The 1,153,433-nt window shown below is 44.2% G+C and overlaps 6 protein-coding genes and 1 non-coding gene across 13 annotated transcripts; 4 read left to right on the plus strand and 3 right to left on the minus strand.

Moving 5' to 3' along the window:
• Positions 1–740,979: 740,979 nt before the first annotated feature.
• Positions 740,980–745,131, minus strand: LOC123425144 (pectin acetylesterase 2-like). The gene is made up of 12 exons (XM_045108818.1): positions 744,500–745,131; positions 743,600–743,682; positions 743,356–743,485; positions 743,129–743,202; positions 742,815–742,901; positions 742,603–742,727; positions 742,396–742,456; positions 742,215–742,268; positions 742,043–742,120; positions 741,839–741,944; positions 741,610–741,755; positions 740,980–741,427 (listed from the first exon to the last, which is right to left on the minus strand). Exons 1-12 carry the CDS (start codon positions 744,681–744,683, stop codon positions 741,308–741,310), a joined length of 1,248 nt encoding a protein of 415 aa, XP_044964753.1. The 5' UTR covers positions 744,684–745,131; the 3' UTR covers positions 740,980–741,307.
• A 52,229-nt stretch (positions 745,132–797,360) lies between these two features.
• Positions 797,361–797,432, minus strand: TRNAH-GUG. Its single transcript has one exon. It is a non-coding gene; the product is annotated as a tRNA-His (tRNA).
• Positions 797,433–864,345: 66,913 nt separating this feature from the next.
• LOC123425147 (B3 domain-containing protein Os06g0194400-like) lies at positions 864,346–873,502 on the plus strand. Of its 2 annotated transcripts, none has more exons than XM_045108820.1 (6): positions 864,346–864,630; positions 864,714–864,818; positions 865,262–865,411; positions 865,500–865,706; positions 872,108–872,167; positions 873,307–873,502. In XM_045108820.1, the coding sequence occupies exons 1-5, from the start codon at positions 864,502–864,504 to the stop codon at positions 872,150–872,152; spliced, it is 636 nt and encodes a 211-aa protein (XP_044964755.1). In that variant the 5' UTR covers positions 864,346–864,501; the 3' UTR covers positions 872,153–872,167; positions 873,307–873,502. The 2 variants fall into 2 exon arrangements, with proteins under 2 accessions (XP_044964755.1, XP_044964756.1); XM_045108821.1 differs by having other exon boundaries at positions 864,717–864,818.
• A 1,800-nt stretch (positions 873,503–875,302) lies between these two features.
• On the plus strand, positions 875,303–877,284 carry LOC123425148. 3 transcript variants are annotated; one of them, XM_045108823.1, is made up of 8 exons: positions 875,303–875,397; positions 875,595–875,666; positions 875,785–875,850; positions 875,939–876,036; positions 876,148–876,273; positions 876,403–876,624; positions 876,736–876,801; positions 876,896–877,284. In XM_045108823.1, exons 2-8 carry the CDS (start codon positions 875,621–875,623, stop codon positions 877,055–877,057), a joined length of 786 nt encoding a protein of 261 aa, XP_044964758.1. In that variant the 5' UTR covers positions 875,303–875,397; positions 875,595–875,620; the 3' UTR covers positions 877,058–877,284. The 3 variants fall into 3 exon arrangements, with proteins under 3 accessions (XP_044964758.1, XP_044964757.1, XP_044964760.1); XM_045108822.1 differs by having other exon boundaries at positions 875,310–875,419; XM_045108825.1 differs by having other exon boundaries at positions 875,336–875,397; positions 875,572–875,666.
• An 18,173-nt stretch (positions 877,285–895,457) lies between these two features.
• On the plus strand, positions 895,458–897,722 carry LOC123425149 (acidic leucine-rich nuclear phosphoprotein 32-related protein 1-like). Of its 2 annotated transcripts, none has more exons than XM_045108827.1 (3): positions 895,458–895,943; positions 896,032–896,567; positions 897,369–897,722. In XM_045108827.1, the coding sequence occupies exons 1-2, from the start codon at positions 895,527–895,529 to the stop codon at positions 896,518–896,520; spliced, it is 906 nt and encodes a 301-aa protein (XP_044964762.1). In that variant the 5' UTR covers positions 895,458–895,526; the 3' UTR covers positions 896,521–896,567; positions 897,369–897,722. The 2 variants fall into 2 exon arrangements, with proteins under 2 accessions (XP_044964762.1, XP_044964761.1); XM_045108826.1 differs by having other exon boundaries at positions 896,032–896,516.
• A 1,282-nt stretch (positions 897,723–899,004) lies between these two features.
• Positions 899,005–902,375, minus strand: LOC123425150 (ras-related protein RABA5a). Of its 2 annotated transcripts, none has more exons than XM_045108828.1 (4): positions 902,115–902,375; positions 900,262–900,660; positions 899,358–899,694; positions 899,005–899,240 (listed from the first exon to the last, which is right to left on the minus strand). In XM_045108828.1, the coding sequence occupies exons 2-3, from the start codon at positions 900,599–900,601 to the stop codon at positions 899,363–899,365; spliced, it is 672 nt and encodes a 223-aa protein (XP_044964763.1). In that variant the 5' UTR covers positions 900,602–900,660; positions 902,115–902,375; the 3' UTR covers positions 899,005–899,240; positions 899,358–899,362. The 2 variants fall into 2 exon arrangements, with proteins under 2 accessions (XP_044964763.1, XP_044964764.1); XM_045108829.1 differs by having other exon boundaries at positions 899,321–899,694.
• Positions 902,376–1,039,861: 137,486 nt separating this feature from the next.
• LOC123429639 (putative F-box/LRR-repeat protein 23) lies at positions 1,039,862–1,042,955 on the plus strand. Of its 2 annotated transcripts, XM_045113656.1 has the most exons (5): positions 1,039,862–1,040,271; positions 1,040,553–1,040,703; positions 1,040,786–1,041,124; positions 1,041,963–1,042,503; positions 1,042,594–1,042,955. In XM_045113656.1, the coding sequence occupies exons 2-4, from the start codon at positions 1,040,663–1,040,665 to the stop codon at positions 1,042,456–1,042,458; spliced, it is 876 nt and encodes a 291-aa protein (XP_044969591.1). In that variant the 5' UTR covers positions 1,039,862–1,040,271; positions 1,040,553–1,040,662; the 3' UTR covers positions 1,042,459–1,042,503; positions 1,042,594–1,042,955. The 2 variants fall into 2 exon arrangements, with proteins under 2 accessions (XP_044969591.1, XP_044969592.1); XM_045113657.1 differs by lacking the exon at positions 1,041,963–1,042,503.
• Positions 1,042,956–1,153,433: the final 110,478 nt, after the last annotated feature.

Genomic DNA, 1,153,433 nt, shown 5'->3' on the forward strand with positions numbered 1-1,153,433 from the left:
GGCCTAAATTTTGGATGAGGATGATCATCTACTAAGGACACTCTCTTGGCAAATTTTTAGCTCAAATGGATGAACCTAGGTGACACTTGCTTTGCAAAGTACCACACTGTGCAAAAATATGGATGTTGAAGGTGGGATCAAATGAATGAATGTATTGAGCTGAAATTTGGTGTATGATGCTCATTTAGGCATATGAAGGTACTGTAAAAAATTATACCATTTGGACATGCCAAAGTGATACTTCCTTCACATTGTGTTAATCCAAAAAGAAAATGGTAATTGAAACTAGGCTCACATACATGATTGGATTGAGATGAAATTTGGAGGAGGATGATAGCTTGGGCACATTAAGGTACTGTAATAATTTCATAAAATTTGGATAAACAAAAATTATACTTCCTTCACAATGCTCTCTACTGAACAAAATATTAGGAAAAATATTGACGGAAACTAGCCGAATTAAATGAGCTAAAATTTGGTGGAGTTATGTTATATGGTAATTTTTATTCCGTGGTAAATTTTCATCAACTATAAAGCAATATAAAATATAGTTGCTTCAGAAACTGAAAATATTAGTAGAAACAAAGATTGGATGCTGAGCTCACATGGATTCTTACATGTGGCTGGAATTTTGTGGAGAGCTATGGTTTTGACATATAGAAGATTTGGAAAAAATTCAAATCATCATGATATTCCTAGCTAGTACTTCCTTCACAAAGCTATCAGCTGAACACAAACTTTGGAAATTTGCTGAGAAAGATTTACTAGGCAAATGATTACAAAAGTTTTCATGATGCAATGATTTGGATAGGAAAGAGTGCCTAACAATTTTGAGGGCAATCAAAAAAAATCGAAATAGCACTTCCTTCACAAAGTGCTATTCTGAACAAAATAGGAAAATGAATATTGCTGAATTATTTTTGGACTATGGAAGGAAGGGTTTTCACATATTTGAGGAATATATGATCCAAAGTATTTATGAGAATTTTTCGAGAATTTTTGGAATGACAGAATAGTAGGTTGCTTCACAAACTAGGCGGGTTTGGCGCTTGACATAGAATGGACCCACGAGTGACATGTCAACATAGTTAGAACATGTTACGACATTTTTATAATCGTCGTAAAAGTTATGACGATCTCATCTTATGCGGTTACGACGTTTTTGACTCACGTCGTCGTAATTTATATGTAGATTTGATCCCTCAAACGGTTTACGACAATCTTGGATGAAATCGTCATAGATTTATGATGAATTCATCAACGACGTCTTAAAAAACGTCATGTATGAGCATATTTCTTGTAGTGATCATTTATGGGTTATGCATTAGAGACAACCGCATTCACTTTAAATAGGGCACCGCGTAATTCCGTTGAGATGACACAGTATAGATTGAGATTTAGAGAAATCTAAACTGTCGTTTCTTGAAAGTTTGGGGTTGCAACGCTTATGTGAAAAAGTTTCAGTCTGATAAGCTCGAACCCAAAGCGGATGAATGCATCTTCATAGGATATCCAAAACAGTTGGGAGCATCTCCTATCTCAGATCCGGAAGCAAAGTGTTTGTTTCTAGAAAACGGGTCCTTTCTCGAGGAAAGGTTTCTCTCGAAAGAATTGAGTGTGAGGGTGGTAGAACTTGATGAGCTTATTGAACCATCACTTCAACCAGTGTGTAGCAGGGCGCAGGAAGTTGTTCCTGTGGCGCCTACACCAATTGAAGTGGAAGCTGATGATGGTGATCATTAAGCATCGGATCAAGTTACTACAAACCTCGTAGGTCGACAAGGTCGCGTACTACTACAGAGTGGTACGGTAACCCTGTCTTGGAGGTTATGTTGTTGAAACAACGATGAACCTACGAGTTATGGAGAAGCAATGGTGGGTCCGGATTCCGACATATGGCTGGAGGCCATGAAATCCGAGAGAGAATCCATGTGTGAGAATGAAGTATAGACTTTGGAAGAACTACTTGATGGTCGTAGGACTATTAAGTAAAGATGGATCTTTATAAGGAAGAACAACCGATGATGGTGAAACGTCACCATTAAGAAAAGCTCGACTTGTCGCAAGGATGTTTTCTGACAAGTTCAAAGAGTTGAGTATGATGAGACTTTCTCACTCATAGCGATGCTAAAGGTCTGTTGGAATTATGTTAGCAGTTGCTGCATTATTTATGAAATATTGCACCTAGGATGTCAAAAGATTGTTTTCCTCGACGGAAAGGTTGTATATGATACAACCGGAAAGTTTTGTCGATCCTAAGGATGCTAACAAGTATGCAAGCTCCAGCGATCCTTCTATGAACTGGTGCAAGCATCTCGGTGTTGGAATATATGCTTTGATTAGTTGATCGAGGCTTTTGGGTTTATACAAGGTTTGTGAGAAACTTGTATTTCCAAAGAATTGAGTGGGAGCACTATAGAATTTCTGATAAGTATATGTGGTTGACATATTGTGGATCAGAAGTAATGTAGAATTTCTGTAAAGCATACAAGGTTATTTGAAAGGAGTTTTTCAAAGGAATACCTGGATTGCGCTACTTGAACGTTGAGCATCAAGATCTGTGGAGATAGATCGAAACGCTTAATAGAAGTTTCAGCAAGATGCATGCCTTGACAAGTTTTTGAAGGAGTTCAAAATAGATCAGCAAAGAAGGAGTTCTTGGTTGTGTTGTAAGGTGTGAATTTGAGTAAGACTCAAAACCCGACCCCGGCGTAATAAAGAGAATAGGCGAAGGTCGTCTTCTTTACCTTAGCCGTAGACTCTAAAGTATGCCATGCTGAGTACCGCACCTCATGTGTGCCTTGCTACAAGTCTGCTAAGAGGTACACAGAGTGATCCAGGATTGAATCACTGATCAGCGGTCAATGTTATCCTTAGTAACTAATGGACTAAGGAATTTTTCTCGATTATGGAGGTGGTTAAAGAATTCGTCGTAAAGGGTTAAGTCAATGCAAGCTTTGACACTAATCCGAATAACTATGAGTAGTGAAACGGATTCGTATGGTAGAGTAGATATTTAGAATATTTCCGAATAGCACATAGTAGCAACATCTATAAGATGACATAAAGATTTGTAAAGCTCACTCAGATCTGAAAGGGTTCAGAACCGTCGACTAAAACCTCTCTCACAAGCAAGACGTGATCAAACCCCAGAACTGTAAGGGTGTTGGATTCGTTAGAATCACATAGTGATGTGGACTAGATTATTGACTCTAGTGCAAGTGGGAGACTGTTGGAGATATGCCCTAGATGCAATAATAAATTAGTTATTATTATATTTCTTTATTCATGATAATTGTTTATTATCCATGCTATAATTGTATTGATTGGAAACACGATACATGTGTCGAAACATAGACAAAACACTGTCCCTAGTAAGCCTCTTGTTGACTAGCTCATTGATCAAAGATGGTCAAGGTTTCCTGACCATAGGCAAGTGTTGTTACTTGATAACGGGATCACATCATTAGGAGAATCACGTGATGGACTAGACCCAAACTAATGAACGCAGCATGTTGATCGTGTCATTTTGTTGCTACTATTTTTCTGCGTGTCAAGTATTTATTCCTATGACCATGAGATCATATAACTCACTAGCACCGGAGGAATACCTTGTGTGTATCAAATGTCACAACATAACTGGGTGACTATAAAGATGCTCTACAAGTATCTCCGAAGGTGTCCGTTGAGTTAGTATGGATCAATACAGGGATTTGTCACTCCGTGTGACGGAGAGGTATCTTGGGGCCCACTCGGTAATACAACAGCACACACAAGCCTTGCAAGTAATGTGAGTTAGTGTAACTCACGGGATCTTGTATTACGGAACGAGTAAAGAGACTTGCCGGTAAACGAGATTGAAGTAGGTATGCGGATACCGACGATTGAATCGCGAGCAAGTAACATGCCGAAGGACAAAAGAATGACATACGGGATTATATGAATCCTTGGCACTGAAGTTCAATCGATAAGATCTTCGTAGAATATGTAGGATCCAATATGGGCATCCAGGTACCGCTGTTGGATATTGACCGAGGAGTCCCTCGGGTCATGTATACATAGTTCTCGAACCCATAGGGTCTGCACACTTAAGGTTCAGCGATGTTTTATGCGTGGGAGTTTTAAGTAATAATATTTGAGTGGGAGTTTTAAGTGGGAGTTTTAAGTAATAAGATTTGAATTTGGATCATGTAGCACTCGGATGACCGGAGGGATGTCAATTTGAGTGGGAATTTTAAGTAATAAGATTAACTAAATTTATTATCTTGAAAAATAGTCTAAGTAATCTTTGCAAAACTATGTTGTAGATCAATGGCTCGCGTAGTAGCACCCGTGAATTTCAATGCGTTCCTAGAGAAAGCCAAGCTGAAAGATGATGGAAGTAACTTTGTGGACTCAGCTCGTAATCTAAGGATTGTCCTCATGGTTTCCCAAAAGGCTTATGTCCTTGATGCACCGCTCGGTGTGGCACCCCCTCCAAATTCGCCTTAAGACGTTGTGAACGTCTGGCAAGCTCGTTATGATGACTACTCAATAGTTGAATGTGGTATCTTGTATGGCTTAGAATCGGGACTTCAGAGACGTTTTGAACGTCATGGAGCATATGAGATGTTCCAGGAGTTGAAGTTTATTTACGAAAATAACGCCCGGATCGAGTGGTATGAGACCTCCGATAAATTCTATGCTCGCAAGAAGGAGGAGAACGGGTCTGCCAGTCAGCACATGCTAAAAATGCTTGGTATTCCAACTATCTCGCTGAGTTGGGAATTTCTCTCCCGCCAGAGGCGATCATTGACAGAGTTCTTAATCACTTTACCTAGCCACAAAAGCTTTGTAATGAACTATAGCATGCAAGGCATGAACAAATCAGTCACCGAGCTGCTTGCAATGCTGAAAGTCGCTGAGTTAGAAATTCAGAAGGAGCATCAAGTGTTGATGCTCAATAAAACCACTAGTTTAACGAAGAATGGCAAGGTCAAGGAGGGTAACTCTAAGAAGAGTGGCCAAGAAGTCGCCCCTCCCGTGAATAAACCCAAGGTTGGACCCAAACTAGAAAGTTAGTGCTTTCATTGAAAGGGGACTGGCTATTCGAAGCGGAACTACCCCAAGTATCTGGCCGACAAGAAGGCGGCCAACACCAAACAAGGTATATATGATATACATGTTATTGATGTGTACCTTACCAACTCTTGTTGCAGTGCCTGGGTATTTGATACCAGTTCGGTTGCTCACATTTGCAACTCGAAGTAGAAACTATGGAATATACGGAGGTTGGCAAAGGAAGAAGTGACGATGCGCGTGGGAAATGGTTCCAAGGCCGATATGATCGTTGTTGGCACACTCGTACTTTGATTACAATTGGGATTACTGATGAACTTGAATACTTGTTATTTAGTGCCTGCATTGAGCGTGAACATTATATCTGGATCTTGTTTAATCCGAGATGGTTACTCATTTAAATTGTAGAATAATGGTTTTTCTATTTATATGAGTGATATCTTTTATGGTCATGCACCCAATGTGAGGGGATTATTCTTATTGAATCTCGATAGTGATGACATGCATGTTCATAACATTGATGACAAAAGATGTAGAGTTGATAATGATAGTGCCACTTTCTTGTGGCACCGTCGCTTAGGTCATATTGGTGTAAAACGAATGAAGAAACTCCATGCTGATGGGCTTTTGGAGTCACTTGATTTCAAATCACTTGACACATCTGAACCATGCCTCATGGGCAAGATGACTAAGACTTTGTTCTCCAAAACAATGGAGGGGGCAAGTGGCTTATTGGAAATCATACATACTGATGTGTGTGATCCAATGGGCATTGAGGCACGCGGTGGATATCGTTAATTTCTCACCTTCACCGATGACTTAAGTATATATGGTTATATTTACCTAATGAAACACAAGTCTGAAACGTTTGAAAAGTTCAAGCAATTTTAGAGTGAAGTTGAGAATCATCTTAACAAGAAGATTAAATTCCTACGATCTGATCAAGCAGGATATTATCTCAGTTATGAGTTCGGCAATCACCAAAGACAATGTGAAATTGTTACACAATTGACGCCACCCGGAATACCGCAACATAATGGTGTGTCTGAACTTTGTAATCGAACCTTATTGGATATGGTGCATTCTATGATGTCTCTTGCCGGTTTGCCATTATCATTTTGGGGTTATGCATTAGAGAAAACTGCATTCACTTTAAATAGGGCACCATCTAATTCCGTTGAGACGACGTCGTATGAACTGTGGTTTGGCAAGAAACCAAAGTTGTCTTTTCTTAAAGTTTGGGGATGTCAAAAAGCTTCATCCAGAAAAGCTCGAACCCAAAGCGGAGAAATGCGTCTTCATAGGATACCCAAAAGAGACGGTTGGGTACACCTTCTATTTCAGATCCGAAAGCAAAGTGTTTGTCGCTAAAAACAAAACATTTCTAGAGAAATAGTTTCTCTCGGAGCATTGAGTGGGACGAAGATAGAACTTGATGAGGTTGTTGAACCTTTACTTCAACCAGACAGTAACACAATGCAGAAAGAAGTTTCTGTGGAGGCTACATCAGTTGAAGAGGAAGCTAATGATGATGATCATGAAGCTTTGGATGAAGTTACTATCAAACCTCGTAGGTCGATAGGGGCACGCACTACTCGTGAGTGGTACAATAACCATGTCTTAACAGTCATGTTGTTGGACAACAATGAACCTGCGAGTTATGGAGAAGCGATGGTGGGCCCGGATTCCAACAAATGGTTAGATGCATAAAATCGGAGATATGATCCATGTATGTAAACAAAGTATGGACTCTGGAAGTATTACCTGAGGGGCTAAAGGCCATTCGGAATAAATGGATCTTTAAGAAGAAGAAAACGCGGACGGTAATGTCACCATCTATAAATCTCGACTTGTGGAAAAAGTTTTTTCACAAGTTCAAGGAGTTGACTACAATGAGACTTTCTCACCCGCAGCTATGCTTAAGTCCGTTAGGATCATGTTAGCAATAGTTGCAGTTTTCAATTATGAAATTTGGCAGATGGTTGTCAAAACAACGTTCCTTAATGGTTTCCTTAAGGAAGAGTTGTATATGATGCAACCAGAAGGTTTTGTTGATTGATTGAATGATGAAAAAGTATGCAAGCTCCAATGATCCATTTATGGACTGGTGCAAGCATCTGAGAGTTGGAATCAACACTTTGTTGAGGTGACCAAAGCGTTTGGGTTTATACAAGTTTATGGAGAAGCTTGTATTTACAAGAAAGTGAGTGGGAGCTCTATAGCGTTTCTAATATTATATGTGGATGCCATATTGCTGATTGGAAATACTATAGAATTTTTGGGAAGCGTAAAGGAATATTTGAACAAGAGTTTTTCAATGGAGGACCTAGGAGAAACTGCTTTCGTATTAGGCATCAAGATGTATAGAGATATATCAAGACGCTTAATAGGACTTTCACAAAGTACATACCTTGACAAAGTTTTGAAGAAGTTCAAAATGGATCAGTCCAATAAAGGGTTATTGCCTGCATTGCAAGGTGTGAAGTTGAGTAAGACCCAATGCCAAGTGACTGCAGAAGATAGAGAAAAGATGAGTGTTGTCCCCTATGCTTCTGCCATAGGCTCTATCATGTATGCAATGTTGTGCACAAGACCAGATGTCAGCCTTGCCATAAGTATGGCCAGAAGGTTTCAAAGTGATCCAGGAATGGAACACTAGACAACGACCAAGAATATGGTTAACTACTTGAAAAGGACTAAGGAAATGTTTCTCGTTTATGGCGGTGATCAAGATCTCGTCATAAAGGGTTACGTCGATGCAAGCTTTGACACTGATCCAGATGACTCTAAGTCTCAAACCAAATATGTATATATATTCTCAATGGGGGAGCGGTAAGCTGGTGTAGTTCCAAGCAAAGTGTGGTAGCTGATTCTACATGCGAAGAGGAGTACATAGCTGCCTCGGAAGCGGCTAAAGAAGGTGTCTAGATGAAGGAGTTCATGACAGATCTTGGATTTGTACCCAATGCACTGGATCCAATGACTCTGTTTTGTGACAACACTGGTGCCATTGCTGTGGCCAAGGAACCAAGGTTTCACAAGAGGACTAGACACATAAAGCCACACTTCAATTCCAACCGTGATTACATCAAGGAGGAGGACATAAATATTTGCAAAGTGCACACGGATCTGAATGTCGCAGGCCTGTTGACTAAGCATCTTCCACGAGCGAAACATGATCAACACCAGAAATGTATGGGTGTTAGATACATTACAATGTAAATAACATAGTGATGTGAGCTAGATTATTGACTCTAGTGCATGTGGGAAACTGTTGGAAATATGCCCTAGACGCAATAATAAAGTGGTTATTATTATATCTCCTTATTTATGATAATAATTTATTATCCATGCTACAATTGTATTGATTGAAAAATCAAATACATGTGTGGATACATAGACAACACTGTGTCCCTAGTAAGCCTCAAATGGGCTAGCTCGTTGATCAAAGATAGTCAAGGTTTCCTGACCATAGACATGGGTTGTCATTTGATAACGGGAACACATCATTAGGAGAATGATGTGATGGACAAGAACCAAAACTATGAATGTAGTATGTGATCGTGTCAGTTTATTGCTATTGTTTTCTGCATGTCAAGTATCTGTTCCAATGACCATGAGATCATGCAACTCACTGACACCGAATGAGTACCTTGTGTGTATCTAATGTCGCAACGTAACTGGTTGATTATAAAGATGCTCTACATGTATCTCCGAGGGTGTTTGTTGGGTTGGCATGGATCAAGATTGGGATTTGTTACTTTGTGTGACGGAGAGGTATCTCAGGGCCCACTCGATAATACAACATCACAATGAGCTTGCAAGAAATATGACTAAAGAGTTAGCTACGAGATCTTGTATTACGGAATGAGTAAATAGACTTGCTGGTAATGAGATTGAGCTAGGTATGGAGATACAAACGATCAAATCTCGGGCAAGTAACATACCGATGAGCAAAGGGAACTACCTACGGCATTAACAGAATCCTTAAAATCGAGGTTCGACCAGTAAAGATATTCGTAGAATATGTGGGAAACAATATGGGCATCCAGGTCCCGCAATTGGTTATTAACCATAGAGGTGTCTCGGTCATGCCTGCATAGTTCTTGAGCCCATAGGGTTTGCACACTTAACGTTCGGTGATTATAAAAATATAGTTCAGTTACTGGGTTGCTGACCGAAGGTTGTTCGGGGTCCCAGATGAGATCCCAGACATCACGAGGATCTCCGAAATGGTCCCGAGGTAAAGATTTATATATAGGCAAGTGGTATTCGGGTTCTGGAATAGTTTTGGGGTTTTCCGATATTGTACGAGGAGAGACGAAAGTGTTCCGGGGATCCACGGAGATAAGCCCACCCACCACGGGAGGCCACATGGGCCTAAGAGGTGGCGCACCAACCCCTGGTGGGATGGGAAGTGATACATCCATTTTGCATCATGCTTTCATGTTGATATTTATCGCTTTATGGACTGTTATTATACTTTGTGGTACCATACTTATGCCTTTTCTCTCTTATTTGGCAAGGTTTATTTGAAGAGGGAGAATACCGGCAACTGGAATTCTAGACTGGAAAAGGAACAAGTCTGAGTCCTCTATTCTACGCAACTCCAAATGCCCTGAAAATCAACATGGAATTCTTTAGGAATATATAAAAAATACGGGGCGAAAGAAGTGCCAGAGGGAGCTGCCAGGGGCCCACAAACCTGGTGGCCGCGGCCTCCCCCCTGGCCGCGACGTCAGGGCTTGTGGGCACCCTGTTGGCCCACTGGCCCCCCTCTTCTGCTATATGAAGGGTTTTGTTCGGAAAAATATCAGGGTGGAGCTTTTTCGTGGATTCTCCGCCGCCACAAGGCGGAACTTGAGCAGAACCGATCTAGAGCTCCGGCAGGACGATCCTGACGGGGAAACTTCCCTCCCGGAGGGGGAAATCGTCCCCATCGTCATCACCAACACTCCTCTCGTCGGACGGGAGTCATCTCCATCAACATCTTCATCAGCACCATCTCCTCTCCAAACCCTAGTTCATCTCTTGTAACCAATCTCCGTCTCGCGACTTCGATTGGTACTTGTAAGGTTGCTAGTAGTGTTGATTACTCTTTGTAGTTGATGCTAGTTGGATTACTTGGTGGAAGATTTTATGTTCAGATCCTTGATGCTACTCATTACACCTCTGATCATGATTACGACTATGCTTTCTGAGTAGTTACTTTTGTTCCTGAGGACATGGGATAAGTCATGCTAATAATAGTCATGTGAATTTGGTATTCGTTCGATATTTTGATATGCTGTATGTTGTCTTTTCCTCTAGTGGTGTTATATTAACGTCGACTACATAACACTTCACCATTATTTGGGCCTAGAGGAAGGCATTGGGGAGTAGTAAGTAGATGATGGGTTGCTAGAGTGACAGAAGCTTAAACCCCAGTCTATGTGTTGCTTCGTAAGGAGCTGGTTTGTATCCACTAGTTTAATGCTATGGTTAGACGTTGTCTTAATTCTTCTTTCATAGTTGCGGATGCTTGCGAGAGGGGTTAATCATAAGTGGGATGCTTGTCCAAGTAAGGGCAGTACCCAAGTGCCGGTCCACCCACATATCAAACTATCAAAGTAACGAACGCGAATCATATGAATATGATGAAACTAGCATGACTGAAATTCCCGTGTGTCCTAGGAGCGTTTTACTTCCTATAAGACTTTGTTTAGGCTTGTCCCTTGCTACAAAAGGGATTGGGCCACTTTGCTGCACCGTTGCTACTCTTGTTACTTGTTACTTTTCACCTGCTACGTTTCACCTCACTACACCATCACTTGTTACCGCTACTTTCAGTGCTTGCAGTTATTACCTTGCTGAAAACCGTTTATCAAAGCCTTCTCCTCCTCGTTGGGTTCGACACTCTTACTTATCGAAAGGACTACGATTGAACCCCTATACTTGTGGGTCATCAAGACTCTTTTCTGGCGCCGTTGCCGGGGAGGGAAGCGCCTTTGGTAAGTGGAATTTGGTAAGGAAACATTTATATATTGTGCTGAAATTTATTGTCACTTGTCACTATGGAAACTGTTCCGTTGAGGAATTTGTTTGGGGTATCTTCACCACGAACAGAGGCACGAGGAGTTTCTCCTCAACCTAAGGTACCTACTGAAAATATCTTTTATGAAATTCCGTCGGGTATGCTTGAGAAACTGCTGGCTAATCCTTTTACAGCAGATGGATCATCACATCCAGACTTGCATCTAATCTATGTAGATGAAGTTTGTGGTTTATTTAAGCTTGCAGGTTTGCCCGAGGATGAGGTAAAGAAGAAAGCCTTTCCTTTATCTTTGAAGGAGAATGCGTTGACATGGTATAGGCTATTTGATGATACTGGATCATGGGACTACAATCGGTTGAAATTGGAATTTCATCAAAAGTTTTATCCTATGCATTTAGTACATCGTGATCGGAATTATATTTATAACTTTTGGCCTCGTGACAGGGAAAGCATAGCTCAAGCTTGGGGGAGGCTTAAATCAATGCTATATTCATGCCCCAATCATGAGCTCTCGAGACAAATTATCACTCAAAACGTTTATGCTCGGCTTTCTCATGAAGATCGTACCATGCTTGACACTTCTTGTACCGGTTCTTTTATGAAGAAGGATATTGAAAACAAGTGGAATTCATTGGAAAGAATCAAACGTAACTCTGAAGATTAGGAGCTTGAAGAAGGTAAGGAGTCAGGTATGAATTTTCAGTTTGATTGCGTTAAATCTTTTGTTGAAACGAACACTTCTAGAGATTTTAGCACTAAGTATGGACTTGACTCTAAGATAGTAGCTTCTCTATGTGAATCTTTTTCTGCTGATGTTGATCTTCCCAAAGAGAAGTGGTTTAAGTATCATCCTCCTATAGAAGTCAACATAGTTAAACCCAATCTAGTTGAAGAGAAAGTCATTGCCTATAATGATCCTATTGTTCCTTGTGCCTACACTGAGAAACCACCTTACCCTACTAGGAAAAAGGATTATTCTAAAGCTCCAACTGTGATACGTAGGGGTTACGTTAGACCACTTGCACCCCCTCAGGAAATTAGAGTTGAACCTAGTGTTGCTATTATCAAAGATCTCTTAGCCAAAGAGATAGACGGGCATGTTATCAAATTCTGTGAGGACTCCGCTAGAATTGCTAAACCTCACGCGAAAGACAAATACGGACCTGTAGTTGGCCTGCCCGTTGTTTCTGTCAAGATAGGAGATCACTGTTGTCGGGGATATACCCCGCAGTGTAACCCGACTTGGAGTATGACCCGCCAAAGGACTTGGCGACTCACCGGCGACTCAGTAGTGACCTGGCGGGCGACTCATACTTGTCCCCACAGGCGACTTAGATAAATGACGAAGGCCCAAGGCCCAGCGTGCACCCTGGCATAAGGTGACTCATAGAGAGGACAGGAGGGCCGACTCACAAGAGAAGGCCCAAGAAGAGGAAAGACTCCCACAAGAAGGAAACAAGATCCGGATTAGGATTCAAGAGAGACTAGTCCTATTCCTACTCCTAGAAGGACTCTACATGTAAACCTACCCCTTCCACCTATATAAGGAGGGGTAAGGCGCCCCAAGAGGGACAAGATTCACAACTTAGGTCTAGACAAGACAAATCATGAGATAGACAGATTAGACACCCATGAGATTAGAGGTGCCGAGTCTGCACCCTTGTAATCGAGATCATCATCTTCGTCAATGAAACACAAGCAGGACGTAGGCTTTTACCTCCATTGGAGGGGCCGAACTTGGGTAAACTCGCGTCTCTCGAATCCGACCAACCCCTTCAAGCCGCCACATGGTTGCGATGGCCTCACACCTAAGTTCTCTCACGAGGACATCTGCCATGACAAAACCACGACAACTGTTATCATGGTTTATGTGATATGGGTGCTAGTGTTAGTGCAATACCCCGGTCTCTATATGATGAAATCAAAGATGAGATTGCACCTGCTGAGTTAGAACCCATTGATGTCACTATTACGCTAGCTAATAGAGACACTATCTGCCGTGTGGGAATTATGAGAGACGTAGAAGTCCTGTGTGGTAAGACGAAGTATCCTACTAATTTCCTCGTCCTTGCTACTGCACAAGATAGGTTTTGTCCCATCATATTTGGTAGGCCCTTTCTCAACACTATCAATGCTCATATTGATTGCATTAAACAGACTGTCACTGTTAGTTTCGAGGGTGTTTCTCATGAATTTAACTTCTCGAAGATTGGAAGACAACCCCATGAAAAGAGTTGCCTAGTAGGGATGAAACTATTGCCTTAGCCTCTATTGCCGTGCCCCCTACTGATCCATCAGAGCAATACTTGCTTGAGCATGAAAATGACATGCATATGGATGGAAGGGATGAAATAGATAGAGTTGTCTTAGAACAATATCCTATTCTTAAGAATAATCTTCCTGTTGAACTGCTTGGGGATCCTCCCCCACCAAAGGGTGATCCTGTGTTCGAGCTAAAACAGTTACCAAATACACTTAAGTATGCCTATCTTGATGAGAAGGAAATATATCCTGTTATTATTAGTGCTCACCTCTCGAATCACGAAGAGAAGAAGTTATTAAAAACTCTGAGGAAGCACCGTGCTGCTATTGGATATACTCTTGATGATCTTAAGGGCATTAGCCCCACTCTATGCCAGCACAAGATCAAAACTGATCCTGAATTCAAACCAGTTGCTGATCATCAAAGGAGATTAAATCCTAAGATGAAAGAAGTAGTGAGAAACGAAATATAAAAGCTTCTGGAAGCAGGAATCATTTATCCTGTTGCTCATAGTGATTGGGTAAGTCCAGTACATTGCATACCTAAGAAGGGAGGTATCACTGTTGTTCCTAATGATTAGAATGAACTAATCCCACAGAGGATTATTACTGGCTATAGGATGGTGATAGACTTCCGGAAACTGAACAAGGCAACCAGGAAAGACCATTATCCTTTTCCGTTTATCGACCAAATGCTAGAAAGGCTATCTAAACAAACACTTCTGCTTTCTAGACGGTTATTCAGGTTTCTCGCAAATACCTGTTGCACAATCTGATAAGGAGAAAACCACTTTCACCTGCCCTTTCGATACCTTTGCTTATAGACGTATGCCTTTTGGCTTATGCAATGCACCTGCCACCTTTCAAAGGTGTATGATGGCAATATTCTCTGACTTCTATGAAAAAATTGTTGAGGTTTTCATGGATGATTTCTCCGTTTACGGTTCTTCCTTTCACGATTGCCTCAGCAACCTTGATCGAGTCTTACAGAGATGCAAAGATACCAACCTCGTCTGGAACTGGGAGAAGTGCCACTTCAAGGTTAATGAAGGCATCGTCTTAGGACACAGAATCTCTCAGAAAGGCATTGAAATTGATAAGGCTAAGGTTGATGCAATTGAGAAAATGCCTTGCCCCACAGATATCAGAGGTATACGAAGTTTCCTAGGTCATGCTGGTTTCTATAGAAGGTTCATTAAAGACTTCTCTAAGATTTCTCGGCCTCTTACCAACCTCTTGCAGACTGATGTTCCTTTAGTTTTTGATGAGGATTGTGAGGAAGCTTTCGAAATACTTAAGAAGGCCTTGATAACCGCACCTATTGTCCAACCACCTGATTGGAACTTGCCCTTTGAAATCATGTGCGATGCTAGTGATTACGCTGTTGGTGCTGTTCTAGGACAAAGAGTTGACAAGAAGTTGAATGTTATTCACTACGCTAGTAAAACTCTAGACAGTGCCCAAAGAAATAATGCTACTACGGAGAAGGAGTTTTTAGCAGTCGTGTTTGCATGTGAAAAATTCATATCTTATATAGTTGACTCCAAAGTCACTATTCACCCTGATCATGCTGCTATTAAGTACCTTATGGAGAAGAAGGACGCTAAGCCTAGGCTAATCAAATGGGTTCTCCTGCTATAGGAATTTGATTTGCACGTTGTGGACCGAAAGGGTGCTGATAACCCTGTAGCAGATAACTTGTGCAGGCTAGAGAATGTCCTTGATGACCCACGACCTATTGATGACAGCTTTCCTGATGAACAATTGAATGTCATCCGCACTTCACATAGTGCACCGTGGTATGCTGATTACGCAAACTATATCGTAGCCAAATACATACCACCCAGTTTCACCTACCAACAAAAGAATAAATTCTTCTTTGATTTGAGACACTACTTTTGGGATGATCCTCACCTTTATAAGGAAGGAGTAGATGCTGTTATTAGACGTTGTGTGCCTGAACATGAACAGGGACCGATCCTGCAGAAGTGTCATTCCGAAGCCTATGGAGGACACCATGCTCGAGATAGAACTGCTCATAAGGTATTGCAATCAGGTTTCTACTGGTCCACTCTCTTCAAGGATGCCCGTAAGTTTCTCTTATCTTGTAATGAATGCCAAAGAATAGGGAACATCAGTAAGCGTCAGGAAATGCCTATGAACTATTCACTTGTCATTGAACCATTTGATGTCTGGGGCTTTGACTATATGGGACCATTCCCGAGTTCCAATGGGTACGCTCACATCTTAGTTGCTGTGGATTACATCACTAAGTGGGTAGAAGCTATTCCCACTAGAAATTCTGATCACCACACCTCTATTAAGATGCTTAAAGAAGTCATTTTCCCAAGATTTGGAGTCCCTAGATATCTGATGACTGATGGCGGTTCACACTTCATTCATGGTGTTTTCCGCAAGATGCTCGCTAAGTATGATGTCAACCATAGAGTTGCATGTCCTTATCATCCTCAGTCTAGTGGTCAAGTGGAGTTGAGTAATAGGGATATCAAATTGATCTTACAAAAGACTGTCAATAGATCTCAAAAGAATTGGTCTAGCAAACTTGACGATGCACTATGGGCTTATAGGACTGCTTATAAGAATCCCATGGGTATGTCGCCGTATAAAATGGTTTATGGTAAGGACTGTCATTTACCTCTTGAGCTAGAACACAAAGCTTATTGGGCAATCAAAGAGCTTAACTTCGATTTCAAACTTGCCGGTGAGAAGCGGTTGTTTGATATCAGCTAATTAGATGAATGGAGGGCCCAGACATATGAAAATGCCAAGTTGTTCAAGGAGAAGGTTAAGAGATGGCACGATAAAAGAATACAAAAACGTGAGTTCAATGTAGGTGATTATGTCCTGCTATACAATTCTCGCTTAAGATCCCTAAATGTCACAGGCAAGCTTCTCTCTAAATGGGAAGGTCCCTACGTTGTCGAGGAAGTATATCGTTTTGGTGCCATCAAAATCAATAACACGGAAGGTAATTTTCCGAGAGTGGTAAATGGGAAAAGAATCAAGCATTATATCTCTGGTACTCCCATAAATGTTGAGACCAATATCATCAACATCATAAATCCAGAGGAGTACATAAGGGATGTTTATCAGCCTGTTTCAGACTCTGAAAACGAAGGAGTATGTGTTTCGGTAAGTAATTGGTCTCCAAAACTTTTCCAGTAGGAAATTTTCTCTGTTTTGGAATTTATGGAAAATTAGAAAAATAAAAAGCAGTCTGGAGAGCGCACGAGGCGGCCACAAGCTTGGATGCCGCGCCCCCTGGCCGCGACAACAGGGCTTGTGGGCACCTCGTGTGCCTCCCGGACTCCATTTTCTTGCAGAGCACTCCTTGTGGTCCAGAAAAAATCATTATATATACGCCCGAGGGTTTCGATCTCCGTATCACGCAGTTTTCCTCTGTTTTCGTTTCGAGCCTGTTTTCTGCCGCAGATCTAGGTCGAGATGTCTTGTCATGATTCAGAGGGGGAGAGCTATGTGGCGGATTACCTTGCTAACCCCAGGTCTATGGGGACTTGGAACCATATGGATGGACTACCGATGAGGAAGAGGACCATGAACCAAAGGGGAATGAGCAAACAAGCTCTGATGAGGAGGAGGCTCCTCTACCTCAACCTGCAAACACCCATGTGGAGTTCAAGAAGTCAAGCCTCCCCAACTCCAGGAAGAAGCATAAGACTTTGTTTATCCCTTCTCGTTTCCTGCAGGAGAGTAAGCAGGAATTATGCCATAGGGTGTTGAAGCTTGAAGAAGAAAACGCCGATCTCAGGGAGCAGAATTTCATGCTCCATTGGAAATTAAACAAGCTCAAGACCTCTACAAAGACTCCACCACCATCACCACCAAAGGAAAACAACTAAGCATTGGTATGGGCAACTCCATTGGCTTGTGCCAAGCTTGGGGGACTTGCCTTGGTATCGTATCACCTTTATATCTTTTGCTTTTACCTTTGTTTTAGTTCTTTCTTTTTCAGTTTTTATTTGTTCTCTTAGTGGAATAAGTCTTTAGTGTTTAGTTTGAGTCTTTTGCCTTGTGTCTCCCCTGATGTATTCGAGCTTGCGAGCTATATAATAAAGAGTATCTTAGTCAAGGGCATTGTTTTGTGCCGTGATCAAAAGTATGAAAGGAACGATAGCATGAAAGATCATGAGATGATCTTATGGAAAGTGATAGCTTCACATATAACAAGTATGATGATTGAAACTGGTTGAGAATAGACCAACATAGACCCCAGTCATTGTTGCAATTAATAAGAAGTAATAAGTTAAGACAGGTTCACATATAAATATATCTTCTTAGACACTTTCTATAATTGTGAGAACTCACCAAACTATTAGATGCTTAGAAGTAGATGTTGGACAAGGAAGACAACATAATGAATTGTGTTTGCTTGGTTCCAAACAATGTTATATGTCTAGATATCCCTTAGCATGTGACGATTGCTTCCACCTCATATTAGCCAAAACTTCCGTACTAAGTAGAAATACTACTTGTTAATCCATAAACCTTCAAACCAGTTTTGCCATGAGTGTCCACCATACCTACCTATGGATTGAATAAGATCCCTCAAGTAAGTTGTCATTAGTGCAAGCAATAAAAATTTCTCTCTAATATGTATGATCTATTAGTGTGTGGAAAATAAGCTTTATACGAACCTGTGATGAGGAAGACATAAAAGCGACAGACTGCATAATAAAGTTCTTTATCACAGGAGGCAATATAAAGTGACGTTCATCCGCACTAAGAGGACACGCATCCAAACCTCAAAAGCACATGACGACCTCTACTTCCCTCTGCGAAGGGACTATCTTGTACCTTTACTTTATTCCCTTGAAAGGGTCATGGTGATCTTCACCAATTCCCTTTTTTTGCCTTCGTCTTGGCTACAGTCATATGCTTGGGAAAGATCTATATTCATATATCAACTTGGAGATGAGTACTTATGCTTTATTATTGTTGACTTTACCCTTGAGGTAAATGGTTGGGAGGCAAAATTATAAGCCCTTATCTTTCTGTGTGTCCAACTGAAACTTTGACACCCTGAGTACCACATGAGTTGTTACAATTGTGGAAAACAAAAGAGATGATTGACTATGTGGATTTGCTTTACAAGCTCTTACTTGGCTCTTTCTGATGATATGATAAATTGCAATTGCTTCAATGACTATGTACTGTTGTTGGCTACTTCTCGGTAAGGTTTTTGTTTCATGCTTTTCTTTGTGAAGGAATTGTTACTTTCCCATAAGAAGCTTTATGATGTATTGCTGCTCTATGTGTGATCATGATGCCCTCAAGTCCGTATTATGTTTTATCGACACCTTCATCCCTAAACATGTGGACATGTTTATGGATCTTGGTTTTCGCTTGAGGACAAGCGAGGTCTAAGCTTGGGGGAGTTGATACGTCCATTTTGCATCATGCTTTCATGATGATATTTATCGTTTTATGGACTATTATTATACTTTGTGGTACCATACTTATGCCTTTTCTCTCTTATTTTGCAAGGTTTATTTGAAGAGGGAGAATACCGACAGCTGGAATTCTGGACTAGAAAAGGAGCAAGTCTGAGTCCTTTATTCTGCGCAACTCCAAATGCCCTTAAAATCAACGTGGAATTTTTTGGGAATATATAAAAAATACTGGGCGAAAGAAGTGCCAGAGGGGAGCTGCCAGGGGCCCACAAGCCTGGTGGCCGCGGCCTCCCCCCCGGCCGCGGCGTCAGGGCTTGTGGGCACCCTGGTGGCCCACTGGCCCCCCTCTTCTCCTATATGAAGGGTTTCGTTCGGAAAAAAATCAGGGTGGAGCTTTTTCATGGATTCTCCGCCGCCACAAGGCGGAACTTGAGCACAACCAATCTATAGCTCCGGCAGGACGATCCTGCCAGGGAAACTTCCCTCCCGGAGGGGGAAATCGTCGCCATCGTCATCACCAACACTCCTCTCGTCGGAGGGGAGTCATCTCCATCAGCATCTTCATCAGCACCATCTCCTCTCCAATCCCTAGTTCATCTCTTGCAACCAATCTCCGTCTCGCGACTTCGATTGATACTTGTACGGTTGCTAGTAGTGTTGATTACTCTTTGTAGTTGATGCTAGTTGGATTACTTGGTGGAAGAGTTTATGTTTAGATCCTTGATGCTACTCATTACCCCTCTGATCATGATTATGATTATGCTTTGTGAGTAGTTACTTTTGTTCCCGAGGACATGGGATAAGTCATGCTAATAATAGTCATGTGAATTTGGTATTCGTTGGGTATTTTGATATGTTGTATGTTGTCTTTTCCTCTAGTGGTGTTATGTGAACGTCGACTACATAACACTTCACCATATTTGGGCCTAGAGTAAGGCATTGGGGAGTAGTAAGTAGATGATGGGTTGCTAGAGAGACAGAAGCTTAAACCCCAGTCTATGCGTTGCTTCGTAAGGCGCTGATTTGGATCCACTAGTTTAATGCTATGGTTAGACGTTGTCTTAATTCTTCTTTCGTAGTTGCGGATGCTTGCGAGAGGGGTTAATCATAAGTGGGATGCTTGTCCAAGTAAGGGCAGTACCCAAGCGCCGGTCCACCCACATATCAAACTATCAAAGTAACGAACGCGAATCATATGAACATGATGAAACTAGCATGACAGAATTTCCCGTGTGTCCTCGGGAGCGTTTTACTTCCTATAAGACTTTGTTCAGGCTTGTACCTTGCTACAAAAGGGATTGGGCCACTTTGCTACACCGTTGCTACTCTTGTCACTTGTTACTTTTCACCTGCTACGTTTCACCTCACTACACCATCACTTGTTACCGCTACTTTCAGTGCTTGCAGTTAATACCTGGCTGAAAGCCGTTTATCAGAGCCTTTTGCTCCTCATTGGGTTCGACACTCTTACTTATCGAAAGGACTTCGATTGATCCCCTATACTTGTGGGTCATCAGGAAGCCGACCCAAATAGGGTACATGCACTGAACGGTAGGTCGGAGGAGGTGCCTTGGTGGAGGAGGACTCCTCCCTCGGGTGTCCACCTCCGTTGTGGGAGGTGGACTCCTCCCTAAGTTCGACCGACCCACCATCCTTGGAGGAGGGGCCGAGGCTGAGCCCTACATACCACTTCCTCCTATAAATAGAGAGGGAGAGGGAGTCGGTCAACACACAGTTGCTTGGTTGCGCCCTACCTCTCTCTCTCGTAGTAATTCTCCACCATAGCGATCGCAACAGCGCTTGGCGAAGCCGTGCTGAAATTGCGCCACCACCACGCCATCGTGCTGCCGGAGTACTCAACCTCCTCTTCACCATCGCTCATTGGATAGAGGAGGTGAAGGCATCATTGAGCTGTACTGTGCTGAACACGGAGGTGCCATCCGTTTGGCGCTTGATCGGGAGTTCGCTGGACGGATCGTGATTGGATCGTGAAGACATTCCACTACATCAACCGTAACGTTTCTGCTTAGCGATTTACAAGGGTTTGTAGATGAAATCTATGCTCTCGTAGATGTTCATCTCCTAGATTGATCTTGGTGAAGCGTAGGAAATTTTTTCTTTCCCATGCAACGTTCCCCAACAAGCCCGTCATCCAGCTCCTCCTGGTCCTTCGCATCGGGACGTCAATCTCGGTTGGCTCGGTCGTGTCCACTCTGTTCTGGTTTGATCGCTGGGCCGACGACGATCCCTTTGTTGTGTTTTTCCCGGAGTTGTTCGCCATTATGGTTGAACATAGGATCTTGATTGACACGACCCTTATACACATAGGGTGTCTCACCATCAGGCGGCCATCTGCTTGATTGTGTCGCCCTGGGCAGCCAGCAGTGGACTAATCGATTGACCAATGCTCATGGCGTCTAGAGCCACCTGGTCACTTCTCCACGAAGTCTCTCTACCAGGACATCGCCCCGAACCCGGGTCCTGCGCCCCTGGTGACGATTTGGTCGATTAGGCTGCCTTTGAAGATTTAGATCTTCCTGTGGCAATGGTGTTGGAAATAGGCCCTAGAGGCAATAACAAAATGGTTATTATCATATTTCCTTGTTCATGATAATCGTCTATTGTTCATGATATAATTGTATTAAGAGGAAACAGTAATACATGTGTCAACAAATAGATCACAATGTGTCCCTAGAAAGCCTCTTGTTGTCTAGCTCGTTGATCAATTAATGATCATGGTTTCCTGATCATGGACATTAGATATCATTGATAACGGGATCACATCATTGGGAGAATGATCTGATGGACACGACCCATTCCTAAGCATTGCACTGGATCGTGTTGTTCGTATGTTAAAGCTTTTCTAATGTCAATTGTCTTTTCCTTCGACCGTGAGATTGTGCAACTCCAGGATACCGTAGGAGTGCTTTGGGTGTATCAAACGTCACAACGTAACTGGGTGACTATAAAGGTGCACTATGGGTATCTCTGAAAGTGTCTGTTGGGTTGGTACGAATCGAGATCGGGATTTGTCACTCCGTGTGACGGAGAGGTATCTCTGGGCCCACTCGGTAGAACATCATCATGAGCTCAATGTGACTAAGGAGTTGGTCACTGGATGACGTGCTATGGAACGAGTAAAGAGACTTACCAGTAACGAGATTGAACAAGGTATAGGTATACCGAAGATCGAATCTCGGGCAAGTTCTATACCGACAGACAAAGGGAATTGTATACGGGATTGATTGAATCCTTGACATCCTGGTTCATATGAGATATCATCGTGGAACGTGTGGGAGCCACCATGGGTATCCAGACCCCGCTGATGGTTATTGGCCGGAGAGATGTCTCGGTCATGTCTGCATGCCTCCCGAACCCGTAGGGTCTACACACTTAAGGTTCGATGACCCTAGGGTTATAGGGAATTGTTATACAAGGTTACCGAAGGCTGTTCGGAGTCCCGGATGAGATCTCGAATGTCACGAGGAGTTCCGGAATGGTCTGGAGGTAAAGATTGATATATAGGATGGATGGGTTTGGACGCCGGAAATGTTTCACGCACCACTCGCAAAGTACCGGGACCACCGGAAGGGTTCCGGGGGCCCACGGGGAGAGGCCACCAGCCCCAGGAGGCTACCTGGGCCAAGTGTGAGAGGGAACCAGCCCCTGGGTGGGCTGGTGCGCCCCCCACACCCAGCCCATGGCGCCTAAGAGTGGAAGGGTGAGGAACCCTAGCGCAGGTGGGCCTAAGGCCCACCAGGGGGTGCGCCACCCCCCTCCTCCCCTCCTAGCCGCCACCCCCTCCCCCCATCTAGGGCTGCCGCCCCACTTAGTGGTGGAAACCCTAAAGGGGGTGCCACCCTCCCTTTCTCCTATATATAGCGGGGTTTTTGGCCATTGGAGACACGGAATTCCATCTCTCTCTCGGTGCAGCCCTGCTCTTCTTCTTTCTCCTCTCCCACCGCGGTTGGCGAAGCCCTGCCGGGAGACCTCGTCTCTCCATCGCCACCACGCCGTCATGCTACCGGAGATCTTTCCCAACCTCTCCCTCCTCTTTGCTGGATCAAGGTGCGGGAGACGTCACCGGGCTGCATGTGTGTTGAACGCGGAGGTGCCGTGGTTCGGCACTAAATCAGAATCACACCACGATCTGAATCACCGCAAGTACGACTCCATCAACCGCGTTCTAGCAACGCTTCCGCTTAGCGATATTCAAAGGTATGAAGATCCACTCACCCCTCTCTCGTTGCTGGTCTCTCCATAGGAAGATTATAATATGGTGTAGGAATTTTTTTTGATTTTTGCTACGTTACCCCAATAGTGGCATCCGAGCCAGGTTTTCTATGCGTAGATTCTATGCACGAGGAGAACACAAAAAGGTTGTGGGCGATGATTTTGTCAATTGCTTGCCGCTACTAGTCTTATTCTTTTCTGGCGGTATTGTGTGATGAAGCGGCCCAGACCGACCTTACACGTACGCTTACGTTTGACAAGTTCCACCGACCAACATGCACTAGGTGCATAAGGTGGCTAGCGGGTGTCTGTCTCTCCCACTCTAGTCGGATTGGATTTGATGAAAAGGGTCCTTATGAAGGATAAATAGCTTTGGCATATCATCATTGTGGTTGTTACGTAGGTAAGAAGGCGTTCTTGCTAGAAACCCAAATCAGCCACGTAAAACTTGCAACAACAATTAGAGGACATCTAACTTGTTTTTGCAGCGTTTGACATGTGATGTGATATGGCCAAAGGTTGTGATGTTACATGTGTGATGTATGAGATGATCATGTTCTTGTAATAGGATTCACGACTTGCATGTCGATGAGTATGACAACCGGCAGGAGCCATAGGAGTTGTCTTAATTTATTGTATGAGATGCAACGCCATGTGTTTACTACTTTTACTTCATTGCTAACGGTTAGCTATAGTAGTAGTAGTAGTGGTTGGCGTGACAATTTCACGGAGACACGATGATGGAGATCATGATGATGGAGATCCTGGTGTCACGCCGGTGACAATGATGATCATCCGATGTCCGAAGATGGAGATCGAAGGAGCAAAGAAGATAATGGCCATATCATGTCACTATATGATTGCATGTGATGTTTATCATGTTTTGCATCTTATTGCTTAGATCATGTATCACTTAGATGACTAGAAGGATGTCGATTTAAGTGGGAGTTCATACTTAATTTGATTAAATGAACTGAATTATCATGAACTTAGTCTAAAAGTTGTCTTTACAAATATTGTAGATCCAATGGCCAACGCACGTGTCAACCTCAACTTCAACGCGTTCCTAGAGAAAAACAAGCTGAAATATGATGGTAGCAACTATGCGGGTTGGGTCCGCAACTTGAAGCTCATCCTCATTGCATCCAAGAAGGCTTATGTCCTTGATGTGCCGCTAGGTGACCCCCCTGTTCCCGCGGCAGCCCAAGATGTTCAGAATGTCTGGCAAGCGCGGAGTGATGACTACTCTCTGGTTAGGTGTGGCATGTTATACAGTTTAGAACCGGGGCTCCAAAGGCGTTTTGAGCAACATGGAGCATATGAGATGTTCCAGGAGCTGAAGCTAGTTTTTCAAGCTCATGCCTGGGTCGAGAGATATGAAGTCTCCGACAAGTTCTTTAGCTGCAAGATGGAGGAGAACAGTTCTGTCAGTGAGCATATTCTCAGAATGTCTGGGTTGCACGGACGTCTGACTCAGCTTGGAGTCGAACTTCCGGATGACGCTGTAATTGACAGAGTCCTCCAGTCTCTCCCACCAAGCTACAAGGGTTTTGTGCTGAACTACAACATGCAAGGGATGGAGAAGACCATTCCCGAGTTGTACTCGATGCTCAAATATGCAGAAGTAGAAATCAAGAAAGAGCATCAAGTGTTGATGGTCAACAAGACCATCAGTTTCAAGAAGGGCAAGGGTAAGAAGAACTTCAAGAAAGACGGCAAAGTCGTTGCCGCGCTTGGTAAGCCAGATGTCGGGAAGAAGAAAAATAATGGACCCAAGACTGAGACTGAGTGCTTCTATTGCAAGGGAAAAGGTCAATGCAAGTGGAACTGCCCCAAGTACTTAGCGAGCAAGAAGGCCGGCAACGTTAAAGGCATATATGATATACATGTTATTGATGTGTACCTTATCAGCGCTCGTAGTAACTCTTGGGTATTTGATACCGGTGTTGTTGCTCACATTTGCAACTCAAAGCAGGAACTATGGAATAAGCGGAGACTGGCCAAGGACGAGGTGACGATGCACGTCGGGAATGGCTCCAAGGTTGATGTGATCGCCATCGGCACGCTGCCTCTACATCTACCGTTGGGATTAGTTTTAAACCTTAATAATTGTTATTTAGTTCCAGCTTTGAGCATGAACATTATATCAGGGTCTTTCTTAATGCGAGACGGCTATTCATTTAAGTCAGAGAATAATGGTTGTTCTATTTATATAAGTGATATGTTTTATGGTCATGCTCCGCTGGTGCATGGTTTATTATTGATGAATCTCGATCGTGATGTTACACATATTCATAGTGTGAATACCAAAAGATGCAAAGTTGATAATGATCGTCCCACATACTTGTGGCACTGCCGCCTTGGTCATATCGGTGTTAAGCGCGTGAGGAAACTCCATACTGATGGACTGTTAGAGTCTCTTGACTTTGAATCATTTGACACATGCGAGCCGTGCCTCGTGGGCAAGATGACTAAGACTCCATTCTCAGGAATAATGGAGAGAGCAACCGACTTATTGGAAATAATACATACTGATGTGTGTGGTCCAATGAACGTTGAAGCTCGCGCTGGCTATTGTTATATTCTCACTCTCACCGATGATTTGAGTAGGTATGGGTATATCTACTTGATGAAGCACAAATCTGAAACATTTGAAAAGTTCAAGGAATTTCAGAGTGAGGTTGAGAATCAACGTGACACAAAAATAAAGTGTCTACGATCTGATCGTGGAGGAGAATATTTGAGTCACGAGTTTGGCACACACCTAAGGAAGTGTGGAATTGTTTCACAACTAATGCTGTCTGGCACACCGCAACGTAACGGAGTGTTTGAACATCGTAATCGCACTTTATTAGATATGGTACGATCTATGATGTCTCTTACCAACTTACCGCTATCATTTTGGGGATACGCATTGGAAACTGCAGCATTCACTTTAAATAGGGCACCGTCTAAATCCGTTGAGACGACACCGTAAGAACTATGGTTTGGCAAGAAACCTAAGCTGTCGTTTGTTAAAGTTTGGGGCTGCGATGCTTATGTGAAGAAACTTCAACCAGAGAAGCTCGAACCCAAAGCGGAGAAATGTGTATTCATAGGATACCCTAAGGAAACTATTGAGTATACCTTCTATCTTAGATCCGAAGGTAAAACCTTTGTTGCCAAGAACGGATCCTTTCAAGAGAAAGAGTTTCTCTCAAAAGAAGTAAGTGGGAGGAAAGTAGAACTTGATGAGGTAATTACACCCCCTCTCGAACCGGAGTGTAGCTCAGCGCGGGAAATTGTTCCTGTGGCGCCTACGCCAACTGAAGAGGAAGTTAATTATGATGATCATGAAGCTTCGGATCAAGTTGCTACTGAACCACGAAGGTCCACAAGGGTACGTTTCGCACCAGAGTGGTACGGCAACCCTGTGATGGAAATCATGTTGTTAGACAACGGCGAACCTTCGAACTATGAAGAAGCAATGGCGGGCTCGGATTCCAACAAATGGCTTGAGGCTATGAAATCCTAGATAGGATCCATGTATGAGAACAAAGTAAGGACTTTGGTGGACTTGCCCGATGATCGGCGAGCCATAGAAAATAAATGGATCTTCAAGAAGAAGACTGACGCAAACGGTAATGTGACCGTTTACAAAGCTCGACTTGTCGCAAAGGGTTTTCGACAAATTCAAGGAGTTGACTACGATGAGACTTTCTCTCCCGTGGCGAAGCTAAAGTCAGTCCGAATCATGTTAGCAATTGCCCTTTTCATGATTATGAAATTTGGCAAATGGACGTCAAAACAGCGTTCCTTATCGGGTATCTTAAGGAAGAGTTGTATATGATGCAACCAGAAGGTTTTGTTGATCCTAAGAGTGCTAACAAGGTATGCAAGCTCCAAGGCTCCATCTATGGGCTGGTGCAAGCATCTCGGAGTTGGAACATTCGCTTTAATGAGGTGATTAAAGCGTTTGGGTTCATACAGGTCTATGGAGAAGTCTGTCTGTACAAGAAAGTGAATGGGAGCTCTGTAGCTTTCCTCATACTATATGTGGATGACATATTATTGATGGGGAATAATATAGAGTTATTGGAGAGCATAAAGGCCTACTTGAACAAGAGTTTTTCAATGAAGGACCTTGGAGAAGCTGCATACATATGAGGCATCAAGATCTATAGAGATAGATCGATATGCCTCATAGGTCTTTCACAAAGTACATACCTTGAAAAGATATTGAAGAAGTTCAATATGGAAAACTCAATGAAGGGGTTCTTGCCAGTTTGACAAGGTATGAGATTGAGTAAGACTCAGTCACCGACCACGACAGCAGATAGAGACAAGATGAGTACTGTCCCCTACGCTTCTGCCGTGGGTTCTCTAATGTATGCCATGCTGTGTACCAGAACTAATATAAACCTTGCCATAAGTTTGGTAGGGAGGTACCAAAGTGATCCCGGTATGGAACGCTGGACAATGGTCAAGAATATCCTTAAGTACCTGAAAAGGACTAAGGAGATGTTTCTCGTTTATGGAGGTGACGAAGAGCTCGTCGTAAAGGGTTACGCCGATGCTAGCTTCAACACAGATCCGGATGACTCTAAGTCACAAACCGGATACGGGTATGTTTTGAATGGTGGGGCAGAGAGCTGGCGCAGTAGCAAGCAAGACGCCGTGGCAACATCTACATGTGAAGCGGAGTACATAGATTCTTCGGAAGCGGCTCATGAAGGGATCTGGATGAAGTAGTTCATCACCGACCTTGGAGTGGTTCCAAGCGCGTCAGGTCCGATGACACTCTTCTGTGATAACACTGGAGCCATTGCCATAGCCAAGGAGACCAGATTCCACCAGAAGATCAAGCACATCCAACACCGCTACACCTCCATCCAGGACCAGGTCCAGAGAGGAGTAATAGATATTTGTAAAGTACACACGGATCTAAATATTGCAGACCTGTTAACTAAACCTCTTCCTCGAGCGAAACATGATCAACACCACAATGCTATGGGTGTTCAATACATCACAATGTAACTAGATTATTGACTCTAGTGCAAGTGGGAGACTATTGGAAATATGCCCTAGAGGCAATAATAAAATGGTTATTATCATATTTCCTTGTTCATGATAATCGTCTATTGTTCATGCTATAATTGTATTAACAGGAAACAGTAATACACGTGTGAATAAATAGATCACAATGTGTCCCTAGCAAGCCACTAGTTGGCTAGCTCGTTGATCAATAGATGATCATGGTTTCCTGATCATGGACATTAGATGTCATTGATAATGGGATCACATCATTGGGAGAATGATCTGATGGACACGACCCAATCCTAAGCATAGCACTATATCGTGTTGTTCGTATGCTAAAGCTTTTCTAATGTCAAGTGTCTTTTCCTTCGACCATGAGATTGTGCAACTCCCGGATACCGTAGGAGTGCTTTGGGTGTATCAAACGTCACAACGTAACTGGGTGACTATAAAGGTGCACTACGGGTATCTCTGAAAGTGTCTGTTGGGTTGGTACGAATCGAGATCGTGATTTGTCACTCCGTGTGACGGAGAGGTATTTCTGGGCCCACTCGGTAGAACATCATCATGAGCTCAATGTGACTAAGGAGTTAGTCACAGGATGACGTGCTACAGAACGAGTAAAGAGACTTACCAGTAACGAGATTGAACAAGGTAAAGGTATACCGACGATCGAATCTCGGGCAAGTTCTATACCAACAAACAAAGGGAATTGTATACGGGATTGATTGAATCGTTGACATCGTGGTTCATCCGATGAGATCATCATGGAACATGTGGGAGCCACCATGGGTATCCAGACCCCGTTGATGGTTATTGGTCGGAGAGATGTCTCGGTCATGTCTGCATGCCTCCCGCACCCGTAGGGTCCACACATTTAAGGTTCGATGACGTTAGGGTTATAGGGAATTGTTATACGAGGTTACCGAAGGTTGTTCGGAGTCCCGGATGAGATCCCGGATGCCACGAGGAGTGCCAGAATGGTCTGGAGGTAAAGATTGACATATAGGATGGATGGGTTTGGACGCCGGAAATGTTTCGGGCACCACCGGCAAAGTACCGGGACCACCGGAAGGGTTCCGGAGGCCCACCGGGAGAGACCACCAGCCCCAGGAGGCTACATGGCCCCCCACACCCAGCCCATGGCGCCTAAGAGGGGAAGGTGGGGGGGGACCCTAGCGCAGGTGGGCCTAAGGCCCATGAGGGGGTGCGCCACCCCCTCCTCCCCTCCTGGCCGCCATCCCCTCCCCCCATCTAGGGCTGCCCGCCCCCCCTTAGGGGTGGAAACCCTAAAGGGGGTGCCACCCTCCCTTTCCCCTATATATAGTGGGGGTTTTGGCCATTGGAGACACGGAATTCCGTCTCTCTCTCGGCGCATACCTTCTCTTCTTCTTCCTCCTCTCCCACGATGGTTGGCGAATCCCTGCCGGGAGACCTCGTCTCTCCATCGCCACCACGCCGTTTTGCTGCCGGAGATCTTCCCCAACCTCTCCCTCCTGCTTGCTGGATCAAGGTGCGGGAGACGTCACCGGGCTACACGTGTGTTGAACGCGGAGGTGCCGTGGTTCGGCACTAGATCGGAATCACACCGCAATCTGAATGCGGCGAGTACGACTCCATCAACTGCGTTCTAGCAACGCTTCCTCTTAGCGATCTTCAAAGGTATGAAGATCCATTCACCCTCTCTCGTTGCTGGTCTGTCCATAGGAAGATTTGTATATGGCGTAGGAATTTTTTTGATTTTTGCTACGTTACCCAACAAATGGATCCGTGGTCGCGCCCCCTCCGGTGTTGAGGTGATCAAGCGGAATGGCCCTGGGGATGGCCTCTGTCCGCTATGTGGGATGGCCTCTGTCCGCTATGTGGGATGGAGGAAGACTCAAATCACATCTTCTTCTCCTGCGTATCCGTGCAATTCCTGTGAAGTTGTTTATGCGAAGTGGTCGGCGGATCTTCGTCTCAGAACAATTTTCATGACCTCTTTGCCGAACTCCAGGCTTTGCCTCCGAACATCCGCCACACTAGGTGGCTGACTGTCGGGGTGCTTGTCTAGACATTGTGGACGGTTAGGAATAAGCTTGTGATTCAATGTGTACATCTGCGGCGTGCTACTGACGCGGTCTTCGAAATGTGTGGTTTTATGCAGCTCTGATGGCCGTTTAGACGTCCGTAAGACCGAGACACCATCAACAACATCATGTTCCATCTTCAGGCGTTGGCTCTCCGCTTGGTGCTGCCGCTCCCTCCTCCACCACCAGAGTTGGATTAGAGTTCGTGCTGCATGTTCGGCGCCGCTTGTAATTTTCTGCTTCTTTGGGCTTGTTAAGTTGTGCCTCAGCATAACCTGGGTACCTTGTGTTTGTGGTACTTGTGTGCGGCGTGTGTGCGTGCGTTTGTGTTGTGGCTGTTGTTAGACATTGTGCTTCGATGATTTGCTTTATTTAGAAAGCGGGACGAAAGCCTTTTTCGATATACCATGTCTAGTGTGTATGGGTGATTAATGTGTACTCTCCGTACTGGAAAAGAATATGCAGCTATCATGTATATGTATATAGATCAAGCGAATATAATTGAAAACCATGAACCGCCGAAATACTTGATCCGGGAGCAACCCGACCAAGCAGTGGGTAGTATATTATGCTCAAGAACGATTCTTGCATGTGCTGTTTCCCGACATCAATTAGCACAATTTTGATTGTTTGCCTCTCGCTAGCTAGCTCATGTTCTGCTGACGATCGAGCTAATTAATGTGATTACGCCCCACTTATGGAGTGCTAGTTGGGGGTTATCTTGATCAAAACCGGAGCTGGCGCTCCGGATGAGGACATATTGTACGCTAGGTGCCGCAATTATGCATGCATTATTGGGTTTGCATTTTGCAAATGGTGCCTAGGCTAGCGCAGCTTGGTAGCGGCTAATCATGGAGACAGAGTTTAAGTCGACGCGTATGCATGTTTAAATCGGTTCAGGCTTAACCCGTAATATATTTTAGGGGGTCTTAACGCATAATCTGCAAAGTTGGTTTTTGGCTGTAGGATCATATGATGATCGTGGCATAGTAACTTAGTGAAAAATCATGGTTAAATTTTTGAAAATTTGTAAAAAGGACCATGCATGCATGAAAAAGATATGTAGACACATGTGCATGTAAACTGTAGTAAAGCTAGGCAGAAAAATAATAATCCTTCTTTGCATATTAGCTTTATGTCAAGTCAATCTTTGTAAAATTTAACCAAGTTTATGAAATACAATCATTAACAATATCAATCCAATATGTTAGATTCATCAGTGAATATATGTTCACATTAAACCCATTAAGTGTCGTGTGAACTACGGTCAACCAGCTATGCCACGTGACGCAAGTTGTTTAGCCGTGATGAAAAATATTTTAGATTTTTTTAAATCAAGGTGAGGATTATTTTTAAATGTATTTTTTTAAAATGGAGGTGAGGACCTCTGGTATTTTTTAAATGGAGGGTTATGCAAAGTGACGCTTGCTGGTAGGCTGTGATGTTATTATTTTTTTCTTTTTTACTTCTTCTTTTAGATAAAGGTGAGTATTCTTTTCCAAGATGTTTTTTTAGACAGAAATGAGGACTCTATGTATTTTTTTAAATGGACATATGCGTACAACTTCCTCCCAAGCGGCGCCACCGGATGGCGACCCCACCACTAGTCATATATATTTGTTATTGTGACAGTTCATATTGATAAACATGGTTAAAATTTATAAATTTTGATTTAGGTCAAAGCTAATATGCAGTGTAAATAAAAACTAGATGGACTACTAATTAAGTAAATGCATACTGAGCTATAGTAACTTGCAGTAATGTGGTGTAAAAACGGACTATTCTTTAAGTTACTTCAAGTACCCATTGGAAATGATTTTCCCATTTTACCAAAAATTACAAGTATGTGTTCCTGTCCACCCTCTTCATATACTTATTTGTTTTCCAATTTTTTTGCCGTCTTGTCAAATATTTTCTCTTTTCATGTGTTGGCCGAATTTAGTTTTGCAGTATTATGACACGATATTGGGTTTTTATAGTTTTGTGTTTTCAAAGTTTGTACATCATGACTGCACTAAGGGTAACTCTAGCAGGCCCCGTATATAATGGACACGTATCATGCGTTTATGATTCTCGAAAATCATTTTTTATGGGCTGCCGAGGGACGCCGCAGAATAGTAAAACAGTATATTTGTGGGTGATGTTCTGCTGCGGCCCACGCGAGCCCGTAAAAAGCATGGTATTTGCTGAAATTGATTAAAAAACATCAGATCAAATATCCAAATCATAATACAATAATTATTCAAATTACAATAATTATGCAAATCTTCGAAATAAAGTAATAATTCTGAATACAACAATGATGAAAATCACATGGAATCAAATGGAATGAATGAAAAAATGACAGAAATTACTGTCCATGTCTCTGCCAATGGTGCTCAATGAGATTCTCCTAAAGGTGATAGTGGATGTTTGCGTCCTCAATCTGTCATATGTCTGAAGAAATGCTTGTATGCGGTCAGGGTCCCTAGCCGGCTTCACACGGCTACTGACATTGTTGTAAAAGAATTCCAGGTTCATGTCCCTCTCATCTTCGAGTATCATATTGTGAAGAGTCACACAACAATTCATGATGTTCGTGAGGGTTCGTTTGTCCCAAAAACAAGCAGGAACGCAAACAATGAAAAACCTTGATTGCAAAACTCCCAAGGCTCTTTCAATATCTTTTCGGGCAGCCTTTCATACCTTTGCAAATTCAACATGCTTCCTAGTGTTGGGTTGTTGATGCTCTTGTCTAATGTACACCAAGTAGAATAAATACCATCTGCAAGATAGTATCCATTGATGTACTCATGCCCATTGACTATGTAGTTACAAGGAGGAGCGTCACCACTACTAAGTGTAGAAAACAAATAAGACCGTTGTAACACATTTATTTAATTGAGAGTACCCAACATGCCAAAAAGCAATGCCAAATCCATAAATCCTCGGATGCTACGACTTTTAGCACAATTGTTGTATCACGAGACTTGCCAAAATACTGGTCGTGTCATGTCTTCGGATAGTTTTTCCAAGTCCAATTCATGCAATCAACGCTTTCTATCATACCAGGCCAACCTCTCCCCTCACTAGCTGGCATCAACCTTTTTGTGTCTTCCTCGTTAGGTGCACGAAGATAGATAGGGCCAAAGACGTGGACGATCACTTTTGCAAACCTACACACTGATTTAATTGTAGTATCTTCACCAATGCGAACATATTCCTCGGCATAGTTAGCCGAAACGCCATATGCAATCACTTGCATAGCTGCCGAGATTTTTTGATATGTGTTAAAACCCTTCAAGCCGGCGGTGTTTCTCCTTTGAGTAAAAAAAATGAGAATTTGCCTCGCAAGCTTGCACTAATTTTCTGAAGAGGGAACGGCACATTCGATACCTTCGTCGGAAGAGGTGCAACGGATGCGTTGGATTGTCCACGAAGTAGTCTTCCATGAGCATCTCATTCCTAAGTTGGCGGTTGCGGGGGATGCACAAGTGGTTGACAGTAGATCCTCGCCATCTCTTCCGGTTCCTATCCTCACACTCCTTCACGGCGAGCACGACCACCACCATTTGCTGCCGATGTCTCTCGAACAACGACACTATGCCTGAGTCGTTCGATGAGGACGAATCCTTGAGAAAAACTCCTATACAAAAATGGTGCACCCGAGCTCGCATGAAAGGATGTTCTTCGCCAAATCCACCGCTACTTCGAACTAGACAAGGGCTAGAAAGGATTCACCAGCGGCGGGCTAGGAACGGTAGAAAACTTACGAATCGAAGGGGAAGGCGGGCCGGAGCCCGTGGCGGCTCAGTGGGGGTTGATCCGGTCGGGGGGCACCCGGGGGAGGTGCGGCTCGGTGAGTCGGTGGGCCCGAGAGGCGGCATGGTGGAGCGGGCTTAGGAGCGGTGCGACGGCAGGTATAGCCGAAATCGCGGGCAGCGGGCGGGCGGCGGCGCCGCGGGATGGGGAAATGAACAAGCACCAGCCGAAATATCGCTCCCGCCAATCGCTTTCGCGAGATACAGGACACCGACGGGCGGTGGTGAAAACTGTGTATTCGCGAGTGGGTGGGGCACTTTTACCGCACTCCTTAAAATATTTTAAGGGTCTATAGTCTTTACGAGTTTGTTTGGGACACTTTTTTGACGTGGAACCATAAAATGACAATTATTTTGCGGGTTTGCGAGTTATATGGGGTATGTAGTGTTGCTCTAAGAAAATATATCCTCTCAGTGCTAAAAAATGGTCTAGAATAAATAAAACAGTAATACAGCTTCATAAAGCTTAATAAAGGCAACATTACATTTTTCTGGAAACCTATACAGAACTGTCAGTACAAAGTTAACTACGTGAGCATGCACACCAACTGGTATTAATTTGTGAAAGCACTGGTTTTGCTTTGCAAGGACTTCAGTAAGAATGGCTCAAGCCATGCTAATGTAGCATGTACTATATTAGTATATGGCATAGTTATTAGAGAAAGCAACATATCACCAACTATATGGTGGGGTACCTCATTGATCAACGGAATCAATAGACGCAAGGCAGTGTTAATAGGGTTAAAGGGACATGTGAGGGGATATCCGCCACAATCACTGGTTTAGCTATAGCAATCTCGTGACAAATGTGATCAACTTAGGTTGCACTTGCACACAACCAAGTTTTCAATCGAATTGCCATGAGTGTGACTTTGAAGTCATTGACAATTAACTAGGAATAAGGTCTTACCAGCTGCTAGTACTGTTTTATCAGCTTTCCGATTTCTAAAAATAGTACTAAAAGCCTAAGCTTTCCGTCTTTTGTACCCACCTTTGCATATCTAGCCCAGATTTTCCTGCAAACGTCCTTTAAAAGTTAGCCCAGGTTCATATTTAGATATAGTGAAGCATGTCCTTTGTCGCTCAGTCGCATAATTCAACGACCAGTTCTCAATCAAATTGCCTTTGAAAGTAACCTGATGACAATTTCTCTTTATTGGACCACCCCTCTCTGTGTGACATGGAAAAATGTTCTCCCGTCATGTGAACCGCATGGCAGATCGATCACGATCGACCTCGAACATAGCTCCTTCTTGGCCGCTAAATACGCGTCACTTTTGACCGGGAATCCTGATCCACATACGTATTTGGCATTTCAGCCCGCACCGAAGACATCCGTTATACTACCCAAACCCAACACGCCCCAGGTATTGCTTAGACCATCTACAATCGCTCCTTTCATGTTGGTCTCAAACGTTTCGGGCAGCCCGATCACCGTTTGATCAGAAAAAATCGATTCAGACGGACGTATTAAACGGGCTTTAAATGTTTGGGTTGTCGATATTGTGTATATTCAATTCAAATATGAGGCGGATATGAGTCTCCTCGGACGTGTCCGGACATGCCCGTCACGTGAGCCCGGCTCACCATCGACCCCCTAAATATCCTCGTTCGAAAGGGAGAAAGTTCGTTTTAAACCATGAATTGATAGAGGTCCGATGGATTAATCCCAAATCAAAATCCCGATCGATTGTACCCTGAACTATGCAATCTCGGTCTAAATTAAATCCTAGCAAATTTTAGTCGGGATTCATCTGATGGCCGGCTCGCTTTAGTTTTTTCTTTACAAATAAAAATTTCAGAGGACGAAGCATGTGCTATGCTAGCGGGTTCAAGCTCCTGTCTTTGGCCATCACCGTCACAGCTCAGCTCATGCACGTACGCGTGTACCGTCTTTGCTTCTTTTCTCCCAGCATGCAGCATCGATCCGATCCGATCCATCTTGAGCAACACGGCGAGCAGCGTCGTCGACCGACACATACGGGGGCGTTCGCCGACATCTACGTCGGCAGACATAGCCGCCGGAGACGCCATATGCGTAGCACGGGAACGGAAGGTACCAACTCCAGCTGGGACGCCCCAGCCTTGGGCCAGGTCACAGAGCTGCCATGCATGCGTGGACAGCGACGTCGTGCAACTCGCCGCCATCTTGCTCAGCCTCGGGGACGCCGTGATGATGCCCGAGCCGGCCATCGAGCTCGTCTACATTATTTATTGTTGGTTTTTACCAGCGTCGAAGTGGGCGACGTATGCAGTGCCAGAGAGTATGCTCGTCTACATTATTTACTGTTGGTTTGTGTGAAAGCAAGCGTGGGTTTTTGGATTAATTGTCAGCGTCAAAAGTTTAAGAACCAAACCGCTGGGCAGCTCTAAATCATTTTCGGAATTTTGGATGCATTTAAAAGAAACTGAATGTTTTGTGAAACGCGAACACTTTTTAAATTTGAGAAGGGTTTCTAAAAAAATGAAATATTTTAGAAAAGCATGCCATTTTTCAAAATCACGAACAATTTTTCTAAAACGAAACATTTTATGAAATTCCGAAACAAAACTGGGCAAACTTGAATATTTTTAAATTACCTAGTAAAATTTGATAAAATATATTTACAAACCTGGCCGCTCTACTGCAGCGAATATGAATCACTTAATGTAGCGAAGTAGAATAAGTTACTGTAGTGATATTTTTTGTTTGAAAAAGTGTGCTTTTTAAAAGTGTACATGTGTTGAACGATTTTTGAATATGCATTGAACATTTTTTTAAACTACTCGTGATTTTTTCTCACAATTTCATCACGTTTTTTTTCTAAATTCGTTAATTTGTTCAAATGCATTTTTTTGCCAAATTTGTGAACATTTTCTTATTTCGGTGAAATATTTCAAATTTCTAAAAAAACAATCCCGATCATCCTTTGTAATCCCGGTTTGACAAACAGTCACATGGTTCGTTTTAGACCGGGATTGCATAGTTTAGGGTGCAAGCGAGAGGGATTTTGAATTTGAGGTTCATTTCGCCGAACGTCTATGAATTCAGGATTTAAAATCGACTTTTTCCGTTCGAAAAACCCTAAACATGAGTCACTTCACTCAGTCCGTCCAGTCCACTTCAGATCCCACCCCTCCGATCCGATGGCCACCGACAGAAGCAGCTCCGGTGCAGAATCTCACGGATCCAACATCGATGTGGAGGAGGTGGCCCTCCGCATCGACTTGAGGAGGTTGCTGCAGGAGCAACGCGGCCCATGCAGTGGTGAATCTTCTTCCACAGCGCCCGTGGCCCGTCGATGCAATGTCGGCGATGTTGTCGGCCCTTCCAGCCCGGTGCCTAGTGTTGGGGAACGTCGCATGAGAAACAAAAAAATTCTACGCACACGCAATACCTATCCATGGTGATGATCATCTACGAGAGGGGAGAGTGAATCTACATACCCTTGTAGATCTCTAAGCGGAAGCTTATATAACGCGGTTGATGTAGTGGAATATCTTTGCGGTCCAAATCGCAGCCCGTCCCGCAATCTCATCACGATCCGTCCCGCGATCCCATCACGATCCATCCCGATCTAGTGCCAAACGGACGGCACCTCCGCGTTCAGCAAACGTACAACTCGATGACGATCCCCGCCTTCTTGATCCATCAAGAGGGGCAAAGAGGTAGATGAGTTCTCCAACACGGCGACATGGTGGTGGTGGAGCTATTCCAGCAGGGCTTCGCCTAAGCACCGCTGAAACTAGACTAGAGGAGAAACAGATCTAGAGAGAGAGGGCATCACGTGGCTGTTTGTCTGTGTCTTAAAAACCCTCAATACCACTAGTATATATAGGAGAGAGGGAGGGGAGGAGGCAGCCTCAAACCCTAAAGGTTTGGCCGAAATTGGAGGTGGAGGAGTCCTACTCCAATCCTACTAGGAGTAGGATTCCTCCTTTCCACTTGGAAACCCTTTCCACCTTTTCCACCTTTGGGTTTTTTGCCTCTCAAACCGCATGGGCCTTAGTGGGAGCTTATGTCAGCCCATTAGGGGCTGGTTTCTATCCTCCCACAGCCCATAAGGCCTCTCGGGGCGTGACACCCCTCCCGATGGTCCCTTGTACCCTCCCAGCACTCTCGGTACACTACCGATGAGCCCGAAACTTTTCCAGTAACCAAAAAAGGACTTCCTATATATCAATCTTTACCTTCGAACCATTCCGGAGCTCCTCGTGACCTCCGGGATCTCATCCGGGACTCCAAACAACTTTCGGTTACCAACACCTATAACTCAGCTATACCGAAACGTCATCGAACCTTAAGTGTGCAGACCCTGCGGGTTCGAGAACTATGCAGACATGACCGAGACACCTCTACGTTCAATAACCAATAGCGGGACCTGTATGCCCATATTGGCTCCTACATATTCTACGAAGATCTTTATCGGTTGAACCTCTATGCCAAGGATTCAGTTAATCCCGTATGTTGTTCCCTTTGTCCTTCAGTATGTTACTTGCCCGAGATTCGATCGTCGGTATCTCTATACCTAGTTCAATATCGTTATGGATAAGTCTCATTACTCGTTCCGTAATACAAGTTATCGTGGCTAACTCCTTAGTCACACTACTTGCAAGGCTTATTGTGATGTTGTATTACCGAGTGGGCCTCGAGATACCTCTCCGTCATACGGAGTGACAAATCCCAGTCTTGATTCATGCCAACCCAACAGACACCTTCGGAGATACCTGTAGAGCACCTTTATAGTCACCCAGTTACGTTGCGATGTTTGATACACATAAGGTATTCCTCCGGTGTCCGGGAGTTGCATGATCTCATGGTCATAGGAACAGATACATTGACATGAAGAAAACAGTAGCAATAAACTAACATGATCTATGCTACGTTTATAGTTTGCGTCTTGTCCATCACATCATTCTCCTAATGATGTGATCCCGTTATCAAGTGACAACACTTGTCTATGGCTAGGAAACCTTAACCATCTTTGATAAACGAGCTAGTCAACTAGAGGCTTACTAGGGACACTGTTTTGTCTATGTATCCACACATGTATTTGAGTTTTCAATCAATAAAATTATAGCATGGATAATAAACAATTATCATGAACAAGGGAATATAATAATAACCAATTTATTATTGCCTCTAGGGCATATTTCCAACAATCTCCCACTCCCACTTGCACTAGAGTCAATAATCTAGTTCACATCACTATGTGATTTTGATGAATCTAACACCCATACAGTTATGGGGTTTGATCATGTCTTGCTTGTGAGAGAGGTTTTAGTCAACGGGTCTGAACCTTTCATATCTGAGTGTGCTTTAGAAATCTCTATGTCATCCTGTAGGTGCTTCTACCAACGTGCCATTTTGGAACAATTCCAAATGACTGCTCCGCTATACGAATTCGGTTTACTACTCAGAGTTTTCCGGATTAGTGTCGAAGCTTGCATCGGCGTAACCCTTTACAACGAACTCTTTTAGCACCTCCATAATCGAGAAAAATTCCTTAGTCCACTAGTTACTAAGGATAATTTTGACCGATGTCCGGTAATCCATTTGTGGATCACTTTCGTACCCCTTGACAAATTCATGGCAGGACACCCATCAGTTGCGGTACACAACATAGCATACTATAGAGCCTATGGCTAATGCATAGGGGACGACCTTCGTCCTTTCTCTTTCTTCTACCATGGTCGGGCTTTGATTCTTACTCAAACTCACACCTTACAAATAGCCAAGAACTCCTTCTTTGCCGATCTATTTTGTACTCCTTCAAAACCTTGTCAAGGCATGCATTTCATTGAAATTTTTTATCAAGCGTCTTGATCTATCTCTCACCAGTAGAAAATGGCCCAGTTGTCCCAGTTCCAGAGGCCCATTTGTCCCGGTTATTGAACCGGGACTAAATGGTCGGGACTAAAGCCCAAAACCTTTAGTACCGATTCGTAAGCGAACCGGGACCGAATGGTCTCCACGTGGCCGCTGCAGCGAGCCCGGGCAGGAGGTTCTTTAGTCCCGGCTGGTCACACCAACCGGGACCAGGAGGTGGTTTTTTTTAATGGGGGGGGGTGTTGGGGGTTTTGGAGGGTTAATTTATGGGTTTCATATTGTGTTAGCTAGCTAATAGACAGAAGTGTCCTCTCTTTCTCCGTGATGTAGAAGTAACGACTTTAGCAAGTTATCCTCGGTCTCTTAAGTATTGTGGCGTAGAAGTATCTGGGTTAATGAACCCAACGTTGTAGATTCATCAATGATACATCATATATATAACAAAAGTTTGTCACTAGTCATAAACACAACTCCTCCTCATCATCATCCTCAACTATAACACATTGTAGCACATAATAACACATTGTACCTAGGACCTACTCCTCTCTCATAGGACCTACTCTATCCTCTCTTAGGTAGAATATCATAAAACAAGATAGGCCCTGACTCTCCATTATGGAGAATGGAGATAATCTTGTCTCCCATTCTTGGCCTACGCACAATGTTGCTTCCAAGTAGCTCTCTACGATTGACCATACATTTTTTCCAATCTTTGATTGTCATTTCACCGGTTTCAGAAATCCGGTATGGACAGGAGTGATGCAGATACCTAGGCTGACCTAGCCGTGCTGGTCGTATGCTCATAACATCAACACGACCTCTTGAGAACATCAGATGAGGCACACAATCTTGCGGGATTTTCTGTTGAAAAAACATGGTATGAACTTTGTGGCTAGCAATGTAGTTTAGTTTTACAATAATGTATGCAAAAGATGGACGGATGTCGTAATAGTAGAAAATCTTACCATGCAATCTCCATGCATGTTACTGTAGTTCAGCACGTGCACTAGTGGCACGTATTGACCATAATGTGGGGGAGTTTGCTGATAGGTATTGTACTTCTCAAGATCATTGATAAATGCTACAAGATGATGTTTCTCCTTACAAGTTAATTCCGCTTCATCATTGTAGTAATAGGTTCTGTCTACCATCTTCCGTACATTTTCTGAAGAACGAAAATAAGCTGTAAATGGAAATAAGTTGTCAAATATTTTTAAATAAACAATATAAATTACTTAATAAGTATGGTTGAGAAACTCACATAATGGTAGAACTAGATGCGTCTGCACATCGAGCCAAATGTCGATATTACCTTCAATTTCATCTTCCGGACGAATATCAAAGGTGATAAGCATATTAGGCTCAAATGCAAAAGACTTGCATAGTGCTACCCAATTTTTGCATTCAAAAAAGGAGTACGTTTCTGCATTGTACAGCTTTACGACAAAAGTATAACCATGCTCGGTCCTCAAGTGAACTATCTTTACCTCCATAGTTTTTTCAGTACTGAAACCAATCTTATCGAAGACATAAATTCTTGCATGGCACGGGATACGCTAGTAGAATAGTAAAAAAATAAAAATTATAAGTCGAAGCAAAAAGAACTCATGCTTAATTACGAAAAAAGACTTATTGTTGTGACTTACTGTATCCACTTCGAAGTCCTCATCCAACATGATGTTGAAGCGCCTATCATCAACTAGGTGAGGCGTGTCGCATAGGACGCGCTCGTCTTGGCAGTATTCCCACATAGCGAATTTCCTTTCGTCGTCAGACATTCCTTCCTAAAACTGATCAAAACACATATCACTATTACTCAATATGCAACGGGTTGACTTTAGGTCTGTCGAGTCTTTCCTTCCTGAACTCTCATCTCACGTATATGGTGGACACTCCCTCTGATATTTCGACCGTCGGTGATGATCGCTACTCTTTCTTTCCCTAGTGCATTACCAATATCTAGCACAAGGAAAAGAAGGAGAAACGACCCCCATGACAACAGTCGGGATTCTTCCTCTATCTAGCACACAAGGAAAAGAAGGAGAAGCGACCCCCACGACACCTAAAGTCCACCCGTTCCATACATCAAATAAATGACATATAACTCATCATCATCTTACTCATTTAAGAACTCATGAAAGTCATACAAGGAGCAACGACAAACCGAAACATAACCGATATTATCACTAATACATCTCGAACATTATCATACAATATTACTGATAAAAACCCAGTTGACGTCTCACGGTGCAGGCGGTGGCCACCCAAAGATAAGGAACCATTATCGGATCGTAGCTCGGGTGATGTCCCTGGAGAACCTGCTAGGTATTGGAGAACCTGGTACCCAACGCAGCCATGTAGCGAAATACGTGCTCGTCCTCCTCCCTAATACGGCGACGTACCACCTCTGTGGTGGCCAACTCCCTCGGCACCGATAATGGCCCACGTGACCGCCACCAAAGAAGCTCCTGGTCAATGATGACACCCCGATTCCTCACCAGGGTGTGCCCCACCGGAAGGTAACACCTCCCAGTGCCAGCCCGGCGGAGCCCAGTCCCGGACATGCTGGCGCCTATCAATCAGGCTCTCGCTGACCACTCGACGACGAGGATGCCGGCCGGGCATCGTTGACTGATACGTCCATTTTGCATCATGCTTTCATGTTGATATTTATAGCTTTTGGGGCTGTTATTTCACTTCACGGTACAATGGTTATGCCTTTTATCTCTTATTTTGCAAGGTTTACATGAAGAGAGAGAATGCCGGCAGCTGGAATTTTGGCCTGAAAAAGGAGCAAGTTTGAGATACCTATTCTGCGCAACTCCAAAAGCCGTGAAAATCAACGAGGATTTTTTTTGGGATTTACAAAAAATACTGGGCCGAAGAAGTGCCAGAGGGGCGCCAGCACGAGGCCACAAGCCTGCTAGGAGCGGGCACCCCTGGCCGCGCCTAGGGGGCTTGTGAGCTCCCTGCTGGCCCACTGGCCCCCTCTTTTGCTACAAGAAGGGTTTCGGTCTGAAAAAAATCAGGAGGAGGCTTTTCGGAGGATTCACCGCCGCCACGAGGCGGAACTTGAGCAGAACCAATCTAGAGCTTCGGCAGGACGATCCTGCCGGGGAAACTTCCCTCCCGGAGGGGGAAATCGTCGCCATCGTCATCACCAACACTCCTCTCATCAGAGGGGACTCGTCACCATCAACATCTTCATCAGCACCATCTCATCTCCAAACCCTAGTTCATCTCTTGTAACCAATCTCCGTCTCGCGACTCCGATTGGTACTTGTAAGGTTGCTAGTAGTGTTAATTACTCTTTGTAGTTGATGCTAGTTGGATTACTTGGTGGAAAAGTTTATGTTCAGATCTTTGATGCTACTCATTACCTCTCTGGTCATGAATATTATTATGCTTTGTGAGTAGTTACTTTTATTCCTCGGGACATGGGATAAGTCATGCTATAACTAGTCATGTGAATTTGGTATTCGTTCGATATTTTGATGTGTTGTATGTTGTTTTTCCTCTAGTGGTGTTATGTGAACGTCGACTACATAACACTTCACCATTATTTGGGCCTAGAGGAAGGCATTGGGAAGTAGTAAGTAGATGATGGGTTGCTTCGTAAAGGGCTGATTTGGATCCACTAGTTTAATGCTATGGTTAGACTTTGTCTTAATTCTTCTTTCGTAGTTGAGGATGCTTGCGAGAGGGGTTAATCATAAGTGGGTTGCTTGTCCAAGTAAGGGCAGTACCCAAGCACCGGTCTAACCACATATCAAACTATTAAAGTAACGAACGCAAATCATATGAACATGATGAAAACTAGCTTGACAGAAATTCCCATGTGTCCTCGGGAGCGTTTTACCTCCTATAAGACTTTGTCCAGGCTTGTCCCTTTCTACAAAAGGGATTGGGCCACTTTGTTGTACCATTGTTACTTTTGTTACTTGCTTCTTGCTGCGAATCATCTCACCACACAACTACTTGTTACCGATAATTTCAGTGATTGCAGATATTACCTTGCTGAAAACCACTTGTTAGATCCTTTTGCTCCTCATTGGGTTCGACACTCTTACTTATCGAAAGGACTACGATAGATCCCCTATACTTGTGGGTCATCAAGACTCTTTTCTGGCGCTGTTGCCGGGGAGTGAAACACCTTTGGTTAGTGGAAATTGGTAAGGAAACATTCATATAGTGTGCTGAAAATTATTGTCACTTGTCACTATGGAAACTAATCCTTTGAGGGGCTTGTTCGGGGTATCTTCACCTCGAACGGAAGCACAAAGAGTTTCTCCTCAACCTGCTGCACCTACTAAAACTATTTTCTATGAATTTCCTTCGGGTATGCTTGAGAAATTGCTGGCTAATCCTTTTACACGAGATGGAACATCACATTCAGACTTGCATCTAATCTATGTAGAAGAAGTTTGTGGTTTATTTAAGCTTGCAGGTTTGCCCGAGGATGAGGTCAAGAAGAAGGTCTTTCACTTATCTTTGAGGGATAAGGCGTTGCCATGGTATAGGCTATGTGATGATACTGGATGATGGAACTACAATCAGTTGAAATTGGAAATTCATCAAAAGTTTTATCCTATGCATTTAGTACATCGTGATCGGAATTATATTTATAATTTTTGGCCTCGTGACAAAGAATGCATCGCTCAAGCTTGGGGGAGGCTTAAGTCAATGTTATATTCATTCCCCAACCATGAGCTCTCGAGAGATATTATCATTCAGAACTTCTATGCCCGACTTTCTCATGATGATAGCACCATGCTTGACGCTTCTTGTACCAGTTCTTTTATGAAGAGAGATATTGACTTCAGATGGAATTTATTGGAAAGAGTTAAACGCAACTCTGAAGATTGGGCGCTTGATGAATGTAAGGAGTCAGGTATGAATTTCAAGTTTGTTTGTATTAAATCCTTTGTTGAAACAAATACTTTTTGTGATTTTAGCGCTAAGTATGGACTTGACTCTCAGATAGTAGCTTCATTGCGTGAATCATTTGCTGCTCATATTGATCTCCCCAAAGAGAAGTGGTTTAAATATCATCCTCCCTTAGAAGTCAATGTAGTTAAACCCAATCCAGTTGAAGAGAAAGTCATTGCCTATAATGATCCTATTGTTCCCAGTGCTTACATTGAGAAACCCCATTTTCCAGTTAGGATAAAGGATCATTCTAAAGCTTCAACTGTGATACGTAGGGGCTACATTAGAACACATACACCCCTTGAGAAAATTAGAGGTTAACCTAGCATTTCTATTATCAAAGATCTCCTGTCCGACAATGTTGATGGCCATGATATTCACTTCTGTGAAGATGCTGCTAGAATTGCTAAACCACACGCTAGAGACAAACATAGGCCTATTGTTGGCACACGTGTTGTTTCTGTTAAGATAGAATATCATTGTTATCATGGTTTATGTGACGTGGGTGTGCTAGTGTTAGTGCAATACCTCAATCCTTATATGATGAAATTAAAGACGAGATTGCACCTGTTGAGATAGAGCCTATTGATGTCACTATTCAGCTTGCCAATAGAGATACTATCTGCCCTATGGGAATTATTAGGGATGTTGAAGTCTTGTGTGGTAAAATGAAGTATCCTGCTGATTTCCTCGTTCTTGCTACCACACAAGATAGCTTTTGTCCCATCATATTTGGAAGACCCTTCCTCAATACTGTCAATGCTCATATTGACTGTGAGAAGCAAACTGTCACTGTTGGCTTTGAAGGTGTGTCACACGAGTTAAATTTCTCCAAGTTTGGTAGACAACCTCATGAAAAAGATTTGCCCAGTAAGGATGAAACTATTGCCCTAGCTTCTATTGTCGTGCCTCCTACTGATCCTTTAGAGCAATACTTGCTTGAGCATGAAAATGATATGCATATGGATGAGAGAGATGAGATAGATAGAGTTGTCTTAGAACAATCTCCTATCCTTAAGAATAATTTGCCTGTTGAACTACTAGGGGCTCCACCCCCACCAAAGGGTGATCCTGTGTTCGAGCTTAAACAGTTGCCGAATACTCTTAAGTATGCGTATCTTGATGAAAAAGAGATATATCCTGTTATAATTAGTGCTAGACTCTGAGAGCATGAAGAAAAGAAGTTACTAAAAACTCTGAGGAAGCACCGTGCTGCTATTGGATATACTCTTGATGATCTTAAGGGCATTAGTCCCACTTTATGCCAACACAAGATTAAAACTAATCCTGATTCCAAGCCAGTTGCTGATCATCAACGGATATTAAATCCTAAGATGAAAGAGGTAGTAAGAAAAGAAATACTAAAGCTCCTGGAAGCAGGTATTATCTATCATGTTGCTCATAGTGATTGGGTGAGTCTGGAGCATTGCGTCCCTAAGAAGGGAGGTATTACCGTTGTCCCTAATGATAAGGATGAATTGATCCCATAGAGGATTATTACTGGCTATAGGATGGTGATCGATTTTAGGAAATTGAATAAAGCCACTAGGAAAGATCATTACCCTTTGCCTTTTATTGACCAAATGATAGAAAGACTGTCTAAACACACACACTTCTGCTTTCTAGATGGTTATTCTGGTTTCTCCCAAATACCAGTTGCATAGGCTGATCAGGAGAAAACCACTTTCACCTGCCCCTTCAGTACCTTTGCTTATAGACGTATGCCTTTTGGCTTATGTAACACACCTGCCACCTTTCAAAGATGCATGATGGCTATATTCTCTGACTTTTGTGAAAAGATTTTTGAGGTTTTCATGGATGACTTCTCCGTTTACGAGTCTTCTTTTGATGATTGCCTCAGCAACCTTGATCGAGTCTTGCAGAGATGTAAAGACACCAATCTTATCTTAAATTGGGAGAAGTGCCACTTTATGGTTAATGAAGGCATCGTCTTAGGACATAAAATTTCTGAAAGAGGTATAAAGTCGATAAGGCTAAGGTTGATGCAATCGAGAAAATGCCATACCCCACATATATCAAAGGTATAAGAAGTTTCCTTGGTCACGGTGGTTTCTCTAGAAGGTTCATTAAAGACTTCTCTAAGATTTCTAGGCCTCTTACCAATCGCTTGCAATAGGATATCCCTTTTGTTTTTGACGATGATTGTGAGGAAGCCTTCGAAATACTTAAAAAGGCTTTGATAACTGCACCTATTGTTCAACCACCTAATTGGAACTTACCTTTTGAAATCATGTGTGATGCTAGTGATTATGTTGTTGGTGCTGCCCTAAGACAAAGAGTTGATAAGAAGTTGAATGTTATTCACCATGCTAGTAAAACTCAAGACAGTGCCCAAAGAAACTATGCTACTACGGAAAAGGAATTTTTAGCAGTCGTGTTCGCATGTGAAAAGTTCAGGTCTTACATAGTTGATTCCAAATTCACTATTCACACTGATCATGCTGCTATTAAGTACCTAATGGAGAAGAAAGGCGCTAAACCTAGACTTATTAGATGGGTTCTCTTGCTACAAGAATTTGATTTGCACGTTGTCGACAGTAAGGGTGCTGATAACCCCGTAGCAGATAACTTGTTTAGGTTGGAGAACGTTCTGGATGATCCACAACCAATTGATGATAGCTTTCCTGATGAGAAATTGAATGTCATCAATACTTCACGTACTGCACCATGGTATGCTGATTATGCAAACTATATCGTTGCCAAATATATACCACCTAGTTTCACATACCAGCAAAAGAAGAAATTCTTCTTTGACTTGAGACATTACTTTTGGGATGATCCTCACCTTTATAAGGAAGTAGTAGATGGTGTTATTAGACGTTGTGTACCTGAAAATGAACAGGGACAGATCCTACAGAAGTGTCACTCCGAGGCCTACGGAGGAGACCATGCGGGAGATAGAACTGCACACAAGGTATTGCAATTAGGTTTCTATTGGCCCACTCTCTTCAAGGATGCCCGTAAGTTTGTCTTGTCTTGTGACGAATGTCAAAGAATAGGTAAAATCGGTAAACGTCAGGAAATGCCTATGAACTATTCACTTGTCATTGAACTATTTGATGTCTGGGGCTTTGATTATATGGGACCTTTTCCAAAATCCAACGGGTATACTCATATGCTAGTTGATGTTGATTACGTCACTAAGTGGGTAGAAGCTATCCCCACTAGTAGTGGTGATCACAACACTTTTATCAGGATGCTTAAAGAAGTTATTTTCCCTAGATTTGGAGTCCCTAGATATCTAATGACCGACGGTGGTTCACATTTCATTCATGGTGCTTTCCGTAAAACTCTTGCTAAGTACGATGTCAACCATAGAATTGCGTCTCCCTACCACCCTCAGTCCAGTGGTCAAGTAGAGCTAAGCAATACAGAGATCAAACTAATTCCGCAAAAGACTATCAACAGGTCTAGAAAGAATTGGTCTAAGAAGCTCGATGATGCACTGTGGTCTTTTAGAACTGCCTATAAGAATCCCATGGGCATGTCCCCGTACAAAATGGTTTACGGTAAAGCATGTCATTTACCTCTTGAGCTAGAGCATAAAGCTTATTGGGCAATCAAAGAGCTCAACTTTGATTTCAAACTTGCTAGTGAGAAGAGGTTATTTGATATTAGCTCACTTGATGAATGGAGAACTCAGGCATATGAGAATGCCAAGTTGTTCAAAGAAAAGGTTAAGAAGTGGCATGATAAAAGGATACAAAAGAGTGAGTTCAATGTAGGTGATTATGTCTTGCTATATAATTCTCGTTTAAGATTTTTTGCAGGCAAGCTTCTCTCTAAATGGGAAGGTCCCTATATTGTTGAGGAAGTATATCGTTCCGGTGCTATCAAGATCAACAACACGGAAGGTAATTGTTCGAGAGTGGTAAATAGGCAGAGAATCAAGCATTATATCTGAGGTACTCCCAAAAATGTTGAAAGCAGTATTATCAATACCATAACTCCGGAGGAATACCTAAGGGATATTTATCAGCCTGTTACAAACTCCGAAAATGAAGAGGTATGTGTTTCGGTAAATAAACGGACTCCAAAACTTTTCTAGTAGGAATTTTTCTCCGTTTTGGAATATTTGGAAAAATAGAAAAATTTGAAGTAGTCCAGAAAGCGCACGAGGAGGCGACAAGCCCGCCAAGCGCGGGCCACCCCCCCGTCGCCACGCCTGGGGGGCTTGTGGCCACCTCGTGTGCCTCCCGGACTCCGTTTTTGTGCGGAGTACTCCTTCTGGTCGGAAAAAATCATTATATATTCTTTCGTAAGGTCTGACCCTCGTATCACGCGAATTTCCTCTGTTTTTGTTTCGAGCCTGTTTTCTGCTGCAGATTTAGGGCAAGATGTCTTCCCAAGATTCAGAGGGGGAGAGCTATGTGGCCGATTACCTTGCTAACCCCAAGGTCTATGGGGATTTGGATCGTTATGGTTGGCCCACTGATGAGGAAGAAGATTATGACCCCAAGGGGAAGGAAGGAACAAGTTCCGATGAGGAGGAGGCTCCTCTACCCCCGCCCGGAGACACCCATGTGGAGTTCAAGAAGTCGAGCCTCCTTGACTCAAGGAAGAAGCCTAAGACTTTGTTTATCCCTTCTCGTTTCTTGCAGGAGAGTAAGCAGGTATTATGCCAAAGGGTGTTGAGGCTTGAAGAGGAAAATGATGATCTGAGGGAGCAGAACTTTATGGTCAAGTGGAAATTAAACAAGTTCAACACCTCCGCAACAACTCCACCACCATCACCTCCAAAGGAAGACAACTGAGCATGGGTATGGGAAATCCCCTTGGCTTGTGCCAAGCTTGGGGGAGTTGCCCCGGTATCATATCACTATCATATCTTTTGCCTTTACCTTTGTTCTAGTTTGTTCCTTTTCAGTTTTCTCTTTCTCTAGTAGATTAAAGGTCTTAGTGTTTTAGGCTTGAGTTTTGCTTTGTGTCACCCCTGATGTATTCGAGCTTGTGAGCCATATAATAAAGAGTGTCTTAGTTAAGGGCCTTGCCTCATGCCATGATCAAGAGAATGAGAAAAGAACAAAAGCATGAAAGATCATGCAATGATCTTATGGGAAGTGATGGCTTCACATATAAAAATAATGATGATTGAAACTTGTTGAGGGTAGACAAACGTAGACCTTGGTCATTGTTGCAATTAATAGGAAGTGATAAAGAAGGATAGGTTCACATATAAATATATCATCTTTGACACCATCTATGATTGTGAACACTCACTAAACTATTACATGCTTAGAAGTAGATTTTGGACAAGTAAGACAACATAATGAATTGTGTTTGCTTGGTTCCGAACAATGTTATATGACTAGAGATCCCTTAGCATGTGACGATTGCTTCCACCTCATATTACCCAAAACTCCCGCACCAAGTAGAGATACTACTTGTGCATCCATAAACCTTCAACCCAGTTTTTCCATTTGAGTCCACCATACCTACCTATGGATTGAATAAGATCCCTCAAGTAAGTTGTCATCGGTGCCAGAAATAAAAATTGCTCCCCTAATATGTATGATCTATTAGTGTGTGGAAGATAAGCTTTGTACGAACTTGTGATGAGGAAGACATAAAAGCAACAGAGTGCATAATAAAGTTCTTTATCACAGGAGGCAATATAAAGTGACATTCCTCCACACTAAGAGGACACACAACCAAACCTCAAAAGCGCATGACAACCTCTACTTCCCTCTGCGAAGGCCCTATCTTGTACCTTTACTTTTGTCCCTGAAAGAGTCATGGTGATCTACACCAATTCCTTATTTCGCCTTTATGTTGGCTAGCGTCATATGCTTGGGAAAGATCTATATTCATATGTCATCTTGGAAGTAAGTATTCATGAATTGTTATTGTTGACATTACCCTTGAGGTAAATGGTTGGGAGGCGAAACTATAAGCCCCTATCTTTCTCTGTGTCCAGCTGAAACTTTCATCTCATGAGTACCACGTGAGTTGTAGAAATTGTAGAGAACGAAAGGATGATTGACTATGTGGATTTTCTTTACAAGCTCTTATTTGACTCTTTCTGATGTTGTGATAAATTGCAATTGCTTCAATGACTAAAGGCTATCGGTTGTAAATTCTCGGTAAGGTTCTTGATCCATACTTTACTTTGTGAAGGAATTGTCACTTTAGCATAAGAGTTGATATGATGGTATTGCTGTTCTGATCATGATCATGATGCCTGCATGTTCGTACCTTGTTTTGTCGAGACCTCTCTCTCCAAACATGTGGGCATATTTATTGATCTCGGCTTTCGCTTGAGGACAAGCGAGGTCTAAGCTTGGGGGAGTTGGTACGTCCATTTTCATCAGGCTTTCATGTTGATATTTATCGCTTTTTGGGTTGTTATTTCACTTCACGATACAATACTTATGCCTTTTCTCTCTTATTTTGCAAGGTTTACATGAAGCGGGAGAAAGCCGGCAACAGGAATTCTGGCCTGAAAAAGCAGCAAGTTTGAGATACCTATTCTGCGCAACTCCAAAAGCCATGAAAATCAATGAGGATTTTTTTTGGGATTTATAAAAAATAATGGGCCGAAGAAGTACCAGAGGGGCGCCAGCAGGAGGCCACAAGCCTGCTAGGCGCGACCCCTTGGCCGCGCCTAGGGGGCTTGTGAGCTCCCTACTGGCCCACTGGCCCCCTCTTTCGCTACAAGAAGGGTTTCGGTCTACAAAAATCAGGAGGAGGCTTTTCGGAGGATTCGCCGCCGCCACGAGGTGGAACTTGAGAAGAACCAATCTAGAGCTCCGGCAAGACGATCCTACTGGGGAAACTTCCCTCCCAAAGGGGGAAATCGTCGCCATCGTCATAACCAACACTCATCTCATCGTAGGGGACTCGTCACCATCAACATCTTCATGAGAACCATCTCATCTCCAAACCCTAGTTCATCTCTTGTAACCAATCTCCGTCTCGCGACTCCGATTGGTACTTGTAAGGTCGCTTGTAGTGTAAATTACTCTTTGTAGTTGATGCTAGTTGGATTACTTGGTGGAAGAGTTTATGCTCAGATCTTTGATGCTACTCATTACCTCTCTGGTCATGAATAATATTATGCTTTGTGAGTAGTTACTTTTGTTCCTGAGGACATGGGATAAGTCATGCTATAACTAGTCATGTGAATTTGGTATTAGTTTGATATTTTGATGTGTTGTATGTTGTTTTTCCTCTAGTGGTGTTATGTGAACGTCTCTAGCGACCCGACTCAAGACGAGTCAAGCCTCTGGTGTTTCCGTACCATCCCAAGATCATGTTGGTACACACTCAGTACATCAATGTATATATCAAGAGTTCAATCACACAGCTTTATTAATCGAAATCTCATATCGAGTACTTTATTACAATAATGGATTACAATAAAGTGGCTGAAGGCCATCTCATGAGATATCTAACGAAGACTAGCGGAAGCATCAGGTAGACGAGTCCATCCGACTCCAGGGCATGTCGCTGAGCGTAGACCGTAGCCTCACTCCTGGTCGGAAAAGTACTCTGCAACATGATACGTGGCAGCCGTGTAGGTTAGCATATGGAATATGCCGGGAAGTCATGAAAGAGAGGGGTAAAACATAATAATCAACTATCTCTACATGCATATTTGGCAGGTGGGGCTATAAGTTTTGCATAAAGCCAATTTTCTCCTACAACAAGAGGGGCTGGAAGCAAAATATTACTACATTGTTTCTTGTTAACGAGATGGTTCCGCCAACCAATTCTCGTACCTGAGTTGTTGTTAACACCCACATCATTATTAAGTTGTGTCGAGAGTTCAGGGGAATTTCAATGCCTTCGGCTCAAGTTGTCCATGACCGTGGACACGGCTAATCGATTAGGTTGGGCACTCTGCAGAGTTTTGCACACGTTCCCCACAAGATTTGATCGCCTCCGTGTATGTCCTCGCACTTCAGGGTGTTTGAAGACCGGATGATCAAAACACGGTCTTTCAACGGGTCCCTCTGAATCCCTGTCGGTGTCCATCCAATCCTACCGTTCTTCTACATCTGCTAGCACCGCCTGTCCAGAGTCGCCGCGTTGTCCAACCAAGCCAGAGCCCATAATGACTTGTGGCTGTGCAGGTAAGCCTTGGGTCTTGAAGCCTCCGTCCGTCTCTTCGAGCCTGGGTGAAGCTTTCCGCAAGATGTCATGGCCGTCTCCAGCATCCCGGGTCATCCACTGGTTTCTCCAGGGAGTCGACCAACCGTCCTTCACCCAGAGTTGCATTGCATCACGAGGTCTTGAAAATCTTGTCTTAACCGGTCTTGGTTATTTAATCAACCTCGCATCACTCGTGTTATGCACTCAACCAAAATCCCGTCTACTCAAGCATAGCAATATGAAATTTGTCGTCCCGGGGCCAAGTATCGGGGTTGTTGTGTGCCTACCACATGATACTACAACCTATACTAAAAATTTCCATGTACCTAAGGAGCATGCAATTGGGCAAAGAAAGGTGAAACTATTATGCATCGAAAAACATAGGAGATAGTATGATCAAAATGACTTGCCTTGAAACTTGTCAGATCCTTCTGCTCCTCGTTGGCTTTGACACTTTTACTTACCGAAAGGACTACGATAGATCTCCTATACTTGTGGGTCATCATCGACGTCGAGACAAATTCCTCTCAATTTTTTTATTATTGTTTAATGTTTTACTTCCTAGTTACCATTTATACAATAATCATCTGATTTGAATTTAGCTAACGCCAACTACCTATTTTTCTCAACATGCAAGTATGACACCAAATATACAATAATAAAACACAATATATATATTTCACAAATATTTCTGCAACAACATTTGGGGCTTGAGAAAATATTTTGCAAATATACAAGAATCATATCCTAGCAAGAACCCTAGGCATGGGGATATGGGGATGTCTCACCAAAGGTTTGGGTCGCTGTCGGGGTCGAGGTCCGCGACGGGCTCGGGGCGGGGCGGCGACGACGACGGGCTTGGCGCGGTGACGGCGACGGGCTCGGGGGCAGCGACGACGACGGACTCGGGGCGGGGGCGGGGGCGGGGACGGCGACGGGCTCGGGGGCGATGACGACGACAGGCTCGGGGGCGGAGATGGCGACGGGCTCGGCGGCGACGACGACAACGGGCTCGAGGCGGGGGCAGCGATGACGACGGGCTCGGGGCGGGGGCGGCGACGGCGTCGGGGCGGGGTGATACGTCTCAAACGTATCTATAATTTTTGATGGTTTCATGCTGTTATCTTGTCATCTTTGGATGTTTTATGTACCTTGTATATCTTTTTTGGGACTAACTTATTAATTCAGTGCCAAGTGCCAGTTCCTATTTTTTCTGTGTTTTTGGCTCTTTTCAGATTTGATTTTGGAACAGAGTCCAAATGGAATAAAATCCCCGAAATAATTTTTTCCCGAACAGAAGAAGATCAGGGGGCTTGTGGGCCAATCCAGGAGAGCTACAGGGAGCCCACAAGCCGTGTAGCCGCCACCAGGGGGCGGCGGCTAGCAGGCTTGTGGCTTCCCTGGCGCCCCCGTGACCTAGCTCCTTCGCCTATATATTCCCTAAAATACAGAAACAAATCAGGGAATCCACGAAAACACTTTTTCGCCGCCGCAAGCTTCCGTTTCCGCGAGATCTCATCTGGAGACCCTTCCCGGTGCCCTGCCGGAGGGGACTTTGGAGTTGGAGGGCTTCTACATCAACATCATCGCCCCTCCAATGACTTGTGAGTAGTTCACTTCAGACCTACGGGTCCGTAGTTAGTAGCTAGATGGCTTCTTCTCTCTCTTGGATCTTCAATACAAAGTTCTCCATGATCTTCATGGAGATCTATCCGATGTAATCCTCTTTGGCGGTGTGTTTGTCGAGATCCGATGAATTGTGGATTTGTGATCAGATTATCTATGATATATATTTGAGTCTTTGCTGATTTCTTATATGCATGATTTGATATCCTTGTAAGTCTATCCGAGTCTTGGGTTTTGATTGGCCAACTAGATCTATGATTCTTGCAATGGGAGAAGTGCTTGGTTTTGGGTTCTTACCGTGTGGTGACCTTTCCCAGTGACAGTAGGGGCAGCAAGGCACACATCGTGTAGTTGCCATCAAGGGTAACAAGGTGGGCTTTGTCGTAGATATGAGATTGTCCATCTACATCATGTCATCTCGCTTAAGGCGTTACTCTGTTCTTTTGGACTTAATACACTAGATGCATGGTGGATAGCGGTCGACGTGTGGAGTAATAGTAGTAGATGCAGAAATTTTTGGTCTACTTGTTTTGGACGTGATGCCTATAGATAGAATCATTGCCATAGATGACGTCACGACTTTGCGCGGTTCTATCAATTGCTCGACAGTAATTTGTTCACACACCGTCTACTTGCTTTCATGAGAGAAGCCACTAGTAAACACTACGGCCCCCGGGTCTATTCACACCTATCGTTTCCACTTCACTTTTATTGCGCTTTGTTACTTTGTTGCTTTCAGTTCTCACTTAGCAAACAATCTATAAGGGATTGACAACCCTTTCATAGCGTTGGGAGCAAGCTTTTGTGTTTGTGCAGGCACTTGCGATACTCCTTCACTGATCGATACCTTGGTTCTCAAAACTGAGGGAAATACTTACCGCCACTGCGCTACATCAGCCTTTCCGCTTCGAGGGAACACCAACGCAAGGCTCCAAGGACACGGGGGAAATCCTTTGCATATTTGCCTAGGAAGTCCCTGAAGGCATAGCCGTAGCAGAAGGATTTCTGGTGCCGTTGCTGAGGAGAATCAAGACAAGAATAGTCTCCCGTCAGCACGTGTTTCTGGCGCCATTGGAAGGTCTTCTGTTGCAGTAGTAGAAGTATTTCTGGCACCGTTGTCGGGGAAGGAGAGATCTATCCAAGTAGGTGTCACAAACTCATCTCTTGCATTTACCTTTTTTGCCAGTTGCCTCTCGTTTTCCTCTCCCCCACTTCACATTTGCCGTTTTCATTTGCCTTTCTCCTTTGCCTTTTTCGTTCGCCCTTTTCTCTCGCTTGATTTTTGTTCCCTTGTGTGCTATGTGCCTTCAATGTGCTTGCATCTTCGCTTGCTAAAAATCTAGTGATATAGATCCTCATCCACTTGCTAATCTCTTTAAGAGATCCACTTATGTGGAACCAATTGCTAGTGAGTTGAGTGCACTTGACTATTGTTATGGAGTTTTGCTTGAGATGCGTGAATCTGAAAATCGTGATGAAGAAACTTATGAAGTGATTCACGAGGGCTCCTTGGATGAAAAGCATGATTGCAATGGTTTCACTATAAATTCTATTAGTGACAGTCATGCTAAAAATATGCAAAACCCTAAGCTTGGGGATGCTAGTTTTGCTATGTCCCCTACTTGTTGCAATAATCATGATTGGGGAGATGATCTTTCTTATAATCTTGAAAATTTGTTCAAGCCTCGTGATGATTATGATATTTGCAACAATATTGAAAGTGGGATTGGAGAACTCATGACTTTAGTTGATGATAATCCCACTATTTTTGAAGAGCGTCAACTTTGCATGCATGCGGATCATGAAAAGAATATCCTATGGGATAGCTATATTGTTGATTTTGAATATGATCCCACATGTAATTGCTATGAGAGAGGAAAATATTGTGGTAGAAACTTCCATGTTACCAAATTACCTGTCATTATGTTGAGATTGCTATTGTCTCTTTCTTCTTCCTTGCATTTGGTAACTATTGGTTGTCTTGCCAATTTGTTTTCCTATGAAATGCCTATGCATAGGAAGTATGTTAGACTTAGATGTGATTTTCACATGCTTTTTGGTGCTCTCATTGTGCTTCAATTCTTGTCTTTTGTGTGGGCAGCGTTGAATTATCAATGCCTAGCTAAGGGCGTTAAACAATAGCACTTGTTGGGAGGCAACCCAACAAATCTATCCTTTTTCTTTTTGTTTTCTATTTTCCACACTTTCATAATTCTGTTATGATTGTGTTTTTTGTGTTTCTTTTTGCGTTTGTGCCAACCAAAACCGTTATGATTAGTCTTGGGATGATCGTTTGGTCATGCTGGAAAAGACAGAAACTTTCTGCTCACGCAAAGAATTTTCATTTTTTATGTAAGGTCTTTTGAGTTGATTCTTTTTGATTCTGATTGCTACACAAATTTTTCAGACTGTCCCAATTTTTCAGAAGTTTTGAAGTACGAGAAGTATACGAAGTATACAGATTGCCACAGACTGGTCTGCTGTTAACAGATTATGTTTTTGATGTGTTGGTTGCTTATTTTGATGAAACTATGGATAGTATCGGGGGTATTATCCATGGAAGATTGAAAAATACAGTAACCGAACATCAGCACAAGTAGAATCTAAGTTTGCTTCAGTACCTAAGGAAGTGGTGGTTTGCTTTCTTATACTAATGTTATCACGAGTTTCTGTTGAAGTTTCGTGTTGTGAAGTTTTCAAGTTTTGGGCGAAGTTCTTATGGACAAAAAGATAAAGAGTGGCAAGACCTCAAGCTTGGGGATGCCCAAGGCACCCCAAGAGATTCAAGGATGCCGTAAAAGCCTAAGCTTGGGGATGCCCCGGGAAGGCATCCCCTCTCTCGTCTTCAATCCATCGGTAATGTTACTTGGGGCTATATTTTTATTCACCACATGTTATGTGTTTTGCTTGGAACGTCTTGTATCGTAGGAGTCTTTTAATTTTGTTGTGTCACCATCATCTTTGCTGCACACCTAGAGAGAGATACATGCACTCACCGTGATTTTGTCGAGCTTCACTTATATCCTTTGGTAGACAATCCAACTCACATGTGCTTCACTTATATCTTTTGAGCTAGATACTTTTGCTCTATGTTCTTCACTTATATCTTTTAGAGCACAACAGTGCGTGGCTTGGTAGTTGATCTATGCTTTGAAAGTAGTCTCAAAAGGGGTAGTTATCCAAAGGGGTACAAAAACTTCCACCTTCATGTGCATTGAATAGTTAGAGAAGTTTGATTCATCTCAATTAGTTTTGAGTTGTGGTTTTGGTAATATTGAAGTTATGCTAGTAAGGTGTTGTGGATCTAAAAATACTTGTGTTGAAGTTAGTGATTACCATAGCATGCATGTATGGTGAACCGCTATGTGATGAAGTCTGAGCATGATTAGTCTTTTGATTGTCATCCTTTGTGTGGCGGTCGGGATCGCGCGATGGTTTATACCTACCAACCCTTCCCCTAGGAGTATGTGTTGAATGCTTTGTTTCCATTACTAATAAATATTTTGCAACAATTATATGAGTTCTTCATGACTAATGTTGATTCCATGGTTTAGATGCACTTTCACCTTCCACCATCACTATCTTCTTAGTGCCGTGCAACTTTCGCCGGTGCACAAAACCCACCATTAGCCTCCCTCAAAACAACCACCATACCTACCTACTATGGATTTTTCAAAGTCATTCCGAGATATATTGCGATGCAACTACCACCATGACATGTGCAACCACTTCTACATTGCCATTGCATGATCGTAAGATAGCTAGCATGATGTTTCCATTAATGTCTATGACATGCTAGATCATTGTCACGGTACACTACCGGAGGCATTCCATACAGAGTCATCGTTGCTCTAAGTTTTGAGTTGAAAGTGTGATGATCATTATTGATGGAGCATTGTCCCATGTGAGGAAATAAAAGAGGCTAAAGATGCCCACCAAAAATAAAATAAAATAAGAGGCCAAAGAGCCCACAAAAAAAAATGATGAGAGAAAAAGAGAGAAGGGACAATGCTACCACCTTTCCACACTTGTGCATATTAAGCACCATGATCTTCATGATTGAGAGTATCTCGTTTTGTCACCACCATATAGCTAGTGGGAAATTTTCATTATATAACTTGGCTTGTATATTCCAATGACAGGCTTCCTCGAAATTGCCTTAGGTCTTCGTGATCAAGCAAGTTGGATGCACACCCACTAGTTTTCTTTAAGAGCTTTCACATACTCTTAGCTCTAGTGCATCATTTGTATGGCAATCTCATTGATATCTATTGATGAGCATCTCCACAACTCACTGATATGCCTAGTTAATGTGACCATCTTCTCACGCTCCACCACACTCCACACCACTTATAGTGCTAAAACCATGGCTCACGCTCATGTATTGCGTGAGAGTTGAAAAGGTTTGAGAAAGTAAAGGTGTGAAAACAATTACTTGGCCAATACCGGGGTTGTGCATGTTTTGAATTCGTTGTGCAATGATGATAGAGCATAGCCAGACTATATGCTTTTGTAGGGATAACTTTCTTTTGGCATTGTTATTTTGAAAGTTCATGATTACATGAGCAAACCTTGCTAGTTTGCTTGAAGTATTATTATTTCCACGTCAATAGCAAACTATTGTTTTGAATCTAATGGATCTGAACATTCACGTCACATAAGAGGAGTTACAAAGAATATCTATGCTAGGTAGCATGAAAGCATCAAAAATTCATTCTTTATCACTTCCCTACTCGAGGACGAGCAGGAGTTAAGCTTGGGGATGCTTGATATGTCTCAAACGTATCTATAATTTTTGATGGTTTCATGCTGTTATCTTGTCATCTTTGGATGTTTTATGTACCTTTTATATATTTTTTGGGACTAACTTATTAATTCAGTGTCAAGTGCGAGTTCCTGTTTTTTCTGTGTTTTTGGCTCTTTTCAGATCTGATTTTGGAACGGAGTCCGAATTGAATAAAATCCCCGAAATAAACTTTTCCCGAAAAGAAGAAGATCAGGGGGCTTGTGGGCCAATCCAGGAGAGCTACAGGGAGCCTAGAAGCCCTGTAGCCGCCACCAGGGGGCGGCAGCTAGCAGGCTTGTGGCCTCCCTGCCCCCCCCTGACCTAGCTCCTTCGCCTATATATTCCCTAAAATACAGAGAAAAAATCAGGGAATCCACGAAAACACTTTTCCGCCGCCGCAAGCTTCCGTTTCCGTGAGATCTCATCTGGAGACCCTTCCCGGTGCCCTGCCGGAGGGGACTTTGGAGTTGGAGGGCTTCTACATCAACATCATCGCCCCTCCAATGACTCATGACTAGTTCACTTCAGACCTACGGGTCCGTAGTTAGTATCTAGATGGTTTCTTCTCTCTCTTGGATCTTCAATACAAAGTTCTCCATGATCTTCATGGAGATCTATCCGATGTAATCCTCTTTGGCGGTGTGTTTGTCGAGATCCGATGAATTGTGGATTTCTGATCAGATTATCTATGATATGTATTTGAGTCTTTGCTGATTTCTTATATGAATGATTTGATATCCTTGTAAGTCTCTCTAAGTCTTGGGTTTTGTTTGGCCAACTAGATCTATGATTCTTGCAATGGGAGAAGTGCTTGGTTTTGGGTTCTTACCGTGTGGTGACCTTTCCCAGTGACAGTAGGGGCAGCAAGGCACACATCGTGTAGTTGCCATCAAGGGTAACAAGGTGGGCTTTGTCGTAGATATGAGATTGTCCATCTACATCATGTCATCTTGCTTAAGGCGTTACTCTGTTCTTTTGGACTTAATACACTAGATGTATGCTGGATAGCGGTCGACGTGTGGAGTAATAGTAGTAGATGCAGAAAGTATCGGTCTACTTGTTTTGGACGTGATGCCTATAGATATAATCGTTGCCATAGATGATGTCACGACTTTGCGCGGTTCTATCAATTGCTCGACAGTAATTTGTTCACCCACCGTCTACTTGCTTTCATGAGAGAAGCCACTAGTAAACACTATGGTCCCCGGGTCTATTCACACCTATCGTTTCCACTTCGCTTTTACTTCGCTTTGTTACTTTGTTGCTTTCAGTTCTCACATGGCAAACAATCTATAAGGGATTGACAACCCCTTCATAGCGTTGGGAGCAAGCTTTTGTGTTTGTGCACGCACTTGCGATACTCCTTCACTGGATCGATACCTTGGTTCTCAAAACTGAGCGAAATACTTACCACCGCTGCGCTACATCACCCTTTCCGCTTCGAGGGAACACCAACGCAAGGCTCCAAGGCCACGGGGGAAATCCTTTGCATATTTTCTTAGGAAGTCCCTTAAGGTGTAGCCGTAGCAGAAGGATTCCTAGTGCCGTTGCTGAGGAGAATCAAGACAAGAATAGTCTCCCGTCAGCACGTGTTTCTGGCGCCATTGGAAGGTCTTTTGTTGCAGTAGCACGGGGGCGGCGACGACGACGGGCTCGGGGGCGGCGACGATGACGGGCTCGGGAACGGCGGCGACGACGAGGAGGAATGAGTCAGGAGCAGCGGCACGGGGCAACTGGAGAGGTTGGGGAAAATTCGATAAGTCGTGCCTTATATGCGAAAACCACTTGTCGCGGTTCGAGGAACAACCGAGACTAAAGGTCAATTTTCAGCCGCCTAACGGACGGGAAGAAGAGACCTTTATTCCCGGTTTGTGCCACAAACCAACACTAAAGGTGGTCTTTGGTCCCGGTTTGTTCCAACAGCCGACACGAAAGGATGTCTTTGGTCCCGGTTGGTGCCACAAACCGACACGAGGGGCGGTGATCGTGCGCGTGTTCGAGGAGGGCACCCGCGACCGCTCCTACGGGCACTGCCTGGTCGCCGGCCTGGCCAAATACCCGAAGAAGGTGATCCGAAGGACTCGCCCAAGAAGACGGCCAAAAAGTCCCGCGTCGACAAGGTCTTCCTCAACCTCAAGGATAGGTTCAAGACCGGCAAGAACAGGTGGTTCTTCACCAATCTCCGCGTGATTCGACATGATTTGACATGCAAGATTAGACATGCATGATTCAACATGATTCGAAATGCATGATTCGACATGATTCCACATGATTCGACATGATTCAAGAAATTCCAGCAAGATCTATTCTTCACATGATTCCACATGATCCTGCTGTAGGGCAGGTACGCCGGGAAGAAGGCAGTGATCGTGCGTGTGTTCGAGGAGGGCACCCGCGACCGCCCCTACGGGCACTGCCTGGTCGCCGGCCTAGCCAAATACTTGAAGAATGTGATCCACAAGGACTCGGCCAAGAAGACGGCCATGAAGTCCCGCGTCAAGGTCTTCCTCAAGCTCGAGGATAGGTTCAAGACTGGCAAGAATAGGTGGTTTGATGTCCCACAAGCGTATGGGGTCGCAACAGTTTTCGAGGGTAGAGTATTCAACCGAAATTTATTGATTCGCTCACAAGGGGAAGCTAAAGGATATTCTCAAGTATTAGCAGCTGAGTCGTCAATTCAACCATACCTGAAAGATTAGTGTCTACAAGCAAAGTATCAGTGGCAAGGTAATATGATAACAAGGGAGCCAGAAACGATCTGGTGACAAAGCAGACTATTCCTAACTGTTGTATCAATGGCGCGAGTAAAAGCTTTGACAATTCCCAGCAACTGCATCACAAAAGGCCCTGTTGACGAGATGATAGTGCCAACAAGTAACAGCGGAGTAGCAAGGAACAGTAGTAGCAGTAGCAGCAAAGTAACAAGTAACAGCAGTAGCAACAGTAGCAGCAAAGTGATAGCAGCAAAGTGGCCCAATCCCTCTTGTAGCAAGGGACAAGCCTAGGCAAAGTAACTTAGCTAGAACCAGTAGTAAAAGACTCGTAGGCAGTGGATCGGTGATGGATGAGTGTGACGGATGTGATTCATCATTTAACAGCTATAACACGGAGAGATATGTGGATAGCTCCCGTTCGTCAATCTAATGTAGGCATGTATTTTGTATGTAGTCATACGTGCTTAGGTAAAAGAACTTGCATGACATCTATTGTCCATCCCTCTGGTGGCAGCGGAGTCCTAATGGAAACTACGGGATATTAAGGTTCTCCTTTTAATAAAGAACCGGACCAATGCATTAACACGCGGTGAATACATGAACTCCTCATACTATGGTCATCTCCGGAAGTGGTTCCGGCTATTGTCACTCCGGGTTTGCCGGGTCATAACACATAGTAGGTGACTACAACTTGTAAGATAGGAACTAAAACACACATATATTGGCGACAACATAATAGGTTCGGATCTGAAATCATGGCACTCGGGCCCTAGTAACAACCATTAACCATAGCCAAGTAGTAGCAACATCAATCTAGAACATAGTGGATACTAGGGATCAATCCCCGTCAACAACTAACTCGATTACATGATAGATCTCATCCAAATCATCACCGTCCAGCAAGCCTACGATGAGATTATTCACGAATGATGAAGAGCATCATGGAATTGTCGATGGAGAAAGGTTGATGATGACGATGGCGATGATTTCCCCTTTCCGGAGCCCGAAACGGACTAGAGATCTGCTCTCCAGATGAAGAACACGATGTGGCGGCGCGTCCGTAATGCAAAACGCGATGAAACCTTCTCTCTGAATTTTTTTCCTGGCGAAACGGAAGATATAGAGATGAGATTGGGGGCGGTGGTGCCACGTGGGCCCCACAAGCATGCATGGCGCGACCTAGGGGGGTGGCCGCGCCGTGTGGGCTTGTGGCCCACTGGCACACTGATACGTCTCCAACGTATCTACTTTTCCAAACTCTTTTGCGCTTGTTTTGGACTATAATTTGCATGATTTGAATGGAACTAACCTCGACTGACGCTATTTTCAGCAGAATTGCCTTGGTGTTATTTTTGTGCAGAAATCAAAGTTCTCCAAACGTCCTGAAAATTTACGAGGAGCAGTTTTGGAAAATATCAAAAATACCTGCACGAGGATCCACCTCAGGGGGTGGGCCAGTGGGCCACAAGCCCCTGCTCCGCCACCACCCCCTGGTGGCGGTGGGCAAGCTTGTGGGGCCCACAGGCACCTGCCGCCCCCAACTCCAGCTCTATAAGTTGTCTTTCGTCCCAGAAAAAATAAAAAGAGAAGTTTTCGTCGCGTTTTCGATACGGAGGCGCCGCCACCACCTGTTCTTCATATGTAGGGAATATTTGGAGTCCGTCTTGGGATCCGGAGAGGGGAAATCGTCGCCATCATCATCATCAACCTTCTTCCCTCTCCAATTCCATGAAGCTCTTCGTCGTTCGTGAGTAATCTATTCGTAGGCTCGTTGAGCGATGATGAGTAGGATGAGATCTATCATGTAATCGAGTTAGTTTTGATGGGGATTGATCCCTAGTATCCACTATGTTCTGAGATTTGATGCTGCTACTACTGTTGCTACTGCTGTTACTTGTCTTGCTCTGCTGCTACTACTGTTGCTACTGCTGTTACTTGTCTTGCTCTGCTACTACTGTTGCTACTACTGTCGCTTGCTACTGTTGCTACTTGCTACTGCTGTCACTACTGTTGTTCCTTGCCACTACTATTGCTCGTTACACTGCTACTACCTGCTACACTGTTGATTCGCCTGACCATTGACGGGAATTGACAACTTCCGTCAACGCGACAACGGAAGCGCCATTGATACAATCGGTAGGAATAGTCTGTCGTCAACAGATCATTTCTGACACCGTTGTTATCATATTACTTTGCTGTTACTACTGTGCTTGCAGATACTAATCTTTCAGGTGTGGTTGAATCTGACAAAGTCAGCTGCTAATACTTGAGAGTATACTCTCACCTACTGACGGGCTTACCTACAAATTTGGGTCGAATACTCTACCCTCGAAAACTGCTGCGAACCCACGTGCTGGTGGGCCATCAACAACTTTCTTCCAGTTTCATTGCCGGGGAGTGCTATCAGCATTCTGCTTGTGCCGTTACAGGAGAAGGTTAGTTGTTATAAGCATTCGTCTAGCTAACACCAAAGATTGCAGGATCAGCCCTTTTCTGGAGCCAGTTCCAGGGAAGCACAGCTGACGTCACACACCCCCTCACATGGATCTTTGCACATGTATTTTTCTTTTATTCCAGAAAAATCTCCGTAAATTTTCAGGATGTTCCGAGAACTTTCATTTCTGCACAAAAACAACACCATGGCAATTCTGCTAAAAATAGCGTCAGTCCGGGTTAGTTCCATTCAAATCATGCAAATTAGAGTCCAAACCAAGGGCAAAAGAGTTCGAAAAAGTAGATACGATGGAGACGTATCAACTGCCCCAAGCTTAAACCTTGCTTGTCCTCAAGCAACTCAGTTGACAAACTGAGAGAGACAAAAGAAAAACTTTGTCGAACTCTGTTTGATCTTGTTGTTGCAACTATGTCTAACTCACAACCAGAATTTCAGCAACATCACAAGCAAACCACAAAAGCAAATGACATCTAGGTCGCATGGTAAACTCATATCAATGGCATAATCAACTAGCGAGCAAATAATAATAAGCCTCAAGTGTCAACACTTCAATCAAAACAACATGAAGCAGTACAAATAGATGGTATCTCGCCAGCTCTTTCTAAGACCGCAAAACATAAATGCAGAGCACCTTCAAGGACCAAGGGCTGACTAAACATTGTAATTCAAGGCAATGAAGATCCAGTCATAGTCACACTCAACACAGTTAAAAGCAAAGCATAAATATGACAGAGGTGCTCTATAATTGGTGCGTTTGTAAGAGGAGGATGACTCAACAGGAACATAAATAGACAGGCCCTTCGCAGAGGGAAGCATTGATTTGCAGAGGTGCCAGAGCTCAAGCTTTGAAAACAGAGATAATAATTTTGGGTGGCATGCTTTCATTGTGAACGCAATGACTAAGAGTTCTCAACATCTTCCACGCTACACATGCTATAGGCGGTTCCCAAACAGAAAAGTAATGTTTTGACTCCCCACCACCAATCAATCACACTCCACGGCTAGCCGAATCCTCGGGTACCGTCCAAACCAACATCAAACCTGGGGGAGTTTTGTTTGCAATTATCTTTTCGATTTGAGTATGGAACTGGGAATTCCAATTACCGGCCCCTTTCTCGTGAATGATAGTGAATAAACACATATCGAGGATAACATGCCTAGCATGGAAGATACCAATAGCCCCCACATGAGCGGCTGGGGCATGCAAAACAGATTATTTCTTGAAGATTTAGAGAGTGGCACATGCAAATTTACTTGGAACGGCAGGTAGATACCGCCCGTAGGTAGGTATGGTGGACTCATATGGCACAACTTTGGGTTTATGAAGGTGGATGCACAAGCAGTATTCCCGCTTAGTACAAGTGAAGGCTAGCAAAAGACTGGGAAGCGACCAACTAGAGAGCAACAACTGTCATCAAAATGCATCGAGAGTAACTAACATCGAGTGCAAACATGAGTAGGACATAAATCACCATGAGCATGAACATCATAGAGGCTATGTTGATTTTGTTTCAACTACATGCGTGAACATGCGCCAAGTCAAGCCACTTGAAACATTCAAAGGAGGATACCATCCTATCATACTACATCATAGTCATCTCAACATTCATGTGGGCAACCAAGACAAACCATTATAAGCTCCTAGCTAAGTAAGCGTGGCATAAGCAACTCTGATCTCTAAGTTGTCATTGCAAACATGTTTCTCTCACAACAAAGCTGAATCAGGCATGATGAGCTAGTCATATTTACAAAAACAAAATAGATCAAGTTCATACCAGCTTTTCTAGGCTCAATCACTTCATCATATATCGTCATTATTGCCTTTCACTTGCACAACCGAACGATGTGAACAATAATAAGCGTGCTCGTGCATTGGACTAAAGCTGGAATCTGCAGGAAAACACAAAGGAGAAGACAAAGTAATATGGCTCTTGAAAACTAAACAGGTATGCATGCAAGAGCCAATAAAAATTGTAACCATTATCTCCTACCTTGACACAAACAAAAAGAAAACTATCTACACGGGAAAGCTCCCAACAAGCAAAAGAAGAAAAGAAAATCTTTTTGGTTTTTCTCAAACTAGACAGACACACGAAAAGAAAACGAGAAAAAGAAAATAAACTAGCATGGATAATATAGTGGCAAAGTGTGAACACCAGCTAACAAAGTGAAAGCGTAAGCAAGAATGTAAAGTCGGTGAGAACACGTACTCCCCCAAGCTTAGGCTTTTGGCCTAGCTTGGTCTACTTCCGAGGACGGTCCTGGCGAAACCCAAAATCATAGTCAGGGTTATACGGGAGCGCTACAGCCACTGCCTGAATAGCTCCCTCACGGAGACGAGCAGCCGTCGCATCCCTCTCATACTCCTCTGCCTCTCCTCTCGTTATGTAATATCTCTGTTTTACCTGAAAGTCAAAGAAAGCAATTGCAGGAAGGGTAATATGGAAAACACGCTGCCGGTTAAATATCAATCGGTATAGGAGGGATTCATCATCCCTCTCAAGGAACTGGTAGTGTGTCATAGCGACGCGATCAAGGAAAGTTGTATGGAGCGAGGGATCTCCTGCGCGGATGGGTACTCCAAGAAAATTTGCTATGCAGGTAGCATAGACCCCGCCAAAGAAATCCCCATCAATAGCATTCTTATTAAGCCTCCTTGTTATAATAGCTCCCATGTTGAAGCTTTTGTCACCTATCACTACGCTCTTAAGGATACTAAGGTCGGGTGCGCAGAGGTGACAATGCTCAATCTTGCCATTAATGCGTCTGCCTATGAAGAGGGCAAAGTAATGCAAGGCAGGAAAATGAATACTCCCCATGGTAGCTTGCGTAATGTCTCTAGTTTCTCGAACCGTAATACCAGCGCAAAAATTTCTAACCGAAGATTTAGGAGAATCATTGAGGTTACCCCAAACAGGTATTTTGCAAATTCTACTGAAATCCTCTAAATCCATGGTATATGATTTATCATAGAGATCAAACAGTACCGACGGCTCACGGCCAACTGAGAATTTGAATCTATGAACAAAAGAGGCAGTGAGAGCAACATACTGTTCACATTTATCGGAGATGAATTCTTCGAGTACGACGTTGTGAACAAGTGCATCAAACTCATCTTTAAAGCCTGCCTCAATCATAAATTCATCAGAAGGCCATTCACATGGTTGTACCTGCGCGTCCTTAGGTTGGTAAGGATCAGGCTCCCGAATCACAAGACGAGGCCCTCTCTTGCTTGAAGAACCACCATGATAGTTTCTCCTGAACATCTTCCTTTTTCTGAAATTTTCAGTGACCCAAAGGAAATGTGAACAAGGTTCAACTAAACTTGTAGAAACTACTACCACTAGTGCCTAGAGACCATATCACGCATCAAAACTACTTGGGACCAGCTAGAATCAGCATACAAAGCTCAAGAACATGGTCACCAAGGCAACAAAAATACGCGGAGTATAAGGCAATAGAGCAAAAACTAATTGGACCAATGAAGGAGTCACTTACCAAGGTGTAATTTCCGCAAAACAGTTCGGAGAACGGTGATTTGAGCAAAGAGATCGAAAATCCCAGCAAGAGGAGCAAGAACACGGGTTTGAGCTGCGAAATGATTTTTTCTAGAGGAAGGAGAACAGGATGGGAGCAAGAATGAGTGGAGGGGGTGCCTGTGGGCCCCACAAGCCTGGGTGGCGCGGCCAGGGGGGTGCCCGCGCCCCTAGGGCTTGTGGCCCACTGGTGTGGCCCCAGACAGACTCTTTGTCCTGGTATTTTCCAATATTCCAGAAAAAATCATACTTGATTTTCACAGCGTTCGGAGAACTTTGATTTTTGGGGTATTTTTCCACTGGACGCTAAAACAGAAAATAGGGAAAACTAAACTAAATCTATCATTTTTCTTCTAATTAACCTAAAGTGAAAGCTTGGAACAGAGGTTTGTGACTCCTCGATTCATCCATCTCATGGTCATCGAAAGCAATCCGTCAATGGGGTTGATCAAATCCCCTCGACAAACTTTCTTGAATCGCAAAAGAGAATGGAGAATTTTCGAATAGTCACTAAGTCACCTCAATGGGGATGTGTATATCCCCAGCAAGCAAATCATACTTCATCTTGACACGAGGAATAGGGCATTCAGAGCTCCCAATAAGAATCGATGAAGTCTTTTCGATAGCATTGATGCAATGTACTCGATATTGTTTCTTCGGAAAGTGCACCGTATGCTCATTACCGTTGACATGGAAAGTGACATTGCCTTTGTTGCAATCTATAATAGCCCCTGCAGTGCTTAAAAAGGGTCTTCCGAGGATGACAGCCATGGCATCGTCCTCGGGAATATCCAAGATAACAAAGTCTGTTAAGATAGTGGTGTTAGCAACAACAACACGCACATCCTCGCAAATGACGATACGGAAAGCACTTGATTTGTTGGCCATTTGCAGAGAGATTTCAGTGGGTGTCAACTTATCCAGTTCAAGTCTACGATAAAGTGAGAGAGGCATAACACTAACACCGGCTCCAAGGTTGTATAACGCAGTTGTAATGTAGTTGCCTTTAATGGAGCAAGGTATAGTGGGAACACCAGGATCACCTAGTTTCTTCGGAGTTCCACCCTTGAAAGTGTAATTGGCAAGCATGGCGGAGATCTCAAGATCAGGTATCCTTCTCTTATTAGTCACAATATAATTCATGTACTTAGCATATGGAGACATCTTGAGCATATCCGTCAGACGCATCTGCAGAAAGACAGGTCTGATCATTTCAACAACTCGCTCAAAATCCTCATCATCCTTTTTCTTTGATGGTTTGGGAGGAAAGGGAATAGGTTTCTGAACCCATGGCTCCCTTTATTTACCATCCTTCCTAGAAGTGAAGTCATTCTTGTTGTATCTCTTAGTCTTAGGCTGTGGGTTATCAAGATCAACACTAGGTTCAATCTCCACATCCTTTTCATTGCTAGGTTGAGCAGCTTCATGAACATCACTATTCATATTATCATTAGGCTCATGTTCATCACCAGATCGTGTTTCAGCATCGGAGATAGAGGCATCATTTGGACTCTCAGGGGTAGCAGCAACAGGGTTGCTAGTGTGCAAGTTTCTATCATCTTTCTTCTTCTTTCTAGGATGACTAGGTGCATCAGTGCTAACTCCTTGAGAATCTTGTTCAATTCTCTTCGGATGACCCTCAGGATACAAGGGTTCCTGGGTCATTCTACCGCCTCTAGTGACAACACTGACAGAATTGTCATTCAACTCATTGAGCAAGTCATTCTGAGCTTTAAGTACTTGTTCTACCTGAGTAGTAACCCTAGAGGCATGTTTACTCAGAAGCTTAAGATCATTGACATTTCTATCCACACAAGCACTTAAATTACTAAGCATACGAGCATTCTTTTCCAATTGTCTGCTAACATAATCATTCAAACTCTGTTGTTTGGCAACGAAGTTATCAAATTCATCCATGCATAAGCTAGCAGGTTTATCAAAAGGAATATCACTCTCATCAAACCTACGCAGAGAATTTACTTCTACTACCTGTATCGGGTTATCGAGACCATGGATCTCTTCGATAGGTGGTAGATTTTTGACATCTTCAGATTTAATGCCTTTCTCTCGCATAGATTTCTTGGCTTCTTGCATATCTTCACGACTGAGGAATAGAATACCTCTTTTCTTCGGATTTGGCTTAGGAGGTGGTTCGGGAATAGTCCAAGCATTCTCATTGCACAAGATGTTGTTCAATAGAATCTCAGCTTGTTCTATAGTTCGTTCCCTAAACACACTACCGGCACAACTATCTAAGTGGTCTTTGGAAGCATCAGTAAGTCCATTATAGAAGATATCAAGTATTTCATTCTTCTCAAGAGGGTGATCAGGCAAAGCATTCATTAGCTGGATGAGCCTCCCCCAAGCTTGTGGGAGACTCTCTTCTTCAGCTTCAGCAAAGTTGTATATTTCCTGTAAGGCAGCTTGCTTCTTATGGGCAGGGAAATATTTTTCAGAGAAGTAGTGGACCATATCCTGGGGGCTATGCACACAACCAGGAGCAAGAGAAGTGAACCAAGAATTAGCATCATCCTTTAGTGAGAAAGGAAATAGCGTGAGCATATAGTAGTAGCGGATCTTTTCCTCACTAGTGAATAGGGTGGCTATATCGTGCAGTTTGGTAAGATGGGCTACAACCATTTCAGACTCGTAACCGTGAAAAGGATCAGATTTGACCAGAGTGATTAACTCAGGGTCGACAGAGAATTCATAATCCTTATCAGTCACAAAGATAGGCGAAGTGGCAAACTTCGGGTCGTATTTCATCCTAACGTTCAGAGATTTTTCTTTCCACTTGCGCAGAAGTTTCTCAACATCATAGCTATCCTTACACGCAAGAAAATCCTCAATTATCTCTCCCTCCATAACATAGCGCGTATCAGGCATATCAGGCAAAGTAGCAGGTTCTACTTCAATAGTATGAGCAGTTTCAGAAGCATCATCACATCTAGCAGCAACTCTAGCAATATGTGCATCAAGGAATGCACCAAGTGGCAAAGCAGTATCAGGCATAGCAGGCATAGTATCAAGCATAGCATCATCAGGCATAGTATCTAGCATAGCATCATAAGCATCATGGACAGCAGAAGTAGCATCATCAAGCACAGGCGACATATCAAAATTTCTAGCAGGAGGTGATGTCGCAAACTTACTCATAACTGAAGGTGAATCAAGTGCAGAGCTAGATGGCAGTTCCTTACCTCTCATCATAGTGGAAGGTAGGATTTTAGTTCTTGAATCTTTCGGATTCCTCATAGTGATCAGCAGACGTCAATCCCAAGTGACTCAGAGAATAGAGCTGTGCGTCCCCGGCAACGGCGCCAGAAAAAGCCTTGATGTCCCACAAGCGTATGGGATCGCAGCAGTTTTCGAGGGTAGAGTATTCAACCCAAATTTATTGATTCGCTCACAAGGGGAAGCTACAGGATATTCTCAAGTATTAGCATCTGAGTCATCAATTCAACCACACCTCAAAGATTAGTATCTGCAAGCAAAGTATCAGTAGCAAGGTAATATGATAACAACGGACCACAAACGATGTGGTGACAAAGCAGACTATTCCTAACTATTGTATCAATGGCGCTAGTTAAATCTTTGACAATTCCCAGCAACTGCGCCAGAAAAGGCCTTGTTGACGGGAAGATAGTGCCAACAAGTAACAGCGGAGTAGCAAGGAACAGTAGTAGCAGCAACAGAAAGTAACAAGTAACAGCAGTAGCAACAGTAGCAGCAAAGTGACAGCAGCAAAGTGGCCCAATCCCTCTTGTAGCAAGAGACAAGCCTAGGCAAAGTAACATAGCGAGAACCAGTAGTAAAAGACTCGTAGGCAGTGGATCGGTGATGAATGATTGTGACGGATGTGATTCATCATGTAACAGCTATAACACTGAGTGATATGTGGCTAGCTCCCGTTCGTCAATTTAATGTAGGCATGTATTCCGTACGTAGTCATACGTGCTTAGGGAAAAGAACTTGCATGAGATCTATTGTCCATCCCTCCCGTGGCAGCGGAGTCCTAATGGAAACTACGGGATATTAAGGTTCTCATTTTAATAAAGAACCGGACCAACGCATTAACACACGGTGAATACATGGACTCCTCGTACTATGGTCATCTCCGGGAGTGGTTCCGGCTATTGTCACTTCGGGGTTGCCGGGTCATAACACATAGTAGGTGACTACAACTTGCAAGATAGGATCTAAAACACACATATATTAGCGACAACATAATAGGCTTAGATCTGAAATCATGGCACTCGGGCCCTAGTTACAAGCATTAAGCATAGCCAAGTAGTAGCAACATCAATCTAGAACATAGTGGATACTAGGGATCAATCCCCGTCAAGAACTAACTCGATTACATGATAGATCTCATCCAACTCATCACCGTCCAGCAATCCTACGATGAGATTACTCACGAACGATGAAGAGCATCATGGAATTGTCGATGGAGAAAGATTGATGATTACGATGGCGACGATTTCCCCTTTCCGGAGCCCGAAACAGACTCCAGATCTTCCCTCCACATGAAGAAGAGGATGTGGTGGCGCCTCCATATCTCAAAACGCGATGAAACCTTCTCTCTGATTTGATTCCATGCGAAACGGAAGATACAGAGCTGAGATTGGGGGCGGTGGTGCCACGTGGGCCCCACAAGCCTGCATGGCGCGGCCAAGGGGGGTGGCCGCACCGTGTGGGCTTGTGGCCCACTGGCACACTCCCTCACGTGGATCTTTGCGCAGGTATTTTTCTTTTATTCCAGAAAAAACCTCCGCAAATTTTCAGGACGTTCCGAGAACTTTCGTTTCTACACAAAAACAACACCATGGCAATTCTGCTGAAAACAGCGTCAGTCCAGGTTAGTTCCATTCAAATCATGCAAGTTAGAGTCCAAAACAAGGGCAAAAGAGTTCGGAAAAGTAGATACGACGGAGACGTATCGTGGTTCTTCACAAAGCTCCGCATGATTCAACATGGTTTGACATGCATGATTCGACATGATTCGACATGATTCGACATGATTCAAGAAATTCCAACAAGATCTATTCTTCACATGATTCCACACTATCCTCCTGCAGGGCAGGTACGCCGGGAAGAAGGCGGTGATCGTGCGTGTGTTCAAGGAGGGCACCCTCGACCGCTCCTACGGGCACTGCCTGGTCGCCGGCCTGGCCAAATACCCAAAGAAGGTGATCCGCAAGGACTTAGCCAAGAAGACGGCCAACAAGTCCCGCGTCAAGGTCTTCCTCAAGCTCGACGATAGGTTCAAGACCGGCAAGAAAAGGTGGTTCTTCACCAAGCTCCGCATGATTCGACATGCATGATTCGACATGATTCCACATGATTCGACATGATTCAAGAAATTCCAACAAGATCTATTCTTCACATGATTCGACATGATTCAAGAAATGCATGCTTTCATTTTTTTTGAACTTATTTAATTTTTCCACATGGGTGCATGTATTAAAAACCATTACAACATATCATGAATATATAAGTGACCAAATTAATAGAAATTCATCATCACATTAAAGCCAAAGTACAGTAGTGACCAAAATAAATACATAACATTCTTACATAGTTCTCATTATTGAACAACATATAGCTCTCTAGAGCATCTAATTAGAACATATATTGAAACTACTAAATTTAAATGCAACAACAAATGCGATCATAACCGCAACTAAGGTACAAATTGATCCAACGACATAATGATACCAAGCCTCAATATGAATGGCATATTTTCTAATGTTTCTAATCTTCAAGCGCATTGCATTCATCTTGATCTTTTGATCGTCACGCACCTCGGCAACATCCAACTCCAACATCATCTTCTCCTCTTCAACTCTTTGTAATTTTTCTTTCAAGTAATTGTTTCTTTTTCAACCAAATTTAACTCCTCGACAAGAATTTTTATGTGGGTTGGAATTTCTGGTTCACATACCTCCTAGATTAAAAAATATATGTCACGTTGGTCATCATAATTGTCATAAACACTAAATAAACTAAATAGTTATAAAAGATAATATATACCACATCCAAACCATAGTCAGGACGAGGGCCGACGGAGGCGAATACCAAAACCATCGCACTATATAATAACAAACAATAATAGAAGTAAGAAAATTACACAAGTATCTATCTAAATCATACAAGTAAGAACTTTTTTCTTTTAGAAAGAAGATAAGAAGAAGAGACTAACCATAGTGGTGCCGACGCCGAGATGGGTGCGGGCAATCGACGGTGCTGAGGACGGGGACGGGACATGGACGGACCGCCAAAGCTACACAAAACTTGAGGAAAATGGAGCTTGGACAAGGAGCTTCGAGAGGAGAAAGCTTAAGTGTGGCTCGGGCATTTCATCGAACACCTCGTGTGCATATGAGGTGATCTAGAGCACCACAAAGCTCTCCCATGGCCGGCCAAAAAAACAAAGCAGTGCACTGCTCTCCTCGCGGTCGGGTGGTATATATAAGCCAAGCATTGGTCCCGGTTTATGGACTGAACCGGGACTAAAGGACACCATTTGGTCCCGGTTCCAGCCACAAATCGGGACAAATCGTTGTGGGCCAGGAGCGAGGCACATTGGTCCCGGTTTGTGTCTGGAACCGGGACCGAAGGTGACAAACGAACCGGGACAAATGGCCCACGAGGCCTGGCTGGCGCCCTGGCCTCACGAACCGGGACCTATGCCCACATGGGTCCTGGTTCGTGAGTGAACTGGGACTAATGGGATTTCATCAAGTGGACCAAAGCCCTCTTTTCTACTAGTGTCTATAGATCTTGATGCTCAATGTTCAAGTATCTCAATCCAGGTTTTCCTCTGAAAACACCTTTTCAAACAACCCTATATGATTTCCAGAAATTCTACATCATTTCCGATCAACAATATGTCAACCACATATACTCATCATAAATTCTATAGTGCTCTGACTCACTTCCTTGGAAATACAAGTTTCTCACAAACTTTGTATAAACCCAAAAGCTTTGATCATCACATCAAAGCGCATATCCAGCTCCGAGATGCTTACTCCAATCCTTAGAAGGATCGCTAGAGCTTGCATTATTGTTAGCATCCTTAGGATCGACAAAACCTTCTGGTTGTATCACATACAACCTTTCCTCAAGGAAACCGTCAAGGAAACAATGTTTTGACATATATCTGCAAGATGGAGGAACTGCTAACATAATTCCAATAGACTTTTAGCATCGCTACGAGTGAGAAAGTCTCATCGCAGAAACTCCTTGAACTTGTCGGAAACTGATACGTCTCCAACGTATGTATAATTTTTCATGGTTTCATGCTATTATCTTGTCAAACTTTGGATGTTTTGTATGCCTTTTATATCTTTTTTGGGACTAACTTATTAAATCAGTCCCAAGTGCCAGTTCCTGTTTTCCCGTGTTTTTGACCCTTTTCAGAGGAGGATTTTAAACGGACTCCAAACGTTATGAAACTTCCAAAAAGATTTTTTCCGAAACAGAAGAAGATCGGGGAGCGTGAGAACCAGGGCAGGGGGCCACCAGGGACCCCACAAGCCCCCTAGCCGCGGCGAGGGGGGCCCGCGCCTCCTAGGCTTGTGGGCTCCCTGGGCCACCTCAGCCCTAGGTCTTTCGCCTATATATTCCCAAAAATTCCAGAAAAATCAGGAGATCATCGAAAGTACTTTTAAGCCACCGCAAGCTTCTGTCTCCTCAAGATCCCATCTAGGGCACGTTCTGGTGTCCTGCCGGAGGGGGGTTTGGATACGGAGGGCTTCTTCATCAACACCATGACCTCTCCGATGATGCGTGAGTAGTTCACCATAGACCTACGGGTCCATAGCTAGTAGCTAGATGGCTTCTTCTCTCTCTTGGATCTTCAATACAAAGTTCTCCATGATCTTCATGGAGATCTATCTGATGTAATCTTCTTGCGGTGTGTTTGTCGAGATCCGATGAACTGTGGATTTATGATCAGATTATCTATGAATCTTATTTGAGTCTCTTTTGATCTCTTATATGCATGATTTCATATCCTTGTAATTCTCTTCGAATTGTGGGTTTTGTTTGGCCAGCTTGATCTATAATTCTTGCAATGGGAGAAGTGCTTGCTTTTGGGTTCATACCGTGTGGTGACCTCACCCAGTGACAGAAGGGGTAGCGAGGCACACATCGTGTTGTAGCCATCAAGGATAAAAAGATGGGGTTTTCATCATTGGTTTGAGATTTTCCCTCTACATCATGTCATCTTGCTTAAGGCGTTACTCTGTTCGTCATGAACTCAATACACTAGATGCATGCTGGATAGCGGTCGATGTGTGGAGTAATAGTAGTAGATGCAGAAAGTATCAGTCTACTTGTCTCGGACGTGATGCCTATATGTATGATCATTGCCTTAGATATCGTCATGGCTTTGCGCGGTTCTATCAATTGCTCGACAATAATTTGTTCACCCACCGTAATATTTGCTATTTTGAGAGAAGCCTCTAGTGAACACTATGGCCCCCGGGTCTAATCCACACCATATTTTCAGCCTTGCTCTTTTACTTTGTTGCACTTTCTACCTTCAATTCTCACTTTGCAATCAATCTTGAAGGGATTGACAACCCCTTTATAGCGTTGGGTGCAAGCTCGTTTTTGTTTGCGCAGGTACTCTAGACTTGACGAGATTCTCCTACTAGATTGATACCTTGGTTCTCAAACTGAGGGAAATACTTAGTGCTCCTGTGCTGCATCACCCTTTCCACTTCAAGGGAAAAACCAACGCAAGCAAGTTTCCATCAACGTGTCAATTTTTGGTGTTGTTGTTTGGGAAGTAGCAAGAAGAATTTCTTGCGCCGTTGCCGGGGAGGATCAAGTCAAGAACTCATCCAAGTAAGTGTCGCAAACTCATCTCTTGCATTTACTTTTTTGCCTCTCGTTTTCCTCTCCCCCACTTCTGAAAAACAAAAATTTACAATTTTTTTTGCCCTTTTCTTCGTTTGCCTTTTCGTTCGCCCTTTTCTCCCGCTTGTTTTCTGTTCGTTTGTTTAGGATAGACTACCTGTCCTCATGGCTAGATCCACCACTTCGAACGATACTCCCGAGAACAAAGTCCTCAATTTCAAACAAATTGAGGAAGAAAACTGAAAGGACGCTTGGTATAGGATTTGCAATGCTCAGAGTAGATCTACTCATAAGCAGTGTACTACTGTCCTGCTTCGCAGTTTTTATGTGGGTGTTTATCCTTGGAATAGGTATATTCTTGACACCATCGTAGGTGGAAATTTCTTGGGTAGCCATACCGTTGATTCTTACGGAGCTGTAATAAATTTGGTAGGCTCACCCCCAGTCATGGTTAATGGAACTACCTTAACTCTAGAACATGTGATGCGTAGGCTGGACGTCATTGAAAATAAAGTTGCTACGATCGAACTCATTGAGAATTTGGATAAAAAGATCCACAACCAAATCACTCAGTACGGATCCAAGGTGGGAATGGTTTTGAAAAATCTAAAGGAGAAGGAACCCACAGTTAACGAAAAACAAGGTCTTGATTCCGATAGGATTGGCAAATTAGAGGATGTTATAACCAACTTGGGTTCCGCTTTTGCCGTTGTGCAGAATACTCCAAATTTTGACCACAATAAGGTCACCAAGTCTGTTTTTGTTCCTAAAAATAGTGGTGAATCATATACTAAGAAAGATGAAGACCTTAAGATGATGAGTGATCATGCTACTTATGGTTTGAGCACCAAACACGACGATACGTGATTCTATCGCCTTCTGCCTAGCTAAGGGCGTTAAACAATAGCGCTTGTTGGGAGGCAACCCAATGAATTTATCTTTTTCTTTCTTTTTTGGTGCTTCCACACCATCATAATTCTGTTATTATTGTGTCATTTGTATTTATTTTTGTGTTTGAGCCAAGCAAAACCTCTATGACTAGTCTTGGTGATGGTTGTTTGATCCTGCTGGAAAAAGACAGAAACTTTTCGCTCACGAGATAATTTTTCATTTTTATTCAGAAAGAGCTTTTGAGTTGATTCTTTTTCTGCTGGTTGATATACCTTTTTCCCAGGCACTCTTAATGTTTCAGAATTTTTGAGGTACCAGAAGTATACGAAGTATACAGATTGCTACAGACTGGTCTGTTTTTGACAGCTTCTGTTTTTTGTTGAGTTGGTTGCTTGTTTTGATGAAACTATGGATAGTATCAGGGGGCACTAGCCATGGAAAAGTGAGAATATAGTAGACTAACACAAATATAAATAGAAATCAAGATTGCTATAGTACCTAAAGAGGTGGTAATTTGTTTTCTTGTGCTAATGATATCACGAGTTTTTGTTTAAGTTTTGTGTTGTGAAGTTTTCAAGTTTTGGGTGATGTTCTCATGGACAAAGAGATAAGGAGTGGAAAGAGCTCAAGCTTGGGAATGCCCAAGGCATCCCAAGCCAAATTCAAGGACACCAAAAATCCTTAGCTTGGGGATGCCCCGGGAAGGTATCCGCTCTTTCGTCTTCAATCCATCGGTAACATTACTTGGAGCTATATTTTTATTCACCACATGATATGTGTTTTGCTTGGAGCGTCTTGTATCGTTGGAGTCTTTTCTTTTTGTTGTGTCACAATCATTCTTTCTGCACACCTTTTTGAGAGAGGGAGACGTGCACTCATCGTGATTTTGCTAGAATGCTCATCGTGCTTCACTTATATCCTTTGAGCTGGATAATTTTGCTCTATGTTCTTCACTTAGATCTTTTTAGAGCACGGTGGTGCGTGACTTGGTAGTTGGTTTGTGCTATGAAAGTAGTCCCAAAGGTGATAGGTACCCAAAGAGGATACAAAAACTTCCATATTCATGTGCATTGAGTAGAAAGAGAAGTCTTGTTTCCTCTCAATTAGTTTTGAGACATGGATTTGTTAATATTAAGATTATGATAGTAGGATGTTGTGAATCTAGAAATACTTGTGTTGAAGTTAGTGATTCCCGTAGGATGCACATATGGTGAACCGCTATGTTAGGAAGTCGGAACATAATTGATCTATTGATTGTCATCCTTTCTGTTGAGGTCGGGATCGCACGATGGTTAACACCTACCAACCCTTCCCCTAGGAGTATGCGTTTAGCACTTTGTTTCGATTACTAATAAAAACTTTCGCAACAAGTATTTGAGTTCTTCATGACTAATGTGAGCCCATGGTATAGATGTACTTTCACCTTCCACCATTGCTAGCCTCTCTAGTGCCGCGCAACTTTCGCCGGTACACAAACCCACCATATGCCTTCCTCAAAACAGCCACCATACCTAACTACTATGGCATTTTCATAGCCATTCCGAGATATATTGCCATGCAACTCCCACCGTTCTGTATCATGACTTGTGTCGTCACTCTCATATTGCCATTGCATCATCATAAGATAGCTAGCGAGATGTTTCAACGTCATACGCCAAGCTAGATCGTTGCACATCCCGGTACATTGCCACAGGCATTTCCTATAGAGTCATCATCGTTCTAAGCTTTAAGCTGTGAGTGAATAAAAGTGTAATGATCATCATTATTAGAGCATTGTCCCATGTGAGGAAATAAAAAAAATAGGCCAAAGAACCCAAATAAAAAAAAGGCCCAAGAGCCCAAATAAAAAAATAAAAAAATAGGGAAAAAGAGAGAAGGGACAATGCTACTATCTTTTTCCACACTTGTGCTTCATAATAGCTCCATGTTCTTCGTGATTGAGAGCCTCTCATTTTGTCACCACCATATGCTAGTGGGAATCTTTATTATCCAGCTTGGCTTGTATATTCCAATGATGGCCTTCCTCAAAATTGCCCTAGGTCTTCATGAGCAAGCAAGTTGGATGCACATCCACTAATTCTCCTTTTCAGCTTACACATACTTATAGCTCTAGTGCATCCTTTGTGTGGCAATCCATACTCATTCACATTGATATCTATTAATGGGCATCTCCATAGCCCTTTGATACACCGAGTCAATGTGACCATCTCCTCCTTTTTGTCTCACAACCACAACCACACTCTGTTCCACATATAGTGTTATATCCATGGCTCTCGATCATGTATTGCATGATAGTTATAAATTTTTTGAGACAGTAAGAGTGCGAAGACAATTACTTGGACAATACCGGGGTTGTGCATGATTTACATTAGTTGTGTGAGGATGATGGAGCATAGCCAGACTATATGATTTTGTAGGGATAACTTTCCTTCGCCTTGTTATTTTGAAAGTTCATGATTACCTTTCTAGTTTGCTTGAAGAATTATTGTTTTCATGTCAATAGCAAACTATTGTTTTGAATCTTATGGATCTGAACATTCATGTCACATGAAAGAAGTTACAAAAGACAATTATACTAGGTAGCATTCCACATCAAAAATTCAGTCTTTATCACTTCCCTACTCGAGGACGAGCAGGAGTTAAGCTTGGGGATGCTTCATACGTCTCCAATGTATCTATAATTTTTGATGGTTTCATGCTATTATCTTGTCAAACTTTGGATGTTTTGTATGCCTTTTATATATTTTTTGGGACTAACTTATTAACTCAGTACCAAGTGCCAGTTCCTGTTTTTTGCATGTTTTTGACCCTTTTCAGAGGAGGATTTTAAACGGAGTCCAAACGGAACGAAACTTCCAAAAAGATTTTTTCCGAAACAGAAGAAGATCGGGGACCTGAAAACTAGGGCAGGGGGCCACCAGGGACCCCACAAGCCCCCTAGCCGCGGCTAGGGGGCCCGCGCCTCCCAGGCTTGTGGGCTCCCTGGGCCACCTCTACCCTAGGTTTTTGGCCTATATATTTCCCAAAAATTCCAGAAAAAATCAGGAGATCATCGAAAGTACTTTTCCGCCGCTGCAAGCTTCTGTCTCCGCAAGATCCCATCTAGGGCACGTTCTGGTGTCCTCCCGGAGGGGGAATTTGGATACGGAGGGCTTCTTCATCAACACCATGACCTCTCTGATTATGCGTGAGTAGTTCACCATAGACCTACGGGTCCATAACTAGTAGCTAGATGGCTTTTTCTCTCTCTTGGATCTTCAATACAAAGTTCTCCATGATCTTCATGGAGATCTATCCGATGTAATCTTCTTTGCGGTGTGTTTGTCGAGACCCAATGAATTGTGGATTTATGTCAGATTATCTATGAATCTTATTTGAGTTTCTTCTCATCTCTTATATGCATGATTTCATATCCTTGTAATTATCTTCGAATTGTGGGTTTTGTTTGGCCAGCTTGATCTATGATTCTTGCAATGGGAGAAGTGCTTGGTTTTGGGTTCATACCGTGCGGTGACCTTACCCAGTGACAGAAGGGGTAGCGAGGCACGCATTGTGTTGTTGCCATCAAGGGTAAAAATATGGGGTTTTCATCATTGGTTTGAGATTATCCCTCTACATCATGTCATCTTGCTTAAGGCGTTACTATGTTCGTCATGAACTCAATACACTAGATGGATGTTCGATAGAGGTCGATGTGTGGAGTAATATTAGTAGATGCAGAAAGTATCGGTCTACTTGTCTCGGACGTGATGCCTTATGTATGATCATTGCCTTTGATATCGTCATGACTTTGTGCGGTTCTATCAATTGCTCGATAGTAATTTGTTCACCCACCGTAATATTTGCTATTTTGTGAGAAGCCTCTAGTGAACAGTATGGCCCTCGGGTCTACTCCACACCATATTTTCAGCCTTACTCTTTTACTTCGTTGCAATTTCTGCCTTCAGTTCTCACTTTGCAATCAATCACGAAGGGATTGACAACCCCTTTATAGCGTTGGGTGCAAGCTCGTTTGTGTTTGCGCAGGTACTCTGGACTTGACGAGTTTCTCCTACTGGATTGATACCTTGGTTCTCAAACTGAGGGAAATACTTACTGCTCCTGTGCTGCATCACCCTTTCCTCATAAAGGGAAAAACCGACGCAAGCAAGTCTCCATCAACGTGTCAATTTTTGGCGCTGTGGTTTGAGAAGTAGCAGAAACCTATTTACAACCAGTCGAGCTTCCTTAAATGGTGACTTTCACCATCATTGTCTGTCTACTTTTAAAGGTCCATCTGTACTTAATAGTCTTACGACCATCAAGTAGTTCTTCCAAAGTCCACACTTTGTTGTCATACATGGATCCTCTCTCGGATTTCATAGCCTCCAACCATTTGCCGGAATACGGGCCCACCATCACTTCTCCATAGCTCGTAGGTTCATTATTGTCCAACAACATGACCTCCAAGCCAGGGTTGCTATACCACTCTGTAGCAGTACGTGACCTTGTCAACCTACGAGGTTTGTAGTAACTTGATCCGAAGTTTCATGATCACTATCATTAGCTTCCACTTCAATTGGTGTAGGCGCCACACAAATAACTTCCTGCACCCTGCTACACACTGGGTGAAGTGATGGTTCAATAAGTTCATTAAGTTTCCACCATCCTCCTAGTAAATTCCTTCGAGAGAAACTTTTCCTCGAGAAAGGACCCGTTTCTAGAAACAAACACTTTGCTTCCGGATCTGAGATAGGAGATGTACCCAACTGTTTTGGGTATCCTATGAAGATGCATTTGTCTGCTTTGAATTCGATCTTCTCACACTAAAACTTTTTCACATAAGAGTCGTAGCCCCAAACTTTTAAGAAATGACAGCTTAGGTTTCTCCAAACCATAGTTCATACGTTTTCATCTCAAGGAATTACGTGGTGCCCTATTTAAAGTGAATCTGGTTGTCTCTAATGCCTAACCCAAAAAAATATTGGTATTTCGATAAGAGACATCATAGTATGCGCTATATCCAATAGGGCGCGGCTATGACGTTCGGAAACACAATCACACTATGGTGCTCCAGTTGGCATTAGTTGTGAAACAATTTTCACATTGTCTTAACTGTGTACCAAACTCGCAACTCAGATATTCATCTCTATGATCATATCATAGACATTTTATCCTCTTGTCATGACGATCTTCACCCTGAAATAGCTTGAACTTTTCAATATTTCAGACTTGTGATTCATCAAGCAAATACTCATGTATCTACTCAAATCGCTAGTGAAGTAAGAACATAACGATATCCACTGCGTGCCTCAGCACTCATTGGACTGCATACATCAAAATGTTTTATTTCCAACAAGTTACTTTCTTGTTCCATCTTGGAAAAACGAGGCCTTCAGTCATCTTGCCCATGTGGTATGATTTGCATGCCTCAAGTGATTCAAAATCAAGTGAGCCCAAACGATCCATCTACATGGAGTTTCTTCATGCGTTTATACCAATAGGCATGGTTTGCATGTCTCAAACTTTTCAAAAATGAGTGAGTACAAAGATCCTCATCATGGAGCTCCTTCATGCATTTTATACCAATATAACTCAAGCGGCAGTGCCACAAGTAAGTGGTACCATCATTACTACTTTGTATCTTTTGGCATCAATATTATGAACATGTGTACCACTACGATCGAGATTCAATAAACCATCGAAGGTATTTATTCAAGCAAATAGAATAACCATTATTCTCTTTAAATGAATAATCGTATTGCAATAAACATGATATAATCATGTTCATGCTCAACGCAAACACCAAATAACAATTATTTAGGTTTAACACTAATCCCAATGGTAGAGGGAGTGTGCGATGTTTGATCACATCAACCTTGGAAACACTTCCAACACATATCGTCACCTCGCCTTTAGCCAGTCTCCGTTTATTCCATAGCTTTTATTTCGAGTTACTAACACTTAGCAATTGAACCGGTATCTAATACCCTCGTGCTACTAGGAGTACTAGTAAAGTACACATCAATATCATGTATATCCAATATACGTTTGTCGATTTTGCCAGCCTTCTCATCTACCAAGTATCTAGTGTAGTTCCTCTTCAGTGACTGTTCCCCTCATTACAGAAGCACTTAGTCTCAGGTTTGGGTTCAACCTTGGGTCTCCTCACTAGAGCAGCAACTGGTTTGTCATTTCATGAAGTATCCCTTCTTGCCCTTGCCCTTCTTGAAATTAGTGGTTTTACCAACCATCAACAATTGATGCTCCTTTTTGATTTCTACTTTCGCAGTGTCAAACATCACGAATAGCTCAAGGATCATCATATCTATCCCTGATCTGTTATAGTTCACCACGAAGCTCTAGTAGCTTGGTGGTAGTGACTTTGGAGAACCATCACTATCTCATCTGGAAGATTAACTCCCACTCGATTCAAGCGATTGTGGCACTCAGACAATTTGAGCACATGCTCAGTGATTGAGTTTTTCTCCCTTAATTTGTCGACAAAGAATATTGTCGGAGGTCTCATACCTCTCAACAAGGGCATGAGAATGAAATCCCAATTTCATCTCTTAGAACATCTCATATGTTCCATGACATTCAAAACGTCTTTGGCGCTTCAATTCCAAGTCGTTAAGCATTACATACTGAACTATCACGTAGTCATCAAAAACATGTATGTCAGATGTTCGCAACATCCACAAACGACGCTCAAGGTTCAGAAAACCAAGCAGTGCATTAAGGACATAAGCCTTCTGCGCAGCAATGAGGACAATCCTCAGTTTACGGACCCAGTCCGCATAATTGCTACTATCATCTTTCAACTAAATTTTCTCTAGGAACATATCAAAACCAGTAGAGATACAGCGCAAGCTACAACGTAATTTGCAAAGACCTTTTGACTATGTTCATGATAATTGTAGGTAATCATATTACTAATAACTCACATTCAAATAGACATCCCTCTAGTCATTCGAGTGGCGCATGATCCACATCCACTAACTCAAGTCAGATCATCATGTGACTTGAGTATAGTTTTAGTGGTGAACATCTCCATGTTGATCATATCAACTATATGATTCATGCTCAGCCTTTCGGTCTCTTGTGTTCTGAGGCCATGTCTGTACATGGTAGGCTCGTCAAGTTTAACACGAGTGTTCTGCGTGTGCAACTGTTTTTCACCCATTATATGTGAACGTTGAGTCTATTACACCCGATCATCACGTGGTGTCTCGAAACAAAGAACTGTCGCAACAGTGCACAGTCGGGGAGAACACAATTTAATCTTGAATTTTTATTAAGGGATCACCTTATAATGCTACCGTCGTCCTAAGAAAAATAAGGTGCATAAAAGGATTAACATGACGTGCAAATCGTAAGTGACATGATATGGCCATGAACTTGTGCTTCTTGATCTCCATCACCAAGGCACCAGCATGATCTCCATTGTCACTGGCGCCTCACCATGATCTCCATCATCGTGCTGCCTTCAAGGTTGTCGTGCTATCTATGCTATTACTACTAAAGCTAGTACCTAGCGATATAGTAAAAACATCTGCAAGCACAAACATTAGTTTAAAGACAACCCTATGGCTCCTACCGGTTGCCGTAGCATCGACGTCCTAGTCGATATTTAACTATTACAACATGATCATCTCATACATCCAATATATCATATCATGTCTTTGGACATATCACATCACATGCATACCTTGCAAAAATAAGTTAGACGCCCTCTAATTTGTTGTTGCATGTTTTTCGTGGCTGCTATGGGTATCTAGTATAATTGCATCTTACTTATGCAAAGCCACAACGGTGATATGCAATTTTCTATTTAACCTTCTCCAAGGACCGCCTCGGTCAAATCCGATTCAACTAAAGTTTAAGAAACAGACACCCGCCAGTCATCTTTATGCAACAAGTTGCATGTTAGTCGACGAAACCGGTCTCTCGTAAGCATACGAGTAAGGTTGGTCCAGGCTGCTTCAATCCAACAATACCGTTGAATCGAGAAAAGGCTAAGGAGGGCATAAAATCGAACATCAACACCCACAAACTCTTTTGTGTTCTACTTGAGATATCATCTATGCATGACCCTAGCTCATGATGCCACTGTTGGGGAACGTCGCATGGGAAACAAAAAATTTCCTATGCACACGCAATACCTATCCATGGTGATGATCATCTACGAGAGGGGAGAATGAATCTACATACCCGTGCAGATCGCTAAGCGGAAGCGTATATAACGCGGTTGATGTAGTGGAACATCTTCGCGGTCCAAATCGCAGCCTGTCCCGCAATCTCATCATGATCCGTCCTGCGATCCCATCACGATCCATCCCGATCTAGTGCCGAACGGACGACACCTCCGCGTTCAGCACACGTACAGCCCGATGACGATCCCCACCTTATTGATCCAGCAGGAGGGGTGAAGAGGTAGATGATTTCTCCAACACGGCGGCATGGTGGTGGTGGTGGTGGAAGTATTCCAGCAGGACTTCGCCTAAGCACCCGTGAAACTAGACTAGAAGAGAAACAGATCTAGAGAGAGAGGGCAGTACTTGGATGTTTTTCTGTGTCTTAAAAACCCTCAATGCCACTAGTATATATAGGAGGGAGGGAGGGGAGGAGGCAGCCTCAAACCTCAAGGTTTGGCCGAAATTGGAGGTGGAGGAGTCCTACTCCAATCCTACTAGGAGTAGGATTCCTCCTTTCCACTTGGAAACCCTTTCCACCTTTTCCACCTTTGGGTTTTTACCTCTCAAACCTCATGGGCCTTAGTGGGAGCTTATGCCAGCCCAATAGGGGCTGGTTTGTATCCTCCCACAGCCCATAAGGCCCCTCGGGGCGTGACACCCCTCCCAATGGTCCCTCGTACCCTCCCAGCACTCCCGGTACACTGCCGATGAGCCCGAAACTTTTCCGGTGACCAAAACAAGACTTCCTATATATCAATCTTTACCTTTGGACCATTCTGGAGCTCCTCTTGACGTCCGGGATCTCATCCGGGACTCTGAACAAGTTTTGGTTACCAACACCTATAAATCAACTATACCGAAACGTCACCAAACCTTAAGTGTGCAGACCCCGCGGGTTCAAGAACTATGTGGACATGACCGAGACACGTCGACGGTCAATAACAAGTAGCGGGACCTCGATGCCCATATTGGATCCTACATATTATACAAAGATATTTATCGGTTGAACCTCTATGTCAAGGATTCAGTTAATCCCGTATGATGTTCCCTTTGTCCTTCAGTATGTTACTTGCCCGAGATTCAATCGTCGGTATCTCTCTACCTAGTTCAATATCGTTATCGGCAAGTCTCATTACTCATTCCGTAATACAAGATCTCGTGGCTAACTCCTTAGTCACATTGCTTGTTAGGCTTATTGTGATGTTGTATTAGCGAGTGGGCCCCGAGATACCTCTTCGTCATACGGAGTGACAAATCCCAGTCTCGATTCATGCCAACCCAACAGACACCTTCGGAGATACCTGTAGAGCAACTTTATAGTCACTCAGTTACGTTGCGATGTTTGATACACACAAGCTATTCCTCCAGTGTCCGGGAGTTGCATGATCTCATGGTCATAGGAACAAATACATTGACATGTAGAAAACAGTAGGAATAAACTGACACAATCATATGCTACGTTTATAGTTTGGGTCTAGTCCATCACATCACTCTCGTAATGATGTGATCCCGTTATCAAGTGACAACACTTGTCTATGGATAGGAAACCTTAACCATCTTTGATAAACGTGCTAGTCAACTAGAGGCTTACTAGGGACAGTGTTTTGTCTATGTATCCACACATGTATTTGAGTTTCCAATCAATACAATTATAGCATGGATAATAAATGATTATCATGAACAAGGAAATATAATAATAACCAATTTATTATTGCCACTAGTGGGGACGGGGCCTTTAGCCCCGGCCCGTAAGGGGCTTTAGTCCCGGTTCACCAACCGGGACTAAAGGGGCGGGACTAAAGGCCTAACCTTTAGTCCCGGCCCTGTTCCAAGCCGGGACTAAAGGTGCTCCACTTGGGCGCCTCGTAGCGCCCCAGGGGCTGGCCCTTTAGTCCCGGTTCGTTACACAGACCGGGACTAAAGAGTTCCAGATTTTGTTTATTTTTGGGTTTTTTTGAATGAAATTATTTTTGGGTTTTAGGGTTTTAGGGTTTAGGTGTTCGGGAGATTAACGTGATGCCTCATTTGGTGTTCGGGAATTAGTTTTCATATAATTTAAATAGAAATAATTATGCATATATATATAAGATTAACTTATCTTACAAGCGAGCATATATATACAATTATATGGAGATCTGAATGATCGGACTAGAGCCCGTCTATTCGATTACATGGACGAACATCAGTAATGGCCCCTAGCTACACTAAATGGTCCTTTGTCATCTATAGCTTCCGTCCTCAGAAAGGTCGCAAGCTCCTCTGCAACAGCAATCGCGCGTTGCTCTGGTAGGACCTTCGTCCTCATGGCCGTGTACTATATAAGAAGAGGAGATGAATATGAATATCAATCATGATAACAAAGAATGACGGGTAAAAATAGAGGTCTGAATGTTCATTGCTTACGTCGAATCTGTGATCCTTGTGCTCAGAGATAAACGTGCGAATTGTCTCGCAAACATAGTATCCGCATAGATGCATCCCCCGTGGCTGCTGGTCGCACTTTACGAGAATTGAATATATATAATCAAAATAATAATCTAGCATCATAAATGTATTGAAAATAGAAGTATATCATACTACTACTTACCTGAGCCGCTCTAAAGGTCAGCTTCTCAGGCTCGATACCGGGAGTCACGCACTTGAACCGCTTCCAAACCCTGCCCGACAAGGATAATGATTTGCTAAGTTTTTCATTAATTTATATATCAGAAAATCATCAAAAGAGACCGATAGAGCGCAAGAATGATTGAAATTACCCTTGGAGCATGTCCTGCAGGCTTTGGAACTGTTCCAAGGGTCTCGATAATGGGTCGAAGGCATCAACTCTTCCCTTATCAATTTGAATGTCCAACAGAATCCAATGGAAGCTGCACATGTATATATATATATATATATATATATATATATATATATATATATATATATATATGTCAGTAACTTATCAATTACACTTATAAGTGAATGGACACAACAGAGTAAAGACCCTCACCTGAAGTTGTATGGAAACAGTATGTGGTCACAGAAATTTTGATTTGTTAGAAACCTTAGAAGGTTTTCCTCCGTCTCCTTGGGTTTACCAGTTAGCGTCGCTATATGTATTTTATTTGGGTCAATAAACCCAATATTTAGGATGTTCCTACTTTTACAATCCAGAATCTTCATTCTGCATAATAGAGTACAAGTTATATATAGACAATGAATTGAAATAACTAAACAAGTTATATGTAGACAACGAATTGAAAAACTTACAGACAATAGCAACTCATAAGAGATTTGTCAAGGGCGTCGCCATTGTACATCTGGAAGAGTTCATCAAAGTCGATATGGATTTCTTCGGGGCGGCCGTAGTACTCCCGTGGGACACTCACCACGATCATCGTTCTCCCATTCTTTGATTCACTTAAGTACCATGTATGCAAGTAACGCATATTTGTTGGGAGATCATATTTGCTGACCAAAGGCGCTCCCATGACAAACTGTGGCTTAGGGGCTACCACAGCCTTGGTAACCTGTCGTCTTGGGAAGCCAGAATGTCTTCAACCGCCATTCAGCCGCCCACTTCTTTGCTAATTCCAAATCTTGCCCTACACCGGAGGGGGACATTCTCGGTTAACACCGTGAGGGGTGGGATCGACTGTTTGGCCTGTTGTCCAAGCTGAGGAACGTCTGATTTTTCTTGCTTGTAGTTGAACTTGATTTGCTCCCACTTGCACTTGCACGTGATCTGCTCTTTTTCACTTCCTTCTGCAATGTGCGTGTATAGTAATCAGGCTTATGGTGTAAGTCATACTGTGATGGAAGGGCCGTGAAGTATTTTGCAAATGCTATTTGCTTCTCGGTGTATTCCGGGCGGGGCTCGGGTTCCTTCTTTTTCATCTGCGCATCATGATGTTCCTTTGCTATCCTGGCGTTTTCCTCGGGGGTACGATCATAAGGTCTGATAGGAAGATTAGCATGAGGTACCTTTGGGAGGGGCGACCGTTTGCGCTTTGGGGGGCTCTGTCGCTTAGAAATCGTCGACGGAGCGTTCTTGCTGGCACGGTTCCGCTTAGTATCCGGAGCGGGCGGCGGCGGAGACAGACGACCCAAGTCCGGCGGCGGTGATCGAGATGGACTCGTGTTGTGCTGGCCGACGTCATGTGGAGGGCTTGGAGGTAATTGAGGTGTAGGTGACCTGCGACGACTCGGAGGCGGTGTTGTCCTTGGGGCCGAGCCTGGAAGCTTGATGTAGTTCTTGTCCCATAGGATGACTCCACCCAGTACTTCTCCGAGTGTCCTCTCATCTTCGGATCCGGCTATGTCGAGCTCCATATCATGAAACCCCGCCATGATTTCGTCCACCCCGACTTTAGCAAACCCAGTTGGAATCTCACGGCCATGCCAGCGTGCATCAGGGCCAGAAGGTAAAGCTTGTCCGACGGCCACCTTCATGGATATGTTCTTGAATTTCTGATGGAGTTCACATGATGTTGACTCCTTGATTCCATCCACGGGGTAGCCGGGACCGCCCTCTATCATTCTTTGTGCATCGTAGGGCGGGGCCTCAGATTCAGCCACGCTGCTTTTCCGCTTAGATGGGGTGCCGGTAATATCAAATGCAGGATCTTCCTGGCACGCTACTCCTCTAAGCTCATCAATCTGCTTCTGTTGCTCGTTAAGCCTGGCAAGCAACTGGTTGAACTTGTCATTCTCCTCATCCTGCTGCCGCTTTTTTGCTCTCTCTCGGCTTCTGTAAGTGTCTTGGTCTCTGACAAACCCAAGCCACCATGGGTAAGAAGGACCGAAGCCTCGCGTTCGTCCTCCATGTTCGTCATTGCCGAGGACCAGTATGAGCAAATCTTTCTCTCTATCTGCAGTGAACTTTCTTTTTCCCTCCTTAATTTCTTTCACTATCCTTTTCCAATTCTCCTTGGGTATCCTAAGACCGTCACTGCAGATGAGGTCCCCTGTTTCTTCGTCGTACGAACCACCATGTGCAAGGAACCAATTTCTTGCTCTCAATTCCCACTCATCACGGAGTGGTTCAGGTACGATGCCTTTAGCTAGCAGATCTTGCTCTTTCTTATCCCACTTTGGGATGGCAGTCTCATAGCCCCCTGGCCTGAGCTTGTGGTGATATTTCTTCTTGTCGGCATTTATCTTGTTCTTTTCTGATAATGCCTGGGCATCTTCTGACTCCTTGTACTCTTGAAATGCCTTCCAGTGATTCGCCTGCTTGGCTAGATACCCCTCGAATACTGGCACTTTCTTTGTCTTCAGATAGTTTTTCCATAGCTTCTTCTTCCAGCTACGGAACAGTTCGGCCATCTTCTTTAGAGTCCACTGCTTGACTTTGGCCCTCAGTTTGTCTGCGGCGTCTTCATTCTCACATTCTGGCAGGTTGAAATGTGACATGAGATCATTCCAAAGATTATCTTTGTACCTTTCGGCGACATAGTCACTATCGGCTGCCCCTTTGCGCTTGTTCCACTCCCGAACGCTGATCGGGACGTGATGCCTAACGAGAACTCCGCATTGCTTCTTGAATGTGTCAGCAGCATTCTTAGGAAGCTTGGGTTCGCTCGTAGGCAATATCACCTCAAAGGTGTAATGCGTCCGTGCATCCAACTTTCTAGTCGGGCCTCGTTTCGTAGCTTTGCTCGATGTGGAGGCCTAAGAGGGAGAAACATTCGTCAAATTAATGTATATGTATACAATATAGAGCTATCTCCAATATTTTTCACATATTACAAGTGATTGTCGAACTTCATATGTATACCTCGCCGGACTTTATTATTTCTTCACCGGCTTCTCCACGGGCTTCTCCATCAGTGGAGCTATCACCTTCTCCGTCATTGGACCTATCTCCTGCCCCATCGGCTTCATCTTCGTGTCGGTCGACCTCCATTCCATATCCGGAGGGGTTTAGATATGACGACGGAGATTCATCTGGTTCAACGTCGGGGCCGTCTTTGATTATATCTTCGAGAAGTTCTTCCTCTTCGATGTTCCTTATATGTGGATCCATAGTTCTGCAAAAAACGGACATTTGATTAACTAATAAACTAACAAACTATATAAGAGGGGTTGGAAACTTCCAAGTGTCGTTTTATATAGGAGGACCTTTAGTCCTGGGTCTTGGCTAGAACCTAAACTCTAAAATATGTCTAACGGATTCTCTTAACCTTTGTACCAAAAAAGAATTATTCTATCAGGAACTCCGTTCCAAAACTACTTTAGTCCCGGGTCGTGGCTCCACCCGGGACTCCTAGATTTCTGCATAGTATTCAAAGTAGGAGTACTTTTCCAATTAGAGCATTCAATAAGCAAAACCAAATCATAAAATAAAGTAGTATTCAAATTAGCATGCATTCAATTATAAGAAAATAAATCATCTCTTTTGTCCGTACATCGTCGAATATTATCACTAATACTCCTCAAATACTATCATACATATAGCATCACTGATACATCTAGAATCATAGCGCCCGACGGGTATCGGCACGGGCGGTGGACACCCAAAGAGAAGGAACCATCACGGGATCATAGCTCCAGTGAGATCCCCGAAGAACCTGCCAGGTATGCTCGAACCTGCCCTCCAATGCAACCATGTAGCGACGGACGTGCTCATCCTCCTCGCTGACACGGTGGCGTACCACCTCTGCGGTGTCCGGAAGCCTCGGCACCCTCACTGGCCCATGCGACCGCCACCAAACAAGGATCGGGTCAACGACGAGCTAGCTCCTCACCAACCTACGCCCCCCGGAAGCTAGCACCTCCCAATACCAGCCGGGCGGAGCCCAGTCCCAGACAAGGCCCCTCTGATCAAGCAGGTGTCCTCCGCCGAGTCGACGACGAGGATGCGGGATAGGCATCGTAAAATGAACTAAAAAATAAACTAGTTTTATTAATTTTCTTGCTAAAAATAAACTATTAACACTTACGCATATACAATAGCAAAATTAAACTATTAACACTTAAGCATATACAATAGAAAAATTAAGCAATAATCTAAGAAACACTATTAACACTTAAGCATATACACTATACAATAGCAAAATTAAATGACAAAAAACAATATTTCTTCTTCTTGTAACCCTAAACTAATTTTTCCTCTTCTTCTATTTCTCCTCTTCTTCTACTTCTTCTTCTACTTCTACTTCTCCTCTTCTTCTACTACTTCTCCTCTTCTCTTCTTCTACTTCTCCTCTCCTCCTCTTCTAATTCTTTCTCTTCTTCTACTTCTCCTCTTCTTCTATTTTTCCTCTTCTTCTCCTCTCCTCCTCTTCTTATTCTCCTTTTTCTTCTTTTCTTCTCCTCCTCTTCTTATTTTCCTTTTTCCTAATTCTAAATATTACTAACCCTAATAATCTAGCACAAACCTAATAACAATAGGAATTAAATGACAAAAAAAAAATCTTTTTCTTCTTTTCTTCCCTTTTTCTTCTTTTCTTCTCCTTTTTCTTCCTTTCTTCTCCTTTTTCTTCCTTTCTTCTCCTTTTTCTTCCTTTCTTCTCCTTTTTCTTCTTTTCTTCTCATATTTCTTCTTTTCTTCTCCTTTTTCTTCTTTTCTTCTCCTTCCCTTTTTCTTCTTTTCTTCTCCTTTTTCTTCCTTTCTTCTCCTTTTTCTTCCTTTCTTCTCCTTTTTCTTCCTTTCTTCTCCTTTTTCTTCCTTTCTTCTCCTTTTTCTTCTTTTCTTCTCCTTTTCTTCTTTTCTTCTACTGGCCGGAGTGTTTGGGAGGAGGGGGCGGGGGGCTTATCGGCCGGAGGTGTCGACGGCGAGTGGCGAGGAGGGCGGCGCGCGGCGAGGAGGACGGCGGCGGCGAGGAGGACGACGGCGACGGCGAGGAGGACGGCAGGCGGCGGCGAGGAGGACGGCGGGCAGCCTGACGGCGTTGTCGAGGTCGTCGGTGTGCCGCGCCGGGCAGGAGAACGAGAGGAAGAAGAAGAGAAACGAACGATTTGGGTTGGAATTTTTTAACTCCCGCTTATAGAGGTGGATCTTTAGTCCCGGTTCGTGGCTCGAACCGGGACTAAAGACCCCCTTTAGTCCCGGGTGGAGCCACGACCCGGGACTAAAGGCCTCTTTTCGGGCAGACCAGAAGGCGGGAAGCAGGGGCCTTTAGTCCCGGTGCGGAGCTCCAACCGGGACTAAAGGGGGTCTTTAGTCCCGGTTGGAGCCACGCACCGGGACTAAAGCCCCTCCTCGGCAGGCGGCAGGCGAGGGGCTTTAGACCCGGGTCGTGGCTCCACCCAGGACTAAAGCCCCTCCTTGCCTGCACGATAAGTTTAGTCCCACCTCGCCCAGCGAGGGGGACTAACACTTGTTTATAAGCCCCGTCGCAGTTACTCCATCGAGCTCCTCTCTAAAGCAGGCTTACGGGCCTAAACTGAATGTAAATTAAAAAATTGAAACTATATTTGAAATTGGGGAGAAACTTAAACCTGAATTCAAAGTGAGCTCACTTTGAATTTAGGTTGAAGTTTCTTTACAAATTCTCATATAGTTTCAATTTTTTTCTATTTTCAATTAAAAACTATGTTTTATTAAAATTCTTTTTGCATATTTGAGAATTTGACAAAACTATGATAATGAAAAGTGTTTGAAATTGAATAAATAATTCAAAGCTATTTTCTATTTTCAAAAGTAATTATTTTGACTATCCAAACTATTAACTATTTTGTTATTTTCAATTAAAAACTATGTTTATTAAAATTCTTTTTGCATATTTGAGAATTTGACAAAACTATGATAATGAACAGTGTTTGAAATTGAATAAATAATTCCAAACTATTTTCTATTTTCAAAAGTAATTATTTTGACTATCCAAACTAATAACTATTTTGTTATTTTAAATAAAAAACTATGTTTATTAAAATTCTTTGTGCATATTTGAGAATTTGACAAAACTATGATAACGAAAAGTGTTTGAAATTGAATAAATAATGCAAAACTATTTTCTATTTTCAAAAGTAATTATTTTGACTATCCAAACTATTAACTATTTTGTTATTTTCAATTAAAAACTATGTTTATTAAAATTCTTTTTGCATATTTGAGAATTTGACAAAACTATGATAATGAAAAGTGTTTGAAATTGAATAAATAATGCAAAACTATTTTCTATTTTCAAAAGTAATTATTTTGACTGTCCAAACTATTAACTTATTTTTTTTGAGCTACTTGACCCTAAAATTGCTTGACCCTAAAATTGAAAAGCACTACAAATGAACTCTGAAAATGTTGAAAGTTGGCATGCTATCATCATTTCACCCACATAGCATGTGTTAAAAAGTTGAGAGGGCTACGACAAAAACTGGATGCACTTCGTGTACAAAACGGACAATCTCTCACGAAGTATCACCGTTTCGAACGAGAACTCATCTCTTACAAAGGGATTTCATTTTTTTGAACTTATTTGAACTCCATACTTTTTGTGTGTTCAAAATGCACAATTCAAAGGCACATCACAAAATTTCAACAATTTCTGACTTCATTTGGTATTCGTCGTGCATTTACTTATTCTTTTTGAGCTAGTTGACCCTGAAATTTATAAGCACTACCAATGAACTCTGAAAATGTTGAAAGTTGGCATGCTATCATCATTTCACCCACATAGCATGTGTTAAAAAGTTGAGAGGGCTACGACAAAAACTGGATGCACTTCGTCTACAAAACGGACAATCTCTCTCTCGAAGTATCAGGGTTTCGAACGAGAACTCATCTCTTACAAAGGGATTTCATTTTTTGAACTTATTTGAACTCCATACTTTTTGTGTGTTCAAAATGCACCAATCAAAAGCACATCCCAAAATTTCAACAATTTCTGACTTCATTTGGTATTCTTCGTGCATTTACTTTTTTTTTTGAGCTAGTTGACCCTGAAATTGAAAAGCACTACAAATGAACTCTGAAAATGTTGAAAGTTGGCATGCTATCATAATTTCACCCACATAGCATGTGTTAAAAAGTTGAGAGGGCTACGACAAAAACTGGATGCACTTCGTGTACAAAACGGACAATCTCTCTTGAAGTATCATAGGTTCGAACGAGAACTCATCTCTTACAAAGGGATTTCATTTTTTTGAACTTATTTGAACTCCATACTTTTTGTGTGTTCAAAATGCACCATTCAAAGGCACATCACAAAATTTCAACAATTTCTCACTTCATTTGGTATTCTTCGTGCATTTACTTTTTTTTTGAGCTAGTTGACCCTGAAAATGAAAAGCACTACAAATGAACTCTAAAAATGTTGAAAGTTGGCATGCTATCATCATTTCACCCACATAGCATGTGTTAAAAAGTTGAGAGGGCTACGACAAAAACTGGATGCACTTCGTGTACAAAACGGACAATCTCTCACGAAGTATCACCGTTTCGAACGAGAACTCATCTCTTACAAAGGGATTTCATTTTTTTGAACTTATTTGAACTCCATACTTTTTGTGTGTTCAGAATGCACAATTCAAAGGCACATCACAAAATTTCAACAATTTCTGACTTCATTTGGTATTCGTCGTGCATTTACTTATTCTTTTTGAGCTAATTGACCCTGAAATTTATAAGCACTACCAATGAACTCTGAAAATGTTGAAAGTTGGCATGCTATCATCATTTCACCCACATAGCATGTGTTAAAAAGTTGAGAGGGCTACGACAAAAACTGGATGCACTTCGTGTACAAAACGGACAATCTCTCTCGAAGTATCAGGGTTTCGAACGAGAACTCATCTCTTACAAAGGGATTTCATTTTTTGAACTTATTTGAACTCCATACTTTTTATGTGTTCAAAATGCACCATTCAAAGGCACATCACAAAATTTCAACAATTTCTGACTTCATTTGGTATTCTTCGTGCATTTGCTTTTTTTTTGAGCTAGTTGACCCTGAAATTGAAAAGCACTACAAATGAACTCTGAAAATGTTGAAAGTTGGCATGCTATCATCATTTCACCCACATAGCATGTGTTAAAAAGTTGAGAGGGTTACGACAAAAACTGGATGCACTTCGTGTACAAAACGGACAATCTCTCTCGAAGTATCAGCGTTTCGAACGGGAACTCATCTCTTACAAAGGGATTTCATTTTTTTGAACTTATTTGAACTCCATACTTTTTGTGTGTTCGAAATGCACCATTCAAAGGCACATCACAAAACTTTTTGTATTACATTATTGCACCAATATTCCTATCTGTTATTTCTGTTTTCTTTTGGGTCGTAGCCATGAAGAATCTTCACCATTCAGTAGGATGCTTGGGTCAGTTTTCACTTTGAAGGGCGGAATTTCATGAAACTTATTATAATCTTCTCACATGTCTTTCTTGTCATCTACTCCCACGATGTTTCTTTTCCCTGAAAGAACTATGTGGCGTTTTGGCTCATCGGACGATATCTTCTTTTGCTGATTTCTTTTTCTCGTTTTTGTAGACATGTCCTTCACATAGAAAACCTGAGCGACATCATTGGCTAGGACAAATGGTTCGTCCATGTACGCAAGATTGTTGAGATCCACTGTTGTCATGTTGTACTTTTGGTCTACAACTACCCCGCCTCCTGTCAGCTTCACCCATTTGCACCGAAACAAAGGGATCTTAAAAGTGGGTCCATAGTCAAGTTCCCATATCTCCTCTATGTACCCGTAATATGTTTCCAAACAGTGCCCATTCTCGTCTGTTGCATCAAAGCGGACACCACTATTTTGGTTGGTGCTCTTTTTATCTTGGGCAACCGTGTAAAATGTATTCCCATTTATCTCATACCCTTGGAAAGTACATATAGTCGAAGATGGTGGCCTGGCCAAACAATACAGCTGATCTCCAACGGTGTCGTCATTCATGAGATGTGTCTGCAACCAACTGCCGAAAGTCTTCTCGTGTTCCCCTTTAATCCAGGAGTCAGCCTTCCCCGGGTTTTCGGAGCGTAGAATATTCTTGTGTCTCACGATATATGGAGCCACCACGGTGGAATTGTGTAGAACTGTGTAGTGTGCTTGAGAGAAAGAATGCCCGTCCATACATACTTTTGCTTTCCTTCCTAGTGTGCCTTTTCCTGTCAGCCTACCCTCATACCGAGATTCAGGAACACCAATCGGCTTAAGGTCAGGAAGAAAGTCCACAGAAAACTCAATGACCTCCTCTGTTCCATAGCCCTTGGAGATGCTTCCTTCTGGCCTAGCATGGTTACGAACAGATTTCTTTAAGACTCCCATGAACCTCTCGAAGGGGAACATATTGTGTAGAAACACAGGACCGAGAATTCTAATCTCTTCGACTAGGTGAACTAGGACGTGTGTCATTATATTGAAGAAGGATGGCGGGAACAACAACTCAAAGCTGACCAGACATTGGACCACATCAATCTGTAACCCTAATAGACTTTCTCGATCGATTACATTCTGAGAAATTGCATTGAGGAATGCACATACCTTCACAATTGCCAGGCGAACATTTTCCGGTAAAATTCCCATCAATGCAACCAGAAGCAATTGCGTCATAAGCACGTGGCAGTCATGAGACTTTAGGTTTTGGAGTTTTTTGTCTTTATATTTACGATTCCCTTTATATTCGACGAGAAGCCAGTCGGGACCTTGATACTGAAAAGGACTGCAAAGAAGATTTCCTTCTCTTCCTTAGTAAGAGCGTAGCTCGCACGCCCTTGAAACTGCCCTGGATGCATGCCGTCTCTTCCTTTATGACGTTCCTGGTCCTCCTGTGCTTCCGGTGTATCTTTTGACTTCCCATACAAGCCCAGGAAGCCTAGAATATTCACGCAGAGATTCTTTGTCAGGTGCATCACGTCGATTGCCGAGCGGACCTCATGGACTTCCCAGTAGGGTAGCTCCCAAAATATAGATTTCTTTTTCCACATGGGTACGCGCTTATCAGGGCCGTTAGGAACAGGTTGGCTGCCAGGACCCTTTCCAAAGATTACTTTTAAATCTTTGACCATATCAAATACTTCAGCACCAGTACGGATGAAGGGCTTTCCCCGGGGTTCTGCCTTGCCATTGAAATGCTTGCCTTTTTTCTTTAAGGGATGCTTGGGTGGAAGAAAACGACGATTGTACGGGTACACATTCTTCCTACATTTGTCCAGATATATACTTTCTGTCTGATCCAAACAGTGCGTGCATGCATTGTATCCCTTGTTTGACTCTCCTGAAATGTTACTAAGAGCAGGCCAATCATTGATGGTTACGAAAAGCAACGCTCAAAGGTCAAATTCCTCTTGTTTGTGCTCGTCCCACACACGTACACCTGGTTCGGCCCACAGCTGTAAAAGATCATCAACTAATGGCCTTAGGTACACATCAATATCGTTGCCGGGTTGCATTGGACCTTGGATAAGCACTGGCATCATAATGAACTTCCGCTTCATGAACAACCAAGGAGGAAGGTTGTAGATACATAGAGTAACGGGCCAGGTGCTGTGACTACAACTCTGCTCCCCAAAAGGATTCATGCCATCTGTACTCAGACCTAACCATAAGTTCCTTGCGTCAGCTGCAAATCTCGGGAACTCTCTCTCGATTTTTCTCCACTGTCGACCATCAGCGGTGTGCCTCAACTTATCGTCTTCCATACGATCTTCCATGTGCCATCGCAACAACTTCGCATGATCTTTATTTCTAAACAGACGTTTCAACCGTGGTATTATAGGAGCATACCACATCACCTTGGCAGGAACCCTCTTCCTGGGTGGCTCGCCCTCAATATCACCAGGGTCATCTTTTCTGATCTTATACCTCAATGCAGTGCATACCGAGCATTTATCCATATTCTCGTACTTCTCACCGCGGTAGAGGATGCAGTCATTATGGCATGCATGTATCTTCTGCACGTCTAATCCTAGAGGGCAGACAAGCTTCTTTGCTTCGTACGTGCTAGCAGGCAATTCGTTCTTTCTTGGAAGCATCTTCTTCATTAGTACCAGCAACTTTTCGAATGACGAGTCAGTCACACCGGTCTCTGCCTTCCACTTCAGCAATTCCAGTGTGCTACCCAGCTTCTTCTAGCCATCTTCACAAGTTGGGTACAACAATTTGTTGTGGTCCTGTAACATCTGCTCGAACTGCAACCTCTCCTTTTCTGTGTCGCAACCTCGCCGTGCATCAGAAATGACCCGGCCAAGATCATCAGCGGGCTCATCTGGTTCCCGTTCTTCATCCTGATCTTCTTCTTCATTGTCTTCCATTGCGGTATCAGCATACTCAGGGAACATAGATTGTATTTGTCATCATCGTTCTCTTCTTCTTCATCGTCGTCTTCCATCATAACCCCTCTTTCTCCGTGCTTGGTCCAAACATTATAGCCCGACATAAAACCGGGCCGAAGCAGGTGGCTCTGAATGACTCTTGAGGAAGTGTAATCCTTCTCATTCCGACATTCAACACATGGACAAAACATATAGCCACCACCATGCTTGTTCGCATAGGCTGCATCTCGAAAAGAATGCACGCCTTCTCTGTAAGCGGCTGTGCGTAGATCACCGTACATCCATGGATGGCTCATCTGTGTTATACGACAATATATCAAATACAATCACGATCCTAAAAATTAGTACCGCACGGTCTAAACGAGGAAATATAGTTGCTAACCTTTTAGAATAAGTAGAAATAAAGAGGAAGAGGTTTAAGCGTGGCTCGGGCATCTCATATCGTAGTTGTGTTCGGTGAACTGAAGCGGCATCGCTCTAACACACATTTCAACAAATACCTCTAGTGCATGAAAATAAAATGGAGAGCTAGCACACACCCACACTCTTCCATCCATGAAAAATGCAAGGAAGAGGGGAGAGGGGGGCTGTGCTATATATAGACAGAGGACTTTAGTCCCGGTTTGAGACACAAACCGGGACTAAAGGTGGCGCACATGCGGGCTGCCCACCGCGTAGCCCTTTAGTCCCGGTTTGGGACACGAACCGGGACTAAAGGCTCCTTACGTGCCGGGACTAAAGCCTCGAGGGAGGCATTGAGAATTGGGGCGACGTGGCCGGGCCTTTAGTCCCGGCCCAGAGGCAGGCCGGGACTAAAGGGTCCCGGCCAAAGGCCCGTTTTCCACTAGTGTGCCTCTAGGGCATATTTCCAACACCTAGCTCCATCCGCTCCTTCAGGTACGCCGTCCACCTTCACCACCCTCTGCTTCGGAAGTGGTGTCCGGCACCGCTGGCTCCTCGTGCCCGTGTCGGGGCACACGAGGATGCCTGAGTCCTAGGCGTGTGTGGCCTGCGCGAGCGGCAGTGGGCGAGGGAGAGGGGGGAGGCGCTCACCGCGTGCCATTTGCGCACGAGCATACCGGTCGACCCGGAGAATGCGCATCTCGCATCGGTCCTCCCTCGCTCTCTTATGACGATGGAGGCGGATGCGAGTCGCCTCCGTCGCAAGAATGTCGAGGCGCTCTGACTCGCTGTCGAGTTGTCAGAGCGCAAGGCAAACAAGGAGTCGAAGGCAAAGGTGAACGCGGCCTGCCATGCCAAGGAGCAAGCCTGCTTGCTGTGCAGGCGGTCCGACATGAGGTGCAGCTCCAACATGACGGACGGCTCCACCTCCAGCTCCAACGACGATGCAGATTCGCACATCGACACGTACATAGAGGAGGGGCGCTGCCGCGTCATTGACCGGAAGGGCAAGGGCCCGACGAGGAAATGGTGATTTCCTCCGCCCTTCCCCTATTATGTTTATATTTTTAGTCCATTTTATATAGGTCATTCTAGGAATTTGCCGATGAACTATGCCCCCTTTTGCCCGACCATGCAATGCGATCCGATAAACTGCATGTTGATCTAGTTTTACGTAGCGTTGCATGTGTTTATATGGTTTTAAGGTATCAGATATGAGGGACGCGGTTATGTAAGGCAACAAATGAGGCGCGCCGGTTAGTGTAAGCGGACACGCTCAGCACGTCCACGGGTATTTGAGGGCACAAATTTGCAAGTTTTGGCTATAGATGCTCTCATGCCCTTGGCACATCGTTCGTCTTCGTAACGTGTGTGTGTACCCCCCCCCCCCCTCATGTTAAGGTCTTGAAACGTTGAGGTCACCTTACGACATTTCTACCGACGGCCGTTAAACCGTCAGAATCAATTCAAATTGCGTTGTCTAGACGTGTTTTGCCATCCAATGCCGATTGTATCGATCCGCGGTGCGGTTCTGACACATGTATTCTCGCAAACTAGAACCAAACATGTAGTGTTTTGCGGGAGTCAGGACAGCAGGCACGTAGGAGTGTGACACGTGTGGCCCACCTAAAATGCAGGTGGGGCCCACGCTTTTGCAGCTGGCCGTCCTATTATCGCGGCAAAATTCTCAAACTCTTCTTTCATCCCACCGCTCTTCCTCTAGCTCACGCCCTTTTCTCCCACCCCTTTCTTTCCTCCCTCTACCGCCATCACCGCATGAAGCCGAAGGATGGTATGTCGGAGATGAAGGACGTAGTGAAGGTGCTGGAGGATCTGACCATCACGCTCGCCCACAAGATCAACTCGGCGACGTAACAAAAGCATCACGTCAAAGCAAAAGCCATAAAGGAGAAGACCGTCAAGACACGGGCCGCCGACGAAGGGCGTGCCAACGGGTGTGGTGGTTGCGGATGAGGCGGCGGTCGTGGCCACGGTCCGCAGATGATGTCGCCCACCCTACACCTGTTGTCATGATCGGAGCATCACAACTCACAAAGACTGCGTACTTCTATGCCACGAAGCAGCTAGTTAGGCAGTCCCCGGCACCGACACATGTCGTTAATCGTCAACGCCAACGCAGGGCCTATTCTCGGAGTGTTGTCGTCGTTGCTTGTCCGTGATGAGTAGAGCGTAGCTTTGGAAGAGGGCCGGATTATCGGTTTGATAGTGCAAAGAATCTCAATATTTTGCACGGGCTAGCTGGTGATATTGTTTTGTAACCGGAAATGTAAAAAACTTAAGCATGCTGCTTCTTTTTTCTTGTGATCGGGTATGTAATCCCACACTGGTGTGATCGAGCCCACGTTATGGATCACACTTTTATTTGAATTTCAAGTTACCCTTTACCGACGAACACATACAGGACAACATCGGATGGTCGACTCCGCTTCATGTCCGGGGACACATATAGTGAGACTTAGCAAATATGATCCCTATAAATCCTTGGGCGCGTCCGGTCACTGACCATGCATGTCCGTTTTAAGCTCCTACTCTTTTCTTCGTATGGACGCATTTTCATATATTTTTTTTCACATGTCCGGTCAATTACATGTAATTCATGAAGAAGAAAAAAGAGAAACAAAAGAATGAATAAAGAAAGAGAAAATATGATCCGGTATGAGGCCGCGTCCTACGTGACGGACCGATCGGGCATGTGTGAGAACGTCCGCAAGCCCTCATATCATCCTTTTATTTGAGATTGATATGAGGGGTGCCGGTTAATTCGAACGTTTGAGACGAATACGAGGGTCCGATTGCGTCACGTTTTTATGATTGGTCGTTGGTCGAATGACCTGTCCAGATGTTTGAGACGGATATGAGGGATCGAGTTATAGATGTTTTTACCTGATATGTATTCGGCTATGCATTAAAGCAACTCCAACGGAGAGATCCATTTCGTCCGCTCGCGTCCGTTTGGGTCGGCGCGGACAAAAAATCGGTCCAACGCACCGATCCAAACGGACGCTTGTCCGCTTGGTGTCTTCCTGCCGGCCCATTCCCGGTCCAATTTTGAACCGGATTTGCGTCAGTGTGGACACGAGACGGACGCACGCGCGCTCGCCTTCTCCTCCCCTCGGGCCCGCTGGTAGGTGGCAGCCTCGACCATTTCCCTCCATTTCCCCCAAAAACCCCCCGCCCCCGCGCGCTCCCGCCCCGCCCCCGCCATGGACGAAGACGAACTCCAAGAAGGAGGACAAGCAGGATGCGGCGTCGAACGCCTTGATCGCAAGCATGGAGGGCGTGATGAGCAAGAAGGAGTCAAGGGAGGAGGAGCGCCGGCGCTACAAACAAGAGCAAATGAACGCCTTCATGGAGATCCAAAGGAGGAGGCATGAGATGGAGGCGAAGAAGCAAGCCAATATGCTTGCGATGGAGGCGGAGAAACAAGCCAAGATGCTAGAGATCGAGGCCGCCAATGCTAAGACCAAGGCGAAAGAAGTGACGCTCGCGAGCATGATGACCGGGGTGGAGATCATGAAGGTGGATCTCAACACCGTATCGCCAAGGAAGAGGTCGTGGTTCGAGAAGATGCATGCCATGCTCAAGTTCGACCAGGAGTGATCTATGGCCGCGTGCCTTTTTTTGTATGCCGACACGTGTGCTGGCATGACTACGGGGCCGGAATGGCGTGATCAAACTCAAGTCCCACCTTTTTTTGTGTGCTGGCATGCGTGTCGGCCACTGACGAATGCGCTAGCATGAATTGTGTGGTGATTGTATGCCGGCGCTAGTATGATGTCGGCATGAGACATGCCCGCTGGTATAATGACTTATGACCCCAGGCCTTTAAAAAAAGTTGTATGTGAACATGAAATAAATCGATGCGTTGGACGTACCGCCGATTCAAATCTAAAACAGGACGAACGTCGAGTGAATGGCCGATCAAAAAACAAACAAAAACACCGTTCGTTTGGATTGACCATTGAAGTTGCTATTAAATCGTGGCCACCTTAATCATTAGCCCGGACGTATGTGCGTAGGATAAGTCCGGTGCAATCAACGCGCAGTTCCTTCTCCACAGTGCGCACGTACACGGTACGCGCGTGGGCGCATGGTGCGGCCTTGCCCATGCCGCGGATGCATGCAATGCATAGATGCTCGAAATATACACGACTGTTTTTGAGTTACTGGGTGCGTGTGGAGATGGGTCTTGATGCTTCGACTTGTACGTTTTAGGTTCCTGCATTTCGTCGAACAGTCTGATAGACAGCGATCGGTTAGTGACAAGTGTCCCTACCCACTAGCAGTGAATGGCACAGTCAGTCACCACCACGCCGTACGCGTGCGTAATGTACGTGACCTACACGTGTTGGTGAGCGCGTCGATCGGGCTGTAGCTCACACTATGGCACGAGGTGGCTAGCCTGAAAAACTTATCTCTCCACGTTTATATGTAGGTAAAGGGACGTGTGCGATACACGGACTATGTGTACTTTGAAACTAAATTACACAACTATAGTGGCAGTATTGCACTATACTACCACTAACAAGTCATCAGTAGTCAACAGCACGCCGTACCCGTGTGTAATGCTCGTGACTTATACGCGTTGGTATGCCCCTTGATCGGGCTGTAGCTCACTGTCGCACCAGGCGACTAGCCCAAAAACCTCTCCATGTTCGCGTAGTTAAATTATAAAGTGACTAGCCCGAAAAGTGTCTCCACGCTTGCGTAGGTAAGAGCATCTACCGACTCTTACAAATCCAATCCCTCAAATGGTTCACGCGGACAACATTGACCGATCACATATGAAATAATGCATTCTACAATCAAATGTACTAAATTAAAAACATTAAATTCATATTATTGTATGAAACGTAAGACGATCTTTAATTAAAGCTAGATCGGCTCCGCTGTGTCCATGTCTGGCAGCTGGCTGCACCCCTTGTAGTGTCGGTCCGATCGTCGACGAAGTAGCATAGGACATGAGACACTAACCGGTCACAGGAGTCGAGCTTCCATCATCTCCCATGCTCTACTCTTCCTCGTCGTAGCCCGTAAACCGGCCGGTGCCGTTGAAAGTGAGGTCGATGACGGATCCTTCCTGGGAGGAGCCGATGTTCACCACGACGCGATTACGGCGCCTGCACCCGTGCATCATATGAGGCGTCGGAAAGTGTGACTCCGTCTCTCCAAAATACACCACCGCCTCCCATGCCCGTTGCCTCGCACGCCGTTCCATGTTAGTGTCCGCGGACACGCATGGTGCCTCCTCGGTGCACCAACATAGGGGTTACGCGTTCGCCATGGTGTTCGAATGCTAGACGGACCGCACCGCCTCCGGTGAGGCAGCGACACTGGATCCAAGGACCGTTTGTGCTGACGGAATGGATTCCTCATGTTGCAAGTCCGAGCGCTGCGCCGGGAAGCCACCTCCCGGGAACGGCAGAGCGCAAGCTGGACGACCATCTCCTCCTCAGGGCAGCGTGGGATGAGCTCATGGTCGATGGATTTCGAGGTGAAGGACTCGAATTCGTTGCCCGCCATTCCGGAGACGGCCGAAGATTGTTGGATGTGAGCTTGGGTGGCGGATGGGAGTGGAGCGAAATGGCTAGTGTTTGGTCCAGCGAACCGATGGGGACGGATATATTTAAGGTTGATGCGAGCAGCACGGGCCAGGCCGACATGGCATGCGCGTCCGGACGTACCCATATCTGCTTCATATTTGAGCTAGAGATAAGGGGTGTCAGTTAATCAAGTCGTTTAAGGCTCATTTGAGACGTTCGGCACGATCAAAATTTCGTGACTAATCAATGACCGAGCGGCCTGTTCACGTGTTTCGTGTTTCAAACCGATATGAGTTATCTGGGACCGTGTGTAGAGACGTGTGCGATACATGAATTGTGTGTACTTTGAAATATGACATAAAGCACTATACCTTGATCACATATTACACTACTATAGAAACAGTGTTACGCTATACCATTACCACTAGGCCATCGCAAGTCAACAATATGTCTAAGAGCATGTTCAGCTTATACAGGACAAAATCTACCCCCTATTCGTGCACGGGTGTGCCCGAACACGTCTACGGACGCATACGGATGACAACTTATATTTTGTTTTCTGCATCCACATATCTCAAATTCTGATTGTTCAATTCATGCAAAACCATACACGTCGATCACACAAATTACATGTCACACGTAAATAACAAATGTTGATACCGAACATAAGTAGTGGTATACCAAATATTTAAAGTGCACAATCCATCATCTGCTTTTTAATATCCATAGTTGGTCCACATATACTCCACCAGATCATTGAATACTTACGTGTGCACTTGACGATCTCAAAGATTCTGATGCATCTACAGAAAGTGCATAAGCTGAACTGCATCTTGATCTTCCGGGGTTTTAACTTGTTCTCTAGGTGTTTCACAATCATTGGTTTGAGCTACACTATCACCCTCATCCTCGACGATCATATTGTGTAAAATAACACAACATGTCATCGGCTGTCATAAATATTCTGATTCCCACATCATTGCAGCCCACAACAATTTCCCAACGCGCATGCAACACTCCGAATGCCCTCTCCATATTGTTCTTAGCTGCTTCATGCATTGTTGCGAAGTGATTTTGTTTGTTACCACGTGGTTCGGATATGGTCTTCACAAATGCAGCCCACTAAGGATATATGACGTCACCAAGATAGTATCCCATGTTGAAGTCTCAGTCATTGATGGTGTAGTTGCACAGAGGTAATTCCCCGTTGCATAGCCTCTTGAACACCGGAGATCATTGAAGCATGTTGATGTCGTTGTGAGATCCCGACATTTTGAACAAAGCATGTCGAATCCTGAAGTCATGTGATGCCATCGCTTTTAGTATGATGGTGACCTCTTTGGTGCGACCTTGATACATTTCTCAGAAACCTTTGGGGCAGTTCTTCCACTGCCAATGCATGCAATCAATGGATCCGAGCAATCTAGGCACTAGTCGAGAAATGTCTACCCACAACTCTTATTCGTGGCGTGCCGTTTCCAACCGACGCCAGCACCATATTTTTGAAATAGCGTGGGTGTCAGCCATTTTTGTATGACATAGCTTGTAACTTAGTGTTGGATTTGAACGTACGTGGAACACCACTAGTATGTGGCCTCCAATGTTGTGTGCAGGCGTAAACTACTGTTGGTGTAGCAGAGTTATACCATGTCGGCAGTATTTCCTATATCTATGGCGTCACTTTTGTTCACACGCCACTAGTATATTTTGTGGTCCATTTTTGTCGATCAACTTTGGGGCCCACGTAACACCGGCATAGGGTACAAATGCATGCCATGAATATACATGTTAGTGTTGGCGTTGCATTGTGTAGCAACGCTAGTAATAAAATCATAGCAATGTTCCCTCCCACATGATAACCCGTGTGTATCCACCTAGTATATGCCCTTCTTCTTCTTCTTGCTCTTCTTCTTCCTCCTCTCTCTCCCCTCTTAATCTTGAGAAACCCAATTATTTTATCATGATTCTGAATTAGGTAGTTATATCTAGCTAGGTGATGCATTAATTAAGTTTGTTAGCCTCCACAAATCCACTCTCTAAGCTAGCTAGCTAGCTCTCTCCTCCACCCACTTGCATTGAATTCCCCCTCACCCTCCATTGATGGCGCCCCCAACCTACGTACGGTCGACCGGCTTCTTGCGCGATCGATCGGAGACTAGCTCAACTTGTGTCTCTTCTCTTTGAGGTAACTAACATAACATTTCCTAATTATTTTATTATGTGTGTGTGATAACCCACAAGTATAGGGGATTGCAATAGTCATCGCGGGTAGTATTTCATCCTGATTTATTGATTTGACGCAAGAGGGAGCAAAAGAATATTTATTGGCCTTCGTAGTTTAGTTGTAAATTCAGCTAGACCTGGGATATCTCTCTGTAGTAAATATTTAGTAGCATGACAAGCGATAATAGAAACAGTAAGAGTGATAACAACAATTTATAGCAGTTGTGATAGTAGCATCATCAATAGTAACTTTAGGAAGATTAAATATATGCAAAGCATAGGCAGATGGTACAATACACACTAGAGCGACACATAATTAGGTACAATTCATCAATATAATGTATGCGTGCATTTCGTATATAGTCATAAGTGCTTGCCATAAGAACTTGTATGATATGTTTTGTCCTACCGTCCCGTGGCAACGGGGTCCATAAGGAAACTAAGGGTATTAATGCCTTAACACATGGTGAATACATGAACTCCTCAAACCACGACAATCACAAATTAGAATCCCAATTATTGTCACCTTGTGTTATCCAGATCATAACACATAATAGGTGCATACAACTTACAAGATAGGATCTAAACACTTCCATATTAAAAAAACATAACAGGTTCAGGTATGAAATCATGGCACTCTGGCCCTAGTGAGAATCATTAAGCATAGCAAAGTCATAGCAACATCAATCTCGAAACATAATGGATACCAGGGATCAAGCCCTATCAAATTAACTCGATTACGTGATCAATCTCATCCAAAACCCATCATCGTCCAACAAGCCTACAAAGAATTGTTGATGGACAAGGGTTGGTGATGACGACGGCGATGAATCCCACTTTCCGGAGCCCCAAACAGACTCCAGATCAGCCCTTCCGAGGAAGAACATGAGGTGGAAGAGGCTTCGCCTCGTAAAACGCAATGAAATATTCTCTCTTGTTTTTCTACAAATATGTGAATTTATAGGACTAGAATCAGGGTCGTGGGAGCCAGATGTACCCCACAAGCTAACAGGGTGCACCCTAATGGCTTGTGGCCCACTCACATGTCCCTCCTATGGTTCTTCGCTCCATAATTCTTCATATATTCCAAAAATAATTCACAAAATGTTTCATCTGATTTCGAGAACTTTTATTTCTCCATAAAAATAACACCAAGGTAGTTCTGGTGCAATAGCGTCAGTCCTGGGTTAGTGCTACTTCTCAAACAACAGCGCCAGAAATTGGCACGTTGATGGAGACTTGGCTTGCGTTGGATTTTCCCTTGAAGAGGAAAGGGTGATGCAACACAGGAGCAGTAAGTATTTCCCTCGGTTTGAGAACCAAGGTATCAATCCAGTAGGAGAATCGCGTCAAGTCCAGAGTACCTGCGCAAACACAAAAGAGCTTGCACCCAACGCTATAAAGGGGTTGTCAATCCCTTCAAGATTGATTGCAAGGTGAGATATGAAGGCGGAAAGTGCAACGAAGTAAAAGTGTAAGGCTGAAAATATGGTGTGAAGTAGACCCGGGGGCCATAGTGTTCACTAGAGGCTTCTCTCAAAATAGCAAATATTACGGTGGGTGAACAAATTACTGTCGAGCAATTGATAGAACCGCGCAAAGTCATGACGATATCTAAGGCAATGATTATACATATAGGCATCACGTCCGAGACAAGTAGACCGATACTTTCTGCATCTACTACTATTACTCCACACATCGACCGCTATCCAGCATGCATCTAGAGTATTGATTTCATGACAAACAGAGTAACGCCTTAAGCAAGATGACATGATGTAGAGGGATAAACTCAAACCAATGATGAAAACCCCATCTTTTTACCCTTGATGGCAACAACATGATGCGTGCCTCGCTACCCCTTCTGTCACTGGGTGAGGTCACCGCACGGTATGAACCCAAAACCAAGCACTTCTCCCATTGCAAGAATCATAGATCAAGTTGGCCAAACAAAACCCACAACTCGAAGAGAATTACAAGGATATGAAATCATGCATATAAGAGATCAGAAGAAACTCAAATAAGATTCACAGATAATCTGATCATAAATCCATAATTCATCGGATCTCGACAAACACACCGCAAAAGAAGATTACATCGGATAGATATCCATGAAGATCATGGAGAACTTTGTATTGAAGATCCAAGAGACATTAGAAGCCATCTAGTTACTAGCAATGGACCCGTAGGTCTATGGTGAACTACTCACGCATCATCGGAGAGGTCACGGTGTTGATGAAGAAGCCCTCCGTATCGAAATCCCCCCTCCGGCAGGGCACTAGAACGTGTCCCAGATGGGATCTTGCGGAGACAGAAGCTTGCGGCGGCGAAAAAGTATTTTCGTGGATCTCCCGATTGTTTTAGGGATTTTAGGGAAATTATAGGCAAAGGAGCTAGGGAAGGGGAGGCCCAGGGAGCCCACAAGCCTGGGAGGCGCGGGCCCCTTCGCCGCGCCATGAGGTCTTGTGGCCTCCCCCGGGACTCCCTGCCTTGGTTCCCAAGGTTTCTGCGTACCTTGTGTTCCGAAAAAAATCTTTTCGGAAGTTTTATTCCGTTTGGACTCCATTTAAAATCCTCTTTTGAAAAGGGTCAAAAACACGGAAAAACAGGTACTGGCACTTGACACTGAGTTAATAAGTTAGTCCCATAAAATATATAAAAGGCATACAAAACATCCAAAGTTTGACAAGATAATAGCATGGAACCATAAAAAATTATAGATACGTTGGAGACGTATCAAGCATCCCCAAGCTTAACTCCTGGTCGTCCTCGAGTAGGGAAGTGATAAAGTCTAAATTTTTGATGTGGAATGCTACCTAGCATAGTTGTCCTTTGTAACTTCTTTCATGTGACATGAATGTTCAGATCCGTAAGATTCAAAACAATAGTTTGCTATTGACATGAAAACAATAATAGTTCAAGCAAACTAGCAAGGTAATCATGAACTTTTGGAATAACAAGGCCAAAGAAAGTTATCCCTTCCAAATCATATAGTGTGGCTATGCTCCATCATCCCCACACAACTAACTTAAATCATGCACAACCCTGGTATTGGGCAAGTAATTATTTTTGCACTCTTACTTTCTCAAACCTTTTACAATTATCACGCAATACATGAGCGTGAGCCATGGATATAGCACTATAGGTGGAATAGAGTGTGGTGGTAGTTGTGAGACAAAAAAAAGGAGGAGATGGTCACATTGACTCGGCGTATCAAAGGGTTATGTAGATGCCCATTAATAGATATCAATGTGAATGAGTAGGGATTGCCATACAAAGGATGCACTACAGCTATAAGTATGTGAAAGCTCAAAAGGAGAACTAGTCTGTGTCCATCCAACTTGCTTGCTGACGAAGACCTAGGGCAATTTGAGGACGCCCATCCTTGGAATATACAAGCCAAGTTATATAATAAAGATTCCCATTAGCATATGGTGGTGACGAAATGAGAGGCTCTCAATCATGAAGAACATGGTGCTATTATGAAGCACAAGCGTGAAAAAAGATAGTACCATTGTCCCTTCTCTCTTTTTCTCGCTTTTTTTTATTTGGGCTCTTTGGCCTCTCTTTTTTATGTGGGCAACTTTGGCCTTCTTTTATTTCCTCACATGGGACAATGCTCTAATAATGATGATCATCACCGTTTTACTTACTCACAGCTCAAAGCTTAAAACGATGACGACTCTATAGGAAATGTCTCTGGCAGTGTACCGGGATGTGCAACGATCTAGCTTGGCGTATGACGTTGAAACATCTCGCTAGCTATCTTACGATCATGCAATGGCAATATGAGAGTGACGGCACAAGTCATTAGACGGAACGGTGGGAGTTGCATGGCAATATATCTCGGAATGGTTATGAAAATGCGATAGTAGGTAGGTATGGTGGCTGTTTTTAGGAAGGCATATGGTGGGTTTGTACACCGGCGAAAATTGCGCGGTACTAGAGAAGCTAGCAATGGCGGAAGGTGAAAGTGCATCTTTACCATGGAATCACATTAGTCATGAAGAACTCACATACTTGTTGCGAAAGTTTTTATTAGTAATCGAAAGAAAGTGCTAAACGCATACTCCTAGGGGAAGGGTTGGTAGGTGTTAACCATCGCGCGATCCCGACCGCAACACAAGGGATGAGAATCCATAGATCAATTATGCTCCGACTTCCTAACATAGCGGTTCACCATACGTGCATGTTACGAGAATCACTAACTTCAATGCAAGTATTTCTAGATTCACAACACCCTACTAACATAACTCTTAATATTACCAAATCCACGTCTCAAAACTAATTGAGAGGAATCAAACTTCTCTTCTACTCAATGCACATGAAGATGGAAGTTTTTGTATCCTCTTTGGGTACCTATCACCTTTGGGACTACTTTCATAGCACAAACCAACTACCAAGTCACACACCGCCTTGCTCTAAAAGATCTAAGTGAAGCACATAGAGCAAAATTACCTAGATCAAAAGATATAAGTGAAGCACGATGAGCATTCTAGGAAATTCACGATGAGTGCATGTCTCTCTAAAAAGGTATGCAACAAGGATGATTGTGACACAATAAAAAGAAAATACTCCTACGATACAAGACACTCCAAGCAAGACACATATCATGTGGTGAATAAAAATATACCTCCAAGTAATGTTACCGATGGATTGAAGACGAAAGAGGGGATGCCTTCCCGGGGCATCCCCAAGCTTAGGCTTTTTGGTGTCCTTGAATTTGGCTTGGGATGACTTGGGCATCCCCAAGCTTAAGCTCTTTCCACTCTTTATCCCTTTGTCCATGAGAACATCTCCCAAAACTTCAAAACTTCATAACACAAAACTTAAACAGAAACTCATGATATCATTAGCACAAGAAAACAAACTACCACCTCTTTAGGTACTGTAGCAACCTTGAATTCAATTCATAATGGTGTTATATTACTGTATTCTCACTTTTCCATAGCTAGTACCCCCCGATACTATCCATAGATTCATCAAAACAAGCAACCAACTCAACAAAAACAGAATCTTTCAAAAACAGGCCAGTCTATAGAAATCTGTATACTTAGTATACTTCTGGTACCTCACAAATTCTGAAAAATTACGACTGCCTGGGAAAAAGGCATATCAACCAGCAGAAAAACGAATCAACTCAAAAGATCTTTCTGAATAAAAATGAAAAATAATCTCGTGAGCGAAAAGTTTCTGTCTTTTTCCAACAGGATCAAACAACCATCACCAAGACTAGTCATAAACGTTTTGCTTGGCTCAAACACAAAAGACACAATCATAACAGAATTATGATGGTGTGGACGCAACAAAATAGAAGGAAAAAGATAAGTTCATTGGGTTGCCTCCCAACAAGCACTATTCTTTAACGCCCTTAGCTAGGCATTGGTAACTCAATGATGCTCACACAAAAGACAAGAATTGAAGCACAACGAGAGCATCATAAAGCATGTGAAAATCACATCTAAGTCTAACATACTTCCTATGCATAGGCATTTTATAGGAAAACAAATTGTCAAGACAACCAAAAGCTACCATATGCAAGGAAGAAGAAAGAGACAATAGCAATCTCAACACAACGAGAGGTGGTTTAGTAACATGAAAGTTTCTACCACAATATTTTCCTCTCTCATAATAATTACATGTGGGATCATATTCAAATTCAACAATATAGCTATCCCATAGAATATTCTTTTCATGATCCACATGCATGCAAAGTTGACGCTCTTAAACTAAAGTCATGACTTCTCCAAACCCACTTTTAATAATATTGCAAATATCATATTCATCATGACATTTAAACAAATTTTCAAGATCATAAGAAAAACCGTCACCCCATTCATGATAATTGCAACTAGTAGAGGTCATAGCAAAACTAGCATCCCCAAGCTTAGGGTTTTGCATATTTTAAGCATGATTGACACTAATAGGATTTATAGTGAAACCATTGCAATCATGCTTTTCATTCAAGGAGCCCTCATGAATCACTTCATAAATTTCTTTATCATGATTTTCAGATTCATGCATCTCAAGCAAAACTCTATAAAGATGGTCAAGTTCACTCAACTCACTAGCAATTGGATCAACATAATTGGATCTCTTAAAGAGATTAGCAAGTGGATGAGGATCCATATCAATAGATTTTCAGCAAGCGAAGATGCAAGCATATTGAAGGCACATAGCACACAAGCAAAGGAAAGGCAAACAAAAAGGCAAATATTTTTGTAAATTTTTGTTTTTCAGAAGTGGAAGAGAGGAAAACGAGAGGCAAAAAAGTAAATACAAGAGATGAGTTTGCGACACTTACTTGGATGAGTTCTTGACTTGATCCTCCCCGACAACGGTGCCAGAAATCCTTCTCCTACTTCTCAAACAACAGCGCCAGAAATTGGCACGTTACGGAGATTTGGCTTGCGTTGGTTTTTTTCTTGAAGAGGAAAGGGTGATGCAGCGCAGGAGCAGTAAGTATTTCCCTTAGTTTGAGAACCAAGGTATCAATCCAGTAGGAGAATCGCGTCAAGTCAAGAGTACCTGCGCAAACACAAAAGAGCTTGCACCCAACGCTATAAAGGGGTTGTCAATCCCTTCAAGTTTGATTGCAAAGTGAGATTTGAAGGCGGAAAGTGCAACGAAGTAAAAGTGTAAGGCTGAAAATATGGTGTGAAGTAGACCTGGGGGCCATAGTGTACACTAGAGGCTTCTCTCAAAATAGCAAATATTATGGTGGGTGAACAAATTACTGTCGAGCAATTGATAGAACCGTGCAAAGTCATGACGATATCTAAGGCAATGATCATACATATAGGCATCACGTCAGAGAAAAGTAGACCGATAATTTCTGCATCTACTACTATTACTCCACACATCGACCGCTATCCAGCATGCATCTAGTTTATTGAGTTCATGACAAACAGAGTAACGCCTTAAGCAAGATGACATGATGTAGAGGGATAAACTCAAACCAATGATGAAAACCCCATCTTTTTACCCTTGTTGGCGACAACACGATGCGTGCCTCGCTACCCCTTCTGTCACTTGGTGAGGTCACCGCACGGTATGAATCCAAAACCAAGCACTTCTCCCATTGCAAGAATCATAGATCAAGTTGGTCAAACAAAACCCACAACTCCTAGAGAATTACAAGGATATGATATCATGCATATAAGAGATCAGAAGAAACTCAAATAAGATTCATATATAATCTGATCATAAATCCACAATTAATCGGATCTCGACAAACACACCGCAAAAGAAGAACACATTGGATAGATCTCCACGAAGAACATGGAGAACTTTGTATTGAAGATCAAATAGAGAGAAGAAGCCATCTAGCTACTAGCTATGGATCCGTAGGTCTATGGTGAACTACTGACACATCATCGGAGAGGTCATGGTGTTGATGAAGAAGCCCTCCGTATCCGAATCCCCCCTCCGGCAGGGCACTAGAACGTGTCCCAGATGGGATCTTGCGGAGACAGAAGCTTGCGGCGGCGAAAAAGTATTTTCGTGGATCTCCCGATTGTTTTAGGGATTTTAGGGAAATTATAGGCAAAGGAGCTAGGGAAGGGGAGGCCCAGGGAGCCCACAAGCCTGGGAGGCGCGGCCCCCCTGGCCGCGCCATGAGGGCTTGTGGCCTCCCCCGGGACTCCCTGCCTTGGTTCCCAAGCTTTCCGCGTATCTTCTGTTCCGAAAAAAATCTTTTCGGAAGTTTTATTCCATTTGGACTCCGTTTAAAATCCTCCTCTGAAAAGGGTCAAAAACACAGAAAAACAAGAACTAGCACTTGGGACTGAGTTAATAAGTTAACCCCAAAAAAGATATAAAAGGCATACAAAACATCCAAAGTTTGACAAGATAATAGCATGGAACCATAAAAAATTATAGATACGTTGGAGACGTATCAGTTAGTTTCATTCAAATCAGGCAAATTAGAGTCCAAAACCAGAGCAAAAGTGTTTGGAAAAGTAGATACGTTTGTGACGTATCAACTTCCCCAAGCTTAACTCATTGTTTGTCCTGAAGCAATTCAGTTGATAAACTGAAAGTGATAAAGAAAACTTTTATAAATTCTTTTGTTCTCGTTGTTATACTTATGCTTAGCTAGTGTTTAGGATTTCAACATAGATAATAAATAAACATATCCGTGATAAAAATTAAACATCATATTAACTCATGGCAATACACAACCAACTAACGGACAATAATAAGATATCTCACATGACAACAATTTTTCAAAACAATCATGGTATAGTATGAAGGCACGATATTTTCCTAGCCATTTCTCAGACCGCAAAAGATAAAGGAGAGCACCTCTGAGATTCGAGCAGCAACTAAACATTAGAATTTAGGGTAGAAAAGAACCAGACATGCTCACATCCAACATTAACTAGACGCAATGCATAAAAATGAAAATTGTGCTCTGAGGTCTAGTACTTTTTAATAAGAATAAGATGACTCAAGAATAAAAATAAAATATCATGGAAGTAAATAGACATGCCCTTTGCATAGGGAAGCATTGATTTGCAGATGTGCTAGACATCAAGGTTTCAAAGAGAGATGAATTGTAACTTTTGGGTGGTGTGCTTTTCATGTCAATGTTACGATAGAGTTTTCGATATCTTTCATGCTAAATACATTATTGGCGGTTCCCAAACGGAATTGTAAAGTTTACTCCTCTCCACCTTTCATACACTAACCATGGCTGATCGAATCCATGGGTGCCTTCCAACATATCATCTGTCCGAGGAGTTTTTTTAACTATTTTTTTATTTTGAAGGATTGGGCATCCTTTTTCCAGCCGCTCTCGTGTAATGACACGCGAGTGAATATTCGTCTTGAGAATAACTTGCTTAGTATGGAAGATACCGACCGCACCATTGCTCCATGAGCCGTACGAGCACACAAAACTGATGTTTCTTTGAATATTTAGAGATGGCACATGCAAATTTACTTGAAACTCCAGGATAATACCTCATATAGGTAGATATGGTGGACTCATGTGTAACAACTTGGGTTTGGAAGTCTGGATTTACAAGAAGCATTCCCGTTTAGCACAGGTGGAGGCTAGCAATACATGGGAAGCGGCCAACTAGAGAGCGAAAAGGGTAATAATCGTGCATGAATAGTTAATATTGCTCATTAGCATGAGTAGGATATAAAACACTTTGAATTTAAACATCATGAGGGCTGCATTGCTTTTGAATCAAGTACATGTTTGCACATGGACCAAGTTAAGCTGCTCGAATTACTTTTGAAATACCATATTACCATAACGCATCATAACCATTTTAGTGCATGTTGACACATAAGATAAATCATTATCCACTCCTAGCCATTTAAGCATGGCATGAGAAATTATAATCTCTAATTGTCATCATAAAAATGTTCACTCATGATATGCTAAATCGAGATGGAACGAGCTAAACATATTTACAAAAACGAGAAACAAGAAAAGTTGATACCAGTTTCCTTTACCAGGATCACTTCATCAAATATCGTCATTATTGCCTTTCACTTGCACAATTGAATGACATGCTAATAAACATAGTGCATGTGTGCCTTGGACTAAACTGGAATCCGCTAAACAATTTAGGCAAAGGAGAAGACGAGGTAATATGAGCTATTTTGTTAGATCAACATTCATGCATATGGGAGCCACTCAACACTTTCATCTTGGTCTTCTCCTTTCAACGGCTTAGAGGAAAGAAAAAATTAAGAGAAACACACTATTTTTTGGAGTTTTTAGTTTTTAAGAAGGAAGCAAATAAACAAGGGAAAGCAAAAACAAAAAAAATATTTACACAGGAAAGCTCACAATATGAAAAGGAAATATTTTTGGGTTTTTCTTTAATACTAGAACTAATTAAAAAATAAAGAAAAGCAAAAAACAAACGAGAAATATTTTTAGGTTTTCAAAGTTTTTCTCAAACACACAAGAAGAAAATGAAAATAAAACTAACATGGATATATAATGAAAGAGGATGAACACTGACAATTTATATGAAGTGTGTGAACATGAATGTAATGTCGGTGAGAAATACGTACTCCCCCAATCTTAGGTGTTTGCGTAGCTTGGTGATCACCACTCGTAGTATCCATCGGGTCCAGGAAAGAAGTTAGGCTGAGGCACTTGAGCGTCCCATGCCTGGGCTGCAGCATCCGCCTCAGCTAACTCATTCTGGTAAACAATTATATATGGTGGCATGATGGTATATCCATTCGTGGCATGAAAGTTAAACAAAAAAGGTGCAGGCAACACAATAACATCACGAGTGTCCATGTTGTATACTAAGTAATAACAAATGTGCTGTGGGGTTGGGTTCATCAATGAACTAGTGTTGTATCATAGACCAACAAGTAATCAGTGGGGCGTACATCGACATTAAAATGTTTCGCTAAACGGGTGGCATAAATACCACTGTGAACCTTGCCCTTGGTTCGATTTATATGCAAGCGGCGTGCGACAATAACTCCTAAGTTGTAATTGTTATCACCATATAGCGTGTAGCGTGGGTGGGGGCACTCAGACCAGCACCCTTACTCATAGGAGATAAACATTTCCCTATGAATAAAGAGAAGTAATGCATAGAAGGGTGCAAACCAGTGGCCCTAGCATTTGATACGCCCCTAGTTTCTCCCACAATTAAGGTAAGGAGGAGTTCCTCGAACTCCTCTGGTTTAGGATCACGCATTCCCCCATCACAAGGACGCAAAGCATATTTCACAAAATTCAGAGAGTGATATTTCATAATGTATTGCATATAAATTGAAGCGTACCACGGGTGCACCAGGCCTATTTCTAAGATCGAAATTTTGCACAAAAGAATTTGTAAGGAGATAGTATTGATCACACTCATCTACGAGGAAATTGGTCAGCCCGACATTTGCAATGAATTGCATGACCTCTTGATGGAAGCCCGCTTCACTCATGAAAGGGACGTGTGGCCATTCACACGGCCTAACTACCGTGTTGCGACAGATGTTGATGTCCTGGTCCTCGTCCCTCCCAACAAATCCTTTGGAACTTCAGCTTGAAGAACCTCTCCTAAGGAAATTCGTTTTCCTAAGCACATATTTCTGAAATTTTTGGGCCACAAAATTATATGAGTAAAACTTTGCAAGATCGGTACCAACTGTTCATATTGATACGTAGAGGCCATATCAAGCATTCAGACTACTTGGAACTCAAAGAATTCAACATGAAAGCTCATTTTCAGTAGCACCAAGCATAACACAATACGCAAAATATAACTCACTAAAGTAAAAACTAATTGGAGGAATGAGATAGTCACATACCAAGGTGGAATTCCCCAAAACAATTTTGGAAATGGAGTTCCGAACAAAGAGATCAAAAATCTCAGGTTGAGGAGTAAGAACACGAGAGAGAGAGAAAGAGAAAGAGAGAGAGAGAGAGAGAGAGAGAGGGAGAGCGAGGGAGAGAGAGAGAGCATGAATATTTACTGGATGTTAGGGATGGCATGAGTTGAAGGGATGACATGCTCCTCCGTGATGTGTTTTCAGCACAGAAAATTCTTAAATATTCCAGAACAATTCATGTTAAAAATTTGTGGCAATCTGAGGCATTTTATTTTTGGGCCATTTTTAGTGCACGGGAAACTCCAAAATAGGATAATCACGTTATTTTATTTTCTTTAACTAAGAAGAATAGAGGGTAAGCTAATGGTACATAAAGTTTTGCTTACTAAATTCATCAACTATATGTATTTCAAAAAGGATCCATCAATAAGGTTGATCAAGTCTTGTTAATAACCGTTTCTGATTGACAAGTTCGAATTTTTTTCGTATGACACTAAGTTACCTCAATGGGGATTTGGATATCCCCAATAACAGGAATATCATATTTCTTCTTGGCAGTATGAAGAGGAATTTTACAACATCCAATGATGACTATGGCACTAGGATCAATGACATTAATATTATTAACCACAATTTTCTTCTTCGGAAAATGCATGGTATGTTGTTTGCCATTGACATGAAAAGTGACCTTACTTTTGTTGCAATCGATAACAACCCCTCATGTGTTTAAAAAGGGTCTACCAAGGATGATCTACATGTTATCGTCCTCGGGCATATCAAGAACAAAATAGTCTGTTAAGATACTGACATTTGCAACCACAACTCGAACATCCTTCAAAATTCCAATAGGTAAAGAACTAGATTTATCAGCCATTTACAAAGATATCTCATTGTGTGTAAGCTTATTAAAATCAAGTCTTTATATAGAGAGAAATACATAACACTAACACCAGCTCCTAGATCATATAAACTAGTTTTAACATAATTTTGTTTAATGGAACAAGGTATTGTGGGTATACCAGATCTCCTAACTTCTTAGTCACACCACCATCAAAAAATAATTCGCTAGCATAGTAGCAATTTCAGTTTCACTTATTTTTCTTTTGTTGGTAATAGTATTCTTCATATACTTAGAATAGAGAGGCATTTTAAAAATACCAGTCAACCGAGTGCGTAAAAAGACACGTATAATCATTTCGACAAAATGTTCAAAATCCTCCTCGTCATTACTCTTAGAAGTCTTACAAGGGAATGGCAAGGGTTTTGAACCCATGGTTCTCTTTCCTTACCATGTTTTCTAGCATCAAAGTCTTTCTTCTCATACTGTTTATTTTTGGGATGTGGGTTATCAAGATCCTCAGCAGATTCTATTTCCACATCGTTATCATGCTCTTCTATCTGAATCTCATCATTATTATTATTATCGTTCTCATTATGGCTAGGTGAATGTTCACTACCAGATTGTATCTGATCGTCAGAAACAGAAACATCAATATACCTTCATTCACCATATAGTGACACTTTTCCTAATTCAACACAAGATTAATTTCTACACATCTTTGCAAAACTTGATCAAGATTGCTTAAGCAATCATCAAAAGAAGTCTCGTAAATGAAAATCATCCTTGAATAAATGAAAAATATTTTGACTGAAATCTGAGAATATAGCAGCCATACATCTTTCAAAGGTAGCAAGTACATTACAAAAACTAAAAGGCATACATCTATAAGCATAAGTTCCAAACGGGCAAGGAAAAGTAGGTTTGTGTTGATCTTCTTTTGAGACATGTATTTGAGAGAAACCAAAATATTCGTCAAGGAAACAAAATTGTGTATGCTTTGATAACATTTGCAACGTTTGAGCAATAAAGGCGACGAGTAATGATCTTTTCTAGTACTTTATTTAATTTTCTGGAATCAATTATCTTCCTATAAACAATTACAATTCTTTGTGGGATAAGTTTATTTTTATCAATAGTAACAACGGTTATACCTCCTTTCTTAGGAACACAAGGAATAGGACTTACGCATCTACTATCAGCTATAGGATAAATTATACCTGCCTCCAAAATATTTAATATTTCAGTTCTTACCACTTCCCTCATTTTAGTATTCACACGGCATTGATGATCAACGATGGGTGTAGCATCTAGTTCCATATTAATCTTGTGCTAACATAGAGTGGGACTGATTCCCTTAAGATCATAAAGAGTATATCCAATAGTAGCTCGGTGCGTCCTCTTAGTTTTAACTAAGCTCTTTTCTTCATTCTCTGAAAGGTTAGCACTAATAATAACATGATATATCATCTTTTCATCCACATAAGCATATTTCAAAGTATCACGTAGTTTCTTTAATTCAAAAACGGGATCTCCCTTAAATGGGGGGGGGGGATCTCTTGAGATGTTAAGGGGAAATTGTGTTTAAGGATGGGTGCTTGCATAAAGAATATCTCATCTATTGGTTTGAGGATAGGTCTTTAAGCATAGGTGGTTTCCTAAAGAATATATCATCTAATAATAACAGGATATATCTTCTTTTCATCCACATAAGCATATTTTCAAGTATCACGTAGTTTCTTTAATTCAAACACGAGATCTCCCTTAGGCAAGGGAGGATCTCCTAAGATGTCATCAGGGAAATTGTATTTAAGGATAGGTGCTTGCCTAAAGAATATATCATCTATTCATTCCTCTCATTCATATGCATATCATTTTCATAGTCTAGCAAGTATTGTTCTAATGGATCACTACGAGGAACGATAATAAAAGCAAGAACAAAAATTTCATCTTCACTATGTAGTTCTTTCTCATGTGGTTGTCTACCAAACTTAGAGAAATTCAATTCATGAGACACATCACCAAAACTTACTCTAACCTTTCCTTTAACACAATCAATTTCAGCATTAACATTATTCAAGAAAGGCCTACCAAATATAACCGGACAAAAATTATCGTGTAGTGAACCAACTACTAAGAAATCAGCAGGTGATACGTCTCCAACGTATCTATAATTTTTGATGGTTCCATGCTATTATCTTGTCAAACTTTGGATGTTTTGTATGCCTTTTATATATTTTTTGAGACTAACTTATTAACTCAGTGCCAAGTGCGAGTTCCTGTTTTTTCCGTGTTTCTGACCCTTTTCAGAGGAGGATTTTAAACGGTGTCCAAACGGAATAAAACTTTCGAAAAGATTTTTTCTGGAACAGAAGATACGCGCGAGACTTGAGAACCAAGGCAGGGGCTAGCAGGGGACCCCACAAGCCCCCTAGGCGCGGCTAGGGGGCGCCTAGCAGGCTTGTGGGCCCCCTGCGGCACGTCTTCCCTACCTCTTCCGGATATATATTCAGAAAAATTCCAAAACTGCCGAAGAGATCCACGAAAATACTTTTCCGCCGCTGCAAGCTTCTGTCTCCGCAAGATCCCATTTGGGGCACGTTCTGGTGCCCTGCCGAAGGGGGATTCAAATACGGCTGGCTTCTTCATCAACAGCATGACCTCTCCGATGATGCGTGAGTAGTTCACCATAGACCTTCGGGTCCATAACTAGTAGCTAGATGACTTCTTCTCTCTCTTGGATCTTCAATACAAAGTTCTCGATGATCTTCATGGAGATCTATGCGATGTAATCTTCTTTTGTGGTGTGTTTGTCGAGATCCGATGAATTGTGGATTTATGATCAGATTATCTATGGATCTTATTTGAGTTTCTTCTGATCTCTCTTATGCATGATTTCATATCCTTGTAATTCTCTTCGAGTTGTGGGTTTTGTTTGGCCAACTTGATCTATGATTCTTGCAATGGGAGAAGTGGTAGGTTTTGGGTTCATACCGTGCGGTGACCTCACCCAGTGACAGAAGGGGTAGCGAGGCACGCATCGTGTTGTTGCCATCAAGGGTAAAAAGATGGGGTTTTCATCATTGGTTTGAGTTTATCCCTCTACATCATGTCATCTTGCTTAAGGCGTTACTCTGTTCGTCATGAACTCAATACACTAGATGCATGCTGGATAGCGGTCGATGTGTGGAGTAATAGTAGTAGATGCAGAAAGTATCGATCTACTTGTCTCAGACGTGATGCCTATATGAATGATCATTGCCTTAGATATCGTCAAGACATTGCGCAGTTCTATCAATTGCTCGACAGTAAATTTGTTCACCCACCGTATTATTTTGTTTTTTGGGAGAAGCCTCTAGTGAACACTATGGCCCCCGGGTCTACTTCACACCATATTTTCAGCCTTACACTTTTATTTTGTTGCACTTTCCGCCTTCAGATCTCACTTCATAATTTATTGATATAAATTAAAGGGAATAGCACTCACACTAGCACCCATATCACATAAGCCATGATAGGAATGATCTCCAATTTTAACAGAAACAATAGGCATTGCAACAAATAGTTTATTCTTATACAACACATCATGTTTGTTTCTATCAAGTTTTACGATTCTAGCAGTCTAATCGCAAAAATGATAATCTGCCCATCAATGATGTCAACCAAGAGATCTTTAACCATAGCAATATTAGGTTCTACATTTATTTGTTCACAGGGTTTGGGTGTCCTAGTATAGCTTTTATTAACCTCAATTCTAGCTTTAGCATGTTCCTTAATCCTAACAGGAAAAGGTTGTTTATCAATGTAAGCAGTGGGCACAACTGGATCAACATAGTTAATAATTGTTTCATATTTAACTTTAATAAATCCTGAAACATTTATTCAATAGGTGTATGGAATTTAAACCACTTCTCCTTAGGGAGATCAACATGAGTAGCAAATGATTCATAGAAAGACGCTACTATCTCAGAGTCAAGTCCATATTTATTGCAAAACTTATGAGAAGTATTAGTTTCCATAAAATATTTAACACAACAAAACTCAAGCTTTATACATGACTCTTTACCTCTCTCGTGTTACCTATCTTCAGCGTTGCGTTTAATTCTTTCCAGAAGATTCCGCTTGAATTGATCATGAGGGAACTACTAGAAGAAGAATCAAGCATCAATTGATCAGCATAAGATATATGAGCATAAAAGATTTGAAGTATTATTATTCTTGTGAGCTTGGGATTGGTACATGTGTGCATCATAGACTTAAGCCTACCCCAAGTTTGAGTGATACTTTCTTCTTTGCAAGGCCAAAAATTATATTAATTCTGATCACACTCAACTAGATGCATAGGATAAAACTTATGATGGAATTCCAACTTCGATTGGTTCTATTCCCATGTTCCACCGTCATCCAATAGTGTGTACCAAATAAATTATTTGCCCTTCAAAGATAAAGGGTATGCATTCTTCTTAACTTCATCTTCGTATATACCTGCAAGCTTAAATAATCCAAAAATCTCATCTATATATATCAAGTGCAAATCAGGATGAGTTGTTCTGTCTACTAGATAAGGATTAGCTAGCAGTTTATCTAACATACCCAAAGGAATTTCATAGTAAATATTTTAAATAGGTTGAGGATCTTCCTTTCCACTTCTGTTTGGGGTAAAGATACCCGAAATAGGCCCATCAAAGGAGTATCTTCCACAGTAACAAGCAACAATAAATTTCAGCACATACCGAAAATGATTCCATACCAAATTACACTTACCAAAGGAACTTCACTCCCCTGGCAACAACACGAGAAAAGAGTCTTGATGACCCACAAGTATAGGGGATCAATCATAGTCCCTTCGATAAGTTAGAGTGTTGAACCCAACGAGGAGCAGAAGGAAATGACAAGCGGTTTTCACCAAGGTATTATGTGCAAGTGATGTTAGTAACACAGATAAGTAATTTTGTAGCAAGATATCTCGTAACAAGTAGCAAGTAACAATAGTAGAAAGTGAGAAGCAAGGTGGCCCAATCCTTTTTTATAGAATTGACAAGCCAAAAATTTCTGTTATATAAATTTAAGTGCTCTCGAAGACACACAGGAACTGTCATCTAGTCATGTTCATCATGTTGAGTTGATTCGCGTTCCTTACTTTGATAATTTGATATGTGGGAGGTCTCATTCTTGGGTATTGTTATTACTTGAACAAGCAACCCACTTATGATTACCCCCTCTCGCAAGCTTCTGCAACTATGAAAGAAGAATTAAGATAAATCTAACCATAGCATGAAACATATGGATCCAAATCAACCCCTTACAGAATAACACATAAACTAGGATTTAAGCTAATGTCACTCTAGCAACCCATCATCTACTTATTACTCCACAATGCCTTCCCTTAGGCTCAATTATGGTGAAATGTCATGTAGTCGATGTTCACATGACACCAGTAAAGGAAAAAAACAACATGCATATCATCAAAATATCAAACAAATACCAACTTCACATGATTACTTATAACAAGACTTCTCCCATGTCCTCAAGAATAAAAGCAACTACTCACAAATCATCATCATGTTCAAGATAAGAGGTGTAATGAATATGATCAAGGATCTGAACATATTAACTTCCACCAAGTGACACGTCTCCAATGTATCAATAATTTATGAAGTATTCATGCCATATTCACCGATGTTTACAGTAATTTTATATGGATTTGACGCACTTTTATGATTTAATTAGAACTAACTCGGACTGACGTTGTTTCATCAGAATTACCATGGTGTCGTTTTTGTGTGCAGAAAATGAAGGTACTCCGAATCACATGAAACTTTTTGGTGATTTTTTCTAGAACATCCGAGCAACATTGGAGTGAAGAACCACCGAAGGGGTGCCACCATGCACTCAAAATCTATCTGGGCACGCCTAGGGGGGGGGGTAATGGGCTGTGATAGCTTGTGGGTCCCTCATAACTCCATTTTACGTGATTCCAGTCCCAAAACTTCCTACAAATAGAAAAACCATAAAAAATCAACCTAGACTCTCCACTCCACCAGCGCAATTCTCTACATTGAAGAAAACCCAATCTAGAGAGAAAGCAGAGAGAGAGAGATACAATCTCGGAGGGGCTGCCTTGCCCCTCGAGGAGCCATGGAGGCCAAGGACTAGAGGGGAGAACCTATCGCCATATAGAAGAGTCCATGGAGGAGGAAGCCTAAGGGTGGAGACACTCCCCCCTCTCTCCTGGTGGCGCCGGAATGTCGCCGGGGGAACCATCACCGCGGTGATCGTCTTCATCACCTCTTTTCAGCGGGCCACTGTCCCGCACCCTATTGTAATCCCCTTCTTGAACATGGTGTTTTGTGCCACATATTATTGTCCAATGATGTATTTCCATCTTATGATGATTGAGTAGATTTATTTTGTCCTTTGGGTCGATTGATGATCTTGATTGGTTTGAGTTGTATGTTTAGTTTTGTGTTGTCCTATGGTGCCCTCTGTGCCGCACACACGTGAGGTATTCCCACTGTACGGGTTGCAATACGTTCTCTTATAATGGGTTGGTGAGTGACTCAAACACAAACCCGAGTAAGGGGGTTGTTGCATATGGTAGTAAAAGGGACTTGAAGTATTAATACTATGGTTGGGTTTACCTTAATGATTTATAGTAGTTGTGCATGCTTTCTAGAGGTCCAATATTAAGTTCATATGATCCAAGCACAGAAATCATGTTAGCTCATGTCTCCCCCTCATATAAAATTACAATGATGATTACCGATTTATTATCAATTGCGTGGGAAAATTCCACGCACCATACCATCGTTATCCCACACTCGATATTTGTAATATATTGTAACTTTATTAGGCAGAAAATATTTTTCATATTTTGGTCTCCAATATCATGCAAAGTTATCCATGTTATACCCATAATGCATTTTTATTTCTCGTTTCTAGATACGCAAACACTTGGTGTATGTAGAGTCATATCTGTGGCACATGGGACTCGAGAGAATATCGATCTGACCTTTAGCTCCTTGTGGGCTCGACACTCCATACATACCACTTGCATCTTTCGGAAATGCTACGGTGATTCCAAGGTATCAATAATTTTTTATTGTTTCATGCTCTTATATTATCATTCTTGGATGTTTTATGATCGTTTTATAGCAACTTTATATCATTTTTTGGGACTAACCTATTGACCTAGTGCCAAGTGCTAGCTGTTTTTTGTTGTTGTTTTTTCCTTCATAGAAAATCCATATCAAATGATGTCCAATTACCATGAAACTTTATGGAGATTGTTTTTGGATTAGAAGGAAACGTGGGAGCCAAGAATGAGCAGCAGACGAGGCCCAGAGGGCCCACTAGACATTAGGGTGCACGAGAGGTCCCTAGCGCGGCCTCGTGTCTAGTGTGGCCCTCAGGTACCTCCTCCACCACCTTTGAGCTCTATAAATACCCCAATATTCAGAAAACCCTATAGGAGTTGAGGAAAAATCGTTTCAGGTGCGGCCGCAAGTTCCAGAGCCACAAAATCCAATCTAGAGCCCATTAGGGAGAGGAACACGATCACGGAGGGGTTCACCATCCTTTTTGGCGCTCCTCCGATGATGCGTGGGTAGTTCATATCAGACCTACGGGTCCGTAGGCAGTAGCTAGATGGTTTTCTTTCTCGCTTTGTTTCTCAATACAATGGTATCTTAGATATCCATATGATGTAACTCTTTGTTTTGCGGTGTGTTGGTTGGGATTCGATGAATTGATAGTTTATAATCAGATCTATGAAAATATATCCATGCTTGATTATTATAGCCTCGTATTTCTTCTCCAATATTTGGTTTTTGTTTGTCCAACTTGAATTTATCTTGCAATGGGAAGATGTGCTTTCTGATGGGTTCGATCTTGCGATGCTCAATCTCAGTGACAGAAAGAGACATGACATGCATGTATCATTCCTATCAAGGATAAAACGATGGGGTATATTCCTACATGAATAGATCTTGTCTACATCATGTCATCATTCTTAGGGCATTACTCTGTTTCTCCATGAACTCAATACACTAGATGCATGTTGGATAATGGTCGATGTGTGGAGTAACACAAGTAGATGCAGGTAGAAGTCGGTCTACTTGTCTTGGACGTGATACCTATAAACATGATAAATGTCTTGAATATCATCATAATTATTTTCTCTTCTGTCAATTGCCCAATAGTAATTTTTCTACCCATCGTTTTCTATTTCTTGAGAGAAGCCACTAGTGAAACCTACAGCCTCCGGATCTACTTCACATGATCTATTTGCAATCTCTACTTTGTTATTTGCGTTTCTACTTTATTTGCCCTTGTGTTTTCAGATCTATATTATCAAAAAACCAAAAAACATATTCTTGTGTTCTTTTTGTGTCACAGACCTAGATTTAGGATTTTTTGTCATAATGTTCATGCATGCATTTTTATTTTTCTTTTGATTTTGAAATGGGGAATTGATCAAGCCTGAGGAACCAAATTTTGGAAAATAGGCAACATAGGAATTGCTTCAAAATGATTCAAGAAAATATTCCAAATATTCTGTGAAAATATCGGGATGAGGTAAATTTCCCAACCAATATTTTGAAAACACAGAAACATTTTATATTGGATTTTGAATTAATCAAACAACTATTATAAACGGAATTATATTTACTATAAAAATATGGTTCCATAAATTCTGAATCTATTATGTGGCATTGGACAAATATGTTTATGTCACATAAGAATATCATCAGGATTTTATAAATGTTTTGATTCTATTTTTTAAATCAAAACAGATGTCAGAAAACAAATAAAAACAGAAAACCAAAGAAATAAGAGAGGAAGAACCTACCTAGCAGCCCAAACCGGCCCAATCCACTAGGGGCAGAGTTGTCTTCCTCCTCTCGCGAGAGCACGCACGCAGCTCGCTGTCGAGCATGCGTGCAGCCGACGGCCACCTCCTGCCGCGCCTCCGAGCCTATCTCCTCGCGAGGAGAGGCCCTAGAGATCCCCCCTTCCATTTCCCCCTTGTATGGCCCCTCTCACCCCCTCCTCAGCTCGATTTCGAGCATGCCCGAGCGCTACCGCCACCGTCGTCGCTCGCCACCGCGGCCACTAGCTTCACGAGCCCCCCCCCCCCCCGCCGTGTCCCCTAGATCCGTCAAGATCCTCCCAATCCCCTAGAAGAAGTAATCGAGGAAGGAGGCTCCCCTAGCGTCGCCATTGACCATATCTTCAAGCTCCGGCGTCGGCGCCCCTCACCGATGATTCACGGCCATCTGCACCTCCCCGAGCCTACCGTTGCCCCCATTGGGTCAGCCGTGAGCCCCTTCGTCGTTTCCCCTTCTCCCCATCTCGTTCCGTGACCTGCAGTCCTGCACCCACATGCGGCCGAACGCCGGTCGTTGCCAAGCTTGTCGCCGATGCGTCTCCGGCGACACCGTGCCCTCTTGGCCCCTCTGCTCCATGCGGTCGAGCACGGGCTCCCTCCCAGTGACCTCAGCGCACCGAATGGACACCGGAATGCAAGTCCGGCGAGCCACCGCCGTGTACTGTGGTCGCCGCCGCCTAATCCCCGGTGTGCTGGCATGGCCACCCTAATTAACCACTAATTAGCCCCTTACACACTGACAGTGGGCCCCAACGCCTCTAAATTAGGAATTAATGTTAAATTAAACTCTGTTAAGTAGATGTGACACTGCCATGTGGACCCCACATGTCAGGTTTGACTTTGACCAGGTCAGTTGACCTGCTAAGGTCATGCTGACGTAGTGCTGATGCAATAAAACTTTTCTCGATTAAATCAATTCATAAATTTCACAAAATACTAAAAACTTAGAACAAACACAGAAATTCAACCGTAACTCCAATGAAAATAATTTATATATGAAAAATGATCAGAAAAATGCAAGGAATCTGATTATGCCATGTTCATGCATGTTAGAGCAAGTTAACATCACCAAGTAGGGAGAATGATGATTAGGGTAAATTTAATAAATAGTTTGGAGTTGGAATTTGATGCCTATTTGAATTCCACTTCAATTAATATGACCAAACATTGAGCTAGGTAACTCAGTACCTTAACATGCCATATCATACATCATGTTTGGTGTATTGCATTGAATGTGTTCTTTTCTATTTGCCGGTGTTGTTCCCTCTTAGTAGACGATGGTTCTGACGATGTGATCGTTGACATTGATGAAGACTCATTGCTATATTGAGACGTGTCGCGCATGCAAACCCCCTTGAACATCCTGATACAATCCCACTCTCACGCTCCTGCTCTCTTTTACTGCATTAGAACCACTTCAATTCAACTATTATTTGTTCTCGGTAGTTCAACCTATTCCTTTGCATGACCTGATTTTGCCACAGTAAATAGTTGAAACCACTTAGCATGAGTAGCAACTGCTTGAGCCTTGTTGAGCTTACTCATCCATGCTTTCTTACAATGCCTGCTATTCTTAGAGTTCTGTCGGGTCTGATCCATCTGGATGATGAATCGGAATGGTTGTGTTCATGTCCTAAAGTGTGAGAGTAAAAGGTGTGAATCCGATTTGGTAAAGGTAGCGATGAGAGTCCATGTAGGAGTACATGGTGGGTTGTCTCATTGAGACCCTCCTTAAGAACTGAGTTCTGTGTATGTTATCCAAGACAAGATACTACCACATGCTGGGCCCTGAAATATGACCCCGCTCGGCTTATTAATCGCCTAGATCTCTGTCCAGGAGTTGCAACTAGTTTCTGGTGTTTGTAGGAAAAGTGTTGGCAGCCGTGTTTAGCTCTGCCCGATGGGGTAGGCTTTAGTACGGTAGATACACAATGGCACGGTGTACCAAGTGGGACCCGGATGGTGGGCTTGGGAACCCTGTGCACATCGTTTGGGGCCGTTAAGGAAACTTGTCGGACTTCCTTGCGGGTTCAGTCTCAAATAGGCGATAAACCTGGACTAGGGTCTTGTGTGCTTAACGGTCGTGGCCGACACCCATGCCAGTGCTTCCGCTTGAAGGTTGCCGAGATGCATGACGTGCATATGGTGATAAGTTGTGAGAGCATGTGTGGACTACTTGGAAACATTACGTGGTACATAGACAATTTAAATGGATAGTCTAAAAAACGAAAGATAAGTGTGAGTGCTATGGATGGCTTTCTCGTAGGGAGACAAGAGTGGATCTGTAGTGGTGTATTGATTGGTGAATATGTGGACTCGCGTGCGCTATCCCACCTCAGAGAAAGTAATTGTAGTCATAGTACTAGTTATCCAAGAGTCAAAGATGGCTTGCTGCAATTAAACTCCACAACCCCTTCATTGATACTGATGCATATGTAGATAGTTCTGATGTAAGTCTTGCTGAGTACCTTTGTACTAACGTTTGCTTAATTTATGTTTTGCAGAGGAAACATTCACTACTAGGAAAAGGGCTATAGATGATATAGATACTAATGGCGCACCACACAAGCAGTGCGCCACTACTATATAGTAGTGGCGCACCATGTGAGGTGTGCCATTAGTGTGATGGACACTAATGGCGCACCACACACTCGGTGCGCCACTACTATATTTTTTTTATTTTTATTTTTTTTGCAAAACTACTAATGGTGCACCAGCAGGTGGTGCGCCATTAGTAACCAGGGTTACTAATGGCGCGTTTGTTAGTAGTGCGCCACTACTATAATTTTTTTTGGCTTTTTTTGCAAACTACTAATGGCGCACCACAACTAGTGCGCCATTAGTAACCAGTGTTACTAATGGCGCATCTGTTGGTGGTGCGCCACTACTATTTTTTTTTTGTAGAACAACTAATGCCGCACCAGAGGAGGTGCGCCATTAGTAACCATGGTTACTAATAGCGCATATGTAGGTGGTGCACCACTACTATTTTTTTTTGCAAAACTACTAATGGCGCACCACCAGCTGGTGCGCCATTAGTAACCAGGGTTACTAATGGCGCATCTGTAGGTGGTGCGCCACTACTATAATTTTTTTGCCCCACCCGCAGCCCAAACCCTAGCCCTCTTCCTCCCTCCCTCCCTCCCTCCCCCTCTGTTGCGCCCGCCGCCGGCCATCTCCCTCGCTTAAGTTTCGGTCCACCTCCCCGCCCGTCAACGAGGTGACCTCGTCTCCCCCGCTCCCCGCCCCTGATTTGCAAGGCCAAAGCTAGAGGGGCAGGAGCGCCACCGCGAATCCCATCCCCATCCCCGCACCGCTGCCGATCTCGCCCGCCCGTAGGACCCCAACCACAGCTCGTTCCCTCCCTCGCACGCATGCACGCCCGTCCATCCGGCCGGCCGAGAGGAGCGGAGTGCGCGCGCTCTCCAAGAGGGACCTTGCAGGGGGCCCGATTCCGGCGGCTTTGGTGTGACGCGGGAGCTGGGAGGAGAGGCGAAGGGAATGGCGGGCGCACCAAGGAAGAAGATGGTGGGGCGGGTACGAGGTGGGGTGGACCATCGGGCACGGGTCGTTCGGCAAGGTGAAGTTTGTCATCGACGCCGACACGGGCGTCCCCGTCGCCATGAAGGTGCTCGACAAGGCCACCATCCTCAACCACCGCATGCTGCAACATGTAGCAGCCCCTCCCTCTCCCTCCCTTGACCCATCCACCCTCAGTTCTTCCCACTAGCACGAACCCAAATAAAACTCCTCAGGTAGTCTATACTTTGTGTTGGGGTTCTTCAAAATTTTGTTCTACTGCTAATATTCCATCAAGAGGAATACCAATTCATTGTTTGATTTATTCTGAATGTGTTTTATCATACATGAGTAACTATGTTCACACACCTGCAGCTAGCTCATTGTTCCTAAAGTTAGAAATGGTGGCACTCTGTCGTTAAATTGGATACTTGCATTCAGAATTGTCATTGGCGGTACAGTATGTTGTTCTCTGCATCTATGATTACACAAAATAAGATTACAGTGTGAATTGCTCTCTGAGAAATGTTTTTTGTCTGGCATCAAACATGCTGCCGTTTCAGGCATAAGCTAGATTTGGTCAGGCTGGAGGCAAGATTCACCAGTTGCTTGTGGCTTAAAGGGGTGGTATGTGGCAAGATTTGATCAGAGTTGCAGCGCATAAATTACATCAAATCTTAGCTGAGTACTGTCAAGCATACCTGGGTGGAATATGCCTCTGGAATAATGCGCATCATATAGTAATGCTAATAGGAGCCTTCATCTGATTGATAAACTGTTAATAGGAGCACCTCAAACTTTTCTTTGGAGAAAATATGTCTCTTTTTGTTCGATTTGAGTTCGTAGTCCCCTGGCTCGGAACATTTATGACACAGTTTTGGACAACTTTTAGAATAGGAACAGGTCACCGTCGTATTCAACCAGAGTTCGAGATAATCACTTATTATGTACTAAAATGGATGCTATGTCAAATGACTTTTTCAGAAAGGTGGGGATTCATATGGTATCTCTCTCTTGCCTGCAGGTGCTCCCAGCGGCGTGGCGCGGGCCGTCTGATCGAGAAGGCTTGATCTTTTTGTTGTTGTTGGCGCTGTTGCCTGGAGGGTGGTGGCAGCGGATATGGGAGTCGGAGGGGAGAAGTTCTAGCTGGGGACGGTGGGGGCGCTCGGCCTCTCTGTGGTGTCCTCCATATCCACTGTCATATGCAACAAGGCCCTCATGAGCTCCCTCGGCTTCACCTTTGGTGTGAGATCTAACTGTTTCTTGCTTCCCAGCTTCTTGATTCGTTATGTATGTGCTCGTGCTTGGTTCTCTGTGACTTTGCTGGATCTATCTACCCATGTCCATTCGTGCTATGGTCTTCGGTTGTGCACGTGAACGGTTCAGATTATTAACACCAGATGATGCTCAGCTTATGTGGTAGCTTTGCCCAAGGAGTGCCAATTGAATTTGGTGTGTTTGATAGCTATTTATTGTGATTCGTCGCAGCATATTGTAGAAATCAGGAGACCATGAGTGTAAAATGATAAGAGTGACTAGTTTCCTGGAGCTAGCGTACTTACTGCGAAAGCTTCGATTATTTTTCGTAATGAACGAGGTTGTGTATCTACGCTTCAGAAAAAGAAGAAGGTTGTGTACATGTCCTGGTTGACGGATCTGTGTGATTATTTTTCCTGTTCTCCCTTTCCCAATTTCTTCTCATGTTCCTCTATTCCGTTCATCCGTGCTCCACGTCGGCGGCGTGGATCTGGGCATAGGAGAAATGGTGGCTGACGGATCTGTGCGGGTGTAGGTTTCCAGGTGTTCCAATCGCTGGGTGGCGGCACGGGGTCCAGCATGGGCGCGCTGCTCATCTCCAACATCCGGGAGGAGTACCCGGACTGCATGATGCTCACCTTCTCTGGCTTCCCCTACTGCCGCCTGCAGGCTCAGATCAGACAAGATAGTTTGTTGTTTGTTATTTTTTGTTTTACAAATATTAATCATCTGCGTAGATCGGGACTAACAAGATGATGATACATCTGAAAGGATCGATATGGTTGGCTAGAGGGGGGGGTGAATAGACAACGACCACTTTTTAATTAAACCTAACAAGTTAAGGTAAACACTATACGGGTTCACAAATAATATGACAAAGAGGTGACCCCTATAGAAGCTACCAACAAGACCTATTAAGACAAGTGAGATATAGTCACAAGTAAAAGCAAATACAAAGTAAAGGTTAGAGATAACCACAAGTGGAACCGATGGAGACGAGGATGTGTTACCGAAGTTCCTTCCCTTTGACAGGAAGTACGTCTCCGTTGGAGCGGTGTGGAGGCACAATGCTCCCCAAAAGGCCACTAAGGCCACCGTATTCTCCTCACGCCCTCGCACGATGCAAGGTACCGTGATTCCACTATAGGTGCCTTTGAAGGCGGCAACCGAACCTTTACAAACAAGGTTGGGGCAACTCCACACAAAGCTTGGAGGCTCCCAACAAGACCACGAAGCTTCACCACAATGGAATATGGCTTCGAGGTGACCTCAACCGTCTAGGATGCTCAAACACCCAAGAGTAACAAGATCCGCAAGGGATAGGTGGGGGAATCAACTTTTCTCTTGGTGAAAGTGTAGATCTAGGCCTTCTCAACCAATCCCTAAAGAATCAACAAGTTTGATTGGCTAGGGAGAGAGATCGGGCACTTTTAAGCTTGTGGAGCAACAATGGAGCTTAGAGAGGTAAGAGATAGGGTTCCTCAGCTAGAAGAACCCTTTATATAGTGGGGGGAAAAATCAGACCGTTTTCCCACTCTCTGCCCGAGATCCAGCGGTACTACCGCTGGGAAGGAGCGGTACTACCGCTGCCTGGCGGTACTACCGCTGGGGCTTCCAGCGGTACTACCGCTGGCACCAGCGGTACTACCGCTGGCCCCTTGGTGGTGCATAACCACTATTACCGCCGGGAAAGTCTTCGCAAAAGGGTTCGTCCACGAACTACCGCTAGGTAGGTGGAACAAGGCACCTGGAGCGGTACTACCGCTGACCAGCGGGCGGTACTACCGCTGGCTAGCGGTACTACCGCTGTCAAGTGGCGGTTCTACCGCCAGACAGCGGTACTACCGCTGGCTGCAGCGGTACTACCGCTGGCAGTCCAGCGGTACTACCGCCGGAACCAGCGGTACTACCGCTGGGGACCATTTTGCAGAGATACTCAAAATGAATAGGCGAGGGCCGCTCCAAAAGGTAAGGAAAGGGAGAATGTGAAGTGTGCGTGTGTAAAGATAGATTCCACCCAAACCTTTCCACTACGGATCCCCTCTTAATAGTACGGCTTTCCTATGACTCAAATAAAGAGAATTGTAGAGAGCACCGTGTTTCCGTTCCAGAAGTGAGGAGACGAGTTGTCTTGTGCCGTTGACGAGTGTTACCTGAAACCTTGACACACACTATTAGTCCTGTACGGTACTGTCATCAATCACCAAAATTACTTAGGCATAAACTATGCCTCAACAATCTCCCCCTTTTTGGTGGATTGATGACAATACCGGATTTGCACAGATAATAATATGGGAATAAAAGGATAGAGATATATGACATATGACTCACAACATATGATGGAAATAAATCTAATCTCACATAAGAAAGATCATGTCTCAGACAAGATAGCAAACGAATCAAACCAAGTTCAAAGCAAACCATACGAGATAAAGCAAAGCAAGGCAAAGATCGAAGTGAAAGCAAATCCTAGACTCTCTCCCCCTTTGGCACAAGACACCAAAAAGGGGCACACCTAATGCCATAGGTAACTACTCCTCGTCTTCAGGATCACCAGACTCGTCTGTCCCCTCCTGGTCGGTCTGCTTCTCCTCTTCTGCCTCATCGCCAGACCACTGGTACCCCTGAGCCTGCATCCAAGCGGCCTCCGGAGTGATGTCGTCCTCGGAGCCGCTGGAGATGTCCACATCCAAGGTCCTGAGAACACGCTTATGCCTCTGGCGGCTCTGCTTCTGAGCCACATGTGTCTGGTACTGTCCCTTGGCCTGCATACAGAAAAGTGTCTTCATCTTGTCCTGCAGTTTGATAGCCCAAGATGGCATGGCAGACGAGCGGGGTTGAGAGGCAGGTCCTCTGCCAGCAGCGGTCTCTGTATCAGTGTCCATGTGCTGAGAAGATGAAGATGGGTTGGCCCACTTGTCCTTGACGCGCAGCTTGATTGGGTCATGCACAATGTAATCAGACTGTGCGTAGAGCACCTCATCCGGAAACGCCTGTTGCCACTTATGGCTGATGTATGCGAACAGGTAAGGCCCGTAGATAGGAACCTTACGGTTGATGATGCAGTTCCAGAGCTCTGTGAACATCACGTCTGCAATATCCAGGGGAGTAGACACCTGAGACATAGCTTCCTCACACAGTAACAGCATCTCAGCCAAGTGGCCATGGACCTCATCGAAGTTACCACTCCGAGGGAAGAGGGTGTTGCGAAAGATGCGATGCATGATGTCCAGGTGCTTGGGAAGCACCCCCTTCCTCAGATACAGTGACTGCAATCTGTCCTTTGCGAGGGCCTTATCAGTGGGGGCTGGAGCGTGAGGACGCAGCCCAAGAGGAGTGTCAGCACCCTGAAAGTCAATGTGAAGGAACTGCATGAACTCTGCCCAAGAACCGGTCATCTTCTTTGACCCAGTCATCCATATCATGGAGCGCTGTTCATCATGGGAGAAATGGACTGTGACATAAAACTGAGCAACTGCCGTGGGATCAAAATCCGTCTTGAAGGAGATGATGTTTTTGATGCCCAGCTTGTCAATCAAAGTGAGGGCATCACCAAAGTACTCCATGTTCCGCTGAAGATGTGCCAGATCAATCCACTGGACAGAGACAAAGTTCTTCTTGAAGTTGGCAATAACATCTCGATAGATCCTGCAATGGTCCTTTACCCAGACATGGTCAACACCATCAATCTCATCCCTCTCCTGGAGATAGTGGTTCTTGGTGCGAAATTGCAGAAAGTCTTTAGGTGACATTGTACGGACATTCACCCTCTTATGAGCAACCTTCTTGAAGGACTTCTTCTTGGGAGGCAGGCCAGACGTGCCAGACCCCTCGGGCGCCTCTGGGTTGTGAAACTGTTTGGATTGCGTTTCCCGTGGGGGGTTCGAACGGCGAGCAGAGCCACCTGTGACACAGACCACAAAGCAAGAAAGAGGCGACAAGAAGAGTCAAGGCAATGAATCTTGAAAACGCGAAACACGTAAACACGGATTACTAAGCAAAAACAAGCAGAAAATACACCGTGACTGCTCGGGCGGTAGTACCGCCACCCCTGACGGTAGTACCGCTGGGGCCTGGCGGTAGTACCGCCAGTCCTGGCGGTAGTACTGCTGGGGGTCATAGCGGTAGTACCGCTGGGGTCCTAGCGGTAGTACCGCTACACCCCGGCGGTAGTACCGCTGGGGGTTTGACTTTCAGATCTACACATATAGAACTCGTTTTCGATGGCATGGACTGAATATGAACACTAATGCGTACACCCCAGCCCTACTGTCATGAGAAACACATAGTAACACGAGGTATAAACATGCCTAGGCAAGAGAGAGCACGTTTTAGATCTAATCCAAAAGTTCAAGTATTCGATCTAAGACGATGAAATCCTAAACCATGGCAGCAATCATAACAACAAACCATTGGACCTATACTCCCCTCAAATATTTCCTTCATGCTATCCAATAACTAGCCATAGGATCAACAAGATGAGTCCAATCCCCAATGCTCCTAACCCTAGAACACGAAGAACAACCAAATAGAAGAAGGGAGGAGCTTTTGTTACCGGGATTCATGGCTTTGGAGGAGAAGGAAGAAGTGAAGCAGCCCTTCCACACCAACGGGGAGAAGGAGCTCTACAAAGTGAGATCCAATCGGGGGGTTTTCGGTCTAGGGGAGGGAGGAGCCGCGAGGAAGAAGAAACAGATGGGAAAATCGGGCTCCCCCTCCCTTTATATAGCCCAAGGGGTACGGACAGCGGTAGTACCGCTGGGTTGGCGGTAGTACCGCTGGGGTGCAGCGGTAGTATCGCTGGGGTCCTGGCGGTAGTACCGCTCCCCCGGGCGGTAGTACCGCTCCCCCTTGAAACCCTAGAAATTTTCTAGCCAGCCGTGGTAGATTTTGAATCCTGGCGGTAGTACCGTTACCCCTGGCGGTAGTACCGCTGGGGTCCTGGCGGTAGTACCGCTCCCCTGGCGGTAGTACCGCTGGGGTCCTGGCGGTAGTACCGCTCCCCCTGGCGGTAGTACCGCTGGGGTCCTAGCGGTAGTACCGCTGTACATGTTTCAACACGGCTAGGAAAACGGGAAACTTGGGCATATGACAAGTGAGTAAAAAAAATGATTTCCAAGAAAATGTACTGACTTGTCATTGTATATCCTCTCCTTCATACGCAAGAGAGGATGGAGGGGCGGTGGCCGTGGCCACCTATGTTTGAGACAATGGTATGACACCGCGAAGAATTATCCTTGGGTTCATGACCAATGCTCGTCTTTGAAGCACAAGTACCATTTGACAATGGCTAAAGTGAAAGACTAGATTGATTTACGCATAATGGGGGGAGGGAGAGTTCATTGAGAGAACAACACTCCCCCTATGTCCATGCCTACATCTAGACCAAGATGAAATGTGAAGTGAGGTGCAATATGCCTAGTTTCAATTCACATTACTTGAATCAATTATATTTAGCTCATGCCTTAACTCCCGGAACCTTGCTTCATCTAGTGGCTTGGTGAAAATATCTGCAAGTTGCTCTTCAGTGTGGATGAAGTGAACCTCAATATTACCTAGCTTGATATGTTCACGGATGAAGTGATGACGAATATCAATATGTTTGGTTTTGCTATGTTGCACTGGGTTGAGGGAAATCTTGATGGCGCTTTGATTGTCACAGAGAAGAGGCACTTTGTTACAAGTGACACCATAATCCTTTAAAGTTTGCCTCATCCATAGCAATTGAGCACAACAACTTGCAGCCGCCACATACTCAGCCTCGGTGGATGATAAGGAGACGCAGTTCTGCTTCTTTGAAGACCAACTTACTAAAGAGTGACCAAGGAATGGGCATCCTCCAGACGTTGACTTCCTCTCCACACAATCTCCAGCCCAATCTGAGTCAGAATAGCCAACTAGATTGAAGTTTGCTCCTTTGGGATACCAGAGGCCAAAGTTTGGGGTATGAGCCAAATATCGAAAGATTCGTTTGACAGCCATGTAATGACTTTCTTTTGGTGCGGATTGAAACCGTGCACATATCCCTACACTCAACATAATATCTGGTCTAGATGCATAGAGGTAAAGGAGGGATCCAATCATGGAGCGGTATACCTTTTGATCCACAGCTTTACCATTGGGATCACTGTCTAGCTTGCATCTGGTTGGCATGGGAAACTTGACCGGTTTGACATCTTCGAGCTCGAACCGCTTGAGCATGTCTTGAGTGTATTTGGCTTGTTTGATGAATGTCCCTTCTAGACCTTGGTTAATCTCGAACCTGAGGAAAAACTTCAACTCTCCCATCATGGACATCTCAAACTTCTCTGTCATTAGTGCAGCAAATTCTTCATTGAAAGAAATGTTAGGAGAGCGAAAGATAATATCATCAACATATAGTTGGCATATGAACAAATCCCCTTTAACCCTCTTAGTAAAAAGAGTGGGATCAATCTTCCCAATTTCAAACCCACGATCTTGTAACAACTCAGTAAGGTACTCATACCACGCGCGTGGGGCTTGTTTAAGGCCATAGAGTGCCTTATTGAGTTTGTACACATGATTGGGGAGCTTGGGATGTTCGAATCCCGGGGGTTGTTTGACATATACTAACTCATTCAAAGGACCATTAAGAAATGCACTTTTCACATCCATTTGCTGTAATTTGAAGTTATGATGAGAAGCAAATGCAAGTAACATGCGGATAGATTCTAGACGAGCAACAGGAGCAAAGGTTTCACCGTAGTCGATACCCTCGACTTGGGAGTAGCCTTGAGCCACCAATCTTGCCTTGTTTCGAATCACAATTCCATTCGCATCTTGCTTGTTCTTAAATATCCATTTGGTCCCAATGACATTATGTTCCTTCGTTGGTCGAGGCACTAAATCCCATACTTGGTTGCGCTCGAAGTTGTTAAGTTCTTCGTGCATGGCCATAAGCCAATCCTCATCATCGAGCGCTTCCTGTACCTGTTGAGGTTCACAATACGAGACAAACGCGTGATGCTCACAATAATTCCAAAGCTGTTGACGAGTAGATACTCCCCTTTTTAAACTGCCAAGAACATTCTTCATAAGGTGTGATTTGACTCTCAGCTTGTTCGCATTCTTGGCTGCTCGACGCTCCAAGAGTTCTTCATTAGATAACGGAGGTGCGTCGCCTTGTTTCGCTTGTTTGCCCTTGCGTCTTGAGCCGGTTGTTGGAGCTCTAGACGGGAATTGTGAGACAGTCTCCTGATCATCTTGTCCTTCGACTTGAGCAAGTTCACTGGTTTGGTCTTGTATTAGTGGTTGCTCTTGATCTTGATCTCGTGCTGGTTCAAGGTCTTGGGGTAGTGTTTGAGTGGGCATATCACCATTGTTAGGCAATTGATCTTGACCGAGAGCTTGATCAACTTGTTGAGAGTCTTCTCTTTGTTCATCGGAAGCGTGTGGGGCTTGTGGGGGTGATGGCTCCACTTGAGTAGAGCATTGTCCTTCTCCTTCGGCCACAAGGGGTTCCTCAATGGGGAGTATTTGACCAATCCCCATTCTTGTTATGGCTTCGGGAGGAATTTCATCACCTATATCACAAAGACCACTTTGCTCCACTTGGGAGCCATTATTTTCGTCAAACTCCATGTTACACGTCTCCTCAATTAGTCCGGTGGACTTGTTGAGGACACGGTAAGCATGAGAGTTTGTAGTATAACCAACAAAGATACCCTCATGTGCTCTAGAATCAAATTTAGCTAACCGAGCTCCCTTTTTAAGAATGAAACACTTACAACCGAATACCCGGAAGTACTTGAGATTGGGTTTGTTTCCAGTTAGAATCTCATATGGAGTGTTGTTTAAGCCTTTGCGAATGTAGAGCCGATTGGACGCATGACATGCTGTGTTGATGGCCTCTGCCCAGAAGTTGTATGGAGATTTGAATTCTGCCATCATTGTTCTTGCAGCGTCTATCAAGGTCCGGTTCTTCCTTTCTGCCACGCCGTTTTTCTGAGGGGTATATGGTGCAGAATATTGGTGCTTTATTCCCTCATCACCTAGAAACTCATCTAGGGTGTAGTTCTTGAACTCGGTGCCGTTGTCACTCCTAATCATCAAGATCTTTGCTTCATGTTGACGTTGCGCTTCATTAGCAAAGTTGATGACCGTTTGTTGAGTTTCACTTTTCCTTTTGAAGAAATATACCCAGGTATATCTTGAGTAATCGTCAACAATGACTAAGCAATACTTTCTGCCTCCAAGACTATCAAATGTTGGAGGACCAAACAGATCCATGTGAAGAAGTTCCAATGGCCTCTTAGTGTAGATAAGAGTTATTGGACGATGAGCAGTTTCATGAATCTTTCCTTCAATGCAAGCACTGCAAACACGATCTTTAGCAAAGCTCACATTTGTTAGTCCACGAACATGGTCTCCTGTCAGAAGACTTTGCAAAGATCTCATATTGACATGAGCTAAACGGCGATGCCAAATGCCAGCCCGCGTCAACTTTAGCCATTAAACATGTCGCAGTCTTAGTGGGTCGCTTTGAAAAGTTTACCACATAGAGACCATTTTCGACATGTCCAACATAGGCTACTTTAAGAGTCTTGCTCCTTAGGGGGACCACAGTGTCAATATTAAAGAATGTGGAAAAACCCATGATTGCAAGTTGACGAACGGAAAGTAAATTGTAGGCAAGAGACTCAACAAGCATGACCTTCTCAATAGACAAATCTTGAGAGACGACCACCTTACCAAATCCCAATACCTTTGACGAGGATGCATCGGCGAATTTGACATGGGTGGGCATAGATGGAGAAGGATGCACATCCACCACTAAGTCCTTGCTTCCGGTCATATGATTTCTTGCTCCACTATCGAGCAACCATTACACCCCACCGGAAGCAAACACCTGCAATAGATCAAGGCTTGGTTTTAGGTACCCATTTTTTAATGGGTCCTTTCATTTTAGAGGCAAGGGTCTTAGGAACCCAGATAGCCCATTCAATATCTTCATCATAGGAACCAATAAATCTGGCATAAACATGCCGATCACTAGCACAACATAACACATAAGAGGAATTGAGTTTGCCGGCTGTGTTAGTAGGAGCGGTTTTGCCCTTCTTGGGGTTCCCATAGTCCACCTTGTTCCTGTTCACCTTCTGAGTCCCCTCACCCTCCTTGACAAAGATGTCCATGAGGGTGAGAGATCATTTGTTCTTGTTCTTCCTTTTACCTTTTGACTTGGAGGTAAGTCCAAGTCCTTCCTTTCCTACAACACCCTTTTGAGTGCTCAAGAGATCGTTCAGACTCTTCTCACCTTGTCTGCATGACACAAGGCCCTTCTCAAGTTTCTCCTTTAACTTGGCATTTTCCTCCACAAGAAGAACATGCTCACAACAGGGGTTAGTTGCACAAGTATTATCAATTAACACAAAGGGAGGACAAGTAGAGATCTCCTTGGTAAGCTTTGCTTGGAGTTGATCATGAGACTCTTTCAGAGCGAAATGAGCACCTTTCAAGGCTTTGTGGGCCTTGTCAAGTATGTCAAACTCTTCTTTGAGTTTGTCACGGCCAACCTCAAGAGCATACTTTTCAGATTTAAGCATGCGAGTGAGAACAACATCATGATCTAGTTTCTTTTGAATTTTAGTGCAGTCATCGTTATATGACTCCTCAAGAGCCAAACGAAGAGTGCGCTCTTCTTCTAGAGTACTAGATAATTCGGCAATTTCATCGGCATAGTCACGGCTATTTCCATGAAGCTCGGAGATGGTCTCCTCATGAGACTCCATGAGGTCAGTGGCCTCACCCAGTTGTTCCAAGAGGGCAACAAAATGCTTCTTGGTTTCTCCCTTAATAGTGCATAGAAACTTATCAAGATCATGCTCATTAAGTTCTCCAACATCACTATCTTCTACACAATTTAACAATGAAGGAGCAGAAGCAATGTTGGTCTTAATGATAGGAGTTACCTGATTGGTACCTTTTGCCATGAGGCACTTGGTGATGTGGTTCTCGTTGGGGGCATTGAAGAGAGACACCTTCTGGGAAGGGGTAGTGGCTATAGCAACAGTTGCCGTTGCCACTGTATCATCATCATCATCATCATCAGAAGGATACTCCTCCAGGGCCACCATTCCTTTTGGGTGAGGTTTCTTCACAAAGTTGTTCTTGATTGGAAATGATTTGGTTTTGTCTTTGCGAATGAGCTTGCCTCCGTTGTCTTCTCTCTTCTCATAGGGACATTCTGCCACGAAGTGACTCACGTTGCCACAGTTATAACATGTCCTTACTCGTTGTTTGGGTTTGAATCCACTTGAGTTGTTCTTGTTGAAGGTTGGTCTTGAGTTCCTTTTATTTCCCCAGAATTGCCTTGATGCAAGAGCCACGTGCTCATGATAGGCATACTTTGTGTCTTCCGGGCAGCTCTCCTCCTCCTCATCTTCTTCTTCTTCTTCAAGCATTGCTCTTGCTTTCAACACAAGTTTGGGTGAAGTGGTTTTTGATCGGACACGAGCAAGTGCATTGTCGGCTGTTTTGTTCATGATTGACATTGCAATGAACTCATCCAACACTTCACTGGAAGACAAAGAGTGGAAGTCTGGCCGCTGACGAATGACAGATGACATGGCTTTATTGAAAGGCATGATGGCTTTGAGAAACTTGCGCTTGACCCAAGTGTCATCCACATCCTTACTCCCATGGTCCTTTAGTGCCACAGCAATAGCCGTCACCCTCCGATAGAGATCACGAGGGTCCTCTTCTTCCTTCATCACAAACTCATCGGCCTGATCAAGTATCACTTCATAGTTGGATCGTTGAATACTTGAGCTTCCCTTGTACAACACCATAATATGCTCCCAACAATCCTTGGCCAATGTGAAGGGACGTAAGTGGGGAAGATCTTCAGGTGGCAGAGCAGACTGGAGAATAAACAGCGCAGAATGATTATATTGATTGTCTGCATCTCCTCTTGGAGTGAGGTTGCTTGGGTCATGGGGGTAATATCCTTGCTCGATAATTCTCCACAAGTTTGTTGAGCTGTGATTCAAATGAGAATTAATAGAAAATACCCAGTTAGTAAAGTCACCTTTTACAAGTTTAGGAGGAGGACTAACAGGATTAAGACGAGGTGCGAGAACGGGTCCTCCATATGTCATGGGAGGTGGAACCGAAGCATGTGTTCCCGTTCCATCCTTTTCGTGAGGTGAAGCAGGTTGCATACCTTTAGCCGGTTCCTTAGAGGAGTTGGCCTCCGAATCGGAAATGGTGGGTTTAACCACTAAAGCCAGTTCGGGTGAACTTTTAAGACCATCAATTAATTCTTTAAGCATGGTTCTGACTTCGCTCGTCAAGGACGTCTTGAGGGCGGCCATAGCCGTATTCAAGTCGTCCCTTGTGACCGAAGTCAAGTCCATGTCCTCGGGTTGCCCACGGTTAACTTCCTCTCCGCGTTCCATACTCTTCGGGTGGTTAAACCCTTAATAAAGAGACATGGCTCTGATACCAATTGAAAGGATCGATATGGTTGGCTAGAGGGGGGGGGGTGAATAGACAACGACCACTTTTTAATTAAACCTAACAAGTTAAGGTAAACACTATACGGGTTCACAAATAATATGACAAAGAGGTGAACCCTATAGAAGCTACCAACAAGACCTATTAAGACAAGTGAGATATAGTCACAAGTAAAAGCAAATACAAAGTAAAGGTTAGAGATAACCACAAGTGGAACCGATGGAGACGAGGATGTGTTACCGAAGTTCCTTCCCTTTGACAGGAAGTACGTCTCCGTTGGAGCGGTGTGGAGGCACAATGCTCCCCAAAAAGCCACTAAGGCCACCGTATTCTCCTCACGCTCTCGCACGATGCAAGGTACCGTGATTCCACTATAGGTGCCCTTGAAGGCGGCAACCGAACCTTTACAAACAAGGTTGGGGCAACTCCACACAAAGGTTGGAGGCTCCCAACAAGACCACGAAGCTTCACCACAATGGAATATGGCTTCGAGGTGACCTCAACCGTCTAGGATGCTCAAACACCCAAGAGTAACAAGATCCGCAAGGGATAGGTGGGGGAATCAACTTTTCTCTTGGTGAAAGTGTGGATCTAGGCCTTCTCAACCAATCCCTAAAGAATCAACAAGTTTGATTGGCTAGGGAGAGAGATCGGGCACTTTTAAGCTTGTGGAGCAACAATGGAGCTTAGAGAGGTAAGAGATAGGGTTCCTCAGCTAGAAGAACCCTTTATATAGTGGGGGGGGGGGAAATCAGACCGTTTTCCCACTCTCTGCCCGAGATCCAACGGTACTACCGCTGGGAAGGAGCGGTACTACCGCTGCCTGGCGGTACTACCGCTGGGGCTTCCAGCGGTACTACCGCTGGGGCTTCCAGCGGTACTACCGCTGGCACCAGCGGTACTACCGCTGGCCCCTTGGTGGTGCATAAGCACTACTACCGCCGGGAAAGTCTTCGCAAAAGGGTCCGTCCATGAACTACCGCTAGGTAGGTGGAACAAGGCACCTGGAGCGGTACTACCGCTGACCAGGGGGCGGTACTACCGCTGGCTAGCGGTACTACCGCTGTCAAGTGGCGGTACTACCGCTAGACAGCGGTACTACCGCGGGCTAGAGCGGTACTACCGCTGGCAGTCCAGCGGTACTACCGCCGGAACCAGCGGTAGTACCGCTGGGGACCATTTCGCAGAGATACTCAAAATGAATAAGCGAGGGCCGCTCCAAAAGGTAAGGAAAGGGAGAATGTGAAGTGTGCGTGTGTAAAGATAGATTCCACCCAAACCTTTCCACTACGGATCCCCTCTTAATAGTACGACTTTCCTATGACTCAAATAAAGAGAATCGTAGAGACCGCCGTGTTTTCGTTCCAGAAGAGAGGAGACGAGTTGTCTTGTGCCGTTGACGAGTGTTACCTGAAACCTTGACACACACTATTAGTCCTGTACGGTACTTTCATCAATCACCAAAATTACTTAGGCATAAACTATGCCTCAACAACATCCGAGTGCATTTCCCTGTTTTGTTTCAGGATATGTTTTAGTAGAATTTTCCTTGTGTAACTAAGAGAAGCTCTTCTCTGCCTCATGCAGTAGCTCGGAGAGGAAGAAGAAAGAAGAGGAGCTGCATGCTGGATGAATCTGGACCAACTCCAACCCAACCCCAGTACTTGTAGATGTTATACATACAATAGATGTTATATATTTAGTCATCCACTTCTGACTGTCCGCTCGAGCGGCTCGATGAGCTTAATTTGAGGGCAAAGAACACAGGTTAAGATCTATCTATAGCATCTCTCGCCACATCTTAGTTTCGATTTAGTGATGCAAAAATAAGTTTAATACTGTATTTAGCAATGCTGAAACTAGAATTGGTAAGTACGCCCTATCGTGGCACCTACATGCTCCTGGTCACCTGTATGCTCATCTAAACACAATTGCCACAATGGGATAAGAACTGCTCTGAGTTTTCTAGGTGTTCATTAGTGAATAAATTGGTAAAGCGCTGCTGATGTATGATTGGCCGGTTCTATTCACCTTGCTAGAGTTCCTTGGTAAAATTAACAATCTCAAACAAAATGCAAACTTTGACATTTAGATATGAGTTGTAATTTTTCTTCAGTCCACGAGAGTATTTATCTGCTCCCTTCAGCATGGGATAATTCTGGTGCAAAATTGTGTTGTGAGCAGTGATATTGCCTGATTGCTCATCTTCGAGATGGGTGACATGGATGATATGGAAGATTTTGAAGGCTTTGGTGATGAAGATGGTAAACATTTCGCTTGTTTCTACTGATTTTAATTTTGCATGTTATAGAGTGCTCTGATTTTCGAAGATACTTCTCATTTTTCTGTGTTCACTAGATAATGTAAAGAAACTTTACATTTTCTGAATTATGGGCCTTGAAATTCCATTATGACTTGTTTAATTAAGTATGCGGTGTAGAAATATTTATTTGGACAAAATGGTTATTTGGCATAGTAGTGCCAACTGCAAATCTGACCTCCATACAAAATACAAAATGATTGGAGATGATGGAGATGAAGATGATATGGAAGAGCCAGTAACAAAGAAACCCAAGCGATCAGACTCTGATTCAAGTTCAAAGATTGGGTGGAAATCTAGGAAGGTTATCACAGAGGTAAATCGATTGTTCTCAGTATGATTTTTTTGACATGAGTATGAATATTCTTGATGCCATCATACACCATGTCGCCTATAAACATTGATAAATCGAACACATCTTACTGTCTTGTCAGTTGACACGTACGATTTGTTGTCCAACACATAAAGTAGTAGTGGCCTAGGGGGAATCAGTAATTATCCTTTTCTCTTTATGAAAGCTCTTTGGATGATTTCTTTATTGTAGAGGTTCTCCCAAAATATGCATTTGTTTCACAATGTTAGTTTTTCTTTCAAAGTGATTTCATCGTGCCGTACGCTAATTTGAACTAAGCACAAATTCCTGCCGGAGCATAATTTTTTCCTCACCTTTCCGCAACAGGTGGAAGAAGACGAGGACAGGGGTAGCAGGCAAAGGACGCGAATGTTATTCTCCAGGCACGGCTTAAGTAACATGCTTGGTGTCGATGTTGTTGTACTTTAGATAATTTTGCGTGTCTTTCTTGTGATGACCACAACTCTCTTCTATGTGATGGTAGTTTAGATGATTGATATCGACTTGTAACATGAAGACAAACTCGTTACTCGCGGTCTCGAGACTTGTAATGTTCTAACTTTGTTCGGTATTTTAAATTCGGAGACTAATATGATGAATTGTATTCGGAGACTAATCTTCTATTGTATTCGATAAATCTGCTGTTTATATGTTGTGCTCTCTATATTCTGTGTAGTAATACGTTTTGTAATCTCTGCAAATATCAGAAAAAATAAAATAAATACCTAATATTCATACTAGTGGCGCATCACTCAGCACACTAGTGGCGCACTTCAAAAGCACACTAGTGCGCCATTAGTAAGCCAGAGCATATGGGTAAATATGGCCCTGGGAGGCATACTAATGGCACACCACAAGCTATACTAATGGCGCACCAGGATCTATACTAATGGCGCACCAGGATCTATACTAATGGTGCACCGGGATCTATACTAATGGCGCACCGGGATCTATACTAATAGCGCACTACTTGGTGCGCCATTAGTATACCAGATACTAATGGCGCACCGTGAGCAATACTAATGGCGCACTGCCTGGTGCGCCATTAGTATACCAGATACTAATGGCGCACTTGTGGTGCACCATTAGTAAAAAAATCTAATGGCGTGATGCTAGTGGCGCACCTATAGTGCGCCATTAGTAGCGAAAATAGGTGCGCCATTAGCAAGCCTTTTCCTAGTAGTGATTAGTTTCACTATTGGTTCTACACGATGTGATCAACATTGTCCCGAATAGCTTGGGAATCCCACACAGAGGTCTGGATCCTTTGGTAGGGTTGTTGTATCTTTTCAGGCTCCTCCAGCCATTTATAGTAGATGTCTGTGCCCAGACATGTTTTGCTTTCGCTTGATGCTTGTATGAATTGAGTGTTGGGTCATGTGGCCCCTTGTAATATCATACTATGTTGACTCTTTTGAGTTTTTAATAAAAGCTTGAGTCATAGAGTTATGTTGTGATGCCATGTTGTATCTACACATATCGTGCATATTGTGTGTATGTTATGAAATGCATTATATGTGTGGGATTCGACACCTAGTTGTGTGCCTTTAGTAGTACTATTTACGAGGAAATCCCTCTTTGTGCTTCCACAGAGCCTTGGTAGCTTGCTACTGCTCTAGACACATTGATTGACTGACATGATCCTTCTTTGCTGTTGTGTCTATCCCTTCGGGGAAATGTCACACGGTGTAATGGAGTCCATGTAGCTTGCCACGACTCGTCTACACACGCTGATGACCGACACATGCTTTGCTGGGTTAGGTATGCATGTCCCTATACAGATGTACCACTTGGGTTTATAACTAGTCATGTCGACCCGGGTTCTTTCTCATTTGAATGCTAGGGACACATTCATATACGTGAGCGAAAAGACGCAAACGGTCCCAGACAAGGTAAGGTGGAAGCCGTGGATTTTACCGTGCGTGAGGCTGCAAAGTGATGTGATGTGTTACACGCTAGGTTCTTATGATTTAGGATCGGGGTACCGACATTTTGCTATCACTCCTATTTGCATCTATCAATCTATCCTTACTTTACCCACGAGGGATTTACAACCCCTCCACGTGTTGGGTTGCGAGGATTTGCTATTTCTGTGCACATGTTGCTTACATAGTCTTGTGGATCTTCCTATTGGATTGATACCTTGGTTTCTTAACTAAGGGAAATACTTGCCATTGTTGTGCTACATCACCCTTTAAGATTGGAGGGAAACCAACGCATCAGCGAGACTAAGCAAGATTTCTGGCGCCATTGCCTGGGAAGATCAAGTCAATATCTATCAAGTTCCTACACACAACTCTCATCTCCTGGCAATTATAGTATTTGCCATTTGCCTCTTGTTTTCCTCTCCCCCACTTCACAAAAATATTTGCCTTCCTTACATTTGCATTTTTCTTGGTTCCTTGCTTCTATTGCCTTCATGTCAACACACAAAAATAAAAATAAAGACATATGGGTCCTCATCCACTTGCTAATATTTTCAAAAGATCTAATTATCTTGAAGCAATTGTTATTGAGTAGAGTGGTCATGATTATTTTTGTGAACCTTTGCTTGAAAATCGTGATACTGAATATTGTGATGAAGTGTTAAATAAGAAATTTATAAAGTGATTCATGATATCTCCTTGAATGAAAATAATTATTGCAATGATGTTATTATAAATTCTATTAATGTCAATTGTGGTAATAATATGCAAAACTACAAGATTGGGGATGACAATCTTGTCATGTCCACTGCTCATTGTAATGATCATGATTGGGGTGATGCTTCTTGTTATCTTGAAAATTTATTTATTCCTCATGATGAATATGATATTGATAATAACATTTGCAATAATATTCAAAGTCGGGTTGGAATAGTCTCAACTTTAGGTAAGAATGATCTCAATATTTTGTAGAATTATCTATTTCTTGATTTTTTGATAAAAGTGGGTTTGGAGAGGTCATGACTTTAGTTAATGTTAATCCCACTACCTTGGAAGATTATAAGACTTTTATGCGTGTGGATCATGAAGAGAATATTTTATGTGATAACTATATTGTTGAATTTGAATATGATCCTACATGTAATTTTTAGGGGTGAGGGAAATATGGTTATATAAATATTCATGTTACTAAATTATCTCTCTTCATGTTGAGATTGCTATTGTTTCTTTCTTCTGCCATGCATATGTTAGATATTTCTTATCTTGATATTTTTTTGCTTATGAGATGCCTATGCATAGGAAGTACATTAGACTTAAATGTGTTTGTAGTATGCTACATGATGCTCTCTTTGTGTTTCAACTACTATGTTTCATGTGAGCATCAACAAAATCTCAAGCCTATTTTAATGGCTATAAAGAAAGGGCTTGTTTGGAGGCAACCGGATGAATAAAATTTATTTTCACTTTTGCTTTCTGTTTTTGAGTGTTTGCACAATTATGCTACTTTTATAATTATGTTTTTGTGTTTTGTTTAGTGTTTGTGGCAAGTAAAACAGAAACTTTTGCGTCCAGTAAAAAATCCTAAAAATCTTAGAAACCCCAAAAGTGTGTGAATTTCTTACACATGATTGATGTGAAAATTCCCTAATCTTTCATAAATTTTCAGAATTTTGGAAGTTACATAAGTGTAAGTAAATTGTGAATCTTTACAGATTGTTCTGTTTTTAACCGATTCAGTTTTCTTTGTGTTATGTGCTTGTTTTAATGATTCTATGGTTTATATAGGGGGGTATAAGCCATGGTAAAGTTAGAATATTGTAGTTATAATGCAAAAAAAAATTGGAATATGTTTTCACCATTATATATAGTAAAGTTTGGTGTTCTTATACTAATGAATCTCACGAAAATTTTCTTGAGTTCTGTGAGATTGAAGTTTTCAAGTTTTAAGTGAGATCGCGATGGATGAAGGAGTAAGGAGCGCTAAAAGCCTAAGCTTGGGGATGCCCCATGGCTCCCAAGGCAATATCTAAGGAGTACCAAGCATCTAAGCCTAGGGATGCCCCGGAAGGGCTTCCCCTCTTTCTTCTAAAAACCATAGGTAATTTTACTTGGAGCTATATTTGTATTCATCACTTATCAAGAATTTTGCATCGAGTGTCTTGTATCATTTGTGTCTTTGCTTTATTTGTTGGTTAGTTTGTCATAATAAAGCTTGCTAGACACACCCATTTGAGAGAGCCAAATTGTATTATGATTTGTTAGAATCGCTCTTTATGCTTCACTTAAATTTTTTGAGCCACGGAATTGCTCAAGTACTTCACTTATATCTTTTGAGCACAGTGTTGCTGTTATTTTGAAGAAATTTGCTCTCATGCTTCACTTAGATTATTTTGAGAGTTTCTGAAATTTTGAAGAAATCCTCTCTTGCTTCACTTATATAATTTTGAGAGTTGAAAATTTCAAAGAAACTTGTGCTCTCGTTCTTCACTTATATTTGTTTGAGAGATTGTTATTTGCATTGGCAATTTGCTTTAAGTGAAAATTAGTCCCAAGGTGATGAATGTCCATGTAAGATATAATAAAAACTTTCATGAAGATCATTGGATATTAAGCTTGATTCTTTGCAATAGTTTTGCGATATGAAGATAGTAATATGTGAGTTATGTTGATGAGTAATTATGCTCTACTAAGAATATTGGTGTTAAGGTTTGTGATTACCTACTACTGCAACAAAAGACCTTCCAATCGACGGGAGAATACCTGGCTTGATCTTTCTACTGCGGCTACGCCTGGAGGGACTTCCTAGGCAAGTATACAAAGGATTTCCCCCGTGGCATTGGAGCCTTGTGTTGGTGTTCCCTCGAAGCAGAAAGGGTGATGTCGCGTAGCGGTGGTAAGTATTTCCCTCAGTTTGAGAACCAAGGTATCAATCCAGTGGAGGAGTATCTCAAGATCCTGCACAAACACAAAAACTTGCTCCCAACGCTGTGAAGGGGTTGTCAATCCCTTATAGAACTAAAAGCAACAAAGTAACAAAGCAAAGTAAAAGCGGAGGTGTAAACGATGGATGTGAATAGACCCGGGTGCCGTAGTGTTTACTAGCGGCTTCTCTCATGAAAGCAAGTAGACGGAGGGTGAACAAATTACTGTCGAGCAATTGATAGAACCGCGCAAAGTCGTGACGAGATCTATGCAATGATTATTTCTATAGGCATCACATCCAAAACAAGTAGACCGATACTGTCTGCATCTACTACTATTACTCCACACGTCGACCGCTATCCAGCATGCATCTAGTGTATTAAGTCCATAAGAACAGAGTAACACCTTAAGCAAAATGACATGATGTAGAGGGATAATCTCAAACCAATGATGAAAACCCCATCTTTTTACCCTTGATGGCACCTACTTGATGTGTGCCTTGCTGCCCCTACTGTCACTGGGAAAGGTCACCACATGGCAGAACCCAAAACCAAGCGCTTGTCCCATTGAAAGAATCAAAGATCTAGTTGGCCAAACAAAACCCAAGACTCGGAGAGACTTACAAGGATATCAAATCATGCATATAAGAAATCAGCAAAGACTCAAATATATATCATAGATAATCTGATGACAAATCCACAATTCATCGGATCTCGACAAACACACCGCCAAAGAAGATTACATCGGATAGATCTCCGTGAAGATCATGGAGAACTTTGTATTGAAGATCCAAGAGAGAGAAGAAGCCATCTAGCTACTAACTACGGACCCGTAGGTCTGAAGTGAACTACTCACGAGTCATTGGAGGGGCGATGATGATGATGAAGAAGCGCTCCAACTCCAAAGTCCCCTCCGGCAGGGCGCCGGGAAGGGTCTCCAGATGAGATCTCACGGAAACGGAAGCTTGTGGCGGCGGAAAAGTATTTTCGAGGCTCCCCTGATTTTTTGCGGAATATTTGGGAATTTATAGGCCAAAGACCTAGGTCAGGGGGCGGCCAGGTAAGCCATAAGCCTGCCCACCGCCGCCTCCCCCCTGTTGGCGGAGTGGGGGCTTGTGGGCTCCCTGGAACCCACCTGGCCTGGCCCAAAGGCCACCTGTGTAGGGTAACGTAGCATAAATTCAAAATTTTCCTACGCATATTCAGATCTTCCTATGGAGAGACCAGCAACGAGAGAGGGGTAAGAGCATCTACATACCTTTGAAGATCGCTAAGCGGAAGCGTTGCTAGAACGCGGTTGATGGAGTCGTACTCGCAGCGATTCCGATCTAGTGCCAAACTACGGCACCTCCGCGTTCAACACACGTGCAGCCCGGTGACGTCTCCCGCACCTTGATCCAGCAAGGAGGAGGGAGAAGTTGGGGAAGAACTCCAGCAGCATGAGCGTGGTGTCGATGGAGAGACGAGGTCTCCCGGCATGGCTTCGCCAAGCACCGACAGAGAGGAGGAGGGAGAGGAGCGGGGCTGCGCCGAGAGAGAGGAAAAACCGTGTGTCTCAATGGTCAAAAGTGCCCGATATATATAGGGGGAGGGGAGAGGGGGTGCCACCCCTAGGGTTCCCAACCTAGGGGGTGCGGCAGCACCCCCAGATGGGAGGTGCAGCGGCCAGAAGGGGGAGGAGGGGGTGGCACACCATCTGGTGCGCCTTAGGCCCACCTGGCCTAGGGTTTGCCCCCCCTTTTCTCTCCCTTGCGCTATGGGCTGAGTGGGGAGGCGCACCAGCCCACCTAGGGGCTGGTTCCCAACCCCACTTGGCCCACCTTATCTTCCGGGGTCGTTGCCCCCCTTCGGTGGTCCCTCGGGGCCACCTCCGGTGGTCCCGGTGGTCCCGGTACGTTACCGATGATGCCCGAAACACTTCCGGTATCCGAAACCATCCGTCCTATATATCAATCTTTACCTACGGACCATTCCGGAGCTCCTCGTGACGTCCGGGATCTCATCCGGGACTCCAAACAACTTTCGGTAACCTCATATAACAATTCACTATAACCCTAGCGTCATCGAACCTTAAGTGTGTAGACCCTACGGGTTCGGGAGACACGCAGACATGACCGAGACACCTCTCTGGCCAATAACCATCAGCGGGGTCTGGATACCCATGGTGGCTCCCACTAGCTCCACGATGATCTCATCGAATTAACCACGATGTCCAGCATTCAATCAATCCCGTATACGATTCCCTTTGTCTGTCGGTATAGAACTTGCCCGAGATTTGATCGTCGGTATACCTATACCTTGTTCAATCTCGTTACCGGTAAGTCTCTTTACTCGTTCCGTAGCACGTCATCGTGTGACTAACTCCTTAGTCACATTGAGCTCATGATGATGTTCTACCGAGTGGGCCCAGAGATACCTCTCCTTCACACGGAGTGACAAATCCCGATCTTGATTCGTACCAACCCAACAGATACTTTCGGAGGTACCCCTAGTGCACCTTTATAGTCACCCAGTTACGTTGTGACGTTTGATACACCCAAAGCACTCCTACGGTATCCGGGAGTTGCACAATCTCACGGTCGAAGGAAAAGATACTTGACATTAGAAAAGCATTAGCATACGAACAATACGATCTTGTGCTTGGCTTAGGATTGGGTCTTGTGCATCACATCATTCTCCCAATGATGTGATCCCGTTATCAACGACATCTAATGCCCATGATCAGGAAACCATGATCATCTATTGACTAACGAGCTAGCCAACTAGAGGCTTGCTAGGGACATATTGTGATCTATTTATTCACACATGTATTACTGTTTCCTGTTAATACAATTATAGCATGAACAATAGACGATTATCATGAACAAGGAAATATGATAATAACCATTTTATTATTGCCTCTAGGGCATATTTCCAACAGTCTCCCACTTGCACTAGAGTCAATAATCTAGTTACATTGTGATGTATCGAACACCCATAGCATTATGGTGTTGATCATGTTTTGCTCGTGGAAGAGGTTTAGTCAACGGATCTGCAATATTCAGATCCGTGTGTACTTTACAAATATCTATCACTCCACTTTGGACATGGTCCTGGATGGAGTTGTAGCGGCGCTTGATGTGCTTCGTCTTCCGGTGAAACCTGGGCTCCTTGGCTATGGCAATGGCTCCAGTGTTATCACAGAAGAGTGTCATAGGACCCGACGCGCTTGGAACCACTCCAAGGTCGGTGATGAGCTCCTTCATTCAAATTCCTTCATGAGCCGCTTCTGAAGCAGCTATGTACTCCGCTTCACATGTAGATGCTGCCACGACTTCTTGCTTGCTGCTGCACCCGCTCACTGCCCCACCATTCAACACATATACGTCTCTGGTCTGTGACTTGGAGTCATCCGGATCTGTGTCGAAGCTAGCGTCGACGTAACCCTTTACGACGAGCTCTTCGTCACCTCCATAAACGAGAAACATTTCCTTAGTCCTTTTCAGGTACTTAAGGATATTCTTGACCGCTGTCCAGTGTTCTGTACCGGGATCACTTTGGTACCTCCCTACCAAACTTATGGCAAGGTTTATATCAAGTCTGGTACACAGCATGGCATACATTATAGAGGCCACGACTGAAGCGTAGGGGACATAACTCATCTTCTCTCTATCTGCTGCCGTGGTCGGCGACTGAGTCTTACTCAATCTCATACCTTGCAAAACTGGCAAGAACCCTTTCTTTGAGTTTTCCATTTTGAACTTCTTCAATATCTTGTCAAGGTATGTACTTTGTGAAAGACCTATGAGGCATCTCGATCTATCTCTATAGATCTTGGTACCTAATATGTATGCAGCTTCTCCAAGGTCCTTCATTGAAAAACTCTTGTTCAAATAGGCCTTTATGCTCTCCAACATCTCTATATTATTCCCCATCAATAATATGTCATCCACATATAGTATGAGGAAAGCTACAGAGCTCCCACTCACTTTCTTGTACAGACAGGCTTCTCCGTAAACCTGTATGAACCCAAACGCTTTAATCACCTCATAAAAGCGAATGTTCCAACTACGAGATGCTTGCACTAGCCCATAGATGGAGCGCTGGAGCTTGCACACTTTGTTAGCACCCTTAGGGTCGACAAAACCTTCTGGTTGCATCATATACAACTCTTCCTTAAGGTTGCTGTTAAGCAACGTTGTTTTGACGTCCATTCGCCAAATTTCATAATCATAAAAGGCGGCAATTGCTAACATGATTCGAACTGATTTCAGCTTCGCTACGGGAGAGAAAGTCTCTTCGTAGTCAACTCCTTGAATTTGTCGAAAACCCTTTGCGACAAGTCGAGCTTTGTAAACGGTTACATTACCGTTTGCATCAGTCTTCTTCTTGAAGATCCATTTATTTTCTATGGCTCGCCGGTCATCGGGCAAGTCCACCAAAGTCCATACTTTGTTTTCATACATGGATCCTATCTCGGATTTCATAGCCTCAAGCCATTTGTTGGAATCCGGGCCCGCCATTGCTTCTTCATAGTTCGAAGGTTCAACGCTGTCTAACAACATGATTTCCATCACAGGGTTGCCGTACCACTCTGGTGCGGAGCGTGCCCTTGTGGACCTTCGCGGTTCAGTAGTAACTTGATCCGAAGCTTCATGATCATCATCATTAACTTCCTCTTTAGTCGGTGTAGGCGACACAGGAACAACTTCCCGCGCTGCGCTACTATCCTGTTCGAGAGGGGGTGTAATTACCTCATCAAGTTCTACCTTCCTCCCACTTACTTCTTTCGAGAGAAACTATTTCTCTAGAAAGGATCTGTTCTTGGCAACAAAGGTTTTACCTTCGGATCTAAAATAGAAGGTATACCCAATAGTTTCCTTAGGGTATCCTATGAATACACATTTCTCCGCTTTGGGTTCGAGCTTTTCTGGTTGAAGTTTCTTCACATAAGCATCGCAGCCCCAAACATTAAGAAACGACAACTTAGGTTTCTTGCCAAACCATAGTTCATACGGTGTCGTCACAACGGATTTAGACGGTGCCCTATTTAAAGTGAATGCTGCAGTTTCTATTGTGTATCCCCAAAATGATAGCGGTAAGTCGGTGAGAGACATCATAGATCGTACCATATCTAATAAAGTGCGATTACGACGTTCAGACACTCTGTTGCGCTGCGGTGTGCCAGGCGGCGTCAGTTGTGAAACGATTCCACACTTCCTTAGGTGTGTGCCAAACTCGTGACTCAAATATTCTCCTCCACGATCAGATCGTAGACATTTAATTTTTCTGTCACGTTGATTCTCAACCTCACTCTGAAATTCCTTGAACTTTTCAAACGTCTCAGATTTGTTCTTCATCAAGTAGATATACCCATACCTACTCAAATCATCGGTAAGAGTGAGAACATAACGATAACCACCGCGAGCTTCAACGTTCATTGGACCACACACATCAGTATGTATTATTTCCAATAAGTCGGTTGCTCTCTCCATTATTCCTGAGAATGGAGTCTTAGTCATCTTGCCCATGAGGCACGGCTCGCATGTGTCAAATGATTCAAAGTCAAGAGACTCTAATAGTCCATCAGTATGGAGCTTCTTCATGCGCTTAACGCCGATATGACCACGGCGGCAGTGCCACAAGTATGTGGGACTATCATTATCAACTTTGCATCTTTTGGTACTCACACTATGAATATGTGTAACATCACGATCGAGATTCATCAAGAATAAACCATTCACCAGCGGAGCATGACCATAAAACATATCACTCATATAAATAGAACAACCATTATTCTCTGACTTAAATGAGTAGCCGTCTCGCATTAAGCAAGACCCTGATACAATGTTCATGCTTAAAGCTGGTACTAAATAAAAATTATTAAGGTTTAAAACAAATCCCGATGGTAGATGTAGAGGTAGCGTAGCGACGGCGATCACATCGACCTTTGAACCATTCCCGACGCGCATCGTCACCTCGTCCTTGGCCAGTCTCCGCTTATTCCGCAGTTCCTGCTTTGAGTTGCAAATGTGAGCAACAACACCGGTATCAAATACCCAGGAGCTACTACGAGCGCTGGTAAGGTACACATCAATAACATGTATATCACATATACCTTTAACGTTGCCGGCCTTCTTGTCCGCTAAGTATTTGGGACAGTTCCGCTTCCAGTGACCCTTTCCCTTGCAATAGAAGCACTCAGTCTCAGGCTTGGGTCCATTCTTTTTTCTTCTTCCCGGCATCTGGCTTACCGGGCGCGGCAACAGCTTTGCCGTCTTTCTTGAAGTTCTTCTTACCCCTGCCTTTCTTGAAACTAGTGGTCTTGTTGACCATCAACACTTGATGCTCCTTCTTGATTTCTACTTCTGCAGACTTGAGCATCTAGTACAACTCGGGAATGGTCTTCTCCATCCCTTGGATGTTGTAGTTAAGCACAAAGCCTTTGTAGCTTGGTGGGAGAGACTGGAGGATTCTGTCAATGATAGCATCATCCGGAAGTTCGACTCCAAGTGAAGTCAGACGATCGTGTAACCCAGACATTTTGAGTATGTGCTCACTGACAGAACTGTTCTCCTCCATCTTACAGCTGAAGAACTTGTCGGAGACTTCATATCTCTCGACACGGGCATGAGCTTGAAAAACTAGCTTCAGCTCCTGGAACATCTCATATGCCCCGTGTTGCTCAAAACGCCTTTGGAGCCCCGTTTCTAAACTGTACAACATGCCACACCTGACCAGAGAGTAGTCATCACTCCGCGTTTGCCAGACGTTCAGAATGTCCTGGGCTGATGCGGGAGCGGGAGGGTCACCTAGCGGCGCATTAAGGACATAAGCCTTTTTAGCTGCTTCAAGGATGAGCTTCAAGTTGCGAACCCAGTCCGCATAGTTGCTACCATCATCTTTCAGCTTGTTTTTCTCTAGGAATGCGTTGAAATTGAGGTTGACGTTGGACATCTACAATATTTATAAAGCCAACTTTTAGACTAAGTTCATTTAATCAAATTAAGTATGAACTCCCACTTAAATCGACATCCCTCTAGTCATCTAAGTGATACATGATCCATGTTGACTAACCCATGTCCGATCATCACGTGAGACGGACTAGTCACCATGGTGAGCAACTTCATGCTGATCATATTCAACCATACGACTCATGTTCGACCTTTCGGTCTCTTGTATTCGAGGTCATGTCTGTACATGCTAATCTTGTCGAGTCAACCTAGGTGTTTCGCTTGTGTAAATCTGGCTTATACCCGTTGTATGCGAACGTTAGAATCTATCACACCCGATCATCACGTGGTGCTTCGAGACAACGAACCTTCGCAACGGTGCACACTTAGGGGAATACGTTCTCGAAATTTTAAGAGGGGTCATCTTATTATGCTACCGTCGTTCTAAGAAATAAGATGTAAAACATGATAAACATCACAATGCAATCATATAGTGACATGATATGGCCATTATCATCTTTGCTCTTTTGATCTCCATCTTCAGGCATCGCATGATCATCATCGTCACCGGCGTGACACCATGATCTCCATCATCATGATCTCCATCATCGTGTCTCCGTGAAGTCGTCACGCCAACTACTACTATCGCTACTACTATAGCTAACCGTTAGCAATGAAGTAAAAGTAGTAAGCACATGGCGTTGCATCTTATACAATAAATTAAGACAACTCCTATGGCTCCTGCCGGTTGTCATACTCATCGACATGCAAGTCGTGAAACCTATTACAATAACATGATCATCTCATACATCATACATGCAACATCACAACTTTGGCCATATCACATCACATGTCAAACCCTGCAAAAACAAGTTAGACGTCCTCTAATTGTTGTTGCAAGTTTTACGTGGCTGATTTGGGTTTCTAGCAAGGACGCCTTCTTACCTACATGACAGCCACAACGAGGATATGCCAAAGCTATTTACCCTTCATAAGGACCCTTCTCATCAAATCCAATCCGACTAGAGTAGGAGAGACAGACACCCGCTAGCCACCTTTATGCACGATGTGCATGTTTGTCGGTGGAACCAGTCTCACGTAAGTGTACGTGTAAAGTCGGTCCGGGCCGCTTCATCCCACAATACCGCCGGAAAAGAATAAGACTAGTAGCGGCAAGCAAATTGACAAATCATCCCCCACAACTTTTGTGTTCTACTCGTGCATAGAATCTACGCATAGAAAACCTGGCTCGGATGCCACTGTAGGGTAACGTAGCATAAATTCAAAAATTTCCAACGCATATTCAGATCTTCCTATGGAGAGACCAGAAATGAGAGAGGGGTAAGAGAATCTTCATACCTTTGAAGATCGCTAAGCGGAAGCGTTGCTAGAACGCGGTTGATGGAGTCGTACTCGCAGCGATTCCGATCTAGTGCCGAACTACGGCACCTCCGCGTTCAACACACGTGCAGCCCGGTGACGTCTCCCGCACCTTGATCCAGCAAGGAGGAGGGAGAAGTTGGGGAAGAACTCCCTCAGCATGATGGCGTGGTGTCGATGGAGAGACGAGGTCTCCCGGCAGGGCTTCGCCAACCACCGGCAGAGAGGAGGAGGGAGAGGAGTGGGGCTGCGCCGAGAGAGAGGAAAAACCGTGTGTCTCAATGGCCAAAAGTGCCCGATATATATAGGGGGAGGGGAGAGGGGGTGCTACCCCTAGGGTTCCCACCCTAGGGGGTGCGGCAGCCCCCCCAGATGGGAGGTGCGGCGGCCAGAAGGGGGAGGAGGGGGTGGCGCACCTTCTGTTGGGCCTAAGGCCCACCTGGCCTAGGGTTTCCCCCCTTTTCTCTCCCTTGCGCTATGGGCTGAGTGGGGAGGCGCACCAGCCCACCTAGGGGCTGGTTCCGACCCCCACTTGGCCCACCTTATCTTCCTGGGTCGTTGCCCCCTTTCGGTGGTCCCCCGGGGCCACCTCCGGTGGTCCCGGTGGTCCCGGTACGTTACCGGTGATGCCCGAAACACTTCCGGTATCCGAAACCATCCGTCCTATATATCAATCTTTACCTCCGGAGCATTCCGGAGCTCCTCGTGACGTCCCAGATCTCATCCGGGACTCCGAACAACTTTCGGTAACCTCGTATAACAATTCCCTATAACCCTAGCGTCATCGAACCTTAAGTGTGTAGACCCTACGGGTTCGGGAGACAGGCAGACATGACCGAGACACCTCTCTGGCCATTAACCATCAGCGGGGTCTGGATACCCATGGTGGATCCCACTAGCTCCACGATGATCTCATTGGATGAACCACGATGTCAAGGATTCAATCAATCCCGTATACGATTCCCTTTGTCTGTCGGTATAGAACTTGCCCGAGATTCGATCGTCGGTATACCTATACCTTGTTCAATCTCGTTACCGGTAAATCTCTTTACTCGTTCCGTAGCACGTCATCGTGTGACTAACTCCTTAGTCACATTGAGCTCATGATGATGTTCTACCAAGTGGGCCCAGAGATACCTCTCCATCACACGGAGTGACAAATCCGGATCTTGATTCGTACCAACCCAACACATACTTTCGGAGGTACCCGTAGTGCACCTTTATAGTCACCCAGTTACGTTGTGACGTTTGATACACCCAAAGCACTCCTACGGTATCCGGGAGTTGCACAATCTCACGGTCGAAGGAAAAGATACTTGACATTAGAAAAGCATTAGCATACGAACAAGATGATCTAGTGCTAGGCTTAGGATTGGGTCTTCTCCATCACATCATTCTCCCAATGATGTGATCCCGTTATCAACGACATCTAATGCCCACGATCAGGAAACCATGATCATCTATTGACTAACGAGCTAGCCAACTAGAGGCTTGCTAGGGACACATTGTGATCTATTTATTCACACATGTATTACTGTTTCTTGTTAATACAATTATAGCATGAACAATAGACGATTATCATGAACAAGGGAATATGATAATAACCATTTTATTATTGCCTCTAGGGCATATTTCCAACACGCTGATCTTCTTCCGTTCGGGAAAAAATAATTTCGGGGTTTTTCTTTCGTTTGGACTCCGTTCCAAAATTAGATCTGTGAAGAGTCAAAAACACGGGAAAAACAGGAACTGGCACTTGGCACTGAATTAATAAGTTAGTCCCAAAAAAGATATAAAAGGTACATAAAACATCCAAAGAAGACAAGATAACAGCATGAAACCATCAAAAATTATAGATACGTTTGAGATGTATCATTACCTATGCATGCACATGAAGTCAATAATTATGCTATGAAATTACATCCTACTTGTGTTGTATTATTCGGTGTTAGTTATGTTTAATGTTCACTTATGATGATTTTTGTTGCTTGGTTGGGCGCTTCTCAATCTATTTGCGAGCCTTCACTTGTACTAAGCGGGAATACTACTAGTGCATCCAAATCCTAAACCCGAAGTTGTGCCAAACGAGTCCACCACACCTACCTATATGTGGTATTTCAACGTTGTTCCTAGTAAATTTGGAAGTGCCAACTCTATTGTTCAAAATAAAATTCTGTTTTGTGTGGCTGTACCGCTCATGAAGCGGCGAGGGGTGGCCGGTATCTTCCATATTAAATAGGTTATTCTCAAGATGAGTGTTTATTCACTTGTCATTGCACGACAGTATGGCGGTAATAGGGATGCCCAGTCCCAAAAATTAAAAATTATATTTTATGTTGTCAAATAATAAATTCCTTGGGAAGTGTTGGTATGGATGGTACCTGTGGATACGACTAGCCGTGGGATCTGGAAGAATGGTGGACAAAGAAATAAACTTTATTTTCGTTTTGGGAACCCCCTATAGGTTGTTTAGTATGGAGGATATTGGAAACTCTTAGTCGTTCTCGTTGACAAGAAAAGCATGCCACCCTAAAAAAATTATTTCTAAGTTTTTCACTTTGAGCTCTAGCACCTCTACAAATACCTGCTTCCTGTGAGAAGCACTAACTACGGAACACCATTATCATACGTGAGCATTGCATGCGGTTAACATTTGAGTGTGTTGCATGAATGGATCAATGATAAAGCATGATGGGCTAGGGATAACGTTCTATAGTGTTGATATCTTGAAAGACTTGGTTGCTTGTTGATATGCTTGAGTATTGAAATTTTCATGTCGAATTATAGACTATTGCTTTGCATCATCTACAAGTCCATATGACCATAGTGAAAAGGAAAAGAGTATGATGAACATGCGAGGCAGCATTCCACATCAAAAATTCTGTTTTTATCTTTTACCTAGTCGAGGAGGAGCAGGAATTAAGATTGGGGATGTTGATACGCATCCAACATATCTATAATTTTTTACTGTTCCATGCTGTTATATTATCTTTCTTTGATGTTTTATAATCATTTTATAGCAACTTTATACCGTTTTTTGGGACTAACCTATTGAGATAGTGGCTAGTGCGAGTTGCTGTTTTTTGCTATTTTTTACTTCGTGAAAAATCCATATCAGATGAGGTCCAATTGCCACGAAACTTTACGGAGATTTTTTTGGACTAGATGGAAAGTTGGGAGCCAAGAATGAGCAGCACACGAGGCCCAGGGTGGCCAGTAGACATAAGGGCGCGAGAGGCCCCTGGCATGGCCTGGTGTCTAGTTGGGCCCTCGGGCACCTCCTCCACCGCCTCTCAGCTATATATATATCCCAATATTCTGAAAACCCTTGAGGAGTCGACGAAAAACCGTTTCTCCCGCCGTAAATTCTAGAGCCATGAACTCCAATCTAGAGCCCGTTCAGGAGAGGAACACGATCACAGAGTGGTTCACCATCCTCATTGGTGCTCCTCCGATGATGAGTGAGTAGTTCATATTAGACTTATGGGTCTGTAGACAGTAGCTAGATGGCTTTCTCTCTCATTTTGTTTCTCAATACAATGGTCTCCTGGATATCCATATGACGTATCTCTTTCTTTTGTGGTGTGTTTGTTGGGATCCGATGAATTGTGAGTTTATGATCAGATCTATGAAAACATATTCATGCTTGATTATTATAGCCTCGTATTTCTTCTTTGATATTTGGTTTTTGTCTGGCCAACTTGATCTTTTATGTTGCAATGGGAAGTTGTGCTTTGTGATGGTTTTGATCTTGCGGTGTTCAATCTTAGTGAGAGAAATAGACATGACACGCGTGTATCATTGCTATCAAGGATAAAACGATGGGGTCTATTCCTACATGAATAGATTTTGTCTACATCTTGTCATAGTTTTTAAGGCATTACTCCATTTTCCATGAACTCAATACACTAGATACATGCTTGATGGATAGCGGTCGATTTGTGGAGTAATAGAAGCAGATGCAGGCAGAAGTCGATCTACTTGTCTTGGACATGATGCCTATATATATGATCATTGTCTTGAATATCATCATTATTATTTTCTCTTCTGTCAATAGCCCAATAGTAATTTGACTAACCACCGTTTGCTATTTTTTGAGAGAAGCCACTAGTGAAACCTACGGCCCCCGGGTCTACTTCACATCATCTATTTGCAATCTCTACTTTGTTATTTGTGTTTCAACTTTATTTGCTCTTTTGTTTGCAGATCTATATTATCAAAAATCCCAAAAATACCTTATTCGCATCTATTAATCTATCCTTACTTTACTCACGAGGGATTGACAACCCCTCCACTCATTGGGTTGCGAGGATTTCCTATTTGTGTGCACGTGCTACTTACATAGTCGTGTGGATCTTCGTACTAGATTAAAACCTTGGTTTCTTAACTAAGGGAAATACTTGCCGTCGGTGTGCTACATCACCCTTTAAGCTTGGAGGGAAACGAACGCATCAGCGAGATTAAGCAAGGTTCAAAAACGGCGTTGCAGCGGCGGTGACGGCAAACACCATGGCTAACACCACGGTGCACGCGGTGGCGCCTCTGCCGTGTACTTCACAAGACAACCATAATCAGTGCCCCGGGGGAGGCGAACTCGACCGACATGCACACAAAGCCCCTAGGCACCACTCTCACGACGCGCAGGGACAAACTCGTTAGCAACCCCACGGTGAGAATGAACAACAAGTGACGACGTGGGGAGACACTCCTTCTGGCATTGCTGGGACTAAGAGCGCCACCATGCCTTGCATCGCTCCATGCTCAAAACCAATAGGGAAACCCTGGCGCAGGCCCAACTATTGCTAAACTTCCCACTTATGATAGAGAACATGGAGGACTGGAGGGCGACTATACAAAGCCTGCGGAGCTTCGCGAACCATGACACACCAGACGCAGCAGGGTCTTCACTCCTGTGCCACGCGTCTCTAATGAGGCCCGTCACCAGACACGACACGGGTGGAGCACCTACGGTATAGTCGCCCCCACAATAGCAATAACCTCCCGCGGGACCAACGTGCAAGATGATATGTCCTATGCTTCAACGTGCCAGCGGTAGAAGAGAGACCAAAGCCAAGTTTTGATGGACAGGCACAAAGAGGATGCACGCACCACCATCGAGAGAATATGGGAGATGCAGCGCCAATCAGATGGCCAATTAGATCTAGCCATTGATGAGCTAGCACCAGGAGCCCCCGGCAGCCTACCTTACAAGGTTGGTTGCCCGGCGTTCAACCGTGAGATGCGAAAAGTCTGCTAGCCTTCTAGCAGAGCCGTGAAGACGGAGCGGCCGGACATATAAGATAACAAGGTTAGCCCATCAGAATTCCTTGGCATCTACACCAGAGCGGTGCAGGCTGCCGGGGGACGAGACGAAAAAAATTCTTGCCAACTACTTCCCACTGGCGCTAAAGCCCAACGTGAGGAGTTGGCTGATGAACTTGTTGTAGGGGTCTATTTCCTTTTGGGAGGATCTATGCATCCAATTCGTTGGCCCATACCACGGGGTCCACAAACTACCGGGGCAACCCAATGATTTGCATGTGATCCCTGAGGGAGATGGCGAGACCCTCCGCAAGTACGTCCAAAGGTTCAGCCGTGTGCATCACAACATCCCTGACATCCACGATGCAGCGGTGATCACTGCGTTCCATACGAACTTGCACAATTACCGGATGCGTGAGGAGATGAGGATCAACAATGTACAGGACGTCGCCATGCTCTACACTCTGGTTGACACGTGTGCGCGGGCTAAATAAGGAAGAAGGCTCCCTAGAGAGGATGTTGTCACATAAGTTGACTCAAATGACAACGAGAGCGCGACCGCTTCCACAAAGAAGGGGCAGAAGCACAATTGGAAGGGCAAGGGCAAGTCGGCCATGGTTGTCGAAGCCGTCGGAAACTCCTGTGCCTGCAATAAGACCAAGTCTGAGGGGTCCATTAAGGACGTTGCCGCGTGCACCGGATACGAGGAGGCCAAGGCAGGAGACAAGACCGATAGGCCATACTGCAAGATTCACCTCACCAAAGGCCACAACATCACTCAGTGCCACAAGTAGAACAACTTCCTGAGAAGAAGAAGAAAGAGTACGAAAGGAGCGACAAGGAGAAAGGCCAGGATGGTGCATGTGGATCCTCCAAGAAGAACCGTGGCAGCAGCAGAAAGGGAAACATGCTCGAGGCCGAGACAAAAAATCCGATGATGAAGAAGAAGATGATGATGAGGACTAAGAAGGATCTGCTGGCTACGAGTTCCAGCAGGCTGTGGATGCTATGTGTGTTGACGGAGGCACATCTTTGCACTCCTCCCACATACCGCACAAGGAGTGGGTTCGTGAAGTCAATGTGACAGAACCAGTGGCAGAGGCAAGGAAACCCCTCAAATGGCCGAACACTCACATCATATTTGATGCACAGGATCACCTCGACCACACCACTTCCATCGGGTGTGTGTTATTGTTGGTTTCGCCAACAATTTGCATGCTCAAGGTGACAAAGATGTTGGTCAATACTTTGGCTGGTTTGAACTTGATCTCACCCCACGTGATCAAGCGGGTGCAGATTCCCGATAGGGATCTCAAGACGATAGGATCCATCTAGGGTGTCAACCCAGGGCAAATGCAGCCCAAAGGGAAAATAAATATGTCAGTGACATTAGGCAGCAAGCACAACTTCAGGACATAAAAGGTCACCTTCGATGTCGCCTAGATGTCCCTGCCATACAATGGGATCTTGGGCCGACCAGCGCTGGCGACGTTCATGGCAGCATCCCATCAGGCCTACAATACACTCAAGATGTTAGGGCCAATGAGCATCATCGCCAACCATGTTGACAACAACGACGTGGTCCTCTGTATTGACAAGATGTACCGGGAGGCAGTTGCAGCGTCTGTCGACAAGGCACTCGCTCCTGCTGGCAAAACTCTTCGGCGGATAACAAGAGCAAGACTTTTGGCGAAGTTCGTGGGGACTCTAAGAAGTGCGCCGCAGAGCATGACATGCCCGCCGAGGACTCACCTGAGGCTTCTGCCTCCAGGAGCAAGAAAAAAAAGTGGCCATTCCAAAGATGAAACAACTGGCTGCACGGGAAGACGACGAGGTTGGCACTTTCACCATAAGTGCCACCCTCGAGAGAAAATAGGAGAGCATGCTCATCTCCCTCCTATGGGCGATTGTCGATGTATTTGGCTTGCCCCCATCTGTCATCCCCGGTGTTCCCATGAAGGTTATCGAGCACCACCTTGACATCTCCCCACACGCGTGCCCCATTAATTAGAAGGTACGGAAGCAAGCAATGGTACGACAAGAGTGCATTGCTGAAGAGATCAAGAAACAAGAAGGAGGAGGCCTAGTCAGAGGTGTCTTTCACTCAGTATGGTTTGCGAACCTTGTGGTGGTGCACAAGGCAAACGAGAAGTGGATACTTTTCATAGCTTTCATGGATGTCAATAAGGCCTCTCTAAAGGACCCCTTCGTCTTGTCGTGCATCGACTAGATAGTGGATTTGAAAGTGCGTTATATCGACTAGAGGGGGTGAATAGGAGATTTTTAGAATTTCGTCACTGAGGAAATTCCTTTTGAGGAAATTCCTCACTGTTGACTAACTTACAGCGGAAACAGTAAGGGATCAGATGTGCAAACGTTCACAACAGCAGTATTTCAGAGTGAAGAATGTGAAAACAGATTGCACAGTAAGCAGGCACGCAGAATACAGATGATGATTAACTATCGTGAAGAATTTGGGGTTGAGGAATTTCAGAGAAAGTGTTCAGCAAACTCTTGAAACAGTCACAGTGAAAGTCATCAACACACAATACAAGGAAAGTAAAGAGTTGAGGAATTAGAACCCGTTTCTCATTGAAGACAGTCGTTGATGACCTAGTTCCAACTGCTGTGACAGTCGTACATCTGGTTTGGAGCGGCTTGGTATTGAAACCAAAGGACACGCAGTCCCGGGACACATAGTCCCTACCGTATTCTCCTTGAGCTAAGGACACACAGTCCTCGCCCAACACTCGTGGTAAGTCTTCAGGGCAGACTTCCAAACCCTCACAAACTTGGTCACCCGACGATCCACAATTGACTGCTGGAAAGCTCTAGACCATGACGCCTAACCGTCTGGAGGATGCACAGTCCTCAAAGGTAAAAGGCTTCAGTCCCACACAGGACCAACTTCTTCAGTGATGCTCAATCACTAGATTTGGTTTGTGGTTTCGGTGGGTGGTGTATTTCCTCACTGATGAATTACTCTCGAAGGCTCTGAGGAATTTGGGTTGCTCTTATGACAAGTGTCAGTTTCTAACGGAGTAGCCAACCAGCTAGTGGTTGAGGACTCTTGAGGGTTTCCGGAATAGTCCGGAAACGAAGATTGATATATAGGATGACCTCATTTGATTACCGGAAGGTTTTCGGAGTTACCGGGAATGTACCGGGAATGACAAATGGGTTCCGGGAGTTCACCGGGCGGGGCAACCCACCCCGGGGAAGCCCATAGGCCATTAGGGTGGCGCACCAGCCCTTAGTGGGCTGGTGGGACCGCCCAAAAGGGCCCTATGCGCCATACAACGGAAAATCAATGAGAAAGAAAAAAAAGGGAGGTGGGAAGGAAGGGAAGGACTCCCACCCACCAAACCAAGTCCAACTCGGTTTGGGGGGGGGGAGCCTTCCCCCCTTGGACTCGGCCGACCACCTTGGGGCAAGGCAAGGTCCCCTCCCTCCCACCTATATATACGGAGGTATTGGGGCTGATTTGAGACGATTCTTCCACGGCAGCCCGACCACATACCTCCACGGTTTTTCCTCTAGATCGCGTTTCTGCGGAGCTCGGGCGGAGCCCTGCTGAGACAAGGTCATCACCAACCTCCGGAGTGCCATCACGCTGCCGTAGAAATCTTCTACCTCTCCGTCTCTCTTGCTGGATCAAGAAGGCCGAGATCATCCTCGAGCTGTACGTGTGCTGAACGCGGAGGTGCCGTCCGTTCGGTACTAGATCGTGGGACTGATCGCGGGACTGTTCGCGGGGCGGATCGAGGGACGTGAGGACGTTCCACTACATCAACCGCGTTCACTAACGCTTCTGCTGTACGATCTACAAGGGTACGTAGATCACTCATCCCCTCTCGTAGATGGACATCACCATGATAGGTCTTCGTGCGCGTAGGAATTTTTTTGTTTCCCATGCGACGTTCCCCAACAGTGGCATCATGAGCTAGGTTCATGCGTAGATGTCTTCTCGAGTAGAACACAAAAGTTTTTGTGGGCGGTGATGTGCATTTTTCTGCCCTCCTTAGTCTTTTCTCGATTTCGCGGTATTGTTGGATTGAAGCGGCTTGGACCGACATTACTCGTATGCTTACGAGAGACTGGTTTCATCGTTACGAGTAACTCCGTTGCTCAAAGATGACTGGCAAGTGTCAGTTTCTCCAACTTTAGTTGAATCGGATTTGACCGAGGAGGTCCTTGGATGAGGTTAAATAGCAACTCATATATCTCCGTTGTGGTGTTTGGTAAGTAAGATGCGATCCTACTAGATACCCTTGGTCACCACGTAAAACATGCAACAACAAAATTAGAGGACGTCTAACTTGTTTTTGCAGGGTATGCTTGTGATGTGATATGGCCAACGATGTGATGTGATATATTGGATGTATGAGATGATCATGTTGTAATAGAAATATCGACTTGCACGTCGATGGTACGACAACCGGCAGGAGCCATAGGGTTGTCTTTATACTAACATTTGTGCTTGCAGATGCGTTTACTATTTTGCTAGGATGTAGCTTTAGTAGTAATAGCATGAGTAGCACGACAACCCCGATGGCAACACGTTGATGGAGATCATGGCGTGGCGCCGGTGACAAGAAGGTCGTGCCGGTGCTTTGGTGATGAAGATCAAGAAGCACGTGATGATGGCCATATCATGTCACTTATGAATTGCATGTGATGTTAATCCTTTTATGCACCTTATTTTGCTTAGAACGACGGTAGCATTATGAGGTGATCTCTCACCAACATTTCAAGACGAAATAGTGTTCTCCCCGACTGTGCACCGTTGCTACAGTTCGTCGTTTCGAGACACCACGTGATGATCGGGTGTGATAGACTCAACGTTCACATACAACGGGTGCAAAACAGTTGCGCACGCGGAACACTCGGGTTAAGCTTGACGAGCCTAGCATGTGCAGACATGGCCTCGGAACACATGAGACCGAAAGGTCGATCATGAATCATATAGATGATATGATTAGCATAGGGATGCTTACCACTAAAACTATACTCAACTCACGTGATGATCGGACTTGAGCTAGTGTAAGTGGATCATGAACCACTCAAATGACTAGAGAGATGTACTTTTTGAGTGGGAGTTTAGCGAATAATTTGATTAAGTTAAACTCTGATTATCTTGAACATAGTCTAAGTCCACTTTGAATATATTTGAGTTGTAGATCATGGCTCACGCGACAGTCATCCTGAATTTTAATACGTTCCTAGAGAAAGCTAAGTTGAAAGATGATGGAAGCAACTTTGTAGACTGGGCTCGTAATCTTAAGCTAATCTTACAAGATGGGAAGAAGGATTGTGTCCTTAATGCTGCGTTAGGAGATGAACCACCCGCTACGGCTGATCAGGATGTTAAGAACGCTTGGTTAGCACGTAAGGAGGACTACTCAATAGTTCAATGTGCAGTCTTGTATGGCTTAGAACCGGGACTTCAACGTCGCTTTGAGCGTCATGGAGCATTTGAGATGTTCCAGGAGTTGAAGTTTATCTTTCAGAAGAACGCCCGGATCGAGAGGTATGAGACCTCCGATAAATTCTATGCTTGCAAGATGGAGGAAAACTCATCTGTCAGTGAACATGTCCTCAAAATGTCTGGGTACTCAAACCGTCTAGCTGAGCTGGGGATTGAACTCCCGCAAGAAGCTATCACTGACAGAATCCTTCAATCACTGCCGCCAAGCTATAAAGGCTTTGTGTTGAACTACAACATGCAAGGGATGAACAAGTCTCCCGGCGAGTTGTTTGCAATGCTGAAAGTCGCAGAGTCTGAACTCCATAATGAGCATCAAGTGTTGATGGTGAATAAGACCACTAGTTTCAAGAGAAACGGCAAAGGCAAGAAGGGCAATTCGAAGAAGAGCGGCAAGCTTGTTGCCAATCCGACGAAGAAACCCAAAGCTGGACCTAAGCCTAAAACGGAGTGTTACTATTGCAAGGGTATGGGTCACTCGAAGCGCAATTGCCCCAACTATCTGGTAGATAAGAAGGCGGCCAAAGAAAAATCAGGTATATTTGATATACATGTTATTGATGTGTACTTAACCGGCTCTCGTAGTAGTGCCTGGGTATTCGATACCGGTTCTGTTGCTCATATTTGCAATTCGAAACAGGAACTGCGGAATAGACGAAGGCTGGCGAAAGATGAAGTGACGATGCGCGTAGGAAATGGTTCCAAGGTTGATGCAATCGCCGTCGGCACAGTGTCACTTCAGTTACCGTTAGGATTAGTGATGAACTTAAATCATTGTTATTTAGTGCCTGCGTTGAGCATGAACATTATATCAGGATCTTGTTTATTGCGAGACGGTTACTCTTTTAAGTCAGAGAATAATGGTTGTTCTATTTCTATGAGTAACATCTTTTATGGTCATGCACCGAATGTGAGAGGATTGTTCATATTGAATCTTGATAGCGATACGCATATACATAACATTGAGACCAAAAGAATTAGAGTTAACAATGATAGCGCCATATTTTTGTGGCACTGCTGTTTAGGTCATATTGGTATAAAGCGCATGAAGAAACTCCATGCTGATGGACTTTTGGAGTCACTTGACTTTGATTCACTTGACACGTGCGAACCATGCCTCATGGGCAAGATGACTAAGACTCCGTTCTCCGGAACAATGGAGCGTGCAAGTGACTTGTTGGAAATCATACATACCGATGTGTGTGGTCCGATGAGCGTGGAGGCACGCGGCGGATATCGTTATTTTCTCACCTTCACTGACGATTTAAGTAGATAAGGTTATGTCTACTTGATGAAGCACAAGTCGGAAACATTTGAAAAGTTCAAGCAATTTCAGAGTGAAGTGGAAAATCATCGTAACAAGAAGATCAAGTTCCTACGGTCTGATCGTGGGGGTGAATATCTGAGTTTCGAGTTTGGTACTCACTTAAGACAATTTGGAATTGTTTCACAGTTAACACCGCATGGAACACCACAGCGTAATGGTGTGTCCGAACGTCGTAATCGTACTCTATTAGAGATGGTGCGATCTATGATGTCTCTTACTGATTTGCCGTTATCTTTTTGGGGTTATACATTAGAAACAGCTGCATTCACTTTAAATAGGGCACCATCAAAATCCGTTGAGACGACACCATACGAACTGTGGTATGGCAAAAGGCCAAAGTTGTCGTTTCTTAAAGTTTGGGGATGTGATGCTTATGTCAAAAAGCTTCAGCCTGAAAAGCTGGAACCCAAAGCGGAAAAGTGCGTCTTCATAGGTTACCCAAAAGAGACAGTTGGGTACACCTTCTATCTCAAATCCGAGGGCAAAGTGTTTGTTGCTAAAAACGGAGCTTTTCTCGAGAAGGAGTTTCTCTCGAGAGAATTGAGTGGGAGGAAGATAGAACTTGACGAGGTTGTCGAACCTCTCATCCCTCTGGATGGTGGCGCAGGGCAAGGGGAAACCTCTGTCATTGTGACGCCGGTTGAGGAGGAAGTTAATGATGATGATCATGAAACTCCAGTTCAAGTTTCTGTCGAACCACGCAGGTCGACGAGACCACGTGCTGCTCCGGAGTGGTACGGTAATCCCGTCTTATCAATCATGTTGTTAGACAACAATGAACCTGCAAATTATGAAGAAGCAATGGTGGGCCCAGATTCCAACAAATGGCTAGAGGCCATGTAATCCGAGATAGGATCCATGTATGAGGACAAAGTGTGGACTTTGGAGGTACTACCTGAGGGCCGCAAGGCCATTCAGAACAAATGGATCTTTAAGAGGAAGACGGACGCTGACGGCAGTGTGACCGTTTATAAAGCTCGACTTGTGGCAAAGGGTTTTTCACAAGTTCAAGGAGTTGACTACGATGAGACATTCTCACCCGTAGCGATGCTTAAGTCCGTCAGAATCATGTTAGCAATAGCTGCATTTTTTCGATTATGAAATCTGGCAAATGGATGTCAAAACGGCGTTCCTTAATGGTTTCCTTAAGGAAGAGTTGTATATGATACAACCCGAAGGTTTTGTCGATCCTAAGAATGCTAACAAGGTGTGCAAGCTCCAGCGATCCATTTATGGACTGGTGCAAGCATCTCAGAGTTGGAACAAACGCTTTGATGAGGTGATCAAAGCATTTGGGTTTATACAAGTGGTTGGAGAATCTTGTATTTACAATAAAGTGAGTGGGAGCTCTGTGGAATTTCTTATATTATATGTGGATGACATATTACTGATTGGAAACAACGTAGAGTTTTTGGAGAGCATAAAAGGTTACTTGAATAAAAGTTTCTCTATGAAGGACCTAGGAGAAGCTGCTTACATTCTAGGCATTAAGATCTATAGGGATAGATCAAAACGCCTGATAGGACTTTCACAAAGCACATACCTTGATAAAGTTTTGAAGAGGTTCAAAATGGAACAGTCCAAGAAAGGTTTCTTGCCAGTTCTAGAAGGTACGAGATTGAGTAAGACTCAGTGCCCAGCAACTGATGAAGATAGAGAGCATATGCGCTCCGTCCCCTATGCTTCAGCCATAGGTTCTATCATGAATGCGATGCTGTGCACTAGACCGGATGTTAGCCTGGCCATAAGTATGGCAGGTAGGTTCCAGAGTAATCCAGGAGTGGATCACTGGACAGCGGTCAAGAATATCCTGAAGTACCTGAAAAGGACTAAGGAGATGTTTCTCGTATATGGAGGTGACGAAGAGCTCGCCGTAAAAGGTTACGTCGATGCAAGCTTTGACACAGATCCGGACGACTCTAAGTCGCAAACCGGATACGTATTTATTCTTAATGGGGGTGCGGTAAGCTAGTGCAGTTCCAAGCAAAGCGTCGTAGATAATTCTACATGTGAAGCGGAGTACATGGGTGCCTCGGAGGATGAAGCAGTTCATGACGGATCTTGGAGTGGTGCCAAGCGCACTGAATCCAATAACCTTGTTCTGTGATAACACGGGTGCCATTGCCTTAGCAAAGGAACCACGTTTTCACAAGAAGACCAGACACATCAAACGACGCTTCAACCTCATCCGCGACTACGTCGAGGGAGAGGACGTAAATATATGCAAAGTGCACACGGATCTGAATGTAGCAGACCCGCTGACTAAACCTCTTCCACGGCCAAAGCATGATCAACACCAGAACTGTATGGGTGTTAGATTTATTACAATGTAATTCACATGATGATGTGAGGGCTAGATTATTGACTCTAGTGCAAGTGGGAGACTGTTGGAATTATGACCTAGAGGCAATAATAAATATGGTTATTATTATAGTTCCTGTATCAAGATAATCGTTTATTATCCATGCTATAATTGTATTGAATGAAGACTCATTTACATGTGTGGATACATAGACAAAACACCGTCCCTAGCAAGCCTCTAGTTGGCTAGCCAGTTGATCAAAGATAGTCAGTGTCTTCTGATTATGAACAAGGTATTGTTGCTTGATAACTGGATCACGTCATTAGGAGAATCACGTGATGGACTAGACCCAAACTAATAGACGTAGCATGTTGATCGTGTCATTTTGTTGCTACTGTTTTCTGCGTGTCAAGTATTTATTCCTATGACCATGAGATCATATAACTCACTGACACCGGAGGAATGCTTTGTGTGTATCAAACATCGCAACGTAACTGGGTGACTATAAAGATGCTCTACAGGTATCTCCGAAGGTTTTAGTTGAGTTAGTATGGATCAAGACTGGGATTTGTCACTCCGTGTGACGGAGAGGTATCTCGGGGCCCACTCGGTAACACAACATCACACACAAGCCTTGCAAGCAATGTAACTTAGTGTAAGTTGCGGGATCTTGTATTACGGAACGAGTAAAGAGACTTACCGGTAAACGAGATTGAAATAGGTATACGGATACCGACGATCGAATCTCGGGCAAGTAACATACCGAAGGACAAAGGGAATGACATACGGGATTATATGAATCCTTGGGACTGAGGTTCAAACGATAAGATCTTCGTAGAATATGTAGGATCCAATATGGGCATCCAGGTCCCGCTATTGGATATTGACCGAGGAGTCTCTCGGGTCATGTCTACATAGTTCTCGAACCCGCAGGGTCTGCACACTTAAGGTTCGACGTTGTTTTATGCGTATTTGAGTTATATGGTTGGTTACCGAATGTTGTTCGGAATCCCGGATGATATCACGGACGTCACGAGGGTTTCCGGAATAGTCCGGAAACGAAGATTGATATATAGGATGACCTCATTTGATTACCGGAAGGTTTTCGGAGTTACCGGGAATGTACCGGGAATGACGAATGGGTTCCGGGAGTTCACCGGGCGGGGCAACCCACCCCGGGGAAGCCCATAGGCCATTAGGGTGGCGCACCAGCCCTTAGTGGGCTGGTGGGACAGCCCAAAAGGGCCCTTTGCGCCATACAAAGGAAAATCAAAGAGAAAGAAAAAAAGGGAGGTGGGAAGGAAGGGAAGGACTCCCACCCACCAAACCAAGTTCAACTCGGTTTGGGGGGAGCCTTCCCCCCTTGGACTCGGCCGACCCTCTTGGGGCTCCTTGAGCCCCAAGGCAAGGTCCCCTCCCTCCCACCTATATATACGGAGGTATTGGGGCTGATTTGAGACGATTCTTCCACGGCAGCCCGACCACATACCTCCACGGTTTTTCCTCTAGATCGCGTTTCTGCGGAGCTCGGGCGGAGCCCTGCTGAGACAAGGTCATCACCAACCTCCGGAGCGCCATCACGCTGCCGGAGAACTCTTCTACCTCTCCGTCTCTCTTGCTGGATCAAGAAGGCCGAGATCATCGTCGAGCTGTACGTGTGCTGAACGCGGAGGTGCCGTCCGTTCGGTACTAGATCGTGGGACTGATCGCGGGATTGTTCGCGGGGCGGATCGAGGGACATGAGGATGTTCCACTACATCAACCGCGTTCACTAACGCTTCTGCTGTACGATCTACAAGGGTACGTAGATCACTTATCCCCTCTCGTAGATGGACATCACCATGATAGGTCTTCGTGCGCGTAGGAAATTTTTTGTTTCCCATGCGACGTTCCCCAACATGAGCATCATGACGAAATTCATTCCATAGTGTAACTTCGACCCCCTTTAACAGTACGGTGTTCCTATTACTCAAATGCGAAGAAAGTAAAACAGAAAGTGTAAATCTTTATGCTTCAAATTCTTCAGAATGATTTTCTTCAGGAACCACCGGACATCTCAATATCAGTATCTTCATGAGGAATATCAGTTTTATCGCAGATTCCTCGCGATTCATTTCTTCAGCTTCAGACCAATTTCTTCAACTGAAGACATATATTTTTAAGGGTCGATATTCTTCAAATATCTCAAACTCCTCAATGACTTATAGATCCTGTGTATACTCACAAACACATTAGATACTTAACCTATAAGTCTTCAAACCACCAAAATCACTAAGGGGCACTAGATGCACTTACAATCTCCCGCTTTTTCATGGTTGATGACAATTAGGTTAAGTCTTCAACAGGGATCAAAAGTATGAAGTGTAAATACTCATTTGAGGAATTTGAAAACAAGATTCAGAGAGACTCCCCTTGAAGATGTGCATACCTTGAGGATTTTGCTTTTATAGCAAATGCACATTGATGATTTATATCATGGAGATCTCCCCCCTGAGTCTTGTAAATCGTGCATATATGTAACATATCTTATGAAGAAAATGAAGATGCATGATGACAAATGGTATATGATGAATTTCAGCATGCGTGCATTAAAACTTGAAGAATAAGCATGCGAAGAAAAACGTTCAAAAGCGTCAGAGTACCATCGGGCTTAAGTTACAACTCATTACATAAAAACTTCAGAAGAGCCAAGAGTTTGTAACTTAAACATAGTTTATAAGCCCCAAAAATATCACGCTTGAAGACTAACTCTCGAGTTTCTCCCCCTTTGTCATCAAGTGACAAAAAGGAACAAACTGAGGACTAATGCCCGTGAAGACTTCATTTTTTGGCGGTCGAGGAAGAGGCATGATGCTTCTTGGGAGTAGTCTTCTTCCTTGGGCCGGTTGAAGTGTCGAGCTGTTCTTCATCAGATTCAGCAGTGCGAAATGAAGAAAAGGAGTTGTCTTCAAGGTCTGGCACTGGAATGGGCCTGAACTTCTTCTTGGGAGGCCACGACCAGTCAAAGTCTCTCTCAAAGTTCATTTCTTCAAGATCAGTCTGAGTCTTCAGATGTGCGAGTGTAGCCCAGGTGGGATCGAAAAGCTCATGCAGATAGTGATGGTTAATCTTCACAGAGTTCTGTGTTTCAGTGAGGGTTTTCACAATGGCACCAAACTGGCGTTTGACCCATTTGTGGTTGCGATCCACCTTCTGGTGAAGACTGAGGAGGAGCTCTCTGGTATTCAGCACGCGAGGAGGAACTGGGCTTGCTGGACGAGTCTCAGTATCGTCCCATGAAGAATAAGCTTCTGCCTCTCTGAACTGGCCATCAAGGGGCCTACTGCCTTCTTCAATCACAGATTTTCCTTTTCCTTCAATGGGCTCGAAAGTCTTCTTGTGTACCCGGATAGGAGGCATATAACCAACATGGTTTTGACAATCTGCGTGAAAGTTGATGCCTGTCCTTGTCCTGATGAATCTCATGATCCACGGGGCATATATCTTGTGATCAAAGGGGCACATGGCATTTTCGGCCAAAGTCCTCAAGAATAAATCATGGATATTGATAGGAATACCGTGAATGATGTTGAAGAGGATATTCTTCATGAGGCCTACAACATCTTCTTCATCGTCATGGCCTTTGATCGGTGCGAGCACGCTGCAGAGGATTCTGTAGACAGACCGGGGTGTGTACTTCAGCTCGTGGACGAGGAAGGTTGTTCTTGAAGATTTGCCTCCAGCCAAAGGCTTCATGAGGACTTCCATCATTCCATTTGGCAGCTCACGCTCACCATAAAGCTTCACTGCCCCATCTGAGGGAATTGGTACGGGCAGTTCTCTGAGGAGTTCAGAAGCAGGAGCCTTGTAGTGAGTGTTTGTGACATCCCGTCAAACACCCAAGTGTTGATGTCTTCAGGGTTGCCAGATATGTGAAGAGTGGCATAGAACTGAAGAATAAGCTCGCTGTTCCAGTCTGATATGTCTGAGAACATTGGGAACAAACTTGCATCGTGGAGTACACTGAGGACTGGCTCCATGCAAGGTATTGCTTCAAGCTCAACATGAGGAATATGCCCGTGCTGGAATATCTTGTTTCGTCCACAGAGCACAGAGGCATAGTAGTTCATCTGAGTCCTTGTCCAAAACTTCAGATGCCTCATTTGAGGCTTGTCATAAGGGTTCTCTCCGATGAAGTACATGCGTTCTTCAAAGAAATTCTCTTTCTAAAACATTGGACGCTTGGAGAATGGCTGACGCTGCACTGGCTGAAGATTTTGCTGAGGAATAGGGGGGAGACTACCATAGCAGTCTCTGGGTTAAGAACAAAGAATGCATTGTCTTGGGCGGGTGCATTTTCTTCAGCATTTTCCTCAGGGTGAGGAATTTCATCAGCTGGTACTTCATGGTGAGGAGATGATGCTTGCTCTGGCTGAGCGTCAGGCTGAGGAATTTTTGCTTCTTTCTCAGTTGGAGGAGTTAGGTCAGCTTGTTCCTCATCTGGAGGAGTCTTCTCAAAATGTTGAGTTTCGTCAGCATGAGGATTTTCAGCTTGTTTTTCCTTAGCTGGCTTTGTGGCAGAAGAAGTTTCATCAGCTGGTGCAACTGATGCTTGAGCAGTTTCTGTCTCAGGAATAAGAGGTTGAGGATTGTCGTCAATCTGAATTTCCTCATAAGTGTGTTCCTCAGGGGCGACATCCTTCATTTCCTCATCAGTGTGTTCCTCAGGGGCGACATCCTTCATTTCCTCATCTGCCTTCCTAGCTGGGTCATCAATGACGACCATCTCATAGGAAGGGGCGACATTGAGGGGCACCGGGTCCAAAGGAGCAGTTTCTTCAATTTCTTTGAGGTGTTTTGCCTCTGTTTCTTCTACTGCTGAGGAGGCTTTTCTCTTCTTGGCTTCCTTTTCAGCAGCCCTTGTTTTCTTTACGTCTGATGCAGACGAAATTATCTTCTTCACCTTTGAAGATTTTGGTGAAGGTGTTCTCTCTTCAGTTTCTTTAGCTGGTCTTGAGGAACCAGCTGGAACGGAGTTATCAGCCTGCTTTGATGAAGCGGCTGGATCAGGAGCAGTCTCATGAGCGGTAGCAATATCATCAGTTGGAGTTTCCGTGATGATTTCTTCAATGGCCGGTTCATCAACACGACGCTCTTGGTGTTCTTCCTTAGCTTGAGGAGTTTCCTCCTCATGAGGAGATGCATCTGTTAGCTCCTCAACCAAGGGCTGAGGAGTTGGTGCTGGGGGTGCGGTTCTCTTGTTGTAGTCATCAACAACACTAGTGGCCAGCTTGATGAAATTTCTCTTGATGCTTTTGCGATCTGACAGCTTGGCGTACTTGTGAGTCAATTTCTGCAGCTCTGCCTGTGTTGTCACGAGTGCATCAGGAGTCAGTTTGAGGAGATTTTGCTTGAGGAATTTCTCCTTTTTGATCTTTGCAACCTTTGCCTGCATGGCCTGCTATTCTTTCCACTTGGCTTCATTTATGAAAGTGGCCACCATGTGGCTGATGCCAGGGGGAAGTTTCAGATCATCAATAGGAGTGTTTGGGTCCTCATACCAGATATTGATGTAGTCAAGGAGGACCTTGGGGTCCATGGCCAGAGGAATAGCACTGCCTGATGCTTGAGCTACTCTTTCTTTCTTGTTTCTGATGATGGCTTGTAGGGTTTCATCATCATATTCATCACTTCTCTCTGATGCAGACAGGACTATGATGATTTTGCTGGGGCTGGGCAGAGGTGCACGTTCAGCAGTTGGCAAAGTCTTCACAGGAGGTGTTGAAGACTTTGTCTCCGAGCTAGTTGCAGCTGGAAGTGAGGAGCTGGAGCTGGCGGTCGTAGGCTTCACGACTTTCTTCTGTACTGGTTTCTCTTGAGGCTTTGGAGGTGGAGGTGAGTTTTTTGATGCCGAGGAGATTGGTACTGAGGGTTTTGGCGCTGATGGTTTTGGTGTTGAAGGTCTTGGTAATGAGGGTTTTGGTGCTGAGGGTTTTGTGACAGAAGCCCGAGCAGACTTCTCGTGAGGCTTTGGAGCCCTTGGCTTTGACAGCACAGACTACATTTGAGTAATTTCTGAGCCTGAGGTTTCTACAACTGAGGAATTAGCAGCACCGGAGGCAGCAGCTGAGGATTCATTAAATTTCCTCACTGCAGCTTCTGCCTGCCTCTTGAGCTCGGCCAGATGCTTTTCCTTTCCATCTGGATTGTCATCAATGGTCTTGAGGCTTGAGGGATGTGCTACTTGATGGTCCTCAAGTGGGGCCCTTCTGTCAGGAGGCTTCAAAGCGAATTTCTTCGCATATTTGGGAGTCACAAACCTGTACTCCTTCCATTCCTTCGCCCATCGGCGTTCAATCTTCTGCAGCCGTATCTTTCTCTTGGCCATTGTCTCATTTTCATCAGGTGTACAATAGTCCAAGTAAATGTCCTCACGGATATCAGCAGCTATGTTTTTCTCAAGTTTCTTTCCTCCCTTGTGTTTTCTGTCTTCCTCCATTTTCCTCAATTGAGGATTTTGCTGATGATTTTGAACTCTTGAGGATTCTGATGAGCCTTGAAGAGTTTCTTCCAGAAATGCTGCAAATGAGTTAATGTGATGAGAACCGAGAGATTCATCAGCTGACATGTGTGTACCTATGAACAGAGTATGGTTGCGAGGAATTTGGAGAGGGGTCGTATGCGTTCTCAGATTTGAAGAAAATGGAAAAGTTTGACAGTTGGAGGAATATAACCAGTGATTGAGGAATTTGCCTAAGCATACTGTTCTTGGGTTCCACAGTTGTACAGATCTGAAAATTCGCACAATTGAGGAATCTCGTGATAATCTTAGATGCTTAGTATAGTTCATCTATGATTGTGGTGATAGGTAGTGTTTGAGGAATCAAGTGTGCATCGTATCTTGAGGAGAAACAGATTTCACATAGAGGATGTAAAATTTTAGATCTAACTTGCTGTAAAAATGGGATATATTTACCCTGGAAGGTGCGCACGAAGAACACAAAAAGTTGTGTGTGGAAAGGCTCTTCGTTCGAGTGTCCAATGCACCCTAACTCGGCGACAGAGGACGTCTACGGCGGCGGCGGACGAAGATGGTCCGACTCCGGCATGGTTCTGGCGACGAAGAAGTCGAGGCAGTGAAGCTCTTCCTCACCGGCGATGAGACTACCAACGGTGGCGCTAGGGTTCGGCGGAGTGTGCTATGGTAGGAGAGCGATGAGGCGAAGAAGAGGATGCTGAGGGGGATAAGGACATATTTATAGCCAAAAGTTGCTGTTGGCGCGAGAATGTCGGACCAAATAGCCCCTGCCCCTACGTCTCCACAGGAGACGTGTAGCTCCCATACGATGCGGTGGAGATAGTGGAGATCGTGGTTATCTGATCGTGGGAAGTGGGGGTTCAGTTACTGTGTCTTTAAAGAAACAATTTTTGAAGATTTGAGGATTTTCGTTACAAAATCATCAGCTGACAAGGATGCAGTGAGGATTTTGAACAAAGTTTCAAGTAGAACACATATGAAGAATTGAATAGACTGGATAAGTATATCATAGAGGGAAAGTAGGGTCCGATCACATTCACTTAGCAGAAACATCAACTTGAAGAAATAGCAATAAGTGAATGCTGTTGAGGACTAGAAATCACAGTCTATCTAGTCAAATGAAAGTCATCAAGTGTTTTTGAAGATTTTGTAATATATCATCACAATGAAGAATAGTTGTTTTGAAGAAAAACGCATTGTGAGGAAATTGATCTTTTGAAGCAAATCATCTTGAGGAATTTCACATTGGGCGGTGGCATTACCCACCATATAAGAATGTTGATTACAGACGCCGCGTACAATTGTCGTAGGGCCTTGAGAATCGATTTCTTCGTTAATTTCTTCACATTCAGAGTGACATTCTTCATCAGTTGAAGAAAATCGATTCATCATGTGTTGCACATCTAAGTCATCAAGTTTGCATAAGTGTTCGGATGTGTGCATGTTTTTACAAAACATTTGAAGATTCTAAGATATTTAGCTCACACCGCAACTTGCAAAACCTTTTCTCATCCAAGAGCTTAGTGAAGATATCAGCCAGTTGATCATCAGTCTTCACATGGTCGATGAGGATATTGCCCTTGAGGACATGGTCCCGAAGAAAATGATGACGAATCTGGATGTGCTTGGTCTTCGAGTGCTGTACTAGGTTGTATGCAATCTTGATAGCACTCTCATTATCACAGTAGAGAGGTACATTCTTCATGTTGATGCCATAGTCCTTGAGGGTTTGCTTCATCCATAGAAATTGAGCACAACAAGAACCAGCAGCAATGTACTCAGCTTCAGCAGTGGACAGTGATACGCAGTTCTGCTTCTTTGAGGACCAGCAAACTAGTGATCTTCCGAGGAAATGGCATGTTCCAGAAGTTGACTTGCGATCCACACGGTCACCAACATAGTCAGAATCAGAATACCCTACCAGATGAAGATTAGAGCCCTTGGGATACCATAATCCTAGTGTTCGTGTGTGAGCTAAGTATCGAAGAATATGTTTCACAGCCTTATGGTGTGATTCCTTCGGTTTTTCTTGAAAACGTGCACACATGCAAACACTAAGCATTATATCTGGCCTAGATGCACATAGATACAATAAAGAGCCAATCATAGAACGATATACCTGCTGATTGAAATCTTTACCATTTTCATGAGTGTCAAGGTGGCCGTTGGGAGGCATCGGAGTCTTGGCACCTTTGCATTCGTGCATGTCGAATTTCCTGAGAACATCCTTGAGGTATTTCTCCTGTGATATGAAGATTCCATTGCTTTGTTGATGAATTTGAAGACCTAAGAAGAATTTCAGCTCCCCCATCATGGACATCTGATATTCTTCACTCATCATGTAAGCAAATTCATCACTGTATCGTTTGTCAGTACAGCCAAATATGATATCATCGACATATATTTGACACACAAATAGCTCATTATCATAGGATTTAGTGAAAAGAGTTGGATCGAGTGAACCAGGTTTGAAGCCTTTCTTTATGAGGAATTCCTTCAATGTATCATACCATGCCCGAGGGGCTTGCTTGAGGCCATACAGAGCCTTTTTGAGTCTGAAGACTTTGTGTGGATTCTTTGGATCCTCAAAACCTGGAGGCTGAGCAACATAAACTTCTTCCTCAAGCTTACCATTGAGGAATGCACTTTTCACATCCATTTGATATAAGATGATGTTATGATGATTAGCATAAGCAAGTAATATTCGAATAGCTTCAAGTCTAGCAACAGGTGCAAAAGTTTCATCGAAATCTATTCCTTCAACCTGGGTGTAGCCTTGGGCTACAAGTCATGCCTTGTTCCTCACCACTTGACCGTCCTCATCTTGCTTGTTTCGGAAAATCCACTTGGTGCCGATGATGTTGTGCTTGCGAGGATCTGGTCTTTTGACGAGCTCCCATACGTCATTCAGCTTGAATTGAAGAAGTTCGTCTTGCATAGCTTGGATCCACTCCGGTTCCAGAAAAGCCTTAGCAACTTTTGAGGGTTCTGTGATGGATACAAAGGAAAAGTGCCCACAAAAGTTAACTCAGTGTGAAGCTTTTGAGCGAGTGAGAGGACCTGGCGCGTTGATGTCGTTGAGGATTTTGTCAAGTTCTACTTCATTTGCAATCCAGGGATAAGCTGGTTGAGGATTTTGTCTGGGCTGAGGAAGTGGTGCTGGTGCAATTTCCTTAGGAGCATCTTCTTGGTTTTTATCAGCGATGGAGATCGTTTCTTCACCAATTTTGTCAGTGGGAACAATGTCTTCAGTAGGCTTAAGCTTTATTGCTTCCTCAGGAGACAACTTATCTGGATCAGAAGGCAATTGCTCTCTTTGCGAGCCATTAGTTTAATTGAACCGCACATCTACAATCTCAACAACTTTGTTGTGATAGTTGTTGAAGACTCTGTAAGTGTGCGAGTCCTTTCCATAACCGAGCATAAAACCTTCATGTCCCTTAGGTGCAAATTTTGTGCTATGGTGAGGATCTCTAATCCAACATTTTGCACCGAAGACTTTGAAATAACTTACATTGGGTTTCTTGTCAGTGAGGAGATCACATGAGGTTTTCTTGAGGAATTTGTGAAGATATACCCTGTTGATGATATGACATGCAGTGTTGATTGCTTCAGGCCAAAAGCGACGAGGATTCTGGTATTCTTCAAGCATAGTTCTAGCCATTTCAACTAGAGTCCTGTTCTTCCTTTCGACGCCACCATTCTGCTGAGGAGTATAAGGAGCACACAATTCGTGAGTAATACCAAGTTCATCAAGATAATCATTAAGACTAGTGTTTTTGAACTCGGTTCCATTATCACTCCTAATATGTTTGATCTTGATGCCGAAGTTCGTCGAGGCCCTTGAAGAAAATCGTTTGAAGATTTCCTGCACTTCAGTTTTATACACTATAATATGCACCCATGTATATCTGGAATAATCATCAACTATGGCGAAGCCATATCAAGATGCTGCATTGGTTAGTGTGGCATAGTGAGTAGGTGCAAATAAACCCGTATGAAGCAATTCGAATGGACGTGTAGTGGTCATGATGGTTTTAGAGGGATGCTTGGATCTGGTCATTTTCCAAGATTCACAAGCACCGCAGAGATGATCCTTGAGGAATTTTACTGATTCGATGCCGATGAAATGCTTCTTCTTCGCGAGCGTGTGCAAATTCCTCATGCCTGCATGACCTAGTCTTCGGTGACACATCCATCCTTCTGAGGTTTTTCCTAGTAAGCAAGTGGCTGGTTGAGGACCTGTAGAAAAATCAACAATGTACAAATCCCCTCTTCTGACACCTTCGAAGACTTTGGATCTGTCAGATTCCATGATGACTACACATCTATATCAACCAAAGATAACAATCATATCAAGATCACAAAGCATCGAGACTGACATCAGGTTAAAATCAAGGGATTCAACAAGCATCACTTTGTCCATATGCCTATCCTTGGAAATAGCCACTTTGCCAAGTCCCAATACCTTGCTTTTACCTTTGTCAGCATATGTGATTTGCTTGAGAGGTGATGGAGTTAGTTGCATATTCATCAGTAAGCTTTTATCACCAGTCATGTGATGTGTGCAGCCACTATCAAGAACCCACTCAGTATTCTTGTGTTTGTCATCCTGCAGATGAATTAGTACAACTTACCATCTCATATGCTTCAGATTTGAAGAATATGATACTAATTTCATCAGATCAGTAATTTCATCATAACAGAAATGTAAGGACGTGTGAAATATTTCTATTTCATCAATCATTAGCTTGCGTCCTATCAAGCAATTCCTCAGGTCTCCAGCAAATTCTGCAGATGATGATTTTCATCTGGAGACCTGACCTACAGAAGTGACTAGTTTGATTTCTTCACCACCCACATCTGAAGGGGTGGCAAAGCGTTCATCATCCTGCGAGCACCATATGAGAAAGGTGGCATTGAAGCCAATGCACTTCTCTTAATAGTAGGGGGATTAAAGTACTCATATGAATCTGCAGAGAACTGGTTTGAGGATTTATGAACATAATGATTTGAGGAGTAACGCTCATATTCATATTCCTTGCAGTTTCCCTGCATGTTAGAAGCATAAGCACGGGTACGAGCATAGTTTTGACCAGCTGATGATTTTGATCCTCTTGAAGATTTTGGTCGTCCTGAGGACTTTGATCTGGGGTTCAGATTCTTCAGTGGTGGTGTCATGAGGACATTCACCTGAATATTTTCAAGACAGCTTTTGGGAACCCAGATTTTCCTCAGAGGAGGGCCATTCCTGCAGTTAGTTCCAACATATCGAGCAAATACTTCACCAGATTGATTTTTGAACAGTTTATAGTTGGAATCAAATGACTCATCCGAGGAATAGGATAATTCACATGAAAAGCCAGTTAGATTAGATGGATCAAAAGGAGGCCCAGTAGCAGCAACCCATGAGGTTTTGGGATACTGCTCAGGTTTCCAATAAGATCCATCGGCATTTAATTTCCTCTCAAAGGCAATTCCTTCTTTCCTCGGGTTCCTGTTCAAGATCTGCTGTTTGAGCTCATCACAGAGGGTTTGATGTCCTTTGTGGCTTTTGTACATGCCTATCACGTATAATTCCTTCAACCCTGCATTTTCATGAGTAACATTTGTGTTTTTCTCAAGTGAGGAAATAGACACAAGAGGTGCAGTTGAAGAATTTGTAGCAATGGTAGCATTTGATGATTCTGGTGAGGAATTAGCAGTTTCGCGTTCAATGCATTTAAGACATGGAGGAATAAATTAAACTTGACTAGCGCTAATCTGTTGAGCTAGTAATGAATCATTTTCCATATGAAGATCATCATGAGACATCCTCAGCTTCTCAAGATCAAGCTTCCATTGAAGAAATTCATAGGAAAGCTTCTCATGATCAGTGAGGAGTGTATCATAACGATCCTGAAGATTATCAAATCTAGACTGAAGACTTTTCATGTCATCAGTGAGGATTTGGGTAAGGTTCATTTCATCATTCAACAGATCATCACTTTTGTCTAGCAGTTTCTGAAGCTTTTCCATAGCAGTTTGTTGTTTACTGGCAATGATAGCAAGTTTACTATAACTAGGTTTCTTATAATCATTAGGTTCACAGTCACTTGAATCAGAGGAGGAGGCATTATTTGATACCTTTGAACCTTTTGCCATGAAGCAATAGGATGGAGCGAAGTCATCAGCATAGTCATCAGTATGGATGGTGCAATCATTTTCTTCAAGATTGAAGATTGACTTGCTAACGAAAGTGGTTGCTAGTGCAAGACTAGCCTGTCCAGATTATGAGTCTTCTCCAGAACCCTCTTCTTCATCACATTCCTCTGATTCTGCCTCGGAGTCCATTTCCTTGCCAATAAGTGCCCGAGCCTTTCTGAAACTAGTCTTCTTGTATGATGAGGGCTTTGACGATGAGGATTTTGAAGATTTCTTGTTCTTCTTCGAGTCATCAAAACTGTCATGCTTGCATTTCTTCTTCTTTGATTCATTTCCCCAACGGGGACAATCAGCAATGTAATGACCTGATTTCTTGCACTTGTGAGAGGTTCGTTTCTTGTAGTCCTCAGATGAAGATTCTGATTTCCTCATGTCTCTTCTTGAAGATTTACCGAACTTACCACGTCGTGTAAATCTATGGAATTTCCTCACGAGCATTGCAAGCTCCTGTCTGAATTCTTCAGGGTCAGAAATGTTGTCATCTGTGTCTTCTTCTTTAGATGAAGAAATTGCTCTAGCCTTTAGTACACGTGGTCTGGAATAACTTTGTCCATATAGATCTCTATTTTCTTCTAGCTAGAATTCATGAGTATTTAGCCTTTCAAGTATATCAGCTGGATCCAGCATCTTGTAGTCTGGTCTTTCTTGAATCATCAGAACTAAAGTGTCAAATGAAGAATCCAAAGATCTCAGCAGTTTCTTCACAACTTCGTGATCAGTGATGTCTCGAGCTCCCAGTGCTTGCAGTTCATTTGATATGTCAGTGAGGCGATCAAAGGTGTCCTGGCAGCTTTCATTGTCATGTCTCTTGAAGCGATTGAAGAGATTGCGAAGAATATCAACACGAGAGTCACGCTGGGTTGATACTCCTTCATTTGCCTTGCACAGTCTCTCCTAGATCAGTGTTGCATAGCCCAAAGCACTTACTCTTCCAAACTGGACTGGGCTCAGATGGCCACAGATGATGTTCTTCGCTTGAGAATCGAGTTGCTTGAATTTCTTCACATTAGCAGCAGTGACACTGGCAGAGATAATGGGGACACCATTTTCCACAATATACCAGAGATCATTATCAATAGCTTGTAAATGCATTTGCATTTTGTTCTTCCAGAAGGGAAAGTTCTTTCCTTCGTAGGTAGGACATGCTGCAGTCACCTTAAACATGCCTGCAGTCGACATAACTAAAACTCCAGGTGGTTAAACCAAAATCACACAGAACAAGGGAGTACCTTGCTCTGATACCAATTGAAAGTGCGTTATATCGACTAGAGGGGGGTGAATAGGAGATTTTTAGAATTTCATCACTGAGGAAATTCCTTTTGAGAAAATTCCTCACTGATGACTAACTTACAGCAAAAACAGTAAAGGATCAGACGTGCAAACATTCACAATAGAAGTATTTCAGAGTAAAGAATGTGAAAACAGATTTTACAGTAAGCAGGCACGCAGAATACAGATGATGATTAACTATCGTGAAGAATTTGGGGTTGAGGAATTTCAGAGAAAGTCTTCAGCAAACTCTTCAAACGGTCACAGTGAAAGTCATCAACACACAATACAAGGAAAGTAAAGAGTTGAGGAATTAGAACCCGTTTCTCATTGAAGACAGTCGTTGATGACCTAGTTCCAACTGCTGTGAGAGTCGTACATCTGGTTTGGAGCGGCTTGGTATTGAAACCAAAGGACACCCAGTCCCGGGACACATAGTCCCTACCGTATTCTCCTTGAGCCAAGGACACACAGTCCTCGCCCAACACTCGTGGTAAATCTTCAGGGCAGACTTCCAAACCCTCACAAACTTGGTCACCCGACGATCCACAATTGACTGCTGGAAAGTTCTAGACCATGACGCCTAACCGTCCGGAGGATGCACAGTCCTCAAAGGTAAAAGGTTTAAGTCCCACACAGGAACAACTTCTTCAGTGATGCTCAATCACTAGATTTGGTTTGTGGTTTCGGTGGGTGGTGTATTTCCTCACTGATGAATTACTCTCGAAGGCTCTGAGGAATTTGGGTTGCTCTTATGACAAGTGTCAGTTTCTAACGGAGGAGCCAACCAACTAGTGGTTGTGGGGGGTGGCTATTTATAGCCTCGGAGCATCCCGACATGATTTGACACTAATGCCCTTAAATAATATGACCGTTGGAGTGGATAAGACCAGTGACTTGGCGTGGTTATCAAAACGGTCAGAACCCTCAACTGTGAGAGTCCTCATGTCACTCATATTCCTCACTTGAGGCTTTTGGTAGGATTTGGCTTGGGTTGAGCATCATGAGGAAATTCATTCCATAGTGTAACTTTGACCCCCTTTAACAGTACGGTGTTCCTATTACTCAAATGGGAAGAAAGTAAAATAGAAAGTGTAAATCTTTATGCTTCAAATTCTTCAGAATGATTTTCTTCAGGAACCACCAGACATCTCAATATCAGTATCTTCATGAGGAATATCTATTTTATCGCAGATTCCTCGCGATTCATTTCTTCAACTTCAGACCAATTTCTTCAACTGAAGACATATATTTTTAGGGGTCGATATTCTTCAAATATCTCAAACTCCTCAATGACTTATAGATCCTGTGTATACTGACAAACACATTAGATACTTAACCTATAAGTCTTCAAACCACCAAAATCACTAAGGGGCACTAGATGCACTTACAGGATTCGACACTGGCTCCGACCATTTGTCCTTCCTTGACACCTACTCTGGCTATCACCAGATTTTCATGGCCAAGGAAGATGAAGAGAAAACAACGTTCATCACTCCTTGTGGTGGATCAACTTTCGTGAGGGCCGTCCAGATTGGTGTCGGTCCATAGTGGCATAAGAATGTGGAAGCCTAGATGGATAACATTTATCTCAAGACCAAGGACGAGGTCACGCTCGTTCAAGACATTGAAGAAACCTTTGAAAATTTGTGCAAGATCAACTTGAAGCTCAACCCCAAGAAGTGCGTGTTTGGAGTCCCGTCTGGCAAGCTCCTCGGTTTCTTCCTGTTGTAGTGCAGTATAGAAGCCAACCCCGCCAAGATTGAAGCAGTCAAACAGTTGGAAGTTCTAAAGCGCGTCAAGGACGTACGCCACTTGGCGGGCTGCATTGCCGCCCGCAGGAGGTTTATTTCCAAATCCGCAGAGCACCCCTGTCGTTCTTTGAGATCTTGAAGGAAGCGGGTCCCGTGACGTGGACCATGGAAGCGGAGGCGACGCTACGAGATTTGAAGGAATACATGTCCTCTCTGCCAATCCTAGTCGCGCCAAAACCATAGGAGCCATTGTTGCTATATCTCGCGGCAACGAACCAATTGGTTAGCATTGCACTAGTGGAAGAGAGGGAAGATGATGAAGACATGGCAGCATCACCTAAGCTCGCGAATGGCAAACCAGGGCCATCCCCGGAAAACCAAGGAGCCAACAACAAGTATGCACCACAAGAGACATAACTACAGGTTGTGCAAAGAAGTAAGGTGGTGCAGTGACTAGTATACTTCGTCAGCTCTCTCCTGCACGGGGCTAGGTCAAGGTACTCTCAGATATAGAAACCGCTCTTCGGCCTTCTCATGGCCTCCCGGAAGCTGCACCACTAATTCCAAGCACACCACATCACCGCCATCACCCGCCTCCAGCTGAAGTGTAGTGCTAGGAACCTGGAGGCAACCGGCAAGATAGGTGTGTGGGCTCTGGAACTGGCTAGATTTGATCTCAGTTTTGGAAGCACAACAACCATACATAGTAGATCCCTAGCACAGTTCATTGCTGAATGGACGTCAACACGAGATAAAGAAATCCCGGAAACATCCCTACATGGCAAGGAAGCACTTTAAGAGTGGATCATGTACTTTGATAGGGCTTTTTCTCTCCAAGGCAGCGGTGTCGTAGTGCTACTTGTCGCACCAACCGGAGAGCACCTCAAGTATGTGATCCAAATGCACTTTCCACATAAAATATCAACCAAAAATAGCGCTGAGTATAGAGGATTGCTTGACAGACTAGGATAGCAGTCGACTTTGGTATCAGGAAACTGATGGTCACATGGGATTCATAGTTGGTTGTGCGCCAAGTGAACAAGGATTACTAGAGTACTCAAATGGAAGCATACGTCGATGAAGTGAGGAAGTTGGAGGAGCGTTTTGACGGTGTGCAAATGGAGCACGTCCCTCATGCGGAGAACAACATTGCTGATGACCTATCAAAATGAGCCGCTCAAAAGTCACTTGTGGATCCAGGCACTTTTATAATGTGACTCACTCAACCATCCATCACGCCATAAGATCGGCGAGCCAAGAAAAGGAAGTTACATGGATGGATTTGTGGACCCGACATCGCATCGCGGGTCCTTTCGAAAAAGGCGTTCCAGCAAGGTTTCTATTGGCCGACCACCCTCCAAGACACCTTAGCGGCGGTGACAACGTGTGAATTATGCCAGTACCATGCCAACCAAACACATCCACCAACACAAGCCCATCACACCATACTTCTCACCTCGTCGTTGTCAGTCTGGGGCTCGACAAAGTCAGGCCTTTCCCCTGTGATGCCTGAGGCTTCGAGTTCTTTTATATCACAGTCGACAAGTTCACGAAGTCGACTGAGGTAGAGCTAGTGAGACAGGTAATGGCACAAGAGGAAGTCAAGTTTCATAATGGAATAGTCTATTGGTTCGGTCTACCCAACAGAGTCATCACTGACAACCACACAAAGTTCACCAACACCACCGTAATGCAATACTGCCGAGACATTGGTGCCAAGATCTGCTTTGCTTCAGTTGCTCAACTAAGGAGAAACGGGCAAGCACGAAGAGCAAATGCTAAAATTTTGCGGGGCATCAAGACTAGAACTTTTGACAAGCTACATAAGCAGGGAAGACGTTGGATCGATGAGCTGCCGACAATTCTTTGATCAATCAGAACGACACCAAATCGAGCCACCAACGAAACACCCTTCTCCCTTGTCTATTGGGCAGAAGCAATGCTTCCCACGGATCTCACATAGAGGTCACCTCGAGTGCAGGCCTTTGACAAGGGCCAGCAAGAGCGCCTATGGGAAGACGATGCCACACTCCTTGAGGAAGATCGTCTCCAGTCCACACTGCGTATCACTCGGTACCAACAAGCCTTGTGCTGCTATGACAGCCGCAAAGAGCGCACCAGGAACATTGAGGAAGGAGGCCTTGTTTTTGACGGATTCAGTCTATGAAGGGATCGAATAAGTTGACGCCAAAGTGGGAAGGCCCTTACGGGGTAGCACAAGTCACCAGGCCTGGCGCTTTATAGCCCATAGGTGTAGGGGATCATTTGTAGCCTATTTTGATAAGTGATAGTGTCGAACCCAACGAGGAGGTAAAGGTAGAATTCTTATTCTCTCAAGTTCTATCGACCTCCGATACAACTCTACGCACGCTAATGCTTACTTTATATATAACAAGTATGAAACTACTTTGCGGGAATAAAACTAGAAGTACTTAGTGGGTGTAATAGATAGTTTTGCAAGGTAATAAAGAACATGGAAATAGAAGTTAGGTACTGTTTAGATAAATATTAATAAGTAAGTTGTTTAGTAGAAAGCTTTTTTGTGTAACGTGAGAGAAAGATTGTCCGTAGGAAATTGAATATAACATGAGAGACACTTGTCATATGCAATGAGGGAGAGGCATACGCCAACACACTTTCCGTACTTGGATCATATGAACTTATGAATGGACCTCTAGCAAGAATCCGCAACTACTAGAAACCGTTAAGTTAAATCCAACCATAGCATTTAACATCAAGTCCTCTTTACTCCCATACACAGACCACTCCCTTACTTGGGTGTAAGCTTTGTAACTCTAGCCACCCACTATAAGTGAATCATGAACATATTCAAACCCTCCAGCATGAATCCTTCATGTGTGCACCTCACATATGTCACCTTAGGACAACACCATATCAACATACAACTCATATCAATAACATCATAGCACCATTCACATGTAGAACAATACAGATCTACTCAAACATCATAGGATAGCCACACATCATTGGGTAATAATACATGGGATTAAGCACCATGTTTAAGTAGATATTACATCGGGGAGAAGAGGGTTTACACCTCTGTATAGAGGGGGAGAGAGTTGGTTGTAACGCGGTGATGTTTTTGGTGTAGATTGCCGTCACGATGGTTGCCCAGCAGCGCTCCGGCACCACCAGGAGAGAGGGGGGAGAGCCCCCTCCTTCTTCTTCCTTGGCCTCGTCCCTAGGTGGGAGGAGTTTTTCCCCTCTGGTCCATGGCTGCCATGGATACCGGATGGCAGGAGTTCCTCTGAGATTTGATCTATCTCTCTATTTCTCTTCTATTTTCGGTCATGTTTTCTGGCCATTCACCGTTTCTTAATTATCTAGAGATTTGTAACTCCGATCAGGCTGAAATTTTGAGAAGATTTTTATCGTAAAAATATATTTCTTGCAGAGAAAGTAAGGCCCCAACCAACTTAAGGGGAGCCACAAGCCGTCAGGGTGTGGCTAACCCCCCTGACTGCGCCCTGTTGGCTTGTGCCTCCCTCCGACACCATGTTGCGTTGATTCTTCTTCCCAAAATTCACATATATTTCAGAAAATATCTCCATAATTTTTTATTAGGTTTGGACTTCATCTGATTTGGAATTTCTGCTAAAAAACAAAAAAATAAACAAGAACTGGCACTGGGCACTGGATAAGTAAATTAGTCAAAAAATAATATAAAATGTTGCCAAATTTATATGAAAGTTGTAGAACATTGGCATGAAACAATAAAAAAATATTGATACGATGGAGACGTATCAACGTTGTCCACGTGGAGAAGGAAGACGGCACTCCAGTGGAGAACTCATGGAATATCGAGCATCTTCGCAAGTTCTACCCGTAAGGCACGGTTGTCGGGACACCCGGCAACCGCTTTCGTACAAGTCTCCCAACAAGGCGTGTAAACCTTTGTACAAAGCCACATGATGACCCTATGCATAGTAAATATAGCTAAGTATTATGTAACCTCTTGTCAAAGTACATATTTATTTCATGTATTTTGCATAAGATGTCATGGTCACTATTCACTTGGGTAAGGTGGATGTCGGACCGACATGGTTCCTAGCCTCCTCTATTTTCTCTTCTTTCTTTTTTCTCAAAAGAGAGAAGAAGCCCTTGCGTGCAAGTATTCCAAGGGGAGTGACAGTATGAACACCTACACGCGCGGGGACAACCACCTTGCGGCAAACTATATGCATAGGGATAATCACCCTGCGGGAAGGGAGCCAGCGAGAGAAAGCTAAGTATAAATTTCTCGCGAATGACTTATTTTTCCACGACCAAGTTTGCGCTTGTGTAAGAAGACCTACATGTGAGAGGCCTTTGTCAAAATTATTGCGCGCTTGGGTGTTTCGAGCTTGCTCAACACCCCGAGGAGCCGCGGCGAGGACGATGAAGTGGTCTTGCGAGTAGAGATGCCATCATCGGGTTACTAGGGACTTAGTCCTAAAGACACCCGCGGTGAAGATGCAGGCACTGGAAAGCGACATAGCGCCCTTGTCGAAATTGTTGCACACTTGGATGTCTTAGGTAAACATCCCAAATAGTCACGGCAAGGACGCCAAGATGATCCTACCGGTAGAGCGTCGGCAAGCATTTCCGAAAGGCGTTGGAAGTAAAGATACACGAGTGTGGGCAAAAGAGAAAAAGGGAGCAGATTTTAGTCAAGACACGATGGAACATTAAACATTTAATAGGGCATTACCCTATGATTTTTTTTGCATATTTCTCGCAGAACCACATAGGGTGCTACATAGACACGGAAAGAGATCCTCCACTAAGATGTGGCGATTTATCCGGAAACGAGGCCTCACGGAAGAGCATCAAGTTCGGACCAGCCAAGCCAAGACGTAATAGTGCCTTTTGAATCCTGTCACGGCATCATCGCTTCTACTCAAAGTCCTCACCCTTGAGCTTGGCGTTCAGGGAGCTGTCATCATCGTCGGTGTTGCTGCAGGTGTTAAGCTCACTCTCGCTGTAGCTTTCGGCATAACAGTCCAGCCGGCCGCTCGAGCTCCCGAAGAACCTAACACATAGAGTGTCATCTCCATCGAGCCTGAAGTGAAGAAGATGCTCCGGACACAAGCCACGGGAGCGCGCGAACGTATTCCACCCCCGCGTCAAGAAGATGACGCTGCCAGGTGTCAGTGTCAAAACTGGCGGATCTCGGGTAGGGGGTCCCGGACTGTGGATCTTGGATCAATGGGTTGTAAGGGACGAAGGAGACAGTGTTTACCCAGGTTCGGGCCCTCTTCAGGAGGTAAAACCCTACGTCTTCTTGGTTATATTGATGGGTATGAGGATTACAGAGTTGATCTACCTCGAGATCGTATGAGCTAAAACATTAGATGAGTCAACTTGCCTATGCGGATCAAACATTTTGGTTTATATAGAGACCAGGGGTTCGTAGATTTACATACCACTGACCTCCAGCTGGGGAAAAATGTGCCAATCTAGCCTAATCAACTTGGATAACACGCCAGTGTTCAGAGCTTTCTCTCTTGAATACAAAGTCGTCATGGAGTCCGGTCTTCAATAGTACGGTCCATATGGTTGACCTCTAAGAGATGGGCCGACCATCCGAGGACCCCTTAATCCCGGACTCCCTTGGTAGCCCCAAAACTAGCATCCAACGCTCATGTATGTGGTCTTCGACAGCTCCTTGCATCTAGAGTAATCGTCTTGCAAAGCAACTTCCCTCCATGTTCCGTTGGATTAAACGTGGTCATTTGGAGATGCCGTGCCTTTAAAACAGGCACTGCTTAATCAAAAGGCTTAAAATCTCGGGTGCGAATAGTCCTCGTATAACAACCCCTTTTAGAAAAGGTAGCGATAGCCACTTATGACAAATACTCAATTCGCGGTTCGAGGCTTCTTTCTCTCGGTTACATCTTGTCAATGAGAAGATCGTGCCCCGCGTTTAAGGGGATATGAGTAATGATCTGGATAATCAACATGCATTTACTGGTGCGGACATTTCGGGAAGTGGCAGGGCTTGCGGTGCAATAAATGGGAATCCTTGGCCTTGCGCCCCCTTATAATGGAAAAAGGATCCTCAAAGCCACAAGAGGCATTCCAGACTCGACCCCCCTTTCATTATAGCTCCAAGATCCATTTCACTTTTCGTCTCCTCCCAGCCTCCCTTCCCCAAGCTCAGCCATGGATGCCACAGGCTCCCATGCCAAGTGGGAGGTCTCATGCCTCTCCGACGAGGATATCCGGTAGATGAAGGATGCTTGCTATCTTTCGCCGGACATTGCCCATCGTGCACCAAAGGAAGGCTAGGTCGTGCGCCGAAGGAAGGCTAGGTGGACATGACGATTGTGGCGGAGCCGTGATGAGCAAAATCCCTCGGATCGAATGGCTGGAGGGCACTTTTATCGACACCATCAAAGCCTAGCAAAAGGAATGGTTTTACATCATTGAGCCTTGGGAACCAAGCTGGTCGGCACCTACTGAGTTCAGATCTGGACCCCCCGAGAGGCTAACCTCGTGGGTTAGAAGAGGCCTTGACTAGGGGTCACTGCAGAAGTGTGATACGTCTCCAACGTATCTATAATTTTTGATGGTTTCATGCTATAATCTTGTCAAACTTTGGATGTTATGCATGCCTTTTATATATTTTTGGGACTAACTTATTAACTCAGTGCCAAGTGCCAGTTCCTGTTTTTTCCATGATTTTGACCCCTTTCAAAGGAGATTTCGAAACAGAGTCCAAATGGAAGAAAATCCCCGAAAAGATTTTTTCCGTAACGGAAGAAGATCGGGAAGCTTGAGAGCCAAGGGAGGGGGGCCCTGATACGTCTCCAACGTATCTATAATTTTTTATGGTTCCATGCTATTATCTTGTCAACTTTGGATGTTTTATATGCATGAATATGCTATTTTATATCTTTTTTGGGACTAACCTATTAACTCAGTGCCAAGTGCCAGTTTCTGTTTTTTTCGTGTTTTTGGCCCAGTTTCAGACGGAGTCCAAATGGAATGAAACTTTACGATGATTTTTTTTGGACCAAAAGAGGCCCCCGAAGCTTTGAAAGAAGGCCAGAAGAGCCACGAGGGAGTCACAACCCCTGACACCGCCACCACCCCCCTAGGTGGTGCCGACGAGGCTTGTGACCTCCTCATGGGCCCAACCGACGAAATTCCACCGCCATAAATTCCTACAAATTCAGAAACCCCCAAAAAGAAACCTAAATCAGGAGTTCCGCTGCCGCAAGCCTCTGTAGCCACCAAAAACCAATCTGGAGCCCGTTCTGGCACCCTGCCGGAGGGGGAATCCATCTCCGGTAGCCATCTTAATCATCCCGGCGATCTCCATGATGAGGAGGGAGTAGTTCTCCCTCGGGGCTGAGGGTGTGTACCAGTAGCTATGTGTTTGATCTCTCTCTCTCGTGTTCTCGAGATGTCTTGATCTCGATGTACCATGAGCATTGCTACTATAGTTGGATCTTATGATGTTCTCCCCCCCTCTCCCTCTTGTAATGAATTGAGTTTCCCCTTTGGAGTTATCTTATCGATTGACTCTTTGAGAACACTTGATGTATGTCTTGCACGTCTCTATCTGTTGTGATCAACTTGCGGGTTTGTGACATTGGGAACCTATGCATATGGGTTGGCACACGTGGTTTCATGTGAGTACTTGATGTACGTTTTGATGGTCAACTTGCGGGTTCGTGACCTTGGGAACCTATGCACAGGGGTTGGCACACGTTTTGACTCTCTGATAGAAACTTTGGGGCACTCTTTGAAGTTCTATGTGTTGGTTGAATAGATGATTCTGAGATTGTGTGATGCATATCGTATAATCATGCCCACGGATACTTGAGTTGACAATGGAGTATCTAGGTGACATTAGGGTCTTGGTTGATATGTATCTTAAGGTGTTATTCTAGTACGAACTCTATGATGGATCGAATGGAAAGAATAGCTTCATGTTATTTTACTACGGACTCTTGAATAGATCGATCTGAAAGAATAACTTTGTGGTGGTTTCGTACCCGACAATAATCTCTTCGTTTGTTCCCCGCTAATAGTGACTTTGGAGTGACTCTTTGTTGCATGTTGAGGGCTAATTATATGATCCAATTATGTTATCATTGTTGAGAGAACTTCACTCGTTAAAGTATGAACCCTAGGCCTTGTTTCCATGCATTGCAACACCGTTCGTGCTCACTTTTACCATTTGTTATCTTGCTGTTTTTGTAATTTCGGATTACAAAAACCTATATCCACCATCCATATTGCACTTGTATCACCATCTCTTCGCCGAACTAGTCCACCTATAAAACTTACCATTGTATTAGGTGTGTTGGGGACACAAGAGACTCTTTGTTATTTGGTTGCAGGGTTGCTTGAGGGAGACCATCTTCATCCTACGCCTCCCGCGGATTGATAAACCTTAGGTCACCCACTTGAGGGAAAATTGCTACTGTCCTACAAACCTCTGCACTTGGAGGCCCAACAACGTCTACAAGGAGAAGGTTGCGTAGTAGACATCAAGCTCTTTTCTGGCGCCGTTGCCGGGAGGGTTAGCGCTTGAAGGTATATATTTAGATCTTGCAATCAAATCTTTTTGTTTCTTGTTCTTTCGCTAGAAAACCACAAAAAAATGCAATTGAGGATGCCTCATATGCTCCATCTTTTCAATGTCTTTCGTGAGAATGATGGGATGGAAAATTGTGCTCAAGTGCTGAAAGAAGAATTACATAGAATGCTTGGCATAGAATATGTGAATGATGAGCATGATTGCAATTTTGTTAGCATGAATTCTACGAATACCCATGATGCTAATGATATGCAAAGCCACAAGCTTGGGGATGCTATATTTGATGAAGATGATCTTTTTAGTTCTTCCACTTTGAATGATCAAAATTATTTTGATGAAAGCATGCCCCTATCTATGATTATTATTGTGAGGATACTTATGCTTTAAATAAGAGGATGATAAAACTTGTCATACTCTCGAGAACCCCTTTGCTAAACCTTGCTTTTTCATTGTGGACACAATTTGTAGTGCTCAAGTCTTTTATATTCCCACTACTATTCTTGAGAATAGATTTCCTTATGTGGAGAGTAGTAAAATTTATATGCTTGTAGATCATGAAAAGTATGCTTTAGGTGCTGGTTATATTGTTGAATTCATTCATGATGCTACTGAAAATTACTATGAGAGAGGATCATATGCTTCTACTTATTGCAATATTATCAAGCTTCCTCTCCATGTGTTGAAATTTTTGAAGCTATGCTTGTTTTGCCTTCCTATGCTAGTTGATTCTTGTTCCAATAAATTGTTTGATCACAAAATCCCTATGCATAGGAAGTGGGTTAGACTTAAATGTGCTAGCCATTTGCTCCATGATGCTCTCGTTGTGTTTCAATCCTTACCTTTTATGTGAGCATCATTGAAATCAATGCCTAGCTAAGGTCGTTAAACGATAGCGCTTGTTGGGAGGCAACCCAATGAATAAATTTTTCTTTGCTTTTTGCTTACTTTTTTGTTTTCCCCACACCATCATAATTCTGTTATCATTGTGTCTTTTGTGTTTCTTGTTGTGTTTGTGTGAAGCAAAGCTGTTATGATTAGTCTTGGTGATGATTGTTTGATCATACTGGAAAAAGACAGAAACTTTCTGCTCACATGTGCTTCACTTATATGTTTTGAGCTAGATACTTTTGCTCTATGTGCTTCACTTATATCTTTTAGAGCGCAGCGATGCATGGCTTGGTAGTTGATATATGCTTTGAAAGTAGTCTCAAAAGGGGTAGTTATCCAAAGGGATACGAAAACTTCCACCTTCATGTACATTGAATAGTTAGAGAAGTTTCATTCATCTCAATTGGTTTTGAGTTGTGGTTTTGGTAATATTGTAGTCATGCTAGTAAGGTGTTGTGGATCTAGAAATACTTCTGTTGAAGTTAGTAATTCCCGTAGCATGCACGTATGGTGAACCTCTATGTGATGAAGTCTGAGCATGATTAGTCTATTGATTGTCATCCTTTGTGTGGCGGTCGAGATCGCGCGATTGTTTATACCTACCAACCCTTCCCCTAGGAGTATGCGTTGAATGCTTTGTTTCGATTACTAATAAAACTTTTGCAACAAGTATATGAGTTCTTCATAACTAATGTTGATTCCATAGTTTAGATGCACTTTCACCTTCCACCATCAGTATCTTCTTAGTGCCATGCAACTTTCGTCGGTGCACAAAACCCACCATTAGCCTCCCTCAAAACAACCACCATACCTACCTACTATGGCTTTTTCAAAGTCATTCCGAGATATATTTCCATGCAACTACCACCATGACATGTGCCACCACGTCTACATTGCCATTACATGATCGTAAGATAGCTAGCATGATGTTTCCATTAATGTCTATGCCATGCTAGATCATTGTCACGGTACACTACCGAAGGCATTACATATAGAGTCATCGTTGCTCTAAGTTTTGAGTTGAAAGTGTGATGATCATCATTGATGGAGCATTGTCCCATGTGAGGAAATAAAAGAGGACAAAGATGCCCACCAAAATAAAGAGGCCAAAGAGCCCACCAAAAAAATATATGAGAGAAAAAGAGAGAAGGGACAATGCTACCACCTTTCCACACTTGTGCATATTAAGCACCATGATCTTCATGATTGAGAGTTTCTCGTTTTGTCACCACCATATAGCTAGTGGGAAATTTTCATTATATAACTTGGCTTGTATATTCCTCTGATGGGCTTCCTCAAAATTGCCTTAGGTCTTCGTGAGCAAGCAAGTTGGATGCACACCCACTAGTTTTCTTTAAGAGCTTTCACATACTCTTAGCTCTAGTGCATCATTTGTATGGCAATCCCTACTCATTCACATTGATATCTATTGATGAGCATCTCGACAGCTCATTCATATGACTAGTTAATGTGATTATCTTTTCCTTTTTTGTCTTGCAACCTCCACCACACTCCACACCATCTATAGTGCTAAAACCATGGCTCACGCTCATGTATTGCGTGAGAGTTGAAAAGGTTTGAGAAAGTAAAGGTGTGAAACAATTACTTGGCCAATACCGGGGTTGTGCATGATTTAAATTCATTGTGCAATGATGATAGAGCATAGCCAGACTATATGCTTTTGTAGGGATAACTTTCTTTTGGCCTTTTTATTTTGAAAGTTCATGATTACCTTGCTAGTTTGCTTGAAGTAGTATTGTCTCCACATCAATAGCATACTATTGTTTCGAATCTAACGGATCTAAACATTCATGTCACATAAGAGGAGTTACAAAGGACATCTATGCTAGTTAGCATGAAAGCATAAAAAATTCATTCTTTATCACTTCCCTACTCGAGGACGAGCAGGAGTTAAGCTTGGGGATGCTTGATACGTCTCCAACGTATCTATAATTTTTGATGGTTCCATGCTATTATCTTGTCAACTTTGGATGTTTTATATGCATGAATATGCTATTTATATCTTTTTTGGGACTAACCTATTAAATTAGTGCCAAGTGCCAGTTTCTGTTTTTTTCTTGTTTTTGGCCCATTTTCAGACGGAGTCAAAATGGAATGAAACTTTACGATTATTTTTTTGGCACCAAAAGAGGCCCCTGAAGCTTTGAAAGAAGGCCAGAAGAGCCACGAGGGAGTCACAAGCCCTGACGCCACCACCACCCCCCTAGGTGGTGGCGACCAGGCTTGTGACCTCCTCGTGGGCTGAACCGACGTAATTCCACCGCCATAAATTCCTATAAATTCAGAAACCCCCAAAAAGAAACCTAGATTGAGAGTTCTGCCGTCGCAAGCCTCTGTAGCCACCAAAAACCAATCTGGAGCCTGTTCTGGCCCCCTGCCGGAGGGGGAATCCATCTTCGGTGGCCATCTTCATCATCCAAGCGATCTCCATGACGAGGAGGGAGTAGTTCTCCCTCGGGGCTGAGGGTATGTACCAGTAGCTATGTGTTTGATCTCTCTCTCTCTCTCGTGTTCTTGGATGTCTTGATCTCGATGTACCATGGGCTTTGCTACTATAGTTGGATCTTATGATGTTCTTCCCCCTCTCCCTCTTGTAATGAATTGAGTTTCCCCTTTGGAGTTATCTTGTCGGATTGAGTCTTTGAGAACGCTTGATGTATGTCTTGCACGTGTCTATCTGTTGGGATCAACTTGCGGGTTTGTGACATTGGGAACCTGTGCATATGGGTTGGCACATGTGGATTCATGTGAGTACTTGATGTATGTTTTCGTGATCAACTTGCGGGTTCGTGACATTGGGAACCTATGCACAGGGGTTGGCACACGTTTTGACTCTGTGGTAGAAACTTTGGGGCACTCTTTGAAGTTCTATGTGTTGGTTGAATAGATGATTCTGAGATTGTGTGATGCATATCGTATAATCATGCCCCCGGATACTTGAGTTGACAATGGAGTATCTAGGTGACATTAGGGTCTTGGTTGATATGTACCTTAAGGTGTTATTCTAGTACGAACTCTATGATGGATCGAACGGAAAGAATAGCTTCGTGTTATTTTTCTACGGACTCTTGAATAGATCGATCAGAAAGAATAACTTTGTGGTGGTTTCGTACCTGACAATAATCTCTTAGTTTGTTCCCCGCTAATAGTGACTTTGGAGTGACTCTTTGTTGCATGTTGAGGGCTAGTTATATGATCCAATTATGTTATCATTGTTGAGAGAACTTCACTAGTGAAAGTATGAACCCTAGGCCTTGTTTCCACGCATTGCAATACCGTTCGTGCTCACTTTTACCATTTGTTACCTTGCTGTTTTTGTAATTTCAGATTACAAAACCCTATATCCACCATCCATATTGCACTTGTATCACCATCTCTTCGCCGAACTAGTGCACCAATACAACTTACCATTGTATTAGGTGTGTTGGGGACACAAGAGAATCTTTGTTATTTGGTTGCAGGGTTGCTTGAGAGAGACCATCTTCATCCTACGCCTCCCGCGGATTGATAAACCTTAGGTCACCAACTTGAGGGAAAATTGCTACTGTCCTACAAACCTCTGCACTTGGAGGCCGAACAACTCTACAAGGAGAAGGTTGCGTAGTAGACATCAGGCCCCAGGGGCCCCACAAGCCCTCACCCCGCGTCCAGGGAGGGAGGCCACAGCCCACAGGCTTGTGGGCCCCCTGGACGCCCTCTTCCCTAGGGTTTGGGCCTATATATTCCCTAAAAATCCCAAAAAAATTAGGAGATCATCGAAAGTACTTTTCCGCCGCTGCAAGTTCTATCTCTGCAAGATCCCATCTGGGGCACGTTCTGGTGCCCTGCCGGAGGGGGGATTCGGACACGGAGGGCTTCTCCATCAACACCATGACCTCTTCGATGATGCGTGAGTAGTTCACCATAGACCTACGGGTCCATAGCTAGTAACTAGATGGCTTCTTCTCTCTCTTGGATCTTCAATACAAAGTTCTCCATGTTCTTCATGGAGATCTATCCAATGTAATCTTCTTTTGCGGTGTGTTTGTCGAGATCCGATGAATTGTGGCTTTATGATCAGATTATCTATGAATCTTATTTGAGTTTCTTTTGATCTCTCTTATGCATGATTTCATATCCTTGTAATTCTCTTCGAGTTGTGGGTTTTGTTTGGCCAACTAGATCTACGATTCTTGCAATGGGAGAAGTGCTTGGTTTTGGGTTCATACCGTGCGGTGACCTCACCCAGTGACAGAAGGTGTAGCGAGGCACGCATCATGTTGTTTCCATCAAGGGTAAAAAGAAGGGGTTTTCATCATTGGTTTGAGATTATCCCTCTACATCATGTCATCTTGCTTAAGGCGTTACTCTGTTCGTCATGAACTCAATACACTAGATGCATGCTGGATAGCGGTCAATGTGTGGAGTAATAGTAGTAGATGCAGAAAGTATCGGTCTACTTGTCTCGGACGTGATGCCTATATGTATGATCATTGCCTTAGATATCGTCATGACTTTGCGCGGTTCTATCAATTGCTTGACAGTAATTTGTTTACCGACCGTGATATTTGCTATTTTGAGAGAAGCCTCTAGTGAACACTATGGCCCCCGGGTTTACTCCACACCATATTTTCAGCCTTACACTTTTTACTTGGTTGTACTTTCCTCCTTCAGATCTCACTTTGCAAACAATCTTGAAGGGATTGACAACCCCTTTGAAGCGTTGGGTGCAAGCTTGTTTGTGTTTGCGCAGGAACTCTGGACTTAAACGAGACCCTCCTTCTGGATCGATATCTTGGTTCTCAAGCTGAGGGAAATACTTACTGCTCATGTGCTGCATCACCCTTTCCTCTTCAAGGGAAAAACCAACGCAAGCCTAGTCTCCGTCAACGTGTCGATTTCTGGCGCTGTTGTCTGTTGTCATAGCAAAGTGCATCATGTAGATGGTGGAGGCGAATATTAAGGTGACTGACGTGGTTCAGGTCATGCTCCACCACCATGTTCTTCCCTGCCAGTTTCGGGACACTCCAATGTGGTCCTTCAAGCTTAGCGAGCCTGGCTGTGTGCGCCAGTTCTACCGCACTACCCATGAGAAATTGTGGAAGGTGTTGTTCAAGCCTCAACAGGAATGACCGACCTAGGAGGAAGACGTGAGCTTGGATGCCGATCATCCTCCCTTGGAGGTATGGCCGAGCTTCTATTCCTTATTTACAGCTTTAACCTTTATCAAGGATCTTGTTCTTTCCCCCGTCGCCCTTGCAGGGCTGGCTGAAAAAGGCCGAGAAAATAAATGGCCAATCCCCCTTGCCCGAGGACCCCAGGTCGTTATTGCTAACTGCGATGCTAGTGGTGGTGCCATACACAGCGCTGGAGAAGAAAGAGAAGAAAAAAAGGGAGACCCGCGGGGTCTCTGCTCGAGGGGTCCTTTGGATACCAAGTCTGGAGACACCCACGCTTCCTCCGCATATGAGGAAGAAGAAGTGGAGGATGGAGGGGGAAAACATTCTCTCCAAACAAGAAAGAGGGCGGTGCGGGGGGAGGCCAAGGAGGGCTTGCCTCCTCAGGCCCCGAAGAGATCATGAAGGAGCAAGGTCACCTTGCCCAATGAGAACCCTGATTCCGATGAGGACTCCGGTGCCTTTGAGTGAGTTCCTCGAAGGACCCCCAGGGTCAAGCCCCCACCCAAAGGTATGGAATCCGAATTTTATTTAATGGAATCATACTGATCTTTTGTTAATAAACATATGTGCCCCTTTCCCTATCGCAACCCTGCCCGAAACCTCCCGTCGGACCAGGTCTCAAAGCGGGGTTCGCCTTCGGCCAAGCTAGCGGAGAGAGGGAACACATCCCATACTACTCCCCCTCACGCATCAGACGAGGCTGTGGAGGTGATATCCCACTAGGCCCTTCCGAACACGGGGGACGAGGTGGTGATGGTCGAGGTCCATACATCGGCCACCAAAGACTGGGAGGTCCCGGCCGAGGTTTATGCCTTGGTCACCGAAATCCATGAGGTAGACTCCCTCCCAATGAGTGGAGAGGGAGGCCTGGATTCGTTTGAGCTTCCTCTGGAGACAGCTCCAAGGAGCTTTGATCCTCCAGAGTCTTCATCGTTGCCTCCGGCACCGCCTGTGATAGAACGGCCTACGACCTAGTGGCCTGCAATCATGGAGGAGGCTCTATCCATCTCGTCCATCGCCGACGAACATTGCACCCTTATGGGTGTGATTCTGCAAAGCATCCATTCCGTTGATAGCGGATTGAAGGTAGCCTTCAGCGATTCGCTGGCAGGCTTCAAGGTAAACCGATTAGTGTTAAATTTATTTATAAGGTTTTTAGATGCCTTATAGGTATGATAGCCGCCGAGCCATGGGTGAGTTGAAAGACTTACCCATGGCTCAAACAACTTATGGTGATGAAAAAAAACAATCCGACAACCCTTGAACTATAATAGCTCATGGGGTAGTTCAGATGCTTATCAATCCCTAACTTCTCTCGCAGGCCTCGTCCTTGGCTATGGCTGCCAACACCCTTGAACTTGCCAGGATGAACCAGAAACTCAAGGTTTTTGATGAGGAACTTCGCTATCTTAATAGTCGGCTCGATGAGAAGGAGGGTAAGCTTAATGCGTCCCGCTAAGACTCATGTTGTACTTTTAGTACCATATTGCTTTTAGTATATGACATCTTGATTATGTCAGCAGCTATGGACGTGGGGTTTGAGAAACTCAGGGCCAAATTGGAGAAGGCCAAGCAGGAGGCCGCCGCTCATAAGATGGTGGTCGAGCAGCCCGCCGCCGAACTAAACTCTTTGAAGGTTTAGAGCGGCGGGCACAAGGCTAGAGTGTCTCAGGTCCACCAGGAGCTTCAAGATGCGAGTGCTAAGACCGAGGCCTTGGAGAAAAATCCAAAGAATAAGCAGCCGAGCTATCAAAGCTGTCCTCCGAGCTCAAATCGGAGCTGGTAGAGAGGCGCCTCTTCGAAGAAGAAGTGCACCAAGCAAAGAAGATTGCGGATGGTAAGCCGTACTTACTGCAATGTGTCTTTGGTGGAAACATGTTTGCCTTTCCTCATGGCTATGGCTTTCCCCAGGCGCCTTTAGAGACCTATCATGGAGTACAACACACACGGAAAAGCACTACATGGCCCACGAGGGGACGTCGAGCAGAAGATTTTCTGGGCACAGTTTCAGACTCCTGACCCCAACCCCGTTCTTGTCAATCAGATGAAACAACTGATGAAGTTGCACAAGATGGCAGCATCAGCCATGAAGGACCTTTGCAACCGGGTATGGCCTGCCAAGCCTCTTCTGAGCAGTTACTTCGGCTTAGTGTGGAATTTGTATGACACCGTGTTTCAACTCGAAGTCCTAAAACACTCTGTTTCCATATAGGGAGCTCGGATGGCTTTTGCGAGGACCTTGACGCATTGGCCAGGGGTAAAGCCCCTTACGATGGCAACCACTTCTCCGCCTGCTAGAAAGGAGCACAAGCGTCCAAAGATTTATTTCTCTACCGCAACGGAGGGTGCTCGGGCGATAGAAGCCCAGTGTTCCAAAGATGTAATTTATGAGTAGGGATAGTGTAGTGTGCCTTGGAACAATTTATTATTATGAAGCTTGTCCTAGTGTAATGCACTTTGTATTATCTTTGACTCATGTTCGACCATTTAATATGAAAGTTTCCACTCGTCGGCTCCATCCCTCATGTAGAGACTACAAAGCGTGCTTCGACATGCGCACTTTAACCTTTAGCCGATATATCAATGCCCGGAGGTGGTAGTGTGTGAAGGAAACGAGGTAATCAAACTATGCGGCTTTAGTCCTTTCATTTGGCCTTAGGAGCTGCAATTTGGGGGTGAGCCCCAAGTGTTTAGTGGTAGTCAGATAAACCATATTTTGAAATAGTTACCACAAGGTTTGCAAAGGCACAAACCCCTCCGTATGACACGGAATGAAACCTCCACCGGTCTTTAGTACTTAAGCTCGGATTGCCGACCAGCTCTCGCTTATTATGACAATCGGTGTTCGGCTTTCTCCACTAAGGTATTTGTAACCAGACCAGCTGGGAATACTACCGCAGTGGTTCTCCCTTTACCCGTTTAGCCGAACTAGCGGAACGTAAGGGGGTAAGTGATACGTCTCCATCGTATCTACTTTTCCAAACTCTTTTGCTCTTGTTTTGGACTCTAATTTGCATTATTTGAATGGAACTAACCTGGACTGACGCTGTTTTCAGCAGAATTGCCTTGGTGTTATTTTTGTGTCGAAATCAAAGTTCTCCAAACGTCCTGAAAATTTACGGAGAGCAGTTTTGGAAAATAAGAAAAATATCTCCGCCAAGTTCCACCTCAGGGGGTGGGCCAGTGGGCCACAAGCCCTGGCTCCGCCACCACCCCCCTGGTGGCTGTGTGCACGCTTGTGGGGCCCGCACGGCTCTGCCCCCCAATCTCAGGTCAATAAGATCCCTTTCGTCCCAGACAAAATAAAATGAGAAGTTTTCGTCGCGTTTTCGATACGGAGGCGCCGCCACCAACTGTTCTTCATCTCGAGGGCAGATGTGGAGTCCGTGTTGGGCTCCGGAGAGGGGAAATTGTCGCCATCGTCATCATCAACCTTCTTCCCGCTCTAATTCCATGAAGCCCTTCGTCGTTCGTGAGTAATCTATTCGTAGGCCCGCTGGGCGGTGATGAGTAGGATGAGATCTATCATGTAATCGAGTTAGTTTTGATGGGGATTGATCCCTAGTATCCACTATGTTCTCAAATTTGATGTTGCTACTACTTTGCCATGCTTAATGCTTGTCAATAGGCCCCGAGTGCCATGATTTCAGATCTGAAATTATTATGTTGTCACCAATATATGTGTGTTTTAGATCCGATCTTGCAAGTTGTAGTTACCTACTATGTGTTATGATCCGGCAACCCCGGAGTGACAATAGCCGGAACCACTCCCGGTGATGACCATAGTTTGAGGAGTTCATGTGTTCACCAAGTGCTAATGCATTGGTCCAGTTCTTTATTAAAAGGAGAACCTTAATATCCCGTAGTTTCCTTTTGGACCCCGCTGCCACGGGAGGGATGGACAATAGATGTCATGCAGGTTCTTTTCCCTAAGAACGTATGACGACACACGGAATGCATGCCTACATCACACTGACGAACGGGAGCTAGCCACATATCTCTCCGTGTTATAGCTGTTGCATGATGAATATCATCCAAACAAATTCAGCTGCTAATACTCGAGAATATTCTCTCACCTCCTGTCTGGTAAACCAACAAATATGGGTCGAATACTCTGCCCTCAAAAACTGCTGCGAACCCACGCGCTGGTGGGCCATCAACAACATTCTTCTAGTTTCGTTGCCGGGGAGTGCTTGCAGCATTCTTCTGGTGCCGTTGCAGGGGAAGGTTTGTTGTCATCAGCATTCGTCTAGCCATCGCCAGGGTTGCAATCAGCATTTTTCTGGCACCATTGCCGGGGAGGTATTGCTATATTCTCTGAGTCACTTGGGATTTATATCTGCTGATCACTATGAAGAATCTGAAGGATCCGAAGACCAAAGTCTTGTCTTCAACTACGAGGGGAGGTAAGGAATTGCCATCTAGCTCTGCACTTGATTCACCTTCAGTTATGAGTAAGTTTGTGACATCACATCCTGCTAGAAATCTTGATATGTCGCCTTTGCTTGATGATGCTTATGATACTACTGCTAGAGATGCTATGCTTGATACTATGCCTCATGATACTATGCTTGATACTATGCCTGATACTACTAGAGATGCTATGCTTGATACTGCTTTGCCTGATGATGCTAGAGATGCTATTTTGCTTGATGATGCTATGCTGGATACTGCTAGAGATACTCCTTTGCCTGATGTTCCACTAGGAGTGTTCCTTAATGCTCATATTGCTAGAGTTACTGCCAATGCTCATGATGCTTCTGAAACTACCGATACTATTGAGATAGAACCTGCTTTTGCTCCTGCTAGATCTAGCTCTCCTAGATATGAATTGCCTGATATACCTGAGGGTTACGTTATGGAGGGAGAGATAGTTGAGGACTTTCTTGCATGTAAGGATGCCCATGACACTGAGAAATTACTTCTCAAGTGGAAGGAAAAATCTCGAGAAGCTAGGATGGAAAATGACCCGAAGTTCGCCACTTCGCCTATCTTTGTCACCGATAAGGATTATGAATTCTCTGTCGACCCTGAGATAATCTCTCTAGTAGAATCTGATCCTTTTCACGGTTATGAGTTTGAGACGGACATAGCCCATCTTGCCAAACTATCCGAAATAGCCAACCTCTTCACTAATGAGGAGAAGATCCGCCACTACTATATCCTTAAGTTGTTTCCTTTCTCTCTAAAGGATGATGCTAAAGTCTGGTTCACCTCTCTTGCTCCTGGATGTGTGCGTAGTCCCCAGGAGATGGTCCATTACTTCTGTGAGAAATATTTCCCTGCCCATAAGAAGCAAGCTGCCTTGCAGGAAATATACAACTTTGTGAGTCTTCCACAAGCTTGGGGGAGGCTCGTCCAGCTACAAAATGCTTTGCCTCATCACCCTCTTAAGAAGAACGAGATACTTGATATCCTCTATAAAGGACTTACCGATGCCTCTAGAGACCACCTAGATAGTTGTGCCAGTTGTGTTTTTAGGGAACGAACTGTAGAACAAGCTAACACTGTACTGAATAACATCTTCATCAACGATAATGCTTGGACTATTCCCGAACCACCTCCTAAGCCAACTCCTAAGAAAAGAGGTATTCTATTCCTCAGTCCCGAAGATATGCAAGAAGCCATGAAATCTATCCAAGAGACAGGCATTAGATCTGAAGATGTCAAAAATCTACCACCTATCGGAGAGATCCATGGTCTCGATAACCCGATACAGGTTGTAGAAGTTAATTCTCTGTGTAGGTTTGGTGAGAGTGATATTCCTTTTGATAAACCTGCTAGCCTATGCTTTGATGAATTTGACAACTTTGTTGCCAAACAACAGAGTTTCAATGATTATGTTAGCACACATTTGGAACAAGGTGCTCGTATGCTTATCCATTTAAGTGCTTGTGTAGACAGAAATGTTAATGATCTGAAGCTTCTGAGTAAACATGCCTCTATGATTACTACTCAGGTAGAACAAGTACTTAAAGTTCAGAATGACTTGCTCAATGAATTAAATGACAAATATGTCAGAGTCATTACTAGAGGAGGCAAAATGACTCAGGAACCTTTGTATCTTGAAGGTCATCCTAAGAGAATTGATCAAGAATCTCAAGAAATCAATGCTGATACACCTAGACATCCTAAGGAGAAGAAGAAGGATGATAGAAACCTACACACCAGTTCACCAAATACTGTCACACCTGAAGAACCTAATGATATATCTGCGTCTGATGCAGAAACACAATCTGGTGATGAACATGAACCTGGTGACAATATGGACAGTGATGTTCATAATAATGCTCAACCTAGCAATGATGAGGATGTGGAGATTGAACCTACAGTTAATCCTGATAATCCACAACCTAAGAGATACGACAAGAATGACTTCACTGCTAGGAAGCATGGTAAAGAGAGGGAGCCATGTGTTCAGAGACCTATGCCCTTTCCTCCTAAGCCATCCCAGAAAAAGGATGATGAGGATTTTGAGCGCTTCGTTGAGATGATAAGACCCTTCTTTCTGCAGATGCGGTTAATTGATATGCTCAAGATGTCTCCATATGCCAAGTACATGAAAGATATCGTGACTAATAAACGGAAGATACCAGATCTTGAGATCTCCACCATCTTGCCAACTACACTTTTAAAGGTGGAACTCCTAAGAAACTTGGTGATCCCGAATTGGCCACTATACCTTGCTCTATTAAAGGAAACTACGTAAGAACTGTCTTATGTGACCTTGGAGCCGGTGTTAGTGTTATGCCGCTCTCTCTTTATCGTCGACTTGAGTTGGATAAGTTGACACACACTGAAATTTCTCTGCAAATGGCCGAAAAATCAACTGCTTTCCCTATCGGCGTTTCCGAGGATGTGCCTGTTGTGGTTGCTAATACCGCTATCTTAACAGACTTTGTTATCTTGGATATTCCCGAGGACGATGCCATGGCTATCATCCTCGGAAGACCCTTTTTAAACACTCTAGGGGCTGTTATAGATTGCAACAAAGGCAATGTCACTTTCCATGTCAACGGTAATGAGCACACAGTGCACTTTCCGAAGAAACGATATCTAGTACATTGCATCAATGCTATCGAAAAGACTTCATTATTCTTATTGCAAGCTTTGAATGCCCTATTCCTCGTGTCAAGATGAAGTATGATTTGCTTGTTGGGGAGATACATATCCCCATTGAGGTGACTTAGTGGCTATTCGAAAATTCTTCGTTCTCTCTTGCGATTCGAGAAGGTTTTGTCATAAGGATTTGATCAATCCCATTGACGGATTTCTTTTGATGACCATGAAACGGATGAATCAAAGAGTCACATACCTCTGTTTTGAGTTTTCCTTTTCTGTTGCTTAGAAGAAAAATGATAGAATTAGTTTAGTTTTTCCTATTTTTTGTTTTAGCGTCCCGGAGAAAAATACCTCGAAAATAAAAGTTCTCCGATGGTCCTGAAAATTTAGTATGATTTTTCTGGAATTTTGAAAATTTCTGGGTGTGAGAGCTGGCCTGGGGGCCTGACCAGTGGGCCACAAGACCTGCCACCGCCACCTACCCCCCTGGTGGCGGGGTGCAAGCTTGTGGGGCCCACAGGCACCCCCTCCACTCATTCCAGCTCCCAGCCTCTTCTTCCACCTCCAGAAAAAATTGTTTCGCAGCTCAAACCCGTGTTCTTGCTCATTTGGCTGTGATTTTTGATCTCCTTGCTCAAAGCACCATTCTCCGAACTGTTTTGTGGAAATTACTCCTTGGTAAGTAACTCCTCCATTGGTCCAATTAGTTTTTGCTCTAGTGCTTTATCCTTCGCGTATTCTTGCTACCTTGGTGACCCTGTTCTTGAGCTAGAAAGGTTAATTTTAGCCGGTCCCAAGTAGTTTTAGCGTGTGATACGGTCTCTTGGAACTAGTAGGAGTAGTTGCTACAAGTTGGGTTAATCTTTATTCACTTTTCTTTCGAAGTCTCTTAAAATTTCAGAATTTTTGAGAGCTAGAAAAAGGAAAAGATGAGGAGGTTCTTGAGAGGCTCTTCAAGCCGTAACCCCAAGGAGGATGACAAGAATCACCCCAAGTACGTAGTCCCTCGAGTCACAGAAGTTCGAGCGTGCGAGTGGCCAAGTGATGAATTTTTACGCGCCGTCGGACTTTATGAAGACTTTAATTACTTGGCAGAGAACACAGGTCTTACTGCATTCGTTGAAGATAAGTTCCCACAATATCTCCTCCTCACCAATATTTTCGTTCAAAGCTTCAACTTTTACCCGAGGAAGAATCCTCCCATGGCTGAGTTCATGATACACGATGTCCCCTAGTGCATGACGCTGCAGGACTTTTGCAATGTATGCAAATTACCTTATGTTGGGGATATCCGTGACCCTCGTCCACGGGACTTGGAGGATTTCATTGGTTCTATTGCTGTTGGAGAGGAGAGAGGAGTGTCTCGTGCTAGAATTGCTAGCATACATTTTCCTGTCCTTCGGTACTTCTCACTATTTGTGGGAAAATGTTTGATTGGCCGTGGGGAGGCTGGATCACTTAGTTCTCCAGACCTTGCGGTTTTGCGCGAAGGCCTTTATAACGATAAGACTTATAGCTTGGGCGCTATAGTAGCTCAACGGCTGAACCTAAACCGTTCTAAATGTGTTGTCTATGGAGGTATCTATGCTACTCGTCTTGCTAGACAGTTTGAGATACCCATTGGACTGGGAGAGGAAGGAGAGATGCTTCTCCCTGAGAGATATCTGGATTATGATAGCATGGTTCGCCATGATTTTCTGGATAGAGATGCTTGTAGACGGATGATTTATAACCTGGTGTTTAGTCAGGGTACTAGAGAGACTATTACTTTGCCTGCTCCTTCTTTGTTTTATCTTCATGCAGGTAGGTACACTATTATGTCCGCGGACATCTACGCATATTGGGGCTTGGCCCAACCACAGGCGCCCGTGCCCGAGCCGCCAGTCGAGTACCAAACGCCAGTTTATCAGTGGGAGCCAAAGGAGCTCACACAGCAGTGGCATCCACAGTCTGCTCCAGAGTATCCCGGAGCTGGTTATTTCCCACCTTGGGAGTAGACCAAGCTAGGCCAAAAGCCTAAGCTTGAGGGAGTACGTGTTCTCACCGACATTACATTCATGCTTATGCTTTCACTTTGTTAGCCGGTGTTTTCACTTTGCCACTTTATTATCCATGCTAGTTTCTTTTCGTTTTCATGTTTTCTTGTTTTGTGTCCTTTTGAGGAAACCCAAAAAGATTTTTCTTTCTTCTTTTGCTTTTTGGGAGCTTTCCCTTGTAAATATTTTTCTTTTTCTTTGTGTCAAGGTAGAAGATACTGGTTACGATGTTTAGTTGGTCTTACATGCTTACCTGTTTAGCTTTCAAAGAGCCATATTACTTTGTCTTCTCCTTTGTGTTTGCCTACAGATTCAGCTTTGTCCAATGCGCTTATTATTGTTCACATCGTTCGATCGTGCAAATGAAAGGCAACAATGATGATATATGATGAAGTGACTAAGACTGAAAAGCTGGTATGAACTCTATCTATTTTGTTTTTGTAAATATGACTAGCTTGTCGACCCAGATTTAGCTTTGTTGTGAGAGAACCATGTTTGCAATGTCAACTTAGAGATCATAGTTTCTGATGCCATTCTTATTTAGCTAAGAGCTTATAATGGTTTGTCTTGAATGCCAACATAGATTTTGAGATGACTATGATGTAGTATGATAGGATGGTATTCTCCTTTGAATGTTTCAAGTGGCTTGACTTGGCGCATGTCCATGCATGTAGGTGAAACAAAATCAACATAGCCTCTATGATGTTCGTGGTCTTGGTGATTCATATCCCGTTCATGCTTGCATTCAATGTTAGTCAAACTCATTGCATCTTGATGACTGTTGTCGATCTCTAGTTGGTCACTTCCCAGTCTTTTGCTAGCCTTCACTTGTACTAAGCGGAATACTGCTTGTGCATCCACTTCCATAAACCCAAAAGTTTTTCCATGAGAGTCCACCATACCTTCCTATTTGCGGTATCTACCTGCCGTTCCAAGTAAATTTGCATCTGCCATTCTCTAAACCTTCAAGAAATAATCTGTTTTGCATGCCCAAACCGCTCATGTTGTGACAGGGGGCTATTGGTATCTTGCATGCTAGGAGTGTTATCCTCAGCATGTGTTTATTCACTGTCATTCACGAGAAGGGGGCCGGTAATTGGAATGCCCAGTTCGATGCTTAAATCGAAAACATAACTGTAAAACAAGACTCCCCCCAAATTGATGTTAGTATGGACGGTACCCGAGGATTCGGCTAGCCGTGGAGTGTGATTGATTGGTGGTGGGGGAGTTAAAACATTACTTTTCTGTTTGGGAACCGCCTATAGCATGAGTACCATGGAAGATATTGAGAACTCTTGGTCATTGCGTTGACAGTGAAAGCATGCCACCCAAAATTATTATCTCTGTTGTCAAAGCTTGAGCTCTCGCACCTATGCAAATCAATGCTTCCCTCTGCGAAGGGTCTGTCTATTTATTTTCCTGTCGACTCATCCTCCTCTTATATAAGCACCAATTAGAGAGCACCTCTATCATTTTATGCTTTTCTTTTGATTGATATTGAGTATGACCATGACTGGATCTTCGTTGCTATGAATTACAATGTTTAGTCAGCCCTTGATCTTTGAAAGTGCTCTGCATTTAGGTTTTGCGGTCTCAGAAAGAGCTAGCGAGATACCACCTATTCATATTGCTTCATGCTTGTTTTGATTGAAGTGTTGGTATTTGAAACTCATTCTTATTTGCTCGTTAGCTGATTATGCCATTGATATTAGTTGACCGTGAGACCTTTGTGTCATTTCCTTATGTGGTTAACTTGTGATCTTGCTGAAATTCTGGTTATGAGTTAGACATAGTTGCAATAACAAGATCAAACAGATTTTGTCAAAGTTTTTCTTTCTCTCTCAGTTTGTCAACTGAGTTGCTTGAGGACAAGGAAGGTTTTAAGCTTGGGGGAGTTGATACGTCTCCATCGTATCTACTTTTCCAAACTCTTTTGCTCTTGTTTTGGACTCTAATTTGCATGATTTGAATGGAACTAACCTGGACTGATGCTGTTTTCAGTAGAATTGCCTTGGTGTTATTTTTGTGCAGAAATCAAAGTCTTCCAAACGTCCTGAAAATTTACGGGGAGCAGTTTTGGAAAATAAGAAAAATATCTGCGCCAAGTTGCACCTCAGGGGGTGGGCGAGTGGGCCACAAGCCCTGGCTCCGCCACCACCCCCCTGGTGGCGGTGGGCAGGCTTGTGGGGCTCACACGACTCTGCCGCCCCCAATCTCAGGTCTATAAGATCCCTTTCGTCCCAGAAAAAATAAAAAGAGAAGTCTTCGTCGCGTTTTCGATACGGAGGCGCCGCCACCACCTATTCTTCATATGGAGGGCAGATCTGGAGTCCGTCTTGGGCTCCGGAGAGGGGAAATCATCGCCATCGTCATCATCAACCTTCTTTCCTCTCCAATTCCATGATGCTCTTCGTCGTTCGTGAGTAATCTATTCGTAGGCTCGCTGGGCAGTGATGAGTAGGATGAGATCTATCATGTAATCAAGCTAGTTTTGATGGGGATTGATCCCTAGTATCCACTATGTTCTAAGATTTGATGTTGCTACTACTTTGCCATGCTTAATGCTTGTCACTAGGGCCCGAGTGCCATGATTTTAGATCTGAAATTATTATGTTGTCACTAAAAATGTGTGTTTTAGATCCGATCTTGCAAGTTATAGTTACCTACTATGTGTTATGATCCGGCAAACCCGGAGTGACAATAACCGGAACCACTCCCGGTGATGACCATAGTTTGAGGAGTTCATGTGTTCACCAAGTGCTAATGCGTTGGTCCGGTTCTTTATTAAAAGCAGAACCTTAATATCCCGTAGTTTCCTTTTGGACCCCGCTGCCACGGGAGGGATGTACAATAGATGTCATGCAAGTTCTTTTCCCTAAGCACATATGACGACACATGGAATGCATGCCTACATCACATTTACGAACGGGAGCTAACCACATATCTCTCCATGTTATAGTTGTTGCATGATGAATATCATCCATTTAAATCACCAACCCATTGCCTACGAGTTTGTCCTACTGCTGTTACTTGTCTTGCTCTGCTGCTGCTGCTACTACTGTTGCTACTGCTGTTACTTGTCTTGCTCTGCTCCTGCTACTACTACTGTTGCTACTGCTGTTACTTGTTTTGCTCTGCTGCTTCTACTACTGTTGCTATTACTGTCGCTTGCTACTGTTGCTACTTGCAACTGCTGTCACTACTGCTGTTCCTTGCCGCTGCTATTGCTCGTTACACTGCCGTTACTCGCTACTTTGCTGTTACTGCTGTGCTTGCAGATACTAATCTTTCAGGTGTGGTTGAATCTGACAAATTCAGCTGCTAATACTCGAGAGTATTCTCTCACCTCTTGTCTGGTAAACCAACAGATTTGGGTCGAATACTCTACCCTCGAAAACTGCTACGAACCCACGCGCTGGTGGGCCATCTACAACATTCTTCTAGTTTCATTGCGGGGGAGTGCTAGCAGCATTCTTCTGGTGCCATTGCAGGGGAAGGTTTGTTGTCATCAGCATTCGTCTAGCCATCGCTAGAGATTGCAATCAGTAAGCATAGGAGCAGGGCAACCTAACTATTGACCCAAGACATAATTCAGAACCAATGCATATAAATCAATATCCAAGAAACCAAACACTTAAAAAAAGGTAGTGACGGGATAGTGCTCGGGGCAGCATTTTCATCCAAGCCCCGGTCTATTTGCCGATCACACTTGATATTTTATTGAACAAATTTTACCATTTGGCGCCAATGAGCAGGAAATATATATATGTAAAGATATTGTAAAGGAGTATATGTGTAATATTTTCTAGGAATTTTTATAATTCATGATGCCAAGGCATCATTTACAGGTAACTATTGCTTTGAACAACATTTTTCAAAGCAACCTTTTCTCCACGACGTTCCATGGGTGACTTGACGTCTGCACTGCATCCAGCTGCGCAATTTCTCCTATGCTTATTAGAGGGGAGGGCTATCCTTTAAAGGTGGTTGTTGTTGGTAGAATGACCTTGAATAAAGGGTCTTGAGAAGCTGTTGTGGTATGGGTGAGCTTGATGCTTAGGAGATCCTTAACGGTATCTCGTTTTTGTCCGAGAAGACGTGTTGGACCGTAGTTTGGTTGAACCGAACATATCGTCCTTGATAGTGGATCACCACAACTGCCCATGGTATTTTGAGAATGCAATTGTGTCTACAAGGGATATATCTGACGCGTGACCGGGCCATGCCATGGGGAGCGTATACCCATTTGATTTGAGCCGAAGATGTCTCCGGGGGATCCGATTGAGCTCGGGCTCGCTTGCCCGCCTGCCGCACCTCAATGGCTAGCTTGTTCCTTGATGCTTCGTTGTTGTGTTAGCATTCAGCTGCCAAGGCCGCTGTGTGCTCCTCGGTCCGGAGGGAGCATTCTGTATTGTCGTTGATGGTGATAACTCCTCTAGGACCGGGCATCGTGACGTTTAGGTAGGCCTAATGAGGCACAACGTTGAAGCGAGCGAATGTTGTGCTGCCAAGTTGTGTGCGATACCCGCTACGGAAGGGGAGGATGTCAAAGATTAAGTCTTCCCTGTGGAAGTTGTCGGGTGAGCCGAACAAAACCTCCAACGTAACCGTGCCAGAGCAGCGAGCTTCGATGCCTGGGATCAGTCCTTTAAAGGTAGTGTTGCTGGGTTTAATTCTTGATGGGTGAATGCCCACGTTTTACACCGTATCTGAGTAAATCAGGTTAGGGCTACTTCCTCCATCCATAAGGACTCTAGTGAGGTGATACCCATCTATGATGGTGTCTAGGACAAGGGCGGCCGACCCGACGTGACGGATGTTGGTCGGATGATCCCTACGGTCGAAGCTGATCGCGCAAGCCGACCATGGGTTGCACTTCGGGGCTATGAGCTCTACGGCGTATACCTCCCGAAGGGCTCACTTTCTCTCGTTCTTTGGTATGTGAGTAATGTATATCATATTCATAGCTTTCACTTCTGGGGGGAACTATTTCTGCCCCCCTGTGTTTGGACCACGAGGATCTCCATCATCCTTGCATCGTGGGCCCTTGCCTTGTTCCTCGGCTACTAGTTTCCCCGCCCATTTTAGCATGCAAGATTTGCGGTTGGTGTGGGTGGCAGGCCTATCTTAGGTGCCATTGATCTTGCAGGGCCTTTCCATAATTTTATCTAATGGAATTGTTCCATCTCTGTTCCCTTTAAAGGATTTCTTCCGTTGTCATGATTTTGAGCTGCGGAAGCTAGCATTTACGGCTGTGTCATCGGCGTCACCGTTAGGGTAATGGTGTTTGGTCTTGTTTTGCCCTGGCTTGCCATTTCCATCCCAAACTTCACAGGTGTCGGGATCGTCCGCATTAAATTCGCGCTGAGCTAGCCAATTGGCCTCGCCCACGCAAAAGTCGGTCCTAAAGGGAGTGAGAGCAGACATGCATTGTTCTCGGCCTATCCTGGCCGAGCTAGCGAGCCAGCCATTCATCCCGGATATTGTGGTTTAACAAGGCTATCGCTTCGGCATCCGGATAGTCCATGACCTAGTTCTGCTTGGTTAGGAACCTATTCAAAAATTCTCTGGCCGACTCGCCCGCCTTTTGGACGACGTTGCTCAAGTGGGAGGAGTCAGGTGGTCGGACGTAGGTTCCTTGAAAATTAGACAGGACAACTTCTTCAAGGTCTTCCCAACTTCCGATAGAAATTTCGGGTAAGCTGTTTAGCCAATGCCTTGATGGCCCTTCCAGCTTTAGGGGTAGGGTACTTGATGGCGTGGAGGTCATCTCCTCTGGCGATATGGATGTGGACCAGGAAATCACCTATCCGCATAGCAGGATCCGTAGTCCCGTCATATTATTCTATGTTTATGGGTTTAAACCCTTCCGAGAATTGGTGTTGCATGACCTCATCCGTAAAGCACAGTCGGTGCGAGGCGCCTATGACTCGGGCTATACTGTGCCGGAGATCGAGTCTTGGTTGTTCCCGGTAGGATTCTCGATATGTGTTGATGTGGGTAAGCCAAGTTCGGCCTCCATCCCATCGAGTGGGAGAGTACCTTCTAGATCCGTAGAAAGATCTGTTGCGAACTATTCTGTTGTCCAAGTCGTCACGTAGGTCACGTCTGCCGCTGAGCCGCACATGTTCCTTTCCTTTCCTGCGGGGAGGCTCACGTCAATACTTGGTTGATCCGGTCACTCACTCGCGCCCTCGAGGTGGTCCATCGGGCTGGTCGTACTATGTGCGCCTAGGGGACACGGGATGTGGGGAATCGTCATTGAACTGAGGCAGCAAGCGCTAGCGTGGGTAGCTTTTGTATTGAGCCAGCCACTTGGTGCGATATCCTTGTTCGGCTGCAAGTACTTTTGTCCATCCATTGTTGATAGTATCTTCTTTGGCTTGGAGCCGTTGTTGCTTCGCCTGGAGGCTGCGGGCAGTAGCTATGAGCTGCGGCGTGAACCGTTCCTCACCCTCTCGGTCCTCGGGAAACGTGAATTCTTCAACCTCTAGACTATCTTCCACATCTTCAAGAGGGAGGTAGTTGTCATTGTCTGAATCGTCAGGGTCGTCGGGATCGGACTGGCCTTCGGACTTGTTTGGGTCCTTCAGCGGCTGCTCGGGAGCTCCGAGGTTACCGGGATTCTCTGGGGCTCTGTTCTTCACGGTGCCCTGTATGGTCCCCCTTCCCATCTTCGCCTTGGCTTGTATACGCTACCTTCAGAGCTTTGATGGATTCTCCCCGGACTTATCGCCATTTTGTATGGGGTGTGATCGCCATTGCCACTGGGTGTGTCCACCATGTAGACGTCGTAGGTGGAGGTGGCGTTCCACCGCCCTGTATTTACACGGGCGAGGACATCGGCCTCATAATCCATGTCTTCAACCTCCTCGCAGGCGTAGTCCAACATGTCGGTTAGGTCCTCGACTGTGGCTACCAAGTGGGTGGTGTAACACCCAAGATTTTTCAACTTATATTTCCTTGATTTCCTTGGATTTCTAAATTTTTGGCTTGACAAAAACTTGAGGCTCTCTTGCTAATCTTCATGAGAAAACCTTTTAGAGCTTCTTTTCCACCAAACAAGTTTAGAGATATTCTTTTGGCCCTTCTCAAAATGAATTCGTTGAGAGAATATTCTATCTTTTGCAAATTTGGAAATTTTCCATAAGCCTTTATTATTTCTTCAAAAAGAATTAATCACACCTCCTCTTTTAATTTTTTTACACCTCTTGTAACCGTAGAATTTTATTTTGAATGTTTTCCAAAACTTTAGGAGGTATGGATCATGCTTCATATTTGATTTTAATAAAGAGGGATTTTCTGTAATCAGTCTGAGCCCCTACAATTTTACAAAGGAACTTCCCTTTCCCTTTGGATTCTTGACCCCAAACTCTAGCAGTTTGAAGCCCTTAGTATCTTCTACCATTTCCACCAGAAACTTTGAGTTGCAAGGTTCAAATATTTCAAATTCTATATGACTAAAGTTTGACCCCAGAAACTTATTTTCTTTTCAAACATGTCTTAAACCCCTCCAAAAATTCTGAAATTTTTTGAAGTGCCTTTTATCCCAATGAGCGTGCTCCCCTCAAAATTTCAGCCCTAGATTCATCCCACAACTATCTTTTGCATTCTGTCTAGCACCTCATCTGGACCCTGACTGAAACTGTCTGAATTAAATTCGTACCAAACTTCACACAGAGCGCAACCTCCTCCCCCTTCGCCAATCTCACCATTATCAACGCTTTGGCCTGATCCTATGCGTCGAGCCTATCCACAACACCGCCCGCAGCTTGGATGCTTCTCCCCGTCGGTGGCTAGCCGACAGAGCCAACAAATGCTCAGGCAGCAGCTCTGCAGCAGCCGCAACATCCCCGGCTGCAACCCCGCACTGCCTGGCACCGCCCTTTGCCCCTGCTTCCTCCGCGTGTACCTCTTTGATAGTGCTCGCCGCGAAGACCGTGCCATGCTCCGATCTGCTCACATCACGGTTTCTGCAGCCGCAGAGCGCAGGAATGGCCGCGTCCTCGTCGCATTGCCACAGTTGATGACCAGCTCCCCTTTGGTCAAAAATGAGACCCCCATGGTGGTTAGGTTCGATCCGAGCGAACTAATCTCCTGGCCGAGCCTCTGCATCACCGGAATCGCTCGCCGGAGTTAATGTCGAAGCTCCTCGAGTGGTGCCTATAAATAAAGCCCCTCCCCCAAGCTTCAGACCTCACCTTGCACCTCTCCACATTCCATCTCCACCCCCACAACACCAGCCAATCCAGGAAGGGGTCCTCGAGGGGCCTTCTTCCCCAGCTCCGGCCTCCCCGATCCGCTTCAGGATCCGGCCATTCCCGAGTCGAGTAACCATCGGCAGGACCTCTAGAGGCATCCATTCGCGTCCACGAGCTCCTCCCCTTCTTACCCATCGCTCAATTTGATCGCACGAGCTCTCTGTCATCGATCTCCTCGCATCACCGGAGCTAGCGTCCGTCGGAGCCTTGCTGCCGTCGACGTGAAGCTTCCGCCGCTGCCCAATCCTCCTCCATCAGACGAGCGAGTCAACGGTGAGTGCTGTCGCACCCTCACTTGGCTCTCCTCTCCCTCCTATCATAGCAGGTGATCACCGGAAGTTTCTGGGGCCGGTGAAGCTTTCGAACCTGACAGGGGACCCCCTCTGTCTGTGTATCCCTCTCCCTCCAAAGCGTTTAGCTAGAAAAGTATTCGGCCAGAAGCTGTTTTCCTTTTTGGGAAATGACTTTCCCCTCAGGCCCTTTGATAAATCTCAAGCTAGCCCCTTTTTCAAATAAAACTTATTGCAGATTAGTGCCTGAAACTGTTTTGGCTATAACTTTTGATCCATAACTTACTTTTTAGTGATTCTTTTTGCAAATTGTTCCTGGTAATGACTAGTTTAGTTTAAGATTTTTCTAAAAATATTTTGAGGCCAATAGCTAGGTAGTGCCACTCATGCCATTGTTTGAAGTATATCGTAGATTCCAACATCGAGATCACCGACATCAACTGCATCGAGCTTGATCCCGACTACGTGGAACCAGTCAAGCATGTTTGAACTCTTGATGAGTTGTTTGCTAACCTAACTCATATTTAATACTCATCACCTTGCCTATTTCATACATGCTATACATATTTCAACAATGATAAAACTATGATGATGGAAAGTGGTAGTTATGAAAGGTCGTGGAATAGCCTAGTCACGCGGAACGTGATAGGTTATGGCCTTGTCATGACATGAGCACAATGGTGCTGGTAAAAACATGGTTAACTCCAGTATCGACCTAGATCTTGTCCGTGTCATACTTCTATATCATGCTACCATAGTTTCCTGGATAATTAATTCGGTATAGTCAGTTCTATATCTATTATCAGTCACACACTAGTAGATGGGCAGGTATGAAGGTATGGAGGGCCCTCGACTAAATCCAGTCATCTGGTCAGGGGCATGGGTGTTTCCGGTCTGGGACCGGAAGGGAGGGCACTCCCCTGAGCGTGCGGTATAAATATTTTTGATCCCATGCTAGTCGAGGTCGGAGCCTCCCCGTCTTATGGTTTTGCCTTGGCAGCGTAGTCCGGGTGAAGCCGGGCTCTGCGGAGGTTAAAAATGGGTGTGTGCTGATTTTGAGTGTCCGCTTCTAAATTGTCGTACGCATGATTAGTCATAATGACCATTGAAAACCGCAAGCTATGGGTAAAGAGTACAGCCTCTACAGAGTCAAAACTATTCGAGTAGCCGTGTCCCCGGCCAAGGACGTTGTTTGACGAGTCAAGTGTCGGTCCTAGCGTCGGTCTTTGGAGTATAAATGGTATTAATGATAATGGATGTGCTAAACCATGTGATGATGTGGGACATGATCATATTATGATTATTTCTCTGGACTATCCCCTATAATTACGTTGTTGGATATCCCTGGGACGGTTCTACCTCGTGGATATTCAATATTTATTTTCATTTCTTATAAGCCCTTTATGAGGTGTCGCTTAGACGCCCAACTGTGGCATGTTTATTGTTTCATATAAGCCCTTTATGTGGTGTTTCTTAGACGCCCGATTGTGGCATGTTTGCTATTTCATATAAGCCCTTTATGTGGTGTCGCTTAGACGCCCGCGTGTGGCATGTTTATTGTTTCATAAAAGCCCTTTTATGTGGTGTCGCTTAGACGCCCGACTGAGGCCTATTTTTTATTTTGCCCTTACTTTGGTGTCGCAAAGATACTCGTTTGTGGCTTGTCATTTATTTCTTTTATGCATGCCGTGTATGTGTTGTTGCTCACACGCCCGAGGGTGGTTTTACTAGCCTTGTTAACCTTTCGAGGCGTCACTCCACACACCCGATCGGTGTATTTTATTTTTCTGTTACGGATATCTCGGGAGGACTACAGCCTGATTTATCCACTAACTTAATTTACTTCCAGCACATATATTTTTGGATATAACTTGATTCTAACCATGCATATTAAAATCAACTGCATGCATCTCATCTTTTGTGCAAACTGTTTGCGAGTACTTCTTGAAGTACTCACTGGCTTGTTGTTGTGGCCAGATATGGATGAAGGAGACCTCATGGATGAAGATTTCAATAGCGAATCCGATGTCTAGATGAGTCCCAGTCAGTCTTGCGATCCTGGAGTCCGCCGCTGTTTTATTCCACCGCTTCCGCCACCCCGAATAAATCATTGAGCTTCACTCTAAGGCTTAACGCGTAGTAGTACTTGTCATGTAACATTAATTTGATGTGACATGCCCCCTTTATTTTCATGAGCATTGGTGTTTCCCTTAAGACCACTGTAACATTTCCATCTTCCCTAAGACTTGGATATGTTGTAATAATTGTAGAGCAACCGTTGCTCTACTTGTATAATATTAAGTACTACTAGTTTTTTGTATCAAGATGAGTCTGACAGTGAGAAATATTTTCTTCACTGAGGACGCACATGGCTAATTCCCAATTAATTCATTTATTTGGGAAACGGTCATGACAAACTTGGTACCAGAGCTAGGCTGACTATAGGAAACCCCTAGACACGATCGCTGACCGGATTAGTCGTTATTAATTCCTGCTTGTTTTAGCAATTTTCTATTAGTCAACATATATTTATGTTTTGACTATATGAAAATTTTGTTTTGTAGATGGCTGCCAATGGTTGCCCATCACAGGTGTTCGCCAATGAGCCAACGGGATTTTCACGACTTCTTTCCGTCATCGTTAAGATCGTGGTTGGACCGACGACTCGCACTGAGTACACGTTTTACCGCCACAAGATTAGTGACTCCCTGACCATGCATTAGGCGTCGGTGCATTTTATTGGTGGTCGACCAGAGATTCGTCGTCTTCGCTTTGTGGGCAGAGCCATGCCTACGAAGAGGCAGGCTATTCGGATGGCAGCCAGGGAGGCGATTGCTCGTCTCCGGGACACTCTTCCAGCAATGAATACACATCCTTATTATTATCTGCCTTGCCATGTGCCGTACACCAGTCACTATGCCTTTGCATGCCCAGAGGAGAGGAAGATGATGCTCTTGGGATGCTCGTGCAGTATGTCCGGGACCTGGAGTCAGCTTTTGATGGCTTAGTGGATGACTTGGTGGCTGCTTGCATGGAGCACCTTACTCATCCTCACCACAGGACTGAGCTCCTTCGCCCAACACTGCCTCGGTCATGCCCGTCTTCTTATGCCTCATGCACACTGCCACCTCAGCTCCGCTGTCAGCTGCCTACCATTGAGGAGTTCAATCAAGTCATTGCTCATGCCCCCATTAGAGATGCTATGGCTGCTAGTCATGTGCACGCTTTGCCGTCTGGCGCAGTCTGCTTAGAGACAGTAGAGGAGGAAGTGAACTCCCCACCTCCTCATCTGGGACTTTCCCTGGGTCAGCCAATCTAGGTTCCTTCCGACTCCATCTAGAGATGGTGCAGCAGATCACTAGTACGCCTGTATGATATGTATGATATGTATGATGATGTGCTCCTAGACCGAAGAGAAGTAGTCGTGTTGCGTCATGTAGGACAGGAGAAGTGCACTAGCTTAAATAACAAGTCAGGCATACTAGAGTACGACCTGAGTGGTATGTATAATTATGTTCGATGTAAGATGTACCGCGGTCCTTCTCCGGACTTGATGATTATTTTATGGAAAATCCTTGCATTGTTTCTTTGGAAAAATATTTCTAAACTTTTTATTCGAGCTTCATTTTCTTATTGGTTCTTGCAACATTAACCCAGCTTTGAGAAAATGAGCCGACCCTAGACACGCTCCATGCCAAGGGACAATGGAGAAAATCAATCCGCTAAGACAGGGAATAAGTTCACTCAAGGTCAGTCTAGCCAGCATGAGAGCAGCCCAACACTTTCAGAAGTCTTTTGTTTATACGAGCAGAGCCAACAACAGCATCACGAAATGATGAATCAACTGATGAATATGAGAAATCAGCATGGGCCGCACCCACAACACTCCCGACTGGCTGAACTACAAAAGACACGTGTGCCAACATTTTCGCACACCGACAAACAAATGGAAGTAGATGATTGGCTATGTGACATTGAAAGAAAGATGACAATTGCACAGTGTTCAGACCATGAGAAAGTACTCTACGCTCCCCACTATTTGACTGGAGCCGCAGCCTCATGGTGGGAAAATATCCTCCGTGTACATCCAGACGAGAATAGTATCACATGGGCTGAAATCAAGGAATGTTTTCATGGAGCGCACATACCCAACAGTGTCATAAAAATAAAGAAGAGCGAATTCGAAGACCTGAAGCAAAGAAATTCAAGCGTGATGGAATACCTGGATCAGTATAATCAACTGTCCCGCTATGCAAGTGAGGACTACAAGATAGAGGAAAGAAGGATGGAGAAATTCCTGGATGACTTGCTCCAGCATTAAAGTGCCTACTGGTCGTTCACACATTTCCAGATTTTATGATACTCGTAGACAAAGCCAATATGCTAGAAGCCGAACATCGCAGCCTAGATGACATTCGCAAACATTGTCACAATAATTCTGCCCGAGTACGCAACACCAGCCACAAGACAGAGGGCTCAAAGACTCAAGTTCTGCGTACCCCAGCACCAACCACTAAATTCAATATCAACTCTTACGTGAGGAACAAAGATTTTTACTCCCGGTACCAGGATCACTTGTTTTGCATGTGGAGAAACACGACACTACGCTCGGCAACGCCCAAAGGCCGGAAATGGTGCAGCCAAGACCAACACTTCCAACTTTGACTCAGCACCAAAGCGCAACAATTTCAACCCCAATAACAATCACAGGAAGGGTCACGTGAATCTTGTTGCCAAGGAAGATGCTATGAACGCACCTGAAATTGTACTTGGTAAGTTTCCTGTCAACAAAATTCCTGCCATGGTTTTGTATGATTCTGGAGCTTCCCACTCATTCATTTCGAAAAGATTTGTTTCGAAACACAAACTTTTCAACCCTCCCCTTGGAAAATTCAATGACTATCAAGTCCCCGGGAGTACAACAGACTATTCAAGAATATTGCAAGAATGTTACTATTGAAATCAAAGGCTTAGTGTTTGGGGCAAATCTTATTGTTATTGAAAGCAACACAATGGATATTATTTTGGGAATGGACTAGCCAAACACTAGCAAGGGATTTATTGACTGCTTTAATCGAACGGTCAACCTCACTTACCATCAAGGTAAGAAGGTAACTATTTCAGCCCTACAGAGGGAAAAATCAAGCAAAGCAAGATTAAACCAGACAGAAGCCAGTGAGTTGCAAGACGTTCGAGTGGTAGCTGAGTTTCCAGATGTATTTCCTGACGAGCTACCAGGTACGCCACCAGGCCGAGAGATAGAATTTGTCATCGAGCTTGCACTAGGTACAACCCCAATATATAAGAATCCGTACCGCATGGCACCAACTGAGTTGGTCGAACTCAAGAAGCAAATAAAGGAACTATTAGACAAAGGGTACATTAGACCTAGCTCTTCACCTTGGGGATCACCAGTACTGTTTGCTAAGAAGAGAGATGGGACGCTAAGGCTATGCATTGATTATCGAGCACGCAACATGGCCACTATCAAGAACAAATATCCACTGCCTCGAATAAATGATTTGTTTGATCAATTGGCTCAAGCAAAGGTATTTTCAGATATCGATTTGAGGTCAGGGTATCATCAGCTCAAGATCCGCCTAGAAGACATTCCAAAGACAGACTTTACCTCAAGATACGGATTGTACGAGTTTACAGTAATGCCTTTCGGACTAACCAATGCACCAGCTTACTTCGTGCATTTGATGAATAAGGTATTCATGAAGTATATGGATAAGTTTGTCGTAGTCTTCATCGACGACATACTTGTCTACTCCAAAAATCCTCAAGAGCATGCGGAACACCTAAGGATTGTGTTGGGAGAACTCCGCAAGCATCAACGGTATGCAAAATTTAGCAAATGTAAGTTTTGGCTTAAACATGTTGGATTTTTGGGACATGTGATGACACAAGAGGGCATAGACATAGAGCCAGAAAAGGTCAAGGCCGCAAGTGAATGGCCGCAACCAGCCAATGTGACAGACATCCAAAGTCTCCTCGGATTAGCAGGATATTACCGGAGGTTCATTGAAAAAATTTCTACTATTGCACGGCCCATGACCCAGTTGCTCAAGAAGGAAAATAAGTTTGAATGGACTGATGCTTGTGAGAAAAGTTTCCATGAACTGGAGAAGACATTGAGTACAGCCCCAGTGCTGATTGTGCCAGACTTAAACAATCATTTTGAAATATACTGTGATGCCTCCAGGAAAGGCCTCGGATGCATACTCATGCAAGAAGGAAAGGTCGTGGCTTATGCCTCACGACAACTCCGACGACACGAAGAGAACTACCCCACTCACGATTTGGAGTTGGCCACGGTGATTCACGCTCTCAAGGAATGGAGACACTTTCTGCTTGGAAATCGCTGCGAAATATATACGGATCATACGAGCCTCAAGTATATTTTCACACATCCAGATCTCAACCTACGACAACGACGATGGTTGGAGTTAATTAAAGACTATGATGTGGGCATTCATTACCATCCGCGTAAGGCTAACGTAGTAGGAGATGCTTTTAGCGGGAACCCCGCCTCAGTCAAGAAACCCGTACCAAAGATGAGACATGAGCTTGCGAAAGAGTTCGCTCTGTTAAACCTGCTCCTCTTTCCAGAAGGTACAGTGGCACAACTTGAAGTACAACCAACTTTGGACGATAATATCAAGGAAGCTCAGAAAGGTCACCCCAGCATTGAAGGCATAAAAAAAAGATGAACCTCGGGAAGGCCCCCGAGTTAATTATTGATGAGCAAGGGATTCTGTGGTACAGAGACCGACTGTGTGTACCAGACCAAGAGGACCTCAGAACTCAAATTCTGGAGGAAGCCCACAGCGTGCCCTATTCTATCCACCCGGGAGGCACAAAAATGTTCAAGGACCTGCAGACGAAATATTGGTGGCATGAAATGAAGATATATATTGCCTCTTTCATTGCTCATTGTGATTCGTGTCAACGAATCAAGGCAGAACATCACAAGCCAGCAGGGCTACTACAACCTATAAAGGTACCCGAATGGAAATGGGATGAAGTAGGAATGTATTTTATTGTCGTACTACCCCGGTCACGACACGTACACGATGCTATATGGGTGATCACTGATCGGCTCACAAAAGTGGCTCACTTCATACCAGTCAAGACTACGTACTCCACTCAAAAGCTAGCAAGACTATCCCTCGCCCGTATTGTGTGCTTACACGTAATACCCAAGACTATTGTATCCGATAGAGGCACCTAGTTTACCTCAATATTTTGGGAATATCTGCAACAAGCTTTGGGGACACTAGTATTTAGGACAACCTATCACCCTCAGACTGGAGGACAAACTGAACGTGTAAACCAGATCCTCGAAGACATGCTCAGGGCTTGTGTACTCACATGTGGGAACAGTTGGGAAGACAGTTTGCCCTACGCCAAGTTCTCATACAACAATAGTTATTAAGCAAGCTTGGAGATGTCGCCTTTCGAAGCTTTATATGGAAGGCGATGTTGTACTCCTCTAAATTGGCCAAAAACCAGAGATAGCCGCCTCTTCGGCCCGCAGTTCCTCCATGAGGCAGAGGACAGGGTAAAAGTCATAAGAGAGAAACTCAAAACAGCACAAAGAGCCGTCAGAAAAGCAACTATGATCAAAACCACCGGGATGTCAATTTCAAAACCAATGATTATGTGTACCTTAAGGTATCATCAATGAGAGGTCTACAAAGATTCAAAGTCAAAGGCAAACTTGCACCTCGTTTCATCGGACTGTTTCGGATAATTGCTCGTAAAGGACAAGTTGTCTACCAACTAGACCTACCAGCAGAATTGTCAAACGTACACGGTGCATTCCACATTTCTTAGCTAAGAAAGTGTGTGAGGAACCCCGAGCAACAGGTAGCTCATGACAACATAGAAGTGCAACCAATATTAGAGGAATCAAAAAGAAGGACTCGACAGAAGGTCACCAAGCTATTCAGGGTACAGTGGAACAACCACTCAGAGGATGATGCCATGTGGGAAAGAGAGGATTACCTGCAAAAAGAGCAACCGCAACTTCTTGAGGAATGGCTAAAATCTTGAGGAATGGATGAGGCCACGTCGGAAAGAAGGTCACCAAGATTTTTCAACTTATATTTCCTAGATTTCCTTGGATTTCTAAATTTTAGGCTTGACAAAAACTTGAGGCTCTCTAGCTAATCTTCATGAGAAAAACCTTTCAGAGCTTCTTTTCCACCAAACAAGTTTAGAGATATTCTTTTGGCCCTTTCTCAAAATAAATTGGTTGAGAGAATATTCTTTGTTTTGCAAATTTGGAAATTTTCCATAAGCCTTCATTATTTCTTCAAAAAGAATTAATCACCACCTTCTGTTTTAAATCTTTTTACACCTCTCCTAACCCTAGAGTTTTATTATGAATGTTTCCCAAAACTTTAGGAGGGATGGATCACCATTCATATTTTATTTTAATAAAAATGGATTTTTTGTAATCAGTTTGAGCCCCTGCAATTTTATAAAGGAACTTCCCTTTTCCTTTGGATTCTTGACCCCAAACTCTAGAAGTTTGAAGCCCTTAATGTCTTCTATCATTTCCACCAGAAACTTTCAGTTGCCAAGTTCAAATATTTCAAATTTAGTTTGATTGAAGTGTTACCCCAGAAACTTATTTTCTTTTTAAACATGTCTTAAACCCCTCCAAAAAATCTGAAATTTTTTGCAGCGCGTTTTCTCCCAATGAGAGTGCGCCCCTCAAAATTTCAGCCCTAGATTCATCCCACAACTATCTTTTTCATTCTATCGAGCACCTCATGTGCACCCTGATTGAAACTGTCTGAATTAAATTCAGACCAAACTTTAGACAGAGCGCAGCCTCCTCCCCCTTCGCCAATCTCGCCAGTATCAACGCTTTGGCCGTCGATCTTGTGCGTCGAGCCTATCCTTAGTGCCGCCCGCAACTTGGACGCTTCTCCTCGTTGGTGGCTAGCCGAAAGAGCCGGCAAATGTTCAGGCAGCAGCTCTGCAGCAGCCGCAGCATCCCCCCTGCTGCAACCCCGCGCCGCTCGGCACCGCCCTTTGCCCTTGCTGTGTCCGCGTGTCCCTCTTTGACAGTGCTCGCCGTGAAGACCATCGCCACGCACCAAACTGCTCAGAGCACAGTTTCTACAGCCGCAGAGCGTAGCAATGGCCACGTCGTCGCCGTGTTGCTACACTCGTTGACCAGCTCTCCTTTGGTCAAAAATGAGACCCCCGTGGTGGTTACGTTCAATCCGAGCCACCTAATCTCTTGTCCGAGCCTCTGCATCACCGGAATCGCTCGCCAGAGTTAATGCCGAAGCTCCTCCAGCGGCGGCTATAAATAGAGCCCCTCCCCCGAGCTTCAGACTTGACCTCGCACCTCTCAACACTCCATCTCCATCCCACAGCACGAGCCGATCCAGGAAGGGGTCCTCGAGGGGCCTTCTTCCCCAGCTCCGGCCGCCCCGATCTGCTTGAGGATCCGACCATTCCCGAGTCGAGTAAGCATCGATAGGACCTCCATAGGCATCCATTTGCGTCCAGGAGCTCCTCCCCTTCTTACCCATCGCTCAATTTGATCACAGGAGTTTTGTGTCGTCGATCTCATCGCATCACCGGTGCTGCCGTCCGCCGAAGCCTTGCTGCCATCGACGTGAAGCTTCCGCCACCGCCCAATCCTTGTCAATCAGACGGGTGAGTCAACGCTGAGTGCTGCCGTACCCTCAGTTGGCTCTCCTCTTCCTCCTATCATCGGCGGAGATCACCTGAAGCTTCTCCCGCCGGTGAAGCTTTGAAACGTGACAGGGGGACCCCCTCTTTCAGTGTCTCCCTCTCCCTCCAAAGCGTTTCGCTGGAAACGTATTCGGACAGAAGCTGTTTTCATTTCGGGGAAACGCCTTTCCCCTCGGGCGCTTTGATAAATCTCAAGCTAGCCCCTGTTTGAAATAAAACTTATTGCAGATTAGTCTCTGAAACTGTTTTTGCAATAACTTTTGATCCATAACATATGTTTTCGTGATTCTTTTTGCAAATTGTTATTGGTAATGCCTAGTTTATTTTAAGATTTTTCTAAAACTATTTTGAGGCAAGTAGCTAGGTCGTGCCACTTATGCCATTGTTTGATGTATATCGTAGATTCCGACACCAAGATCACCGACGTCAAATTAATCGAGCTTGATCCCGACTACGTGGAACCAGGCAAGCATGTTTGAACTCTTGATGTGTTGTTTGCTAACATAACTCATATTTAATACTCATCACCTTGCATATTTCATACATGTTATATATATTTCAACAATGATAAAACTATGATGATGGCAAGTGGTAGTTATGAAAGGTCGTGGAATATCCTAGTCACAAGGAACGTGATAGGTTATGTCCTTGTCATGACATGAGCACAATGGTGTTGGTAAAAACTTGGTTAACTCCAATATCGACCTAGATCGAGTCTTGTCCGTGTCATACTTCTATATCGTGCTACCACAGTTTCCTGGATAATGGATTCAGTATATTCAGTTGTAGACCTATTATCAGTCACACACCATTAGAGGGGCCGGTATGAAGGTATCCATGGCCCTGGAATAAATCCATTCATCCGGTCAGGGGGCATGGGTGTTTTCGGATTAGGACCGGAAGGGAGGGCACTCCCCGTGAGCGTGCGGTATAAATATTTTTTATCCCATACTAGTCGAGGTCGGAGCCTCCCCGTCTTATGGTTTTGCCTTGGCAGCGTAGTTCGAGTGAAGCCGGGCTGCGCGGAAGTTAAAGATGGGTGTGTGCTAATTCTGAGTGTCCACTTCTGAATTGCCATATGCGGGATTAGTCATAATGACTATTGAAAACCGCGAGCTATGGGTAAAGAGTACACCCTCTACAAAGTCAAAACTATTCGAGTAGCCGTGTCCCCGTCCAAGGACGTTGTTTGATGAGTCAAGTGTCGGTCCTAGAGTCGGTCCTTGGAGTATAAATGGTATTAATAATAATGAATGTGGTAAATCATGTGATGATGTGGACATGATCATATTAAGATTATTTCTCTGGACTAACCCCAGAGTTTACGTTGTTGGATATCCCTGGGGCGGTTCTACCTCGTGGATATTAAATATTTATTTTCATTTCTTATAAGCCCTTTATGAGGTGTTGCTTAGATGCCTGACTGTGGCATGTTTATTCTTTCATATAAGCCCTTTACATGGTGTTGCTTAGACGCCCGACTTTGGCATGTTTATTGTTTCATATAAGCCCTTTATGTGGTGTCGCTTAGACGCTCGACAGTGGCATGTTTATTGTTTCATATAAGCCCTTTATGTGGTGTAGCTTAGATGCCCGACTGAGGTCTGTTATTTTATTTTGCCCTTACTGTGGTGTCGCAAAGACGCCCGTTTGTGGCTTGGCATTTATTTCTTTTATGCATGCCCTGTATGTGGTGTCGCTCAGACGACCGACGGTGGTTTTACTAACCTTGTTAACCTTTCGAGGCGTCACTCCAGACACCTGATTGGTGTATTTTATTTTTCTGTTATGAATATCTCGGGAGGACTACCGCCTGATTGATCCACTAAATTAATTTACTTCAAGCACATATATTTTTGGATATAACTTGATTCTAACCGTGCATATTAAAATCAACTACATGCATGTCATGTTTTGTGCAAACTGTTTGCGAGTACTTCTCGAAGTACTCACTGGCTTGTTATTGTGGCCAGATATGGATGAAGGAGACCTCATGGACGAAGAGTTCGATAGTGAGTCCAATGTCTAGAGGAGTCCCAGTCAGTCTTGCGATCCTAGAGTCCGCCGCTATTTTATTCCACCGCTTCCGCCACCCCGAATAAATCGTTGAGCTTCACTCTGAGGCTTAACGCGTAGTAGTACTTGTCATGTCACATTACTCTGATGTGACGTGCCCCCTTTATTTTCATGAGCAACAGTGTTTCCCTTAAGACCACTATAACATTTCCATCTTCCCTAAGACTTGGATATGTTGTAATAATTGTAGACGAACCCTTGCTCTACTTGTATAATATGAAGAACTACTTGTTTTCGGTATCAAGATGAATCTGACAGTGAGAAATATTTTCTTCACTGAGGATGCAAATGGCTAATTCCCAATTAATTCATTTACTTGGGAACCGGTCGTGACAGGTGGTGGGTGGGCCGTAAAAGTCCTCATAATCCGCATCCGGACTGGTCCAAGCATAGGTCAAGTTTGGACCGTCTGGGATTTTTAGTGCTGGATCTAGTCGAGCGTCCCGTTCAACATCGAGAGGCTGTCCAGATCGATCTCTTGATTGTTTTTGGAGTTGAACTCCGAAGCTTCCTCAAGGGGTGTGTGTTCGATAATGGCCATTTGTAGTTGCCCGGGCGCTGAGGTCGGATCCGGGCTCAAAGCCAACTCTTAGACAAAGAGGGGACCGAGGTCATGGCCGTGCAAGAGACCAGAAGTCAAGGCACTGGGATTATGGAGCTCATCGTACGAAACCGTGATCTTAGCGAGGAAAAGATAGCCCCGGTAGTCGGCGGAGATCTCGAGATTCCCGAACCTTATCTCCTGATTAGGGACGAAGCCTCCAATCTAGCCGAGGCAGTCGACCGGGTCAGAGCCGAGCATGAAGCTTCCAAAGGTTTGAACCTACTCGGGGATGAAGATGTCCCCGTTACTGATTCGATCGTTTATGATTAAGAGAACCATCAGTCCTTGCGGTGATCTCACAATGGAACATTTAATGAAAGCACCAATGTCCGTGGTAAAACCGGCGGATCTCGGCTAGGGGGTCCCGACATATGGACCTTGGATCGATGGGTCACAGGGGACGAAGGAGATAGTATTTACCCAGGTTCAGGCCCTCTTGAGGAGGTAAAACCCTACATCATGCTTGATTATATATATGGTTATGAGGATTACAGAGTTGATCTACTTCCAGATCGTATGAGCTAAAAATCTCTGGCTTATGTAGACACTAGGGGTTCCTAGGGTTACCTACCACCGACCTCCTGCCTGGGGTAGACGCGCTGATCTATCCTACTCAACTTGAACGACACGCCAGCCTTTGGAGCTTTGCCTCTTGAATACGAGGTCGTCATGCAGTTCGGCCTTCAACAATACGACCCATATGGTTAGCCTCTAAGAGATGGTCCAAACATCGGAGGACCCCTTAATCCCAGACTCGCTCACCAGGCGAGAAGTCAACGACTACCCAAATGGGTCCGTTGTAGCATCCATCTGCGTGAAGCCACAGGTCCGCAGGCCTTCTGCCTTCCATGACCCTGGCGAAGAGATTAGGAAACCGCAACCAACTGCGGGGGCACCGTCATGGGAAAAAACTAACAATAGTATCAGGGGTACGAAGGGTGAAGCCTAGCTATGGTGAAGTGGTTGCACTCGGATGTACGAGTTCAGTCCCCACTCGGGAGTGGTAAACACCCTACGTCTCGAGCCCACAGGCTACTCTTTGTGTATGGGGAGTGTGAGAATACAGAATGCTCAACCCTCACCCATGAGCCCGGGTGCAGATTATATAGAGTGCTCCATGGCCAGCCGAGCACCATTACAAGGGTGTTTTAATGCTAATAACTTTGGAAGTTACTTGTAATAGCAGCTCTAACTCTGGTGTTACTGGTAACACCGGTATTCACTGTACTTTATGTGGTAGTTTAAGTCTGTTGCCTTTGCAGTCTCTTCATTGCTTGCACCTGGCTTTAGTCCATGTGTCGGAGCACGTTCGACTGACCGAAGATGGTCCGAGTGACCTTGAGCATCCGAGTGAGAATTTGTTTGCGCGAGTGAGACCGAGACTGCACTGATACCTTTGAGGACTTTGATAACAATGTTGGGCCATAGGTTGGCCCTATAATGCAGGTATGGGGCCCTACCCCTAATGTACAACCCCACCTGTAACCCCCGAATCGGTTGAGGTCTTACTGGCTAAGTGAAAGGCATTTGTCAGTGTCCTCAGTATCTCGGAGACACCGGTGAAGTAGCTCGGGGCTATTTCACTCGGACTCTCAGTAAACCACTACGGATTTAGGAGTGAAATATTCTGAGTGTTTGAGCATGTTTGCATGCGTACAGTCAATAGAAATTGTTTATATCTCGTGGAGATGAGTTCATGATTCGGACGATCGTGAGCTGAGAGCTCCAAATGTCTCGCGGGAGTTAGGACGGATCACACTTGCACCATGGTAAGGGCGACCCGGTGACCTTTACGCCTATCCGAGTGATTGAAGTCCCGTAAAAGGACGATTCACTAGATGTTAGGCTCACTTCATTCTGAGCCATAGGATGCGGAATCCATTTGGGACGCAAGTGCGGCGGAGTTTCTGCAATTTTTGAATTGTGGGAGCGAGCTAGTTTGAGCAAAAACAGGAGTGTCATGGGAAGTGGGGCAAGTGGCGACGTGCCTCGATTCCCGCACATGAGATGTCCTTGTCGTGCTACACGCGCGCTGTCCCAGGGGTCCTGCGGATCCCCTCCTTGTAGGCGGATTGCTCGATGGGGATTCTTTGGGCAGCGTATAAAAGGGGCAAGAGAGTGGGAGGAGAGGATCATGCTCCCAGATCCGGAGCATTCCCTCCCACCTCAGTCCCTGCTGTCGTGTCCGAGAGTTCCACCACCTCCCGAGCCTACACCCGCCTCGACCACCTTGGTATCAGACATGGCGAAGGCCGTAAGAGTGAAGGACGAGCGAGCCAAGAAGGGCTCACGTGGGTCCTCGTCAAGTGTCGGAGTGCTTCTACCGGGCTAGATCCAGGGCAACTTGATGACATCCCACGTCTCCCAAGGTCGCATGTTTGAGCTGGGGAAAGAGGGGCTCGTAGTCCCATGGAGGTGGAGATTGCAGGAGGAGGGAGAGCGGGAGCCCGCACCGCGAGGGGACGAGCGAGCGCTCCTCGTCAGCCATGTGGACTGAGGTTTTTCAATGCCCCTACATCCCTTCTTCCATGCATTTCTTGGTTTCTTTGGTGCGCAGCTTCATCATCTCCCCCAACGCCGTCTCGTATTTAGCTGCCTTTGTGTCCTTGTGTGAGAACTTCCTCAGATGCTATCCACATTGGGGGCTGTTCAAACACTTGTTCACAGGCCGAGTGATGACGGTGAAGAAATTTTCTCAATCGGGGGGGGGGGGGGATGTAGTGCAGCTTTGTGGGGGTTTAGGCATACAACTTAGAGGAAAGAGTAGTTGCCCGAAATGTTCTTCCCCAATTCCATGAAGGGTTGGCAAGACTACTGGTTTTACTACCAAGACGTCCCAGTCGATGAGGGTCAGTCAGGTTTTCCACCTTATTTGGCTGAGCGAGTCCAGTCGGCTCCTTCTTTGATCGTGTCGAAGGAGGACAAGGTGGATGTGGACATCTTGGTGATTGCGTTGGTTGTGTTGTTATGGAAGGTTGTCAATGGGATGGATCTTCTGGAGGTCTTCTTTGAGCGCAGGATCCAACCCCTTCAGGCCAGAGCCCACCCCATGCGGAGATATGAGGGACCGAATGATCTGAGCCGCATTCACCCGGAGGAGATTGGGGCGGAGGAATTTGAGAACAAGCTAAAATCATAACCCCAATGCGTTACAACCCTAGGACAACCAGGATGGTCCCACCTATCTCGATGGAGAACCCACCGAATGTGGTAAACTTTTGTATATTTTGTCCGACTGAACTTTATTGTTGTTGTCTTCTGTCCTTGTTCGTGAACTTGTTTTCTCCACTCGGCAGGCATTTACATCGTTTGTCAGTTCTGTGCTAGTGGTCGATCACAGGCCGATTGACATGGCAAGCGACACCGAGCGTCCAAAGCCCTCGGGTGGTGACGAAGATGATGACGATGAAAAGGAGATCGAGGAGAGTGACGATGACGACAAACACAGGGACGAGGCGGAGTCTTTTCCGTCTGCTGAAGTCCCAGCTGAGGCGTGCACCAAGGCGTTATGCCGACCCGTAGTTCCAAATGGGGACGGAGTGAGCCCGAGGTGTCGCCAGAGAAGTCCGCCAAGCAGCCCAAGACCAAGGTCTCCAAGCCTCGGAAGGTCGTTATTCCATCCATCAAGGTTGATGTGCAAGTAGCTTCGGCATAAGTATTTTCGCCAACTAACTTTATTTATCGAGTAGAGTGCTTTGAATGATAGTTGATTTCTTTGCGATCTTGTTGCACGCCCGATACATTGATTGCTTCACTAGAACACAAAACTTCGTATAAAGGACAGGCTGACGTCAACGTCGCCTCTTCCAAAGGTAATTCTTGAACTCGTACATGCTTCATTTGGGACTTGAGATGTTGCTTTGAAATAACTTCTGAATGCGTTTTGACATTTGTAGGGCTGCAAAACATTATCGAGCTTGAATCGAGCAGTCCTCTGATTGTTGAGGAAATGGCAAAGCAAGACACGACTCCTAGTCGAATGACTACGTCTTCGGTTGACAAGGCTATGACTCCCGCATGGGGTGTTGCCCCAAGTGGGACATCACTCGGAACTAGTTCGACCATCACTCCGTCAACTCCCCCCATGGCCAATATTTTCCAGGTGCAGCATATCCCAGTGGACCAAGAAGGCGCACACAAGGAGTCATTAGCCTAGCTAGGGCTAATGGTTGGACGACGGAAACAGGCATATGATGCCAGTGAGGCTATGGAGAACAACGTTTGTGTAAGTTCTTTCATAGACGTCGTCTTCATTCGGGAGTTTTTTCCTTTGCATTTTTCTTTTCTTGTTTTTTGTCCCAAGTGGGTTTGCACGGAGCACACCCACTAGGTGTTCACTTCCAGTGGGGGCGCACTGAGCGCACGCACTGGGTGTAGTCCCCATGACAGTCGTAGACTGAAGTAGTCGGTGGCAGTATTAGTTCCTATATTGACTCAAGTAAGGTTTATGTGGTACGGGTCCCGTTGTCCCTCTTATCATCCTTCTAGTTGGGGGGGGGGGGCTGAGCGCACCCACTGGGTGTACTCCCCAAGACTGTCGTGGACTATGTGAGTCAGCGATAGTTTTAGAGTTACCTTTTCTGAATTTTGCATAATTGTGTTTGTTGTTGATAAAATGTTTGTGGGCTCGGGAGCCGCGATGATGCCATGGAACAGGAGGTGCGGGACCTACGTCTTAGTCTTGGTGCTGAACAGGCTAGCAGTGAACGTTTGGAGCAGGAGAAACGTGCATTCGTAGGTAAATATTTCCCGTCCAACTCGGGTTATTTTACCAGATAGCCCTCCCCATCCAACTCAGGTTATTTTACCAGATCGCCTTTCTAAGAGGATGAAGACTTTTGTTTCTTTAGTTACCATGAAGGATGCCCTCGAGAATAGGGACAAAGAACTGGCGTCGGCCTGGAAGGAGGCCAACCAGAATACCAAAGTAGTTGCAGCCAAGCTCAAATCAGTCGAAAAGCTTGGAAAGGACAAACAACTCTCAGATGTTACCATGAAGAAATCCGCTGAATAGCTTGCCGAGTTGAAAAAGCGTTATGCTGAGTGGGAGAGCAAGTTCGAGCACGTCACCGCCAAGAGGCTTGAATTGGAGCAGTTTGTTGAGGATTTCGGCATGGAAATGAGCGAGAAACTTAAAGGTATGTCGTGGGTCCAAATGATTTCTTGCAGTATCTTTATGATTCCCGAGTTATATTTGATATCCTTTGCTTTCTGTGTGTGTTCAACTTTCCGTGTTGATGCCAATGAGGAGACCAAGAGGATTAAGAAGGAGCTAGATCCAAAGTGAGGGCTCTTCAGGGACAGTGCTGCTCTAGCAGCGGAACAACAACGACGTTGGTGAACACTGATACGTCTCCAACGTATCTATAATTTTTTATGGTTCCATCCTATTATCTTGTCAAACTTTCGATGTTTTGTATGCCTTTTATATCTTTTTTGGGACTAACTTATTAACTCAGTGCCAAGTGCCAGTTCCTATTTTTCCGTGTTTTGACCCTTTTCAGAGGAGGATTTTAAACGGTGTCCAAATGGAATAAAACTTCTAAAATGAATTTTTCTGGAACAGAAGATACGCACGAGACTTGAGAACCAAGGCAGGGGCCACCAAGGGATCCCACAAGCCCCCTAGGCGTGGCCAGGGGGGCCCGCGCCTAGCAGGCTTGTGGGCCCCCTGTGGCTCGTCTGCCCTACCTCTTCCGCCTATAAATTCACAAAAATTTCAAAACTGCGAGAGAGATCCACGAAAATACTTTTCCTCCACCGCAAGCTTCTGTCTCCGCAAGATCCCATCTGGGCACGTTCTGGTGCCCTGCCGGAGGGGGATTCGGATACGGAGGGCTTCTTCATCAACACCATGACCTCTCTGATGATGCGTGAGTAGTTCACCATAGACATTCGGGTCCATAGCTAGTAGCTAGATGGCTTCTTCTCTCTCTTGGATCTTCAATACATCATGTCATCTTGCTTAAAGCGTTACTCTATTCCTCATGAACTCAGTACACTAGATGCATGCTGGATAGAGGTCGATGTGTGGAGTAATAGTAGTAGATGCAAAAAAGTATCGGTCTACTTGTCTCAGACGTGATGCCTATATGTATGATCATTGCCTTAGATATCGTCATCACCTTGCGCGGTTCTATCAATTGCTCGACAGTAATTTGTTCACCCACCGTATTATTTGCTATTTTGAGAGAAGCCTCTAGTGAACACTATGCCCCCCCGGCTCTACTTGACACCATATTTTCAGCCTTACAATTTTACTTCGTTGCACTTTCCGCCTTCAGATCTCACTTTGCAATTAATCTTGAAGGGACTGACAACCCCTTTATAGAGTTGGGTGCAAGCTCTTTTGTGTTTGCGCAGGTACTCTGGACTTGGCGCGATTCTCCTACTGGATTATACCTTGGTTCTCAAACTGAGGGCAATACTTACTGCTCCTGTGCTGCATCGCCCTTTCTTCTTCGAGGGAAAAACCAACGCAAGCTCAAGAGGCAGCAAAAAGATTTCTGTCACCGTAGCAGAAGAATTTCTGGCGCCGTTGCCGAGGAGGATCAAGTCAAGAATTCATCCAAGTAAGTGTCGCAAACACATCTCTTGCATCTACTTTTTTGCCTCTCGTTTTCCTCTCCCCCATTCAGAAAAACAAAAATTTACAAAAATATTTGCCCTTTTCTTCGTTTGCCTTTTTCTTTCACCCTTTTCTCTCGCTTGCTTTCTGTTCGCTTGTGTGCTTGTTTGCTTGCTGAAGTCACCATGACTGAAAACACCAAACTTTGTGACTTCTCGGATACTAATATGAATGATTTTATTAGTACTCCGATTGCTCCCACCACTAGTGCAGAATCATACGAAATCAATGCTGCTTTGCTGAATCTTGATATGAAAGAGCAATTCTCCGGCCTTCCTAGTGAAGATGCCGCATCCCATCTTAATACCTTCATTGAGCTTTGCGATATGCAAAAGAAGAAAGATGTGGATAATGATCTGATTAAATTGAAGCTTTTTCCTTTCTCGTTGCGAGATCGAGCAAAAACTTGGTTTTCTTCTTTGCCCAAAAATAGTATTGATTCGTGGAGTAAGTGCAAAGATGCTTACATATACAAGTATTTTCCGCCGGCTAAGATTATCTCTCTCCGTAATGATATTATGAATTTTAAGCAACTTGATCATGAATATGTTGCACAATCTTGGGAGAGACTGAAATTGATGATTAGAAATTGTCCCGCTCATGGCTTGAGTCTTTGGATGATTATAAAAATCTTTTACACTGGCTTGAATTTCGCCTCAGGAGGAACGTTCATGGAAGTCACGTTAGGAGAAGCCACAAAACTCCTAGACAATATCATGACGAACTACTCTCAGTGGCACACTGAAAGGTCACCTACTAGTAAAAAGGTACACGCTATAGAAGAAATTAACTCGTTGAGTGCTAAGATGGATGAGTTAATGAATTTGGTTGCTAGTAGAAGTGCTCCTTTAGATCCTAATGACATTCCCTTGTCTTCCTTAATTGAGAGTAGCAACGCTAGCTTGGACTTTAATTTTGTTGGTAGGAATAATTTTGGCAACAACAATGCTTTTAGAGGAAACTAGGTTCCTAGGCCTTTTCCCAGTAACCCCTCTAATAATTTTGGCAACCCCTACAACAGTACTCATGGAAATTACAATAGATTACTCTCTGATCTAGAGAGTAATATCAAAGAGTTTATCAACTCACAAAATATTTTCAATGCATCCATAGAGGAAAAACTACTCAAAATTGACGATTTGGCTAGGACTCTTGATAGAATGTCTAGTGATATTGATGCTTTGAAAGTTAGATGTGCTCCTCCCAAGATCAATATGGATGAAACTTTGAAAGCTATGCGTGTTTCCATGAGTGAGAGCAAAGAAAGAACCGCCCAAATTCGTGCTAGACATGAATGGCTTAAAAGGGCGTGTTCTCGTGATAAGAATCATGAAGATCTTAAAGTGCTTGGTGTGACTCCCATTGAATGTTTGTTTTCTTGTGTCAAACCTAATGATGATGGGGCTGGATATGAATCCACTTTGGTTGAAGAATGCCCAAATAATTCAGAGTCCATCTATCTTGATGCTAAAAGCATTGAAAGTGGAGTAGAAGATATTAAAACCTTGAGTAGTAATGAAACTACTACTTTGGATTTCAAGTAATTCAATTATGATAGTTGCTCCTTGATTGAATGCATTTCCTTATACAATCCATGCTAAACTCTCCACACACTTATAGCCAAAACAAGGCCTTTACCGATCATATCGTCGATGATATGATAAAATATCTTGAAGAGAAACTTGAATTGGAATTTTCTATCCCTAGAAAGCTTCATGATGAGTGGGAACCTACTATCAAAATCAAAATCGAAAACTATGAATGCAATGCTTTGTGTGATTTGGGTGCTAGTCTTTCCGCGATTTCAAAGTCTTTATGTGATGTTCTGGGTTTTAATGAGATTGAGGAGTGTTCTCTTAATTTGCATCTTGCAGATTCTACTGTCAAGAAACCCATGGGAAGGATCAATGATGTTCTTATTATTGCAAATAGGAACTATGTACCCGTGGATTTCATTGTGCTTGACATTGATTGTAATCCTACATGCCCTATCATTCTTGGTAGACCTTTCCTAAGGACTATCGGTGCTATCATCGATATGAAGGGAGGGAATATTAGATTTCAATTTCCTTTAAAGAAGTGAATGGAGCATTTTCCTAGAAAGAAAATAAGATTGCCTTATGAATCTATGATGAGGGCAACTTATGGTTTGAGCACCAAAGACGACGATACGTGATTCTATCGCCTTATGCCTAGCTAAGGGCGTTAAACAATAGCGCTTGCTGGGAGGCAACCCAATGAATTTATCTTTTTATTTCGGTTTTATTGCGTCCACACCATCATAATTCTGTTATGATTGTGTCTTTTGTGTTTCTTTTTGTATTTGAGCCAAGTAAAACCTTTATGACTAGTCTTGGTGATGGTTGTTTGATCCTTCTGGAAAAAGATACAAACTTTTCGCTCACGAGATTATTTTTCATTTTTATCCAGAAAGAGCTTTTGAGTTGATTATTTTTTCTGCTGATTTATATGCCTTTTTCCTAGGCAGTCGTAATTTGTCAGAATTTTCGAGGTACCAGAAGTATACGAAGTATACAGATTTCTACAAACTGGTATGTTTTTGACAGATTCTATTTTTGTTGAGTTGGTTGCTTGTTTTGATGAAACTATGGATAGTATCGGGGGGGGGGGGGGGGTTACTAGCCATGGAAAAGTGAGAATACAGTAATCTAACACCAATATGAATACAAATCAAGATTGCTAGAGTACCTAAAGAGGTGGTAGTTTGTTTTCTTGTGCTAATGATATCACGAGTTCCTGTTTAAGTTTTGTGTTGTGAAGTTTTCAAGTTTTGGGTGATGTTCTCATGGACAAAGGGATAAAGAGTGTAAAGAGTTGAAGCTTGGGTATGCCCAAGGCATCCCAAGCGAAATTCAAGGACACCAAAAAGCCTAAGCTTGGGGATGTCCCGGGAAGGCATCCCCTCTTTCGTCTTCAATCCATCGGTAACATTACTTGGAGCTATATTTTTATTCACCACATGATATGTGTTTTTCTTGGAGCATCCTGTATCGTAGGAGTCCTTTCTTTTTGTTGTGTCACAATCATCCTTGTTGCACACCTTTTAGAGAGACATGCACTCATCGTGAATTTGCTAGAATGCTCATTATGCTTCACTTATATCTTTTGAGCTAGATAATTTTGCTCTATGTGCTTCACTTAAATCTTTTAGAGCACGGCGGTGCGTGACTCGGTAGTTGGTTTGTGCTATGAATGTAGTCCCAAAGGTGATAGGTACCCAAAGAGGATACAAAAAAACTTCCATCCTCTTGTGCATTGAGTAGAAAGAGAAGTTTGATTCCTCTCAATTAGTTTTGAGACGTGGATTTGGTAATATTAAGAGTTATGTTAGTAGGGTGTTGTGAATCTAGAAATACTTGTGTTGAAGTTTGTTATTCCCGTAACATGCACGTATGGTGAACTACTATTTAGGAAGTCGGAGCATAATTAATCTATTGATTGTCATCCTTTGTGTTGCGGTCGGGATCGCGCGATGGTTAACACCTACCAACCCTTCCCCTACGAGTATGCGTTTAGCACTTTGTTTCGATTACTAATAAAAACTTTCGCAATAAGTATGTGAGTTCTTCATGACTAATGTTAGTCCATGGTATAGATGCACTTTCACCTTCCACCATTGCTAGCCTCTCTAGTACCGCGCAATTTTCGTCGGTGCACAAACCCATCATATGCATTCCTCAAAACAGCCACCATCCCTACCTACTATGGCATTTTCATAGCCATTCCGAGATATATTGCTATGCTACTCCCACCGTTCCGTCTCATGACTTGTGCCGTCACTATCATATTGCCATTGCATGATCGTAAGATAGCTAGCGAGATGTTTCAACGTCATACGCCAAGCTAGATTGTTGCACATCCCGGTACATTGCCGGAGGCATTTCCTATAGAGTCATCATCGTTCTAAGCCTTGAGTTGTGAGTAAATAAAAGTGTGATGATCATCATTATTAGAGCATTGTCCCATGTGAGGAAATAAAAAAAAGAGGCCAAAGTTGCCCACACAAAAAAAGAGGCCAAAGAGCCGAAATATAAAAAAGAAAAAAGAGAGAAGGGACAATGCTACTATCTTTTTCCACACTCGTGCTTCGTAATAGCACCATGTTCTTCATGATTGAGAGCCTCTTGTTTTGTCACCACCATATGCTAGTGGGAATTTTCATTATATAGCTTGGCTTGTATATTCCAAGGATGGGCTTCCTCAAATTGCCCTAGGTCTTCGTGAGGAAGCAAGTTGGATGCACACCCACTAGTTCTCCTTTTGAGCTTTCACACACTTATAGCTCTAGTGCATCCTTTGTATGGCAATCCCTACTCATTCACATTAATATCTATTAATGGGCATCTCCATAGCCCTTTAATACGCCAAGTCAATATGACCATCTCCTCCTTTTTGTTTCACAACCACCACCACACTCTATTCCACCATAGTGATATATCCATGGCTCACGCTCATGTATTGCGTGAGAGTTGAAAAAGGTTTGAGAAAGTAAGAGTGCGAAAACAATTACTTGCCCAATACCAGGGTTGTGCATGATTTAAATTAGTTGTTTGGGGATGATGGAGCATAGCCCGACTATATGATTTTCTAGGGATAACTTTCTTTGGCCTTGTTATTTAGAAAGTTCATGATTACCTTGCTAGTTTGCTTGAAGTATTATTGTTTTCATGTCAATAGCAAATATTTCTTTGCATCTTACGGATCTGAACATTCATGTCACATGAAAGAAGTTACAAAGGACAACTATGCTAGGTAGCATTCGACATTAAAATTTTAGTCTTTATCACTTCCCTACTTGAGGACGAGCAGGAGTTAAGCTTGGGGATGCTTGATACGTCTCCAACGTATCTATAATTTTTTATGGTTCCATGCTATTATCTTGTCAAACTTTGGATGTTTTGTATGCCTTTTATATCTTTTTTGGGACTAACTTATTAACACAGTGCCAATTCCTGTTTTCCCGTGTTTTTGACCCTTTTCAGAGGAGGATTTTAAACGGTGTCCAAACAGAATAAAACTTCGGAAAAGATTTTTTCCGGAACAGAACATACGCACGAGATTTGAGAACCAAGGCAGGGGCCACCAGGGGACCCCACAAGCCCCCTAGGCGCGAAAATACTTTTCCGCCGCCGCATGCTTCTGTCTCCGCAAGATCCCATCTGGGGCACATTATGGTGCCTGGCCGGAGAGGGGGATTCGGATACGGAAAGCTTCTTCATCAACACCATGACCTCTCCGATGATGCATGAGTAGTTCACCATAGACCTTTGGGTCCATAGCTAGTAGCTAGATGGCTTCTTCTCTCTCTTGGATCTTCAATACAAAGTTCTCCATGATCTTCATGGAGATCTATCCGATGTAATCTTCTTTTGCGGTGTGTTTGTCGAGATCTGATGAATTGTGGATTTATGATCAGATTACCTATGAATCTTATTTGAGTTTCTTCTAATCTCTTATATGCATGATTTCATATCCTTGTAATTCTCTTCGAGTTGTGGGTTTTGTTTGGCCAACTTGATCTATGATTCTTGCAACGGGAGAAGTGCTTAGTTTTTCATTCATACCGTGCGTTGACCTCACCCAGTAACAGAAGGGGTAGCGAGGCATGCACCGTGTTGTTGCCATCAAGGGTAAAAAGATGGGGTTTTCATCATGGTTTGAGTTTATCCCTCTACATCATGTCATATTGCTTAAAGCGTTACTCTATTTGTCATGAACTCAATACACTACATGCATACTGGATAGCGGTCGATGTGTGGAGTAATAGTAGTAGATGGAGAAAGTATAGGTCTACTTGTCTCGGACGTGATGCCTATATGTATGATCATTGCCTTAGATAACGTCATGACTTTGCGCGGTTCTATCAATTGCTCGATAGTAATTTGTTCACCCACCGTAATATTTGCTATTTTGAGAGAAGCCTCTAGTGAACACTATGGCCCCCGGGTCTACTTCGCACCATATTTTCAGCCTTACAATTTTACTTCGTTGCACTTTCCGCCTTCATATCTCACTTTGCAATCAATCTTGAAGGGATTGACAACCCCTTTTTAGCATTGGGTTCAAGCTCTTTTGTGTGTGCGCAGGTACTCTGGACTTGGCGCGATTCTCCTACTGGATTGATACCTTGGTTCTCAAACTGAGGGAAATACTTACTGCTCCTGTGCTGCATCGCCCTTTCCTCTTCTAGGTAAAAACCAACGCAAGCTCAAGAGGTAGCAGAAGGATTTCTGTCGCCGTAGCAAACACCACTCCGTAGGGACTCTAGCTGGAACACTTATCCTAGCTCTCCAACTCGTCAAGCAATCAATCGTGGCATGACATGCAAACTGGCATGACACGCCAGGTGAGTACTTTGAATGTACTCACAAGCTCACAGCAACCAAAGCAATCAAGACAAACAATAACAAGGTATTTACAGGTTGTAGACCAATGATGAACACGATACAATGAGAGCAATAGGGCATGTGCATGATGGACAAAATACCACTAGATCCACATTAGATGAGCATGGCATGAACATGTTACTCAATGCATGAACAAAGATGATACTGGCATGCATCATGTTTAAAATACCATATTTTAACTTACTTCGATCAAAGTTATCTCGTAACCACCACATGTATCCAAAATATTAACCAACCTCGGTATCCATGATACCACTTTGATCCTCTCATGTTTGCATAAAGATAAATCGACTTCTTTATTCATCGAACCAGGATTGTTTATTAAGCAGGTTATTATTATTGTTTACTCATAGTGTGACCTACTACGAAGTGGTCCCATATTTGCAGGCGCGGCTATCGATAGATTATACACACTTTGCACAGGTTAGTACACTGTACTCACACTACGGAACCCAAGGCCTTGTGCTCCCCTTCGAGTGGACCAACGGCGTTCCCACAAAACCAATATATTGCATGACAGTCACCGAGACACTCCACAAAATCCCCATTGGACTAAGTCATGGGTGTCCCTGATGCCACTCTGGACATCCAACGGCCACCGTCGTGGCAAAACAAATACGATCCCAAACGGGGACATGAACTCAATAGCAACACGGGCACACAAGGCTTATGGCCGCCTACCTCATCAGGGTAAAGTACGCACATAACCTTCCCTAGTTGGAGGAACGTGCGAGAGGCCTGACAATAGACCGCATTAAGGCCTTACCATACAGGAAAGTGTGGTTGCACCGGTGAGCTCGACTCGATGGTACTATGACTCAGCCAAGAGGCGTTCAAGTTCAATAAATATCCGGTTAAACTTGAAAAGTAATGCGCTGAGTCATAATAAAATAACAGAATGAAATGACAATGCATATAGGCATGATATCAGCATAAACATGGATGGGAAGTATGACCATTTAACATGTGAAGCATTAGCATCAACAATAATAAAGCACTTAGTCTACTCGATGCACATGAACATGGCATGGCGATGATCATGCATATCACAGGTACTTTTCATAACTAACGATAATCATGCATCAGATGAACACTACTATTACCACCATGTAACAATGGCAAGCATGACATATGTGAATAATACTATAAAGTAGTCACATAATTAGCAGGGTGCATAAGAGCATAGCATGATGATAAGCATGGATCCACAAGTATAGCCGAAACAGGAATACCACTAGTAACAGAGCAGACAATTCTTAAAGATTCAAGTGGAAACCATAGCTACTGCAAGGCCATCATGCAAGTGGTTGTCATAGTTCGCGTGGGGATGAAGGATTCACCATGGAGAAGTGCGAGAAGCTCGTAGAAAGAGTCGTCGGAAACACTTCTCTCTTGAAGGGAGCTGATTAGGGGCAAGGGAAAAATTATCATTTTCATAATGTGAAATTTCATGAAAATGATACCAGCAGAACGGGTTTGACGAGACGAAAACGGGGGCTTTGGAATCACCTGAATCGGAGTTATGGTCGCCGAGATATGGACGGCAGAAGATCTGTGACTAATTTGCAAAAGATCCTCCCAAACAAGCCCATGAGTGAAAAACAGAAAACGCCTTTCTCAGAAATACGCCTTCGCAAACAGAAAACACACTTCAGCCAGACGAAGAAGTGGAATACGCTTTCTAAAATGGAAAGTGTATTTTGGGAAATACGCTTCCACTTAAATCTGCGCGGGCCGAGAGGTTGAGTCACTAACGCCATGGGCCCGCGTTGACTCTCTCTCATCCTTACCTCGTCTTCTTGTTGATGCCGACAGGGAGGCAGGAGAGGCTCGGCCGGCCAGCATGGTCGTCATATCGGTGCTCCAGAGGGCCATCGGAACGACGAGGGGGTATGACCGCCCCTTACCGAACCCAAGGGTGGCCGTGAGAAAGCCTAAGGTGGCATGCAGCACTGTCTCCAGAGGACCTGTCTTGGCAGCCGATGGGCTCCGAGGGAGCTGCAAAGGCGGGACTCGTCCACCTGAGAGGGACACGGCGGCGGCTCATAGTCTCCTTGGGGAGGGCTCCAGAGCAGAAATGTGGGATCGGGAGCGTCATGGGCAGAGAATTTAGGAGGAGGCCCACGAGGTCTATGTCGGCCATGGCGGAAATGGAGAATGGGGAGGGGCTCCAGAGCTCGAGGAGGAGGTTGCGGAGCTGCGGGAGACCTCACGCACGCTACTTATAGCACAGGGGAGAGCTCAGGAAGGCTCCAGACAGCTTGGACACCAATCCAAGGCGGGGACAGGGGGGTCACATCGCAAATGCGGCTGCCGGCACTTGGCGATGGCGAAATGGTAAGGGGCCAGGGCGGCGACGGGACTACTCAATCATGGGGAAGCTCGAGGAGATGGCGAGGCATCAGGAGGAGGAGAAAACAGACGAGGCCGAGGGCTCCATTTCCCAGAACGCGCGCATTGGCATGCCGTACACGTGGTCACCGCATGAACACGACGGTGACATGCGCTCTGGTCGGCCAGACCATGTCTACTCAAAGGGTCATTCACCATAGAGTGCCCAAGTGCAAATGAACAAGCACGATAGCCACTGGTGTGACCATAGAGAGCTACATGACAACAGAACAGCAAGGTGTTCGTTCCTTCCTAAGGAGGATTGGTCTGGAGAAAGGTGCTGATATTTTCCAGAGGGTGGTACATCACTAAGATGATCATATATACAAATTTTTAGCTCAAAAGGATGAATCTAGATATCACTTGTTGTACAATGTACCCAAGTGGATAGAAATGCAAAATATGAAGCGACACTCACATGCTTAATTGGATTGAGCTAAAATTTGGGGGAGATGAATTATTTGGGCATATCGATGCACTCAAAAAATTTCATACAAACTAGATACACCAAAATGGCACTTTCTTCACAATGCATCCCTCTAGACACAAACTAAGCAAACATTCTAGAGAAAGGTTTTCTCAATAAAAAATGCCAAATTTGGAGGAGGCAAGAGATCTGGGTAGGAGAAGGTCGTCGTAAATTTTCAGCAATAATGAAGTAATATAAAGTATAGTTGCCTCAGAAACTGAAAATCTGACCAGTTGGGCTCACATGGATGATGGGGAGATGCTAAAATTTGGAGGGGTATTGTTTGAGCATATGAAGGTCATGTAAAAATTTCAACTCATTTGGATCATCCCAGCTAGTACCTACTTCACAAAGTTCCTTTCTGAACAGAAAATTTGGAAATTACCTAAGGAATATTTACTAGGAAAATGAAGTTCATTTTTGATATGTCTCCAACATATCTATAATTTTGTATTGTTCCATGCTTTATATTATATGTTTTGGATGTTTTATATGCATTAATATGCTATTTTATATTATCTTGGGGACTTACCTATTAATCTAGAGCCTAGTGCCAGTTTATGTTTTTCCATGTTTTTGAGTATTGCGGATAAGAAATATTAAAAGGAGTCCAAACGGAATAAAATCTCCGAAAAAGATTTTTCTTGGACCACAAGACACCTGCCATTCTTGGAGTAGGGGGAGGAGACCTGCCGAGAGACAACAAGCTTGTAGGGCGTGCGCTAGGGGTGGCACCCCTTGCTTGTGGGCCCCTTACATCTCTCCTAACCCTAATCCTTGGCCTATAAATTCACAAATAACCCCCCATTACTGAAGGGAGCCAAAAAATACTTTTCCGCCGGCGGGATCCTCTTTTCCCGTGAGATCCAATCAAGGAGCTTTTTTCGGTAATCTCCGGAGAGGGAATTGATCACGAAGGGAATCTACATCAACTCCATTGCCCCACTGGGTAGTTCACCATAGACCTACGGGTCCATAGCTAGTAGCTAGATGGCTTCTTCTCTCTCCCTTTGTTCTTCAATACCATGTTCTCCATGATCTTCATGGAGATCTATCTGATGTACTACTCTTTTCCGGTGTGTTTGTCGAGAGCTGGTGAATTCTGGGTTTTTGTTCAGATTACCTATGAATATTATTTGAATATTCTCTGAATTCTTCTATGCATGATTTCATATCTTAGCAAGTCTCTTCGAGTTATTGGTTTGGTTTGGCCAACTAGATTGGTAATTCTTGGAATGGGAGAAGTGCTTAGTTTTGGGTTCAATCTTGCGGTGTCCTCACCGAGTGGAAAAGTAGGGGTGGTGAGGCATTTATTGCATTGTTTCCATCGATGATAAAAATATGGGGTTTTTTATCATATTGTTTGAGTTTATCCCTCTACATCATGTCAACTTACTTAATGTGTTACTCTGTTCTTCATGAACTTAATACTCTAGATGCACGTAGGAGTCGGTCGATGTGTGGAGTAATAGTACTAGATACAGAATCGTTTCGGTCTACTTGACACGGACATGATGCGTATATGCATAATCAGTGCCTGGGTTATCTTCATAACTATTCTCTTTTCTATCAGTTTCTCGAGAGTAATTTGTTCACCCACCGCATTATTTCCCTTCATGAGAGAAGCCTCTAGTGAAACCTATGTCCCCCGGGTCTATTTTCACGATTATACTTTTAGATCTATAAACCAAAAATACCAAAAATATATTGTTTTTATTTATTCACTTTTGTTTTACTTTTAGTTCTAGCAATATTTTATCTATCTCTATCAGATATGATCCTTGCAAGTAATTTGAAAGGGATTGACAACCCCTTTTTAGCATCGGGTGCAAGTTTTTGATTCTTTGTGTAGGTACTACGATTGGGGCCTTGCTTGTTTCTCCTATTGGATTGATACCTTGGTTCTCAACAAACTAAGGGAAATACTTATGTACTTCGCTGCATCACCCTTCCCTCTTCAAGGGAAAACCGACGCAAGCTCAAGAGGTAGCAATTTTCGGCATGATTCCCTGATATGGATTGGATTGAGTTCACACAAATTTTGAGGGCAAACAAGAATATGTCTATATATATATATATGAAACTTCCTTCACAAAGTGCCATTGAGGGAAAAATAGGAAAAGGAATATCCTTTAATTATTTTTCAACCAGACAAGGAAATATTTTTACATATTTGATGAAGATATGACCCAAACAATTTATGAGAATTATTTGTGAATTTTCTTAGAGACCGAAATATAGATTGCTTCACAACCTAGAGCAAATAGGGTTATTCCTTATAGAAGAGATGGTCTAAGGGCTAAGATTCCCACCAAAAAGAATTTGGCTAAGGGCTAAGATGGAAAATGACAAGGTCTTGGCTAGGATTTGAAAATGGCAAGCCACTTTGGACACTAAGAAGAGATGGTCTTCCCATGTTTTGAGACCAGAGAGCCACAAAAAGCACTTCAAATAAACCCTTAAAGAAAATCAAAAGAAAAAAGAGATGGCCAAAATCTAGAGTGTCACAAACCTTCCCCCCTTACAAAAATCTCGTCCTCGAGATTTGGTTGCTTAGGGAACAAGAATGAATATTCCGACTTAAGAAAACCGTTTCCAACTCACGTATCTTTTTTCCTTATATGATGTCCCCATAGAATTCTTCATATGACCTGACTGTCTTGCTCCGGGGTATTACTGGATCCTCATTCTGTTAGGTATTACCTCACATGTTCCTACTTTCACTGTCTCCAATTCCTTTCATATCTGTCGGCTTAGTTGAACGCGATAGATTATCGTGACTGAGATATATCTCCTCCTAACAAGTCTGAGAGTGATTTTTTCCATAGATGTGGCATCCAGCACTAACAACATTTCATGGAGTTGTGAACAAATTTTCTTAGGGTACACCAAATATTTTATTCCTTGCATTGGGTCGCTCAAATAGATGCATGTTGTGTGAGTTCAAAACAGTGTTGTGAATCATAACCATTCTCCTGGCGTAGTCTGACTTCTCCCAGGTATTCCTGCATCATCTTGGATAGTTCCACTGTCTTGACTATCCTATTCATACAAAAGGTTTGACTGTCGTCTATCCTGACCAGTATAAAGGAGTATGACCTTATAATAGGAGCATCTAGAGACTTGGCGGATGGTGGTTAAGATACAAGAATCTTGTTTACGGCAGGCTATCCATAAACTTATTCCCATATGTGAAGGCACATCCTTCAAGACTGTTGTTTGGTGTTGTGTTTTCTCATTATGTCGGTATATCCATAGTAGGCCGTGTGATGCTTTCACACGGTAACTGAAGATAATCTGTTGAAGTAGCCTTTGGTCTTACGTGACAGACTTGGAGAGTCGATACTGGCAATTCTGAGCATAACAGTTGGCCGAGCAGGTTGCCTTGATATGAGGTCCTTATCAATACAGACTAGACCCCACTTAGGTGTACATTCATGGTGATTGATACCAAACCTAATTGTCCTGGGTATCTGTACTATGTTGTTGATGCAAAAATTATCATACATGTATTGCGTGTCTTGCTCCTTCATTATTGTTTTCCTTGTTTGGATCCTTTACTGAAAGAACTTGTCCATATATATATATCTTGAATTCTTCATGTGACCAGAGCTGCTTGTCATAAGCAATATTTTGGCCATCATACATTGGCCTTGTTCATGACTCGGGCCATAGGATATATGTTAGATTTGCGTGTGCTTGTACGAACACCATTATTGTTATCCATTATACAAGCTGGTGATAAGGGTTAACGATATCACCTTATCGGGTGTGAGGAAGCTGGCATGGATAAGCAATAACAAAATCGTTTTCTCATGTTGTCTTTCAACAAAGCTTATCGGTCCTGGCATCACTAACTCAGGTGTATAATTGGCTTTCTTCCTCTAGCATAACTGGTGGGTTGTCGGATTCTTATCGTGATTTCAGCATTGTATGAGTGACTTGCATGCATTTGGCAGCATGGTCACAATGTATATGCAAGTTTATGTTTTTCGAGGTAGACTTGTGTTCTCACTGATTCTTGATTCTAACAAAACGGTTGTGGATCTGATTCTTGGGATGCACTACCATATACTGCCATCTCACTACGTAGTATCTTGCACCAGAGTCGTACTAAGGAGGGTTGGACAACTTGTGTTCGAAGCCATCGAGAATATCGTGTTGAGGAAGACTGAATAACTTGTGCTCGAAGCTTTCGACACATAGCTTTAATGAAGAAGACTGGGAATCGTACATCAGAATATTCCCCCTGAAAGACTTTCTCTCGAAAACTCGGTACCTTATGCTCGAAGCTTTTGCGGTAGCTTACTAAATAAGCCTAAGTACCTTGTACAGGAAGTCATCCACATATCATATTGACGGAGATGGAGGAATTTTGCATCGTAAGGTTCTCTGGTAGCTTGCACAGGAAAACTGGAGTTCCTCATACCAGAAAATTCTCTCTGTGATATGTTCACTCAATGCCATATATACCCTTTAATATTCCTGCTGTCGGATACTTATATGAAAAGGTTGCTCGAGTATCCTTCTTGTTGAGTACTGAATTTATATAACATTCTGGCTTGCTTCCGGGGTATAACATGTTTCAAACCGTACTCACAGGGGAATGAAACCTTGTATATGAATCATACCTTTGACTCAAAATATATGATTTGTCTTGCACACAATTTGTCTCCTATGAAAATTATACACTACGGTAGACTTGGTGCTGATAATCAAGCCAGAGTGTCACTTCCATGTTTACATCAACACGTTGGTGCCCCGCTCGCTCAAGCCGCCCAACGGATGTGTGTGAGCCGCCGCCCCCGCAGTCCAATCTACACTGACACACTGGCGCCATGCCTTCTCACTCAAGATGCCCAACGGACGCTCGTGATCTGCGACCCCCTGGCCCTATCTACAATAACACGTCGGTGTCGTGTGTGCGAGCTCAAGCCGCCCGATGAACAAGCGTGTGTCGCCGCTCCGTGATCCAGTATACTCCAACAACGATGGAGAAAAAAATAGAAATATATATCTATTATCAAACTTCATGGTTTCCTAATGGATATGCACACTAGTGTACTGTCCCCTAGTCCGGTCTACTCCAACACATAACAAAAATAGGAGAGCTTGCCATGAAGGAAGCATCTCTGGAGAAGCTACGGTTTGAGCCAGCCATTATTGACATGACAATTCAAAAGTCATTGACAAGAAAAAATAAAATGGCCCTGGAGGAGCCGCGAGAGCCAGACTACATGACAATAACAAAAGCATGGGTCATGAGGCATATGAACTCTATTTGTCCGTGACATTTGCCATAGATATATGCTGGTAATGACGACTCCAATTTCAGTAAATTCTATGATTCAGTCGTCAATCTTATGCCGGCTTATGCCACAAAAAATTATGAAGACCCTCAAGCCGCGTCCACGAGTCGACTTAAGACTCGGGGGCTACACTAACATGCCTCGGTAGATTCAACCGGGCTAAAAAATTCTAGAATTCCAAGTCATTGCATGGGAAGACCAATCCGGTGGGTTTCTTCCTTATTGGCAAAAATTTGAAAGTCGCCCATGGGGATGAGATGCCACGATGCACATTTCAAACATAGGTGCCACACCTTATGGGCGAAAATTTAAAGATTGCCAAAGAGGACCAGCTGCCATGATGCGATGTTCAAACAAAGGTATCCTTCTCTATTAAATCATCATATTGTCATACTATGATCAATGGAATAAAGACGGCTTATCTGGACCCCAAATGTTTTGAAGTAGTTGCATTGTCTCCTGTATATCCTATGCTAAGCTTTTCCATGATCATAGGTCACTTGGGGGTTCCAACTCATCGAGTTTAGCTTTCTCACCCTCTTGGTCCGAAAAAACGACACAAAATGGTTCAACCTGCGTGTATTATTGATGCAAGTCCGATCAGGTGACCCGTGTACTCTTGACAAGTCAATCCACTTTGGAACCTAAACGTATCAAGTTTAAGACATCGACTTGAGTCACGTGAGAGCAGGCTTACAAAGAGCTAGGATAAAGCATGGCTTATGACACCCGCTTCATTGAAGCAAGACTCAAGCCTCAAAACCGGTCTTTATGTCATGCATTTAAAACTAGCACTTTATATTCTTTTATCATTTACATACATCATCCTGCATTGCATCATGCATCATACATACATATCATGCCGGTCTTCGAACCGAGTTAAAGCATAAACTTCAGCAGGAGCAAATAAATCTTTGATCGCCAAAATGGGCGGATCGCCATCATGGTTTATCATAACCAGTATTTAATGATTGTGGTTTTTTCAAGCCAGCTCAGGAGAAGTAAATATTCTTGCAGAGCCTGTCTACTACATATTGTTGAGCTGGTATATTACATATTGCTGAGCTGGCCTATCACATATGATGTTGGGTCATCTAATTGACCAGCTCTTGGATTTATTCAACTTTGCTCTGTAGTAAACTACAACACATGGATTTTCTCAAGCATATATTCTACGGGTTGGACCACAACCACGAGCAGGGATTTCATTTCAAGGACAATGGCATTATTCTAGGATATTCATACAAACGAGAAAATATCGGGTTACATTACAACCACGGTGATGGATTCATTCAAATCAAATTAATATCAGTTCGAGAGAACTTATGAAGTGTATTATGATGGTTTATATTATTCTCACACATTCCCAAGCTGTTGCACACATATGACCTCACACTTGGGGGCTAAATTATTCAAATCAAGATGACATCAAATATGGAAGTCCCATGTTGCTGCAAGCATGCACCACGACACTTGGAGGCTAATGTATAGTTATTTTAAATAGTCTCATTGAAGACCCAGCCCATCACGTAATTATGAGCCGGATCTTGAGGGCTACCAATTGCTCCTATCAAAACTTCGAAGTGACCCGAAGCTTGGGGGCCACATCATATGATATTTTTCATTTCAAAAGGATAAGTACATGTAAGTCCCGGGGCGTTGCAGGAAGAGAACACGGCAGAAATAAGCCGGCGAAGGAGCAAGCTGGTCCCTTAACATATTTATTATTTTTATTTCATAAGCTTACCATGAATAAATTCAAGCTAACATTGGGGCTAATGTTGGGGATATACCCCACGGTTTGACCCGACGAGGAGGTATAGCCCAGCTAGGAGGTAGGACCCGGCCATGAGGTATGACCCGGCCAGGAGGTATAACACGGCCCATCATGTGGCGGCTCATGGGTCAACCAGATCTCTTGGTCGACCTAGACGACAAGGCCCAAGGCCCAGTGTGCGAGCTGGCATTGAGGCGGCTCATAGAGAGACCTGGAGGGTGGCTCAACAAACAAGACCCAAGAAGAGGAGGAATTCCCTGAGAAAGTGAGACCCGCATTAGGATTCAAGAGAAGCTAGTCCAAGTCCTAGTAGGACTCTATGTAAGCCTATCCCTTCAACTTATATAAGGAGGGGCAGGGCATCCCAAGAGGGACAAGTTAAGTCTGGACAAGAAAAGTCATTAGATATAGACAGATTAGAAACCCTCGAGTCTAGAGGCAGCAGTTCTGCACCCTTGTAATTGAGATCTTCATCAATGGAACACAAGTAGGACGTAGGCTTTTACCTCCATCGAAGGGGCCGAACTTGTATAACCTTGCGTCCCTTGGTTCCGACCAAGCCCTCTCAAGCCGCCACCTAGTTGCAATGACCTCACACCTAAGTCCTTTCAGGAGGAAATCTACAGTGAAAAAACCACGACAGAGCCTTTCCTGGAGTTCACAACGATGCCATCCATATAAGCCTCCACGTTCCAACTGGTCTGTTCCTGCAAACACTTCTGGATCATACGCTAGAAAGTAGCTCTTGCGTTCTTGAGACCGAATGACATAGTGATGTAGCAAAAAACACCCGAATGGGGTGATGAAGGACGTTTTTATTCCATCGGTCCATACATTCGGATTTGGTGGTACCCGAAGTACACATCCAGGAACGACAAACGTTCAGATACAACAATAGAGTCTAGAAGCTAATATTTGTGAGGTAGGGGGAAATGGTTTTTCAGGCAGGCCCGATTGAGGTGCTTAAAGTCAATACACATTCGGAGTAAGTTTTTCTTCTTAGGCACCATGACTACATTCGCGAGCCACTCGGAGGGGTAAACCTCGTGGATGAACTCGGTAGCTAGGAGCCGAGTGATCTCCTCGCCTATCGCCTTGCTTTTTTACATGGAGGAACGATGCAAGTGTTCCTTGAAGGGCTTCACCTTAGAATCCACTCGGAGGCGGTGCTCAGCCAGCTCCCTGGGAACACCCGGCATGTCAAACGGCTTCCATGCAAAGATGTCCCAGTTCTCATGTTGGAACTGGATGAACTCGGCTTCCTATTTGTCGCCGAGTGACGTGGAGATGTTCGTCGCACAGGCAGTTGGGTTGCTGGGATAGATGTGCACCAGCTTTGTCCCATCGGCCGGCTGGAAGGCGGACTAAGTAGCCCACCGCTTGGACCTAAGAAAATCGGCGGTGTCCACCGAACTCTTGGAACCGTCAAGCTCGACCGCCAGGACTTGCTTGTTGGTGATCTTGGGGCCCTGCTGGAGGCACTCCTTGGAGATCTTGCGATTGCCAGTCACCATAATCACACCTTTTGGCCTTGGCATATGGATATTAAGATACATGTAGCATCGTATGGCCATGAAACACGCGAAGGAAGGCCGACCCAGAATGGCATGACAAGCGTTTCGGAATCCACCACCTCGAAGGTCAGTATGTCCTTCCTGTAATTTTTTTCGCCGCCAAATATGACGTTGAGGGCGATCTGGCCGAGTGACTCAGCCTTCTTCTTGGTGATGACCCCGTGGAAATGCATGTTGCTTTTTCTCAATTGGGACAATGGGATGTCCATGGCCTTGAGTGTGCCGGTGTAGATGATGTTGACTCCGCTATCGTCATCCATAAGGACCCTGCGCAGTCGGACCCCATTAGCAGATGGATCCACAACCAGCGCATGTTGCCCAGGGGTGGCAATATGGGTGGATGATCAGACTGATCGAACCTGACGGGCGTCTTCGCCCAATCAAGGTACTTAGTGATATTCGGAACTCCCATGTTTACCTCTTGATCGATGACCTTCAATCAGATCTTGCTCTCGATGTCGGCAAAGATGATGAGGACCTTCTTGACAATCGGATACCCAGGGGCATCCTCCCTACCTTCGTAGTTGTTGTATTTTTAACTAGAGGGTTCTCCACCCATCCCCTACCGGAGCAAGCGGCAATATGGAGCCGAGTGCTTGGGGTAGATGGGATTCCCATCGTCGTTCGCCTTGGTGTGGATCTGTCATGGCCGACCCAAGAGGTCGCTCTTGGACTCAGATTTCTTCTTAGCCGCCTAGCCCTTCTTTTTCTTCTTCCCTGGGACAAAAGAAACTTGAGCCTTGCCCGATGCATCAGCCTTCCTTTTCTGGTTCTTCCCTGTGTTACCCCCCGAATGAGGAGCATCACCGGCTCGGCCTTTCCCGCTGCATAGGCGGTCTTCTTCTTCGCCATTCGCATACCAATTGGCAATCTCCAACGCACGATTTAGGGACATGTGATGACCCACAAGTATAGGGGATCTATCGTAGTCCTTTCGATAAGTAAGAGTGTCGAACCCAACGAGGAGCAGAAGGATCTGACATGTGGTTTTTAGTAAGGTAATCTCTGCAAGCACTGAAATTATCGGTAACAAGTAGTTGTGTGACAAGATGATTCGTAGCAAGTAGATAGTAACAATAGTAACAACGGTGCAGAAAAGTGGCCCAATCCCTTTTGTAGCAAGGGACAAGGCTGGACAAACTCTTATAGGAGGTAAAGGCCTCCCGAGGACACACGGGAATTTCTGTCAAGCGGGTTTTCATCATGTTCATATGATTCGCTTTCGCTACTTTGATAGTTTGATATGTGGGTCGACCGGCGCTTGGGTACTGCCCTTACTTGGACAAGCATCCCACTTATGATTAACCCCTCTCGCAAGCATCCGCAACTACGAAAGAAGAATTAAGACAAAGTCTAACCATAGCATTAAACTAGTGGATCCAAATCAGCCCCTTACAAAGCAACGCATAAACTAGGGTTTAAGCTTCTATCACTCTAGCAACCCATAATCTACTTACTACTTCCCAATGCCTTCCGCTAGGCCCAAATAATGGTGAAGTGTTATGTAGTCGATGTTCACATAACACCACTGCAGGAGCAACAACATACAACACATCAAAATATTCAACGAATACTAAATTCAGATGACTACTTATAGCAAGACTTTTCCCATGTCCTCAGGAACAAAAGTGACTACTCACAAATCATAATCATATTCAAGACCAGAGAGGTAATGAGTAGCATCAAGGATATGAACATATAATATTCCACCGAGTAATCCAACTAGCATCAACTACAAAGAGTAATTAACACTACTAGCAACCTTACAAGTACCAATCGGAGTCGCGAGACGGAGATTGGTTACAAGAGATGAACTAGGGTTTGGAGATGAGATGGTGCTGATGAAGATTTTGATGGTGATGAGTCCCCTCCGATGATAGGAGTGTTGGAGATGACAATGTCGATGATTTCCCCCTCCGGGAGGGAAGTTTCCCCAGCAGGACGACCCTGCCGGAGCTCTAGATTGGTTATGCTCAAGTTCCGCCTCGTGGCGGCGGGGATTCCTACCGAAAGCCTCCTCTTGATTTTATCTGGAGTGAAACCCTCCTTATAGCAAAATAGGGGGGCCAGAGGGCCACCAGGGAGCCCACAAGCCCCCTAGGCGCTACCAGGTGGGTAGGCTGCGCCTACAAAGCTTGTGGCCTCCTGCTGGCTCCCCTCTCGTACTTCTTCGGCCCAGTATTTTTTCTAAATCCCAAAATAAATCCTCGTTGATTTTCACGGCATTTGGAGTTGCGCAGAATAGGTATCTCAAACTTGCACCTTTTTCAGGCCAGAATTCCAGCTGCCGGCATTCTCCCTCTTCATGTAAACCTTGCAAAATAAGAGAGAAAAGGCATAAGTATTGTACCATGAAGTGAAATAACAACCCATAAAGCGATAAATATCAACATGAAAGCATGATGCAAAATGGACGTATCAACAGGTCCCCCGATCGGCCAAACTTGAGTATGAGCTCTCTATACCGAGTGCCTGCCTTGAAGGCGCACACATCCTGATGCCGGGCGACATTCTCCATGGTGTTGTGGAGTGTAGTCCATCGTTGATGGTACTCTCGGAGAGTCTCGTTACTCTTCTGAATGCAGTGTTGCAACTCTGTGAGGCCACCCAGGCGCTTGTAAGTGCCCTCGAATGTTTTTATGCACACTCGGGCCAGGTCCCCCCACCTGTGGATACTACTAGAGGGCAGATGGTTGAGCCACGCACTCGTAGACCCCTCCAACATGAGGGGTAGGTGCTTCATCATGACGAAGTCGTTGTCGCTGCCTATCTGGACGACCACTCGATAATCTTGGAGCCAAGTTTCCGGCTTGGACTCATCATTGAATTTGTCGATCCCCGTGGCCAATCGGTAGTTGGAGGGGACCTCCACTTCGTGAACGTGTCTGCCAAAACACTCAATACTAGAGACTCCCCGGCACGCCCGTGGTCAACCACGTTTTGCGTGATTATGGACCTTGCATTTAACTGGAGAGCACGGTAACCGTCATCTCCATTACCCGTGTGCCGATTGGGGCATGGCCTACGATCGTGGGGTCAGTGTCTGAGTGAACCACTCCTCGGGGGAGGTGTCCTGCTACGAACCCGATAATCATGGCTCCGATCCCCATACGGACCTCTCGGAAGAGGATGAGATATTCGGTGTCTTTATGGTGCATAAGGTTTGTGTGTCGACCGCACCTTGTCCACTCGAACGAACTTGCTATGGATGTGGTACTACGATTATCACATCACAGAGTTCTGCTGCAGGGCGGTCTTCAGCAGAGTTTGGTGTTGGGAACGTAGCATGGGAAACAAAAAAAACCTACGCTCACCAAGATACTTCTATGGAGATCAACATCGATGAAAGGGGGAGCCTATCTACATACCCTTGTAGATTGCTAAGCAGAAGTGTATAAATAATGCGGTTGATGTAGTCCAACATCTTCACGATCAAAATCACAGTCCATCCCGTGATCTCATCACGATCCGTCCCGCGATCCCATCACGATCCATCCCGATCTAATGCCGAAAGGACGACACCTCAATGTTCAGCACACGTACAACTCGATGACGATCTCTGCCTTATTGATCCAGCAAGAGAGGGCGGAGAGGTAGCTGAGTTCTCCGACAGCACGACGGCTTGACGGCAATGGTGATGGAGTTTCCCGGAAGGGCTTCGTCGTGCACTGCCGAACTAAACTAGAGGTTGAACGAACTAGAGGGAGGGAGAGGGGACTATGCCTTGGATTGAGGTGTTGATGCCCTCTCTCCCATCCCCTATATATAGGAGGGAGGGTAAGGGGTGGCGCCCTACGGTTTCTCCTAGGGTTGGCTGGCCACGCCCAAGAGGAGGAGGAATCCTCCTTAAAGTGGGTTTGGTGGAGGCGCTAGGAGGACTCCTCCTCCTAGTCAAACTCCTCCCCTTCTCCACTATTCAGCCGAAGAGGCCCATGAGGCTGGCTGCCCAGCCCACCAGGGGCTGGTGCGCTACTTCTAGGCCCATATGGTTCCCCTCTAGGTGGGTGGCCCATCCCGATGAAACCCCGAAACCCATTCGTCACCCCAGTACCTTACGTGTAATGCCTGAAATCTTTTCGGAACCCGAATACACCTTTCCTATATATCAATCTTTGTCTCCAGACCATTCTGGAACTCCTTTTGATGACCAAGATCTCATCCGGGACTCCGAACAACATTCTGTCACAAATATACATAATTCAACTATACCGAAACGTCACTGAACCTTAAGTGTGCAGTCCATGCGGGATTGAAAACTATGTATACATGACCGAGACACTCTCCGGTTAATAACCAATAGCAGGACATGGGTGTCCATATGGGCTCCTACATATTCTACGAAGATCTTTATCGGTTGAACCTCTATGCCAAGGATTCAGTTAACCCCGTATACTATTCCCTTTGTCCTTCGGTATGTTACTTGCCCGAGATCCGATCATCGGTATCTCTATACCTAGTTGAATCTTGTTACCGGCAAGTCTATTTACTCATTCCGTAATACAAGATCCCTTGACTAACTCATTAGTCACATTGCTTGCAAGCTTGTTGTGATGTTGTATTATCGAGTGGGCCCTGAGATACCTCTCCGTCACATGGAGTGACAAATTCCAGACTTGATCCATGCCAACTCAACAGACAGCCTCGGATGTACCTGTAGAGCACCTTTATAGTCACCCAGTTGCGTTGCAATGTTTGATACCCACAAGGTACTCCTTCGGTGTCAGTGAGTTGCAAGATCTCATGGTCATAGGTACAGATCATTGACATGCACAAAAATATAGCAATAAACTGACACGATCATGTGCTACGTTCATAGTTTGGGTGTTGTCCATCACATCATTCTCCTAATGATGTGATCCCATTATCAAATGACATGTCATGTCCATGGCCAGGAATCCTTGACCATCTTTGATCGACGAGCTAGTCCATTAGAGGCTTCACTAGGGACATAGTGTTGTCTCTGTACCCACACATGTATTTCAGTTTCCAATCAATACAATTTTAGCATGGATAATAAATGATTATCATGAACGCGGAAATATAATAATAACCACATTATTATTGCCTATAGGGCATATTTCCAACATTTCGATCTACCGAATGCCCTCCCCAGCCGCAGAATCACTTGGCTGAATGGAATCGGCGATCCGAGTGGCCGTGGCTAGGTTCTGCGAAGGTGTTCGCATCATATCGATGTTGCACTGGAGATCGTTCTGAAACAGCTGCCGGCTCTTGCGACTGGAGCTGGGTTGATGCCTCGCATCTCGGGAATCGAGTGAGCGTTGAAGACGCTCGAGACGCTCGCGCTCGGCCAGAGTGGCTTGATGCGCGTTCTCCAAGGCTATCTTCTCTAAGGTGTTCCCTATGATGAGGGTACGAAGAGCCTGGTAATTCCTCCGCTTGATTTCCTCCCGCAGATGCTCATTGCGCGGGCGGGGAACATACTGTCCAGAGTCGGCATGACAACACTCGCCTCCATCGTGTCTGTGGGAATTTCCCGTAGAAAAACCAGGGGCTCCTCCCCAGGCTATGTCGGCCATCCGGACATCCACAGCGTCCCTGGTGCTCTTGAAGTCGGACTCGTCGAATGAGTCATCTCCTACTGAAGGGAAAAGGCTGACAGTAGGCTCGTCTGAGTCGAGCTTGGCCACATGCCCCGATGTGGCCTAAAGAGCTACCTCATGGTTGATTCAACGTTGCAGCCGTGAGCGCCCGGAGCGCTTGTGACGATCCGCACTGGGATATGGGGGTACCGAATGATACAACACCGACGTCTATCGAATCAGGACCCCATGCGCCACCTCACTAAAGTCCAAAGCACCTCGAGCAAACAGAGCATTGGTGTCCAATGACGCATCCTGCAGCCACACCGAGTCGTCAGCGGTGAAGCTATGGGAACCGAAGATGATCTCGCCACCGAGTGTCATCATGATCACGGAAAGGATGGAAACTCCAACTTCGCTGGATTTCGCTAGACGCGCGGCCCCACGATAGGCACCAACTCTCATGAGAATGAACCTTACAATAGTATCATGGGTAAGAATGAGGGGAGAAGCCTATATATGGCGCAGTGGTTGCACTCGAATGTACGAGTTTGCAACCCACTTGGGAGTGGTAAAGATCGATCCTAAGTCTCGAGCCCCGAGCCTAGTGTTTTGTCAGTGGGGGGTGAGAATACAGAATGCTCAACAGTCATCCAGGAGGTCGGGTGCAGCTTATATAGAGTGCGCCACGACCGACCGAGCACCATTAGAAGGGTGAGTTAATGCTAATAACTATGGAAGTTACTAGTAACAACAGCTCTAACTCTGGTGTTACTGGTAACGCCGGTCTTCACTATACTTTATGTGGTAGTTCAAGTGTGTCGTCGTTGTAGTCTCTTCATCACTCACATCTTGCTTATTCTGAGTGTCGGGGCACGTCCGACTAACCGAAGATGGTCTCATTTACCTTGAGCATCCGAGTGAGAATTTGTTTGCCCGAGTGAGATCAAGACTGCACCAATACCTTTCAGGACATTGATGACAATGTGGGGCCATAGGTGCGACGTGTAATGCATGTCTGTGGCCATACCCCTAATGTACAAACCCATGAGGCACGGGTGCATGGAGACTACAAACTCGTGTGCCGCATCCCATGTGGGGGGATCTGACTGGATTGGTAGGGACGGGTACCGCCATGGCCGCCACGTTGCAGAGCGCCCATCCTCCACACTCCAGAGTTGTGCTCCTACCATGGGATTTGGCACCACACACTGATGTTGTTGCCCCAATGTGTGTCTGAGGAGAGGTACTTGAGGGATTCCAGGATTAGGGGGTCCTAGGGCCGTCTGCCTGTTCTCATGGGTTGGATTCTCTAGGTCGTTCGACCACCGACAGAAGTAATGGATTCAAAATGGAAACTTCTGAAGACTTGGCGTGTAATCCAAGAAGATGTAGTAATCGGCATATTCCTTCTCTGTTGTAAGCGACCTTGTGTAAACCCAAACACCCCTAGCATATTCCTTCTAGGTCACAAAAAGGTTCGATGGCTTGCTTGGTCACCAGTGATAGCGTCAAGTCCGAAGATATATTCGTCTCCTGCCAATCCTCTCCTTTCAGCAATACCACCTTGATACGTCTCCATCGTATCTACTTTTCCAAACTCTTTTGCCCTTGTTTTGGACTCTAATTTGCATGATTTGAATGGAACTAACCTGGACTCACGCTGTTTTCAGTAGAATTGCCTTGGTGTTATTTTTGTGCAGAAATCAAAGTTCTCCAAAAGTCCTGAATATCTACGGGAAGCAGTTTTGGAAAATATAAAAAATATCTGTGCCAAGTTCCACCTCACGGGGTGGGCCAGTGGGCCACAAGCCCTGGCTCCGCCACCACCCCCTGGTGGCGGTGGGTAGGCTTGTAGGGCCCATACGGCTCTGTCGCCCCCAACCTCAGGTCTATAAGTCCCCTTTCGTCCCAGAAAAAATAAAAAGAGAAGTTTTCTTCGCGTTTATGATACGGAGGCGCCGCCACCAGCTGTTCTTCATCTGGAGGGCAGATCTGGAGTCCGTCTTGGGCTCCGGAGAGGGGAAGTCATCACCATCGTCATTATCAACCTTCTTCCCTCTCCAATTCCATGAAGCTCTTCGTTGTTCGTGAGTAATCTATTCGTAGGCTCATTGGGCGGTGATGAGTAGGATGAGATCTATCATGTAATCAAGTTAGTTTTGATGGGGATTGATCCCTAGTATCCACTATGTTCTGAGATTGATGTTGCTACTAGTTTGCCATGCTTAATGTTTGTCACTAGGGCCCGAGTGCCATGATTTCAGATCTGAAATTATTAAGTTGTCACCAATATATGTGTGTTTTAGATCCGATCTTGCAAGTTGTAGTTACCTACTATGTGTTATGATCCGGCAACCCCGGAGTGACAATAACCAGAACCACTCTCGGTGATGACCATAGTTTGAGGAGTTCATGTGTTCACCAAGTGCTAATGCGTTGGTCCGATTCTTTATTAAAAGGGGAACCTTAATATCCCATAGTTTCCTTTTGGACCACGCTGCCCCGGGAGGGATGTACAATAGATGTCATGCAAGTTCTTTTCCCTAAGCACGTATGACGACACACGAAATGCATGCCTACATGACATTGACCAACGGGAGCTAGCCACATATCTCTCCGTGTTATAACTGTTGCATGATGAATATCATCCAAACAAATCACCGACCCATTGCCTACGAGTTTGTCCTACTGCTGTTACTTGTTTTGCTCTGCTGCTGCTACTACTGTTGCTACTGCTGTTACTTGTTTTGCTCTGCTGCTGCTACTACTGTTGCTACTGTTGTTACTTGTCTTGCTCTGCTGCTGCTACTACTATTGCTACTGCTCTTACTTGTCTTGCTCTGCTGCTATTGTTGCTACTACTGTCGCTTTCTACTTTTGCTACTTGCTACTTCTGTCACTACTCCTTTTCCTTGCCGCTGCTATTGCTCGTTACACCACCGTTACTCGCTACTTTGCTGTTACTACTTTGCTTGCAGATACTAATCTGTCAGGTGTGGTTGAATCTGACAATTCAACTGCTAATACTTGAGAGTATTCTCTCACCTCCCGTCATGCGAATCAACAAAATTGGGTCGAATACTCTACCCTCGAAAACTGCTACGATCCCATCCGCTTGTGGGCCGTCAACAACATTCTTCTAGTTTCGATTGCCGGAGAGTGCTAGCAGCATTCTTCTGGTGCCGTTGCAAAGGGGAAGAACAGTTGGCATCAAGCATTTTTCTGGCGCCGTTGCCGGGGAGGTATTGCTATATTCTCGGAGTCACTTGGGATTTATATCTGCTGATCACTATGAAGAATATGAAGGATCTGAAGACCAAAGTGTTGCCCTCAACTACGAGGGGAGGTAAGGTCTTGATACTACGCCTGATGATACTATGCTTGATACTATGCCTGATGCTATGCCTGATACTGCTAGAGATGCTATGCTTGATACTGCTTTGCCTGATGATGCTAGATATGCTATTTTGTCTGATGATGCTATGCTTGATACTGCTAGAGATACTAGTTTGCCTGATGTTCATATTGCTAGAGTTACTGCCAATGCTCGTGATTAGGGGTATTCCTTGATGCTCATATTGCTAGAGTTACTGCCAATGCTCGTGATGCTTCTGAAACTGCCGATACTATTGAGATAGAACCTGCTTTTTCTCCTGCTAGATTTAGCTCTCCTAGATATGAATTGCCTGATATACCTGAGGGTTACGTTATGGAGGGAGAGATAGCTGAGGATTTTCTTGCGTGTAGGGATGCCTATGACGCTGAGAAATTACTTCTCAGGTGGAAGGAAAAATCTCGGGAAGCTAGGATGAAACATGACCCGAAGTTTGCCACTTCACCTATCTTTATCACCGATAAGGATTATGAATTCTCTATCGATCCTGAGATAATCTCTCTAGTCGAATGTGATCCTTTTCACGGTTATGAGTCTGAGACGGTCATAGCCCATCTTGCCAAACTACACGAAATAGCCAACCTTTTCACTAATGAGGAGAAGATCCGCCACTACTATATCCTTAAGCTGTTTCCTTTCTCTCCAAAAGATGATGCTAAAGCCTGGTTCACCTCTCTTGCTCCTGGATGTGTGCGTAGTCCCCAGGAGATGGTCTATTACTTCTGTCAGAAATATTTCCCTGCCCATAAGAAGCAAGCTGCCTTGCAGGAAATATACAGCTTTGCTCAACTCCAAGAAGAGAGTCTTCCACAAGCTTGGGGGAGGCTCGTCCAGCTACAGAATGCTTTGCCTAATCACCCTCTTAAGAAGAACGAGATACTTGATATACTCTATAACAGACTTACCGATGCCTCTAGAGACAACATAGATAGTTGTGTCGGTTGTGTTTTTACGGAACGAGCTGTAGAACAAGCTGAGACCCTACTGAATAACATCTTGATCAACGATAATGCTTGGACTATTCCTGAACCACCTCCTAAGCCAACTCCGAAGCAAACAGGTATTCTATTCCTTAGCCCCGAAGATATGCAAGAAGCCGAAAAATCTATGCAAGAGAAAGCCATTAGATTTGAAGATGTCAAAAATCTACCACCTATCGAAGAGAACCATGGTCTCGATAACCCGATAGAAGTAGTAGAAGTGAATTCTCTACGTAGGTTTGATGAGAGTGATATTCCTTTTGATAAACCTCCTAGCATATGCTTTGATGAATTTGAAAACTTTGTTGTGAAACAACAAAGTTTCAATGATTATGTTAGCAGACATTTGGAACAAAGTACTCGTATGCTTAGCCATTTAAGTGCTTGTGTAGACAGAAATGTCAAATATCTGAAGGTTCTGAGTAAGCATGCCTCTATGATTACTACTCGGGTAGAACAAGTACTTAAAGCTCAGAATGACCTGCTCAATGAATTAAATGACAACTCTGTCAGAGTCATTACTAGAGGAGGCAAAATGACTCAGGAACCTTTGTATCCTGAAGGTCACCCTAAGAGAATTGATCAAGATTCTCAAGGAATCAATGCTGATACACCCAGTCATCCTAAGGAGAAGAAGAAGGATGATAGAACCATGCATGCCAGTTCACCAAATACTATCACACCTGAAGAACCTAATGATATTTCTGCGTCTGATGCAGAAACACAATCTGGTGATGAACATGAACCTGTTCACAATATGGACAGTGATGTTCATAATAATGCTCAACCTAGCAATGATGAGGATGTGGAGATTGAACCGACGGTTAATCCTGATAACCCACAACCTAATAAGTACGATAAGAATGACTTCACTTCTAGGAAGCATGGTAAAGAAAGGGAGCCATGGGTTCGAAGACCTATGCCCTTTCCTCCTAAGCCATCCAAGAAAAAGGATGATGAGGATTTTGAGCGCTTCGTTGAGATGATAAGACCCGTCTTTCTGCAGATGCGGTTAACGGATATGCTCAAGATGTCTCCATATGCCAAGTACATGAAAGATATCATGACTAATAAACAGAAGATACCAGATCTTGAGATGTCCACCATGCTTGCCAATTACACTTTTCAAGGTGGAACTCCTAAGAAACTTGGTAATCCCGGAGTGCCCACTATACCTTGCTTCATTAAAGGAAACTACGTAAGAACTGCCTTATGTGACCTTGGAGCCGGTGTTAGTGTTATGCCGCTCTCTCTTTATCGTAGACTTGAATTGGATAAGTTGACGCCCACTGAAATTTCTCTGCAAATGGCCGACAAATCAACTGCTTTCCCCATCGGCATTTGCGAGGATGTGCCTGTTGTGGTTGCTAACACCACTATCTTAACGGACTTTGTTATCTTGGATATTCCCGAGGACGTTGCTATGGCAGTAATCCTCGGAAGACCCTTTTTAAACACTGCAGGGGCTATTATAGATTGCAACAAAGGCAATGTCACTTTCCATGTCAATGGTAATGAGCACACCGTGCACTTTTCGAAGAAATGATATCAAGTACATTGCATCAATGCTATCGAAAAGAGTTCATCGATTCTTATTGGGAGCTTTGAATGCCCTATTCCTCATGTCAAGATGAAGTATGATTTGTTTGTTGGGGAGATACATATCCCCATTGAGGTGACTTAGTGGCTATTCGGAAATTCTCCGTTCTCTTTTGCATTTCAAGAAAGTTTTGTAATAAGGACTTGATCAATCCCATTGACGGATTTCTTTCGGTGACCACGAAACGGATGAATCAAAGAGTCACATACCTCTGTTTTGAGCTTTCATTTTCTGCTGCTTAGAAGAAAAATGATAGAATTAGTTTAATTTTTCCTGTTTTCTGTTTTAGCGTCCCGGAGAAAAATACCTCGAAAATAAAAGTTCTCCGATGGTCCTGAAAATTTAGTATGATTTTTTCTGGAATTTTTGAAAATTTCTGGGCCTGAGAGCTAGCCTGGGGGCCTGACCAGTGGGCCACAAGCCCTGCCACCGCCACCTACCCCCTGGTGGCGGAGTGCAAGCTTGTGGGGCCCACAGGCACCCCCTCCACTCATTCCAGCTCTCAGCCTCTTCTTCCACCTCCAGAAAAAATTGTTTCGTAGCTCAAACCCGTGTTCTTGCTCATTTGGCTGTGATTTTCGGTCTCCTTGCTCAAAGCACCATTCTCCAAACCGTTTAGGGGAAATTACTCCTTGGTAATTGACTCCTCCATTGGTCCAATTATTTTTTGCTCTAGTCCTTTATCATTCGCGAATTCTTTCTACCTTGGTGACCCTGTTCTTGAGCTTGAAATGTTGATTTTAGCTGGTCCCAAGTAGTTTTAGCGCGTGATACGGTCTCTAGGCACTAGTAGGAGTAGTTTCTACAAGGTACGGATGGTTCTCATTAACTTTTCTCTTGAACTTAAAAAATTTCAGCAAAAGGAAATTATGTTTAGGAGAAAGTTTCATGGTGGTTCCTCAAGTAAGAAGGGTCCTCATCTCTCTTTTCGGGAGACCGAACCTTTTCAACTAAGGGACGCACCGGTACAACCATGTGAATGGCCTTCCGATGAGTCCATGATTGAAGCAGGTTTCAAGGATGAGTTTGATGCACTTCTCCGCAATGCCTGGTTAGAAGAATTCCTCTTAGATAAATGTGAACAGTATGCTATCCTCACTTCCTCTTTCGTGCGTAGATTTAAATTCTCAGTTGGCCGTGACTCATCCATACTGTTTGATCTGTATGATAAATCCTATACCGTGGATCTGGAGGATTTCAATAGGATTTGCAAGATACCCGATGGGAGTAGTGTTAATGATCCTTCTAAGTCTTTGGTCAGAGACTTCGTCTCCAGTATAACTGTTGGAGAAACCATAGATATCACGCAAGCCACCATAGGAAGCATCCATTTCCCTGCCTTGCACTACCTTGCCCTCTTCATAGGTAGGTGCATTAACGGCAAGGGTGCACATTGTCACCTATGCGCTTCCGACCTTAGTATCCTTAAGAGCGCAGTAACAGGTGACAGGAGCTTCAATATGGGAGCTATAATAGCAAGGAGGCTGAATAAAAATGCCAGTGAGGGGGATTTCTTTGGTGGAGTTTATGCTACACGCTTAGCAAATTTTATTGGAGTATCCATCCGTCCAGAAGACCGTCCTCTCCGTACAGCCTACCTTGATCGTGTCTCTCTAACACGCTTCCAGTTCCTTGAGAGAGATCATGGATCCCTCCTATACTGCTTGATATTTAACTGGGAGCGTGTTTTCCATATTACCCTTCCTGCTCCTGCTTTCTTTGACTTTCAGGTAAAACAAAGATACTACATAACCATAGGAGAGGCAGAGGAGTATGAGAGGGAGGCGACGGCTGCTCGACTTCGTGAGGTAGCTATTCAGGCAGTGGCTGCAACACTCCCGTATAACACCCATTATGACTTTGGGTTTCGCCAGGATCATCCATGGTAGTAGACCAAGCTAGGCCAAAAGCCTAAGCTTAGGGACTACGTGTTCTCACCGAATTTACATTCAGGCTTATGCTTTCACTTTGTTAGCCGGTGTTTACACTTTGCCACTGTATTATCCATGCTAGTTTATTTTCGTTTTCTTGTTTTCTTTTTTTGTGTCCTTTTGAGAAAACCCAAAAAGATTTTTCTTTCTTCTTTTGCTTGTTGGGAGCTTTCCCGTGTAAATAGTTTTCTTTTTCTTTGTGTCAAGGTAGAAGATATTGGTTACAATGTTTAGTGGTTCATGCAAGCTTACCTGTTTAGCTTTCAAAAGAGCCATATTACTTTGTCTTCTCCTTTGTGTTTGCCTGCAGATTCAACTTAGTCCAATGCACTTATTATTGTTCACATTGTTCGATCTTGCAAATGAAAGGCAACAATGATGATATTTGATGAAGTGAGTGAGACTGAAAAGCTGGTATGAACTCTATCTATTTTGTTTTTGTGAATATGACTAGCTTGTCGACCCAGATTTAGCTTTGTTGTGAGAGAACCATGTTTGCAATGACAACTTAGAGATCATAGTTTCTGATGCCATGCTTATTTAGTTGAGCGCTTATAATGGTTTGTCTTGAATGCCAACATAGATTTTGAGATGACTATGATGTAGTATGATGGGATGGTATTCTCCTTTGAATGTTTCAAGTGGCTTGACTTGGCGAATGTTCATGCATGTAGTTGAAACAAAATCAACATAGCCTCTATGATGTTCATGTTCATGGTGATTTATATCCTGTTCATGCTTGCATTCAATGTTAGTCAAACTCATTGCATCTTGATGACTGTTGTCGCTCTCTAGTTGGTCGCTTCCCAGTCTTTTGCTAGCCTTCATTTGTACTAAGCGGAATACTGCTTGTGCATCCACTTCCATAAACCCAAAAGTTTTTCCATGAGAGTGCACAATACCTACCTATTTGCGGTATCTACCTGCCGTTCCATGTAAATTTGCATGTGCCACTCTCTAAACCTTCAAGAAATAATCTGTTTTGCATGCCTGAACCGCTCATGTGGTGACAGGGGGCTATTGGTATCTTCCATGCTAGGAGTGTAATCCTCGACATGCTTTTATTCACTATCATTCACGAGAAAGGGGCCAGTAATTGGAATGCCCAGTTCCACGCTTAAATCGAAAACATAACTATAAAACAAGACTCCCCCCGGATTGATGTTAGTATGGACGGTACACGAGGATTCGGCTAGCCGTGGAGTGTGATTGATTGGTGGTGGGGGAGTTGAAACTTTACTTTTCTGTTTGGGAACCGCCTATAGCATGAGTAGCATGGAAGATATTGAGAACTCTTGATCATTGCGTTGACAATGAAAGCATGCCACCCAAAATTATTATCTCTCTTTTCAAATCTTGAGCTCTGGCACCTCTGCAAATCAATGCTTCCCTCTGCGAAGGGCCAGTCTATTTATTTTCCTGTTGAGTCATCCTTCTCTTATATAAGCACCAATTAGAGAGCACCTCTGTCATTTTTATGCTTTGGTTTTGATTGACGTTGAGTATGACTATGACTGGATATTCGTTGCTATGAATTACAAGGTTTAGTCAGCCCTTGATCTTTGAAAGTGCTCTGCACTTATGTTTTGCGGTCTCAGAAAGAGCTAGCGAGATACCACCTATTCATATTGCTTCATGCTTGTTTTGATTGAAGTGTTGGTATTTGAAACTCATTATTATTTTCTCGTTAGCTGATTATGCCATTGATATTAGTTTACCGTGGGACCTTTGTGTCACTTGCTTATGTGGTTAACTTGTGATCTTGCTGAAATTCTGGTTGTGAGTTAGACATAGTTGCAACAACAAGATCAAACAGAGTTTGTCAAAGTTTTTATTTCTCTCTTAGTTTGTCAACTGAGTTGCTCGAGGACAAGCAAGGTTTTAAGCTTGGGGAGTTGATATGTCTCCATCGTATCTACTTTTCCAAACTCTTTTGCCCTTGTTTTGGACTCTAATTTGCATGATTTGAATGGAACTAACCTACACTGACGCTATTTTCAGGAGAATTGCCTTGGTGTTATCTTTGTGCACAAATCAAAGTTCTCCAAACGTCCTAAAAAACTACGGGGAGCAGTTTTGGAAAATATAGTAAATATCTGCGCCAAGTTCCACCTCAGGGGGTGGGCCAGTGGGCCACAAGCACTAGCTCCGCCACCACCCCCCTGGTGGCGGTGGGCAGGCTTGTGGGGCCCACACAGCTCTGCCGCCCCCAACCTCAGGTCTATAAGTCCCCTTTTTTCCCAGAAAAAATAAAAAGAGAAGTTTTCGTCGCGTTTACGATACGGAGGCGCCGCCACCACCTATTCTTCATCTGGAGGGCAGATCTGGAGTCCGTCTTGGGCTCCGGAGAGGGGAAGTCGTCTCCATCGTCATCATCAACCTTCTTCCCTCTCCAATCCATGAAGCTCTTCATCGTTCATGAGTAATCTATTCATAGGCTCGCTGGGCGTTGATGAGTAGGATGAGATCTATCATGTAATCGAGTTAGTTTTGATGGGGATTGATCCCTAGTATCCACTATGTTCTTAGATTGATGTTGCTACTACTTTGCCATGCCTAATGCTTGTCACTAGGGCCCGAGTGCCATGATTTCAGATCTGAAATTATTATGTTGTCACCAATATATGTGTGTTTTAGATCCGATCTTGCAAGTTGTAGTTACCTACTATGTGTTATGATCCGGCAACCCCGGAGTGACAATAACCGGAACCACTCCCGGTGATGACCATAGTTTGAGGAGTTCATGTGTTCACCAAGTGCTAATGCGTTGGTCTGGTTCTTTATTAAAAGGAGAACCTTAATATCCCGTAGTTTCCTTTTGGACCCCGCTGCCACGGGAGGGATGGACAATAGATGTCATGCAAGTTCTTTTCCCTAAGCACCTATGACGACACACGGAATGCATGCCTACATCACATTGACGAACAGGAGCTAGCCTCATATCTCTCCGTGTTATAACTGTTGCATGATGAATATCATCCGGACAAATCACCGACCCATTGCCTACGAGTTTGTCCTACTGCTGTTACTTGTTTTGCTCTGCTGCTGCTACTACTGTTGCTACTGTTGTTACTTGTTTTGCTCTGCTGCTGCTACTACTGTTGCTACTGTTGTTACTTGTCTTGCTCTGCTGCTGCTACTACTGTTGCTACTGCTGTTACTTGTCTTTCTCTGCTGCTACTGTTGCTACTACTATCGCTTGCTACTTTTGCTACTTGCTACTTCTATCACTACTGTTTTTCCTTGCCGCTGTTATTGCTCGTTACACCGCCGTTACTCGCTACTTTGCTGTTACTACTTTGCTTGCAGATACTAATCTTTCAGGTGTGGTTGAATCTAACAATTCAATTGCTAATACTTGAGAGTATTCTCTCACCTCCCATCGTGCGAATCAACAAAATTGGGTCGAATACTCTACCCTCGAAAACTGTTGCGATCCCATGCGCTTGTGGGCCGTCAACAATATTCTTCTAGTTTCGATTGCCAGAGAGTGCTAGTAGCATTCTTCTGGTGCCGTTGCAAAGGGGAAGAACAGTTGGCATCAAGCATTTTTCTGGCACCGTTGCCGGGGAGGTGTTGCTATATTCTCTGAGTCAGTTGGGATTTATATCTGCTGATCACTATGAAGAATCTGAAGGATCCGAAGACCAAAGTCTTGCCCTCAATTACGAGGGGAATTAAGGAATTGCCATCTAGCTCTGCAGTTGATGCACCTTCAGTTATGAGTAATTTTGCGACATCACCTCCTGCTAGAAATCTTGATATGTCGCATGTGCTTGATGATGCTTATGATGCTACTGCTAGAGATGCTATGCTTGATACTATGCCTGATGATACTATGCTTGATACTATGCCTAATGCTATGCCTGATACTGCTAGAGATGCTATGCTTGATACTGCTTTGCCTGATGATGCTAGAGATGCTATTTTTCCTGATGATGCTATGCTTGATACTGCTAGAGATACTACTTTGCCTGATGTTCCACTAGGGGTATTCCTTGATGCTCATATTGCTAGAGTTACTGGGAATGCTCGTGATGCTTCTGAAACTGCCGATACTATTGAGATAGAACCTGCTTTTCCTCCTGCTAGATCTAGCTCTCCTAGATATGAATTGCCTGATATACCTGAGGGTTACGTTATGGAGGGAGAGATAGCTGAGGATTTTCTTGCGTGTAAGGATGCCTATGACGCTGAGAAATTACTTCTCAGGTGGAAGGAAAAATCTCGGGAAGCTAGGATGAAATATGACCCGAAGTTTGCCACTTCACCTATCTTTATCACCGATAAGGATTATGAATTCTCTGTCGATCGTGAGATAATCTCTCTAGTCGAATCTGATCCTTTTCACGGTTATGAGTATGAGACGGTCATAGCCCATCTTGCCAAACTACACGAAATAGCCAACCTTTTCACTAATGAGGAGAAGATCCGCCACTACTATATCTTTAAGTTGTTTCCTTTCTCTCTAAAAGATGATGCTAAAGCCTGGTTCACCTCTCTTGCTCCTGGATGTGTGCGTAGTCCCCAGGAGATGGTCTATTACTTCTGTCAGAAATATTTCCCTGCCCATAAGAAGCAAGCTGCCTTGCAGGAAATATACAGCTTTGCTCAACTCCAAGAAGAGAGTCTTCCACAAGCTTGGGGGAGGCTCGTCCAGCTACAGAATGCTTTGCCTGATCACCCTCTTAAGAAGAACGAGATACTTGATATCCTCTATAACGGACTTACTGATGCCTCTAGAGACAACCTAGATAGTTTTGTCGGTTGTGTTTTTAGGGAACGAACTGTAGAACAAGCTGAGACCCTACTGAATAACATCTTGATCAACGATAATGCTTGGACTATTCCCGAACCACCACCTAAGCCAACTCCGAAGAAAAGAGGTATTCTATTCCTCAGTCCCGAAGATATGCAAGAAGCCAAGAAATCTATGCAAGAGAAAGCCATTAGATCTGAAGAAGTGAAAAATCTACCACCTATCGAAGAGATCCATGGTCTCGATAACCCGATAGAAGTAGTAGAAGTGAATTCTCTGCGTAGGTTTCATGAGAGTGATATTCCTTTTGATAAACCTGCTAGCCTATGCTTTGATGAATTTGACAACTTTGTTGCCAAACAACAGAGTTTCAATGATTATATTAGCAGACATTCGGAACAACGTACTCGTATGCTTAGACATTTAAGTGCTTGTGTAGACAGAAATGTCAAAGATCTGGAAGTTCTGAGTAAGCATGCCTCTATGATTACTACTCAGGTAGAACAAGTACTTAAAGCTCAGAATGACCTGCTCAATGAATTAAATGACAACTCTGTCAGAGTCATAACTAGAGGAGGCAAAATGACTCAGGAACCTTTGTATGCTGAAGGTCACCCTAAGAGAATTGATCAAGATTATCAAGGAATCAATGCTGATACACCCAGTCATCCTAAGGAGAAGAAGAAGGATGATAGAAGCATGCATGCCAGTTCACCAAATACTATCACACCTGAAGAACCTACTGATATTTCTGTGTCTGATGCAGAAACACAATCTGGTGATGAACATGAACCTGGTGACAATATGGAAAGTGATGTTCATAATAATGCTCAACCTAGCAATGATGAGGATGTGGAGATTGAACCGGTGGTTAATCCTGATAACCCACAACCTAAGAAGTACGATAAGAATGACTTCACTGCTAGGAAGCATGGTAAAGAAAGGGAGCCATGGGTTCAGAGACCTATGCCCTTTCCTCCTAAGCCATCCAAGAAAAAGGATGATGAGGATTTTGAGCGCTTCGTTGAGATGGTAAGACCCGTCTTTCTGCAGATGCGGTTAACTGATATGCTCAAGATGTCTCCAGATGCCAAGTACATGAGAGATATCGTGACTAATAAACGGAAGATACCAGATCTTGAGATCTCCACCATGCTTGCCAATTACACTTTTAAAGGTGGAACTCCTACGAAACTTGGTGATCCCGGAGTGCCCACTATACCTTGCTCCATTAAAGGAAACTACGTAAGAACTGCCTTATGTGACCTTGGAGCCGGTGTTAGTGTTATGTCGCTCTCTCTTTATCGTAGACTTGAATTGGATAAGTTGACGCCCACTGAAATTTCTCTGCAAATGGCCGAGAAATCAAATGCTTTCCCTATCGGCATTTGCGAGGATGTGCCTGTTGTGGTTGCTAACACCACTATCTTAACAGACTTTGTTATCTTGAATATTCCCGACAATGATGCTATGGCGGTAATCCTTGGAAGACCCTTTTTAAACACTGCAGGGGCTGTTATAGATTGCAACAAAGGCAATGTCACTTTCCATGTCAACGGTAATGAGCACACCGTGCACTTTCCGACGAAACGATATCAAGTACATTGCATCAATGCTATCGAAAAGACTTCGTCGATTCTTATTGGGAGCTTTGAATGCCCTATTCCTCGTGTCAAGATGAAGTATGATTTGCTTCTTGGGGAGAGACATATCCCCATTGAGGTGACTTAGTGGCTATTCGAAAATTCTCCGTTCTCTCTTGCGATTCAAGAAAGTTCTGTAATAAGGACTTGATCAATCCCATTGACGGATTTCTTTCGGTGACCACGAAACAGATGAATCAAAGAGTCACATACCTCTTTTTTGAGCTTTCATTTTCTACTGCTTAGAAGAAAAATGATAGAATTAGTTTAGTTTTTCCTATTTTCTGTTTAGCGTCTCGGAGAAAAATACCTCGAAAATAAAAGTTCTCCGCTGGTCCCAAAAATTTAGTATGATTTTTCTGGAATTTTTGATAATTTCTAGGCGTGAGAGCTGGCCTGGGGGCCTGACCATTGGGCCACAAGCCCTGCCACCGCCACCTACCCCCTGGTGGTGGAGTGCAAACTTATGGGGCCCACAGGCACCCCCTCCACTCATTCCAGCTCTCAGCCTCTTCTTCCACCTCCAGAAAAAATTGTTTCGCAGCTCAAACCCGTGCTCTTGCTCATTTGGCTGTGATTTTCGATCTCCTTGGTCAAAGCACCATTCTCCAAACCGTTTTGGGGAAATTACTCCTTGGTAAGTGACTCCTCCATTAGTCCAATTAGTTTTTCCTCTAGTGCTTTATCATTCCGAATTCTTTCTACCTTGGTGACCCTGTTCTTGAGCTTGAAATGTTGATTTTAGCTGGTCCCAAGTAGTTTTAGCGCGTGATACGGTCTCTAGGCACTAGTAGGAGTAGTTGCTACAAGGTATGGATGGTTCTCATTCACTTTTCTCTTGAACTTCAAAAATTTCAGAAAAAGGAAATTATGTTCAGGAGAAGGTTTCATAGTGGTTCCTCAAGTAAGAAGGGTCCTCATCTCTCTTTATGGGAGCCCGAACGTTTTCAACTAAGGGACGCACCGGTACAACCATGTGAATGGCCTACCGATGAGTTCATGATTGAAGTTGGTTTCAAGGATCAGTTTGATGCACTTGTCCGCAATGCCTAGTTAGAAGAATTCCTCTCAGATAAATGTGAACAGTATGCTATGCTCACTGCCTCTATCGTCAGTAGATTTAAATTCTCAGTTGGCCGTGACTCATCCATACTGTTTGATCTGTACGATAAATCCTATACCGTGGATCTGGAGGATTTCAATAGGATTTGCAAGATACCCGATGGGGGTAGGGTTAATGATCCTTCTAAGTCTTCGGTCAGAGACTTTGTCTCCAGTATAACTGTTGGAGAAACCAGAGATATCACGCAAGCCACCATAGGAAGCATTCATTTCCCTGCCTTGCACTACCTTGCCCTCTTCATAGGTAGGTGCATTAACGGCAAGGGTGCACATTGTCACCTATGCGCTTCCGACCTTAGTATCCTTTAGAGCGCAGTAACAGGTGACAGGAGCTTCAATATGGGAGCTATAATAGCAAGGAGGCTGAATAAAAATGCCAGTGAGGGGTATTTCTTTGGTGGAGTTTATGCTACACGCTTAGCAAATTTTCTTGGAGTATCCATCCGTCCAGAAGACCCTCCTCTCCGTACAGCCTACCTTGATCGTGTCGCTCTAACACGCTACCAGTTTCTTGAGAGAGATCATGGATCCCTCCTATACTGCTTGATATTTAACCGGCAGCGTGTTTTCCATATTACCCTTCCTGCTCCTGCTTTGTTTGACTTTCAGGTAAAACGAAGATACTACATAACCATAGGAGAGGCAGAGGAGTATGAGAGGGAGGCGACGGCTGCTCGACTTCGTGAGGCAGCTATTCAGGCAGTGGCTGCAACACTCCCGTATTACACCCATTATGACTTTGGGTTTCGCCAGGATCATCCATGGGAGTAGACCAAGCTAGGCCAAAAGCCTAAGCTTGGGGGAGTACGTGTTCTCACTGACTTTACATTCATGCTTATGCTTTCACTTTGTTAGCCGGTGTTTACACTTTGCCACTGTATTATCCATGCTAGTTTATTTTCATTTTCTTGTTTTCTTGTTTTTTGTGTCCTGTTGAGAAAACCCAAAAATATTTTTCTTTCTTCTTTTGCTTGTTGAGAGCTTTCCCGTGTAAATAGTTTTCTTTTTCTTTGTGTCAAGGTAGAAGATATTGGTTACAATGTTTAGTGGTTCCTGCATGCTTACGTGTTTAGCTTTCAAAAGAGCCATATTGCTTTGTCTTCTCCTTTGTGTTTGCCTGCAGATTCAACTTAGTCCAATGCGCTTATTATTGTTCACATCGTTCGATCGTGCAAATGAAAGGCAACAATGATGATATTTGATGAAGTGACTGAGACTAAAAAGCTAGTATGAACTCTATCTATTTTGTTTTTGTAAATATGACTAGCTTGTCGACCCAGATTTAGCTTTGTTGTGAGAGAACCATGTTTGCAATGACAACTTAGAGATCATAGTTTCTGATGCCATGCTTATTTAGCTGAGCGCTCATAATGTTTTGTCTTGAATGCCAACATAGATTTTGAGATGACTATGATGTAGTATGATGGGATGGTATTCTCCTTTGAATGTTTCAAGTGGCTTGACTTGGCGCATGTTCATGCAGGTAGTTGAAACAAAATCAACATAGACTCTATGATGTTCATGTTCATGGTGATTTATATCCTGTTCATGCTTGCATTCAATCTTAGTCAAACTCATTGCATCTTGATGACTGTTGTCGCTCTCTAGTTGGTCGCTTCCCAGTCTTTTGCTAGCCTTCATTTGTACTAAGCGGCATACTGCTTGTGCATCCACTTCCATAAACCCAAAAGTTTTTCCATGAGAGTCCACAATACCTACCTATTTGCGGTATCTACCTTCCGTTCCAAGTAAATTTGCATGTGCCACTCTCTAAACCTTCAAGAAATAATCTGTTTTGCATGCCTGAACCGCTCATGTGGTGACAGGGGGCTATTGGTATCTTCCATGCTAGGAGTGTTATCCTCGACATGCTTTTATTCACTATCATTCATGAGAAAGGGGCCGGTAATTGGAATGCCCAGTTCCATGCTTAAATCGAAAACATAACTATAAAACAAGACTCCCCCCGTATTGATGTTAGTATGGACGGTACCCGAGGATTCGACTAGCCGTGGAGTGTGATTGATTGGTGGTGGGGGAGTTGAAACTTTACTTTTCTGTTTGGGAACCGCCTATAGCATGAGTAGCATGGAAGATATTGAGAACTCTTGGTCATTGCGTTGACAATGAAAGCATGCCACCCAAAATTATTATCTCTCTTTTCAAAGCTTGAGCTCTGGCACCTCTGCGAATCAATGCTTCCCTCTGCGAAGGGCTTGTCTATTTATTTTCCTGTTGAGTCATCCTTCTCTTATATAAGCACCAATTAGAGAGCACCTCTGTCATTTTTATGCTTTGGTTTTGATTGATGTTGAGTATGACTATGACTGGATCTTCGTTGATATGAATTACAATGTTTAGAGAGCCCTTGATCTTTGAAAGTGCTCCGCATTTATGTTTTGCGGTGTCAGAAAGAGCTAGTGACATACCACCTATTCATATTGTTTCATGCTTGTTTTGATTGAAGTGTTGGTATTTGAAACTCATTATTATTTGCTCGTTAGCTGATTATGCCATTGATATTAGTTTACTGTGGGACCTTTGTGTCACTTGCTTATGTGGTTAACTTGTGATCTTGCTGAAATTCTGGTTGTGAGTTAGACATAGTTGCAACAACAAGATCAAACAGAGTTTGTCAAAGTTTTTCTTTCTCTCTCAGTTTGTCAACTGAGTTGCTCGAGGACAAGCAAGGTTTTAAGCTTGGGGGAGTTGATACGTCTCCATCGTATCTACTTTTCCAAACTCTTTTGCCCTTGCCTTGGACTCTAATTTGCATGATATGACTGGAACTAACCTGGACTGGCGCTGTTTTCAGCAGAATTGCCTTGGTGTTATGTTTGTGCACAAATCAAAGTTCTCCAAACGTCCTGAAAATCTACGCGGAGCAGTTTTGGAAAATATAAAAAATATTTGTGCCAAGTTCCACCTCTGGGGGTGGGCCAGTGGGCCACAAGCCCAGGCTCCGCCACCACCCCCCTGGTGGAGGTGGGAAGGCTTGTGGGGCCTACACGGCACTGCCGCCCACAACCTCAGGTCTATAAGTCCCCTTTTGTCCCAGAAAAAATAAAAAGAGAAGTTTTCGTCGCGTTTACGATACAGAGGCGCCGCCACCACCTGTTCTTTATGTGGAGGGCAGATCTGGAGTCCGTCTTGGGCTCCGGAGAGGGGAAGTCATCGCCATCGTCATCATCAACCTTCTTCCCTCTCCAATCCATGAAGCTCTTCGTCATTCATGAGTAATCTATTCGTAGGCTCGCTGGGCGGTGATGAGTAGGATGAGATCTATCATGTAATCGAGTTAGTTTTGATGGGGATTGATCCCTAGTATCCACTATGTTCTGAGATTGATGTTGCAACTACTTAGCCATGCTTAATGCTTGTCACTAGGGCCCGAGTGCCATGATTTCAGATCTGAAATTATTATGTTGTCACCAATATATGTGTGTTTTAGATCCGATCTTGCAAGTTGTAGTTACCTACTATGTATTATGATCCGGTAACCCGAGAGTGACAATAACCGGAACCACTCCCGGCGATGACCATAGTTTGAGCAGTTCATGTGTTCACCAAGTGCTAATGCGTTGGTCCGGTTCTTTATTAAAAGGAGAACCTTAATATCCCGTAGTTTCCTTTTGGACCCCGCTGCCACGGGAGGGATGGACAATAGATGTCATGCAAGTTCTTTTCCCTAAGCACGTATGACGACACACAGAATGCATGGCTACATCACATTGACGAACGGGAGCTAGCCACATATCTCTCCGTGTTATAATTGCTGCATGATGAAGATCATCCAAACAAATCACCGACCCATTGCCTACGAGTTTATCCTACTGCTGTTACTTGTTTTGCTCTGCTGCTGCTACTAGTGTTGCTACTGCTGTTAATTGTTTTGCTCTGCTGTTGCTACTACAGTTGCTACTGTTGTTACTTGTCTTGCTCTGCTGCTACTACTACTGTTGCTACTGTTGTTACTTGTCTTGCTCTGCTGCTACTGTTGCTACTAGTATTGCTTGCTACTTTTGCTACTTGCTACTGCTGTCACTACTGCTTTTCCTTGCCGCTGCTATTGCTCGTTACACCGCCGTTACTCGCTACTTTGTTGTTACTACTTTGCTTGCAGATACTAATCTTTTAGGTGTGGTTGAATCTGACAATTCAACTGCTAATACTTGAGAGTAATCTCTCACCTCCCGTCGTGCGAATCGACAAATTTGGGTCGAATACTCTACCCTTAAAAACTGCTGCGATCCCATGCGCTTGTGGGCCGTCAACAACATTCTTCTAGTTTCGATTGCCGGAGTGTGCTAGCAGCATTCTTTTTGTGCCGTTGCAAAGGGGAGGAACAGTTGCCATCACACCTCGCACTTCAAGGTGGCTCATCATCATATCGATGGGGTCACCCGGGGTCAAGAATTTAAGTTCGGCAAGTTGGAATTCGTTGCCAACACGGGGGGCAACCTGGTCCTATCCGAGGTTTCGGTTGTGGCCGAGAACCTCGAAAAATACAAAGCTTTAACTTCGGGCCCTATTCTAAACTTCGAGTCTGGAATAGATTTTAACCTTGATTCCGCCTCGAGCCAAGATCCGGCTATGGAATTCGAGGGCAGGAGGGTCATCCACTCGAACACACGTTGTACCCTGAAACCTCGGAATGCACTTCCGTTAGGGCTCCGAGCGCTAGTCCGACAAATCTCTCATGGTCGAATGTGACAAAGACCCAAGCCCAAACCGAACTATTTGGATGAGCGGGCCCCGGTCCTGGATCTTTGAGCCCTAGAACTAGGTGCAGGGAACTTTATTCTCCACCCACCACCCACTTCGTCGCCACCATCAAAGATCTAACCAATCTGTTATACATTTCTTTTGAAGAAGCCGAAGACATGGACACGGCTATTCAATCTCCAGACTCTCCCGTAGCAGGTTGATGGAACCCCACCTCCACTTATGATGTGTAGATGGTGGACACCCCCAGGGAGGAAGGTGATATGGGGAAAAGAGATGATGACACCCCAGGCAAAAACAACGGTGACGAACCCGTCAAACGCCGCCGCCAATGCAAAAAGCCTAAAGCTCGTAAGGGCAAGGAAACCAATGCATGCACAGGGGAAAACCTATATCCCAATGATAAGAAAAATCTCGCAACATCCCAAAAACCTCCAGACCCCGCATACGACCCCGACTTACTAGGATACATGGATATAGATCAGCCAGAGGATCGCGACGACTTCGAAGACAGCAACTATGTCCCTTTGATTGAGGAGGACAAGAGTTTGGGAGCTAAAGACATTATTGTCCCCATAGACCTATTGGATCAGCAAGTGTTCAGGCAACAACTCATTGCCACTGCTCGGAGCCTTAAGCTAAAGCGGAGATAGCTCAAAGCTGAACAAGACTCCATCAATGAAAGATGGACCAAAGTCTTGGATGCTGAAGAAGGGTACAGACACAAGTAATAGGGGCAAACTAGATAGTCCTACTTGAGGATGGGACAAGCAAAAGGAACTGGTTAAACGCAAAGACAGATATGATCTGCGGCAGGAAATTAAGTCTAAATAAACAAACCAGATCCATTTAGTGATCCAGAAGTCAAACTCCCGCAAGACAAAATTGATACAAACCTCGCCTCAATGAGGACAATGGAGTTCGGAATATGTAACGTGATAGAATATCGGCCGATCTCCAGCATGACACAGCTCGAATAAGGGGAGTCGCTCACCCAATCTGCTTCACACATGAAGTAATGCGGCATCAGTTTCTCGAAGGTTTTTAACCCGTAAATATCCAATAGTACGACGGGACGACAGATCCGGTTGTCTGGATCGAGGATTTCCTCCTTCATATTCTCATGGCCCAGCTAGGCACTGGTTGAACAATTTCCTAGCAAACTCCATTGGGAGTTGGGAGGATCTTGAAGATGCCTTTCGAGAAAAATTTCAAGGCACTTATGTTCAGCCACATAGGTCCGATGACTTAAGCCACATAATCTAGCAGCGCGATGAGTCCTCTCGACAATTCTAGAACAGATTTCTCAAGAAGAAAAATCAGATTATTGATTTTTGAGACGTTGAGGCATTAGCTTCCTTCCGCAACAATACACGGGATGAATGGCTTGCCCGAACACTTGGATAGAAAAGTCCGACGACAATGGCCGTGCTCACCTCCCTCATGACCCGCCATTGCGCGGGTTAGCATACTTGGCTGGCTCGATGGAATAACCCTCCCTCAAACGCCAGCACTTCTACAATCTGGGACATTAATGGAAAGCTACGATGCAAAAAAGAATAAGCGTCAGCACAACAACGGTGAAGCCGATGACACGATGGTCAACGTCAGATTCAGCAACTCTAGGCCTAGACCCAAGAGAAACGTTTGATGGGAAATCGGGATGGGCCGACCGCGCTGGACAAAATACACGAGAGGCCCTGTCAGATACATGGCACTCAGAATAAGCCTGCTACGCATACAAACCGTAACTGTTGGGTGATCAAATCAGGGAGTAAGAGCATGACTGAAGATCGGGCCAGGAATCCACGCAGCGAGGACAATGAAGAGCCTCGTTGCTCGAACAACAAGGGCCAAAATGTAATGCCCCGGATGTAACCTTGCCATATTTGGAAACCTTTCATGTTGGGATCCATGTGGTCATGCTATATGAGAGTTGTCATTTCATGTGGGCATTTCATGTCTTCTCCTTTGCATCATACCATACATTGCATTCATGCCATTTCTTGTGTTGTTGTTGTTGTTGATCCATATGTGTGGTGTGATTAGTGCATGTGGTATGTGGTGATGATGTGGTGTTTGCAAAGCTTGGGTTTCAACCCATGTTAGTTTTCCAACTAGATTCCAAAAGGCCCCTTTTCTTTATTCTTCTGAGATCATGTTTTACTTGCTCCATTCCTGTTTAAAAAATGTAGATCATTTAGTGCTTTTTCTTGTGGATGTGGAGGTGTGCCTAGGGAATTTTAAAACTTTGCTTAAATGGGGTTTTATTTACAAAACAGATTAAATTAATTCTGTTTTGTAAATATTTCATTGCTCCAAAAATCATCTTTGTATTTTATTTAATTGGGTCATAATTCCCTTATGACCAGGGTTGTTTTGTTTTTATTTTTGGTACGCCACCTTATCCTAGGGGATTTATCTTGATGTGTATTTGTTTTCAATGGAAAAGGGTTTTTCTTTCTTTCTATCTGGCGCCAGTAGTGGGCCTCCTCCTTCCCGCAGGCCTAGTACCTCTCCTCGTAGCGCAGCCCAAACCCGCCGTCCCTCTCTTCTTCCTGACAGTGTCTCCTTCTTTCCTTGCTTTCCGTCAGTCCCGAGAGAGAGAGCGCGCACGCCGTCCCGCTCACGGACGTCGAGGCCGTCCCATCCGCCCTATTTAGCGCCTTCCCCTTCGATAGTGGGTCTAGGGTTTCTCCTCGTCGCCACCACCCCTCGTTCCCATCTCTCTCCCTTTCCCTCTGAAGGTAAGATCCAGAGAGCAGAGAGTTCAGAGAGGTCGCCGCTGATGATCTCGTCGTCCCTCCCCTCGCCGTCGGCGCGTCTCCGTCAAGCCCGAGGCGTCCGCGAGGATGGGGGATCTTCCCCCGTTCCATTTCCGATCCTAGCGGGGCCGCTCCACCTTCCTGGCGTCTCCCCCGTGTCGTCGTCGCCAGAGCAAGCTGCGGGTCATCGCGGAGGTTGCTTCCTCTTCTTCCTCTACGCGTTAGCGAGCCTTCCCCGAGCAAGCCAGGGTGAGCACATCATCCCCGCCTTCCTCTTCCCCTCGCACGTAGAGGCTCCATATGTCTTAGCATCACCGCTTCTGTCGTCGTCGCCGTTGTGATGAGGCGCACAGGTGCGCCACCATAGCAGGCCTCCTCCTGCTACGCTTGTCACGAGAATGGATCCCCGGGAGACTCCTCTTCCTCCCCGCTAGAGCCACCGTGCCAATTTGGTCCATAGCAACGGCGTTGTAGTTCCCCTGTTCCGGTCGTCGTCGATCTGTAGAAAAACAGAGGGGGATGCTCAAAAGAGCAACGGCCCCCTCTCTGTTAAGTTCTGCAGCATAGCAGAGTGGTGTGTAGGTGGTCTTGGCGCATGTTGGTCGTGGGTTCGAGTCCCAGAGGCGCCCCCTTTTTATTTTGTGTTTTTCGTGGCATGGTAGCTCCACAGGTAGGTTAGCTTGCCCCCTTCCCCTACTCTATCGAGCCCGAGGGCAGTAGCCTAGTGGCAGTGTGGTTTGCTGCATACCAGGGGGTCCTGGGTTCGAATCCATGTAACCCCCTTTTTATTTTTGCCTTGGTCATTTTTTTCTGTTGCATTGTCTTGGGCAGGAAGTGTGACTTGGGGTTTATCAAAAACTAGTAGGTTTTACCCCCTTTTATTCTAGCTTGTGTGTATGTGGGCACTTGTGGGTGTTTGTGTGTATGTGTGCATGAGGGCATATGCACTAGTGTGTGCATGTGTGAATGTGTGTGGGTTACCCCCACATACTTGTGCAAGTTTGCACAAACTCATGAGAGTATGTGTGTGTGTGCAAGTGCTTGTGCATGCACTTTTGTGTGTAGTGGTAGTGCATGTGTGTGTGTCACACACACATGAGCAAGTGTGTTCATGATTGACTTAGCAAACCATGGGGTGTTCTTTTGAACACCTAGGTATGTGTGAGTGTGTGTATGTGGTAGTTTTGTGAGTATATGCATTTGTGTGTGGATATGCATGTGTGCATATGTTCATGCATGTGTGTGTGTGGGCATTAGTGCACATATGCACTTGTGCATGAGGGCTAACCCCCCATGCTTGCCACTATGGTGTTATGTGGTGATAGATGGGCTTATAGGTGTGTGCATGTGTAGGTGTAGGGGTTGCTATATATGATTTCTACACATGTGATGATGTCTTACATAAGCATGTTGGTTTCTATGTTGTTTTTCGAGCTAGCTTTGTGCCTACTTGTTCCATGCAAGTACCCATGTATTATATATGGATTTGGGGTAGAATCATCCCAGGAATCCACTGGTGGAATCAGATTTCACTTTAGAGCAACTTCATAAACTGTCATTTTTCTGTCTAGATGCCATGTTTAGAGTTTAGTGTCATGTTGTCTGTTGTCCCTATGAGGATGAATCCTTGATGTGGCAGTAGTGGGTGAACCCCTCTACAACATGGAGTCTTTTTAATACATAGGAGTTTGTATGCACTTTTTGTGCCTTGTCAAAGTTGACACTTGGCTGAAATTGTCAGCTTTGTGAAAATCTGTGATTTTCACTAAGTTGGAGAATCTGCTCTTATTTTCTTCCCTTGTTGATGTGGTTGCACAAGCTCATTTGTTGGGAATCAGCCCATGCAACAAACTAAGGTTTATGAGATTTTGGGTTTGTCTAGCTCTCTTTTAAATTTCATGATCTTTCACTTCCTATAGATATCATTTTGGAGGCTGCCAAAATGCTTCAGAGCATAAGCAGCTGGTGAAAATCTGAGATTTTCACTAAGTCCCAGAATCTGTTATGTTTTTTCAAGTTTGTGTCCATAGATCTTCCCATGTGTGATGCCTTTTTAGTAGATTCTTGCTCAGGCTTGTAGAGCTTTTGAATGGCTTCTCCCACATATCTTGTTTGGCTCATTTGGATGTTTGTAGGTACTTTGAATGTTGTACACAAACTGTTATGATGATGTTTAGGACAGATTGCATGTTTTAGTTGTTTTGAATCTTGTATGAGAATTGTTGTTGGTGTGGTCTGTTTCTTTGTACCACCCCACCTATATTTGTTTGTTTGACCATGTGGCAACCTGGGAACACCAGAAGAGTGCCATTCGAGAGTGCTTGTGGTGGATTTGAACCGTAGGACTCCATAACTTGTTTCGTAGTTTCCGGTTGATCCGTAGATCCGTTCTCAGCGTTCTTTATATGTTTTTGCATTGTTTTCTCGTGATGCACCTGTTCATCCATTCCAATGCATGTCAAGATAGCTGAGTGTGAAGTTATGTCGAGAAGTTTATCTTCTCATCTCATGCATATGAAAGTGACTAGAATAGTGGTGCATGCTTCCTTCTCATCTCATGCATCATATGGTTGTTGCATCATGTTGTGTTGGTGTTCATTGGCTGTTATTTTATCTTGGGTAGCACCGGGATCGGAGAGCGAGTACGTGGATTCTGGAGAGTACGTGCAGGACGATCAATAGCAGTTCCAAGCTGAAGACATCACAGGCAAGATGATCGTGACCTTGATACCGTGTCTAGCTTTGTTAATGTTAAAATCACGTTTCCTTCGATATATGCTCGCTGCCTACCACTTGATAAAAATGCCTCCTGTTAATGCCATGAAACCCAAACACCTTCCCCTCCTAGCTAATGTTGTTTGGCTAAGTAGGCTTGCTCAGCTTCGAATGTATAGCTTTGCTAGTTGCAGGTGCGAGCTGTCTCATGTGATAACATGAGTATTTGTTATCATTATGATTAAACTGCTATTTAATTAATGCACCTATATACTTGGTAAATGAAGGAAGGCCTATCCTTTTGCCGGGAGATTTGTTCCGTTATTGCCGCCTTAGTTTCGGCTACCGGTGTTTGATTCCATAACTGATCGCTCCTAACATGTTCGGGTTGTTATGGGGACCCCCTTGATAAATCGTGTAGTGTTAAGACTTGTCCGGTAGGTCCCAACATTGGTTTTAATTTGCTAATCACCTAATAATAATTTGCATAGGGAATAGCTACCCCGAGGATTTAATCAACAACCCGGACCAGTGCTCCTCATGAGTGTTGGTGCAAACTAGAGTACTATGCGGGGCCAACTCAGGGCAACTTGAGTGATCTCTATCAGGCCATCGTGCGCGTAGCTCATCCGTCGTGTCCTGAGACTAAGATACACGGCTCTTATCGGGGTCCTCGACACGTCGGGAGGTCCTGCTAGATTTGTCTTACCTTAGCGAGATATCTTGCGTATAGGAATCCTGGTGAAACTTTGGGTCTCCTCATAGTTGAGGTTTTCCTCTAAGGAATCTGACGAGATCACGAGATTCGTGATAGAGGATTACTTTGCAGCCCGTGACCGTTTGTGATGGACTAGTTGGAGCACCCCTACAGGGTTGAATCTTTCGGAAAGCCATGCCCGCAGTTATGTGGCAAACATGGATAATTGTTAACATCCAGTTCTAGATAACTTGAATTAACTCTATTAAAACTGCCAACTGTGTGTGTAACCGTGACTATCTCCTTCGAAGACCTCTCTTCGATCGGGAACACGGTGGGGTTATGTTTGACGTAAGTAGGTGTTCAGGATCACTTAGTGATCATCTAGATTTCGACCGCTCACGTAGACCACCATATCAATAACTCTGATCATCGTAAGTTAGCCACGATATAAGCTTAGGATGCTGCAACCTATACACTAAACCTTCCTCCCCTAATAACTTGACTAGTTTCGGTACCAAGGTCATCCGATTGTTGAGTCCCCGTGGCTCACCGTTTACTACAACACCACAACAGGTACAGGTACGCCCGACGCAGGAGATCCTGATGGCACGTAGCTGGTGTGGCAGTATGATGAGGAGAACGACCGTCTGTACGTGAACTATTCGGTGGACTGAGGCCGTGGTCGTGATCGTGGGCCAGCATGCGGGATATCATAGTCTTTTTCCTTGTTTTATGTTGTCCGTAGCGGGACTAACTTGTCTGTATAACGTGTGGATGTAAACCTTATATTATACTATGTGAGATGGCAAATGTATGCCCTATTTGTCATTCTTCGAATATGTATTGCTATGATTATCTCGCTTGCGAAATGCTTAGATGCGCCTCTTTCCCTTTTGGGGCATCGCCCCCAAAATAGGAAAGGGTCGCATCTTAGTCGTTACACAAAAGAAGTTTTCCCCTGAAATAAAAATGGCGAACATGATCTATGTCACCCACTTGCCCAAAAAGGAGAGTAAGTGTGCGCTTCGAGACGTATATGTCATAGAGATAGTAGTCCCAAAGTAGAATCCATGGTCGGCATGTCCAATCACCTATGATCCCACGGACCACCCTACCAGTATTCGGCATGTGGATCAACGGCCTTGGTGCTCGATCCCATCACTGAGGGGTACCACCTCACACAAGTCCTCATGGATGGGTTCAACAGCCTTAATCTTATTAATAAGGATACAATGCAGAAAATGGGTATTGACCTATAACGAATCAAACCCAGTAAGACCACAACCAAAGGAGTAATTCCAGGCGTCGAAGCTCGGTGTTCAGGAACAATAACCCTAGAGGTAGTGTTCGGTTCACCGGACAACTTTCGCAGTGAAGGTTTGATCTTCGACATCGTTCCATTCTGAAGTGAGTACCATGCACTCCTCGGTCGTACGATATTTGCTCGCTTTAATGTCGTTCCCCATTATGCATATCTCAAGCTGAAGATGCCACAACCTAAAGGTGTTATTACAGTAAATGGTAACACCGAGCGATCCCTTCGGACCGAGGAACACCACTTCTAATTTAGCAGCCGAAGTACAGGCTGGTGACATGATTCCGAAGCAATAGGTATCTGTCTAGCAGTATAAATGGGCTCGTGCCCCGCCTCAGTTACATACCACGATGGGTAAATAGGGATATGCTCCTCATAGCAGCACCTTGCCTCGAGCAAAGTATGTACCTCGAAGACACAACTTTGCGCTCAAGATATCATGGGCGGCTATGCGAATTAATAATATAAGGCTTGCCATCGAATAAACCGAATCATGGCCAGTACTCTCTTCGGATATATACAGGTACCATTAAGGACCGATCTCTGCATCAAGCACACGTACATATTGACGGCATCTGGAGACCGCCATTGACCACAAGAGTTGTTCATTTAAGATTTCTCTTGTTCAAGGAATATTCTCTGATGAGTGAAGGCGGAGACGTACACAACGTGCTTATAGGAACATCAATCTAGTAATACCCAACCTTGTGTAAACCTCTACTTTGTACTTATTTATTCATCCATACATATACGACTGCTTGTGAAGTTCAAACTATAGAATTCATAATTCTTCGGAAGTACGAAATGCTCTTTTTTATGATCTTTTCAATGGTTTTGTGCTTCCTACTTCTCCCGAACTTTTTCTCAAACACTTATACAAGCTTGTTTTTACACACATATTGGCTGAATTAACGGGGGGCTTAGTAGTCATAACCACTCCTTTTGAACCGTTAAGTTACTATTTGGCATTTCCCGAGTGCGGCATCTTGGATTTGCGTTATATGCATCCGTTCTGAATTATTTCTTTCGTCAAATGTTGGGTTGCCCTGCTTCTGTGTTTAGCCATTTACATTCCGCTAGTTTGGATAAAAGGGCAAAGGGAGAACCACTTCGATTGTATTCCCAGCTAGTTTGGTTAAGTACCTAAGTGGAGAAAGCCGAAAACTGACTGGCATGAGGAGCGAGAGCTGGTCTGCGATCCGAAGATAAGTATTAAACTATAGAACCATTAGGGGTTCATCACGTTTTGTGAAAGGTTTCAAGTTATTTAGACCAATTGATTACAAGTTTTTACACCACAGCATAAGCCGAGTATCACAAATTTTTGGAAGGGTTTTACTTAGCACCCACAGTCAAGCTCTTGTGGTTAAATGAAAGATTTAAAGCCTGGTTTTCTCCCACATTATCGCCTTAAGAGTGCCTAGACGTTGGCTAAGGGCAACTATGCGGAAGCCGAAAACACCCTCGCTATAATCTGGCGGGGGCTGAAGCCGGCGACTAGTAACTTTTGTTGGGGAACGTTGCATGGGAAACAAAAAATTTCCTACGCACACGAAGACCTATCTTGGCGATGCCCATCTATGAGTGGAGATTTGGATCTACGTACCCTTATAGATCGCACAGCGGGAAGCATTAAGAAACGCGGTTGATGTAGTGGAACGTCTTCATGTTCCTCGAACCGTCCCATGATCCGTCCCATGATCCATTCAGATCTAGTGCCGAACGGACGGCACATCCGCGTTCAGCACACGTACAGCTCGACGATGATCTCGGCCTTCTTGATCCAGCAAGCAAGACGGAGCAGTAGATGAGTTCTCCGGCAGTGTGACGGTGCTCCGGTGGTGGTGATGATCTACTCTTGCACGGCTCAGCCCGAGCTCCGCAGAAATCCGATCTAGAGGTGAAACTGTGTGGTTTAGGCTAGAGTTGAACGTGGCAAAGTTGTGTCTCAAAAAGCCCTAAACCTCCACTATATATAGGAGGGAGGGGGAGGGGCTAGCCTTGAGGGACAAGGCCCTCAAGGGTGCGCTGGCGCTAGGAGGAGGAGGACTCCTCCTCCAATTCGGTTTGGGAAGAAGGAGTCCTCCCCTTCCTTCCCACCTCCCTCTTTCCCTTTTACCTTTTATTTTCTTTTTAGTATTTTCTTATGTTGCGCCATGGGCTCCTTGGGCTGACTCCACCAGCCCACTAAAGACTTGTGGCGCCACCCTAGGGCCTTGGGCTCACTCCTGGGTGGGTGGGTGTCACATCCCTGGATCCCTAACTAGGGTTTAGTATTTGTGCTCATGTTTTCTTCCATTGCATTCAAGAAATTGAAATAAACTCCAAGAAGTGGTGATACTCAAACCAAAAACCCTAGCCAGTTCCAATTGAAGGAAAATTCAAATCTTATCAAAATCAATGAACCCAAAATGGCCTTCATAAAAGTTCAATATTTCTGATAAATCTTGAAAACAAGTTATCAAGGGATAAAACTAGTTTTAAGACATCCTTGGCATTTTAAATTTAATTCACAAAGCCCTTGAATTCAAACTTAAATTTGAATTCAAATATTTTCAAATTTAAAAAATGTTGCAAACCTCACGAGTAGTTGGGAATATTCCAACTATCACTCAGGGCTATTCAAAATAATTTTTGAACTAATTTTCGAGCCAAAATAAATGGCAAATCAAATAAGCAACAAAATAGAAAACAAAAACAGAAAAAATTGGGAAAAACTTACCTGCCGCTCACCTAAGGAAGCCCAGCCCACAAGGGCAGGGGCGTCTTCTTCCTCCTGCCTTCTGGCATAGGAGTGAACGCCCACGGCGACTCCTCGACCTCCTGCTTCGCCGTGGCATGCTCCGGTGCCCCCCAGGACAGCGCGATGGCAGGAATGAGACCCCCACACGCGTCCTTATCTTCTCCCGTTCCCCATTCCTCCTCGCTCCTCTCGGCTTTCTTCCTTTCTTCCTCTGCCGCCATGGACAGACTCGAGCTCAAGCTGCCCGAGCCCTCTAGCCACAGGATAGTTCCTCCGAGTGCTCCATTCTCCCCGCCCCGTCAAGATAGCCGTGTACGCCGAAGCATTCGACCTCCCCGAGCTCTGCTGCGCCACATCGCTGTCGTCTTCAACCTCCGGCCGCTGGCAAGCTTCTGTTGATTCAACGTCCACAGCACCTCCCCGAGCCGTCTGACCTTCCCATCGCCTCCACCGTGAGCTTGCGTGTGTTTCCCATCTTCTACCCCTCATTTTCCTGCATGCTAGCCACTAGACCGACGAGCCCGAGCTCCGGCTGCCGCCTCAGCTCGTTGCCGGTGACCTCCGGTCATTCCCAGTCCTTCCTGAAGCCCGTATTGGATGAGGCCGAGCCTGGGGATCCTCGCAGTGCTCTCGGGACTTGATCCCGAGCACCACAACGATCTCCGGCGTCTCTCCGGCGAAGATCCGCCGCGGATCTGGTCGCCGCCGATCAGTCTCCGGCAAGGGATGACCTCGCCGCACTAATCCACAAGTTTTAACGATAAACAGGCGCTGACAGTGGGCCCCAGTCTCAAGTCAAACTCACTTAGGGGCTGGTCAGTGCGGGATTAGCCCTGTGACGCTGACCAGTGGCCCCCACCTGTCAGGTTTGACCTGACCAGGTCGGCCGACAGCTGACGCCATGCTGATATGGGCCTGACGCAATAAATAGCTTTTCTGTTATAAAACAATTCCAGAAAATGCCCAAAAGTTCCAAAAATCATAGAAAATAATCTGTAATTCCAATGAAAATAATTTATATATGAAAAAGTATCAGAAAAATCCAAAAAATCTGATTTTGATATTTTCTAACATGTTTGAAAATGTTAACATCACCCAACAGATTAAATGATGATTTGGATAACCTTATTAAATAATATACATTTGGAATTCGAAATCCATATGAATCCCACTTCAAATATTATGACCAAGCCATGATCAAGAACAAGCAGCAACCCAACATACCATCATCTTGCATGCTAAAACAAGATTACCTGAGCATCAGATTGAATCAATTAAAAGGGTATTTGGAAATACCTTGTTTGAAGTGATATTTGAATCTTGATTAAAATCAACTTCAACTTAAGAAATGGTAGTCACATTAGCCTACCACCTTTCATTTTCATGCCATGCTCATGCATCATCTTGTTGCATATGATTGTTATTGATTGATATTGTTTTTACCGGTAGGCCCCGCTCCTCCGGATTCCACCGAATATCCGACTGACGGATATTGTCCCTGTGCTGAGCAACAAGGCAAGCAACCATTTTGACCATCCCGATAAATCTCATGTTCTCGCTCCTGCACTTACTTATTGCATTAGGATCAAATGCTTCAAATGCTTTTGCCATGTTAGTTGAACCCACTTCCTTTGCATGACCTGTCTTTGTCACAGTAAATAGCTGAACCTTGCAACCTAGCATACCTGGTAGATGCTTGAGCCATGATGTGCCTTATCCTGCTATGCATTCTATGCTTAGAGTTGCGTATGGTCTGTCATCTGGGTGATCAACAGAATTGTGAGAATGTGTTCAGTAAGTAAAGGTTGTGTGTTGAACCTGATTTGGTAAAGGTACCGGTGAAAGGCTATGTAGGAGTACATGGCGGGTTGTTTCATTGGAACCGAGTTCCGTGTATGTAATCCAAGACTAGATAGTACCACGCGTTGGGATACTTAATTGACCCTCTCGACTTATTAATCGCTTAGTACTCGGTCCAGGAGTTGCAGGTAGTTTCTGGTGTTTATAGTCATGCTAGAGGCCATGCGTAGCACTGACCTTAGAGGTGGGTTATGACGCGGTAGGCAGTGGCACGGTGTACCAAGTGGCACCCGGATGGTGGGCTTGGGAACCCTGCGCACATCGTTTGGGGACGTGGCGGAAACCTCGGCCGGACTTCCCTGCGGGTTACCCTCAGATAGGCGATAGACCTGGACTAAGTATTAGCATTGTTAACGGTCGTGGCTGACTCCCTCGCTCGGCTTCCGCTTGAAGGTTGCCGAGGTGCATGACGTGCACATGGCGATAAGTGGCGAGAGCGTGTGTGAAGAAGTACAGCCTTGCAGGGTTATGATCTATTCGAATAGCCGCGTCCGCGGATATGAACTACTTGGAAGCATATGTTGTTCATAGATAACTTTAATGGCTACTCATAAAATTGTCAAGATAAGCGTGAGTGTCGTGGACGGCATTTCCGTATGGAGACGGAATGATTCCACGATGGAGTATTGTTGTGGTGTTAGTGGACTCGTGTGCGAGAAATCAAGTGGCCAAAATTATTTAAAAATGCAAGTTGTCTAGCCACAAGTCAAATGCTGGCTTTCCGCATGAAACCCCACAAATCCTTATTGATACATTGCATGAGTAGATAGCTTATCCTAAAGTATTGTTGAGTACTTTTGTACTCATGTTTGCTTAATAATTGTTGCAGAGGTTGTTAATGACCCTAATGGAGGGATCTACCTAGACATCGACGACGACGAGTAGCTGGTATCCCAGCTACGATCTGGCCCTAGGGTGGGTCTATAGATAGTCATGCCATGTGCCTTTATCTTTCCCTCTGTCTGTACTGAGACAGCTTTAGATCTTCCGCTGGCTCGTAAGAATTTTGTGTATGACTTGTGATGATGGGTCGTGAGACCCCTACTTTGTAATATTATGTGTGTGGCTCTTCCGAGCCTTCTAAATAAAGTTTGTATGTTTATGGCTATGTTGTGATGCCATCGATGTATCTATACATATCGGTATGCCATGCGTACATGTGTTGTACTTCATATGTATGGGGTTCAATTACCTAGCCATAGGCTTTAGTATCATTACTTACAAGGAAATGCCCCTTTGTGATCCAACGAGCCATGGTAGTTCGCTACTGCTCCGGACACATTGGTTGACCGGCATTTGTCCTTCTTAGCTGGTGTGACTGTCCCCGTTGGGGAAATGTCACGCGATGTAATGGAGTCCTTGTAGCTTGCTACGACTCGTCTACATTCGCTGGTGACCGACACCTGCTTTGCTGGGTCATGTATGCATGTACCTGTGCGTAACTGCCGCTTTGGTTTATGACTAGACATGTCGATCCGGGTTCATTATCATTGGATTGCTAGCGACACAATTGCATAAGCGACTCAAAAGGAGCAAACGGTCCCGGCTAAGGTAAGGTTGTAGCCGTGGCGATAACCGTGCGTGAAACCACAAAGAGATGCCATGTGTTACAGGCTGGATTCCTATGGCTTAGGATCGGCGTCCCGACAGCGTTGGTATCAGAGCCTGACTGACTGTAGGATTACTAAGCCAAACTGGTCGAAGTTAAGTCTAGAATTGCTTTAGTTATATATATGGGAATTTTTTGTGGAAGGGAACGTAAGAATCTTGTTTTCTTCTCAGGTTATTCTATTCTAGTCATCCTCTTCTTTTCTGTGGGGATTAAGGACTAGGTTACTCATCTTCTTTTAGGCTCGTGTTTATGATCGGTAGATTATAGGACAATGGGTCAAGAGTTATTTTGGGTTTCTTTTATCCCTAGGAAAAGGAAGGAAGTTTGATGATCAGAGAATTGAACTTGATAGTTGAGTGGTTACGCTATTCTATTTTATGGGTTGTCTCAAAATTGTTTTTGAGCATTTACAGCCGTTATGCTGCCCAATTTTTTATTCAGAGCTCTAATGCTTTTGCATTACTCTCTATTTTCAGATGCCCGGCCATCCTTCTCGTCAGGTGGTTCGTCTGACTAGGTGCATTGATGTGCCGGGTCATACGGCCATGCTAGTCAGGATGATGTCAGTGTCCGGTTACCGCTGGTACCCAGAGTACATAGTGGAGGAGCAGTACCGGGATTTTAATCAGAGCCAGTATCTTTGCACTGTTAGGGTATTCCCAGATTACCCTGGAGCTGAGGAGCCAATCCATTGGTCTTATGGATTGGGGGTCGCTATTGACATGGCAGTACAACATGCTGCCTAGTCAAAGCTGACCATCATGAGGGCTAGACATGCACTGCTGGTGAATTCAGAGTTCTGCTATGTTCCTGCCTCTCAGCCAGGTGAAGAAGGATACCTCAGTGGCGTCTACGTTGATTCCTGTATGGAGGATCCGCTGCTGCAGTCCACTACTGAGATGCTAGAGAATAGAGACAGGGATGCTCGTGCCCTTCGTGAGCTTTATGCTACACGTGCCCATCTATGGACGGCTTTGATGCAGCTAGCAGTGGTAGTCCAGACAGGGTATGGAGATATGGAGATGTTGAACCCTGTTAGAACCCATCTTCCGGCTCATGTTGACTGGCCTGCTACAGGAGGAGTCACCCCTCTTCGGGGACCTCTACTACCACCAGTCAGGGGTCCAAGGCCACATCCGTGTCCTTATGGATCCTAGGGATCTCAGGCTGGAGTATTTCCAGATCCGTAGGTTGAGCTTCCAGGCCATGGAGGCAATCTTTATGAGATGTTTTACGCGGATGCCTGAACCGTGAGTGGAAGGTTGGTATGGTAGTAGTTGTACTTTCACAGTCCTGTGTGACTTGTGAAGTATGCTTGTGTCGTGAAATGAATTCCGGAGGCATAGGTAAATAATGTATAGGAAGCTTGTAAGCCTTTGATGAGTAGTTTCATATTTTCAGTAGTTTGTTCTTCGGTTAAGGTTGTACTGAACTATGTAATGGTGTGTATGAACCATGGTGTATATATAGCCATTGCTTGTTACCATGATGTTCGCATATTCATTTCCGCATCCCATGTGTTCAGTGCATTCTTAATCCATAGCTAGTATTGATGATGATATTGGTCTAAGCTGTGAGTTTGTTTGTCAGGATGGTGTTCACCAGGTTGAACCGTGCCCCTGCTCATGAGCAGGGCGAGGGTAGTCAAGCATCGCAGGAAGAACTGCCTCACCTGCCCTCTCTGGCGGAAGTTATGCTTGAGGCAGAGAGAAACAAAAGGGAGACCAACCGACTGTTAGAGCGTATTGAGCAAAATACGGCTCATCAGCCTCGGAATGCTGCAGTGTCCCTCAATGACTTTGTGAAGCTGAATCCTCCAAAGTTCCATCACTCCGTCGATCCCCTCGACACTTATGATTGGTTGTGCAGTATTTCACGTAAGATTCGCTCTGCGAATGTTTCTGAGGCCGGCAAGGTGACCTTTGCGGCGTACTTTCTGGAAGGACCCGCCAATCTATGGTGGGAGAACTTTGACGCTATGCGTCCTGCTGAACCAGTAGCCACATGGGCAGACTTTAGTGCAGCCTTCCGTCTGCACCATATTCCAGAGGGCTTGACGGACAGAAAGAGAGAGGAGTTATGTGCATTCACCCAGGGAAAGTTGACCGTGGATGCCTATAGCCGCGAGTTCGGTAACCTCGCCCGCTATGCAACAGAGGAGGTGTCTACTGATGCCAAGAACCAAGCAAGATTTCGTAAGGGTCTGAGCCCTGAGCTTCGTCGTGATTTGCGCCTCCACGAATGTACAAGCTTCCAAGCCGTGGTCAACAAGGCGATCAGTGCCGAGACTGGTCATACCGACTATGAAGCCACAAAGAAGCACTCCCGTGACTTTGGCTCGTCATCTGGTTCCGCGTTTCCAAAATGCAGGCTGTGGGTTCCAAATAGTTCTCTGCCGCCAAGATACACTCCGAGGCCATCCTATGTGGCGCCTCAGACGAATCAGACCAACCCTCGAGCAAAAACCTATGGTGGTCCAGCTAGCAATGTTGCACCAGGTGCTAATGAGGTGATCTGTTACAAGTGTGGAGAACCAGGGCACTGTTCCCGAGAGTGTCCTCAGAATGTGTGTGCCAAGCAACCCGGAAAGTCCGTTGGGCAAGGCAAGGCGGGCAAAGCTTACTATGTGAAGCCAACTCCTGCACGTGGATGTGTGAACTATGTTTCAGCAGAAGAAGCTGGAGAGGATCCCGACGTCATACTGGGTATGCTCCTTGTTAATCATCACCGAGCGTCTTTTCTTTTTGACACTGGGTCTTCTCATTCCTTCATTTCAGAAAGTTATGCACAGTTGCATAACATGTCTTTCTGTGATATGCCAATCCCATTGGTTGTCCAAACTCCTGCTAGTAAGTGGCAAACCTCCAGGATAACCTATGACAATGAAATTCTAGTAGACACGCTCGTTTTTCTAGCATCATTAATAGCCCTGAAATCTTCGGATATTAATATCATCTTGGGTATGGACTCGATGTCAGCTCACTATGCCAAGATTGATACTCATTCCAGAAATGTTCAGCTTACCCACCCCTCGGGTGAGATAGTCAATGTCTCTACTCGAGTTGCCAAATGCCAACTCTATTCCCTCAATGCCAACCCTCTTCCGGAACATGAAGACATTCCGGTAGTCCGTGACTTCGCGGATGTTTTTCCAGAGGAACTGCCAGGAATTCCACCTGACAGAGATGTAGAGTTTGTGATAGATCTTGTTCCGGGAACTGTTCCAATAGCCAGAAGACCATATAAGATGGCACCCCTGGAGCTAGCCGAACTTAAGAAGCAACTAGATGAGGCCTTGAATAAAGGTTTCATTCATCCTAGCTCTTATCCTTGGGCTTGTCCCGTCCTCTTCGTCAAGAAGAAAGACGGAACGGATCGGATGGTTGTAGATTACCGACCAGATAATCTGGTCACCATAAAGAACAAGTATCCGCCCCCCAGGATCAACGATCTGTATAATCAGCTCGTCGGGTCCTCAGTTTTCTCAAAAGTGGATTTGAGGTTGGGATACCATCAAATCAAGATCAAGAACGGGGACATTCCAAAAACGGCTTTTGTCACTCGTTATGGCCAATACGAGTACACCGTCATGTCCTTCGGCTTAACCAATGCCCCAACCACTTTCTCTCGCTTGATGAATTCAATCTTCTTGGAGTATTTGGATAAATTCGTTGTAGTATACCTCGACGATATTCTCATCTACTCGAAGAACGAACAAGAACATGCCGAGCATCTAAGGCTGGTATTGATGAAACTTCGAGAGCATCGCCTTTATGCCAAGTTTTCAAAATGTGAATTTTGGTTACCAGAAGTGATCTATCTAGGTCACGTAATCTCTGGTAAGGGTATTGCTGTCAATCCCGAGAGAGTTCAAGGTGTCCTTGATTGGACTCAACCTGAATCGATTAAGCAAGTTAGGAGTTTTCTTGGTCTAGCGAGCTATTGTCGCCGCTTTGTCGAGAATTTCTCCAAGGTTGCAAAGCCTCTAACTGAACTCCTCAAGAAAGATAAATAGTTCGAGTGGACACCACAGTGTGAGCATAGTTTTCAGGAACTGAAAAGATGCGTGACTTCTGCACCTGTGTTGCTACCACCAGATTTTTCTAAGGACTTTGTTATCTATTGTGACGCCTCGCAACAAGGATTAGGTTGCATTCTCATGCAAGATCGTCATGTGATAGCATACGCATCTCGACAGTTGTGTCCACATGAGGATAACTATCCCACACATGATCTTGAGCTTGCAGCTGTAGTCCATGCACTTAAAACCCGGCGACATTACCTTCTTGGTAATCGTTGCGAAATATTCACTGATCACCAAAGTCTGAAATATATCTTCACCCAGCCGGATTTGAATCTCAAGCAAAGACGGTGGGTTGAGTTGATCACGGATTACGACTTAGGGATAACTTACACCCCGGGAAAGGCCCATGGTATGGCTGATGCACTAAGTCGTAAGTCTTATTGTAACAATTTGATGCTACAACGAGGTCAACCACATCTCTATTAGGAATTTTGGAAGTTAAATCTTCATATTGTTCCTCAAGGATTCCTTTCTAGCCTGGTGGCGAAGCCTACTCTTAGGGATCAAATCATAGCCGTGCAGGCTTATGATAAGGCTATATCCCAGATCAAGGAGAATATTGCTAGCAGAAACGCTAGGGATTTCTACATCAATGAGAAAGGTGTTGTGTTCTTTCAGAACCGTTTAGTGGTTCCTAAGAGAAAACGTCTGCGGCAATTGATCCTTAAGGAGGCACATGATTCTCCTCTCACCATTCCTCCTAGTAGTACTAAGATGTATCAGGACCTATGCCAGAGGTTTTGGTGGACTAGGATGAAGAGAGAAATTGCTGAGTTCGTTGCTAACTGCGACGTTTGTCGTCGAGTTAAGGCAGAACATCAAAGGCCTGCTGGCACCCTTCAACCTTTAGCTATTCCTAAATGGAAATGGGATAAAGTCAGTATGGATTTTATTACCGGATTTCCCAAGACCAAGAAAGGAAATAATGCTATCTTTGTGGTCATTGACCGTCTATCCAAAGTAGCTCATTTTCTTCCAGTTCGTGAGAGTATAATAACTAGCCAGCTAGCAGAGTTATATATCTCTCGAATAGTGTCTCTTCATGGTGTTCCCCTGGAGATTAACTCAGACCATGGAAGTATCTTTACTTCTCGCTTGTGGGAAAGTTTTCAGAATGCTATGGGGACTCACTTATCTTTTAAGATTGTTTCCATCCTCAATCAAGTGGTCAAGTAGAAAGAGTGAATCAAGTCCTAGAAGATATGCTCCGAGCTTGTGTTATATCGTTCGGTATGAATTGGGAGAAGTGCCTCCCATTCGCCGAATTTGCTTATAACTATAGTTATCAATCAAGTTTGGGCAAAGCCCCTTTTGAAGTTCGCTATGGACGAAGATGTCGAACACCTCTTAATTGGTCAGAAACCGGAGAGAGGCAACTCTTTGGCCCGGATATGATCCAGGATGAAGAAGAGCAGGTTCGCATTATTCGTGAAAAGTTGAAAACAGCCGAGTCTCGTCAAAAGAGCCAATATGATCGTCATCATAAGGCTGTGACCTTTGGAGTTGTCGAGAAGGCTTAACTTCGGGTTACACCTTTGAAGGGTACCCATTGATTCGGTATCAAGGGAAAGTTGGCTCCTCGTTACATTGGTCCTTTTTGCATTCTTGCCAAATGAGGAGAAGTTGCCTACCAATTGGAACTTCCTCCGCATCTTTCCAAGGTTCAAGATGTCTTCCACGTCTCACAACTCAGGCGTTGGTTTTCGGATCCTATCCGCGAAGTGGACCACGAAACGCTTGATCTCCAAGATAACCTTTCATACCGAGAATACCCTATGCGTATTCTTGATCAAGCTGAGCGTACCACTCGACGTTGAAACCTCAAGTTTCTTAAAGTTCAATGGTCAAATCATTCTGAAAAGGAGGCAACATGGGAAAGAGAGGACCGTTTCCGACTTGAGTATCCCACGCTATTCCCGACGACTTCTAAATCTCGGGACGAGATTCTTTTGAGTGGGGGTGAGTTGTCACATCCCTGGATCCCTAACTAGGGTTTAGTATTTGAGCTCATGTTTTCTTCCATTGCATTCAAGAAATTGAAACAAACTCCAAGAACTGGTGAAACTCAAACCAAAAACCCTAGCCACTTCTAATTCAAGGAAAATTCAAATCTTGTCAAAATCAATGAACCCAAAATGGCCTTCTTAAAAGTTCAATATTTCTAATAAATCTTGAAAACAAGTTATCAGGGGAGAAAACTATTTTTAAGACATCCTTGGCATTTTAAATTTAATTCACAAAGCCCCTGAATTCAAACTTAAATTTGAATTCAAATATTTTCAAGTTTCAAAAATGTTGCAAACCTCATGAGTAGTTGGGAATATTCCAACTATCACTCAGGGCTATTCAAAATAATTTTTGAACTTATTTTGGAGCCAAAATAAATGGAAAATCAAATCAGCAACAAAATAGAAAACAAAAACAGAAAAAAATGGGAAAAACTTACCTGTCGCTCTCCTGAGGAAGCCCAACCCACACGGGCAGGGGCGTCTTCTTCCTCCTGCCTTCTGGCAGAGGAGTGAATGCCCACGGCAACTCCTCCACCTCCTGCTTCGCCGTGGCGCGCTCCGGTGCCCCCCAGGACAACGCGATGGCGGGAATGAGACGCCCGCACGCGTCCTTATCTTCTCCCGTTCCCCATTCCTCCCCCTCCTCTCGGCTTTCTTCCTTTCTTCCTCTGCCGCCATGGACAGAGCTCGAGCTTGAGCTGCCCGAGCCCTCTAGCCAAAGGATAGTTCCTCCAAGTGCTCCATTCTCTCCGCCATCGATCTAGCCATGTACGCCGAAGCATTCGACCTCCCCGAGCTCTGCTGCGCCACATCGCCGTCGTCTTCAACCTCCGGCCACCGGCAAGCTTTTTTGATTCGACGTCCACAGCACCTCCCCGAGCCGTCTAAGCTTCCCATTGCCTCCATCGTGAGCTTACACGTGTTTCCCCTCTTCTTCCCCTCATTTTCCTGCATGCTAGCCACTAGACCGACGAGCCCGAGCTCCGGCTGCCGCCTTAGCTCGTCGTCGGTGACCTCCGGTCATTCCCAGTCCTTCCAGAAGCCCGTATTGGACGAGGCCGAGCCTGGGGATCCTCCCAGTGCTCTCGGCACTCGATCCCGAGCACCACAGCGATCTCTGGCGTCTCTCCGGCGAAGATCCACCGCGAATATGGTCGCCTACGGTCTGTCTCCGGCAGGGATGACCTGGCCGTAGTAATCGAAAAGTTTTACCGATAAACACACGCTGACAGTTGGCCCGAGTCTCGATTCAAACTCACTTAGGGGCTGGTCAGCGCGGGATTAGCCCTGTGACGCTGACCAGTGGCCCCCACCTATCAGGTTTGACCTGTCCAGGTTGGCCGACAGGTGACGCCATGCTGACGTGGGCCTGACGCAATAAATAGCTTTTCTGTTATAAAAGAATTCGAGAAAATGCCCAAAACTACTAAAAATCATAGAAAATAATCTGTAACTCCAATGAAAATAATTTATATACAAAAAAGTATCAAAAAATCCAAGGAATCTGATTTTGATATTTTCAAACATGTTTGAAAATGCTAACATCACCAAACAGATTAAATGACGATTGGGATAACCTTATCAAATAATATAGATTTGGAATTTGAAATCCATTTGAATTCCACTTCAAATATTATGACCAAGCCATGATCAAGAACAAGTAGAAACCCAACATACCATCATCTTGCATGCTAAAACAAAATTACCTGAGCATCAGGTCGAATCAATTAAAAGGGTATTTGAAAATACCTTGTTTGAAGTGATATGTGAATCTTGATTCAAATCAACTTCAACTTAAGAAATGGTAGTCACATTAGCCTACCACCTTTCATTTTCATGCCATGCTCATTTATCATCTTGTTGCATATGATTGTTATTGATTGATATTGTTTTTACCGGTAGGCCCTGCTCCTCCGGATTCCACTGAATATCCGACTGACGAATATTGTCCCTCTGCTGAGCAACAAGGAAAGCAACCATTTTGATCATCCCGATAAATCCCATGTTCTCGCTCCTGCACTTACTTATTGAATTAGGATCAAATGCTTCAAATGCTTTTGCCACTTTAGTTGAACCCACTTCCTTTGCATGACCTGTCTTCGTCACAGTAAATAGCTGAACCTTGCAACCTAGCATTCCTGGTAGATGCTTGAGCCATTATGTGCCTTATCCTGCTATGCATGCTATGCTTAGAGTTGTGTATGGTCTGTCATCCGGGTGATGAACAGAATTGTGAGAATGTGTTCAGTAAGTAAAGGTTGTGTGTTGAACCTGATTTGGTAAAGGTACCGGTGAAAGGCTATGTAGGAGTACATCGCGGGTTGTTTCATTGGAACTGTCCTTAGGAACTGAGTTCCGTGTATGTAATCCAAGACTAGATACTACCACACGTTGGGATACTTAATTGACCCTCTCGACTTATTAATCGCTTAGTACTCGGTCCAGGATTTGCAAGTAGTTTCTGGTGTTTAAAGTCATGCTGGAGGCCGTGCATAGCGCTGACCATAGAGGTGGGCTATGATGCGGTATGCAGTGGCACGGTGTACCAAGTGGCACCCGGATGGTGGGCTTGGGAACCCTGCGCACATCGTTTGGGGCCGTGGCAGAAACCTCGGCCGGACTTCCATGCGGGTTACCCTCAGATAGGCGATAGACCTGGACTAAGTATTAGCGTGGTTAACGGTCGTGGCCGACTCCCTCGTTGGGCTTCCGCTTGAAGGTTGCCGAGGTGCATGACGTGCACATGGCGATAAGTGGCGAGAGCGTGTGTGAAGAAGTACACCCCTGCAGGGTTACGATCTATTCGAATAGCCGCGTCCGCGGATATGGACTACCAGCTAATTGGAAGCATAACTTTAATGGCTACTCATAAAATTGTCAAGATAAGTGTGAGTGTCGTGGACGACATTTCTGTATGGAGACGGAATGATTCCACGATGGAGTATTGTTGTGGTGTTAGTGGACTCGTGTGCGAGAAATCAAGTTGTCAAAATTATTTAAAAATGCAAGTTGTCTAGCCACGAGTCAAATGCTGGCTTTCCGCATGAAACCCCACAAATCCTTATTGATACATTGCATGAGTAGATAGCTTATCCTAAAGTCTTGCTGAGTACTTTTGTACTGTTTGCTTAATAATTGTTGCAGAGGTTGTTAATGACCCTAATGGAGGGTTCTACATAGACATCAACGACGACGAGTAGCTGGTATCCCAGCTACGATCTGGCCCTAGGGAGGGTCTGCAGATAGTCAGGCCATGTGCCTTTATCATTCCCTCTGTTTGTACTCAGACAACTTTAAATCTTCCACTGGCTTGTAAGAATTGTGTGTATGACTTGTGATGATGGGTCGTGAGACCCCTACTTTGTAATATTATGTGTGTGGCTCTTCCGAGCCTTCTAAATAAAGTTTCTACGTTTATGGTTATGTTGTGATGCCATCGATGTATCTATACATATCGGTATGCCATGTGTACGTGTGTTGTACTTGATATGTATGGGGTTCGATTACCTAGCCGTAGGCTTTAGTAGCATTCCTTACAGGGAAATGCCCCTTTGTGATCCAACGAGCCATGGTAGTTCGCTACTGCTCCGAACACATTGGTTGACCGGCATGTGTCCTTCTTAGCTGCTGTGTCTGTCCCCGTTGGGGAAATGCCACGCGATGTAATGGAGTCCTTGTAGCTTGCTACGACTCGTCTACATTCGCTGGTGACCGACACCTGCTTTGCTGGGTCATGTATGCATGTCCCTGTGTGGAACTGCCGCTTTGGTTTATGACTACACATGTCGATCCGGGTTCTTTGTCATTGGATTGCTAGCGATACAATTGCATACGCGAGTCAAAAGGCGCAAACGGTCCCGGCTAAGGTAAGGCTGCAGCCGTGGGGATAACCGTGCGTGAGACCGCAAAGAGATGCGATGTGTTATAGGCTGGATTCTTATGGCTTAGGATCGGGGTCCTGATAGTGGGCCCCTCCTGGTGAACTCCCGGAACCCATTCGTCACTCCCGGTACACTGCGGGAATTGCCCGAAACTTTCCGGTGACCAAATGAAACCATCCTATATATCAATCTTTATTTTCGTACCATTCCGGAAACCCTCGTGCTGTCTGTGATCTCATCCGGGAATCCAAACAACATTCGGTAACCACACATATAAGTCAACTATACTAAAACATCGCCGAACCTTAAGTGTGCAAACCCTGCGGGTTTGAGAACTATGTAGATATGACCCGAGGCACTCCTTGGTCAATATCCAATAGCGGGACCTGGATGCCCATATTGGATCCTACATATTCTTGGAAGATATTATCTATTGAACCTCAGTGTAAAGGATTCATATAATCCCATATGTCATTCCCTTTGTCCTTCGCTATGTTACTTGCCCAAGATTCGATCGTCGGTATCCGCATACCTATTTCAATCTCATTACCGGCAAGTCTCTTTACTCTTTTCGTAATACAAGATCCCGTGACTTACACTTAGTCTCATTGCTTGCAAGGCTTGTGTGTGACGTTGTATTACCGAGTGTGCCCCGAGATACCTCTCCGTCACACGGAGTGAAAAATCCTAGTTTTGATCTGTACTAACTGAAGGGACACCTTCGGAGATACATGTAGAACACCTTTATAGTTACCCAGTTACGTTGTGACGTTTGATACACACAAGGTACACCTCCGGTGCGAGTGAGTTATATGATCTCATGGTCATAGGAATAAATACTTGGCACGCAGAAAACAATAGCAATAAAACGACACGATCAATATGCTATGTTCATAGTTTGGGTCTAGTCCATCACATGATTCTCCTAATGATGTGATCCCGTTATCAAGTGACAACACTTGCCTATGGCCAGGAAACCTTGACCATCTTTGATCAACGAACTAGTCAACCAGAGTCTTACTAGGGACAGTGTTTTGTCTATGTATCCACAGATGCATTTGTGTTTCCAATCAATAGAATTATAGCATGGATAATAAACGATTATCATGAAGAAATAAATATAATAATAACTAATTTATTATTGCCTCTAGGGCATATTTCCAACAGTCTCCCACTTGCACTAGAGTCAATAATCTAGTTTGCGTCACCATGTGATTTTAACGAATCCAACACCCATACAGTTCTGGGGTTTGATCACGTCTTGGTCGTGAGAGAGGTTTTAGTCAACGGTTCTGAACCTCTCAGATCCGTGTGTGCTTTACAAATATTTATGTCATCTTATAGATTCTGCTACTTCGTGCTATTCGGAAATACTCCAAATATCTACTCTACTATACGAATCTGTTTTACTACTCAGAGTTACTCGGATTAGTGTCAAAGCTTGCATCGACGTAACCCTTTACGACGAACTCTTTATCCACTAGTTACTAAGGATAACTTTGACCGCTACTCAGTGATCCAATCCTGGATCACTCTTTGTACCCGTTGACAGATTAATGGCAAGGCACACATCAGTTTCGGTACACAGCATGGCATACTTTAGAGTCTACGACTAAGGCATAGGAGATGACTTTCGTCCTATCTCTTTTCTTCTTCCGTGGTCGGGCTTTGTGTCTTACTCAAATTCACACCTTACAACACAGCCAAGAACTCCTTCTTTGCTGATCTATTTTGAACTCCTTCAAAAACTTGTCAAGGCATGCATTTCATTGAAAGTTTTGTTAAGCGTTTTGATCTATCTCTATAGATCTTGATGCTCAATGTTCAAGTAGCTCTATCCACGTTTTTCCTTTGAAAAACTTCTTTCAAACAACCCTTTATGCTTTACAAAAATTCTACATTACTTCTGATCAACAATATGTCAACCCCATATACTTACCAGAAATTCAATAGTGCTCCCACTCACTTCTTTGGAAATACAAGTTTCTCATAAACCTTGTACAAACCCAAAAGCTTTGATCATCTTATCAAAGCATATATTCCAACTATGAGATTCTTGCACCAGTCCATAGAAGGATCGCTGGAGCTTGCATACTTGGTAGCATCCTTAGGATTGACAAAACCTTCTGGTTGTATCACATACAACCTTTCCTCAAGGAAACCATCGAGGAAACAATGTTTTTACATCCTATGTGCAATATTTCACAAACAATGCAGAAATTGCTAACATAATTCCAACAAATTTTTAGCATCGCTATGAGTGAGAAAGTCTCATCATAGTCAACTCTTTGAACTTGTCGGAAACATCTCTGCGATAAGTCGACCTTTCCTTAATGGTGACTTTTCACCATCATAGTCTGTCTTCCCTTTTAAGATCCATCTTTACTTAACAGTCCTTCGACCATAAATTAGTTCTTCCAAAGTCTACACTATGTTTTCATACATGGATCCTCTCTCGGATTTCATGGCCTCCAGCCATTTGTCATAATCCGTGCCCACCATCGCTTCTCCATAGCTCGTAGGTTCATTGTTGTTCAACAACATGACCTCCAAGACAAGGTTACCGTACCACTTTGTAGAAGTACGCCACCTTGTCGACCTATGAGGTTTGTAGTAACTTGATCCGAAGCTCAATGATCACCATCATCAGTTTCCACTTCAATTGGTGTAGGCGCTACAGGAACAACTTCCTGGGCCCTACTACACACTGGTTGAAGTGACGGTTCACTAACCTCATCAAGTTCCACCACCCTCCCACTCTTCTTTCGAGAGAAACCTTTCCTCGAGAAAGGACCCGTTTCTAGAAACAAACACTTTGCTTCCGGATCTGAGATAGGAGATGTACCCAAGCTCTTGGATATCCTATGAAGATGCATTTATCCGCTTTGGGTTCGAACTTATCATACTAAAACTTTTTCACATAAGCGTCGTAGCCCCAAACTTTCAAGAAACGACAGCTCAGGTTCCTCCAAACCATAATGCTGGATATATGCCCCAGAGGCAATAATAAATTAGTTATTATTATATTTCCTTGTTCATAATAATCATTTATTATCCATGTTAGAACTGTATTGATTGGAAACTCAAATACATGTGTGGATACATAGACAACACACTGTCCCTAGTGAGCCTCTAGTTGACTAGTTCGTTGATCAAAGATGGTCAAGGTTTCCTGGCCATAGGCAAGTGTTGTCACTTCATAACAGGATCACATCATTAGGAGAATCATTTGATGGACAAGACCCAAACTATGAACATAGCATATTGATCATGTTGTTCTATTGCTGTTGTTTTCTCCGTGTCAAGTATTTGTTCCTATGACGATGATATCATATAACTCACTGGCACCAGAGGAATACCTTGTGTGCATCAAACGTTGCAACGTAACTGGGTGACTATGAAGGTGCTCTACAGGTATCTTCGAAGGTGTCCGTTGAGTTAGTATTGATCAAGACTGGGATTTGTCACTCCGTGTGACAGAGAGGTATTATGGAATGTGACTAAGTGTAAGTCACGGGATCTTGTAGTAGGGAAGGAGTAAAGAGACTTGCAGGTAACGAGATTGAAATAGGTATGCGGATACCGAATGTCAAATCTTGGGCAAGTAACATACCAAAGGACAAAGGGAATGACATACGGGATTATATGAATCCTTGACAGTGAGGTTCAACAAATAAGATCTTCGGAGAATATGTATGATCCAATATGGGCATCCAGGTCCCGCTATTGGATATTTACCGAGGAGTGTTTCGGGTCATGTCTACATAGTTCTCAAACCCGCAGGGTCTGTACACTTAAGGTTCGGTGACGTTTTGGTATAGTTGACTTATAGGTGTTGGTAACCGAAAGTTGTTCGGAGTCCCAGATGAGATCCAGGACATGATGAGGAGCTCCGGAATGGTCCAGAGTTAAAGATTGATGTATAGGAAGTCCTGTTTTGGTCACCGGAAAAGTTTCGGGCTCATCGGTAGTGTACCGGGAGTGCCGGGAGGGGTGCCGTGGACCATCGGGAGGGTTGTCACGCCCCAAGGGGTCTCATGGGCTATGGGAAGAGATAAACTAGCCCCTAGTGGGCTGGAATAAGTTCCCACTAAGGCCCATAAGGTTTGAGAAGGAAAAAACACAAGGTGGAAAGAGTTTCCAAGTGGGAAGGTGGAATCCTACTCCAAGTAGGATTGGAGTAGGACTCCTCCACCTCCAATTTCGGCCAAACCTTGAGGGTCTGAGGATGCCTACTCTCCTCCCTCCATCCTATATATACTAGAGGTATTGAGGGTTTTTGAGACACAACTTTGCCACGTGCTGCTCGACCCTATACCACGCAGTTTTTCCTCTAGATCGTATTTCTGCGGAGCTTAGGAAAAGCCCTACCGGAGTATATCATCACCACCACCAGCGTGTCGTCACGCTGCCGGAGAACTCTTCCACCTCTGCGACCCCTCTTGCTGGATCAAGAAGGTGGAGATCGTCATCGAGCTGTACGTGTGCTGAACGCGGAGGTGCCGTCCGTTCGGCACTAGATCGGAACGGATCGTGAGACGGATCGCAAGACGTTTCGTGTGACGGTTCGTGGGACAGATCGTGGGACGCTTCATGGGACGGTTCATGGGTTGATCGAGGGACGTGAAGACGGTCCACTAGATCAACTGCGTTTCTTAAACGCTTCCTGCTGTGCGATCTACAAGGGTACGTAGATCCAAATCTCCTCTCGTAGATGGACATCACCATGATAGGTCTTCGTGTGCGTAGGAATTTTTTTATTTCCCATGCAACGTTCCCCAACACATAATTCATACTGTGTCATCTCAACGGAAATACGTGGTGCCCTATTTAAAGTAAATGCGGTTGTCCCTAATGCATAACCCATAAACGATAGTGGTAATTCGATAAGAGACATCATAGTATGCACCATATCAAATAGGGTGCGGCCATGACGTTCGGACACACCATCACACTATGGTGTTCTAAGTGGCATGAATTGCGAAACAATTTCCACATTGTCTCAACTGTGTACCAAAACTCACAACTTAGATATTCATCTCTATGATCATATCGTAGACAGTTTATCCTCTTGTCACGACGATCTTCACTCTAAAATAGCTTTGAACTTTTCAATATTTCAGACTTGTGATTCATCAAGTAAATACTCCTCTATCTACTCAAGTCGTTAGTGAAGTAAGAACATAACGATATCCACTGCGTGCCTCAGCACTTATTGGACTACACACATCAAAAATGTATTACTTCCAACAAGTTACTCTCTTGTTCCATGTGGCATGATTTTGCATGTCTCAAGTGATTCAGAATCAATTGAGTCCAAATGATCCATCTGCATGGAGTTTCTTCATGGGTTTATACCAAGAGGTATGGTTTGCATGTCTCAAACGTTTCAAACATGAGTGAGTACAAAGATCCATCAGCATGGAGCTTCTTCATGCATTTTTACACCAACATGACTCAAGCGGCAGTGCCACAAGTAAGTGGTACTATCATTATTACTTTGTATCTTTTGGAACCAATATTATGAACATGTGTAACACTACGATCGAGATTCAATAAACCATTGAAGGTAATTATTCAAGCAAATAGAATAACCATTATTCTCTTTAAATGAATAATTGTATTGCAATAACACGATCCAATCATGTTCATGCTCAACGCAAATACCAACTACCGGTTATTTAGGTTTAACACCAATCCCGATGGTAGAGGGAGCGTGCGATGTTTGATCACATCAACCTTGGAATCACTTCCAACACTTATCGTCACCTCGCTTTTAGCTAGTCTCCGTTTATTCCGTAGCTTTTATTTCGAGTTACTAATCACTTAGCAATCGAATCAGTATCTAATACCCTCGTTCTACCAAGAGTACTAGTAAAGTACACATCAATATCATGTATATCAAATATACTTCTGTTGACTTCGCCAGCCTTCTCATCTACCAAGCATCTAGGATAGCTCCGCCTCAGTGACCGTTCCCCTCATAACAGAACCACTTAGTCTCGGGTTTGGGTTCAATCTTGGGTTTCTTCATTAGAGCATCAACTGGTTTGCCGTTTCATGAAGTATCCCTTCTAGCCCTTGCCCTTCTTGAAACTAGTGGTTTTACGAACCATCAACAATTAATGCTCCTTCTTGATTTCTACTTTCGCAGTGTCAAAATTGCAAATCGCTCAAGGATCATCATATATGTCCTTGATATGTTATAGTTCATTATGAAGCTCTAGCGGTTTAGTGGCAGTGACTTTGGAGAACCATCACTATCTCATCTGGAAGATTAACTCCCACTTGATTCAAGCGATTGTTGTACTCACACAATCTGTGAACATGCTCAACGATTGAGCTTTTCTCCTTTACTTTGTAGACAAAGAATCTTGTCGGAGGTCTCATACCTCTCAACAAGGGCACGAGCATGAAATCTCAATTTCATCTCTTAGAACATCTCTTATGTTCCGTGACATTTCAAAATGTCTTCGGCGCCTTGCTTCCAAACCATTAAGTATTACGAACTGAACTATCACGTAGTCATCAAAAACATGTATGTCAGATGTTCACAACATCCACAGACGACGCTCGAGGTGCAGCACACCGAGTGGTGCATTAAGGACATAAGCCTTCTGCGCAGCAATGAGGACAATCCTTAGTTTTACGGACTGAGTCCACAAAGTTTCTACTATCATCTTTAAACTAAATTGTCTCTAGGAACATATAAAAAACAGTAGAGCTATAGCGCAAGCTACATCGTAATTTGCAAAGACCTTTTGACTATGCTCATGACAATTAGAGTTTAACTAATCAAATTACTTAATAAACTCCCACTCAAAAAGTATATCCATCTAGTGATTTGAGTGGTACATGATCCAAATCCACTAACTCAAGTCCGATCATCATCTGAGTTGAGAATAGTTTCAGTGGTACGCATCTCTATGCTAATCATATCAACTATACAATTCATGCTTGACCTTTCGGTCTCATGTGTTCCGAGGCCATGTCTTCACATTCTAGGCTCGTCAAGTTTAACCCGAGTGTTCCGCGTGTGCACCTGTTTTGCACCCGTTGTATGTGAAAGTTGAGTCTATCACACCCGATCATCACGTGGTGTCTCAAACGATGAACTGTCGCAACGGTGCACAGTCGGGGAGAACACAATTTCTTCTTGAAATTTTAGTGAGAGATCACCTTATGATGCTACCGTCGTTCTAAGCAAAATAAGGTGCATAAAAGGATTAACATCACATGTAATTCATAAGTGACATGATATGGCCATCATCATGTGCTTCTTGATCTCCATCACCAAAGCACCGACATGATCTTCTTGTCACCGGCGCCACACCATGATCTCCATCATCATGATCTCCATCAACGTGTCGCCATCGAGGTTGTCGTTCTATTTATGGTATTACTACTAAAGCTACGATCTAGAAATATAGTAAACGCATCTGCAAACACAAACGTTAGTTTAGAGATAACCCTATGGCTCCTTCCGGTTGCCGTAGCATCGACGTGCAAGTCGATATTAACTATTACAACATTATCATCTCATACATCCAATATATCACATGATGTTATTGGCCATATCATATCACAAGCATACCCTGCAAAAACAAGTTAGACGTCCTCTAATTTGTTGTTGCATGTTTTACGTCACTGCTATGGGTATCTAGTATGATCGCATCTTACTTACACAAAAAACCACAACGGAGATGTTCAAATTTCTGTTTATCCTCTCCAAGGACAGCCTCGGTCAAAACCAATTCAACTAAAGTTGAAGAAACAGGCACCCGCGAGTCATCTTTATGTAACGAGGTTGCATATCAATCGATGAAACCAGTCTCTCGTAAGCGTACGAGTTATGTCGGTCCGGGCCGCTTCAATCCAACAATACCGCTGAATCGAGAAAAGAATAAGGAGGGCAGCAAATCGAACATCACCGTCCACAAATCCTTGTGTGTTCTACTCGAGATAACATCTACGCATGAACCTAGATCATGCTGCCACTGTTGGGGAACATTGCATGGGAAACAAAAAATTTCCTACGCACATGAAGAGACCTATCATCGCGATGCCATCCACGAGTGGAGATTTGGATCTACATACCCTTGTAGATCGCACAACAGGAAGCATTGAGAAACGCGGTTGATGTAGTGGAACGTCTTCACGTCCCTCAAACCGTCCCACGATCCGTTCCGATCTAGTGCCGAAAGGACGGCATCTCCGTGTCCAGCACACGTACAACTCGACGATGATCTCGGCCTTCTTGATCCAGTAAGAAAGACGGAGAAGTAGATGAGTTCTCCGGCAGCGTGATGGCGCTCCGGTGCTGGTGATGATCTACTCCTGTAGGGCTCCGCCCGAGCTCCGCAGAAATCCGATCTAGAGGTGAAACTGTGTGGTTTAGGCTAGAGTTGCACGTGGCAAAGTTGTGTCTCAAAAAGCCCTAAACTTCCACCGTATATAGGAGGGAGGGCGAGGGGCTAGCCTTGAGGGACAAGGCCCTCAAGGGTGCACCAGCGCTAGGAGGAGGAGGACTCCTCCTCCAATTCGGTTTGGGAAGGAGGAATCCTCCCCTTCCTTCCCACCTCCCTCTTTCCCTTTTTCTTTTTATTTTCTTTTTGGTATTTTCTTATGTGGCGCCATCGGCTCCTTGGGCTAACTCCACCAGCCCACTAAGGACTTGGGCCTTGGGCTCACTCCCGGGTGGGTGGGCCCCTCTCGGTGAACTCTCGGAACCCATTTGTCACTCCCGGTACACTGCCGGAATTGCCCAAAACTTTCCGGTGACCAAATGAAACCATCCTATATTCAATCCTCGTTTCCGGACCATTTTGGAAACCCTCGTGACATCCGTGATCTCATCCGGGACTCTGAACAACATTCGGTAACCACACATATAACTCAACAGTACTAAAACATCACCGAACCTTAAGTGTGCAGACCCTGCGGGTTCGAGAACTATGTAGACATGACCCGAGACACTCCTCGGTCAATATCCAATAGCGGGACCTGGATGCCCATATTGGATCCTACATATTATCCGAAGATCTTATCGGTTGAACCGCAGTGTCAAGGATTCATATAATCTCGTATGTCATTTCCTTTGTCCTTCGGTATGTTACTTGCCCGAGATTCGATAGTCGGTATATGCATACCTATTCAACCTCGTTACCAGCAAGTATCTTTACTCGTTCCGTAATACAAGATCCCGTGAGTTACACTTAGTCACATTGCTTTCAAGGCTTATGTGTGATGTTGTATTACCGAGTGGGCCCCGAGATACCTCTCCGTCACAAGGAGTGACGAATCCCAGTCTTGATCCATATTAACTCACCGGACACCTTTGGAGATACCTGTAGAACGCATTTATATTCACTCGGTTACGTTGTGACATTTTATGCACACAAGGTACTCCTCCGGTGCCACTGAGTTATATGATCTCATGGTCATAGGAATAAATACTTGACACGCAGAAAACAGTAGCAATAAAATGACACGATCAATAGGCTAGGTTCATAGTTTGGGTCTAGTCCATCACATGATTCTCCTAATGATGTGATCCCGTTATCAAGTGACAACACTTGCTTATGGCCAGGAAACCTTGACCATCTTTGATCAATGAACTAGTCAACTAGAGGCTTACTAGGGACAATGTTTTGTCTATGTATCCACACATGTATGTGTGTTTCCAATCAATACAATTATAGCATGGATAATAAAAGATTATCATGAACAAATAAATATAATAATAACTAATTTATTATTGCCTCTAGGGCATATTTCCAACAACTTTCAATATCAAAATCACCAAAACAAGAGTTGCAATTTAAAGACATGGTCTACCATGCAAAAATTAGAAGGCATTGTATTATACTACCACTTTTACACGATAGTATCTTTTAATCAAGGACGATGTACTAAGTATTTCCCTCAGTTTGAGAACCAAGGTATCGATCCAGAAGGAGAAACACAAACAAGCTTGCACCCAACGCTTCAAAGGGTTTGTCAATCCCTTCAAGATTGTTTGCAAAGTGAGATCTGAAGGCGGAAAGTGCAATGAAGTAAAAAGTGTAAGGCTGAAAATATGATGTGGAGTAGACCCTAGGGGCCATAGTGTTCACTAGAGGCTTTTCTCAAAATATCAAGTATCAAGGTGGGTGAAGAAATTACTGTCGAGCAATTGATAGAACCGCGCAAAGTCATGACGATATCTAAGGCAATGATCATGCATATCGACATCACGTTCGAGAAAGTAGACCGATACTTTCTGCATCTACTACTATTACTCCACACATCGACAACTATCCAGCATGCATCTAGTGTATTGAGTGCATGACGAACAGTGTAACGCTTTAAGCAAGATGACATGATGTAGAGGCATAATCTCAAACCAATGATGAAAACCCCATCTTTTTACCCTTGATGGCAACAACACGATGTGTGCCTCACAACCCCTTCTGTCACTTGGTGAGGTCACCGCACGGTATGAACCCAAAACCAAGCACTTCTCCTATTGCAAGAATCATAGATCTAGTTGGCCAGAAAAACCCTCAACTCGAAGATAATTACAAGGATATGAAATCATGCATAAGAGAGATCAAAAGAAACTCAAATAAGATTCATAGATAATCTGATCATAAATCCACAATTCATCGGATCTCGACAAACACACCGCAAAAGAAGATTACATCGGATAGATCTCCATGAAGATCATGGAGAACTTTGTATTGAAGATCCATGAGAGAGAAGAAGCCATCTAGCTACTAGCTATGGAACCGTAGGTCTACGGTGAACTACTCATGCATCATCGGAGAGGTCATGGTGTTGATGAAGAAGCCCTCCGTTTCCGAGTCCCCCCTCCGGCAGGGCACCAGGACGTGCCCCAGATGGGATCTTGCGGAGATAGAAGCTTGCCATGATCTCTTGATATTTTCTGGAATTTATGGGATTATATAGGTGAAAGACCTAGGTCATGGGACCTCCAGGGGGCCCACAAGCCTGGATGGCGCCCCCCTGGCCGCGGGGTGGGGGCTTCTGGGCCCCTGGGGCTCCCGTGCCTTGGCTCCCAAGTTCCCCGATCTTCTTCTGTTCCAAAAAAATCTTTTCGGGGATTTTCTTCCGTTTGGACTCCGTTTCAAAATCTCCTCTGAAAGAGGTAAAAAACATGGAAAAAACAGGAACTGACACTTGGCACTGAGTTAATAAGTTAGACCCAAAAAATATATAAAATACATGCAAAACATCCAAAGTTTAACAAGATAATATCATGAAACCATCAAAAAGTATAGATACGTTGGAGACGTATCAAGCATCCCCAAGCTTAACTCCTGCTCGTCCTCGAGTAGGGAAGTGATAAAGAACGAATTTTTGATGTGGAATGGTACCTAGCATAGTTGTCCTTTGCAACTTCTTTCACGTGTCATGAATGTTCAGATCCGTAAGATTCAAAACAATAGTTTGCTATTGACATGAAAACAGTAATACTTCAAGCAAACTAGCAAAGTAATCATGAACTTTCAAAATAACAAGGCCAAAGATAGTTATCCCTACAAAATCATATAGTCTGTCTATGCTCCATCATCCTCACACAACTAATGCAAATCATGCACAACCCCGGAATTGGCCAAGTAATTGTTTTTGCACTCTTACTTTCTCAAACTTTTTATAACTATCACGCAATACATGATCGCGAGCCATGGATATAGCACTATAGGTGGAATAGAGTGTAGTGGTGGTTGTGAGACAAAAAGGAGGAGATGTCACTAATGAGTAGGGATTGCCATAAAAGATGCCCATTAATAGATATCAATGTGAATGAGTAGGGATTGCCATAAAAGAGATGCACTAGAGCTATAAGTATGTGAAAGCTACATAGGAAAACTAGTGGGTGTGCATCCAACTTGCTTGCTCACGAAGACCTAGGGAAATTTTGAGGAAGCCCATCATTGGAATATACAAGCCAAGTTATAAAACTAAGATTCCCACTAGCATATGGTAGTGACAAAGCAAGAAGCTCTCAATCATGAAGAACATGGTGCTAACATGAAGCACATGTGTCGAAAAAAAAATAGTAGCATTGTCCCTTCTCTCTTTTTCTCTCTTTTCTTTTTTCGATTTGGGCTCTTGGGCCTCTTTTTTTCTCTTTTTTTTATTTCCTCACATGGGACAATCCTCTAATAATGATGATCATCACACTTTTATTTACTCATAGCTCAAAGATCACAATGATGATGACTCCATAGGAAATGCCTCTGGTAGTGTACCGGGATATGCAACAATCTAGCATGGCGTATGATGTTGAAACATCTCGCCAGCTATCTTACGATCGTGCAATGGAAATATGAGAGTGATGGCACAAGTCATGAGATGGAACGGTGGGATTTGCATGGCAATATATCTCGGAATTGCGATGAAAATGTCGTAGTAGGTAGGTATGGTGGCTGTTTTGAGGAAGGAATTTGGTGGGTTTGTGCACCGGCGAGAATTGCGCGGCACTAGAGAGGCTGGCAATGTTGGAAGGTGAAAGTGCATCTATACCATGGGCTCACATTAGTCATGAATAACTCACATACTTATTGCGAAAGTTTTTATTAGAAATCAAAACAAAGTGCTAAACGCATACTCATAGGGGAAGGGTTGGTAGGTGTAAACCATCGCGCGATCCCGACCTCAACACAAAGGATGACAATCAATAGATCAATTATGCTCCGACTTCCTAACATAGCTTTTCACCATACGTGCATGATATGGGAATCACTAACTTCAACACAAGTATTTCTAGATTCACAGCACCTTACTAACATAACTCTCAATATTACCGAATCCACGTCTCAAAACTAATTGAGAGGAATCGAAACTTCTCTTTCTACTCAATGCACACAGAGATGGAGGTGTTTGCATCCTCTTTGGGTACCTAGCACATTTGGGACTTATTTCATAGAACAAGCCAACTACCAAGTCATGCACCGCCGTGCTCTAAAGATATAAGTGAAGAACAAGAGCAAAAGTATCTAGCTCAAAAGATATAAGTGAAGCACTATGAGCATTCTAGCAAAATCACGATGAGTGCATGTCTCTCTCTCTCAAAAGGGTGTGCAGCAAGGATGATTGTGACACAACAAAAATAAAAGACTCCTAAGATACAAGGCGCTCCAAGAAAAACACATATCATGTGGTGAATAAAAATATAGCTCCAAGTAATGTTACCGATGGATTGAAGACGAAAGAGGGGATGCCTTCCCGGGGCATCCCCAAGCTTAGGCTTTCTGCTGTCCTTGAATTTGGCTTGGGATGCCTTGGGCATCCCCAAGATTGAGCTCTTTCCCCTCCTTATCTCTTTGTCCATGATAACATCACCCAAAACTTGAAAACTTCACAATACAAAACTTAAACAGAAAATTGTGATAACATTAGTACAAGAAAACAAACTACCACTTCTTTTGGTACTGTAGCAAACTTGAATTCCATCTATATTGATGATGGGCTACTGTATTATCACTTTTCCATGGCTAGTACCCCCCGATACTAAACATAGTTTAATCAAAACAAGCAACCAACTCAACAAAAACAGAATCTGTCAAAAACGGACGAGTCTGTAGGAATCTGTATACTTCGTATACTTCTGGTACCTCAAAAAATCTGAAATATTACGACGGCCTGGGAAAAAGCATATAAATCAGAAGCAAAAAGAATCAACTCAAAATATCTTTCTGAATAAAAATGAAAAATCATCTTGTGAGCGAAAAGTTTCTGTCTTTTTCCAGCAAGATCAAACAACCATTACCAAGACTAGTCATAAAGGTTTTCTTGGTTCAAACACAAAAAGAAACACAAAAAACACAATCACAACAGAATTGTGAAAGTGTGGAAGCAACAAAACAGAAAGAAAAAGATAAATTCATTGGGTTGCCTCCCAACAAGCGCTATTGTTTAACGCCCTTAGCTAGGCATAGAAGCGATAGAATCATGTATCGTCGTCTTTGGTGCTCAAACCATAAGTGGCCCTCATCATGGATTCATAAGGCAATCTTATTTTCTTTCTAGGAAAGTGTTCCATGCCCTTCCTTAAAGGAAACTGAAATCTAATATTCCCTTACCTCATATTGATGATAGCACCGATAGTCCTTAGGAAAGGTCTACCAAGAATAATAGGGAATGTAGGATTGCAATCAATGTCAAGCATAATGAAATCCACGGGTACATAGTTTCTATTTGCAACAATAAGAACACCATTGATCCTTCCCATGGGTTTCTTGACAGTAGAATCAGCAAGATGCAAATTAAGAGAACACTCTTCAATCTCATTAAAACCCAGCACATCACATAAAAACTTTGGAATCACAGAAACACTAGCACCCAAATCACACAAAGCATTGTACTCATAGTTTTTGATTTTTATTTTGATGGTAGGTTCACTCTCATCATGAAGCTTTCTAGGGATAGAGACTTCGAATTCAAGTTTCTCTTCAAGAGCTTTTATCATAGCTTCGATGATATGATCGGTAAAGGCTTTGTTTTGGCTATAAGCGTGTGGATAGTTTAACATGGATTGCATAAAAGAAATGCATTCAATCAAGGAGCAACTATCATAATTGAATTCCTTGAAATCCACGGTATTAATTTCATTACTACTCAAAGTTTTAACATCTTCTACTCTACTTTTAATGCTTTTAGCATCAAGATAGATGGACTCCGAATCATTGGGGCACTTTTCAACCAAAGTGGATTCATATCCAGCCCCATAATCATTAGGTTTGACACAAGAAAACAAAGATTCAATGGGAGTCACACCAAGCACTTTAAGATCTTCGTGATTCTCATCACGAGAACATGCCTTTTTAAGCCATTCATGTCTAGCACGAATTTGGGCGGTTCTTTCTTGGCTCCCAATCATGGAAACACGCATAGCTTTCAAAGTTTCATCCATGTTGATTTTGGAAGGAGCACATCTAACTTTCAAAGCATCAACATCACAAGAAATCCTATCCACGCTCTTAGCCAAATAGTCAATTTTGAGTAGTTTTTCCTCTATGGACGCATTGAACATCTTTTGAGAGTGATGAACTCTTTGATATTACTCTCTAGATCAGAGGGTAATCTATTGTAATTTCCATGAGTATTGTTGTAGGAGTTGCCTAAGTTATTAGAGGGGTTACTAGGAAAAGGCCTAGGAACATAGTTTCCTCTAAAAGCGTTGTTGTTGCCAAAGTTATTCCTACCAACAAAATTAACGTCCAAGCTAGCGTTGCTACTCTCAATCAAGGAAGACAAAGGCATATCATTAGGATCCAAAGGAGCACTTCTACAAGCAACCAAATTCATTAACTCATCCATCTTAGCACTCAACGAGTTAATTTCTTCTATAGTGTGTAACTTCTTACTAGTAGGTGACCTTTCAATGTGCCACTGAGAGTAGTTCGTCATGATGTTGTTGAAGAGCTTTGTGGCTTCTCTTAACGTGATTTCCATGAAAGTTCCACCTGAGACGGAGTCCAAGATATTTCTAGAAGCGAAATTCAAGCCAGTGTAAAAGATTTGAATAATCATCCAAAGACTCAAGCCATGAGCGGGACAATTTCTAATCATTAATTTCATTCTCTCCCAAGCTTGTGCAACATGTTCATGATCAAGTTGCTTGAAATTCATGATATCATTATGGAGAGAGATGATCTTAGCCGGCGGAAAATACTTGGATATATAAGCATCTTTGCACTTATCCCAAGAATCGATACTATTTTTGGGCAAAGAAGAAAGCCAAGTTTTTGCGCGATCTCGCAACGAGAAAGGAAAAAGCCTCAATTTAATCACGTCATTATCCACTTCTTTTTTCTTTTGCATATCGCAAAGCTCAATGAAGGTATTTAGATGGGATGCAGCATCTTCACTAGGAAGGCCAGAGAATTGCTCTTTCATAACAAGATTCAGCAAAGCGGCATTGATTTCGTATGACTCCGCACTAGTGGCGGGAGCAATCAGAGTACTAATAAAATCATTATTATTAGTATTCGAGAAGTCACGAATTTTGGTGCTTTCGTTCATGGTGAATTTAGCAAGCAAGAAAGCACAAAAGCAAACAAAAAGCAGGCGAGAAAAAGGGCGAACGAAAAGGCAAATGAAAAAGGCAAATTGGTGAAGTGGGGGAGAGGAAAACAAGAGGCAATTGGCAAATAAACTAAATGTAAGAGATGAGTTTGCGACACTTACTTGGATGAGTTCTTGACTTGATCTTCCTCACCGGCAACGGCACCATAAATTCTTCTGCTATCCTACAGACAACAGTGCCAGAAGTTGACACGTTGACAGAGGCTGGGCTTGCGTTGGTTCTTCCCTTGAAGAGGAAAGGGTGATGCAGTAAGTATTTCCCTCAGTTTGAGAACCAAGGTATCGATCCAGAAGGAGGGTCTCGTCAAGTCCAGAGTACCTACGCAAACACAAACAAGCTTGCACCCAACGCTTCAAAGGGGTTGTCAATCCCTCCAAGATTGTTTGCAAAGTGAGATCTGAAGGCGGAAAGTGCAATGAAGTAAAAAGTGTAAGGCTGAAAATATGGTGTGGAGTAGACCCTAGGGGCCATAGTGTTCACTAGAGGCTTCTCTCAAAATAGCAAGTATCACGGTGGGTGAACAAATTACTGTCGAGCAATTAATAGAACCGCGCAAAGTCATGACGATATCTAAGCCAATGATCAGGCATATAGGCATCACGTCCGAGACAAGTAGACCGATACTTTATGCATCTACTACTATTACTCCACAAATCGACCACTATCCAACATGCATCTAGTGTATTAAGTTCATGACCAACAGAGTAACGCTTTAAGCAAGATGACATGATGTAGAGAGATCATCTCAAACCAATGACGAAAACCCAATCTTTTTACCCTTGATGGCAACAACACGATGCGTGCCTCGCTACCCCTTCTGTCACTGGGTGAGGTCACCACGGTATGAACCCAAAACCAAGCACTTCTCCCATTGCAAGAATCATAGATCTAGTTGGCCAGACAAAACCCACAACTCGAAGAGAATTACAAGGATATGAAATCATGCATAAGAGATATCAGAAGAAACTCAAATAAGATTCATAGATAATCTGATCATAAATCCACAATTCATCGGATCTCGACAAACACACTGCAAAAGAAGATTACATCGGATAGATCTCCATGAAGATCATGGAGAACTTTGTATTGAAGATCCAAGAGAGAGAAGAAGCCATCTAGCTACTAACTATGGACCCGTAGGTCTATGGTGAACTACTCACGCATCATCGGAGAGGTCATGATGTTGATGAAGAAGCCCTCCGTGTCCAAATCCCCCTCCGGCAGGGCACCAGGACGTGCCCCAGAAGGGATCTTGCGGAGACAGAAGCTTGCGGCAGCGGAAAAGCGATTGCGATGATCTCTTGATTTTTTCTGGAATTTATGGGATTATATAGGCGAAAGACCTAGGTCAGGGGACCTCCAGGGGACCCACAAGCCTGGATGGCGCGGCCCCCTGGCCGCGGGGTGGGGGCCTGTGGGGCCCCTGGGGCTCCCCTGCCTTGGCTTCCAAGTTCCCCGATCTTCTTTCGTTCCAAAAAAATCTTTTCACGGATTTTCTTCCGTTTGGACTCCGTTTCAAAATCTCCTCTGTAAGGGGTCAAAAACATGGAAAAAACAGGAACTGGCACTTGGCAGTGAGTTAATAAGTTAGTCCCAAAAATATACAAAAGGCATGCAAAACATCCAACGTTTGACAAGATAATAGCATGAAACCATCAAAAATTATAGATACGTTGGAGACGTATCAGGCCACACAAGGAAGGACCGAATCTGGAACAATGATATACGAGATAGAGTTGGGGTACCACCAACATCGTGTGAGGTACTGTTGGAATTATGGCCTAGAGGCAATGATAAATAAGTTATTATTATAATTCTAGTGTCAAGATAATCGTTTATTATCCATGCTATAATTGTATTGAATGAAGACTTAGATACATGTGTGGATACATAGACAAAACACCGTCCCTAGCAAGCCTCTAATTGTCTAGCGAGTTGATCAAGGATAGTCAGGGTCTTCTGGCTATGAGCAAGGTGTTTTTTCTTAATAACTAGATCACATCATTGGGAGAATCATGTGATGGACTAGACCCAAACTAATAGACGTAGCATGTTGATCGTGTCATTTTGTTGCTACTGTTTGCTGCGTGTCAAGTATTTATTCCTATGACCATGAGATCATATAACTCACTGACACAGGAGGAATGATTTGTGTGTATCAAACGTCACAACGTAACTGGGTGGCTAGAAAGATGCTCTACAGGTATCCCCGAAGGTGTCCGTTGAGTTAGTATGGATCAAGTCTGGGATTTGTCACTCCGTGTGACGGAGAGGTATCTCGGGTCCCACTCGGTAATACAACATCACACACAAGCCTTGCAAGAAATGTGATTTAGTGTAAGTTGCGGGATCTTGTATTACGGAACGAGTAAAGAGACTTGCCGGTAAACGAGATTGAAATAGGTATGCGGATACTGACGATCGAATCTCGGGCAAGTAACATATCGAAGGACAAAGGGAATGACATAAGGGATTATATGAATCCTTGGCACTGAGGTTCAAATGATAAGATCCTCGTAGAATATGTAGGTTCCAACATGGGCATCCAGGTCCCGCTGTTGGATATTGACCGAGGAGTCCCTCGGGTCATGTCTACATAGTTCTCGAACCCGCATGGTCTGCACACTTAAGGTTCGACGTTATTTTATGTGTATTTGAGTTATATGGTTGGTTACCGAATGTTGTTCGGAGTCCCGGATGAGATCATGGATGTCACGAGGGTTTCCAGAATGGTCCGGAAACGAAGATTGATATATAGGATGACCTCATTTGATTACCGGAAGGTTTTCGGAGTTACCAGGAATGTACGGGGAATGACAAATGGGTTCCGGGAATTCAATGGGGGGGGGCGGAGCCCACCCCGGGGAAGCCCTTAGGCCTTAGGGGTGCTGCACCAGCCCTTAGTGGGCTGGTGGGCAAGCCCAGAGAGGCCCCTGTGCAGGAGATAAGAAAATCAAAGAGAAAAGAAAAAAAAAGGGGGAAGTGGGAAGGAAGGGAAGGACTCCACCTTCCAATCCTAGTTGTACTAGGATTGGAGGAGGAATCCTCCTCCCCCCCCATCGGCCGAACCCTTTGGGGCCTCTTGAGCCCCAAGGAAAGGCTCCTCCCCTTCCACCTATATATACGGAGGTTTTAGGGCTGATTTGAGACAAATTTTCCACGGCAGCCCGACCACATACCTCCACGTTTTTTCCTCTAGATCGCGTTTCTGCGAAGCTCGGGCGGAGCCATGCTGAGATTAGATCACCACCAACCTTCGGAGCACCGTCACGCTGCCGGAGAACTCATCTACCTCTCCGTCTCTCTTGCTGGATCAAGAAGGCCGAGATCATCGTCGAGCTGTACGTGTGCTGAACGCGGAGGTGTGGTCCTTTCGGCACTAGATCGTGGAACGGATCTTGGGGAGTTCGTGGGACGGTTCGCGAGGCCGATCGAGGGACGTGAGGACGTTCCACTACATCAACCGCATTCACTAACGCTTCTGCTGTGTTATCTACAAATGTACGTAGATCGGAAATCCCCTCTCGTAGATGGACATCACCATGATTGGTTTTTGTGCGCGTAGGAAATATTTTGTTTCCCATGCAACGTTCGCCTACAGTGGCATCTTGAGCTAGGTTCATGCGTAGATGTCTTCTCGAGTAGAACACAAAAGTTTTTGTGGGCGGTGATGTGCGATTTTCTGCCCTCCTTGGTCTTTTCTTGATTCCGCGGTATTGTTGGATCGAAGCGGCTCGGACCGACATTAGTCGTACGCTTACGAGAGACTGGTTTCATTGCTACGAGTAACTCCGTTGCTCAAAGATGACTGGCGGGTGTCGGTTTCTCCAACTTTAGTTGAATCATAATTAACCGAGGAGGTCCTTGGATGAGGTTAAATAGCAATTCATATATCTCCGTTGTGGTGTTTGCATAAGTAAGATGCGATCCTACTAGATACCCATGTTTACCACGTAAAACATGCAACAACAATTAGAGGACGTCTAACTTGTTTTTGCAGGGTATGCTTGTGATGTGATATGGCCAACGATGTGATGTGATATATTGGATGTATGATATGATCATGTTGTAATAGATAATATCGACTTGCACGTCAATGGTATGGCAATCGACAGGAGCCATAGGGTTGTCTTTAAACTAACGTTTGTGCTTGCAGATGCGTTTACTATATTGCTAGGATGTAGCTTTAGTAGTAATAGTATGAGTAGCACGACAACCCCGATGGCGACACATTGATGGAGATCATGGTGTGGCGCCGGTGACAAAGAAGATCGTGCCGGTGCTTTGGTGATGGAGATCAAGAAGCACGTGATGATGGCCATATCATGTCACTTATGAATTGCATGTGATGTTAATCCTTTTTATGCACCTTATTTTGCTTAGAACGACGTTAGCATTATGAGGTGATCTCTCACTAAAATTTCAAGATGAAATTGTGTTCTCCCCGACTGTGCACCGTTGCTATAGTTCATCATTTCGAGGCACCACGTGATGATAGGGTGTGATAGACTCAACGTTCACATACAACGGGTGCAAAACAGTTGCACAAGAGGAACACTCGGGTTAAGCTTGACGAGCCTAGCATGTGCAGACATGGCCTCGGAACACATGAGACCGAAAGGTCGATCATGAATCATATAGTTTATATGATTAGCATAGGGATGCTTACCACTGAAACTATCCTCAACTCACGTGATGATCGGAGCTAATCTAGTGGAATTGGATCATGAACCACTCAAATGACTAGAGATATGTACTTTTTGAGTGGGAGTTTAGCAAGTAATTTGATTAAGTTAAACTCTAATTATCTTGAACATAGTCTAAGTCCACTTTGAATATATTTGTGTTGTAGATCATGGCTCACGCGACAGTCACCCTGAATTTTAATACGTTCCTAGAGAAAGCTAAGTTGAAAGATGATGGAAGCAACTTTGTAGACTGGGCTCGTAATCTTAAGTTGATCCTACAAGCTTGGAAAAACGATTATGTCCTTGATGCTGCTCTGGGAGATGAACCACCCGCTACGGCTGACCAAGATGTTAAGAATGCTTGGTTATCACGTAAGGAGGACTACTCAGTAGTTCAATGTGCAGTCTTGTATGGCTTAGAACCGAGACTTCAACGTCGCTTTGAGCATCATGGAGCATATGAGATGTTCCAGGAGTTAAAGTTTATCTTTCAGAGGAACGCCCGGATCGAGAGGTATGAGACCTCCGATAAATTCTATGCTTGCAAGATGAAGGAGAATTCGTGTGTCAGTGAACACGTGCTCAAAATGTCTGGGTACTCAAACCGTCTAGCTGAGTTGGGGATTGAACTCCCGCAAGAGGCTATCACTGATAGAATTCTTCAATCACTGCCGCCAAGCTATAAGGGCTTTGTGTTGAACTACAACATGCAAGGGATGAACAAGTCACCCGGCGAGTTGTTCGCGATGCTGAAAGTCGCAGAGTCAGAACTCCGTAAAGAACATCAAGTGTTGATGCTGAATAAGACCACTAGTTTCAAGAGAGACGACAAAGGAAAAAAGGGCAATTCAAAGAAGAGAGGCAAACTTGTTGCCAATCCGACGAAGAAACCCAAAGCTGGACCTAAGCGTGAAACGGAGTGCTATTATTGCAAGGGTATGGCTCACTGGAAGCGCAACTGCCCCAAGTATGTGGCTGATAAGAAGGCGGCCAAAGAAAAATCAGGTATATTTGATATACAAGTTAATTATGTGTACTTAACCAGCTCTCGTAGTAGTGCCTGGGTATTCGATACCGGTTTTATTGCTCATATTTGCAACTCGAAACAGGAACTGTGGAATAGGCGAAGGCTGGCGAAAGATGAAGTGACGATGCGCGTGGGAAATGGTTCCAAGGTTGATGCAATCGCCGTCGGCACAGTTTCACTTTAGTTACGATCAGGATTAGTTATGAACTTGAATAATTGTTATTTAGTGCCTGCGTTGAGCATGAGCATTATATCCGGATCTTGTTTATTGCGAGAAGGTTACTCGTTTAAGTCAGAGAATAATGGTTGTTCTATTTCTATGAGTAATATGTTTTATGGTCATGCACCCAATGTGAGAGGATTATTCATATTGAATCTTGATAGTGATAACACACATATACATAACACTGATACCAAAAGAGTAAGAGACAATGATAGTGCCATGTTTTTATGGCACTGCCGCTTAGGTCATATTGATGTAAAGCGCATGAAGAAACTCCGTACCTACTTAATGAAGCAAAAGTCTGAAACATTTGAAAAGTTCAAGCAATTTCAGAGTGAAGTTGAAAATCATCGTAACAGGAAGATCAAATTCCTACGGTCTTATCATGGGGGTGAATATCCGAGTTTCGAGTTTGGTGCTCACTTAAAACAATGTGGAATTGTTTCACAGTTGACACCGCCTGGAACACCACAGCGTAATGGTGTGTCCGAACATCGTAATCGTACTTTATTAGAGATGGTGCGATCTATGATGTCTCTTAAAGATCTGTCGTTATCGTTTTGGGGTTATGCATTAGAAACAGCTGCATTCACTTTAAATAGGGCACCATCATAATCCGTTGAGACGACACCATACGAACTGTGGTATGGTAAAAGACCAAAGTTGTCGTTTCTTAAAGTTTGGGGATGTGATGCTTATGTCAAAAAGCTTGAGCCTGAAAAGCTGGAACCCAAATCCGAGGGCAAAGTGTTTGTTGCTTTTCTCGAGAAGGAGTTTCTCTCGAGAGAATTGAGTGGGAGTAAGATAGAACTTGATGAGGTTGTCAAACCTCTCATCCCTCTGGATGGTGGTGCAGGGCAAGGGGCAACCCCTGTCGTTGGGACGCCGGTTGAGGAGGAAGTTAATGATGATGATCATGAAACTCCGGATCAAGTTCCTATCGAACCTCGTAGGTCAACGAGACCGTGTACTACTCCAGAGGGGTACGGTAATCCCATCTTATCAATCATGTTGTTAGACAACAATGATCCTGTGAATTATGAAGAAGAAATGGTGGGCCCGGATTCCAACAAATGGCTGGAGGCCATGAAGTCCGAGATAGGATCCATGTATGAAAACAAAGTGTGGACTTTGGAAGTACTACCCAAGGGCCGCAAGGCTATTCAGAACAAATGGATCTTTAAGAAGAAGACTGACGCTGACGGTAATGTGACCTTTATAAAGCTCGACTTGTGGCAAAGGGTTTTTCACAAGTTCAAGGAGTTGACTACGATGAGACATTCTCACCCGTAGCGATGCTTAAGTCAGTCAGAATCATGTTAGCAATAGCTGCATTTTTCGATTATGAAATCTGGCAGATGGATGTCAAAACGGCGTTCCTTAGCGGTTTCCTTAAGGAAGAGTTGTATATGATGCAACCCGAAGGTTTTGTCGATCCTAAAAATGCTAACAAAGTATGCAAGCTCCAGCGATCCATTTATGGATTGGTGCAAGCATCTCGGAGTTGGAATAAACGCTTTGATGAGGTGATCAAAGCATTTGGGTTTATACAAGTGGTTGGAGAATCTTGTATTTACAAGAAAGTGAGTGGGAGCTCTATGGCGTTTCTAATATTATATGTGGATGACATATTTCTGATTAGAAACAACATGGAGTTTTTGGAAAGCGTAAAGGCTTACTTGAATAAAAGTTTCTCTATGAAGGACCTAGGACAAGCTGCTTACATTCTAGGCATTAAGATCTATAGGGATAGATCAAAACGCCTGATAGGACTTTCACAAAGCACATACCTTGATAAAGTTTTGAAAAAGTTCAAAATGGAACAGTCCAAGAAGGGGTTCTCACCAGTTTTACAAGGTACGAGATTGAGTAAGACTCAGTGCCCAGCAACTGATAAAGATAGAGAGCATATGAGCACCGTCCCCTATGCTTCAGCCATAGGTTCTATCATGTATGCAATGTTGTGCACTAGACCAGACGTTAGCCTGGCCATAAGTATGGCAGGCAGGTTCCAGAGTAATCCAGGAGTGGATCACTGGACGGCGGACAAGAATATCCTGAAGTACCTGAAAAGGACTAAGGATATGTTTCTCGTGTATGGAGGTGACGAAGAGCTCGCAGTAAAAGGTTACGTCGATGCAAGCTTTGACACAGATCTGGACGACTCTAAGTCACAAACCGGATACATATTTATTCTTAATGGGGGTGCGGTAAGCTGGTGCAGTTCCAAGCAAAGCGTCGTAGCTGATTCTACATGTGAAGCGGAGTGCATGGCTGCCTCGGAGGCGGCTAAGGAGGGTTTCTGGATAAAGAAGTTCATGACGGATCTTGGATTGGTGCCAAGCGCACTGAATCCAATAACCTTGTTCTGTGACAACACGGGTGCCATTGCCTTAGCAAAGGAACCACGGTTTCACAAGAAGACCAGACACATCAAACGACGCTTCAATCTCATCCGCGAGTACGTCGAAGGGGAGGACGTAAGCCATAGGAATCAAGCCTGTAACACATCGCATCCCTTTGCGGTCTGACGCACGGTTAACCCCACGGCTGCAGCCTTACCTTAGCCGGGACCGTTTGCGCCTTTCGACTCACGTATGCAATTGTGTCGCTAGCATTCCAATGTCAAAGAACCCAGATCGACAAGTCTAGTCATAAACCAAAGTGGCAGTACAGCACAAGGACAGGCATACATGACCCAACAAAGCAGGTTTCGGTCCCCACCGAGTGTAGACGAGTCGTAGCAAGCTACAAGGACTCCATTACATCGCGTGACATTTCCCCAAAGTGGACAGACACAACAGCTAAGAAGGACACATGCTGGTCAACCAATGTGCCCGGAGCGGTAGCGAGCTACCATGGCTCATTGGATCACAAAGGGGCATTTCCCTGTAAGGATTGCTACTAAAGTTCACGGCTAGGTTGTCGAACCCCATACATATCAAGTACGACACACGTACGCATGGCATACCGATATGTATAGATACATCGATGGCATCACAACATAACCATAAACATAAAAGCTTTATTTAAGAGGCTCTGAAGACCCATAATAGCAGTCATTCAGTTACAAGCCAGCGGAAGTGTTTAAAACTGTCTTAGTACAGACAGGTGCAACTAGAAGGCACATGGCCTGACTATACTACAGACCCAACCTAGGGCCAGATCATAGCTGGGACACCAGCTACTCGTCGTCGCCGATGTCTATGAAGAACCCTCCATTAGGGACATTAGCAACCTCTGCAACATTTATTAAGCAAACATGAGTACGGAGGTACTCAGCAAGACTTTAGGATAACTATCTACTCATGCAATGTATCAATAGAATAGATCATAACCCTGCAGGGGTCACACACACTCTCGCCACTTATCGCCATGTGCACGTCATGCACCTCGGCAACCTTCAAGCGGAAGCCCAGCGAGGGAGTCGGCAACGACCGTTAACCACATTAGTACCTAGTTCAGGTCTATCGCCTATTTGAGGGTAACCCGCACGGAAGTCCGGCCGAGGTTTCCGCCGCGGCCCCAAACGATGTGTGCAGGGTTCCCAAGCCCACCATCCGGGTGCCACATGGTACACCGTGCCACTGCCTACCGCATCACAGCCCACCTCTCAGGTCAGCACCATGCACGGCCTCCAGTATGACTATAGACACCAGAAACTACTTACAAGTCCTGGACCGAGTACTAAGCAGTTAATAAGTCAGCGGGGTCATATTTCAGGGCCCAGCATGTGGTAGTATCTCGTCTTGGATTACATACACGGAACTCAGTTCCTATGGACGGTTCCAATGAAACAACCCGCCATGTACTCCTACACAGCCTTTCACCGGTACCTTTACCAAATCAGGTTCAACACACAACCTTTGCTTACCGAACACATTCTCACAATTCTGTTCATCTCCCAGATGACAGACCATACACAACTCTAAGCATAGCATGCATAGCAGGATAAGGCACATCATGGCTCAAGCGACTACCAGGTATGCTAGGTTGCAAGGTTTAGCTATTTACTATGACAAGGATAGGTCATGCAAAGGAAGTGGGTTCAACTAACGTGGCAAAAGCATTTGAAGCATTTGATCCTAATGCAATAAGTAAGTGCAGGAGCGAGAACATGAGATTTATCGGGATGGTCAAAATGGTTGCTTGCCTTGTTGCTCAACACACAACCTTTACTTACTGAACACATTCTCACAATTCTGTTGATCACCCAGATGACAGACCATACGCAACTCTAAGCATAGAATGCATAGCAGGATAAGGCACATCATGGCTCAAGCATCTACCAGGTATGCTAGGTTGCAAGGTTCAGCTATTTACTGTGACAAAGACAGGTCATGCAAAGGAAGTGGGTTCAACTAACGTGGCAAAAGCATTTGAAGCATTTGATCCTAATGCAATAAGTAAGTGCAGGAGCAAGAACATGGGATTTATAGGGATGATCAAAATGGTTGCTTGCCTTGTTGCTCAGAGGAGTGACAATATCCGTCAGACGGATATTCGGTAGAATCCGGGGGAGCGCAGCCTACCGAAGGGAATGACAACAATCAATATCAAACATATGCAATCAAGATGATGCATGAGCATGGCATGAGGATGCAAGGTGGTATACTATTATAGCTAACATGTATTAGGTTTGAAGTTGATTTGAATCAAATTCAAATATCACTTCAAACGAGGTTTTCTCGGATACCATTTTAATTGATTCGACCTGATGCTCAGATCAACTTACTTTTAACATGCATGGTATGACATGTTAGGTTGCTGGTTTGTAGTTTGGACAGTGTTTGATCATGTCATTTATAGTGAAATTTAAATATTTCCCAAATTCCATCTACAAAGTAATTAAAAGAATTAACTTATTCATTAATCTACATGTTTGGGTTCTGTAACATTTTCAAACATGTTTGAAAATGACAAATTCAGATTCCTTGAATTTTTCTGATACTTTTTCATATATAAATTATTTTCATTGGAGTTACAGATTAATTTATATGAATTTTCGAAGTTTTAAACATTTTTGGAATTATTTTTATACTAGAAAACCCCTTTACTGCATCAGCATGACATCAGCAGGTCAACTGACCTGATCAGGTCAAACCTGACAGGGGGGACCCACTGGTCAGCGTCTCAGGGGCTAATCCCGCGCTGACCAGCCCCTAACTGAGTTTGACTTGGCCTTGGGCCCACTGTCAGCGAGAGATTAGGCTTAAAACCACCGGAATATGGCCGGCGGCGACCACTGGCGCGGCGGAGGGCTCGCCGGAGTGAGCTAAACGGCGCTATGGGCGTCGGTTTTGGACGCGGTTTAGTCGTACGGACAGCTAGAGACACGCCACATCTAAAGGGAGAGGACCTGGACCGAGTGGTCACCGGAATCCACGCCGGCGATGAGATCAGCGGCGGCTGCGGCTCGGGCATCGACGGGAGTGCCGATGCAGGGGACTAGCGAGCTGGGAGAGGGGCCCTACGCCATCTACAGAGCTCCAGGAGCTCATTCCTGAGCTCGGCCTCGCGAGCTGAGTACCACAACAACGACAATGACATGGCCGGCGATGAGGTCCTTCGGGCTCCGGCGGCTAACGTGGTTAAAGGAGGGGGAAAGCCTCGGGAGGAGGGGGAACGGGAAGAGGAGTTCACGTCGGATCTTGTGAGGCTGCCGGCAGGGTCGGGGAGGACCGGGATACGACGGATCAACGGCGACCGGAGCTTTGGGGAGAGAGAGATCCGAGTGGGGAAAAGGGGATCGAGGCCTAGGGGAGAGGATAGAGCCGCGGGGAGGAGGATAAGAAGGCTCAGGCGTCGCGCTGGCGCTCCTGGAGGCCTCCAGTAGCAAGCTGGCAGGCACGAGGTGGCCGGCTTGGCCGCCGTGCTCATCTTCTCCCTACCTACTGGCAGGAGGAGGAAGATGACCGGGGAGCCCCTAGTGGGCTGGGCCGGCGACAGGTAAGGTTTTTCCTCTTTTCTTTCTCTTTTCTTTTCTGTTTTGTTTCTGTTTTGAAAACTATTTATTTGCTATTTATTTCAGCTCCTAAAATAGTTTGTAAAAACATTTTGAACACACCAGAATATTAGTTGGAATGTATCCAACCATTCCTAGAGTTTTCAACATTTTTGAAAACTTAAAGTTTCTGATTTCAAATTTTAAACTTGAAACCAGTAGCTTTTTGCATTTATTTAAAATGCTTAAAGTATCAAGAAAATGGTTTTCTTCATTGCTTATTTACTTCTATGATTTATCAGAAAGATTGAACTTTTCTTGAGGCCATTTTGGGTTCATTGATTTTAACTAGTTTGAATTTTCCTTTATTTTGAGAAGTGGCTAGGGTTTTTGAGTTTTCCTTCACCACTTTCTTTGTTCTTGTTGAAAATTTGTTAGATGCAATGCAAAGAAAACATGAGCACAAAGCTAACTTGATTAAGGTGTCAGGGATGTGACAACTCACCCCCACTCAAAAGAATCTCGTCCCGAGATTTAGAAGTCGTCGGGAATAACGCAGGATACTCAAGTCAGAGACGATCCTCTCTTTCCCAAGTTGCCTCCTTTTCAGAATGATCTGACCATTGAACTTTAAGAAACTTGAGGTTTCGACATCGAGTGGTACGCTAAGCTTGATCAAGAATACGCACGGGGTATTCTCGATATGAAAGGTTATCATGGAGATCAAGCGTTTCGTGGTCCACTTCATGGATAGGATTCGAAAAGCAACGCCTGAGTTGCAAGACGTGGAAAACATCATGAACCTTGGAAAGTTGCGGAGGAAGTTCCAACTGGTAGGCAACTTCTCCTCGTTTGGCAAGAATGCGAAAAGGACCAATGTAATGAGGAGCCAACTTGCCCTTGACACCGAATCGATGGGTACCCTTCAAAGGTGTAACCCGAAGGTAAGCCTTCTCGTCAACTTCAAAGGTCACAGCCTTATGATGACGATCATATTGGCTCTTTTAACGAGACTGAGCTGTTTTCAACTTTTCACGAATAATGCGAACCTGCTCTTCTGCATCCTGGATCATATCCGGGCCAAGGAGTTGCCTCTCTCCGGTTTCTGACCAATTAAGAGGTGTTCGACATCTTCGTCCATAGAGAACTTCAAAAGGAGCTTTGCCCAAGCTTGATTGATAACTATTGTTATAAGCGAATTCGGCGAATGGAAGGCACTTCTCCCAATTCATACCGAACGATATAACACAAGCTTGGAGCATATCTTCTAGGATTTGATTCACTCTTTCTACTTGACCACTTGATTGGGGATGGAAAGTAGTGCTAAAAGATAGGTGAGTCCCCATGGCATTCTGAAAACTTTCCCAGAAGCGAGAAGTAAAGATACTCCCACGGTCCGAGGTAATCTCCAGGGGAACACCATGAAGAGACATTATTCGAGAGATATATAACTCCGCTAGCTGGCTAGCTGTTATACTCTCACGAACGGGAAGAAAATGAGCCACTTTGGATAGACGGTCAATGACCACAAAGATAACATTATTTCCTTTCTTGGCCTTGGGAAATCCGGTGATGAAATCCATACTAACTTTATCCCATTTCCATTCAGGAATAGCTAGAGGTTGAAGGGTGCCAGCAGGCCTTTGATGTTCTGCCTTAACTCGACGACAAACGTCGCAGTTAGCAACGAACTCAGCAATTTCTCTCTTCATCCTAGTCCACCAGAACCTCTGGCGTAGGTCCTCATACATCTTAGTACTACCGGGATGAATGGTGAGAGGAGAATCATGGGCCTCCTTAAGGATTAACTGCCTTAGATGTCGGTTCTTAGGAACCACTAGACGATTCTAGAAGAACACCACACCTTGATCGTTCATGGAAAGTTCTTTAGCGTTTCCGCTAAAAATATTCTCCTTGATCCGTGATATACCCTTGTCACGCTTTTGGCCAGCTATAATTTGATCCTTAAGGGTATGCTTCGCCACCAGGGTAGAAAGGAATTCTTGAGGAACAATATGAAGATTCAACTTCCGAAAGTCCTCATAGAGATGTGGTTGACCTTGTCGTAGCATCAAATTGTTACAATAAGATTTACGACTTAGTGCATCAGCCATAACATTGGCCTTCCCCGGGGTGTAAGTTATCCCTAAGTCGTAATCCGAGATCAACTCAACCCACCGTCTTTGCCTGAGATTCAAATCCGGCTGGGTGAAGGTATATTTCAGACTTTGGTGATCGGTGAATATTTCGCAACGATTAGCCAGAAGGTAATGTCGCCAGGTTTTTAGTGCATGGACCAGAGCTGCAAGCTCAAGGTCATGTGTGGGATAATTATCCTCATGCGGACGCAACTCTCGAGATGCGTATGCGATCACATGACGATCTTGCAAGAGAATGCAACCTAATCCTTGTCGCGAGGCGTCGCAATAGATAAGAAAGTCCTTAGAAAAATCTGGTGGTAGCAACACAGGTGCGGAAGTCAGGCGTCTTTTCAGTTCCTGAAATCTATGCTCACACTGTGTTGTCCACTCGAACTTTTTATCCTTCTTGAGGAGTTCGGTTAGAGGCTTAGCAACCTTGGAGAAATTCTCGACAAAGCGGCGACAATAGCTCGCTAGACCAAGAAAACTCCTAACTTGCTTAACCGATTCAGGTTGAGTCCAATCAAGGACAGCTTGAACTCTCTCGGGATTGACAGCAATACCCTTACCAGCGATTACGTGACCTAGATAGGTCACTTCTGGTAACCAAAATTCACATTTTGAAAACTTGGCATAAAGGCGATGCTCTCGAAGTTTCATCAATACCAGCCTTAGATGCTCGGCATGTTCTTGTTCGTTCTTCGAGTAGATGAGAATATCATCGAGGTATACCACGACGAATTTATCCAAATACTCCATGAAGATTGAATTAATCAGACGAGAGAAGGTGGCTGGGGCATTGGTTAAACCGAAGGACATGACGGTGTACTCGTATTGGCCATATCGAGTAACAAAAGCCGTTTTTGGAATGTCCCCGTTCTTGATCTTGATTTGATGGTATCCCAACCTCAAATCCATTTTGGAGAAGACTAAGGATCCAGCGAGCTGATCGTACAGATCGTTGATCCTGGGGAGCGGATACTTGTTCTTTATGGTGACCAGATTAACTGGTCGATAATCTACAACCATCCGATCCGTTCCGTCTTTCTTCTTGACGAATAGGACGGGGCAAGCCCAAGGAGAAGAGCTAGGACGAATGAAACCTTTATTCAAGGCCTCATCTAGTTGCTTCTTAAGTTCGGCTAGCTCTAGGGGAGCCATCTTATAAGGTCTTCTGGCTATTGGAACAGTTCCAGGAACAAGATCTATCACAAACTCTACATCTCTGTCAGGTGGAATTCCTGGCTGTTCCTCTGGAAAAACATCCGGGAAGTCACGGACTACCGGAATATCTTTAAGTTCCGGAAGAGGGTTGGCATTTAGGGAATAGAGTTGGCATTTGTCAACTTGAGTAGAGACATTTACTATCTCACCCGAGGGATGGGTAAGCTGGACATTTCTAGAATGAGTATCAATCTTGGCATAGTGAGCTGACATCCAGTCCATACCCAAGATGATATTAATATCTGAAGATTTCAAGGCTATCAATGAGTCTAGAAAAACTAGCCTGTCTACTAGAATTTCATTGTCATAGGTTATCCTAGAGGTTTTCCATTTACTACCAGGAGTTTGGACAACCAATGGAATTGGCATATGACAAAAAGACATGTTATGCAACTGTGCATAACTTTCTGAAATGAAGGAATGAGAAGACCCAGTGTCAAAGAGAACAGACGCTGGGTGATGATTAACAAGAAGCGTACCCAGTATGACGCCGGGATCCTCTACAGCTTCTTCTGCTGAGACATAGTTCACACAGCCACGTGCAGGAGTTGGCTTCACAGAGTAAGCTTTGCCCGACTTGCCTTGCCCGACGGACTTTCCGGGTTGCTTGGCACCCACATTCTGAGGACACTCATGGGAATAGTGCCCTGGTTCTCCACACTTGTAGCATATCACTTGGTTGGCACGTGGTGCAGCATTGCTAGCTGGACCACCATAAATTTTTGCTGGAGGGTTGGGCTGATTCGTCTGAGGCGCCACGTAGGATGGCCTCGGAGTGTATCTTGGCGGCAGAGAACTGTTCAGAACCCACAGCCTGTGTTTTGGAAACGCGGAACCAGAAGACGAGCCAAAGTCACGGGAGTGCTTCCCTGTGGCTTCAAAGTCAGTATGACCAGTCTCGGCACTGATCGCCTTGTTGACCAGGGCTTGAAAGTGTGCACCCTTGTGGAGGCGCAGATCACGACGATGCTCAGGGCTCAGACCCTTACGTAATCTTGCTTGCTTCTTGGCGTCGGTAGACACCTCCTCTGTTGCATAGCGGGCGAGGTTACCGAACTCGCGGCTATAGGCATCCACGGTCAACTTTCCCTGAGTGAAGGCACATAACTCCTCTCTCTTTGTGTCCATCAGACCCTCTGGAATATGGTGCAGACGAAAGGCTGCACTGAAGTCTGCCCATGTGGCTGCTGGTTCAGCAGGACGCATAGCTTCAAAGTTCTCCCACCACAGATTGGCGGGTCCTTCCAGGAAATACGCCGCAAAGGTCACCTTGTCGGCCTCAGAAACATTCGCAGAGCAGATCTTGCGCGAGATGCTGGACAACCAGTCATCAGCGTCGAGGGGATCGACAGAGTGATGAAACTTTGGAGGATTCAGCTTCACAATGTCGTTGAGGGACACTGCAGGATTCCTAGGCTGACGAGCCGTATTCTGCTCAATACGCTCTAACAGTCGATTGGTCTCCCTTTTGTTTCTCTCTGCCTCAAGCATAACTTCCGCCAGAGAGGGGGGGTGAGGCAGGTCTTCCTGCGACGCTTGACTACCCTCGCCTTGCTCATGAGCAGGGGCACGGTTCAACCTAGTGAACACCATCCTGACAAACAAACTCACCGCTTAGACCAACATCATATCAATACTGGCTATGGATTAAGAATGTACTGAACACACGGAATGCGGAAATGAATATACGAACAACATGGTAACAAGAATCTGCTATATATACACCATGGTTCATACACACCCTTACATAGTTCAGTACAACCTTACTCGAAGAGCAAACTACTGAAATTATGAAACTACTCATCAGAGGCTTACAAGCTTCCTATACATTATTTATCTAGGCCTCCGGAATTCATTTCACATCACAGGCATACTTCACAAGTCACACAGGACTGTGAACGTACGGCTACTACCATACTATCCTTCCGCTCACAGCTCAGGCATCCGCATAGAACATCTCATAGAGATTACCTCCATGACCTGGAAGCTCAACCTGCGGATCAGGAAACACTCTAGCCTGAGATCCCTGGGACCCATAAGGACACGGATGTGGCCTTGGTCCCCTGACTGGTGGTAAGAGGGGTGCCCGAAGAGGGGTGACTCCTCCTATAGCTGGCCAGTCAACGTGGGCCGGAAGATGGGTCCTAACAGGGTTCAGCATCTCCATATCTCCGTACCCTGTCTGGACTACCGGTGCCAGGTGCGTCCAAACCATCCACAGACGGGCACGTGTAGCATAAAGCTCCATGCGGAGAGCACGAGCATCCCTGTCTCTGTTCTCTAGCATCTCAACAGTGGACTACAGTAGTGGATCCTCCATAGAAGAATCAAAATAAACTCCGCTGAGGTATCCCTCTTCACCAGGCTGAGAGGCCGGAACATAGCAGAACTCTGAGTTCTGCAGCAGTGCATGTCTCGCCCTCATAATGGTCAGCATTGAATAGGCAGCATCTTGTACTCCCATGTCAAAAGTGACTCCCAACCCATAGGACCAATGGATTGGCTCCTCAGCTCCAGGGTAGTCTGGAAATACCCCAACAGTGCAGATATACTGGCTCTGGTTGAAGTCTCGGTACTGTTCCTCCACTGTGTACTCGGGGTACTAGCGGTAACTGCACACCGACATCACCCTGACCAACATGGCCGTATGACCCGGTACATCAATGCACCTGGTCAGACGTACCACCTGACGAGAAGGACGGTCAGGCATCTCTAAATAGAGAGTAATGCAAAAGCATTAGAGATCTGAATGCAAAATTGGGCAGCATAACGGCTGTAAATGCTCAAAAACAAATTTTGAGACAACCCAAAATGGAATAGCGTAACCACTCAACTATCCAGTTCAATTCTCTGATCATCAAACTTACTTCCTTTTTCCTAGGAAAGAAGAAACCCAAATATCTCTTGACCCGTAATCCTATAATCTACCGATCAGAAACACGCGGCTAGAAGAAGATGAGTAACCTAGTCCTTAATTCCTGCAGAAAAGACGAGGATGACCAGAATAGAATAACTTGAGAAGAGAACAAGAGTCTTACGTTCCCTTCCACAAACAATTCCCTTATATATAACTAAAGCAATTCTAGACTCAACTTTGACCAGTTTGGCTTTGTAATCCTACAGTCAGTCAGGCTCTGATACCAATGCTGTCGGGACCCTGATCCTAAGCCATAGGAATCAAGCCTGTAACACATCGCATCCCTTTGCGGTCTCACGCACGGTTAACCCCACGACTGCAGCCTTACCTTAGTCGGGAACGTTTGCGCCTTTTGACTCACGCATGCAATTGTGTCGCTAGCATTCCAATGTCAAAGAACCCGGATCGACAAGTCTAGTCATAAACCAAAGTGGCAGTACCGCACAAGGACAAGCATACATGACCCAACAAAGCAGGTTTCGGTCACCAGCGAGTGTAGACGAGTCGTAGCAAGCTACAAGGACTCCATTACATCGCGTGACATTTCCCCAAAGGGGACAGACACAACAGCTAAGAAGGACATATGTCGGTCAACCAATGTGCCCGGAGCGGTAGCGAGCTACCATGGCTCATTGGATCACAAAGGGGCATTTCCCTGTAAGGAGTGCTACTAAAGTTCACGGCTAGGTAGTCGAACCCCATACATATCAAGTACGACACACGTACGCATGGCATACCGATATGTATTGATACATCGATGGCATCACAACATAACCATAAACATACAAGCTTTATTTAAGAGGCTCTGAAGAGCCACACACATAATATTACACAGTAAGGGTCTCACGACCCATAATAGCAGTCATTCAGCTACAAGCTAGCGAAAGTGTTTAAAACTGTCTGAGTACAGATAGGTGCAACTAGAAGGCACATGGCCTGACTATACTACAGACGCAACCTAGGGCCAGATCGTAGCTGGGACACCAGCTACTCGTCATCGTTCATGTCTATGAAGAACCCTCCATTAGGGTCATTAGCAACCTCTGCAACATTTATTAAGCAAACATGAGTACGGAGGTACTCAGCAAGACTTTAGGATAACTATCTACTCATGCAATGTATCAATAAGGTATTGTGGGGTTTCATGAGGAAAGCCAACATTTGACTCGTGGCTAGACAACTTGCATTATTAAATAATTTTGACAACTCGATTTCTCGCACACGAGTCCACTAACACCACAACAATACTCCATCGTGGAATCATTCCGTCTCCATACGGAAATGTCGTCCATGACACTCACGCTTATCTTGAAAATTTTATGAGTAGCCATTGAAGTTATCTATGAACAACATATGTCTCCAAGTAGTCCATATCCGCGGACGTGGCTATTCGAATAGATCATAACCCTGCAGGGGTGTACTTCGTGACACACGCTCTCGCCACTTATCGCCGTGTGCACGTCATGCACCTCGGCAACCTTCCAGCGGAAGCCCAGCAAGGGAGTCGGCCACGACCGTTAACCACATTAGTACCTAGTCCAGGTCTATCGCCTATCTGAGGGTAACCCGCACGGAAGTCCGGCCGAGGTTTCTGCCGCGGCCCCAAACGATGTGTGCAGGGTTCCCAAGCCCACCATCCGAGTGCCACTTCGTACACCGTGCCACTGCCTACCGCATCACATCCCACCTCTTAGGTCAGCACCATGCACGGCCTCCAGCATGACTATAAACACCAGAAACTACTTGCAAGTCCTGGACCGAGTACTAAGCAGTTAATAAGTCGAGCGGGGTCGTATTTCAGGGCCCACCATGTCGTAGTATCTCGTCTTGGATTACATACACGGAACTCAGTTCCTAAGGACGGTTCCAATGAAACAACCCGCCATGTACTCCTACACAGTCTTTCACCGGTACCTTTACCAAATCAGGTTCAACACACAACCTTTGCTTACCAAACACATTCTCACAATTCTGTTCATCTCCCAGATGACAGACCATACACAACTCTAAGCATAGCATGCATAGCAGGATAAGGCACATCATGGCTCAAGCGACTACCAGGTATGCTAGGTTGCAATGTAATTAAAACAATTAACTTATTCATTAATCTACATGTTTGGGTTCTGTAACATTTTCAAACATGTTTGAAAATGACATATTCATATTCCTTGAATTTTTCTGATACTTTTTCATATATAAATTATTTTCATTGGAGTTACAGATTAATTTATATGAATTTTAGAAGTTTTAAACATTTTTGGAATTATTTTTATACTAGAAAACCCCTTTACTGCATCAGTATGACATCAGCAGGTCAACTGACCTGATCAGGTCAAACCTGACAGGGGGGGCCCATTGGTCAGTGTCTGAGGGGCTAATCCCGCGCTGACCAGCCCCTAACTGAGTTTGACTTGTCCTTGGACCCATTGTCAGCGAGAGATTAGGCTTAAACCCATGGGAATATGGCCGGCGGCGACCACGGGCGCGGTGGAGGGCTCGCCGGAGTGAGCTAAACAGCGCTATGGGCGTCGGTTTTGGACGCGGTTTAGTCCTACGGACAGCTAGAGACACGCCGCATCTAAAGGGAGAGGAGCTGGACCGAGTGGTCACCGGAATCCACATCGGCGATGAGATCAGCGGCGGCTGCGGCTCGGGCATCGACGGGAGTGCCGATGCAGGGGACTAGCGAGCTGGGAGAGGGGCCCTACACCATCTACAGAGCTCCAGGAGCTCATTCCTGAGCTCGGCCTCGCGAGCTGAGTACCACAACGACGGCAATGACATGGCCGGCGACGAGGTCCTTCGGGCTCTGGCGGCTAACGTGGTTAAAGGAGGGGGAAAGCCTCGGGAGGAGGGGGAACGGGAAGAGGAGCTCACGGCGGATCTTGTGAGGCTGTCGGCAGGGTCGGGGAGGACCGGGAGAGGACGGATCAACGGAGACCGGAGCTTCGGGGAGAGAGAGATCCGAGAGGGGAAAGGGGATCGAGGCCTAGGGGAGAGGATAGAGCCGCGGGGAGGAGGATAAGAAGGCTCAGGCGTCGCGCTGGCGCTCCTGGAGGCCTCCAGCAGCGAGCAGGCAGGCACGAGGTGGCCGGCTTGGCCGCCGTGCTCATCTTCTCCCCTGCCTACTGGGAGGAGGAGGAAGATGACCGGGGAGCCCCTGGTGGGATGGGCCGGCGACAGGTAAGGTTTTTCCTCTTTTCTTTCTCTTTTCTTTTCTGCTTTGTTTCTGTTTTGAAAACTATTTATTTGCTATTTATTTCAGCTCCTAAAATAGTTTGTAAAAACATTTTGAACACACCAGAATATTAGTTGGAATGTATCCAACCATTCCTGGAGTTTTCAACATTTTTGAAAACTTAAAGCTTCTGATTTCAAATTTTAAACTTGAAACCAGTAGCTTTTTGCATTTATTTAAAATGCTTAAAGTATCAAGAAAATGGTTTTCTTCATTGCTTAGTCACTTCCATGATTTATCAGAAAGATTGAACTTTTCTTGAGGCCATTTTGGGTTCATTGATTTTAACTAGTTTGAATTTTCCTTTATTTTAAGAAGTGGCTAGGGTTTTTGAGTTTTCCTTCACCACTTGCTTTGTTCTTGTTGAAAATTTCCTAGATGCAATGCAAAGAAAACATGAGCACAAAGCTAACTTGATCAAGGTGTCAGGGATGTGACACACACGGATCTGAATGTAGCAGACCCACTGACTAAACCTCTTCCACGGGCAAAGCATGATCAACACAAGAACTGTATGGGTGTTAGATTTATTACAATGTAATTCGCATGGTGATGTGAGGGCTAGATTAGTGACTCTAGTGCAGGTGGGAGACTGTTGGAATTATGCCCAAGAGGCAATGATAAATAAGTTATTATTATAATTCCTATGTCAAGATAATCGTTTATTATCCATAGTATAATTGTATTGAATGAAGACTTAGGTACATGTGTGGATACATAGACAAAACACCGTCCCTAGCAAGCCTCTAATTGGCTAGCCAGTTGATCAACGATAGTCAGGGTCTTCTGGCTATGAGCAAGGTCTTGTTGCTTGATAACTGGATCACATCATTGGGAGAATCATGTGATGGACTAGACCCAAACTAATAGACGTAACATGTTGATCGTGTCATTTTTTTGCTACTGTTTTCTGCGTGTCAAGTATTTATTCCTATGACCATGAGATCATATAATTCACTGACACCGGAGGAATGCTTTGTGTGTATCAAACGTCACAACATAACTGGGTGGCTATAAAGATGCTCTACAGGTATCTCCGAAGGTGTTCCTTGAGTTAGTATGGATCAAGACTGGGATTTGTCACTCCGTGTGACGGAGAGGTATCTCGGGGCCCACTCGGTAATACAACATCACACACAAGCCTTGCAAGTAATGTGAATTAGTGTAAGTTGTGGGATCTTGTATTATGGCACGAGTAAAGAGACTTGCTGGTAAACGAGATTGAAATAGGTATGCGGATACTGACGATCGAATCTCGGGCAAGTAACATACCGAAGGACAAAGTGAATGACATACGGGATTATATGAATCCTTGGCACTGAAGTTCAAACGATATGTAGGTTCCAATATGGGCATCGAGGTTCCGCTGTTGGATATTGACCGAGGAGTCCCTCGGGTCTTGTCTACATAGTTCTCGAACCCGCAGGGTCTGCACACTTAAGGTTCGACGTTGTTTTATGTGTATTTGAGTTATATGGTTGGTTACCGAATGTTGTTCGGAGTCCCGGATGAGATCACGGATGTCACGAGGGTTTCCGGAATGGTCCGGAAACAAAGATTGATATATAGCATGACCTCATTTGATTACCGGAAGGTTTTCGGAGTAACCGGGAATGTACCGGGAATGACGAATGGGTTCCGGGAGTTCACCGGGGGGGGCAACCCACCCTGGGGAAGCCCATACGCCTTAGGGGTGCTGCACCAGCCTTTAGTGGGCTGGTGGGCAAGCCCATAGAGGCCCCTGCGCAGGAGATAAGAAAATCAAAGAGAAAAAAGGGGGAAGTGGGAAGGAAGGGAAGGACTCCACCTTCCAATCCTAGCTGGACTAGGATTGGAGGAGGAATCCTTCTCCCACCCATCGGCCGAACCCCTTGGGGTAGACCCAACTTGACATGGGAAGTGTCTGTAAAGGATTGGAGCATCACCGAAGAACTAGCTATGGACAGTGGTGCGTGGAAGATTGCTATCCATGTGCCAACACCATGAGTTGGTCGCGAGATCTTATGGGTTTCACCTCTAGCCTACTCCAACTTGTTTGAGACTAAAGGCATTATTGTTGTTGTTGTATTCCAACCCCTGCCCGAGTCTTTCAAACTCACACACGGCTTGGGGGCTACTGTACATAAGAAAACTTTTAGACAATGCCTAATTACAAACGGAAAAGTATGCAGATTACCTTGATGCGTGCTAGGAGTGCGTCGAAAGCTCCTTTCAGACCGTTATCAACGGACCGAATGCTTTGGAAAACCGCACTCAGGTGAGTGCGTCATTCTTCAAGAATGGAAGGATCATTCAGACCTTCCTCCCTTAAGTTGGGACATCCATTTCAGAGTGGCTCCGTCGTGGATGGCTTTGAGTGCACTGCAGCAGTATCCCTTTGCGGAGAGACTACTAACGATGGCACCTGAGAGAGAGCACGCTCCGAAGTTTTCTTTGGAGGAGACACAAAAGGTCCGAGCCCTCCCTCCTTTGTGGCCGAAGTATTGACCTCGGCCATAATATCATCACCCCCGATCGTGGTATCCGGTGCATTGGGGGCCTCTCGAGATACCACCTCCCAGTCCCCTCGGCTGCAGGGGGTGAGTGGGGCGAGCAAGTCCCACTTTCAGCCAGATTGGCTCACACGGAACCCCCCTCCAAAATCTGATTGGTGGGGAAAGCACGCTGCATGCTAAAATGTGGAGCGTGAACATAATTAGAACCGCGGCAATTAGACGGAAGGTTAATTCAGATTTTTGCTCGGTATTTCACCCTGAGGGTCCTTCGAGGGACCGTTGCCTCATTCACGGACTCCTCATCTGATTCTCGAATGTCATCAAATAGAGCCATAGGGGTCTTATGTAGCTTCTTCCAGGTAACGGGAGCTTGATCTCCCTTGGCACCTTCGGATGCCGTTCTTTTTTGGTGTGGGAGGAGTAACTAAACTCCTCATCTTCCTCTTCCTCTCCCTCCAGGTGGGAGGGAGACAGTGTCTCTTCAGGCTTAGTGTCTGAGGGACCCTTCGACCGAAGACCCTATTGGATCTTCTTATTCACTTCCTTTTGTTCCTCCTTCTCCCTAGGAGTCATATACGGCTTTCTGAGCCAGCATGGCTGCAAGCAGAGGAGTCATGACATCCTCAGGTAAAGGCGCTGGACAGTTAATCCATCCAGATTTCTTCAGCTAGATCTTCAGGTGTTGGGGAAGGAAGGGGTGAATGCCTTGTTAAAAAGGAAGGGATAAAATCTAAATATACAATAAAAGCATTACCGGTCCCGTACGATCGAGGAGGGAAAGGTCTTCGTCTTCCTACTCATAAGGCCAAGTCTTTTGCGACTTTCATAGTGCCTTCCACAACTTCTCGAGTGTAGTATGAAAAAAACTCCACACAGGGCCATCTGCATTGTCCAGATTCTTTGGATCATATTCCGACATCAGGACAAGCCGGTGCTGCTAGGGGAGAAGGTCGCGATGCAGCATCACCTGGACCACGTTGATGAGTTCGATTTTCTCCATTAGATCAGAGATCCTCTACATAAGCTCCTTCACCTCCATGGGCTCCCCCCAATCTAAGGCCTTTTCCGTCGAGGACATGATACGTGTTGGGGGCATATCTAAATGCAGGAGGAGCTAGCTCGCCGGTGTTATGCGGCTCGGTGATGTAGAACCAGTCCTCCTGCCACGACTTGATGATGTCGATGAATGTGCCCTTCAACCATGTGGCCCTGTTGAGCTTGCTGATCATCGCCCCCTCCGCAGTCAGCCTGCTCGCTGTTAATGACCTTGGGCTTGACATTAAGAACCTTCAGCCACAGGCCGAAGTGGGGTTGGTCCCGCAAGAAGGCCTCGTAGACCGTGATGAAGGCGGAAAGATGGTTGATGGAGTTCGGTGGAGATTGTGGAAGTCAATCGCATAGTAAAACATGATACCCCGAACAAATGTATGAAGGGGAAAACTTAAGCCTCCAATGAAACGAGGGACGAAAACTACTATTTCCACATCTCTAGGAGTGGGGATAACTTGGACCTTCTCCGGAGCACGGTGGGCTATGTTCTCTACAATATAGCCACAGCTCTGCAGCTCCAAAATGTCCTTTTCAGTGATAGAGGAGACCTCCCACTTTCCCTTGGAACCGGCGCTGGCCATTGCCGGAATAGTGAGGGGTTTCGAAATCTCGGGACGAGAAGGAGAGCTGGGGCACTGGAGCTTTGGGAGCGGGGAATGGCGATGGTGAGCGAGATATGAGGTGCGTGAGGAGGCTGAGGTGATGGTTTTTACCCTTTATAATTCGCCAAAATACCGAAGGCCCCATAGTTGCATCGTAAACTCCACCACTTCCCAATAAAGTCGTGATTATGGGTGCGTGGGATATACCCAAACCATAAATCGTTTCCCTGTCAAAGGGGGGCATGATCTCCATGATGGAACGTGTGTGCAAAACGGTCTCGAACTACTCGTTAAAAAAAACGGGCCCTAGCCAACCACGTCCTTTCGAATTAGGAAAGATGTTTCTCGTTATTAAACGGTAGGCTTGGGATATATATATATATTGTGTTTAAAGGAGAAGGATCATTGGTAGCCGAGCTATCTTCTATTAAAGGAAAAAGAGGAACTCGTCTCGGAAGAGAGAGCTCCCATGACGTCATCAAAGGAGGAATATTTTGGCGTTGAAGGCTACTTCGGGGGCTATAGAGGGAGTCCGGGATTAGGGGTCCTTGGGTAGTCTACCTGTTCTCATGGGCCAGATTCTGTGGGCTGTTTGACCATCCACAGAAGTGTTAGATTTGAGATGGACTCTTTCGAAGACTTGGTGTAGAATCCAAAAAGATGTAGTAATCGGCATGTTCCTTCTCTGTTGTAACCAACCTTGTGTAAACCTTGACACCCCTGGCATCTATATAAGCATGGGGGCCATATCTCGTAGGACATATCATGCTGATTACGATTAGGGCTTAGACCACAACATCAATCTCGTAGTAGATCAACTCTGTACTCCATACAACTCCACCAATAACAACAAGAGCGGGAAGTAGAGGTTTACCTCCATCAACAGGCCCAAACTAGGGTTAAAAAAATGTCTGCGTCGTCTCTTGTTACCCATCGACCTCGGATACATAGTTCGGACCCCCTACTCGAGATCGGATAGTTTTGACACCGACAGTCCTCGAGCCAACCACTGCTGCCCGGGTTCGGCCCCGGCCGCTGCTCCTCGCCATTGTGATAGTAGCTCTCAAAAATCAAATAAGAAGATGGACAGAAAGAATGGAAGAGACTGAGAGACTAGCGGGAGGGGAGGTGAATGAGCAACACTTCACTTAAGGCATATTTTTATAATAAGAACGCGAGGGGAAGTTGGCTCTTCACCACTCTAGGGAGAAATTGCGCACCACCATAGCAACCGCCCAACTCTGCCAATACCATGCCCTCCATGCAACAGGCGTCATAAAGGGAATAGTAACCGACGAGATGGCTCACTCGGAGGGGACGGGCCGGCGGAATACACACAGGCTGCCCCTCCTCGTTCAACGAGCCCGCGTCTTCCCAATGTGCACTCTACGGGTGCTGCCTCTCTCCACCACTCCCATGACCCATAGTTAGTGCACATCATGGGAAAGTGGTGAAAACCATTATGATCGTGTGGAATTGCAGCCATGTGTCCAAGTGCACTGTTTTTGTGCCGACCCCTACAACGTCATGGACGCAAGTATCACCCAGGCCCCGGGGCTACTGTCGGTGTACTAAGAAACGGGGCCCTTAGCACCAAAACTTGTAAACATGAAACCCTGGCCTCCGGGTCGGCAAGACCTTGTCCGCCAACGCCAATATCCAAGTAACCGCAAGCAAAAGCAACAAGAAGAGGCTCAGTAAAGCCACCTTGCCAAGAGGCAGAAGGCCCAACACTTATCGCACCAATGACAATAGTCAGAGACATGCAACAGCTTTAACTACACCGGTCCCTCGCGTATCAAGAGGATAAGAGGTAGCTAGGTGATGACCCACAAGTATATGGGGTCAATTGTAGCCTTTTCGATAAGTAAGAGTGTCAAACCCAACGAGGAGCAGAAGGAAATGACAAGTGGTTTTCAGCAAGGTAATGTCTGCAAGTGCTAAAATTGTAAGTAGCGGAGTAGTTTCATAGCAAGATAATTTGTAACGAGCAAGTAACGTTAGTAGTAAAAAAAGTGCAACAAGGTAGCCCAATCCTTTTGAGGCAAAGGACAGGCCAAAAAGGTCTCTTATGATAAGCAAAGTGTTCTTGAGGGTACACGGGAATTTCATCTAGTCACTTTCATAATGTTGGCTAAATTCGTGTTCGCTACTTTGATAATTTGGTATGTGGGTGGACCGTTGCTTAGGTGATGTTCTTACTTGAACCAACCTCCTACTTATGATTAACCCTCTCGCTAGCATCCGCAACTATGAGAAAAGTATTAAGAATAAATTCTAACCATAGCATTAAAGTTTCGGATCCAATCGGTCCCTTACAGAATAGCGCATAAACTAGGGTTTAAGATTTTGTCACTCTTGCAACACATCATCTAATAGCTACTCCACAATGCATTCCCTTAGGCCCAAATATGGTGAAGTGTCATGTAGTCGACATTCACATGACACCATAAGGGAATCACATCATACATATCATCAAAATATCAAACACATATCAAGTTCACATGATTACTTGCAACATGATTGCTCCCGTGACCTGAAGAACAAACATAACTACTCCCAAATGATAATCATGCTCAAGATCATAGGGGTATTAAATAGCATAATGGATCTGAACATATAATCTTCCACCAAATAAACCATGTAGTAATCAACTACAAGATGTAATCAACACTACTAGTCACCCACAAGCACCAATCTATAGTTCCGGTACGAAGATTGAACACAAGAGATGAACTAGGGTTTGAAAGGAGTTGGTGTTGTTAAAGATGTTGATGAAGATAGCCCTCCCCAAGATGGGAGAGTTGTTGGTGATGATGATGACGATAATCCCCCCCTCTAAAAGGGAAGTTCCCCCGGCGGAATCGCTTTGCCGAAGGGCAAAAGTGCTCCTGCCCAAGTTCCGCCTTGATACGGCGACGCTTCATCCCAAAATTCCCCCTCTCCTTTTTTGTAGGTCAAAATGACTTATATACCAGAAGATGGGCATCGAAGGTGGGCCTGGGTGAGCACAACCCCTAGGGCGCGCCTAGGCTCCCTGGCTCGCCAAGGTGGGTTGTGCCCACCTGGTGGGGCCCCTCTGGTACTTATTTGCTCCAATATTCCATAAAACTTCCTCATAAAGTTTCAGCTCTTTTGGAGTTGTGCAGCATAGGTAGCATGACGTAGCTTTTTCAGGTCCAGATTTCCAAGTGCCAAAATTATCCCCCTTTGTGAATACCTTGCATATTATGAGAGAAAAGGCATTAGAATTACTACAAAAAGCATTATTATACAATAAAACAACATAAATAACAGTAGGAAAACATGATGCAAAATGGACGTATCACTCGGCGAATGGTACAGAAGGAGAGGCAATCCTTGCCGGTTATCGTCGCCAACGCGCCACCTCACGACACATTTAATGTGCTTGTCCCACTTCAATAGAGTTAGGTATTTACCACTATAGCTCTTGTCAGTAGTTTTGGGAGCTATCGTGCGGACTGTTTATCCACTATGGTTACCCCTTGGACTATAAAAGAAGGACCAAGGCTACCTTTAGAAAGGTAGACTCTCTGTTCATTCTACACACGTAGTGTTGCCCTCGAGCATCCTTGTTGGGAGAACGCTCTTGTACTGTGAACACATACGTAATCCACCAAAACACATGACATATGGTTTTATGCTTCCGAGCAGTCAAATATGTCTAAGCCATCGTGCTTGCAGCTGTTAGGGATGCTCTTTGTGCACCCAAAGTCCCCATAGAACCACAGAAAGGGGGCTTTCTGGTCACATAGATCGTTGTTCACCCCGACAAGGAGTTTCATTGTCATCCTCCACAAGATTCTCAACATGTTCCATCGCAATGCTGGGTTGAGGAATTACACCCAGTTCCTGACTAGATAGAGTAGGTACCTCGTGATTAGATGAGATAAGCATATCCTTCATGGGAAATATGTCCTCAAACAAAGTCACATCATTCGACCCCATAATTGTAAGAACCTCCATGTCGGATACCTTAGATTTTATTATCAAAAAACGTATATCCAATGCTATGAATAACATAGCCCATAAGAACATTATCCATGGTTTTTGGTCCAAGCTTGCGCTTCTTGAGAATTTGTATATTGACTTTTGCGAAACAACCCCAAGTACGTAGATAAGAGAGTTTCAGCCTTTTCCTTTCCCATTCCTAAAATGGTGTAATGGTCATTTGCTTTGTGGGACCTCGTTTTAGGACATGACAAGCAGTCATTAGCGCCTCCCCCCCAACATGTCTTGGAGTGACCCAATGTGTCTATCATGGTGTTAACCAAATTAGTAGAGTTAGGTTGTTTTTTTCGGCTACCCCGTTAGACTCAGACTAGTAGGGAGGCGTCCTCTCATGGATTATACCATGCTCTACACAAAACAAATGAAATTCATTGGAAAAATACTTTCCACCACAATCACATCTAAGTCGTTTAATTTTCCGATCAATTTAGTTCTCTCCTTCATCTTTGTAGTTTTTTAAGTAGTTTAAAGCCTCATCTTTGGATTTGAGAAGATACAAATGACAATATCTAGTGGAGTCATCAATCAACATCATGAAGTATTTCTTTCCACCTTTTCTCAACATGACATTCATCTCACAAGATGAGAATGTATAAGCTCTAGTACCGCCAAGTCTCTCGCCTCTACAGTCTTATAGGACTTGCGAGGTTGCTTAGCTTACACACACACTTGGCACTTGGAGCCCTAGACAGTAGTGAATTTTGGAATCAAACTCATATTGGCTAGCCGTGACATGCAACCAAACTTAATATGACAAAGTTGTGAATGCCAAATATTAGGCTCATTATCGTGGCAAAAATTCTTAATAACTTTATTGGAAATATCTGACAAAGACAGGCAGAACAGTCCTATGGACTAATAGCCTTTTCCAACAAATTTTCCACACATAGAAATTACAACTGTATTGAACTCGAAAACCAAATTAAACCAATCTCGACATAAATGGGAACTCTTGACGAGATTTTTATTGATGAAGGGCACATGATTAACGTTCTTCAAGCATGGGGGGAGTAAAATTTAGATCGACCGTACTGATACCTTGAATAGTGGCCTGTGACCCGTTCCCAATCACCATGGGAGAAGTCTATGTGACCTAATAAGAAGAAAAATTGGAGGCATCAGCACAAACATGTACATTGGCACCGTTGTCAATTAACCAATCAGTAGAATGACATAGTGAAAGGATGGTAGGACAAATACCGTATAACATTCCCTCATATAATTAGTATCACCGATGACAACATCAATGGACTTGCCGCTCATATCAAGTTCGTGCTCCTCATACCGGTTGGGACATCTCGAAGCCAGTGATTAGGATCACAGCTGACATGGCATAGTCCCTTCCCCTTCTTATGAGAATTATTCTTTTGGTTGGCAGAGTGTGGAGGCTTGTTCTTTGCATCAAACTTGCATTTCCCCTAAGATTTGTTCTTGTTGTTTTTGGGCTTCTTGAGATGGAAGTTCTTCTTCTGTACCATGCGGGCACTAGAAGCTCCCTCAACAACTCGAGTGCTTGTGTCGTTTGCTTTCGTCTTCTCTTCAACATCAAGGGAGCCAATGAGATCCTAAACGGAAGACTAATGTCTCTTGTGTTTCAGAGAAGTACCAAAAAATTTCATGAAGGTGGAAGCTTGGCAATGATGCCTCCGGCAAAAAAACTTGTCCGGTGACACACACTAGAAGTACTCAAGCTCATCCTTGACTGAGTGTATCTCATGAGCTGGATGAACAAGAGAGCACTCATCAGTCATCTTGTAGTCATAGAATTGCACCATGATGTACCACTCACTACCAGCGTGTGAGGCACGAAACTTGGCCTTGAATGCAGCCCGCATGTCCTTGCCATTGTCAAACGACATTTACGAATCCACAATGTAGTCACTGATATTTGTGATCTGCGTTGGATTTTCTATAAAGAGGAACGGGTTATCATAGCACAATGCGGGTAAGAATTTCCCTTGATTAAGAAACCAAGGTTTATCGAACCAATATAAATATTAATCCTCAATAGTCTTCAACGACAGCACACAAAAGAGAAAACAACTTGCATCCAATGCCGGCAAGAGGGTTGTCAATCCCTATGATCTCGTTATTTGCAAGCGAATGAGGTGGGTAGATAATTGTAGATAGCTGTCACTTGCAAAATAAAATAAAATACAAAGAATAATAGCGAGAAAAATATAAGTTTTCTCAGTATATAAGTGAATAGACCCGGGGGGCATAGTGGTGTCTAGTGGCATCTCACATGAAAGCAACATATGGTGGGTAAAAAAATTACTATTGGGCAATTGATAGAAGAGCGGATAGTTATGTGAATTTCACGACAATGATCATGTCTATATAGGCATCATGTCCATAAGCAAATAGGCCGACTCCTACCTGCACCTACTACTATTACTCCACCCATCAACCGATATCCAGCATGCATCTAAAGTATTAAGTAAAGCACAGTGATGCTTGGAGAACAATGACTTGATGTAGACAAGTAAACTGAAACAATATGAACAAACCTTGTCATTTTATCCTTAGTGGAAACAACACAAAGATGCAAGTTGTCCCCTTCTGTCACTGGGATATAGAAACTCCCCAGGTTGAACCCACGACAACGCACCCCTCTCGTTGAAGAAATATCAAACTACTTGGCCAAAGCAATTCAATAGATCAGGCAGAATTACGAAGGTATGATGATCGTGCAAATAAGGATCATTAATAATGTGTTTCAGAGAAGAATAAGATATTATTCATGAATAATGTGAAAATAAACCCGCAATTTTATCTGATCTCGACAAACACATCATACAAAATAATTATATCGGATAGATCAAAGATAAGATGCGTTGATCATTGTATTGAAGATCAAGAGAGAGAGAGAGAGAGATCTAGAAATTAACTACGGATCCGTAGGTCTATGGTGAACTACTCACACATCATCAAAAGGGCACCAAGGTTGATGAAGAGGCCCTCCGTGATCAATCCCCCTCTGGCAGGGTGCCGGAAGGGAGCTCTAGATGGGGTCACCGTGTAACAGAGACTTGCGGTGGAGTAAAGAGTGTTCGCGTATAATCTTTTGGGGGCATGGAATATTTGGGAATTTATAGTATCGAGAACGAGGCAAGTGGGGCCACAGGGGCGTGCCAACGCATTAGGGCGCGACCACTCCCCTAGCTGCGCCGAGTTGCCATGGGAGCGCCTCGTCTCGCTTCAGGATTCCTCCCGAAGCTTCCAGGTCTTATTTTGGTCCAGAAAAAATCAAAAAAAGTTTTGAGGCAATTGGACTTCGTTTGGTACTAAATACCTAAAAACACGCAAAAAACAACAATAGGCACTGGGCATTGGGTTAATAGGTTAGTGCTCAAAACTAATTTAAATTGGTGAGTTATGACCTACAATTATCCTAGGGTGATAATATAACAGCATGGGACAATAAAAAATTACAGATATGTTGGAGACGTATCAAGCATCCCCAAGCTTAATTCCTACTCGTCCTCGAGTTGGTGAATTATTAAAAAAATATTTTTGATGTGACATGCTATATATTTTGTAATATTTTGCATGTATGCCCATTAATACACGAGAATCAAAAAACATCAACGTAGTAATAATTATAATCACAAGCAAGAAAATTGTCAATCTTTCAAAGTATACAATCCTAAAAGAATGTTTACTCCCAATAATATTCCATATTAGCAAAGCATGCTCTGTCTTCACAACATTAATACAAATGTTAAGCACCATGGTGTGCAAGTCAAGAAATTAGACCATACTTTTTCAATGTGAATCAACTTTTTATTCTTCGCACAATATATGAGCGTGAGCCATCGACATAGTGTAAGGTGGAATAGAATATGGTGGTAGGTACCAAAGGGGTAGAACTAGAGAAGATACTAAAAAAATTAACTAGGCGTACCAACAGGTTATGGAGATGCCCATCGATAGATGTCAATGCATGGAGTAGAAATTGCCATGCAAATGATGCACTACAACTATAAGTGTACGAAAGCTCAAATGAAGCTAAGTGGAGTGTGCATCCAACTTGCATGCCTATGAAGACCTCGGGAATTTGAGGAAATCCGTCATCGGAAAATGCAAGCCAAGTTTTTAATATTGATAATATGATTCCCACTAGCATACAAAAATGACATATCATGAGACTTTCTATATGAGGAAAGGTGCCACTTTGAGGCACAAGTGTGGTAAATTTTAGTAAAGAAGCCCCTTATCTCTTTTTCTCTCATTCATTTTTTTATGGTGGGCTCATTAAGCCTCCCCCATTTTTATTTTTTGTCACGATTCTCTTCCCAAAATGTGGGAAAATAATAGTCCCCATCATCCTTTCCTCACTGGGACAATGCTTTAATAATGATGATCATCACACTTGTATTTACTTAAAACTCATGAAAGCTCGATATGAATGCCTTTGGAAGTGTACGAGGATGTGCAATGATCTAGCATGACATGTATCAGCAATATAATGAATGGTGGCTTTGCCAAAAATCTCTATATGATCATGCAAAGCAATATGATGATGAATGAACTAGTCAGATGAAGTAACATTGGAATTTTCATGGCAATATATCTCGGAATTGCTATGGGAATGCCATGATAGGTAGGTATGGTGGTTTTTTTGAGGAAGATAAAGAAAGATTTATGTGTGACAGATCATATCATGCCACGGTGTTTGGTTGCACTAGCGAAGTTCGCACTGATCCTTGAGGTGAGAATGGGAAATGCACAGTACCGACGAGGCTAGCTCAGGGATCAATAGAAGACGTATCTAGAGGGGGGGGGGTGAATAGACTACTTGTCAAGATAAAAATTTTAGCCTTACCAACTTTGATAGAGGGCAGAATTTCAACAATACTAACAATTCTAGTACACCCTACACATGCTAGTCAACATATATGGCAGCGAAAAAGTAAAGACTTTCCACATGTAAAGGAGTAGAGGTTAGGAAGATCAAATGAGAAGAAGATGACATGAGGATTTTTGGCATGGTTCCGATGGGTGGCGCTATCGTACGTCCATGTTAGTTGAGACTTCAACCCACGAAGGGTAACGGCTATGAGAGTCCATGAAGGGTCCACAAAGAAGCGGCCTTGGCTATTCCACCGCGGCTTCCGTCCACGAAGGACTAGCCTTACTCATCGTAGATCTTCACGAAGTAGGATATCTCCTTGCCCTTACAAACATCTTCATTCACCTCCACAACACGAAGTAGGAGGCTCCCAAGCGACACCTAGCCAATCTAGGAGGCACCACCCTCCAAGAGGTATTAGATATGGTAGAACTATGAACTCCTTTCGGTTGTGCTTCTAAAGATAGTCTCCTCAACACAAGATCACTCTCTCACAGAATATGCATGGGTAGGACAGATTTATTTGGTGGAAAGCAGTTTGGGAGGCTAGAGATCAAGATTCAAATGATTTTTTTGGAATATCTTGGTCTCAACACATGAGTAGGTGGCTCTCTCTCGGAAAATGGATCTGGATATGAAATGTGTGTTCCGGGTGCTTCTCCTTCGAATGATAGGTGGGTGAAGGGGTATAAATAGGCAGCACACAAAATCCTACCATTACACCCAAAGTGGCAAGCTCGGTGACTCCAAAGTGGGAAACTCGGTGGTACCGATATGCACTAAAGGTATGACCTTTTGAATCTCGGTGAGACCGATGTATGAAACTCGGTGGCACCGAAAAGGTGCCTAACAGTCAGATGACCAAACTCGGTGGCACCGATAATCAAACTCGGAAATTCTGATTTTGTGTACCGAGGCACCCGAAAGTTGGTCACCCAAAATCGGTCGCACCGATATGGATTTGGTTGCACCGATTTGGTGGGGATGGCTAGGGTTTCTGTCTGAGGTCAAACTCGGTGGGTCCAAAATATGAAAGTTGGTGGCACCGAATTTGAGTATGTGGAATTTGACAAAATGTTTATGTGGGAAAAATGAGTGAGTATTTTGGTGGCTAACTTAGAGCACTTGAGAAACCAGTTCATTTTAATACCTCACCCCGTTTTAATAGTATTGGCTTTCATATGGACTTAAATGTGATTTCTCACAAATAGAAAATGAAGAGTCTTCTAGCTTGAGGCTTGAGCCAATCCTATTCCTTTCTTGCATCAAGGGGCCTCTCCACATAATCCTTAGCCACAACATCTCCATGGACTTGTCCTTAAATATCTAGGTAAAAGTGTTAGTCCAAGAGACAATGTATGTTGTCAAGAATTTTCAAAATCACCATGGGAGCATATGTGCTTTCAATCTCCCCCTTTTTGGTAATTGATGACAACATTCAATCAAAGCTTCAAATAAAGATAAGCACTAGAATAAGATAGCTTTGAAGGATATATGACTAGTACAAGCTCCCCCTAAATGTGTCCAAACCCTCTTTTAAAGGATGGTTGCTATGGAATGCTTGGGCACACACATGGTAGAAGGACAAGACAGATCATATAGACCTTGGCTATATGCATCAAACATATGTGACTGAAGAGCTTCCATGTTCAAGACCCCCTCTTGCAAACAATATGTGCAAGAAACAAGAGATCATCATGAACAGGGTTATGATGCATATACTTACCTTGAGGATCTTGAGCATTTTAGCATTAGGAGTACAAATGGGAAAACAAATGTTAGATAACACAAGAGTACTCTATTTTAAAGATGTAAAGAGCTTCAAAAGTACCAAGATATTCAAGACATATTTCAAATAGAATTTGATGATAGATATGTCTCCAAAGAAATACGAACATTCTCCCCTTAGAATTAATATGTAGGATTACCTCTCCCCCTGAATTATAGTATGTAGATATTGGAACTAGGTACGGCAAGACAAGGTCAATCTCTTAACAGAGATAAGAGAAACAAATTTTATCTCTCTCCCCCTTAATATGTAAGGTTTGATACATCTCCTTAGAGATATTTCTCCCTCTTTAAATAAGCTTATTGGTGATATTTCTCCCCTATAAATAGGTTCATTGGAAGCTTTGATATTTCTCCCCTTTGACATTAATTGCCAAAGAGGTTAGAGGGTAAGGGCTCATTGAGAGAAAGGGATCCTTGATACTTCTCTCTTTGATAAGTGTTCTCTGAATTTGACTTTTCTCCCCCTTTGATAGTAGGATGGATTCATTGAAAGTTCTCCCCCCTAAGTATGAACAAGAGTTCCTTGAACTATCTCCCCCTATGATAGGGATCCTGGATAATTCTCCCTCTTATAGTATATGGCATCACTCGGGGTTTCTCCCCCTAGAAGACAATGCTAAGGCTTAATTTGTTTCATAAAAGATGCAGTAAAAACGTATAGGGCAATGAAACAACGGATCATTGATAATCTTTCTACCCCAAAGGCAAATGGCCAGAAATTAGAAGAAAGACGACGGCAATGAAAATATCGGAGTCACCGAGGCAAAGTAGTTTCAGTAGAACCGAAAATGAGAATTGGGCCTCGGGGAGAAATAGGTTGGACCAATTTTCCCTGATCGTTGAAACCGAGTTGCATAGAAAATCAACTCCTTAACAGAAAATGAACACAAAATTTTCTCAAGCCCTTATAAAAAAGAAGAAAATGTCTAAAGATTGAAAGAAATAAGATACCAATTGTAAAAGATACCAACTGAGAAAGAAAAGAAGAGAAAACATTTTTTGAAAATATACATGCATATAGAAGAGAGTTAAATGGTGCAATGACAAATGTGAACCATACAAGAAACTCCATCTAGATGTGGGGAGGTGACTAGGTCACCTATATTAGAGTATTTGACTTGAGGATAGGTCAAACTCATCGTTAAGCACAAAAATGGGGTTACCATTTTTCAATTAAGCATTTCAATGTCTTCATATAACTTGAGTTGCCTTACCTCATGATTTGATGTAAAGCTTTATAAAAAATATGAGTACATACCTTCGAATGATGTTGATGACATGGCATGTAGGTGAACTTGTTGTGGATGCTCAAAGTTGATGGAGATCATCTTGAGTTGGGAGCTATCCATGTCGTTTTGGTTCACTTTACACCTACAATCGTTTGTCATGCAAGGAAGACCATAATATATCCAAATGACATGACTGAATGAATTCAATAAATGATTGTCAAGGATATGTTTTTGTTGTCTTCTTCCTCCATCTTCGAAGAAGGGGTTGTTGATACTTGGCCATATCAAGATTGCTTTTGATGTGAGTTGGTTGCAATTTTGTGAGGTGTATTTCTTCCAAGTACCTGCAAAAGGGTTAGATTAAATACAAGGGAGCATAGTTTCCAAGATATAAAATAGGAATATCAATGGCATCAAGGAATAGTCAGTCAAGCTCATGCCCTTGCATGCATCCGAGTGAGTTTAGCTCAAGTTTGAAGCATCAATAATGTTCAACTCACTCCTCAAATGACAAAACACTTTCTCATCAAGTGGTTTGGTAAAGATATCAACTAATTGTTTTTCGGTACGAACATGCTTGAGATTTATATATCCTTTAGCAACATGATCACGAATGAAATGATGTCACACTTGAATATGCTTTGTTCGAGAATGTTGCACAGGATTATAGGCAATCTTAATAGCACTTTCATTGCCACATAACAATGGAACTTTTCTAACCTGAATGCCATAATCCTTGAGAGTTTGAGTCATCCAAAGTAATTGTGCATAACATCATCTAGCAACAATGTATTCAACTTCGGCAGTTGATAAGGATACCGAGTTTTGTTTCTTGGATGGCCAAGACACAAGAGATCTCCCAAGAAATTTACATGTGCTGGAGGTGGATTTTCTATCAACCTTGTCTCCTGCATAGTCCGAGTCAGAATAGCCAACAAGATTAAAAGAGGATCCCTTGGGATACCATATGCCAAAGTTTAGTGTATGTATGAGGTATCTGACTATCCTTTTCACAGCCAATATATGACCCTCTTTTGGTGCTGCTTGGTATCAGGAACACATGCAAACACTCAACATGGTGTCAAGATGGGAGGCACATACATATAGCAATGAACCAATCATTGATTGATAAACCTTTTGATCAACGGGTTTCTCCTCCTTAGTGAGGTCAAGATATGTCCACTAGTAGGCATAGGGGTTCTCATACCTTTGCATTCTTGCATGTTGAACTTCCTCATCAAGTCCTTGGTGTACTTGGTTTGAGAGATAAATGCACCTTCTCTTGATTGTTTGATTTGCAATCCAAGGAAGAATTTCAGTTCACACATCATGGACACCTTATACATCTCTCACATCAAATTTCCAAACTTTTCACTAAAATGTGGGTTAGTAGAACCAAAGATATTATCATCCACATAGATTTGACATACTAATAGTTCACCATTAACTCTTTTAGTGAATAAGGTTGCATCAATTTTACCAATCTCAAAGCCCTTTTCAATGAAAAACTTCATTAGGCATTTGTACCAAGCTCTAGGATCTTGTTTAAGACCATATAAATCTTTTCAAAGTTTGTAAACATGATTATATTTCTTAGGGTTCACAAAGTCGGGAGTTTGTTTAACATAAACGTCCTCCTCAATTTCTCCATTGAGAAAGTCACTTTTGATGTCCAATTGGTAAAGAGTAATATTATGGTGATTGGCATAAGCGAGAAGAATGCGAATGGCTTCAAGTCTAGTGATAGGTGGATAAGTCTCACCATAGTCCATACTTTCGACTTGCGTGCATCCTTGGGCTACGAGAGACGCCTTGCTGTGTACAACTTGTCCATCTTCATCTTGCTTGTTCTGAAACACCCATCTTGTACCAATGATGTCATGCTCGCCTTCGGCTTTTCAACAAGTGTCCACACTTCGTTTCCCTCAAAGTTGTGTAGCTCTTCGTGCATGGAAATCACTCAATCCGTGTCTTGAAGGGCTTCTTCAACCTTCAAAGGTTCAATGCTGGAGATGAAAGAATAATGCTCACAAAATTTAGCTAAACGAGATTTAGAGCGAGTGATTCTCCCGTTTCTTATATTTCCATAAATTTGATTCAATGGATGATCTATGTCCACTCTTGCTCTAACTCTTTACAACTTCTTCTTGTTGGATTGAGGAGATTATTCTTCATCATCATCGTCATGTTGCATGTTGTCGTTAACATCATCATCTTCTTGAGGTGGTGGTGAGGAAGGTTGAGGTGTATATTCACAATGTACTTCTTCGTCTTCTTCATCATGTCGTGTATCGCTTGTGTATGCTTCCTTGTTGTTTTGTGGTTCGCCTTGACGCAAAGTAGGAGCTTCCACTTGAGTTGATGAAGTACTTTCCTTCACCTCCATGGGACAAATCTTGCCAATATATAACCCTTTGATGGCTTCCAAAGGTTCCTTATCTCCTACATCATTTGGCAATTGTTCGACTTGCAAACCATTAGTCTCTTCAACTTTTTGAGTGAAGTTATTGTAGACATGGTAAGTGTGAGAGTTCGATTCGTAACCGAGTAGGAAATCCTCATAAGATTTAGGAGAAAATTTAGAGCGACGATGCTTGTCAAGAATATAGCACTTAGAGCCGAATACCAAAAGTATCCAACTTGCGGTTTGTTACTGGTGAGTATCTCGTATGCCGTTTTACCAAGAAGCTTGTGTAGGTAAAGTCCGTTTATGGCATGGCAAGCTCTTTCCACGGCCTGTGCCCAAAATTGCTTTGGAGTCTTGTATTCGTCAAGCATCGTTCTTGCCATCTCTATGAGAGTCCGGTTCTTCCTCTCAACAACTCCGTTTTGTTGAGGTGTGTACGTTGTCGAGAACTCATGTGAGATACCTTCTTCGTCAAGAAATGTATCCACATTAGTGTTCTTGAACTCCGTTCTGTTGTCGCTTCGAACTTTCATGATCATCACTTCAAACTGATTTTGAGCTTTACAAGAGAAGTTTTTGAAGATCTTTTGTACCTGTGACTTATCATCAAGGAAGAATACCCACGTAAATCTAGAAAAATCATCAACAATGACTAAACCATAAGAATTTCCACCGAGGCTCTTGTAAGCATTGGGAAAAAAGAGATCCATGTGAAGCAGCTCGAGTGGTCTTCTTGTAGTCATGATGTTCTTCACGGGATGACTTCCACCAACTTGCTTTCCTACTTGACAAGCACTACAATGTCTACCATTGTCAAAGATAACATCTTTAACACCAAGAATATGATCACCTTTGATAAGTTTGTAAATATTACGCATTCCTACATCTCCTAACCTTCTATTAAATAACCAACCTTTAGAAGATATAGCAATTAGATATGTACGGGGTTTGGATGTTTCAGAGAAATCTACAATGTATAGATCACGTCTACGAAAACCTCTAAAGGCAGTTCTATGGTTGTCGCTATGAAACACTCAGCAGTCAACCTTCATAAATAGCACATCGAAACCAAAGTCTGCTAGTCTAGATACGGAAAGAAGATTGTAGCCAATAGATTCAACAAGCGTGATATTATGAATGGAACTGTCATGTGATACGGCCACCTTACCAAGACCAAGTACCTTACTTTTGGAGTTATCTCCAAAAGTCACATACTTCCGAGGTTCACGGTTTAGTCTAATCTCATGGAACATATCTTTATCTCTGGTCATGTGATTGGTGCATCCACTATCAAGAACACACTCCTTTTGTAACGCCCAAGATGTGACCCTATCCTTATTTTGGCGCGAGGGCCTCAACAGGGATAGAAGCGCATCTCGTCGTTTCGCAATACTGGATATCGTTACAAGTACATGTAATGAAGAGACGAGTATATGGAATTGGCTTACACTCGCCACAAGCTACATCAGAGTCACATCAGTACAATACATAAATAACACGAAGAAGAGCAGGGTCCGGCTACGGACGAAAACAAACGAGAAAAGAACGACGTCCATCCTTGCTATCCCAGGCTGCCGGCCTGGAACCCATGCTAGATCGATGAAGAAGAAGAAAAAACTCCAAATGAACAATCATGGCGCTCACGTCTTAATCACCTTACATGTACCTGCAACTGGCATTGTAGTAATCTCTGAGCCACGGGGACTCAGCAATCTCATTTCCAAAGGTATCAAGACTAGCAAAGCTTAATGGGTGAGGTATGGTTAAGTGGTGAGGCTGCAGCAAGCGTCTAAGCATTTATTGAGGTGGCTAACTTGCGAGTACAATAATAAAAGAGGGGAATGAACTACGCATAGCGGACGTGAACTACTGGTGATGAAATGAAAGATCCTGAATACCTACCTATGTTAGACATAACCTCACTGTGTCCTCGATCGGAGAAGGAGCTCGCGAAAGAGACAGTCACGGTTACGCACTCAATCGGAATGTTTTAATCAAGCTTACTTCAAGTTATCTAGAACTCGATGTTAAACAAAGTTTGCACGTTGCCACATAACTGTCGGCACGGGTTTCCAAAAGATTTAACCCTGCAGGGGTGCTCCAACTAGTCCATCACAAATTACCACAAGCCGCATAGAAATCCTCGATCACGAAACTCGCGATCTCGTCGGACTCCTTAATGGAAAACCTCAACTCTGAAATTACCCAAAGCATCACCGGAATCCCGATGCACAAGATATTTCGTAAATGGTAAAACTAATCCAGCAAGGCCGCCCGACGTGTCGACGATCCCGATAGGAGTCGTGTATCTCGTTCTCAGGACACACCGGATAAACTACGCATACGGTGGCCTGATAGAAATCACCCAAGTTGCCCTGGGTTGGCCCCGCAGAGTGCTCTCGGTTGGACGAACACTCATGAGGAGCACTGGCCCGGGGATTGATTAATTACTCCGCGGGTGCTCGCGGGTCCCTATGCATTTTTATTAGTTATTAGGCAAATGTAGTACCAAAGTTGGGCCATGCCAGACCAGTTTTAATCTAAGACGAATTATCCAGGGGGTCCCCATAACAACCCCGATCGTGTTAGGAGCGCTCAATTATGGAATATAACAACGGTAGCCGAAACTAAGGGGGCAAAGGTGGAACAAAACACCAGGCTAGAAAGGCCGAGCCTTCCACCTTTTACCAAGTATATAGGTGCATCAAATTATTTTGCAATAAATATGATGATATAACAAGGAACCCAAGTTATCACCTACACCTGCAACTAGCAATGCTAACACATGGTTAAGCAAGCGGTAACATAGCCAATAAGTGGTTTGCTAGGTTCTGAACAGGTTAAATGTTTCATGGCAATGTTGGGAGGCTGATATTTAACAAGTGGTAGGCAGCGAGACATAGAGATAGAAATGATAAAACTAGCATGGCAATGATAGTAATGGTATCTAGGGAAATGGTCATCTTGCCTGAGATCCCGCTTGGAAGAAGAACGACTCCGTGAAGAAGACGAAATGATGTAGTCGAACGGGTCCTCACATTCCGACATGCTTGCGGAACTCTATCGAGACGAAGCAAACCGGAAACAAGAATCAACACACAATATTCAACACATGATGCACACCACAAACGATGCATGAGCGGTTTCATCCATGGCATGACATGGCAATTCACTCCAATCAAACACTACACATTAAGTGAAGTTCAATATGCAACGAGTTGCATATTGATGAAACTCCGCATACGAATTATTTAGTTTTACCCCGAATAGGTACACGACAATATTAACTGTGGTTAAACATGGAAAGAGGTGAAGCGTAATTAATCTACCTATCTAGGCATTTTAAATGAGGTTGGAAATGACATATATCATCTCCGAACTGACCTCATGGGTTAATTTATAATTCTCCCCAGATCTCAACTAACACGTTTTAATATTTATTAAACAGAAAAATAAATAGTTTCACGTGATTCTACGCGTCGTTCCAATCAATTTACACATAGAGAACATCTCCAACGGAGCTACGGTTCACAAGATATAATCACCGCAAGATATGATGCCATGAATGCAATATGTATGCAATGATAGCCACAAGCATTCCAAAACCAAGAAGGCAGCAATATAATATGAAACTACACGAGATTCTAAGCAAGTTTCATATAGGACACGATCAAAACGGAGCAACGGTTCAACAAATACAAGCTACACAAGAACTAGCTACAATCTGCCAAAAACGGCAACATGGCATTTTCTACACCCCAAAACAACAAGCTACATAAATCTAAAATGCTCAAAGAAGACATGAGGAAATAGGGGTCAAGATGCACTACAACATACTACTAATAACATCTAGCATGGCAGCATGGATCACTAGGAAAAGAACTCACAAAATGGCATCTCACACATAGTTTCAGACTTGGAGAAAATAATAGTTTTTGACAGTGCAGTTTTCGATCTGAACGCATATTGACAGCCACAAAACTATATGCTACACGGCAGCAAATGGCATAAAAATTCACAGCATGCTAGAGAATCTTAAGGACTACAACTAACTCCATTGCACCAACCCCAAAGGAGTTGTCGATCATTAGCAAAACTCATGGCAAGACACCAACCAAATATTACAGATTCAGACTTAGAAATATTTCAGCATCTCCAAATCAGCATTATTTTTCTAGCAAGTTGACAACAAGAAAACAACACCTAAACATGGATTTCTATTGCAACCAAAATTACTAGGGGCTAGCATACATATCCAAGGGCATATCTCTAGTTGACAACTCATTCATATCATGCACGGAATAAATCCCACAAAATAGACAAGAGCGCAACATGGCAGAAATATCATGCATGCTAACTTATTCGAAAGACAATACTAAATGCACAGTTAAATTCTTTGGATTTTTCTATCCAGAAAAGTTATATAATATGTGGGATTCAAAAAATGAAACTAGCGCCAGACATATATGCAAGAATATGTCCTAAACACGACATAGCAATCTATTGATAGCTCCTACATGCAAAAAATGCAAGCAACTACTATAAAATACATGGCAAAGGGTCCCGAACAACATGAACATTTTATCTATGGGATTGGAACAATCCGGACACGCGCAAAAATAAATACGGAATCATTCCCTATTAGGACAACACGCAATTCTAGGTATACGGCGGTTCAAACCACTTCAAACATGCATGAAAGTTGTAAAATCGTAATCTACGCGAAATTTTACACGAGATACATATATAATACATCGCGCTCCAACGCACGGTTATTTATCTACGGGCATTTGAAAAACATGCAATTTGCCGAAAATAATAAAAACCTACACGGGCCACAACTGATTACTATTGGGCTACACACGGGGTGGGTGCGACATACTACACTGCGCACATGGCGCAAGATAGAGGTGCTCAGAGGTGGCTCACATCGGGCCAACTCGGCCGGCGCGGGAGGAGGCTGGCGAGGCGGATATGGGCCTCGGAGTGGCCAACGCGTCTCATGGGAGCCGGGGCCCAAGCGAGGCAACAGGAGGTGGGCCGGCTGGAGCGCGCGGTGCGGCCTATCCAAGCGGGGCGAAGAAGCCAGCTCGGCCGGGCGCTGCGGGTCAATGTGGCGAAGGGATCTGGACCTCGTCCAGATCGGGATGGGAGACTACATCGAGCCGGCGGGGATCCGGCAGGCTGCTGGGGCAGCGTCCTCCAACAGGGGCCGGTGAGGTCACCGGGAGCAGTGGCTCGCCGGCGGCAGTGACCGGTGGCGGTCGGAGTTGGAGGGGGCAAAGACGGGATGGGGCCGAGTGAGCGGAGGAGGCATAGCGCGACGAGGGGGCAGGGGCAGGCGGCGCGATGGGCTCGACGGGCCTCGCGCGGGCTCGCGAGCCCGGTGGCGGCGCTGAGGAGGGAGAGAGGAGAGAGAGGCTGAGGGGGCTAGGGTTGGAGTGGAAATCGAGGCACAAGTGGGTGGAGGTAGTTTTGGGCAGGTGGGAGTGGCTTAAATAGGGAAGGGGGGCTAGGGTTAACAGTTTTTCGCCCTGGTTTCAACCGCGCGATCAGAATCGAACGGTCTCGAACGCGGGACGGGCTAAGTGGCTATGTAGAGTAGGCTAGCCGGATATGTGAGGGAAAGAGCGCGCCCGGCAACGTGATTTAAAAATACCAAAAAACGTCCGACGAAAACCGAAGACGGTGCCGCTACGGTCGACCGTTCGAGTACCAGACGAACTCCGATTGCGACGGAAATTGGCAGGCGGCCTACCTATATCTAAATAAGACCGCATGCCAAGTTTCATTCCAATCAGAGAAAGTTTTACACGCACTTTTAAAACAATGTTTTGATGATGCCGTGGGCGCATGCGAGTGTGGTTGGACTCAAAACGGGCAAGGACGAGAATGGAGAGAACCGGCAACGAACAACGGATGCAAGTTTTAAAAAAATGAGGGCAACGTGATGCTGATGCAATGCAGATCATGCGCATGATGAAATGATGAGTGCGACAAAAAAATAAGCCACGCGACGAAAACGGAATAAAGGGGGAATCTTGTGGAGCGTCGGTCTCGGGCTGTCACAACTCTCCTACACTACAAGAGGATCTCGTCCCGAGATCCAAGAATGAAAGGGGAAGAGGATGAGAAAGTGATACGTCCATTATGCATCATGCTTTCATGTTGATATTTATCGCTTTATGGGCTGTTATATTACTTTGTGGTACCATATTTATTCCCTTTCTCTCTTATTTTGCAAGGTATATTTGAAGAGGGAGAATTCAGGCAGTTGGAATTCTGGACTGAAAAGGAGCAAATCTGAGTCCTCTATTCTGCACAACTCCAAATGCCCTGAAAATTTACGTGGAATTTTTTGGGAATATATAAAAAATACTGGGCGAAAGAAGTACCAGAGGGGAGCTACCAGGGCCCCACAAGCCTGGTAGCCTCCACCCCCATGGTGGCGGCTACAGGGCTTGTGGGCTCCCTGATAGCCCACTGGCCCCCCTCTTTTGTTATATAAGGGTTTCGTTCCAGAAAAAATCAAGAGGGGGCTTTTTCATGGTTTCGCCGCCGCCACGAGGCGGAACTTGAGCAGATCCAATCTAGAGCTCCGGCAGGACGATCCTCCTGGGAAAACCTCCCTCCTGGAGGGGGAAATCGTCGCCATCATCATCACCAACACTCCTCTCGTCGGAGGGGAGGCATCTTCATAAACATCTTCATCAGCACCATCTCCTCTCCAATTCCTAGTTCATCTCTTGTAACCAATCTCCGTCTCGCGACTCCGATTGGTACTTGTAAGGTTGCTAGTAGTGTTGATTACTCTTTGTAGTTGATGCTAGTTGGATTACTTGGTGGAAGAGTTTATGTTCTGATCCTTGATGCTATTCAATACACTTGTGACCAAGATTGTGATTATGCTTTGTGAGTAGTTACTTTTGTTCCTGAGGACATGGGATAAGTCATGCTAGTAATAGTCATGTGAATTTGGTATCCGTTCGGTATTTTGATATGTTGTATGTTGTATTTTCCTCTAGTGGTGTTATGTGAACATCGACTACATAACACTTCACCATACTTGGGCCTAGAGGAAGGCATTGGGGAGTAGTAAGTAGATGATGGGTTGCTGGAGTGACTGAAGCTTAAACCCCAGTCTATGCATTGCTTCGTAAGGGGCTGATTTGGATCCACTAGTTTAATGCTATGGTTAGACGTTGTCTTAATTCTTATTTTGTAGTTGCGGATGCTTGCGAGAGGGGTTAATCATAAGTGGGATGCTTGTCCAAGTAAGGGCAGTACCCAAGCGCCGGTCCACCCACATATCAAACTATCAAAGTAACAAATGCGAATCACATGAACATGATGAAACTAGCATGACAGAAATTCCCGTGTGTCCTCGGGAGCGTTTTTCCTCCTATAAGACTTTGTTCAGGCTTGTCCCTTGCTACAAAAGGGATTGGGCCACTTTGCTGCACCGTTGCTACTTTTGTTACTTGTTACTTATCACTTGTTACGTTTCACCTCGCTACATCATCACCTGTTACCGCTACTTTCAGTGCTTGCAGTTATTACCTTGCTGAAAACCGTTTATCAGAGCCTTCCGCTCCTCGTTGGGTTCGACACTCTTACTTATCGAAAGGACTACGATTGATCCCCTATACTTGTGGGTCATCAAAAAGCAAGAGGTAAACATAGCCTCTTCTTTGACAAACGAGTGAAAACAATGAATCTTGAAGGTTTCAACGAGATGAAGAATGATATGAGGAACAATCAAGAATTCGAACAAAATTTTGGCAGCACTTTGGTAGGAAAAAGGGCACAAATTTCGATACAAGGAAAGAGCTTGACAAGATTCAAAACAAATTAACTAAATTGATAAGAAAGGGAACAATATAATCTTGAAAAGACGAAATGATATATTTAAGAGAACAACATCACAAGGCCTCCGTTACAAAAAATAGGAACTAGCTCTTGGCAAGAAAAGAACAAAGAAGAATATGAGAACTACTACCACAAGAATCGTGAAGAACACCTTGAGAATGAAGGGATCTTGAGCTGCCTAGCAGAAAACTGAACAAGGCACCGGAATAATAAAGAGACGAACGAAGAGACAACAATTGAGAAGAATTGAGAACGAAAGCTGAAAGCTGAGAACGAAGAAATCTTCTGAAATGATGGCCTTTGGAGGATCAAGAATGAAAACAATTCAGAAATGCACCGGATAGCAAGAAAGGTATTCTCATGACTAGGAACAATTCAAGATGATAACACAAAGCTGAAATGATGACTCTTCACTAGAATGGACCAAGATTTGAGAGAAACACTCCTTCGGTCTTCCAAGCTGAAAATGATGACAAGAACACCACCAAGAATAACTGAGACACTCCGGAATAAGAACAAGGAAAAGTTGAGCCAATGACGAAAATAAAGTTGAAGCGGTCTTGAAGAAGGAAAAGCATGTGGGTTATGGGCCCACTCAAAGAAACCATCGTTGAAAAGATTACTCAAAAAGAGAGATATTGCACCGGTACAAATGAAAACTTGATGAGATGAGACCCTCGAAATAATTGAAAGTGTTGAGAACAAGAACCTCTGAAACATCTTCAACACTCTGGCTAGAACAGAGATGGAAATATAACAAGAGAGGCTTGAATAAGAATTTACAACATGGAAAGAATTTATGGGATGAAAAGGATATGATGAACATGGATAACTAAATTGAATTCACCGGAAAATATAACAAGATTGAATAAGATGAACACGAAGCTCCTGAGAATCTTCACATGAATCACCAGATAAGAGAGAAAAGAAAATATAACGAAAGCAACAACGAAATGAAATGCACTAGGATGATAATCTAAACTCTAAAGAAAAGGGCGGGAGAGCGGGGAAAACAAAGACAACTTGGAACAGATGAGATGAACTCTGGAAGAAATGAGAGAATGATCTTGCAAAATTGGAGAGGATAGAATACCTTCAAGGGAAGTACACCGGTTGAAAAGAATTGACATAACAACTCCGGTTGACAAGAATTGATAAGACAATTGATTAAGCAAAATGATTAGCACTCTCATAAAAATATGAGACCACCTCTTGGAAAGATACGAATTCACCATCTGACATCAAAGCAACTCGAACTACCCTACGTACTCCAACAAAAGAAAGGATGAGGCTTGCAAATTAGCCAGAACAAACTCATGAGAGGGATTCCGCTCGATATTTTCGTGGATGAGGCTCGCACGGGCTCTATCCTACAGTAGCCATCGTGTACAAGGCAGTGCACATGACATACGAAGTGTCCCCGAGTCGTATCAAGCTACAAGGCTCTTTAAGACACAATGAGAACCGTTGTAAAACAAATCCACTAAATGTTGAACCCGAACCTAACATCATGCACCTGTTGGAAGATTGTCCTATAAGTAACTACTTGAATTCCCACCTAAGAACTCTCGAAATTTCTGGTCATGCAATCTGGTCCATAGATACAAGAAGTAATATATCACTCAACTCCTATACTAACCCGGCCAGTGTGTATCACATTCGTGACCACATAACCAAAGATCTCGGAACTTCATCTATCTCAGATCCTCGTAATCACAAGGATACTAAGTATGGTGATACATCCAGAACTGTCTGCACTAGTACTGGGGAACTCGGACTCCTCTCGCCACTACTAGTATTGAAGAAATTTCGAACATCCTTCATCCTAAGATACTAAGAAATTGAATGATAACGATGTGCTCAAGAATTCCCTGGAGCTCAACTCCCCGAAAGAAATCAAGTCAGAGAGGAGGCACCAAGGCAGAACTCCGCCACATTGACATCATATAGATTCCAAAAATATCCGCATGAACCTAATTTTTTTTGAGTGAGAAGAGGAGTAGAATTAAAATTATTACGTCAATAATCCTCACCAAAGCATAGAAGAGGAGAAAAAAAGAATCCTACTCTCTGATTTATAACTAGACTCAAAGCAGTTTTTCACTAGACTCGACTCGGCCAAGTTCGATCAATCAAGGGGGCTCCTAGGTCGGTACTTCTCTGATACCAACTTGTAATGCCCAAGATGCGACCCTATCCTTATTTTGGCGCGAGGGCCTTGACAGGGATAGAAGCGTATCTCGTCGTTCCGCAAGAATGGATATCATTACAAGTACATGTACTGAAGAGAAGAGTATAGGCAATTGGCTTACACTCGCCACAAGCTAGATCAGAGTCACATCAGTACAATACATAAATATGACGAACAAGAGCAGGGTCCGACTACAGACAAAAACAAACGAGAAAAGAACGACGTCCATCCGTGCTATCCCAGGCTGCCGGCGTGGAACCCATCCTAGATCAATGAAGAAGAAGAAGAAACTCCAAATGAACAATCATCGCGCTCACGTCTTAATCACCTTACATGTACCTTCAACTGGTGTTGTAGTAATTTGTGAGCCACGGGGACTCAGCAGTATCATTTCCAAAGGTATCAAAACAAGGAAAGCTTAATGGGTGAGGTATGGTTAAGTGGTGAGGCTGCAGCAAGCGTCTAAGCATTTATTGAGGTGGCTAACTTGCGAGTACAAGAATAAAAGATGGGGATGTGATAACCCACAAGTATCGGGGATCAATCGTAGTCCTTTCGGTAAGTAAGAGTGTCGAACCCAAAGAGGAGCAGAAGGATCTGACAAGTGGTTTTCAGCAAGGAAATATCTGCACGCGCTGAAATTGTCGGTAACAAATGATTGTGTGGTGAGATGATTCGTAGCAAGCAAAAAGTAACAAAAGTAGCAACAGTGCAGCAAAGTGGCCCAATCCCTTTTGTAGCAAGGGACAAGCCTGCACAAAGTCTTATAGGAGGAAAAACGCTCCCGAGGACGCACGTGAATTTCTGTCATGCTAGTTTCATCATGTTCATATGATTCGCGTTCGTTACTTTGATAGTTTGATATGTGGGTGGACCGGCGCTTGGGTACTGCCCTTACTTGGACAAGCATCCCACTTATGATTAACCCCTCTCGCAAGCATCCGCAATTACGAAAGAAGAATTAAGACAAAGTCTAACCATATCATTAAACTAGTGGATCCAAATCAGCCCCTTACGAAGCAACGCATAAACTTGGGTTTAAACTTGTGTCACTCTAGCAACCCATCATCTACTTACTACTTCCCAATGCATTCCTCTAGGCCCAAATAATGGTGAAGTGTTATGTAGTCGACATTCTGAGAAAACCACTAGAGCAAAAAAAACATACAACATATCAAAATACCGAACGAATACCAAATTCAGATGACTATTATTAGCATGACTTATCCGAGGTCCTCAGGAACAAAAGTAACTACTCACAAAGCTTAATCATAATCATGATTAGAGGTGTAATGAGTAGCATCAAGGATCTGAACATAAACTCTTCCACCAAGTAATCCAACTAGCATCAACTACAAAGAGTAATCAACACTAATAGCAACCTTACAAGTACCAATCAGAGTCGCGAGATGGAGATTGGTTACAAGAGATGAACTAGGGTTTGGAGATGAGATGGTGCTGATGAAGATGTTGATGGTGACGAGTCCCCTCCGATGAGAAGAGTGTTGGTGATGACGATGGCGAGGATTTCCCCCTCCGGGAGGGAAGTTTCCCCGACAGGATCGTCCTGCCGGAGCTCTAGATTGGTTCTGCTCAAGTTCCGCCTCGTGGCGGCGGCGAAACCACGAAAAAGCTCCCTTCTGATTTTTCCTAGACAAAACCCTTGATATAGCAAAAGAGGGGGGCCAGTGGGCCAGTGGGCCAGTGGGCTACCCACAAGACCCATGGCGCGGCCTGGGGTGTGGTCGCGCCATGGAGGCTTGTGGGCACCCCCTGGTGCCCCTCCGGCACTTCTTCGGCCCAGTATTTTTTATAAATTGGGAAAAAATTCCGTTGATTTTCACGGCGTTTGGAGTTGCGCAGAATAGGTATCTCAACTTTGCTCCACTTTGAGGCCAGAATTCCAGTTGCCGGTATTCTCCCTCTTCATGTAAACCTTGCAAAATAAGACAGAAAAGGCATAAGAATTGTACCGTGAAGTGAAATAACAGCAAAAGAAGCGGTAAATATCAACATGAAAACATGATGCAAAATGGACGTATCAACTCCCCCAAGCTTAGACCTCGCTTGTCCTCAAGTGAAAGCGGAGCTCAATAAATATGTCCACATGTTTAGGGAGAGAGGTGTCGACAAAACAAGATACGAACATGCATGCATCAAGATCATGATCAGAACAACAATACCAACATATAATCTCTCATGCTAAAGTGATAATTCCTTCACAAATTAAAGCATGGATCAAGAACCTTACTGAGAAGTAACAACCGATAGCCTTTAGTAATTGAAGCAATTGCAATTTATCACAACATCAGAAAGAGTCAAATAAGAGCTTGTAAATAAAATCCACATACTCAATCATTCCTTCGTTCTCTACAATTGCTACAACTCACGTGGTACTCATGAGATCAAAGTTTCAGCTGGACACAGAGAAAGATAGGGGCTTATAGTTTTGCCTCCCAACTGCTTACCTCAAGGGTAATGTCAACACTAATAATTCATGAATGCTTACCTCCAAGTTGACATATGAATATAGATCTTTCCCAAGCATATGAAGATAGCCAAGACAAAGGAGAAATAAGGAACTGGTGAAGATCACCATGACTCTTTCAAGGGCAAAAAGTAAAGGTACAAGATCGGCCCTTCGTAGAGGGAAGCAGAGGTTGTCATGCGCTTTTGAGGTTTGGATGCGTGTCCTCTTAGTGCGGAGGAACGTCACTTTATATTGCCTCCTGTGATAAAGAACTTTATTATGCAGTCTGTCGCTTTTATGTCTTCCTCATCACAGGTTTGTATAAAGCTTATTTTCCACACACTAATAGATCATACATATTAGAGAGCAATTTTTATTGCTTGCACCGATGACAACTTACTTGAGGGATATTATTCAATCCATAGGTAGGTATGGTGGACACTCATGGCAAAGCTGGTTTGGAGGTTTATGGATGCACAAGTAGTATCTCTACTTGGTGCGGGAGTTTTGGCTAATATGAGGTGGAAGCAATCGTCACATGCTAAGGGATATCTAATCATATAATATTGTTCAGAGCCAAGCAAACACAATTCATTACGTTGTCTTCCTTGTCCAACATCTACTTTTAGGCATGTAATAGTTTAGTGAGTGTTCACAATCATAGATGGTGTCAGAGATGATATATTTATATGTGAACCTCTCCTTCTTTATCACTTCCTATTAATTGCAACAATGACCAATGTCTACGTTTGCCTACCCTCAATAAGTTTCAATCCTCATTCTTTTTATATGTGAAGCCATCACTTCCCATAAGATCACTACATGATCTTCCATGGTTTTTTTCTATTCTCACTTTTTTTATCATGGCAAGAGGCAAAGCCCTTCAACTAAGACACTCTTTATTATATGGCTCACGAGCAAGAATACATCGGGGGTGACACAAAGCAAAAATCAAGACTAAAACACTAAGACTTTCAAACTACTAGAGAAAAAGAAAACTGAAAAGGAAAACTAAAACAAAGGTAAAGGCAAAAGATGTGATGGTGATACCATATCGGGGCAACTCCCCCAAGCTTGGCACAAGCCAAGGGGATTGCCCATACCAATGCTCAGTTGTGTTCCTTTGGTGGAGGTGCTGGAGTTGTTGTAGAGGTCTTGAGCTTGTCCAATTTCCACTTGAGCATAAAATTCTGCTCTCTCAAATTATCATTTTCCTCCTCAGGCTTCAACACCCTTTGGCATAATTCCTGCTTACTCTCCTACAAGAAATGAGAAGGGATAAACAAGGTCTTAGGCTTATTCCTTGAGTCGGGGAGGCCTGACTTCTTGAACTCCACATGAGTGCGTCCAGGTTGAGGTAGAGGAGCCTCCTCTTCATCGGAACTCGTTTGTTCCTTCCCCTTTGGATCATAATCTTCTTCCTCATCAGTGTTCCAGCCATATGGTTCCAAGTCCCCATAGACCTTGGGGTTGGCAAGGTAATAAGCCACATAGCTCTCCCCCTCTGAATCCTGAGAAGACATCTTGACCTAGATCTACGGCAGAAAACAGGCTCGAAATGAAAATCAGAGGAAATCTGCATGATGCAGGGGTCAGACCAAACAAAAGTATATATAATGATTTTTTCCAGACCAGAAGGAGTCCGGGAGGCGCACGACGTGGCCACAAGCCCTCCCGGCGCGGCCAGGGGGTGGGCCCGCACCGTGCAGGTTTGTAGCCTCCTTGCGCACTTTCGAGACTACTTCCAATTTTTGTATTTTTTTTCAATTATTCCAAAACGGAGAAAATTTCCTATTGGAAAAGTTTTGGACTATGTTTTCATACCGAATCACATACCTCTTCGTTTTCGGAGTCTGAAACAGGTTGGTAAATGTCCCTTAGGTATTCTTCCGGAGTTATGGTATTGATGATATTGCTTTCAACATTTATCAGAATACCTGAGATATAATGCTTGATTCTCTGCCCATTTACCACTCTCGGACAATTACCTTCCATGTTGTTGATCTTTATAGCACCGAAACGATATACTTCCTCAACAACATAGGGACCTTCCCATTTAGAGAGAAGCTTACCTGCAAAGAATCTTAAACGAGAGCTATATAGCAAGACATAATCACCTACATTGAACTCACGCTTTTGTATCCTCTTATCATGCCACCTCTTAACCTTCTCTCTTAAGAGCTTGGCATTCTCATATGCTTGACTTCTCCACTCACCAAGCGAGCTAATGTCAAATAACCTCTTCTCACGGGCAAGTTTGAAATCAAAGTTGAGCTCTTTGATTGCCCAAAGCTGTATGCTCTAGCTCAAGAGGTAAATGGCATGCTTAACCGTACACCATTTTTTATGGAGACATGCCCATGGGATTCTTATAGGCGGTTCTATAAGCCCATAGTGCATCATCGAACTTCTTAGACCAATTCTTTCTAGACCTATTGACAGTCTTTTGCAGAATCAGTTTAATCTCTCTATTACTTAGCTCCACTTGACCACTTGACTGAGGGTGGTAGGGAGACGCAATTCTATGGTTGACATCATACTTAGCAAGCGTTTTACGGAAAGCACCATGAATGAAGTGTGAACCACCGTTGGTCATTATATATCTAGGGACTCCAAATCTAGGGAAGATAACTTCTTTCAGCATCTTGATAGAGGTGTTGTGATCAGCACTACTAGTGGGGATAGCTTCTACCCACTTAGTGACGTAATCAACAGCAACTAAGATATGCGTATACCCGTTGGATTTTGGAAAAGGTCCCATATAATCAAAGCCCCAAACATAAAATGGTTCAATGACAAGTGAATAGTTCATAGGCATTTCCTGACGTTTGCTAATATTACCTATTCTTTGACATTCGTCACAACACAAGACAAACTTACGGGCATCCTTGAAGAGAGTGGGCCAATAGAAACCTGATTGCAATACCTTGTGTGCAGTTCTATCTCCCGCATGGTGTCCTCCATAGGCCTCGGAGTGACACTTCTGTAAGATCTGTCCCTGTTCATGTTCAGGTACACAACGTCTAATGACACCATCTACTCCTTCCTTATAAAGGTGAGGATCATCCCAGAAGTAGTGTCTCAAGTCAAAGAAGAATTTCTTCTTTTGCTGGTACATGAAACTAGGTGGTATGTATTTGGCAATGATATAGTCTGCATAATCAGCATACCACGGTGCACTACGTGAAGCATTGATGACATTCAATTTCTCATCGGGAAAGCTATCATCAATAGGTTGTGGGTCATCAATAACGTTCTCCAAGCTAGACAAGTTATCCGCTACTCGGTTATCAGCACCCTTTCTGTCAACAACGTGCAGATCAAATTCTTGTAGCAAGAGAACCCATCTGATAAGTCTAGGTTTAGCGTCCTTCTTCTCCATGAGGTACTTAATAGCAGCATGATCAGTGTGAATAGTGACTTTGGAATCAACTATGTAAGACCTGGACTTTTCACACGCAAACACAACTGCTAAACACTCCTTCTCTATAGTAGCATAGTTTCTTTGGGCACTGTCTAGAGTTTTACTAGTGTAGTGAATAACATTCAACTTCTTATCAGCTCTTTGACCTAGAACAGCACCAACAGCATAATCACTAGCGTCACACATGATCTCAAAAGGTAAGTTCCAATCAGGTGGTTGAACAATGGGTGCAGTTATCAAAGCCCTCTTAAGTATTTCGAAAGCTTCCTCACAATCATCATCAAAAACAAAGGAATATCCTTTTGCAAGAGATTGGTAAGAGGCCTAGAAATCTTGGAGAAGTCTTTAATGAACCTTCCATAGAAAGCGGCATGACCAAGGAAACTTCTTATACCTCTGATATCTGTGGGGTATGGCATTTTCTCGATTGCCTCAACCTTAGACTTATCGACTTCAATACCTCTTTCAGAAATTTTATGTCCTAAGACGATATCTTCATTAACCATAAAGTGGCACTTCTCCCAATTCAATACAAGATTGGTGTCTTTACATCTTTGTAAGACTCGATCAAGGTTGCTGAGGCAATCATCAAAGGAAGACTCATAAACGGAGAAGTCATCCATGAAAACCTCGACAATCTTTTCACAAAAGTGAGAGAATATAGCCATCATACATCTTTGAAAAGTGGCAGGTGCATTACATAAGCCAAAAGGCATACATCTATAGGCAAAGGTACCGAAAGGGCAGGTGAAAGTGGTTTTCTCCTCATCAGATTGTGCAACTGGTATTTGGGGAAACCAAAATAACCGTCTAGAAAGCAGAAGTTTGTGTGTTTGGATAGCCTTTCTAGCATTTGGTCGATAAAACGCAGAGGGTAATGATCTTTCCTAGTCGCCTTATTCAGTTTCCTAAAATCAATCACCATCCTATAGCCAGTAATAATCCTCTGTGGGATCAACTCATCCTTATCATTAGGGAAAACGGTAATGCCTCCCTTCTTAGGAACGCAATGCACCGGACTCACCCAATCGTTGTGAGCAACAGGGTAGATAATACCCGCTTCCAGGAGCTTTAGTATTTCTTTTCTCACTACTTATTTCATCTTAGGATTCAATCTCCTCTGATGATCAGCAACTGGTTTAAAATCAGGATCAGTTTTGATCTTGTGCTGGCATAGAGTGGGACTAATGCCCTTAAGATCATCAAGAGTATATCCTATAGCAGCACGGTGCTTCCTCAGAGTTTTTAGTAACTTCTTTTCTTCATGCTCTGGGAGGCTAGCACTAATAATGACAGGATATATCTCCTTTTCATCAGGATAGGCATACTTAAGAGTATCAGGCAACTGTTTAAACTCAAACACAAGATCACCCTTTGGTGGGGGTTGATCCCCAAGCAGTTCAATAGGCAGATTATTCTTAAGGATAGGATATTGTTCTGAGACATCTCTATCTATTTCATCACTTTCATCCATATGCATATCATTTTCATGCTCAAGCAAGTATTGCTCTAAGAGATCAGTAGGGGGCACGGCAATAGAGGCTAAGGCAATAGTTTCATCCCTACTAGGCAACTCCTTTTCATGAGGTTGTCTACCAAACTTAGAGAAATTGAACTCATGTGACACACCTTCAAAGCCAACAGTGACAGTTTGCTTCTCACATTCAATATGAGCATTGACGGTATTGAGAAAAGGTCTACCAAATATGATGGGACAAAAGCTATCTTGAGCGATAGCAAGAACGAAGAAATCAGCAGGATACTTCGTTTTACCACACAAGACTTCAACATCCCTAACAATTCCCACAGGGCAGATAGTATCTCTATTGGCAAGCTAAATAGTGACATCTATAGGTTCTATCTCAACAGGTGCAATCTCATCTTTGACTTCATCGTATAAGGATTGAGGTATTGCACTAACACTAGCACCCAAGTCACATAAACCATGATAACAATGATATCCTATCTTAACAGAAACCACAGGCATGCCAACAACAGGCCTATGTTTGTCTCTAACGTGAGGTTTAGCAATTCTAGAAGCATCTTCACAAAAGTGAATATTATGTCCCTCAACTTCTTCAGACAGAAGATCATTGATAATAGCAATTCTAGGTTCAACTCTAATTTGCTCAGGGGGTGTAGGTGTTCTAATATAGCCTCTACGTATCACAGTTGAATCTTTAGAATGATCCTTTATCCTAACAGGGAAAGGTGGTTTCTCAATGTAAGCACTGGGAACCACGGGATCATTATAGGCAATGACTTTCTCTTCAACTCGAGTGGTTTGACTACATTGACTTCTAAAGGAGGATTATATTTAAACCACTTCTCTTTGGGGATATCAATATGAGCAGCAAAAGATTCACACAATGAAGCTACTATCTTAGAGTGAAGTCCATACTTAGCGCTAAAGTCACAAAAAGTATTTGTCTCAACAAAGGATTTAACGCAATCAAAAGTGAAATTCATACCTGACTCCTTACCTTCTTCCAGCTCCCAACTTTAGAGTTTCGTTTAATTCTCTCCAATAAATTCCACTTGAAGTCAATATCTCTCTTCATAAAAGAACCGGTACAAGAAGTGTCAAGCATGGTGCGATCATCATGAGAAAGCCGAGCATAGAAGTTCTGAATGATAATTTCTATCGAGAGCTCATGATTGGGGCATGAATATAGCATTGATTTAAGCCTCCCCCAAGCTTGAGCGATTCTTTCTCTGTCACGAGGCCAAAAATTATAAATATAATTCCGATCACGATGTACTAAATGCATAGGATAAAACTTTTGATGAAATTCCAATTTCAACCGGTTGTAGTCCCATGATCCAGTATCATCACATAGCCTATACCATGTCAACACCTTATCCTTCAAAGATAAAGGAAAGACCTTCTTATTGACCTCATCCTCGGGCACACCGACAAGGTTAAATAAACCACAAACCTCATCTATGTAGATCAGATGCAAGTCTGGATTTGATGTACCATCTCCTGTGCTCCCGTTCGAGGTGAAGATACCCCGAACAAGCCCCTCAAAGGATTAGTATCCATAGTGACAAGTGGCAACAAATTTCAGCACACTATATGAATGTTTCGTTACCAAGTTCCACTTACCAAATGCGCTTCACTCCCCGGCAACGGCGCCAGAAAAGAGTCTTGATGACCCACAAGTATAGGGGATCAATCGTAGTCCTTTCGATAAGTAAGAGTGTCGAACCCAACGAGGAGCAGAAGGATCTGACAAGTGGTTTTCAGCAAGGAAATATCTGCACACACAGAAATTGTCGGTAACAAACACTACTAGGAAAAGGGCTATAGATGATATAGATACTAATGGCGCACCACACAAGCTGTGCGCCACTACTATATAGTAGTGGCGCACCATGTGAGGTGTGCCATTAGTGTGATGGACACTAATGCCGCACCACACACTCGGTGCGCCACTACTATATATATATATTTTTTTCCAAAACTACTAATGGCGCACCAGCAGCTGGTGCGCCATTAGTAACTAGGGTTACTAATGGCGCATCTGTTGGTAATGCGCCACTACTATACTTTTTTTTGGTTTTTTTTGCAAACTACTAATGGCGCACTATAGCTAGTGCGCCATTAGTAACCAGGGTTACTAATGGCGCATATGTATGATGTGCGCCACTACTTTTTTTTTGCAGAACTACTAATGGCGCACCACCATCTGGTGCGCCATTAGTAACCAGGGTTACTAATGGCGCATTTGTAGGTGGTGCGCCACTACTAAAGAGAAGAAGGAAAAAAACAAATAAAAAATGAATCAGAAACCCACCACACACCGTCCCTCTCTCTATCTCGTGCATCTCCCCCTCCCCACCCCACGAAACCCTCGCCGCCGCTGCCTACGCCGCTCGATTCCAGCACGTTCCGGTGGACCTCGTCGGCGCCGCGAATAGATCCGAGCTCCCGTGCCGCCGCTATTCCCTACCCCCCGTCCAGATACGCCTCTCGTGGCCTGCAGAGCTCGCCCACGAGTTCGGTGCGGCGCTGGCGACTCTGTTCCGCTCTCTCCAACGCCCACCGGAAGTCCCAAGGGTGGCTCTGCCTCGTTGACAGTGCTGCTGCACGCGGCGGCTGTGTGGCAGACACACGTAGCGGGTAAATTCCGATTTGACCTGACAGTGCTGAAAACTCTATATTGTTCTTGTTTGTTTGAGATGCCGGTGATGAATGGCTATGAGGCGACGAGGCGCATCCGCGAGGAAGAAAGCCGCTACGGCATACGCACCCCGATCATCGCGCTGACCGCGAATTCCGCGGAGAAGGGGCTGAAGGACGCCATGGAGGCAGGGATGGATCTTCACCTGGCCAAGCCTATACCCAAGCCGAGAATCGCACAGATTGTACTTGACCTCTGCAACCAAGTTCAGAACTAGTGATGTTCTGTTCGTCCCTCGCATGATCAAAATTCGAGATAGGTGTAAGCCGTGTAGGTGGTTTTTCAGCCCCGTGTAGGTGTAAGCTTGTGATTAGACAGCATATATTTGTGTTCTTATTATGATGAACTGAGAACAATCACTCCCATTGCCCACTCCAGGAGAAAGAAAGTACAAATTACTACAAGCCCTTAAGTTCCTAGCTAGCTACCTCAGATATCTAGTAGTGTACACCATGTCTTATGCTAACATGAAATACAGATTTTGTGTGTGCAGGGTTCTCCTGACGGACCTGAACAGTATGCATACTTGTTCATCGGTACTGTATTTGTATGCACATATATATTTTCCTGTACTTATTCTTACTTAACCAGATTATCTGTAGATATGTGGTTGTGATGAATTCGATATTTTCAGCTCAATGATCCATGGTATTACTTGAAATGCCCTTATTATTTGGCAATATTTGGATTTAGAGTCCTTGGTGGTTTCTTGTTATTGTGATTACTTTGCATTCTGTTACTTTTCAAGTTGTGGTAATCTTAATAAGTTTGAACTGCAAGCAGCAGTACCTTGTGACATGTCGACATACATCACTACGTAGTTCTGGACATATACTTTTATTCTGAGTTCGTCAGAAATTTAACAAAGTATCGACTTGTTAGCTGCTACTGATTGTTTGGCTTAGCACTTTCGAAATACATTCGGAGTTATATTCTTCAAACCTGTTCTGATGCTCACAATATCTTTCATTACTCAGCCATTGCCTATGCTCTCCCGCCCTCTTCGATGAGGCGACGTCTCCCTGCTCCTTCCACGGCATGATGGCAGTGCACTGCATCGTCTAAAGCACCCCAATGGTGAGCCATCTCCACTCCTCTATTCCCCCGGATGCTGCCATGCACATCGTCTAAAGCACCCCCATGTTCATGACAGTTGTTTTGTCATTTTGATTCAATTACCTGTAGGTTGGGGTTATTGATTTGTGACAGTGTTGGTTCGATCGGCCATTCGTTGGTCAAGCAATAAAAAATACCGAAATGGGCAATGCTCTCATATATATGTTTCTTGAAAGCTAGCTAGTGGTAACCATCTCATATGTTCGATGTTTCAACTCGCAGCCTGCTCGGTGGAATGGCCAGGAGGAGGACAATTTCCAAGAGCTCGGCTTATGGCTAAAATGATTAACAGGTCTTGACTCTTGAGGTAAAAGATTATAGATTTTAATTTGTGCATGTGATGCTCAAATTTACATCTTTCAGTTCGAGTGGTTTTGGGATGGTCTTTAATTTTACATGCAGATGATGGGTCTGGTTGATATTTTCAGAGTGAAAGTGCTTGATCTTTCCGATCATACACTAACTAGTGGGGTAAAGTCCAGGATGTGTCTTATCTTGCAGATCACTTACATTGTCACCCTATCTTTTACTGAAGCCAAGTATCCCCAAGTATCCTCTCGATTTTTTAGTCATGCCAAAGGTAACTAGAGATCCTAAAAAAAATTCTGTTGTATAGAGGAACCTCATTAGTCGTATATACGTTGATGCGCTTACCATAGTGTTGCTGAAACTGTGTTCTTCCATGGTATTTGAAACAGAGTTCCCAATCTTTTTTTTCTGAGGAGAGAAATGCAGAGCATCTCGTTGCTGCCCACACTTTGCTTTTTTCTCATAAGTCCTATTGTGTCACCGGCGATCCCTTACAAAATCTGGAAAAAATGACTCTTTTGAGAAACATAATTTTTCATTGTCCCCGTGTTAGAATATTGTGTTTCTTTAAGCAGCTGTGGTACCAATCTAGGACGGAGGCAAAACCATCAAACATATGCATGTGTTAGAAATAGAAAGTTAATTGCCCTCCTCTCTTTATATTTTTTCAGACTGGTTATACTTCCAGTCAGATTACAAACGATGGTCTTGCAGACATTGAGCACGTGGTCATTCAGATTCTGGCTATTCTACATACGTTGTTTACCTAAATTTATATTCCTCACCTCTAGCAGCAACTTTATTTCTTTTAGTGTAATTACGAGTACTATTAGCTTTACCGGCATAGTGATTGACCATTCCGGCCTGACTGCATGCTACTGTATATTTAGTCTTCCTTAAATATGCTAGGCAATAAAGTTTTTAATTCTAAGAAGTACAATTAGCTCCAAGTGTCAATTATCCAGGTTAAATTGATTTATTCCTGCATCGAAAATAGAATACCGTTCCACCTATGAATAAATAAGTTTGTGTTAGTTTTATTCTGGTTATATGAAACGTTTATGTTTTTGTCTAGAACTGTCTGCTGCAGATTCGTCACCTCAGCAAGGCCTCTTTCCTTTCTTGGGTTGCATGAGCCTTGTCACGCAGCTGGAGATCATGTACGACCAGAACCCACGCCCCTGGAGCTTCCTGTTCATGTATGATAAGTCCATTCCTTTTTGGTTATTCTAAATGGACACACTGAACATTCTTGCAGCTTTTTCTGTTTGCTTGATCTCTCGGTGAGTAAAACTGAGTCATTTGTAGTGCATTCTTACTGTTTTGGTAACCAGGTTATCATCTTCCGGTGTGCAACCATGAATAATGTGTTAGTAAATGAAAAAAAACTATAGATAGTGCCATGTTCTCACAATTTAATTTTGGTTGGACTGCCTTTGCAGAGGCTTGGCTCAGTGGCGTGTTTGAGGAGTTGAAAGTTGCTAGCTTGCGAATGACAACATGGTGTGACTCACTCTGGAGGACAGTTTGATAGAGGAGAAGGCAGGCTGGTCAAAACTACCACAACCCTATTGTGTTTCCGATGTGATACAGACTTGATGACCCTGCTTGCCGTCCGAAGCCAAAGGCCACTTCCCATTCGCAAACAGGGCCACCAAAGAAGATTGAGGCTGAAGCAAAGAAGCAGATGAAGACGAGCAAAGGAGACAACAAGATGATGGCTCCAGCTGCTCCAAAGGATGATGAGGAGCACCCATCTGCTGCCAAGGGGGGTCCTTCTGTGGGCCCTGCCACTAAGCTGGAGTTGTTTGGGCGTAAGCACATAACCAGAACCAAAACGATGAAGCAACTGAAGAAAGCCACAGGAGAGGAGAGGACTCCAAGAGATGATCCAATGCGTGTCGAAGGGTACAGGTGCAACATCGAGGGTTGTTCGATGAGCTTCGACATGAAGAATGAACTGTCCCTGCATGAGCGCCACATCTACCCGGTGGATGGTTGTGGAAAGAAGTTCATCACACACAAGCATCTGCTGCAGCACCGCGAGGTTCACACCGAAACGACGAAGCAGCTGAAGAAGGCTACAGGAGAGGAGAGGACTCCAAGAGATCATATGATGCGCGTCGAAGGGTACACTTTTGGCATCGAGGGCTGCTGGATGAGCTTCGACACGAAAAGGGAACTGTCCCTGCATGAGCGTGACTTGTATGTTCTAGATGATTGTTAAGATGGTCAAAACTATGCTTCGTCTAGGTTAATTTGTTTGTCAACCTGTGTTCAATGTATGTGCATGTTTATAAACATATTTTCATTGTGGTGTAATATGTGTTTATCTTGAACCTTCTTGTGGGTGTGAGGATAATAATTGAATATTTTTAGAGCTGGTAGTATAACCTGTGGCGCACCATGAGCTATACTAATGGCACACCTGGGAGGCATACTAATGGTGCACCTGGGAGGCATACTAATTGCACACCTAGGAGGCATATTAATGGCGCACCTGGGAGGCATACTAATGGCGCACCTGGGAGGCATACTAATGGCGCACCTGGGGGGCATACTAATTGCGCACCTGGGAGGCATACTAATGGCGCACCATGAGCTATACTAATGGCGCACTGCCTGGTGCGCCATTAGTATACCAGATACTAATGGCGCACGTGTGGTGCGCCATTAGTAAAAAAATCTAATGGCGTGATGCTAGTGGCGCACCTATAGTACGCCATTAGTAGCCAAAATAGGTGCGCCATTAGCAAGCTTTTTCCTAGTAGTGAAATGATTGTGTGGTGAGATGATTCGTAGCAAGCAACAAGTCACAAAAGTAGCAACGGTGCAGCAAAGTGGCCCAATCCCTTTTGTAGCAAGGTACAAGCCTGGACAAAGTTTTATAGGAGGAAAAATGCTCCCGAGGACACACGGGAATTTTTGTCATGCTAGTTTCATCATGTTCGTATGATTCGCGTTCGTTACTTTGATAGTTTGATATCTGGGTGGACTGGCACTTGGGTACTGCCCTTACTTGGAAAAGCATCCCACATATGATTAACCCCTCTCGCAAGCATCCGCAACTACGAAAGAACAATTAAGACAAAGTCTAACCATAGCATTAAACTAGTGGATCCAAATCAGCCCCTTACGAAGCAACGCATAAACTAGGGTTTAAGCTTCTGTCACTCTAGCAACCCATCATCTACTTACTACTTCCCAATGCCTTCCTCTAGGCCAAAATAATGGTGAAGTGTTATGTAGTCCACGTTCACATAACACCACTAGAGGAGAAACAACATACAACATATCAAAATACCGAACGACTACCAAATTCACATGACTATTATTAGCATGACTTATCCCATGTCCCCAGGAACAAAAGTAACTACTCACAAAGCATAATCATAATCATGATCAGAGGTGTAATGAGTAGCATCAAGGATCTGAACATAAGCTCTTCCACCAAGTAATCCAACTAGCATCAACTACAAAGAGTAATCAACACTACTAGCAACCTTACAAGTACCAATCAGAGTCGCAAGATGGAGATTGGTTACAAGAGATGAACTAGGGTTTGGAGATGAGATGGTGCTGATGAAGATGTTGATGCTGACGAATCCTCTCTAATGAGAGGAGTGTTGGTGATGACGATGGCGACGATTTCCCCCTCCGGGAGGGAAGTTTCCCCGGCAGGATCGTCCTGCCGGAGCTCTAGATTGGTTGTGCTCAAGTTCCGCCTCGTGGGAGCGGCGAAACCACGAAAAAGCTCCCTTCTGATTTTTCCCTGGACGAAACCCTCCATATAGCAAAAGAGGGGGGCCAGTAGGCCAGTGGGCTTCCCACAAGCCCCCGTGGCACGGCCTGGGGGGTGGCCACGCCATGGATGCTTGTGGGCACCCCTGGTGCCCCTCCGGCACTTCTTCGGCCCAGTATTTTTTAAAAATTGGGAAAAAAAATTCCGTTGATTTTCACGGCGTTTGGAGTTGCGCAGAATAGGTATCTCAACTTTGCTCCACTTTCAGGCCAGAATTCCAGTTGCCGGTATTCTCCCTCTTCATGTAAACCTTGCAAAATAAGAGAGAAAAGGCATAAGAATAGTACCGTGAAGTGAAATAACATCAAAAGAAGCGATAAATATCAACATGAAAACATGATGCAAAATGGACGTATCGGGATGAACTACGCATAGCGGACGTGAACTACTGATAATCAAATGGATGATCCTGAACACCTACCTACGTCAGACATAACCCCACCGTGTCCTCGATCGGAGAAGGAGCTCACGAAAGAGACAGTCACGGTTACGCACTCAGTTTGCAAGTTTTAATTAAGCTTACTTCAAGTTATCTAGAACCGGATGTTAAGCAAAGTTTCGACGTTGCCACATAACCGTGGGCAAGGAATTCCGAAAGATTTAACCTGGCATGGGGTGCTCCAACTAGTCCATCACAAATTACCACAAGCCGCATAGAAATCCTCGATCACTAAACTCGTGATCTCGTCGAACTCCTTAGTGGAAAACCTTAGGTGCATTAAATTATTTAGCAATAAATATGATGATATAACACCTTTCCACCGGTCTCGGGCTGTCACACCTTTCCACCGGCCATGTTGTCTCTAAGGTTAGCCATAAGATTATGGTTTCTCATGGTATTCTCATACTCGATGTCAAACTCTTCGTCTTCATCGTAGTATCCATGCTCCACATTGTCATCGTGGGATGAAGTTCCCTCATCATAAGAAACAAGAATTTCATTAGAATTTTGACTATCAAAATATTCATATTTATGCATGTGAGTGGCTTGAACAATGATATTCTTAATAGTAATGACATCTCCTTTAGCAAGCATGAGGTCACGAAGCTGAGATAGACATTTATCGAAACTAGGATCATTTGGCTTCATTTTGTGAAAGGCAATGCATTTGTGGACAATGATATCAAGATTTTTCAAAGAATAATTTGGATATAATTCCTCTAAGTCTTTCCATAAGGTATAAACACACTCGAAGTTTTTATATGATTGAGCACACTTCTTGGTAAACCTCTAAGTATTAGATTGATGGTGTTAATTTTACCAAGCATATCAACTTCATCATCATGAGAAGGTTGTATGGGGTCAATGGGAGGCGCATAGGGATATTGAACATACTTGTGCAAATGGAAATCATCAAATATATCAAGAATTTCATCTTTCCATTGTCTATAATACTCACCATTGAGAATGGGCACTCTACAACTAAAAATCCCTCAACTAGTCGCATTCATCTTCCTCCAATGGTGATTAAACCAAGGTTTTGAAGACCTTGCTCTGATACAAATTGAGGGATCGATAGAATACGTGTCTAGAGGGGGGGTGAATAGACTACTTGTCAAGATAAAAATCCTATCCTTACCAACTTTGATAGAGGGAATAATTTCAGCAATACTAACAAGTTTAGTACACCCTACACATGCTAGTAAACATATATGGCACGGAAAAGTAAAGACTTCGCACAGGTAAACAAGTAGAAGTTAGGAAGATCAAACGCGCAGAAGTTGACACGGTGATATTTGGCATGGTTCTGATAGGTGGCGCTATCGTACGTCCATGTTAGTGGAGACTTCAACCCACGGAGGGTAATGGCTGCGAGAGTCCACGGAGTGCTCCACCCACGAAGGGTCCACAAAGAAGTGGCCTTGTCTATTCCACCATGGCTTCCGTCCATGGAGGACTAGCCTTACTCATGATAGATCTTGATGAAGCAGGCGATCACCTTGCCCTTGCAAACATCTTGGTTCAATTCCACACCATGAAGTAGGAGGCTCCCAAGCGACACCTAACCAATCTAGGAGGCACCACCCTCCAAAAGGTAATAGATGTGGTAGAAATATGAACACCTTTCTCTTGTGCTTCTAAAGATAGTCTCCTCAACACAAAATTACTCACTCATAGAATATGCATGGGTACGAGAGATTGATTTGGTGGTAAGTAGTTTGGGGAGGCTAGAGATCAAGATTCAAATGATTTGAGTGCAATATCTTGGTCTCAACACATGAGTAGGTGGCTCTCTCTCAGAAAATGGATCTGGATATGAAGTGTGCGTTCTGAGTGCTTCTCCTTCGAATGTGAGGTGGGTGAAGGGGTATATATAGGCAACACACAAAATCCAACCATTACACCCAAAGTGGCAAACTCGGTGACACCAAAGACGGAAACTTGGCGGTACCGATGTGCAGTAAAGGTATGAACTTTTGAATCTCGGTGAGACCGATATATGAAACTTGATGGCACCAAAAAGGAGGCCAACTGTCAAATGGCCAAACTGAGCGGCACCGATACTCAAACTCGGAAATTCCGATTTTGTGTACCGAGGCAACCGAACATTGGTCACCCAAACTCGATAGCACCGATATGGATTCGGCTGCACCGATTAGGTGGGGATGGCTAGGGTTTGTGTCTGAGGTCAAACTCGGTGTGTCCGAAATATGAAAGTTGGTGGCACCGAATTTGAGTGTGTGGAATTTGATAGAATGGTTATGTGGGAAAATTTACTGAGTATTTTGGTGGGTAACTTAGAGCACTTGAGCAACCAGTTCATTTTAATACCTCACCCCATTTTAATAATATTGGGTTTCCTATGGACTCAAATGTGATTTCTCGCAAATAGAAAATGAAGAGTCTTCTAGCTTGAAGCTTGAGCCAATCCTATTCCTTTCTTGCATCAAGGGGCATCTCCACATAATCCTTGGACACATCATCTCCATGGACTAGTCCTTAAATATCTAGGTAAAAGTGTTATTCCAAGAGACAATGTATGTTGTCATGAATTACCAAAATCACCAAGGGAGCATATGTGCTTTCACTAGCAAAATATGAGGAGGTGAGATTGATTATGTACATGGTTTCACATTAGTCATGAAGAACTCATATACTTATTGCAAAGATTTATTAGTTTCATCATAAATCAAAGCACTTTCTGCATGCCCCGATGGAGAGGGTAGGGAGGAGTTAACCATTGCGCGACTCCGAGTTGAAACAACATTATGATTTCAACGAGGAATAGAAATGTTCACACATGCCCTCGATGCCTTTTTAATATTCGTGGAAACAAGGAATTGATACCTCTTAATACTGCTACTTCTGCGAATCAACAATGATGCACTCACACATTTTTCATATGACCACATCAATATCATCAACCCACAATTTCACTTTATGACATGATAGTTTTGATTGTCATAGATTGAATGCCAATTATTTTTGGACTACCTTTATGACCCATACAAACTATCGCTACTATTTATTAAATCTCAAACAAATATAAGTGAAGAATGAGAGTTCAAATATTTCCATAAAATCAACCCGCCACCGTGGTCAAAAAGATACAAGTGAAGTACTAGAGCAATTGTTTACCTCAAAAGATAAAAGTGAAGCACAAAGAGTGTTCTAAAAATCATGGTAAATGTTTGTCTATCTTAGGTTGGTGTGTCTAGAAAAACATGTTTGTCGCAAATGAAAAATAAATAACTAAAGCAAACAACGCTCCAAGCAAAACTCAAATCGTGTGATGAATAAAAATGTAGCTTCAAGTGACATACCGATGGATTGAGACAAAAGAGGGGATGCCTTCCAGGGCATCACCAAGATTAGACGTTTGAGTCTTCCTAGAATATTACCTAGGGGTTCCTTGGTCATCCCCAAGCTTAGGATCTTCATTCTCCTTATTCCAATGTCCATTGCGATAACACCCAAATCTTGAAAACTTCAATCACACAAAACACAACAAAACTTTGTGAGATCCGTTAGTATAAGCAACATATAAAATACTTAGGTACAATTGTAAATTGATTCTTATTTCATTATTTCAAGGAGAAGTTAAAATTAGGATGCTATTGATTCTTATTTCATTCTAACTTCTCCATGGCTTATACACCCTGATACAATCCATAGCATCATCAAAACAAGCAAAAATAGAATCTTTCTAAAACAGAACAGTTTGTAGTAATTTGTAATGAACATATACTTATCTAACTCCAAAACTTCTCAAAAAAAGGAAGACCTCAGGAATTTGTACAGAAATACTGTATAAGAAATTCAGCTAAAATCAAAGAAATTCTGCACTAGAAGTCAAAGTGTTTTTTGCACTCTCTCAATTATACTTATCATACAAGTCAACCTAAAGGTTTAACTTGGCACAAACACTAACTTAAACATAAAAACACAATAGTTACACAGTCAACAATCATGTCATCGCACCAAGATAGAAAGTATTGGGTTGTCTCCCAACAAGCTCTTTCTTTATAGCCATTAAGATAGGTGTGTGATAATAATGATGCTCACATAAAAGTCAAGAATTGAAGCACAAAGAGAGAATCATAAAACATGTGACAAGCACATTTAAGTCTAACATAATTCCTAAGCATAGGCATTTGATAACCAAAACAATTATCAAGATAAGAAGTTTCTAGCATAATCAAGTAGGAAGAATGAAGCATTAACAATTTGAATATCAAGAGAGGTAAGTGAGTAATTAACAAGAAAATTTCTATAACTATATTTGTCTCTCTCATAATAATTACATGTAGGATCATATTCAAATTGAATAGTATAGCCATTGTATAAAATAGTAGGATCAAAATTAATCAAAGTTTATAATCTTCACATGCACAAACGTTTTATAATCTTCCAAGATAGTAGGATCAAAATTAATCAAAGTCATAACCTCTCCAAACTCACTTTTAGTAGCATTGCAAATATCATTATCAATGGTAGATTCATCATGAAGCATAGAATCACCAAAGCACAAGCAACATCATGATTATCACCCCAATCATCATCTTTAGCACAACTCACATTTATAGAATTTATACTAACAACATGGCAATCATGCTTTCCATTCAAGGAACTTCCATGAATCACTTTATAAATTTTACAATTTTTAGATTCATGATTTTCAAGCAAGACATCATAAAGTTAATCTGGTGCACTCTCACTAGCAATTGTTTCAACGTAAACGGGTATTTTGAAAAGATTAGCTAGTAGATGAAGATCCATTTATCTTAATCTTTGCATTTTTACTTTCTGTCTTGATGTGACAAAGATAAAGATAGCACATGTAGGCAATTAACTAGCAAAGATAAATATTTTTGTATTTTTGAAGCAAGCAAGATATAAAAGAAAATAAAAAGAAGAAGAAGTGAATGATAATTTGTGTGAAATTACTTTATAGTTAGTGATCATATTTCCCGGCAATGGCGTAGAAATCCTTCCTGATAATTGTGATCCATGTTGGGTTTTCCACGAAGAGGAACGGGTTATTGCAGCACAATACGGGTAAGTATTTCCTTCGATTAAGAAGACAAGGTTTATTGAACCAATAGGAATATCAATCCTCAACCATCTTCAGCGGCTCACATATAAGAGCACACAACCTGCACCCAATGAGGGAAAGAGGGTTGTATGTCCCCTTGATCTCGTTATTTGCAAGTGAATGAGGTGTGTAGATAATTGTAGATAGTTGTGACATGAAAATAAAATAAAAGACAAGTAATAACAGCAAGGAAATTATAAGTTTTGTGTACATATAAGTGAATAGACCAGGGGGCATAGTGTTCTCTTGTGGCATCTCTCAAAGCAACATATGGTGGGTAAACAAATTACTGTTGGGCAATTGAAGCGGATAGTTATACAATTTTCACGGCAATGATCATGTATAAATAGGCATCACATCCATAAGAAAGTAGGCCAACTCCTGCCTGCACCAACTACCATTACTCCACCCATCGACCGCTATCCTAAAACTGAGTAATGCTTGGAGAACAATGACATGAAGTAGAAAATGTGAACGCAGCCAACATGAATAAACCCCATCATTTTATCCTTGGCGGCAACACAACTACGCAACTTGTCCCCTTTTATCACTGGGATATAGAAACTCGCCAAGTTGAACCCACTACTACGCACCACTCTCACTGAAGACATACCAAACAACTTGGCCAAAGCAATTCAATAGATCGGAGAGAATTAGGAAGCTATGATGATCATGAAAATAAGAATCATAAAACTCAGAGAAGATTCAAATATTATTCACGTATAATATGAACATAAACCCACAATTCATCAGATCCCAACAAACACACCATACAAAAGAATTACATCGGATAGATCAAAGCGAAGATGCGATGATCATTGCATTGAAGAGAGATATAGAGAGATAGCCATCTAGATACTAACTACGGAGTCGTATGTCTGTAGTGACCTAATCATGCATCATCACGAGGGCATCAAGGCTGCTAAAGAGGCCCTCCGTGATTGATCATCCCTCCGGCAAGGTGTCGGAATGGAGCGCCAGATGGGTTCACCGTGGAACAAAGACTTGCGGCGGCGTAAAAAGTGTTTGTGCATGATCTTTAGGGTTTCTTGAATATTTGGGAATTTATAGGATAGATAACGAAGAAATTGGGGCCATAGGGGCGTGCCAAAGCATCAGGGCATGACCACCCCCTGGTCATGCCATGTTGCCTTGGGAGCTCCTCGTGTGGCTTCAGGTTTCCTCCCGAAGCTTCCAGGATTTCTTTTGGTCCACAAAAAATCATAAAAAAAATTCATGGCAATTGGACTTCGTTTGGTGTTGAAAACCTGAAAAACGAAAAACACATAGAAAACGGCAACTAGAAATGGGCACTCGGTTAATAGTTTAGTACTCAAAAATAATATAAATTGGTGAATTATGACCAAAAAAGTATCATCGGATGATAATATAACAGGATGCAACAATCAAAATTATAGATACGTAGGAGACATATCAGTCGTCAAGGAAAGGTGCCCTTGAAGAGAGTATCAATCTTCTGAAAAGCTTCCTGTTGTGTAGGATTAAGATTGCCCTCGGGCTTGCCCTTGGTGACGTCATAGGAGTGCATGGTTTGAAACCAGTAGACTTCTCTCGTGTGCTACCTCTTATAATCAAGTTTTTGGATTGTAGAATATATATGCAAATACTAAAAGATTTAATCCGAATAAACAGTAAGTAAATCATGATTTCAATAGAAGATGTTGAACTAATCATGCAGATAGCATAGTAGATGAATAGTTTGAATCTACATCACAGATTAGAAACACAAATTCTAGCATGATCTCAAACAGAGAGGACAAGACTACACATGGTGCGGCGGGAGCAGAACCGCCGAAGTTGGTGTTGTCACCCATGCCGTTAATGGAGAGGTTCCTGAGATCGGGGAAGAAGTCCTCGCCCGGGAAGTATTGGCTACTAGCAGTCGCCCGAGTGCGCTCCCACGACCAGCTCTCCCATACAGGATCACGAGAGGTGGGGTTTCGGAGGCATGTTGTCCCTTCTCGTGGTGCACACCGGAAGGAGGGATGGAGAAAAATTGTGTGGCAGTGCAATGTTTTGGAACGGTGTGAAACCATCTGTTGTGGCGGCGGCTAGGGTAGACGTGTGCCTATTTATATAGTACGGATCGAGTAGGTCGTGAAAGTAAACCAACGTCCAAGTCGGTAACAGCCCAATGATCCAAAAGAATTAAAAACTTCGAAATAATCAACGCATCCGTTAATTAGTAATTACCAACTTATTATTTTTTCTCGAGCAGAAACAATGTAGATAACATGCATAGGATTGTCATCGGCTCACCTCAATCCCGCATCGTGACGAGCCGAGGCGGGGCAGGAGGAGTAGCATGCATGTATGTCTCTTCTTCTCATGCTCCTACAAATGCTAGAAGAGATCACCTTATAAGGTGATGCAACTCTCTCCCAACTACTGGTATGGGACTAAACATTAGTCCCACTCACCACACACAGCCATGCAAGAGTGGGCCATGGGAATTTCAGATTTTTACCTAGGCTTTGAGCCAAAGGCCTACTAACAAAAATCCAACAGTTTTGGAGCATTGTAATCCTTAGGAAAATTTTCTACATGGGTTGTTTGATTAGAGGATTATATTGCGCAAAACAAATCATATAAAATTTTACTTATGATTCATTTTTGGTTTTTATTTTAAAAACATATCATCCACTCCAACCGCATTTGAAGTATCCTACATCTTTCTGTGCATAATCAAACACACATACTAATCATGTAATAAAGAAGATGGCATGTCTCATGAAATGTAACAGCTCGGAACCGACGCTCAAGAAGATTCCCCTTTTATTCCATTACCGTCGTGTGATTCTTTTGTTTGTCGCATTCATCATCGCATCATGCACATCATCCGCATTGCGTTGGCACTTCATTGTTGTTATTTTTTAAAACTTGCATCTCTAATTAGTTGTCGGTTCTCTTCGTTCTTGTCGTTGACCGTTTTGATACCAACCACAAACGCAAGCGCCCGCTGCATCATTAAAATATTTTATTAAAAGTGTGTATAAAACTCTTTCAGATTGGTTTGAAGGTTAGAGAGCGGTCTAATATTAATGTAGGTAGGCCTCCTGCCATATTTCGTCTCAATCGAAGGTCGTTTGATACCCCAACGGATAAACCCATAGCTTCACTATAGACAATTTATTCGTTGGATGTTTTCGGTGTTAAAAACCCTGTCGCGGCCTGCCAAATCTCTCTCTTCTCAGCCCACAATCCACAAACACCTCACTAACCCACCTAGCCTACCCCTCCATTTCGGACCGCCCGATCGAGATCCTGCGGTTCGGACATGGACAAAAACTGCTAAACCTAGCCTCGTGCCTATAAATAGACAACCCTCCCAGCCTATTTTGGGCTAAACCCTACCCTAGCCTCGTTTTTCGTGCCTCTCGAATCCCTAGACGACACCCAGCGCTCTTGTCTCCCACCATCCGTTGTTGTCCTGCCAGGCCCATCCGGGGCCTGCCCAGGCCCAAAAAAGCCGTCGCCGCTACCCGGGGCCGAAGCGCCCGAGGCACCCGAGCTCCCCGCGCCCGGACCACCTCAACTACCCCGCGCTACTCCGCCTCGCCGACCCTGCCGCCGTCGGTGGACAGCTCCGCCGGGTTTCCCGCGTCTCTCTTCGCTTGGGTGCTCTCCCACCCTCTCACTAGTTTCTCTCTCTCATTTCATGGCTGCCATAGGAGCTCCGTCGCCGACCTTGGATGTCGCCGCCTTGAAGTCCGGTCAACGCCGTTCCTTGGCCCGCCGTGGATCCGGTCGAATACGGTGGCCCACGGTCGGATATGACTACGCTACTCGCCCCCGTCCTTGCCAAGACCCCCGCTGGAGCCGCTGCATCCGTCGCCGCCCTGCTCCCGCTCAAACATGGGGGCGAGGAGAAGCTAGATCGAGCGAGCACCCGCTCATGATCCCTGCTGGGCCGCCTCCCATGCTGCATGGCCCACTATAGGCCAAGCTTCGCCACCAGCACGACCTGCCTCGCCTCGGCCTCGCCATCTCCAAGCCCACCAGCGCAGGCCCGTCATCGCAGACGCGAGGCCCAACTCGCTCGACATGTAGCCCAAGGTGAGTGTCAGCCCGGCCTCCCCTATGTATCGCCATGTGTGCACTATTATATGTTGTGCCCACCTCTGTTGCAACTGAGTAACTGGAGATTCAGCCCATTGCAGTTTTTTTCTTGTCTCTGCGATTTTGCTAATTATCCACGACATATTTAAATTACACAAAAATGCATCCTTTTAAAATGCTAATATTTTAATAACCGTGCGTCGGATGGGAATGCTTTGTATATGTAAAATGTGTAGAATTTTCTGTAGATTAATAATTTCCAACTTTCATCCATGTTAAAAATATTTAAAATATTGTTTGCACGTAATTTGCATAAATGTCATAAACTTGCATAAATGTCATAAACTTGCATGATTTCTATGTCATTTTTCCCATAGTAAATACCCGCATGTTACACACAATTTTGGGGTAGAAAATTCCAAGAAATACATCTGTTCAATTAGTTTTGTCATTTGAACAAGTTTTTTTGCATGCTATTTTGTTGTGATGCCCTTTTGTATTTTGTGTGATTTAATCCATGCGTCAGAATTAAACCAAACTTAATATTGAAAATATTTAGAGTTTTGTGGAATTTCACAATATCCAACTTTCATGCTTGTGTAAAATATCAAACTTGTTGTTTGCATTGTTTTGCGTAAATGCCATGTTAAAATGATTTATTTTGTAACTAATTAACCGTAGCTCTGAATTAAGTATACTTTATATGAGAAATATTCTACTCTTTGTGCTTTACATGAATGTGGAATTTCCATGCATAGTTGGTTGCATCTACATGTTCAAGTCTCTGTTGCAAGTGCTTCGTGAATACGTCTAAACTGCTATTGTGTTCAATATGGCATGCATGATTGCATTTAGTACGTAAGTCTTTTGCATATGGTTCCTTCGTGAGAATTAGTCTAGGATATGTCTACTTTGACGTCATGCCTTTGATTGCCTTGTGGATTATCATTAACATGCTCATTTGTTGCTGCCACGGTGCTTTCACGTCAAAAATGCAATCTGTTGTCATAAAGTTCCATTTTACGTAGCTCGAATGAAGCAAACCATGCCTCTTTTAATTGTGTGAAATGGAGTGATTCGTTAGTAGGGTATGCCTAGTTGCTATTCGTAGGTTTCCCATGCCATGTATGTCAAGGCTAGCTGTAGTTTTCATCATGCGAACATGCTATGATGATGATGTTGTTTGGTAGGGTCAAATATTTCTTCGTCTAAGAATCTGATTATTTCAGAATACCATGTTGTAGGGATGCTAGCTATGAATGTGTACACATTTAGACCTTGCTAGTGTGCCATGAAATGAAGTGCATCGTGCCTACTACCATGCGCTAAAGTTTCATGCCATTATATGACGTGTAGCATATGTTTTTCTTGCTGCCAATATGCCGTCATGATAAAAACTGCACTGTTAAAACTGATAATTTCACTAAGTGTGAAACTGTGTTCAACTTGCCATTTTGTGAGCCCTTTTCCTAATGATACATGCTTCTATTCAATTTTTCGTTATGAGATGGTTGTTGTGAATCTTGAAAATTACTACCCCGTACATTATTTGTGCATTTTAGAATCTTATAGGTGGTTGTTTTGGTGCGTACAAAATGCTATGTTGTTGTTTTTGGACAAATTATAGCTATATCTTGTATTGGGGGTATTGTTGAACCGTTGCTCCATTTTGAACATGCCATATATGAAACATTCTTAAAATCTCATGTAGTATCATAATATCTTATTGCACCTACGATTTAACATGCTTGTGGCTGTCATTTGCATAATTTTTTCACTCATGGCATATTATCTTGTGTTGGTCATTTCTTTTAGACTGTAACTCCGTTTTATACGATCCATTATGTAAATCGACTAGTAGGATGTGTAGAATCACATGGTGTATTTTATTTTCCTATATAAATAAATATAAAATATGTTTAGTTTAGATCTGGATCAATTTCGAAATTAACATATGGGATCGCTTCGCAAATACTATAAGTTGTTTCCGACCTCATTTGTAATGCCTAAATACTTAGTTTATTTATGCTTCACCTCTTGCCGTGTTTAACAACATTTAACACTACCTTGTACCTAATGGGAGTAAACTAAGTAATTCAAATATGGAATTTTGTCAATATGCAACTCGATGCATATTGGGCTTCACTTAATGTGTAGAAGTTGATTGTTTTGCTTTGCCATAACATGCATAATTAATTGAACATGCATCATATTATTTTGCACATAATGTCATGAATATGTTGTGGTCTTTATCGTGTGTTCATTGTTTTTATCCAGGTTGTTTCTTCTCGGTAGAGTTCGGAACCACTTCGGAGTGTCAGGACTCGTTCGACTACGTTGGTTCGCCTACTTCACGGATTCCTTCTTCTTCCAAGCGAGATCAGAGGCAAGATGATAATTTCCCTACATACCACTACTATAATTTCTATGCTATTTGTCTCGTTTCTATCTCTATGCCTCGCTGCCCACCACCTATTATGACAAGCCTCCGAACATTGCCATGAAAAGCCTCTAACCCCTCCACATCCCACCAAACATTTGGTTGGCTATGTTAACGCTTGCTCAACCCTTCTTATAGTGTTACTAGTTGCAGGTGAAGTTGTTTCCCATGTGAAAATGCTTCAATACTTTGATTGTTCTGGTAAGGAATCCTCACATAAGAATTTTACTTCTACCCCTCTTCTCACTTCAATTTTTTAGGATCACGCGGGTATTTCGGAATTTATATGATGTTGATGTCACAAAATTTTGACTTGGTGCCTCGTGTTATCGAGGAATAGAGCTCCAAGAGGTTTTCGAGACATCACTATCGTTCAGCTTCCTTAGTATCTAAGGATGCGGACATTGAAACGCTTAAATACTTTGATTATTGGCAAATAGTGTTGTGACTTTTCCCATGTACTCGTGGAGATAGCTCGGATGATCTACTAGGTCTAGTATTGTTGTTTTTTCCCAAGGTCTGAGGTATATGAATTTGCGGAACTTCTCGGATATCTGTTGACAGTAATGAGAAAGGTCTTGTATCTGATTACATTGAGTAGGTTCCCGGACCCGCAACCTGATAGCATAACCAAGAAAGATTTCAGAATTTCTCAGGTGGGAATTCAAGTAGTTACCTAGGTTTATCTTCCAACAGATGCATGATGTGAGGTTGGGGTTCGACATCTAGTGGATTCATTTGTTCACGGTCTTTCTTATAGAAAACAGTCTCGATATGTGTCATCAGATATGCTTCATCAAGCCTTGTAGTTCGCAATGCCTAGGAAGCATATTCAAGCATCATTTCAATACGACAATCCAATGTACGATCGAGCCCTTGGGAATCTCACCACAGAAATATCAAACAAAATCTCTATGATGAATTTGTTTCTGGCTTGTTTCGTAAGCGGCATCCCTGTTTTGTTTGCATATGGTAATTTGAGTTGCTTTGACATCAAATGGTGATTTCATATCTTTTCTAAGTGGTGTTCTTATATTTCTACATGAGTTCTAATAAATTTTCTCAATCAAATTGGCATGTCCATTATTTTCCATCCAGAGTGCTTCTCTTCAAGTTAATTCAATCCTCCCTAATATTTGCAAGATCCATCCTCATATTTCTTTCCGGAGCTCGTCTCATGTGTCCCAAGTTATCTTTGTTTTTCCCCACCCTACCACCCTTTTTATTCAATGATTAATTATCATCCAAGTGTCTCGCTAGTTATTGATGCTTCCGCTATCTATTTCTCTCTATTGTATACGGTGATGCGTTGTGAAGATGCTCACTGCTAAGTTCATCATTCTTCATTCTTGTTTCTTCCTAGTGGATTAAATTCAAGATTTCGGAGTTCGTCATATACTTTTCATTTGTTCAATGCTTTCCAGTGTTAGAAGTTCTTATCCAAACCTATATTATTTATTGATCCATCTATATTCTATCCGGAGTGCTGAAGATATCTTTGAAGATTCATGTTTCCATTAATCATTTTTAGTTATTTCAAGGTTCTCACCTCATTAAGCTTTCATGTGTACCTGTGCAATCTCTATTCTAAGCAAACGATTCAACGGTGTGCTTTTTTAGTGGGCCCATAACCCACATGCTTTTCCCAGGATCTTATGTGGATCTTTTAATCTTTTTCGGATATCTCTAATTCTTTTAAAATGTGACAAAATATGGATTCCATCTGTTTATTCCTTCTTCAAGATAGCTTCTAATCAATTTTCCTTGTTGTTTCAGTCGTTCTTATTCTTTATTCCGGAGTGTCTCAATAATTCTTGTTGGTGCTTCTTGCCATCATTCTCATCTTGGAAGTCTGAAGAAGAGTTTCCCTTAAATCTTGGTCCCTTCTCTTGAAGATTCATGGTTTCATCCTTATGCTATCATCTACAATTGTTTTCAATCATGAGAAATTCCTTCCATATCTATCTGGTGCATTTCAAAGTTGTTTTCATTCTCGATCCTCCGAAGGCCATCTTTTAAGAAGATATCTTCATCATCAGCTTTCAGTTGTCGTTCTAAAATTCCTATCAATTGATGTATCTTTGTTCATCCCTCAATTATTCTGGTGCCTCGTTGAACTTTTCTTCTAGACAGATCATGATCTCTTAGTTCTCATGCATTTCCATTCATTTGCAATATCGTCATTCATTTCAATTCTTACCGGTGTTTCATTGATGACGTCTTCAAGTTTGTGCTCTCTCTCTCTTCAATCTTTTTCAAGAGGAATAAGTCGTATGCTAAATCCATTGCTTGTCTTCAATTTAACTTGATGAAGGATAAGAATAACAGAATTCTTATTCTTGTTCCCTTGAGGTGATTTCAATCTTTCTTCCGGAATTATTCGTGACATCAAAATTCTTGGATCTAATTGGTTATCTTTTGTTTTTCGGAGTTCCAAGTGTTATCACGTATCTCTTCGCGAAGCTTCACCAAATCTTTGCAAGGTCATAATCTTATTCTTTTCAACCTTCATTTCTCTTCATCATTCTTTTGTATATCGAGGCTCTTCATGGTGGTTCGTTAAGGATGTAATTATTTCTCCAAGTATTCTTCAAGGTTCTGGTGGCAGTACCTCAAGTTTTCTTTATCTTGCATTTCAAAGAGCAATTCTTCCTCCTTTTTCATTTGAGGTCGTGTTATGGCATTCTTGATTCATGAGGAGTCTCGAAGGGATTTTGTTTCAAGAATTAGATATTTAAACCCCACCAATTTCTTCAACCTTGAGATATTTTCAACCCATGATTTCTTCATTGAAGTTATCTTGGATTGGTTTTGACCTAAAGTTTTTCCGAAAGATTTTTGCTATTACGCTGATTATCATTGATCCAAGTTCTCAATGTATCCTATTGGTGACAGAAGTTTTGCATATCTTGTTGCACCCAAGTAATCAGTTGTTTCTGTTAGTGGCTGGACGTCACCTCATAATTTTGAAATGGTTTCCATAAGCCCACAACAAGCTTGTTCTTTTTGTTGTTGATTTTCCGACAAATCCGTTCAATTCTTCTTCGTAAGGATGCTTTTAATTTCAATTGTGGTGGAAGTTGTTATTTTCTTCTCCATCAAATTATCTAGTTTCTTCTCTTTTGGTCTGGCGGCTTTGTTGATGTTGCTCTCTTTTATCCATTGTCTTATTTTATCAAGATCATGTTCTTTCCTTGCTTATACATTTAACCGGAGTGTTGTGAAATATTTACAATTTCCTTCCATCATATCAAGTTTTCTCTCTTTTCCTACCGAAGTGCCACCAAAATTTCTTTTGAATTTTGATTGTTGCTCATGCCATTCTTCATATCTTTGCAAAAATGCCATTCTTCATCTCTTTGCAAACTTAAATATTGTAAGGTTTCACCAATTTGTCAAAGAAGCAACTAAGTTTTACCTCTTCATTTCCTCTTCGTCTTCCCTTTTTCATTCTTAGATCTCTGGTAGAGATCTACTATTAGTGGAGGAAAGTTGTAACAGTCCGGAACCGATGCTCAAGAAGATTCCCTTTGTATTCCATTGTCATCGTGTGATTCTTTTGTTTGTGGAATTCATCATAGCATGATATGCATAATCCGCATTGCATCGACACTCCATTGTCATCATTTCTCAAAACTTGCATCTGTTACTAGTTGTCGGTTCTCTCTGTTCTTGCCCTTGACCGTTTCGAGACCAACCACACATGCACATGCCCACGGTATCGTTAAAAAGTTGTTTTTAAAAGTGTGTATAAAACTCTCTCTGATTGGTATGAAAGTTGGCGTGCAGGCTTATTTTAATGTAGATACCCCGCTTGCCAAATTTTGTCGTAATCTGAGGTCGTTTGACACCCCAACAGATAAACCCATATCAGCACTATAGACAGTTTGTTCATCGGATGTTTTCGGTGTTAAGAACCCTATCACGGGCTGCCAAATCTCTCTCTCTCTCTTCTCGGCCCACAATCTCGACACACCCCACTAGACCCACCTAGCCTACCCCTCCATTTCGGACCACCCGATCGAGATCCGACGGTCCAAAAACAAACAAAAACTGCTAAACCTAGCCCCCTCCCTATAAATAGATAACCCTCCACGCCTATTTTGGGCTAAACCTAGCCTTGTTTTTTGCGCCCCTCCAACCCCTAGCCGCCACCCAGCGCTCTTGCCTCTCACCATCGGTCCGCCACCGGTCCGCCAGGCCCATCTGGGGTCCGTCGAGCCCGGAATCGCCGCTGCCGCTGCCTGGGGCTGAAGCGCCTTAGGCACCCGAGCCCCCCGCGCCCGGACCAACTCACAGCCTCGCGCTACCTCACCTCACCGAACCCGCCGCCGCTCTGCTCTCCGCCACCGCCGGCGAGCTTCTCCGCCAAGTCGCCCACGTCTCTCTTCCCTCTCGTGCTCTCCCTCCCTCTCACCAGTTTCTCTCTCTCCATGGCTGTCGTAGGAGCTCCACCGCCACCTTTGGATGCCGTCGCACCGAAGTCCAGTCACCGTTGTTCCTTGGCCCACTGCGGATCCGGCTAAATCCGGTGGCTCACGAGAGGATCTGGCTGCACCGCTAGACCCTCGTCCCCGCCAAGACTCCCCGCCGGAGCTGCTGCATCCGTCGCTGCCCTGCTCCCGCTCGGGCACGGGAGCAAGGAGAAGCTAGACTGAGCGAGCGCCCGCTCGCGAACCCTGCTCGGCCACCTCCTGGGCCACGTAACCCATCACAAGCCCAGCTTTGCCATCAACACGGCCTGCCTCTCCTCGGCATCGCCTTTGCCAAGCCCGTCAGTGCCGGCCCATCCCCGCAATTGCGAGGCCGAACTCGCCCGGCCTCTCGCCCAAAGTGAGTGTCAGCCTAGCCTCCCCTATGTGTCGCCATGTGTGCATTATTCCATGTTACGCCCACCTCTGTTGTAGCCGAGTAACTCGAGATTCGTCCCATTGCATTTTTTGTCTCGTCCATTTTGCTAATTATCCAGGACATATTTAAATTACGGAAAACGCTTCTTTATAAAATGCTAATATTTTAATAACCGTGTGTCGGATGGGAATGTTTTGTATATGTAAATTGTGTAGAATTTTCTGTAGATTAATAATTTCCAACTTTCATCCATGTTAGAAATATTTCAAATGTTGTTTGCACATAATTCTCGTAAATGTCATAAACTTACATAATTGTTATGTCATTTTACCCATAGTAAATACCCACATGTTATATATAATTTTGGGGTAAAAAAATCCAAGGAATCCATATGTGCAATGAGTTTGGTCATTCAAACAAGTTTGTCTACATGTTATTTTGTTGTGGTGCCATTTTATATTTAGTGTGATTTAATCCATGCATCCGAATTAAATCAAACTTAATATTCAAAAAATTAGAATTCTGTGTACCTTCACAAAATCCAACTTTCATGCATGTGTAAAATATAAAACTTGTTGTTTGCATTGTTTTGTCTAAATGCCATGTTAAAATGATTTATTTCGTAAATAGTAACCGTAACTCTAAATTAAATAAACTTTATATGAAAAGTATTCTAATCTTTGGGCTTTACATGAATGTGGCATTTGCATGCATAGTAGATTGCATCTACATGCTCAAGTTTCTATTGCAAGTGCTTCGTGAATACGTCTAAACTCCTATTTGTTCAATATGGTGTGGATGATTGCATCTAGTCCGTAGGCCTTTTCCATATGGTTCCTTTGTGAGAATTGCTCTAGAACATGTGTACGGTGAATTCCAAGGTGCTTTCCCGCTAAAAAATACAATATGTTTTCGTAAAGTTCCATTTTGCGTAACTCGTATTAAGGAAACCCTACCTGTTTTGATTGTGTAAAATGGGTTGATTTGTTAGTTGGTCATGCCTAGTTGCTGTTAGTAGGTTTCTCATGCCATATATGTCATGCCCAGTTGTAGTTTTCATCATGTGAACATGCTAAGATGATGTTGATGTTTGGTAGGGTCAAATATTTCTAAGTCTGAGAATCTAATTATTTCAGAAGGCCATGTTGTAGGGATACTAGCTATGAATGTGTGCATATTTTAGACCTTACTAGTGTGGAATTAAATGAAGTGCATCATGCCTAATACCATGTGGTAAAGTTTCATGCCATTATATGACATGTAGCATATGGTTTTCATGCTGCCAATATGCTTTCATGATAAACACTGCACTGTTAAAACTGATAATTTCACTAACTCTGAAACTGTGTTCAACTTTCCATTTTGTGAGCTCTTTTCCAAGTGATCCATGCTTCTATTCAATTTTCTGTTAGGAGATGGTTGTTGTGAATCTTCACAACTACTTCCGCATATATTATTTGTGCATTTTAGAATCATGTAGGTGATTGCTTTAGTGTGTATAAAATGCCATGTTGTTGTTTTCGGACAAATTATAGCTATATCTTGTATTGGGTGTATTTGTTCAACCGTTGCTCCGTTTTGAACATGTCATATATGAAACTTGCTTAAAATCTCATGTAGTGTCATAATATTTTGTTGCATCCATGATTTAACATGATTGTGGCTGTCATTTCTATGCATTTTGCATTCATAGCATATTATCTTGCATTAGTCATATATTTTAGAACGTAACTCCCTTTTAGATGATCCATATATGTATATTGACTAGAGTGACGTGTAGAATCACATGGTGCAAGTTATTTTCATTTTTAAATAAATATAAAATATTTTAGTTCCGATCTAGACCAATTTCGAAATTAACATATGGGGTCGCTTCGGAAATACTATAAGTTGTTTCCGACCTCGTTTAAAATGCCTAAATAGTTAGTTTATTTATGCTTCACCTCCTGTCATGTTTAACAACATTTAACATTGTCGTGTTCCTAACGGGAGTGAACTAAGTAATTCAAATATGGAGTTTCTTCAGTATGCAACTCGATGCACAGTGGGCTTCACTTAATGTGTAGGAGTTGATTATTGTGCTTTGCCATAACATGCATAATTAATTGAACATGCATCATATTTGTTTTTCCATCATGTCATGAATATGTTGTGGTGTTTATCGCGTGTTGATTGTTTTTCTCTGGGTTGTTTCTACTTGATAGAGTTCCAAACTGCTTCAGAGTGTGAGGACTCGTTCGACTATGTTGGTTCGCCTACTTCACGAATTCGTTATTCTTTCAAGAGGGATCAGAGGCATGATGATCATTTCCCTAGATACCACTACTATGATTGATATGCTAGTTGTCTCGTTTCTATCGCTATGTATCGCTACCCACCATCTATTATATCAAGCCTCCAAACATTGCTATGAAAAACCTCTAACCCGTCCACATCCCAGCAAACCTTTGTGTGGCTATGTTATTGCTTGCTCAGCCTTTCTTATAGCGTTGCTAGTTGCAAGTGCAAGTTGCATCCCATGTGAAAACATGGATTCCTTGTTACATCACATTATTATTGCTATTTAATTTAATGCACCTCTATACTTGGTAAAAGGTGGAAGGCTTGACCTTCTAGCCCGGTGTTTTTTTCCATCTCTGCCACCCTAGTTACTTGTGTACCGGTGTTATGTTCCATACTGAGCGCTCCTAACATGTTTGGGATTGTTATGCGGACTGATATGTCTCCAACGTATCTATAGTTTTTTATGGTTCCATGCTATTATCTTGTCAAACTTTGGATGTTTTGTATGCCTTTTATATCTTTTTGGGACTAACTTATTAACTCAGTGCCAAGTGCCAGTTCCTGTTTTTTCCGTGTTTTTGACCCTTTTCAGAGGAGGATTTTAAACGGTCTCGAAACGGAATAAAACTGCCGAAAAGATTTTTTCTGGAACAGAAGATACGCACGAGACGTGAGAACAAAGGCAGAGGCCACCAGGGGACTCCACAAGCCCCCTAGGCGCGGCCAAGGTGGCTCGCACCTAGCAGGCTTGTGGGCCCCCTGTGGCTCGTCTGCCCTACCTCTTCCGCCTATAAATTCCTGAAAAATCCAAAACTGCGCGAGAGATCCAATAAATAATTTTCTGGCGCCGCAAGCTTTTGTCTCCGCAAGATCCCATCTGGGGCACTGTCGTGGTTTTTTCACGGCAGATGTCCTCGTGAAAGGACTTAGTGTTGGAGCCATCGCATCTTGGTGGCAACTCAAAGGGGTTGAACGGGAGCGAGACAGAGATTTACCTAGGTTTGGCCCCTCGTAAGGAGGTAAAAGCCTACGTCCTGCTTTGTGTTGTATTGATGGTGTTTCGATTACGAGGAGAGCGTAACTCTCCTGACCTAGTACTCGATGATTTCTCACCTGCCCCTCCTTCCCTGGGACTTGCCTTTATATATAGGTCGAGCCCTTAGGGTTTACAAGAGTCCTTGCCATCACGCAAGTCATGATTCTTTCTATCTCTAAGTTGCCGTGTTTTCCAAGACTGGAGTACTCCCCGATAATTGGTTCTCCACGAGGATCTTGAACCGCCATCCAGCTCCCGGGCCTATTGGGCCAAAGCTTAAATCGTCAAAGGATGAGTCGCCCACTTTGTGACCCGGCCCAACTAGGGCGGGTCACACCGCACATAATATCCCCAACATTAGGCCCCAGATTGACTTGAACGTGTTCACGCCAATACTCTTACCCAGTTAGGGGCGACTCAGTCTGCTCCTTTTATGCATCATATGCTTAAACCACCATCTGTTGAGGAGATACCCAAGTCGCCGAACCACTTCTTGTTGGCATCATCTTATCCCTTTAATCTTGGAAGACATAATGACACGATCCCCAACGGATCCTTCGGCACAGATATCCCGAAAATTTTGGGCGCCATTATAGTGAATGTTTGTCCCGTCGGCAGTTCCCGCGCGAGGCGCCTTGATTCTAGCGCCCGACCTAATAAATAGGCTGGGGGAAGGGAGCAGGGAACATTTCCACCTACCCATCTTGTCGACCCCTTCTTCCTCGCGGCTGTACCGGGAGCTCCATCTCCGGCCGCCGCATCCGACGCATCCCCACGCCAGCTAAGCGCGCGGCAATCGCCGCGGATCTTCCTCGGTCACCTCCGATCGCCATCACCAGGTCAGTCTTCCGCCATTAGAGGTAGATCTTAGCTCCTCGAGGTTCATTGCCTGCCGGTTTCTTAGAACGCCTCGAATACCTCCGTAATCGCAGATTAGTTCACGACGATAACAGTAGGCACAATAGCATCGACCATATCCTTAGTTGACTAGCTCCGGTTTGAAGATCTAGAAAGGCTTCTGTCAAATCAGCTTTACTGTTCTTACCCTAGCCAGAGGCTGTTCTTCTTTATCCAGGCTTTTTTCATTCACTTTTGCGTGCTTTGTAGATCTATATGTTACTGCCTGTTGTACAAAACCTGTTTGTAGATCCGTACTTCAACATTTTAACGAATATCTCTGAAGCCCTGTGTCGTCTTTCTTAAGCAGGAGAAAATTCCTAAATCGCCCTTGTATTCTCACCCGGCCACTCGTCGGCGAGTCATCAAACTCCCTTAGTCACCTGACAAATGTTCGGTGAGTTAATTGATCTTTTAACCATTCAGCAAGCGCTCGGGGAGTTAATTTACCCGTAATCTTTTCCTTTGTAGCCATGGGTACCGTTTTCAAAGCCGATTGGCTCCCGACCAAAGTTGATGAAGCTTTTCTCAACGAAAGAGGTTATTGGATGGTGTTCCGGGTTTGCAGAAGAGGTTCCCTACCCGAAGGAAGGGGAAATAGTTGTTTTTGCTGAGCATCTCGAACGGGGGTTTAAGCCGACAGGGTCAAAATTCCTCAGAGACGCCATGACCTTCATGAATGTCGGCCTCCAAGACTTAGGACCTAACTCGATTAGAACCTTATGTCAGTTCCAAGTGTTCTGCGAAGCCTACTTGCGGATGGAACCTTCAGTTCCTTTGTTCTGGTATTTCTTTCATTTGAATCGCCAGACTGAATTTTCCAATGGCCCTAGCTTGGAACTTGGAGGCGTCAACGTTCAACGCTACAGGGACAGCCCGTTCCCATCACTCGCCATGCCAAGCCATCCCAAAAGCTGGGGCGAGTCTTGGTTTTACTGCCAAGAAACTTGTCCTGAGGGTGAAAACAAGCTCCTTGGCTATAGGGAGGAACGCCTTCCTACGAACTTTAAACTTCCAGACAAGCTTACTGAAGAAAGAGGAGTCAGATTTTATCCCGGTACTATCCGAGTTACGATCTCTGACAAACAACGGTCTTACCAGGATCGACTTGATCTGCTGCTGGGTTGAATGGCGCATCCTCCCCTTAAGTCGCCGAGACGGCTTAATGTGTGAGTTTGATGGCACCTTGGACCATCCCCAGTCCTACTTCCGTACAACACTGACATAAAATGACAGCGTGTCCATCATCAAGAAGCCGACCGGCGAGCCCTTGGCCAAGTGTGGCCAAATAGGTCTTAAGCCATTCTGCAAGATCAACCGGGCACCTAAGGTAAATAACTTGACCCGCCTTTACTTTATTCCTTCCGACTTACTTGAATTACGATCCTCATAATAAAAATGCCACTTTAGAAAGGTGACAAATCCTGGTCCAAGAGGCCGAAAAAGATGGCCCTGAAGCAAGCCAGGCCGCCCCCAAAGAAGAAAACCAAGGGCAAAGGCAAAGCCGTCGTTACTGAACCATCTGATGCAAACGAATCCCAAGTCGGGGATGTACTCTCAGAGGTAAAAATTATGTCTTCTTTGCCTTGCCATTAATTGCTATAATTTTTTGTTTACACCTCCGTATCTCTTGTGTAGAATGAGGACAACGAAAGCCAAGAAGACTCCGTAGAGGTAATTTCTGTTTCCTCCGACTCATCTTCTCCTCTACCTAAGCCGGCCAGGCGGATTTGTGGGAAGGTTCCCATGTCTCACCCAAACGCTTGTTTGGATCCTAATTTCCTTTTGAAGAAAACGCAATATGCTTCCAATCAGAAAACTCGGAGTCATTCTGGAGACTTGGTGTCCGGGTTACCAACAAAAACTCCTACCAAGAAGAGGCAGAATGAGGTATCCTATTAACAGCATCCCCTTTCGTTTCCTTTTGGATCATATTTATAACTCGCCCATATCTTGAAGAATTACTTTTGCAGAATTCTCACCCTTCGTCAGGCGACTCAGTGATGTCGGCCCTTCCGCCGATGATCCACGTTCCAGGGTAAGTTCTTATAGTACTTACATTATTCCGATAATGACGATGTCTGTTTTTAAGCGCACCCCCTTCTCCTTTAGGGCACAAGCAAAGAAGAGAAAAACTGGTGGGTCAGCTTCCGCTACAGCTCGGGAGCCTATTGAAAAACCGGTGCCGACTCAGGATAACCCGTCCAAGGATAAATCTGATGATCAAGCGGATCTCCTGAATTCTCCCAAGGAAGGCATGGAAACGCCCAATCCACCGAGTCCGTTGAAAACGGCAGAGGATCCAGATGCTGTAATCATCACTCGTACTCGCTTCTCTAAGCCGGCTTCAGCAGTCTTGTCGAAGCACGTATCAACATCAGCCCAGCCTTCTATAGAACATGAAATTTCCAAGGCCAAGCTATCCCAATTAATATGAAAATCTTCAATTTAAGGAGCTCTCCTCCGGCTTTGCAAGTCGCCTAGAGGCGAGTTATGAAATGGAAAAGAGCCTGCTCCTTATGATGAAGAACAGACATGAGGTACGCCTTAATGCATACTATCCTCATTAACCCCTAAGGGCCGGGTCATCTATTAAAAGATGAGACGGGTCTTGATAGTAGAAAAATCTTTCGAGCTGTAACCCCCAAGGGCCGGGTCATCTGTTAAAAGATGAGCCGGGTCTTGATATTAGGAAAATCATTTGACCTGTAACCCCCAAGGACCGGGTCATCTTGTTGAAAGATGAGCCGGGTCTTGTTATTAGAAAAAATCTTTCGACCTGTAACCCCCAAGGGCCGGGTCATCTTGTTGAAAGATGAGCCGGGTCTTGTTATTAGAAAAAATCTTTCGACCTGTACCCCCCAAGGGCCGGGTCATCTGTTGAAAGATGAGTCGGGTCATGTCATTTACAAAAAATATTTCGACCTGTAACCCCCAAGGGCCGGGTCATCTGTTGAAAGATGAGCCGGGTCTTTTCATTTAGAAAAAAATCTTTCGACCTGTAACCCCCAAGGGCCGGGTCATCTGTTGAAAGATGAGCCGGGCCTTGTCATTTAGAAAAAATCTTTCGACCTGTAACCCCCAAGGGCCGGGTCATCTGCTGAAAGATGAGCCGGGTCTTGATACTGTATAATTTTGTCTAAAATATTATACATTAGCCCCCAAGTGTCACAGATGTTGCTTGCAATAATTCTGAGACTTGCCCCTTGTAAATATATTTTGACAGGAATCTCTTGCCCAAGCTGAGTCGGCATTTGGCGACTTGAACAAAAGTTTAGCCGATCAGCAAGATGCACGGGAAAAATCAGAAGAAAAATATCAAATAATCTTATCTGAGATGGAGAAGCTGAAGGCCGCCCAAAAGAAAGCTCAAGCTGATCAAGACGACGCGGTAAAGCGAGCGGAAAAAGCTGAAGCCAAATTGGAAGCCGTGCAACAAGATCTTGCCGGCTTAAAGCAACATATCTCCAACATGGCACAGGCTATCTTTGGTAAGACACAAAACCCCGATCTTGCACTTTGTAAATAAATAACTTAGTATGAAGAAGTTACTGACCATCATTATCCCTTATATAGGTCCGAGAGCCGCCAACCATCAGAATGATTGTGTCCTGATGCTGAAGGCGATTTACACATTAACAGAGCAACTATATACCGGAAGCGTGCTGACCGTGAAGGCAGTGATGGGTGCCAAGGAACCCATAACATCAATCAAAAAGATGCTTGGCTGCTTATCTACCCTTCCACCTCAGATCGGTGAGCTAACCCGGTCAGCTGCCCGAAAAGGGGTACTGACTACGTTGAGTCGGTGCTTAGCGTATGCTCCAGAGTTAAAACCCGAAGAAGTAGCAGCAGGCTTTCCCCAGCTCAAGGACAACGGGTCAGAATTTGCTCAAGAGGATTACCAGCACGTTGTCAAAGAATCCCGCTTGGAGGCGACTCAGCTTGCAGCAAGCTTGGATTTATCAAAATATCAAGCTGCTTATAATGACAAGAATAAGAAAGTAAATCCGCCAACCTTTGTGACAACTAGCTTGACTCCGCGTCGACCCAAGAACCCTTTTGATTTGGAGGCGGATCTCTCATCATTTCTGAACGATGAAGATGAATTTGCCGCCTTATCCAAGTGTAATTGGGTATTGGGCGACTTGCAAATTGAAGTCGGTCGGAGCTCAAAGCAAGTTGACCCAGGGACATCAGCAGAGTACTTTTTCATGGATTTGGCCATCAGAGCCATGTAATAAGTCACTCGTAGAAAACAACCTTGTTCTGTGATTTCTTTAAAACCCTTGTGTCGCCCTCAGGGCGTCTTATGATGCTTGACCCACCATGGCAATAATGATTTTGATCATCAACCTGTTAGGCTTAAAAACATACATCAAACCACCTCAGTGAGTAATGGATGATAATAAATAATAACCGACTCAAGATGTTAGGGTGAGTCGGAAAAATTTGAAAAACCTTATGGTAGTGCCAGGAAGGTGAAAAATAAGAATTTCGTCGGCTCATTCAAGTCGCGACAGGATAGGACGAGTTCTATAAACTCGAGTGCGACCCTAGGGAGACTTTTTGTATAAAAAAGCTCAAGTATTTAGACCGACTGATCAGGCACGAGTCAAGCTTCAATGAAGCAGGTTCAGTGAACCAATGGTTTCTCTATTTTCTATGTGGGGTGCTAGCCGGTACCAGACATGTTTTAACCAAGGCGAGTTCAGGTTCCATAAAGCGGAGTAACTCGCCAAGAGTTCATGGGTCCATATGGCGATTCGGCCAACACACAGTCCAGTATAACCATTTGTAATGCGGTAATTTTTCGAAGGCCAAATGGGTAGTAAGGCTGATCTCAGTGAGAGGAAGGCCCCAAGTGACCTATGATTAGGGGAAAGACCGGTCATAGGATTGTAGAAGCGTATACGCTATTACCACAAAACGACTTGGGAACAAATAGCCCCCAAGTAAGCCGGCCTAATCCACGGAATCATATAAGGCGCCTATGTTTGAATCACGCGCTTGTAGTGACTTGACCCTCTTTTGCTTATCGGTACCCAGCGTTGTAATAACTGCATCGTGGCGACTTATGCTCTCTGGTATGGATAGCGTCCATGCTTGGGTGACTTGTTGAGGAGCAAAATAAAAGATCCATACTTTCAATAAGATGAAATAGCAGGAAAGCCCCCGAGCTTGTGGGCATCAATTTTATTGCTTCATAAAAATGAAAAACTTACAAAAAAGCAGAGCTAATAGCTCAAGTGTAATAAGGCCGCAAGTGGGCCATGTTCCAGGGCGAGTTGACTCAGCTTCCTTGGTTGGCCGATCAAGCCGAAGATCCACCAGATAGTATGACCCGTTGCGAAGGCTTTTGCTGATGATGAACGGTCCTTCCCATGGTGGTGATAACTTATGCATGCCAGTGCGATCTTGGATCAATCAAAGCACTAAGTCGCCCTCCTGAAAGGTTCGGCTCTTGACCCGGCGGCTGTGGTAACGCCGCAAGTCCTGCTGATAAATAGCCGATCGGGCGGCAGCCAAGTCGCGTGCTTCCTCCAAAGCGTCCAAAGAATCTTGACGCGCCAACTCGTTGTCCTGTTCCACATAAGCAGCAACTCTGGACGAGTCATGCCTAATGTCAGTGGGAAGAACATCTTCTGCTCCGTATACCAGGAAAAAGGGAGTAAAACCCATAGAATGGTTTGGGGTGGTCCAGATGCTCCATAGTACTGAAGGCAACTCCTCAACCCAACACCCTGGGGTGCATTCCAGGGGAACCATAAGTCGGGGTTTGATTCCTCGCAATACTTCCTGATTAGCTCGTTCAGCCTGCCCATTAGATCGTGGATGAGCCACTTCAGAGACATCAAGCCGGATGTGCTCACGATGGCAAAACTCCTGCATCGCACCTTGTGATAGATTAGTACCATTATCAGTAATAATGCTGTGTGGATATCCGAACCGGAATATCACACACAAGCCTTGCAAGCAATGTGAATTAGTGTAAGTTGAGGGATCTTGTATTATGGAACGAGTAAAGAGACTTGCCGGTAAACGAGATTGAAATAGGTATGCGGATACTGACGATCGAATCTCGGGCAATTAACATACCGAAGGACAAAGGGAATGACATACGGGACTATATGAATCTTCGGCACTGAAGTTCAAACGATAAGATCTTCGTAGAATATGTAGGATCCAATATGGGCATCCAGGTCCCGCTATTGGATATTGATCGAGGAGTCCCTCGGGTCTTGTCTACATAGTTCTCGAACCCGCAGGGTCTGCACACTTAAGGTTCGATGTTGTTTTATGTGTATTTGAGTTATATGGTTGGTTACCGAATGTTGTTCGGAGTCCCGGATGAGATCACGGACGTCACGAGGGTTTTCGGAATGGTCCGAAAACAAAGATTGGTATATAGCATGACCTCATTTGATTACCGGAAGGTTTTTGGAGTAACCGGGAATGACGAATGGGTTCCGGGAGTTCACCGGGGGGGGGGGCAGCCCACCCCGGGGAAGCCATAGGCCTTAGGGGTGCTGCACCAGCCCTTAGTGGCCTGGTGGGCAAGCCCATAGGGGCACCTGCGCAGGAGATAAGAAAATCAAAGCGAAAAAAGGGGGAAGTGGGAAGGAAGGGAAGGACTCCACCTTCCAATCCTAGTTGGACTAGGATTGGAGGAGGAATCCTCCTCCCACCCATCGGTCGAACCCCTTGGGGCCTCTTGAGCCCCAAGGAAGGCTCCTCCCCTCCTACCTATATATACGGAGGCTTTAGGGCTGATTTCAGACAACTTTTCCACGGCAGCCCGACCACGTACCTCCACGGTTTTTCCTCTAGATCGCGTTTCTGCGGAGCTCGGGCGGAGCCCTGCGGAGCTCGGGAGGTCATCACCAACCTCCGGAGCGCCGTCACGCTGCCGGAGAACTCATCTACCTCTCTGTCTCTCTTGCTGGATCAAGAAGGCCGAGATCATCGTCGAGTTGTACGTGTGCTGAACGCGGAGGCGCCGTCCGTTCGGCACTAGATCGTGGGACGGATCGCGGGACGGTTCGTGGGACAGTTCGCGGGGCGGATCGAGGGACGTGAGGACGTTCCACTACATCAACCGCGTTCACTAACGCTTCTGCTGCGCGATCTACAAAGGTACGTAGATCAGAAATCTCCTCTCGTAGATGGACATCACCATGATAGGTTTTCGTGCGCGTAGGAAAATTTTTGTTTCCCATGCGACGTTCCCAATAGTTTGGGCATATTCAGTGCAGGCCTCCAAAATCCCTAGTGCATAGCGGATGGCTAAAGCATGATGGTAATGTCAAGAGAGGTCGGGGTAGACCCAACTTGACATGGGAAGTGTCTGTAAAGAGAGACCAAAAGGATTGGAGCATCACCGAAGAACTAGCTATGGACAGTGGTGCGTGGAAGATTGCTATCCATGTGCCAGCACCATGAGTTGGTCGCGAGATCTTATGGGTTTCACCTCTAGCCTACTCCAACTTTTTTGAGACTAAAGGCATTATTGTTGTTGTTGTATTCCAACCCCTGCCCGAGTCTTTCAATCTCACACATGGCTTGGGGGCTACTGTACATAAGAAAACTTTTAGACAATGCATAATTACAAACGGAAAAGTATGCAGATTACCTTGATGCGTGCTAGGAGTGCGTCGAAAGCTTCTTTCAGACCGTTATCAACGGACCGAATGCTTTGGAAAACCGCACTCAGGTGAGTGCGTCATTCTTCAAGAATGGAAGGATCATTCAGACCTTCCTCCCATAAGTTGGGACATCCATTTCAGAGTGGCTCCGTCGTGGATAGCTTTGAGTGCACTGCAGCAGTATCCCTTTGCGGAGAGACTACTACTGATGGCACCTGAGAGAGAGCAACCTCCGAAGTTTTCTTTGGAGGAGACACAAAAGGTCCGAGCCGTCCCTCCTTTGTGGCCGAAGTATTGACCTCGGCTATAATATCATCACCCCCGGTCGTGGTATTCGGCGCATTGGGGGCCTCTCGAGATACCACCTCCCCAGTCCCCTTGGCTGGAGGGGGTGAGTGGGGCGAGCCAGTCCCACTTTCAGCCAGATTGGCTCACACGGAATCCCCCTCCAAAATCTGATCGGTGGGGAAATCACGCTGCAGGCTAAAATGTGGAGTGTGAACATAATTAGAACCGCGGCAATTAGACGGAAGGTTAATTCAGATTTTTTTACATACCTTTTTGCTCGGGATTTCACCCTGAGGGTCCTTCGAGGGACCGTTGCCTCATTCGCGGACTCCTCATCAGATTCTCGAATGTCATCAAATAGAGCCATAGGGGTCTTATGTAGCTTCTTCCATGTAACGGGAGCTTGATCTCCCTTGGCACCTTCGGACGCCGCTCTTTTTTGGTGTGGGAGGAGTAACTAAACTCCTCATCTTCCTCTTCCTCTCCCTCCAGGTGGGAGGGAGAAAGTGTCTCTTCAGGCTTAGTGTCCGAGGGACCCTTCGACCGAAGACCCTATTGGATCTTCTTATTCACTTCCTTTTGTTCCTCCTTCTCCCTAGGAGTCATATACGGCTTTCTGAGCCAGCATGGCTGCGAGCAGAGGAGTCATGACATCCTCAGGTAAAGGCGTTGGACAGTTAATCCATCCAGATTTCTTTAGCTAGATCTTCAGGTGTTGGGGGAGGAAGGCGTGAATGCCTTCTTAAAAAGGAAGGGATAAAATCTAGAAATAAAATAAAAGCATTACCGGTCCCGTACGATCAAGGAGGGAAAGGTCTTCGTCTTCCTACTCATAAGGCCAAGTCTTTTGCGACTTTAACAGTGCCTTCCACAACTTCTCGAGTGCAGTACGGAAAAAACTCCACACAGGGCCATCCACATTGTCCAGATTCTTTGGATCATATTCCCACATCAGGACAAGCCGGTGCTGGTAGGGGAGAAGGCCGCTATGCAGCATCACCTGGACCACGTTGATGAGGTCGATTTTCTCCATTAGATCAGAGATCCTCTACGTAAGCTCCTTCACCTGCACGGGCTCCCCCAATCTAAGGCCTTTTCCGTCGAGGACATGATACGTGTTGGGGCATATCTAAATGCAGGAGGAGCTGCCTCGCCTGTGTTGTGCGGCTCGGTGATGTAGAACCAGTCCTCCTGCCACGACTTGATGGTGTCGATGAATGTGCCCTTCAACCATGTGGCCCCGTTGAGCTTGCTGATCATCGCCCCCTCCGCAGTCAGCCTGCTCGCTGTTAATGACCTTGGGCTTGACATTAAGAACCTTCAGCCACAGGATGAAGTGGGGTTGGACACGCAAGAAGGCCTCGTAGACCGTGATGAAGGCAGAAAGATGGGTGATGGAGTTCGGTGGAGATTGTGGAAGTCAATTGCATAGTAAAACATGATACCCCGAACAAATGTATGAACGGGAAAACTTAAGCCTCCAATGAAACGAGGGACGAAAACTACTATTTCCAATCTATAGGAGTGGGGATAACTTGGACCTTCTCCGGCACACGGTGGGCTATGTTCTCTACAATATAGCCACAACTCTTCAGCTCCAAAATGTCCTTTTCAGTGATAGAGGAGACCTCCCACTTGCCCTTGGAACCGGCGTTGGCCATTGCCGGAATAGTGAGGGGTTTCGAAATCTCGGGACGAGAAGGAGAGCTCGGGCACTGGAGCTTTTGGAGCGGGGAATGGCGATGGTGAGCGAGATATGAGGAGCGTGAGGAGGCTGAGGTGATGGTTTTTACCCTTTATAATTCGCCAAAATACCGAAGGCCCCATAGTTGCATCGTAAACTCCACCACTTCCCAATAAAGTCGTGATTATGGGTGCGTGGGATATACCCAAACCATAAATCGTTTCCCTGTCAAAGGGGGGCATGATCTCCATGATGGAAGGTGTGTGCAAAACGGTCTCGAACTGCTTGTTCAGAAAAACGGGCCCTAGCCAACCACATCCTTTCGAATTAGGAAAGATGTTGCTCATTATTAAACGGTAGGCTTGGGATATATATATATATATACATATATATATATATTGTGTTTAAAGGAGAAGGATCATTGGTAGCTGAGCTATCTTCTATTAAAGGAAAAAAGAGGAACTCGTCTCGAAAGAGAGAGCTCCCATGACGTCATCAAAGGAGGAAGATTTTCGCGTTGAAGGCTACTTCAGGGGCTATAGAGGGAGTCCAGGATTTGGGGTCCTTGGGTAGTCTACCTGTTCTCATGGCCCAGATTCTGTGGGCTGTTCGACCATACGCACAAGTGTTAGATTTGAGATGGACTCTTTCGAAGACTTGGTGTAGAATATAAAAAGATGTAGTAATCGGCATGTTCCTTCTCTGTTGTAACCAACCTTGTGTGAACCTTGACACCCCTGGCATCTATATAAGCATGGGGGCCATATCTCGTAGGACATATCATGCTGATTACGATTAGGGCTTAGACCACAACATCAATCTCGTAGTAGATCAACTCTGTACTCCATACAACTCCACCAATAACAACAAGAGCGGGACGTAGAGGTTTACCTCCATCAATAGGCCCAAACTAGGGTTAAAAAAATGTCTGCGTCGTCTCTTGTTACCCATCGACCTTACATACATAGTTCGGACCCCCTACTCGAGATCGGATAGTTTTGATACCGACAGTCCTCGAGCCAACCACTGGTGCCCGGGTTCGGCCCCGACCGCTGCTCCTCGCCATTGCGATAGTAGCTCTCGGAAATCAAATAAGAAGATGGACAGAAGGAACGGAGGAGACTGAGAGACTAGCGGGAGGGGAGGTGAATGAGCAACACTTCCCTTAAGGCATATTTTTACAATAAGAACGCGAGGGGAAGTTGGCTCTTCACCACTCCAGGGAGAAATTGCGCACCACCATAGCAACCGCCCAACTCTGCCAATACCATGCCCTCCATGCAACAGGCGTCATAAAGGGAATAGTAACCGATGAGATGGCTCACTCGGAGGGGACGGGCCGGCGGAATACACACAGGCTGCCCCTCCTCGTTCAACGAGCCCGCGTCTTCCCAATGTGCACTCTACGGGTGCTGCCTCTCTCCACCACTCCCATGACCCATAGTTAATGCACATCTTGGGAAAGTGGTGAAAACCATTATGACCGTGTGGAATTGCAGCCACGTGTCCATCTGCACTGTTTTTTTGCCGACCCCAACAACGTCATGGACGCAAGTATCACCCAGGCCCCGGGGCTACTGTCGGTGTACTAAGAAACGGGGCCCTTAGCACCGAAACTTGTAAACATGAAACCCTGGCCTCCGGGCCGGCAAGACCTTGTCGGCCAACGCCAATATCCAAGTAACCGCAAGCAAAAGCAACAAGACGAGGCTCGGTAAAGCCACCTTGCCGAGAGGGAGAAGGCCCAACACTTATCGCGCCAATGACAATAGTCAGAGACATGCAGCAGCTTTAACTACACCGGTCCCTCGCGTATCAAGAGGATAAGAGGTAGCTGGGTGATGACCCACAAGTATATGGGGTCAATTGTAGCCTTTTCGATAAGTAAGAGTGTCAAACCCAACGAGGAGCAGAAGGAAATGACAAGTGGTTTTCAGCAAGGTAATGTCTGCAAGTGCTAAAATTGTAAGTAGAGGAGTAGTTTCATAGCAAGATAATTTGTAACGAGCAAGTAACCATAGTAGTAACAAAATTGCAGCAAGGTAACCAAATCCTTTTGAGGCAAAGGACAAGCCAAAAAGGTCTCTTATGATAAGCAAAGTGTTCTTGAGGGTACACGGGAATTTCATCTAGTCACTTTCATCATGTTGGCTTAATTCGTGTTCGCTACTTTGATAATTTGGTATGTGGGTGGACCGTTGCTTAGGTGATGTTCTTACTTGAACAAACCTCCTACTTATGATTAACCCTGTCGATAGCATCCGCAACTATGAGAAAAGTATTAAGAATAAATTCTAACCATAGCATTAAACTTTTGGATCCAATCGGTCCCTTACGGAATAGCGCATAAACTAGGGTTTAAGATTTTGTCACTCTCGCAACACATCATCTAATAACTACTCCACAATGCATTCCCTTAGGCCCAAATATGGTGAAGTGTCATGTAGTCGACATTCACATGACACCATAAGAGAATCACAACATACATATCATCATAATTTCAAACACATATCAAGTTCACATGATTACTTGCAACATGATTTCTCCCGTGACCTGAAGAACAAACATAACTACTCCCAAATGATAATCATGCTCAAGATCATAGGGGTATTAAATAGCATAATGGATCTGAACATCTAATCTTCCACCAAATAAACCATGTAGTAATCAACTACAAGATGTAATCAACACTACTAGTCACCCACAAGCATCAATCTATAGTTCCGGTACGAAGATTGAACACAAGAGATGAACTAGGGTTTGAAAGGAGTTGGTGCTGTTAAAGATGTTGATGAAGATAGCCCTCCCCAAGATGGGAGAGTTGTTGGTGATGATGATGACGATAATTTCCCCCTCTAAAAGGGAAGTTCCCCCGGCGGAACCGCTTCGCCGAAGGGCAAAAGTGATCCTGCCCAAGTTCCGCCTCGAGACGGCGACGCTTCATCCCAAAAGTCCCCCTCTCATTTTCTGTAGGTCAAAATGACTTATATACCAAAAGATGGGCATCGAAGGTGGGCCTGGGTGAGCACAACCCCCCAGGGCGCGCCTAGGCTCCCTGACTCGCCATGGTGGGTTGTGCCCACCTGGTGGGGCCCCTCTGGTACTTATTTACTCCAATATTCCTCAAATATTCCATAAAACTTCCTCGTCAAGTTTCAACTCATTTGGAGTTGTGCAGCATAGGTAGCATGACGTAGCTTTTTGAGGTCCAGATTTCCAGGTGCCAAAATTATCCCCCTTTGTGCATACCTTGCACATTTTGAGAGAAAAGGCATTAGAATTACTCCAAAAAAGCATTATTATACAATAAAACAACATAAATAACAGTAGGAAAACATGATGCAAAATGGACGTATCACTCGGCGAATGGTACAGAAGGAGAGGCAATCCTTGCCGGGCATCGTTGCCAACGCGCCACCTCACGACACATTTAATGTGCTTGTGCCACTTCAATAGAGTTAGGTATTTACCACTATAGCTCTTGTCAGTAGTTTTGGAAGCTATCGTGCGAACTGTTTTATACACTGTGGTTACCCCTTGGACTATAAAAGAAGGACCAAGGCTGACTTTAGAAAGGTCGACTCTCAGTTCATTCTACACACATAGTGTTGCCCCTCGAGCATCCTTGTTGGGAGAGCGCTCTTGTACTGTGAAAACATACATAATCCACCAAAACACATGACATATGGTTTTATGCTTCCGAGCAGTCAAATATGTCTAAGCCATCGTGCTTGCAGCTGTTAGGGACGCTCTTTGTGCACCCAAAGTCCCCATAGAACCACAGAAAGGGGGCTTTCTGGTCACATAGAGCGTTGTTCACCCCGACAAGGAGTTTCATTGTCATCCTCCACAAGATTCTCAACATGTTCCATCACAATGCTGGGTTGAGGAATTACACCCAGTTCCTGACTAGATAGAGTAGGTACCTCGTGATTAGATGAGATAAGCATATCCTTCATAGGAAATATGTCCTCAAACAAAGTCACATCATTCGACCCCATAATTTTAAGAACCTCCATGTCGGATACCTTAGATTTTACTATCAAAAAACGTATATCCAATGCTATGAATAGCATAGCCCATAAGAACATTATCCAAGGTTTTTGGCCCAAGCTTGCGCTTCCTGAGAATTTGTATATTGACTTTTGCAAAACAACCCCAAGTACGTAGATAAGAGAGTTTCAGCCTTTTCCTTTCCCATTCCAAAAATGGAGTAATGGTCATTTGCTTTGTGGGACCTCATTTTAGGACATGACAAGCAGTCATTAGCGCCTCCCCCCCAACATGTCTTGGAGTGACCCGATGTGTCTATCATGGTGTTAACCAAATTAGTAGAGTTAGGTTGTTTTTTTCGGCTACCCCATTAGACTCAGGCTAGTAGGGAGGCGTCCTCTCATGGATTATACCATGCTCTGCACAAAACAAATGAAATTCATTGGAAAAATACTTTCCACCACAATCACATCTAAGTCGTTTAGTTTTCCGATCAAGTTAGTTCTCTCCTTCATCTTTGTAGTTTTTTAAGTAGTTTAATGCCTCATCTTTCGATTTGAGAAGATACACATGACAATATCTAGTGGAGTCATCAATCAACATCATGAAGTATTTCTTTCCACCTTTTCTCAACATGACAGTCATCTCACAAGATGAGAATGTATAAGCTCTAGTACCGCCAAGTCTCTCGCCTCTACAGTCTTATAGGACTTGCGAGGTTGCTTAGCTTGCACACACACTTGGCACTTGGAGCCCTAGACAGTAGTGAATTTTGGAATCAAACTCATCTTGGCTAGCCGTGACATGCAACCAAACATAATATGACAAAGTTGTGAATGCCAAATATTAGGCTCATTATCGTGGCAAAAATTCTTAATAACTTTATAGGAAATATCTGACAAAGACAGGCAGAACAGTCCTATGGACTAATAGCCTTTTCCAACAAATTTTCCACACTTAGAAATTACAACTGTATTGGACTCGAAAACCAAATTAAACCAATCTCGACATAAATGGGAACTCTTGACGAGATTTTTATTGATGAAGGGCACATGATGAACGTTCTTCAAGAATGGGGGAGTAAACTTTAGATCGACCGTACTGATACCTTGAATAGTGGCATGTGAACCGTTCCCAATCACCATGGGAGAAGTCTATGTGACCTAATAAGAAGAAAACTTCGAGGCATCAACACAAACATGTACATTGGCACCGTCGTCAATTAACCAATCAGGAGAATGACATAGTGAAAGGATGGTAGGACAAATACCATATAACATTCCCTCATATTAGTATCACCGATGACAACAGCAACAGACTTGCCACTCATATCAAGTTCGTGCTCCTCATACCGGTTGGGACATCTCGAAGCCAGTGATTAGGATCACCGTTGACATGGCATAGTCCCTTCCCCTTCTTATGAGAATTATTCTTTTGGTTGGCAGAGTGTGGCGGCTTGTTCTTTGCATCAAACTTGCATTTCCCCTAAGATTTGTTCTTGTTGTTTTTGGGCTTCTTGAGATGGAAGTTCTTCTTCTGTACCATGCGGGCACTAGAAGCTCCCTCAACAACTCGAGTGCGTGTGTCGTTTGCTTTCGTCTTCTCTTCAACATCAAGGGAGCCAATGAGATCCTAAACGGAAGACTCATGTCTCTTGTGTTTCAGAGAAGTACCAAAAAATTTCATGAAGGTGGAAGCTTGGCAATGATGCCTCCGGCAAAAAAAATTGTCCGGTGACACACACTAGAAGTACTCAAGCTCATCCTTGACTGAGTGTATCTCATGAGCTGGATGAACAAGAGAGCACTCATCAGTCATCTTGTAGTCATAGAATTGCACCATGATGTACCACTCGCTACCAGCGTGTGAGGCACGAAACTTGGCCTTGAATGCAGCTCGCATGTCCTTGCCATTGTCGAACGACATATACGAATCCACCATGTAGTCATTGATATTTGTGATCTGCGTTGGATTTTCTATGAAGAGGAACGGGTTATCATAGCACAATGCGGGTAAGAATTTCCCTTGATTAAGAAACCAAGGTTTATCGAACCAATATAAATATTAATCCTCAATAGTCTTCAACGGCAGCACACAAAAGAGCAAACAACTTGCATCCAATGCCAGCAAGAGGGTTGTCAATCCCCTTGATCTCGTTATTTGCAAGCGAATGAGGTGGGTAGATAATTGTAGATAGTTGTCACTTGCAAAATAAAATAAAAGACAAAGAATAATAGCGATAAAAATATAAGTTTTCTCAGTATATAAGTGAATATACTAGGGGGGCATAGTGGTCTCTAGTGGCATCTCACATGAAAGCAACATATGGTGGGTAAAAAATTTACTGTTGGGCAATTGATAGAAGAGCGGATAGTTATGCGATTTTCACGACAATGATCATGTCTATATAGGCATCATGTCCATAAGAAAATAGGCCGACTCCTACCTGCACCTACTACTATTACTCCACCCATCAACCGATATCCAGCATGCATCTAAAGTATTAAGTAAAGTAAAGTGATGCTTGGAGAACAATGACTTGATATAGACAAGTAAGCTGAAACAATATGAACAAACCTCGTCGTTTTATCCTTAGTGGAAACAACACAAAGATGCAAGTTGTCCCCTTCTGTCACTGGGATATAGAAACTCCCTAGGTTGAACCCACGACAACGCACCCCTCTCACTGAAGAAATATCAAACTACTTGGCCAAAGCAATTCAATAGATCTGGCAGAATTACGAAGGTATGATGATCATGCAAATAAGGATCATTAATAATGTGTTTCAGAGAAGAATCAGATATTATTCATGAAGAATGTGAAAATAAAACCACAATTTTATCAGATCTCGACAAACACATCATACAAAATAATTGTATCGGATAGATCAAAGATAAGATGCGTTGATCATTGTATTGAAGATCAAGAGAGAGAGAGAGAGATCTAGATATTAACTACGGATCCATAGGTCTATGGTGAACTACTCACACATCATCAAAAGGGCACCAAGGTTGATGAAGAGGCCCACCGTGATCAATCCCCCTCCGGCAGGGTGCCGGAACGGAGCTCTAGATGGGGTCACCGTGTAACAGAGACTTGCGGTGGAGTAAAGAGTGTTCGCGTATAATCTTTAGGGGGCATGGAATATTTGGGAATTTATAGGATCGAGAACGAGCCAAGTGGGGCCACAGGGGCGTGCCAACGCATTAGGGCGCGACCACTCCCCTAGCTACGCCGAGTTGCCATGGGAGCGCCTCGTCTCGCTTCAGGATTCCTCCCGAAGCTTCCAGGTCTTATTTTGGTCCAAAAAAAATCAAAGAAAGTTTTGAGGCAATTGGACTTCGTTTGGTACTAAATACCTAAAAACACGCAAAAAACAACAATAGGCACTGGGCATTAGGTTAATAGGTTAGTGCTCAAAACTAATTTGAATTGGTGAGTTATGACCTACAATTATCCTAGGGTGATAATATAACATTATGGGACAATAAAAAATTACAGATATGTTGGAGACGTATCAAGCATCCCCAAGCTTAATTCCTACTCGTCCTCGAGTTGGTGAATTATTAAAACATCATTTTTGATGTGACATGCTATATATTTTGTAATATTTTGCATGTATGCCCATTAATAAATGACGAATCAAAAACATCAACGTAGTAATAATTATAATCACAAGCAAGAAAATTGTCAATCTTTCAAAGTATACAATCCTAAAAGAATGTTTACTCCCAATAATATTTCATATTAGCAAAGCATGCTCTGTCTTCACAACATTAATACAAATGTTAAGCACCACGGTGTCCAAGTCAAGAAATTAGATCATACTTTTTCAATGTGAATCAACTTTTTATTCTTCGCACAATATATGAGCGTGAGCCATCGACATAGTGTAAGGTGGAATAGAATATGGTGGTAGGTATCAAAGGGCAGAACTAGAGAAGATAGTAAAAAAATCAACTAGGGGTACCAACAGGTTATGGAGATGCCCATCGGTAGATGTCAATGCATGGAGTAGGAATTGCCATGCAAATGATGCACTACAGCTATAAGTGTACGAAAGCTCAAATGAAGCTAAGTGGAGTGTGCATCCAACTTGCATGCCTATGAAGACCTCGGGCATTTGAGGAAATCCATCATCAGAAAATGCATGCCAAGTTTTTGATATTGATAATATGATTCCCACTAGCATACGAAAATGACATATCATGAGACTTTCTATATGAGGAAAGTTGCCACTTTGAGGCACAAGTGTGGTAAATTTTAGTAAAGAAGCCCCTTATCTCTTTTTCTCTCATTCATTTTTCTATGGTGGGCTCATTAAGCCTCCCCCATTTTTATTTTTTGTCACGAGTATCTTCCCAAAATGTGGGAAAATAATAGTCCCCATCATCCTTTCCACACTGGGACAATGCTTTAATAATGATGATCATCACACTTGTATTTACTTAAAACTCATGAAATCTCGATATGACTCGATATGAATGCCTTTGGAAGTGTACGAGGATGTGCAATGATCTAGCATGACATGTATCAGCCATATAATGAATGGTGGCTGTGCCAAAAATCTCTATATGATCATGCAAAGCAATATGATGATGAATGAACTAGTCAGCTGAAGTAATATTCGAATTTTCGTGGCAATATATCTCATAATGGCTATGGGAATGCCATGATAGGTAGGTATGGTGGTTGTTTTGAGGAAGATAAAGAAAGATTTATGTGTGACAGATCATATCATGCCACGGCGTTTGGTTGCACTAGCGAAGTTCTCACCGATCCTCGAGGTGAGAATGGGAAATGCACAGTACCGACGAGGCTAGCTCAGGGATCAATAGAAGACGTGTCTAGACGGGGGGGGGGTGAATAGACTACTTGTCAAGATAAAAATCTTAGCCTTACCAACTTTGATAGAGGGCAGAATTTCAACAATACTAACAAGTCTAGTACACCCTACACATGCTAGTCAACATATATGGCAGCGAAAAAGTAAAGACTTTCCACATGTAAAGGAGTAGAGGTTAGGAAGATCAAATGAGAAGAAGATGACACGACGATTTTTGGCATGGTTCCGATGGGTGGCGCTATCGTACGTCCATGTTAGTGGAGACTTCAACCCACGAAGGGTAATGGCTACGAGAGTCCACGAAGGGTCCACAAAGAAGCGGCCTTGTCTATTCCACTGCGGCTTCCGTCCACGAAGGACTAGCCTTACTCATCGTAGATCTTCACGAAGTAGGCTATCTCCTTGCCCTTACAAACATCTTCATTCACCTCCACAACACGAAGTAGGAGTCTCCCAAGCGACACCTAGCCAATCTAGGAGGCACCACCCTCCAAGAGGTATTAGATATGGTAGAACTATGAACTCCTTTCTCTTGTGCTTCTAAAGGTAGTCTCCTCAACACAAGATCACTCTCTCACAGAATATGCATGGGTAGGAGAGATTTATTTGGTGGAAAGCAGTTTGGGGAGGCTAGAGATCAAGATTCAAATGATTTTTTTTGGAATATCTTGGTCTCAACACATGAGTAGGTGGCTCTCTCTCGGAAAATGGATCTGGATATGAAATGTGTGTTCCGGGTGCTTCTCCTTCGAATGATAGGTGGGTGAAGGGGTATAAATAGGCAGCACACAAAATCCTACCATTACACCCAAAGTGGCAAGCTCGGTGACTCCAAAGTGGGAAACTCGGTGGTATCGATATGCACTAAAGGTATGAACTTTTGAATCTCGGTGAGACCGATATATGAAACTCGGTGGCACCGAAAAGGTGCCTAACGGTCAGATGACCAAAATCGGTGGCACCGATAATCAAACTCGGAAATTCTGATTTTGTGTACCGAGGCACCCGAAAGTTGCTCACCCAAACTCGGTAGCACCGATTTGGTGGGGATGGCTAGGGTTTCTGTCTGAGGACAAACTCGGTGGGTCCAAAATATGAAAGTTGGTGGCACTGAATTTGAGTATGTGGAATTTGACAGAATGTTTATGTGGGAAAAATGAGTGAGTATTTTGGTGGCTAACTTAGAGCACTTGAGCAACCAGTTCATTTTAATACCTCACCTCGTTTTAATAGTATTGGCTTTCATATGGACTCAAATGTGATTTCTCACAAATAGAAAATGAAGAGTCTTCTAGCTTGAAGCTTGAGTCTTCTAGCTTGAAGCTTGAGCCAATAATAGTTGCATCAAGGGGCCACTCCACATAATCCTTAGCCACAGCATCTCCATGGACTTGTCCTTAAATATCTAGGTAAAAGTGTTAGTCCAAGAGACAATGTATGTTGTCATGAATTTTCAAAATCACCAAGGGAGCATATGTGCTTTCAATCTCCCCCTTTTTGGTAATTGATGACAACATTCAATCGAAGCTTCAAATAAAGATAAGCACTAAAATAAGATAGCTTTGAAGGATATATGACTAGTACAAGCGCCCCCTAAATGTGTGCAAACCCTCTTTTAAAGGATGGTTGCTTTGGAATGCTTGGGCACACACATGGTAGAAGGCCAAGACAGGTCATATAGATCTTGGCTATATGCATCAAACATATGTGACTGAAGAGCTTCCATGTTCAAGACCCCCTCTTGCAAACAATATGTGCAATAAATAAGAGATCATCATGAACAGGGTTATGATGCATATACTTACCTTGAGGATCTTGAGCATTTTAGCATTAGGAGTACAAATGGGAAAACAAATGTTAGATAACACAAGATTACTCTATTTTAAAGATGTAAAGAGCTTCAAAATTACCAAGATATTGAAGACATATTTCAAATAGAATTTGATGATAGATATGTCTCCTAAGAAATACGAACATTCTCCCCTTAGATTTAATATGTAGGATTACCTCTCCCCCTGAATTATAGTATGTAGATATTGGAACTAGGTAGGGCAAGACAAGGTCAATCTCTTAACAGAGATAACAAAAACAAATTTTATCTCTCTCCCCCTTAATATGTAAGGTTTGATACATCTCCTTAGAGATATTTCTCCCTCTTTAAATAAGCTTATTGGTGATATTTCTCCCCTATAAATAGGTTCATTGGAAGCTTTGATATTTCTCCCCTTTGACATTAATTGCCAAAAAGGTCAGAGGGTAAGGGCTCATTGAGAAAAAGGGATCCTTGATACTTCTCTCTTTGATAAGTATTCCCTGAATTTGACTTTTCTCCCGCTTTGATAGTAGGATGGATTCATTGAAAGTTCTCCCCCTTAAGTATGAACAAGAGTTCCTTGAACTATCTCCCCCTATGATAGGGATCCTGGATAATTCTCCCTCTTATAGTATATGGCATCACTCGGGTTTTCTCCCCCTAGAAGACAATGCTAAGGCTTAATTTGTTTCATAAAAGATGCAGTAAAAACGTATAGGGCAATGAAACAAGGGATCATTGATAATCTTTCTACCCCAAAGGCAAATGGCCAGAAATTAGAAGAAAGACGACAACAATGAAAATATCGGAGTCACCGAGGCAAAGTAGTTCAGTAGAACCGAGAATGAGAATTGGGCCTCGGGGAGAAATAGGTTGGACCAATTTTCCCTGATCAGTGAAACCGAGTTGCACAGAAAATCAACTCCTTAACAGAAAATGACCACAAAATTTTCTCAAGCCCTTATAAAGAAGAAGAAAATATCTAAAGATTGAAAGAAATAAGATACCAATTGTAAATGATACCAACTGAGAAAGAAAAGAAGAGAAAACATTTTTTGAAAATATACATGCATATAGAAGAGAGTTAAATGGTGCAATGACAAATGTGAACCATACAAGAAACTCCATCTAGATGTGGGGAGGTGACTAGGTCACCTATATTAGAGTATTTGACTTGAGGATAGGTCAAACTCATCGTTAAGCACAAAAATGGGGTTACCATTTTTCAATTAAGCATTTCAATGTCTTCATATAACTTGAGATGCTTTACCTCATGATTTGATGTAAAGCTTTATAAAAATATGAGTACATACCTTCGAATGATGTTGATGACATGGCATGTAGGTGAACTTGTTGTGGATGCTCAAAGTTGATGGAGATCATCTTGAGTTGGGAGGTATCCATGTCGTTTTGGTTCACTTTACACCTAAAATGGTTTGTCATGCAAGGAAGACCATAATATATCCAAATGACATGACTGAATGAATTCAATAAATGATTGTCAAGGATACGTTTTTGTTGTCTTCTTCCTCCATCTTCGAAGAAGGGGTTGTTGATACTTGGCCATATCAAGATTGCTTTTGATGTGAGTTGGTTGCAATCTTGTGAGGTGTATTTCTTCCAAGTACATGCAAAAGGGTTAGATTCAATACAAGGGAGCATAGTTTCCAAGATATAAAATAGGCATATCAATGGCATCAAGGAATAGTCAGTCAAGCTCATGCCCTTGCGTGCATCCGAGTGAGTGTAGCTCAAGTTTGAAGCATCAAGGAAGTTCAACTCACTCCTCAAATGACAAAACACTTTCTCATCAAGTGGTTTGGTAAAGATATCAACTAATTGTTTTTCGGTACGAACATGCTTGAGATTTATATATCCTTTAGAAACATATCACGAATGAAATGATGTCACACTTGAATATGCTTTGTGTTGGGGAACGTCGCATGGGAAACAAAAAATTTCCTACGCGCATGAAGACCTATCATGGTGATGTCCATCTACGAGAGGGGATAAGTGATCTACGTACCCTTGTAGACCGTACAACAGAAGCGTTAGAGAACGCGGTTGATGTAGTGGAACGTCCTCACGTCCCTCGATCCGCCCCACGAACAATCCCGCGATCAGTCCCACGATCTAGTACCGAACGGACGACACCTCCGCGTTCAGCACACGTACAACTCGACGATGATCTCGGCCTTCTTGATCCAGCAAGAGAGACAGAGAGGTAGAAGAGTTCTCCGGCAGCGTGACGGTGCTCCGGAGGTTGGTGATGACCTTGTCTCAGCAGGGCTCCGCCCGAGCTCCGCAGAAACGCGATCTAGAGGAAAATCCGTGGAGGTATGTGGTCGGGCTGCCGTGGAAAAGTCGTCTCAAATCAGCCCTAAAACCTCCGTATATATAGGTGGGAGGGAGGGGACGGGTTGGCCGAGTCCAAGGGGGAGGACTCTCCCCCCCCCCCCAAACCGAGTTGGACTTGGTTTGGTGGGAGGGAGTCCCCCTTCCTTCCCACCTCCTCCCTTTTTTTCTTTCTCTCTTGATTTTCTTCTCCTTGGGGCATAGAGCCTTTTGGGTTGTCCCACCAGCCCACTAAGGGCTGGTGTGTCACCCCCAAGGCCTATGGGCATCCCCGGGGTGGGTTGCCCCCCCCGGTGAACTCCCGGAACCCATTCGTCATTCCCGGTACATTCCCGGTAACTCCGAAAACCTTCCGGTAATCAAATGAGGTCATCCTATATATCAATCTTCGTTTTCGGACCATTCCGGAAACCCTCGTGACGTCCGTGATCTCATCCGGGACTCCGAACAACATTCGGTAACCAACCATATAACTCTAATACGGATAAAACAACATTGAACCTTAAGTGTGCAGACCCTGCGGGTTCGAGAACTATGTAGACATGACCCGAGAGACTCCTCGGTCAATATCCAATAGCGGGACCTGGATGCCCATATTGGATCCTACATATTCTACGAAGATCTTATCGTTTGAACCTCAGTGCCAAGGATTCATATAATCCCGTATGTCATTCCCTTTGTCCTTCGGTATGTTACTTGCCCGAGATTCGATCGTCAGTATCCGTATACCTATTTCAATCTCGTTTACTGGCAAGTCTCTTTACTCATTCCGTAACACAAGATCCCGCAACTTACACTAAGTTACATTGCTTGCAAGGCTTGTGTGTGATGTTGTATTGCCGAGTGGGCCCCGAGATACCTCTCCGTTCACACGGAGTGACAAATCCCAGTCTTGATCCATACTAACTCAACTAACACCTTCGGAGATACCTGTAGAGCATCTTTATAGTCACCCAGTTACGTTGCGACGTTTGATACACACAAAGCATTCCTCCGGTGTCAGTGAGTTATATGATCTCATGGTCATAGGAATAAATACTTGACACGCAGAAAACAGTAGCAACAAAATGACACGATCAACATGCTACGTCTATTAGTTTGGGTCTAGTCCATCACGTGATTCTCCTAATGACGTGATCCAGTTATCAATCAACAACACCTTGTTCATAATAAGAAGACACTAACTATCTCTGATCAACTGGCTAGCCAACTAGAGGCTTGCTAGGGACGGTGTTTTGTCTATGTATCCACACATGTAAATGAGTCTTCATTCAATACAATTATAGCATGGATAATAAATGATTATCTTGATACAGGAATTATAATAATAACTATATTTATTATTGCCTCTAGGGAATAATTCCAACACTTTGTTCGAGAATGTTGCACAGGATTATAGGCAATCTTAACAGCACTTTCATTGCCACATAACAATGGAACTTTTCTAACCTGAATGCCATAATCCTTGAGAGTTTGAGTCATTCAAAGTAATTGTGCATAACATCATCTAGCAACAATGTATTCAGCTTAGGCAGTTGATAAGGATACCGAGTTTTGTTTCTTGGATGGCCAAGACACAAGAGATGTCCCAAGAAATTTACATGTGCCCGAGGTGGATTTTCTGTCAACCTTGTCTCCGGCATAGTTCGAGTCGGAATAGCCAACAAGATTAAAAGAGGATCCCTTGGGATACCATATGCCAAAGTTTAGTGTATTTATGAGGTATCTGACTATCCTTTTCACAGCCAATATATGACACTCTTTGGGTGCTGCTTGGTATCAGGAACACATGCAAACACTCAACGGGATGTCAAGATGGGAGGCAAATACATATAGCAATGAACCAATCATTGATCGATAAACCTTTTGATCAACGGGTTTGTCCTCCTTAGTGAGGTCAAGATGTCCACTAGTAGGCATAGGGGTTCTCATACCTTTGCATTCTTGCATGTTGAACTTCCTCATCAAGTCCTTGGTGTACTTGGTTTGAGAGATAAATGTACCTTCTCTTGATTGTTTGATTTGCAATCCAAGGAAGAATTTCAGTTCACACATCATGGACACCTTATACATCTCTCACATCAAATTTCCAAACCTTTCACTAAAATGTGGGTTAGTAGAACCAAAGATATTATCATCCACACAGATTTGACATACTAATAGTTCACCATTAACTCTTGTTGCATCAATTTTACCAATCTCAAAGCCCTTTTCAATGAAAAACTTCATTAGGCATTTGTACCAAGCTCTAGGATCCTATTTAAGACCATATAAATCTTTTCAAAGTTTGTAAACATGATTATATTTCTTAGGGTTCACAAAGTCGGGAGTTTATTTAACATAAACTTCCTCCTCAATTTCTCCATTGAGAAAGGCACTTTTGATGTCCAATTGGTAAAGAGTAATATTATGGTGATTGGCATAAGCGAGAAGAATGCGAATGGCTTCAAGTCTAGCGATAGGTGGATAAGTCTCACCATAGTCCATACTTTCGACTTGCTTGCATCCTTGGGCTACGAGAGACGCCTTGCTGTGTACAACTTGTCCATCTTCATCTTGCTTGTTCTGAAACACCCATCTTGTAAAAATGATGTCATGCTCGCCTTCGGCTTTTCAACAAGTGTCCACACTTCGTTTCCCTCAAAGTTGTGTAGCTCTTCGTGCATGGGATTCACTCAATCCGTGTCTTGAAGGGCTTCTACAACCTTCAAATGTTCAATGCTAGAGATGAAAGAATAATGCTCACAAAATTTAGCTAAACGAGATTTAGAGCCAGTGATTCTCCCGTTTTTTATATTTCGATAGATTTGATTCAACGGATGATCTATGTCCACTCTTGCTCTAACTCTTTACAACTTATTCTTGTTGGATTGAGGAGCTTATTCTTCATCATCATCGTCATCTTGCATGTTGTCGTTAACATCATCATCTTCTTGAGGTGGTGGTGAGGAAGGTTGAGGTGTATATTCACAATGTACTTCTTCCTCTTCTTCATCATGTCGTGTATCGCTTGTGTATGCTTCCTTGTTGTTTTGTGGTTCGCCTTGACGCGAAGTAGGAGCTTCCACTTGAGTTGATGAAGTACTTTCCTTCACCTCCATGGGACGAATCTTGCCAATATATAACCCTTTGATGGCTTCCAAAGGTTCCTTATCTCCTACATCATTTGGCAATTGTTCGACTTGCAAACCATTAGTCTCTTCAACTTTTTGAGTGAAGTAATTGTAGACACGGTAAGTGTGAGAGTTCGATTCGTAACCGAGTAGGAAATCTTCATAAGATTTAGGAGAAAATTTAGAGCGACGATGCTTGTCAAGAATATAGCACTTAGAACCGAATACTGAAAGTATCCAACTTGGGGTTTGTTACTGGTGAGTAGCTCGTATGCCGTTTTACCAAGAAGCTTGTGTAGGTAAAGTCTGTTTATGGCATGGCAAGCTGTTTCCACGGCTTGTGCCCAAAATTGTTTCGGAGTCTTGTATTCGTCAAGCATCGTTCTTGCCATCTCTATGAGAGTCCGGTTCTTCCTCTCAACAACTCCGTTTTGTTGAGGTGTGTACGTTGTCGAGAACTCATGTGAGATACCTTCTTCATCAAGAAAAGTATCCACATTAGTGTTCTTGAACTCCGTTCTGTTGTCGCTTCGAACTTTCATGATCATCACTTCAAACTGATTTTGAGCTTTCCAAGCGAAGTTTTTGAAGATCTTTTGTACCTGTGACTTATCATCAAGGAAGAATACCCACGTAAATCTAGAAAAATCATCAACGATGACTAAACCATAAGAATTTCCACCGAGGCTCTTGTAAGCATTGGGAAAAAAGAGATCCATGTGAAGTAGCTCGAGTGGTCTTCTTGTAGTCATGATGTTCTTCACGGGATGACTTCCACCAACTTGCTTTCCTACTTGACAAGCACTACAATGTCTACCATTGTCAAAGATAACATCTTTAACACCAAGAATATGATCACCTTTGAGAAGTTTGTAAAGATTACGCATTCCTACATCCCCTAACCTTCTATTAAATAACCAACCTTTAGAAGATATAGCAATTAGATATGTACGGGGTTTGCATATTTCAGAGAAATCTACAATGTATAGATCACGTCTATGAAAACCTCTAAAGGCAGTTATATGGTTGTCGCTATGAAACACTCAGCAGTCAACCTTCATAAATAGCACATCGAAACCAAAGTCTGCTAGTCTAGATACGGAAAGAAGATTGTAGCCAAGAGATTCAACAAGCGTGATATTATGAATGGAACTATCATGAGATACGGCCACCTTACCAAGACCAAGTACCTTACTTTTGGAGTTCTCTCCAAAAGTCACATACTTCCGAGGTCCACGGTTTAGTCTAATCTCATGGAACATATCTTTATCTCTGGTCATGTGATTGGTGCATCCACTATCGAGAACACACTCCTTTTGTAACGCCCAAGATGCGACCCTATCCTTATTTTGGCGCAAGGGCCTCGACAGGGATAGAAGTGCATCTCGTCGTTTCGCAATAATGGATATCGTTACAAGTACATGTACTGAAGAGAAGAGTATATGGAATTGGCTTACACTCGCCACAAGCTACATCAGAGTCACATCAGTACAATACATAAATAACACGAAGAAGAGCAGGGTCCGACTATGGATGAAAACAAACGAGAAAAGAACGACGTCCATCCTTGCTATCCGAGGCTGCCGGCCTGGAACCCATCCTAGATCGATGATGAAGAAGAAAAAACTCCAAATGAACAATCATGGCGCTCACGTCTTAATCACCTTACATGTACCTTCAACTGGCGTTGTAGTAATCTCTGAGCCACGGGGACTCAGCAATCTCATTTCCAAAGGAATCAAGACTAGCAAAGCTTAATGGGTGAGCTATGGTTAAGTGGTGAGGCTGGAACAAGCGTCTAAGCATTTATTGAGGTGGCTAACTTGCGAGTAAAATAATAAAAGAGGGGGGATGAACTACGCATAGCGGACGTGAACTACTGATGATCAAATGGAAGATCCTGAACACCTACCTACGTCAGACATAACCCCACCGTGTCCTGATCGGAGAAGGAGCTCGCGAAAGAGACAGTCACGGTTACGCACTCAATTGGAATGTTTTAATCAAGCTTACTTCAAGTTATCTAGAACTCGATGTTAAACAAAGTTTCCACGTTGCCACATAACTGTGGGCACAGGTTTCCAAAAGATTTAACCCTGCAGGGGTGCTCCAACTAGTCCATCACAAATTAGCACAAGCCGCATAGAAATCCTCGATCACGAAACTCGTGATCTCGTCGGACTCCTTAGTGGAAAACCTCAACTCTGATATTACCCAAAGCATCACCGAAATCGCGATGCACAAGATATTTCGTAAACGGTAAAACTAATCTAGCAAGGCCGCCCGACGTGTCGACGATCCCGATAGGAGCCGTGTATCTCGTTCTCAGGACACACCGGATAAGCTACGCATACGGTGGCCTGATAGAAATCACCCAAGTTGCCCTGGGTTGGCCCCGCACAGTGCTCTGGGTTGGACCAACACTCATGAGGAGCACTGGCCCGGGGATTGATTAATTACTCCGCGGGTGCTGGCGGGTCCCTATGCATTTTTATTAGTTATTAGGCAAATGTAGTACCAAAGTTGGGCCTTGCCAGACCAGTTTTAATCTAAGAAGAATTCTCCAGGGGTACCCCATAACAACCCCGATCGTGTTAGGAGCGCTCAATTATGGAATATAACACCGGTAGCCGAAACTAAGGGGGCAAAGGTGGAACAAAACACCAGGCTAGAAAGGCCGAGCCTTCCACCTTTTACCAAGTATATAGGTGCATTAAATTATTTAGCAATAAATATGATGATATAACAAGGAACCCAAGTTATCACCTACACCTGCAACTAGCAATGCTAACACATGGTTAAGCAAGCGGTAACATAGCCAAGTAGTGGTTTGCTCGGTTCTGAACAGGTTAAATGTTTTATGGCAATGTTGGGAGGCTGATATTTAACAAGTGGTAGGCAGTGAGACATAGCGATAGAAATGATAAAACTAGCATGGCAATGATAGTAATGGTATCTAGGGAAATGGTCATCTTGCCTGAGATCCCGCTTGGAAGAAGAACGACTCCGTGAAGAAGATGAAATGATGTAATCGAACGGGTCCTCACATTCCGACATGCTTGCGGAACTCTATCAAGACGAAGCAAACCGGAAACAAGAATCAACACACGATATTCAACACATGATGCACAACACAAACGATGCATGAGCGGTTTCATCCAAGGCATGACATGGCAATTCACTCCAATCAAACACTACACATTAAGTGAAGTTCAATATGCAATGAGTTGCATATTGACGAAACTCCGCATACGAATTATTTAGTTTTACCCCAAATAGGTACACGGCAATATTAACTATGGTTAAACATGGAAAGAGGTGAAGCGTAATTAATCTATACCTATCTAGGCATTTTAAATGAGGTCGGAAACGACATATATCATCTCCGAACTGACCTCATGCGTTAATTTATAATTCTCTCCAGATCTCAACTGACACATTTAAACATAAAAATAAATAGGTTCACGTGATTCTACGCGTCGTTCCAATCAATTTACACATAGAGAACATCTCCAACGGAGCTACGGTTCACAAGATATAATCACCGCAAGATATGATGCCATGAATGCAATATGTATGCAATGATAGCCACAAGCATTCCAAAACCAAGAAGGCAGCAATATAATATGAAACTACACGAGTTTCTAAGCAAGTTTCATATAGGACACGATCAAAACGGAGCAACGGTTCAACAAATACAAGCTACACAAGAACTAGCTACAATTTGCCAAAAACGACAACACGGCATTTTCTACACCCCAAAACAACAAGCTACATAAATATAAAATGCTCAAATAAGACATGAGGAAATAGGGGTCAAGATGCACTACAACATACTACTAATAACATCTAGCATGGCAGCATGGATCACTAGGAAAAGAACTCACAAAATGGCATTTCACACACAGTTTCAGACATGGAGAAAATAATAGTTTTTCACAGTGCAGTTTTCGATCTGAAGGCATATTGACAGCAACAAAACTATATGCTACACGGCAGCAAATGTCATAAATATTCACAGCATGCTAGAGAATCTTAAGGACTACAACTAACTCTATTGCACCAACCCCAAAGGAGTTGTAGATCATTAGCAAAACTCATGTCAATACACCAACCAAATATTACAGATTCATACTTAGAAATATTTCAGCATGTCCAAATCAGCATTATTTTTCTAGCAAGTTGACAAGAAGCAAACAACACCTAAACATGGATTTCTATTGCAACCAAAATTACCAGGGGCTAGCATACATATCCAAGGGCATATCTCTAGTTGACAACTCATTCATATCATGCACGGAATAAATCCCACAAATAGACAAGAGCGCAACATGGCAGAAATATCATGCACGCTAACTTACTCGAAAGACAATACTGAATGCACAGTTAAATTCTATGGATTTTTCTATCCAGAAAAGTTATATAATATGTGGGGTTCGAAAAATGAAACTAGCGCCACACATATATGCGAGAATATGTCCTAAACACGACATAGCAATCTATTGATAGCTCCTTCATGCAAAAATGCAAGCAACTACTATAAAATACATGGCAAAGGGTCCTGAACAACATGAACATTTTATCTATGGGATTGGAACAATCCGGACACGCGCAAAAATAAATACGGAATCATTCCCTATTAGGACAGCACACAATTCTAGGTATACGGCGGTTCAAACCACGTCAAACATGCATGAAAGTTGTAAAATCAAAATCCACGCGTAATTTTACACAAGATACATATAGAATACATCGCGATCCAATGCACGGTTATTTATCTACGGGCGTTTGAAAAACATGCAATTTGCCGAAAATAATAAAAACCTACACGGGCCACAACTGATTACTATTGGGCCACACACGGGGTGGGTGCGACATACTACACTGCGCACATGGCGCAAGATAGAGGGGCTCGGAGGTTGCTCACATCGGGCCAACTAGGCCGACGCAGGAGGAGGCTGGCGAGGCGGATATGGGCCTCGGAGTGGCCAACGCGTCCCACGGGAGCCGGGGCCCAAGTGAGGCAACAGGAGGTGGGCCGGCTGGAGCGCGCGGTCCGGCCTATCCAAGCGGGGCAAAGCAGCCAGCTCGGCCGGGCGCTACGGGTCAACGCGGCGAAGGGATCTGGACCTCGTCCAGATTGGGATGGGAGACTACATCGGAGGGAGCCGGCGGGGATCCGGCAGGCTGCTGGGGCAGCGTCCTCCAACTGGGAGCGGTGAGGTCACCGGGAGCCGTGGCTCGCCGGCGGCAGTGACCGGCGGCGGTCGGAGTTCGAGGCGGCGAAGACAGGATGGGGCCGAGGGAGCGGAGGAGGCATGGCGCGATGAGGGGGCAGGGGCAAGCGGCGCGATGGGCTCGGCGGGCCTCGCGAGCCCGGCAGCGGCGCTGAGGAGGGAGAGAGGAGAGAGAGGCTGAGGGGGCTAGGGTTGGCGTGGAAATAGAGTCACAGGTGGGTGGAGGTAGTTTTGGGCAGGTGGGAGTGGCTTAAATAGGAAAGGGGGGCTAGGGTTAACAGTTTTTCGCCCCGGTTTCAACCGCGCGATCAGAATCGAACAGTCTAGAACGCGGGACGGGCTAAGTGTCTATGTAGAGTAGGCTAGCCGGAGATGAGAGGGAAAGAGCGCGCCCGGCAAAGTGATTTAAAAATACCAAAAAACGTCCGATGAAAACCGAAAACGGTGCCGCTACGGTCGACCGTTCGAGTACCAAACGAACTCCGATTGCGACGAAAATTGGCAGGCGACCTACCTATATCTAAATAAGACCGCATGCCAAGTTTCAATCCAATCAGAGAAAGTTTTATACGCACTTTTAAAACAATGTTTTGACGATGCTGCGGGCGCGTGCGAGTGTGGTTGGACTCAAAACGGGCAACGACGAGAATGGAGAGAACCGGCAACGAACAACGGATGCAAGTTTAAAAAAAATGAAGGCAACGGGATGCCGATGCAATGCAGATGATGAGCATGATGCAATGATGAGTGGGACAAAAAAATAAGCCACGCGACGAAAACGGAATAAAGGGGGAATCTTCTGGAGCATCAGTCTCGGGCTGTCACAACTCTCCTACACTACAAGAGGATCTCGACCCGAGATCCAAGAATGAAAGGGGAAAAGGATGAGAAAGTGATACGTCCATTTTGCATCATGCTTTCATGTTGATATTTATCGCTTTATGGGCTGTTATATTACTTTGTGGTACCATATTTATTCCTTTTCTCTCTTATTTTGCAAGGTTTATTTGAAGAGGGAGAATTCAGGCAGCTGGAATTCTGGACTGGAAAAGGAGCAAATCTGAGTCCTCTATTCTGCACAACTCCGAATGCCCTGAAAATTTACGTGGAATTTTTTGGGAATATATAAAAAATACTGGGCGAAACAAGTACCAGAGGGGAGCTACTAGGGCCCCATAAGCCTGGTAGCCGCCACCCCCCTGGTGGCGGCTACAGGCCTTGTGGGCTCCCTGACAGCCCACTGCCCCCCCTCTTTTGTTATATGAAGGGTTTCGTTCCAGAAAAAATCAAGAGGGGGCTTTTTCATGGTTTCGCCGCCGCCACGAGGCGGAACTTGAGCAGATCCAATCTAGAGCTCCGGCAGGACGATCGTCCTGGGAAAACCTCCATCCTGGAGTGGGAAATCGTCGCCATCATCATCACCAACACTCCTCTCGTCGGAGGGGAGGCATCTTCATCAACATGTTCATCAGCACCATCTCCTCTCCAATCCCTAGTTCATCTCTTGTAACCAATCTCCGTCTCGCTACTCCGATTGGTACTTGTAAGGTTTCTAGTAGTGTTAATTAATCTTTGTAGTTGATGCTAGTTGGATTACTTGGTGGAAGAGTTTATGTTCAGATCCTTGATGCTATTCATTACACCTCTGATCATGATTGTGATTATGCTTTGTGAGTAGTTACTTTTGTTCCTGAGGACAAGGGATAAGTCATGCTAGTAATAGTCATGTGAATTTGGTATTCGTTCGGTATTTTGATATGTTGTATGTTGTATTTTCCTCTAGTGGTGTTATGTGAACATCGACTACATAACACTTCACCATACTTGGGCCTAGAGGAAGGCATTGGGGAGTAGTAAGTAGATGATGGGTTGCTGGAGTGACAGAAGCTTAACCCCAGTCTATGCATTGCTTCGTAAGGGGCTGATTTGGATCCACTAGTTTAATGCTATGGTTAGACGTTGTCTTAATTCTTCATTCGTAGTTGCGGATGCTTGCGAGAGGGGTTAATCATAAGTGGGATGCTTGTCCAAGTCAGGGCAGTACCCAAGCGCCAGTCCACCCACATATCAAACTATCAAAGTAACAAACGCGAATCACATGAACATGATGAAACTAGCATGACAGAAATTCCCGTGTGTCCTCGGGAGCATTTTTCCTCCTATAAGACTTTGTTCAGGCTTGTCCCTTGCTACAAAAGGGATTGGGCCACTTGCTGCACCATTGCTACTACTTGTTACTTGTTACTTTTCACTTGTTACCTTTCACCTCGGTACATCATCACTTGTTACCGCTACTTTTAGTGCTTGCAGTTATTACCTTGCTGAAAACCGTTTATCAGAGCCTTCCGCTCCTCGTTGGGTTCGACACTCTTACTTATCGAAAGGACTACGACTGATCCTCTATACTTGTGGGTCATTAGAAAGCAAGAGGTAAACTTAGCCTCTTATTTGACAAACGAGTGAAAACAATGAATCTTGAAGGTTTCAACGAGATGAAGAATCATATGAGGAACAATCAAGAATTCAAACAAAATTTTGGCAGCACTTAGGTAGGAAAAAGGGCACAAATTTCGATACAAGGAAAGATCTTGACAAGATTCAAAACAAATTAACTAAATTGATAAGAAAGGGAACAATATAATCTTGAAAAGAAGAAATGATATATTTAAGAGAACAACATCACAAGGCCTCCGTTACAAAAAAATAGGAACTAGCTCTTGGCAAGAAAAGAACAAAGAAGAAAATGAGAACTACTACCACAAGAATCTTGAAGAACACCTTGAGAATGAAGGGATCTTGAGCTGCCTAACAGAAAACTGAACAAGGAACCGGAATAATAAAGAGACGAACGAAGAGACAACAATTGAGAACGAAAGCTGAAAGCTGAGAACGAAGAAATCTTCTGAAATGATGGCCTTTGGAGGATCAAGAATGAAAACAATTCAGAAATGCACCGGATAGCAAGAAAGGTATTCTCATGACTGGGAACAATTCAAGATGATAACACAAAGCAGAAATGATGACTCTTCACTAGAATGGACCAAGATTTGAGAGAAACACTCCTTTGGTCTTCCAAGCTGAAAATGATGACAAGAACACCACCAAGAATAACTGAGACACTCCGGAATAAGAACAAGGAAAAGTTGAGCCAATGACGAAAATAAAGTTGAAGCGATCTTGAAGAAGGAATATGACTGATGAAATTCATACTTACGTCATAGTTGAAATAATTAGAGATCTCCGAGAAAAGATTAGAAGAGCCACGAAAGATCCTAGGAAAAGCATGTGGGTTATGGGCCCACTCAAAGAAACCATCGTTGAAAAGATTACTCAAAAAGAGAGATATTGCACCGGTACAAATGAAAACTTGATGAGATGAGACCCTTGAAATAATTGAAAGGATTGAGAACAAGAACCTCTGAAACATCTTCAACACTCTGGCTAGAACAGAGATGGAAATATAACAAGAGAGGCTTGAATAAGAATTTACAACATGGGAAATAATTTATGGGATGAAAAGGATATGATGAACACGGATAACTAAATTGAATTCACCGGAAAATATAACAAGATTGAATAAGATGAACACGAAGCTCGTGAGAATCTTCACATGAATCACCAGATAAGAGAGAAAAGAAAATATAACGAAAGCAACAACGAAATGAAATGCACTAGGATGATAATCTAAACTCTGAAAAAAAGGGCGGGAGGGCGGGGAAAACAAAGACAACTTGGAAGTGATGAGATGAACTCTGGAAGAAATGAGAGAATGATCTTGCAAAATTGGAGAGGATAGAATACCTTTAAGGGAAGCACACCGGTTGAAAAGAATTGACATAACAACTCCGGTTGACAAGAATTGATAAGACAATTGATTAAGCAAAAGGATTAGCACTCTCATAAAAATATGAGAACACCTCTTGGAAAGATACGAATTCACCATTTGACATCGAAGCAACTCGAATTACCCTATGTACTCCAACAAAAGAAAGGATGAGGCTTGCAAATTAGCCAGAACAAACTCATGAGAGAGATTCCGTTCGATATTTTTGTGGATGAGGCTCGCACGGGCTCTATCCTACAGTAGCCATCATGTACAAGGCAGTGCACATGACATACGAAGTGTCCCCGAGTCGTATCAAGCTACAAGGCTCTTTAAGACACAATGAGAACCACTGTAAAACAAATCCACTAGATGTTGAACCCCAACCTAACATCATGCATCTGTTGGAAGATTGTCCTATAAGTAACTACTTGAATTCCCACCTAAGAACTCCCGAAATTTCTGGTCATGCAATCTGGTCCCTAGATACAAGAAGTAATATATCACTCAACTCCTATACTAACCAGGCCAGTGTGTATCACATTCGTCAACACATAACCAAAGATCCTCGTAATCACAAGGATACTAAGTATGGTGATACATCCGGAACTGTCTGCACGAGTACTGGGGAACTCGGACTCCTCTCGCCACTACTAGTATTGAAGCAATTTCGAACATCCTTCATCCTAAGATACTAAGAAATTGAATGATAACGATGTGCTCAAGAATTCCCTGGAGCTCAACTCCCCGGAAGAAATCAAGTCAGATAGGAGGCACCAAGACAGAACTCCGTCACATTTACATCATATAGATTCCAAAAATATCTGCGTGAACCTAATTTTTTTTTGAGTGAGAAGAGGAGTAGAATTAAAATTATTACGTCAAGAATCCTCACCAAAGCATAGAAGAGGAGAAAAAAAGAATCCTACTCTCCGATTTATAACTAGACTCAAAGCAGTTTTTCACAAGACTCGACTCGGCCAAGTTCGATCAATCAAGGGGGCTCCTAGGTCGGTACTTCTCTGATACCAACTTGTAATGCCCAAGATGCGACCCTATCCTTATTTTGGCACGAGGACCTCGACAAGGATAGAAGCGTATCTCGTCGTTTCGAAAGAATGGATATCGTTACAAGTACATGTAATGAAGAGAAGAGTATAGGCAATTGGCTTACACTCGCCACAAGCTACATCAGAGTCACATCAGTACAATACATAAATATCACGAAGAAGAGCAGGGTCCGACTACGGACGAAAACAAACGAGAAAAGAACGACGTCCATCCGTGCTATCCTAGGCTGCCGGCTTGGAACCCATCCTAGATCGATGCTGAAGAAGAAGAAACTCCAAATGAACAATCATCGCGCTCACGTCTTAATCACCTTACATGTACCTTCAACTGGTGTTGTAGTAATTTGTGAGCCACGGGGACTCAGCAATCTCATTTCCAAAGGTATCAAAACAAGCAAAGCTTAATGGGTGAGGTATGGTTAAGTGGTGAGGCTGCAGCAAGCGTCTAAGCATTTATTGAGGTGGCTAACTTGCGAGTACAAGAATAAAAGAGGGGGATGTGATGACCCACAAGTATAGGGGATCAATCGTAGTCCTTTCGATAAGTAAGAGTGTCGAACCCAACGAGGAGCAGAAGGATCTGACAAGTGGTTTTCAGCAAGGAAATATCTGCAAGCACTGAAATTGTCGGTAACAAATGATTGTGTGGTGAGATGATACGTAGCAAGAAAAAAGTAACAAAAGTAGCAACGGTGCAGCAAAGTGACCCAATCCCTTTTGTAGCAAGGGACAAGCCTGCACAAAGTCTTATAGGAGGAAAAACGCTCCCGAGGACACACGGGAATTTCTGTCATGCTAGTTTCATCATGTTCATATGATTCGCGTTCGTTACTTTGATAGTTTTATATGTGGGTGGACCGGCGCTTGGGTACTGCCCTTACTTGGAAAAGCATCCCACTTATGATTAACCCCTCTCGCAAGCATCCGCAACTACGAAAGAAGAATTAAGACAAAGTCTAACCATAGCATTAAACTATTGGATCCAAATCAGCCCCTTACGAAGCAACGCATAAACTAGGGTTTAAACTTCTGTCACTCTAGCAACCCATCATCTACTTACTACTTCCCAATGCATTCCTCTAGGCCCAAATAATGGTGAAGTGTTATGTAGTCGACGTTCACAGAACACCACTAGAGAAAAAAAACATACAACATATCAAAATACCGAACGAATACCAAATTCACATGACTATTATTAGCATGACTTATCCCAGGTCCTCAGGAACAAAAGTAACTACTCACAAAGCATAATCATAATCATGATTAGAGGTTTAATGAGTAGCATCAAGGATCTGAGTATAAACTCTTCCACCAAGTAATCCAACTAGCATCAACTACAAAGAGTAATCAATACTACTAGCAACCTTACAAGTACCAATCGGAGTCGCAAGATGGAGATTGGTTACAAGAGATGAACTAGGGTTTGGAGATGAGATGGTGCTGATGAAGATGTTGATGGTGATGATTCCCCTCCGATGAGAGGAGTGTTGGTGATGACGATGGCGATGATTTCCCCCTCCGGGAGGGAAGTTTCCCTGACAGGATCGTCCTGCCGGAGCTCTAGATTGGTTCTGCTCAAGGTCCGCCTCGTGGCGGCGACGAAACCACGAAAACTCTCGATATAGCAAAAGAGGGGGGCCAGTGGGCCAGTTGGCTGCCCACAAGACCCATGGCGTGGCCCTGCCCACAAGACCCATGGCGCGGCCTGGGGGTGGCCGTGCCATGGAGGCTTGTGGGCACCCCCTGGTGCCCCTCCGGCACTTCTTCGGCCCAGTATTTTTTATAAATTGGGAAAAAAATTCCGTTGATTTTCACGGCATTTGGAGTTGCACAGAATAGGTATCTCAACTTTGCTCCACTTTCAGGCCAGAATTCCAGTTGCCGGTATTCTCCCTCTTCATGTAAACCTTGCAAAATAAGAGAAAAAAGGCATAAGAATAGTACCGTGAAGTGAAATAACAGCAAAAGAAGCGATAAATATCAACATGAAAACATGATGCAAAATGGACGTATCAACTCCCCCAAGCTTAGACCTCGCTTGTCCTCAAGTGAAAGTAGAGCTCAATAAATATGTCCACATGTTTAGGGAGAGAGGTGTCGACAAAACAAGATACGAACATGCATGCATCAAGATCATGATCAGAACAGCAATACCAACATATAATCTCTCATGCTAAAGTGATAATTCCTTCACAAATTAAAGCATGGATCAAGAACCTTATCGAGAAGTAACAACCGATAGCCTTTAGTCATTGAAGCAATTGCAATTTATCACAACATCAGAAAGAGTCAAATAAGAGCTTGTAAAGCAAATCCACATACTCAATCATTCCTTCGTTCTCTACAATTGCTACAACTCACGTGGTACTCATGAGATCAAAGTTTCAGCTGGACACAGGGAAAGATAGGGGCTTATAGTTTTGCCTCCCAACTTCTTACCTCAAGGGTAATGTCAACACTAATAATTCATGAATGCTTACCTCCAAGTTGACATATGAATATATATCTTTCCCAAGCATATGAAGATAGCCAAGACAAACGAGAAATAAGGAACTGGTGAAGATCACCATGACTCTTTCAAGGGCAAAAAGTAAAGGTACAAGATCGGCCCTTCGTAGAGGGAAGCAGAGGTTGTCATGCGCTTTTGAGGTTTGGATGCGTGTCCTCTTAGTGCGGAGGAACGTCACTTTATATTGCCTCCTGTGATAAAGAACTTTATTATGCAGTCTGTCGCTTTTATGTCTTCCTCATCACAGGTTTGTATAAAGCTTATTTTCCACACGCTAATAGATCATACATATTAGAGAGCAATTTTTATTGCTTGCACCGATGACAACTTACTTGAGGAATCTTATTCAATCCATAGGTAGGTATGGTGGACACTCATGGCAAAGCTGGTTTGAAGGTTTATGGATGCACAAGTAGTATCTCTACATGGTGCGGGAGTTTTGGCTAATATGAGGTGGAAGCAATCGTCACATGCTAAGGGATCTCTAATCATATAACATTGTTCATAGCCAAGCAAACACAATTCATTACGTTGTCTTCCTTGTCCAACATCTACTTTTAGGAGTGTAATAGTTTAGTGAGTGTTCACAATCATAGATGGTGTCAGAGATGATATATTTATATGTGAACCTCTCCTTCTTTCTCACTTCCTATTAATTGCAACAATGACCAAGGTCTACGTTTGCCTACCCTCAATAAGTTTCAATCCTCATTCTTTTTATATGTGAAGCCATCACTTCCCATAAGATCACTACATGATCTTCCATGCTTTTGTTCTATTCTCACTTTTTTTATCATGGCAAGAGGCAAAGCCCTTCAACTAAGACACTCTTTATTATATGGCTCACGAGAAAGAATACATCGGGGGTGACACAAAGCAAAAATCAAGACTAAAACACTAAGACTGTTAAACTACTAGAGAAAAAGAAAACTAAAAAGGAAAACTAAAACAAAGGTAAAGGCAAAAGATGTGATGGTGATACCATACCGGGGCAACTCCCCCAAGCTTGGCACAAGCCAAGGGAATTTCCCATACCAATGCTCAGTTGTGTTCCTTTGGTGGTGGTGGTGGAGTTGTTGCAGAGGTCTTGAGCTTGTCCTATTTCCACTTGAGCATAAAATTCTGCTCTCTCAGATTATCATTTTCCTCCTCAAGCATCAACACCCTTTGGCGTAATTCCTGCTTACTCTCCCGCAAGAAATGAGAAGGGATAAACAAGGTCTTAGGCTTCTTCCTTGAGTCGGGGAGGCTTGACTTCTTGAACTCCACATGAGTGCGTCTAGGTTGAGGTAGAGGAGCCTCCTCTTCATCGGAACTCGTTTTCTCCTTCCCCTTTGGATCATAATCTTCTTCCTCATCAGTGGTCCAGCCATATGGTTCCAAGTGCCCATAGACCTTGGGGTTAGCATGGTAATCAGCCACATAGCTCTCCCCCTCTGAATCCTGAGAAGACATCTTGACCTAGATCTACGGCAGAAAACAGGCTCGAAACGAAAAACAGAGGAAATCTGCGTGATGCAGGGGTTAGACCAAACGGAAGTATATATAATGATTTTTTTCCAGACCAGAAGGAGTCCCCTGCACGAAAACGGAGTCCGGGAGGCGCACGAGGTGGCCACAAGCCCTCCCGGTGCGGCCAGGGGGTGGGCCCGCGCCGTGCAGGTTTGTAGCCTCCTCGCGCACTTTCCAGACTACTTCCAATTTTTTTATTTTTTTCAATTATTCCAAAACGGAGAAAATTTCCTATTGGAAAAGTTTTGGACTCTGTTTTCATACCGAATCACATACCTCTTCATTTTCGGAGTCTGAAACGGGTTCGTAAATGTCCCTTAGGTATTCTTCCGGAGTTATGGTATTGATGATATTGCTTTCAACATTTATGGGAGTACCTGAGATATAATGATTGATTCTCTGCCCATTTACCACTCTCGGACAATTACCTTCCATGTTTTTGATCTTGATAGCACCGGAACGATATACTTCCTCAACAACATAGGGACCTTCCCATTTAGAGAGAAGCTTACCTGCAAAGAATCTTAAACGAGAGTTATATAGCAAGACATTATCACCTACATTGAACTCACGCTTTTGTATCCTCTTATCATGCCACCTCTTAACCTTCTCTTTGAAGAGCTTGGCATTCTCATATGCTTGAGTTCTCCACTCATCAAGCGAGCTAATGTCAAATAACCTCTTCTCACCGGCAAGTTTGAAATCAAAGTTGAGCTCTTTGATTGCCCAATAAGCTTTATGCTCTAGCTCAAGAGGTAAATGACATGCTTTACTGTACACCATTTTGTATGGAGACATGCCCATGGGATTCTTATAGGCAGTTCTATAAGCCCACAGTGCATCATCGAACTTCTTAGACCAATTCTTTCTAGACCTGTTGACAGTCTTTTGCAGAATCAGTTTAATCTCTCTATTACTTAGCTCTACTTGACCACTGGACTGAGGGTGGTAGGGAGACACAATTCTATGGTTGACATCGTACTTAGCAAGCGTTTTACGGAAAGCACCATGAATGAAGTGTGAACCACTGTTGGTCATTATATATCTAGGGACTCCAAATCTAGGGAAGATAACTTCTTTCAGCATCTTGATAGAGGTGTTGTGATCAGCACTACTAGTGGGGATAGCTTCTACCCACTTAGTGACGTAATCAACAACAACTAAGATATGCGTATACCCGTTGGATTTTGGAAAAGCTCCCATATAATCAAAGCCCCAAACATAAAATGGTTCAATGACAAGTGAATAGTTCATAGGCATTTCCTGACGTTTGCTAATATTACCTATTCTTTGACATTCGTCACAAGACAAGACAAACTTACGGGCATCCTTGAAGAGAGTGGGCCAATAGAAACCTGATTGCAATACCTTGTGTGCAGTTCTATCTCCCGCATGGTGTCCTCCATAGGCCTCGGAGTGACACTTCTGTAGGATCTGTCCCTGTTCATGTTCAGGTACACAACGTCTAATAACACCATCTAGTCCTTGCTTATAAAGGTAAGGATCATCCCAGAAGTAGTGTCTCAAGTCAAAGAAGAATTTCTTCTTTTGCTGGTACGTGAAACTAGGTGGTATGTATTTGGCAATGATATACTCTGCATAATCAGCATACCACGGTGCACGACGTGAAGCATTGATGACATTCAATTGCTCACCGGGAAAGCTATCATCAATAGGTTGTGGGTCATCAAGAACGTTCTCCAACCTAGACAAGTTATCCGCTACTGGGTTATCAGCACCCTTTCTGTCAACAACATGCAGATCAAATTCTTGTAGCAAGAGAACCCATCTCATAAGTCTAGGTTTAGCGTCCTTCTTCTCCATGAGGTACTTAATAGCAGCATGACCAGTGTGAATAGTGACTTTGGAATCAACTATGTAAGACCTGAACTTTTCACATGCAAACACAACTGCTAAACACTCCTTCTCTGTAGTAGCATAGTTTCTTTGGGCACTGTCTAGAGTTTTACTAGTGTAGTGAATAACATTCAACTTATTATCAACTCATTGACCTAGAACAGCACCAACAGCAGCATCACTAGCGTCACACATGATCTCAAAACGTAAGTTCCAATCAGGTGGTTGAACAATGGGTGCAGTTATCAAAGCCCTCTTAAGCATTTCGAAAGCTTCCTCACAATCATCATCAAAAACAAAAGGAATATCCTTTTGCAAGAGATTGGTAAGAGGCCTAGAAATCTTGGAGAAGTCTTTAATGAACCTTCTATAGAAAGCATCATGACCAAGGAAACTTCTTATACCTCTGACATCTGTGGGGTAAGGCATTTTCTCGATTGCATCAACCTTAGCCTTATCGACTTCAATACCTCTTTCAGAAATTTTATGTCCTAAGACGATGCCTTCATTAACCATAAAGTGGCACTTCTCCCAATTCAATACAAGATTGGTGTCTTTACATCTCTGTAAGACTCGATCAAGGTTGCTGAGGCAATCATCAAAGGAAGACCCATAAACGGAGAAGTCATCCATGAAAACCTCGACAATCTTTTCACAAAAGTGAGAGAATATAGCCATCATACATCTTTGAAAAGTGGCAGGTGCATTACATAAGCCAAAAGGCATACATCTATAGGGAAAGGTGCCGAAAGGGCTGGTGAAAGTGGTTTTCTCCTCATCAGATTGTGCAACTGGTATTTGGGAGAAACCAAAATAACCGTCTAGAAAGCAAAAGTTTGTGTGTTTGGATAGCTTTTCTAGCATTTGGTCGATAAAAGGCAGAGGGTAATGATCTTTCCTAGTCGCCTAATTCAGTTTCCTAAAATCAATCACCATCCTATAGCCAGTAATAATCCTCTGTGGGATCAACTCATCCTTATCATTAGGGAAAACGGTAATGCCTCCCTTCTTAGGAACGCAATGCACCGGACTCACCCAATCGCTGTGAGCAACAGGATAGATAATACCCGCTTCCAAGATCTTTAGTATTTCTTTTCTCACTACTTATTTCATCTTAGGATTCAATCTCCTCTGATGATTAGCAACTGGTTTGAAATCAGGATCAGTTTTGATCTTGTGCTGGCATAGAGTGGGACTAATGCCCTTAAGATCATCAAGAGTATATCCTATAGCAGCACGGTGCTTCCTCAGAGTTTTTAGTAACTTCTTTTCTTCATGCTCCGGGAGGCTAGCACTAATAATGACAGGATATATCTCCTTTTCATCAGGATAGGCATACTTAAGAGTATCAGGCAACTGTTTAAGCTCGAACACAGGATCACCCTTTGGTGGGGGTGGATCCCCAAGAAGTTCAACAGGCAGATTATTCTTAAGGATAGGATATTGTTCTAAGACAACTCTATCTATTTCATCCCTTTCATCCATATGCATATCATTTTCATGCTCAAGCAAGTATTGCTCTACGGGATCAGTAGGGGGCACGGCAATAGAGGCTAAGGCAATAGTTTCATCCCTACTAGGCAAATCCTTTTCATGAGGTTGTTTACCAAACTTAGAGAAATTGAACTCATGTGACACACCTTCAAAGCCAACAGTGACAGTTTGCTTCTCACAGTCAATATGAGCATTGACGGTATTGAGAAAAGGTCTACCAAATATGATGGGACAAAAGCTATCTTGAGCGATAGCAAGAACGAGGAAATCGGCAGGATACTTCGTTTTACCACACAAGACTTCAACATCCCTAAAAATTCCCACAGGGTAGATAGTATCTCTATTGGCAAGCTGAATAGTGACATCTATAGGTTCTATCTCAACAGGTGCAATCTCATCTTTGAGTTCATCATATAAGGATTGAGGTATTGCACTAACACTAGCACCCAAGTCACATAAACCATGATAACAATGATCTCCTATCTTAACAGAAACCACACGCATGCCAACAACAGGCCTGTGTTTGTCTCTAACGTGTGGTTTAGCAATTCTAGAAGCATCTTCACAAAAGTGAATATTATGTCCCTCAACTTCTTCAGACAGAAGATCTTTGATAATAGCAATTCTAGGTTCAACTCTAATTTTCTCAGGGGGGGTGTAGGTGTTCTAATATAGCCTCTACGTATCACAGTTGAAGCTTTAGAATGATCCTTTATCCTAACAGGGAAAGGTGGTTTCTCAATGTAAGCACTGGGAACCACGGGATCATTATAGGCAATGACTTTCTCTTCAACTCGAGTGGGTTTGACTACATTGACTTCTAAAGGAGGATGATATTTAAACCACTTCTCTTTGGGGATATCAATATGAGCATCAAAAGATTCACACAATGAAGCTACTATATCAGAGTCAATTCCATACTTAGCGCTAAAGTCACAAAAAGTATTTGTCTCAACAAAGGATTTAACGCAATCAAAAGTGAAATTCATACCTGACTCCTTACCTTCTTCAAGCTCCCAATCTTCATAGTTTCGTTTAATTCTCTCCAATAAATTCCACTTGAAGTCAATATCTCTCTTCATAAAAGAACCGGTACAAGAAGTGTCAAGCATGGTGCGATCATCATGAGAAAGCCGAGCATAGAAGTTCGGAATGATAATTTCTATCGAGAGCTCATGATTGGGGCATGAATATAGCATTGATTTAAGCCTCCCCCTAGCTTGAGCAATTCTTTCTCTGTCACAAGGCCACAAATTATAAATATAATTCCGATCACGATGTACTAAATGCATAGGATAAAACTTTTGATGAAATTCCAATTTCAACCGGTTGTAGTCCCATGATCCAGTATCATCACATAGCCTGTACCATGTCAATGCCTTATCCTTCAAAGATAAAGGAAAGACCTTCTTATTGACCTCATCCTCGGGCACACCTACAAGCTTCAATAAACCACAAACCTCATCTACATAGATCAGATGCAAGTCTGGATGTGATGTACCATCTCCTGTAAAAGGATTAGCCAGCAGTTTCTCAAGCATACCTGAAGGAAATTCAAAGAAAATATTTCAGTAGGTGCAGAAACTTGAGGAGCAACACTTTGTGCTTCGGTTCGAGGTGAAGATACCCCGAACAAGCCCCTCAAAGGATTAGTATCCATAGTGACAAGTGACTACAAATTTCAGCACACTATACGAATGTTTCGTTACCAAGTTCCACTTACCAAATGCGCTTCACTCCCCGGCAACGGCGCCAGAAAAGAGTCTTGATGACCCACAAGTATAGGGGATAAATCGTAGTCCTTTCGATAAGTAAGAGTGTCGAACCCAACGAGGAGCAGAAGGATCTGACAAGTGGTTTTCAGCAAGGAAATATCTGCACGCACTAAAATTGTCGGTAACAAATGATTGTGTCGTGAGATGATTCATAGCAAGAAACAAGTAACAAAAGTAGCAACGGTGCAGAAAAGTGGCCCAATCCCTTTTGTAGCAAGGGACAAGCCTGGACAATGTTTTATAGGAGGAAAAATGCTCCCGAGGACACACAGGAATTTCTGTCATACTAGTTTCATCATGTTCATATGATTCGCGTTCGTTACTTTGATAGTTTGATATCTGGGTGGACCGGCGCTTGGGTACTGCCCTTACTTGGAAAAGCATCCCACTTATGATTAACCTCTCTCGCAAGCATCGCAACTACGAAATAAGAATTAATACAAAGTCTAACCATAGCATTAAACTAGTGGATCCAAATCAGCCCCTTACGAAGCAACGCATAAACTAGGGTTTAAGCTTCTGTCACTCTAGCAACCCATCATCTACTTACTACTTCCCAATGCCTTCCTCTAGGCCCAAATAATGGTGAAGTGTTATGTAGTCAACGTTCACATAACACCACTAGAGGAAAAACAGCATACAACATATCAAAATACCGAACGAATACCAAATTCACATGACTATTATTAGCATGACTTACCCCATGTCCCCAGGAACAAAAGTAACTACTCACAAAGCATAATCATAATCATGATCAGAGGTGTAATGAGTAGCATCAAGGATCTGAACATAAGCTCTTCCACCAAGTAATCCAACTAGCATCAACTACAAAGAGTAATCAACACTACTAGCAACCTTACAAGTACCAATCGGAGTCGCGAGACGGAGATTGGTTACAAGAGATGAACTAGGGTTTGGAGATGAGATGGTGCTGACGAAAATCTCCCTTCTGATTTTTTTCCCTGGACGAAACCCTCCATATAGCAAAAGAGGGGGGCCAGTAGGCCAGTGGGCTTCCCACAAGCCCCAATGGCGCGGCCTGGGGGGTGGTCGCGCCATGGATGCTTGTGGGCACCCCCTGGTGCCCCTCCGGCACTTCTTCGGCCGAGTATTTCTTATAAATAGGGAAAAAAATCTCCGTTGATTTTCACGGCGTTTGGAGGTGCACAGAATAGGTATCTCAACTTTGCTCCACTTTCAGGCCAGAATTCCAGTTGCCGGTATTCTCCCTTTTCATGTAAACCTTGCAAAATAAGAGAGAAAAGGCATAAGAATAGTACCGTGAAGTGAAATAACAGCAAAAGAAGCAATAAATATCAACATGAAAACATGATGCAAAATGGACGTATCAGGATGAACTACGCATAGCGGACGTGAACTACTGATGATCAAATGGATGATCCTGAACACCTACCTACGTCAGACATAACCCCACCGTGTCCTCGATCGGAGAAGGAGCTCATGAAAGAGACAGTCATGGTTACGCACTCAGTTGGCAAATTTTAATTAAGCTTACTTCAAGTTATCTAGAACCGGATGTTAAACAAAGTTTCCACGTTGCCACATAACCGTGGGCAAGGCATTCCGAAAGATTTAACCCTGCAGGGGTGCTCCAACTAGTCCATCACAAATTACCACAAGCCGCATAGAAATCCTCGATCACTAAACTCGTGATCTCGTCGAACTCCTTAGTGGAAAACCTTAGGTGCATTAAATTATTTAGCAATAAATATGATGATATAACACCTTTCCACCGATCTCGGGCTGTCACACCTTTCCACCGGCCGTGTTGTCTCTAAGGTTATCCATAAGACTAAGGTTTCTCATTGTATTCTCATACTCGATGTCAAACTTTTCATCTTCATCGTAGTATCCATGCTCCACATTGTCATCGTGGGATGAAGTTCCCTCATCATAAGAAACAAGAATTTCATCAGAATTTTGACTATCAAAATATTCATATTTATGCATGTGAGTGGCTTGAACAATGATATTGTTAATAGTAATGACATCTCCTTTAGCAAGCATGAGGTCATGAAGCTCAGATAGACATTTATCGAAACTAGGATCATTTGGCTTCATTTTGTGAAAGGCAATGCATTTGTGGACGATGATATCAAGATTTTTCAAAGAATAATTTGGATATATTTCCTCTAAGTCTTTCCATAAGGTATAAGCACACTCGAAGTTTTTATATGATTGAGCACACTTCTTGGTAACCCTCTAAGTATTAGATTGATGGTGTTAATTTTACCAAGCATATCAACTTCATCATCATGAGAAGGTTGTATGGGGTCAATGGGAGGCGCATAGGGATATTGAACAGACTTGTGCAAATGGAAATCATCAAATATATCAAGAATTTCATCTTTCCATTGTCTATAATACTCACCATTGAGAATGGGCACTCTACAACTAAAAATCCCTGAACTAGTCGCATTCATCTTCCTCCAATGGTGATTAAACCAAGGTTTTGAAGACCTTGCTCTGATACAAATTGAGGGATCGATAGAATACGTGTCTAGAGGGGGGGTGAATAGACTACTTGTCAAGATAAAAATCCTATCCTTACCAACTTTGATAGAGGGCAGAATTTCAGCAATACTAACAAGTTTACTACACCCTACACATGCTAGTAAACATATATGGCACGGAAAAGTAAAGACTTCGCACATGTAAAGGAGTAGAAGTTAGGAAGATCAAACGCGAAGAAGTTGACATGGTGATTTTTGGCATGGTTCCGATAGGTGGCGCTATCGTACGTCCATGTTAGTGGAGACTTTAACCCACGGAGGGTAATGGCTGCGAGAGTCCACGGAGGGCTCCACCCACGAAGGGTCCACAAAGAAGTGGCCTTGTCTATTCCACCATGGCTTCCGTCCATGGAGGACTAGCCTTACTCACGATAGATCTTCATGAAGCAGGCGATCACCTTGCCCTTACAAACATCTTGGTTCAACTCCACACCATAAAGTAGGAGGCTCCCAAGCGACACCTAACCAATCTAGGAGGCACCACCCTCCAAAAGGTAATAGATGTGGTAGAAATATGAACACCTTTCTCTTGTGCTTCTAAAGATAGTCTCCTCAACACAAAATTACTCACTCATTGAATATGCATGGGTACGAGAGATTGATTTGGTGGTAAGTAGTTTGGGGAGGCTAGAGATCAAGATTCAAATGATTTGAGTGCAATATCTTGGTCTCAACACATGAGTAGGTGGCTCTCTCTCACAAAAAGGATCTGCATATGAAGTGTGCGTTCTGAGTGCTTCTCCTTCGAATGAGAGGTGGGTGAAGGGTTATATATAGGCAACACACAAAATCCAACCATTACACCCAAAGTGGCAAACTCGGTTACACCAAAGAGGGAAACTTGGCGGTACCGATGTGCAGTAAAGGTTTGAACTTTTGAATCTCGGTGAGACCGATATATGAAACTTGATGGCACCAAAAATGTGGCCAACTGTCAAATGGCCAAACTCAGTGGCACCGACACTCAAACTCGGAAACTCCGATTTTGTGTACCGAGGCAACCGAACATTGGTCACCCAAACTCGATAGCACCGATATGGATTCGGCTGCACTGATTAGGTGGGGATGGCTAGGGTTTGTGTCTTAGGTCAAACTCGGTGTGTCCGAAATATGAAAGTTGGTGGCACCGAATTTTAGTGTGTGGAATTTGATAGAATGGTTATGTGGGAAAATTTACTGAGTATTTTGGTGGGTAACTTAGAGCACTTCAGCAACCAGTTCATTTTAATACCTCACCCCATTTTAATAGTATTGGGTTTCCTATGGACTCAAATGTGATTTCTCGCAAATAGAAAATGAAGAGTCTTCTAGCTTGAAGCTTGAGCCAATCCTATTCCTTTCTTGCATCAAGGGGCATCTCCACATAATCCTTGGACACATCATCTCCATGTACTAGTCCTTAAATATCTAGGTAAAAGTGTTATTCCAAGAGACAATGTATGTTGTCATGAATTACCAAAATCACCAAGGGAGCATATGTGCTTTCACTAGCAAAATATGAGGAGGTGAGATTCATTATGTACATGGTTTCACATTAGTCATGAAGAACTCATATACTTATTGCAAAGATTTATTAGTTTCATCATAAATCAAAGCACTTTCTGCATGCCCCGATGGAGAGGGTAGGGAGGAGTTAACCATTGCGCGACTCCGAGTCGAAACAACATTATGATTTCAACGAGGAATAGAAATGTTCACACATGCCCTCCATGCCTTCTTCATATTCGTGGAAACAAGGAATTGATACCTCTTAATACTACTACTTCTACGAATCAACAATGATGCACTCACACATTTTTCATATGACCACATCAATATCATCAACCCACAATTTCTCTTTACTACATGATAGTTTTGGTTGTCATAGATTGAATGCCAATTATTTTTGGACTACCTTTATGACCCATACAAATTATCGCTACTATTTATTAACTCTCAAAAAAATATAAGTGAAGAATGAGAGTTCAAATATTTCCATAAAATCAACCCGCCACCGCGGTCAAAAAGATATAAGTGAAGTACTAGAGCAATTGTTTACCTCAAAAGATAAAAGTGAAGCACAAAGAGTGTTATAAAAATCATGATAAATGTTTGTCTATCTTAGGTTGGTGTGTCTAGAAAAACATGTTTGTCGCAAACGAAAAATAAATAACTAAAGCAAACAACGCTCCAAGCAAAACTCAAATCGTGTGATGAATAAAAATGTAGCTTCAAGTGACATACCAATGGATTGAGACAAAAGAGGGGATGCCTTCCAGGGCATCACCAAGATTAGACGTTTGAGTCTTCCTAGAATATTACCTAGGGGTTCCTTGGTCATCCCCAAGCTTAGGATCTTCATTCTCCTTATTCGAATGTCCATCGCGATAACACCCAAATCTTGAAAACTTCAATCACACAAAACACAACAAAACTTTGTGAGATCCGTTAGTATAAGCAACATATAAAATACTTAGGTACAATTGTAAATTGATTCTTATTTCATTATTTCATGGAGAAGTTAAAATCAGGATGCTATTGATTCTTATTTCATTCTAACTTCTCCGTGGCTTATACACCCTGATACAATCCATAGCATCATCAAAACAAGCAAAAATAGAATCTTTCTAAAACAGAACAGTTTGTGGTAATTTGTAATGAACATATACTTATCTAACTCCAGAACTTCTCAAAAAAAGGAAGACCTTAGGAATTTGTACAGCAATACTGTATAAGAAATTCAGCTAAAATCAAAGAAATTATCAAGATAAGAAGTTTCTAGCATAATCAAGTAGGAAGAATGAAGCATTAACAATTGGAATATCAAGAGAGGTAAGTGAGTAACAAGAAAATTTCTATAACCATATTTGTCTCTCTCATAATAATTACATGTAGGATCATATTCAAATTCAATAGTATAGCCATTGTATAAACTATTTTCTTCATGATCCACATGCACAAACGTTTTATAATCCTCCAAGATAGTAGGATCAAAATTAATCAAAGTCATAACCTCTCCAAACTCACTTTTAGTAGCATTGCAAATATCATTATCAATGGTAGATTCATCATGAAGCATAGAATTACCAAGATCACAAGCAACATCATGATTATCACCCCAATCATCAACTTTTGCACAACTCATATTTATAGAATTTATACTAACAACATGGCAATCATGCTTTCCATTCAAGGAACTTCCATGAATCACTTTATAAATTTTACAATTTTTAGATTCATGATTTTCAAGCAAGACATCATAAAGGTAATCTGGTGCACTCTCACTAGCAATTGTTTCAACGTAAACGGGTATTTTGAAAAGATTAGCTAGTAGATGAAGATCCATTTATCTTAATCTTTGCATTTTTACTTTCTGTCTTGATGTGACAAAGATAAAGATAGCACAGCTAGGCAATTAACTAGCAAAGATAAATATTTTTGTATTTTTTGAAGCAAGCAAGACATAACAGAAAATAAAAAGAAAAACTAGTGAATGATAATTTGTGTGAAATTACTTTATAGTTGGTGATCATATTTCCCGGCAATGGCGTAGAAATCCTTCATGATAATTGTTATCCACGTTGGGTTTTCCACGAAGAGGAACGGGTTATTGCAGCACAATACGGGTAAGTATTTCCTTCGATTAAGAAGCCAAGGTTTATTGAACCAATAGGAATATCAATCCTCAACCATCTTCAGCGGCTCACACATAAGAGCACACAACTTGCACCCAATGAGGGAAAGAGGGTTTACGTCCCCTTGATCTCGTTATTTGCAAGCGAATGAGGTGTGTAGCTAATTGTAGATAGTTGTGACATGAAAATAAAATAAAAGACAAGTAATAACAGCAAGGAAATTATAAGTTTTATGTATATATAAGTGAACAGACCAGGGGGCATAGTGTTCTCTTGTGGCATCTCTCAAAGCAACATATGGTGGGTAAACAAATTACTGTTGGGCAATTAAAGCGGATAGTTATACAATTTTCACGGCAATGATAATGTATAAATAGCCATCACATCCATAAGAAAGTAGGCCAACTCCTGCCTGCACCAACTACCATTACTCCACCCATCGACCGCTATCCTAAAACTGAGTAATGGTTGGAGAACAATGACATGAAGTAGAAAAAGTGAACTCAGCCAACATGAATAAACCCCATCATTTTATCCTTGGTGGCAACACAACTATGGAACTTGTCCCCTTCTATCACTGGGATATAGAAACTCACCAAGTTGAACCCACTACTACGCACCCCTCTCACTTAAGACATACCAAACAACTTGGCCAATGCACTTCAATAGATCGGAGAGAATTAGGAAGCTATGATGATCGTGCAAATAAGAATCATAAAACTCAGAGAAGACTCAAATATTATTCATGTATAATCTGAACATAAACCCACAATTCATCGGATCCCAACAAACACACCATAGAAAAGAATTACATCGGATAGATCAAAGCGAAGATGCGATGATCATTGCATTGAAGAGAGATATAGAGAGATAGCCATCTAGATACTAACTACGGAGTCGTATGTCTGTAGTGACCTACTCATGCATCATCACGTGGGCATCAATGCTGCTAAAGAGGCCCTCCGTGATTGATCGTCCCTTCGGCAAGGTGTCGGAATGGAGCGCCTGATGGGTTCACCGTGGAACAAAGACTTGCGGCAGCGTAAAAAGTGTTTGTGCATGATCTTTAGGGTTTCTTGAATATTTGGGAATTTATAGGCTAGATAACGAAGAAATTGGGGCCATAGGGTCGTGCCAAAGCATCAGGGCATGACCACCCCCTGGTCATGCCATGTTGCCTTGAGAGCTCCTTGTGTGGCTTCAGGTTTCCTCCCGAAGCTTCCAGGTTTTCTTTTGGTCCACAAAAAAACATAAAAAAATTCATGGCAATTGGACTTCGTTTGGTACTAAAAACCTGAAAAACAAAAAACACATAGAAAACGGCAACTAGCACTGGGCACTGGGTTAATAGATTAGTACTCAAAAATAATATAAATTGGTGAATTATGACCGAAAAAGTATCATGGGATGATAATATAACAGGATGCAACAATCAAAAGTTATAGATACGTAGGAGACATATCAGTCATCAAGGAAAGGCGCCCTTGAAGACATTATCAATCTTCTGAAAAGCTTCCTGTTGTGTAGGATTAAGATTGCCCTCGGGCTTGCCCTTTGTGGCGTCATAGGAGTGCATGGTATGGAACCAGTAGACTTCTCTCGTGTGCTACCTCTTATAGTGCACCCCCTTGAAGGTGGGCGACTTCAAATGCGTAGCAAAATCAGAGTAAATTGACTATAATCAAGTTTTTGGATTGTAGAGTATATATGCAAATACTAAAAGATTTAATCTGAATAAACAGTAAGTAAATCATGATTTCAATAGAAGAGGTTGAACTAATCATGCAGATAACATAGTAGATGAATAGTTTGAATCTACGTCACAGATTAGAAACACAAATTCTAGCATGATCTCAAAAAGAGAGGACAAGACTACACATGGTGCAGCGGGAGCAGAACCGCCGAAGTTGGTGTTGTCACCCATGCGGTTAATGGAGAGGTTCCTGAGATCGGGGAAGAAGTCCTCGCCCGGGAAGTATTGGCTACTAGCAGTCGCGCGAGTGCGCTCCCAGGACCACCTCTCCCATACAGGATCACGAGAGGTGGGGTTTCGGAGGCCTGTTGTCCCTTCTCGTGGTGCACGCCGGAAGGAGGGATGGAGAAAAATTGTGTGGCAGTGCAATGTTTTGGAACGGTGTGAAACCATATGTTGTGGCGGCTAGGGTAGACGTGTGCCTATTTATATAGTACGGATCGAGTAGGTCGTGACAGTAAACCAACGTCCAAGTCGGTAACAGCCCAATGATCCAAAAGAATTAAAAACTTCGAAATAATCAACGCATCCGTTAATTAGTAATTACCAACTTATTATTTTTTCTCGAGCAGCAACAATATAGATAACATGCATAGGATTGTCATCGGCTCACCTCAATCCCGCATCGTGACGAGGCGGGGCACGAGGAGTAGCATGCATGTATGTCTCTTCTTCTCATGCTCCTACAAATGCTAGGAGAGATCACCTTATAAGGTGATGCAACTCTCTCCCAACTACTGGTATGGGACTAAACATTAGTCCCACTGACCACACACAGCCATGCAAGAGTGGGCCATGGGAATTTCAGATTTTTACTTAGGCTTTGGGCCAAAGGCCTACTAACAAAAATCCAACAGTTTTGGAGCATTGTAATCCTTAGGAAAATTTTCTACATGGGTTGTTTGATTAGAGGATTATATTGCGCAAAACAAATCATATAAAATTTTACTTATGATTCATTTTTGGTTTTTCTTTTAAAAACATATCATCCACTCCAACTGCAGTTGAAGTATCCTACATCTTTCTGTGCATAATCAAACACACATACTAATCATGTAATAAAGAAGATGGCATGTCTCATGAAATGTAACAGCTCAGAACCGACGCTCAAGAAGATTCCCCTTTTATTCCATTACCGTCATGTGTTTCTTTTGTTTGTCGCATTCATCATCGCATCATGCACATCATCCGCATTGCGTTGGCACTTCATTGTTGTTATTTTTTAAAACTTGCATCTCTAATTAGTTGTCGGTTCTCTTCGTTCTTGTCGTTGACCGTTTTGAGACCAACCACACACGCACGCGCCCGCTGCATCATTAAAATATTTTATTAAAAGTGTGTATAAAACTCTTTCAGATTGGTTTGAAGGTTAGCGAGCGGTCTAATATTAATTTAGGTAGGCCTCCTGCCAAATTTCGTCTCAATCGAAGGTCGTTTGATACCCCAACGGATAAACCCATAGCTTCACTATAGACAATTTATTCATTGGATGTTTTCGGTGTTAAAAACCCTGTCGCGGCCTGCCAAATATCTCTCTTCTTAGCCCACAATCCACAAACAGCTCACTGACCCACCTAGCCTACCCCTCCATTTCGGACCGCCCGATCGAGATCCTGCGGTCCGGACACGGACAAAAACTCCTAAACCTAGCCTCGTGCCTATAAATAGACAACCCTCCGAGCCTATTTTGGGCTAAACCCTAACCTAGCCTCGTTTTTCGTGCATCTCGAATCCCTAGACGACACCCAGCGCTCCTGTCTCCCACCATCCGTTGTTGTCCTGCCAGGCCCATCCGGGGCCTGCCCAGGCCCGAAACAGTCGTCGCCGCTGCCCGGGGCCGAAGCGTTCGAGGCACCCGAGCTCCCCGCGCCCGGACCACCTCAACTACCCCGCGCTACTCTGCCTCGCCGACCCTGCCGCCGTCGGTGGACAGCTCCGCCGGGTTTCCCGCGTCTCTCTTCCCTTGGGTGCTCTCCCACCCTCTCACCGGTTTCTCTCTCTCTTTTCATGGCTGCCATAGGAGCTCCGCCACCGACCTTGGACGTCTCCGCCCTGAAGTCCGGTCAACGCCGTTCCTTCGCCCGCCGTGGATCCGGTCAAATACGGTGGCCCACGGTCGGATATGACTACGCTACTTGCCCCCGTCCTCGCCCAGACCCCCGTCGGAGCCGCTGCATCCGTCGCTGCCCTGCTCCCGCTCGAACATGGGGGCGAGGAGAAGCTAGATCGAGCGAGCACCCGCTCGTGATCCCTGCTGGGCCGCCTTCCATGCTGCATGGCCCACTATAGGCCGAGCTTCGCCACCAGCACGACCTGCCTCGCCTCGGCCTTGCCATCTCCAAGCCCACCAGCGCAGGCCCGTCCTCGTAGACGCGAGGCCCAACTCGCTCGACATGTAGCCCAAGGTGAGTGTCAGCCCAGCCTCCCCTATGTGTCGCCATGTGTGCACTACTATATGTTGTGCCCACCTCTGTTCCAGCCGAGTAACTGGAGATTCAGCCCATTGCAGTTTTTTTCTTGTCTCTGCGATTTTGCTAATTATCGAGGACATATTTATATTACACAAAAATGCATCCTTTTAAAATGCTAATATTTTAATAACCGTGCGTCGGATGGGAATGCTTTGTATATGTAAAATGTGTAGAATTTTCTGTAGATTAATAATTTCTAACTTTTATCCATGTTAAAAATATTTAAAATATTGTTTGCACGTAATTTGCATAAATGTCATAAACTTGCATAAATGTCATAAACTTGCATGATTTGTATGTCATTTTTCCCGTAGTAAATACCCGCATGTTACACACAATTTTGGGATAGAAAATTCCAAGAAATACATCTGTTCAATTAGTTTTGTCATTTGAACAAGTTTTTTTGCACGCTATTTTGTTGTGATGCCCTTTTGTATTTTGTGTTATTTAATCCATACATCGGAATTAAACCAAACTTAATATTGAAAATATTTAGAGTTTTGTGGAATTTCACAATATCCAACTTTCATGCTTGTGTAAAATATCAAACTTGTTGTTTGCATTGTTTTGCGTAAATGCCATGTTAAAATGATTTATTTCGTGACTAATTAACCGTAGCTCTGAATTAAATATACTATATATGAAAAATATTCTACTCTTCATGCTTTACATGAATGTGGAATTTCCATGCATAGTTGGTTGCATATACATGTTCAAGTCTCTGTTGCAAGTGCTTCCAGAATACGTCTAAACTGCTATTGTGTTCAATATGGCATGGATGATTGCATCTAGTATATAAGTCTTTTGCATATGGTTCCTTCGTGAGAATTAGTCTAGGATATGTCTACTTTGACGTCATGCTTCTGATTGCCTTGTAGATTATCATTAACATGCTCATTTGTTGCTTCCACGGTGCTTTCACGTCAAAAATGCAATCAGTTGTCATAAAGTTCCATTTTACGTAGCTCGAATGAAGCAAACCATGCCTCTTTTAATTGTGTGAAATGGAGTGATTCGTTAGTAGGGTATGCCTAGTTGCTATTCGTAGGTTTCCCATGCCATGTATGTCATGCCTAGCTGTAGTTTTTATCATGTGAACATGCTATGATGATGATGTTGTTTGGTAGGGTCAAAGATTTCTTCGTCTAAGAATCTGATTATTTCAGAATACCATGTTGTAGGGATGCTAGCTCTGAATGTGTACACATTTAGACCTTGCTAGTGTGGCATGAAATGAAGTGCATCGTGCCTACTACCATGCGGTAAAGTTTCATGCCATTGTATGACGTGGAGCATATGTTTTTCTTGCTGCCAATATGCCATCATGATAAAAAATGCACTGTTAAAACTGATAATTTCACTAAGTGTGAAACTGTGTTCAACTTGCCATTTTGTGAGCCCTTTTCCTAGTGATACATGCTTCTATTCAATTTTTCGTTATGAGATGGTTGTTGTGAATCTTGAAAAATACTACCCCGTATATTATTTGTGCGTTTTAGAATCTTGTAGGTGGTTGTTTTGGTGCGTACAAAATGCTATGTTGTTGTTTTTGGACAAATTATAGCTATATCTTGTATTGGGTGTATTGTTGAACCGTTGCTCCATTTTGAACATGCCATATATGAAACATTCTTAAAATCTCATGTAGTATCATAATATCTTATTGCACCTATGATTTAACATGCTTGTGGCTGTCATTTGCATAATTTTTTCACTCATGGCATATTATCTTGTGTTGGTCATTTCTTTTAGATCGTAACTCCGTTTTATACGATCCATTATGTAAATCCACTAGTAGGATGTGTAGAATCACATGGTGTATTTTATTTTCCTATTTAAATAAATATAAAATATGATTACTTCAGATCTGGATCAATTTCGAAATTAACATATGGGGTCGCTTTGCAAATACTATAAGCTGTTTCCGACCTCATTTCTAATGCCTAAATACTTAGTTTATTTATGCTTCACCTCTTGCCTTGTTTAACAACATTTAACACTACCTTGTACCTAATGGGAGTAAACTAAGTAATTCAAATATGGAATTTCGTTAATATGCAACTCGATGCATATTGGGCTTCACTTAATGTGTAGAAGTTGATTGTTTTGCTTTGCCATAACATGCATAATTAATTTAACATGCATCATATTAGTTTGCACATAATGTCATGAATATGTTGTGGTGTTTATCGTGTGTTCATTGTTTTTATCCGGGTTGTTTCTTCTCGGTAGAGTTCCGAACCACTTCGGAGTGTCAGGACTCGTTCGACTACGTTGGTTCGCCTACTTCACAGATTCCTTCTTCTTCCAAGCGAGATCAGAGGCAAGATGATAATTTCCCTACATACCACTACTATAATTTCTATGCTATTTGTCTCGTTTCTATCTCTATTCCTCGCTGCCCACCACCTATTATGACAAGCCTCCGAACATTGCCATGAAAAGCCTCTAACCCCTCCACATCCCAGCAAACATTTGGTTGGCTATGTTAACGCTTGCTCAACCCTTCTTATAGTGTTAATAGTTGCAGGTGAAGTTGTTTCCCATGTGAAAACGCTTGAATACTTTGATTGTTCTGGTAAGGAATCCTCACATAAGAATTATACTTCTACCCCTCTTCTCACTTCAATTTTTTTAGGATCACGCAGGTATTTCGGAATTTATATGATGTTGATGTCACAAAATTTTGACTTGGTGCCTCGTGTTATCGAGGAGTAGAGCTCCAAGAGGTTTTCGAGACATCACTATCGTTCAGCTTCCTTAGTATCTAAGGATGCGGACATTGAAACGCTTCAATACTTTGATTATTGGCAAAAAGTGTTGTGACTTTTCCCATGTACTCGTGGAGATAGCTCGGATGATCTACTAGGTCTAGTATTGTTGTTTTTTCCCACGGTCTGAGGTATATGAATTTGCGGAACTTCTCGGATATGTGTTGACAGTAATGAGAAAGGTCTTGTATCTGAGTACATTGAGTAGGTTCCCGGACCCGCAACCTGATAGCATAACCAAGAAAGATTTCAGAATTTCTGAGGTGGGAATTCAAGTAGTTACCTAGGTTTATCTTCCAACAGATGCATGATGTGAGGTTGGGGTTCGGCATCTAATGGATTCATTTGTTCACGGTCTTTCTTATAGAAAACAGTCTCGATATGTGTCATCAGATATGCTTCATCAAGCCTTGTAGTTCGCAATGCCTAGGAAGCATATTCAAGCATCATTTCAATACGACAATCCAATGGACGATCGAGCCCTTGCGAATCTCACCACGGAAATATCAAACAAAATCTCTATCATGAATTTGTTTCTGGCTTGTTTCGTAAGCGGCATCCCTGTTTTGTTTGCATATGGTAATTTGAGTTGCTTTGATGTCAAATGGTGATTTCATATCTTTTCTAAGTGGTGTTCTTATATTTCTACATGAGTTCTAATCAATTTTCTCAATCAAATTGGCATGTCCATTATTTTCCATCCAGAGTGCTTCTCTTCAAGTTAATTCAATCCTCCCTAATATTTGCAAGATCCATCCTCATATTTCTTTCCGGAGCTCGTCTCATGTGTCCCAAGTTGTCTTTGTTTTTCCCCACCCTACCACCCTTTTTATTCAATGATTAATTATCATCCAAGTGTCTCTCTAGTTATTGATGCTTCCGCTATCTTTTTCTCTCTATTGTATACGGTGATGCGTTGTGAAGATGCTCACTGCTAAGTTCATCATTCTTCATTCTTGTTTCTTCCTAGTGGATTAAATTCAAGATTTTGGAGTTCATCATATCCTTTTCATTTGTTCAATGCTTTCCAGTGTTAGAAATTCTTATCCAAACCTATATTATTTATTCATCCATCTATATTCTGTCCAGAGTGCTGAAGATATCTTTGAAGATTCATGTTTCAATTAATCCTTTTTAGTTATTTCAAGGTTCTCACCTCATTAAGCTTTCATGTGTACCTATGCAATCTCTATTCTAAGCAAACGATTCAACGGTGTTCTTTTTTAGTGGGCCCATAACCCACATGCTTTTCCCAGGATCTTATGTGGATCTTCTAATCTTTTTCGGATATCTCTAATTCTTTTAAAATGTGACATAATATGGATTCCATCTGTCGTATTCCTTCTTCAAGATAGCTTCTCATCAATTTTCCTTGTTGTTTCAGTCGTTCTTATTCTTTATTCCGGAGTGTCTCAATAATTCTTGTTGGTGCTTCTTGCCATCATTCTCATCTTGGAAGTCTGAAGAAGAGTTTCCCTTAAATCTTGGTCCCTTCTCTTGAAGATTCATGGTTTCAGGTTGATGCTATCATCTTCAATTGTTTTCAATCATGAGAAATTCCTTCCATATCTATCTAGTGCATTTCAATGTTTTTTTCATTCTCGATCCTCCGAAGGCCATCTTTTAAGAAGATATCTTCATCATCAGCTTTCAGTTGTCGTTCTAAAATTCCTATCAATTGATGTATCTTTGTTCATCCCTCAATTATTCTGGTGCCTCGTTGAAATTTTCTTCTAGACGGATCATGATCTCTTAGTTCTCATGCATTTCCATTCATTTGCAATATCCTCATTCGTTTCAATTCTTACCGGTGTTTCATTGATGACGCCTTCAAGTTTGTGCTCTCTCTCTCTCTCTCTTCAATCTTTTTCAAGAGGAATAAGTCGTATGCTAAATCCATTGCTTGTCTTCAATTTAACTTGATGAAGGATAAGAATAACAGAATTCTTATTCTTGTTCCCTTGAGGTGATTTCAATCTTTCTTCCGGAATTATTCATGACATCAAAATTCTTGGATCTAATTGGTTATCTTTTGTTTTTCGGAGTTCCAAGTATTCTCACGTATCTCTTCGCGAAGCTTCATCTAAATCTTTGCAAGGTCATAATCTTATTCTTTTCAACCTTCATTTCTCTTCATCATTCTTTTGTATATGGAGGCTCTTCATGGTGGTTCGTTAAGGATGTAATTATTTATCCAAGTATTCTTCAAGGTTCTGGTGGCAGTACCTCAAGTTTTCTTTATCTTTCTTTTCAAAGAGCAATTCTTCCTCCTTTTTCATTTGAGGTGGTGTTATGGCATTCTTGATTCATGAGGAGTCTCGAAGGGATTTTGTTTCAAGAATTAGATATTTAAACCCCACCAATTTCTTCGACCTTGAGATATTTTCAACCCATGATTTCTTCATTGAACTTATCTTGGATTGGTTTTCACCTAAAGTTTTTCCAAAATATTTTTGCTATTATGCTGATTATCATTGATCCAAGTTCTCAATGTATCCTATTGGTGAAAGAAGTTTTGCATATCTTGTTGCACCCAAGTAATCAGTTGTTTCTGTTAGTGGCTGGACGTCACCTCATAATTTTGAAATGGTTTCCATAAGCCCACAATAAGCTTGTTCTTTTTGTTGTTGATTTTCCGAAAAATCCGTTCAATTCTTCTTCGTAAGGATGCTTTTAATTTCAATTGTGGTGTAAGTTGTCATTTTCTTCTCCATCAAATTATCTAGTTTCTTCTCTTTTGGTCTGGCGGCTTTGTTGATGTTGCTCTCTTTTATCCATTGTCTTATTTTATCAAGATCATGTTCTTTCCTTGCTTATCAATTTAACCGGAGTGTTGTGAAATATTTTCAATTTCCTTCCATCATATCAAGTTTTCTCTCTTTTCCTACCAAAGTGCCACCAAAATTTCTTTTGAATTTTGATTGTTCCTCATGCCATTCTTCATCTCTTTGCAAACTTAAATATTGTAAGGTTTCACCAATTTGTCAAAGAAGCAACTAAGTTTTACCTCTTTATTTCCTCTTCGTCTTCCCTTTTTCATTCTTAGATCTCTGGTAGAGATCTCCTGTTAGTGGAGGAAAGTTGTAACAGTCCGGAACCGATGCTCAAGAAGATTTCCTTTGTATTCCATTGTCATCGTGTGATTCTTTTGTTTGTGGAATTCATCATAGCATCATGTGCATCATCCGCATTGCATCTACACTCCATTGTCATCATTTCTCAAAACTTGCATCTGTTATTAGTTGTCGGTTCTCGCTGTTCTTGCCCTTGACCGTTTCGAGACCAACCACACATGCACACGCCCACAGTATCGTTAAAAAGTTGTTTTTAAAAGTGTGTATAAAACTCTCTCTGATTGGTATGAAAGTTGGCGTGCAGGCTTATTTTAATGTAGATAGCCCGCTTGCCAAATTTTGTCATAATCTGAGGTCGTTTGACACCCCAACAGATAAACCCATATCAGCACTATAGACGGTTTGTTCGTCGGATGTTTTCGGTGTTAAGAACCCTATCACGGGCTTCCAAATCTCTCTCTCTCTCTCTCTCTTCTCGGCCCACAATCTCGACACACCCCACTAGACCCACCTAGCCTACCCCTCCATTTCGGACCACTCGATCGAGATCCGACGGTCCAAAAACAAACAAAAACTGCTAAACCTAGCCCCCTCCCTATAAATAGATAACCCTCCACGCCTATTTTGGGCTAAACCTAGCCTCTTTTTTTGCGCCCCTCCAACCCCTAGCCGCCACCCACCACTCTTGCCTCCCACCATCCTCCACCGGTCCGCCAGGCCCATCCGGGGTCCGTCGGGCCCGGAATCGCCGATGCCGCTACCTCGGGCTGAAGCGCCGAAGGCACCCGAGCCCCGCGCGCCCGGACCAGCTCACAACCTCGCGCTACCTCACCTCAGCGAACCCGCCGCCGCTCTGCTCCCCGCCACCGCCGGCGAGCTGCTCCGCCAAGTCGCCCACGTCTCTCTTCCCTCTCGTGCTCTCCCTCCCTCTCTCCATGTGTGTCGTAGGAGCTCCACCGCCGCCTTTGGATGTCGTCGCACCAAAGTCCAGTCACCGTTGTTCCTTGGCCCACTACGGATCCGGCTAAATCCGGTGGCTCACGAGAGGATCTGGCTACACCGCTAGCCCTCATCCCCGCCGAGACTCCCCGCCGGAGCCGCTGCATCTGTCGCTGCCCTGCTCCCGCTCGGGCACGGGAGCAAGGAGAAGCTAGACCGATCGAGCGCCCGCTCGCGAACCCTGCTCGGCCACCTCCCACGCCATGTGACCCATCACAATCCCAGCTTTGCTATCAACACGGCCTACCTCGCCTCGGCATCGCCTTCGCCAAGCCCGTCAGTGCCGGCCCATCCCCGCAATTGCGAGGCCCAACTCGCCGGGCCTCTCGCCCAAAGTGAGTGTCAGCCTAGCCTCCCCTATGTGTCGCCATGTGTGCATTATTCCATGTTACGCCCACCTCTGTTGCAGCCGAGTAACTGGAGATTCGTCCCATTGCATTTTTTGTCTCTTCCATTTTGCTAATTATCGAGGACATATTTAAATTACAGAAAACGCATCTTTATAAAATGCTAATATTTTAATAACCGTGTGTCGGATGGGAATGTTTTGTATATGTAAATTGTGTAGAATTTTCTGTAGATTAATAATTTCCAACTTTCATCCATGTTAGAAATATTTCAAATGTTGTTTGCACATAATTCTCGTAAATGTCATAAACTTACATAATTGTTATGTCATTTTACCCATAGTAAATACCCACATGTTATATATAATTTCGGGGTAAAAAATCCAAGGAATCCATATGTGCAATGAGTTTTGTCATTCAAACAAGTTTGTCTACATGTTATTTTGTTGTGGTGCCATTTTATATTTTGTGTGATCTAATCCATGCATCCGAATTAAATCAAACTTAATATTCAAAAAAATAGAATTCCGTGTACCTTCACAAAATCCAACTTTCATGCATGTGTAAAATATAAAACTTTTTGTTTGCATTGTTTTGTCTAAATGCCATGTTAAAATGATTTATTTCATAAATAGTAACCGTAACTCTGAATTAAATAAACTTTATATGAAAAAAATTCTAATCTTTGGGCTTTACATGAATGTGGCATTTGCATGCATAGTAGATTGCATCTACATGCTCAAGTTTCTATTGCAAGTGCTTCGTGAATACGTGTAAACTCCTATTTGTTCAATATGGTGTCGATGATTGCATCTAGTCCGTAGGCCTTTTCCATATGGTTCCTTTGTGAGAATTGCTCTAGAATATGTATACGGTGATGCCATGCCTCTGGTTGACATGTAGATTATCATTAATATGCTCATTTATTGCTTCCAAGGTGCTTTCGCGCTAAAAATACAATATGTTTTCGTAAAGTTCCATTTTGCATAACTCGTATTAATCAAACCCTACCTCTTTTGATTGTGTAAAATGGGTTGATTTGTTAGTAGGTCATGCCTAGTTGCTGTTAGTAGGTTTCTCATGCCATGTATGTCATGCCTAGTTGTAGTTTTCATCATGTGAACATGCTAAGATGATGTTGTTGTTTGGTAGGGTCAAATATTTCTAAGTCTGAGAATCTGATTATTTCAGAATGCCATGTTGTAGGGATACTAGCTATGAATGTGTGCATATTTTAGACCTTGCTAGTGTGGAATTAAATGAAGTGCATCATGCCTAATACCATGTGGTAAAGTTTCATGCCATTATATGACATGTAGCATATGGTTTTCTTGCTGCCAATATGCTTTCATGATAAACACTGCACTGTTAAAACTGATAATTTCACTAACTCTGAAACTGTGTTCAACTTTCCATTTTGTGAGCTCTTTTCCAAGTGATCCATGCTTCTATTCAATTTTCTGTTAGGAGATGGTTGTTGTGAATCTTCACAACTACTTCCGCATATATTATTGTGCATTTTAGAATCATGTACGTGATTGTTTTAGTGTGTATAAAATGCCATGTTGTTGTTTTCAGACAAATTATAGCTATATCTTGTATTAGGTGTATTTGTTCAACCGTTGCTCCGTTTTGAACATGTCATATATGAAACTTGCTTAAAATCTCATGTAGTGTCATAATATTTTGTTGCATCCATGATTTAACAGGATTTTGGCTGTCATTTGTATGCATTTTGCATTCATAGCATATTATCTTGCATTAGTCATATATTTTAGAACGTAACTCCCTTTTAGATGATCCATATATGTATATTGACTAGAGTGACGTGTAGAATCACATGGTGCAATTTATTTTCATTTTTAAATAAATATAAAATATTTTAGTTCCGATCTAGACCAATTTCGAAATTAACATATGGGGTCGCTTCGGAAATACTATAAGTTGTTTCCGACCTCGTTTAAAATGCCTAAATAGTTAGTTTATTTATGCTTCACCTCCTGTCATGTTTAACAACATTTAACATTGTCGTGTTCCTAACAGGAGTGAACTAAGTAATTCAAATATGGAGTTTCTTCAGTATGCAACTCGATGCACAGTGGGCTTCACTTAATGTGTAGGAGTTGATTATTGTGCTTTGCCATAACATGCATAATTAATTGAACATGCATCATATTTGTTTTTCCATCATGTCATGAATATGTTGTGGTGTTTATCGTGTGTTGATTGTTTTTCTCCGGGTTGTTTCTACTTGATAGAGTTCCAAACTGCTTCAGAGTGTGAGGACTCGTTCGACTATGTTGGTTCGCCTACTTCACGGATTCCTTCTTCTTTCAATAGGGATCAGAGGCATGCTGATCATTTCCCTAGATACCACTACTATGATTGATATGCTAGTTTTCTCGTTTCTATCGCTATGTATCGCTACCCACCATCTATTATGTCAAGCCTCCGAACATTGCTATGAAAAACCTCTAACCCCTCCACATCCCAGCAAACCTTTGTGTGGCTATGTTATTGCTTGCTCAGCCTTTCTTATGGCGTTGCTAGTTGCAAGTGCAAGTTGCATCCCATGTGAAAACATGGATTCCTTGTTATATCACGGTATTATTACTATTTAATTTAATGCACCTATATACTTGGTAGAAGGTGCAAGGCTTGACATTCTAGCCCGGTGTTTTTTTCCATCTCTGCCACCCTAGTTACTTGTGTACCGGTGTTATGTTCCATACTGAGCGCTCCTAACATGTTTGGGATTGTTATGCGGACTGATACGTCTCCAGCGTATCTATAGTTTTTTATGGTTCCATGATATTATCTTGTCAAACTTTGGATGTTTTGTATGCCTTTTATATCTTTTTGGGACTAACTTATTAACTCAGTGTCAAGTGCCAGTTCCTGTTTTTTCCGTGTTTTTGACCCTTTTCAGAGGAGAATTTTAAACGGTGTCCAAACGGAATAAAACTTCCGAAAAGATTTTTTCTGGAATAGAAGATACGCATGAGATGTGAGAACCAAGGCAGATGCCACCAGGGGACTCCACAAGCCCCCTAGGCGCGGCCAAGGGGGCTCGCACCTAGCAGGCTTGTGGGCCCCCTGTGACTCGTCTGCCCTACCTCTTCCGCCTATAAATTCCTGAAAAATCCGAAACTGTGCGAGAGATCCAATAAATAATTTTCTGGTGCCGCAAGCTTTTGTCTCCGCAAGATCCCATCTGGGGCACTGTCGTGGTTTTGTCATGGCAGATGTCCTCGTGAAAGGACTTAGTGTTGGAGCCATCGCACCTTGGTGGCGACTCAAAGGGGTTGAACGGGAGCGAGACAGACATTTACCCAGGTTTGGCCCCTTGTAAGGAGGTAAAAGCCTACGTCCTGCTTTGTGTTGTATTGATGGTGTTTCGATTACGAGGAGAGTGTAACTCGCCTGACCTAGTACTCGATGATTTCTCACCTGCCCCTCCTTCCCTGGAACTCGCCTTTATAGATAGGTCGAGCCCTTAGGGTTTACAAGAGTCCTTTCCATCACGCAAGTCATGATTCTTTCTATCTCTAACTCGCCGTGTTTTCCAAGACTGGAGTACTCCCCGATAATTGGTTCTCCACGAGGATCTTGAACCGCCATCCAGCTCCCGGGCCTATTGGGCCAAAGCTTAAATCGTCAAAGGATGAGTCACGCAGTTGGTGACCCGGCCCAACTAGGGCGGGTCACACCGCACATAATATCCCCAACATTAGGCCCCAGATTGACTTGAACCTGTTCACGCCAATACTCTTACCTAGTTAGGGGCGACTCAGTCTGCTGCTTTTATGCATCATATGCTTAAACCGCCATCTGTTGTGGAGATACCCAAGTCGACGAACCACTTCTTGTTGGCATCTGTTGGAAATATGCCCTAGAGGCAACAATAAATTAGTTATTATTATATTTCTTTGTTCATGATAATCGTTTATTATCCATGCTATAATTGTATTGATTGGAAACACAATACTTGTGTGGATACATAGACAAAACACTGTCCCTAGTAAGCCTCTAGTTGACTAGCTCGTTGATCAAAGATGGCCAAGGTTTCCTGGCCATAGGCAAGTGTTGTTACTTGATAACGGGATCACATCATTAGGAGAATCATGTGATGGACTAGACCCAAACTAATAGACGTAGCATGTTGATCGTGTCATTTTGTTGCTACTGTTTTCTGCGTGTCAAGTATTTGTTCCTATGACCATCAGATCATATAACTCACTGACACCGGAGGAATGCTTTGTGTGTATCAAACGTCGCAACGTAACTGGGTGACTATAAAGATACTCTACAGGTATCTCCGAAGGTGTTAGTTGAGTTACTATGGATCGAGACTGGGATTTGTCACTCCGTGTGACGGAGAGGTATCTCGGGGCCCACTCGGTAATACAACATCACACACAAGCCTTGCAAGCAATGTGACTTAGTGTAAGTTGCGGGATCTTGTATTATGGAACGAGTAAAGAGACTTGCTGGTAAACGAGATTGAAATAGGTATGCACATACTGACGATCGAATCTCGGGCAAGTAACATACCGAAGGACAAAGGGAATGACATACGGGATTATATGAATCCTTGGCACTGAGGTTCAAACGATAAGATCTTCGTAGAATATGTAGGATCCAATATGGCCATCCAGGTCCCGCTATTGGATATTGACCGAGGAGTCTCTCGGGTCATGTCTACATAGTTCTCGAACCCGCAGGGTCTGCACACTTAAGGTTCGACGTTGTTTTATGCGTATTTGACTTATATGGTTGGTTACCGAATGTTGTTCGGAGTCCCGGATGAGATCACAGACGTCACGAGGGTTTTCGGAATGGTCCGGAAATGAAGATCGATATATAGGATGACCTCATTTGATTACCCGGAAGGTTTTCGGAGTTACTCGCAATGACGAATGGGTTCCGGGTGTTCACCGGGGGGGCAACCCACCCCGGGGAAGCCCATAGGCCTTGGGGGTGGCGCACCAGCCCTTAGTTCGCTGGTGGGACAGCCCAAGAAGGCCCTATGCTCCATAGGAAGAAAATCAAAGAGAAAAGGAAAAAAAAGGAGGAGGTGGGAAAAGGGGGAAGGACTCCTCCTTGCAAACCTAGTTGGACTCGGTTTGGAAGGGGAGGGTTGCCCCCCTTGGCTCGGCCGACCCCCTCGGGAGTCCTTGGACCCCAAGGCAAGGCTCCCGCTCCTCCCCCTATATATACGGAGGTTTTAGGGCTGATTTGAGACAACTTTGCCACGGCAGCCCGACCACATATCTCCACGGTTTCACCTCTAGATCGCGTTTCTACGGAGCTCGGACGGAGCCCTGCTGAGATAAGATCACCACCAACCTCCGGAGCGCCGTCACGCTGCCGGAGAACTCATCTACCTCTCCGTCTCTCTTGCTGGATCAAGAAGGCCGAGATCATCGTCGAGCTGTACGTGTGCTGAACGCGGAGGTGCCGTCCGTTAGGCACTAGATCGTGGGACTGATCGCGGGACGATTCGCGGGGCGGATCGAGGAACGTGAGGACGTTCCACTACATCAACCACGTTCACTAACTCTTCTGCTGTGCGGTCTACAAGGGTATGTAGATCGAACATCCCCTCTCGTAGATGGACATCACCATGATAGGTCATCGTGCGCGTAGGAAAATTTTTGTTTCCCATGCGACGTTCCCCAACAGTGGCATCATGAGCTAGGTTCATGCGTAGATGTCTTCTCGAGTAGAACACAAAAGTTTTTGTGGGCGGTGATGTGCGTTTTGCTGCCCTCCTTAGTCTTTTCTTGATTCCGCGGTATTGTTGGATCGAAGCGGCTCGGACCGACATTACTCGTACGCTTACGAGAGACTGGTTTCATCGCTATGAGTAACTCTGTTGCTCAAAGATGACTGGCGGGTGTCAGTTTCTCCAACTTTAGTTCAATCGGAATTGACCGTGGAGGTCCTTGGATGAGGTTAAATAGCAATTCATATATCTCCATTGTGGTGTTTACGTAAGTAAGATGTGATCCTACTAGATACCCATGGTCACCACGTAAAACATGCAACAACAAAATTAGAGGACGTCTAACTTGTTTTTGCAGGGTATGCTTGTGATGTGATATGGCCAACGATGTGATGTGATATATTGGATGTATGAGATGATCATGTTGTAATAGTTAATATCGACTTGCACGTCGATGGTACGGCAACTGGCAGGAGCCATAGGGTTATCTTTAAACTAACGTTTGTGCTTGCAGATGCGTTTACTATATTGCTAGGACGTAGCTTTAGTAGTAATAGCATGAGTAGAATGACAACCCCGATGGCGACACGTTGATGGAGATCATGATGATGGAGATCATTGTGTGACGCCGGTGACAAGAAGATCGTGCCGGTGCTTTGGTGATGGAGATCAAGAAGCGCATGATGATGGCCATATCATGTCACTTATGAATTGCATGTGATGTTAATCCTTTTTGCACCTTATCTTGCTTAGAACGACGGTAGCATTATGAGGTGATCTCTCACTAAAATTTCAAGACGAAATTGTGTTCTCCCCGACTGTGCACCGTTGCGACAGTTCTTCGTTTCGACACACCACGTGATGATCGGGTGTGATAGACTCAACGTTCACATACAACGGGTGCAAAACAGTTGCACACACAGAACACTCGGGTTAAGCTTGACGAGCCTAGCATGTGCAGACATGGCCTCGGAACACATGAGACCGAAAGGTCGAGCATGAATCGTATAGTTGATATGATTAGCATAGAGATGCTTACCACTGAAACTATTCTCGACTCACGTGATGATCGGACTTGAGATAGTGGATTTGGATCATGTACCACTCAAATGACTAGAGAGATGTACTTTTTGAGTGGGAGTTCTTAAGTAATATGATTAATTGAACTAATTGTCATGAACATAGTCTAATGGTCCTTGCGAATTACGATGTAGCTTGTGCTATAGCTCTACTGTTTTTATATGTTCCTAGAGAAAATTTAGTTGAAAGTTGATAGTAGCAAACTTTGAAGAGGATTGTCCTCGTTGCTGCGCAGAAGGCTTATGTCCTTAATGCACCACTCGGTGTGCTGCACCTCGAGCGTCGTCTGTGGATGATGTGAACATCCGGCATACACGTTTCTGATGACTACACGATAGTTCAGTGCAAAATACTTGATGGCTTAGAAGCAAGGCACCGAAGACGTTTTGAAACGTCACGGAACATAAGTGATGTTCTAAAGAGATGAAATTGTGATTTCATGCTCGTGCCCTTGTTGAGAGGTACGAGAGCTCTGACAAGATTCTTTGTCCACAAAGTAAAGGAGAAAAGCTCAATCGTTGAGCGTGTGCTCAGATTGTGTGAGTACGACAATCACTTGAATCAAGTGGGAGTTAATCTTCCAGATGAGATAGTGATGGTTCTCCAAAGTCACTGCCACCAAGATGTGAGAGCTTCGTGATGAACTATAACATATCAAGGATAGATACAATGATCCTTGAGAGATTCGCGATGTTTGACACTGCGAAAGTAGAAATCAAGAAGGAGCATCAATAGTTGATGGTTTGTAAAACCACTAAGTTTCAAGAAAGGCAAGGGCTAGAAGGAATACTTCGTGAAACGGCAAAACAGTTGCTGCACTAATGAAGAGACCCAAGATTAAACCCAAACCCGAGACTAAGTGCTTCTGTAATGAGGGGAACAGTCATTGAGGCGGAGCAACTCTAGATACTTGGTAGATAAGAAGGCTGGCAAAAGTCAAAAGAAGTATATTTGATATACATGATGTTGATGTGTACTTTACTAGTACTCCTAGTAGCATGAGGGTATTGGATACCGGTTCGGTTGCTAAGTGATTAGTAACACGAAATGAAAGCTACGGCATAAACGGAGACTAGCTAAAGGCTAGGTGACGATACGTGTTGGAAGTGTTTCCGAGGTTGGTATGATCAAACGTCGCACGCTCCCTCTACCATCGGGATTGGTGTTAAACCTAAATAATTGTTATTTGGTGCTTGCGTTAAGCATGAACATGATTGGATCGTGTTTATTGCAATACGATTATTCATTTAAAGAGAATAATGGTTACACTATTTTCTTGAATAATCACCTTCAATTGTTTATTGAATCTCGATCGTAGTGTTACACATGTTAATGATATTGGTGCCAAAAGATACGAGGTAATGATGATAGTACCACTTACTTGTGGCACTGCCGCTTGAGTCGTGTTGGTATAAATTGCATGAAGAGGCTCCATGCTGATGGATCTTTATACTCACTTGATTTTGAATCACTAGTGACATGCAAATCATACCACATGAGCAAGGCCTTGTTTTCATTGAGATGAAATAAGATAGTAACTTGTTGGAAGTGATACATTTTGATGTATGCAGTCCAATGGGTGCTGAGGCACGCAGTGGATATCATTATGTTCTTACTTCAATGACGATTTGAGTAGATACTAGAGTATTTGCTTAATGAATCACAAGTCTGAAATATTGAAAAGTTCAATTCTGTTTCGGAGTGAAGTTCGTCGTAACAAGAGGATAAACTGTCTACGATATGATCATATAAATGAATATCTGAGTTACAAGTTTTGGTACGCAGTTAAGACAATGTGGAAATTGTTTCGCAGTTCATGCCACCTAGAAGATCATAGTGTGATGATGTGTCTGAACGTCATAGCCATACACTATTTGGTATGGTGCATGCTATGATGTCACTTATCGAATTACCACTATCATTTATGGGTTAAGCATTAGAGACAACCGCATTCACTTTAAATAGGGCACCACGTATTTCTGTTGAGATGACACAGTATAGACTGAGGTTTAGAGAAATCTAAACTGTCGTTTCTTGAAAGTTTGGGGTTTCGACACTTATGTGAAAAAGTTTCAGTCTGATAAGCTCGAACCCAAAGCGGATAAATGCATCTTCATAGGATATCGAAAACAGTTGGGTACATCTCCTATCTCAGATCCGAAAGCAAAGTGTTTGTTTCTAGAAACGGATCCTTTCTCGAGGAAAGGTTTCTCTCGAAAAAATTGAGTGGGAGGGTGGTAGAACTTGATGAGGTTATTGAACCATCACTTTGACCAGTGTGTAGCAGGGCGCAGGAAGTTGTTCTTGTGGCGCCTACACCAATTGAAGTGAAAGCTGATGATGGTGATCATCGAGCATCGGATCAAGTTACTACAAGCCTCGTAGGTTGACAAGGTCGCGTACTACTACAGAGTGGTACGGTAACCCTGTCTTGGAGGTCATGTTGTTGAGCAACAGTGAACCTACGAGTTATGGGGAAAGCAATGGTGGGCCCAGATTCCGACAAATGGCTGGAAGCCATGAAATCCGAGAGAGGATCCATGTATGAAAACAAAGTGTAGACTTTGGAAGAACTACTTGATGGTCATAGGACTATTGAGTAAAGATGGATCTTTAAAAGGAAGATAGACGATGATAGTGATAAGTCACTATTAAGAAAAGCTCGACTTGTCGCAAATATGTTTCCGACAAGATCAAACAGTTGACTATGATGAGACTTTCTCACTCGTAGCGATGCTAAAAGTCTGTTAGAATTATGTTAGTAGTTGCTGCATTATTTATGAAATATTGCATGTAGGATGTCAAAACATTGTTTCCTCGACGGTTTCCTTGAGCAAACATTGTATGAGATACAACCATGACGTTTTGTCGATCCTAAAGATACTAGCAAGTATGCAAGCTCCGGCGATCCTTAAATGGACTGGTGCAAGCATCTCGGAGTTGGAATATACACTTTGATGAGATGATCAAGGATTTTGGGTTTGTACAAGGTTTATGAGAAACTTGTATTTCCAAAGAAGTGAGTGGGAGCACTATAGAATTTCTGATAAGTATATGTGGTTGACATATTGTGGATCAGAAGTAACGTAGAATTTCTGTAAAGCATACAAGGTTGTTTGAAAGGAGTTTTCAAAGGAATACCTGGATTGAGCTACTTGAACGTTGAGCATCAAAGATCTATAGAGATAGATCGAAAGCGCTTAATGGAAGTATCAACAGGATGCATGCCTTGACAAGTTTTGAAGGAGTTCAAAATAGATCAGCAAAGAAGGAGTTCTTGGTTGCGTTGTAAGGTGTGAATTTGAGTAAGACTCAAAACCCGACCACGGCAGAATAAAGAGAATAGACGAAGGTCGTCTTTTATGCCTTAGCCGTAGACTCTAAAGTATGCCATGCTGAGTACCGCACCTGATGTGTGCCTTGCAGCAAGTCTGTTGAGAGGTACAGAGAGTGATCCATGATTGAATCACTAGCAGCGGTCAAAATTTATCCTTAGTAACTGATGGACTAAGGAATTTTTCTCGATTATGGAGGTGGTTAAAGAGTTCGTCGTAAAGGGTTACGTCGATGTAAGCTTTGACACTAATCCGAATAACTATAAGTAGTGAAACGGATTCGTATAGTAGAGTAGATATTTGGAGTATTTCCGAATAGCACATAGTAGCAGCATCTATAAGATGACATAAAGATTTGTAAAGAACACACGGATCTAAAAATTTCAGAACCGTTGACTAAAACCTCTCTCATGAGCAAGACGTGATCAGACCCCATGACTATATGGGTGTTGGATTCGTTGGAATCACATGGTGATGTGAACTAGATTATTGACTCTAGTGCAAGTGGGAGACTGTTGGAAATATGCCCTAGAGGCAATAATAAATTAGTTATTATTATATTTCTTTGTTCATGATAATCGTTTATTATCCATGCTATAATTGTATTTATTGGAAACACAATACTTGTGTGGATACATAGACAAAACACTGTCCCTAGTAAGCCTCTAGTTGACTAGCTCGTTGATCAAAGATGGCCAAGGTTTCCTGGCCATAGGCAAGTGTTGTTACTTGATAACGGGATCACATCATTAGGAGAATCACGTGATGGACTAGACCCAAACTAATAGACGTAGCATGTTGATCGTGTCATTTTGTTGCTACTGTTTTCTGCGTGTCAAGTATTTGTTCCTATGACCATGAGATCATATAACTCACTGACACCGGAGGAATGCTTTATGTGTATCAAACGTCGCAACGTAACTGGGTGACTATAAAGATACTCTACAGGTATCTCCGAAGGTGTTAGTTGAGTTACTATGGATTAAGACTGGGATTTGTCACTCCGTGTGACGGAGAGGTATCTCGGGGCCCACTCGGTAATACAACATCACACACAAGCCTTGCAAGCAATGTGACTTAGTGTAAGTTGCGGGATCTTGTATTACGAAACGAGTAAAGAGACTTGCCGGTAAACGAGATTGAAATAGGTATGCGGATACTGACGATCGAATCTCGGGCAAGTAACATACCGAAGGACAAAGGGAATGACATACGGGACTATATGAATCCTTGGCACTGAGGTTCAAACGATAAGATCTTCATAGAATATGTAGGATCCAATATGGGCATCCAGGTCCTGTTATTGGATATTGACCGAGGAGTCTCTCGGGTCATGTCTACATAGTTCTCGAACCCGCAGGGTCTGCATACTTAAGGTTCGACGTTGTTTTATGCGTATTTGAGTTATATGGTTGATTACCGAATGTTGTTCGGAGTCCCGGATGAGATCACGGACGTCCCGAGGGTTTCCGGAATGGTCTGGAAATGAAGATTGATATATAGGATGACCTCATTTGATTACCGGAAGGTTTTCGGAGTTACCGGGAATGTACCGGGAATGACGAATGGGTTCCGGGTGTTCACCAGGGGGGGCAACCCACCCCGGGGAAGCCCATAGGCCTTGGAGGTGGCGCACCAGCCCTTAGTGGGCTGGTGGGACAGCCCAAGAAGGCCCTATGCGCCATAGGAAGAAAATCAAAGAGAAAAGGAAAAAAAAGGAGGAGGTGGGAAAAAGGGGGAAGGACTCCTCCTTCCAAACCTAGTTGGACTCAGTTTGGAAGGGGAGGGTTGCCCCCCTTGGCTCGGCCGACCCCCTTGGGAGTCCTTGGACCCCAAGGCAAGGCTCCCCCTCCTCCCCCTATATATACGGAGGTTTTAGGGCTGATTTGAGACAACTTTGCCATGGCAGCCCGACCACATATCTCCACGGTTTCACCTCTAGATCGCGTTTCTGCGGAGCTCGGGCGGAGCCCTGCTAAGATACGATCACCACCAACCTCCGGAGCGCCGTCACGCTGCCGGAGAACTCATCTACCTCTCCGTCTCTCTTGCTGGATCAAGAAGGCCGAGATCATCGTCGAGCTGTACGTGTGCTGAACGCGGAGGTGTCGTCCGTTCGGCACTAGATCGTGGGACTGATCGCGGGGCGGATCGAGGGACGTGAGGACGTTCCACTACATCAACCGCGTTCACTAACGCTTCGGCTATGTGATCTACAAGGTTATGTAGATCGAACATCCGCTCTCGTAGATGGACATCACCATGATAGGTCTTCGTGCGCGTAGGAAAATTTTTGTTTCCCATGCGACGTTACCCTGCATCATCATCTTATCCCTTTAATCTCGGAAGACATAATGACACGATCCTTCGGCACAGATATCCCGAAAATTTTAGGCGCCATTATAGCGAATCGTTGTCCCGTCGGCAGTTCACGCGCGAGGCGCCTTGACTCTAGCGCCCGACCTAATAAATAGGCTGGGGGAAGGGAGCAATGAACATTTCCACCTACCCATCATGTCGACCCCTTCTTCCTCATGAATATACCAAGAGCTCCGTCTCCGGCCGCCGCATCCGACGCATCCCCACGCCAGCTAAGCGGGCAGCACTCGCCGCGGAACTTCCTCGGTCACCTCCGGTCGCCATGACCAGGTCAGTCTTCCGCCATTAGAGGTAGATCTTAGCTCCTCGAGGTTCATTGCCTTCCGGTTTCTTAGAACGCCTCGAATGCCTCCATAATCGCTGATTAGTTCACGACGATAACAGTAGGCATAGTAGCATCGACCATATCCTTAGTTGACTAGCTCCGGTTTGAAGATCTAGAAAGGCTTCTGTCAAATCAGCTTTACTATTCTTACCCTAGCCATAGGCTGTTCTTCTTTATCCAGGCTTTTTTCCTTCACTTTTGCCTGCTTTGTAGATCTATATGTTACTGCCTGTTGTACAAAACCTGTTTGTAGATCCGTACTTCAACATTTTAACGAACATCTCTGAAGCCCTGTGCCGTCTTTCTTAAGCAGTAGAAAATTCCTAAATCACCCTTGTATTCTGACCCGGCCCCTCGTCGGCGAGTCATCAAACTCCCTTAGTCACCTGACAAATGTTTGGCGAGTTAATTGATCTTTTAACCACTCAGTAAGTGCTCGGCGAGTTAATTTACCCGTAATATTTTCCTTTGTAGCCATGGGTACCGTTTTCAAAGCCGATTGGCTCCCGACCAAAGTTGATGAAGCTTTTCTCAACGGCTGTGTGAAGACGGGAAACCTTGACCCGAAAGAGGTTATCGGATGGTGTTCCGGGTTTGGAGAAGAGATTCCGAACCCAAAGGAAGGGGAAATAGTTGTTTTTGCTGAGCATCTCAAACGGGGGTTTAAGCCGACAGGGTCAAAATTCCTCAGAGACGCCATGACCTTCATGAATGTCCGCCTCCAAGACTTAGGACCTAACTCGATTAGCAACTTATGTCAGTTCCAAGTGTTCTGCGAAGCCTACTTGCGGATGGAACCTTCAGTTCCTTTGTTCTGGTATTTCTTTCATTTGAATCGCCAGAATGAATTTTCCAATGGCCCTAGCTTGGAACTTGGAGGCGTCAACGTTCAACGATGCAGGGACAGCCCGTTCCCATCACTCGCCATGCCAAGCCATCCCAAAGGCTGGGGCGAGTCTTGGTTTTACTACCAAGAAACTTCTCCTGAGGGTGAAAACAAGCTCCTTGGCTATAGGGAGGAACGCCTTCCTACGAACTTTAAACATCCAGACAAGCTTACTGAAGAAGAGGAGTCAGATTTTATCCCGGTACTATCCGAGTTACGATCTCTGACAAACAACGGTCTTACCGGGATCGACTTGATCTGCTGCTGGGTTGAATGGCGCATCCTCCTCTTAAGTCGTCGAGACGGATTAATGTGTGAGTTTGATGGCACCTTGGACCATCCCCAGTGCTACTTCCATACAACACTGACAGAAAATGACAGTGTGTCCATCATCAAGAAGCTGACCTGCGAGCCCTTGGCCAAGTGTGGCCAAATAGGTCTTAAGCCATTCTGCAAGATCAACCCGGCACCTAAGGTAAATAACTTGACCCGTCTTTACTTTATTCCTTCCGACTTACTTGAATTATGATCCTCATAATAAAAATGCCACTTTAGAAAGATGGCCCTGAAGCAAGCCAGGCCGCCCCCAAAAAAGAAAACCAAGGGCAAAGGCAAAGCCGCCGTTACTGAACCGTCTGATGCAGACGAATCCCAAGTCAGCGATGTACTTTCAGATGTAAAAATTCTATCTTCTTTGTCTTGCCATTCATTGCTATAATTTTGTGTTTACACCTCCGTATCTCTTGTGTAGAATGAGGACAACGAAAGCCAAGAAGACTCCGTAGAGGTAATTTCTGTTTCCTCCGACTCATCTTCTCCTCCACCTAAGCCGGCCAGGCGGATTTGTGGGAAGGTTCCCATGTCTCACCCAAACGCTTGTTTGGATCCTAATTTCCTTTTGAAGAAAACGCAATATGCTTCCAATCAGAAAACTCGGAGTCATTCTGGAGACTTGGTGTCCGGGTTACCAACGAAAACTCCTACCAAGAAGAGGCAGAATGAGGTATCCTATTAACAGCATCCCCTTTCGTTTCCTTTTGGATCATATTTATAACTTGCTCATATCTTGAAGCATTACTTTTCCAGAATTCTCCCCCTTCGTCAGGCGACTCAGTGATGACAGGCCTTCCGCCTATGATCCGCGTTCCAGGGTAAGTTCTTATAGTACTTACATTATTCTGATAATGATGATGTCTGCTTTTAAGCGCACCCCCTTCTCCTTTAGGGCAGCTTCCGCTACAGCTCCGGAGCCTATTGAAAAACCGGTGCCGACTCAGGATAACCCGTCCAAGGATAAATCTGATGATCAAGCGGATCTCCCGAATTCTCCCAAGGAAGGCATGGAAACGCCCAATCCACCGAGTCTGTTGAAAACGGCAGAGGATCCAGATGCTGTAATCATCACTCGTACTTGCTTCTCTAAGCCGGCTTCAGTAGTCTTGTCGAAGCACGTATCAACATCAGCCCAACCTTCTATTGAATATGAAATTTCCAAGGCCAAGCAATCCCAATATGAAAATCTCGAATTTAAGGAGCTCTGCTCCGGCTTCGCAGGTTGCCTAGAGGCGAGTTATGAAATGGAAAAGAGCCTGCTCCTTATGATGAAGAACAGACATGAGGTACGCCTTAATGCATACTATCCTCATTAACCCCTAAGGGCCGGGTCATCTATTAAAAGATGAGTCGGGTCTTGATAGTAGAAAAATCTTTCGAGCTGTAACCCCCAAGGGCCGGGTCATCTGTTAAAAGATGAGCCGGGTCTTGATATTAGAAAAATATTTTGACCTGTAACCCCCAAGGGCCGGGTCATCTTGTTGAAAGATGAGGCGGGTCTTGTTATTAGAAAAAATCTTTCGACCTGTAACCCCCAAGGGTCGGGTCATCTTGTTGAAAGATGAGCCGGGTCTTGTTATTAGAAAAAATCTTTCGACCTGTAACCGCCAAGGGTCGGGTCATCTGTTGAAAGATGAGTCGGGTCATGTCATTTACAAAAAATCTTTCGACCTGTAACCCCCAAGGGTCGGGTCATCTGTTGAAAGATGAGCCGGGTCTTTTCATTTAGAAAACATCTTTCGACCTGTAACCCCCATAGGCCGGGTCATCTGTTGAAAGATGAGCCAGATCTTGTCATTTAGAAAAAATCTTTCGACCTGTAACCCCCAAGGGCCGGGTCATCTGTTGAAAGATGAGCCGGGTCTTGATACTGTATAATTTTGTCTAAAAAATTATACATTAGCCCCCATGTGTCAGAGATGTTGCTTGCAATAATTCTGAGACTTGCCCCTTGAAAATATATTTTGACAGGAATCTCTTGCCCAAGCTGAGTCAGCATTTGGCGACATAAAGAAAAGTTTAGCCGATCAGCAAGATGCACAGGCAAAATCAGAAAAAAAAATATCAAATAATCTTATCTGAGATGGAGAAGCTGAAGGCTGTCCAAAAGAAAGTTCAAGCTGATCAAGACGCTGCGGTAAAGCGAGCGGAAAAAGCTAAAGCCAAATTGGAAGCCGTGCAACAAGATCTTGCCGGCTTAAAGCAACATATCTCCAACATGGCACAGGCTATCTTTGGTAAGAAACAAAACCCTGATCTTGCACTTTGTAAATAAATAACTTAGTATGAAGAAGTTACTGACCATCATTATCCCTTATATAGGTCCGGGAGCCGCCAACCTTCAGAATAATTGCGTCCTGATGCTGAAGGCGATTTACAGATTAACAGCGCAACTGTATACCGGAAGCGTGCTGACCGTGAAGGCAGTGATGGGTGCCAAGGAACCCATAACATCAATCAAAAAGATGCTTGGCTGCTTATCTATCCTTCCACCTCAAATCGGTGAGCTAACCCAGTCAGCTGCCCGAAAAGGGGTACTGACTACGTTGAGTCGGTGCGTAGCGTATGCTCGAGAGTTAAAACCCGAAGAAGTAGCAGCAGGCTTTCCCCAGCTCAAGGACGACGGGTCAGAATTTGCTCAAGAGGATTACCAGCACGTTGTCAAAGAATCCCGCTTGGCGGCGACACAGCTTGCAGCAAGCTTGGATTTATCGAAATATCAAGCTGCTTATAATGACAAGAATAAGAAAGTAAATCCTCCAACCTTTGTGACAACTAGCTTGACTCCGCGTCGACCCAAGAACCCTTTTGATTTGGAGGCGGATCTCTCATCATTTCTGAATGATGAAGATGAATTTGCCGCCTTATCCAAGTGTAATTGGGTATTGGGCGACTTGCAAATTGAAGTCGGTCAGAGCTCAAAGCAAGCTGACCCAGGGACATCAGCAGAGTAGTTCTTCATGGATTTGGCCATCAAAGCCATGTAATAATTCACTCCTAGAAAACAACCTTGTTCTTCGATTTCTTTAAAACCCTTGTGTCGCCCTCAGGGCATCTTATGATGCTTGACCCGCCATGGCAATAATGATTTTGATCATCAACCTGTTAGGATTAAAAACATACATCAAACCACCTCAGTGAATAATGGATGATAACAAATAATAACCGACTCAAGATGTTAGGGTGAGTCGGAAAAAATTGAAAAACCTTGTGGCAGTGCCAGGAAGGTGAAAAATAAGAATTTCGTCGGCTCATTCAAGTCGCGACAGGATAGGACGAGTTATATAAACTCAATTGCGACCCTAGGGAGACTTTTTGTATAAAAAGCTCAAGTATTTAGACCGGCTGATCAGGCACGAGTCAAGCTTCAATGAAGCAGGTTCAGTGAACCAATGGTTTCTCTATTTTCCATGTGGGGTGCTAGCCGGTACCAGACATGTTTTAACCAAGGCGAGTTCAGGGTCCATAAAGCGGAGTAACTCGCCAAGAGTTCATGGGTCCATATGGCGATTCGGCCAACACACAGTCCAGTATAACCATTTGTAATGCGGTAATTTTTCGAAGGCCAAATGGGTAGTAAGGCTGATCTCAGTGAGAGGAAGCCCCCAAGTGACCTCTGATTAGGGGAAAGACCGGTCATAGGATTGTAGAAGCGTATACGCTATTACCACAAAACGACTTGGGAACAAATAGCCCCCTAGTAAGCCGGCCTAATCCACGGAATCATATAAGGCACCTATGTTTGAATCACGCGCTTGTAGTGACTTGACCCTCTTTGGATTATCAATACCCAACGTTGTAATAAGTGCATCATGGCGACTTATGCTCTCTGATATGGATAGTGTCCATGCTTGGGCGACTTGTTGAGGAGCAAAATAAAAGATCCATACTTTCAATAAGATGAAATAGCACGAAAGCCCCTGAGCTTGTGGGCATCAATTTTACTGCTTCATAAAAATGAAAAACTTACAAAAAAGCAGAGATAATAGCTCAAGTGTAATAAGGCCGCAAGTGGGCTATGTTCCACGGCGAGTTGACTCAGCCTCCGTGGTTGGCTGATCAAGCCAAAGATCCACCAGATAGTATGACCCGTTGCGAAGGATTTTGCTGACGACGAACGGTCCTTCCCATGGTGGTGATAATTTATGCATGCCAGTGCGATCTTGGATCAATCGAAGCACTAAGTCGCCCTCCTGAAAGGTTCGGCTCTTGACCCAGCGGCTGTGGTAACGCCGCAAGTCCTGCTGATAAATAGCCGATCGGGCGGCAACCAAGTCGCGTGCTTCCTCCAAAGCGTCCAAAGAATCTTGGCGCGCCAACTCGTTGTCCTGTTCCACATAAGCAGCAACTCTGGGCGAGTCATACCTAATGTCAGTGGGAAGAACAGCTTCTGCTCCGTATACCAGGAAAAAGGGAGTAAAACCCATAGAACGGTTTGGGTTGGTCGAGATGCTCCATAGTACTGAAGGCAACTCCTCAACCCAACACCCTGGGTGCATTCCAGGGGAACCATAAGTCGGGGTTTGATTCCTCGCAATACTTCCTGATTCGCTCGTTCGGCCTGCCCATTAGATTGTGGATGAGCCACTGCAGAGACATCAAGCCGGATGTGCTCACGATGGCAAAACTCCTGCATCGCACCTTGTGATAGATTAGTACAATTATCAGTAATAATGTTGTGTGGATATCCGAACCGGAAGATCAGTTTTTTCAAGAACTTGACCGTTGTCTCCGCATCACAAGCACCAACAGGTTCTGCTTCGACCCACTTGGTAAATTTATCAACCGCCACTAGCATATGAGTTTTTTTGTTGGACGACATCTTAAAGGGGCAAACCATGTCTAGCCCCCAGACCGCGAAAGGCCAAGTTATAGGTATCATCCTTAGTTCTTGAGCCGGCACATGAGCCTTTCGTCCGTAACGCTGGCAACCATCACATCAACGAACTATCTCTTTTGCATCCTCATGAGCCGTCAACCAAAAGAAACCGTGATGGAACGCCTTTGAAACCAGGGAGCGTGACCCGACATGATGCCCACAATCTCCGGCATGGATGTCATTCGGAATCACGCATCCCTCTTTGGAAGAAACACATCGTTTGAATACCCCAGAAGTGCTGCGCTTATACAATTCGCCATTGATGATGACCATGGATTTTCTTCGACGAACAATTTGGCGAGCCAACATCTCATCCGAAGGTAACTCGCCTCGGGTGAGATATGCCAGATACGGAAGAACCTAATCCGGCGTAACACGGAGAGCCGCCACGAACTGGGACTCAGGATCTGGTATTGCCAACTCCTCTTCTGAGGGCAGCCTTACGGAAGGATTATGCAAAATATTCAGAAAGACATTGGGAGGAACCGACTTACGCTGTGAGTCCAGACGCGAAAGGGCATCAGCTACTTCGTTAAGGCGCCGGTAGATATAATCAACTTGATAGCCATGGAAATGACCCGCCACATCTGACACAACCCTTTTGTAAGCCGCCATCAGGGGGTCCCGAGAATCTCAAGTACCTGCAACTTGCTGAGCCACCAGATCAGAATCGCCGAGACATCCAACCCGCGTGAGGTTCATCTCCTTGGCGAGACGCAAACCATGAAGTAAGGCTTCATATTCTGCAGCGTTGTTGGTGCATGGAAACTGTTGGGGAACGTCGCATGGGAAACAAAAAATTTCCTACGCGCACGAAGACCTATCATGGTGATGTCCATCTACGAGAGGGGATGTGTGATCTACATACCCTTGTAGATCGAACAGCAGAAGCGTTAGTGAACGCGGTTGATGTAGTGGAACGTCCTCACGTCCCTCGATCCGCCCCGCGAACCGTCCCGCGATCAGTCCCACGATCTAGTGCCGAACGGACGGCACCTCCGCGTTCAGCACACGTACAGCTCAACGATGATCTGGGCCTTCTTGATCCAGCAAGAGAGACGGAGAGGTAGAAGATTTCTCCGGCAGCATGACGGCGCTCCGGAGGTTGGTGATGATCTTGTCTCAGTAGGACTCCGCCCGACCTCCGCAGAAACGCGATCAAGAGGTAAAACCGTGGAGATATGTGGTCGGGCTGCCGTGGCGAAGTTGTATCAAATCAGCCCTAAAACCTCCGTATATATAGGGGGAAGAGGGGGAGCCTTGCCTTGGGGTCCAAGGACCCCTAAGGGCTTCGGCCGAGCCAAGGGGGGCAGCCCACCCCTTCCAAACCGAGTCCAACTAGGTTTGGAAGGAGGAGTCCTTCCCCCTTTTCCCACCTCCTCTTTTTTTTCTCTTTGATTTTCTTCCTATGGCGCATAGGGCCTTCTTGGGCTGTCCCACCAGCCCACTAAGGGCTAGTGCGCCACCCCAAGGCCTATTGGCTTCCCCGGGGTGGGTTTCCCCACCCCGCCCCCCCGGTGAACACCCGGAACCCATTCGTCATTCCCGGTACATTCCCGGTAACTCCGAAAACCTTCCGGTAATCAAATGAGGTCATCCTATATATCAATCTTCGTTTCCAGACCATTCCGGAAACCCTCATGACGTCCGTGATCTCATCCAGGACTCCGAACAACATTTGGTAACCAACCATATAACTCAAATACGCATAAAACAACGCCGAACCTTAAGTGTGCAGACCCTGCGGGTTCGAGAACTATGTAGACATGACCCGAGAGACTCCTCGGTCAATATCCAATAGCGGGACCTGGATGCCCATATTGGATCCTACATATTCTACGAAGATCTTATCGTTTGAACCTCAGTGCCAAGGATTCATATAATCCCGTATGTCATTCCCTTTGTCCTTCAGTATGTTACATGCCCGAGATTCGATCGTCACTATCCGCATACCTATTTCAATCTCGTTTACCGGCAAGTCTCTTTACTCGTTCCGTAATACAAGATCCCGCAACTTACACTAAGTCACATTGCTTGCAAGGCTTGTGTGTGATGTTGTATTACCGAGTGGGCCCCGAGATACCTCTCCGTCACACGGATTGACAAATCCCAGTCTCGATCCATACTAACTCAACGAACACCTTCGGAGATACCTGTAGAGCATCTTTATAGTCACCCAGTTACATTGCGACGTTTGATAAAACAAAGTATTCCTCCGGTGTTAGTGAGTTATATGATCTCATTGTCATAGGAACAAATACTTGACACGCAGAAGACAGTAGCAACAAAATGACACGATCAACATGCTACGTCTATTAGTTTGGGTCTAGTCCATCACATGATTCTCCTAATGATGTGATCCCGTTATCAAGTAACAACACTTGCCTATGGCCAGGAAACCTTGGCCATCTTTGATCAACGAGCTAGTCAACTAGAGGCTTACTAGGGACAGTGTTTTGTCTATGTATCCACACAAGTATTGTGTTTCCAATCAATACAATTATAGCATGGATAATAAACGATTATCATGAACAAAGAAATATAATAATAACTAATTTATTACATCGATGTAACCCTTTACGACGAACTCTTTAACCACCTCCATAATCGAGAAAAATTCCTTAGTCCATTAGTTACTAATGATAAATTTTGACCGCGGCTAGTGATTCAATCATGGATCACTCTCTGTACCTCTCAACAGACTTGCTGCATGGCACACATCAGGTGCGGTACTCAGCATGGCATAGAAGACGACCTTCGTCTATTCTATTTATTCTGCCGTGGTCGGGTTTTGTGTCTTACTCAAATTCACACCTTACAACGCAACCAAGAACTCCTTCTTTGCTGATCTATTTTGAACTCCTTCAAAACTTGTCAAGGCATGCATCTTGTTGAAACTTCCATTAAGCGCTTTCGATCTATCTCCATAGATCTTTGATGCTCAACGTTTAAGTAGCTCAATCCAGTTATTCCTTTGAAAACTCCATTCAAACAACCTTGTATGCTTTACAGAAATTCTACATTATTTCTGATCCACAATATGTCAACCACATATACTTATCAGAAATTCTATAGTGCTCCCACTCACTTCTTTGGAAATACAAGTTTTTCATAAACCTTGTACAAACCCAAAATCCTTGATGATCTCATCAAAGTGTATATTCCAACTCCGAGATGCTTGCACCATTCCATTTAAGGATCGCTAGAGCTTGCATACTTGCTAGTATCTTTAGGATCGACAAAACCTCATGGTTGTATCTCATACAATGTTTGCTCAAGGAAACCGTTGAGGAAACAATGTTTTGACATCCTACATGCAATATTTCATAAATAATGCGGCAACTACTAACATAATTCTAACAGACTTTTAGCATCGCTACGAGTGAGAAAGTCTCATCATAGTCAACTGTTTGATCTTGTCGGAAACATCTTTGCGACAAGTCGAGCTTTTCTTAATAGTGACTTATCACTATCATCGTCTATCTTCCTTTTAAAGATCCATCTTTACTCAATAGTCCTATGACCTTCAAGTAGTTCTTCCAAAGTCTACACTTTGTTTTCATACATGGATCCTCTCTCGGATTTCATGGCTTCCAGCCATTTGTCGGAATCTGGGCCCACCATTGCTTTCCCCATAACTCGTAGGTTCACTGTTGCTCAACAACATGACCTCCAAGACAGGGTTACCGTACCACTCTGTAGTAGTACGCGACCTTTTCAACCTACGAGGCTTGTAGTAACTTGATCCGATGCTCGATGATCACAATCATCAGCTTTCACTTCAATTGGTGTAGGCGCCACAGGAACAACTTCCTGCGCCCTGCTACACACTGGTCGAAGTGATGGTTCAATAACCTCATCAATTTCTACCACCCTCCCAATCAATTCTTTCGAGAGAAACCTTTCCTCGAGAAAGGATCCGTTTCTAGAAACAAACACTTTGCTTTCGGATCTGAGATAGGAGATGTACCCAACTGTTTTCGATATCCTATGAAGATGCATTTATCCGCTTTGGGTTCGAGCTTATCAGACTGAAACTTTTTCACATAAGTGTCGAAACCCCAAACTTTCAAGAAACGATAGTTTAGATTTCTCTAAACCTCAGTCTATACTGTGTCATCTCAACGGAAATACGTGGTGCCCTATTTAAAGTGAATGCGGTTGTCTCTAATGCTTAACCCATAAATGATAGTGGTAATTCGATAAGTGACATCATAGCATGCACCATACCAAATAGTGTATGGCTATGACGTTCAGACACATCATCACACTATGATCTTCTAGGTGGCATGAACTGCGAAACAATTTCCACATTGTCTTAACTGCGTACCAAAACTTGTAACTCAGATATTCATTTATATGATCATATCGTAGACAGTTTATCCTCTTGTTATGACGAACTTCACTCTGAAACAGAATTGAACTTTTCAATATTTCAGACTTGTGATTCATTAAGCAAATACTCTAGTATCTACTCAAATCGTCATTGACGTAAGAACATAATGATATCCACTGCGTGCCTCAGCACCCATTGGACTGCATACATCAAAATGTATCACTTCCAACAAGTTACTATCTTATTTCATCTCAATGAAAACAAGGCCTTGCTCATGTGGTATGATTTGCAAGTCACTAGTGATTCAAAATCAAGTGAGTATAAAGATCCATTAGCATGGAGCCTCTTCATGCAATTTATAACAACATGACTCAAGCGGCAGTGCCACAAGTAAGTGGTACTATCATCATTACCTCGTATCTTTTGGCACCAATATCATGAACATGTGTGACACTACGATCGAGATTCAATAAACCATTGAAGGTGATTATTCAAGAAAATAGAGTAACCATTATTCTCTTTAAATGAATAATCGTATTGCAATAAACACGATCCAATCATGTTCATGCTTAACGCAAGCACCAAATAACAATTATTTAGGTTTAACACCAATCCCGATGGTAGAGGGAGCGTGCGACGTTTGATCATATCAACCTTGGAAACACTTCCAACACGTATCGTCACCTCGCCTTTAGATAGTCTCCGTTTATGCCGTAGCTTTCATTTCGTGTTACTAATCACATAGCAACCGAACCGGTATCCAATACCCTCATTCTACTAGGAGTACTAGTAAAGTACACATCAACATCATGTATATCAAATATACTTCTTTCGACTTTTGCCAGCCTTCTTATCTTCCATGTATCTAGAGTTGCTCCGCCTCAGTGACTGTTCCCCTCATTACAGAAGCACTTAGTCTCGGGTTTGGGTTTAATCTTGGGTCTCTTCATTAGTGCAACAACTATTTTGCCGTTTCACAAAGTATCCCTTCTAGCCCTTGCCTTTCTTGAAACTTAGTGGTTTTACAAACTATCAACTATTGATGCTCCTTCTTGATTTCTACTTTCGCAGTGTCAAACATCGCGAATCGCTCAAGGATCATTGTATCTATCCTTGATATGTTATAGTTCATCAGGAAGCTCTCACAGCTTGGTGGCAGTGACTTTGGAGAACCATCACTATCTCATCTGGAAGATTAACTCCCACTTGATTCAAGTGATTGTCGTACTCAGACAATCTGAGCACACGCTCAACAATTGAGCTTTTCTCGTTTACTTTGTGGACAAAGAATCTTGTCGGAGGTCTCGTACCTCTCAACAAGGGCACGAGCATGAAATCACAATTTCATCTCTTTAGAACATCACTTATGTTCCGTGACGTTTCAAAACGTCCTCAGCGCCTTGCTTCTAAGCCATTAAGTATTTTGCACTGAACTATCGTGTAGTCATCAGAAACGTGTATGTCGGATGTTCACAGCATCCACAGAAGACGCTCGAGGTGCAGCACACTGAGTGGTGCATTCAGGACGTAAGCCTTGTGCGCAGCAACGAGGACAATCCTCTTCAAAGTTTGCTACTATCAACTTTCAACTAAATTTTCTCTAGGAACACATAAAAACAGTAGAGCTATAGCGCAAGCTCCATCGTAATTCTAAAGACCATTAGACTATGTTCATGACAATTAGCTCAATTAATCATATTACTTAAGAACTCCCACTCAAAAAGTACATCTCTCTAGTCATTTGAGTGGTACATGATCCAAATCCACTATCTCAAGTCCGATCATCACGTGAGTCGAGAATAGTTTCAGTGGTAAGCATCTCTATGCTAATCATATCAACTATACAATTCATGCTCGACCTTTCGGTCTCATGTGTTCCAAGGCCATGTCTGCACATGCTAGGCTCGTCAAGCTTAACCCGAGTGTCCCGCGTGTGCAACTGTTTTGCACCCGTTGTATGTGAATGTTGAGTCTATCACACCCGATAATCACGTGGTGTCTCGAAACGAAGAACTGTCGCAACGGTGCACAGTCGGGGAGAACACAATTTCGTCTTGAAATTTTAGTGAGAGATCACCTCATAATGCTACCGTCGTTCTAAGAAAGATAAGGTGCATAAAGGATTAACATCACATGCAATTCATAAGTGACATGATATGGCCATCATCATGCACTTCTTGATCTCCATCACCAAAGCACCGTCATGAATTTCTTGTCACCGGCGTCACACCATGATCTCCATCATCATGATCTCCATCAACGTGTCACCATCGGGGTTGTCGTGCTACTCATGCTATTACTACTAAAGCTACGTCCTAGCAATATAGTAAACACATCTTAAAGCACAAACGTTAGTTTAAAGACAACCCTATGGCTCCTGCCGGTTGCCGTACCATCGACGTGCAAGTCGATATTAACTATTACAACATGATCATCTCATACATCCAATATATCACATCACATCGTTGGCCATATCACATCACAAGCATACCCTGCAAAAACAAGTTAGACGTCCTCTAATTTTGTTGTTGCATGTTTTACGTGGTGACCATGGGTATCTAGTAGGATCGCATCTTACTTACGTAAACACCACAACGAAGATATATGAATTTCTATTTAACCACATCCAAGGACCTCCTCGTCAATTCCTATTCAACTAAAGTTGGAGAAACTGACACCCGCCAGTCATCTTTGAGCAACGGAGTTACTCGTAGCGATGAAACCAGTCTCTCGTAAGCGTGCGAGTAATGTCGGTCCGAGCCGCTTCCATCCAACAATACCGCAGAATCAAGAAAATACTAAGGAGGGTAGCAAAACGCACATCACCGCCCACAAAAACTTTTGTGTTCTACTCGAGAAGACATCTACGCATGAACCTAGCTCTAATACCACTGTTGGGGAACGTCACATGGGAAACAAAAATTTTCCTACGCGCACGAAGACCTATCATGGTGATGTCCATCTACGAGAGGGGATGTGTGATCTACGTACCCTTGTAGATCGTACAGCAGAAGCGTTAGTGAACGCGGTTGATGTAGTGGAACGTCCTCACGTCCCTCGATCCGCCCCGCGAACCGTCCCGCGATCAGTCCCACGATCTAGTGCCGAACGGACGGCACCTCCGCGTTCAGCACACGTACAGCTCGACGATGATCTCGGCCTTCTTGATCCAGCAAGAGAGACGGAGAGGTAGAAGAGTTCTCCGGCAGCGTGACGGCGCTCCGGAGGTTGGTGATGATCTCGTCTCAGCAGGGCTCCGCCCGAGCTCCGCAGAAACGCGATCTAGAGGTAAAACCGTGGAGATATGTGGTCGGGCTGCCGTGGCAAAGTTGTGTCAAATCAACCCTAAAACCTCCTTATATATAGGGGGAAGAGGGGGAGCCTTGCCTTGGGGTCCAAGGACCCCTAAGGGCTTCGGCCGAGCGAAGGGGGGCAGCCCTCCCCTTCCAAACCGAGTCCAACTAGGTTTGGAAGGAGGAGTCCTTCCCTCTTTTCCCACCTCCTCTTTTTTTTTCTCTTTGATTTTCTTCCTATGGCGCATAGGGCCTTCTTGGGCTGTCCCACCAGCCCACTAAGGGCTAGTGCGCCACCCCCAAGGCCTATGGGCTTCCCCGGGGTGGGTTGCCCCCCCCCCGGTGAACACCCGGAAACCATTCGTCATTCCCGGTACATTTCCGGTAACTCCGAAAACCTTCCGGTAATCAAATGAGGTCATCCTATATATCAATCTTCGTTTCCGGACCATTCCGGAAACCCTCATGACGTCCGTGATCTCATCCGGGACTCCGAACAACATTCGGTAACCAACCATATAACTCAAATACGCATAAAACAACGCCGAACCTTAAGTGTGCAGACCCTGCGAGTTCGAGAACTATGTAGACATGACCCGAGAGACTCCTCGGTCAATATCCAATAGAGGGACCTAGATGCCCATATTGGATCCTACATATTCTACGAAGATCTTATCATTTGAACCTCAGTGCCAACGATTCATATAATCCCGTATGTCATTCCCTTTTTCCTTGGGTATGTTACTTGCCCGAGATTCGATCGTCAGTATCCGCATACCTATTTCAATCTCGTTTACCGGCAAGTCTCTTTACTCGTTCCGTAATACAAGAGCCCGCAAGTTACACTAAGTCACATTGCTTGCAAGGCTTGTGTGTGATGTTGTATTACCGAGTGGGCCCCAAGATACCTCTCCGTCACACGGAGTGACAAATCCCAGTCTCGATCCATACTAACTCAACGAACACCTTCGGAGATACCTGTAGAGCATCTTTATAGTCACCCAGTTACGTTGCGACGTTTGATACACACAAAGCATTCCTCCGGTGTTAGTGAGTTATATGATCTCATGGTCATAGGAACAAATACTTGACACGCAGAAAATAGTAGCAACAAAATGACACGATCAACATGCTACGTCTATTAGTTTGGGTCTAGTCCATCACATGATTCTCCTAATTATGTGATCCCGTTATCAAGTAACAACACTTGCCTATGGCCAGGAAACCTTGGCCATCTTTGATCAACGAGCTAGTCAACTAGAGGCTTACTAGGGACAGTGTTTTGTCTATGTATCCACACAAGTATTGTGTTTCCAATCAATGCAATTATAGCATGGATAATAAACGATTATCATGAACAAAGAAATATAATAATAACTAATTTATTATTGCCTCTAGGGCATATTTCCAACAGAAACATGAGTCGGAGAACATAGCAGAATTTGTCTCCCTGGGGCAAAATCAACACCACGCCAGCCCCCGAGCTTTCCAATTGCCTAGACCCGTCAAAGTAAATAGTCCAGTACATGAGGTCGGGCCTGTCTTTCGGAATCTGTAATTCGGTCCAATCGTTGACGAAGTCAACCAAGGCCTGAGACTTGATAGCCGTGCGAGGGGTGTATCGCACGTGGTGCGGCCCAAGTTCGATCGCCCATTTGGCGATTCGCCCTGTCGCTTCTCGGTTTTGGATGATGTCCCCGAGAGGAGCGGAGCTAACCACCGTGATGGGATGCTCTTGGAAATAGTCTTTGAGCTTTCGACTCGCCATAAAGACCCCATAGACCAGCTTCTGCCAGTGCGGGTATCGTTGCTTGGAGAGAGTTAGCACCTCACTAATGAAACACATCGGGCATTGCACCGGATATTCCTTCCCTTCTTCCTTCCTTTCGATGGCCACTGCCACGCTCACCGTCTTGGAGTTTGCCGCAACGTACAGAAGCATAAGCTCTTTTTCAGTCGGGGCGGCCAAAACCGGCGGGTTGACCAGCTGCTGCTTCAAGGCTTCATAAGATTCGTTGGCCTCGCCTGTCCAAACGAAACGGTCAGATTTCTTAAGCAATGGATAAAGGGGAATAGCTTTTTCTCCCAGGCGGCTTATGAAGCAACTTATAGCCGTGATACGACCCGCCATCCGTTGAACTTGATTGATATTTGCTGGTTTCCCAAGCGAAGTAATCACCACGATTTTGTCCGGGTTGGCTTCAATGCCGCGCTCAGACACCAGGAAACCCAACAACTTTCCTGCGGGAACGCCAAAGACACACTTGGTGGGATTAAGCTTCATCTGGTATACCCGCAGATTGTCAAAAGTTTCCCTTAAATCTTCCAAGAGCGTCTCCTTCCTATGAGTTTTGACCACAATGTCGTCAACATAAGCGTGGACATTGCATCCGATTTGGGCACGGAGACAATTTTGGATGCAGCGCTGGTAAGTCGCCCCAGCGCTTTTGAGCCCAAACGGCATGGACACATAGCAAAAAGCCCCGAAGGGGGTTATAAAAGTTGTCTTCTCCTGATCTTCAACAACCATCTTGATTTGGTGATATCCGAAATAAGCATCCAGGAAACACAAACGCTCGCAGCCCGCCACTGAATCAATGATTTGATCGATGCGGGGAAGGGCGAAAGGGTCCTTTGGACAGGCTCTGTTGAGGTCTGTGTAATCAATGCACATGCGGAAGGTGTTGTTCTTCTTGAGCACCAGGACCGGGTTAGCCAACCATTTGGGGTGGAAGACCTCTATGATGAATCCGGCGGCCAAAAGACGGGTGACTTCTTCCCCGATTCCCTTGCGCCATTCCGCATTGAACCTGCGAAGATATTGTTGAATCGGCTTTGCTTTCGGGTCAACATTAAGATGGTGCTGAGTGAATTCTCTCGGTACACCAGGCATGTCAGAAGGTTTCCATGCGAAGATGTCCCGATTCTCACGGATGAATTCGATGAGCGCGCTTTCCTATTTGGGGTCCAGACCCGCCCCGATATTGAACTGCTTGGTTGAGTTGCTAGGGACGAAATCCACTATCTTATTGTCATCTGTTGGTTTGAACTTGAGGGGCGGCTCAGCGCCTATTGTTGGCTTCTTTAGAGGTGACATATCTACTGGATCAACATTGGCCTGGCGATATTTGAGCTCTTCTGCAACGCAAGCAACTTTTGCGTAAGTCGCAACCCTTCTTCACACTCTCTTGCTATCCTCCTGTCACCATCAACCGTGATGGGTCCCTTAGGACCGGGCATCTTGAGTTTAAGGTAAACATAGCAAGGGCGAGCCATGAAACGGGCGTAAGCCGGTCGCCCAAACAACGCATGATAGGGGCTCTTTAACTTGACCACCTCAAACATAAGCGACTCACTCCTGTAATTAGATGTTGTTCCAAACGAAACTATGAGTTTAACCCGGCCTATGGGGTATGCTGATTTACCTGGTTCATCCTTCGGAAAGTGTCGAAGTATAATATGTTGATGCTGCTACCACCATCCATCAGTACCTTCGATAAGGTATATCCCCCGACTTGAGGAGCCACGACCAACGCTAATTCGTCGGGGTTGTCAACTCTGGGCGGGTGATCCTCCCTGCTCCACGATATAATCTGCTCGGACCAGTGGAGGTACCTAGGGAGTCCCGGCTCAGATGCACTGTACGCTCGGTGATTCACCTTTTTATCACGCTTGCAGGCATTGGTGGTGAAGACGTGGTATTGCCCGTTGCTTAATTGTTTGGGATTGTTGCGGAACCCGCCATTATCATCTTGCCCCTGTGGAGCCCCCTGTGGGGGTGGTTGTTGACGAACCCCGGGCGGGTTATACCGCTGTTGGTTATGCATTGGATACTGGCAGCTGCTTGACTGCGAGCCGCCCTGAGCCCCCGGTTCGAGGAAGCCGCCGAACGGGTTCTAGCATTCATTAGGTGCACCGAACTATTCCTACCGTTGGTCCGGGTCACCGTTTTGCCCTTTTTTGATCGTCTCCGCCCGAAATTCCCGCATCACGTAACAGTCCTCCCAGGAATGAGTCGCCGGTCCGTCCGCCATGGCGTGGTGTGGGCAGGGGCCCTTGAGTATCTCGTTATAATTGCGCGGCTTCTTGCCACTGTAACCCCTCTTCTTCTGGCGCTGGTTGTCATTGTTGGCATTGGTGTTGGCGACGAAGTCCGTGGAATCTTCCTGCTGCCTTCTCTTGCCGTTCCCTCCGTGATTATGGCGGGCGCATCCCTGAAACCGGGTATGATTTTTGGATGACTCGCCTTTCCTCGGCAAGTTTGCCTTGCCGCCATCCTCTCCTGGATCTTTGGTATCATCCGCCTCGGCGTACCAACTGAGGGTGTCCATTAGTTCCCCCATATCCTGGACCTTTCGCTTGAGTCGCCCCAACTTCTGTACCAAGGGCTCATAGTGGCAGTTTTGCTCCAAGATCACCATAGCCTGAGCAGTCGTGATGCCGTCCGACGAGTGAATGATTTCCGCGACCCGCCGCGTCCAGTGGTGAGCCGACTCATCAGGGCGCTGAACGCAGTGCTGTAAATCGACTATTGTCATTGGGCGCTTGCAAGTTCCCCGGAAGTTTTTAATGAAACGCTCTTTCAATTCAGCCCAAGTTTGGATGGAGTTGGGGGGCAGGTTTTCCAACCAAATACGCGTCGTTCCCTCGAGCATCATTGTGAAGTACCTGGCACAGATTGCTTCATTTACATCGAGCATGTTCATGGCGATTTCGTAACTCTCAACCCATGATGCCGGCTCAAGGTCCGGGGTGTAGTTAGGCACCTTTCTTGGTCCCTTAAAATCCTTCGGCATTCGCTCATTGCGAAGGGCGGGGCCCAAGCATGGCACCCCTACCTACCTGCCGCCTCCAGCAAGCGGTGCTGGGCCGGTTTGGATGTCCGGGTGATCCCGACCCGGCGGGTCCCGTTGATCAGGCGGGTTAACCTGGGGAAGGCGTCGCGGTCCGTTGGTTAGGGCGGGCTGGTCCTCGGGACGGCTCCTCGTGCGGCTTGCCTGGGGGGTGGAGTGCACCCGATCGAGGTTGTGCGAGAACTGGGCATTTTGAACCACCGTCGTCTTCAACATCTCAATGGCGTTCCTTGCTTCTATCTCAGTTGGGGTGTTGCCATGAATCGGAAGGGACTCTAAATGGCGAGTCGCGGCGAGGACGTTGTCCACCGGGTTAGAAAAGTGACCTCGAGGTGTCTGGAATTGAGGGACGCAATCAATAGCTGGCTGAAGTGGCGGGTTTGGTGCTGGCCCGGCCCTCCTCCCGGAGCGTCTCCTGTCCCCCGAGTACGTGGAGTGTCGAATAGGCGGGTCGGGTTGAGGTCAGGGGGTAAACGCCCCTGGTGCATCCGCTGATGGACAGCGTCAGATGCGCGTTGGTGTCTCTCGAGCCGCCAGTTTTCGGTGTTCAAGCGGGCTGCCTCAGTGGTGATTTGAGCTTGCCGGGTCTCGATCCTGGCGGCTTCTATTTCAGCGTCTCGCTGAGCCTTTGCCACCCCATCTCTTAGCTTTGTCAACTCAGCATTTATCGTGTCCTAGTTTTCTGCTGTTCCAGGGGTCGCCATGAGCCTTGTTATCTCTGCCGCCAAATCCACCAAGATTGCAGCTGGGCTTCCGGACGTTTCACCAGTCCCATCGTTGCCTGCCGGGTTTGGCGGGGGCTAAGTAGCCCCTGCCATGTAAACGACGATCTGACGGCGGGTTCGGTCGAGAACCTCGGGGTCCATTGCTAATGACAGGCCTCCGAGGCAGCCCCCATGTAGAGACTGAATTGAATCTGAGTCGCCCATGGATGATTCGTCATCAGTGTTGACCGGCGTGGTCTCCTGAGTCGCTGATCGTTCTGGTTCCTCGGATCCCTGTGTGAAACCAACAAAGACCGGGCGGGTTAGATTGGGCGTCACAACAGGGCGGACATACCTGGCCGGCTCGACGATGTCGGTGAAGTTGTCCGGCTGAGGCATAGGCGATCCAACTAGGCCGACAAAGATGTTGATATTGCCGAAGGGGATACTGTAGCCGGATTTGATTGAATTGGCCTCGGGCCCCCACAGCAAGTTATTGATGTTGTACTTCCTGCGGCGGCTCCGAGTCATGATCCCCGCTGCGTAGGTCCCTGACCCTGGTAGGGCTCCCTTTGAGAACTCAACTCCACCGTGCGCAGGCCCCACGGTGGGCGCCAACTGTCGTGGTTTTGTCACGGCAGATGTCCTCGTGAAAGGACTTAATGTTGGAGCCATCGCACCTTGGTGGCGACTCAAAGGGGTTGAACGGGAGCGAGACAGAGATTTACCCAGGTTCGGCCCCATGTAAAGAGGTAAAAGCCTACGTCATGCTTTGTGTTGTATTGATGGTGTTTCGATTACAAGACGGCGTAACTCGCCTGACGTAGTACTCGATGATTTCTCACCTGCCCCTCCTTCCCTGGGACTCGCCTTTATATATAGGTCGAGCCCTTAGGGTTTACAAGAGTCCTTGCCATCACGCAAGTCATGATTCTTTCTATCTCTAAATCGCCGTGCTTTCCGAGACTGGAGTACTCCACGAGAATTGGTTCTCCACGAGGATCTTGAACCGCCATCCAGCTCCCGGGCCAATTGGGCCAAAGCTTAGATCGTCAAAGGATGAGTCGCCCACTTGGTGACCCGGCCCAACTAGGGCGGGTCACACCGCAGATAATATCCCCAACAGGCACGTTCTGGTGCCTTGCCGGAGGGGGGATTCGGATACGGAGGGCTTCTTCATCAACACCATGACCTCTTCGATGATGCATGAGTAGTTCACCTTAGACCTTCGGGTCCATAGCTAGTAGCTAGATGGCTTCTTCTCTCTCTTGGATCTTCAATACAAAGTTCTCTATGATCTTCATGGAGATCTATCCGATGTAATCTTCTTTTGCGGTGTGTTCGTCGAGATCCGGTGAATTGTGGATTTATGATTAGATTATCTATGAATCTTATTTGAGTTTCTTCTGATCTCTTATATGCATTATTTCATATCCTTGTAATTCTCTTCGAGTTGTGGGTTTTGTTTGGCCAACTTGATCTATGATTCTTGCAATGGGAGTAGTGCTTGGTTCTAGGTTCATACTATGCGGTGACTTCACCGAGTGACAGAAGGGGTAGCGAGGCACGCATCATGTTGTTGCCATCAACGGTAAAAAGATGGGGTTTTCATCATTGGTTTGATTTTATCCCTCTACATCATGTCATCTTGCTTAAGGCGTTACTCTGTTCGTCATGAACTCAATACACTAGATGCATGCTGGATAGCGGTCGATGTGTGGAATAATAGCAGTAGATGCAGAAAGTAGCGGTCTACTTGTCTCGGACGTGATGCTTATATGTATGATCATTGCCTTAGATATCGTCATGACTTTGCGCGGTTCTATCAATTGCTTGACAGTAATTTGTTCACCCACCGTAATATTTTCTATTTTGAGAGAAGCCTCTAGTGAACACTGTGGCCCCCGGGTGTACTTCACACCAAATTTTCAGCCTTACACTTTTACTTCGTTGCACTTTCCGCCTTCAGTCACTTTGCAATTAATCTTGAAGGGATTGGCAACCCCTTTATAGCGTTGGGTGCAAGCTCGTTTGTGTTTGCATAGGTAATCTGCACACTTGGCTCGATTCTCCTACTGGATTGATACCTTGGTTCTCAAAACTGAGGGAAATACTTCCTGCTCCTCTGTTGCATCACCCTTTCCTCTTCAAGGGAAAAACCAACGCAAGCTCAAGAGGCAACAGAAGGATTTCTGGTGCCGTTGCCGGGGAAGATCAAGTCAAGAACTCATCCAAGTAAGTGTCGCAAACTCATCTCTTGCATTTACTTTTTTCCAAAAATTTACAAAAATTTACAAAAATATTTTCCTTTTCCGTTTGCCTTTTTCGTTCGCCTTTTTCGTTTGCCCTTTTCTCTCGCTTGCTTTCTGTTCGCTTGTGTGCTTGTTTGCTTGGTGAAGTCACCATGACTGAAAACACCAAACTTTGTGACTTCTCGAATACTAATAATAATGATTTTATTAGTAATCCTATTGCTCCCGCCGCTAGTGCGCAATCATACGAAATCAATGCTACTTTGCTGAATCTTGTTATGAAAGAGCAATTCTCCGGCCTTCCTTGTGAAGATGCCGCATCCCATCTTAATACCTTCATTGAGCTTTGTGATATGCAAAATAAGAAAGATGTGGATAATGATGTGATTAAATTGAAGCTTTTTCCGTTCTCGTTGCGAGATCGAGCAAAAACTTGGTTTTCGTCTTTGCCCAAAAATAGTATTGATTCTTGGAACAAGTGCAAAGATGCGTATATTTCCGAATATTTTCCGCCGGCTAATATTATCTCTTTTCCGTAATGATATCATGAATTTCAAGCAACTTGATCATGAACATGTTGCACAATCTTGGGAGAGAATGAAATTGATGATTAGAAATTGTCCCGCTCATGGCTTGAGTCTTTGGATGATTATACAAATCTTCTACGCTAGTTTGAATTTCGCTTCTAGAAATATCATAGACTCCGCATCAGGTGGAACGTTCATGTAAATCACATTAGTAGAAGCCACAAAACTCCTAGACAATATCATGACGAACTACTCTCAGTAGCACACTAAAAGGTCACCTGCTAATAAGAAGGTACACGGTATAGAAGAAATTAACTCGTTGAGTGCTAAGATGGATGAGTTAATGAATTTGGTTGCTAGTAGAAGTGCTCCTTTAGATCCTAATTATATGTCCTTGTCTTCCTTGATTGAGAGTAGCAACGCTAGCTTGGACGTTAATTTCGTTGGTAGGAATAATTTTGGCAACAACAATGCTTTTAGAGGAAACTATGTTCCTTGGCCCTTTCCTAGTAACCCCTCTAATAACTTTGGCAACTCCTACAACAATACTCATGGAAATTACAATAAATTACCCTCTGATCTAGAGAGTAATATCAAAGAATTTATCAACTCGCAAAAGATTTTCAATGCGTCCATAGAGGAAAAACTACTCAAAATTGACGATTTGGCTAAGAGCGGTGATAGAATGTCTAGTGATATTGATGCTTTTAAAGTTAGATGTGCTCCTACCAAGATCAATATGGATGAAACTTTGAAAGCTATGCACGTTTCCATGAGTGAGAGCAAAGAAAGAGCCGCCCAAATTCGTGCTAGACATGAATGGCTTAAAAAGGCGTGTTCTCGTGGTAAGAATCATGAAGATCTTAAAGTGCTTGGTGTGACTCCCATTGAATCTCTGTTCTCTAGTGAAAAACCTAATGATGATGGGGCTGGATATGAATCCACTTTGCTTGAAAAACGCCCCAATGATTCAGAGTCCATCTATCTTGATGCTAAAAGCATTGAAAGTGGAGTAGAAGATATCAAAACTTTGAGTAGTAATGAAACTACTACTTTGGATTTCAAGGAGTTCAATTATGATAATTGCTCCTTGATTTAATGCATTTCCTTGATGCAATCCGTGCTAAACTCTACACACGCTTATAGCCAAAACAAGGCCTTTACCGATCATATCTTCGAAGCTATGATAAAATATCTTGAAGAGAAACCTGAGTTGGAAGTTTCTATTCCTAGAAAGCTTCATGATGAGTGGGAACCTACTATCAAAATAAAAATCAAAAACTATGAATGCAATGCTTTGTGTGATTTGGGTGCTAGTGTTTCCGCGATTCCAAAGTCTTTATGTGATGTTCTGGGCTTTAATGAGATTGAGGAGTGTTCTCTTAATTTGCATCATGCGGATTCTACTGTCAAGAAACCCATGGGAAGGATCCATGATGTTCTTATTATTGCAAATAGGAACTATGTACCCGTGGATTTCATTGTGCTTGATATTGATTGCAATCCTACATGCCCTATCATTCTTGGTAGACCTTTCCTAAGGACTATTGGAACTATCATCGATATGAAGGAAGGGAATATTAGGTTTTAGTTTCCTTTCAAGAAGGGCATGGATCATTTTCCTAGAAAGAAAATAAGATTGCCTTATGAATCCATGATGAGGGCGACTTATGGTTTGAGCACCAAATACGACGATACGTGATTCTATCGGCTTATGCCTAGCTAAGGGCGTTAAACAATAGCGCTTGTTGGGAGGCAACCCAATGAATTTATCTTTTTCTTTATAGTTTATTGTGTCCACACCATCATAATTCTGTTATGTTGTGTTTTTTGTGTTTCTTTTTGTGTTTGAGCCAAGCAAAACCTTTATGATTGGTTTGGTGATGGTTGGTTGATCCTGCTGGAAAAAGACAGAAACTTTTCGCCCACGAAATTATTTTTCAATTTTATTCAGAAAGAGCTTTTGAGTTGATTATTTTTTATTCTAGTTGATATCCCTTTTTCCCAGGCTATCGTAAGTTTTCAGAATTTTTGAGGTAACATAAGTATACGAAGTATACAGATTGCTACAGACTGGTCTGTTTTTGACAGATTCTGTTTTTGTTGTGTTGGTTGCTTGTTTTGATGAAACTATGGATAGTATAGGGCGGTACTAGCCATGGAAAAGTGAGAATACAGTAATATAACACCAATATAAATATAAATCAAGATTGCTATAGTACCTAAAGAAGTGGTAGTTTGTTTTCTTGTGCTAATCATATCACGAGTTTCTGTTTAAGTTTTGTGTTGTAAAGTTTTCAAGTTTTGGGAGATGTTCTCATGGACAAAGGGATAAAGAGTGGAAAGGGCTCAAGCTTGGGGATGCCCAAGGAATACCAAGCCAAATTCAAGGACACCAAAAACCCTAATCTTGGGGATGCCCCGGGAAGGCATCCCCTCTTTCGTCTTCAATCCATCGGTAACATTACTTGGAGCTATATTTTTATTCACCACATGATATGTGTTTTGCTTGGAGCGTCTTGTATTGTAGGAGTCTTTTCTTTTTGTTGTGTCACAATCATCCTTGCTACAAACCTTTTGAGAGAGACACGCACTCATCATGAATTTGCTAGAATACTCATTGTGCTTCACTTATATCTTTTGAGCTAGGCAATTTTGCTCTATGTGCTTCACTTAGATCTGTTAGAGCACGATGGTGCGTAACTTGGTAGTTGGCTTATGGTATGAAAGTAGTCCCAAAGGTGATAGGTACCCAAAGAAGATACAATAAAACCTCCATCTTCATGTGCATTGAGTAGAAAGAGAAGTTTGATTCATCGCAATTAGTTTTGAGACGTGGACATGGTAATATTAAGAGTTATGTTAGTAGCGTGTTGTAATCTAGAAATACTTGTGTTGAAATTAGTGATTCCCATAACATGTACGTATGGTGAACGGCTATGTTAGGAAGTCGGAGCACAATTGATCTATTGATTGTCATCCTTCGTGTTGAGGTTGGGATCGCACGATGGTTAACACCTACCAACCCTTCCCCTCGGAGTATGCGTTTAACACTTTGTTTCGATTACTAATTAAAACTTTTGCAATAAGTATGTGAGTTCTTCATGACTAATGTGAGTCCATGGTATAGATGCACTTTCACCTTCCACCATTGCTAGCCTCTCTAGTACCGTGCAATTTTCGCCGGTGCACAAACCCATCATATGCCTTCCTCAAAACAGCCACCATACCTACCTACTATGGCATTTTCATAGCCATTCCGAGATATATTGCCATGCAACTCCCACCGTTCCATCTCATGACTTGTGCCGTCACTCTCATATTGCCATTGCATGATCGTAAGATAGCTAGAGAGATGTTTCAACGTCATACGCCAAGCTAGATCGTTGCACATCCTGGTACACTGCCGGAGGCATTTCCTATAGGGTGATGATCATCATTATTAGAGCATTGTCCCATGTGAGGAAATAAAAAAATAGAGGCCAAAGTTTCCCACACAAAAAAAGAGAGATATGGAAAGAGGCCAAAGAGCCCAAACAAAAAAAAGAGAGAAGGGACAATGCTACTATGTTTTCCTCACTTGTGTTTCACAATAGCACCATGATCTTCATGATTGAGAGCAACTCGTTTTGTCACAACCATATACTAGTGGGACTCTTTATTATATAACTTGGCTTGTAGATTCCAATGATGGGCTTCCTCAAAATTGCCCTAGGTCTTCGTGAGCAAGCAAGTTGGATGTGTTGGAAATATGCTCTAGAGGCAATAATAAAATGGTTATTATCATATTTCCTTGTTCATGATAATCGTCTATTGTTCATGCTATAATTGTATTAACAGGAAACAGTAATACATGTGTGAATAAATAGATCACAATGTGCCCCTAGCAAACCTCTAGTTGGCTAGCTCGTTGATCAATAGATGATCATGGTTTCCTGATCATGGACATTAGATGTTATTGATAACGGGATCACATCATTGGGAGAATGATGTGATGGACAATACCCAATCCTAAGCATAGCACTAGATCGTGTTGTTCATATGCTAAAGCTTTTCTAATGTCAAGTGTCTTTTTCGTCGACCGTGACATTGTGCAACTCTCGGATACCGTGGGAGTGCTTTAGGTGTATCAAACGTCACAACGTAACTGGGTGACTATAAAGGTGCACTACGGGTACCTCCGAAAGTGTCTGTTGGGTTGGTACGAATCAAGATCGGGATTTGTCACTCCGTGTGACGGAGAGGTATCTCTGGGCCCACTCGGTAGAACATCACCATGAGCTCAATGTGACTAAGGAGTTGGTCACAGGATGACGTGCTACGGAACGAGTAAAGAGACTTACCGGTAATGAGATTGAAAAAGGTATAGGTATACCAACGATTGAATCTCGGGCAAGTTCTATACCGACAGACAAAGGGAATTGTATACGGGATTGATTGAATCCTTGAAATCGTGGTTCATTCGATGAGATCATCGTGGAACATGTGGGAGCCACCATAGGTATCCAGATCCTGCTGATGGTTATTGGCCGGAGAGCATCTCGGTCATGTGTGCATGATTCCAGAATCCGTAGGGTCTACACACTTAAGGTTCGATGACGCTAGGGTTATAGGGAATTGTTATACGAGGTTACCAAAGTATGTTAGCAGGCCCGGATGAGATCCCAGAGGTCACGAGGAGCTCCAGAATGGTCCGGAGGTAAAGATTGATATATAGGATGGATGGTTTTGGACGCCGGAAATGTTTCGGGCACCACCGGCAAAGTGTCGGGACCACCGGAAGGGTTCCGGAGGCCCACCGGGAGGGGCCACAAGCCCCGGAAGGCTACATGGGCAAGTACGGGAGGGAACCAGCCCCTAGGTGGGCTGGTGCGCCCCCCACACTCAGCCCAGGCGCACCACAGAAGGAGGGAGGGGAAACCCTAGGCGCTGGTGGGCCTAAGGCCCACCTAGGGGTGCGCCACCCGCTCTCCTCCCTGGCCGCCGCCCGCCTCTCCCATCTAGGGCTTCCCCCCCCCCCACCCCAAGGGGGAAAGCCTAAAGGGGGCGCCACCCCTCCCTTCCCCCTATATATAGTGGGGGTTTTTGCCTTTGGAGATACAGTTTTCCATCTCTCTCTCGGCGCAGCCCTGCTCTTCTTCTTCCTCCTCTCCCACGGTGCTTGGTGAAGCCCTGTTGGGAGACCTCGTCTCTCGATCGACACCACGCCCTCGTGCTGCCGGAGATCTTCCCCAACCTCTCCCTCCTCCTTGCTGGATCAAGGTGCAGGAGACGTCACCGAGCTATACGTGTGTTGAACACGGATGTTCCGTGGTTCGGCACTAGATCGGAATCACACCGCGGTCTGAATTGCCGCGAGTACGACTCCATCAACCGCGTTCTAGCAACGCTTCCGCTTAGCGATCTTCAAAGGTATGAAGATGCACTCACCCCTCTCTCGTTGTTGGTCTCTCCATAGGAAGATCTGAGTATGGCGTAGGAAAATTTTGAATTTATGCTACCTTACCCAACAGTGGTATCAGAGCTAGGTTTTCTCTGCGTAGATTCTATGCACGAGTAGAACACAAAAGGTTGTGGGCACTGATTTGCCAATTGCTTGCCTCTACTAGTCTTATTCTTTTCCGGTGGTATTGTGGGATGAAGAGGCCCGGACCGACCTTACACATACGCTTACGTGAGACAGGTTCCATTGGCACACATGCACACCGTGCATAAAGGTGGCTAGGGGGTGTCTGTCTCTCCCACTCTACTCGGATTGGATTTGATGAAAAGGGTCCGTACGAAGGGTAAATAGCTTTGGCATATCATCGTTGTGGCTGGCACGTAGGTAAGAAGGCGTTCTTGCTAGAAACCCAAATCAGCCACGTAAAACTTGCAACAACAATTAGAGGACGTCTAACTTGTTTTTGCAGGGTTTGACATGTGATGTGATATGGCCTAATTTGTAATGTTACATGTGTGATGTATGAGATGATCATGTTATTGTAATAGGATTCACGACTTGCATGTCGATGAGTATGACAACCGGTAGGAGCCATAGGAGTTGTCTTAATTTATTGTATGAGATGCAACCCCATGTGTTTACTACTTTTACTTCGCTGCTAACGGTTAGCTATAGTAGTAGTAGTAGTAGTAGTTGGCGTGATGACTTCACAGAGACACGATGATGGAGATCATGGTGTCACGCCGGTGACAATGATGATCATGTGATGCCCGAAGATGGAGATCGAAAGAGCAAAAATGATAATGGCCATATCATGTCACTATATGATTGCATGTGATGTTTATCATGTTTTTCATCTTATTGCTTAGAATGACGGTAGCATAATAAGATGACCCCTCTTAAAAAAATTCGAGAATGTATTCCCCTAAGTGTGCACCGTTGTGAAGGATCGTTGTCTCGAAGCACCACGTGATGATCGGGTGTGATAGATTCTAACGTTCGCATACAACGGTGTAAGCCAGATTTACACACGTGAAACACTTAGGTTGACTCGACGAGCTTAGCATGTACAGACATGACCTCGAATACAAGAGACCGAAAGGTCGAACATGAGTCTTATGGTTGAATACGATCAGCATGAAGTTGCTCACCATGACGACTAGTCCGTCTCACGTGATGATCGGACACGGGTTAGTCGACATGGATCATGTATCACTTAGATGACTAGAGGGATGTCGATTTAAGTGGGAGTTCATACTTAATTTGATTAAATGAACTTAATTTTCATGAACTTAGTCTAAAGGTTGTCTTTATAAATATTGTAGATGGCCAACGTCAACCTCAATTTCAACGCATTCCTAGAGAAAAACAAGCTGAAAGATGATGGTAGCAACTATGCGGACTGGGTCCGCAACTTGAAGCTCATCCTCGAAGCAGCTAAAAAGGCTTATGTCCTTGATGCGCCGCTAGGTGACCCTCCTGCTCTCGCAGCAGCCCAGGACATGCTGAACGTCTAGCAAACACAGAGTAATGACTACTCTCTGGTTAGGTGTGGCATGTTATACAGTTTGGAAATGGGGCTCCAAAGGCGTTTTGAGCAACACGGTGTATATGAGATGTTCCAAGAGCTGAAACTAGTTTTTCAAGCTCATGCCCGTGTCGAGTGATATGAAGTCTCCGACAAGTTCTTTAGCTGTAAGATGGAGGAGAACAGTTCTGTCAGTGAGCATATACTCAAAATGTCTGGGTTACACGGTCATTTGACTTCACTTGGAGTCGAACTTCCGGATGACGCTATAATTGACAGAATTCTCCAGTCTGTCCCACCAAGCTACAAGGGTTTTGTGTTGAACTACAACATGCAAGGGATGGAAAAGACCATTCCCGAGTTGTACTCGATGCTGAAATCTGCAGAAGTAGAAATGAAGAAAGAGCATCAAGTGTTGATGGTCAATAAGACCACCAGTTTTAAGAAGGGCAAGGGTAAGAAGAACTTCAAGAAAGACGGCAAAGCCGTTGCCGTGCCCGGTAAGCCAGATACCGGGAAGAAGAAAAAGAATGGACCCAAGCCTGAGACTGAGTGCTTCTATTGCAAGGGAAAAGGTCACTGGAAGCGGAACTGCCCCAAGTACTTAGCGGACAAGAAGGCCGGCAACGTTAATGGTATATATGATATACATGTTATTGATGTGTACCTTACCAGCACTCGTAGTAGCTCCTAGATATTTGATACCGGTGTTGTTGCTCACATTTGCAACTCAAAGCAGGAACTGTGGAATAAGCGAAGACTAGCCAAGGACGAGGTGACGATGCGCATCGGGAATGGCTCAAAGGTCAATGTGATCGCCGTCGGCACGCTGCCTCTACATCTACCGTCGGCATTAGTTTTAAACCTCAATAAGTGTTATTTAGTACCAGCTTTGAGCATGAATATTGTATCACGATCTTGCTTAATGCGAGACGGCTACTCATTTAAGTCAGAGAATAATCGTTGTTCTCTTTATATGAGTGATATGTTTTATGGTCATGCTCCGCTAGTGAAGGATTTATTCTTGATGAATCCCAATCGTTATGTTACACATATTCATAGTGTGAATATAAAAAGATGTAAATTTGATAATGATAGTCCCACATACTTGTGGCACAGCCGCCTTGGTCATATCGGTGTTAAGCGCATGAAGAAGCTCCATACTGATGGACTATTAGAGTCTCTTGACTTTGAATCATTTGAAACATGTGAACCGTGCCTCATGGGCAAGATGACTAAGACTCCATTCTCAGGAATAATGGAGAGAGTGACCGACTTATTGGTAATAATACATATTGATGTGTGTGGTCCAATGAACGTTGAAGCTCGCGGTGGCTACGGTTATGTTCTCACTCTCACCGATGATTTGAGTAGGTATGGGTATATCTACTTGATGAAGCACAAATCTGAGACGTTTGAAAAGTTCAAGGAATTTCAGAGTGAGGTTGAGAATCAACGTGACAGAAAAATTAAGTGTCTACGATCTGATCGTGGAGGAGAATATTGGAGTCACGAGTTTGGTAAACACCTAAGAAATTGTGGAATTGTTTCACAACTGACGCCGCCTCGCACACCGCAACGCAATGGAGTGTCTGAACGTCGTGATCGCACTTTATTAGATATGGTACGATCTATGATGTCTCTTACCGACTTACCGCTATCATTTTGGGGATACGTATTACAAACTGCAGCATTCACTTTAAATAGGGCACCGTCTAAATCCGTTGAGGCGACACCGTATGAACTATGGTTTGGCAAGCAAACCTAAGATGTCGTTTCTAAAAGTTTGGGGATGCGATGCTTATGTGAAGAAACTTCAACCAGAAAAGCTCGAACCCAAAGCGGAGAAATGCGTATTCATAAGATACACCAAGGAAACTATTGGGTATACCTTCTATCTTAGATCCGGAGGTAAAACCTTTGTTGCCAAGAACGGATCCTTTCTAGAGAAAGAGTTTCTCTCGAAAGAAGTAAGTGGGAGGAAAGTAGAACTTGATGAGGTAATTACACCCCCTCTCAAACCGGAGAGTAGCGCAGCGCGGGAAATTGTTCCTGTGGCGCCTACACCAACTGAAGAGGAAGTTAATGATGCTGATCATGAAGCTTCAGATCAAGTTGCTACTGAACCGCGAAGGTCCACAAGGGTACGCTCCGCACCGGAGTGGTTCAGCAACCGTGTGATGGAAATCATGTTGTTAGACAAAGGTGAACCTTCGAACTATGAAGAAGCAATGGCGGGCCCGGATTCCAACAAATGTCTTGAGGCTATGAAATCTGAGATAGGATCCATGTATCAGAACAAAGTATGGGCTTTGGTGGACTTGCCCGATGATCGGCGAGCCATAGAAAATAAATGGATCTTCAAGAAGAAGATTGACGCAAACGGTAATGTGACAGTTTACAAAGCTCGACTTGTTGCAAAGGGTTTTCGACAAATTCAAGGAGTTGACTACAACGAGACTTTCTCTCCCGTAGCAAAGCTGAAGTCAGTCTGAATCATGTTAGCAATTGCCGCTTTTCATGATTACGAAATTTGGCAAATGGACGTCAAAACAGCATTCCTTATCGGGTATCTTAAGGAAGAATTGTATATGATGCAACCAGAAGGTTTTGTCGATCCTAAGGGTGCTAACAAGGTATGCAAGCTCCAGCACTCCATCTATGGGCTGGTGCAAGCATCTCAGAGTTGGAACATTCGCTTTAATGAGGTGATTAAAGCGTTTGGGTTCATACAGGTTTATGGAGAAGCCTGTCTGTACAAGAAAGTGAGTGGGAGCTATGTAGCATTCCTCGTACTATACGTGGATGACATATTATTGATGGGGAGTAATATAGAGTTGTTGGAGAGCATAAAGGCCTATTTGAACAAGAGTTTTTCAATGAAGGACCTTGGAGAAGCTGCATACACACTACTAGGAAAAGGGCTATAGATGATATAGATACTAATGGCGCACCACACAAGCAGTGCGCCACTACTATATAGTAGTGGCGCACCATGTGAGGTGTGCCATTAGTGTGGTGGACACTAATGGCACACCACACACTCGGTGCGCCACTACTATATTTTTTTTATTTGTTTTGCAGAACTACTAATGGCGCACCAGCAGCTGGTGCGCCATTAGTAAGCAGTGTTACTAATGGCGCATCTCTTAGTAGTGCGCCACTACTATAAAAAAAATTGGGTTTTTTTTTTGCAAACTACTAATGGCGCACCAATGCTAGTGCGCCATTAGTAACCAGTGTTACTAATGGCGCATCTGTTGGTGGTGCGCCACTACTATTTTTTTTTGCAGAACTACTAATGGCGCACCAGAGGAGGTGCGCCATTAGTAACCAGGGTTACTAATGGCACATATGTACGTGGTGCGCCATTAGTAACCTGGGACCAACTAGATATTTTGGACAGCCACCTACCACACTCACTTTCCCCACTTTCATTCTCTCCACCTCCTCCTCCAAGCTTGTCTCGGGTGCCTCCTCCTCCTCACCTCATTTGCATCATAGATTCACCCAAATTAAGTGGTTAAATCACCTTTTTTTGATACGTAAGTAAGGGAAAAGCTTTTATGTCGTAGATCTACTTTTTTCTCCCTCCAACAACGTGCACATGCACTTTTTATGGCCTAGCTAGATCTACGTATGTTTTTTGTGTTGCATATGTTTGTGGTGTTGCATATATGTTTGTGTTTGCAGGTACCGGTATTTGAAATGCGATAGTTGCCAATATTTTTCCGGAATGTTGATTCATTTCCGTTTCGGCGAGAATTTGGCACTATGCATTCTTTTTTGTCCTATTTTAGGCAAAGTCATGCCAATTTTTTTTGGTTCTAAAATATCGTTTTGCTCTACCCCGCAGGAGATCATGGTCCGCACGATGACCGAAGGCATCGTGAATAGGTTTTTGAGCTCCGCGAAGGCCGAGATGCTTCAAAAGAACGAGACGGAGATAAGATGTCCGTGTCGAAGATGCAAGCTGAAGAGCCTTATGGACCCGGATTCCGTAAAGGTGCGGGACCACCTGCTCTTGCGTGGTTTCATGGATGGCTATCGGTGGCAAGGTGATGAAGATGATTATGAAGTCATCCATGGGGGCCGGGAAAGAAATGAGGAAGGGCATGAGCAAGACAACCGCGGCGAGGGCGGGCGAGAAGATGAAGAATCTCCAGGACACAGTCATCATGTAGAAGATGCCGGACATGATGATAAGGAAGATGCGGGAGCAGACGAAGGGCATGATCATGAAGATGAAGATGCCGGAGCAGACGATGATGGACCATCGATGGCCTGGGTGCAGGACCTTCATATTCAAGAGCTGCTTCTCAAGCAGACGGATAACGCAAGAGCTGCCGCCCGAGAGAAAGCCAAGCTGGATCAACTGGAGATAGACGCGGTTACTCCATTGTATGAAGGATGCAGGCCCGAGGATACCCGCCTGAAAGTAACGCTCATGGCTCTGGAGATGAAGGTAAAACACAAAATGACCGACGCATGCTTCGACGAGAACATGTCATTCTGGCACGAACGTCTTCCCAAGGGGAACAAGTGCCCGACCAGTTTCGAGGAGGCAAAGAAAATCGTGTGTCCTCTGGATTTATCGCACGTGAAATACCATGTGTGCATGAACAATTGCATCATTTATCGGGACGAGCACGCGGAGTCTACCATATTTCCGGTGTGCGGCGTCAGTCGATACAAGAAGAGGAAGAAAGCTCCTCGAAAAGTGGTGTGGTACTTTTCGATCACTCCTCGTCTGCAACGGTATTTCGCGGACCCTAAGGTAGCAAAGCTCTTGCGTTGGCACGCGGATAGGGAGGAGAAAAAGCGAGAAGATGACGGAAATGATCTGGAGATAAATAAGAAAGACAAGATGCTGAGTCACCCTAAGGATGCGAGCCAGTGGCAAGCGTTGAACTATGAATGCCCAGAATTTGGGGACGATCCAAGGAACATCGTGCTGGGCGCGAGCACCGATGGAGTCAATCCGTTTGGCAGCCAGAGAAGCACACATAGCACCTGGCCTGTGTTTGTGTGGATGTACAACATTCCCCCCTGGTTGTGCATGAAGAGGAAGTACATTCACATGAGAATGTTAATTGAAGGGCCGAAACAACCAGGGAACGACATCAATCTATATCTGGGGCTGCTGAAAGAGGAGCTAGACACGCTGTGGAAAACGCCAGCCAATACGTGGGACGCCGCAGAGAAAGAATATTTCCCTATGAGAGCCGCACTGCTCACGACGGTGCACGACTATCTCGGTTATGGATATGTTGCGGGGCAGGTGGTCCACGGATTTTCTGGATGCGTCAGGTGCATGGATGACACAATGTATCGCCAGCTAGATAGAGATCCCGGGTCTTCAAAAACCGTGTTCATGGGACATCGAAGGTGGCTTCGCGACGATGACACATGGAGAAAACGCAAGGATCTGTTCGATGGTGAAACCGAACCTCGAAGACGCCCCCTTACGAGGAGCGGCAAGGAAATATACGAGCTGTTGAAAAATTGCAAAGAGTGCCCACCGCCGGGAAAGGCGCCAGAGCCAGGAAAGAAGCGAAAGGTGCCAGAGCCGCTGCTGAAGGTATGGAAAATGAGGTCTGTTTTCTCGGACTTGCCGTACTGGAAGATCCTCCGTGTGCCTCACAGCCTTGATGTCATGCATATCACGAAGAACATGTGCAAGAGTCTGCTTGGTACCCTGCTCAACATGCTAGAGAGGACCAAAGATGGACCGAAAGAAAGGGCAGACTTGAAATCAATGGGCATCAGGGAGGAGCTTCACGCTAATAATGATGATGATGATGATGAGGCGAAGCAGGACACGGAAGGTCATCGCAAAGGCAAAAAGTCCAAGAAGACCGGAAATGACTTCCCTCCCGCGTGCTTCACTCTAAGTCAGGAGGAGATCGATCAGTTTTTCACCTGCCTCGTAGGAGTAAAACTTCCTTACGGTTACGCGGGGAAGATAAGAAGATACCTAGACTCAGCGAAGCAGAAGTTTAGCGGGATGAAGTCTCACGACTGTCACGTGCTGATGACGCAGATACTTCCAGTTGCAATTCGTGGGATCATGGACGCGCACGTCCGTGAAACGCTATTTGGCCTATGCAACTTTTTCGACGTCATCTCTCAGAAGTCGGTTGGCGTGAGGCAACTCAGAAGGCTACAGGAAGAGATCATGGTGATACTATGTGAGCTTGAGATGTACTTCCCGCCCGCATTCTTCGACGTTATGGTGCATCTGCTGGTCCATATCATGGAGGATATCATCCAACTCGGGCCGACGTTCCTGCACAGCATGATGACGTTCGAAAGGATGAATGGTGTCATCAAAGGATACGTTCGCAACATGTCACGTCCAGAGGGAAGCATAGCCAGGGGCTTTCTGACCGAAGTATCTAGGCATCGAGAACCCCGTTAGTCTGCCCGTCAACAGGCACCTCGGCAGGCTTGCAGGATGGGGTCACCGTGAGGGTCGCCGCAAAATGCATGTCGACTTCGAGGGTCGACTCGCCGACCTTGAAAGAGCAAACCTAGTCGCGCTACAACACATAGATGTGGTCGATCCTTGGGTCGTAGAGCACAAAACCTTTTATTGAAAAGACGTACAATGACCGAGGCCAATAGAGGACGGACGGAGATATAATCAAAGAGCACAACTCATGTTTCACGCGTTGGTTCAAGCAGAAGCTTCTGTCGTACCCTTTACATGAGGATTCTTCCGCGGAAGAATAACTCATATTCGCCTTGTCACAGGGCGCCGAGCACAACCTGATGACGTATGAGGCATACGATACCAACGGCTACACATTCTACACCGAGGGAAAGGACATGAAGAGTGATGGTTATCAGAACTCCGGGGTAACGATGGAATCCTACACCGGTAACGACAAGGACAGATACTACGGAAGGATCGAGGAGATCTGGGAGCTGAGCTACGCTGGAGAGAAGGTCCCGATGTTCCGTGTCACATGGGCCAAGAGCGTCATAAAAGAAGACCGGTATTTCACCACCATGGTTATACCCGAAGCCAAATCCAAGACCGCGGGCGCAAACGTCACCGCGAAAAATGAGCCATGGGTACTGGCTTCCCAAGTGGACCAATGCTTCTTCATTACCGACCCGCCAAAGCCCAGTCGTGTTGTCGTGAGGAGAGGCAAAAGGAAGATCATCAGAATGGATGGATTCGCCAATGAGCAAGACTTCGACAAGTACGGTGACCCGAAGATGGAACATGACGACGATGATGAAGTACCAGCATACACCACAAGAAGAAGCAGGACCACCCTACCTAAAGGACGTCTGTTCAAGAGAAGAACTCCATTTACGAAAAATAAGGGCAAGAAGATTGTGAACAAATAGCTAGCTAAGATCGATTGTATTCAAATTGTAGCCTTCATTTCTCGATTGTATTTCGACATTTTCAAATTTGATGATATTTTTTCATATTGAATATGAAAAAATATTGAATATTCATGAGGACACTCGATCTCGATCCCCTCCATCTCGATCGCTATCACCCCTCGCAGGATCCCCCTCGCCGCCGAGCACCCCCCGCACCCTCCCCCGCTCCACCGCCGCCGTCGTCGGCATACTTACCACTAGAACACCTATTCACATGATTCAACTCTTATTCATAGGCATCTACTTGCAAACATAAAAAAAATACTAGGCACTAGATGTTGTTGTGAGGCACTAGATATTCATAGGCATCTAATTGCAAACATCAAAAAAAGATACTAGGCATCTACTTGCAAACATCAAAAAAAAATACTAGGCACTTCTCAAACCAAGGTGCAACCAGCACAAGAAAACAATGCATAGAAAAAAAAGGAAAAAAAAGGAGGGGGGAAGAGGACTCGAACCCGCAACCTCCTGCTAGGAGGCAAAACCCACGCACCACTGCGCTGCTACTTCGGAGGTTAACAACATAGAGAAGGCGCACCTCATATACATGCGCCACTACTATATAAAAAAACATTCTAATGGCGCACCGCTCGGGGTGCGCCATTCCTAAGCCGGCTGCCCTCGCGCCCTCCTCTCTTCTCCCGCGGCCTCCCCCTACCCCCTTTCCACCAAACAGCAGCGCCCGCCGTCTCCCCGCTCGCCAACCGCCGTCGGACCTGCTTGCTTTCTTTCTTGGTTCGTGGGATTCGGCTCGGGTTCCGGCACCGCCCGGCTCGATCCGGAGGGCCGCCGCCCAGCCCGGCCCAGCGGCCGCGCCGGAGGCGTGGGGGATCGGTTCTTTCCCCAGCAATCCGGCTTGCGCCGCCGCCTCTGGTTCTAGGTAGGTGCGTGCGTAAGCTCCTTTCCCCCACCCCTTTTCGAGCAGATTTCACAATCATTTTGTTTTCCTTCGGTTGTGCCTCAGATTGTGCCTCAGATTTGAAAATGCGTGCCTCAGATCTAGGTAGGTGCGTGCGTAAGTGATAATGCGAATCTGCTGCTTTCCTTCGGTTGTGCCTCAGATTTCCCGAGCCGTCACTTCTCTGACCCTGGTGCCTGCTGACTCCATGGAGGTTTCTCTGTGCTCTCTCTCCCTCTCTTCATGGTCGTCCCTGGGTGCCATCCAATTCGCTTACCACGCGGCCACATTAGCCATCGTGTGGTCTGACAAGAAAACTGAAACTTTTTTTGCATATATCTGCTCATGTGCATGTCACGGCGACTCCTGCAAATCTATCTTGTTTGACAAATTAAGCTATCTGTTTTAACTTGTTAGTCTGCCTGCTCTTGTTGTTGCCTAACTGAAGAGTACAAATGTATGAACTTGTAGTCATCTTATTAAGAGAAAAGGGAAGGATACTGATGACTTGTTGAACTCTATTTGACTGACCATATACAGTATTGCTTTCTTCCACTACACAATCAGCATCTGTATTTATGATATGTATGGTCAAGAAGATGTTGATGTTTTGCTAACTTTTAAGATGGTGATTCTTTCATCTTCTAGACAGATTCAAATCTGGGAAGGTTGCATTCTCAGACCAACTAATAACTCTTGAAATGATTTTTCATGTCCTCTCGAGCTGATTTTTTTTCATAGTAATGTTGGTGTGAGACCAACATCACCTAGTACTTTGATGCAGTTTTTTACCTGTATGAGCAGCTAATACATAAGTAACAAATAAAAATGTTTTCAAAAGGTGCATATTTAACATGTTGTATTTCACTAGCATGCCAAGATTTCTTGCAGATTTCCAAGCTTTAACACTACCTTTACGTGAATGATATACTGTTGATAACTAGCTTTGAGAAAATCACATTCAAATTCACTTTTTATGTCACTGACCAGTGACAACCCAAGTTTTGAAATGGTATTTAAGACACGAACAAATAAAAAGGTCAAATTTGTAGAAAAATGATAAATCAAAACCTTATGTGGATCCCACCTTTTTTTCTTATCAGTTTTATCCTTATATGACTCTTCAACATAATAAAGGTGGTTGAAGAAAGTTGTGCACACGCAAGAAAGTTGGTAGTAGTATTAGTAGTTTGGGATATTCGTTTCTGAGCCCGGGCTCACCCTTCTTCGAGCTCTCCGACCATCGTGTCGTGATGATTTTGCAGGTACCCCGAGAGGCCCTTGAGTTTGCCGGAATGTCGATTAACTTCCGTTCCGGCAAATTCGGGTACTCCATATGTCCTATTTTCAGCAAAGGTCATGCAGAAATTTTCCATGAATTTTAGCATGACTTTGCTAAAAATAGGACATATGGGGTACTTGCGACTAATGCATGGGCCGGGGTATCTTAGTACTTAATTAAGTAGGATCAACTACCCCTTTATTCTTGCTACATTAAACCATAGGTGGCAATAGAGCCAAGTGATTAGGCCCAACTTAGAATTCTCCTTCCCTTTTATTGATAGGGTATATTATTAGAAGATACCCATATATATCAGTCAACCTAGGGTGCCTCGGCATCAATAAACCCTAAATGATGAAAACTGAACTTAGTATTTAGGGTGCCTTAGCGTCGACAAACCCTAAATTATAAAACCTTGGCTTTTAGGGTGCCTTGGTGTCGATAAAAACCTAAATGATGAAAGCTTAGGCTTTTAGGGTGCCTCGGCGTCGACAAACCCTAAATGATAAAAGCTTAGCTTTTAGGATGCATAGGTGTCGACAAACCCTAAATGATGAGACCATGATCTTGTTCCTTGACAATAACCAACTTTTTGACCATACTTTTTTCCTATTTAGAGCGAAACATGGCCCACAACGATGAGGCCGGCGGTTCGGGCAAGCCATTCTGGGAGTTGTCCCAGGAGATGGATGAAGAACCTCACCGCTATGAGGACGCCGCGAAAGACACCGATCCCGAGTACACAACCCCTAGTGGCGTCGGGGATGACACCACTGATGGTGTCGCCGAGGATGCCACCACTGATGATGGCAGCGCACGCACAGATGGCAGCCAATCGAAGAGGCAACGGAAGGACCGGCGCCCGAACGTGCTCAGCACCGTAAAGGAGGAATTTACTGAAGTGAACTCCGACGGGTATCCAACGGCGCCCAAAGAAATAGTCAAGGGGTACGCGGTTCAGCTCGGGTGCATTCTCCGGAGCACTGTCTCGATCAACACCGAGAACCTAAGGCATAAGGACCAAGGGAATTGTGCAACCTCCTCTTCATGAAGCTGCACGAACGATACAAGTTCCCCGGTGACGTCGCAAACACACGCCTCTCAAGGAATAAAGTGAACAGTGCCGCCCTCACGAAGATGAGCAAGGCCCTGTCTACTTGGAGAAGCGTGGTGAAGAGAATGATTGACAAAGGTGATAGTTATTAGAAGATCAAGGCGAAAAATCCTTCGATCAGCGAAGATGACTACAAGGAGTTCAAGATCAAGTGCGAGAGCAAGGCAACCGCGGAATCAAGCCAATGGGGGAAAGAAATGCGGGAGTTGAACTTAGGGGTCCACCAACTCGGTCCCGGCGGTTACAGAGTGGCGGAACCTATATGGGACAAGGAGGACGCGGAGCGTGCCGAGCAAGGCCTACCACCCTGCTTCGAGAAATACGGTGACAAGCAGACCAGGAACTATGTCAGGGCCCTGTACAAGGTGGACCCAGTAACGAAGGAGCTTACCACGGATGCGAAGACCAGGGCGCTTGAGCGTGTTCTGGTAAGGAATACACCCCACGTAATTAGCTCCATATGGTTGCATTCTAATTAATGAAGCCAAATTTCTAAATGGTTCATTCCTTCCGCAGGACACTGAAAGCAGTAGCGCGGGGTCGTCTCAGAGCTCCCATTGGGACACCAATTTAAATAGGGCGTTTAACATAATGAAAAACAAGGAGCAAAAGTGGCGCGGATTCCGGAGATGGTCCAAGAACTAGTGCAACACCAAGTGGGAGGGGTGATCACCTCCATTGTGCCTACCTTGATTGAGGGGCTGCAGGCGTGGATTGCGGGCGGCCCCGATTCCCAGCTTCACGGCCAGCAACTCGCACAACGCGTGGGCAACGCCATTGGTCTCTCTGGCGCCGGCCAGCACCTTGGCAGCAAGCGGCCCCTCCATCACTTGCACGCCCGCCGTTGGCGGTGCCTCGACATTAGCCAAGCTCGACGCCATCACGGTAACTAAGCCTCTCTCGGCCGATGACTTCATCTCCTTGCCTTTGACTGGGCATCTCCTAACGCCGTACATGTTTTCGCAGGACGCCGGCGCCGACGTTCCGTGCACTCTCCTGCACTTCATGGGCGGCGAGTTGATCGATGTCGCCAAGGGCAGAATCGTTCAACCGGGCAACCCCATGTTCCACGGTAAACCGATGCCACCCACCACGTATAGGGTTCAACTGGTTCGGGTGCTGCCAGGCTGCGACGACTTGTTACCTCCGTTCCACCCCGCTGGGGCCGACAAAGATGATGTGATGACCCTCAGCGCCTGCTTAAGCTGGCCCTTGCTTTGGCCAAAGAGCCAGATTCGTTTGGGGGCGGGGGACACCACCCCATAGACAACACCGCGAGTCGTGCCGGCGCCAAGCCATGGCTAGACCGCCGCAACGCTACCGGACATGCATATGGCACAGGATCCGTACATGCATATGGCACAGGATCCGGACGACGACGATGACGACGATGGTACATTTACCAAGGTCGATAAGTACTTTGCCGAACATGGGTACGGTGAGGAATTCTTGGGTCCTCCTTCTCAAGAACCCAACCCTGCAAAAGACGACCGCGATCTAGCTGGTACCGCGGAAAACCCAATTGCAACAGGCGTTGTCTGGCGTTCAGTTTCGAGGAGACGCCTCCAGCTGCCGCCTTCACCGAGCCTGAGATAGCCGAGGTGCGAAATATTATCAGCCCCAACACACTCAAGAAGGTGGTCTCTGAGCAGATGAACTCGATCCCATTACATCAGCAGAAGAAGGGACGGAAAAGAAAGACTAACAAGGGTGCGAGCCAGCCAGCACTGAGTACGATCCGTGCTCTGGACGGGCCACGTTCACCTAAGGATATCTCGAGGAGGGTGCATGTGGTGGGTAGGCCGATGCTACCGACTAATCTGCTCAATGCTGCAACCGGTGCTATGCGGAGTCTGCATGACAGTGTTCTTTGTTTGGAGAAGCGGCGTCTCTCCGAGAATATTGTGGCATACCCGGTTTTCGTGGCCAAGGTGCCAGAGGGCATGGGCTTTGTCGATAGCGCCATCGGGGGTATGATCGTCCTACGGTTTGCTGACATCTTCGCTATGTTTAACATTCATCCGCTGCACTACACCTTCGTTCGGCTATTTTCGCTGAGTATGGAGAAGCGGATCATTAGAGACAAGACCCCGGACCTAGTGATAGTCGACCCCTTCTATATGCGTGCCAAGATCTTGGGCAGCGCTGGGGACCGGCAAGTCGCGAGTTCATACCTCGAAGGCGTCATTCCGGAAAACTCAGAAAAGGATAACTTCCTCGTGCCTTACTTTCCCAGGTAAGTTATCCCCTCATCGCCACGTAACATATGATTTCTTAGATTTTGATCGTCCTTTTTTTCTAACATTCCGTGTTTTGTGCAGTGACACACGTTGCACACTCATCCTCTTAAGCCTGAAATATTCCACGGCCACGTATTTCAACTCGGACCGTCAGTCAAAAAAAGACTACACAAATATCAAGAAAGTTCTTGATGAAGCTCTTCCCGGCTACGCCATATCTGGAGGCACCTTCAGCAGGACAAGTCTCAGGCACGGCAAGCACGTGTTCACCCACAATACGACGTGCGCCTGCGTCAAGCAGCCACCTGGCAGTCAGAAGGATGCCTACTACGCCCTCCATCACATGCGGGTGATCATACGGGACAGTAATCACCTTCGGCTACCAAATAATCTCAAAGATTGGGCCGCACGCTTGTCGGCAATCCAGGATGCGGACATCAGACAAGAATTCTTCGCATCCAGTCAGAGTTTGCGGAAATCATCCATCAAGATGTCCTTCGTACCTCGAGGCAGTTCTACCTCAGGTCTCCGCTGTCCAATAGTGAGATAGATACAATGCTACAAATGCAGGCTGACAACATCCGCAATTTCATGACCATCACGAAAGACAGCGGCTTCATCCACGTTCCCGTGAATCGTTAGTAATTCATGTTGCAATATTAAACTTTAATGAACTGGTATGTCTCTTTGGTTTGGACAGTCGTTCAACTTATATATAATCGATGCTATTTATTAGTAGGACCATGAATCGTGCTGTTATAGTTGTAATATTAAACTTTAATGAACTTGTATGTCTCTGTGAATTGCTACTAACGTTTTGTTTTGCTAGTGCATAGAGATGCCGTCATATGTCGTGTACAAGGGTAAGGTTCCCGGAGTCTACGACGATTGGGAGGAGTATCGGAGATAGGTTCACCGATTCAGCGGTAATAGTTACAAAGGGTACACCACAAGGGCGGAGGCGGAAGTTAGATACGCGCGCTATCTTGCGGGAGAGAGGAGGGAGCGTTGGAGGAACCGGATGCAGACCAGTTTCATTGTGATTATGCTCATCGTGATGACCGCAGCTCTCTTCTATGTGATGGTAGTTTAGATGGTCGATATATGTAGCGACCCGACTCAAGACGAGTCAAGCCTCTGTGTTTCTGTGCCATCCCTGGATCAGTATGCTGGCACACACAGTACATCAATGTATATATCAAAGTCCAATCACATGTAAATAGTGTAAAATTGATATATACCTTAAATATCTCAGCGGAAGCAGTCAAGGGAGTGGAGTCCCAATAAACACCAACGGCAAGTTGACTGTAGACCGTAACCCTGAATCGTACTCTTACTCGTCGACGAAAAATATCTGCAACATAAGACGTTGCAGCCGTGTAGGTCAGCATATTGAATATGCCGGCAAGCCACATAAGAGAGGGGTGAAAAGTAATCATCTATACTATATGCATATATGGCAGGTGGGGTTGTAAGTTTTAGCGTAAAGCAATTTTTTCTCCTACAACAAGAGAGGGCTAAAAGCAAAAAGTTACTACATTGTTGGTTGTTAACGAGATGGTTCCGCCAACCAGTTCTCGTACCCGAGTTGTCAATAATTACCCTCATCAAATATATTTAATGGTGTTGAGAAATCCAGATAACTTCAGTTCCTTTGGCTCAAGTTGTCCATGACCATGGACAGGGCTAATCGATTAGGTTTGATTACTCTGCAGAGTTTTGCACACGTTCCCTACAAGATTTGATCGCCCTCGAGTATGTCCTCGCACTTCAGGGTGTTTGAAGACCGGATGATCAAAACATGGTCTTTCAACGGGTCCCTCTGAATCCTTGTCGGTGCCTATCCATTCCTATCGTTCTTCTACATCTGCTAGCACTGCCTGTCCAGAGTCGCCGCGTCGTCCAACCAAGCTAGAGCCCATAATGACTTGTGGCTATGCAGGTAAGCCTTGGGTCTTGAAAATATCCGTCCGTCTCTTTGAGCCTGGGTGAAGCTTTCCGCAGGATGTCATGGCCTCTCCAGCATCCCGGGTCATCCACTGGGTTCTCCAGGGAGCTGATCAACCGTCCTTCACCCAGAGTTGCATTGCGTCCGAGGTCTTGAAAATCTTGTCTTAACCGGTCTTGATTATTTAATCAACCTCGCATCACTCGTGTTATGCACTCAACCGAAAACCCGTCTACTCAAGCAATAGCAAATATGAAATTATCGTCCCGGGGCCAAGTATCGGGGTTGTTGTGTGCCTACCACATGATACTACAACCTATACTAAAATTTCCATGTACCTAAGCAGCATGCAATTGGGCATAGGATGGTAGAACTACGATGCATAAAACATAGGTGATATTGACGAAGAAGAATTTTCGAGAAATAACTTGATAGACTACTCGTCACTCTCCGATGAAATCTATATAACAAACATATCATTCACATAAGCACTCATACTAGCAATCAATTCTAGCAATCAAAACAAAAGAGAGAGCGAGTAGGAATCCGAAGGAAACTCCAAATAAGACTAGGGAGTCTTCTACTACGTCAAACACTAAATAGTTTTTGTCTAACTGAAAGTAATAACAAGGAACTAAGATATAAATTTAACTAAGATAAAATAAAGTATTTTTCACAAAACTATTTGAAAGTATTTCCAAACGGGATTCGAACAGTGGTGAAACCAATTGCAAGTTACTAAGGAACTAGAATTGATTTCATGATAACAAATAAAATAAAAATCAAAACTTGTTGTAAACCTACTGTTAACTAACATAAACAAAACAATAATCTTTCTGAAATAATAAAGAAAATAATTTAAAAACAATTATAGAAAAGTATTAGCCATAATCCTAAAAAGAGGTGAAACAGAAATTGTTTCACAAGAAACCATAACGTCAAATACTCAAATAAATCTGAACTTTTTACCACTGATAAATAAGATCACTAGTGATCGGTAGCAAAAAGAATCAAATTAAAATCTATTTTTAAACTCCTGGAATAGGCAAAACAAGGTTTAAACTAAATATGATCTAATTCAAATTTGGAAATTTCAAACATACACAAATTATATGTTTTTCAAAACTACAGGAACTTTGTGAGCTACTGGAAAAATAATCAACTCCATTGGAGTTGTGGATCAAAAGTTATGGGCTAAACAAAATTGGAACTTTTTTGTTTTTGGAATTAAACAGAAAAAAAGAAAAATCCAACTAACGGACACGGTGTACACGTGGTGCTCTCTGATTGGCTAAGGGGGTGTTTGCTGCGAGACATATAAGCAAACGGCCGAAATCTAACTAAAAGCTCCGGCTAAATGTTAAGTAAATAAAAACCAGCGTGGTTTTTGTTTAAAAACCGAAAGGTTATCCTACTCTAATCTACACCGTTGACTAAGATCTAATGGATAAAAATAGGGGGGAGCTTACAGGGGTGGTGTTGCTCCGGCATGGTTGCCGGCAAGACCGAGGCAGAGCCGGCGATGGGGAGGGGCTCCGGTGGTCCTCCGGCGGTGGCGACGGGACGGGGAGGCGGCGGCGAGTTCCCTCCGGCGAGTGGTGGCGACGGCGAGGCGAGGGAGGCGCCGGGGTGAGCTGCGGGGCTCGGGGAAGTCTCGGGTGGAGCTCGGCTCCGGTGAGGGTGACGGGGCGGCGCTGCGGTGGCGGGGAGCTCGGGTTGGTCGGGGGAACGGGGTGCGGTGGCGGCGGCGGAGCCTCTGGTGGTGTCGGGGGGGTTGGGGGCGGCTAGGGGAGGCAGAGCAGGGTGCCGGGGTGAGCTGCGGTCGGCTCCGGCGAGGTGGTGCGGGCGGGGCGGCGGTGAGGGGTGGAGGAGGGCGGCGGCGAGGAGGGGGTGCTCGGGGCGGTGCTTTATAGGGGAGAGGAGGGGCACCGAGGGGAAGGGGAGGGAGATCCGGCGGGGATCGCGGCGTACTGGGGGGCTCGGGCTCGGGCTTCTTAGGAAAGGGCAGAGGCGACGGGAGGAAGGAGGAGATCGAGGGGAGGGGAGGTCGGGCGGTGGGGCCCAGGCGTTGGTGAGGGAGAGAGGAAGGGAAGGGGATCGGCCACCCGATCTAGAGGGGTTTCGGTCCCGGGCCTTAAGGGATTCGGCCCAGTCCCTTAAATGCCGCCCGCGGCGGTTTCCTTTTTAAAAAAAAGTTTCCTATTTTAATCTTTTTCTGAAACAGAAACTAAAATAAATAAAAAGGCAACGAACAAAAATAATTAATATAGGATATTATATACCAAAATTTTCATAAAAGTATCCTCTACTCGATTAACATTTTTCCAAGATAAAAATAAATACTTCAGAAAAAAAATATTTTCACAAAATTGCCTAAAAGATTTATTTTCTTTTGCAAATAATTTTCAAATGACCCTCTAAGTTTTAGGGTTCAAATGACTTTCAAAATGCCCGTGTGTTGGAGGGTCATGTTCCTCCTCTCTTTTCTGTTTGACAGAATTTTATTCCCCGACATTTCTTGCACGAAGAAAACAAATAGAAATGCAAAAGAATTCAAATGCAAATATCTCCGTTCAAATTCTTTATAGTTGAAGAAGTCATGTCATCTTCTCTCTTTGCTTTTAAAAGATTGAATTTGAATTCACCGGAGAAGGGGAAAGTCATTTTATTCCCTCTCATTCAAAAGTTTTTGAAAAGTTTCAAATTTCACACAAGTTTCAACCACTCAAGCAAACAAACAAACAATCAATCTAATAATTTTATTAACATTCCAAAATTTATAATTTTGGGATGTTACAAACTACCACACTTAAAATTAATCTCGTCCTCGAGATTCGAAGACGCTAAAAAGAAAGGTTAGGGTTTGGGGGTCTTCTAACAAATCCAATCTCCGGCAAGGTGGGATGCTACCACACTTAAAATGAGAGATACTGGTCCCTCAAAATGCTTTAACGATTCCTCTGGGGTTTTGGCAACTCACATCGCACAGTCTTCATATTAAATCCTTTGGTGATGCTCTCCCGTTGATATAAGCTTCTTCCGTCACTGGGTCTTCTTTAACTGACAGTCTCATGATCAGTTCTAACTAACCTATCGATGATTCTCATGGTGGTCTACCATTTGTGGCTATCCTGCAGAGAGAGGGGTCTTGGCTTCATCCTCACTATAAAATTTCCTACGCGTGACAACAAATGCCATGTACGTGGGGCTTTCATCATACCATTCTAAGGCTTAAACAAAAGCTTCAAAGAACATCGTCTCTCTATATGGGTAAGTCTCTCAGATTTACCATTCCGAATAGCAAGATAAATGATAAGAGTAAGTCGTCATGGTGATCAATCCATTCGGCACCCAAATCATTTCTCTGTATAAGGTTTAGCGAATCTCGCATTCTAACACTCGGGCATCCTCACAAGCGTTGCAGAATTTCTTTTGTCCACGAACGAAGTTCGGATAAATCCAATGATTCTGCAAGCTGAACAACCATCTATCATTTCCTCACAACTCTCAGGTTTTCGTATGCTCCTAGGAAAACGTTTGCTGATCCATCATAGCTTCTTCCATAAATCATATTCATTTCATAATCAATCCTTATTACATTCCTTAATTTATCCTCAAAAACTTCAATTCAAAAGTACTCTATTACAAATGCTGCCATCCACATTGTTCGGCATGGTCGAGCATTTCTGCCAACTTTATTCATCTTCCTCTCTTGGAGGTACTTTAGTTCCACTTGAACTTTCCGAGGTGCTCCTTGAAGTCATCTATCTTTTGCTTCATCATGGTGGCCATGAGCTTCATCTCCATCATCTCCGCATGCACTTCACTCAGGTATTCCTGGGTATGACGGAGTCTTGCTTCAAGTATTTCTCCAATCCAACGTATGGCTTCCATGGCAGCTTCACGAATAGCATCAAAGAAGGTTGCTCGTGGTACACGTGAAATGAAAAAGTATTGCCCCATAGTCTTTGGACAAACTCCTTTCACATGGTGGAGGTGTACTTCCACATACCAAAGTTCTACTCCACTTTCCATGAATGGGTAGCGTTTGTAGACTGCATCTCCTTCAAGATGAATGTGCTTCATCATGTCCTTCAGGATTTTCGGGTATTCATGATCACTGGTCAGGGTCATGATCGTTTTTGGGCCCTTGAGGAATGACTCGTAGAGAGTTGTCATCTGCAGGTGTCAGTAGATAGGTACTCAGAGGAATGTATGTGTCTCCTTGGTAATCATGGTACATTCCTACTCAGTGGATCCTGTGGGTTTACCAATTACTACCACACTTAAATGAATAATACTCATGCCTGCATAGACCATATTTTCTCATATCCTCATAAATGTTGAGAGATCTTGTTCGAAGAGAAACAACGCATACAGTTTCAACATAGGCAATCATGAGAAAATAAATTCCATTTATTCATGATGTTATTACAATCTCAGGGACTTCTGTTACAAAAATTTCACTCCATGATCTCATGAAAAACAAGAGTTCTTCACATTACACTAATTGCCGCGGTCAAAACTTAACTACTCCATTCTAGCTTTCTTCCTTTGCGGACAATCGCTAGCAAAATGTCCTGTTTCCTTGCAACGAAAGCAAATGAGTTCTGACAAGTCTCGAGGCTCCTTAGCTTTTGCTCCTTGGGTTTCCGGCTTCCTTCCGGAGCAGATGTATTTGTGGTGGCCAAATTTCATACACTTGTAACATCTGACATGACTCAGGTCTATGTCTGCAGAGATTTGGTTCTTCCGAGGGTACTTTTTCTTCTTTCCGGACTCCTTTATTTTGGCCAGTTCTTCTATTTCAAGTGGATCAAACTCCACTTCTTCCGTCGGGAAGTTTCCCAGATACTCTTGGCTTCTCTTCGTGCAGTCCTGTGAATAATGTCCTTCTTCTCCACATGAGTAGCATGCATTGGAGAAAAATCTGGTCAGGCCTTGTCCATCAGGGTCTTCAATATTTTCGTTCATCACGGGTTCTTCTAGAATCTTCTTCTTGAGGGTTTCCGTCACTGCATCTTTCTGCTGCTTGACAACTTGTTGCACCTTGGGGTAAATGTGACACTGAGCTTGGTAGTGGGTGGTTCCTTCACAAAGAAAACAAGTCACCTGACTACTTGGGCACTCCTCAGCTGGGTGATTTTCTTCACAATGAGTGCATCCATCCTTGTGTTCTTCCTGGGTGTGTCCTATTTCTCCACAGATCTTGCATGCACAAGTCTTCTCCTTCGGATTATCATAGCACTTCCGAATGAGACGGGATCTTAACAGGGTGTTCTTGAATTCGTCCCAGGTTTCTGCTCCACTGAATCCTTGTATGGCATGGTGCATTTTCCACCAGATTGTAGCACTTTGTGTAAAGTACAGAAGAGCGTGTTCCACTTCATACGTCCTTGAGATCAAGTTGCTCCCGAAGTGGTTCTCCATGTTCTGAATCCATATCTCAGCTTCCAGCTGGGTCATTGGTCCAGAGACTACAAGTCCAGCTTCATACTCCATCTGGTAGGGTTGAGGTTTTGGGGATGAGACAGGTAAGAGAGGGAGGGTGATACACACAATACAAACAATATTTTTGAGAATGGTTTTTAGTTGTGGCCGTCGGAAAACACACACCAATGACGGCTCACAAATCATCGTAACTAACGTGGGTATATAAGAGGGGTTTGGACTTCTAATGGTCATATAAATATTCGAACACTTCAGGGTCTTCGAGTTCTTCGGGTCTTGAGAGTCTACTGTTGGTGTAGCTTCCATACTTCAAACGCGTGGTGAAATCCTCTTTACTTTGAAGTAGAACTCTGTTGATTCTTCATAAGGTCAAAGGGGTAAGGGGATTGTATAACTATTTGAGGTGAGAGAGAACATTTGATGAAATCAGAAGAGATGAGGAGTGAAAGGTGTTCTCGAAAATAAGATTTTTGAGAGATCCTATCCTAGGAAGTTTCCAGTTTCTAGGGTCACGTCCTACAGTCAACATGTGCTCTGATACCATTTCTGTAGTGACCCGACTCAAGACGAGTCAAGCCTCTGTGTTTGTGTGCCATCCCTGGATCAGTATGCTGGCACACACAGTACATCAGTGTATATATCAAAGTGCCATCACATGTAAATAGCGTAAAACTGATATATATACCTTAAATATCTCAGCGGAAGCAGTCAAGGGAGTGGAGTCCCAATAAACACCAACGGCGAGTTGAGTGTAGACCGTAACCCTGAATCGTACTCTTACTCGTCGAAGAAAAATATCTGCAACATAAGACGTTGCAGCCGTGTAGGTCAGCATATTGAATATGTCGGCAAGCCACATAAGAGAGGGGTGAAAAGTAATCATCTATACTATATGCATATATGGCAGGTGGGGTTGTAAGTTTTAGCGTAAAGCAAATTTTTCTCCTACAACAAGAGAGGGCTAAAAGCAAAATGTTACTACATTGTTGGTTGTTAACGAGATGGTTCCGCCAACCAGTTCTCGTACCCGAGTTGTCAATAATTACCCTCATCAAATATATTTAATGGTGTTGAGAAATCCAGATAACTTCAGTTCCTTTGGCTCAAGTTGTCCATGACCGTGGACAGGGCTAATCGATTAGGTTTGAGTACTCTGCAGAGTTTTGCACACGTTCCCCACAAGATTTGATCGCCTTCGAGTATGTCCTCGCACTTCAGGGTGTTTGAAGACCGGATGATCAAAACATGGTCTTTCAACGGGTCCCTCTGAATCCCTGTCGGTGCAAATTCATTCCTACCATTCTTCTACATCTGCTAGCACTGCGTGTCCAGAGTCGCCGCGTCGTCCAACCAAGCCAGAGCCCGTAATGACTTGTGGCTGTGCAGGTAAGCCTTGGGTCTTGAAAATATCCGTCCATCTCTTTGAGCCTGGGTGAAGCTTTCCGCAGGATGTCATGGCCTCTCCAGCATCCCGGGTCATCCACTGGGTTCTCCAGGGAGTCGATCAACCATCCTTCACCCAGAGTTGCATTGTGTCCGAGGTCTTGAAAATCTTGTCTTAACCGGTCTTCATTATTTAATCAACCTCGCATCACTCGTGTTATGCACTCAACCGAAAACCCGTGTACTCAAGCAATAGAAAATATGAAATTGTCGTCCCGGGGCCAAGTATCGGGGTTGTTGTGTGCCTACCACATGATACTACAACCTATACTAAAATTTCCAAGTACCTAAGCAGCATGCAATTGGGCATAGGATGGTAGAACTACGATGCATAAAACATAGGTGATAGTATGATCAAAGTGACTTGCCTGGTGATGTTGACGAAGAAGAATTTCTCGAGAAATAACTTGATAGACTACTCGTCACTCTCCGATGAAATCTATATAACAAACATATCATTCACATAAGCACTCATACTAGCAATCAATTCTAGCAATCAAAACAAAAGAGAGAGCGAGTAGGAATCCGAAGGAAACTCCAAATAAGACTAGGGAGTCTTCTACTATGTCAAACACTAAATAGTTTTTGTCTAACTAAAAGTAATAACAAGGAACTAAGATATAAATTTAACTAAGATAAAATAAAGTATTTTTCACAAAACTATTTGAAAGTATTTCCAAACGAGATTTGAAACAGTGGTGAAACCAATTGCAAGTTACTAAGGAACTAGAATTGATTTCATGATAACAAATAAAATAAAAATCAAAACTTGTTGCAAACCTACTGTTAACTAACATAAACAAAACAATAATATTTCTGAAATAATAAAGAAACTAATTTAAAAACAATTATAGAAAAGTATTAGCCATAATCCTAAAAAGAGGTGAAACAGAACTTGTTTCACAAGAAACCATAAGCTAAAATACTCAAACAAATCTGACATTTTTACCACTGATAAATAAGATCACTAGTGATCAGTAGCAAAACGAATCAAATTAAAATCTATTTTTAAACTCCTGGCATAAGCAAAACAAGGTTTCAACTAAATCTGATCTAATTCAAATTTGAAAATTCCAAACATAGACAAATTATATGTTTTTAGAAACTACAGGAAATTTGTGAGCTACTGGAAAACGAATCAGCTCCATTGGAGTTGTCGATCAAAAGTTATGGGCTAAACAAGATTGGAACTTTTCTGTTTTTGGAATTAAACAGAAAAAAGAAAAATCCAACTAACGGACAGGGTGTACACGTGGTGCTCTCTGATTGGCTAAGGGGGTGTTTCCTGCGAGACATATAAGAAAACGGCCGAAATCTAACTAAAAGCTCCGGCTAAATGTTAAGTAAATAAAAACCAGCGCGGTTTTTGTTTAAAAACCGAAAGGTTATCCTACTCTAATCTACACCGTTGACTAAGATCTAATGGATAAAAATAGGGGGGGAGCTTACAGGGGTGGTGGTGCTCTGGCGTGGTTGCCGGCGAGGCCGAGGCAGAGCCGGCGATGGGGAGGGGCTCCGGTGATCCTCCGGCGGTGGCGACGGGATGGGGAGGCGGCGGCGAGTTCCCTCCGGCGAGTGGTGGCGGGCGGGGCGGCGGTGAGGGGTGGAGTAGGGCGGCGGCGAGGAGGGGGTGCTCGGGGCGGTGCTTTATAGGGGAGAGGAGGGGTGTCGAGGGTAAGGGGAGGGAGATCCGGCGGGGATCGCGGCGTACTAGGGGGCTCGGGCTCGGGCTCGTTCTTAGGAAAGGGGAGAGGCGACGGGAGGAAGGAGGAGACCGAGGGGAGGGGAGGTCGGGCGGTGGGGCCCAGGCGTCGGTGAGGGAGAGAGGAAGGGAAGGGGATCGGCCACCCGATCTGGAGGGGTTTCAGTCCCGGGCCTTAAGGGATTCGGCCCAGTCCCTTAAATGCCGCCCGCGGCGGTTTCCTATTTCAATCTTTTTCCGAAACAGAAACTAAAATAAATAAAAAGGCAACGAACAAGAATAATTAATATAGGGTATTATATACCAAAGTTTTCAGAAAAATATCCTCTACTCGATTAACATTTTTCCAAGGCAAAAATAAATACTTCAGAAAAAATTATTTTCACAAAATTGCCTAAAAGATTTATTTTCTTTTGCAAATAATTTTCAAATGACCCTCTAAGTTTTAGGGTTCAAATGACTTTCAAAATGCCCGTGTGTTGGAGGGTCATGTTCCTCCTCTCTTTTCTGTTTGACAGAATTTTATTCCCCGGCATTTCTTGCACGAAGAAAACAAATAGAAATGCAAAAGAATTCAAATGCAAATATCTCCGTTCAAATTCTTTATAGTTGAAGAAGTCATGTCATCTTCTCTCTTTGCTTTTAAAAGATTGAATTTGAATTCACCGGAGAAGGGGAAAGTCATTTTATTCCCTCTCATTCAAAAGTTTTTGAAAAGTTTCAAATTTCACACAAGTTTCAATCACTCAAGCAAACAAACAAACAATCAATCTAATAATTATATTAACATTCCAAAATTTATAATTTTGGGATGTTACAATATCGACTTGTAATGTGAAGACAAACTCGCTACTCGCGGTCTCGAGACTTGTAATGTTCTAACTTTGTTCGGTATTTTAAATTCGGAGACTAATATGATTAATTGTATTCGGAGACTAATCTTCTATTGTATTCGATAAATCTGTTGTTTATATGTTGTGCTATCTATATTCTGTGCAATAATATATTTTGTAATCTGTGCAAATATCAGAAAAAATAAAATAAATACCTAATATTCATACTAGTGGCGCATCACTCAGCACACTAGTGGCGCATCACTCAGCACACTAGTGCGCCATTAGTAAGCCAGAGCATATGGGTAAATATGGCCCTGGGAGGCATACTAATGGCGCACCATAAGCTATACTAATGGCGCACCGGGATCTATACTAATGGCGCACCGGGATCTATACTAATGGCGCACCAGGATCTATACTAATGGCGCACTACTTGGTGCGCCATTAGTATACCAGAATCTAATGGCCACCGTGAGCAATACTAATGGCGCACTACCTGGAGCGCCATTAGTAAAAAAATCTAATGGTGTGATGCTAGTGGCGCACCTATAGTGCGCCATTAGTAGCAAAAATAGGTGCGCCATTAGCAAGCCTTTTCCTAGTAGTGACATATTAGGCATCAAGATCTATGGAGATAGATCGAGACGCCTCATAGGTATTTCGCGAAATACATACCTTGACAAGATATTGAAGAAGTTCAATATGGAAAACTCAAAGAAGGGGTTCTTGCCAGTTTTGCAAGGTATGAGATTGAGTAAGACTCAGTCACTGACCACGGCAGCAGATAGAGAGAAGATGAGTATTGTCCCCTACGCTTCAGCCATAGGCTCTCCAATGTATGTCATGTTGTGTACTAGACCTGATATAAACCTTGCCATAAGTTTGGTTGGGAGGTACCAAAGTGATCCCGGTGTGGAACACTGGACAGCGGTCAAAAATATCCTTAAGTACCTGAAGAGGACTAAGGAGATGTTTCTCGTTTATGGAGGTGACGAAGAGCTCGTCGTAAAGGGTTACGTCGATGCTAGCTTCGACACAGATCCGGATGACTCTAAGTCATAGACCGGATACGTGTATGTTTTGAATGGCGGGGCAGTGAGCTGGTGCAGCAGCAAGCAAGAAGTCGTGGCAGCATCTACATGTGAAGCAGAGTACATAGCTTCTTCAGAAGCGGCTCATGAAGGAATTTGGATGAAGGAGCTCATCACCGACCTTGGAGTGGTCCCAAGCGCGTCGGGTCTGATGACACTCTTTTGTGATAACACTGGGGCCATTGCCATAGGCAAGGAGCCCAGGTTGCACATGAAGACCAAGCACATCAAACGCCGCTACAACTCCATTCAGGACCATGTCCAGAGTGGAGTAATAGATATTTGTAAAGTGCACACGGATCTGAATATTGCAGACCCATTGACTAAACCTCTTTCTCGAGCAAAACATGATGAACACCACAATGATATGGGTGTTCGATACATCACAATGTAACTAGATTATTGACTCTAGTGCAAGTGGGAGACTTTTGGAAATATGCCCTAGAGGCAATAATAAAATGGTTATTATCATATTTCCTTGTTCATGATAATCGTCTATTGTTCATGCTATAATTGTATTAACAGGAAACAGTAATACATGTGTGAATAAATAGATCATAATGTGTCCCTAGCAAGCCTCTAGTTGGCTAGCTCGTTGATCAATAGATGATCATGGTTTCCTGATCATGGACATTAGATGTTATTGATGACGGGATCACATCATTGGGAGAATTATGTGATGGACAAGACCCAATCCTAAGCATAGCACTAGATCATGTTGTTCGTATGCTAAAGCTTTTCTAAAGTCAAGTGTCTTTTCCTTCGACCATGAGATTGTGCAACTCCTGGATACCGTAGGAGTGCTTTGCGTGTATCAAACATCACAACGTAACTAGGTGACTATAAAGGTGCACTACGGGTACCTCCGAAAGTGTCTGTTGGGTTGGTACGAATCGAGATGGGGATTTGACACTCCGTGTAACGGAGAGGTATCTCTGGGCCCACTCGGTTGAACATCATCATGAGCTCAATGTGACTAAGGAGTTAGTCCCAGGATGACGTGCTAAGGAACATGTAAAGAGACTCACCGGCAACGAGATTGAACAAGGTATAGGTATACCGACGATCGAATCTCGGACAAGTTCTATACCGACAAACAAAGGGAATTGTATACGGGATTGATTGAATCCTTGACATCGTGGTTCATCCGATGAGATCATCGTGGAACATGTGGGAGCCAGCATGGGTATCCAGATCCCGCTGATGGTTATTGGCCGCAGAGCATCTCGGTCATGTCTGCATGATTCCCGAACCCGTAGGGTCTACACACTTAAGGTTCGATGATGCTAGGATTATAGGGAATTGTTATATGAGGTTACCGAAGGATGTTCGGAGTCCCGGATGAGATCCCGGACGTCACGAGGAGCTCCGAAATGGTCCGGAGGTAAAGATTGATATATAGGATGGATGGGTTTGGACGCCGGAAATGTTTCGGGCACCACCGGCAAAATGTCGGGACCACCGAAAGGGTTCCGGAGCCCACCGGGAGGGGCCACAAGCCCTGGAAGGCTACATGGGCCAAGTGCGGGAGGGAACCAGCCCCTAGGTTGGCTGGTGCCCCCCCCCACACACACACTCAGCCCAGGCGCACGAGAGAGGGAGGGAGGGAAAACCCTAGGCGCTGGTGGGCCTAAGGCCCACCTAGGGGTGCGCCACCCCATCTCCTCCCTGGCCGCTACCCCCTCTCCCATCTAGGGCTGCCCCCACCCCAAAGGGAAACCCTAAAGGAGGCGCCCCCCCTCCCTTCCCCCTATATATAGTGGGGGTTTTGGCCTTTGGAGATACGGTTTTCCATCTCTCTCTCGACGCAGCCCTGCTCTTATTCTTCCTCCTCTCCCATGATGCTTGGCGAAGCCCTGCCGGGACACCTCGTCTCTCCATCGACACCACGCTGTCGCGCTGCCGGAGATCTTCCCCAACCTCTCCCTCCTCCTTGCTGGATCAAGGTGCGGGAGACGTCACCGGGTTGCACGTGTGTTGAACGCGGAGGTGCCGTGGTTCGGCCCTAGATCGGAATCACACCGTGATCTGAATCGCCGCGAGTACGACTCCATCAACTGCGTTCTAGCAACGCTTCCGCTTAGCGATCTTCAAAGGTATGAAGATGCACTCACCCCTCTCTCGTTGCTGCTCTCTCCATAGGAAGATCTGAATATGGCGTAGGAAAATTTTGAATTTATGCTACGTTACCCAACAGGATACACACCCACTAGTTCTCCTTTTGAGCTTTCAGATAGTTATAGCTCTAGTGCATCCTTTGTATGGCAATCCCTACTCATTCACATTGATATCTATTAATGGGCATCTCCATAATACTTTAATACACCGAGTCAATGTGACCGTCTCCTCCTTTTTGTCTCACAACCACCACCACACTCTATTCCACCATAGTGCTATATCCATGGCTCACGCTCATGTATTGCGTGAGAGTTGAAAAAGGTTTGAGAAAGTAAGAGTGCGAAAACAATTACTTGGCCAATACCGGGGTTGTGCATGATTTCAATTAGTTGTGTGGGGGTGATGGAGCATAGCCAGACTATATGATTTTGTAGGGATAACTTTCTTTGGCCTTGTTATTTCAGAAGTTCATGATTACCTTGCTAGTTTGCTTGAAGTATTATTGTTTTCATGTCAATAGCAAACTATTGTTTTGAGTCTTACGGATCTGAACATTCATGTCACAAGAAAGAAGTTACAAAGGACAACTATGCTAGGTAGCATTCCACATCAAAAATTCAGTCTTTATCACTTCCCTACTCGAGGACGAGCAGGAGTTAAGCTTGGGGATGCTTGATACGTCTCCAACGTATCTATAATTTTTGTGGTTACATGCTATTATCTTGTCAAACTTTGGATGTTTTGTATGCCTTTTATATATTTTTTGGGACTAACTTATCAACTCAGTGCCAAGTGCGAGTTCTGTTTTTTCCGTGTTTTTTACCCCTTTCAGAGGAGAATTTTAAACGGTGTCCAAATGGAATAAAACTTCTGAAAAGATTTTTTCCGGAACAGAAGATACGCACGAGAGGTGAGAACCAAGGCAGAGGCCACCAGGGGACTCCACAAGCCCCCTAGGCGCGGCCAGGGGGCACGCGCCTAGCAGGCTTGTGGGCCCCTGTGGCTCGTCTGCCCTACCTCTTCCGCCTATAAATTCCTGAAAAATCCAAAACTGCGCGAGAGATCCACGAAAATACTTTTCCGCCGCCGCAAGCTTCTGTCTTCGCAAGATCCCATCTGGGGCACGTTCTGGTGCCCTACCGGAGGGGGGATTCGGATACGGAGGGCTTCTTCATCAACACCAAGACCTCTCCGATGATGCGTGAGTAGTTCACCATAGACCTTTGGGTCCATAGCTAGCAGCTAGATGGCTTCTTCTCTCTCTTGGATCTTCAATACAAAGTTCTCCATGATCTTCATGGAGATCTATCCGATGTAATCTTCTTTTGCGGTGTGTTTGTCGAGATCCGATGAATTGTGGATTTATGATCAGATTATCTATGAATCTTATTTGAGTTTCTTCTGATCTCTCTTATGCATGATTTCATATCCTTGTAATTCTCTTCGAGTTGTGGGTTTTGTTTGGCCAACTTGATCTATGATTCTTGCAATGGGAGAAGTGGTTGGTTTTGGGTTCATACCGTGCGGTGACCTCACCCAGTGACAGAAGGGGTAGCGAGGCACGCATCGTGTTGTTGCCATCAAAGGTAAAAAGATGGGGTTTTCATCATTGGTTTGAATTTATCCCGCTACATCATGTCATCTTGCTTAAGGCGTTACTTTGTTCGTCATGAACTCAATACACTAGATGCATGCTGGATAGCGGTCGATGTGTGGAGTAATAGTAGTAGATGCAGAAAGTATCGGTCTAGTTGTCTCGGACGTGATGCATATATGTATGATCATTGCCTTAGATATCGTCATGACTTTGCGCGGTTCTATCAATTGCTCGACAGTAATTTGTTCACCCACCGTAATATTTGCTATTTTGAGAGAAGCCTCTAGTGAACACTATGGCCCCGGGGTCTACTTCACACCATATTTTCAGCCTTACACTTTTACTTCATTGCACTTTCCGCCTTCAGATCTCACTTTGCAATCAATCTTGAAGGGATTGACAACCCCTTTATTGCGTTGGGTGCAAGCTCGTTTGTGTTTGCGCAGCTACTCTGGACACTTGGCTCGATTATCCTACTGGATTGATACCTTGGTTCTCAAAACTGAGGGAAATACTTACTGCTCATGTGCTGCATCACCCTTTCCTCTTCAAGGGAAAAAGCAACGCAAGCTCAAGAGGCAGCACGGACCCCTTGAATTTTGTATGGGATAAAACTCTTCCGGCAAGGCCCAACATTGGTACTATAGTTGCTCCACATAATAATACAAAACACCTTAGTAAAGCATAAGGCATCATGAACCCGAGGATTAATTCAACATAATACACGGGGGGCGGTGCTGATGGTGTTGGTCCCAAACGGACTGCCTGCGGGGCCACCGCGAGAAAACTCGAAGATTGGTTTTACTCGTAGCTAGTCCCATCTGGTTGTGCTATGAGAAAGAGATACGTGTGGATCCTATTGGGATATGGCCTGCCGGGCGGTCTTGCTGGATTTGGTTTACCCTTTTCGAGCGTCTTGTGCACTAGGATAGAGGATACCTCGGGCTATCTCGAGGTTGAGGTTTTCTCTACAGGGCAGCTTGTGATAGTTTGTGATGGACTAGTTGGAGCACCCCTTCAGGGTTAAATCTTTCTAAGAGCATGTTCGCGGTCATGTGGCAACTTGAAAACCTTGTTTAACACCCGGTCATAGCAAACTTGAAGTAAACTTAATTAAAATATACCAATTGTGTGCATAACCGTGACTATCTCTTCTCGTGAGCTTTGTATCCGAGAGAGGACATGGTGGGATTATGTTTGACTCGTAAGTACGTGTTCATGATCATTTTTGATCATTATTAGTTCACGTCTGATTATGCGTAGATCACCTCGTCGCCTCTTATTCTTGTACTCGTAAGTTAGCCACTTAGATAAATGCTTTGTGATTGTTGCAGCCTCACCACTTAACCATACCTCACCCATTAAGCTTTTCTAGTCTTGATACCTTTGGAAATGAGATTGTTGAGTCCCTCTCGCTCATAGATTGCTATAACAACAATTGAAGGTGGTAAAGCGATACTTTGACGTGGGCGCGATGATTGTTCTATTTGGAGTTTTCTTCTTCTTCATCATCATCGATCTAGGATGGGTACCAGGCTGGCAACCTGGGTAGCAAGGATGGACATCGTTTTATTCATTTGATTTAGTCCGTAGTTGGACCCTACTCTTCTACATGGTGATTGAATGTATTTTTATATTGAGATGTCATGTTGTAGCTTGTGGCGAGTGTAAGCCAATTCCATATACTCATCTTTTCTGTACATGTACTTGTAATGATATCCATTCTTGCAAAACGATGAGATGCGCTTCTATCCGTGTTGAGCAGTGGCGGAGCCAGAATTTTTGTGAAGACCGGGTAAACTTGACCCTAAATATCCCGGTGCTATAGAATACACAACTTATAAAACAGCCCCAATCTTCTGAACTGCAAATTCACATTAATAATGAAGTCCAAATTTAAACATAGTAAACGTGTAATGTTGAGCAGTGGCGGAGCCAGAATTTTTGTGAAGACCGGGTAAACTTGACCCTAAATATCCCGGTGCTATAGAATACACAACTTATAAAACAGCCCCAATCTTCTGAACTGCAAATTCACATTAATAATGAAGTCCAAATTTAAACATAGTAAACGTGTAAATGTAATTTTGAATTAAACTAATGTATAACATATTAATATTCAATTCTATAGACCAAAATAAGTTGAGCTTGGCAACGAAAGGCATAGAACCAGACCATGCATAGAACCATAGTCACCATTTGCTAGGAAAAAGCTATCCAAACGTCCTAGAAGACAATATGCAAGATGAAAATATGGATTTGTAAATCACGTAAATTAAGTGTTGTGATTTGTAAATGTGTTCACAATAAATAGCTTATGAGAATAACGACGATTAGATAAAAATAGTGATAGTGTGTTAAGGAAAATCAGGGGGCAAATACCCTTCCCAAGACTTCATTGCGGTAAACGTGAGTGCTTGGTCTACTAACCAAAACCTTCCCATCTATGAAATTCAACAATTTTAAATTGGAAGTTTACACTGAACTTTCTAAAACAGATCCATAAACCAAAGATTATCATCCCAATGGTCAATCCACCACTGCCTGACCTCAATAATTAAGCCCTAAATCTACCATTCTCCAAATCAATCACCGGTCTTATGTAACCATCAAAAGGATACAAGACAATGAGTTATTGCGGAGGTAAGCCGTTCATGAAAATGGTTCACTCTGTCCAACCGGTCGCGCGCCCGGTAGCCAGTCGGCCTGGAGCACTAGTGGAAAACGGGCCTTTGGCCTGGACCCTTTAGTCCCGGCCTCCCTCTAGGCCGGGACTAAAGGCCCGGCCACGTCGCCCCAAATCGCAATGCCGCCCACGAGGCTTTGGTCCCGGCCCGTAAGGAGCCTTTAGTCCCGGTTTGTGTCTCAAACCGGGACTAAAGGGCTACGCGGTGTGCAGCCCGCATGTGCGCCACCTTTAGTCCCGGTTTGTGTCTCAAACCGGGACTAAAGTCCTCTGCCTATATATAGCACAGCCCCCCTCTCCCCTCTTCCTTGCATTTTTCTTGGATGGAAGAGTGTGGGTGTGTGCTAGCTCTCCATTTTTTTATGCACTAGAGGTGTTTGTTGAAATGTGTGTTAGAGCGATGCCGCTTCAATTCACCGAACACAACTACGATATGAGATGCCCAAGCCACGCTTAAACCTCTTCCTGTTTATTTCTACTTATTCTAAAAGGTTAGCAACTATATTTCCTCGTTTAGACCGTGTGGTACTAATTTTTAGGATCATGATTGTATTTGATATACTGTCGTATAACGCAGATGAGCCATCCATGGATGTACGGTGATCGACGCACAGCCGCTTACAGAGAAGGCGTGCATTCTTTTCGAGATGCAGCCGATGCGAACAAGCATGGTGGTGGCTATATGTTTTGTCCATGTGTTGAATGTCAGAATGAGAAGGATTACACTTCCTCAAGAGTCATTCAGAGCCACCTGCTTCGGTCCGGTTTTATCTCGGGCTATAATGTTTGGACCAAGCACGGAGAAAGAGGGGTTATGATGGAAGACGACAATGACGAAGAGAACGATGATGACAACTACCGATCTATGTTCCTTGAGTATGCTGATACCGCAATGGAAGACAATGAAGAAGAAGATCAGGATGAAGAACGGGAACCAGATGAGCCCGATGATGATCTTGGCCGGGTCATTTCTGATGCACGGCGAGGTTGCGACATAGAAAAGGAGAGGTTGTAGTTCGAGCAGATGTTACAGGACCAGAACAAATTGTTGTACCCAACTTGTGAAGATGGCCAGAAGAAGCTGGGTAGCACACTGGAATTGCTGAAGTGGAAGGCAGAGACCGGTGTGACTGACTCGTCATTCGAAAAGTTGTTGGTACTGATGAAGAAGATGTTTCCAAGAAAGAAAGAATTGCCCGCCAGCACGTACGAAGCAAAGAATCTTGTCTGCCATCTAGGATTAGACGTGCAGAAGATACATGCATGCCCTAATGACTGCATCCTCTACCGCGGTGAGAAGTACGAGAATATGGATAAATGCCCGGTATGCACTGCATTGCGGTATAAGATCAGAAAAGATGACCCTGGTGATATTGAGGGCGAGCCACCCAGGAAGAGGGTTCCTGCCAAGGTGATGTGGTATGCTCCTATAATACCACGGTTGAAACGTCTGTTCATAAATAAAGATCATGCGAAGTTGTTGCGATGGCACATGGAAGATCGTATGAAAGACGATAAGTTGAGGCACACCGCTGATGGTCGGCAGTGGAGAAAAATCGAGAGTGAGTTCCCGAGATTTGCAGCTGATGCAAGGAACTTATGGTTAGGTCTGAGTAGAGATGGCATGAGTCCTTTTGGGGAGCAGAGTTGCAGCCACAGCACCTGGCCCATTACTCTATGTATCTACAACCTTCCTCCTTGGTTGTTCATGAAGCGGAAGTTCATTATGATGCCAGTGCTTATCCAAGGTCCAAAGCAACCCGGCAACGATATTGATTTGTACCTAAGGCCATTAGTTGATGAACTTTTACAGCTGTGGGCCGATCCAGGTGTACGTGTGTGGGACGAGCACAAACAAGAGGAATTTGACCTTCGAGTGTTGCTTTTCGTAACCATCAATGATTGGCCTGCTCTTAGTAACATTTCAGGACAGTCAAACAAGGGATACAATGCATGCACGCACTATTTGGATCAGACAGAAAGTATATATCTGGACAAATGTAGGAAGCATGTGTACCCGTACAATCGTCGTTTTCTTCCGCCCAAGCATCCCTTAAAGAAAAAAGGCAAGCATTTCAATGGCAAGGCAGAACCCCGGGGGAAGCATGTCATCCGTACTGGTGCTGAAGTATTTGATATGGTCAAAGATTTAAAATTAATCTTTGGAAAGGGTCCTGGCAGCCAACCTGTTCCTAACGGCCCTGATAAGCGCGTACCCATGTGGAAGAAGAAATCTATATTTTGGGAGCTACCCTACTGGGAAGTCCATGAGGTCCGCTCGGCAATCGACGTGATGCACCTGACAACGAATCTCTGCGTGAATATTCTAGGCTTCCTGGGCTTGTATGGGAAGTCAAAAGATACACCGGAAGCACGGGAGGACTAGGAACGTCATAAAGGAAGAGATGGCATGCATCCAGGGCAGTTTCAAGGGCGTGCCAGCTACGCTCTTACTAAGGAAGAGAAGGAAATCTTCTTTGAAGTCCTTTTCAGTATCAAGGTCCCGACTGGCTTCTCGTCGAATATAAAGGGAATCATAAATATGAAAGACAGAAAATTCCAAAACCTAAAGTCTCATGACTGCCACGTGCTTATGACGCAATTGCTTCCGGTTGCATTGAGGGGAATTCTACCGGAAAATGTTCGCCTGGCAATTGTGAAGGTATGTGCATTCCTTAATGCAATTTCTCAGAAGGTAATCGATCGAGAAAGTCTATCAGGGTTACAGATTGATGTGGTCCAATGTCTGGTCAGCTTTGAGTTGTTGTTCTCGCCATCCTTCTTCAATATAATGGCACACCTCCTAGTTCACCTAGTCAAAGAGATTAGAATTCTCGGTCCTGTGTTTCTACACAATATGTTCCCCTTCGAGAGGTTCATGGGAGTCTTAAAGAAATATGTTCGTAACCGTGCTAGGCCAGAAGGAAGCATCTCCAAGGGCTATGGAACAGAGGAGGTCATTGAGTTTTGTGTGGACTTTCTTCCTGACCTTAAGCCGATTGGTGTTCCTGAATCTCGGTATGAGGGTAGGCTGATAGGAGAAGGCACACTAGGAAGGAAAGCAAAAGTATGTATGGACGGGCATTCTTTCTCTCAAGCACACTACACAGTTCTACACAATTCCACCATGGTGCCTCCGTATATCGTGAGACACAAGAATATTCTATGCTCCAAAAACCCGGGGAAGGCTGACTCTTGGATTAAAGGGGGACACGAGAAGACTTTCGGCAGTTGGTTGCAGCCACATCTCATGAATGACGACACCGTTGGAGATCAGTTGTACTGTTTGGCCAGGCCACCATCTTCGACTATATGTACTTTCCAAGGGTATGAGATAAATGGGAATGCATTTTACACGGTTGCCCAAGATAAAAAGAGCACCAACCAAAATAGTGGTGTCCGCTTTGATGCAACAGACGAGAATGGGCACTGTTTGGAAACATATTACGGGTACATAGAGGAGATATGGGAACTTGACTATGGACCTACTTTTAAGATCCCTTTGTTTCGGTGCAAATGGGTAAAGCTGACAGGAGGCGGGGTAGTTGTAGACCAAAAGTACGGCATGACAACAGTGGATCTCAACAATCTTGCGTACATGGACGAACCATTTGTCCTAGCCAATGATGTCGCTCAGGATTTCTATGTGAAGGACATGTCTACAAAAACGAGAAAAAGAAATCAGCAAAAGAAGATATCGTCCGATGAGCCAAAACGCCACATAGTTCTTTCAGGGAAAAGAAACATCGTGGGAGTAGATGACAAGACAGACATGTCAGTAGATTATAATAATTTTCATGAAATTCCGCCCTTCAAAGTGAAAACTGACCCAAGCATCCTACTGAATGATGAAGATTCTCCATGGCTACGACCCAGAAGAAAACAGAAATAATAGATAGGAATATTGGTGCAATAATGTAATAATGTCGTAGCCCTCTCAACTTTTTAACACATGCTATGTGGGTGAAATGATGATAGCATGCGAACTTTCAACATTTTCAGAGTTCATTTGTAGTGCTTTTCAATTTCAGGGTCAACTAGTTCAAAAAAAATAAGTAAATGCACGAAGAATACCAAATGAAGTCAGAAATTCTTGAAATTTTGTGATGGGCATTTGAATGGTGCATTTTGAACACACAAAAAGTATGGAGTTCAAATAAGTTCAAAAAAATGAAATCCCTTTGTAAGAGATGAGTTCTCGTTCGAAACCCAGATACTTCGACAGAGATTGTCCGTTTTGTACACGAAGTGCATCCAGTTTTTGTCGTACCCCTCTCAACTTTTTAACACATGCTATGTGGGTGAAATGATGATAGCATGCCAACTTTCAACATTTTCAGAGTTCATTTGTAGTGCTTTTCAATTTCAGGGTCAACTAGCTCAAAAAAAATAAGTAAATGCTCGAAGAATACCAAATGAAGTCAGAAATTGTTGAAATTTTGTGATGTGCCTTTGAATGGTGCATTTTGAACACACACAAATTATGGAGTTCAAATAAGTTCAAAAAAATGAAATCCCTTTCTAAGAGATGAGTTCTCGTTCGAAACCCTCATACTTCGAGAGAGATTGTCCGTTTTGTACACGAAGTGCATCCAGTTTTTGTCGTAGCCCTCTCATCTTTTTTACACATGCTATGTGGGTGAAATGATGATAGCATGCCAACTTTCAACATTTTCAGAGTTCATTTGTAGTGCTTTTCAATTTCAGGGTCAACTAGCTCAAAAAAAAAAAGTAAATGCACGAAATATACCAAATGAAGTCAGAAATTGTTGAAATTTTGTGATGTGCCTTTGAATGGTGCATTTTGAACACACAAAAAGTATGGAGTTCAAATAAGTTCAAAAAAATGAAATCCCTTTGTAAGAGATGAGTTCTCGTTCGAAACCCTGTTACTTTGAGAGAGATTGTTCGTTTTGTACACGAAGTGCATCCAGTTTTTGTCGTAGCCCTCTCAACTTTTTAATACATGCTATGTGGGTGAAATGATGATAGCATGCCAACTTTCAACATTTTCAGAGTTCATTTGTAGTGCTTTTCAATTTCAGGGTCAACTAGCTCAAAAATAATAAGTAAATGCACGAAGAATACCAAATGAAGTCAGAAATTGTTGAAATTTTGTGATGTGCCTGTGAATGGTGCATTTTGAACATACAAAAAGTATGGAGTTCATTATCATAGTTTTGTCAAATTCTCAAATATGCAAAAAGAAGTTTAATCAACATAGTTTTTAATTGAAAATAACAAAATAGTTAATAGTTTGGATAGACAAAATAATTAATTTTGAAAATAGAAAATAGTTTTGAATTATTTATTCAATTTCAAACACTTTTCATTATCATAGTTTGGTCAAATTCTCAAATATGCAAAAAGAATTTTAATAAACATAGTTTTTAATTGAAAATAACAAAATAGTTAATAGTTTGGATAGTCAAAATAATTAGTTTTGAAAATAGAAAATAGTTTTGAATTATTTATTCAATTTCAAAGACTTTTCATTACCATAGTTTTGTCAAATTCTCAAATATGCACAAAGAATTTTAATAAACATAGTTTTTAATCGAAAATAACAAAATAGTTAATAGTTTGGATAGTCAAAATAATTAATTTTGAAAATAGAAAATAGTTTTGAATTATTTATTCAATTTCAAACACTTTTCATTATCATAGTTTTGTCAAATTCTCAAATATGCAAAAAGAATTTTAGTAAACATAGTTTTTAATTGAAAATAACAAAATAGTTAATTTTGAAAATACAAAAAAATTGAAACTATATGAGAATTTATAGAGAAAATTAAACCTAAATTCAAAGTGACCTCACTTTGAATTGAGGTTTAATTTTCTCCATAATTTCAAATATAGTTTCAATTTTTAAATTTACATTCAGTTTAGGTCCATAAGCCTGCTTTAGAGAGGAGCTCGATGGAGATGCTACGACGGGGCTTATAAACTAGTGTTAGTCCCCCTCGCTGGGCGAGCTGGGACTAAACTTATCGTGCAGCCAACGAAGGGGCTTTAGTCCCAGGTGGAGCCACGACCCGGGACTAAAGCCCCTCGCCTGCTGTCTGCCGAAAAGGGATCTTTAGCCCCGGGTCCTGGCTAGACCCGGGACTAAAGGGTGTCTTTAGTCCCGGCTCGAGCCCCGAACCGGGACTAAAGCCCCTCGTTTCCCGCCTCCTCGCCTGCCGAAAAGGGGTCTTTAGCCCCGGGTCGTGGCTCCACCCGGGACTAAAGGGTGTCTTTAGTCCCGGTTCGAGCCCTGAACCGGGACTAAATATCCTACTATATATGCGGCGCGGCCGAAAATCCATTTTGTTCTCTTCTTCCTCTCGCTCTCCTTTCCTGCCCGGCGCGGCAACGGATCCTCGACGCCGCCAGGCTGCCCGCCGTCGCCCTCGCCCTGCCGTCCTCCTCGTCGGCCTCCTCGCCGTCCTCCTCGCCGGCCTCCTCGTCGCCCTGCCGTCCTCCTCGCCGTCCTCCTCGCCGGCGCCGTCGCCCTGCCCACTCCGGTAAGCCCCCCGCCCTCTCCTCCTCCCCAACACTAATGAAGGACGAGCCGCCGGCGCCCGCCGACGGGGACGCCACCGCCGCCGTCGTGCCAGCCGGTGAGGAGGAGAAGAAAAGAATAAAAAGGAGAAGAAATGAAGAAACAGGAGAAGAAAAGAAGAAAAAGGAGAAGAAAAGATTTTTTTTGTCATTTAATTCCTATTGTTATTAGGTTTGTGCTAGATTATTAGGGTTAGTAATAGTTAGAATTAGGTTAGGGTTACAAGAAGAAGAATGATGAACAAAAATAAGAAAATAAGATTAGGAAAAAGGAAAATAAGAAGAGGAGGAGAAGAAAAGAAGAAAAAGGAGAATAAGAAGAGGAGGAGAGGAGAAGAAGAGGAAAAATAGAAGAAGAGGAGAAGTAGAAGAAGAGAAGTAGAAGAAGAGAAGTTGAATAAGAAGCGGAGAAGAAAATAAGAAAGAAGAAGAAGAAGAAGAAGAAGAAGACATTTCTACGTATATAGATGCTTAATTAGTGTTTCTTAGATTATTGCTTAATTTTGCTATTGTATATGCTTAAGTGTTAATAGTTTATTTTACTATATATACAATTAGTTTATTTTTAGCAAGAAAATTAATAGAACTAGTTTATTTTTTAGTTCATTTTACGATGCATATCCCACATCCTCGTCGTCGACTCGGCGGAGGACACCTGCTTGATCAGAGGGGCCATGTCCGGGACTGGGCTCCGCCCGGCTGGTATTGGGAGGTGCTACCTTCCGGGGGCGTAGGTTGGTGAGGATCCAACCCGTTGTTGACCCGATCCTTGTTTGGTGGCGGTCGCGTGGGCCAGTGACGGTGTCTAGGCTTCCGGACACCGCGGAGGTGGTACGTCACCGTGTCAGCGAGGAGGATGAGCACGTCTGTCGCTACATGGTTGCGTTGGAGGGCAGGTTCGATCATACCTGGCAGGTTCTTCAGGGATCTCACTGGAGCTATGATCCTATGATGGTTCCTTCTCTTTGGGTGTCCACCGCCCGCGACGATACCCGTCGGGCGCTACGGTTCTAGCTGTATCAGTGATGCTATATGTATGATAGTATTCGAGGAGTATTAGTGATAATATTCGACGATGTACGGACAAAAGAGATGATGTAGTTTTGCTTATAATTGAATGCATGCTAATTTGAATACTACTTTATTTTACGATTTGGTTTTGCTTATTGAATGCTCAAATTGGAAAAGTACTCCTACTTTGAATACTATGCAGAAATCTAGGAGTCCCGGGTGGAGCCAGGACCCGGGACTAAAGTTGTTTTGGAACGGAGTTCCTGATAGAATTATTCTTTTTTGGTACAAAGTTCAACAAAGTCCTTTCACACTAGACAATGTGACATATAGAAGGGTAGATGAGATCAGGAAAAATAGGATCATTTTCTACACATCTAGAATGTCACCATTTTCTTAAATCCTTAAAGGTTAAGAGAATCCGTTAGACATATTTTAGAGTTTAGGTTCTAGCCAAGACCCGGGACTAAAGGCCCTCCTATATAAAACGACACTTCGAAGTTTCCAACCCCTCTTATATAGTTTGTTAGTTTATTAGTTAATCAAATGTCCGTTTTTTGCAGAACTATGGATCCACATATCAGGAACCTCGAAGAGGAAGAACTTCTCGAAGATATAATCAAAGACGGCCCCGACGTTGAACCAGCTGAATCTCCGTCGTCATATCTAAACCCCTTCGGATATGGAATGGAGGTCGACCGACACGAAGATGAAGCCGATGGGGCAGGAGATAGGTCCAATGACGGAGAAGGTGATAGCTCCACTGATGGAGAAGCCGGTGGAGAAATAATAAAGTCCGGCGAGGTATACATATGAAGTTCGACAATCACTTGTAATATGTGAAAAATATTGGAGATAGCTCTATATACTATACATGTACATTCATTTGACGAATGTTTCTCCCTCTTAGGCCTCCACATCGAGCAAAGCTACGAAACGAGGCCCCACTAGAAAGTTGGATGCACGGACGCATTACACCTTTGAGGTGATATTGCCTACGGGCGAACCCAAGCTTCCTAAGAATGCTGCTGACACATTCAAGAAGCAATGCGGAGTTCTCGTTAGGGATTACGTCCCGATCAGCGTTCTGGAGTGGAACAAGCGCAAAGGGGTAGCCGATAGTGACTATGTCGCCGAAAGGTACAAAGATGATCTTTGGAATGATCTCATGTCACATTTCAACCTGCCAGAATGTGAGAATGAAGACGCCGCAAAAAAAACTGAGGGCCAAAGTCAAGCAGTGGACTCTAAAGAAGATGGCCGAACTGTTCCGTAGCTGGAAGAAGAAGCTATGGCAAAACTATCTGAAGACAAAGAAAGTGCCAGTATTTGAGGGGTATCTAGCCAAGCAGGCGAATCACTAGAAGGCATTTCAAGAGTACAAGGGGTCAGAAGATGCCCAGGCATTATCAGAAAAGAACAAGAAAAATGCCGACAAGAAGAAATATCACCACAAGCTGGGGCCAGGGGGCTATGAGACTGCCATCCCAAAGTGGGATAAGAAAGAGCAAGATCTGCTAGCTAAAGGCATCATACCTGAACCACTCCGTGATGAGTGGGAATTGAGAGCAAGAAATTGGTTCCTTGCGCATGGTGGTTCGTACGACGAAGAAACAGGGGACCTCATCTGCAGTGACGGTCTTAGGATACCCAGGGAGAATTGGAAAAAGATAGTAAAAGAAATTAAGGAGGGGAAAAGACAGTTCACTGCAGATAGAGAGAAAGATTTGCTCACACTGGTCCTCGGCAATGACGAACATGGAGGACGAACGCGAGGCTTTGGTCCTTCTTACCCGTGGTGGCTTGGGTTTGCCAGAGACCAAGACACTTACAAAAGCCGAGCGAGAGCAAAGAAGCGACAGCAGGATGAGGAGAATGACAAGTTCAACCAGTTGCTTGCCAGGATTAACGAGCAACAGAAGCAGATTGATGAGCTTAGAGGAGTAGCGCGCCAGGAAGATCCTGCACTCGATATTACCGGCACCCCATCTAAGCAGAAAAGCTGCGTGGCTGAATCTGAGACCCCGCCCGACGATGCACGAAGAATGATAGAGGGCGGTCCCGGCTACCCCGTGGATGGAATCAAGGAGTCAATATCATGTGAACTCCATCAGAAATTCAAGAACATATCCATGAAGGTGGCCGTCGGACAAGCTTTACCTTCTGGCCCTGATGCACGCTGGCATGGCCGTGAGATTCCAGCTGGCTTTGCTAAAGTCGGGGTGGATGAAATCATGGCGGGGTTTCATGATATGGAGCTCGACATAGCTGGACCCGATGATGAGAGGACACTCGGAGAAGTACTGGGTGGAGTCATCCTATGGGACAAGAACTACATCAAGCTTCCAGGCTTGGCCCCAAGGACAACACCGCCTCCGAGTCGTCGCAGGTCACCTACACCTCCATCACCTCCAAGCCCTCCACATGACGACGGCCAGCACAACACGAGTCCATCTCGATCACCGCCGCCGGACTTGGGTCGTCCGTCTCCGCCGCCGCCCGCTCCGGATACTAAGCGGAAGCGTGCCAGCAAGAACGCTCCGCCGATGATTTCTAAGCGACGGAGCTCCCCAAAGCGCAAACTATCGCCCCTCCCAAAGGTACCTCATGCTAATCTTCCTATCAGACCTTATGATCGTACTGCCGAGGAAAACGCCAGGATAGCAAAGGAACATCATGATGCGCAGATGAAAAAGAAGGAACCCGAGCCCCGCCCGGAATACACCGAGAAGCAAATAGCATTTGCAAAATACTTCACGAACCTTCCATCACAGTATGACTTACACCATAAGCCTGATGACTATACACGCACATTGCAGAAGGAAGTGAAAAAGAGCAGATCACGTGCAAGTGCAAGTGGGAGCAAATCAAGTTCAACTACAAGCAAAAAAAAGATCAGATGTTCCTCAGCTTGGACAACAGGCCAAACAGTCGATCTCACCCCTCACGGTGTTACCCGAGAATGTCCCCCCTCTGGTGCAGGGGCAAGATTTGGAATTAGCAAAGAAGTGGGCGGATGAATGGGGTATCCCGGTTGAAGACGTTCTGGCTTCCCAAGACGACAGGTTACCCAAGGCCTAAGCCACAGTTTGTCATGGGAGTGTCTTTGGTCAGCAAAGATGATCTCCCAACAAATATGCGTTACTTGCATACATGGTACTTAAGTGAATCAAAGAATGGGAGAACGATGATCGTGGTGAGTGTCCCACGGGAGTACTACGAACGCCCCGAAGAAATCCATATCGACTTTGATGAACTCTTCCAGATGTACAATGCCGACGCCCTCGACAAATCGCTTATGAGTTGCTATTGTCTGTAAGTTTTTCAATTCGTTGTCTACATATAACTTGTTTAGTTATTTCAATTCATTGTCTACATACAACTTGTACTCTATTATGCAGAATGAAGATTCTGGATTGTAAAAATAGGAACATCCTAAATATTGGGTTTATTGACCCAGATGAAATACATATAGCGACGCTAACTGATAAACCCAAGGAGACGGAGGAAAACCTTCTAAGGTTTCTAACAGATCAAAATTTATGTGACCACATACTGTTTCCATACAACTTCAGGTGAGGGTCTTTACTCTGTTGTGTCCATTCACTTATAAGTGTAATTGATAAGTTACTAACACACACACACACATATATATATATATATATACATGTGCAGCTTCCATTGGATTCTGTTGGACATTCAAATTGATAAGGGAAGAGTTGATGCCTTCGACCCATTATCGAGACCCTTGGAACAGTTCCAAAGCCTGCAGGACATGCTCCAAGGGTAATTTCAATCATTCTTGCGCTCTATCGGTCTCTCTCGATGATTTTCTGATATATCAATTAATGAAAAACCTAGCAAATCATTTTCCTTGTCGGGTAGGGTTTGAAAGCGGTTCAAGTGCGTGACTCCCGGTATAGAGCCTGAGAACCTGACCTTTAGAGCGGCTCAGGTAAGTAGTAGTATGATATACTTCTATTTTCAATACATTTATGATGCTAGATTATTATTTTGATTATATATATTCTATTCTCGTAAAGTGCGACCAGCAGCCACGGCGGACGCATCTATGCGGATACTATGTTTGCGAGACCATTCGCACGTTTATCTCTGAGCACAAGGATCACAGATACGACGTAAGCAATGAACATTCACACCTCTATTTTTACCCGTCATTCTTTGTTATCATGATTGATATTCATATTCATCTCCTCTTATTATATAGTACACGACCATGAGGGAGAAGTCCCTACCAGAGCAACGCGCGATTGCTGTTGCAGAAGAGCTTGCGACCTTTCTGAGGACGGAAGCTATAGATGACAAAGGACGATTTAGTGTAGCTAGGGGCCATTACTGATGTTGGTCCATGTAATCGAATAGACGGGCTCTAGTCCCGATAATTCAGATCTCCGTATAATTGTATATATATGCTCGCTTGTAAGATAACTTAATCTTATATATATATATATGCATAATTATTTCTATTTAGAATTATATGAAAACTAATTCCCGAACACCAAACGAGGCATCACGTTAATCTCCCGAACACCTAAACCTTAAAACACTAAAACCCAAAAATAAACAAAATCTGCAGAAACTCTTTAGTCCCGGTCCGTGTTAAGACCCGGGACTAAAGGGTCTGCCCCTGAGGGTGCTCCGAGGCACCCACCTGGAGCACCTTTGGTCCCGGCTTGGAACAGGGCCGGAACTAAAGGTTAGGCCTTTAGTCCCGCCCTTTTAGTCCCGGTTGGTGAACCGGGACTAAAGCCCCTTACGGGCCGGGGCTATATGCCGTGTCCCCACTAGTGGAGGTACATAAACAAACGGCTAAAGTGACGAACAGGACTATGACTGTACATGTTCCTCTCAAGTAATTATCGTGGAAGAAGGGAAGCTAACACCCCTATGGCTGTTGAACATTATGCTTGGTAGCCTGGTAGGCCTAGCTAATTAGTTCATTACGTAAATATTAGTTAGTTGGACACTTAGTAGGCATAATTAACTAGCCCTTTGGTACCCCTAACAAAAGCTAGCCCATTGTTTATCTTATACGTGCATGCGTGAGCTTTTTTTGAATCATACGTGCATGGATTGTTGCCCACGTAAATCACAACGCACAATAGATTTAGCACATTGTTTACCAAGTATGCATATTGTTCCATAACCCATGAACCCAGGCAAGTGTCCGGAATGGCCGGGCGCTGGCTCCGTCATTACTATCGAGGCCCTCGAGTTAAAATGAAGATATGGTTATATCTTGAATTTTACATGAAATTCTTTATTTTTTCTCTACTTCCATATTTTTAAGTCATGCGAATCAAAGAGGCCCTGGAGGAACGTACCTCGACTATATAAACGTTGAAATCTAGCGAGAGCATTTTACCATGACCGAAACCCATACATTGTCAGTGACCTAACGCTCACGAATGGGGCAACAGGAGTACAAGAGGAGAAGAGGGTCAAGCCCAGCAGGCCACCACGCGAGAGAAAGCCCATCCACAAGTTCAAGGGACCCCAGTGGGTATCATACACAATGTTTTAAATAGCGGGCTACGACAAATAGCGGCGAGCATTTAAATCAGCTATAGCGGCATATTTGTACATGATATCATTTAGCGGCACCCTGCTGAAAAGGCTATAACGAGGCTATAACGGGCTATTTAAAACTATGATTATACATGTTCGAGGCCACGAGGGACGAGGGCAACGATACAAGTAGCGACTGCAGTAGGTGACCAGATTATCGTGCGCCGACTGTAGTGTGTATATGTTCTTCCCTGTTTTTCTTCTTCTTCCTCGAGACCCCTTTGTAATCGTCACCATATTCGATTCCTTCACTGATCTATGAGAGAATAGTGGTGGGTACCTAAGGTACATCCTCGTGCTTTGCAGGACTAACGCGTGATCACATCAGTTGTATACTGCAGTAGCAGTACTACTGCTACCAAAAAAAGATGCCATGTTTGCAATAAATAAAAAGAGACCGCCATGCATGAACGGGCGCATTTGGCTGTCCGTGGGCGCGCGCGCGCGCGCGTCCCCACGGCGGACGTGCACGTCCCATCTGCCCCCGGGGCGCCGTGGGAACCCGGACCGCGCACGCACAGAAAGGAGCGTCGTCCCCCGGCCGGGTCGCCGTCGCGCTGCGTACAGTCCAGCTCGTGCCGTGGGGCGGGCGCGCGAGGCCACCATCGACCCCGTTGCTGTCGAGCTGCTGTGGCGTGAATGAGGCTCGGCCCCCTGGCCGGCCGGCCGCCAGCGCGGGCGTGGCCCGGGCAGCCGTAAAGGGTGTGTGCCCCGCCGCCGGGAGGCACGTTGACGTAGTACGTACCGACGGTCCTTCTCGCGCGCTTAGCCAATCGGTCGATCGGCATCGGCTAGGATGGGGATGGATGGGCGCGCGCGCGCGGGGGCGTCGCCGTCCCGCGTGCGTTGTCCGCCAGTCCTCGGCGCGAGCGGGGCGGGGACGAGGAGGATCCCATATGTCGCTGGGCGGGCCGACGCCGGACGTTTGACGTCTGGTATTTGTACGTGCGTGCGTACCTCGAGCCCCGTCGTCGTCGTCGTCGTCGATCGGTCCATGCCTACGTACAGAGTAGCATGGGGTTTGTACATGCATATATGATATGCATTTGCTCGTCGTTTTCTCGCTGGGGGCCTGGGGGCGAAACGTACAAGTGCGCGAGTGGCCGACGGGGACCTGGGCTGGGCGACGGCCTATGGACGTCTAGCGACCGACGCTGTAGCGATTCTCAGCCGTAAGTCGTGGCGTTTTTCAATAAAAGTTTCTAAGGTTGTAGGTATTCAACGCGTCATCCCTACATAAATGGATCTGAAAAAATGTTTCAATTTTACAAATTAACCCCTACATTATCTAATAATCCGGCCCATGCTCCTTTATGATCTTATCGAGTGACAGAGAAGGTGGAAGGGGGGAGAGCATCTTCTCGGCTCTCGTCGGCGAGCCCGTCGGCATGGAAGCTGCCCGCCTCCTTTGCCGGTGGCTGGCTCGGAATCCCTCGGCCTCCGGCCGTATCGGCCTATCTAGGTGGGCGTCAGCGCCAGCAGGCGCCAGCAGCCGTCAGTTTGGGCGCCAGTGTCTAGGAGGCGCGCCGGGGACGGATCCAAATCCAGCGATGGCGTGGAGGTGATCTAAGAGGCGCAAGAGGAGGTCCAGTGGCGGGGCTTCAAGTCCAAGTTCATGGTCGCGGCGTTCCACGCCAGAACCAGGAGCGGCCGCGGGTGTCGCGGAGGAGGCAGGGGCGGCGGCGAGCGAGCACTGGACGGCGGCCCGCACGACGCAGCGCCGCCTGGTAGAGGAGCCCGTGCCTGTGGGGAGTTAGAGGTGGACGGCGGCCACGGATACGGGAGCGGCCGCGGGCGTCGCGTAGGAGGCGGTGATAGCAACGAGCTTGCATCATACGGCGGCCCGCATGATGCGGCGTGGCCCGGAGGAGGAGCTGGCGGCGTCAGCGCCAGCGTGGTCGACTTGGCTTGGCGGCAACGCCCTAAACGCTCCACCTGCGCCAGTGGGGAGGGAGGGGGAGGAGGATGGGCGGCGATAGCGCCAGCGTGGTCGACTTGGCTTGGCGGCAACGCCCTAAACGCTCCCCACCTCCACGCACTCGTCGCGCCCTGGCGTTGTGGTCGTCGTCAACCTCGTCGAAGAAGGGCTCGCCGTAGTAGGCTTGTAGCGGAGCATCTGGCAACGAGCCACACGGCGGCGTCCGAGCTGTTCAAGAATGTATATGTCAATGACTGCGGTCTGGAGGTAAGCAGATGCCAGTGATGATATGCTTCAGTATTATTTTTCATATAGAACCGATTCATGTATATCTTATTTTCAAAATGTGAAATCACATTTTTTTCCAAGTGCCTTACTGAGATCATACCTCATTTGACAATTGACTAGACTTGACAGTCCCAGTTTAGCTTCAAGTAACCTTCTGAAAGTTCATAGGATGATGCATCTTAAACTAATCATCTCTTCGCCTTGATACAGTCTTTCGGGGTGGACAGGAAGGTGGTGAGAACCGTTCTTCCATAGGCTGCCAAACGAGAAGCTTTGCTCTGTCAAACTAAACTGTTATGATGGTATGATACGTGCTGGGAAGACAAAATAGACTCCAAGGAATCCTTAATTGTTGTATTGTGGACGTTTCTATCCCTAAATAAGTCTGTATAATATAGAGACATTTAGTCTGTATATAGAGAGACGCATGAACATTCGGACTCTGTAGCTCGAGCACAATGTGTGAATCATATTCTAGCTGTTGGATGGCATTTCTGGTGGTAGTTTTAGATAACTACCAAATGAAAGGGCTTCTCATAATTCAGTGGATATAGACCAGCTGTGTCAATTACATATAGTTGATTGTAAATGACTATTACAAATGAAATGTAATATTTTTATTATTTTATTTCCACAAATATGAGATTCGTATCAAGCACCGCTCTGATTCAGTTTTTTTCCGACAAATATGGGCTTCAGATTTTTGTCTCCTTGAGTGTGTACGGGATGTATAAGCACAAAAAACAGTGCAAAAAATTAAAAATAAAATGTAATATATCACAACAAAAATGTTTCTCTTTTGAAAAAAATCTTGAAATTTTATTTTAGAAACATTAGAACAGTGCTTTCTCGTAAGAAATACCAGGAACATTGCAAAAATAATTACAAATGAAATGTAATATTGCCAGCGGAGGGATGAACGGCAAGGGGCGGCCATCATTGGAGGTACATCGAGAGCTCAACTCCACAAGGAATGGAAGGGAGGGGGTGGCCACCATTGGAATGAGGGGAGTGACAGGAACAAAGTGAAGAGATAAGGAAAACTTTTTTTTTCTTTGAGAAAAAGATGGGGAGAACGTTTTTTTTGAAGAAGATGAGCAAAGTGCTCCGGAGGACGCGCTTTGTGTCTCGTGCGGAGGCTTGGCGTCTATGCTCAGAGCAGCTCACTCGCAAGAGCTTAGCAAGTTGTGTAAAAAATAATTTAAAATATATATTGTTCAATTTATTTTTTAAAAATATGTTGTACATAAAAATGCTATTACCCATCAAAACACAAAATGTTATTACCACTCAATAAAAATGATAATTATTATTAAAAAATAATTCAATTTTTATGTAAGCATTACATTATATTTTAAAACTTTAAAAGAAACCCCTTCCGTTCAAAAATAGGTATCTTACATTTAACATTATAATTTACATTTGACATTTAATGGCAAAACAAATAGGTTCTTTATTTTTTCTAGCCCGGTGCAACGCACGGGCATTTGTACTAGTGGTTTATTATTGGGGATTTATAATTTTGTAGGTTATCGCCGAAAGAAAGATGATTCCTTTGCTTTTTGTAGCACACTGACTGCGCTTCTTCCTTTCGGCATTTCAGTAAAGTGGTTATCTATTGGTCGAGTGAGAGGAATGTATTAAGACTCGTTCAAATGACTCTATTTTCCGCAAAGAAAACAAATGATAATCTATTAAATCGGTTTTCTTATTTTGTACTAGTCCGTGTGTGCGTCCAGTTGTCTTTTCATTTTTTTAATAATGGCTATTGTTTTCCTTCATACATACTCCCTCCGTTCCATAATATAATACATATATGTTTTCTAAAAAGTCAAATAATACAAACTTTGGCCAAATTTATTGTGAAAATTAACTATATCACAATACCAAGTATAAACAATGTGAAAGTATGTCTTGTGATATATCTAAACATATATATTTTATGTTCTAGATGTATATATTTTTTATTATAAACTTGATCAAAGTTTATAAAGTTTGTCTTCTGTAAAAAATTATATGTACTACATTACCAAACGGAGGGAGTATCACCAGGCCCGTGCCCAAGGGGGTACAACCTGTGCGCTCGCACATGGCCCCCAGCTTTCAGGGGCCTCAAATTTTCAAGCTAGGCTTTTTTTATTATAGATGGGCCTCTGCTTTCTGGCCCTAGGCCACTGATGTCCTCGCGCGTGCGCGTGAAGGAGGCCCCAATCGCGAGTTCGCGACGCCTCCTCGCCTCGACGTAAAGCCAGGGCCAGCGATCGAGTTTCCTTGGGAAAAAAATCCAGGGATCTAGGGATCGAGAGGAGCTAGCAAAGCATCCCTTCGTTTCTTCGTGCGGCGGCCAGGCCAGCAATGTAGATCAGATCGCTTGATCAATTCTTTGCCTTCAGGCTTATAAGGAAAATAAGTAGGGCTGGATCGGGAACGAGAGCAAGCAGGAAGGCTTGGAAAGGTCGCAACATGTCCCATTTTTAAGCATCATTGCGTTGATAACCGATGATCCCATGAGCCTATAACTGTGAGTTTTGATTTTGTCCTCCTACATAGTTTTTCTAAAATATTGCAACTAATTTTATGATTTTCATCTATCATGTGTTTAATATCACAACATCCGAAGCCATGTCTTCATTTCGAAAACATAAATCTGCTCACCAAATGAGGTTAAAGAAACGAAAAAATTGAGGTTTTAACTCGGTCTCACCATCTCAATAGCGTTTGGCAGTGAAGTACTGAAGAACACTACAAGACTGTTGTTGTTTAAGTGAAAATATAAAATCAAGAATAGGTACGATTCTTCCTACTGTTATGTAAGATATTGTGATTTTTATATTTTTGTAGTTATTTTTATGTATTTTTAGTGACGTAGGGCTCATTTTAGGGTTTGGCACAGGGCCTTGAATTTTCCCGGCCCGGCCCTGAGTATCACATATAAGATGCTTTGTGGGTGTCTCTTTCGAAGAAGAAAAATGGGTAATCTATTAAGTCTTGATTCATCTCGGTAAGTAGGTTGGTGGTAGTAATAATAGTAGAGAGGCATGAGTTGTGCTCAAAATTGCTTGTGTCGATATCTTCATGGAGAAGACAAAGCAATTCTCGCCAAGGTATGCTTACATTCTTTTCAGGAAACTAGATTGGGAAGAGTTAGCCTCGACCGGTTTTATAAAATACAGTTCTACAAAGGGCGGGAAAGTGATAATGAACAGTAGGATGGCCAAACATAATCCATCAAATTTGAAGGACCCCAATGCAGGAGGCATCAGAGCATTAGTTGAACCAAAGAACTAAGCCATTTGCGCAACAGGTGATAGCTTCAGCCGCTTTTTCAAAAATCTCGGCATTGCAATGCTTCCATAAATGCCAAAGGGCGAGGATGAGAACCACCGATCGGACCTTGCGATGAGGCATACTATTCTGAATATCAAGGACCTTATTACATCCTTGATTATTTTCGCTAAGTTGTGGAAAGGGTAGTATCCAAGAAACAAAGGCCCCTTTCTGGAATGTCATTGGTTAGTAAAGAGCCTTCCACAACCATCCAGCCTCAGGAACATGAGACAATGATTTTTTGGAGTAATTTTTCCAAGTTGAAGTTGTGAAAGGAACATCCTGCAAAAGATCAAAGGTTGCGCCAAGTATGCTTATTCGATAGACAAGGTCTTACCATCAAGTCATGAAATACGATGGTCCAAACATGGCATATTTAATTAGGAAATTAAATCTAATAAAAGGTGCAACAAAACTTGCTTGGGGACTATGGCATTTGAAAGACGAGCTTGCATTGAAATCAAAGGTTGCACGAAAGAACAAAGTACGCTTAGTGCAGCGACAACAAAAGCACGTCACCGTTCTTCGAATCTTCGAACTATACCTATCTAAAGTGGACTTAAGTTTCGAGCATTTTCAAGGCTAGGTCACCGTTCTTGTAGGAAGAAACATTGTCCCGAGCACTGGCACATTGAACACTAGTACAAGTCCCTTGTGTCTTTCCTTTTCCACTATGGCCAATTTACGTGGTTTTTGTAACTTAACTCCTAAGGGTACTCGTTGAGACTTCACTGTATTGGAACGATCATCATAGGTATGAATTATCAGCACATTGAAAAGGTGTTGGTTAGTTGAAGAGCCTTCCATGGTCATGCAACCAGCTGAACATGCACCAACGATTATTGAGTAATTTCTCCATGTTGGAGTTGCGAAAGTAATATTGTGAAAAATTTCAAAGAAATCGAGTGGAATAAGTGGCTAGCATTGTACCATCAAGTCACAAAACAAGAGCATATGTACATTGCATATTCATGAAATCCTAAGCTAGGAAGCACAAAACTAGCTCAAAAACTGTAGTGTCTAAATGACTGGGTTGCAGAGGGTACCAAAAGCTTCGAGGAAGAGCAAACTAAAACAATGCTATTGTTAGGCTTAGTGGAGTGAGAAAAAACAAGTGAGAAAACAACAAGCTAAGTTAGAATCTTCGAACCAAACCTACTTTGAAGTAGGATTAAGTGTGAAGGATTCTAAAACATGTGTGAGTCTATTTTGTAATCTAACTTTTTTCCACTATGGACATCTACACGTGTTTTTGCATCTTCTTCGGATTTTAGAGTTTAGCTTGGTTTTTCCTATGTTTTCATGAACATAAAAAATGTTATGCCGTGTGAAGCACATCGTGTGAAAGGTGCATAGTTGTGCTTCTTGGTAAAGCACAACCGCGCTTTTCAGAGAGCAGAATTGTGCTTCGAATAAAGTGAAAAGCGCAGTTGCATTTTCAATTTTTGATTTCCGGTTTGGGTTTCCTTTTTGCTTTTTGGTTTCTGGTTTTTCATATTTTCTGGGAAAAAAGTATGTCCAAATCTACTAACATGGAATCTTATTTCGAATATCTTGACACGAGAAACACATTTGTGAAAATGGTTTGTAATTTGGACGTGCGATTCATTAGATAAAATATTTTGAAAAAATGAATGAACATAAAAAGCAGAAAACTTCTCGGTTGCGATAAATGTCACACAATCATTGAGCCATTTACCAGCACACGAGAAGGTGGGACAAAGGGTGAGCATATTCTAAAGATCAACTAACTAGACCTTTTGCACAAACCTAAAGAGGTCACTTTGGGTGCCCTCAGAGTATGCCAAGTGGTGCATCCAGAGGATGCCACATGTCACGTGCTAGGCAGGCCTTTTGGATTTCTGTTTCTTTCTGATTGCGTTTTCAATGGATTCTTCAGGTTTTCTCGGTTTTTGTGTGGTTTCCCCAAGGTTTTGGAGGTGGGAATCTTTTTTTCGTGGTTTTTTGTGCTTTCACGAGAAGCACAAATTTGCTTCCGCTAGAAACATGGTTGTACTTCTCGAAAAAGGGGGAAATTTTGTGCTTCCAGGAGAAGCAAAAATATTTGCATCTTGTGGACGTGCAGTTGTGCTCCTCGAGGAGGAAAAGGAATGTGTGCGTCCATGAGAAGCACATTTTAGCTTCTCGTAAAGGCACGGATTTGCTTCCACGAGAGACACAACCATGCTTCCTGGAAAGGAGGAAAATATGTTCTTTCACGAGAAACTCATATTTGTTTCTCATGGAGGCACAGATCCGTTTCTGCGAGAGGCACCGCTATGCTTTTCGAAAAGGAAAAAAATATGTGCTTCCACAAGAAGCGCAAATTTGCTTCTCATGTAGGCACAAATTTGCTTATGTGAGAGACACGACTTTGCTTCTCGGAAAATGATAAAGTTGTGCTTCTGGGAAAAAACTTTGCTTCTTGATAATGTATTTTTTTAAACATAACCCGCTTCTCGGACTCCTGTTTTTTCATCTTTCCATCATTGGTTTTTTGGGTGATGTTCTCTTTTAGTTGATTTTTTGGGTACTTTGCTTTCTTTATGTTTTTTGTTTTCTATCTTTTCTAGATTTTGTTTATGAGTTTAGGGTTTAGGGCTTAGGGTTTAGGTACTCTCCATTTTATATTTATGTGAGAAATCACACTTGAATACAAAGAAAAGCCAATACTATTAAAAGGGGATGAGGTATCTATGATGATCTGATTGCTCAAGTGCTTAGAGATTAGCCACCAAAACCCCTCAAGAATTCTCCCACAATATATTTTGTCAAAATTCTAAAAGTCAAATTCGATGCCACCAACTTTCCATAATCGGCCATACCGAGTCTTCCTTAGACAGATACAAGAGCCAAACCCTAGCAACTCGGTGTAACCAAGTCCCATCTTGGTACAATCCAAAACAGTGACCAACTTACTTGTATCTAACTCACAAAACTCAGAATTTCCGAGTTTTCAATTCGGTGCCACTGGGTATGTGAAATTTCCTAGGCCAACCGAATCGGTCTCATCGAGATGTTGTATATTGGTCTCATCGAAATGCCGAAGGTTGCCGCATTTTGCACTGGTCAGTGCAACCGAGTTTTTACTTTGGTTCCACCGAGTTTGGCAATAATGTTGTAATGGTTGGATTGTTGGAGATGCCTATATATACCCCTCTGTTGGAAATATGCCCTAGAGGCAATAATAAAATAGTTATTATTATATTTCTTGTTTCAAGATAATCCTTTATTATCCATGCTATAACTATATTGAATGGAAACATAAATGCATGTGTGGATATATAGACAAAATTGTGTCCCTAGCGAGTCTCTAGTTGACTAGCATGTTGATCAAGGATAGTTTTGGTTTCCTAGCCATAGACAAGTGTTGTTACTTGATGACGGGATCACATAATTAGGAGAATGATGTGATGGACAAGACCAAACTATAAACGTAGCATATGATCGTGTCATTTTGTTTCTATTGTTTTCTGCATGTCAAGAATTCATTCCTATGACCATGAGATCATGTAACTCACTGACACCGGAGGAATGCATTGTGTGTATCAAACATCACAACATTACTAGGTGACTATAAAGGTACTCTACAGGCATCTCTGAAGGTGTCCGTTGAGTTAGCATGGATCAAGACTGGGATTTGTCACTCCGTGTGACGGAGAGGTATCTCGGGGCCCACTCGGTAATACAACATCATATACAAGCCTTGGAAGCAATGTTACTAAAGAGTTAGTCCTTGGATCTTGTATTACGGAACGAGTAAAGAGACTTGCCGGTAACGAGATTGAAATAGGTATGGAGATACCGACGATCGAATCTCGGGCAAGTAACATACCGAAGGACAAAGGGAATGGTATACGGGATTATATAAATCCTTGGCATAGAGGTTCAACCGATAAGGTCTTCGTAGAATATGTAGGATCCAATATGGACATCCAGGTCCCGCTATTGGATATTGACCAGAGAGTGTCTCAGGCCATTCCTGCATAGTTCTCGAACCCGCAGGGTCTGCACACTTAAGGTTCGGTGATGCTTCGGTATAGTTGAGTTATAGATGCTGGTGACCGAAGTTTTGTTCGCAGTCCCGGATGAGATCCCGGACGTCACAAGGAGTTCGGGAATCATTTAGAAATGAAGATTGATATATATGAAGTTGGTATTTTGATTCGGGAAGGATTTCGGGCATTACCGGTTGTGTGCCGAGAGTGACGAATGGGTACCGGGGTCCACCAGGTGGGCCCACCACTCACCAAGAGGGCCACGTGGACATGATGGTGGTGCAACAACCCTTGATGGGCTGACTAGTCAACCAAAGAAAGTCCATGAGGTAAAAAGTGGAAAAAAAAGAGGTGGACAACTTGGGGAGGAGTCCTACTCCAAGTAGGATTAGAGGAGGACTCCTCTCCTAGTTCAGCCGAGCCAAGGGAAGGCTCCCATGGTGGGAAAGCCTAGCCCTTCCTTCCTCCTATATATACTAGAGGTTTGAGGGGTTTTGAGACACAATTTCAGCCACGTGCCACCCTCTCGTCTAGTTTGTAGTTCTTCCTCTAGATCAGATTTCTGCGGTGCTTAGGCGAATCCCTGCAGGAATAGATCACCACTATATCTGGCGCACCGTCATGCTGCCGGAGAACTAATCAACTTCCCCGTCTCTCTTGCTGGATCAAGAAGGAGGAGATCTTCATCGAGCTGTACGTGTGTTCAACTCGGAGGTGCCGTCCGTTCGGTGCTAGATCGGGACGGATCATGGGACGGCGGCGATTAGGATCACGAAGATGTTCCACTACATCAACCGCATTTCTTAATACTTCCAGCTTAGCGATCTTCAAGGGTGTGTAGATCTGATCTCCCTCTCGTAGATGATCATCACCATGATAGGTGTACGTGTGCATAGGAAATTTTTTGTTTCGCATGCAACGTTCCCCAATAGTGGCATCATGAGCTAGGTTCATGCGTATATGAAACCTCGAGTAGAACACAAAAGAGTTTGTGGGTGTTAATGTTCAATTTTCTGCCCTCCTTAGTCTTTTCTTGATTCGGCGGTATTGTTGGATTGAAGCGGCCCGGACCAACCTTACTCGTACGCTTAGGAGAGACCGGTTTCATCGACTAACATGCAACTAGTTGCATAAAGATGATTGGCGGGTGTCTGTTTCTTCAGCTTTAGTTGAATTGGATTTGACCGAGGCGGTCCTTGGAGAAGGTTAAATAGAAATTTGCATATCACCGTTGTGGCTTTGCGTAAGTAAGATGCGATCATACTAGATACCATAGCAACCATGTAGAACATGCAACAACAAATTAGAGGACGTCTAACTTGTATTTGCAGGGTATGCATGTGATGTGATATAGCCAAAGACATGATGTGATATATTGGATGTATGAGATGATCATGTTGTAATAGTTAAATATTGACTTGCACGTCGATGCTACCGCAACCGGCAGGAGCCATAGGGTTGTCTTTAAACTAACGTTTGTGCTTGCAGATGCGTTTACTATATTGCTAGGTAGTAGCTTTAGTAGTAATAGCATTGATAGCACGACAACCTCGATGGCGGCACAATGATGGAGATCATGATGATGGAGATCATGGTGTGGCACCGGTGATGCTGAAGATCATGTCGGTGCTTTGGTGATGGAGATCAAGAAGCACAAGATCATGGCCATATCATGTCACTTATGATTTGTATGTGATGTTAATCCTTTTATGCACCTTATTTTGCTTCGAACGATGGTAGCATTATAAGAGATCCATCACTAAAATTTCAAGATAAAATTGTGTTCTCCCTGACTATGCAATATTGCGACGGTTCGTTGTTTTGAGACACCACATCATGATCGGGTGTGATAGACTCAGCGTTCACATACAACGGGTGCAAAACAGTTGCACACGCGGAACACTCGGGTTAAACTTGACGATCCTAGCATGTTCAGACATGGCCTCGGAACACAAGAGACCGAAAGGTCAAGCATGAATCATATAGTAGATATGATCAACATGGAGATGTTCACCACTGAAACTGTACTCAACTCACGTGATGATCGGACTTGAGTTAGTGAATTTGGATCATGCAACACTCGAATAACTAGAGGGGTGTCTATTTGAGTGGGAGTTTATGAGTAATATGATTAGCTAAACTCAATTCTCTTGAACATAGTCTAAGTAATCTTTGCAAAATTTTATGTTGTAGATCAATGGCTCGCGTAGTAGCAACCTTGAATTTCAATACGTTCCTAGAGAAAGCTAAGCTGAAAGATGATGGTAGCAACTTTGTAGACTGGGCTCGAAATCTGAGGCTTACCCTCCAAGCTGGGCAAAAGAATTATGTCCTTGATGCAGCGCTAGGAGATGAACCACCCGCTATGGCTGACCAAAATGTTTTGAACGCTTGGCAAGCTCGTAAGGATGCTATTCACTAGTTCAATATGCAGTTTTGTATGGCTTAGAACTGGGACTTCAAAGATGTTTTGAACGTCATGGAGCATATGAATGTTCCAGGAGTTGAAGTTTATCTTCGAGAAGAATGCCCGGATCGAGAGGTATGAGACCTCCGATAAATTCTATACCTGCAAAATGGAGTAGAATTCGTTTGTTAGTGAACATGCGCTCAAAATGTCTGGGTACTCAAACCGTCTAGTTGAGTTGGGGATCGCTCTCCCGCAAGAAGCTATCACTGACAAAATTCTTCAATTACTGCCACCTAGCTACAAGAGCTTCGTGTTGAACTATAACATGCAAGGGATGAATAAGTCACTCGGCGAGTTATTTGCGATGCTGAAAATCGCTGAGTCAGAAATCCAGAAAGAACATCAAGTGTTGATGGTCAATAAGACCACTAGTTTCAAGAAGAACGACAAAGTCAAGAAGGGTAACTTCAAGAAGATTAGCAAAGCAGTTGCCCCTCCGACAAAGAAACCCAAGGCTGGGCCTAAGTCGGAAACTGAGTGCTATTATTGCAAGGGGACTGGTCACAGGAAGCGCAACTGCCCCAAGTATCTGGCCGATAAGAAGGCGGCCAATGCCAAACAAGGTATATATGATATACATGTTATTGATGTGTACGTCACCAACTCTCGTAGTAGTGCATGGGTATTTGATACCGATTTTGTTGCTCACATTTGCAACTCGAAACAGGAACTGCAGAATAAACGAAGGCTGGCGAAGGATGAAGTGACGATGCACGTGGGATATGGTTCCAAGGTTGATGCGATCGCCGTCGGCACGGTCTCACTTCTGTTACCATCGGGATTAGTTATGAACTTAAATAGTTGTTATTTAGTGCCTGCATTGATCATGAACATTATATCTGGATCTTGTTTATTGCGAGACGGTTACTCATTTAAGTCTGAGAATAATGGTTGTTCTATTTATATGAGTAATATCTTTTATGGTCATGCACCCAATGTGAGGGGTTTGTTCATATTGAATCTCGATTGTGATGACACTCATATCCATAACATTGAGACCAAAAGATGTAGAGTTAACAATGATAACGCCACTTTCTTGTGGCACTACCGCTTAGGTCATATTGGTGTTAAGCGCATGAAGAAACTCCATGCTTATGGAATTTTGGAGTCACTTGATTTTGAATCACTTGGCACATGCGAACCATGCCTCATGGGCAAGATGACTAATACTCCATTCTCTGGAACAATGGAGCGTGCAAGTGACTTATTGGAGATCATACATACTGATGTGTGTGGACCAAGGAGCATAGAGGCGCACGACGGATATCGTTATTTTCTCACCTTCACTGACGATTTGAGTAGGTATGGCTATATCTACTTGATGCAGCACAAGTATGAAATGTTTGAAGTGTTTAAGCAATTTCAGAGTGAAGTTGAAAATAATAGTAGCAAGAAGATCAAGTTCCTACAATCCGATCGAGGAGGAGAGTATCCGAGTTACGAGTTTGATGCTCACTTAAGACAATGTGGAATTGTTTCACAGTTGACACTGCCTGGAACACCACAGCATAATGGTGTGTCCGAACTTTGTAATCGTACTTTATTAGATATGTGCGATCTATGATGTCTCTTACCGATTTGCCATTGTCGTTTTGGGGCTATGCATTAGCGACAATTGCATTCGCTTTACATAGGGCACCATCAAAATCCGTTGAGACGACACCATATGAGCTATGGTATGGCAAGAAGCCAAAGTTGTCGTTTCTTAAAGTTTGGGGATGCGATGCTTATGTCAAAAAGCGTCAGCCTGAAAAGCTGGAACCCAAAGCGGAAAAGTGTGTCTTCATAGGTTACCCAAAAGAAATAGTTGGGTATACCTCCTATCTCAGATCCGAGGGCAAAGTGTTTGTCTCTAAGAACGGAGCTTTTCTTGAGAAAGAGTTTCTCTCAAAATAATTTAGTGGGAGGAAGATAGAACTTGAGGAGGTTACAGAACCTCTGCTTCAACAAGATGGTGGCGCAGGGCAGAAAGAAATTTCTGTCGAGGCAACACCAGTTGAAGAGGAAGCTAATGATGTTGATCATGAAGCTTCAGATCAAGTTACTGTCGGACCTTGCAGGTCGACAAGAGCATGTACTGCTCCCGAGTGGTACGGGAATCCTCTCTTGTCTATCATGTTGTTAGACAACAATGAGCCTGCAAGTTATGGAGAAGCAATGGTTGGCCCAGATTCCAAAAGATGGTTAGAAGCCATGAAATCCGAGATAGGATCTATGTATGAAAAGAAAGTGTGGACTTTGGAAGTATAACCTGAATGTCGCAAGGCTATTCAGAACAAATGGATCTTTAAGAAGAACATGGGCACGGATGGTAATGTGACCGTTTATAAAGCTCGACATGTGGCAAAGGTTTTTTCACAAGTTCAAGGAGTTGACTACAATGAGACATTCTCACCCGTAGCGATACTTAAGTCCGTCCGAATCATGTTTGCAATAGCTGCATTTTTTGATTATGAAATCTGGCAGATGGATGTCAAAACGGAGTTCGTTGACAGGTTTCTTAAGGGAGAGTTGTATATGATACAACCCGAAGGTTTTGTCGATCCAGCGATACATTTATGGACTGGTGCAAGCATCTCGGAGTTGGAATCAGCGCTTTGATGAGGTGATCAAGGCGTTTGGGTTTATACAAGTTTTTGGAGAAGCTTGTATTTACAAGAAAGTGAGTGAGAGCTCTATAGCGTTTCTAATTTTATATCTGGATGACATATGCTAATTGGAAACAATGTGGAGTTTTTGGAAAGCATAAAGGATTACTTGAATAAGAGTTTTTCAATGAAAGACCTAGGAGAAGTTGCTTACATATTGGGCATACAGATCTATAGAGATAGGTCGAGGCGCCTAATAGCTCTTTCACAAAGCACATACCTTGATAAAGTTTTGAAGAAGTTGAAAATGGAATAATCCAAGAAGGGGTTCTTGCGTGTGTTACAAGGTACAAAGTTGAGTAATACTCAATGTCGAGTAACTGCAGAAGATAGAGAAAAGATGAGTGTCGTCCTCTATGCTTCAGCCATAGGGTCTATCATGTATGCAATGATGTGCACAAGACCGTATGTCAGCCTGGCCATAAGTATGGCAAACAAGTTTCAAAGTGATCCAGGAGTGGAACTCTGGGCGACGGTCAAGAATATTCTGAAGTACCTGAAAAGGACTAAGGAAATGTTTCTCTTTTATGGGGGTGACGAAGAGCAAGTCGTAAAGGGTTACGTCGATGCAAGCTTTGACACTGATTCGGATTACTCTAATTCGCAAACCGGATACGTATTTGTTCTTAAAGGGGGTGCGGTAAGCTGGTGCAGTTCCAAGCAAAGCATCGTAGCTGATTCTACATGCGAAGCGGAGTATATAGCTACCTCAGAGGCGGCCAAGGAGGACGTCTGGATGAAGCAGTTCATTTCAGATCTTGGAGTAGTGCCAAGAGCACTTGATCCAATCAATTTGTTCTATGACAATACTGGTGCCATTGCTCTAGCCAAGGAACCAAGGTTTCACAAGAGGACCAGACACATAAAGCGACGCTTCAACGTTATCCGCGATTACTTCAAGGAGGAAGACATAAATATTTGCAAAGTGCACACGGATCTGAATGTTGCAGATCCGTTGACTAAACCTCTACCACGAGCAAAGCATGAACAACACCAGAACTGTATGGGTGTTAGATTCATTACATTGTAAATCACATGAAGATGTGAGACTAGATTATTGGCTCTAGTGCAAGTGGGAGACTATTGGAAATATGCCCTAGAGGCAGTAATAAAATAGTTATTATTATATTTCTAGTTTCAAGATAATCATTTATTATCCATGCTATAACTGTATTGAATGGAAACATAAATGCATGTGTGGGTATATAAACAAAACTGTGTCCCTAGCGAGTCTCTAGTTGACTAGCATGTTGATCAAGGATGGTTTAGGTTTCCTAGCCATGGACAAGTGTTGTCACTTGATGATGGGATCACATCATTAGGAGAATGATGTGATGGACAAACCCAAACTATAAACATAGCATATGATCGTGTCATTTTGTTGCTATTGTTTTCTGCATGTCAAGTATTCATTCCTATGACCATGAGATCATGTAAATCACTGACACCGCAGGAATGCCTCTGGTGTATCAAACGTCGCAATGTTACTGGGTGACTATAAAGGTACTCTAAAGGCATCTCCGAAGGTGTATGTTGAGTTAGCATGGATCAAAAATGGGATTTGCCACTCCGTGTGACGGAGAGGTATCTCGGGGCCCACTCGGTAATACAAGATCACATACAAGCCTTGCAAGCAATGTGACCAAAGAGTTAGTCACGGGATCTTGTATTACAGAACGAGTAAAGAGACTTGCCGGTAACGAGATTGAAATAGGTATGGATATATCGACGATCGAATCTCGGGCACGTAGCATACCGAAGGACAAAGGGAATGGTATACGGGATTATATGAATCCTTGGCATAGAGGTTCAACCGATAAGATATTCGTAGAATATGTAGGATCCAATATGGACATCCAGGTCCCGCTATTGGATATTGACCGGAGAGTGTATCAGGTCATATCTGAATAGTTCTTTAACCCGCGGGGTCTGCACACTTAAGGTTCGGTGACGTTTCGGTATAGTTGAGTTATAGGTGCTGGTGACCGAAGTTTTGTTCGGAGTCTTGGATGTATCCCGGACGTCACGAGGAGTTCTGGAGTGGTCCGGAAACAAAGATTGATATATAGGAAGTTGGTATTTGGATTCTGGAAGGATTTCGGGCACTACCGACAGTGTACCCGGAGTGACGAATGGGTACAGGGGGTCCACCAGGTGGGCCCACCACTCCCCAAGAGGGCCACGTGGACTTGATGGTAGCACAACAGCCTTTGATGGGCTGACTAGTTAACCAAAGAAATCCCATGAGGTAAAAAGTGGAAAAACTAAAAGAGGTGGACAACTTCGGGAGGAGTCCTACTCCAAGTAGGATTGGAGGAGGAGTCCTCCTCTCCTAGTTCGGACGAGCCAAGGGAAGCCTCCCTTGGTGGGCAAGCCTAGCCGTTCCTCCCTCCTATATATACTATAGGTTTGGGGGTTTTTGATACACAATTTCAGCCACGTGCTACCCTCTTCTCTAGTTTGTAGTTCGTCCTCTAGATCGGATTTATGCGGTGCTTAGGTCACCGAACTATAGCGGCGAATTTGATACACAATTTCAGCCACGTTTCGGTATGCTGCACGAATAGATCACCACCATCACCGGCGCGCCGTCACACTGCCGGAGAACTCATCTACTTCCCCATCTCTCTTGCTGGATCAAGAAGGCGGAGATCGTCATTGAGTTGTACGTGTGCTGAACGCGGAAGTGCCGTCCATTCGGTGCTAGATCGGGACGGATCGTGGGATGGCGGCGATTTGGATCGCGAAGACGTTCCACTACATCAACCGCGTTTCTTAACGCTTCCCGCTTAGCTATCTACAAGGGTATGTAGATCCGATCTCCCTCTCGTAGATGATCACCACCATGATAGGTCTACGTGTGCGTAGGAATTTTTTTGTTTCTCATGCAACATTCCCCAACACCCTCCACCTCCCTCTCATTCGGAGAGAGAGCACTCAGAACAAGAAAACACTTCCATCATTCATTTTCTATGAGATAACCACCTACTCATGTGTTGAGATCAAGATAGTTCACTCCAACCATATGAATCTTGATTTATAGCCTTCCCAAGTTTCTTTACATCCAACAATCTCTTCTACTAAGCCAAATTTTTGAGAGAGTGATTGATTGTTTAGTAGACTACCTTTTGAAGCACAAAAGTAAGGCGTTCATCATCCATACCAGATCTATTACCTTTTGGAGAGTGGTGTCTCCTAGATTGGTTAGGTGTCGCTTGGGAGCCTCCAATTTGTTGTGGAGTTGGACCAAGAAGTTTGTAAGGGCAAGGAGATCGTCTACTTAGTGAAGATCTACCCCAAGTGAGGCTTGTCCGTCATGGACGTAAGCCATGGTGGAATATACAAGCTTGTTTCTTCATGGACCCCTTGTGGGTGGAGCCCTCCATGGACTCGTGCAGTCGTTACCATCCATGGGTTGAAGTCTCCATCAATGTAGACTTAGGATAGCACCACCTACCAAAACCGCGCCAAAAATCTATGTGTCATCTTTGCGTTTGGTCTTCCTGTATCTAATCCTTACTTATATGTGCATGTTTTTATTTTCCACTGCTATAATCATAGAATTACATGTGTAGGATGTGCTAGACTTACTAGAATTGCTAAGACTTGTCAGCCTATAAACTAGAAAAAATGTTAGTTTTTTATCTCGTCGAGTAGTCTATCCCCTCCTCCTCGTACCCCCTCCCTTAGACGTCTCTTCTCGATCCCTCGGAAAGGCAGTGTCCAGTCATGAGCCCATTAACTTCTGAGCTAGGCTATCTGTGTAGTGTCACATATCATGCGGAACAACAACAACACAGCATCATGTCATGCTACTCCATTCTACAGCCATTGTCAAAAAAGAAAATAAAAAAACTCCATTCCACAACCCAACGATTCAGTAGGTGCGGTGGTGTGGGTAATAGACACCATCGCGGTCGAAAAGCTAGTAGCATGCGCTCAACTAAATAAACAAAGAAAAACAAAAACGAGCAACGATGGCTATGGGGGAGCAGGTTTGGTTTCGCGGAACAGCCACGATCTAGCTCCAAGGTCGGGAGTGGACGGAGCAGGATGACGACGATCTGCTCACTCTTGTGCTAGCTAACTTCGAGCGGCACAAGCAGACTTAGAGCATCTCTAGGCCCCCCCTCGGGCGCGCAAGGCCCCTTTTTTATCGCTCGCGCTAAAAAATAGCCCACTTGCGCCCGAAGGACCTTGTTTTTCGCCGGTTTGGACCAAATTGGCGCCAGCGGGACCCAGACCGAACCCAATGCACTCGGAACGCTTGGGGCGCCTACTAAAGCGAAAAGTCGCATGGGGCCAAACTGTCATTGACACTGGTCGATCTTCCCGCCGTTTCTGCCTTTGCCCTCCCTTTCCCTCCCCATCATCCACATCCCCCCACGATGTTCCTACCATCATCTCCATCCTCTTCCCCGTCATTCCACTGAAAAAGTACGAGGCCCGCCCCTCGCCAAGCCACCAAACCCGCAACACCAAAGTCGAGGAAGTCAAGAGAGCTGATGCCTGATACGTCTCCATCGTATCTACTTTTCCAAACTCTTTTGCCCTTGTTTTGGACTCTAATTTTCATGATTTGAATGGAACTAACCTGGACTGACGCTGTTTCCAGCAGAATTACCTTGGTGTTATTTTTGTGCAGAAATCAAAGTTCTCCAAACGTCCTGAAAATTTACGGGGAGCAGTTTTGGAAAATAAGAAAAATATCTGCGCCAAGTTCCACCTCAGGGGGTGGGCCAGTGGGCCACAAGCCCTGGCTCCGCCGCCACCCCCTGGTGGCGGTGGGCAGGTTTGTGGGGCCCACACGCCTCTGCCGCCCCCAATTCCAGCTCTATAAGATCCCTTTCGTCCCAGAAAAAATAAAAAGAGAAGTTTTCGCTGCATTTACGATACGGAGGCGCCGCCACCACCTGTTCTTCATCTGGAGGGCAGATCTGGAGTCCGTCTTGAGCTCCGGAGAGGGGAAATCGTCGCCATCATCATCATCAACATTCTTCCCTCTCCAATTCCATGAAGCTCTTCGTCGTTCGGGAGTAATCTATTCGTAGGCTCGCTGGGCGGTGATGAGTAGGATGAGATCTATCATGTAATCAAGTTAGTTTTGATGGGGATTGATCCCTAGTATCCACTATGTTCTGACATTGATGTTGCTACTACTTTGCCATGCTTAATGCTTGTCACTAGGGCCCGAGTGCCATGATTTCAGATCTGAAATTATTATGTTGTCACCACTATATGTGTGTTTTAGATCCGATCTTGCAAGTTCTAGTTACCTACTATGTGCTATGATCCGGCAACCCCGGAGTGACAATAACCGGAACCACTCCCGGTGATGACCATAGTTTGAGGAGTTCATGTGTTCACCAAGTGCTAATGCGTTGGTCCGGTTCTTTATTAAAGGAGAACCTTAATATCTCATAGTTTCCTTTTGGAACCCGCTGCCACGGGAGGGATGGACAATAGATGTCATGCAAGTTCTTTTCCCTAAGCACGTATGACGACACACGGAATGCATGCCTACATCACATTGACGAAGGGGAGCTAGCCACATATCTCTCCGTGTTATAACTGTTGCATGATGAATATCATCCAAACAAATCACCGACCTAGTGCCTACGAGTTTGTCCTACTGTTGCTACTATTGTTACTTGTTTTGCTCTGCTACTGTTGCTACTGCTATTACTTGTCTTGCTCTGCTGCTGCTACTAATGTTGCTACTGCTATCACTACTGCTTTCCCTTGCCGCTGCTATTGCTCGTTACACTGCTGCTACCTACTACAATCTTGATTCGCTAATCGTTGACGGGAACTGACAATTTCCATCAACGAGGCAACTTGGCGCCATTGATACAATCGTTAGGAATAGTCTACCGTCAACAGATCGTTTCTGACACCCTTGTTATCATATTACTTTGCTATTACTACTGTGCTTGCAGATACTAATCTTTCAGGTGTGGTTGAATCTGACATATTCAGCTGCTAATACTTGAGAGTATCCTCTCACCTCCTGTCTGGTAAACCAACAAGTTGGGTCGAATACTCTACCCTCGAAAACTGTCTTGATCACATGCGCTTGTGGGCCGTCAACAACATTCTTCTAGTTTGGATTGCCGGATAGTGCTAGCAGCATTCTTCTGGTGCCGTTGCAAAGGGGAAGAACAGTTGGCATCAAGCATGTTTCTGGCGCCGTTGCCGGGGAGGTATTGCTATATTCTCTGAGTCACTTGGGATTCATATCTGCTAATCACTATGAAGAATGTGAAGGATCCTAAGACCAAAGTCTTGCCCTCAACTACGAGGGGAGGTTAGGAATTGCCATCTAGCTCTGCACTTGATTCACCTTCAGTTATGAGTAAGTTTGCAACATGACCTCCTGCTAGAAATCTTGATATGTCGCCTGTGCTTGATGATGCTTATGATGATACTGCTAGAGATGCTATGCTTGATACTGCTTTGCCTGATGATGCTAGAGATGCTATTTTGCCTGATGATACTATACTTGATACTATTCTTGATACTGCTAGAGATGCTATGCCTGATACTGCTAGAGATATTCCTTTGCCTGATGTTCCACTAGGGGTATTACTTGATGCTGATATTGCTAGAGTTACTACCAATGCTCGTGATGCTTCTGAAACTGCCGATACTATTGAGATAGAACCTGCTTTTGCTCCTGCTAGATCTAACTCTCCTAGATATGAATTGCCTGATATACCTGAGGGTTACGTTATGGAGGAAGAGATAGCTGAGGATTTTCTTGCGTGTAAGGATGCCTATGACGCTAAGAAATTACTTCTCAAGTGGAAGGAAAAATCTCGGGAGGCTAAGATGAAATACGACCCGAAGTTTGCCACTTCACCTATCTTTATCACCGATAAGGATTATGAATTCCCTGTCGATCCTAAGATAATCTCTCTAGTCGAATCTGATCCTTTTCACGGTTATGAGTCTGAGACGGTCGTAGCCCATCTTGCCAAACTACACGATATAGCCAACCTTTTCACTAATGAGGAGAAGATCCGCCACTACTATATCCTTAAGTTGTTTCCTTTCTCTTTAAAGGATGATGCTAAAGCCTGGTTCACCTCTCTTGCTCCTAGATGTGTGAGTAGTCCCCACGAGATGGTCTATTACTTCTGTGAGAAATATTTACTTGCCCATAAGAAGCAAGCTGCCTTGCAGGAAATATACAACTTTGCTCAACTCCAAGAAGAGAGTCTTCCACAAGCTTGGGGGAGGCTCGTCCAGCTACAGAATGCTTTGCCTGATCGCCCTCTTAAGAAGAACGAGATACTTGATATCCTCTATAACAGACTTACCGATGCCTCTAGAGACCACATAGATAGTTGTGTCGGTTGTGTTTTTAGGGAACGAACTGTAGAACAAACTGAGACTCTACTGAATAACATCTTGGTCAACGATAATGCTTGGACTATTCCCGAAACACCTCCTAAGCCAACTCCGAAGAAAAGAGGTATTCTATTCCTCAGTCCCGAAGATATGCAAGAAGCCAAGAAATCTATGCAAGAGAAAGGCATTAGATCTGAAGATGTCAAAAATCTACCACCTATCAAAGAGATCCATGGTCTCAATAACCCGATACAGGTAGTAGAAGTGAATTCTCTGCGTAGGTCTGATGAGAGTGATATTCCTTTTGATAAACCTGCTAGCCTATGCTTTGATGAATTTGACAACTTTGTTGCCAAACAACTGAGTTTCAATGATTATGTTAGCAGACATTTGGAACAAAGTACTCGTATGCTTAGCCATTTAAGTGCTTGTGTAGACAGAAATGTCAACGATCTGAAGCTTCTGAGTAAACATGCCTCTATGATTACTACTCAGGTAGAACAAGTACTTAAAGCTCAGAATGACCTGCTCAATGAATTAAATGACAACTCTATCAGAGTCATTACTAGAGGAGGCAAAATGACTCAGGAACCTTTGTATCCTGAAGGTCATCCTAAGAGAATTGATCAAGATTCTCAAGGAATCAATGCTGATACACCTAGTCATCCTAAGGAGAAGAAGAAGGATGATAGAAGCCTACAAGCGAGTTCACAAAATACTGTCACACCTGAAGAACCTAATGATATTTCTGCGTCTGATGCAGAAACACAATCTGGTTATGAATATGAACCTGGTGACAATATGGACAGTGATGTTCATAATAATGCTCAACCTAGCAATGATGAGGATGTGGAGATTGAACCTACGGTTAATCCTGATAACCCACAACCTAAGAGATACGATAAGAATGACTTCACTGCTAGGAAGCATGGTAAAGAAAGGGAGCCATGGGTTCAGAGACCTATGCCTTTCCTCCTAAGCCATCCAAGAAAAAGGATGATGAGGATTTTGAGCGCTTCGTTGAGATGATAAGAACCGTCTTTCTGCAGATGCGGTTAACTGATATGCTGAAGATGTCTCCATATGCCAAGTACATGAAAGATATCGTGACTAATAAACGGAAGATACCAGATCTTGAGATCTCCACCATGCTTGCCAACTACACTTTTAAAGGTGGAACTCCTAAGAAACTTGGTGATCCCGGAGTGCCCACTATACCTTGCTCCATTAAAGGAAACTACGTAAGAACTGCCTTATGTGACCTTGGAGCCGGTGTTAGTGTTATGCCGCTTTCTCTTTATCGTAGACTTGAATTGGATAAGTTGACACCCACTGAAATTTCTCTGCAAATGGCCGACAAATCAACTGCTTTCCCTATCGGCATTTGCGAGGATGTGCCTGTTGTGGTTGCCAACACCACTATCTTAACACACTTTGTTATCTTGGATATTCCTCAGGACGATGCCATGGCTGTCATCCTCGGAAGACCCTTTTTAAACACTGCAGGGGCTGTTATAGATTGCAACAAAGGAAATGTCACTTTCCATGTCAACGGTAATGAGCACACCGTGCACTTTCCGAAGAAACGATATCAAGTACATTGCATCAATGCTATCGAAAAGACTTCATCGATTCTCATTGGGAGCTTTGAATGCCCTATTCCTCGTGTCAAGATGAAGTATGATTTTCTTGTCGGGGAAATACATATCCCCATTGAGGTGACTTAGTGGCTATTCGAAAATTCTCCGTTCTCCCTTGCGATTCGAGAAGGTTTTTGTCATAAGGACTTGATCTATCCTATTGACGGATTTCTTTCGATGACCATGAAATGGATGAATCAAAGAGTCACATACCTCTGTTTTAAGCTTTCATTTTCTGTTGCTTAGAAGAAAAATGATAGAATTAGTTTAGCTTTTCCTGTTTTCTGTTTTAGCGTCCCAGAGAAAAATACCTCGAAAATAAAAGTTCTCCGATGGTCCTGAAAATTTAGCATGATTTGTTCTGGAATTTTTGTAAATTTCTGTGCCTGAGAGCTGGCCTGGGGGCCAGACCAGTGGGCCACAAGCCCTGCCACCGCCACCTACCTCCCTTGTGGCGGGGTGCAAGCTTGTGGGGCCCACAGGCACCCCCTCCACTCATTCCAGCTCTGAGCCTCTTCTTCCACCTCTAGAAAAAATTGTTTCGCAGCTCAAACCCGTGTTATTGCTCATTTGGCTGTGATTTTCGATCTCCTTGCTCAAAGCACCATTCTCCGAACCATTTTGGGAAATTACTCCTTGGTAAGTGACTCCTCCATTGGTCCAATTAGTTTTTTCTCTAGTGCTTTATCCTTCGTGTATTCTTGCTACCTTGGTGACCCTGTTCTTGAGCTAGAAATGTTGATTTTAGTTGGTCCCAAGTAGTTTTTGCGCGTGATACGGTCTCTAGGCACTAGTAGGAGTAGTTGCTACAAGTTAGGTTAATCTTTATTCGCTTTTCTTTCGAAGTCTCTAAAAATTTCAGAAATTTTCAGAGCTAGAAAAAGGAAAAGATGAGGAGGTTCTTCAGAGGCTCTTCAAGTCATAACCCCAAGGAGGATGAGAAGAACCACCCCAAGTACGTAGTCCCTCGAATCACAGAAGTTCGAGCGTGCGAGCGACCAAGTGATGAATTTTTGCGCGCCGCCGGACTTTATGAAGACTTTTATTACTTGGTGGAGAACGCAGGTCTTACTGCGTTTGTTGAAGATAAGTGCTTACAATACCTCCTCCTCACCAATATTTTCGTTCAAAGCTTCAACTTTTATCCGAGGAAGAATCCTCCCATGGTTGAGTTCATGATATATGATGTCCCCCAGTGCATGACGCTGCAGGACTTTTGCAATGTATGCAAATTACCTTATGTTGGGGATATCCGTGACCCTCGTCCACGGGACTTGGAGGATTTCATTGGTTCTATTGCTGTTGGAGAGGAGAGAGGAGTGTCTCGCGCTAGAATTGCTAGCATACATTTTCATGTGCTTCGGTACTTCTCACTATTTGTGGGAAAATATTTGATTGGCCGTGGGGAGGCTGGATCACTTAGTTCTCCAGACCTTGCGGTTTTGCGCGACGGCCTTTATAACGATAAGACTTATAGCTTGGGCGCTATAGTAGCTCAACGGTTGAACCTGAACCGTTCTAAAGGTGTCGTCTATGGAGGTATCTATGCTACCTATCTTGCGAGACACTTTGAGATACCCATTAGACTGGGAGAGGAAGGAGAGATGCTTCTCCTGGAGAAATATCTGGATTATGACAGCATGGTTCGCCATGATTTTCTGGATAGAGATGCTAGTAGATGGATGATTTATAACCTAGTATTTAGTCAGGGTACTCGAGAGACTATTACTTTGCCTGCTCCTTCTTTGTTCGATCTTCATGCAGGCAGGTACACTATTATGCCCGCGGACATCTACGCATATTGGGGCTTGGCCCAACCACAGGCGCCCGTGCCTGAGCCGCCAGTCGAGTACCAGACGCCAGTTTATCAGTGGGAGCCAGAGGAGCTCACACAGCAGCGGCATCCATTGTCTGCTCTGGAGTATCCTGGAGCTGGTTATTTCCCACCATGGGAGTAGACCAAGCTAGGCCAAAAGCCTAAGCTTGGGGGAGTACGTGTTCTCACCGACTTTACATTCATGCTTATGCTTTCACCTTGTTAGCCGGTGTTCACACTTTGCCACTGTATTATCCATGCTAGTTTATTTTCGTTTTCTTGTTTCTTGTTTTGTGTCCTTTTGAGAAAACCCAAAAAGATTTTTCTTTCTTCCTTTGCTTGTTGGGAGCTTTCCCGTGTAAATAGTTTTCTTTTTCTTTGTGTCAAGGTAGAAGATATTGGTTACAATGTTTGTTGGTTCTTGCATGCTTACGTGTTTAGCTTTCAAAAGAGCCATATTACTTTGTCTTCTCCTTTGTGTTTGCCTGTAGATTCAGCTTAGTCCAATGCTCTTATTATCGTTTTCATTGTTCGATCGTGCAAATGAAAGGCAACAATGATGATACATGATGAAGTGACTGAGACTGAAAAGCTGGTATGAACTCTATCTATTTTGTTTTTGTAAATATGACTAGCTTGTCGACCCAGATTTAGCTTTGTTGTGAGAGAACCATGTTTGCAATGACAACTTAGAGATCATAGTTTCTGATGCCATGCTTATTTAGCTGAGAGCTTATAATGGTTTGTCTTGAATGCCAACATAGATTTTGAGATGACTATGATGTAGTATGATAGGATGGTATTCTCCTTTGAATGTTTCAAGTGGCTTGACTTGGCGCATGTTCATGCATGTAGTTGAAACAAAATCAACATAGCCTCTATGATGTTCGTGTTCATGGTGATTTATATCCTTTTCATGCTTGCATTTAATGTTAGTCAAACTCATTGCATCTTGATGACTGTTGTCGCTCTCTAGTTGGTCGCTTCCCAGTCTTTTGCTAGCCTTCACTTGTACTAAGCGGAATACTGCTTGTGCATCCACCTCCATAAACCCAAAAGATTTTCCATGAGAGTCCACCATACCTACCTATCTGCGGTATCTACCTATCATTCCAAGTGAATTTGCATGTGCCATTCTCTAAACCTTCAAGAAATAATCTGTTTTGCATGCCCCAACCACTCATGTGGTGATAGAGGGCTATTGTTATCTTCCATGCTAGGAGTGTTATCCTCGACATGTGTTTATTCACTGTCATTCACGAGAAAGGGGCTGGTATTTGGAATGCCCAGTTCCACGCTTAAATAGAAAACATAACTATAAAACAAGACTCCCCCCGGATTGATGTTAGTATGGACGGTACCCGAGGATTCGGCAACCGTGGAGTGTGATTGATTGGTGGTGGGGGAGTTAAAACTTTACTTTTCTGTTTGGGAACCGCCTATAGCATGAGCAGCATGGAAGATATTGAGAACTCTTGGTCATTGCGTTGACAATGAAAGCATGCCACCCAAAATTATTATCTGTGTTTTCAAAGCTTGAGCTCTGGCACCTCTGCAAATCAATGCTTCCCTCTGCGAAGGGCATATCTATTTATTTTCCTGTTGAGTCATCCTCCTCTTATATAAGCACCAATTAGAGAGCACCTCTGTCATTTTTATGCTTTGATTTTGATTGATATTGAGTATGACTATGACTGGATCTTCGTTGCTATGAATTACAATGTTTAGTCAGCCCTTGATCTTTGAAAGTGCTCTGCATTTATGTTTTGCGGTCTCATAAAGAGCTAGCGAGATACCACCTATTCATATTGCTTCATGCTTGTTTTGATTGAAGTCTTGGTATTTGGAACTCATTATTATCTGCTTTTTAGCTGATTATGCCATTGATATTAGTTTACCGTGAGACCTTTCTGTCATTTGCTTATGTGGTTAATTTGTGATCTTGCTGAAATTCTGGTTATGAGTTAGACATAGTCGCAACAACAAGATCAAACAGAGTTTGTCAAAGTTTTTCTTTCTCTCTCAGTTTGTCAACTGAGTTGCTTGAGGACAAGCAAGGTTTTAAGCTTGGGGGAGTTGATAAGTCTCCATCGTATCTACTTTTCCAAACTCTTTGTCCCTTGTTTTGGACTCTAATTTGCATGATTTGAATGGAACTAACCTGGACTGACGCTGTTTTCAGCAGAATTGCCTTGGTGTTATTTTTGTGCAGAAATCAAAGTTCTCCAAACGTCCTGAAAATTTACGGGGAGCAGTTTTGGAAAATAAGAAAAATATCTGCGCCAAGTTCCACCTCAGGGGGTGGGCCAGTGGGCCACAAGCCCTGGCTCCGCCACCCCCCTGGTGGCTGTGGGCAGGCTTGTGGGGCCCACATGGCTCTGCCGCCCCCAATTCCAGCTCTATAAGATCCCTTTCGTCCGAGAAAAAATAAAAAGAGAAGTTTTCGCTGCGTTTACGATACGGAGGCGCCGCCACCACCTGTTCTTCATCTGGATGGCAGATCTGGAGTCCGTCTTGGGCTCCGGAGAGGGGAAATCATTGCCATCATCATCATCAACCTTCTTCCCTCTCCAATTCCATGAAGCTCTTCGTCGTTCGTGAGTAATCTATTTGTAGGATCGCTGGGCGGTGATGAGTAGGATGAGATCTATCATGTAATCAAGTTAGTTTTGATGGGGATTGATCCGTAGTATCCACTATGTTCTGAGATTGATGTTGCTGCTACTTTGCCATGCTTAATGCTTCTCACTAGGGCCCGAGTGCCATGATTTCAGATCTGAAATTATTATGTTGTCACCACTATATGTGTGTTTTAGATCCGATCTTGCAAGTTCTAGTTACCTACTATGTGCTATGATCCGGCAACCCCGGAGTGACAATAACCGGAACCACTCCCGGTGATGACCATAGTTTGAGGAGTTCATGTGTTCACCAAGTGCTAATGCGTTGGTCCGGTTCTTTATTAAAAGGAGAACCTTAATATCTCGTAGTTTCTTTTTGGACCCCGCTGCCACGGGAGGGATGGACAATAGATGTCATGCATGTTCTTGTCCCTAAGCATGTATGACGACACACGGAATGCATGCCTACATCACATTAACGAAGGGGAGCTAGCCACATATGTCTCCGTGTTATAACTGTTGCATGTTGAATATCATCCAAACAAATCACCGACCCAGTGCCTACGAGTTTGTCCTACTGTTGCTACTACTGTTACTTGTTTTGCTCTACTGCTGCTTGCTACTGTTGCTACTGCTATTACTTGTCTTGCTCTGCTTTTGCTACTACTGTCGCTACTGCTGTCACTACTGCTTTTCCTTGCCGCTGCTATTGCTCGTTACACTGCTGCTACCTACTACAATCTTGATTCGCTGATCGTTGACGGGAACTGACAATTTCCGTCAACGAGGCAACTTGGCGCCATTGATACAATCGTTAGGAATAGTCTACCGTCAACAGATCGTTTCTAACACCGTTGTTATCATATTACTTTGCTGTTACTCCTGTGCTTGCAGATACTAATCTTTCAGGTGTGGTTGAATCTGACATATTCAGCTGCTAATACTTGAGAGTATCCTCTCACCTCCTGTCTGGTAAACCAACAAAATGGGTCGAATACTCTCGAAAACTGCTACGATCCCATATTCTTGTGGGCCGTCAACAACATTCTTCTAGTTTCGATTGCCGGAGAGTGCTAGCAGCATTCTTCTGGTGCCGTTGCAAAGGGGAAGAACAGTTGGCATCAATGCCAAGGCATGCGGGCTTGACGAACGCGCAGTGGAAGGCCGATGTAGAATGGCGGGTGATACGTCTCCAACGTATCTATAATTTTTTATCATTACATGCTATTATATTATCAACTTTGGATGTTTTATATGCATGAATATGCTATTTTTATTATTTTTGGGACTAACCTATTGACCTAGAGCCCAGTGCCGGTTTTGTTTTTTCCTTGTTTTTGACCTTTTTCAGATAGGAATATCAAACGGAGTCCAAACGGAATAAAACTTTCGCCATGACTTTTGATGGAAAATATCAAAAATACCATAAGAAAAAGATACCGGAGAGGAGTCCCGAGGAAGCCACGAGCTAGGGAGGCGTGCCCATCCCCCCTGGGCGCGCCTGGGGGCCTTGTGACTCCCTCTTGGGTCCCCCTGACTTGTTCTCGATGCCATCTTGTCTTATAAATACAGAAACCTCCAGAAATAAACCTAGATTGGGAGTTCCGCCGCCGCAAGCTTCTGTAGCCACCAAAAACCAATCGGGAGCCCGTTCCAGCACCCTGCTGGAGGGGGAATCCATCTTCCGTGGCCATCTTCATCATGCCGGCGATCTCCATGACGAGGAGGGAGTAGTTCTCCCTCGGGGATGACGGTATGTACCAGTAGCTATGTGTTTGATCTCTCTCTCGTGTTCTTGAGATGTCATGATCTCGATGTACCGCGGGCTTCGCTACTATAGTTGGATCCTATGATGTTCTTCCCCCTCTCCCTTCTTGTGATGAATTGAGTTTCCCCTTTGAAGTTATCTTATCGGATTGAGTCTTTAAGAACACTTGATGTATGTCTTGCACATGTCTATCTGTGGTGACAATGGGATATTCATGTGAGTACTTGATGTATGGTTTGGTGATCAACTTGCGGGTTTCGTGACATCGGGAATCTATGCATATGGGTTGGCACATGTTTTGACTCTCCGGTAGAAACTTTGGGGCACTCTTTGAAGTTCTATGTGTTGGTTGAATAGATGATTCTGAGATTGTGTGATGCATATCGTATAATCATGCCCATGGATACTTGAGGTGACAATGGAGTATCTAGGTGACATTAGGGTCTTGGTTGATGTGTGTCTTAAGGTGTTATTCTAGTACGAACTCTTTGGATAGATTGATCAGAAAGAATAACTTTGTGGTGGTTTCGTACCCGACAATAATCTCTTCATTTGTTCTCCGCTATTAGTAACTTTGGAGTGACTCTTTGTTGCATGTTGGGGGCTAGTTATATGATCCAATTATGTTATCATTGTTGAGAGAACTTCATTAGTGAAAGTATGAACCCTAGGCCTTGTTTGCACGCATTGCAATACCGTTCGTGATCACTTTTATTATTTGTTACCTTGCTGTTTTTATAATTTCAGATTACAAAAACCTATATCTACTATCCATATTGCACTTGCATCACCATCTCTTCTCCGAACTAGTGTACCTATACAATTTACCATTGTATTGGGTGTGTTGGGAACACAAGACACTCTTTGTTATTTGGTTGCAGGGTTGCTTGAGAGAGGCCATCTTCAACCTACGCCTCCCACGGATTGATAAACCTTAGGTCACCCACTTGAGGGAAAATTGCTACTGTCCTACAAACCTCTGCACATGGAGGCCCAACAACGTCTACAAGGAGAAGGTTGCGTAGTAGACGTCAAGTTCTTTTCTGGCGCCGTTGCCGTGGAGGTTAGCGCTTTGCTACCTCTTGAGCTTCGTTGGTTTTTCCCTTGAAGAGGAAAGGGTGATGCAACACAGGAGCAGTAACTTTTCCGTCAGTTTGAGAACCAAGGTATCAATCCAGTAGGAGAATCACGCCAAGTCCAGAGTACCTGGGCAAACACAAAAGATCTTGCACCCAACGCTATAAAGGGGTTGTCATTCCCTTCAAGATTGATTGCAAAGTGAGATCTGAAGGCGGAAAGTGCAACGAAGTAAAAGTGTAAGGCTGAAAATATAGTAAGAAGTAGACCCGGGGGCCAGGTTCACTAGAGGCTTCTCTCAAAATAGCAAATAATACGGTGGGTGAACAAATTACTGTCGAGCAATTGATAGAACCGCACAAAGTCATGACGATATCTAAGGCAATGATCATACATATAGGCATCACGTCCGAGACAAGTAGGCCGATACTTTCTGCATCTACTACTATTACTCCACACATCGACCGCTATCCAGCATGCATCTAGTGTATTGAGTTCATGACGAACAGAGTAACACCTTAAGTAAGATGACATGATGTAGAGGGATAAACTCAAACCAATGATTAAAACCTCATCTTTTTACCCTTGATGGCAACAACATCATGCGTGCCTCGCTGCCCCTTCTGTCACTGGGAGAGGTCACCGCATGGTATGAACCCAAAACCAAGCACTTCTCCCATTGCAAGAATCATAGATCAAGTTGGCCAAACAAAACCCACAACTCAAAGAGAATTACAAGGATATGAAATCATGCATATAAGAGATGAGAAGAAACTCAAATAAGATTCATAGATAATCTGATCATAAATCCACAATTCATCGGATCTCGACAAACACACCGCAAAGAAGATTACATCGGATAGATCTCCATGAAGATCATGGAGAACTTTGTATTGAAGATCCAAGAGAGAGAAGAAGCCATCTAGCTACTAGCTATGGACCCGAAGGTCTATGGTGAACTACTCGCGCATCATCAGAGAGGTCATGGTGTTGATGAAGAAGCGCTCCGTATCCGATTCCCTCCTCCAGCAGGGCACCAGAACATGCCCCAAATGGGATCTTCCGGAGACAGAAGCTTGCGGCGGAGGAAAAGTATTTTTGTGGATCTCTCTCGCAGTTTTGGAATTTTTCCGAATTTATAGGCGGAAGAGGTAGTGCAGACGAGCCACACGAGGCCCACAAGCCTGCTAGGCGCGGGCCCCCTGGCCGCGCCTAGGGGGCTTCTGGGGTCCCCTAGTGGCCCCTGCCTTGGTTCTCAAGTCTCGTGCGTATCTTCTGTTCCGGAAAAAAAAATCATTTTGGAAGTTTTATTCCGTTTGGACGCCGTTTAAAATCCTCGTGTGAAAATGCTCAAAAACACGGAAAAAACAGGAACTAGCACTTGGCACTGAGTTAATAAGTTAGTCCGAAAAAAGATATAAAAGGCATACAAAACATCCAAAGTTTGACAAGATAATAGCATGGAACCATCAAATATTATAGATACGTTGGAGACTGATATGTCTCCGTCGTATCTACTTTTCCGAACTCTTTGGCCCTTGTTTCGGACTCTTATTTGCATGATTTGAATGGAACTAACCTGGACTGACGCTGTTTTCAGCAGAATTGCCATGGTGTTGTTTTTGTGCACAAATGAAAGTTCTCAGAACGTCCTGAAAATTTACGGAGAATATTTCTGGAAAATATGAAAAATACCTGCGCAAAGATCCACCGGAGGGGGTGAGCCAGTGGGCCACAAGCCCTGTGGCCGCGGCCACCTCCCCAGGCCGCGCCGTCAGGGCTTGTGGGGCCCACGAGACTCCGCCGCCTCCAAACTCAGCTCTATATATTCCCTTTCGTCCCAAAAAAATCGAGAGAGAAGGTTTCATCGCGTTTTACGATACGAAGGCGCCTCCACATCCTGTTCTTCATCTGGAGGGCAGATCTGGAGTCCGTTCGGGGTTCCGGAGAGGGGAAATCGTCGCCATCGTCATCATCAACCTTCCTCCATCGACAATTCCATGATGCTCTTCATCGTTCGTGAGTAATCTCATCGTAGGCTTGCTGGACGGTGATGAGTTGGATGAGATCTATCATGTAATCGAGTTAGTTTTTGACGGGGATTGATCCCTAGTATCCACTATGTTCAAGATTGATGTTGCTACTTCTTGGCTATGCTTAGTGCTTGTCACTAGGGCCCGAGTGCCATGATTTCAGATCTGAACCTATTATGTTGTCGCCAATATATGTGTGTTTTTGATCCTATCTTGCAAGTTGTAGTCACCTACTATGTGTTATGACCCGGCAACCCTGGAGTGACAATAGCCGAAACCACTCCCGGGGATGACCATAGTATGAGGAGTTCATGTATTCACCACGTGTTAATGCGTTGGTCCGGTTCTTTATTAAAAGGAGAACCTTAATATCCCATAGTTTCCATTAGGACCCCGCTGCCACGGGAGGGATGGACAATAGATGCCATGCAAGTTCTTTTCCCTAAGCATGTATGACTACATACGGAATATATGCCTACATTAGATTGACGAACGGGAGGTAGTTACTTATCTCTCAGTGTTATAGCTTTTACATGATGAATCACATCCGTCATACTCATCCATCACCTACCCACTGTCTACGAGTCTTTTATTACTCGTCCTTGCTACGTTACTTTGTCTAGGCTTGTCCCTTGCTACAAAAGGGATTGGGCCACTTTGCTACTGCTGTTACTTGTTACTCTGCTGCTGCTCCTACTGATGTTCCTTGCTACTTCGTTGTTACTTGTTGCAAGATCTTTTCCGACACTGTTGTCGAGAAGAATAGTTACTCGCCCACGTGCAACACTGGCGCCATTGATACAATAGTTAGGAATAGTCTACCGTCAACAGATCGTTTCTGGCAGCATTGCTATCATACTACTTTGCTTGCAGACACTAATCTTTGAGGTGTGGTTGAATCTGACAAACTCAGCTGCTAATACTTGAGAATATGCTTTCGCTTCCCCTTGTGCGAACCAACAAATTTGGGTTGAATACTCTACCCTCGAAAACTGTTGCGATCCCCTATACTTGAGGGTCATCAAGACATTTTTGAGTAAGTTTGCGACTTCGCCTCCTGCTAGAAATCTTGATATGTCGCATGTGCTTGATGATGCTACTTCTGCTGCCCATGATGCTATGCTTGATACTATGCCTGATGATGCTATGCTTGATACTATGCCTGATGATGCTATGCTTGATACGATGCCTGATGATGCTATGTTTGATGCTGCTTTGCCACTAGGTGCAGTCCTTGCTGCACAAATTGCTAGATTTGCTGCTAGATGTGATGATACTTCTCAAACTGTTGATACTATTGCAGTAGAACCTACTATGCCTGAATTGCCTGTTATGCCTGACATGCGCTATGTTATGGAGGGAGAGATAGCTGAGGACTTTGTTGCATGTAAGGATAGCAATGATGTTGAGAAACTACTGCGCAAGTGGAAAGAAAAATCTCTGAAAGCTAGGATGAAATACGACCCGAAGTTTGCCACTTCGCCTATCTTTGTGACCGATAAGGATTATGAATTCTTTGTCGACCCTGAGTTAATCACTCTAGTCGAATCTGATCCTTTTCACGGTTATGAGTCTTAAACGGTTGTAGCCCATCTTACCAAACTGCACGATATAGCCACCCTATTCACTAGTGAGGAAAAGATTCGCCACTACTATATCCTCAAGCTGTTTCCTTTCTCACTAAAGGATGATGCTAAGACCTGGTTCACTTCTCTTGCTCCTGGATGTGTGCGTAGCGCCCAGGATATGGTCTACTACTTTTATGAAAAATATTTCCCTGTCCATAAGAAGCAAGCTGCCTTGCAGGAAATATACAATGTTGCTCAGGCTGAGGAAGAGAGTCTCCCACAAGCTTGGGGGAGGCTCATCCAGCTACTGAATGCTTTGCCTGATCACCCTCTTGAGAAGAATGAAATACTTGATATCATCTATAATGGACTTACCGATGCTTCCAAAGACCACCTAGATAGTTGTGCCGGTAGTCTTTTTAGGGAACGAACCGTAGAACAAGCTGAGATTCTGTTGAATAACATCTTATGCAGTGAGAATGCTTGGACTATTCCCGAACCACCTCCTAAGCCAACTCCGAAGAAAAGAGGTATTCTTTTCCTCAGTCCTAAAGATATGCAAGAAGCTAAGAAATCTATGCGAGAGAAAGGCATTAAATCTGAAGATGTCAAAAATCTACCACCTATCGAGGAGATCCATGGTCTCGATAACCCGATACAGGCAGTAGAAGTAAATTCTCTGCGTAGGTTTGATGAGAGTGATATTCCTTTTGATAAACCTACTAGCTTATGCCTGGATGAATTTGATAACTTTGTTGCCAAACAACAGAGTTCCAATGATTATGCTAGCAGACAATTGGAACAAAATGCTCGTATGCTTAGTCATTTAAGTGCTTGTGTGGACAGAAACGTCAATGATCTTAAGCTTCTGAGTAAGCATGCCTCTATGGTTACTCCTCAGGTAGAACAAGGACTTAAAGCTCAAAATGACTTGCTTAATGAGTTGGATGACAATTCCGTTAGAGTCGTTACTAGAGGCGGTAGAATGACCCAAGAACCTTTGTATCCTCAGGGTCATCCGAAGAGAATTGAACAAGATTCTCAAGGAGTTAGCGCTGATGCACCTAGTCATCCTAGAAAGAAGAAGAAATATGACAGGAACCTGCACGCTAGCAACCCTGTTGCTGCTACACCTGAGAGTCCAAACGATGCCTCTGTCTCTGATGTTGAAACACAATCTGGTGATGAACATGAGCCTAATGATAATATCAATAGTGATGTTCATGAAGATACTCAACCTAGCAATGATAAGGATGTGGAGATTGAACCTATTGATCTTGACTAGGAAACATGCCCGTGCGTTGCTACGGGAAGAACACACTGCCCTAATCTAATAATCTTGACTCATAATCCACTATTCCCACTCATAAATAGGTCATCCAGGACCTCTTTTTCAGAATGACACCCCATCAGTTCCAACGTATTTTGATGAACCAAAGTCAGCATTCTCAAGATATGCGGAAGTTTTGAAAAACTTACGAAAAATGATTGTTGCAAATTATAGTTCGCTGAAAACATAGAAGAACCAACTAAGTATAGAATTCTGATGTTGCTTGCCTTGCTTTCTATGTACTGATGGTTCAGTATAGAAATTTTGACATACCTCCATTTGCCCAGCCATAATGGTCCCTTGAGGAATGAAATAGGCAACCGGGAGGCTGATATGCTTACACTATATCCACATAAGAAGTTACTCATAAACTACTAACAGCTTCCAAAACGATATTATTTTATTGGACGGAGAGAGTACATCCGTGTATGACCATGGGTAACATCCGAATTCCTGAAATCAGCGTGTATTCTACAGACTTGATACAACAAATAGAAGTTTATGATACGTTAAATATGAAAAATCTTAAAAATCCGAATTCTTCTGTGAAAAATATGAAAACATACCAACATCTGATTATAGAATAGAAATTTATGATACGTTAAAGATGAAATTCCTATGAATATAGAACATGACAAAAACAGAAATCTCCATTGTTGATTTCTAACAACAGGAATTTGAGTTACACCTCAAATCTTCAGGCAGAGGTAATCTATTGTAGGCACAATCATAAATTAGCTAGAACCCTGTTGTGCAAATTTCCAACAGAAAACTTGACTTCCTTTATGTTTATCTATTGGAGGCTTACTGGATTCTGTATTCATCTAGTATCCTCAAAAGATGAGGTTGCTGGGGAGTTCTCTGTGAACCAGATCCTGTTCCAAAGCCTGTTGTGCAGTGATCCTATGATCGAACAGAAAGGAATATGTATTAGTAAAGAACTGATAGAACATTCATTTTCGCTTATGGGATGAATTTTTTAACCATTACCAATGTGCAGACTTTTGATGATTCAACGCACATTATCCATGTAAATATTCAGAGCAATGAGGTACCTTGTTATCGACCATGAGATAAACTTCCTGTTATGCCGCACCGCCACAGTGTCTGCATACAGGACACAATGGAAGCACACTCGCTCATTTAATACTTGGATCACATTGTGCTTCTGCTCACGGACACCATAAAAGAGAAGCACCAGACAGCGCGTGCACACCTAGAAACTGACATCGACAACTCAGCAGAACATGTGGTGACACCCGCGCTCACCGCTTCCTAGATGTGCTCGAGGTCACTCTCCTCCACCACAAGATGGTTTTGTCGGATGGCATCAAAGCGGTGAGCTGCGGCCACCGCGGCTGGAGAGGGGAAGATTGCCGTTGCCGCCGTGGAGGGAGCGTCGTGGCTATCAGTCACTAACAAAAAAATCGAAGTGAAATTATCCTGAAAAAACAAAGAAAAGCAAATGCATCTAGTGCCCTGGCTCCATACTGGCTTATAAAAACACAAACACAAACATTCGGACAAACACAAACGCAGTTCACTACGGTTGCAAGCAAGTTCGAAGATTACGCCGGTGAGGAGTGCGAATAAATAACCATTTGTACCACTTCATCTCAAAGAAATTAACCAACATCTTCCTGAAACATAAACTTGTGCAAGGTTGCTGGTGATTCCCGGTTGGCCGCGAGGAATCGACCTCATTCTATCTAAGTGATCAACTTATTACATACATATCCACAGGAATTTGTTAATTCCGCAAAAAAGAGAATTTGTTAACTGAGTCAATTTTATTTCTCTGGAATAAAATGCAAGCTACTCCAAAATTAGCATGCCTTTGAATCAGTTCCAAGATATACTCACACTATACCTCATGAAGTGATGGCATTGCACAAAATGCAAGTTCAATACTGAAAAAATAGCATAATCACTGTGACAATACATAAGCATGTACAATATGTCTACGAGATTCAGGGTGAATAATAAGAACATATTAGCATGTTGTTTGAGGGGGCTATGTGAAAAGACCTCGATGACGCCTAGAGGGGGGGGTGAATAGGCTATTTAAAAACTTCTTCGGATTTGGCTTGAACCTAATGCGGAAATAAACTAAGAGGGTACTTGTCAAGCACAAATCCTAAATGCACTAGGCACTGCAACGTGTATCAACAACACGATCTACCAAGATGGACACAATACAGTTACTAACAAGCACAAGTAAGTTACACAAACTTACTTGAGCTATATCACACGACAAGTAGGTGAACAACACAAGATACTAGATCACACTATATCAACACGATGTATCAAGGGATGTAAGTTTGAGCGTGTGGATATAGAGGGTATGCTTGAATGATTAATCTTGTACAAGAAATGGCCAACACAATATAATGAGCACAAGCAATATGCAATGTATGTATGCTCAAATAACACAAGTAAACCACAAGTAAGGAGTTAGGGTTAAGGATAACCAAGGTCACTGAGACGAAGATGTATCCCGATGTTCACTTCCTTGGAGGGAAGCTAGTCACCGTTAGAGAGGTGGATGTTACCACGAAGGCACACCAACGCCACGAAGGCTCACCCTATTCTCCCTTTGAGATAACACCACGAAGGCGTTTCTCAACCACTAGTGGTAAGCCTTTGAGGTGGCTTCCAAACCCTCACAAACTTTTCCGGGGGAAATCACACGAATTGATTCCTCTCCGAAGAACTCCTACCGCCTAGGAGTCTCCAACCTCCAAGAGTAATAAGATCACGGGGAATGCTCAAAACTTTCTCAAATCACAAATAGCTTGGGTTGAGAGAAGGAGAGGGAGAAGATCTATCTTTTGATTGGAACAACTCTCAAAGGGGCTCACAAATGCTCTTGGGATCTAAGATTTGGAGTGAGCAAATGTGTGTGAGGTGGAAGTGTGTTCTTATGAGGATAAGGCTATGTTGGGCCACCCTCTCACGAAGTGGGAGGGGGGTATTTATAGTGTGGAGAGAAAAAGAGCCGTTGGGGACACTTTAAGTCACACAGGGTCCGGACGTCCGACAGTTGTCGGAAGTCCGGGCGTCCGTGAGGGGCCGGACGTCCGACCGGGGTCGGACGTCCGAGACTTTTAGGCATGACTGGAACTCTTATGAATTCATCAGCGGCCGGACGTCCGACATGGGTCGGTCGTCCGAGGCCTGTAGATGTGCCTGAACATATTTGAATTCATCAGCATACGGACGTCCGGAGTGGCCCGAAAGTCCGTGTTATACAGCTCAACTTCTACTGGTGGTAGGTTCCGGATTTCCGACGGGTGTCGGACGTCCGGAGGGAGCCGGATTTCCGAGATATAGAACTCAACTTCTACTGGTGCAGGCTTCCGGATTTGCGGGACTTGGCCGGACATCCGGGCCTCGGACGTCCGGAGGTAGCCGGAAGTCCGAGTTATATGGCTCTGATTTCTTTGGTATAGGATTCCGGATTTCCGAACTAGTCAGTCGTCCGGTCCTCGGACGTCCGGAGAAAGCCGGATGTCCGAGGCACTGGTTCTGTTTTAAGATAACAACAAAACAGTGGAGATGTGGTCTGAGCAGAAAGTGATGATGTAGTTTGAGCAAGTTCATCGCAAAACGTGTGATCCCCTCTTAATAGTGCGGGATCCCTAAGGACTCAAGAATCATAAAAGAGTACTGATGATCCATACTTGAGTGTATACTTTTATTCGTTGATCATCACTCTGCACAACTAACGTCAAAGGAACTGATACCTTTGAGTTAGCCCTTTCACCTGAGCTTGATGTTGTTGTTCCTTCTTGGCTCAAGTTGAAAGCAAGACATGATGAAGTCTTCAAGTAGCTTTCCCATACACAATGCGGAAAGCCTAGCTTATGTATTCATCTTCATTTGTCCACCAAGTGAACATCCACAAGAATCAAGCATGAGGTTCTCAAGAATGCTTATCTTGATCGTGTCCTGTCCACCAAGTGTACATCCACAAGAATCAAGCATGTAGTGCTCAGGAATGCTTATCTTGATCTTGTCCTTGTTAGCACATGAGGTTGTCCTTGTCAGCACATGATCATTGACAATAGTTTCAATGACATATTCGTGCTGATCCACTTGAACTTCCACACCACAATCTTGATGACGATCACCACTTGACGTCATCCTTCATGGGTTGTATGAGATCTTCCTTTTGATGCAAGCCCAATGGAAACACACCTAACCCCCACATAGGAGTCTCACAAACACCATGGGTTAGTACACAAACACGTAATGGACAATGCTTACCATACCATGGGATCACTTGATCCCTCTCGGTACATCTTATACGCTTTGTGTGTTGATCATCTTGATTTGCTCTTAGCCTGAGATCTTGATCAACCTAGTGTTTCTATGACCATTCTTTGGATAATACCTTGAATAACATCTTGGTCAACATATAAACTCCTTGAACCCAACAGATGGACTTCAAGAAGTGCCTATGGACAAATCCTATAAATGTAACTTAAGGCAACCATTAGTCCATAGGGATTGTCATCAATTACCAAAACCACATATGGAGATATATTATGCTCTATCAATCTCCACCATTTTGGTAACTGAAGACAACCACTTCAAGAGAGTTTATATAAGGAAATAAGCATAACCAAGCGCACACATACAAGGTAATAGTGCATGTGAGCAAGATGTAAATGCTTACGCAATAAAAGCAAAACCCTCTAAACATATCCAAAGTAAACTCTCTAAACTTCTCCCCCATTGGCATCGATTGCCAAAATGGACGAAAAGTTTAGAAAGAAAATATAGTAGGTGGTCCTCCGAAAAGTGTGTACGTCTCAGCAAATGAGTGCAGAAAAATACACAAATACAATGATAAGTAGTTGGAGGAAAACAAACTATATTAAGGACCCAAATATTACAAAAAGAATCGTACGCGACAAAGACATACAAAGATAGAGGCAAGCAATCAAAAGATCCCAGATAGAACAAACAATCATATGGTCCTTCGAACCACATGAATAAAAGATATTATGATAAAGGCAACATAGTGCTTTATCAAAAACTAGAGAAGCTCCCCATGATTTGTGCACTAATATGAGATGTTTATATTTGACACAGGTGCACAAAATAGGATCGTTGCTCCCCCAGAATTAATAGAAACACACAACGAGTGCAAGAAGATAGATGAGACAATAGGCATATCAATTGCACAAAACTAATGGTTGAGCAACATGTAAAGGAAGCAACTTAAGAATAATCTCAACCAAAGTAATGTGTGTGAGTCATGGCAAAGCACTTGAGAAGACTTAAGATAAGGATGAGCATTGCTCATTAACATAGTCTTGATGAATATGAGATACAAAGTGCAAGACATATCATTCCCACACACACATACTAGAAAATGGGTTCACAAGCTTACTAATAAACAAAATAAGAACCAACGCTTGTGACAACCCATTGTGAAGATAGGAAGTAAGAATCCTGTCAAGAGGAGGGATACTAATTGAAAATGGCAAAAACCCTCATCAAGACAAGCATGAGGAAAAATAATCTTCACGGCCAAAGAGTGCACCAAGATGTAGGAAAACAAGATACGCACTCAAAACAAATCATTTCACGTTGCCACCAAAACCGAAAAAGGAAAAGCAGCGGTGGACGTGAAAGAAAAGAGGATATCAATTAGAGATGTAACTTCTCTCATGTGACCAATATTCTAAGTAGAAAACAATCATGATGATATATATATCCACAAAGAAGGATGTACACACGAAATGGTTACAAGAAGGAAGAATCACTAGATATCCAAAAGGGGAAGTCAAAAATATATCAATGAGATCTTTTGCTTGGAAGCATAGCACATGGCCTAATATTTTCTTATTGTATAATATGAACTTCCAACATACGAACATCAAAGACATCCCAACTAGCAGTAAGACATCATCGTTCGGATGCTTTGAGAAAGCAAACAAGTACTACGAGAAAAAATCAAGAGATTCATGCCATGATGCAACCTGGAAAAGAAAAGACACGTTGGGTCCTTTGCAAGAAAAGAATGCATGAAGTGGATACTTGTTACCGAGACAATCATTGGATTGATGTAGTAGATAGTTGTTCTTTGATCATCCTAACTTGGCTCCAATAATCACATGGTCTCAACATCTTCCTTATAGGTGAGCCGAGCATCCAATGCATCTCCAGTTGTTCCTGGAACAACAAAACAAACAAAATGGTGCCCAAACTCATTGGGACCAAAGATTTAGAAAACCAGCAATACATAGGACAAACTCCACACACATATGTGCATATAGATATGAATTTGAATTTCATGCACACTTTAGCCAATTTATGACAGGATTGAGTTTCCCTTATATATTGGGTCAAAGGAGGAAAGCAAGCAAAAGAAGTTGTATATAGTAGCTAGATATGCATGCTCAAGACTCTCAGGGATCAACTCAACACAAAGTTGATAAGTCATAAAAAGACAAGATATCAAGTGACAATAAGATCCTAAGACAAAAGAACTATCACTTGAAAGATATCAATTAAAAGATACATCAAGGAATGAGATATCCATTGACACATGTCAAATAGAAGGCAACAAGAAACCAATTTGAAGGAAAACAAACAGAGGTATCTAGTTTCTAAGAGAGAGCTAGGTTCCAACAAACAAAGCCCTCTAAAAATTTTCATGATGGCACAAAGCATCATAAAGAGCAAGACTTGTCTCCCATCAACACACACTTGATGGGGATCAAATGATTTTATGATGGGTGAATAAAGAGAGTGTTTTTAAAGGGAATAAGATAGCTCCCCCAAGGGACGTGCATTATATAGAATTTGCATTTGAATACAAAACGCACACGATGGGATCATCACTTTCTCTATATCTATAACCACACTAGACATGTTAAAAATAGATTCATAAGAGGCAAGAAAGACAAAGGAACACAAAATCCAATGTAAAGATGATTATCAATTCCAATCATATGATGGGAATACCAATTGTCAAGGACAAGAAGTATTTTTGAAGTGATACTCATTGGTAGATCACAAATATATCCAAGATCATCTTTACCCATAAAACGCAAGCAAATGACACTTGTAGAGCTAGCATGCCACCTAGGAACAAGATAGTTTACAATATCAACGCTAAGTGGCAATACGTCAAATGTACACATTTTATAGGTTTGTAATATGCACATAGCATATTACTCCCCCATAATGTGATAAACCAATAACATTAACAAGTGTCAAATTAAAACCAACAAGAGATACTTAATGGACCATATAGAATTTGAATTTCTCATGAGTAAGACATACCACATAGACACTAGACAATCTTGAAGCATCAAAACTAAGTGGTATTCCCCATGTATACACATTTATAGGATTGTGAGGTGTGCAAAGCACATCACTCCCCCACAATGGGATAATCCATTAATCTCTCACAAGAGCCAACAAAAATATAGACAAGATGCAAATAGGCTCAATACAGGACTCACATGTACATGATGTGCAAAACAACATACACATACTCGATTACTCAAGATAAGCAATTTTGGAAGCACAACATATACAAACGCATGGAAGGTACAAAACCACAACATGCAAAGGGGCAAGCACCTAACAATGTAAACAGTTTAAGTATAAGTTACCGTGAGGAGGCACATTGGATATAAGATAGGAACTCGATAATCCAAATGACTTGGCTTGAGATAATATGAATGATGAAGACCCCTTAATTCTTCATTATGTATCCAAGTCTCTAATGTCCTCCAAGGTCACCTATTGATCAAGTTTGAGCTTGTTGGTCCCCAACTACGTTGGGTCCTAAGAGGTTAATCATAATAGGCTTGGCAACCCAAATGGTTCTTTTCTTGACACCATTTTGAGTACCAACAAACTTGGCAAACACATTGCCAACCTTATCCTTCCCAAGGGAATATATATCATCAATAGTGATTGGTTGGATATGTTACCTCTTGTGCAAGACGAAGCGACGTGACCCTTCTCACGACATAAGTAGCAACATCTACCCTTTGCTTTCTTCCTAGTTGATTTCTCACCTCGGGGAGTGTTGGCTTGGGTCTTATTGGGAAGAGGCCTTCCTTCAACTTGTAGTTGAATATGTGATTGAGTTTGTGGCCGCTTCCCTTGTTGCTTATGAATTTGAGACTTCGTCTTCAGAGGGCAAGATCTAACATGGTGCCCTTTAACTTTGCACTTGAAGCAAATGATTTTGGCCGAATTCTTGACTTGTTCTAGGCCCCTCTTGTTCTTGTTTGAGTTTACTCAAAACTCATTTTTGTCATTCGGAGATGTTTGCTCACACAGGACGTTGTTGAGTGTGGGCATCCCTTCAAGACACTGTTCCAAGTCTTTCTTCAAAGAAGTGACTTGGTCCTTGAGCTCTTTGATTTCCTCTGCACGATTAGTATCAATGCAAGTACTAGAGGAAGTGTAAGCTTCAATGTTAGAGCAACAAGGCAAGGAAATTAATTCATCACACGAGGTAGCAACATTATGAGTAGACGAATTACGAGGACTAGCACATGGAAATATAGTACTTTGACTAGAAGTAGTGCCATTGTCCACATGAGGCTCGCTTGATGTTACCTTGGTGATGATAGCCTCATGAGCTAACTTTTGCACATTATGGGATGTTAGAAGATCGACATGAGAGCTTGTGAGCATTACATGGTTTTCTTCCAACTTCCCATAATTGCTAGTTAGTAAATCAAGTTGAGCACGTAGCTCAACATTCTCCTTCAATGTTGATACTTCAAAATAGGTAGAGTTAGATGTACAAGTATCATCAACAATATGAGAGGAGTAAGTAGCAAATAGAGACTTCTCATGAGTAGATTGAAGCTCCTCATAGATCTTAGAGGTTTTGATGAGCTCTCCCTTGACACTATTGCATTCAAGGAAAAGGACCTCAAAATCCCTTTTAAGTTTATCATGAGCAACTTCAATGTCTCCTTTTGAAGATCTTAAGTCTCTACATGCTTGATGACTCTTCTCAAGTTCATGTTCAAGTTGTTCACTTTTAGCTTGTTCATTATTAAGTAAATCATTACAGTTTTCAAAGTAAGCAGGAACATCTTGGAACCTTTGAAGAGAGTTATTTTTAGCTTTATCAAGAATTTTACTGATCACATAGATATTTTCAGTCAAGTCATCATCATCATCCTCATCGCAAATATCATCGTTATTGCACAGGGAAGATGATACCTCATTATTACCTCTTGCCATGAGGCACATGTGAACTGGAGGAGTTGATGGTGATTCTTTTGGTGAATCAAATTCTTCATTAGTTAAAAGTACTTCATATTTCTTGATTTCCCCTAAATGATTAGTCATAGAGCAACTAGGGAGAACCAAGATATTTTGATCAAGAGGACACGAGGAAGCAGGCATATCACCATAGACATTTGTCAAGGAATTTTTAGGTGAAATGCATGACCTATCAGCACAATAATTTACACTATGTGTGGTTCTAGATATGCTCGTGTCCATAGAGGCTATGCCATTTTCATCAACATATATTACTTCACTCACCATGTCATTACCTTGTGAGATTGAAGATGCTGAGGTGTGCAAGCAATCGGATATGGGAGTAGTGGTGGACTCTTTAAGATCGAAAAGAGTGAAGAGCTCATGCACCAACTCCTTCATCATAATACCGTCTTCATCAAGATTGGAACCACCATATATATCTTCAAGTTTAGTCCAAACTTCATGAGCTGACTTGCAAGTCAAGATAGACTTGAACACTTCAGGACTTATGGTTAGATGAATGGCAAGAAAGGCCTCACAATCAAGATACATTTCATTAGTAGATGAAGATGCATCATCCCTTTTGTCGGCAATCCCTACAAGAACAATTCGTAAAGTATTTGGGCCCATGGCCCAAAAGTGATGAAGCATACGAATTCTCCATAGGGTATAATTTGTGCCATCAAAGTCAAAGATGCCATTGTGCACTAATCCAATAGTCGACATCGATACTCTATAGGTCGTGAAACCTAATTAAAGAGAGACCTAGCTCTGATACCAATTGAAAAGACCTCGATGACGCCTAGAGGGGGGTGAATAGGCTATTTAAAAACTTCTTCGGATTTGGCTTGAACCTAATGCGGAAATAAACTAAGAGGGTACTTGTCAAGCACAAATCCTAAATGCACTAGGCACTGCAACGTGTATCAACAACACGATCTACCAAGATGGACACAATACAGTTACTAACAAGCACAAGTAAGTTACACAAACTTACTTGAGCTATATCACACGACAAGTAGGTGAACAACACAAGATACTAGATCACACTATATCAACACGATGTATCAAGGGATGTAAGTATGAGCGTGTGGATATAGAGGGTATGCTTGAATGATTAATCTTGTACAAGAAATGGCCAACACAATATAATGAGCACAAGAAATATGCAATGTATGTATGCTCAAATAACACAAGTAAACCACAAGTAAGGAGTTAGGGTTAAGGATAACCAAGGTCAGTGAGACGAAGATGTATCCCGATGTTCACTTGCTTGGAGGGAAGCTAGTCTCCATTAGAGAGGTGGATGTTACCACGAAGGCACACCAACGCCACGAAGGCTCACCCTATTATCCCTTTGAGATAACACCACGAAGGCGTTTCTCAACCACTAGTGGTAAGCCTTTGAGGTGGCTTCCAAACCCTCACAAACTTTTCCGGGGGAAATCACACGAATTGATTCCTGTCCGAAGAACTCCTACCGCCTAGGAGTCTCCAACCTCCAAGAGTAATAAGATCACGGGGAATGCTCAAAACTTGCTCAAATCACAAATAGCTTGGGTTGAGAGAAGGAGAGGGAGAAGATCTATCTTTTGATTGGAACAACTCTCAAAGGGGCTCACAAATGCTCTTGGGATCTAAGATTTGGAGTGAGCAAATGTGTGTGAGGTGGAAGTGTGTTCTTATGAGGATAAGGCTGTGTTGGGCCACCCTCTCACGAAGTGGGAGGGGGTATTTATAGTGTGGAGAGAAAAAGAGCCGTTGGGGACACTTTAAGTCACACAAGGTCCGGACGTCCGACAGTTGTCGGAAGTCCGGGCGTCCGTGAGGGGCCGGACGTCCGATCGGGGTCGGACGTCCGAGACTTTTAGGCATGACTGGAACTCTTCTGAATTTATCAGCGGCCGGACGTCTGACAGGGGTCGGTCGTCTGAGGCCTGTAGATGTGCCTGAACATATTTGAATTCATCAGCATACAGACGTCCGGAGTGGCCCGGAAGTCTATGTTATACAGCTCAACTTCTACTGGTGGTAGGTTCCGGATTTCCGACGGGTGTCGGACGTCCGGCGCTCGATCGTCCGGAGGGAGCCGAATTTCCGAGATATAGAACTCAACTTCTACTGGTGGAGGCTTCCGGATTTCCGGGACTTGGCTGGACATCCGGGCCTCGGACGTCCGGAGGTAGCCGGAAGTCCGAGTTATATGGCTCTGATTTCTCTGGTATAGGATTCCGGATTTCCGAACTAATCAGTCGTCTGGTCCTCGGACGTCCGGAGAAAGCCGGATGTCCAAGGCACTGTTTCTGTTTTAAGATAACAACAAAACAGTGGAGATGTGGTCTGAGCAGAAAGTGATGATGTAGTTTGAGCAAGTTCATCGCAAAACGTGTGATCCCCTCTTAATAGTGCGGGATCCCTAAGGACTCAAGAATCATAAAAGAGTACTGATGATCCATACTTGAGTGTATACTTTTATTCGCTGATCATCACTCCGCACAACTAATGTCAAAGGAACTCATACCTTTGAGTTAGCCCTTTCACCTGAGCTTGATGTTGTTGTTCCTTCTTGGCTCAAGTTGAAAGAAAGACATGATGAAGTCTTCAAGTAGCTTTCCCATACACAATGCGGAAAGCCTAGCTTATGTATTCATCTTCGTTTTTCCACCAAGTGAACATCCACAAGAATCAAGCATGAGGTTCTCAAGAATGCTTATCTTGATCTTGTCCTGTCCACCAAGTGTACATCCACAAGAATCAAGCATGTAGTGCTCAGGAATGCTTATCTTGATCTTGTCCTTGTTAGCACATGAGGTTGTCCTTGTCAGCACATGATCATTGACAATAGTTTCAATGATATATTCATGCTGATCCACTTGAACTTGCACACCACAATCTTGATGACGATCACCACTTGACGTCATCCTTCATGGGTTGTATGAGATCTTCCTTCTGATGCAAGCCCAGTGGAAACACACCTAACCCCCACATAGGAGTCTCACAAAGACCATGGGTTAGTACACAAACACGTAATGGACAATGCTTACCATACCATGGGATCACTTGATCCCTCTCGGTACATCTTATACGATTTGTGTGTTGATCATCTTGATTTGCTCTTAGTCTGAGATCTTGATCAACCTAGTGTTTCTATGACCATTCTTTGGATAATACCTTGAATAACATCTTGGTCAACATATAAACTCCTTGAACCCAACAGATGGACTTCAAGAAGTGCCTATGGAAAAATCCTATAAATGTAACTTAAGGCAACCATTAGTCCATAGGGATTGTCATCAATTACCAAAACCACATATGGAGATATATTATGCTCTATCACTATGGGATCCTCACGGGAAAGGAGGCAGCTCCTCGATGCGAGGCTCGTGTCCGATGTAGTGGTGTGGCAACGCTTCCCTCTAACCGCAGCCACCGGGTGATTTGGAAGTCTCCCACCATACCGGTGAGGCAGCATTCGCCAACAGCATAGCGAGACCCATGGTGAGGCATACGTTGAAGAAGCTTCCAGCCATCCAAGACAGGCAGTGTGGTTCGAGCTCGGTCCAGTGATCGTTCGGACCAGATCTATGAGAGAGGGAGGGTGCAACCTTGGGGATTAGCCGGGAGTGGGGAAGGGGCGAGGAGGGCGCTAGCCGGGGAGGGGGAGAGGATCCAGGGCGGGGGGGCGGAAGAGGTTGCCGCTGTTACACTATATGTGGATTGCCTAGCCCTTTCCATCACTTCGGACTTTTGGTTGCGTTGGCTAGTGCATGAAGCTTAACATGGTATCGGAGCTAAGGTCTTGAGTTCAAGTCCTAGCTTTCGCAATTTATTAAAAATTGCTGGTAGCCCCCCTCTGTGTCCACGTAGAGGCCTCTTGAGTCATACGTGGCTTCGCACGCCGTCGCTTTCTTCCGGTTGCACGTGTTGACTTGTTTTCCCCGTCACACGTGAGAGGGGATGTTACACAATATGTGGATTGCCTAACCCTTTCCATCAGTTCGGACTTTTGGTTGCGTTGGCTAGTGCATGAAGCTTAACAGCCGCACCTCATGTCGTTGGCCATGGAGGGGAAGGCGGGGGAGAAGGTTCACCTTGATCCAAGCCTGCAACAGCACGTCTCGGGAGAGCAAAGGCTCGATCTGGAGGGACCAGCCCGCACCGAGCCCCGCCGCCTCAACATGAGCTCGTCTACCTGCCCACCGGCCGGTCACCGGAGCTGCCACCACCGGCGACCGCCTCCCTCACCTTGTGCCCCTTCTCCTTCTCCTTTATTCCTCTCTTTCCTCTCTCCCTCACGCCATGTCTCTATCGCTCTCTGGATCAGCAGGACGTCGTTGCCACCGGGGCAAGATGCTGCACCTACCGCTAGATCAGCGCGGCACCAGATCAAGCACCGGGGTGGGGTGACTCCTGGCGGTTGGGATTGGGAGCGAAGGGGAGAGAGAGAGGAGAGCCCGTGTGTGTTTCTCACCCGAAACGTTTTCTCACTTAAGAAAGGTACCGCGGGTTGATTATCATAAAACAGGAGATTTTTTTGCAAAACGGCGGCGACGGGTTTTCCGACAGAAGCAATAGTCGCTTTAGTATTAGGTAAAGATAACCCACAACCTAAGACTAAGAGATACGATAAGAAGGACTTCGCTGCTAGGAAGCATGGTAAAGAAAGGGAGCCATGGGTTCAGAAACCCATGCCCTTTCCTCCCAAACCATCCAAGAAAAAGGATGATGAGGATTTTGAGCGATTTGTTGAAATGATCAGACCTGTCTTTTTGCAGATGCGTCTAACAGATATGCTCAAAATGTCTCCGTATACTAAGTACATGAAAGATATTGTGACTAATAAGAGGAGGATACCTGATCTTGAGATCTCTGCCATGCTTGCCGATTACACTTTCAAGGGTGGAACTCCTAAGAAACTAGGTGATCCCGGTGTGCCCAATATACCTTGCTCCATTAAAGGCAACTACGTTACAACTGCGTTATGCGACCTTGGAGCCGGTGTTAGTGTTATGCCTCTCTCTCTCTCTCTCTCTCTTTATCGTAGACTTGAACTGGATAAGTTGACACCCACTAAAATCTCTCTGCAAATGGCCGACAAATCAACTGCTTTCCCTATCGGCATTTGCGAGGATGTGCATGTTGTGGTTGCTAATGTCACTATCTTAATAGACTTTGTTATCTTGGATATTCCTGAGGACGATGCCATGCCGGTCATCCTCGGAAGACCCTTTTTAAACACTGTAGGGGCTGTTATAGATTGCAAAAAAGGCAATGTCACTTTCCATGTCAACGGTAATGAGCATACGGTGCACTTTCCGAAGAAACAATATCGAGTACATTGCATCAATGCTATCGAAAAGACTTCATCGATTCTCATTGGAAGCTTTGAATACCCTATTCCTCGTGTCAAGATGAAGTATGATTTTCTTGTAGGGTAGATACACATCCCCATTGAGGTGACCTAGTGACTATTCGAGAATTCTCCGTTCTCTTTTGCGATTCGAAAAGGTTTGTCGAGGAGACTTGATCAACCTCATTGACAGATTTTCTTTCGATGACTATGAGATGGATGAATCACGAACCTCTATTCCAAGCTTTCACTTTAGGTTGCTTAGAAGAAAAATGATAGCTTTAGTTTAGTTTTCCCTGTTTTCTGTTTTAGCGTTCGGTAGAAAAGTACCCCGAAAATAAAAGTTCTCCGAACGCCGTGAAAATAAAGTACAATTTTTTCTGGAATTTTTGAAAAATACTGAGACGAAGAGTTTGTCTGGGGGCCACACCAGTGGGCCACAAGCCCTAGGAGCCCGGGCACCCCCCTAGCCACGCCACCCAGGCTTGTGGGGCCCATAGGCAGCCCCTCCACTCATTTTTGCTCTCATCTGGTTCTCCTACCTCTAGAAAAAATCGTTTCGCAGCTCAAACACGTGTTCTTGCTCCTCTTGCTGGGTTTTTTGATCTCTTTGCTCAAATCACCATTCTCCGAACTGTTTTGGGGAAATTACTCCTTGGTAAGTGACTCCTCCATTGGTCCAATTAGTTTTTGCTCTAGTATCTTATACTCCGCGTATTTTTGCTGCCTTGGTGACCATGTTCTTGAGCTTTGCATGCTGATTTTAGCTGGTCCCAAGTAGTTTTGATGCGTAATATGGCCTCTAGGCACTTGTTGGAGTAGTTTCTACGAGTTGAGTTGAGCCTTGTTCACTTTTCCTTAGAATCACTAAAAATTTCAGAAATTTTCAGAGATAGAAAAGGGAAAAGATGAGGAGGTTCTTAGAGGATCGTCAAGCCGTGACCCCAAGGATGATGGGAGTGAGAAGAACCCCAAGTATCTGGTCCCTCGAGCCGCGGAAGTTCGAGCGTGCCACTGTCCAAGCGACGTGTTCTTACGCGCCGCTGGAATTTATGAGGACTTTTTTCACTTGGTGGAAAACGCAGGCCTTACCGCCTTCGTTGAAGGTAAGTGTCCGCAATACCTCCTCCTCACTAATATCTTCGTACAAAGCTTTAACTTCTATGATCCTCCTATGGTTGAGTTCAAACTTTATGATATCCCCCAGCGCATGTCACTCCAGGATTTTTGCAATGCTTGCAAATTACCTTACGTTGGGGATATTCATGAACCTCGTCCACGGGACTTGGAAGCTTTCATCGGTACAATTGTTGTAGGAGAGGAGAGAGGAGTGTCTTGCGCTAGAGCTTCTAGCATTCATTTTCCCGTGCTTTGGTACTTCTCACTTTTTGTGGGAAAATGTTTGATTCGCCGTGGGAAGGCTGGGTCACTTAGTTCCCCAGATCTTGCGGTCTTGCGCGAAGCCCTTTATAACGATAAAACTTATAGCTTGGGCGCTATAGTAGCTCAATGGTTGAACCTGAACCATTCTAAAGGTGTTGTCTATCGAGGTATCTACGCTACCCGTCTTGCTAGACACTTTGAGATACCTATTAGACTGTCAGAGGAAGAAGAGATTCTTCTTCCCGAGAGATATCTAGATTACGATAGCATGGTTCGCCATGACTTTCTTGATAGAGATATAAGTGGAAAGATGATTTATAACCTGGTATTTAGTCTGGGTACTCGTGAGACTATTACTTTGCCTGCTCCTTCTTTGTTCAATCTTCATGCAGGCAGCTACATTATCATGCCCTCGGACATCTACGCATGTTGGGGCCTATCCCAACCACAGGTGCCCGTGCCCGAGCCGCCAGTCGAGTACCAGACGCCGGTTTATCAGTGGGAGCCAGAGGAGCTCACACAGCAGTGGCATCCTCAGTCCACTTCGGAGTACCCCAGAGCTGGTTATTTCCCTCCTTGGGAGTAGACCAACTTAGGCCAAAAGCCTAAGCTTGGGGGAGTACGTGTTCTCACCGACTTTACATTCTTGCTCATGATTTCACTTTGATAGCCGGTGTTCACACTTTGGCACTGTATCATCCATGTTAGTTTATTTTATTTTTCTAGTTTTCTTTTCATGTGTCTGTCTAGTTTGAGAAAAACAAAAATATTTTCTTTTTCTTCTTTTGCTTGTTTGGAGCTTTCCCGTGTAGATAGTTTTCTTTTTCTTTGGGTCAAGGTAGAAGATATTGGTTACAATGTTTAGTGGCTCTTGCATGCATACCTGTTTAGCTTTCAAAGAGCCATATTACTTTGTCTTCTCCTTTGTGTTTGCCTACAGATTCCAGCTTTAGTCCAATGCACGAGCACACTTTTTATTGTTCACATCGTTCGGTCGTGCAAGTGAAAGGCAATAATGACGATATATGATGAAGTGACTGAGCCTCGAAAAGCTGGTATGAACTCAATCTATTTTGTTTTTGTAAATATGACTAGCTGATCATGCCTGATTCAGCTTTGTTGTGAGAGAACCATGTTTGCAATGACAACTTAGAAATCATAGTTGCTTATGCCATGCTTACTTAGCTAGTAGCTTAGAATGGTTTGTCTTGGATGCCCACATGAATGTTGAGATAACTGTGTTGTAGTATGATAGGATGGTATCCTCCTTTGAATGATTCAAGTGGCTTTACTTGGCGCATGTTCACGCATGTAGTTGAAACAAAATCAACATAGCCTCTATGATGTTCATGTTCATGGTGATTTATGTCCTACGCATGGCATTCAATGTTAGTTAATCTCAATGCATTTTGATGACTGTTGTCGCTCTCTAGTTGGTCGCTTCCCAGTCTTTTGCTAGCCTTCACTTGTACTAAGCGGGAATACTGCTTGTGCATCCACCTCCATAAACCCAAAGTTGTGCCTTATGAGTCCACCATACCTACCTATGTGATGTATCTACCTGCCGTTCCAAGTAAATTTGCATGTGCCACTCTCTAAACCTTCAAGAAATAATATGTTTTGCATGCCGGAACCGCTCATGTGGTGACAGGGGGCTATTGGTATCTTCCATGCTAGGCGTGTTATCCTTGATATGTGTTTATTCACTATCATTCACGAGAAAGGGGCCGGTAATTGGAATTCCCAGTTCCATACTGAAATCGAAAAGATAATTGCAAACAAAACTCCCCCAGGATTGATGTTGGTATGGACGGTACCCGAGGATTCGGCTAGCCGTGGAGTGTGATTGATTGGTGGTGGGGGAGTCAAAACTTTACTTTTCTGTTTGGGAACGACCTATAGCATGTGTAGCATGGAAGATATTGAGAACTCTTAGTCATTGCGTTGACAATGAAAGCATGTCACCCAAAATTATTATCTCTATTTTAAAAAGCTTGAGCTCTGGCACCTCTGCAAATCAATTCTTCCCTCTCCAAAGGGCCTGTCTATTTATGTTCCTGTTGAGTCATCCTCCTCTTACAAAAGCACCAATTAGAGAGCACCTCTGTCATTTTAATGCTTTGCTTTTAACTGTGTTGAGTATGACTATGACTGGATCTTCATTGCCTTGAATTACAATGTTTAGTCAGCCCTTGGTCTTTGAAGGTGCTCTGCATTTATGTTTTGCGGTCTCAGAAAGAGCTAGCGAGATACCATCTATTCGTACTGCTTCATGTTGTTTTGATTGAAGTGTTGACGTTTGAGGCTTATTATTATTTGCTCGCTAGCTGATTATGCCATTGATATGAGTTTACCGTGAGACATAGATGTCATTTGCTTATGTGGTTTACTTGTGATCTTGCTGAAATTCTGGTTGTGAGTTAGACATAGTTGCAACAACAAGATCAAATAGAGTTCGTCAAAGTTTTTCTTTTGTCTCTCTCAGTTTGTCAACTGAGTTGCTTGAGGACAAGTAAGGCTTTAAGCTTGGGGGAGTTGATACGTCTCCGTCGTATCTACTTTTCCGAACTCTTTGGCCCTTGTTTTGGACTCTAATTTGCATTATTTGAATGGAACTAACCCGGACCGACGCTGTTTTCAGTAGAATTGCCATGGTGTTGTTTTTGTGCAGAAATGAAAGTTCTCGGAACATCCTGAAATTTACGGAGAATATTTCTGGAAAATATGAAAAATACATGCGCAAAGATCAACCGGAGGGGGTGAGCTAGTGGGCCACAAGCCCTGTGGCCGCGGCCACCCCCAGGCCGCGCCGGCAGGGCTTGTGGGGCCCACGAGACTCCGCCGCCTCCAAACTCAGCTCTATATATTCCCTTTCGTGCCGAAAAAATCGAGAGAGAAGGTTTCATCGCGTTTTACGATACGGAGGCGCCACCACCTCCTGTTCTTCATCTGGAGGGCAGATCTGGAGTCCGTTCGGGGCTCCGGAGAGGGGGAATCGTTGCCATCATCATCATCAACCTTCCTCCATCGACAATTCCATGATGCTCTTCATCGTTCGTGAGTAATCTCATCGTAGGCTTGCTGGACGGTGATGAGTTGGATGAGATCTATCATGTAATCGAGTTAGTTTTTGACGGGGATTGATCCCCACTATCCACTATGTTCTAGATTGATGTTGCTACTACTTTGCCATGCTTAATGCTTGTCACTAGGGCCCGAGTGCCATGATTTCAGATCTGAACCTATTATGTTGTCGCCAATATATGTGTGTTCTAGATCCTATCTTTCAAGTTGTATTCACCTACTATGTGTTATGACCTGTCAACCCCGGAGTGACAATAGCCGGAACCACTCCCCGAGATGACCATAGTATGAGGAGTTCATGTATTCACCACGTGTTAATGCGTTGGTCCGTTTCTTTATTAAAAGGAGAACCTTAATATCCTGTAGTTTCTATTAGGACCCCGTTGCCACGAGAGGGATGGACAATAGATGTCATGCAAGTTCTTTTCCCTAAGCACGTATGACTACATACGGAATACATGCCTACATTAGATTGACGAACGGGAGCTAGTTACTTATCTCTCCGTGTTATAGCTGCTACATGATGAATCACATCCGTCATACTCATCCATCACCGATCCACTGCCTACGAGTCTTTTACTACTGGTCCTTGCTATGTTACTTTGTCTAGGATTGTCCCTTGCTACAAAAGGGATTGGACCACTTTGCTACTGCTTTTACTTGTTACTCTGTTGCTGCTGTTACTGCTGTTCCTTGCTACTTCGCTGTTACTTGTTGCAAGATCTTTTCCGACACTGTTGTCAGGGAAGAATAGTTACTCGCCCACGTGCAACACTGGCGCCATTGATACAACAGTCAGGAATAGTCTGCCATCAACAGATCATTTCTGGCACAGTTGCTATCATACTACTTTGCTACTGATACTTTGCTTGCAGACACTAATCTTTCAGGTGTGGTTGAATCTGACAAACTCAGCTGCTAATACTTGAGAATATTCTTTCGCTTTCTCTTGTGCGAACCAACATATTTGGATTGAATACTCTACCCGCGAAAACTGTTGCGATCCCCTATACTTGAGGGTCATCAGAGACGTATCAAGCATCCCCAAGCTTAACTCCTGCTCGTCCTCGAGTAGGGAAGTGATAAAGACTGAATTTTTGATGTGGAATGCTACCTAGCATAGTTGTCCTTTGTAACTTCTTACATGTGACAAGAATGTTCTGATCCGTAAGATTGAAAACAATACTTTGCTATTGACATGAAAACAATAATACTTCAAGCAAACTAGCAAGGTAATCATGAACTTTCGAAATAACAAGGCCAAAGAAAGTTATCCCTACAAAATCATATAGTTTGGCTATGCTCCATCATCCCTACGCAGCTAATTTAAATCATGCACAACCCCGGTATTGGCCAAGTAATTGTTTTCGCACTCTTAATTTCTCAAACCTTTTACAACTCTGACACAATACATGAGCGTGAGCCATGGATATAGCACTATAGCTGGAATAGAGTGTGGTGGTTGTTGTTAGACAAAAAAGGAGGAGATGGTCACATTGACTCGGCGTATTAAAGGGCTATGGAGATGCCCATTAATGGATATCAATGTGAATGAGTAGGGATTGCCATACAAAGGATGCACTAGAGCTATAAGTATGTGAAAGCTCAAGAGGAGAACTAGTGGGTGTGCATCCAACTTGCTTGCTCACGAAGACCTAGGGAAATTTGAGGAAGCCCATCATTGGAATATACAAGCCAAGTAATAAAATAAAGATTCCCACTAGTATATGGTGGTGACAAAATGAGAGGCTCTCAATCATGAAGAACATGGTGCTATTATGAAGCACAAGTGTTGAAAAGATAATTGCATTGTCCCTTCTCTCTTTTTCTCTCTTTTATTTATTTGGGCTCTTTGGCCTCTCTTTTTTTCTCTTTTTTATGTGGGAAACTTTGGCCTCTTTTTTTTCCTCACATGGGACAGTGCTCTAATAATGATGATCATCACACTTTTATTTACTCACAACTCAAAACTTAGAATGATGATGACTCTATAGGAAATGCCTCCGGCAGTGTACCGGGATGTGCAACGATCTAGCTTGGCGTATGACATTGAAACATCTCGCTAGCTATCTTATGATCATGCAATGGCAATATGAGAGTGACGGCACAAGTCATGAGACGGAACGGTGGGAGTTGCATGGCAATATATCTCGGAATGGCTATGAAAATGCCATAGTAGGTAGGTATGGTGGCTGTTTTGAGGAAGGCACATGGTGGGTTTGTGCACCGGCGAAATTTTTGCGGTACTAGAGAGGCTAGCAATGGTGGAAGGTAAAAGTGAATCTATACCATGGACTCACATTAGTCATGAAGAACTCACATACTTGTTGCGAAAGTTTTTATTAGTAATCAAAACAAAGTGCTAAACGCATACTCCCAGGGGAAGTGTTGGTAGGTGTTAACCATCGCGCGATCCCGACCGCAACACAAAGGATGACAATCAATAGATCAATTATGCTCCAACTTCCTAACATAGCGGTTCACCATACGTGCATGTTACGGGAATCACTAACTTCAACACAAGTATTTCTAGATTCACAACATCCTACTAACATAACTCTTGATATTACCAAATCCACGTCTCAAAACTAATTGAGAGGAATCAAACTTCTCTTTCTACTCAATGCACATGAAGATGGAAGTTTTTCTATCCTCTTTGGGTACCTATCACCTTTGGGACTACTTTCATAGCACAAACCAAATACCAAGTCACGCACCGCCGTGCTCTAAAGGATCTAAGTGAAGCACATAGAGCAAAATTATCTAGCTCAAAAGATATAAGTGAAGCACGATGAGCATTCTAGAAAATTCACGATGATTGCATGTCTCTCTCAAAAGGTGTGCAGAAAGTATGATCGTGACACAACAAAAGGAAAGACTCCTACGATACAAGACGCTCCAAGAAAAACACATATCATGTGGTGAATAAAAATATAGCTGCAAGTAATGTTACCGATGGATTGAAGACGAAAGAGGGGATGCCTTCCCGGGGCATCCCCAAGCTTAGGCTTTTTGGTGTCATTGAATTTGGCTTGGGATGCCTTGGGGATCCCCAAGATTGAGCTCTTTCCACTCTTTATCCATTTGTCCATGAGAACATCACCCAAAACTTGAAAACTTCACAGCACAAAACTTAAACAGAAACTCGTGATATCATTAGTACAAGAAAAAAAACTACCACCTCCTTAGGTACTATAGCAATCTTTATTTATATTTATATTGGTGTTAGATTAGTGTATTCTCACTTTTCCATGGCTAGTACCCCCCGATTCTATCCATAGTTTCATCAAAACAAGCAACCAACTCAACAAAAATAGAATCTGTCAAAAATAGACCAGTCTATAGCAATCTGTATACTTCTTATACTTCTGGTACCTCGAAAATTCTGAAAAATTACGACTGACTGGGCAAAAGGCATATCAACCAGCAGAGAAAAGAAACAACTCCAAATATCTTTCTGAATAAAAATGAAAAATAATCTCGTGAGCGAAAAGTTTCTGTCTTTTTCCAACAGGAACAAACAACCATCACCAAGACTAGTCATAAAGGTGTTTCTTGGCTCAAACACAAAAAGAAACACAAAAGAAAAAATCATAACAGCATTATGATGGTGTGGACGCAACAAAACAGAAAGAAAAAGATAAATTAATTGGGTTGCCTCCCAACAAGCGCTATTGTTTAACGCCCTTAGCTAGGCATAAGGCGATAGAATCACGTATCGTCGTCTTTGGTGCTCAAACCATAAGTAGCCCTCATCATGGATTCATAAGGCAATCTTATTTTCTTTCTAAGAAAATGCTCTATGCCCTTCTTTAAAGGAAATTGAAATCTAATATTCCCTTCCTTCATATCGATGATAACACCGATAGTCCTTAGGAAAGGTCTACCAAGAATGATAGGGCATGTAGGATTGCAATCAATGTCAAGCACAATGAAATCCACGGGTACATAGTTCCTATTTGCAATAATAAGAACATCATTGATCCTTACCATGGGTTTCTTGACAGTAGAATCTGCAAGATGCAAATTAAGAGAACACTCCTCAATTTCATTAAAACCCAGAACATCACATAAAGACTTTGGAATCGCGGAAACACTAGCACCCAAATCACACAAAGCATTGCATTCATAGTTTTTGATTTTGATTTTGATAGTAGGTTCCCACTCATCATGAAGCTTTCTAGGGATAGAAACTTCCAATTCAAGTTTCTCTTCAAGAGATTTTATCATAACATCGACGCTATGATCGGTAAAGGCCTTGTTTTGGCTATAAGCATGTGGAGAGTTTAGCATGGATTGCATCAAGGAAATGCATTCAATCAAGGAGCAACTACCATAATTTATTCCTTGAAATACAAAGTAGTAGTTTCATTACTACTCAAAGTTTTAGTATATTCTACTCCACTTTCAATGCTTTAAGCATCAAGATAGATGGACTCCGAATCATTGGGGCGTTCTTCAACCAATGTGGATTCATATCCAGACCCATCATCATTAGGTTTGACACAAGAAAACAAAGATTCAATGGGAGTCACACCAAGCACTTTAAGATCTTTGTGATTCTTATCACGAGAACACACCCTTTTAAGCCATTCATGTCTAGCACGAATTTGGGCAGTTCTTGCTTTGCTCTCACTCATGGAAACACGCATAGCTTTCAAAGTTTCATCCATATTGATCTTGGGAGGAGCACATCTAACTTTCAAAGCATCAATATCACTAGACATTCTATCAACGCTACTAGCCAAATCGTCAATTTTGAGTAGTTTTTTCTCTATGGACGCATTGAAAATCTTTTGTGAGTTGATAAACTATTTGATATTACTCTCTAGATCAGAGGGTAATCTATTGTAATTTCCATGAGTATTGTTGTAGGAGTTGCCAAAGTTATTAGAGGGGTTACTAGGAAAAGGCCTAGGAACATAGTTTCCTCTAAAAGCATTGTTGTTGCCAAAATTATTCCTACAAACAAAATTAACGTCCAATCTAGCGTTACTACTCTCAATCAAGGAAGAAAAGGGTATGTCATTAGGATCTAAAGGAGCACTTCTACTAGCAACCAAATTCATTAACTCATCCATCTTAGCACTCAACGAGTTAATTTCTTCTATAGCGTGTACCTTCTTACTAGTAGGTGACCTTTCAGTGTGCCATTGAGAGTAGTTCGTCATGCTATTGTCTAGGAGTTTTGTGGCTTCTCCTAACGTGATTTCCATGAACGTTCCACCTGAGGCGGAGTCCAAGATATTTCTAGAAGCGAAATTCAAGCCAGCGTAGAAGATTTGTATAATCATCCAAAGACTCAAGCCATGAGCGGGACAATTTCTAATCATCAATTTCATTCTCTCCCAAGATTGTGCAACATGTTCATAATCAAGTTGCTTAAAATTCATGATATCATTACAGAGAGAGATAATCTTAGCCGGCGGAAAATACTTGGATATGTAAGCATCTTTGCACTTGTTCCAAGAATCAATGCTATTTTTGGGAAAAGACGAAAACCAAATTTTTTGCTCGATCTCGCAACGAGAATGGAAAAAGCTTCAATTTAATCACATCATTATCCACATATTTCTTCTTTTGCATATGGCAAAGCTTAATGAAGGTATTAAGATGGGATGCGGCATCTTCACTAGGAAGGCCGGAGAATTGCTCTTTCATAACAAGATTAAGCAAATCAGCATTGATTTCATATGATTCCGCACTAGTGGAGGGAGCAATCGGAGTACTAATAAAATCATTATTGTTATTATTCGAGAAGTCACAAAGTTTGGTGTTTTCAGTCATGGTGACTTCAGCAAGCAAACAAGCACAAAAGCGAACAGAACGCAAGCGAGAGAAAAGTGTGAACGAAAAAGGCAAAGGAAAAAAGGCAAAGATTTTTCTAAATTTTGGATTTTCAGAAGTGGGGGAGAGGAAAACGAGAGGCAAAAAAAGTAAATGCAAGAGATGAGTTTGTGACACTTACTTGGATGAGTTCTTGACTTGATACTCCCCGGCAACGGCGCCAGAAATTGGCACGTTGACGAGAGACTATTCTTGGCTTGATCCTGCCCGGCAACGGCGCCAGAAATCCTTCTGCTGCCTCTTGAGTTTGCGTTGGTTTTTCCTTTGAAGAGGAAAGGGTGATGTATGATACGTCTCCAACGTATCTATAATTTTTTAAGGTTTCATGCTATTATCTTGTCAAACTTTGGATGTTTTGTATGCCTTTTATATATTTTTGGGACTAACTTATTAACTCAGTGCCATGTGCCAGTTCCTATTTTTTCCATGTTTTTGACCCCTTTGAGAGGAGGATTTTGAACGGACTCCAAACGAAATGAAACTGCCAAAAAGATATTTTTCGGAACAGAAAAAGATCGGAGAGCCGGAGAATCAGGGCAGGGGGCCACAAGGGACCCCACAAGCCCTCACGGCGTGGCCAGGGGGGCCCGCAACCACCAGGCTTGTGGGCTCCCTGAGGCCCCTTTGCCCTAGGTTTTGCGCCTATATATTCCCTAAAAATCCCAAACAAATCAGGAGATCATCGAAAGTACTTTTCCGCTGCCGCAAGCTTCTGTCTCCGCAAGATCCCATCTGGGGCACATTCTGGTGCCCTGCCGGAGGGGGGATTCGGATACGGAGGGCTTCTTCATCAACACCATGACCTCTCCGATGATGCATGAGTAGTTCACCATAGACCTACGGGTCCATAGCTAGTAACTAGATGGCTTCTTCTCTCTCTTGGTTCTTCAATACAAAGTTCTCCATGATATTCATGGAGATCTATCCGATGTAATCTTCTTTTGCGGTGTGTTTGTCGAGATCCGATGAATTGTGGATTTATGATCAGATTATCTATGAATCTTATTTGAGTTTCTTCTGATCTCTCTTATGCATGATTTCATATCCTTGTAATTCTCTTCGAGTTGTGGGTTTTGTTTGGCCAACTAGATCTATGATTCTTGCAATGGGAGAAGTGCTTGGTTTTGGGTTCATACCATGCGGTGACCTCAACCAGTGACATAAGGGGTAGCAAGGCACGCATCATGTTGTTGCCATCAAGGGTAAAAAGATGGGGTTTTCATCATTGGTTTGAGATTATCCCTCTACATCATGTCATCTTGCTTAAGGCGTTACTCTATTCGTCATGAACTCAATACACTAGATGCATGCTGGATAACAGTCGATGTGTGGAGTAATAGTAGTAGATGCAGAAAATATCGGTCTACTTGTCTCGGACGTGATGCCTATATGTATGATCATTGCCTTAGATATCGTCATGACTTTGCGCGGTTCTATCAATTGCTCGACAGTAATTTGTTTACCCACCGTGATATTTGCTATTTTGAGAGAAACCTCTAGTGAACACTATGACCCCCGGGTCTACTCCACACCATATTTTCAGCCTTATACTTTTTTACTTCGTTGCACTTTCTGCCTTCAGATCTCACTTTGCAAACAATCTTGAAGGGATTGACAACCCCTTTATAGAGTTGGGTGCAAGCTCTTTTGTGTTTGCGTAGGTACTCTGGACTTGACGAGATTCTCTTACTGGATTGATACCTTGGTTCTCTAACTAAGGGAAATACTTACTGCTCCTATGCTGCATCACCCTTTCCACTTCAAGGGGAAAACCAACGCAAGCCCAAGAGGCGACAGAAGGATCTCTGGCACCACTGCCGGGGAAGAACTTTTGTTGCTGTAGCAGAAGAATTTTTGGCGCCATTGCCGGGGAGGATCAAGTCAAGAACTCATCCAGGTAAGTGTCACAAACTCATCTCTTGCATTTACTTTGTTTGCCAGTTGCCTCTCGTTTTCCTCTCCCCCACTTCACTAATTTTCCTTTTTCGTTTTCCTTTTCGTTCGCCCTTTTTCTCGCTTGCTCTTTGTTCGCTTGTGTGCTTGCTTGCTTGCCAAAGTCACCATGAATGAAAACACCAAACTTTGTGACTTCTCGATTACTAATAATAATGATTTTATTAGTACTTCGATTGCTCCCGCCACTAGTGCGGAGTCATACGAAATCAATGCCGCTTTGCTGAATCTTGTTATGAAAGAGTAATTCTCTGGCCTTCCTAGTGAAGATGCCGCATCCCATCTCAATACCTTCATTGAGCTTTGCGATATGCAAAAGAAGAAATATGTGGATAATGATGTGATTAAATTGAAGCTTTTTCCTTTCTCGTTGCGAGATCGCGCAAAAACTAGGTTTTCTTCTTTGCCCAAAAATAGTATCGATTCTTGGGATAAGTGCAAATATGCTTATATTTCCAAGTATTTTCCGCGGGCTAAGATCATCTCTCTCCGTAATGATATCATGAATTTCAAGCAACTTGCTCATGAACATGTTGCACTATCTTGGGAGAGAATGAAATTGATTATTAGAAACTGTCCCGCTCATGGCTTGAGTCTTTGGATGATTATTCAAATCTTTTACGCTGGCTTGAATTTCGCTTCTAGAAATATCTTGGACTCCGCCTCAGGTGGAACGTTCATGGAAATCACGTTAGGGGAGGCCACAAAGCTCCTAGACAATATCATGACGAACTAGTCTCAGTGGCACACTGAAAGGTCACCCACTAGTAAGAAGGTACACGCTATAGAAGAAATTAACTCGTTGAGTGCTAAGATGGATGAGTTAATGAATTTGGTTGCTAGTAGAAGTGCTCCTTTAGATGGTAATGATATGCCCTTGTCTTCTTTGATTGATAGTAGCAACGCTAGCTTGGACGTTAATTTTGTTGGTAGGAAAAACTTTGGCAACAATAATGCTTTTAGAGGAAATTATGTTCCTAGGCCTTTTCCTAGTAACTCCTCTAATAACTTTGGAAACTCCTACAACAATACTCATGTAAATTACAATAGGTTACCCTCTCATCTAGAGAGTAATATCAAAGAGTTTATCAACTCGCAAAAAAAATTCAATGCGTCCATAGAGGAAAAACTACTCAAAATTGACGATTTGGCTAAGAGCGTTGATAGAATGTCTAGTGATGTTGATGCTTTGAAAGTTAGATGTGCTCCTCCAAGATCAGTATAGATGAAACTTTGAAAGCTATGTGTGTTTCCATGATTGAGAGCAAAGAAAGAACCGCCCAAATTCGTGCTAGACATGAATGGCTTAAAGAGGCGTGTTCTCGTGATAAGAATCACGAAGATCTTAAAGTGCTTGGTGTGACTCCCATTGAATCTTTGTTTTCTTGTGTCAAACCTAATGATTATGGGGCTGGATATGAATCCACTTTGGTTGAAAAGTGCCCCAATGATTCGGAGTCCATCTATCTTGATGCTAAAAGCATTCAAAGTGGAGTAGAAGATATTAAAACTTTGAGTAGTAATGAAATTACTACCTTGGATTTCAAGGAATTCAATTATGATAGTTGCTCCTTGATTGAATGCATTTCCTTGATGCAATCCATGTTAAACTCTCCACACACTTATAGCCAAAACAAGGCCTTTACTGATCATATCGTCGAAGCTATGATAAAATCTCTTGAAGAGAAACTTGAATTGGAAGTCTCTATCCCTAGAAAGACTCATGATGAGTGGGAACCTACTACCAAAATCAAAATCAAAAACTATGAATGCAATGCTTTGTGTGATTTGGGTGCTAGTGTTTCCGCGATTCCAAAGTCTTTATGTGATATTCTGGGTTTCAATGAGATTGAAGAGTGTTCTCTTAATTTGCATCTTGCTGATTCTACTGTCAAGAAACCCGTGGGAAGGATCAATGATGTTCTTATTATTGCAAATAGGAACTATGTACCCATGGATTTCATTGTGCTTGACATTGATTGCAATCCTACATACCCTATTATTCTTGGTAGACCTTTCCTAAGGACTATCGGTGCTATCATCGATATGAAGGAAGGGAATATTAGATTTCAATTTCCTTTAAGGAAGGGCATGGAACACTTTCCTAGAAAGAAAATAATATTGCATTATGAATCCATTATGAGGGCCACTTATGGTTTGAGCACCAAAGACGACGATACGTGATTCTTTCGCTTTTATGCCTAGCTAAGGGCGTTAAACAACAGCGCTTGTTGCGAGGCAACCCAATGAATTTATCTTTTTCTTTCTGTTTTGTTGCGTCCACACCATCATAATTCTGTTGTGATTGTGTTTTTTGTGTTTCTTTTTGTGTTTGAGCCAAGCAAAACCTTTATGATTAGTCTTGGTAATGGTTGTTTGATCCTGCTGGAAAAAGACATAAACTTTTCACTAACGAGATGACTTTTCATTTTTATTCAGGAAGCGCGTTTGAGTTGATTCTTTTTGCTACTGGTTGACATGCCTTTTGCCCAGGCAGTCGTAATTTTTCAGATTTTTTGAGGTACCATAAGTATACGAAGTATACAGATTGCTATAGACTGGTGTGTTTTTGACAGATTATGTTTTTGTTGAGTTGGTTGCTTGTTTTGATGAAACTATGGTTAGTATCGGGGGGTACTAGCCATGGAAAAGTGAGAATACAGTAGCCCAGTACCAATATAGATAGAATTAAAGTTTGCTACAGTACCAAAAGAGGTGGTACTTTGTTTTGTTGTGCTAATGTTATCACGAGTTTCTGTTTAAGTTTTGTGTTGTGAAGTTTTCAAGTTTTGGGTGATGTTCTCATGGACAAAGAGATAAGGAGCGGAAAGAGCTCAAGACTGGGGATGCCCAAGGCATCCCAAGCCAAATTCAAGGACACCAAAAATCCTAAGCTTGGGGATGCCCCGGGAAGGCATCCCCTCTTCCGTCTTCAGTCCATCGGTAACATTACTTGGAGCTATATTTTTATTCACCACATGATATGTGTTTTGTTTGGAGCGTCTTGTATCATAGGAGTCTTTCCGTTTTGTTGTGTCACAATCATCCTTGTTGCACACCTTTTTGAGAGAGAGACATGCACTCATCGTGATTTTTGCTAGAATGCTCATAGTGCTTCACTTATATCTTTTGAGCTAGATACTTTTGCTCTATGTGCTTCACTTATATCTTTTAGAGCACGGCGGTGCGTGACTTGGTAGTTGGATTATGCTATGAAAGTAGTCCCAAATGTGATAGGTACCAAAAGAGGATACAAAAACCTCCATCTTCATGTGCATTGAGTAGAAGGACAAGTCTTGATTCCTCTCAATTAGTTTTGAGACGTGGATTCGGTAATATTAAGAGTTATGTTAGTAAGGTGTTGTGAATCTAGAAATACTTGTGTTGAAGTTAGTGATTCCCGTAGCATGCACGTATTCTGAATCGCTATGTTGGGAAGTCGGAGCATAATTGATCTATTGATTGTCATCCTTTCTGTTGAGGTCGGGATCGCGCGATGGTTAACACCTATCAACCCTTCCCCTCGGAGTATGCGTTTAGCACTTTGTTTCGATTACTAATAAAAACTTTCGCAACAAGTATGTGAGTTCTTCATGACTAATGTGAGTCCATGGTATAGATGCACTTTCACCTTCCACCATTGCTAGTCTCTCTAGTGCCGCGCAATTCTCGCCGGTGCACAAACCCATCTTATGCCTTCCTCAAAACAGCCACCATACCCACCTACTATGGCATTTTCATAGCCATTCCGAGATATATTGCCATGCAACTCCCACCGTTCCGTCTCATGACTTGTGCCGTCACGCTCAAATTGCCATTGCATGATCGTAAGATAGCTAGCGAGATGTTTCAACGTCATATGCCATGCTAGATCGTTGCACATCCCAGTACACTTCTGGAGGCATTTCCTATAGAATCATCATCGTTCTAAGCTTTGAGCTGTGAGTAAATAAAAGTGTGATGATCATCATTATTAGAGCATTGTCCCATGTGAGTAAAAAATAAAAAATAAAGAGGCCAAAGAGCCAAATAAAAAAAAATAGAAAAGAGAAAAAAAGAGGCCCAAGTGCCCAAATAAAAATAATAAAAAAAATAAAAATAAGAGAGAAGGGACAATGCTACTATCTTTTTCCACACTTGTTCTTCATAATAGCACCATGTTCTTCATGATTGAGAGCTTCTTGCTTTGTCACTACCATATGCTAGTGGGAATCTTCATTATATAACTTGGCTTGTATATTCCAATGATGGGCTTCCTCAAAATTGCCCTAGGTCTTCGTGAGCAAGCAAGTTGGATGCACACCCACTAGTTCTCCTTTTGAGCTTTCACATACTTATAGCTCTAGCGCATCCTTTGTATGGCAATCCCTACTCATTCACATTAATATCTATTAACGGGCATCACCATAGCCTTTTGATACGCCGAGTCAATGTGACCATCTCCTCCTTTTTGTCTCACAACCACCACCACACTCTATTCCACCTATAGTGCTATATACATGGCTCACGCTCATGTATTGCGTGATAGTTATAAAACGTTTGGGAAAGTAAGAGTGCGAAAACAATTACTTGGCCAATACCGGGGTTGTGCATGGTTTACATTAGTTGTGTGAGGATGATGGAGCATAGCCAGACTATATGATTTTGTAGGGATAACTTTCCTTGGCCTTGTTATTTTGAAAGTTCATGATTACCTTGCTAGTTTGCTTGAAGCATTATTGTTTTCATGTCAATAGCAAACTATTGTTTTGAATCTTACAGATCTGAACATTCATGTCGCCTGAGAGAAGTTGCAAAGGACAACTATGCTAGGTAGCATTCCACATCAAAAATTCATTCTTTATCACTTCCCTACTCGAGGACGAGCAGGAGTTAAGCTTGGGGGTGCTTGATACGTCTTCTACATATCTATAATTTTTTATGGTTTCATGCTATTATCTTGTCAAACTTTGGATGTTTTGTATGCCTTATATATATATTTTTGGGACTAACTTATTAACTCAGTGCCAAGTGACAGTTCCTGTTTTTTCCATGTTTTTGACCCCTTTCAGAGGAGGATTTTGAACGGAGTCCAAAAGTTTGACAAGATAATAGCATGGAACCATCAAAAATTATAGATACTTTAGATATTGAAATTGAATCTTTTAGTTTCTTGTTTTATGACTAGTTTAGTTTATTAATAGAAAACTACAAAAAAATGGAATTAAGGTTACCTCATATTCTTCATCTTTTTAATGTCTTTCGTGAAAATGATGGAAAAGAAAATTGTGCTCAAGTGCTAGAAGAGGAATTACATAGAATGCTTGGTATCAAATATGTGAATGATGAGCACGATTGCAATGTTGTTAGTATGAATTCTTTGAATACCCATGATGCTAATGATATGCAAAGCCACAAGCATGGGGATGCTATGTTTGATGAAGATGATCTTTTTAGTTCCCCCACTTTGAATGATCAAATTTATTATGATGAAAGCATGCCCCCTATTTATGATGATTATTTTGATGATACTTATGCTATAAAGAAGAAAGATGATAAAACTTGTCACAATTATGAGTCACCTTTTACTGGACATTACTCTTTTAATGTGGAAACAATTCGTAGTGTTCAAGTCTTTTACGATACTCCCACTATTAATCATGACAATAAATTCGCTATTGTGGAGAGTAGTAAAATTTCTATGCTTGTAGATCATGAAAAGAATGTTGTATGTGCTGTCTATATTGTTGAATTCATTCAGGATGCTACTGAAAATTATTATGAGAGAGGATCATATGCTTCTACGTATTGCAATAATATCAAGTTTCCCCTCTATGTGTTGAAATTTTTGAAGCTATGCTTGTTTTGCCTTCCTATGCTAGATGACTCTTGCTCCAATAAGTTGTTTGTTCACAAAATCCCTATGCATAGGAAGTGGGTTAGACTTAAATGTGTTAGTCATATGATTCATTTTGCTCCCGTTATGTTTCAATTCTTATCTTCTATGTGAGCATGATTGAAATCATCATGCCTAGCTTGAAAGGCATTAAAGAAAAGTGCTTGTTGGGAGACAACCCAATATGTATCCTTAATGTTTTTATGTGTCCACATCATTAAGCTACTGTATTAATCATGTTTTATTGCCTTAGTTTCAATAAAGTTCCAAGTAAAGCCTTTATGATTAGTTTGGGTGATAGTTGTTTGATCATGCTGAAAAAGACAGAAACTTTGCGCTCACGAAATTATTTTTCATTCCTATCCAGAGAGAGATATTTTTCTGATTCTTTTTGCTTCTGATTTATATACTAATTGCCTTAATTTTCATAATAGTTTCAGAATTTTTGGAGGTACATAAGTATGGTTATCATTCAGATCATTACAGACTGTCCTGTTCTTGACAGATTCTGTTTTCAATGCATAGTTTGCTTGTTTTAGTGTTTCCATAGATTATATTAAGTGATATAAATTGTGGAAATTATAATATACAGTAGTTATTGTGTGGGAACATTTATTAATCTTGTCTTGACAGTACCAACATTTGTCTTCATTATACTAACCCATCTCACGAAGTTCCGTTAAGTTTTGTGTTGTGAAGTTTTCAAGTTTTGGGTAAAGTTCGGATGGACAAAGGAACAAGGAGTGGAAAGAGCCTAAGATTGGGGATGCCGAAGGCACCCCAAAGAAATATTCAATGACACCAAAGAGCCTAAGCTTGGGGATGCCTCGGGAAGGCATCCCCTCTTTCGTCTTCAATCCATCGGTAACTTTACTAGGGGCTATATTTTTATTCACCACAAGATATGTGTTTTGCTTGGTGCATCATTTTCTTTTATTAATACTTGCTTGCTTTTATTTAGATTAATGTTTTGCATCATTTAGTTCAATAAAAATGTCAAGGATATCCTTTACCATGCTTAATTTGCAAGTATAGGAGTTGCTGTTCCAAAACAGAAAGTTTGCTTGTAGTGCAAAAATTCCCTAGAAATTTCTGTATGTCAGAATAACTTTAAATTTGGACACAGTATGATCTTATAAATTCTCTACAGCGTGGAAGTTTTTCAGATTTTTTGGAGTTAATTAAGTATGGATCTTTCTGCATTCTTCACAGACTGTTCTGTTTAGGCAGATTGCTGTTATGTTTGCATTGTTCGCATATGTTTGCTTGTTTAATGAGTCCATTTGAGGACGGGAGTTTTAAACATGCAGAGGCATTTAGTATGAAATGTCAAATAATGATTTTATTGATTTTCTACTCTAGAGGATGATAAAGTTTTGCATTGATTTATACTAACCTATCTCCCGAGTTCTTGTTGAGTTTTGTGTGGATGAAGTTTTTAAGATTTCGAAAACCGTCATATGAGAGGAATTAAGGAGACACAAAAAGCTCAAGCTTGGGGATGCCCAAATCATACCCAATCCATATTTCAAGAAGTCCCAAGCTTCTAAGCTTGGGGATGCCCCGGTTGGCAACCCACCTTTCTTCTACAATAATTATCGGTTAGTATCGGTTAAACCTAAGTTTTTGCTTGTTCGCATGTTTCGTGCTATACTTGAAGTTTTTTTATTTTGTTTGAATAAGGTACTTAGGATCTGAAATTCTTAGATGGGAGAGTATTCACATAGCCAAATAATTATTCAACTACTCATTGAGCTTCACTTATATCTTGTGGAGTAGTTTGTCTAGTGCTTCACTTATATCTTTGTAGAGCATTGAAATGGTTTTATTTTATAGAAATAGTTGAACTCTCATGCTTCACTTATATTATTTTGAGAGTATTAAACAACATAGTAATTTTCTTAGGCTATGAATCTAGTCCTAATATGATGGGCATCAAAGAGGGATATAATAAAAACTTTCATATAGAATGCATCGAATACTATGAGAAGTTTGATTCTTTGCATATAGTTTTGAGATATAAAGATGGTGATATTAGAGTCATGCTAGTGAGTAATTATGGATTGGTAGAAATACTTGTGTCAGAGTTTGTGATTCCCGTCGCATGCACGTATGGTGAACCGCTATGCTAGGAAGTCGGAGCATGATGTTTTTATTGATTGTCATCCTTTGTGTGGGGTCGGGATCGCGCGATGGTTAACTCCTACCAACCCATCCCCTAGGAGCATGCGTCTAGCACTTTGTTTTGATTACTAATAAAACTTTCGCAACAAGTATGTGAGTTCTCTCTGAATAATGTTGAGTCCATGGATTATACGCACTCTCACCCTTCCACCATTGCTAGCCTCTCTAGTGCCGCGCAATTTTTGTCGGTGCATAAACCCACCATATACCTTCCTCAAAACAGCCACCATACCTACCCATCATGGCATTTCCATAGACATTCCGAGATATATTGCCATGCAACTTCCACCGTTCCGTTTATTATGACACGCATCATCATTGTCATATTGCTTTGCATGATCATGTAGTTGACATCGTATTTGTGGCAAAGCCACCATTCATATCTTTCATACATGTCAATCATGATTCATTGCACACCCCGGTACACTGCCGGAGGCATTCATATAGAGTCATATATTTTGTTCTAAGTATAAAGTTGTAAGTAAATAAAGGTGTGATGATCATCATTATTAGAGCATTCTCCCATGTGAGGAAAGGACGGAAGCTATGATTCCCTCACAAGTTGGGATGAGACTCCGGATTTAAAAAAAAGGGCCAAAGAGCCCACCAAAAAAATGAATAAAAAATGAAAAAAAGAGGCCAAAGAGCCCAAACAAAAATAAATGAGAGAAAAAAGGAGAAGGGACAATTCTACTATCCTTTACCACACTTGTGCTTCAAAGTAGCACCATGATCTTCGTAATAGAGAGTCTCCTATTTTGTCATTTTCATATACTAGTGGGAATGTTAATAGAGAGTCTCCCATTTTGTCATTTTCATATACTAGTGGGAATTTTCATTATATAACTTGGCTTGTATATTCCAATGACGGGCTTCCTCAAAAGTGCACCGTGAGCAAGCAAGTTGGGTGCACACCCACTAGTTCCCTCTTGAGCTGTCATACACTTATAGCTCTAGTGCATCCGTTGCATGGAAATCCCTACTCACTCACATTGATATCTATTGATGGGCATCTCCATAGCCCGTTGATACGCCTAGTTGATGTGAGACCATCTCCTCCCTTGTTCCTAACAACCTCTGTAAGTGCATCTAGTGCCCCTTAGTGATTTTGGTGGTTTGAAGACTTATAGGTTAAGTATCTAATGTGTTTATAAGTGTACACATGATCTATAGGTCATTGAGGAGTGTGAAATATTTGAAGAATATCAACCCCTAAAAATATATGTCTTCAGTTGAAGAAATTGGTCTGAAGCTGAAGAAATGAATCGCGAAGAATTTGCGATGAAATTGATATTCCTCATAAAGATACTGATATTGAGAAGATCGGTGGTTCCTGAAGAAAATCGTTCTGAAGAAATTGAAGCGTGAAGATTTTTGCTTTTTGTTTTATTTTCTTCGCATTTGATGAATAGGAACACCGTACTGTTAAAGGGGGTCAAAGTAACACTATGGAATGGATTTCCTCATGATGCTCAACCCAAGCCAAATCCTATCAAAAGCCTCAAGTGAGGAATATGAGTAACATGAGGACTCTCACAGTTGAGAGTCCCGACCGTTTGGATAAGCCACGCCAAGTCACTGATCTTATCCACTCCAACGGTCATATTATTTAAGGGCATTAATGTCAAATCATGTCGGGATGCTCCCAGGCTATAAATAGCCGCCCCCCACAACCACTAGCTGGTTGGCTGCTCCGTTAGAAACTGACACTTGTCATAAGAGCAACCCAATTCCTCAGAGCTTTCGAGAGTAAATCATCAGTGAGGAAATACACCACCCACCGAAACCACAAACCAAACCTAGTGATTGAGCATCACTGAAGAAGTTGTTCTTGTGTGGGACTGAAGCCTTTTACCTTTGAGGACTGTGCATCCTCCAGACGGTTAGGCGTCATGGTCTAGAGCTTTCCAGCAGTCAATTGTGGATCGTCGGGTGACCAAGTTTGTGAGGGTTTGGAAGTCTGCCCTGAAGACTTACCACGAGTGTTGGGCGAGGACTGTGTGTCCTTAGCTCAAGGAGAATACGGTAGGGACTATGTGTCCCGGGACTGCGTGTCCTTTGGTTTCAATACCAAGCCGCTCCAAACCAGATGTACAACTGTCACAGCAGTTGGAACTAGGTCATCAACGACTGTCTTCAATGAGAAACGGGTTCTAATTCCTCAACTCTTTACATTCTCTGTATTATGTGTTGATGACTTTCACTGTGACTGTTTGAAGAATTTGCTGAAGACTTTCTCTGAATTTCCTCAACCCCAAAATTCTTCACTTGAGTAAATCATCATCTGTATTCTGCGTGCCTGCTTGCTGTGCAATCTGTTTTCATAATCTTCACTCTGTAATACTGCTGTTGTGAACAATTGCACAACTGATCCTTAACTGTTTCCGCTGTAAGTTAGTCATCAGTGAGGAATTTCCTCAAAAGGAATTTCCTCAGTGATGAAATTCTAAAAATTCTCCTATTCACCCCCCTCTAGTCGATATAACGCACTTTCAATTGGTATCAGAGCAAGGTACTCCCTTGTTCTGTGTGATTTTGGTTTAACCATCTGGAGTTTTAGTTATGTCGACTGCAGGCATGTTCAAGGTGACTGCACCATGTCCCACCTACGAAGGGAAGAACTTTCCTTTCTGGAAGAACAAAATGCAACTGCATCTGCAAGCAATTGATAATGATCTCTGGTATATTATGGAAAATGGCGTTCCCCTCGTTTCTGCCAGTGTCACTGCAGCTGATGTGAAGAGATTTAAGCAACTCGATTCTCAAGTGAAGAACATCATCTATGGCTATTTGAGCCCAGGTCAGTTTGGAAGAGTAAGTGCTTTGGGATCTGCAACACTGATCTGGGAGAGATTGTGCAAGGTAAATGAAGGAGTATCAACCCAGCGTGACTCTCGTGTTGATATTCTTAGAAATCTCTTCAATTGCTTCAAGAGACATGACAATGAATGCTGCCAAGACACCTTTGATCGCCTCACTGATATATCCAATGAACTGCAAGCACTGGGAGCTCGAGACATCACTGATCACGAAGTTGTGAAGAAACTGCTGAGATCCTTGGATTCCTCATTTGACACTCTAGTTCTGATGATTCAAGAAAGACCAGACTACAAGATGCTAGATCCAGCTGATATTCTTGAAAGGCTAAATACTCATGAATTCCAGCAAGAAGAAAAGAGAGATCTATATGGACCAAGCTATTCCAGACCACGAGCACTGAAGGCTAGAGCAATTTCCTCATCTGAAGAAGAAACAGATGACAGCAGTTGTGACCCTGAAGAATTTGGACAGGAGCTTGCAATGCTTGTGAGGAAATTCCAGAGATTTACACGACGAGGACAGTTCGGTAAATCATCAAGAAGAGACATGAGGAAATCAGAATCTGCATCTGAGGACTACAAGAAACGGACCTGTCACAAGTGCAAGAAATCAGGCCATTACATTGCCGATTGTCCTTGCTGGGGAAAGGAATCAAAGAAAAAGAAATACAAGGATGACAGTTCTGATGACTCAAACAAAAAGAAGAAATCTTCAAAATCCTCATCATCAAAGTCCTCTTCACACAAGAAGACTAGCTTCAGAAAGGCTCGGACACTTATTGGCAAGGAAATGGATTCCGAGGCAGAATCAGAAGAATGTAATGAAGAAGGCTCTAGAGAAGATTCAGAATCCGGACAGGCTAGTCTTGCACTAGCAACCAATTTCGTCAGCAAGTCAATCTTCAATCTTGAAGAAAATGAGTGCACCATCCATACTGATGACTATGCTGATGACTTCGCTCCAACCTATTGCTTCATGGAAAAAGGTTCAAAGGTATCACATAATGCCTCCTCCTCTGATTCAAGTGACTGTGAACATGATGATTACAAAAAATCCAGTTACAGTAAACTTGCTATCATTGCCACTAAACAACAAACTGCTCTGGAAAAGCTTCAAAAACTGCTAGACAAAAGTGATGATCTGTTGAATGAAGAAATGAATCTTAATCAAATCCTCGCTGATGACATGAAAAATCTTCAGTCTAGATTTGATATTCTTCAGGATCGTTATGATACACTCCTCACTGATCATGAGAAGCTTTCCTACGAATTTCTTCAAAGGAAGCTTGATCTTGAGAAGCTGAGGATGTCTTATGATGATCTTCGTATGGAAAATGATTCATTACTAGCTCAACAGATCAGCGCTAGTCAAGTTGAATTTATTCCTCCATGTCTTAAATGCATTGATCGTGAAACTGCTAATTCTTCACCAGAATCTTCAAATGCTACCACTGCTACAAATTCTTCAACTGCACCTATTGTGTCTATTTCCTCACTTGAGGAAAACACAAATGTCACTGATGAAAATGCAGGGTTGAAGGAATTGTACATGACAGGCATGTACAAAAGCCTCAAAGGACATCAAATCCTTTGTGATGTGCTCAAAAAGAAGATCTTAAACAGGAACCCGAGGAAAGAAGGAATTGCCTTTGAGAGGAAATTGAATGCTGATGGATCTTATTGGAAACCTGAGCAGTATCCCAAAACCTCATGGGTTGCTGCTATTGGGCCTCCTTTTGATCCATCTAATCTAACTAGCTTCTCATGTGAATTATCCTATTCCTCGGATGAGTCATTTGATTCCAACTATAAACTGTTCAAAAATCAATCTGGTGAAGTATTTGCTCGATATGTTGGAACTAACTGCAGGAATGGCCCTCCTCTGAGGAAAATCTGGGTTCCCAAAAGCTGTCTTGAAAATCTTCAAGTGAATGTCCTCATGACATCACCTCTGAAGAATCTGAACCCCAGATCAAAATCCTTAGGAGGACCAAAGTCTTCAAGAGGATCAAAATCCTCAACTGGTCAAAACTATGCTCGTACCCATGCTTCTGCGTCTAACATGCAGGGAAACTACAAGGAATATGATTATGAGCGCCACTCCTCAAATCACTATGTCCGTAAATCCTCAAACCAGTTCTCTGCATAGTCATATGAGTACTTTAACCCCCCTACTGTTAAGAGATGTGCATTAGCTTCAATGAAACCTTTCTCATATGGTGCTCGCAGGATGTTGAACGCTTTGCCACCCCTTCAGATGTGGGTGGTGAAGAAATCAAACTAATCACTTCTGCACGCCAGGTCTCCAGATGAAAATCATCATCTGAAGAATTTGCTGGAGACCTGAGGAAATGCTTGATAGGACGCAAGCTAATGATTGATGAAATAGAAATATTTCACACGTCCTTACATTTCTGTTATGATGAAATTACTAAACTGATGAAATTAGTATCATATTCTTCAAACTTGAAGCATATGAGATGGTAAGCTGTACTAATTCATCTGCAGGATGACAAACCCAAAAATACTGAGTGGGTTCTCGATAGTGGCTGCATACATCAGATGACTGGTGATAAAAGCCTACTGATGAATATGCCACTAACTCCATCACCTCTGAAGCAAATCACATATGCTGATAAAGGTAAAAGCAAGGTATTGGGACTTGGCAAAGTAGCTATTTCTAAGGATAGGAATATGGACAAAGTGATGCTTGTTGAATCCCTTGGTTTTAACCTCATGTCAGTCTCGATGCTTTGTGATCTTGATATGATTGTTATCTTTGGTAGATATAGATGTGTAGTCATCATGGAATCTGACAGATCCAAAGTCTTCGAAGGTGTCAGAAGAGGGGATTTGTACATTGTTGACTTCTCTACAGGTCCTCAACCAGCCACTTGCTTACTAGCAAAAACCTTAGAAGGATGGCTGTGGCACAGAAGACTAGGTCATGCAGGCATGAGGAATTTGCACACACTTGCAAGGAAGAAGCATGTCATTGGCATCGAATCTGTCAAATTCCTCAAGGATCATCTCTGCGGTGCTTGTGAATCTGGGAAAATGACCAGATCCAAGCATCCCTCCAAAACCATCATGACCACTACCCGTCCATTTGAATTGCTTCATATGGATTTGTTTGGACCTACTCACTATGCAACACTAACCAATGCAGCATCTCTATATGGCTTTGTCATAGTTGATGATTATTCCAGATACACTTGGGTGCATATCATAGTGTATAAAACTGAAGTGCAGGAAATCTTCAAACGATTTTCTTCAAGGGCCTCGACGAACTTCGGCATCAAGATCAAACATATTAGGAGTGATAATGGAACCGAGTTCAAAAACACTGGTCTTGATGATTATCTTGATGAACTTGGTATTACTCACGAATTGTCTGCTCCTTATACTCCTCAGCAGAATGGTGTTGTCGAAAGAAAGAACAGGACTCTGGTTGAAATGGCAAGAACTATGCTTGAAGAATATCAGACTCCTCGTCGCTTCTGGCCTGAAGCAATCAACACTACATGCCATATCATCAACAGGGTATATCTTCACAAATTCCTCAAGAAAACCTCATATGAACTCCTCACTGAGAAGAAACCCAATGTAAGTTATTTCAAAGTCTTCGGTGCAAAATGTTGGATTAGAGATCCTCACCATAGCTCAAAATTTGCACCTAAGGCACATGAAGGTTTTATGCTCGGTTATGGAAAGGACTCGCACACCTACAAAGTCTTCAACAACTATCACAACAAAGTTGTTGAGACTGTAGATGTGCGGTTCGATGAAACTAATGGCTCGCAAAGAGAGAAATTGCCTTCTGATCCAGATAAACTATCCCCTGAGGAAGCAATAAAGCTTAAGCCTACTGAAGACATTGTTCCCACTGAGGAAATTGAAGAAGAAATAATCCCTATCGCTGACAGAAACCAAGAAGATGCTCCTGAGGAAATTGCAACAACACCACTTCCTCAGCCCAGACAAAATCCTCAACCAGCTCATCCGAGGATTGCAAATGAAGTATAACTTGACAAAATCCTCAACGACATCAACGCGCCAGGTCCTCTCACTCGCTCAAAAGCTACACACTTAGTTAACTTTTGTGGGCATTTCTCTTTTGTATCTATCACAGAACCCTCAAAAGTAGCTAAGGCTTTTCTGGAACCGGAGTGGATCCAAGCCATGCAAGACGAACTTCTTCAATTCAAGCTAAATGACGTATGGGAGCTCGTCAAACGACCCGATCCTCGCAAGCATAACATCATCGACACCAAGTGGATTTTCCGAAACAAGCAAGATGAGGACGGTCAAGTGGTGAGGAACAAGGCACGACTTGTAGCCCAAGGCTACACCCAGGTTGAAGGAATAGATTTCGATGAAACTTTTGCACCTGTTGCTAGACTTGAAGCTATTCGAATTCTACTTGCTTATGCTAATCATCATAACATCATCTTATATCAAATGGATGTGAAAAGTGCATTCCTCAATGGTAAGCTTGAGGAAGAAGTATATGTTGCTCAGCCCCCAGGTTTTGAGGATCCAAAGAATCCAGACAAAGTCTTCAGACTCAAAAAGGCTCTGTATGGCCTCAAGCAAGCCCCTCGGGCATGGTATGATACATTGAAGGAATTCCTCATGAAGAAAGGCTTCAAACCTGGTTCACTCGATCCAACTCTTTTCACAAAATCTTATGATAATGAACTGTTTGTATGTCAAATTTATGTTGATGATATCATATTTGGTTGTACTGACAAAAGATACAGTGATGAATTTGCCTATATGATGAGTGAAGAATATCAGATGTCTATGATGGGGGAGCTCAAATTCTTCTTAGGTCTTCAAATTCGTCAACAAAACAATGGAATCTTCATATCACAGGAGAAATACCTCAAGGATGTTCTGAGGAAATTCGACATGCATGAATGCAAAGGTGCCAAGACTCCAATGCCTACCAACGGTCACCTCAGCACTGATGAAAATGGTAAAGATTTCGATCAGCAGGTATACCGTTCTATGATTGGCTCTTTATTGTATCTATGTGCATCTAGGCCAGACATAATGCTTAGTGTTTGCATGTGTGCACGTTTTCAAGAAAAACCGAAGGAATCACACCATAAGGCTGTGAAACATATTCTTCGATACTTAGCTCACACACCAACACTAGGATTATGGTATCCCAAGGGCTCCAATCTTCATCTGGTAGGGTATTCTGATTCAGACTATGCTGGTGACCGTGTGGATCGCAAGTCAACATCTGGCACATGCCATTTCCTCGGAAGATCACTTGTTTGCTGGTCCTCAAAGAAGCAGAACTGTGTATCACTCTCCACTGCCGAAGCTGAGTACATTGCTGCTGGTTCTTGCTGTGCTCAATTACTATGGATGAAGCAAACCCTCAAGGACTACGACATCAACATGAAGAATGTGCCTCTCTACTGTGACAATGAGAGTGCTATCAAGATTGCCTACAACCCAGTACAGCACTCGAAGACCAAGCACATCCAGATTCGTCATCATTTTCTTCGGGACCATGTCCTCAAGGGCAATATCCTCATCGACCATGTGAAGACTGATGATCAACTGGCTGATATCTTCACTAAGCCCTTGGATGAGAAAAGGTTTTGCAAGTTGCGGTGTGAGCTAAATATCTTAGAGTCTTCAAATGTTTTGTAAAAACATGCACACATCCTAACACTTATGCAAAGTTGATGACTTAGATGTGCAACACATGATGAAACGATTTTCTTCAACCAATGAAGAAAATCACTCTGAATGTGAAGAAATTAACGAAGAAATTGATTCTCAGGGCCCTACGACAATGGTACGCGGCGTCTGTAATCAACATTCTTATATGGTGGGCAACGCCACCGCCCAATGTGAAATTCCTCAAGTTGATTTTCTTCAAATGATCAAATTCCTCACAATACATTTTTCATCAAAACAGCTGTTCTTAATTGTGATGATCTATTGCAAAATCTTCAAAAACACTTGATGACTTTCATTTTCCTAGGTAGACTATGATTTCTAGTCCTCAACAACATTCACTTATTGCTATTTCTTCAAGTTGATGTTTCTGCTAAGTGAATGTGATCGGACCCTATTTTCCCTCTATGCTATACTTATCCAGTCTATTCAATTCTTCATATGCGTTCTACTTGAAACTTTGTTCAAAATCCTCACTGCATCCTTGTCAGCTGATGATTTTGTAATGAAAATCCTTAAATCTTCGAAAAATTATTTTCTTCAAAGGAACAGTAATTGAACCCCCACTTCCCACGATTGGATAGCCACGATCTCCACTATCTCCACCGCATCGTACGGGAGCTACACGTGTCCTGCGGAGACGTAGAGGCAAGGGCTATTCGGTCCGAAACTTTCGCGCCAAACAGTAACTTTCGGGCTATAAATATGTCCTTAACCCCCTCGGTATCATCTTCTTCGCCTCATCGCTCTCCTGCCACAGCACACCGAACCCTAGCGCCACCGCTGGTAGTCTTGTCGCCGGCAAGGAAGAGCTTCACTGCCTCAACCTTCTCGCCGCCAGGATCACGCCGGAGACGGAACATCTACGTCCGCCGCCGCCGTAGACGTCCTCTGCTGCCAAGTTAGGGTGCATTGGACACTTGACCGAAGAACCTCTCCAACACCACCTTTTTTTGTTCTTCGTTCGCACCTTCCAGGGTAATTATATCCCATTTTTACAACAGATTAGATCTAAAATTTTACCTCTCCCTTGTGAAATCTGTTTTTCTTCAAGATACGATGCGCACATGATTCCTCACACACTATCCATCACCACAATCATTGATGAACTAGCTAAGCATCTAAGATTTTCATGAGATTCCTCAATTGTGTGAATTTTCGGATCTGTACAACTCTGGAACCCAAGAACAGAATGCTTAAGCAAATTCCTCAACCACTGGTTATATTCCTCAAACTGTCAAACTTTTCCTTTTTCTTCAAATTTGAGAACGCATATGACCTCTCCAAATTCCTCGCAACTATACTCTGTTCACAGGTACACACATGTCAGCTGATGAATCTCTCGGTTCTCATCACATTAACTCATTTGCAGCATTTCTGGAAGAAACTCTTCAAGGCTCATCAGAATCCTTAAGAGTTCAAAATCCTCAGATAGTTCCTCGTCTGAAGAAAATGGAGGAAGAAAGGAAATAGAGGGGAGGAAAGAAACTGGAGCAGAACACAGCTGTGGACATTCCTGATGACATATACCTGGACTATTGCATGCCTGATGATGAACCTGAGACTATGCCTAAAAGAAAGATTAGGCTGCAGAAAATTGAACGCAGATGGGCAAAGGAGTGGAAGGAGTACAGGTTTGTGACTCCAAAGTATGCGAAGAAATTCGCCTTGAAGCCTCCTGGCAAAAGGGCCCCACTTGAGGATCATCAAGTTGCTCATCCCTCAAGTCTCATGACACTTGATGACTACCCAGAGGAAAAAGAAAGGCATCTGGCCAAGCTCAAGAAGCAAGCAGAAACAGCAGTAAAGAAATTTTATGAATCTTCAGCTGCTGCCCCTGGTGCTGCTCATTCCTCAGCAGCAGAAACCTCAGGCTCCGAGATTCCTCAACCAAAGTCTGTGCCAGCAAAGGCAAAAGCTTCAAAACCCCAAGAAAAGTTTGCACAGGCTTCTGTCACCAAACCCTCAGCTCCAAAACCCTCGGTTCCAAAACCGTCCACGCCAAAACCCTCAGCACCAATCGCATCCACACCAAAGTCCTCAGCTCCACCTCCAAAGCCAGTACAGAAGAAAGTCGTGAAGACTACGACTGCCAGCTCCAGCTCCTCACTCCCAGCTGCAACTAGCTCGGAGACAAAGTCTTCAACTCCCCATGTGAAGACTTGGGCTACTACTGAACCTGCACCTCTGCCCAGCCCAAGCAAAATCTTCACAGTCCCGTCTGCATCAGAGGGAAGTGAAGAACATGATGATGAAACTCTGGAAGCCATCATCAGGAACAAACAAGAAAGGGTAGCACAAGCATCAGGCAGTGCTATTCCTCTGGCGATGGACCCCAAGGTCCTCCTCGATTTCATCAACGTGTGGTATGAAGACCCAAACACACCCATTGATGATTTGAAACTTCCTCCTGGTGTAAGCCACATGGTGGCTACTTTCATAAACGAAGCCAAGTGGAAGGAACAGAAGGCCAAGCAGGCAAAGATTGCAAAGGCCAGAAAGGAGAAATTCCTCAGGCAAAATGTTCTCAAACTGACGCCTGAAGCATTGGTGTCCACCCAGGCAGAACTACAAGTCTTGACTGACAAGTGTGAGAAACTGTCAGATCGAACAAGCATCAAAAGCAATTTCATCAAGCTAGCCACTAGTGCTGTTGATGACTACAACAGACGTCACCCCCCACCAGCACCAACTCCTCAGCCCCTGGTTGAACAGCCAAAAGATGCATCTCCTGTTGAGGAGGAAATTCCTCAAGCTGAGGAACAATACCAAGAGCGTCGTGCTGATGAGCCGGCCATTGAAGAAATCATCACTGAGACTGCTCCTGATGAAACTGCTACCGATCCAGCTGCTTCACCAAAGCAGGCTGATGACTATGTTCCAGCTGGTTCCTCACTGCCAGCTGAAGAATCTGTTAAGAATACACTTTCCCCAAAAACATCAAAGGTGAAGAAGTTAATCCCGTCTGCACCAGACGCGACAAAGACAAGGGCTGCTGAGAAGGAAGCGAAGAAGAGAAAAGCTTCCTCAGCAGAAGAAAAGATTGAGGCAAAACGCCTCAAGGAAATTGAAGAATCTGCCCCACTGGACCCGGTGCCTCTTAATGTTGCACCCTCATTTGAAATGGTCGTCGTTGGTGACCACACTACGAGGGCAGATGAGGAAATGAAGGATGCTGCCTCTGAGGAGCATACTGATGAGGAAATACAGATTGATGACAGTCCTCAACCTCATATTCCTCAGAAAGAGACTACTGAAGCCTCAGCTGTAGCAGCTGATGAATCTGCTTCTGCCACAAAGTCAGCTGATGAAAATCAAGCTGAAGCAAATGTCCAGTCTGAGCAGGCTCCTCCCACTGAACAATCTGATCAAACTCCTCAAGCTGAGAAGGATGAAGAAATTCCTCAGCCTGATGCTCAGCTAGAACAAGAAATTCCTCATCCTGAGGAAACTGCTGAAGAAAATGTTCCCGCCCCTGACAATGAATTCATTGTCCTCAACCCAGAATCTTCCATGGTTGTTTCCCCTCCCATTCCTCAGCACAATCTCAATCCAGTTCAGCGCCTGCCATTCTCGAAGAGGCCCAAGTTTCAGAAAGAGAATTTCTTTGAGGAACGTATGTATTTCATCGGAGAGAATCCTTATGACAAGCCTCAAATGAGGCATCTGAAGTTTTGGACAAGGACGCAGATGAACTACTATGCTTCTGTGCTCTGTGGCCGCAACAAGATATTCCAGCACAGGCACATTCCTCATGCTGACCTTGAAGAAATTCCCTGCATGGAACCAGTCCTCAGTGTACTACATGATGTAGGTTTGCTCTCTATGTGCTCCGACATATCAGATTGGAATAGTGAGCTAATTCTTCAGTTCTATTCAACTCTGCACATCTCGGGCAATGCTGATGACATCAACACTTGGGTGTTCGACTGGATGACCCAAAATACTCACTACAAGGCTCCAGCGTCTGAACTCCTCAGAGAAATGCCCGTACCAATTCCTTCGGAAGGGGCAGTGAAGCTTTATGGTGAGCGTGAGCTGCCAAATGGAATGATGGAAGTCCTCATGAAGACTTTGGCTGCAGGAAAACCCTCAAGAACCACATTCCTCGTCCATGAGCTAACGTACACACCACGGTCTGTCTACCGCATTCTCTGCAGTGTGCTAGCGCCAATCAAAGGCCATGATGATGACGAAGATGTCGTCGGCCTCATGAAGAACATCCTCTTCAACATCATTCACGGTATCCCCATGAATATCCATGATTTCTTCTTGAGGACTTTGGCTGACAATGCAATGTGCCCCTATGATCACAAAATCTATGCACCATGGATCATGAGATTCCTCAGGACAAGGACATGCATCAACTTTCACGCAGATTTCCAGAACCATGTTGGTTATATGCCTCCTATACGGGTCAACAAGAAGACTTTCGAGCCCATTGAGGGAAAAGGAAAGTCTGTGATTGATGAAGGAAGCAGGCCCCTTGATGGCCAGTTCAAAGAACCAGATGCATATTCCTCATGGGACGACACTAAGACTCGTCCGCAAAGCCCAGTTCCTCCTCGCGTGCTAACCACCAGAGAACTTCTTCTCAGTCTTCATCAGAAGGTGGATCACAACCACAAATGGGTCAAACGCCAGTTTGGTGCCATTGTCAAAACCCTCACTGAGACACAGAACAGTGTGAAGCTTAATCATCACTATCTGCATGAGGTTTTTGATCGCACCTAGGCTACCCTTGCACATCTGAAGACCCAGACTGAACTTGAAGAATTGAACTTTGAGCAGGACTTTGACTGGTCGTGGCCTCCCAAGAAGAAGTTCAGGCCCATTCCAGTGCCAGATCTTGAAGACAGCTCCTTCTCGTCCTTCCGCACCGCCGAATCTGATGAGGAACAACTTGACACCGCGACAGGCCCAAGGAAGAAGACTACACCAAAGAAGCGCCAAGGATCTTCATCAACTGCTAAGCAATGAAGTCTTCACGGGCGTTAGTCCTCAGTTTGTCCCTTTTTGTCCCTTGATGACAAAGGGGGAGAAACTTGAGAGTTAGTCTTCAAACGGGATTTATTTTTGGGGCTTATGAACTATATTTAAGTTACAAACTCTTGGCTCTTCTGAAGTTTTTATGTAATGAGTTGTAACTTAAGCCCGATGGTACTCTGATGCTTTTGAACGTTTTTCTTCGCATGCTTATTCCTCAAGTTTTAATGCACGCATGCTGAAATTCGTCAGATACCATTTGCCATCATGCATCTTCATTTTCTTCATATAATATGTTATATGTATGCATGATTTACAAGATTCAGGGGGAGATCTCCATGATATAAATCATCAATGTGCATATGCTATAAAAGCAAAATCCTCAAGGTATGCACATCTTCAGGGGGAGTCTCTGTGAATCTTGTTTTCAAATTCCTCAAATGAGCATTTACACTTCATATTTTTTATCCCTGTTGAAGACTTAACCTAATTGTCATCAACCACCAAAAAGGGGGAGATTGTAAGTGCATCTAGTGGCCCTTAGCGATTTTGGTGGTTTGAAGACTTATAGGTTAAGTATCTAATGTGTTTATAAGTGTACACAGGATCTATAGGTCATTGAGGAGTGTGAAATATTTGAAGAATAACAACCCCTAAAAATATATGTCTTCAGTTGAAGAAATTGGTCTGAAGCTGAAGAAATGAATCGCGAAGAATTTGCGATGAAATTGATATTCCTCATAAAGATATTGATATTGAGAAGATCGGTGGTTCCTGAAGAAAATCGTTCTGAAGAAATTGAAGCGTGAAGATTTTTGCTTTCTGTTTTATTTTCTTCGCATTTGATGAATAGGAACACCGTACTGTCAAAGGGGGTCAAAGTAACACTATGGAATGGATTTCCTCATGATGCTCAACCCAAGACAAATCCTATCAAAAGCCTCAAGTGAGGAATATGAGTAACATGAGGACTCTCACAGTTGAGAGTCCCGACCGTTTGGATAAGTCACGCCAAGTCACTGATCTTATCCACTCCAACGGTCATATTATTTAAGGGCATTAATGTCAAATCATGTCGGGATGCTCCCAGGCTATAAATAGCCGCCCCCCACAACCACTAGCTGGTTGGCTGCTCCGTTAGAAACTGACACTTGTCATAAGAGCAACCGAATTCCTCAGAGCTTTCGAGAGTAAATCATCAGTGAGGAAATACACCACCCACCGAAACCACAAACCAAACCTAGTGATTGAGCATCACTGAAGAAGTTGTTCCTGTGTGGGAGTGAAGCCTTTTACCTTTGAGGACTGTGCATCCTCCAGACGGTTAGGCGTCATGGTCTAGAGCAATCCAGCAGTCAATTGTGGATCGCCAGGTGACCGAGTTTGTGAGGGTTTGGAAGTCTGCCCTGAAGACTTACCACGAGTGTTGGGCGAGGACTGTGTGTCCTTAGCTCAAGGAGAATACGGTAGGGACTGTGTGTCCCGGGACTGGGTGTCCTTTGGTTTAAATACCAAGCCGCTCCAAACCAGATGTACAACTGTCACAACAGTTGGAACTGGGTCATCAACAACAGTCTTCACCAAGAATCGGGTTTTAATTCCTCAACTCTTTACATTCTCTGTATTATGTGTTGATGACTTTCACTGTGACTGTTTGAAGAATTTGCTGAAGACTTCCTTTGAATTTCCTCAACCCCAAAATTCTTCACTTGAGTAAATCATCATCTGTATTCTGCATGCCTGCTTGCTGTGCAATCTGTTTTCATAATCTTCACTCTGTAATACTGCTGTTGTGAACAATTGCACAACTGATCCTTAACTGTTTCCGCTGTAAGTTAGTCATCAGTGAGGAATTTCCTCAAAAGGAATTTCCTCAGTGATGAAATTCTAAAAATTCTCCTATTCACCCCCCCTCTAGTCGATATAACGCACTTTCAACCTCCACCATATTCTGTAGTGTTATGTCCATGGCTCACGCTCATGTATTTCGTGAGAGTTAAAAGAGTTTGAGAAAGTAAAAGTGTGAAAACAATTGCTTGACTAATACCGGGGTTGTGCAGGATTTAAATACATTGTGTGGGGAAGATGGAGCATAGCCAAACTATATGATATTGTAGGGATAACTTTATTTGGCCATGTTATTTCGAGAAGACATGATTGCTTTGTTATTATGCTTGAAGTATTATTGTTCTTATGTCAATATTAAACTTTTTGCTTTGAATCATATGGATTTGAATATTCATGTTACCATATATGTTAGGTAGCATTCCACGTCAAAAATTCTGTTTTTATCATTTACCTGCTCGAGAACGAGCAGGAATTAAGCTTGGGGATGCTTGATACGTCTCCAACGTATCTATAATTTTTGATCGTTCCATGCTGTTATATTATCAACTTTGGATGATTTATATGCATGAATATGCTATTTTATATTATTTTTGGGACTAACCTATTGACCTAGAGCCCAGTGTCAGTTTCTGTTTTTTCCTTGCTTTTGACCTTTTTCAGATAGGAATATCAAACGGAGTCCAAACGAAATAAAACTTTCGCCGTGATTTTTTATGGAAATATAAAAAATACCAGAAGAAAAAGATACCGGAGAGGAGTCCCGAGGAAGCCACGAGCTAGGGAGGCGCGCCCACCCCCCCTGGGCGCGCCTGGGGGCTCGTGACTCCCTCGTGGGTCCCCCTGACTTGTTCTCGATGCCATCTTGTCTTATAAATACTGAAACCTCCAGAAATAAACCTAGATCGGGAGTTCCGCCAACGCAAGCCTCTGTAGCCACCAAAAACCAATCGGGAGCCCGTTCTGGCACCCTGTCGGAGGGGGGTTCCATCTCCGGTGGCCATCTTCATCATCGCGGCGATCTCCATGACGAGGAGGGAGTAGTTCTCCCTCGGGGCTGAGGGTATGTACTAGTAGCTATGTGTTTGATCTCTCTCTCGTGTTCTTGAGATGTTATGATCTCGATGTACCGCGGGGTTTGCTACTATAGTTGGATCCTATGATGTTCTTCGCCCTCTCCCTTCTTGTGATGAATTGAATTTCCCCTTTGAAGTTATCTTATCGGATTGAGTCTTTAAGAACACTTGATGTATGTCTTGCACGTGTGTATCTGTGGTGACAATGGGATATTCATGTGAGTACTTGATGTATGTTTTGGTGATCAACTTGCGGGTTTCGTGACATCGGGAACCTATGCATATGGGTTGGCACACGTTTTGACTCTCCAGTAGAAACTTTGGGGCACTCTTTGAAGTTCTATGTGTTGGTTGAATAGATGATTCTGATATTGTGTGATGCATATCGTATAATCCTGCCCACGGATACTTGAGGTGACAATGCAGTATCTAGGTGACATTAGGGTCTTGGTTGATGTGTGTCTTAAGGTGTTATTCTAGTACGAACTCTAGGATAGATTGATCAGAAAGAATAACTTTGTGGTGGTTTCATACCCGACAATAATCTCTTCATTTGTTCGCTGCTATTAGTGACTTTGGAGTGACTCTTTGTTGCATGTTGGGGGATATTTATATGATCCAATTATGTTATCACTGTTGAGAGAACTTCACTAGTGAAAGTATGAACCCTAGGCCTTGTTTCCACACATTGCAATACCGTTCGTGCTCACTTTTATTATTAACTACCTTGCTGTTTTTATAATTTCAGATTACAAAAACCTATATCTACTATCCATATTGCACTTGTATCACCATCTCTTCGCCGAAATAGTGTACACATACGTTTGAGACGTATCAAGCATCCCCAAGCTTAACTCATGCTCGTCCTCGAGTAGGCAAGTGATAAAGAATGAATTTTTGATGCTTTCATGCTACCTAGCATAGATGTCCTTTGTAACTCCTCTTATGTGACGTCAATATTCAGATCCATTAGATTCAAAACAATATTTTTCTATTGACGTGGAGACAATAATAATTCAAGCAAACTAATAAGGTAATCATGAACTTTCAAAATAACAAGGCCAAAAGAAAGTTATCCCTACAAAATCATATAGTCTGGCTATGCTCTATCATCCTTGCACAACGAATTTAAATCATGCACAACCCCGGTATTGGCCAAGTAATTGTTTTCACACCTTTACTTTCTCAAACCTTTTTAACTCTCACGCAATACATGAGCGTGAGCCATGGTTTTAGCACTATAAGTGGTGTGGAGTGTGGTGGAGGTTGCAAGACAAACAAGGAGAAGATGGTCACATTGACTAGGCATATCAATGAGCTATGGAGATGCTCATCAATAGATATCAACGTGAATGAGTAGGGATTGCCATACAAATGATGCACTTAGAGCGAAGAGTATGTGAAAGCTCTTAAACAAAACTAGTGGGTGTGCATCCAACTTGCTTGCTCACGAAGACCTAAGGCAAATTTGAGGAAGCCTATCATTGGAATATACAAGCCAAGTTATATAATGAAAATTTCCCACTAGCTATACGGTGGTGACAAAACGAGAAACTCTCAATCATGAAGATCATGGTGCTTAATATGCACAAGTGTGGAAAGGTGGTAGCATTGTCCCTTCTTTCTTTTTCTCTCATTTTTTGGTGGGCTCTTTGGCCTCTTTTTTTGGTGGGCACCTTTGGCCGCTTTTATTTCCTCACATGGGACAGTGCTCCATCAACGATGATCATCACACTTACAACTCAAAACTTAGAGCAATGATGACTCTATATGGAATGCCTTCGGTAGTGTACCGTGACAATGATCTAGCATGGCATAGACATCAATGGAAACATAATGCTAGCTATCTTATGATCATGCAATGGCAATGTAGAAGTGGTGGCACATGTCATGGTGGTAGTTGCATGGCAATATATCTCGGAATGGCTTTTAAAAAGCCATAGTAGGTAGGTATGGTGGCTGTTTTGAGGGAGGCTAATGGTGGGTTTTGTACACCGGCGAAAATTGCACGGCACTAAAGAAGATAGTGATGGTGGAAGGTGAAAGTGCATCTAAACCATGGACTCAACATTAGTCATGAAGAACTCATATACTTGTTGCAAAAGTTTTAGTAGTAATCGAAACAAAGCATTCAACGCATACTCCTAGGGGAAGAGTTGGTAGGTATAAACCATCGCGCGATCCCGACCGCCACACAAAGGATGACAATCAATAGACTAATCATGCTCAGACTTCATCACATAGCGGTTCACCATACGTGCATGCTACGGGAATCACTAACTTCAACACAAGTATTTCTAGATCCACAACACCTTACTAATATAACTTCAATATTACCATAACCACAACTCAAAACTAATTGAGATGAATCAAACTTGTCTAACTATTCAATGCACATGAAGGTGGAAGTTTTCATATCCCTTTGGATAACTACCCATTTTGAGACTACTTTCATAGCATAGATCAACTACTAAGCCATGCACCGCCATGCTGTAAAAGATATAAGTGAAGCACATAGAGCAAAATCAACTAGCTCAAAAGATATAAGTGAAGCACATGTGAGCTGAATTGTCTAACCAAAGCATATAAGTGAAGCTCGACAAAATCACGGTGAGTGCATGTCTCTCTCTCTAGGTGTGCAGAAAGGATGATTGTGACACAACAAAGATAAAAGACTCCAAAGATACAAGAAGCTCCAAGCAAAATACATAACATGTGGTGAATAAAAAGATAGCCCCAAGTAACGTTACCGATGGATTGAAGACGAAAGAGGGGATGCCTTCCCGGGGCATCCCCGAGCTTAGGCTTTTACGACATCCTTGAATCAACTTGGGGTGCCTTGGGAATTCCCAAGCTTGAGATCTTGCCACTCTTTATCTTTTTGTCCATAAGAACTTCACCCAAAACTTGAAAACTTCACAACATGAAACTTAAACAGAAACTCGTGATAACATTAGTATAAGAAAGCAAACCACCACTTCCTTAGGTACTGTAGCAAACTTAAATTCTACTTATGTTGATGTTGGGTTACTGTATTTTCAATCTTCCATGGCTAATACCCCCGATACTATCCATAGTTTCATCAAAAAAAGCAACCAACTCAACAAAAACAGAATTTGTTAATAGCAGACCAGTCTGTAGCAATCTGTATACTTCGTATACTTCTGGTACTTCACAAATTACGACAGTCTGAAGAATTTCCATAGAAATCAGCAGCAAAAATAATCAACTCAAAATCTCGTACAGAAAAAAACTGAAAATTCTTTTCGTGAGAAGAAAGTTTCTGTCTTTTCCAGCATGACCGAACGATTATCGTCAAGACTAATCACAACGGTTTTGCTTGGCACAAACGCAAAAAGAAACACAAAGAACACAATCATAACAGAATTATGAAAGTGTGGAAAACACAAAACAGAAAGAAAAAGGATAGATTTGTTGGGTTGCCTCCCAACAAGCGCTATTGTTTAATGCCCTTAGCTAGGCATAAGGTGATGGAATCACGTATAGTCATCCTTGGTGCTCAAACCATAAGTAACCCTCATCATAGATTCATAAGGCAATCTTATTTTCTTTCTAGGAAAATGTTCCATGCCCTTCTTTAGGGGAAATTGAAATCTAATATTCCCTTCCTTCATATCGATGATAGCACCAATAGTCCTTAGGAAAGGTCTACCAAGAATAATGGGACATGAAGGATTGCAATCTATGTCAAGTACAATGAAATCCACGGGTACATAGTTCTTATTTGCAACAATAAGAACATCATCGATCCTTCCCATGGGTTTCTTGACAGTAGAATCCGCAAGATGCAAATTAAGGGAACACTCTTCAATCTCATGAAAACCAAGAATATCACATAAAGACTTTGGAATCGTGGAAACACTAGCACCCAAATCACACAAAGCATTGCATTCATAGTTTTTGATTTTGATTTTGATAGTAGGTTCCCACTCATCATTAAGTTTTCTAGGTATAGAGAGTTCTAATTCGAGCTTCTCTTCAAGAGATTTCATCATAGCATCTACGATATGAGCGGTAAAGGCTTTGCTTTGGCTATAAGCATTTGGAGAGTTTGCAATGGATTGCATCAAGGAAATGCATTCAAACAAGGAGCAGCTATCATAATTGAATTCCTTGAAATCCAAAGTGGGAGTTTCATTACTACCCAAAATTTGATTTCTTCTACTCCACTCTCCACACCTTTATCATCAAGATAGGTGGACTCCGAATCATTGGGGCATTTTTCAACCAAAGCGGATTCATATCTAGCCCCTTCATCAATAGGTTTGACACGCGAAACAAAGATTCAAGAGGAGTCACACCAAGCACTTTAAGATCTTCGTGATTTGCATCACTAGAACGCACCCTTTTAAACCATTCATGCCTAGCGCAAATTTGGGCGGTTCTTTCTTTGCTCTCATTCATGGAGACACTCATAGCTTTCAAAGTTTCATCCAAGTTGACCTTGGGAGGAGCACATCTAACTTTCAAAGCATCAATATCACAAGACATCCTATCAACGCTCTTAGCCAAATCGTCTATTTTGAGTAGTTTTTCCTCTATGGACGCATTGAAATTCTTTTGAGAGTTGATGAACTCTTTGATATTACTCTCTAAGTCAGAGGGTAATTTGTTATGATTTCCATAAGTGTTGTTGTAGGAATTGCCATAATTGTTAGAGGAGTTACTAGGAAAAGGCCTAGGAACATAGTTTCCTTTAAAAGCATTGTTGTTGCCAAAATTATTCCTACCAATAAAATTAACGTCCAAACTAGCGGTTCTACTCTCAATCAAGGAAGATAGTGGCATATCATTAGAATCTAAAGGAGCATTTCTACTAGCAACCAAATTCATCAACTCTAAGCACTAAGCAAGTTAATTTCTTCTATACCGTGTACCTTTTTGCTAGCAGGTGACCTTTCAGTGTGCCACTGAGAGTAGTTGGTCATGATATTGTCTAGGAGTTTTGTAGCGTCTCCTAATGTGATTTCCATGAACGTTCCACCTGAGGTGGAGTCCAAGATATTGCGAGAAGCAAAATTCAAACCAGCGTAAAAGATTTGTATAATCATCCACAAACTCAAGCCATGAGCGGGACAATTTCTAATCATTAACTTCATTCTCTCCCAAGATTTTGCAACGTGTTCATGATCAAGTTGCTTGAAATTCATGATATCGTTATGTAAGGAGATATTCTTAGCCGGCGGAAAATACTTGGATATGTAAGCATCTTTGCACTTATCCCAAGAATCGATACTATTTTTAGGCAAAGAAGAAAACCAAGTTTTTGCGCGATATCGCAACGAGAAAGGAAAAAAGCTTCAACTTAATCACGTCATTATCCACATATCTTTTCTTTTGCATATCACAAAGCTCAATGAAGGTATTGAGATGGGATGCGGCATCTTCACTAGGAAGGCCACATAATTGCTCTTTCATAACAAGATTCAGCAAAGCTGCGTTGATTTCATACGATTCCGCACTACTGGCGGGAGCAATCGGAGTACTAATAAAATCATTATTATTGGTACTCGAGAAGTCGCAAAGTTTGGTGTTTTCAGCCATGATGACTTCAACAAAAAAACAAGCACACAAGCAAGCAAGAAAACCGGCAAAGTAAAACGGCAAAGGGCAAAACAAAACGGCAAAGGGAAACAGCAAAAAGGCAAATGAAAACGGCAAAGGAGAAAGGGAAATGAAAACGGCAAATGTGAAGTGGGGGAGAGGAAAACGAGAGGCAACTAGAAAAAAAGGTAAATGCAAGAGATGAGTTTGTGACACCTACTTTGATAGATGACTTGATTTCTCCTCCCCGCGCCAGAAATCAGCACGTTGACGAGAGACTATTCTTGACTTGATCCTCCCCGGCAACGGCGCCAGAAATCCTTCTCCTACTCCGACAACAGACCTTCCCTGGTACGGCGCCAGGAATCATGCTGCTACGGCTACGCCTTTAGGGACTTCCTTGGAAAATATGCAAAGGATTTCCCGCGGCCTTTCCCTTGAAGAGGAAAGGTGATGTAGTACAGCGGCGGTAAGTATTTCCCTCAGTTTTGAGAACCAAGGTATCGAACCAGTGGAAGATCTCGTCAAGTCACAAGTACCTTCACAAACACAAAGAGCTTGCACCCAACGCTATGAAGGGGTTGTCAATCCCTTATAGATTTTTGCAAAGTGAGAACTGAAATCAACAAAGTAAACAAGCAAAGTAAAAGTGAAAGTGGAAACGATAGTTGTGAATAGACCCGAGAGCCGTAGTGTTCACTAGTGGATTCTCTCATGAAAGCAAGTAGACAGTGGGTGAACGAATTACTGTCGAGCAATTGATAGAACCGCGCAAAGTTGTGACGTTATCTAAGGCAATGATTATATCTATAGGCATCACGTCCAAAACAAGTAGACTGATACTTTCTGCATCTACTACTATTACTCCACGCGTCGACCGCTATCCAGCATGCATCCTGTGTACTAAGTCCAAAAGAACAGAGTAACACCTTAAGCAAGATGACATGATGTAGATGGACAATCTCATATCTACGATAAAAGCCCATCTTGTTACCCTTGATGGCAACAACATGATGTGTGCCTTGCTGCCCCTTCTGTCACTGGGAAAGGTCACCACACGGTATGAACCCAAAACCAAGCACTTCTCCCATTGCAAGAATCATAGATCTAGTTGGCCAAACAAAACCCAAGACTCGGAGAGACTTACAAGGATATCAAATCATGCATATAAGAAATCAGCAAAGACTCAAATATAATTCATAGATAATCTGATCACAAATCCACAATTCATCGGATCTCGACAAACACACCGCCAAAGAGGATTACATCGGATAGATCTCCATGAAGATCACGGAGAACTTTGTATTGAAGATCCAAGAGAGAGAAGAAGCCATCTAGCTACTAACTACGGACCCGTATGTCTGAAGTGGACTACTCACGAGTCATTGGAGAGGCGATGATGTTGATGTAGAAGCCCTCCAACTCCAAAGTCCCCTCCGGCAGGGCACCGGGAAGGGTCTCCAGATGAGATCTCGCGGAAACGGAAGCTTGCGGCGGCGGAAAAGTGTTTTCGTAGATGCCCTGATTTTTCTAGATTTCTAGGGAATTTATAGGCCAAAGAGCTAGGGCAGGGGAGCTCGAGGGAGGCCACAAGCCTGGTTGCCGCGGGGCCCCCCTGGCCGCGGCAATAGGGCTTGTGGGCTCCCTATGAGCCCACTGCCTTGGCCCTCAAGCCTCCCAATCTTCTTCCGTTCTGGAAAAAATTATTTCGGGGATTTTATTCCGTTTGGACTCCGTTCCAAAATTAGATCTGAAAAGAGTCAAAAACACAGAAAAAACAGGAACTGGCGCTTGGCACTGAATTAATAAGTTAGTCGCAAAAAAGATTAAAAAAGGTAAACAAAACATCCACAAATGACAAGATAACAGCGTGAAACCATAAAAAATTATAGATACGTTTGAGACGTATCATATACCTATACAATTTACCATTGTATTGGGTGTGTTGGGAACACAAGAGACTCTTTGTTATATGGTTGCAGGGTTGCTTGAGAGAGACCATCTTCATCCTATGCCTCCTATGGATTGATATACTTATGTCACCCACTTGAGGGAAAATTGCTACTGTCCTACAAACCTCTGCACTTGGAGGCCCAACAACGTCTACAAGGAAAAGGATGCGTAGTAGACATTAGCGGGCGGCGGTGACCACCGATCGGTGGAATAGGCTCATCATGAAGAAAGTTGGAGATGCGACGGTGGAGCAGGAGGCATCATATTGCTTGGCCATGCTGAACGAGCGGCCGATTTTTCGTCTCAACAGGCGGGCCCGTTCCCACAAGGCATGTGGGGTAGCCAGCAAAGCGTCGCGTCGCCAGCCAACTTCTGATCGTCAGTGTGAGGCTACACGCACTTGTCGGAATATGTCGAGTGCGACACTCTCGGCGGCTTCAACCCCAACACCACTGAAAGTGCATGCTATGCCCCTAATCGTCTTTTGGTGTTAATGACAACACATACATAGGAAACTAATCCTATTTGTTGAGTGTATCTGAGGACGGCAAGTACTTTAGTAGATTGAGATTTATGTGCCAAAGGTTGCTTGAAAAGATTGGTGATTTATATTTCGAGAAGGCTCGGGATTAAGAAGAGATGTTGTAGAGTAGTCTTTTGAGTTTACTGATATTGAGTATAGGGATCCCGCACTATTAAGAGGGGATCACAGGTTTTGTGATGAACTTGCTCATACCACATCTTTACTTTCATACCAAACACCACATACTCTCCTCTCTGTCTTCAATTCAAAAATGTCCATTGCCTCGGACATCCGGCTCTCTCCGGACGTCCGAGTGCCGGACGTCCAGCTGGCTTCGGAAATCCGCAGCCCGTCACCAGTAGTTTGTGAGGCATATAACTCGGAAATCCGGCTCCCTCCGGACATCCGAGGGCCGGACGTCTGGCCAAGGTCCGGAAATTCGGAAGTCTACACCAGTAGAATTTGCGTTCTATATCTCGGAAATCCGGCTCCCTCCGGACGTCCGAGCGCCGGACGTCCGACCCACATCGGAAATCCGGAAGCCACCACCAGTAGAAATTGAACTGCATAACACGGATTTCCGGTCCACTCCGGACGTCCGGGCGCTGATAAATTCAAATAGGTTCTGTCGTATCTACAGGCCTCGGACGACCGAACCCTGTCGGACGTCCGGTTGCTGATAAATCCAAAAGAGTTCCAGTCATGCCTACAGGCCTCGGACGACCGGCCACTATCGGACGTCCGGCCCCTCGCGGACGCCTGGACTTCTGGCAAGTGTCGGACGTCCGGACCCTGTGTGACTTAATGCACCTCCAACGGTTGGATTTCACTCCACACTATATATACTCTTCTCCCACCTCGTGAAAGGGTGTTCAACACAGCTAGAATACACCCAAGAACACCTTTCCTCTCACTCACTCTTGTCTACACCAAATCCTAGATCCCAAGAGCATTTGTGAGTCCCTTTGAGTGTTGTTCCAATCAAAAGATAGATCGTCTCCCTCTCCTCCTTCCCACCAAAGTGATTTGTGATTTGAGCAAGTTTTGAGCAATCCCCATGATCTTGTTACTCTTGGAGGGTGGAGACTCCTAGGCAGTAGGAGTCTTCGGAGAGGAATCAAACCATTGTGATATCCCCCAGAAAGTTTGTGAAGGTTTGAAAGCCACCTCAAGGCTTACCACTAGTGGTTGAGAAACGCCTTCGTGGAGTTATCTCAAAGGGAGAATAGGGTGAGCCTTCATGGCGTTGGTGTGCCTTCGTGGTAACATCTGCCCCTCTAACGGTGACGTAGCTTCCCTCCAAGGAAGTGAACATTGGGATACATCCTTGTCTCCCTCGGAGTTTCGGTTATTCCTAACCCTAACTCTCTACTTGAGTTAATCCTTATTACATACTTGTATTTGATTATTGTTTACCGCTTGCCTTGCTTCACTCCTAATAGCTTACTCTTTGTCTTAGCAATTATTAGACTTACACTCATATTCCGCACCTTAGCCTAAAATTGCTAAGTAATTATTAAAATTTGGATTTGTACCTATTCACCCCCCCCCCCCCTCTAGGTCCATCTCGATCCTTTTAAATTGCTATCAGAGCCTCGTGCTCTATTTGTGTGGCTTAACCGCCCTAGAGCGAGATGGACGTGAATCTAGCTACGGTAGCTCCAGTGCACAGGGACGGGACTTCCTCGGAAGTCAAGTCTTTCACCTCTGAGGACCTGGAACGGGCCCTTGCCAAGCAAAAAGAGGAGCATGATGCTTCTCTTGAGACCATGATCCAAATGAGACTAGCATCACTAACCACGGGGACAACCATGTCCCCGAGGGCCTCAGGGCCCCACGTGCACGGTACTCCATTTGGCCAACCTCCTCCAGAGAGGAACCAAACCAGTGTTCCATGGCTTTATGCTAGATCTCAAATTGAGAAACCTAAGTACAATCCTGGAGGAAAACCTCCCTTGCTTGATGACAATTCCGATTTTGCTTTGTGGAGAGTTGGTATGCAGGATCATCTTAGGTACGCCAATGATGAGATGCAGAACATCCTCGAGCATGGGTACAATCCCGTTGATCCAAGATGCCTCACGCCCAGAGAAACTTATGACAAGCATCTCAATGACACTGCGATCATGTGCATAAGAAAAGGAATGAATGACAAGCAACGAAGACCTTACATTCACATCACAAGTGCCAAGGAATTGTGGGACAACATCATAAGGACCAAGACCGGTACCTCCACTCTTCGGCTTGCTCAATATGAAATTGCCAAGGGGAAATTACAGAATTTCTGTATGGAAAAGGGTGAATCTCCCAAGCAACTACTAGAACGGCTCATGACTCTCGCCGCAGACATTGAATCATGTGAATGTGACAAGACGCCAGATGGTTTCAATCTGACCAAGAGATTTCTTGTGGACAAGTTACTTCACGCTCTTGCTCCGTATCACCATCAAATGGTATGGGACATGAGGCAGCATCATGGTTTCAAAGAAATGACTCCAAATGACATCATATCCACCTTCCAATTATTTGAAGAGTCAAAGGCAAATGCAACAAAGCACCTAGCCATGCATGGCACTTCAACATCAAAGATCAATCTTCCTTTGAAAGCCAAGCATGAGTGTGATGAAGAAGAAAGTGAAGAAGAAGAGGGTGATGATGACTGCGAAGATGGTGATGATGTTGACTCTGATGAAAGCCCATCTTTTGAGGACATTGCTCTATTTGTAAAGAAGTTCAGTGCAAGGAAGTTCAAGGGAAGATTCCCAAAGAAGAAGGTAAGGAAATGCTATAACTGTGAGGAAACCAACCACTTCTCCAATGACTGCCCTTATGAGAAGAGAGAAGACAAACCAAGGTTTCCAAAGACCTTTGTAAAGAAGAAGCTGCCAAACCCTATGAACTCCAAGTTCAAGAGGACGGATGGAAGAGCAATGGTTGCACAAGAAGAATCAGATCCAGAAGATGTTGGTGGAGTTGCCGGAGTAGCTCAAGATACACAAAGCACCTTGAGGCTAGTCAACAAAAGTGGTGATGTTGTTCACTACAACTATATGAAGGACTACAAGGGCAACGCTCACAAGTGTTTGATGGCAAAGACTGCCATGGGAGATGGGGAAGACCAAAGCTCCCATTATAAGGTTAAGGTAACCCCACGGTTAAACTCTTTCAGTCTAGTTTCTACTCCTTCTGATGAGTATCTTGATGCGGAAGATCACTATAAGGATAATGATCTAGATCATCCCATGTTTGCTAAAATAAACAAATTTATGTGCTCTCTTAAAGCAAAGAAGCTCACTACGTTTCGCATACTTATGGAAATGGTGAGTAAGCACACCAATACCATCAAGGAACTCGAAACCCTCGTCACTGAGGAGAAGGAGAGAAACGAACTCCATGAGCAAAAAGTCTTGTATGAGGAAGCACAAAATGATGCACTATGTTCAAAAGTAGGTGAAAACCTTGATAAACATGCTAATGATCTTGCCTCCTTGAAAAAGGCTGAAAATGTGTGCAGAGAATTACTAAATGATAAAGACCAACTTGTGAACTCTCATGCTTCTCTTTCTAAGGACTGTGAGCGTCTACCCTTGTCTCTCAAAGACAAGGAAGAGAAACTCATTGTTCTTACAAAGAGCTTTGAGGCACTTAAGGTCACTTATCTTGATACTCTAGCTAAGGCCTACTCCTCACCTATTATCAATGTTGATACCTGCACTACTAACCCTAGTAGTGAACTGACATCTATCCTTGAGGAAAACTGTTCGTTAAAGGCACAGCTAGACAGAGGTCTCATGACATGTGCACAAGGACAAAAGACTCTCAATGAGATCTTACGTCGACACAATGGAGGTTTCGCCAGGGAAGGGCTTGGGTTCAACCCAAGCACTGCCAAGAAAAGTGCATCTCCTCTCAAGTGTACCACTCCTCTTAAGGAAATATTTGTACGAGAGGGACACACGGAGAAAGGTAAGGTTGTGAGTGGATCGGCCACTGGGGGTTCGTCTACTCACAACAAGATAACCGAATTCATGCCTCCATCCTATGTACTACGCAAATCAAAGGAAGGAGAAGTCTATGCCAAATTCGTTGGTCCCCGTAATGCATTTCAATTCTATGCTATTTGGGTCCCTAAGACTCTTGTAACTAATGTGAAAGGCCCCATGACAAAATGGGTACCTCAAACCAAGTCTTAATTCGTTACAGGTTGTTTTCTCCGGTGGAGCCAAATGCGTGATCGACAGTGGATGCACCAATCATATGACCGGAGATAGTAACTTGCTCTATGACTTCATGCAAGCCATTCGACCATACATGAGCATTGTATTTGGTGGAGGGTCGAAAGGGCAGGTAATTGGGTTGGGCAAGGTAGCAATCACTAATGACATGTCTATTGCAAATGTCATGCTTGTCCAATCCCTTCAATATCATTTACTTTCAGTTCGCCAATTGGCTTCCGTCGGTTATGACACATTATTTGGACTAACGGATGTGAAAGTCTTTAAGAGAGACACTCTCGAAGTGGCCTTTGTTGGAGAGTTGGATGGCAACCTTTACACGGTTGATTTCTCGAAAGAGAGCACTTTCCATACAACTTATCTAATGGCCAAGGCCGACATGGGATGGCTATGGCATCGCCGGCTCGCCCATGTTGGCATGAAAAATCTTCAAAATCTCTTAAACGGCAATCACATCCTTGGAATAACAAATGTAACTTTTAAGAAAGATCGTGTGTGCAGTGCATGCATAGCTGGGAAACAACATCAATCAAGACATCCACCCAAGAACATTGTATCCACTTCGAGGCCGTTAGAGCTCCTTCATGTGGATCTGTTTGGGCCTCCTTCATGGGCAAGTCTTGGAGGGAAAAAGTATGGCCTAGTCATTGTTGATGATTACTCAAGATATACATGGGTGTTCTTTCTCAAGTCCAAGGACGAGACAAAGATCACTTTCATTGACTTTGCCAAACAAGCCCAGCGAAAGTTTGACAAGGACATCAAGGCAGTAAGAAGTGATAATGGCTCTGAGTTCAAGAACTACACCCTAGAATAATTTCTTAGTGATGAGGGGATTGAACATCAGTACTCCGCACCTTACACCCCTCAACAAAATGGTGTGCCAGAGAGGAAGAACCGGACACTTGTGGAAATGGCAAGGTCCATGTTAGATGAATACAAGTCACCACATAGTTTTTGGGCTGAGGCCGTCAACACAGCATGTCATGCATCAACCCGGCTCTTCCTCCGATCAATGTTGGAGAAAACTCCATATGAGCTCCTAACTCGGAACAAGCCCAATGTTAAGTACTTTCGTGTGTTTGGATGCAAATGCTTCATCCTCAACAAACGGGAATGGTTAGGGAAATTTCAATCCAAAACAACTGAAGGGATTTTTGTTGGCTATGGGTCAAACTCTCATGCCTACAGAGTCTACAACAAATCCACTAGATGTGTTATAGAAACCTGTGACGTGATCTTTGATGAATTTAACCGCTCCCATGGGGAGCAAGTTGATCTAAATGATGCAGGTGAAGAAGACTCCCCACAAGATATCTTAAACATGGGTGTAGGTGCACTTCTGCCTATGGAACAAAGACCCCATGATGATGATGAAGATGATGAGAGTATCTCGCATCCTCAAGACAGTTCACTGCCCGTACCTCCACAAGATATTAGCATACCCATCATGCCAGTTGTTGAGGATCAAGTGGGAGAACATGTCTCTCACCCTGATGACACTCAAGAACAAGTTGATCTTCACGAGGTAGACCAAAGTATGGGTATGTTTGATGATGAACCTCAACGGGTGCAACGGGAAGAGGAATATCTACCTCCGCACATAAATGATCGATATGTTGAGGACGTTGATGATGGAAACGAGGTTGAACCTCGTGAAACCTTGACCTCCATCATGCCACGTGTGGCCGGTCGTGTTGATATTGATCAAATCCTCACAGGCGTGTCGGAAGGTAGAGTGACTCGTAAACAATTAACAAACTTTTGTGCTCACTTTTCGTTTGTCTCTAGTACCGTGCCACACAGGGTTCAGGATGCATTATGTGACAATGACTGGCTACTTGCTATGCAAGAGGAGCTAAACAGTTTTACACGCAACGAAGTATGGTCATTGGTAGAACGACCAACTGAGGAACATAATGTCATTGGAACTAAATGGATTTTCAAGAACAAGGAAGATGAGAACGGGACTGTCCTACGCAACAAGGCAAGGTTAGTAGCACAGGGGTACTCCCAAGTTGAAGGTTTGGTCTTTGGTGAAACTTTCGCCCCTGTTGCTCGTCTTGAGTCCATTCGCATTTTGTTGGCCTATGATGCTTTCAATGGTTTTACTTTGCATCAAATGGATATGAAAAGTGCTTTTCTTAACGGTCCTCTACAAGAAGAGGTATATGTATCACAACCACCTGGGTTTGTTGACCCTCATCACAAAGACCATGTATATAAACTTCACAAGGCACTGTAGGTCTTAAACAAGCACCCCGTGCTTGGTACGATCATCTTAAGAAGTTCCTACTCGATGATGGCTTTGTGGTGGGGGTGATCGATCCCACTCTTTTTACGAAGAGGGAAAATGGTGATTTGATCTTATGCCAAATCTATGTAGATGACATCATTTTTGGTTCTCCTAACATCCATTTGTGCAAGAAGTTTGCGGCCTCCATGACCAAGACCTTTGAGATGTCACTCAACACGGACTTGAAGTTCTTTCTTGGTTTTCAAATACAATAATTTCAAGAAGGGATTTTCTTGTCTCAAACTAAGTACCTCAAGGACATTCTTGAGAAATTTGATATGACAAATGCTAAACCAATGAAGACGCCTATGGCCACCGATGTAGTTCTAAATGAAGACTCAAACGGTATTCCTTTTGACCCATCTACTTACCGCTCCATGATTGGTTCGCTGCTTTATCTTTGTGCATCTAGACCGGACATCATGTTAAGCGTAGGAATATGTGCTAGATTTCAAGCTTCCCCTATGGAAAGCCATCACACGGCGGTTAAGCATATTCTTAGATACCTTGTTCACACCCCAAAGTTAGGCTTATGGTACCCTAAGGATGCAAAGTTTGATCTTATTGGGTATTCTGATGCGGATTGGGCCGGTGATAAAGTGGGACAGAAATCCACTTCCGGTGCATGTCAGTTTCTTGGACGCTCGTTGGTAAGTTGGTCCTCGAAAAAGCAGAACTGTGTTTCTCTCTCCACGGCCAAGGCCGAATATATTGCAGCCGCAAGCTGTGCTACTCAATTGCTATGGATGAGGCAAACACTAAAGGATTATGGTATCACGTATCGACACGTTCATCTTCTCTGTGATAATGAAGGTGCCATAAAGATCTCCGTGAACCCCATTGATCACCCTCGCACAAAACATATTGATATTAGGTATCATGTCTTGAGAGACCATGTGCAAAAGGGTGACATTGATATTACCCATGTGGGTACCGACATGCAGTTAGCCGACATTTTCACCAAGCCACTTAGCGTAGCTAGGTTCTGTCAACTTAGGCGTGAACTTGGTATCTTGGAGCTTGACAACATATCTTGAAACCTTGCACACATACATACACTCACATTATGGTTGTGTCTTGATGTGCGCATATATTTAGGGGGAGTGAGTCGTAATTCTATGTGTTTTTAAGCTTACAACGTACGCACATCTCATTTCATGCATGTAATGCTTCTAGGAAAACAGTGTTCGTATTTTTTTTGCGATACCATGCAAGTCACCATCATCAAAACAAAAGTTACCAGAACTGGCCTCTCCCTTCTCTCCTTTCTCGGACGTCCGGCTCATCTCGGACGTCCGGCGGCAAAATCTCCTCCGGTCGTCCGACCAGTGTCGGTCGTCCGACGCCAAAACAAACTCTGGACGTCCGACGCCTCGGGGCCTCTATATAAAGCTGGGCGCGGGGCTGGGCCTTTGCCCTAACCCCCAGCGCCCCCTTTTCCCCCAGCCACCGCCACCAGCTCGAGGAGCTGCTCGAGGAGCTCCTGCCCAGCGCCGCCAACCTCGAGATCGGGCCGATCTCCTCTGCGGATCCCCCACTTCTTCCTCCGTATTCTTCGCGGGATCCATCCTCAGGTCGCTCCTCCGTCTCCTTTCACGTTGGATTTGATTTCCTCTCCCATGCATCTCCATGTTCGTTCGTCATTTGGGGATTTTTCATCCGCGTAGGTGTTGAGCTTCATGGGCAAGACCAAGCACACCGCTCCGAAGACCGTGGCCAGCTCATCCTCTCGCACCCCTATGCACACGGGGTCGGACTCGGATGAGAAAATTCGTCCCTTCAAACGGACTGCCCGGCGTTCTCCGGCTCGGCGTTCGCCGTCTCCCTCGTCGTCTAATGGTGCTGACCCCGACTTCGAGGAGCTTGCCACCGAGGACCTTCCTGAGCATGTCACTTGAAGGTCCAAGCCAAAGCCCGAGACTCGCAGGGCGTCCTACATGCCACAACCTCCTCCTGCCCAGCCCGCAGGTGAAGCTCGCCGCATTTCACTAGAACCTCCTGCCACGTTAGGTCGTGCTATCACAAATTTCACCACACTTGGTGCAGCTTCATATCTCACTTTCCGCCGCGACATAGATCAATACGAGGTCGCACGTGACTCTATGGACTCACGTTTCCGCACAAACGTCCAGGCAGACATCTTTACCACAGTCATAGTTCCTAAGGGGTTATCTATTCATCACTTTATTGAGGTTGAGCATATTCGCATGCACCCGGCGAAATATCCGGGTGCCATTGAGCTTATTGAGGCATCGGGGCTTGCCGCCCCGTTTGCCTTTCATTGCGACTTTAATGCTGCTGCCATTCACCAGTTCTATGCCACATGCCATTTTGGCTCCGACAACACTGTCAGCTGGATCACCTCTGACGTTCGCTTCGAAGCTTCTTATGCTACATTTGTTGCCGCACTTGGTTTCCCAAATTCCGGTTTCAAAATACATAGGGATGACCCTAACCATGCGCCTAAGTCTATTGACGTGTGTGGACATCTTCTCAAGCCACTACGTGAGCTTGATGCGGATGAGCGCATGAAGGACCTTAACCAGGTATCCATCTGGCGCTCACCTTACTTCATTATTTTTAAGTGTCTCATCCGCACCATCTATCCCAAGATGAGTGATAAGGGTTCTTGCAGTGGCTATTGTATCAACATCATGTATCACTTGTTCGAGCACTCCAAGGGCAAAATCTATGTGCCTCATTTTCTGTGGCATGAGATTCGGCTTGCTAGCTTTCAGTACAACGGAGCCTTTCCTCATGCTCCTTTCATCCAGGCACTTATTAGCCATGTTGCTAATTTCTCTGTGGCTGTCACTCACACCCATCGCAAGTGGGTCATTCCCGCTCACATGGCGGATGACTTTGCTCCCAAGAAATCCCCCTCATCCTCCACATCCACTCGCCGCACTGCTGCACGGGCCGCCACCCCCTCATCTAGCTCCGCTCCTCTCGGTTGCATTGCCAAATTTCTTGGCAAGGCACATTCTGCGCTAATGAAGGCCGTCTCTTTCCAGTGTGGTCAAACCCATGATGTGGTTTCCCGCTTAGTCTCCTCCAAGAATGCCCTCAAGGCTCGTCTGAGAGCCTCGGGCGCTCTTGATGTGAGTGATGATGAGGCCCCTCCTGCTGCTCCTCCCACTGATTTTGGCTTCCCTTCTGGTCCTGAGTGGTCTGATTTCCTTGACGAGGCTGGGGGCAGTGGTTTGGCTGATGATGCTGATGATGATGGTGATGAGCTTTGAGTTTGATTGGTGTTGTTGATGGCTCCCTTTTTGGTACTTGGTGCCAAAGGGGGAGTAATGTATCGTAGTTAAGCCTTTATTATCGTCATTTTTAGTCTTTGGAGATTTAATGTAATGGATAAAACTCATGTATGGCTACCTATGAATGGTTGTGACTTGCTATGATATCATCATAGACTATTATGTCTTGCTTCCTTATTTCTATGATGATTTATTATCTTTACATGTTGATCCATTGGAGCTTCGATTTCTTTATCATGCATATCTTAAGGGGGAGCTCCGTACTAAATATCTCCTAGACTATAATGTATGTTAAATCTTTTTGAGACCTATGTATATGTTGTCATCAACTACCAAAAAGGGGGAGATTGAAAGTGCATGCTATGCCCCTAATCATCTTTTGGTGTTAATGACAACACATACATAGGAAACTAATCCTATTTGTTGAGTGTATCTCAGCACGGCAAGTACTTTAGTAGATTGAGATTTATGTGCCAAAGGTTGCGTGAAAAGATTGGTGATTTATATTTCAAGAAGGCTCGGAATTAAGAAGAGATGCTGTAGAGTAGTCTTTTGAGTTTACTGATATTGAGTATAGGGATCACGCACTATTAAGAGGGGATCACAGGTTTTGCGATGAACTTGCTCATACCACATCTTTACTTTCATACCAAACACCACATACTCTCCTCTCTGTCTTCAATTCAAAATATGTCCATTGCCTCGGACATCCGGCTCTCTTCGGACGTCCGAGTGCTGGAAGTTCGGCTAGCTTCGGAAATCCGCAGCCCGTCACCAGTAGTTTGTGAGGCATATAACTCGGAAATCCGGCTCCCTCCGGACATCCGAGGGCCGGACGTCCGGCCAAGGTCCGGAAATTCGGAAGTCTACACCAGTAGAATTTGCGTTCTATATCTCGGAAATTTGGCTCCCTCCGGACGTCCGACCCACATCGGAAATCCGGAAGCCACCACCAGTAGAAATTGAACTGCATAACACGGATTTCCGGTCCAATCCGGACGTCCGGACGCTGATAAATTCAAATAGGTTCTGTCGTATCTACAGGCCTCGGACGACCGACCCCCGTCGGACGTCCGGTTGCTGATAAATCCAAAAGAGTTCCAGTCATGCCTATAGGCCTCGGACGACCGGCCACTATCGGACGTCTGGCCCCTCACGGACGCCCGGACTTCTGGCAAGTGTCGGACGTCCGGACCCTGTGTGACTTAATGCACCTCCAACGGCTGGATTTCACTCCACACTATATATACTCTTCTCCCACCTCGTGAAAGGGTGTTCAACACAGCTAGAATACACCCAAGAACACCTTTCCTCTCACTCACTCTTGTCTACACCAAATCCTAGATCCCAAGAGCATTTGTGAGTCCCTTTGAGTGTTGTTCCAATCAAAAGATAGATCGTCTCCCTCTCCTCCTTCCCACCAAAGTGATTTGTGATTTGAGCAAGTTTTGAGAAATCCCCGTGATCTTGTTACTCTTGGAGGTTGGACACTCCTAGGCGGTAGGAGTCTTCGGAGAGGAATCAAACCATTGTGATATCCCCCGAAAAGTTTGTGAAGGTTTGGAAGCCACCTCAAGGCTTAGCACTAGTGGTTGAGAAACACCTTCATGGAGTTATCTCAAAGGGAGAATAGGGTGAGCCTTCGTGGCGTTGGTGTGCCTTCGTGGTAACATCCGCCCCTCTAACAGTGACGTAGCTTCCCTCCAAGGAAGTGAACATCGGGATACATCCTTGTCTCCCTCGGAGTTTCGGTTATTCCTAACCCTAACTCTCTACTTGAGTTAATCCTTATTACATACTTGTATTTGATTATTGTTTACCGCTTGCCTTGCTTCACTCCTAATAGCTTACTCTTTGTCTTAGCAATTATTAGACTTACACTGATATTCCGCACCTTAGCCTAAAATTGCTAAGTAATTATTAAAATTTGGATTTGTACCTATTCACCCCCTCCCCTCTAGGTCCATATCGATCCTTTTCAACCACCTTCCCGCGCACACCCTTCGCGTTCACCTCTCGCCAGAACACCCATTACGGCTACTCGTTGACGTACTCGGGTTCGTTTATGACGGATCTATGTTGTGTCGTGGCCTCCTGCCTTTCGCGCCGAGTTAGGCGCCACAATTCAGCAATGTCAACGCCAAGATGGAGGAGATCAACAACCGTGGCTCAGGGACTTGGAGCCTGCTTATGAATAGCTGCAGGCATCGATCGAACAATGCATCGTCGACGCGAACGGTCACTCCGCCATGAGGGAGGATGTAGGATCTTAAGTATGTCTAGAAGGGGTGATTAGACTACTTGACCAAGTAAAAACTTAGGCTTTTCCCAATTTTAGTTGTGGGCTAGTTGTAGCAATTGTAACTAGTGAAGCACATCCTACACATGCATATCTAAGAGTATTGCAACGGAATGTAATGAAATGCAAATGTAAGTAGAGGGTAGGGACAGGAAGATCAAACGCAAAGGTTGACACGATGATTTTTTGTGTGGTTCCGATAGGTGATTCTATCGTACATCCACGTTAGTGGGGACTTCAACCCACGAAGGGTAATGGTCGTGCGAGTCCACGGAGTGCTTAACTCACGGAGCGTCCACTGAGAAGGAACATTGTCTATTCCACCATGGCTTATGTCCACGAAGGACTAGCCTCACTCGGGGTAGATATTCACGAAGTAGGCGATCTCCTCGCCCTTACAAACTTCTTTGTTCAACTCCACAACACGAAGTAGGAGGCTCCCAAGCGACACCTAACCAATCTAGGAGGCACCACTCTCCAAAAGGTAATAGATGTGATAGAACGATGATCACCTTACTCTTGTGCTTCAAAAGATAGTCCCCTCAACACTCAATCACTCTCTCACGGATTTTGCATGGGTAGAAGAGATTGATTGGGTGTAAAGCAACTTGGGGAGGCTAGGGATCAAGTTTCAAATGGATGGATTGGAATATCTTGATCTCATTACATGACTAGGTGGCTCTCTCTCAAAAAAATGGATATGGCAAGTGTGTGTGTCTTCTGAGTGCTTCCTCTACGAATGAGAGGTGGTGGATGGGTATATACAGGCATCTTCAAAAATCCCATCGTTACAACATTATTGCCCAACTCGGTGAAACCAAAATGAATTTCGGTCGCACTCAGTCGCACAAAATTTGGCAACTTTCACATTCTCGATGAGACCGATACATGAATCTCGGTGGTACCGATATGGTGACCTAGGGCAGTTTCCAAATCTCAGTGAGACCGATTCCAGGAGTCGGAAACTCCGATTCTTGAAAATGATAGACTAGAAAGTTGGTCACTAATTTTTGGTGGCGCCAAAGTGGAAGTTTGTGGTACCGAGATTCTAGTGTTCGAGATAGGTTATGTATCTAGAAAATCTATAGGGTTGAGTGGAAATTATTGGTGCAACGATTTTGATATTTAGGCTTTGGACAGAGAATCTTGCGGGAGAATGGCTGAGTATTTTTGATGGATATCTCTAACCACTTGAGCAACCAATTCATCATAAATACCTGACCCCTTTTAATAGAATTGGCTTTCCTATGGACTCAAATGGGATTTCTCACAAATATAAAATGTAGATTCTTGTAGCTTGAAGCTTGGCAAATCATATTCCTATTTATGCATCAAGGGGTATCTCCTCACAATCCTTTAGCCAATGCATCTTCGAACTTTCTGAAATATACTTAGACAAGATCATTAGTTCAATGACACATATGTTGTTATTAATTACCAAAACCACCTTAGGGATAAATTGTACTTTCAATCTCCCCATTTTTGGTAATTGATGACAACATATAGATCAAAGTTTCAACAAAATATATAATCAATGATTAGCATCGTTGCTTTGAGAAGTATGTGAAAAGAAAGAGCTACCCCTAAATTTGTGCATTATTTTAAATTTGTGTTCGAATGCAAATGCACAATCGATTACGATCAGGGGTCACTCTTCCATGTCACATACATCTTGGTGGTGCACATAAATGATATGAATGAATAGTGATGCACATAACACCAAACAAATGAGTGAATGATCATCATGTAGACAACTCAAAGATATAACGTACTAGCATCAACAATCAAAGCATATGGTCAAACACAACGAAGTTTATGACATCCAAAAGACCAAATGTTTTGAAAAAATTAAAGAGAGCAATAAAAGGCAAAACTCTCTCTCTCTCTCAGCCCTAATGATCTTTACACTTCTCCCCTTTTGGCAACAAGTTACAAAAAATTTCAAAGGTCTAGAGCTAACCGTTACTCTAGGCTCGATCTCCTTCGGTAGCAGTTGATGGAGTCGACAGGATCGCATCGGCGAAGGCTTCTGCGGATGTCCTCTGAGGTGGAAGTATTGACACTGGAGGTGCAGGAGCTAGTGGAGCTGAAGGAGCTGAAGGCACTGATGCTTGAGATGATGAAGTTGGTCTAGCTTCGGGAACTAGCATAGTTGTAGACCTAGTCTAAGTCCTAAAGTGAGTAGAGTTAGGAAGTGATGAATCATCATCATCACTACTGGAGCAAGGTATGTGCATTGCATCAACTTCATGCCTTAGCTGCTCAATAGTGCTATCCAACTCCGTTACTTTGATATCCAGATGATGGACTTTAGTCTCCACGATACTCTCAAGGCTCTTCTAGTTCAGCAAAATTTCAGAAATATTCTTCTCCATCCCCTGGATGGTGCTAACAAGAAATGACATTTGCTCCTCTCTAGTTCTCAGTTGTGGTACTGGAGCTGCTCTCACTGCCTCTACCTCTATTGTTGCCTCTGCTTGTTGACGAGTTGTAGCTGAGCTGGGATGGCTGGTGTCCATCACTACCTCATTGTCTTCGAACTCTGGATGAAGTGGTAGGTGTGGACGATCAAGTTGATATGCATGCTTCCCAATCTTGACATTGATGAGCATCTGAATGTATGGAGCATATCCACGTGATCTCTTCTGATTAGCAGTTGTCCTCCTGACTGTCTCGACTATTAGATCCATCACCGTAATCCATGTATGGGTGTCAACATGGTGCAGCATGTTGATGGAATACCCTATGATCATCTTGTCATCTCCTAATTTGGGCATCAGGGTGTACCTCATAATGGTGTTTGTAGTGGGTATCCCAGCTTGCACGAAATAGATGGGACCAAGCTTGCGTGTCTTCAAGTACTCGTGGGGCATTTGATTGTACGTATTAACCATAGTGTTGTGATTCATTTTTCGCTCAGAGTACACATCCAAGTCACCCTCTTGGACCTTTGGGGCACCAATGATTGTAGCACATTCCTCCAGAGTTAACTCATATCTGTGACCTATAGTCACCCATACAATCATACCATGTGGATAAAAGTGTACAGTGGAGTAGAATTGAATGATAATCTCATTATTTAAGGCAATCATCTATTTGCCAACAAAATCTCCAATGTTAATTGCCCTAAAATTTTCTCTCACATGAGGGAAGAAGTCCTCATGTTAGTTGATGTAGTCCCAGTCTACATATCTCATGTCCGTTACTGTAGGACTCTTGTCCAATAGCACTATCTCATACAATGTTGTTGCTACTTGGTGTGAAAGTGAGGATCAATAGTTGTTCTCCTCCTAACGCAAAGGGATCTGCTATTCTCCACAATCTCAGACATTGATCCCTTCTCTTATTCATGTCCTGAGCAACTGGATGAGCATCATTGTTCAATGGCAATTGAGCTCACAACTTCCTCGGCACAGAAAGATCTTCCTCCCCTGCAGTAGCATATCTCGATGTGGAGACATTGTTCTTCTCTGTTGCACGTATATCCCTTGTAGTCCTCTTGGGAGCTACTGGCTTCTTGGACTTGGGAGCAGAAGGTTTTGTCTTGGGTGCAGACCTGCTTGGCATAGCATCTTCCATAAGCTTCTTCTTCCTGGAAGGAGGTGGATTAGCAGTTTCCACTTCCTCTTCTACCTCAGAAGCTTTTGCTCGATCTTCATACATGGAGGTTGGCCTCCCAACCACATGCATTGTCCTCTTCCTGATCCTCTTCTGCCCTAGCTTCTTAGCTTGCTTGGAAAAGGGGTTCTCAAGGGTGAGTTTCATTCCTTTCTGAGCAGTCTATGGAGCTCTCATAGAATCGGTCATGGCATACTCCTTTCTCATAGTTTTCTTGACTTTGTTCCTCTCCTTTTTATTTTGGGGTATGATTTCTTCTAGAATGAAGTCAGGATCCTCCTCGTCTGAATTCAGCTTCTTTATAGACATGGTAGCTGCCTTGGGAAAACCATGGAATCTTGCAGTACCTGGGTCAGAAGCAGTCCTCTCACGACTAGTGTGTGAGTCCATTTCCACACTAGCCTCTCTCGAAACATTTTGGATATCCTCAGATCCTGACATACTGACAAGCTCACAAGCAAACAAGCTGGCCCTGTGAATATATGTAGAAGAGCAGGAGTGGATGAGCATCACAAAACACACACATTTTCAAAAATTGAACTCAAAATCTTAAATTTAACTTTCAGCTAAGCGGGTTTCAGTTCCACCTAGTCATAATTTTTTGAGTCACCGAGACATACATCCTCATTAACAGAAATTTGGCCACCCACTTCGGTTTACCGAAATGAGCAACTCGGCATCACCGAGAATATTCTCAGTAACCCTAGAAGTGAAATCAATAGGACCAATTTTTCTGCTTCGATGAAACCGAGACACACATGGCGGAACATTAAGCATAAAAAATTTCGTTCCCCTAATCTAATCGGAGTTTTCTGTGGATAGATGCTTTGCAAATTGTGGCCAGATGATGCAGTAATCCTAATGTGCATGAATCGGATTGGGAGTACAAAGGGGCGGATCTTTACCCTACTCTGAGTGAAGATCTCATACGGCAGCAACAAGAGGAGTGATTTCCATCGGCGGCGGGGACTCCTACGGCGAGGGCGCACACGAGACGAGGGGTGACGTCGTGGAGACGAGAGCACGGTAGCAGGTGAGTTGCGAGAGTTGACGTTTGAGATTGAATTTCAAAGGTCGGGTCCGCAGATATATATATCCCGAGTTGTCGGTGACACTGAGTTGGAAATATCGGTGCCACCGAGTTTCACAACTGTCTGGTGATAGTGAAACTCAGTGAGGCCGAGATCTACATATCGGTGGTACGGAGATCATAAAGCCATATCAACCCTAGTGCTTGTGTGGTACCGAGATTTTGGGCTAGGTCACACCAAGTGGCACATGGGAGGTTTTGGAAGTAAGCTCTTGTCGAGATAGATCTCTTAGTGCTCCTCACGTGGATTGTCCCTAAAGTGTTTGCTCAAATTTTGTGATGTAGCATGAATAGAATTCGAGACGATAAAGCATGGATAGCTAGAGAGGGGTAGTTAGGCATTCTTGTATATCCAATTGGCCAAAGAAAATGAAAAGCCAAATAACAACAATTGGATATCGTCGAATGAGCAAAAATATGCATACTAACATGCTCACACAATAAGATGTCAAATAAGACATGGCAAAATGCACAACCACTCTAGCATCCAACAAGAACTTTGACGATGACAAAGTCATCTATATATGAGTATATTGACTTAGGAGCCAAGCAATAATACTTGATCATAGGTCATACTCATCGTTTAAGCACAAGTGGGGTTGCTACTTTTACATAAAGCTTTCAATGTGTTCACACCTTAAGATATGCTTATACTCAAGTCTTAGAGTAAAGCTCCCCCTTAATGGGACATCCCCCCCTAAGAGGGATAAGCTAACGTTTGGTTTTGTCATAGAAGAATTCATGTAGGTGTAGTAGTGGTTGATGCTCATTGTTGATGGAGATCATCTTGAGTTGGCAGCAATCCTTGTTGTTTCTTACTCTCCTCGCCTAAATTGGTTAGTCCCAAACATAAGGAATAAATACAAGGATATCTATGGACATGGAGTGAAGTACATGTGAGATGATGTCCATTGATACATTCATTACCTTGTCCCTTGCTTACCTTTGAGGGAATGTGTGACTCCTTGAACTAATGCATATGGTATGAGTGGATTGCATATAGTTCTCGTGAAAATGAACAAGAGTAAATTTCATTGGTAGAGTCACCCCTCAAGAACTTCTCTAGTTCTTCTTCTTGGGGACCCACATCAACTTGACGGGTATCCTTGTACTTGTGGTAGCAGTAGATGAAGTAGAGCTAGTAATGGTCTTGGGAATCCACTTGACCATGGATTGGGGTATTGGAAATATGCCCTAGAGGCAATAATAAAATACTTATTATTATATTTCCTTGTTCAAGATAATCTTTTATTATCCATGCTAGAATTGTATTGAATGGAAACTCAGATGCACGTGTGGATACATAGACAACACACTGTCCCTAGCAAGCCTCTAATAGACTAGCTCATTGATCAAAGATGGTCAAGGTTTCCTCGCCATAGACAAGAGTTATCACTGGATAACGGGATCACATTATTAGGAGAATGATGTGTTGGACAAGATCCAAACTATGAACGTAGCATGTGATCGTTTCGTTTTATTGCTACTATTTTTCTACATCTCAAGTATAAGTTCATATGACCATGAGATCATGTAACTCACAGACATTGGAAGAGTACCTTCTGTGTATCAAATTTTGCTACATAACTGGGTGACTATAAAGGTGCTCTAGAGGTCTCTCCGAAGGTGTCCGTTGAGTTAGCATGGATCAAGACTGGGATTTGTCACTCCGTATGACGGATAGGTATCTCGGGACCCACTCAGTAATACAACATCACAATAAGCCTTGCAAGCAATGTGACTAAAGAGTTAGCCACGGGATTTTTTATTACGAAACGCGTAAAGAGACTTGTCAGTAATGATATTCAAATAGGTATAGAGATACTGACGATCGAATCTCGGGCAAGTAACATATCGAAGGACAAAGGGAATGTTATACGGGATTAACTGAATCCTTGGCATAGAGGTTCAATCAATAAAGTTCTTCGTAGAATATGTAGGAGACAATATGGACATCCAGGTCCCGCTATTGGTTATTGACCGGAGAGTGTATCAGTCATGTCTGCATAGTTCTTGAACCCGCGGGGTTTGCACACTTAAGGTTCAGTGATGTTTTGGTATGGTTGAATTATGTATGTTGGTGACTGAATGTTGTTCGGAGTCCCGGATGAGATCCCGGTCGTCATGAGGAGTTCTTGAATGGTCTGGAGACGAAGATTGATATATAGGAAAGGTATATTTGGATGTCGGAAGGTTTTCGGGTATTTTTGGTAATGTACCGGGAGTGAAGAATGGGTTCCGGGGGTCCACCGGGAGGGGCCACCCACCCGGAGAGGGCCACGGAGACCTGAAAGGTGGCGCACCAACACCGAGTGGGTTGGGTGGCTAGCCCAATAGGCCTATTCGCCAAACAGACAGGAGGTAGGCAAAACCTACTAGGAGGAGGACTCCTCCTCCACCAAACCGAATTGGAGGAGGACTCCTCCCCCACCTTGGTGCGTCGGACGACCCTTGGGGTTTTCTCATAGGGCTCCACCCCTCCTTGCCACCTATATATAGTGGAGGTGAGAGAGGCTAACCGCATCTTAAGCCACGGCGCAGCCCCTCTCCCTCCACTACTCCGTGACACCCCGTAGGTTATTCCGGTAGTGCATGGCGAAGCCCTACCGGATTAGCTCCACCATCATCACCGTCACGCCGTCGTGTTGTTGGAAAATTTAGCTACTTCTCCGTCTCTCTTGCTGGATCAAGGGGGCAGAGATCGTCATCGAGTTGCACGTGTGTTGAAGATGGAGGTGCCATCCGTTTGGCGCTAGATCGTGATTAGATCGCGAGACGGCTTGCGATTTGGATCGCGAAGACGTTCGACTATATCAACCGCGTTTCTTAACGCTTCCCACTTACCGATCTACAAGGTTATGTGGACCCAATCTCTCCTCTTATAGTTGGTCATCACCATGGATAGATCTTATGGGTGCATAGGAAAAAATTTGTTTCCCATGCAACATTACCCAACAGTGGTGTTTGTCAGTTTTTTTGGGAATGGGGGTACCCAGACCTGTCTGCATGTGGCCTCGGGGCCGGCTCACTTCATCAAGCGAACCGACGGCTCGGCGCCACTGAAGGCAAGGCCCTCGTGAGGGGTCAAGCCTCACGAGGAGGAACAACATCAAGACCTGCATGGGGGCTCCTGAGGACCCCTCCGGAGTGGCGGATATTCCAAGGCGAGGCCCGGCCTCAGGAGTTAAGGGTGACGCAAGGGAAGGACGGGCGAGCAGCAGACGGCAGGGCGGAGCAGTTTCCCCTTTGGTGCAAAGGGGGCAAGGACGAACGTAGGTTCCCAAGGCATCTCCTAAAGGTTTCCATTCTGGTGCAACAAGACCCTAGCCGCCCGCCGGCAGGACGGACGTCACCCCTGGGCCAGCCCCTGCAACGTTGGTAGCTACTTTGTAGGCGAAGACCACCTTTGGACAGGGGAGCATGTTCTCGTGTTCCCCTTCAAAATTGGCCATTGTGGGATCCCTTCCCGCCGAAACGATAAGGCAAGAGGATCGGGGCCGCCACTATATATAGAGGATGGGCTGCTTCGTAGAAGGGAATCCGGTCCGATTCCCAAATCCCCTATTCGCCCACTAGAACTCCGCGAGGTCATCCAGCCTGTGGAGGCGCCCAAGCAATCTACTAGTTCATCCACCAACCTCCACGAGAGGCAATCCCTATAGCAGGAGTAGGGTTTTACGCTTTGCAGCGGCCCGAACCTAGGTAAACTCTTGTGTTCTGTGTTTCCCTCACCATCGAGTGAGTATCTAGCCATCCGAAGCGAGTAGCGAGCTAGGTGAGACGAATTAGTGAGAGATCTTCGTACACGCCGCTGGGTTTGAATCTTTAGGTTTTTCCGGAGCCCGAAATCCGACATTTGGCGCCAGGTAGGGGGTTTGTCAACGTCTTCTCCAGGTTCCATCTCCACCAAACTTCGTCACTCCGATGGCTGACGCTCGTCGGGCTCGTGCCGAACGTCGCGCCGCCCGCGTCGCTCAGATGGCGCCCGCAGGCCCCGGCGGTGCACACCGGTCGCCACCGCCCGTGATGAACGCCGCCATGGACCCCGACACTCAAGAACAACAAGGCTCTTCCCAGCCGGTTACCAAGCACCATGACGGCCGCACCGCCACTCAGTCACTCGTCCGAGGCTCCGAGGCGACCTGGCACGCCCGACCGGAGATGCCACACGGCCGGCGCGCGCTCGCCATGGCCACCGAGCTACTCTGCTACCGGCCCGCTCCTGACCGCCACCACGTCTGGCTCCAGCACATGAGGAGCCCGTCTCTACTACCGGCGACTCCGGGCACTCTCCTGTTCGTTCCGACCCCAACCGTCCCAAGCAAACGACGAAGAACAAGATGTGCCGCCCCCACCAACGCGGTGGTACGTGCGCCCCGAGCCTAGACAGGAAGTGCATCCCCGCGGCCAACCTTGCGAGCCCAGGGCGGGTCAAGGAGATGAAGCCAGCTGTCACGTAGTCCCTCGGCCCCGCGCTGGCATGCACGCGCTCCCGGCGCTGCAACCCCTGCGTCGTGAGAATGCCCCGCTCTAAGCATACCCGGTGGAGCAACAAGATCCGGCCGCTCCAGCGCACGTCGGACCCGTCGGTCCTGTGAGGTGCCTCGCCATCGCCCTTGAACTCTACCCAACTGCGTGGCCCTGCAAGTTCAAGCCCGACCTACCCCCGTGTTACGACGGCACCCTGGACCCGAGAGAGTTCCTGCAGCTTTACATGCTCAGCATCAAGGCGGCACGAGGAGGCAACAAGGTCATGACGTGTTGGTTACCCATCGCGCTCAAGGGTGGCGTGCTCTTTTGGCTCCTCAACCTCCCGACGGTGTACATCACCTCGTGGGACAACCTGCGCGAGCACTTCATCGCCAATTTCCAGGGCACTCGCGACCGCGCCCTCACTGTGAATGACCTGTGGCCCATCAAGCAGCAAGAGGGGGAGACCCTGCACAAGTTCATACAATGCTTCATGATCGTGTGCCTCAAGATCCCTAAGGCATCGGACGAGGCTGTCATTTCGGCCTTATCTGATGGAGTCACCGACCTCAAGATGAAGGAGGAGCTCGCCATGAGTGACGAAACGAGCACCGCACTGGAGATGTTCAACCTGGCAAACAAGTGCGCCAGGGCTGAGGAGGGTCGCCTGTCCCTCCTCGGGACTTAGGCGGCGGAACCAGAGGAGAAGAAGGCCAAAGCCAAGGAGGTGAAGCGCAAGGCCCCTGCGGTGCTCGCAGTCGAGCCGGGGGCGAAGTACGGTCGAGGAGGAGAGCGCGGCCAATGTGCATCTTCCATGGCACCAGCGGCCATGACACCTCTGAGTGTCAAGAGCTTTGGCTGGCCCGTGCACAGCATTTCAGCAGGTGCCCTAGGCGGGGAGACAGAAGCCCTGCCCACGGCGGAGGCCGCTGGGATGACCGAGAGCCGCTTCGGGGGTGGCGCGAGCAGCCTTAGGAGGACCGTTGGCATGGCCAACCTCATGAGGACCGCTGGCGCGGCCAGGCTAAAGAGGACCACTGGAGCAACGACCCTCGGGAGGGGCAACAACACGGCCAGTCTCATGAGGTCCGCCCTCGTGAGGCTTGGTTGCCTCCTCTGCCTCCGCCACCCAGGAGAAGGGATGAAGACAGGCACGACGATGGGGTTGGGGGCTTCCAGGAGGTTAGGGCGGTGGCCTCCATCTTGGGCGGCGCCAAGAACCCAACCTCCAAACGCACCTTCAAGCAGTTCGCGTGGGAGGTGAATGCCGTTCTCCTGAAGCCTAAAGCGATGCCCCCTCAACTCATCCCATACCACCATCGCCTTCAACCTGAGCGACCATCTCAGGTGCTCGTTCATGGCCATCAAGCTCCCCATGATGTGCACCCCGACCATCAGCAACGTCCTCGTCACCAAAACCCTTATCGACAGTGGAGCGGGGCTCAATGTCCTCTCGGTCGAGACCTTCGAGAAACTCCACCTGCCGTATGCACAACTCCTGCCAACTAATCCCTTCTCAGGAGTCACGGAGGGGTCGACCATGCCTATCGGGCAGGTGCACCTGCCAGTCACCTTCGGCGATTGCAAGAACTACCATACTGAGGTCATCGTCCTCGACGTCACGCACATCCACCTACCGTACAATGCTATCCTTGGGTACCCGACTCTTGCCAAGTTCATGGTAATGACCCACCATGGATACAACGTCCTCAAGATGCCGCAGAGCGGCGGCGTCATCACCATTGCCTGCGACAAGAAGGATGTCGTCTGTGCACTCAAGCGCACTTACCGCGCAGTGGCAGCAGAGCACTTGGACGACGAAGAAGATGGACTGCCTCGCGAGGACCCATGCAAGAAGAAGAAGGAACGTGTGACAGCTCGATGCCGACGTTCCAGAAGATTCCCCTTTATTTCTGTTTCCGTCGTGTGGTTATTTTATTTAGTTGCATCATCATTTAGTTTGCATCGTCGCATCATGCATGGCATCTTGCATCGTGTGTCGCGTGTGGTGTATTGAGTGTTGTGCTTCGAGTGATCACCGAGTCGTAGAGCGATAGTAGTTCCCCCTCTCTCTCCTCTTATTTCATTTTGTGGTTCTGCTAAAGTTCCGTTTTAACCCCTATTTTTAAAAATAAAGATTTGTGTTCTTTTAAAGAAAGATCATGTTATTAAATGTGGGGTCAACCCCTAGGTTTTGCTTTATTTTTTTCCCTTTTGTTATTTTTTAAAAACTAGACACCCTTTTATTTAGAAAAGGGGTTTGATTTTTAATCTTTCGTAAATGGGTTTTAATTTTAATTCTTCAAAAGGTTTTATTTTAGTTCTTTTAAAAATGTCCAACTATTTCTTGTAGTTGGGAATATTTTTTTTCAAAGGAGTCAAAGGCATTCATTTTAATTTATTTTTGTTAAAAAACTTTTCTTTGTTTAAAATTTTCTGTTTTAAAAGATTTAAAAGAAAAAAACAATGAGGGAGAGAGACCCCAGGCCAAGGCCCAAGGCCTCCTCTTCCCGTGCCCTAGCGAACGAACCCCGCAGCCTCCCTCGTCCTCCCCTCGCGCCGTCGTCTCCTCCCCGATTCCCCTCGTTAGTCCCATCTCGCAGCCTCCCCATGCCCCGCGCTGCAAACCTGCTCCCCATGCCCGATTCTCCCGTGCTCCCTCTTCCCCCGCCCGTGGCCTCTCTCTGCCCGAGCTCCCCTGTCAGGAGCTGCTCGTCGCCAAAGCCGGCCCCCTGTAGCTGCCAACCCTGCGTAGTTCCGCTGCCTCGCTGGAGGCCACCGTGGCACGTCGGACCCCAGCCCCGTGCCAAGCCCCCCTGCAGGTGCCGACCCCTTCCATCCCCACGTGCCCGCCATCGTCTAGTTGCTGCCGATGCTAGCTGTCACTGCGGCATGTCGCTGCTGCCAACCGCAGCCTGTTGCTGAAGCCCGTCGCTATTGTTGTCCGCTGTTGTTGCCCTGTTACCTTAGCCGTTGTTGCTGCATTGCGTGTCGTTGCTGCTGCCGGATGCTAGCCGCTGCCTGCTCGCGTCGCTGAGTGTGTTGTTGCTGTTTCTTGTGCCGCTGGGTGCTTGTAGACTGCTAGGCTGATGCTTAGGTTGCTAGTGCCTGCTGTGCAGCGGTAGCTGTTGCCTTGCTAGTCTGCTGTTGCTGTCGTGGCTTGCCGAGGTGTTGCTGCCAGCTTGCCTACTTGCCGTAGTGTGCCGATGATAGTTGCTGCCGCCGGTGTTGCTGTGGTGTCGCTGGTTTCCGTCGTCGAAGTTCGCAAGTACCATCCCCACCCCCGTGGATCCGACAAGATCGTCGAGTACCAGAACTCCCACGACGTCCTCGACGACCCCGAACATCTACGGAATCGTGTTCGACTACCGACGCCGAAGACCCGTGTACCAACGGCAAGAGAACGACTACCATCGACAAGACCGTGTACGACTACTTCCACGACGACAATGACTTCCACGACGTGCGCTCCGAACCGATCTGCTCTGATATGCACGCGTCGAAGGTATACCGTTGGAACGTGTCGTGAACCGAATGCATGAGATGTATGAGATGAATGTATGTTTGCACCGTATGTATGCCCGTTGCACGTTGTCTTCTTTCATCGTGCCTCGACACATGGGAACCCGGTAGCGGGATCACCCCATTCTTTATTTAGCGTTCCCGCACACGCTTCCAGATCGTGGCACCGATATCTCGTTGACTATCGAGATAGGAACGTTGTCGTGGCTTCGTATCCGTCTTGCCGCCATGGTTCCCTCTCGCTTGCCGTGGCCACGTGTATCCTTCTCTTCTTGCCGTGATGTTGTAACTTGCATGCATGTCGCATTCATGGCATGATATCGTGTGTTGCATGTCTCTTGTGTCGTAGCATCCGTTCTATGCTCCTCGTGTTAACAGACTAGGATGTCAGGTAGAATCACTCGCTTCACCCTTGCCATGTTAACTACAATTTAATATTGTCGTGTAAATAACCGGGAGTGAATTAAATAATCAATCGGGGATTTTTGTTGATATGTAACCCGTTGCATATAGAGCTTCACTTAATGTGTAGTGTTTGTGTGAGGTGAATTGCCATGCCATCCCTTGCATGTTGAACTGATCATGCATCATAGTAGGTTGTGCATCATGTGTGCATCATGTGGTGAATGTCTGTGTTGATGTTTGTTTCCGGTTTGCTCCGTCTCGATAGAGTTTCGCAAGCGTGTCCGAATGTGAGGACCCGTTCGACTACGTTGGTTCGTCTGCTTCACCGAGTTGTTCTTCTTCCAAGCGGGATCTCAGGCAAGATGACCATTTCTCCCAGATACCATTACTATCATTGCCATGCTAGTTTTATCTCTTCTATCGTTTATGTCTCGTTGCCTACCACTTGTTAAATATCAGCCTCTCAACAATGCCATGAAACCTTCAACCTGTTCGACCTAGAAAACCACTGATTGGCTATGTTACTGCTTGCTTAACCTTGTTGTTAGCTTTGCTAGTTGCAGGTGCAGTTGCTTCCATGTGATAACATGGGTTCCTTGTCATATCACCATACTATATGCTATTTAATTTAATGCACCTATATACTTGGTAAAAGGTGGAAGGCTTGGCCTTTCTAGCCTGGTGTTTTGTTCCACCTTTGCCCCCTTAGTTTTCGGCTACCGGTGTTATGTTCCATAAATGAGCACTCCTAACACGATCGGGGTTGTTATGGGGACTCCCTTGGTAATTCGTTTTAGATTAAAGCTGGTCTGGCAAGGCCCAACTTTGGTACTACATTTGCCTAATAACTAATGAACTGCATAGGGAGTAATTAACCCGAGGATAATTTAATCAACCCCCGGGCTAGTGCTCCTCATGAGTGTTGGTCCCACCTGAGCGATGTCCGGCGCCCCTCTGGTCACCCGGAGGTTTAGCGATCCCGACGTCTAGCTCATCCGTCGTGTCCTGAGAACGAGGTACGCGACTCATATCGGGATCGTCGACACGTCGGGCGGCCTTGCTGGATTAGTTTTACCTTTGACGGAATATCTTGTGCATCGCGATTCCGGTGATGCTTTGGGTAATCTCAGAGTGGAGGTTTTCCACTAGGGAATCCGACGAGATCGCGAGCTTCGTGATTGAGGATTTCTATGCGGCTTGTGGTAATTTGTGATGGACTAGTTGGAGCACCCCTGCAGGGTTAAATCTTTTCGGAAAGCCGTGCCCGCGGTTATGTGGCAACGTGGAAAATTTGTTTAACAATGGTTCTAGATAACTTGAAGTTAACTTAATTAAAACTTTCCAACTGCGTGCGTAACTGTGACTGTCTCTTTCGTGAGTGCCTTCTCCGATCGAGGACACGGTGGGGTTATGTCTAACATAGGTAGGTGTTCAGGATCATTCATTTGATCATCAGTAGTTCACGTCCGTTATGCGTAGATCATCCCCCCTCTTATTTCTTGTACCCGTAAGTTAGCCACCATATATATGCTTAGCCGCTGCTGCAACCTCACCACTTAACCTTGCCTCACCCATTAAGCTTTGCTAGTCTTGATACCTTTGGAAATGAGATTGCTGAGTCCCCTATGGCTCACAGTTTACTACAACACCAGCTGCAGGTACAGGTAAAGGTTATATGACGCGAGCGCGTTGATTGTTCATTTGGAGTTGCTTCTTCTTCTTCATCATCATCGATCTAGGATGGGTTCCAGGACGGCAGCCTGGGATAGCAAGGATGGACGTCGTTCTTCTTTTAGTCCGTAGTCGGAACCTGCTCTTACTCTTGATGAATATGTAATGTACTGATGTGACTCTGATGTAGCTTGTGGCGAGTGTAAGCCAATTCTATTACATACCTCTTCTTTTCAGTACATGTACTTGTAACGATATCCATTCTTGCGACACGACGAGATGCGCTTCTATCCCTGTCGAGGCCCTCGTGCCAAATTGAGGATAGGGTAGCATCATGGGCGTGACAGAACTCCTCCCCACGGAGCACACGGGGGCTACGGCCTCCGTGCCAGGGGACGAGGCCCTGCCCCCCATTGATACATCTCCAACGTATCTATAATTTTTGATGGTTTCATGTTGTTATCTTGTCAAACTTTGGATGTTTTATATGCCTTTTATATCTTTTTTGGGACTAACCTATTAATTCAGTGCCAAGTGCTAGTTCCTGTTCTTTCCGTCTTTTTGACCCTTTTTCAGGCGGAGTCCAAACGGAATAATTCTTTCGCGATGATTTTTTATGGAAAATATCAAAAATACTGGAAGAAAAAGATATCGGAGAGGGGTCCCGAGGAAGCCACAAGCCCTGTAGGCATGGCCACCCCCCCCCCCAGGCCGCACCTACCAAGCTTGTGGGCTCCTTAGGGGCCCACTTGACGCAACTCCACCGCCATGTGGTCCTATAAATCCAGAAACCTCCAGAAAGAAACCTAGATCGAGAGTTTCGCCGCCGCAAGCCTCTGTGGCCACCAAAAACCAATCTGGAGCCTGTTCCGGCACCCTGCCGGAGGGGGGATCCATCTCCGGTGGCCATCTTCATCATCCCGGCGATCTCCATGATGGGGAGGGAGTAGTTCTCCCTCGGGGATGAGGGTATGTACCAGTAGCTATGTGTTTGATCTCTCTCTCATGTTCTTGAGATGTCTTGATCTCGATGTACTGTGGGCTTTGCTACTATAGTTGGATCTTATGATGTTCTTCCCCCATCTCCCTTCTTGTAATGAATTGAGTTTCCCCTTTGGAGTTATCTTATCGGATTGAGAACATTTGATATATGTCTTGCACGTGTCTATCTGATGTGATCAACTTGCGGGTTCGTGACATTGGGAACCTATGCATATGGGTTGGCACACGTGGATTCATGTGAGTATTTGATGTATGTTTTGGTGATCAACTTGCGGGTTCATGACATTGGGAACCTATGCAGGGGGGTTGGCACACGTTTTGACTCTCTGGTAGAAACTTTGGGGCACTCTTTGAAGTTCTATGTGTTGGTTGAACAGATGATTCTGAGATTGTGTGATGCATATCGTATAATCATATCCACGGATACTTGAGGTGACAATGGAGTATCTATGTGACATTAGGGTCTTGGTTGATAAGTATCTTAAGGTGTTATTCTAGTACTAACTCTATGAAAGATTGAACGGAAAGAATAGCTTCGTGCTATTTTACTAGGGACTTTTGAATAGATCGATCAGAAAGAATAACTTTGTGATGGTTTCGTACCCGACAATAATCTCTTCGTTTGTTCTCCGCTATTAGTGACTTTGGAGTGACTCTTTGTTTCATGTTGAGGGCTAGTTATATGATCCAATTATGTTATCATTGTTGAGAGAACTTCACTAGTGAAAGTATGAACCCTAGGCCTTGTTTCCATGCATTGCAATACCGTTCGTGCTCACTTTTACCTTTTTTTACCTTGCTATTTTTGTAATTTCAGATTATAAAAACCTATATCTACCATCCTTATTGCACTTGTATCAAGATCTCTTCGCCGAACTAGTGCACCTATACAACTTACCATTGTATTGGGTGTGTTGGGGACACAAGAGACTCTTTGTTATTTGGTTGCAGGGTTGCTTGAGAGAGACTATCTTCATCCTACGCATCCTGCGGATTGATAAACCTTAGGTCACCCACTTGAGGGAAAATTGCAACTGTCCTACAAACCTCTGCGCTTGGAGGCCCAACAATGTCTACAAGGAGAAGGTTGCGTAGTAGACATCAAGCTCTTTTCTCGCGCCGTTGCCAGGGAGGTTAGCGCTTGAAGGTATATCTTTAGATCTTGCAATCGAATCTTTATGTTTCTTGTTCTTTCGCTAGAAAACTACAAAAAATGGAATTGAGGATGCCTCATATGCTCCATATTTTCAATGTCTTTCGTGAGCATGATGGGAAGGAAAATTGTGCTCAAGTGCTGAAAGAAGAATTACATGGAATGCTTGGCATATAATATGTGAATAATGAGCATGATTGCAATGTTGTTAGCACGAATTCTTTGAATACCCATGATGCTAATGATTTGCAAAAGCACAAGCTTGGGGATGCCATGTTTGAAAATATATTTGCTACAATTAAAATTTGTCCCAAGATTGGGGATGCTTCGTTATGTGAAGATGATCCTTTTAGTCCCCCCACTTTGAGTGATCAAATTTACTATGACTATTGCATGCCTCCTATCTATGATGATTATTGTGAGGATACTTATGCTATAAATAAGAGGGATGATAAAAACTTGTCATACTCTTGCGTACCCCTTTGCTAAACCTTGCTTTTTCAATGTGGAAACTATTTGTAGCATTCAAGTCCTTTACGATACTCCCACTACTATTCTTGAGAATAGATTTCCTTATGTGGAGAGTAGTAAAATTCATATGCTTGTAGATCATGAAAAAAAGGCTTAGGTGCTGGTTATATTGTTGAATTCATTCATGATGCTACTGAAAATTACTATGAGAGAGGATCATATGCTTCTACTTATTGCAATAGTATCAAGCTTCCACTCCATATGTTGAAATTTTTGAAGCTATGCTTGTTTTGCCTTCCTATGCTAGTTGATTCTTGCTCCAATAAATTGTTTGATCACAAAATCCCTATGCATAGGAAGTGGGGTAGACTTAAATGTGCTATCCATTTGCTCCATGATGCTCTCGTTGTGTTTCAATCCTTACCTTTTATGTGAGCATCATTGAAATCAATGCCTAGCTAAGGGCGTTAAACGATAGCGCTTGTTGGGAGGCAACCCAATGAATAAATTTTTCTTTGCTTTTTGCTCCCTGTATTGTTTTCTCCACACCATCATAATACTGTTATGATTGTGTCTTTTGTGTTTCTTTTTGTGTTTGTGCCATGCAAAACCGTTATGATTAGTCTTGGTGATGATTGTTTGATCATGCTGGAAAAAGACAGAAACTTTCTGCTCACGAAACGAACTTTCATTTTTATTATGTAAGAGATTTTCAGTTGATTCTTTTTGCTGCTGATTTCTATGCGATTTATTCAGACTGTCGTAATTTTTCAGATTTTTTGAAGTAACATAAGTATACGAAGTATACAGATTGCTACAGACTGGTCTGCTGTTAACAGCTTCTGTTTTTGTTGAGTTGGTTGCTTATTTTGATGAAACTATGGATAGTATCGGAGGGTACTAGCCACAGAGAAGTGAAAATACAGCAACCCAACACCAACATAAGTAGAATTTAAGTTTTCTAAAGTACCTAAGGAAGTGGTGATTTGTTTTCTTATACTAATGATATCACGAGTTTCTGTTTAAGTTTTGTGTTGTGAAGTTTTCAAGTTCTGGGTGAAGTTCTTATGGACAAAGAGATAAAGAGTGGCAAGAGCTCAAGCTTGGGGATTCCCAAGGCAACCCAAGTTGATTCAAGGATGCCGAAAAAAACCTATGCTTGGGGATGCCCCGGGAAGGCATCCCCTCTTTCGTCTTCAATCCATCGGTAATGTTACTTGGAGCTATATTTTTATTCACCACATGATACGTGTTTTGCTTGGAACGTCTTGTATCGTAGGAGTCTTTTATTTTTTTTGTGTCACAATCTTCCTTACTACACACCTAGAGAGAGAGACATGCACTCACCATGATTTTGTCGAGCTTCACTTATATCCTTTGAGTTAGGCAATTCAGCTCACATGTGTTTCACTTATATGTTTAGAGCAAGTTGATTTTCCTCTATGTGCTTCACTTGTATCTTTTAGAGCAGAGTGGTGCATGGCTTGGTAGTTGGCTTATGCTATGAAAGTAGTCCCAAAAGTGGTAGTTATCCAAAGGGATACGAAAGCTTCCATCTTCATGTGCATTGAGTAGAAAGAGAAACTTGATTCCTCTCAATTAGTTTTGAGATGTGGTTGTGGTAATATTTAAGTTATGTTAGTATGGTGTTGTGAATCTAGAGATACTTGTGTTGAAGTTAGTGATTCCCGTAGCATGCTGGTATGGTGAACCGCTATGTGATGAAGTTTGAGCATGATTAGTTTATTGATTGTCATCCTTTGTGTAGCGGTCGGGATCGCGCGATGGTTTATACCTACCAACCCTTCCCCTAGGAGTATGCGTTGAATGCTTTGTTTCGATTACAAATAAACTTTTGCAACAAGTATATGAGTTCTTCTTGACTAATGTTGAGTCCATGGTTTAGATGCACTTTCACCTTCCACCATCACTATCTTATTTAGTACCGTGCAACTTTCGCCGGTGCATAAACCTACCATATAGCCTCCCTCAAAACAGCCACCATACCTACCTACTATGGCATTTTCAAAGCCATTCCAAGATATATTGCCATGCAACTACCACCATGACATGTGCCACCACTTCTACATTGCCATTGCATGATCATAAGATAGCTAGCATGATGTTTCCATTGATGTCTATGCCATGCTAGATCATTGTCACGGTACACTACCGAAGGCATTTCATATAGAGTCATCATTGCTCTAAGTTTTGAGTTGTAAGTGTGATGATCATCATTGATGGAGCATTGTCCCATGTGAGAAAAAAAAAGAGGCCAAAGATGCCCACCAAAATAAAAATAAAAAAGAGGCCAAAGAGCCCACCAAAAAAAATGAGAGAAAAAGAGAGAAGGGACAATGCTACTATCTCCTTTCCACACGTGTGCTTCATATTAAGCACCATGATCTTCATGATTGAGAGTCTCTTGTTTTTTCACCACCATATAGCTAGTGGGAAATTTTCATTATATAACTTGGCTTGTATATTCCTATGATGGGATTCCTCAAAATTTCCCTAGGTCTTCGTGAGCAAGCAAGTTGGATGCACACCCACTAGTTTTCCTTAAGAGCTTTCACATACTCATAGCTCTAGTGCATCTCTTGCATGGCAATCCCTACTCATTCACATTGATATCTATTGATAAGCATCTCCATAGCTCATTGATATGCCTAGTCAATGTGACCATCTTCTCCTTTTTTGTCTCACAACCTCCACCACTCCATTCCACCTATACTGCTATAACCATGGCTCACGCTCATGTATTGCGTGAGAGTTGAAAAAGTTTGAGAAAGTAAAGGTGTGAAAACAATTACTTGGCCAATACTGAGGTTGTGCATGATTTAAATTCGTTGTGCAAGGATGATAGAGCATAGCTAGACTATATGATTTTGTAGGGATAACTTTCTTTTGGCCTTGTTATTTTGAAAGTTCATGATTACCTTGCTAGTTTGCTTGAAGTATTATTGTCTCCACATCAATAGCAAACTATTGTTTTGAATCTAACGGATCTGAACATGCATGTCACATAAGAGGAGTTAGAAAGGACATCTATGCTAGGTAATATGAAAGCATCAAAAATTCATTCTTTATCACTTCCCTACTCGAGGACGAGCAGGAGTTAAGCTTGGGGATGCTTGATACGTCTCCAACGTATCTATAATTTTTGATGGTTTCAAGATGTTATCTTGTCAAACTTTGGATGTTTTATATGCCTTTTATATCTTTTTTGGGACTAACCTATTAATTCATTGCCAAGTGTCAGTTCCTGTTCTTTCCATGTTTTTGACCCTTTTTCAGGCGGAGTCCAAACGGAATAATTCTTTCGCGATGATTTTTTATGGAAAATATCAAAAATACCGGAAGAAAAAGATAACGGAGAGGGGTCCCGAGGAAGTCACAAGCCCTGTAGGCGCGGCCACCCCCCCCCCCCAGGCCGCACCTACCAAGCTTGTGGGCTCCTCAGGGGGCCACTTGACGTAACTCCACCGCCATCTGGTCCTATAAATCCAGAAACCTCCAGAAAGAAACCTAGATCGGGAGTTCCGCCGCCGCAAGCCTCTGTGGCCACCAAAAACCAATCTAGAGCCCGTTCCAGCACCCTGCCGGAGGGGGAATCCATCTCCGGTGGCCATCTTCATCATCCCGGCGATCTCCATGACGAGGAGGGAGTAGTTCTCCCTCGGGGCTGAGCCACTAGCTATGTGTTTGATCTCTCTCTCTCGTGTTCTTGAGATGTCTTGATCTCGATGTACCGCGGGCTTTGCTACTATAGTTGGATCTTACGATGTTCTTCCCCCTCTCCCTTCTTGTAATGAATTGAGTTTCCCCTTTGGAGTTATCTTATCGGATTGAGTCTTTGAGAATACTTGATGTATGTCTTGCACGTGTCTATCTGCTGTGATGAACTTGCGGGTTCGTGACATTCTGAACATGTGCCATACGTGGATTCATGTGAGTATTTGATGTATGTTTTGGTGATCAACTTGCAGGTTCGTGACATTGGGAACCTATGCACAGGGATTGGCACACGTTTTGACTCTCTGGTAGAAACATTGGGGCACTCTTTGAAGTTCTATGTGTTGCTTGAATAGATGATTCTGAGATTGTGTGATGCATATCGTATAATCATACCCACGGATAGTTGAGGTGACAATGGAGTATCTAGGTCACGTTAGGGTCTTGGTTGATAAGTATCTTAAGGTGTTATTCTAGTACTAACTCTATGAAAGATTGAACGGAAAGAATAGCTTCGTGCTATTTTACTACGGACTCTTGAATAGATCGATCAGAAAGAATAACTTTGTGGTGGTTTCGTACCCGACAATAATCTCTTCGTTTGTTCTCCGCTATTAGTGACTTTGGAGTGACTCTTTGTTGCATGTTGAGGGCTAGTTATATGATCCAATTATGTTATCATTGTTAAGAGAACTTCACTAGTGAAAGTATGAAGCCTAGGCCTTGTTTCCACGCATTGCAATACTGTTCGTGCTCACTTTTACCTTTTGTTACCTTGCTGTTTTTGTAATTTCAGATTACAAAAACCTATATCTACCATCCTTATTGCACTTGTATCACCATCTCTTCGCCGAACTAGTGCACCTATACAAGTTACCATTGTATTGGGTGTGTTGGGGACACAAGAGACTCTTTGTTATTTGGTTGCAGGGTTGCTTGAGAGAGACCATCTTCATCCTACGCCTCCCGCGGATTGACAAACCTTAGGTCACCCACTTGAGGGAAAATTGCTACTGTCCTACAAACCTCTACGCTTGGAGGCCCAACAACGTATACAAGGAGAAGGTTGCGTAATAGACATCACCCATCACATAGGAAGGCGCGCTCGGTGCCCCCCTTGGGTCGGGCCTGGGGGCTCCCACCAGGGAGATCCTCGGCTAGGCCAGTGACGCAAGGGAGGTTCTCGAGCACAACTCGAGGGGAAGCATCAACACGCGCCAGCTCAGCTCTCGCGATTCCGCCATCAGAGCAATCCAAGAACTTCGAGAAGCCCAAGCCGTGCGGGGCGGGGGCTGCCTTGCACCACCAATCGCAGCCGCCGTCGGCGGCACGGTCAACTGGCCTTGCGTCTACATCAATGCGCTCGCAATTGACAGAGCCGCGACCCAAGGACCTTTCTGGCCAACGCCGACTGAGCACCGGTGAGTGTACCCGCGCGCCGTTGCACACATGCCCTTTGGGCTGGGATACGCGGCTGCCACCTATCAGCGGCTCCAGCGGGCCATGCTCATGCCCGGCCCGCTGGGGCGTGTCAGGGAGGAGGAGGAGGTGCTCGGGCCGAGCAAAGGCTCATACATCTCCAACGTATCTATAATTTTTGATTGTTCCATGCTATTATATTATCAACTTGGGATGTCTTATATGCCATTTTATATCATTTTTGGGACTAACCTATTAACTCAGTGCCTAGTACCAGTTTCTGTTTTTTCTGTGTTTTTGACCTTTTTTAGAAAAGAATATTAAATGGAGTCCAAACAAAATAAACCTGCGGGATGATTTTTTCCATAACAGAAGATATCGAGAAGACTTGAGGACCAAGGCAAGAGGTCTTGTGGGAGGTCACGAGCCCCCTAGGCGCGCCTAGCAGGATCGTGGGCCCTCTTGCCTCCTTTTCCCTACCTCTTTCACCTATAAATTCCCAAAAATCACGAAACCAACAGGGACAGCCACGAAAATACTTTTCCGCCACCGCAAGCTTCTGTCTCCGCGAGATCCCATCCGGGGACCGTTCTGGTGCCCTGCCGGAGGGGGATTCGGACACGGAGGGCTTCTTCATCAACACCATTGCCTCTCCTATGATACGTGAGTAGTTCACCACACACCTTCGGGTCCATAGCTAGTAGCTAGATGGCTTCTTCTCTCTCTTGGATCTTCAATACAAAGTTCTCCATGACCTTCATGGAGAACTATCTGATGTAACTTTCTTTTGCGGTGTGGTTGTCTAGATCCGATGAATTGTGTATTTATGATCAGATTATCTATGAATATTATTTGAGTCTCCTCTGATTTCTTATATGCATGATTTCGTATCCTTGTAATTCTCTTCGAGTTATGGGTTTTGTTTGGCAAACTTGATCTATAATTCTTGCAATGGGAGAAGTGCTTGGTTTTGGGTTCATACCGTGCGGTGTCCTCACCTGGTGACAGAAGGGGTAGCGAGGCACGCATCGTGTTGTTGCCATCAAGGGTAAAAATATGGGTTTTATATCATATTGCATGAATTTATCCCTCTACATCATGTCATCTTGCTTAAGGCGTTACTCTGTTTGTTATGAACTTATTACACTAGATGCATGCTGGATAGCGGTCGATGTGTGGAGTAATAGTAGTAGATGCAGAAAGTATCGGTCTACTTGTCTCAAACGTGATGCCTATATGTATGACCATTGCCTTAGATATCGTCATGACTTTGCGTGATTCTATCAATTGCTCCACAGTAATTCGTTCACCCACCCTAATACTTGCTATCATGAGAGAAGCCTCTAGTGAACATTATGGCCCCGGGGTCTATTTTAAACATTATATTCAGATCTACAGACAAAAACACCAAAAATACCTTGCTGCACTTTTATTTATATTTACCTTTTATCACTATCAGATCTCACCTTGCAAGTAATCGTGAAGGGATTGACAACCCCTTTATCGCGCCGGGTACAAGTTTGTTTGTTTTTGCGCAGGTTCATTGGTGCCTCATCTTGATACTCCTACTGGATTGATACCTTGGTTCTCAAACTGAGGGAAATAATTATCTCTACTTTGCTGCATCACCCTTTCCTCTTCAAAGTCAAAACCAACGCAAGCTCAAGAAGTAGCAAGACGAATTTCTGGCGCCGTTGCCGGGGAGTATTCAAGTGAAGCATATCTACCAAGTACCTATCGCAAACTCATATCTTGCATTTACATTATTTGCCATTTGCCTCTCGTTTTCCTCTCCCCCACTTCTAAAACAAAATTTACAAAAAAAAAATTGCCTTTTCGTTCGCCCTTTCTTTTGCTTGCTTTGTGTTTGCTTGTGTGCCTGTCTGCTTGCTAAGTCACCATGTCTGAAAACACTAAATTGTGTGACTTCTCCAATACTAATAAAAATGATTTTATTAGTACTCCAATTGCTCCCGCCACTAGTGCGGATTCATATGAAATTAATGATGCCTTGTTGATTCTTGTTATGAAAGAGCAATTTTCCGGCCTTCCCAGTGAAGATGCCGCATCCCATCTTAATACCTTTATTGAGTTATGCTATATGCAAAATAAGAAAGATGTGGATAATTATATGATTATATAGAAGCTATTTCCATTCTCATTACGAGATCGAGCAAAAACTTGGTTTTCATCTTTACCCAAAAATAGTATTTATTCATGGAACAAGTGTAAAGATGCCTTTATTTCCAAGTATTTTCCACCTGCTAAGATTATCTCTCTCTGTAATGATATCATGAATTTTAAGCAACTAGATCATGAACATGTTGCACAATCTTGGGAGAGAATGAAACTGATGATTAGAAATTGTCCCGCTCATGGCCTGAGTCTTTGGATGATTATACAAATTTTCTATGATGGTTTGAATTTTACTTCTAGAAATATCTTGGATTCCGCCTCTGGTGGAACTTTTATGGAAATCACACTAGGAGAAGCTACAAAACTCCTAGATAATATCATGACAAATTATTCTCAATGGCACACTGAAAGGTCACCTACTAGTAAAAAAGTTCATGTTATAGAAGAAATTAACTCTTTGAGTGCTACGATGGATGAGTTAATGAAGTTGTTTGCTAGTAAAAGTGCTCCTCTAGATCCAAATGATATGCCTTTATCTTCCTTGATTGAGAATTGCAATGAAAATTTGGATATTAATTTTGTTTGTAGGAATAATTTTGGGAACAACAATGCTTATACAGGTAACATTAATCCTAGGACTTTTCCTAGTAATCCCACTAATAATTTTGGCAATTCCTACAACAATGCTCATGGAAATTATAATAAATTACCCTCTGATCTTGAGAGTAATATTAAATAGTTTATTACTTCGCAAAAGATTTTCAATGCTTCCATAGAAGAAAAACTACTTAAAATTGATGACTTGGCTGGGACTGTTGATAGAATGTCTCTTGATATTGATGCTTTGAAAGTGAGATGTGTTCCTCCCAAGATTAATATGGATGAAACTTTGAAAGCTATGCATGTTTCTATGAATGAGAGTAAAGAAAGAACCGCCCAAATTCGTGCTAGACATGAATGGCTTAAATGGGCGTGTTCTCGTGATGAGAATCACGAAGATCTCAAAGTGCTTGGTGTGACTCCTATTGAATCCTTATTTTCTAATGTCGATTCTAATGATGATGGGGCTGGATGTAAATCCACTTTGGTTGAGAAACGCCCCAATGAATCGGAGTCTATTTATCTTGAGGCTAAAAATACTAAAAGTGGAGTAGAGGATATAAAAGCTTTGAATAGTGATGAAATTACTACTTTGGATTTCAAGGAATTTAATTATGATAGTTGCTCTTTGATTGAATGTATTTCCTTGATGCAATCCATGATAAACTCTCTACATGCTTATAGCCAAAATAAGGCTTTTACCAATCATATCGTTGATGCTATGATGCAGTCTCTTGAAGAGAAACTTGAGTTGCAAATATCTATTCCTAGGAAACTTCATGATGAGTGGGAACCTACTATACAAATCAAGATTAAAAATTATGAATGCCATGCTTTGTTTAATTTTGGTGCTAGTGTTTCCGCAATTCCAAAATATTTATGTGATGTTCTAGGTTTCAATGAGATTGATGAGTGCTCTCTTAATTTGCATCTTGTAGATTCTACTATTAAGAAACCTATGTGAAGGATCAGTGATGTTCTTATTATTGCAAATAGGAACTATGTGCCCGTAGATTTCATTGTGCTTGATATTGATTTTAATCCGACATGTCCCATTATTCATGGTAGACCTTTCCTTAGGACTATTGGTGCTGTTATTGATATGAAGGAAGGGAATATTAAATTTCAATTTCCATTAAAGAAGAGCATGGAACACTTTCCTAGAAAGAAGACAAGATTGTCTTATGAATCCATTATGAGAGCTACTTATGGTTTCAGCACTAAAGATGACGATACTTGATTCTATTGCCTTATGCCTAGCTAAGGGCGTTAAACGATAGCGCTTGTTGGGAGGCAACCGAATGAATAAATTTATTTTTGCTTTTCACTTTCTGTTTTGTTGAGTCCACACCATCATGATTATGTTATGATTGTTTTTTTATGTTTTAATTAGTGTTTGTTCCAAGTAGAACCTTTATGATTAGTTTTGGTGATAGTTGTTTAATCATGCTGAAAAAAAGACAGAAACTTTGTGCTCATGAAATTATTTTTAGTTCCTATCCAGAAAGATCTTTTGAGTTGATTCTTTTTGCTGCTGATTGATATGCAAATTGCCCTAAGTTTCATAATTTTTCATAATTTTTTGGATAATAGAGGTATACAAAATATACAGATTGCTACAGACTATTCTGTTTTTGACAGATTCTGTTTTTTGTTGTGTTGATTACTTATTTTGATGAAACTATGGTTAGTATCGGGGGATACGAGCCATGGATAAGTGAGAATACGTTAATATAACATCAATCTAAATGGAAATCAAGTTTACTACAGTACCTAAAAACTTGGTGGTTTGTTTTCTTATGCTAATGATATCATGAATTTCTGTTTAAGTTTTGTGCTGTGAAGTTTTCAAGTTTTGGGTGATGTTCTTATGGACAATGGAATAAAGAGTGGAAAAGAGCCTAAGCTTGGGAATTTCCAATTCATCCCAAGCCAAATTCAAGGACACCAAAAATCCTAAGCTTGGGGATGCCCCGGGAAGGCATCTCCCCTTTCGTCTTCAATCTATCGGTAACGTTACTTGGAGCTATATTTTTATTCACCACATGATATGTGTTTTTCTTGGAGCATCTTGTATTATAGGAGTCTTTGCTTTTTTTTATCACAATCATCCTTGCTGCACACCTTTTTGAGAGGGACATGCACTCACCGTGAATTTGCTAGAATACTCAATGAGCTTCACTTATATATTTTGAGCTAGATAATTTTGCTCCCATGAGCTTCACTTATATCTTTTGGGCTAGATAATTTTGCTCTGGTGCTTCACTTAAATCTTTTTAGAGCACGGCGATGTCATATTTTGTAGAAATAAAAACTCTCGATCTTCACTTATATCATTTTGAGAGTGCTCTCTCTAAGTAACTTGGTAATTGGCGTGTGTTATGAAATTAGTCCTAAATATGATAGGCATCCAAAGAGGATATAATAAAAACTTTCATATTCAAGTGCATTGATTAGTAAGAGAAGTTTGATTCCTCACAATTAGTTTTGAGATATGGATATGGTAATATTAGAGTTATGTTAGTAGGGTGTTGTGAATCTTGAAATACTTGTGTTGAGGTTAGTGATTCCCGTAGCATGCACGTATGGTGAACCGCTATGTTAGGAAGTCGGAGCATAATTGATTTATTGATTGTCATCCTTTGTGTGGCGGTTGACATCGCGTGATGGTTAACACCTACCAACCCTTCCCCTAGGAGTATGCGTTTAGCACTTTGATTCGATTACTAATAAAACTTTCTCAATAAGTATATGAGTTCTTCATGACTAATGTGAGTCCATGGGATAGATGCACTCTCACCTTCCACCATTGCTAGCCTCTCTAGTGATGCGCAACTTTCGCCGATGCACAAACCCACCATATACCTTCCACAAAACAGCCACCATACCTACCTATTATGGCATTTTCATAGCCATTCCGAGATATATTGACATGCAACTTCCACCATTCCGTCTCATGACACGTGCCACCACTTTCATATTGCCATTGCACGATCGTAAGATGGCTAGATCGTTGCACATCCCGGTACACTGCCGGAGGCATTTCATATAGAGTCATTACTGTTCTAAGTATCGAGTTGTAAGTAAATAAAAGTGTGATGATCATCATTATTAGAGCATTGTCTAATGTGAGGAAATAAAAAAATAGGCCAAAGATGCACACCAAAAAAAAGAAAAAAATGAAATGAAAAAGAAGGCCAAAGAGCCCAAACAAAAAAAATGATGAGAGGAAAAGAGAGAAGGGACAATGCTACTATCTTTTTCCACACTTGTGCTTCAAAATAGCACCATGTTCTTCATGATAGAGAGTCTCTTGTTTTGTCACTTTCATATACTAGTGGGAATTTTCATTATATAAACTTGGCTTGTATATTCCAATGATGGGCTTCCTCAAAATTGTCCTAGGTCTTCGTGAGAAAGCAAGTTGGGTGCACACCCACTAGTTTTCTTTTTGAGCTCTCATACACTTATAGCTCTAGGGCATCCGTTGCATGGAAATCCCTACTCATTCACATTGATATCTATTGATGGGCATCTCCATAACCCACTGATACACCGAGTCGATGTGACCATCTCCTCCTTTTTGCCTCACAACCTCCACCACACTCTATTCCACCTATAGTGCTATATCCATGGCTCACGCTCATGTATTGCGTGAGAGTTGAAAAACTTGAGAAAGTAAGAGTGCGAAAACAATTACTTGGCCAATACCGGGGTTGTGCATGATTTAAATTCTTTGTGTGGGGATGATGGAGCATAGCCACACTATATGATTTTGTCGGGATAACTTTCTTTGGCCTTGTTATTTCAAAAGTTCATGATTACTTTGCCAGTATGCTTGAAGTATTATTGTTTCATGTCAATATTAAACTATTGTTTTGAATCTTATGGATATGAACATTCATGCCACAATGAGAAGTTACAAAGAACAAATATGTTAGGTAGCATTCCACATAAAAATTCGGTCTTTATCACTTCCCTACTCGAGGACGAGCAGGAGTTAAGATTGGGGATGCTTGATACGTCTCCAACGTATCTATAATTTTTTATTGTTCCATGCTATTATATTATCAACTTGGGATGTCTTAAGTGCATTTATATGCCATTTTATATCATTTTTGCGACTATCCTATTAACTCCGTGCCTAGTGCCAGTTTCTGTTTTTTCCGTGTTTTTGACCTTTTTCAGAAAAGAATATTAAACGGAGTCCAAACGGAATAAAACTTGTGGGATGACTTTTTTTCCATAACAGAAGATACCCAGAAGACTTGAGAACCAAGGCAAGAGGTCTCGTGGGAGGTCACGAGCCCCCTAGGCGCGCCCTAGGAGGGCTCCTAGCAGGCTCGTGGGCCCCCCTTGCCTCCTTTGCCCAACCTCTTTCGCTTATAAATTCCCAAAAATCCCGAAACCAACAGGGAGAGCCATGAAAATACTTTTCCTCCGCCGCAAGCTTCTGTCTCCGCGAGATCCCATCTGGGGACCGTTGTGGTGCCCTGCCGGAGGGGGATTCGGACACAAAGGGCTTCTTCATCAACACCATTGCCTCTCCGATGATGCGTGAGTAGTTCACCACACACCTTCGGGTCCATAGCTAGTAGCTAGATGGCTTCTTCTCTCTTTTGGATCTTCAATACAAAGTTCTCCATGATCTTCATGGAGATCTATCCGATGTAACTTTCTTTTGTGGTGTGTTTGTCGAGATCCGATGAGTTGTGGATTTATGATTAGATTATCTATGAATATTATTTGAGTCTCCTCTGATTTCTTATATGCATGATTTCGTATCCTTGTAATTCTCTTCGAGTTATGGGTTTTGTTTGGCCAACTTGATCTATAATTCTTGCAATGGGAGAAGTGCTTGGTTTTGGGTTCATACCGTGCGGTGTCCTCACCTAGTGACAGAAGGGGTAGTGAGGCACGCATCGTGTTGTTGCCATCAAGAGTAAAAAGATGGGGTTTATATCATATTGCATGAATTTATCCTTCTACATCATGTCATCTTGCTTAAGGCGTTACTCTGTTTGTTATGAACTTAATACACTAGAGTCATGCTGGATAGAGGTCGATGTGTGGAGTAATAGTAATAGATGCAGAAAGTATCGGTCTACTTGTCTCGGACGTGATGCCTATATGTATGATCATTGCCTTAGATATCGTCATGACTTTGCGCGATTCTATCAATTGCTCCACAGTAATTCGTTCACCCACCGTAATACTTGCTATCATGAGAGAAGCCTCTAGTGAACACTATGGCCCCCGGGTCTATTTTACACATTATATTCAGATCTACATACAAAAACACCAAAAATACCTTGCTGCATTTTTATTTATATTTACCTTTTATCACTATCAGATCTCACCTTGCAAGTAATCGTGAAGGGATTGACAACCCCTTTATCGCGTTGGGTGCAAGTTTGTTTGTTTTTGCGCACGTTCATTGGTGCCTCATCTTGATACTCCTACTGGATTGATACCTTGGTTCTCAAACTGAGGGAAATACTTATCTCTACTTTGCTGCACCATCCTTTCCTCTTCAAGGGAAAAACCAGCGCAAGCTCAAGAAGTAGCAAAGGCCCCGAGCCTCGGGAGACGGCGGACCCGTGAGGGTCGTGACCGCGGAGAACGGAGAATGGACAATGATGGCGCTTTCGGCACTTCAGCGGCATGGCCGCCAGGTGACTTTTTGTTGGCTGCTGCCAGGTAACTTTTTGTCTCACCGCGTCTGAGGATGCCCACAAGGACATGCGGTCTCCAGGAGCTCAGGGCACTCCCAGACGCTAGTTTCATTTAAGCACATTTCAGTTGTTTCTACATCACCCGCTTCAAACCCTAACACTCTACCTTGCTTACATCTTTGGGCGGTCGACCCCGCATGGGGGCTCCGATCGAAGCTTAACAATTATTTAATTCATAACTAATCCTGATGGTAACTGAAGTGAAACTATGCCGACGGCGATTGCATCAACCTTGGAACCATTTCCCACGAGCATCATCACTTCATCCTTCGCCAGCCTTTGCTTATTCCGCAGTTCGTGTTTTGAGTTGCAAGTATGAGCGACAGAACAGGTATCGAATAACCAGGCACTACTACGAGAGCTGGTTAAGTACACATCAATAACATGTATATCGAATATACCTGATTTTTCCTTGGCCGCCTTCTTACCAGCCAAATACTTGGGGCAGTTGCGCTTCCAGTGACCCATACCCTTGCAATAATAACACTCTGTTTCAGGCTTAGGTCCAGCTTTGGGTTTCTTCGCCGGATTGGCAACAGGCTTGCCGCTCTTCTTGGAATTACCCTTCTTTACTTTGTCGTTCTCTTGAAACTAGTGGTCTTATTAACCATCAACACTTGATGCTCTTTACGGAGTTCTAACTCTGCGACTTTCAGCATCGCGAATACCTCGCCGGGTGACTTGTTCATCCCTTGCATGTTATAGTTCAAGACAAAGCTCTTGTAGCTTGGTGGCAGTGATTGAAGAATTCTGTCAGTGATAGCCCTTGCGAAAGTTCAATCCCCAGCTCATCTAGACGGTTTGAGTGCCCAGACATTTTGAGCACATGTTCACTGACAGACGAATTCTCCTCCATCTTGCAAGCATAGAATTTATCGGAGGTCTCATACCTCTCGATCTGGGCGTTCTTATGAAATATAAACTTCAACTCCTGGAACATCTCAAATGCTCCATAATGCTCAAAGCGACGTTGAAGTTCCGGCTCTAAGCCATACAAGACTGCACATTGAACTACTGAGTAGTCCTCCTTACGTGTTAACCAAGCGTTCTTAACATCTTGGTCAGCCGTAGCGGGTGGTTCATCTCCTAGCGCAACATTAAGGACATAATCCTTCTTCCCATCTTGCAGGAGCAACTTAAGATTACGAGCCCAGTCTACAAAGTTGCTTCCATCATTTTGAACTTAGCTTTCTCTAGGAACGTATTAAAATTCAGGGTGACTGTCGCGTGAGCCATTGATCTACAACACAAATATTTCAAAGTGGACTTTAGACTATGTTCAAGATAATTAAAGTTTAACTTAATCAAATTACTTGCTAAACTCCCACTCAAAAAGTACATCTCTCTAGTCATTTCAGTGGTACATGATCCAAATTCACTAACTCAAGTCCGATCATCACGTGAGTTGAGAATAGTTTGAGTGGTAAGCATCTCTATGCTAATCATATCTACTATACGATTCATGCTCGACCTTTCGGTCTCATGTGTTTCGAGGCCATGTCTGCACATGCTAGGCTCGTCGAGCTTAACCCGAGTGTTCCGCGTGTGCAACTGTTTTGCACCCGTTGTATGTGAATGTTGAGTCTATCACACCCGATCATCATGTGGTGTCTCGAAATGACGAACTGTAGCAACGGTGCACAGTCGGGGAGAACACAATTTCGTCTTAAAATTTTAGTGAGAGATCACCTTATAATGCTACCGTCGTTCTAAGAAAAATAAGGTGCATAAAAGGATTAACATCACATGCAATTCATAAGTGACATGATATGGCCATCATCTTGTGCTTCTTGATCTCCATGACCAAACACCAGCACGATCTTCTTGTCACCGGCACCACACCATGATCTCCATCATCATGATATCCATCAACGTGCCGCCATCGGGGTTGTCATGCTACTTATGCTATTACTACTAAAGCTACGTCCTAGTAATATAGTAAACGCATCTGCAAACACAAACATTAGTTTAAAGACAACCATATGGATCTTGTCGGTTGTCGTACCATCGACGTGCAAATCGATATTAACTATTACAACATGATCATCTCATACATCCAATATATCACATCACGTCATTGGACATATCATATCACAAGCATACCCTGCAAAAACAAGTTAGGCATCCTCTAATTTTTTGTTGCATGTTTTACGTGGCTGCTATGGGTATCTAGTATGATCGCATCTTACTTACGCAAAAACCACAACAGAGATGTGCAAATTGCTATTTAACCTCTCCAAGGACCACCTCGGTCAAAACCAATTCAACTAAAGTTGGAGAAACCGACACCCGCCAGTGATCATTATGCAACGAGGTAGCATGTCAATCGATGAAACCAGTCTTTCGTAAGCGTACGAATAATGTCGGTCCAGGCCGCTTCAATCCAACAATACCGCTGAATCGAGAAAAGACTAAGGAGGGCAGAAAATCGCACATCACCGTCCACGAAACCCTTTGTGTTCTACTCGAGATAACATCTACGCATGAACCTAGATCATGATGCCACTATTGGGGAACGTTGCATGGGAAACAAAAAATGTCCTATGCACACGAAGACCTATCATGGTGATGTCCATCTATGAGAGGAGATTTGGATCTACGTACCCTTGTAGATCGCACAGTAGGAAGTGTTAAGAAACGAGGCTGATGTAGTCGAACGTCCTCACGTCCCTCGATCCGCCACGCGAACCGTCCCACGAACCGTCCTGCGATCCGCCCCACGATCCGATCCAATCTAGCGCCGAACGGACGGCACCTCCGCGTTCAGCACACGTCCAACTCGACGATGATCTCGGCCTTCTTGATCCAGCAAGCAAGACGGAGATGTAGATGAGTTCTCTGGCAGCGTGACGGTGCTCCAGTGGTGGTGATGATCTACTCCTGCAGGGCTCCGCCCGAATTTCGCAGAAATATGATCTAGAGGAAGAACTATGGTGTCTAGATCTGAGTTGCACGTGGCAAAAGTTGTCTCAAATCAGCCCTAAATCACCACTATATATAGGAGGGAGGGGGAGGAGGCTTGCCTTGAGGGTCCAGCCCTTAAAGGTGCGCCGGCCAGGAGGAGAGGAGGATTCCTACTCCAATTAGGATTGGAAAGTGGAGTCCTTCTTTCCTTCCCACGTCCCCTTTTTTTCTTTCTTTGGTTTTCTTCTCTTGGCGCATAGGCCCTCTTGGGCTGTCCCACCAGCGCACTAAGGGTTAGTGCGCCACCCCTAAGGCCATTGGGCTTCCCCCGGGTGGGTTGTCCCCCTCCCGGTGAACTTCCGGAACCCATTCGTCACTCCCGGTGCAATGCCGGTAATGCCCGAAAACCTTCCGGTAACCAAATGAAACCATCCTATATATCAATCTTCGTTTCCGGACCATTCCGAAAACCCTCGTGACGTATGTGATCTCATCCGGGACTCCAAACAACATTTGGTAACCACACATATAACTCAACTATACTAAAACATCGCCAAACCTTAAGTGTGCAAACCCTGCGGGTTCGAGAACTATGTAGACATGCCCCGAGGTACTCCTCGGTCAATATCCAATAGCGGGACCTGGATGCCCATATTTGATCCTACATATTCTCCGAAGATCTTATCGGTTGAACCTCATTGTCAAGGATTCATATAATCCCGTATGTCATTCCCTTTGTCCTTCGGTATGTTACTTGCCCAAGATTCGATCGTCGATATCCGCATACCTATTTCAATCTCGTTACCGGCAAGTCTCTTTATTCGATCCATAATACAAGATCCCATGACTTACACTTAGTCATATAGCTTGCAAGGCTTGTGTGTGATGTTGTATTACCGAGTGGGCCCCGAGATACCTCTCCGTCACATGGAGTGACAAATCCCAGTCTTGATCCATACTAACTCAACAGACACCTTAGAAGATACATGTAGAACACCTTTATAGTCACCCAGTTACGTTGTGACGTTTGATGCACACAAGGTATTCCTCCGGTGCCAGTGAGTTATATGATCTCATGGTCATAGGAATAAATACTTGACACGTAGTAAACAATAGGAATAAAACGACACGACAATATGCTACGTTCATAGTTTGGGTCTAGTCCATCACATGATTCTCCTAATGATGTGATCCACTTATCAAACAACAACACTTTGCACATAGTCATAAAACCTTGACTATCCTTGATCAACTAGTTAGCCAACTAGAGGCTTTCTAGGGACATTATTTTCTCTATGTATCCACACATGTTTCTATGTTTTCATTCAATACAATTATAGCATGGATAATAAACGATTATCTTTAAACAGGAAATATAATAATAACTATTTATGATTGCCTCTAGGGCATATTTCCAACAAATATATGACAAGAAACAATATGGCTATCACGGAGTAAACTGCATATATAGTGGGTTCGGGTAAGAGATAACCGAGGCACTTGGAGACGATGATGTATCCCGAAGTTCACACCCTTGCGGATGCTAATCTCCGTTGGAGCGGTGTGGAGGCACAATGCTCCCCAAGATGCCACTAAGGCCACCGTAATCTCCTCACGCCCTCGCACAATGCAAGATGTCGTGATTCCACTAAGGGACCCATGAGGGCGGTCTCCAAACCCGTAAAATGGAAACCCTTGGGGCGGTCACCGGTACCCGTAGAAATTGCTCAGGGCAATCTCCACAACCTAATTGGAGACCCCGATGCTTGCCCGGAGCTTTACACCACAATGATTGAGCTCCAAGACACCACCAAGCTTCTAGGACGCCAAAGCATCCACGAAGAACAATCTCTAGGGTACTAAGTACCAAAAGGTAATAAGCTTCTCAAACTTCACTTCCACGTATCACCGTGGAGAACTCAAACCTATGCACCAAATGCAATGGCAAGAACACAGGAAGTGGACAAGTCCCTCGCACTCAAATCCCTCCACAACAACAAAAGCTATGGAGAAATATGAGAGGAAGAACAAGGAGCTCACAAAGAACTCCAAGATCAAGATCCAAGGGGTTCTCTCACATAGAGGAGAAAGTGATTGGTGGAGATGTGGATCTAGATCTCCTCCCTCTTGTCCCTCAAGAACTAGCAAGAATCATTGGAGGGATTGAGAGTTAGCAAGCTCGAATAAGGTCAACAATGCGGGAAGAACATGAGATAAACAGATAAGGTTCAATGGGGAAGAAGACCCCCTTTTATAGGTGGGGAAAAACCAACCGTTATGCTTCACACCCCGCAAAGAGCGGTACTACCGCTCGGTAGGTTCACCAGCCATGCTAAGGCAAAAAGGATGCGCAAATAAAGTCCGACGGAGCGGTAGTATCGCTCATGGGAGTGGTACTACCGCTCGGTAGGTTCACCAGCCATGCCGAGGCAAAAAGGATGCGCAAATAAAGTCCGACAGAGCGGTACTACCGCTTGTGGGAGCGGTACTACCGCTCGCCACAGAAACTGCCTTAACTTCCCCATACGGACTCCGAATTCAACGAAACCAAGTTTGTTGGAAAGCTAACGACATGTGATAACACAATCATGATAGAAATATCAATAAGAAGCAAGTGATAAAAGGCCCATAATGAAATGGTGAGAACCCTTCCTCGAATAAGACCGGTAAAAACTCCCAACATCGAAAACATCATAGAAGATGCATATGGATTTCGTTTTTTATGAACTCGAGCTTGTCATGAAGATGAACATAATCTGTAAAACTCACAAAGAGAAACACCAAACAAGAACCAAGAAGTATGATGCAAGGATGCAAATGGTTTGAGCTAGCAATGAACGATACGATCAAGCTACTCACTTGAAAGCCCCCCTTGACAGTACGGCAATCTATCCTAAAACATAAAACCTATCAAGGGCAAACATATACCTTGCACCTCGTACTCTTGAGCTAGATGATGATGATCTTGGCTTCCTCAAGATGGACCACCTTTCTTGATTGTGTTGGCTTGATGAAGACTAGTTGATTGCTCCCCCATACACACTATGGGTGAGCCGCTCTTCAGCATATCTTTACAAGTTCATTGCCACCACAATGGACGACAAGCTTCAAGCATGATATCTTCGTGATGATCCACTTGAACTTGCACACCGCAATCTTGATGACGATCGCCACTTGACGTCATCCTCCATGGGTTGTATGCGATATTCCTCTTGACGCAAGCCCATGGAAACACACCTAATCCCACATAGAACTCTCACGAAGACCATGGGTTAGTACACAAACACGTAATGGACAATGCTTACCGTACCATGGGATCACTTGATCCCTGTCGATACATCCTCTACGCTTTGTGTGTTGATCATCTTGATTTACTCTTTGTCTAACGATCTTGATCAACCTTGTGTCTCTATGACCATTCTTTGGATAATACCTTGAATACCACCTTGGTCATCATATAAACTCCTTGAACCCAACAGATGGACTTCAAGAAGTGTCTATGGACAAATCCTATAAATATAACTTAAGGCAACCATTAGTCGATAGGAATTGTCATCAATTACCAAAACCACATATGGACACATATGCTCTAACAATCTCCCCCATTTTGGTAATTGATGACAACCACTTCAAGAGAGTTTATATAAGGAAATAAGCATAACCAAGCGCACACATACAAAGCAATAATGCATGCGCGCAAGATGTAAATGCTTACGCAATAAAAGCAAAACCCTCTAAACATATCCAAAGTAAACTCTCTAAACTTCTCCCCCATTGGCATCGATTGCCAAAATGGACGAAAAGTTTAGAAAGCCAATATAGTAGGTGGTCCTCCAAAAAGTATGTGCTTCTCAGCAAATGTGTGCAAAGAAATACACAAATACAATGATAAGTAGTTGGAGGAAAACGAACTATATTGAGGACCCAAAGATTGCAAAAAGAAAGATCGTATGGCACAAAGACATACAAAATAGAAGCAAGCAATCAAAAGATACCATATGGAACAAACAATCACATGGTCCTTCAAACCACATGAATAAAAGATATTATGATAAAGGCAAAGGAGTGTTTTATCAAAACTAGAGAAGCTCCCCATGATTTGTGCACTAATATGAGATTTTTGTATTTGATACAAGTGCACAAAATAGGATCGTTGCTCCCCAAAAATTAATAAAAACACACAACGAGTGCAAGAAGATAGATGAGACAATAAGCATATCACTTGCACAAAACAAATGGTTGAGCAATAAGTAAAAGAAGCAACTTAAGATAGGCTCAACCAAAATAATGTGTGTTAGTCATGGAAAAGCACTTGAGAAGACTAAGATAAGGACGAGCATTACTCATCAACATAGTCTTGATGAAATGAGAAACAAAGTGCAAGACATATCCTTCACACACACACACTACTAGAAAATGGGTTCACAAGCTTACTAAAAAACAAATTGAGAACCAATGCTTGTGACAGCCCATGGTGAAGATAGGAAATAATAACCTTGTCAACAGGAGGGATACCAATCGAAATGACAAAACCCTCATCAAGACAAGCATGAGGAAAAACAATCTTCACCACCAAAGAGTGCGTCAAGATGCAAGAATATAAGATACACACTCAAGACAAATCCTTTCACGAAGCCACCAAATACTGAAAAAGGAAAAGCAATGCTGGACGTGAAAGAAAAGAGGATATCAATTAGAGATGTAACTTCTCTCATGTGTAAAAGATTCTAGGTAGAAGACAATCATGATGATATATATCCACAAAAAAGAATGTACACACGAAATGGTTACAAGAGGGAACAAACAACATATCCAAAACGAAGTCATAAATATATCAATAAGGTCTTTGCATGGAAGCATAGCACATGGCCTAATATTTTCTTATTGTACAATATGAACTTCCAACATACGAATATCAAAGACATCCCAACTAGAAATAAGACATCATCATTTGGATGCTTTGAGAAAGGAAACAAGTGCCACAAGAACGAATCAAGAGATTCATGCCAAGATGCAACCTAGAGAGAGAGACAGAACCACGAAAGGAGGGTATAACCCCTCGCGGTCCCGACAATGCAGTAGTACCGCACGTCATCACGGTAATACCGCCTGGCCAGCAGTTGTAAAATTTTACTCCCGCTCGCTGGGCGGTAGTACCGTTCGTCCAGCGGTAGCAGAAAAAAGTGTCGTGCTGGATGCGGTAGTACCGTGTCGGTGCTGCTACTGCATGAGTGCAGCAGTAACACATCTCCAGCGGTAGTACCGTGGCTACCCACGGTAGTACCGCTCAGCCAAGAGAAGACATGTTCGGGCCTTGCAAGGAATGTAAGCATGAAGTAGATACTTGTTACCGAGACATCATTGGATTGATGTAATAGATGGTTGTTCGTTGATCATCCTAACTTGGCTCCATTAAGTACACGGTGTCAACACCTTCCTTGTAGGTGAACCGAGCATCCAATGCATCTCCAATTGTTCCTAGAACAACAAGCAAACAAAATGGTGCCCAAACTCATGGGACCAAAGAGTTAAAAAACCAACAATACATAGGACGAACTCCACATAAATATGTGTATATAGATATGAAATTGAATTTCATGCACACTTTAGCCAATTTATGACAAGGTGGAGTTTCCCCTATATATCGGGTCAAGGAAAGAAAGCATGCAAAAGAAGCTATATATATTAAATATGCATGCTCAAGGCTTTCAAGAATCAACTCAACACAAAGTTGATAAATCACCAAAAGACAAGGTATCAAGTGATAATAAGATCCCAAACGAAAAACTATCGCTTGAAGGATATCAATTAAAAGATACCTCAAGGAATAAGATATCCATTGACATATGCCAAATAAAAGGAAACAAGATACCAGTTGAAGGAAAACAAACACGAGGTGTCTAGTTTCCAAAAGAGAGCTAGGTTCCAAACAAACCAAACCCTCGACAAATTTTCATGATGGCACAAAGCATCACAAAGATCAAGACTTGCCTCTCATCAACACACTTGATGGGGATCAAAAGAGTTTATGATGGAAGAATAAAGAGAGTGTTCTAAAGAAAATAGGATAGCTCCCCCAAGGGATGTGCATTATATAGAATTTGCATTTAAATACAAAATGCACAAGATGGGATCATCACTTTATCTATATCTATAAAAACACTAGACATGTTAAAATAGATCCACAAGAGGTAAGGAAGACAAATGGAACACAAAATCCAATGTAAATATGATTAGCAATTTCTACCACATGATGGGAATAACAATTGTCAAGGAAAAGAAGTATTTTGTAAATAATACTCATTGGTAGATCGCAAATATATCCAACATCATCTTTTACCCCTAAAACGCAAGCAAATGACACTTGTAGATATAACATGCCACCTAGGAACAAGATAATTTACAATATCAACACTAAGTGGCAATACATCAAATGTACACATTTTCTAGGTTTGTAATATGCACATAGCATATTACTCCACCATAATGTGATAACCCAACAATATTAACAAGTGGCAAATTAAAACCAACAAGAGATAATTAATGGACCATATAGAATTTGAATTTCTCATGAGTAAGACATGCCACATAGAAACTAGATAATCTTGAAATATCAATACTAAGTGGTATTCCCCATGTATTCACATTTATAGGATTGTGAGGTGTGCAAAGCACATCACTCCCCCGCAATAGGATAATCCATTAATCTCTCACAAGAGCCAAGAAAGATACAAACAAGATGCAAAAAAGGCTCAATACAAGACTCACATGTACATGATGTGCAAACCAACATACACATACTCAATTACTCAAGATAATCAAGTTGGAAGCACAACATATACAAACACATGCAAGGTACAAAACCACAACATGCAAAGGGGCAAGTAACTAACAATGTAAACAATTTATGTACAAGTTACCGTAAGGAGGCACATTGAATATAAGATAGAAACTCGATAATCCAAATGACTTGGCTTGAGATAATATGAATGATGAAAACCCCTTAATTCTTAATTATGTATCCAAGTCTCCAATATCCTCCACAATTACCTATTGATCAAGTTTGAGCTTGTTGGTCCCCAACCACGTTGGGTTCTAAGAGGTTAGTCACAATAGGCTTGGAAACCCAAATGGTACTTTTATTGAAACCTCTTTGAGTACCAACAAACTTGGCAAACACATTGCCAACCTTATCCTTCCCAAGAGAATAGATATCATCAATAATGATTGGGTTGGATAAATTACCTCTCGTGCAAGAAGAAGCAAAGTGACCCTTTTCACGACATAAGTAGCAACATCTACCCTTTAATTTCTTCCATATTGATTTCTCAACATGAGGAGTGTTGGCTTGGGTCTTCTTGGGAAGAGGCATTTATTCAACTTGTAGTTGAGTATGTGATTGAACTTGTGGCCACTTCCCTTGTTTCTTGTGACTTTGGGGCTTCTTCTTTAGTGGGCAAGATCTAACATGGTTCCCTTCAATTTTGCACTTGAAGCAAATAATCTTGACCGAATTCTTGACTTGTTCTTGGCCCTTCTTCTTGAAGTTTTTGTACTTCTCCTTCTTGTTGGAGTTGAATCCAAGTCCATCTTTGTCATTCGGGGATTTTTGCCCACACAAGACATTGTGGAGTGTGGACATCCCTTCATGACTCTTTTCCAAGTCTTTCTTCAAAGAAGTGACTTGGGACTTGAGCTCTTCGATTTCCTCTACATGGTTAGTGTCAACACAAGTACTAGAGGAAGTATAAGCTTCATTGTTAGAGCAACAAGGCAAGGAAAGTAATTCATCACAAGAGGTAGCAACATTATGAGTAGAAGAATTATGAGGACTAGCACATGGCAATATAGCATTTTGACTAGAAGTAGTGCCACTGTCCACATGAGGCTCACTTGATGTTACCTTGGTAGTAATAGCCTCATGAGCTCATTTTAGAACATTATGGGATGCTAGAAAATCATCATGACAGCTTGTGAGCATTACATGACTTTCTTCCAATTTCCCATAATTGCTAGATAGCAACTCAAGTTGAGCCCTTAGCTCAACATTCTCCTTTAAAATGGATGCTTCACAAGAAGTAGAGTTAGTAGCACAAGAATCATCATTGTCAATAAGAGGATAAGGAAACTTGGCAAGCTCTTTAGCATATGTAGCTTCAAGTTGACCATGAGACTCTGTGAGTTCGATGAGCGAACTCTTAATAGCCCTTGAGCCATTTTCGAGGTGCTCATAGTCCTCACGGAGTTTAGCATGTGCAACTTCAAGCTTATCATTTTTAGCTCTAAAATCATTAGCCACCTTAAGAGCTCTATCATGAGATTCCTTTAATCCAGATAATTCGAGACAAAAGGTCTCCTAAAGAGATTCCTTGGTGTTTTGTTCATTTTCAAGAGCTTGAGATAGATCCGCAATCTCATTAGCGTAATCACGCTCATGGCCTTCAATTCTCTCAATGGTGGCCTCATGCAAATCAAGATGAGCTTCCAACTCCTCAATATATTTTGCCCTCAGTGGCAATAGACATGATTTCCATGAAGTTGGAACAATCAAGTTTATTCTTATAAAGAGATTTAAAAATCATTTCACCCTTAATTTTTAAGGATGCAATATCATCACTATCTTCATCCTTATCCTCATCCTCATTATCATCAACATCATCATCATGAGATTTATTGGGATTCAAAGTAGGAGATGCCTTTGAAGCCTTAACCTTAAGGCAAAATTGAGAAACAATAGATGATGATGTGGGATCCCTTGAAGCATCATTTAAGGGCACATCTTGTTCCTACATTGTTATCACAACAACTCGAGGAAATAGATACATTTTTATCATGGCAACAAGATATAGAAAGCATATCATCATGAGATTTAGTCAAGCAGTTTTTACATGATATGCACGGACTATCAACACAAGCATGTAAAACATTTAGAGTGCTCAAAGTGTTAATGCCCAAAGTTGAAGCATTGCAATAATATAGTGATGAAGGATCATCAACAATAAGGCCACTGTCATCATTGCAGTGATCTCCACTACTCACCATATCATTACCTTGTGGCAATCCACATGTAGGTGAAGTAGATGAAGTTGAGAAGACCACACGACCGGGGGTGGGGGAGAAAAATCATTCCCACAAATCATGGACGTACCATATTTATCTTGAAGCTTTGTCCACAACTCATGAGCATCCCGGAATGGCATGAGTTGAAATATAACTACATTGCTCAAAGCATCAAAAACCACATTAGAAGCTTGAGCATCGAGATAAGAGTTTTTATCATCCTCTAAAGATATATTTTGAGAATCCTTTGTAGGAGAAAAGCCCATATCTACAATTCGCTCTAAATTTAGGTCCAAGACCCGAAAGTGATTAAGCATGTGAATTACCCAAACATCAAAATTTGTGCCATCTAAACTAAGAGTGTCAGTGAATCCTAAACCCCTAGTCGACATTCATACTCTCTAGGTGGTTAAACCTAATAAAGAGAGACCTAGCTCTGATACCAATTGAAAGGACATGGATGTCGCCTAGAGGGGAGTGAATAGGCGCTTTAAAATAATTACGGTTTTTGCTTGAACAAATGAGGAATAAAACTAATGGTTAACTTATCAAGCACAAAACTGAAAACAGCTAGGCTCACATATGTGCACCAACAACTTATGCTAAGCAATCTTAAACAACTAAGTGATAGCAAGATATATGACAAGAAACAATATGGCTATCACAGAGTAAAGTGCATATATAAAGGGTTCGGGTAAGAGATAACCGAGGCACTTGGAGACGACGATGTATCCCGAAGTTCACACCCTTGCGAATGCTAAACTCCGTTGGAGCGGTGTGGAGGCACAATGCTCCCCAAGATGCCACTAAGGCCATCGTAATCTCCTCACGCCCTCGCACAATGCAAGATGTTGTGATTCCACTAAGGGACCCTTCCGGGCGATCACTGAACCCGTACAAATGGCAACCCTTGGGGGCGGTCACCGGTACCCATACAAATTGCATGGGGCAATCTCCACAACCTAATTGGAGACCCCGACGCTTGCCCGGAGCTTTACACCACAATGATTGAGCTCCAAGACACCACCAAGCATCTAGGACGCCAAAGCATCCACGAAGAACAATCTCTAGGGTACTAAGTACCAAAAGGTAATAAGCTTCTCAAACTTCACTTCCACGTATCACCGTGGAGAACTCAAACCTATGCACCAAATGCAATGACAAGAACACATGAAGTGGACAAGTCCCTCACACTCAAATCCCCCCACAACAACAAAAGCTATGGAGAAATATGAGAGGAAGAAGAAGGAGCACACAAATAACTCCAAGATCAAGATCCAAGGGGTTCCCCTCACATAAAGGAGAAAGTGATTGGTGGATATGTGGATCTAGATCTCCTCTCTCTTGTCCCATAGGAACTAGCAAGAATCATTGGAGGGATTGAGATTAGCAAGCTCGAAGAAGGTCAAGAATGGGGGAAGAACATGCGCTAAAGAGAAAGGTTCAATGGCAAAGAAGACCCCCTTTTATAGGTGGGGAAAACCAATTGTTATGCTTCACAGCCCTCACAGAGCGGTATTACCGTTCGGTAGGTTCACTAGCCATGCTGAGGCAAAAAGGATGCGCAAATAAAGTTCGACGGAGCGCTACTACCGCTCGTGGGAGCGGTACTACCGCTCGTGGGAGCGGTACTACCACTCGGTAGGTTCACCAGCCATTTCGAGGCAAAAAGGATGCGCAAATAAAGTCCGACGGAGCGGTACTACCGCTCGGCACAAGCGGTACTACTGCTCTCCACAGAAACTGCCTTAACTTTCGCATACGGACTCCGAATTCAACGAAACCAAGTTTGTTGGAAAGCTAACGACATGGGATAACACAATCTTGATAGGAATATAAATAAGAATAAAGTGAGAAAAGGCCCACAAGAAAATGGTGAAAACCCTTCTTCGAATAAGACCAGTAAAAACTCCCAACATCAAAAACACCATAGAAGATGCATATGGACTCCGTTGTCGATGAACTCCAGCTTGCCATGAATATGACCATATGCTCTAAAACTCACAAAGAGAAACACCAAACAAGAACCAATAAGTATGATGCAAGGATGCAAATGGTTTGATCTCTCAACAAACGATACGATCAAGCTACTCACTTGAAAGCCCTCCTTGACAGTACGGCAATCTATCCTAAAACATAAAACCTATCAAGGGCGAACCTATACCTTGCACCTCGTCCTCTTGAGCTACATAACGATGATCTTGGCTTCCTCAAGATTGACCACCTTTCTTGATTGTGTTGGCATGATGAGGACTAGTTGATTGATCCCCCATACACACTATGGGTGAGCCGCTCTTCAGCATATCTTCACAAGTCCATTGCCAACACAATGGACGACAAGGTTCAAGCATGATATGTTCGTGATGATCCACTTGAACTTGCACACCGCAATCTTGATGATGATCACCACTTGACGTCATCCTCCATGGGTTGTATGAGATCTTCCTCTTGACACAAGCCCATGGAAACACACCTAACCCCACATAGAACTCTCACGAAGACCATGGGTTAGTACACAAACACGTAATGGACAATGCTTACCATACCATGGGATCACTTGATCCCTGTCGGTAAATCTTGTACGCTTTGTGTGTTGATCATCTTGATTTACTCTTTGTGTGACGATCTTGATCAACCTTGTGTCTCTATGACCATTCTTTGGATAATACCTTGAATACCACATTGGTCATCGTATAAACTCCTTGAACCCAATAGATGGACTTCAAGAAGTGCCTATGAACAAATCCTATAAATATAACTTAAGGCAACCATTAATCCATAGGAATTGTCATCAATTACCAAAACTACATATGGAGAGATATGCTCTAATAGCGGAGATCGTCATCCAGCTGTACGTGTGTGGAACGCGGAGGTGTCGTCCGTTCGGCACTTGATAGGACGGATCGTGAGACGATTCGTGGGACGGATCGTGGGACGGTTCGTGGGACGGATCGTGAAGATGTGCCACTACATCAACCGCATTTATTAACGCTTCCGCTTAGCGATCTACAAGGGTATGTGGATCCGATCTCCCTATCATAGATGATCATCACCATGATAGGTCTTCGTGTGCGTAGGAAAATGTTGGTTTCCCATGCAACGTTCCCCAACATGGTGCAAGCATCTCGGAGTTGGAATCAACGCTTTGATGAGGTGATCAGGGCATTTGGGTTTATACAAGTTTATGGAGAATCTTGTATTTACAAAAGGGTGAGTGGGAGCTTTATAGAATTTCTAATATTATATGTGGATGTCATATTGCTGATTGCAAACAATATACACCTTTTGGGAAGCGTAAAGGATCATTTGAATAAAAAAATTAAATGAAGGACCTAGGAGAAGATGCTTACATATTAGGCATCAAGATCTATAGAGATAGATCAAGACGTTTAATAGAACTTTCATAGAGCACATACCTTGACAAATTTTTTGAAGAAATTCAAAATGGAACAGTCCAAGAAAGGGTTCTTGCATGTGCTACAAGGTGTGAAGTTGAGTAAGACTCAATGCCCAGTAAATACAGAAGATAGAGGAAAGATGAGTGTCGTCCCCTATGCTTCAGCCATAGGCTCTATCATGTATGCAGTGTTGTGCACAAGACCTGATGTCAGCCTTCCATAAGTATGGCGGGGTGGTTTCAAAGTAATCCAGGAATGGAGCACTGGACAGCGGTCAAGAATATTCAGAAGTACCTGAAAAGGACTAAGGAAATGTTTCTCGTTTATGGAGGTGACAAAGAGCTTGTCGTAAAGGGTTGTGTCAATGCAAGCTTTGACAATGATACGGATGACTCTAAGTCACAAACCGGATACATATTCATTCTTAATGGGGGTGAGGTAAGCTGGTGTAGTTCCAAGCAAAGCGTGCTAGCTGATTCTACATGTGAAGCAGAGTACATAGTTGCCGCACACGCGGCTAAAGAAGGTGTGTGGATGAAGCAGTTCATGACAGATCTTGGAGTTGTACCCACTGCACTGGATCCAATGACTCTGTCCTGTGGCAACGCTGGTGCCATTTCTCTAGCCAAGGAACCAAGGTTTGACAAGAGGACCAGACACATAAAGCGACGCTTCAATTCCATCTGCGATCACATCAAAGAGGAGGACATAAATATTTGCAAAGTGCACACGGATCTGAATGTTGCAGACCCGTTGGCGAAGCCTCTTCCACGAGCAAAACATGATCAACACTAGAAATATATGGGTGTTAAATTCGTTACATTATAAATCACATAATGATTTGAGCTAGATTATTGACTCTAGTGCAAGTGGGAGACTGTTGGAAATATGTCCTAGAGGCAATAATATAATAGTTATGATTATATTTCCTTGTTCAAGATAATCGTTTATTATCCAAGCTAGAATTGTATTGAATGAAAACTCAGATGCATGTGTGGATACATAGACAACACACTGTCCCTAGTAAGCCTCTAGTAGACTATCTCGTTGATCAAAGATGATCAAGGTTTCCTAGACATAGACAATGGTTGTCACTTGATAACGGGATCATATTATTAGGAGAATGATGTCATGGACAAGACCCAAACTATGAATGTAGCATATGATCGTTTCGTTTTATTGCTACTATTTTTCTTCATATCAAGTATATGTACCTATGACCATGAGATCATGTAACTCACTGACACCGGAAGAGTACCTTGTGGGTATCAAACGTCGCAACGTAACTGGGTGACTATAAAGGTGCTCTACACGTATCTCTATAGGTGTCCATTGAGTTAGCATGAATCAAGACTAGGAGTTGTCACTCTGTATGACGGAGAGGTATCTCGGGGCCCACTCGGTAATACAACATCACAACAAGCCTTGCAAGCAATGTGACTAAAGAGTTAGCCACATGATTTTGTATTACAAAATGAGTAAAGATACTTGTCGGTAACGAGATTCAAATAGGTACAGAGATACCGATGATTGAATCTCGGGCAAGTAACATACTGAAGGACAAAGGGAATGTTATACGGGATTAACTGAATCTTTGGCATAGAGGTTCAATCGATAAAGCTCTTCGTAGAATATGTAGGAGCCAATATGGACATCAGGTCCCACTATTGGTTATTGACCGGAGAATGTCTCGGTCATGTCTGCATAGTTCTTGAGCCCCGAGGGTTTGCAAACTTAAGGTTCGGTGATGTTTTGGTATAGTTGAATTATGTATGTTGGTGAGCGAATGTTGTTCGGAGTCTCGGATGAGATCTCGGACATCACGAGGAGTTCCGGAATGGTCCGTAGATGAAGATTGATATATAGGAAAGGTATATTTGGATGCCGGAAGGTTTTTGGGTATTTTCGGTAATGTAGCGAGAGTAACGAACGGGTTCTGGGGGTCCACTAGGAGGGACCACCCACCCCGAGAGGGCCGCATAGACCTAAAAGCTAGCGCACCAGCCCCTAGTGGGCTGGGCGGCCATCCCAATAGGCCTATGCGCCAAAGAGAGAGGAGGTGGGGCAAACCTACTAGGAGGAGGACTCTTCCTCCACCAAACTGAAATGAAGGAGGACTCCTCCCCCTCCTTGGTGCGCCGAATGACCCTAGCGGTTTTTCCCTAGGGCACCACCCCTCCCTCCCACCTATATATAGTGGAGGTGATAGAGGCTAGCCACACCTTAAGCCACGACGCAGCCCCTCGCCCTCCACTACTTCGTGACACCCCGTAGGTTATTCTGGTAGTGCACGGTGAAGCCCTGCCGGATTAGCTCCACCATCATCGCTATAACACCGTCGTGTTGTCGAAGAATTCAGCTACTTCTTCGTCTCTCTTGCTGGATCAAGAAGGCGGAGAACGTCATCGAGCTGCACGTGTGCTGAACGTGGAGGTGTCGTCCGTTCGGCGCTATATCGTGATTGGATCGCGGGACGGCTTGCGATTTGGATTGCGAAGACGTTCGACTACATCAACCGCGTTTCTTAACGCTTCCCGCTTAGTGATCTACATGGGTATGCGGATCCGATCTCTCCTCTCGTACATGTTCATCACCATGGATAGATCTTATGTGTGAGTAGGAAAAATTTTGTTACCCATGTAATGTTACCCAACATGGGATTCTTCCTCAAATGAGTCAATCTCCTCTTGGAGCTTGTCCTTGCCCTTGTGGTCTTATGGTGGAATGTCATGTTGACAGCTTGTTCCTTTGGAGAGATTAGGATCATACTTCTACTTTTGGGGAAACTTCGGGATGGGGTATTTACCTTCTTCCCATTCAACACCATTGGCATTGAAGTAGCCAACACCTTGCTTCTTTCGGTGTCGTCCTTGCTTGCATACAATCTCCTTGAATTTCTTACTTCCCGCAAGACTCTTGAGGACACCTCTCTCTATAATTCCTTTCAATAAATCGTTTTCCTGCTCAAGTGTAACTTGGCTAAGAGAATCATGAGTGGAATCAAGAGAGCTACTAGCAACAACATCATTTGATTTAACATTAGTATTGTTGTTACTAGATGAAGAAACTTTCTTACATTTGTTACTAGCATGCATAGGTTTAACTTGTGGAATAGAAGTAGATAAGAGTAATCATTTGGCTAGATAAGAAGAACTATTCTTTCGAAGATCATCATTGATTGCTTTTAGAAACTCATGCTCTTACTCTAAATTTAGCTTCTCGAAGCGTAAATTCTCATGACTTCTTGCAAGCTCTCTATGATCTTCTAGAGTAAATTCATGGGCTAAATTAAGAGTGCTTAATGTAGGGGAACGTTGCATGGGAAACAAAAAAATCCTACGCACACGAAGACCTATCATGGTGATGTCCATCTACGAGAGGGAGATCGGATCCACATACCCTTGTACATCACTCAGCGGGAAGTGTTAAGAAATGCGGTTTATATAGTGCTACAGCTTCGTGATTCAAATCACCGTCATCCCACGATCCGTCCCGATCTAGCACCGAACGAGCGACACCTCCGCGTTCAGCACATGTACAGCTCGATGACGATCTCCGCCTTCTTGATCCAGCAAGAGATACGGGGAAGTAGATGAGTTCTTCGGTAGCGTGACGGCACGCCGGTGATGGTGATGATCTATTCCTGCAGGGCTCCGCCCGAGCTCCACAAAAATCTGATCTAGAGGAAGAACTACGAGGTATAGGTTTGAGTTGCACGTGGCAAAGTTGTGTCTCAAAAACCCTAAAACCTCTAGTATATATAGGAGGAGAGGAGGGGCTAGCCTTGGGGATCAAGGGAGCCCCTAGGGAACTTGCCGAAGTGGAGAGGAGGACTCCAACTCCAATTCGGTTAGGGGAAGGAGGAGTCCTCCTCTCCCTTCCCACCTCCCTCTCCATTTTTTTCTTTTCTCTTTGGTTTTTTCTTCCCAGTGCCATAGCCCACTTGGGCTGGCCTAAACAGTCCACTAAGGGCTCGTTCGCCACCCCTGGGCCACTAGAGTCACTCCCGGGTGGCTGGGCCCCTCCCAGTGAAGATCTGGAACCCATTCGTCACTCCCGGTACACTCCCGGTAATGCCCGAAATCTTTTTGGAGACCAAATGAAACCATCCTATATATCAATCTTCGTTTCTGGACCATTCCAGAAACCCTAATGTCGTCCGTGATCTCATCCGGAACTCCGAACAACCTTAGATCACCAACACCTATAACTCAACTATACCAAAACGTCACCGAACCTTAAGTGTTCAGACCCTGCGGGTTCAGAACTATGAAGACATGACCTGAGATACTCCCCGGCCAATATCCAATAGCGGGACCTGGATGTCCATATTGGATCCTACATATTCTACGAAGATCTTACCGGTTCAACCTTTATGCCAAGGATTCATATAATCCCGTATAACATTCCCTTTGTCCTTCGGTATGTTACTTGCCCGAGATTTGATCGTCGGTATCCCTATACCTATTTCAATCTTATGCCGGCAAGCCTATTTACTCGTTCCGTAATACAAGATCCCGTGACTAACACTTTAGTCACATTGCTTGCAAGGCTTATATGTGATGTTGTATTACCGAGTGGGCCCCGAGATACCTCTCCGTCACACACACTGACAAATACTAGTCTTGATCCATGCTAACTCAACAAACACCTTCGGAGATACCTGTAGAGCACCTTTATAGTCACCCAGTAACATTGCGACGTTTGATATACACAAGGTATTCCTCCGGTATCAGTGAGTTACATGATCTCATGGTCATAGGAATGAATATTGGACACGCAGAAAACAATAGCAACAAAATGACACGATCACATGCTACGTTTATAATTTGGGTCTTGTCCATCACATCATTCTCCTAATGATGTGATCCAGTCATCAAGTGACAACACTTGCGTATGGTCAGAAAACCTTAACCATCATTGATCAACTGGCTAGTCAACTAGAGGCTTACTAGGGACATTGTTTTGTCTATATATCCACACATGTATCTATGCTTCCATTCAATACAATTATAGCATGGATAATAAACTATTATCTTGAAACATAAAATATAATAATAACTATTTTATTATTGCCTCTAGGGCATATTTCCAACAGACTCCCACTTGCACTAGAGTCAATAATCTAGTCTCACATCGCTATGCGATTTACATTGGAATGAATCTAACACCCATACACTTCTGGTGTTGATCATGCTTCGCTCGTGGAAGAGGTTTAGTCAGCGGATCTGCAGCATTCAGATTCGTGTGCACTTTGCAAATATTTACGTCCTCTCCTTCAACATAGTCGCGGATGAGATTGAAGCGTCGTTTGATGTGTCCGGTCTTCTTGTGAAACCTTGGTTCCTTTGCTAGAGCAATGGCACCAGTGTTGTCACAGAATAGAGTTATTGGATTTAGTGCGCTTGGCACAACTCCAAGATCCGTCATGAACTGCTTCATCCAGACACCCTCCTTAGCTGCCTTCGAGGCAGCCATGTACTCCGCTCCACATGTAGAATCTGCTACGACGCTTTGCTTGGAACTGCACCAGCTTACCGCACCCCCATTAAGAATAAATATGTATCCGGTTTGAGACTTAGAGTCATCCGGATCAGTGCCAAAGCTTGCATCAATGTAACCCTTTACGAAGAGTTCTTCGTCACCTCCATAAACGAGAAACATTTCCTTAGTCCTTTTCAGGTATTTTAGAATATTCTTGACCGTCGTCCAGTGATCCACTCCTGGATTACTTTGAAACCTGCCTGCCATGCTTATGGCGAGGCTGACGTCCGGTCTTGTGCACAGCATTGCATACATGATAGACCCTATGGTTGTAGCATAGGGGACGCTACTCATCTTTTCTCTATCTTCCGCAGTTACTGGACACTGAGTCTTACTCAACTTTATACCTTGTAACACTGGCAAGAACCTCTTCTTGGACTGCTCCATTTTGAACTTCTTCAAAACTTTATCAAGGTATGTGCTTTGTGAAAGTCCTAGTAAGCGCCTCGATCTATCCCTTTAGATCTTAATGCCTAATATGTAAGCAGCTTCTCCTAGGTCTTTCATTGAAAAACATTTGTTCAAGTAATCCTTTACGCTCTCTAAAAACTCCACATTGTTTCCAATCAGCAATATGTCATCCACATATAATATTAGAAACGCTATAGAGCTCCCACTCACTTTCTTGTTAATACAAGATTCTCCAACAGCTTGTATAAACCCAAATGCTTTGATCACCTCATCAAAGCGCTTATTCCAACTCCGAGATGCTTGCACCAGTCCATAAATGGGTCGCTGGAGCTTGCATACTTTGTTAGCATTCTTTGGATCGACAAAACCTTTGGGTTGCATCATATACAACTCTTCCTTAAGAAAACCATTAAGGAACGCCGTTTTGACATCCATCTGCCAGATTTCATAATCAAAAAATGAAGCTATTGCTAACATGATTCGGACGGACTTAAGCATCGCTACCAGTGAGAATGTCTCATCGTAGTCAACTCCTTGAACTTATGAAAAACCCTTTGCCACAAGTCGAGCTTTATAAACGGTCACATTACCATTTGCGTCCATCTTCTTCTTAAAGATCCATTTGTTCTGAATAGCCTTACGACCTTCAGGTAATACTTCCAAAGACCACACTTTGTTTTCATACATAGATCCTATCTCTGAATTCATTGCCTCGAGCCATTTGTTGGAATCCGGGCCCACCATTGCTTCTTCATAATTCGCAGGCTCATTGTTGTCTAACAACATGATAGATAAGACAGGATTACTGTACCACTCACGAGCAGTACGTGATCTTATCGACATGCGAGGTCCGATAGTAACTTGATCAGAAGCTTCATGATCATCATCATTAGCATCCTCCTCAACCGGTGTTGCCTCGACAGGGGTTTCCCCTTGCCCTGCGCCACCATCTAGACGGAGCAGAGGTTCTACAACCTCATCAAGTTCTATATTCCTCCCACTCAATTCTTTCGAGAGAAACTCCTTCTCAAGAAAAGCTTCGTTCTTAGCAACAAACAATTTGCCCTCGGATCTGACATAGAAGATGTACCCAACTGTCTGTTTTGGGTAACCTATGAAGACGCACTTTTCCGCTTTGGGTTCCAGCTTTTCAGGCTGAAGCTTTTTGACATAAGCATCACAACCCCAAACTTTAAGAAACGACAACTTTGGCCTCTTACCATGCCATAGCTCATATGGTGTCGTCTCAACGGATTTTGATGGTGCCCTATTTAAAGTGAAAGCAGTTGTCTCCAATGCATAACCCCAAAACGATAACGGCAAATCGGTAAGAGACATCATAGATCGTACCATATCTAACAAAGTATGATTACGACGTTCGGACACACCATTACGTTGTGGTGTTCCAGGCGGTGTCAACTCTGAAACGATTCCACATTGTCTTAAGTGAGCACCAAACTCGAAACTCAGATATTCACCCCCTCGATCAGATTGTAGGAACTTGATCTTCTTGTTACGATGATTTTCAACTTCACTCTGAAATTTCTTGAACTTTTCAAATGTTTCACACTTGTGCTTCATCAAGTAGATATATCCATACCTACTCAAATCATTAGTGAAGGTGAGAAAATAACAATATCCGTTGCGCGCCTCCACACTCATCGGACCGCACACATCAGTATGTATGATCTCCAACAAGTCACTTGCACACTCCATTGTTCCGGAGAACGGAGTCTTAGTCATCTTGCCCATGAGGCATGGTTCGCACGTGTCAAGTGATTCGAAATCAAGTGACTCCAAAAGCCCATCAGCATGGAGTTTCTTCATGCGCTTTACACCAATATGACCTAAGCGGCAGTGCCACAAAAACGTGGCGCTATCATTGTTAACTCTACATCTTTTGGTCTCAATGTTATGTATATGTGTGTCAAAACAATCAAGATTCTATATGAACAAACCCCTCACATTGGGTGCATGACCATAAAAGATATTACTCATAAAAGTAGAACAACCATTAATCTCTGACTTAAATGAGTAACCGTCTCGCAATAAACAAGATCCAGATATAATGTTCATGCTTAACGCACGCACTAAATAACAATTATTTAAGTTCATAACTAATCCTGATGGTAATGGAAGTGATACTGTGCCGACGGTGATTGCAGCAACCTTGGTACCATTTCCCACGCGCATCGTTACTTCATCCTTCGCCAGCCTTCGTTTATTCTGCAGTCCCTGCTTCGAGTTGCAAATATGAGCAACAAAACCGGTATCAAATACCCAGGCACTACTACGAGAGCTGGTTAAGTACACATCAGTAACATGTATATCACATATACCTGGTTTGGCATTGGCCGCCTTCTCATCAGCCAAATACTTGGGCCAGTTGCGCTTCCAGTGACCCATCCCCTTGCAATAATAGCACTATGTTTCCGGCTTAGGTCCAGCCTTGGGTTTCTTCGTCGGATTGGCAACAGTATTTCTGCTCTTCTTGGAGTTACCCTTCTCGCCTTTGCCGTTTTTCTTGAAACCAGTGGTCTTATTGACCATCAACACTTGATGCTCTTTCCGGAGTTTTGACTCTCCGACTTTCAGCATCATGAATAACTCGTCGGTGACTTGTTCATCCCTTGCTTGTTATAGTTCAACACAAAGCTCTTGTAGCTATGTGGCAGTGATTGAAGAACTTTATCAGGGATAGCCTCTTGCGGGAGTTCAATACCCAGCTCAGCTAGACGGTTTGAGTACCTAGACATTTTGAGCACATGTTCACTGACAGACGAATTCTCCTCCATCTTGCAAGCATAGAATTTATCAGAGTTCTCATACCTCTCGATCCGGGCATTGTTTTGAAAGATAAACTTCAACTCTTGGAACTTCTCATATGCTCCATGACGTTCAAAGCGTCGTTAAAGTCCCGGTTCCAAGCCATACAAGACTGCACATTGAACTACTGACTAGTCCTCCTTACGTGATAGCCAAGCGTTCAAAACATTTTGGTCAGACGTAGCGGGTAGTTCATCTCCTAGCGTAGCATCAAGTACATAATTCTTTTTCCCAGCTTGTAGGATGAGCCTAAGATTACGAGCCCAGTCTACAAAGTTGCTACCATCATCTTTCAGCTTAGCTTTCTCTAGGAACGTATTGAAATTCAGGGTTGCTACTGCGTGAGCCATTGATATACAACATAAAATATTGCAAAGTAGACTTAGACTATGTTCAAGATAATTAGAGTTTAACTAATCAAATTACTAATAAACTCCCACTCAAATAGACATCCCTCTAGTTACTTGAGTGTGGCATGATCCAAATTCACTAACTCAAATCCGATCATCACGTGAGTTGAGCGTAGTTTCAGTGGTAAACATCTCTATGCTAATCATATCAATTATATGATTCATGCTCGACCTTTCAGTCTCTCGTGTTTCGAGGCCATGTATGCACATGCTAGGCTCGTCAAGTTTAACCCGAGTGTTCCGCGTGTGCAACTATTTTGTACCTGTTGTATGTGAACGTTGAGTCTATCACACCCGATCATCACGTGGTGTCTCGAAACGACGAACTGTCGCAACGGTGCACAGTCGGGGAGAACACAATTTTATCTTGAAATTTTAGTGAGGGATCACCTTATAATGCTACCTCGTTCTAAGCAAGATAAGGTGCAGAAAAGGATTAACATCACATGCAATTCATAAGTGACATGATATGGCCATGATCTTGTGCTTCTTGATCTCCATCACCCAAGCACCGGCATGATCTTCATCGTCACCAGCGCCACACCATGATCTCCATCATCGTGCCACCATCGAGGTTGTCGTGCTATCTATGCTATTACTACTAAAGCTACAACCTAGCAATATAGTAAACGCATCTACAAACACAAATGTTAGTTTAAAGGCAACCCTATGGCTCCTGTCGGTTGCCGTATCATCGACGTGCAAGTCGATATTAACTATTACAACATGATCATCTCATACATCCAATATACCACTGTTGGAAATATGCCCTAGAGGCAATAATAAAATGGTTATTATCATATTTCCTTGTTCATGATAATCGTCTATTCTTCATGCTATAATTGTATTAACAGGAAACAGTAATACATGTGTGAATAAATAGATCACAATGTGTCCCTAGCAAGCCTCTAGTTGGCTAGCTCGTTAGTCAATAGATGATCATGGTTTCCTGGTCATGGGCATTAGATGTCATTGATAACGGGATCACATCATTGGGAGAATGATGTGATGGACAAGACCCAATCCTAAGCGTAGCACTAGATCGTATTGTTCGTATGCTAAAGATTTTCTAGTGTCAAGTGTCTTTTCCTTCGACCGTGACATTGTGCAACTCCCGGATACCGTAGGAGTGCTTTTGGTGTATCGAACGTCACGACGTAACTGGGTGACTATAAAGGTGCACTACGGGTACCTCTGAAAGTGTCTGTTGGGTTGGTACGAATCGAGATCGGGATTTGTCACTCCGTGTGACGGAGAGGTATCTCTGGGCCCACTCGGTAGAACATCATCATGAGCTCAATGTGACTAAAGGAGTTAGTCACACGATGACGTGCTACGGAACGAGTAAAGAGACTTACCGGTAACGAGATTGAACAAGGTATAGGTATACCGACGATCGAATCTCGGGCAAGTTCTATACCGACAGACAAAGGGAATTGTATACGGGATTGATTGAATCCTTGAGAATGTGGTTCATCCGATGAGATCATCGTGGAGCAAGTGGGAGCCACCATGGGTATCCAGACCCTGTTGATGTTTATTGGCCAGAGAGGTGTCTCGGTCATGTATGCGTGTCTCCCGAACCCGTAGGGTCTACACACTTAAGGTTCGACGACGCTACGGTTATAGGGAATTGTTAGACGAGGTTATCGAAAGTTATTCGGAGTCCCGTATGAGATCCGGGACGTCACGAGGAGCTCCGGAATGGTCCAGAGGTAAAGATTGATATATAGGACGGATGGTTTCGGACACCGGAAGTGTTTCGGGCGTCACCGGTAACGTACCGGGACCACCGGAGGTGGCCACGGGGGTTCACCGGAAGGGGGCAACGACCCCGGGAGGCTAGATGGGCCAAGTGTGGGAGGGAACCAGCCCCTAGGTGGGCTGGTACGCCCCCCCCCCCCCCCCCCCCACTCAGCACATGGCGCAGGAAGAAGGGAGAGGGGGGGAACCCTAGCGGAGGTGGGCCTAAGGCCCACCAGAGGGGTGCGCCACCCCTCCTCCCCCCTTGGTCGCCGCACCTCCCCCCATATAGGGCTGCCGCGCCCCCAGGAGAGGGAAACCCTCAAGGGGGCGCAGCCCCTCCCTCCCTCTATATATAGTGAGCACTTTTGGGCTTTTGGAGACACAGTTTTATCTCTCCCTCGGCGCAGCCCTGCTCTTCTTTCTCCTCCTCTCTACCGGTGCTTGGCGAAGCCCTGCCGGGAGACCTCGTCTCTCCATCGACACCATGCCGTCATGCTGCCGGAGATCTTCCCCAACCTCTCCCTCCTCCTTGCTGGATCAAGGTGCGGGAGACGTCACCGGGCTGCACGTGTGTTGAACGCGGAGGTGCCGTGGTTCGGCACTAGATCGGAATCACACCGCGATCTGAATCGCCGCGAGTACGACTCCATCAACCGCGTTCTAGCAACGCTTCCGCTTAGCGATCTTCAAAGGTATGAAGATGCTCTCACCCCTCTCTCATTGCTGGTCTCTCCATAGGAAGATCTGAATATGCGTAGGAAATTTTTTGAATTTATGCTACGTTAGCCAACAGTGGCATCCGAGCCAGGTTTTCTATGCGTAGATTCTATGCACGAGTAGAACACAAAATGTTGTGGGCGATGATTTGTCAATTGCTTGCAGCTAATAGTCTTATTCTTTTCCGGCGGTATTGTGGGATGAAGCGGCCTGGACCGACCTTACACGTACGCTTACGTGAGACTGGTTCGACCGACAGACATGCACATCGTGCATAAAGGTGGCTAGCGGGTGTCTGTCTCTCCCACTCTAGTCGGATTGGATTTGATGAAAAGGGTCCTTACGAAGGGTAAATAGCTTCGGCATATCATCGTTGTGGCTGTCACGTAGATAAGAAGGCGTTCTTGCTAGAAACCCAAATCAGCCACGTAAAACTTGCAACAACAATTAGAGGACGTCTAACTTGTTTTTGCAGGGTTTGACATGTGATGTGATATGGCCAAAGTTGTGATGCTGCATGTATGATGTATGAGATGATCATGTTATTGTAATAGGTTTCACGACTTGCATGTCGATGAGTATGACAATCGGCAGGAGCCATAGGAGTTGTCTTAATTTATTGTATGAGATGCAACGCCATGTGCTTACTACTTTTACTTCATTGCTAACGGTTAGCTATAGTAGTAGTGATAGTAGTAGTTGGCGTGACAACTTCACAGAGACATGATGATGGAGATCATGGTGTCACGCCGATGACGATGATAATCATGTGATGCCTGAAGATGGAGATCGAAAGAGCAAAGATGATAATGGCCATATCATGTCACTATATGATTGCATTGTGATGTTTATCATGTTTTTCATCTTATTGCTTAGAACGACGGTAGCATAATAAGATGATCCCTCTTAAAATTTCGAGAACGTATTCCCCTAAGTGTGCACCTTTGCGATGGATCGTTGTCTCGAAGCACCACGTGATGATCGGGTGTGATAGATTCTAACGTTCGCATACAACGGGTGTAAGCCAAATTTACACACGCGAAACACCTAGGTTGACTCGACGAGCTTAGCATGTACAGACATGACCTCGAATACAAGAGACCGAAAGGTCAAACATGAGTCGTATGGTTGAATACGATCAGCATGAAGTTGCTCACCATGGTGACTAGTCCGTCTCACGTGATGATAGGACACGGGTTAGTCAACATGGATCATGTATCACTTAGATGACTAGAGGGATGTCGATTTAAGTGGGAGTTCATACTTAATTTGATTAAGTGAACTTAATTTTCATGAACTTAGTCTAAAAGTTGTCTTTATAAATATTGTAGATGGCCAACGTCAACCTCAATTTCAACGCATTCCTAGAGAAAAACAAGCTGAAAGATGATGGTAGCAACTATGCGGAATGGGTTCGCAACTTGAAGCTCATCCTTGAAGCAGCTAAAAAGGCTTATGTCCTTGATGCGCCGCTAGGTGACCCTCCCTCTCCCGCAGTAGCCCGGGACATTCTGAACGTCTGGCAAACGCGGAGTGATGACTACTCTCTGGTTAGGTGTGGCATGTTATACGGTTTAGAAACGGGGCTCCAAAGGCGTTTTGAGCAACACGGTGCATATGAGATGTTCCAAGAGCTGAAGCTAGTTTTTCAAGCTCATGCCCGTGTCGAGAGATATGAAGTCCCCGACAAGTTCTTTAGCTGTAAGATGGAGGAGAACAGTTCTGTCAGTGAGCACATACTCAAAATGTCTGGGTTACACGGTCGTCTGACTTCACTTGGAGTCGAACTTCCGGATGATGCTATAATTGACAGAATCCTCTAGTCTCTCCCACCAAGCTACAAAGGTTTTGTGCTGAACTACAACATGCAAGGGATGGAGAAGACCATTCCCGAGTTGTACTCGATGCTCAAGTCTGTAGAAGTAGAAATCAAGAAAGAGCATCAAGTGTTGATGGTCAACAAGACCACTAGTTTCAAGAAGGGCAAGGGTAAGAAGAACTTCAAGAAAGACGGCACAGCCGTTGCCGCGCCCGGTAAGCCAGATGCCGGGAAGAAGAAAAAGAATGGGCCCAAGCCTGAGACTGAGTGCTTCTATTGCAAGGGAAAGGGTCACTAGAAGCGGAACTGCCCCAAATACTTAGCGGACAAGAAGGCCGGGAATGTTAAAGGTATATGTGATATACATGTTATTGATGTGTACCTTACCAGCGCTCGTAGTAGCTCCTGGGTATTTGATACCGGTGCTATTGCTCACATTTGCAACTCAAAGCAGGAACTGTGGAATAAGCGGAGACTAGCCAAGGACGAGGTGATGATGCACGTCGGGAATGGCTCCAAGGTCGATGTGATCGCCGTCGGCACGCTACCTCTACATCTACCGTCGGGATTAGTTTTAAACCTTAATAATTGTTATTTAGTACCAGCTTTGAGCATGAATATTGTATCAAGGTCTTGCTTAATGCGAGACGGCTACTCATTTAAGTCAGAGAATAATGGTTGTTCTATTTATATGAGTGATATATTTTGTGGTCATGCTCCGTTGGTGAATGATTTATTCTTGATGAATCTCGATCGTGATGTTACGCATATTCATAGTGTGAGTGCCAAAATATGTAAAGTTGATAATGATAGTCACACATACTTGTGGCACTGCCGCCTTGGTCATATCGGCGTTAAGCACATGAAGAAGCTCCATACTGATGGACTATTAGAGTCTCTTGACTTTGAATCATTTGACACATGCGAACCGTGCCTCATGGGCAAGATGACTAAGACTCCATTCTCAGGAATAATGGAGAGAGAAACCGACTTATTGGAAATAATACATACTGATGTGTGTGGTCCAATGAACGTTGAAGTTCGCGGTGGCTATCGTTATGTTCTCACTCTAACCGATGATTTGAGTAGGTATGGGTATATCTACTTGATGAAGCACAAATATGAGACATTTTAAAAGTTCAAGGAATTTCAGAGTGAGGTCGAGAATCAACGTGATAAAAAATTTAAGTGTCTACGATCTGATCGTGGAGGAGAATATTTGAGTCACGAATTTGGCACACACCTAAGGAAGTGTGGAATCGTTTCACAACTGACGCCAACTGGCACACCGCAACGCAACGGAGTGTGTGAACGTCGTAATCGCACTTTACTAGATATGGTACGATCTATGATGTCTCTTACCGACTTACCGCTATCATTTTGGGGATACGCATTAGAAACTGCAGCATTCACTTTAAATAGGGCACCGTCTAAATCCGTTGAGACGACATCGTATGAACTATGGTTTGGCAAGAAACCTAAGTTGTCGTTTCTTAAAGTTTGGGGTTGTGATGCTTATGTGAAGAAACTTCAACCAGAAAAGCTCGAACCCAAAGCGGAGAAATGCGTATTCAGAGGATACCCTAAGGAAACTATTGGGTATACCTTCTATCTTAGATCTGAAGGTAAAACCTTTGTTGCCAAGAACGGATCCTTTCTAGAGAAAGAGTTTCTCTCGACAGAAGTAAGTGGGCGGAAGGTAGAACTTGATGAGGTAATTACACCCCCTCTCGAACAGGAAAGTAGCGCAGCGCAGGAAGTTGTTCTTGTGGCGCCTACACCAACTGAAGAGGAAGTTAATGATAATGATCATGAAGCTTCGGATCAAGTTACTACTGAGCCGCGAAGGTCCACAAGGGTTCGCTCCACACGAGAGTGGTACGGCAAGCCTGTAATGGAAATCATGTTGTTAGACAACGGTGAACCTTCGAACTATGAAGAAGCGATGGCGGGCCCGGATTCCAACAAATGGCTTGAAGCTATGAAATCCGAGATAGGATCCATGTATGAGAACAAAGAATGGACTTTGGTGGACTTGCCCGATGACCGGCGAGCCATAGAAAATAAATGGATCTTCAAGAAGAAGACTGATGCGAATGGTAATGTAACCGTTTACAAAGCTCGACTTGTCGCAAAGGGTTTTCGACAAATTCAAGGGATTGACTACGAAGAGACTTTCTCTCCTGTAGCGAAGCTGAAATCAGTCTGAATCATGTTAGCAATTGCCGCCTTTTATGATTATGAACTTTGGCAAATGGACGTCAAAACAGCGTTCCTTAACGGGAATCTTAAGGAAGAGTTGTATATGATGCAACCAGAAGGTTTTGTCGACCCTAAGGGTGCTAACAAAGTGTGCAAGCTCCAGCGCTCCATCTATGGGTTGGTGCAAGCATCTCGGAGTTGGAACGTTCGCTTTAATGAGGTTATTAAAGCGTTTGGGTTCATACAGGTTTACGGAGAAGCCTGTTTGTACAAGAAAGTGAGTGGGAGCTCTGTAGCTTTCCTCATACTGTATGTGGATGACATATTATTGATGGGGAATGATATAGAGATGTTGGAGAGCATAAAGGCCTATTTGAACAAGGGTTTTTCAATGAAGGACCTTGGAGAAGCTGCATACATATTAGGCATCAAGATCTATAGAGATAGATCGAGACGCCTCATAGGTCTTTCGCAAAGCACATACCTTGATAAGATATTGAAGAAGTTCAATATTTAAAACTCAAAGAAAGGGTTCTTGCCAGTTTTGCAAGGTATGAGATTGAGTAAGACTCAGTCGCCGACCACGGCAGCAGATAGAGAGATGATGAGTTCTGTCCCCTACGCTTCAGCCGTAGGCTCTCTTATGTATGCCATGTTGTGTACCAGACCTGATATAAACCTTGCCATAAGTTTGGTAGGGAGGTACCAAAGTGATCCCGGTATGGAACACTAGACAACGGTCAAGAATATCCTTACGTACCTGAAAAGGACTAAGGAAATGTTTCTCGTTTATGTAGGTGACGAAGAGCTCGTCGTAAAGGGTTACATCGACGCTAGCTTCGACACAGATCCGGATGACTCTAAGTCACAGACCGGATACGTATATGTTTTGAATGGTGGGGCAGTGAGCTAGTGCAGCAGCAAGCAAGAAGTCGTGGCAGCATCTACATGTGAAGTGGAGTACATAGTTTCTTCAGAAGCGACTCATGAAGGAATTTGGATGAAGGAGCTCATCACCGACCTTGGAGTGGTTCCAAGCGCGTCGGGTCCAATGACACTCTTCTGTGATAACACTCGGGCCATTGCCATAGCCAAGGAGCCCAGGTTTCACCGGAAGACGAAGCACATCAAACGCCGCTACAACTCCATCCAGGACCATGTCCATAGTGGAGTAATAGAGATTTGTAAAGTACACACGGATCTGAATGTTGCAGACCCGTTGACTAAACCTCTTCCACGAGCAAAACATGATCAACACCATAATGCTATGGGTGTTCGATACATCACAATGTAACTAGATTATTGACTCTAGTGCAAGTGGGAGACTGTTGGAAATATGCCCTAGAGGCAATAATAAAATGGTTATTATCATATTTCCTTGTTCATGATAATCGTCTATTGTTCATGCTATAATTGTATTAATAGGAAACAGTAATGCATGTGTGAATAAATAGATCACAATGTGTCCCTAGCAAGCCTCTAGTTGGCTAGCTCGTTAGTCAATAGATGATCATGGTTTCCTAGTCATGGGCATTAGATGTCATTGATAACAGGATCACATCATTGGGAGAATGATGTGATGGACAAGACCCAATCCTAAGCGTAGCACTAGATCGTATTGTTCGTATGCTCAAGCTTTTCTAATGTCAAGTGTCTTTTCCTTCGACCGTGAGATTGTGCAACTCCCGGATACCGTAGGAGTGCTTTGGGTGTATCAAACGTCACAACGTAACTGGGTGACTATAAAGGTGCACTACGGGTACCTCTGAAAGTGTTTGTTGGGTTGGTACGAATCGAGATCGGGATTTGTCACTCCGTGTGACGGAGAGGTATCTCTGGGCCCACTCGATAGAACATCATCATGAGCTCAATGTGACTAAAGGAGTTAGTCACACGATGACGTTCTACGGAACGAGTAAAGAGACTTACCCGTAACGAGATTGAACAAGGTATAGGTATACCGACGATCGAATCTCGGGCAAGTTCTATACCGACAGACAAAGGGAATTGTATACGGGATTGATTGAATCCTTGACATCATGGTTCATCCGATGAGATCATCATGGAGCAAGTGGGAGCCACCAAGGGTATCCAGACCCCGCTGATGGTTATTGGTCGGAGAGGTGTCTCGGTCATGTGTGCCTCTCTCCCGAACCCGTAGGGTCTACACACTTAAGGTTCGATGACGCTAGGGTTATAGGGAATTGTTATACGAGGTTATCGAAAGTGGTTCGGAGTCCTGGATGAGATCCCGGACGTCATGAGGAGCTCCGGAATGGTCCGAAGGTAAAGATTGATATATAGGACGGATGGTTTCGGACACCGGAAGTGTTTCGGGCGTCACCGGTAACATACCGGGACCATCGGAAGGGGGCAACGACCCCGGGAGGCTAGATGGGCCAAGTGCGGGAGGGAACCAGCCCCTAGGTGGGCTGGTCCCCCCCCCCACTCAGCCCATGGCGCAGGAAGAAGGGAGAGTGGAGGAACCCTAGCGCAGGTGGGTCTAAGGCCCACCAGAGGGGTGCGCCACCCCTCCTCCCCCCCTTGGCCGCCGCACCTCCCCCCATCTAGGGTTGCCCCCCCACCCCAAGCAGAGGGAAACCCTCAAGGGGTCGCAGCCCCTCCCTCCCCCTATATATAGTGGGCACTTTTGGGCTTTTGGAGACACAGTTTTATCTCTCCCTCGGCGCAGCCCTGCTCTTCTTTCTCCTCCTCTCTACCGGTGCTTGGCGAAGCCGTGCCGAGAGACCTCGTCTCTCCATCGACACCACACCGTCGTGTTGCCGAAGATCTTCCCCAACCTCTCCCTCCTCCTTGCTGGATCAAGGTGCGGGAGACGTCTCTGGGCTGCACGTGTGTTGAACGCGGAGGTGTCGTGGTTCCGCACTAGATCGGAATCACACCGCGATCTGAACCGCCGCGAGTACGACTCCATCAACCGCGTTCTAGGAATGCTTCCGCTTAGCGATCTTCAAATGTATGAAGATGCTCTCACCCCTCTCCCGTTGCTGGTCTCTCCATAGGAAGATCTGAATATGCGTAGGAAAAATTCTGAATTTATGCTACGTTACCCAACAATCACATCATGTCTTTGGCCATATCACATCACAAGCATACCCTGCAAAAACAAGTTAGACGTCCTCTAATTTGTTGTTGCGTGTTTTACGTGGCTGCTATGGGTATCTAGTATGATCGCATCTTACTTACGCAAAAACCCCAACGGAGATGTGCAAATTTCTATTTAACCTCTCTCCAAGGACCGCCTCGGTCAAATCGAATTCAACTAAAGTTGAAGAAATAGCCACCCGCCAGTCATCTTTATGCAACAAGTTGCATATTAGTCGATGAAACCGGTCTCTCGTAAGCGTATGAGTAATGTTCGTCCGTGCCGCTTCAATCCAACAATACCGCCGAATCGAGAAAAGACTAAGGAGGGCAGAAAATCGAACATCAACGCTTTGTGTTCTACTCGAGATTACATCTACGCATGAACCTAGCTCATGATGCCACTGTAGGGGAACGTTGCGTGGGAAAAAAATCCTACGCACACAAATACCTATCATGGTGATATCCATCTGTGAGAGGGAGATCGGATCCACATACCCTTGTAGATTGCTCAGCGGGAAACGTTAAGAAACGCGGTTGATGTAGTGGTACAGCTTCGTGATTCAAATCACCGACGTCCCACGATCCGTCCCGATCTAGCACCGAACGGACGGCACCTCCGCGTTCAGCACACGTACAGCTCGATGACGATCTCCGCCTTCTTGATCCAGCAAGAGAGAGGAGGAAGTAGATGAGTTCTCCGGCAGTGTCACGGCGCGCCGGCGATGGTGATGATCTATTCCTGCACGGCTCCGCCCGAGCTCCGCAGAAATCCAATCTAGAGGAAGAACTACGATGTATAGGTTTGAGTTGCACGTGGCAAAGTTGTGTCTCAAAAATCCTAACACCTCTAGTATATATAGGAGGAGGGGATGGGCTAGCCTTGGGGTTCAAGGGAGCCCCTAGGGCACCGGCGGAAGTGGAGAGGAGGACTCCAACTCCAATTCGGTTTGGGGAAGGAGGAGTCATCCTCTCCCTTCCCACCTCCCTCTCCTTTTTTTTCTTTTCTATTTGGTTTTTTCTTCCCAGCGCCATAGCCCACTTGGGCTGGCCTCACCAGCCCACTAAGGGCTGGTGCGCCACCCTTGGGCCACTAGGCTCACTCCCGGGTGGGTGGGCCCCTCCGATGAAGATCCGGAACCCATTCGTCACGCCCGGTACACTCCCGGTAATGCCCGAAATCTTTCCGGAGACCAAATGAAACCATCCTATATATCATCTTCGTTTCCGGTCGATTCCGGAAACCCTCGTGACGTTCGTGATCTCATCCGGGATTCTGAACAACCTTCGGTCACCAACACCTATAACTCAACTATACCGAAAAGTCACCGAACCTTAAGTGTGGAGACCCTACGGGTTCGAGAACTATGTAGACATGACCTGAGACACTCCCCGGCCAATATCCAATAGAGGGACCTGGATGTCCATATTGTATCCTACATATTCTATGAAGATCTTATCAGTTGAACCTCTGTGCCAAGGATTCATATAATCCCGTATAACATTCCCTTTGTCCTTCGGTATGTTACTTGCCCGAGATTTGATCGTCGGTATCCCTATACCTATTTCAATCTCGTTACTGGAAAGTCTCTTTACTCGTTCCGTAATACAAGATCCCGTGACTAACACTTTAGTCACATTGCTTGCAAGGCTCATATGTGATGTTGTATTATTGAGTGGGACCCGAGATACCTCTCCGTCACACGGAGTGACAAATCCCAGTCTTGATCCATGCTAACTCAATGGACACCTTCGGAGATATCTGTAGAGCACCTTTATAGCCACCCAGTAACGTTGCGACGTTTGATACACACAAGGTATTCCTCCGGTGTCAGTGAGTTACATGATCTCATGGTCATAGGAATGAATACTTGACACGCATAAAACAATAGCAACAAAATGACACAATCACATGCTACGTTTATAATTTGGGTCTTGTCCATCACATCATTCTCCTAATGATGTGGTCCAGTCATCAAGTGACAACACTTGCGTATGGTCAGAAAACCTTAACCATCCTTGATCAACTGGCTAGTCAACTAGAGGCTTACTAGGGACATTGCTTTGTCTATATATCCACACATGTATCTATGATTTCATTCAATACAATTATAGCATGGATAATAAACGATTATCTCGAAACAGGAAATATAATAATAACTATTTTATCATTGCCTCTAGGGCATATTTCCAACACTTAATTCTTTAGTTAGTCATTCAATCTCTTTCTTGTCATCATCATACGGCTTATCTTGACTAGCACGATTACCATCAAGTTCATTTTCATTGTTATTACTAGTTTATCAAAGAGCAAGTCATCTTATCCTAGCAAGTCATCCTCATCACTATTAAAGTCAAATTACTCAGGGTGTGATACCTTGGGACCTTTAACCATGAAGCAGATTCCAATCCCTTCATTTGGTGAATCAAATATGTCATAGGAGTTGGAGGATACGAGTGCAAGACCGGCAACACCTTCATCTTAACTATAGTCGGAGTTGGAGTGGTAGCTTCTCTCGGATTGGTTGTCAGACTCGGAGCCGGATACCCATTCACCAACATGAGTTTGATGTCTTCTTCTTGAGTGGCTCTTGGTGTACTTGTCCTTCTTCTCCGTTTCCTTACTTCTCCGGGTGGGTCTTTGTTCATAACGATCTTCTCTACTCCTTCTCTCTCTTCGAGGTAACTATTCTCTTGAGCTTCATCTCCTAGGTGACACTTCTCTTCGTTTGTGGCGAGCCGGGCACACATTGGAGTAGTGACCGTTCTGTCCACAATTGTAGGAGTTTCTGTCACGACTAGATGAACGCTTTGTTGGAATTATGCCCTAGAGGCAATAATAAATATAGTTATTATTATAATTCCTGTATCAAGATAATCGTTTATTATCCGTGCTATAATTGTATTGAATGAAGACTTGTATGCATGTGTGGATACATAGACAAAACACTGTCCCTAGCAAGCCTCTAGTTGGCTAGCCAGTTGATCAAAGATAGTCAGGGTCTTCTGACTATGTACAAGGTGTTGTTGCTTGATAACTGGATCACGTCATTAGGAGAATCACGTGATGGACTAGACCCAAACTAATAGACGTAGCATGTTGATCGTGTCATTTTGTTGCTACTGTTTTCTGCGTGTCAAGTATTTGCTCCTATGACCATGAGATCATATAACTCACTGACACCGGAGGAATGCTTTGTGTGTATCAAACGTCGCAACGTAACTGGGTGACTATAAATATGCTCTACAGGTATCTCCGAAGGTGTTCGTTGAGTTAGTATGGATCGAGACTGGGATTTGTCACTCCGTGTGACGGAGAGGTATCTTGGGGACCACTCGGTAATACAACATCACACACAAGCCTTGCAAGCAATGTAACTTAGTGTAAGTTGTGGGATCTTGTATTACGGAACGAGTAAAGAGACTTCCGGTAAACGAGATTGAAATAGGTATGCGGATACTGACGATCGAATCTCGGGCAAGTAACATACCGAAGGACAAAGGGAATGACATACGGGATTGTATGAATCCCTGGCACTTAGGTTCAAACGATAAGATCTTCGTAGAATATGTGGGATCCGATATGGGCATCCAGGTCCCGCTATTGGATATTGACCGAGGAGTCACTCGGGTCATGTCTACATAGTTCTCGAACCCGCAGGGTGTGCACACTTAAGGTTCGACGTTGTTTTATGCGTATTTGAGTTATATGGTTGGTTACCGAATGTTGTTCGGAGTCTCGTATGAGATCACGGACGTCACGAGGGTTTCCGGAATGGTCCAGAAACGAAGATTGATATATAGGATGACCTCATTTGATTACCGGAAGGTTTTCGGAGTTACCGGGAATGACGAATGGGTTCCGGATGTTCACCGGGGGGGCAGCCCACCCTGGGGAAGCCCATAGGCCTTGGGGGTGGCGCACCAGCCCTCGGTGGGCTGGTGGGACAGCCCAAGAAGGCTCTATGCGCCATAGATAGAAAATCAAAGAGAAAAGAAAAAAAAAGGTGGGAAGGAAGAGAAGGACTCCACCTTCCAATCCTAGTTGGACTAGGATTGGAGGAGGACTCCTCCTCCCCTTGGTGTGCAGCCCTTGGGGCTCCTTGAGCCTCAAGGCAAGCCTCCCCTCCCTCCTCCTATATATATGGAGCTATTAGGGCTGATTTGAGACAACTTTTCTAAGGCAGCCCGACCACATACCTCCACGGTTTTACCTCTAGATCGCGTTTCTGCAGAGCTCGGGCGGAGCCCTGCTGAGATTAGATCACCACCAACCTCCAGAGCGCCGTCACGCTGCCGGAGAACTCATCTACCTCTCCGTCTCTCTTTGCTGGATCAAGAAGGCCGAGATCATCGTGGGGCTGTACGTGTGCTGAACGCGGAGGTGCCGTCCGTTCGGCACTAGATCGTGGGACGGATCGCGGGACGGTTCGTGGGACGGTTCGCGGGGCGGATCGAGGGACGTGAGGACGTTCCACTACATCAACCGCGTTCACTAACGCTTCTGCTGTGCGATCTACAAGGGAACGTAGATCGGAAATCCCCTCTCGTAGATGGACATCACCATGATAGGTCTTCGTGCGCGTAGGAAATTTTTTTGTTTCCCATGCGACGTTCCCCAACACCACCCTCCAAAAGGTAATAGATGCGATAGAACGATGAACTCCTTGCTCTTATGCTTCAAAAGATAGTCTCCTCAACACTCAATCACTCTCTCACAGATTTGGCATGGGTAGAAGAGATTGATTGGGTGAAAAGCAACTTGGGGAGGCTAGAGATCAAGCTTCAAATGGATGGATTGGAATATCTTGATCTCAACACATGAGTAGGTGGCTCTCTCTTAGAAAAATGGATATGGCAAGTGTATATGTGTTCTTAGTGCTTCCTCTGTGAATGAGAGGTGGTGGATGGGTATATGTATGCATCTTTAAAAATCCAACCGTTACAACATTATTGCCCAACTCGAGGAAACCGAAATGAATCTCGATGGCACCGAGTCATACAAAATATGGCAACTTTCTAATTCTCGGTGAGACCGATATAGGAATCTCGGTGGTACCGATATGGTGACCTAGGGCAGTTTCCAAATATCGGTGGGACCGATTCCAAGACTCGGAAATTCCGATTCTTGAAAACAACAGACCAGAAAGTTGGTCACTGATTTTCGATGGCACCAAAGTGGAAGTTGGTGGTACCGAGATTCTAGGGTTTGGCATAGGTTCTCTGTGTGGAAAATCGATAGGGCCGAGTGAAAATTATTGTTGGCACCGATTTTGATGTTTAGTCTTTGAACACAGAATATTGTGGGAGAATGATTGACTATGTTTGGTGGCTATCTATAAGCACTTGAGCAACCAATTCATCATAGAAACCTCAGCCCCTTTTAATGGAATTGGCTTTACTATGGACTCAAATGTGATTTCTTACAAATATAAAATGTGGAGTCTTGTAGCTTGAAGCTTGGTCAATCCAATTCCTTTCCTTGCATCAAGGGGTATCTCCTCACAATCCTTTAGCTAATGCACATTTGAACTTTGCTGAAATATACTTAGATAAGATCATTACTTCAATGACACATATGTTGTTATTAATTACCAAAACCACCTTAGGGAGCAATTGTTCTTTCACGGGAGAAGAAGTCCGAGGCGAGGTGGTCGGCCTTGATGACGAAGCAGGAAGCCAAGTTCGACCTTCTCAGGACCAATGTGGTCGCGAAGAAGCACAACACCGACCTGGTGTTCCTCAAGGGAGGAGGTGACACGGCGACGATGGACCCGCAGGTGAAGGCGTGGTACTTGGCGGAGCAAAACCCCATCTTGAACCTCATGCCGGGAACAACGGCGACCGTGTCGACGCCGAGTGCGACCACATCACCAACACCGACGGTGGCCACGCCAACGCTGAGCACTGTGACCCCGACGCCTACGCCGACCCCTCCCGCCCCTTCAGGAGATGAGGAGCTTGTCATTTGAGTTCTATGTGTACGGCTCCCGCCTTTTTGATCGCCGAACTATTGGCATGATGATCGCTGACCTGTGATGGGGATCGTCAACCTGTGATGTGATGGTCGCCGAACATGCGTCGTTTTTTGGTAGGGAAAAAAGAACTTTGAATGTTATGTCCACCTTGGACCGAAACTCAGGCGTGCGACTGGAAACGTGAGCCCCCCAAGTCAAAAAAATTGTCGGCTGGAACGCCTTAGCGCCGGGGTAAACGCTGGAGATGCTCTTAGAAGATTTCGCAACGTTTTGCCGGCTCCAGTCTAGCGGGCTCTTGATTTGTAGGGTTTGCAGAGATCTGTAATTCTGACAGAAAAGGCCTACAGCTCATTTCTTTTTAGGCTCAAGAGTCAAGACCATTGCATTGTAGCATTACTTAAACGACATGATTGCAGTCATGCTGAGTACAGTACGGTTGAAAAACAGAACAGTTTTCAGCAGTTCATGGGCAGGCCATATTGCCTCCCCTACGAGCATGACTCGACTGGAAGTGGAAGGGAGTATACTCCCAACTAAGCACATTATTTATAATTTCGTATTATCACATTCAATGCATGAATGTGTAAGGTTATACAGCAGTGTGGTCCAAATGTTCAGATACATCGAGCGAAGAGCAATTGGCAATGGAAAGAATCGACGATACGTGAAACTAAAATAACGCAGAGGGCCTTGCCGCTTTTGCGTGCGAGGCCCTGCCCTATCATATCATATCTCAGGCGATGGACGCCGGGCAAGCCGCAAACTTGCACCCATCTTCTTCTATCTATACCTTCCTTTTTGGTTGTACCCACTCATTGGGTTTTCAGCACATCAGCTGCTGGTGTCAAAGGATATGATGGTATTAAAGATGCCTCCCCTTGAACACAAGGTGATGGCATGTGCCGTCGCAAGGGTACGCACAGTCGGTGTACTTGGCGTTGCCCCTCTCGAAGAACCAGTCACCGACCGCTTCTGCGATTCTCTGCGTGTCGAAAAGCATGAGAGGAAGTTTCATCAGGCTAACCACCAACTGAATTGACATGTAATTGAGAAGGAAAAAAATAGTCCGCATGTTCATTGATTGTGTGCATTGGGTGATCTGAGACCGGGAGTTTTCCCCTTCTATTGCCTAAGAAACAGATTTGAATCTTGTTGTGTGCATACCTTGTTGCCAAGACGAGGAGAGTTGCTCGAGTACCATGTATCCTGCCTCTCGCTCTGGCAATGGGCAAAACATGAGTTGATAAATACCCCATTCTGCCCTGACGCGGAGAAACCCTTCACGGCGTTAAGCATTTCATTCCTAAAGCCTGCATTATACATAGGGAGATCAGCCAATCTACTCTTATGTTGAGGGTTATGGGTCAGAAGATCCAACAAAGCAGTGAAGTACCATTTAGAAACTGAAGTTGATTGCTATTACAAGACGCGTAATTCTGCTTGCATCTTTGCCATAGACCTTGGGGATCAGCCGTTTTGGGAGCCAAACTCTCTTGAAGCTGGAAAATAACAAGAAAAAATGGTTTCACTGAATAACATACTGATTTATTCAGTTTCATATCTCTTAAATCACAGGGTTGAAATGCATGATAAGCACCTGCCACACGTCATAAGCAGTGTTCACAATAAAAGTTGGAGTTTGAATGTTTGGCAACACGTTCTGCGGGAAAAAGCACTGTAGGGAGAAGCAGTTAGAAAAAACGTTTGCAAACATAAAATATGTTAACTGTAGTATCTTGGTAGATATTTTTGGACGGTTATCTTCTTACTGAGGTTTTGTCCATGCGGGAGGTACAAGACCGAGGCAAGCTTCTTCCAGAACCCTGTATTTTTATGAATTTTAACATCAGCAAAATGCAGATACAGCTAGTGCTACAGCTAGAAAAGCATAGTACCAAGAAAGAGTTATCACAAAGTATTCAGAAAAATACTTCTGAAAGCGGCAAATACCTGCAATCTCACAATGCCATTGAATAATTCTCTCATTTCTCGACGACCAGCAATATCAACACTGCAAATGGTAATAGAATTATATCACCTTAACATGTTGTTGAAATGGAGTGGAAATAGAAGTGCTCTTCCTCACAGCAGCACAGAAAGAAGGCACAAGATGTAACAAGGGTAATATGAAAGAAAAGCCTCATCATGTGCACATACGAGTCAAGAAACATTCCAGCATCAGCGAGGCACTTGACTCTGGTATTTGAGGGAAACATTCCGTTGAACTCATCACAATGAAGTATAGCAGAAGCACCCCCAGCAGAGCATCCAGAAAGAAGGGCCTGGTGGTATCAAGTTGCATCAGGTAAACATAAATGATTTGCCAAAAGCTAATTTTAAAAATGATTTAACTATGGAAGCACCAATACCTGACTAGCAGAACGCATTCCCTGGGCCATCAAGTCATCCATGGCAGCCTGCCAAATACGCTGACCTCGGAAATAAAGGCCTGAAGCCTGAAGGAAGAAAGTTCAGAAATGGATCAAATTGGTTCAGTAAAAAAGAAGAAATACCATGTACATTTATTTCTTTTAGTAGAATGGAGTATCTGTTATGTACAAGACTAAAGAAAAGGATTGTAATGTGATGGAATAACAAGTGTACATGTTTATTTGGGAACTGTTCAAATGAAAAAGGGTCCACCACTTGTGAAATAAAATGCAGAGCTATGATTTGCACTAACCGCGTCAGCCCCATCACCGGTGAAGGATCCACCATCACAATACCGAACCTTCACTCTGTTCCAGTTGTAGAAATCTAAGAGACAAGAAAAACAGCATTACAATTCCTCAAACAAAAATGGTAACAGAGACACAGAGTAATCAACAACCATATTCTATTTTTGGACAAGAAAGTAGTACTATAACTACGCATGACAAGTTCAGGACAGCTAATCGATTAGAATAATACCTGGGTTTTCTTCAGGTCTGTTACTCATTATGCCTGTAAACTGGAGCTGCCTCTCCATGTGGTTTGATGAACCACGCCGACTGCCCTTGCGGAACACACAGCTTTTAACATCATTGCACCAGCCTCCACCCTGGAATTCAATTTAGAATCACCATCATTAGGTATGTTACTCATTTACAATTCCTAGTTCAATTCAAATTTATCTCTCAGTCCACATATATGTGAGTCGTGGAGTATTACACACCTCCAGATTGACAAGCCAATTGTTTGACCCTGATCCAGATCCTCGGTGTAGGTGGTAACCTGGTAAGCTTCCATCCAAGCATACTGTAATGCAATGTCATGGAAGTAAGCATCAGTATTTATCAGCCTACCATGCTATAAGCAATACTCAAATTCTGGTGTAAATGGGAAGAATTACCCCTGATCAGTAATTATAATGCTATAACATTTCAACAATTATAGTGCTTCCAAAATCCAAAGCATTTTGCCGCTAAGAATAGGCTTGTCTGATTCTAAATTTTACACAAACAGAATCTTCACAACACACATTCATAAATGAGCACCGCCCTACGAAAACTTCAAATCTTGAGCAATTTCCTGCCTGGTGTTTCTGTCGGGTGCCCAACTATTTAGGACCTCTGGTATATTTAGAATGGTGACCAAGCAATCATGCACGGTTAGCTCACACAATTCACAGGCAACAGTTGGCATTGAGCCCCCCACCCCCCAATTAGGTAACAAGGATCCATCATGGGCACCACCAGCAAGGCAAGGCTAGATCCACATGCATATATTTATCTAGATCCGCACATGGCACATGCTAGTACTTGTACCTAGCAATACAAGGATAAGACTATGTATGATCACTCAATCAACTAAGCACCTAAGTGGATACTGAAGAGGAGAAAAATAGAACATGAGCCATCACAATCCCTCTACGGCAACAGCAATCAGATTAATCGTTACTCTGACCGACCAGGGTCAACACAGCAGCGACCCGCATCACGCGTCTCAATGAGCCAATCTACGGCAAGCATGTGACATGCGCAATAAAAAACCAATCTTTGCAACAACAAGAAAAATACTGCTACTAGCAGACGGGCTACAGAGGAACAATTGTGGGGGAGGGAGATTTAGTTACCGGCTCCCTTGGCGGCGGCGGACTGGATGAGGGTGAGGGCGACGAAGGCGCCGTTGCTGCCGCTGCCGGAGTTGGCATTGGTGGAGTAGACCCGCGTGTCATTCGCCCACGGCTCGGAGCCGCGCGCCGCTCCCGCCAAGAACCCGAGGAGCAGGGCAAGAAGGGGCCAAGAACCCATGGCCATCCGCCCTTCCCCTCAAGCTCTCTCGCTCCTCGCCCGGGACTGGGAGAGGAATGGATCTGGAAGAGGAGAGGGAGAAGGAGAAAGGATCGCGGAAGTGGCCAAAGCAGAGAAAGGTACTTATACGCGGCCGAGTGCAAGCGCAGCTGGCTGGCAATGGCCGCTGACGGACAAAGGAAAGGAAAAGGCAGGGCCGCTTCCGGAGATTCGGTGCTGCGGTGCGATGTGTTTACTACTGCTGTGGCTGGTTCAGTGTGAACCCGGAGGTGTTACTGGTTGCCGCGTCGTCACGGTTGGGAGGCAAAGCATCTCGGATGCTGCCTGCGGGAGGAAGAAGAAAAAGGTGTGGGTGTGTGACTGACCGACGGTGGAGCTCGGAAGTCGGCAGGAGAGGGGTGGTGAAAAGCGCCGCTCAGCTCGGCTCAGGGAGGCTGTGATTGCATTCACTGCTAGCTCAGCTTTCCGGGGCCCTTGGCTTTGGCTAGCTCGGTTGCAGGCAGCTGTGTGCGGGACGGGACCGACGGCAGGCAGGCAGGCAGGCAGCTGGTTTTTTGTTTATGGGAGGACGCGCAGTTTCAGAAGGGTCCGTTTGGGATGTTCCGCTGGTAAAATCACACATAGGCCTAGTACTGAAATCTTCAAGACGCAACACGTACAGAAACGAAAGCATGGCCTCCTCTTGAGTCTTGGGTCTTGACGCAGTACAGCTCTCTTTCTCTGGCGGAATGTCTGGTCTATCGCGGGGGAACTTTTTTTCACCGAAAGCTGATGCTCGACTCCCTCCACCGACATGTTCATTCCGTCTATTTCGGTGTTAATGCCGCTTCATTTACTACTAGTACTGCTACTAGGTTAGTTGCTGCACCGGCGCAACTCTATGATTTACTACAGTCTGCAGAAAAGAAAATTAGTCCCTTTTCTCAGTCACATTTTGCCTTTTTTCATACACCGGAAAATTGAAAGGCCCTTCCGGCAAAAAAAAAAAGAATAATGGAAATTGCCCGGACCGGAGTCCCATGCGGCAGCCAGAGTACACTGCTGGCCGTACTTAAACAAACCAGGATGACTGAGGATCTGATTAACTACACTGATGGCGACGGAGACGCCACGGATCGTCTGTGGAGCCAGCGATGTGGCTCCTTAATGTGGCCGGCGAATGTGCTTACAAAATGTAGACCCTCTTTGCACGTCAGAATCTTTGATTGGAACGGACCGGTTTGGACTTGTAGGAACCAGACCATGCACTGATTATTCGGTCGCCAAACGGAATAGGAAGGACCACCATTGTTCGGATGCTCCTTGCAACTTGCAACGCTGAATTTGGCTCACTCGATGCATGCATCCACGTACTACGTACGTACGTCGTACGTGCGCTCCATAATCCGTCCATGGAAAACGAGACCTCACCGGCTCTTGGAACCAACCGGCACGGCCACGTGCCTTGGAGCCACAGCTTGACAAGAGCATCTACACTCGGACTTACAAATCTGATCCTCTAGGTCCACGGGCGCGTTCGGGTAGGGATGGAGCCAGCATGCAAGCATAACAGGAACAAGTTTGTTTATGAAAAAAACAAAGTTCATATGAAGTGAAATTTTTTAACTACAACAATCACTATCATAGTAGAAAAAACAATTTGTTAGGGGGACTAGCCCCCCTCGTCCCCATAGATTCATCCCTGCGTCCGGGCGCCCGTAAACAGCGTTTGTCGGCCTTTCATATGTTATGTCGCATATTCATATACCTTGAATGAAACATTTAAATCCATGTTATCCATGTACGTCGATCATTCGATATAAGTTATTCAAATTCAATAGTTCGAAACAAAGCAAATCAAAGCACAGTTTAACAAATCGAACATGCCAAAATGAAATTAATGTCCGAGCGAGAAAGGATACTTGTCGGATCACTAGCCGGACGAGTTCGTCCATGCATCCTACTCGTCCAGCTTGTCATGCTTCGCCTGCATTCGGGTTGCGTCCTCCACTGTCGTAGCCGTCGTTGCCGCCTCGTGCGCCCTACGGTCGTTGATCTCCTTCTTCTCTGCAACCCATTTCTTCGCATGCGCATCCAAGTGGGTTCCATCCACCAACATAATCTTCGCATCCTCCGTGCCCCGTGCGAATTGCAACCTCTCCTTCTCGAGCTCGATCACTCCAAATGGTTTAGCCTTCTCGAGCTCCCATTTGATCACCGCATCTTCCTTCTCCAACTCGATCTTCTCCCTCTCAATTTCAAGCCTCTTCTCTACCCTCATCTGATCCCATTCCATCCTCCCCTTTTATGCATCCAACATGAGCTTGTACCTCTCCTCTTTCTTGTTCTCCCTTGTCGAAAAATGCTCATCTATGTGGACGACATTTCTATAGCCGCGACGTCATAGGAGATCCTTGCCTTCTCCCACTTGTTTCCCACGACTTATCGGTATCCTTTGGCACAATAGCTCTTCCATTGGTGACGACAACCTCGTCTTCCTCATCGTCCAACCCAATGGATTGGTGTGAGCATGAGCCAGCATTCCTCTTCTTGCTGGCCTTGAGATGGCCACAACTTGTGTTCACTTTGGCTTGACATTCAATAAGAGCCAACAACGGCTAAAAGCAAATGGCTTCTTCTCGACCTCGTGATACAAAGTGGCCGCCACTGTCGTCTAGCATACACCATATGTATGAGCACAAGAATGAAAACACATGAAACAGATTGAAATGACAATAAGATGAGGCAATTGAGCTTACATCCCACTTTGAGGTCGTTCGGTCACTTGTGAGTAGTACCCGACATACTTGTTCACTTCTCCTTGAATGACCCCCCATCGATGTTGGAGAGATGACACATTGTCGGTGGTCATGATAGGATGCGGCTCCACATACTCCTTGTGTTCATGATAGTCCTTCTAAATCTTCTCCCAATATGTGGTTCCCTTTTACTTGGTGTCGCTTATTGGATCCAACTTGTGTCCAACCAATATTTGACCAACAATATGTCCTCAAATCTTGTGAAAGTTGAACCTCTTGCCTTAGACATCTTGCTCTTCTTCTTCTTCTTGCTCGAATTAGGATCCGATGTTGCCCCAAGTACAAGTGTGGTGGTCTCCTTCAATTCATAATCCATTTCGGCCGGATCTTCATTGTCACTGATCATGCTTGCCAAGTACGCCTGCTACACGATCATGGTTTCCAAGCATTCATCATGTGCGAACTAGTGATCTATGCAAAACATTGAACATTTGATCGAACAGGAGCAAACGTACCCGAGCTAGTTCAGTCATTCGGTCGAACATGTTGAGTGCACCCTCGGGAGTGGTGGTGCACGTGCTCATCCACTCCCAAACTAGCTGAGACGACTCACATTCGTCGATCGGTGGCTTTTTTGTGGGCAAAAGGCTGTCAGGAATGGCCCAGTTGGCCATCGCATCCTCCTCCATCTGAAGGGTGTCGGACGACAGAATTCGCGTCGGCGCTTGGATGGATGGGGTGCGGGGAGCCCGACGTGCGGGGGATACATCTCCTCGACAATGTCCGTAGCCGTTGTTGCCGTCACCTCCGCCTCCCTCTATCGCTTCCGGCTACGCCGCATCCTCCGGGCGATGTTCTCCGGCTTGCAAGATGAAGTGGAGGAAAGGACGCCGATGGACGAGGCGGACTGCATTTCCGTCACAGCGGTCGGGGACGGTCTGGAAGATGTCATGTCACAATCCGGGCTCCGCAGACCCAGAAAGGTTCGAACTCTGGGGTTTGCTCGCTCTCCAACCCTGTTCTACCTCTCAACTTCACTGCGGCTCTCCGACGGCTCGATCTAAGGAAATAAGTCAAGAACATGCGAGCAGTTTACCCAGGTTCAGGCCACCTTGCGATGTGAAACCCTACTCCTGCTTGTGTGGATTGCTTGGGGTGGAAGACGAGTACAAAGGCGAGTTCTTGCCCAAGTGGAGATAATGAGGATCGGATCCTTGCTACAGAGGTCGGGCCTCTCTTTTAGACTCGCCTTGGTCCTCTTCCCCCCCCCCGAAAGCACACTCGGCGGGAAGGGTCGCCACAACGGCCATTTTGAAAGGGGACAAGACTGCGGCTCGCCCTCACAAAGGTGGTCTTCGCTTGCAAAAGCCCTTCTCCATGATGTGTTGGTGGGCTCGGGGGTGACCTCCGTTCCAGTGAGCCCCAACCCTTGGTCCTCTTGCACCAAATGGGAAACCTTGGGAGTTGTCTTGGGAGCCCGCCAGCTAGCCCCACTTCCTTAGCAAGAAAGTGGAAATCCCCCTGTCCATGCCCTCTGGCATTGCTCCTGTGCTGCCTGCGCAACCTACATCACCCACGTGAAGGCACAGAGTTATAAGACCCTCGTCACGTCGTCCCTAACGAGATCGCCCCCATAGCCTCCGGGGTGGCCTCAGGACACGCCCCCGCAGCGAGCGCACTCTCGTGGCCCTTGGCGATGATCCCGAGACGCTTGCCTCGTAAGCCAAGGGCCCTTGGGAGGGTCTTCCTCTTTCGGCCTGCCAATGGGCCGAGCCTGCCTTGTGTAGTGGGTCGTGCCTGGGGCCGCGGGCCGACGGGCATGGGTACCCCTCGTCCTAGGGGGCCTACAATAGCCCTCAGGCCTGCATCGTGCATGACTCCACCCGATGAAGGGGGGCAAACCGGCACAGACCCCAACCGCCTGCGGGCTAGGCTCGGCACGTGGCGCCCGGCACATTCTGTGGCTCTTCTCCTTCCTGCAACGCTTCGGGAACCGCCCCGAGCGAGTTGTCGAAAAACCTGCGAGCAGTGCCATCCATCATTTCTTCTCTTGACCAGCGCCATCCACTCACGCCATCCTTCCCCCCGTAAGATTGCTCCCGTGCCCTCTGCATGCGCTGAATGGGCTATTGGGGGAACGAGGCGATGCGAGCCTCAACAGCCCATGGGCTTTGCATGGCACGCGGCGCACGACGGAGGGCACGTTGCCTCCACTTCCCATGACTCCTCGGGGGCCGCGTCCATGGTTGTATAAAACCACCACACCCATGGAGGGGAGCCTCCACCACACTGCTTCTCCCTTTCGCCTTTTTCGTGTGCTGCTTTGTCATCCTCGTGCGAATGTTGCCTTCTTCCTCCTTCCTCTCTTCCAATGGCGGCCATAAGGGATGCCCAGGTGCTGAGGCACGCGCGAGGCCTTCGGAGCCGCGGTCGTCCCTGTTGTGACAGCGATGGGCCGCTAGGGATGAGTAAGTACGCCGTTGCCATTGCTTCTTCTTGTGTACCTTGTCCGACCCGGTGAATCCGGTCCGAACTTTCCAAGGCGTCGACACCCCAGAGGCGCCGCGTCGGCCAGCGAGGTGCCTCTTCCCGTGCGCCTCCTCCTCGGGAGGTCTCCTCCTCTGCGCTTGGCCTGACAGGGCCCGGAGGACCCGCAACCCATCGGAGGCGACAGCGAGGCCCTGCGGGCGTGCAGTCCAATCCACCACATCCGCCCCTCGGGGTGCCGGGGTGCAGGGAGAACCTGACCCTGCGAGAGGCGGCCGTCATCGAGCGAGAAGAGGGTGTGGCTCTCCGTGAGCAGGAGGTTGCCCGGACCGCCTACGACCAAGAGGTGAATCGGGAGCGCCTCGAGACTCTGGAGAGACGTGTGCTTGTGGACGAGGCGGTCTTCACAGTAGTGCATGAGGAAGCCCTGGCCGAAGTGGAAGCGAGGGTGGCCCGAGGCCGAGCGTCCGCCTTGGAGGATATCATGACGAGATCGCCCGGTAGGAGAACCGCTTCCAGCTCATGTGCAGCGCGCTCTAGGGAGAGGTAGGTGCGCTCAGGGCTGAGTTGCAGGACTCCCAGGCCACTCTCAAGGTCGCCCTCAGGGGCGAGGAGCTGGCTGTGCTTCAGGCCCAAGTAGAAGAAGTTGTTGATGCCGTGCATGCGGCCAAGGACGGTGCGGAGCACACGCGGATGGTGGAGGGGCAGCACGCCAAGCAGTTCTTGGAGCTTGCCTGCCGCTGCGAACGATACCCTCCGTCGCTTCGTCGAGGACGCCCCACCACTACTGTGTGCGCATGGCGATGGGGGCTACCTCAATTTCTTCCTCAAGGTAGTGGAGGCGCTGGAATCAGGTGTCTCCAAAGGTGGACGAAGACATCGAGTCCAGCACGCGCGACCTCCTGGACGGCGCGCTGACGCGCATCTTCTCCAACCTACGCCGCCACGACCCCACGTTCAACTTCTCATGCATGATGGAGCCGGTGCCCGGGGAGCTTCGGGGCCCCTTTAGGGACGAGGTGCGCGAGCACGTGGAGTCCCTTGTTGGGCGGTTCATCCAGGCGACGCCTTCCATGGAGAGCAGCGGTCTCGACTCTGGGGCCTCCGAGAGCCACGACGGGGGCAGAGCCTCCTCCACTTAGGCTCTTCTATCTTTTCCTATTGCATCAAGAATCAATTGGCCCTGGAAGTGCGTCAGGCGTTGTGTAATATACTTTTGTTTGAGTAGTGGTTGCCTGTTATGCTTGGTGTGTCTTTGTTCCTTCCGTGGGGTCCTTCGCTGCACTTCGCGTGTTTCCAATGCCCTAGTCAAAGGGGTCTCTTAGAGCGTGGATGCCGAGGCCCTCACACCTCACGCGCGACGGGGCCTTGGGGGACAGCTCCCGAGCACTTCTTAGTACTTGCGCTTACCTCGCTAGGTCGTTGCCTCATGTTTCCTTGGTCGTCCTTCCCGCGACGCCTTTGGGGCAGTTCTTTCAGCGCGCGCCCCGAGGGTGTCGCGAGGCCCGTGACGACGGTCTCTTGTGCGAGCCTCGCGAAGCTGGTGCCCTCGCGAGGGCCTTGTCTGCGCAACTTGGCGATGGACCGGCCCCAAGCCGCGGCGTGCACCTCTAGGTTGTGAGCTGACACCCCTGGACCCTCGGGCCAGCAGTACAACCAGTGGACGCGCACTGGGCACGCTTCATTTGGTTACAGGAATCGGGAAGATGCGGGCCCTCCCTAATGAAGGGTCGAGCGTGACACGTGGCGTGCGCGGGGGCCTAGGGTGCTCCCGCTTCCCATGCCGCCTTGGCAACCGCTCATTGCTGACATAAATCATGCGCACGTCACGGGGCCATCATTGCCTCCATTAACTTTCCGCCCGCGGAATGCGAGCAAGGTGACGCACACTGACCACCCGATCGGAGGCCCCATATAAGGGCAAGGGGAAGGGGTGTTCTACCCCGACCTCCTCATCCTTGATATTCGTCCTCGTCGTCGTTGCCGTTGTGATCAGTCCTCGTTGAACTTGAGCATGTCTGCCTCCATCTTATCAAACCATGGCCTCATCCTAGGTGATATGGTGTTGAGGTCCACCTTCATGATCTCCACCCCCGTCATCATGCTAGCGAGGGCAACTTATTTTGACTTGGTCTTGGCATTGGCGGCCTCGATCTCGAGCATCCTCGCTTGTTTCTCCGCCTCCATCTCAAACATTTTTTGCTTCCTTCTGCCCCTCCATCTCAAGCCTCCTCCTTTGAATCTCCATGAAGGCATTTACATGATCTTCCTTGTCTTTGTGGCACTTCTCCTTCCTTGAGTCTTTCTTGGTCATCATGTCCTCCATGATAGCGATCAAGTCATTGGACGCCGCGCCCCGCTTTTCCTCTTTCTTGGAGTTGGTCTTCCCCCACCGTCGTGTCTTCTCGCCATCCACAACCTCTTCCTCGTCTTTCTTCCCACCATTCGCCATGAGGGAAGCATCTTGCACCTTGAACTTATCCTCTTCGTTGATGACCCTCCAACAATGCGAGAGGTTGAATGACTTGCCTTTATGTTGGTGTTGCGGAACGGCGCATGGGAAACAAAAAAAATCCTACTCACACTCAATACCTATCCATGGTCATGATCATCTGCGAGAGGGGAGAGTGAACCTGCATACACTTGTAGATCGCTAAGAGTAAGCGTATATAACGTGGTTGATGTAGCAGAACATCTTCGTGATCCAAATCACAGCCTGTCCTGCGATCTCATCACGATCCGTCCCGCGATCCCATCCCGATCTAGTGTTGAACGGACGGCACCTCCGCGTTCAGCACACGTACAGCTCGATGACGATCTCCACCTTCTTGATCCAGCAAGAGAGATGGGGAAGTAGATGAGTTCTCCGGCAGCGTGACGGCGTGCCGACGATGGTGGTGGATCTATTCCAGCAGGGCTTTGCCTAAGCGCTGCTGAAAACCGATCTAGAGGAGAGGGTAGCACGTGGCTAAAATTATGTGCAAAAACCCTCAAAAACTCTAGTATATATAGGAGGGAGGAGGGAGGAGGCTTGCCCACCAAGGGAAGCCTCCCTTGGCTCGGCCGAAGCAAGGAGGGAAGAGTCCTCCTCCAATTCCACTTAGTGGAGGACTCCTCTCCCACTTGTCCACCTCTTTTGGATTTCCAGCTTTTTCCTCATGGGCCTTCTTTGGTTGATTGGACAGCCCACCATGGGCTATTGCGCCACCCAAAAGTCCATGTGTCCCTCTCACGGAGTGGTGGGCCCACTAGGTGGGCCCCCAGAACCCATTCGTCACTCCCGGCACACTACAGGTAATGCCAGAAACTTTTCCGGAATCCAAATACCAACTTCCTATATATCAATTTTCGTTTCCGGACCATTCAGGAACTCCTCGTGATGTCCTGGATCTCATTCAGGACACCAAACAACATTAAGTTACCAACATCAATAATTCAACTATACCAAAAACGTCACAGAACCTTAAGTGTGCAGACCCTGTGGGTTCGAGAACTATGTAGACATGACCGAGACACTCTCCGGTAAATATGCAATAGCGGGACCTGGACGTCCATATTGGATCCTACATATTCTACGAAGATCTTATCGGTTGAACCTCTATGTAAAGGATTCACACAATCCCGTATGTCATTCCTTTTGTCCTTCGGTATGTTACTTGCCCGAGATTCGATCGTCGGTATCTCCATACCTATTTCAATCTCATTACCGACAAGACTCTTTACTCGTTCCATAATGCAAGATCCCGTGACTAACTCTTTAGTCACATTTCTTGCAAGGCTTGTTTGTGATGTTGTATTACCGAGTGGGCCCCGAGATACCTCTCTGTCACACGGAGTGACAAATCCCAGTCTTGATCCATGCTAACTCAATGGATACCTTCACATATGCTTGTAGAGTACCTTTATAGTCACCCAGCAATGTTGCGACGTTTGATACACACAAGGCATTCCTCTGGTGTCAGTGAGTTACATGATCTCATGGTCATAGGAATGTATACTTGACATGCAGAAAACAGTAGCAATAAACTGACACGATCATATGCTACGTTTATACTTTTCGGTCTTGTCCATTACATCATTCTCCTAATGATGTGGTACCGTTATCAAGTGACAACACTTGTCTATGGCCAGGAAACCTTGACCATCTTTGATCAACGAGCTAGTCAACTAGAGGCTCACTAGGGATAGTGTTTTGTCTATGTATCGACAGATGTATTTGAGTTTCCAATCAATACAATTATAGAATGGATAATAAACGATTATCACAAACAAGGAAATATAATAATAACTAATTTATTATTGCCTCTAGGGCATATTTCCAACAGTCGCCCACTTGCACTAGAGTCAATAATCTAGTTCACATCACTATGTGATTGTAATGAATCTAACACCCATACAGTTCTGGGGTTTGATCATGTCTTGCTTGTGAGACAGGTTTTAGTCAACGGGTCTGAACCTTTCAGATCCGTGTGCGCTTTACAAATCACTATGTCATCCTATAGATGTTGCTACCACGCGCCAATTGGAACTATTCCAAATGACTGCTCCACCATACAATTCCGGTTTACTACTCAGAGTTATTCAGATTAGTTTCAAAGCTTGCATCGACGTAACTCTTTACGATGAACTCTTCAATCACCTCCATAATCGAGAGAATTCCTAGTCCACTAGTTACTAAGGATAACTTTGACCGCTATTCAGCGATTCAATCTTGGATCACTGTTTGTACCCATTGATAGACTCATGGCAAGGCACACATCAGGTGTGGTACACAACATGGCATACTTTAGAGCCTACGGGTTAAGGCATAGGGGACGACCTTCGTCCTTTCTCTTTCTTCTGTCGTGGTTGGGTTTTGAGTCTTACTCTAATTCACACCTTACAACACAGCCAAGAACTCCTTCTTTGCCGATCTATTTGAACCCCTTCAAAAACTTGTCAAGGCATGCATTTCATTGAAAGTTCTATTAAGCGCTTTGATATATCTCCATAGATCTTGATGCTCAATGTTCAAGTAGCTTAATCCAGGTTTTCCTTTGAAAAACTCCTTTCAAACAACCCTTTATGCTTTCTAGAAATTCTACATTATTTCCGATCAACAATATGTAAACCACATATATGTTGGGTAACGTAGCATAAATTCAAAATTTTCCTACGCCATATTCAGTCTTCCTATGCAGAGACCAGCAACGAGAGATGGGAGAGTGCATCTTCATACCTTTGAAGATCGCTAAGTGGAAGCGTTGCTAGAACACGGTTGATGGAGTCGTACTCGCCGCGATTCAGATCACGGTGTGATTACGATCTAGTGTCGAACCACAGCACCTCCGCGTTAACCACACGTGCAGCCCGGTGACGTCTCCCGCACCTTGATCCAGCAAGGAGGAGGGAGAGGTTGGGGAAGATCTCCGGCAGCACGATGATGTGGTGTCGATGGAGAGACGAGGTCTCCCGACAGGACTTCGCCAAGCACCGTGGAAGAGGAGGAAGAAGAAGAGCAGGGCTGCGCCGAGAGAGAGATGGAAAACCGTGTCTCCAATGGCCAAACCCCCGCTATATATAGGGGGAAGGGAGGTTGGCGCCCTGCTACTTCTCAAACAACAACGCCAGAAATTGACACGTTGACGGAAACTGGGCTTGCGTTGGTTTTTCCCTTGAAGAGGAAAGGGTGATGCAACGCAGGAGCAGTAAGTATTTCCCTCAGTTTGAGAACCAATGTATCGATCCAGAAGGAGGGTCTCGTCAAGTCCAGAGTACCTGCACAAACACAAACAAGCTTGCACCCAATGCTTCAAAGGGGTTGTCAATCCCTTTAAGATTGTTTGCAAAGTGAGATTTGAAGGCGGAAAGTGCAACGGAGTAAAAAGTGTAAGGCTGAAAATATATGTGGAGTAGACCCAGGGGCCATAGTGTTCACTAGAGGCTTCTCTCATAGTAGCAAATATCACGGTGGGTGAACAAATTACTGTCGATCAATTGATAGAACCGCGCAAAGTCATGACGATATCTAAGGCAATGATCATACATATAGGCATCACGTCCGAGACAAGTAGACTGATACTTTCTGCATCTACTACTATTACTCCACACATCGATCGTTGTCCAGCATGCATCTTGTGTATTGAGTTCATGACGAACAGAGTAACGCCTTAAGCAAGATGACATGATGTAGAGGGATAATCTCAAACCAATGATGAAAACCCCATCTTTTTACCCTTGATGGCAACAACACGATGCGTGACTCGCTACCCCTTCTGTCACTGGGTGAGGTCACTGCACGGTATGAACCCAAAACCAAGCACTTCTCCCATTGCAAGAATCATAGATCTAGTTGGCCAGACAAAACCCACAACTCTAAGGGAATTACAAGGATATGAAATCATGCATAAGAGAGATCAGAAGAAACTCAAATAAGATTCATAGATAATTTGATCATAAATCCACAATTCATCGGATCTCAACAAACACACCTCAAAAGAAGATTACATCGGATAGATCTCCATGAAGATCATGGAGAACTTTGTATTGAAAATCCAAGAGAGAGAAGAAGTCATCTAGTTACTAGCTATGGACCCGTAGGTCTATGGTGAACTACTCACGCATCATCGGAGAGGACATGGTGTTGATGAAGAAGCCCTCCGTATCCGAATCTCCCCTCCGGCAGGGCACCAGAATGTGCCCCAGATGGGATCTTGCGGAGACAGAAGCTTGCGGCGGCGGAAAAGTAATTTCGATGATCTCCTGATTTTTTTGGGATTTTTAGGGAATTTATAGGCGCAACCCCTAGGGCAGAGGGCGCCCAGGGGGCCCACAAGCCTGTGGGCCGCGGCCTCCCCCTGGCCTCGGGGTGGGGGCTTGTGGGGCCCCTGAGGCTCCCCTGCCTTGGCTCTCAAGCTTCCCGATCTTCTTCCGTTACGGAAAAAATCTTTTCAGGTATTTTCTTTCGTTTGGACTCCGTTTCAAAATCTCCTCTAAAAGGGGTCAAAAACATGGAAAAAACAGGAACTGGCACTTGGCACTCAGTTAATAAGTTAGCCCCAAAATATAAAAGGCATGCAAAACATCCAAAGTTTGACAAGATAATAGCATGAAACCATAAAAAATTATAGATACGTTGGAGACGTATCACGCCCCCTTTAGGGTTTCCCACCCTAAAGGAGGGCGGCAACCCTATATGGGGCTGGAGGTGGCGGCGAGGAGGGGAGAGGGGGGTGGCGCACCCCTGGTGGGCCTTAGGCCCACCTGACTTAGGGTTTCCCCCCTTTCCCTCTCTAGGCGCCTTGGGCTGGGTGTGGGGGACGCACCAACCCACCCAGGGGCTGGTTCCCTCTCACACTTGGACCATGTAGCCTCCTCGGGCTGGTGGCCCCTCCCGGTGGGCCTCTGGAACCCTTCTGGTGGTCCCGGCACTTTGCCGGTGGTGCCCGAAACATTTCCAGCGTCCAAACCCATCCACCCTATATATCAATCTTTACCTCCGGACCATTCCGGAGCTCCTCGTGATGTCCAAGATCTCATTCGAGACTCTGAACAACCTTCGGTAACCTCGTATAACAATTCCTTATAACCCTAGGGTCATCGAACCTTAAGTGTCTAGACCCTACGGGTTCGGGAGGCATGCAGACATGACCGAGACATCTCTCCGGCCAATAACCATCAGCGGGGTCTAGATACCCATGGTGGCTGTTGGGGAACGTCGCATGGGAAACAAAAATTTCCCTACGCGCACGAAGACCTATCATGGTGATGTCCATCTACGAGAGGGGATGTGTGATCTACGTACCCTTGTAGACCGTACAGCAGAAGCGTTAGTGAACGCGGTTGATGTAGTGGAACATCCTCACGTCCCTCGATCTGCCCCGCGAACCGTCCCGCGATCAGTCCCACGATCTAGTGCCGAACGGACGGCACCTCCGCGTTCAGCACACGTACAGCTCGACGATGATCTCGGCCTTCTTGATCCAGCAAGAGAGACGGAGAGGTAGAAGAGTTCTCCGGCAGCATGACGGCACTCCAGAGGTTGGTGGTGATCTTATCTCAGCAGGGCTTTGCCCGAGCTCCGCAGAAACGCGATCTAGAGGAAAAACCGTGGAGGTATGTGGTCGGGCTGCCGTGGAAAAGTCGTCTCAAATCAGCCCTAAAACCTCCGTATATATAGGGGGAAGAGGGGGAGCCTTGCCTTGGGGTCCAAGGACCCCTAAGGGCTTCGGCCGAGCCAAGGGGGGCAGCCCTCCCCTTCCAAACCGAGTCCAACTAGGTTTGGAAGGAGGAGTCCTTCCCCCTTTTCCCACCTCCTCTTTTTTTTCTCTTTGATTTTCTTCCTATGGCGCATAGGGCCTTCTTGGGCTGTCCCACCAGCCCACTAAGGGCTGGTGTGCCACCCCCAAGGCCTATGGGCTTCCCCGGGGTGGGTTGCCCCCCCCGGTGAACTCCCGGAACCCATTCGTCATTCCCGGTACATTCCCGGTAACTCCGAAAACCTTCCGGTAATCAAATGAGGTCATCCTATATATCAATCTTCGTTTCCGGACCATTCCGGAAACCCTCGTGACGTCCGTGATCTCATCCGGGACTCCAAACAACATTCGGTAACCAACCATATAACTCAAATACGCATAAAACAACGTCGAACCTTAAGTGTGCAGACCCTGCGGGTTCGAGAACTATGTAGACATGACCTGAGAGACTCCTCGGTCAATATCCAATAGCGGGACCTGGATGCCCATATTGGATCCTACATATTCTACGAAGATCTTATCGTTTGAACCTCAGTGCCAAGGATTCATATAATCCCGTATGTCATTCCCTTTGTCCTTCGGTATGTTACTTGCCCGAGATTCGATCGTCGGTATCCGTATACCTATTTCAATCTCGTTTACCGGAAAGTCTCTTTACTCGTTCCGTAATACAAGATCCCGCAACTTACATTAAGTCACATTGCTTGCAAGGCTTGTGTGTGATGTTGTATTACCGAGTGGGCCCCGAGATACCTCTCCGTCACACGGAGTGACAAATCCCAGTCTCGATCCATACTAACTCAACGAACACCTTCGGAGATACCTGTAGAGCATCTTTATAGTCACCCGGTTACGTTGCGACGTTTGATACAGACAAAGTATTCCTCCGGTGTTAGTGAGTTATATGATCTCATGGTCATAGGAATAAATACTTGACACGTAGAAAACAGTAGCAACAAAATGACACGATCAACATGCTACGTCTATTAGTTTGGGTCTAGTCCATCACGTGATTCTCCTAACGACGTGATCCAGTTATCAAGCAACAACACCTTGTTCATAATCAGAAGACACTGACTATCTTTGATCAACTGGCTAGCCAACTATACGCTTGCTAGGGACAGTGTTTTGTCTATGTATCCACACATGTATTTAAGCCTTCATTCAATACAATTATAGCATGGATAATAAACGATTATCTTGATACAGGAATTATAATAATAACTATATTTATTATTGCCTCTAGGGCATAATTCGAACAGTCTCCCACTTGCACTAGAGTCAATAATCTAGCCCTCACATCATCATGCGAATTACATTGTAATAAATCTAACACCCATACAGTTCTGGTGTTGATCATGCTTTGCCCGTGGAAGAGGTTTAGTCAGCGGGTCTGCTACATTCAGATCCGTGTGCACTTTGCATATATTCACGTCCTCCCCTTCGACGTAGTCGTGGATGAGGTTGAAGCGTCGTTTGATGTGTCTGGACTTCTTGTGAAACCGTGGTTCCTTTGCTAGGGCAATGGCACTGTTGTCACAGAACAAGGTTATTGGATTCAGTGCGCTTGGCACCACTCCAAGATCCGTCATGAACTGCTTCATCCAGACACCCTCCTTAGCCGCCTCCGAGGCAGCCATGTATTCCGCCTCACATGTAGAATCTGCTACGACGCTTTGCTTGGAACTGCACCAGCTTACCGCACCCCCATTAAGAATAAATACGTATCCGGTCTGCGACTTAGAGTCGTCCGGATCTGTGTCAAAGCTTGCATCGACGTAACCCTTTACGGCGTGCTCTTCGTCACCTCCATACACGAGAAACATCTCCTTAGTCCTTTTCAGGTACTTCAGGATATTCTTGACCGCCGTCCAGTGATCCACTCCTGGATTACTCTGGAACCTGCCTGCCATACTTATGGCCAAGCTAACGTCCGGTCTAGTGCACATCATTGCATACATGATAGAACCTATGGCTGAAGCATAGGGGACGGTGCTCATATGCTCTCTATCCTCATCAGTTGCTGGGCACTGAGTCTTACTCAATCTCGTACCTTGTAAAACTGGCAAGAACCCTTTCTTGGTCTGTTCCATTTTGAACCTCTTCAAAACTTTATCAAGGTATGTGCTTTGTGAAAGTCCTATCAGGCGTTTCGATCTATCCCTGTAGATCTTAAGTCTGTCAGCATCCACATATAATATTAGAAGCGCCACAGAGCTCCCACTCACTTTCTTGTAAATACAAGATTCTCCAACCACTTGTATAAACCCAAATGCTTTGATCACCTCATCAAACCGTTTGTTCCAACTCCGAGATGCTTGCACCAGTCCATAAATGGATCGCTGGAGCTTGCACACCTTGTTAGCATTCTTAGGATCGACAAAACCTTCGGGTTGCATCATATACAACTCTTCCTTAAGGAAACCGTTAAGGAACGCTGTTTTGACATCCATCTGCCAGATTTCATAATCGAAAAATGCAGCTATTTATAACATGATTCTGACAGACTTAAGCATCGCTACGGGTGAGAATGTCTCATCGTAGTGAACTCCTTGAACTTGTGAAAAACCCTTTGCCACAAGTCGAGCTTTATAAACGGTCACATTGCCGTCAGCGTCCTTCTTCCTCTTAAAGATCCATTTGTTCTGAATAGCCTTGCGGCCCTCAGGTAGTACTTCCAAAGTCCACACTTTGTTCTCATACATGGATCCTATCTCGGACTTCATGGCTTCTAGCCATTTGTTGGAATCTGGGCCCACCATTGCTTCTTCATAATTTGCACGTTCATTGTTGTCTAACAACATGATTGACAAGACGGGATTACCGTACCACTTTGGAGCAGCACGTGGTCTCGTAGACCTGCGTGGTTCGACAGAAACTTGAACCGGAGTTTCATGATCATCATCATTAACTTCCTCCTCAACCGGCATCGCAATGACAGAGGTTTCCCCTTGCCCTGCGCCACCATCAAGAGGGATGAGAGGTTCGACAACCTCATCAAGTTCTATCCTCCTCCCACTCAATTCTCTCGAGAGAAACTCCTTCTTGGGAAAGGCTCCATTTTTAGCAACAAACACTTTGCCCTCGGATTTGAGATAGAAGGTGTACCCAACTGTCTCTTTTGGGTAACCTATGAAGATGCACTTTTCCGCTTTGCGTTCCAGCTTTTCAGGCTGAAGCTTTTTGACATAAGCATCACATCCCCAAACTTTAAGAAACGACAACTTTGGCCTTTTGCCATACCACGGTTCGTATGGTGTCGTCTCAACGGATTTTGATGGTGCCCTATTTAAAGTGAATGCAGCTGTTTCTAATGCATAACCCCAAAACGATAACGGCAAATCGGTAAGAGACATCATAGATCGCACCATCTCTAATAAAGTACGATTACGACGTTCGGACACACCATTACGTTGTGGTGTTCCAGGCGGTGTCAACTGTGAAACAATTCCACATTGTCTTAAGTGAGCACCAAACTCGAAACTCAGATATTCACCCCCACGATCAGACCGTAGGAACTTGATCTTCTTGTTACGATGATTTTCAACTTCACTCTGAAATTGCTTGAGCTTTTCAAATGTTTCAGACTTGTGCTTCATTAAATAGACATAACCATATCTACTCAAATCGTCAGTGAAGGTGAGAAAATAACGATATCCGCCGCGTGCCTCTACGCTCATCGGACCACACACATCTGTATGTATGATTTCCAACAAGTCACTTGCACGCTCCATTGTTCCGGAGAACAGAGTTTTAGTCATCTTGCCCATGAGGCATGGTTCGCACGTGTCAAGTGAATCAAAGTCAAGTGACTCCAAAAGTCCATCGGCATGGAGTTTCTTCATGCGCTTTACACCAATATGGCCTAAGCGGCAGTGCCACAAAAATATGGCGCTATCATTGTTAACTCTTACTCTTTTGGTCTCAATGTTATGTATGTGTGTATCGCTATCAAGATTCAATATGAACAATCCTCTCACATTGGGTGCATGACCATAAAAGATGTTACTCATAGAAATAGAACAACCATTATTCTCTGACTTAAAAGAGTAACCGTCTCGCAATAAACAAGATCCAGATATAATATTCATGCTCAACGCAGGCACTAAATAACAATGATTCAAGTTCATAACTAATCCTGATGGTAACTGAAGTGAAACTGTGCCGACGGCGATTGCATCAACCTTGGAACCATTTCCTACGCGCATCGTCACTTCATCTTTCGCCAGCCTTCGTCTATTCCGCAGTTCCTGTTTCGAGTTGCAAATATGAGCAACAAAACCGGTATCGAATACCCAGGCACTACTACGAGAGCCGGTTAAGTACACATCAATAACATGTATATCAAATATACCTGATTTTTCTTTGGCCGCCTTCTTATCAGCCAGATACTTCGGGCAATTGCGCTTCCAGTGACCCATACCCTTGCAATAGTAACACTCTGTTTCAGGCTTAGGTCCAGCTTTGGGTTTCTTCGTCGCATTGGCAACAGGCTTGCCGCTCTTCTTTGATTTACCCTTCTTGCCTTTGCCGTTTCTCTTGAAACTAGTGGTCTTATTCACCATCAACACTTGATGTTCTTTACGGAGTTCAGACTCTGCGACTTTCATCGCAAACAACTCGCCGGGTGACTTGTTCATCCCTTGCATGTTGTAGTTCAACACAAAGCCTTTATAGCTTGGCGGCAGTGATTGAAGGATTCTGTCAGTGATAGCCTCTTGCGGGAGTTCAATCCCCAGCTCAGCTAGACGGTTTGAGTACCCACACATTTTGAGCACATGTTCACTGACAGACGAGTTCTCCTCCATCTTGCAAGCATAGAATTTATCGGAGGTCTCATACCTCTCGATCCGGGCGTTCTTCTGAAAGATAAACTTCAACTCCTGGAACATCTCAAATGCTCCATGACGCTCAAAGCGACGTTGAAGTCCCGGTTCTAAGCCATACAAGACTGCACATTGAACTACTCAGTAGTCCTTCTTACGTGCTAACCAAGCGTTCTTAACATCCTGATCAGCCGTAGCGGGTGGTTCATCTCCTAGCGCAGCATTAAGGACATAATCCTTCTTCCCAGCTTGTAAGATTAGCTTAAGATTACGAGCCCAGTCTACAAAGTTGCTTCCATCATCTTTCAACTTAGCTTTCTCTAGGAACGTATTAAAATTCAGGGTGACTGTCGCGTGAGCCATGATCTACAACACAAATATATTCAAAGTGGACTTAGACTATGTTCAAGATAATTAGAGTTTAACTTAATCAAATTATTCGCTAAACTCCCACTCAAAAAGTACATCTCTCTAGTCAGTTGAGTGGTTCATGATCCACTTACACTAGCTCAAGTCCGATCATCACGTGAGTTGAGTATAGTTTCAGTGGTAAGCATCCCTATGCTAATCATATCATCTATATGATTCATGATCGACCTTTCGGTCTCATGTGTTCCGAGGCCATGTCTGCACATGCTAGGCTCGTCAAGCTTAACCCGAGTGTTCCGCGTGCACAACTGTTTTGCACCCGTTGTATGTGAACGTTGAGTCTATCACACCCGATCATCACGTGGTGTCTCGAAACGACGAACTGTAGCAACGGTGCACAGTCGGGGAGAACACAATTTCGTCTTGAAATTTTAGTGAGAGATCACCTCATAATGCTACCGTCGTTCTAAGCAAAATAAGGTGCATATAAGGATTAACATCACATGCAATTCATAAGTGACATGATATGGCCATCATCACGTGCTCCTTGATCTCCATCACCAAAGCACCGGCACGATCTTCTTGTCACCGGCGCCACACCATGATCTCCATCAACGTGTCGCCATCGGGGTTGTCATGCTACTCATGCTATTACTACTAAAGCTACATCCTAGCAAAATAGTAAACGCATCTGCAAGCACAAACGTTAGTATAAAGACAACCCTATGGCTCCTGCCGGTTGCCGTACCATCGACGTGCAAGTCGATATTATCTATTACAACATGATCATCTCATACATCCAATATATCACATCACATCGTTGGCCATATCACATCACAAGCATACCCTGCAAAAACAAGTTAGACGTCCTCTAATTTTGTTGTTGCATGTTTTACGTGGTGACCATGGGTATCTAGTAGGATCGCATCTTACTTACGCAAACACCACAACGGAGATATATGAGTTGCTATTTAACCTCATCCAAGGACCTCCTCGGTCAAATCCGATTCAACTAAAGTTGGAGAAACTGACACCCGCCAGTCATCTTTGAGCAACGGAGTTACTCGTAGCGATGAAACCAGTCTCTCGTAAGCGTACGAGTAATGTCGGTCCGAGCCGCTTCGATCCAACAATACCGCGGAATCAAGAAAAGACTAAGGAGGGAAGCAAAACGCGCATCACCGCCCACAAAAACTTTTGTGTTCTACTCGAGAAGACATCTACGCATGAACCTAGCTCATGATGCCACTGTTGGGGAACGTCGCATGGGAAACAAAAAATTTCCTACGCGCACGAAGACCTATCATGGTGATGTCCATCTACGAGAGGGGATGTGTGATCTACGTACCCTTGTAGACCGTACAGCAGAAGCGTTAGTGAACGCGGTTGATGTAGTGGAACGTCCTCACGTCCCTCGATCCGCCCCGCGAACCGTCCCGCGATCAGTCCCACGATCTAGTGCCGAACGGACGGCACCTCCGCGTTCAGCACACGTACAGCTCGATGATGATCTCGGCCTTCTTGATCCAGCAAGAGAGACGGAGAGGTAGAAGAGTTCTCCGGCAGCGTGACGGCGCTCCAAAGGTTGGTGGTGATCTTATCTCAGCAGGGCTCCGCCCGAGCTCCGGAGAAACGCGATCTAGAGGAAAAACCGTGGAGGTATGTGGTCGGGCTGCCGTGGAAAAGTCGTCTCAAATCAGCCCTAAAAACTCCGTATATATAGGGGGAAGAGGGGGAGCCTTGCCTTGGGGTCCAAGGACCCCTAAGGGCTTCGGCCGAGCCAAGGGGGGCAGCCCTCCCCTTCCAAACCGATTCCAACTAGGTTTGGAAGGAGGAGTCCTTCCCCCTTTTCCCACCTCCTCTTTTTTTTTCTTTTCTCTTTGATTTTCTTCCTATGGCGCATAGGGCCTTCTTGGGCTGTCCCACCAGCCCACTAAGGGCTGGTGTGCCATCCCCAAGGCCTATGGGCTTCCCCGGGGTGGGTTGCCCCCCCCGGTGAACTCCCGGAACCCATTCGTCATTCCCGGTACATTCCCGGTAACTCCGAAAACCTTCCGGTAATCAAATGAGGTCATCCTATATATCACTCTTCGTTTCCAGACCATTCCGGGAACCCTCGTGACGTCCGTGATCTCATCCGGGACTCCGAACAACATTCGGTAACCAACCATATAACTCAAATACGCATAAAACAACGTCGAACCTTAAGTGTGCAGACCCTGCGGGTTCGAGAACTATGTAGACATGACCCGAGAGACTCCTCGATCAATATCCAATAGCAGGACCTGGATGCCCATATTGGATCCTACATATTCTACGAAGATCTTATCGTTTGAACCTCAGTGCCAAGGATTCATATAATCCCGTATGTCATTCCCTTTGTCCTTCGGTATGTTACTTGCCCGAGATTCGATCGTCAGTATCCGTATACCTATTTCAATCTCGTTTACCGGCAAGTCTCTTTACTTGTTCCGTAATACAAGATCCCGCAACTTACATTAAGTCACATTGCTTGCAAGGCTTGTGTGTGATGTTGTATTACCGAGTGGGCCCCGAGATACCTCTCCGTCACACGGAGTGACAAATCCCAGTCTCGATCCATACTAACTCAATGAACACCTTCGGATATACCTGTAGAGCATCTTTATAGTCACCCAGTTAGTTGCGACGTTTGATACAGACAAAGTATTCCTACGGTGTCAGTGAGTTATATGTTCTCATGGTCATAGGAATAAATACTTGACACGCAGAAAACAGTAGCAACAAAATGACACGATCAACATGCTACGTCTATTAGTTTGGGTCTAGTCCATCACGTGATTCTCCTAATGACGTGATCCAGTTATCAAGCAACAACACCTTGTTCATAATCAGAAGACACTGACTATCTTTGATCAACTAGCTATCCAACTAGAGGCTTGCTAGGGACAGTGTTTTGTCTATGTATCCACACATGTATTTAAGCCTTCATTCAATACAATTATAGCTTGGATAATAAACGATTATCTTGATACAGGAATTATAATAATAACTATATTTATTATTGCCTCTAGGGCATAATACCAACAGTGGCTCCCACATGTTCCACGATGATCTCAACGGATGAACCACGATGTCAAGGATTCAATCAATCCCGTATACAATTCCCTTTGTCTGTTGGTATAGAACTTGCCCAAGATTCGATCGTCGGTATACCTATACCTTGTTCAATCTCGTTACCGGTAAGTCTCTTTACTCGTTCCGTAGCATGTCATCCTGTGACTAACTCCTTAGTCACATTGAGCTCATGATGATGTTCTACCGAGAGGGCCTAGATACCTCTCCGTCACACGGAGTGACAAATCCCGATCTCGATTCGTACCAACCCAACACACACTTTCGGAGATACCCATAGTGCACCTTTATAGTCACCCAGTTACGTTATGACGTTTGATACACCCAAAGCACTCCTACAGTATCCGGGAGTTGCACAATCTCACGGTCGAAGAAAAAGATGAAAGGACGTGGATGTCACCTAGAGGGGGGTGAATAGGCGCTTTAAAATAATTAAGGTTTAGGCTTGAACAAATGCAGAATAAAACTAACGTTTAATTTGTCAAGCACAAAACCTACAAACAACTAGGCTCACCTATGTGCACCAACAACTTATGCTAAGCAAGATAAACAACTAAGTGATAGCAAGATATATTACAATAAACAATATGTTTATCACAAAGTAAAGTGCATAAGTGAAAGGTTCAGGTAAGAGATAACCGAGGCACGGGGAGACGATGATGTATCCCGAAGTTCACACCCTTGCGGATGCTAATCTCCGTTGGAGTGGTGTGGAGGCACAATCCTCCCCAAGATGCCACTAAGGCCACCGTAATCTCCTCACGCCCTCGCACAATGCAAGATGCCGTGATTCCACTAAGGGACCCTTGAGGGCGGTCACCGAACCCGTACAAATGGCAAACCTTGGGGGCGGTCATCGAACCCGTACACGTGGCAAACCTTTGGGGCGGTTACCGGTACCCGTACAAATTGCTCGGGGAAATCTCCACAACCTAATTGGAGACCCTGACGCTTGCCCGGAGCTTCACACCACAATGATTGAGCTCCGAGACACCACCAAGCTTCTAGGACGCCAAAGCATCCACGAAGAACAATATCTAGGGTACTAAGTACCAAAGGTAATAAGCTTCTCAACTTCTCACTTCCACGTATCACCGTGGAGAACTCAAACCGATGCAACTAATGCAATGGCAAGAACACACGAAGTGGTCAAGTCCCTCACACTCAAATCCCTCCACAACAACGAAAGCTATGGAGAAATATGAGAGGAAGAACAAGGAGCTCACAAAGAACTCCAAGATCTAGATCCAAGGGGTTCCCCTCACATAGAGGAGAAAGTGATTGGTGGAGATGTGGATCTAGATCTCCTCTCTCTTTTCCCTCAAGAACAAGCAAGAATCATTGGAGGGATTGAGAGTTAACAAGCTCTAAGAATGTCAACAATGGAGGTAGAACAAGAGCTCAACAGATAGATTAGACCAAGGGGGAAGAATACCCCCTTTATATAGTGGGGGAAGGAATCATACCGTTACCCCCACTTACAGCCCGAGCCCAGCGGTACTACCGCTGGCTGCAGCGGTACTTCCGCTGAGCCTCCAGCGGTACTACCGCTGGCTGCAGCGTACTACCGCTGAGCCCATGGTAGTGCAAAGATACTACCGGGCCAACCACCGCCAAGAAAGTCTTCGCAAAAAGGTCCGACGCAGTACAACCGCAAAGATGGCGGTACTAAAGTCCTGGAGCGGTACTACACTGGGCCAGCGGTACTACTGCCAGCTCTAGCGGTACCAACGCTAGGGCCAGCGGTACTACCGCCAACTCTAGCGTTACTACCGCTAGGGCCAGCGGTACTACCGCTCGCCACTGAAATAGACATAACTTTCGCATACGGGCTCCGACTCGAGCAAACCCAAGCTTGTTGGATTCAGGACGACAAGAGATATCCAAACAGCGATGTGAGTCCATGCAGATATGAAAATGCCAATGATATAGAGATGTGAGTCCTCTATGAATGAAGAACCGGCAAAAACTCCAAACATTGAAAACATCATAGTAGATGCATATGGACTCCGTTTTCGATGAACTCGAGCTTGTCATGAAGATGACCATAAGCTCTAAAACTCACAAGGAGAAACACCAAACAAGAACCAAGAAGTATGATGCAAGGATGCAAATGGTTTGAGCTCTCAATGAACGATACGATCAAGCAATTCACTTGAGAGCTCCCCTTGACAGTACAACATTCTATCCTAAACAGAAAACTTATCAAGGGCAAACCTATACCTTGCACCTCGTCCTCTTGAGCTAGATGATGATGACCTTGGCTTCCTCAAGATGGACCACCTTTCTTGATTGCGTTGGCTTGATGAAGACTAGTTGATTGCTCCCCCATACTCACTATGGGTGAGCCACTCTTCAGCATACCTTCACAAGTCCATTGCCACCACAATGGACGGCAAGCTTCAAGCACGATATATTCGTGTTGATCCTCTTGAACTTGCACACCGCAATCTTGATGACGATCACCACTTGACGTCATCCTTCATGGGTTGTATGAGATCTTCATTTTGACGCAAGCCCATGGAAACACACCTAACCCACACATAGAACTCTCACGAAGACCATGGGTTAGTACACAAACACGTAATGGACAATGCTTACCATACCATGGGATCACTTGATCCCTCTCGGTTCATCTTGTACGCTTTGTGTGTTGATCATCTTGATTTACTCTTTGTCTGAGATCTTGATCAACCTTGTGTCTCTATGACCATTCTTTGGATAATACCTTGAATACCATCTTGGTCATCATATAAACTCCTTGAACCCACCAGATGGACTTCAAGAAGTGCATATGGACAAATCCTATAAATATAACTTAAGGCAACCATTAGTCTATAGGAGTTGTCATCAATTACCAAAACCACATATGGAGATATATGCTCTAACAAAAGACACTTAACATTAGAAAAGCTTTAGCATACGAACAACACGATCTACTGCTATGCTTAGGATTGGGTCTTTGTCCATCACATCATTCTCCCAATGATGTGATCCCGTTATCAATGACATCCAGTGTCCATGATCAGGAAACAATGATCATCTATTGATCAACGAGCTAGCCAACTAGAGGCTTGCTAGGGACACATTGTGATCTGTTTATTCACACATGTATTACTGTTTCCTGTTAATACAATTATAGCATGAACAATAGACGGTTATCATGAACAAGGAAATATGATAATAACCATTTTATTATTGCCTCTAGGGCATATTTCCAACAATATACTGAACAGAAATTCTATAATGCTCCCACTCACTTCTTTGGAAATACAAGTTTCTCACAAACCTTGTATAAACCCCAAAACTTTGATCATCTCATCAAAGCATATATTCCAACTCCGAGATGCTTGCTCCAGTCCATAGAAGGATCAGTGGAGCTTGCATACATGTTAGCATCCTTAGGATTGACAAAACCTTCTGGTTGTATTACATACAACCTTTCCTCAAGGAAACCATTGAGGAAGCAATGTTTTGACATCCTATCTGCAAGATTTCATAAATAATGCAACAACTACTAAAATAAATCCAATAGACTCTTAGCATCGCTACAAATGAGAAAGTCTCATCATAGTCAACTCTCTGAACTTGTCCACAAGTCGAACTTTCTTAATGGTGAATTTTCACCATCATCGCCTGTCTTCCTTTTTTTTAAATCCATCAATACTTAACAGTCTTACGACCATCAAGTAGATCTTCCAAAGTCTACACTTTTTTTTTCATACATGGATCCTCACTCGGATTTTATGGCATCTAGCCATTTGTCGGAATCCAAGCCCACCATCGCTTCTCCATAGCTCGTAGGTTCATTGTTGTCTAACAACATGACCTTCACAGGGTTATCATACTACTATGGAGCAATACGTGACCTTGTCGACCTATGAGGTTTTTAGTAACTTGATCCTGAAGCTTCATGATTACTATCATCAGCTTCCACTTCAATTGGTGTAGGCGCCTGATACGTCCAAAACGTATCTATAATTTTTTATGGTTTCGTGCTACTTTTATGCTTTTGATAATTGTTTTTATATTAAGTTTATGATTTATTTGGACTAACCTACTAATAGTTGCAAAAGTGCACAATGTTCTTGTTTTACACTTTGATGTGTAGGAACTATAAAAAATAGAAGAGGAAACCTTGTTGGAGTGGGACTCTGACTTTCCTGAAATCTGCCCCCCTATAGATTTTAGAGATCGTCTGTTTACGCCTCCAAGATGGCGTCAAATGGAAAAATAATATATGCGAACATTGTGGGGAATTTTATGCTGATAATTCTAGAGATAACATTCGTCCCATTTGGAGTTTGGACGCTTCAGGAAAACCCGTTTTACTAGAGGACAAATATCTGATTACAGGATTACGGGAATCAGTGACGTGATTGAGTCCAACTCTTACCATATTAGATGGATTCGGCCAAGCCACGACTTAGGGACCTACTTTGGGCTGAGAGGGGTTCCTATGAAGGTTCTAGAGGTGCCAAGAGCCCTTGGATCAAAGGGGCATCCATCGGAGGGCCAAGGATGATCGTCTCAACTCATATAAGGAGAGGAAAAACCTGATTTCTGGAGGGCCACCAAGAGCCACGAAATTTACTCCTCCCAAGCAGCCGCCTTGGGGTGGAAACCACCTCCATACGAGCACCATCTCCAAGGAAGAACGGGGGCCAAGGGTCGTCGCCCCCAAGGGTCATGTCTGCCGTCGTGGCCGCCGTCGGCCGTCGTCTCCTCTCCGAGCTGCACCTCTCCATCAACCTCCTTCTCACCATGGCCATGTGTGAGTAGTCTCCCTCGAGGCTGAGGTCTTATACGTGTAGCTATGTGGTCATCTCTCTCTCCCATGATGTGATCTTGATTGTGATCATAGTCTATGTTAATCTAGGGTAATCCCATGATGTTTCTGTTGGAAATATGCCCTAGAGGCAATAATAAATTAGTTATTATTATATTTCTTTGTTCATGATAATCGTTTATTATCCATGATATAATTGTATTGATTGGAAACACAGTGCATGTGTGGATACATAGACAAAACACTGTCCCTAGTAAGCCTCTAGTTGACTAGCTCGTTGATCAAAGATGGTCAAGGTTTCCTGACCATAGGCAAGTGTTGTCACTTGATAACGGGATCACATCATTAGGAGAATCATGTGATGGACTAGACCCAAACTAATAGACGTAGCATGTTGATCGTGTCATTTTGTTGCTACTGTTTTCTGCGTGTCAAGTATTTGTTCCTATGACCATGAGATCATATAACTCACTGACACCGGAGGAATGCTTTGTGTGTATCAAACATCGCAACGTAACTGGGTGACTATAAAGATGCTCTACAGGTATCTCCGAAGGTGTTCGTTGAGTTAGTATGGATCAAGACTGGGATTTGTCACTCCGTATGACGGAGAGGTATCTCGGGGCCCACTCGGTAATACAACATCTCACACAAGCCTTGCAAGCAATGTGACTTAGTGTAAGTTGTGGGATCTTGTATTACAGAACGAGTAAAGAGACTTGCCGGTAAACGAGATTGAAATAGGTATGCGGGTACTGACGATCGAATCTCGGGCAAGTAACATACCGAAGGACAAAAGGAATGACATACGGGATTATATGAATCCTTGGCACTGAGGTTCAAACGATAAGATCTTCGTAGAATATGTAGGATCCAATATGGGCATCCAGGTCCCGCTATTGGATATTGACCGAGGAGTCTCTCGTGTCATTTCTATATAGTTCTCGAACCCGCAGGGTCTGCACACTTAAGGTTCGACGTTGTTTTATGCGTATTTGAGTTATACGGTTGGTTACCGAATGTTTATAGGAGTCCCGTATGAGATCACGGACGTCACGAGGGTTTCCAGAATGGTCCGGAAACGAAGATTGATATATATTATGACCTCATTTGGTTACCGGAAGGTTTTCGTGCATTACCGGAAAAGTTTCGGGCTCATCGGTAGTGTACTGGGAGTGCCGGGAGGGGTGCCGGGGACCATCAGGAGGGGTGTCACGCCCCAAGGGGTCTCACGGGCTATGGGAAGAGATAAACCAGACCCTAGTGTGCTGTAATAAGTTCCCACTAAGGCCCATAAGGTTTGAGAAGGAAAAAAACACAAGGTGGAAAGAGTTTCCAAGTGGGAAGGTGGAATCCTACTCCAAGTAGGATTGGAGTAGGACTCCTCCACCTCCAATTTCGGCCAAACCTTTAGGTTTTGAGGCTGCCTCCTCCCCTCCCTCCCTCCTATATATAGTGGGGTTTTACGGCTGATTTGAGACAACTGTTGCCACGGCAGCCCGACCACATACCTCCACGGTTTTTCCTCTAGATCGCGTTTCTGCGGAGCTCGCGCGGAGCCCTGCTGAGATTAGATCACCACCAACCTCCGGAGCGCCGTCACGCTGCCGGAGAACTCGTCTACCTCTCCGTCTCTCTTGCTGGATCAAGAAGGCAGAGATCATCGTCGAGCTGTACGTGTGCTGAACGCGGAGGTGCCGTCCGTTCGGCACTAGATCGTGGGACGGATCACGGGACGGTTCGTGGGATGGTTTGCGGGGCGGATCGAGGGACGTGAGGACGTTCCACTACATCAACCGCGTTCACTAACGCTTCTGCTGTGCGATCTACAAGGGTACGTAGATCGGAAATCCCCTCTCGTAGATGAACATCACCATGATAGGTCTTCGTGCGCGTAGGAAATTTTTTGTTTCCCATGCGACGTTCCCCAATAGTTTCCCCTTCTTCTATGTATTGGATTTATGTACTTACTTGATCTTATCTAGTATAATCCCCGAGACCATGGTAACAACGGTCTATTGGACATGGATTAAAAGAATATTTTCATGAGTGATTTCCTCTTTTGTGAATTGATTGAAGATTGAGAGTCTCTTGGTGCTTGTCTTTGACTATCCTTGAGATATGTTGTGGTGATTGTGGTACTCTCTTTGTATGGCCGCGGTGACATTGGGAAATGCATAGATGAGAACTACGAACTCTGAGGTGTGCTTTTGTAGCCCTACATAACTGTCGTCCTCTCTTGATCACAAAGGGATAACCTTCAAGTACGTCTCCATTGCATGTTTTAGTGAAAATATCATGTGATTAGATTATGTTAATGTTGTTGGGAGTTGCCACTAGTGAAAGTATGAAGTTTAGGCCTTGTTTTCCATCATTGAATACCATTTACTTTCAGTTTTGTTTCATGTTTGCTTGCTTTCATTTTTATTTCAGATTTATAATACATTGTTTTACCATCCATATCACTTGCCTTTTAACATCTCTTCACCGAACTAGTGCATCTATACAACTGATAATTGTATTAGGCGTGTTGGGGAGACAAGAGACTTCTTGTATCTTAATTGCGGGGTTGCTTGAGATAGACCATCTTCAACCTCTACTTCCCTGAGTTCGATAAACCTCAGGTCATCCACTTGAGGGAAATTGCTGCTGTCCTACAAACCTCTGCGCTTGGAGGCCCAATATAGTCTACAAGAATAGAAGTGTGCGTAGACATCAAGCTATTTCTGGCACCGTTGTCGGGGAAGTGAGTGCTTGAAGGTATATCTTTAGATCTTGCAATTAAATCTTTTTGTTTCTTGTTTTTATTTCACTAGTTAGGCTTAATGGAAAACAACAAAAATATGAGAGAGCTTTATAAACTTTATCTTGAACTAGGACATGAAGTGTTTGAGGAGAAAATTAAAAAACCTATGGAACTTTATTATTTGCATAACAATTATGATGGTGGAAATGTTATTAGTATGCTTCCTTTGAATATCAATATTGCTAATGATATGGAAAGCTCTAAGCTTGGGGATGACGGGTTTGATAAACATGATATTTTTAGTCCCCCAACTTTTGAGGAGAAAATTTGCTTTGATGATACTATGCTTCCTATATATGATGATGAATGTGAGATTTTTATTCCACCTACTATAGAGGATAAATTTTATTATGATTATGATATGCCTCCTAAAAAATGATGATTACCATGATGATAATGATTGCTTTACTCTCACTATTCCTAATAAGAAAGATTTTGCTTATAAGAAGAGTAATGATGCTTTTATGCTTTTGGATCATGGAAATAATGCCTTATGTGATACTTGTATTGTTGAGTTTATTCATGATCCCACTGAAAATTCTTATGAGAAGGGAACATATGCTTATAGATATTTCAATAATATCAAGTTCCGTCTCTTTATGTAGAAGGTTTTGAAGCTGCCCTTGTTTTGCCTTTCTATGCTTATTGCTTTGTGCTTGAATAAATTATTCTATTGCAATATTCCTATGCGTAGGAAGCTTGTTAGACTTAAATGTGTTTGGTATTTTCTTCTTGATGCTCTCTTTTGTTCTAAAACTCTTATTCCTATGAGAGCATCATTAAAATCTTAAGCCTATCTTTATGGCTATAAAGAATGAGCTCTAGGGAGACAACCCTTGTTATCTTTACTTTGAGTTTTTACTTTCAGTTTTTAGTGGTTTTGATGTTTGTTACTACTGTAGCAACATCAATTTATCTTTATTTTTAAGCTTTGTGCCAAGTTTTAGCCTCCGATTGCAAGAAAGTTCAAAAGTTGTGACATGTTGTCCAGAAACAGATTTTGTCTGCTTGAAGGAAAACTTCACCAAAAATCACCAGATCATCTTTTTGATATTTTTTTTAACAGAATGCTCTATACAATTGGCTTTCTAGCGTCTATTCTGAGTTTTTTTTATTTGAGTTGCATAATTGCCCGGAAGAAATTATTTACTACCTGCTCGTCTGTTTTTCACAGATTCTGCCACGTTTTGCGTTTTCATCGTTTTGCAAATCTTAAGCTTGCTTTTTTATTTGCAAAAACTTTTTGGCAATCTTGATAAATAGTATATCATCATGAAAATCTTTATTTCTAGTGGAGAAAATTATTTTATTATGGGTACTAACCACTCTAATCAGCTTATGATGAGTTTCGTATGAAGGGAGTTTTCAAGTATGCGATGGAAGATGATGAAAGAAGATCCAGGAGTGTCAAGAACTCAAGATTGGGGATGCCCCCATGCACCCCCAATAAATATTCAAGGAGACTCAAGCGTCTAAGCTTGGGGATGCCCCCGTGCATCCCCTTCTCCATCAACAATCATCAGTTCATCCTTCTCCATACTATATTTTTATCACTTCATATGTTATGTGCTATGGATGGAGCACCCCGTTCTTTACTTTTTAGTTTGTTTTAGTTATTCTTGATGGTCATAAATAAGTTACATCCTATCATTCTTATTTGGAAGATATACACGCTCCGTTTTAATTGCTTAGAACACTCTGTTTTTCACTCTTATTGTTCTGTGAGTGTTCACTTTTTGATAGTATCGCGTTTAGCTCTTGTTTTCCACTCATATTTTGTTTAGAGCTTGTTAGTTTTCTTCAGTTATATATGATTATCTATCTGGTCTTTAATTAATATTATCTATGAGAGTTGTTTCAATAAAGTTGATTGGTGTTGGAGAAGAGTAAAATATTTCATGCTTATAGTGGTGCAATAGGAAGCTTGTTTAGACTGTGGCTTAGACTTTAACATGTCATGTTAGATATTATCTTAATTATATGCTTAATAGTTATTGATGTAGCATGACTTGTCTCAAATAGCCGAGAGTGCTTAATGTGCCATTGAAAGTATCATGTGTTGTTTTTATCATATCGAAGCATAGTATTGTGGTATTCTCCTTTATTGCTTCATTTGGATTGACTTGGCGCATGCTCACACCATGTTATGACTACAAACTAGTCACCTCTAGCCTCTATGATCATTTAATTTTTGACTTGTAATATTATTTATGCTTTGATTAATAATGTTTTGTCGCTATGCATGATTATGGCCGTTATTGCTCTCTTAGTTGGTCGGTCCCAGTCTCTTGCTAGCCTCCACCTATACTGAGCATGAGCTCTACTCGTGCATCCAACTCCAAATTTTTTTTTTGCCAAATGTGTCCATCATACCTACCTACATGTGGTATTTAACCGCCACTCCAAGTAAATTTCTCATGTGCTACCTTTAAAACTTTCAAAATTATTCATGTTTTGTGCCTCTGTTTTAGCTCATGAGGAAGTAGTAGATAATTCATGATCTTATCATACTTGACAAGCTTTATCTTGGGTTTGCATGTCTAATCTGCGAACCCCTAATACGAGGAGGGACTGGCATGAGTGTGCCCAGCTCATAAAAGATAATAGCAACAAACAAAACCTCCTTCACGCTTTGTTCATGAGAAATCAGAATAGTGATAAACAAAGGAGACTAAGGGGATGTGATTGTCCCCACTTTGGGAGCCGTTCCTCAAAACTTGTCCAACATGAGAAGTATTGGGCTATCTGCTAGCATTCGTTCACGAATTATGCACCTCCCAAAAGCTTCTTTTACAATCTTATTGATTTAAAAAATCTCTAAAAGCTCTAGCACATGAGTAATTCCTGCTTCCATCTGCGAAGGGCCTTTCTTTTACTTTTATGTTGAGTCTTCATCTTCTAATTTTATGCACCAATTAAGAGAGCATAGTTGTCATTCTGAGTATAATGTGCATAGTCCCAAAAATTAGTATTGATTGATTCATGATTATATTATTACTTGTTCACAAATTATTTGTATCTAGTCATCACTTGAACTTCGAAGGTGTCCTGGCATTTATGTTTTGCTCCACTCTTAAGGACAAGAGAAATACCACTTTGCTATGTTTTCTTTATGCTCGAAACAAACGTATAACTTTCAAGTGCATTATTATTCATGATCTTTTGTTTGTGTTACTTTTCATGTTGCAACATGGTTGCTAAGTTTCATTGTTAGAATTATATATATCATGCCTATGTTTAGAGTGCTATGATCTCACCTTACAAATGCTTTTACAAATATGATGTTCAAGATTATGTTGGTAGCATGTCACCTCAAAAATTATTTTGTTTTTGTAGTTTCACCTACTCGAGGACGAGTAGGAACTAAGCTTGGGGGTGTTGATACGTCCAAAACGTATCTATAATTTTTGATGGTTTCATTCTACTTTTATGCTTTTGATAATTGTTTTTATATTAAGTTTATGATTTATTTGGACTAACCTACTAATAGTTTCAAAAGTGCACAATTTTCTTGTTTTGCACTTTGATGTGTAGGAACTATCAAAAATAGAAGAGGAAACCTTGTTGGAGTGGGACTCTGACCTTCCAGAAATCTGTCCTCCCCACAGATTTTAGAGATTGTCTATTTCCGCCTCGAAGATGACGTCAAATGGAAACATAATAAATGCAAAAGTTGTGGATAATTTTATGATGATAATTTTAGACATAAACTTCGGTCCATTTGGAGTTCGTACGCTTCAGGAAAGCCCGTTTTACTGAAGGACAAATATCTGATTACAGGATACGGGATTCGGTGACGTCATTCAGTCCAACTATTACCATATTAGATGAATTCGGCCAAGCCACGACTTGAGGACCTCATTACGGCTGAGATGGGTTCCTAGTAAGATTCTAAAGGTGCCCAAGTGCCCTTGGATCAAAGGGGAATTCATCGGAGGGCCAAGGATGATCGTCTCGACTCATATAAGCAGAGGAAAAACCTGATTTGTGGAGGGCCACAAAGAGCCACGAAATTTCCTCCTCCGAGGAAGCCGGCTTGGGGTGGAGAACCACCTCCATACCAGCACCAACTCCAAAGAAGAAGGGGGCCAAGGGCCGCCGTCCCCAAGGTCCGTGGCTGCCGTCGTGGCCGTCGTCTCCACTCCGGGCTGCACCTCTACATCAACCTCTTGATCATCATGGCCATGTGTGAGTAGTCTTCCTCGGGGTTGAGGTCTTCTACGTGTAGCTATGTGGTCATCTCTCTCTCCCATGACGTGATCTTGATTGTGATCATAGGCTATATTAATCTAGGGTGATCCCATGATGTTTCCCCTTCTTCTATGTATTGGATTGATGTACTTACTTGATCTTATCTAGTATAATCCCCGAGACCATGGTGACAGCGGTCTATTGGACATGGATTAGAAGAATATTTTCATGAGTGATTTCCTCTTTTTTGAATTGATTGAAGATTGAGAGTATCTTGGTGCTTGTCTTTGACTATCCTTGAGATATGTTGTGGTGATTGTGGTACTCTCTTTGCATGGTCGCGGTGACATTGGAAAATCCATAGATGAGAACTACGAACTCTGAGGTGTGCTTTTGTAGCCCTACATAATTCTCGTCATCTCTTGATCACAAAGGAATTACCTCCAAGTACGTCTCCATTGCATGTTTTAGTGGAAATATCATGTGATTAGATTATGTTAATGTTGTTGGGAGTTGCCACTAGTGAAAGTATGAAGCCTAGGCCTTGTTTTCCACCATTGAACACCGTTTATTTTTAGTCTTGTTTCATGTTTGCTTGCTGCCATTTTTATTTCAGATTTACAATACCTTCTTTTACCATCCATATCACTTGCCTTTTAATATCTCTTCGCCGAACTAGTGCACCTATACAACTGACAATTGTATTAGGTGTGTTGGGGACACAAGAGACTTCTTGTATCTTAATTGCAGGGTTGCTTGAGAGAGACCATCTTAAGCTCTACCTCCATGAGTTCGATAAACCTCAGGTCATCCACTTAAGGGAAATTGTTGTTGTCCTACAAACCTGTGCGCTTGGAGGCCCAACATAGTTTACAAAAATAGAAGCGTGCGTAGACATCAGCGCCACACGAACAACTTCCTGCATCCTACTACATACTGTTTGAAGTGATGGTTCTATAACCTCGTCAAGTTCCACCATCCTCCCACTCAATTCTTTCGAGAGAAACTTTTTCTTGAGAAAGGACCCATTTCTATAAACAAACACTTTGATTCCGGATCTGAGATAGGAGATATACCTAGCTGTTTTGGGTATTCTATGAAGATGCATTTATCCGCTTTGGATTTGATCTTATCAGACCGAAACTTTTTCACATAAGCGTCGCAACCCCAAACCTTTAAGAAACGACAGTTTAGGTTTCTCCAAACCATAGTTCATACGGTCTCATCTCAACGGAATTACGTGGTGCCCTATTTAAAGTGAATGCGGTTGTCTCTAATGCCTAACCCATCAAAGATATGGTAATTCGATAAGAGACATCATAGTATGCACCATATCCAATAGGTCACGGCTATGACGTTCAGACACATCATCACACTATGGTGTTCCAGTAGGCATGAGTTGTGAAACAATTTTCACATTGTCTTAATTGTGTACCAAACTCGCAAGTCAGATATTCATCTCTATGATCATATCGTAGACATTTTATCCTCTTGTCACGACGATCTTTAACTTCACTCTGAAATTACTTGAACCTTTCAATAATTCAGACATGCGTTTTATCAAGCAAATACACTAGTATCTACTCAAATCATCTGTGAAGTTAGAACATAACGATATACACTGCATGCCTCAGTACTCATTCGACTGCATACATCAAAATGTATTACTTCCAATAAGTTACTTTCTTGTTCCATCTCACTGAAAACGAGGCCTTCAGTCATCTTGCCCGAGTGGCATGATTTGCATGTCAAAAGTGATTCAAAATCAAGTGAGTCTAAACAATCCATCTGCATGGACTTTCTTCATGCGTTTACACCAATAGGCATGGTTCTCATGTGTCAAATGGTTCAAAAACGAGCGAGTGTAAAGATCCATCAGTATGGAACTTCTTCGTGCGTTTTACACCAATATGACTCAAGCGGCAGTGCCACAAGTAAGTGATACTATCATTACTACTTTGTATCTTTTGGCAACAATATTATGAACATGTGTATAACTACGATCGAGATTTAATAAACCATTCATTTTAGGTGCAAGACCATTGAAGGTTTATTCAAATAAGCAGAGTAACTATTATTGTCTTTAAATGAATAACCGTGTTGCGATAAACACAATCTAATCATGTCTCTGATCAACGCAAACACCAAATAACAATTATTTAGGTTTAACACTAATCCCCATGGTAGGGGGAGCATGCGATGTTTGATCACATCAACCTTGGAAACACTTCCAACGCATATCGTCACCTCACCTTTAGCTAGTCTCCGTTTATTCCGTAGCTTTTATTTCGAGTTACTAACACATAGCAACCTAACCGGTATCTAATACCCTGGTGCTACTAGGAGTACTAGTAAAGTACACATCAATATCATGTATATCCAATATACATTTGTCGACTTTGCTAGCCTTCTCATCTACCAAGTATCTAGGGTAGTTCCTCTTCAGTGACTGTTCCCCTCATTACACAAGCACTTAGTCTCGGGTTTGGGTTCAACCTTGGGTCTCTTCACTAGAGCAGCAACTGGTTTGTCATTTAATGAAGTAAACCTTCTTGCCCTTGCCCTTCTTGAAACTAGTGGCTTTACTAACCATCAACAATTAATGTGCCTTTTTGATTTATACTTTCGAGGTGTCAAACAACATGAATAGCTCAAGGATCATCATATCTATCCCTGATATGTTATAGTTCATCATGAAGCTCTAGTAGCTTGGTGGTAGTGACTTTGGAGAACCATCACTATCTCATGTGGAAGATTAACTCCCACTCGATTCAAGCGATTGTAGCACTCAGACAATCTGAGCACATGCTCAATGATTGAGTTTTTCTCCCTTACATTGTAGACAAAGAATCTTGTCGAAGGTCACATACCTCTCAACAAGGGCATGAGCATGAAATCCCAATTTCATCTCTTGGAACATCTTGTATGTCCCGTGACGTTCGGAATGTCTTCAGCGCCTCAATTCTAAACCGTTTAAGCATTACGCACCGAACTATCACGTAGTCATAAAAAACGTGTATGTTAGACGTTCGCAACATCCACACATGACGCTCGAGGTTCAGCACACCGAGCGGTGCATTAAGGACATAAGCCTTTCTACGCAGCAATGAGGGCAATCCTCAGTTTACAGACCCAGTCCGCATAATTTCTACTATCATCTTTCAACTAAATTTTTCTAAGAATATATGAAAAACCAGTAGAGCTACAACATTATTTGCAAAGATCTTTTGACTATGTTCATGATAATTGAGTTTAGCTAATCATATTACTAATAAACTCCCACTCAAATTGACATCCCTCTAGTCATTCAAGTGTTGCATGATCCAAATTCACTAACTGAAGTCCGATCATCACGTGAGTTGAGTATAGTTTCAATGGTGAACATCTCCATGTTGATCATATCAACTATATGATTCATGCCCGACCTTTCGGTCTCTTGTGTTTCAAAGACATGTCTGTACATGCTAGGCTCGTCAAGTTTAACCTGAGTGTTCCATGTGTGCAACTATTTTGCACCCATTGTATGTGAACGTTGAGTCTATCACACCCTATCATCATGTGGTGTCTCGAAATGACGAACTGTCGCAACGGTGCACAGTCGGGGAGAACACAATTTATCTTGAAATTTTAGTGAGGGATCACCATATAATGCTACCGTTGTCCTAAGAAAAATAAGGTGCATAAAAGGATTAACATCAGATGCAAATCAAAACTGACATGATATGGCCATGAACTTGTGCTTCTTGATCTTCATCACCAAAGCACCGACATGATATCCATCGTCACCGGCGCCACACCATGATCTCCATCATTGTGTTGCCATCGAGATTTCGCGCTAACATGTTGTTACTACTAAAGCTACTGCCTAGCGATATAGCAAGAGCATCTGCAAGCGCAAAATAAATTTAAAGATAACCCTATGGCTCCTATCGGTTGCCGTAGCATCGACGTGTAAGTCGATATTTAACTACTACAACCTGATCATATCATACATCCAATATATCATATTATGTCATTGGCCATATCACATCACAAGCATACCCTGCAAAAACAAGTTAGTGTCCTCTAATTTGTTGTTGCATGTTTTACGTGGCTGCTATGGTTATCTAGTATGATCTCATCTTACTTACGCAAAGCCACAATGGTGATATGCAAATTGCTATGTAACCTTCTCCAAGGACCGCCTCGGTCAAATCCGATTCAACTAAAGTTGAAGAAACAGACACCCGCCAGTCATCTTTATGCAACAAGTTGCATGTGAGTCGATGAAACCGGTCTCCCGTAAGCGTACGAGTAAAGTTGGTCTGGGCCGCTTCGATCCAACAATACAGCCGAATCAAGAAAAGACTAAGGAGGGCAGAAAATTGAGCATCAACGCCCACAAACTCTTTTGTATTCTACTCGAGATATCATCTACGCATGAACCAAGCTCTGATACCACTCTTGGGGAACATCGCATGGGAAACAAAAAAATTCCTACGCACACGCATACCTATCCATGGTGATGATCATCTACGAGAAGGGAGAGTGAATCTACATACCCTTGTAGATCGCTAAGAGGAAGCGTACATAACGCGGTTGATGTAGTGGAACATCTTCGCGATCCAAATCGCAGCCAGTCCCGCGATCTCATCACGGTCCGTCCCGCGATCCCATCACGATCCATCCCGATCTAGCGCCGAACGGACAGCACCTCCGCGTTCAGCACACGTACAACTCGATGATTATCTCCGCCTTCTTATCCAGCAAGAGAGACGGAGAAGTAGATGAGTTCTCCGGCAGCGTGAAGGTGTGCCAGCGACGGTGGTAGACCTATTCCAGCAGGGCTTCGCATAAGCGCTGCTGAAAACCGATCTAGAGGAAGAACTACAATCTAAAGGAGAGGGTAGCACGTGGCTAAAATTCTGTGCAAAACCCCTCAAAAACTCTAGTGTATATAGGAGTAATGAGGGAGGAGGCTTTCCCACCAAGGTAAGCCTCCCTTGGCTCGGCCGAAGCAAGGAGGGAAGAGTCCTCCTCCAATTCCACTTGGTGGAGGACTCCTCTCCCACTTGTCCACCTCTTTTGGATTTTCCACCTTTTTCCTCATGGGCCTTCTTTGGTTGATTGGGCAGCCCACCAGGGGCTATTGCGCCACCCCAAAGTCCATGTGGCCCTCTCAGAGAGTTGTGGGCCCACTAGGTGGACCCCCGGAACCCATTCGTCACTCCCCGCACACTGCAGGTAATGCTCAAAACTTTTCCGGAATCCAAATACCAACTTCCTATATATCAATCTTCGTTTCCAGACCATTCACAAACTCCTCGTGACGTCCTGGATCTCATTCGGGACACTAAACAACATTAAATTACCAACATCAATAATTCAACTATACCGAAAACGTCACCGAACCTTAAGTGTGCAAACCATGCGGGTTCGAGAACTATGTAGACATGACCAAGAAACTCTCTGGTCAATATCCAATAGCGGGACCTAGACGTCCATATTGGATCCTACATATTCTATGAAGATCTTATCTGTTGAACCTCTATGTCAAGGATTCACACAATCCCGTATATCATTCCCTTTGTCCTTCGTATGTTACTTGCCCGAGATTCGATCGTCGGTATCTCCATACCTATTTCAATATCGTTACCGGCAAGTCTCTTTACTCGTTCTGTAATACAAGATCCCGTGACTAAATCTTTAGTCACATTGCTTGCAAGGCTTGTTTGTGATGTTGTATTACCGAGTGGGCCCCGAGATACATCTCCGTCACACGGAGTGACAAATCCCAGCCTTGATCCATGCTAACTCAACGGACTCCTTCGGAGATGCCTGTAGAGTACCTTTATAGTCACCCAGTAACGTTGGGACGTTTGATACACAAAAGGCATTCCTCTGGTGTCTATGAGTTACATGATCTCATGGTCATAGCAATGTATACTTGACATGAAGAAAACAGTAGCAATAAACTGACACGATCATATGCTACGTTTATAGTTTGGATCTTGTCCATCACATCATTCTCCTAATGATGTGATCCCGTTATCAAGTGACAACACTTGTCTATGGCCAGGAAACCTTGACCATCTTTGATCAACGAGCTAGTCAACTAGAGGCTCACTAGGGACAGTGTTTTGTCTATGTATCCACACATGTATTTGAGTTTCCAATCAATACAATTATATCATGGATAATAAACGATTATCATGAACAAGGAAATATAATAATAACTAATTTACTATTTCCTCTAGGGCATATTTCCAACAGTTGGACCTTGAAAGCCTCCAAAGCTTGGAAGGCCTACAAATGGATAGAATGCATGCATGTGGGGAAATGTGTATGCAAATGGACATGCAAAATGAAATGAAAATGAAGCGGTACGCATGCATACCATGTCTTGTATGCCGATGCCGCTCATAGGGCGTGCCTTCATGCTTGCAAGAGTGGCACAAAACTTATTGCACTCTTGTTGGATCACCCTCGATCGCTTCGAAATGGACACCTACTCGCACGTTCTTTGCATTTGGTACGATGAAAACTTCTTGCGCTCATGGAACTGACGGTGGATACGAAGCCAAAAGGTCGGTGCCTTTTGTTCGACGTCGACCTTGGGGTCTTGCCCAATGTCCCTCCAACACTCACAAAGGAGCTTGTCCTCCGCCGTCGTGTATGCCTTTGTGCGCTTGCTCTTGCGCTTCGGCTTCGACCCGGCAGCTTGGTTGGCAAGCTCGTCCTCGAACAAAGGCTCCTAATCGATGTCCGGCTCGTCCTCTTTCTCGAGGTCGTAGTCCTCCGAGAACTAGTGATCGAGCGGGAAGCCGTCCAGGTCCAGGACGACCTGGTCATGCATGAAGGCGTCGTGTTCATAGGTGGATGGTGTGAACGACCCTCGGTCATCCTGGCTTTGGGTCTCATCCGGATCGTAGCCAGCTGCGTTTGACCCACTTACGGCCGCCCCACCACCCCGGAAGATGATGGTCTTCATGAAACGGTTGGCCGTCTCGGCGGCGGCGGCCGCAGTCATTGTGTCGAACAGGTTGCGGGCGCCGGGTAGCACGTCGGCTGGCATCTCCCAAGCGTGTTTCCTGGTCCCTCGGGACGACGAGGCACCGACCGTCGGCATGGCGTTGAGGTCGATGGTTGCGGGCGCGGGGTGGAAGGAGACATCATGCTACCTCCGGTGAGCATTTCCCCGAGAGTCGGGAGGATGTCGGTAGACGTGGAAGCCGAGGATCGGGTGCATCGCCGACGCGCGACTCGAGTAGCACCATCCATGGGAACGCGGACGAGCTGGTGCTGGTCGCGGACACGACGGCAATGACGAGTCCGTGCTGGCTAGGGTTTAACCCTAGGTAGAAAAGGGCCTCCCTCGTTGTCGTAGCGACGCGGGCGTTGGTGTCCTCGTGCTGCGGAGCGACGGGAATGGCGGCGGCGACCGCAACTTCTTCCCTTGTGTCCGCCGCATGCCTTTGGCCCTTCCTCTTGATCAACTGGACGACCCGCTCCACCGGTGGCAACTTCTTCTTGGGCGACACTGCGGTCTTGCGAGGGGCGCGGGGCTTGCCTTTGCTGGAGGGGGCGGAGGCGAGGGCGGACGAGGCGAGGGAGGCGAGGCCGAAGGCTACATCGAGAGTGTTGTCTATGATGAGCACGTGCGATAGGTTTTGGAAATTGGAGGGAAATTGTTGGGGTGGGCTGGCGAGGGGGACTTGTTGCCACACGTCCCATGCGTCCACCTCGTGTCCGCGTCGACACAACGACACCCAAATTTGGGCCACGAATGGATCGGTATGCGGACAAAAAACGGACGTGCGTCCGTTTGAATCGACGCGTTGGACCGATATTTCTGTCCGTGCGGACGAAATCGGTCGGCAGAGAGGAGTTGCTCTAACCACATGTCAGAATTGTGGTTGCATTGTTTGGCTAATTTTTTTTAATATTGTTTTTTTTCTTTTTGAAAAATAATGCGCCCATTTGAATATTTTCAAAACTGGGCCTGCCTCGGCCCTGGTGTGACCGATAGGATCCTGTCGGCGTCGGCGCGGCCGACAGGGGGCCAGTCGGCCTAGCCACAGCCGATAAGGGCCTCTCGGCCACGTGGCGGACGACTACTGGCCAGGCCATGTCGATAGGCCAGTCGGCCCTGGCGTAGCCGATAGGGCTATCAGCCTGGGGGAGGCCGACTAGTGGCCAGCCAGCCCCTCCTCCTCTCTTCCTCCTTCCTCCTTTCTTCCTCCTTCCTCTTTCTTCCTTCTCCTTTCTACCTTATCTCCTTTCTTTCTTTCTCCTCCTACCTTCTCCCCCCACCCAAAAAATCTGCCATTTCCACTTTTTGAACCATACATTTGTTGTGTAAGGAGGAGGGCATCCGAACTATCCTTCTCACTCGCGATGGGGTAGTTTGTGGTGCTTGTTTTGAAGCTATTTTTGGTGGTGGTGGTGGAGGTTGAGGTGGAGGTTGTAGTGGTGGTGGTGGTGGTGGTGGTGGTGGTGTGGGTGTAGTTGGTTGTTTTGGTGGAGTTGGAGGTGGTGGTGTGGGATTAATCTCGATGTTCGTCAAGAGTCGTTCGTCGTTCATCGTTTCTGCGCACGCTTCAAGGGTAAAATATTTTTGTTGTTTAAATAGTTTTAGGTGCTCCGGTAGATTAGTATAAATTTAGTTGTTTAACTGGTTGTAGGTGCTCCGGTAGATTAGTATAAATTTAGTTGTTTAACTCGTTTTAGGTGCTCCGGTAGATTAATATAAATTTAGTTGTTTAACTAGTTTTAGGTGCTCCAGTAGATTAGTATAAATTTAGTTGTTTAACTAGTTTTAGGTGCTCCGGTAGATTAGTATAAATTAAGTTTAGTAAATGAAGTAGTGTAAATATGTCTAGGTTCTCCGATAGATTTGGGAAATATATTTCCGTTTGTCGTTCTTCTAATTTTTTTCCTTGTTGAATAATATGTTAGGTCAGCAGAGATGTCTGATTTAGTGACGTTATGTTTGCATTATGGTCGTGGTACCGTTCAAACAAATGAGATGGGAGCTGATCTTAGTGAATTTCAGTACACAAAGGTGCAGGTGTCCTCCCCTAAAACATGGTCTGTTACTCAGTTGACAGAATGGCTTGCGCGATGTTTAGGGTTCAATACTGAAACACACACGGTCGGTGTTCATGCATTATGGACCCGGTCCACTGGTAACATTTTCTGATATTTGAAGCATATAGAGCGGGACGACCAGTGGGTGCGCTTGTTACAATCTTGCGAGCGTAGGGGATGTCAACCTGTGGCCTTACTTCTCCCCGTGCTAAAGCCGGTTACTGAACTTAAAGTGGAACGTAGCTCTGAATATGGTGAGAGCAGTGTAGGGATGCATGATTCACAGTCAATTCATGCGTCCCATGCTGGGGATGATTTTTACGAAGCAGGCCAGAGTAGTCAGGCAGAAGGGGGAGATGCAGATGATTATCTCAGCGGTGAGGCAGATGCCGACGAGATAGATGGGCACATGCAAAACGAGATGCATGAAGAAGATATAGCGGGTGATATTTCCGATGAATCCGCCGAATCAGATGGAGAAGAGCACGCACATGAAGTACCTATTCCAGCATCATGGAATCAGGACTTCTCATCTGCAATGTTGGTGAACGACGGTCATGATTCTGCCTCGCAGTATCACCAGAACAACATTGCAAGAGGTTCCCTCTACCCGAACAAACAAGCTCTGAAGGATGCCATCCTTAATTGGGCAATGTCCACTCAAAGGGTATTTGTAGCTCAAGTATCCTGTCCGGATAAGTTGACAATGGTTTGTACAAATCAGGGTTGTCCCGCAAGGGTGCATGGATATCTCCCTAAGTACGACACAAGTTGGGCCATAAGTGACTTAGTTAGTCATAATTGGGTTATTCCATGCATCCCTCAAGATCATCGCAACCTTACTTCCACTGTGATAGCTCGCTTGCTTTACAGCGAGATTGTGGAGTGCAAGGCGATGGAAGTGAAGGCTATCTAGAAAAAAAGTCTTCGTCAGGTTAAAGTACAACATATCATATGGCAAGGCTTGGAGGGTTAAGCAGAAGGCACTGGAGACCAGATTTGGTTCATATTTTGATGCATATGACTCTGTTGTTCGGCTCGTGCAGACTCTGCAGAACCGGAATCCTGGCACGTATGTTAACATCCAAGAGTTGTACCTGCCAGAGTTCCCAACGGTTAGGGTGTTGCATTGGATGTTCTTCTCTTTTGGTGCCTGCATTGAAGCTTTCAGACATTGTCGACCGGTGATATGTGTTGATGGCACATTTCTCACTGGCAAGTACAAGGGTCAGATCCTCACAGCCATAGGTCAAGATGGGCAAAAACAAGTCGTCCCACTTGCATTTGCTTTTGTGGAGAGCGAGAACATCGAGAGTTGGACATGGTTCTTCAGGCAGTTGAAAATAGTTGTTGTGCAAGATAAGCAGAATGTGTGCATCCTTCATGATAGGCATGCAGGTATACTCAGCGCGATCAAGACATTGTCAAACCCTGCTCCCGGTGAACAAACTCCTTGGCAGGACATTCAGAGTCGTTGGTGCATGCGCCATCTAGGGGAAAATTTCTTCTCGCAATTTAGAAATAAGAACCTCATGAATCTATTCAAGAAACTGTGCAAGCAGAACCAACAATGGAAATATGAGCTGATACGTAACAGACTAAATGTTTGCACACAGAGACATGTTAGGGACAGGAGAGCTGCAAGATATGCTGCTGTCAGGGCACATGTTGAAGTAGTAGCTGCACAATTAGCAACTGGAGCTGCTACCGTGGAGGAAGAGCCGGTTGGGCTTTGTGACTTGCCAGGATTTGACCCTCCTCGTACAAGGAGAAGGCTAGTGAGGACGATTAAAACCTTCGATCAGTGGATAGAGCATGAGCCATTGGAGAGGTGGTCTCTCTTGCATGACACACATGGAGCCAGGTACGGTGTCATGACTACCAACCTGGCTGAAACATATAATTTTGTCCTCAGAGGAAACAGAGCTTTGCCACTTACAACGATCGTTGAGGGCATTTTCTATGGCACAGTGAAGTATTTCAGGGAAAGACGTCAAATTGCTGCGGAGCATATGACAAACAATCCGAACACACGTTACTGTGAAAGGGTTATGAGGTACATGGATGAAAATATGAAGAAAGCCCGGTCACACAGTGTTGTCGCCATTGGAAATCTAGAGCGAAGGTTCGAGGTTCGCTTAGCTAACAACAAATTCGGATGTGCAAATGAGATGAGAACACACGAGGTGAAAATTGGAAATGAATTGTGGCCAACGTGCGAATGCACATGCAACAAACCAAAGTTGCTTCACCTACCTTGCTCGCATGTACTTGCTGCTTGCGGGCTCATAGGTCTTGACGCAATCTCTTTTGTGTCTCCGTATTTTCTGAAAGAGGTTGTCCTCAATACCTGGACAGGTGAGTTGATGGGTTTCCGATCAATGGGTAACTTCAACACTGTTGAGCCTGCTCAAAGGCGAACCATGTCACTACTTTGAGTGCGCGTTACATCCCCATTGCACTGGAAATCGCGACTGCTGAGTCAGCTGAACAGATCACACCGAGGAGTTGGGGCTCTGCGGTATTAGCTGCTACCTACCGAGGTATGTGCAACGGTTGTCAGCTTTCCACGGCCAAGTCGGCCATTCTTGGTTGCCCGCTGTTTTTACAACTGTGGTCCTGGGAGAGGTTCTCTATTGGACGATCAAACATAGATGTGGACCACAGTTATCATGTGGGCAACATGCTTGATGGTGATGACATCGACTTGCCAAATTTCGGCCTGTGTTGGACGCGTAGCAAGGTATGTCCCCTGGTATAATGTTATCCACCTTCTTAGTTTACACGATTGTTGAAACTAACTTATGTCTTGCGCAGAGACGGTATGCTAGTGAACACACTAGGCTAGCCTACACTGCACTAAATGAGCAGTTTGATACGTACACGGGAGTTATTTGGCAACCGTACACGTGAGCAGCCAAAATTTCTAGATATCCCGGTGGTATTTCTGTGCTATGCACGAGAGATCGGGGTTACTGGATGACGAAATCGAAGATTATCTTCGATGTCTTTGTTGAGGAGATGGCGCAGCAACGCATTATGAGACAGTTCGGTCTTCGGCAGTTGGCTCCTCTGCCCAACACAGAGAACCTGCTGTCAGTAGTAGTCCACAGGTATGTTATACTAACTATATATTACATTTTGTTTCTCTATGGCCTATGATTAAACATCATCATAAATTACAGGATGACAAGGAAGGGAACCAATAGGACACGGGCTCAATGGCTACAAAGGCTTGAAGAGTACGTTTTAGAATGGGAAACGACCACTGAACGTAGGTGGCATCAACAAGCAGCATTTGATCTCGCTGAATACAATGCATATTTTGAGGGGTACATGAGAGGAACACGATTACGCATTGTTCAACACTCCAATACAGATGAGATTCCGGACCCGCATACGTCTGATACGTACCCGGCGTATGATACTTCTGGCTCCACGCAGTATGCAGTAATATTTATTCTCTTTACTTATGTTTTAACTATGTTAAAAGTTGTTGTTACTTGCTTCATCATCGGTACTTATTATTCTTAATGACAATTTCAGGGTGAGTTGGCATACAGTCTTCATACTGACGTGATGAACTTTGATCGATAATTGTCATCCGCACCTCTTATGATACCTCGGTCTCAGATTCAACCATGGCTCAAGAGGCTCGAGCAGAGGATAAGAGATATCTATAAAGCTATCACGTGCACGCGCACTTCGGATGTTGTGCATCACCAGCCGCAGCCTACGCCAGTGCCGCGTCCCTCCGTGCATCGACATCAGCCACGTCCACGTCTACAAGGAGTGGAACCGACGCCACATCCACCCCCACCTGACCAGCCTGGCAGTTCAGCGTGGCATCAGCCACAGCACCACGCTTCGTCATCGAGCTTCATGTTTCAGCAATCTCCGCAACATCACAATCCTACTCCTGGTTTCATGTTTCATCCACATCCAACAGGTATGGTCCCTCCTGCATATCATGATGTGTCGGCGTCCGGATCCGGGTTAGGGAGTGAACCAGATGAGCCACCATCGCAGCAAAACATGTGGTTGGACATGTTTTCGACTCCTCCACCGTGGCCCACACAGGATACACAGTATGACCAGGGTGGATCCGAGATTCCTCCTCGTAACATTAGCCCCCCCCCCACAGGTGGGGATGGAGTACACCCCCCACACCCCAGAGCGCCAACCGAGACGTCGTGAGTGAAGCAAACTCTTTGCCCTTCTATGTATCACTTCAGAGTTATGTGTATTTTATGTATGAGACTTATGTGTATTTTATCTATGAGACTTATGTGTATTTTATCTATGGGGGAAAATGGCGGGAAAGCAAGGCGGGAACAAAAATGCTCAGTTGGTTCTTCGTGGATAACACATATACTACCAATAACTTGAGATTACAGACAAACTAAGATAGACCTTGCCGGAATTAAAATACAACTTGCTGAAATTAAGATACAACGTGCTGACACAACTTGCTGAAATTAAGATACAACGTGCTGACACAACTTGCTGAAATTAAGATACAACTTGCTGAAATTATAATAAATCTACTGAGTCCAGCGTGGATATTTCCCTTTTCCATCACCGGCTTCTTCTGTTGCTTTGGCCGTACGAGCCCTTTCTCTCTTTCTCTCCCTCTCAGCTTCACGGGTCTGTTCCCGCTGTGTGTAAACCTCCTCCAACCGAAGTTTCTCTTCTTGGTTCTTCCTTATCATCTCATCAATAAAAGCCATCTGCTCCACACAATAATCTTCCCACTCTTTCTTCTGCCCTGCTTTCTCCTCTGCTTCAGCCTTCGCGCGGCGCTCTTACAAGTCCAAGCTAGCCCATGCACGGCGACCTCTTTCACGAATCTCGGTCACCGCCCAGTCCGGCATTTCCGTGTCAATCCAACGATAGTACATGCAGAGAGGAGGAGGAGACTACAAAATATATATATATATATATATCTATATATATATATATATATATATATATATATATCAAGTAAACAATAATATCAACAACATATTTACTCTGGATAACTTGAGCATACCGGAGGCCTGAGGTACGCAGAAATAGATTCGGGCGGATCAGATTCATAATTGGCGCACATGAAAAACTTCATGCCCAACCAATCTGAAAAATCCGTCACCTCCTTCACCTTGCAGAGATCACCGCACCAACATCGAACTGCTTCCACACCCCGAGGCAAACTCGCACTCTGCATTTTCTTAGGCCTGATGCTCTGATCCGAGCAAGGCAAACTCATATTCACTGGATGATGGAGGATGGAAGGCAGTGCTAGTGTTCTCAAGTGAGGCTGGATGATGGAGGAAGGCAGTCCAATGCCTCCTTTTATAGACTTAGATGACCAGGAATATGGCGGGAAAAGAGGAGGGAAATGAGGCGGGAAAGATTTGGCGGGAAAGGTGGCGGGAAACGAAACGGGCAAAATTTGGCGGGAAAGGTGGTGCGAAAAATTAGACGGGAATGGAGACGTGTAGGCAAAATAGCTAACATAAAATATCATCGCGAGTGAGACGGATAGTTTGGATGCCCTCCTCCTTACACAACATAAAATATCATCGCGAGTGATATTGCTATTTATCCATGTGTCTATTGCTATTTATCCAAGAAACATAAAATAACATAAAATTTTAGTTCCATGTGTCTATTGCTATTTATCCAAGAAAAGGAGTACATCATTTTAGTACCATTTTTTCATTGTTTGAATTCTTCTTAGAATTAATAGAATGGTTATTCCAAAGAGAAAAAAAGATGACACTTCCTTCCAAAACAGCAAAAATAAATGAGGAGAGAAATAAGGAGAAGAAATAGAGAAAGGAGGGAGAGGGGGGAGACGCAGCCACTACTCGGCCACGGCCAGGCCGAGTGGCCTATCGGCTTCCCCAAAGCCGAGTGGCCACTAATCGGCCACGTGGAAGCCGATAGCATCCTGTCGGCTAGGGCGAGGCCGACAGCACCCAGTCGGCCACGGCGTGGCCGAGGCAGGTATATTTCTCCAAATTTTTGATTTGGTGCATTATTTTTCAAAAAGAATAAAAAATGCAATATTTTTAAAAAAAAAATAGCCATTGTTTGTTGATTGCATCAATGTAATCTCACTCTTGTAAGATTAGCTGAGCGAGATTACACAGGTGGAATACATTTTGCTAGTCGAGATTAGCTCTCTAAGATTAGGAGAAACACAGTTTGTAGTACTAGCTGAGTGCCAACGTGGGTTTCTGCGACTCGACTGGAGTAGAATACAAGATCTGCACAAAGCACGACGAGTGACAGTACAAGCACATCCACGCCGTGGCAGGTACGCTAGCCTACATCGCCGGATGCGTCCGGCGTTTGGTCAAGAGCGAGGAATAGGAGAGTAGAAAACGGAGCCCGGAGACATGGAAATAGTAGAAAAACAGAGCTGCACGTGCCGGATCACATTGTTCGTCAATAAAAGCACGGGACTTAGCAAATATAGCCATTTAAATGTCCATGCCCGATCAGTGATCAGATATATCTTTTATTTATTTATTATAATCATTTTCTATATGGTCAGTCACTTACACATGATTGATAAAGAAAAAAAGAGAAATATTTTTTTTAATAAAAAATGAATTAAAATGGGTTCACGTCCTATATGCGCCTCCGCAAGCCCTTAGAGCAACTCTAACAGACCAATCCAATCGAACAACGATTTTATCCGCTTTTGGTCTGTTTGGATCGTCCGTCGGCTTATGCGTGTTCGTTTTTTTAAATGGGTCAGCACATGCATCTAACGGGAATCAAGTGAGCAGCATCACTGTGACAATAAAATAATAAGAGAAAGGTGGATGGGCGTGGGTCAACGAATCAAATAAGCACACATAGGTGGGTGGATGGTTGTGTGATAAGTTGGTCAGGCCGACCACATGCGGTCGCCATTTCCGATCCAAATTTGGGACCGAAATGCGTCGGCGTGGATGCAAAGCGGACGCGCGTCCTTTCGGTGTACGCTCCAACCACCGCGGTCAACATTATTTATGACGGCTGCCCTCCTCGGGTCCACGCGTCAGCGTGCGCGGTCGGTTTTTTTAATCCGAGCGTGCAAAGGGGGTTCGCCCTCATCTGCTTCCAGACCCCGTCCCCATCTCGCCACCCCTCTGTTTCCTCGTTGACGACCCTAGCCAGCAGCCATGGCCAACAACGGCAACACCCCCGTCGTCTATGCCCGCGCGCTGCTCCCGGAGGAGGTCGCCTACCTTCATGTAAAGAGGGCCCCTGCGGAGCCGCGCGCCCGTGCTGCGCCCGACTCCGTCCAAAACAACGACAACACCCCCGTCGTCTATGCATGCACACTGTTTCCGGAGGAGGTCGCCTACCTCCATTTTAAGAGGGCGATGCGCCTGGCGCACGAGCGCGCCCGTGCTGCGCCACCGCCGCCACTAGCACTATCCGTGACGGCACAACCCGCCCATGCGCCGGCGCAGTCCGACCTCACCGCCGACGAAGAGCACGCCTAGTTGTTTTCAATTATAATATAATGGGGACGCGTGGACTCTGGCCGACCTTCGTGATCGGATTTTAATGTTTAATGCTTTCTTATTAATCTCGGAAATGCTTTATTTATTTTTTGACGCGCCGGCAAAAAATAGGTCGTGCTAGTGTTGGACGCATCCGTCGATCCAAACGCCGAACCGGACGTTGTTGTTCGTCGGGCCGATCCAAACAAAAGAAAAACAGACAAAATCGTTGTCCGTCTGGATCGGCCCATTAAAGTTGCTCTTATGTTTTTATTATATTTGTTGTTAATATGAGGGTTAGCAAACAACACCAATGTATAAAAGTAGGGAAGCACTCTGCGCCGGCCCAACTGTTGGGCCGGTCGAGCTCCAGCTGTCAGATTTGGCCCCCCGAGCCATCAGATCCCGTCGTCCCCACCCCTCCTATCTTCAACCTCTCGTACGGGAAAGGGGAGAGGCCCGCCTCGCACGCGCCGACGCCCCAACACGCGCCGACCGCATCGCCTCACCTCCTCACCGCTGGCCGCCCTCACCGTCGGTCGCCGCCGGTCGCCGCCCTCGCCGCCCTCACCTATGTCGCCTATTGTGCGTTTCTAACCTCCGTGGATGTAGCAGCGTGCGCTCATGGTTGTAACCCTTGTAAAAAAACAATACGGTTGCAACAAAGCGGAACGACAAATGTAGCAAAAATGTATAATGGTTGCAGCATTTCCCATCATGGTTGCAACTCGCCCATGTCGACGGTTGTAGCAAAAAAAACAATAGAGTTGCAACAAAAAAAGACTGATGTAGCAAATTTGTATAATGGTTGCAACATTTTCCATCATGGTTGCAACTCGCCCATGTCAACGGTTGTAGCAAAAAAACAATACGGTTGCAACAAAACGGAACGAAAAATGTAGCAAAAATGTATAATGGTTGCAGTATTTCCCATCATGGTTGCAACTCGCCCATGTCAACGGTTGTAGCAAAAAAAAATACGGTTGCAACAAAAAAAGACTGATGTAGCAAATTTGTATAATGGTTGCAGCATTTTCCATCATTGTTGCAACTCGCCCATGTCAACGGTTGTAGCAAAAAAACAATACGGTTGCAACAAAAAAGAATGACTCATGTAGCAAATATGTATAATGGTTGCAACATGTTTTCATCATGGTTGCAACTCCGGCGAAGTTTGGTTGCAATTCTCATGAATGTGGTTGTAACTTCTTTTATCAACGGTTGAAGTTTTTTTATGCCGTTTGAAGCTTTTTTTAATAGATGCATACACACATATCCGTCCATGGCAGGAGGCAGCCATGTCATCTCCCCTGTGGCTCGGCCCGAGCACCGGCGATGGTGGCTTTGCAACAGCGTCAGCGAAGGGTACGAGGGCGTGCGGCGGTGCCTGCGGGGGAGGGGGCGACGGCGGCCTGCGCAAAGGGAACGCTAACGAAGGTACGAGGGCGTGCAGCGCGCGGGAGAGGGGCGACAACGGCCTGCACAGAGGAGAAGCACGCGACGGCGGCGCGTGCGCGGGGGAGGGGGCGACGGCGACGGCGACCTGCGCAGAGGGAAAGCACACGACGACGGCGCCTGTGCGAGGGGAGGGGGCGACAGCGACCTACGTAGAGGGGACGCGCGCGATCCGTCCAGATCGGACGAATACGGTGCGTCCGGCCGACGCGCCGTGTATATACGTTTCCCATAAAAATAACATGAAAGATTTGATTGACTTACTTTTTTCCTCTTTTCTGTTCGGTCGAACGCGTCCACCCACATATGAGATGTCGTTTTACACGTCCGGCTGTATGATCTAAACTACTGTGATGAACAAGTGGTCACATGACGATGTCTTGGATGCTCGCAAGCCGTAGCCTCCTGCGTAAACAAAGAACGGGGGGAGATTAGGTTGGATTTGGATCCGTCCTCCTCCCCTGTAGCCTGCACGCAGGCGTGAGAGACCGACATTAAGCTGCGACCTGCGAGCATGCGTGCATGTTCTGGTGTCTGTCCACTAATCAATGCAGATTTGGTAGAGGCTCCGGCCGTGCCAAGTTCAGACGGGAAAGAGTTGTAAAACCCGGAGCTGGACCACGCGCATGGAGGCGCCGGAGACCGGCACCGGCACGTACGTACTTGAAGGCTGAAGCGGCGCCGGCCTGCTTCACTGCCCGGTCGGGGTCCGGCGGCCACCGCGAGATGATCGCGTTCATGGGTCGTGAGGATGCGCGCGGTAGTTGGGTGATGAGATCCGTCGGGCTGGAGCACGGACGGGACGCTTCACGTCACCGCCGATCGGTGCCGCCGACGAGGTGGGGAACAATGGAGCGTGACTGGCAGCTGGCCCAAACCGCGTTTGCCGTGCCTCCGCGGGGCCGTACTGTCGCCGGGAAAATTTATGGGAAACCAGGGGGATGATGGAAGACAGAAGAAGGATGCCCGGAGAAAATATTTGGAAAAGCCGTGTAGAAGGCCCATTTCCTTTTTCAAGCCCTGCCGTGAACTGGGGCAGAACAGCAGGAAGCAAGCCCAGCGCGGCCCATTTCAGGACAGAATAAACTGAAAATAAGGGAAAAAAAGATGAAGTTTGTGGCTGCTGGGATTCGAGCCCAGGTCTCCACGGCCACAACGTGGAATTCTCACCACTAAACTACAGCCACAACTGTTGTTTGATTCTCGGATGATGGCTTAATTAGGACAGTCCAGGGGTTACTCGATTTTGCAATTAGACAATAATGCTTGCAATCCACCATCGTTTTGTTGTTGTACCTCAGTTTACAGCCATCTGGTGATACAAATTTCCCCGCATCGTTTCAGCACCTATCTTCTCTAAAACATCCCAGCACGTGTCCCTCATGAAGGTTGAACTTGAGCACAACCGCGTAGTCCAATTTTCACTTCAAAGCGTCGTAGCTCCTATACAGTTTTTGTAAAGATAAGGGTAAACCTGTTGAAAGTAGCCATGGATGATTTATTCACTAGTGGAATCTTCCAGAAAATAGGCGAATGGCATGGTAAAGCAGTCGCCGCCTCTCCTAAAAAAATTAGGGTTTGTTCGCCTTCCGTCAACGCCGACGCTCGTCTGCCTCATCTTCCTTAGGGCCTCTGCCTCATCTTCCTTAGGGCCATGAAAGTGTGGTGGATCCCGACCCTTGTCGATGAAAGGGCTTCGTTTTTTGATGTGTTTTCGAATTCTTTTAGGGTTTGTGTCATGTTTAAGAAGACGAGACGACAACAACTCCTTGAAGATGAAATAAGGTTCGTTCCGCTTAGTCTCCGTTTCGGTGATGCATCTAGCATCGGTGGTGAGCGTGTGGACGTGTGTCTCCGGCCGATCTGTCTTTTGTAGATTTTTTGTCGTTCGTCTACATTCATGTGTCTTCAAGGTGGATCCTTTCGATCTATGTTACTCTTCAGCGGTTGCCGTTGCTGTCCTGATGCGCTGGTCCTATGGGGCCTTAGCACGATGACTTTTTGACTGTCTACTATAACAAGTTTTGCCTGGTTTCAGTGAGGGAGGGGCGATGACGGTGGCGCGCCTTCGACTCGTTTCAATGCTTGTAGTCGTTGCTAGATGATATATGAATTTGGATGTATTTTTTATTATTTCTGGTAATTGTTGTGTTACCATGTTTGAAGATGAATATATATCTAATGCTTTCTCGCAAAGAAAAAGTGAAGAAGTGAGTTGGAGCAATAGTTTTTTTCAAAACAGAGGCAAAAGATTTGCCTTAACTCATTAATAAAGAAGAAGAGAAATATCCAGTTAATTAATATAAAACCGAACGAAAATCGTTACACCATGCCCGCAAAAACAAGGCACACTAGACGACCTCGCAACCCATCACTGGATCTTGTATTATGAAACGAGTAAAGAGACTTGCCGGTAACGAGATTGAACTAGGTATGCAGATACCGACGATCGAATCTCAGGCAAGTAACATACCCATGAAGAAAGGGAACAACATGCGGGATTAACTCAATCCTTGACATAGTGGTTCAACCGATAAAGATATTCGTAGAATTTGTAGGAGCCAATATGGCCATCCAGGTCCCCCTATTGATTATTAACCGTATAGTGTCTCGGTCATGTCTACATAGTTCTTGAACCCGCAGGGCCGGCACACTTAAGGTTCGGTGACGTTTCGGTATAGATGAGTTATGTATGTTGGTGAGGAGTTCTGTAATGGTCCAAACATGAAGATTGATATATAGGAAAGAGGTAAACGGGTTCTGGAAAGGTTTCGGGCATTAACGGTAAAGTACCGGGAGTGACGAGTTCACCGGGAGGGGCCACCCACCCCAGGGGCCACATAGGCCTAAGAGGCGCCGCAACATCCCCTGGTGGGCTGGGCGGCTAACCCTATGGGCCTATGCGCACGAATTGAGGAGGTGGGGAGTACTCCTCCTAGCACCTCCACCAAACCCAATTGGAGGAGGAGGACTCCTCTTGGGGCCGCCTCCAGCCAACCCTAGGGATTTTCCCTAGGGCGCCACCCCTTCCCTCCCTCCTATATATATTGGAGAGGAGACAGGGCAGCTGCACCTAAGCCACGGCGCAGCTCTCTCTCCCTCCTCTAGTTAGTTCCACCTCTAGATTGATTCGGTGGCGCACGACGGAGCCCTGCCGGATTAGCTGCACCAACACTGTCGCCATGCGATCGTGCTATCAGAGAAATCTTCTACTTCTCCGCCCCTATTGTTGGATCAAAAAGGCGCAGATCGTCATCGAGTTGTACGTGTGCTGAACGCGGAGGTGTCGTCTGTTCGACGCTAGATCGTGATTGGATCACGGGACGGCATGCGATTTGGATCGCGAAAACGTACGACTGCATCAACCGCGTTTCTTAACGCGTCCCTCTTAACGATCTACAAGGGTATGTGGATCCGATCTCCCCTCTCGTAGACGGTCATCACCATAGATAGATCTTGTAAGTGCATAGTAAAAATTTTGTTTCCTATGCAACGTTCCCCAACAATGTCGGGTGTCATTTTTTGCCTACCTAGGAGCATCTACAACTGTACACCTCAAGCGATCTCTCATATGCCGGCGGATGCCCGGTAAGTCAGGAGACACGAAAGAGAAGGAAAAAAATGAATCAGTCAGATCCCATCATCCCTATACATCTCGCGTGTCCGCGAACCCTCATATCAATGACAAATATATGAAGGATATGGGGGCTCGCAACGCGTCCGGGTGCACTTGGTCAGTCCGTCATGTAGGACGCGAGCCCACTCCAGACCATATTTTCTTTTTCTTTATTCATTCTTTCCTTTCTCTCTCTTCCTCTTCACCAATCACGTGCAAGTGACCAGACATATGAGGAAAAAAAATGAGGAATGCGACTTCAAGGACAGACAAATAGGGACGCGCCCGGTCACTCATGGAGAGCGTCCGCGGGCGCTTTTATTTCCGATTGTAGATGCTCTAAAAAGAATTTAAGAGCATCTACATCCGCAACTTGCAAATTCATCCCCTCAAATGCCCGCGGACGCGTGCATTGATCGAACGCACCTCAAAAACAGATTACTGCATCCGGACATCTCATATTAGATTCTTCAAATCCATACAAAAGCATGCAATATATAAACCTACATACTACGTAGAAACTATCTACTCTTCGTTGGAGATATCGACAATCTTCGTGCCCTTCGGCGGATAGATAGATGTGCGGCAGCTGCAGCTCCGCCATCACCGACACCTCTGTTGTGGCCCCCTCTGACTGCTGCGTTGCGGCTTCCTCCATTCCTATGTCTGCCTCAACCTCGTCGAAGAGGGCGTCGGCCTCCCGTGCCTCTATCGAATGAGTCTGCGCTTGGCCTACACCTTGGCCTCATCCCGGATGGAATCCAGGATGGTCTGCTGCTCCACCATCCCCTCAGCTTGGGCCATGGCAAACTCTGTCTCCACCTCTGCCATGTTCAAGCCCGGAGCATGGATCTCCGGGTCGTCCTCCTCCTCTGGCTCGTCCTCCTCCATGGACTCCCACACCTTCTCCTCCTCCTCAATTTTTTACGAGTCCGGAGGGAGACCCGCAGCAATGCTAGCGGCACGTTGAACCTGGATCTCCCCCTCGATATGCATCCGACCTATCATGGTGATGTTCATCTACGCACACGAAGACCTATCATGGTGTTGGAGAATGTTGCATGGGAAAAAAAACCTACGCACACGAAGACCTATCATGGTGATGTTCATCTACAAGAGGGAGATCGGATCCACATACCCTTGTAGATCGCTAAGAGGGAAGCGTTAAGAAACGCGGTTGATGTAGTGGTACAACTTTGTGATTCAAATCACCGCCATCCCACGATCCGTTCCGATCTAGCGCTGAGCGGACGGCACCTCCGCGTTCAACATCACATGCAATTCATAAGTGACATGATATGGCCATGATCTTGTGCTTCTTGATCTCCATCACCCAAGCACCGACATGATCTTCATCGTCACCAGCGCCACACCATGATCTCCATCATCATGATCTCCATCATCGTGCCGCCATCGAGGTTGTCGTGCTATTTATGCTATTACTACTAAAGCTACAACCTAGCAATATAGTAAACGCATCTGCAAACACAAACGTTAGTTTAAAGACAACCCTATGGCTCTTGCCGGTTGCTGTATCATCGATGTGCAAGTCGATATTAACTATTACAACATGATCATCTCATACATCCAATATATCACATCATGTTTTTGGCCATATCACATCACAAGCATACCCTGCAAAAACAAGTTAGATGTCCTCTAATTTGTTGTTGCCTGTTTTACGTGGCTCTGATGGGTATCTAGTATGATCGCATCTTACTTACGCAAAAACCACAACGGAGATGTGCAAATTGCTATTTAACCTCTCTCCAAGGACCGCCTCGGTCAAATCGAATTCAACTAAAGTTGAAGAAACACGCACCCGCCAGTCATCTTTATGCAACAAGTTGTATATTAGTCGATGAAAACGGTCTCTCGTAAGCGTATGAGTAATGTTCGTTCGTGCCGCTTCAATCCAACAATACAGCCGAATCGAGAAAAGACTAAGGAGGGCAGCAAATCGAATAGCAACGCTTTGTGTTCTACTCGAGATTACATCTATGCATGAACCTAGCTCATGATGCCACTCTAGGGGAACGTTGCATGGGAAACAAAAAAACTCCTACGCACACGAATACCTATCATGGTGATGTCCATCTACGAGAGGGATATACGATCCACATACCCTTGTAGATCGCTCAGCGGGAAGCGTTAAGAAACACGGTTGATGTAGTGGTACAGCTTCGTGATTCAAATCATCGTCGTCCCATGATCTGTCCCGATCTAGCACCGAACGGACGGCACCTCCGCGTTCAGCACACGTACAGCTCGATGACGATCTCCGCCTTCTTGATCCAGCAAGAGAGACGGGGAAGTAGATGAGTTCTCCGGCAGTGTGACGGCGCGCCAGTGATGGTGATGGTCTATTCCTACAGGGCTCCGCCCGAGCTCCGTAGAAATCCGATCTAGAGGAAGAACTATGATGTATAGGTTTGAGTTGCACGTGGCAAAGTTGTGTCTCAAAAACCATAAAACCTCTAGTATATATAGAAGGAGGGGAGGGGCTAGCCTTGGGGTTCAAGGGAGCCCCTAGGGCACCGGCCGAAGTGGAGATGAGGACTCCAACTCCAATTCGGTTTGGGGAAGGAGGAGTCCTCCTCTCCCTTCCCACCTCCCTTTCCTTTTTTTTCTTTTCTCTTTGGTTTTTTCTTCCTAGTGCCATAGCCCACTTGGGCTGGCCTCACCAGCCCACTAAGGGCTGGTGCGCCACCCCTCGGCCACCAGGCTCACTCCCGGGTGGGTGGGCCCCTCCCGGTGAAGATCCGGAACCCGTTCATAACTCCCGGTACACTCTCGGTAATGCCCGAAATCTTTCCAGAGACCAAATGAAACCATCTATATATCATATTCATTTCCGGCCAATCCGGAAACCCTCGTGACGTCCGTGATCTCATCCGGGACTCCGAACAACCTTCGGTCACCAACACCTATAACTCAACTATACCGAAACGTCACCGAACCTTAAGTGTGGAGACCCTACGGGTTCGAGAACTATGTAGACATGACCTGAGACACTCCCCGGCCAATATCCAATAGAGGGACCTGGATGTCCATATTGGATCCTACATATTCTATGAAGATCTTATTGGTTGAACCTCTGTGCCAAGGATTCATATAATCCTGTATAACATTTTCAACATCGCATGCAATTCATAAGTGACATGATGTGCCCATGATCTTGTGCTTCTTGATCTCCATCACCCAAGCACCGGCATGATCTTCATCGTCACCAGCGCCACACCATGATCTCCATCATCATGATCTCCATCATCGTGCCGCCATCGAGGTTGTCGTGCTATGTATGCTATTACTACTAAAGCTACAACCTAGCAATATAGTAAACGCATCTGCAAACACAAACGTTAGTTTAAAGACAACCCTATGGCTCTTGCCGGTTGCCGTATCATCGATGTGCAAGTTGATATTAACTATTACAACATGATCATCTCATACATCCAATATATCACATCATGTCTTTGGCCATATCACCTCACAAGCATACCCTGCAAAATCAAGTTAGATGTCCTCTAATTTGTTGTTGGATGTTTTTCATGGCTGCTATGGGTATCTAGTATGATCGCATCTTACTTACGCAAAAACCACAACGGAGATGTGAAAATTGATATTTAACCTCTCTCCAAGGATCACCTCGGTCAAATACAATTCAACTAAAGTTGAAGAAACAGGCACCCGCCAGTCATCTTTATGCAACGAGTTGCATGTTAGTCGATGAAACCAGTCTCTCGTAAGCGTACGAGTAATGTTGGTCCGGGCCGCTTCAATCCAACAATACCGTCGAATTGATAAAAGACTAAGGAGGGCAGCGAATCGAACATCAACGCCCACAAAAACTTTTGTGTTCTACTCGAGATTACATCTATGCATGAACCTAGCTCATGATGCCACTGTTAGAGAATGTTGCATGGGAAACAAAAAAATTCCTACGCACACGAAGACCTATCGTGGTGATGTTCATCTATGAGAGGGAGATCGGATCCACATACGCTTGTAGATCGCTAAGTGGGAAGCATTAAGGAACACGATTTGATGTAGTGGTACAACTTCGTGATTCAAATCATCGTCGTCCCACGATCCGTTCCGATCTAGCACCGAACGGACGGCACCTCCGCGTTCACCACACGTACAGCTCGATGACGATCTCCGCCTTCTTGATCCAGCAAGAGAGACGGGTAAGTAGATGAGTTCTCCGGCAGCGTGACGGCGCGCGAGCGATGGTGATGATCTATTCCTGCACGGCTCCGCCCGGGCTCCTTAGAAAACCGATCTAGAGGAAGAAATACGAAGTAGATGTTTCAGTTGCACGTGGCAAAGTTGTGTCTCAAAAATCCTAAAACCTCTAGTATATAGGGCGCCGGCACAAAGGAGGAGGAGGACTCCAACTCCAATTAGGTTTGGGGAAGGAGGAGTCCTCCTCTTCCTTCCCACCCCCCTCTTTTTTTTCTTTGGTTTTCTTTTCCTAGCACCATAGCCCACTTGGGCTAGCCTCACCAGCCCACTTAGGGCTGGTGCGCCACCCTTGAACTATTGGGCTCACTCCATAGTGGGTGGTCCCCTCCCGATGAAAACCCGGAACCCATTTGTCACTCCCGGTACATTGCCGGTAATGCCCGAAATCTTTCCAGAGACCAAATGAAACCATCATATATATCAATCTTTGTTTTCGGACCATTCCGGAAACCCTCATGATGTCTGTGATCTCATCCGGGACTCCGAAAAACCTTCGGTCACCAACACCTATAACTCAACTATACCGAAACGTCATCGAACCTTAAGTGTGCAGACCCTGCGGGTTTGAGAACTATGTAGACATGGCCTGAGACACTCCCCGGTCAATATCCAATAGCGGGACCTGGATGTCCATATTGGATCCTACATATTCTATGAAGATCTTATCGGTCGAACCTCTGTGCCAAGGATTCATATAATCCCGTATAACATTCCCTTTGTCCTTCGGTATGTTACTTGCCCGAGATTTGATCGTCGATATCCCTATACCTATTTCAATCTCGTTACCGGCAAGTCCCTTTACTCATTCTGTAAGACAAGATCCTGTGACTAACATTTGAGTCAAATTGCTTGCAAGGCTTATATGTGATGTTGTATTTCCGAGTGGGCCCCGAGATACCTCTCCGTCACACGGAGTGACAAATCCGAGTCTTGATCCATGCTAACTCAACGGACACCTTCGGAGATACCTGTAGAGCACCTTTATAATCACCCAGTAACGTTGTGACGTTTGATACACACAAGGTATTCCTCCGGTGTCAGTGAGTTACATGATCTCATGGTCATAGGAACGAATACTTGACACACAGAAAACAATAGCAACAAAATGACACGATCACATGCTACGTACATAGTTTGGGTCTTGTCCATCATATCATTCTCCTATTGATGTGATCCAGTTATCAAGTGACAACACTTGCATATGGTCAGAAAACCTTAACCATCCTTGATCAACTGGCTAGTCAACTAGAGGCTTACTAGGGACATTGTTTTGTTTATATATCCACAGATGTATCTATGCTTTCATTCAATACAATTATCGCATGGATAATAAACGATTATCTCGAAACAGGAAATATAATAATAACTGCCTCTAGGGCATATTTCCAACAGTCTCCGACTTGCACTAGAGTCAATAATCTTGTCTCACATCGCTATGCGATTTACATTGGAATGAATCTAACACCCATACGGTTCTGGTGTTGATCGTGCTTCGCTCGTGGAACAGGTTTAGTCAGCGGACCTGCAACATTCAGATCAGTGTGCACTTTGCAAATATTTACGTCCTCTCCTTCGACGTAGTCGCAGATAAGGTTGAAGCGTCGTTTGATGTGTGTGGTCTTCTTGTGAAACCTTGGTTCCTTTGCTAGAGCAATGGCACCAGTGTGATCACATAACAGAGTTATTGGATTTAGTGCACTCGGCACAAATCCAAGATCCGTCATGAACTGCTTCATCCAGACACCCTCCTTAGCTGCCTCCGAGGCAGCCATGTACTCCACTTCACATGTAGAATCTGCTACGACGCTTTGCTTGGAACTGCACCAGCTTACCGCACTCCCATTAATAATAAATACGTATCCGATTTGACACATAGAGTCATACGGATTAGTGTCAAAGCTTGCATCGATGTAACCCTTTACGACGAGCTCTTCATCACCTCCATAAACGAGAAACATTTCCTTAGTCCTTTTCAGGTACTTCAGAATATTTTTGACCGCCGTCAAGTGATCCACTCCTGGATTACTTTGAAACCTGCCTGCCATACTTATGGCCAGGCTAACGTCCGGTCTTGTGCACAACATTGCATACATGATAGACCCTATGGCTGAAGCATAGGGGACGGTACCCATCTTTTCTCTATCTTCCGCAGTTACTCGACACTGAGTCTTACTCAACTTTATACCTTGCAACACTGGCAAGAACCCCTTCTTGGACTGGTCCATTTTGAGCTTCTTCAAAACTTTGTCAAGGTATGTGCTTTGTGAAAGTCCTATTAGGCGCCTCGATCTATCCCTATAGATCTTAATGCGTAATATGTAAGCAACTTCTCCTAGGTCTTTCAATGAAAAACATTTTTTCAAGTAATCTTTTACGCTCTCTAAAAACTCCACATTTTTCCAATCAGCAATATGTCATCCACGTATAATATTAGAAAAGCTACAGAGCTCCCACTCACTTTCTTGTAAATACAAGATTCTCCAACAGCTTGTATAAACCCAAATGCTTTGATCACCTCATCAAAGCGATTATTCCAACTCCGAGATGCTTGCACCAGTCCATAGATGGATCGCTGGATCTTGCATACTTTGTTAGCATTCTTCGGATCGACAAAACCTTCAGGTTGCATCATATACAACTCTTCCTTAAGAAAACCATTAAGGAACGCCGTTTTGACATCCATCTGCCAGATTTCATAATCGAAAAATGCAGCTATTGCTAACATGATTCGAACGGACTTAAGCATCGCTACGAGTGAGAACGTCTCATCGTAGTCAACTCCTTGAACTTGTGAAAAACCCTTTGCCATAAGTCGAGCTTTATAAACGGTCACATTACCGTCCGCGTACATCTTCTTTTTAAAGGTACATTTGTTCTGAATAGCCTTGCGACCTTCGGGTAATACTTCCAAAGTCCACACTTCGTTTTCATACATAGATCCTATCTCGGACTTCATGGCCTCTAACCATTTGTTGGAATCCGGGCCCACCATTTCTTCTTCATAGTTCGCAGGTTCATTGTTGTCTAGCAACATTATAGATAAGACATGATTCCCGTACCACTTGGGAGAGGTATGTAATCTTGTCTACCTGCGAGGTCCAATAGTAACTTGATTCGAAGCTTCATGATCATCACCATTAGCTTCCTCCTCAACCGGTGTTGCCTCGACAGTGGTTTCCCTCTTCCCTGCACCACCATCTAGAGGGAGCAGAGGTTCTACAACCTCATCAAGTTCTATCTTCCTCCCACTCAATTCTTTCGAGAGAAACTCCTTCTCAAGAAAAGCTCCGTTCTTAGCAACAAACACTTTGCCCTCAGATCTGAGATAGAAGGTGTACCCAACTGTCTCTTTTGGGTAACCTATGAAGACGCATGTTTCCGCTTTGGGTTCCAGTTTTTCAGGCTAAAGCTTTTTGACATAAGCATCACATCCCCAAACTTTAAGAAACGACAACTTTGGCCTCTTGCCATGCCATAGCTCATATGGTGTCATCTCAACGGATTTTGATGGTGCCCTATTTAAAGTGAATGCAACTATCTCTAATGCATAACCCCAAAATGATAACGGCAAATTGGTAAGAGACATCATAGATTGTACCATATCTAACAAAGCACGATTACGACGTTCAGACACACCATTATGTTGTGGTGTTCCGGGCGGTGTCAACTGTGAAACGATTCCACATTGTCTTAAGTGAGCACCAAACTCGAAACTCAGATATTCACCCCCTCGATCAGATCGTAGGAACTTGATCTTCTTGTTACGATGATTTTCAACTTCACTCTGAAATTGCTGGAACTTTTCAAACGTTTCAGACTTCTACTTCATCAAGTAGATATATCCATACCTACTTAAATCGTTAGTGAAGGTGAGAAAATAACGATATCCGCCGCACGCCTCCACACTCATTGGACCGCACACATTAGTATGTATGATCTCCAAGAAGTCACTTGCACGCTCCATTGTTCTGGAGAACGGAGTCTTAGTCATCTTGCCCATAAGGCATGGTTCGCAGTGTCAAGTGATTCGAAATCAAGTGACTCCAAAAGCCCATCAGCATGGAGTTTCTTCATGCGCTTTACACCAATATGACCTAAGCGGCAGTGCCACAAAAAGGTGGCGCCATCATTGTTAACTCTACATCTTTTGGTCTCAATGTTATGTATATGGTATCATCACAATCGAGATTCAATATGAACAAACCCCTCACATTGGGTGCATGACCATAAAAGATATTACTCATAAAAATAGAACAACCATTATTCTCTGACTTAAATGAGTAACCATCTCGCAATAAACAAGATCCAGATATAATGTTCATGCTTAACGCAGGCACTAAATAACAATTATTTAAGTTCATAACTAATCCTGATGGTAATGGAAGTGAGACTGTGCCGACGACGATTGCATCAACCTTGGAACTATTTCCCACGTGCATCGTCACTTCATCCTTCGCCAGCCTTCGTTTATTCCGCAATCCCTGCTTCGAGTTGCAAATATGAGCAACAGAACCGGTATCAAATACCGAGGCACTACTACGAGAGTTGGTTAGGTACACATCAATAACATGTATATCACATATACGTGGTTTGGCGTTGGCCGCCTTCTTATCAGCCAAATACTTGGGGCAGTTGCGCTTCCAGTGACCCATCTCCTTGCAATAATAGCACTATGTTTCCGGCTTAGGTCCAGCCTTGGGTTTCTTCGTCGGATTGGCAACAGTTTTGCCACTCTTCTTGGAGTTACCCTTCTTGCCTTTATTGTTTCTCTTCAAACCAACGGTCTTATTGACCATCAACACTTGATGCTCTTTCCGGAGTTCTGACTTTGTGACTTTCAGCATCGCGAATAACTCGCCGGGTGACTTGTTCATCCCTTGCATGTTATAGTTCAACTCAAAGCTCTTGTAGCTAGGTGGCAGTGATTGAAGAATTCTATCAGTGATAGCCTCTTGCGGGAGTTCAATCCCCAGCTCAGCTAGACGGTTTGAGTACCCAGACATTTTGAGAACATGTTCACTGACAGACGAATTCTCCTCCGTCTTGCAAGCATAGAATTTATCGGAGGTCTCATACCTCTCGATCCGGGCGTTCTTCTGAAAGATAAACTTCAACTCCTGGAACATCTCATATGCTCCATGACGTTCAAAGTGTCGTTGAAGTCCCGGTTCCAAGCCATACAAGACTGCACATTGAACTACTGAGTAGTCCTCCTTACGTGATTGCCAAGTGTTCAAAAGATCTTGGTCAGACGTAGCGGGTGGTTCATCTCCTAGCGCAGCATCAAGGACATAATTCTTTTTCCCAGCTTGTAGGATGAGCCTAAGATTACGAGCCCACTCTACAAAGTTGCTACCATCATCTTTCAGCTTAGCTTTCTCTAGGACGTATTGAAATTCAGGGTTGCTACTAGGTGAGCCATTGATCTACAACATAAAATATTGCAAAGTGGACTTAGACTATGTTCAATACAATAAGAGTTTAACTAATCGAATTACTAATAAACTCCCACTCAAATAGACACCCCTCTAGTTACTTGAGTGTGGCATGATCCAAATTCACTAACTCAAATCCTATCATCACGTGAGTTGAGTGTAGTTTCAGTGGTAAACATCTCTATGCTAATCATATCAACTATATGATTCATGCTCCACCTTTCGGTCTCTCGTGTTCCGAGGCCATGTCTGCACATGCTAGGCTCATCAAGTTTAACCCGAGTGTTCCGCGTGTGCAACTGTTTTGCACCCGCTGTATGTGAACGTTGAGTCTATCACACCCGATCATCACGTGGTGTCTCGAAACGACGAACTATTGCAACGGTGCATAGTCAGGGAGAACACAATTTTATCTTGAAATTTAGTGAGGGATCACCTTATAATGCTACCGTCATTCTAAGCAAGATAAGGTGCATAAAAGGATTAATATCACATGCAATTCATAAGTGACATGATATGGCCATGATCTTGTGCTTCTTGATCTCCATCACCAAAGCACCGACATGATCTTCATGGTCACCGGCGCCACACCATGATCTCCATCATCGTGCCGCCATCGAGGTTGTCGTGCTATCTATGCTATTACTACTAAAGCTACAACCTAGCGATATAGTAAACGCATCTGCAAACACAAATGTTAGTTTAAAGACAACCATATGGCTCATGCCGGTTGCCGTAGCATAGACGTGCAAGTCGATATTAAGTATTACAACACGATCATCTCATACATCCAATATATCACATCATGTCTTTGGCCATATCACATCACAAGCATACCCTGCAAAAACAAGTTAGACGTCCTCTAATTTGTTGTTGCATGTTTTACATGGCTACTATGGGTATCTATTATGATCGCATCTTACTTATGCAAAAACCACAACGAAGATGTGCAAATTTCTATTTAACCTCTCTCCAAGGACCGCCTCGGTCAAATCCAATTCAACTAAAGTTGAAGAAACAGGCACCCGCCAGTCATCTTTATGCAACGAGTTGCATGTTAGTCGATGAAACTGCTCTCTCGTAAGCGTACGAGTAATGTTGGTACGGGCCGCTTCAATCCAACAATACCGTCGAATCGAGAAAGGAATAAGGAGGGCATAAAATCGAACATCAACACCCACAAAAACTTTCGTGTTCTACTCGAGATTACATCTATGCATGAACCTAGCTCATGATGCCACTGTTGGAGAACGTTGCATGGGAAACAAAAAATTTCCTACGCACATGAAGACCTATCATGGTGATGTTCATCTACGAGAGGGAGATCAGATCCACATACCCTTGTAGATCGCTAAGCGGGAAGCGTTAAGAAACATGGTTGATGTAGTGGTATAGCTTCGTGATTCAAATCACCGTCGTCCCACGATCCATTCCGATCTAGCGCCGAACGAACGGCACCTCCGCGTTCAGCACACGTACAGCTCGATGACGATCTCCGCCTTCTTGATCCAGCAAGAGATACGGGGAAATAGATAAGTTCTCCGGCAGCGTGCCGGCGCGTCGGCAATGGTGATGATCTATTCCTGCATGGCTCCGCCCGAGCTCCGCAGAAAACCGATCTAGAGGAAGAACTACGAAGTAGAGGTTTGAGTTGCACGTGGCAAAGTTGTGTCTCAAAATTCCAAAAACCTCTAGTATATATAGGAGGAGGGGAGGGGCTAGCCTTGGGGCTCAAGAGATCCCCAAGGGCACCGGCCGAAAGGAGGAGGAGGACTCCAACTCCAATTAGGTATGGGGAAGGAGGAGTCCTCCTCTTCCTTCCCACCTCCCTCTCATTTTTTTCTTTGGTTTTCTTTTCCTAGCGCCATAGCCGACTTGGGCTGGCCTCAACAGCCCACTAAGGGCTGGTGCGCCACCCTTGGACTATTGGGCTCACTCCCGGGTGGGTGGGCCCCTCCCGGTGAAAACCCATAACCCATTCGTCACTCTCGGTACACTGTCGGTAATGCCCGAAATCTTACCGGAGACCAAATGAAACCATCCTATATATCAATCTTCGTTTCCGGACCATCCGGAAACCCTCCTGGCGTCCGTGATCTCATCCGGGACTCTGAACAACCTTCGGTTACCAACACCTATAACTCAACTATACCGAAACGTCACCGAACCTTAAGTGTGCAGACCCTGCGGGTTCGACAACTATGTAGACATGACCTGAGACACTCCCGGGTCAATATCCAATAGCGGGACCTGGATGTCCATATTGGATCCTACATATTCTACGAAGATCCTATCGGTTGAACCTTTGTGCCAAGGATTCATATAATCCCGTATAACATTCCCTTTGTCCTTCGGTATGTTACTTGCCCGAGATTTGATCGTCGGTATCCCTATACCTATTTCAATCTCGTTACCGACAAGTCTCTTTACTCGTTCCTTAATACAAGATCCCGTGACTAACACTTTAGTCACATTGCTTGCAAGGCTTATATGTGATGTTGTATTACCGAGTGGGCCCCGAGATACCTCTCCGTCACACGGAGTGACAAACCCCAGTCTTGATCCATGCTATCTCAACAGACACCTTCGGAGATACGTGTAGAGCACCTTTATAGTTGATACGTCTCCGTCGTATCTACTTTTCCAAACTCTTTTGCCCTTGTTTTGGACTCTAATTTGCATGATTTTAATGGAACTAACCCGAACTAACGTTGTTTTCAGCAGAATTGCCATGGTGTTGTTTTTGTGCAGAAATAAAAGTTCTCGGAATGACCTGAAAATTTACGGAGAATTTTTCTAGAATTAATGAAAAATACCTGCACAAAGATCCACCGGAGGAGGTGAGCCAGCGGGCGACAAGCTCAGGAGGCGCGGCCACCCCTGGCCACGCCATGAGGGCTTGTGGGGCACACGAGGCTCCACCGCCTCCAATCTCAGCTCTATATATTCCGTTTCGCCCGGAAAAAAATCAGGGAGAAGGATTCATTGCGTTTTACGATACGGAGGCGCTGCCACCTCGTGTTCTTCATATGGAGGGCAGATCTGGAGTCCGTTCTGGGCTCCGGAGAGGGGAAATTGTCGCCATCGTCATCATCAACCTTCCTCCATCGCCAATTCCATGATGCTCTTCACCGTTCGTGAGTAATCTCATCATAGGCTTGTTGGACGGTGATGAGATGGATGAGATCTATCATGTAATTGAGTTAGTTTTGACGGGGATCGATCCCTAGTATCCACTATGTTCTGAGATTGATGTTGCTACTACTTTGCCATGCTTAATGCTTGTCACTAGGGCCCGAGTGCCATGATTTCAGATCTGAACCTATTATGGTGTCGCCAATATATGTGTGTTTTAGATCCTATCTTGCAAGTTGTAGTCATTGACTCTGTGACAACAGACCTTCCCCTGCAACGGCACCAGAAGAATTCTGCTAGCAATCCCCGGCAACGAAACTAGAAGAATGTTGTTGATGGCCCACCAGCGCGTGGGTTCGCATCAGTTTTCGAGGGTAGAGTATTTGACCCAAATTTGTTGATACGCCAGACAGGAGGTGAGAGGATACTCTCGAGTATTAGCACTTGAATTTGTCAAATTCAACCACACCTGAAAGATTAGTATCTGCAAGCAAAGTGTCAACAGCAAAGTAGTATGATGACAACGGTGTCAGAAACGATCTGTTGACGACAGACTATTCCTAACGATTGTACCAATGGCGCCAGAAGTTGCCCATTGACGGAAATTGTCTGTTCCTATCAACGGCCAGCGAACCAAAAATTGTAGCAGGTAGCAGCAGTGTAACGAGTTATAGCAGTGGCAAGGAACAACAATAGTGACAGCAGTAGCAAGTAGCAATAGTAGCAAGAGATGGTAGTAACAACAGTATCAGCAGAGCGAGACAAGTAACAACAGTAGCAGCAGAGCAGGACAAGTAACTGTTGGAATTATGCCCTAGAGGCAATAATAAATATAGTTATTATTATAATTCCTGTATCAAGATAATCGATTATTATCCATGCTATAATTGTATTGAATGAAGACTCATTTACATGTGTGGATACATAGACAAAACACTATCCCTAGCAAGCCTCTAGTTGGCTAGCCAGTTGATCAAAGATAGTCAGTGTCTTCTTATTATGAACAAGGTGTTGTTGCTTGATAACTGGATCACGTCATTAGGAGAATCACGTGATGGACTAGACCCAAACTAATAGACGTAGCATGTTGATCGTGCCATTTTGTAGCTACTGTTTTCTGTGTGTCAAGTATTTGTTCCTATGACCATGAGATCATATAACTCACTAACACCGGAGGAATACTTTGTGTGTATCAAACGTTGCAACGTAACTGGGTGACTATGAAGATGCTCTACAGGTATCTCCAAAGGTGTTCGTTGAGTTAGTATGGATCAAGACTGGGATTTGTCACTCCGTGTGACGGAGAGGTATCTCGGGGCCCACTCGGTAATACAACATCACACACAAGCCTTGCAAGCAATGTGACTTAGTGTAAGTTGCGGGATCTTGTATTACGGAACGAGTAAAGAGACTTGCCGGTAAACGAGATTGAAATAGGTATGCGGATACTGACGATCGAATCTCGGGCAAGTAACATACCGAAGGACAAAGGGAATGACATACGGGATTATATGAATCCTTGGCACTGAGGTTCAAACGATAAGATCTTCGTAGAATATGTAGGATCCAATATGGGCATCCAGGTCCCGCTATTGGATATTGACCGAGGAGTCTCTCGAGTCATGTCTACATAGTTCTCGAACCCGCAGGGTCTGCACACTTAAGGTTCGACATTGTTTTATGCGTATTTGAGTTATATGGTTGGTTACCGAATGTTGTTCGTAGTCCCGGATGAGATCACGGACGTCACGAGGGAATGGTCCGGAAATGAAGATTGATATATAGGATGACCTCATTTGATTACCGGAAGGTTTTCGGAGTTACCGGGAATGTACCGGGAATGACGAATGGGTTCCGGGAGTTCACCGGGGGAGGGCAACCCACCCCGCGGAAGCCCATAGGCCTTGAGGCTGGCGCACCAGCCCTTAGTGGGCTGGTGGGACAGACCAAAAGAGCCCTATGCGCATTGGAAGAAAAATCAAAGAGAAAAAAAAGGAGGAGGTGGGAAAGGGAAGAAGGACTCCACCTTCCAGACCAAGTAGGACTCGGTTTGGGGGGTGAGACCTTCCCCCTTGGCTCGGCCGACCCCCTTGGGGCTCCCCAAGGCAAGGCCCCCCTCTCCCACCTATATATACAGAGGTTTTAGGGCTGATTTGAGACGACTTTTCCACGGCAGCCCGACCACATACCTCCACGGGTTTTCCTCTAGATCGCGTTTCTGCGGAGCTCGGGCGGAGCCCTGCTGAGACAAGATCATCACCAACCTCCAGAGCGCCGTCACGCTGCCGGAGAACTCTTCTACCTCTCCGTCTCTCTTGCTGGATCAAGAAGGCCGAGATCATCGTCGAGCTGTACGTGTGCTGAACGCGGAGGTGCCGTCCGTTCGGCACTAGATCGTGGGACTGATCGCGGGATGGTTCGCGGGGCGGATCGAGGGACATGAGGACGTTCCACTACATCAACCGCGTTCACTAACGCTTCTGCTGTACGGTCTACAAGGGTACGTAGATCACTCATCCCCTCTCGTAGCTGGACATCACCATGATAGGTCTTCGTGCGCGTAGGCAAATTTTTGTTTCCCATGCGACGTTCCCCAACAGTGGCATCATGAGCTAGGTTCATGCGTAGATGTCTTCTCGAGTAGAACACAAAAGTTTTTGTGGGCGGTGATGTGCCTTTTGCTGCCCTCCTTAGTCTTTTCTTGATTCCGCGGTATTGTTGGATTGAAGCGGCTTGGACCGACATTACTCGTACGCTTACGAGAGACTGGTTTCATCGCTACGAGTAACCCCGTTGCTCAAAGATGACTGGCAAGTGTCAGTTTCTCCAACTTTAGTTGAATCGGATTGGACCGAGGAGGTCCTTGGATGAGGTTAAATAGCAACTCATATATCTCCGTTGTGGTGTTTGCGTAAGTAAGATGCGATCCTACTAGATACCCATGGTCACCACGTAAAACATGCAACAACAAAATTAGAGGACGTCTAACTTGTTTTTGTAGGGTATGCTTGTGATGTGATATGGCCAACGATGTGATGTGATATATTGGATGTATGAGATGATCATGTTGTAATAGATAATATCGACTTGCACGTCGATGGTACGGCAACCGGCAGGAGCCATAGGGTTGTCTTTATACTAACGTTTGTGCTTGCAGATGCGTTTACTGTTTTGCTAGGATGTAGCTTTAGTAGTAAATAGCATGACTAGCACGACAACCCCGATGGTGACACGTTGATGGAGATCATGGTGTGGCGCCGGTGACAAGAAGATCGTGTCGGTGCTTTGGTGATGGAGATCAAGGAGCACGTGATGATGGCCATATCATGTCACTTATGAATTGCATGTGATGTTAATCCTTTTATGCACCTTATTTTGCTTAGAATGACGGTATCATTATGAGGTGATCTCTCACTAAAATTTCAAGACGAAATTGTGTTCTCCCCGACTGTGCATCGTTGCTACAGTTCGTCGTTTCGAGACACCACGTGATGATCGGGTGTGATAGACTCAACGTTCACATACAACGGGTGCAAAACAGTTGCGCACGTGGAACACTCGGGTTATGCTTGACGAGCCTAGCATGTGCAGACATGGCCTCGGAACACATGAGACCGAAAGGTCGATCATGAATCATATAGATGATATGATTAGCATAGGGATGCTTACCACTGAAACTATACTCAACTTACGTGATGATCGGACTTGAGCTAGTGTAAGTGGATCATGAACCACTCAAATGACTAGAGAGATGTACTTTTTGAGTGGGAGTTTAGCGAATAATTTGATTAAGTTAAACTCTAATTATCTTGAACATAGTCTAAGTCCACTTTGAATATATTTGTGTTGTAGATCATGGCTCACGCGACAGTCACCATGAATTTTAATACGTTCCTGGAGAAAGCTAAGTTGGAAGATGATGGAAGCAACTTTGTAGACTGGGCTCGTAATCTTAAGCTAATCTTACAAGCTGGGAAGAAGGATTATGTCCTTAATGCTGCGCTAGGAGATGAACCACCCGCTACGGCTGATCAGGATGTTAAGAACGCTTGGTTAGCACGTAAGGAGGACTACTCAGTAGTTCAATGTGCAGTCTTGTATGGCTTAGAACCGGGACTTCAACGTCGCTTTGAGCGTCATGGAGCATTTGAGATGTTCCAGGAGTTGAAGTTTATATTTCATAAGAACGCCCGGATCGAGAGGTATGAGACCTCCGATAAATTCTATGCTTGCAAGATGGACGAGAACTCGTCTGTCAGTGAACATGTGCTCAAAATGTCTGGGTACTCAAACCGTCTAGCTGAGCTGGGGATTGAACTCCCGCAAAAGGCTATCACTGACATAATCCTTCAATCACTACCGCCAAGCTATAAAGGCTTTGTGTTCAACTACAACATGCAAGGGATGAACAAGTCTCCCGGCGAGTTGTTTGCGATGGTGAAAGTCGCACAGTCTGAACTCCGTAAAGAGCATCAAGTGTTGATGGTGAATAAGACCACTAGTTTCAAGAGAAATGGCAAAGGCAAGAAGGGTAATTCAAAGAAGAGCGGCAAGCCTGTTGCCAATCTGACGAAGAAACCCAAAGCTGGACCTAAGCCTGAAACAGAGTGTTACTATTGCAAGGGTATGGGTCACTTGAAGCGCAATTGCCCCAAGTATCTGGCAGATAAAAAGGCGGCCAAAGAAAAATTAGGTATATTTGATATACATGTTATTGATGTGTACTTAACCGGCTCTCGTAGTAGTGCCTGGGTATTCGATACCGGTTCTGTCGCTCATATTTGCAACTCGAAACAGGAACTGCGGAGTAGACGAAGGCTGGCGAAAGATGAAGTGACGATGCGCGTAGGAAATGGTTCCAAGGTTGATGCAATCGCCGTCAGAACAGTTTCACTTCAGTTACCATCAGGATTAGTTATGAACTTGAATCATTGTTATTTAGTGCCTGCGTTGAGCATGAACATTATATCTGGATCTTGTTTATTGCAAGACGGTTACTATTTTAAGTCAGAGAATAATGGTTGTTCTATTTCTATGAGTAACATCTTTTATGGTCATGCACCCAATGTGAGAGGATTGTTCATATTGAATCTTGATAGCGATACACACATACATAACATTGAGACCAAAAGAGTTAGAGTTAACAATGATAGCGCCATATTTTTGTGGCACTGCCGCTTAGGTCATATTGGTGTAAAGCGCAGGAAGAAACTCCATGCCGATGGACTTTTGGAGTCACTTGACTTTGATTCACTTGACACATGCGAACCATGCCTCATGGGCAAGATGAGTAAAACTCCGTTCTCCGGAACAATGGAGCGTGCAAGTGACTTGTTGGAAATCATACATACCGATGTGTGTGGTCCAATGAGCATAGAGGCACGCGGCGATATTGTTATTTTCTCACCTTCACTGACGATTTGAGTAGATATGGTTATGTCTACTTAATGAAGCACAAGTCTGAAACATTTGAAAAGTTCAAGCAATTTCAGAGTGAAGTTGAAAATCATCGTAACAAGAAGATCAAGTTCCTACGGTCTGATCGTGGGGGTGAATATCTGAGTTTCGAGTTTGGTGCTCACTTAAGACAATGTGGAATTGTTTCACAGTTGACACCGCCTGGAACACCACAGCGTAATGGTGTGTCTGAACGTCGTAATCGTACTTTATTAGAGATGGTGCGATCTATGATGTCTCTTACTGATTTGTCGTTATCGTTTTGGGGTTATGCATTAGAAACAACTGCATTCACTTTAAATAGGGCACCATCAAAATCCGTTAAGACGACACCATACGAACTGTGGTATGGAAAAAGGCCAAAGTTGTCGTTTCTTAAAGTTTGGGGATGTGATGCTTATGTCAAAAAGCTTCAGCCTGAAAAGCTGGAACCCAAAGCGGAAAAGTGCATCTTCATAGGTTACCCAAAAGAGACAGTTGGGCACACCTTCTATCTCAAATCCGAGGGCAAAGTGTTTGTTGCTAAAAACGGAGCTTTTCTTGACAAGGAGTTTCTCTCGAGAGAATTGAGTGGGAGGAAGATAGAACTTGACGAGGTTGTCGAACCTCTCATCCCTCTGGATGGTGGCGCAGGGCAAGGGGAAACCTCTGTCGTTGCGACGCCGGTTGAGGAGGAAGTTAATGATGATGATCATGAAACTCCGGTTCAAGTTTTTGTCGAACCACGCAGGTCGACGAGACCACGTGCTGCTCCAGAGTGGTACGGTAATCCCGTCTTATCAATCATGTTGTTGGACAACAATGAACCTGCAAATTATGAAGAAGCAATGGTGGGCCCAGATTCCAACAAATGGCTAGAAGCCATGAAGTCCGAGATAGGATCCATGTATGAGAACAAAGTGTGGACTTTGGAGGTACTACCTGAGGGCCGCAAGGCTATTCAGAACAAATGGATCTTCAAGAGGAAGACGGACGCTGACGGCAATGTGACCGTTTATAAAGCTCGACTTGTGGCCAAGGGTTTTTCACAAGTTCAAGGAGTTGACTACGATGAGACATTCTCACCCGTAGCGATGCTTAAGTCCGTCAGAATCATGTTAGCAATAGTTGCATTTTTCGATTATGAAATCTGGCAGATGGATGTCAAAACGGCGTTCCTTAATGGTTTCCTTAAGGAAGAATTGTATATGATGCAACCGAAGGTTTTGTCGATCCTAAGAATGCTAACAAGGTGTGCAAGCCCCAGCGATCCATTTATGGACTGGTGCAAGTATCTCGGAGTTGGAACAAACGCTTTGATGAGGTGATCAAAGCATTTGGGTTTATACAAGTGGTTGGAGAATCTTGTATTTACAAGAAAGTGAGTGGGAGCTCTGTGGCATTTCTAATATTATATGTGGATGACATATTGTTGATTGGAAACAACGTAGAGTTTTTGGAGAGCATCAAGGATTACTTGAATAAAAGTTTCTCTATGAAGGACCTAGGAGAAGCTGCTTACATTCTAGGCATTAAGATCTATAGGGATAGACCAAAACGCGTGATAGGACGTTCACAAAGCACATACCTTGATAAAGTTTTGAAGAGGTTCAAAATGGAACAGTCCAAGAAGGGGTTCTTGCCTGTTTTACAAGGTACGAGATTGAGTAAGACTGAGTGCCCAGCAACTGATGAGGATAGAGAGCATATGCGCTCCGTCCCCTATGCTTCAGCCATAGGCTCTATCATGTATGCAATGTTGTGCACTAGACCGGACGTTAGCCTGGCCATAAGTATGGCAGGTAGGTTCCAGAGTAATCCAGGAGTGGATCACTGGACAGCGGTCAAGAATATCCTGAAGTACCTGAAAAGGACTAAGGAGATGTTTCTCGTGTATGGAGGTGACGAAGAGCTCGCCGTAAAAGGTTACGTCTATGCAAGCTTTGACACAGATCCGGACGACTCTAAGTCGCAAACTGGATACGTATTTATTCTTAATGGGGGTGCGGTAAGCTGGTGCAGCTCCAAGCAAAGCGTCGTAGCAGATTCTACATGTGAAGCGGAGTACATGGCTGCCTCGGAGGCGGCTAAGGAGGGTGTCTGGATGAAGCAGTTCATGACGGATCTTGGAATGGTGCCAAGCGCACTGAATCCAATACCTTGTTCTGTGATAACACGGGTGCCATTGCCTTAGCAAAGGAACCACGGTTTCACAAGAAGTCCACACACATCAAACGACGCTTCAACCTCATCCGCGACTACGTCGAAGGAGAGGACGTAAATATATGCAAAGTGCACACGGATCTGAATGTAGCAGACCCGCTGACTAAACCTCTTCCACGGCCAAAGCATGATCAACACCAGAACTGTATGGGTGTTAGATTTATTACAATGTAATTCGCATGATGATGTGAGGACTAGATTATTGACTCTAGTGAAAGTGGGAGACTGTTGGAATTATGCCCTAAAGGCAATAATAAATATAGTTATTATTATAATTCCTGTATCAAGATAATCGTTTATTATCCATGCTATAATTGTATTGAATGAAGACTCATTTACATGTGTGGATACATAGACAAAACACTATCCCTAGCAAGCCTCTAGTTGGCTAGCCAGTTGATCAAAGATAGTCAGTGTCTTCTGATTATGAACAAGGTGTTGTTGCTTGATAACTGGATCACGTCATTAGGAGAATCACGTGATGGACTAGACCCAAACTAATAGACGTAGCATGTTGATCGTGTCATTTTGTTGCTACTGTTTTCTGCGTGTCAAGTATTTGTTCCTATGACCATGAGATCATATAACTCACTAACACCGGAGGAATACTTTGTGTGTATCAAACGTTGCAACGTAACTGGGTGACTATGAAGATGCTCTACAGGTATCTCCGAAGGTGTTCGTTGAGTTAGTATGGATCAAGACTAGGATTTGTCACTCCGTGTGACGGAGAGGTATCTCGGGGCCCACTCGGTAATACAACATCACACACAAGCCTTGCAAGCAATGTGACTTAGTGTAAGTTGCGGGATCTTGTATTACGGAACGAGTAAAGAGACTTGCCGGTAAACGAGATTGAAATAGGTATGCGGATACTGACGATCGAATCTCGGGCAAGTAACATACCGAAGGACAAAGGGAATGACATACGGGATTATATGAATCCTTGGCACTGAGGTTCCAACGATAAGATCTTCGTAGAATATGTAGGACCCAATATGGGCATCCAGGTCCCGCTATTGGATATTGACCGAGGAGTCTCTCGAGTCATGTCTACATAGTTCTCGAACCCGCAGGGTCTGCACACTTAAGGTTCGACGTTGTTTTATGCGTATTTGAGTTATATGGTTGGTTACCGAATGTTGTTCGGAGTCCCGGATGAGATCACGGATGTCACGAGGGTTTCCGGAATGGTCCGGAAACGAAGATTGATATATAGGATGACCTCATTTGATTACCGGAAGGTTTTCGGAGTTACCGGGAATGTACCGGGAATGACGAATGGGTTCCGGGAGTTCACCGGGGGGCAACCCACCCCGGGGAAGCCCATAGGCCTTGAGGGTGGCACACCAGCCCTTAGTGGGCTGGTGGGACAGCCCAAAAGGGCCCTATGCGCCAAGAAGAAAAAATCAAGAGAAAAAAAAAGGAGGAGGTGGGAAAGGGACGAAGGACTCCACCTTCCAAACCAAGTAGGACTCGGTTTGGGGGGGGGAGACCTTCCCCCTTGGCTCGGCCGACCCCCTTGGGGCTCCTTGAGCCCCAAGGCAAGGCCCCCCTCTCCCACCTATATATATGGAGGTTTTAGGGCTGATTTGAGACGACTTTTCCACGGCAGCCCGACCACATACCTCCACGGTTTTTCCTCTAGATCGCGTTTCTGCGGAGCTCGGGCGGAGCCCTGCTGAGACAAGATCATCACCAACCTCCAGAGCGCCGTCACGCTGCCAGAGAACTCTTCTACCTCTCCGTCTCTCTTGCTAGATCAAGAAGGCCAATATCATCGTCGAGTTGTACGTGTGCTGAACGCGGAGGTGTCGTCCGTTCGGCACTAGATCGTGGGACTGATCGCGGGACGGTTCGCGGGGCGGATCGAGGGACGTGAGGACATTCCACTACATCATCCGTGTTCACTAACGCTTCTGCTGTACGGTCTACAAGGGTACGTAGATCACTCATCCCCTCTCGTAGATGGACATCACCATGATAGGTCTTCGTGCGCGTAGGAAATTTTTTTGTTTCCCATGCGACGTTCCCCAACAGTAACAGCAGCAGTGGGACTAACTCGTAGGCAATGTGTCGGTGATTTGTTTGGATGATATTCATCATGCAACAGTTATAACACGGAGAGATATGTGGCTAGCTCATGTTCGTCAATGTGATGTAGGCATGCATTCCGTGTGTCATCATACGTGCTTAGGGAAAAGAACTTGCATGACATCTATTGTCCATCCCTCCCGTGGCAGCGGGGTCCAAAAGGAAACTACGGGATATTAAGGTTCTCCTTTTAATAAAGAACCGGACCAACTCATTAGCATTTGGTGAACACATGAACTCCTCAAACTATGGTCATCACCGGGAGTGGTTCCGGTTATTGTCACTCCGGGGTTGCCGGATCATAACACATAGTAGGTAACTACAACTTGCAAGATCGGATCTAAAACACACATATATTGGTGACAACATAATAACTTCAGATATGAAATCATGTCACTCGGGCCCTAGTGACAAGCATTAAGCATGGCAAAGTAGTAGCAACATCAATCTCAGAACATAGTGGATACTAGGGATCAATCCCCGTCAAAACTAACTCGATTACATGATAGATCTCATCCTACTCATCACCGCCCAGCGAGCCTACGAATAGATTACTCGCGAACGACGAAGAGCTTCATGGAATTGGAGAGGGAAGAAGGTTGATGATGACGATGGCGACAATTTCCCCTCTCCGGAGCCCAAAACGGACTCCAGATCTGCCCTCTAGATGAAGAACAGGATGTGGCGGCGCCTCCGTATCGTAAACGCGACGAAATCTTCTCTTTTTATTTTTTTTCTGGGACGAAGGTGAATTTATAGATCTGAGATTGGGGGCGGCAGAGCCACGTGGGCCCCACAAGCTTGCTAGCCGCCACAAGGGGGTGGCGGCTATAGGGCTTGTGGCCCACTCGCCCATCCCCTCCGGTGGATCTTTGCACATGTATTTTTCATATTTTCCAGAAATATTCTCCGTAAATTTTCAGGACGTTCTGAGAACTTTCTTTTCTGCACAAAAACAACACCAAGGCAATTCTGCTGAAAATAGCGTCAGTCCACGCTAGTTCCATTCAAATCATGCAAATTAGAGTCCAAAACAAGGGCAAAAGAGTTTGCAAAAGTAGATTCGATGGAGACGTATCAACTCCCCCAAGCTTAAAACCTTGCTTGTCCTCAAGCAACTCAGTTGACAAACTGAGAGAGAAAGAAAAACTCTGACAAACTCTGTTTGATCTTGTTGTTGCAACTATGTCTAACTCATAACTAGAATTTCAGCAAGATCACAAGTTAACCACATAAGCAAGTGACACAAAGGTCTCACGGTAAAATAATATCAATGGCAAAATCAGCTAACGAGCAAATAATAATGAGTTTCAAATACCAACACTTCAATCAGAACAAGCATGAAGCAATATGAATAGGTGGTATCTCTCTAGCTCTTTCTGAGACCGCAAAACATAAATGCACAGCACTTTCAAAGATCAAGGGCTGACTAAACATTGTAATTCATAGCAACGAAGATCCAGTCATAGTCATACTCAATATCAATCAAAAGCAAAGCATAAAAATGACAGAGGTGCTCTCTAATTGGTGCTTATATAAGAGGAGGATGACTCAACAGGAAAATAAATAGACAGGCCCTTCGCAAAGGGAAGCATTGATTTGCAGAGGTGCCAGAGCTCAAGCTTTGAAAACAGAGGTAATAATTTTGGGTGGCATGCTTTCATTGTCAACGCAATGACCAAGAGTTCTCAATATCTTCCATGCTACTCATGCTATAGGCGGTTCCCAAACAGAAAAGTAAAGTTTTAACTCCCCCACCACCAATCAATCACACTCCACGGCTAGCCGAATCCTCGGGTACCATCCATACTAACATCAATCCGGGGGGAGTCTTGTTTTACAGTTATGTTTTCGATTTAAGCGTGGAACTGGGCATTCCAATTACCGGCCCCTTTCTCGTGAATGACATTGAATAAACACATGTCGAGGATAACACTCCTAGAATGGAAGATACCAATAGCCCCCTGTCACCACATGAGCGGTTCGGGCATGCAAAACAGATTATTTCTTGAAGGTTTAGAGAGTGGCACATGAAAATTTACTTGGAACGGCAAGTAGATACCGCAAATAGGTAGGTATGATGGACTCTCATGGAAAAACTTTTGGGTTTATGGAAGTGGATGCAGAAGCAGTATTCCGCTTAGTACAAGTGAAGGCTAGCAAAAGATTGGGAAGCGACCAACTAGAGAGCGACAACAGTCATCAAGATGCAGTGAGTTTGACTAACATTGAATGCAAGCATGAACAAGATATAAATCACCATGAACACAAACATTATAGAGGCTATGTTGATTTTGTTTTAACTACATGCATGAACATGCACCAAGTCAAGCCACTTGAATCATTCAAAGGAGAATACCATCCTATCATACTACATCATAGTCATCTCAAAATCTATGTTGGCATTCAAGACAAACCATTATAAGCTCTCAGCTAGTTAAGCATGGCATCAGAAACTATGATCTCTAAGTTGTCATTGCAAACATGGTTCTCTCACAACAAAGCTGAATCAGGCATGACAAGCTAGTCATATTTACAAAAACAAAATAGATAGAGTTCATACCAGCTTTTCCAGTCTCGGTCACTTCATCATATATCATCATTATTGCCTTTCACTTGCACGATCGAACGATGTGAACAATAATAAGAGTGCTCGTGCAATGGACTAAGCTGAATTCTGCAGGCAAACACAAAGGAGAAGACAAAGTAATATGGCTCTTTGAAAGCTAAACAAGTAGACATGCAAGAACCACTAAACATTGTAACCAATATCTTCTACCTTGACCCAAAGAGAAAGAAAAGTATTTACACAGGAAAGCTCCCAACAAGCAAAAGAAGAAAGAAAAATCTTTTTGGGTTTTCTCAAAAGGACACAAAACAAGAAAACAAGAAAACAAAAATAAACTAGCATGGATAATACAGTGGCAAAGTGTAAACACCGGCTAACAAAGTGAAAGCATAAGCATGAATGTAAAGTCGGTGAGAACACGTACTCCCCCAAGCTTAGGCTTTTGGCCTAGCTTGGTCTACTCCCAAGGTGGGAAATAACCAGCTCCGGGATACTCCGGAGCAGACTGTGGATGCCACTGTTGTGTGAGCTCCTCTGGCTCCCACTGATAAACTGGCGTCTGGTACTCAACTGGCGGCTCGGGCACGGGCACCTGTGGTTGGGCCAAGCCCCAATATGCGTAGATGTCCGAGGGCATAATAGTGTACATGCCTGCATGAAGATCGAACAAAGAAGGAGCAGGCAAAGTAATAGTCTCTCGAGTACCCTCACTAAATACCAGGTTATAAATCATCCGTCTACTAGCATCTCTATCCAGAAAATCATGGCGAACCATGCTGTCATAATCCAGATATTTCTCAGGGAGAAGCATCTCTCCTTCCTCTCCTAGTCTAATGGGTATCTCAAAGTGTCTGGCAAGACGGGTAGCATAGATACCTCCATAGACGACACCCTTGGAACGGTTGGTGTTCAACCGCTGGGCTACTATAGCACCTAGTCAATAAGTCTTATCGTTATAAAGGCCTTCGCGCAAAACCGCAAGGTCTGGAGAACTAAGTGATCCAGCCTCCCCACGGCCAATCAAACATTTTTCCACAAGTAATGAGAAGTACCGAAGCACAGGAAAATGTATGCTAGCAATTCTAGCGCGAGACACTCCTCTCTCCTCTCCAATAGCAATAGTACCAATGAAATCCTCCAAGTCCCGTGGACGAGGGTCATGGATATCCCCAACATAAGGTAATTTGCATACATTGCAAAAATCCTGTAGCGTCATGCACTCGGGGACATCGTATATCATGAACTCAACCATGGGAGGATTCTTCCTCGGATAAAAGTTGAAGCTTTGAACGAAAATATTGGTGAGGAGGAGGTATTGCGAGCACTTATCTTCAACGAACGCAGTAAGGCCTGCGTTCTCCACCAAGTAATAAAAGTCTCTAGCGGCGCGCAAAAATTCATCACATGGCCATTCGCACGCTCGAACTTCTATGATTCGAGGGACTACGTACTTGGGGTGGTTCTTCTCATCCTCCTTGGGGTTACGGCTTGAGGAGCCTCTCAAGAACCTCCTCATCTTTTCCTTTTTCTAGCTCTGAAAAATTCTGAAACTTTTAGAAACTTCGAAAGAAAAGTGAATAAATATTAACCCAACTTGTAGCAACTACTCCTACTAGTGCCTAGAGACCGTATCACACGCTAAAACTACTTGGAACCAGCTAAAATCCACATTTCTAGCTCAAGATTAGGGTCACCAAGGTAGCAAGAATACGGAAGGATAAAACACTAGAGCAAAAACTAATTGGACCAATGGAGGAGTCACTTACCAAGGAGTAATTTCCCCAAAATGGTTCGGAGAATGGTGCTTTGAGCAAGGAGATCAAAAATCACAGCCAAATGAGCAAGAACACGGGTTTGAGCTGCGAAACAATTTTTTTGGAGGTGGAAGAAGAGGATGGGAGCTGGAATGAGTGGAGGGGGTCCCTGTGGGCCCCACAAGCATGCTAGCCGCCACCAGGGGGCGGCGGCTGCAGGGCTTGTGGCCAACTGGTCTGGCCCCCAGGCCAGCTCTCACGCTCAGTATTTTTCAAATATTCCAGAGAAAATCATACTAAATTTTCAGGACCATCGGAGAACTTCTATTTTCAGGGTATTTTTCTCCGGGACGCTAAAACAGAAAATAGGAAAAGCTAAACTAAATCTATCATTTTTCTTCTAAGCAACAGAAAATGAAAGCTCAGAACAGAGGTATGTGACTCTTTGATTCATCCATTTCATGGTCATCAAAAGAAATCCGTCAATGGGGTTGATCAAGTCCTCATGACAAAACTTTCTCGAATCGCAAGAGAGAATGGAGAATTTTCAAATAGCCACTAAGTCACCTCAATGGGGATATGTATCTCCCCAACAAGCAAATCATACTTCATCTTGACACGAGGAATAGGGCATTCAAAGCTCCCAATAAGAATCGATGAAGTCTTTTCGATAGCATTGATGCAATTTACTTGATATCGTTTCTTTAGAAAGTGCACTGTATGCTCATTACCGTTGACATGGAAAGTGACATTGCCTTTGTTGCAATCTATAACAGCCCCTGCCGTGTTTAAAAAGGGTCTTCCGAGGATGACAGCCATGGCATCGTCCTCGGGAATATCCAAGATAACAAAGTTTGTTAAGATAGTGGTGTTAGCAACCACAACAGGCACATCCTCGCAAATGCCGATAGGGAAAGCAGTTGATTTGTCAGCCATTTGCACAGAAATTTTAGTGGGTGTCAACTTATCCAATTCAAGTCTACGATAAAGAGAGAGCGGCATAACACTAACACCGGCTCCAAGGTCACATAAGGCAGTTCTTACGTAGTTTCCTTTAATGGAGCGAGGTATAGTGGGCACTCCGGGATCACCAAGTTTCTTAGGAGTTCCACCTTTGAATGTGTAGCTGGCAAGCATGGTGGAGATCTCAAGATCTGGTATCTTCCGTTTATTAGTCACGATATCTTTCATGTACTTGGCATACAGAGACATTTTGAGCATATCAGTCAACCGCATCTGCAGAAACATGGGTCTTATCATCTCAACGAAGCACTCAAAATCCTCATCATCCTTTTTCTTGGATGGCTTAGGAGGAAAGGGCATAGATCTCTGAATCCATGACTCCCTTTCTTTACCATGCTTCCTAGCAGTGAAGTCATTCTTATCGTATCTCTTAGGTTGTGGGTTATCAGGATTAACCTTAGGTTCAATCTCCACATCCTCATCATTGCTAGGTTGAGCATTATTATGAATATCATTGTCCATATTGTCACCAGGTTCATGTTCATCACCAGATTGTGTTTCTGCATCAGACGCAGAAATATCATTAGGTTCTTCAGGTGTGACAGTATTTGGTGAACTGGCATGTAGGTTTCTATCATCCTTCTTCTTCTCCTTAGGATGACTAGGTGTATCAGCATTAATTCCTTGAGAATCTTGATCAATTCTCTTAGGATGACCTTCAGTATACAAAGATTCCTGAGTCATTTTGCCTCCTATAGTAATGACTCTGACAGAGTTGTCATTTAATTCATTGAGCAAGTCATTCTGAGCTTTAAGTACTTGTTCTACCTGAGTAGTAATCATAGAGGCATGTTTACTCAGAAGCTTCAGATCATTGACATTTCTGTCTACACAAGCACTTAAATGGCTAAGCATACGAGTACTTTGTTCCAAATGTCTACTAACATAATCATTGAAACTCTGTTGTTTGGCAACAAAGTTGTCAAATTCATCAAAGCATAGGCTAGCAGGTTTGTCAAAAGGAATATCACTCTCATCAAACCTACACAGAGAATTCACTTCTACTACTTGTATCGGGTTATCGAGACCATGGATCTCTTCGATAGGTGGTAGATTTTTTACATCTTCAGATCTAATGCCTTTCTCTGGCATAGATTTCTTGGCTTCTTGCATATCTTCGGTACTGAGGAATAGAACACCTCTTTTCTTCGGAGTTGGCTTAGGAGGTGGTTCGGGAATAGTCCAAGCATTATCGTTGATCAAGATGTTATTCAGTAGGGTCTCAGCTTGTTCTACAGTTCGTTCCCTAAAAACACAACCGACACAACTATCTAGGTGGTCTCTAGAAGCATCGGTAAGTCCGTTATAGAAGATATCAAGTATCTCGTTCTTCTTAAGAGGGTGATCAGGCAAAGCATTCTGTAGCTGGACGAGCCTCCCCCAAGCTTGTGGGAGACTCTCTTCTTGGAGTTGAGCAAAGTTGTATATTTCCTGCAAGGCATCTTGCTTCTTATGGGTAGGGAAATATTTATCACAAAAGTAATAGACCATATCCTGGGGACTACTCACACATCCAGGAGCAAGAGAGGTGAACCAGGCTTTAGCGTCATCCTTTAAAGAGAAAGGAAACATCTTAAGGATATAGTAGTGGCGGATCTTCTCCTCACTAGTGAAAAGGGTGGCTATATCGTGTAGTTTGGTAAGATGGGCTACGACCGTCTCAGACTCATAACCGTCGAAACGATCAGATTCGACTAGAGAGATTATCTCAGGGTCAACAGAGAATCCATAATCCTTATCGGTGATAAAGATAGGTGAAGTGCCAAACTTCGGGTCGTATTTCATCCTAGCTTTCAGATATTTTTCCTTCCACTTGAGAAGTAATTTCTCAGCGTCATAGGCATCCTTACACGCAAGAAAATCCTCAGCTATCTCTCCCTCCATAACGTAACCCTCAGGTATATCAGGCAATTCATATCTAGGAGAGCTAGATCTAGCAGGAGCAAAAGCAGGTTCTATCTCAATAGTATCGGCAGTTTCAGAAGCATCACGAGCATTGGCATTAACTCTAGCAATATGAGCATGAAGGAACACGCCTAGTGGAACATCATGCAAAGTAGTATCTCTAGCAGTATCAAGCATAGCATCATCAGACATAATAGCATCTCTAGCATCATCAGGCATAGCAGTATCAGGCATGGTATCTGTAGCAGTAGCAGGCATAGCATCTCTAGCAGTATCAGGCAAAGCATCTCTAGCAGGCATAGCATCTCTAGCAGTATCAGGCAAAGCATCTCTAGCAGTATCATAAGCATCATCAAGCACAGGCGACATATCAAGATTTCTAGCAGGAGGTGATGTCGCAAACTTACTCATAACTGAACGTGAATCAAGTGCAGAGCTAGATGGTAGTTCCTTACCTCCCCTCGTAGTTGAGGGCAAGACTTTGGTTTTTGGATCCTTCAGATTCTTCATAGTGATCAGCAGATATAAATCCCAAGTGACTCAGAGAATATAGCAATACCTCCCCGGCAACGGCGCCAGAAAAATGCTGACTCTGTGACAACAGACCATCCCCTGCAACAGCACCAGAAGAATGCTGCTAGCACTCCCCGGCAACGAAACTAGAAGAATGTTGTTGATGGCCCACCAACGCGTGGGTTCGCAACATTTTTTGAGGGTAGAGTATTCGACCCAAATTTGTTGATACGCCAGACAGGAGGTGAGAGGATACTCTCGAGTATTAGAAGCTGAATTTATCATATTCAACCACACCTGAAAGATTAGAATCTGCAATCAAAGTGTCAGCAGCAAAGTAGTATGATGACAACGGTGTCAGAAACGATCTGTTGACGGCAGACTATTCCTAACGATTGTATCAATGGCGCCAGAAGTTGCCCATTGACGGAAATTGTCTGTTCCCGTCAATGACCAGCGAACCAAAATTGTAGCAGGTAGCAGTAGTGTAACGAGTAATAGCAGTGTCAAGGAACAGCAGTAGTGACAGCAGTAGCAAGTAGCAACAGTAGCAAGCGACGGTAGTAACAACAGTATCAGCAGAGCAAGACAAGTAACAGCAGTAGCAGCAGAGCAGGACAAGTAATAGCAGAAGTGGGACAAACTCGTAGGCAATGGGTCGGTGATTTGTTTGGATGATATTCATCATGCAACAGTTATAACACGGAGAGATATGTGGCTAGCTCCCGTTCGTCAATGTGATGTAGGCATGCATTCCGTGTGTCGTCATACGTGCTTAGGGAAAAGAACTTGCATGACATCTATTGTCCATCCCTCCCGTGGCAGCGGGGTCCAAAAGGAAACTACGGGATATTAAGGTTCTCCTTTTAATAAAGAACCGGACCAACGCATTAGCACTTGGTGAACACATGAACTCCTCAAACTATGGTCATCACCGGAAGTGGTTCCGGTTATTGTCACTCCGGGGTTGCCGGATCATAACACATAGTAGGTAACTACAACTTGCAAGATCGGATCTAAGACACGCATATATTGCTGACAACATAATAAATTTCAGATCTGAAATCATGGCACTCGGGCCCTAGTGATAAGCATTAAGCATGGCAAAGTAGTAGCAACATCAATCTCAGAACATAGCGGATACTAGGGATCAATCCCCGTCAAAACTAACTCGATTACATGATAGATCTCATCCTACTCATCACTGCCCAGCGAGCCTACGAATAGATTACTCAGGAACGACGAAGAGCTTCATGGAATTGGAGAGGGAAGAAGGTTGATGATGACGATGGCGACAATTTCCCCTCTCCGGATCCCAAAACGGACTCCAGATCTGCCCTCGAGATGTAGAACAGGATGTGGCGGCGCCTCCGTATCGTAAACGCGACGAAATCTTCTCTTTTTATTTTTTCTGGGACGAAAGTGAATTTATAGAGCTGAGATTGGGGGTGGCAGAGCGACGTGGGACCCACAAGCTTGCTAGCCGCCACCAGGGGGTGGCGGCTACACGGCTTGTGGCCCACTGGCCCATCCCCTCCGGTGGATCTTTGCGCGTATTTTTCATATTTTCCAGAAATATTCTCCGTAAATTTTCAGGACGTTCTGAGAACTTTCATTTCTGCACAAAAACAACACCAAGGCAATTCTACTGAAAATAGCGTCAGTCCAGGTTAGTTCCATTCAAATCATGCAAATTAGAGTCCAAAACAAGGGCAAAAGAGTTTGGAAAAGTAGATACGATGGAGACGTATCAGTCACCTACTATGTGTTATGACCCGGCAACCCCGGAATGACAATAGCCGGAACCACTCCCGGAGATGAGCATAGTATGAGGAGTTCATGTATTCACCACGTGTTAATGCGTTGGTCCGGTTCTTTATTAAAAGGAGAACCTTAATATCCCGTAGTTTCCATTGACCCCGCTGCCACGGGAGGGATGGACAATAGATGTCATGCAGGTTCTTTTCCATAAGCACGTATGACTACATACGGAATACATGCCTACATTAGATTGACGAACGGGAGCTAGTTACTTATCTCTCCGTGTTATAGCTGTTACATGATGAATCACATCCGGCATAATCATCCATCACCGATCTAATGCCTACTAGTCTTTTACTACTCGTCCTTGCTACGTTGTTTTGCTGTTACTGTTGTTACTTTGCTGCTACTAGTTACTCTTGCTACTGCTGCTATCATACCACCTTGCTACTGATACTTTGTTGCAGACACTAAATCTTTCAGGTGTGGTTGAATTGACAACTTAGCTGCTAATACTCGAGAATTCTTTCACTTCCCCTTGAGTCGAATCAATAAATTTGGGTTGAATACTCTACCTCAAAAATTGCTGCGATCCCCTATACTTGTGGGTCATCAAGACATTTTTCTGGCGGCGTTGCCGGGGAAGCACAACTATATTCTCAGAGTAACTTGGGATTGACGTATGTTGATCACTATGAGGAATATGAAAGATCCAAGAACTGAAATCTTGCCCTCAACTACGAGGACAGGTAAGGAACTGCCATCTAGCTCTGCACTTGATTCACCTTCAGTTATGAGTAAGTTTGCGACACCGCCTCGTGCTAGAAATCTTGATATGTTGCATGTGCTTGATGATGCTACTTCTGCTGCCCATGATGCTTATGATGATGCTATGCTTGATACTGCTTTGCCTGATGATGCTATGCTTGATACTGCTTTGCCACTAGGTGCATTCCTTGATGCACAAATTGCTAGAGTTGCTTCTAGATGTCATGATACTTGTGAAACTGCTGATACTATTGAAGTAGAACCTGCTACTATGCCTGAATTGTCTGTTATGCCTGAGCGCTATGTTATGGAGGGAGAGATAGCTGAGGACTTTCTTGCATGTAAGTATAGCTATGATGTTGAGAAACTACTGCTCAAGTGGAAAGAAAAGTCTCTGAACGCTAGGATGAAATACGACCCGAAGTTTGCTACTTCGCCTATCTTTGTGACCGATAAGGATTATGAATTCTCTGTCGACCCTGAGTTAATCACTCTGGTCGAATATGATCCTCTTCACGGTTATGAGTCTGAAACGGTTGTAGCCCATCTTACCAAACTGCACGATATAGCCACCCTATTCACTAGTGAGGAAAAGATCCGCCACTACTATATCCTCAAGCTGTTTCCTTTCTCGCTAAAGGATGATGCTAAGACTTGGTTCACTTATCTTGCTCCTGGTTGTGTGCGTAGCCCCCAGGATATGGTCTACTACTTCTCTAAAAAATATTTCCCTGCCCATAAGAAGCAAGTTGCCTTGCAGGAAGTATACAACTTTGCTCAAGCTGAACAAGAAAGTCTCCCACAAGCTTGGGGGAGGGTCATCCAGCTACTGAATGCTTTGCCTGATCACCCTCTTGAGAAGAATGAAATACTTGATATCTTCTATAATGGACTTACCGATGCTTCCAGAGACCACCTAGATAGTTGTGCTGGTTGTGTTTTTAGGGAACGAACTGTAGAACAAGCTGAGATTCTACTTAATAACATCTTGTGCAATGAGAACGCTTGGACTATTCCCGAACCACCTCGTAAGCCAACTCCGAAGAAAAGAGATATTCTATTCCTCAGTCCTGAAGATATGCAAGAAGCCAAGAAATCTATGCGAGAGAAAGGCATTAAATCTGAAGATGTCAAGAATCTACCACCTATTGAAGAGATCCATGGTCTTGATAACCCGATACAGGTAGTAGAAGTAAATTCTCTGCGTAGGTTTGATGAGAGTGATATTCCTTTTGATAAACCTGCTAGCCTATGCCTGGATGAATTTGATAACTTTGTTGCCAAACAACAAAGCTTCAATTATTATGTTAGCAGACAATTGGAACAAAATGCTCGTATGCTTAGTCATTTAAGTGCTTGTGTGGACAGAATTGTCAATGATCTTAAGCTCTTTAGTAAACATGCTTCTATGGTTACTACTCAGGTAGAACAAGTACTTAAAGCTCAAAATGACTTGCTCAATGAGTTGAATGACAATTCTATTAGGGTCTTTACTAGGGGCAGTAGAATGACCCAGGAACCTTTGTATCCTGAGGGTCAACCGAAGAGAATTGAACAAGATTCTCAAGGAGTTAGCACTGATGCACCTAGTCATCCTAGAAAGAAGAAGAAAGATGATAGGAACTTGCACGCTAGCAACCCTGTTGCTGCTATAGCTGAGAGTCCAAACGATGCATATTCTCTGATGTTGAAACACAATCTAGTGATGAACATGAGCTTAATGATAATATCAATAGTGATGTTCATGTTGATGCTCAACCTAGAAATGAAAATGATGTGGAGATTGAACCTGTTGATCTTGATAACCCACAGCCTAAGAATAGAAGATATGATAAGAACGACTTCACTTCTAGGAAGCACAGTAAAGAAAGGGAACCATGGGTTCAGAAACCCATGCCCTTTCCTCCCAAACCATCCAAGAAAAAAGATGATGAGGATTTTGAGCGATTCGTTGAAATGATCAGACCTGTTTTTCTGCAAATGTGTTTGACAGATATGCTCAAAATGTCTGTGTATGCTAAGTACATGAAGGATATTGTGACTAATAAGAGGAGGATACCTGAGGTTGAGATTTCCACCATGCTAGCTAATTATACCTTCAAGGGTGGAACTCCTAAGAAACTAGGTGATCCCGGTGTGCCCACTATACCTTGCTCCATTAAAGGTAACTACGTGAGAACTGCTTTATGCGACTTTGGAGCCGGTGTTAGTGTTATGCCTCTCTCTCTTTATCGTAGACTTGAACTAGATAAGTTGACACCCACTAAAATCTCTCTGCAAATTGCCAAGAAATCAACTGATTTCCCTATTGGCAGTTGCGAGGATGTGCCTGTTGTGGTTGCCAACGTCACTATCTTAACAGACTTTGTTATCTTGGATATTCCTGAGGACGATGCCATGGCGGTCATCCTCGGAAGACCCTTTTTAAACACTGTAGGGGCTGTTATAGATTGCAACAAAGGCAATGCCACTTTCCATGTCAACGGTAATGAGCATACGGTGCACCTTCTGAAGAAACAATATCGAGTACATTGCATCAATGCTATCAAAAAAACTTCATCTATTCTTATTGGGAGCTTTGAATGCCCTATACCTCGTGTCAAGATGAAGTATGATTTGCTTGTTGGGGAGATACATATCCCCATTGAGGTGACCTAGTGACTATTCGAGAATTCTCCGTTCTCTTTTTGCGATTCGAAAAAGTTTGTCAAAGAGACTTGATCAACCTCACTGACGGATTTCTTTCGATGACCATGAGATGGATGAATCGAGGAGTCATGAACCTCTCTTCCAAGCTTTCACCTTCGGTTGCTTAGAAGAAAAATGATAGATTTAGTTTAGTTTTCCCTGTTTTCTATTTTAGCGTCCGGTAGAAAAGTACCCCGAAAATAAAAGTTCTCCGGACGTCCTGAAAATCAAGTATGATTTTTTCTGGATTTTTTGAAAAATTCTGAGACAAAGAGCTTGTATGGGGGCTGCACCAGTGGGCCACAAGCCCTTGGGGCGCGGGCACCCCCACTGGTCGCGCCACCCAGGCTTGTGGGGACCACAGGCACCCCCTCCACTCATTCTTGCTCTCACCTGGTTCTCCTACCTCCAGAAAAAATCGTTTCGCAGCTCAAACCCGTGTTCTTGCTCCTCTTGCTGGGATTTTCGATCTCTTTGCTCAAAGCACTGTTCTCCGAACTGTTTTGGGGAAATTACTCCTTGGTACGTGACTCCTCCATTGGTCCAATTAGTTTTTGCTCTAGTGCCTTATACTCCGCGTATTTTTGCTGCCTTGGTGACCATGTTCTTGAGCTTTGCATGCTGATTTAGCTGGTCCCAAGTAGTTTTGATGCGTAATATGGCCTCTAGGCACTTGCGGGAGTAGTTGCTATGAGTTCAGTTGAGCCTTGTTCATTTTTCCTTTGGATCACTGAAAATTTCAGAAAAAGAAGATGTTCAGGAGAAATTATCATGGTGGTTCCTCAAGCAAGAGAGGCCCCCGTCTTGCGATTCGGGAGCCCGATCGTTACCAACCAAGGGCGTGCAGGTACAACCATGTGAATGGCCTTCAGATGAATTTATAATTGAGGCGGGCTTCAAAGATGAGTTTGATGCACTTGTTCACAACGTCGGACTCAAAGAATTCATATCCAATAAATGTGAACAGTATGTTGCTCTCACTACCTCTTTTGTTCGTAGATTCAAAGTTTCAGTTGGCCGTGACACATCGGTACTGTTTGATCTCTATGACAAATCGTATACCATGGATTTAGAGGATTTCAATAGAATTTGCAAGATACCTATTTGGGGTAGTCTCAGTGATCCTCCTAAATCTTCAGTTAGAGAATTTTTTTTTTCTCGTATAACTGTTGGAGAAACTAGAGATATTACGCAGGCTACCATAGGGAGCATTCATTTTCCTGTCTTGCATTACTTTGCCCTCTTCATAGGCAGATGCATTAATGGCAAGATTGAGCATTGTCACCTCTGCGCACCCGACCTTAGTATCCTTAAGAGCGCAGTAACGGGTGATAAAAGTTTCAACATGGGAGATATTATAGCAAGGAGGCTGAATAAGAATGCTAATGAAGGGGATTTATTTGGTGGGATCTATGCCACTCGCATAGCAAATTTTCTTGGAGTACCCATCCGCCAAGGAGATCCCCCGCTCCATACAGCTTTCCATGACCGCGTTGCCTTGACACGCTACCAGTTCCTTGAGAGGGATGACGAATCCCTCCTATACCATTTGATATTTAACCGGTAGCGTGTTTTCCATATTACCCTTCCTGCTCCTGCCTTCTTTGACTTTCAGGTAAAACGGAGATATTACATAACCAGAGGAGAGGCAGAGGAGTATGAGAGGGAGGCAAAGGCTGCTATACTCCGTGAGGCAGCTATTCAGGTAGTGGTTGCAGCGCTCCCGTATAACCCCCATTATGATTTTGGGTTTCGCCAGGACCATCCTTGGGAGTAGACCAACTTAGGCCAAAAGCCTAAGCTTGGGGGAGTACGTGTTCTCACCGACTTTACATTCTTGCTTATGCTTTCACTTTGTTCGTCGGTGTTCACACTTTGCCACTGTATCATCCATGTTAGTTTATTTCTTTTTCTCATTTTCTTTTCGTGTGTCTGTCTAGTTTGAAAAAAACCAAAAATATTTTATTTTCTTCTTTTGCTTGTTGGGAGTTTCCCGTGTAAATAGTTTCCTTTTTCTTTGGGTCAAGGTAGAAGATAATGGTTATAATGTTTAGTGGCTCTCGCATGCATACCTATTTATCTGTCAAAGAGCCATATTACTTTGTCTTATCCTTTCTGTTTGCCTGCAGATTCCAGCTTTAGTCCAATGCACGAGCACTCTTATTATTGTTCACATCATTCGATCGTGCAAGTGAAAGGCAATAATGATGATATATGATCAAGTGACTGAGCCTGGAAAAGCTGGTATGAACTCAATCTATTTTGTTTTGTCTATATATCCATCCTTGATCAACTAGCTAGTCAACTACAGGCTTACTAGGGACATTGTTTTGTCTATATATCCACACATGTATCTATGCTTTCATTCAATACAATTATAGCATGGTTGATAAACGATTATCTCGAAACAGGAAATATAATAATAACTATTTTATCATTGCCTCTAGGGCATATTTCGAGCATGAGCTGCGTAGGTAGTGATCCTACGGCGGAACATGCCGAGGACGGAGAGCCTGGGAGAGGAGGCGGATGGGCTCGGGTGACGATGGGGGGAGGGGGGAGGTGGAGGTGCTAAGGTTAGGGGACGCCGATCGGCTTACATAGTCAGCTATGGCCTTGGAGAGCGAGCCAGATTGGCACCACGTGGCGACAGTTGAGGCGCCCGTTCGACCGTCGGGTTTTCGAATGAGTCCATGTGGGGCCATGCCGTTAGGCCGACGTGGCAAGCATGCATGGCTCCCCCATATCTGCCCCATACTGGGGCTGAATATGAGGGATGTCGGTCAGCCCGGGCGTTCGAGGCCCATTTGAGGGGTCGGGTTGGGTCGCATTTTTCTGATCGGTCAGTGACCGAGCAGCCTGCTCGGGTGTTTGAGATGGACATGAGGGGTCCGATTGTAGATTCTTTAAACAAGAGTGGATGAGAAAGGGGGAGACATGTGTGAGATCTCACATTAGGTGAGATCTATGAGATCATTTATAAAAAAAATACATGCTCAATCATTCTCAAAAAAATTGTAGACACATATTAATGTTTAATGTACAACCTCAAAAAGTTTGAGCTCCAAATTCAACTTACATTAATTAAAAAAAGACAAAATCAAATGTGAATAGTGTCAAAATACTAATCACCCGAAACTGCTACTATTCTCATTCAAATTTGTCTTTTTTGAATCCTTAAATGTACATCGAGTTTTGAGCTGATTTTTTCGAAGTTGTAGATATACCCCACATAAATGTTATCAAACACTTTATGATTTTTTCGAAATGTCTAAATATGTTTTCTGGGGCTGATCTCACGATCTCACCTAAAAGTCAAATATCACGCAAGTCTCTCCAGCCAAAAAGCTAGCTACACGATGCGGAGCTCCTGCGTTGGGTAAGCGTCCGCCCGCAATGTCGCCCAGTCTGCCCTTCACGTGCGGCCGCCTAGGCCAGATCCGAGGCCCCTGCTCTGACTCGTGCCTCATGTGAGAAGATGTGCATATCCCGTTCACGCTTGCATGTGGGCGTGCGGCGCCGCTGCCCCCTTCTTCCTTTGTCGTCCTCCGGTGTGATGGCCCCGTCCGATTGCTCGTGCTCTCCCTCAAGTTATGTTCACTCTGTTTTTTGAAATTCACACCCCCTTTATTAATTGGCTACAATTGTAGCATTGGATACAATGAGAGGAATAACAACTATTGGGGCTACATCTAACCAAACTTTGTGAGGGTTGAATCTAGCTAATCTAGCTAACTCATGGGCTACTTTATTGTTCTCTCTAAAATAGTGTTCAAAGACAATATGATCAAAGTCTAAAGACAAAAAATAACAATCATCAAAAATTGCGCTGGCCACCGAAGATGAATATCCTTCCTTGAGTGCTAAAATCACCTCCACATTATCTGAGTTAACTTCAACTCTGTTGCATCCACCTGTTTGGGCGAGGTTAAGACCGAACCTGACTGCAATTGCTTCTGTAGCGAAAGCGTCGTAGTAGATTTCTATTTTTTCATTTGCAGCAGCAGTAAACTTGTCGTTGTGATATCTGATAATAGCACCTACAGACCCTTCAAGGGAGTCTTGATCGAAGCTCGCATCCACATTTAACTTGACATAATCCCTCCTTGTGTTTCTTCCAGCCATCCACGCAAACTTTTGGTTTTAAGGAATTCGCCGCAACGAAGTTTGCCGCCGTAACTCGGACAACAAGATTGATTTGTTCAATCGTTTGTGGGGAACCTCCATGAGTACTTTTCCTTCCTTTCGCACCACAAGAACCAGCAGCATATTGACACCATTTCTCTCACCTTCGGCAAGCCCAGCACATGGATATGATTGTGTGGTAAACTTAGCAGGAAATCAACCATTGCCTCTCCACATAGGTTCATTGCTAGGCCACACTTTATCACATCCAACACTCCAAGGAGTTTCCAAACCTGAACCGCGGCAGGACATTCGAACGGAGGTGGCGGATGTTCTCCGGCCCTTAGTTGCAACCTCGATAATTTGGCTTAATTTTGATATGTCTGTCAGCTAAGATTGAACGGCATGGTATGGCACTTTGAAGTATTCTCCATAGAAAGATTTTGATCTTTGCCAGGCAACAAAGACTCCAGACCGAGTCCCATGTAGATGTTGGCGAGGAAGAACATGGCATCCCCTCTTTATTGTGGCCAAATTTTGAGTCCCATATAGCATGGTAAGCAGACTTTACCGTGAATACTCCTGATTTTGTGAGGCTCCATGCCAGGAAATCTGAAATTTCGTATAACGATAGTGGAATTGCAAGAATTCTTTGAGCATCAATGGAGCAGAAAGTTTGAATAACCAGTGATGAGTCCCAGTCACCTGACACTGGATCAATGAGGTCTGAGACCTGAGATAGTAGATGACCCCCTCTACTTGAAATAACCTTTCTTGTTGGTGGTAGTGGGATCCAACTATCATCCCATATATTAATCTTTTGGCCATCAACAACCCTCCGTATATGCCCATGTTTCAGAGTTTCCACTCCAGCCATTATGCTTTGCCATGTAAACGAAGCTTTCTTTTTTAGTCTTGCATTCATGATGTCATCATCGAGATAATATTTTGCTTTGCGATTCTTAGCACAGAGAGATTCGGGTCATCGATAAGTCGCCAAGCTTGTTTTGCTAGTAATGGCACGTTGAAACAATGGATGTCTTTGAACCCCAATCCCCCTCTACTTTTTGGTACGCACATCTTCCACCAGGCAAACCGGTGCATTCTCTTATGTGATGCACCATCCCCTCACCAGTAACTCGAGATCGTATTTGTAATTCCTTTGCAAATTTTCTTAGGAATTTTGAAGGCCGGCATCGCGTATGTTGGTATGGCTTGTGAAACCGATTTGATTAGCACTTCTTTACCTCCAAATGACAGACATTTTTCATTCTGTCCCGTCAATCTCAAGATCAGCCGGTCAATCAAATATTGAAAGTTGTCCGATTTGTCAAGTCCAAGGGTAGAGGGTAGGCCCAAGTATTTGTCATTTAGAGCCTCAGTCATGATAATGAGGGTGGAACAAATCTGAGCCTTGATGTTTACATCCGTACTCGGGCTGACGAAAATACTAGATTTCTCCACACTCACTAGTTGGCCACAAGCGCCGCAATAAGCATCCAAAACAGCTTTCAAGCTACTTGCATTCGGTACATTTGCTTTCATTAAAATTAAGGAGTCCTCGATAAATAGAAGGTTCGTAACGGAAGGGGCATCATGAAAAACCTTGAAACCCATAGATCACTTGATTGCTCTACATGGTGAAGAAGTGATGTCAGTCCCTCAGTAACCAGCAAGAATAAATATGGAGATAATGGATCCCCCTGACGAAGACATCGCAATGGTTTGATAGTATCCGTTTCAACTGAATGATACCTCACTCTATACTCCACTCATGACACACAACTCATGATCGTTTTGATCCATTCAGTCCTAAATCCCAATTTGATAAGTATACCCTCCAGAAAACACATTCAACACGATCGTATGTTTATGCATATCCAACTTTACCGCACACCATCCCTCCTTGCCTTTTTTCTTCTGTTTAATTGATGCACACACTCGTAAGCAATCAGAACATTATATGTGATGAGTCTCCTAGGAACAAAGGCACTTTGTGTGGGGCTGATGATTTCTGGCAGCAAAATTTTTAGTCTTGCTGCAATCATCTTGGAGATAAGTTTGTAAACCACATTGCACAAGATAATAGGCCTGAATTGTTTAATTGTCTATGGTGTGTTTATCTTGGAGATCATAACAATAGTAGTATCATTCCAGGCTCGTCATATAACCTGTGAATTGACAGCATGAAGAACTTCCCTAACCAGATCTTCCCCCAACATTGGCCAAAACCGTTTTTAAAACACCGCATGTAACCCATCAGGTCTGGGTGCTTTGAAGTCACCAATTGAGAATGGAGCTTTTTTAACCTCTTCAGGAGTATATGAGGCCATAAAGGCCTCGTTCATGGCATCAGTTACACGTCTCTGCACCCAAGATATCACATTCAAATCCGGCAGATGAACATGTGTTGTGAACAAGTCAGAGAAATAGGTAGAGAAGATGTGTTAATTTCATCTACACTATCAGTCCACACCCCGGTATTATCAAGCAACTTCTTAATGCAGTTTCATTTCTTTCGAGCTGAAACTGCTCTATGGAAATAAGCAGTATTACGGTCACCATGTAACAACCAGTTTGCATGGACCTGTTGGAGCCATATGAGTTCTTCTTGGTTGAGTAGATTTTGAATCAAAACCTGAATATCTTGCATTTTCTGTCGGCCTTCCGCCGTATTCGGTTTCCTCCTCAATTTCTCGAGTTCTTTCTGCAATTTATTAATTCTCTTATTTGGGCTTTTAATAAGAATCTCACGATCCCATTCATGCATATCACGCAACACTACCTTGGTCTGGTTCGCCAGGGAGGGGCCAATCCCCGCAGCCTTGGCCCACTCCCACGTTGATGTGATGATCTTAGTGACTGTTATTTCATCTAACCAACGGGCTTCAAACCTGTGTCGATTCGTCTGTTGCCTCATGAATGGTTTAAAGTAATCGGTGTCTAGCAGAATAGGCCTATGGTCAGGGTGGGAATGATGTTCGTGAATCAGGGCGGCATGGGGATATTTGTCCGCCTACATCTCATTGCACACGGCCCTGTCAAGCTTCTCTCTGATTGGTCCTCTACTCCATGTGAAATTATCCCCTATCACCATGACTTCCTGGAGGCCACAATCCTCTATGCAATTTCTGAAATCCCGCATGTAGTGATCAGGTCTGATATTACCACCTTCCTTTTCACTCATGTTAGCAATTTCATTGAATTCACCAAGAACCATCCATGGACCAGAATCGTTGGCGTGAATATCCTGAAGATATGTCCATGGGAGATGCTTCCTATCCGAACTCGGTTCTTTGTAGAACCCTGTAATTCGCCAAGCTCGGGAGTTCCCATCCATAATTAGGCCATCAATAAAGTTATCCAAGGAATAGTTCAAAATCACCTCATAAGAGGGATTATAGTAGAGTACAAGCCCACCGGCCCTGCCATCACTAGCTACTATATGAAACGAATCAAATCCTAGCTTAACTCTCAAAACTTCTGCCTTATCATTATTCAGATGTGATTCAGACAGGACGATCACATCTGCTCTCACGCGCCCTTGGAGATCCAAGAGCTCTCGAACTGCCGTGGGCAAGAGTAACCCCCGACAATTCAATGCTAGGGTTTTCATTGCTCCCGGCGATCCTCCCCCAGGGAGGTCGCCGATCTGACATTGGTTTGGGTTACTTCTACTCCTGAGGTTCTCCCTCTGGCACCGCCCTTCTTTGCTATCTGGCCACTTCCTTCCTCCCCTTGCTTGTGCCTTTTGATTTGTTTGCAAGGGGAGATATAAACGGGAGGAAGGCTTCAGCCACCACCAAATCTAATGGATTCATCCCGCCATCCCCCGTTTCTTTAGCGATCACGTCTTGACTTGCTGAGATGGAACTCGCTCCATTTTCAACCGAGGGGTGTTTATTCTGCACCTGCAAGTTATCTTGCACCACTGCCAAGGTGTTGCCTTCCGGGGTTTCAGAGAGTTCATCCTCTCCCCTTTCAGTTTCCATCCTTCCCCCGGTATTCATCGTGTTCTGATCCTGCGCATTGAAGCGCCAGCTATGGTTAGGGTTATACGTGCCTCCCCCTTCCTCTTCCTCCTCCTGCACCTCCTCTAAAACCTCATCCTCTCTCGGGTTCGGCTACACCCTGACCATCATGACCATCCCTAAAAACATCAGCTAGGACAAATTCACCCCAACCAAAGTCTGATTCGTCATGTTCACCGTCACCGCATTTTTCATACCAGTGGCCAAATTCCCCATAGTTGAAGCAGAAGGTGGGTAACTTTTTGTATTTAACTTGATAACGAACACGTTCATTTCCCTTCTTTCGTGTCAAAAACCTATTTATTTTAGCATTGATATCAATATTGACTTTGACCTGAACAAATTCTCCAAAAAAAACAGCCGGTAGCCTTAGTTGAATCTCCTCCACCTCACCTATGCAAAAGGCCATCCCTCGAACTGCTTGATCTATCAGAAAATTGTGTGGGAGTCGATGAATCTGCGCCCACACTGCTATTTTTTCCAGTTGGATAGATTCAGGGTTTTTAAACCCATCATACTCTTTCAATATCACTGCCTGTCCCCTGAAGAGCCATGGACCTTCAAACATAGCCTTCTTCGAGTCTGCTAAGCAACCGAATTATGCTGTGAAGATATTGTCATTGATATTCCTCCAAACCACAGGCCTAGTTGGGTTCCATGCTGCTCGCATGTCCCTATAGAGCGCACTCAGACTAAAGGTTTTTGGGGTATCAACCCTAACAATAGCTAGCCAGTTGGCCGCCGCCATCAAATCAGGAAGCTCCTCTTCTGAGACGAAGTCATCATCTTCTTCTTCCTACAGGTTCAGGCGGGCAAGAAGATCGTCTGCACTCTCCCTTGCCCCTCCTCTATGATCCAGGATCCTCGGCCGCCATCGCGACCGAAACTTTGATCAACAAACAAACCCTAAAGCTTCTTCCCTTGAAACTCCGAAAAACATCACAACAAGGATGGGAAAGAATGCGAGGTTCCCCCTTGATCAGCCCGAGTATGAGAGAGGAGCGTCGGGGAGATCCGTTGAAGATACGAGATAGATTCCCGCTCACGCATCGGAAGCAAGAGAAACCCTAGGTTTTTCGCTAGGGGATTCGAACATGGACCGCTATCGCAGCGCCTACGCGTTACTTGTCCGAGAAGCTCGGAGTTGAAACTATATTCTTGTCTTGACATATGTTCGCTCTCTGTGTGGCGTTCAGGCTCCAATACCTCCTCCCCCAATGGTCTCTTCTCCGATGGTCGATTCGCGATGAACTTCGGGTCCACCTCGCCCTCCTGCTCATCCGATGATGGAAGTCGCCCTGGCCTCTGTGAGTAGTGGCGGCCTAGGAAATAAAGGCTGAGTATTCATCCAAATTTACTTTTTCTCTAAATGTAATATATGAACCAAACAACACAACATTAGCAATATATAAACAAAATAACACTAGCATAATGGCAATAGCAATATTTCAATGTATGAGACCATAACGACACGAATACATAACCACCTTTTGATTGATAAAGTGATGATATCCTTCTTACAATATAACTCTCCAGTCGCCTTTTTGGAAGAGATTGATTACAACTTCATTCTTAACTTGATTGAAAAATTCTCTCTTAACAAATGTCACCAAATAATTGTTCAAATATTCATCACCATTTTGTTCCTTTGCTTATTCTTCACATATCTCATTAAAGAGAATAACCTTTCACAAGATGCAACTACTCTCTGATTCGGTGTGGATACTTCATCTGTTTTCCTTGCCTTTGAGGCCTTTCCCACATTACAAATATGCTACTGCCTGTTGGAAATATGCCCTAGAGGCAATAATAAATTAGTTATTATTATATTTCTTAGTTCATGATAATCGTTTATTATCCATGCTATAATTGTATTGATTGGAAACACAATACTTGTGTGGATACATAGACAAAACACTGTCCCTAGTAAGCCTCTAGTTGACTAGCTCGTTAATCAAAGATGGTCAAGGTTTCCTGGCCATAGGCAAGTGTTGTCACTTGATAATGGGATCACATCATTAGGAGAATCATGTGATGGACTAGACCCAAACTAATAGACGTAGCATGTTGATCGTGTCATTTTGTTGCTACTGTTTTCTGCGTGTCAAGTATTTATTCCTATGACCATGAGATCATATAACTCACTGACACCGGAGGAATGCTTTGTGTGTATCAAACGTCGCAACGTAACTGGGTGACTATAAAGATGCTCTACAGGTATCTCCGAAGGTGTTAGTTGAGTTAGTATGGATCAAGACTGGGATTTGTCACTCCGTGTGAACGGAGAGGTATCTCGGGGCCCACTCGGTAATACAACATCACACACAAGCCTTGCAAGCAATGTAACTTAGTGTAAGTTGCGGGATCTTGTATTACGGAACGAGTAAAGATACTTGCCAGTAAACGAGATTGAAATAGGTATACGGATACTGACGATCGAATCTCGGGCAAGTAACATACCGAAGGACAAAGGGAATGACATACGGGATTATATGAATCCTTGGCACTGAGGTTCAAACGATAAGATCTTCGTAGAATATGTAGGATCCAATATGGGCATCCAGGTCCCGCTATTGGATATTGACCGAGGAGTCTCTCGGGTCATGTCTACATAGTTCTCGAACCCGCAGGGTCTGCACACTTAAGGTTCGACGTTGTTTTATGCGTATTTGAGTTATATGGTTGGTTACCGAATGTTGTTCGGAGTCCCGAATGAGATCACGGACGTCACGAGGGTTTCCGGAATGGTCCGGAAACGAAGATTGATATATAGGATGACCTCATTTGGTTACCGGAAGGTTTTCGTGCATTACCGGAAAAGTTTCGGTCTCATCGGTAGTGTACCGGGAGTGCCGGGAGGGGTGCCGGGGACCATCGGGAGGGGTGTCACGCCCCAAGGGGTCTCATGGGCTATGGGAAGAGATAAACCAGCCCCTAGTGGGCTGGAATAAGTTCCCACTAAGGCCCATAAGGTTTGAGAAGGAAAAAACACAAGGTGGAAAGAGTTTCCAAGTGGGAAGGTGGAATCCTACTCCAAGTAGGATTGGAGTAGGACTCCTCCACCTCCAATTTTGGCCAAGCCTTTAGGTTTTGAGGCTGCCTCCTCCCCTGCCTCCCACCTATATATACGGAGGTTTTAGGGCTGATTTGAGACGACTTTCTCACGGCTGCCCGACCACATACCTCCATAGTTTTTCCTCTAGATCGCGTTTCTGCGGAGCTCGGGCGGAGCCCTGCTGAGACAAGATCATCACCAACCTCCGGAGCGCCGTCACGCTGCCGGAGAACTCTTCTACCTCTCCGTCTCTCTTGCTGGATCAAGAAGGCCGAGATCATCGTCGAGTTGTACGTGTGCTGAACGCGGAGGTGCCGTCCGTTCGGTACTAGATCGTGGGACTGATCGCGGGATTGTTCGCGGGGCGGATCGAGGGACGTGAGGACGTTCCACTACATCAACCGCGTTCACTAACGCTTCTGCTGTACGATCTACAAGGGTACGTAGATCACTCATCCCCTCTCGTAGATGGACATCACCATGATAGGTCTTCGTGCGCGTAGGAAAATTTTTGTTTCCCTTGCGACGTTCCCCAACAGTGGCATCATGAGCTAGGTTCATGCGTAGATGTCTTCTCGAGTAGAACACAAAAGTTTTTGTGGGCGGTGATGTGCGTTTTGCTGCCCTCCTTAGTCTTTTCTTGATTCCGCGGTATTGTTGGATTGAAGCGGCTTGGACCGACATTACTTGTACGCTTACGAGAGACTGGTTTCATCGCTACGAGTAACCCCGTTGCTCAAAGATGACTGGCAAGTGTCGGTTTCTCCAACTTTAGTTGAATCGGATTTGACCGAGGAGGTCCTTGGATGAGGTTAAATAGCAACTCATATATCTCCGTTGTGGTGTTTGCGTAAGTAAGATGCGATCCTACTAGATACCGATGGTCACCACGTAAAACATGCAACAACAAAATTAGAGGACGTCTAACTTGTTTTTGCAGGGTATGCTTGTGATGTGATATGGCCAACGATGTGATGTGATATATTGGATGTATGAGATGATCATGTTGTAATAGATAATATCGACTTGCACGTCGATGGTACGGCAACCGGCAGGAGCCATAGGGTTGTCTTTATAACTATCGTTTGTGCTTGCAGATGCGTTTACTATTTTGCTAGGACGTAGCTTTAGTAGTAATAGCATGAGTAGCACGACAACCCCGATGGCGACACGTTGATGGAGATCATGATGATGGAGATCATGGTGTGACACCGGTGACAAGAAGATCGTGCCGGTGCTTTGGTGATGGAGATCAAGAAGCACGTGATGATGGCCATATCATGTCACTTATAAATTGCATGTGATGTTAATCCTTTTATGCACCTTATTTTGCTTAGAACGACGGTAGCATTATGAGGTGATCTCTCACTAAAATTTCAAGACGAAATTGTGTTCTCCCCGACTGTGCACCGTTGCTACAGTTCGTCGTTTCGAGACACCACGTGATGATCGGGTGTGATAGACTCAACGTTCACATACAACGGGTGCAAAACAGTTGCGCACGCGGAACACTCGGGTTAAGCTTGACGAGCCTAGCATGTGCAGACATGGCCTCGGAACACATGAGACCGAAAGGTCGAGCATGAATCGTATAGTTGATATGATTAGCATAGAGATGCTTACCACTGAAACTATTCTCGACTCACGTGATGATCGGACTTGAGATAGTGGATTTGGATCATGTACCACTCAAATGACTAGAGAGATGTACTTTTTGAGTGGGAGTTCTTAAGTAATATGATTAATTGAACTAATTGTCATGAACATAGTCTAATGGTCTTTGCGAATTACGATGTAGCTTGCCCTATAGCTCTACTGTTTTATATGTTCCTAGAGAAAATTTAGTTGAAAGTTGATAGTAGCAAACTTTGCAGACTGAGTCTGTAAAACCAAGGATTGTCCTCATTGCTGCACAGAAGGCTTATGTCCTTAATGCACCACTCGGTGTGCTGCACCTCGAGCGTCGTCTGTGGATGCTGTGAACATCCGACATACACGTTTCTGATGACTACACGATAGTTCAGTACAAAAATACTTAATGGCTTAGAAGCAAGGCGCCGAAAACGTTGTAAAACGTCACGGAACATAAGTGATGTTCTAAAGAGATGAAATTGTGATTTCATGCTTGTGCCCTTGTTAAGAGGTATGAGACCTCCGACAAGATTCTTTGTCCACAAAGCACAGGAGAAAAGGCTCAATCGTTGAGCATGTGCTCAGATTGTCTGAGTACGACAATCGCTTGAATCAAGTGGGAGTTAATCTTCCAGATGAGATAGTGATAGTTCTCCAAAGTCACTGCCACCAAGCTGTGAGAGCTTCGTGATGAACTATAACATATCAAGGATACATACATTGATCCTTGAGCGATTCGCGATGTTTGACACTGCGAAAGTAGAAATCAAGAAGGAGCATCAATAGTTGATGGTTTGTAAAACCACTAAGTTTCAAGAAAGGCAAGGGCTAGAAGGGATACTTCGTGAAACGGCAAAACAGTTGCTGCACTAATGAAGAGACCCAAGATTAAACCCAAACCCGAGACTAAGTGCTTCTGTAATGAGGGGAACAATCACTGAGGCGGAGCAACTCAAGATACTTGGTAGATAAGAAGGCTGGCAAAAGTCGAAAGAAGTGTATTTGATATACATGATGTTGATGTGTACTTTACTAGTACTCCTAGTAGCACGAGGGTATTGGATACCGGTTCAGTTGCTAAGTGATTAGTGACGCGAAATGAAAGCTACGGCATAAACGGAGACTAGCTAAAGGCGAGGTGACGATACGTGTTGGAAGTGTTTCCAAGATTGATATGATCAAACGTCGCATGCTCCCTCTACCATCGGGATTGGTGTTAAACCTAAATAATTGTTATTTGGTGCTTGCGTTAAGCATGAACATGATTGGATCGTGTTTATTGCAATACGATTATTCATTTAAGGAGAATAATGGTTACTCTATTTTCTTGAATATTCACCTTCAATGGTTTATTGAATCTCGATCGTAGTGTTACACATGTTCATGATATTGGTGCCAAAAGATACGAGTTGATGATGATAGTACCACTTACTTGTGGCACTGCCGCTTGAGTCATGTTAGTATAAATTGCATGAAGAGGCTCCATGCTGATGGATCTTTGTACTCACCTGATTTCGAATCACTAGTGACATGCAAATCATACCACATGAGCAAGGCCTTGTTTTCATTGAGATGAAATAAGATAGTAACTTGTTGGAAGTGATACATTTTGATGTATGCAGTCCAATGGGTGCTGAGGCACGTAGTGGATATCATTATGTTCTTACTTCACTCACGATTTGAGTAGATACTACAGTATTTACTTAATGAATCACAAGTCTGAAATATTGAAAAGTTCAATTCTGTTTCGGAGTGAAGTTCGTCGTAACAAGAGGATAAACTGTCTACGATATGATCATGGAAATGAATATCTGAGTTACGAGTTTTGGTACGCAGTTAAGACAATGTGGAAATTGTTTCGCAGTTCATGCCACCTGGAACATCGTAGTGTGATGATGTGTCTGAACGTCATAGCCACGCACTATTTGGTATGGTGCATATTATGATGTCTCTTATCGAATTACCACTATCGTTTATGGGTTATGCATTAGAGACAACCGCACTCACTTTAAATAGGGCACCACGTATTTCCGTTGAGATGACACAGTATAGACTGAGGTTTAGAGAAATCTAAACTGTCGTTTCTTGAAAGTTTGGGGCTTCGACACTTATGTGAAAAAGTTTCAGTCTGATGAGCTTGAACCCAAAGCGGATAAATGCATCTTCATAGGATATCCAAAAACAGTTGGGTACATCTCCTATCTCAGATCCGAAAGCAAAGTGTTTATTTCTAGAAACGGATCCTTTCTCGAGGAAAGGTTTCTCTCGAAAGAATTGAGTGGGAGAGTGGTAGAACTTGATGAGGTTATTGAACCATCACTTCAACCAGTGTGTAGCAGGGCGCAGGAAGTTGTTCCTGTGGCGCCTACACCGATTGAAGTGGAAGCTGATGATGGTGATCATCGAGCATCAGATCAAGTTACTACAAGCCTCGTAGGTTGACAAGGTCGCGTACTACTACAGAGTGGTACGGTAACCCTGTCTTGGAGGTCATGTTGTTGAGCAACAGTGAACCTACGAGTTATGGAGAAAGCGATGGTGGGCCCAGATTCCGACAAATGGTTGGAAGCCATGAAATCCGAGAGAGGATCCATGTATGAAAACAAAGTGTAGACTTTGGAAGAACTACTTGATGGTCAGAAGACTATTGAGTAAAGATGGGTCTTTAAAAGAAGACAGACAATGATGGTGATAAGTCACTATTATGAAAAGCTCGACTTGTCGCAAAGATGTTTTCGACAAGATCAAACAGTTGACTATGATGAGACTTTCTCACTCGTAGCGATGCTAAAGGTCTGTTAGAATTATGTTAGTTGTTGATGCATTATTTATGAAATATTGCACGTAGGATGTCAAAACATTGTTTTCTCGACGGTTTCCTTGAGCAAACATTGTATGTGATACAACCAGAAGGTTTTGTCGATCCTAAAGATACTAGCAAGTATGCAAGCTCCAGCGATCCTTCAATGGACTGGTGCAAGCATCTCGGAGTTGGAATATATGTACTTTGATGAGATGATCAAAGATTTTGGGTCTGTACAAGGTTTATGAGAAACTTGTATTTCCAAAGAAGTGAGTGGGAGCACTATAGAATTTCTGATAAGTATATGTGGTTGACATATTGTGGATCAGAAGTAATGTAGAATTTCTGTAAAACATACAAGGTTGTTTGAAAGGAGTTTTCAAAGGAATACCTGGATTGAGCTACTTGAACGTTGAGCATCAAAGATCTATGGAGATAGATCGAAAGCGCTTAATGGAAGTTTCAACAAGATGCATGCCTTGACAAGTTTTTGAAGGAGTTCAAAATAGATTAGCAAAGAAGGAGTTCTTGGTTGCGTTGTGAGGTGTGAATTTGAGTAAGACTCAAAACCCGACCCCGGCAGAATAAAGAGAATAGACGAAGGTCGTCTTCTATGCCTTAGCCGTAGAATCTAAAGTATGCCATGCTGTGTACCGCACCTGATGTGTGCCTTGACTCAAAATATGATGAGAGGTACAGAGAGTGATCCATGATTGAATCACTAGCAGCGGTCAAAATTTATCCTTAGTAACTAATGGACTAAGGAATTTTTCTCGATTATGGAGGTGGTTGAAGAGTTCGTCGTAAAGGCTTACGTCGATGCAAGCTTTGACACTAATCCGAATAACTATGAGTAGTGAAACGGATTCGTATAGTAGAGTAGATATTTGGAGCATTTCCGAATAGCACGTAGTAGCAGCATCTATAAGATGACATAAAGATTTGTAAAAAACGCACGGATCTGAAAGTTTCAGAACCGTTGACTAAAACCTCTCTCACGAGCAAGACGTGATCAGACCCCATAACTATATGGGTGTTGGATTCATTGGAATCACATGGTGATGTGAACTAGATTATTGACTCTAGTGCAAGTGGGAGACTGTTGGAAATATGCCCTAGAGGCAATAATAAATTAGTTATTATTATATTTCTTAGTTCATGATAATCGTTTATTATCCATGCTATAATTGTATTGATTGGAAACACAATACTTGTGTGGATACATAGACAAAACACTGTCCCTAGTAAGCCTCTAGTTGACTAGCTCGTTAATCAAAGATGGTCAAGGTTTCCTGGCCATAGGCAAGTGTTGTCACTTGATAATGGGATCACATCATTAGGAGAATCATGTGATGGACTAGACCCAAACTAATAGACGTAGCATGTTGATCGTGTCATTTTGTTGCTACTGTTTTCTGCGTGTCAAGTATTTATTCCTATGACCATGAGATCATATAACTCACTGACACCGGAGGAATGCTTTGTGTGTATCAAACGTCGCAACGTAACTGGGTGACTATAAAGATGCTCTACAGGTATCTCCGAAGGTGTTAGTTGAGTTAGTATGGATCAAGACTGGGATTTGTCACTCCGTGTGAACGGAGAGGTATCTCGGGGCCCACTCGGTAATACAACATCACACACAAGCCTTGCAAGCAATGTAACTTAGTGTAAGTTGCGGGATCTTGTATTACGGAACGAGTAAAGAGACTTGCCAGTAAACGAGATTGAAATAGGTATACGGATACTGACGATCGAATCTCGGGCAAGTAACATACCGAAGGACAAAGGGAATGACATACGGGATTATATGAATCCTTGGCACTGAGGTTCAAACGATAAGATCTTCGTAGAATATGTAGGATCCAATATGGGCATCCAGGTCCCGCTATTGGATATTGACCGAGGAGTCTCTCGGGTCATGTCTACATAGTTCTCGAACCCGCAGGGTCTGCACACTTAAGGTTCGACGTTGTTTTATGCGTATTTGAGTTATATGGTTGGTTACCGAATGTTGTTCGGAGTCCCGGATGAGATCACGGACGTCACGAGGGTTTCCGGAATGGTCCGGAAACGAAGATTGATATATAGGATGACCTCATTTGGTTACCGGAAGGTTTTCGTGCATTACCGGAAAAGTTTCGGTCTCATCGGTAGTGTACCGGGAGTGCCGGGAGGGGTGCCGGGGACCATCGGGAGGGGTGTCACGCCCCAAGGGGTCTCATGGGCTATGGGAAGAGATAAACCAGCCCCTAGTGGGCTGGAATAAGTTCCCACTAAGGCCCATAAGGTTTGAGAAGGAAAAAACACAAGGTGGAAAGAGTTTCCAAGTGGGAAGGTGGAATCCTACTCCAAGTAGGATTGGAGTAGGACTCCTCCACCTCCAATTTCGGCCAAGCCTTTAGGTTTTGAGGCTGCCTCCTCCCCTGCCTCCCACCTATATATACGGAGGTTTTAGGGCTGATTTGAGACGACTTTCTCACGGCTGCCCGACCACATACCTCCATAGTTTTTCCTCTAGATCGCGTTTCTGCGGAGCTCGGGCGGAGCCCTGCTGAGACAAGATCATCACCAACCTCCGGAGCGCCGTCACGCTGCCGGAGAACTCTTCTACCTCTCCGTCTCTCTTGCTGGATCAAGAAGGCCGAGATCATCGTCGAGCTGTACGTGTGCTGAACGCGGAGGCGCCGTCCGTTCGGTACTAGATCGTGGGACTGATCGCGGGATTGTTCGCGGGGCGGATCGAGGGACGTGAGGACGTTCCACTACATCAACCGCGTTCACTAACGCTTCTGCTGTACGATCTACAAGGGTACGTAGATCACTCATCCCCTCTCGTAGATGGACATCACCATGATAGGTCTTCGTGCGCGTAGGAAAATTTTTGTTTCCCATGCGACGTTCCCCATCAGAAGCATGAGTCGTTGGCATTGCGAACAAATCTAAAGAAGAGAGGAATCCCTGTTGAAGACCAAAAATGTTTGTTATGTGAGTGTGTGGATGAAGATGGCACACACGTGTTCATTAAGTGTAAGTCAGTGAAAGCAGTGTAGAGGGAGCTGGCTATGGAGAAAGAAGGAGTGGGGCTGGAGCATATCTCTTCCGTGCATGCAATGTTTGACTTCCTGTGGCAATTGATGAACTAAAGCGAGTATATATTTTTACCTTCTAGTGGCAGTGGTGGAAGAATAGAAATAAACTAAGGGAAGGGGAGCTTCCCGTTGCTGCTACTGAAGTGGCGAGGCGAACAAGGAGCAATGTCCTTGAGTACTTGCAGGTATGTGCTCCGACGCAGAAGAAGGCGAGCGTGTGTCAATGGCGACCTCCTGCGGAAGACTGGATTAAAATCCACCTTGATGGATCCTTGGTACCGGGTGAGACTCATGCTGGTTGGGGGGGTGGCTAAGTCCTCTGACGGCTCAATTGTTTGTGCCCGGGTCGGTCGCCAGGAATATGTTGAAGAAGCGTTCCGTGCTGAAGTTTCTGCCATGTCCCACACCGTCTCTCTTGCTGCTCGCCTTGGGATAATAAGGGTGGTCTTTGAGACGGATTCAAAGCTCCTACAGGAGGCTCTTGATCTAACGAAGCTGGACTCTTCGTCCTACGCGGCTGTCATTGAAGATACGAAGCTCCAGTTGAAGCTTTGGTTCTCTAAATATGATATCTCCTTGTGTCGTCGCAATGCAAACTCTGTGGCTCATGAACTAGCTAGTATAGGTCGTTTGTACGAACCAAACTACTGTGTATAATGGGAGTCGGATGTACCAGCCCATGTGATTGATTGTGCTTTCGGTGTTCTGCCCAAGCACCGTTAAGTTATAAAGCTTTGCTTTGCCTTAAAAAAACTCAAGTTGGACTCTATCCAGGCTTCAGAGGTGGACCCAATGTCCTCACCATCCCATGGAGCCTTGTGAGGCGTCAAACAACCTATCTCTTGGCGTAATGGAGCGCGTAGTTCTAGATGTTTCTGCCATTCCCTCGTTTGTGACCATCAAGCATGTGATGTGTGTGAGTGGCATGACCATTGAGCCATTTTTGTTGGCACCTACTTCAAATTCAATTGCTCTCTTCGCGAAGGAACTTTGTGAATTGTTAGCCAGTGTGAAGGTTGCTAGACCTGGTTTGGATAGGTCAATTGTTTGCCTCCGGACGGGGATGTTAATAAGGGACAAACAGAAGAAGGTGTGCAAAGGCAAGAGTGACGCCAAAGGGTAGATGTGTGTGGTTGCTTGATTGGGTTGTTGTCTTGGGTTGAGAGGTGCCTCGGGGTTTGTGGATATTGTGTATTCGACGAGTGTGATGGATCGTATGTGCGGTTGTAAGTTTTATGCCGTGTGAGTAGCTTGTATGTGCTAAGTTCGTATTGGTTTTCGCCCGATTTTTTATTAATTAACTGGACAATTTTTCTTCTTCTTATTTAATCAATGAGGCAAAATTTATTCCTTTTAAAAAAAACATTCCCAACAGATAGAAATAAGACACATCATGTAAAATTTCTTCTCTCGAGGGAGAAAATGATAAAACCAGGCAAAGCTAGTAGGACAACAAGAGGATCCCAAAACAATGCCAAAGGTACTCTATAGAAAGCGAGCATTTGAAAATGTGAAAAATAAATGATTTTTTGATTCATCAGAATCACATAAAGAACATGAAGGATTATGGGGGGCCAATTTGCATTGGTGCGATTTTTTAACATAATATAGATACAGACGTTTATACATATACACATACAGTCATCCTTATAAACACACATACTACCTCTATGAGCATCTCGAGAGACTGAATCGACACATCATGTTAAAATTTATAAAGTCGTCACACACGTCTTCGTTGTCAACGAGAATGTCCCCACCCACTGAACGCACATCGTCGGAAAGACTAAAATAAATCCAGAAAAATGCAAATTGGTACAACTCAAAAATATGAAATAGCATTTCTGAAAATAGCTACCAAGAAAAAAAAAATTGTTTTACGAGGAACACAACCATATATAGTTAGACTGGGACAATTCTTTTTCAGGCCATTCATAAACAAACTTTATAGAGAACGCATACTTGCTGTTAAGCGACCAGTAACACCATCAAAAAGCGACTTGAGAATCAAAATAATTGCACTATATACAACATCCTGTAACTGATTAGAATGATCGTTATACAATTTGCGTCTAAAAGAGGCATTATAGTCAACAGTACCAACAAATGCAGAAAGGGTGCAATCCTAGTTGTCATAGATGTGAAACAACCCAGGGAACAAAGTGTCTATAGAAGTTACGAGTACCAAGGGTAATGCCACACTCACACCATATTTCTACCCTTGATGTTCACTTTCCCTCTAGCAAAATAAACATAGTTAACAGGAATATGAAAAATCAAAGATTAATCAAAGCTAGAAGTTTGTTTCGAAAGTATTTAGCTCGAATAATTTGCTACAACAAACCATCCTCAGTTTCCCATTTCCACAACCACTTCACCAAAAGAATAATATTTTATTTCCTCAAATCTTTGATACCTTATTTTTTGAGACGATCAAATATTTGATACCTAAACCCCCAATTATGTTCAAGCATCAAATAGTCCACTTAACCATATGGTAAGCTCTATTTTTTACCTTTTGCCAAAAATCCCTAAAAAGCATTTGCCAATAATCACCTTCCGTTTTTCTCCATTTTTTGAGTGAAAGTTTTATTGAGCATAAATATGGACATACAGTAAGCGGATCTCATAAATCCTGGCATCAATAAAGATGGTCCTAGCACGAGAGGATGGAAACTAGGAGCACATGCATCAAGCTTCACTAATTTGGCATTCAAAAATCTCACTCTACATTTTTCAAGGTTGATAATGTAAATTAACACTCCCAAATATTTACCATCAAATTAAAAAATTGCAATAATAAGACACTGTCATCGGGAGCTCCTATTTGGCGCTTTACGCTCTCGAAAGAGGCGCAACACACACCCCTCCAAAACACCCTTTTGGGCCGCCCCATGTGGAGGGCAAGGCGCCTTTGTTTTTCCATTTCGTTTTCCTTTGTTTTATTTCTCCTTTTGTTTTTAATTTTTGATTTTTTTTTCTTCTTTAATTAATTTTGGATTTCAAAAAAGGTACAAATTCCAAAAAATGAAAATTCTAGAAAACAATTGTGCAAGAAATCATTAAATGTTTGCGGAATCTAAAACATGTTTGTGGTTTTAAGAAAGATCACGATTTTAAAACAATATTCAGGCAATAAAAATGCCATGATTTTTCGAAAATTTTCATGAATTTGGAAGAATGTTCGTGAACCCAAAAAAATCCAAAATTTTCAAAAAGTACTCGTTAATGATGGAAAAGGTTCTCCGATTCTAAAAATGCTCACCGGTTAAACAACATGACTTCAAAAATTATTCATGCATTTCAAAAATGGTTTGTCAAAGAAAATCATGAATTTGAAATATTGTTACCAAAATTCGAAAAATGTTTTCTAATTCATAAAAGACCACAATTTCAAAAGAATGTTCACGCAGTTGGAAAAATGTTTACATTTTTTGTAAGAAATCAATATTTTGTAAAGAAAATCATGAATTTAAAAGATATTCATTCTTTCACAAAAAAGTTCGGGAATTTGAATAGATGTTCGCAAGAATGAAGAAAAAGGAATGGAAATAAAAAAAGGAAAAGAAAAAAGGAAATAATATGAAAAAAATAAAAATAAAGAAAGGACGAAAATGAAAAAGCAAAAGAAAGTAGAAAAAAATGATATGACCTTCCTATGACCGGACAAGGCCTAGTTGGGCTGAGTGAAAGTGTGCTTAACGGTAGAGTGGAAAGGTACAATCTAGCGTGGTATGCGCCAAATAGGACTGACCCCGTCATCCTCCTTCCGAACAAAAAGGGCCTCTTTGTCTTCATCTCGGCCAAAGAGGCCTTTGCATTCTAGTATGGGCCAAAGAATCGATCTTTGTTCCTAGCATGACCAAAGAGCGACTCTCCCTTCATGGCTTGAACGAAGAGTGGGCATCAAACGTGTGTGGCCATCATCTATACGCGAGGGCTTATCCGAGTCAAATCCTCACGCCATGTAACACCCTGGATTTTGGCCTTTTTCTTTTAATGTTTTAAGATTTTATTTGAAATTGCCTTTCTGTTGCTCTATGGTCTAGAAACTTGGGAAGATCATCGCTTTCTAGTCTTCAGAGTGGCTTGTCATTCTCAAATCCTTCCCAAGACCGCGTCATTTTCCATCTCGGACCTATCCTAATATTCTGTTTCTTGGGAATATTCCTTCTTCTATTAAAGGAATCATCCTATTTTCTCTCGGTTGTGAAGCAACCTATATTTTTAACTCTCCCAAAATTCCCAAATAATCATCATAATTTTTTGGGTCATATATTCCCCAAATATATCAAAATCCTTCCTCGTCTAGTTGAAAAATAATTTAAGGATTTTTTTTCCTTATTCTGCCCTCGATGGCATTTTATGAAGGAAGTGTCATTTATATATTCTTTTTTACCCTCGAAATTTGTGTGGACTCTTTTCTACCCATATTAGGACATCATGCCAAAATTCAAATTCATTTGCCTAGTAAATATTCCTCAGTTAATTTCCAAAGTTTCTCTCAAGAAAAGAACTTTGTGAAGGAGGTACTCGCTAGGCATATCCAAATGATTTCAAATTTTTTTACATGACCTTTATATGCTCAAATTACCACTCTACACAAGATTTGAGCATCACTACATCATCCGTGTGAGTCCAACATCAAATCTTAGTTTCTGGTCAGATTTTTAGTTTGTGAAGCAACTATATTTGATAATGTTTGATTATTTATAAATATTTACCAGGTCATGATCCTTCCCATATCTCTCACCTCCACCAAATTTGTGATCATTTCATTGAGCCAATCTTTCTGTACAATATTTCTTAATTTTTGTCCACGGAGATACATTGTGAAGGAAATACCATTTTAGTGTATCTAATTGGTATGAAATTTATACAGTGCGTCCATATGCCCAAATAGCTCATCTTCTCCAAGTTTCAGCTCAACCCAATCAAGCATGTGAGTGCTACTTCATATTTTACATTTTCGTGCAGTAGGGTACATTGTACAACAAGTGCTATCTAGGTTCATCCTATTGAGCTGAAAATTTGCATAGATAATCATCTTAGTGATGGATCACCTTCTACAAAATATCAGCATCTTTCTTCAGATCAATCTTCTTTAGGAAGCAACAAACATCTTGCTATTCTATTGTCTTCTAGCAAGCTCTGGTCACATTTTTGAGTTCGTGTGCTTGTTCATTTGCACTTTGGCACTCACTGATGAATGCCCAATCGTCCAGACAAGGTCTGGCTGATCAGATCGCATGTCATTGTCGTGTTCATGCGGTGACCATGCAGATGGCATGTGAATGCCCGCGCTCTTGCAGTCGGGGCCCACGATTTCTTCTGTTCCCTCGCGCCCTCGACACCTAGCCATGTCTAGGAGCTACATCTTGGCCTTGCTTTCGCCCTGGACCCCTCTCCCCCTCTCAGGTCACCTCCTATGCAGTGCTCTGACCGCGTCCGTGACCTGGCCGCCCTGCCCCCTCCATGGATTGTTGCCCCAAGGTTGCCTAGAGCCTTTTCGAGCTCTCCCCTGCACCATAAATAGCTACCCGAGCTCCTCCTCTCCTCACCGGCCTCCCAAACCAGCCTCATCGGCACAAATGACTCCAGCCGTCCGAAATTTCTTGCCACATAAATGGATAATATATCTAAAACAAAAATATATCTAGATACATCCGTTCGTATGACAAGTATTTTTGGACGGATGCTTTATATAAAGCGGAAAAAACCCTATTTTGAGAGAACCTCTCCTAGCTACCCACACTTATAGACCGGTGGTGAAACCTCTCCTAGCCCTAACAGAGAATGGAGAAGCGATGGTGTGCGGGGTTGATGAGGAGCCCTAGGGTATGATTGATGAAACAGGAAAGAACGAGTGCAATGATGAGATTGTGGAGAGAGACACAAAGAAAAAGAGGCCAACTCCAACTTCGTCTGAATCTTCGGCAGCGGCTGCTAGTCAGCCCTGCCAGGGCCAATGAGCTGCCTCAGCTAGAAATGTCGGGGGCTTGGGAACCCCGGGGGCAGTTCGTGAGCTTCGCGGCATTGTGAAGCAGGAAGTGCTTGGGCTCTGTTTTGTGATGGAGACGAAGATAGCCACAATTAGAGTTGAACGTCTGCATAATCAGCTTGGTTTTGCAGGATGTTTTGCAGTTAGCAGTGTGGGTCTCAGTGGCGGTCTAGGCTTGTTCTGGACAGCTGATTTTGAGGTAGATCTGATGAGTTATAGTGCCGGCCATATCGATGTATGGGTGCGGCGAAATTCCAACAACAAAAAATGGCGTATGACGGGGTTTCTACGGTGCTCCTCGAGCTGAAGACAGACACTTAAGCTAGAGTTTACTATGCACCCTATTTGCAATTCAGCATGAGGGCTGGATGTGCATTGGTGACTTTAATGAAACCTTGCAAGGATCTGAGCACTTCTCACGGTCGGCTCGTCCTGAGAGACAGATGCTCAAGTTCAGGGAGGTGATGGATGATTGTTTTCTCCAAGACCTAGGATGGATAAGGGCAGATTACACATGGGATAATGCCCAAGCAGGGGCTTCTAATGTTAAAGCACGTCTTGATCGTGCGTTTGGCAATACGGCCTTGATTGATTTGTTTGCGTCTATCATAGTAAGGCATGTGCCGGCCGTTGAGTCTGGCCATTGCTTTGTGATGGTGAGCGTAAAGGAGGAAGCTGATTTGAGATCGAGGGGTTCCCGCCCTTTCCGTTATGAAGATGCTTGGCAGACTCATGCGGACTATGATCAACTAGTTATCAACAGTTGGAGGTGTGGTGAAGGTGGGCAGAGACTACTTAATGTCTCTCAAGCCTTGCACAAGCTCCAAACAGATCTATCTACTTGGGGGCCAAGGAATTCGGATGCCTTTCGAGGAAGATCAGGCAATTGCGTGAGCGAATCAATCGGTTGCGTTCACGCTCAGCGGGGAGAGGCCCGTCGGTGGAGGAGAAGGCGCTCGCAGCCCAGCTTAAATTAGCTCTTAAACAGGAGGAAATCTGGATGCGCCAACGCTCTCGAGTGCTATGGCTCCGGGAAGGGGATAGGAATACTGGCTATTTCCAAGCCCAAGCTTCCCAACGTAAACGAACTAATAAGATTGAGCATTTAGTGCGAGAAGATGGCTCACGATGTGCACAACCGGATGAGATCCAACATGAGATATTGTCTTTCTATTAGGAGTTGTATACTTCACGAGGGGTCAACCCAATGGACACTCTGTTGGAGACGGTCCGTGCACGAGTATCAGGTGAAATGAATAGGGAGATGATGAAAGCCTACTCGGAGGAGGAGATCAAGCATGCCCTCTTTCAGATGGCACCATCAAAAGCCCCAGGAGTTGATGGTTTTACGGTGTTTTTTTTTCAGAGGCATTGGCAGCTTTTGAAACAAGATATAATGCATGCGCTGTTGGAGTTTCTGAATGGGGGAGAACTACTGGCAGGTATGAATGATACTTCCATCACTTTGATTCCCAAGGTTCCTTTCCCTCAAAGGATCACACATTTCCGCCCTATCTCTTTGTGTCCGGTTCTGTACAAAACTGCAGCAAAGGCTATAGCTAATCGGCTACGTGCCTGTCTGGATGAGGTGATAGGGGAGGAGCAAAGTGCGTTTGTTCCCGGTCGTCTGATTACTGACAATGTTTTGATTGCATATGAGAGTGTGCATTCTATGAGGCGACGCAAGATTGGGAAGAATTTGGTGTGCGCTGTTAAGTTAGACATGATGAAGGCGTACGATCGCGTGGAGTGGCACTATCTGGAGGCCATCATGCTACGGCTGGGGTTCCACCAGGGTTTTGTCAGGCTTGTTCTCAAGTGTGTGACTTCGGTTTGGTTCTCAGTTAGGGTAAATGGGGAATTGCTCCCGTTTTTAACACAACTTGTGGCTTACGTCAGGGTGATCCTATCTCGCCGTACCTCTTCCTTATTTGTGCAGAAGGTTTCACTTCTTTGCTGAATCACTACGGAGGCCCGAATGTGGATCGAGGGATCCGTGTGAGCTACCGATCGCCCTGGATCAATCACCTTTTGTTTGCCGACGACACTTTGATATTTATGCAGGCATCGGAATCGAGTGGGAATCGTTTGGATGATATTCTGAGGATCTATGGGGAGTGTTGTGGACAAGTTGTGAACAAGGAGAAAAGCTCGATATTTTTTAGCCCCAACACTCCTGCACCGGTTCGTCAACAAGTTAAATTATCCCTGCTCATTGGGGTCGAGGCTTTCAGTGAGAGGTATCTGGGCCTCCCGACAACAGTTGGCCGTATTACAAGTGGAACTTTCGATCATACCAGAGAAAGGATATGGGCAAAACTGCAAGGGGGCGCGGAACGCATGCTGTCCTGTGCGGGGCGGGAGATTAGGTTGAAAACAGCGGCACATGCTATTCACACCTTCAGCATGTCGTGCTTTAAATTAACCAGGAAAGTTTGCAAGTCTCTGGTATCGATTATGGGAAAGTACTGGTGGAGCTCATCGGTTGATCGACGGTCATTGCACTGGCTGTCCTGGGATGCGGTCTCCGAACCGAAGAAACGAGGTGGAATCGGTTTTCGAGACTTGGAACTGTTCAATATTGCCCTACTTGGGAAACATGGGTGGCGGCTAACTACTAATCCGAGCTCGCTTTGTGCTCGTGTGTTGAAGGGGAAGTATTTCCGAGATGGACATTTCATGCAGGCAACGGCGCCGAGAAGCTCCTCAACTACATGGCGAGCGATTATTGCCGGCAAAGAAGCTCTGCAAATTGGTCTGATCAAGCGTGTTGGGACTGGTTCGTCCATCTCTATTTGGGAAGACAAATGGGTGCCTACTCTTGCTTCGATGACCCCCTCGCGTGTTGGGAACTCTCAATTGCAATGGGTTTCGGAGCTGATCGATTCTTACTCAGGTTTATGGAACATCGACTTAGTTCGACAGATATTCTCCCCTGCCGAAGCCGAAGCTATCTTGAATATTCCATTGAGAGCGGCTGGAGGGGAAGATGTGGTGGCATGGGCTCCCGAGAAGTCTGGAATCTACACTGTTAAAACAGCGTACCGCTCTATGATGAATCAAAAAGAGCAACGAGCTCTAGATGGAGGGACGGCTACAGAAACCCCAGTGACAGAACAACAGATGTGGTCGAGACTGTGGAAGCTCAAAGTACTGCCAAAGGTTCGGGTGTTCTGGTGGCGGGTTATGAGAGGCATTTTGCGAGTCGATTCTGTCCTCAAACACAGACACATTTCTGATAAAAGTGTCTGCAAATTGTGCTTGGATCCTGATGAAACACTTATGCATGCACTCCTCAACTGCGCACATGCGATGAAATTTTGGGATGTGGCACCGGAGTGGCTTGCTATACAGCGACCTGATGTGTAGCCCCAGTCATGGAAAGCCGACATTTTATATGATCAGCGGTTCTTGGAGGTTGATAGGGCAAAGATGGTATCGATTATGTGGGCGATCTGGACTTCACATAATAATCTCACTCATGATCGGGGTCCTCTTAGTCCGGTTCAGTCGATGATCATGACAAGGGATGCTCTGGCCTTGTTAGACATACCACGGGATCATGCCCGGATTCTTCCCGGACACGGGTGGCGACCACTGGAGCAGGATTGTGTCAAGATCAACACGGATGGGAGTGTTGCTAGACAATTTTGCAGAGGAGGGGGAGGTGGGGTAGCTCGATCCCACAACACTTTTCTTGCAGCCTGGTGTAAACCGTTTGATGGTGTGACCGATCCTTTGGTAGACGAGGCGATGGCCCTGAGAGAGGGAGTTCTTTTTGCTCGGTTGAGGGGTTTCTCGAAGGTCATAATGGAGACAGATAGCCTGAAGCTAGTTCAGCTATGGAACTTGCGTCACAACTCTCGTTCAGTAGTGGCGCCTATCTTAGATGAGATGGGGGAGCTTGTAGATGTTTTTACTTCATTCTGCGTTTAACATTGTAATAGGAAGGCCAATAATCCTACCCATCAGTGTGCTAAACAAGCAAGCACACGAGAGGTGACAGAATGTTGGCTTGATTCCAAACCTAGCTTTCTTGTAACTTCTCATTTGGCAGATTTTGCCGGGGTTTTTGTTGAATAAAATCCCATATCTCTATTTTTAAAAAAAAGAGAGAGAACGAAATACATACACGCCTGTGTGCCGATCCGAAAAAACAGTGAATGAAATCACTCCCTCCCGAGTTTTCAGTTTTCACACCTTTCTCATCTGCTTCCCCGCCGAAACCAAAAACAGCGAGAAAGAAACCCTCGTTCCCCACCCAACTCTGATTGCCCTCCTCTCCCGGCGGTTTCTTCGCCCAAAAATCAAACCCAGCGGGAGGGAAAACCAAGAAAGGGCGTGCGAAAATGGCGGACGCGAACTCGTACGAGGAGCAGCGCAGGAGGCAGGTGGAGGAGAACAAGCGGAAGCTGGAGGAGCTGCGCCTGCACCACCTCTCCGCCGCCGTCCGCGAGGCCGCCGCCAAGCCCAAGCTGGTCCGTCAGATCCCCCCACCCCCCCTTCTCCACTCTCCGTCTGCTCCTCTCTGTCTTCCTTAGCCTGGTTTGGTTGGGTGCAGCAGAAGAGGAAGGCGTCGAAGCCACGGGACGCCGCCGATGACGCCCCGCCCCGGCGCTCCGGCCGTATCGCCACCCTCCCCGAGCAGCCCGACTATCGCGACAATGTACGTGCTCCGCAACCAAGGTGTCCCATACCCGATTACAAAAGTAAGATCTAATCATGCTCCCGCCGTTTCTTTTTAACCCTAAGTCAGACTAACTTCTGAACTTTGACTAAGTTTATATGAAAAAAACTGTAATTCTAGCAGTCACAACACCATTAGATCATCCTGAAATACAGTTTCATACTATTATATTTGTTTATTATTGTAGATGTCGATATTTCTTAATATAAATCTGGTCAAACTTTGTAAAATTTGGCATAAGACAAAACTAGTATTCAAACTTGGGAAGTAAAAAGAAACGAAGGGAGTACATTGTAAGTGAGGAAGACTGGGAGTAAATTGGTAAATTCACTAAATTTCTACTTGAGGCACTGCACTTCAGAGTGGTGGTTCTCCCAAGGATCCCATTTTATTCTCCTAACGAATATAAGAATAACTCTCAGGTAAAGCTCGGCACCGGGAAACCACGGCAGCAAAAAGAAGTAAAGCCTGATCATGCGTATGCCATCGCCAAGGCCGAAGAGCTACGGGATGAGCTTGGCTCCGACTACCCCACCTTTGTCAAAACCATGCCCCAATCTCTTACCTCGCTGGTAAAGCAGAAACTACCACTTATCTACTGTTCCGATCCCCTATGATAGAGGAATTATTAATAGATATTGATGGTGGGGTATCTGGCAGTATATTCCGGCACAGTTCAGCATGGAGCATCTCCCGGACCGTGGCATGAAATTGGTTTTGGTGGATGAGGAGGAGGAGGAGTTTAAGGTGCAATATCGTCCACACAGTAGCAGTCTTGTCACCGGGTGGAGCGAGTTTGTCATGGACAATGAGCTGGTGGAAGGTGATTGCTTGGTGTTCCAGCTGATCAGGAGGGCATTGTTCAAGGTGAGGTTCTTAGTTGGTTTCCTATGGTATTGAATTTCTGCGGTTGTTTGAGTTGCCGCATCATGATTCTTAAGAAGTTGTGAAATCTGATTGGGGGGCTATGCTATCCTCTTTTTTCTTGAGCATGCATATAAATGTGTGTCGTTTTGTATAAGAAGAAGAAACAAAAAGGCACAAGTTCTTTTTGTGAGAAAAACACAAAACTTGTGTGTTGATATATTGAGAAGATAGAAAAAAAATTACAAACCCAAAGATAGGGTCAGATACAGCACAGCATGCTAAGCAACACAACATGCAAATAAGTGCCAGCCAAAATATCATCATCTTCGTCACGAATCGTAACCCAGCGCGAAGGTAAATGCAACACTATTGATCCAAAGCGCTGCCGACGAGATCCAGAGGAGACATCCTCGAACACCGCCGCCCACTTCCGATGTGCTGAGGTCCCGTCGAGATGCGCCTTGGCATCACAACAGGTAGATCGGATCAGGCCGTCGGAATGGCTGGCGATCCTAGCCCTCCCGATCGCCACCCCGATCTCTCCTCCGCAGTCAGCAACGTCGAGATCCTGGGACTCCTGAACTCCCGGAAGCCAGGCCCCCACTGGAGACGGGGTGGCCGCCGGCGAGCAGGCGCCCTTCTCACCCGCTGGTATTTGGTTATTGCCCTCGCCATCGCCGGAGGCGCCGCCTCCGCCCCTGGCCCCGCCGCGGTCCGGGTCGCGGCACGGGCTCATAGGAGTCTTTGTGGAGTCCTGACTGTCGTTCTTTTATCCAACATCCCTTTTCCAACCTGGATTGCTGTTGTTGACATACACCTTCTGTTTCCTGGTATATACATATGTGGCCATAAATATTTTTGTATTTATCCTCTTTTTTCTTGAGCATGCATATAAATGTGCGTCATTTTGTATAAGAAGAAGAAACAAAAAGGCACAAGTTCTTTTTGTGAGAAAAACACAAAACTTGTGTGTTGATATATTGAGAAGATAGAAAAAAAATTACAAACCCAAAGATAGGGTCAGATACAGCACAGCATGCTAAGCAACACAACATGCAAATAAGTGCCAGCCAAAATATCATCATCTTCGTCACGAATCGTAACCCAGCGCGAAGGTAAATGCAACACTATTGATCCAAAGCGCTGCCGACGAGATCCAGAGGAGACATCCTCGAACACCGCCGCCCACTTCCGATGTGCTGAGGTCCCGTCGAGATGCGCCTTGGCATCACAACAGGTAGATCGGATCAGGCCGTCGGAATGGCTGGCGATCCTAGCCCTCCCGATCGCCACCCCGATCTCTCCTCCGCAGTCAGCAACGTCGAGATCCTGGGACTCCTGAACTCCCGGAAGCCAGGCCCCCACTGGAGACGGGGTGGCCGCCGGCGAGCAGGCGCCCTTCTCGCCCGCTGGTATTTGGTTATTGCCCTCGCCATCGCCGGAGGCGCCGCCTCCGCCCCTGGCCCCGCCGCGGTCCGGGTCGCGGCACGGGCTCATAGGAGTCTTTGTGGAGTCCTGACTGTCGTTCTTTTATCCAACATCCCTTTTCCAACCTGGATTGCTGTTGTTGACATACACCTTCTGTTTCCTGGTATATACATATGTGGCCATAAATATTTTTGTATTTATCCTCTTTTTTCTTGAGCATGCATATAAATGTGCGTCATTTTGTATAAGAAGAAGAAACAAAAAGGCACAAGTTCTTTTTGTGAGAAAAACACAAAACTTGTGTGTTGATATATTGAGAAGATAGAAAAAAAATTACAAACCCAAAGATAGGGTCAGATACAGCACAGCATGCTAAGCAACACAACATGCAAATAAGTGCCAGCCAAAATATCATCATCTTCGTCACGAATCGTAACCCAGCGCGAAGGTAAATGCAACACTATTGATCCAAAGCGCTGCCGACGAGATCCAGAGGAGACATCCTCGAACACCGCCGCCCACTTCCGATGTGCTGAGGTCCCGTCGAGATGCGCCTTGGCATCACAACAGGTAGATCGGATCAGGCCGTCGGAATGGCTGGCGATCCTAGCCCTCCCGATCGCCACCCCGATCTCTCCTCCGCAGTCAGCAACGTCGAGATCCTGGGACTCCTGAACTCCCGGAAGCCAGGCCCCCACTGGAGACGGGGTGGCCGCCGGCGAGCAGGCGCCCTTCTCGCCCGCTGGTATTTGGTTATTGCCCTCGCCATCGCCGGAGGCGCCGCCTCCGCCCCTGGCCCCGCCGCGGTCCGGGTCGCGGCACGGGCTCATAGGAGTCTTTGTGGAGTCCTGACTGTCGTTCTTTTATCCAACATCCCTTTTCCAACCTGGATTGCTGTTGTTGACATACACCTTCTGTTTCCTGGTATATACATATGTGGCCATAAATATTTTTGTATTTATCCTCTTTTTTCTTGAGCATGCATATAAATGTGCGTCATTTTGTATAAGAAGAAGAAACAAAAAGGCACAAGTTCTTTTTGTGAGAAAAACACAAAACTTGTGTGTTGATATATTGAGAAGATAGAAAAAAAATTACAAACCCAAAGATAGGGTCAGATACAGCACAGCATGCTAAGCAACACAACATGCAAATAAGTGCCAGCCAAAATATCATCATCTTCGTCACGAATCGTAACCCAGCGCGAAGGTAAATGCAACACTATTGATCCAAAGCGCTGCCGACGAGATCCAGAGGAGACATCCTCGAACACCGCCGCCCACTTCCGATGTGCTGAGGTCCCGTCGAGATGCGCCTTGGCATCACAACAGGTAGATCGGATCAGGCCGTCGGAATGGCTGGCGATCCTAGCCCTCCCGATCGCCACCCCGATCTCTCCTCCGCAGTCAGCAACGTCGAGATCCTGGGACTCCTGAACTCCCGGAAGCCAGGCCCCCACTGGAGACGGGGTGGCCGCCGGCGAGCAGGCGCCCTTCTCGCCCGCTGGTATTTGGTTATTGCCCTCGCCATCGCCGGAGGCGCCGCCTCCGCCCCTGGCCCCGCCGCGGTCCGGGTCGCGGCACGGGCTCATAGGAGTCTTTGTGGAGTCCTGACTGTCGTTCTTTTATCCAACATCCCTTTTCCAACCTGGATTGCTGTTGTTGACATACACCTTCTGTTTCCTGGTATATACATATGTGGCCATAAATATTTTTGTATTTATCCTCTTTTTTCTTGAGCATGCATATAAATGTGCGTCATTTTGTATAAGAAGAAGAAACAAAAAGGCACAAGTTCTTTTTGTGAGAAAAACACAAAACTTGTGTGTTGATATATTGAGAAGATAGAAAAAAAATTACAAACCCAAAGATAGGGTCAGATACAGCACAGCATGCTAAGCAACACAACATGCAAATAAGTGCCAGCCAAAATATCATCATCTTCGTCACGAATCGTAACCCAGCGCGAAGGTAAATGCAACACTATTGATCCAAAGCGCTGCCGACGAGATCCAGAGGAGACATCCTCGAACACCGCCGCCCACTTCCGATGTGCTGAGGTCCCGTCGAGATGCGCCTTGGCATCACAACAGGTAGATCGGATCAGGCCGTCGGAATGGCTGGCGATCCTAGCCCTCCCGATCGCCACCCCGATCTCTCCTCCGCAGTCAGCAACGTCGAGATCCTGGGACTCCTGAACTCCCGGAAGCCAGGCCCCCACTGGAGACGGGGTGGCCGCCGGCGAGCAGGCGCCCTTCTCGCCCGCTGGTATTTGGTTATTGCCCTCGCCATCGCCGGAGGCGCCGCCTCCGCCCCTGGCCCCGCCGCGGTCCGGGTCGCGGCACGGGCTCATAGGAGTCTTTGTGGAGTCCTGACTGTCGTTCTTTTATCCAACATCCCTTTTCCAACCTGGATTGCTGTTGTTGACATACACCTTCTGTTTCCTGGTATATACATATGTGGCCATAAATATTTTTGTATTTATCCTCTTTTTTCTTGAGCATGCATATAAATGTGCGTCATTTTGTATAAGAAGAAGAAACAAAAAGGCACAAGTTCTTTTTGTGAGAAAAACACAAAACTTGTGTGTTGATATATTGAGAAGATAGAAAAAAAATTACAAACCCAAAGATAGGGTCAGATACAGCACAGCATGCTAAGCAACACAACATGCAAATAAGTGCCAGCCAAAATATCATCATCTTCGTCACGAATCGTAACCCAGCGCGAAGGTAAATGCAACACTATTGATCCAAAGCGCTGCCGACGAGATCCAGAGGAGACATCCTCGAACACCGCCGCCCACTTCCGATGTGCTGAGGTCCCGTCGAGATGCGCCTTGGCATCACAACAGGTAGATCGGATCAGGCCGTCGGAATGGCTGGCGATCCTAGCCCTCCCGATCGCCACCCCGATCTCTCCTCCGCAGTCAGCAACGTCGAGATCCTGGGACTCCTGAACTCCCGGAAGCCAGGCCCCCACTGGAGACGGGGTGGCCGCCGGCGAGCAGGCGCCCTTCTCGCCCGCTGGTATTTGGTTATTGCCCTCGCCATCGCCGGAGGCGCCGCCTCCGCCCCTGGCCCCGCCGCGGTCCGGGTCGCGGCACGGGCTCATAGGAGTCTTTGTGGAGTCCTGACTGTCGTTCTTTTATCCAACATCCCTTTTCCAACCTGGATTGCTGTTGTTGACATACACCTTCTGTTTCCTGGTATATACATATGTGGCCATAAATATTTTTGTATTTATCCTCTTTTTTCTTGAGCATGCATATAAATGTGCGTCATTTTGTATAAGAAGAAGAAACAAAAAGGCACAAGTTCTTTTTGTGAGAAAAACACAAAACTTGTGTGTTGATATATTGAGAAGATAGAAAAAAAATTACAAACCCAAAGATAGGGTCAGATACAGCACAGCATGCTAAGCAACACAACATGCAAATAAGTGCCAGCCAAAATATCATCATCTTCGTCACGAATCGTAACCCAGCGCGAAGGTAAATGCAACACTATTGATCCAAAGCGCTGCCGACGAGATCCAGAGGAGACATCCTCGAACACCGCCGCCCACTTCCGATGTGCTGAGGTCCCGTCGAGATGCGCCTTGGCATCACAACAGGTAGATCGGATCAGGCCGTCGGAATGGCTGGCGATCCTAGCCCTCCCGATCGCCACCCCGATCTCTCCTCCGCAGTCAGCAACGTCGAGATCCTGGGACTCCTGAACTCCCGGAAGCCAGGCCCCCACTGGAGACGGGGTGGCCGCCGGCGAGCAGGCGCCCTTCTCGCCCGCTGGTATTTGGTTATTGCCCTCGCCATCGCCGGAGGCGCCGCCTCCGCCCCTGGCCCCGCCGCGGTCCGGGTCGCGGCACGGGCTCATAGGAGTCTTTGTGGAGTCCTGACTGTCGTTCTTTTATCCAACATCCCTTTTCCAACCTGGATTGCTGTTGTTGACATACACCTTCTGTTTCCTGGTATATACATATGTGGCCATAAATATTTTTGTATTTATCCTCTTTTTTCTTGAGCATGCATATAAATGTGCGTCATTTTGTATAAGAAGAAGAAACAAAAAGGCACAAGTTCTTTTTGTGAGAAAAACACAAAACTTGTGTGTTGATATATTGAGAAGATAGAAAAAAAATTACAAACCCAAAGATAGGGTCAGATACAGCACAGCACGCTAAGCAACACAACATGCAAGGCTCAGTGGACATCCCATGCCCCAGGTAAACACACCCTAAGCCCAACAGCAGCAGCGCATACCCAAAGCTTTGCTTCCTCCTTGATCTGCCAAAGTCAAACTGACGAAAAAAGCCAACCTACAAGACAAGAACAAGAACACGAAAAGGAAAGAGCAAAAAACTGTACAGCTATTCTACATGGTCATTAGATCAAACATGACGAGGACGGGCCTGTAGAGGCAGCTCTTGCAAGGTGTTGGTGCAGCCAAGCATCCAGAGTTTGGCCTTGGTGTTGGGGAGTGCTATTGGTAGTACTTTTCATGTTATGGTTGCATATAATTGCAGTTTAGATGGTGAAACATGTCACTGATGGATTATTGTGATGATCCTCGGCGCAGCGACGCACGCAAATCCTTCTAGTAATGATGTGAAGTCTCTAAGATATCACATGGGGAAAACTGGTCCACCCATTGTCTACTTACACAAATAATTGGAACTAGGAAACTATGTCTTGTTATTCACAACACAAAGTATGAGAATGGACTTGTTTCAAATGCTGGTTGTACATGAAATTTGCAAGAAACATACGATCTCTTCAACATCCATGTTAAAAACCCTCCATGCCAAGCAGATATAGGAAAGGGTTCTAAGTTCTAAATATCAGGCTTTGCCTCTTAAGCCTGCTTCTGTTGTACACCTTCCATTACCTGGAGAATCCTTTTTTGTAAGGCATTACTGTGGTAAAAGTCTATCTATGCTGCTAACTATGCAACCTCTGTTATATATTTTTTGCAGGTCTTCATTTTCAGGGCAAGTTCGTACTATGAAAATGACCATTAATGAAGCAGCCGGCAGGTACAGGGTTCTTATCAATGGTCTGCATTGGTTGAAGTACTTAATTCGTGGTTTAACAAAATCTAGTCCCACTGGTTTTTTTCTGTGTAACGTATTGGCCAAGTTCACTTGAAAGATAAACTTATATAAACTGTTTATGAGTCATTAGCAAACTGAACTGTGTTTCCTTCATTGCAATGAAGGAAAAACAGTTTGAGTTTGATAATATCTGAGCAGTATCATAGATTCGTAGAGATGGAAAATAACTGCACTTTCTCCCATTTCCCCTTTGGTTTTGGATTTGTGATCAGCTCAATTTCAAGCATATATTGTTACGTTCTGCCAACTTTGTGAAATTGGAGGACCACATTTCATCCGGAGAAAGTTAGCCTCTTTAGAAGAATGCTTCTTTGCGGCCAAAAGGATGTCACATTTTATAGGAATATACTGATTCATGGTTTGGATAGATTTGTTTCTAGCAACGCATTTTAATGGTCGGATGCTCCATGCAGCATTCTGCTGGTCTTGCCCTTCCTGAGATATCAGTACTTGAACTTTATACTCATTTTCTTCTGGATAAAGTAGTACTCCCTCCGTTCCTAAATATAAGTCTTTTAAGAGATTTCACTAAGGGACCACATACGTATATAGACATACTTTATAATATAGATTCACTCATGTTGCTCCGTATGTAGTCCCTTAGTGAAATCACTAAAAGGACTTATATTTAGGAACGGAGGGAGTAGTTTGGTACTCATGTTCCTTGCATGTTTAGTTCACTTTTGCAGACAAATGGATGTTAATTTTTTCCTTGTATCAACATGAAAGGTACGCTCTTAGGCTCTTGGCTGATGTTGGGAAAACTAGTGCATTGCTAGCTTTCCATACCAGCCAAGCTAGATTGTTTATACTGGTGTTTTGTTGCTACTTAAAACAAAAACTAATTAGTCTCTGGATCTCTTCACAAGTAAATGCACACAACAAATTGTTTGCGGTGTGACCTTGATGTATCCTTGTCTTACATCTGAGGTCAAACCATTTCAGCTTACCATCTGTTGAGGCTCTTTTTCAGGTCTTTTAGCGGTTCAGAGAGATATACCCTGAATCGAATCCCAGACAAGTTTGCTAACGGCTAATGTTCGAATTTTTTAACTTTGCAGGCTCCTGGTTGCGTCATGTCAATTTCTATTGAGGTTTGATGGTTCAGAAATCTGCACTATGTCAGGGGTCGGTTAGTTATGTATGTAAGGCAACTGTCAGGCATTCTTAGAACCACTCGTGCGGCTGGCAAGTCGTATGGTAACTGCCGGCATCGTGTAAAGTTTGTCATGTGACGGCAAGTGTGGAACTTGGTTGATTGGTTGATATCCTTTTGCGTTTCTTTCCGTCAATCCCCCCCCCCCCCCCCCCCTTCATCGTTGTATCATTGTCGTCCGGCTACCCTTTTACCCACGGGCATCCGAATGTACAAGGCAACCACTTCACCCAAGGTTAAATACTGAAGGTATAAGGTTTCACCCATTATATAGAGAGAGCTGAAGGATCAAACCTATAGTCGGCCAACAGTTGAGAGTTGAGACCAACCTAACACTGCCAACAGTAAAGGGCCATGAATTAACCAGCTTAGCTAGATTTCCCACTCCTGGAACTTGTTTAGATAAGGCCCCTGCTGCTATTATCCTTCTGCTGATCAGTGATGTAACCGTTGTGACAAATAAATAAAGAGGGCCCCCCTAAAAAAATAATATAAAAGAGGGATTTGAATGTAAAAAAAGAAAGTAACGCTGCCAACAGTAATAAAGGATCAACATCGACACATCATTCTTTTTCCTGGTATATACATATGTGGCCACAAATATTTCGCCCCCGTTTCCAACGAAAAGGCAGGTTCTCTCTCTCTCTCTCTCAAAAAAAGAATTATCTCAAAAGGACAGATTCTCTCTTTGCACGCATCTGCTGTTGTTACATGGCCTGAGGATCATATATATGCCTAACTAAAAAAAACTCCATCGTACATCGTCACACTCGCTGGGTGGCCAGGTAGCTATCTCCACTACACTGAAAATGAAGGCCGACGCAGCATCCAATAGGAGATCATCTTTCTACTCATTTCTCCTTTCGGATGAAGCTTTGTGCATGAAAACTTGTCATTCTCACATGCACTCTGCTGCTCACGCATGCTCTCTCCATCACACACAAAAAGGATAACCAGATGAAAACACAGGGCTCGACGCCCATCAACGCGTAAACAAACGCCGGGACGAAAGCGATGCCATCTTTGGCCTGATCATCACCATGCCAATAAGAAATGCCACACACGTGTCCCGGCTTTTCCACGGCCGAGAGTCTCCGGCAAATCGCCATACCCATGTGACCATGAGCCACTCGTATCCATATGCTCATATGGGCTGTGACGCACGCCGGCCACGAGTGGATTCCTCCACACATCGAACCCTGCACACATAGTTTAACCGGTTTTGCTACAAGTCATCTAGCTGAGTTTTAATTATGTCTTATTTATCTTTATAGTTATTGGATGCGGTGCTATAAAATGCGTGTGTTGTCGTGATTTGTGATACTATTTTGTTTCTTTTTTTATTTTTAAATGAATAAAATCAAATTATATCTTATCTAGATGAATTCTAGTCAGTTTAACGGCCACGTCACCGTCACCTATGCCTGATGGCTACCCGATCGTTCGTCCGCTAGCTTGGTCGGCGGCACCCGAGCTGAACTAAACTAAAGTATACAATGCTTTTAAAGGAAAATTGTTGCGCTGGCTGGCGTAAGTTGGCCGATCCGATCCGATCCTATCCTATCCGACGCCAACTCCACCACCACCAGCATGAACGATCAATAATCAGAGCGGTCGCTGTCCAGTGCAGCACGTCGTCGTCCCCTCGCGTAGGAGAGCACTTTGACGGGAAGTGACGAGCGAGCAAAGAAAGAAGCTGGAGAAGGCAGGAGCCGGCTGGCCGGTGGCCAATAATTTGTGGCTCCGGGGTGGTGGTGCTTCCATCATCGGATAGCACCCACCGGTGTCGCTACCATGTGTCACCTTCCAGAGAGCAGATAAAGCGGAGCCCATCCTCGTCATGTCATGTGTTGCGAGTTGCGACTGTGAGTGAGATGATCTTTGTTGTATAAATAGAGGGGCCTGGCTAGGCGAAATGGCATCCACTGCTGACCTGCGTTGTGTGTGTGTGTGCGCGCGCAGCTCCTGCTCTGTCTTCCTTCCGTTCAGCGTCGAGGTACATGTGCATGCCATTGCAGGTTGCTTGTTGTCTCGGTTTGCTGTTTCTGCCTCGACCTTCCGTTTCTTTCTTGCTACTTTGTTTGGTCACCGGCATGCTGATGCTAGTTCGATAATCTAGTTTGCTTCCTCAGCTGGCCCCCAACTTAACCTTCTTCTTTTTTTCCTAAAGATTTTCTTTCCCCACGGTTGCAGGCACTGCCCAACCTCAACCTGTGAAGATGGAATCCTACGCCAACGGAGCCAAATTTGACTGCCTGCTGTTTGGTACGCCCGTCTATAACTGACGCTTCTTCACTGTACTTGTACAATATTTTTACCATGGAGTTCTCTGCCAGCACTTTGTTTCTGAACCCCTCGTTTGATTGTTTCCTGACCTGTTCAGACATGGATGACACCATCTACCCACTGAGCTTGGGAATCAACTTAGCATGCCGCAAGAACATCCAAGGTAAGTACTAAACTCACACCAAATCTCAGTTTTCATGCTGTAAAATTTGTTTGTCATCATATAATGGTTGGAATTTACCAAACCGCAGACTACATGCTGGACAAACTTCAGATCGAGGAGAGCCTGGTCCCCAAGATGTGCCTAGATTTGTACAGGGAATACGGAACTACAATGGCCGGTCTGAAAGTATGCCTCAGTACACTTAGATTGCCATATTACTCGTTCGAGCTTCTGGTAGCTCCATAACCATTAAACTAACTACTACTGTTACGTTTCAAAAAAATCATGATCCTACAGCTTATGGGCTACGATTTCGACTACGATGAATTCCACGCCAGCGTGCACGGAAAACTGCCGTACGAGAAGCTGAAGCCGGACCCTGTCCTGAGGAGCCTGCTGATTTCGATGCCACAGAGGAAAATCGTAAGCTCATCATTCGTCGCATCAAAAATCCCTCTGATGTTTCTTGCTGCATCAGTTCATTGCTGCATCTGTTCTCCAGCACCGAAAAATTGCTGCAGAAGTTACAGTTTGCTGTTCCATCCACTGCAGATATTCACCAACTCCGACGAGGCTCACGCGGCGACCGTCCTGGAGAAGATGGGGCTGGAGGGATGCTTCGAGGGGATCATATGCTTCGAGACCCTGAACCCCAAGAATCCAGGAGGCACGGGCGCCGGCGGCGACGGCTCCGGCAAGAGGGTCCTCTGCAAGCCGTCCCTCGAGTCCATGCAAGCCGTGGTGGAGATCGCCAAGCTCGACCCCAAGAAGACAGTAAGCAGCACGCAGCTCAGCCATGGATTCCCTCGTCGGTTCTCTGCACTTGAGAACTCCAAGCTGCAGCTGCACCGACTGACTGACAGGGCTGCCTGCCTTGATTTGCAGGTGTTCTTCGACGACAGCCCGCGCAACATCGCCTCGGGAAAATCGGCAGGCTTCCATACCGTCATCGTAAGATCTCACTGTCGCTGCATTAATCCCCACGCCATTGGAGCACCTGTCGGAAACTGAACGAACGCACGCTTTGCCACAAACGATGGTGCAGGTAGGGAGCTCGGCGCTCGTGCCCGGGGCGGACGTGGCGCTGGAGAGCATCCACAACATCAGGGAGGCGCTGCCGGAGCTCTGGGAGGCGGGCGGCGACCACGTCGAGGCCGCCGTCGGCATCCGGTCCGCCGCCGTCGCGGAGACCACCGTGCTCGCGTGAGCCGCCGCCACGTGATCAATACGCTTCGTCCGCCTTGATGACTATATTAACCCTCATATGCTGTGGTGTGCTCGACGATATGGATCCACGATCCATGGTGATGACTGATGAATGCGTAGGTGTTATGTACAGGCCTACTACTTGTGTGCTGATGGTGTGATCGGAAATTCGGAATACCGTAATACAGTAATAAGCACCGTAAATCCGTTAAGATTTACTATTTTGTAGAGGATCGTTGTTGAGCAGCCAAGGCGCTGCGAGCCGCAGCTTTGTAGTGACGACAACGAACAAACGACGATGATGAAATTCTGCGTCCAAGAAGGGCATCAAAACAGAATCAAAACGGGCTGGTCATTGACGTTGCGTGTTAGTCTATGTTATAGTATACGTTAGAACATATATGGTGGAGTATAAACCGTATGTAGTATAAGGTAGATATTTTCTGTTTTCATTCAGTTGGTTCAGGTGGTTATGATCGATCCTTATCTGCATAGTTAACTTGGTGATCAATCTATAATCTCACCGAACCATCGAATCTTGTAAATCCTAAACCTTGCCTGTATAAACATGCAACGCATCCCTATTAGGCATACGCTTCAACCAAACTTATATGGTATTCAGAGCTTAGTCCTCTAGCACATTTTTGATATGCTGCCATTTCCTCGAGCTCCATCGTCGTCGTCGCTACACCCGCGCTCATCCCCATCGCCGAACGCCTCCACCGCTCCAACTTCCTAGTGTGGCGTGCGCAAGCCCTTGCGACCATCCGCGGTGCGCGGCTCGTCTCCTTCCTCAACTCAGACAGGGAGGAACCAGCCCGCATGCTGACCAAAAAGGAGGGCAAACCTAGAGATGTGCCCAACCCGGCGTATGGGATCGCCAAGGCTCAGGACTCGCATGTTTTGAGTTTTATCTTCAATTCAATCTCACCTCCTGTGGTGGTCAAGATCGCCCACTGCACCACTGTTGCCGCACCATGGACTGCGATCACGGAGATGTTCATCTCCTAGACGCAAGCGCATGTGGTGAACACGAGGATGGTCGTGTCAATGACCAAGAAGGGCACCTCGACTGTAGCCGAATACATCAACCACATGAAGGCACTCGGTGACGAGATGACCTCTGCTGGAAAACCCTTCATCGACGACGACATGGTGTCATACATCCTCGTCGGGCTCGACTTCGACTACATGTCTTATGTCTCCTCCGTGTGTGCACAGACTGTTCCCATCAAGGTGAGCGAGCTCTTCCCACAGCTTATCAGCTTTCAGAGCAGGATGACCATGTTTGAGGGAGGCCAATCCTCCCACTCATCTGCCAAGGCCATCTCTCGTGGTGCAGGACATGGTGGTAATGGAGGCGACCGGCATGGAGGTGGTCGCGGCAATGGCGGCGACGACGGGCGTGGCCAAGGTCATGGCGGTCGTGGCAATGGAGGAGGCCGCAATGAGCTTCCAAAAGTCTTCTTTCAGATCTGCCCAAAAGCAAATCACACCAACGTGGAGTGCTTTCGTTGCTTCGACATCGCCTTCACCAAGGAGAAAAGTGTCGGAGTTGTCAACACCAACACCAACTCCTACGGCGTTGACACCAATTGGTATGTTGACATCGGGACAACCGACCACATCACTCGTGAGTTGGACAAACTCACAATGAGGGGGAAGTACTCCGGCCAAGATCAAGTGAACATGCCAAACGATGCATGTATGAAAATTAGCCATGTTGGTCAAGCCTATATTCATACCCCTACTCGCAATCTTCATCTCAAGAACATATTGCATGTGCCTCAAGCTACCAATAACTTGATTTATGATCACATTTATCTTGTAATAATCACAACTTTCTTGAAACTCATCTTCACTTCTTCTTGGTAAAGGACAAGGCAACGAAGAAAACTCTTCTTCAAGGCAGGTGTAGAGGTGGCGTCTATCCTCTTTCATCCGCTCCTTTGAACTCTTCTTCAAGGCACGTGCAGCGCAATCAACATCGAGCGGGCCTAGGCGCGGCATGATGGCCTCTCTAAACCGCCAATGGGGGCGTTCCTCATCACAGTCTGATGGGCTAGTAGGAATTCGCCAAGTGGCCCAACCAACGTCCCGAGCAGACGCGGTTGCGCAGCGAATCCCTGATACCCACCTTGGATATGTTGTCGCCGCTGAGTCTGCTGAGATCCACCTCGGATCTGGTCCATCTGGATCGGGTGGCTTGGGATCTTCTGCACGAGTGTCGTCTACACCAGCTTTTGTGCAAATGCAGCGAACAAGGTCACAACACGGCGTTTCTAAGCCAAAAATGCATACAGATGGTACAGTCAGGTATGAGAAACTCCAGTTTGTAGGATTAACTGCTACAGGAGAACCGCATAATTTGCATGACGCTTTGGAAAGCAAAAATTCAAAAAATGCTATGGAAGAAGAGTATAATGCTCTTATAAAAAACAAGACATGGCATTTAGTTTCTCCAGCAAGGGGCGGAAATATTATTGATTGTAAATGGGTTTATAGAATTAAAAAGAAGGAAAATGGAGAAATAGATAGGTACAAGGCTAGACTAGTTTCAAAAGGCTTTAAGGAGAGATATGGCATAGATTATGAGAATACTTTTAGTCCGATTGTTAAAGCAGCTACTCTCAGACTTGTTCTATCTATTTCATTGTCAAAAGATTGGAGTCTCCGTCAGTTGGATGTGCAGAATGTGTTTCTTCATGACGCTCTAGAGGAAGAAGTGTCTATGAGACAACCTCCTGGGTATGAGGTGAATAACAAGCAACATTATGTGTGTAAGCTTGACAAAGCTTTATATGGGTTTGTTGGGGCATAGTTTATGCCTAAGTAATTTTGGTGATTGATGACAGTACCGTACAGGACTAACCGTGTGTGTTAAGGTTTCAGATAACACACGTCAACAGCACAAGACGACACGTCTCCTCATTCATGGAATGGAAGCACGGCGCTCTCTACGATTCTCTTTATTTGAGTCATAGGAAAGCCGTACTATTAAGAGGGGATCCATAGTGGAAAGGTTTGGGTGGAATCTATCTTTGCACGCGCACACTTCACATTCTCCCTTTCCTTCATCTTTGGAGCAGGCCCCGCCACTTTGTTTCTAGCATCTTTGCAAAATGGTCCCCAGCGGTAATACCGCTGGTTCTAGCGGTAGTACCGCTGGACTGCTAGCAGTAGTACCGCTGCAGCCAGCGGTAGTACCGCTAGCTGGCGGTAGTACCGCCCCTGGCCAGCGGTAGTACCGCTCCAGGAACTTTGCTCCACCTGCCTAGCGGTAGTTCGTGGACGGACCTTTTTGCGAAGACTTTCTTGGCGGTAGTAGTGCTTTTGCACTACCAAGGGGCCAGCGGTAGTAGCGCTGGTGTCAGCGGTAGTACCGCTGGAGTCCCAGCGGTAGTACCGCTGCATCCAGCGATAGTACCGCCAAGCGGCGGTAGTACCGCCCCTGTTCAGCGGTAGTACCGCTGGAGTGCCAGCGGTAGTACCACTGCAGCCAGCGGTAGTATCGCTGGAGCTCGGGCAGAGAGTGGGAAAACGGTCTGATTTCCCCCCCCCACTATATAAAGGGTTCTTCTAGCTGAGGAACCCCATCTCTTACCTCTCTAAGCTCCATTGTTGCGCCCCAAGCTCAAAAGTGCCCGATCTCTCTCCCTAGACAATCAAACTTGTTGATTCTTTAGGGATTGGTTGAGAAGGCCTAGATCCACACTTCCACCAAGAGAAAAGTTGATTCCCCCACCAATCCCTTGCGGATCTTGTTACTCTTGGGTGTTTGAGCATCCTAGACGGTTGAGGTAACCTCGAAGCCATATTCCATTGTGGTGAAGCTTCGTGGTTTAGTTGGGAGCCTCCAAGCTTTGTGTGGAGTTTCCCCAACCTTGTTTGTAAAGGTTGGGTCGCCGCCTTCAAGGGCACCTATAGTGGAATCACGGTACCTTGCATCGTGCGAGGGCGTGAGGAGAATACGGTGGCCTTAGTGGCTTTTTGGGGAGCATTGTGCCTCCACACCGCTCCAACGGAGACGTACTTCCTATCAAAGGGAAGGAACTTCGGTAACACATCCTCGTCTCCATCGGTTCCACTTGTGGTTATCTCTATCCTTTACTTTGTATTTGCTTATGCTTGTGACTATATCTTACTTGTCTTAATAGCTCTCGTTGTTAGCTTCTATAGGGTTCACCTCATTGTCGTATTATTTGTGAACCCGTATGGTGTTTACCTTAACTTGCTAAGATTAATTAAAAAGTGGTCGTTGTCTATTCACCCCCCCCCTCTAGCCAACCATATCGATCCTTTCAATTGGTATCAGAGCCACGTCTCTTTATTAAGGGTTTAACCACCCGAAGAGTATGGAAGGCGGAGAGGAAGTTAACCATGGGCAACCCGAGGACATGGACTTGACTTCGGTCACAAGGGACGACTTGAATACGGCTATGGCAGCCCTCAAGACGTCCTTGACGAGCGAAGTCAAGACCATGCTTAAAGAGTTAATTGAGGGCCTTAAAAGTTCACCCGAACCGGCTTTAGTGGTTAAACCCACCATCCCCGATTCGGAGGCCAACTCCTCTAAGGAAGCGGCTAAAGGTATGCGACCTGCTTCATCTCACGAAAAGGATGGGACTGGAACATATGCCTCAGTTCACCCCCCATGGTCTATGAAGGATCCGTTCCCGCACCTCGTCTTAATCTTGTTGGTCCTCCTCCTAAGCTTGTGAAAGGTGACTTTGCTAACTGGGTATTTTCTATTAAGTCTCATTTGAATCACAGCTCAACAAACTTGTGGAGAATTATCGAGCAAGGATATTATCCCCATGACCCAAGCAACCTCACTCCAAGAGAAGATGCAGACAATCAATATAATCACTCTGCGTTGTTTATTCTTCAGTCTGCTGTGCCACCTGAAGATCTTCCCCACTTACGTCCCTTCACATTGGCCAAGGATTGTTGGGAGCATATTATGGTGTTGTACAAGGGAAGCTCAAGCATTCAACGATCCAACTATGAAGTGATACTTGATAAGGCCGATGAGTTTGTGATGAAGGAAGACGAGGACCCTCGTGATCTCTATCGGAGGGTGACTGCTATTGCTGTGGCACTAAAGGATCATGGGAGTAAGGATGTGGATGATACATGGGTCAAGCGCAAGTTCCTCAAAGCCATCATGCCTTTCAACAAAGCCATGTCATCTGTCATTCGTCAGCGGCCAGACTTCCACTCCTTGTCTTCCAGTGAGGTGTTGGATGAGTTCATTGCAATGTCAATCATGAACGAAACAGCCGACAATGCACTTGCTCGTGTTCGATCAAAAACTACTTCACCCAACCTTGCGTTGAAAGCAAGACCAATGCTTGAAGAAGAAGAAGAAGAAGATGAGGAAGAGGAGAGCTGCCCTGAAGACACAAAGTATGCCTATCATGAGCACATGGCTCTTGCATCAAGGCAATTCTGGGGCAATAAAAGGAACTCAAGACCCACTTTCACGAAGAACAACTCGAGTGGATTCAAACCCAAACAACGAGTAAGGACATGCTATAACTGTGGCAACGTGAGTCACTTCGTGGCAGAATGTCCCTATGAGAAAAGGGAAGACAACGGAGGCAAGCTCATTCGCAAAGACAAAACCGAATCATTTCCAATCAAGAACAACTTTGTGAAGAAACCTCACCCAAAAGGGATGGTGGCCCTGGAAGAGTATCCTTCCGATGATGATGGTGATGATGATGATGATACAGTGGCAACGACAACTGTTGCTATTGCCACTACCTCTTCCCAGAAGGTGTCTCTCTTCAACGCCCCCAACGAGAACCACATCACCAAGTGCCTCATGGCAAAAGGTATCAATCAGGTAACTCCCATCATTAAGACCAACATTGCTTCTGCTCCTTCATTGTTAAATTGTGTTGAAGATAGTAATGTTGGGGAACTTAATGAGCATGATCTTGATAAGTTTCTGTGCACTATTAAGGGAGAACCCAAGAAGCACTTTGTGGCTCTCTTGGAACAACTGGGTGAGGCCACTGACCTCATTGAGTCTCATGAGGAGACCATCTCCGAGCTTCAGGGACATAGTCGTGACTATGCCGATGAAATTTCCGAATTATCTAGTGCTCTAGAAGAAGAGCGCACTCTTCGTTTGGCTCTTGAGGAGTCATATAACGATGACTGCGCTAAAATGCAAAAGAAACTAGATCATGATGTTGTTCTTACTCGCATGCTTAAGTCTGAAAAGTATGCTCTTGGGGTTGGCCATGACAGACTCAAGGAGGAGTTTGACATACTTGACAAGGCCCACAAAGCCTTGAAAGGTGCTCATTTCTCTCTGAAAGAGTCTCATGATCAACTCCAAGCAAAGCTTACCAAGGAGATCTCTACTTGTCCTCCCTTTGTGTTAATTGATAATACTTGTGCAACTAACCCCTGTTGTGAGCATGTTCATCTTGTGGAGGAAAATGCCAAGTTAAAGGAGAAACTTGAGAAGGGCCTCGTGGCATGCATACAAGGTGAGAAGAGTCTGAACGATCTCTTGAGCACTCAAAAGGGTGTTGTAGGAAAGGAAGGACTTGGACTTACCTCCAAGTCAAAAGGTAAAAGGAAGAACAAGAGCAAACGATCTCTCACCCTCATGGACATCTTTGTCAAAGAGGGTGAGGGGACTCAGAAGGTGAACAGGAACAAGGTGGACTATGGGAACCCCAAGAAGGGCAAAACCGTTCCTACTAACACAGCCGGCAAACTCAATTCTTCTTATGTTTTATGTTGTGTTAGTGATGGGCATGTTTATGCCAGATTTGTTGGTTCCTACGATGAAGATATTGAATGGGCTATCTAGGTTCCTAAGACCCTTGTCTCTAACATGAAAGGACCCATTAAAAAATGGGTACCTAAAACCAAGCCTTGATCTATTGCAGGAGTTTGCTTCCGGTGGGGTGTCATGGTTGCTCGATAGTGGAGCAACAAATCATATGACCGGAAGCAAGGACTTAGTGGTGGATGTGCATCCTTCTCCATCTATGCCCACCCATGTCCAATTCGCCGATGCATCCTCTTCAAAGGTATTGGGATTTGGTAAGGTGGTCGTCTCTCAAGATTTATCTATTGAGAAGGTCATGCTTGTTGAGTCACTTGCCTACAATTTACTTTCGGTTCGTCAACTTGCAATTATGGGTTTTTCCACATTCTTTAATATTGACACTGTGGTCCTCCTAAGGAGCAAGACTCTTAAAGTAGCCTATGTTGGACATGTCGAAAATGGTCTTTATGTGGTGAACTTCTCAAAGCGACCCACTAAGACTGCGACATGTTTAATGGCTAAAGTTGACGTGGGCTGGCTTTGGCATCGCCGTTTAGCTCATGTCAATATGAGATCTTTGCAAAGTCTTCTGACAGGGGACCATGTTCGTGGACTAATAAATGTGAGCTTTGCTAAAGATCGTGTTTGCAGTGCTTGCATTGAAGGAAAGATTCATGAAACTGCTCATCGTCCAACGACTCTTATCTACACTAAGAGGCCATTGGAACTTCTCCATATGGATCTGTTTGGTCCTCCATCATTTGATAGTCTTGGAGGCAGAAAATATTGCTTAGTGATTGTTGACGACTACTCAAGATATACCTGGGTATATTTCTTTAAAAGGAAGAGTGAAACTCAACAAACAGTCATCAACTTTGCTAATGAAGCGCAACGTCAACATGAAGCAAAGATCTTGATGATTAGGAGTGACAACGGCACCGAGTTCAAGAACTACACCTTAGATGAGTTTCTAGGTGATGAGGGAATAAAGCACCAATATTCTGCACCATATACCCCTCAGCAAAACGACATGGCAGAAAGGAAGAACCGGACCTTGATAGACGCTGCAAGGACAATGATGGCAGAACTCAAATCTCCATATAACTTCTGGGCAGAGGCCATCAACACAGCATGTCATGCATCCAATCGGCTCTACATCCGCAAAGGCTTGAACAAGACTCCGTATGAGATTCTAACTGGAAACAAACCCAATCTCAAGTACTTCCGGGTATTCGGTTGTAAGTGTTTCATTCTCAAAAAAGGAGCACGGTTAGCTAAATTTGATTCTAGAGCACATGAGGGTATCTTTGTTGGTTATGCTACAAACTCTCATGCTTATCGTGTCCTCAACAAGTCCACCGGACTAATTGAGGAGACGTGTAATGTAGAGTTTGATGAAAATAATGGCTCCCAAGTGGAGCAAAGTGGTCTTTGTGATATAGGTGATGAAATTCCTCCCGAAGCCATAAGAAGAATGGGGATTGGTCAAATACTCCCCATTGAGGAACCCCTTGTGGCCGAAGGAGAAGGACAATGCTCTACTCAAGTGGAGCCATCACCCCCACAAGCCCCACACGCTTCCGATGAACAAAGAGAAGACTCTCAACAAATTGAACAAGCTCAAGGTCAAGATCAATTGCCCAACAATGGTGATGTGTCCCATGATATTCAAGCACTACCCCAAGACTCCGAACCGGCTCATGATCAAGATCAAGTGCAACCCCGAGATTCAGACCAAGTAGATGTTGGAATTATGCCCTAGAGGCAATAATAAAATATAGTTATTATTATAATTCCTGTATCAAGATAATAGTTTATTATCCATGCTATAATTGTATTGAATGAAGACTCATTTACATGTGTGGATATATAGACAAAACACCATCCCTAGCATGCCTCTAGTTGGCTAGCCAGTTGATCGATGATAGTCAGTGTCTTCTGATTATGAACAAGGTGTTGTTGCTTGATAACTGGATCACGTCATTGGGAGAATCACGTGATGGACCAGACCCAAACTAATAGACGTAGCATGTTGATCGTGTCATTTTGTTGCTACTGTTTTCTGCGTGTCAAGTATTTATTCCTATGACCATGAGATCATATAACTCACTGACACCGGAGGAATGCTTTGTGTGTATCAAACGTCGCAACGTAACTGGGTGACTATAAAGATGCTCCACAGGTATCTCCGAAGGTGTTGGTTGAGTTAGTATGGATCAAGACTGGGATTTGTCACTCCGTGTGACGGAGAGGTATCTCGGGGCCCACTCGGTAATACAACATCACACACAAGCCTTGCAAGCAATGTAACTTAGTGTAAGTTGCGGGATCTTGTATTACGGAACGAGTAAAGAGACTTGCCGGTAAACGAGATTGAAATAGGTATGCGGATACTGACGATCGAATCTCGGGCAAGTAACATACCGAAGGACAAAGGGAATGACATACGGGATTATACGAATCCTTGGCACTGAGGTTCAAACGATAAGATCTTCGTAGAATATGTAGGATCCAATATGGGCATCCAGGTCCCGCTATTGGATATTGACCGAGGAGTCTCTCGGGTCATGTCTACATAGTTCTCGAACCCGCAGGGTCTGCACACTTAAGGTTCGACGTTGTTTTATGCGTATTTGAGTTATATGGTTGGTTACCGAATGTTGTTCGGAGTCCCGGATGAGATCACGGACGTCACGAGGGTTTCCGGAATGGTCCGGAAACGAAGATTGATATATAGGATGACCTCATTTGATTACCGGAAGGTTTTCGGAGTTACCGGGAATGTACCGGGAATGACGAATGGGTTCCGGGAGTTCACCGGGGGGGGGGCAACCCACCCCGGGGAAGCCCATAGGCCTTGGGGGAGACACACCAGCCCTTAGTGGGCTGGTGAGACAGCCCACAAGTGCCCTATGCGCCAAGGAGAAGAAAATCAATAGAGAAAAAAAAGGAGGAGGTGGGAAGGAAGGGGGACTCCCTCCCACCAAACCTAGTCCAACTCGGTTTGGGGGGGGGGAGAGTCCTCCCCCTTGGACTCGGCCGACCCCCTTGGGGCTCCTTGAGCCCCAAGGCAAGGCCCCCTCCCTCCCACCTATATATACGGAGGTTTTAGGGCTGATTTGAGACGACTTTTCCACGGCAGCCCGACCACATACCTCCACGGTTTTTCCTCTAGATCGCGTTTCTGCGGAGCTCGGGCGGAGCCCTGCTGAGACAAGGTCATCACCAACCTCCGGAGCGCCGTCACGCTGCCGGAGAACTCTTCTACCTCTCCGTCTCTCTTGCTGGATCAAGAAGGCCGAGATCATCGTCGAGATGTACGTGTGCTGAACGCGGAGGTGCCGTCCGTTCGGTACTAGATCGTGGGACTGATCGCGGGATTGTTCGCGGGGCGGATCGAGGGACGTGAGGACGTTCCACTACATCAACCGCGTTCTCTAACGCTTCTGCTGTACGGTCTACGAGGGTACGTAGATCACTCATCCCCTCTCGTAGATGGACATCACCATGATAGGTCTTCGTGCGCGTAGGAATTTTTTTGTTTCCCATGCGACGTTCCCCAACAGTAGAAGCACAAGATCAAGATCAAGAGCAACCACTAATACAAGAACAAACTAGTGAACCTGCTCAAGTCGAAGGACAAGATGATCAGGAGACTGTCTCACAATTCCCGTCTGGAGCTCCAACAACCGGCTCAATACGCAAGGGCAAGAAAAAGAAACAAGTCGATGCTCCCCCGTTATCTAATGAAGAACTCTTGGAGTGTCGAGCAGCCAAGAATGCGAACAAGCTGAGAGTCAAGTCACATCTTATGAAGAATGTACTTGGCAGTTTAAAAAGGGGAGTATCCACCCGTCAACAGCTTTGGAATTATTGTGAGCATCACGCGTTTGTCTCGTATTGTGAACCTCAACAGGTACAGGAAGCGCTCGATGATGAGGATTGGCTTATGGCCATGCACGAAGAACTTAACAACTTTGAGCGCAACCAAGTCTGGGATTTAGTGCCTCGGCCAACGGAGGAACATAATGTCATCGGGACCAAATGGATATTCAAGAACAAGCAAGATGCCAATGGAATTGTGATTCGAAACAAGGCAAGATTGGTGGCTCAAGGCTACTCCCAAGTCGAGGGTATCAACTACGGTGAAACCTTTGCCCCTGTTGCTCGTCTAGAATCTATTCACATGTTACTTGCATTTGCTTCTCATCATAACTTCAAATTACAGCAAATGGATGTGAAAAGTGCATTTCTTAATGCTCCTTTGAATGAGTTGGTCTATGTCAGACAACCCCCGGGATTCGAACATCCCAAGCTCCCCAATCATGTGTACAAACTTAATAAGGCACTCTATGGCCTTAAACAAGCCCCACGCGCGTGGTATGCGTATCTTACTGAGTTGTTACAAGATCGTGGGTTTGAAATTGGGAAGATTGATCCCACTCTTTTTACTAAGAGGGTTAAAGGGGATTTGTTCATATGCCAACTATATGTTGATGATATTATCTTTGGCTCTCCTACATTTCATTCAATGAAGAATTTGCTGCACTAATGACTGAGAAGTTTGAGATGTCCATGATGGGAGAGTTGAAGTTCTTCTTCGGGTTCGAGATTAGACAAGGTCTAGAAGGGACATTCATCAAACAAGCCAAGTACACTCAATACATGCTCAAATGGTTCGAGCTCGAAGATGTCAAACCGGTCAAGTTCCCCATGCCAACAAGATGCAAGCTTGACAGTGATCCCAATGGTAAAGCAGTGGATCAAAAGGTATACCGCTCCATGATTGGATCCCTCCTTTACCTTTGTGCATCTAGACCGGATATTATGTTGAGTGTAGGGATATGTGCACGGTTTCAATCCGCACCAAAAGAAAGTCATTACATGGCTGTTAAGCGAATCTTTCGATATTTGGCTCATACCCCAAACTTTGGCCTCTGGTATCCCAAAGGAGCAAACTTCAATCTAGTTGGCTATTCTGACTCAGATTCGGCAGGAGATTGTGTGGAGAGGAAGTCAACGTCTGGAGGATGCCAATTCCTTGGTCGCTCTTTGGTAAGTTGGTCTTCAAAGAAGCAGAATTGCGTCTCCTTATCATCAACCGAAGCTGAGTATGTGGCAGCTGCAAGTTGTTGTGCACAATTGCTATGGATGAGGCAGACTTTAAAGGATTATGGTGTCACTTGTGACAAAGTGCCTCTTCTATGTGACAATCAAAGCGCTATCAAGATTTCCCTCAACCCAGTGCAACATAGCAAAACCAAACATATTGATATTCGTCATCACTTCATTCGTGAACATATCAAGCTAGGTGATATTGAGGTTCACTTCATCCACACTGAAGAGCAACTTGCAGATATTTTCACTAAGCCTCTATATGAAGCAAGGTTCCGGGAGTTAAGGCATGAGCTAAATATCATTGATTCAAGTAATGTGGATTGAAACTAGGCATATTGCACCTCACTTTGCATTCCATCTTGGTCTAGATGTAGGCATGGACATAGGGGGAGTGTTGTTCTCTCAATGAACTTTCCCTCCCCCCATTATGCATAAATCAATCTAGTCTTTCACTTTAGCCATTGTCAAATGGCACTTGTGCTTCAATGATGAGCATTGGTCATGAACCCAAGGATAATTCTTCGTGGTGTCATACCATTGTCTTAAACATAGGTGGCCTCGGCCACCGCCCCTCCATCCTTTCTTGCGTATAGAAGAAAGGATATACAATGACAAGTCAGTACATTTTCCTGGATGCTATCTGTTTTTACTCACTTGTCATGTGCCCAAGTTCATCTCTTTTCCTTAGCCGCGTTGCGACATTTACAACGGTACTACCGCCAGGGGTAGCGGTACTACCGCCAGGACCCCAGCGGTACTACCGCCAGGTATGGCGGTACTACCGCCAGGTATGGTGGTACTACCGCCAGGATTCCCATCTAACACGACCGGCTAGGAAATTTTTAGGGCTGCCTCAAGGGGGAGCGGTACTACCGCCAGGACCCCAGCGGTACTACCGCTCCATCTGGCGATACTACCGCCAGGTAGCGGTACTACCGCTAGGTCCTCAGCGGTACTACCGCTGGCCCGTACCCCTTGGGCTATATAAAGGAGGGGGAGCCCGTTTTCTCAGCCTGTTTCTTCTTCCTCGCGGCTCCTCCCTCCCCTAGCCCGAAAACTCCCTGTTTGGATCTCGTTTCGTGGAGCTCCTTCTCCCCGTTGGTTTGGAAGGGTTGCTCCACCTCTCCTTCCTCCTCCAAGAGCCATGAATCCCGGTAAAGCTCCTCCCTTCTTCTATTTGGTTGATGTTCTTGTTCTAGGGATAGGAGCATTGGGGATTGGATCCATATCTTTGATCTTATGGCTAGTTCTTGGATGGCATGAAGGAGATATTTGAGGGGAGTATAGGTCCTATGAATTGTTGTTGATTATGTTACCATGCCCTAGGATTTACTCGTTTTAGATCTAGCACTTGAACTATGTTTGGATTAGATCTAAAACTTGCTCTCTCTTGCCTAGGCATGTACTTATTTCGGTGTTACTAGTGTTCCTCATGTAAAGTAGGGCTGGGGTGGAGTTCTTAGTGTTCATATACAACCCATGCCCTCGTAACGATTTTTTATCTGTCAGATCTGAAAGTCAAACCCCAGCGGTACTACCGCCAGGGGTAGTGGTACTACCGCTAGGACCCCAGCGGTACTACCGCCACGGGTAGAGGTACTACCGCTATGACCCCCAGCAGTACTACCGCCAGGGGTAGCGGTACTACCGCTAGGCCCCAGCGGTACTACCGCCAGGGGTGGCGGTACTACCACCAGGAGCATTCACTGTGTATTTTTTTGTGTTTTGTGCTTAGCAATGTGTGTTTACTTTTTCTGCGTTTTCAAGATTCATTGCCTTGACTCTTCTTGTCGCCTCTTTTCGCTGTGTGTTCTGTGTCACAGGTAGCTCTTCTCGCCGTTCGAACCCCCCACGGGACACGCAGTCAAAACAGTATCGCAACCAAGAGGCGCCCAAGGGGTCTGCCACCTCAGGTCTGCAACCCAAGAATCAGTCCTTCAAGAAGGTCGCACACAAGGATAAGAGGGTCAATGTCCGAACAATGTCCCCCAAGGACTTTCTGCAGTTTCGCACTCAGAACCACTATCTCAATGAGAGGGCTGTGATCAAGGATGTTGACCATGTCTGGGCAAGGGACCAGTGCAAGATCTACCATGATGTTGTCGCGCGTTTCAAGAAAAACTATGTCTCTGTTCAGTGGATTGACCTGGCACATCTTCAGCGGAACATGGACTATTTTGGTGATGCCCTCTCTCTGATTGACAAACTGGGCATCAAGGACATCATCACTTACAAGACAGATTTTGATCCCACTGCTGTTGCTCAGTTCTATGTCACGGTCCACTTCTCTCCTGATGCAGAGCGCTCCATGGTGTGGATGACTGGGACAAAGAAGATGACTGGTACCTGGCGTGAGTTCATGCAATTCCTCAACATTGACTTCCAGGGTGCTGACACTCCTCTTGGGCTGCGTCCTCATGCTGCAGCCCCCGCCGATAGGCCCCCCGCAAAGGACAGATTGCAGAAACTCTATGTGAGGAAGGGGGTGCTTCCCAAGCACCTGGACATCATGCATCGGATCCTTCGCAACACCCTCTTCCCTCGCATTGGTAACTTCGACGAGGTTCATGGCTCCTTGGCTGAGATGCTGCTGCTTTGTGAGGAGGCTATATCTCAGGAGTCTGCTCAGCTGGATATTTCTGATGTGATGTTCACGGAGCTCTGGAACTGCATCATCATGCGTAAGGTTCCCATCTACGGGCCTTATCTATTTGCATACATTCGCCATAAGTGGCAAGAGGCTTTTCCGGAGGAGGTGCTCTACGCTCAGTTTGACTACATTGTGCACGACCCGATCAGGCTTCGCGTCAAGGACAAATGGGCCAACCCATCTACTTCCTCTCAGCACATGGATACTGATACAGAGACTGCTGCTGACAGAGGAACCGCCTCTCAGTCCCGCTCTTCTGCCATGCCATCTTGGGCCATCAAACTGCAGGACAAGATGAAGACTCTATTCTGTATGCAGGCTAAGGGTCGGTACCAGACGCACGTGGCTCAGAAGGAGAGCCGCCAGAGGCATAAGCGTGTTCTCAGGACTCTTGATGTGGACATCTCCAGCGTATCAGAGGATGACATCACTCCAGAGGCTACTTGGATGCAGGCTCAAGGATACCAGTGGTCTGGCGATGAGGCGGAAGAGGAGGAGCAGGCCGATCAGGAGGGGACCGATGAGTCTGGCGATGCTGAAGATGAGGAGTAGCTACCTGTGGCATTAGGTGTGCCCCTTTTTGGTGTCTTGTGCCAAAGGGGGAGAGAGTCTAGGAGCTGAATTTGCTTTCATATTCGAACTTTGCGTTGCTTTGCTTTATTTCGTGTGGTTTTCTTCGAACTTGGTTTGCTTCTAGTTTGCTATCTTTTGTGAGACATGAACTTATGTGAGATTTATTTCCATCATATGTTATGAGTCATATGCCCCGTATTGTCATATATCTCTATATTTTTGTTCTCATATTATTCTGTGTGCAAATCCGGTATTGTCATCAATCCACCAAAAAGGGGGAGATTGTTGGGGCATAGTTTATGCCTAAGTAATTTTGGTGATTGATGACAGTACCGTACAGGACTAACCGTGTGTGTTAAGGTTTCAGATAACACACGTCAACGGCACAAGACGACACGTCTCCTCATTCATGGAACGGAAGCACGGCGCTCTCTACGATTCTCTTTATTTGAGTCATAGGAAAGCCGTACTATTAAGAGGGGATCCGTAGTGGAAAGGTTTGGGTGGAATCTATCGTTGCACGCGCACACTTCACATTCTCCCTTTCCTTCATCTTTGGAGCAGCCCCCGCCACTTTGTTTCTCGCATCTTTGCAAAATGGTCCCCAGTGGTAGTACCGCTGGACTGCTAGCAGTAGTACCGCTCCAGGAACTTTGTTCCACCTGCCTAGCGGTAGTTCGTGGACGGACCTTTTTGCGAAGACTTTCTTGGCGGTAGTAGTGCTTTTGCACTACCAAGGGGCCAGCGGTAGTACCGCTGGAGTCCCAGCGGTAGTACCGCTGCATCCAGCGGTAGTACCGCCAGGCGGCGGTAGTACCGCCCCTGTTCAGCGGTAGTACCGCTGGAGTGCCAGCGGTAGTACCGCTGCAGCCAGCGGTAGTACTGCTGGAGCTCGGGCAGAGAGTGGGAAAACGGTATGATTTCCCCCCCCCCCACTATATAAAGGGTTCTTCTAGCTTAGGAACCCCATCTCTTACCTCTCTAAGCTCCATTGTTGCGCCCCAAGCTCAAAAGTGCCCGATCTCTCTCCCTAGCCAATCAAACTTGTTGATTCTTTAGGGATTGGTTGAGAAGGCCTAGATCCACACTTCCACCAAGAGAAAAGTTGATTCCCCCACCAATCCCTTGCGGATCTTGTTACTCTTGGGTGTTTGAGCATCCTAGACGGTTGAGGTCACCTCGAAGCCATATTCCATTGTGGTGAAGCTTCGTGGTTTAGTTGGGAGCCTCCAAGCTTTGTGTGGAGTTGCCCCAACCTTGTTTGTAAAGGTTCAGTCGCCGCCTTCAAGGGCACCTATAGTGGAATCACGGTACCTTGCATCGTGCGAGGGCGTGAGGAGAATACGGTGGCCTTAGTGGCTTTTTGGGGAGCATTGTGCCTCCACACCGCTCCAACGGAGACGTACTTCCTGTCAAAGGGAAGGAACTTCGGTAAGACATCCTCGTCTCCATCGGTTCCACTTGTGGTTATCTCTATCCTTTACTTTGTATTTGCTTATGCTTGTGACTATATCTTACTTGTCTTAATAGCTCTCGTTGTTAGCTTCTATAGGGTTCACCTCATTGTCGTATTATTTGTGAACCCGTATGGTGTTTACCTTAACTTGCTAAGATTAATTAAAAAGTGGTCGTTGTCTATTCACCCCCCTCTAGCCAACCATATCGATCCTTTCAGGGTTGAAACCAGCACCTAGAGCATGGTACTCCAAGTTGAGTGAAAAACTCCAAAGGCTTGGTTTCAAATCATCAAGGACTGATACATCATTGTTCTTTTATAACAAAGGCAAGTTCACTATTTTTTATGCTTGTACATGTTGATGATATCATATCATTGTGGCCAGTTCATCACATGAAGCAACTAAAGCACTGTTGGAAGATCTTAAGAATGATTTTGCATTAAAAGATCATGGTGACTTGCACAATTTCTTGGGGATAGAAGGCAAGAAGGTAAAAGATGGTATACTCTTAACTTAAGAAAAGTGTGTGTCAAATGTGTTCAAGAGAGTAGGTACGATAAATTGGAAGGTCTCAAATATGCCTCTATCAACATTTGAAAAACTCTCGAAGAAAAATGGCAAACCATTGGGTGTCGAAGATTCCACAAATTATAGAAGTGTGGTGGGTGCAGTACAATACTTACCTTTACAAGGCCTGATATATCTTTTCTTGTGAATAAATTGTCTCAGTTTTTGCACGCTCCAACACTTGAACATTAGACAACAGTAAAAATAATTCTCAGGTATCTTAGAGGAACTATGAGTAGTGGACTGAAGTTACAATTTTGGTGCCACATATGTTGGAGAAAATTCAGTGTTCCATGCTAGAACAAAACATAATGAGTTGATTATCATTCTGTGCGCGAGAGAGTAGCCAAGAAGCTACTAGATATTCGGTTCATTCCCATCAATGACCAAGTTGTTGATGGTTTTACCAAGCCTTATCATGGCGCAAGTTGGAAGACTTCAAGGGCAATCTAAACTTGATGAAGTTTTGATTGAGAGGGGGGGGGGTGTTAGAATATACATTGTAACATATACACTGGAGTGTAAACCATATGTAGTATAGGGTAGATATTTTTGTTTATCTTCGGTTGGTTCAGGCGGTTATGATCCATCCTTATCTACATAGTTAACTTGAGGATCAATCTATAACCTCACCTAACCACCTAATCATGTAAACCCTAAACCTTGATTATATAAACATGCAACGCATCCGTGCTAGGCATACGCTTCAACCAAACTTACAATCTATACTCACTCAGGTACGAATTCAGTGGTATAATTTCTGCTCCCGTCGCAATCGGTCTCGTTGATTAAATGTATGGTCAAACTAGATTTCAAGAAACACGGACACACTACATTGTGAAATGGATGGAGTACTTTTCATATATATATTTTGTAAATATGTTTCTTCATAAAATACATTTCTATTTCTTGAACATGAAAATGTTCATGTATGTGAATATAAACATTCGTATAAGATGAAATGTTAATCTCACATTTTTTTCAATCTTTTACATGTGAAAAGATTGAAATGGTTTCATATGTTTGATATAAAAACTGTTCCTTCATGCCAGATATAGATCTCGGGAGTTTCTCTCTCTCTCTTAAGAAAAATGGATAGATCCCCTTCAAAAAAGAAAAATGGATAGATCTCGGGAGAATATTCCCTTATCTCGCGCTCTTTGTAGTACCCCTCACGCATCATCCATTTCCCAGCCCTAATAAAAAGGGAAGGAAGTAGGATCCCGGAAAAAAATAAACTCCACACAGATCGGAAACCTCACCGCACGCCACAGCCTCCCCCGCCCCATCCGCCACCGCCACCGTCGCCATGGGCCGTGGTCGAGGAGGCCGCAACCGCAAGCCGCGCAACTCCGCCACGTTCCGCCTCTGCCCGCGCCCCGGCGCCGCCGACCCCTCGGACCGCGTCCTCGTCCGCGTCGACGGCAACCAGTACCACGTCCCCGGCCTCGACGACGACGACGATGACTGCTCCTACTTCGAGGGCGCCATCCCCTCCGCGGACGACGACGGCGCCGAGCCCTCGTCCTCGCCCTCCGGGGCCGCCCTCCCCGACCACGTCCGCCGCGCGATCCTCGAGCTCGGCCTCCCCGACGACGGCTACAACTACCTCGACCACATCCGCGAGATCCGCCCTTCCTACTCCTCCACCGGCGGCGGGGGCTCGTCCACCGTGTTCCTCCCCACCCGCCGCGCCGCGCGCTGCGGCCTCCCGTTGAGCGTCAAGGTCCGATCTGTTTGTTCACTAGACCCTGCCGCGTAATTTCATCCCTTCTAGCCTTCCAGGTGTCTGATCCCGGTGCTGTTCTCTGTAGGCTTACGACGCGCGTGGTGTTGAGGTTGGTCTGGACAATGCCGCCGCAACGGGAGAGCTGATCCCAGTCGAGGAGGCTATCGACCCGGATGTCACCGACCTGCTTGAGGAGAGGGAGGTGCCACCGGTGCCCATCGATGATTACGAGGGGGAGAGCGTGGTGGTGCCACTTGTGGCCTTGGAGAATGAAGATGATGGGACCTCGGAGGATGAAGATGATGGGACCTCGGAGGATGAAGATGATGGGACCTCGGAGGATGAAGATGATGGGACCTCGGATGATGAGGGTGAGCAGAGCAAGGTACCAACCGGGAGCTTGGAGTATGAGGATGAGGATTCAGAGCTGGAGGACGATTTTGTTATCATTGCAAATCAGCCCGAGGAGGAAGACCAGATGGACTTGGAGGACGATTTCGTTATCCTTGCAAACCAGCCTGACGAGCAGATGGACACCAGGTTGGAGCTGCCTTATGGGCATGTTAAATGGTGAGCTTGCTGCACCTGGCATTGTGTTTCTGGAAAGTGATCAATAATGAGGTAGTTCCTGTTATTAGTTGCAAAATTATACTACTTCCTGACATCAGATATTACTATGTGTCCTTCCTGCCACTATGCATGATTTTTTACTTGCAATTATAGTTCATGAACATCAATATTGATGAACTGGGTGAGAGAAACAACTCTTACACTAGAAGTTATGTTAGGAAGTTTTTTATAAGGAAGTCCATTTCCTGAAAGGACCATAAATTAAATTATACTCCCTCCGTCCCAAAATAACTGTCTCAACTTTGTACTAGAGCTAAGTTGTACTAAGCTTCAGACACTGGGACGGAGGGAGTAGTTCTTGAACATCAATATTGATGAACTGGGTGAGGTAAGGAATAGCTTTTAATACTAGGAGTTATGTTACGAACCTTTCATGCCCTGAAAAGGACAGTTTATGGATCAAAGGCCACTGGTAGATAAAATTTGGAGCATGAAGCTATTCGGGCAGGGTAGTCGCTGGCTGATTTGCAGGGTGAGGAGTAAAAATCGATGAAAGCATGTAGTGAGTGGGCTGATTGTAAGTCCCAAATTCGGCCAGCTTACGCCGGGCCTTTGATGGTTTGACCCAACATTTGCACATGAGCTTCCGTTTCTCTAAATTGAGCTATCAACATCCTGTAGAATTCATGCACTTCACTGTAAGCCTTTCGGGCTTCAGCTTATACAAGTGTAGCTTTGTTTTGTAAATTATTCATGCCCTTTCAAATCGCAATACATAATCTTATTTTCTCCCAGTTTGTTAACCAAAACGTCGGTTTCAAGCTGACTTATTTTCCACTCTGCAAATGACAGCTTGCTTTGGGAAAGAATGCTGCGGTAAAGATGGCCGTGATGGTGTGACCAAGGCTCAGAAAGCTGCTAGGGGTCCTTGTCAGCGCACCTGGTGTGCTGATTGCTTATCTTACATATCGTGTTGATAGTGAACTGTTCTTATATATCGTGTTGATAGTGAACTGTCCGTCATAGCAATTCGATTGCCAGTAGGAATAATATTGAACATTTGTGCCAAATGTTGCTCACGCATAAATTTGGTTTCCTTGGTAGATAAAATTGATGGGGTGTGCTGTACGACATTCATCTTCTATTGTACCGCTCTCCCAAGACTATGTTTCAAAACTAGTAATGCAAGATGTACAAAGTTATCGTCGTCTCACTGTTCAGTTTTTTCTTCCAAAAAGTATCCAAGGCCTTGTAGCGAGAGTTTCAGAGGAGAACCTCAATTGGTAGCAAGGATGGCTAGAAACATCGCTTTGGACTGATGCCGATACTGAACGTCGAGTTCTCTGACGAAGCATCCCCTATTTCGCCATTTTGCCATTTTGAAGTTAGCATTGCTGGTATCCCGTTCCAACCATGAACGCTATGATATTCCCAGAAGTTGTGCGGACGATCAGTGAACAACAGTGCACATCAGTTCGTCGCGCATAATGTCGGTCCTATATGGCTCTATTTTTGCTGATATGTCGCTCCTTTTATCTTCTTTTTGTTTAATAGTGTTTGCCTTTGTACATTTTTGTTATATAGAGGTCGGTTGTTACTCATTTTCTGTTGCATTTTGAGTCGATAGAAATGTCCTTTATCAAAGAGAAGAAAAAAAGGATTACTTCGTCCATGCATACCAAGTGCAGCAGACGGATGGATTGGCCATCCTTCAGCTGTCGTGCAGGCTGTGCATCATCCGCGTAGCAGTTTCGTGCAGGTTAATATATCCGTGATGGTACCGCTGTTTCTAGGTTTGGGGTGCATACTAAGATGGATGCAATGGCCAATGGCACATGTACTTGCTTATCATTAGTAACTTATCTACAGTGTTGAGGTGAGGTGCTGTCACTTTCTATCGAGCTGCAATCATTCGGTTAAGATTCATGTTCTGCATTCCGATGACATCCAAATAATGTCCCCATCATCATCTGGTGAAGATGAGATGACACTGTTCCGGGGACACATCTGGTGCCATGATTTGCCCTTGCTTTATAACGTGTCGGTACTGCTGCTCCATATCCATTGCATGATTTTTGGATCGCACAAAATCAGACAAGTCGCCGGCTCCATCTTCAGAAAATGTGGAGCCCTGGCTTCCGGATCTTAGTGAAGCTACACTTGGTTAGAGAGTTCCTCGTACCCACTCAGATTTAGGAGTTCTTCAACAGGTGAATGCGAGGCGCAGGTAATGGTAAATTTAAGTTACCAAGTACTGAATGTACAAAAAACACCAAACAGGATTATTTTCTTACGATCGGTTAAACCCGCGTGGATCTAACGACCTGAATTTCTCCGATAGTTTACATCCTTGGACCCAAGTTCACCATATACGAGGCCAAGCAGGTGCGGCCGAAGAACAGTAAAAAAGCGTGGTGTCTACTGTCTGCTGCTCGAATGATGATGTGGAACGAATTGACACAGCACAGCAGCCAGTGGGTGACAATAGTTTTCCTCTTTACACAATCACGTATATCATCATTATGCCGGAAGGACCAATGGAACTATACACTGAGATTTTCCTCCAACGGAAAAGCACACCTTTCATACAACCAACCAACCCTCGGCCAACTTTTAACTTTTGATTTGAAGAAGGCCAGCACAACTTTTCACTAACCAGATCCGCATCATTACATCCTACGGGCACGCAACAGGGACCCTCTCGTAGTCATCAGGTCCAGGAACCTGGAAATATTCATCGCAAGTTTAGCAATGTCAGAAATAAGGATGACCGATGGCAGACGCAACGATGCATTTCTTCGTACCAGGAGTAAAACGGAGAGAAGGGGGGGCTGGTCTTACATGCTCTACGACGAACAGCACCACCTCCCGCCGCTGCTTGTGGCACTGGGGGCGTCGCTCTGCAGAACCACGGCTTTCCCGTTGCTTAGCGACTGCAGCTCGCTTTTCTTCTGCTCTTGAGATTGGAACACCTTCCTGCTTAGTATGCTGTAGATCTCCTTGACCACGGTTTGGAAAGCTGCTGTGACGTTCGACGAGTCCAGCGCCGAGGTTTCCATGAAGAAGAGGCCCTGCGCCTCTGCCAGGGCTTTGCCTTCCGCAGGGCTCACCTCCCGCGCATGCTTGAGGTCAGTCTTGTTGCCAATCAGAATTGTGACGACGTTCATGTCGGAATGAGCTGTTTGGAGGTTAAAGGTATCAGACAAAGATGATAAAGCAAACAAGAAATAAAATCAAAGTGTAACCATTCTAAGTTGGTAGGGGCATGCAACAGTAAGGCCCTGTTCGGCAACCCTCTACGCCTTCGGTACAGAGCGGAGCGGGCAGAGCGCCCTTTCAGCCACTCCCCAAATTAGAACTGGATGCTGCTCCGCTCCGGAGCGGAGTTGGAGAGCGGAGAGAGTGAGTCCGAACAGGGCCTAAGACAACCAATGCATGTAAAAGGCAACTAGCTCAATGCATGTAAAAGGCAACTAGCTCAATGCATGTAAAAGGGAATGCATGTAAAAGGCATGAGCTACCTATGTCTACATTTTGGCCTGCTCTAACTGTGTTTAGTTTTGCTTTGGTTCTCTTCTCTTTAGTTTTGTTTTTGGTTTGCACTTGGCCTTTTGTCCTTTGAACCTTGTTGATGCCTTCTCCTTAATGCATAGCAGTTACTACATACATAGGGCTTTGCACCTTGTAACATGCATTATGATACTTGTTCGAGAAAAAAAATATCGAGGGAAGTGTTTGTTCTCACCATGCAGTTCATTAAGCCATCGGCCAACACTGTCAAATGTCTGGCGTCTGGTAATATCATAAACCAGAAGAGCTCCAACGGCTCCTCTGTAGTAGGCAGATGTGACAGCTCTGAAACGTTCTTGTCCTGCTGTGTCCCATATCTGAGCTTTAATTTCCTTTCCATCAATTACCAATTTCTGGGTCTGGAATTCTACTCCTATTGTGGATTTCGAATTTGGAAAGAACTCGTTCCTAGCAAATCTGGCAAGCAAATTTGATTTGCCAACAGAAGAGTCACCAAGCAGAACAATTTTGAATAGATAATCCTGGCTTTGCTGCTCATCTCCACCATAAGCCATTCTGCAATAACTCTATAGAAGCAACAACTTTTCTAGTGCTTCCCAAGATCACAGTAACCCTGTCAAGTTTGGTAAATTATATACTGAGTTAATATCATAACAAGATAGGTGGATAATCAACGCAAATGAGTTAGGTCACAATAAAGGATGAAAAAAAATTATCAGCACTGTTATGTAACGACTAAGATTCATTGATAAAGGAAATAGTTCTGCATCTGAAACATGATAAGAAACTGCTTTGCTTAAGTCACAATAAAGGACGGAAAAATACTACTCCCTCCGGTCCATATTACTTGTCGCTCACTTAGTACAACTTTAAGTCATTGATATAAGAAATAGTTCTAGACCTGATAATACATGATAAGAAACTGCTTTCCTGTTCAACTTCCCTATGCAGAATGACTTGAACAAATTAAAAACAAAACGATCAGTCGATCACTGTGCAAGCCCAAGTATCACTGCTAAGTCAGTGCTTCTATAGAGTTTATGTCTTGCACATCATTTCCCTATGCAGAATGACCTTTTCTTTCCTTTTCCCTAGTTCACATTTCCTCTCCCTTTCACATGCAAAGCCACACATACTGACCATTATCTCTCTTATTTCCAAGATATGAACACAAAGGATGTCATAGGCAAATCCCCTCCACTGTTTCATTAGTCAAATGCCCACCACATTCCCCATACTTGATCAACATACACTTTACGGAACATACATACGGAGTACATGCTAAGATCAAGCTTAAGATTAGCTACAAACAAAACTGGTCCCAGGGAGACAAAACTTGTACACAAAGCAACTACCAATGAGTTAGTTTAGAGTTCCCAAGGTGTGACTCGGTTTGCTTTGAGAAATAACCTCCCGTTAACAAGGCAGTTTAGCTCTACTGTGCCAGGATTCCATTTGCATCCCATCTATAAGTTTTGTTTACGCCATCGTACTTTGGAACAATTTTCGCTGCCGAAAGTAGTTCCATTGACGCCGGGCCTAACAGAAAGCGTTGGGACAAGTCAATCTCCGGTGCTAGCTAGCGTCAAAGCTGGGCACTGCACTGTTTCTGTTTTTTGAAGGGTCCGAGGAGCAGAAAGCACGCCACTATTATTAGGCGGAACCAACGGGCCTGAGGCTTGATGGAAACCAAACGGGATGGGTGTGAGATCAGCTCACCAGACATCGGCCGAAATGGCTGGCAAACGGAAGGGGCCGGCAAACAAATTTCCACGGAAGGTTGATCCGTGACGACGTTTGTACTACAACCAACCACCACGCCTTTCACCGTACGAAAAAATCATGTGCATAGGAGTTAACGGATCAGCAATGGTGTCCTGTCCTCCCCCACGCCGTGCTCTCCGATTTGTGGGCGGAGGTTGGCCCGACGCAGGGGCGGGCGGATCTAGACGGCTTGCCGGGCGGGGCGCGCACCGGCACGCCCGCCCTGGCGGGAGGGACTGGCTGATTCTGACGAAAGAGAGAAGCGGCGCTGCTGGATGGAAGAGTCTGTCTAGCTGCTCGTACCTCGAGGGGACGGCGGGGGGCCAATGGCGGCCGGCCGACGGGGCGGAGACGCGGCCGCAGGACGTCGTCCCGGGGGCGCGGGGGCGGCGGCGACGCGCGTCCCCGGGGGGTGGGGGGGTGGGGATGAGGCGCCGGCGGTGACGGCGAGGAGCGGCACGGCGGCAGGTGTGGGCAGATCCGCGGGAGTTTGGAAGGGAGGAAGGTGAGGAGGACTCTGGAGAGCGAAAGGGGAGGGGAGAGGAAAAAGAAGCGGCTGATTTGCAGCTGGGTGTAAATTAATTCGCCGACAGTGCGTTTTTGTGGCCGCGTCTGATTCGGCGCACCACGCGCGCAAGGCCGTGGACGGCGCTGGACTCGCTGGAGACGGGCAAATTTTATGGAGGGACGGAGACTGAGGGAAACAGTAGTTTCGACTCAAAGTAATTTTAATTTTTTACTATTTCCTTCGTTTGAAAATACTTTGGTCGAACAAATAGATAAAAAATAATGTACCTAAAATTAAAATACTCTACATATATGCATTTCTTAATAAGTATTTTTCGACGAAGGGAGCAGATAAAATAGAAAATGTTAGACAGTGGAAGGTTTTACTAGGCTTGACCTCTGCGTCGTTTGACGTGTGCACCCAAGGTAACCTTTTTGACTGTTATTTATATGCTTTTTTTTAATAAAAGGGGTTCCCCTGCTCCATTTATTAATACAGTCAAAGCAACAACCAGAGTGACATCAATCCGCAGGAAACATCAAAAGCTACCGAAATCCAAAAGCAGAGACAGCATCACGACATATTACAGACGCGGCAATGAAACTAAGGTTTTTCGTTCCTAACTCCGGAACGCGGAGATATCCAGGTGATGCGTAGAAGCTTTCCTCGGAATTTGTCCAGCTTAGCAATGAATTGCCGAAGCACTCTCTCATGTGTGGCGTCGCAAAGCACATCCCATTACCGAAGAAAACTTCATAGTTTCACAAGAACGCAATCCGGACCTCTCCAAGACCAACCCTGAAAACAAAATTCATTACTCGGTCTCCAAATACTCCACAAGGAGGCATCAGCAATCATATTTTGAACTTGCATTTTCTTATGAATCTGCCAAGGCACAAATATCATTGAAACAAGAAATATTGTGTAGTTGAAAAGACATAGCAAATAGTTTCCACACACATTTAGCAACCACACCCTCAAATAACAGATGTTGTATAGATTCCAATTCACTACAGAATAAGCAAGTAGGATCATCAACATCCCTACGCTTGGCTAGGTTGTCTCTGGTTATGATTTTATTATAAACACTCAACCAAAGGAAAACATGGATATTTTGTGCACACAGAACTTTCCAAAGTTTATTGCCAATGGCAGGAGCCACTCCCCCAATATTAATAGTGTTATAGAAGGACTTCACAAAGTAAACCTCATTGGGTTCCAACATCCAAATGGGGGTATCAGGGGCCTCAGATAATGTAACACCCTAAATAATCTTCAGCAATTGTTTCCATTTATCCAGACCCCTGTTATCCACACATCTCCTAAATGAGAGTTAAGATTTACTTCATCCACACCTGAGAGACAGTGCAGTCAGGTTGGTTACATATGTAGAATAAATCTCAGAACTGTACCTTCAGGGAATATTCCCCAACCCATAAGTCATGCCAGAATTTGATGTTTTTACCGTGACCTCCACTTGTAAAAAATCTTAGAAGCATTTAACGCCCGGGTTACGCTCTTCCAAAAAGAAGAACCATTGTCAGCTTTAGACCAAAATATATTAGGAGATTCAATGTTATATTTGAAAGAAAAAACTTCTTTCCAGTCTTTTCTTTGGGTATCAACAAACATCTTCCCCCATGAGACTAATAGGGCCATATTGAACTCTTTAGGTTGGGAATCCCCATCCCTCCAAAGGATTTCTTCCTCGTAATCAGCCCCCAATTGGACAAATGATACTTATGTTGGTCTCCCATATTTGCCCAGAAAAAATGGGCCATCTGTGAATTAATAGCGTCTATTGCCCATTTGGGGAATTTGACAACCGCCATAAGATAAGCAGGGATACTAACAATGCAGGCACATAGAAGAATCAGCTTACCTCTATAAGTAAGATGTTTACCCAACCAGCCAGAAATGCAACTCATAATCCTATCAATAATTGGTTGAAGGTCTTCCCTACGCAGTTTGTCATAGTGCAGAGGCACGCCCAAATACTTAATGGGGAAAGAACCAATCTTGTAACTAAAGATCCGAGCAAACGATTTAGTCATCTCTTCCTCAATGTTAATTGTTAGGAGATCACTCTTATGAAAATCGATTTTCATCCCAGATAAATTTTCAATGCAAGATAGGATCCATTTAAAATTTCTAGCTTTGTCACAAGAATTTGCTAAGAAGAGCAAGGTATCATCAGCATATTGTAAGCTAGTAATCCCCCTTTAATGACATGAGGCAGAAGCCCTCAGATCAAGTTTTGCTGAGAAGATTTAATTAGAATTTTAGAAAAAACATCTACGACCAGATTAAAGAGAAGGGGAGAGATTGGGTCCCCTTATTTGAGGCCTTTGCCACCAACAAAATAGGGTACAGTCACATCATTAATGCGGACACTAAAAGTACTTCTAAGAATCACACTTTTGATCCAGGAAATCCACCTGGGTCCAAACCCCCTAGATTTTAGCATTTCAGAAAGAAACTCCGAGCTCACTCTATCATACGCTTTTCATAATCTAGTCTGAGCACAAGCCCTTGAGTTTTGGAACGCTTAATTTCATGAATCACTTCATGTTCTAACACCACACTCTCAAGAATAAACCTCCCTTTGATAAAAAACAATCTGATTGGAGGAGATAACCTCGTAGTCATTGCTTTAGTCAGAATCTTAATTGTGCAGTTCCCAAGACTAATAGGTCTAAATTTCTTCATATCATTGGCATCTACCTCATTAGGAATTAACACAATTATGTAAGTGCATCTAGTGCCCCTTAGTGACTTTGGTGGTTTGAAGACTTATAGGTTAAGTATCTAATGTGTTCTCGAGTGTACACAGGATCTATAAGTCGCCGAGGAGTTTGAAATATTCGATGAATATCGACCCCTAAAAATGTACATCTTCGGTTGAAGAAATTGGTCTGAAGCTGAAGATTTGAATCGCGAAAAATCTGCGATGAAATTGATATTCCTCATGAAGATATTGAAATTGAGGAATTCGGTGTGTCCTAAAGAAAATCATTCTGAAGACTTTGAAGCATGAAGATTTACTCTTTTTGTTTTGTTTTTTTCACACTTGAGTAATAGGAACACCATACTGTTAAAGGGGGTCGAGGTAACACACTGGAATGAATTTCCTCATGATGCTCAACCCAAGCCTAATCATACCAAAAGCCTCAAGTGAGGAATATGAGTGACATGAGGACTCTCACAGTTGAGGGTTCCGACAGTTTCGATAGCCACGCCACATCATTGGTCTTATCCACACCAACAGTTATATTAGTTAAGGGCATTAATGTCAAATCATGTTGTGATGCTCTCATGCTATAAATAGCCACCCCCACAACCATTAGCTGGTTGGCTGCTCCGTTAGAAACTGACACTTGTCATAAGAGAAACCCAAATTCCTCAAAGCCTTCGAGAGTAATTCATCAGTGAAGAAATACCCCAAACACCAAACCACAAACCGAGAACCTAGTGATTGAGCATCACTGAAGAAGTTGTTCCTGTGTGGGACTGAAGCCTTTTACCTTTGAGGACTGTGCATCCTCTAGATGGTAAGGCGTCATGGTCTAGAGCAATCCAGCAGTCAATTGTGGATCGCCGGGTGACCAAGTTTGTGAGGGTTTGGAAGTCTGCCCTAAAGACTTACCACGAGTGTTGGGCGAGGACTGTGTGTTCTTAGCCCAAGGAGAATACGGTAGGGACTGTGTGTCCCGAGACTGTGTGTCTTTTGGTTTCAATACCAAGCCGCTCCAAACCAGATGTACAACTGTCACAGCAGTTGGAACTGGGTCATCAACTACTGTCTTTGCTGTGAAAAGGGTTCTAATTCCTCAACTCTTTATATTCCTCAGATTATGTGTTGATGATTTTCACTGTCACTGTTTGAAGAATTTGCTGAAGACTTTCTCTGAAATTCCTCAACCCCAAATTCTTCACGCAAGTTAATCCTCATCTGTTTTCTGCGTGCCTGCTTACTGTGCAATCTGTTTTTGCATTCTTCATACTGAAAAACTATTGTAGTGAAACTTTGCACTCCTGATCCTTTACTGTTTCCGTTGTAAGTTAGTCATCAGTGAGGAATTTCCTCAAAAGGAATTTCCTCAGTGATGAAATTCTAAAAATCTCCTATTCACCCCCTCTAGTCGATATAACGCACTTTCAATTGGTATCAGAGCAAGGTACTCCCTTGTTCTGTGTGATTTTGGTTTAACCACCTGGAGTTTTAGTTAAGTCGACTGCAGGCATGATTAAGGTTACTGCAGCATGTCCTACTTTCGAAGGAAAGAACTTTCCCTTCTGGAAGACCAAGATGCAGATGCATCTACAAGCTATTGACAATGATCTCTGGTATATTGTGGAACATGGCGTCCCCATCATGTCTGCTAGTGTCTCTGCTGCTGATGTGAAGAAATTGAAGCAACTTGATTCTCAAGCGAAGAATATCATCTGTGGCCATCTGAGCCCAGGCCAGTTTGGAAGAGTGAGTGCTTTGGGCTTAGCGACACTTATCTGGGAGAGACTGTGCAAAGTAAATGAAGGAGTATCAACCCAGCGTGATTCTCGTGTTGATGTTCTTCGCAATCTCTTTAATCGCTTCAAGAGGCTTGACAATGAAAGCTGCCAAGATACCTTTGATCGCCTCAGTGACATATCAAATGAACTGCAAGCACTGGGAGCTCGAGACATTACTGATCACGAAGTTGTGAAGAAACTGCTAAGATCTTTGGATTCTTCATTTGATACTTTAGTCCTGATGATTCAAGAAAGACCAGACTACAAGATGCTTGATCCAGCTGATATACTCGAAAGACTCAATACTCATGAATTCCAGCAAGAAGAAAAGAAAGATCTATATGGACCAAGCTATTCTAGACCACGTGTAGTGAAGGCTAGAGCAATTTCCTCATCTAATGAAGAAGACTCGGATGATAGCATTCGTGACCCTGAAGAATTTGGACAGGAGCTTGCAATGCTTGTGAGGAAATTCCAGAGGTTTACACGACGTGGCCAGTTCGGTAAATCTTCAAGAAGAGATATGAGGAAATCAGAATCTTCATCTGAGGACTACAAGAAAAGAACCTGCCACAAATGCAAGAAATCAAGTCACTACATTGCTGATTCTCCCCGTTGGGGAAAGGAATCAAAGAAGAAGAAATACAAGGATGACAGTTCTGATGACTCGAAGAAGAAGAAGAAATCTTCAAAATCCTCATCTTCAAAGCCCTCATCGCACAAGAAGACTAGTTTCAGAAAGGCTCGGGCACTTATTGGCAAGGAAATGGATTCCGAGGCAGAATCAGAGGAATGTGATGAAGAAGAGGGTTCTGATGAAGACTCAGAATCCGGACAGGATAGTCTTGCACCTGCAACCACTTACGTCACCAAGTCAATCTTCAACCTTGAAGAAGATGATAACACCATCCACACTGATGACTATGCTGATGACTTCGCTCCAACCTATTGCTTCATGTCAAAAGGTTCAAATATACCGAATGATGCTTCCTCCTCTGATTCAAGTGACTGTGAACCTGATGATTTTAAAAAACCCAGTTACAGTAAACTTGCTATCATTGCGAGTAAACAACAAACTGCCCTGGAAAAGCTTCAGAAACTGCTAGATAAAAGTGATGATCTGTTGAATGATGAAATGAATCTTACCCAAATCCTCACTGAAGATGTGAAAAGTCTTCAGTCTAGATTTGATAATCTTCAAGATCGTTATGATACACTCCTCGCTGATCATGAGAAACTTTCCTATGAATTTGTTCAAAGGAAACTTGATCTAGAGAACCTGAGGATTTCTCATGGTGATCTTCGTATGGAAAACGATTCATTACTAGCTCAACTGATCAGCACTCCTCAAGCTGAATTCATTCCTCCTTGTCTTAAATGCATTGAACGTGAAACTGCTAATTCTTCACCAGAATCATCAAATGCTTCTATTGCTACGAATTCTTCAACTGCTCGTGTAGTGTCAAATTCCTCACTTGAGAAAAACACAAATGTCACTGATGAAAATGCAGGGCTGAAGGAATTGTATGTGACAGGCATATAAAAAAGTCTCAAAGGACATCAAACCCTTTGTGGTGTGCTCAAAAAGCAGATCTTGAACAGGAAACCGAGGAAAGAAGGAATTGCCTCTGAGAGGAAATTGAATGCTGATGGATCTTATTGGAAACCTAAGCAGTATCCCAAAACCTAATGGGTTGCTGCTACTAGGGCTCCTTTTGATCCATCCAATCTAACTGGCTTTTCATGTGAATTATCCTATTCCTCAGATGAGTCATTTGACTCCAACTATAAACTGTTCAAAAATCAAGCTGGTGAAGTATTTGCTCAATATGTTGGAACTAACGGCAGGAATGACCCTCCCCTGAGGAAATTCTGGGTTCCCAAAAGTTGTCTTGAAAATCTTTAGGTGAATGTCCTCATGACACCACCAATGAAGAATCTGAACCCCAGATCAAATTCCTCAGGAGGACCAAAGTCTTCAAGAGGATCAAAATCCTCAACTGGTCAAAACTATGCTCGTACTCGTGCTAATGCTTCTAACATGCAGGGAAACTACAAGCAATATGAATATGAGCGTTACTCTTCAAATCATTATGTTCATAAATCCTCAAACCAGTTCTCTGCATATTCATATGAGTACTTTTACCCCCCTACTGTTAAGAGAAGTGCATTAGCTTCAATGCCACCTTTCTCATATGATGATCGCAGGATGATGAATGCTTTACCACCCCTTCATATGTGGGTGGTGAAGAAATTGAACTAATCACTTCTGCACGACAGGTCTCCAGATGAAAATCATCATCTGAAGAATTTGCTGGAGACCTGAGGAAATGCTTGATAGGACGCAAGCTAATATTGATGAAAAATAAATATTTCACACGTCCTCATAATTTTGTTATGATGAAATTTCTATCTGATGAAATTGATATCATATTCTTCAAATCTGAAGCATATGAGATGGTAAGCTGTACTAATTCATCTGCAGGATGACAAACCCAAGAATACTGAGTGGGTTCTTGATAGTGGCTGCACACATCACATGACTGGTGATACAAGCTTGCTGATGAATATGCCACTAACTCCATCACCTCTGAAGCAAATCACATATGCTGACAAAAGTAAAAGCAAGGTATTGGGACTTGGCAAAGTGGCTATTTCCAAGGATAGGCATATGGACAAAGTAATGCTTGTTGAATCCCTTGGATTTAACCTCATGTCAGTCTCGATGCTTTTTGATCTTGATATGATTGTTATCTTTGGTAGATATAGATGTGTTGTCATCATGGAATCTGACAAATTCAAGGTCTTCGAAGGTGCTAGAAGAGGGGATTTGTACATTGTCGATTTCTCTACAGGTCCTCAACCAGCCACTTGCTTACTAGCAAAAACCTCGGAAGGGTGGTTGTGGCATCGAAGACTCGATCATGCAGGCATGAGGAATTTGCACACGCTCGCGAAGAAGAAGCATGTCATCGGCATCAAATTAGTCAAATTCCTCAAGGATCATCTCTGTGGTGCATGTGAATGTGGGAAAATGACCAGATCCAAGCATCCCTCGAAGACTATCATGACTACTACTCGTCCATTCGAATTGCTTCACATGGATCTATTTGGACCTACTCATTATGCCACACTAACAAATGCAACATCTTTATATGGCTTCGTCATAGTTGATGATTATTCCAGATATACATGGGTGCATATCATCTTATATAAAACTGAAGTGCGGGAAATCTTCAAACGATTTTCTTCAAGGGCCTCAACGAACTTCGGCATCAAGATCAAACATATTAGGAGTGATAATGGAACAGAGTTCAAAAACACTGGTCTTGATGAACTTGGTATTACTCACGAATTAGCTGCTCCTTATACTCCTCAACAAAATGGTGTCGTCGAAAGGAAGAACAGGACTCTGGTTGAGATGGCAAGAACCATGCTTGAAGAATATCAGACTCCTCGTCGCTTTTGGCCTGAAGCAATCAACACTGCATGCCATATCATCAAGAGGGTATATCTTCACAAATTCCTCAAGAAAACCTCATATGAACTCCTCACTGATAAGAAACCCAATGTAAGTTATTTCAAAGTCTTCGGTGCAAAATGTTGGATTAGAGATCCTCACCATAGCTCAAAATTTGCACCTAAAGCACATGAGGGTTTTATGCTCGGTTATCGAAAGGACTCGCACACCTATAGAGTCTTCAACAACTATCACAACAAAGTTGTTGAGACTATAGATGTGCGGTTCGATGAAACTAATGGCTCGCAAAGAGAGCAATTGCCTTCTGATCTAGATAAGTTGTCTCCTGAGGAAGCAATAAAGCTCAAACCTACTGAAGCCATTGTTCCCACTGAGGAAATTGATGAAGAAACCATCCCCATCACTGATGAAAATCAAGAAGGTGCTCCTGAGGAAATTGCTCCAGAACCACTTTCTCAGCCCAGACGAAATCCTCAACCAGCTCATCCGAGGATTGCAAATGAAGTAGAACTTGACAAAATCCTCAATGACATAAACGCGCCAGGTCCCCTCACTCGCTCAAAAGCTTCACACTTAGTTAACTTTTGTGGGCATTTCTCCTTTGTATCTATCACAGAACCCTCAAAAGTTGCTGAGGCTTTCCTGGAACCGTAGTGGATCCAAGCTATGCAAGATTAACTTCTTCAATTCAAGATGAATGACGTATGGGAGCTCGTCAAACGACCAGATCCTCGCAAGCACAATATCATCGGAACCAAGTGGATTTTCCAAAATAAGCAAGATGAGGATGGTCAAGTGGTGAGGAACAAGGCACGACTTGTAGCCCAAGGCTACACCCAGGTTGAAGGAATAGATTTTGATGAAACTTTTGCACCTGTTGCTAGACTTGAAGCTATTCGAATACTACTTGCTTATGCTAATTATAATAACATCATATTATATCAAATGGATGTGAAAAGTGCATTCCTCAATGTAAGCTTGAGGAAGAAGTATATGTTGCTCAACCCCCAGGTTTTGAGGATCCAAAAAATCCAGACAAAGTCTTCAGACTCAAAAAGGCGCTCTATGGTCTCAAGCAAGCCCCTCGGGCATGGTATGATACATTGAAGGAATTCCTCATGAAGAAAGGCTTCAAACCGGGTTCACTCGATCCAACTCTTTTCACTAAATCCTATGATAATGAGCTATTTGTGTGCGAGATATATGTCGATGACATTATATTTGGCTGTACTGACAAATGATACAGTGATGAATTTGCTTACATGATGAGTGAAGAATATCAGATGTCTATGATGGGGGAGCTGAAATTCTTCTTAGGTCTTCAAATTCGTCAACAACGCAATGGAATCTTCATATCACACGAGAAATACCTCAAGGATGTTCTGAGGAAATTCGACATGCATGAATGCAAAGGTGCCAAGGCTCCAATGCCTACCAACGGCCACCTCTGCACTGACGAAAATTGTAAAGAATTCGATCAGCAAATATATCGCTCTATGATTGGCTCTTTATTGTATTTATGTGCATCTAGGCCAGATATAATGCTTAGTGTTTGCATGTGTGCACGTTTTCAAGCAAAACCGAAGGAATCACACCATAAGGCTGTGAAGCATATTCTTCGATACTTAGCTCACACACCAACACTAGGATTATGGTACCCCAAGGGCTCAAATCTTCATCTGATAGGGTATTCTGATTCTGACTATGGCACATGCCATTTCCTCGGAAGATCACTAGACTGCTGGTCCTCAAAGAAGCAGAACTGCGTATCACTCTCCACTGCCGAAGCTGAGTACATTGCTGCTGGCTCATGCTGTGCTCAATTGCTATGGATGAAGCAAACCCTCAAGGACTACGGCATCAACATGAAGAATGTGCCTCTCTACTGCGACAATGAGAGTGCAATCAAGATTGCATACAACCCAGTACAGCACTCGAAGACCAAGCACATCCAGATTCGTCATCATTTTCTTCGGGACCATGTCCTCAAGGGCAATATCCTCATCGACCATGTGAAGACTGATGATCAACTGGCAAATATCTTCACTAAGCCCTTGGATGGGAAAAGGTTTTGCAAGTTGCTGTGTGAGCTAAATATCTTAGAATCTTCAAATGTTTTGTAAAAACATACACACATCCTAACACTTATGCAAAATTGATGACTTAGATGTGCAACACATGATGAATCGATTTTCTTCAACTGATGAAGAATATCACTCTGAATGTGAAGAAATCAACGAAGAAATTGATTCTCAGGGCCCTACGACAATTGTACGCGGCGTCTGTAATCAACATTCTTATATGGTGGGTCACGCTACCGTCCAACGTGAAATTCCTCAAGTTGATTTTCTTCAAAGTTCCATTTCCTCAAAATTTGATTTTCTTCAAAACAGTTGTTCTTCAAAATCATTTTTCTTCAAAAAACTGAATTTCATCATTGTGACGATTTATCACAAAATCCTCAAGTTAGTCAAATCTTCAAAAACACTTGATGACTTTCGTTTACCTAGATAGACTGTAATTTCAAGTCCTCAACAACATTCACTTATAGCTATTTCTTCAAGTTGATATTTCATCTAAGTGAATGTGATCGGACCCTACTTTCCCTCTATGCTATTCTCATCCAGTCTATTCAATTCTTCATATGCGTTCTACTTGAAACTTTGTTCAAAATCTTCACTGCGTCCTTGTCAGCTGATGATTTTGTAACAAAATCCTCAAATCTTCAAAAAAAAAAAAATTAATGAACAGTAACTGGACCCCACTTTCCTCGTTCGGATAACCACTGAAAGGATCGATATGGTTGGCTAGAGGGGGGGGGTGAATAGACAACAACCACTTTTTAATTAATCTTAGCAAGTTAAGGTAAACAACTTACGGGTTCACAAATAATACGACAATGAGGTGAACCCTAAAGAAGCTAACAACGAGAGCTATTAAGACAAGTAAGATATAGTCACAAGCATAAGGAAAAAGAAAGTAAAGGATAGAGATAACCACAAGTGGAACCGATGGAGACGAGGATGTGTTACCGAAGTTCCTTCCCTTTGACAGGAAGTACGCCTCCGTTGGAGCGGTGTGGAGGCACAATGCTCCCCAAAAAGCCACTAACACCACCGTATTCTCCTCACGCCCTCGCACGATGCAAGGTACCGTGATTCCACTATAGGTGCCCTTGAAGGCGGCGACCGAACCTTTACAAACAAGGTTGGGGCAACTCCACACAAAGCTTGGAGGCTCCCAACTAGACCACGAAGCTTCACCACAATGGAATATGGCTTCGAGGTGACCTCAACCGTCTAGGATGCTCAAACACCCAAGAGTAACAAGATCCGCAAGGGATTGGTGGGGGAATCAACTTTTCTCTTGGTGGAAGTGTGGAACTAGGCCTTCTCAACCAATCCCTAAAGAATCAACAAGTTTGATTGGCTAGGGAGAGAGATCGGGCACTTTTGAGCTTAGGGAGCAACAATGGAGCTTGAGAGGGTAAGAGATAAGGTTCCACAGCTAGAAGAACCCTTTATATAGTGGGGGGGGGGGAATCAGACCGTTTTCCCACTCTCTGCCCGAGCTCCAGCGGTACTACCGTTGTCTGCAGCGGTACTACCGCTGGCACTCCAGCGGTACTACCGCTGACCAGGGGCGGTACTACCGCCGCCTAGCGGTACTACCGCTGGGCCCGTGGTAGTGCAAAAGCACTACCACCGCCAAGAAAGTCTTCGCAAAAAGGTCCGTTCACGAACTACCGCTAGGCAGGCGGTACTGAGCTCCTGGAGCGGTACTACCGCTGACCAGGGGCGGTACTAGCGCCAGCCAGCGGTACTACCGCTAGGGACCAATTTGCAAGGAGGAAAGAAACACAGTGGCGGGGGCCGCTCCAAAAATGAAGGTAAGGGAGAATATGTGAAGTGTGCGCGTGCAAAGATAGATTCCACCCAAACCTTTCCACTATGGATCCCCTCTTAATAGTCCGGCTTTCCTATGACTCAAATAAAGAGAATCGTAGAGAGCGCCGTGCTTCCGTTCCATGAATGAGGAGACGAGTCGTCTTGTGCCGTTGACGTGTGTTATCTGAAACCTTAACACAGACGGTTAGTCCTTTACGGTACTGTCATCAATCACCAAAATTACTTAGGCATAAACTATGCCCCAACAACCACGATCTATGCCCCAACAACCACGATCTCCACGATCTCCACCGCTTTACTCGTAAGCTACACGTGTCCTGCGGAGACGTAGAGGCAGGGGCTATTTGGTCCGATTTCTTCACGCCAACAATAACTGCCTGGCTATAAATATGTCCCCAACCCCCTTGGTAAACACTTCTTCGCTCCATCGCTCTCCTGCTACAGCAAAGCCCCGAACCCTAGCGCCACCGCTGGAAGTCTCGACGCCGGCGAAGAAGAGCTTCACTGCCTCGACTTTTCCATCGTCGAAACCACGCCGGAGTAGGACCATCCTCGTCCGCCGCCGCCGTAGACGTCCTCTGCTGCCGGATTAGGGCGCATTGGACACGCACCGAAAGAGCTTCTCCCTGCTACTCTTCTCTGTTCTTCGTGCGCGCCATCTAGGGTAAATAAAAACCCTATTTTTACAGCAAGTTTGATCTACTATTTTATCACTGAGATGTGAAATCTGTTTTTCCTCAAGAATCCATATGTTTCTTTTCCTCAAACACTGCCTGTCACCACACTATTGATGAACTTCACTAAGCATCTAAGATTTTCACGAGATTCCTCAGTTGTGCGAATTTTCGGATATGTACAACTCTGAAACCCAAGAACAGTATGCTTAGGCAAATTCCTCAACCACTGGTCAAATTCCTCAACTGTCAATTTTTTTAATTTTCTTCAAATCTGAGAACGCATATGACCTCTCCACATTCCTCGCAACTATACTCTATTCACAGGTACACACATGTCAGCTGATGAATCTCTCGGTTCTCATCAAATTAACTCATTTGCAGCGTTTCTTGAAGAAAATCTTCAAGTCTCATGAGAATCCTCAAGAGTTCAATCTCATCAGCAAAATCCTCAGCTGAAGAAAATGGAGGATGACAGGAAGCAAAAGGGAGGCAAGAAACTTGAGCAGAATACAGCCGCAGATATCCCTGAGGATATATACTTGGACTACTGCACTCCTGATGAAAATGAAACTATGGCCAAGAGAAAGATTCGGCTTCAGAAGATAGAACGCCGATGGGCTAAGGAGTGGAAGGAGTACATATTCGTCACTCCCAAATATGCGAAGAAATTCGCTCTGAAGCCTCCTGGCAAACGGGCTCCATTTGAGGATTATCAAGAAGCACATCCCTCAAGCCTCAAGACCCTTGATGACTATCCTCATGAAAAGGAAAAGCACTTGGCAAAGCTCAAGAAGCAGGCAGAGGGTGCTGTGAGGAAATTCAACGAATCATCTGCAGCTACTTCCTCTGCTGCTGAGACCTCTGGTTCGGCAATTCCTCAACAAAAGTCTGTGCCATCAAAACCAAAGGCTTCAAAGCCTCAAGAGAAACCAGCTCCAACATCAGCTCCAAAACCATCAGCGCCAAAACTCTCAGCTCCAAAATCCTCAGCACCACCACAGGCTTCAAAACCTGAACAGAAGCCGATAGTGAAGCCACTGCCAGCTACCTCCAGCTCCTCACTCCCAGCTGCAATCAGCTCGGAGACAAAGTCTTCACCAACTCCTCTAAAGACTAAGGCGACTGCTGGGAGAGGAACAAGACCCAGCCCAAGCAAAACCATCACTGTCCCTTCTGCATCAGAGGGTAGTGATGAATTTGATGATGAAACTCTGCAAGCAATGATGAGAAACAAGCAAGAGAGGGTAGCTCAAGCTTCTGGCAGCTCCATTCCTCTGGCCATGGACCCAAAAGTCCTCCTAGACTACGTCAATATCTGGTATGAGGACCCCAATACTCCACTTGATGATTTGAAACTTCCTCCTGGCATCAGCCATATGGTGGCTACATTCATCAACGAGGCCAAGTGGAAGGAGCAACAAGCTAAATAGGCCAAGGTGGCCAAGCTCAAGAAGGAGAAATTTCTCAAGAAGAATCTCCTCAACCTAACTCCTGATGACCTTGTGTCAACACATGCGGAGTTGAAGACTTTCACAGATAAGTACTCCAAGCTTTCTGATCGTCAAAGTCTCAAAAGCAATTTCATCAAACTTGCTACTGAAGCTGTTAACGACTACAACAAGAAAGATGCCCCTCAAGTACCAACTCCTCAGCCTCTGATTGAAGAACCAACTGATGAAACTGTTGGGGAACGTCACATGGGAAACAAAAATTTTCCTACGCGCACGAAGACCTATCACATTGCTTGCAAGGCTTGTGTGTGATGTTGTATTACCGAGTGGGCCCCGAGATACCTCTCCGTCACACGGAGTGACAAATCCCAGTCTCGATCCATACTAACTCAACGAACACCTTCGGAGATACCTGTAGAGCATCTTTACAGTCACACAGTTACGTTGCGACGTTTGATACACACAAAGCATTCCTCCGGTGTTAGTGAGTTATATGATCTCATGGTCATAGGGACAAATACTTGACACGCAGAAAACAGTAGCAACAAAATGACACGATCAACATGCTACGTCTATTAGTTTGGGTCTAGTCCACCACATGATTCTCCTAATGATGTGATCCCGTTATCAAGTGACAACACTTGCCTATGGTCAGGAAACCTTGACCATCTTTGATCAACGAGCTAGTCAACTAGAGGCTTACTAGAGACAGTGTTTTGTCTATGTATCCACACATGCACTGTGTTTCCAATCAATACAATTATAGCATGGATAATAAACGATTATCATGCACAAAGAAATATAATAATAACTAATTTATTATTGCCTCTAGGGCATATTTCCAACAGTCTCCCACTTGCACTAGAGTCAATAATCTAGTTCACATCACCATGTGATTCCAACGAATCCAACACCCATATAGTTATGGGGTCTGATCACGTTTTGCTCATGAGAGAGGTTTTAGTCAACGGTTCTGAAACTTTCATATCCGTGTGTTCTTTACAAATCTTTATGTCATCTTATAGATGCTGCTACTATGTGCTATTCGGAAATACTCCAAATATCTACTCTACTATACGAATCCGTTTCACTACTCATAGTTATTCGGATTAGTGTCAAAGCTTGCATCGACGTAACTCTTTACGACGAACTTTTTAACCACCTCCATAATCGAGAAAAATTCCTTAGTCCATCAGTTACTAAGGATAAATTTTGACCGCTGCTAGTGATTCAATCATGGATCACTCTCTTTACCTATCAATAGACTTTGAGTTAAGGCACACATCAGGTGCGGTACCCAGCATGGCATACTTCAGATTCTACGGCCAAGGCATAGAAGACGACCTTTGTCTATTATCTTTATTTTGCCGGGGTCGGGTTTTGAGTCTTACTCAAATTCACACCTCACAACGCAACTAAGAACTCCTTCTTTGCTGATCTATTTTGAACTCCTTCAAAACTTGTCAAGGCATGCATCTTGTTGAAACTTCTATTAAGCGCTTTCGATCTATCTCCATAGATCTTTGATGCTCAACGTTCAAGTAGCGCAATCCAGGTATTCCTTTGAAAACTCCTTTCAAACAACCTTGTATGCTTTACAGAAATTCTACATTACTTCTGATCCACAATATGTCAACCACATATACTTATCAGAAATTCTATAGTGCTCCCACTCACTTCTTTGGAAATACAAGTTTCTCATAAACCTTGTACAAACCCAAAATCTTTGATCATCTTATCAAAGTGTATATTCCAACTCCGAGATGCTTGCACCAGTCCATCGAAGGATTGCTGGAGCTTGCATACTTGCTAGTATCTTTAGGATCGACAAAACCTCCTAGTTGTATCACATACAATGTTTGCTCAAGGAAACCGTCGAGAAAACAATGTTTTGACATCCTATGTGCAATATTTCATAAATAATGCATCAACTACTAACATAATTCTAATAGACTTTTAGCATCGCTACGAGTGAGAAAGTCTCATCATAGTCAACTATTTGATCTTGTCGGAAACATCTTTGCGACAAGTCGAGCTTTTCTTAATAGTGACTTATCACCATCATTGTCTGTCTTCCTTTTAAAGATCCATCTTTACTCAATAGTCCTATGATCATCAAGTAGTTCTTCCAAAGTCTACACTTTGTTTTCATACATGGATCCTCTCTCGGATTTCATGGCTTCCAGCCATTTGTCGGAATCCGGGCCCATCATTGCTTTCTCCATAACTCGTAGGTTCACTGTTGCTCAACAACATGACCTCCAAGACAGGGTTACCGTACCACTCTGCAATAGTACGCGATCTTGTCAACCTACGAGGCTTGTAGTAACTTGATCCGATGCTCGATGATCACCATCATCAGCTTTCACTTCAATTGGTGTAGGCGCCACAGGAACAACTTCCTGCGCCCTGCTACACACTGTTTGAAGTGATGGTTCAATAACCTCATCAAGTTCTACCACCCTCCCACTCAATTCTATCGAGAGAAACCTTTCCTCAAGAAAGGATCCGTTTCTAGAAACAAACACTTTGCTTTCGGATCTGAGATAGGAGATGTACCCAACTGTTTTGGATATCCTATGAAGATGCATTTATCCGCTTTGGGTTCGAGCTTATCAGACTGAAACTTTTTCACATAAGTGTCGAAGCCCCAAACTTTCAAGAAAAGACAGTTTAGATTTCTCTAAACCTCAGTCTATACCGTGTCATCTCAACGGAAATACGCGGTGCCCTATTTAAAGTGAATGTGGTTGTCTCTAATGCATAACCCATAAACGATAGTGGTAATTCAATAAGAGACTTCATAGCATGCACCATACCAAATAGTGCGTGGCTATGACGTTCAGACACATCATCACACTATGATGTTCCAGGTGGCATGAACTGCGAAACAATTTCCACATTGTCTTAACTGCGTACCAAAACTCGTAACTCAGATATTCATTTCTATGATCATATCGTAGACAGTTTATCCTCTTGTTACGACGAACTCCACTCCGAAACAGAATTGAACTTTTCAATATTTCAGACTTGTGATTCATTGAGTAAATACTCTTGTATCTACTCAAATCGTCATTGAAGTAAGAACATAATGATATCCACTGCGTGCCTCAGCACCCATTGGACTGCATACATCAAAATGTATCACTTCCAACAAGTTACTATCTTGTTTCATCTCAATGAAAACAAGGCCTTGCTCATGTGGTATGATTTGCATGTCACTAGTGATTCAAAATCAAGTGAGTATAAAGATCCATCAGCATGGAGCCTCTTCATGTAATTTATACCAACATGACTCAAGCGGCAGTGCCACAAGTAAGTAGTACTATCATCATTACCTCGTATCTTTTGGCACCAATATCATGAATATGTGTAACACTACGATCGAGATTCAATAAACCATTGAAGGTGATTATTCAAGCAAATAGAGTAACCATTATTCTCTTCAAATGAATAATCGTATTGCAATAAACACGATCCAATCATGTTCATGCTTAACGCAAGCACCAAATAACAATTATTTAGGTTTAACACCAATCCCGATGGTAGAGGGAGCGTGCGACGTTTGATCATATCAACCTTGGAAAAACTTCCAACACGTATCGTCACCTCGCCTTTAGCTAGTCTCCGTTTATGCCGTAGCTTTCATTTCGTGTTACTAATCACTTAGCAACCGAACCGGTATCCAATACCCTCGTGCTACTAGGAGTACTAGTAAAGTACACATCAACATCATGTATATCAAATATACTTCTTTCGACTTTTGCCAGCCTTCTTATCTGCCAAGTATCTAGAGTTGCTCCGCCTCAGTGACCGTTCCCCTCATAACAGAAGCACTTAGTCCCGGGCTTGGGTTCAATCTCGGGTCTCTTCATTAGTGCAGCAACTGATTTGCCGTTTCACGAAGTATTCCTTCTAGCCCTTGCCTTTCTCGAAACTTAGTGGTTTTACTAACAATCAACTATTGATACTCCTTTTTGATTTCTACTTTCGCAGTGTCAAACATCGCGAATCGCTCAAGGATCATTGTATCTATCCTTTATATGTTATAGTTCATCACGAAGCTCTCACAGCTTGGTGGCAGTGACTTTGGACAACCGTCACTATCTTATCTGGAAGATCAACTCCCACTTGATTCAAGCGATTGTCGCACTCAAATAATCTGAGCACACGCTCAACGATTGAGCTTTTCTCCTTTACTTCGCGGACAAAGAATCTTGTCGGGGGTCTCATACCTCTTAACAAGGGCACAAGAAAGAAATCACAATTTCATCTGTTTAGAACATCTCTTATGTTCCGTGACGTTTCAAAACGTCTTCGGCGCCTTGCTTCTAAGCCATTAAGTATTTTGTACTGAACTATCGTGTAGTCATCAGAAACGTGTATGTCGGATGTTCACAACATCTACACACGACGCTCGAGGTGCAGCACACCGAGTGGTGCATTAAGGACATAAGCCATCTGTGCAGCAACGAGGACAATCCTCGGCTTTACAGACTCAGTGTGCAAAGTTTGCTACTATCAACTTTCAACTAAATTTTCTCTAGGAACATATAAAAACAGTAGAGCTATAGCGCAAGCTACATCGTAATTCGCAAAGACCATTAGACTATATTCATGACAATTAGTTCAATTAATCATATTACTTAAGAACTCCCACTCAAAAAGTACATCTCTCTAGTCATTTGAGTGGTACATGATCCAAATCCACTATCTCAAGTCCGATCATCACGTGAGTCGAGAATAGTTTCAGTGGTAAGCATCTCTATGCTAATCATATCAACTATACGATTCATGCTCGACCTTTCGGTCTCATGTGTTCCGAGGCCATGTCTGCACATGCTAGGCTCGTCAAGCTTAACCCGAGTGTTCCGCGTGTGCAACTGTTTTGCACCCGTTGTATGTGAACGTTGAGTCTATCACACCCGATCATCACGTGGTGTCTCGAAACGAAGAACTTTTGCAATGGTGCACAGTCGGGGAGAACACAATTTTGTCTGGAAATTTTAGTGAGAGATCACCTCATAATGCTACTGTCGTTCTAAGCAAGATAAGGTGCATAAAGGATTAACATCACATGCAATTCATAAGTGACATGATATGGCCATCATCATGTGCTTCTTGATCTCCATCACCAAAGCACCGGCACGATCTTCTTGTCACGGGCGTCACACCATGATCTCCATCATCATGAACTCCATCAACGTGTCGCCATCGGGGTTGTCGTGCTACTCATGCTATTACTACTAAAGCTACGTCCTAGCAATATAGTAAACACATATGCAAGCACAAACGTTAGTTTAAAGACAACCCTATGGCTCCTGCCGGTTGTCGTACCATCGACGTGCAAGTCGATATTAACTATTACAACATGATCATCTCATACATCCAATATATCACATCACATCGTTGGACATATAACATCACAAGCATACCCTGCAAAAACAAGTTAGACGTCCTCTAATTGTTGTTGCATGTTTTACGTGGTGATCATGGGTATCTAGTAGGATCGCATCTTACTTACGCAAACACCACAACGGAGATATATGAATTGCTATTTAACCTCATCCAAGGACCTCCTCGGTCAAATCCGATTCAACTAAAGTTGGAGAAACCGACACTCGCCGGTCATCTTTGAGCAACGGAGTTACTCATAGCGATGAAACCAGTCTCTCGTAAGCGTACGAGTAATGTCGGTCCGAGCCGCTTCGATCCAACAATACCGCGGAATCAAGAAAAGACTAAGGAGGGCAGCAAAACGCACATCACCACCCACAAAAACTTTTGTGTTCTACTCGAGATTACATCTACGCATGAACCTAGCTCATGATGCCACTGTTGGGGAATGTCGCATGGGAAACAAAAAAATTCCTACGCGCACGAAGACCTATCATGGTGATGTCCATCTACGAGAGGGGATTTCAGATCTACGTACCCTTGTAGATCGCACAACAGAAGCGTTAAGAAACACGGTTGATGTAGTGGAACGTCCTCACGTCCCTCGATCCGCCCCATGAACCGTCCCACGAACCGTCCCGCGATCCGTCCCACGATCCGCTCCGATCTAGTGCCGAACGGACGGCACCTCCGCGTTCAGCACACGTACAGCTCGACGATGATCTCGACCTTCTTTATCCAGCAAGAGAGACGGAGAGGTAGATGAGTTCTCCGGCAGCGTGACGGCGCTCCGGAGGTTGGTGGTGATCTAATCTCAGCAGGGCTCTGCCCGAGCTCCGTAGAAACGCGATCTAGAGGAAAAACCGTGGAGGTATGTGGTCGGGCTGCCGTGGCAAAAGTTGTCTCAAATCAGCCCTAATAGCTCCATATATATAGGAGGAGGGGAGGGGAGGCTTGCCTAGAGGCTCAAGGAGCCCCGAGGGCTGCGCCACCAAGGGGAGGAGGAGTCCTCCAATCCTAGTCCAACTAGGATTGGAAGGTGGAGCCCTTCTCTTCTTTCCCACCTTTCCCCTTTTTTTCTCTTTCTCTTCTTTTGGTTTTTCTTTCTCTCTTGCGCAAGACAGCCTTGGGATGACCCCACCTACTTGGTGCGCCACCCCCAAGGTCCTTGGGCCCTCCCGGGTGGGTGGTCCCCCCTCCCGGTGAAGATCCGGAACCCATTCGTCATTCCCGGTACATTACCGGTAATGCCCGAAAACCTTCCGGTAACCAAATGAAGTCATCCTATATATCAATCTTCGTTTCTGGACCATTCCGGAAACCCTCGTGACGTCCGTGATATCATCCAGGACTCCGAACAACATTCGGTAACCAACCATATAACTCAAATACGCATAAAACAACGTCGAACCTTAAGTGTGCAGACCTTGCGGGTTCGAGAACTATGTAGACATGACCCGAGAGACTCCTCGGTCAATATCCAATAGCGGGACCTGGATGCCCATACTGGATCCTACATATTCTACGAAGATCTTATCGTTTGAACCTCAGTGCCAAGGATTCATATAATCCCGTATGTCATTCCCTTCGTCCTTCGGTATGTTACTTGCCCGAGATTCGATCCTCAGTATCCGCATACCTATTTCAATCTCGTTTACTCGCAAGTCTCTTTACTCGTTCCGTAATACAAGATCCCGCAACTTACACTAAGTCACATTGCTTGCAAGGCTTGTGTGTGATGTTGTATTACCGAGTGGGCCCCGAGATACCTCTCCGGCACACGGAGTGACAAATCCCAGTCTCGATCCATACTAACTCAACGAACACCTTCGGAGATACCTGTAGAGCATCTTTATAGTCTGTGACAGCCCGATGCCGACGTTCCAAAAGCTTCCCTTTTCTTTCCGTTTTCGTCGTGTGGGTATTTTCGTTTGTCGCATCATCATCGCATCATTCACATCATCTGCGTTGCATCGGCGTCTCCGTTGCCGCCCGTTTTCAAAAAACTTGCATCCGTTATTAGTTGCCGCTTCTCTTCGCATTCGTCGTTGTTTGTTCCGAGCCTAACCGCACTCGCACGCGCCCGCGGCATCGTTCGAAACCCTGTTTTAAAAGTGTGTTTAAAACTTTCTCTGATCGGGTTGAGATTTGACGTGCGGTCGTAATTAGTTATCACTAGACCGCCTGTCGAATTTCGTCGCGATCGGAGTTCGTCTGGTACCCGAACGGTCGACCGTAGCGGCACCGTATTCGGTCTACCGTTGAACGTTCGTCGGCGTTTTAAATTTCGTTGCCGCGCCCCCCGTTCTCCCTCTCCTCTCCGGTTATCCCCTCTACACGGCCGCGTACCCATACCCGCGTTCGGAATCGTCCGAATCCGGCCGCACGCTTGGATCCGGAACACGATTCCGGTTAACCGAGCCCCCCCCGTTTGTCTATATATACCCCTCCATCACATTTAGACAGCCATCCCTAACCCGCCTCGTTTTCCCCGCCCGAAACCCTAGCCCCCTCTCTCTCTCACCCCTGTCTCCCTCCTCCAGCCGCCGGCCTGCGGAGCCCGCGTTGGGCCCGCCCGAGCCCATCTGGGCCCGAGCTCCCCGCAGCCTCAGCCGCCACCAGCAGGGGCCGAGCCTCCCTGCCCGTGCCTCCTCCTCCCACTGGCAGCCTCCCGCGCCGCAACCATAGCTCGGCCCCGCCGCCTTGCCCTTCGGCCCCGCATCGCCAGATCCGCCTGCGCCTCGCCGTGCCGCCCTGCCGCCCGCCGGCCCGAGTGCCTCCTCTGGCCGAAACCCGAGCTGGCCGCCGCCAACCACTCCCGCGGGCAGGACCCTCGTCGCCGACCATCCCTCGGCCAGATCCAGCCCATCATGACCGGATCCAGCGGGTCCTCGTCCATCCCGCCTCCTCCCGCCTGGATCCACGACGGGGCCCCTCGCCGTTGACCGCATCGGCGCCACCATGGAGCTCTGCTTGTGCGACGAGATCGCGAGACGGGAGCGCTGGCCTCCTCCTGCGTGGCTCGCGTGGCCCAGGCTCGCGTGGCCCAGCGACCAGTTCCACGCGCCCCGCCTCGGCCCACCAGCAACGCCGAAGGCCCAGCTCTGGGCCTCTCCACCGCCTCGCCCCAGCGCCTCTTCTCCTGGGCCAGGCCCGCGAGGTGAGACCCGTCTAAGCCTCGCCTCAGGTGTAGGTTAGCTGTTAGTCGCCCATGCGAGGAGGCCCAACTGCTCTGTGTATTCGGCCCGGTAGTATTTTTATTTTTAGTTTTTTTTTTCTCGAATTAGTTAAATTCCAGAAAATAGGCATATCTTAGAACGTCCGTATCTTTTTACCCGTAAGTCGGAACGAGGCGTATTTTATATGGTTTTGGGGTAGTTTTGCGAGTAGAACATGATTCCACAACTTACATAACTATTTGACGTAGTTTTACATGCCGAACGCCTAGTTTAACGTGTTGTCCTATATTGTTTCGTCCCGTATTTCTTTTTTCTTGCGGTCCGGTTTTCTCGAGTACCTTAGACAAAATGCCCATGTTCTAGGAACTATTTTTCCATGTATTTTAGACCAGTCAATTATATTTTCGCGTGTAGGGTTTGTCGGTAGTTTATTTTCCCGTGTATAGGTTATTTTCCCGCATTTTAGTGTGGCATTATTTTGTGTTGCAAACCCCACATATTTTATATGTTTCCGGGGTAAAAAAATCCCATGGATTTTTCTGTGCAATTAGTTTTAGCTTTTGAGTAAGTTAGTTCGCGAGATATTTTGCTATGTTACCCTTTTGATTAATTCGTAGGAATTATTCCGTGCCTCGTTTGAATTAGTTGTCAACTAGTGAGTTGGTATTGGATGTTTTGTTTAGCCCCTGGTACTTTTAGCTGCAATAGAAATGCATGTTTAGGTGTGTTTTGATTGCACTCAAGTTGCTAGAAATAGTGCTGTTTTAGAGGAGCTGGAATATTTCTAAGTCTGGAATCTGTTATAATTTGTTGCTGTCTTGTCTTGCTTGCATCTTGTGATCTGTAGCTCTTTTGAGGTTGGTCCAATGGAGTTAGTTGTACCCCTTGTGTTTCTCTAGCATGCTGTTAAGTTTCATGCCATTTGGAGACCTGTAGCTATAGATTTTGCTGCTGTCAATATAGCTTCAGGCTGAAAACTGCACTTCCATGAGGTGTAATTTTCACTAAGTCTGAAATAGTGTGTGAGATGCCATTTTGTGACTTCTTTCCCTAGTGCTCCTTGCTGGCATGGTAGTTGTTGTTAGTTGTTTGTAGTAGTGCGTCTTGGCCTCTTTCGTGCCATGCCTTGCGTGAGTTTATCGGAGTTGTGTAGCCGTAGTTGTGGGGCGTAGAAAGTGCTATGTGGCTGATTTTGGCAGATTGTAGTCATTTCTTGTTTTGCTTGTAGTTTTTGAACCGTAGCTCCGATTTGATCGTGTCCTACATGAAACTTGCTTAGAATCTCGTGTAGGTTCATGTTCTCTTGCTTTTTCCATGTTTTGAAGTGCTCGTGACCGTCGTGGCACACATATTGCATTCATGCCATCATATCTTGCGGTGTCCGTATCTTTTGATCTGTAGCTCCGTTGGAGATGTTCTTTATGTGTAGATTGCTTGCCTTGACGCGTAGAATCACGTGAACCTATTTGTTTTGCTGTTTAACAACTAATTAAATGCATTAGTTTAGATCTGGACAGAATTGTAAATTAACATGTGAGGTCGTCTCGGAGATGTTATATGTCATTTCCGACCTCATTTAAAATGCCTAGATAGGTAGATTAATTGCACTTCACCTCTTGCCATGTTTAACAACATTTAATATTGACGTGTACCTAATCGGGATAGGACTAAATAATTAATCGTGGAGTTTCGTCAGTATGCAACTCGTTGCATATTGAACTTCACTTAATGTGTAGTGTTTGATTGTGTGAATTGTCATGCCGTGACTTGCATGTTTTCAGCTATTCATGCATCATTTGTGTTGTGCATCGTGTGGTGAATTTCGTGTGTTGATTTGTGTTTTCGGTTTGCTTCGTCTCGATAGAGTTCCGCAGCGTGTCGGATTGTGAGGACCCGTTCGACTACGTCGGTTCGTCTGCTTCACGGAGGCATTCTTCTTCCAAGCGGGATCTCAGGCAAGATGATCATTTCCCCAGATACCATTACTATCATTGCCATGCTAGTTTACCGTTTCTATCGATTATGTCTCGTTGCCTACCACATGTTAAATATCAGCCTCTCAACAATGCCATGAAACCTTCAACCTGTTCAACCTAGCAAACCACTGATTGGCTATGATACCGCTTGCTTTACCCTGTGTTAGCGTTGCTAGTTGCAGGTGCAGTTGCTTCCATGTGAAAACATGGGTTCCTTGTTATATCACCATATTAATGCTATTTAACTTAATGGACCTATATACTTGGTAAAAGGTGGAAGGCTCGACCTTTCTAGCCTGGTGTTTTGTTCCACCTTTGCCCCCTTAGTTTCGGCTACCGGTGTTATGTTCCATAAACGAGCGCTCCCGACGTCTAGCTCATCCGCCGTGTCCTGAGAACGAGGTACGCGACTCCTATCGGGATCGTCGACACGTCGGGCGGCCTTGCTGGATTAGTTTTACCTTTGACGAGATATCTTGTGCATCGGGATTCCGGTGATGCTTTGGGTAATCTCAGAGTTGAGGTTTTCCACTAGGGAATCCGACGAGATCGCGAGCTTCGTGATTGAGGATTTCTATGCGGCTTGTGGTAATTTGTGATGGACTAGTTGGAGCACCCCTGCAGGGTTAAATCTTTCGGAAAGCCGTGCCCGCGGTTATGTGGCAACGTGGAAGATTTGTTTAACACTGGTTCTAGATAACTTGAAGTTAACTTAATTAAAATATGCCAACTGTGTGCGTAACCGTGACTGTCTCTTTCGTGAGTTCTTTCTCCGATCGAGGACACGGTGGGGTTAAGTCTGATGTAGGTAGGTGTTCAGGATCATTCATTTGATCATGAGCAGTTCACGTCCGTTATGCGTAGATCTTCCCTCTCTTATTTCTTGTACTCGTAAGTTAGCCACCAAATATATGCTTAGCCGCTGCTGCAACCTCACCACTTAACCCTACCTCACCCATTAAGCTTTGCTAGTCTTGATACCTTTGGAAATGAGATTGTTGATTCCCCTGTGGCTCACAGATTACTACAACACCAGTTGCAGGTACACGTAAAGGTTACTTGACGCGAGCGCGTTGTTTGTTCATTTGGAGTTGCTTCTTCTTCTTCTTCTTCTTCATCGATCTAGGATGGGTTCCAGGCCGGCAGCCTGGGATAGCAAGGATGGACGTCGTTCTTCTTTTGTCGTTTGTTTTCGTCCGTAGTCAGACCCTGCTCTTACTCTTGATGTTTATGTAATGTACTCATGTGACTCTGATGTAGCTTGTGGCGAGTGTAAGCCAACTCTCTATATATCTCTTCTTTTCAGTACATGTACTTGTAACGATATCCATTCTCGCGACACGACGAGATGCGCTTCTATCCCTCACGAGGCCCTTGTGCCAAATTGAGGATAGGGTCGCATCTTGGGCGTGACATAGTCACCCAGTTACTTTGCGACATTTGATACACACAAAGCATTCCTCCGGTGTCAGTGAGTTATATGATCTCATGGTCATAGGAACAAATACTTGACACGCAGAAAACAGTAGCAACAAAATGACACAATCAACATGCTATGTCTATTAGTTTGGGTCTAGTCCATCACATGATTCTCCTAATGATGTGATCTCGTTATCAAGTGACAAGACTTGCCTATGGTCAGGAAACCTTGACCATCTTTGATCAACGAGCTAGTCAACTAGAGGCTTACTAGGGACAGTGTTTTGTCTATGTATCCACACATGCACTGTGTTTCCAATCAATACAATTATAGCATGGATAATAAACGATTATCATGAACAAAGAAATATAATAATAACTAATTTATTATTGCCTCTAGGGCATATTTCCAACAGAAACTGCTCATGCTGAGGAAATCCCTCAAGAAAGCCATGTGGATGAACCGGTAATTGAGGAAATCACCACCGAAAAGCCAGCTCATGAATCTACCACAGCTGGTGAGACTGAATTTGCTCCAGCTGCTGCTAAGCCAGCTAATGAATCTGTTCCAGCTGCTTCTTCAAAGTCAGCTGATGACTCTGTTCCAGCTGCTTCCTCAAAGCCAACTGATGAATCTGCTGAGAAAACACCTTCACCAAAAGCTTCAAAGGTGAAGAAGATGACTCTGTCTGCATGAGACGTGAAAAAGACAAGTGCCGCTGAAAAGGAAGCGAAGAAGAGAAAAGCTTCATCAGTAGAAGAACACATTGAGGCCAAGCGCCTCAAAGCACTTGAAGAAAATGCTCCACTGGATCCTGTGCCTCTCAACATCGCTCCATCTTATGAAATGGTCACCTTCGAAGACCAGGAGAAAAGGCCAGATGAGGAAACGAAGGAAGCCGAATCTGAGGAACACACTGACGAAGAAATTCGCATTGACGAAAGTCCTCAGCCTTCTATTCCTCATGAAGAAACTTCACAAGGATCAACTACACCAGTTGATGAATCTGGATCTGTCACCAAGCAAGCTGAGGAAGAACAAACTGAAAATCCTCAAGCTGATGAAAGTCATAGTCCTGAGAAAAATCCTCAACCTCAAGATCAGGCTGACCCAACTCCTCCTCCTGAGCACGATCCTCAAGTTGAGGCTCAGGATGAACCTATTCCTCCTCCAGAGCAAAACCTTCAACACGATGCTCCAGTTGACGACATTCCTCAGCCTGAAGCTCAACCAGACCCCATTCCTCAGCCTAAAGCGCAACAAGAGCATGCTCCTCAGCCTGAAACTCAAGCTGATGAAATTCCTCACCCTGAGGACCATGCTGAGGAAAATGCACCAGACCAAGACAATGCTTTCGTCGTGCTCAACCCAGAGTCTGCAATTCTTGTATCGCCTCAAGTCCAACAGCAAAATCTTCAGCAAATGCAGCGTCAGCCGTTCTCCAAGCGACTGAAGTTTCAAAAGGAGTCCTTCTTTGAAGAACGCATGTTCTTCATCGAAGAAAATCCCTATGACAAGCCTCAAATCAGGCATCTGAAGTTTTGGACGAGGACACAACTCAATTACTATGCCTCTGTGCTGTGTGGACGAAACAAGATTTTCCAGCACAGGCATATTCCTCATGTTGAGCTTGAAGCAATACCATGCCTGGCTTCAGTCCTCAACGTCCTTCATGAAGCTGGAATTTTCCCAATGTGCTCAGATATCTGTGATTGGGACAATGAGCTCATTCTTCAATTTTATGCCACTCTTCACATATCTGGGGATCCAGCAGATATCAACACCTGGGTGTTTGACTGGATGACACAAACAACACACACAAGGCTCCTGCCATTGAGCTCCTGCGTGAACTGCTAGTGTCAATTCCCTCAGAGCAAGCTGTGAAGCTTTATGATGAGCGTGAGCTGCCCAACGGGATGATGGAAGTCCTCATGAAGCCTTTGGCTAAAGGGCAACCACCGAGAAAAACCTTCCTCATCCATGAGCTCAAATATGAACCAAGGACTGTTTACAGAATCCTCTCCAGCGTTCTTGCGCCGATCAAGGGCCACGATGATGAAGAAGATGTCGTAGGCCTCATGAAGAATATCCTCTTCAAAATCATTCGTGGTATTCCTATCAACATACATGGTTTCTTCTTGAGGACTTTGGCCGACAATGCAATGTGTCCTTTTGACTACAAGATATATGCTCCATGGATCATGAGATTAATCAGGACAAGGACAGGCATCAACTTTCACGCTGATTGCAACAACCATGTTGGTTATATGCCTCCTATCAGGGTCAACAAGAAGACCTTCGAGCCTGTTGAAGGAAAAGGAAAGTCTGTCATTGATGAAGGCCGTAGGCCCCTTGATGGCCAGTTCAGAGAGCCCGAAGCATATTCTTCATGGGATGATACAGAGACTCATCCTCCAAGCCCTGTTGCTCCTCGTGTGTTGAATACCGGAGAGCTTCTTCTCAGTCTTCACCAGAAGGCAGATCGGAATCACAAGTGGGTCAAACGCCAGTTCGGTGCCATTGTGAAAACCCTCAACGAAACGCAGAATGTTGTGAAGATTAACCATCATTATCTTCATGAGGTTTTTGATCACACCTGGGCCACACTTGCTCATCTGAAGACTTCGGCATAACTTGAAGAATTGGACTTTGTGCGAGCCTTCGACTGGTCGTGGCCACCAAAGAAGAAATTCAGGCCAATTCCAGTTCCAGACCTTGAGGACAGTTATTTTTCTTCATTCCGCACTGCTGAATCTGATGAAGAACAACAAGACACTGCCACCGGTCCAAGGAAGAAGACTGCTCCCAAGAATCCTCACGCGTCTTCATCAACTGCCAAGAAGTGAAAGTCTTCACGGGCGTTAGTCCTCAGTTTGTCCCTTTTTGTCACTTGATGACAAAGGGGGAGAAACTTGAGAGTTAGTCTTCACACGGGATATTTTGGGGCTTATGAACTATATTTAAGTTACAAACTCTTGGCTCTTCTGAAGTGTTCATGTAATGAGTTGTAACTTAAGCCCGATGGTACTCTGACGCTTTTGAACGTTTTTATTTGCATGCTTATTCCTCAAATTTTTAATGCATGCATGCTGGAATTCGTCAGATACCATTTGTCATCATGCATCTTCAATTTCTTCATACTATATGTCATATGTATGCATGATTTACAAGACTCACGGGGAGATCTCCATGATATAAATCATCAATGTGCATTTGCTGTGAAAAGCAAAATCCTCAAGATATGCACATCTTCAGGGGGAGTCTCTCTGAATCTTGTTTTCAAATTCCTCAAATGAGTATTTACACTTCATATTTTTATCCCTCTTGAAGACTTAACCTAATTGTCACCAACCACCAAAAAGGGGGAGATTGTAAGTGCATCTAGTGCCCCTTAGTGATTTTGGTGGTTTGAAGACTTATAGGTTAAGTATCTAATGTGTTCTCGAGTGTACACATGATCTATAAGTCGCTGAGGAGTTTGAAATATTCGATGAATATCGACCCCTAAAAATGTACATCTTCGGTTGAAGAAATTGGTCTGAAGGTGAAGATTTGAATCGTGAAGAATCTGCGATGAAATTGATATTCCTCATGAAGATATTGAAATTGAGGAATTCGGTGTGTCCTGAAGAAAATCATTCTGAAGACTTTGAAGCATGAAGATTTTCTCTTTTTGTTTTGTTTTCTTCACACTTGAGTAATAGGAACACCGTACTGTTAAAGGGGGTCGAGGTAACATACTGGAATGAATTTCCTCATGATGCTCAACCCAAGCCTAATTCTACCAAAAGCCTCAAGTGAGGAATATGAGTGACATGAGGACTCTCACAGTTGAGGGTTCCGACCGTTTCGATAGCCACGCCACATCATTGGTCTTATCCACACCAACGGTCATATTAGTTAAGGGCATTAATGTCAAATCATGTCGGGATGCTCCGAGGCTATAAATAACCACCCCCACAACCATTAGCTGGTTGGCTGCTCCGTTAGAAACTGACACTTGTCATAAGAGCAACCCAAATTCCTCAGAGCCTTCGAGAGTAATTCATCAGTGAGGAAATACCCCAAACACCAAACCACAAACCGAGAACCTAGTGATTGAGCATCACTGAAGAAGTTGTTCCTGTGTGGTGCTGAAGCCTTTTAACTTTGAGGACTATGCATCCTCCAGACGGTTAGGCGTCATGGTCTAGAGCAATCCAGCAGTCAATTGTGGATCGCCGGGTGACCAAGTTTGTGAGGGTTTGGAAGTTTGCCCTGAAGACTTACCACGAGTGTTGGGAGAGGACTGTGTGTTCTTAGCCCAAGGAGAATACGGTAGGGACAGTGTGTCCCAGGACTGTGTGTCTTTTGGTTTCAATACCAAGCCGCTCCAAACCAGATGTACAACTGTCACAGCAGTTGGAACTGGGTCATCAACTAGTGTCTTCCCTGTGAAACGGATTCTAATTCCTCAACTCTTTATATTCCTCAGATTATGTGTTAATGATTTTCACTGTCACTTTTTGAAGAATTTGTTGAAGACTTTCTCTGAAATTCCTCAACCCCAAATTCTTCACGCAAGTTAATCGTCATCTGTTTTCTGCGTGCCTGCTTACTGTGCAATCTGTTTGCGCATTCTTCATACTGAAAAACTGTTGTAGTGAAACTTTGCACTCCTGATCCTTTACTGTTTCCGCTGTAAGTTAGTCATCAGTGAGGAATTTCCTCAAAAGGAATTTCCTCAGTGATGAAATTCTAAAAATCTCCTATTCACCCCCCTCTAGTCGATATAACGCACTTTCAACCTCGTTAGGAATTAACACAATTATGGAAAAGTTCAACTTATAAATGTCAAGCTTTCCCTCTTCAAAATCTCTTACCAAGGCCATGAAATCATTTTTAATTAGCTCCCAGAAAGACTGGTAGAACAGAAACAAAAGGCCATCAGGGCGTTGATACGTCTCAAACGTATCTATAATTTTTGATGGTTTCATGCTGTTATCTTGTCATCTTTCGATGTTTTATGTACCTTTTATATCTTTTTTGGGGACTAACTTATTAATTCAGTGCCAAGTGCCAATTCCTGTTTTTTCTGTGTTTTTGGCTCTTTTCAGATCTGATTTTGGAACGGAGTCCAAACGGAATAAAATCCCCAAAATAATTTTTTCCCGAATGGAAGAAGATCAGGGGGCTTGAGGGCCAAGCCACGAGGGCTACAGGGGGCCCACAAGCCCCCTATCCGCCACCAGGGGGCGGCGGACAGCAGGCTTGTGGCCTCCCTGGCGCCCCCCTGACCTAGCTCCTTCGTCTATATATTCTCTAAAATACAGGAAAAATCAAGGGATCCACGAAAATACTTTTCCGCCACCGCAAGCTTCCGTTTCCGCGAGATCTCATCTGGAGACCCTTCCCGGTGCCCTGCCGGAGGGGACTTTGGAGTTGGACTTCTACATCAACATCATCGCCCCTCCAATGACTCGTGAGTAGTTCACTTCAGACCTACGGGTCCGTAGTTAGTAGCTAGATGGCTTCTTCTCTCTCTTGGATCTTCAATACAAAGTTCTCGATGATCTTCATGGAGATCTATCCGATGTAATCCTCTTTGGCGGTGTGTTTGTCGAGATCCGATGAATTGTGGATTTGTGATCAGATTATCTATGATATATATTTGAGTCTTTGCTGATTTCTTATATGCATGATTTGATATCCTTGTAAGTCTCTCTGAGTCTTGGGCTTTGTTTGGCCAACTAGATCCATGATTCTTGCAATGGGAGAAGTGCTTGGTTTTGGGTTCTTACCGTGTGGTGACCTTTCCTAGTGACAGTAGGGGCAGCAAGGCACACATCGTGTAGTTGCCACCAAGGGTAACAAGGTGGGCTTTGTCGTAGATATGAGATTGTCCATCTACATCATGTCATCTTACTTAAGGCGTTACTCTGTTCTTTTGGACTTAATACACTAGATGCATGTTGGATAGCGGTCGACATGTGGAGTAATAGTAGTAGATGCAGAAAGTATCGGTCAACTTGTTTTGGACGTGATGCCTATAGATATAATCATTGCCATAGATGATGTCACGACTTTGCGCGGTTCTATCAATTGCTCGACGGTAATTTGTTCACCCACCGTCTACTTGCTTTCATGAGAGAAGCCACTAGTTAACACTACGGCCCTCGGGTCTATTCACACCTATCGTTTCCATTTCGCTTTTCCTTTGCTTTGTTACTTTGTTGCTTTCAGTTCTCACTTGGCGAACAATCTATAAGGGATTTACAACCCCTTCACAGCGTTGGGAGCAAGCTTTTTTTGTTTGTGCAGGCACTTGTGATACTCCTTCACTGGGTCGATACCTTGGTTCTCAAAACTGAGGGAAATACTTACCACCGCTGCGTGCTACTGCAACAAAAGACCTTCCAACGGCGCGAGAAATAGGCACGTCGACGGGAGAATACTTGGCTTGATCTTTCTTCTGCGGCTACGCCTTAAGGGGCTTCCTAGGCAAGTATGCAAAGGATTTCCCCCGTGGCCTTGGAGCCTTGCGTTGGTGTTCCCTCGAAGCGGAAAGGGTGATGTAGCGTAGCGGTGGTAAGTATTTCCCTCAGTTTGAGAACCAAGGTATCAATCCAGTGGAGGAGTATCTCAAGATCCTGCACAAACACAAAAGCTTGCTCCCAATGCTATGAAGGGGTTGTCAATCCCTTATAGATTGTTCGCCAAGTGAGAATTGAAAGCAATAAAGTAACAAAACAAAGTAAAAGGGGAGATGTAAACGATGGATCTGAATAGACCCCGGGGCCGTAGTGTTTACTAGTGGCTTCTCTCATGAAAGCAAGTAGACGGTGGGTGAACAAATTAATGTCGAGCAATTGAGAGAACCGCGCAAAGTCGTGACGATATCTATGCAATGATTATTTCTATAGGCATCACGTCCAAAACAAGTAGACCGATACTGTCTGCATCTACTACTATTATTCCACACGTCGACCGCCATCGAGCATGCATCTAGTGTATTAAGTCCATAAGAACAGAGTAACGCCTTAAGCAATATGACATGATGTAGAGGGACAATCTCAAACCAATGATAAAAACCCCATCTTTTTACCCTTGATGGCAACTACTTGATGTGTGCCTTGCCGCCCCTACTGTCACTGGGAAAGGTCACCACATGGCAAAACCCAAAACCAAGCACTTCTCCCATTGCAAGAATCATAGATCTAGTTGGCCAAACAAAACCCAAGACTCGGAGAGACTTACAAGGATATCAAATCATGCATATAAGAAATCAGCAAAGACTCAAATATATATCATAGATAATCTGATCACAAATCCACAATTCATCAAATCTCGACAAACACACCGCCAAAGAAGATTAGATCGGATAGATCTCCATGAAGATCATGGAGAACTTTGTATTGAAGATCCAAGAGAGAGAAGAAGCCATCTAGCTACTAACTACGGACCCGTAGGTCTGAAGTGAACTACTCACGAGTCATTGAAGGGGCGATGATGATGATGAAGAAACCCTCCAACCTCAAAGTCCCCTCCGGCAGGGTGCCGGGAAGGGTCTCCAAATGAGATCTCGCGGAAACAGAAGCTTGCGGTGGCGGAAAAGTATTTTCGAGGCTCCCCTGATTTTTTCCAGAATATTTGGGAATTTATAGGCCAAAGATCTAGGTCAGGGGGCGGCCAGGGAGGCCACAAGCCTGCCCACCGCCGCCTCCCGCTGGTGGCGGAGTGGGGGCTTGTGGGCTCCGTGGAGCCCACATGGCTTGGCCCAAAGGCCCCGTGATCTTCTTCCGTTCGGGAAAAAATCATTTCGGGGTTTTTCTTCCGTTTGGACTCCATTCCAAAATCAGATCTGAAAAGAGTCAAAAACACAGAAAAAACAGGAACTGGCACTTGGCACTGAATTAATAAGTTAGTCCCAAAAAAGATATAAAAGGTACATATAACAACCAAAGAAGACAAGATAACAGCGTGAAACCATCAAAAATTATAGATACGTTTGAGACGTATCAAGCATCCCCAAGCTTAACTCCTGCTCGTCCTCGAGTAGGGAAGTGATAAGAATGAATTTTTGATGCTTTCATGCTACCTAGCATAGGTGTCCTTTGTAATTCCTCTTATGTGACGTGAATGTTCAGATCCATTAGATTCAAAACAATAGTTTGCTATTGACGTGGAAACAATAATAATACAAGCAAACTAGCAAAGTAATCACGAACTTTCAAAATAACAAGGCCAAAAGAAAGTTATCCCTACAAAAGCATATAGTCTGGCTATGCTCTATCATCATTGCACAATGAATTTAAATCATGCACAACCCCGGTATTGGCCAAGTAATTGTTTCACACCTTTACTTTCTCAAACCTTTTCAACTCTCACGCAATACATGAGCGTGAGCCATGGTTATAGCACTATAGATGGTGTGGAATGTAGTGAAGGTTGCAAGACAAAAAGGAGAAGATAGTCACATTAACTAGGCATATCAATGAGCTGTGGAGATGCTCATCAATAGATATCAATGTGAATGAGTAGGGATTGCCATACAATTGATGCACTAGAGCTATGAGTATGTGAAAGCTCTTAAAGAAAACTAGTGGGTGTGCATCCAACTTGCTTGCTCACGAAGACCTAAGGCAATTTTGAGGAAGCCTATCATAGGAATATACAAGCCAAGTTATATAATGAAAATTTCCCACTAGCTATATGGTGGTGACAAAACGAGAGACTCTCAATCATGAAGATCATGGTGCTTAATATGCACAAGTGTGGAAAAAGTGGTAGCATTGTCCCTTCTCTCTTATTCTCTCATTTTTTTATTTTGGTGGGATCTTTGGCCTCTTTTTTTTGGTGGGCTTATTTGGCCTCTTTTATTTCCTCACATGGGACAATGCTCCATTAATGATGATCATCACACTTTCAACTCAAAAATTAGAGTAACGATGACTCTATATGGAATGCCTTCGGTAGTGTACCGTGGCAATGATCTAGCATGGCATAGATATCAATGGAAACATCATGCTAGCTATCTTACGATCATGCAATGGCAGTGTAGACGTGGTGGCACATGTCATGGTGGTAGTTGCATGGCAATATATCTCGGAATGACTTTGAAAAAGCCATAGTAGGTAGGTATGGTGGTTGTTTTGAGGGAGGCTAATGGTGGGTTTTGTGCACCGGCGAAAGTTGCACGACACTAAGAAGATAGTGATGGTGGAAGGTGAAAGTGCATCTAAACCATGGACTCAACATTAGTCATGAAGAACTCATATACTTGTTGCAAAAATTTTATTAGTAATCGAAACAAAGCATTCAATGCATACTCATAGGGGAAGGGTTGGTAGGTATAAACCATCGCGCGATCCCGAACGCCACGCAAAGGATGACAATCAATAGACTAATCATGCTCAGATTTCATCACATAGCGGTTCACCATACGTTCATGCTACGGGAATCGCTAACTTCAACACAAGTATTTCTAGATCCACAACAGCTTACTAGCATGTCTTTAATATTACCATAACCACAACTCAAAACTAATTGAGATGAATCAAACTTCTCTAACTATTCAATGCACATGAAGGTGGAAGTTTTCGTATCCCTTTGGATAACTACCCCTTTTGAGACTACTTTCAAAGCATAGATCAACTACCAAGCCATGCATCACTGTGCTCGAAAAGATATAAGTGAAGCACATAGAGCAAAAGTATCTAGCTCAAAAAGATATAAGTGAAGCACATGTGAGCTGAATTGTCTACCAAAAGATATAAGTGAAGCTCGACAAAATCACGGTGAGTGCATGTCTCTCTCTCTCTAGGTGTCCATAAAGGATGATTGTGACACAACAAAAATAAAAGACTCCTACGATACAAGACGCTCCAAGCAAAAACACATAACATGTGGTGAATAAAAATATAGCCTCAAGTAACGTTACCGATGGATTGAAGACGAGAGAAGGGGATGCCTTCCCGGGGCATCCCCAAGCTTAGGATTTTACGGCATCCTTGAATCTCTTGGGGTGCCTTGGGAATCCCCAAGCTTGAGATCTTTCCACTCTTTATATCTTTGTCCATAAGAACTTCACCCAAAACTTGAAAACTTCACAACACGAAACTTAAACAGAAACTCGTGATAACATTAGTACAAGAAAGCAAACCACCACTTCCTTAGGTACTGTAGAAAACTTAAATTCTGCTTGTGCTGATGTTGGGTTACTGTAATTTCAATCTTCCATGGCTAATACCCCCCGATACTATCCATAGTTTCATCAAAATAAGCAACCAACACAACAAAAACAGAATCTGTTAACAGCAGACCAGTCTGTATCAATCTGTATATTTCGTATACCTTTGGTCCTTCAAACATTCTGAAAAATTACGACAGTCTGAATAATTTGCGTAGCAATCAGCAGCAAAAATAATCAACTCAAAAGGTCTTACAGAAAGAAAATGAAAATTCTTTTCGTGAGCAGAAAGTTTCTATCTTTTCCAGCATGACCAAACGATCATCCCCAAGACTAATCATAACGGTTTTGCTTGGCACAAACGCAAAAAGAAACACAAAAACACAATCATAACAGAATTATGAAAGTGTGGAAAACACAAAACAGAAAGAAAAATGATAGATTTGTTGGGTTGCCTCCCAACAAGCGCTTTTGTTTAACGCCCTTAGCTAGGCGAAAGTGATGGAATCACGTATAGTCATCTTTGGTGTTCAAACATAGGTAGCCCTCATCATAGATTCATAAGGCAATCTTATTTTATTTCTAGGAAAGTGCTCCATGCCCTTCTTTAAAGGAAATTGAAATCTAATATTCCTTTCCTTCATATCGATGATAGCACCAATAGTCGTTAGGAAAGGTCTACCAAGAATAATGAGACATGAAGGATTGCAATCTATGTCAAGTACAATGAAATCCAGAGGTACATAGTTCTTATTTGCAACAATAAGAACATCATCGATCCTCCCCATGGGTTTCTTGACAGTAGAATCCGCAAGATGCAAATTAAGAGAACACTCTTCAATCTCATGAAAACCAAGAATATCACATAAAGACTTTGGAATCGCGGAAACACTAGCACCCAAATCACACAAAGCATTGCACTCATAGTTTTTTATCTTGATTTTGATAGTAGGTTCCCACTCATCATGAAGTTTTCTAGGTATAGAGACTTCTAGTTCGAGCTTCTCTTCAAGAGATTTCATCATAGCATCTACGATATGTGTGGTAAAGGCTTTGCTTTGGCTATAAGCATGTGGAGAGTTTGCAATGGATTGCATCAAAAAAATGCATTCAAACAAGGAGCAATTATCATAATTGAATTCCTTGAAATCCAAAGTGGGAGTTTCATTACTACCCAAAATTTTGAGTTCTTCTACTCCACTCTCCACACCTTTATCATCAAGATAGGTGGACTCCGAATCATTGGGGCGTTTTTCAACCAAAGTGGATTCATATTCAGCCCCTCCATAAGTACGTTTGACACGCAAAAACAAAGATTCAAGAGGAGACACACCAAGCACTTTAAGATCTTCGTGATTTGCATCACTAGAACGCACCCTTTTAAACCATTCATGTCTAGCGCGAATTTGGGCGGTTCTTTCTTTGCTCTCATTCATGGAGATACGCATAGCTTTCAAAGTTTCATCCAAGTTGACCTTGGGAGGAGCGCATCTAACTTTCAAAGCATCAATATCACAAGACATCCTATCAACGCTCTTAGCCAAATCGTCTATTTTGAGTAGTTTTTCCTCTATGGACGCATTGAAAATCTTTTGAGAGTTGATGAACTCCTTGATACTACTCTCTAAATCAGAGGGTAATTTGTTGTGATTTCCATAAGTGTTGTTGTAGGAATTGCCATAGTTTTTAGAGGAGTTACTAGGAAAAGGCCTAGGAACATAGTTTCCTCTAAAAGCATTATTGTTGCCAAAATTGTTCCTACCAACAAAATTCTCGTCCAAACTAGCGTTGCTACTCTCAATCAAAGAAGATAGTGGCATGTCATTAGGATCTATGGTAGCGTTTCTACTAGCAACCAAATTCATCAACTCGTCCATCTTAGCACTAAGCGAGTTAATCTCTTCTATAGCGTGCACATTTTTGCTAGCAGGCGAGCTTTCAGTGTGCCACTGAGAGTAGTTGGTCATGATATTGTCTAGGAGTTTTGTAGCGTCGCCTAACGTGATTTCCATGAACATTCCACCTGAGGCGGAGTCCAAGATATTGCGAGAAGCGAAATTCAAGCCAGCGTAAAAGATTTGTATAATCATCCACAAACTCAAGCCATGAGCGGGACAATTTCTAATCATAAGCTTCATCCTCTCCCAAGATTGTGCAACGTGTTCATGATCAAGTTGCTTGAAATTCATGATATCGTTACGTAAGGAGATGATCTTAGCCGGCGGAAAATACTTGGATATGTAAGCATCTTTGCACTTATCCCAAGAATCGATACTATTTTTAGGCAAAGAAGAAAACCAAGTTTTTGCGCGATCTCGCAACGAGAAAGGAAAAAGTTTCAACTTAATCACGTGATTATCCACATATATTTTCTTTTGCATATCGCAAAGCTCAGTGAAGGTATTGAGATGGGATGCGGCATCTTCACTAGGAAGGCCAAAGAATTGCTCTTCATAACAAGATTCAGCAAAGCTGCGTTGATTTCATACGATTCCGCACTACTGGCGGAAGCAATCGGAGTACTAATAAAATCATTATTATTAGTGCTCGAGAAGTCGCAAAGTTTGGTGTTTTCATCCATGATGACTTCAACAAACAAACAAGCACACAAGCAAGCGAGAAAACCGGCAAAGGAAAACGACAAAGGCAAAAGAAAACGGCGAAGAAGAAAGGCAAATGAAAACGGCAAATGTGAAGTGGGGGAGAGGAAAACGAGAGGCAACTGGCAACAAAAGTAAATGCAAGAGAAGAGTTTGTGAGACCTACTTGGATAGATCTTGATTTCTCCTCCCCGGCAACGGCGCCAGAAATACTTCTGCTACTGCAACAAAAGACCTTCCAACGGTGCCAGAAATAGGCACGTCGACGGGAGAATACTTGGCTTGATCTTTCTGCTGCGGCTACGCCTTAAGGGACTTCCTAGGCAAGTATGCAAAGGATTTCCCCCGTGGCCTTGGAGCCTTGCATTGGTGTTCCCTCGAAGCGGAAAGGGTGATGTAGCGTAGCGGTGGTAAGTATTTCCCTTAGTTTGAGAACCAAGGTATCAATCCAGTGGAGGAGTATCTCAAGATCCTGCACAAACACAAAAGCTTGCTCCCAACGCTATGAAGGGGTTGTCAATCCCTTATAGATTGTTTGCCAAGTGAGAAGTGAAAGCAACAAAGTAACAAAGCAAAGTAAAAGCGGAGATGTAAACAATGGATGTGAATAGTCCCGGGGGCCGTAGTGTTTACTAGTGTCTTCTCTCATGAAAGCAAGTAGATGGTGGGTGAACAAATTACTGTCGAGCAATTGATAGAACTGCGCAAAGTCGTGACGATATCTATGCAATGATTATTTCTATAGGCATCACGTCCAAAACAAGTAGACCGATACTGTTTGCATCTACTACTATTACTCCACACGTCGATCGCTATCCAGCATGCATCTAGTGTATTAAGTCCATAAGAACAGAGTAACGCCTTAAGCAAGATGACATGATGTAGAGGGATAATCTCAAACCAATGATAAACCCCCCATCTTTTTACCCTTGATGGTAACTACTTGATGTGTGCCTTGCTGCCCCTAGTGTCACTGGGAAAGGTCACCACATGGCAAAACCCAAAACCAAGCACTTCTCCCATTGCAAGAATCATAGATCTAGTTGGCCAAACAAAACCCAAGACTCGGAGAGACTTACAAGGATATCAAATCATGCATATAAGAAATCAGCAAAGACTCAAATATATATCATAGATAATTTGATCACAAATCCACAATTCATCGGATCTCGACAAACACACCGCCAAAGAAGATTACATCGGATAGATATCCATGAAGATCATGGAGAACTTTGTATTGAAGATCCAAGAGAGAGAAGAAGCCATCTAGATACTAACTACGGACCCGTAGATCTGAAGTGAACTACTCACGAGTCATTGTAGGGGCGATGACGATGAGGAAAAAGCCCTCCAACTCCAAAGTCCCCTCCGGCAGGGTGCCGGGAAGGGTCTCCAGATGAGATCTCGCGGAAACGAAAGCTTTCGGCGGCGGAAAAGTATTTTCGAGGCTCCCCTGATTTTTTGCGGAATATTTGGGAATTTATAGGCCAAAGATCTAGGTTAGGGGGCGACAAGGGAGGCCACAAGCCTGCCCACCGCCGCCTCCCCCTGGTGGCGGAGTGGGGGCTTGTTGGCTCCCTGGAGCCCACCTGGCTTGGCCCAAAGGCCCCCTGATCTTCTTCCGTTCGGGAAAAAATAATTTCGGGATTTTTCTTGCGTTTGGACTCCATTCCAAAATCAGATCTGAAAAGAGTCAAAAACATGGAAAAAACAGGAACTGGCACTTGGCACTGAATTAATAAGTTAGTCCCAAAAAAGATATAAAAGGTACATAAAACAACCAAAGAAGACAAGATAACAGCGTGAAACCATCAAAAATTATAGATACGTTTGAGACGTATCACTGCACTACATCACCCTTTCTGCTTCGAGGGAACACCAGCGCAAGGCTCCAAGGCCGCGGGGAAATCCTTTGCATATTTGCATAGGAATTCCCTAAAGGCGTAGCCGTAGCAGAAGGATTCCTGGTGCCGTTGCTGAGGAGAATCAAGACGTCTCCCGTCAGCACGTATTTCTGGCGCCGTTGGAAGGTCTTTTGTTGCAGTAGCAGGCGTGGTGCACCATGTGCATAGGAACTGAAAATTGCACCTTTCATTTCCTCCTCAGATTTCTTTTGTAAGGATTAGTTTTCCTCGGGAGTCATTAATTCATCCTCCTTCCAAAGGAAAGGCCCAGACTTATATTATGCCTCTGTTCATAAACAAAGGGATTTTTATAGAAAGACATGGCAACCTCCAACATCTCTTTTTGGAATGAACTGGACCATCGTCGCCGTTGAACTCATATAAATGGTTCTTACTATGACGATGGTTAGCTAGGGCATGAAAGTATTTATTGTTTTTGTCACCATCTTTGATACTCCTATCTCTCGATCGCTGCCATAAGGCAGTTTCTTATTTTTTTTCCAAATCTCATCTAATTCTTTCTTAATCTTCTCCATCTGATTCCTATCAGCGTCATCTAAACTATTAGACTCCGAGAAGACATCAAGGATGTCAAATTCTTGGAGAAGATTTTTTTCTTTTTCTTCAAAGCAGCCTCTAAATTGATGCTCCAACCCTTAATCTTCTTCTGCAAAATTCTAGTTTTGTTCAACCACCTATCAATTGCCACATCCGGACAGGGGGTATTTGTCCATGTTCTGTGAACTAAATCTTTGAAGTCAGATTGGTCCAACCACCATTTCTCAAATCGAAACGGTTTAGGGGAGGTAACCCTCTTAGCTTTAGTATCTGAAAGGAGAGGGGTATGATCGCTCCAAACACGTGGGAGAGCAGAAAGGACAGATAAAGGGAAGTGAGCATCCTAGGATGTGGATACAAACACACGGTCAGTCATCGCAAAAATAGGATCATCTTGGTTGTTACTCCAAGTATAGCTCCTATTAGCGATTTTAATTTCCATGAGGCCCCATTTATTGATCCAAACATTGAACAAATAAGAGAATTGGTTATTAATCAACCCATTGTTTTTGTCAGTAACAAACCTAACTAGGTTAAAGTCTCCACCAAGGAGTACGGGATAGGACACCTCATGCATGACATCATGCAACTCACCAATGAATTCAACTTTGTGCTCATTGTATGCAGTACCATATATCGCGATAAAATGCCATAAGAAACCATCGTCTTTATTCTTAACACTAACTATCATGCAAAAAAATATATTAATAAAGCCAATGATTTCAAAAACATCATTTCTAAGTCCCACGAGGATGCCACTAGCAGTGTTAACGGCAGGAAGAATATGCCAGCAAAAGTCAATCCCATTAGCAATGGGTTTCAAAATGTGGTTATCAATATTCTCTCTTTTAGTTTCAAACAAACCCACAAAATCAATTTTGTGACTACTAATAAAGTCCCATAGGCAGTGTAACTTCCCTTGTTGCCTAAACCCCTAATATTTCAGAAAGCTCCTATCATGGAATTTTGTAAGGATGAGATAAGCCACAAGGCTTACTTTTTGTAAGAAGGGTTGGACTATCCAATACTAAAACAATAGTGCCCATTGTTCTAGAACTTGGAATAGTGTCACGAGGCGAGCATTGGTTCTGACTATTCATATCTAAACTATCAGGGAGAATAATCTCGGGGTTAATATGAGCAAATTGAAGGCATCTTAATTTCTCATCATCAATCATGTCATCAATGATAGCATTTTGTTCAGGTTCATCATTACCAATGTGGATATCTATTTTCCTAGCTTGGTCCGCAAGAATATGATTATCAAGACAGAAAAAAAGAATTACCTTTGAACGACTTGGGAATCTCTAGGTTTTTCTTCTTCTGATACGCTTTGGCTTTATCCATAATGTTGACATCCCCGTGCCCCCTTGTGTTTGGCCTGATGGACAGCACCGGACCCCATTTTGTAGACCCCTCTTGAAACTTCCCTTTCTTTTCTGACTCAGCTTTTCCAAGGTATCAAGCAAAGATCTCTCAATGGAGCCAAAAGCTTTCACCATCTCATCAGGCAGGCATTGCATCTCTAGTAAATTGTCCACAATCTCTTCATCAGATCCAGCCAAGTCAAAGTTTTTTAGTTGTTCAGAGCAGTACACCATATGGGCAGACATGGGATCCCCATCCAACGGGGGTGAGGGAAACATCCTCATAGGAAAATTCAAGTCTTCGTCATTTTTACCACAAGAGCCACTTGTAATAAGTCCACGGGTTTTGATCTCGTCAACGAAAGCATCATGGGCATCGTTCGACATAAATTGCAGGTGGAATTTAGCTGCAGAAACAATGCCTTTTTATTTGCTGCTAGACGTTGAGGCAGAAGTATTGTTCTTGGTGAAATTGGCCTTGGCCAACTCATCTATTGGGTTAGCATCATCTTCCAAATTGTCCTTATCAGTCAAGTCAAGATTCCCCTCAAAATCCTCCTCCTCATTTTTGTCCTTGTCCAAATCATCCTCTTCAGGGTCATCACCATCATCATCTCCTTCATCACCAATCTGATCAAAACCCTCAACAGTGAAGAATAGCAGGTATAATTTTTTCTTCATTTCCACTAGCCTCTCAAAAGGAATTTTAGTGGGGTCTCTGCAAGCAACTTTCACACGGATGTTCTCATAGAAACTTTTAAAAATACTATTCTAGTCCACATCCACAAGGATACCAAAACATGAAGTAATGTGAGCAAAGACTTTCCATGCACACCACTTTGGAGATATTCCTTCAATCTAAACCCATGCTTCAATTAACTCCCCATAGGGGTTCAACATGCCCTGCCATTTAGCCACCTTCAGTGAGACACCATCAATAGGCGGATCAAAAGGAGGGAACTCAATCAGATCATCCACATTTTTCCATTGAGGGAACATTAAAAGAAATTTCTTATCCTCCAACTCCCTAATCTGCCATGGCCATTCCTTGTTTTTACAGAAGATACCATTCAGCTGCATCAACAGTTCAGAGGCAGAAACCTCACCTCTCACAACATGAAGCAAAGCACAGTTTTTATAGTTCATCTAGCTTGACTCTGCAGCTACACGGACATCGATATGATATAACCCTAACCCCGCAGCGGCACTTCGAGAGTAGGTAGCCGTGGGATGTAGGCGAGCCCAAGCGACACAGTTGTTGACATTGTGTCCTCCGCACAGATGAACCATTTTTTGGGGTTCAACGCAATTACCAATGTAATGCCTAGGCCAGCTAGAGTTGAAACAAGTCATCTCTTTGTACCTTGGGTCCAGAGCTTGGAAAACAGGAGGGGTCGGAATCGCAGGGGCCAGAGGAGCCGGCTGGGCAAGAATGCTTCCACCAGTCTGGTTCTTCCCTACCACCCCTCCCCCTTTGTTCGGGATTGGCTTCGGAGGCGCCGAGGGAGGAGGTTGAGGAGGCTGAGGCTGAACCTTTTGAGCAGGTATCGCCTTCTTGTTGGCTTGGTGACGCGGGGGTCGCGGCTGTTGCTGATGTCCATGATCCATGACCCCTTTGGTAACCTCTACGAAGGAGAGAGATCTAGGGCCGATCCCCTCGACAAAGATCTTGAAGGAGGTCGGGGTGGGATCAAATCGACTAAGACTCTTCACAGGGAAGCAATCATCTCGCGAGAAGGTCCTCGATCGGAAGATATCCTTTCTAATTCAGAAAGTTTTTGGGATGGAAAAGCTAGGGTTCGGGGGAGAGGGAGAAGAGGATATATGAGGACGACGATAAGTAGGAGAGGGGATAACCCAAAGTTGCCCAAAAAACTCCTCCACAGTCTCCTCATATATGTTTCCCACAAGGGAAGACGACTTTTGAAAAAGCGCTTTTCTCTTGACCACCCGTCCACGGATGAGAGGCGAGGGAACCGGTTTGGGTCCACGGTGAGGCATTTTCGGGCTGAGATGAGATGGCTCTGGTGGCCTAGGCTCATCGTTAGCCTGGGTCACCGCCGACGGCACCGACCTCACCAGAGTAGAAACTACAAAACCTATAACTAGCAATCATACAATCTGAATCCAGAGAATATCGATCGAAATTGGGTCCACAGTCAGGGATCTTCGGACTAAAGCGAGGTGGCTCTGGTGGCCTAGGCTCATTCGTAGGCGACACCAAACTCGCCGGAGTAGAAAATCCAAACCTAGACCTAGCAACCACACAGTCTGAATCTATAGAACATCGATCGGAATTGATGACCAAAAGGTCAACACCCACTTCCCCAGGTTGAATCGGAAGACGAGAAGAAACAGATCGGGGATGTCGTACCTGATTCTGGCAAGGGTAAACCTCACCGTGGTCCCCCGGCCACGGCGGAGGTTCCAAGCTGCGCGACAGCTCACCCCCCGCACGACGCCCCCGCGGCCTGCGAGCACGCTACAGGGCACACCCACTGGGTGCCCAAGATTTTAGGGGACACGGGGCGGGTTGACCCCGAGAGGCAGCGCATCGGGGGGAAGTTGGGACAGCTCCAGCACGGGATGCGGGCGAATGTTGAGACGGGACATGCTCTTCGTCTTGAATATGCTCCACTTAGCCGCCTGAAACGGATCAGCCGCCTCCGCCTCCTGGATCGCCGAGAAGATGAGCTCGTAATCCATACCCCCATCGTCTTCGCAGAACCGGGCGCGCTCCTCGAAGGTGGCCATGCGAATGATTTCCACCATGATCTCCGGCCACCTGGATCGATCAGGGAAACGCCCCCGGACCACCTGAAGCATCTCCATACGCGCCTTCGGGGAGTGCAGCTCCACGAACGACAGCTGTGCCACCGGGGTTGGCACAATGGGAGCCATCGGGGCTGTCACCATCGCCGCAGGTCGCGCGCGCCTCGCTCCGCCTCTCCGTCTCTCCCCTGCCATCGTGTAGAGTTTTCGGTGGGCAAGGAAGGGGAGGTGGGGCGGTGGGAGGAGGAGGCTGGTGGGTAAGTCCGCTGGGATTAAGTGAAGGTAGGTGGGGAGGGCCATTGATGGCAGGGATATTCGAGTCGCCCTCCGAGTCGCCCTCGGGACGGTCCATCTCACATGATCTATGTTTTCTACTTGCCGATAGACTCGCTGAGCGGGTAGATTCTTGTTCGTTATTTATATGCTTCAAAAGAAAAAAATAACAATAATCAGATCACCCATGTTTTTATCGTTGACATGGTGCTTCAATATATGGTGATGACCAACCTTTAAATGGTCGACTAATCTAGATCCTGAAGCGTAAAAAGAGAAGTGTTGCTTTAGATTGGTCATAGTGAGGGTAACTTAGCTACTAACATAACTCATGTCAAGTTAAATTTGCTTATGTGGCATGTAGCTAATAAGAAAAGATGTGTTAATATGTTATCATCACACAATACTTTCCGAGATGAAATGAGTCTACAGGCTAATAAATACAACCACATATTGCACTACCTCTGTGCTACTTTTCACTATGAAGATACAGTAATATATACTAGTGTCATATGCATGACACTAATCTAATTTACTCCTCACTATGATTAGTCTTATATACATAACCGGGGCGAAAAGCTTTTTCGATGTAAACCAACCCTCTGTTTGTGTGTACGACATTATATTACATAGAAGAAACATTGCAAGCCACTATGTTGGATCAGATATTACGATGTTTCGTTGCGTGTATTTCGCAATGAGTCGGAGCTAAAACAAACAAAATAAGAGATTCCCATGGTTGACTTCAGAGAGAATCTTCGCGGGGGATCTAGTTACTAACTCCGGCGTGTCAAAGTAATGGAATCACTTTTCTTCCATGTCGACATAAAAAGGTCCGCCAACAACCCTATATCCACGTTTCTGCAAAAAACAACAACTCTATGTAAAGTATTATGTAGATCTTTTACTTGCTAGACCATCACTAAGGATATCTTGCTATTTATCTCGAGGCCATCTCCATTCAACCTTCTGCTATGGAAGCTTTTGTCATGCAGGGAGTAGTCCTCGTTCATTTTTTTTGTCAGAGCTCATTGCCATTGAACATATCTATGTCATTCCACCTCATCGTCATTCTTCACTATTTTTTAAATGGTCAACGGGGAGGAGGGGGGAGACTGTTGGGTAACGTAGCATAAATTCAAAAAAATTCCTACGCATATTCACATCTTCCTATGGAGAGACCAGCAAAGAGAGAGAGGTGAGAGCATCTTCATACCTTTGAAGATCGCTAAGCGGAAGCGTTACTAGAACGCGGTTGATGCAGTCATACCCGCGGCGATTCAGATCGCGGTGTGATTCCGATCTAGTGCCGAACTACGGCACCTCCACGTTCAACACACGTGCAGCCCGGTGACATCTCCCGCACCTTGATCCAGCAAGGAGGAGGGAGAGGTTGGGGAAGAACTCCAGCAGCACGACGGCGTGGTGTCGATGGATAGACGAGGTCTCCCGGCACGGCTTCGCCAAGCACCGACACAGAGGAGGAGAAAGAAGGGCAGGGCTGCGTCGAGGGAGAGGGAAAAGTCTGTCTCCAACAGCCCCAAAACCCCCACTATTTATAGGAGGAGGGGAGGGGGTGCGCCACCCCTAGGGTTCCCCCCTAGGTGGCGCGGCAGCCCCAGATGGGAGAGGGGGTGGCGGCCAGGGCACGGAGGAGGGGTGGCGCACCCCTCTGGTGGGCCTTAGGCCCACCTGCGCTAGGGTTCCCCCTGTCCCCTCTTCCTGTGCCATGGGCTGAGTGGGGGGGGGGCGCACCAGCCCACCTAGGGGCTGGTTCCCTTCCCCACTTGGCTCATCTAGCCTCCCGGGGTCGTTGCCCCCTTTCGGTGGACCCCCGGGGCCACCTCCGGTGGTCCCGGTACGTTACCGGTGACGCCCGAAACACTTCCGGTGTCCGAAACCATCCGTCCTATATATCAATCTTTACCTCCGGACCATTTCGGAGCTCCTTGCGACGTCCGGGGTCTCATCCGGGACTCCGAACAACTTTCGATAACCTCGTATAACAATTCCCTATAACCCTAGCGTCATCGAACCTTAAGTGTGTAGACCCTACAGGTTCGGGAGACAGGCAGACATGACCGAGACACCTCTCCGGCCAATAACCATCAGCGGGGTCTGGATACCCATGGTGGCTCCCACTTGCTCCTTGATGATCTCATCGGATGAACCACGATGTCAAGGATTCAATCAATCCCGTATACAATTCCCTTTGTGTGTCGGTATAGAACTTGCTCGAGATTCAATCGTCAGTATACCTATACCTTGTTCAATCTCGTTACCGGTAAGTCTCTTTACTCGTTCCGTAGTACGTCATCGTGTGACTAACTCCGTAGTCACATATTGAGCTCATGATGATGTTCTACCGAGTGGGCCCAGAGATACCTCTCCGTCACACGGAGTGACAAATCCCGATCTCGATTCGTACCAACCCAACAGACACTTTCAGAGATACTCGTAGTGCACCTTTATAGTCACCCAGTTACGTTGCGACGTTTGATACACCCAAAGCACTCCTACGGTATCTGGGAGTTGCAGAATCTCACGGTCGAAGGAAAAGACACTTGACATTAGAAAAGCTTTAGCATACGAACAATACGATCTAGTGCTATGCTTAGGATTGGGTCTTGTCCATCACATCATTCTCCAATGATGTGACCCCGTTATCAATGACATATAATGCCCATGACCAGAAAACCATGATCATCTATTGACTAACGAGCTAGCCAACTAGAGGCTTGCTAGGGACACATTGTGATCTATTTATTCACACATGTATTACTGTTTCCTGTTAATACAATTATAGCATGAACAATAGACGATTATCATGAACAAGGAAATATGATAATAACCATTTTATTATTGCCTCTAGGGCATAACTTTCATCTCATTGACATGACTTGATACTATTTGGGAAGCAAGTGGAGCATTTCCACTTTCAGGGCCTCTCTTATTCACAGGGTTCTGAAAACGTAGGAATAGTAAACGTATAGGATTGGAATGACAATGCCCATTTGAATCATATAGGATTAGCAAGGAGTGTTTAATTCTCAGAAAAAACAAGCAAATTGTATAAAGTGGTTGGAGTATATTTCCTATGAAATATAATACAAAAGATTCTATAAAAAGTTTCCTATGAGATCCAATACTATAAATCAAATGACTAACGTAGGATTTTCTTTAAGGATTTGAATTCTTCATAGATCCTATAAAATTCATTTGAATCAAAGAAGCCCTCGACAAGAGTTCGAGGGTGAGGCACCGACGCTGGGAAGCAAGTGAAGCATTCCCACTTGCATCCTCCATCGTTAAATCTTGAGAGCATGTCCTGCTGGTTTGTTGCGGCCCGGCAAAAAACCAGCACCGCGGTACGACGACCGTGCAAAACAAATGCTGGACCATAAAACGCCCTCACCCCCCGTGTAGCCGGTCCCGTTGTCCGTTCCAAGCTGAACAGCAACGTCGTGCTACCAGCGAGTGGGCACCAAATAGTAGTAGTAGTAGAGTACTTGCCGTAGGCAAGCCAGTAAATTACAGCCTCCGTTGTACTAGTAGTAGTATCTAGCCACACCAGTAGTAGCATGTGCTGCATCACGTTACTGTCTGTGCGCTAGAGCGTTTCATCAGATGAGTCGATTATTTACTGCCGTGCCGGTGACAGCTCCTTCCCGTACATGCGCATGCAGCCACGGGAGCGAGAAAGCAAGCGAGGTCGGATCGTGGAGCAGAGGAGCGTGTGACCCGAGGATACAGATAGCGCAGAGGAGGACGCAAAGGCAAAGCCAAAGGCAAAGGCGAAGGCGAAGGCGAAGCCGTACGTAGGCAGGAAGCAAAGTACCTAGGATTGGTTCCTGTCCCTGCAGCCTGTGAGCCTCCTCGTCCCGTCCCGTCCGTCCCTGCGGCGCTACCACTAGGACATGGACAGCACAGCGCAGCACAGCACGGTAAGCATGGTCCACCTCAATTCCTTCCTTCCCATGCCCGTTTTCTTTTCCCTTTCTCTTCCTCGCTTTCGTACAAGATCTTCAGGGCCGAGGCCGAGGCAGAGGCAACGGATTTCAGCGGCTGCTTTGCTCTCTGTTTTCTCATCACGGAATGAATGAATAATGCCTTTTCGTCCGGACCGGACCGGATCGTGTCGGTCACTTTGGCTCATTTCTCCTCGTCGGAATCCACGTACAAAACGACATAATGTTTGAAAGAAAATACCACCACTACACAACGTCCGCTGATCTCGGTTCTTAAATTGCAAAGGCAGCTTGTAGCTTCTTTTCTTTTTTACGGCTCTGCGGTTGCTTGGGTAGTAGCTGTTTTGCCTACGGTACGCACATGGATTGCACAGTGGGCTACTGCATCGTGGCTCGTGGGCGTGGTGGTGGTAGCAGCTCGGGGCTGGGCAGCGGGGTGGGGTTGAGGTAGACGGAAGCGGCAAGCCACAGTGCCCGGCTGGAGTGTGCAGCATGCAACCTCCCACGTGTTGCGTCTGCGTCTGCGTCGGTCACTGACATCTTCTGCCCCGATTGCCGCTGCCGCTGCGGCTGCGCAGATCCATCCATCCATCGTGGTCGTGCCATCCTATCACGCACGCCGGGCGCGGGCCACGTCCTGCTCTTCTTCGCCCTCCCTCGCGACAACCCTGCAGGAGCCGTTTTGCTCTTTTCCGCGCACCTTTGCCGCTGCACGGCTGTTCGGGCCACGGTCGATGGCCGTGTTTGATAAATTACTACCAATTTTCGTTTGGTTTAATCTTAAAAAAAACATGATAGTGACAAAAGTAGAACTACGAGTCTCATATTTATTTAACCATGCAAGCGTAGAGCAGAAACATCAATGTGAACCGCTAGTAGGACGCGGGTTTTTGAGACACGGTGGCACGCGAGGATGTTATCGAGACCCACGATCGCTGCTAGGCGATTCGTACTTTTTTTATAATGACTAGAAAAATGACCCGTGCGTTGTCATGGAAGAATAAAAAAACATAATCTTCAATAATGATGACCATATTATGTTTACATATCATCGCTTGATTTAGAAATTTTGTGTACAAATGCAAGAATATGTTTCTTCTTTTAAATTTATTCAAAAATTGAAGCAATCTTTACATTTTCAAAAAACATATATCATGGTTGTCAAAAATCTTGGTAACTCAAAGATATATTCTGAATTTCAAGATTTTTTTTAGAGGACATACAATAATAATTCGATCCATCCAACAGTTAATTCTTCAAAATTCACACAGATATATTGTCACAAAGACTTATAAGCATTAATGTTTAACTACATACATTAGATCTTTCGTGAATAATTTTACAAATATGGAATAATTTTAAAATCGAGAACATTTTTTTACAATTCACAAACATTTATTAAAAATCGTGAATATTTTTTTATTTCGAACGGGTTTAAATATTTTCTTTTGAATTGGCGACCAATTCAAGAAAAGACGAACATAATTTTTGATGTTGGAGGATTTTATTTTAAATTTACAAACATTTTTTGAAACGCATGAAGCTTTTCCGAATAAACAAACATTTTTATAAATCAATCATATATTTATTAAATTCATGGACATTGTTTTGGAATTTGCAAAAAAAAAATCCGGCGCTTTTTTGAATCCTATTTTTAATTCAAAATAAAAATTCGTCGGCATTTTAATTCAAAATTCCTATTTTTTAATATGCAAAAGTTTTTGAAATTCTAAATTATTTAACTTATAAATAAACAAAAATGAAACGGGAAATTTTAAATAAAAAAAGAAACTATCAAAACAGGCATTAGCTATTTTTAAAATTTTAGGACATTTTTTAAATGCATTAACATATTTCGAATTAGAAAGCATTTTGTTAAATACCTTTAATAATTTTTAATACATGGAATTGCATTTGAGATCATGGACTTTGCTTATTGTACAAACATTTTTTCTAAAATTGCAAACATTTTATTGTATATGCGAGTATTTTTTACAAAACTCCGAGCAGTTTTTGAAGTCACAAATATTTTAATTTTTAAATATGTTGATTTATATTTTTCGGTTTATTAAAATTTTAAAGATTATTTGAAGTTCTAATTTATTTAAAATAATAAAATAAAACGGAACTGAAAATAAATAAATAAACGGAACTAAAAGTAGGCGCTTGTGCATGGGCCGGCCCATACGGTGTGCTGGATATTCTTTCAGCGTGCAGAGCGTAATATAGGAGGTTTTATATGGGCCGGCCCAGTCCAAGATTTTTCGCTTTGTGAAACGTTTTCTATTACTTAGCGGTGGCATGGTGGGTAATTTATGCAAAATTTAGGGGTAATTTCTAAGACGGACGACTAGAAACCGAATTTGCTTTATTATTATTAGAGAGAGATTAATTAGATACTATGGCAATACACATGAATGACCGAACGGATACACTATCTATATCTATTAATAAAGAAAATAGATATTCTTAGTCCGTCATGCTATTTTATAAAGAACTCCCTCATCTTTCTAACGTTAAACCCGTAGTACATATTAAATACTTTTTAAAATACTCATATCTTCTAAATCGTAACTCTAAATTTAACACGTTATGTATAGATTTTGATTAAAAAAATATGTAGAATATGAATATGATGTTATTTTACCTCTTAACATTTAAAAAAATGTATCTAGCATGCAATCTTAATCAATAATGCATTACTCGTCTTTCTTTCATACCGGTACTGATTTGGATTGTGTATGAACATCTTAGCAAAATCAGGATTAGACACGAAATAAAAGATCACTTGATCGTTTCTTTGTACGTATTAAATCTACATACATGTCGTATTTAAATAGAAAACATGTGGAATCTTGAACTGCATTTTTATAGGTTAAAATCATCTTTATTTGGGTCGTAGCTATAAATACTCAAATTATAAACCATTTTTATAAATTAAGAGTGTGTGCTACTTTTTTTCCGTTGCAATGCACGGGTCCTTTTGCTAGTATTAATACAGTAGACGTGGGCCAATTTTTTATCTTAGGCCTCTGCCAATGCATCGTTTCTTAGCATGTTATCATATGAACAATGCATTGTTTTTTAAAAGTTGTTTGTAGATTTAATGATTTAGTGCTTATGCATATATGTGATTGGACTATTAACCATTTTTACATATGGTGCCGTGCAATTGTTGTATCTTAGCTAAGATACAATTCTACTCTTTTCCATCATTAACTAGTGTGACACATCAACAAAATACCTATGAACCCGCGCTAAGAAACTTATATTGACACAATCCTTAAGAGCAAGTACAATAAGGTGACATAGACATGTATAAGGATTATAATATTATATCCTTGCTTAGTTTTGAGGAGTGAGAGAAGAAACGAGCTTTTAATGAGTAGTCAGCTGCAGCACAAGACACAGACACATAAACGAGCTTTTGGTGAGTAGACATGCTATAATCTAAATTTTACTATTATATATGCAGACTATTAGGTTGACTTTATATGATAAGACAATCTTTTATAATCAATTGTTGGATGTATTATTAACCATGCTCTAATGGAGAAAGACTGATGTGTTTATGGTCATGGTGGAGGGCTGCAAGATATCGATCAGTACAATTAATTCCGTGACCAGGACCATGGTAAACTAGGCCTGCTCATAGTTAAGTTAAATTTACTCACCCAGATTGCATTATGGACCCTTGGTTAACCTAGCACATGGGTTCAAGTTCCTCGTACGGTCAAAGTTTTTGCTCTAGTTCTTGCTACTAGGTTCTTGCTTGTATATGCATGTTCATCCAGAAGCTTGCATGTTTGCAAAAGCTCCCTTTTTATACCAGGTGAAAATTGCATCCCTACTTACCCCTGTTCTGCTACCAGCAGTTTGTTGTGAATGGAATTTCATTCATTTAGAGCGACATATTTTACTCCCTTAGAAAAAAAGACACCATTCATTTCAGTTGATTCAAACAAATGTTTTCAATTATTTATTTAGAACGACATACTTCGCTCGTTTATTTCACTCCTTCCAGAAAACAGACTTAACTGTTTCACTCGATTGAAACAATTGTTTTCAATCATTTATGTCAAACGGCATACTTCACTCATTAAAAAAATAGATTTCACTCTTTTCATTCGATTCAAACAAATGTTTTCAACCATTTAAGGAAAATGATTCAACTCGTCAAAAACAACATAATCCATACTCCACTCGTTTCAAAAAAATAGATTCCACTAATTTATCTTAATTCAAACAAATAATTTCAATCATTTTTGAAAAAGAACGATTCCATTAGTTTAGAATGATATAATCGCTCGTTTATTTCACATTTTCACTCCTTCAGAAACAAAATCCACTCGTTTCAATTAATTGAAACTAATAATTTCAATTATTAAAAATATCACTCATTGTGATCAACTGAAAACAAAAGAATTCAATCATTTTCAAAAAATAGCACTCGTTTAAAACAACATAGTATCAAAAGGTAGATTGAAACATTCGCTAGGTACCTGTACCAATGCACTCACTTAAAAAATCTACCGTGTAAAGCAACTAATTTTACTAAAATAAACTTCAACTCCTCAAGAAACTTGTTTGACTCATTTAAAAACAATAAATTTGCTACAATCAAAATCAAATTTTACATGTTAGTCTTGGTCTAAGCAGTTACACTGAAATAGGTTGAGCGAAATAGGTGAAACATTGAAATTTAAACATGTTTGAAATGTACACAGGATTAGTTTTGTTTTAAGCAATCAAAAAGTATGTGTGAGTTTGTTGAAAAAAATCATCGACACAATTATAGGCAGATGGATTTTTAAAAATATGGCTCTAAGCAATCGAAGTTAACAATAAGAGGATGGTTTCCAGTGACCATGTGTCATATTGGATAACATGTGCAGTTACGTTCTATCGGGAGAAGATAAATGTTCATGTGAGCTTCTTTAATAAAACGTTACTCTAGTCAGTCCAACTAAGCCTAGTGGTTTCCGTTAGGTGATGTCAAACACATACACTAATGCATGAAGGTCCTAAGGTAACACGTCAATCAGAGACCCTTCGACGAAACTGTGTGCGATGCATGAATCGTAAACGATATAGTTCAAGATTCGTGGTCAATAACACGAACTATGTGCGATGACGGATCCATCAAATACGATTCATAAAAGAGTTGCGTGTGCGATCTGCGACATAGAGTTGACATATATAAAATGTTTGCGATGATCCAAAATAAAGCAAACACTTAACTAAAAAGAAGTGTGTGCGATGTACGACATAGAGTTCAACCGGATAAACTATTTGCGCTGATCAAGCATAACACAAACGATTGTCCAGATGATTATGTGTGAGATAGAAGACATACATGTCAACCGGATGAACTGTTTGCGATGACATAAAATAACACAAACGATTATCCACATCAAAATATGTGCGATAGACTGCAGCCACGTTGCCCAGATGAACTATTTGCGATGAGCCAAGATAACACAAACGGTTGCTCAGATCAAGCTGTGTGTGATATACAACATACATGTCATTCGGATGAACTGTGTGTGTCGTGGTTTTGTCACGACAGATGTTCTAGTGATAGGACTAAGTCTAGGAGCCATCGCAACTAGATGAATGATTGCATGGGGTTGATGGGAACGAGAGACAAGGATTTACTCATGTCCTGCCCATACAATGGAGGTAAAAGCCTACTCCTGCTTGTGTGTTATTTGATTGAGGTTGTCTCAACTACAAAGGCGTGGAATCGTCAACCTAGCTTTTGAGAATTTTTTACTTAAATCTTTCTACCTCAAGGGCTCCCCTTTATATATAAGTTGAGGCGTTACAATAGAATCCGGGTCGTAGTACAACTCGTGACCTAGTCTACTTTTACTTGTATTGTATTTCAAGTAGAGGAAGTTCCTTACGATTCCCTCCTTGAGCCGGCCTGCCAAGTACTGGTCCACGAGCCGGACTTCTTCGGTGAGCCGCCTCCCGAGCCTTGAACTTCAAGGATTCCGCGACCCATATATTGACCCTTGTTATGAGCCGCCATGAGGTTACAATAAAATCCGGGTCGTAGTACAACCCGTGAGCCTTCACTTAAGAGTCGGGTCATATCCTGGCCGGATCATATCAAGTGGTATCATCGGAGTTCACTGGAGATTTTAGGTGTAGATCTATCAAACTCGGCAGCTTCTTCTAAACAACGCGTAGTTTTGCCTCCGCTGCATTCACATAGTATTGTAGATTCACAATAATTTACCCATGAGATTCTGCAAATGCTTCACTTCCGTTCCTTCCACTAGCTTTTTAGGCATTTATTTCCTTTCCCCATGTTTATTAGATCCATCTACTCTTCCGTGTGGAGGAGAAAACTATTTGTCCATATGGCAAATTTGCGAAGTCCTTATGGACCCTTTGCTTTACTTCCCTAGCTGGCTTTTGCGAACGTCGTATCATCCCTGCACTTGTCAATTTACCACCTTGCCGACTCATTTAGTAATACTGATCTATCTTAGCTTGCCGGCTTATCAAGGAATCCTGTCATTAGTCATATGTCTTAAAACCCATATGATAGCAAGGCTTTTATATTTACCTCAAGGGGGGTGATCTGCGCCGGTGCGCCGGCCCAGATTTTCGGCCGGCCGTGCGGGGGCCGCAGGATCCACCAACCCCGCGTCGTCCGTACCGTTGAACCCGCTTGCAACATTTTTCTTCCTATGCAGCAAAATTTCGATGTCATGCAATATTTTTTTCAACGGTTGCAACAAAAAACAAAATTTGTAGGAAAAAAATCTATGTGATCGTAGCAAAAAAACGAAGCTGGTGGTACATGATAGCAAAAGTCAAACGCCGGTTGTAACAGAAATTTACGTGACGTGTATGCAACTTTTTAGTGAACGGTTGCAGCAAAACATGATGCCGGTTGTAGCAAAAATTAACACGGTTGTAGCAAAAGTAAAAAACATTGATTGTAACAAAAAATCCGACGAATTAGAGTTGCAACCAAACGTATATGCAACTTTTTTACTGAAATAAAATATAGTAAAAAAACGCTTGTAGCAAAAATGTCGCAGGTTGCAACATATTTAGACGAAAAATGTTGCATCAATTGACCGGAGAAGTGCGCGGATGAAAAAAATGTTGCAAGGGCCCGCGCGTGTCAGGGAGACGACCGGCGCGTCGGTTCGGCCGACGCGGGTGGGAAATGATTCCCTTACCTGAAATACCGGTTCAATCTTGTCGGCTTATAAACCATCTTGATATCCTCACCTAAGCCCATTTTAACCTTGATAATAGTATTTGTGTCAGACTCATTTGTTTATTGGATCTCATGACCCACACGCCGAATTATTTACTTTTGCTTTTACCTTGTAGTTGGCTTGTAAGATATCAATGGCCACAAAGACCAGCAAAGCCGTTGGCTGGGTTAGATCCCAGGTGTCAATGCCTATACTAGAAGATCTCGTGAGCCAGGGTCTTTTGCCGGCTCAATAAAAAATTAGCTGGCGGACACGTGAAGAAGAACCTTCCCCCAACCTCAACATGGGGAAGTTGTAATTTTTACAGATCATCTGCACAAAGGTTTCCAAATGCCCGAGTCAAAATTCTTCAGGGACTGTGCTCAACTTTTTCAACCTCACGCCAGAGGATATCGACCCCAATTCAATCACCAACCTTTGCGAGTTTCGAGTTCTTTGCAAAGTGTATCTTCACATTGAACCAACTGTTAACTGTTGGAAACGTTGCATGGGAAACAAAATTTTTCATACGCACACGAAGACCTATCATGGTGATGTTCATCTACGTGAGGGAGATCGGATCCACATACCCTTGTAGATCGCTAAGCGGGAAGCGTTAAGAAACGCGGTTGATGTAGTGGAACAACTTCGTGATTCAAATCACCGTCGTCCCACAATCCGTCCCGATCTAGTACCGAACGGACGACACCTCCGCGTTCAGCACACGTACAGCTCGATGACGATCTCCGCCTTCTTGATCCAGCAAGAGAGATGGGGAAGTAGATGAGTTCTCCGACAGCGTGACGGCGCGCCGGTGATGGTGATGATCTATTACTCCGGGGCTCCGCCCGAGCTCCGCAGAAAACCGATCTAGAGGAAGAACTACGAAGTAGAGGTTTAGGGTTGCACGTGGCAAAGTTGCGTCTCAAAACCCCTAAAACCTCTAGTATATATAGGAGGAGGGGAGGGGCTAGCCTTGGGAATCAAGAGATCCCCTAGGGCGTCGGCCGAGTGGAGGAGGAGGGACTCCCACTCCAATTCGGTTTGGGAAGGAGGAGTCCCTTCCTTCCTTCCCCCTTCCTCTTTTTTTTTTCTTTTCTTCTTTGATTTTCCCCTTAGCCGAAATAGCCCTATTTGGCTGGCCACACCAGCCCACCAAGGGCTAGTGCGACACCCATGGGCTATTAGGTTCTCTCCCGGGTGGCTGGCCCCCTCCTGGTAAAAACCCGAAACCCATTCGTTACTTCCGGTACACTGTCGACAATGTTCGAAATATTTTCGGAGGCCAAATGAAACAATCCTATATATCAATCTTTGTTTCCGGACCATTCCGGAAACCCTTGTTACGTCTGTGATCTCATCGGGGACTTCGAACAAAACTTCGGTCACCAGCACCTATAACTCAACTATATCAAAACGTCACCGAACCTTAAGTGTGCAGACCCTGCGGGTTCGAGAATTATGCAGACATGACGTGAGACACTCCCCAGTCAATATCCAACAACGAGACCTGGATGTCCATATTGGATTCTACATATTCTACGAAGATCTCATCGGTTGAACCTCTGTGCCAAGGATTCATATAATCCCGTATATCATTTCCTTTGTCCTTCGGTATGTTACTTGCCCGAGATTTGATCGTGGTATCCCTATACCTATTTCAATCTTGTTACCGGCAAGTCTCTTTACTCGTTCCGTAATAGAAGATCCCGTAACAAACACTTTAGTCACATTGCTTGCAAAGATTATATGTGATGTTGTATTACCGAGTGGGCCCCGAGATACCTCTCCGTCACACGGAGTGACAAATCCCAGTCTCGATCCATGCTAACTCAACGGACACCTTCGGAGATACCTGTAGAGCACCTTTATAGTCACCCATTAACGTTGCGACGTTTGATACACACAAGGTATTCCTCCGGTGTCAGTGAGTTACATGATCTCATGGTCATAGGAATGAATACTTGACACGCAGAAAACAATAGCAACAAAATAACACGATCACATGCTATGTTCATAGTTTGGGTCTTGTCCATCACATCATTCTCCCAATGATGTGATCCAGTCATCAAGTGACAACACTTGCATATGTTCAGAACACCTTAACCACCCTTGATCAACTGGCTAGCCAACTAAAGGCTTACTAGGGACATTGTTTTGTCTATATATCCACACATGCATTTATGTTTTCATTCAATACAGTTATAGTATGGATAATAAACGATTATCTTGAAACAGGAAATATAATAATAACTATTTTATCAACTGGCTAGCCAAACTCTTTCATGAATTTTTCTATATCAACCACCAAATGGAATGCAAAGATGGACTTAGCATAGAGCTTGGTGGAATCTCAATTTAGAAAAGGAAAAATACTACTTTTCCTGAAGCCAAACTGGCGAGTCATCCCAAATGTTGGGTCGAGACTTGGTTCTATTGTAAGTGTTGAAAATATGCCCTAGAGGCAATAATAAATAGTTATTATTTTATTTCCTGTTTAAAGATAATTGTTTATTATCCATGCTATAATTGTATTGAATGAAAACATAGATACATGTGTGGATAAATAGACACAACAATGTCCCTAGCAAGCCTCTAGTTGGCTAGTGATGACCATAGGGGATCAATCGTAGTCCTTTCGATAAGTAAGAGTGTCGAACCCAACGAGGGGCAGAAGGATTTGACAAGTGGTTTTCAGCAAGGTAATATCTGCAAGCACTGAAATTATCGGTAACAAGTAGTTGTGTGGTGAGATGATTCATAGCAAGCAACAAGTAACAAAAGTAGCAACGGTGCAGCAAAGTGGTCCAATCCCTTTTGTAGCAAGGGACAAGCCTGGACAAAGTCTTATAGGAGGAAAAACGCTCCCGAGGACACACGGGAATTTCTGTCATGCTAGTTTTCATCATGTTCATATGGTTCGCGTTCGTTACTTTGATAGTTTGATATGTGGGTGGACCGGCGCTTGGGTACTGCCCTTACTTGGACAAGCATCCCACTTATGATTAACCCCTCTCGCAAGTATCCGCAACTACGAAAGAAGAATTAAGACAAAGTCTAACCATAGCATTAAACTAGTGGATCCAAATCAGCCCCTTACGAAGCAACACATAAACTAGGGTTTAAGCTTCTGTCACTCTAGCAACCCATCATCTACTTACTACTTCCCAATGCCTTCCTCTAGGCCCAAATAATGGTGAAGTGTTATGTAGTCGACGTTCACATAACACCACCAGAGAAAAAACAACATACACCATATCAAATTACCGAACGAATACCAAATTCACATGACTACTATTAGCATGACTTATCCCATGTCCTCAGGAACAAAAGTAACTACTCACAAAGCATAATCATATTCAAGACCAGAGAGGTAATGAGTAGCATCAAGGATCTGAACATAAATTCTTCCACCAAATAATCCAACTAGCATCAACTACAAAGAGTAATCAACACTACTAGCAACCTTACAAGTACCAATCGGAGTCGCGAGACGGAGATTGGTTACAAGTGTGAACTAGGGTTTGGAGATGAGATGGTGTTGAGGAAGATGTTGATGGTGACAAGTACCCTCCGATGAGAGGAGTGTTGGTGATGACGATGGCGACGATTTCCCCTTCCGGGAGGGAAGTTTCCCCGGCAGGATCGTCCTGCCGGAGCTCTAGATTGGTTCTGCTCAAGTTCCGCCTCGTGGCGGCGGCGAAACCACGAAAAAGCTCCTCCCTGATTTTTTCCAGACGAAACCCTTCATATAGCAGAAGAGGGGGGCAAGTGGGCCAGCAGGTTGCCCATAAGCCCTCATGGCGCGGCCTAGGGGGTGGCCACGCCGTGCAGGCTTGTGGCCGGGGCCGCGCCGTGCAGGCTTGTGGCCAACCCCTGGTGCCCCTCTGGCGCTTCTTCATCCCAGTATTTTTTATAAATCCGGAAAAAAAAATCCTCGTTAATTTTTACGGCGTTTGGAGTTGCGTAGAATAGGTATCTCAAACTTTCTCTGATGACCCACAAGTATAGGGGATCTATCGTAGTCCTTTCAATAAGTAAGAGTGTCGAACCCAACGAGGAGTAGAAGGATCTGACAAGTGGTTTTCAGCAAGGTATTCTCTGCAAGCACTGAAATTATCGGTAACACATAGTGGTGTGGTGAGATGATTCACAGCAAGTAGCAAGTAACAACGGTAACAAAGGTGCAACAAAGTGGCCCATTCCCTTTTTGTAGCAAGGGACAAGCCTGAACAAACTCATATAGGAGGTAAAGTACTCCCGAGGACACATGGGAATTTCTGTCAAGCTAGTTTTCATCATGTTCATATGATTCGTGTTCGCTACTTTGATAGTTTGATATGTGGGTGGACCGGCGCTTGGCTACTGCCCTTACTTGGGCAAGCATCCCACTTATGATTAACCCCTCTCGCAAGCATCCGCAACTACGAAACAAGAATTAAGACAAAGTCTAACCATAGCATTAAACTAGTGGATCCAAATCAGCCCCTTACGAAGCAACGCATAAAATAGGGTTTAAGCTTTTGTCACTCTAGCAACCCATCATCTACTTACTACTTCCCAATGCCTTCCTCTAGGCCCAAATAATGGTGAAGTGTTATTTAGTCGACGTTCACATAACACCACTAGAGGAAAAACAACATACAACACATCAAAATATCGAACGAATACCAAATTCACATGACTACTTATAGCAAAACTTATCCCATGTCCTCAGGAGCAAAAGTGACTACTCACAAAGCATAATAATATTCATGACCAGAGAGGTAATGAATAGCATCAAGGATCTGAACATATAATCTTCCACCAAGTAATCCAACTAGCATCAACTATAAAGAGTAATTAACACTACTAGCAACCTTACAAGTACCAATCGGAGTCGCGAGACGGAGATTGGTTACAAGAGATGAACTATGGTTTGGAGATGAGATGGTGCGGATGAAGATGTTGATGGTGATGAGTCCCCTCCGATGAGAGGAGTGTTGGTGATGACGATGGCGACGATTTCCCCCTCCGGGAGGGAAGTTTCCCCGGCAGGACGACCCTGCCAGAGCTTTATATTGGTTGTGCTCAAGTTCCGCCTCGTGCCGGCGGCGATTCCTCCCGAAAGCCTCCTCCTGATTTTTCTGGAACGAAACCCTTCTTATAGCAAAAGAGGGGGGCCAGAGGGCCCGCAGGGAGCCCACAAACCCGCTAGGCGCGGCCAGGGGGGCGCGCCTAGCAGGCTTCTGGCCTCCTGTTGGCTCCCCTCTGGTACTTCTTCGGCCTAGTATTTTATATAAATTCCAAAATAAATCCTCGTTGATTTTCACGGCTTTTGGAGTTGCGCAGAATAGGTATCTCAAACTTGCTCCTTTTTCAGGCCAGAATTCCAGCTGCCGGCATTCTCCCTCTTCATGTAAACATTGCAAAATAAGAGAGAAAAAGCATAAGTATTGTACCATGAAGTGTAATAACAGCCCATAAATCAATAAATATCAACATGAAAGCATGATGCAAAATGGACGTATCAACTCCCCCAATCTTATACCTCGCTTGTCCTCAAGCAAAAACCGAGATCAATAAATATGCCCACATGTTTAGAGAGAGAGGTGTCGACAAAACAAGATACGGACATGCGGGCATCACGATCATAATCAGAACAACAATATCATCATATGAACTCTTATGCTAAAGTGATAATTCCTTCACAAAGTAAAGTAAGGATCAAGAAGCTTAATGATAATTAACAACCGATAGCCTTTAGTCATTGAAGCAATTGCAATTTATCACAACATCGGAAAGAGTCAAATAAGAGCTTGTAAAGAAAATCCACATACTCAATCATCCTTTTGTCTTCTACAATTGCTACAACTCACATGGTACTCATGAGATCGAAGTTTCAGATGAACACAGAGAAAGATAGGGGCTTATAGTTTCGCCTCCCAACTGCTTACCTCAAGGGTAATGTCAACAATAATAATTCATGAATACTCACTTCCAAGTTGACATATGCATACAGATCTTTCCCTAGCATATGACGTTAGCCAAGAAAAAGGCGAAATAAGGAATTGGTGTAGATCACCATGACTCTTTTAAGGGCAAAAAGTAAAGGTACAAGATAGGCCCTTCGCAGAGGGAAGCAGAGGTTGCCATGCACTTTCGAGGTTTGGATGTGCGACCTCTTAGTGTAAAGGAACGTCACTTTATATTGCCTCCTGTGATAAAGAACTTTATTATGCAGTCTGTCGCTTTTATGTCTTCCTCATCACAGGTTCATACAAAGCTTATTTTCCACACACTAATAGATCATACATATTTAGGGAGCAATTTTTATTGCTTGCACCGATGACAACTTACTTGAGGGATCTTATTCAATCCATACGTAGGTATGGTGGACTCTCATGGCAAAACTGGGGTTGAAGGTTTATGGATGCACAAGTAGTATCTTTACTTAGTGCGGAAGTTTTGGCTGATATGAGGTGGAAGCAAGCGTCACATGCTAATGGATCTCTAGTCATATAATCATTGTTCGGAACCAAGCAAACTTAATTCATTATGTTGTCTTCCTTGTCCAACATCTACTTCTAAGCATGCAATAGTTTAATGAGTGTTCACAATCATAGATGGTGTCAAAGATGATATATTTATATGTGAACCTCTCCTTCTTTATCATTTCCTATTAATTGCAACAATGACCAAGGTCTATGTTTGTCTACCCTCAACAAGTTTCAATCAACATTCTTCTTATATGTGAAGCCATCACTTTCCACAAGATCATTACATGATCTTTCATGCTTTTGTTCTTTTATCATTCTCTTGATCATGGCATGAGGCAAGGCCCTTAACTAAGACACTCTTTATTATAAGGCTCACGAGCTCGAATACATCACGGGTGACACAAAGCAAAACTTAAGCGTAAAACACTAAGGACTTTATTTTACTAGAGAAAGATAAGACCAAAAAGGATCGAACTAAGAAAAGGTAAAGGCAAAAGATGTGATGGTGATACGATATCGGGGCAACTCCCCCAAGCTTGGCACAAGCCAAGGGGATTGCCCATACCCATGCTTAGTTGTCTTCCTTCGATGGTGATGGTGGTGGAGTTGTTGCAACATGGGTTTGATCCTCCGTCTTCCAAGGCATAGGTGCTCCATCATGGAAAGATGACTGAGTCTACGGAATCCTCAAATCTGCAGCCAACCGTATTGATTTAAATCTATACTCATACTCACAGTTTTGGTTCTGCAGGTCATAGATCTGGGCTTGGAGGTGATCAATTTTGTCATAGAGCCTGGAGAGGTGCTTCCCGATGTCATTGGCATCGATCTTGTGCTTGTTGGTGAAGTCTGTGATCACCATGTGGTTGGCATTGAGTCCGCGTTCCACCATACCTTGGCACTTGAAGACTTGTTGCTCCATTGCTTCGAGCCTCGCCTCCATGCTTCCGGTCTTCTTAGGCCCCTCAACATCACGGATGTGCAGCATCCCCTCACGCATCTCGATAGATTGAGGGTGTTGCAGGACTCCCGTGAGGTAGGGATTGATGACCTTCTCGAAGATCTTGTCCTTCGGAGCTTTTGGGGATGCCATAGCGATCTAGATCTGCAGCAGAAATAGGCTCGAAACGAAAACAGAGGAAACTTGCGTGATATGAGGGTCAGACCTTATGGGAGAATATATAATATTTTTTCCAACCAGAAGGAGTACTCCGTAAGAAAACGGAGTCCGGGAGGCACACGAGGTGGTCACAAGCCCCCCCAGGCGCGGCCAGGGGGGTGGCCCGCGCCTGGTAGGTTTGTCGCCTCCTCGTGCGCTTTCCGGACTACTTTTTCTATTTTTTCAAAAATTCCAAAAATGAGAAAAATTCCTACTGGAAAAGTTTTGGAGTCGGTTTACTTACCGAATCACATACCTCTTCGTTTTCGGAGTCTGAAACAGGCTGATAAATATCCCTTATGTACTCCTCCGGAGTTATGGTATTGATAATATTGCTTTCAACATTTATGGGAATACCTGAGATATAATGCTTGATTCTTTGCCCATTTACCACTCTTGGAAAATTACCTTCCGTGTTGTTGATCTTGATGGCACCGGAACGATATACTTCCTCAACAATGTAGGGACCTTCCCATTTAGAGATAAGCTTGCCTACAAAAAATCTTAAACGAGAATTATATAGCAAGACATAATCACCTACATTGAACTCACGCTTTTGTATCCTTTTATCATGTCACCTATTAACCTTTTCTTTGAACAACTTGGCATTTTCATATGCCTGAGCTCTCCATTCATCAAGCGAGCTAATATCAAATAACCTCTTCTCACGAGCAAGTTTGAAATCAAAGTTGAGCTCTTTGATTGCCCAATAAGCCTTGTGCTCTAGCTCAAGAGGTAAATGACATGCTTTGCCGTAAACCATTTTGCACGGAGACATGCCCATGGGATTCTTATAAGCAGTTCTATAAGCCCACAGTGCATCATCGAGCTTCTTAGACCAATTCTTTCTAGACCTATTGACAGCCTTTTGCAGAATTAGTTTAATCTCTATATTGCTTAGCTCTATTTGACCACTGGACTGAGGATGATAGGGAGATGCAACTCTATGGTTGACATTATACTTAGCAAGCGTTTTACGGAAAGCACCATGAATGAAATGTGAACCACCATCAGTCATTAGATATCTAGGGACTCCAAATCTAGGGAAAATAACTTCTTTAAGCATCCTAATAGAGGTGTGGTGATCAGCACTACTAGTTGGGATAGCTTCTACTCACTTATTAACGTAATCGAGAGCAACTAGGATATGAGTATACCCGTTGGATTTTGGAAAAGGTCCCATATAATCAAAGCCCAAAATATCAAATGGTTCAATGACAAGTGAATAATTCATAGGCATTTCCTGACGTTTACCGATATTACCTATTCTTTGACATTCGTCACAAGACAAGACAAACTTACGGGCATCCTTGAAGAGAGTGGGCCAATAGAAACCTGATTGCAATACCTTGTGTGCAGTTCTATCTCCCGCATGGTGTCCTTCGTAGGCCTCGGAGTGACACTTCTGTAGGATCTGTCCCTGTTCATGTTCAGGTACACAACGTCTAATAACACCATTTACTCCTTCCTTATAAAGGTGAGGATCATCCCAAAAGTAATGTCTCAAATCAAAGAATAATTTCTTATTTTGTTGGTATGTGAAACTAGGTGGTATATATTTGGCAACAATATAATTTGCATAATTAGCATACCACGGTGCACTACCTGAAGTATTGATGACATTCAGTTGCTAATTAGGAAAGCTATCATCAATAGGTTGTGGGTTATCAAGAACATTCTCCAACCTAGACAAGTTATCTGCTACGGGGTTCTCAGCACCCTTTCTATCAACAACATGCAAATCGAATTCTTGTAGCAAGAGAACCCATCTGATAAGTCTAGGTTTAGCGTCTTTGTTTTCCATGAGGTACTTAATAGCTGCGTGATCAGTGTGAATAGTGACTTTTGAATCAACTATGTAAGATCTGAACTTTTCACATGCAAACACGACTGCTAAAAATTCCTTTTCAGTAGTAGCATAGTTTCTTTGGGCATTGTCTAGAGTTTTACTAGCGTAGTGAATAACATTCAACTTCTTATCAACTCTTTGTCCTAGAACAGCACCAACATCATAATCACTACCATCACACATAATTTCAAAAGGTAAGTTCCAATCAGGTGGTTGAACAATAGGCGCAGTTATCAAGGCCTTTTTAAGTATTTCGAAGGCTTCCTCACAATCATCGTCAAAAACAAAAGGATTATCCTTTTGCAAGAGATTGGTAAGAGGCCTCGAAATCTTAGAAAAGTCCTTAATGAACCTTCTATAGAAACCAGCATGACCAAGGAAACTTCTTATACCTTTGATATTGATGGGGAACGTCGCATGGGAAACAAAAAAATTCCTACGCGCACGAAGACCTATCATGGTGATGTCCATCTACGAGAGGGGATTTCCGATCTACGTACCCTCATAGATCGCACAACAAGAAGCGCTAAGAAACGCGGTTGATGTAGTGGAACTTCCTCACGTCCCTCGATCCGCCCCGCGAACCGTCCCACGAACGGTCCTATGATTCGCTCCGATCTAGTGCCGAACGGACGGCACCTCCGCGTTCAGCACACGTACAACTCGACGATGATCTTGGCCTTCTTGATCCATCAAGAGAGACGGAGAGGTAGATGAGTTCTCTGGCAGCATGACGGCTCTCCCGAGGTTGGTGGTGATCTATCTCAGCAGGGCTCCGCCCGAGCTCCGCAGAAATACAGTCTAGAGGAAAAACCGTGGAGGTATGTGGTCGGGCTGCCGTTGCAAAGTTGTCTCAAATCAGCCCTAATACCTCAGTATATATAGGAGGGAGGGGGAGGGACCTGCCTTGAGGCTCAATAGAGCCCCAAGGGGTCGGCCGAAGCAAGGGGGGAAGTCCTCCCCTTCCAATCCTAGTCCAACTAGGATTGGAAGGTGGAGTCCTTCTCCACTTTCCCACTTCCCCCTTTTTTTCCTTTGATTCCTGCACATAGGGCCTCTTGGGCTGTCCCACCAGCCCACTAAGGGCTGGTGCAGCACCCCTAAGGCCAATGAGCTTCCCCTGGGTGGGCTGCCCCCCTGGTGAACATTCGGAACCCATTCGTCACTCCCGGTACATTCCCGGTAATGTCCGAAAACTTTCCGGCAATCAAATGAGGTCATCCTATATATCAATCTTCGTCTACGGACCATTCCGGAAACCCTCGTGGCGTCCATGATCTCATCCGAGACTCCGAACAACATTCTGTAACCAACCATATAACTCAAATACTCATAAAACATCACCTAACCTTAAGTGTGCAGACCCTGCGGGTTCGAGAACTATGTAGACATGACCCGAGGGACTCCTCGGTCAATATACAATAGCGGGACCTGGATGCCCATATTGGATCCTGAATATTCTCCAAAGATCTTATCGGTTGAACCTCAGTGCCAAGGATTCATATAATCTCGTATGTCATTCCCTTTGTCCTTCGGTATGTTACTTGCCCGAGATTCGATCATCAGTATCCGCATACCTATTTCAATCTCGTTTACTGGCAAGTCTCTTTACTCGTTCCGTAATACAAGATCCCGTGACTTACACTAAGTCACATTGCTTGCAAGGCTTGTGTGTGATGTTGTATTACCGAGTGGCCCCGAGATACCTCTCAGTCACACAGAGTGACAAATCCCAGTCTTGATCCATACTAACTCAACGCACACCTTCGGAGATACCTGTAGAGCATCTTTATAGTCACCCAGTTACGATGTGACGTTTCATACACATAAGGCATTCCTCCGGTGCCAGTGAATTATATGATCTCATGGTCATAGGAATAAATACTTGACACACAGAACAATAGTAGCAACAAAATGACACGATTAACATGCTACGTTCATTAGTTTGGGTCTAGTCCATCACATGATTCTCCCAATGATGTGATCCCGTTATCAAGTGACAACACTTGCCTATGGTCAGGAAACCTTGACCATCTTTGATCAACGAGCTAGTCAACTAGAGGCTTACTAGGGACAGTGTTTTGTCTATGTATCCACACAAGTATTTTGTTTCCAATCAATACAATTATAGCATGGATAATAAACGATTATCACGAACAAAGAAATATAATAATAACTAATTTATTATTGCCTCTAGGGCATATTTCCAACAGTCTCCCACTTGCACTAGAGTCAATAATCTAGTTCACATCACCATGTGATTTCAACGAATGCAACACCCATATAGTTATGGGGTCTGATCACGTCTTGCTCATGAGAGAGGTTTTATTCAACGGTTCTGAAACTTTCAGATCCGTGTGTTCTTTACAAATCTTTATGTCATCTTATAGATGCTGCTACTACGTACTATTCGAAAATACTCCAAATATCTACTCTACTATACGAATCCGTTTCACTACTCATAGTTATTTGGATTAGTGTCAAAGCTTGCATCGACGTAACCCTTTACGACGAACTCTTTAACTACCTCCATAATCAAGAAAAATTCCTTAGTCCATTTAGTTACTAAGGATAACTTTGACCGCTGATCAGTGATTCAATCCTGGATCACTCTCTGTACCTCTTAACAGACTTGCTGGAAGGCACACATCCGGTGCGGTACTCACCATGGCATACTTTAGAGTCTATGGCTAAGGCATAGAAGACGACCTTCGTCTATTCTCTTTATTCTGCCGTGGTCGGGTTTTGAGTCTTACTCAAATTCACACCTTACAACACAGTCAAGAACTCCTTCTTTGCTGATCTATTTTGAACTCCTTCAAAAACTTGTCAAGGCATGCATCTTGTTGAAACTTCTATTAAGCGTTTTGATCTATCTCCATAGATCTTGATGCTCAACGTTCAAGTAGCTCAATCCAGGTATTCCTTTGAAAAACTCCTTTCAAACAACCTTTTATGCTTCATAGAAATTCTACATTACTTCTGATCAACAATATGTCAACCACATATACTTATCAGAAATTCTATAGTGCTCCCACTCACTTCTTTGGAAATACAAGTTTCTCATAAACCTTGTACAAACCCAAAATCTTTGATCATCTCATCAAGGTGTATATTCCAACTCCGAGATGCTTGCACCAGTCCATTGAAGGATCGCTGGAGCTTGCATACTTGTTAGTATCCTTAGGATCAAAAAAACCTCCTCGTTGTATCACATACAATGTTTACTCAAGGAAACCGTCAAGGAAACAATATTTTGACATCCTATGTGCAATTCATAAGTAATGCAGCAACTACTAACATAATTCTAACAGACTTTTAGCATCGCTACGAGTGAGAAAGTCTCATCATAGTCAACTATTTGATCTTGTCGGAAACATCTTTGCGACAAGTCGAGCTTTTCTTAATAGTGACTTATCACCATCATCGTGTGTATTCCTTTTAAATATCCATCTTTACTCAATAGTCCTACGACCATCAAGTAGTTCTTCCAAAGTCTACACTTTGTTTTCTTACATGGATCCTCTCTCGGATTTCATGGCCTCCAGCCATTTGTCGGAATCCGGGCCCACCATCGCTTCTCCATAGCTCGTAGGTTCATTGTTGTTCAACAACATGACCTCCAAGACAGGGTTACCGTACCACTCTGTAGTAATACACGACCTTGTCGACCTACGAGGTTTGTAGTAACTTGATCCGAAGCTCAATGACCACCATCATCAGCTTCCACTTCAATTGGTGTAGGAGCCACATGAACAACTTCCCGCGCCCTGCTACACACTAGTTGAAGTGATGGTTCAATAACCTCATCAAGTTCTATCACCCTCCCACTCAATTCTTTCGAGAGAAACCTTTCCTCGAGAAAGGACCCTTTTGTAAAAACAAACACTTTGCTTTCGGATCTGAGATAGGAGATGCACCCAACTGTTTTGGATATCCTATGAAGATGCATTTATCCGCTTTGGGTTTGAGCTTATCAGACGGAAACTTTTTCACATAAGTGTCGCAGCCCCAAACTTTCAAGAAATGACGGCTCAGATTTCTCTAAACCTCAGTCTATACCGTGTCATCTCAATGGAATTACGTGGTGCCCTATTTAAAGTGAATGCGGTTGTCTCTAATACATAACCCATAAATGATAGTGGTAACTCCATAAGAGACATCATAGTATGCACCACATCAAATAGGTCGCGGCTATGACGTTCAGACACACCATCACACTATGGTGTTCCTGGTGGCATGAATTGCGAAACTACTTCCACATTGTCTTAACTGTGTACCAAAACTCGCAACTCAGATCTCTACGATCATATCGTAAACAGTTTATCCTCTTGTTACGACGAACTTCACTCTAAAACAGAATTGAACTTTTCAATATTTCAGACTTCTAATTCATTAAGTAAACACTCCTGTATCTACTCAAATCGTCATTGAAGTAAGAACATAATGACATCCACTGCGTGCCTCAACACTCATTGGACGGCATACATCAAAATGTATTACTTCCAACAAGTTACTTTCTTGTTTCATCTTAATGAAAACAAGGCCTTGCTCATGTGGTATGATTTGCATGTCTCAAGTGATTCAAAATCAAGTGAGATTTAAAGATCCATCAGCATGGAGCCTTTCATGCAATTTACACCAACATGACTCAAGCGGCAGTGCCACAAGTAGGTGGTACTATCATCATTACCTTGTATCTTTTGGCACCAATATCATGAACATGTGTAACACTATGATCAAGATTCAGTAAACCATTGAAGGTTATTATTCAAGCAAACAGAGTAACCATTATTCTCTTTAAATTAATAATCGTATTGCAATAAACACGATCCAATCATGTTCATGCTCAACGCAAGCACCAAATAACAATTATTTAGGTTTAACACCAAACCCGATGGTAGAGGGAGTGTGCGACGTTTGATCACATCAACCTTGGAAACACTTCCAACACGTATCGTCACCTCGCCTTTAGCTAGTCTCCGTTTATTCCGTAGCTTTCATTTCGGGTTACTAATCACTTAGCAACCGAACCGGTATCCAATGCCCTCGTGCTACTAAGAGTGATAGTAAAGTACACACCAATATCATGTATATCAAATATCCTTCTGTTGACTTAGCCAACCTTCTTATCTACCAAGCATCTAGGGTAGCTCCGCCTCAGTGACCGTTCCCCTCGTAACAGAAGCACTTAGTCTCGGGTTTGGGTTTAATCTTTGGTCTCTTCATTAGGGCAGGAACTGTTTTGCCATTTCACGAAGTATCCCTTCTAGCCCTTGCCTTTCTTGAAACTTAGTGGTTTTACTAACCATCAACTATTGATGCTCCTTCTTGATTTCTACTTTCACAATGTCAAACATAGCGAATCGCTCAAGGATCATTGTATCTATCCTTGATATGTTATAGTTCATCATGAAGCTCTCATAGCTTGGTGGAAGTGAATTTGGAGAACCATCACTATCTCATCTGGAAGATTAACTCCCACTTGATTCAAGCGATTGTCGTACTCAGACAATCTGAGCACACGCTCAACGATTGAGCTATTCTCCTTTACTTTGTGGACAAAGAATCTTGTCGGAGGTCTCATACCTCTTAACAAGGGCACGAGAATGAAATCACAATTTCATCTCTTTAGAACATCTCTTATGTTCCGTGACGTTTCCAAAACATCTTCAGCGCCTTGCTTCTTAGCCATTAAGTATATTGCAATGAACTATCGCGTAGTCATCAGAAACGTGTATGTCGGATGTTCACAGCATCCACAGACGATGCTCGAGGTGCAGCACACCGAAGGGTGCATTAAGGACATAAGCCTTCTGCGCAGCAACGAGGACAATCCTTAGTTTTACAGACTCATTCCGCAAAGTTTGCTACTATCAACTTTCAACTAAATTTTCTCTAGGAACATATAAAAACAGTAGAGCCATAGCGCAAGCTACATCGTAATTTGCAAAGACCATTAAACTATGTTCATGATAATGAGTTCAATTAATCATTTTACTTAAGAACTCCCACTCAAAAAGTACATCTGTCTAGTCATTTGAGTGGTACATGATCCAAATCCACTATCTCAAGTCCGATCATCACGTGAGTCGAGAATAGTTTCAGTGGTAAGCATCTCTATGCTAATCATATCAACTATATGATTCATGCTCGACCTTTCGGTCTCATGTGTTCCGAGGCCATGTCTGCACATGCTAGGCTCATCAAGGTTAACCCGAGTGTTCCGCACGTGCAACTGTTTTGCACCCGTTGTATGTGAACGTTGAGTCTATCACGCCCGATCATCACATGGTGTCTCGAAACGACGAACTGTCGCAATGGTGCACAGTCGGTGAGAACACAATTTGAGCTTGAAATTTTAGTGAGAGATCACCTAATAATGCTACCTCCGTTCTAAGCAAGATAAGGTGCATAAAGGATTAACATTACATGCAATTCATAAGTGACATGATATGGCCATCATCAAGTGCTCCTTGATCTCCATCACCAAAGCACCGATATGATCTTCTTGCCACCGGCGCCACACCATGATCCCCATCATCTTGATCTCCATCATCGTGCCACCATCGAGGTTGTCGTGTATGCTATGCTATTACTACTAAAGCTACGTCCTAGTAATATAGTAAACGCATGTGCAAACACAAACGTTAATTTAAAGACAACCCTATGGCTCGTGCCAGTTGCCGTAGCATCGACGTGCAAGTCGATATTAACTATTACAACATGATCATCTCATACATCCAATATATCACATCACGTCGTTGGCCATATCACATCACAAGCATACCCTGCAAAAACAAGTTATACGTCCTCTAATTGTTGTTGCATGTTTTACGTGGTTGCCATGGGTATCTAGTAGGATCGCATCTTACTTACGCAAACACCACAACAGAGGTGTATGAATTGCTATTTAACCTCTCTCCAAGGACCTCCTCGGTCAAATCCGATTCAACTAAAGTTGGAGAAACCGGCACTCGCCAGTCATCTTTAAGAAATGGGGTTGCTCATAGCGATGAAACCAGTCTCTCGTAAGCGTACGAGTAATGTCGGTCCGAGCCACTTCGATCCAACAATACCGTGGAATCAAGAAAAGACTAAGGAGGGGCAGCAAATCGCACATCACCGCCCAGAAAAACTTTTGTGTTCTAATCGAGATAACATCTATGCATGAACCTAGCTCTGATACCACTGATGGGGAACGTCGCATGGGAAACAAAAGAAATCCTACGCGCACGAAGACCTATCATGGTGATGTCCATCTACGAGAGGGGATTTCCGATCTATGTACCCTTGTAGATCGCACAACAGGAAGCATTAAGAAATGCGGTTGATGTAGTGGAACGTCCTCACGTCCCTCGATCCGCCCCGCGAACCGTCCCACGAACAGTCCCGCAATCCATCCCACGATTCGCTCCGATCTAGTGCCGAACGAACGGCACCTCTGCGTTCAGCACACATACAGCTCGACGATTATCTTGGCCTTCTTGATCCAGCAAGAGAGACAGAGAGGTAGATGAGTTCTTCGGCAGCGAGACGGCGCTCCGGAGGTTGGTGGTGATCTATCTCAGCAGGGCTCCACCCGAGCTCCGCAGAAATACGATCTAGAGGAAAAACCATGGAGGTATGTGGTCGGGCTGCCGTGGCAAAGTTGTCTCAAATCAGCCCTAATACCTCAGTATATATAGGAGGGAGGGGGAGGGACCTGCCTTGAGGCTCAAGAGAGCCCCAAGGGGTCGGCCTAAGCAAGGGGAAGTCATCCCCTTCCAATCCTAGTCCAACTAGGATTGGAAGGTGGAGTCCTTCTCCACTTTCCCACTTCCCCTTTTTTCCTTTGATTCCTGCGCATAGGGCCTCTTGGGCTGTCCCACCAGCCCACTAAGGGCTGGTGCTGCACCCCTAAGTCCTATGAGCTTCCCCCGGGTGGGCTGCCCCCCCCGGTGAACATCCGGAATCCATTCGTCACTCCCGGTACATTCCTGGTAATGTCCGAAAACTTTCCGGTAATCAAATGAGGTCATCCTATATATGAATCTTCGTCTCCGGACCATTCCCAAAACCCTCGTGACGTCTGTGATCTCATCCGAGACTCCGAACAACATTCGGTAACCAACCATATAACTCAAATACGCATAAAACATCGCCTAACCTTAAGTGTGCAGACCCTGCGGGTTCGAGAACTATGTAGACATGACCCGAGGGACTCCTCAGTCAATATCCAATAGCGGGACCTGGATGCCAATATTGGATCCTACATATTCTCCAAAGATCTTATTGTTTGAACCTCAGTGCCAAGGATTCATATAATCCCGTATGTCATTCGCTTTGTCCTTCGGTATGTTACTTGCCCGAGATTCGATCGTCAGTATCCGCATACCTATTTCAATCTCGTTTACTGGCAAGTCTCTTTTACTCGTTCCGTAATACAAGATCCCGTGACTTACACTAAGTCACATTGCTTGCAAGGCTTGTGTATGATGTTGTATTACCGAGTGGGCCCCGAGATACCTCTCCGTCACATGGAGTGACAAATCCGAGTCTTGATCCATACTAACTCAACGGACACCTTCGGAGATACTGATACGTCTCCGTCGTATCTATAATTTTTGGTTGTTTCATGCCAATATTCTACAACTTTCATATACTTTTGGCAACTTTTTATACTATTTTTGGGACTAATATATTGATCCAGTGCCTAGTGCCAGTTCCTGTTTGTTGCATGTTTTTTGTTTCGCAGAATATCCATACCAAACGAAGTCCAAACGTAATAAAAACTTACGGGGATTTGTTTTGGAATATTTATGATGTTCGGGAAGAAAAATCAACGCGAGGCGATGCACGGAGTGCCCACAAGTCCTGTCGCCGCGACCAGGGGGTGGGCCCACGGCAGGGGGGCTTGTGGCCACTCCTTAAGGCGGTTGGAGCCCTTCTTTCGTCGCAAGAAAGATAATATCCGAAAGAAAATCTTGTTAAAATTTCAGCCCAATCGGAGTAACGGGTCTCCGAGAATTTAAGAAACGGTGAAACACAGAATCTGGGAGCGCAGAAACAGAAGGACACATAGAGAGAGAGATCCAATCTAGGAGGGGCTCTCGCCCCTCCTGAAAGTGCATGCTATGCCCCTAATCGACTTTTGGTGTTAATGACAACACATACATAGGAAACTAATTCTATTTGTTGAGTGTATCTCAGGATGGCAAGTACTTTAGTAGATTGAGAACTATGTGCCAAAGGTGGTCTGAGAAGATCGGGATTTATATTTCAAGAAGGCTCGGGATTGAGAAAAGATGATGTAGACTATCCTTTTGAGTTTACTATTATTGAGTATAGGGATCCCGCACTATTAAGAGGGGATCACAGGTTTTGCGATGAACTTGCTCATACCACATCTTCACTATCCTACCCAATACCACATATTCTCTACTCTGTTCCTATCTCAAAACAGGTCTATTGCCTCGGACTTCCGGCTCCCTCCGGACGTCCGAGGGCCGAACGACCGGCATGCTTCGGAAATCCGGAGCCCTCCACCAGAAGTATTTGAGTCATATAACTCGGAATTCCGGCTCCCTCCGGACATCCGAGGGCCGGACGTCTGACCAGCTTCGGAAATCCGGAGCCCTGCACCAGAAGAACATGAGCTCTATAACTCGGATTTCCGGCTCCCTCCGGACGTCCGAGGGCCGGACGTCCGTCCCCTTTCGAAAATCCGGAACCTCCCACCAGAAGAAGTTGAGTTGAATAACTCGGATTTCCGGCCTTCTCCAGACGTCCGGTCGCTGTTCAATTCACAGTATTTCCAGTCATAGCTACAGCCCTCGGACGACCGACCCCTGTCGGACGTCCGACCCCTTGCGGATGCCCGAACTTCCGAGAACTGCCGGACGTCCGGACCCTGTGTGACTTAAAGTGTCCCTAACGGCTGTTTTACACTCCCCACTATATATACCCCTCACCCACTTCGTGAGACAGTGTTTAACACAGCTAGAATACATCCAAGAACACCTTTCTTCTCACTCACTCTTGTCTACACCAAATCTTAGATCCCAAGAGCATTTGTGAGTCCCTTTGAGTGTTGTTCCAATCAAAAGATAGATCGTCTCCCTCTCCTCCTTCCCACCAAAGTGATTTGTGATTTGAGCAAGTTTTGAGCAATCCCCGTGATCTTGTTACTCTTGGAGGTTGGAGACTCCTAGGCGGTAGGAGTCTTCGGAGAGGAATCAAACCATTGTGATTTCCCCCGGAAAGTTTGTGAAGGTTTGGAAGCCACCTCAAGGCTTACCACTAGTGGTTGAGAAACGCCTTCGTGGAGTTATCTCAAAGGGAGAATAGGGTGAGCCTTCGTGGCGTTGGTGTGCCTTCGTGGTAACATCCGCCCCTCTAACGGTGACGTAGCTTCCCTCCAAGGAAGTGAACATCGGGATACATCCTTGTCTCTCTTGGAGTTTTGGTTATTCCTAACCCTAACTCTCTACTTGTGTTAATCCTTATTACGTACTTGTATTTGATTATTGTTTACCGCTTGTCTTACTTCACTCTAAATAGCTTACTCCTTGTCGTAGCAATTATTAGGTCTACACTCATATTCCGCACTTTTGCCTAAAATTGCCAAGTAATTATTAAAATTTGGAATTGTACCTATTCACCCCCCCTCTAGGTCCATCTCGATCCTTTTCAATTGGTATCAGAGCCTCGTGCTCTATTCTTGTGGCTTAACCGCCCTAGAGCGAGATGGACGGGGTTCCAGCTACGGTAGCTCTAGTGCAGAGGGACGAGACTTCCACGGAAGTCAAGTCTTTCACCTCTGAGGACATGGAACGGGCCCTTGCCAAGCAAAAGGAGGAGCATGATGCTTCTCTTGAGGCCATGGTCCAAATGAGACTGGCATCACTAACCACAGGGACAACCACGTCCCCGAGGGCCTCAGGGTCACATGTCCACGGTACTTCATTTGGCCAACAACCTGTGGAAAGGAACCAAACCAGTGTTCCATGGCTTTATGCTAGATCTCAAATTGAGAAACCTAAGTACAATCCTGGAGGAAAACCTCCCTTGCTTGATGACAATTCCGATTTTGCTTTGTGGAGAGTTGGTATGCAGGATCATCTTAGGTATGCCAATGATGAGATGTTGGACATCCTCGAGCATGGGTACAATCCTGTAGATCCAAGGTGCCTCACTCCCAGAGAAACTTATGACAAGCATCTCAATGACACTGCGATCATGTGCATAAGAAAAGGAATGAATGACAAGCAACACAGACCTTACATTCACATCACAAGTGCCAAGGAACTGTGGGATAGCATTATAAGGACCAAGACCGGTACCTCCTCTCTTCGGCGTGCTCAATATGAAATTGCCAAGGGGCAATTACAGAATTTCTGTATGGAAAAGGGTGAATCTCCCAAGCAACTACTAGAACGGCTCATGACTCTCGCCGCAGACATTGAGTCATGTGAGTGTGACAAGACGCAAGATGGTTTCAATCTGACCAAGAGATTTCTCGTGGACAAGTTACTTCATGCTCTTGCTCCATATCACCATCAAATGGTATAGGACATGAGGCAGCACCATGGGTTCAAAGAAATGACTCCAGATGACATCATATCCACTTTCCAACTATTTGAAGAGTCAAAGGCAAATGCAACAAAGCACCTTGCCATGCATGGCACTTCAACATCAAAGATCAATCTTGCTTTGAAAGCCAAGCATGAATGTGACGAAGAAGAAAGTGAAGAAGAAGAGGGTGATGATGACTGCGAAGATGGTGATGATGTTGACTCTGATGAAAGCCCATCTTATGAGGACATTGCTCTCTTTGTAAAGAAGTTAAGTGCAGGAAAATTCAAGGGAAGATTCCCAAAGAAGAAGGTAAGGAAATGCTACAACTGTGAGGAAACCAACCACTTCTCCAATGACTGCCCTTATGAGAAGAGAGAAGACAAACCAAGGTTTCCAAAGACCTTTGTAAAGAAGAAGTTTCCAAACCCTATGAACTCCAAGCTCAAGAGGACAGATGGAAGAGCAATGGTTGCACAAGAAGAATCAGATCCAGAAGATGTTGGTGGGGTTGCCGGAGTAGCTCAGGATACACAAAACACCATGAGGCTAGTCAACAAAAGTGGTGATGTTGTTCACTACAACTATATGAAGGACTACAAGGGCAACGCTCACAAGTGTTTGATGGCAAAGACTGCCATGGGAGATGAGGAAGACCAAAGCTCCCATGATAAGGTTAAGGTAACTCCACGAGTAAACTCCTTTAGTCTGGCTTCTACCCCATCTGATGAGTATCTCGATGCGGAAGATCACTATGAGGATAATGACTTAGATCATCCCATGTTTGCTAAAATAAACAAATGTATGTGCTCTCTTAAAGGAAAGAAGCTCACTATGTTTCACATACTTATGGAAATGGTGAGTAAGCACACCAATACCATCAAGGAACTCGAAACCCTCGTCACTGAGGAGAAGGAAAGAAATGAAATCCTTGAGCAGAAAGTCATGTATGAGGAAGCACAAAATGATGCATTATGCTCAAAAGTAGGTGAAAACCTTGATAAACATGCTAATGATCTTGCCTCCTTGAAAAAGGCTGAATCTGTGTGCAAAGAGTTACTAAATGATAAAAACCGACTAGTGAACTCTCATGCTTCCCTTTCTAAGGACTCTGAGCGTCTATCCTTGTCTCTCAAAGACAAGGAAGAGAAACTCACTGTTCTTACAAAGAGCTTTGAGGCACTCAAGGTTACTTATCTTGACACTTTAGCTAAGGCCTACTCCTCACCTATTATTAATGTTGATACCTGCACTACTAACTCTAGTAGTGAATTGGCATCTATCCTTGAGGAAAGCTGTTCGCTAAAGGCACAGCTAGACAGACGTCTCATGACATGTGCACAAGGACAAAAGACTCTCAATGAGATCTTAAGTCGACACAATGGAGGACTTGCCAAGGAAGGGCTTGGGTTCAACCCAAGCACCGCCAAGAAAAGTGCATCTCCTCTCAAGTGTACCACTCCACTTAAAGAAATATTTGTACGAGAGGGACACAAGGAGAAAGGTAAGGTTGTGAGTGGGTCGGCCACTAGGGGTTCGCCTACTCACAAAAAGACAACCGAATTCATGCCTCCATCCTATGTACTATGCAAATCAAAGGAAGGAGAGGTTTATGCTAAATTCGTTGGTCCCCGTAATGCATTCCGATTCTATGCTATTTGGGTCCCTAAGACTCTTGTAACTAATGTGAAAAGCCCCATGACGAAATGGGTACCTCAAACCAAGTCTTAATTCGTTACAGGCTGTTTTCTCCGGAGGAGCCAAATGGGTGATCGACAGTGGATGCACCAAACATATGACCGGAGATAGTAACTTGCTCTATGACTTCATGCAAGCCATTCGACCATACATGAGCATTGTATTTGGTGGATGGTCGAAAGGGCAGGTAATTGGGTTGGGCAAGGTGGAAATCACTAATGACATGTCTATTGCAAATGTCATGCTTGTCCAATCTCTTCAATATCATTTACTTTCAGTTCGCCAATTGGCTTCCGTCGGTTATGACACATTATTTGGACTAACGGATGTGAAAGTCTTTAAGAGAGACACTCTCGAAGTGGCCTTTGTTGGAGAGTTGAATGACAACCTTTACACGGTTGATTTCTCAAAAGAGAGCACCTTCCATACAACTTGTCTAATGGCCAAGGCCGACATGGGAGGGCTGTGGCATCGCCGGCATGAAAAATCTTCAAAATCTCTTAAACGGCAATCACATCCTTGGACTAACAAATGTATCTTTTAAGAAAGATCGTGTGTGCAGTGCATGCATAGCTGGGAAACAACATCAATCAAAACATCCACCCAAGAACATTGTATCCACTTCGAGGCCGTTAGAGATCCTTCATGTGGATCTGTTTGGGCCTCCTTCATGGGCAAGTCTTGGAGGGAAAAAGTATGGCCTAGTCATTGTTGATGATTACTCAAGATATACATGGGTGTTCTTTCTCAAGTCCAAGGACGAGACAAAGATCACTTTCATTGATTTTGCCAAACAAGCCCAGCGGAAGTTTGACAAGGACATCAAGGCAGTAAGAAGTGATAATGGCTCTGAGTTCAAGAACTACACCTTAGAAGAATTTCTTAGTGATGAGGGAATTGAACATCAGTACTCCGCACCTTACACCCCTCAGCAAAATGGTGTGGCAGAGAGGAAGAACCGGGCACTTGTGGAAATGGAAAGGTCCATGTTAGACGAATACAAGTCACCACAAAGTTTTTGGGCTGAGGCCGTCAACACGGCATGTCATGCATCAAACCGGCTCTTCCTTCGATCAATATTGGAGAAGACTCCATATGAGCTCCTAACTGGGAACAAGCCCAATGTTAAGTACTTTCGTGTGTTTGGATGCAAGTGTTTCATCCTCAACCAACGGGAACGGTTAGGAAAATTTCAATCCAAAACAACTGAAGGGATTTTTGTTGGCTATGGGTCAAACTCTCACGCCTACAGAGTCTACAACAAATCCAATGGATGTGATATAGAAACCTGTGACGTGACGTTTGATGAATTTAACCGCTCCCATGGGGAGCAAGTTGATCTAAATGATGCAGGTGAAGAAGACTCCCCACAAGATATCTTAAACATGGGTGTAGGTGCACTTCTTCCCATGGAACAAAGACCCCATGATGATGATGAAGATGATGAGAGTACTTCTCATCCTCAAGACAGTTCACTGCCCATACCTCCACAAGATACTAGCACACACATCATGCCAGTTGTTGAGGATCAAGTGGGAGAACATGTCTCTCACACTCAAGAACAAGTTGATCTTCAAGAGCTAGAACAAAGTATGGGTATATTTGATGATGAACCTCAACAGGTGCAACGCGAAGAGGAATATCTTCCTCCGCACATAAATGATCCATATGTTGAGGACGTTGATGATGGAAACGAAGTCGAACCTCATGAAACCCTGACCTCCATCATGCCACGTGTGGCCGGTCGTGTTGATATTGATCAAATCCTCACCGGCGTGTCGGAAGGTAGAGTGACTCGTAAACAATTAACAAACTTTTGTGCTCACTTTTCGTTTGTCTCTAGTACCGTGCCACACAGGGTTCAGGATGCATTGTGTGACAATGACTGGCTCCTTGCTATGCAAGAGGAGTTAAACAGTTTTACACCCAACGAAGTATGGTCATTGGTAGAACGACCAACTAAGGAACATAATGTCATTGGAACTAAATGGATTTTCGAGAACAAGGAAGATGAGAATGGGACTGTCCTACGCAACAAGGCAAGGTTAGTAGCACAGGGGTACTCCCAAGTTGAAGGTTTGGACTTTGGTGAAACTTTCGCCCCTGTTGCTCGTCTTGAGTCCATTCGCATTTTATTGGCCTATGCTGCTTTCAATGGTCTTACTTTGCTTCAAATGGATGTGAAAAGTGCTTTTCTTAACGGTCCTCTACAAGAAGAGGTATATGTATCACAACCACCTGGGTTTGTTGACCCTCACCACAAAGACCATGTATACAAACTTCACAAGGCTCTGTATGGCCTCAAACAAGCACCCCGTGCTTGGTACGATCACTTAAGAAGTTCCTACTCGATGATGGCTTTATGGTGGGGGTGATCGATCCCACTCTTTTTACTAAGAGGGAAAATGGTGATTTGATCTTATGCCAAATCTATGTAGATGACATCATTTTTGGTTCTCCTAACATCCATTTATGCAAGAAGTTTGCGGCCTCCATGACCAAGACCTTTGAGATGTCACTCAACACGGACTTGAAGTTCTTTCTTGGGTTTCAAATACAACAATTTCAAGAAGGGATTTTCTTGTCTCAAACTAAGTATCTCAAGGACATTCTTGAAAAATTTGATATGACCAAATGCTAAACCTATGAAGACACCCATGTCCACAGACGTAGTTCTAAATGAAGACACCAACGGTATTCCTTTTGACCCATCTACTTACCGCTCCATGATTGGTTCGCTACTTTATCTTTGCGCATCTAGACCGTACATCATGTTAAGTGTAGGCATATGTGCCACATTTCAAGCTTCCCCTAGGGAAAGCCATCATACGGTGGTTAAGCATATTCTTAGATACCTTGTTCACACCCCAAAGTTAGGCTTATGGTACCCTAAGGATGCAAAGTTCGATCTTATTGGGTACTCCGATGCGGATTGGGCCGGTTACAAAGTGGGACGGAAATCCACTTTCGGTGCATGTCAGTTTCTTGGACGCTCCTTGGTAAGTTGGTCCTCGAAAAAGCAGAACTGTGTTTCTCTCTCCACGGCCGAGGCCGAATATATTGCAGCCGCAAGCTGTGCAACCCAACTGCTATGGATGAGGCAAACACTAAAGGATTATGGTATCACGTATCGACACGTTCCTCTTCTCTGTGATAATGAAAGTGCCATAAAGATCTCCGAGAACCCCATTGATCACCCTCACACAAAACATATTGATATTAGGTATCATTTCTTGAGAGACCATGTGCAAAAGGGTGACATTGATATTACCCATGTGGGTACCGACATGCAGCTAGCCGACATTTTCACCAAGCCACTTAGCGTAGCTAGGTTCTGTTGACTTAGGCGTGAACTTGGTATCTTGGAGCTTGACAACATAACTTGAAACCTTGCACACATACACACACTCACATTATGTTTGTGTCTTGATGTGGGCATGCATTTAGGAGGAGTGAGTCTTAATTTTCTGTTTTTGAGCTTACAAAGTATGCATAAATCAATTTCTGTCCACAAGTAGTATATGTAATGCTTGTAGGCAACTATGTTCGTACTTTTTGTGAGAAACCATGAAAAATCATCATCTCATCAGCAAAAATTTCAAAACCAGCCTCTGCCTCCTCTTCTCTCTCGGTCGTCCGACGTGTCTCGGACGTCCGGCGGCAAATCTCATTCCGGTCGTCCGACCAGTGTCGGTCGTCCGATGGCACAATCCTCTCCGGACGTCCGACGCCTGTCGGACGTCCGACGCTTCGGGGCATATAAATAGCTAGGCGCGGGGCTGGGCTTTGCCCTAGCCCTCACACGCCCCCTTTTTCCCCTACCGCCGCCGCCGCCAGCTCCAGGAGCACTCGCCAGCGCCGCCCTTCCCAAGATCTGCCCGATCTCCTCTGCGGATCCTTCTCTCGTTCCTCTTCTTCCTCCGCGGGATCCGTCTACAGGTATCTCCTCCGTTTCCCCTTGCGTTTGGTTCCCTCTCTCCCAAGTCTCCATGTTTGTTCCTATGGTTTGACCATGTTCGTTCCTCATTTGGGGTTTCCATCCGTATAGGTTATTGTGCACCATGCCCAATACCAAGCACGCCGCACGGAAGAACGTTGCTGGGTCATCCTCTCGCGCCCCTACTAGCACGGGGTCGGACTCTGACGGGCCATGTCGTCCCTTCAAACGGACTGCCCGGCGTTCTCCGCCTCCATAGCTCCCCTCATCGTCTGATGGTGATGACTCCGACTTCAGGATGAGCTTGTCGCCGAGGACCTTGCTAACCAGCCCGCCGATCGGAGGTCCAAGCCAAAGCCCGGGACTCGCAGGGCGTCCTACATGCCACCACCTCCTCCTGCTCAGCCCGCAGGTGAAGCTCGTCGCATCTCACTAGAACTCCCTGCTACCTTAGGTCGTGCAATCACGAACTTCACCACACTTTCCAAGTCGTCATACCTCACTTTCCGCCGCGACATTGATCAATACGCTGTCGTACGTGACTCTACGGACTCACGTTTCCGCACACACGTCCAGGCGGACATTTTTACTAGTCATAGTTCCTAAGGGTTTATCTGTTCATCTCTATATAGATCTTGAGCATATTCGCATGCACCCGGCGAAATACCCGGGTGCCATTGAGCTTATTGAGGCATCGGGGCTTGCCGCCCCGTTTGCCTTTCATCACGACTTTAATGCTGCTGCCATTCACCAGTTCTATGCCACATGCTTCTTTGCTCCAAACCACACTGTTAGCTGGATCACCTCTGATGTTCGTTTCACAGCTTCTTATGATACTTTTGTTGCCGCACTTGGTTTCCCCAACTCCGGCTTCAAAATACATAGGGATGATCCTAACCATGCGCCTAAGTCCATTGAGGCATGTGGGTATCTTCTCAAACCACTAAGTGAGCTTGATGCGGATGAACGCATGAAGGACCTTAACCAGGTATCCATTTGGCGCTCACCTTACTTCATCATTTTTTAGTGTCTCATCCGCACCATCTATCCCAAGATGGGTGATAAGGGCTCTTGCAGTGGCTATTGTATTGACATCATGTCTCACTTGTACGAGCACCCCAAGAGCAAAATTAATGTGCCTCATTTTCTATGGCATGAGATTTGGCTTGCTAGCTTTCAGTACAAGCAAGCCTTTCCTCATTCCCCCTTCATCCAGGCTCTTATTAATCATGTTGTTGATTTCTGTGTGGCTGTCACTCACACACATCGCAAGTGGGTCATTCCCGCTCACATGGCGGATAACTATGCTCCCAAGAAAGCCCCATCCTCCACATCCACTCGCCGCACTACTGCCCGGTCAGCCACCCCCTCATCTAGCTCCGCTCCTCTCGGTCGCATTGCCAAATTCCTTGGCAAGGCACATTCTGCTATGACGAAGGCCGTCTCTTTCCAGTGTGGTCAAACCCATGATGTGATTTCTCGCTTAGTCTGCTCCAAGAATGCCCTCAAGGCTCGTTTGAGAGCCTCGGGCGCTCTTGATGTGAGTGATGATGAGGCCCCTCCTGCTGCTCCTCCTACTGACTTTGGCTTCCCATCTGGTCCTGAGTGGGCTGATTTCCTTGATGAGGCTGGTGGCAGTGGCTTGCCTGATGGTGGTGATGATGCTGATGATGATGCTGATGAGCTCTGAGCGTGGTTGGTGCTGTTGGTGCCTCCCTTTTTGGTACCAAAGGGGGAGTACTGTGTATCGTACTTTTTAGTCTTTGGAGATTTAATGTAATGGATAAACTCATGTATGGCTACTTATGAATGATTGTGATTGCTATGGATTGCTATGATATCATCATAGACTATTATGTTTTGCTCCACTACTTCTATGATGATCTATTGTCTTTCTATGATGATCTATTATCTTTACATGTTGATCCATTATATGTTCGATAAACACATTAAAGGGGAGCTCCAATATTTTATCATGCACATACTAAGGGGGAGCTCCATACTAAATATCTCCTAGGCTATAATGTATGTTAAATCTTTTTGAGACCTATGTATATGTTGTCATCAACTACCAAAAAGGGGGAGATTGAAAGTGCATGCTATGCCCCTAATCGACTTTTGGTGTTAATGACAACACATACATAGGAAACTAATTCTATTTGATGAGTGTATCTCAGGATGGCAAGTACTTTAGTAGATTGAGAACTATGTGCCAAAGGTGGTCTGAGAAGATCGGGATTTATATTTCAAGAAGGCTCGGGATTGAGAAAAGATGATGTAGACTATCCTTTTGAGTTTACTATTATTGAGTATAGGGATCCCGCACTATTAAGAGGGGATCACAGGTTTTGCGATGAACTTGCTCATACCACATCTTCACTATCCTACCCAATACCACATATTCTCTACTCTGTTCCTATCTCAAAACAGGTCTATTGCCTCGGACTTCCGGCTCCCTCCGGACGTCTGAGGGCCGGACGACCGGCAGGCTTCGGAAATCCGGAGCCCTCCACCAAAAGTATTGGAGTCATATAACTCAGAATTCCGGCTCCCTCCGGACATCCGAGGGCCGGACGTCCGACCAGCTTCAGAAATTCGGAGCCCTGCACCAGAAGAACATGAGCTCTATAACTCGGATTTCCGGCTCCCTCCGGACGTCCGAGGGCCGGACGTCATTCCCCTTTTGGAAATCCGGGACCTCCCACCAGAAGAAGTTGAGTTGAATAACTCGGATTTCCGGCCTTCTTCGGACGTCCAGTCGCTGTTCAATTCACAATGTTTCCAGTCATAGCTACATCCCTCGGATGACTGACCTCTGTCGGACGTCCGACCCCTTCCAGATGCCCGGACTTCCGAGAACTGCCGGACGTCCGGACCATGTGTGACTTAAAGTGTCCCCAACGGCTGTTTTACACTCCCCACTATATATACCCCTCACCCACTTCGTGAGAGAGTGTTCAACACATCTAGAATACATCCAAGAACACCTTTCTTCTCACTCACTCTTGTCTACACCAAATCTTAGACCCCAAGAGCATTTGTGAGTCCCTTTGAGTGTTGTTCCAATCAAAAGATAGATCGTCTCCCTCTCCTCCTTCCCACCAAAGTGATTTGTGATTTGAGCAAGTTTTGAGCAATCCCCGTGATCTTGTTACTCTTGGATGTTGGAGACTCCTAGGCGGTAGGAGTCTTCGGAGAGGAATCAAACCATTGGGATTTCCCCCGGAAAGTTTGTGAAGGTTTGGAAGCCACCTCAAGGCTTACCACTAGTGGTTGAGAAACGCCTACGTGGAGTTATCTCAAAGGGAGAATAGGGTGAGCCTTCGTGGCGTTGGTGTGCCTTCGTGGTAACATCCGCCCCTCTAACGGTGACGTAGCTTCCCTCCAAGTAAGTGAACATCGGGATACATCCTTGTCTCTCTTGGAGTTTCGGTTATTCCTAACCCTAACTCTCTACTTGTGTTAATCCTTATTACGTACTTGTATTTGATTATTGTTTACCGCTTGTCTTACTTTACTCTAAATAGCTTACTCCTTGTCGTAGCAATTATTAGGCCTACACTCATATTCCACACTTTTGCCTAAAATTGCTATGTACTTATTAAAATTTGGAATTGTACCTATTCACCCCCCTCTAGGTCCATCTCGATCCTTTTCACCTTCGCCGCCATGGAGACCATGGACCAGAGGGGAAACCCTTCTCCCATCTAGGGAGGAGGTCAAGGAAGAAGAAGAAGGAGGGGGGCTCTCTCCCCCTCTCTCCCGGCGGCGCCAGAACACCGCCCGGGACATCATCGTGTGACGACGATCTACACCAACACCTCCGTCATCTTCACCAACATCTCCATCATCTTCCCCCATCTATATTCAGCGGTTCACTCTCCCTCAACCCGCTGCACCCTCTACTTGAACATGGTGCTTTATGCTACATATTATTATCCAATGATGTGTTGCTATCCTATGATGTCTGAGTAGATTATCGTTGTCCTATCGGTGATTGATGAATTGCTATGATTGGTTTAATTTGCTTGTGGTTATGTTGCTGTCCTTTGGTGCCCATCATATGATCGCGCGCGTGGAGCACACCATAGGGTTAGTTGTATGTTGATAGGACTATGTATTGGCAGGCTAGAGTGACAGAAGCTTCAAACCTAGCATAGAAATTGATGCATATGGGATTGAAGGGGGGCCAATATATCTTATTGCTATGGTTGGGTTTTACCTTAATGAACGTTAGTAGTTGCGGACGCTTGCTAATAGTTCCAATCATAAGTGCATAGAATTCCAAGTAAGGTATGACATGCTAGCACAGGCCTCTCCCACATGATACGTGCTATCGATCTAGTAACGTAGTCAATTGCTTAGGGACAATTCCGCAACTCCTATCACCACTTTTCCACACTCGTTAGACACTCGTATTTGTTCCTTTTTCTAACCAGCCCCTAGTTTTATTTACGTGTTCTTTACTTTCTTGCAAGCCTATCCTATCACTCCTACAAAGTACTTATAGTTTCATACGTGTTCTAGGTAAAGCGAACGTAAAGTGTGCGTAGAGTTGTATCTGTGGTCGATAGAACTTGAGGGAATATTTGTCCTGCCTTTAGCTCCTCTTGGGTTCGACACTCTTACTTATCGAGAAAGGCTACAATTGATCCCCTATACTTGTGGGTTATCAGATACCTGTAGAGCATCTTTATAGTCACCCAGTTATGTTGTGACGTTTGGTACACACAAGGAATTCCTCCGGTGCCAGTGAGTTATATGATCTAATGGTCATAGGAATAAATACTTGACACGCAGAAAAACAGTAGCAACAAAATGACACGATCAACATGCTACGTTCATTAGTTTGGGTCTAGTCCATCACATGATTCTCCTAATGATGTGATCCCGTTATCAAGTGACAACACTTTCCTATGGTCAGGAAACCTTGACCATCTTTGATCAACGAGCTAGTCAACTAGAGGCTTACTAGGGACAGTGTTTTGTCTATGTATCCACACAAGTATTGTGTTTCCAATCAATACAATTATAGCATGGATAATAAACGATTATCATGAACAAAGAAATATAATAATAACTAATTTATTATTGCCTCTAGGGCATATTTCCAACAGATATCTGTGGGGCATGGCATTTTCTCGATCACATCAAGCTTAGCCTTATCAACTTCAATACCTCTTTCAGAAATTTTATGTCCTAAGATGATGCCTTCATTAACCATAAAGTGGCACTTCTCCCAATTCAAGATAAGATTGGTATCTTTACATTTCTGCAAGACTCGATCAAGGTTGGTGAGGCAATCATCAAAAGAAGACCCGTAAACGGAGAAGTCATCCATGAAAACCTCAACAATCTTTTCACAAAAGTTAGAGAATATAGCCATCATACATCTTTGAAAGGTGGCAGGTGCATTACATAAGCCAAAAGGCATACGTCTGTAAGCAAAGGTACCGAAAGGGCAGGTGAAAGTGGTTTTCTCCTGATCAGATTTTGCAACTGGTATTTGGGAGAAACCAGAATAACCATCTAGAAAGTAGAAGTGTGTGTGTTTAGACAGTCTTTCTATCATTTGGTCGATAAAAGGCAAAGGGTAATGATCTTTCCTAGTGGCTTTATTCAATTTCCTAAAATCGATCACCATCCTATAGCTGGTAATAATCCTCTGTGGGATCAATTCATCCTTATCATTAGGGACAACGGTAATACCTCCCTTCTTAGGGACGTAATGCACCGGACTTAGCCAATCACTATGAGCAACAGGATAGACAATACCTGCTTCCAGGAGCTTTAGTATTTCTTTTCTTACTACCTCTTTCGTCTTAGGATTTAATCTCCGTTGATGATCGGCAACTGGTTTGGAATCAGGATCGGTTTTAATCTTGTGTTGGCATAGAGTGGTACTAATGCCCTTAAGATCATCAAGAGTATATCCAATAGCAGCACGGTGCTTCCTCAGAGTTTTTAGTAACTTCTTCTCTTCATGCTTTGAGAGGCTAGCACTAATAATAACAGGATATATCTCTTTTTCATCAAGATAAGCATACTTAAGAGTATCAGGCAATTGTTTAAGCTTGAACACAGGATCACCCTTTGGTGGGGGTGGACCTCCAAGCAATTCAACACGCAAATTACTGTTCAAAGATAACTCTATCTATCTCATCCCTTTCATCCATATGCATATCATTTTCATGCTCAAGCAAGTATTGCTCTAAGGGATCAGCAGGAGGCACATCAATATAAGCTAGGGCAATAGTTTCTTCCTTACTAGACAACTCTTTTTCATGAGGTTGTCTACCAAACTTGGAGAAATTGAACTCATGTGACACACCTTGAAAGCCAACAGTGACAGTTTGCTTCTCACAGTCAATATGAGCATTGACAGTATTGAGGAAGGGTCTGCCAAATATGATGGGACAAAAGCTATCTTGTGTGGTAGCAAGAACGAGGAAATTAGCAGGATACTTCGTTTTACCACACAAGACTTCAACATCTCTAACAATTCCCAAAGGGCAGATAATATCTCTATTGGCAAGCTGAATAGTGACATCAATGGGTTCTATCTCGACAGGTGCAATCTCGTCTTTGATTTCATCATATAAGGATCGAGGTATTGCACTAACACTAGCACCCACATCACATAAACCATGATAACAATGATCTCCTATCTTAACAGAAACAATAGGCGTGCCAACAACAGGCCTTTGTTTGTCTCTAACATGAGGTTTAGCAATTCTAGCAGCATCTTACAGAAGTGAATATCATGGCCATCAACATTGTCGGGCAGGAGATCTTTGATAATAGCAACGCTAGGTTCAACTCTAATTTTCTCAGGGGGTGTACGTGTTCTAATGTAGCCCCTACGTATCACAGTTGAAGCTTTAGAATGATCCTTTATCCTAACAGGGAAGGGTGGTTTCTCAATGTAAGCAGTGGGAAAAATAGGATCATTATAGGCAATGATTTCTCTTCAACTGGATTGGGTTTAACTACATTGACTTCTATGGGAGGATGATATTTAAACCACTTCTCTTTGGGCAGATCAATATGAGCAGCAAATGATTCACACAATGAAGCTACTATCTCAGAGTCAAGTCCATACTTAGCGCTAAAATCACAAAAAGTGTTTGTTTCGACAAAGGATTTAACGAAATCAAACTTGAAATTCATACCTGACTCCTTACCTTCATCAAGCTTCCAATATTCAGAGTTGCGTTTAATTCTTTCCAATAAATTCCATTTGAAGTCAATATATCTCTTCATAAAAGAATCGGTACAAGAAGTGTGAAGCATGGTGCGATCATCATGAGAAAGCCGAGCATAGAAGTTCTGAATAATAATTTCTCTCGAGAGCTCATGGTTGGGGCATGAATATAACATTGATTTAAGCCTCCCCCAAGCTTGAGCGATGCTTTCTCTGTCACGAGGCCAAAAATTATAAATATAATTCCGATCACGATGTACTAGATGCATAGGATAAAACTTTTGATGAAATTCCAATTTCAACCGGTTGTAGTTCCATGATCCAGTATCATCACATAGCCAATACCATGTCAATGCTTTATCCCTCAAAGATAAGGGAAATACCTTCTTCTTGACCTCATCCTCGGGCAAACCCGCAAGCTTAAATAAACCACAAACTTCATCTACGTAGATTAGATGCAAGTCTGGATGTGATGTTCCATCTCCTGTAAAAGGATTAGCAAGCAGTTTCTCAAGCATACCCGAAGGAAATTCATAGAAAATATTTTCAGTAGGTACAACAAGTTGAGGAGCAAATCCTTGTGCTTCCGTTCGAGGTGAAGATACCCCGAACAAGCTCCTCAAAGGATTAGTTTCCATAGTGACAAGTGACAATAAATTTCAGCACACTATATAAATGTTTCCTTACCAAATTCCACATACCAAAGTCTCTTCACTCCCCGGCAACGGCGCCATAAAAGAGTCTTGATGACCCACATGTATAGGGATCTATCGTAGTCCTTTCAATAAGTAAGAGTGTCGAACCCAACGAGGAGCAGAAGTTTCTGACAAGTGGTTTTCACCAAGTTATTCTGTGCAAGCACTGAAATTATCGGCAACAGATAGTGGTGTGGTGAGATGATTTGCAGCAAGTAGAAAGTAACAACGGTAACAAAGGTGCAGCAAAGTGGCCCAATCCCTTTTTGTAGCAAGGGACAAGCCTGAAAAAACTCTTATAGGAGGTAAAGCGCTCCCGAGGACACATGGGAATTTGTGTCATGCTAGTTTTCATCATGTTCATATGATTCGCGTTCGCTACTTTGATAGTTTGATATGTGGGTGGACCGGCGCTTGGGTACTTCCCATACTTGGACAAGCATCCCACTTATGATTAACCCCTCTCGCAAGCATCCGCAGCTACGGAATAAGAATTAAGACAAAGTCTAACCATAGCATTAAACTAGTGGATCCAAATCAGCCCCTTACTAAGGAACGCATAAACTAGGGTTTAAGCTTCTGTCACTCTAGCAACCCATCATCTACTTACTACTTCCCAATGCCTTCCTCTAGGCCCAAATAATGGGGAAGTGTTATGTAGTCGACGTTCACATAACAACACTAGAGGAAAAACAACATACAACACATCAAATTATCGAACGAATACCAAATTCACATGACTACTTATAGCAAGACTTATCCCATGTCCTCAGGAACAAAAGTAACTACTCACAATGCATAATCATATTCATGACCAAAGAGGTAATGAATAGAATCAAGGATCTCAACATATAATCTTCCACCAAGTAATCCAACTAGCATCAACTACAAAGAGTAATTAACACTACTAGCAACCTTACAAGTACCAATCGGAGTCGCGAGACGGAGATTGGTTACAAGAGATGAACTAGGGTTTGGAGATGAGATGGTGCTGATGAAGATGTTGATGGTGATGAGTCCCCTCCGATGAGAGGAGTGTTGGTGATGACGATGGTGACGATTTCCCCCTTCGGGAGGAAAGTTTCCCCGGCAGGATGACCCTGCCGGAGCTCTAGATTGGTTCTGCTCAAGTTCCGCCTCGTGGCGGCGGCGATTCCTCCCGAAAGCCTCCTCCTGATTTTTCTGGAACGAAACCCTTCTTATAGCAAAAGAGGGGGGCCAGAGGGCCAGCAGGGAGCCCACAAGCCCCCTAGGCACGGCGAGGGGGGCGCCTAGCACGCTTGTGGCCTCCTGCTGGCTCCCCTCTGGTACTTCTTCGGCCCGGTATTTTTATAAATTCCAAAATAAATCCTCATTGATTTTCACGGCTTTTGGAGTTGCGCAGAATAGGTATCTCAAACTTGCTCCTTTTGTAGGCCAGAATTCGAGCTGCCAACATTCTCCCTCTTCATGTAAACTTTGCAAAATAAGAGAGAAAAGGCACACGTATTGTACCGTGAAGTGTAATAACAGCCCATAAAGCGATAAATATCAACATGAAAGCATGATGCAAAATGGACGTATCAGGCTCCCCACCTTGAAGGGCCCATGCGCCCAAAGTGGTAGGTGGGAGGTGCCTTCGGGAATAGGGACTCCTCCCTAGGGCGCCCACCTCCCTTGTGGGAGGTGGACTCATCCCCCTTGGCTGACCAACCCTCCCTTAGAGGAGGGGCCAGGTGTGACACCCTACCTACCGCTTCTTCCTATAAATAGAGAGGGGGGGAGGAGGGCAGCCAAACCCCAAGCCATAAGCACAACCCTCCCTCTCTCACTATCCCGTTTTCTCCTACGATTGCATCTGCAGCAGCACTTCGTGAAGTCGTGCCGAGATTGCTCCAACACCACCGTCACCATGTAATCCTATCCCATTTTCTCCTCCGATTGCATCTGTGATAGTGCTTGGTGAAGCCCTGCTGAGACTGATCCACCACCACCGCTACTATGCGGTTGTGCTGCCGGAGAACACATCTACTACTCCGCCCTCGCTCGTCGTATCTAGGAGGTGGAGACATCATCGAGCTGCACGTGTGCTGAAAATGGAGGTGCCCTCCGTTTGGCGCTAGATCGGGGCGGATCGTCATTGGATTGTGAAGTCGCACGACTACATCAACCGCATTATATACGCTTCCGCTTAGCGATCTACAAGGGTATGTAGATACACTCCCCATCTCATAGCTATGCATCTCCATAGAGATCTTGGGTGTTTGTAGGATTTTTTTTGCCATGCAATGTTCCCCAATAGTGGCATCATGAGCTAGGTCTATGCGTAGATGATATGCACGAGTAGAACACAAACTGTTTGTGGGAGTTGATGTTTAGATTGCTTACGTCCTTAGTCTTATTTTAATTCAGAGGTATTGTGGGATGAAGCGGCTCCAACAACCTTACTTGTCCTCACACAAGAGACTGGTTCCACCAACTGGCATGCAACTTGTTTGCATAAAGGTGGGTGGTGGGTGTCTCTCTCTCCCACTTCAGTTTAATCGGATTCAACATAGGTGGTCCTTGTATAGGGTTAAAAGGAAACTTCATTATCACCATTGTGGCTTTGCGTAGGTAGGAACGGTTCTTGCTAGTTGCCTGCAACCACCTAAAACTTGCAACAACAAAGTAGAGTACATATAACTTGTTTTTGCAGGACATGTTGTGATGTGATATGGCCAAGACATGATATGACACATGTGATACATGAGATCATCATGTGTTGTAATAGTTATCACGACTTCCATGTCGATGAGTATGGCAACCGGCAGGACCATTGTCTTTAATTATTGATGCATTTTCTTTACTTTATCGCTATGAGTTAGCAATAGTTGTAGAAGCAATAGTTGGCGTGACTACCACGTGAAAACAAAATGATGGAGATCATGGTCTCATACCGGTGACGATGGAGATCATGTTGGTGCTTTGTAGATGTAGATAAAAAACACAAGATGATGATGGCCATATCATGTTACTTATATGATTTGCATGTGATGTTTATCCTTTTATGCACCTTATCTTTTTAGGATGATTGTAGCATTATAAGATGACCCCTCACTAAATTTTAAGATAAAATTATGTTCTCCCCAAGTATGCACCATTGCGGAAGTTCACCGTTTCGAAGCACCTCGTGATGATCCGGTGTGATAGACTCTTCATTCACATACAATGGGTGTAAGCCAGTTATGCACATGCAAAACACTTGGGTTAAACTTGATGAGCCTAGCATGTGCAGACATGGCCTCGGAAGAGGAGAGACCGAAAGGTGGAACATGAGTCATATAGTAGATATGATCACCATGGAGATGTTCACCATTGAAACCACCTCATCTCACGTGATGATCACACTTGGATTGGTGGATTTGGATCATGTCACACTTAGAAAACATGAGGGATGTTGAATTGAGTGGGAGTTCATTAGTAATTTAGTAATATGATTAATTGAACTAATTATCATGAACGTAGTCTAAAGTTATCTTTGCAAAATTATGTTGTAGATCAATGGCTTGCACAGTAGCTCCCCTGAATTTTAGTGCACTCCTCGAGAAATCTAAGTTGAAAGATGATGGAAGTAACTATGCGGACTGGGTTCGTAATCGAAGGATTATGCTCACGGCTTCGCAAAAGGCTTATGTGCTTGATGCATCGCTTGAGGCGCCACCCCCTTGAGTGTCGTATGTAGATGTTGTAAACATCTGGCAGGCATGTTCTCATGACTACTCAATAGTGTCGTCTGCAGATGTTGTAAACGTCTGGCAGGCACGTTGTGATGACTACTCAATAGTGTCGTCTGCAGATGTTGTAAATGGCTTAGAATTGAGACTTCATAATCGTTTTGAACGCCATGGAGCATATAAGCTGTTCGAGGAGTTGAAATTAGTATTCCAAGGTAATGCCCGAATTCAGAGGTATGATACCTCTGATAAGTTCTTCGCCTACAAGATGGAGGAGAATAGTTGTGTCCCTGAGCACATACTGAGAATGTTTGGGTACTACAACCACTTGAATCACTTGGGAGTTGAGATTCCGCTTGAGACAACCACTAACAGAGTTCTCCAGTCACTGCACCTAGCTATAGGGGCCTCGTGATGAACTATAATATGCAAGGGACGAACAAGTCAATCTCCGAGCTATTCGCGATGCTGAAAGTCACGGAAGTAGAAATCAAGAAGGAGCATCAACTATTGAATGTGAATAAAACCACTAGTTTCTAGAAAGTCAAGGGTAAGAAGGGAAACTTCAAGAAGAATGGAAAACCAATTGCCGCTCTGTAACGCCAAAGATGCAGTCTTGTCCTTATTTTGGCACGAGGGCCTCGACAGGGATAGAAACACATGTCGTAGTTTCGCAAGAATGGATATCGTTACAAGTACATGTACTAAAAAGATGAGTATAAGGAATTGGCTTACACTCGCCACAAGCTACATCAGAGTCACATTAGCACAATATACACAATCATCATGAAGAAGGGGAGGGTTCGTCTACGGATGAAAACAAACGATAAAATAACGACGTCCATCCTTGCTATCCCAGGCTGTCGGCCTGGAGCCCATCCTAGATCGAAGAAGAAGAAGAAGAAGAAACTCCAAATAGAAAAATCATCATGCTCACGTCAAAGTAACCCTTTACCTGTACCTCCAACTAGTGTTGTAGTAATCTGTGAGCCACATGGGACTCAGCAATCTCATTTCCAAAGGTATCAAGACTAGCGAAGCTTAACGGGTAAGGTATGGTTAAGTGGTGAGGCTGCAGCAAGCGACTAAGCATTTATTTGGTGGGTAACTTATGAGTACAATAATAAAAGAGGGGGATCATATACGCATAGTGGACGTGAACTAATGATGATAAAATGAATGATCCTAAACACCTACTTACATCAAACCTAACCCCACCATGTCCTCAATCGGAAAAGGAGCTCACGAAAGAGACAATCACGGTTACGCACTCAGTTGGTAAGTTTTAATTACGTTAACTTCAAGTTATCTACAACCGGATGTTAAACAAAGTTTCCATGTTGCCACATAACCGCGGGCACGACTTTCCGAAAGATTTAACCCTGCAGGGGTGCTCTAACTAGTCCATCACAAATTACCACAAGCCACATGGAAATCCTCGATCACGAAACTCGCGATCTCGTCGGAGTCCTTAGTGGAAAACCTCAATTCCCAGATTACCCAAAGCATTACCGGAATCCCGATGCACAAGATATTTCATAAAAGGTAAAACTAATCCAGCAAGGCCGCCCGACATGCCGACCGACCCGATAGGAGCCACGTATCTCGTTATCACGGCACGTCCGGATGAGCTAGACATCGGGTTGGCTGAAACCTCGGGTGACCAGGGGGCGCTGGACATCGCTCGGTTTGGACCAACACTCATGAGGAGCACTGGCCCGGGGGTTGATTAATTATCCACGGGGCGGTCAAACCCTACGTGGTTCATTAGTGAATTAGGCAAATATAGTACCAAAGTTGGGCCTTGCGAGACCAGTTTTAATCTAAGACGAATTATCAAGGGGGTCCCCATAACAACCCCGATCGTGTTAGGAGCACTCAAGTATGGAATATAACACGGGTAGCCAAAATTAAGGTGGCAAAGGTGGAACAAAACACCAGGCTAGAAAGCCCGAGCCTTCCACCTTTTACCAAGTATATAGGTGCATTACTTTAAATAGCATCAATATGGATGAAGGAGACCTCATGGACGAAGAGTACGATAGTGAGTCCAACGCCTAGAGGAGTCTCAGTCAGTCTTGCGATCTTGGAGACTCTGTTGTTGTATTATATCACCACTTCCGCCATTATAAATAAATTGTCAAGCTGTCGGGGAATAATCCCCAGGTACCCCAAAGATGCAGAGTCGAGCGGGGTGCCTGCCCGCTCCGGCCGGCTCCTTTGTCCAGCCGGCTACGCCAGCCCGACGACTAGTCGTAGTCAACTACGACGTCCTCTCAGGTGTCGTACTGCTTCATCTACAATGTAACTTGTCCCCTGGGCGCTGGTTTATAAAGTGCCCCAGGGGACAAGCATAGCTTAGGTCCCAAGCTGCATATAGCTTGGCATGTAAGCTAACCATGGTAGCTTACATGCCAAGCAGCTTGGTATGTAAGCTATCCACCGTAGCTTACATACCAAGCTACACATCCATACAAAAGGCCTTAGGCTGCCCTCTGACTCTCAGAGGCTCTCACTCCCCCACATACACACACTCAGACATGAGGCCAGGAAGGAGGCACTCAGCTCTCTTCCTCCTCTAATACAACTCTAGGAGCAACCTTGTACTACCAAGATACATCATATACAAAAATGCAGGAGTAGGGGTATTATCTCTCCGGAAAGCCCCGAACCTGGGTAAACCACCGCGTACTATTACCCTATCCCGTCCCGGATCCTCCACGACAACCTTTCCCTCAACTCGATTAGCCATCCCCTGGCATATGCCGTCAGGGTACCCCCTATATAGAAACGACAACACAAGCTTTACTCTGACGTTTGGCGCGTAGTAGTACTTTGCCATGTTATTTCGCTTCGATGTGACGTGCCTACTCTTTTTTGAACACTAGAGTATCCCATGAACACTGTATCATATCCACCCTTATGTCATCCATGGGTGTGTTGTAATAAATTGTAGAGCAACCTCCGCTCTACCTTGTTGAATATTAAGAACTACTGGTTTTTGTATCAAGACGTGTCTATCAGTGTGAATGATTTTGTAAACTGATGACTTTCATGGCTGATTTCGAGTAAATTTATTTTTCCTGGAAACTGGTCCTGGCACAGTGCATTCATAGCATCTTCCTTGGCCACAAGATTCATGTGGCCCTTCCGGTGATTGTTGTTGGGATTGAAGTTGATGTGCTTTGGTACTGAGTTATTGCTTGAGTGTTTGTCTTTGTCGTACCATTTCCGGCCTTTGGACACTATCGGGCATAGTGTCTAGCCTCTCCTCAGGCGAAACATGTAACACCGGGGCGGGGAGTAAAGTCCTTGTTCCTTGCTTAAAAGTGGGCGTTGACGTGATTGGTTGAGGTTGGAGCACGAGGAGTTGAACTCTTTGTGTCCTCAGTCTTGTGCGTGGTGTTGCGACTCGGTGTCGAGTTGTTATGTCGGTGCTTGCGAATGTCGTCGAGGCTGCGACGTTCAGCCTCAAGCATATTGGCCTTGTCCACATGTGTTTTGAAGTCTGGAAAGGTGTGAACGACCAGCTGGCACTTTAATGCCGGAGTGAATCTGCTACTGTGACAACAGACCTTCCCTGACAATGGCGCCAGGAATCCTGCTGCTACGCGCTACGCCTATAGGGACTTCCTTGGCAAATATGCAAAGGATCTCCCTGCGGCCTTGGAGCCTTACGTTGGTGTTCCCTTGAAGAGGAAAGGGTGATGTAGCACAGCGGCGGTAAGTATTTCCCTCAGTTTGAGAACCAAGGTATCGATCCAGTGGGAGGATCGCGTCAAGTCACAAGTACCTGCACAAACACAAAGAGCTTGCACCCAACGCTATGAAGGGGTTGTCAATACCTTATAGATTGTTTGCAAAGTGAGAACTGAAAGCAAAAAGTAAAGAAAGCAAAGTAAAAGTGAAAGTGGAGACGATAGTTGTGAATAGACCCGAGGGCCGTAGTGTTCATTAGTGGCTTCTCTCATGAAAGCAAGTAGATGGTGGGTGAACGAATTATTGTCGAGCAATTGATAGAATCGCGCACAGTCGTGACGTTATCTATGGCAATGATTATATCTATAGGCATCACGTCCAAAACAAGTAGACCGACACTTTCTGCATCTACTACTATTACTCCACACGTCGACCGCTATCCAGCATGCATCTAGTGTATTAAGTTCAAAAGAACAGAGTAACGCCTTAAGCAAGATGACATGATGTAGATGGACAGTCTCAAATCTATGATGAAAGCCCATCTTGTTACCCTTGATGGCAACACCACGATGCGTGCCTTGCTGCCCCTTCTGTCACTTGGAAAGGTCACCACATGGTATGAACCCAAAATCAAGCACTTCTCCCATTGCAAGAATCATAGATCAAGTTGACCAAACAAAACCCAAGACTAAGAGAGACTTACAAGGATATCAAATCATGCATATAAGAAATCAACAAAGACTCAAATATAACTCATAGATAATCTGATCACAAATCCACAATTCATCGGATCTCGACAAACACACCGCCAAGGAGGATTACATCAGATAGATCTCCATGAAGATCATGGAGAACTTTGTATTGAAGATCCAAGAGAGAGAAGAAGCCATCTAGCTACTAACTACGGACCCGTAGGTCTGAAGTGGACTACTCAGGAGTCATTGGAGAGGCGATGATGTTGATGTAGAAGCCCTCCAACTCCAAAGTCCCCTCCGGCAGGGCACCGGGAAGGGTCTCCAGATGAGATCTCGTGGAAACGGAAGCTTGCGGCGGCGGAAAAGTGTTTTCGTGGATGCCCTGATTTTTTCTGGATTTTTAGGGAATTTATAGGCCAAAGAGCTAGGGCAGGGGAGCGCCACGGAGGCCACAAGCCTTGTTGCCGCGGGCCCCACTGGCCGCGGCAACACGGCTTGTGGGCTCCCTGTGGGCCCCCTTCCTTGGCCCTCAAGCCCCCCAATCTTCTTCTATTCTGGAAAAAAATATTTCGGGGATTTTATTCCGTTTGGACTCCGTTCCAAAATCAGATTTGAAAAGAGTCAAAAACACAGAAAAAACAGGAACTGTCACTTGGCACTTAATTAATAAGTTAGTCCCAAAAAAGATATAAAAGGTATATAAAACATCCAAAGTTGATAAGATAACAGCGTGAAACCATCAAAAATTATAGATACGTTTGAGACGTATCAGAGTCCATCAAGGAACTTCTCCATTCTCTTCTCTTCTGTCTTATAGTCTTCACTTGTATAATAGGATAGTTGATTAAATTGGTCCAAGTATTCCATTACAGTGGAACTCCTTTGCTTGATGTCCTCAAACTCCCTTTTCTTGATCTTCATGACGCTATTAGGAATGTGCGCCCCACGAAAGCTTTCTTTGAACTCAACCCATGTGATGTTGTTCTCTTCAGGATGCACACGGAGGATATTCTCCCACAACGAGGTTGTGGCTCCATTCAGATAGTGAGGTGCGTAGAGCACCTTCTCATGGTCGGAACATTGAGCAATAATAAGCTTTCTCTAAATATCACTGTCGGGACCCCGATCCTAAGTCATAGGAATCCAGCCTGTAACACATCGGATCTCTTTGCGGTCTCACGCACGGTCATCCCCACGGCTGCAGCCTTACCTTAGCCGGGACCGTTTGCGCCTTTTGACTCGCGTATGCAATTGTGTCGCTAGCAATCCAGTGACAGAGAACCCGGATCGACATGTCTAGTCATAAACCAAAGCGCCAGTTCCACAAAGGGACACACATACATCACCCAGCGAAGCAGGTGTCGGTCACCAGCGAATGTAGACGAGTCGTAGCAAGCTACAAGGACTCCATTACATCGTGTGACGTTTCCCCAAAGGGGACAGGCACAGCAGCTAAGAAGGACACATGCCGGTCAACCAATGTGTCCGGAGCAGTAGCGAACTACCATGGCTCGTTGGATCACAAAGGGGCATTTCCCTGTAAGGAATGCTGCTAAAGCCTACGGCTAGGTAATCGAACCCCATACATATCAAGTATGACACACGTACGCATGGCATACTGATATGTATAGATACATCGATGGCATCACAACATAACCATAAACATACAAGCTTTATTTAAAAGGCTCGGAAGAGCCTCACACATAATTTACACAGTGGGGGTCTGACGACCCATCATAACAGTCATTCAAGTTACAAGCCAGCGGAAGTAGATAAACTGTATGAGTATAGACAGATGAAACTAGAAGGCACATGGCCTGACTATACTACAGACCCACCCTAGGGCCAGATCGTAGCTGGGATACCAGCTACTCGTCGTCGTCGATGTCTAGGAAGAACCCTCCATTAGTGTCATTAACAACCTCTGCAACAAATTATTAAGCAAACATGAGTACGGGGTACTCAGCAAGACTTTAGGATAACTATCTAGTAATGCAATGTATCAATAAGGAATTGTGGGGTTTCATGCGGAAAGCCAACATTTGACTCGTGGCTAGACAACTTGCATTTTTAAATAATTTTTACAACTTGATTTCTCGCACACGAGTCCACTAACACCACAACAATACTCCATCGTGGAATCATTCCGTCTCCATATGGAAATGCCGTCCACGACACTCACGCTTATCTTGACAATTTTATGAGTAGCCATTGAAGTTAACTATGAACAACATATATCTCTCAGTAGTCCATATCCGCGGACGCGGCTATTCGAATAGATCATAACCCTGCAGGGGTGTACTTCTTCACACACGCTCTCGCCACTTATCGCCATGTGCACGTCATGCACCTCGGCAACCTTCAAGCGGAAGTCCAGCGAGGGAGTCGGCCACGACCGTTAACCACGCTTATACTTAGTCCAGGTCTATCGCCTATCTGAGGGTAACCCGCACGGAAGTCCGGCCGAGGTTTCCGCCACGGCCCCAAACGATGTGCGCAGGGTTCCCAAGCCCACCATCCGGGTGCCACTTGGTACACCGTGCCACTTCCTACCGCATCACAGCCCACCTCTCAGATCAGCACTATGCACGGCCTCCAGCATGACTATAAACACCCGAAACTACTTGCAACTCCTGGACTGAGTACTAAGCGATTAATAAGTCGAGCAGGGTCATATTTCAGGGCCCAGCATGTGGTAGTATCTCGTCTTGGATTACATACATGGAACTCAGTTCCTAAGGACGGTTCCAATGAAACAACCGGCCATGTGCTCCTACATAGCCTTTCACCGGTACCTTTACCAAATCAGGTTCAACACACAACCTTTACTTACTGAACACATTCTCACAATTCTGTTCATCTCCCAGATGATAGACCATACACAACTCTAAGCATAGCATGCATAGCAGGATAAGGCACATCATGGCTCAAGCAACTACCAGGTATGCTAGGTTGCAAGGTTCAGCTATTTACTGTGACAAAGACAGGTCATGCAAAGGAAGTGGGTTCAACTAACATGGCAAAAGCATCTGTAGCATTTGGTCCTAATGCAATAAGTAAGTGCAGGAGCGAGAACATGGGATTTATCGGGATGATCAAAATGGTTGCTTGCCTTGTTGCTCAGTCGGATATTCGGTGGAATCCGGAGGAGCGGAGCCTACCGAAAGAAATGACAACAATCAATAACAATCATATGCAACAAAATGATGCATGAGCATGGCATGAGGATGCAAGGTGGTATGCTAATGTAGCTATCATTTATTAAGTTTGAAGTTGATTTGAATCAGATTCAAATATCACTTCAAACGAGGTATTCTCGAATACCATTTTAATTGATTCGACCTGATGCTCAGATCAACTTGTTTTTAACATGCATGGGAATGACATGTTAAGTTGCTGGTTGTGATTGAACAATGTTTGATCATATCATTTGAAGTGGAATCCAAATGATTTTCAAATTCCAACTCCAAAGCATTTATTAAACTTAACTTATTCATTATTCTGCATGTTTGGTCCAGTAACATTTTCAAACATGTTTGAAAATGACATATTCAGATTCCTTGGATTTTTCTGATACTTTTTCATATATAAATTATTTTCATTGGAGTTACAGATTAATTTCTATGATTTTTAGAAGTTTTTGGCATTTTCTGGAATTCTTTTAAAACAGAAATCCACTTATTGCGTCAGGCTCACGTCAGCATGGCGTCAGCCGTCGGCTGACCTGATCAGGTCAAACCCGACATGGGGGACTCACTGGTCAGCCTCACAGGGATAATCCCGCGCTGACCAGCCCCTGATTGCGTTTGACTTGGCATGGGGCCCACTGGTCAGTGGCTGAATAGTGTTTAAAACATGGATCAACGAGGCCAGGTCATCCCCTGCCGGAGACTGACCGGCGGCGACGAGATCCGCGGCGGATCTATGCCGGAGAGTCGCCGGAGATGGCTGTAGTGCTCGGGATCGAGAGCCGAGAGCACTGGCAGGATCCCCAGGCTAGGCCTCATCCAGTACTGGCCTCAAGAAGGGCTCGGGAGGACCGGAGGTCACCGGCGACGAGAGGAGGCGACGGCCGGAGCTCGGGCTCGTCGGTCCAGTGGCTAGGGGGCACGAAACCGAGGGGAAGAATAGGGGAAATGATCGCAATCTCACGGGGAGTGCACTGGAGGGCTTAGACGGCTCCGGGAGGCGCTGTGGGCGACGAATCGAACAAAGCTCGCCGGCGGCCGAAGCTTGAAGACGACGGTCCCGTGGGCGTTGCAGGGTTCGGGGGGCTTCTACTTCTGCAAGAGGACCAACTCATCGAGGCGGAGTGAATGGGGCACTCGGGGGAAAGAACTAGTGGCCAGAGGCACGGGTAGCTCGAGCTCGAGCTCCTGTCAATGGCGGCAGAAGGGGAGGAAGGAACCGAGAGGAGAGGGGAGAACTGGTGCGCGGAATGGATAGGCCAGTGCTCGGGGAGGTTATACCCGCGCGTGCCAGCGCGAAGCGGCGGCCAGGCAGGCAGGGAGCTGCGTGGAGGCGCCGGGCGTCGCGGCGGCCACCTCCTGCTCCTACCGGCGAGGAGGAAGACGACATAGGAGCTGGGCCTGGGCCAGGTGAGCGTCACGTAGGTCTTCCTCATTCATTTTTTTTCTTGTTTTGTTTTCTCATTTACTAACTATTTTGATTTGCCTTTTATTTCAGCTGCAAAATTGTTTATGAAATTAATTTGAACACACCAGAATATTTATTGGAATATATCCAACCATTCATGAAGTTTTCAACATTTTTGAAAACTTAAAGTTTTTGAATTCAAATTTAAACTTGAATCGAGTAGTTTTTTGCATTTAAATAAAATGCCAAAAGTGTTATGAAAATAGTTTTCTTCACTGCTTATTTGGTTCCATGAATTATCAGAAAAGTTGAACTTTTCTTGAGGCCATTTTGGGTTCATTGATTTGAACAAGTTTAGAATTTCTTTGAATTTGAGAAGTGCTAGGGTTTTTGAGTTTTGCTTCACCACTTGCTTGATCTTGTTGCAATTTTCTTGGATGCAATGCAAAGAAGATATGAGCACAATGCTATACTTGATTAGGGTTCCAGGGATGTGACAACTCACCCCCACTCAAAAGAATCTCGTCCCGAGATTTAGAAGTCGTCGGGAATAACGCGGGATACTCAAGTCGGAGACGATCCTCTCTTTCCCATGTTGCCTCCTTCTCAGAATGATTTGACCATTGAACTTTAAGAAACTTGAGGTTTCGACGTCGAGTGGTACGCTCAGCTTGATCAAGAATACGCACAGGGTATTCTCGGTATGAAAGGTTATCCTGGAGATCAAGCGTTTCGTGGTCCACTTCACGGATAGGATCCGAAAAGCAACGCCTGAGTTGCGAGACGTGGAAGACATCATGAACCTTGGAAAGATGCGGAGGAAGTTTCAATTGGTAGGCAACTTCTCCTCGTTTGGCAAGAATGCGAAAAGGACCAATGTAACGAGGAGCCAACTTGCCCTTGATACCGAATCGATGGGTACCCTTCAAAGGTGTAACCCGAAGGTAAGCCTTCTCGTCAACTTCAAAGGTCACAGCCTTATGATGACGATCATATTGGCTCTTTTGACGAGACTGGGCTGTTTTCAACTTTTCACGAATAATGCGAACCTGCTCTTCTGCATCCTGGATCATATCCGGGGCAAAGAGTTGCCTCTCTCCGGTTTCTGACCAATTAAGAGGTGTTCGACATCTTCGTCCATAGAGAACTTCAAAAGGGGCTTTGCCCAAGCTTGATTGATAACTATTGTTATAAGCAAATTCGGCGAATGGAAGGCACTTCTCCCAATTCATACCGGACGATATAACACAAGCTCGGAGCATATCTTCTAGGATTTGATTCACTCTTTCTACTTGACCACTTGATTGAGGATGGAAAGCAGTGCTAAAAGATAAGTGAGTCCCCATAGCATTCTGAAAACTTTCCCAGAAGCGAGAAGTAAAGATACTCCCACGGTCTGAGTTAATCTCTAGGGGAACACCATGAAGAGTCACTATTCGGGAGATATATAACTCTGCTAGCTGGCTAGCTGTTATACTCTCATGAACTGGAAGAAAATGAGCTACTTTGGAGAGACGGTCAATGACCACAAAGATAGCATTATTTCCTTTCTTGGTCTTGGGAAATCCGGTAATGAAATCCATACTGACTTTATCCCATTTCCATTCAGGAATAGCTAAAGGTTGAAGGGTGCCAGCAGGCCTTTGATGTTCGGCCTTAACTCGACGACAAACGTCGCAGTTAGCAACGAACTCAGCAATTTCTCTCTTCATCCTAGTCCACCAGAACCTCTGGCGTAGGTCCTGATATATCTTAGTACTACCGGGATGAATGGTGAGAGGAGAATCATGAGCCTCCTTAAGGATTAACTGCCTTAGATGTGGGTTCTTAGGAACCACTAGGCGAATCTGGAAGAACACACCACCTTGATCATTCATGGAGAATTCGTTAGCGTTTCCGCTAATGATATTCTCCTTGATCTGTGATATACCCTTATCACGCTTCTGGCCAGCTATAATTTGATCCTTAAGGGTAGGCTTCACCACCAGGGTGGAAAGGAATCCTTGAGGAACAATATGAAGATTTAACTTCCAAAATTCCTCATAGAGATGTGGTTGACCTCGTTGTAGCATCAAATTGTTACAATAAGATTTACGACTTAGTGCATCAGCCATAACATTGGCCTTCCCCGGGGTGTAAGTTATCCCTAAGTCGTAATCCGAGATCAACTCAACCCACCGTCTTTGCCTGAGATTCAAATCCGGCTGGGTGAAGATATATTTCATACTTTGGTGATCAGTGAATATTTCGCAACGATTACCCAAAAGGTAATGTCGCCAGGTTTTTAGTGCATGGGCTACAACTGCAAGCTCAAGATCATGTGTGGGATAATTATCCTCATGTGGACGCAACTGTCGAGATGCGTATGCAATCACATGATGATCTTGCATGAGAATACACCCTAATCCTTGTCGCGAGGCGTCGCAATAGATAACAAAGTCCTTAGAAAAATCTGGTGGTAGCAACACAGGTGCAGAAGTCAGGCGTCTTTTCAGTTCCTAGAAACTATGCTCACACTGTGGTGTCCACTCAAACTTTTTATCCTTCTTGAGGAGTTCAGTTAGAGGCTTTGCAACCTTGGAGAAATTCTCGACAAAGCGGCAACAATAGCTCGCTAGACCAAGTAAACTCCTAACTTGCTTAACCGATTCAGGTTGAGTCCAATCAAGGACGGCTTGAACTCTCTCGAGATTGACAGCAATACCCTTACCAGAGATTACGTGACCTAGATAGGTCACTTCTGGTAACCAAAATTCACATTTTGAAAACTTGGCATAAAGGCGATGCTCTCGAAGTTTCATCAATACCAGCCTTAGATGCTCGGCATGTTCTTGTTCGTTCTTCGAGTAGATGAGAATATCATCGAGGTATACCACGACGAATTTATCCAGATACTCCATGAAGATTGAATTCATCAAGCGAGAGAAGGTGGCTGGGGCATTGGTTAAACCGAAGGACATGACGGTGTACTCGTATTGGCCATAACGAGTGACAAAAGTTGCTTTTGGAATGTCCCCGTTCTTGATCTTGATTTGATGGTATCCCAACCTCAAATCCATTTTGGAGAAGACTGAGGATCCAGCGAGCTGATCATATAGGTCGTTGATCCTGGGGAGCGGATACTTGTTCTTTATGGTGACCAGATTAACTGGTTGATAATCTACAACCATCCGATCCGTTCCATCCTTCTTCTTGACGAAGAGGATGGGGCAAGCCCAAGGAAAAGAGCTAGGACGAATGAAACCTTTATTCAAGGCCTCATCTAGTTGCTTCTTAAGTTCGGCTAGCTCCAGGGGTGCCATCTTATATGGTCTTCTGGCTATTGGAACAGTTCCCGGAACAAGATCTATTACGAACTCTACATCTCTGTCAGGTGGAATTCCTGGCAGTTCCTCTGGAAAAACATCCGGGAAGTCACGGACTACCGGAATGTCTTCAAGTTCCGGAAGGGGGTTGGCATTGAGGGAATAGAGTTGGCATTTGGCAACTCGAGTAGAGACATTGACTATCTCACCCGAGGGATGGGTAAGCTGAACATTTCTAGAATGAGTATCAATCTTGGCATAGTGAGCTGACATCCAGTCCATACCCAAGATGATATTAATATCCAAAGATTTCAGGGCTATCAATGAGGCTAGAAAAACTAGCATGTCTACTAGAATTTCATTGTCATAGGTTATCTTAGAGGTTTGCCACTTACTACCAGGAGTTTGGACAACCAATGGAATTGGCATATCACAGAAATACATGTTATCCAACTGTGCATAACTTTCTGAAATGAAGGAATGAGAAGACCCAGTGTCAGAACAAACGCTGGGTAATGATTAACAAGAAGCGTACCCAGTATGACGTCGGGATCCTCTGCAGCTTCTTCTGCTGAGACATAGTTCACACGGCCACGTGCAGGAGTTCGCTTCACATAGTAAGCTTTGCCCGACTTGCCTTGCCCGACGGACTTTCCGGGTTGCTTGGCACCCACATTCTGAGGACACTCACGAGAGTAGTGCCCTGGTTCTCCACACTTGTAACATATCACTTGGTTGGCACGTGGTGCAGCATTGCTAGCTGGACCACCATAGGTTTTTGCTGGAGGGTTGGACTGATTCGTCTGAGGCGCCACATAGGATGACCTCGGAGTGTATCTTGGCGGCAGAGAACTGTTTGGAACCCACAGCCTGCGTTTTGGAAACGCGGAACCAGATGACGAGCCAAAGTCACGTGAGTGCTTCTTTGTGGCTTCGAAGTCGGTATGACCATTCTCGGCACTGATTGCCTTGTTAACCAGGAATTGGAAGCTTGTACACTCGTGGAGGCGCAAATCACGACGAAGGTCAGGGCTCAGACCCTTACGGAATCTTGCTTGCTTCTTGGCATCAGTAGACACCTCCTCTGTTGCATAGCGGGCGAGGTTACCGAACTCGCGGCTATAGGCATCCACGGTCAACTTGCCCTGGGTGAATGCACAGAACTCCTCTCTCTTTCTGTCCATCAGGCCCTCTGGAATATGGTGCAGACGAAAGGCTGCACTAAAGTCTGCCCATGTGGCTGCTGGTTCAGCAGGACGCATAGCTTCAAGGTTCTCCCACCACAGATTGGCGGGTCCTTCCAGAAAATACGCCGCAAAGGTCACCTTGTCTGCCTCAGAAACATTCGCAGAGCGAATCTTACGTGAAATACTGCACATCCAATCATCAGCGTCGAGGGGATCGACGGAGTGATGGAACTTTGGAGGATTCAGCTTCACAAAGTCATTGAGGGACACTGCAGCATTCCTAGGCTGACGAGCCGTATTCTGCTCAATACGCTCTAACAATCGGTTGGTCCCCCTTTTGTCCCTCTCTGCCTCAAGCATAACTTCTGCCGCAGAGGGCGGGTGAGGCAGGTCTTCCTGCGACGCTTGACTACCCTCGCCTTTCTCATGAGCAGGGGCACGGTTCAACCTGGTGAACACCATCCTGACAAACAAACTCATAGCTTAGACCAATATCATCATCAATACTAGCTATGGACTAAGAATGCACTGAACACATGGAATGCGGAAATGAATATCCGAACATCATGGTAACAAGCAACTGCTATATATACACCATGGTTCATACACACCCTTACATAGTTCAGTACAACCTTAACCGAAGAGCAAACTACTGAAGTTATGAAACTAATCATCAGAGGCTTACAAGCTTCTTATACATTATTTATCTATGCCTCCGGAATTCATTTCACATCACAAGCATACTTCACAAGTCACACAGGACTGTGAAGGTACAACTACTACCATACTATCCTTCCACTCACAGTTCAGGCATCCGCATAGAACATCTCATAAAGATTGCCTCCATGGCCTGGAAGCTCAACCTGCGGATCAGGAAATACTCTAGCCTGAGATCCCTGGGATCCGTAAGGACACGGATGTGGCCTTGGTCCCCTGACTGGTGTTAGTGGGGGTCCCCGGTGAGGGGTGACTCCTCCTATAGCGGGCGAGTCAACATGAGCCGGAAGGTGGGTCCTAACAGGGTTCTACATCTCCATATCTCCATACCCTATCTGGACTACCGGTGCCAGCTGCGTCAAAGCCGTCCACAGACGGGCACGTGTAGCATAAAGCTCCATGCGGAGAGCACGAGCATCCCTGTCTCTGTTCTCTAGCATCTCAGTAGTGGACTGCAGTAGCAGATCCTCCATAGAGGAATCAAAATAGACCCCACTGAGGTATCCCTCTGCACCAGGCTGAGAGGCAGGAACATAGCAGAACTCTGAATTCTGCAGCAGTGCATGTCTCGTCCTCATAATGGTCAGCATTGAATAGGCACCATCTTGTACTGCCATGTCAACAGTGACTCCCAATCCATAGGACCAATGGATTGGCTCCTCAGCTCCAGGGTAGTCTATCAATACCATAACAGTGCAGATATACTGGCTCTGGTTGAAGTCTCGGTACTGTTCCTCCACTGTGTACTTTGGGTACCAGCGGTAACCGCACACCGGCATCACCCTGACCAGCATGGCCGTATGACCCGGCACATCAATGCACCTGGTCAGACGAACCACCTGACGAGAAGGACGGCCAGGCATCTGAAAATAGAGAGTAATGCAAAGGCATTAGAGCTCTGAATGCAAAATTGGGCAGCATAACGGCTGTAAATGATCAAAAACAATTTTGAGACAACCCAAAAATAGAATAGCGTAACCACTCAACTATCAAGTTCAATTCTCTGATCATCAAACTTACTTCCTTTTCCTAGGGATAAAAGAAACCCAAAATAACTCTCGACCCGTAGTCTTATAATCTACCGATCAGAAACACGAGCCTAGAAGAAGATGAGTAACCTAGTCCTTAATTCCCGGAGAAAGACGAGGATGACCAGAATAGAATAACTTGAGAAGAGAACAAGAGTCTTACGTTCCCTTCCACAAACAATTCCCTTATATATAACTAAAGAAATTCTAGACTCAACTTCGACCAGTTTGGCTTAGTAGTCCTACAGTCAGTCGGGCTCTAATACCAACGCTGTCGGGACCCCGATCCTAAGTCATAGGAATCCAGCCTGTAACACATCGCATCTCTTTGCGGTCTCACGCACGGTCATCCCCACGGCTGCAGCCTTACCTTAGCCGGGACCGTTTGCGCCTTTTGACTCGCATATGCAATTGTGTCGCTAGCAATCCAATGACAGAGAACCCGGATCAACATGTCTAGTCATAAACCAAAGCGGCAGTTCCACACAGGGACATGCATACATGACCCAGCAAAGCAGGTGTCGGTCACCAGCGAATGTAGACGAGTCGTAGCAAGCTACATGGACACCATTACATTGCGTGACATTTCCCCAAAGGGGACAGACACAGCAGCTAAGAAGGACACATGCCGGTCAACCAATGTGTCCGGAGCAGTAGCGAACTACCATGGCTCGTTGGATCACAAAGGGGCATTTCCCTATAAGAAATGCTGTTAAAGCCTACGGCTAGGTAATCGAACCCCTTACATATCAAGTATGACACACGTACGCATGGCATACTGATATGTATAAATACATCGATGGCATCACAACATAACCATAAACATACAAGCTTTATTTAAAAGGCTCGGAAGAGCCTCACACATAATATTACACAGTAGGGGTCTCACGACCCATCATAATAGTCATTCAAGTTACAAGCCAGCGGAAGTAGATAAACTGTCGGAGTACAGACAGATGAAACTAGAAGGCACATGGCCTGACTATACTACAGACCCACCCTAGGGCCAGACCGTAGCTGGGATACCAGCTACTCGTCGTCGTCGATGTCTAGGAAGAACCCTCCATTAGGGTCATTAACAACCTCTGCAACAAATTATTAAGCAAACATGAGTACGGGGTACTCAGCAAGACTTTAGGATAACTATCTAGTCATGCAATGTATCAATAAGGAATTGTGGGGTTTCATGCGTAAAGCGAGCATTTGACTCGTGGCTAGACAACTTGCATTTTTAAATAATTTTTACAACTTGATTTCTCGCACACGAGTCCACTAACACCACAACAATACTCCATCGTGGAATCATTCCGTCTCCATACGGAAATGTCGTCCACGACACTCACGCTTATCTTGGCAATTTTATGAGTAGCCATTGAAGTTAACTATGAACAACATATGTCTCCAAGTAGTCCATATCCGCGGACGCGGCTATTCGAATAGATCATAACCCTGCAGGGGTGTACTTCTTCACACACGCTCTCACCACTTATCGCCATGTGCACGTCATGCACCTCGGCAACCTTCAAGCGGAAGCCCAGCAAGGGAGTCGGCCACGACCGTTAACCACGCTAATACTTAGTCCAGGTCTATCGCCTATCTGAGGGTAACCCGCACGGAAGTCCGGCCGAGGTTTCCGCCACGGCCCCAAACGATGTGCGCAGGGTTCCCAAGCCCACCATCCGGGTGCCACTTGGTACACCGTGCCATTGCCTACCGCATCACAGCCCACCTCTCAGGTCAGCACTATGCACGACCTCCAGCATGACTATAAACACCAGAAACTACTTGCAACTCCTGGGCCGAGTACTAAGCGATTAATAAGTCGAGCGGGGTCATATTTCAGGGCCCAGCATTAGGTAGTATCTCGTCTTGGATTACATACATGGAACTCAGTTCCTAAGGACGGTTCCAATGAAACAACCCGCCATGTACCCCTATATAGCCTTTCACCGGTACCTTTAGCAACTCAGGTTCAACACACAACCTTTACTTACTGAACACATTCTCACAATTCTGTTCATCTCCCATATGACAGACCATACACAACTCTAAGCATAGCATGCATAGCAGGATAAGGCACATCATGGCTCAAGCAACTACCAGGTATGCTAGGTTGCAAGGTTCAGCTATTTACTGTGACAAAGACAGGTCATGCAAAGGAAGTGGGTTCAACTAACGTGGCAAAAGCATCTGTAGCATTTGGTCCTAATGCAATAAGTAAGTGCAGGAGCGAGAACATGGGATTTATCGGGATGATCAAAATGGTTGCTTGCCTTGTTGCTCAGAGGAGGGGCAATATCCGTCAAGAAAATGATGCATGAGCATGGCATGAGGATGCAAGGTGGTATGCTAATGTAGCTATCATTTATTAAGTTTGAAGTTGATTTGAATCAGATTCAAATATCACTTCAAACGAGGTATTCTCGAATACCATTTTAATTGATTCGACGTGATGTTCAGATCAACTTGTTTTTAACATGCATGGGAATGACATGTTAAGTTGCTGGTTGTGATTGAACAATGTTTGATCATAGCATTTGAAGTGGAATCCAAATGATTTTCAAATTCCAACTCCAAAGCATTTATTAAACTTAACTTATTCATTATTCTGCATGTTTGGTCTAGTAACATTTTCAAACATGTTTGAAAATGACATATTCAGATTCCTTGGATTTTTCTGATACTTTTTCATATATAAATTATTTTCATTGGAGTTACAGATTAATTTCTATGATTTTTCTGATACTTTTTCATATATAAATTATTTTCATTGGAGTTACAGATTCATCAGGTCAAACCCGACATGGGGGACTCACTGGTCAGCCTCACAGGGATAATCCCGCGCTGACCAGCCCCTGATTGCGTTTGACTTGGCCTGGGGCCCACTGGTGAGTGGCTGATTAGTGTTTAAAACATGGATCAACGAGGCCAGGTCATCCCCTGCCGGAGACTGACCGGCGGCGACCAGATCCGTGGCGGAGTTGTGCCGGAGAGTCGTCGAAGATGGCTGTAGTGCTCGGGATTGAGAGGCGAGAGCACTGGGAGGATCCCCAGGCTCGGCCTCATCCAGTACTGGCCTCAGGGAGGGCTCGGGAGGACCGGAGGTCACCGGCGACAAGCGGAGGCGACGGCCGGAGCTCGGGCTCATTGGTCCAGTGGCTAGGGGGCACGAAACCAAGGGGAAGAAGAGGGGAAATGATCGCAATCTCACGGGGAGTGCAGTGGAGGGCTTAGACGGCTCGGGGAGGCGCTGTGGGCGACGAATCGAATGAAGCTCGCCGGCGGCCGAAGCATGAAGACGACGGTGTCGTGGGCGTTGCAGGGCTCGGGGGGACTTCTACTTCTGCAAGGAGGACCAGCTCGTCGAGGTGGAGCGAATGGGGCACTCGGGGGAAAGAACTAGTGGCCAGAGGCACGGGCAGCTCGAGCTCGAGCTCCTGTCAATGGCGGTAGAAGGAGAGGAAGTAACCGAGAGGAGAGGGGGGAAATGGTGCGCGGGAATGGATAGGCCAGTGCTCAGGGAGGTTATCCCCGCACGTGCCAGCGCGAAGCAGCGGCCAGGCAGGCACGGGGCTGCGTGGAGGCGCCGGGCGTCGCGGCGGCCACCTCCTACTCCTACTAGCGAGGAGGAAGACGACACAGGAGCTGGGCTTGGGCCAGGTGAGCGTGTGGTAGGTCTTCCTCATTCATTTTTTTTCTTGTTTTGTTTTCTGATTTACTAACTATTTTGATTTGCCTTTCATTTAAGCTCCAAAATAGTTTATAAAATTATTTTGAACACATCAGAATATTTGTTGGAATATATCCAACCATTCGTGAAGTTTTCAACATTTTTGAAAACTTAAAGTTTTTGAATTCAAATTTAAACTTGAATCCAGCAGTTTTTTGCATTTAAATAAAATGCCAAAAGTGTTATGAAAATAGTTTTCTTCACTGCTTATTTGCTTCCATGAATTATCAGAAAAGTTGAAATTTTCTTGAGGCCATTTTGGGTTCATTGATTTGAACAAGTTTAGAATTTCTTTGAATTTGAGAAGTGGCTAGGGTTTTTGAGTTTTGCTTCACCACTTGCTTGATCTTGTTGCAATTTTCTTGGATGCAATGCAAAGAAGATATGAGGACAATGCTATACTTGATTAGGGTTCCAGGGATGTGACAATCATGTAGCCAATCACCGACTTCCATTGGTTTATTAATGTGCGAGAAAGTGGATGGACAAGTCTTGTGTAACTCAGCCAATCTGGATTGGTGCGGTTGTGGTCCGCGTTGATTTCCCATATTCATTAGTTGGCTCATCATTTCTTGATGTTGTTGTTGGCTTTGCTCATAAAGACGACAAACTTCTGAAAACGTTGTATCACTCTCGTGTTGGCTTGACTGTCCTTGAGTGAAATCATTTCCTGTCTCAGCATAATGGTTCTCTCCGTGCAGTCTTGGCATGGAGCGTGTCCAGGGACGACCCATTTTTCAGGGCTGGGTTAATGTTGCAAAAACCAAATGAGAAATCCGAGTTTAAGAGGAAAAGTAAAAAAATTCTCAACCAAGGAAAACATCAAATAGTTTCCATAAAAAACGTCGTGTTTGGAGAAGGATTGCAGTACATATCTTACATCACGCATAATTATATATATGTCACTCAGGTCGTACTCTCGTATGCCTGACATGTTATTTAAGCTAGTACACTTTCTCCTGATCCTACATGATGCAACACGACTACTTCCCTTCAGTCTAAGATCACACGATCATACATATAATACATATCATACACGCGCATGAACGTTCTGTTGCACCATCTCAAGGTGGAGTCGGAAGGGACCTGGGTCGGCTGGCCCATGGAAAGTCTCGAATGAGGAGCTGGGGACTCCACTTCCTCCTGCACGGGCTCTAAGCGAACTGCACGAGACGACGAAGCATGAACTAGACTTGTAGGCAGGGCAACTCTGATGGGGGCAGGAGCAATGACATGATTGAACTCCTCGAGTGTAGGCAGCTGGCGACGAACTGGCCGGGCTGGCGGAGTGCACGAAGCCGAGGAAGAGGGGCATGACCGGGGTGGTGCGGGACGGAGAAGCTCAGTCCTGCTGTGGGGACGAGTAAGGGCCTCCATATGAGAAGCCACCAAGTCATCCACTAAGTCGTCGAAGGCTGACTCCAAGGCCATGAGGTACTGCACAAGCATCCCAATAGCCTCATCTTCCTCTCCTCTGGGAAAGCAAACACATAGTGACTCGTGTACGGAACATGGCATGGCAGGTAGTGATAAGGATGAGTCTTTATCACTGGGAGGGTGTCCCGAATATGGCAATCGCCTCCCTGGCTGCTGATCGCGCAATCTCCGGCGTTAGCTAGACGAATGCTTATGACAACAAACCTTCTCCTGCAACGGCACCAGAAGAATGCTGAAAGCACTCCCCAGTAATGAGACTGGAAGAATGTTGTTGATGGCCCACCAGCGCGTGGGTTCGCAACAGTTTTCGAGGGTAGAGTATTCGACCCAATTTGTTGGTTTGCACGACGGGAGGTGAGAGTATACTCTCAAGCATTAGCAACTGAATTTGTCAGATTCAACCACACCTGAAAGATTAGTATCTGCAAGCACAGTAGTAACATCAAAGTAGCGAGTAACGGCAGTGTAACGAGCAATACAGCAGCAAGGAACAGCAGTAGTGACACCAGTAGCAAGTAGCAACAGTAGCAAACGACAGTAGTAGCAACAGTAGCAGCAGAGCAAGACAAGTAACAACAGTAGCAACAGTAGTAGCAGCATCATAGCAAGACAAGTAACAGCAATAGCAACAGTAGTAGCAGCAACAACAGAGCAAGACAAGTAACAATAGTAATAGCAATAGTAGTAGCAGCAGCAATAGGACAAACTCGTAGGCAATGAGTCGGTGATTTGTTTGGATGATATTCATCATGCAACAGCTATAACACGGAGAGATAAGTGGCTAGCTCCCGTTCGTCAATGTGATGTAGGCATGCATTACGTGTGTCGTCATACGTGCTTAGGGAAAAAAACTTGCATGACATCTATTGTCCATCCCTCCCGTGGCAGTGGGGTCCAAAAGGAAACTACGGGATATTAAGGTTCTCCTTTTAATAAAGAACAAGACCAACGCATTAGCACTTGGTGAACACATGAACTCCTCAAACTATGGTCATCACCGGGAGTGCTTCCGGTTATTGTCACTCCGGGGTTGCCGAATCATAACACATAGTAGGTAACTACAACTTGCAAGATCGGATCTAAAACACACATATAATGGTGACAACATAGTAATTTCAGATCTGAAATCATGGCACTCGGGCCCTAGTGACAAGCATTAAGCATGGCAAAGTAGTAGCAACATCATATCTCAGAACATAGTGGATACTAGGGATCAATCCCCATCAAAACTAACTCGGTTACATGATAGATCTCATCCTACTCATCACCACCCAGCGAGGCTACGAATAGATTACTCACGAACGACGAAGAGCTTCATGGAATTGGAGAGGGAAGAAGGTTGATGATGACGATGGCGATGATTTCCCCTCTCCGGAGCCCAGGATGGACTCCAGATCTGCCCTCCAGATGAAGAACAGGAGGTGGCGGCGCCTCCGTATCGAAAACGCGACGAAAACTTCTCTTTTTATTTTTTCTGGGACGAAGGGCAACTTATAGAGCTGGAGTTGGGGGCGGCATGTGCCTGTGGGCCCCACAAGCCTGCCCACCGCCACCAGGGCGGGTGGTGGCGGAGCAGGGGCTTGTGGCCCACTGGCCCACCCCCTGAGGTGGAACTTGGCGCAAATATTTTTGATATTTTCCAAAACTGCTCCCCGTAAATTTTCAGGACGTTTGGAGAACTTTGATTTCTGCACAAAAATAACACCTAGACAGTTCTGCTGAAAACAGCGTCAGTCCAGGTTAGTTCCATTCAAATCATGCAAATTATAGTCCAAAACAAGGGCAAAAGAGTTTGGAAAAGTAGATACGTTGGAGAAGTATCAGCTGCCATTTGAATAGCCTGCCTCTCCGTAGGCATGGCTCTCCCGACAAAGCGAAGATGACGGATCTCAACTCTCCCACCAAAGACTGATGCATAGTCAGGGAGTCACTGATCTTGTGGCGGTAGAACGTGTACTCGGTGTGAGTCTTCGGTCCAATCGTGATCCTCGCAATGACTGAGAGGAGTCGCAAAAATCCCGTCGGCTCGTTGGCAAAGACGTGAGACGGACAACCGTTGCCATCCATCTACACAGTAGACAAATTTTCCATATAGTCATAACATAAATATATGTTGACTAATAGAAAAATATCTACACTATGCATAATAATAAAACAACAAATCTGGTTAGCAATTGCACCTAGTGGTTCCCTATAGTTAGCCTGGCTCTGATATCAAGGTTGTACGACCGGTTTCCAAATGAAATAATTCATTGGAAATCATTCATGCATGTCACCAGTGTAGAAAAATATTCCTCACTGATAGACTCATCTTGATACATAAAACCAGTAGTACTTAATATAAAACATAGTAGAGCGGAGGTCGCTCTAGAAATTATTACAACATGTCCATAGTGTCACAAGGATGGATATGTTATAGTGGTCTTTGGTAACTCTACTGCTCCTAACGAAAGGGGCACCTCACATCAGAGTGAAGTGACATGACAAGTACTACTATGCGACAAGCTTCAAAGTGAGGCTTGACAATCTATTCGGGGTGGCGGAAGCGGTGAAATAAGCAACAGACTCCATAGCAAGACTCACCAGGACTCCTCTAGGCGTTGGACTCGCTATCGAATTCTTTATCCATGAGGTCTCCTTCATCCATATCCGGCCACATCAACAAGCCAATGAGTACTTCGAAAAGTACTCGCAAACGGTTTGCACAAAAGATGAGGTGCATGCAGCAAATTTAAATATGCATGGGTAAGTATCAAACTTATTATGATGGAAAGGTAAATAGAAGTTATGTTTTAGTAGATAAGTCGGGCCGTAATCCTCCCGAAATATCCAAACAAAAAAAATGCGTCGATCGGGTGTATGAAGCGACGCCTCGAAAGGTTGACAGGTAAGGTAAATAACCGTCATCGGGCGTCTAAGCGACACCACATACACGACATAACAAAATAACGAGCCGCAGTCGAGCGTCTTAGCGACACCACAGAAAGGGCATAAATAAATAACAAGCCATAGTCAGGCGTCTTGGCGACACAACAGAAAGGGCATAAATAAATAACAAGCCACAGTCAGGCGTCTTGACAACACCACAGAAAGGGCATAACTAAATAACAAGCCACAGTCGGGCGTCTTGGCAACACCACAGAAAGGGCATAAGTAGAAGTAAGAATTATCCGGGTGGTACAACCAACCTTCAGAATATTCCGAGTACCCAAGTTTCCATCCAGTCATTTCCTTATATTACTGTCATATGTTTATTACCATTATTATTACAACAAACTTGTACTCCTGGGACCGACTCTACGGCTGACACTTGACCTGTCAACCAGCCGTCCTTGACCGTGGACACGGCTACTCGAATAGTTTTGACTCTGTAGAGGATGTACTCTTTACCCATAGGCCACGGGTTCCAATAGTCACTAGGACTAATCCCGCATACGGTATATTAGAAGTAAACACTCAGAATCGGCACACACCCATTTTTAATCCCGCGAAGACCGGCTTCACCCGGACTACGCTGCCACAGAAAACCATAAGATGGGGAGGCTCCAACCTTGACTAGCATGGGATCAGACTTATACCCCACGCTACAAGAGAGTGCTCTCCCTCTCGGTCCCATACCGGAAACACCCATGCCCCGTGACCGGATGACTGGATTTAGTCTAGGGCCATGGATACCTTCGTCGTGGCCCTTGTACTTGGTGTGTAACTGATAATAGGTCTACGATCAACTATACCACATTCCCTTTCGAAAAAACTGACAAGACTCGACCTAGGTCGATCTGGTTATCCAATTTATTCCCGTCAAGGTCATGCATCCGACATGACTAGGCCACAACCTATCACGTTACGCGTGACTAGGTTATCCATGGCCTCTCACAACCATATAAGTCATCACAGCCACATATTGAATTTTATTTGAGTAATATGCAATACGCTTAGTTAATGTAGCAGATGACAATTAAATTGGTTAGTCAACAAACAACACATCAAAAGTTCAAACATGCTTGCCTGGTTCAACGTAGTCGGTATCGAGCTCGATGAAGTTGGCGCCGACATTTCCCTCATCGGAATCGAGTCCTTCCGTGTCAGTGGTAGGTGGAGCTGATCATCAGTGATCACTAAGTCGAGGTGGACACTACTCCGACGGAAGACGATGACGGGCTCACTTTGATCTCACCCCACGAGGAGCCTACGCGAATCCAGCCGGGACCCGAAGTGGATCGAGGCGGCCGGAGTCGGGTAAGCAGGCCTCCCCGAGGCTCTTCTCTGGCTCGGGCGAGGTTTCAGAAGGAGGAGGGGTGGAGCTGACGTGGTTGAGGTGCTCGGGAGCAAGGGGGCTCCCTATTTATAGGCGACCGAGAGGGATGCTGCAGGAGCTTAACTCCGGCGATAAATTCCGGTGGCCAGAGAGGTTTAGCAGGCGATTTTAGGCGGGGCAACACTAACACTCCAAGGGGAACTCATTTTGGCCTAAGCTTGTGCGATCATCGATGGGAGACCCGTCTCGACGGTGCGGCACTCACTGTGCGCGACGGCAGCATGAATCACACTCTGTGCCGTTCGGGACATGGCGATGGGCATCACGGCGTGCACTGGAGGGGACATGACACGCAAAGCTCGTAGGATGCTTGGGCGGTGTCGGGCGGCGCGATTTTGCAGCAGGGGCTGTTGGTGGCCGTGGCAACCTTCGTTGGTGCTGCTGCCGGAGCTCGCTGGCTTAGGCCAGCTCACCACCGACGCGTGCAACTGTCCAAGGGACCGTGCGGCAGGGTGGATAGGCTCGGAGTAGAATGGTGAGCTGCCACCACCGTTACTGCTGAGATTGATGCTGCAACTCTAATATTTTGACGAGACCCCGCGAGCCGATGGGCCCTACGTGCGACAAGACCGTACCAGTGGTGGGACCCTCCATGTGACCAGAGAGGCCACTAGTCGGGCCCACCCCATGCAAGGGCGTTAGGTTCCACTCTCACTGTCCCACACGCACACTCACGCGGGGAGGTGATACGTCTCCATCGTGTCTACTTTTCCAAACTCTTTTGCCCTTGTTTTGGACAATAATTTGCATGATTTGAATGGAACTAACCTGGAATGACGCTGTTTTCAGCAGAATTGCCTTGGTGTTGTTTTTGTGCAGAAATGAAAGTTCTCGGAACGTCCTGAAAATTTACGGAGAATATTTCTAGAAAATATGAAAAATACATGCGCAAAGATCCACCGGAGGGGATGGGCCAGTGGGCCACAAGCCCTGTAGCCGCCACCCCCTGGTGGCGTCTAGCAAGCTTGTGGGGCCCACGTGGCTCTGCCGCCCCCAAACTCAGCTCTATTTATTCCCTTTCGTCCCAGAAAAAATCAAGAGAGAAGATTTCGTCGCGTTTGCGATATGGAGGCGCCGCCACATCCTGTTCTTCATCTGGAAGGCAGATCTGGAGTCCGTTTTGGGCTCCGGAGAGGGGAAATCGTCGCCATCGTCATCATCAACCTTCTTCCCTCTCCAATTCCATGAAGCTCTTCATCGTTCATGAGTAATCTATTCGTAGGCTCGCTGGGCGGTGATGAGTAGGATGAGATCTATCATGTAATCGAGTTAGTTTTGACGGGGATTGATCCCTAGTATCCACTATGTTCTGAGATTGATGTTGCTACTACTTTGCCATGCTTAATGCTTGTCACTAGGGCCCGAGTGCCATGATTTCAGATCTGAAATTATTATGTTGTCACCAATATATGTGTGTTTTAGATCCGATCTTGCAAGTTGTAGTTACCTACTATGTGTTATGACCCGGCAACCCCTGAGTGACAATAACCGGAACCACTCCCGGTGATGACCATAGTTTGAGGAGTTCATGTGTTCACCCAGTGCTAATGCGTTGGTTCGATTCTTTATTAAATGGAGAACCTTAATATCTCGTAGTTTCCATTTGGACCCCGCTACCACGGGAGGGATGGACAATAGATGTCATGCAAGTTCTTTTCCCTAAGCATGTATGACGACACACGGAATGCATGCCTACATCACATTCACGAACGGGAGCTAGCCACATATCTCTCCGTGTTATAACTGTTGCATGATGAATATCATCCAAACAAATCACCGACCCATTGCCTATGAGTTTGTCCCACTGCTGCTGTTACTTGTTCTGCTCTGCTGCTATTACTACTGTTGCTGCTGCTGTTACTTGCTTGCTCTGCTGTTACTTGCTACTGTTGCTACTTGCTACTACTGTCACTACTGTTGTTCCTTACCACTGCTGCTACTCATTACACTGCTGCTACCTGCTACAATACTGGTTCGCACGACGTTGACGGGAAAGAATATTTCCCGTCCACGGGCAACTTCTGGCGCCATTGATACAATCGTTAGGAATAGTCTGCCGTCAACGGATCGTTTCTGACACCGTTGTTATCATACTACTTTGTTATTGATACTTTGCTTGAAGATACTAATCTTTCAGGTGTGGTTGAATCTGACACATTCAACTGCTAATACTTGAGAGTATCCTCTTACTTCCTGACCGACGAACCAACAAATTCGGGTTGAATACCCTACCCTCGAAAACTGCCTCGATCCCACGCGCTGGTGGGTCATTGCAAGACAATTTCTAATTGTTGAGCAATCGAGAATAGCATTTGTCTAGCCATTGCCAGGGATTTGCTAAACAGGAGGCAAGGAGAAGCAAGCGAGCTCCTTATTCCTCATCTAGCCAATAGGTCAAGGAGCACCATTGTAGCTCTCGTCTACCGTATACCAGCTCCGGCTGGACTAGGGGTGTTAGCTCCCATGGAGGGTCGTGAATCTGGGTTAATTGTGTGTCACCATCGCTCGTCCCCAATCCCTGTGCCGGAGTCCACCAATGCACATTGGCCCCAACCACTCGAGATAAGCCACCCCATGGCATCTGCCGTGACGAAATGATGACACCCCTATCCTTGTGTTCGGTACCATGATACGTCTCCAATGTATCTATAATTTTTGATGGTTTCATGCTATTATCTTGTCAAACTTTGGATGTTTTGCATGCCTTTTATATATTTTCTGGGACTAACTTATTAACTCAGTGCCAAGTGCTAGTTCCTGTTTTTTCCATGTTTTTGACCCCTTTCAGAGGAGATTTTGAAACGGAATCCAAACGGAAGAAAATCCCCGAAAAGATTTTTTCTCGAACGGAAGAAGATCGGGAAGCTTGGGAGCCAAGGCAGGCGAGCCTCAGGGGCCCCACAAGCCCCCACCCCGCGGCTAGGGGGAGGCCGCGCCATCCAGGCTTGTGGGCCCCCTGGACGCCCTTTGCCCTAGGTCTTTCGCCTATATATTCCCATAAATTCCAGAAAAAATCAGGAGATCATAGCAATCACTTTCCCACCGCCGCAAGCTTCTGTCTCCGCAAGATCCCATATGGGGCACGTCCTGGTGCCCTGGCGGAGGGGGGATTCGGATACGGACGGCTTCTCCATCAACACCATGACCTCTCCGATGATGCGTGAGTAGTTCACCATAGACCTACGGGTCCATAGCTAGTAACTAGATGGCTTCTTCTCTCTCTTGGATCTTCAATACAAATTTATCCATGATCTTCATGGAGATCTATCCGATGTAATCTTCTTTTGCGGTGTGTTTGTCGAGATCCGATGAATTGTGGATTTATGATCAGATTATCTATGAATCTTATTTGAGTTTCTTCTGATCTCTCTTATGCATGATTTCATATCCTTGTAATTCTCTTCGAGTTGTGGGTTTTGTCTGGCCAGCTAGATCTATGATTCTTGCAATGGGAGAAGTGCTTGGTTTTGGGTTCATACCGTGCGGTGACCTCACCCAGTGACAGAAGGGGTAGCGAGGCACGCATCGTGTTGTTGCCATCAAGGGTAAAAGATGGGGTTTTCATCATTGGTTTGAGATTATCCCTCTACATCATGTCATCTTGCTTAAAGCGTTACTCTGTTCGTCATGAACTCAATATTCTAGATGCATGCTGGATAGCGGTCGATGTGTGGAGTAATAGTAGTAGAAGCAGAAAGTATCGGTCTACTTGTCTCGGATGTGATGCCTATATGTATGATCATTGCCTTAGATATCGTCACGACTTTGCGCGGTTCTATAAATTGCTCGGCAGTAATTTGTTCACCCACCATAACACTTGCTATTTTGAGAGAAGCCTCTAGTGAACACTATGGCCCCGAGGGTCTACTCCACACCATATTTTCAGCCTTACACTTTTTACTTCGTTGCACTTTCCGCCTTCAGATCTCACTTTGCAAACAATCTTGAAGGGATTGACAACCCCTTTGAAGCGTTGGGTGCAAACTTGTTTGTGTTTGCGCAGGTACTCTGGACTTGACGAGACCCTCCTTCTCGATCGATACCTTGGTTCTCAAACTGAGGGAAATACTTACTGCTCCTGTGCTGCATCACCCTTTCCTCTTCAAGGAAAAAACCAACGCAAGCCCAGCCTCTGTCAACGTGTCAATTTCTGGCGCTGTTGTCTGTGGGATAGCAGAAGAATTTCTGGCGCCGTTGCCGGGGAGGAAGATCAAGTCAAGAACTCATCCAAGTAAGTGTCGCAAACTCATCTCTTGCATATACTTTGTTTGCCAATTGCCTCTCGTTTTCCTCTCCCCCACTTCACCAATTTGCCTTTTTCGTTTGCCTTTTTCGTTTGCCTTTTCTTTCCCCTTTTTCTTGCCTGCTCTTTGTTTGCTTCTGTGCTTGCTTGCTTGCTGAAGTCACCATGAACGAAAACAGCAAACTTTGTGACTCCTCGAATACTAATAATAATGATTTTATTAGTACTCCGATTGCTCCCGCCACTAGTGCGGAGTCATACGAAATCAATGACGCTTTGCTGAATCTTGTTATGAAAGAGCAATTTTTTGGCCTTCCTAGTGAAGATGTCGCATCCCATCTTAATACCTTCATTGAGCTTTGCGATATGCATAAGAAAAAAGATGTGGATAATGACGTGATTAAATTTAAACTTTTTCCTTTCTCGTTGCGAGATCGCGCAAAAACTTGGTTTTCTTCTTTGCCCAAAAATAGTATCGATTCTTGGGATAAGTGCAAAGATGCTTATATTCCAAGTATTTTCCGCCGGCTAAGATCATCTCTCTCCGTAATGATATCATGAATTTCAAGCAACTTGATCATGAACATGTTGCACAAGCTTGGGAGAGAATGAAATTAATGATTAGAAATTGTCCCGCTCATGGCTTGAGCCTTTGGATGATTATTCAAATCTTTTACGCTGGCTTGAATTTCGCTTCTAGAAATATCTTGGACTCCGCCGCAGGTGGAACGTTCATGGAAATCACGTTAGGGGAAGCTACAAAGCTCTTATACAACATCATGACAAACTACTCTCAATGGCACACTGAAAGGTCACCTACTAGTAAGAAGGTACACGCTATAGAGGAAATTAACTCGTTGAGTGCTAAGATGGACGAGTTAATGAATTTTGTTGCTAGTAGAAGTGCTCCTTTGGATCCTAATGATATGCATTTGTCTTCTTTGATTGAGAGTAGCAAAGCTAGCTTGGACGTTAATTTTTTTGGAAGGAATAACTTTGGCAACATCAATGCTTTTAGAGGAAACTATGTTCCTAGGTCTTTTCCTAGTAACTCCTCTAATAACTTTGGCAACTCCTACATCAATACTCATGGAAATTATAATAGATTACCCTCTGATCTAGAGAGTAATATCAAAGAGTTTATTAACCCTCAAAAGATTTTCAATGCGTCCATAGAGGATAAACTACTCAAAATTGACGATTTGGCTAAGAGCGTTGATAGAATTTCTTGTGATGTTGATGCTTTGAAAGTTAGATGTGCTCCTCCCAAAATCAACATGGATGAAACTTTGAAAGCTATGCGTGTTTCCATGATTGAGAGCCAAGAAAGAATCGCCCAAATTCGTGCTAGACATGAATGGCTTAAAAAGGCATGTTCTCGTGATGAGAATCACGAAGATCTTAAAGTGCTTGGTGTGACTCCCATTGAATATTTGTTTTCCTGTGTCAAACCTAGTTATTATGGGGCTGGATATGAATCCACTTTGGTTGAAAAGTGCCCCAATGATTCGGAGTCCATCTATCTTGATGCTAAAAGCATTAAAAGTGGAGTAGAAGACGTTAAAACTTTGAGTAGTAATGAAATTACTACCGTGGATTTCAAGGAATTCAATTATGATAGTTGCTCCTTGATTGAATGCATTTCTTTGATGCAATCCATGTTGAACTCTCCACACGCTTATAGCCAAAACAAAGCCTTTACCGATCATATCGTCGAAGCTATGATAAAATCTCTTGAAGAGAAACTTGAATTGGAAGTCTCTATCCCTAGAAAGCTTCTGAGTGGGAACCTACCATAAAAATCAAAATCAAAAACTATGAGTGCAATGCTTTGTGTGATTTGGGTGCTAGTGTTTCTACGATTCCAAAGTCTTTATGTGATGTTCTGGGTTTTAATGAGATTGAAGAGTGTTCTCTTAATTTGCATCTTGCTGATTCTACGGTCAAGAAACCCATGGGAAGGATCAATGATGTTCTTATTATTGCAAATAGGAACTATGTACCCGTGGATTTCATTGTGCTTGACATTGATTGCAATCCTACATGCCCCATTATTCTTGGTAGACCTTTCCTAAGGACTATCGGTGCTATCATCGATATGAAGGAAGGGAATATTAGATCTCAATTTCCTTTAAGTAAGGGCATGGAACACTTTCCTAGAAAGAAAATAAGATTGCCTTATGAATCCATGATGAGGGCCACTTATGGTTTGAGCACCAAAGACGACGATACGTGATTCTATCGCTTCTATGCTTAGCTAAGGGCGTTAAACAATAGCGCTTGTTGGGAGGCAACCCAATGAATTTATCATTTTCTTTCTGTTTTGTTGCGTCCACACCATCACAATTCTGTTGTGATTGTGTTCTTTGTGTTTCTTTTTGTGTTTGAGCCAAGCAAAGCCTTTATGACTAGTCTTGGTAATGGTTGTTTGATCCTGCTGGAAAAAGACAGAAACTTTTCGCTCACGAGATGATTTTTCATTTTTATTCAGAAAGAGCTTTTGAGTTGATTCTTTTTGTTCTGATTGATATGTTTTTTCCTAGGCCGTCGTAATTTTTCAGATTTTTTGAGGTACCAGAAGCATACGAAGTATACAGATTGCTACAGACTGGTCGTTTTTTGACAGATTCTGTTTTTGTTGAGTTGGTTGCTTGTTTTGATGAAACTATGGTTAGTATCGGGGGTACTAGCCATGGAAAAGTGAGAATACAGTAGCCCATCATCAATATAGATGGAATTCAAGTTTTCTACAGTACCAAAAGAAGTGGTAGTTTGTTTTCTTGTACTAATGTTATCACAAGTTTCTGTTTAAGTTTTGTGTTGTGAAGTTTTCAAGTTTTGGGTGATGTTCTCATGGACAAATAGATCAGGAGTGGAAAGAGATCAAGCTTGGTGATGCCCAGAAATCCCAAGCCAAATTCAAGGACACCAAAAAGCCTAAGCTTGGGGATGCCCCGGGAAGGCATCCCCTCTTTCGTCTTCAATCCATCGGTAACTTTACTTGGAGCTATATTTTTATTCACCACATGATATGTGTTTTGCTTGGAGCGTCTTGTATCTTAGGAGTCTTTTCTTTTGTTGTGTCACAATCATCCTTGCTGCACACCTTTTTGAGAGAGAGAGACATGCACTCATCGTGATTTTGCTAGAAAGCTCATAATGCTTCACTTATATCTTTTGAGCTAGATACTTTTGCTCTAGTGCTTCACTTATATCTTTTGAGCTAGATACTTTTGCTCTATGTGCTTCACTTATATCTTTTAGAGCACGGCGATGCGTGATTTTGTAGTTGGCTTATGCTATGAAAGTAGTCCCAAATGTGCTAGGTACCCAAAGAGGATGCAAAAACCTCCATCTTCATGTGCATTGAGTAGAAAGAGAAGTTTCGATTCCTCTCAATTAGTTTTGTGACGTGGATTCGGTAATATTAAGAGTTATGTTAGTAGGGTGTTGTGAATCTAGAAATACTTGTGTTGAAGTTAGTGATTCCCGTAGCATGCACGTATGGTGAACCGCTATGTTAGGAAGTCGGAGCATAATTGATCTATTGATTGTCATCCTTTGTGTTGAGGTCGGGATCGCGCGATGGTTAACACCTACCAACCCTTCCCCTCGGAGTATGCATTTAGCACTTTGTTTCGATTACTAATAAAAACTTTCGCAATAAGTATGTGAGTTCTTCATGACTAATGTGATCCCATGGTATAGATGCACTTTCACCTTCCACCATTGCTAGCCTCTCTAGTGCCGCGCAATTCTCGCCGGTACTCAAACCCACCAAATTCCTTCCTCAAAACAGCCACCATACCTACCTATTATGCCATTCCGAGATATATTGCCATGCAACTCCCACCATTCCGTCTCATGACTTGTGCCTTCACTCTCATATTGCCATTGCATGATCGTAAGATAGCTAGCGAGATGTTTCAACGTCATACGCCATGCTAGATTGTTGCACATCCCGGTACACTGCCGGAGGCATTTCCTATGGAGTCATCATCATTGTGATCTTTCAGCTGTGAGTAAATAAAAGTGTGATGATCATCATTATTAGAGCATTGTCCCATGTGAGGAAATAAAAAAAAAGAGGTCAAAGAGCCCAAAAAAAAGAGAAAAAAAGAGAGGCCTAAGATCCCAAATGAAAAAAGAGAGAAAAAGAGAGAAGGGACAATGCTACTATCTTTTTCCACACTTGTGCTTCATGATAGCACCATGATCTTCATGATTGAGAGCTTCTTGCTTTGTCACTACCATATGCCAGTGGGAATCTTCATTTTATAACTTGGCTTGTATATTCCAATGATGGGCTTCCTCAAAATTGCCCTAGGTCTTCGTGAGCAAGCAAGTTGGATGCACACCCACTAGTTTTCCTTTTGAGCTTTCACATACTTATAGCTCTAGTGCATCCTTTGTATGGCAATCCCTACTCATTCACATTGATATATATTAATGGGCATCTCCATAGCCTATTGATACGCCGAGTCAGTGTGACCATCTCCTCCTTTTTGTCTCACAACCACCACCACACTCTATTCCACCTATAGTGCTATATCCATGGCTCGCGCTCATGTATTGCGTGATAGTTATAAAAAGTTTGAGAAAGTAAGAGTGCAAAAACAATTAATTGGCCAATTCCGGGGTTGTGCATGATTTACATTAGTTGTGTGAGAATGATGGAGCATAGCCAGACTATATGATTTTGTAGGGTTAACTTTCTTTGGCCTTGTTATTTTGAAAGTTCATGATTACTTTGCTAGTTTGCTTGAAATATTACTCTTTTCATGTCAATAGCAAACTATTATTTTGAATCTTACGGATCTGAACATTCATGTCACATGAAAGAAGTTGCAAAGGACAACTATGCTAGGTAGCATTCCACATCAAAAATTCATTCTTTATCACTTCCCTACTCGAGGACGAGCAGGAGTTAAGCTTGGGGATGCTTGATACGTCTCCAACGTATCTATAATTTTTGATGGTTTCATGCTATTATCTTGTCAAACTTTGGATGTTTTGCATGCCTTTTATTTATTTTTTGGGACTAACTTATTAACTCACTGCCAAGTGCCAGTTCCTGTTTTTTCTATGTTTTTGACCCCTTTCACAGGAGATTTTGAAACAGAATCCAAACGGAAGAAAATACCCGAAAAGATTTTTTCTAGAACGGAAGAAGATCGGGAAGCTTGGGAGACAAGGCAGGGGAGCCTCAGGGGCCCCACAAGCCCCCACCCCGCGACCAGGGGGGAGGCCGCGCCATCCAGGCTTGTGGGCCCCCTGGACTCCCTTTGCCCTAGGTCTTTCGCCTATATATTCCCATAAATCCCAGAAAAAATCTGGAGATCATCGCAATCACTTTTCTGCCGCCGCAAGCTTCTGTCTCCGCAAGATCCCATCTGGGGCACGTCCTGGTGCCCTGCCGGAGGGGGGATTCGGATACGGAGGGCTTCTCCATCAACACCATGACCTCTCCGATGATGCGTGAGTAGTTTACCATAGACCTACGGGTCCATAACTAGTAACTAGATAGCTTCTTCTCTCTCTTGGATCTTCAATACAAAGTTCTCCATGATCTTCATGGAGATCTATCCGATGTAATCTTCTTTTGCGGTGTGTTTGTCGAGATCCGATGAATTGTGGATTTATGATCAGATTATCTATGAATCTTATTTGAGTTTCTTCTCATCTCACTTATGCATGATTTCATATCCCTGTAATTCTCTTCGAGTTGTGGGTTTTGTCTGGCCATCTAGATCTATGATTCTTGCAATGGGAGAAGTGCTTGGTTTTGGGTTCATACCGTGCGGTGACCTCACCCATTTATAGAAGGGGTAGCGAGGCACGCATCGTGTTGTTGCCATCAAGGGTAAAAAGATGGGGTTTTCATCATTGGTTTGAGATTATCCCTCTACATCATGTCATCTTGCTTAAAGCGTTACTCTGTTCGTCATGAACTCAATACACTAGATGCATGCTGGATAGCGGTCGATGTGTGGAGTAATAGTAGTAGATGCAGAAAGTATCAGTCTACTTGTCTCGGACGTGATGCCTATATGTATGATCATTCCCTTAGATATCTTCATGACTTTGCGCGGTTCTATCAATTGCTCGGCAGTAATTTGTTCACCCACCGTAACACTTGCTATTTTGAGAGAAGCCTCTAGTGAACACTATGGCCCCGAGGGTCTACTCCACACCATATTTTCAGCCTTACACTTTTTACTTTGTTGCACTTTCCGCCTTCAGATCTCACTTTGCAAACATTCTTGAAGGGATTGACAACCCCTTTGAAGCGTTGGGTGCAAGCTTGTTTGTGTTTGCGCAGGTACTCTGGACTTGACGAGACCCTCCTTCTGGATCAATACCTTGGTTCTCAAACTGAGGGAAATACTTACTGCTCCTGTGCTGCATCACCCTTTCCTCTTCAAGGGAAAAACCAACGCAAGTCCAGCCTCTGTCAACGTGTCAATTTCTGGCGCTGTTGTCTGTGGTATAGCATACCACTATCTTGACTTAACTCAGGCAAAGTTGATCTTAGCTTAGGAGCTTGAAATCTAATTGCTTTGACACTTCTGATCCGACTATCGGCTCACCAGCACTTTTCATCTTTTATCTCAACCAGAAAATAATACATATATTCATTATATAATATTTAGAAAGGAAACATTTTTTTAAACAGTAGACGCATGCGCTCATATATAGGCGCATACATTCATTCGTGTGACTACACACACCCTTGTATACTTATCGTAAAATTTAGTCATATCACAAAAGTGAGATCAAGACAGTGGCAAGCACATGACATATGCAAAGTTCTTGAATTTATCTAACTAAACCGACTTTGCACCCCCCTCCCTTGTATTTTCCTTTCATGTTATAGCATCTACAACACACGAGCGCTAACAAAATAATTTAAGCGCTGAAAGAGCGTTTTAGCACGCGCGAACGTGTGATATCTTTTCTAGGCACTCTAGAATTTAGTGCGCCGCTGTAGCGTTTCAGCATGCGTGCTAAAATATAGCGCACGAGCCCAACCGCATGGCACTTATGAATAATTTGTGAACAAAATACCAACATGATATTGAACATTAAAAAGTTTGTAAAACAATGAGTTGAGCAACATAACATAGTTTAAATTTATGGCATAGTTCAAAATCATCTACCACGAGCAACTTCATGACAAATAAGTTCACACAAACGAATAAAACATCAAGAATCATGCTCCATCTTCTTGCTTCTCTTCTTCCTTCTCCTCATCCTTCCCATCTTCCTCCTCATTTTCCTCCTCTTTATCATCTTCAAGCACCTCCGTGTCATTGGAACCACGAACGGTGTTTGCATTATCTCCAAAGGCATGTGAGGCATCATGCAAGGTGCTCCCATGCCTCCCATGAAAGACCCAAAACTCATGCCTTCGATGATAGCTTCCAAACCTCCTTGTCGGACATGCCTCAAATGCCTTGCGCAGGTGCTTCCATACCTCCCATGCCGGCCATGCCTCCCAAGTCGGTCATGCCTCCCAAGTCGGTCATGCCTCTCGAAGGTGCTCCCATGCCTCCCATGTCGTCCAAGCCAACCATGGTAGCTCCGAAGCTTCCCATGGTATCTCCCATGCCTCTGAAGCCTCCCATGGTAGCTCCCATGCCCCCGAACCCTCCCATGGTAGCTCCCATGCATCCCATGCCCAATCCTTTTTTGGACCAAGAGTTGATCACGTCAAAGGTTGATGTACTCCTTTTGCCTATCATAAAATTTAGATGTGTCCATGAAGAAGAGGTGCTTCTCATATTCCAACATTCTAGCTTGCTCCTCCATGGCCAATTTCTTATCCTCCAATGTCACCTTTTTCTCCTCGGACGCCACCCTCCTTTTCTCGGTCGCCAACCTCCTCCTAAAGCTACACGATCCACACACGTAGATCCGGCGACCCCCCTCACCACCGATGATCGAGGTCGCCAGCGAAGGAGTGTCGCTGGAGGAACGAGGCGAAGGGACTCTCCTCGCGACAGATAGGTTTCTAGTCGCCTGTTTGAGAGGGAAAGAACGAGGACATGTCATGTCGAGATCGGAGTAGAAAAATACCTCTTTTAGACAACACGTCTTTTAGTGACTAATCTGAACCATGTGCGTGTGATTAGATGGCTAGGATTAAGTATGGGAACCGCTCCCTAATAGACGTCTGATACGAAACATTCTTGAGACTAGCTGGACGTTGTTGATTCCCTGTTTTGATCTCATGGCTGAGAGCCTCAAGTCACGCGCCATAAGTCCACTAATAACCACGGGTCTACACCTGTAATCAATCTCTCACCAAATTAATCGCCCCGAATCAACTCTTCCCATCTCCCCTGCCCGTCCGCGCTCAAGGCCGAGCTCGCCATGCCCATCGCCGGTCCTGCTCTCTCAAACAACACATGTTCATGACTTGCCCATCTTCCACATCCTAGCCGACAGTCGTGGAGGGAGGCACGGACAGGTAGGTACTTATTTTTTACCTGCGAGGTTGCAATGTCTCCTAGAGTCGTGCTTAACTCCACCAGGATCGGCGTGTGTCCTCCTGCACATTTCTCCTCTGATCTACATCGCGAAAGCGCCTTGGAACGAGGCCGGCATGAGTGGAATACCACGGGATTCCCCACCCCATCCTCGTCTGATATAGGGTTTGGATCATCCCCTTTTAACGATTTTAATTCCTGCATTGCTACTTGATTCCTAGTGTAACTTTTTTCTAAGATTTGTGTTATATCTCCTCTCTGTTAATAACTTAATTTATTCCCTGTTTTAATCACTAAATCACTAGTCTAATTTTGTTGAAATCTGTATATACACCACTCAAATATGCGTACCTAGATGGTGGCAATTTTAACTTCTTCCTTCTAAATTATTTCAAGGTTTCAAGTAACAATAGCTATGATTCGAGTGTACTCTTTTTGTGCTTCTTAACGTAATGCATCTACAAATAAATATTTTTGCTTCTCTTGAGATAGAAGATTGCTTTCACTCGGAAACAAAAAATTAGTTAAAGTTGTATGTACGAGACACAAAACATGCACCTCTTGTTGGCCTCTAATTTTTTTTTCATTATCAATGTTTAGTCTTCCAACCAAGAATAGTAATCTTGAGCAGTCATATTTTCATGCTTCCTGCAAAATGTCATACTTTGTTTAACATATAAGCTTCCAGTTGTCGATGACTTGCTTCCGTACAATTGAAAGATTCAAATGTTCATGAAGCACAACTTTGTGCACCTGATCATGATAGCAATCAAAATTTATGCTTCCAGCTTGTATTTTATTTGTTAGAAAATGAAGCTATTACTTCCTATCAACTATCGTTCATCTAATTTTCTTCATATGATCCTATAGTAATGAGTTTTTGGTTTAATCATATTAAGTGTGTGCTACGTCTATTGAATGGACATTCTCTCCAACCATGATTAAATGCTAGTCTATGCTTCAATCACTATTAATGTGTGCTTCAATCGTTGTTAGTGTTGCTTCTGTTTGTACATTTTATTATACAACCATTTTGCTTCTTCTAATGATTTCTTTTGTTTCGGTCACTAAATTGTGTGATCCTCTTTCTCACTGAATGCTTTAATTGTACCGATTCACAATGATGATGTAATACTTTGAGCGCAAGATCAACAAGGCACTGTTCTAAGTTGTTGGTCGTAGTACAACTCATGGCACTGTTCTAAGTTGTTGGTCATAGTACAACTCATGGCACACATGGATTTTGTCATGTCCTACGCCTACCGTTATGTCGATCATGATGAAATGAAAATAGTGTTGTAATAGTATTTTACTTTATTGGAAACTAGATTTGTAAATTTGTGTTCACATTTGATTATTATGTCCAATGCTTCATCATGCATGTTATGTTTCCACGTGATTTCTTTGCGAAGAATTTTTTTGCATTGTATGAAAAGATAATTCCATTTGTACACAAAAATAATGTTTTGTTGGAAGCAATTTTATAACCGATGGAAGCAAGCGATTGTTGCTTATGAAACAAGTGAATTTTTTTTCTATTTTGATGAAGAAAAAGTATAGTTTGGTTGGATGCAATTCTCTAACCAATGAAAGAAAAATGATGGCACTGCTTCTCACACATTATATTAGTCTACACATTGAGTAGTTTATATGAAAGCAAGTATTAAAAATGAAGTTGGAAGCAAATACTAGTGTATGGAGGATAGACAATGTCATGTATCATGCTAACCTTCTTCGAAAAAAAATATCATGCTACTCGATCGGGGATGAATCAATTAACATATGACAAATGCGTGAGCACGAAGGACACGCTATCAGGGATCAGTTACTACCTCAACCACGTAATTAGTGGAGAAAAGAAATGACCCAATGCCCCGACCTCTTTCCTACTACTTAATCAGACGAACAATATGGTTTAATCCTATGGTCATTAAACGGTCTGATAGGAAACAACCTTACAGTCTGATGCCTAACGTTCCCGGTAAATATTATATTTAGGGAACTACTAGGCATCAGACTACACATTTTTGCTATGTATCAGACTAGTCCATGGCCATTCGATAGGAAGCATGCAAATCGTTGGATCCACCAGCAAACTCCCCCGCCCGAGTCAATTTGCATGCAGATTTGGCAGTAATTAGGATTAATATATTTTCTGACAATTTCTCCCTGAAATCAAGGCATCGTTGAGTCCTAAAATGAGGACCTTGCTTCCTCATTTTGTTTGTTTCTAATCAGGAGAACCCTTGCTTCCTAAAAATTGCTTCCAAACAGGATCATTGCTTCCTAAAACGTTATTTGGTTCGAAGTTTTCAATCATAAGGATTATTTTTGTTTGCTTCCTATATACCCCATGTTGTTTTCAATCGTGATGGTCCTTGCTTCCGATGCTTAAGTTTGGTTTGCTTCCGAAGATTAACCTTTATTGTTTTGGACTATATTTCTATTTGTCTCGATCAAATTGCTTCCATACGGTCAGATTTGCATGGAAACTGAAGATTGCTTCTGACTTGTTACAATCGTTTGAGACTCTTTTAGTCTTTTAGTTAGGAAGTGTGTTCAGTGTATTGTTTGAGCAGAAAAAATATCTTTCATGCGACCAGACATTTGTTTTGAATGTATCAGCAGTCGTGACTCCAACAATAATAAAAAAATTCCATCAAACAATGCACAAAGAAGTAGTACTTGCTTCCCAAGAAAATACAATTAGCTTCAAAAGATTTTTAAATTTGCTTCCATATAAGTTGCTTCAAATTCCACCTCCGCAATACAAACCCAACCGACAGTGGTCGCGCATATTTCCACGTCCAGATGGTCCAAGAGTTTTTTACACTCTTCTGGACTCGTGGTTCATCTTGATGATGATGGCACGATGAAGAGTGGAACTATCGAAGCACACCTCGGTGAGGATGCTGAGGACGTACGTGACGAGCTAGCAAGACCATGGAAGCACTCCCGCTAGGACAACACCAACTGAAACATGGATGAATTGCTTTCGTTAGCACTGGTGCACTGGCATCTATAAATTTTAGACATTAGCAAAGATAAATATGAGAATTGTTAGAACAATTGATAACATAAGACCAAAGAAGCAGGTGGTATTGGAAGCATTTTATCTAAACCAAAGGAGCATCTGAATTATAATTTGAAAGCACCATTAGTATGAAGCATGACAATGTGCTATCTTAGTATAACTCATCTTACTTTGAAGCATAACTGAACACAAATGTAGAAGCACAGGGTTGATATGTACGAAGCAAAGTGGACTTGGTGTAGAAGCGACATGGTAAATACTCCCTCCGTCCCAAAATAAGTGTCGCAAAATTTGTACTAGGTTAGTACAAATTTTATACTAGATTAACGACACTTATTTTGAGACGGAGGGAGTATGAACCAGAGTTAAAGCAACAATGGTGTAGTAGTACTATATGTACGTATGAAACACGAAAAGCTAGAAGCATTGTACTGATGCAATCTCAATATACTTTCTATATAACGAGGATAGTCATGATAAGGATGGTATGGCGGATTCTCGCGCGACCAACAATGTGTGCTCCCTCAACCTTGAAACATAGACAACAAAGATGGGGAAAACATAAAAAAAAATCTTCTGACTTCTCACTCGTATTACAGCCAAAATTAGGAAGCACGTGTATGTCATGTACATACCAAATTCAGAGATATTACTCTGATTCAGTCATATAATGCGCAATGACGTGGGCAAAATAATGAATCGGTTGAAAAAACACAACACAGGTAGACAAAATTCATCAAATGACACTCGTGACATACAAATATGTTAGAAATCAGAGAGGGCTATATGAAAATTTTGCGGAATTACCTAAGTCAGATGAGGATGCATGTAGATGCTACCTGCACACGAGGTGGGGGCGACTCTAGCAAGGTTCCTCGCGTGATGGACTCCAGCAAGGTTCCGCCGCGGTGGCCTGGACGCCGGGGGTCAGAATAGAGTGTAGATGACCGGGACGGACCATGGACTGCGAGCTCGCTCGTCATGCGCGTCGTGGCTACTACCGGCCGCAACAACTAGATGGGACGGCGCACGTGCGTGGTGAGTCTCACGGGAAAATGGGAGGCCGGTTCATGGCAGCGAGAACGAGGCCGCGATGAGATTGGCGAGGTCCGGAGCAACGGAGCATGTGATGAGGATGTGGACGCATGTTTTTTTTAGCTAGGGACATATGGGTTTGGTAGGTGAGAATAATGCGGGAGTAGTTATGGATGGAAAATCAGGCTGTTTTGAAAACTAATAAAATGATTTCGGACACAATCTCGGCTATTAGATGAAAGAAAAATCGACGGTGTGGGACCAGTCAGATAAACGTATGCTATCAGACTACCCACAATGGGAGTAACATAGGTAGTAACATAGATGCCACCTAAGCAAAAAATATGATGTGGCAACTAATTAATGAGAAGAGAAAGAAATTAAGTAACTTAACATGTTACTCATACTAGGAGTAACATAACGGATACCAAGACAAGTTGAGGCCCTGTTTGTTTCATAAGTCCCATGACTTTTTTCAGTCCCAACTTAAAAGTCCCTAGTCCCTACCCGTTTGTTTCGAGGGACTAAATAGGGACTAGAGGTCATTAAATAACATGCAAAAAGACCATGTTACCCTTAGTAATGTAGTAGTAATTATTAAATGATATGCTAAAAGTAGGGACATTGTTGAAAAAAGTGTCAAAAAGTTTCAAAAAGACCCTCCCATATGAACTTCTCCAAATAGTCCCAAATACTCTGTTTTAGTCCCTAAAAGTCCATCCCGTTTGTTTCACATGAGACTTTTTTTAGTCCCTACACCAAAAAGTCCTTGGGAACAAACACCCCCTGAGTCTATAGGCTAATAAATAAAAGACTCAATGTTACTATCCACTGTAAAGATAGAAGTTAATAACATATGTATGTTACTACTTTATGTTACTTCTCATTATGATTAGTCCCACATACTTGCTAGGAAGCGTTTCCCTTGCATTTATGCACTTCGTGTTTTTATAGAGGTAGTGATAGGGTGTCCACCTGTTTTCGAGTTTTTTTTTTTTTTTTTGCGTCCGCACCTCCGGCGGCCACCTCGAGGGGAGCGGCGCCTCTCGGTGTCCCGGCGACGGTCCCACCGCCGTCCTCTGCTCTGAGCGCGACCTTACATCCCCGCCGAGGACACGACGCCTCCGTGCGGCGCCAGACCCGGCGTGGGCGCGCCGCCGCCGGATCTGACCTCGCTAGGGCAGGGAAGGCATTCCAAGGCGCGACGGGTCGCCGTGGCCGTGAGCGCGCCCCGGCGGGCCTGTCGCGGCGGGTGGCCGAGGGCGTTCGGGGAGCGGACCGCAGATGAGATCAAAGCTGCCTCCTTTGCCGTCGTTGATTTGAGCAGGTAATTTCTCCTTCTCACCGGTAAAAAGATTGCGACTTTCCCTCATTTTAGCTGCGAAAAAGGATAAAAATCGGCAACTTAGGTCGCCTTCCCGTGACTGCGAGCAGCGTTTTGATGAATTCTCGGCATTTTGTTACCAATTTCTTCAGTTATGTAGCTGCACTTTGTTGTAAAAATCTCAAATTTCAGTGCGTCATACAGTCGGCCCACTCATTTTGGTGAACTGATAAGAAATCTCAAATCTCACAGAGGTTGCTTGTTATTTCTTTTTCCCGAAACAGGTTATTCAGGGGATTTAGATTTCACTGGTGATTTCTTTGTAAAAAAGAGCTCTTTCACCAGCTAGCGTTTCGGAAGGATGCTTTAAGCTTCCCATCGGTCCCCAAAAAGGATGAACGGCGTCTCGCGGGGTGTCTATCGCCGCCGCCTAAGGTACCCTATAATTGCCAACTTCTGTTCCTTGATCAATCACTCCGAGTAGTTGGTTACCAGTGACGCCACCCTTTGCTTGCAGTCATTCCCGTGAAATGGAGGTGCAGGCAGATGCCGTCAGGGACTGGTCCAAGCTGCCGCCTGACATGCTTGTTTTGGTCTTTGCCAAACTTGGTGCAGTTGATGTTCTCATGGGTGCTGGCCTTGTGTGCCACTCATGGGTCGAGGCGGCAAAAGAACCCAGCATATGGCGAAATGTCGACATGGAGCACCATGATGTCTTGCGAGGGAAGAAGAAAAAGAGCCGCGATGTCTTGTGTGCAATGGCAAAAGCGGCCGTGGACCGCTCCAAAGGGGAGCTCGAGGTGTTCGCAGGGAGCGAGTTTGTTACTGATCAGCTTCTCGAGTATATCGCAGAGAGGTACTCTTGTTTTAGTACTGTTGTTTTAATTTAAACTGCGCAAACGTCTTAAATTTAGGAATGGAGGTAGTAGTTGTTTTGTTCTTCTTTCAAGCTAAAATCGGGTGGCCTCTTAATTTATTGGGTACTGCTCACTGATTCGTTAACGGGCGTAGTGAAACTAGTTCACATAGATGAGATTCGTGCAGGGATTTGTGAGCGAATGTAGTCAAACCAGTGGTTTTTATAGATGAGGTCAAAACACATACTCCATCCGTCTGAAAATACTTACCGGAGAAATGGATTTATCTAGACATATTTTACTTCTAGATAAATATATTTTTATTCATTTCTTCGACAAGTATTTCTGAACGGGGGAAGTACATGAGTACCCGATGTTTAGCTGTTGTAATACATTATTTGCTCCCCATGCTTAGTTTTATACAGGAAATTATAAAGCCAAAAGTTGCAGCCTTTAGGTAGATCATCTCTACTATCTTATAAATTGGAGTTAGTGGCAGTGGTGGTGAGTTCACTCCCCCACTCCATCCCAATCTCCTCATCCATCTAGAACCTATCAGACCTCTCCAATTAGAAGGGGAAAAAACATATCATGCAATAGTGTCCCCACCGCTGCAGTTTTCACAAATGCAATGTTGCCTGCTTGGTTGAGTTTCTTCTTCATAACGTTGCACGGGAATTGGTTGTTATATACTACTAACCGAATATAACAAACTAATTATTTTTGATTCCATAACAACGCTCGGGCGTTGCGCTAGTTGCCAAAAAAGAACAAGTTGAATCTCGTTATGCCCTAATGCCATAACAGTGTTATGATCTCCTTCTCTTTTTTCCGCAGATCGCCCTCCCTCAAGAGCCTTAGCCTTGACTATTGCCATGTCTCCAACGAAGCATTCACTGAGCTTATAATAAAGTTTCCTTTGCTCGAAGAACTTCTCATTTCCCTATGTCCATTTGTTAATGGTGACGCATATGAGGTCACCAGCAGAGCATGTGCGCAGTTGAAGCGTCTCATGTTGCGGCAAGGGTCATATGGGGGTGAGAGCGATGGGGCACTTGGAATTGAGATGATGCACGAGCTGCGATACCTTACTCTCGTCGGTAGCGATATCACGACAGAGGAGCTGGTTGCCATCATCGATGGCTGCCCTCATCTGGAGCGCCTCTGCGTGCGCAACTGTTGCAACATCGTTGTGGATGGAGCCCTGCGAGCGAAGTGTTCAAGGATCAAGACGCTGATTCTCCCCCCTTTGCAGCACGTGCGCTGCCGTTACCGTTTTCACCCGGATGATACGATTTTCACTGACAAGTTTGACGATTGGAGATCTTCCTAAATGTGATGATTTGTCTCCAACGGCTATCGATCTATCCATATATAGGTCTAGCATGGCTACTTTTGTCATTTGGGTTATGGCATGAAGGGTTCAGGTGTCTATTCGCATTGCTAATCTGTGATATTGATATTGCAGACCATATGCGAAGGTAAACTCTGGTTTGTGGTGTTCTAAGAAGTTCCCAAGCTCGTGCAGACAGTGTTCAGCCCTTGGTCACCAGCTGCGTCAAGGTTGTGCTCTGCATCCAGCACGGCGCACACAGCACCATCACCAATGCCATGGCGTGCCCCTCCTGCTGCATGCGGTTGCCACATATCATTTCTTCTGAGCCTTTGTGGTTCCTGTTCGGTTGGTGGAGCATCTTGGACTAAGAAGCAGTTCTTCATAAAATTACTGTACTGTTTTAAGATTAGTACAAACATGGTTCTTCTTGATGTTTGGTTATCATTTGGACATGTTAGTGTATGGTGGTAAAAGCTAATGGGTTGGATATTGAAGACCATGGTTGGATTCAGAGTCAAGAATTCTAGAATTTGTCGGTGCTGAGTATCTGATCATCATATAAAGCCTTTTACCTTTGCAGTCTTTGCTCATCTTTGCCCATCTGTTATTTCAAAAAGCTGCAGTAGTGTGACTGCAACGAGCAGGGTTTCAGTTGCAATCTGAAGTCTTCAACAAGCCTTGTCGACATTCGACTGTGAGAATTAGATATTTTCTTTAATTCTTGTCCTACATGATCAATACGGTTGTTACTTGGAATATTTTTGATTCACCTGTTGTGACCTAAAATGACGAGATACCAAAGCATAATCTTTACAACCTCCGATCCATATTACAGGTTGCTCAAACAGATATACATACCATTGAAATACCTCTAGATACGTCCGTTTGAGCAGCAAGTGATATGGATGGGAGGGAGTAGTTCAGTTCGTTCTTAGGGTTGATTATAATTTGGGTGAAAAACTTTGGCTTAGTTTTTTTTTTCCCAAAAGAACTTGGTGGGTTAGCTTAGTGGCACATAATCCAATGTAGTTAATACAATAATCAGGTGAAGAACAGAGGTTCATCATTTGAACTGTAGAACACAATATTATTAATTTATCATTGCACAACAGGCACAAAATCTCATTGCACATATTTTTTTTATCTGAAAGTGCACAATGAAAGTGCACAAGTCTTCAGTGGCGGATCCAGAAATTCAACTTTGGATGCTCATTTTTTTTTCTATTTTAAGAGCGTCTTCAGACGAACTTTACAAATCTGGTCCCTCAAACGTCCGCGCACGCGTCCGTGAACATTTACCGGTCAAACTTTAAATTTGTCTTTTCATAACCGGACACCTCAAATATCGTATCTCAAATTCATACAAACTCATCCAATTACTACGACGATGCGTTACACTCATCGTCCGACTACTCCTTCTACTAACATTTAATCAAACCGGTATTGTCTCCTCCAACCCGTAGGGGATGACACCCCCAGTCGACGGATCTAGACTAGTCGAAGTCAGATCCGCTACCCACCATGCCGGAGAAGAATGGAGATCGTCAAAGGTGAGTTTGGGTGGCGAATGGGAGTGAAGTCCGCGGACACTGACCGGTCAAACCTTAAATTTGCCTTTTCACGACCGGACACCTCAAATATCGTATCTCAAATCCATACAAACTCATCCAACTACCACGACAATGCATTACGCTCATCGTTCGACTACTCCTTTACTACTAACATCCCATCGGACCGGTATTGTCTCCTCCAACCCGTAGGGGATGACACCCCCAGTCGACGGATCTGGACTAGTCGAAGTCAGATCCGCTACCCGCCATGCCGGAGAAGACTGGAGATCGTCGAAGGTTTGGGTGGCGAATGGGAGTTAAGGGAAGTGAAGTGGCTAGGGTTTGGTTCGACGAGCAGATGGAGAAGAATATATGTGGGTTGAGGCCGACATGGCGAGCGTTCCTTGACGCGCCCGGACGCCCCATATTCGCCCCATATTTAAAATGGATATGAGGGGTGTCGGTCATCTTAGACATTTTAGGCGCCCGCTGAGTCAAAATTTTGTTACCGGTTAGTGACCGGAAGGCCCGTCCGGATGTTTGAGAAGGATTTGGGACGTCTGATTGTAGATGCTTTTACAAAGAAAAACAAGTAGTCCATGACAATCTGTAGTCTGGTTGTACCCCACATATTTAGGCCATGCCTAAGCAAAACAAGCATGACTTCTGATTTAGGCTCTCAGCTACGTTAATCATGCATGTCAAGAATTTGTGCTATGGGTTGTAGATGTGAAACAAATGAGATGAGCTACTCAGCCTGTTGGCCACTAGTAAATTTTATCAGAAATGACTCATGCTAGTTAAACGCTATTCTTGGGCTATTGGGCTGCTAACGAAATGATCTACTCACCCTGTTGGTCATTAGTTTTTTGTCATATAAACTATACCTGTATATAGGATTATTTTTGTGCAAAAAAATTTGGATGTACATCTGTACACCCATGAACCATGGTGGATCCGTCCCTGCAAGTCTTGTCGGTATATATCATGACTATACGGTTAATTGATTTAGTTGTTGGTGTCCATCTAAAACTCGCTGTATTCTTTTCCACTTGAAAATCCTTAGCTAGGACGTCATCTGAGATTGGTGACTTTCGTCCAAACATTGCACTCGAGGTGGTGATTGCACCAGGGTTTTGGTTGCCGAATGCGTCAATTGCCATGACCAGCTTGTTAGTGAAAGGGATGAGCCCTTCTAAGAACACAAACACATCACAAACACATCATCTTTCTCGAGTTTTTTGGTCAGAAGCTTGTTCTCCGGGATAGAAGTCACAAAACTAATGTCACTTACTTCTCGGGGAGAAAGTAGAATTCAATCCAGGCCATTAGTATAAACATCTAAATAATAATCAACATATGTAGATATAAATTTGTACCAAAAAAACAAGTGCATCCAAAATCAGCATGCACGTTAAAGAGGATATTACATTAAATTTTTCTTCTAAAATTCACATCTCAAGTAGTTCTTCAACAATTTCTACTTTAATTTTTTTTCTTTCAGCCGATGCCACACTAACAGGCATAGTAAATACAAGCTGATGTGCACTAGAAATATTAGGATAACAAGCAATTTCTCTCACAAACTAAATAATCTCCATACCATGCATTGGTCCATTGGCCAAAGTCAACATAACATTCATATTCAACATCACATGAACCATCTCAAGAGAAAGAACTTACAAATTTATGACAACTGTCCATTTGTTCAGAATGATTCAATAACTTCAAGGCGTCGAACTCATTAAAAATCCAAATATGTTCATGAATGATTTGGGGTTCCTCGAATACACATTTCAATGAATTGGTTGCCTTATCAACCGTAGAGAAAAACTAATTAACTTCAAAATCCTTCTCAATCTTGGTTCTAAGATAATCAATTTCATCAAATTGCTTCTTCGTGGGAGCATGAAGCTTTACTGAAAATGATGGCTCAACATCTATTTGAGTTGTGATTTCTTTTAGCAATGATCACACTAGAATCAAACCCTTCATTTTTGTAACTGTCAAAGTAATTCCTCATACCTTCTATTTGTGTTATGGGGACTCAACACACATGGATGGTGATTGCAACTTCATGCTCACCATATCTATAACAAATATAATGCCATGCCTAATGACCATATATCAAGTATAAATGGATAACTGTGAATCACTTCATTTTTTTCATCACCCCTTATCGGGGGGTTAACCCTGGGGTAGCCTCGCCTCACCTCGTGCCCGTTTTCAGAAACGTCGGGGTAGGCTTGGCCCCTCGGGTGCCGGCTCTGGCGGACCGGCTCCAGCCACTTCGGTTGGCTCGTGACTGGATCTTTATCCCTCCGGTTTCGGGCGACCCGCAAGCCGGCGAGCCCCCTCCTGCCAGTCATCGGTCCATACGACAAAACGTGACCATTCCAACAGGACACGACGCATGGCCAACCACTCGATAACACCGTACATGGGTTGCTATAGTGGAGCTAGCCGTATTCACGACCGATTTCCAAATAATATAATTCCTTGGAAATCAACCATGCATGTCACCAGTGTAGAAAAATATTCCTCACTGATAGACTCATCTTGATACATGAAACAAGTAGTACTTAATATTGAACATAGTAGAGCGGAGGTCGCTCTACAAATTATTACAACATGTCCATAGTGTCACAAGGATGGATTTGTTACAGTGGTCATTGATAACTCTACTGCTCGTAATGAAAGGTGCACGTCAGATCAGAGTGAAGTAACATGACGAGTACTACTACGCGACAAGCGTCAAAGTTAGGCTTGACGATTTATTCGGGGTGGCGGAAGCGGTGAAATAATACAGCGACAAACTCCATGATCGCAAGAACGACTGGGACTCCTCTAGGCGTCGGACTCGCTATCTAACCCTTCATCCATGAGGTCTCCTTCATCCATATCTAACCACATCAACAAGCTAGTGAGTACTTTGAAAATTACTCGCAAACAGTTTGCACAAAAGATGAGGTGCATGTAGGAAATTTTAATATGCATGGGTAAGTATCAAACTTATTATGATAGAAAGGTAAATGGTAGTTATGTTAGAGTAGATAAGTTGGACGGTAATCCTCCCGAAATATCCAAACATAAAATAAAATGCGCCGATCGAGTGATGCCTTGAAAGGTTAACAGGTAAGGTAAACAACCACCGTCGGGCATCGAAGCGACAGCACATACAGTGCATAACAAAATAACGAGCCGCAGTCGGGCGTCTAAGCGACAACACATACAAGGCATAACAAAATAACGAGCCACAGTCGGGCGTCTTGGAGACACCACACAAAGGGCATAAATAAATAACTAGCCACAGTCGGGCGTCTTGGCGACACCACAAAAAAGGCATAAATAAATAACAAACCACAGTCGGGCAGTCGGGCGTCTTGGCAACACCATAGAAAGGGCATAAGTAGAATTAAGGATTATCCGGGTGGTACAACCAACCTTCAGGATATTTCGAGTACCCAAGTTTCCATCCAGTAATTTCCTAATATTACCGTCAGATGTTTATAACCATTATTATTAAACCAAACTTGTACTCCATGTACCGACTCTAAGACCGACACTTGACGTGTCAACCAACCGTCCTTGACCATGGACACGGCTATTCGAATAGTTTTGACTCCGTAGAGGGTGTAATCTTTACCATAGCCCACGGATTTCAATAGTCACTAGGACTAATCTCGCATACGGTATTTTAGAAGCAAACACTCAGAATCAGCACACACCCATTTTTACCCCCGCGAAGACCGGCTTCACCCGGACTTTGCTGCCAGGGAAAACCATAAGACGGGGAGGCTCCAATATCGACTAGCATGTGATCAAACTTATATCGCACGCTACAAGGGAGTGCCCTCCCTCTCGGTCCGAGACCGGAAACACCCATGCCCCCTGACTGGATGTCTGGATTTAGTCCAGGGCCATGGATACCTTCATCCCGACCCCTCTATTTAGTGTGTAACTGATAATAGGTCTACGATCGACTATACCGCATTCCCTTTCAAAAAAACTATGGCATCATGATAATAATGGTGACACACTGAGAAGACTTGATCTAGGCTAATACTGGAGTTATCCAATTTATCCCCTCATGATGTTATCCAATTTATCCCCTCATGATCATGCATCCCGCATGACTAGGCCACAACCTATCACATTTCGCGTGACTAGGTTATCCACGGCCTCTCACAATAATATAAGTCATCATAGCCACATATTGAATTTTATTTGAGTAATATGCAATATGCTTAGTTAATGCAGCAGATGATAATTAAATTGGTTAGTCAACAAACAACACATCAAAAGTTCAAACATGCTTGCCTGGTTCAACATAGTCGGGATCGAGCTCGATGAAGTTGACGTCAGCGTTTCCCTCGTCGGAATCGAGTCCTTCCGCGTCGGTGGCAGGTGGAGCTGATCATTGGTGAACACTACGTCAACGGCGGCCACTACTCCGACGGATGGCGGTGTCGGGCTCACTTCAATCTCACTGGACAAGGAGCCTACGCGAATCCAGCCGAGACCCGAAGCGGATCGAGGCGACCGGAGTCAAGGAAGAAGGCCTCCCCGAGGCTCTTCTCTAGCTCGGGCAAGGTTTCAAAAGGAGGAGGGGAGGAGCTGAAGTGGTTGAGGTGCTCGGGAGCAAGGGGGATCTCTATTTATAGGTGACCGAGAGGGGTGCCGCAGGAGCTTAACTCCGACGATAAATTCCGGTGGCCATAGAGGTTTAGCAGGCGATTGCAGGCTGGGGCAGCACCAACAATCCAAGGGGAACTCATTTTTGGCCTAAGGTTGCGCGGTCATCGACGGGAGACCCGACACGACGGTGCGGCACTCACTGGGCGCGATGACAACACGAATCACGCTCTGCGCCATTCGGGACGTGGCGACGGGCATCACGGTGTGCACTGGAGGGGACGGGACACGCGGAGCTCGCAGGATGCTTGGGCGGTGCCACACGGCACGGCTCTACAGCAGGGGCTGATGGTGGCCGTGGCAGCTGTCGTTGGCGCTGCTCCCGGAGCTGGCTGGCTTAGGCCAGCTCACCACCGACGCGCGCAACCGTCCAAGGGACCGTGCGGCAGGGTGGATAGACCCGGAGCACAATGGTGATATGCCACCACCGTTACTACTGAGATTGACGCTGCAACTCTGAACCTGAACCTGAAACGATGCAGCCACTTCACTGCACTTTGACTAAAACTGAAATTAGACGAGAACAGTGCACACCAGGTGCTCGATCAGTTGAAAATGAGGTGAGGAAAATTTATTTGAAGCTGAAAATTTATGAGATGGCCTCTCATTGGTCTTAGAGGCTGTCTGCAAAATTTTAGAATTTTTGAAAATGGTTAAGTCAGGTTTTTAACATAAACTGAATATTTTGGTCAAACTTGGGTCAAACCTAATTTGAAAATTTCAAACTAGCAATCAGAATATTTTCGGTGGAATGGGTTGAGGATACTAAGGTCTACAAAGGATAGGAGTTTGGGGATCAGATACCAAAGGAACTTATGAGTTCCTTTGTAAAATTCTTGAGGTCAAAACTGATTACACAATATAGTCTTGGTTGAAATAAAATAAGAAAGGTGTTCAAACCTTTCCAAAACTTCGAGAAATCATCTAAAACAGATGTCTAGGTGCTAGAGAAGTGTTGTAGGTTAGAAATCAGAGAAAGATGGAAGGGAAAGAAAAATTTGAAGTGGCTTGTTAGCAAGTCTTTGAAAATTCATTTCACAGGTTTGTTTAAAAGAAGAAGTGAAAGGGGCCCTCCAAGTCAATGTTGGGGAACATCGCATGGGAAACAAAAAATTTCCTACGCGCACGAAAACCTATCATGGTGATGTCCATCTACGAGAGGGGATTTCCGATCTACGTACCCTTGTAGATGACACACCAGGAAGCGTTAAGAAACGCGGTTGATGTAGTGGAACGTCCTCACGTCCCTCGATCCGCCCCGCGAACCGTCCCACGAACCGTCCCACGATCCGCTCCGACCTAGTGCCGAACGGACGGCACCTCCGCATTCAGCACACGTACAGCTAGACGATGATCTCGACCTTCTTGATCCAGCAAGAGAGACGGAGAGGTAGATGAGTTCTCCGGCAGAGTGACGGCGCTCCGGAGGTTGGTGGTGATCTATCTCAGCAGGGCTCTGCCCGAGCTCCGCAGAAACGCGATCTAGAGGAAAAACCGTGGCGGTATGTGGTCGGGCTGTCGTGGCAAAGTTGTCTCAAATCAGCCCTAATACCTCAGTATATATAGGAGGGGGGAGGGACCTTGCCTTGAGGCTCAAGGGATCCCCAAGGGGTCGGCCGAAGGGGGGGGGGGGGAGGAGGAATCCTCCTCCAATCCTAGTCCAACTAGGATTGTAAGGTGGAGTCCTTCCCTTCCTTCCCACTTCCCCTTTTTTTTTGCTCTTTGATTTTCTTTATCTCCCGCGCAAGGGCCCTCTTGGTCTTGCCCGCTAGCCCACTAAGGGCTGGTGCGGCACCCCTAAGGCCTATGGGCTTCCCCCGGGTGGACTGCCCCACCCCGGTGAACATTCGGAACCCATTCATCATTCCCGGTACATTCCCGGTAATGCCGAAAACTTTTCGGTAATCAAATGAGGTCATCCTATATATCAATATTGGTCTCCGGACCATTCCGGAAACCCTCGTGACGTCCGTGATCTCATTCGGGACTCTGAACAACATTCGGTAACCAACCATATAACTCAAATACGCATAAAACATCGCCGAACCTTAAGTGTGCAGACCCTGCGGGTTCGAGAACTATGTAGACATGACCCGAGAGACTCCTCGGTCAATATCCAATAGCGGGACCTGGATGCCCATATTGGATCCTACACATTCTCCGAAGATCTTATCGGTTGAACCTCAGTGCCAAGGATTCATATAATCCCGTATGTCATTCCCTTTGTCCTTCGGTATGTTACTTGCCCAAGATTCGATCGTCAGTATCCGCATACCTATTTCAATCTCTTTACCGGCAAGTCTCTTTACTCGTTCCGTAATACAAGATCCCATGACTTACACTAAGTCACATTGCTCGCAAGGCTTGTGTGTGATGTTGTATTACCGAGTGGGCCCTGAGATACCTCTCCGTCACACAGAGTGACAAATCCCAGTCTTGATCCATACTAACTCAACAGACACCCTCAGAGACACCTGTAGAGCATCTTTATAGTCACCCAGTTACGTTGTGACATTTGATACACACAAAGCATTCCTCCGGTGCCAGTGAGTTATATGATCTCATGGTCATAGGAATAAATACTTGACACGCAGAAAACAGTAGCAACAAAATGACACGGTCAACATGCTACATTCATTAGTTTGGGTCTAGTCCATCACATTATTCATCCAATGATGTGATCCAGTAATCAAGGGACAACACCTTGTACATAGTCAGAAGACCTTGACTATCCTTGATCAACTGGCTAGCCAACTAGAGGCTTGCTAGGGACAGTGTTTTGTCTATGTATCCACACATGTATCTAAGTCTTCATTCAACACAATTATAACATGGATAATAAACGATTATCTTGATACAGGAATTATAATAACAACTTATTTATCATTACCTCTAGGGCATAATTCCAACAGTCTCCCACTTGCACTAGAGTCAATAATCTAGCCCTCACATCGCCATGCGAATTACATTGTAATAAATCTAACACCCATACAGTTGTGGTGTTGATCACGCTTTGCCCATGGAAGAGGTTTAGTCAGCGGGTCTGCCACATTCAGATCCGTGTGCACTTTGCATATATTCACGTCCTCCTCCTCGACGTAGTAGCGGATGAGGTTGAAGCGTCATTTGATGTGTCTGGTCTTCTTGTGAAACCGTGGTTCCTTTGCTAAGGCAATGGCACCCGTGTTATCACAAAACAGGGTTATTGGATTCAGTGCGCTCGGCACCAGTCCAAGATCCGTCATGAACTGCTTCATCCAGACACCCTCCTTAGCCGCCTCCGAGGCAGCCATGTACTCCGCTTCACATGTAGAATCAGCTACGACGCTTTGCTTGGAACTGCACCAGCTTACCGCACCCCCATTAAGAATAAATACGTATCCGGTCTGCGACTTAGAGTCGTCCAGATATGTGTCAAAGCTTGCATCGACGTAACCTTTTACGGCGAGCTCTTTGTCACCTCCATATACGAGAAACATCTCCTTAGTCCTTTTTAGGTACTTCAGGATATTCTTGACCGCCATCCAGTGAGCCACTCCTGGATTACTCTGGAACCTGCCTTCCATACTTATGGCCAGGCTAACGTCCGGTCTAGTGCACAACATTGCATACATGATAGAACCTATGGCTGAAGCATAGGGGACGAAACTCATTGTCTTTCTATCTTCCTCAGTTGCTGGGCACTGAGTCTTACTCAATTTTATACCTTGTAATACTGGCAAGAACCCTTTCTTGGACTGATCCATTTTGAACTTCTTCAAAACCTTATCAAGGTATGTGCTTTGTGAAAGTCCTATGAGGCGTTTCGATCTATCCCTATAGATCTTAATGCCTAGAATGTAAGCAGCTTCTCCTAGGTCCTTCATAGAGAAACTTTTATTCAAGTAACCTTTTATGCTCTCCAAAAGCTCCACGTTGTTTCCAATTAGCAATATGCCATCCACATATAATATTAGAAACGCCACAAAGCTCCCACTCACTTTCTTGTAAATACAAGATTCTGCAACCACTTGTATAAACCCAAATGCTTTGATCACCTCATCAAAGCATTTATTCCAACTCCGAGATGCTTGCACCAGTCCATAAATGGATCTCTAGAGTTTGCACACTTTTGTAGCATTTTTAGGATCGACAAAACCTTCGGGTTGCATGATATACAACTCTTCCTTAAGGAAACCGTTAAGGAACGCCGTTTTGACATCCATCTGCCAGATTTCATAATCAAAAAATGCAGCTATTGCCAACATGATTCTGACGGACTTAAGCATCGCTACGGGTGAGAATCTCTCATCGTAGTCAATTCCTTGAACTTGTGAAAAACCCTTTGCCACAAGTCGAGCTTTATAAACGGTCACATTACTGTCAGCATCCGTCTTCTTCTTAAAGATCCATTTGTTCTGAATAGCCTTGCGGCCTTCAGGTAGTACTTCCAAAGTCCATACTTTGTTCTCATACATAGATCCTATCTCGGACTTCATGGCCTCCAGCCATTTGTTTGAATCCGGGCCCACCATTGCTTCTTCATAATTCGCAGGCTCATTGTTGTCCAACAACATAATTGATAAGACGGGATTACTGTACCACTCTGGAGCAGTACGTGATCTCGTCGACCTGCGAGGTCCGATAGGAACTTGATCCAGAGTTTCATGATCATCACCATTAACTTCCTCCTCAACCGGCGTCGCAACGACAGGGGTTTCCCCTTGCCCTGCGCCACCATCCAGAGGGATGAGAGGTTCGACAACCTCATCAAGTTCTATCTTCCTCCCACTCAATTCTCTTGAGAGAAACTCCTTCTCGAGAAAAGCTCCATTCTTAGCAACAAACACTTTGCCCTCAGATTTGAGATAGAAGGTATACCCAACTGTCTCTTTTGGGTAACCTATGAAGACACACTTTTCCGCTTTGGGTTCCAGCTTTTCAGGCTGAAGCTTTTTGACATAAGCATCACATCCCCAAACTTTAAGAAACGACAAGTTTGGTCTTTTGTCATACCACAGTTCGTATGGTGTCGTCACAACGGATTTTGATGGTGCCCTATTTAAAGTGAATGCAACTGTCTCTAATGCATAACCCCAAAACGATAACGACAAATCGGTAAGAGACATCATAGATCGCACCATCTCTAATAAAGTACGATTACGACGTTCGAACACACCATTATGCTATGGTGTTCCAGGCGGTGTAAACTGTGAAACAATTCCACATTGTCTTAAGTGAGCACTAATGTTTCAAAAGGATCCTCGACAATGGCGCCAGAAATACTTCTGATGTTTCAAAAGGATCCCCGGCAATGGCGCAGGAATGCTTCTGATGTCCGTTATGCTGCTGCACAGAAGACCTTCCAGTGGTGCGAGAAATGGGCACGTTGACGACACCAGGAATCCTTCTGCGTTGGTGTTCCCTCGAAGCGGAGAGGGTGATGTAGCACAGCGGAGGTAAGTATTTCCCTCAGTTTGAGAACCAAGGTATCAATCCGGCGGAGGAGTATCTCAAGATCCTGCACAAACACAAAAGCTTGCACCCAACGCTATGAAGGGGTTGTCAATCCCTTATAGATTGTTTGCCAAGTGAGAACTGAAAGCAACAAAGTAACAAAGCAAAGTAAAAGCGGAGTTGTAAACGATGGATGTGAATAGACCCGGGGCCGTAGTGTTTACTAGTGGCTTCTCTCATGAAAGCAAGTAGACAGTGGGTGAACAAATTACTGTCGAGCAATTGATAGAACTGTGCAGAGTCGTGACGATATCTATGCAATGATTATTTCTATAGGCATCATGTCCGAAACAAGTAGACCGATACTTTCTGCATCTACTACTATCACTCCACACGTCGATCGCTATCCAGCATGCATCTAGTGTATTAAGTCCGTAAGAACAGAGTAACGCCTTAAGCAAGATGACATGATGTAGAGGGATAATCTCAAACCAATGATAAAACCCCCATCTTTTTACCCTTGATGGCAACTGCTTGATGTGTGCCTTGCTGCCCCTACTGTCACTGGGAAAGGTCACCACATGGCAGAACCCAAAACCAAGCACTTCTCCCATTGCAAGAATCATAGATCTAGTTGGCCAAACAAAACCCAAGACTCGGAGAGACTTACAAGGATATCAAATCATGCATATAGGAAATCAGCAAAGACTCAAATATATATCATAGATAATCTGATCACAAGTCCGCAATTCATCGGATCTCAACAAACACACCGCCAAAGAAGATTACATCGGATAGATCTCCATGAAGATCATGGAGAACTTTGTATTGAAGATCCAAGAGAGAGAAGAAGCCATCTAGCTACTAACTGCGGACCCGTAGGTCTGAAGTGAACTACTCACGAGTCATCGGAGGGGCGATGGTGATGATGAAGAAGCCCTCCAACTCCAAAGTCCCCTCCGGCAGGGCGCCGGGAAGGGTCTCCAGATGAGATCTCGCAGAAACGGAAGCTTGCGGCGGCGGAAAAGTATTTTCGAGGCTCCCCTGATTTTTTTGCGGAATATTTGCGAATTTATAGGCCAAAGACCTAGGTCAGGGGGTGGCCAGGGAGGCCACAAGCCTGCCCACCGCCGCCTCCCCTGGTGGCGGAGTGGGGGCTTGTGGGCTCCCTGGAGCCCACCTGGCTTGGCCCAAAAGCCCCCTGGACTTCTTCCGTTCGGGAAAAAAATCATTTCGGGGTTTTTCTTCCGTTTGGACTCCGTTCCAAAATCAGATCTGAAAGAGTCAAAAACACGGAAAAAACAGGAACTGGCACTTGGCACTGAATCAATAAGTTAGTCCCAAAAAAGATATAAAAAGGTACATAAAACATACAAACAAGGCAAGATAACAGCGTGAAACCATCAATAATTATAGATACGTTTGAGACATATCAAGCACCAAACTCGAAACTCAGATATTCACCCCCACGATAATGACCGTAGGTATTTGATCTTCTTGTTACGATGATTTTCGACTTCACTCTGAAATTGTTTGAACTTTTCAAATGTTTCAGACTTGTCCTTCATCAAGTAGACATAACCATATCTACTCAAATCGTCAGTGAAGGTGAGAAAATAACGATATCCACCGCGTGCCTCCACACTCATCGAACCACACACATCAATATGTATGATTTCCAACAAGTCACTTGCACGCTCCATTGTTCCGGAGAACGGAGTTTTAGTCATCTTGCCCATGAGGCATGGTTCGCACGTGTCAAGTGAATCAAAGTCAAGTGACTCCAAAAGTCCATCTGTATGGAGTTTCTTCATGCACTTTACACCAATATGACCTAAGCGACAGTGCCATAAAAATATGGCACTATCATTGTTAACTCTAACTCTTTTGGTCTCAATGTTATGTATATGTGTATTATCACTATCAAGACTCAATATGAACAATCCTCTCACATTGGGTGCATGACCATAAAAGATATTACTCATAGAAATAGAACAACCATTATTCTCTGATTTAAACGAGTAACCATCTCGCAATAAACAAGATCCAGATATAATGTTCATGCTTAATGCAGGCACTAAATAACATTTATTCAAGTTCATAACTAATCCTGATGGTAACTGAAGTGAAACTGTGCCGACGGTAATTGCATCAACCTTGGAACCATTTCCCACACGCATCGTCACTTCATCCTTTGCCAGCCTTCGCTTATTCCGCAGTTCCTGTTTCGAGTTGCAAATATGAGCAACAGAACCGGTATCGAATGCCTAGGCACTACTACAAGAGCTAGTTAAGTACACATCAATAACATGTATATCGATTATACCTGATTTTTCTTTGGCCGCCTTCTTATCAGCCAGATACTTGGGGCAGTTGCGCTTCCAGTGACCCATACCCTTGCAATAATAGCACTCCGTTTCAGGCTTAGGTCCAGCTTTGGGCTTCTTCGTCGGATTGGCAACAGGCTTGCCGCTCTTCTTAGAATTACCCTTCTTTCCTTTGCCGTTCCTCTTGAAACTAGTGGTCTTATTCACCATCAACACTTGATGCTCTTTACGGAGTTCTCACTCTGCGACTTTCAGCATCGCGAATAACTCGCCGGGTTACTTGTTCATCCCTTGCATGTTATAGTTCAACACAAAGCCCTTATAGCTTGGTGGCAGTGATTGAAGAATTCTATCAGTGATAGCCTCTTGCGGGAGTTCAATCCCCAGCTCAGCTAGACGGTTTGAGTACCCAGACATTTTGAGCACATGTTCACTGACAGACGAATTCTCCTCCATCTTGCAAGCATAGAATTTATCGGAGGTCTCATACCTCTCGATCCGGGCGTTCTTCTGAAAGATAAACTTCAACTCCTGGAACATCTCATATGCTCCATGACGCTCAAAGCGACGTTGAAGTCCCGGCTCTAAGCCATACAAGACTGCACATTGAACTACTGAGTAGTCCTCCTTGCATGTTAACCAAGCGTTCTTAACATCTTGGTCAGCTGCAGCGGGTGGTTCATCTCCTAGCGCAGCATTAAGGACATAATCCTTCTTCCCAGCTTGCAGGAGCAACTTAAGATTACGAGCCCAGTCTACAAAGTTGCTTCCATCATCTTTCAACTCAGCTTTCTCTAGGAACGTATTAAAATTCAGGGTGACTGCCGCGTGAGCCATTGATCTACAACACAAATATATTCAAAGTGGACTTAGACTATGTTCAAGATAACTAGTGTTTAACAAATCAAATTACTTGCTAAACTCCCACTCAAAAAGTACATCTCTCTTGTCATTTGAGTGGTTCATGATCCAATTCCACTAGCTCAAGTCCGATCATCACGTGAGTTGAGGATAGTTTCAGTGGTAAGCATCCCTATGCTAATCATATCAACTATATGATTCATGATCGACCTTTCGGTCTTATGTGTTCTGAGGCCATGTCTGCACATGCTAGGCTCGTCAAGCTTAACCCGAGTGTTCCGCGTGTGCAACTGTTTTGCACCCGTTGTATGTGAATGTTGACTCTATCACACCCGATCATCACGTGGTGTCTCGAAACGACGAACTGTAGCAACAGTGGACAGTCGGGGAGAACACAATTTCGTCTTGAAATTTTAGTGAGAGATCACCTCATAATGCTACCGTCGTTCTAAGAAAAATAAGGTGCATAAAAGGATTAACATCACATGCAATTCATAAGTGACATGATATGGCCATCATCATGTGCTTCTTGATCTCCATCACCAAAGCACCGGCACGATCTTCTTGTCACCGGCGCCACACCATAATCTCCATCAACGTGTCGCCATCGGGATTGTCGTGCTACTCATGCTATTACTACTAAAGCTACGTCCTAGCAATATAGTAAACGCATCTGCAAGCACAAACATTAGTTACAAACAACCCTATGGCTCCTGCCGGTTGCCGTACCATTGATGTGCAAGTCGATATTAACTATTACAGCATGATCATCTCATACATCCAATATATCACATCACATCGTCGGCCATATCACATCACAAGCATACCCTGCAAAAACAAGTTAGACGTCCTCTAATTTTGTTGTTGCATGTTTTACGTGGTGACCATGGGTATCTAGTAGGATCGCATCTTACTTACGTAAACACCACAACGGAGATATATGAATTGCTATTTAACCTCATCCAAGGACCTCCTCGGTCAATTCTGATTCAACTAAAGTTGGAGAAACTCACACTCGCCAGTCATCTTTGAGCAACGGGGTTGCTCGTAGCGATGAAACCAGTCTCTCGTAAGCGTACGAGTAATGTCGGTCCGAGCCGCTTCGATCCAACAATACCGCGGAATCAAGAAAATACTAAGGAGGGCAGCAAATATCACCTCACCGCCCACAAAAACTTTTGTGTTCTACTCGAGATGACATCTACGCATGAACCTAGCTCATGATGCCACTGCTGGGGAACGTCGCATGGGAAACAAAAAATTTCCTACGCGCACGAAGACCTATCATGGTGATGACCATCTACGAGAGGGGATTTCCGATCTACGTACCCTTGTAGATCGCACAGCAAGAAGCGTTAAGAAACGCGGTTGATGTAATGGAACGTCCTCACGTCCCTCGATCCACCCCGCGAACCGTCCCACGATCCGCTCCGATCTAGTGCCGAACGGACGGCACCTCCGCGTTCAGCACACGTACAGCTCGACGATGATCTCGGCCTTCTTGATCCAGCAAGATAGACGGAGAGGTAGATGAGTTCTCCGGCAGCGTGACGACGCTCCGGAGGTTGGTGGCGATCTATCTCAGCAGGGCTCCGCCCGAGCTCCACAGAAACGCGATCTAGAGGAAAACCCGTGGAGGTATGTGGTTGGGTTGCCGTGGCAAAGTTGTCTCAAATCAGCCCTAATACCTCAGTATATATAGGAGGGGGGGGGGGGCGGGACCTTGCCTTGAGGCTCAAGGGAGCCCCAAGGGTTCGGCCGAAGGGGGGGGAGGAGGAATCCTCCTCCAATCCTAGTGCAACTAGGATTGGAAGGTGGAGTCCTTCCCTTCCTTCCCACTTCCCCCTTTTTTTGTTTTCTCTTTGATTTTCTTTATCTCCCGTGCAAGGGCCCTCTTGGGCTTTCCGACCAGCCCACTAAGGACTGGTGTGGCACCCCTAAGGCCTATGGGCTTCCCCCGGGTGGGCTGCCCCCCCGGTGAACATCCGGAACCCATTTGTCACTCCCGGTACATTCCCGGTAATGCCGAAAACTTTTCGGTAATCAAATGAGGTCATCCTATATATCAATCTTCGTCTCCGGACCATTCCGGAAACCCTCGTGACGTCCATGATCTCATCCGGGACTCCGAACAACATTCGGTAACCAACCATATAACTCAAATACGCATAAAACATCGCCGAACCTTAAGTGTGCAGACCGTGCGGGTTCGAGAACTATGTAGACATGACCCGAGAGACTCCTCGGTCAATATCCAATAGCGGGACCTGGATGCCCATATTGGATCCTACATATTCTCCGAATATCTTATCGGTTGAACCTCAGTGCCAAGGATTCATATAATCCCGTATGTCATTCCCTTTGTCCTTCGGTATGTTACTTGCCCGAGATTCGATCGTTAGTATCCGCATACCTATTTCAATCTCTTTACCGGCAAGTCTCTTTACTCATTCCGTAATACAAGATCCCGTGACTTACACTAAGTCACATTTCTTGCAAGGCTTGTGTGTGATGTTGTATTACCGAGTGGGCCCCGAGATACCTCTCCGTCACACGGAGTGACAAATCCCACTCTTGATCCATACTAACTCAACGGACACCCTCGGAGACACTTGTATTGCAGCTTTATAGTCACCCAGTTATGTTGTGACGTTTGATACACACAAAGCATTCCTTCGGTGCCAGTGAGTTATATGATCTCATGGTCATAGGAATAAATACTTGACACGCAGAAAACAGTAGCAACAAAATGACACGATCAACATGCTACGTCCATTAGTTTGGGTCTAGTCCATCACATGATTCACCAAATGATGTGATCGAGTAATCAATCGACAACACCTTGTACATAGTCAGAAGACCTTGACTATCCTTGATCAACTGGCTAGCCAACTAGAGGCTTGCTAGGGACAGTGTTTTGTCTATGTATCCACACATGTATCTAAGTCTTCATTCAACACAATTATAGCATGGATAATAAACAATTATCTTGATACAGGAATTATAATAACAACTTATTTATCATTGCCTCTAGGGAATAATTCCAATAGTCAAATCATTTTGAGAAAAAGAAGCTAGGCAAAACTCTCTTCAAACCAGAGGTGTTGTGGAAGAAACCTCAAAGGATTTTCTCAAAAAAGAATTTTCAAATGGTTTCAAGAATGCTCTTATCCTAATTTTTGAAATCCACTTTAAAAACAATTTAAAAATCACAGAAATCCTAATTAAAACTTTTGGGTGTTACAACACCTACCCCCTTAATAAAAAATCTCATCCCCGAGATTTCAGCCAGTCCTTGAGTAGTTGCAGCAGTTCCTTCTGCAGGAAGTCTTCTCCTTCCCAAGTGGCCTCATCCTTTGAATGGTTGCTCCACTGTACCCTGAATAGTTTGGTGACCTCCTGGCGTGTTCTCCTTTCTGCTTCCTCTAGTATTCTTATTGGGTGCTCCTGGTAAGAGAGGTGTGGTTGCACTTCTATACTGTCATGGGGCACATGTTGATTTGGATTCCTCACACACTTCCTTAGTTGAGAAATATGGAGCACGTCGTGTACATCTGACAACTCTGCAGGTAGGTCGAGCTGATAGGCAACTTGGCCACTTTGAGCGATTACACGGAATGGTCCAATGAAGAGGGCGCAATCTTGCCTTTGACCTTGAACCTTTGTAATCCTATCATTGGCGATACCTTGAGGTACACATAATCATTTGGCTCAAAGCCAATGTTACGGTGCTTTTGATCGTAATAGATTTTCCGACGGCTTTGGGCTGTCTTGAGTGTCTCTCTTGTGAGTTTTACCTTGTACTTGGCTTCTTGAAGCATTTGCGGGCCGAAGATACAGCTATCTCCGGTCTCTGACCAATTTAGGAGTGTACGACACCTTCGTCCATACAAGGCTTCAAAAGGCGACATTTGCAGACTTGCCCGATAGTTGTTGTTGTACGAGAATTAAGCATAAGGAAAACTCTCCTCCCAATTGTTTCCATATGTTAGTACACATGCCCTTAGCATGTCCTCGAGAATCTGATTTACACGCTCGGTATGTCCTCCAATTTGGGGGTGCTATGTTGTGTTGAACACTAACTGCGTTCCAAGGCTTGTTGTAAATACTCCCAAAACCTTGATGTAAACTGAGTGCCTCGGTCGGATACGATGGTTTTAGGGATTCCATGTAAGTAGATGATACATGCGAGGTACAATTTGGCTAGCTTCTGAGTGGAGTAAGTGGTCTTTACCGGAATGAAGTGAGCCACCTTGGTGAGTCGATCTGTGATAACCCATATAGCATCGTGTCCGTGTCGGGACTAGGGTAGTCCAACAACGAAGTCCATGCCGACCTCATCTCATTTCCACTCGGGTACCTTCATAGGCTGCAACAATCCTGTTGGCTTCTGGTGTTCTGATTTGATTTATTGGCACGAATCACAGCGTGCAATGAAAGAAGCGATGTCCCTTTTCATCCCGTGCCACCAATATTTTGCATGTAGATCCTTGTACATCTTTGTACCTCCAGGATGGATTGAATACGACACATTGTGAGCTTCTTCCAAAATTTGAACTTTGAGGTCATCTTGGTCTGGTACGCATAGCCGGTCTCCATACCATAATATTCCTTGTTCGTCAATAATGAACTCGGAGGCCTTACCTAGGCTTACCTTCCTTTTTATGCCTTCAATACCGGGGTGCTCCTTGTGAGTCTCCTTGATCTTCTCATCTAGAGTGGGTTGTATTTCCAGTTGTGCCACAGTGCCTTCTGAAACTTGAAGCAGGTTTAGCAGAGCGAACTCCTGAATGAACTCAAGTCTTAACCCTTGCATAGTTCCATTTGTTGCAACGGGGTTCCTGCTAAGACCATCGGCTACTACGTTGGCTTTACCGGGATGGTAATGAATGCTCACATCATAATATTTAATCAATTCTAGCCAACGGCGTTGTCGTAGGTTGAGACCTGGCTGTGTGAAGATATACTTGAGGCTCTTATGATATGTGTATATCTCACAGTGATTTCCAAGTAGGAAATGTGTCCACTCCTTGAGAGCATGTATCAAGGTGGCCAATTCCAAATCATGGTTGGGGAAATTTTCTTCGTGTCGTCGTAATTGTCTTGAGGCGTAAGCCACGAATTTTCCTTCTTGCATTAGTACGCATCCGAGGCCTTTCCTTGAGGCGTCACAATAGACCTCAAAATCTTTACGTAAGTCAGGGACGATTAACACTGGTGCAGTGGTCAGTCTCTTCGCCAGCTCTTGGAAGCTATTCTCGTAGGCTTCAGTCCATTCAAACTTCTTGTCCTTTTTGAGTAGCTGAGTCATGGGTTTGGCGATAGTGGAAAAGCCTTCAATGAATCTCCAGTAATATCCTGCTATTCCGAGGAAACTTAGCACATCTGTCATGTTGGCCGGTTGCGACCATTCACTTACGACCTTGACCTTTTCAAGATCCACGGCTATGCCTTCTTGGGTCATTACGTGGCCTAAAAATCTGACTTGTTTTAGCCAAAATTCACACTTACTGAATTTGGCATACAACTAATGCTTATGCAGCTCACCTAATACGATCCTTTGGTGTTGCGCGTGCTCTTCGGGGTTCTTGGAGTAGACAAGTATGTCGTTGATGAAGACTACGACAAACTTATCCATGTACTTCATGAATACCTTATTCATTAAATGCACAAAATATGATGGGGCATTTGTTAGTCCAAAAGGCATCACGGTAAACTCATACAATCCGTATCGCGATGTAAACGATGTCTTGATAATGTCTTCTGGGCGTATCTTAAGTTGATGATATCCTGACCGCAAATCAATCTTTGAGAACACCTTTGCTTGCGATAACTGGTCAAAGAAGTCATTTATTCGGGGCAGAGGATACTTGTTCTTGATGGTGGCCATGTCGAGGGCTCGATAATCAACGCATAGTCTTAGCTTTCCATCCCTTTTCTTGGCAAATAGTACTAGTGATCCCCATGGTGAGGAGCCGGGCCTGATGTACCCTTTGTCCAATAGTTCCTTTGTTTGTTTCTTTAGCTCAACCAATTCAGTGGGTGCCATGCGATATGGTTTCTTGTATATTGGGGTTGTACCGGGTGCAAGCTCAATAACGAATTCTATTTCCCGGTCCAGTGGCATACCTGGTAGTTCTGTTACTCTTCACCTCAAAGATTTCCATTTTATTTAGCCGAGCTTAAGTTGGTTTGTCCCTTTCTAAGGCTGCAACTTTTACTCTTTTTCCCCGATGATGGGTGAGTGTGATCGTTCGGTTGAAACGTTCAATAAATCCCTTGTTGGCATTTAGCCAATCCATTCCCAAAATAACATCCAGATTACTGCTCGTGATCACGATGAGATTTTCCCAAAATGTCAAACCCTCAATCTCAATGGTAATGTTCTTGCAATATTTTTGTGTAACCTACTATGCTCCCAGGGACTTGATGGTCATCGAATTTTCCAAGGGGAGAGTCGAAAAGTTGTGTTTCAAGGCACATTTTTCTGAAATGAACGAATGGGAAGCTCCAGAGTCAAACAAAACCGTGGCAGGGATTTTGTTCACATGGAACTTACCGAGTACTATCTCCGGTGTGTAACATCCTCAAATTTCTAATTTGGTTTTTTTTCTTGACTTTACTATTTTAAATTGGATTATTCAAGAAGACTTGTTCTTTGGAAAGCATCTTTGGGGTCTTTTGAAACTTCTCTTGAGAAAATCTTTTAAAGTTTTCAACCAGCAAATCTTGTTGAAGGAATTACACCTAGTCTCTTTCTGCTAAAAGTTTTGACTTAAGAAAAATCTTTATTGTCATTAAAAGGAAATCCTACAAAAGGGATAACCAAGCTTTTACCAAACTTTTTCACTTCAAAATTTTGGTTTGCCTCCACCCTCCTCTGATTTTTTGTCTATGACACCCCACTAACATGTACACAAGTTTTATAAATGATTTCTCAAAGATTGGGAAAGATTCAATCACCTTTCCTATTTTATTTTTACTAAAACAAATTTGTGTAATCAGTTTTGAACGCATAAATTTTGCAAAGGATCTCATCTATTCCTTGGATTTCTGATTTCCAAATTCCTATCCTTGGTATATCTTAGTACCCTCAACTCATTTCATCAAAAATATTCCGGTGACTAGTTTGAGATTTTCAAATTTTGTTTGACCCAAGTTTGACCAAAATATTCTATTTTTGTTAAAAACCTAACTTAAGCATTTTCAAAAATTGTGAAAATTTTCATACAACCTTAGGGGAAAATGAGAGACCATCCCATAAATTTTCAGCCTCGGCAAAATTCTTTTAAACTCTCGAGCAATTTGTCAAACCCCTAGCACGCTCAGTGAGCTACAGTCTCCGAAAATTCTGAACACTAGCAGTAGCAGGTTCAGACTTCAGAGCCTCAACGACAATCACCACAGTATCAGCTCATGGGTGCTTGCGAGTGTGACTAGTTCTTATCCACCGCGCCGCACGGTCGCCTGGCCGAATGCGAGCGTCGGTGATGAGCTGTTGAGGGCCAGCCAGCCATGGCACTCGCGCTAGTGGCGACTGCCACGGCCGACAACAATTTTTGCTACAAAGCTATGTAGTATGGCATCGCCCTCCCATTCCCTAGCCTCCGCGTGGATGTCACCGTCCGTGCATGTCGCGCTTGCCGTCACCATGTTCCGAGCAGCACAGAGCGCGATTCTGGTTGCCAGCGCGCCAGTGAGAGAACCGCCACTTCGAGCCAAGAAATCCGTCAGTGGTTGATCGAGATTAGACCTAAAATGGATTCCCCATGGAGAGTAGATGCTAACCCAGCCATGCAACCCTATGCTAAAACCCCTAGATCGCCAGAATTGGTCGTCGGAGTTAAGCTCCCACGGTTCCCGTGTCGGCCATCTATAAATAGAGGGCACCTCAAGCCCCCATTCTTCCCCAACCACTTCAATCACTCCCCTCTCACTCCAGAAGCCCCGCCCAAGCAATAGAAGGGCCTCGATGAGGCTTTCTTCTCCGTCTAAGGTCGCCTCGATCCACCTCGGATCTCGGTTGGATTCGAGCAGGTGAGAGGAGCTGAGCCCCCAAAATCCTTGCCATAGCATCCTACTGAATGCTTATCCCTGAGCCACTCTCCAATTTGGCCTCATGTTCCCTGTCCGATGAGATCAGGAAGCACCCGCCGCTGCCGTCCGCCTGAGCAAGGTCGCCGTCGATGTAGAGCTTCCCAACAACCGGCTCCACCTTTCCCTAACACGAAGATACTCGATGAGTGCACCCGTGCTCTTGGATCCCCTAGCTCGTCATACATCGCCGCCGGCGACTACCGCGTGCCCATGGCGCCGGTGGGATTCAAACCTGACGAGCGGCCCCCCCTCGTCAGGATTCTATTTTTATTGAAATATTTTCCCCGAAGGCGCCTTTTCCAGAAAGTGTCTTTCCTGCGGGTTGGCATATTTTCTCTCGGGCGTTTTGATCTTTTCCAGACTAGCCCCTGGCTAGTTTCTGTTTTCTAACACATTAGCCCCTGGATTTGTTTTGCTCCTAACTTTTAAACTATAACAACTTTTTCAGTGATTCTTTTTGCAAAACATTTCTCTAGAAGTCTAGTTTACTTTCATATTTATTTGAAAATATTTAGAACCAGTAGCTAAGCCTTAGCACTTACAATAGTCTATGAATGTATGATGTAGATTCCGACGAGGGAAACACTGACGTCAACTTCACCGAGCTCGATCCCGACCATGTGGAACGAGGCAAGCATGTTTGAACTTTTGGTGTGATGTTTGCTGAATATTTTTTTTTGATCAACTATTGCATTAACCCACGTATCTACATATTACTAATTATATTGTTATGACATAAAATGATAAGTTTGATATGGAAAGGTGTGGTCATGGATGACCTACTCACGTGGGACGTGATAGGTTGTGACCTAGTCATGGTGGATGCATGCCGGTGATGAGGTGAAATTTAAATAACTCCAGTATCGACCTAGATCGAGTCTTGTCAAGTGTGTCACTTTCATTATCGTGCTACCACGGTCTTCCCGGAAGGGGATGCGGTGAAGTAGGCTGTGAACCTATTATCAATTACACACCACGTAGAGGGACTGGGATGAAGGTATCCATGGCCTTGGAATAAATCCAGTCATCCGGTCAGGGGGCATGGGTGTTTGTGTGATCTGGGACCGAGAGGGAGGGCACTCCCTTGTAGCGTGTGGTAGAAATGTGATCCCATGCTAGTCGAGGATGTGGCCTCCCCGTCTTAAGGTTTTTCTCTGACAGCGTAGCTGGGTGATGCTGGTCTTCGCGGGAGAAAATTGGGTGTGTGCTGATTTTGAGTGTTTGCTTCTAAAATACCGTACACGGGATTAGTCCGAGTGACTACTGGAACTCGTTGGCTGTGGGTAAGGAGTACACCCTCTGCAGAGTCAAAACTATTCGAGTAGCCGTGTCCACGATCACGGACGGTTGGTTGACAGGTCAAGTGTCGGTTCTCTGGAGCACAAGTTGGTTATGATGATGATTATAAATGGTACTGGCCGATGAGAAATATTTAACTTGATGAATATTTGACTTTGCAGAATACCCTGAAGGTTGGTTGTACCACCCGGGTATTGTTTTAGTTTACCTATGCCCTTTCTGCGGCGTCATTGAGATGTCCGACCGTGGTGCGTATTTATTTTACTATGCCCTTTCTGCGGTGTCGCTGAGATGCCCGAGTGTGGCGCATATTTATTTTACTATGCCCTTTCTGCGGTGTCGCTGAGATGCCTAACTATGGTGCCTATTTTATTATGCCCTTTCTGCGGTTTCGCTAAGACGTCCGACTGTGGCGAGTATTATTAATTCGTTATGCCCTTTATGCGGTGTCGCCAAGATGCCCGACTATGGCCTGTTATTTTATTTCTGCCCTGTATGTTGTGTCGCACAGACGCCCGAAAGTGGCCATGTATTTTTAATTGTCACCTTTCGTGGCGTCGCTTTAGACACCCGATCAGCATCTTTTAACTCAACGATATTTTGGGAGGACTACTGCCCGAATTATCATCTAATATAATTTACTTACAATGATTATTTTTGGAACATTAATCATGCATATTAAACTGCTGCATTCATCATATCTTTTGTGCAAACTGTTTGAGAGTACTTTTTGAAGTACTCACTCGCTTGTTGATGTGGCCAGATATGGATGAAGGAGACCTCATGGACAAAGAGTACAATAGTGACTCCGACGCCTAGAGGAGTCCCAGTCAGTCTTGCGATCTTGGAGAGTCCATCGTTGTATTATATCACCGCTTCCGCCATTATAAATAAATCGTCAAGCTTTACTCTGACGCTTGGCGCGTAGTAGTACTTTGCCATATCACTTCACTCCAATGTGACGTGCCTAATTTTTTTTTGAATAGTAGAGTATCCCATGACCATTGTAACATATCCACCCTTATGTTATCCATGGGTGTGTTGTAATAAATTGTAGAGCGACCTCCGCTCTACCCTGTTTAATATTATGAACTACTGGTTTCTCTATCAAGATATGTCTATCAGTGTGAATGATTTTCTACACTCATGACTTTCATGGCTGATTTCCAGTAAATTTATTTTTCCTGGAAACCGGTCCTGACAACCTTGATACTAGAGGCCAGGTTGACTATAGGAAACCATTAGGCACGATCACTAACCGGATTAGTTGTTTTTATTTATCTGCATACTGTAGATACTTTTTCTTAGTCAACATATATTTATGTTATGACTATATGGAATTTTTGTCTACTGTGTAGATGGTTCACAACGGTTGTCTGTCACAGGTGTTCGCCAACGAGCCGACAGGATTTTTGCGACTCCTTTCCACCATTGCGAGGGTCGCAATTGGACCAACGACTCGCACCGAGTATACGTTCTACCACCACCAGATCAACGGCAACCTGACTATGCATCAGGTGTCGGTGCATTTTATTAGTGGACGAGTTGATACCCACCTTCTTCACTTCATCGGGAGATCTATGCCTACGGAGAGGCATGCTATGCAGATGGCTGCCAGGGAGGAAATTGCCCATCTTCGGGACACCCTCCCCATGATGAAGACTCGTCCTTATCACGATATGCCATGCCACGTTCCGTACACCAGTCACTATGATTTTGCTTCCCCTAGAGGATAGGAAGATGAGGCCATTGGGATGCTCATGCAGTACCTTCTGGCCTTGGAGTCAGCTTTTGACAACATAGTGGATGACTTGGTGGTTGCTCGTATGGAGACTTGATACGTCTCCGTCGTATCTACTTTTCCAAACTCTTTTGCCCTTGTTTTGGACTCTAATTTGCATGATTTGAATGGAACTAACCCGGACTAACGCTGTTTTCAGCAGAATTGCCATGGTGTTGTTTTTTGTGCAGAAATAAAAGTTCTCGGAATGACATGGAAATTTACGAGGATTTTTTGTGGAATATATAAAAAATACTGGCATAAGAATCAACCAAAGAAGTGGAGCGTGGAGCCCACAAGCCCACCAGGCGCGGCCCCACTGGCCGTGCCTAGCAGGCTTGTGGGGCCCACGAAGGTCCACCGCCTCCAATTCCAGCTCTATTTAGTCCCCTTCGTCCGAAAAAAAATCAAGGAGAAGAGTTCATCTCATTTTATGATACGGAGGCACCGCCACCTCCCGTTCTTCCTGTGAAGGGCAAATCTGGAGTCCGTTCTGGGCTCCGGAGAGGGGAGATCGTCGCCTTCGTCATCACCAACCTTCCTTCATCGCCAATTCCATGATGCTCTTCACCGTTCGTGAGTAATCTCATCGTAGGCTTGCTGGACGGTGATGGGTTGGATGAGATCTATCATGTAATCGAGTTAGTTTTGACGGGAGATTGATCGCTAGTATCCACTATGTTCTGAGATTGATGTTGCTACTACTTTGCCATGCTTAATGCTTGTCACTAGGGCCCGAGTGCCATGATTTAAGATCTGAAACTATTATGTTGTCGCCAATATATGTGTGTTCTTGATCCTATCTTGCAAGTTGTAGTCACCTACTATGTGTTATGACCCGGCATCCCCGAATGACAATAGCCGGAACCACTCCTGGAGATGACCATAGTATGAGGAGTTCATGTATTCACTAAGTGTTAATGCGTTGGTCCGGTTCTCCATTAAAAGGAGGACCTTAATATCCCGTAGTTTCCATTAGGACCCCGTTGCCATGGGAGGGATGGACAATAGATGTCATGCAAGTTCTTTTCCCTAAGCACGTATGACTATATACGGAATGCATGCCTACATTACATTGACGAACTGGAGCTAGTTACATATCTCTCTGTGGTATAACTGTTGCATGATGAATAACATCCGGCATAATTATCCATCACCTATCCAATGCCTACGAGTTTTCCTACTGGTCCTTGCTAGTTACTTTGCTGCTACTGATGTCACTACTGCTACTGTTACTCTGTTGCTACTGTTGCTATCACACTACTCTGCTACTGATACATTTCTGCAGATACTAAATCTTTCAGGTGTGGTTGAATTTACAACTCAACTGCTAATACTTGAGAATATTCTTTGGCTTCCCCTTGTGTCGAATCAAAAAATTTGGGTTGAATACTCTACCCTCGAAAACTGTTGCGATCCCCTATACTTGTGGGTTATCAAGACCTTTTTCTGGTGCCGTTGCTGAGGAGGCATAGCTATATTCTCTGAGTCACTTGGGATTTACGTCTGCTGATCACTATGAGGAATCCGAGAAATCCAAAAACTAAAGTCTTGCCCTCAACTACGAGGACAGGTAAGGAACTGCCATCTAGCTCTTCACTTCATTCACCTTCAGTTATGAGTAAGTTTGCGACACCACCTCGTGCTAGAAATTTTGATGTGTCGCCTGTGCTTGATGATTGATAACCCACAAGTATAGGGGATCGCAACAGTATTCGAGGGTAGAGTATTCAACCCAAATTTATTGATTCGACTCAAGGGGAAGCCAAAGAATATTCTCAAGTATTAGCAGTTGAGTTGTCAATTCAACCACACCTGAAAGATTTAGTATCCGCAGCAAAGTATGAGTAGCAAAGTAGTATGATAGCAGCAGTAGAAACGGTAACCAGTAGCAGCAAAGTGATAGTAGCAGCAGAGTAACAGTAGCAGCAAAGTGACAACAGTAGCAACAGAGTAACAGTAGCAGCACTGACAACAGTAGCGGCAAAGTAACGTAGCAAGGACCAGTAGGAAAAACTCATAGGCAATGGATCGGTGATGGATGATTATGCCGGATGTTATTAATCATGCAACAGTTATAACACGGAGAGATATGTTACTAGCTCCAGTTCGTCAATGTAATGTAGGCATGTATTCCGTATGTATTCATATGTGCTTATGGAAAAGAACTTGCATGACATCTATTGTCCATCCCTCCCATGACAGCGGGGTCCTAATGGAAACTACGGGATATTAAGGTTCTCCTTTTAATAAAGAACCGGACCAACGCATTAACACTTAGTGAATACATGAACTCCTCATACTATGGTCATCTCTGGCAGTGGTTCCGGCTATTGTCACTCCGGGGTTGTGGGGTCATAACACATAGTAGGTGACTACAACTTGCAAGATAGGATCAAGAACACACATATATTGGCGACAACATAATAGGTTCAAATCTGAAATCATGACACTCGGGCCCAAGTGACAAGCATTAAGCATGGCAAAGTAGTAGCAACATCAATCTCAGAACATAGTGGATACTAGGGATCAACCCCCGTCAAAACTAGCTCGATTACATGATAGATCTCATCCAACCCATCACCATCCAGCAAGCCTACGATGAGATTACTCACGAACGGTGAAGAGCATCATGGAATTGTCGATGAAGGAAGGTTGGTGATGACGATGGCGATGATCTCCCCTCTCCGGAGCCCAGAACGGACTCCAGATCTGCCCTCCAGAGGAAGAACACGAGGTGGCGGTGCCTCCGTATCGTAAAACGCGATGAACTCTTCTCCTCGATTTTTTCCGGACGAAAGGGACTAAATAGAGCTGAGATTGGATGCGGTGGAGCTTCGTGGGCCCCACAAGCCTGCCAGGCGCGGCCAGGGGGGCCAGCGCCTGGTGGGCTTGTGGGCTCCATGCTCCACTTCCTCCATTGATTCTTGCGCCAGTATTTTTTATAGGTTCCACAAAAATTCTCCGTAAATTTTCAGGTCATTCCGAGAACTTTTATTTCTGCGCAAAAACAACACCATGGCAATTCTGCTGAAAACAACGTTAGTCCGGGTTAGTTCCATTCAAATCATGCAAATTAGAGTCCAAAACAAGGGCAAAAGAGTTTGGAAAAGTAGATAAGATGGAGACGTATCAACTACCCCAAGCTTAAAACCTTGCTTGTCCTCAAGCAATTCAGTTGACAAACTGAAAGAGACAAAAGAAAAACTTTTACGAACTCTGTTTGATCTTGTTGTTGCAACTATGTCTAACTCATATCCAGAATTTCAGCAAGATCACAAGCTAACCACATAAGCAAATGACATCTAGGTCTCATGGTAAACTCATATCAATGGCATAATCAACTAGCGAGCAAATAATGATAAGTTTCAAACGTCAACACTTCAATCAAAACAATCATGAAGCAGTCCGAACAAATGGTATCTCGCTAGCTCTTTCTGAGACCGCAAAACATAAATGCACAACACCTTCAAAGACCAAGGGCTGACTAAACATTGTAATTCATGGCAAAGAAGATCCAGTCACAGTCATACTCAATATCAGTTAAAAGCAAAGCATAAAATGACAAAGGTGCTCTCTAATTGGTGCCTTTTATAAGAAGAGAATGACTCAACAGGAACATAAATAGAGAGGCCCTTCGCAGAGGGAAGCATTGATTTCCAGAGGTGCCAGAGCTCAAGATTTTAAAACAGAGATAATAAGTTTGGGTGGCATGCTTTCATTGTCAATGCAATGACTAAGAGTTTTCACCATCTTCCACGCTACACAAGCTATAGGCGATTCCCAAACAGAAAAGTAAAGTTTTGACTCCCCCACCACCGATCAATCACACTCCACGACTACCCGAATACTCGGGTGCCGTCCATACCAACATCAATCCAGGGGGAGTTTTGTTTGCAATTATCTTTTTGATTTGAGCATGGAACTGGGCATTCCAATTACCGACCCCTTTCTCGTGAATGATAGTGAATAAACACACATCGAGGATAACACGCCTAGCATGGAAGATACTGATAGCCCCCTGTCACCACATGAGCGATTTAGGCATGCAAAACAGATTATTTCTTGAAGGTTTAGAGAGTGGCACATGCAAATTTACTTGGAACGGCACGTAGATACCGCATATAGGTAGGTATGGTGGACTCATATGGAACAACTTTGGGTTTCTGGAAGTGTATGCACAAGCAGTATTCCTGCTTAGTACAAGTGAAGGCTAGCAAAAGACTGGGAAGCGACCAACTAGAGAGCAACAACAGTCATCAAAATGCATTGACATTAACCAACATTGAGTGCAAGCATGAGTAGGACATAAATCACCATGAACATGAATATGATAGAGGCTATGTTGATTTTGGTTCAACTACATGCGTGAACATGTGCCAAGTCAAGCCACTTGAATCATTCAAAGCAGGATACCATCCTATCATACTACATCATAGTCATCTCAAAATTCATGTTGGCATCCAAGACAAACCAATATAAGCTCCTAGCTAATTAAGCATGGCATCGGAAACTATGATCTCTAAGTTGTCATTGCAAACATGTTTCTCTCACAACAAAGCTGAATCAGGAACGATGAGCTAGTCCTATTTACAAAAACAAAATAGATCGAGTTCATACCCGCTTTTCCAGGCTCAGTCACTTCATCATATATCGTCATTATTGCATTTCCCTTGCACAACCGGATGATGTGAACTATAATAAGAGTGCTCGCGCATTGGACTAAGATGGAATCTGCAAGCAAACACAAAGGAGAAGACAAAGTAATATGGCTCTTTGACAGATAAACAGATATGCATGCGAGAGCCACTAAACATTGTAACCATGGTCTTCTACCTTGACCCAAAGAAAAAGAAAACTATTTACACGGGAAAGCTCCTAACAAGCAAAAGAAGAAAATAAAATCTTTTTGGGTTTTCTCAAACTAGACAAACACACGAGAAGAAAATGAGAGACAACAAATAAACTAGATGGATGATACAGTGGCAAAGTGTGAACACGGACTAAAAAGTGAAATTGTGAGCAAGAATATAAAGTCGGTGAGAAACACGTACTCCCCCAAGCTTAGGATTTTGGCCTAAGTTGGTCTACTCCCAAGCAGGGAAATAACCAGCTTCGGGGTACTCCGGAGTGTACTGAGGGTGCCACTGCTGTGTGAGCTCCTCTGGCTCCCACTGATAAACTCGCGTCTGGTACTCGACTGGTGGCTCAGGCACGGGCACCTGTGGTTGGGCTATGCCCCAATATGCGTAGATGTCCGAGGGCCTAATAATGTACCTGCCTGTATGAAGATTGAACAAAGAAGGAGCAGGCAAAGTAATAGTCTCACGAGTACCCTGACTAAATGCCAGGTTATAAATCATCCTTCTATATATATCTCTATCGAGAAAGTCATGGTGAACCATGCTATCATAATCTAGATATCGTCCAGTCTAATGGGTATCTCAAAATGTCTAGCAAGACGAGTAGCATAGATACCTCCATAGACAACGCCTTTAGAACGGTTCGTGTTCAACCGTTGAGCTACTATAGCGCCCAAGCTATAAGTTTTATCATTATAAAGGGCTTCGTGCAAGACCGCAAGATCTGGGGATCTAAGGGACTCAGCTTTCCCACGGCCAATCAAACATTTTCCCACGAATAATGAGAAGTACCGAAGCACGGGAAAATGTATGCTAGCGGCTCTACAACAATAGTATCTATGAAAGCCTCCATGTCCCGTGGACGAGGTTCATGAATATCCCCAACATAAGGTAATTTGCAGACATTGCAAAAATCCTGAAGTGACATGCGCTGGGGGATATCACATAACTTGAACTCAACCATAGGAGGATTCTTCCTTGGATAGAAGTTAAAGCTTTGCACGAAAATATTAGTGAGGAGGAGGTATTGCTGACACTTATCTTCAACGAAGGCAGTAAGGCCTCCGTTCTCCACCAAGTAGTAAAAGTCCTCATAAAGTCCAGCGGCGCGTAAGAACACATCACTTGGCCACTCGCATGCTCGAACTTCTGCAACTCGGGGGACCGGATACTTGGGTTTCTTCTTCTTATTCCCATCATCCTTGGGGTCACGACTTGAAGAGCCTCTTAAGAACCTCCTCATCTTTTTCCTTTTTCTATCTCTGGAAATTTCTGAAATTTTTAGTGATTCTAAGGAAAAGTGAACAAGGCTCAACTAAACTCGTAGCAACTCCTCCCAAGTGCCTAGAGGCCATATCACACATCAAAACTACTTAGGACCAACTAAAATTAGCATGCAAAGCTCAAGAACAGGGTCACCAAGGCAGCAAAAATACGCGATGTATAAGGCACTAGAGCAAAAACTAATTGGACCAATGGAGGAGTCACATACCAAGGAGCAATTTCCCCAAAACAGCTTGGTGAATGGTGCTTTGCACAAGGAGATCGAAAATCGCAGCAAGAAGAGCAAGAACACGGGTTTGAGCTGCGAAACAATTTTTTTTCTGGAGGTAGGAGAAGCAGATGGGAGCTAGAATGAGTGGAGGGGGTGCATGTGGGCCCCACAAGCCTGGGTGGCGCGGCCAGGGGGGTGCCCGCGCCTCCAGGGATTGTGGCCCACTGGTGCAGCCCCCTGACTAGCTCTCCGTCTCAGTATTTTTAAAAAATTCCAGAAAAAATCATACTTGATTTTCAGGACGTTCAGAGAACTTTCATTTTCGGGGTACTTTTCTACGGGACGCTAAAAGCAGAAAACAGGGAAAATTAAACTAAATCTATCATTTTTCTTCTAAGAAACAGAAGGTGAAAGCTTGGAACAGAGGTTTGTGACTCTTCGATTCATCGAAAGAAATCCGTCAATGAGGTTGATCAAGTCTCCTTGACAAACTTTTTCGAATCGCCAAAGGAAACGGAGAATCTTCGAATAGTCACTAGGTTACCACAATGGGGATGTGCATCTCCCCAACAAGCAAATCATACTTCATCTTAACAGTAGGTATAGGGCATTCAAAGCTCCCAATAAGAATCGATGAAGTTTTTTCGATAGCATTGATGCAATGTACTTGATATTGTTTCTTCGGAAAGTGCACCGTATGCTCATTACCGTTGACATGGAAAGTAACATTGCCTTTGTTGCAATCTAAAACAGCCCCTGCAGTGTTTAGAAAGGGTCTTCCAAGGATGACCGCCATGACATCGTCCTCAGGAATATCCAGAATAACAAAGTATGTTAAGATAGTGACGTTAGCAACCACAAGAGGCACATCCTCGCAAATGCCGATAGGGAAAGCAGTTGATTTGTCGGCCATTTGCAGAGAGATTTCAGTGGGTGTCAATTTATCCAATTCAAGTCTATGATAAAGAGAAAGAGGCATGACACTAACACCGGCTCCAAGGTTGCATAAAGCAGTTCTAACGTAGTTTCCTTTAATGGAGCAAGGTATAGTGGGCACTCCGGGATCACCTAGTTTCTTAGGAGTTCCACCCTTGAAGGTGTAATTAGCGAGCATGGTGGAAATCTCAACCTCAGGTATCCTCCTCTTATTAGTCACAATATCCTTCATGTATTTAGCATACGGAGACATTTTGAGCATATCTGTCAAACGCATTTGCAGAAAGACATGTCTAATCATTTCAACAAATCGCTCAAAGTCCTCATCATCCTTTTTCTTGGATGGTTTAGGAGGAAAGTGCATGGGTTTCTGAACCCATGGTTCCCTTTCTTTACCATGCTTCCTAGCAACAAAGTCATTCTTATCGTATCTTCTATTCTTAGGTTGTGGGTTATTAAGATCAACTGGTTCAATCTCCACATCCTTATCATTGCGAGGTTGAGCATCATCATGAGCATCACTATTGATATTATCATTAGACTCATGTTCATCACCAGATTACGTTTCGGCATCAGAAACAGAGACATCGTTTGGACTGTGAGGTGTAACAACAACAGGGTTGCTAGCGTGCAGGTTCCTATTATCTTTCTTCTTCTTCCTAGGATGACTAGGTGCATCAGTGCTAACTCCTTGAGAATTTTGTTCAATTCTCTTAGGATGACCCTCAGGATACAAAAGTTCCTGGGTCATTCTACCGCCTCTAGTGACGACTCTGACAGAATTGTCATTCAACTCATTGAGCAAGTCATTTTGAGCCTTAAGTACTTGTTCTACTTGAGTAGTAACCATAGAGGCATCTTTACTCAGAAGCTTAAGATCATTGATGTTTCTGTCCACACAAGCACTTAAATGGCTAAGCATACGAGCATTCTGTTCCAATTGTCTGCTAACATAATCATTGAAACTCTGTTGTTTGGCAACAAAGTTATCAAATTCATCCAGGCATAAGCGAGCAGGTTTATCAAAAGGAATATCACTCTCATTAAATCTACTCAGAGAATTTACTTCTACTACTTGTATCGGGTTATCAAGACCATGGATCTCTTGGATAGGTAGTAGATTTTTGACACCTTCAGATTTAATGCCTTTCTCTTTCATAGATTTCTTAGCTTCTTGCATATCTTCAGGACTAAGGAATAGAATACCTCTTTTCTTAGGAGTTGTCTTTGGAGGTGGTTCGGGAATAGTCCAAGCATTCTCATTGCATAAGATATTATTCAATAGGATCTCAGCTTGTTCTATAGTTTGTTCCCTAAAAACATAACCGGCACAACTATCTAGGTGGTCTCTAGAAGCATCGGTAAGTCCATTATAGAAGATATCAAGTATTTCATTCTTCTCAAGAGAGTTATCAGGGAAAGCATTCAGTAGCTGGACGAGCCTCCCCCAAGCTTGTGGGAGACTCTCTTCTTCAACTTGCACAAAGTTGTATATTTCCTGCAAGGAAGCTTGCTTCTTATGGGCAGGGAAATATTTTTCAAAGAAGTAGTAGATCATATCCTGGGGGCTACGCCCACAACCAGGAGCAAGAGAAGTGAACCAAGCCTTAGCATCATCCTTTAGCGAGAAAGGAAACAACTTAAGGATATAGTAGTGGCGGATCTTTTCCTCACTCGTGAATAAGGTGGCTATATCGTGCAGTGTGGTAAGATGTGCAACAACCGTTTCAGACTCATAACCGTGAAAAGGATCAGATTCGACCAGAGTGATTAACTCAGGGTTGATAGAGAATTCATAATCCTTATCGGTCACAAAGATAGGCGAAGTAGCAAACTTCGGGCCGTATTTCATCTTAGCGTTCAAAGATTTTTCTTTCCACTTGCCCAGTAATTTCTCAACATCATAGCTATCCTCACAAGCAAGAAAGTCATCGTCTATCTCTCCCTCCATAACATAACCCTCACGCATATCAGGCAATTCATATCTAGGAGAGCTAGTTCTAACAGGCAAAATAGAAGGTTCTACTTCAATAGTATCAGCAGTTTCAGAAGTATCATCACATCTAGCAGGAACTCTAGAAATTTGTGCATCAAGGAATGCACCTAGTGGCAAAGCAGTATCAAGCATAGCATCATCATAAGCATCATGGGAAACAGAAGATCATCAAGCACAGGCGACATATCATGATTTCTAGCAGGAGGTGGTGTCGCAAACTTACTCATAACTAAAGGTGAATCAAGTGCAGAGCTAGATGGCAGTTCCTTACCTGTCCTCGTAGTTGAGGGCAAGACTTTAGTTCTTGGATCTTTCAGATTCCTCATAGTGACCAGCAGACGTAAATCCCAAGTGACTCAGAGAATATAGCTATGCTTCCCCGGCAACGGCGCCAGCAAATAGTCTTGATATCCCACAAGTATAGGGGATCGCAACAGTTTTTGAGGGTAGAGTATTCAACCCAAATTTATTGATTCGACTCATGGGGAAGCCAAAGAATATTATCAAGTATTAGTAGTTGAGTTGTCAATTCAACCACACCTGAAAGATTTAGTATCTACAGCAAAGAATCAGTAGCAGAGTAGTATGATAGTAGCAGTAGCAACGGTAACCAGTAGCAGCAAAGTGAAAGCAGCAACAGAGTAACAGTAGAAGCAGTAACAGCAGTAGCAGCAAAGTGACAGCAGTAGCAACATAGTAACAGTAGCAGCAGTGACAGCAGTAGCGGCAAAGTAACGTAGCAAGGATCAGTAGGAAAAACTCGTAGGTAATGGATCGGTGATGGATGATTATGCCGGATGTTATTCATCATGCAACAGTTATAACACGGAGAAATATGTAACTAGCTCCAGTTCGTCAATGTAATGTCGGCATGTATTCCGTATGTAGTCATACGTCCTAATGGAAACTACGGGATATTAAGGTTCTCCTTTTAATAAAGAACCGGACCAACGCATTAACACTTAGTGAATACATGAACTACAAATACTATGGTCATCTCCGGGAGTGGTTCCGGCTATTGTCACTCCGGGGTTGCCGGGTCATAACACATAGTAGGTGACTACAACTTGCAAGATAGGATCAAGAACACACATATATTGGCGACAACATAATAGGTTCAGATCTGAAATCATGGCACTCGGGCCCTAGTGACAAGCATTAAGCATGGCAAAGTAGTAGCAACATCAATCTCAGAACATAGTGGATACTAGGGACCAATCCCCGTCAAAACTAACTCGATTACATGATAGATCTCATCCTACTCATCACCGTCCAGCGAGCCTACAAATAGATTACTCACGAACGACGAAGAGCTTCATGGAATTGGAGAGGGAAGAAGGTTGATGATGACGATGGCGACGATTTCAGAGCAAGCCTACAATGAGATTACTCATGAACGGTGAAGAGCATCATGGAATTGTCGATGAAGGAAGGTTGGTGATGACCATGGCGATGATCTCCCCTCTCCAGAGCCCAGAACGGACTCCAGATCCGCCCTCCAGAGGAAGAATAGGAGGTGGCGGTGCCTCCGTATCGTAAATCGCGATGAACTCTTCTCCTCAATTTTTTCCGGATGAAAGGGACTAAATAGAGCTGAGATTGGAGGTGGTGGAGCTTCGTGGGCCTCACAAGCCTGCCAGGCACGACCAGGGGGGCCGCGCCTGGTGAGCTTGTGGGCTCCACGCTCCACTTCTTCCGTTGATTCTTGCGCCAGTATTTTTGATATATTCCACAAAAATTCTCCGTAAATTTTCAGGTCATTCCGAGAACTTTTATTTCTGCGCAAAAACAACACCATGGCAATTCTGCTCAAAACAATGTTAGTTCGGGTTAGTTCCATTCAAATCATGCAAATTAGAGTCCAAAACAAGGGCAACAGATTTTGGAAAAGTAGATACGATGGAGACGTATCAATGATGCTACTTCTGCTGTCCATGATGCTTGTGATGATGCTATGCTTGATACTGCTTTGCCACTAGGTGCATTCCTTGATGCACAAATTGCTAGAGTTCCTCCTAGATGTGATGATACTTTTGAAACTGCTGAGATTATTGAAGTAGAACCTGCTATTTCACCTATTAGAAGTAGCTCTCCTAGATATGAATTGCCTGGTATGCCCGAGGGTTATGTTATGGAGGAAGAGATAGCTGAGGACTTTCTTGCGTGTAAGGATAGCTATGATGTTGAGAAATTACTGCGCAAGTGGAAAGAAAAATATTTTAATGCTAGGGTGAAATACAACCCGAAGTTTTCTACTTCGCATATCTTTGTGACCGATAAGGATTATGAATTCTCTGTCGACCCTGAGTTAATCACTCTGGTCGAATCTGATCCTTTTCACGGTTATGAGTCTGAAACGGTTGTAGCACATTTTACCAAACTGCACTATAGCCACCCTATTCACGAGTGAGGAAAATATCCGCCACTACTATATCCTTAAGTTGTTTCCTTTCTCGCTAAAGGATGATGCTAAGACTTGGTTCACTTCTCTTGCTCCTGGTTGTGCGCGTAGCCCCCAGGATATGATCTACTACTTCTCTGGAAAAAAATTCCCTGCCCTTAAGAAGCAAGCTGCCTTGCAGGAAATATACAACTTTGCGCAAGTTGAAGAAGAGAGTCTCCCACAAGCTTGGGGGAGGCTCGTCCAGCTACTGAATTCTTTGCCTGATCACCCTCTTAAGAAGAATGAAATACTTGATATCTTCTATAATGGACTAACCGATGCTTCTAAGGACCACCTAGATAGTTGTGCTGGTTGTGTTTTTAGGGAACGAACCGTAGAACAAGCTGAGATCCTATTGAATAATATCTTGTGCAAGGAGAATGCTTGGAGTATTACCGAACCACCTCCAAAGCCAACTCCTAAGAAAAGAGGTATCCTATTCCTCAGTCCTGAAGATATGCAAGAAGCTAAGAAATCTATGAAAGAGAAAGGCATTAAAACTGAAGATGTCAAAAATCTACCACCTATCGAAGAGACCTATGGTCTTGATAACCCAATACAGGTAGTAGAGGTAAATTCTCTTAGTAGATTCAATGAGAGTGATATTCCTTTTGATAAACCTGCTAGCTTATGCCTGGATGAATTTGATAACTTTGTTTCCAAACAACAAAGTTTCAATGATTATGTTAGCAGACAATTGGAACAGAATGCTCGTATGCTTAGTCATTTAAGTGCTTGTGTGGACAGAAACGTCAATGATCTTAAGCTCTTGAGTAAACATGCCTCTATGGTTACTACTCAGGTAGAACAAGTACTTAAGGCTCAAAATGACTTGCTCAATGAGTTGAATGAAAATTTTGTCAGAGTCGTCACTAGAGGCGGTAGAATGACCCAGGAACCTTTGTATCATGAGGGTCATCCTAAGAGAATTGAACAAGATTTTCAAGGAGTTAGCACTGATGCACCTAGTCATCCTAGGAAGAAGAAGAAAGATGATAGGAACTTGCACGCTAGCAACCCTGATGCTGTTACACCTGAGAATCCAAACGATGTCTCTGTTTTTGATACTGAAACACAATCTGGTGATGAACATGAGCCTAATTATAATATCGATAGTGATGTTCATGTTGATGCTCAGCCTAGCAATGATAAGGATGTGGAGATTGAACCTGGTGTTGATCTTGATAACCCACAGCCTAAGAATAAGAGATACGATAAGAATGACTTCATTGCTAGGAAGCATGGTAAATAAAGGGAACCATGGGTTCAGAAACCCATGCCCTTTCCTCCCAAACCATCCAAGAAAAAGGATGATGAGGATTTTGAGCGATTTGTTGAAATGATTAGACCTTTCTTCCTAGAAATGTGTTTGACAGATATACTCAAAATGTCTCCTTATACTAAGTACATGAAGGATATTGTGACTAATAAGAGGAGGATACCTGAGGTTGAGATTTCCACCATGCTCGCTAATTATACCTTCAAGGGTGGAACTCCATAGAAACTAGGTGATCCCGGAGTGCCCACTATACCATGCTCCATTAAAGGAAATTACGTTAGAACTGCTTTATGCAACCTTGGAGTCGGTGTTAGTGTCATGCCTCTTTCTCTTTATCGTAGGCTTGAACTGGATAAGTTGACACCCACTGAAATCTCTCTGCAAATGGCCGACAAATCAACTGCTTTCCCTATCGGCATTTGCGAGGATGTTCCTGTTGTGGTTGCTAACGTTACTATCTTAACGGACTTTGTTATCCTGGATATTCCCGAGGATGATGCCATGGCGGTCATCCTGGGAAGACCCTTTTTAAACACTGTAGGGGCTGTTATTGATTGCAACAAAGGCAATGTCACTTTGCATGTCAATGGTAATGAGCATACGGTGCACTTTCCGAAGAAACAATATCGAGTACATTGCATCAATGCTATTGAAAAAACTTCATCGATTCTTATTGGGAGCTTTGAATGCCCTATACCTACTGTTAAGATGAAGCATGATATGGTTGTTGGGGATATGCACATACCCATTCAGGTAACCTAGTGACTATTCGAAAATTCTCCGTTTTCTTTTGCGATTCGAAAAAGTTTGTCAAGGAGACTTGATCAACCTCATTGACGGATTTCTTTCGATGACCATGAGATGGATGAATCGAGGAGTCAAAAACCTTTGTTCCAAGCTTTCACCTTCGGTTGCTTAGAAGAAAAATGATAGATTTAGTTTTAATTTTCCCTGTTTTCTGTTTTTGCATCCCGTAGAAAAGTACCCCGAAAATAAATGTTCTCCGAACGCCGTGAAAATCAAGTATGATTTTTCTCGAATTTTTGAAAAAATCTGAGACGGAGAGCTAGTCAGGGGCGTGCACCAGTGGTCCACAAGGCCTGGAGGCGCGTGCACCCCCCGGCCGCGCCTACTAGGCTTGTGGGGCCCACGTGTCCCCCTCCACTTATTCTAGCTCCCATCTCCTTGTCCTACCTCCAGAAAAATTTATTCTACAGCTCAAACCCGTGTTCTTGCTCTTCTTGCTGCGATTTTCGAACTCCTTGTGCAAAGCCCCATTCACCAAACTGTTTTGGGGAAATTGTTCCTTGAGAAAGAAAAGGGAAAAGAGGAGGAGCTCACCCAGCAGTGGCACCCTCAGTACACTCCGGAGTACCCCGGATACGGTTATTTCCCTCCTTGGGAGTAGACAAACTTAGGCCAAAAGCCTAAGCTTGGGGGAGTACGTGTTTCTCACCGACTTTATATTCTTGTTCACACTTTCACTTTGATAGTCAGTGTTCACACTTTGCCACTGTATCATCCATGCTAGTTTATTTGTTTTTCTCGTTTTCATCTCGTGTGTTTGTCTAGTTTGAGAAAACCCAAAAAGATTTCCTGTTATTCTTTTGCTTGTTGGGAGCTTTCCCGTGTAAATAGTTTTCTTTTTCTTTGGGTCAAGGTAGAAGACCATGGTTACAATGTTTAGTGGCTCTCGCATGAATATCTGTTTATCTTTCAAAGAGCCATATTACTTTGTCTTCTCCTTTGTGTTTGCTTGTAGATTCCAGCTTAGTCCAATGCACGAGCACTCTTATTATTGTTCATATCGTTCGGTCGTGCAAGTGAAAGCCAATAATGACGATATATGATGAAGTGACTGAGCCTGGAAAAGCTGGTATGAACTCGATCTATTTTGTTTTTGTAAATATGACTGGCTCATCGTTCCTGATTCAGCTTTGTTGTGAGAGAAACATGTTTGCATTCACAACTTAGAGATCATAGTTTCTGATGCCATGCTTAATTAGCTAGGAGCTTATAATGGTTTGTCTTGGATGCCAACATGAATTTTGAGATGATTATGATATAGTATGATAGGATGGTATCCTCCTTTGAATGATTCAAGTGCTTGACTTGGCACATGTTTACGCATGTAGTTGAAACAAAATCAACATAGCCTCTATGATATTCATGTTCATGGTGATTTATGTCCTACTCATGCTTGCACTCAATGTTGGTTAATCTCAATGCATTTTGATGACTGTTGTCGCTCTCTAGTTGGTCGCTTCCGAGTCTTTTGCTAGCCTTCACTTGTACTAAGCAGGAATACTGCTTGTGCTTCCACTTCCATAAACCCAAAGTTGTTCTATATGAGTCCACCATACCTACCTATATGTGGTATCTACCTGCCGTTCCAAGTAAATTTGCATGTGCCACCCTCTAAACCTTCAAGAAATAATCTGTTTTGCATGCCCGAACCGCTCATGTGGTGACAAGGGGCGTTCGGTATCTTCCATGCTAGGCGTGTTATCCTCGATACGTGTTTATTCACTATCACTCATGAGAAAGGGGCCGGTAATTGGAATGCCCAGTTCTATGCTCAAATCGAAAAGATAATGGCAAACAAAACTCCCCTGGATTGATGTTGGTATGGACGGCACCAGAGTATTCGGCTAGTCGTGGAGTGTGATTGATCGGTGGTGGGGGAGTCAAAACTATAATTTTCTGTTTGGGAATCGCCTATAGTATGTGTAGCGTGGAAGATGGTGAAAAACTCTTGGTCATCGCGTTGACAATGAAAGCATGCCACCCAAAATTATTTATCTCTGTTTTCAAAGCTTGAGCTCTCACACCTCTGCAAATCAATGCTTCCCTCTGCGAAGGGCATGTCTATTTATGTTTATGTTGAGTCATCCTCTTCTTATAAAAGCACCAATTAGAGAGCACCTCTATCATTTTTATGATTTGATTTTGACTGATGTTGAGTATGACTGTGACTGGATCTTCTTTGCCATGAATTACAATGTTCAGTCAGCCCTTGGTCTTTGAAGGTGCTCTGCATTTATGTTTTGCGGTCTCAGAAAGAGCTAGCGAGATACCATCTGTTCGTACTGCTTCATGATTGTCTTGATTGAAGTGTTGACGTTTGAAACTTATTATTATTGCTCGCTAGTTGATTATGCCATTGATATGAGTTTACCATGAGACCTAGATGTCATTTGCTTATGTGGTTAGCTTCCGATCTTGCTGAAAATCTGAATATGAGTTAGACATAATTGCAACAACAAGATCAAACACAGTTCGTAAAAGTTTTTCTTTTGTCTCTTTCAGTTTGTCAACTAAATTGCTTGAGGACAAGCAAGGTTTTAAGCTTGGGGAGTTGATACGTCTCCGTCATATCTACTTTTCCAAACTCTTTTGCCCTTGTTTTGGACTCTAATTTCCATGATTTGAATGGAACTAACCCGGACTAACGCTGTTTTCAGCAGAATTGCCATGGTGTTGTTTTTGCGCAGAAATAAAAGTTCTCGGAATGACCTGGAAATTTACGAGGATTTTTTGTGGAATATATAAAAAATACTGGCGCAAGAATCAACCGAAGAAGTGGAGCGTGGAGCCCACAAGCCCACCAGGCGCGCCCCCGTGGCCGCGCCTAGCAGGTTTGTGGGGCCCACGGAGATCCACCGCCTCCAATTCTAGCTCTATTTAGTCCCTTCCGTTCGGAAAAAATCAAGGAGAAGAGTTCATCGCGTTTTACGATACGGAGGCGCCGCAACCTCCTGTTCTTCCTCTGGAGGGCAGATCTGGAGTCCGTTCTGTGCTCCGGAGAGGGGAGATCATCGCCATCGTCATCACCAACCTTCCTTCATCGCCAATTCCATGATGCTCTTCACCGTTCGTGAGTAATCTCATCGTAGGCTTGCTAGACGGTGATGGATTGGATGAGATCTATCATGTAATCGAGTTAGTTTTGACGGGGATTGATCCCTAGTATCCACTATGTTCTGAGATTGATGTTGCTACTACTTTGCCATGCTTAATGCTTGTCACTAGGGCCCGAGTGCCATGATTTCGGATCTGAACCTATTATGTTGTCGCCAATATATGTGTGTCCTTGATCCTATCTTGCAAGTTGTAGTCACCTACTATGTGTTATGACCCGGCAACCCCGGAGTGACAATAGCCGGAACCACTCCCGGAGATGACCATAGTATGAGGAGTTCATGTATTTACTAAGTGTTAATGCGTTGGTCCGGTTCTCTATTAAAAGGAGAACCTTAATATCCCGTAGTTTCCATTAGGACCCCGCTGCCATGAGAGGGATGGACAATAGATGTCATGCAAGTTCTTTTCCCTAAGCACGTATGACTATATACGGAATGCATGCCTACATTACATTGACGAACTGGAGCTAGTTACATATCTCTCCGTGTTATAACTGTTGCATGATGAATAACATCCGGCATAATTATCCATCACCTATCCAATGCCTACGAGTTTTTCCTACTGGTCCTTGCTACATTACTTTGCCGCTACTGCTGTCACTGCTGCTACTGTTACTCTATTGCTACTGTTGCTATCACACTACTCTGCTACTGATACTTTTCTGCAGATACTAAATCTTTCAGGTCTGGTTGAATTCACAACTCAACCGCTAATACTTGAGAATATTCTTTGGCTTCCCCTTCTGTTGAATCAAAAAATTTGGGTTGAATACTCTACCCTCGAAAACTATTGTGATCCCCTATACTTGTGGGTTATCAAGACTCACACTCGTCCCCATAACAGGACTGAGCTCCTCCGCCCCGCAGCACCTCGGTCATGCCCTTCTTCCTCAGCTTCATGCACTCCGCCAGCCCAGCTAGCTCGCCGTCAGCTGCCTACACTCGAGGATTTCAATCAAGTCATTGCTCCTGCCCCCATCAGAGCTGCCATGCCTGCTAGTCCAGCTCCTGCTTCGCCGCCTCGCGCTATTCGTCTAGAGCCCGTGTAGGAGGAAGTGGAGTCCCCAACACCTCGTCTGGGACTTCTCCCAGGCCAGCCGATCCAGGTTTCTTCGGACTCCACCTAGAGATGGTGCTACAGTACGTCAGTGCGTTTGTATGATATGTATGGTATGTATGATTGTGTGCTCTTAGACCGAAGGGGAGTAGTCATGTTGCACATGTAGGATCAGGAGAAGTGCATTAGCTTAAATAACATGTCAGGTTGGTGTATGCGCAACCTTAGTGCCATATTGTATAATTATATGCTCGATGTAAAATATTTAACCGGAGTCCTTCTCCAAACACGACATATGTTTTATGAAAATTGCTTGTGTTCTCTTGTCTGCAAAAATATCTTTTTATTTAGTTAATTATGCTAGGATTTTCTCATTGGGTTTTGCAATATCAAACAGAGGTAAGAAATGAATCGTCCCTGGACCTGCTCTATGCCAAGTCCGCCAGAGGAAAATCAGTACACACACACATGAAACAATTTCACTTAGGGTTAGTCAAGTGAGCCCGATAGCGACTCCGCGTTCTCGCAAGTGTGTCGCCTTTATGAGAAAAGTCAACAACAACATCAGGAAATGATGGGATAACTTATGAGTATGGGGAATCAACACGAACCTCGTCAACCACCTTCCAGATTAGGAGAATTGCAGAAGACCCGTCCACCAGTCTTCTCACATACTGATAAACCTATGGAGGCTGACGACTGGCTGCGAGACATTGAGAGGAAGCTAGTTATTGCCCAATGCTCCGACCATGAAAAAGTATCATATGCACCTCATTATCTGTTTGGAGCAGCAGCTTCGTGGTGGGAAAATTTCCTCCGCGTACATCCAAATGAGAACAATTTCACGTGGGCCGAATTTAAAGAAAGTTTTCGTGGGGCACATATTCCCAACAGTGTCATGAAAATCAAGAAGAGAGAATTTGAAGACCTCAAACAGCAAAGCTCAATTGTAATAGAATACCTGGACCAATATAACCAGTTGGCTCGCTATGCTGGTGACGACTACAAGACTAAGGAAAAGAAAATGGGGAAATTTCTAGATGGGCTTGCACCCGCACTAAAATGCCCACTAGTGGTTCATACTTTTCCAGATTTCAAGACCCTTGTGGACAAGGCTATTACACTGGAGACTGAATGTCGCAGTCTAGACGACATTCACAAACGCCGTCATAATAATCAGCCAAATTCCTGCAACAACAAGCAGAAGACAGAGAACCAGAAGAGTCCAGCACCCCATGCTCCAACCTCAAGCCACAACTTAGGGAATCATTATTTTAACCGGAACAAGTATTTCAATCCCCGCCCAGGCAACACCTGTTTTGCGTGTGGAGAAACTAGACACTATGCAAGACAGTGCCCAAAGACTAGAAATGGTGCACAAAAGCCCAACAACTCCAACAACAACGCAACACCAAGGCATAATAACTTCAACCCCAATAACAACCACAAGAAGGGTCACGTGAATCTCGTGGCCAAGGAAGACGCAGTGAATGCACCCGAGATAGTAATCAGTAAGTTCCATGTCAACAAAATTCCTGCCACCGTTTTGTTTGATTCTAGAGCTTCTCATTCATCCATTTCGCAAAAAATTGCCTTGAAACACAACTTTTTAATCCTCTCAGTGGAAAATTTGATGACCATCAAATCCCCGGGAGTACAACAAGTTAGACAGAAATATTGCAAGGACATTACCATTGAAATAAAAGGTATGACTTTTTGGGAAAATCTCATCATGATCGAAAGCAAGAACCTTGATGTTATTTTGGGAATGGATTGGATAAATACCAACAAAGGATTTATTGACTAATTCAACCGGACCGTCACACTCACACATCATCAAGGAAGAAGAGTAAAAGTTGCAACTTTGGAAAGGACGAATCCAACATAAGCCCGGCTAAATAATATGGAAATCTCTGGATTAAAGAAGGTTCTAGTAGTGTGTGAATTTCCGGAGGATTTTCCACGAGAACTACCAAGTATGCCACTAGACCGAGAGATAGAATTCATCATTGAACTCGTGTCTATTACCGCCCCAATTTATAAGAAACCATATAGAATGGCACCAACAGAATTGGTTGAGTTGAAGAAACAGATAAAGGAATTACTGGACAAGGGGTATATAAGACCGAGTTCATCGCCATGGGGATCGCTAGTATTATTTGCCAAAAAGAGAGACCAGACGCTGATGCTTTGTGTTGATTATTGAGCCCTCAACATGGCCACTATAAAGAACAAGTATCCATTGCCTGGGATAAATGATTTGTTCGATCAGCTCTCTCAAGCCAAAGTGTTCTCAAAAATTGATTTGCGATCATGGTATCATGAGCTAGAGATATGCCCAGAAGATATTCCCAAGACAACTTTCACTTCTCGGTATGGACTATATGAGTTCATAGTTATGTCGTTTGGGTTAACAAATGCTCCTGCATATTTTCTCCATCTACTGAATAAAGTCTTCATGAAATACATGGACAAGTTCGTCATGGTGTTCATCGATGATATATTGGCTTATTCCAAAAAAACCAGAGGAACACGTGCAACATCTCAGGATTGTGTTAGGAGAACTGCCTAAACACCAACTTTATGCAAAGTTCAGCAAGTGTGAGTTCTGGCTAAAAGAAGTCATATTTTTGGGCCACATATTAACTGAGCAACGCATTGTCGTGGATCCCGAAGAAGTCAAGGCCGTAAATGGATGGTAGCAACCCGCCAATGTGACAGATGTATGGAGTTTCCTTGGGATGGCTGGATATTACCGAAGATTTATCAAAGGGTTCTCCACCATTGAGAAAATCATGGCTCAGTTGCTCAAAAAGAATAAGAATTTTGAATGGACCGAAGCCTGTGAGAAAAGCTTCCAAGAATTAAAGTAGAGAGTGGCCACCGCACCGGTATTAATTGTTCCAGACCTACACAAGAATTTTGAAGTATACCGTGATGCTTCACGGAAAGGTCTCGGATGTGTGCTTATGCAAGAGGGTAAAGTTGTGGATTACGCCTCAAGAAAACCGTGGTGACATGAAGAAAACTACCCTACTCATGATTTGGAATTAGCCGCCGTGATACATGCTCTCAAAGAATGGAGGCATTTCCTGCTTGGAAACCGCTGTGAACTATACAATGATCATAAGAGTCTCAAGTACATTTTGACTCGGTCTGACACCTGTTGGAAATATGCCCTAGAGGCAATAATAAATTAGTTATTATTATATTTCTTTGTTCATGATAATCGTTTATTATCCATGCTACAATTGTATTGATTGGAAACACAATACTTGTGTGGATACATAGACAAAACACTGTCCCTAGTAAGCCTCTAGTTGACTAGCTCGTTGATCAAAGATGGCCAAGGTTTCCTGGCCATAGGCAAGTGTTGTTACTTGATAATGGGATCACATCATTAGGAGAATCATGTGATGGACTAGACCCAAACTAATAGACGTAGCATGTTGATCGTGTCATTTTGTTGCTACTGTTTTCTGCGTGTCAAGTATTTGTTCCTATGACCATGAGATCATATAACTCACTGACACCAGAGGAATGCTTTGTGTGTATCAAACGTCGCAACATAAATGGGTGACTATAAAGATGCTCTACAGGTATCTCCGAAGGTGTTAGTTGAGTTAGTATGGATCGAGACTGGGATTTGTCACTCCGTGTGACGGAGAGGTATCTCGGGGCCCACTCGGTAATACAACATCACACACAAGCCTTGCAAGCAACGTGACTAAGTGTAAGTTGCGGGATCTTGTATTACGGAACGAATAAAGAGACTTGCCGGTAAACGAGATTGAAATAGGTATGCGGATACTGACGATCGAATCTCGGGCAAGTAACATACCGAAGGACAAAGGGAATGACATACGGGATTATATGAATCCTTGGCACTGAGGTTCAAACGATAAGATCTTCGTAGAATATGTAGGATCCAATATGGGCATCCAGGTCCCGCTATTGGATATTGACCGAGGAGTCTCTCGGGTCATGTCTACATAGTTTTCGAACCCGCAGGGTCTGCACACTTAAGGTTCGACGTTGTTTTATGCATATTTGAGTTATATGGTTGGTTACCGAATGTTGTTCGGAGTCCCAGATGAGATCACAGACATCACGAGGGTTACCGGAATGGTCCGGAAACGAAGATTGATATATAGGATGACCTCATTTGATTACCGGAAGGTTTTCGGAGTTACCGGGAATGTACCGGGAATGACGAATGGGTTCCGGGTGTTCACCGGGGGGGGGGGGGGGGGAACCCACCTCGGGGAAGCCCATAGGCCTTGGGGGTGGCGCACCAGCCCTTAATGGGCTGGTGGGACAGCCCAAGAAGGCCCTGTGCGCCATAGGAAAAAAATCAAAGAGAAAAGGAAAAAAAGGAGGAGGTGGGAAAGGGAAGAAGGACTCCACCTTCCAAACCAAGTTGGATTCGGTTTGGAAGGGGAGACCTTCCCCCCTTTGGCTCGGCCAACCCCCTTGGGGATCCTTGAGCCCCAAGGCAAGGCCCCCCTCTCCCACCTATATATACGAAGGTTTTAGGGCTAATTTGAGACAACTTTGCCACGGCAGCCCGACCACATATCTCCACGGTTTTACCTCTAGATCGCGTTTCTGCGGAGCTCGGGCGGAGCCCTGCTGAGATAAGATCACCACCAAGCTCCGGAGCGCCGTCACGCTGCCGGAGAAGTCATCTACCTCTCCGTCTCTCTTGCTGGATCAAGAAGACCGAGATCATCGTCGAGTTGTACGTGTGCTGAACACGGAGGTGCCGTCCGTTTGGCACTAGATCATTTGACTAATCGCGGGACGGTTCGCGGGGCGGATCGAGGGACGCGAGGACGTTCCACTACATAAACCGTGTTTCTTAACGCTTCTGCTGTGCGGTCTACAAGGGTACGTAGATCGGAAATCCCCTCTCGTAGATGGACATCACCATGATAGGTCTTCGTGCGCGTAGGAATTTTTTTGTTTCCCATGCGACGTTCCCCAACAGTGGTATCAGAGCTAGGTTCATGCGTAGATGTCTTCTCGAGTAGAACACAAAAGTTTTTGTGGGCGGTGATGTGCATTTTGCTGTCCTCCTTAGTCTTTTCTTGATTCCGCGGTATTGTTGGATCGAAGCGGCTCGGACCGACATTACTCGTACGCTTACGAGAGACTGGTTTCATCGCTACGAGTAACTCCGTTTCTCAAAGATGACTGGCGGGTGTGAGTTTCTCCAACTTTAGTTGAATCAGAATTGACCGAGGAGGTCCTTGGATGAGGTTAAATAGCAATTCATATATCTCCGTTGTGGTGTTTACGTAAGTAAGATGCGATCCTACTAGATACCCATGGTCACCACGTAAAACATGCAACAACAAAATTAGAGGACGTCTAACTTGTTTTTGCAGGGTATGCTTGTGATGTGATATGGCCAACGATGTGATGTGATATATTGGATGTATGAGATGATCATGTTGTAATAGTTAATATTGACTTGCACGTCGATGGTACGACAACCGGCAGGAGCCATAGGGTTGTCTTCAAACTAACGTTTATGCTTGCAGATGCGTTTACTATATTGCTAGGACGTAGCTTTAGTAGTAATAGCATGAGTAGCACAACAACCCCGATGGCGACACGTTGATGGAGATCATGATGATGGAGATCATGGTGTGACGCCGGTGACAAGAAGATCGTGCCGGTGCTTTGGTGATGGAGACCAAGAAGCGCATGATGATGGCCATATCATGTCACTTATGAATTACATGTGATGTTAATCCTTTTTGCACCTTATCTTGCTTAGAACGACGGTAGCATTATGAGGTGATCTCTCACTAAAATTTCAAGACGAAATTGTGTTCTCCCCGACTGTGCACCGTTGCGACAGTTCTTCGTTTCGACAAACCACGTGATGATCGGGTGTGATAGACTCAACGTTCACATACAACGGGTGCAAAATAGTTGCACACGCAGAACACTCGTGTTAAGCTTGACGAGCCTAGCATGTGCAGACATGGCCTCGGAACACATGAGACCGAAAGGTCGAGCATGAATCGTATAGTTGATATGATTAGCATAGAGATGCTTACCACTGAAACTATTCTCGACTCACGTGATGATCGGACTTGAGATAGTGGATTTGGATCATGTACCACTCAAATGACTAGAGAGATGTACTTTTTGAGTGGGAGTTCTTAAGTAATATGATTAATTGAACTAATTGTCATGAACATAGTCTAATGGTCTTTGCCAATTACGATGTAGCTTGCGCTATAGCTCTACTGGTTTTTATGTTCCTAGAGAAAATTTAGTTGAAAGTTGATAGTAGCAAACTTTGAAGAGGATTGTCCTCGTTGCTGCGCAGAAGGCTTATGTCCTTAATGCACCACTCGGTGTGCTGCACCTCAAGCGTCGTCTGTGGATGCTGTGAACATCCGACATACACGTTTGTGATGACTACACGATAGTTCAGTGCAAAATACTTAATGGCTTAGAAGCAAGGCACCGAAGATGTTTTGAAATGTCACGGAACATAAGTGATGTTCTAAAGGGATGAAATTGTGATTTCATGCTCGTGCCCTTGTTGAGAGGTACGAGACCTCCGACAAGATTCTTTGTCCACAAAGTAAAGGAGAAAAGCTCAATCGTTGAGCGTGTGCTCAGATTGTCTGAGTACGACAATCACTTGAATTAAGTGGGAGTTAATCTTCCAGATGAGATAGTGATGGTTCTCCAAAGTCACTGCCACCAAGCTGTGAGAGCTTTGTGATGAACTATAACTTATCAAGGATAGATACAATGATCCTTGAGCGATTCGCGATGTTTGACACTGCGAAAGTAGAAATCAAGAAGGAGCATGAATAGTTGATGGTTTGTAAAACCACTAAGTTTCAAGAAAGGCAAGGGCTAGAAGGGATACTTCGTGAAACGGCAAAACAGTTGCTGCACTAATGAAGAGACCCAAGATTAAACCCAAACCCGAGACTAAGTGCTTCTGTAATGAGGGGAACAGTCACTGAGGCGGAGCAACTCTAGATACTTGGTAGATAAGAAGGCTGGCAAAAGTCGAAAGAAGTATATTTGATATACATGATGTTGATGTGTACTTTACTAGTACTCCTAGTAGCATGAGGGTATTGGATACCGGTTCGGTTGCTAAGTGATTAGTAACACGAAATGAAAGCTACGGCATAAACGGAGACTAGCTAAAGGAAAGGTGACGATACATGTTGGAAGTGTTTCCAAGGTTGATATGATCAAACGTCGCACGCTCCCTCTACCATCAGGATTGGTGTTAAACCTAAATAATTGTTATCTGGTGCTTGCGTTAAGCATGAACATGATTGGATCGTGTTTATTGCAATACGATTATTCATTTAAAGAGAATAATGGTTACTCTATTTTCTTGAATAATCACCTTCAATGGTTTATTGAATCTCGATCGTAGTGTTACACAAGTTCATGATATTGGTGCCAAAAGATACGAGGTAATGATGATAGTACCACTTACTTGTGGCACTGCCGCTTGAGTCATGTTGGTGTAAATTGCATGAAGAGGCTCCATGATGATGGATCTTTATACTCACTTGATTTTGAATCACTAGTGACATGCAAATCATACCACATGAGCAAGGCCTTGTTTTCATTGAGATGAAATAAGATAGTAACTTGTTGGAAGTGATACATTTTGATGTATGCAGTCCAATGGGTGCTGAGGCACGCAGTGGATATCATTATGTTCTTACTTCAATGACGATTTGAGTAGATACTAGAGTATTTGCTTAATGAATCACAAGTCTGAAATATTGAAAAGTTCAATTCTGTTTCGGAGTGAAGTTCGTCGTAACAAGAGGATAAACTGTCTACGATATGATCATAGAAATGAATATCTGAGTTACGAGTTTTGGTACGCAGTTAAGACAATGTGGAAATTGTTTCGCGGTTCATGCCACCTAGAACATCATAGTGTGATGATGTGTGTGAACGTCATAGCCACACACTATTTGGTATGGTGCATGCTATGATGTCTCTTATCGAATTACCACTATCGTTTATGGGTTAAGCATTAGAGACAACCGCATTCACTTTAAATAGGGCACCACGTATTTCCGTTGAGATGACACAGTATAGACTGAGGTTTAGAGAAATCTAAACTGTCGTTTCTTGAAAGTTTGGGGTTTCGACACTTATGTGAAAAAGTTTCAGTCTGATAAGCTCGAACCCAAAGCGGATAAATGCATCTTCATAGGATATCCAAAACAGTTGGGTACATCTCCTATTTCAGATCCGAAAGCAAAGTGTTTGTTTCTAGAAATGGATCATTTATCGAGGAAAGGTTTCTCTCGAAAGAATTGAGTGGGAGGGTGGTAGAACTTGATGAGGTTATTGAACCATCACTTCGACCAGTGTGTAGCAGGGCGCAGGAAGTTGTTCCTGTGGCGCCTACACCAATTGAAGTGAAAGCTGATGATGGTGATCATCGAGCATCGGATCAAGTTACTACAAGCCTCGTAGGTTGACAAGGTCGCGTACTACTATAGAGTGGTACGGTAACCCTGTTTTGGAGGTCATGTTGTTGAGCAACAGTGAACCTACGAGTTATGGAGAAAGCAATGGTGGGCCCAGATTCCGACAAATGGCCGGAAGCCATGAAATCCGAGAGAGGATCCATGTATGAAAACAAAGTGTAGACTTTGGAAGAACTACTTGGTGGTCATAGGACTATTGAGCAAAGATGGATCTTTAAAAGGAAGACAGACGATGATAGTGATAAGTCACTATTAAGAAAAGCTCGACTTGTCGCAAACATGTTTCCGACAAGATCAAACAGTTGACTATGATGAGACTTTCTCACTCGTAGCGATGCTAAAAGTCTGTTAGAATTATGTTAGTAGTTGCTGCATTATTTATGAAATATTGCATGTAGGATGTCAAAACATTGTTTCCTCGATGGTTTCCTTGAGCAAACATTGTATGAGATACAACCATGAGGTTTTGTCGATCCTAAAGATACTAGCAAGTATGCAAGCTCCAGCGATCCTTAAATGGACTGGTGCAAGCATCTCGGAGTTGGAATGTACACTTTGATGAGATGATCAAGGATTTTGGGTTTGTACAAGGTTTATGAGAAACTTGTATTTCCAAAGAAGTGAGTGGGAGCACTATAGAATTTCTGATAAGTATATGTGGTTGACATATTGTGGATCAGAAGTAATGTAGAATTTCTGTAAAGCATACAAGGTTATTTGAAAGGAGTTTTCAAAGGAATACCTGGATTGAGCTACTTGAACGTTGAGCATCAAAGATCTATGGAGATAGATCGAAAGCGCTTAATGGAAGTTTCAACAAGATGCATGCCTTGACAAGTTTTGAAGGAGTTCAAAATAGATCAGCAAAGAAGGAGTTCTTGGTTGCGTTGTAAGGTGTGAATTTGAGTAAGACTCAAAACCCGACCACGGCAGAATAAAGAGAATAGACGAAGGTCATCTTCTATGCCTTAGCCGTAGACTCTAAAGTATGCCATGCTGATTACCGCACCTGATGTGTGCCTTGTAGCAAGTCTGTTGAGAGGTGCACAGAGTGATCCATGATTGAAACACTAGCAGCGGTCAAAATTTATCCTTAGTAACTAATGGACTAAGGAATTTTTCTCGATTATGGAGGTGGTTAAAGAGTTCGTCGTAAAGGATTACGTCTCTGTAAGCTTTGACACTAATCCGAATAACTATGAGTAGTGAAACGGATTCGTATAGTAGAGTACATATTTGGAGTATTTCCGAATAGCACATAGTAGCAGCATCTATAAGATGACATAAAGATTTGTAAAGAACACACGGATCTGAAAATTTCAGAACCGTTGACTAAAACCTCTCTCATGAGCAAGACGTGATCAGACCCCATAACTATCTGGGTGTTGGATTCGTTGGAATCACATGGTGATGTGAACTAGATTATTGACTCTAGTGCAAGTGGGAGACTGTTGGAAATATGCCCTAGAGGCAATAATAAATTAGTTATTATTATAGTTCTTTGTTCATGATAATCGTTTATTATCCATGCTATAATTGTATTGATTGGAAACACAATACTTGTGTGGATACATAGACAAAACACTGTCCCTAGTAAGCCTCTAGTTGACTAGCTCGTTGATCAAAGATGGCCAAGGTTTCCTGGCCATAGGCAAGTGTTGTTACTTGATAACGGGATCACATCATTAGGAGAATCATGTGATGGACTAGACCCAAACTAATAGACGTAGCATGTTGATCGTGTCATTTTGTTGCTACTGTTTTCTGCGTGTCAAGTATTTGTTCCTATGACCATGAGATCATATAACTCACTGACACCAGAGGAATGCTTTGTGTGTATCAAACGTCGCAACGTAACTGGGTGACTATAAAGATGCTCTACAGGTATCTCCGAAGGTGTTAGTTGAGTTAGTATGGATCGAGACTGGGATTTGTCACTCCGTGTGACGGAGAGGTATCTCGGGGCCCACTCGGTAATACAACATCACACACAAGCCTTGCAAGCAATGTGACTTAGTGTAAGTTGTGGGATCTTGTATTACGGAATGAGTAAAGAGACTTGCCGGTAAACGAGATTGAAATAGGTATGCGGATACTGACGATCGAATCTCGGGCAAGTAACATACCGAAGGACAAAGGGAATGACATACGGGATTATATGAATCCTTGGCACTGAGGTTCAAACGATAAGATCTTCGTAGAATATGTAGGATCCAATATGGGCATCCATGTCCCGCTATTGGATATTGACTGAGGAGTCTCTCGGGTCATGTCTACATAGTTCTCGAACCCGCAGGGTCTGCACACTTAAGGTTCGACGTTGTTTTATGCGTATTTGAGTTATATGGTTGGTTACCGAATGTTGTTCGGAGTCCCGAATGAGATCACGGACGTCACGAGGGTTTCCAGAATGGTCCGGAAACGAAGATTGATATATAGGATGACCTCATTTGATTACCGGAACGTTTTCGGAGTTACCGGGAATGTACCGGGAATGACGAATGGGTTCCGGGTGTTCACCGGGGGGGGGGGGCAACCCACCTCGGGGAAGCCCATAGGCCTTGGGGGTGGCGCACCAGCCCTTAATGGGCTGGTGGGACAGCCCAAGAAGGCCCTATGCGCCATAGGAAGAAAATCAAAGAGAAAAGGAAAAAAAGGAGGAGGTGGGAAAGGGAAGAAGGACTCCACCTTCCAAACCAAGTTGGATTTGGTTTGGAAGGGGAGACCTGCCCCCCTTTGGCTCGGCCGACCCCCTTGGGGCTCCTTGAGCCCCAAGGCAAGGCCCCCCTCTCCCACCTATATATACGGAGGTTTTAGGGTTGATTTGAGACAATTTTGCCACGGCAGCCCGACCACATATCTCCACGGTTTTACCTCTAGATCGCGTTCTGCGGAGCTCGGGCGGAGCCCTGCTGAGATTAGATCACCACCAACCTCCGGAGCGCCGTCACTCTGCCGGAGAACTCATCTACCTCTCCTCTCTCTTGCTGGATCAAGAAGGCCGAGATCATCGTCGAGCTGTACGTGTGCTGAACGCGGAGGTGCCGTCCGTTCGGCACTAGATCGTGGGACTGATCGCGGGACGGTTCACGGGGCGGATCGAGGGACGTGAGGACGTTCCACTACATCAACCGCGTTTCTTAACGCTTCTGCTGTGCGGTCTACAAGGGTACATAGATCGGAAATCCCCTCTCGTAGATGGACATCACCATGATAGGTCTTCGTGCGCGTAGGAAATTTTTTGTTTCCCATGCGACATTCCCCAACAACACCAACCTATGACAACACCGTTGGTTAGAATTAATCAAGGATTATGATGTGGATATTCATTACCATCTGGGTAAGGCTAATGTACCAAAACTAAGGCCCGAGTTTGCGAGAGAATTTGCTCTGCTAAACCCGCTTCTTGTTTCAAAAGGCCCCGTCGCAAGACTAGAAGTAAAACCTACCCTGGATGATCAAATCAAGAAGGCTCGGATCGAGCATTCCAACATTGAAGGCATAAAAAGGAAGGGAAGCCAAGGCAAGGCCTCCGAGTTCGTAATCAACGAACAAGGGATATTATGGTACAACGACCGACTATGCGTACCTGACCAAGAAGACCTCAAGGCACAAATTTTGGAGGAGGCTCACAACGTGCCATAGTCAATCCACCCAGGAGGTACAAAAATGTACAAAGACATACAAGCAAAATATTGTTGACACGAAATGAAGAGAGATATTGCCTCCTTTATTGCACGTTGTGATTCTTGTCAACATATTAAGGTAGAACATGAGAAGCCAGTTGGGTTGTTGTAGCCCATGAAGGTCGTCATGGATTTTTTGGTCGGACTACCCCGGTCCCGACATGGTCACGGTGCCATGTGGGTTATCACCGACAGACTCACCATGGTAGCCCACTTCATTCCAGTCAAGACCACTTACTCTACATAGAAGCTGGCCAAGTTATATCTCGCTCACATTGTGTGTCTACATGGTATTCCTAAGATGATAGTGTCCGACCGAGGCACTCAGTTTACCTCAAGATTTTGGGATTATTTGCAGAAAGCTTTGGGAACGCAGTTGGTATTCAGTACGTCTTATCATCCCCAAACAGGAGGACAGCCGGAACGCGTAAATCAGATTCTCTAATACATGCTCAGTGCATGTGTACTAACAAACAAAAATAGTTGGGAGGATAGCTTGCCATATCCCGAGTTCTCCTACAACAACAGTTACTAATCAAGCCTACAGATGTCACCATTTGAAGCTTTGTACGCACGGAGATGCCGTACCCCACTAAACTGGCCAGAGACTGGAGATAGTCGTATCTTTGGCCCACGGATGCTTCAGGAGGCCGAAGAAAAGGTAAAACTTATCAGAGACAGGGTCAAGACAACCCAAAGCCATCAGAAGAGCTATTACGATAAAAAAACAGCATGACGTCGGCTTCCATCCAAATGATTATGTGTACCTCAAGTTATCACCAATGAGAGGTTTACAAAGGTTTAAGATCAAGAGCAAACTGGCACCACCTTTCATCGGACCCTTTCGCATAATTGCTAGGAGAGGACAAGTTGCCTATCAGCTAGACCTGCCAGCAGAATTATCCGACGTACATGATGTCTTTCACATTTCTCAGTTAAGGAAATGTGTGAGCAACCCAAAACAACAAGTCTCCCATGTTAACATTGATGTGCAACCAGATCTCACTTACCAGGAACACCCCATAAAATTACTTGAGGAGGCACAAAGGAAAACGCTTCAGAAAGTCAAGTTATTCGGAGTACAATGGAGTAACCATTCACATGACGAGGCTACGTGGGAAAGAGAGGACTTCTTGAGAAAGGAACAACCACTTCTTCTTGAGGACTGGCTGAAATCCCGGGGACGAGATTTTTCTTAAGGTGGTAGGTGTTGTAACATCCTCAAATTTTTAATTTGGTTTTTTTTCTTGACTTTGCTATTTTAAATTGGATTATTCAAGAACACTTGTTCTTTGGAAAGCATCTTTGGGGTCTTTTGAAACTTCTCTTGAGAAAATCTTTTAAAGTTTTCAACCTGCAAATCTTGTTTAAGGAATTTACCCTAGTCTCTTTTTGCTAAAAGTTTTGACTTAAGAAAAATCTTTATTCTCCTTTTAAAGGAAATCCTATTAAAGGGATAACCAAGCTTCTACCAAAACTTTTTGACTTCAAAAATTTGGTTTGCCTCCACCTTCCTCTGATTTCTTGTCTATGACACCCCACTGACATCTACACAACTTTTATAAATGATTTCTCAAAGTTTGGGAAAGATCCAAACACCTTTCCTATTTTTATTTTTACTAAATTAAATTTCTGTAACCAGTTTTGAACCCAGAAATTTTGCAAATGATCTCATCTATTCCTTGGGTTTCTGATTTCCAAATTCCTATCATTGGTAAATCCTATTACCCTCAACTCATTTCATCAAAAACATTTTGGTGACTAGTTTGAAATTTTCAAATTTTATTTGACCCAAGTGTGACCAAAATATTATGTTTTTGTTAAAAACCTGACTTAACCATTTTAAAAAATTCTGAAAATTTTCATAGAACCTTAGGGGACAATGAGAGACCATCCCATAAATTTTCAGCCTCGGCAAAATTCTTTTAACCTCTCCAGTAGTCAGTCGAACCCGTGGGATGCTCTATGAGCTACAGTCTCTGAAAATTCTGAACAACAGCACCAGCAGGTTTAGACTTCAGAACTGCAGCGACAATCAGCACAATATCAGCTCATGGGTGCTTGCCAGTGTGACTAGTTATCCACTGCGTCACATGGTCATTTGGCCGCATGCGAGCATCGACGATGAGCTGTTCAGGGCCGGCCATCAATGGCACTGGCGCTAGCGGCTACTGCCATGGCCGACAGCAGTTTCTGCTGCAAAGCTGTGCAGTACGGCACCACCTGCTCATTCCCTAGACTCCGAGTGGACGTCCCCGTACGTGCACACCGCGCTTGTCGTCACCACGTTCCGAGAAGCACAGAGCGCGATTCTGGTGCCAGCGCGCCACTGAGAGAACCGCCGCGTCGAGATTTTATTATTCGACAAGATTTTATTCGCATGAATCAGCTCACAACCATTCACTCTGCCAATGCACTAAGAGCAGAACCATGCAGGACCCTAGCTAACTACCTCGCTAGTACAACAGTCTCCCCTAAGGGAATACACTATGAGTAATTTATTTTCGCGAGAGTGCTGCCACCCGCATTTTTGCACGCGTCTAGTCTTCGTGTTCATCGACCTTGCGGAGAGCCGCCACTCGAGCAGCAGTGTCACGACGATCCTCTTTGATCATCGTACACAGCAGCGCCGAGAACCCGATCAGCACCGCCACTCCTCCGACCAACAGGATGATCAGCCACCCCGGGTGCTCGTCCACCATTGGAGCCTCGCTTCGAGCTCCTGCAAACAGAGAGGAAGAAGAGGAGGAAGCAGGAAGGGTGAGGCCGAGAATGAGGTAGAGGGGAGAGCAACGCGGTCGTTTTATAGCCCGAGGTCGGTGCGCGATGGACGCAGTCCACCAGCGTCGCTCGACGCTCGATCGCCGGTGTTCGGAAACGAATCCGCGAGCAGTGTCGACAAAGCGCTGGCCCGCGACGCGAGTGCTCGCTGCGCCGGCAACAAGCACGCCACGCACTAGCACGGTACGTCCCTAGACGCCTAAGAGCTAGACACCACGTGGAGAAAGCAGCGAAAAGCGCACGCGAGAGAGAGGAGAGAGGAGAGCCGGAGGAAGAAGAAGAGACTGACCGTGGGCCCAGGACTCACCTGTCAGCGAGAGAGAACACTATGCACTCAGGTACGACAAGCAAATTCGGAAATTGAAAATTTCCCTTTTTCGAATTTTTTTGTCGTAGCCATTTGTAGCAACACCTCATTTCGCCAAACCGTAGCATTGTCTGTATCACCAGTACTACACTATAGCTACACCAATTATTGTTTTTACTGTGATCTCATTATTTTTGTTTAGGTATAATTGGTGATACTGTCCCTAACAAATCTCGACGACAAGATTTTTTTTAAGGGGTAGAGTTTGTAACACCCTAAATTTTTTGCCATAATCTTTGTTATTAAATTTGGCCAGGATTATTTTGAAATTTTATTTCTGAGTTTTGTACTGATCTCAAAACCTTTCTTATTCTTCGTTTTATGAAAAATTCTTTCTCTAGCTAGAGTTTTTTGAAAATTTATTTATGACTCGAGTGTTGACTAAAATAATTTTTCTTCCATTGAATATCCAAAGAAGGATTTTTCTATAAATATTATATTCCAAGTTAAATTTATTCAAACTGGTTTTAATTTTTCTAAGGACCCAGTTTTAAACTGCAACCACGTGTTAACTTCTTCTAAAAATTACACAATAAACTTGGCAATTACCTTCTATGCTCGTGGATCAATTTTATATAAAAATATAGCCAAGTGTTTTGGAAAGTTTAAGCAAATTAATTGATTTTACTTTCTGGTCCAATTGAAGTTTTGTACTGCAACCTCTTAATAAAAGTCTCCAAAAATTGTACAAAAATTTGTAGTGGTCAAGGGGTTCATACAAATGAGTTTTATGAAAAAAAAATTGGTCTTTTGAAACATTTGAGCACCTCTTCTTGTTTTATGTTATGGACCAGATTGGCATTTTGCACTACAACCCCATTATTTGTTTTCCCAATGATCTTGAAATTTTTTGCGCTTATAGTCCACCCTGTAAAACCCTTAAGTATAAAATTTCAGCCCCATTTGAGTTGTTTTGACCCTGTTGCATCATCACCTTGTTTCTGTCTAGAAATGGACTTTTGCTATAGTTGCATTATGAAGTTGTTTGGTTGCTAAATCTAACCATACCACATTTTTTGCATCCAAGCAGACTCCTATCTGTTAATTTTTGTGGCAAGCAAGTACTCCTAGATGCCCTTAGCATTTTGTCAAACACGTGGTGCCCTTGACTAGATTTGACAAGCTCTTTTGTTTGTATGGTGGAGTTGAACCCAGGACCAAACTAGCATGTCTAGCAGAGCTTTAGTAGGGCCCTTAACCATCGTGGAGAGTTTCACCTCCAGCCTAAGCCCCTAGCTAGCAATGACATTTCATCGAGCACCTGGGAGGCATACTAGAGCGTGCTTTGGAGCGCGCGCGTTGCAGCCAGTGTGCCCGAGCCACCGCGTCCCAGCCCTGCAGCCCCCTTGCTGTCCGGAGCGACCTTAGCGCGTGTGCTACTCCGCACGAGCTTCCCGTGCGCTCGTGTTACCCCTGCTGCCCCCTGGAGCACCGCAGTCGCGCTGGCCGTTTGTGGCTGTAGTAGCTGTGCAGCGAAGCCGCACCACCCAAGAGTCCCCCCGAGCACCACCTGCCCTAGGACCGCTCCTCTGCGTCGATCCAATGCTTCCCCAGCCCTGTTGCCGCACCAGCCGCTCCTCTGCCGCTGTCAGGAGCTGTCCCCGACGATCTTATCCAGCTCCACCGCGAAACCGACCCTCTGGGCCTCCCATTGGCCTCAGTGCAACCCAAGCCCTCCCTCAAAGCCGTAGCCAGCCCCATCGGCTCGAATTTGGACCGAGCCCCCCTCCTTCTCCATCTTCGATGGTATTCCCCGCCGACGTGCCTAGAGTCGATTCAGACGAGCCAAAGCTCTGTTGCACCACCTAAGACCACCATCAGCTTCCCCTCAACCTCCAAGAGCTGCCCACCCCTTGTTTTGCACCTAGAGCCCTTCTAGCTAGCTCCTCGTCGGACCCGAAGCTCCCCCCCCCCCGCCGTGGAGGAAGGTGTGCTCGCTCCCGGCATCTGCCGCAACACCAAGCCCTTGGAATGGATGCGCCTCGATCCCCTGAGCACGCGGATGCCCTCGATTCCTCGATGGAGTTCCCTATCGTCGGCAAGCCTCGCCGGAGGTCCCTCCTCCCTTTGGCTACAGGAGGAAGACGACCGGGGTCAAACCTGCATGTGGGCCCCGCGCGTCAGCGTCTCATCCCTAGCCAGAGCCCGCACGAGTGAAGGCGCCTTTGGTCAAGTACGCCTTCCCAACTGCGTTTGCGTATTTCTAACCGAAATGTTTTCTTTTGTGTTTGTTTTTAAAAAGATTTCTGAGCAGACTTTGACTAGCTATAACTTCTAAAATAAAAATCCAAATGAATTGATTCTTTTGCTCACCTCTTTAAAATTCCGTCTAGTTTATTTTAGTATTTATTTGAAAAATTTCTAAGACAACTTTCGGTGCTGTTTTTATATTGTGTGTTAATTAGTATATTTTTGAATAGGCTTTGAAGAGAGGAGTCAAAACTTGCAAAAGTTTTGTGGTGAAACCCTACCTCTCTACACTTGGAAGGCAAGCATCCTGAACCTACATTTATCTTGGTTATGTGTGGTTTGCTTGGTAAGGATAACATAGGGTTATGCTATATATTTGGTGTTATTTCATGTGGCAATCATGCATGTGGTTTCATGGTGTTGAAAGTAAGGATTGCTATGTTGTGGTGCATGGACAATGGTCACCCCTTCCTACCCTACGTGCCTACCGGATGGGATTCGGTAAAAGTCGTTGTCTTGTGGAGACACGACCGTGGGATTGCCATCTCGTGGACGAGAGTGGTCAGCAAGGCATGTTAGGGCGGGTAGTGACTTGTCTGCAAATGGTTGGTGCTAATCATGCAGGTAATACCTAAACCTCCTAAGTCGACCATAGATCGAGTCTTGCCAGTATGTCTCCTTATTTGCGTGCTTCCATAGCTTCCTCAATAATGAATTCGGTATAGTCAGTTGCAGACCTATTATCAGTCACACACCAGTAGAGGGGCTGGGATGAAGGTATCCACGGTCGTGGTCTAAATCCATTCATACGGTCAGGGGGCATGGGCGTTTTCGGTCTGGGACCGGAAGGGAGTGCACTCCCCGTTAGCGCGCGGTATAAATTATTTTTGATCCCATGCTAGTCGAGGTCAGAGCCTCCCCGTCTTATGGTTTAGACTTGGCAGCGTAGTCCGGGTGAAGCCGGGCTTCGTGGAGGTAAAATGGGTGTGTGCCGGTTGCGAGTGTCCGCTTCTAAATTGCCATACGCGGGATTAGTCATGATGACTATCGAAAACCGTGAACTATGGGTAAAGAGTGTTGGGAACGTCGCAAGGGAAACAAAAATTTTCCTACGCGCACGAAGACCTATCATGGTGATGTCCATCTACGAGAGGGGATGAGTGATCTACGTACCCTTGTAGACCGTACAGCAGAAGCGTTAGAGAACGCGGTTGATGTAGTGGAACGTCCTCACGTCCCTCGATCCGCCCCGCGAACAATCCCGCGATCAGTCCCACGATCTAGTACCGAACGGACGGCACCTCCGCGTTCAGCACACGTACAACTCGACGATGATCTCGGCCTTCTTGATCCAGCAAGAGAGACGGAGAGGTAGAAGAGTTCTCCGGCAGCGTGACGGCGCTCCGGAGGTTGGTGATGACCTTGTCTCAGCAGGGCTCCGCCCGAGTTCCACAGAAACGCGATCTAGAGGAAAAACCGTGGAGGTATGTGGTCGGGCTGCCGTGGAAAAGTCGTCTCAAATCAGCCCTAAAACCTCCGTATATATAGGTGGGAGGGAGGGGGCCTTGCCTTGGGGTCCAAGGACCCTCAAGGGGGTCGGCCGAGCCAAGGGGGAGGACTCTCCCCCCCAAACCGAGTTGGACTAGGTTTGGTGGGAGGGAGTCCCCCTTCCTTCCCACCTCCTCCTTTTTTCTTTTCTTTTCCTCTTGATTTTTCTTCTCTTGGCGCATAGGGCACTTGTGGGCTGTCCCACCAGCCCACTAAGGGCTAGTGTGTCTCCCCCAAGGCCTATGGGCTTCCCCGGGGTGGGTTCCCCCCCGGTGAATTCCCGGAACCCATTCGTCATTCCCGGTACATTCCCGGTAACTCCGAAAACCTTCCGGTAATCAAATGAGGTCATCCTATATATCAATCTTCGTTTCCGGACCATTCCGGAAACCCTCGTGACGTCCGTGATCTCATCCGGGACTCCGAACAACATTCGGTAACCAACCATATAACTCAAATACGCATAAAACAACGTCGAACCTTAAGTGTGCAGACCCTGCGGGTTCGAGAACTATGTAGACATGACCCGAGAGACTCCTCGGTCAATATCCAATAGCGGGACCTGGATGCCCATATTGGATCCTACATATTCTACGAAGATCTTATCGTTTGAACCTCAGTGCCAAGGATTCGTATAATCCCGTATGTCATTCCCTTAGTCCTTCGATATGTTACGTGCCCGAGATTCGATCGTCAGTATCCGCATACCTATTTCAATCTCGTTTACCGGCAAGTCTCTTTACTCGTTCCGTAATACAAGATCCCGCAACTTACACTAAGTTACATTGCTTGCAAGGCTTGTGTGTGATGTTGTATTACCGAGTGGGCCTTGAGATACCTCTTCGTCACACGGAGTGACAAATCCCAGTCTTGATCCATACTAACTCAACTAACACCTTCGGAGATACCTGTAGAGCATCTTTATAGTCACCCAGTTACGTTGCGACGTTTGATACACACAAAGCATTCCTCCGGTGTCAGTGAGTTATATGATCTCATGGTCATAGGAATAAATACTTGACACGCAGAAAACAGTAGCAACAAAATGACACGATCAACATGCTACGTCTATTAGTTTGGGTCTAGTCCATCACGTGATTCTCCTAATGACGTGATCCAGTTATCAAGCAACAACATCTTGTTCATAATCAGAAGACACTGACTATCTTTGATCAACTGGCTAGCCAACTAGAGGCTTGCTAGGGACGGTGTTTTGTCTATGTATCCACACATGTAAATGAGTCTTCATTCAATACAATTATAGCATGGATAATAAACTATTATCTTGATACAGGAATTGTAATAATAACCATATTTATTATTGCCTCTAGGGCATAATTCCAACAGTCTCCCACTTGCACTAGAGTCAATAATCTAGCCCTCACATCACCATGTGAATTACATTGTAATAAATCTAACACCCATACAGTTCTGGTGTCGATCATGCTTTGGCCGTGGAAGAGGTTTAGTCAGCGGGTCTGCTACATTCAGATCCGTGTGCACTTTGCATATATTTACGTCCTCTTCCTCGACGTAGTCGCGGATGAGGTTGAAGCGTCGTTTGATGTGTCTGGTCTTTTTGTGAAACCGTGGTTCCTTTGCTAAGGCAATGGCACCCGTGTTGTCACAGAACAAGGTTATTGGATCCAGTGCACTTGGCACCACTCCAAGATCCGTCATGAACTGCTTCATCCAGACACCCTCCTTAGCCGCCTCCGAGGCAGCCATGTACTCCGCTTCACATGTAGAATCTGCTACGACGCTTTGCTTGGAACTGCACCAGCTTACTGCACCCCCATTAAGAATAAATACGTATCGGTTTGCGACTTAGAGTCGTCCGGATCTGTGTCAAAGCTTGCATCGACGTAACCTTTTACGGCGAGCTCTTCGTCACCTCCATACACGAGAAACATCTCCTTAGTCCTTTTCAAGTACTTCAGGATATTCTTGACCGCTGTCCAGTGATCCACTCCTGGACTACTCTGGAACCTACCTGCCATACTTATGGCCAGGCTAACATCCGGTCTAGTGCAAAGCATCGCATACATGATAGAACCTATGGCTGAAGCATAGGGGACGGAGCGCATATGCTCTCTATCTTCATCAGTTGCTGGGCACTGAGTCTTACTCAATCTCGTACCTTGTAAAACTGGCAAGAACCCTTTCTTGGATTGTTCCATTTTGAACCTCTTCAAAACTTTATCAAGGTATGTGCTTTGTGAAAGTCCTATCAGGCGTTTTGATCTATCCCTATAGATCTTAATGCCTAGAATGTAAGCAGCTTCTCCTAGGTCCTTCATAGAGAAACTTTTATTCAAGTAACCTTTTATGCTCTCCAAAAGCTCTATGTTGTTTCCAATCAGTAATATGTCATCCACATATAATATTAGAAATGCCACAGAGCTCCCACTCACTTTCTTGTAAATACAAGATTCTCCAACCACTTGTATAAACCCAAATGCCTTGATCACCTCATAAAAGCGTTTGTTCCAACTCCGAGATGCTTGCACCAGCCCATAAATGGATCGCTGGAGCTTGCACACCTTGTTAGCATTCTTAGGATCGACAAAACCTTCGGGTTGCATCATATACAACTCTTCCTTAAGGAAACCGTTAAGGAACGCCGTTTTGACATCCATCTGCCAGATTTCATAATCGAAAAATGCAGCTATTGCTAACATGATTCTGACGGACTTAAGCATCGCCACGGGTGAGAAAGTCTCATCGTAGTCAATTCCTGGAACTTGTGAAAAACCCTTTGCCACAAGTCGAGCTTTATAAACGGTCAGATTACCGTCAGCGTCCGTCTTCTTCTTAAAGATCCATTTGTTCTGAATAGCCTTGCGGCCCTCAGGTAGTATCTCCAAAGTCCACACTTTGTTCTCATACATGGATCCTATCTCGGATTTCATGGCTTCTAGCCATTTGTTGGAATCTGGGCCCACCATTGCTTCTTCATAACTTGCAGGTTCATTGTTGTCTAACAACATGATTGATAAGACGGGATTACCGTACCACTCTGGAGCAGCACGTGATCTCGTCGACCTGCGTGGTTCAACAGAAACCTGAACTGGAGTTTCATGATCATCATCATTAACTTCCTCCTCAACCGGCGTCGCAACGACAGAGGTTTCCCCTTGCCCTGCGCCACCATCCAGAGGGATGAGAGGTTCGACAACCTCGTCAAGTTCTATCTTCCTCCCACTCAATTCTCTCAAAAGAAACTCCTTCTCAAGAAAAGCTCCGTTCTTAGCAACAAACACTTTGCCCTCGGATTTGAGATAGAAGGTGTACCCAACTGTCTCTTTTGGGTAACCTATGAAGACGCACTTTTCCGCTTTGGGTTCCAGCTTTTCAGGCTGAAGCTTTTTGACATAAGCATCACATCCCCAAACTTTAAGAAACGACAACTTTGGCCTCTTGCCATACCACAGTTCGCATGGTGTCGTCTCAACGGATTTTGATGGTGCCCTATTTAAAGTGAATGCAGCTGTTTCTAATGCATAACCCCAAAATGATAACGGCAAATCAGTAAGAGACATCATAGATCGCACCATCTCTAACAAAGTACGATTACGACGTTCGGACACACCATTATGCTGTGGTGTTCCAGGCGGTGTTAACTGCGAAACAATTCCACATTGTCTTAAGTGAGCACCAAACTCGAAACTCAGATATTCACCCCCACGATAAGACCGTAGGAACTTGATCTTCTTGTTACGATGATTTTCCACTTCACTCTGAAATTGCTTGAACTTTTCAAATGTTTCAGACTTGTGCTTCATCAAGTAGACATAACCATATCTACTTAAATCGTTAGTGAAGGTGAGAAAATAACGATATCCGCCGCGTGCCTCTACGCTCATTGGACCACACACATCGGTATGTATGATTTCCAATAAGTCACTTGCACGCTCCATTGTTCCGGAGAACGGAGTCTTAGTCATCTTTCCCATGAGGCATGGTTCGCACGTGTCAAGTGAATCAAAGTCAACTTACTCCAAAAGTCCATCAGCATGGAGTTTCTTCATGCGCTTTACACCAATATGACCCAAGCGGCAGTGCCACAAAAATATGGCGCTATTATTGTTTACTCTAACTCTTTTGGTCTCAATGTTATGTATATGCGTATCGCTATCAAGATTCAATATGAACAATCCTCTCACATTCGGTGCATGACCATACTAGATGTTACTCATAGAAATAGAACAACCATTATTCTCAGACTTAAAAGAGTAACCGTCTCGCAATAAACAAGATCCAGATATAATGTTCATGCTCAACGCAGGCACTAAATAACAATGATTTAAGTTCATCACTAATCCCGATGGTAGCTGAAGTGACACTGTGCCGACGACGATTGCATCAACCTTGGAACCATTTCCTACGCGCATCGTCACTTCATCTTTCGCCAGCCTTCGTCTATTCCGCAGTTCCTGCTTCGAGTTTCAAATATGAGCAACAGAACCGGTATCAAATACCCAAGCACTACTGCGAGAGCCGGTTAAGTACACATCAATAACATATATCAAATATACCTGATTTTTCTTTGCCCGCCTTCTTATCTGCCAGATACTTGGGGCAATTGCGCTTCCAGTGACCCATACCCTTGCAATAGAAACACTCCGTTTCAGGCTTAGGTCCAGCTTTGGGTTTCTTCGGCGGATTGGCAACAGGCTTGCCGCTCTTCTTCGAATTGCCCTTCTTGCCTTTGCCATTTCTCTTGAAACTAGTGGTCTTGCTCACCATCAACACTTGATGCTCTTTACGGAGTTCAGACTCTGCGACTTTCAGCATCGCAAACAACTCGCCGGGAGACTTGTTCATCCCTTGCATGTTGTAGTTCAACACAAAGCCTTTATAGCTTGGCGGCAGTGATTGAAGGATTCTGTCAGTGATAGCTTCTTGCGGGAGTTCAATCCCCAGCTCAGCTAGACGGTTTGAGTACCCAGACATTTTGAGCACATGTTCACTGACAGACGAGTTTTCCTCCATCTTGCAAGCATAGAATTTATCGGAGGTCTCATACCTCTCGATCTGGGCGTTCTTCTGAAAGATAAACTCCAACTCCTGGAACATCTCAAATGCTCCATGACGCTCAAAGCGACGTTGAAGTCCCGGTTCTAAGCCATACAAGACTGCACATTGAACTATTGAGTAGTCCTCCTTACGTGCTAACCAAGCGTTCTTAACATCCTGATCAGCCGTAGCGGGTGGTTCATCTCCTAGTGCAGCATTAAGGACATAATCCTTCTTCCCAGCTTGTAAGATTAGCTTAAGATTACGAGCCCAGTCTACAAAGTTGCTTCCATCATCTTTCAACTTAGCTTTCTCTAGGAACGTATTAAAATTCAGGATGACTGTCGCGTGAGCCATGATCTACAACACAAATGTATTCAAAGTGGACTTAGACTATGTTCAAGATAATTAGAGTTCAACTTAATCAAATTATATGCTAAACTCCCACTCAAAAAGTACATCTCTCTAGTCATTTGAGTGGTTCATGATCCACTTACACTATCCCAAGTCCGATCATCACGTGAGTTGAGTATAGTTTCAGTGGTAAGCATCCCTATGCTAATCATATCAACTATATGATTCATGATCGACCTTTCGGTCTCATGTGTTCCGAGGCCATGTCTGCACATGCTAGGCTCGTCAAGCTTAACCCGAGTGTTCCGCGTGCGCAACTGTTTTGCACCCGTTGTATGTAAGCGTTGAGTCTATCACACCCGATCATCACGTGGTGTCTCGAAACGACGAACTATAGCAACGGTGCACAGTCGGGGAGAACACAATTTCGTCTTGAAATTTTAGTGAGAGATCACCTCATAATGCTACCGTCGTTCTAAGCAAAATAAGGTGCATAAAAGGATTAACATCACATGCAATTCATAAGTGACATGATATGGCCATCATCACGTGCTTCTTGATCTCCATCACCAAAGCACCAGCACGATCTTCTTGTCACCGGCGCCACACCATGATCATCCATCAACGTGTTGCCATCGGGGTTGTCGTGCTACTTATGCTATTACTACTAAAGCTACATCCTAGCAAAATAGTAAACGCATCTGCAAGCACAAACGTTAGTATAAAGACAACCCTATGGCTCCTACCGGTTGCCGTACCATCGACGTGCAAGTCGATATTTCTATTACAACATGATCATCTCATACATCCAATATATCACATCACATCGTTGGCCATATCACATCACAATCATACCCTGCAAAAACAAGTTAGACGTCCTCTAATTTTGTTGTTGCATGTTTTATGTGTCGACCAAGGGTATCTAGTAGGATCACATCTTACTTACGCAAACACCACAACGGAGATATATGAGTTGCTATTTAACCTCATCCAAGGACCTCCTCGGTTAAATCCGATTCAACTAAAGTTGGAGAAACCGACACTTGCCAGTCATCTTTGAGCAAAGGGGGTTACTCGTAACGATGAAACCAGTCTCTCGTAAGCGTACGAGTAATGTCGGTCCAAGCCGCTTCAATCCAACAATACCGCGGAATCAAGAAAAGACTAAGGAGGGCAGCAAAACGCACATCACCCCCCACAAAACCTTTTGTGTTCTACTCGAGAAGACATCTACGCATGAACCTAGCTCATGATGCCACTGTTGGGAACGTCGCAAGGGAAACAAAAATTTTCCTACGCGCACGAAGACCTATCATGGTGATGTCCATCTACGAGAGGGGATGAGTGATCTACGTACCCTTGTAGACCGTACAGCAGAAGCGTTAGAGAACGCGGTTGATGTAGTGGAACGTCCTCACGTCCCTCGATCCGCCCCGCGAACAATCCCGCGATCAGTCCCACGATCTAGTACCGAACGGACGGCACCTCCGCGTTCAGCACACGTACAGCTCAACGATGATCTCGGCCTTCTTGATCCAGCAAGAGAGACGGAGAGGTAGAAGAGTTCTCCGGCAGCGTGATGGCGCTCCGGAGGTTGGTGATGACCTTGTCTCAGCAGGGCTCCGCCCGAGTTCCGCAGAAACGCGATCTAGAGGAAAAACTGTGGAGGTATGTGGTCGGGCTGCCGTGGAAAAGTTGTCTCAAATCAGCCCTAAAACCTCCGTATATATAGGTGGGAGGGAGGGGGCCTTGCCTTGGGGTCCAAGGACCCTCAAGGGGGTCGGCCGAGCCAAGGGGGAGGACTCTCCCCTCCAAACCGAGTTGGACTAGGTTTGGTGGGAGGGAGTCCCCCTTCCTTCCCACCTCCTCCTTTTTTTTTTCTTTTCCTCTTGATTTTTCTTCTCTTGGCGCATAGGGCACTTGTGGGCTGTCCCACCAGCCCACTAAGGGCTGGTGTGTCTCCCCCAAGGCCTATGGGCTTCCCCGGGGTGGGTTGCCCCCCCGGTGAACTCCCGGAACCCATTCGTCATTCCCGGTACATTCCCGGTAACTCCGAAAACCTTCCGGTAATCAAATGAGGTCATCCTATATATCAATCTTCATTTCCGGACCATTCCGGAAACCCTCGTGACGTCCGTGATCTCATCCGGGACTCCGAACAACATTCGGTAACCAACCATATAACTCAAATACGCATAAAACAACGTCGAACCTTAAGTGTGCAGACCCTGCGGGTTCGAGAACTATGTAGACATGACCCGAGAGACTCCTCGGTCAATATCCAATAGCGGGACCTGGATGCCCATATTGGATCCTACATATTCTACGAAGATCTTATCGTTTGAACCTCAGTGCCAAGGATTCGTATAATCCCGTATGTCATTCCCTTGTTCCTTCGGTATGTTACTTGCCCGAGATTCGATCGTCAGTATCCACATACCTATTTCAATCTCGTTTACCGGCAAGTCTCTTTACTCGTTCCGTAATACAAGATCCCGTAACTTACACTAAGTTACATTGCTTGCAAGGCTTGTGTGTGATGTTGTATTACCGAGTGGGCCCTGAGATACCTCTCCGTCACACGGAGTGACAAATCCCAGTCTTGATCCATACTAACTCAACTAACACCTTCGGAGATACCTGTAGAGCATCTTTATAGTCACCCAGTTACGTTGCGACGTTTGATACACACAAAGCATTCCTCCGGTGTCAGTGAGTTATATGATCTCATGGTCATAGGAATAAATACTTGACACGCAGAAAACAGTAGCAACAAAATGACACGATCAACATGCTACGTCTATTAGTTTGGGTCTAGTCCATCACGTGATTCTCCTAATGACGTGATCCAGTTATCAAGCAACAACATCTTGTTCATAATCAGAAGACACTGACTATGTTTGATCAACTGGCTAGCCAACTAGAGGCTTGCTAGGGACGGTGTTTTGTCTATGTATCCACACATGTAAATGAGTCCTCATTCAATACAATTATAGCATGGATAATAAACTATTATCTTGATACAGGAATTATAATAATAACCATATTTATTATTGCCTCTAGGGCATAATTCCAACAAAGAGTACACCCTCTGCAGAGTCAAAACTATTCGAGTAGTCGTGTCCACGGTGAAGGACATTGGTTGACTAGTCAAGTGTCGGTTTAAGTGTCGGTCTTCGGAGGTAGTTAAAGGAGTATGAGACTAATTGGGAAATATGGTGGATGATTATAAACATTATTTTCTGTGGACTAACACTTATGATTTAGATTGTTGGATATCCCTGGCATGATTCTACCTCCTCGATATTCTTTATTATTTCATATAAGCCCTTTATGTGGTGTCGCTTGATACGTCTCTAACGTATCTATAATTTTTGATGGTTCCATGCTATTATCTTGTCAACTTTGGATGTTTTGTATGCATGAATATGCTATTTTATATCTTTTTTGGGACTAACCTATTAACTCAGTGCCAAGTGGCAGTTTCTGTTTTTTCCGTGTTTTTGACCTTTTTTAGAGGAGAATATTAAACGGAGTCCAAACAGAATAAAACCTGCGAAATGATTTTTTCCATAACAGAAGATACGTAGGAAACTTGAGAACCAAGGCAAAGGACCTCGGAGGAGGTCACAAGCCCACCATGTCACGCCCAAGATGCGACCCTATCCTCAATTTGGCACGAAGGCCTCGTCAGGGATAGAAGCGCATCTCGTCGTGTCGCAAGAATGGATATCATTACAAGTACATGTACTGAAAAGAAGAGATATATAAAGAGTTGGCTTACACTCGCCACAAGCTACATCAGAGTCACATCAGTACATTACATAATCATCAAGAGTAAGAGCAGGGTCCGACTACGAGCGAAAACAAACAAAAGAAGAACGACGTCCATCCTTTCTATCCCAGGCTGCCAGCCTGGAACCCATCCTAGATCTATGAAGAAGAAGAAGAAGAAGCAACTCCAAATGAACAATCAACACGCTCGCGTCAAGTAAACTTTACCTGTACCTGGAACCGGTGTTGTAGTAATCTGTGAGCCACAGGGGACTCAGCAATCTCATTTCCAAAGGTATCAAGACTAGCAAAGCTTAATGGGTGAGGCATGGTTAAGTGGTGAGGTTGCAGCAGCGACTAAGCATATATTTGGTGGCTAAACTTACGAGTACAAGAAGTAAGAGGGGGAAGATCTACGCATAACGGACGTGAACTACTGATGATGAAATGAATGATCCTGAACACCTACCTACGTCAGACATAACCCCACCGTGTCCTTTGTCGGAGAAGGAACTCACGAAAGAGACAGTCACGGTTACGCACACAGTTGGCAAGTTTTAATTAAGTTAACTTCAAGTTATCTAGAACCAGTGTAGTCACGGTTACGCACACAGTTGGCAAGTTTTAATTAAGTTAATTTCAAGTTATCTAGAACCAGTGTTAAACAAAGTTTCCACGTTGCCACATCACCGCGGGCACGACTTTCCGAAAGATTTAACCCTGCAGGGGTGCTCCAACTAGTCCATCACAAATTACCACAAGCCGCATAGAAATCCTCAATCACGAAGCTCGCGATCTCGCCGGATCCCCTAGTGGAAAACCTCAACTCTGAGATTACCCAAAGCATCACCGGAATCCCGATGCACAAGATATCTCGTCAAAGGTAAAACTAATCCAGCAAGGCCGCCCGGCGTGTCGACAATCCCGATAGGAGCCGCGTATCTCGTTCTCAGGACACGACGGATAAGCACAGCGTACGGTGGCCTGATAGAAATCTCCCGAGTTGCCCCGGGTTGGCCCCGCAAACGGCTCTAGTTTTGGACCAGCACCAACAGCACTGGCCCCCCTGTATTATGTGAAATTACTCCTCAGGATCATGATGCCCTATGCTTTCAGTATTAACAAGTTATTATGTTGGGCAAATGTAGTACCAATGTTGGGCCTTGCCGGACCAGCTTTAATCTAAAACGAATTATCAAGGGGGTCCCCATAACAACCCCGATCGTGTTAGGAGCGCTCGTTTATGGAACATAACACCGGTAGCCGAAACTAAGGGGGCAAAGGTGGAACAAAACACCAGGCTAGAAAGGCCGAGCCTTCCACCTTTTACCAAGTATATAGGCGCATTAAATTAAATAGCATTAATAGGGTGATATAACAAGGAACCCATGTTTTCACATGGAAGCAATGCCCCTGCAACTAGCAACGCTAACAACAGGGTTAAGCAAGCAGTAACATAGCCAATCAGTGGTTTGCTAGGTCGAACAGGTTGAAGATAATCATGGCATTGTTGAGAGGCTGATATTTAACAGGTGGTAGGCAATGAGACATCAACGATAGAAGCGATAAACTAGCATGGCAATGATAGTAATGGTATCTAGGGAAATGATCATCTTGCCTGAGATCCCGCTTGGAAGAAGAACAACTCGGTGGAGTCGGCAAACCATCGTAGTCGAACGGGTCCTCACATTCTGACACGCTTGCGGAACTCTATCGAGACGGGCAAACCGGAAACAAACATCAACACAAATATTCACCACGGCAAATGCACAACATGATGCACCACCTAATATGATGCATGATCAGTTCAATGATGCAAGGGATGGCATGGCAGTTCACCTCATGCAAACTCTACAGATTAAGTGAAGCTCGATATGCAACGGGTTGCATATCGAAGAAACTCCACGATTAATTATTTATCTCACTCCCGATTATTTACACCGCAATATTTAATTGTTGTTAACATAGCAAGGGTGAAGCGATGATCCTACGTGGCATCCTAGACGGTTACACGCGAAACAAGGATCGGAGCTACGGCACAAGAGACATGCAACACAAGAATATATATATGCCATGAATGCTTTATGCATGCAAGTTACAACATCACGGCAAGAAGAGAAAGAAGCAGGTGTCGCCACGGCGAGCGAAAGGGAAACTATGGCGGCAGGACGGAAACGATGCCACGACAACGTTCCTATCCCGATAACTCGTCGATATATCGTGCCAACGTATAGGAAGCGCGCGCGGGAACGGTAAATAAGATGGGGTGATCCCGGTTACCGGGTTCCCATGTGTCGAGGCGCGACGGAAAGAAGACAACGTGCAACGGGTTAATATACTGCACAAACATACATTCATCTCATACAACATGCAATCGGTTCATGACACGTCTCATCGTTATACCTTCGACGCGTGCGTATCGGAGGGGATCGGGTCGGAGCGGACATTGTGGAAGTAGTTGTCGTCGTGGTCGTCGTGGAAGTCGTCATACACGGTCTTGTTCTCTTGCGTCAGTAGACGATCTTCAGCGTCGATAGTCAAACACGGGTCTCGTCGACGGTAGTCGTACTCGGCGTCGTGGTATAGGGTCTTTGCGTCGGTAGCCGAACACGTCTTCCGAAGATGGTCGGGGGTCGTCGTTGACGTAGTTGAACACGGCGATCTTGTCGAAGACCCACAACGGCGGGGACGGTGCTCGTGGTCTTAGGCGACGTAACCATCGACAGCAAACGCAACGCGACGCAAGCAGCAAGGCGGCAGCAAAGCAACAACTACAGCAGCAACAGCTAAGGCAATCTAGCAGCAGCTACAACAACTACCTAGCATGCAACTAACAGCAAGGCAAGCTAGCCACCACACCAGGCATCTACTAGCAAAGCCAGCAAGCATCAGCACACAGCAAACTAGCGACTAGAGGCACCAACTAGCTATAGTAGCTATCTAGCAACAACACTAGGTACGGCCAGCAACAGCAAACGCAGCAGCGGCATTCAGGCAAACAACAAGCATCCGGCCGCGGGAATAGCAACAACAAGCGGCTCAGCTAGCAGCTAACAGCGACAGCAGCACAACGCATCGCGGCAGCACACGGCAACAGGAGCAGCATGCGGCAAGCATAGCAACAGCTACATCAACCAGCATAACGGTGAGCTCGGCACACGGCGAGCGCGGCGGCACGGTCGTCGAGGGAAGCACGGCGGTGCTGGGAGGAGGACCTCCGGTGGCAGGGGAGAGGCACGGGGCGGCTCGGCGCTGGGCCTCTCGAGCAGAGCTCCTGCAGCAGCAACAACATAGCAACAGCTTGACAGCGAGCAACAGCTACAAGGCGAGCACGGGCACAGCAGGGCGACGTACCGCGAGCAGCGCGGGGAACGGCGGCTCGCGAGGCGGCGCGGCGAGCAGCTCAGGCAACACCGGCGTCTCGGCAAGCCGGCGCGGGCAGGGGGCGAGGGCCGAGGGACACCGGCTGCACGGCCATGGCGGCGCAGGCGAGCTCGCGAGGCGCACGGGGAGACGGCCTCACCGAGGAGGCGGCCGGCGGGGCGACCGGTTGCTGGCGCGGGAGGAAGCAGGGGCGTTGCCATGGTGCGGTTGCGTGGGGATGGGGCTGCCGGAGGTGGCGACTGGGGAACGGCGGCGGCACGGGCGACGGGGAGGCCATGGCGGCGGCTGCGTGGCCAAGGCGAGGGCGAGGCCGAGGGCATGGCGGCGGCGCAGCTGAGGAGGCGAGCACGGCGGGGAAGAGGCGCGCGGGGGGGGGGGGGGGGGACGACGACGAGGCGGCTGCGCGGGGCGGCGAGCTGGAGGCGGCTGCGCATCTCGAGGCCGTGGGGAACGGGGAAGAGGGAGACGAGGGAGGAGGCGCTCGGGGACTGCCTGCGCTAGGTTAGGGGAGGAGCCGGCTGGGCCTGGGCCGGCTCGGCAGGCTTGCTCCCCCTATAGTTGTTTTTTTCTGAACTTGGTTTTTTATTCCTTTTTTAAAGAAAAACAGAAGCTCACAAACAAAAGGTTTTAACAGAAAAAATTAAAATAAAGAAAATACCTTTTTAAACTACTTTAAAACATTCCCGACTATAAGAAATAGTTTTGGGCATTTTAAAACAAATAAAAATGAAACCCTTTTAAGAAATAAAATAAAACCCTTTTGAAGAATTAAAATTAAAATTCGTTTACAAAAGAATAAAAATAAACTCCTTTTGAGAGGAGAACAAAATACCATCTCCTTTATTTAAAGATTAAAATAAAGCTCTTTAAAGGGGAAAAGAAAATGAGACTGTTTTAGAAAATAAACAAAGGGAAAAAAAGGAAACCCAAGGGGTTGTCCCCACATTTAATAAAAGGAGTTTTAAAAGAAGATGATTTTTCAAAAAGGGGTTAAAATGGAAACTTTTACACAACCCCAAAACAAATAAAAGAGAAGAGAGGAGGGGAGTGGTTCGCGGTGCAACAGGGTTTAGCGGTGGCTCTCGCGCACCCTCTCTCAGTGCTGCAATAAAACAACGGCACTCACAAGGCACTAACACCCAACTACACGGCAACAAGCAACACCGACAAAACACAGTCGACATGATGCCATGCAAGATTTGATGATGCAAATTACATGACGATGCAACGAATAAATCTAATCACATGACGAAAACGGAAGTAAAGGGGAATCTTCTGGAGCATCGGTCTCGGGCTGTCACAACACTCCTACACTACAAGAGGATCTCGCCCCGAGATCCAAGAATGAAAGGGGAAAGAGGATGAGAAAGAACAAGATGTAACAACTTAGTCGCTTCTTTGACAAACGAGTGAAACCAACGATCTTTGAAGGTTGTATAAAGAGATGAGGACTGATATGAGAAAGAAGCAAGAATTCACGGAAAATTTTGGCAGCACTTCGGTAGGAAAATGGGACAAAAAATTCGATAAGAAGAGAGAATTAGACAATATTCACAACAAACAAGTAAATAGAGCAAGGAAACACCATGATCTTGATAGAACAACAGGATTGACCCAAAAGAGCAACATCACAATGCCTCCGGAACAATAGAATAGGAACTAGCTCATACGAAAGAAGAGAATGAAGAAAGAATGACAACTACTAACTCGAATGAACTTGACAAGCATGCTTGCAAGAAAAAATTGGACGGAGTTGTTGGACAAATAACAACGAAAAGAAGAAGACAGTAGTGGGCTTATGGGAACCTTATCAAACTAATGAAGTGACTACCAGCCACTAACAGAAACAAGTGTTGATTGGGAGATACAAGATATGAACAATTACTTACACCAAGAGGATACATTAAGAACTAGGATTAATGACAAGCACCATGATAGCATAATCCTTAGGAAAACCTTTAGGTGAAATCCCAAACCTAGATAGCTCAATGAAGAAATCATGGGTTGAAAATATCTCATGATCATAGGATTGGTGGGTTTAATTATCTCATTCTTGAAAGGAAAACTCTACGAGGCTCCTACACTAACAAGAATGCTATAATACCACCTCAAAGATAAAGGAAGAACAATTGCACATATAAATGCAAGAGAAAGGATGCTTGAGGTTCTCCAACAAGAATCTTGAAGAACACTTGAGAATGAATGAAATCTTGACGAACCACCATGAAGGACCTCCGTATGAAAAGGATGATGCAAGATAAGAATGATGAAAGAATAAGATTGAAGCCTTGCAAGACTTCGATGAAGCTTCACGAAAAGATACTTGATAAAACTTGGAACTCCGGAAAAGAAAGATAAGAACACTAGAGAAAAGGAATTGATATCGTGAGCCACTCCGGAAGAAGAATTGAAATCTCTTGGAAGAAGGAAGAACAAGAATAATAATTAAGTTATGCTTATCCTTCATCAAGTTACATTGATGACAAGCAACGGATTTAGCATACAACTTATTCCTCTAGAAATGAATCTTGGAGAAACAGAGAGAAAGACACCACTTGAGGCATAATTGAAGAAAGCACCGGTAAGAATTCACAATTGAATGAAAAAACCAAGAATTAATGGAGATACATGAGAATGATGAGATCATAAGCCACCTGAGAGAAAACTTGAACAAGGAACTAGATAAACGAGAGACGAACGAAGAGACAACAATGGAGAAGAATTAGAGAACGAAAGCTGAGAGCAAAGAAGTCTTCTCAAATGGTGTCCTTCGGAGGATCAAGAATGAAAACAACTCAGAAATGCACCTGATAGCGAGAAAGGAATACACATGATTGACAACAATTAAGATGATGACACCAAGCTGAAATGGTGAATCTCCAAGAGAATGAACCAAGATTGAGAGAAACACTACTTCGGTCTTGAAAGAAGAGAATGATGAGAAGAACACCACCAAGAATACCGAGACACTCCGGAATAAGGAAGAACGAAAGATTGAGCCAAATATGAGAATTAACTCAAATAGATCTTGGAGGAAAATATGACTGATGGAAATCATACTTACGTCATAGTTGAAAAGAATTAATGATCTCCGAGAAAAGATTAAAATAGCCAGGAAAGATCCTGGGAAAGAACCTGTGGGTTATGGGCCCACTCAAAGAAATCACCGTTAGAAAAGATTGCTTAGAAGAGAGATATTGCACCGGTATGAATAGAACTAGATGAGGTTGAGAACCTTGAAATAATTAAAAGATTGGAAACAAGAACTTCTAAGATGGCTTCAACACTACGGATAGAAAAGAGAGGAACGCATAACAAGAAGACTGACAAGAATTTCCAACATGGAAAGAATTACAAGGATGAATGGATAAGATGACACGGACAACTAAATTGAATTCACCGAAAAAATAACAATATTGAATAAAGATGAACACGAAGCTCCTGCGAATCTTCACAAGAATCATCGGCTACGAAAGGAAGACGAGATAGCGGAAGCGTCACTGAAACGAAATGCAGTTGGATGAAATCCATGCACTGAAGAAAAAGGGCGGGAGGGTGGGGAAAAACAAAGACAACTTGGGCTAGACGAGATGAACTGCGGAATAAAATGAGAGAATTATCTTGCAAAAATTGGAGAGGATTGAATCCACTTGGAGAGAAACACACCAGTTGAATGGAATTGATACAATGACTCCGGTTGACGAGAATTGATATGACAATTGATTAAGCAAAAGGATTATCACTCTCATAGAAATATGAGAACCTCTCTTGGAAAGATATGAAATCACCATCTGACATCGAAGCAACACGAATTACCATATTCCAACAAAACAAAGGGTGAGGCTTATGAAACAAGCCAGAACAAACTCATGAGAAAGATTTCGTCCGGTATCTTCGTGGACAGGATCGCACGGGCTCGATTTTACAGTAGCCATCCAGTGCAAGGCAGTGCACCCGACATACGAAGCATCCCCGAGTCGTAGCAAGCTACAAGGACTCTTTAAGATACAACGTGTACCGCTGTAAGTCGACCGTGAACAAACGAATCCACTAGATGTCAAACCCCAACCTAACATCATGCATTTGTTGGAAGATTGTCCTATAAGCAACTACTTGAATTCCCACCTATGAATTCCCGAAATATCTGGTCATGCAATCTGGTACACAGATACAAGGAGTAATAATCACACAACTCCTATACTAACCCGTCACCTGTATCACATCCGTCAACACACAACCAGAATCTCGGACCTTCATCTACAACAGACCCTCGTGATCACAACGATACAAAGTATGGCAGTACTCCCGAACAATCTGCACCAGTACTGGGGACATCGGGGTTATCTCGCCACTACTGGTATTGAAGCAATTACGAACATCCTTCGTCCTGAGATATTAAGAAATCTGAATGATAACGATGTGCTCAAGAATCCCCTGGAGCTCAAATCCCCGGAAGAAAATCAAGTCAGGCAGGAGGCACCAAGACAGAACTCCGTCACATCGTCATAATATAGATCTCAAAAATATCCGCGTGATCCTAAAAAAATTTTGAGTGAGAAGAGGAGTAGAATTAAATTATTACGTCAAGATTCCTCATCAGAGCATAGAAGAGGAGAAAAAAGAATCCTACTCTCCGATATATAACTAAGACTCAAATAGTTTTTCACTAGACTCGACTCGGCCAAGTTCGATCAATCAAGGGGGCTCCTAGGTCGGTCCTTGCTCTGATACCAACTTGTCACGCCCAAGATGCGACCCTATCCTCAATTTGGCACGAAGGCCTCGTCAGGGATAGAAGCGCATCTCGTTGTGTCGCAAGAATGGATATTGTTACAAGTACATGTACTGAAAAGAAGAGATATATAAAGAGTTGGCTTACACTCGCCACAAGCTACATCAGAGTCACATCAGTACATTACATAATCATCAAGAGTAAGAGCAGGGTCCGACTATGGACGAAAACAAACGACAAAAGAAGAACGACGTCCATCCTTGCTATCCCAGGCTGCCGGCCTGGAACCCATCCTAGATCGATGAAGCAGAAGAAGAAGAAGCAACTCCAAATGAACAATCAGCACGCTCGCGTCAAGTAACCTTTACCTGTACCTGCAACTGGTGTTGTAGTAATCTGTGAGCCACAGGGGACTCAACAATCTCATTTCCAAAGGTATCAAGACTAGCAAAGCTTAATGGGTGAGGCATGGTTAAGTGGTGAGGTTGCAGCAGCGACTAAGCATATATTTTGTGGCTAAACTTACGAGTACAAGAAGTAAGAGGGGGAAGATCTACGCATAACAGACGTGAACTACTGATGATCAAATGAATGATCTTGAACACCTACCTACGTCAGACATAACCCCACCGTGTCCTCGGTCGGAGAAGGAACTCACGAAAGAGACAGTCACGGTTACGCACACAGTTGGCAAGTTTTAATTAAGTTAACTTCAAGTTATCTAGAACCAGTGTTAAACAAAGTTTGCACGTTGCCACATAACCGCGGGCACGGCTTTCCGAAAGATTTAAACCTACAGGGGTGCTCCAACTAGTCCATCACAAATTACCACAAGCCGCATAGAAATCCTCAATCACGAAGCTCGCGATCTCGTCGGATCCCCTAGTGGAAAACCTCAACTCTGAGATTACCCAAAGCATTACGGGAATCCCGATGCACAAGATATCTCGTCAAAGGTAAAACTAATCCAGCAAGGCCGCCCGGCGTGTCGACAATCCCGATAGGAGCCGCGTATCTCGTTCTCAGGACACGACGGATAAGCACAGCGTACGGTGGCCTGATAGAAATCTCCCGAGTTGCCCCAGGTTGGCCCCGCAAACGGCTCTAGTTTTGGACCAGCACCAACAGCACTGCCCCCCCTGTATTATGTGAAATTACTCGTCGGGTTCATGACACCCTATGCTTTTAGTATTAACAAGTTATTATGTTGGGCAAATGTAGTACCAATGTTGGGCCTTGCCGGACCAGCTTTAATCTAAAACGAATTATCAAGGGGGTCCCCATAACAACCCCGATCGTGTTAGGAGCGCTCGTTTATGGAACATAACACCGGTAGCCGAAACTAAGGGGGCAAAGGTGGAACAAAACACCAGGCTAGAAAGGCCGAGCCTTCCACCTTTTACCAAGTATATAGGCGCATTAAATTAAATAGCATTAATAGGGTGATATAACAAGGAACCCATGTTTTCACATGGAAGCAATGCCCCTGCAACTAGCAACGCTAACAACAGGGTTAAGCAAGCAGTAACATAGCCAATCAGTGGTTTGTTAGGTCGAACAGGTTGAAGGTAATCATGGCATTGTTGAGAGGCTGATATTTAACAGGTGGTAGGCAACGAGACATCAACGATAGAAGCGATAAACTAGCATGGCAATGATAGTAATGGTATCTAGGTAAACGATCATCTTGCCTGAGATCCCACTTGGAAGAAGAACAACTCGGTGGAGTTGGCAAACCATCGTAGTCGAACGGGTCCTCACATTCCGACACGCTTGCGAAACTCTATCGAGACGGGCAAACCGGAAACAAACATCAACACAAATATTCACCACGACAAATGCACAACATGATGCACCACCTAATATGATGCATGATCAGTTCAATGATGCAAGGGATGGCATGGCAGTTCACCTCACACAAACTCTACACATTAAGTGAAGCTCGATATGCAACGGGTTGCATATCGACGAAACTCCACGATTAGTTATTTAGTTCACTCCCGATTATTTACACCGCAATATTTAATTGTTGTTAACATAGCAAGGGTGAAGCGATGATCCTACGTGGCATCCTAGACGGTTACACGCGAAACAAGGATCGGAGCTACGGCACAAGAGACATGCAACACAAGAATATATATATGCCATGAATGCTTTATGCATGCAAGTTACAACATCACGGCAAGAAGAGAAAGAAGCAGGTGTCGCCACGGCGAGCGAAAGGGAAACTATGGCGGCAGGACGGAAACGATGCCACGACAACGTTCCTATCCCGATAACTCGTCGATATATCGTGCCAACGTATAGGAAGCGCACGCGGGAATGGTAAATAAGATGGGGTGATCCCGGTTACCGGGTTCCCATGTGTGGAGGCCCGACGGAAAGAAGACAACGTGCAACGGGTTAATATACTGCACAAACATACATTCATCTCATACAACATGCAATCGGTTCATGACACGTCTCATCGTTATACCTTCGACGCGTGCGTATCGGAGGGGATTGGGTCGGAGCGGACGTTGTGGAAGTAGTTGTCGTCGTGGTCGTCGTGGAAGTCGTCGTACACGGTCTCGTTCTCTTGCGTCAGTAGACGATCTTCAGCGTCGGTAGTCGAACACGGGTCTCGTCGACGGTAGTCGTACTCGGCGTCGTGGTACAGGGTCTTTGCGTCGGTAGTCGAACACGTCTTCCGAAGATGGTCGAGGGTCGTCGTTGACGTAGTTGAACACGGCGATCTTGTCGAAGACCCACAACGGCGGGGATGGTGCTCGTGGTCTTAGGCGACGTAACCATCGACAGCAAACGCAACGCGGTGCAAGCAGCAAGGCGGCAGCAAAGCAACAACTACAGCAGCAGCAACAGCTAAGGCAATCTAGCAGCAGCTACAACAAGTAGCCTAGCATGCAACTAACAGCAAGGCAAGCTAGCCACCACACCAGGCATCTACTAGCAAAGCCAGCAAGCATCAGCACACAGCAAACTAGCGACTAGAAGCACCAACTAGCTATAGTAGCTTTCTAGCAACATCACTAGGTACGGCCAGCAACAGCAAAAGCAGCAGCGGCATGCAGGCAAACAACAAGCATCTGGCCGCAGGAATAGCAACAGCAAGCGGCTCAGCTAGCAGCTAACAGCGACAGCAGCACAACGCATCGCGGCAGCACACGGCAACAGGAGCAGCATGCGGCAAGCATAGCAACAGCTACAACAACCAGCATAACGGTGAGCTCGGCACACGGCGAGCGCGGCGGCGCGGTCGTCGAGGGGAGCACGGCGGCGCTGGGAGGAGGACCTCCGGTGGCAGGGGAGAGGCACAGGGCGGCTCGGCGCTGGGCCTCTCGAGCAGAGCTCCTGCAGCAGCAACAGCACAACAACAGCTTGACAGCGAGCAGCAGCTACAAGGCGAGCACGGGCAGAGCAGGGCGACGTACCGCGAGCAGCGCTGGGAACGGCGGCTCGCGAGGCGGCGCGGCGAGCAGCTCTGGCAACACCGGCCTCTCGACAAGCCGGCGCGGGCAGGGGGCGAGGGCTGAGGGACACTGGCTGCACGGCCATGGCGGCGCAGGCGAGCTCGCGAGGCGCACGGGGAGACGGCCACGCAGAGGAGGCGGCCGACGGGGCGACCGGTTGCTGGCGTGGGAGGAAGCAGGGGCGTTGCCATGGCGCGGTTGCGTGGGGATGGGGCTGCCGGAGGTGGAGACTAGGGAACGGTGGGGGCACGGGAGACGGGGAGGCCATGGCGGCGGCTGCGCGGCCAAGGCGAGGGCGAGGCCGAGGGCATGGCGGCGACGCAGCTGATGAGGCGAGGACGGCGGGGAAGAGGCGCGCCGGGGGGGGGGGGGACGGCGACGAGGCGGCTGCACGGGGCGGCGTGCTGGAGGCGGCGGCGCATCTCGAGGCCGAAGGGAATGAGGAAGAGGGAGACGAGGGAGGAGGCGCTGGGGGACTGCCTGCGCTAGGTTAGGGGAGGAGCCGGCTGGGCCTGGGCCGGCTCGGCAGGCTTGCTCCCCCTATAGTTTTTTTTAAAGCTTGGTTTTTTTATTCCTTTTTTAAAAGAAAAACAGAAACTCACAAAGAAAAGGTTTTAACAGAAAAAATTAAAATAAAGAAAATACCTTTTTAAACTACTTTAAAACATACCCCACTATAAGAAATAGTTTTGGGCATTTTAAAACAAATAAAAATGAAACCCTTTTAAGAAATAAAATAAAACCCTTTTGAAGAATTAAAATGAAAATCCGTTTACAAAAGAATAAAAATCAAACTCCTTTTGACAGGAGAACAAAATACCATCTCTTTTATATAAAGATTAAAATAAAGCTCTTTAAAGGGGAAAAGAAAATGAGACTGTTTTAGAAAATAAACAAAGGAAAAAAAGGAAACCCAAGGGGTTGTCCCCACATTTAATAAAAGGAGTTTTAAAAGAAGATGATTTTTTTAAAAGGGGTTAAAACAGAAAATTTTACACAACCCCAAAACAAATAAAAGAGAAGAGAGGAGGGGAGTGGTTCACGGTGCAACAGGGTTTAGCGGTGGCTCTCGCGCATCCTCTCTCAACGCTCCAATAAAACAATGCCACTCACAAGGCACTAACACCCAACAACCCGGCAACAAGCAACACCGACAAAACATAGTTGACATGATGCCATGCAAGATGTGATGATGCAAACTACATGACGATGCAACGAATAAATCTAATCACACGACAAAAACGGAAGTAAAGGGGAATCTTCTGGAGCGTCGGTCTCAGGCTCTCACACACCAACCCCGGCCTGGGGGGCCTAGCAGGCTTGTGGGCTCCCCGTGGCTCCTCTGCCCTACTTCTTCCGCCTATAAATTCTCCAAAAATCTAAAAACACCAGAGAGAGCCACGAAAATACTTTTCCGTCGCTGCAAGCTTCTGTCTCCGCAAGATCCCATCTGGGGCACGTTCTGGTGCCCTGTCGGAGGGGGGATTCGGGCATGAAGGGCTTCTTCATCAACACCATTGCCTCTCCGATGATTCTTGAGTAGTTCACCATAGACCTTCGGGTCCATAGCTAGTAGCTAGATGGCTTCTTCTCTCTCTTAGATCTTCAATACAAAGTTCTACATGATCTTCATGGAGATCTATCCGATGTAATCTTCTTTTGCGGTGTGTTTGTCGAGATCCGATGAATTGTGGATTTATGATGAGATTATCTATGAATATTATTTGAGTCTCCTCTGATGTCCTATATGCATTATTTCATATCCATGTAATTCTCTTCGAGTTGTGGGTTTCGTTTGGCCAACTTGATCTACAATTCTTGCAATGGGAGAAGTGCTTGGTTTTGGGTTCATACCGTGCGGTGTCCTCAACGAGAGACAGAAGGGGTAGCGAGGCACGTATCGTGTTGTTTCCATCAAGGGTAAAAAGATGGGGTTTATATCTATTGCATGAATTTATCCCTCTACATCACGTCATCTTGCTTAAGGCGTTACTCCATTTGTTATGAACTTAATACACTAGATGCATGCTGGATAGCGGTCGATGTGTGGAGTAATAGTAGTAGATGCAGAAAGTATTGGTCTACTTGTCTCGGACGTGATGCCTATATGAATGATCATTGCCTTAGATATCATCATGACTTTGCGCGGTTCTATCAGTTGCTCGACAGTAATTCGTTCACCCAACGTAATACTTGATATCATGACAGAAGCATCTAGTGAACATTATGGCCCTCGGGTCTACTTCCCATCATATTTTCAGCTCTACACTTTTATTTTGTTGCACTTTCCACCTTCAGATCTCACCTTGCAATTAATCGTGAAGGGATTCACAACCCCTTTATAGCGTTGGGTGCAAGATTGTTTGTTTTTGCGCAGGTACATTGGTGACTTGTCTTGATAATCCTAGTGGATTGATACCTTGGTTCTCAAACTGAGGGAAATACTTACTGCTAGTGTGCTGCATCACCCTTTCCTCTTCAAGGGAAAAACAAACGCAAGCTCAAGAGGTAGCAAGAAGAATTCTGGCACCGCTGCCGGGGAGTATCAAGTCACGAATAGTCTCCCGTCAACGTGCCAATTTTTGGCGCCGTTATCGGGGAGTATCAAGTCAAGAATAGTCTCCCTTTAACGTGTCAATTTCTGGCTCCGGGGACTATTCTAAGTGAAGCTTATCCAAGTAGCTATCGCAAACTCATCTCTTGCATTTACTTTTTTTTTTTGCGTTTTGCCTCTCGTTTTCCTCTCCCCCACTTTTGAAAAACAAAAATTACAAAAATATTTGCCTTTTTCGTTCGCCCTTTTCTTTCGCTTGCTTTATGTTCGCTTGTGTGCTTGTCTGCTTGCTGAATTCACCATGACTGAAAACAAAAAATTGTGTGACTTCTCGAATACTAATAATAATGATTTTATTAGTACTCCGATTGCTCCCACCACTAGTGCGGAATCATATGAAATCAATGCTGCTTTGCTGAATCTTGTTATGAAAGAGCAATTTTCCGGCCTTCCTAGTGAAAATGCCGCATCCCATCTTAATACCTTCATTGAGTTATGCGATATGGGATGACCCACAAGTATAGGGCATCTATCGTAGTCCTCTCGATAAGTAAGAGTGTCGAACCCAATGAGGAGCAGAAGGATCTCACAAGTGGTTTTCAACAAGGTATTCTCTGCAAGCACTGAAATTATCGGTAACAAGTAGTTGTGTGGTGGGATGATTCGTAGAAAGTAGCAAGTAACAACGGTAAAAAAGGTGCAGCAAAGTGGACCAATCCTTTTTGTAGCAAGGGACAAGCCTGGACAAACTCTTATAGGAGGTAAAACGCTCCCGAGGACACATGGGAATTTATGTCAAGCTAGTTTTCATCATGTTCATATGATTCGCGTTTGCTACTTTGATAGTTTGATATGTGGGTGGACCAGCGCTTGGGTACTGCCCTTACTTGTACAAGCATCCCACTTATGATTAACCCCTCTCGCAAGCATCCGCAACTACGAAAGAAGAATTAAAACAAAGTCTAACCATAGCATTAAACTAGTGAATGCAAATCAACCCCTTACGAAGCAACGCATAAACTAGGGTTTAAGCTTCTGTCACTCTAGCAACCCATCATCTACTTACTACTTCCCAATGCCTTCTTCTAGGCCCAAATAATGGTGAAGTGTTATGTAGTCGACGTTCACATAACACCACTAGAGGAAAAACAACATACAACACATCAAATTATCGAACGAATACCAAATCTACATGACTACTTATAGCAAGACTTATCCCATGTCCTCAGGAACAAAAGTAACTACTCACAAAGGACAATCATATTCATGACCAGAGAGGTAATGAGTAGCATCAAAGATCTGAACATATAATCTTCCACCAAGTAATCAAACTAGCATCAACTACAAAGAGTAATTAACACTACTAGCAACCTTACAAGTACCACTCGGAGTCGCGAGACGGAGATTGGTTACAAGAGATGAACTAGGGTTTGGAGATTAGATGGTGCTGATGAAGATGTTGATGGTGATGAGTCCGCTCTGATGAGAGGAGTGTTGGTGATGACGATGGCGACGATTTTCCCCTCCGGGAGGGAAGTTTCCCTGGCAGGATCGTCCCGTCGGAGCTCTAGATTGGTTCTGCTCAAGTTCTGCCTCATGGCGGCGGCTATTCCTCCCGAAAGCCTCCTCTTGATTTTTTGTGGAACGAAACCCTTCTTGTAGCAAAAGAGGGGGCCGGAGGGCCAGCTGGGAGCCCACAATCCCCCTAGGCGCGGCCAGGGGGGAGGCCGCGCCTAGTAGGCTTGTGGCTTCCTGCTCGCGCCCCTCGTGTACTTCGTCAGCCCAGTATTTTTATAAATTCCATAATAAATTCTCGTTGATTTTCACGGCTTTTGGAATTGCGCAGAATAGGTATCTCAAACTTGCTCCTTTTTCAGGCCAGAATTCCAGCTGTCGGCATTCTCCCTCTTCATGTAAACCTTGCAAAATAAGAGAGAAAAGGCATAAGTACTGTACCGTGTAGTGTAATAATAGCGCAAAAAGCGATAAATATCAACATGAAAGCATGATGCAAAATGGACGTATCAACTCCCCCAAGCTTATACCTCGCTTGTCCTCAAGCGAAAACTAAGATCAATAAATATGCCAACATGTTTAGGGAGAGAGGTGTCAACAAAACAAGATACGGACATGCAGGCATCATGATCATAATCAGAACAACAATACCATCATATGAACTCTTATGCTAAAGTGACAATTCCTTCACAAGGTAAAGTATGGATCAAGAGGCTTACTGAGAATTAACAACCAATAGCCTTTAGTCATTGAAGCAATTGAAATTTATCACAACATCGGAAAGAGTCAAATAAGTGCTTGAAAGCAAATCCACATACTCAATCATCCTTTTGTCTTCTACAATTGCTACAACTCACATGGTACTCATGAGATCAAAGTTTCAGTCGGACACAGTGAAAGATAGGGGCTTATAGGTTCGCCTCCCAACTATTTACCTCAAGGGTAATGTCAACAACAATAATTCATGAATACTTACTTCCAAGTTGACATAAGAATATAGATCTTTCCCAAGCATATGACGTTAGCCAAGAAAAGGCGAAATAAGGAATTGGTGTAGATCACCCTGACTCTTTCAAGGGAAAAAAGTAAAGGTACAAGTTAGGCCCTTTGCAGAGGGAAGCAGAGGTTGTCATGCGCTTTTGAGGTTTGGATGTGCGTCCTCTTAGTGTGGAGTAACATCATTTGATATTGCCTCGTGTGATAAAGAACTTTATTATGTAGTGTGTCGCTTTTATGTCTTCTTCATCACAGGTTCGTACAAAGCTTATTTTCCACACACTAATAGATCATACATATTTAGGGAGAAATTTTTATTGCTTGCACTGATGAGAACTTACTTGAAGGATCTTATTCAATCCATAGGTAGGTATGGTGGACTCTCATGGCAAAACTGGGGTTGAAGGTTTATGGACGCACAAGTAGTATATCTACTTAGTGCGGAAGTTTTGGCTGATATGAGGTGGAAGCAATCGTCACATGCTAAGGGATCTCTAGTCATATAACATTGTTCATAACTAAGCAAACACAATTCATTATGTTGTCTTCCTTGTCCAACATCTACTTCTAAGAATGTAATAGTTCACTGAGTGTTCACAAACATAGATGGTGTTAAAGATGATATATTTATATGTGAACCTCTCCTTCTTTATCACTTCCTATTAATTGCAATAATGACCAAGGTCTACGTTTGTCTACCCTCAACAAGTTTCAATCAACATTATTTTTATATGTGAACCCATCACTTTCCATAAGATCATTACATAATCTTTCATGCTTTTGTTCTTTTATCATTCTCTTCATCTTGGCATGAGGCAAGGCCCTTAACTAAGACACTCTTTGTTATATGGCTCACGAGCTCGAATACATCGGGGGTGACACAAAGAAAAACTCAAGCCTAAAACACTAAGAACTTTAATCTACTAGAGAAAGATAAAACCAAAAAGGAACGAACTAAGAAAAGGTAAAGGCAAAAGATATGATGGTGATACGATACCGGTGCAACTCCCCCAAGCTTGGCACAAGCCAAGGGGATTGCCCATAATCGTGCTCAGTTGTCTTCCTTTGGAGGTGATGGTGATGGAGTTGTTGCAACATGGGTTTGATCCTCCGTCTTCCAAGGCATAGGTATCATGGAAAGATGAACGAGTCTCCGGAATCCTCAAATCTGCAGCCAACCGTATTGATTTAAATCTATACTCATACTCACAGTTTTGGTTTTGCAGGTCATAGATCTCGGCTTGGAGGTGATCAATTATGTCATAGAGCCTGGAGAGGTGCTTCGCTATGTCATTGGCATCAATCTTGTGCTTGTTGGTGAACTCTGTGATCATCATGTGGTTGGCGTTGAGTCCACGCTCCACCATCCCTTGGCACTTGAAGACCTGTTGCTCCATTGCTTCGAGCCTTGCCTCCATGCTTTCGGTCTTCTTGGGCCCCTCAACATCACGGATGTGCAACATCCCCTCACGCATCTCAATAGATTGAGGGTGTTGCAGCACTCCCGCGAGGTAGGGATTGATGACCTTCTCGAAGATCTTGTCCTTCGGAGCTTTTGGGAACGTCATAGCAATCTAGATCTGCAGCGGAAACAGGCTCGAAACAAAAATAGAGGAAATTTGCGTGATACGAGGGTCAGACCTTTCGGGAGAATATATAATGATTTTTTTCCGACCAGAAGGAGTACTCCGTAAGAAAACAGAGTCTGGAGGCACACGAGGTGGTCACAAGCCCCCTAGGCGTGGCCGAGGGGGTGGCCCGCGCCTCGCAGGCTTGTGGCCTCCTGGTGCGCTTTCCAGACTGCTTTAAAATTTTCTATGTTTCCAAAAAAATCCAAAACGGAGAAAATGCCTACTGGAAAAGTTTTGGAGTCTATTTACTTACCGAATCACATTCCTCTTCGTTTTCGGCGTCTGAAACAGGCTGATAAATATCCCTTAGGTACTCCTCCGGAGTTATGGTATTGATAATATTGCTTTCAACATTTGTGGGGGTACCTGAGATATAATGCTTGATTCTCTGCCCGTTTACCACTCTCGGAAAATTACCTTCCGTGTTGTTAATCTTGATGGCACCGGAACGATATACTTCCTCAACAATGTAAGGACCTTCCCATTTCGAGAGAAGCTTGCCTGCAAAAATTCTTAAACGAGAATTATATACCAAGACATAATCACCTACATTGAACTCACGTTTTTGTATCCTTTTATCATGCCACCTCTTAACCTTTTCTTTGAACAACTTGGCATTCTCATATGCGTGAGTTCTCCATTCATCAAGTGAGCTAATATCAAATAACCTCTTCTCACGAGCAAGTTTCAAATCAAAGTTGAGCTCTTTGATTGCCCAATAAGCCTTGTGCTCTAGCTCAAGAGGTAAATGACATGCTTTGCCGTAAACCATTTTGTACGGAGACATGCCCATAGATTCTTATAGGCAGTTCTATAAGCCCACAATGCATCATCGAGCTTCTTAGACCAATTCTTTCTAGACCTATTGACAGTCTTTTGCAGAATTAGCTTAATCTCTCTATTACTTAGCTCTACTTGACCACTGGACCGAGGACGATAGGGAGACGCAATTCTATGGTTGACATCATACTTAGCAAGCGTTTTACGGAAAGCACCATGAATGAAATGTGAACCAACGTCGGTCATTAGATATCTAGGGACTCCAAATCTAGGGAAAATAACTTCTTTAAGCATCCTGATAGAGGTGTTGTGATCAGCACTACTAGTTGGGATAGCTTCTACCCACTTAGTAACATAATCAATAGCAACTAGGATATGAGTATACCCGTTGGATTTTGGAAAAGGTCCCATATAATCAAAGCCCCAAACATCAAATGCTTCAATGACAAGTGAATTATTCATAGGCATTTCCTGACGTTTATCGATATTGCCTATTCTTTGACATTCGTCACAAGACAAGACAAACTTACGGGCATCCTTGAAGAGAGTGGGCCAATAGAAACCTGGTTGCAATACCTTGTGTGCAGTTCTATCTCCCGCATGGTGTCCTCCGTAGGCCTCGGAGTGACACTTCTGTAGGATCTTCCCCTGTTCATGTTCAGGTACACAACGTCTAATAACACCATCTACTCCTTTGTTATAAAGGTGAGGATCATCCCAAAAGTAATGTCTCAAGTCAAAGAAGAATTTCTTCTTTTGCTGGTATGTGAAACTAGGTGGTATATATTTGGCAACGATATGTTTGCATAATCAGCATACCACGGTGTACTATGTGAAGCATTGATGACATTTAATTGCTCATCAGGAAAGCTATCATCAATAGGTTGTGGGTCAGAACATTCTCCAACCTAGACAAGTTATCTGCTACTGGGTTATCACCACCCTTCCTGTCGACAACATGCAAATCAAATTCTTGTAGCAAGAGAACCCATATGACGAGTCTAGGTTTAGCATCTTTCATCTCCATGAGGTACTTAATAGCAGCGTGATCAGTGTGAATAGTGACTTTGGAATCAACTATGTAAGATCTGAACTTTTCACATGCAAACACGACTGCTAAAAATTCCTTTTCCGTAGTAGCATAGTTTCTTTTGGCACTGTCTAGAGTTTTATTAGCATAGTGAATAACATTCAACTTCTTGTCAACTCTTTGTCTTAGAACAACACCAACAGCATAATCACTAGCATCACACATGATTTCAAAAGGTAAGTTCCAATCAGGTGGTTGAACAATAGGTGCAGTTATCAAGGCCTTCTTAAGTATTTCGAAGGCTTCCTCACAATCATCGTCAAAAACAAAAAGAATATCATTTTGCAAGAGATTGGTAAGAGGCCTAGAAATCTTAGAGAAGTCTTTAATGAACCTTCTATAGAAACCAGCATGACCAAGGAAACTTCTTATACCTTTGATATCTGTGGGGCATGGCATTTTCTCGATTGCATCAACCTTAGCCTTATCGACTTCAATACCTCTTTCACAAATTTTATGTCCCAAGACGATGCCTTCATTAACCATAAAGTGACACTTCTCCCAATTCAAGACAAGGTTGGTGTCTTTACATCTCTGCAAGACTCGATCAAGGTTGCTGAGGCAATCATCAAAAGAAGACTCGTAAATGGAGAAGTCATCCATGAAAACCTCAACAATCTTTTCGCAAAAGTCAGAGAATATAGCCATCATACATCTTTGAAAGGTGGAAGGTGCATTACATAAGCCAAAAGGCATACGTCTATAAGCAAAGATACCGAAAGGGCAGGTGAAAGTGGTTTTCTCCTGATCAGCTTGTGCAACTGGTATTTGGGAGAAACTAGAATAACCGCCTAGAAACCAGAAGTGTGTGTGTTTAGACAGTCTTTCTAGCTTTTGGTTGATAAAAGGCAAAGGGTAATGATCTTTCCTAGTGGCTTTATTCAATTTCCTAAAATTGATCACCATCCTATAGCCAGTAATAATGCTCTGCGGGATCAATTCATCCTTATCATTAGGGACAACGGTAATACCTCCCTTCTTCGGGACGCAATGCACCGGACTCACCCAATCACTATGAGCAAAATGATAGATAATACCTATTTCTAGGAGCTTTAGTATTTCTTTTCTTACTACCTCTTTCATCTTAGGATTTAATCTCCTCTGATGATCGGCAGCTGGTTTGGAATCAGGATCGGTTTTAATCTTGTGCTGGCATAGAGTGGGACTAATGCCCTTAAGACCATCAAGAGTATATCCAATAGCAGCACGGTGCTTCCTCAGAGTTTTTAGTAACTTCTTTTCTTCATGCTCTGAGAGGCTAGCACTAATAATAACAGGATATATCTCTTTTTCATCGAGATAAGCATACCTAAGAGTATCAGGCAACTGTTTAAGCTCGAACGCAGGATCACCCTTTGGTGGGGGTGGATCTCCAAGCAGTTCAACAGCAAATTATTCTTAAGGATATGATAGTTTTCTAAGACAACTCTATCTATCTCATCCATATGCATATCATTTTCATGCTCAAGCAAGTATTGCTCTAAAGGATCAGTAGGAGGCACGACAGTAGAATCTAGGGCAATAATTTCATCCTTACTAGGCAACTCTCTTTCATGAGGTTGTCTACCAAACTTGGAGAAATTGAACTCATGTGACACACCTTCAAAGCCAACAGTGACAGTTTGCTTCTCACAGTCAATATGAGCATTGACAATATTGAGAAAAGGACTGCCAAATATGATGGGACAAAAGCTATCTTGCGTGGTAGCAAGAACGAGGAAATCAGCAGGATACTTCGTTTTACCACACAAGACTTCAACATCTTTAACAATTGCCACAGGGCAGATAGTATCTCCATTGGCAAGCTGAATAGTGACATCAATGGGTTCTGTCTCGACAGGTGCAATCTCGTTTTTAATTTCATCGTATAAGGATTGAGGTATTGCACTAGCACTAGCACCCACATCACATAAACCATGATAACAATGATCTCCTGTCTTAACAGAAACAACAGGCGTGCCAACAAGAGGCCTATGTTTGTCTCTAGCATGGGGTTTACCAATTCTAGCAGCATCTTCACAGAAGTGAATATCATGGCCATCAACATTGTCGAACAAGAGGTCTTTGATAATAGCAATGCTAGGTTCAATTCTAATTTGCTCAGGGGGTGTAGGTGTTATAATGGAGCCCCTACGTATGAAAGTTGAAGCTTTAGAATGATCCTTTATCCTAACAGGGAAAGGTGGTTTCTCAATGTAAGCACTCGCAACAACAGGATCATTATAGGCAATGACTCTCTCTTCAACTGGATTGGGTTTAACTACATTGACTTCTAAGGGAGGATGATATTTAAACCACTTCTCTTTGGGGAGATCAATATGAGAAGCAAATGATTCACACAATGAAGCTACTATCTCAGAGTCAAGTCCATACTTGGTGCTAAAATCACAAAAACTATTTGTTTCAACAAAGGATTTAACGCAATCAAACATGAAATTCGTACCTGACTCCTTACCTTCATCAAGCTCCCAATCTTTAGAGTTGCGTTTAATTCTTTTCAATAAATTCCATCTGAAGTCAATATCTCTCTTCATAAAAGAACTGGTACAAGAAGTGTCAAGCATGGTGCGATCATCATCAGAAAGCCGAGCGTAGAAGTTTTGAATGATAATTTCTCTTGAGAGCTCATGGTTGGGGCATGAATATAACATTGATTTAAGCCACCCCAAAGCTTGAGCGATGCTTTCTCTGTCACAAGGCCAAAAAATATAAATATAATTCCGATCACGATGTACTAGATGCATAGGATAAAACTTTTGATGAAATTCCAATTTCAACCGATTGTAGTTCCATGATCCAGTATCATCACATAGCCTATGCCATGTCAACGCCTTATCCCTCAAAGATAAGGGAAAGACTTTCTTCTTGACCTCATCCTCGGGCAAACCTGCAAGCTTAAATAAACTACAAAGTTCATCTACGTAGATTGGATGCAAGTCTGGATGTGATGTTCCATCTCCTGTAAAAGGATTTGCGAGCAGTTTCTCAAGCATACCCGAAGGAAATTCATGGAAAATATTTTCGGTAGGAGAAACAGGTTGAGGAGCAACTCTTTGTGCTTCTGTTCGAGGTGAAGATACCCCGAACAAGCCCCTCAAAGGATTAGTTTCCATAGCAACAAGTGACAATAAATTTCAGCACACTATATAAATGTTTCCTTACCAATTTCCACTTACCAATGGCGCTTCACTCCCCGGCAACGGCACCAGAAAAGAGTCTTGATGACCCACAAGTATAGGGGATCTATCATAGTCCTTTCGATAAGTAAGAGTGTCGAACCCAACGAGGAGCAGAAGGATCTGACAAGTGGTTTTCAGCAAGGTATTCTCTGCAAGCACTGAAGTTATCAGTAACAAGTAGTTGTGTGGTGAGATGATTTGTAGCAAGTAGCAAGTAAAAACAGTAACAAAGGTGCAGAAAAGTGCCCCAACCCCTGAGATTTGTGTCAAGCTAGTTTTCGTCATGTTCATATGATTCGCGTTCGCTACTTTGATAGTTTGATATGTGGGTGGACCGGCGCTTGGGTACTGCCCTTACTTGGACAAGCATCACACTTATGATTAAACCCTCTCGCAAGCATCCGCAACTACGAAAGAAGAATTAAGACAAGTCTAACCATAGCATTAAACTAGTGGATCCAAACCAGCCCCTTACGAAGCAACGCATAAACTAGGGTTTAAGCTTCTGTCACTCTAGCAACCCATCATCTACTTACTACTTCCCAATGCCTTCCTCTAGGCCCAAATGATGGTGAAGTGTTATGTAGTCGACGTTCACATAACACCACTAGAGGAAAAACAACATTGTCGGGACCGCGATCCTCAGTCATAAGAACCTAGCCTGTAACACATCACATCACTTTGCGGCCTCACGCACGGTAAACTTCACGGCTGCCACCTTACCTTGGCCGGGACCGTTTGCATCTTTTGGCTCACGTATATGAATATGTTGCTAGCGTTCAAACGATAAAGAACCCGGGTCGACATGACTAGTTATAAACCCCAGCGGTACAACCGTACAGGGACAGGCATACATAACCCAGCAAAGCAGGTGTCGGTCATCAGCTTGTGTAGACGAGTCGTAGCAAGCTACAAGGACTCCATTACACCGCGTGACATTTCCCCGAGGGGACAGACACGGCAGCAAAGAAGGATACATGCCGGTCAATCAATGTGTTCCGAGCAGTAGCAAACTACCAAGGCTCGATGGAATCACAAAGAGGCATTTCCCTGTAAAGAGTACTACTAGAGGCAAACAACTAGGTGTCGAATCCCACACATATAACGCATTTCAAACATACACACGTTATGCACGATATGTGTAGATACAACATGGCATCACAACATAACTCTATGACTCAAGCATTTATTAAAGACTCATAAGAATCAACATAGTGTGATATTACAAAGAGGGGTCTCGTGACCCGACACTCAAGTCATACAAACAACAAGCGGAAGCAATCATGTCTGGTTACAGACATCTACTAAAAGTGGCTGGAAGAGCCTGAAAAGCTACTACGACCCTACCAAAGGAGCCAGACCTCTGTCTGGGATTCCCAAGCTATTCCGGTCAACATCAACACATCGCGTAGAACCTTTTAATGAGTCTAAGTATTCTCTACAAAAACATAAATAAAGCAACCGTGAGTACAAAGGTACTCAGCAAGTCTTACATCAGAACTATCTACATATGCATCATGTTTCAATGAAAGGATTGTGGGGTTTGATTGCAGCAAGCCAGCTTTGACTCTTGGCTAACCTGTACTATGACTACAAGTTCTTTCTTTGAGGTGGGATAGCGCACACGAGTCCACATATTCACCAATTCAATACACCACTATGGATCCACTCTCGTCTTCCTACGAGAAGGCCTTCCATAGCACTCACACTTATCTTGCATGTTTTAGAGTATCCATTTAAATTGTCTATGTACCACGTAATATTTCCAAGTAGTCCATAACCGAGGACGCGGCTATTCGAACAGATTATAACACCCTGCAGGGGTATACTTCTTCACACATGCTCCCACCACTTAGCACCATATGCACGTCATGCATCTCGGCAACCTTCAAGCGGAAGCACTGGCGTGGGTGTCGGCCACGACCGTTAACCACACAAGACCCTAGTCCAGGTTTATCGCCTATTTGAGACTGAACCCGCAAGGAAGTCCGGCCGAGGTTTCCTCTACGGCCCCAAACGATGCGCGCAGGGTTCCCAAGCCCACCATTCGGGTGCCACTTGGTACACCGTGCCACTGTGTATCTACCGCCGAGAAGCCTACCCCGTCGGGCAGAGCTAAACACGGCCGCCAACACTTTTCCTACAAACACCAGAAACTAATTGCAACTCCTGGACAAAGATCTAGGCGGTTAATAAGACGAGAGGATCAATTAAGTATCCCAATGTGTGGTAGTATCTTGTCTTGGATAACACACAGAACTCAGTTCTTAAGGACGGTCCCAATGAGACAACCCACCATGTACTCCTACATGGCCTCTCATCGCTACCTTTACCAAATCAGATTCACACCTTTACTCTCACACTGTAGGACATGAACACAACCATTCCGATACATCATTCAGATGGATCAGATCCGACACGACTCTAAGCATAGCAGGCATTTTAAACAAGCATGGATGAGTAAGCACATCAAGGCTCAAGAAGTTGCGACTCATGCTAAGTGGTTTCAACTATTTACTGTGACAAAATCAGGTCATGCAAAGGAATGGGTTCAACTACCGATAACATGTACAATTGAATCATGTTTGTCCTAATGCAGTAAAAGAGAGCAGGAGCGAGAGAGTGGGTTTATTTCAATATGCTCAAGGGGGTTTGCTTGCCTGACACGTCTGAAGATAGCAATGAGTCTTCATCAATGTCAACGATCACATCGTCGGAAACGTCATTTACCGAGAGGGAACAACACCGGCAAACAAGAAGGAACAACAATCACTTCACGGAAATGCAACACTATGATGCATGCTCAAGACATGAAATGAAAGGTGGCAGGGCTAATGTGGCTATCATTACTTAAATTGAAGTTGGTTTGAATTAGGATCCAAACATCACTTCAAGCCGGTTATTTTTCCGGATACCCTTTTAATTGATTCGACCTGAAGCTCAAAACAAATTGTTCCAACATGTACGGAGTTAGTATCTTGAGGTACTGATTTGCATTGACCCATGCTTGGTCATAAAAATTGAAGTGAAAATCAAATAAGTATCAATTTCCAACTCCAAACTATTTATTAAATTTACCCTATTCATCATTTTGCCTATTTAGTGTTGTTAACTTTTTCAGACATGCATGAAAATGCCATAATCAGATTCCTTGGATTTTTCTGATACTTTTTCATATATAAATTATTTCCATCCGAGTTATATTTTAATTCCTATAATTTTAACAAGTTTTAGCAATTTCCTGGATTTATTTTATAAACAGAAAATCAATTACTGCGTCACTGTGATGTCATCACTGCGTCAGCAGTCAACAGCGCCTAGGCCAGGTCAAACCTGACTAGTGGGGCCCACTGGTCAGTGACCCAGAGGCTAACCCCGCGCTGACCAGCCCCTAATTGGGGTTTGACCAGGCGTGGGGCCCTCTGGCAGTGGCTCTGGGGGGGTTAGTACTGGCTAACGACTGGCCACGTCGGCCCTCACCGGAGGGTGGTCGCCGGCGACCAAGCCCGCGGCGGAGGGCTCGTCGGAGTTGCCTAGATGGCACTACAGGGGCCGGAAACAAGCGCTGAGAGCACTGGGGCGTAGCCCAGGCTCGACCACATCGTACAAGGGGCTCGAAGGGGGGCTAGGTCGCCGGAGAGGCGCCGGCGACGAGCCTAAGCGGCGGCGGGGTTCGGTCGTGGCGGGGAGAGGGGCTACGGGGCACGGGAGAACGTGGAAAGAGAGGGGAAATGACGGCGAGCTCACGACGGTTCCATTTGCGGTGACGGGGAGGTCAGGGTCGCGTCGGAGGGGGTGAATCAATGGAAGGGGGCCGGCGGCCGGACGTGAGGAAGACAACGGCGATGGCGATGACAGGGGTCGTCCGGGCTCGATTCCAATGGCGAGGAGGAGCAGGGCGTCGAGGCGGTCCTTCTGGGCTTCTCGGAGAGGCGAGGGAAGGCCGGAGACCAGAGAGGCGAGCTCGAGCTCTAGCTCGGCAATGGAGGCAACGAGGGAAAGCACAGAGAGAGAAGGGGAAACTGGAGAGAGGAGAGGAGGATGAGCTCGAGGGGGGAGTCTGGGGCATCCACGGGCGAGGAGATAAGGACGGGGGCGAGCAGGAGGTGGCCACGGGACGTGGCGGTGCACGGCGATGAGTCGGGCACGCAGCTGCTTGTCCTCCTGGCAGGAGGAGGAAGACAGCGGTGCCCCTGGTGGGCTGGGCCGCTTCAGGTGATCGCAGGTAAGTTTCTCTGTCTCTCTTTTCCTATTTTTGTTTTATTTTCTTTCTGGCATTTAGATTTAGGATTTTAATAAAACATTTAATCATTTTATAAAACCCTAAAATAGTATTATGTGACAGTAGTAAAATTAATCAATGCCACAAAATAGTTTCAACATTTTATAAAACTAGGAAGTATTTGAAATCAATTAATTAATTGATTTCAGTGGCTTTTGAGTTTAAAATAAAATGCCATAGTATTTTGAAAATATATATCACCCCTGATATTTTATTTCCAACATTTATCAAAAATGATGGACTTTTATGAAAACCATTTTGGTTCATTGATTTGTCACCACTTTTGAATTGTTTTGCATATAGAGTTGCTAGGGTTTTGTTTTGAATATAGAGTAGCTAGGATTTTTCTCTTGTTGAACCTATTTGGACGTTGTTTGGTGTTAGGGTTTGGTCATCCCCATTTGTAAATCATCCAAATTTGAATTAAATTGATTTGAATGCATTCATGAATGCTTACTAATGCAACTAACTACAAAATATAATCCAGGGCTGTGACAAACATACAACACATCAAATTATCGAACGAATACCAAATTCACATTACTACTTATATCAAGACTTATCCCATGTCCTCAGGAACAAAAGTAACTACTCACAAAGCAAAATCATATTCATGACCAGAGAGGTAATGAGTAGCATCAAAGATCTGAACATATAATCTTCCACCAAGTAATCCAACTAGCATCAACTACAAAGAGTAATTAACACTACTAGCAACCTTACAAGTACCAATCGGAGTCGCGAGACGGAGATTGGTTACAAGAGAAGAACTAGTGTTTGGAGATGAGATGGTGCTGATGAAGATGTTGATGATGATGAGTTCCCTCCGATGAGAGGAGTGTTGGTGATGACGATGGCGACGATTTCCCCCTCTAGGAGGGAAGTTTCCCTGGCAGGATCGTCCTGCCGGAGCTCTAGATTGGTTCTGCTCAAGTTCCGCCTCGTGGCGGCGGCGATTCCTCCCGAAAGCCTCCTCTTGTTTTTTTGAACGAAATCCTTCTTGTAGAAAAAGAGGGGGCCAGAGGGCCAGCTGGGAGCCCACAAGCCCCCTAGGCGCGGCTAGGGGGGAGGCCGCGCCTAGCAGGCTTGTGGCTTCCTGCTGGCGCTCCTCTGGTACTTCTTCGGCCCAGTATTTTTATGAATTCCAAAATAAATCCTTGTTGATTTTCATGGCTTTTGGAGTTGCGCAAAATAGGTATCTCAAACTTGCTCCTTTTTCAGGCCAGAATTCCAGCTGTCGTCATTCTCCCTCTTCATGTAAACCTTGCAAAATAAGAGAGAAAATACATAAGTATTATACCGTGAAGTGATGCAAAATAGACGTATCAATATGCAAAAGAAGAAAGATGTGGATAATGATGTGATTAAACTGAAGATATTTCCGTTCCCATTACGAGATCGAGCAAAAACTTGGTTTTCATCTTTACCCAAAAATAGTATTGATTCTTGGAGCAAGTGTAAAGATGCTTATATTTACAAGTCTTTTCCATCGGCTAAGATTATCTCTCTCCGTAATGATATCATGAATTTTAAGCAACTAGATCATGAACATGTTGCACAATCTTGGGAGAGAATGAAATTGATGATTAAAAATTGTCCCGCTCATGGCCTGAGCCTTTGGATGATTATACAAATCTTCTATGTTGGTTTAAATTTTGCTTCTAGAAATATCTTGGATTCCGCCCCCCGTGGAACTTTCACGGAAATCACATTAGGAGAAGCCACAAAACTCCTAGATAATATCATGACAAACTATTCTCAATGGCACACTGAAAGGTCACCTACTAGTAAAAAAGTGCATGCTATAGAAGAAATTAACTCTTTTAGTGCTAAGATGGATGAGTTAATGAAATTATTTGCTAGTAAAGGTGCTCCTTTGGATCCAAATGATATGCCTTTTTAATCCTTGATTGAGAATAGCAATGAGAGCTTGGATGTTAATTTTGTTGGTAGGAATAATTTTGGCAACAACAATGCTTATAGAGGTAACTTTATTCCTAGGCCTTTTCCTAGTAACCCCTCTAATAACTTTGGCAATTCCTGCAACAATGCTCATAGAAATTATGATAAATTACCCTCTAATCTTGAGAGTAATATAAAAGAGTTTATCAACTCGCAAAAGATTTTCAATGCGTCCATAGAAGAAAAACTGCTCAAAATTGATGACTTGGCTAGGACCGTTGATAGAATGTCTCTTGATATTGATGCTTTGAAATTGAGATGTGGTCCTCCCAAGATTAATATGGATGAAACTTTGAAAGCTATGCGTGTTTCCATGAATGAGAGTAAAGAAAGAATCACCCAAATTCATGCTAGACATGAATGGCTTAAAAAGACGTGTTCTCATGATAAGAATCACGAAGATCTTAAAGTGCTTGGTGTGATTCCCATTGAATCCTTGTTTTCTAATGTCAAACCTAATGATGATGGGGCTGGATATGAATCCACTTTGGTTGAGAAATGCCCCAATGATTCGGAGTCCATTTACCTTGATGCTAAAGGCACTGAAAGTGGAGTAGAGGATATCAAAACTTTGAGTAGTGATGAAATTACTACTTTGGATTTCAAGGAATTCAATTATGATAGTTGCTCTTTGATTGAATGTATCTCCTTGATGCAATCCATGCTAAACTCTCCACATGCTTATAGCCAAAATAAAGCCTTTACTGATCATATCGTTGGTGCTATGATGAAATCTCTTGAAGACAAACTTGAGTTGGAAGTATCTATTCCTAGAAAACTTCATGATGAGTGGGAACTTACTATCAAAATAAAGATTAAAAACTATGAATGCAATGCTTTGTGTGATTTGGGTCCTAGTGTTTCTGCTATTCCAAAGTCTTTATGTGATTTTCTAGGCTTCAATGAGATTGATGAGTGCTCTCTTAATTTGCATCTTGTGGATTCTACTGTTAAGACACCTATGGGAAGGATCAATGATGTTCTTATTGTTGCAAATAGGAACTATGTACCCGTAGATTTCATTGTGCTTGATATTGATTGCAGTCCGACATGTCCCATCATTCTTGGTGAACCTTTCCTTAGGACTATTGATGCTATCATCGATATGAAGGAAGGGACTATTAGATTTCAATTTCCTTTAAAGAAGGGCATGGAACACTTTCCTAGAAAGAAAATAAGATTGCCTTGTGAATCCATGATGAGGGCTACTTATGGTTTGAGCACCAAAGACGACAATACTTGATTCTATTGCCTTATGCCTAGCTAAAGGGCGTTAAACAATAGCGCTTGTTGGGAGGCAACCCAATGAATTTATCTTTTCTTTTTGCTTTCTGTTTTGTTGTGTCCACACCATCATAATTCTGTTATGATTGTGTTTTTGTGTTTGTGCCAAGTAGAACCTTTATGATCAGTTTTGGTGATGGTTGTTTGATCGTGCTGAAAAAGACAAAAACTTTGCACTCACGAAATTATATTTGATTCCTATCCAGAAAGAGATTTTGAGTTGATTCTTTTTGCTTCTGGTTGATATTCCAATTTCCCTAATTTTCATTAGTTTTCAGAATTTTTGGGATACCAGAAGTATACGAAGTATACAGATTGCTACAGAGTGGTCTGTTTTTGACAGATTCTGTTTTTGTTGTGTTGATTGCTTATTTTGATGAAACTATGGATAGTACCGGGGGGTACTAGCCATGGAAAAGTGAGAATACAGTAATCTAACATCAATCTAAATAGAAATCAAGTTTACTACAATACCTAATGAGTTGGTAGTTTGTTTTCTTATGCTAATGATATCACGAGTTTCTGTTTAATTTTTGTGTTGTGAAGTTTTCAAGTTTTGGGTGATGTTCTCATGGACAATGGGATAAAGAGTGGAAAGAGCTCAAGCTTGGGGATGCCCAAGGCATCCCAAGCCAAATTCAAGGACACCAAAAAGCCTAAGCTTGGGGATGCCCCGGGAAGACATCCCCTCTTTCGTCTTCAATCCATGGGTAACGTTACTTGGAGCTATATTTTTATTCACCACATGATATGTGTTTTGTTTGGAGCATCGTGTATAATAGGAGTCTTTTATTTTTGTTGTGTCACAATCATACTTGCTGCACACCTTTTGAGAGGGACATGCACTCATCGTGAATTTGCTGGAATACTCATTAAGCTTCACTTATATCTTTTGAGTTAGGCAATTTAGCTCGCACGTGCTTCACTTATATATTTTGAGCTAGATAAATTTTCTCTAATGCTTCACTTAGATCTTTTGAGAGCACGACGATGTCATATTTTGAAGAAATAAGAACTCTCGATCTTCACTTATATATTTTTGAGAGTGCTCTCTCTGAGTAACTTGGTAATTGGCTTGTGCTATGAAAGTAGTCCTAAAGATGATAGGCATCCAAAGAGGATACAATAAAAACTTCCATAATTCAAGTGCATTGATTAGTAAAGAGAAGTTTGATTCCTGTCAGTTAGTTTTGAGATATGTATACAGTAATATTAGAGTTATGTTAGTAGGGTGTTGTGAATCTAGAAATACTTGTGTTGAAGTTAGTGATTCCCGTAGCATGCACATATGGTGAACGCTATGTTAGGAAGTCGGATCATAATTGATTTATTGATTGTCATCCTTTGTGTTGCGGTCGGGATCGCGCGATGGTTAACACCTACCAACCCTTCCCCTAGGAGTATGCGTTTAGCACTTTTTTTCGATTACTAATAAAACTTTCGCAATAACTATATGAGTTCTTCATGACTAATGTGAGTCCATGGTATAGATGCACTTTCACCTTCCGCCGTTGCTAGCCTCTCTAGTATCACACAACTTTCGCCGGTGCACAAACCCACCATATACCGTCCTCAAAACAGCCACCATACCTACCTATTATGGCATTTTCATAGCCATTCCGAGAAATATTGCCATGCATATCCCACCGTTCCGTCTCATGACATGTGCCATCACTTTCATATTGCCATTGCATGATCGTAAGATAGCCAGCAAGATGTTTCAACATCATACGCTAAGCTAGATCGTTGCACATCCCGGTACACTGCCGGAGGCATTTCCTATAGAGTCATCATTGCTCTAAGTATTGAGTTGTAGGTAAATAAAAGTGTGATGATCATCATTATTAGAGCATTTTACCATGTGAGGAAAAAAGGAGGCCAAAGTTGCCCACCAAAAAAAAAGAAAAAAAGAGGCCAAAGAGACCAAACAAAAAAAAGAGAGAGAAAAAGAGAGAAGGGACAATGCTATTATCTTTTTCCACACTTGTGCTTCCAAATAGCACCATGTTCTTCATGATAGAGAGTCTCTCGTTTAGACACCTCCATATACTAGTGGGAATTTTCATTATATAACTTGTCTTGTATATTCCAATGATGGGCTTCCTCAAAATTTCCCTAGGTCTTCGTGAGCAAGAAAGTTGGGTGCACACCCACTAGTATTCCTCTTGAGCTTTCACACACTTATAGCTCTAAGTGCATTCGTTGCATGGTAATCCCTACTCATTCACATTGGTATCTATTGATGGGCATCTCCACAGCCCGTTGATATGCCGAGTCAATGTGACCATCTCCTCCTTTTTGCCTCACAACCTCCACCACACTCTATTCCACCTATAGTGCTATATCCATGGCTCACGCTCATGTATTGCGTGAGAGTTGAAAATTTTGAGAAAGTAAGAGTGTGAAAACAATTACTTGGCCAATACCGGGGTTGTGCATGATTTAAATTCGTTGTGTGGGGATGATGGAGCATAGCCAGATTATATGATTTTGTAGGGATAACTTTCTTTGGCCTTGTTACTTGAAAAGTTCATGATCACTTTGCTAGTTTGCTTGAAGTATTATTGTTTTCATGTCAATAGTAAAGTATTGTTTTGAATCTTACGGATCTGAACATTCATGCCACAAGAAATAAGTTACAAAGGACAAATATGTTAGGTAGCATTCCACATAAAAAAATTCAGTCTTTATCAATTGCCTACTCGAGGACGAGCAGGAGTTAAGCTTGGGGATGCTTGATACGTCTCCAACATATCTAAAAAATTTCACGGTTCCATGCTATTATCTTGTCAACTTTGGATGTTTTGTATGCATGAATATGCTATTTTAAATCTTTTTGGGACTAACCTATTAACTCAGTGCCAAGTGCCAGTTTCTGTTTTTTCCATGTTTTTGACCTTTTTCAGAGGAGAATATTAAATGGAGTTCAAACGGAATAAAACCTGTGAAATGATTTTTTCCATAACAGAAGATACGCAGGAAGCTTGAGAACCAAGGCAAAGGACCTTGGAGGAGGTCACAAGCCCACCAGCCCCGGCCTAGGGGGCGGGCCTAGCAGGCTTGTGGGCTCCCCGTGGCTCCTCTACCCTACTTCTTCCGCCTATAAATTCTCCAAAAATCTAAAAACACCAGAGAGAGACACGAAAATACTTTTCCGCCGCCGCAAGCTTCTGTCTCCACAAGATCCCATCCGGGGCACGTTCTGGTGCCCTGCCGGAGGGGGGATTCGGACATACAGGGCTTCTTCATCAACAACATTGCCTCTCCGATGATGCGTGAGTACTTCACCATAGACCTTCGGGTCCATAGCTAGTAGCTAGATGGCTTCTTCTCTCCCTTGGATCTTCTATACAAAGTTATCCATGATCTTCATGGAGATCTATCCGATGTAATCTTCTTTTGCGGTGTGTTTGTCGAGATCCGATGAATTGTGTATTTATGATCAGATTATCTATTATTTGAGTCTCCTCTGATCTCTTATATGCATGATTTCATATCCTTGTAATTCTCTTCGAGTTGTGGGTTTCGTTTGGCCAACTTGATCTATAATTCTTGCAATGGGAGAAGTGCTTGGTTTTGGGTTCATACAGTGCGGTGTCCTCACCCAGTGACAGAAGGGGTAGCGAGGCACGTATCGTGTTGTTGCCATCAAGGGTAAAAATATGGGGTTTATATCTATTGCATGAACTTATCCCTCTACATCATGTCATCTTGCTTAAGGCGTTACTCCATTTGTTATGAACTTAATACACTAGATGCATGCTGGATAGCTGTCGATGTGTGGAGTAATAGTAGTAGATGCAGAAAGTATCGTTCTACTTGTCTCGGACGTGATGCCTATATGTATGATCATTGCCTTAGATATCATCATGACTTTGCACGGTTCTATCAATTGCTCGACAGTAATTCGTTCACCCACCGTAATACTTGTTATCATGAGAGAAGCCTCTAGTGAACACTATGGCCCCCGGGTCTACTTCACATCATATTTTCAGCTCTACACTTTTACTTTGTTGCACTTTCCACCTTCAGATCTCACCTTGCAATTAATCATGAAGGGATTGACAACCCCTTTATAGCGTTGGGTGCAAGTTTGTTTGTTTTTGCGCAGGTTGATTGGTGACTTGTCTTGATACTCCTATTGGATTGATACCTTGGTTCTCAAACTGAGGGAAATACTTACTGCTACTGTGCTGCATCACCCTTTCCTCTTCAAGGTAAAAACCAACGCAAGCTCAAGAGGTAGCATCGCTGAGACGCCCGACTGTGGCATGTTCATTATCTCATATAAGCCCTTTATGCGGTGTCGCTCAGACGCCCGACTGTGGCTTGTTCATTATCTCATATAAGCCCTTTATATGGTGTCGCTCAGACGCCCGACTGTGGCATGTTTCATATTCCATCTATTATTCGTACCCGTATTGTTTGCTGAGTAAACTTCAGTATGATTATAATTTCGCTACTAATACTTGAGCAGAACTTCTGGGTTGACGAAGTATTGTGGCATTGTTATAAGTGTATAATTAACCCTGGAATTATATGTTTGTTTCTTGATGTTTGCGCGTACATTCAAAGTACTCACTAGCTTGTCCCTGACTATTGTCTTGGCCAGATTGTGTGCTGGGAGAGGAAGAGCTTGACGATAAACCTGGAGCATAGACATCAAGGACAGCAGTCGCGTGAGATAGGAGTTAGCCCGGTCAGTTGTTCCTGTGGGAAATGGAGTCCCATAGACGTTGGAGATCCCTGAACCGCTTCCGCCATCAACCACTAGAAACCCTTTTGATGTACTTATTAGACCACCTTGGTCTTGTACCTCAATTTATATTTTTTTTGCTTGGACATTTATATCAAGGAAAGGCATGCCAGCTAAAAGTATTCCTCGGGCTGGTACACTTAAGGGCCATTTGAAGGGAAATTAAAATCCCCGAAAATCCGGTCCCCGCAACCTTGGTATCAAAGCGAGGCTCACCGTTGGCTAATCCTATCTTAGCCGGGTCAATAGACACTAGATGACCACCCATCAAGCCAGTACCCTAGCCACCAGACAAGTTTGTCGTAACCAGTAGCCAAATAGTGTTCGCCAACACCTTTTGGCAAAGGGGTGCCCAACCTATCAGACTAGCCGTGTGGTCACACACCAGTGAACCACGACCATTTAGTCCTTTCTCGCAATCTTGCGAAAGAAGACTTCGTTTCCCTTTATATAAACGGAGCGATTGCCCAGCACAGCACATCACGACCACAACCACCTCAAGATGCCGGGCCCCATTGTCCACAATGAGACCACTGTTGCGTACCAAGGAGGTTTTGTAGACATCCTAGGCAGCCTAATCCGTCGTGCCTTTGCCATGGAAGAGCCTCCGGAGTATGTTGTGTACCAAGAGCGCACGAGTGGTGACATTCATCACTTCTGGGCCACAGTACACATCTACGGCAGGAGTATCACCCAAGAGTGTCCACATCGGCTCACTGGAAGGACAACTTCCTATGAGCCCGAAGCCATCCAGCTCGCAGCTCGAGAGGCATTAGTTCAACTCTCGCACCTATCGCCAGGAGTGAACTGTCGCTCGTTCTACTACTACCCTAGTCGTGAAGGTTATGGTAGGCTGATCCAGGTCGCGAGCGGAGACCATGAGACCGACGCCGCCCTATTGATCCGTGTGCGCTACGTGAGAGCGCAAGAGGCACTGTACGACCAGGTCACCCTCGGCCTGATTGCAGCTCATGCAGAGCTGGCTCGTCTGAGGAGGAGAGAAGTGGAGCCCGAAGCCAGCAACCCTGTAGTGCTGTTTGGGAGACCGATTTAGCTCCAGCGTTCTGTCCCAGCTGCTGACCCAAATCATGCGCCTATCTCCCCCGAGGAGCTTCGCCACATTTTGGGGATTTCCTCCAACAGAACGGTAGCCACAGCACCCTGCAATGGACACCACCACTACCCCAACCTTGTAGCTCCACCCCTTCCCCGAGCAACTGTGACGTCGTAGTTTGAGCAAACTCGACGTCTGCGAGACCCGCTCACCTAGATGTAAACAAAGTAGACTAAGCCTTGACCCTGCTTTAGAGTTCTTTTGCGTGTAATTTATGAGCTTTTATTTCATTAAATAAATGAGCAAACTGTTTTTGTCCATTATTTTAAGCACCATAGGTAATCACCTGTGTATGCTTTTACGCTGCATAACTATAGTTGGACGTAACCGCGGGAAGCCGATTCCCAGCAGACTACCACAGTAAGGTGTCACATTTCCTGGACTTTTATCTCTGGTCTTGACCAGACCACACTAGAGCAAAGCCAGCCACCGAGACCAACCCAATCTACGGCTTGTGTCCCAACCCCGCCTATATAAGGGTCACCCAGTGATCTTTCCAGCACCCCTCACCTTGTGCACTGCTTTCACAGCCTTTTGCCATGCTACCCCAAGGGAGTTACCTCAGAACCCCGGATGCAACTCTGGGCAGTTTTGTTAAAGTATTGTGGGATTTTATTCGCAGTACCATGGGTTCTTCCCTTCCACCCCGGTATGAGCAGTTCAAATCGAGTATCACTCTCACTACCTCGAAACATTGGGCAGTTGTGCACATTTTCCCAGTAGACCCCAACCAAGACCCCACGGAAATATGCTTCAGCGGAAAATCTATGCCTACCCTGAAAATGGCCATAGAGGTTGCTGCCTACGAGGCGGTTACTCGTCTTCGATATGCAGTACCGTATGCCAGTGAGAGGGGGTACAATTATTTTCCGAGCCGTGCAGAGCCCGAAGGAGCAACATCTTTTTCGGGAATCCGTTGAGAGAGAGACCCCGTGTTGATCAAGCTCATGCAATATGTCATCGCTCAAGAGTGTTTGACACATCACGTGATGGATTTTATCCAGAACCTCGCCACCCAAAACCCTCAGATCGCCATTGGCGAACTCCTAAGGATAAACCCAACAGGACGCATTTTGCGAGTGCTCCAACCGCTCGCCCCTGAAGATGAAGTGGATATTCCCCTGCCAGGAATATTCCCTCATGACCGTTAGATTTTTCTTTTGCGTGCGCTGTAAAAGCCTTGCTGTATCTACTAGTATAGTTATGTTTGTGCAAAGAGATGATTGTGCCTTGTATTTTATATTACTGCATGCACGTGTTTTTAATTTGTGTGATCGCTGCAAAATTATGCCTTAGATTGCTTTTCTTGCGATGACCCTTGCGTGATTTTGTTTTCTTAATACAACCACTACAGTCGATATATTATTCAACAAGTTTTTATTCGAATGCCAATCAGCTCACAACCACTCACTCTGCCAATGCACTAAGAGCAGAACCATGCAGGACCCTAGCTAACTACCTCGCTAGCACCACAATTTCTCCTAAGGGAATACACTGTGAGTAATTTGTTTTTGCGAGAGTGCTACTGCTACCTCTTAAACTTGCGTTGGTTTTTCCCTTGAAGAGGAAAGGGTGATGCAGCACAGTAGCAGTAATTATTTCCCTCAGTTTGAGAACCAAGGTATCAATCCAGTAGGAGTATCAAGGCAAGTCTCCAAAGTACCTTCGCAAAAACAACAAACTAGCACCCAACGCTATAAAGGGTTTGTCAATCCCTTCACAATTGATTGCAAGGTGAGATCTGAAGGCGGAAAGTGCAACAAAGTGAAAGTGTAGGGCTGAAAATATGTAGTGAAATAGACCCGGGGGCCATAGTGTTCACTAGAGGTTTCTCTCATGATAGCAAATATTACGGTGGGTGAACGAATTATTGTCGATCAATTGATAGAACCACGCAAAGTCATGATGATATCTAACGCAATGATCATACATATAGGCATCACGTCCGAGACAAGTAGACCGATACTTTCTGCATCTA

Source organism: Hordeum vulgare, chromosome 2H (assembly GCF_904849725.1).
Source record: "Hordeum vulgare subsp. vulgare chromosome 2H, MorexV3_pseudomolecules_assembly, whole genome shotgun sequence".
Lineage (NCBI taxonomy): Eukaryota > Viridiplantae > Streptophyta > Magnoliopsida > Poales > Poaceae > Hordeum > Hordeum vulgare.

What these genes read in the sequence shown, in the direction of transcription:
- LOC123425144 (XM_045108818.1), bottom strand. Translation starts at nt 744,683, where the DNA reads ATGGCCATGGGTTCTTGGCCCCTTCTTGCCCTGCTCCTCGGGTTCTTG. An exon ending in CAGACCTGAAGAAAACCCAG is followed by an intron (nt 743,203 to 743,355) that starts GTATTATTCTAA and finishes CTTGTCTCTTAG; the next exon opens with ATTTCTACAACTGGAACAGA. An exon ending in CCCGCATGGACAAAACCTCA is followed by an intron (nt 742,121 to 742,214) that starts GTAAGAAGATAA and finishes TTCTCCCTACAG; the next exon opens with TGCTTTTTCCCGCAGAACGT.
- LOC123425147 (XM_045108820.1), top strand. Translation starts at nt 864,502, where the DNA reads ATGGCGGACGCGAACTCGTACGAGGAGCAGCGCAGGAGGCAGGTGGAG. An exon ending in CCGCCGCCAAGCCCAAGCTG is followed by an intron (nt 864,631 to 864,713) that starts GTCCGTCAGATC and finishes GGTTGGGTGCAG; the next exon opens with CAGAAGAGGAAGGCGTCGAA. An exon ending in TCAGGAGGGCATTGTTCAAG is followed by an intron (nt 865,707 to 872,107) that starts GTGAGGTTCTTA and finishes TATTTTTTGCAG; the next exon opens with GTCTTCATTTTCAGGGCAAG.
- LOC123425148 (XM_045108822.1), top strand. Translation starts at nt 875,317, where the DNA reads ATGGCATCCACTGCTGACCTGCGTTGTGTGTGTGTGTGCGCGCGCAGC. An exon ending in ATGCCGCAAGAACATCCAAG is followed by an intron (nt 875,851 to 875,938) that starts GTAAGTACTAAA and finishes ACCAAACCGCAG; the next exon opens with ACTACATGCTGGACAAACTT. An exon ending in CGATGCCACAGAGGAAAATC is followed by an intron (nt 876,274 to 876,402) that starts GTAAGCTCATCA and finishes CATCCACTGCAG; the next exon opens with ATATTCACCAACTCCGACGA.
- LOC123425149 (XM_045108826.1), top strand. Translation starts at nt 895,527, where the DNA reads ATGGGCCGTGGTCGAGGAGGCCGCAACCGCAAGCCGCGCAACTCCGCC. An exon ending in GCCTCCCGTTGAGCGTCAAG is followed by an intron (nt 895,944 to 896,031) that starts GTCCGATCTGTT and finishes TGTTCTCTGTAG; the next exon opens with GCTTACGACGCGCGTGGTGT. An exon ending in CCTTATGGGCATGTTAAATG is followed by an intron (nt 896,517 to 897,368) that starts GTGAGCTTGCTG and finishes TGCAAATGACAG; the next exon opens with CTTGCTTTGGGAAAGAATGC.
- LOC123425150 (XM_045108828.1), bottom strand. Translation starts at nt 900,601, where the DNA reads ATGGCTTATGGTGGAGATGAGCAGCAAAGCCAGGATTATCTATTCAAA. An exon ending in ATGGCTTAATGAACTGCATG is followed by an intron (nt 899,695 to 900,261) that starts GTGAGAACAAAC and finishes ACCTCCAAACAG; the next exon opens with CTCATTCCGACATGAACGTC.
- LOC123429639 (XM_045113656.1), top strand. Translation starts at nt 1,040,663, where the DNA reads ATGAACGGCGTCTCGCGGGGTGTCTATCGCCGCCGCCTAAG. An exon ending in GTCTATCGCCGCCGCCTAAG is followed by an intron (nt 1,040,704 to 1,040,785) that starts GTACCCTATAAT and finishes CTTTGCTTGCAG; the next exon opens with TCATTCCCGTGAAATGGAGG. An exon ending in CTCGAGTATATCGCAGAGAG is followed by an intron (nt 1,041,125 to 1,041,962) that starts GTACTCTTGTTT and finishes TTTTTTCCGCAG; the next exon opens with ATCGCCCTCCCTCAAGAGCC.